Raw genomic sequence first — 1,087,871 nt, 5'->3', positions numbered from 1 at the left:
GCAGGCAGAAGACAGCTAAAGAATACAAGGGATAAGACAAGCCTCTTCGTGTCCCTTACACTGTATCCAGTTTACTGGGACTAGGGTGGTGCCAAATCAATCAGTGAACTGATTTAGTAATCACCCGACCAATAGTACCCTTAATCCTATTGCATTGTAGCGTAAATCAATCACACTCTAGATCTAGCCACCTCTGAAAAAGCCCTACCTATGACTGCATGAGGCTTTGGGGGGACATCTATAAAAATGGTGGCAAAAAAGAAGAAACAGGAAGAGGAGGAGAACAAGATGGGAAGGGGGAGAAAAGAGGAAAGGGAGGGGAGAGGAGGGGCAAGAGAGCAGAGGGGAGGGGCAGGGAAAGGGAAGGGGAAGAAGGGAAGAAGGAAGGGTTAGTTAAGAGGGGTTTTACTGACAAGTTTAAATCATGATTGGTGGGCTGTGGTTATAGCTGAGTGATGGAACACTTACTAAACATGTGTGAGGCCCAAGATTTAATTTTTAGTACTGCAAAGCAAGCAAACAGTTAAGTGACTGGCCTACAGAAAATACTATCAGTGCACACACTGTATTAAAACATGACCCCCAGGGTCCTCTACTCTTCAAAGTGGTCTCAGCTAAAAACCCTTTTTCCAGGCCATATCGCCTCCTGAGAGGGCCTCACCACTGGCTGGCTGATGGCAGGGTGCATAACACTGCCTCATCTCCACCAACTGAAGGCATCTCTCAAGGTCTGTCCCAGGTCTAGAGATCTCAGCATGGCTGGCACCACTGCCCTAGGGCAGCATCCCGAAAGCAGTCATGCGGCACTGCTGCTTTGCATAGAAAAACCCTAACTCAAGAAGACAAAATAAAAAAATAAAAATAAAAATGTCCCACATTAATGCAAGACAATGCCTCTTTCTTTGCTACCCTCACGTCCTCTGAAATCTTTGCCAACAATGGGTAGAAAGTACTACTTGCAGAGATCCTGCAAACCCAAGCTGCCTTTGGGTGGATTTTTTAGTAAATACTTGGGAGAATGGATTTAAAACTCTCTTCTCCACAACCTTGGCAACCTCCTCTGTAGCCAGCGACTGTACTAAAACATGGGATTGACCAGAGATCTATTTCCACCCAACCTTCCCCCTTGGCTGACCACCAAACTTGTACAGTGCTTGACACCCAAACTTAAAGGAGGAAAGGTTTATTTAACTCACAGGTTAAAGGGTTCAGTTCAGTCAGCTTGCTCCAAGGCAGGGTGGCATGGCAGAGGGGCATCCTGGAGGAGAACAGCCCATGGATTGCAGACGACCGCACCTCTTTCTATCCCTTAGATCTTGTCTAGGCTGCTTAAGGTGGGTGGCGCTTACACCCTTCATCCTAGTGCATTTTATCCCAGCACTGCACCATGAATCAGTTCTAGTGTCACACATTCTATACGCATCTACCTCTGAGAAGGCCCATCTAGTAACACAAGACACTTTGAAGAATGTCTAGACTCAAGCCATATAGTGCTTAAGCCAAACAACCAGCTGTCCTTGACAGCTCTGGAAGCTCTCTGTTTTCCACTGAATTTTTTAAATTGTGAATAAGTTTTAGTATCCTGTAGTATTTTATTAGCCATTTTTTCTTTGGAGAGCTGTTCTGAGGAGTTGAAACACATTGAGGTGATATTTTCATGGATCTGTAGTATATCTCAATGGTAAATGATAATGTCATTTGATTCTTTACTTACTATATTGAAATTTTATATATATAATATAAATAAAATAAGTATATATACTTATATATACATATAATATATATATACTTTTTTAAGAGAGAAGGAAGTGTTCCTTGTTGCGTAGGCTTCTCTCAAACTGCCTTGGCCTCCCAAGTACTGGGACCAGAGGAGCATGCCAACACACCCGGATATCTGTCTTTTGCATTGTGGTTCCAAATAACATTCAGTAAGAAAAGAAAATCTCCACTATTTTTCAAAAAGTAGAAATTTCTCTGTACTATGAGGAGGAAATACAGGCTTCCCATGATTTGGCCTTAACTTACTTTTCCAGACTTCTCTCCATTGGTACAAAGCTCAGAACTTTTACCATGATGGCTTATTTGCTGATTGCATACCAGATAGTTCTTAAAGATGAGCCCTGTGTCACTTAAATGTCAGTATCATCAGAGTTGGTGGAAAGTCCGCCCCTAGTAGCCATGCAGTGAGTGTTTGCTTAGTTGAAAAATGTGTAAGTGAACTGTTGGCCACAGTTACACTTGTCTGCTATGCACTTCTCTAGGATGTAACTTGTGTCTTTTGCTCAAGGATCCCTTGTCTGGATGGTCCTTACCCATCTCACCTCCCCCAAATTCTTAATTCAGTCTTTAAGACTACAATCAAATTGCATGTTTCTTATGGACCCAGCCATGATGAGCCTGGCTGTAGGGCTCCTTACTGCCTCCTTCACTTGCATGGTGTGTAAATCGTCCACACAATTATTTGGTCCTTTTGCATGCGTTCCCTTCTACTGCCATTACTTGCCTGTCCTATCTTCCTGTTGTGAAAACTGGTAACCATGGCTAAGGTCTTTTTCCTTTCACTGCTTTTTCCAGTCTCACATGTAATATGTGTTCAGTAAGCATTTAAGGAATTGATGATTGGGGTATTTGCTCCCTTGATATTGCACTCAGGTTGGCCTCAGAAAGAAGGAGGTCATGAAACAGGAAAATGAAAGGAAGCTGGTTTTCTCTCAGATATTTCAGACATTGGAGCTGGGTGTGGTGATGCATACTTATAATCCTGGTACTCTGAGATCCTGAGGCAGGAGGATTGTAAATTTGACCTAGTGCAGGCAACCTGTCATTGTATCAAACCCATCTCAAAACAGAAAGTGTTTAAAAAGAACTGGGGGTATAGCTCAGTCCAAAAGCCTTGAGTTCACTCCCCAGTACCAAAAAAGAAAAAGAAAAGAAAGAAAGAGCATCAAATTGGACTTCTGGAAATGATCACCCCTACTTCTAGGGTAGCTGGTTAGTGACCCTCTTAGTTCCATATTTTCCAAGTAACAACCACATAGAGTCAATTTAGATTCCAGTCAAAAAGCAATACAAAAAAAAAAAAAAGAAATTAGCTTTTTTCTTTCTCTCCACTAAAAGCACAGTAATGTGCTTGGAAGGAGCCCTCGATCTGCAGAACCTATGAATTAGGAGTTACTTGGGTGGCATTGGCATCTATGAAGGGCAGTGTTTTGCATATCTACACTCACATCACCCACCCTCTGAAACATGCTAATTTAAAATACTGGTGTCATAGTAGATGTCACCATCCTGTGTGCTCACAGTCAGGGCCCTCTGGGGTCACTCATGTGACTGTGGTGCCATGTTCTGGAGGTTCCAGGATGGTGTCCTCACAGGCTCCATAGTGTGCGCTGGCTCTCCAAGGTGCCCCACTAACCCTCCTGTTGGTTGAGCGGGGCTTCTGCACAGCAAGGACTGTCTCAGGATTGTAAGGTAGCAAAGGTATTAGCTGCAAGTTCTAGATTCCAGAACTCACATGAAATTATTTCTGTCATATTCTATTTGTCAAAGCAACTCACAAGACCACGCCAGAAGCAGGGGGTAGAAAATTAGACTGGCTCTATTGATGCATAGAGCAATAACATTACATTGCAAGTGGGGGTGAAGTGTGGAAATGATATTCATCTGGGGCCACTGGAATGACCAAACAAGGCAGCTCTACACATCTCATCAGTAATACTCACCCTGTACACATCCTCTCCTTCACCACAGTACATGAGAATCCGCTGAATACTTCTGTGGAAAGAGACTCGCTTCTGTGTTTTTCTTACAAAAGAAAAAATAATAATATGACTCATGGAAAAAAATTAGAAATACTGTCAAAACAAAAGAAAGAAAATAGCACTTGCCTATAATCCAAAATAACCATTGTTGGTATTTAGATATATAATATATATTTAGATATATATACCTCCTTCCAAACTTTATTCTAAAATATTGGTAACAATGTGTTGTCTACAAAGCTGCATATTATTGTTCTTATTTTTTTGAGACAGTCTTGCTATGTTGTTCAGGCTGCCTTGAACTTGCTGTGATCCTCCTGCCTCAGTCTCCCAGGCTCTGGGGCTACAGAAGTGTGCCCCTACATCAAGGCACACCTTGACAGGCACTGTGCTTCATCCTTTGCATAGATTACTTCATTTAATATTCACTGCAACCCTGCAGAAGAGATACTATCATTACTGTTTTTACAGAAGAAGAAATTGATGTTAGTGACCTTAAACATACATGTGTTCTGTTTTGCAACTCCTTTTTTCATGTAACATCATGCTATTCCCTCACTTCATTGCTTTTGAACAGGCTGAGTCAAGACTGAAAAGCAACAATGACTTTACAATATTTGGAATTCTGATTTCCGGCCAAATTTGCTTCTTAGCCTGTCAGGTGATTGTAGATTAGAACAAAATAATGATGCATGCCCTTCACTGCAAAGTACTAGCTTTGACATTTTAATCTTTCATAAGAGCTTCAAGGCTTGATTTTGGCAAATTTGCTCAGTACAGAATATACCATCTGATTTTTTAATGTTATGACACATTTCCGAAAAGCTCAGCAGCATGAGTACGAAGTTGGAGCCCGTCCACCTTTAGGGAACAGGAGTGGGAATAAACAGACATCAAGGACCACAGTGAAACCAGAAGTCTCTTTAGGTGTGTCGTGTATCTTGTTACATGCCACACAAAATCCTACATTCCATCTCCTTCTTAACAAATGAACATATTTTTCCAGCAACATAGTCTTGCATTTCCAGCTTTAATCTCTAAATGTTGCATGTTCAAAGACAAAAATTGGCAAAGGCATACGGTAAGTAAGGGGGAGGGTAGCTTGTAATGTTTGGGAAAAGAAATGCAGCAAGGTCCTTTTTGATATGAAATCATAGATTAATAAGATGGAAGGATGTGGAAATATCACATGTAATAGGAGAAGCAATGCAAGTGTTCCAATTACACACTTTACAATGACTTTGTAAATGCAGTACTTGTTTGTTCTTGCTGATGACTCACCTCAACTTCTAGCTGTTGGAACAAAAGATTAGCAGGCTTTGCTGGAAGATTTTTAGAAATAAAACCCTTTAATCGCGTTATTGAAGTAACACTCCCAGTTCTCATTTCCAGCCAGCCACATATTAAGAAAGATAAACTTGTGAACAAAGCTTGTCACTAATAAAGAGGAAACATTCGTATAGTCCTGATGTTACTTTTTACTTAATGTCATTGTATTTAGCATTTATGGAGAAATACACAAAAAGAGAAAGGCAATCAGACTGAGCCTTTCTGTGTAGCTAGGGCATGTGTTGGTGATTACACAGCCTTGCACATAGCCTGTGGATGTCTCCCTATGGAAAAGAAAACTTCGATTCCTCTTTTGCAGCAAAACCATATACCAAATCAAAGCAAGGTTATATGCTATTAAATTAACCAAACCAGAAGTGAATTAGTAAATAAACTTTTTTGTATGCCAATTATGGTGAATTAGAAATGGCCGCCTAGAACAGTGAGTTGAAATGGATTGCAAGATTAGAAATAGAGGTCTTAGATATGATAGTGATTTTTGCCACTGACAATGGAGGTCCAGCAAGAGGCCTGCCTCAGGATTTCCGCCCTTGCTAAGACAGAAAGAAGTGTTACTGTACTTTATATGAACCATCAGCTTAACAGTTTTTCATCACACTCATATAACACGTCCTTATCACACACTAAGTACACTCCAGAAGTGTTCTAGATTTGGGTCACAGCTACAGTCAAATACCCACAAGCATACATGAACTGACATTTGAATGTATGATATCCCATTGAAGCCACATGAGGGTTTAGCAAAACATTAGAGAATCGGGTGGTGACATACACAAGCTATAGTTTAAGGGGGGAAAGCATAGAAATAGGTAAATATACCTTCATACCCTAAATAGACTTATCAGAATGATAGGGCAAAACAAGCCAACCAACCCTGAGCAAATAAAATACATAGAAGCACTCTCACTCAATGTTTTTTAAAACATTTTAACATACTTCAAAAGCATTTTAATTACAACCAAGAAAAAGATTTGCCACTTCCATTCAGTACTGTACAGGAGAAATGTAAGAGTTGGAGAGGAATTGTTCTTAAAGAATATAGATTGTCTACAAATTCCAAGAATTTTTACAGACATGGTAATATGATGGTGCAATTAGATTCTAGGTACACAGTCAACAGGTGGAATCAGTAGCATTCCCATGTATTGTTAATATCGTCTAGAAAATGTAACAGTAAGAAAATCCTATTCTCAGCATAATAATAGCAACAGAAGGTAAACTGAAATCCATAACAAGCTCAACAAGAAGTTGAAGAATGGGTGAATGCTACATACAATAAAGATTGAGATGCAGGGATACCCACACTACCAGATACCAAGACTTACAGCAGTCAAGACAGCATACTGAAGACAGTGTGCTAGAGAAACTGCAAACAGACCCCTACATGAAGAGAAACTGGGAACTGGCTATCCACATGCAGAAGGCTGATCCAAACCTGTATCTCTCATTACATATTAAAGTGAAATCAAAATGGATCAAAGAGCTGATTGTAATACAGAAACACTTGTTCTGCTGGAAGGTAGAATAAGGAAAACTCCTGAGATCATAAACACAGGCAAGAACTTCCTGAACAGGACCCTGGTCACATAGAAAACAGTCCCAAGAGTTAACAAATGAGATTGTATCAAAGTAAAAAGCTTCTACCCAGCAGAAGAGACAACCAACAGAGTGAAAAGAAGACCTATGTAATGGAAAAAATTTGTCAGCTATTTCAAAGACAGAGGACTAATATCTATAATATATAAAGAACTCAAAAAAATTATGCACCCCAAAAATAAAAGACTCAGTCAAAAAATCAGCAAGTGAAATGAATATACACTTTACAAAGCATAAATGGCCAATAAATATATGAAGAAATGCTCAACACTGTTAGTCATTAGAAAAATGCAAATTAAAACAACACTGAGATTTCATCTCATCCCAGAAAGAACTGCTATCGTGAAGAAATCAAATAACAAATGCTGGTGGGGCACTGGGGGGAAAGGGACCCTTCTGCATTGTTGGTGGGGTATAAGCTAGTACAACCACAGTGTGGCAATTTCTCAAAAACTAAAAATTGAAATTCCTATTGACCCAGCTATTCCCCTTCTAGATATCTTCCCAAAAGAGTTAAAACCACTATTTCACAGTGATCCAAGCATACCCATGTTTATAGCAGCACAATCATAATAGCTAAACCTTTGAAGTAGCCTATATGTCAAGCAGTTGTTAAATAAAGAAAATGTGGTACTTATTCACAATGGAGCACTTACTCTGCCACAAGGAAAGAAAAGTTTGAATCACTTTTCTTGGAAAAAGAAGGAAAACGGATGCACCTAAGGAAAATGGATGCACCTTGATTCTATTTATTGAGTGAGATAAAGCAGACACACAAGTTTAAATATCATGCCTCTCTTATATAAGAAATTCAAAATATAAATAAAAGATAGACAATGGGAAGTAGGAAGATATTCTTTTTCAAATGAGAAGGGAATCAAGAGATATAAGGGAGAAGGAAGAAAAAGGGGGTTAAAAAAGGAATTAAAATATGTTCTGGAGCCAGACCTGGTAGCACATGCCTCTAATCCCAGAACTCAGAAGGCTGAGGCAGGAGGATCGTTGTGAGTTCGAGACCAGCCTCGGCTACAAAGTGAGCTCAAGGCCAGCCTGAACTGCATAGTGAGACCTTGTCTCAAAAAGACCAAAAAAAAAAAAGATTGTTCTATACATGTACCAACTCCACCCAAGCAATGCAAGCACCATGTAGTGGGAAAATGTACTAATAAAAATAAGCATTGTATCATCATCAATGGAAAAAATGGACTACTACCAATTTTTCTTTGAAAAATTGAGCACTGTTATTGAAAAATTGAGCACTGTTATTGAAAAATTGAGCACTGTTAATATTTTTTTGTGTCTTTTTTGAAACTCTTTTTTTTTTTTTGGTCTTTTTTGTTTTTATCAGTACCAGGGATCGAACTCACAACTGCCTGCTTGCAAGGCAGGCGCTTATGCCGCTGAGCTAAATCCCCAGCCTTTTTGTCTTTTTTGAGACGGAGTCTCACTATGCAGTTCAGTCTGGCCTTGAGCTCACTTTTTAGCCCAGGCCGGTCTCAAACTCGCAATGATCCTCCCACCTCAGCCTCCTGAGTGTTGGGATTACAGGCGTGAGCCACCACCCTTGGTGAAAAATAATATTCTTATACCACACATACAAAAACACACACAGTTAAGACTTAAGAATGAAAGGGCAAATCTTTAAAAGTTTCTAAAGGAAATACAGGAAAATATCTCCATGATTTTGATATGGGAAAGAATTATTACACAAAGCACAAGAACAACACTGATGAATTTAAATTTCTGTACAAGATATTTAAATAAAGTAAAAAAAAAAACACTGCAGATTTGGAAAAAGTATAGTTAAGGTAAGTGATAAAAAAGATCAGTTTCTAAAATACATGAAGTACTTTTACAGAATGTTTGAACAGGACTAGGGGTAGCTCACTGGTAGAACGTGTGCTTAGCCTGCGTAAGGCCTTCGTTTCAATCACCAGGAGCAGGAGAAGCAAACAAAAAGTAAATATTAGGGTAATATTAGGGTAAAATATTACCACCATGGACAAAGAATGCAGAAAAGGCTGCGACAGCATCTATCTAGAGGTCTCCTGACCCCATGCACTCGCAGGCCAGCCTGGAAGGGTAACAGGGCCAGGGTGTGTTACCACTGACTTGCTGTTAGGAGGCAGCGCCTGGTGGGAAAAGCTAGGGCACAGCGGGTGTGGCCAGGAAGGGTCAGTCTTCCTTCCTGGCTTTGATTCTCTCTGCTTCCTGCTTGCCATGACAAGAGCAACCAGTCCTCTGCTGTGCCCCTGTGTCCTGATGTCCTGCCTAGGAGCCAGCCGACTGGACTGAAACCTGATCAAGATTAACCTCTCCTCCTGAAGCTGTGGGTATCAGGCCCTGTGTCTCAGGGATGATAAAGGGACTAAAACGCAGGCACTCCCAGAAGAGCCTACATGACACACACGCATTTGAAATGACCCACAGCATCACTCATTATCAACGCAGTGCCAATGAAAACTAGGATCAGACTGGCAGGAGAGTCTTAAAAGCTGGCAAGACTCAGTGCTGATGAAGAAGTAGAGCAAGGAAGACTCAAACACCAGCCGCCCTGCAATCGTTCGCAGACAAGTGGAAGACTCCAGTGTCTTCCCCTACTGCCATTTAAAAGCACAGTTTTCAAGATCTCTGTAGCAGAGAAAGAAATTCTTTAGTAACTCTTCTGTTCTCACCCGGAAAATAAAATACAGCACACCTACTTCACCATCCATTGGTAGCACTTGGGCCATGGTACCAATATAACCACCAAAGAGCTGAGAAATGTGTTTCCTTGTATGCGTGCTGGGAAGAGGAAAATGAAATAGGATTTAATGAACACAAGGCATTCTCTCCGCCAGATTTAACAAAACGTTAAAATTTTGGAAAGCTGATTGGTGGATAGATATTACTTTTATTACTCTTGACATTATACTATATATTTAAAATCTGAATAATTTTCCTTAAAGGAGGAAAATGACAATAAATGATCTACCCTGGGTTACAGATCTACTAGGTGAGAAATCAAACTAAAACTCTTCCTATAAAGTCAAATCTCATTACTGAATCTATATTATTTATTTAAGAAATATTTATTGAATTTGTATTATATTCCTGCCCTTAGGGAGGGAGCAGTCCGATGGTAAAGGAGACAGACACATAAATAAATTATCACAATACAATGGACCATGAAATGAATATGTACAAAGTGCTCTTGACCATTATAATCTAGTAACATAAATCTCTGGGGCCTCCTTTATGGTGGTCCTGATTCCCAGAGGGTTTTAAAATGTGCACTGGCAGTACATGAGGTCAATGTCATCTTCAGTTATAAGAGCTGGGTTTCTGCGGAGAGTTATTTCTGGAAATGCCTGAAGTTAGACTTTGTTATGAACTCTGAGTCATGCTCAGCCTGTATGAGCTTGCTAAGGAGGAGCCGCTAAAATAATAGTCTCCTTTGACCTTGTGACTTCTCATAAGTTGTTTGCTTTTCTACACCAAAGCGAAGCAGAGAGAACCAAGCTCCCAATGGAAAACACAATTAATTGCACAACTTGCTGGTGTTAAAATTTGTGTGCCTATTGCTAGAACTCAGAGGCAGACAGCTCTCGATATATGGTAAATCTATAGTGGTCAGAGACTAAAAAGATCTAGCACATTTTTTAGATTGTCTTATTTGACTAAGAATATGCTCACTTCTGATAATTAATCTCCTAATAGTTTCCTCAGTATCCTTTGTACAAGGTATGACCAAAAAGACATGATGTTGTCTTTAATTTATTACAGTAAAAGAAAGACACGTTGACATGGACCCCCTCAAAATACCCCCTCCTGCTTCAAGCACTTGACCCATCATTCTGGCCAATTTATAAAAGCTGTTTGAAAGTCTTCTTTTGTGGGTGTCTTCAGTTGACCCCCTTGACATCTTGAATCAGTTCAAACAATTTATATTACCTGATTATTCTGACTTTGGGGAAGAGCCAGCAGCCACAGAGTGCCAAATCCAGTGAACAAGGCGGATGACCACACACCGTCAGGCTTGTGTGAGCTGCCTTCCTGCTGGACAGCACTCACATTTTCTAACACGCCTCATAAAGGTATTGTGATGGGCTCTGTGATCTAGCTCATTCATTCATGCAACAACAATGTTTAAGTTTGAAAAATAGTGATCAAGAAAACATACGTAATTGGGGCTGGGGATTTAGCTCAGCGGCATAAGCACCTGCCTTGCAAGCAGGCAGTCGTGAGTTCGATCCCTGGTACCGATAAAAAGACAAAAAAAAAAAAAAAGAAAGAAAGAAAGAAAGAAAAAAAACCATACGTAATCGTACTGATAAGACCTCGCACCTGGATAAAAGCTTGAAGAAGGATAAAGTATAGTGTGAAAGCAATCACGTGACACTGAGGATTTGAAGTTAGAATGGAAGGGTTAGGAGCTACCAGTCTGGGCTAGTGGTGGCTTGGATTAGGGAAGCTGTGAAGAGAAGAGTGGATGTTTGTAATCTCTTTTGGTGACTAAATTGATAGAACTTGGTGTTTCATAGACGTGCAAATGAAAGGGGATAATCTGTCCAGGGTGATTCCCAGGCCTGAATCATCAATATAAATATTTCCCTTACACTTTAAGCAAATTTTCTCTCATTTGTTAAAAACAATGACCTTTGTGCTGTGTTCCTTGAGTGGGTATTTGACATTTAGACACAAGGGCTTCCTTACCTGGCCAAGCAATCATTGGCAGCTGGCAGCCATCAACCCTGCACGCTCCATGCCACCCTTCTTCCTTTTGGTCTGCAGGGAAGTTGTTTCTACTTCCAGATTATAAATTCCTATTTCACCACCTCACTGTAGAGTTAGTTAGTCTGTACTCTTCAAAGAGTAATTTTAAATTTCAATGTATTACATTGCAGTTTACAGTCAAATGGACAATATGGGTGCACAATGAAAAATAGGTCTATTTCCACTCTGCATCCAGACTTTGCTTTTCTCAAGGTCGACACCATGCTGCATTTCTTAATTGTCCTCCAAAGAGATAATTTATGCACATGCAAACAACTGTTTCAGAAGTAAATGGAGGGATGCTATACATAACATCCCACATGTCACATTTTTATGTATCTGGAAGATCTTTTCATGTCATCTTTCTAATGGCAGCACACAACTTAATTTAATCAATCTAATTTATTTATCCTGCCCTTGATTGATGGTCATTTGTGTTGTTTCCGATTCTAGGCCATTACAAACAATACTGCAATAAGTAATCCTTAATAACTTGTTCACACATAGGAAAGTAACTACAGAAAAATGTCTATATGTGAAAGGCAGAATTAAAAGGTATGTACATTTGTAATTTTGATATCTCTTGCCTTTATTTTATTTTATTTGATACAGGCTCTCACTATGTAGTACAGGTTGAACTCTCTTATGCAGGCTGGCCTTGAATTCATGGTTCTGGGATTACAGGTGTGCACCACCATGACCAGCTATTTTATTTTAATTTCAATCTTGCTATAACTTAAAAGCATACTCCAATGTACACTTCCACTTGGAATGTTTTAGCATTTCTGCCTTCCCACATCCTCACCCACACATTATGTAGTTAAACTCTTTGGTCTTTGCAAATCTATAAAGTGCAAATATTACTGAGTAATTATAGTTTGTATTCCTTCTACATCAAGACTGAACATCTTCTATAGACATAACAGCCCTAATATTTTACCTATTCTCTGAGCTTTGTATGCCTACTACTTTATGTGAAAAAACCTTCAGTATTCAAATTAATACAAAGTCTTCTTTGATTATCTATAACTAAAGACAGATAATCAAATATGATTATATTAGCTTTTGAATGTAAGAAACAAATGTCAATTTTGATGAAGTCATTAACCAATTTACAAATGTTAAATTCATGAGATATTCATTACTGAGGCAAACTAAAATTTCTCCGCTTTTTTCAAAGGAACTAGCTATTCCTCCCTGCAACAATATGGACAAATGTTAAATGCATATTTCTTAGTGAAAGAAGGCAGAATGAAAAGTGGAAAAAGCTACTTTCTAGAAAAGGCAAAGGTAAGCTGGGCATGGTGGCTCACACCTATAATCCCAGCACTCGGGAGAATGAGACAGGAGGATGGTTGTGAGTTCGAGACCAGCCCGAGCTACAAAGTGAGCTCAAGGCCAGCCTGAATTACATAGCGAGGCCCTGTCTCAAAAAGACAATAAATAAATAAATAAATAAATAAATAAATAAATAAATGGCAAAGGTTATAGAGACAAAAAATAGATCAGCCGGTTATTGCTGAGAGTTTGGGCAAAGGAAAGCATTCACTAGATGAAGCATGGGGAATTTTGAGGGCCATGAAAAACTTTGTATGCCAGTGTAGTGGTGGCTATGTGACTCTGTCTATTGTCAAAACCCACAGAACTTTGCTGAAGAATGAGCCATACTGTATTCAAATTTGTAAACAATCAACTGGCATTGATGAGGGATCCCAGAATAGAATACAGATAGTGACAAAATGGTTGAACTATAACACAAGTTTGTAACTCAACCTAACTGAGAACCTCACTGGAGAAAGGCACTGAATATATTTGGAAATGACTGGAAACTAAGACTGAAGACAAAAGTTAATTGTATCTAGCACTATGCTCTCATTGGTAAGAGCACTCATCTGGGTACAGGTTTCGAATTCTGAAGCTTCTGGAACTGAGTAGGACAACAGCTGGTAAGTGGTGGGAATGGGTTTCTCCCCACTGGGGAGGAAAGTTCTAGGTGAGCAAGGGGAAGAACTCCAGTAACGTGTATGGTTCTGGGTTAGAATCAGAGAAAAAGAGGAACTCATGTTCAGCATAGCATCTGTATGCACAGATGCACACAAAAGTGATCATGAATGAGTGTACGCACACAGGACAGTATACATACGTGTATTTCTTAGCCCTATCTGTCAAGATGGCCTAGAAGCAACAACACCCCAGTATGAACAAATGCACCTAGTGCCCGAATCTTCTAACACCAATTCCTGATAAAAAGAACTTGGACTTCTTGGAGGAACAGCTGACTTTAGGACTGGGTCAGAGCATACACAAGGTGAGCTTAGAACATCTTGCAGTGCCAGAAGGTGAGGGAGCGCTCAGAAATTAAAATGATGGGAGCATAGCAAAGGACTCAGAAGCCAAGAGAAAAATTCCTAATGGTCAAACCTGGAAAAACCAAGGAGGAAAAAAAAAGGATTGAGTTATAATCCAAACTGTAAAATAAATAGCCTCATTACTGTGGACTTCCACAGTAATCTAAATAACTAAATAGACAAGAGGCACATCTCCCATGTGAAAAAACTCCAAATAATTTGTGTAGGTAATTTCCCACCAAGGAAGTACAGTAAAACTCGCTGATCCTAGGGTGAGCTGTGCTTGATAACGTGCTTCCAAAGAGCATAACATGGAAAGGACCAGGAAAGTAACTAGAGTCACCCTGGGCATTGTCGTCTTCCTAAGTGACCAGCTTTAACATCAGCAGGTCAGGTCATGTGAAGAGTATGTACCTTTGATAGGATGTGGCTGAGGAACCCTTGTAGTCTTCTCCCCAAACTCGTAACACTAGGCCGACCCTAGGAAACGCCAGAGGAATCCATAGTGAAGGGCCTTCCACAGCACACCTGCCAGTGCTCCTCCAACCAACAAGGTCCTTCAGAACAAGGAAGGTCACAGAAACTCCCAACCCAGAGGAGCCTAAGGGGACACAAGAGCTAAATGCAATGTGGTCTCCCAAACGAAATACTAACACAAAAGAAGTATGTTAGTGAAGGTAATACAAAGGTGGCACTAGGTCACTCTAAATGTGCGTTGTTTCCTTGTCATGACAAATGGAGTATGGGATAATAATAGCAGGGGAAGCCATTTTCAGGACATGGAGCAACTCTGAATCAACTTTGGGAGGGTGAGGGAGTGGGTAAAGCTGATAAAAAATTATGCTTTCTGGGAATCCAATCGCTAGCTGTGCTACTGCTGAGTTCAGTGAAGTGTGCATCACCAGGTGGTCCCCTAGCCTGGGGCCTCTCCTGGGGACAGATAGAGAAAGAGTCTTTCTGATGCAACGCTGATGGCCGATGGCAGAGCTCTCACCCACTGAATCACCAATATTTCATGGAGTTTCCCAACATACTCGAATATCCTGTTCACCTCGTAGGCTTATCAGTGGATACTTCCCGTAACTTTCCTGTAACTGTCCTAGCAAGGTAGTGACAGTATCTCCTTGCCCAGGTGGACTCCTACTTCTCAGGAGAATATGTTCTTATCATTAAATTATTTGTTAGTCAACTTTACATTCTGCCCCCTTGGTTATCCATACAGAGGACCCTTCTATACAGATGATCCTCAGTTTACAATAGGTAACTGACAGTAAACCCATCATAAGCTAAGTATCATACACCACAAATGCATCTAGGAATGAAACCTACCAGAGGCCATCACTGAGCAGCACAGCATACATCAGAGGATCAGCTGTTCACCCTCAAGACATGGAGCTGTGACAGTCCAAGCTTGTATCACACTATAGATCACTAGCTCAGAGAACAATCAAATTTCAAAGCACAAGCCAGGTGCAATGATGCACACCTGTGATTCCAGGGCTTTGGAGGCTGAGGTGGAAGGATCACTGTAAATTCTAGGCCAGCCTGGGATACATAGTGAATTTAAAGCCAGCCTGGACTACTCAAAGATCCTGTCTCAAAAAAAAAAAAAAAAAAAAAAACAACCTTTTAAAAATTTCAAAGTACTGTTCTCCTGTTCTAACTATTATAAAGTAAGAATCCCCAAGTCCAGTATCCCAAATCTGGTCCTATCTAGGTCCTGCAACGCCTGGAAGGCACAGTCTCTCGCCCTCGGCTTGCCCATCACTTATGTTGTGACTTAACCCTGGTTATTGGTTTAGGGGAAATGAGAGGGTAGGGCGGAGTTAAGGTCTTAGAGAAGGAAATGATTTCTCCAAGGCAAAACATCTCTGTGTGGACTTCAAACATGGGGCATGCAAACCTTTGACCAATTTAGACAGTGGGCCTTTCTCCAGCAGTGTAGCTCAGAGGAAATCAGGGAAGCAAGAGTCGGCACATGCCCAGTTCCCATCTCTTGTCCCAGGTTCTCCTGACTTCCCAGATAGGACTGTGACTTGGACCCAGCTCACTCACTGAGACTGAGAATTTTGGTTTCACTGAAGCATGACTACTTTGTAATTTAAGTTCTAGGTCTCATCCTCAGGAGGTCTGGATTCTGTTTAGCCTTAAATTGGTAATGGTCTCTCTCAATGGAGCAGTAAGAGTGGCTTTATTTCACTGCTATTTCCTGGACCCTCTGCATTCCTGAAGCACTGCACCCCTCATCCCACTACCATCCACCAGGGCATCCTGTCCAGTCCTTGGAGCCAGGTTCCCCTGCTCTCTCAGACTCTGAGGTCTGCCTATGGGGAACGCTGGCATGTGCTTGCTGGGGCTGCAGCGGTGAAGCAGTGTGGAAAGTACAGCAGGGTAGAAGGAGAAGTCACTACTGAGGCCTCGGCCGATTCCACTGGGAGCTCTGGAGCTGGTCCTGTCGCATCATCGGTGTCCTGCACTGGGCCTGGAGCTGCAACTTGTTATTACCTTGAGGATGGTTTGGCTGAGGCAGTTGCCTGGGAGCAGGTCCCAAGTGCGATCAGGGAAAATGAGGAGTTTGGCTGGCCAATAGACCGTGACATCTACCACAGGTAAGGTGACCAGACCGGATACAACAGGAGCCCCTGGGATAAAAACGGAGCAGTCTTAAGCACACCAGAGTGTTTGATCACTTTAAAAGCATTGGCCTTCAATACTAAAGAATATGACAGGCTTGCAGCTATGATTTCTTGATAACAATGACTATAATCAGCAAACTGTATGTCCACAGGTGAAATGCTGGGCTGTGGGATGACGGTTCAGGAGCAGCCTCACTCCTCGAAACTACTACTACATTCGAAACTGCATATGGCTTACAGTGCTCGGTGGGTCACTGGACGGGAATATTAACATCTCTTAGGTCAGGTCCCTGACATATAGACAAAGTAGACAAAGTACTTGTTGACAAAGTAAGTAAATAAAATAGGGGTCTCCTTATCTAACCCTGACCAGACCGAGCTAAAAACAAGCTTTACTAGAAACATTCCCCTGGGAAGCAAGTCAAAGACAGAGGTAGAAAAAGAAAAAAAGAAGAAGAAGAAAAAAAAACCAGACAAAGTCACTAAATGGCCTTGAGACTTGCACCAAGAGACCAGAAACAGCTGACAGGCAGGACACAGAGAAAAAGCCAAGAGCACAAATGCTGACCCCATCATCAATAAAATAGGGAAAGCAAGGGGGCTGACTAAACTGTAAGGCAGTGTGGGCTCACCCCTATGCACTAACACACACACTTGGATACATGAGTGTGCACGATGGAGTCACTGTGTTACTCACTCTAAGGTCACTACTGAGCACAACAGATACTCACGTGCACCTTTCCTAACCCTCAGCTAACCAAGAATAAGGCACCTCCTGTCAGCCAGCCACCCACCCCAGAGACAAGGCCTTTCAAAGTAGGACAAGTAAACAGACAGACAGAAAGAAGCCGCACACAGACCACCAGAAACAATGCTGCTTAGGCAGAGACGCCCAGAAACCCATCTAGTTTTGGTGAGTTCTGGGTGGAGGGGAAACAGTCACTCCCATCCCCTATAAATACAGCTGAGGCCAGGGAGACAGCTCAGCCACACAGCGCCGGCCTGGTGAGCACATGATCCTGAGTTTGATTCCCAATACAAAAAATATTTAAAGATAGCTGAGAACAAAGGGCTAAGAGGTCCTCCATCTTTTTAGAGCCCCTACCCTGATTCTTTCTTATCAGCGTAGCTCTTCCTCCTTTTCCTCTTTTCAAATAAAGTATCTGCCTTGCCTTAAACTCCATCCCTCTGAGTTATTATAGGGGCTGAGTTAATTCCTGGTGGGCTGCTCAGACAACAGAGAGAGCAGCAGTGCTCATGTCTCAGGGGCAATGGAGTTGCTCAAATAAAGCCACTACAGGGACATAAAAGTGCAGATTGCAGACCAAGTTAGTGCCACAAACAGCACCAGAATACCTGGGATCTCACTCCAAACACAGTGTCCTCCGCAGAAGTACCAATGTGGTGACTCTAGAGCACAGGCTGCAGGGGGGATTCTGACGCAAGTGACACGGAGGGCTCTTTAAGCCGTTACTATGGGTTTCCTCCATCTATTTTTTTAACGCTGTTAAGTAATCAACATCTATCACCCATTATGTTTTTAATTTTCTAATAAGTTGACAGGTAAAGTAAAGGGCACTTGGTTAATTTTGCATTTCAGATAAGTAACAAATAACTTTTAAATATATGCATGTCTCATGGGAACATAAAATAATAATAGCATAAATATATAATATCGACATAAAGTTAAAATAAAATGTTGTAATAGTGTGATGAACTGTAAAGCAAGACATTTCAGTCAATAAGGCACCACAGAACCATGGTGGTGCCCTATGGTTACATCAGCTAGTGGTGCCATAGCTGTCTTGTGTGCATAAAATGTACTCTGCATTCCTGCAGAGAGGAATCTGCTTAGTGACACACTTCTCAGAGCAGCCTTGCTGACAGGCTATGCACAATCATGGTATTGGCATGCATTATACGATAAAATTAAATGGGTACTAAGTCATTGTACAATGATTTAATTATATCACTTAATAATAAAGAGATAATTATTTATTTGAAACAAGTATAACTGAACATCCTGCATTTTTACTTTTTCAAAGGTAAATGAACATTATTACAAGAAGGAGAGAATATGGAGAGAGGCAGTGTTAACATTATGTGAGCATCTAAATGCTCTATTAGGAGCATTTTCCATGCTTTGCCTTGCTTAAATTTTATCAAAGCCCAGATAATTCCTATTTTATGTATGCAGTCTACTAAGCTCAAAGAGCTTAGACTCAAATAATGCAGACTCCCCAAAAAATAAGGTGAGAAATTATTCAAACCATGTTACTTCTGATTTCAAAACCCAAACTTTCCTACATTGAGAAAAATCCGACTTATCTCTAATTATTTCCTGGATAAGAGATGCAATGACGTCTCTTGAGTTCTTTGTGCACATTTTGCACTTTTGAAACCACGGATGCTTCTTGGTACCTGATCTAAATGCTTCTGAGGCTGATCTCAGCATCCTGGAACGATAGAGACAATTCCGTAAGTGTTGTGTCTAAGAATCAGACCATTCCATTGAGAAGGGGGATTTCCAATCTAGATGGGTCATAACACCGAATCGCACTGTTTGAAGCTGGCTGTGGTTTGAATGTGTCTCCCTCACATTCTGCATTTTTTATTTACTGAATCTGCCTGTGCAGAGAATGAGGGAATTTTCAAGCACACGAAAGCAGAAAGGAGAGTAGCATCGGCTCGCATGTAGCCATCCCTCTGCTTGCCCAACTATCTGCAACTTGCTCTAATTGCTTTTATTTAATTTTTGTGCCCATCATTTCTCGGGCTGTCAGGATATAGAAAAAATTATGTCCTTGAGTAGATTATCATGAAGTTGGGGGCCAAATATTTCTCCATGACACAACTAGCAAAGAGTAAGTGCTGCTGGGTGTGAGGCGGTCATTGCCACAGTGATCCAGCGCAGAGCATGTGTCCCATAGAGGGATAGGAGGAGAGAACCTGGAGCTGGACTGTAAAGTCTGGATCAATAAAGACAGGAGGAGAGTGCAGGCTTTCTGGGCAGGGGAAAGTAGGCTGGTTGTACTCACGCTGGCTCTGTGAAGCCGCCTTTTGACAGCCCTCACTGTCCCTTCCTTCCTACTTTCATCCTGGGGCTGGAGGAGCTGCTCCCATCAGGTTAACATATCAGGGACTTGGGGCTGGGGGTTTAGCTCAGCGGCATAAGCACCTGCCTTGCAAGCAGGCGGTCGTGAGTTCGATTCCCGGTACCGATAAAAATGAAAAAGACAAAAAAAAAAAGAAACATATCAGGGACCAGTGTAAATGACATCATCAGAACCGATTAACTCCCGGACTTGCCAGTGTAACAGCCCTTTGATTTTCTCGGGGTGACTCATTAATTAACCACAGGAGTGTGCTGTCTTTGACATCATTAGGGAGTTAAATTTTTCTCTGATTGAAAGGCAGTCTCAAGAAAATTACAAATTGATAAGAGAAATAAAATCTGTTCAGTTGTCCAGCTTTATTCTAGTGCTTATAGAACACCACAGCTACTTAAGCCCATGTACACGTGCCAGCTAATAAACATTGCACCTCTTTCCTTAAATTACATTAACATTGAAGATGATCTAGTTTTCCACGCAACAACAGCAAAACATGGAGTCTTATATCTTTAATGAGTTCACTTTTCAATTCCTCTCAATTTAGAATCCACTCCAAATACCAAGGATGCAAACTGAAACAGCGTTTCATTGACTAGAACATAGATTCAGATCAAGAAGCATGGAATGACCAGGGCCCACACAAGCCCACTTCATGCTCCCGTACTGTTTGCCCTGCACAAGGGCGACCACGACCTTCACTTCCAACAGCACAGAACGGTATTTCCTGATTTCTTACATTATATAAATAGAATAATGCCCTACTCTCCTTTGTGCCTGGCTTCTCCCACACAATGTTACATTTGTGAAATTCAAGGATGCCAATTTTAACAGGAAATTTGTTATCAAGTTATGTATATTCTACCTTTAAAACTTAGCAAATGTACCATCATTTTATATTACTTTTTAAATTGTATGTGTTTTTACACAATTCATTTGGTAATTTGGTCAGGATTATAAGTTTTTATAAAAATCTTGCCAAAAAAGGTCATGTTTTTTAGTCATTTTGATTAATCGTTCTTATCTTATCTTATTTTGCTAATTATTAATCCAACTTCATTGAAAGTTAATCCTTAGCTTCAAATGACTTATAACCAATGTGGCATCTTTGTAATAAGATGAATATAAGAAATCAATCCACAGGTGTCTTCCACCGGTAGCTGGTGGCCACCAGAGAAGTGGTTGTGTTGTCAACTCTGCTGCTATGGGGAAACCTCACATCTGTCAGAGGGACAATCTTACCCTTCTTCAACAGTATGTGTATTTAAAGCTGATGTCAAGAACCAAGATTTGCTTGTTTCCACTTACCTCATTGTGAGCATGGTTCCAATTTTTTTAAAATGCTTCCACCCAATCTCATAAACTGCCAGTAACCATGGAAATGCTATTGGATAATACGCTACATGGATTTACATAATGTAGAGTACAGATGACAGTCACATAAATTGACACACCATAAACTACACAAGCCATGCCCAACATTGCCCTGAGATAACTTTTTTAAAAAAATATTTGTTTTTCAAAGCAAATTACAAGTGGAAAAAAATATTTGTTTTTTTTTCAATGTTTAAAATTGTAAAATACAAATACCATAAAATGTACCATCTTAACCATTTGTTCAAAGTAGAGGTGCATGGTGTTATATTCAGATTATTGTGCAAACATCACCACTATCCATCTCCAGAATTTCTTCTATTTTGCCAAATTGAAACTATTAAACAATGGGTCCTGATGGAGCATGATGGCACACACTCTAATCCCAGCCCAGTCTGGTAGGTGAAGGCAAGAAGACCAAAAATTTGAGGCCAGCCTGGGGTACTTAGTGACTTTGTAAGACCCTGTCTCAAAATAAAAAACAAGAATGGCTAGAGATGTAGCTCAGTACAAAGACCCCAGTATAAGTCCTTAGTACTGGGGGGAAAATCCCCCTTATTTTCTCTCCACAGGTCCTGGCAATCATCATTCCACTTTCTGAAAGATACAGGCTTTTTTAATCACTAGGTGCAAAATTCTCTCATGCACACAGTTCAGACTCTTGATAGTCATGATGAACGCCAGCCCATTAACTCCTGCCCTTCTCTTCTCTGAAGAAGTCATCGTGCTAATCTCTGGATTCCCTTTGGTTAAAGCAGGCCACGTGGGCAGGAATGAGAAGTTACTTGGCTGGAATGGAAGAAGGTATCTCACTCCCAGTGTCTCTCTATCATTTATTTGCACTTCCAAGGTATTCCAGTGAGGGAGTTGTACCGTGGGTCACATGTGGCCTTCTAAGGACATAGGAATCTCCTCCCACCTGCATGAAGCAGCATGCCATGCCTGTTTTCCAACTAGTGATTTCTGATCTTGTTCTATTGTTCAGTCCTTCACTCTCTACTCCTGAGCTACCTCATCCGATGGACCTGCTGTGAACTAAAACGCCAATCATCACGGACTTCCAGCCCCCAAATACAGTGGAAAGCTAGACAAACTGGGCCAGAACAACCATCTTGGCCCTCTGAGAAACGATCCAAGATGGACAACAACCTGAAAAGAAGGTGTGCTTGAAGAACACATGAACTTCAGGTAGGAGCAGTGGAGCCTGTGCTGGTCTGTCTGGGACTGGTCCTACTACCCAGCCACCCCAGGTCTGTCACTGCAGCCATTCGGTCCAGTCAAGTCAGCTGAGTACCAGCCACAGTCCTGCCACCATCACAGTGTAGGGGGGCCTCACTCCCTTTGGAGTGTCCACATTCCAGATCCCTACACAGCAACTTTTCTTATTTCATAACTTCTTTCAAAGGAATGAGCTACATAGAGCAACAGAAACATTGTATTGTTAGGTATGTGATGCGTACAGATGTAATACAAATAATAATAGCATAAAGAAAGAGGGAATAGAGGGGTAGTGAAGCAATATTGTCCTAAAGTATTTAATACAAAATAAAGCAGTCAAAGAGAAACAGAAACTGAGTGTGGTGGAACACACCTATAAACCCATCATTTGGGAGGCTGAGGCAAGAAGATTGCTGCAAGTTTGAGGCCAGCCTGGGGTACAAAGTGATTTCAAACCCAGCCTGAATTGCATGGTGAAATGCTTTCTCAAGAAGAAAAAGAAGTCAGGTATGGCGGCATAAGTCTGTAATCTCAGCACTCGGGAGGCTGAGGCAGGAGGATCATTATGAGTTCAATACCAGCCTGGGCTACAAAGTAAGCTCAAGGCCAGCCTGAACTGCATAGCAAGACCCAGTCTCAAAAAGACCAAAAAGAAGAAGAAGAAGAAGAAGAAGAAGAAGAAGAAGAAGAAGAAGAAGAAGGAAAAGAAGAAGGAAAAGAAGAAGGAGAAGAGAAAGAGGAGGAGAAGAGAAAGAGGAGGAGAAGGAAGAGGAGGAAAGAAGAAGAAAAGGAAGAGAAAACAAAATAATTAAAAATACAATTCCCATATAGGAAACAAATAGAAAAATGCCAAACCTAATTATGCCAATAATTCTATTAAACGTGAATGATCGAAACACCCCAAGCAAAATACAGAGATTATAACACTAGATTTAAAAAAAGAGCCAACTATAGTTGTACTTTAAAGATATTAAAGACAAGAGCCCACTGTAGTCACACCTTAGAGTATCACGGGTTTGGCTCCAGACCACAAGAAAGTGACTATTATAATAAAGTGAATCATATAAACATTTTGATTTCCAAGTGCATGTAAAGGTTATATTTATACTATAATGTAGTCTATTAAGTATGCATTATGTCTTTAAAAAACCAATATACAGCCAGATGTGGTAGCACATACCTGTAATTCCAGCTACTTAAGAGGCTGATCGAGGAGAATTACAAGTTTGAAGCTAGTCTGGGCAATTTAGAAAGGCCTTGCTCAAAAGAAAATCAAAAAAGACTGGGTCTGTAGCTCAGTGGCAAGCATTAAGCTCTGGGTTCTACTCCCAATACAGCAAAACAAAAACAAAGGCTATGGTACATACTTTTTAAAGTACTTTATTGGCAAAAAGAAACGATAACAATCATCTTCACTGTTGGTAGACTTACTTGATGCAGTGCTGTTGTAAACCTTCAGCTTGTAAAACATACAATATCTGTGAAGCAAAAGAAATCAAAGTACAATAAAATTAGGTATGCTTATCATATGATCTACATGTGAAGTAACCATTAGAGAGCTGGGTGGTTAAAATAATACTGGAAACAGTTCATGATGGGAGGAAGGCAGTAAGCAGCAAGAAACAAGCAACAAATGCAACAACCACTGCGGCCCTCTTTATGTCTATGTTTTATCCAGGTTACCCATTAGAGTAGGTGGTACTCACACCCTTAATCCTAGCACTGCACTGCATCACATCCTCAATCCCAGCATTACACAGCCTAAATCGAGCCATCTCTGAAAATCAGAGCTGAAAAGCTCTGACTGCATGAGGTTTTGGGGGCACATCTAGATCAAAGCCATAACAGGGAGACATGTGATAATCCTAAGTGAATGTATCAGGAAGACATAACCATTAGAAATATATGTGTATTTAACAAGTAAGCTTGAAATGTGTAAAACAGAGGACTGAGGATATGGCTGAGCAGCACAGCACCTGCCTGACAAGCACGAGGTCATGAGTCCGATTCCTGGTACACACACACACACACAAAATGCAAAGCAGAACTGACATTTATGTTAGCAACAACCCAGGTGAAGAAAGAGATGGCAGGGTTAGGAAGTACAAGCAGAGGAGTACACCTTAGGAAACATCAGTGTGTAAGAGATAAACCACAATCAAGCAGGCTGAGAAGGAACAGAGATAAAAGGAAAATCAGAAGGGTGATCTCAGAAAGCCAGAATGGGATAGGAAGAGTACAGGATTTACTCAACAACAAATGCTAGGGGAAAAAAAGATGAAGAATGATAAGGAGAGTAGATTATCCATCACATATGATAATTTGAGTGTTAGTGCTAACCTTAGAAAAGCAGTTTCAGTGGAATGGTGAGCTGGAGTAGGATTGGTTGGAAAGTAAAGTGAGCCAGGTTCTGATGGATCAAATTGGAGACTCACTTTAAGGAAGTGTGGACAGGGAATGCGTAGGCTCTTCCAAGGAGCTCGGCTTTGAAAGGAGAGCAAGATGGTAAGCTAGCGGACAGAAGTGAAAGGGTTGGAGATTTTCCATAAGTCACAGATATAGATATAGATATAGATATAGATATAGATAGACAAGTGCATAAAAGATAGATGACTATACTGTTAACCTCTTAATTTATCAAAAGAAACAGTCTGTTTTCATTGGTTGATCATTTTTTCATGCCTAAATCTTGTAATCTGAATGACTACTTTTAAGATAACAATATGCAATGTATTAACTAGTGCTAACTTCCTATTATTTTTTGAAATTCTGTATTATTTTTATCATTTTGTTTTTTAAAATAAAATTTTAAAAGTGGGGAAAAGTCTGTTTTTTTCAAGCTGGAGCTGAATGATATGTCAGAAGAATAAAGAAAAGCATGTTTATGTGCTAAGGAAATGGGGGGAGGGAAGGGAAGGGATATAGTTGAGAGTCTTTGCCGTAAGCCCAGCAATATTTTCTGATACTAGTTTCTTCACCATCAATTAGCAAATATCCCTAGGACATAATTTTTAGGGAGATTCAGTTAATTGCATCGAGAATGCTTCTTATGTATTTTGTGCTCCCTACCACAGTATATAAGATGTAGCAGACATCTCTACAAGTTTTTAGTTCATTAAATTATTCTTCTGATCAATAATCAACACCTCGCCATTGCTTACATGAAATAAAAATCAAAGGCTAATCAAGGCCTTTAAGATCTAGCTAAAATCAGGATCTCCAGTCAAGCTGCTGTGCTGGCTTCTACAGCAACACGCATTGCTCACCCTGAGGCTTTGACCTGTTCCTGCTCGTTCCTGTCTCCCTCTTTGTGGGAAAGGAAACTGACAGTGAAATTCCAACTTATCATGGCCCATGAGGTCCACTGGACTTGCTGCTGCCTACCACCAACTGCGTGAGCGACTGTTCTCCCCCACTGTCTCTCCTCTTCCTTGAAAAAGGAAAGATTCTACTGCCTCCAGACATTCCTCTTTGCTTTGCTACCTGGAATGCTTTCTTCATACCGTGTGGGCCTGTTTCTTCTGTCACAGGTCTCAGCCTGAATGTCATTTCATCTCACCTGGTGGAAGTAGAGCCCACGTCCTGTTAGGAGCAAAACACAATACACTTATTTCCTTTGCCTAATCCAAAACAATCTGTACTCATTGGATTCACTTTTGTTCATTGTTCTCCCCCTTTTCTTCTGAAGCCCCATCTGTTTTATCTCCTTACCCCCTGCCCAATACAGCGCTTAACAAGGGCTTTAAAAATATGTTTTATGAATGAATGAATCTGTTTTTTTCAAAATTCAACTTATATCCTACCTACAAACAAATAACAGCTTCCTATGCATTAAATGCTTATTTTATTCCAGTAATTACTTATATTATCTCATTTAAGAAAGCCCTTCTGTTTACCTACAAAAGCTCACACAGTAGTTACAAACTAAGCCATACATTGCACGAAGTTGAAAGTTGCCTCTTGCTTGTTATTTAATATATCACGTGCAACCCTCTTTTGGTTCCAAGGAAATAAGAGCTGCACTACAGCCCAAGCACACAGAGAAAACTCAAGGGAGGCTGAGGAACCAAACATTCCCCTAATGTGATAGCATAAAGGCAATGTTGATACACTGTCTGTGTTACACAGAACGGTTAGTTGTAACCATGAAAACATTTTATTCAGTAATTATTGATGGTAGACAATTATTCAGTAATTATTGAGGAAAGACTCTAGGTGTTATGCCTTATATTTAGATTCCCCCCCTCAAAGTATTAGGTGCTCAGTCAGGACTTCTGAAAGGTAATTAGATCATGGGGGCTTCTAGCTGACTCACTCCTAGGGGGTGGGTTTGGTCAGAAGAGTCAGGTCACTGTGAGCTTGACCCAGAAGGGTTATCTCTCCCCTAGCTCCTCCCTTGGTTACCTCTGCTTCCTGTCCACCATGCTGTGAGCAGTTGCTTTCCGCCGTGCCCCTAGGCCATGGTGTCCTGCCTTGGAGCCAGCCAAGTACGGACTAAAAGGTGAGCCAACATAAACTTCTCCTCTCTATAAGTTTTGGGTGTTGAATATTTTGTTATTTTGTACTTAGGGAAGTAACTAAGACATTAGATAAATGGGAGCTTTTTTATAGGAAAATTATGGAATGGGGGAGAGACATGGCAGGGGGCCTTGACTGGAGTCAGGGTAGTAAAAAAGTTACAAAAGTGGCAGAGTAGCTGGCCGTCTATGAATCCACCTAGGTTTGCTAACTGGCGCTTGTGGAAGTCTGAGCCCTCCCACAGATGCCAGGGTACAGGCCCGTGTCTTCAAGTGGACAGGGACAAATAGCCAATTATTTTCGCCCCCTAGAGTTTCCTCAGGAAGCATTTTAATGAGGACTAGAATGAGGAGCTGTTAGAAACTATATTAACAATTGTTCAAATTCTTATGGGTCAAAAATAAAATTTTTTTATGGGCCAAGGTTGAGAAAAAAAAAAGAGGCTCTCAGAGAAGCATGGTTAGCGTTGGGTCAAGAAGAGAGTCTTTGTCAATTATAAACTTTGAACGGAACATCTAACCTGACTTGCAAGTGAACAAACTCCATTCTACCTGTACAGATGTTAAAAATTATTTGTGGCCAACTGGGCATGGTGGCTCATGCCTGTCACCCCAGCACTTGGGAGGCTGAAGCAGGAGGATCACTGCAAGTTGGAGATCAGCCAGGGCTACAAAGTGAGCTCAAAGCCAGCCTGAGCTGAATAACAAGACCCTGTGTCAAAAAGACAATAAATAAAAAGACAAAAAATTAGTTATGGAAAGATAGTTTGAGCTTTGAGGTATGAAATATATGCAGATCAATTCCCTTTTTTGCAGAACACTTTGCTAAAACCTTAGCTTTCTAGAAAGTACTGTCTATTCTGTCAAAAAAAAAAAAGTGTCTATCAATCCAAGTTACTTCACATCCAGAAGTCATAAGAAAGGGTCCCTAGCACTGTGTGTGTTAACTGTGGGTCTTGGGATATCTGCTTTGTGGAGCTGTGGAATCCCCGCTGGAGCTGCGGCATTGGTGACTTCCATGCACTCGTGTACAGTTGGGGAATCTAAAGTCTGAAGTGCCGGAGACTGAAAAGGTGAGAGGACCTCTCAGACTCCTTTGGGGGCTTCTGAAACCTGAGAATTCTGTTCTGCATCTAACCTTACATGCTAGCTACCATCTTCTCCTTCAAGTGTGGTACTCATATCCAAAAAAGCACCCCTGGATTTCAAGGAGTCCTCTGTTCATTGTAAAATATTAAAGGCAGTCTTCTCTCCTGACAGCCTCTGGGTGTGGCCCACTCCAAGACTGGTAATAAACTGGGAGTCCCCAAGGGCTCTTATTTCCAGCATTCTACCCCAAGTCTTTAAGAGTCACTGCTGAAGTCATCTCAGCCTCTGAATACACGGACCAGCGATTTTCTTCTTGGGTTCCACCCTTTAGCAGATGTGTGCAGTAAGGAAAATGCCACCCAACCTGTCTCTCCCCACTTGCCAGGTGAGCTGGGAGCACCTGTCCTACTGGGTGTGTTCCCTGGGGGATAGCCTCCCTTCTATTAGAGAGGGTGTCTTCTCTTAATTAGATCTTAAACTCAGCCTGACTCTTTACTGAACCAGAATCTGGGTGGGGCTGCATTTTACTAAGGACTCGGGTTTTTTGCTTCTTCAGTGGCCAGGAAGGTAATTGAATGCCATGGTTCTAATGACACACATTTTCCATTTCAGCTGCTTGAAGTTCGCTCTTTGATAAATAGTTTAGCAAGTATCTCTTTGGCAGGTGACTGCCTCCCAGACTGGGCTGCTGAGTAACCTGTACTCCTCCTACCATGCCTGTGTTCCTATAAATTAGGGAGAACTCTTGCCATCTCTAGTTATGTCACAATGGCAGTGGAATGAGACTAACACAATATTGTAGACTGTGAACCGAGTAGACAAAGCGTATTGTCATGTTCGTGCAGAGCTGGTCTTAGGCAAAGACAAGGCCTCATGTCCACTCAAGGGCTCAAATTTAGACACTGTCATCTCCAAATGAGCGTATATCCGTGGATCCTTTATCAGCAATGAATAAACGTAAAAAAGCCACAAAGCAAGCCTGCTTTTGGCTCTGCCTTATTTTGTTGTTCGTAGAATATTCGAATCCTGTTCCACATCTTGAGGACCCTGCCACTACCGAGGGTAGAAAGGGACCACATGGAAAGCTTGGTTCGGGCTGCAAGAACCCGGAAAGCATCTCCAGCCTCTGTGAGCACCTCTCCGCGCCCGGAGAGGGGGCCTGTGGGCGGGGCTTGCTTGCCGCTCTGGCCGGCTGTCACGAAGCCCCGCCCCCGCAGGAGAGCATGTGGTGCAGCCGCAGCCCGGCGCAGGATGGGGTGGGGCCTCTGCCGGATGGGGCGGGGCCAGGCGAGGTGCAGACGGCTGGAAACGGAAAAGCGGCGCGCTGACAGGGGTCTGTCGCGGGCGGAGAGGCACCGGCCTGTGAGCTGGCCGGGAAGTGGCCGCCTGGGTGCTGTGGGCACCGGTGCAGGCGCGGGGGGGAGGGCCGCCCACCGGTCCAGTGTGTTTGTTTTTCCTTTGTGCCGCTCCCCCGGAAGGTGCAGAGCGGAGATGGATGGGCTTTTCTGTGCCTCAGTTGCTGTGTGGCCGCGAGGGCGCCGGGGACTCCGGACCCACTCACTGAAGCAGCTTCGGGGTGCTCCTGGGTGGAAGGCTGTCCCCAAAGCGAAAAGTCGTTTAGCTGTTTGGAGGCTGGTGCTTTTGGGGAAAGAGTAACTGGGCTGCAGACCCTGAGCTTACACCCTCCAGCGTCCTGGGTGCCACTCCCTGGCCGCGCCAGTTACATCCTCACTAAAACCCTCCGTCCTGGTTTTTCTGTCTCATGTAGATCCTTGACTAAGTGAAGCAGAGCCTCTAGGATTAGCTAAAGTAGATGCCAGTTTGCAGCCTCTTGATGCAGTCCGAGTCCAGCCGGTATGAGGAGACTCCTTCCCTCTTGTGGGGTTTGGATCCTGTGTTTGTAGCTTTTGCAAAACTCTACATCAGGGATATCCTGACCATGAAGGAATCCCGCCAAGTTCCAGGTAGGTGGCTGGGCGCCTGGTAGTCCCCCTGTGCTGCGTCTGCACCCCTTCCTGCCTGGCAGCTGTCTGAAGGCCCTCCCTGCATGGGCTTTGAAAACGACCTAGCTCAGAGCCTCCTGCGAGTTAAAAACAATGTTTTTTTTAAAAAAATAGATGCTTAAGGAAGTAACCGTGCAGAAGAAGGCTATACTAGTGTTTAAGGTCTTCCAGTTGCAGAAATACTGAGTTGTTTTTCTTAGGGGCTCTTGGTGGAAAGATCTGTGGGCCCAGCGTTCCTAGACTCAGATTGTGCCTTTTTCCCTCGTTAGGGTCACGTGGCTTACCTGTCCTTTTTTGTAAAAACAGAAATTATCCATGCCTGATTTTGTGAGGTTTTTTTTTTTTGTTATTGAATTAGAATCCGTATAAGCTCCCTGTCTGTCTTGTTCACCTGTGTAATCACAGCACCTTGGTTTGTAGTGGTTGGGCCCTCAAGAAACATCTGTGGGAGTAAGCTTGGTGGTACATAGCTATTACCCCAATATGTACTGGGTAGGCTGAGGCAGTAAGATCGCCAGTTTCAGGCCAGACTAGGCTACATAATGAGACCTTACCTCAAAAAGCCAAAAGGAAAACAGCAATCAAAGAAACAAAGCTTGTACATTTAAAGTTAAATTTTTTTTTTTTTTTTTGTCTTTTTCCTTGTACCGGGGATCGAACTCACGACTGCCTGCTTTCAAGGCAGACACTTATGCCGCTGAGCTAAACCCCCAGCCCCTAAAGTTAAATATTTCTTATTAAAGTAGTAGTTACTAAAGGCACATAAAAGATATGCCTGAATGGACAACAAATACCATTTAGGACAGATTTGACTAATTCAAGAAGCCATGGGTAAGTCTTCATGTGTTCACTGTGCTGTATGAGTTGTTTGTTTAAACTCTACTCTGAGTGTGGCTTTCTGGGCGTGGGCCTTCTGAATAGCAGGCTGTGTGTGAGTCAGAAGTAGGCATCGCAAGCATCCACAGTTTTACTGAGATGAGGTTTCCTGTGATTTTAGTTGTTTACAAATATATTTGGATGACCTTACACTGGAGTCTTTTGTGCAGATTTTTCATCACACCTCCATTTCCTCATTGCTGTTGGACATTGTCTGTTTTGTTCCTTGGAAGGCAGCCAGCCTCCCCCATAGTTTTCCATTTTCCACAACAATCTGGTATTCTTCATAGCTCATCTCCTCAGGAAGAAATTAATTCACACCAAATACCAGCTTCACTTGAAGATCTGTGGGTGAGCAACAAGCATTAGGGACAGGCATGGGGACTTAACTCTTCCTGTGGGCTAAGGATCTTAGGATGTGCTGAACCAAACCAATGAGAACCTGTACTGATGATCTTTGCTTTTATTTTTTAAGGAAATCTCATGATTGAAGTAGACATCATGATTTTAGAGATTTTCTTTATACTATACTGTAGGGTTCAGAAGGTAGGGAACATCACTTGCCTAGGTTTTATTTTGTTGGTTTGGTTTGGTTTACCATAAGGAGGAAACTTAGTGAAGGTCTGTAATCCTAGCTATTTAAGAGACTGGGACAGGAGGACTGCAAATTCGAGGCCAGTCTGGGACATTTAGTAAGATCCTGCCTCAAATTTTTAAAAAGGGCCAGAGATAAACCTCAGTGGTAGAGCCTGCCCCCTCACTGGTTCAGTCCCTATACACATCCACACAAAGAAAACTTGTGACAACATAAAAACTTAGAAATGTTTAAACAACAACAAGAAGTCTTAAGGCAAGGAAGATTATCCAAAATAAAAATCCAGTATTTGCTAAGATAAAGAATTCACCTGGCTTTGTCCTGGGTCCTAGAGGTAACCTCTAAATCCTTGCAGTTTCCTAAGAAAGAGGAGTTACCTGTGACAGCTTACCACTAAAACCATACTTGAGGGTATGCTAATCAGGTATCCTACACTGACCCCAAAGTTTCAGGATTGGAACTGACCACACCAAAAGACCAGCCTTCCCCTGTGGCCCATGCTATGTCTGAACCCTTGGGGTTTCGGGGAGTTTAGTCACATGGCTATAAGTCAATTATGCCTGCTTTCTGAAACCCAGTAAAAACCCTGGGCAGTGAAGCTGGGTGAGTGTTCCTGGTTGGTTACCATACACTGGTTTGTCAGAGGATGATGTGGCCGAGCTCATGAGATGTCATATTGGGATGCCCCAGGCCTGGCCCTATGCCATCTCTTCATTTAGCTGGTACTGATTTCTGCTCGCTGTCACATGACCACAAGTGTAGCAGCTGTCTTAGTTTGTGTTCCAATAGATTCATACACCTGAGGGAGTGAGTCATGGAAACCTCCACATTGACAGTCAGCTGTTCAAAAGTGAAGGTTGCCTAAGGGTCCCCACAAAAAGTAGGGTTACTAAATGAAGTGAGGGCAGTACTGTGGGGGGGTCGTGCCCTAAACCTGTGAAATTTAACCCAAGTGGAAATTTAGCATTCGAATTGCATTGCAAGAGAACTGCAAAAATGTGTCCCTAGCCCTGTGAATTGGGTTTAAACTAATAAAACTTCTGTCAAGTTTAACTGTAATGGTGATAGGTTTTAGACTTTTTCTTTTTGTACTAAAAAAGCTTTTAATAATAGCTCATAAGACACAGAGATAGTCTTTGTTTTAAACGTCTTTACATGTCAAACTTAGATCAGTTAGAAAATAACTGTACATTACGAAAAACAAGCTACCTTCTTTTTGCCTTGCTCTCATATTAGACAGCACAGAAAACTATGACCCAAAAAGCTATAGGGTATTCTCCCCGCTCCAGCAAACAAGCAGTCAGTTCTTCAGCAGACACCAGCTGGGCGTCCTCCAATTTCAGTTTTGACACTGTCTGTCTGGAGATGGTGTTAAATCCCACAGGTTGAGGTCTCCATTCCCAAGATGCCCCAGCGCTTCTGATGCCATTTGAAACCCCAGTTGGTTTTACTGTGCTTCTGACCATCTGGTGGTAAATCAGGGTTCCCACAAACAGGCAGCTGATGCCACAGGGAAACAGTTTCTAGTTTATCGTGAAGGGTATCATAGAGGCTACTGATGGAGAGATGACTAGGAAGGGGAAGGACAAGTGGCACTGAGCTGCCATTCCCCCCAAGGTGTGTCACCCTCCTGGAAGCTATCTGGAACTTCTCAGAACTTCTCACCTTTTGGGATTTTTATGGAGGTTTCATTGCATAGTCATCATCGAAGCGTGGACAGTAGTTTTGAAATACAATTGGGCACAATGCCCATGATCCACTTCTAAGAAACTAGGTGGGGAAACCCTAGTTTGACCTGTCTGTCCAGGTTTTTCGTGGCCTCTCTGTATAATGTTCCTTCTCCCAGGGAGTGAGGCAGAACCCTTCTGGAATGAGGAGGGTCTTAAGATCTACTAGTCCAGGATAGCACTGACAGTTTCTTTATGGTCAGCTAAAGGTTAGCAGAATTAGTTTCTATGAGCCAAGTGGGGTAGCACATGCCTATGGTCCGAGCACTCAGGAGGCTGAGGCAGGAGGATTGCAAAGAGTCCAAGGCCAGCCTGAACTACATAGCAAGACCCTATCTCAAAAAAAAAGAAAAGAAAAACAAAACAAAAAAAAAGAATTAGTTTCTATGACCTGTGTTGAGAGTTATAAGCCAAGAACCATAGATGAAAACCAAGAAATAAACATTATAACAGCATAATTTTTTTATAGATCAGTGTATAGAACTTAACACTGTATATTCCTAGCAAATGCAGTGAGGTAGATATACTATACAGTCACCCTTCTGTATCCCTCATCCATAGGTATAACCAATCTAGGATTGATAATATATGGGGGGAAAATTTGTAATTATCTGAATATATACAGCCTTTTTCTTATTAGTCCATAAACAATGTAGTATAATAACTACTTACATAGCATTTGTATCATATGAGTATGGTAAGTAATGACTTACCATGAGAGGACACAGGTAGGTTGTGTGCAAATACTAATGGCCATTTTATATAACGACTTGAGCATCCTCGGGCTCCTGCATAGGGTCCTGGAACCAGTCTCCCATCAACAGACACAACCCTATATTCATAAGAATTGTGTTAATGTTGATCTATGTTTGAAAATACTATCTTAGGCATTTTGTTGCTATCAGATTTCAATGAGACCAATTATAGCTTCAATAAAATAATAAGCAATTAAACTGAAAGGTGATCCGACAAAGGTACTCTACTTTTCAAGAAGTAACAAAGTGTCTGCCTGCCAAGCTCAAGGTTGTACCGGTACCCAAAAAAAAGTGCCAGGCAAATGTCTTGCTGTAGTTGTAGATGTTCAAGGCCAGCTGCTTGAAGTCTGCTTTAAAGCTACCTGTGCCTCTGGGTCCCTGAGCCCTCACAGCTGTCTGAGCTCTTCCTGGGGGCCTGAGGATCTGGGGGTTCCTGTACATACAGGCTCCTGTGGGTTATACAGGAACAGTAGAAGCAAAAGTGCCCCTTGGAAAAGGCTGCCACATAGACTTGCTAGCATTTGTCTGTGGGGATAATCTTCAATGTATTTTTATTGGTAGCTAAAAATTTTATAAAATACCGAGTTTTAGTGTGAGATTTTCATAAATGTAACATGTGGTCATCATTTTCAGAGCCTGTGGAGTTTTCTCTGGATCCACAGTGCTTCTGTCCAACTCCCTTGAGCCTTAGGAAAGACTGTGCTCTGATAGAGGGAAGTGGTTCTCCAATTTTTTTTCCATATCCTCAGCTGTCTTTGTAGACGCTGAGTATCTCATTTGCTTGGTGTATGTTTGCAGGTACTGTGTGACATCTCTGCCAAATTTGTAATCAATGTTTCTTCCTCCATCAGTTTCCTGGGAGGTTTTACGCTGGTACCCTGTGTTATTTCTGCTGCAGCTGTCCTCTCTGGTTTAGTGATGCTTTGAAGATGTCACATCCCGGGATTGGAAGAATTTCACTGTTTCCTCAAGTAACAGTATCTGTCCTTGAGGGCAAGTTGTGAGGTGGAAGTTTGTGGGACTGCAGTGAATTCTTTTTTATGGAAGTCTACTATGTCTTCAACTGAACACCTGTTCATAGTTTTTATTACTTATTTAACTATTTTTGAGACAGGGTCTCATTGTATGGGCCAAGCTAGTCTTAAACTCACTCTGTAGCCCAGCCTGGCCTCAAACTTGTGGCAATCATCCTGACTGAGCCTCCTGAGTGCTAGGATTACAAGTGTGTACCACCATGCCCGACTATTGTTTTTATTTTTGCCAGGTACAGCATTTGTAGATGAATTAGAGACGTCACTGGCTGTACCATTAGTCCAGCCTGATCTCATGGCCTTCTTCAAAGATCTCAGTCCAGGCAGATCACCTGTGGTCCATCTGTTCTTCCATCTTAAAGGCCTTCAAAGTCCATAGGTTTTCTGTGGATCCCCATTCAAACCCAGTTCCTGGATGGGGACAACTCTTGTTTCCAGGTGATATACTGACCCCATTCCTGCCCTTTTGCAGCCTTGGTATTTCAACTCATGGGCCCATAATTGGTTGAGGATGTTCTCCCGTGCGGAGGCTTCTTGAGAAGTGTGCTTCCACAGGGTCCTGGGCCTGCTTTAGGCATGTTTTCTTTGCTCTGAGCACATTTCTCTCCTAGTTTCACTGGCGGTCAGAGGCTCTGGAGTTGTTGTCCACACCTGAGAATAGAGGTGAGTGGCCCATCCTCGGTCCCTCTGTCCTCAAGCAGATCAAGAGAATCTTCCCTCTGCAGAGGCCAGTTTGGTATTCATGCCACAGGTCCCCCCACCCATGGCTTGGAGTTCACAGGCTGTGACTAGTGAGGGAGAGGTGGCCCAGTGCCCGTGATCATGGTCTCCTTGTTTATAATCCATGTATTTATGTGGAAGGAAAATGGCCTGTCAAAAGTGTGTAACCTGTTACTAAAGGTGAAGGCTGCAGCCAAGTGTGGGAGAAGAGTGCCTGGAGAGGGTGTTTGGGTACTGTGGTGCAGGTGACAGGGCCACAGCGGAAGCAAGGAGCTTAGGTAAGCAGGGCAGGAGCAGAAGGGAAGCCCAGGAATAGCAGGTCAGAATCAGAGGCTCAGCTCCCAGGGCTCATTCTGATTTATCCGGTCCCCGGGTCAGGAAAATTCTTTGATGTCAGTAGTGGGTCTCCTCTTAGGTTTCTCCTCTGGTAGGAACTCAGCTGCCAGAATCTCCAGTGTAAGTTTTGAAAACCGGGGTTTTTGTTTGGTTGGTTAGTTTTGTTTTTGGGTTTTTTATTGTTGTTGTTTTTGTTTGTGAGACAGGATCTTACTGTGTAGTTCAGGCTGACCTTGAAATCACTACATAGCCCAGGCTGACATCAAATTGATGGAAATCTTTCTGCCTCACCCTCCCTAGTGCTAAGATTACAGGCTTGCGCCACCATGCCCAGTTGAAAATAGTTCTAAAAAGAGAAGTTTTTGACTTGTAGTCAGCTAGCCCCAAGGGGTAGCATTTTGCCATCTACGTGTCATCTCTTTTTTTTCTTACAAAGAAAAAAAGGGGAAGCTCTCATCAATTCATAGAAACAATGACCCAGTTCTTAGAAAAACACTGGTTTAAAAAAAAGTCAAAGAAGGCATTCTCCCAGCTTCCTTTCTCTTTCCTGTCCTGTGCTGGTCCTGGTGTGCAATGACTTTTCAGGCCTGAGTCTTCTCAGGGGAACATGTCACACAGAGAAAGCCAGTTCACCAGATTTCATGGGACAACACTCGTTTTCCCTTTTCTGCACCTGTAAAAACTGAAAACCAGGCTTTCTGCTTCCCACCCTTGAGGAAGAGACCTCTGGGTTTCCTGGAACTGCCATTGGTCAGGGGCTCTTTCTTAAGACTGGGACTTCAGCCAACAGACTTCTTTTGCTTTTTACATCTGCTGCACCCGCTCCCCCAAAGACATTTAATGAAGCAGAAAATGACTCATCTGTAACTTTGCTTTTTTCAAATTGTAGGTATCTTTTTCTACAATGGGCATCCAGTCAAACAGGTAGATATCCTGGGAACTGTCATTGGAGTGAAAGAAAAAGATGCTTTTTATGGTTATGGAGGTAAGAGCAATTGCACCTGAAACTGAGTTGAGGTGGAAAGTCCCCACATAGCTAAAGGCTGGATTCCAGGCAGCCTTGCAGAGGTGCTAGGGACCCTTGAAAAGCACAGTCCTCTGTCGGGAGCCTCTTGGAGCCCCACATGTGGACTGAGTGTAAAGTGAGACAAGAGGTTGAGTGAAATGGATGATACCGTGAAGTGACCACAGCCGGGGAGTCAGGGGGTAGAAGAATGAAAATCCAGCTATCTAGGCTCCCGGATTGATGGGGGCCACCTGATACCTGTGGGCACGGCTATAAATAGCAGGGGATGACAATATACAGTTACAATGATACCTTTACAAAGAAAGGGCCAGGTTAATGTTAGACTTTTTACAGAGACATGAAGGGGTCAAAGATAGTGTATCCAAAGCAGTTTTTTTACCTTTTGGTACTCAAAGGAGTAAATATCCATTGTCAGAAAAGTTTCCTTCCCTTACGATGATGGAAACCATATAAAGGGGTTCTATATTTTGGACACCAGAGAATTGCTAGAATGTGATTTTAGTGCAATGGTTCTTGATGGCTTAGAGCAGAATGTAAGCATTTTAATATATTGCCTTGTGGACTTCAAGGTTCTCTAGTTAGGAAACCAAGTTAGGCATTTGGTGAGAAGCTCAATGTGGAATTCCAAACCTCTGCCATAATGGACACTGTCACTTTTTGTCATGCTGTCTTGGATTTGTGTTTGTGCTGTACTTGGAGGAAGATAAAAGGCACTGGACTTGGTGAGCAAGAATATTTCCTTGGGAGTCTATGCATGATTGATAATTATAGATACAGCGTGACTGCATTTCAACATTTGTTCATTTTCTCGAAGATGACTTGGCTTGTGCTTATAAAATAACATGAGAGATGAGCTCGTCTGTGCCTTCTGCTTTTTCTCAGTGCATAATCTGGAGTGCATTACAGTCACTTTGTTGTCAGGCATCCATGTGCTGAATCTCTTCTCTGCTTTATTTACCAAAAAGGTTGGTCCTATTTTTCTCCATCAAAACTCAGGGATACTCAGCTGAGGGTGAGGGCACCGCCCAGAGTAAAATAAAGCATTTCCTCCCTCGCACAAAGAGAAAGCAGTAGTGTCCTTCATTTTACAAAGCACACTTACCATGGTCATTTACCTTATTCTCCTAATCTTTTGGAATGAAAGGACAGAAATGATTTCCATTTTGTAGATGGTAAAGCTAAGGGTCCGTAGCTTGCTTGGGGTTCCAGTGATGTGCGTTGTGTGGGTCCAGTCTTCTGTGTACTTGGCAATCTATGTATGTCTTCTGTGTACTTGGCAATCTATGAATTTTTCTGTCCTTCTGTCCCCTTCCTCATCCAGGCCCCACCCGCAAATCAGCTGGATCTAGTTTTTAGTTTTCAGTTTTTCAGATCAAATAAATGAGTCTGTTGAAAACCTCAGTGCTGGCTTTAGAACCAGGCCAAAATTAGCCTGTGACCTAACAGAGCATTACTTACGCCCTCTTCCCATTATGGAAAGATTAAGAGTGTGCACTTAGCTCTTCCCAAGAAGCCTTTCCCACTGAGGGAGTCAACAGCCTGCCACTTCCCTGGGCTGCATAAAAACAGCAAACAGCTAAATGTGGAAGTAATCGAGAGTGGAAATGCGCCTGTGACTAATTCCCACCTAGCCTGTTCCAGCAGAGCTGCTTCTCTGCCTGCTGTCCTCAGGCCCAGCTTGGCTCTCAGGCCACCTTCCAGGCAGCCACACCCTGCTGCACATTTCACCACAGCCCTACACTGACGTATCACTGTGTCCCATACTGGCCAAGGAGGCAGCAGACCTCAGGGTTGTGACACAGGATCCACTGGGAGAGGTCACAGTCCAGGGACACTGGGGTTCGGTGGCAGTGTCCGCATTGTGCAGAGCACTTGGCAGCAATGTAAGCTCAGCCTGGAACCTTAGGGGCTCAGATCAAGACCAGGAAGATCTCGTGTTTTTAGGAGAAATCTTCATCTACTCTTTTTTTCTTTGACTTTCTATCATAAATCAAAATTTTCACCTATAAGTCTTATGCCTAGATCTGTCATACTTTCTTTAAACCCAAATGTCCTTACTGAGTATTTGCTTGTTAAAATGATATTTGTCATAAAATAAAATTTCAAACCAGAAAAAAATATTAATGATACACAAACAAGTCATGTGAAATGCTATAAATTGGGCAATAACTAGGTCAGAGCTTGGGTAAATGTTGTTCCTGATATTCCTAGTGTGCTGATATTTAAGAAATATAGAAATGTCTTATTTCCTCAGTGCTATTATACATATGTCTGTTCTTCTTTAAGTGTTTGAAATTAGACTTAAGGGTCAATGCATACATTGCATGTGGGGTTCCTTCCCTGTAATCTAAAAGGTATTATTAACGCTTGCCTTGGTCGCTTTTCTCTGTTGCTGGGGCAAAATACCTGACACCCAAAATGAAGGAAGGAAAGGTTTATTTAGCACTGTTTGTGGAGGTTTCAGTCCATAATCAGTTGGTTACACAGCAGGGTGGCGTGGCACTGGGGCAGCACTTCAAGGTGACAGCCAGAACAAAAGAAGGAGAACAAGCCTCTATTTCTCCCTCATACGCAGACCACCCCCTTCCTCCAGGGCTGGTATATCACTCCCTCCACCTCTGTGCCCTCTTGCACAGGATCAGGATGTTTTCAAAGTAAGGGTCCTGGCTTCCCGCTGAGTCTCTCAATTAAACATCTAAACTTCTCAAGTTGACGCAGTGTATAAACCATAGCTACACCCAATGTTTTAAAATCATTTATGTTATAGTATGCCCTTTGTTTTACATAACTATATTTAAGACTTTTAAGATATATAAGATTTTTGTTTTACAGTAAAATACCTATATCTTAGCAGGAATGAGTATAAATCTTTGTTTTAACCACCATATTCTCATATACTGTTGTTGTAACATTTTTAGTCAATTCCATATATATTAACATGTAGATTATTTACAATTTTAAGTGTTATGAACAGTACTACAGTGAACAGCCTTATAGGAGGTGTATGTGTCTATATACTTATTCTGTCTTTCTCCTCAGAATAGTTTATTGGAAGCAACTGCTAAGCCAAAGGATTGTTTCAAAATTTGATGCATGTGTTCAAATTTGCTCTTTAGAAATTTAGTGCTAATTTGTATTTCCACTAACACCTATGAATATCAGTATCTGATAGTGGAGAAATTATTGGAATTGGCTTTTTATCCATAGTAAATTGTGAATTTAGCATACTGACATATTATGGGTCATGCTTGTATCTTCCATTAATTGCATTTTTTTCTTTGCCATACTTTCTCTTGTAGCTTGGTCTTTTTCTTCTTAAATGATATGAGCTCTTATATATTAAGACACTAATCCTACGTTTAGAGAATTGCTCCCCATTATTAGTTTTTAGATCAGCCTTTTTAAAAAATGAGCTCTCATTTTTAGGTTCTGCTTTAAAGAAGTCTCTCCCCACCAGCCAGAGGCCTAAAGTATTTACTCATGTTTCCTTAAGTTTATATATTTAATTTAATGAAACACGTCTAGAATTAATTTTCCTATAAGAAGCATTCTTTGGCTGGGGACATAGCTCAGTGGCACAGCACCTGCCCGGCAAGCGTGAAGTCCTGAGTTTGATTCCTGGTACCAAAAAAGAGAAAGAGAAACTATCCTTGACTTTTTCTTTCAACATAATAAACTAGCAATAAGATATTTTTGCCTTATATTTCTTCTACATTATATGTGATTTTACAGTAATCTACTTGATTTTTTTTATTTTAAAGAGAATAAAACAAAACAATGGGAACAATATTGGGCTTCAAAAATAAGACAGTAGAAAATCAACCATAGATTGATTTGCAGTGTACCTTGTAATTCTCTAAATAGATGTCCAGACCACCAGTCACAGGCATGCAAAGCCGACCAAACAGCACGGGCACTAAGTTGTTTCTTCAGGTGCTGTCATCTCAGAAATCTCAGGTGTGTTGCTTCTAACTTCCTCTGTGTCTGTGTGCAAAATTAATCAAACAAAATAGGCACTAAGTTGTCTCTTTACTTCCATTGCTATCATTTCAGAGATACCAGGTGCTTGATTTCTAATTTCTTTTGTGTCTGTGTCTCCTGGACCTGAAATGGGTGGCTGGAGGACTGGATTGCACAACCTGCTTCTTCCTCTTGACATTTGTCTGTGTTCCTCCGATTCAGCTGGTTGCTATATCCCAGGCACTCACTGCCTGCTGCCTGTCCTGTGATGTGGGGGACTGGGTTAGGGTCCCCTCATCTGAGGTTCCCAGGATGGCCGAAAGGTGTGCAGCAGCTGCTCATGGGTGTTCCCCAGGTGGCTGTGGAGCCCCGGGGCCTGGCTTCCTCTCCGGTGGCCCAGCTTTTGGAGCCCTGGGGCTCCTTTCCTCCCGGCCTGAGGCGGCAAGCTCTGGGGATTGGGGGGATATGGCTTCTCTTCTGGCCCATGGCGGTAGAGGAGGTGTTCTTTCTAATGAATTGACCATTGCATCTCTAAAGTTCTGAAGTGGCCATAGGAGCATAGAAAGATACCACTTTAAGCTTCTGTTTGAAACCAACAGCTTCAGAAAGTTGCCAGCCTGGATTCGGGGCCATTTGATTTTTTCTTTCAATTGTGAGGCCCCTACCCTATGCTTAGTAACCTTGCTTCTGAGTTTTTCAGAAATTAGGCAAAAAGGAAATCTCAGAATTTTTCTACAGGTGCCATGGGAATTGTTTGGCTTGTTTTGTACTAGAAAAAAAAAAGCTGAGCCAGTATTGTTTTTGCAGCCAGGATATAATTATTTTCTATTATGAAATAAAACAGGGCCCTTCTGTGATATGCTTGGCTCCCCATGTGTCCCCTGCAGGGGTAAGAACTGGGCAGAAGCCCTTTGCGGAGAGAAACCCTGGCCAAACAACACAGGACCTTTTGTCTCAAGATGGCAGGGGCTCATAGTGACAGAAGGTGATGTCCTTGGGGGTGCCCTTGACCACAGGTCACGCAATGCTGTGTTTTTTCAGGGTGGGAGAGAAAGGCTGACTTTGCACGTGGGTGGTCATTAGATCTCAGCACATAACTTAGGGTACCATTTTTAGCAGAGGAGTGTAGATACGAATCACTAGTACTCTAGGTACGGTAAGGGAAGTGTTGGGTACTTCCCAGTAGGCTCATGTATTCCACTCACATGTACATGCAGGCCATCCCAGTGTATGATGAGAGGTTGATTTTAAAAATGGAGAACTGTGATAAGGGCATTCCCCATCGTAATTATTGAAAAACATCATGGCTGAATGTAATGGTGACGTGTGAACTCACCAGCTATGCCTCGATCCCTCTTCTACCTTTTTATGCTTCTCTTGCAGTGGATGATAGCACAGGAGTTATAAACTGTATCTGCTGGAAGAAGTCAAGAAATACTGAGTCTTCACCAGGTAATTTTGTTTGCCACGTTCCTTTCCTTTTCAGCTGCCGATGGATTTTGTTCTCAGCAGCTCATCAGGGCAGAAATAGGGCCCTGAACTTTCACTTTCATCCTCTGGCAACATGCAGTGAGGGACTTGAAACACTGTACTCAGAGTCTTGGCTGCCCTGAAAGCTGGAGCCAGGGTGGGTGATGTGCAGCTACTTCTCTTTCTCCCATTGCTCTGGTGTTCACTTCTTCCTGAGACTGAGGAATGGGAAAATATGCCTGCAAGTTCCAGCCCCTGCTTCTCACTATACCAGCTGTTATGTAAGTCAAGAGGTTTTAGCCTGATTGGCCTCCAGGTCATAATCCTTAACCAAAATTTTGAGACTGCTGTTCCAGTAGCCTCTGCCGCCATGGTCCAGATTTTCTGAGTTTCTAATATGTTAAAATGAATACCAAGAATTCTGAGCTTGTTAGGATGGGGTTCCTTTGGAAGTTAGCCATTAAATAATATAATATAATATGCCAAAAAACTTTAAAATTGTGTGTTGACCACATTGACTACTACTGAAATATTTGGAGTTACTGAAATACATCTTAATAGTTCCTGAGTACTTTTTTTATTTTTTGGTGCTAGGGATTGAACCCAGAGCCTCATGCGTGCTAGATGAGTACTCTTTCTCACTGTTACCACCTCAATCCTCTTGGGTAATTTTAGAAGTTAGCTTCATTGAAAAGGTATTGTGTGACACTGTGATCAGTTTTGACTCTAAAGCTACAGGAATTGGTGTCTTATTTTTCCCATTTTACAAAGTACATGGCCTGGCGCCAGGCACACAGGGTAGTGAGGCAACGCTGTAGGGTTTGTGCTATGGTTGGGGTAAAGGCCCAGTCCCAGGGTGGCAGTATCTGGAGGTGCTGTGGCCATTTGAAAGGCCAGGCCTAGCAAGAGGTCCGTAGTCCCTGGAGGCAGTGCCCAGGGGCACCAGGGTCTGTCAGCCTCCTGGCTCCGTGTGTGCTTTCTTGCTGCTACACTCTCTTGCTGTCATGTGCTGGTCTTGCCACAAACCAGTAGGGCTGCCTGATTTGGACTTGAACCTCTAGAAGGATAACGAGAACCTTCTAGAGATCAAATGCTGAGACTGCAACCCCAAACCACTTATTTATCACAAAATGCCAACACTACAATTAAATCTGAATATTGAGGTTTTAGTTTAGGAAAAACATCCGTTATCTGGGGCTTGGCTGGGGTGACTTGGCTCATATGACGACAGAGGACTCGCCACTTCTGCTGTAGGAACTTACAGCCTGCGCTGCCGCAGCTTAGCACCAACATTTTAACACCAAAGGAGCCTCAGTCATACATAAACACATGTGCACAACTGTGTCCCAGTCAAAGCAGTGGTGAATGGATCTGGTCTGGGGCTGTAGTTTACGGTAGGCGCCTGTTTTAGGCACCATTTTAAGAGTGTCCCAGTTAATTCTGTTGTAAAGAAATGACATCCTCAGGAATATAAGTCTTATATTTAGTGATTTTTTTTTAAGGTAAAAAAAATGTCCATTAATGTTGGTTGATTTTGTTTTTTCTTGTACTGGTGATTGACCTCACGACCTCATGCTTGCCAGGCGAGCACTTAGATCACTGAGCTAAATCTCCGGCAGTGGCCATTAATATTGAAAGATTTTTATTTTTTAACAATTTATATAATTTAATTCCTCCAGTTTTGTCATGCTTTCTTTTTTTAAGATTTTTTAAAATGTCAGTAAGTAGGTGAATCAATAACAATCACAGAGGATGTCCTTAATTTTAAATTACTTTACAAATAATAAGAATATCAGAAAAAAAGCCTGAAAGTGATTATCATCTTGTTACGCATATTTTAAAATTGCTCCTAACTTGTCCATTCTCTCCTTTTAATGTAATTGCCTGAAGTTTAAACACTTTCCATTGAAAAGTGGCCAACGAAGACAAAATTTTTTTAAACAAAATTTAATCTATGCCAAAATCATGTTGCAGTCAGCTAAAGTAGAAAAATATAGTATTCATTTTTAGAAATATTACACTGAATGTACTGCTTGGACTTAGCTCGTGAGCAAAGCTAAGATAGCTTGGCCCTCAATAGTAGGATGTGAAAGGGGATTTATCTTTCAGGATGGCACGGACTACTTAAAATGAAATTCTGTCAGGCTCTAGCCGTCTCATTCTATTCATTAAATTACTTGCCAGACTCTTCTTGAGCCAGCATGGCTTACCCTTTAAATGGAAGCTCGGGTAATTTCAGCACTTATTATCATTCAGAATGTCTGCATAATGGAGGTGAGGTTTATGAATGCCCTTTACATTCACCCTAAGTAGAACAGGCCCAGGGACAAGACACAAAGGAAGTAGACTTTTAGAAAGTGGTTCTTTTTTCTGAGGGAAACCGCAGGACTGATGCCAGTTGTGTCTGGGTTCCTGGGTGCTGGTTATTGTGTATATCGCTCCCTGTCTCCCTTGGTGTAGCATATGTGTTAAAGTGAACGCCTCTGCACAGGGCAAAGGCACAGTTATCAACATTGTGTTAGGGCAGAAAATGTGACCAGGAGACCAAAAGACACCCAATCCATCATAGAAGCCCTATTAGGAGGCAAACCACAAATAATACAACATTAGGACAGAAATCAGCATGTAACAAAGTTGCTATTTCAGGTTGTCTTGGTTACTTTTCTCATTGCTGAGATAAAATACCTAATGCCCAAAGTGAAGGGGCAAAAGTCTTGTTTAGCTCACAATTTGTGGAGGTTTCAGTCCATCATCAGCTGGCTCCAAGGCAGGGTGGCATAGCTGAGGGGCAATAGTTCATGGTGGCAGAAGACAACAAAAGCAACAAGAGAGAACAAAAGAGACAAAACTTTCAGTCCCTTATGTTGTGTGGCGGCTACTCTACCTAGGGCCAGTGTAGCGCTCACACCCTTAATCCCAGCATCGCCCTGCAAATCAATCACACACACTAGATTCAGCTACCTCTGAAAAAACTCTGACCACTTGAGGCTTTGGGGAGACATCCAGACACAAGCCATAACACAGGTAGATAGCAATATTTGAAAGGAGTTCACTGTGTTTCCTATCTTGCAGCTTATATAAAACAACTCAAAGCGACAGAGTTGTCTATCCCAGGAAACATGTCAAGCTCTGCTATGCCCCTGGCTGTCAAAGCCCTGAAAACTTGTTACCAATGACAACAAGATGGATCAATTAAAAAATTAAGATACTTTTCAAACTTTTGTAAAGTACAATGAAATCACATAAATGTGAAAAAGAAATTGGAGTGGGAGGGGTGTGTGTAATCAGGCTCACTGATAAAATGTCCTGACATTTAAAAGAAACTAACAAAGCTGAAGAGATCAGGGCTTATCCATAAAGAAATGGAGTGGATCGTCTCGTAACAGGGTGAGTCACACTTTATGGACTCACACTGTGTTCATTAAGAAATTAAAGATCCTAATGGCAGAAGCTGGTGGAGTGTGCACCTTGCCAATGATATTGTATAAAGACTGAGTGGCATGCTTATTTTTTCTGGCAGACATTCTGACAATGTGTTACAATCTGAAAACGTGATAAAGAAAGCAAAATAATTTTGTCTAAAGAGCTTCACAAATAGCATGTACTTATCACTCCCCGTGGATCTGCTATTGTCAAAGCTCATGATGTAAGAGTTAAATTAGATCATACACGTAAAATCAGATCTTACACAACAGCTCTGTGTGAGGTAGACGCTATCACTGTCTCCATTTCCTAGGGGAGGAAACAAAGACTTCAGAATAGAGGAAAAAAAGAGACACAGTGAGGTTAAGTAAGCTGGCCAAAGGTACCTAGCTAATAAAAGGTAAACTGAGAGTTAAGTCAGGTCTTAATCAAGGAGATAAATGCTGACCTCCAAACTGTTTGACCCTCACACAGTGCTAGTGGTACAAATCAAAAAATATCTTTAGGCAGGCCTGGTGGCACACACACCACTACTAGAGAGGAGAATCACCAAGCCCAAGGCCAGCCTGAACTACACAGCATGATCCTGGCTTGGAAAGTGAAAAAATTTTATCATAAGGGAAGTACTGAGTGAGACTAGCTAACTAAACTGTTCTCTTAGGCAGAATGCTAGTTGCTATTTGAGAGGCTATGTTTTGTAGGTTTTGTAGATACATAATATGTATTTGGAATCACAGTAGGCAGAAAAAGGGTATAAAAATCTTTTTTCTGAATCACAGTAACTAGGACATTGATAGTGTGTTGGGCAGGCAGCAGAAAGTGAAGGAGAAACAGGAGGGCCACAGCCTGGGTGCGTGAGTTTACCCCGCAGCTCTGCCCCCACCACCTGCTTCACCTCTCTGTGACTCCATCCCCTCCCCTCTGCAGTGGGGCCAGTAAAAGAGAGCAGGGAGGTTCAGAAGGAGGTTTCGGAACAGCATCCTGTATCTAGACACTTGTAGCTGCTCTTAAGTTATGCGGTTTACAAGTAGAATTTGAGTGGTGCAGATTACTGAGGACTAAACACACGTTGGTTTCTTTTAACCATGAAGTTCTGTTTTAAATGATACAAGAGTGAGTACTTAAGAGAGAGTCTAGTTCCCAGAGTCGGGAGGAGGGAGAGCTTAGGACAGTGGTGGCAAGCCTGTGGCACATACGCCACGGCAAGCATGCAGAGCCCTCTTGTCGATGACGTCATGAATTGTATGAGTTATTTTCCTGAAGTAAAACTTCAGTAGTCAGGTTTAACTGCAGTGTTGGCATTTTGTGATAAATAGGTGGGTTTGGGGTTGCAGTTTGGTCACTCAGTCCCCAAAAGTTTTGCCCCTAGGTACTTGATTATCATATCAAGTACCTAGGGGAGACAAGTGTCTGCACAGATGCTTTAGAGCTGTGGAGACCAGTTGCCCTCCAGGTTCAGCTGAGCACTTTGTACATCACTGGGCTGAGGGGCTGATGATCAAGCTGTCGGTACACAGCTGGAAAGAGCATGGGAGCAGCCTGGATTCGCCCACTTGGCCTTAGTCTGCACTGTTTCCTTCATCCTACTTCTGAATAATTACAGCATTGAATCTGTGAAGAATTTCCAGAGGCTCTGAGGAACCCCTGTTAGTTAGAAAGAGAACAAATGTGTTGTTTCCCTTGTGCTTCTCTCCGTGTGAGGGAGCCCTGGAGTTAAACCTCTCTCCTCCCTGGTGCTCCTCACAGCTGCTCCAAGCTCAGCAGGAGAATTGAGTATGATTTCAAAACTTGAGAAGCTGCAAGAGACCATCGAGCAGAGAACCAGGATAGAAATTGGGGACATTATCCGAATCAGAGGTTTTATCCGCACATACAGAGAAGAGCGAGAAATTCATGCCACCACTTACTGTAAGTACAAGATGTTTCTGCCAGATAGTTGCTATTCTGGGTGTGTGTTCAGTGAACTCTTCTTTAGCTAAAAATCAAACTTCCAGAAACTTTAGAAGACTTAACTCTAATGGGGGAATTATATGGCATAGCTTGCTTTCTTTAGAAAAGCAGCCTTTCTTTCTTTCTTTCTTTCTTTCGTTTTGTTTTTTGAGACAGGAGCTCACTGCTCATTATGTAGTTCAGGCTGGTCTTGAACTCACAGTTATCTTCCTGCCTTAACCTCCCAAGTGCTGAGATTACAGGCGTGCTCCTTCATGCCAGTTTAGAATTTGGAGTTGGGGTGCTGAGAATTCAACTCAAGGTCTTGTGCTTGCTAAGCCGGAAATCTGCCACTGAGCTGTCTCCTTGGATCCCAGCATTTCTTAATTTTATTTTGAAGAAAGAAAATTATAATTAAGTTGGGAAAGAAAATAAATCATTGGTTATATCTAGATGCTGCTTTGAAGTTCTGAGTGTCAGTGCACCTGGGTAGATTGTTCATATTCTTCAAGATGATGGGTGTTTCCTGAGCACCATTAAGCCCTTCACTTGAAGTGAAGAGAGCAGTTCATCAGAAATGGGGCACTTTTGCATGGCTTCCCCTTTGCGCTGTGCGGGGGGATGCTCAGCTGGCAGTGTCAAGGACGGCTCCTATTGTGTGCCAAAGTGACAGATGAACTACTGCCCTGCCGCCCCTTGCTGGTCCCCATCCACGCCCTGTCACTCCTGATGCTCAGGGCATGGCCTGCCTTCTCCAAGGGTGACTGGGGACCTTCAGTCCATCTTGACTGCCGCCTTGCAGTGATTCGGACTGGGAAGGGCCTGATCATAGTGCACGATGGCATCTCTTTCCTGGGTTTGTTAGATAAAGTGGATGACCCGATGTGGAACATTCAAATTGCAAGAATGCTCGAGCTGCCTGATCTCTACAGGAGAATATACGACCAGCCCTTCCACAGCCCGGCCCTAGAGCAGGAGGAGGCAAACAGGTGCGTTCCACTCTATCCCTGCCTGAGGTGCACAGGAGAGCTGGGTGGCAGGAGCCTGCAAGCCAGGATTGGCCTGGGGTAGATCCAGAAGACTTGAGCACTGTGGGAGCTGTGACCCTCTGTGAACCTCAGTTTCCTCATCTGCACAGTGAGGATGGTAGTAGTACAAATGTCCTGGAGTCACTTCCAGGAAAATATATGGATAATTAATGTTACGGGTGGCTTCCCTATTACTGGAACAAAGTACCTGACACTTACAGCTTCAAAAAGGAGTAATTTATTTTGGCTCATGATTTCAGCCTGTGGTCGTCTGGCCCAAAGGCAGAAGTAGCATGGTGGTTGAGCATGGCAGAGGAACGCTGCTCACCTCAGGGTGACCAGGAAGCAGAGAGAGAAGGAGCCACAGGCTGCCGCCAGGGACCCAGTCCTTCCAGCCGGGACCCACTTCCAAACTTGAGACTTCTGGCACGCGTTTTAGATCTGAACCATAACAGAATAAAAGGAGGAGCACAGGAAAAGTGTTGGAAAAAATAGCAGGTGACACTTTCCCAAGTTGGATGAAATCTATAAACTCACAGATCCAAGAAACTCAACCCATCCCTGGCAAGAGACTGGAATATAACTGTAGTGAGACATATCACCAATTGATAGTACCCTACCGCACATCATGACCAGCACCTACACAAAACCCCAATAGTAACAGCTCAGCAGCAGTTCTTCCAAACCAAAGCCGGCCCAGGAGGAATGAGATGTGGGAATTTGCTAGTATGTGGGAAGATATCCCAAGACCTAGTGACTCCTCAGGATACAGGATGGGCGGCGAGGGCGGGATAAGGAAGGAAAGGGAGTTTTAAAATTACGTCTCTTCCATTTAAAAAAAAATTTTTTTGCAGTGCTAGGGGTGGAACCCAGGCCCTTGCACATCCTAGGCAAGTGCTGTACCACCAAGCTACACCCCTAAGCCTCCCCGTAATTTTTAAAATGTGACTATTTTAAAATGTTGCGTATCCAGGAAATGTTTTAATAAAGTACAAATGATAGACCTGTGTAACACAGAAAGTGGCAATTGTCCCCACAGTGCCAGTCCCAGAGGTTACTCCTGCTCCAGGTTCCTGTGTCTCCCTGGAGATTGGTTTCTTCTGAGCATGAATAATCATCAGTGTATTCTGTAGTTTTCTCTTTACTTTTTTTTTTTGAGGGTGGTTACTGGGGAGTGAAGCTGTATCCCTTTTTATTTTTTGTTTCGAGACAGGATCTTGCTAAATTGCCAAGCTGAGCTTGAACTTTTAATCTGCCTCAGCCTCCCAGAATGGCAGGTTTGCAGACGTTCTACACTGCTCTTTTTTTTTTTTTTTCTTAATCTACCAGGAATATCTCTGTTAGTTCTCAGAGTTCTATCTCATCATTTTAAATAAATATCTGATCTTCACTATAGCATTGCATCTAGTATTGCAATATAATATTGCATTTCTAGCTAACTTTCTGTCTTATACATACCAAAAAAGGAATCAAGGTGATGGTTTTCTGCAGGGCTTTTAAAGTTTTTCTCCCACCAGCAACCCAGGTGCCCTGGACATTACCGGTCTCACATGTTTGCTGAGTGAAAAAGTCAAAGAATTCCTCCTGGAGAAGAAAGTGCAAAACTTCTACCAGCAGGAATTGGAATCAGTGACCTCCTTGCTGTCCCTTGCCAGTCAGCCTGTGACTCATGGCACCTGTTCCAACCAAGTGAGTGTGGCATGCTCACATGAAAGTCTGGGTCTTCTGGCCACACGGTGTGGGTGGCCATGGCTGGCGTAAAGCTAGGGTGGATCCTGGGCATAAGTCATGGTTCTGACTTAATCGTTTCTATTTCAGAAAGCTCAGTGACCATGAAGTGTCTGAAATGAGGGCAGACCCACCCTTTTCTCCTCCTTATTTAATCTCATTGCACCTAATCTTCAGCGGAACACTAATCACAGGCGTGGTCTGGCTGTCAGTGCTCACTGAGAGGGTGTTTAGTCCCAGCCGAATCCTGGGAGGGGAAGGGGGAGGAGAGGAGTCCTGTACCCTCCCTCCTTGGTCATTGATCGGCAGGTCATTCATGAACTTTAATGACTGGTTCCCTTCAGAGTAAGGCTAACCTGTCATATTTTAGGAGTTTAAATAGAGAACCAGTTGTATTCGGTCTAGTTTATAAGTAAAAGTCTTAGAATACTGAAGTTCATTTCAGGTTTTTTTGTTTGTTTTTAATTTCTAATGTTACAGGCAGATAGTTTTAGTTATTTGGCATTTTTTTGTTTGAAACTAAGAATAATTGGCGACTTTGGTTTTAGGCTTTCCTTTCACTCCTTTTTCTTAAGTTTGTTGTAATTCTGACATGACTCATATTTATTTATTTTAAAATAAATAAACAATCTCAGCATAAATACAACCTTCTTCCCTTCCCCAGTTATCTGTTCTGGCTGCCACTTGTCCCTCACTGATCACCCTGTTACTTTTATATCTGTGATGTTACTCTGTTCCATCAGGATTTAAGACCTGTGAGATCAAAGACCTTGTCTGTCTGTCTTATTCTTTGTTCTATATCCAGGCAGGGCTTCAACCAGGGCAGGAGAAAGCAGATTCTTGGTAATTATTTGATTGAAGAAATGAATACTTATAAAAATTCAAATGGTTCCCCAAAGTGGGTCATTAAAAATAGGTGCCCTTCCCATCCTTCCTCTCATCATGCCCCTGTCCCCAAGACAAGTCCATCGCCACTCCTGAATGTGCTTGTTGAGCGAGTCCGTGTGTGTGGACGCCGTGTATATGGTACCCAGTACCATGCTACCAAACCTAGAAGAGGCCTAGCTGTTTCCTGAGCAGTGTGTCTTGCACTTTGGATCTTGGTCTGGTCATATATGTAGATTTGCCACTGTGGAATGACCATTTGTCACCTGACCCGCAGACTGGTTAATGTATGTAACCAGTGCCTCCATCCCTGGCTGGTCAGAGGTTTGCTAGTGTTCTGTTACTAGCAGGGCTACCGTGTGTGAACACTCTCGCTAAGGAACCTAAATTGTGCTTTGTAATAGTGGTAGAGGCCTAAAAGGGTCTACATGGAAAAAGAACAAGGGGAGAAACATTCAAACCGTGCTCCTCCTCTGAAATCTCTGAAATCCTCCTGACCTCCAGGGCCTGGCCACTGCCCCTCAGGTGTGTTCATATGCCTCATTACCTCTTCGTGCCAACCAGATCATGTGCCTAGTGACCCAGGGTTCCATATGGGAGATGAAGAATAGCATTACAGAAAACACCTAGGTGGAGAAGGTAAAACCAGGTGCTTTGCTGTTTGCCAGGGTTGCTCTGCACAACCCCAGCTTCCCAGCTGTCCAAGTGTGACCTTCCCACGTAGTGACACAAAGGAGGCTCAAAGCCAAATTGATCCCCTCGCACTTCCAATGACTGTCCATATGCTTGCCAGGAAGCTAGTGCTTAGGGAAGACCACATTCTTCCCATGGAGCCAGTTCTTCTGTGATGGCTGTAATTAAGCAGAGAGACAAAAGGACATTTTGAGGACTCAGTGCTTCTCCACTTGGAGTGATCTGTGAGGAACGTAGAGCAGAGGAGCGTTTCTGCCCCATGCTACATGTTCAGGAGGGACGGCTCTGGCACTGTATGTGCTTTGTCTTTGGAGACCATTTTTCTTCATCAATTATGAATAAGTCTGTCATTGCTGTGGTCAGGGAGGTCGGTGTCATTCCATTCGATCCACTTAATAAAGCCCTGGGAGACTAACGATGCTCACAGTGATGGTGAAACCTGAGAGCCTCTGGCACTTTGCATTGTTGAGCTTAACAAAAAGCCACTGTGATGGTGTGGTAGATTTTAGAGGAGGAGAGTGGTTTGAACATTTCTCCTTTTGTTCTTTTGCTGTGGAGGCCCCTCTTAGCAAATCTAGAAACATGATAAGCAGATCTTGCAAAGCCATTGTTTCTTCTGACAGCTGGATGGATGTGGAGGTGGTTGGGAGTGAGGATGAAATATATTTCAGGGAGCTGCCCTGTGCCTGACCTGAGCTGAGGCTTGGCTCATTCAGCCAATTGCCATTTTAGTCTGTGAGCAGTTTTGGTTTCCTGACCCGATGGGTCTGTCATTGCCCTTTCAAGAACAAGAAGAATCCATGAGAACTCAGAAAGAAAAAAAAAAAAGAACAAGAAGAAAACAGATTCCAGTTCTGGAGGAGCTGCTGGCAGTTTGGGAGAGGGAACTAGCGGTCTTCCCTTGGAGTCTGCGGCCTTTGAACCAAGCCAGGAAACATGTCCCAAGGTCAGCTGAGACCGAGGTTTCTGAAAGGAAACTTCGCCCATTGTTTATATTTACTGAGGCCTTCCTGTTGCATCTTCCTTGTTGGCAACTAGAACTGCTTCTGCTCTCCTAGGCCTGTGTGCTCTCTTTTCTGCCACTGGTCTTACTGAAGAAAGGAGCAAATGTGTACACAAAGGTTGCCCAACTTGAGAGGAGCAGACTTCCTACTCCCTATCCCTGCAGTAAACAAACAAATCCCAACTAAAGTATGGAACAGTTAACAAGCTTGGTTCTGTTGGAGAAACTTCCAGCCTCCTTACCTACCATCCCGCTGAGCTGTCACACACGAATCTTCCTTGAGCCAGCAGATTAGAAGCCTATAAGGTGGATTCATAAACCAGTTGCCCTGGGAAATTGTCTTTAGGTGCTGTAAGGTGGAACTTACTCTTTTTTTTCTTTCTTTTTCCTCTCCATGTAGGTGGAATTTAAGAACAACACCAGTACCAAGGCCATTCATAGTATATTTAAGAATGCTATACAGCTGCTGCAGGAAAAAGGATTTGTTTTCCAGAAAAATGATGGCTTTGATACCCTGTACTATGTGAGAACCTTAACTTTTTTTTCTTCATAGCTTCGATTACAAACATTGTTACTAAAGAATTTTATTTTCTTTCTTTTTTTTTTTGTATTTTTACCAGTACCAGGGATCAAACTCACGACCTCAGGCTTGCAAGGCAGGCGCTTATGCCTCTGAGCTAAATCCCCAGCCCCACTAAAGAATTTTAAAACTTACTGTTTTTAAAAAATTAGTAGGTTGCAAATAAAGTTAGAAGTGAAAATTAGCCTTACCTTTCTCCACGCTACTTTCTGTCTATCCTTCCAGACATGTGTCTGTTCCTTCACAAATGCACAAATTACAGATACACTCCTGTACCTTTTTTGTTTCATAAAAAAAAGTGATCTTCTTCTGAATCAGGACTTGTTAACCTTAGCACAAATGGGCCAGATGGCTGTTGGCCATGGGGACTGTCCTGTGCCTTGTAGGCCATTTAGTGTATCTGCATCCTTTACTCACCAGCTACCAGTAGTACCTCTTCCATTGTGATGATCAAAAACATCCCTGGACACAGCTAAGTGCTCCCTGGGACAGCTGAGGACTGCTGCTCTGTGCAGTCCACGGTGACTTGTATTGATGTTGAAATAGCCTCTCCTGGGCACCTTTGCACACGGACACTTGGGAATGCACCCCATTCTTTTCGACGTCCTTGTGGTGCATGCTACGCTGTGCATTTTTTTATCCTTTTTTTGTTACGAACTGTCGTGCTTTTTCCAACTTCTGCTCTTGAAGGCAGTGTTGCATTGGCCTTCTCGGTACATCTGTCTTTGTGAACTCGTGCAGTTTCTGTAAGAGCATTTCACATGTGTTTAAGCTGCTTGCCAAAGGCTGTGCCCACTGATTTCCCACCAGGTACCCAAACTGGGGAATCCCTCTGCCTCATTGCTTTCCTCTGCCTCTTGCTGCAACCCCTTCACTTTGGGGTGGCCAGGCTGGAAACGAGTCTCTTTGGGACATCGAGGTCAGCAGCATAAATGTAGCTTCGGGAAAGTGAGTAGTCTGTGCCTAGCTGGGTCCCCACGGTAAGGTCTCCTGACTAGCATACTTCCTGATGTGCATTTATCTCAGCATTCGGAACCCTATGGTTTTCCAGTGCTGTTGAGGAGCTGCTGGAGGGGACACTCCAATCTGGAAGGGCGAGTGCAGCCCATTCTGTCTGGGATTGGGAAGGTGTGTGGGGTTGGCTGGAGCTGTCGGGCCAGCAGGGCAGATCAGCTGTACCCCCCCAACACCTGTCCCCTTCCCCACCCTTCAAACTGTGGGCCACGGCTCCTAGAAGGCAGCCTGTCCTGGGGAGCGGCAGAGCCACAGGCAGCACTGGGGATGAGACCCAGCAGGGCTGGACACTTCCTCCTGTGACTCACTCTATGCTGGAATTGGCCATCAGGCAGGAACAGGCCTCCTGTCGCCTCCCGACTTCACTCCTCCCCTTCCACTCATTGTGGGCTGCCCAGGTTTCCTCTTCCCTGAGACCCGGGCTCAGGGCAGTGGTTCTTACCGTGGGGGCAGGCACCACTCCTGTGAGACTGGTGCCTTCCAGCTCTGAGCAGTTGGCACACATGGCCTTTTTCTTTTCTCTTCTTTTTTTTTTTAATGTGGTAGAAACTAAACCCAGGTCCTTCACACTGAGGTATATCCCCAGCCCTATTTTTTTGTACCAGGAATCAAACTTATGATCTTGCATTTGCCAGGCAGGTGCTGTGCCACTGAGCTAAATCCTGGGCCCTCCCTAACTTTTTAAAAAAATTTAAAGACAAAGTTTTGCTAAGTTGCTCAAGCCTAGGCTTAAACTTGAGATCGTCCTGCCTCTGCCTCCCAGAGTGCTGGGAGTACAGACCTAGCTTCACACACATGACCTCATGTAACTTTCCCAGTCAACCGTGAGTTAAGTCAGATCCAAGGCATTTATGGCTGTCTCTGCAGTGGAAACTCCCATTGTTGTAGGTGGGTGATCGTTAGGAGATCTTACAAACTCTCCTAAATGCTAGCTTAAGTGTCTGGGTGATCTACCTGTTGGGTTACCTGAGAATCTTCTCTCTCGGAACTTTTTTCCTGTTTAGGTAACCAGAGAAGATAAAAACCTGCACACAAAGGTCCACCAGATCATTCAGGAGGAATGCCAGAGGCCAAATCGTAAGTGGGTGATGTGCAGGTGAAGCAGATGTGTGGTGGGAGGGCTGCTGGAAGAATCCAGAGACAAGGCTTTTCCCAGTGCTGACCTGGAGAAGTGACGGTCAAGACACTGTGTTCTCTGAGCCGTTTCCACACCTCTAAGGCGAGGTTAGGCCTGCACAGTAGCTTGGACATTGCCTGCAAATAAGATTGAACCCGGAGAGCTTCTAAACTTGCTTCTCACTCCCTTAGGCTGTGCGGGGGCTCAGTGGTGAGCCCGGGTGGGTGTGGACTGTGCTGTCAGGTTCTCCTACAGGGTTTTGTGGTGGTGGTCTGCTTCTCATGTTCTGAGTTGCATTACTGTTGGTGCTTGCCCCTAGTCTTTGAACATAAGCCTGATCTTCGTTCTCTTCAAACATATGGCCTTTCAGTGTCAAAAGGGATGAGTCTAGACATCACAGTATGTGAATGATATGATGCACTTATCTTGGAAGCTGGTCATTTGCAAGAGAAATGGCTTAGAAAGTAATTCGTCTCACTGGGCTTAGGTCAGCCCCTAGTGGGGAGATTGTCAAACTGCATGTCTCTCAGTGAGCAGGAGCCCGTTTCCTCCTGTTTAGAGAAGAGGTAGCATTAGTCCTGTCTTTAAAACGCAGGTAAACTGGTCAGTTTTCAGGGTGACTTCAGAATCCACCTTTTGCAAGCATACGCTAACAATGCATGTTGACTTAGACAAAGCCATGTGTTAGAACTGTAAAGGGTTGTTACCGACCCCACCTCCCTGATCCTGCTTTCTTTACCACCAGGAATATCCCCCTCCAGTCTTTTTGCTCCAGTATCCCTGGGGTCTGGACCTGGTCCAGGCTGAGTCCATAGGTGGAGAGGACCAGCCCTTCTGCCCTGGTGTCAGCCCAGAGTAGTACACAGCAGATCCTAAATCAATCTGAGTTTAATGTACCTGTGTGACTCTTGGTCTCTGCATGCAGGACAGTGAAAACAAGCATCCTTCCGCTGAGGAGGAAGTCTTTCTACTGCTATTTAGGGTGCCCGTAGGACTTCTCAGCCAGCAAGAAGGTGCCTCCAGCCCGGGTACCCTGGCCACATCCATGTCCTAGTTTGATCTGCACTGGGAGCAGAATAGCTTGAAGCCTAGGGCCTAGTGAAGTGAATGAGAGGAGTTCATACTTCATGTCTAACAGTCTTGGGGATACAAGGGATGGTAAAGCCTACCATGAGTCAGCTCCTCAAGTGGGCACATGTGCGGCAGACAAGCCCCGGCAGCAGGCTGTGTGGGGGGCCAGCCGCCTGGTGCTGACTCCTAGGACCTAATTCTGGAACACAAGTAAGAGGCTATCTTAGCATTTGCTTCAGTCACTCCTCTCCATAATGCTATAACCTGTGGCATTAAAAATTACTCTGAATAATAATATGTGCTCACGATTAAAGATCAAGCATCATAAAAATGCAGGCAGCAGAATCAGAGGCTTCCTTAACACCGGTTCTGCCATGCAGAGCGTAGCTGCTGCCAGTTCTTCCCCGCCCTCCCAGGTACACGCGCCCGCACACGGGTGTGCAGCAGATCCTTCTTAAAAAGCACAGTGAAATGTAGCCTGCAGTGCCCGAGTTCCATACCCTGGTTCTTACCTCCCACTGTGGCTCTTGGAGGCCATCGGCAATGGCACTACCCATGTGCTGGGGTCAGCCCTCTCGCTGTCTGCCGTGCTTCCTCCTGTGTCCGCAGAGAGCTCTGCCGGCCGCTCGTTCCGACCTCCGTCCTTGTCAGGTGACTGCCTGGCAGATTCCCTCTTTTCAGGCCTCAGTGAACAAAGGCTGACCCTACATTAAGGAATGAGCTGAGCACAGCAAGCCTGACTTAGGGCTTTGGAGGATCAAAGGGGTCCATCTAAAGGGGGCCACTGCACAGGATGGGAAAGAGCTGGGCTCTGTGGGCGCATGCCTGGATTTCAGCCCTGTCTCACAGGCCACTCTAGCTGTGTTGACTTGGGTGCGTCTGTGCCTCAGCTTCTTTACATGCAGGGTAAGGGCAGTACCGGTGCCTTCCTGACACTGCCAGGAGGAGCAGGGAAGCAGTGTTGGTAAAGCATGTGCTGTGAGGGCCATCTAAGGGCTAGAGCAAGTGAAGCTCACATCCCATGGTACCAGTGACCACCTGTCCTGCCTAGCCTGGCCTGTGAAGGCTCATGTCCACTCTCCGCTGTGGGGTTAGTGATGTTCCCGGACAGTGCCACTGTGCATGCAGTCATTGTGTGGAGTTAGTGTGTTGTTGGGCTAAGTTTTTACAAATATTTGGATTTCAGTTTTAATTATGAAAGGCAACTTATCCAGAAAAAGTGAATTCTACCCTGAAAATGGCCTTTTAGCCCCAGCTTTTTATTCTGAAAATGTTCTGACCTCTAGAAAAAGTGAAATACTTGTACTATAGATGTCACCGAAATACTGTTGCTTGTGTGTTCAGTGGGACATAGGGACATTCTCCCACACGCTCACCATCACTGTTTCACCTCAGCAGATTCCTACGGCAGCAGCTCATATCGTTTGTTTATATCGTTTGTTTTTCCTCCAGTTCACTGTATTTATTGGGGTTCTTTCTGTGCCTGTGACACACCTATTAGAGTGATTGTTTCCTAGCCTTCTGTAGTAAGTAGATTATTTCTGAGATTGATTTCTTTCTTTCCTTTTTTTCCCCGAATACTAGGGATTGAAGCCAAGGCCTTCACACTGACTAAATTCCCAGAACTATCCCCCTTTTAAAAAAAGTCTCACTGTGTAGTTCAAGCTGGCCTTGAACTCATCACAGTCCTCCTGCCTCAGCCTCCCAAGTACTGGGTTTACAGGTATTTTCCACCACACCCAGCCTCCCAGACTTTAAAAAATTTTTTTAAAATTTTGAGATAGAGTCTCACTAAGTTGCCCAGGCTGGGCTCAAACTTGGGATCCTCCTGCCTCGGCCTTCCAGAATTCTTGGGTTACAGACCTGCAGCATCATCCCTGACTTGAGCTTTATTTTAATATGAATTGGGTCTGTTAGAAATCAGTTTTTGGTTCTGGTGGAGGTAGGTCCGAGCAAGGTTTCCTGCAAAAGTGTTTGGAAAAGCTCAGCCTTTGGTATCATTGCTCTGGGAGGTTCCTTGTGATACCACATTGCCAGGCCAGTGCCTTGTAGAAAACTCCTGTGGCTGCTAGGTTGACCTGTGAAGGACTGGGGGTCACGTCAGCTGGGGAGCTGCCTTCTGGCTTTTATTTCTCCTCATTTCTAGTAATTACTCACATGAAGAAGAGTCTCAGCCTTGGCCCCAGGGGCCCAGAAGGTTGCTTTGTGCACAAGCTACTGACCCTCTTCCCAGAGCCCATAGATGCTGGGGCCACCTCTCAGCATCACCCATGAATGCAGGGCTTAGAAACTGCGGTAGGAGCTGAGGAATTCGGTCAGGAGAGACCCTTCCCCCTACGTTGGGAATGCACCGATCATCTCTTACTGTCAGTTTTTCTCTGCAAGCCAGTGCTTTTTGGGAAGGGCTGAAGCTTCTTTCTCCCTTGTGGCACCAGGGGTTAATTGCAGGGCCTTCACGCTGAGCTGTACCCCAACTCTGTCTGGAGAGAGGGTCACACTAAGTCGTCCCAGCTGGGCTCAGCTGGCCATCCTCCTGCCTCGGCTTCCCAGGCAGGAGGCATGCGCCCCACAACTAATAGAACTGAAGTTTGTCGAGATGGGACAGGCTGTGACTTGGTCTGGCTTTGGATGTCACATGGGCATAGTGGTTCCCCATATTAGAGACAGCAACTGCAGGTCTCCTATCATCCACACAGCCACCCTGTGGGATGTGGTTTTTGTCCTGGAAGCTACTTTGCCCAGTCGTTGGGTCTGGGGGCTGCAGCGGCAGCTGTCCATCACCATGCAGTAGGTGTTCAACAAAGCTGGCTGGTGACTATTGAAAAACAGCTTGCAAATGTGGAGTCAGGAAGAGTAATGAGCAGGCGCGGCCACTAGAGGTCGCAGTTTGGCTCATCTTTGTTAGTCAAGGACCGGCCTGTGCAACTTCAGCACAGACAGGGACCACAGAGACTTCCCGGTCCCCAGTCCTGCTCCTGCAGCGTTTTATCCTCAGAACCAACACACACTGCCTGCGGAGCGGCTGACGGGTGTAAGGTGCTGTACCCCAGCCCGGCCATGCTCTTAATCATTGCTTTCAGCAAGAAGGCACTCAGCCTTGTCACTGCCTACCAAATAGTCTCAGTTTGTGGTACAGAGTAAGAGGTCACTGGAACACAGCCTCGTAAGCCAGGCAAAGAGGCAAGCAAATAGGGAGCAGGCGGAAAGAAATCCTTCTCTATGGCAGCCCCATCACAGCAGACTTGGGAGGCTGCGCTCCATTGTGACTCCTGCGAGAGCTCCTGCCAGGTGACCCAGAGAGGCAGTGCTGAGCTCATGCCCTTATGCCCATAACTGTGCAAGAGAATGAGGCTTTTCAAGAAGTAAAGCCCCACTGGGTGATGGTCTGTAACATTACTGCATGGGGGCCCTTGGAAGTCGGAGGTCAGAAGCCCTCAGCAGCGGGTTCACATCACTGTGGTAGCATCAGGGGCCTGCGAAGAGGGTTTTATGGTTTGTTTTAGGATCCTTTAGTCCAGTGCATCTTTGACTTTACTGTCCATCACAATCAGCCGGGGATCAGCCCCAGTGCAGATGCAGTGCTAGAGCTTTGGAGAGGGAGTGGACCGAGGAGGAGCTGGCAGCCGTATCCCACCCACCCACCCACATTTACCCAGCTGCTTTATCCCCGCAGACATGGAGAAGGGCTGCCACTTCCAGCACATCTTGGCCTGTGTGCACCTAAGCGTCCACCCGGGCCTGAGCAAGGCTGTGCTGCAGCAGGTGCTGGAGCTCCTGGAGGACCAGAGCGACATCATCAGCACCGCAGAGCACTACTACACGGCCTTCTGAGCAGAGGGCAGCAGGGCCACTGAGGAGCCGGAAGACCAAGCTTAGCCCAGGCTCTGCTTGTAAACGGCAAGCCAGAGCTCACGTGTCTGCAGGAAGCTGCCCCATGGTCAACCATTGGCTGCGTCACTGGGGAGTGAGACTGGGCATTCTGCGTGCCATATCCCCGGGCACAGTGACTTTGACCTCAGCAATGACATACAAGAAAACCCTCCTCACTGACCTCCTGGATGGACATGGCATCTGTCAGGGAACAACAGGAAGACACAGTGTTGGTGGCTTAATCCACACATGGTCACTAAGGTGGTAAAGGACCTTACTGAGGACACAGGTGACACAATTCTGATGCATCCTAAGACCCCAGGCTTTTGACTGCATCCCCATGGGCTCCTCTGAGGGCCTACATGGGTGGATGGCTGAGTGTCACTTGCCTTTGCCTTTGGGTGTTCAGCAGCAGCACTGGGGCCTGGGGCTTGGCCTGCAATTTGCAGCAGAGTGAGGAGCCGGGGTGTGACTCTGTGCTTGTCATCTTCCTTCAGGGGCCAGAGGCACTCTGCACATTACCCGGCCCCGCATGACTGCACCGCAGGCCCACGGTGCCCTGGAGCCACCAGGGGCTGCCAATAGCTGCTTGGCAGGAGGCGAGTGTTGTTCTCGCAGTTGCTGCTGAGTGAGCAGGATGCGCCCAGACAGGTGCCAGCATCAGGCTTTTCTTGTGAATAACAAGGTAGAAGGAAACTGTCTGAGGCGTGTAGTAGGCTTGTTCTAACAGAAAATGACAAATTCAGCCAGCAAAAATAAAGTATGCAAAAAGCTTTGGAGTTAATTACAGTCATTTTGCAGACACACATCAGCCCGCGTCTGCTGGTCTGGCTCTTGATACAATAGTCTCAGAGGCTCAGCTGGAATTCTGCAGGCCCACGAGCTGCTCCACCGCCGTAGACATGGGAAAGGTCTTTTTGGAGGTCTGCCTCAGCACACATGTCAGACGGAGAGCACCCCCATCCTGCCTGTCTCTGACTTCACCCAGGCTTCTGCCAGCTTCTAAGGCTGACTGCCTTCTTTACAGCCATGGGGTCTTTCAAGGGAAGGACTCAGATCAGACCCAGATCTGAGCTTCTGCTGCTGAGCTACCCCCAGCTCTCCCCACTTTCTGAGACAGGATCGAGCTAAGGTTTCTGGTCTGACCTTAAACTTGTGATCCTCCTGTCTCAGCCACCTGATTACGGAAGTGTGCCAGCATCCTTGCCAGAGTGTCCCTCAAACAGAGGTTGCCCAGAGGAACATCCTAGAAGATTTCCCTCAAGACCACTGGCTTTTGAGGTTGAGTTCATCTTTGGTTAGCAGAAGTTCTAGGAGGGAGTCTAGAATCAGAAAGGAGAGAGGACAGATCCTGGCACAGAGCAACCCAGCCCAGAGGCTCATATCTATGAGGTGACCACAAAGTGTGAATGCACGAGTGCTCACTGGCATGTAATCTAGAATTTCGTGATCAGGGATTTAGGGGAAAAGTTCACTATGGTCCAAGTACCTAGGGAAATACTGTACAGCCTCTAAAGTGATGTCGCAGACACACTGTTGCCATAAGCACCTTGCCCACCAGACAAGGAAACAGAGTTAGGTTCAGCTGTTTAAGTAGCACAGTGCCATTGCTGCAAAACTCCGCGTGCGTGTACACACTTGTCAATATGCTTCTACACATTCGTGTTTATAAGTGTGGCTAGAAGTGCTTTCCCGGGTAGCCTGCACCTTCTCAGGCTCCTTTGCTTGGTCCCCTATCTCTCTGAGGCTTTGGGGCTCAGCATAGGCCTAACCTCGTTCCTGTCTGGCTTATTCTCCTGAAGGAGTGTCACACTGCTGTCCCTCGATCTGTACTCTGTGTCCATGGCTGGCCTGTCCCTAGCTTTCAGACCCTCTATCCAGCCTCCTGCTGACATCTCCACTGCAGAATCTAGGTGAACCACAAACTCAGCCCAGTGCCAGGTTCCTGGCCACTGCTGACCTCCACCTTGGTCCTTCGTGAGTTTCCCTGATCCAGGAAAAGACAGCTCCATTTTCCAGTTGCTCAGGCCCAATCTGTGGGCTCCTTCCTTTCTCTCCCACCCTGCGTCCATCTTGGTTCCAGCTGCAGAGCATTTCTAGAGCCCTGCTGCTTCTCACTCCTGTGCTTCCACCTCCCTGGGTCTCACAGTCCCTGCCTGTCATGCCTCAGCCCGGGCCCCATGGTTGCAGTCTCAGCATAGCAGCTTCAGTGACCCACACTCCATAGCTTTTGTTCTTGCTCCAGACAGGAGCCTGCGGGACCCCAGGGCCAGCAAGACTCTGCTCTGCCTGGCCTCTGCTGACTGCTCTCTGTCCGCTTACATGCCCGAGGTGCACACCTGCCTTCAGGCCTTTACACTGCTGTTCTTTCCGCCTAGAACATGCTTGGCCCAGATGAGCCACCACCCTTCAGGTCTTCACTCAGGGGTCACCTGCAGCTCTCTGCTGATTGGATCCGACCTCTTCTCTCTCCTCCCTAGAATTCCTCCCTCGCCTTCTGTGTCCCACAGTGCTTGGACTGCCGAGGGCACTCCAGATGCTCTGTTCATCATCTGTCTCCCTGGTGGAAGAAGGCTCCGTGGGGCGGGTACTCTCTTGATGCCTGCTGTGGCCCCAGCACCATCCTAGCACCTGGTGCATCTCTCAGCAGCCCCACTCCGTAGCTTCTGTTGGCCACCTCTGCCTGCCTCTCCTGTGGCTCCTCCAGTGTCTGGCGGGCACCAGCTCCAGGAGCAGCCTCAGGTAAACACTCCTACAACCTCACCCTTCAGGTGAGATGTCTTACACTATTTTGGGCCTATTTATACTACTGCAGTAGTGTTTTACACTTGTTGTCCAGCTTTCCCTGTGAGTGGAGCACGTGTGTCTGCAGAAGCAGCCCACTGATCATCAGTGAGCCTGCCCCTCCCCTTCCCCCATCCTCAGTCCTGTTCGTTGTATCCCACAGGTGAATTTCTCGGTTTCTGGGAGTCTTTACCCCAAGGTCAGCTTCTGGGTGGGCACATTAACACTGCATTCTGATTTATTTCGGAAATGCTGTATGAATGACTGCATATTGCAGGCAGATTACTAGAAGTGCTCCAAAATAATGTATCTGGTCCCTCTGAAAGATGCGATGTCGGGACTCAAACAACCTGTCTATACTGGTGCTTTTGCAGTTAACAAATAAAGCTCTTCCCCTCTCCCCACCCCACACTCAAGTAACCCGCATCAGGCAGTAACCCAGGAATGGGACAGACCTGTCTTCCACAGTAATGTGGGGCAAACCTAAGACAGTGAGGGAAGCTTTTGGAAAACGCTCTGAGGCCGACAACAGTGGAAAAGAGTGGTCAGAGGATTCCCCTGTCAAGGGACTGTGTACCTCTGCCTCAGGGAAGTGCGGGTTCATTCCTGGGTTACGATGCAAGGAAGGCAGTGATGTCTGCAGACCACACTTGGTGCCATCAGATGAGCACCCAGCGCTCCTCACCCCCACGCTTTGTCATTTCACTTCAGATGGAGGTCAGGGCACAGGCCGGGGCAGGAAGTGCATGCTGTGATCAGGAACCCAGGGACTGGTGCCAAGGATGGAACCCAAGAAAACGGGATTTTCTTTTGGTAAAAGCATCTCCACTTCCTTATTAATGAGTTTTCTCTTCCACAAGTGACTTCCGCAGTAAGTGCCCCAAAGAAACACCTTGTTTTAAATGGTGACACAATTCCATTTGCAGCCATCTGAAAGTGTATTTAACCAGATCCCTACTGAAAAGCATTTTATTGGCTCCTAGTTTGTTGCTATTGCAAACAATTCTGCAGGAAACATCCCTGTGCATTTTTCTTTTCTGGGCGTACATTTGTGAACATGCTTGTGTGGTTCATGAACCTGCCAGGAGGAGGAGCATGAACGAGTTAAAAGCAGAATAGCCATTGACAGAGTGACCCACTGCAAGGACTAGCCTGGTGGACGCACCTATCAGTGATTGATGAGTCTGCCACAGCTTCATCTTTATGGTGTTAGCAGTATTTCCATCTCTGTCTCACTGGGGGAGCTGATCTCAGGTTTCCCTTGCACTTGTTTATTATAAGCAGTATTGGGCTTCTGCTCATGCTGCGTGAGCCATTAGACAAGGTTCTGCTCATGCTGCATGAGCCATTAGACAAGGTTCTGCCCTGGACAGTAGCCATTGCTGCTGGCCAGAGCTGAGGTCATAGAACCCAAACCAATCATGTACTAGCAATGACATCAGCCGCAGACTCAGCCTCTGAGGTCCGGTTAATACACAGTTGGAATAAACATCCTGAAGAACTGGCAGCCAACCTGGGCTACATAGTGAGTTCAAGGCCACCCTCAACCATAGAAGGAGACCGTCTCAAAAAACAAACAAAAAGAGAATTCTTTACCACTTCAAGCACTCAGTTGTGAGCCTGCTCAGACATTAATACATTAAGGCTTTTTAAAACCACCATATCATCAACTCAGCCCTGTCCAGATCTCAGATGTCATTTGGCACTGGCCCAAGAACACTGTCTCCAAGCAGATAAATATGAAAAGCTAAGGATGTTTTTAACTAATTAAGTGGAAGAGAGCTTTGGTAATGGTCCTGGTCTCAGTGCAGCTTCCACTTGATCCAGCACAGCCTAATTATCCTAACAGGCTGAGCCTCTCCTTTACATGTTGAATGGGTTTGGCACAGTTAATTGGGACACCTATTTTGATCACCTCAGCTGGAAATTGCTCCCTCTGAGAGGTGGGAGGACAGAGCGTGCTTCCCTTTCCAGCTCTGCTCCAGCAGAGCCGCAGTGGTGCTGCCTCGGCTCTGATGTGCAGCACGGGCAGTTTGTGTCAAGCACCACTTTTGCACTGCACTGAAATTTGTGGCTGATTAGTTAATTCCAATATAAATTGGCACTAGCATTGTATCCCAAGGTGTTTGCTTGGGTTCCTTTCTTCCTGTATATCATTTCTTTTTTCAAAGCGGGAAGCTTTCCTCACCTCAGCACAGTTTGATTTGGAGGCTGAGTTTGAAGTTTTTGTGCAGACAACCCCGCAAGTATTTTCTGGGAGCCTGGACCTTGGGAAGGGACTGGAGACTGGTGGGCCAGAGGACGTAGGCTCCCACTCAAGGCAAGCAGAACCGTGCCACAGTTAGAGTGGTTCCAGACATGTCACAAGGTCATTCCTACTCATTGCATCCCAGGATACTCTCCTGAGGGGGACGGGAAGGAGTGAGGTCACATTGTTTTGACAGACATTGCTCACGACCCTACTAAGGAGTATACTGGTGACAGAAGCCACCTGTCCTGCATCGAGGCGGAGGATGAGGAGAAATGTGTCTTCACATGTTGTCAGACGTCCTCAGTGGGTCCACCTTTTTCTGACCTGAAACCACTGCCCTTGTGCACTGACTAGCCAGTAAGGTGGCCCATGGATATATCCTGTGACTCTGGGCTGTGTGAGAACAGTGGATCTGGCGAATGAGCATACCTCACCCTCAGAAAATCCCGAATGCTGAGTAACAGCTCAGAGCATGCAGGAGCTTGAGGCTACCGCCTGACAGCAGCTGCCCTCCCAGTGCCCTCAGCCAAGCCCGAGTTCTCTGTCCGGGCTTGCCTTGGCGTGGTGGAGGGTGGCAAATGGAAACCCAGCCTGGGGTTGACAGCTGCCTGGGGAATGCTGTTCTCAGCACTCTGCCAGCCCAGGGAATTGGCACAAGCTGGTTCCCTACCCTACAGGTGGAGAGGCCAGCCCCTCTTGGCCCGTTGCTGTAGATCCAGGAACTAGGAGAAGGAGGCTGGGGAAACGCTCGGAACTGCAGATGAGTCTGGTGTGTTTCCACTGTGCCACGACTTCACTGTTCGGGCCTCCCTTCCCTTGGAGGTTGCTGCATCACAGTAGACTTGGGAGCCGGAAAAGGCTCGGCATTTGGCTCAGTACTGACGCTTAGTAAATGTTCTGGATGCTTACAGAGTGCCAAACATGCACAGAGCATCCAGCCAGATACAGGGGGGGAGGTCAGGGAAAACCGTCAAGTGGGACACAAGGCACGTGCCCATGTGACTTTGCACTCAGGTGCAAAAGGATTCTGTTTACCCTTGGGCTTTAAAATTGTATGCCAACATTTAAAAATCGGCTACCATTTGTGTGTGTGTGTGTGTGTGTGTGTGTGTGTGTTTTTAAACATAAGTGTACATGTGTCAGAGAAAGAAAAGCTACAGAAGAAATTGATAACAGTAGCGGCCCCTTACAGGGAACATTTACTCTGGTGTCAGTGGGGGTGGCAGCATTAAAGGACTTTATTTAAGCTGAGAGTTGGCATCAGGGGTGTACTTTGGAAAGGACATTCTGGCAGAGAGTAGGGGAGCATTGCAGGGCAGGTTCAGAGCTGGTAGGCCAGAGAGGTGGGACCCACTGCTTCCCGGCAGGCAGGGGAGGCTCTGAGCTGGGACTGTGGCCAGAGACAGATCAGAAATGTCGATGCACCAGAACCAGAGGTGGTCACCAAGTGACCAGAGAGAGTGGAAAGGCCAGGTGAACTGCAGGCTCTGCACTGCAGACCACAGTGAGATGCACTGGGTTCTTAGACCAGGAGAGCAGAGGGGGCTCAGGAGAAGTCTGGGGGTCTGGAGACACCAGGAATGTGGAGTCCATCTCCTGAGAGCAAGGAGAGGCCACCTGGTAAGTGGCCTCTGGAGCGATCGGCTTTGCAGTCCAGGCAGCGCCAAGGAGAACAGTACCCCACATGCCGCACAGAAACACCAAGATTTCAGACCTAGAAAGTGAATGCTTGAAAGCGAAAGCCCCAGCTGAAAAGTGTTCAACCTACTCCTCTAGGGAACCAATTTCCTTGGATCCTTGTTCATCCTTTTATAGTTGTATTTGTCACAGCTGTAGCCCTTTCTGGGCTTCGAAGGTGATGCCATCCCCAGAGGGCTGCTCTGGGAGAATGACCTTGAACACACAGCCTGAGTGGCAACCTAGCGTGTCAACAAGGCTGGCTCCCCAGCAACATGGGCCAGGAGGGCAGGGCTGCCCCTGAAGCATGGAGTAGAGCTCTGCCTCTTGGATAAGTAGTCTGGGGCTTTCACACAGGACAGAAAGAGGTGGCTCCTTGCAGGCAGAACAAGCTTTGACTGCCTCTGCCCCCAAGATGCAGCCTAGATCATGAGGACATAGATCACATCAGCTCCTCCAGCCACAGTGAAAAGCATTCCCCTTTGAGCCTTGGCCAGGTCTCAGTGGTACAGCCCTCTGGCCTCACACTTAACCTGTGGTGTAAGAAATATTCAGAAAAAATCAATTTAGTGTCAATTACTTAATAGTAGTTAGTGATTATGAAACAGTTATGTACCAGTCACTCAGCAAATTCAAATCTTCACAGAAGCCCAAATTGGTAGACACCGTTACCATTCCCATTGTGCAGCAAGGAATTGAGTGGGGCCCTGGGCCATGTGGGTGGGGTGACAGGAGGGAGCAGGTGTTCACTAGAGGCGGGGAAGAGCTGGGTCAGAGCAGCAAATGTCCTCCACAGAGAGCGTTGCAGTGCAGAGGGACTTGAGGAGATGGTTGGTGACCTCCCAGGGATAGTTGGGTCATACCTCTGCAGGCATTCTTTTAATGTTAAAATGTTTAATTATGAGATCTTTCATACACAGAAAATAATAAAGCAGACACCTAGACACCACTGAGATGGACTAGCTACGAATGCCTCCCCCTCTGACCCTATCTCTTTAAAGAAGCCATTAGAAATACAGGTAGGGGCAGACTGTTCCCACCCTGCCCTATCCCCACAGGTAATAGTTGTCATGTGTATCGTCCCAATACAGTGTTTTTTGATTGGGGCATAACTTACAAGTGACAAATTGTATGCATCTTCGTGTGTGTTTGAGAAGTGGGACCTGTTGGACCTCAGGGTGTGAACAGGTGAGGACTACAGAACCAAGCTGCTAGCGTGACTGCTCTCAGAGCTCAGAGTCTCCTTCCGGAAACCAGCTGAAATGTGCTGCTGTTAGCGGCCTAGCCATCCACAAGGGCTTCCTCTCCCAAAGCATAGAGCAAATTTTGGGGGGGCTTTGGAATAGGGACAAAGAGACAGCACCCTATATTCCACCCCGCTCAGCACAAGCTCATTTACCACCTCTATCACGGGCCTGATGCTTTCTTTTTTTTTTTTTTTCCTTTTTTTTTTTTAATTTTATTTAAGGAGAAAAGAAAAAAAAAGCAGGGAAAGGGTACAAGTTATACAGATTTACAGAAAAAAAATGAACAGTAGGAAATCACTAGTTAATGGATTACATATTGTCATCTTAGAAATAATTGTTCAAGTCACAAAATTAAAGCTTGTAAAGTGGACATTCCACCAATGATACTGCAAACAGTTCTGTTCATTGATCCAATTAAACTCTGTGATATCATTTTCTATCTTATACACTTAAATATACATGCAGTTATATAGTTTGGAGCACTTTCTTTTCCTCTCTTTTGTACCATGACTATTACACATTTTGGGTTTCATTGCTCCCACGGTTCTTATTACTTTTTTGGAAGAGAGTAAAACCAAATGTGACATAACAGAACAGAATCGGTCAAGTCAAAAGGGTGGACATAATAGATAATGTAAAAACATAATACAAGGTGATCAACAATGGTTACCATAATGCCTCCCGCTATCTCTAATAGAATTGCCTATATCGTTAGTTATAATACAATTGAACAAAACAGTAAAGAATAAAACCGACAAAACCAAAACATTGGAGACGCTCCCTGGTGGTCTAGTGGTTAGGATTTGGGCCTGATGCTTTCCATAGTGATGACGCTCCTGTATGGTTGAAGTTAATTCCTATCCATGCCATCTGTCATATGATTATCTGGAGATAATTCGAGCTTGTCCTGTAAAACTGTGATGCTTCCTGGTTTCAGAAATGTTCCAGTCAAATACCAGTTAAGTATTTTAAATTTGTTTTTAAGTGACAAGGAACTTCTATACTTACTTTTAAAAAATCACGCCATGTATAGTGTACTCTAAAAAACATGTCCAACTGCCGGTCTGGCATCACAGGGTTTGCAAAAGGCTAACCCTGCTTTAAAAAGAAAAAAAACTGAACTCAGCAAAAATCAAAAACACCTGTGTGAGCCCACTGGCAAGAACCAATCAGTAGAGGAGCCTTGATGCTTGGAAGAAGGGGACCGCTCTTGGGGGGATCCACACTTCTGCAGCTTTCCTCCATGGCACTCATTCTGAAACTTTATATTAGAGATTCTGGGGACTTGGTTAAGTCCTGGACTCAGGAAGCATCTGAAGTGTGAACTGAAGCCCACAGAGAGAGTGAAAAGCAAAACTTCAGGGAATAAGAAGGTGGTAGCTGGTGGCACCTTCTCCATGAGATGGGACTCACGGTACAAAAGGAGCTGTTTGAACCTGGGGACGCGTGGTCACAGTGACGGTGACAGCTGGCAACCCTGGAGGCCTCTGCACAGAGTTGGGCAGTGGAAAGGAGCAGCGGACGGGGAGGACTGCACTGGCTGATGGTGAATGCAGAGGACTTAGTCTTCTCATAGGGAGAGAGCAATTGGCTGGAGCCATTTTGGAGACAGGCTGGAGAAGCCCAGAACCCAGAGCTGCTGCTGACTTCCTCTAGCAGCTCCCAGCTGGGCACAGACCCATGGAAATTGCTTGACTGCAGTGAGCCTAATGATAACCTCTACTACTCTGCCATAAAGCAACTGCTGGCTCTCTGGGACAGCTGTACGATTCCACAGACTACTAGTGAACCCAGAGAGAATCCTGGAAGTGGCCTGTGTGTTTTTCTCTTTTTTTTTCTCTTTCTCCTTCATTGTTTTTATAATATTGTGAAAGTGGTTCCTAACTTCTTTGTGGGTGTGGTTCTGGTCTTTTTTGTTTTGTTTGTTTGCTTGCTTGCTCTTTTTCTTCCTTTCTCTTTCATTATTTTGTATGAGTGTGAAAGTGGTTCCTGACTTCTTTGTGGGTGTGGGTCTGTTCTGTTCTTCTTTTCATCTCTTCCATCTCTTATCTTTTTCTCTTCTCTTTTATTTCCTTCATCTCTCTTTTCTTCAGTCTTCTGCACCAGTTTCCCCAAGTTTGTGTGATCCCCTTTTGTCCTCAGACCTTATTTGTAATCTCTTTCTAATCCATTTCTCTATTTTCTCTTTAATCCATTTAAAATTTTAACCCTGAGAGCAAAATTGACACATTATGGATTTCTATATTGCATATAATTATCTTGTTTGTTTTACATTGTCATATAATCACACATCTAGTTCATATAGTTAAAAGTTGCAAATTAAGGATTAGCTCAGTTTGTTGTTTTCTAGGCTGTGTTTGATGCTATTGGTAACCACTACAGCCAAAATTGACATAACTGTTCTGAACAGCTGTTGGTTCTGATAATCCATGACTGAGACTGACTAAGGGTTACAGAAAATGCCAAAGAACTAGGAACTAGGCCCAACAAGCAACAATTCCTCATCTATAAACTGAAGAATTAAAATATTCCAACAGACTCAAGACCCAGAAATCAGCTATACCTGGAAGATACTTCAGAGAAGTAATTGTCCTAAATACTACCAATAAAGCAACCCACATAGGTGTGATGATTAATACAGTGTGTCAACTCGAGAAGTTTAGAAATTTAATTGCGTCAGCATCCTTACTTTGTAAATATCCTGAGCCTGTGCAAGAGGAGGGAGCAGAAGTGGTGTGAGTGCTACACCTGCCCTGGGGGTGGTGGCCTGTTTACAATATAAGGGAGAAGAGGCGTGTTCTCCCCCTTTTGCTCTGGCTGCTTTCACTGGCTGCTGCCTTGAAGTGTTGCCCTGGTGCCATGCCACCCTGTCTTGGAGCCAGCTGATTATGGACTGAAACCTCTACAAACAGTGAGCTAAATAAACCTTTCCTTCCTTCATCTTGGGTGTTGGGTATTTTTGTCTCAGCAATGAGAGAAAAGTAACCAAGGTAATAGGTAACTCACAAGCATCACCCCAGGAATTAAACTAAAAAATAACGAGAAAATAAAATGGGAAGACACTTAAACAAAATGCAACTTCAGACATCCAGTTCACCACAGGCAAATGGGGGTAGGGGGCAATGAGGTGGGACAATCTGAAAGCCCCCTACCAAGTCTCTCTAAAGTGGAAACAACTAAGACATTGAATGAGACACCATGTCAGAAGTAATCAGACAACCACAAACACAAACCATACCAAATGTGATGAGATTCACCAGTGATTTCTTTCTTTCTTTTTTTTTTTTTAATTTTTATTTAAGGAGAAAAGAAAAGAAAGAAAAAAAAACAGTGAAGGGGTACAAGTTATACAGGTTTACAGAATAAAAAAATGCGCAGTAGGAAATCACTAGTTAATGGATTACATATTGCCATCTTAGAAATAATTGTTCAAGTCACAAAATTAAAGCTTGTAGAGTGGACATTCCAACAATGATACTGCAAACAGTTCTGTTCAATGATCCAATAAAACTCTGTGATATCATTTTCTATCTTATACTTTTAAATATACATGCAGTTATATAGTTTAGAGCACTTTCTTTTCCTCTCTTTTGTACAGTGACTATTACACATTTTGGGTTTCATTGCTCCCACAGTTCTTGTTGCTTTTTTGGAAGAGAGTAAAACCAAATGTGACATAACAGAACAGAATCGGTCAAGTCAAAAGGGTGGACATAATAGATAATATAAAAAACATAATACAAGGTGATCAACAATGGTTACCATAATGCCTCCTGCTATTTCTAATAGAATTGCCTATATCATTAGTTGTAATACAATTGAACAAAACCGTAAAGAATAAAACCGACAAAACCAAAACATTGGAGATATTGTAGGTCTTCAAAAGTAGATAAAAGTCAACGAGAATGGGCGTTATAATGAATCTCATTATCTTCTCAGCTGATGCCTAAACTTTCGAACCTGATACTATCCAGCAAAACAGAATATAGGAACCTCAGTCAAAAACAAGATGGTGAGAGTAATACAGGGCTTCAAATCGAGATAATAGAAAGTCAAAGTGGGTTACTATATTATATCCTGCTATATTTTTCCCTGTAATTAAATGGATAAAAATAAAAAAGTAAATAATGGAGTGGAGATTGAGAAAAAAAGAGGGCATAACAGCGAAACAGGGCAGATCAAAACATAACCATTTAAGCAGAATAGTGTTTCACCACCAGCTAATCCTGACCCAAAAATGGTTACCATATTGACTCCCTCCCTGAAGTCCTTGAGTACAACTTCATATACTGTAGCATTAAGTATATCAAAACAATGTAAATCCATTTAAGAGAATGACAGCATTATAGAGTATTTAGAATCGACTAACAGAAAATGAACAATGGTCTCTGTATAATCTCCTTGTCTTTAAAAGGTTTTTTCTTATACTATCGTACATAACAAAATCCAATAAGCTACAACCTGTTTAGACCATTGGAGACAGAAGAACAAAAGCTAGATGAGACTTCAAAACAAGATGGTACTAAATCAGCATTACCTATTAAGATGTCATTTTCTCCAAAAAAAGCTGTTCCTATCATCCAATCTTCTCTGTCTCATTTCTGTTGAGCTCTTTTTCTGTCAGTAGCTGTCAGTTTGTCTTCTTCGTTTTGTTCTCTGCTCTATTCGTTGTGGCCTCCCCGCCCCTATTTCTGGGTTCTTTGTATTTTTCTTTTTTTAGAATATCCTGCAATACTTTCTGTAGGGTTGAATTGGTGGTTGCAAATTCCCCCAGTTCCTCTTTATCTTGGAAGCACCTCGTTTTTCCATCAATTTCCAGGGACAGTTGTGCAGGATATCTCAATCTTGGCTGGAGATTATTATCTTTCAAAGCTTGAATTATTTCTCCCCATGCTCTTCGTGATTTGATGGTTTGTGAAGAGAAATCTGCTGTAATTTTGATGGGTCTTCCCTTGTAAGTGATCTGTTTCTTGTCTCTTACAGCTTTTAATATTCTGTTCTTGTATTGAATTTCTGGAATTTTTATTATTATATGTCTGGGTGTTTCTCTGTTAGGGTTGTAGGTAGCTGGGGTCCTGTATGCCTCATACATTTGAGTATCTTTACCTTTTGCTAAATTAGGAAAATTCTCCTGGATTATTTCTGTGAGTAGCTTTTGTAGTTCACTTGTTTGTGTCCCTACTTCTTCTTTTATGTTCTTAATCCTTAAGTTATGGCTCCTCTTATCATCTTCTTGTCTTTGTATTATTGCTGTGTGTTTCTTTGTTATTTTTAAGAAGTTTTTCATTTCATTCTCCCATGTTTCAAGTCTGCCCTCCAATTCAGATAGTCTGTCCTTAGTTTCTTTCAAGCTGTTATGCCAGTCTTGGGTAGACTTCTTGATTTCTTGATAGTCCCTTTGCACCTGCTTCACATACTCCATGCTTTCTCTGTTTTCTCCATCAAGCAATTCTCCCCTCTTTTTCTGTTCTTCCACTCCACCATCTGCTTTTTCCTGGGTGGTGCTTAGCATTTCTCTAACTATTCTGCATACTTCTAGCTTCAGGTCATTGATAACTTCATTCCTGAATTGGTCTATGAGGCTCTCTAAATGGCGCTTAATGTATATTGGTACAGTGTCCACTATTGCCTGATTCTCAGGATTGGGGGTCGAGGAGCCTTTTTTGTTGCTTCCCTTCCCCATATTTTCTGTTCCTTATGAAATGTAATCTTACACAGGAGGCCCGGCTTCCCTGCCTGTCAGCTACAGCTTGATCGAATTGCGCTGGCTAGTTGTTCCAGCTCACTGCTGCGCCCCAGGGAGTTGCGGAGGAGGCAGCCTACGCGGAAGTCGGTCGCTCCTCCGGGCCACCGTCAGGCTCTGGGATCTGGGCTAGGCCAGCCTAGGGGGTCCGCGAGCAGCGTCCCTCTGGCCAGGCACCTTTCACCAATCCCGTCCGAGAGGGAACCGTGCGGCTGCAGTTGCCGCCGCGCCCTGCTCTTACAGGACTGCCCGCGCCCAGAAAATCCTCCGCTGGAGTCAGACTGCGGTAGGGAGTCAGTTCCTCGCTCACCTCGCCTCCAGTCAGCCTTCCTTCCTGTCCGTCGCGTTTCCGACTCCGTTCCTGAGCTCGGCGGTCGCGTCTCTCCTTGCTGAGCCGCTGTGGAGGTAGCCGGCCGCCGCGCGGCGGGAAATCCAAACCGCGGTTTCCAATGGCGCGGAGTCGAGCCTCCACACCGAGATTTTTCTGTTCCTATTTTAGCGCCAGGACTGTATTCCAAGTTGGATTCTCTCAGCCCAGTTTGTTCCTGAGTCAGCAGAGCATATCTCTACTGGTTCGTATCTCCTTAGTCCGCATCATTCCTGGCCTCTGAGCCGAGCCTTTAGAGAGCGTTCAGTAGTTGCTGTTGTCTGTCCGCCATGTTCTCCAGAGTCCGATTCACCAGTGATTTCAAGCCTACTGCAAGAAATGCTCTACAGAGGAAACTATCAGAATCTAGTATCTACAATATATCATTCACAGTGTTCATTGTAAAAAATGTACTAGATAAGTGAAGAAAAAATATGACTCATAATGAATAGAGAAAATACACCAGCCAGGTATACACGCCTGCAACCCCGCGCTCTGGGAGGCTGGGGCAGGAGGATTGTCAAGTATGAGGTCAGCCTAGACAACCTGGCAGCATAGGCCCTCTCTCTGAAAGACATGGGGATGTAGCTCAGCACAAACACTCTGGATTCAATCCCAGTACCTGGTAGGGTCGGGGAGAGACTGGATCTACCTAGTTGTCAGGATTGGCAGATAAGGACTTTAACTCTGAAAATAAAAGTCTTTGAAAGTGATAAACATGTTGAGTGAAGAAGGTAGAACAGAGGACCAAGTTTCCACTGTGTAGGGAAACCATTGAAGCTGCAGATCTCTGCAGTGGGCGTGGGGGAAATGGGTAGGGAACAGACAGTACCTGATACACATCTGCAAACCTCTGCATAAACAGGATCCTGCTGCATTTTATCCTGTCAAATACAGTTTTTCAAAACTAAACATATTTGAATTATGTTAAAACTCAGTAAGTCCTTGTTTCAACAATTTATACGCTAAAACTAGGATGATGCAGAGAAGATTAGCTTGGCCCTGCACAAAGATGACACCCAAGTTAATGAAGGATTCCACATGTCTATTACAGTCTGACATATATTGAATAGGTGGGAGTCATCTGAATGTAATAGTAATTTAAAGAAATTGATTAAATGAACCATTGAAATTTTCTTCGTTTTTATTTTTATTTATTTTGTGATACAGGGTCTCACTATGCAGTTCAGGCTGGGTTCGAAGTCATTATATAGCCCAGGCTGGCCTTGAACTCATGGCAGTCCTTCTGCCTCAGTCTACAGAGTGCTGAGATTACAGGTGTACACCACCACACCTTGCAAGCTGTTGAGATTTTCAGCAGAGATTGTTAAAAAAGTAAAAAAAAATTTAAAATAAAATTAGGGAACAAAAATATTTAAAGGGTAGGGGATTAAGATAAGAGTGAAAGGAAAAAAATATTTAATTCTATATTGTCAGTCACATTAAATACTGAATTTTTTCTGTAATTGTATGAACAGTGACTAGGGTTCACTGAGAAAGAATTTTTAACAGTGTTTGGAGTTAAAGACTATTGGTGAATTATGCATTATGAAATGTGGTAGACCAGGAGCATAGGCCTAATTCAGCCAGAAGCTAAGCATGAGTGGGGTTAAGACTTTGCTGCTGTGATGCACATAAAGAAACCCATTTCCAAAATATGAGGGTAGAATTAGACAAGCTCCTACATTTTCATATCAGTGGAGATTTAAGGCAACAATGTGGTTGAAAGCAGCTTCAGGGGACTTGTCTGGAAGCTGTATTTCCCTATACATACACGTTTAAAATTTAAAGTGTGTGCTGCATGTAAAAAAATCAGATTTCTGGTTTTAAAAAGCTCAGTAATACCCACACCCTCGTGCACTGTAATTCAAAATGAGAACACGTCAGTGGCTGTGATGCTGACAGATGCAGCCCCACTCACTGAGCCTGCAGAACCACTTGGTGTGTCTCCCTCCTCATCAGAGAAGGTCTTTCTGCGGCTCTTAGATGTGAGAGGGTGAATGGCTAAGGTGTGTCCACGTGGTGTTTTCTTTAGGCGGACTCAAGCAGCTACCTGGAACTAAAAATGACTTTTTCTGGTAGAAAATGGGGCCTTTAAGACAAAAATAGATGACAGGTATTGTGGGGAACCATGCAAACTGCTTCAAAGCTCAGGGGTGTCTAGGACACCTGAAGCCATAACCTTGCTGTTTAGCAAATGCATAGTGGGATGCGGTTATATAACCGTGACAGCAGAGGACAAACACCCCGTGCCGGTGAGCCCAGCGTGTGAGACCATAAACGTGAGATAACAGCCTGTATAAGAACTATGCAATAAAGATGCGGGCGCTCGTGTGTTCTTGCACTCTTGTGCTCTGCTCTGCTTCATGCTGCCTGCTACTATTGCTGATGTCTTGCACACATGTGTTCTTTAACTTGGGCCTCTCACCACGAAAATGTCCCCCTGAACGGGCCAACAGGTATGATGAGTTCGACCAGGATCAAAATGCCAGATATCCTACCTGAGACTAGTTCTTTAAAGTGTCACCCGCTCTGGCAATTGTTTGTGAAGCAGTATGCCAAAAATGATCATGAAAAAACAAGAGAAGGGTGGCATTTAATTATTTAGAGGAATCACCTTTTATGACAATAAAAAATCACCCAAGTCTTCCTCGATGTGTTTGGTGTAGTAAATTTTGCAAATTAGTTCTATAGATCCCGCCAAGTTGCAATGCCATTTTGAGACTAACTACAGTGAAGCATGAAAACAAAGCTTCCATTTCTATCCAGAGAAGACAAATGGCATCAGCTTTTCAAAAAACAGAAAGGAAGAAAAGAAACACATACAAAGCAGCCCAGCAGTGAAAGTGCACTCTCAGTGCTGGGCATAAATGACCTGCTGCACATGACTCTGGAGTGTGCTATTAAGGAAAAGCCTTGGAGACCGCAGGCTATTATTAACAGGACCTATTAGTCACAGAGCAGCAAGAAATTGAAGAAGCAGGCTGCTGTGCATGCCTGGAGGACTGCTCCCTGGTAACCGGCGAAAGAGGAATTTGCAAATGCACAGCTCTCACTAGAAACCCAGGTCCTTTGAGGCAGAGCGCTGATCCACCTTATTCAGAGAGTTGCTGCTCGGCAGCTGTGGAAAGAAGGATCCATTCAGTTTGCTTGGTGTTTTTTGTTTTCTGTTTTGTTTTTTTGAAACAGGCTCTCTGAATTCCAGGCTGGCCTCTAACGAGCTGTGCTCTTACTGCTTCACCCTCCAGAGTGCTGGAACCTCAGATGTGTGCCACCACAGTCTGCTCTACCTTGCTCAGTGCTGGAAGGCTAAGGCTATGTCCAACCTTTACCATCCAGCTGGACCAGAGACAGATGTGCTTTTCCAGTAAATAATAACAACAGTAGCCCATACTGGGGATTTGCCTATGTGCTTCCACCGTGTTGACTGTTTTATGTGACTGTCCCATACTCACCTGTCAGTGACACCATGTGGTGAGCATTATTACCTGCATTTCACAAACCCTGTGTCAAAGTGGCACAAAGAATAGTGGCTGGGCAGGCTTTCAAATCCAGACGCTGGGAACGCAGAGCCCGCCTTACCACCGCCGCCTCCTCCTCCTCTTTTTCCTCCTCCTTCCCCCTGTTGGTTGGGCATTCAGAAAAGCTATTAAGAAGAAGTTGTTTGAATACCATGAAATGTTGGCCAAAGTGTAGCAGTGATAGTCAGACAGTACGAGAACAACCCCAAGGGAAAAGGAGGCAGTAGTGACTTGTAACTTGAGCCTGCTGCAGGCAGCATTAGGACACATGAGATGTGCATTAAGCATTTGCGGTGGGAGGAGGATGGCATGTTACCATGGTGGGCTTGGCGTTTCGGTGGGGGTCATCATGGAGTTGAATTTTCAGGGGTTTTGTCATAACATTTTTCAGGCATTTTGTCTCAAGATCATTGTCATAATATGGACTATGAGACCTAGAAGTAACTTCTGACTTTGCAGACCAATCAAAATACTGGTGTGACAATTTCAGGTGAAAAAGAAATTGCTACAAGAAGCTACTGTCTCTATATTTAGAACATGTATCACTGGCTAAACACTTCTTTTATTTAGATGAGCCCAGTGGACAGTGAACAGTCTGCTGAAAAGTTGCAAAGTTGAGCAAGCTGAAGTCACTGCAGTGGTGAAATCTTGATATATTCATGGCTTAAGATAAAGGGTTGGTAACAAAATTAAATTCAATCCAACTCTATATTAAAAAACTCTATCTGTAATTTTGCACACATCTAACACATTAAGGTTTTTTTCTTTTTCTCGGAGTTTAAAATGATTTATTTGTTGATGAGAGCCACGATCTGGAGCAGCAGAAGCCACTTTTCAGAAGGTGACTTGAGGGAATGGGGTCAGGGTTCCACGATGCAGCCTCCACCCGCCAAGCTGGAAGCTATGCCCGGTCGTAGGGTGAACTCTGCTCGGACTCCAGCGGGACAGCACAGTGAGCAGATGCCCTGGCTAGAGTTCATCTGGAGGCTCTTCTCCTTTTCCTCTCTCCTCTCTCCTCTCTCCTGTCTCCTGTCTCCTCTCTCCTCTCTCCTCTCTCCTCTCTCCTCTCTCCTCTCTTCTCCTCCTCCTCCTCCTCCCCCTCCGCCTCCTCCTCCTTCTTTTTCTCTTTCTCCTCCCCGCCCCTGCCTCTTCTTGTACCTTTTCTTCTTCACAGGGACTCCCTCTGGTGCAGCAGGTCAGCCACCTCTACTGGCTGCTGCAGCGTTGTCTTTGCCCTGCTCTTTGGGGCGCACTCTGGTCACTGGGTGCCTGGACACAATCCTCAGCGGCCTCATCCCTGCTGCTGCTTGGTCCAGTCTCCTTTCTTGGCCATGTGTCCCTGGCTCACCTCTTCTTTCTGCTCTTTCTTTTTAGGCCACCTGGCCTTGGTTTGGGGATAATTCCACATCTCAATCTACTGCTGCTCCAGTCCTCCCACCTTTTCCATCCCACATCGGGCAGGCGGGGCTGGGGTGCTGTGGCTTCTCCTCTGCTGGGCCATCCGCTGGGCAGAGCACTCCCGAGTGATGAAAGGTAGCAGAGGTGGTGGTAGAGGTCTCACTCCTGTCCTCAGAAGTCTTCTTGCTCTGCCTTTTCCTAAAACATGTGGTCAAGATCTGTTTTGCTTTGAGAGGACAGGTGAATTTTGTGAATTTCATGTAATTAACTGGGTTTTTGGAGACTTTGGATTTTACTTCCAGGCTTGTTGTTAGAGAACCTGTGGTTTCCTGCCCAGGGCAGGTGTTCAGCTCAGCCAGAAGTGACTGAAATCATCCCGGTGAGCTAGCCACATAGCTGGCTTCGTTCCTGATGGCATCTCGAAGTGCCAGGTGGTTATTTTCAACTTGAATACATTCCACAGCTTCTTGCTCCTGAACCCCCAAGCTCTTTCCTTTAGACCACTCCATCTTCTGTAGCATCCTTCGGCCAAACCTGGAGTCGTCCTTATTCCATGTGGTGTTTCTCAGACCCACAGTCTACTGCTGCTTTCGCTAATGCTCAGTCAGCGCCCATGTGTTCTCTGGTCTGCTGCTTGTGGGCTTCCAGGCTGATGCGACTCTGACAACGATTAGCATGAGGGAGAGAGCAGGGCACCGGTGTGCATGACCGATGGACTTTAGCAGCCTAAGGTTTTTTTCCAGTAGCGTTGCTGAACATCTTACAAGGTTACAAGCAAATCTGAAAGGTAATTTTTGCTAAACAGTGACAGTGAAAAACTAGTAGAAAGACTTAAATGGAATCCATTTAAGGGCGTGGGCAGCTGTTAGACGCTTGGTAACTTCCAAAGAGAAAGTTATGACTACTGATCTTCCGAGCTTCAGAAGAGTTCACTGAAGACTGAGACAACTGCGGAGCCTGTCGCTTACAGATTTAGTGTCCATGAAGACACCCTGGGAATCACAGTGCTTGCTGCTCTGCACCTTCAGCCAAGCAGAGAGAGACAGATCGTTGGCACTGAAGATGCGGCACCCAGGGCCACTGGCTTCGAGGTCCATCCCCCTGATTAATTTTATGATAAATTATTCAGAATTATGTCCAATGACAAGGAAAGTGACTGAAACAGTATCTTCCATAGAAACTGAGAAGAAAACCAAAAGACCAAGAGATTTCAAATGTTACAGTATGAAGAGCAAAAACCAATTCCTCACCAATTTTAACAGATAATATTAAACTCACGACCGCATGCTTGCAAGGCTGGCGCTTATGCCACTGAGCTAAATCCCCGGCCCTTATATTCTTTTTTAAAAAAAAGTATAATACTAGCTAGGCATAGTGGCTCACGCCTATAATCCCAGCACTCGGGAGGCTGAGGCAGGAGAATCATTGGGAGGTCAAGACCAGCCTAGGCTATGAAGTGAGCTCAAGGCCAGCCTGAACTGCATAGAGAGACCCTGTCTCAAAAAGACAACTAGGGGCTGGGGATTTAGCTCAGCAGCATAAGCACCTACCTTGCAAGCAGGCAGTCGTGAGTTCAATCCCCAGTACCAATAAAAAGGAAAAAAGACAAAAAAAAAAAAAAAAAAAAAAAGACAACAACAACCAAAAAGTATAATCCTACAACGTATCTTAGTATCTTAAAATTCCTATAGGTTTTTCCTGTCTTTTTTAATAGTTTCACTGCACATACCCCTCTCCCTAAAGAGATACGTTACATAGGGATTGTTTTTATGCTTAACATTTGCGTGAAGTGGATACTATACATACCCTCCTGCAATTTGTGTTGTTTGACTCAGCAGAGATTCATTGAGGCTGCCTTGTTTACCTTCATTTCATTCATTCTTTTCTCTTTGTTGAGGCAGGATATTCATACCCTGAACACACAAACCCCGGGCACACCTTAGACCTCCACACAGGTGGGAGGGGACCATTTCCAGCACCCTGTCTTTGTGCCCCCTCCCAGTGACAAGCACTTGAGCCAACTCTTGCATCATACATTAATTTTGCCTGTCTGGAACTGTACATGAATGGAATCGCGTGGCATGTGCCCTTTGGTCTTTTCTTTTTTGCTTGATACTATGTCTATGAGCTTCACCCAGCACTCTGCATGTAGTGGTGGTTTTTGCCTTTATCACTGGAATGGAGTGTCTTGTTATATGAATAGAACATTATTTATCTGCTTACTCAGACTGAAAGACACTAGGGTAGTTTTCAGTTTGGGGTTATTAAGAATAATGTTCCTATAAATACATCAGTACATTTTTGTGGACATACACACCAACTTCTGTGGATCCATTCCCAGGAGGGAACTTGCTTGTCCATAGCTAGGTGTATGACAGAAATAAGTAATGGTGGCTGAGATTATGTACTGTATTTCACCAGCCCCCAACGCTTGTACTCTGTCACTTGTGTTACAGAGTCACTTGTGCATAACGCTTGTGCTCTGTCACTTGTGTTACATCTGCAGTACTCAGGTGAGTAACCACACAGTTGAGTGTTAACATGTGCTCCAGTAGTTCTGTATCTGCTATAGCTTAGATCAAGAATGAGCCCCCGGGGCTGGGGATTTAGCTCAGCGGCATAAGCGTCTGCCTTGCAAGCAGGCAGTGATGAGTTCGATCCCTGGTACCGATAAAAAGGAAAAAGACAAAAAAAAAGAATGAGCCCCCACCCCAACTTTCACACACACAGGCAGGTCTTCGGGAACATTAGATCACAGGGATGCTATAGCTAAATGGGATGTTCGGAGGTGACACTTGGTCAGTCACCTGGGGTGGGGACCTGAAAGGTTCATGTCTCTCTCTGGCTCCTCCCCTTGCTCTGCTCCATTGCAGGTGTGACAGGAGCAGCTTCCCTCCTCCGGTCCTTTCCGCCATACCCTTTCTGCCTTGGAGCCAGCGGACTACAGACTGAATCTTCTAAGACCTTTGAGCCAGAATAAATCTCTCCTCCTTTCAGTTGTGGGTACTGGGCATTTTGTTCCAGTAATGAGGAAAGAGACTGAAACACTATTTTCTGTAGAAACTACAAGAAGAAAAGAAAAACTATACGTGGCCTCTTCTGTCTCTGACTCAAGGCATATTTAATGTCTAAACTTAAGTGCATCCCAGCGTCAGGCATTCTCTGGTCTCACTAACTGGGCTTGTCTTCTTCTGGGGCATAGTGACCTGCAGGTTCAACCAATCACAGATGGGAAATATTTGGGAAAAAATGAAGTCTGCATTAAATTAGTACAACTTTTTTCTTGTTATTAAGCCCCAATGGCACAGGATAACAATTACTTACTAGTATTTATAGTATATTAGGTATAGTAATCTAGAAATCATTTAAATTATATGGAAGGAGTGAGTTGTCTATATGCAAACACCATGCCATTTAATGTAAGGCACTTGAGCATTCTTGGATTGGGAACCTGAGGGTGGTCCTGAAATTTATCCTCTGCAAATGCTAAGGCATGACTTGAAGGCCCCCGATTTATGGAAATGTGAGGGAGGGGGTCCGCATATCCTGCTAAGGCAGTTCCACGTTTCAAGATGTGTGAGATCATGGTCATTCCTCCCCTCCCGTGCCTTTCTGTGATGCCCAGGGGAGAGTCCACATTCTCATCATGGCCTCTCTCACATCTTCAGCCTTTCCCCCGATTCCCTTCCTTCCCAGCTCACAGCATAGGGCTACTGAGCTTCTCACAGCTCTCACAATGCACTGAACTCTTTGTCTTCACACATTCTCAATCCCCCTGCCTGAAACTCCCTGCTGCATGTTCCTCCCACAGATCCACTTGGCTCCTCCTTGCTGCTGCCGGCAGGTCCCCAGGTGTCTGTCCTGCCTTCTCAGTAGGACCAGTTTTTTGTTGCCTGGAGCAGCTCCCCTCAGAGCTGCCTGGAGCTTCAGCCATAAGGTGTGCAAAAACATTGCTGCAACCAATAAACTGGGCATGTGACAGCAGGTGCCTGGAGTTCCCACACATGTACTTACACAACTGGTGAACTATACCTTGGTGCTTCAGAGATTTTGCAAGAGATTAGGAGAAACTCTCCTCGCCTTACAGAACCTAACAAGAATTAATGGGCTTGTCATTTATAAGACAGTGAAATAAGGAAGCAGAATTCTAACTTCTAGACTTCAGTTGAAGTTTTTTCCAACAACTCCCTAAGGCTGTGTTTTATTGTTCAGTACTCAGAATTGATCCCAGAGCCTTGGCACTGTGCTGCATCCCCAGTCCTTGTTTAATTTGTTAAGTTGTGAGACAAAGTCTTACTAAGCTGCCAAGCTGCCCAGGCCAGGCTTGAATATTTTTTTTAACTTTTGTTTTTTGTTTGTTTGTTCTCTTTTCTTCCTTTTGGGCTTGAACTTGTGATCCTTCTGTTGAGGCTTCTAGAGTGCTAGGGTTATAGGTGAGCATCAACATGCCAGGCTCCTCATTCATTTAACAGATATTTAATTAAAACTCGTGTGTCTGACCTTGTTCTCAGCACTGGAGGTAGAGTACCATGACGAGGGGAACAGTCCCATATCCCTGTACTTATGCAGTGTTCATTCTTAGGTTTAGTAATACTATTTAATATAACCAGGGGCTGGGGATTTAGCTCAGTGGCATAAGCGCCTACCTGGCAAGCGGAAGGTCATGAGTTTATCCCCGTCACCAAAAAAAAAAAAAAAAAAAAATTAATAACCAGATGTTGTCTACATGTTTTCTTGGCTGGTAAGGTTTTTCTATTTTGTTTTTAAAGTCTGACCAGTTGTCGTAGGTACTTTGCTTGTTGCTGAGACAAAATACCCAGCCCCAAAGGTAAGGAGGGAAAGGTTTATTTAGCTCACAGTTTGTAGAGGTTTCAGTCTGTAATTGGCTGGCTCCAAGGCCAGGCGGCCTGGCAGACAGGCATCTCAGAGGAGAAGCAGCTCATGGCAGGTAGGACATAGCAAAGCAACCAAGGGACAAGACAGGCCTCTGTTTGTCCCTTATGCTGTGTCCATGCTACTGGGATTAAGGTGGTGCCACAAGTGGACTGATTTAGTAATCGCCTACTTTTAATCATAGCACTGCACTGTGACTCAGTCACATACTCTAGATCCAGCCCCCTCTAAAAAAGGCCCACATATGACTGCACAAGGCTTTGGGGGACATCTAGACCCACCATAATAGTAGTAGTCACCCATCTTGTGTTAAGCCATGTAACAGATGGCCAAGTGTTGGCCTGAAAGAGAGGGGTTTTCCAAGGGTCCCTGGCATAAGTGGGCTATTTCTTGCCAGAATGCACAGTATCCTCAAGAGGGCCTGGAGAAAGAAATGCATGCTAATCAGAAAGCTGATTTCTCTCTGCCTTCATTAAATAATGTTTGAACAAACATTCAAGGGGCCCAAATGTCTTAATTTTCCCTTTCATAATTCACTGTCAGCTAGACGGTGTCAGCAAAGAATGAATGTTCCTATTGAAGACTAACTTCCCATTTGTGGAATAAACTCCAGTGTCACTCTTGTTCTGCATGGATCCTGGCACAGCATAATCATGCACCCCGCAGTCATAAGCACTTTCTATCTCCAGGGAGCACTGGTGCAGCCGTACAGACAGGATGCTTTGCATGTAGGTAGAAAGCTGGGCCATCTGCTCTGGTCCTGCCCATCGCCCCTGTGGGTCACAGCAGTCACCCCAGCTGCACAACCAAGCACAGGTATGCATGGCCTAGTGATTTGTTTCCGGAGTGCTCAAACTGACAGTATGCTGCCCAAGAAGTTAACTATTTAGGAGATCAATTTTGCTCCTTCCCTGCCAAAAAAGAAAAAACAAAAACTCCAGAAAGTAGGAAACATGAGTTCCATGAAAGTAAAAACAAAAAGCCAAAAGCAAACCCTTACAATATCTTTGTAAGATGACAAACCTCCCTCCGTATAAGTTACAGTTACCCACTGCAAGCACATGAGTACTGTTATTCGGAAGTGGAAGCCATGGGATGAAAGATGCCTCAGAAAGCACTGCTTTCAGCCCGAGTAAGAAACACCTCACTTTCAATGTAGAGAAAGAAGTGCACACTTAGAGAAAATTTATTTCTTTCTGGCTTCTTTAAACAAATGCTGAACAAATATTTAAAGGATAATGATTTGAAGAGGCTAGGAAGACTTGGTTTTCTCATGTGTAATTAGTCGCCTAAACTAGAGTGGTGGTGGTTTTGTTTGTTACTAAATTCCCATTTGTGAGATATGCGTGCAGTGATTAGCACAGTTGCTGACATTGCACACAGGGGAGCTTAATAAACAATTGCTGCTGTTATTTTTGTTACTCCTGTTTTTACCATTAGCATCACTATCACCAGAAGGAATTTTGATACGGACTAGATGAGCCACACCATTTTACAGACTAAAAAAGAAAAAAACACTAGAAAAGGGAACAGCACTTCATTCTTTCAGTTATGGAGGTCAAGAACTACAATCATCATTAAATCCTCTCCTTCCTGAATGCTTGACAAATAAAATCACCAGACTCTGCTCTCCCCCTAAAGCTATCCTGTGTCCCCTCCAGACCGCTTCCTCCTGAATCCCTTTGGTAAAACTTCTATCCCACCAACTAGAGCAATCCTTTCAAAATACAGTTTAAAAAATCCTCTTTTACTATCACCAAAGGACAAAGGCATTGCAAACGATGCTTTCAAAGTTTTAAACGAATTAGTTCAAAACATTTAAAGCTCCAGTCCTATCACCAGGGATTTGTACTTTAGTATGTTTGCTCCATTTCAACAACATTCATTACAATTATAATTTGACATCTATTTTTATTTTATGTTTTGTTTTTTGAGACAGCGTCTAGCTATGTCATTCAGGCTGCCCTTGAACTCAAACTGGCAGAGCCCCCTCCCCCTTCTCCCCCCCCCCCCAGCGCTGGGATTACAGGCAACTACACAGGGTGACCCCCCCCCCCAAAAAAAAAAGCAAAACAAAGAAGCAAAAACAAGAAAAAAAAGTGAAGTTGATCTCCCCAAAGACGACCCTATGGGCAGGTTCCCTAAAGGCAGGGACCTGGTCTAGTTTGCCTCCAATGGCAGCCGCAGTTCCTGGCACAGTGGGTGACACACGTTGGTAATTTACAAATATTTGTTTAGTTGATAATGAATGAAGCCCTTGAAGAAGTCATCATATTTAGGAGCTGTGTTTTGGGAAGTGTGGTCTGCTCACACCAGCCCCACTAACCTAAGGAGCAAATTTGTGCTGCCTGACCCCACCCCATAGTGACTGATTGGATCTGCTGGGCACATGACCTGGCCTGGGCCAATCAGATCACGTTTTCCAAGCCAGCGGTGAACCGGACTCCAGAGGCAGCCGGTGGGGTTCTGGTATGCGGTGACCAAGGGCTTGGACATCACTTGGGCAGACTCCTGCCTTGTATGTAAAAGAGTAAAAAAATGCCTACAGTCAGGAAAATAAAATCTGCCAGTATAAATAGAAATAGTGATAAAATTACTGTGTGTGTTCTCAAAGATTTGCCCCTTCCAAGTTCTCACAGTCTGGCCAGCTGTCTACTCCAGATTCTCCAGAAGCCCAGGGTTCTGGATTCCCTGAGACAGTACTGTACGTTGAAAATAAGCCCCCTTTCCTGTTTTATGTTTTAAACTACCTCAGCTCAGTGTGTAGTACTGGTAAACAAAGTTTCCACTGAAATATGCTCTCAGCATGTATAAGAGGGAAGACGCCATCATCGTAATCTGCCTAGCACTCTTGGTGGTAGCCGGATCCCAGGTGGATTCCCTGAGAAGGACAACCCAGCCTGCTGAGGTGTTCTGTGCCCTGTGGTCGCCTGCTGCGTAAAGAATGAACCAACTCTGGGGATTCCTTACGCTTCAGGCATGGGGATTCCTTAGGCTTCAGGCAGAAAGGGCAGGGCTGGAGTCAGAGCCAGACTGGACCTCAAATCCCGAACCTTCCACCTGAAAGAGACGGGGATTCGAACAGGCCAAAGAGCGTGATTTCTTCCTCTTTACAAAGCACTGAAGAGGAGGAGGAACCAAACCACAGCCAGACTCAGATTTTTGTTATTTGCGGACTCTGGCTATTTTTAAAGAAACCGCCTTTGAATTCCCCAAGGAAGTTTTTTGTTGTTCTTTTTGTCGTCCAGTGACCAACTCAGAGTTTACTGGCTTCTGGAAAATCCAGGGGATTTTGAAAAAGAAAACCTGATGTGGTTTACAGTTAAAAGGTAACTGCAAAGCCTGTTCTTTTATACCAGGTTAATGCTGAGAACCCCTACTCGGCAGGAATACACCTGAGGGTGGGGAGTGCTGGGGAGCTGGGATAGAGGGTATGAAACCATCTATGCTGTCATCCTGAAGGTCTTAAAACACAAGCACTAGTTTGGAGACCAGATGTCTGCGCAGGATTAAGGATGTGGTCTGGAGTTAATGGCAGAATATTTCTTTCCTCTGTGAATCACGTTGCATCCTTGGCCTCTGACTGCAAACTACCAGATTTCCTTCTAGTATCCGAGGAAGGGGGTGGCCATTGACTAATACTGGAATTTCAAAAGGTTCAAAAGGTCCCCCCAGGGACCCTCAGCAGAGCGCAGGCTGAGGCAGGAGGCTGAGGCTCAACAGCACCTGGGTGAGGAAGCAGGCAGAGATTCCGCTGATGGAGAGACCACGCTGGGTGTTAGACAACAGCGGCTCCCACCACCTGCAGGTACGGTGAGCAGGCAGGAGTGTTACTACAGCTGGAATCGGGACAGTGGGGTCGCATCCTCGTCTCACTGTCTGACAACCAAGAGAGAAGTCTGGCCAGCTGTCTACTCCAGATTCAGGGACACCATCCTCCAAGCATGCTCTGAACGTAAGTCAATACATTCTAGTAGATTTGGGAGAGAAGGGGAAAGAAAAACGAGCAGAAAAAACAGAAATGGAGTGAGAAGTATGAGAACGGAACTGCCAGCGGTCTAGAAAATGGCAGGTTTTTGTGCCAGACCCTCCTGTCCGAGCCTCCCAGAGGGCAGCCAGGGTCTGGAAGGGACTCCACCCTGGACAGAGGTTGAAATCGGTAGTGCTAACACCACTTCGGCCAGGAGGGGGCCCCAAATTTCAACTCAAATTTGAAAAATCCCTAGCCACACTCTTATCTTACCTATCTAACTGGTGTGTGGCACCAGGTGACTCAATTTACTGTCTCTTGGCCTGTTTTCTTCTGCTTTGATCCTTTCCAGCGTGACAAATTCTCTGACTCTCAGCATTTTACAATTGCTTGTCTTTGAAAAATCAAAATTTCAGGTATGGGTTTACATCTTTATTTTGGGTCCTCTTTTGCTTATGTACACTGAACTTCTTTTTTCTTTTCTTACATGACTATTTTGTCGCTTTAACTCATGTAATGTCCTAGGCTCAGGGATCCCTCTAGTGCATGAGAAGCAGGTGACAAGGAGGGACTCAGCTGCTCCTCTCCGGCACTGGCTCCCTGAGCTGGTGTCTCCCACACAGGCCGCCCTGTGTGCCTACTGTGCACCAGCACCCCAGGGATGTTCAGGGAACCATGCACAGGCCCTGTCTCCAAGGCAACTTCGCCAGTGTTCACCATTTGGGGGTGCCAGGCACATGGGAGGCCCTTAGTAAATGTGCTGAATGGAAAGGGTTTCTCCAGGTACTGGTGGGCAAATTCAACACGTAGCCAGGGAAGAGACACCAGTACCTCCCCCAGGTACAAATAGCTTCTGTCCCACTAACCCTGGGAACTCTCACACCCAGTGGCACCCTCCAATGAGGTAACTGCCAAGCAAAGGGGGAAGATGGGAGGACGCTTCAGCTGTACCTAAAGGTCTGAATGGTTCTCAGGCTATCCTTACTTTTTTTTTTTTGTCTTTTTCCATTTTATCGGTACCAGGGATCGAACTCATGACTGCCTGCTTGCAAGGCAGGTGCTTATGCCGCTGAGCTAAATCCCCAGCCCTATCTCAGGCTATTCTTAAGCAGAGAAAAGGCCATCACCAGGTAGAACAATGCCATGTTGCCAGCATGGCAGGGAATCTTGGCAGCATGTTCAGTGTGGACCCAGGCCCAGGAAGGGGGAGGTGGGCAGGAAAGTGGTGGTGGTGGTGTCTCAAGGGGCTCACTGTTCTGATTCAACAAGAGGACACAGGGCCAGTGGAGCCCCCACTTGTTTCCCTGCAACAGCCAAATACCAGATGCCAGGGACTTCTCAGGCTTAATCAGCACTTCCAGAATACTTGGTCCTCCACAGAGGAGGCACTGCCAACTGCATGGGCGAACTGAGAATCGTTTTATTGCAAACTCACAGAAGGGACTTGAGGCCGGCACCAGCCCAGGTTTGGAAGCTCACCTCTGGCCCCTTGATGGACAAGCCTGGTCTCCTCTTTTCTCACCACCCCAGCAACCTGGCCATATCACCTTCTGCCAGGACCCCTGCATCTACAAGGGTTTCTACTATCCCCTTTAACAGGGAATTCCCTGGTATCCAGACCTCTTACCATCTAGACCTCTGCACCCCTCTGTCCTTATATGGGCCATCTTTTGGTGCCATCCCAAGTGTCATCTTTCTCATGTGCCATCTCCACGAAGGCCAGAACACATCGAGGCACTATGTCCCACGCAAACACGGGATCCAGCTTTAGTCTGACACAGTGCCTCTGACAGGGCAGAGGAGAACAGAAGGTCATGAAGCTCTTCACCCATGTCCGAGGCTCCCATTGGTCCAGCCTCACAGAGCTTTATTGTGATCCTGAAACAATTGGAATAGTTGAGAAGGCACGCCTCTCCCTCAATATCTAGAAGTAGAATGGGGGGGGGGGTGTTGTGTTGGATAGGGGCAAAAAAGCTAAATTGTTAAGTAGAACTGTGCTCCAAGCGGTGAACTGTGCTCCAGAGGTGAACGGCTTGAAAAGCGGTTTTCCCAGCCCAGAAGGTGGGTGGTGAGGAAGCTGGAGTTAAGGGGAGCTGGCCCCTTGCCCACCGAGTTTCCCATCACTGGGTGCTCCCTTCCCATCTGACCAGGGGAGGAACCCTGGGACCCCAGTCTCTCAGCGGTGGCGCTGTGTCAAGTTGGGAACCTTGTCATTGGTAAGTGATGTCACAGGTTAGTCACACAGGCCCAGATCGATAGGCAATCGATCAGGTGATCAGGCAGCGGATGGATCCCATTTCCGGAGAAAATCAGCCCTTCGTGACCCGCTAGGGGAGGGGCAGGTGGGTGTCAAGAGTTGAAGGATTTAAGGTCTCCTCCAAGAGTCCTGGGTAGTAACAGCCGCGCAATAAACTACTTCTCATTAAAGGGATCTGGAGGACAGCAGGAAAAGGGACAGAAAGGTGGTGACCAGAAGGCACCACCGTTCCTAGTCTGAGGGCCGGGGCGGCGGCGCGCTGGGTTCCCTTCCCCGCAGAGTTCTGCGCGCGGGCCTCGCCCGGCCCAGGCTGCGAGCTCGGCCCGCGTGGGGGCGCCCAGGACCCGGGCCCCTGGGCCTGCAGCCCCTTGCCGCACCGCGCGCCCCTCCCCCGGCCCGGCCCCGCCCCCGCCCCCTCCCGCACGCCTCCCCTCGCTCCCGCCCCGCCCTTCCCCGCCCTTCCCCGCCTCGGCCTTCTGCGCCAGCCTCGCTGCCCCGCCGCCCCGGCCCCTCCCGACGCAGCGCCGCTGACAGCGGCTCCGGCCTCTGCCCTGCCCCCACCAACGGGACACACCCCCGGCCCGCCTCCGCCCCGCCAGTTCCCGCCCGACCCACCGGGCGGCGGAGAGAGCGCAGACGGGCGGCCGAGAGCGGTGGCCAGGAGGGAGGGCGCCCTGGGCGCACGGGGCCAGGCCCGCAGGGAGCCGCCGGCGACGGACGCGTGCCCTTCGGTTCCCCACGTACGGGTTGGTGCCGGGAGCTTGGGCCACCGACCAGGCGGCCGGGGGCCCTGGCGATCAGGGCGGCGGGAGAAGGAACCGGAGCCCGGCCGGGATGACAAGGTGACGCCGCTGGGGGGCGCCACTCGCTTCGTGGGAAGATGCTCGCCTATTGCGTGCAGGAGGCCACGGTGGTGGACGTGGAGAAGCGGAGGAACCCCTCCAAGCACTATGTGAGTACTGCCCCGTCCCCTGGGCGCTGGCCAGGAACCCCCTCTGCCCGCTGCCAGGTCCCGGAGCCGCAAGTCTTTCCGTTTCTTTTTTTGGCGTTGGAACCGGCAAGTAGTTGCTCCTGTCTTTTACAACGGTGAAGTCATCTGTTCGCCTGAGCTTCGATGGGGGGCGGATTTCGTCTGCCCCTCGCCGGCCGATCCTAGGGAAAGAGCAGCTCCCCGCGCTCCCCGGGGCGCAGGGCACTCGCTTTGCCCCCAGGATGTCTCCGGGGCTCCTAGGGGCGGGCTTCGCGCGCCTTTTCACGTTTGCTATCTCAGCCGGTGTAGGTCCTGGCAGGAGGAGCACCGCGCCCCCTGCCCTCTTCTCTCTAAGCACCGAGCTTTGATTTCCTCCTTAAAGCCATTGTGTCCCGCGGGGTGAGTAGAAGGTGGCTTTTCCTTTTATCCCTCCTCTAGACGTGACCCTTAGCCGGGGTCATTTCCTCTTAAGTGATGCTCTATTTCCAGACGCGAGGAGTGGGCTCCATCGACCGCCCCTCCCCCGACCTTCTCCGAACTTTTGGAGAGGCAGCTAAGGTCGACCTGTGACCGGGCTCCAAGGTTTGTCTGTGTTCCAGTTCCACTTTCATCTCCACCAGGACTGTCTTCTCATCCTTCACAGGTTAGGAAGTAAACACCGTGACCTGGGTGTCCACTGAGCTGTCTGTCTGAGACAGAAGAGACCCATACACCCTGTATCCAAAGCACAGGGGGCCACAGACAACAGGGCTGCATCTGATTTGCAAATCAGGCATTTAAAGGAGCATTTAGAATGCTCAAAGCATTAATTTTAACAATTAAAACAGGCTGTCGGGTTGCTGCCCTAGACTATGCATTGGTCTGTGAAGTGCCTTTTATTTCCCTGTTGGAGGGAACTGGGGTTTGTGGTCATGTCAGCCTCGGGCTCCTCTTTCTGGGTCTCCAGCAGAGCTATTTAGAGTTCAGCAAGTGGGGCTGGGCTTAGGTTGGAGAGGAGATAAAAGTGACCAGGCAGGGGATTAAGTCATTTCTGTCCTCACTTGGCAAGCTTCTTCCACTGCCATTCCCAGCAAGCTCCTTTTAGAGGGCTTGGGGCAGTGGGTCAGCCTGCTCGGAACTAGCCAGCCATCCTTGCCTCCTTTCTCAAGTGCTGCAGAGGTGTTTTAAGGGTCCTTGCTTCTTGTCCTCAGTTGAGATAGGCGCTTCTTTCAACAGATGCGCCTGTCTGTACTGAGACCCAGGCAGGCACTTTTCCATCCTGGATTTTAGAGAAAATATTAAATTTTTGCCTTTGACCACTGATGCCCAAGATTGTGTATGCTAGACACACAGGCCTCAAACCAGGAGGGTTGCTGGCAAAATCAGGGCCCTGCCTAGGACAGCATAGGGAGGCGATGTGGGGGGGCTCTGAAATTCTGGGACTTGTTTAACACCTGGGCCACCCGCTACAAGTTGAGCAAGTTCTTTAAACCTCTACGGGCCTCAGTTTCCTCATTTTAAAACTGAGGCTTATAATAGTATGTGCTTCATAAGGTTGTGGGGAATGTTTAATAAGATCATCCATGGAAGCGTGTGGCCCACTTCTGCACATAGCAAGTATTCATTACGTGGTAGCTCACTGCTGGTGAGGTTCTAAGAAAGCGTTTTTGAAAAGCAGCTATTAATGGTCTGGCAAAAAGGAAGAAAGACGCCGAGTTTAAGATTGATAATAATAATGTATACTGTGTGGAAAACAGAAGGAGTCCTGTCTAGCTCCCTGGAAATGATCATTTCCTCCCTTTTTTCAGACAGTCTTTCCTGGGATATTTCTGTCTCCCCTCTGAGAATCAATGACGTGCCATTAGGGAGTGATGTCACCAGGCAGATGGTACTGTACAGAGCCCTCACCGAGGTTTCTGGAAAACAGTGAAAGGAGAAAGTGCTCTGTGTTGTGGGATTGTGGGGCTGGCAGGGACTCCTTTGGCTCAACTCTTTCATTTCTAGACCAGGAAGCTAAGAACAGGATGAGTGCTTGTAACGCAGCTGGTCGCAGCACTGGCTCTAACTGGCCTTCTGTGTATGGTGTGGTTTTCTCATCAAAGCTACCCTAAGGTCAGTTGAGGTTGGCTAGGAAGACACATAGCTGATGATGGGGAGATTGTGATACTGTGGGGGTATTTATACCAACACAGGCGTGTCCAGTAAGGGTCCAGTGGGACTCTGAGGCTTAGGGTCTCCTCCCCTTGGCCCTTGTGCAGTGGCTACCGCACTCCAGAGGGTTGAGTGTTCTGAGTAAGGCGCTCTGGTGTGGTCCACTGGCAGGACATGCTGCACCGGAGTCACGTATGTTTGTAGCCCTCTATGCTGGGGAAGTGTACCTCCCTCCAACCTCTCATCCACTGACGGCGAACGCTGAGTCTGTGGTTTGGTAAATTGCAGAGCAGAGATGTTTTATGAGATGTGCATGTTAGTCAGAGCTCGCTGATGAGAGAGGCCTGGGGCCCAAGCTGAGGAGTAGTGCTGGCTGCAGAGCATTGGGAACAGATGCAAAGGTTCTCTCAGGACATCTCACCCCAGGCTTGCTCATCCCCATGGGGAGTCAGAGCTGCCAAGATGCCAGGGGTCCTGCACTCAAGGTCCATTTGAAAGGCACACAAGCAGCCTCCGTCATTTGCCTGGTGTTGCCAGCCCTTGGCTTCCTTCCTCTGTGCCAGGATTGGGATGGAGCTGGGAAGGGTGAGCAGCTGCAGACAGACTCCCTGGCGTGGAGCTGGCCCCCTCTCCTGGCTTTCCTGAGCTGACCCTAGAACCTCAGGTGAGCTGCCTCTGATCGCAAACCAGCCATCTTTACGGTGGTCTTGCTGGTTCCGGATGAAGGCGACAGATTCTTCTCTTTGGAGGTTTTCTGCTGAGGAAGCAAGTTCAGGTTCACATCATTGTTTGCAATCTTGGGTGTAGGTGCACACCATGTGGTGGTGGAGGGAAGCTCATTGATCTAAAGCAAACAAGGCGTTATGTCAGTTTGGATTTAGCAGGTGCCATGCTTTACAGTCATTTCCTTTCCTGGATGTTTTTTTCTGAGAAAATACCAGTCATGAATGTTTTGATGCTCCACAGGACTCTCCAGGAAATGCCAACAATAGCCATGGTGTCTAACACTTAACTATACAGGTTCTCGTGGGATTCCTGTCATTCAGCAGACACACCCTAGGGTGGGAAAGGTTGTTTGAGTCCTTTTTGCAGACAGGCTGAGGTGTGGAGAGCCTAACCAGGCATTTTGGGATTGCCCGGTTAGCACCAGGCAGACCTGGAGAGCTCAGTTGACCTGCTAAGGGGGGATAGACCTTTAAAACAAGGCCCTTTTCTCCAGTTGGCAACAGGAAGGCCAGGCTCAGGTCCGTGTGACAGCGAGAGAGGGACTTCATGTACGGAATAGCTGCCACATGCTGTCTGGATGAGCTTGGCCGGTGGGGAAAGGGGTCCTTGGGGAGCAGAGCGGGGTCCAGGACGCTGTCCCCACTGTGGTGTGCAGGGTGATAAATGAAGGGTGGACCCTGTGCATCGTGCATTCTGCCTAGGTTTAGGTCATCACAGATCTGGGTCTTGGTCCTGGGAGCTACATTTTTAGGAATTGTATTCCTAAAATGTATTCATTTCTCTCCCCATTATTTTCATTTTCTAAGCCCTGAGACTTCACAGCCTGAGGATATGCAGCTGCTGCCTGGACGGAAAGGGAAGGTGTGGTGTTGGGCGGATCAGGGTCTGAGTGCTGCCTCTGGCACTTGCTAGCTGTGTGACCTCAGGCCTGTCACCCGGGGGCTGTAACCTCGAGGGGCTTTTAGGAAGCTGGTCTAAGATAATTCAGGGGAAAGCTTCTACCTTGTACCTGGCCCCCATCGTGGGTACTTACAGTGTACTGCTTTCCATGTGGTGTTTCTCAAGGGAGCATAGCAGCTGTTGCAGGCCTGCTGGGAAATCGGGCCACTTGGAAAACACCCAGCACACAAGAGGTCGATGCACACAGAGCCGCTGGTCAGATTTGGAGGGCCTCCTGACAGCTTCCTGGTACCCTGAGAGGAAGGAGGAGAGGAGTGTGGGTTGGGAGAGAGAAGAGGGTATTCCAGGTGAGGCCAGAGCCACCATCAGTTACTGCTCTCACCTGCCCCTCCGGGCTTTACACATAGGCACTTGAATGGGTACTGTTTCTCCCCTGAGGAGGGAAGTGATATAGGGGTGACTCACAGGCTGACGAGCTCCTTATTCATGAACAGGCGACCACTTCCTTCAGACCAGTGGAACAGGGAGCAGCACCAGCCGTTTATCGTGGTGGTGTTCAGAGCTGAGCGAAGGTTGCAGCAGGGGGTGCAGCTGAGGGTTTGGAATCCCTGTGTGTGGTGGCAGGCAAAAGGAAGAGAAGGAAAAATAAACTCACTTGATGGCAGAGGAGTGTGGGTCCAGCTCCAGAAACATAAGCACCAGCTGCTCGTTTCCAAAGAGACATTCTGGGGCTGTCTGAATTACCAGGAGGGGAGGGCTAGATCCAGGATACTTTGACTTGGGTTGGTGTAGCTGTTCCTAGGAGGTTGCCTTCTAATTTCCTCTGCCTGAGTCACTATTGGCTAGATAAAGACTGACAAACAGCTCTGCTCCCTTTTAAGTGCTCATTAAACTCAATGAAACACATAATAGAATTCTACACGCAGTAGTCACAGGTGCCCTGTCCAGTTCCGAGAATTCAGGAAAGAGCTGATGGATTAGGACGAAAGCTGGGGGACAGGAAGGACAAGGTGTCTGTGAGGGAAATGAGGTGGAGAGTGTGGGGCCAGAGGTGTTCTCTGCCCTGAGAGTTGCTAGAAATTTTGGATGCTCCCACTCGGGCGTCAGTGCTCCAATCAGCCGAGTCCTAGGGAGAGTCACTTCCTGCCTGCCTAGTTTCTGCTGTCCGCGGGGGCATCCATGGCAGGCAGGTGGGAACATAGGAAGTCAGGGATCTGGGCTTGAGGGTGAGCCACGGGAAGCCCCTTTCTGCCACCGGTGACCTTGATGCACGTTGCCACGTCTGCAGTGGGGTCCGAGCCTGTGCTCTGTGCACGGAGTCCTACAAGGACATCTTAGCACACAGCAGGGAAGGGAGGAACTGACCAGTGCCGGCGTGTCCCAGGCCTCGCAGAAGGTGGCCGTAGAAGCCACTGCATCTGAGCTTCCATTACCCACATGCGGTAGGGGCTTTGGAGCCCCTTTTACCTATGAAGAAATGGAGCATGTTCAGGGGACTCTTGGGGACTGTAGTACCCAGCTGGAGTTGGGATTCTCCCCCGGGTCTCTAACATTCAAGCTTTGAGCTGCCACTTCCTTTCGCCACACAGCTAGGTTGGGGAGAAATAACCTGTCAGTCCAGCCAGCACTTCTGGAGGCCACGAGGGGCACCTCTGGGGCTGGGGACGCTGCCTTGTCAGGAGCACCAGCTCTGGTTTCCCCAGTTAGTTCTCTGTCTTACTCTGTCCACTTACTGCCCCATGATCCGGAGAGTTACTTATGACTCTTGGCTGCAGTTCCCTCATCTGTAAAAAATGAGAACTCAGGGAGGGGACAGGACCTGGCTCCCGAGGTTACCGTGAAGACCTCGTGAGTTCATCCCTGTGAGCGCTTAGAACAGAGCCTGGCCCACATCCAGCACACACATGCCTGTAGTATTCTTCAGTCCCAGGTCAGCATGGGGAGCATAGCGGTGCTCTGTGACTGGGGTTTCCAGGGGAAGGTGGCTGTTGTAGAAGGCAGGCTTCCCGGTGGCCTTGAGGAGGTGTCACCAGGACTGGCTGGGAAAGTGTAGGACTGAGGTGAGAAAGAGGTGTGAAGGGAAAAGTGGGGGTGCCGAGTGGAACCTGCCAGGAAAATCTAGGCAGAGCATGAGGTGATGGTGGAGGTAAGATGAGGCCTTTGCTGGCAGCCAAGGGAATTCGGAGTCTATTGAGTGGATGCCCCAAACCTTGCTCTCTCCCTCGTGGGGGTGGGGAGGGCGCAGCAAGTCAGTATAGGGTCCTTCTGGGACTCCAGCACTGGCCCCCCTTAGGGTGGCTTTGGTCTGGGTGGCTGGAACGGGGCTAAAGGACTGGAGCTTTTTTCCTGGGGCTACTTCGGGGACTCCTGAGCACTCCAGGCCCAGCCCTTCCTGTTTATAGCTCTTCTCCTGGGGCTCAGGCTGCCCATTAAAGCTATTTGCACCTGGGCTGCTTGGGGGAGGCCTGCTGTGGTGCAGGGGGAGCAGTGGGAGGGAGGTGTTGGTGGTAGTGGGGGTCCTGGCTGGCAGCTGGGACACGGGCACACACCTAGTGGAGACCGTAAACAGGTGAAGGGCTCCCTGAGTCCCTACACTGTTTTGGGAACCCACTGGGTACAGCTGGGATGCTTTAGAAGAGCTTGTCCGTGCCTCAGGAATTTCTCACAATGGCGCACAGCTCTGCTCCTGTCTGGAGCTGCCCCAGGAACATAATCCAGTGATGGCGAACCTCTCAGAGCTGTCTCTGAGGCACGAAGGCCACTGTGGCATGCATGCTGTAGATTAGCCACCACCATTAGGCCTTCAGCAAAGACATCTTCTTTTTTTCTAAACTTTTTTTTTTCCAGTACCTGAAATCCAACTGACGACCTTGCACTTGCCCTGCAGGCAAAGGAAAGCATCCTCTAAGGTAGCAGCCTAAGAGGACACTTCTTTCCTTCTCTTTATACCTGGGTGGAGGAAGCCTCCCAGGTGGAGGTGGCTGCGTCAGCGTCAGCGAAGAGGAAACAGCTGTGCTTTCTGCCCCTCAGCGTGGCCTTCGCTGTCATTTCCCTGTAGCCTGGGCCGAGGCTCTGGTGGGATGGGCGGAAGCTTTCCTCTGTGTGTGTCAGCACAGCATAAAAGGATGACGTGGGGCTGGGGTGTGTGGAGCCATCTCTTCTGTCTCTAGGATCCCTGGAACACGAACTTCAGTTGGGCAGAAATTGATGGGATCTGACCACGTAACACTAGGGAACAAAGGATGGGAACTACCCCATGCTGATACACCCTTTCCAGGTACGCTGGAAGAGGAAGGGACCCAGGGGCTGTGGCAGGAGGGTGTGTTTCCCATCGCTGCCTGTGAGACAGCCTTTTCTCAGGCACTGTTCTTACTTGGTAATGGTCCAAGGAGACCTTGACCTGTGTTACGTCACTGCCATTTACACAATGACCTCAGATTGGGTGCCAGGCGCTGAGTTATAAAATCTGGCTCCAGTGCAGCCTGCAAGTTGCGTTTTAAATCCCCTTTCATTCCGAGGCCAGGTCCGGAAATCCAGACTGTGCTGTCAGAGGAGCGTTGCCCTCCCTGCATGCAGTCTGCGTCCAGCGGCCTCCTCCTCCAGTCCCTCAGGGGTCAGCAGGCTTCTGCTGCTCAGCCTGCTGCCCTCCCATGCAGTGGTGCCCCTTGTCCTTTCTGCTCTTGCCCTGCTTAGGTCTGGGTAGACAGAGGCTGCCCCTGTCCTGGGAAGCGGCTGCTTTGTGAACTTTCAGGGGAGCCCTGATTCTGACCCAGCTTGATTCTGTTTCCTGATGGCCCGGACCCAAAGAGCTATTTTAAGGGACTTGTCTGTGTGGGAGAATTTCTCCATGTGACAGCAGCCGGGGAGGCCTGGCTGCCTAGCACAAGCTGCCAGTGAGGCTCCAAGACGGAGCCCCGAATTCTGCATGCTAGGCCTCAGTGCGGTGTCCAGCCCCCAGGAGGGACAGGAGCCAAGCACCTGCAGGTGAGGGTGGTGGTCCTGGAGGTAGACGCCCACACACGCCTGCCAGTCTGAGCCTCTTCTGGTTGGCAAACTGATCCTTCTCCTGCAGAGCCCTGGCCCCTCACAGAGCGAATCCAAGCTTTGGTTGCCAGCTGGGATTAATTATTTGCTTTAGTCATCACTCATGGGCAACTCGAGAAAAGCAGCCTCAGTTTTCCCATGGTGTCTGGAGGTGACAGCTCCCAGCGGGGGAAGTGGGAGAGCTGAGTCAGGCAACATAAAGACCAGGGCCGCTTTTCCATGCAGCCACTGTCCGTGGTCCTTGTCCACTGTGTCCCTTAACCCTCGGCAGACTGGCTGTTACTCGGGTTTTACAGATGAGGAACCTGGGGCCCAGACATGTGCGACATCGTGGCCCAGGCACTGGCAGCAAATGCAAGGTTTGCATTCAGACCTCTGCATCAACAGAGCCTGTGATGCTTCCACCATGGGTGCCCCAACCCCACTCCAGAAATGAACGGTCGCCCTGGGAGCTCAGGTTGTTCCTTGGGAGCCCTCACTGCCCTGCTGCCCACATCTGGAGCACCTACCTGTGTCACAGCGATTGCACTGGCCTGGGTAAACACCCAGTGCCGCTCCTGGCGCTCACGAAACGGAGGGTGGGGGAAGCTGAGATGGGAGTGTAGCATTTCCTGACAGCCCCTGAGGGGCTGGACACCAAGGGGCTCATCACCGAGGTCTCCGGGGAAGCATCCAGCGTCTGGGTTAAGCGCCAGGGTGCGTGCACACCCTCGCCTCTCCAAACCCTCCGCTGACACCTGACATGGCTGGGGTGAAGTAACTTGCTCTGGACGAAGGACCCATGCAACGGCTGCCTTGAGACCTGAATTTTTATTTCCCCTGAACTCTTGTCCAGGGCTACTTTTGAAGGCCTGACTCTTTAGGGAGTCAGCTCGCCAGGGGCTCTGTGTCCTTTCCTGGAGGTGCTTGGCATTCTGTCTGGGTGCAGGGAAGTCTCATTACTTGCCACTGCCAACCTGATGTTTGTTCAGGCACAAGCAAGTCCTGGAGAGTAGAATAAATCCCCGGCGGCTGGAGCTGAGGTCAAGAGGTGGGAACAGGACACTGAGAGCCTCTTTGCAAGGCCTCAGGCCCTGACTCTTGCTTGCATGTTTCACACAGTCAAGTTGCTTCACTTCCACAGCCTTAGTTTCCAAATCTGTAAAATGAAAACAACAATAATAATACCTAGCCCACATAGTTGAGCTATGTGTATACAAAATGCCAGCTCAGCAAGTGGCAGCCATTGTTACCACCATGATCACTATCTTTCCTGGGTTTGCTTAATTTCTGTCACCTTCTAGAAGCCTGTCTGACTGCTCGCTTGAACTATTTTTTGTCTCTGAATTTCTTTTTTGATGTGTATTGTTTTACCCCTCCTTGGTTTCTTAGCTTTTGACGAGCTGTCACGTATTCCTATTCAAGTTCATTCATTCAGTATTTGAGCACTGACTGTGTGCCAAGCTCTGGAACACAGTAGGACAGATAAAAGTCCCTGCTGCTTTGGGCTTTATGCTTTGGTGGGGGAAGGGTCACAATATACAAATAAAACAGTTAAAATATATTGTGTGCTTGATGAGGTGTAAGCACTTCCCAGAAAGCTAAAATAGGACAAGGGAGGGGAAGCTGGTAGTGTTGGGGTTGCTGCATTGTTTTGTTGAGGGGTGCAGGGACAGCTGCACTCTGGGATGACTTTGATGGGAGTACTGAGGATTAAACTCACAACCTCACACTTGCCAGGCAGGCACTTTTGCCACTAAACTAAATCCCCATCCCTCGGATGACTTTTGAATAAGACTTGAAGGAGGTAAGGAGGTGAACCTTGTGGACATTTGGGGGAAAGTGGTTGAAGAAAAAGGAAGAGCAGATGCTAAGGCCCTGGGGTGGGTCCCTGCCTGGCTTTTGGGGAAGAACAAGCCAGTGTATTCCAGTAGAGAAGTGAGGGGACCACAGTCAGCAGTTGGAACAGGCATGGAAAAGGGGTCAAACAGAGCCCTAGGCAGCATGCTGTGCCCTGCAGTGGGGCCTCCAGACGCTTGCTAAAGACTGAAACTGCCAGAGAAGCTACTTTGATCCATCTTCGGGTTGCCCTGACCTCCCAGGAGAGATCCTCTAGGGAAATGCAGTCTTATCAGCGATGGCATGGGTGGGTACTCCAGGGCCCTGAAGCTATGCACACGTTGGGAGGTTTAGCCAGGGAGCCTTGGCCCTGTACCTACTGTGTACAAGACCGAAAGCCGCGGCTCCAGCTGGGCGCCGCAGGGTTCTGAGCTCCCAGGCATGTGGTCATGCACATCTGTCACACTATATGCATGCTGGATCAAAGCACAACCAAAGGCCTTGTCTGATCAGAACCCTTCCTCCCACCCAGCCTGCTTTTACGATAGCTTCCACTTTACACGTGTGCAAGTTAGTTTTCTGAAACTCAAAGCACATAAAATACTGTAAATGAGTTTAGGGCAGCCCACTGGAAGTATTCTCTTGGTGGGGGTAGATGGACTTACATCCTGAGGACCACACACTTCTAGTTTACCTGCACGGCCTGGGCCAGCAGCTCCCATGTGCTGTGTGATGGAGCAGGGAAGCCAACTTCCAGGGTCTGGGGTGAGGAGACCCCGAGGCTCAGTGATGATTACCACAGTGGGCTGCTCACGGTCCACGGCCGTCTGCTGAGCACCTGCTACCTTACTTCATCCAGGCAGCGACTGGGAGGAAAGCCCTGGAGTGGCCCTTGTTTTGCCAACCAGGAACCAGGGGCCGGGGAATGATTTACTGATCCGTGGTTATGAACCAGGAGGAGGCAAAGCAGAGGCTCAGAGACACGCTCGACAGGGGTGGCGGTGGGAGTGAAGGTATGATCTGAGTCCCTTCGGAAAGCCAGCCAGCCAGCCTTGCTACAGCCCAGGTGGCCCCTTCATAGACCTTACAGGGTGTGATTAAAAAAACAACAACAGTGAATGTTTCAGTTTAAAAAGTTGATTCCATTAAAAGACACATCGCCATTCACTGCCCGACCCTCCGATGCACTTCCCCATCACGCTTGCTACTTTTTGGAGCCACTCTAGACATCTGCTTTGTGGCTTTAGCTGCGCTGCCATGGCCACTTTGATGCCACACATTGATCCAGTGCATTCACCATCATGGTCATTTTGACTTGGTATCAGACTTGGTAGGTGGGGTTGGAGGGCACGCTGTGACTGTTGACCAGCCTGCCTTTCTGTGGGACAGCTCTTGGTAGCAGGATTCACTGTATTTTTGATCATGCCTCCCACTCTGACCTCTAGGACTGCTTCGGAAAGTGGCAGGAAGGCCGAGCTTAGTGTGTTCCAAGGAGAGGAGTATTTCGAGCATGATTAAGGGCGATGTGTCTCTTACCATAAGAAGTTTCTTCATTTAAACGCAGTGTCTTCTGATCAGCCTCTGCTGGTGGAGCAGTGGCATTTGCAAGTGTCAGAGGGAGGGGGCAGGAGCCACAGGAGGAAGTGTGGGCAGTGGGCAGCTCCACTCTCCTCCCCAAACAGGAAAGCCCATTTGTTCCTGGAGCCCAACACTCCTGAGGGCTGAGTTTGCTCTTCTGGGTTGTCTTCCCGGTCCATTTACAAGTCCCACACTTGAAGCTCGGAGAGGCCCTGGGGGAGCAGGGTTTTTGCTAGTGGAAGCCACACTGGGGTGCCTGACAAGACATCTTTGACACCTCCCCTTCAGCTCTCCCGGCAGGAGGCCAGGGCCTGCTTTAGCTGGAAGCAGGCCCACCCCCACCTCAGTTTATTGTTGGAGCAGGGTGGGTCCTGACCAGTCTTTCCCCTCTTCCCTGGCCCCAGAATAAACACCAGCTGTTGGCTCCGTGGCCTGGGCCTGCCAGTCTTTCAGTAGCCCTAGGTCTTGCTTGGCCTGTCCCTTCCGGATTCAATGGCAGGCGCTAGGGCCTGTTGCCCTACAGAGCCCGTTTGCTGGTGTGCCCAGCTTGACCTCTCCTTGGTCTGATGCCAACTCCTGGCCCTGTCCCCTCTTGCGCTGGATAAGGCAGGCATGTACGGTGCTGGAAAATTCAGACTCGCAGTCTCATGCCAGTTTGGCTTCTGGCTCTGCCACTGACCTAGCTGGTGAGCTTGGGCAAGGGGCTTCATTAACTCCCAGCCTCAGTTTCATTCTTTGTGAACACGGCTAACGGTGTCTGCCACAGCGTCATAGGAATTAAGTCAGGTGTATGGCAGAGTATCCCCTGGCTCACTTGCTGGCCCGAGCAGTAGCTCCGTGAGTGTGCTGCCCACAGGCTCAGGCAGGACAGTGCCCCCACGGCGTCACTTTCCTCTGCACAGCGGGGCACAGGGACCATCCTAACTGAACCTTGGACCTGGGCTGCACAGCAAAATTGCCTGGCTCTGTTTCCACCCTGAGGTCAGAACTTCCACTTGGAGAGAGGGCAGCGGGGGAACTGCTTCTCGCACGAGGAGGGCTGGGATTTCTCTTCCTGCTGGCAGCTAGCAGCTCCTCTGATAGAGTGTGAAAAATGGAAAGAAGATGGTACGTGATAGAACTGTGGGGGAACGGTGGCGGCTGAAAAGATAAGAAGTATGAAATATAAATGACCTTTATTTTGGGAATGCAGGGAGAGACACCCCCGAGCCCCCTAGGGGCGTGCCATCTCCACCCTGGGATCTGTAATCTCTCCGTGGAACACATGGAGTGAGGCACATAAGTAGCCTCGGCCTGGGGTGGAACCTAAGGGGGCATTAGGGATGCACAGGTCGTCCATTGGTCTTTGTTTGGCACCAGAGGTAGATTCCTAGGGGTTGGGGAGATAGGAGTTCCTTGGCTTTGCCGGCTGCAGTGTCCAGCCTGGGCCAAAACCCTTTCAGTACGTGCCCATCAAGGATTTCCGAAGTTCCTAGGGTGTTCCGAGGAGACCCATGACTTGCCCAGGGGCCTCCAGCTGGGCGCTGGCTCACTTTGACTTCTTCCTGGCTCGGTACTCTGGGAATTGTCGCGCTCTCTGGCTTTCCCTCACTTTTCCTCTCCTGTTTGGAAAGATTGTGCTGGGAACCCCCTTTAGAGCATCCAAATGGAAAGGCTGTCATTTTTAAAACAGGAAAAAAGCTAGGCACGGTGGTGCACATCTGTAATCCCAGCACTCTGGGAGGCTGAGACAGGAGGATTGCAAATTAGAGCCCAGCCCAGGTAACTTTGTGAAACCGTCTCAAAGAATTAAAAGAAAGAAATGGAGTCGTAGCTCACTGTGAAGGCCCTTGGTTCAATCCCTGTTTGTATGAAAGGGAAGGGAAGAGGCAGAGTAGAGAGGAGGAAGGAGGAAAAATAGCCCTTGCTAGGTTGGGCCACTGTACCTGTGGGCACAAGTGGCACAGCCCTGCTGCAGGACTGAGCACTAACCCTCGCTAGGCACCTGTCCCCTGAGACAGGTGGCTGAGAGTGTGGCATCACCTCCCTGGGCTTTGTCACTTCTTGTCCCCGGAGAGAAGGCAGTGGCAGTTCCATTCCAGCATGTGGGTGTGCGGCCTTCTCATAGAAAGGTGGGGAGGCCACGGCTGGGGCTCTGGACCTAGTCTTCCCAGTTCCCCTTCAGCCTGGCATTTTGGCTGTGTTCTCAGGCAGTTCACTCACCTCTGCTTGGTTTCCTCTCCTGTAAAATGAGGCTGCAGCCGTACCCCCTTACAGTATTGTCGGAGGAACTGAGGGAGCAGAGGCAGAGTGCAGTGTGGTCTGAAGTATGGACTCAGTGCTGTGGGAAGGTGACTGGAGCTGTGGGATGTTGGGAGGCAGCATACAAAGATTCGGACAGGCAGGTAGGCAAAGGCCCACCCCACATTTTCTTAGCTGCTGGCTGTGGGCCAGCAGCTCCATCCTCCAGGCTGTGTCCCAGCTGACAGAGGACACTGCACTCACCTTCCCCTGGCAGCAGGACAGCACGGAGTAGCCGGCAGGCTCACCCTCCACTGGAGCCGTCTGAACAGCTGCAAAGCCTGGGAGCGCCCAAGAGGGAGCCCATGGGCTCTGGCCCTGAGTCACCCTCTGCCCTCTCAGGCAGCTGCTGGCGTGTCCTGTGCCAGGGCTGTGGCCACAGACAGCGGTGTCCTCTGCAAGCCCCAGTGCCCCAGGGTGCTACATAGCAGCTCTTCCTCAGGGGCCACACTGAGAAGTTATGAGGGCGCCTGGCTGCTTTCCATGTGAGAAGGAGCTCAGAGAGGGGCCGGGACTTCTGGATGTGTGGTAGACATAGCTGCAGGCTGCTCATGCCGCCCTGGGTCCCCAGTTCCTCCCATAGTGCTGCAGTGGTCCCTGGCATCCCGACAGCCCTCTGCTCAGGCCTGGATCTTACCCCATCCTCACCCCACATTGGGCACCTCTCCAGTTCTGTGGCCCTGGGGGAGAGCAGCTTGCTGCGCTCCAGCCAGTGCCCTGAGAAAGGTGGGGAAAGAGGGATGAGTAGTGACCCCGCAAAGGGGAATGGGAGTTGACAGCCCACCTGACTTAGGATCCACTTCAAGGGAACCCAACTAAGAAAGCAAGCTTCTACTGCTAGAGAGTGAGAGAGCTAGGAGCAGATACCTCACTAATCCTGGACCGTGCTGTCTCTGGAGGTCTCTGGGCTTCTCGAAGTAGAGGAAAGGAACCACATTTGCTGTAGGTCCCTTGCTGTGACTGGAGGGCAGTTTGAGTTGAAGCAGGTAGGGCTGGAGAGGGCCAGAAACAGTCACTAGTGTGAGGGGAACCGGACTCCCGAGCAGCAAACTGGGTCTCCAGGGGAAGAACCGACTAGGGCTTCCAGTGCACTAGAAATCTAGTGTCTTCACCCACTTCCCACCGGCCAGGTGGCAGGAGTAGTGGCAGGAAGCAGAGCGGGTGGTGCTGGCCTCCGGTCCAGCGTCAAGGACATGGGTGTGAGGAGGAGGACGAGGTGTCTGTCGTCGGAGTCCTGTGTGGAAGGCTGGGTCGGGTGGCAGGGGTGGGCATCATGAGCATTGGAGCCTCTCTGGTGACCTCCCTGGGTCAACGTCTTTGGGAAAATAAAGAAATGTTTGTGTGTGTGTGTGTGTGTGTGTAGTATGTCGGGGCATGTGTGTGATGTGTGTGTGTGTGCTTATGTGTGCCAGGGGACCCGTGTGCAGTGTGTGTTGGGTCACTGTCAGGCTTCTCCCTGGGATCACCTTTGGTTTTGTTTTATTGTTTTGTTGTGCACTGGGATTGAATGCAGTACTCACTGAGCTACGTCCTCAGCCCTCTTTTTTAACTTTTTATTTTGAGATAGTCTCACTAGTCACTTAGTAGCCCAAACTGGGCACAAATTTGCGATCTGCCTGCCTCAGCCTTCCAGACTGTTGGGATTATACATATGTACCTCTATTTATGGCTTTCTAGGGTCACCTTTTTGTCTTTCAGAGCTCTCTGTAGTCAGGCTAGGTCGGAGAATACTCAGATTTCCTATAAGAGAATTTTACGGAGCCTCACCTAGGGTATTACACCTTCTTTCCTCTTCCTCCTGTCTTCTGTGCATGGGAAGGGTAATCAGACTTCACTTCCCTCCCCTGTCCGATGGTCAAGACCCTGGAGCTAGCAGCAGCTCATAATGGGCAGAACTGGGGACTTGACCAACTGCACCTGCCCAGCCCCCTGCCCTGCAGAGTGTGGGTCTGAGTTTTCTATGCTGCTGTCCTATAGAAAAGGCTTCCCTCTCTACCCTGGGTACTGGCTCCAGAAAGTGACTTTTCACCCGTTCCACTGGTGCCAAGTCGGGAAAGGTGTGGCCCAGGGAGGGGGGAAGGGGAGGAGACTGGGGAAAGCCCGAGCCCTGGGGCAGGGCAAAGAGAGCTGGGAAAGGCCTGGAGTTCTGCCCCCACTACAGAGGACTGTAGAGGGAACTCAGATGGGTAAGGAGCTCCAGGCCTGCCCCCAGGCACGCACCAGCCTCCCCTGTGCTTCTGCACCTGGCGCAAGTTCTCCAAGTGCAGTGACAGGTCCAGGTGTGTGGGCTGGCACGCCAACATCCATCAGTGCTATCCAGGCTGGGTTCCTGGAGGGAAGCAAACAGGCCGTAGTGGAGCTGGCACCTCTGCCCGTGAGAGCCCAGGATGGCCTGGAGCATTTGGGATTAATCTGGCCTGGCGTTCAGATGCCTTAGGGTGCCCAGAGCTGCAGGGGGAGGGCCCTCTGGTCCCCAGTCTGCTCAGTAAGTCCCGGTAGCAGCAGTTCCCGCCAGTGTGTCCAAGAACTTCAAAGGGCGACCTCTGCCCTACCTCTGCACCCTCACTGTCTGGCAAGGCCCGCTCTGGGAAGCCAGGGCCTCCTGCAGAGCAGCCCTAGCAGCGCTGGTTTACTTCGGCCATCCCATTCCCTGCAAGACTGGCGACACCAGGAGAAGAGTAGCTAATTTACAGGACATCTCATTGCCAGCTTTTAGAATATGCAGTTCCAGACCCCTCTGAGCATTGTCTAGAATTTTCCAGTCGTTGATTTAAATGTGAAGACACCTCTGATTCCAAGAAAAGCAGAGCCTTGAAGACCATACCAGGACGAGGTCACTTCCCAAGCAGGAGCCAAACTGCCCCTCAGCTGATAGGTAATAGCTATCCCAAGGTCCTACAGGACCAGGCCTTGGTTACCTGGTCAAGCAGACCTCTGATCCAGGCCAAAAGTCCCAGCTGCCAGCAATGCAGAAACCCAACTTTGCCTTTGTCTTCTTTCTCTATAAAGCCCCAAAGTTTCTGGAAGCCCCTGGAAGACAGATCTTGAGCCTCTTTATCTGTACTCCCTAGCATGGCAATGCTGATTTGTTTTGTTTGAGACAGGGGGTCTCACTATGTAGTTCAGGCTGGCCCTGAACTTGTAGCAATCCTTCTGCCTCAGCCTCCTATGTGCTAGGATTACAGGTGTGTACCACCAAGCCTGGCAGCTATGCCGATTGAAGCTTCTTTCCTGCCCTTTACCACTGCTTGTCCCCTTGACGGATTTTTTGGGAGAAATGACCCAGCTCAGTCTGTTGGGACCCTAAGAGTCAGGGCTTTTGCCCCCAAACTCTGAAATAGTACTATCCATGTGACTGTTCACTGTGATCCGGTGCTGAGTTCCATTTGGTTTGACTGACTTAGATTAGGATGTGGTGACATAGTGTTGTGGTTATAACTGGCAGGACTTCCGGAGTGAGTTTCCCTCCAGCTATGTGATTTGGAGCAAATTATTTAACCTGGACAGACATGGTGGCACACTCCTATAATCCCAGCACTCAGGAGGCTGAGGCAGGAGGATTGTTTCAAGTTCAAAAGCAGCCTAGGCTGCCAAGTGAGCTCAAGGCCAGCCTAAAGTGCATAGTGAGACCCTGTCTCAAAAAGCCTGAGGATTTAACTCAGCAGCACAAGTGCCTACCTGACAAATGCAAGATCATGAGTTTGATCTCCAATACAAAAAACGATGAAAAAAGAGAAAAACTTAATCTGCAAGACTCAGTTTTCCTGTATGTAAAACCGGGCTAATGAAGGGCCACAAAGTTACAGAGTTGGTGGCAGGCACAGAGGCACCAGCAGTGGTAGAAAGGGAAGCAGGGGGTGCTGGTGTCCTCAAGGTGCTGCTCCAGGCTGGTGCTGGAAACCACTCCCTTTGGGAACAGCCTTAGAAAGACAGAATTGTCATCCTGCAGGTCACCATGGCAGAGGGTCGATTGTTTTTAGTGTGAAGTGCTCACAGAGTTGGGCAGCCACCTCTGTGGCGATCAGTTTTAGAATAGTTTTATTATGACCAGAATCTGTATCCATTAGCTGTCACCTCCACCCACTCTGTTGGTCCGAGCCCCTAGCGACCCTTGATCTCCAACTCTGGATTGGCCTGTTCTGCGTGTGTACAGAGTCCTGTGCTGTGCTGTGCTCTTCTGACAGCTTGTGGGGTGGGCACGCCAAGTCCTCTGGGCACTTTCTGGCTGGCAGGGCCTGCCTAGGTCCAGATGCTGGTGCCCCTGGAAGCGTACCCTTCTTACCCTGAAGTGGAATACTCGGATTTTCCCCAACACTAGCCCCTCGGAGCCCCGAGGCCAGGTCTTTTGGGAAGTGCTGACCTCACCAGTAGTCCATTCCCAGTACTTCCTCCCATGGTCAGAGATGTGGGGGTGGGGTGGAACTGGCACAGAGCCCCACTGATCTGTTCCCCCAGGGACTCTTTTTCCGGGAGGGGGCGGGGAGAGAGACAGAAAAGCATCTTTATTTGTTTAGAGTGCTTCGGAACTCCCAGCCACTTCCCAAGTGCTGGTGAACATTGCTGTAGTCCTGGTCAGGCTCTCTTCCCTGGAGGGTCATGGGACTTCTCTCTTGGGGACAGCACAAGGGGAAGTGGCCAGAGCTCCCCTCTGGAGTTGGCTGTGTTTCTCTTTGGCTAGAGGTGGGCCAGGGAGAAGGTGGTACATCCATTCCAAGAGAGACAATTGACTGCAAGTAACAAAATCCCAGCAGCTCCATCTTAACCAAAGGGAAAGTCACGCCCTTTCAAGGCAGCTCATAACTAGATAGCAAGGAATTATAATTTTAAAGCACAATCCCTCTACTAATGAACATGGAGAGTACTTCCAGCCTTTTCCCCCATACTGCAGTGATACCCCGAATGTTCATGAAAACATCTTTGAGAACTTAGGCTACTACTGTGGTAGGGTGAATTATTGGAAGGGTAAGAGTTTGGAATTCATGCAGACAGGTGTGTTCACATTTAATTCATTCTCCTTCACCATTTGTATCTAAACCCATAAAATGGGAAGAAGTCAGCTTTGTAGTGAGAACTTGTGGATCATTGATGTCCACGGAAACCATTCAGGAATGTTGTATGATTTTGTCTTTTCTTCCACTTTATAGCTGGGAAACAGGCTAATATAATGTTCAAAGGCAAAAGATGCAACACAAACGACTTCCTGGGTCAACCACTCTTGGATATGTTGGAATATTCTGTGCTCTCAATTACCTTAGTTATCAGTTTTTTTCAACAGTTGTGGGACTCCCTGTTGGAAAGCAAAGGATGAAAAGTCTAATGCTACCAAGTGTTGATGAGAACATGGGGAAATGCGGTCAGTCATATTGCTGGCAGAAGTCTTCAAGGTTCAGTCACTTCAGGAAAAGATTTGGCAGCATCTGGCTTTGAAAGTATGTGTGTCTTGCGTTGAAAGGTCTCACACCCTGCACTCTGATTTAAGAAACGCCTCCACACACACAAGACACCGAAAGGATTCTTATCATTACACTTTTATAAAGTAAAAGAACAGTACACTAGAACATGATGACATAAACTGCAGGACGTAAGCACTCCCAGATTTTATTTCTCGCTCACATCACATATCACTGCAGTCCACAGAGGCCTCTGTGCATTGTAGGTGCTCAAGGGCTGAGACTGGAAAAGCTCCTGAGTGTCCCAGGGCCCTGGGGACAGAGCCAGAGTCTGCAGCAGCATGCGGTGGAATGAAGGGCTGTCTGAAAGAAGCCTTTTATAAAGGGCCATGTATTGTGTGATTTCATGTACATGAAATATCCAGAACAGGAAAACTCATAGTGATAGAAAGTAGGACAGTGGTCTGCAGAGGCTGGAGGCAGAAAGGGATAGGGTGGTTGCTAACTGCTGGGAGGCTTCCTGCCGTGGTGATGAGAATGTTCTGGAACTAGACAGTGGTCTGCAGTAATTGCTCTAGGAAAGTATGAAAAACATTGTAAGTTGTGTACTTTAAAGTGGTGACCTTAATGGCGCATGAATTATGCCTCAACTTTTAAAAATACTGATTTTATCTGCAAGTGACACATCTCACTGGTCAGTGTCAGACACACCCAGCTTCAAGTTGTGAGGAAACACAGTCACACCCTGTACCTGGGATGGATGTGGAGAACTAGAATGTTCAGTGACAGTCCCTCACAGCTGTGCCTGGGAGTAGTACAGATGCCCAGAGGACAGATGGGTAGATGTGACGTGGTGCATTCTCAGGATGGGACTGTGTAAAACTCACACAAATGAGATTTATGAGTGTCAACATGGCAAGGTTCCCCAGAGTAGGGTGAAAAAACCAAGAAGAATATTATTTATTATATCATGTATGTAAATTTTATCTATGCAAATATATTCTTTATGTTAATTTAAAATGTTCACAAACCAATAGTTTTGCCTACTGCCAGGTATTATTTTAGGATTGGGAATAAATACATTATTGAACAATACAGACAAAAATCTCCACCTTAGAGAGCCTGTCTTCCAGTGAAATGTTTAAAACATTGAAATGAAAACAGTAAAACTCCAAAATTAAACAGTAAAAGTTAAAAATACAAAAAGAAACATGAGAATCAGTTGCTCAGGTTCATTGGTAGAGAAATCTGCGCCATCTCTAAACTTGAAAAGTCAAGAAAGGAACTTAATAGAGGTCCGAATCAAGGACAGAACTTGGTTGTGTGCTTGAAATAGCAGAAGTGACCACCAACCGCTGGCCGGCTCCCCCGGCCTTGGGTGTCGGAGGAGGGAGCTTTGTGTGCTGGGTTGTGATTATGAGAGCTGGCCGCCGTGCTGCGGGGGGGGGGGGGACCCCCTCTTCTCTTTTAGGGTCCATAATTGGCTCTGAGTCCTGGACCCTGTCAAGTGAGTGCGTGGCCTGCCTGGAAGCTGATGGCGGGGGACACTAGGACACCCCTGCTCCAGCCCAGGAGGCCATTCTGTCTGCAGTAGACCTGCTTGGAGCTGGAACCGAAGTTCACTTTTTTGTTCAAAGCTCCTAAGCGAGTCTCATGGCAAACTGTGTACTGGAACCACTGTCCAGGGTTGGCTTTTCTCCTGTCTTACACATCTACCATCCCCATTTCCATTCTGCACCCCTTTCTCCCCAGTTCTGGGCCACATGTCATCCTAGATGGGCTTCTGGAGGTCACTTCTGCAGACAGAGCAGTCACTGCGCAGCCCCTCGCATCTCTGTCTCCGTGCCTTTCCGCAGGCATCTCCCGGAGCCCTCCAGGCTCCGGCCTTTCGCAGCACAGCTGCTCGGGGAAAGGGTCTCCCAGCCTCTTCCGTGGCTCACAGGGTCTCCTAGCCCTTCTTACTGTTCTTTACAGTCTGGGGGCACTGCACCAGGCACAGTGTGTGGAGAGGACAGCCAGGGCCCTGCTTTTGTGCTCCAGGCCACCAGACACATCCTGCTGCTGGAACCAGGGCTTCACTGAACGCGACACTGGTCAGTGTGTGCGAACCCTGCTTTGAGTTGGGGCCATTCCCACCTGAGTGTGTAGGCCACATGCTGAGCTTCTGAGCTAGGGGCAGGTGGTTAGATTCCTCCTGGTTTTCAGTTCATCTCTAGTCATCGCTGCTGCGAAGCCCTGACCCAGCCTTGCTTCTGCTTCTCTCAGTAGCTGTAAGCCTCACTCCAGGTTGCATCGCCCACAGCATTCTCCTTGTTTTCTTCATCTCAGCCTGGGAATGCTTGGCACATAGGCTGTGCAGTGTGTGTGATCTGTCATCTGCACAGGTGGAATCGTGCTATTGATTTTGTTTGGTAATTTTTCTTTTTTTATTCATACTGGGTTAGAGAATCTTTCTGCATGGTCGTATGCATTTACATTATGGTTTCTGAGCGCTAACTGGCATTCCCTGCCCACTGAACTGTACTTACTCACTCTGCCCTCAGTGGACACAGTATCACAGCATAAATGTCTACACAAACACCACTGGGGCAAAATCCACATCCTCTGCAGCCCAGCCAGGGTCCCCCAGGTTTCTCCGACAACAAGGTCACTACAGCATGGAGTGTGCACAGACCAACTTTGTTGTAGTCAGGGGTTGTACACAGAGAACAATTACGATCAATGGATAGGGTTTATAATATTTTTATAATGGTCTCCGGAAGTTAACACAGGAAAATGGAGGAAATCTATCCGAAACATCAAAGACATAGATTATTTAGTCAAGAGCCTAAACCCAACAGCAGTGTCCCACATGACTCCAGATAAGAATCCAGAGCTCAGGACAATGTCTCCACGAGTCCAACTGGAGGTGCAGAGCCCACAAGAAGGACTCACGCCAGTCCCTTTCATGAATCCGTGCCAGGAAGACCCAAGGGTCAGCGGTGGAAGCCAGAAAGTCTATGCCAGCAGGATGAAAGAGCTGTGCTAGTGGGATGAGGGTTCTATGCTGGAGCTGAGAAGTCACACTCACAACAAAGACCAGGGCTATCCTGAAAGGCACCACAGCTGTCCTCAGCGACATGGAGGCCCCAAGCTCCTCCAACGACAAGCACAGTCGGGTACGTGCCAGGAAACAGCGTGAAGAGTTCATCCTGGAGACTAAGCAGCACATGTCTTCCCCCCCAGAGCCAGGAAGCAATGCTCGATGTGAGGACCAAAGCTTCTCCAGGAGAACCAACAGCTCAGACAGCAACTCGTAGGAGAACCCACAATGCCTCCTTAATGCCTCAACCCTCAACACGGCCCTTCTTCTCCACCTATTTATCCTGGCAACTTTCCTCAGGTGGAGCATCTTCACTCAGTGCCTTGCTGATGTAATCCAGCTGGCGTTAAGTTGACCACCAGTTCTTAATCCATAACAGACTTCATGTTGCTCTTCAGAGTGGCTTCCCCAGTTTGAACACCTACCCACGGTGACCAAGGGTCTCCACCTCTCTCCATCCTCACCAGGTTGTTAGGGGGTGCTCCTCCCCCACCCGGCCTCCCTGGAAGATACAATGAATTTTAATCCCTTTGGATCACTCCTTCCTGGCCTGTCCCCTGCACCCAGAATGAAAGTTCTTTTTATGATTTCCTACCCAGGGCTCACTAATAGGACCAGAAACCGAAAACCTTACTCCGTTATCTTTAAAAACTCAGCCAGGTTTTCAAGACTAAACCTGCTTTGTTTTCCCACCTTCTCTGAAATGATCCCCTCTTATCTTGCTTTCTGCCTCTCTGCTCAGTGCCTGGAGCAGTGCCCACTGGTCGGGTTTTTTTTTGTGTGTGTGGATTGCCCCATGAAGGGCCCCAAGGGAAAGGGTGTCCGTCCCCTTCACCTGCTTGCCCACAGTGGGGGAGGGGTGGCAGCCCTCTTCAGGTTTTCACTTGGATCTCAGAAGACTGTTTTGGGATTAGCTGTGTTTAAATGAGCATTGCTTGCAAATGGAAATAAACTGGGCTTATTTGCACAGGATAATTACAGGAAAAATAATCCTTCGCAACACTGCCCAACTTTTGGGGTTGAATCATTGCACTGATAATTAGTTATAAGTGTTCTGTGACATCCTGTGCTGCTGGAGTTGATTACAACTAAAGTCTTATGTGTTTTGATTTTTTTCTTGCTTTTACTTTGCCCTATCCCAGCAAGGTTGACGCATGGTTTTAGGCCCTGTGTTATGTACGTATGATCGGTCTGATTTCTCCTGTTACGTTATGAGCTCTGGGCAACAGCAGTGGCCTCTCTTTTCTTCCCAGGGCTTCCCAGGCCATCCCCCATGGCTTTCTGCACAGACCTCTGCATTTAGCAGGTGCTTAGTAAATACTTGCTGGGTGCTGATACAAGATTACATGTTAGGGCTGGGGATTTAGCTCAGCGACATAAGCACCTGCCTTGCAAGCAGGCGGTAGTGAGTTTGATCCCTGGTACCGATAAAAAGTTAAAAACAAACAAAAAAAAATTACATGTTAATCCATCACCTTCAAAGGCTAGAAGCAGACCATTAGAGAAACCAAAAGAAATCTCTCCTTTAAAAAGTAGCGGTACCTCCTTCCCCTCCAGATGTTCACTTTAGTCTCCTTTATTGCTCTTGAGGGGTGAGGGTCTTAGGGTCTTAGGCTCTCTGAGCCTCTTTAACTAAAGAGAGGCGGAACAAATTACAGGCTGTAAGGGAAGTTAGCTGCCTGCAAGTGTCTCAGGGTGAGTCAGGAGCACAGACTCTAGATGGCTGCCTGCTCCCCACCCCACCTCGAGTGCAAGACTGGCCCCTCCCACAGTGTGTGGGCCCTTCTAGGTGGCCCTTCAGTGATCGGCTCCTTGAAAACACAACATGATGAAAAACGTACTGTCTGTGTTGTAGCAGGAGAGCTAAATATTATGGAAAAAGCTGTGTATTTCCACCGTGTTAAGAAAATAAGAAGCCAGCAGCATGGAACTTCCCACTCCATGGGTCAGAAATGTGGTGGAGACTTCAAAGGGAGCAGAGCTGTGAGGACCACATGAGCTGCACTGAGCAAGCGACCGCTCCCGCCAGAGGACCTGAGTGCCCCGTCCCAGTGGTGGCTGGGGGAGCCACAGCCTCGCCCCTCACCTGGGAAGGGTCTGATGCATCCGCACCTGTACTGGCTCACCCAGACAGTTGTCCATGAGGGGCTGGGGCTGGCCTGAGCTTCAGAGGACAGGGCAGGAAGTGCAGGACAAAAGCATTCTTTGTTCTCCTGAGCCTGAAAAGCAGGGTCTGGGGCAAGCATTCCTTGTCCCTGTCTGAAATGAAGTTGAGCACTTAGTGCCAGGGCTCCAGCAGACGCTGTGTCCTTGGGAGCCAGCAGCACCCTCAGCTCTGTGAGCAGAAGATCTGAGTGATGAGCCTCTTCTGACTTTAACTGCGAAGACCCAGAAATCGTCTTGCTGTTAATAAAAACTTAGGCTGGGTTATCTCAGGGTCGCCCGCAGGGAGGGTGATGCTTCAAAGCTGAGCAAGTTCTGAGCAGCTAGCCTGCCTGCTTTAATGGGCTGGAGGAGGTTGTTGGAGGAGTGGCTGTAAAATCCCTTGCCAGACTTGAAACATGAGACTGTTGTCCATGAATCATCGGAAAGAACTCCCAGGTGTGCAGAGTGAACTCTCCTTCTGTGTGCTGACTCTCTCAGCCGGCTGGCTCCGGCTAGGCATGCATCAGCTGTTACCCAAAACACAGACAGGGAGAACCATAGCGTCTCATCACAAAGACTTCCCTCTCTGGCTTGAGAAAGATGTGCTGCTCTCTCTGCAGTCTGCCAGCCCTTCATGGATGATGAGCATGGTCTCTAGCATTGACCGAGCCTCAGTTCTGCACCCGTATCTATGCAAAGCTTTGCACACCTACACCTTCTTTGAGCCCCCCAGCACCTCCACCCCTGTAAGACAGAGCTATTACCAGGCCCTGTGTGATTCCCATTTTTTAGATGAGGAAGCAGAGGTGGCACAAGAGTAGGACTGTCTGCCATGGTCATAGAGACTGCATGGCAGAGGTGGAATTCAAACATAGGCTCTGGGACTCTTCAGTACTGTGTGCTCTCTCTGGGCTGTGACACAGGCCTGCTCTCCAGAGCCTCCCTGTCTTAGTTGTAAAGCGAAAACCTCCCACAGTCTCAGCGGGAATTCTAGGGAGGGACTGGCGGGAACTCACAGTCTGCAGAGTGTGTGGTGTACCAGTGCCTTGACTCACGACCTCTTCTAATTCTCCTAACACCCTTACAATATTTATTTTATAAATGAAGGACCGAGGCTCAGCACCACACCTTTGTGTGTGGGGAGCTAGACCTGGACTCGTGCCTTTCTAAGCCCAAAGCACATTCTCTTGCTGTGACAGCATGATGGAGACTGTTTCGGTGGAGTAGTTGGGAGAGAAGGCCTTGAAGGGTGAGGAAGAGGTGGGAAACAGTATAGGGAGGAGTAAGCATTCCAGAAAAGGAAGAGCCCGGGCCTGGGGACTAGCAGGAATTCCACCAGCACCTTGTACAAGCCACATGGTCTCATCAGTGGCCCCAATGCTTCACCTTGGTAGTACAGCCGATGATGTGTAGTAGCTGCTGAGGGCCAAGTTTTCTTGGCTCTGAGGAGACGCTGTGTCCCTCCACCCCAGCTCCCTGGGTAGCTGATTGCATGAGGTCATGTGCAGAGGTGTGGCCCTGTCAAGATGACAGATCAGCCCTGGGCCACCCTGGTGTGGAAGGAACTGAATTCATCCCTTGACCCCTTCACTGTTCTCACCTCCCCCTACCTCCTGCCCTCTCTGAAGACACCTTTCCATGGGCCCCAAATCCTCTAAGCAGTATCTCTTAATGGCTTTATGGCAGCCTTGCTATGGCAGGACCTCATCTGATCTTTCATTCATCCAACAAGCATTTATGAAGTGACACAGTTATATTGCAGAGAGGAGAGAATTTGCAGATGGCTGGGCCAGCAGGCATTGACCGAAGCCTCCCGGCAATGGACATGCAGTGTGGGTCACTGAGATCAGGAATTGGCTGGAAAAGTACAGGATGCTCTGTTTCAGGATCTGTGGAGTCAACTTCCTGTAATGGAGGGAGGGTGGTGGTTAAGGTGGAGTCCAAGAATACCTTTTCTTATGAGCTTGCTTTGGTGATAGAGTCTGAACAGAAGGCACCCTAGATTGCTGCCAGGTTCTGAAGCATGTTCAAGAATTATGATTGTCAGGGAACAAAAATTCTAGCACTGAAAACTAATTCCACTCAAACCCTGGACTGCTCTGTTTCCAAGGTCCGCTTTGGTTGCTTGTAGGTCTGAAGCTGTCTAATGGTAGCAGGAGTTGTGGAACACATTGGGGTTTTAGGATTGGGTTCTGGGCACAGAGCAGAGAAAAGATTCAAGCATGTAGAAACTTCATTAGGTTTGGGGTTTTGTAGACCTGGGCGTGCACATATATGACCTGAGGCAAACCATGGAACTTCTCTTCTGAGTCTAAGAGGCCTCCTGCAGAATGAGGAGCTGGTGCCACCCGTGTGCCCTTGTGCCTGAGGGGCCTCTCTCCATGAGCCCAGCAAACATGGGCACCATTATGAGGGGATTTCTTCCAAAGCAAGTCAACTTGGAATTTGTTTATTTTACAAGGGGATTTCTCATTTCATAAAAATCTTGCCAGTGATTTTTTTATGCATGAAGTTATTTTATGGTTTGAAAAATAAAATTTGATATACACAACTGTGTGTTAGCCAGCTTCACACCGAGCTGAGCAAAGTGACAGCAGTGAGCTGAAGGACAGACTCTGCTGGCCCCATAGCACTGACTGTCTCTGACATAAAATGCTGGCTAGTGACTGTGATGTGATTTTCATGACATTCTGCTCATATTAATGGGCGACACAGGGAGAAAGGGAAGAGAGTGCTTTAGATAGTACTCCAGCTGCCCTGAAGAAGGTGGGAATTGGATAAGCATAAATGTAATAGGTTTTGAATGAACAATTTACAAAAATAAATTAAGAAAGCAATTCCATTTACGTTAGCAATATAGGAACAAATGCTCGTCTTGCAAAATTGAAACTGTCTTTCCATTAAACAATAATTCCCCATTCTCACCCTGGTCACTGCCCTTATGTCTTGAGTAGATTCTCAATAAACAGTTCTATCCTGAAAAAAATATATATCTCACAGGTTTTGACCCATGACATCAGTGGTTCAAGTGCAGGTAGCAGGAGGTTTGGAAGCAAGTCCCAGATTTGGGTCACCCATGAGTTCACTGGCAGCCAGCAGCCTGCGTGACACCACTTCCTGGGGCCGCAGCTGCAGAGGTCACATTTCTTAGAATGCATTTGCAGATTAGGGTCAGCAAGTTAAGAGAGAAGGAAGTGGGGAGTGTCTGCTCCCTTCTGCCCTGGCAGTCTGTCTGCATCCATCAATGCAGGTGAGGGTTGGAATCCCCACTCACACATACTGACAGGGCAGGATACAGGGAGCGTAGCCCACCCGAAAAAGTACAGGAAGCAGCAAAAGGAAGCAGGAGGTGAGCCAGAGGGCAGAAACCTGGGAGGGCCCTCTCAGGAGAGAGGGTGATCTCCCCCCACCCCACCCCCCGCTCCCCACTGTGGTGGTCGCAGGGGAGAGCACCTAGGTTCAGACAGGAGCTAGCAGGACAAACAAGAACGCTCCAGTGATCACAAGCCCAGAGCCTGGTGGACCACCTCCCTCGTGACTTCCTCTTTGATGCTGAGTGTACATAAGCACCAGACAGCAATCAGTGAGTGACCTTTCAGGTTCCTTTCTGGTCCAGAGCACTTGGTTCTTTTGTTGTCCATCAGCCAACGCTGGTCCTTTCCAGTCTTTGAATCCTAGGGAACGTGGCCCTTGCTCCCATCTCCTCTGTCCAGAGCCCCATTTATGTCCGTGAGGAGAATGGTGTGAGGGCCTGGAAGTAGGGACGGGATGTGCCATTGTCCTCTATTCTCGGGCTTGCTGAGTGCTTAGAGCCTCTGGTGACAGAGCTGGGCCTGCGACTCCTTCCTTTTGCTTGCTCCAGCCTCTGTGCTGGGAACAGAGTGCCTGGATCAGGACTGAGCTCTGGTGTGCCCACAGCATCCCCTGGATAAACCCGCCAGCCGCAGGGAAGCTCGAGGCCACTTCCCAACCCGACCCACTCCCTTGACTTCCCGTTTTATTTTGTTGATGAATCATGGTCCTGGGGACTAGGGAAACTGGGCCCAGGGCGTTCGCACTGAACTTATTTGCTAAATCACTAGGTTTCCCAGGCTTTTCTTAGACTTGTGGTCCTCATTCTTCAGCCTCCTAGAATGCTGGGCTGACAGGTGTGTGCCACCTGTCCGCCTGTCTTCCCATTTGAAAGACAAGGACACTGAGGTCCAAATGATGAAGCAAATTGGCCAAAGCGACCCTGCCCTCTCTTCCAGGGGGCCCACTGGCCTCTTTTCTATACTCTGGAAGTTTCTGCAGAGGTGGGAGTCTCTGGTCCTAGGGAGTCACTGGATAAGAGGACACCCCAGGGTGTGGCCACAGGCCTCAAGGCCTTTGAAATAGCCCTGTGAGTACAGGAAAGAGCATGCCCAGTGCTGAAATGTCTCCTCTGAACTCTGTGCAAATGAATGGGACCTGAGTCCACTGGCCTGGCTTGGCCCTGTCCACTGAGGCCTGGCCCTGCCCTTTTCTGTTTTTTTTCAGCTCAGCCATCTCTACCGGCTCCTTCCGACTCCCACTCTCTGATGCCCTTGGCTTTCTGAAAACCAGTGAGTGTGAGGTTCAGATTTAGCTCAGCGGCACTGGAACCTAGACTCTGTGATGTTCTGGCCCTGGCTTTGCCTGAGTCCCATACCCTCCTGGACCCTCAGCATCCGCCGTTAAGTGGAGATGCCATTCGACAGCCTCTGTAGGTTTGTGTGTAGATTGCACGAGTTCAGCCACATGGTCTGTCCCTTCCTCATGTGCCCCAAAACTGTTGTGCTCTGTGACTTGTCCCATTAAGACACTGCTTCCAGCACTGTAGGAGGTGTGGTTAGAGCAGACTTGACAAATGTGGGTTATGGATTGAGCCTCTGTCTAGTGCCAGGAATGTCACTTCCTTAGACAAGGCTGGCACTGCCTTAAAGAGTTTGCTTGCAAAAGGGATCGATGTGTCTCTACCACATTCCTTTACCCTACCCTGGGTAAATGTCCTACAGCAAACCTAGACAAGCTGACCTTTGGGATGTGGCAAAGTATTCATTCTGAGAATTCCTAGAACAACTTGATGGCCGCTGCCCAGAACATCTTTGAACATACAACCCAACATGCTGCTGTGAGTCCATTCCCCAGGATGAACTCCTGGCAGGGGAAGTGGTGAGTCAAGGCTTTGCATTTCTCATTTTGATGTATGCTGGCAAATGGCCTCCTGAAAAGCACCTACTGCCTCCCGCAGGGTATGGGTGCAGCTGTTTCTTCTCAGCGTTTATCAGTGCTGGGCCTCACTGGGCTTGGACATCTTTGCCTTGAGAAGCAGGGTTTTGTGTCCATTTCCTTCCAGGTTGTGAGTTGGAGGCCTTCCCCTGTACTGGCAAGGGGCTTCCCTGGGCGTCTCATGGCCCATAGGCAAGAGAGAACCCCACTGGTGCTTTGTGCCCCCGACAGGGCTATGCAAGGGTGTCAGGGCAGATTTTGCCATTGCGTAGCTCCTGGGGCTCCGTGTTGGAATTTCTGCTTCTTGGACAGGGCATCAAGGGCCATAGCAGGATCCCAGGGAAGAGTCTGTACGTGTGCACAACTGTGTGGGAGCTTGGGAATTTCTGGGGGTGCCTGGGCAGCTCTGAGTTGCTTATGAATAGTGCAAGCACTGCAGATAATAAAAACTTATTAGAAGCGCTTTTGTGCACAGCACGTGGAATAATGAATGGCCGATTCTCTGTTATTCAGAGAAATAATTATAAGTCAGAAAATGTGCTGGGCTTGCTGGTGCATGCTTGTAACCCCAGCATTCAGGAGCTGAGGCAGAAGGCTGTAGCTCAGTCTGGACCACTTGGTGACTTAGCGAGATCCTGTCCCAAATAAAATAAATAAATAAATAAGAGCTGAGATTGTAGCTCAGTGCAAAAGTCCTGGGTTCATTCAATCCCTTCTACTAACAACAACAACAAAAAAAGTCAAATAAGAAACGTGAAATAAATAATAAAAAATATTTTTGTTTTGTTTTGAGACAGGGTCTCACTGTATAGAGCAGGCTGGCCTGAACTTCATGCTTTATCCTGCCCTGTGCTGAGGTTACAGGCATGTGCCATTACCCCCACTCCCAAATATAAAATAAGAATGACAGATCTCTCCCTTATATGAATCGGAGCCTACCGATGGAAATTGTGAAGGTGGAAACTAAGTGTCCCTTAGTACCGCCCTTGGGGTGAGAATTCCGGGGAAATCCAGGAAATGAAGATAGAATCTACCACACGCTGAGGCCAGGCATGCCCTGAACACCTTGCATGCATTGTCCCATTTAATCTTCACTCAGTCACCCAAGGCGTGGCCTCTTATTACTCTCCTTTTATAGGTGTGGACCTGGAGGCGCAAGACGTTAGATAATTGCCCAAGACTCTGTGCCAGTGGTGGCGAACAGGGGGCTGATTATCACTTCAAATTCAGAAGGTTCGCCATCACTGTTCTACACAAAGCAAGAGGGGCAGCTGGGATTGAGTATGCGAATCTGGTGCCCCATGTGGGGCTTCCCTCTTTGCTCCCCAGCTCTTGACGTTGGTGAAAGCTGGAGGGAGATTCCACTAAGTGGTCTCTGGCTCTGTGCCACAGTGCCCAGCCGTCTGGCACAGCCCAGGGGCCATCTCTACAGCCAGGGATGCTTGGGGTGGGCTCTATCTGGGGCTCTGGTGTGTGGGCTGGGAGGGCTGGAACCTACAGCTCACGGACCTTTGTCTATGTGGGCCTGGGTGTGAGCAGGCATGTGGGGAGGGTCTTGCTCCCCGGGGTGGGCTCTGGCCAAGTGAAACAGGCTGAGGTCAGAGGAAGGGGGCTGCCCGCCCCTCTGGAATGCCTGAATGACTTGACTTTGGAGGGGCGCTGGCAGGAGGTAGACTGGCCGCTTCCCCTCTCATCTCGGAGCCTCTGCCTGATGAGGAATCAGGAATTGGAAATAGGGCAGGAAGCCCAACCAGATGCAGGGCCTGGAAGGCTTCCCCCGGCCCGTGTAGGGCTCTAATGCAGCCAGCTTGGCAAGCTCCCCTCCTCCTTCCCCAAGGAACCCAGCAACAAATGATGTCCTGGGGTTGGCTGTGGCTGTGAGGAGAGGAGCGTCTCCTCTGACTCCACAGCACGAAGGGCAGGGAGAAGGGTGGAGGCTCAGAAGACGTGACCTAGCAACCCTCATTTCCAGGGCTCTGTATTCTGAGCCAGGTTGAGTGGGCAGAGGTTTAAAGGTTCACCTCTGAGTGACACCCAGGAGGAACTGAGTGGGGTACGAGGCCTTGACTTGGGGCACTGCGTCCTCCCCTCCAGAGTTGCCAACACCCCGCATTGAATGTTGCAATTCTGAATCAAGGAACTGGGGTTCCCCCTACCCATCCCAATTCTGAGATCTGTCCCAGCCATGTGACTCAGTCCTCCCCGCAGCCTTTGGGGTAGGACTGCTCTTTCTTCAAACACCCTACCCCGGGGTCCCATCTCCTTTCCCTTCTCTGTGGACTCTGCATGTTTTGCTCCCTACATTTTTTCATCACTCAGCTTGACTGCCCAGCTCCGCCAGCGCTCCTTCCTCCTCACTTCCTCCTCCTCCAGGCTCTAGGTCCTCCTCTGGCCTGTCCTCTCCTTCCCCTCCACACGATGCAGTTAGCCCTGCTGCCTGTTGTTCTCTCTCCTCTCTCTTCTGCCCTCAGCATACCTCCTGCCACTCACTACCTTGTCCTGGGAGCTCCAGCCCCAGCCAGCACCCCAGGGCCCTCCGTCCCTGGCCAGCCCTGCCAGCTGAAGCCTTCATCTGTGCTGTACCTTCTGCCCAGGGTGCCCTCTGTCCCCAGCAGCCCTCCCCTCGCCAATAGCCCCTCCTTCAGGAAAATCTGTTACAGTCTAACAAAATGTGTCCCCTCCAGGACTCCTGAAGTTTGATTGCCATTCTGATCACCGTGGGCCAAAGGGACTGGAGTCTTAGCAGGTGATTGGGTCCTTAAAGAGACATTAACATGTTCCCAGGGGGCCCTAGTTGGGTGTTTTGCCACCCACCAGGGGTCCACGTATGACTGTCCTGTCAGGCAGCATGGCACAGTTCCATCGGGTGGCTTATGCCAGTCAGGCATGTGCCCCTGGCAGCCTAAACCAGCAGGAATGTGTTAATGCCTGTGCTGTGGGAGCAGATTAGCTACAGAGAAAGCAGGCGGTCACAAAGCAAGGCTGCCTCTATGTTCTTCCACACGCACACCTTGACCTGGTTTTCCTCTGTTCTAATGCATCGCTAAAGCCCCACCAGAAGCTGCCACCATGTCCTTGAAATCTTAACCTCCAGAACCCAAGAGCCAAAGGAAACTTCTCTGCTTTATAAATTACCCAGTTTCATGTGTTTGCTCACAGCCACAGAAAATAGACTAAGACTCCTTTATTTTATAGATCCCAATTTTCTTTCCCAGGTTGGAACCTCTCCTTTGGGTGTCCCATCTGTGACCAGCTCTGGACCTGGCCTCGCACACAGCACGTTGTCCTTTGTGCTGCTTTTTCTCATCAGCCCAGAGCTTCCTGGGGCTGGAGCTGTGCCGTATTTATTTGCATTTGTGTTGCAGTGTTGTAGCAGAGCCAGGGGCGTTGTAAACTCTCAATGCCTTTTTAATTAAGTGTATTGGTACATTTTTGATATAAATATGATGATCACATGCATCATAGGGAATCTGTAAGTGTATATGATATGTCTTGATTTCTCTTTTTTTTTCTTTTTGCCCCATTCCCCTCCCCTCCCTTCAACTTTTCCTCTTCACTGGACTGAACTGAGTTTTATCAGATAAGTGACATGTCCTTCTTGAGAATCGGCCACACTCACAGTGTTATGAGAGGAAAGTCAGGACAGAATGTTTCTTTCAAGGACCTTGGAACTCAGTGAGGGGCAGTCCTGGGAATGGACTGGGGATGGACGTGCACGCCATTGACCGTGGTAGCCTCCAGTGCCAAAGTGGCTATGGTGGTTCCCTGTCCTGTAAGGCTTTTAGAAAAAGAGAAGAAGATGGTGGGCAGGGAGGGGACCTGGGAAGTCTGGACTAGGCTTGGTGGTGGAAGGCTGGGCCACACTCCAGGACCAGGGCTGCTGAGAGTGGTCAAAGCATATTCTAGAGAAGCAAAGTGGGTTCACCCTGGTGTAGAGTTTTCTTGCATCGGAACAGGGCTAGTGGGTTTTAAGTGCACTTTTCCTGTCCTGGGAGCCAAACAGGAGCTGATGGTATTCCCAGTTTTGCTACTGGATTGGAAAATTTTTACTGCACGCTAGAGCATCCTGGAGCCAGCAAACTCTCCAGGCAGAGAGGGGCCACCTGCTCTTTCCATCTCTGTGGTGGAGACCTGGGTTCTGAGTTGCTGAACCATGGAGAACAGGTGGTGTCTCTTAAAGTCAGAGTTCCTCCTTCGTTTGTGAGGGATACTGCTGTGGACTAATGGGGTGGCCAGTGGTGTAGGGATCACAGAGGTCCAGCGCCAATTTGCTGGCCTCAAACCTGAAGCACTCTCCTGCTTCATTCTCGATTTCTGGATTATAGGCATGTATCTCCACCACCTGCCAGGAACAGGCAGATACAATTTTCTGAGATACAATTTATATTCTGTGTATTCATGCCTTTAAACTATGCAGTGCAGTGGCGTTTAGCATATTTGCAGAGCTGTGCATCCACCAGCAGTCAGTTTTAGGAAATTTTCATCTTCTGGAAAAGAAACCCCAGGGCGGTTCCTTCATGCTGGTTGCAGCCACCACGCCCAGCCTCCCCTCCCCCACCCCGCCCTTTACCCACGTTCTGTCTCTCTGAATCGCGGTTTGGGGTGTTTCATACACAGATACCTCCGGCTTGTGATGGTTTTGACTTCCGATTCCTTGACTTTACAGTGGTATGAAGGCATATCTTTCTATCTGTCTATCATCTATCTATCTCACAATTCAAGAGTTATCTATACATTCTAGATAAACTTCTGTATCAGATATATGACTGACAGGTATTTTCTCCCATTCCCATAAATTGTCTTTTCACTTTCTTGCTGATGTCCCTTGAAGCACAAACATTTTTGTTTTGTTTTGTTTTGTGTGTGTGTGTGTGTGTGTGTGTGTGTGTGTATGTGTAGGTTTATTTGTTTGTTTCTTCCAGACAGGGTCCCTGTGTAGCCAGACTGGCCTTGACTCACAGTGATCCTCCTGCCTCAGCCTCTTAAGTGCTGGAGTTAGGGGCATGTGCTGTCACATCTGGCCCTTGCAGCACAAGGGTTTTCAATTTTAATGAAAGTAAAAATAAACAGGTAGTTCCTATTGTATGTATTTTTCTGTGATTGCTGAGTCCTTCCTTAGAACTCAGCCACTAATCCAAGGTCATGCAGATTCGTACCTGTCAGGACTCACACAGCTTTTATTTTTGCCGTTCAGTCTCTGGCCAATGGGAAGTTAGTTACAGTGTGTGATACCTGGTATTGTCCCCTCTGACTTCTGATTGGGTCCAACTGAGGTCTACCAACCAACAAATAGGGCTTTGCCTTCCGTGTCAGATCTCAGCCCGAACATCTTCATCCCAGGGAGGTGTCCTCTGACCGTGGCAGGAAGGAGTGTGTCCCCACAGGGTCTGTCATGGCTCCCTGTTTTACTGGACCCAGCGCTGATCTGTATACTGTAATAGAGTCAGTGGAGCCCCATGGTGGCTGGTGCCATGAGGCCCCCACGTGTGTTTCCAGCACCCTGCCCAGTGCCTGGTCTTCAGCTGGTACTCAGGTTTATTTGCTGAGAGCAGAACATTTCTTTTACTTAAGAGAACTGCATTCTCAGTGGATCTTGCTGAAAGCTTTCTAAGTATTTCTGGCTGTACAGTGGGAGCTAGAGAGCAAGGGGGAAAGGGGTCCCCAGCCAGGCACAAGCAGGTGGCCCTCACCCACGGCCCTTTCCTTCCTTAGCCCGCACTGGGGGTCGGCAGGTTCTTCCTGACGGTGGGCAGAAGCCTGCTTCCCTCCTAGGCACTGCCTCCCCCTCCCCTGTCTGGGTCTGGGTGTGACCCTCCCACTGCAATTGGCCTTTAAGCCTCTGAAAAGCCTGTGGGCCGGGCACCTCCAGATCTTTCAGCTGTTGCTCTGAGCTGCGCAGGACTGGACTCTGACCCCTCTGAGTCACCAATGTAGGCAGGGATGCGGGATGGGCACAGGTTGCCTAAGAAGGCTCAGGCACCGCCACGACTCACAGCTCACAAACTGGTTTTCTCTTTCTTGTTGCAGGTGATAGATTCCAAGTCTGGAGGCAAGGCTTTGGGGAGAAGCTGAATCAGACTCCCTACTGAGGCTTCTTGAGGGAGAACTGACTCTTGTTGCTGCTGCTGCTTTTGTTGTTGTTGTTGTTGAGACCAGGTCCTTCTGTGTAGTCCAGGCTGGACTGGAATTCTGGGTGATCCTCTTATCTCAGCCTCCTAGTTGCTGGTATTATAGGCAGAGCTGACTCTTGATAAACATAAACAGATTCTACTCTAATAGTGCTTTCCATTTTTAGAGGTGTTTTTTCCATTGGTCCTTGGGGTGTTGGTCCAGTTCAGTGTGTCTCAGCTCTCCCCACCAGTAGGTCCACCTAGGGGCTCTTAATATTCCATAAGTCCCCCACCCCGTCCTGTTTCCACTACGACATCAGTGCAATAGGCGGGTCCGGGAAGGAGTGGTTTTTACAGCGCCCAGGTGACCCAAGCAACTGTGTGCAACGAGGGTCACCAGTCTCGGCTTCAGGAGGTCAGCCTTGAGCCCCCCAGCAATGAGCCCTGGTGGTCAGTGCAGTGTCCCAGAGCCCACAGGGGCTGCAGGACTGGCTGAGGGGACACAGTTGTTTTCTGAGATGGCAGTGTCTTAAGTTGGGAAAGCTGTACTCAAACACCACAAAGTGACATGGAAGTGTATGAGGCAGAAAACAGAACCCCTTGCTTCTCCCTCTCCCTAGTAACTGCCCTCACCCGTTTAACTTTTCTTTTTAGCGCCCAGGCATATGAACATACGCAGCCTCCCTTCCCCACCCCACCATCAGACAGATGCTGTCCTGTAACCTGGGCTTTTTGCTCTCATCTCAGTGCACGTGGACGTTTTTCCACAACAGTGAAAAAGGCCCACCTCATCTTTCCCAGAAGTGTGAACTGTAGTTCATAGGACTTGAAATGAATGAACGCTACGGAGTGCCAGAATGTGCTCTAAAAACACTGTTCCAGGTTGGCCCGGGCTACAGTTTCCTAGTGGCAGCCTTGTGCCTGTGTCAGAAATCCGGCTTTGCTGAGCACAGCAGAGAGGAAGGTGTGAGCGCATCAACTGGCAGCGAGGAAACGGCAGGGTCACTTCCCCTGCGGGCTGTGTGTGGAGGGGCGCCGGCCTCTGGCCCACTCTGACTGCTGCTCTACCATGGAGAGGAAATGAGGCTGTGTCTGTTGACCTTTGCCCTGGTCTCCAGGGCGTGATGACAGCCAGGAGCACGCTCACAGGATGTGTGCTCCGAGGGCACCAGGCCAGGGTCAGGTGATCTGGGAGCACGTGGGACAAGGATCCCCTTCCTCGCTCCTTTCCTAGATCCACGGAGTTGATCCTCAGGAGCCCAGGAGTGCAATTCTGTTGACAATTTCGGGGAGGATATATTTGTTGTAAGTTTCCAGGATGAGAGCTCCCCAGTGACAATGCGGATCTAGAGTCCCCCACCATTGTCCCTCCAGCGTGGCACTCTGCCACCCTCTCTGTGCCCTTGGGCATTACCCAGGATAGCCACTGCTGGCTGCTGGCCTCTCCACTCTGCTGGTGCAAGGTGACCTCTGATAAGCTGACTTGGGACCAGAGAATGGTGGCAGGGCTGGAGGAAGGAAGTACAGAGGGCACCCGCAAACCCTCAGGTGCTCTGGAGAAAAGCTCTGGAAATGCAGAGTGGATTTCTTTCCAGGCCTGCTACTAATGTTTGCCCTCAGAGTCATCCAGGGGAAGAAAATAAACATCTTAGAGTATAAAAGGCCTACTGGGCAGGCCGAAGCAGCAGAAAGGAGTACGGGAGTCATGTTTATTGAGAATCTGCGGTGTCCTAGGTGCTGGGCTTGTGCTTTTCTTGCATTCTCATTAATTCCCCCAGTGAAACAGGGATTATTACCTCCACAATATGGATGCAAAAGAAAAGCCTAGAGAGAGGATTCACTCACTGTTCAGGACTGAGCCCGATGGGTACAAATGATGCGGACTAGAGCTCTTCCCAACACAGATGTCCCTTCTCCCTGGCTCGGGTCAGCTCGGGTAGTGACTGGTAGGTCACTGCCACAGGATTTGGCAGAGCAGCAGGTGGCACCACCTGTGTGAATCCTTGCGGTAGAGATTCTGTCTTGTTCCCGGCAGTCTGGTGCCATTAGACACAGTGGTCCAACCGTGGAGTGCCTGGCAGTGGTTGAACCTGAACTCCACTGTTTGCTATGGGTATGATCTTGGGTAGATGAGGTTACCTGAGTAAGTCTCAGTCTCTTTATGAAGTTGGAAATGGTAACACTTCCCTCCTAGAATACCAAAAACCATGAACTTACAGTCAGAATAAGGCACTTAGTGATGCCTGAAACTCAGCAAGTCAGCTGGATGTGGAAGGGGCCATTGTTCTTGTCTTTCTTGGTGAATTCAACTGTGCATGTAAGAGGAGGGTTTGGAGAGTGAATCCAAATCCGTTAGCCTGTTTCTCCCTAGTTCTGGGGTCTCTTAGGCTAGAACATTGACAGCTGATCCTTTTTTTGAGGTCTACAGTTGAATGTGTGAATCCTGGGAGCTCCCAACTTACACACACATTTCCCTTCCAGGAAATACGGGAAAAAGAAAAAGAAAAAGCACCTCCATCCTTTCAGTGGACACTCCCAGGGGCAGCCATTGTTTTCCTGGCCCTGGGCAGTTATTTTTTGTTCTACTGCTTTCCCAGGCCAGGCTTATTATTAGTAGTTATTCCATCACCGCTGTGCATATGCATACGTGTGTGTGTGAATGCGTGTATTCCTGGGTACTAATGTCTCACCTCCTGCTCCCCTTCTCTTTTTGTTCATGATGTCACAGAACAAGTCTCATGGTGGACGGAATGAAGTCGATCACCTCCCTCCCTCTTCCTGTCCAAATGGCTAATGTTTCATTGTGCCCAGCCCCGTGCTGAGCACCCCACATTTAATGAGCTGCTCCATTATAACCCACACATTGCATCTAAGGAAACTGACTCAGAGAAGCTCAGATGCTTGCTCAAGGCCATTGGAGCCACCACCCTCTGGTCTTTTTGGAGGCTCACTTTTTGGTGCCCAACTACTCCATCCCGCTACTTGATTTGTTAGTGTGAGTCTTGCATCCCTGCTGAGCTGTAAGAACCTGAGGGTCCCTGCCTCATTTTTTCTCTAATTTGCAATAAACCAGGTACCTGATAAGCACTCATTCAGGTCCTTGCCAGTTGCTTCATTTCTTCACTTACTTAGGAAACATGATGTGGATCAGGTCTCCCTAGGGGCATTAGGATTCTGGGATTTGCCTTCAGGGAGCCTCCCTGCTCCCTGAAGGGAACACATAGTTAGCTTAGTGAACCTCACAGCAGCCTCAAAGCCAGGGACCTACTGTCACCCCTCTGCACAGAGTCAAGCTTTGTATACAGCCAAGGCCCAGGACTCCTGCACACAAAGGGGGCACGGGGTGTGACGGTACCACTCTGCCTCTCCAGTGATACTCCAGACAGCGTGCTCTAGTGAATGCCTTTTTTCTCCCCGGAAATGGATTCAGTTGACCTAATGCAAGGGCTTTCTTGTGTTGGAGCCCCTCCCTGCATCTCTCCACCACTCTGAGGACCACTTCTGCTGCCACTGAGACTACCTCAGGAACACAAGGCCCAGTGAGAACCTGGAATCCAGTGACCTGACCCCAGGAAAGGTCTGCCCCTGGTTACCAACCCTGCAGCCAACTGTGAATATGTGTTGGAGTGCAGGTTGCCCCCCATTTCATCTTCTGAGTGCAGACTGTTCCCCAAATCTGCACCACTACCTCCCTCCCCCACCCTAAAAGCAAATCACCACTCAGAGCAGAAGCTGGAATTTTAATTGGACCTCACCCTGAGGGGGCTCAGTGTTCTCACACTGAGCTCAAAAACTTTGGACAGCTGGCCACAAGCTGATGATTTTGCTGGTAATGTTTGGGTTTGCAAAGATCCTTGCACCCAGTCTGATACATTTGTATTCTACCCCTGGGCCACTGGGTTTCATCTGTAGGGCCAGAGCGGTGTCCAAGGTGCCCCCTCAGCAAATTGCTGGAAACTCCATGGAGTTTCTTTCCTTACCAGTCATATTTCAGCGTGCCTGGCAGGCCAGGGAGATGGGGAAGACAGATGAGCACAGCATGTGTCAGTGCCAGTGGTCATTCTGAACCAACAGTGAACTAACGATGATAGACCTATGACCAGCCAGTTATGGAGTGCAGACCATGAGCTGCTACAGGATGGGCACAGGCGTGTGAGGCTAAGGGCCCAGCAGATGTCGGAACTCCTGAGGGTTCTTGCTTGGTACAGCCAGGTGATGTCAACAGGCGTCTGAGGGCCTCTGCAGGGAGGAGACAGGACATCAACCTGCTGTTAGTTGTGGCCACTTGGACTGGGGGAGAAGCTCTGGGGTCATTACCCCATGGACTGCTCTGAATTGAAAGACCAACCTGGCTGAATGTAGACTTACTGCCGCGCTCTCTGTAGCCTCATGGTACAGCCTGGGTGTGTGGGCCTTGCGAATGGAATGTTAGTACTTATTGGCCCCGTGGAGAGACTGGCATTGATTTCTTGGAGGAAGAGTTTGGTGTGATGAACTTCTCCAGCAGGGAGCCAGAGTGATGGTCTCGTCTCCAAATGTAAACTCCCTTTCCCTGGCCGCTAGGTCGTGTTCTTCTGACTTCTGAGGTTGTCGCCTTTAGGTATCAAGTTAAAATATTAGGTATCTCTTCATCCACAGACTCCAGAAGATTTGGGGATGATCCTGTGACCTCAAGGATCCTAGCAAGTAGTGACAGCCCCTTTGGGGGCCCAAGGTGCCCCTTCCCCTGCATGGCTGCAGCCCCCAGGCGAGTGCACAGTCTGGGGACTCGAGTATAGGTTGGGCCTGGCCTGCTGGTCTCAGCCCCGTGGTGGTATCAGCAGCAGGTGAAGGAATTTGTTGTTGAGTTTCCATTTGGCCAGGGGTTAGGCTCACCTGACTGGGGTCCAAGGAAAATAAGTCCTCGGAGCCACGCCCTCCATAGCTCCTGACTTCTTGCTGCTTCTTAGTGCTTTTGTCAGCAGAAGGAGCAGCAGGTGTTGACTGGTTCTTGCTAGTTAAACATGGGCAGCTCCTAGGCAGGAAGGCCATACATTGGGCTGTTAGTCACACCCCTGGGTAGAACCGGCCTGGGCTTCCTTCTCAGGGTTTTAGAGCCGATCTGTGTCTGGCTTGCACCAGCGTCACGTCCTTGGTGAAAGAAGTGTGGTTACTGGAGGACAGAAGTGCTCCCTGGGAAGATGAGCCAGAATGGCTCAGACACGGCGGGCCTTGTGCACCAAGTGGCAGCTGTTTGGGCCAATGTGCTGTGCTGAGTGCAAGCCATGGGGATTTGCCCCTCCCTCACGGTGAGCTGGCAGGGGAACATGGAAGCGTGGTTTCCCCCACCTGGGAGAAGCCGGACCCAGTTGCTGGTCTCTAGAGAGGCTTTGCAGCTGCCTACCATCTGCCTGAAATGACCAGAGACAAGGAAATCGAATCCCTGCATTTTTAAAATCCAGAAGGAAGGGAAACTCCACCCGGGAAACATAACCCAAGCAACATGCTTGGAAGCAGGATGTTTAATTGTCAAACTTTTCTTGAGACCCAGCTGCCGGGTAACCTTATCTCAGTGGCTTCTGAGACCAGAGGAGAGTTTATCTGGGCTCCTAACACAGGCTCCGTAAACAGAGCCGGCTTCCTTGAATGACCTCTGCCCCAACCCTCTTCCTGACACCTGCTCTTTCTCTGCAGTTTATCTCTAAAGTTTCCAGTACCACCAGGGCTGGCCTAGGGAGACTTAAGACTCTCTGGGGTCGAGGCAGAGTGGGAGGGCTCAGCATGGGCTGGGCTGGGATTTTGTGTATTATTGCACATCTGGAGTGATAATCTAGGCTTTTCCAGGTTTGGATGAGAGCAGATGAGCTTCCTGCCAAGATGAGAGAATGGGGCCTGGAGACTGTCCTCATATCTCTGGGCTTATCTCCAGGGAGAACCCTGAGCATGTCTGCACCCCCACCCCAGGAGTTTAGATTTTCACTGTGGGGGATAGGAGGCTGGGTCGGCAGCACAACCCAGCCCTTTGGGAGAACCCAGGAGGAGAGTGGGTTCTCCTTCCCACCACACCATTGCCCCATGCTCATGCTATGTAAGGAAGTGAGGTGCAAGGCGTAGCAGGAGGGACCCTTTGCAAAACTGGGATAGAAGACCTGATGGGGAGCTATGGCTGTGTCCTGGCCGAGTGGCCATGCCCTGAAAGAATCATTTGGAGAGCTCTCTGTCACCCTTTTTCTCTGGCAGGTTCTCTAGAGCATGTGCTATTGGTATGGGCTTAGGTCAGGGGTGAAACAGAGGTGATTGCCTGTGACTTTTCAACTATTTTAAAAAGTAAAAAACAAGAGGGGCATGTGCTGGTCATATGCAGGACAGTCCTGGGCTGGGAGTCAGGAGGTCTGTGTTCCTGCCCAGCTCTGCCACTGTGGGCCAATCACTCTACTTAACAACAGCACCCCTCATCTGGCCTTCTCCTTCCTGGAGCCAGGTCAGTGTCCCGGGCCTCAGGTTTCTCCTCTGCCAAACCACAAGCCTCTTACCTTGTGTGAAGCTGGGGTTCAGTCTCCAGCAACCCTTCCCTCTATCTCCCTCCGTACTCCCTGAATCCTCCTAGCTATCAGAAGCCATGAGCCTGTGCTTAATTCTCTCTGGGAAGCGAAGGGATGCCCCTAATTATTCCAGCGGATGGAGCATGAGTGTTAAACCCCAGTTAAGCCCTGCCTCTGGGCTCTGCTCCTGCTAGAGAAATCAGGAACGCTCTCTCTGGGCTGGGCCACCTGGGGCCTCCTTGTTTTCAGGGAACAGCACCTGGCAAGTGCCCAGAAGGGTCAGGAGGAGAGCTGCCCATCACCCCTGTCCGCTAGAGCACGTGCCGTGGTGTAGGTGGAGGCTGAGGGTTAAGCAGAGATGATTCCCACTCTGGGGAGGAAGAAGGGGTTCTGGCCCTGTGAGGGGCATCCTGACCTCTTGTCTGGCTGTGTAGCATTCCTGACCAAGGGCTGCTGTCTGGGCTCCAGGTTCTGCCTCTTCTGGGTCTGGGGCCCTCTGAGTGTCTGCAGGTCACCACGAGCTTCATTTTAAATTTGAAAGATGTCTGTTGAGCCCATGTTCAAGTCGTTCAATTTAATATCCAGGCTTAAATGTCATATAGGGAAATAGTCCCTTGGTTGCCTGCAATTCAGTTATGCCCATGATCATATTAAAAGGCCTCTAAGAGATAATGAAGTCATGAGGGCTCCAAGGGGGCCCCTGAGTGGACGAACACCGTCTGGACGGAGTAGACATGTAAGGAAGGGGTGAGCATGGCCCACTTCCTCTCTCTGCCTCTCACACCCACTAAGCCTCATCTGGCCCTTGCCAGAGGCCCGCCCCACACTCTTGGAATTCCCACACTTCCAGGATCACATAAACTTCCATTCTTTATAATTTACCCGGCAGAAAACAGACCAGGATATTCAGTGGGGTCAGGAACAGGAGTAGACTCAGCTAGAATGGGTTCAATTCTTTTTGCCATGTTCCTAACTGTGTGACCTCAGGCTGGTTCCTTTGATTCCCTGTGCCTGAGCTTTCTCCTGTACCACAGGGAGTAACAGTGGTAGCTCCTTAATTGGGCCAGAGATTAACATAATGCACACAAGTATTTATGCTGTGCTGGTGTTAGCTTAGCTAATATTTAGCTATCGAAATGGCTTTACAATTCATGGTTTGAAATGGACATTTACATACTATGTAAAGCAAAGCATATCCCTATTATAATAAATGAGTAGTTTTGAGCTCATGGGGGTAGGGATGGCCTATTCCTTAGTGGTCTTCCTTCCAGGACTTTGTATCATAAATGCCTTATCTCTGGATGGCAGAATCCATCCTAGTTGCATTTCAGAGCAAACAACAGGGCATGAGGCTGACTGAGCTTGGGAGGGGAAGAGAGGGGAGGAGGAAAGGGAGGAGGGGGAGTCTGGGCAAAGGCAGCCACGTGTGAAGCTCAGTGCTTCTGTGCAGGCCCTGCTCCAGGCTCGAAGAGCACAGTCAGTCTATTGCCAGGGGTCTGAATGTTACTGCTTTTCACCCATGTGCTTCCTTCTTTCTGTGCCCTGCCCCTGGTCCTCTGGCATCACCCAGATCTGTGGGATCAGAAGCACTGGGCAGAGGCCCAGGGTCCTGCATTCGTACACCTGCCAGGTAATTCTGAAGGGCATCCAGGCTTAGGAGCCAGCCCTGGGGACCCTAGCCTGGCTCTCTCCTGAGCCTCACCTGTAGCCCATCTGTGCTGTCCCTTGACATGAACAGACTGTGGGCTCTAGGGGGGTACAACAGAATAGCCCCGTGGCTGTGGCAGGGGCCTGTCTCTCCAGCTCCGGCCTCTCCTGGGAAGGACACACACAGTTGCCACAGCAGGCTGGATTGTCAGGGTGAGATGTTTTCTCTTCTTCTCAGAGGCCTCCTGGGCCAGGCAACCTCGCAGTGTCCTGAGGCACCAACTCCACAACCCCTGCAGCAGCCCTGGGAATGGAGGTGACAGTCTGGCCCCAAAACACCTTCACTGCAAAGGAGCTTAAGAGAAAAGCTTTCACATCTGCAGGCCTGCTTCCCATGCCAGAGATCCAGTTTGCTTGTCCAACATAACAAACTGTTTCTGAGCATTGCTGTGTGAGAACAGAATTAGAGATACAGAGGCAAATCACACAGCTCTGGAATACTCGTGGTCCCCTGACGTGCTGTTCAGAGTGAGTTTGGAGGATGCATTGTAGCAAAAGAAGCTAGGTTTGCTAAAAATGTAGATGTCAGAGCCAGCTCTGCATATGTGGAATGTTACCTACAGGGGCCCAGGCACCTGTAATTTTGGAAGATCCCTCGGGGCATTATATACACTATAAAGTGAGAACCTGTGAAAATTGGCTATCAAAAAAAAAAACTATAGTGCTTCTAATTTTATGTTCTTTGTATCAAATATATCATAAAAAGCAGGAAATTAAAACCACTTTCTTTAATTCTATCACCCTAAGGCAATCACTCTTAGCATTTTATTGAACTCTTAGCATTTTATTGAAGTCCCTGGGGGAGTGTGTGTGTGTATGTGTGTGTGTGTGTGTTTAGACATGTACTGTAGAATCCAAGGTACCCAGTTCTGCACAGATGAGATAAGAACACAACGGCTGCCATGCTTCCCCTATCGTGTGAAATGCTGCCTGACGCAGCCCGAGCCCAGCCTTGGTCACCTGCTCATGTGCTCTTACCTTCTCCTACAGGTCTACATTATCAACGTGACCTGGTCCGACTCTACCTCCCAGACCATCTACCGGAGGTACAGCAAATTCTTTGATCTGCAGGTGAGTTGGCTGGATCTCAGGTGGTGGCCTGAGTCCCTCTGGGGTGATGGCCTCTTTCATCTGAGCTTTCAGAGCCAGGATCTAGACTGATACGGAGGGACAGACGAGGGAGGCCTGATGGTACAGCAGGGCTTGTCTCTGTCTTGGATGCTGCGTGCAGACTTTGTTGGCTTCCCCAGATGGTTTCAACAGTCCTGCTTTGTCATCCTCCTTCACCTGGGGGGTGGAGAGGCAGAGGATGGCTGTGGTGCTGTGTGCCTGAGCAGACGTGTCTATAAACATCCAAGATGAGACACAAGCCGCCACATCATTGGAGGCAAAGAAAAGCAAACACACAGAGAAGACTGAAACAGAAAATAAGCAATTTCTTGAACTACAGACACAAGCTGAGCATACCACTGCCTCTGTCTAACCAAATAAGGCCCTTGCCACCCAGATGGAACAAGTGGATGGTGGGCTCATGTCTCCATTTCATGTAAGTGTGTTCTCATGGGAGAATGGTACAGTCACCATTGCAAATACCCCCTTAATACTAATTTACTTAGTCTTCTTTTAGAGACAAGTGGCAGTTCTATACTCTTGCTGGCTCAAGCAACAATACAACAGGGACCCTTATGCAATCGGCCAGACTGTGAGAGGGGCAGGGAGACAGTGGGCCTCAGGCACAACTGAAAGGAGGGTCCTCTCTTCCCCTGGCTCATTTTTGCTATCCACTGACATTGTCCTCAGCTTTAGTTACCTGACACTATGGAATTTGGCTGTCATAGCTCTTGAAATTCCTATCTGTGGCTCTCAACAGCTAAGATACCAACTCTCTCCCAGTTCCAAATTGATAAATCTCAGGGAAGACTTTGATTGGCTTGACTTTGACCAGCTGACTTCTTTGGGACAATCAGAATGGTCAGGGGTAGAAGGTTATGTAGGGAAGATATAGCCACTGGGGGCCCATTCCTGTGTGTCAGAGGCAGGTACTGTACCAGAGAAGGGAGAATCACTGTGAGTTGGGCAGCAATCACACAACAGGAAGGGAAAGCTGAGATATTCTAGATTCTTCCTCGAGGTGTTAGCTTATAACACCTATAAAGGTCCAAATACTATGCAAACAACCTGTTATTCTGTATTGTTTGAGAAACAATAACAAGGAAAAAATCTGCTTTCAAATATTTTTGATCCACTGTTGGTTGAATCTGAAACCAGTTAGAATTTGGTTTAGCCCTACAAAGAAGAGTCCTCAAAGCTTGGGCCTACCCCCTTGCCTCAAAAGCCTTTGGTGGTAGGTTATCTGGGGGAGGCAGGCTTGCATGTTTGGCCAGATACATGAGTGAGTCTATCTCATTGTCCTTATTGTTCTACTTATGCGACAAGCTAAAGGTGAGCTGGCTTCCTGTATTACAAATCCTCCCTTAATCCTGTTGTGTGGGGTTGAATATCCCATTGAAAATGGGGTAGAAGCAACCCCTTGCCTTCCTGCCTTTTTCCTCTTCCCCTCGTAATTCCTGTCCCGTCTCCCTGCGTCCTCAAAGCCTAAACTGGTGGGACCTGCCGATACCCCATCAATGGGTACAGTGTGCTGGACAGGAAATGGCAACGCAGTTGGGGAGAGGGAACCCTGAAAGAGCTCATTGATGAGCTGGCGGGGGTCTGAAAGCTATGGAAACTTCCAAATCAGATCTTTTCTTCCTGCTCTTCCGTTCTGACCCCCCACCCCCTCCCAAGTTATAGAATCTCACAAGAAAGGAATGTTGCATCCCCATGTCTCCCTTGCTGTGGGAGGGCCCTTTCCCCATGCGGGAGGGGACACAAGTGTGGAACAGTCCTAGTCATGCATGGTCATGAGCACAGCCAGGCTCGTCCACATGGGTCATCACTGCCCAGTACAGCCGACCCTCTGAGTCTGAAGATTCAAATTGCAGATTGAAAATACTGAAAAAACTATTTTCATCTGTCCTGGATGTAGTCAGACTTTCTCCTTGTCACCCAACCACTGTAGTACAGTAGTTGTTAATGTAGCACATACTTTGTACTGGGCCTTATAATAATCTAAAGGAGGTTTAAAGTCTGTGGGAGAATGTGCATAGGTTATATGCAAATACTCTTCCATTTATGTAAGGGTTGTGAGGGTGCCAGGATTTGGATATCTGTGAGTCCTGAAAACCAGTCCCCAAGGATACTGAGGATGCTTTGGTGCAGCTAGGGAGGAGCTGGGACAGTCCCATGGAAGGTAGTTGTTGAGTGTTGATGCTAGTGTCTTTATGAGCCCATTTGCACCCTGTGATAACATCCAGTGGCATTGTTCTCCGATTTTGTTATTTATCAAGGTCACTGCTTTAATATGAGGGTCCTCTAGAAGACAGCAAATGGGATTGCTGCTGTCTCTGGTATGTGGCGGCACTTCTTGGGAGGCTGAGTCGGGTGTGGTACAGGCCTATGAATCCAGTCTTCAGAGGGCTGAGGCAGGAGATCACCATGAGTTCTAGGCCAGCCTAGGCTATACAGTGAGTTCAAAGCCAGCCTGAACTAGTGAAACCCTGTTTTGTTTTTTTTTTAAAGACAAGGATTGGGGAGAGAGAGACAGAGATAGAAAGCCTAAACTTTACCCTTGGGGACTGGACCCTTGTTGAATCTCAAAAAAGGCTCCTTAACTGCTCCAGACTCAGTTTTCTCATCATTAGGATGAAGATTTGCAAGGCACTTACCTTGTAGGGTCGTTAGAAGGATTTATGAGTTGGTCCACATTCTCTCTAATGCTTGTCTAGTGAGTTACCAAATGTTACCAAGGAGAGGACATTGGACTGCATGGTTGAAGGGCTGGGAGTTGTTCAGGACCTCTCTTATCAGGATCCTGCCCTCTGCTGATGAGCTGCTCTGTGCTCTGTCCTCTGTCCTCTGCCAGAGCAGTCAGAGTCCTGCAGCCCAGGGGCCCCGGTGGTAGCAGCTTTGGGCGGTGGAGAATGTGAGGTGCAGGCCTGTGGCCCATAGGATTGCTCACACTTGGCCTGCGCCCCCTCCCCACAGGACCCTGAAAAGCCCAGGTGCACTAAGCCCACCAGAGCAAAGCTGCTTCTCTGGTTTCTAGAGGCCAAAAACCCCTCTTGGAATCTGGTGGAAATGCCCTCCCCAACAGCACGGTGTGGGCATGCAATTTCATCCACGGCTTCGGGTACCTGCAGAGGCACTCTGGGGCCCCAGTGAAGAGCCACCTAGTGAAGCCAGTTTAGACCATGAATCATGCATGGCTGCTTACGCATGCTTGGGAGTCTACATGGCCTTCAGAGAGTAGCAGGAAGACTGGACACTCCTCAGATGGCCCCAGCACCCCACCTTGGTGCTCACAAGTTGATTGCCCTGTCCCCAGGAGGGGTGTCTCTGTATATTCCCTTTATTTCTCCCTTTTCAGAAGATGTCTTTTGCCTGGGTAGAAAGAAGATAGTTCACCATGAGGGCTGCCCACCAAGCAGTCCTGACCCCCCTCTGGTAGACAGCTGAGAGTCATGTGGTGCACACAGATCCATTTCTCCCTCTGGAAAGCAGTGGAGAGATACTGTACTACACCTGCTCTTCATGTCCAGAGCCAGCAAGCACCACAGGGTCTGCTACAGATCTGAACAGGACCCTTATCTTACTTTTTCTTTTGTTACTGAGACAAAATACCAGATGTTGGGACCTGTTTAAAGCTGGACATTGACCTCTCACTCAAAGCTGGATTATGACCATCCCAAGAACAAAGAGCACCAGGGACAGCCACGTAAAGAAACTGCTTCAGCCCAGAGAACATCCAGCCCCAAGACAATCTAAACAGTGGGTTGCTAGGACAACAGAGTGTCACATGACATTTAAGTTGTGTAAAGGTTTAAATAAATGCCCCTGCAGTGAGGGACAGTTTCTTTCCTCCCATCAGAAAAATAAAGACTCCACCTGACCCCAGCTTTGTCTTTTCTTTATTTTCTCATCCTCTACAGTCCTTTACCCCCCAAAACCTCAAGCACCACATGGGTTGCAGCAACCTGATGCCCAAATTTAGGGAAAGAAAAGTTTAGTTAGAAAGGAAAGGTGGAGATTTCAGTCCATAATCAGTTGGCTTCAACGCAGGGTAGCACATGGCACCCTTCAGGTTCTTTCCCCTCTTATCTGTTTGCAGGCTATCCGCCCTGGGTCAGGTATAGCACTCATAACCACCAATCACAGCACTAGACAAGGAGCCAATCATAAACTCTAGATTCAGCTGCCTGGGAAAAGCTCCACCACAATGACCTCATGAGGCTTTGAGGGTCATCCAGACACCAACCACAACACCCCTAGACCCAGCTTTTCAGTGTAGCTCCACTGCTGTGTCCACTTCAGCTTCACACCCTCCCACCTGACTTCTATGCACAGAGGTGTGAAGCAGAATGTCACTTGGGGTTTGCATCCTCCAGGCTCTGCCAGGCCCTGTCTATTCTGTACATGGAGCTCCTAGGAGCAACGTTGGCACAGACTGTGCCTGATGCCAGGCAGGAGGGAAGTGGAAGTCAGAGGGCTTGTGCTTGAGGGATAACTGGTGTCTCCTTTGAGGTGATCCATGACATCACTCAGAACTCTGGTGGCACATTGGGGAGTTCTTCACAGGACATGGGGCAAGTCACAGAGAGAGAAGGCAGAGAGACCATAGACAGTGGCAGTTGCCCTTTCTGTACCTGTCTGGAGCTATGGGTCTGTGCAGAGCAGGTCGGGCCGTGTCGCCACTCCCCTTACCACAGTGCCACCCACATCCTTACTCATGCCCTGCTGCTCTGGGGCTGAGTTGGAGTTGCCAGCTAAACACAAGGTGGCCAGTTAGATCTGTGTAAATGACAAACCCTTGTTCAAGTATACATATGTTCCAGATATTTCATGGGAAGTACTTACACTAAAAAAAGTTCTTGTTCTTTATGTGAAGTTCACATTCTGCTGTGTGTTTTCATTTGCTAAATCTGTCACCCTACCCCAGCTACGAGTATGAGTGGTGGGCAGGAAATCTAAAGATGGCCAGTGCAGCTGGCCAGGGTGAGAGTGGACAGCCTAACTGAGGTCTCCCAGGCCTTTGCACCTGGTAGGCAGAAGGGCACAGGCTGAGGGACATGAAGTCCAGAAGGGTGAATCCCTTCCTTCAGTGGCCTGTATCCAAGGGAAAGAGGCTTCTCACCAGTTAAACCCAAGGCAGATAAAATAAATACTAGATCAGGTGTGAAGTAAGCTCTGGACAGAAGAGGAAGGGAAGCGCATTCTTCTTGGGGAGGGGACAGAGGTCTTGACTGATGACAGCAGGCCAGAGGGACATAGCCACGTACCCTCACTTCAGTTTGGGGGAATTTGGTTGTTTTTGGAGAGTTATTCCATCTAACTTTACTTGTGAGATCCATGATTGTTTTGCTGTCCCTAGACAATTATATGAATGTACACAAGCCCTCCCTCCAGGAAGCACCCACTGTGCGGCTTGATTTTCATTTTGTCCAGTGATGTAGCCACTAGCCACATGTGCCTATTTAAATGTAATTTTAAAAATTTAAAATTAAATTTCAAAAATAAAACATTCCTTTCCTCAGTCATACTTGGCATGTCACCATGGCTAGGGTTGTGCTCTGTGCAGACACAGGCTGCTCCTGCCACCACAGACAGTAATGTTAGCCAGAGCTGCCTTGGACCATCTGACACACGACCAGCTTGATCTGGCTTTCTACCTACCCTGGAGTGCTCTGCCTAAACCTTCTCCAAGTTGCCTCCTAAAAATTCTGGGGTACCAGAAAGAAAAAGGAGACTGTATTCCTGTGTGATCTGCCCCCACTGACAGAGCACTCCAGCTGGACAGCTGATCCAGACACCTCTTCTGGAAACCAGGCCAGTGCGAGCATTTCACATGTCAAGCTGAGCACACGGAAGAAGTGAAGGTCTTTGTTTCTTCTAAAAATATCTCATCACTCAGCCCTGTGTGACCAGGAGGGGGACCTGTCCCAGAGGGAGCTGACCAGGACAGGGGTGACTGCACCTGTTTGGCTGTAAAGGGGCTGGCTTGCTTGGAGGTGTAGTGGGGGGGGGCACAGGTACCCTTCATGTCACCTTCTCCTCGACAGCTGACCTTTCCCCTCCCTGTGGGAGCAGGTCCTTCACTTAGAGTGTCTCCCCATGATCCAGGCTCCGCAGAAAGGACCGGAAGGCTCTCTGAAGCCCGGCCCCATGGGAGGCTGTTTCCCAACCTGACCTGAGAAGCACTGGGCTGCAGAAGTTACTCTGCAAACACTGGCTCCGTGGTGCCCTTCAGGGCGGATGCTGGCCATCGAGTACACTGGGCCAATGTTTGATCAGAGCTGAGAGAGGCCCTTTGGCTCTCCCACACTGCTTGGAGGACTGTAGAGAGAGCTGCTGAGGTTTGCCCTTTTGCGCTGAAGGACTTACCCTGTTCTGGAGAGCTTGACTTCCACTTCTTCAGTGTCTCTTCAGACTCCCTTCCCCACAGAGCCAAGCCAGGGCACACTTACTTTTCAGCTCTCTGGCAGCCTGGCTACTGATGCTAAGCAAAGCTGTCACCCCAAATCCTTAATTACCAGCTTCAGAATGGATGTGTGTGGGGGGGGGTGTTAAAATGAAACAGAGAGATATATGCATCACTGCATTTTTAGAAATAGAAGAGTCCTTGTTCTAAGTCTTTCACTTTGTAGGTAAAGAGCTCTGTTGATTTTTCTATTCATGAAACTAAGAGCTTTACTTTGATGTCCCGAGTGAGCCTCAGCTGAGGTCAAACTGGGTGATCCTTGTGATGATTCCTTGCAAATAAGGAAAGGAGAAACCCTCTGCTCCAGGCATTCTGCCTTCTCACTGTCCAGGGAATTGGTGTGTGTGTGTGTGTGTGTGTGTGTGTGTGTGTATTTGAGATATTTGATTGTAGGTGAGAAGCAAAGGGTCAAAGCCTGGGAAGGCAACTCACCAAGTTCTAGGGATGTCTTTGTGCCAGGGGTTTCGTGGTGTTTGGACACCTTCCACTCTAGCCTCAGCCACCAGCTCCAGCAGTGCAGGGAGCAGCTGACCTTTGTGCTCACACACACACCCTCAGCAGAGAACTGTGGCCTTGACCGAGGTCAGTCGCAATTCCGGAAGGGCTCAGGGAGCTTTGTGCTGGTGATGAGGGCCAGACGGGTAACAGTGTAAAAGGCTGTCCATGACGGGTTGCTAGGTAAACTGGGATGTTCTCATGCCACTTAGTACAACAGTCAAAACAGATGAGACTGATCTCAGTTCTAGGTATCAATTACCAATGTCAATCCACAAAGAAAGTTTCAAACTGTATCTACAGAATGATAAAAGTTAAACAAGTATAACAGCAATATAGATATCTTTTGCAGGTACATTATAGTATGTATATTGTAAATATTTTAAAAGATCTAAGAAGATGCACTCTGATTAGTAACAGCTATCACTAGATGGGAGTTAAGGATCATTAATAGGTGTAGAGGCTTGGTCAGAGGGAAGCCTTAACCTTAATGTCTTTATGTTTTAAAAAATAAAAGTATACTAATTATGTGTGCTATTAATATTTTAATAATTAGAGACACCTGTGCAAAGAGGCAAACATGGAAAAATCTAAAAGAAAACATGTGTCACATGGTCATTACAGTAAAACAGCGACAGGATGGGCAGATTCAAAAATAGATGTGAAGGATACATCTAGCAAGAGTTTCTTGGACTATCCTTCTAGCCCATTCCTGTGGAATGTAACTGGTTATATCTCATCACAGTTAACCCCAGGGACTTATCCCGATCATCTTGTCAAATGGGGATCTTGTATTCAAATACTGCTTGAAATCTATGAACTTTTTACTGGAGCAAAAGCCCTTTGGCTCAGTTCCTGCGTGAGTCATGTGGTGGGGGAGTGGATGGTTAGGGTACAAGTGCTACCACCAGGCTGACTGGGTTCCAAGACTGGCTCCAGCCCTGACTGACTGTTAAACTTTTGATGAGTCATTTAATCTCCCTGTGCCTCCAGTTTTTTCTCATTCTTGCAAATGGGATCAATAAAAATACCTGCCTTCCGGGTAATAGAAAGAATGAACTGAGCCTAACCATGTGAGAAATTCCTGAAGATAGTGACTGAGGTAGAGAGCCTGGGCAGGGGAGCTGGAGCATTACTAATTAGACCCTTAGCAACTTAACTCCAAGAGGAAAGAGCCCCAGATTCCTCCTCATCTGGAGACAGAAGCTCCTTTCTCTGTCTCATTAATACAGATTTCACTTTCACCAAGTAGCACAGTGTACCTCCAGAGTTTCCTTACTGACCCATTCCCTCCTAGCAATGCCGTTAGAGGAACAGCGTTTTTTGAAAAGTAATTACCAGTGGACAGTTTTCCCCTGCTCTTGGAAAGAGGTGCCTGTCAGACTCCTGATGGAACACAGGGCATACATTTAGGTACATTCAGGGCTTGGTTTGTGAACTTCCTTTGGGTACCTGTGTGCATTTGATCCAGGAGGAGACCTGCTGGCTCTACAGAGTACATGAGGCCTTGTCAGAGCAGACCCATAGATGTACACTCGTCACAGAGCTGGTGTTAACCATGTCAGTCCACTGGGTAGAGACGCGCAGAGGTCATCTACCAGGCCAATGAGTATCTGCATTCATTATTGCCATGTGCTGGTCAGACTCACCACAAACGGCATTCATCGATCATGGCACTCGTCCATCCCACACCATGGCAGACATCATTAGTCAATTGCAGAGACATGGACCCAGAGACTTGTAAAAAAACAAAACCAGGGTGTCTTAAGGGAAAACTGTGGCAGCTGGCATGGCCCCTTGAGAGGAAACTTACTGGCCCCCAGCTGGTCTAGCTCCTTTCATTTGTTTGACAAATGAGAAAATTAGACCTGGAGAGGAAAAGAGACTTGTCCAAACTCACAGGACTGGTAACAGCAGGACTAGAATTCAGATGCTCTGGCTTCTCATTTATGCCCACTTAGGATTTCAGCTCCAAACCAAAAGTTCCTGTTTTTCATGAGGAGAACAGAAAGCTCCTACTGCCTCAGTGTCACTCAGAGGGCTCCTGCTGGAGGGTGGAGACTGCGCCTCCCTGGAGAGAGGGTGCCTGTGCCAAGAGTGGATACTTCCTTGGCCCCCAGAAAGGCCCACAGCAATGACCCAGAGGCTAGACTGCTGCCCGGAGCACAGGCCACACTGCTGCCCTGTCCTCCCTTCTACTGAATAACAGACCAGCTCAAGGAGGCAGCATTGGAGCCTGGCACACTGGTCTGACTGCTGTCCTCCAGGGTAAGGTGTCACGCCAGGGTGTGCTTGGGTGTCACATCACAGAGGCTTTGGAATGCAGTTACTGCCTCCATCCTCCTCTGCTCCTAGACCCAAAGGCCCGGGCTAGAAACTCAGTTCTATCCTCCTGGGACCCATCCTTTCTCTTTGGATAACCAATCAGGAAGTTGTCTGGAAAGAGTGCTCTGTGTCCCCTCCAGGCTGGAGAGTGATGGGAAGGAAGCCCTCTGGTGGTAGCCAGGTGGGTGTTCTGTGTGTGCATGCATTCTGAAGCTTCAGCTGTGATCAAGTCATTCTTTTCCTGCCAGAGGGAGTTTCATGTCAGTCTTGGGACCTTTGGAGGGAGCAGTGCCCACAGAGTGCCCAGCACCATGGTCAGTACTGGGGACTCTCAGGAAGAGCCAGATTGCCACCGCTGCCTGAGCAGAAACCATCAGCTGACGGATGGATTGTGGCAGGACAGGCTGAGCACAGGTGCTCCCCAGTACACTGTGTCAGGACCCCTGCATGTTGTGGCATCCTGTCCAGCGAGTTCAGGCAGCTCTGGATCTGGGACCTGGAGGTCTTGGCATCCTGGACTTTCTGCTTCCTGCTGCTGATGACAAGAGTTGGTTTCACTTTGACTCGTATGGAATTAGGCATGTGGAACACCAATGTGAGCGAGGGTACACTCCAGGAGCCTGAGCTGTGAACTTTCCCAAGGGAAGACAGTTTGTTCATCCCTCTCAGAGGGGTCTGTCACCAGACTGGGAAGTGCCAGCAATGTCAGTTGCCCTCAGTAGCAGTCCACTGTCCCAGGCTGGACCTAGACCCAGGAGATTTCAGGTCTGTGATCCCAGGGTCTGAGAGACGTGTCTTCAGATGAGAAGAGAATTGTTGGAGAATTCACATTGCTCCCTTTAAATCTTCAGTTTAGCCAGAACCCGGAAAGGAAAGCCCAGGTCCCCTGGAGAACCTTGTCACCTTAAGAGAGACATCATCAGACTCTCGTAAAGAGCTGGTGGGATTCTTGGTGCCTAATACCCACTTGTGAGTGGGAGCTTGGGAAGGGTCATCACACAGAACAATCTGGGTTTGGGCCTCAGGCCAGGAGTCCCCACCATCTCATCTGCAGAATGACTCTGCCTGTAGCAATGCCTCAGAAAATGGTTTTAGGTCTTGGAGGCAAAATACTGGATGCCATCCTGGAGCAGCTTGGAGCCTTTCCACTGTGTCACATCTGGGTCCATGGAGAAAGAAAGGCCTCTGGGTTCCCCTCTGAGCACTCTGTGCCCAGCCTGTCCTCTCAACACACAGGGTCTTGGACACCCCGGGCTATGATGTAGGAATGCTCTGGCCAGGAGACAGACATCAAAGCTTCCCGGAGCATGGCTCTATCTGCTATTTAGGGAACTTTTATCTGATGTGCAGCAAACAAAGTGGCCAGGTCAGCTTCACTGGAATTCTGAGCTCAGGGCTGGCTAGAGAGCTGGGGATAAGGCTGGGGAGGGGCAGCAGGGGCCTTGATCTCTGAGGCTGCACTCAGATATGCCTTAAAATGAACAGGACCCAGCAGGTGCTCAGTAAAAGGGATCAGGCGCTTCCCCTCTCCTGCTCCCCTGTTGATTGATGGCAGAGGCTGGGACAGAGAAAGCTGCCACTCATCCAGAAAAGACACTCTGGGGACAGCAGAGCCTTCCCAGACCTGCTCCTGAAGCCACCTGACCCCGATCCCCACCAGCTGCCAGGGGTCGGGCTGACTGTGAGGACTGCTCCTTTCTTGGGCATGGTTCCCCTTCGCAGCTATTTCTAGCAGGGCCAGTGGTGAGGCAGGCGTGGCTCTGCAGATCAGCCAGCCGGGGTGAACAGGCTTAGTCTCTGGTGCAGGCAGATGGACCCGGGGGTCCTTCTGTCCAGCTGGAGGAGGGGAAACGGAGAGACCGGGGTAGGGGCTGAGGGTGCTATCAGCCCCGGTCCACGCAGGCGGCCTGCACAGCCTGACCCAGGGAGAGCAGAAGCAGTCACTTTTCTGGGCAGGGAAGGAGGCCCAAACAGGGGTAGCAGTGGTCTCTCCTCGTAAGCACCAAAAATAGGACAGTCAAGGCATAGAAGCTACATTTTCAAGTACTCCTAACAATTTCATTAATACTCCGGCTCTGCTCTGTCTCTGCCCTGGGCCGCACCCCAGTGCACTGCTGGGGGCACACAGGTGAAGGCGAGTGTAGGGGCCCAGCCTAGAGACACACTTGGGGGGTTCCCTCCCCCACCTCTCCAAGGATTCCTCCTCAAACCTCTCCACGATGGGAGGTGAGGTCCTAGGAGTCTCAGGACAAAACAAGCCTATTTCCTTGGGGACAGAGGTGCCCTAGGGAGATGGGGTGGGAAGAATGACGAGTTTGTCACAGGAGCCACCCTCTGCCAGCCACTCAGTGCCATCCCAGACAGCAGCTCCACACTTCCTCTTCAGCTGGGTCCCATTTGTTTTAAGGCATATCTGAATGCAGCCTCAGAGATCAAGGCCCCTGCTGCCCCTCCCCAGCCTTATCTCCAGCTCTCTAGCCAGCCCTGAGGCTGACTTTTGGGGTGTCACGGCCTATAAGACACCTTGGGGCTCCACCTCCATATGCTGCAAACCCAGCTGCTATCTGGACCCCTTCCCATGTTCTCCCCTCTCTTCCTTTCTTCTCCCCATTGCCCCTCACCCCTCCTCTTCCTTTCCCTCCACTTTCCCTTCTTCCCCCCCTTTTTCTCCCTCCTTCTCCCTGTCCCTTCCCTTCTTCTCGTGTCCCTGCGCCATCCTTCCCTGTCTCACACCCACAGCCTTCGCCCCAGGCCTCCCTGGCACTCTGTATCTGGTCTTTGCACTCAGCTGGTTTTCACCATTGTTTAATTATGAAAGTTTTCAATCCTACAGAAAATCATATAACACGCATCAGTAGACCTGGTGCTCCAGGTCTACTGTAGTAAGTGTAATATTGTGGCACATTTGTTTCTTTTTGGGGGTGCAGGTGGAGCCGATATCTGATGAATGCTAGCTTCCCTTCCTCCTGCTGTGGTTGCAAAGCTTGTGCAGTTGGAGGTAGGGCTGAGGAGGGCTGTGTCCTGCGCCTAAGAAGGGTGTTGGGGCAGAGAGTTCCCCGGGGACAAAGATGTGGAAGGGTGACTGCCACACGTGTATGCACAGAGATCTGGAGCCTGCTGCTGTGGCTCCCGGGGGGCTGGAGTAGGAGGGTGGTCCTGGAAGGAGGCAGGCCTGCCCTCCAGTGCCCCAGAAGCCAACTCCTTCTCCCCTTGCATCCCTTCCCCACCTGCACCTGTCCTAGATGGGCATCTGCTCCCAACCCTAGTCAGCAGCAGGCAGAGTGGCCACCTAGCAGAACAGCCTGACGGACTCCAGGGTGGCCTGACTGAAGCACTGCTCCTGTGGTGTTTCCGGGTTCGCTGGCCCCTCGTTCAAGAGTTTCTGCAGCAGAGCTGCGAGGGCAACGTGCACTGGAAGCCACGGAGGCTGCTTTCCAAGGCTCCCCCAGCAGCCACACAGTTGTTGCTGCGAGGTTTCTCTGTCTCAATCTGGGCTCCCCCTTGTCCACCTCTTTCCTCACTGAGGGGAGACACCACGAAGCCCTTTGCTGAAGGAGGCCTTGGTGACCTGGAAGGAAGACCTCAAAGCAGTGATACAGAAACTTTGAAGCCATCGGACCAGTCCAGGGTACCCTGGCAGCCAGGGTCAGCTGTGACGTGCCAGAGGGATTCGAGCCCTGTTGGTGCCACCCCAAACCTGGCCTGTCCCATTGAGTCCTTATGCTTCCTCAGTAACACAGGTTTCCTACCAGCCCAAGTGGTCCTTCTAGACAAGAGTTTGATTGTTCCATACCCCCACTTAGAACCACTTTAAAGGACGTGGGGGTCATTTCGGGATGAACTTGAAACTTCTGTCCCGGGCTGTGTGACAGCCCTCACCTGCCTTTCCAGGTTCACCTCCCGTCTCCTGCTGTCTGCAGTCGAGCTCACTCTGTTGCTTTGCTCTGTTCCTTGGGGCACCAAGCACAGTGCTGCCCCAGAGCCTTGGTCATTGCTACTTCCTCTGCCTGGAGCTCCTTTTCCCTGGGTCTCCCAACAGGGGGAGCTGCACTCCTGGGTGCTCTGGCCTCAGTTCCCCAGCTCCTCTCAGCAGGCACCCCTTCCTTAGAGCTCCCCTGCCTGTTACTTTCAAGACCCCACAGTCTGCCCTCTTATCAGCCATTTATTTGCTTCTTTGCTATTGCCCTCTTCAGAACGTGAGCTCTAGCAGGTCAGGATCCCGCTCGCCTCTGCGTCCCCAGTACTTAGGATGGGGCCTGCTACCCAGCAGGCACTGGGGAAATCATTGTGGAGCACATACTGAAAGCTGGGCGAGCTGGCGCTGAATGTACTGGATGATAAGGGAGGCTGTGCCCTGCTCCTCTGGTCCAAGGGCAATTTCTGTCTTGCTCCTGCCCCTCCCCCTCTGGAGGCCAGATTGGCACTGGGGTTCGTTTTTTGAAGATTAGATGGAGCCCTATAGCAAAGAACAGTTTGGGCTGCTCAGATGTGGAAGGCAGGCAGCAGACACCATAGTGCTCTCGTGAAAACACAGGTCCGTAGCGGGCTCTGTTTTGCATTTCTGCCGGCTCTCAGTTGGTGTCCACACTGCTGGCCAGAATCCTGTCTGGACTGGCCACCATACAGAATATTGGAAAAATGCGCTGGAGCTGTCTTCTGTGTTCCTTCCTTCTTCTTTTTTCTGTCCAACTGTGATTTCTGGACGGAGCCATTGGGTCCTAGCCGTCTGTGGCCAGGTGGAAATGTGGCCTGGTGGATTTGGGCTCTCTGTGAAGAACTCCGTTCTAGCCTCCAGAAGCTGTCCTGGGGTGGCGTGCACTGCCTTGGAGAGGTGGTGAACTTGAAAGGTCACACGTCAGGGGTGCTGATGCTTGTACTTCCCACTAAGCCAACTTTATGTGTCTATGTGCTGTCTCAAACTCGTGGAACCAGGACCTTGAGTTGCGGTTTTCACCTGTGGTGACTTTAAAGGCCATCTGGCAGTTCCTCTGCCCCTGTCTACCCCCCACTGTGGCACACTGGGCATTCTACAGACTATGTCATTTGGCAGACTGAGCTGGCAGGAGGTGGGAGGCGTGACATCTTACCTTGTGCCAGAGTCATTTGTACAGAGAATGTAGTACCTGGCTTGATTGAATCTGGCAATGGCATTCATAGGAAGGTTCTACATTGTCTTGTCTTCTGTCTTTCAGTTTGAATCAACAGACCTTGACTGAGTTCCTTTGTATTAGTCAGGAAGAGTGCAGTGTGTAACAAATCCTCTGTGGATCAATAAAAGAAATACTCATTTTCTGCTCAGGTTCCAGGCCAAAGCAAATCACTGGTGGGCTCTGCCCCAGGAAGAGTTCAGGAACTCAGTTTCTCCCACCTGGTGACCCCAGCCCACGTGGTCTTTGTTTATCCAGCTGGTGAGTGGGGAAGAGCTTGCAGAGGATTCCAGGAAGCTCGTAGGGGTTGGCTCGGGAAGCATTCTTGCCCTTGCCAAGTTCCATTGGTCAGAATTCAGTCAGAATTGAGTCCACCTGGCAGCAAGGGAGGCTGGATGGTGTGGGCTGGCTGTGTCCAGCTGTGTGTCAGCTATAGTGGTGGACAGGGGGCTCCCAAAGTATAGGCATTGCTTCCTGTCACTTCAGGCTTTTGCAAGGAGGCAGGCGCACAAATAGATCATTGCAATGTACACTGGTTAGCTTAGTTCTAACAGTGCAGTGAATCTGCAGAAACCACCTGGAGGAGGGCTGGCAGCTGGGCGGGACAGGGGCTTGTGAGGAGGCCGGGACCTGTGAGGTGGCAGGCTATGGGACTGGACAGGTCAGTCGAGACAGAGGTCATGAACAGGCAGGCTCATGTCCTGTGGGCTGCAGAGAATCCACAATAGGAGTGCACAGTGATGAAGCCATCCACAGGGAGTGAGTTACAGAGACATTAGGACCTGTCTGCCCATGGAGCTCTCTACCAGGACCTCCCAGGAGGTTTTCATGGGGGCCTCGGTCTCCTATGCTCTGAGGTTCCTAACGGGACACTGGGAGGCAGTAGAGAAGAGATGTCCCGGTCACCTGGGACTGGCAGGGCTTAGGGTGCCTGCTTGGCTTTGGCCAGGTCTGCTTAGCAGCTCAGCCATAGTGGCAGCTTCCAGGATCTTCAGGGAAGGTCTTGCACTCTTTCCTGAGGTGACCAAGGCTGGGCTGACCCACAGCGCCAGGCCAAGGAGAAGCAAATTCCTGAAGTCAGCGCTCCTTGTGGCAGGGCAGGCCTGCCCACGCTACCCCTGCCTTCTCCTGAGTGCATTAATCATTTTTTCTTTCGTACCATTTCTAGTGGGAGGGAACTTTAAAGGCTAAAAGTAACTTAACTGACTTAGCAGAGAAAAAATAGGGACTAGAGACACTTGGATGTAGGAAGAGGGGAAGCCAGGATGTTGGGCTATCCGTCAGTGCTTCCCATTTGGCAGCTCTTTCCAAGAGGCCCAGCTCACTGGGCACCAGCCCTGGAACCTCACCACCTGGGCCTGGGACCACCGAGGTGTGACTGCCTCATCGCTGTGAAGCTTGCTAGGCTTTGGGCTGAATGGGACCCTGTGGTGGCCAGGCCATTTTGGGGAGCACAGTTCTGGGCCACTGGAGAATGAGATGTTGCAGCCCCACAGCTGGGGTGTGGCTGGGCTGGAAAGGCAGCTCAAGCTCATAGTCCTGCTTCCCTCTCCCTCTTTGTCCTGGCCTCTTGCTTTTCGGAATGTCCTTGGGGGTCCTGTGGGAGTGGGAGGCATCAGTAGCTCTGGGAGTGGGTTAAGAACCTGGGGCAGGATCTTTGAAAAGGTTGGGGGGTAGCTAGAGACCCCAGGAGAGAACACAGCAAGCACACCAGCCATTGCCAGGAAACACCCCCCGCCCAGACAGACCTCCTTCTCTGGGGGGAGTGTCCCCACCCACGCCCTGGCCTGGCACCAGGACTTCTCTGGCTGCCCGTCCCACACACAGATGTCTCGTCCATCACTCTGCAGCCCATATCCTGGCCAGATGTGTCTTTCTACAGTTCCACCTTCAGAGTGCTCCTCTGCAGAGCACTCCCCAGGGGCTCCCCATGGCCTGCAGCAGGAAGTCCAGATTCTCCCTCCCAGTCTCAAATGACCGGCAGTTTGTCCTTACTCTGCCCAGCACACGCCCTCCCTGCCCCAGCTTCCTCCCGTCCTGTGCCAAATAGCAGCAGGCAGCCGAGGCTGGCACCTCGAGTGTTGGCCGCAGAGTGGGGTGAGGCTCCAGTTGCATGATAGGAAACCACATCTTGGGTGCGTGTGTTCTGGGGGGCTCTGGATAGCATCCTCCAAGAACCAGGCTTAGAGCCAACAGAGTCCAAAACCCCTGACCCAGGCTCTTGGTCACTAGCTTTGCAGGTTGTCAGCTGCCAAGCATCAATGCCCTTTCCTCTTGGCCAGGAGGAGCGGAAGTTGGTTGAGAGCTCTCACGAGCCTTCAGAACTCAGAACTCAAGAGCCTTAGGAAGCCAAGGGCCCTGCAGTCAGAGGTGAAGGATCACAAAGGCCTTCTAGTCACAGGCAGTGAGGGATGGTGGGCCTGGCTGACAGGCCGAGCAGTCTCCTGGAAGCAGCAGAGCTGGAAGACAGCGCTGGAGAAGAGACGATGCCATGGGGTCACTTCATTGAAAACCAGCGGCCCCATTTTTCAAGTACTTGCAGTAAGCCAAGCACACCTGCTCCCTCGTACTCATGTAATCCATGTGGCACCGGGTAGTGCCCTTGTTACTCAGACCTACCTTGTTTGTTTGTTTAGCCAGGGTCTCACTTTGTAGTTCAGGGTTACTCACCAGGTAGCCCAGGTTGGCCTCAAACCCACTTCAGTCCTCCTGCCTCAGCCTCTCAGGTGCTGGGATTACAGTGCCAAGCACTGTACACCCAGTGATCCTCTCGCCCTCCATGCCAGTCAGGTTCTGTCACCGTTCCCGTTTTGTAGACGAGGAAACTGACCAGTCCGCGTCTGCCTGGCTCTGTACCTTTTCTTCTCCACATGTACTAAAATGGTGTCCAAGCAGCACCAGGAGTTCAAGGAGAGACTTTGGTAGAGCCCTGGCAACAGTGTTACCTTGTGATAGTTACACTTTGTTTTAATGCATGTTTGTGTTGGGAGCTGAAGTCTTGTGTGTCCTCCCGAAGTTTGTGTGTTGAAGCCTTCTGCCCCAGGACCTAGGGATGTGACATTGTTTGGAAAGCGATCTTGCAGATGTAATCAGTTGAGATGAGGTCATGGTGGAGTATGCCAGGCCCCTGACGCAATGGGAGTGGTGACCCTATTAAAAGGGCCCTTTTGGACAAAGACACACAGGAGCACAGAACACCGCATGGAGCCAAGGGAAGAGGTAGGGATGCCGCCACAAGCCAGAGAGTGCTAGAGATTGCCAACCACCAGAAGACTGCATGGAGGCTGGGGCAGCATCTCCCACTCACAAGAAGGACTGCTCTGCCAACTCCTTGCTTTCTGATTTCTGGATCCCAGATCTGTGAGGCATTAAGCTCATGTGCTTTAAACTACCTGTTTTGTATGCTTGGTTATCATGGCCCTGGCAAACCAATGTTGTTCGAACACATATACCCGCTGCACTTAGGATCCGAAGATCCGAAGCAGGTCACAAGCTGAGGAGTACAGGCAGCCTCTAGAAAGTAACAAAGCTGCAGGAAGGAAGCTCCACCTAGAGGCACAGGGAGGAGACAACTCTGCTTTCAAGACAGAGCTATGGATGGGAGTTCAGTGAGCCTGCAGGGCCCTCACCTACCTACCCATCCCCACCCAGAGACCCCAACAATGTGCAGTGCCATCCGCAAGCTGACTCTGCCCCTTTCCAGGGCTGCCCCAGGGTGCCCTTGCCTTCCCCTCAGCACATCAGACATCTGCCCTTCTCAGTGCTGGTGCCAGCTGGTGGTTGTACCCAAAGCCATGGAAGAAATGACGGAGGGCCTCTGCCCTAGATCCAGCTCCTTCCCCCAGCACTTCATGGAATTCAGGAGCAAGCGCATTCACCTGTCCTACAACTTCCTGGGGCAGCCCTGCCTGTCCCTTGTCAAACCTTTGCACTTGCCATTCCCCTCTCTGGAATGCTATCCCCCCCTTTCTCCGGCCACCGCTGGTTCCAGACCTTGTTCTTATGTCTCACCTGAGAGGTTTGCTTTGCTCACCCAGCCACACTGATCGTGTCCCTTCCTGAACACATGTAACACTCATCTAACACTACTAAGGTAACTGTGCCCCTGCGGGTGTTCAGCCACTGGTCCAATCCCCTGCGACCACAACTCTCTCACAGCTGAGTCCTGCCAGGCAGTGCTGGTGCACCCCAGGGAAGGCTCGACTGGGGAGGGGTTCGCAGTATTGAAAGTTGGTGTCTTTTCCAGAGAGTGGGCAAGGAAGACCACTTTGACTTGCTGAGGACTTGGAGTCAGGAGTGGGCTCTCTCCCAAACATGGGGTGTGTTCCAGTGCTCTGTGCTTTGGCTTCAGTATGGTGAGGGTCCCATATGTACTCCATAGCAGGCAACCCTCTGCTCAGGTTGGAGGCACCTCTGTCTCCAGGCTGCCCTGGCCGTCATTGGGGATCCTTGGGATCTTGGGTGACTGTAGGAAGTACTGAGTGCTGCATACCCCCACCCACCCCGTGCGCCTTCCCACTACCTCGCCCTGGCTTGGAACTTGCTAAGCAGCCACTCCATTGCCCGCACTGCCCCTTCCTGTCTGTGACGTCCACACACAGTGGCATCTCCTCTAGTTTCTGCTTTCTTGGTGAGCTGCAGCGTCTTCCCTCACCGTGTGGACCTGCAGAAGTTGCTCAGCCCATGCAGTTTTGGTGCCCAGGCTCCATGCTCCTTTCCTCTGCTTGGCGCACTGTGCTTGGCTGCTCCTGGGCTGACCAGGAAGAGGAAGAATTTTAATGACTGCTTACCAGGTAGGGACCAATTTTGACAAAATACTTGACTTTTCCCAACTCCCTTCTGTTCTCAGCCTCACCATGACCTCCCTGTCTCTATCTGTACTCTGCTGGCTGCCCATTCCATTGTCTTAGAATCGGATCTTACTTCCATCCGCCCTGCCTTCCCTGTCTCTCATTTTCACTGAAGTGAAATATGCAAACATGAAATTTACCATTTCAGCCTCTTCAAAATGTACAGTTTAGTGGCATTAGGTATATTCACATAGTTGTGTGACTTAGTTACTCTTCTCGTTCCTGAAATACCTGACATCCAGAGTTACAGGAGGAAAGGTTTATTTAGCCCACAGTTTATGCAAGTTTCACTCCATAATTGCCTGGCTCCAAGCCAGGGTGGTATCTGGCAGAGGGGCACAGTCCATGGCAGTGGAAAACAGCAAAAGCAACAAAAGACATTGAGGCAAGCTTCTCTTCCCTTATACTGTATCCAGTATCCAGTCTACTGGGATAGAGCAGTGTGAATCCAATCAGTGGACTGATCCAGCAGTCACCCACCCTTAATCCCCATGAATCAATCAGAGATTCTATTTTCAGCTACTTCCAAAAAAACCCTATGACCACCTGAGGCTTTGGGGGGACATCTAGACACAAACCATACCAGTGACCATTATACTACCCCCTTCAGAACCTGTTCATCTTATTTGCTTTTTTTTTTTTTTTTTTTTTTTTTTTTTTTTTTTTGCTACCAGGAATCAAACTCAGGACCTTCTGCTTGCCAGGCAGGCGCTTATGCCACTGAGCCATATCCCCAGCCCCTTATTTGCTCTTTTTAAGGCCTCATGTCTTGTACCTTTCAAGGGTTAATTTCTTTTTAATGAGCATATGAAATCCCTTAAGGTTCCAAAGTTGTATGTCTTTAGTTCCTCTTTGAATTTCCATATAACTTCATATTGGTTGTGAATCCCAACCATTTTCTTTTTTCTTTCTGAGTCTATAGTCCTCTCATCTGGGTGTGTGCACATGTGCATGTGTGTGTATAATTGCTGTAGTAACAAATATGAGGGTTACCCAGACCTCTCTACTGTAACTACAATGCAGTGCTGGATGCACTGAAAGAAGATCTAAATCAATAGTCACCACGCTCATGGTGTAAGAGCCTCAGTGTCAAGGAAGCTATTTTCTCTAGTTGATTTGTAAACTCAAAAAATCCCAGGAAAATTTTCTACTTTATAGAAATTCATCAATTTACTCTTAAATATGTTTGAAAGTGTAAAAGATGTAGAATGACCAAAATGATTTTGAAAAAGAAGCGTAAGTTTGATTTTAAGACTAAAAATCTATAGTAATCAGTAATCTACAGTTCATGTATGGAATTCAGAAATAGACCCTTAGATAGTTAATTGATTTTTGACAAGAAATCAAGGGAATTCAATGCAAAAGGGATAGTCTTTGCATTGAAACTGCAGATTGTTCTGAAGTGATAGCATATCTGATGTGAGATTTAATTAGTATCTTAGTTACTTTTCTCATTGCTGAAACAAAATAGTTGGCACCCAGAATTAAAGAAGGAGAGGTTTCTTTGGCTCACAGATTGAGGAGGCTTCAGCCCGAAGTCAGCTGGCTCTAAGGCAGGGTGGTGTTGCAGAGGAGAAACAGCTCAGGCCAGGCAGACGGCAGCCCGCAATGAAGCGGTGAGTACCAGGTGACAAACAACAAACAGGACCCTCTTTCTGTCCCTTACAGCTTATCCAGGGTTCCCAGCCTTGGATGGGTAGCACCCCCACCCCAGGAGGGGCACTGCACCATGAATCAACCCCAGCATCACATCCTTAATCCTCACATCATACATCCTAGATCCAGCCACCTCCGAAAAGCCCCATCTATGCCCCCATGAGACTCGGGGAGGGACAGCTAGACACAAGCCACCACAGTTAAAACAGAAAACTCCACTGAACTCCTCTCCCCCTGAAAATAAGCATTTTATGATAATTGCCTTAGTGGTACTGTCCTGTGCCTCCCAAGTCTGTCTTTATGTCATACTGGCTCAACAAGGGTGCCAAGACCATTCAGAGGTGACGGGCGCTTCCTCTTGGACAAGGAGATGAGCTTGTACAGAAGAGTCCATCACAGAGACCTCGTTTCATGGGCAAGGTCAGGAAAACAAGCCTACAGTGTGGGAAGGTCAAGGAAGGCGTCTGGAGCGGGTCATTTGTAAGGTCATCAAACAGCAAAAGTGAAGGGGGAAGTACATTTCCAGCCTCGGGGATGAGTACTTGAAGGGAAGCCACATTCATTATTAGTGTCCCACTCTATCTGTGATGCTCACGCATGCATCCTCCTCATATGACACAGGAGCTGTGAGGTGCTCAATGAACAAAGGAATCTCTCATAGTGCCTCAGAGATGGGGTGGCCCAGTCTCTTTATACAGGAATGTCCAAGTCCAGGAGTTCACTAGCTTGTTTTTTTGAGACAGGGTCTGTCTATGCAGTTCATGGTGGCCTTGAGCCCACTTTGTAGCCCCAGGCTGGTCTCAAATTCGCAATGATCCTCTTGCCTCAACCTCCCAAGTGCTGGGATTACAGGTATGAGCCACCACACCTGGCTGTCTAGTTCTTGTAGTATTTCCATATGTCTGAGCTGAAGTGGTCACAGGGAGTCAGGCTGGAGGATCTGGGAGCTCCACCCTTTCAGCAGGCAGCCAGGCCAGTCGTGGGCTTCTTGAGTTACAGCTGTGCCCAGCCGGCCTGGCTGCCTTCCTCCTCTCAGTGTTCATTGCCTAAGCTCTGCCCCTGGAGAGTGGCTACAGTGGCCCTGTGTGCCCCAGCTGGCTCCTGGAGCTGACCTGTCCTGTGCCTCTCCCACTCTCCACCCTTAGACAGACAGCTCTGCACCCTCCAGAGTCCTAACCTAGTTGCAAAGGTTTCTCCTCCCAAGAAGGATCCTGGGAGTGGGAGCTGCTTGTCCTCTGGCTTGAGCCAGGGTCCTGCCGGAGGGGCAGGAGAATCTACTTCCTGCCAGGCAGGCAAGCCTTCCTTCCTGCCTGCCTGGCCCCCACCCGTGCTCCTTCCTGGCTTGGCAGGGGATAGTCTCAGGCCACTCTGCCTTTCGTGTGCTCTGGGTGGGAGAATATTTGCATTGTGTATCAACATGGTCCCAGTACTGCTCCTGCCATCTTTTGGCCAAGGGATGGAGCTGGCCATCCTGTGAGCTCCTGCATTGCTGGTGCCTCACAGAGGCCCCTCGCTGAGCCATCTGTATTTGTTTGCTCTGGAGTTAGAGCCATGGAGTTTGCATTATTTGAAAGGTAAGCTGTGGGCACAGAAAGTGCCCCTGGCCACTGGTTAGCCTGGCTCCTCACTCCTGCAGGCAGTAGGCTGTGGGGACAGCCAATGGAAAGGGCATTCTGACACCTGGGCTCTGTTGGCTTGGCTGTGGTTGTAGGACAAGCATGGTGGGCTGAGTACCTGAGGCCTAGCAGAAGGGAGCCTGCCAGCTTGGGGCTCAAAGTGTTCACCTTGACCAGGACTCTCAGCAGATGGACATTGTTGGTGTGGGAGGAGTTGGACAGGAACAACCTGCAAGACACCCCCACTCCAGAAGCCTTTGGAGGAAAAGTCAGCCAGCCTACCTGAAGACCCATGCCCTAACTCAGGGTGCCCTTTGGTTAAGAAGGCGTAGGGAGTATAACTCTCACTCTGCCAAGAAAGCTGCTCACCTCCCCCAGGAAGGCCTCCTGACATCCCTCCTTCAGCTCCCCTAGACACTGGTACAGCTTCATCGCTCCCCCGGCACCACAGGAAAGGTTCACAGCCAACTTTGGGGTGGAGGCCAGGGTTTTGCGTTCTTAAACAGACTTCCCTCAGGTTAATCCGGAGAGCAGGCATCAGATTATGCCAGAGTGCCCTGTCCAACAGAAATAAAATGGAGACATATGTATAATTTAAAATTTTTCAATAGCTGCTTAAATGTGTAAAGAGAAAGTGGTGAAATTGATTTTAAGATATTTTCCCATATAACCAGGTATATTTAAAATAACATTTTGAGACATTCAGTTCAAAACCAAGAGCAATATAGTGAGGCCCCATCTCACAAAAACAAAACCAAACCAAACCAAACAAACAAACAAAAAACCACAACATGGTGATGTACATCTGTAATCCCAGTTAATTGGGAGGCTGAGGCAGAAAGATTGAAAGTTTGAAGCCAGCCTAGAAAGCTCAGCAAAACTGTGTCTCAAAATTATATTTTAAAAATGGGCTGGGTTTGCAGTTCAGTTTTAGGGTGCTTGCCTAGCATGTGCAAAGCCCTGAGTTTAATCCAGTACCACAAAAGGAAGGAAGAAAGGAAGAGGAAGGAAATCAATTATTATTTCAACATGTGACCCATGCAAGCACTCTAGGACTGAGCTACATCTCCAGCCCCGTTTTACTTTATTGTGAGACAGGGTCTCAGTAGGTTGCCCAAGCTGGCTTTAAAGTTGTAATTCTCCTGTCTCTGCTTCACGGGGAGCTAAGGTTACAAGCATGTGCCACCACACCTGGCTAATGCAGAAATTCTTCATGAGCTGTTTCGTCTCACTTTCTGTATGTCTTGCATCTTGACTTGGACTGACCAGATTCCAAGTACTCACTATCACCTGTGGTCAGGGTGGTCGGCAGACTGTACAACTGTAGGGCTCTGCTTCTGAGAGCAAGGCCCATGGACCAGCGACTTCCCATGGCACCCAGGAGCTGGGGAGAAATGCAGGATCTCAAGCCACCTGGGCCCGCTCAACCAAAACTTGCATTTTCACTGCTGTTGGGTTCCTTGTATGCACACCGAGGGCTGGGACACCTGCTCTAGAGCCGTGGGGGCCTCCAATGCCAGTACTGCAATTCAACTTGTTCTTAGAATCTAGCAAAGGAAGGAACCTCCCCTCCCACTCCTCTTGGCCCGTATTTCTTCTGCACTGTTTTACCAACAGTGCAGATTCAGAATGCTCAATCTGGAAGAGAATGCAGGAATTACATTAGGGTATGCAGAGCTGAAGGGAAATTTACATTTCAGTCATCTGTGTTCTGGAGCCTAGGAGCAGCTGGCTACCTGTTTCCTGAGAGCAGCGCTTGGGGTCAGGGTGGGCAGGGTGCTGGGCTCACCTGTGTTCTCAAAGTCTGTTCCTCTTCCTCAGAGACCTGTGGAGCCGTGGTTCGGAGGCCCCAGGTCTGGTGACACACAGTGACTGTCCATCATTCATGCTCAGTGTTCTGGAAAATATTTAAGACACTTAAAAGTAGGCATAAAGTGTAAAATAAAATGAAATTTTCAAGAATTAGTTGGTATTAAGGAAGTGTGCCGAGATACACAGCCAAGAATGCTTACTTCCATGCTGTGTCATCGTGGAGGAAAGTCACAAACAGCCTAAACACACAGCAGCCAGGGGTGTGTAAGCCAACTATGATCGTGAAAACACTGAAATTCTGCATCACGATGAAGGATACTGATACAGAAGTGTTCTCTGCCATGAAAAAAAATACGCATTTTATTGCTAAAAGTGGGTTCATTTTATTTACACACATGGACAGAGGCCTAGAGGGAATAGATAGCCCCAATTTTCATGTCACGTGTGCAGGGGGAGTGATTCGTTCTCCTTTTTTGACCACCTGCTGTTTCTGTAATTTCTAGCTTTTCCTTCAGTGAAGTACTAAGTATATTACTTCTGTAACATAGAAATGTACGAAAGTAGAAAATAGGGTTAAAAAAAAAAAAGAGAGAGAATACGGGCATTCTAGTTCCATAGAATTTATCTGAAAATGTACTACTAATTAAGAAAAAATCCTAAGTAGAAGTTGATCGCCTTATGGCCCATCAGCTGTATTTACCCACAGCAGGGAGGTATTAAATGCTTGAGAGCTGAAGTTGCAACACTGAAAACTCACAGGTCAGCTTTTTCTGCGCACCCCTCTGAATTCAGGGAAGTGAAAGTTAATCCCAGTGCAGTTTCGTCTTGTTTGGAATGGAATCCACCCATGCACCCCCACCTTCATGTGTGAGCCCTAAATGACCTGTGTGTATCAGGGTAATTGTGCAAGAGATGGCCCTACAATCATGAGTTGGAGCTAAATGCACACGTGAATGGATAAATGAAAACACACATGTGCACACACACACACACACACACACACACACGCTTGGCATAGAACCTCCTTCGTCACCTTCAACACCTCCTTCGTCACCTACCACTTTGGTCCGAGGTGCCATTGACAGGTTCCTAACTGGTGTCCCTACCTCTTTCCTGGCCCACTTGTCCTACTGCAGCTGGAGGCACCTTTAAAAATTTTTTTTTGGTCTTTTTCCTTTTTATCAGTGCCGGGGATCGAACTCAGGACTGCCTGCTTGCAAGGCAGGTGCTTATGCCGCTGAGCTAAACCTCCAGCCCCATGGAGACACCTTTTTAGAGCAGGCATTGGATCTCAGCTCTTCTGTGCAAATCACGAACAAACCCTGAGTCTCCACAGCCTCCGGAGCCTCTGTGGCAGGGCCCATCCCTCCTCTCAGATCTCAGATGCCTTGTTCCCTCTGCTCTCACACCAGGCTGGCTGTACTTCCTCTTGCTCCTTCCTGGAATGTTCTTTTTCCAGAGTGGTCTGGGTCCCTGGTTTCTGCAGGTTTCTGCTGAATTGCAATCTTCCTTCATACCCTGGAAAGTAACCCCTGTATTACTCCAATGTCTTACCCTACCTCATTTCTCTTATCTCCCCTGACATATGACATTTGTTTCCTGTGTGCCTCCCTCCAGAGGGCGGAGACTTTGCCTCTTTAATGCCCAGTGCTGTAAGTAGGTGCTCATTGAATATTTGAAACCCTGGTAGGATACGTGGCCATCAGATACCATGTGGTGGGTCCTCCGTGTTCTCCCAGGGAGGTACCTAAGGCCCACCTGTTTGCTCAGCTGGGGAAGGAGGACTAGGTCCTGGCTCCAGCCACTCGGCCACAGCTCCCACCTAGACACTGTGGAAGCTCAACCACAGGCACATGGGGGCCCTGGCCCTGTCTCTCCTGTCTCCTGTGCCTCCTGTATGTTTTTCCAGTTCAGAGAATTTCAGCCCAGAGTAATGGAGAAAAAACACAGTTGCTGCAAGGCCCTGGAAACCCTTCCAGTGGGCCTGTCCCTGGGAAAACAGCAGTGATCTTAGGGTGGGAAGGCAGGAAGAGGAGGGGTCTTCTAGCAGTGGGGGATAAGGATAGATTTGGTTTTGCAATTAAAATAAGGTCTGCATGGGTTTCCCAGAGCAGTACTGGGAGGTGGATGGTGTGAAGTCTTAGCTGAGGTCTTCCTCGTCCTAGCCCTGGAGAGTTTAGAAGGGCTGGCAGCTAAGGCTTCACCCCCGTATAAAGTGTGAACTCCATCGGGCTGAAGAAGCATCCACACATGCCTGCCTGGACTGAAGGCCTGGTGGCCCATGGCCCAGTCTCCCACAGGTGCCTCTTGATGCCTCCCCCTTCCTGAGAGGTGCAGATGCCCCCTTTGATGTGCAGAGAGCCCTACCCTCCTCTCTCTCATGCCCCATGTGGTTGGTTAATTGTCTGTGAAATGAGGGATTTCAAGCATCACTCATCCATGTGATCAAAATGGGCAGCGCCGAAGGGTGGGGAAGGGATGCCAGAGGCTGTTCTGATCTTCTGAATCCCTTCTTTCTGTCTGCCTGGCTCTGCAGATGCAGCTTCTGGATAAGTTCCCTATCGAAGGAGGCCAGAAGGACCCCAAACAAAGGATCATCCCCTTCCTCCCAGGTAAGCTCAGGTGGAAGGTGACCTGGAGAAGGGAGCTCCTTTGGCTAAGTAGAGACCAGCTGCTAAACCAAGAGCTGCCTATTAGCTATCGCCCAAAGGATCCGGAGGCCACTGTCCTCTAAGCAGCTTCTCCTGCCATCCCAGGACTGGCTTTGCTGGGCCCTGGTTCCACTGTCTCCCATTAAGAACCTCAAATCAAGCACACTCCCAGGGCCTGAGTTCCCACAGGTCTCATGCCACCATTTGCAAGCTTATGTAGCATGCTTGTGAACTGGCAGAGACAGGATTGGAACCCAGCTCTGTCTGGCCGTAACAGGGCACCACTTTGGACCCTGTTTCAAGCAGTCAGTTATGTTGTGTAATTTGAAGGAAAATGTCTCGGGTATGTCATGACCTGCTATTACTACATCTCAAGTTGGTGCAGAGATCGGCGGTGTAATTACAGAGTGCTGCTTTATTTGTTAGGATGATGTTCAGACCTTCCCAGTGAAATGTGTCACTATGTCCCCTGAGGGATGACGGCCGTGTGGTGCAGAGGATAAGCAACTGCCCATAGGAGTGGCAGAGCTGAGGCAGGAACTCGGATTTCCTGCCCCACACCTGGGCTTTGCCCAGAGCCACTGGGACAAAGCAGTCTCCTGGCTGTCCTGGTAACCTACCCTGCCCGAGCCAAGGGCCTGGCTAGTTCCTTGGGCATGCTGCCCTGCATGGTATGATTTCCTCTGGGTTAACTCCGGATCAGACCCCACAGGCAGACCCACAGATTGAAAGTCATCTGTCAGACTGCTCCCCTGCACACCCCACCAGCTCACAGCCAGAACCTACTTGTGGCTTGAAAGCAGAACTGGCCGAGAGAGTTTAATGTGCTGGTGCCCTGGGCAGAGCACTGATTTAGTAATCCTCCTTAGAAGCAGCAGAAAGCAGGTGCGAGCTTGGCCTGTCTAAGAGTCTTATCCTAAAGCTGGAAAGAGTTCATTAGCAACCAGAAGAGCATCTGTACCCCACAGCCACAGCAAGACCAGAACCAGGCATCGAGGGCACAAGAGTCTCGACCCTGGCCTCCTCCGTGGGGCAGAGCATGGCTTCTCTGTTCCCGGCCTCCACATTGCTCTGGGGGAGGCTTTGTGCTTTGCTTGGGTTTTCACTGAGTCTTGAGGGAATTGGGAATGTCCAGCATCCAGGGCTGCAGTAACCTGAGGTATCCCTCTGACATAATCTGGACATGGGCATCCTGGAGGGGACTTGGGGAGGAGGTTGGAATGGTACTCAGTGAATCTGTCCACCCATGAGTCCATAGCTGAATGTGATACTGGGGAGTGAAGGCTGGTTGGAGGAGTGGGTCACTGCAGGTGTGGCTGGAAGGAGATATCCTTCCTTCCTCCCAGGGTCACTCTCTGCTTCCTGTCTGCTCTGTCATGAGCTCTTTCTCCTCTGCCATGCTGCCCTGCCTCGGAGTCAGCTGACTATGGACTGAAACCTCCAAACACTGTGAGCCAAATAAACCTCTTCCCCCTGAGAGCAGTGAGTGTTGGGTATTATATCCCAGCAGTGAGAAAATATTATGGCTTGTGTCTGGATGTCCCCCAAAGCCTCATGCAGTCATAAGTGGGGCTCTTTCAGAAGTGGCTGGATCTAGAGTGTGTGATTGATTCATGGTACAATGTTAGGATCAAAGCTGTGTGATTACTAAATCAGTCTATGGACTGGTTTGGCACCATCCTAATCCAAGTATACATTATAAGGGACAGAAAGAGGTTTGTCTTGCCTCTTGCTTGCTTTGCTCCCTTTTTCCATGAACTGTTTCTCCTCTGTGATGCCCCTCTGCCATGTGCAACCCTGCCTAGGAGCCAGGCAATTATAAAACCTCTGCAAACTGTGAGCCAAATAAACCTTTCCTCCTTTAATTTTGGGTGTCAGGTGTTTTGTCTCAGCCACAAGAGAAAAGTAACTGAGACAAAAAATAACAAAGACACATGCCTAGCATTTTATAGCACACAATCACATATAGTTGTATTTGAGCTGAGTAAGATTATTGCCCCCATTTTACTGACTAGGAAACTGAGGCTAAGGGATGCTGATAGACTTGCTCAAAGCAATACAGCCAGGAAGTAGAGCCAGCACCCGGACTCTTGGTTCCGACTTCTGGGCTAGGGCTGCCCTCCACATTGGCTGTCCCAGGGCACGAGTCTTCCACTGCAGTGTCACTGAGAACATAGTTTTCTCCCAGAGGCAGGCAGGAGGGTTAAAGCAGCCATGTGAAGCCCTTGGCATAGCGCCTGTGACACAGCCAGTGCTTGACAAAGGGTAGCTGTTAACAGAGAAAGTCACCTGCTCACCTCACTCCCACCTGCTGGGCAAGGGCGAGCACATTCCTCCCTGTGAATGTGCCCACGCACACAAGGGGTTGTTGCGAGGAATGAGACCTACTCAGCCCCAGGCCCCAAAAGGAGATGGCTCCCTTTTCCTGGCTTTGCTTCCTGTTCGCTGGCTGACTCTCCAGGCCTCAGAGTGGGCACTGCTGGAGCCGTCAGAGCTCTCATGCCCCCACCCCTGGCTCCCTCCTGGCAGCGGCCTCAGCCCCTTCCTCCTTCACTCACTCCACACTCTACACCTTGAGCGGGAAGAAAAAGGACGGAAGCAAAACAACTCAGCATAATCAGAGCGAGGCTCAGAAGAGCCGAGGGGGTGTGCAGAAACCCGTCCCACCCTAAACCCAGGGAGACCCCTAAAGGAGGGCAGCATGACATAGCCATCTGGGCAGAGCTCGAGCCAAGCGAACTTCGGAGAGGCCATTTTCTTGTGTAGAAGGGCAGGGTGGATGGAGTGATAGGGCAGAGATGCGAGGTCACTTACCCTGGACTCACCCTGATGCCTGAGGGCTCTGCAGGGTGGATGGACCGCACACTGACCCATCTAGGGACACAGTCACTCAGTGTTGGCCCCATGGGGTGCAGAGTGTGAGCAAAAGGTCCTCTAGTGGCTGAGGCCATGCGTCTGGGAAGGGAGGCAGCTGGGAGCTATGGGAAGCCAGTACCCACAGATACTGCCCCGGCACCTGCGGTGTCACCTGAGCTACCTGTGTCTACCTCTCTGCCTTTGGGGACAGCTCTGAGATCACCTGCCAATCCCCCATGGCATCAGGGACTCTGCTAAACCTACAGAGTGGAAATACTTGTACCACCTGGGTCCAGCGTAGCAGGCGGCCCTGGGGACAGCTCCTGCCTCAGCTGGAATCTCAGCACAAGGGAAACCCACAGGAAGGAAGCAGAGAGCATGCATTATTTCCAGATGGGTCTCGGTTTTAATTCCAGAGTGCACGTCCATGATGAGCCTTTCTGCTGCCTGGGAGAGTCTGGAAATACTCGTAGCATAATCCCACTTCCTTCTCTGGCCAGACTGGCTACCAGCTCACAGCTGGGGCCCTACAGACATCTCTGGCTGGTGCTGGTGATAGAGAAAGCAGCAGAACTGAGAGGAGAGGGGAAACCTGTGGCCTGCTTATGTACTTTCTCAGCTGCCAGGCAAATTCTGGCAGAAAATCCTACATAGGAACTGGAGCAGGATCTAGACACGGGCTCGAGAGATGTCTGTGGGTGTGGCCCATGCTCAGGTCGAGCTGTGGGCTTAAAAATGGGGAGTTCCCAGTTTTCACCTGTGGCCAGTGGAGGGTCCTTCCCCAGAGCAAGAGACCCCAGACAGTGCCCACTGGCTCTTGGGCAACAGACAGCATGTAGTGCGTGGCACTGGGGTAGGGGGTAGGGCTTGAGGTGTCTGTGAGCAGCCCCGACAAGGTGGTAGTGAGAGAACCAGTACAATTACTGGCATCTGCATGCCAATCAAGCCCTGGTGGACCCTTGGAGGGTCCTTAGAGGACCTCCTCTCTGTTTGCACCAGCGTTAGAGCCTGCTTTTCACACCCTGGGTTGAAGACTGCCGGCTCCAGCAGCCTCGGAGGCCCCAGGGTCAGTGAGGAGTGAGGAGAAGTTATGGCGCGGTGTGGGAAGCATGATTCTCAAGTAAAGCTTCCTCGCCACGCAGGCTGAAGCTGCTTCGGAGTGGGGCCTGCACGTGCTGGAGTAATGGTGTCTGCAGGGAGAATTCGAGGGGCCCCTGAAGGCCTCATCTCCAAACCCCACATTACAGGAGGGTGGGGGAGATACGCTGTCTTTGGCAGACCTTTGTGGCCCCTTTGAGACAAGACCCTTGTTCACTTCTCTCCCTTTCCTGCCATAGGGTTGGACACATGGCCAGTGCTGTGTTAGGCTGTCAGTCAGTTTCTGTCACATTGCAGACACCTTTCCTTGAGCTCCTGGTGTATTCCTGGCTATGCGCTGCCACTCCACACACCTTTGTTCCAGGCTCGCTGCAGGGCATTGTGGGTGTTCCAGAGAGAAATCAGACATTCCCCACCCTCCTTTAGCCACGTTCTCCTGCCCTACCCTGTCTCTCTCCTTGCCCGACGATTGCTGCAGCCCCTGTAACTTGGCTGCGTCTTTGCCACTCCTCCCTTGCCTCTGATTCATTGCCAGTTAGGGGCCTGAGATCAGGCACCACAGTCCCACCCTCTGGTGTCACCATGGCCTCTCGAATCCGGAGAGCCCCGTGTGGCATGGGGAGGTGGCCTGACCCTCACAGAGATGCAGGTGACTTGGGAGGCTGTCTCACTTCACTGAGTAGCTGAGGTCATGAGGACTGAGTAGTTTACTTTTTTTTTTTTTTTTTTTTTGCAGTTAAACAATTGAATGTGTTATTGTTTTAATAACTTTTTATTTTGAAATGATTATAGACTCACAGATGTTAGCAAAATACTAGACATGCTACATTCCTCCCTTCCAGTTTCTCCACTAGGCAGCAGGGTGGGTGGCATTGTTCCCATTGTGAGGAGAGGGTCAGTCCCCAGAGTGGCAGCATCTTGTGTAATTTATGGTGTGTTAGGCCAACCAGGAGATCGATACTGATACTGCCGTAGCTCGGTTAGTGAGAGTACAGGTCCACGGATGTGACCTTTGTGTTACCAGGGTGGAGAGTGCATTCAACAAGCAGGCCCCTGCAGCTTGCCAGCTGCAGGCCCAGACTGTGGCTGAGAAGCTTGCAGCCCAGGCCGGACTTGGCTTTTCTACCTCCAACAGGAAAGCAAGAATGGGTGAAGTTTGTTGACCATGCAGGTGCTCTCTGAAACTTTCAGTACGAATTTGGCTGTTCAGCACAAGTTACCTGTCTTTTAGCGGCCCTGAGTTGTATTCTGTTGATTGCATATATTTTTAAAATATAAGGGCGCTCCTAATTTTCTGGAAATGGGAGAGATGTAGTTTGGAGATCAGACAGTTACCCTGACCCCACGCATCAGGGATGGGAGTAGCGCTGTTCAAGATCAGTGAAGGGGCTCGGATTTTGCCCTATGTGTAGGTCGCTTCAGTTGACGCAGCATGCTTTCATGGCTGCACAGAAAGCGTAAGCGCCCTGGGTCTGAGACAAAAGGATTTTAGAAGGCTGTTTTCATTAGTGCATATTGGTTTTACAGATTAAAGAGCTCCCTTTGATAGATTTGTACATGCACGTTATGTGCTGGAACCTTTTTACTTCCCATCATCCCCTACCCCCTCTCCCTAGCTCCCTCGTCTCCACATCCCCTGATAGCCCCACTTCTTCTCCAGGCAGAAGATTTTATTGCAGCATGGTGGCCAACATGAGCAGTGGCACATTTGCATGGATACCCTGGCCTCTTGAGTTCCATGGTGGTGATGGGATGGGTTCAGATGAACGCCTGCAGAGCGCAGGTTGCATTAGAAGAGAGGAACCCAGATCTTAGGGAGCCCAGAGCTTTTATCAGGGCCAAGAAACAAACCTGCTATTCTACTTCAGAGGGGCACACTTCCCTTGCCCAGGCTGTTTACAAACCTGCTGTTTGCCCTCGGGCCAGGCTCTTCCCTGTCTCCTAAGGCCTTCTGCTGTGCCAACACCATGGAAACACCGGAAACCTGGGGCGGAGTGTCTTACCCGTGTATCTGGTGCCTTCTGGGACTGCTTGCTTTGGGGAAGTGAAGAAGAGGCAGACATGAACTTCTTTCGGATATTGGGCCAAGGGTGGTGGGGTCAGCAGCCTCTGAGGACAGCCTACTGTTTACATGGAACTTTCTGCCTTGTTTTAAAAGACCATTGTGGAAAATCCATCTCCTGTTGCCCATCCTGGGATTGGAGTCCATTTCCTGTGTATCTCGAGTTTGCTGGCCCGAGGAGGCTCCCCAGGAGGAAATGGTCATTATGTAGTGAAGTAGACGAGTGTGCAGCCGCTAATGCAAAAAGCGAACAACTGCAGCCAGGCCCAGGGGAAGCTCAGAAGCCAGGCGGTGGGGCAGAATGGCCACTCACTCCTCGAAAGCCATGTAGAGTGCTCTCCCACACAAGCCTGCTGGGTCTCTGTGCTGAATGGCATTGGGCCTCTGGGCTTCCTGAAAGGGTCCCTGCTCCCTGCTGACCCCAGCTAAGTTAGCCCCACTTCAAGCCGTAGGTATTCCTGGGTTGGTGAGTCATGCAGCCTCGAGGATGCTTAAGTGCAGCAGTGTACCTGTCACCATAGTCAAGGTGGGCCACCAGCCTGCAGACATCCTAGTGACCTTTCTGGTGCAGAGAGGTGTAATTTTAGACAGCCGGCATGCTTGCTTCTTTTTCCTGGCTCCTCTTTTGCATAGTGGCCCCTTAAAGAAGAGGCAGCACAGGGCCACAGTGCAGGAAGCACCTGCAAACTGCACACACCTCCAGGGCCTTCTCCCAGGCCTCTCTGGGCCTTCCCCTCCTGCCCTTGGGGCCCTGCACAGCAGATCCGATGTTTGTTCAGCCCTGAAGGAAGCAAGGGGAAGGGAGGGCTTCAGCCAGGGCTGTCTGTGGTGTTCAGGGGGAGAACAGTAGGTGTTTCTGCTGTCCCACCTGCACCAGCCTAAGAATGCCCTTCCCAGAAGTCCTGGGAGCAGAGGGGACCACAGAATCCCAGGGCAACGCGTGGGGACTGCAGTCCTCAGGGAGAAGGACCAGGAAGTTCCTGGGCTCCACTGCTAACCTGTGATGGCAGAAAAAGACAAGCCTATTGTGTGCTGGAGAAACTGGTAGCACCAGGGTTGTCCAAAGGCCGGCAAGATGCAAGGCTGGCACACTTCCCCTGCAGCCTGCCCGGGAAGCACCGCGTCTCCCCTGGCTAAAATTACAGCTCCCACCCTAAAAGTCCACTCTCCTGCTCAGGAGTCTGGAGCTTGCTGTCAGCTTTGAGCGCTGTACTGAAGAGCTGCCCTCAGTTGTTCCTGCCACACGTGTACATCGTGTGCCTACCATGTGCTGTGGGCACTAATGATGTGGCTTAGAACAAGGCCACCAGGTCACTGTGCTCGGGAAAGTTACCTTCCGTGGGGGGAGGAACCCAGGAAGCAGGCAGAGGAGCAACTTCTGGGGTGATGAGGTGTGAAAGGAGAATAATAGAGTTGTGTGGCAAATGGGGTGGCTCAGGACATCTGAAATTCTAGGGCCAGGAAAAGCCTCTTTGCAGAGGTGAACTCTGACCTGAGCCAGGCAGAGGAAGATCAGGGACCAGGGCTACTAGGCTAAGAGGACAGCAAGGATGGTGACCTGAGTAGGACCAAGGATGCTTGGAAAGGACCACAAGAATATGTGGAGTCAGGGGGAGGAAACTGGGCAGACAGGAGCTGGCACCCAGAAGCTTTGAGGCAGGGCCATACAGCAGTGCCACCATGAAGAGAGGGAGCCAGCTGCACACATAGGTGTGCAAACCGTGCAGCCTGGCCCAGTCGCTTTCCCACAGCCACCAGGGTCCCTGGCCTTTTGTGTCCCTGGGCTGATCCTGCTTTGACACTGTGTTCCCAACAGTGAATGCTTGGAGGGCGCCAAGCGGGCTGCAGAGGAAGAGGCTGTCTCTCCATGGTGACTTTGTATGGGACTCTCTCAAGCTTCCTTCTCTCTGCCCGGGCCTATGCTGCCTCAGCCCTGGTGGCCACATTTCAGCCCAGCTTCGCTTCTCTCTGGCTGCTCCTTCCATGCCTAAAACTTAAAGCACTCAGGAGTCATTGAGTGATCACTGACCTGAGCAGAAAGGTGGTCAGGGGGCCATGCTGTGCTGGACGGACCTCATGGTCTCATGACAGGGTCCCTGGCCTCAGAGGCTTCTGGCTGCAGAGCTCCTGGCTCTCAGTGGCATGAAGTTCCGTAGGAGGCAGCCACATAGGGGCTCTTCTTAACCCTGAAAGTGCACGTGGGGCAGCCCTTAGCCTTTCCTCCACCTCATCTCCGGATTTTAGGACCAGGAAAAGAGCCGCCATGAATGTGCTTTCCTTGTCTAGAGATACTTCCTGAATTAGCCTCCCGAAGTCCCGCCTGCCCTGAGCCCTCAGCCCTGCACGGAGTCTCTCCATGAGGCATCTTCCCCTAGCAGCCCTGCTCTGAGCGAAATGCACATCTCATCTTCTGCCCCCACTGCCATGGAACTTAAAGCAGGAAACATGCCTTGGCCTGGGACTCCAGGGTCCTGGGTTCTAGTCTTCCCTCCTCTAATCTCTGTGGCAGATAATTAAGGCAGTTCAAGTAGAGCAGCTAGAGAGTGCTGTGATGCTGGCAAAGCATGTGGAGAGTACAGGCTTGGCTCCAGTCTCTATGATGTTTCTGACCTTCTCCACCTGTTCCTTCCCCTGGAAATAAGTTGTTTCCTTCCCCCGTGCCTAATGTCCTGTTACAAGGTCAAACTCTTTAACTTTGTGCTTAGAGAAGACGGTTACATGCCGGCGTCCCTGGGAGGGATAGTGTCAGCAAATTTACCCTCCAGTGTAGATGGCTAATGACAGTTCTGAGCCCGGTGTCTGGTAGAGGGGAAACAACAGAAGGACATAGAGGCAGCAGAAGGCCTGTGAGAAGCCCAGGAGCCCAGGCATGTGTGAGTGTGCAATGCAGAGCCAGGCAGGGCACAAGCTGGGCGTGGGCCTTAGTCAGCTTTTTGTTACTGCAACAAAACACCTAGAAGAACAATTCAAAGAAGAAAGGTATATTTTAGTTTATGCTTTCGGAGGTTGCAGTCCATGGTCTGCTGGCTCCATTGCTTTTAGCCTGTGCTGAGGCAGCAGTGACACAGTGGAAAGGCCCGGCAGGGGCTGGGGAACAGCTCCCCATGGCAGCTAGGGAGCAGAGAAGGTAGGAGAGCCTGAGACCTCATGAATGCAGTCAGGCTGTGAATGCCTCAGTGGGTTAAGCCTTCAGCACACTGATTTGGTGGGGGGGGGGGGGATTTTGGATCCGACCCTAACAGGGCCAGAGGTCTCCACAGGGCCGGGCGCACAGCTTCTCAGAGGCTCTGCTGATGGGAGAGGAGTTACCTCTGCAATGAGATATGTCAGGCCAGGGGCAGTGTAATCAGGCTCCTGGTTTGAAAGGATACTTGGGGCCCATGTGCATCAGGTAGGAGCCAGCTGGAGCCAGGCAAGGCCTGTGAGAGGAAGGTGGCTTGGTCTAGGCTGGCAGTGGCACGGGGGAGGCTGGAAGACCTTCAGTGTATCTTCCGGGAGCATGGGGGTTGGGGTTTGGGGAGGTGAGGAGAGTTGAGAGTGACAGTGCCCACAGGTCTGTCGGGAGGATCCAGCCCTCACAGCGCCGCTCCCCCTATTGCTCCGGGAGCTCTAGCCCTGGCGGTGAAGAGCAGGGCTTCCTCTTTCCCCCCTGAGATAGCCATGGCCTTGAGAGCACATAGAGGGTGGTCTGTGGTGCAGCCTCCTGGCCCAAGAGCCCCCCAACATGAGAAACTCTGGTTTCTGGGTCTAGGCTTGGTTGGGGGCAATGGAGGCAAAACTCTGATGCCCATGGAAAGGGAGTTTGTCACCTCCCTCTCGGGAGTGAGGGACCCTGGTGACAAGTCTCTAGTGTGCCTGCTTGACCTCCTCTGCTCTCCAAGACTGGACCCAGGCCCTGAGACAGAGCCCAGCCAGAGCTCTTTCTGGCAGGGCCGAAGCGGCCCTCGGAGCCCCCTCCCATCTGAATTGAAGTATCCAGGTCTACTGGCACCAAGCAGCACCTCCTTCCCCACCCATCCCTGATGTCCTGGACTGACATCCATGGAGGAGGCATAGGACGCCACAGTGCCCAGCCTCTGGACCACACACGGCCTGAGGGTCCTGGTGTGGCCTGAGGACACAGTCTGTTTGCCTGAATATCCCCTCAGAGGGGAAGCCAGTGGGGAGAGCAGGCAGGGCTGGCAGGCCTGGCCCGTCTGCCCCTCGGGGGCAGCGGGGCTGGGCAGCACTCCACAGGCCTTGGCAGCGAAGGTGAGAGAAGAGGCTGATCTGTTTCTCCCAGGCCAGAACTCAAGGTGCCAGATTTACTGTGGTGAAAATGGACTTGGAAAGACCTCAGGGAGAACAAGCAGGGACGGGAGGGTTCCTTCCCTCTCTGAGCAGAGGTGCCCCGCGCTGGCTTCAGGACCCTACAGATCCAGGCCCCCACCTGGGCTTCCCACTTGGTGCTGTTTGTCTGACTCAGAGCACTGCTATTTCCAGGATGGGCGTGGACAAGTGCTGTACTGTATTTCAGCAGCAGAGGTTCAAATCTCACCTCAGCCTGTTTCTGGCTTGGTGACCCTGGGCCAGTCCTCAGTGTCTCTACGTCTCTGTCCCAGCCTCCTCCAGGAAGCACTTCCTGGGTGGCTGAGACGCCAAGGGAGTGATCAGCAGGGACTCACTGAGTAAACCCTCGCTGCACACGTTGAGTGTTGTCACTGGTGCTGTCACTGTCTCTCTGGGACAATGTGAGTGCAGCCCACCAGAATCCTTTCTAGCAGCAAGGGCCCTCCCCAGGAGCAGGGCTCACGGCCTTGCACATTTGAAGGATCACGATCACCATTTGATCTGCGAGTCAGTGACTTGGGGGTATCATGGAGCTTATCAGAAATGCTGAGTCTTGGCTACACCCTGGCCCTGCAGGTTGCAGTCTGTGTTTTAACAAGAGCCCGTCAGGTGTGAGAAATGCAGCAGAGCTTTTGCTGGTCAGTCTGGTGTCTTGGGGATGTTCTTGGTGTTTGGTTAGGTTTGGCCCAGTCACATAAACCAATAGGCCTGTGCAGACGAATCCATTTCTGACCCCAAACAAAGGTGTAAGGAAAGACAGCTTTCCACAGCTACCCGGTGAGGGCCAGTGCCGTGGCCTCACGTCCTTCCTTACACATGCCCAAGTGTCCACCTGTTCTGTGTCCCATGTCCCATGGAGCAGGGCTGTGACAGCACAGCACCCACCCCCATTCCCAGCCTCAGTGGGAGGAGGCTGAGGCCCAGCCACACTCCTTCACTGGACAGGAGTCAGAACCTTCTCTCTCCATTCCCTTCCGAGGCAGGGTGAAGTCCAAGGTGAGTGAGAGGGTTCAGGCTTGCATTTCAGAAGCCTCTGACTGCACATGGGATAGCCTGGTCCATGCACCTCAGAGACAGCAGAGGCAACATGGCCTGAGAACGTCTGAAGCCAGGGTAACCAGGCATATTGTACATTTGGAGGGGAAGAGAGTTCTTAAGGTGATTCAGACAGAAAGGCTAAGGCAAAATAATAAACTGAGGTTTTAACAGAGTCTTCTTTGCTCACTGTATAAAATAAATACTGTAGTTCCAAGCTCCAAAATCAGGGGCCACAGGGAGAGAGTTGAAGTAATGGAGTAGCTGGCAGTTGGGTGAGCAGGGAACACTCCCAGCCTCTTGTTTCTGGTGTGAAGAGTGAATTTATGATTGTAGTAGTGGGTAGTTGGTGTTGGTGGGGATGGCTTCAGGGAGACCTAGCAGTCTGTGGGACTGTTCTCACTTCATGAAAAGACTTTTTGCTTCCCGAGAGAGTGGAGTGGCTGTGCATAGCATGAACCCAGCAGCCAAGGGGTAACTGGTAGGGGAAAAGATGCAGAGCCTAGAATTTTAACAGATTAAACAATTGGAGATGAGAGAAAAGTTCTGCCTGAGGATTACATCTGGCAAATGCTTCTGCTAGATACCGGGCACAGGATTTCTATGCTTATATTTTCTAATTTAATGATAATAAACCGTTTTACTGATGAAGATTCATAGGCCTAGGAGGGTGTAGGGCTTGCCCCAGACCATTAGCCAGTACAGTACGAAGGCGGTTTCACACACAGGTCCCTCCACTGTCAAGCTCAAGCCAGTGATCACTGGTCCACAGGTCCTGGGGTTCTGGCTGCAAAGTGGCCCTGACTCAGAGGCACATACTACCCAGAAATGTGTCACTTGTACTACGGTGCTTACATTTCTTTAAACTTTACTGTAAGTTTTAAACAATATTTTTAAAAATATATCATTTAGAAGTTGATTTTTTCAGTGCAGCCTCATTCCTGCAATAGTCTTGTCTGGATTAGATTTTCATTACTAAATTCCTGCTTTGAACCCACCTGTCTTTAACTTGCCACCTAGTGGCCAGTGTTGGAATTGCAATAATAGGGAATGAATTTAGAAAGGCTGGCTGGGGAAACCATCTCTAAAGGGAGCGTATGGTGACAGCCCCCCAGACACTGTTTCCCAACCCCTACTCAGCTGGGGCTGAAAATGAAAAAGGAAGGAGCCTGACTTTGCTTTTGTTTTTCTATGTGACAGGAAAGCACAAAAGTTTTCACTTGGGGCACTAAATAGAACCTAAGAACTGTCTCATAGTTTTACCTGTTCATTCCTCAAACTTGGGCAAGGGTTTCTGGGTTTCCCTTCTGTCCTCGGTTACTTTCACTGTGCCGGACAGCACTTCCACAGAGAGATGGGGTGCCGTACATTGCAATGTGTTTCCATTTCTCCATTCCAGTTCCTTGAGTAAAGACAGGTCACGGGTAGTTTCCCCAGCTGAGAAATAAAGGACTGACTTGATCCTATGTGGCTTTTATTATAGTGGCACCATTTTGAGCTCTAACAGCTGTTATGACCAAAGGAATAAATGTCTGGTGATGGAATATTATGCAAAAGAGAAAACATTTCAGGAGAACAGAGATCTTCTAGGCTTTGCTCAGACTGTGGCTGCCTCTGTGTGAGGCCATCTTGTGAGACAGGCCTTCTGTGCAGCCCCGTCTACCCCCGTTTCCTTTGGAAGACGTAGAAAGGCCCTCCTCTTGCCAGTCCAAACCCCCTGCCCCTGAAAGGCTGCACACAGCCAAGACTTTGACCTTCATCTTTGCCCCTGACTTACTTGGTGAAAGAGTTCTTATCTTCCATCTTCTAAGTATTTTGGAGGGGGAGGAAAAAGGTAGGGTTAGCAGGAATTCAATGAAGATATAAATAGAAATTTGATCTATAAGTAATAATGCTCCAAAATATCTGGAGGCAGAAACACCTGCCACGCACACACCAGGAAGGCCAGGACGGTGAGTGGCTTTGGGGTCTCTCAGGACACTTCCAGCTCCTGGTGGAGGTGGGAGAAACCCTGTCTGTGGCAGCCCTGTCTGCTGTCTGCTGCCTCCGCACCCATCACCTGCTAACCTTCTTTGTGAACAGACACGCGCGGTGGACTAAGTTATGCTGCCACACTCAGCTTTAGTCCAGGGCAGAGTGACATGGAGACCGAGGAAAGTTACTTCTGAGCCAGTTTCTTACCCATGGTCATGGGACTTTGAAAGCTGGAGTCTGTGAGGAGCGGGAGCTGAGTCTTACTTTTGTCTTCCTGGAGAGAGCAAAGTCCAGAACAGGACTGTCTAGGTTAAAGCCACATACTGCCCCTTTGCTAGCTATGTAGCCCAGGGCAAGTTACCCAGCCTCCATGTGCTTGTTAGGTGGAGATGGTGGTGTCTGTGTTGTTGGGCTGTTCTGAGGAAAAAGTGAATTAGTATTTGTAAATGCTTAGAACAGTACCCAGCACATAGTAACCTTATGCACATGTTTATTAAAGAAAGAAACACATTGCCCTGTCCCCTGGGCCTGGGGTGTGACCTGGAGCATTACAGCTCCCAGCACGCGTGTTGCATGAGTGAGTGAGTGAGCATCTGCCTGCCTCCTAGTAGCGCACACGGATGCCGAGCCCGCCCAGACCCGGAGCAGCTCCGAGAGCTGCAGGTGGCCCCTGCAGCACACGGACACTGAGGCCACTAGACCCGGACCCCAGGCTGGGCTCCCAGCATTGTGCTCTTCCTGTCTGTCCACTGGCTTTTCTTAGTTTCGGTGACTTATGTCTGAAATGCCTGGGAGCACCTTGGTCAGCACAACCCAAAATGTGGGTCTTCTGCTATGTGGGCTAGGGGTGCTGGCGCCGCCATCAGGCCCTGAGCCCCGAGTCAGAGCAGGTACCTTTGCTCCCCACTCCGTCCCACCCCACCGGCTGCCTCAGCTCCAGACTTTCTCCCAGGCCATCAGAATGCAGTGTCTGCAGGCAGAACTGGTGAAGGAGAACAGAGGGTGCCTACTTCCACCCTGCCAGGCCAGCACCCCAGGGCGTAGGAATAACCATCCCACTCTTGTTTGCACAGCATTTTGTGGCTCGGGAAGAAATCTTGCACAGTCTCATCAAATCCTTTCCAGACCACGATGTAGGCAGATGCTCATTCACTCATGCAACATGCGTGCTGGGAGCTTCACAAAGAAGCACTCCAGCAGGTCTGAAAGGGGTCATGTCCTCACGAAGAAAAATCGTGCCTCGTGGCCTCGAAGGCCCAGTAAGCTGGGTGTTTCTGAACCTGCAAATTCTGTGCTTCTCTTTGCTCAGGGTGGCCCCTGAAATCCACTCTGCCACTGTTCTTTTTCTTCTTGCACTGCAAGCCCACAGTCTGGTAGCCTGCCAGCACCCCACACACTGCGCCGTCCAGTCACTCTGAGCTGATTTTGCCACCCAGATGTACGTGGTCTTTCCAGTCTCTGGACCTTTGCTCAGACTTCTCCTTAGCCTGGGTCATCCTTCCTGCTTCCTGTGCCTGGCTTGTCTCTACCTTCTCCAGATCTGTGTCCCCCATCAGTGTCCCATCTCGGCAGACACTTGGCAGCTCAGGGTCCACAATTCATGTCCTTTGGGACAGCAGGGACCCTGTCTGTACTGGTCACCATCACATCCCAGTCCAGTCCTGACACTTAGAATGGACAGAATGAGTGACCTCACTCATGAGGTTGAGGCCATGTTGAGATTTCTTTCAGGGAAGGCAGGCAAGAGAATATATGGAGAAAGGAAGGACATCACAGAAGAACAAAGAATGTATACCTTCAGTCTGCCTGAAGAAGGAGACTTCCACCAATGGCTAGTGTGTGACCTTGGGCAGGTCTCTCAGGTTTTCTGACCTTCACTTACCCATCTATAGAATGGGAATATCGACTATACCCAGTATCTATATCATGGATTGTTATGAAGATCTGTGTGAGATGAATGGAAAACATACAGCACAGAGCTTTGCACAGATCGGGTGCTTTGTGCATGTTCTGTCCTGATAATTTCATCACACCCACAAAGATGGGGAGGCAGAGCCCCAGGAAATACTGAGGAGATGTGACTGAGCAGAGCTGGTAGTCTGGGCTCAGTTCTACCAACAGAGCTGAAGCTCAGGAAAAGCAGGCTTGGGAGACAGCGTCCATGCTGGGACAGCCAGGCAAGCTGGCCCCCTGGCTGGTGGGCCAGGCCTGTGGCTATGAGGCCATTTTCCATGAACCTCTGCCTAGAGGGAATTTTCTTCTGTGTCCAAGCATCAGCAGAACAAGTGCCTTTCAGGTCATGGTAGAGCTGGGACAGCCACTGGCCTGCCCCAAAGCCCTTCACCCCCTCGAGGTAGGGCTTCTATGCACCCACCTGGCCCCCACGCTGTAGGCTAGGCCAAAGAGAACAGCTGCCAGGAAGTTCTGCCCAGCCTCCCAGCGCCCCCTTTCCTGTGGGCAGCTCCCAGCAGGGAGTAGTGGAGGCTGCTGAATGGCCCCTTTATCCCTGGGCTCCCACAGGGCGGGTGCTGAGCCAGTGCTGAGCCCCTGCCCTTGACGCCCACGCCTGCGTGGGGCATAATGGCTTGGCCCCAGTGCCAGCTCTGGGTTCAGTTAAGCAGTTCTGGCCCCACTCTGTCTGGCCCTAGAGGATGAGTCTACCCCTGGTCCCAGCCCGCATGAGTGTGGGGTGAGCTGCATTTGCTGGCACCTTAGAGCGTGTGTGTGTGTGTGTGTGTGTGTGTGTGTGTGTGTGTGTGGACGGGATGTCCCAGAGCAAGACTGACACAGCACACATCAGTCTCAGTGTGGCCCTGGAACACTGCCGTTGACCTCAGGACTCCTGTGTCCTATGCTGTGGAAACCTGGGGAACAGTGGTCAATAAAATCATTGCAGATGGTGGCAAAGTCTGGGAGGGAAAAATTCCAGGTCTGGCAAGGAGCTGGGAGAAGCCAATGCCTCCCCAGTGTGGCCACATTTCACTATGTGGAGATCCATAGCCTCAAAGGGGTGAGCCATGCAGGGGCAAGGGAGTGCAGGGCTCCTGAAGAGGAGGCAGTGTGACCCCAGGGAAGAGAAGGGGTGGCCTGGGCCCTGGGGTGCGATGGCAGAACTCAAATTGAGGAGAAGTTCAGCCCCTGTCTGGCCCCAGGGCGTAGGAAGGATTGGATTTTACTGTCAGTGTCAGGACAGTTGCTGGAAGCTTCGAGTAAGTAAATATTATCCCGCCACTAGTTGGAAAGTGGGTCGTTGGTGGAACCAGAAGAGTGGTTGAGATCTGTCTTACTTTTTACTCATTGCTGAGACAAAATACCCAACACTCAAAATGAAGGGAGGAAAGGTTTATTTCTTATAGTTCTTGGAGGTTTCAGTCCATACTCAGTTGGCTCCAAGGCAGGGTGGCCTCAGAAGGATAAGAAAGCATAGATAGATGCGTGGGTGGGTGGGTGTGTGGATGGGTGCGTGGGTGGCTGGTGGATGGATGGACAGATGGAAGGGTGGATGGATGGATGGCTAGGTGGACAGGTGTGTGGTGGATGTATAGGTGGAAGGGAATCACTGCGTACTGAATAGCATCCCAGGTGGTGGAAGAGGCAGGGAAGAGGCATAAACATATGTGCATGGATACTGTGGTGTATCCTGAAAAGGAGCACTACCAGGAGTGGACCAGCCTGATCAGACCCAAAAGCTTATAAGCCTATCCCTGTCCCATCACCCAGGAGCCAGCACATCTTACCCCCCCCCCCCACCACACACACACACTACCTACCGGTGCTCACCTGCATAAGAACACACACCCAGGTTGTGGAGAACCGTCTGGGGCTAGGTGCCCCCTGCCCACAGTTCTGTGTCTAGTGTTTCTGCTTCTCAGGTCTCTGGCCCCCGACCCTCATGGGGTCCCCTATGTGCCACTTTTCACAGAGCCCTGGAGGCCATGGTTCACCTAGGGACTTTGCTGTTCTTGTCTCCCCCACTTACCAATCCAGTGCCAGTTCATCCTTTTGGCTCTGGAGCTCACACAGTCTGAGCCCAAAAGAACCCTCTGGATTCCCTGTCATCACTCCCTGAGCTGGGAACCCCTACACTGATATCATAGCTCAGCCACTGCATGGCTGTGTGACCACGGACAGCTCTGACCTCCCTGAACGACCATCTCCCCCTGGACAACATTGGCCAGGGATATTGGATTAACTGAGAAGGGCCAACGGGACCCCCTGAGCAAGTACTCAATCAGCGTGCCCTTGGCTGTTGCCACCACTCATTGTCCCCCTCCACCCCTCCCAAGCCCACCACCTGCAGGGATGCATCTCAGAGCCTCTGAGGGAACAGAATGGAGCCAGGATCCAGATGAGAGCCAAAGGTCTCTGCGGAGGACACATCGCCTATGAGGTCGAGTGGCTCTTCCCTGGCCCGGGTGGGACTTGAACCCAGCACTCTCACTTAAGGCCTGCTCCTTCTGAGCCCAGCCCCAAGTGGCAGGAAGACGGACGCCCCAACACAGACACTGCCAGGCTCCTAGCTTTCTTCTCCACTTCCAGGAATGAGTTAAGGCCAGCCCTGCCTATCATCTGCCTTACGATGCTTATCATATTACTGGGGCAGCATCCTCCTGGCTTTGAAGCCTGTGGCAGAAGCCAAGCCCTCCCCCACAAAGGGGCTGCTGTGATTTATAAGCTGTATTTAATGTCCCATGGTCTCAGCCTTCTTAATGAGAATTTTCATCTTCTGTTCTCTCTCCCTCTTAATACAGTCACAGCATGGCTTTCTGTGTGCAGTTTGGATTCCTCACAGAGAAGTCAAGGCTGTAGAGCCCCTCCCAGACCTGCCCCCACTGGCGGACTGTCCCAAAGGACCCCCAAAAGAAAGCATTGCTCCTGTCAAAACAGACAGGGATTGGCCCAGGCAGGAGTTTTCCTCTGACCTCGCCCCTAAGCAGCAGGTCCCCTGGCCTTGTGCAGGGGCCTGAAGACCCCACACCAGGGTCCCAGGGCTTCATTTGCAGCAGTGAGTACACGGGACCCATGGGGCCCTGCTCAGGGCAGGGTGGAGCAGAGTCAGGGAGCCCCCACCCCGCCTCGGCCACCCCGCCTCATCTGAACTCTGCACTCACTGAGGTCTGCAGTGTTTCTTTGCCCTTTTCTTCTTAACTAGTTCCATCTCCGTCACTGCAACAGGAGTGATATCCACATCCCCAGAACACAAGGATCAGCCAGAAACATGGCCAGCCTGTGGGTGCGAGGGGTCTGTTTGTCTGTCTGTCTCCTCCTTCCCATGTGGCCTCTACCCCATCAGGTTGGTGGCCTTCCCCCGGTGTCCCCTATTTCTCAGTCAGCTGTGTCCCTGGTCTAGGCCCACCAGCTCCTGCTGGCAAGCAGCCAGCCCCAGTGGATGGCCTGGACCCCAGGTCCTTGCCAGGCCCAATGAGGGTCTTCTCACGCCGAGATATGTTTGGACCCAGCTTCCCCATGCCTGCACACACACGTGCTCCTGTGGTGTGTAGGCAGGAAAGCGACAGGCATCCAAAAAAGGGGAGGAGGCTAAGAGGCAGGGAATTCCAAGTCTGTGACATCTCCCCCAAGCAGAGCAGCCCTCGCCAGTGTCCTGATAAGTCACCTTTTATCTCCTTTCCCAAGAGGTGCCTGGCAGAGTTTTGTCCCAGTGATGGTGATACATGTAGTCTGCAGTGCAGACCGTCTGCAGGAGGTGGCCGGCTTCCTGATTCTGGAGAGTGTCGAGGGCCGGAGGACCCCAGCAAGAGGCTCTGGAGGACAGTGAGCCAGCCAGCAGCTGCTGTATGCCAAGGCCATGCCCTGTGGGGTGTGGGGCAGACAGGAGGATGAGCCACAGACCGTGGGCTCGGGGGAGGCTCGTTGCCTGTGCTGTGATGTCCTTAGCGTTCCACGGGCTGACTGAGAGGGGCTGGTGGCCTGTGCCATGGTGATGAGGAGGTCACAGATGGCTTCAGCAGCTACTTTTGTGCCTCTATCCAGCTCTGGTCCATTCCCTTCTGCTTGCCAGCACTGATGCTCTGGGGCAGCCTCCAGTGACCAGCAGGACACAGGTAGAAAAACACTCTGATCTTCCTCCCAGCCTCAGGAATCCCCTCTCTGAGGTACTCTGCTTCCTCTCCTATATTCCCCAACAGGGCTGAGCTCCAGTGGCCCCCAGAGCGACTGCCCTGGTCATTGTCCTGTCTCTGCCCCACCTCCATTCGCCTTCTCCTCTAATGACACCTTGGGAATGCCTCCTGTGGCAACCAGCTGCACACAAACGCTTGTTTCTGGGGCTGCTTCTGGGGAAGCATAGACATCAAGCCAGGGGCCTTTGTTATACTTCTCATGGGCCGGGCAGAAGCAACCTGAGCAGGGTGACATGCAGCCTGCACTTCTACACACACATGATGGAAATGACCCTAACAGGTGACACAAGTTACCAAACGGTTTCTCCAACTAGTTTAAACAAATGAGAGATTTTTATTGTTTCTCACGAGAGAAAAGTACTGGAATGACCTTGGGTTCAAGAAGAGCTGTATCCAGCTGCTGAGAAATGTCCCAGGCATCGGCCCCCAGCCCTCTCCTGGCTTGGCTATTACACCTTTCAAGAAGCATTTATTGAACTTACTGTACTCCAAGTGCAATCATAAGTGTGGCCACTAGAGGCGTCAGCTTTCTCTGGGCCGGAATGCCATATCCAGTCACTTCCAATCCAGGGAGAGGCCTCGGGACTGACCTTCAGTGGCCAGGACGAGGTCCTTTGCACAACCCCAGGCAGCCAGCATGATGCTCGCTGATTAAGCTACGTGGTTGTGTAACCTTACTGTAAGGGGTGTGATTAGCTTCCTAGGACCGTGAGGACTGACAGTGTAGGAATCTTCCTCCAGTGATGGGCTGGAACCACAGATGTGTATTAGGGCTCTAACTGAGCACTTCTGACTCCTCCAGCTCCTTGGGTCCTGCGATGGTCAGCAAAATGCAGCCAGTGCTCACAATGCTGTGGGTATTCCGGAAAGTGGAGAATTACTCCCATCTCCTTTGCCCGAGGAAGGACTTCTGCAAGGGCACGTTGTCACTGGTGGACATTGGTGGCCACTGGACGCAGAAGTCAGTTGTGTAAGGCCTTAAATATCAAACCAATAAGTTTAGATTCTAAATTTAACAGGCTGAAAAGGACTATGCATTGATGTATCTGTCACGATTGGATGTGACCAGAGCTGTGGCATTTCCTGTGAGACTTGCCCATGTCTATAGAGAGATACTTGGCTGCTGTGTACACAGAGAAGCCAGGGCACAGTCAGGCTGGGGAAGCCATAATCCCTTGGCCTAGGCTTGAGCCCGCCCTGGAAGTAGCCACCCACCTGAACAAAGACTGGGAATTCCTGCCCAGCTGGCAGAAATGAATGCTGATTTCTCAAGGAAGGATGGGCCTGAAAACAAAACATAGCAGGTGGGTTGGGCCGCTCTTCATGTGTGAGCTCATTTAGGAGCCACGCCTGCGTCGGGCAGTGATCCTGCTTTAGACCGAGATAAGGTGACTCAGCCAAGTCATTCATAGACGCCCAAGATGGCAGCACCCAGAGAGAGGCCTTGGGCCCTCAGACTTGGGCGCCTCCTGTCCCCCAGTAGAGGTGACTGTTCTTCTCTGGGTTTTGGGTTTTGGTTCTTTAACAGTGGACAGAGGTGGCAGTGGCCAGTGGCCAGCTAAGATGCTGAGGCCAAGGAGAAGGAAAAGGGACGCTTTAGCCTTAATCACCCAGCTCATGAGACTCTGTCTTCCAGGCAAAATCCTCTTCCGGAGAAGCCACATCCGGGATGTAGCTGTGAAGAGGCTGAAACCCATCGACGAGTACTGCCGGGTAAGTTTGTCTGGGGTGAGGAGGGACACCTCGCCCGAAGGTGTGCCTATCTGCATAACAACCTCTTGAGGACCGGTGTGTCCTGGCCAGTAGGCTCAAGTGAGTGTCCCTTGGGGAGCGGTCATCCCATGGCCGGGCCGCCTGCTGGGACATAAGGGCTGTGAATTCACAGCTAGCACTCTGCTGCTTTCTGGACCTGTCCATGTTTACAAAATGCCATTTCCAGTCACTTCTACCAGCTTGGGAGCTAAGTTAAGGCCTCATATTGAAGGGATTTTTGTGTGGTGTTTTTCTGGATATAGAACCATTTTTTTGAATTCCTTTTGGGCTCTTGTAGTCAGTTCTGAGTTCAGTGGCATCTGGAATGCACATCCATTTATTCACATAAGTCTTGATAGATGCAGATGTTCACATATGCATATTTACATATGTAAATGGTCTCCCTCCCTCCTCTGTTCTGTCTCTGTCTCTCTCTCTCTCTCTCTCTCTCTCTCTGTCTCTCTGGAAGACATAGGTGTGACAGCACTGTCATGAACCAGAGCCCGGGTGTCCTTTTGCTTTGAGGGGTATTTGGGCACTCTGTTGTTAACTTGCAAGGCTATAGGTCTGTATCCTCAGGCTGGCCACACTGCCTGGGTTCGATCCCTGAACTTGGGCCCGTTACTTGGCTTCCTGGAGCTTCAGTGTTTGTATCTGCACAGTATAGAGGGGAATATTCCCCTTGCGGCAGGTGGCCAGGGGGCTGGAGTGAACTGAGATGTCAGATCCCTGTGCACCGTCTGTTTCAGAGGAACCATTCAGCAAGTGCTTTGGGTTATTATTCAAGGCACAAACATTTGTATTACATAAACAAAGAAGCTTAAAAACACATAAAGAGCTGGAGGTGTTTCAGTGGCAGAGCTCTGGCCTCCCGTGCTCAAGGCCTGGGCTCAATCCCCACCACCAAAAAATAAATGAGTGAATGAGTGCAAATAAAAAAGTACAAGGGCAGATAAGATAAGCAAATAAGTAGAACAGCAATGATTTAGCATCACCGCTGTGTACCACTGGCTTTAGTAGAAATAGAATTTCCTGGTGAAATGTAGCCTCCTGCACAGTGTACCTCGCACTTCTCGGGGAGTTGAGCCTGCTGTCAGGTGTGGGCAGAGTCTGGCTGTTAGCATGAGGAGAGCTGGAGTCAAATCCGGGCCACAATTCCTAGCTGGGCCCTTGAGCAAATGGCTTTACCTCTTGGAGCCCACTTCCCTCGTCTGCAAAGAGGGGATAGAGAGGATGGTCTTTGGGGGCTAAGGGAGAGATGTTCAGTGCTTTGTCCTTATGTATATCTGTTACCTCTTAAGGTCCGTTGCTACTCTAATATTTTGTAATTCTGAACTATTATGCTTAGCAGTAGAAGTATTGAAGCCAACCTGCTAAGTTCATTAACTGACATCCACCAGCCTCTGCGAAGCCTGGCGCTCCCACTTGCTTGCCGGTCAGCAGAAGGGCACGTTACTCCCTGCAGGGTCTCCTCATCCTAATGTTGCCTGGGGAATGAACTCCCCTGAGCGGGCTGTCCCTCTTCCTCAGATCAATAGCATTTTTCACGTTAAGGAACATTTGCTGTTTCTAGTTAACTCGATGGCTATTGCCTAAGCTTTGATTTCTCTTTATTCCTTTCCTAGGAAGTTAAATAGGTGAGCAAAGCTAGTGAAGAAAGGGCAAAGGCTGGAGGAAGCCTTTTTCCATCTGGGACTTAGAGCTCAAATCAGCCTCGGCCTCCCAGCACTGGGGAGCCCAGGGCATCTCCCTTGGGCTCCAGGATCAGTGACAGCGGGTCTCTGGGGATAAGGCTTTGACCAGGACTCCTGAAGGCTCTGGGGCTCCGGGGCATTGCTGGTGGTCGGGGGAGTTGTGTGGGTGTGACCCATGGGCAGAGGGGCCTCCTAGCATGATTAGCAGACAGGAGCTCCCCGGCATCTGGCTACCTCACTGTCCACTGGCTTTCTGTCTCCCAGACAGGAACTTACTCTGAGAATGTTGTGGAGTGGGGTGGGCAGTACAGACTGACATTTAATTCTGCTGAACTAAAGAACTGAGATCTGTGGTCCAATTGTCCAAGAAACCTGCTGACCTCACAGTGATCAGTGGGATGAGCCTGCGGTCGTCTGTGGTCATTGCCACCCGCACTGCATCTTACAATTCGGCTTCCAGACAAATCTATGCACACAGGACACCACTGTCCACTGTGGCCAGCTTCACAGCCTGTGCCCTATGTGTCCTTCCCATGCTTCCCATGTCTCCCCCTTCCTGGAAAGTACACTGCCCAGAGCTTCTGGAATCCCCACTTGCTCTCTCTCTTGCATGTCCAGCTCCATTTAGGTCCACTCGTGCTAGGCAGTACTGACCTGGGCTAGGATAAAGTGGAGGTCAGCTGCACCCAAAACTGTGAGGCTGCTAGTGTGGAGTGGGTTCAGATGTAGGAAATCCAGCCACACAGAGGTTGTCCCCAAGGACTGCTGCTGGTCAGTCTACCCTCACCGGTCAACTGTCCCTAGCCTAACTCTGGTTTCTCAGCCCAAATATCAAGAATAACTGTACACATATATGGAGTAGATTGGATCAGCATCATGGAAAAAATACTAGACGGTGGCCGGGCAGTTGTTTCATGTGGCGCTTGAGGCCAGGTGTCTAACAAAAAGGGGTTACAAAGGCATTTTTTTAAAACTCTGTAGATTAGTTTAATGGGCAGTGTGGTTGTGTGGTTCCTATTTAATAGTTCTCAGGCTAGCAGACTAACAATATGTGACTCCATTTACCCCATTCCTGTGGGTAATGCACATACTGGCAGCTTCTCCTGGGGATGAAATAAGTTATCCCAGTGTACAGCGTGTCTGAGAGGGGGGACCTGTGAGAATGGCCAGCTCACCCTGCACACTGGGACATTTAAATCAGGCCTCGTTTCTTGGTGACTTTTCTGCTGTGTTAAATGCTGGCGTATCTGTCCTTCCCTCCATTCACATTTGCTTTCAGGGGTGGGGGCTGAGTGTACTCAGATGGGCGCAGGAAGCCTGAGACCACCCAGAATCAGCACTGAGGGCTGTAATCGCCTCCTCACCTCCCAGGCTCACACCCTTTCAGCCCCACAGGCTAGTTTCCAAACCTGGGTCGTTACATGGCAGGGAACCCTAAGTCCTGATACTCATGTATCAATGGGATTTTTCTCAGCCCATCACTGGCAGTCTGCTCAGGGAGGGTGACTGTACTCTTGTGGCCCTTGTTCTGAGGATGACGGGGCCAGCAGTATGGCTAATGGGTGAGACCGAGGCACAGGCAGTCTGATTGTTATCTCTTGAGTACTCTTGTCATCAACAAAGCCTGGTTAGTAGTTAGTCTCCCTAGCAGACCCAGGAAGGGTACTGCCAGCCTAGGAGAAAGTGGGTCACTTCCCTGTCCTCCTGAGGGCCAGTGGGGATATGTGGACAAAGGCCCTGACCCAAGGCCTCTCCCAAAATTTATTATCCTGTGAAGAAGTGGATGGCTGAGGATGAGTGACAGTGAGGATGGTGGGTACTATGAGTGACTTGAGCTGGCTGGCCAGGTGGGGAGAAAAACATCTCTGCAAAATGCAGGGAGAATGACATGCAGAAGGATCAATCTGCGTAATTCAATTAAGGTAGCAACTGAATTCTTTTTGGAAGCTGTTGCTTCAGTTTCTGATATGTAAATTTTTGTGCCCTGGGGACTCATAGCCTCTTACTTTGAGGCTCATACCCAGTTGACATTCCTGGAGCTGAGTGGCTCTAACATCCTGCTGTGCTCATATCTTTCACAGAGAGCACTCTATAAGGAAACAGGAGATTGTCAGAATGGCCCGGAAGATTTCATACTAGCACTTCAACTATCCTTGTTTGCATTGCTTAGAGCCCATTGAAGAGAGAAAGATATACCATAGCCAGCTCTGTGCATATCAGTACATGGAAATAAGCCTCCATTTAACTAAGCTCTGGTTCTGCATTCAAGAAGAGGTGCCCATGTTGTCTTCTACAAGTCTCAAGGGGCAGGAGCTAGAGACCCAGGGGCAGTTTAGCAGTAGCTGATGCCAAGCCCAGAGGATGCTCTCAGCGCCCCTCCTTGGCCCCTTCACCCAGGCGCCAGCCACAGCCCATGTCTCCAGACCTCCTCCTGCCTACTCCAACTCAGCTTGGCAGTGCCAGGGCACTGAGGTCAGGCAGGGACCTCCCACAGGGACCTACGCAGGGCACGAGGTCATGCCCATTCCAGTCTTTGCCTAGCCTAGTGCCAACAGGACCCCCGACCCCTGAGTCGGAGCCCTGTCAGAAGCGGACTCATCAGGTTGACTGACAGAGCAGATAAATGAATGCACCACAGTGGTGCTGTCTGGATGCTAGAGCTGGGGGGCCTCCCAGAATGCCTCTGACCTGAGTATACCTCCCTGTGTCCCACAGGGCATCACCACAGTACACACCTGTGCACAGCACTGGAAGTCATAGCCAGCAGAGAGTCAGACAGGACAGGGTCTTAGACTCAAACACCAGAGGCAAAATTATGCTGTTTACTAGCCATGTTGCCTTGGGGAATTTCTTCAGCCCCTGCCTTTAGTTCCTCCTATGGGAGTCACAGTTATGCTCTGCTGTTAGCACTGATGGGATATTATGTGAGTCAGTGTGCTGCTAATAGGATGAGCTGTTAACTACTAACAGGATGTCCTAAACCAGCCTAAACCAAGTCTAAACCAGCCTAAACCAAGTCCCTGCAGGACTTCCTAGATATTTTGATATGCTAATGAATGTGGTGGTCCCCAAAGCCAGAACAGGAGTCCTTCAAAGCACCGTGTCATGTGTGCCCATGGGGTTCAGCCCCCATCCTTTTTTTTTTTTTTTAAGCAAGGTCTCACTGAGTCACTAAGTGCCCAAGCTGAGCTTGAATTTGCAGTCCTCCTGCCTCAGCCTCCTCTAATGCTGTGAATTACAGGCATGTGCCACCATGCCCGGCTGACCCAACAAATACATAACTGCGGGGCTAGAATTAGAATTGAGGTCTTCTAACTCCCATCCTGGTGCTCTTTCTGTTGTGCGTCACTGCTCTCTCCCCAGTTACAATGACAGAAGTAGCAGTGAAGTTAGAAAAGGTAGCAGTCGGGGCTGGGGATTTGGCTCAGTGGTAGAACGCTTGCCTAGCAAGCTGGAAGCCCTGGGTTCGTTCCTCAGCACCAAACCTGAAAAACAAAAAACCCATAAAAAAAAAACACAAAAGAGAAAAGGTAGCAGTCACTCAGTGTGTATCAGCACCAGGCACGGAAAGCTGGTGGCTGCCGTGCTGGAGCTGCCACACAGAGCTGAACGGGCAGGGGCTGCATTTGTGCCACAAAGCCCGCTGGGTTTGAGATTCCCACTTCTGGCTGTTGTTGCTGGCACTGCCCCAGGGACAGACTGCTCAGCACCAGCCTCTCCTGCCAGACAGTTTGGGCCAGAAGTGGCCTTTGGCGTCAGCTCTGAGGGCAGCTACTCTGACCCGAGAGCCTCTTATCCGTCTGAAGTTGGGACAGGCCCTCCAGATGGCCGCCTGTGGGCCCCCTGTTAACTGAAGACGCACAGTCAGTCCCCCAAAGCCCTCTTTGTCTAAGGCACTCATGGCCCGGCTTGAAGAGCCCCTCTGTTCCCCTTGGGGCCAGATGATCCCGGCCCAGCTGAGTCCAGGGAGAGGCGGTGCCAGCAGGAAGGGCTCTGGCACTCCGGGCTGGTGAAGGTGCCTCTCCGGCCCCATCACCACCTCCTGCCTTGGGAGAGGTCACTGGCAGCTACCCTGCACTCTGGGGACCCATCCTGGTCTCCTCGGCCTTCCCACCAGCGCATGCCTGCCTTTCTTCTCCCCTTCACATTTTCTCTCCCCTCCTGCCTTTCTGCATGCCTGACTGTCTCCCTCAGTTTATCCTCTTGTTTCCCCACTTCCTGAGGGAAAAAGATGAGTTCCGTGAAATCTTGAACCCTTCAGGGACAAGCCCCTTCTGTCCTACATTCTGGTCCTACATTCTGAGCGTGGGGCTAGGGTTCCCTCAGTGACTGACCTGTGGTTTCCCAGCTCCAATCCCCAGCTTCATCCTCATCATCACAGGTGGAGACGGTGCTGTCTGTCTCTAGGAAGCTGCAGGGGCACAGGGGGTGGAGCTGTGTCCTCCTCACCTAGCAACGGCAAGGCATAGTCCCCTGCCCACACCCGAGAAGCTCTTGCTATTGGCAGATGACTTGAGGGCAGTGCCCGGCACATACTCACTGCTCCAAAAGCATTATTTCCCTCCCTTTCCTGGGTGCTGACAGGATGTGACGTGCCAGGGACCCCCCAAGATCCACGGGCTCTAGGAGGAACCGGAAGCTGCAGAGGCCTGGGCTTGTTTGGCATCCGGAGGGGCCTCCTGGCAGGAAGCCTGATTCTGGATGATAAACCAGTCTAGAGAGGGGTGAAGCCAGGGCTCCCCATCCTCAGCATTCTAAGACCAGATGCACTTACTTATTCATTTGCCTTCTTTCCACGTCCCCCTGCTCTCAAGTGTTGGGCTTCTGAACACCAAAGCCCTGTTCCTGTTCCTCTCTTCATTTATCTGTATTTCATTGTCTTCATTCATTTTTTTTCTTCTCAGACTGGGGATTTACACTGAGCTCCACCCCAGCCCTTTCTTATTTTTTGAAGCAGGGTTTTACTAGGTTGCTAAGTGGCCCGTACTGCGCTCAAACTTGCAAACTTGCATGGCTCAGCCTCCAGGGTGCTGGGATTTACAGGTCTGCGCCACCATATTTGGCTCACTCAGGGCCTCTTTAGTGTCCGGCACCCTGCTGGGATCAGGGACACAGGACAGACCAGGGTGTGTGTGTGTGTGTGTGTGTGTGTGTGTGTGTGTGTGTGTGTGATGCTTATGTTCATATCCTCTTTCCACACCTGGTGGGAGCCTCTGTTTCCTCACCAGCAGGATGGGGACGGGGCCATCGCAAGATGGCCACGCTGAAAGGACCCCGAAGCTGCTGTGTCAGGCATTGCCCATCCTCCAAGCACGTGACAGGAACTCGGCTTCTGACTGTGCTATCTGTCCCAGCTTACTGTCTCCTCCTGGCTCCAGCCTGGGCTCCCTTACCCTGTCCCGCAGCCTCCTCTGAGCAGCCCCTGCCTGCCTCCCTTCTCTGCACTTGGCCCACGGTGACCTTCACCCAACTCCTGCCCACCTCCCCCAGTTCTTCCTGGCTATCCTTCAGAACTCAGCTTCAAAGATTCCTTCTTGAAACCTCCAACCGCCCCCATAGCACCCTGTAGCATCGGCAGCAACGATGGGTTTGTCACTACACAATGTGTTGTAGGGTAGGCCGGGGCCTCCGGGTGTCAGAATTGGGCCTCTGGTGCCTGCAGATTGGCTGATGGGAGGCCAGTAGGAGGAGGCCTCACACTGTCAGGGTGGGGATCTTAGAGGATTTACTCTGGGTAGGACAGATTCCCGCAGAGCTTTCATAAATCTCAAGGGCCCTGAGACCTAGCTTTTGTTCATGGGCTATTGATTGTTCTGTTCAGTTTGTTGACTTGCTAATATTCACTGGGTAGCTAATAGTGGACTGATTGATCTTTATTAGCTGTTTTGTTCGTTTACTGATTAACTGTGTAGTTGATTGTTTGTTTTTTTAGTTGAGATGGATGGATAGGTAGATGGATGATTGTTTCATCAGTTAGCTGCCTAATTCGAAGCTGAGTTGTTGCTGGGGCTGTTGGGTGGTTGGCTGATTGTCTTCCATGCACAGTCCTTGAACTTCCCATCACACCAGCCCAGGCTGGCTTCGTTTTCCTGTCCCCAGATTTGTCACGCCTCATACCTTTTCTTCCTGTCTTTCCCCAGGCACTCATCCGGCTACCTCCTCACATTTCCCAGTGTGATGAAGTCTTTCAGTTCTTTGAGGCCCGACCTGAGGATATCAACCCCCCAAAAGAGTGAGTAGCGGCTCAGGCTTGCCCCTTGGAAGGTGTGGGCCAGCCAGGGCAGGGTGCACTGCTGAAGTAGCAGGTGTTTTGCCACAAAGGCAACTGACTGCTTTGGTCCCTGTGAGCAATCTCCGCTCTCTGCATCGGCTGATTACCTGGGCCTCTGCATCAGCACCCATCGGCTGAGCTTTCCCAGGCCTCTGGCTCAAGCAGTGGAGAACCACACAGCAGTCCCAGAGTTTCACGAGTTGCTGAGACAGTAGAGCACAGCTTCTCATTTAAGGCCCTGTGATCTTTGTGGGAGGTTGTTTTGTTTTACTTTTGAGACAGGGTCTTGCTATGTAGTCCAGGCTGACCTTGAACGTGAAAACTTGTGTGTAGCCCAATCTGACCTCAAATTTGTGTTCCTCCTGCCTCCGCCTCCCCAGTGTGGGGGTGATGGGCATGGGCCACCATGCTTGGCAAGGTTCTGTGATCTCTGACCATTTCCCCAACCTCTTTGTACCTCTTTTTTCCCAGCTCTAAAGTGAGATAGTGCTTAGCACATGAGTAGGCAAGAGGGCTCCCTGAGACAACCCGGTCAGTTCTGTAGGCATGTGGTCAGCAGTTGTCCAGGGAAGGCTGCAGGACAGAACTGACTGGAGCACAGCCTGTGGAGCACAGCCTGGCCCTAGCAGGGATGGATTGATTGGAAAGCATCTAGTCCCTAATCACCATAATGACAGAGGCTCACCACTAGTCTGTCAAGCAGTAGGCCTAAGAAAAGGAATCCCTCCAGCCCTGAGGTGGACCAGAAGCCCAGGAGGTGGCTGGGTCGTGGGCAGTTTTGAGAGCGCTTGTTGCCTGACCCTGACACTATCTCCACTGCCTGAGACCTGCCGTCAGGGACCTGGCTCCAATTCCGAGTATGCTCATTCTCTGTACAGGGCTGGGCCCACGGGCTGCCTATGTCAGCCAAGTGCCCACCCTGCTGTCTTAGTTACTTTTCTCATTACAAAATACCCGAGACCAAAGTTAAAGGAGGAGAGGTTTAGTTAGCTCACAGGTTTCAATCCATCATCAGTTGACTCCAAGCAGGGTGGCACTGCAGAGGAGAGACAGTTCATGGTGGGCCAAAATAGCAAAGCAAGCAAGGGATGACCACAGCTCTTCCTATCCCTTTCATCTTCCCCAGGCCACTGAGGGTGGGCGGCACTCACACCCTCCCTCCTAGCACCCTCAATCCTAGCATTGCACCATGAATCAATTCCAACCTCACACACGTGGATCCAGCCACCTCTGAAAGAGCCCCATCTCTGACTGTATGAGGCTTTAGGGGACATCTGGACACAAGCCACAACACCCACCATGTCCGGGCTGTGCACATTTTCCCGGTCACAGTACATACCCCTCCCTCCATTCTGAAATGTAAACACAGATCAGATAACTGCATACTTTGACTCTGTGGTGACTGTGGAGAGGTTTATCAAGTTATCAAAGCCTCTGGACTTCATTGAAATTTTGCAGATAATCCCCAGTGTCTTTCAAGAGGGCTGTGCCCCTAGAGAATTCCTGGGGCTGGGACAGGAGGCCGCCTTCCTCTGCCCTCCTTCAGGAAGACAGGGTCTGAGACCTGAGGGGACGAAGAGGGCAGCAGTCCCCACTTGACCCCTGGCTGGAAAGCCAGCCCATCTGCCCCGATAGTGGATGCTCCTGGAGATGGCTAGCCCTGCACAGAAAGGGGGCTCCTCCCAGATACCTGATGGGCTTGGTGCAGGGTAGCCCCTGAATGACCTTTCTGGGGGATGACTCTCCCTCCTGTGACCATGAACACTGACCCGACGCATTGCTTCCAAGTGCACAACAATGCTGCTCCTTGTGGGCCCTGGCAGATGCCAGCTTGAGTGTTCCTAGAGCATGAGTCCTTTGCTTCACGCCCAACCCTTCAGCAGACCCTGTGGGCACTTCCCTCATTGGCCTGGCCAAGGTGGAACCATGCTGCACCCCCACCACACCTTCTGCTCTGTCTCGTTGGTTCTCCTGCCTTGCTAGGATCAGATCAGGTCGCTCTAGTCACTGAGCTCAGGGCCTGCCCCTCCCTCTGAGCACGTCCCAGGTCCCCCCAGTTCTCACCATACCTGCCAGCCTGCCCTGCCCTTGACTGTCACTTAGAAGCCCCAAGGAAGCCGTCCCCCATCCCACATCTTCCAGACTTTGCTCAGTAACTTCTCTGAGGTCGGCCCCGAGTCCCTGCTGCAAATCCCCTAGCAACTGCTCCTGGCTTCCTGCCTTTACACTCCCATGCCACTGCCTCACATCTGGCCTGTTTACTAACTCCAATAATTAAAATGTGGGTGTCCCCCCTACATTAATGTTCTGGAGTCTAATACCTGTGCAGGAGTGTTCACAGATGGGCCTTGGGGGGATGATTGAGTCACGAGGGCTCTACTGCCACAAATGGGATTAGTGCCCTTAGAAAAAGGTCTCAGCCCAGCTACTTGGGAGGCTGAGGCAGGGTAATTGCAGGTCCCAGCCCTGCCTGGGCAACTTAGTGAGGCTGTGTTTAAATAAAAAGTAAAAAAGGCTGGAGGTGTAGCTTAGTGGTAGAGCACCCCTAGATTTGACTCCAAGTACCACAAACACACAAGAGGCTTGACTGAGCCCCCCGGACCTTCTACCGAGTCAGAACACAGCTAGAGAGCTCTGTCCACTGGGAAGGGACTGAGGCCGCCCCAACATCTGCCAGTACCCTCTGTTATTAATAAACAAGCTGGTGAAAGCTGCTGCCCTGGCAGCCTGAGCAGATGACACTGGCTGCTGTGTGTGGCAGTCCCTCCCCCTGGAAGGCAGGCAGGCTCCAGAGGGGTAGCATGTGGGCCATTCAGCTCACAGCTGTGTCCCCACACTGAGGGTCCTGTGTGGCCCAGAAAAGGCCTTTGGGAGGATATCGCTTGGGCTTCGTCATTTCTCACCTGGTGAGCGTGCCAGGGTGTTTTGAGGGAGGGCAAGGCTCAGAGCGATGAGGTACTGCCCAGAGTCACCAGAGAGCTGGCTGGCGAGGGGCAGGCAGGCTGGCTCTGGGTCAGTGGTGGCAGCCACAGCCCAGGCCCCCCTGGCCTCATGGCTCAGGCCACCTGTCATTTCATAGGCTCCGCAGCCAACAGGGCAGGTGGGGGCCCAGCCTCCCTCCACTAGCTGTGTTTCCCTTTTGTGGATGGTGCATGTCTTAGTCCACTGGAGCTGCCACCATGAATACCAGAGACCAGGCAGCTTGAAAGTCCTAGAAACTTATTGCTCAATCTGGGGTCCAGGAGTCCTAGATCAAGCTCCTGGCAGACTGAGTGTGGCCAGGCTCCTGCTTCACGGGTGACCGTCTCTGCAGTCCCCTTCCCATGGTGAAAGGAAAACAGGCACCCGGGGGTCTCCTGTATAATATGCCCGTCCACCCATGGGTGTTCCACCCTCACAGCTGAAGCACCTCCAGAATCCCACCTCCAGAAGCCACCATCCCGGGGAATTAGGAGCTCATGAGTTTGGGGGGAGATACAGACACTGGCATTATGTTGCCTTGTCTGCAGGGTAGGGACAGTCACAGTCCCTGCCTCTGAGGCTGTGCAAGGGCAGCACCTCCACACACAGGAAGTGCCCGAGCAAGCCTGACCAGCTGAGGCCAAGGGCAGCCCCAAGTGAAGGTACCTCGAGAGGCAGTGCAACCCACTCCCATGCACATGCCTGCCACCCCTTTGAGTGCCACCAAAGACTGGGCTTCCCACTTCTTTTTGCCTTTGCTGCTTTCTACTGTCAGCTCAAACTAGGGGCCCAAAGGTACACATCATTAGTGGGGAAACTGAGGCAGGGCCCCTCTGTCTCCCTCTCACTGGGCCTTCTGCCAGCCCACCAAGGGTTGTAGCCCGTGCATACTTCTTACTCCTTGCCTCCGGGCACATGGCGGGTCCACTCGGCCCTCCTGCCCTGCTCAGCTCATTCCTTCCTAGTCAAGGAGCCAGGATCCTGATTAAATTCCTGAAATTTCGAGGGGGTAGAACCTTGCTAAGCTGGTTTTTGTTCTTTGCCCCAGAGCCCCAGAGTCACCGTCTGCTGTGACCTAGAACAATGCCCCAGTGTTCAGAGGGATCTGGAGAAGCATGTGGCCCCCGGCCAGATCCAACCCATCCTCGTCCAAGCCTGTGCAGGGGGCCACGTCCATCTGGCCAGGGGTTCGAGCATTCTGGGAAAGCCCTGCCCCAAGCATCCCTGCCACCTGCCCTGTCCTTGGGACATAGGGACAGACAAAAGTGGAGGCTGGCCCAGGAGGAGGCCAAGACGGCCTGAGCCTTGGGCTGGGAGACTGGGCCTGAGCAGTACAGGTGACCGAGAGTGGATGTGGAGGACCGAGCAGGGCTTCCCAGGAAGGAGTCTGTGTAGGCAGGCACTGGGGGATGGGGTAGGGATGAAGGCAGACCCAGGAACCCCACTCTCTTAGGGGATTCTGCACCCTCCCTTTCATTCACAATGTGGGGGCTGTTCAACCCCCACAGCTGGACCAGCTTGTAAAGGAAGGGAGTCTGGGAGAGAAGGGACAGGTCTTGCCTTTTCGTGGGGAGAGCAGAGCCAGGAGGACAGAAGGAATTGTCTGCTGTGCCTCAGCCCAGCAGGAAGACAGCATGACGACGGGCAGCACTGAGAATCTGGGGTGCTCCGGCACCCCCATGTTCTCATGCCCAGCAGACAGAGCCTCAGCTGGCTCAGAAAGCAAGAGCTTAGTGAGAGTCCAGGTGGTCAGGTGACCAGCAGCCTGGCCTCGGGTTGGTGTGGCCTTCCCTTCCCTGTAATCTGCACAGAGTCATTGCTGGGTGCTGAGAAGGTGGACACAAGATGTGTGTGAAGCCCAGAACAGGCGACACATTCCACTGCCCGCCTCTTCCCAGGAGGCACGTGGGAGCCGTGGGAGAGCCCCAGAGAAAGCCTGAGTCTCCGCTGGGGCCTCCCTTCCCTCGGCAGGTGTTCACAGAGCCCCCGATGCATGCCAGGGCTTGATGCTCAGGCTGCCATTGTGTTGAAACTTGAACTGGGCTCATTAACTACAGGAACAGCAGGTAGCACCCAGCTGTGCTCATGGCCATGACCACGAGTGGGCTTCTGCTCTTGCCTTGGCCCCCAACTGTCCCCATGCTGGCAGTACCACCCGGCGGACAGTGGGGGGTGCACAGGGCTATCATAGATGCTCAGAGAGACTTGTACCCCTTTCCCTGTCCTCCTCTGTGCCCATCCCCGGCTGGGCACAGAGTGTCCGCTCAGGGTGGGCTGAGGGACAGCAGTGGCCTAGCTGGGGTGAGAGCTGCCCTAACCCTCAGCTCCAGGGCCCTCCAGGGCTGCTGCTGGCTACGGGTGAGGCCGCCCCCTCCAGTTCTGCTTCCAGACACCCGTTGGCCTTCACATCCCTGGCTGAGCCCGGGCACCAGGGGACTAGGAGTGGGGTAGAGAGCCAGACCCTCGCTGTCCACTTCTCCACACCAGCTGACCAGACTGTGGGCCCCACTGTCCCCACCACCACCACCACTGGCTACTGTACAGGCAGCCTCTTTGTGTTGATGGACGAGTGGCAGCTGGCTTGAGAGAGGCTGCAGGCAGAGCGGGGGACGGGGAGGGGTTGTGAGACTTCTGCCCTCCCTACCCTGGCCCCTTCAGCCTGGGTAGGCAGGTGGCAGGAGAGTGCCCACAGGAAACTGTGCCCAACCCACTTAAAAGGCCCGCCAGCCCTGCGAGCAAGGACCATGGTGGCCTGGCCATCACCTGGGTAGGCAAGCCTGAGGGAAGCAGACTTCAAGCCACCAGCCTGGCTTGGGCTGCTGGAGTGGAGGCCCATGGAGCCAAGTCCAGATAGAGGGGATCCCTGTTCTCGAGGACACATGAGCTTGCTTTCCCCTTTGGCATTGCTGGAGTCCAAGGGTAACCTTCACCCCCTGCCTCCATGTCCCTCTCCCCAGGTGGCTTCTCCTCCATCGACCACAAGACACAGAGCCCAGCCTAGGTTTACAGCTGCATCCAGTGGGGAGGTCTGTGATCATCAGCTGCCTTTGTGTGTGCATGTGGTTCTGGAGACTGAACCATGCTGGGTTTTCACACTGCGCTGCACTCTAAGCCCACCCTCTTTCAGACAGAGTCTCTAAGTTACCTAGGTAGCACTCAAACTCAGGGTCCTCCTGTCTCAGCCTCCTTCATGCTGATGTGCCACCACACCTGGCTTCCTTTGAGCATTTATTGGGCATCAGGGTGAAAGTGCATGGCTGTGGTCCTGAATAGCGCCCACTCCCACTCATGAGGGCTGCTGGTCGGAGTGGAGGGAAGCACACCAGGGCTGGCTCATGCTGGAGCCCAGCTCTTCTCCCACCTTCTGTGAGGCCTGGTAATCATTTAGCCTCTCAAAACCTCAGTGTACTGCCTGGAAAATAGGCTCATAGCAGTGAGGAAGGTACTACCTAGTATAGGACACCAGGGGAATAGGAAGCTCCCCTGGGAGTGTGACTCAGGCAGAGACAGCTATTTGAGAGGTATGGAGGCAGCGTCCAGGCTGGAGGGCATCGTGGATGCTGCAGCTGATCCGGGGTTGAAGGAGATTCCAGGCACACAGCATCCAGGGTCAAGAGTGGACCTGATGGCTAGGGGCAAGGGGGCTGGACACACTGCAGAGGGCAGTGTGACCCTACCCCCTTCCCAAGGAGGGAAGTATAGGCTCCTCTGTCCCTGGGTCTCTGGGAAGCCCTTAGCTCATGGGCTCCATGTATGTCTGGCTCCACTGGGTGGCAGGATGGGGTATGACAGCCTTGCTGAAGCCTGCGGGTTTGGCATGCTGGGCCTGAGGAGGTGGTGCTGGCCCTGAGCGCAGGTTAATGCCTTGTCCAGCCATTGGTGCATGCCTGTGAGGCTCATGGTCCTCTCCAAAGATCAGAAAGCTTTGGCTCACACTGGTGAGAGAGCTCTTGGCTTGGAAGTGTCCAAAGCTGCATTTAGGTCTAACCTTCCAACGCCAAGTCTCACCCCAGAGACCACGGCTGAGTGCCACCCAGAGAGCCATAAATCAGGGCACATGCAGAGGCTTCAAGCTGCACAGTCCAAGCTGCCACAGAGGGGCTCTTTGGTGGATGCGGTTGGAGGTGCAGGTCAGGAGGAGATTTTCTGTTTTTCCAAGCAGCTTTACTAATGTATAATTGTATAGTGTAAAATTGAGTTGTCTGAAGCGTCCAGCTGAGTCAGTGAGTATTAGCACACTGACAGTTTGCAGTCATCACCACCATCCAGTTTCAGAAAACTCCTGCCACCTTGGAAGGATCCCAAAGGGAGGAGTTTTTTTTTGTTTTTTGTTTTTGTTTTTTGTTTTGAGAACTGGGGACTCAACCTAGGGCCTCTGCCTTGTGCTCTACTGCAGTCCTCCCTGACTCGGCCTCCCAGTGTGCTGACGTCAGGCAGGTCCCATCTGCCCAGCAATGGTTTCCGTTCTTTCCAAGCAGCAGCATCTCTCTCCCTGCTCCTGTCTGAGAGGATAAAGTATGTGTCCTCAGTGACTGAGTCCCTGGCCACCCATCGGCTGCTGCTCTGGCCCCTGTTTAGATTGCTCCACAGACCAGGATCAAGGTCTGTCTGGCCTTCCCCATGCAGCCCTGAGCCAGGCTAACCACGGAACAGGGACCAAGGGTGGGAGGTACCATTTCAGCAGGCCCCTTCCCTGCCTGTTGATCCTACTGGCCCAGCTGGGTGCTCACCTTAAAATCTGCACTTCAGGAAGCTGGGCTCACTGGGCCATGGGAAGGCACCCCCTCAGAGGCAAGGCTCCCTTCCTCCCAAGCTTCTTGGGAGGCCAGTAGGTACAAGCAACAGACCAAAGGACCAACCTACAAAGATGCCCAACCTGTACCCAGGGCAAGATGCAGGCCAGCTAGTTAGCAGAAGGTACAGAAGGAGCTGATTATCAGCCTAGCTTCCTAAAATCATTTGTGCCTCTTGGAATGCTCCTGGGAAAGAAGCTGGCTGAGTTAAGACAGGTGGGTACCTTGGGATCTCAGGTGTAGACTCAGATCCTGGCCTTGTCCCGTGCCAGCTGTGTGTCAGGCAGGGCACGTTTGAACCCCAGGCTAAACTCTCCACTTACCCTCACTTAGCCTGCTGCCCGCACTTCCACCCCCTGCACACACACACCGGGGCTGCTGATGGTGGCACACACATACCACAGATGCAAGCAAGCAGTCTGACACCTGGCTGCCCTGAGAGATGGCAGTGACCCTGAGAGCCAGCATGGCCTCGGCTTGGGTGTTATTGCATCCCTCATGCTAACTGAAGGCAGGACACAGTAGGTGTCTGCTGAATGGTGGCAGAAGCTCCCTGAGTCTTACATTTCCCAACGCACATCAGAGGGACCACAGGAGGGTGGCATTTGGTCGTAAGGTCTGGAAGAGCTCATGTCTGTAGGACTCAGTGGTGTGGCACTCTTCTCAGCCATGTAGTGTCTTAACTTTCATTTTTTCCACTTCCTGTAGGAAGCAGTATAGTCATTTCCTCCATACTGCAGATAAAGCCACACAGGCACAAAGGGATCACATGACTTGTGAAGCCAGGAGGCAATGAGGATGGGCTTCCAGCCATGGAGCACAAAGCCTGGCTCTTCCCTGTCCCACTTCCCTACTCACTGAGTCTTTAACACATGGTGGTGCATGAACTAACAACAGGGACCCATTGCCATTGTGCCACAGAACGCTCACTGCCTGGCTGGCAGCTCTGTGGACTCAGCTCCAGCTCTGAGGCCCCAGCCTTGGAGCCCAGAATGCCCCTGGCATCGCCCCACCAGTGCTTCGGATCACACAGCCCAACCAGGAGCTTGGGTGCCTGAGGTTGGAGGCCCCCAGCCAGCCCCACATTTGGATGCTTAACGTCCAGTGCTTTTTGGGTCCTCAGAACTTTCTCAGCTAATTTCTAGTGGATCTAGATTTCTAGAGCCTATGAGCTAGGAGTGTCCCCACTACTAGCACTTGGAAGGCACCTGGAGACCCAGGGTGGTCTTGCCAATGGACAGGAAGGGGAAGCCATCATCTGCCAGGAAGGGAGCAGGAGGCAGTGTGCTCGAGTCTGACTCCTGGAGGCAGAGGCAGGCTCCAACAGGAGAAGGGTGGGGAAAGCCAGGAAAGCCTCAAGGTAAGGGTTAGCAAGTGGGGTGCCTTGGCCTGGCCCCAGCCTAAACAGGAAGGGGCACCCATGGAACTGTCTTCTGGGTCAGGAAGCTTCACTGCTGTTAGGACACGCTGGCCCACAGCTGGTACTGGACTGGTTCTGCTGGCTAAAGATCATATCGGGCAGCTAAGAGACACTTAGGGATGCCGAAGACACAGAGTAAATCCAGGGGAGGAGGAATAATAATTCTTGAAGCCTCTAGAAGCCAGTGTGGAGACAAGGATCGGAGCTCAGGGGTTACTGGCCAGGCCCCCGTGAGGGGGGTGAAGGGAAGCAGAGGGGGACCATCAACAGCTGGATCCTGCAGGGCCCCGTGGACCAGCGCCTGCTGCGGGCCGTTTGCCTGGAGGCAGGGAAAGGCGCACCGTGGCCTCCTGTGCTCCTGCACCCTCACCACACTGCGGCTGGGAAGCTTTCCTGAAAGCCAGGGAGATAAGTACTGGTGGGTTTCCACTGGGTATGGGGCAACTTCCAAGAACCTCTGGTGGTGTGCCTGGGGAGGCCTGGCCCCCTCCTCCCACTGTCTCCTCCTCCGGGCCCGTGGTAGCCCTCACTTTGCAGCTCAGGGGTGACTGCCCTCCCCACACACCTGGGGTCCGAGGGCTCAGGTCTGCTCCTGGCCCTCCAGGCACTTGTCCTTGGCAGCAGAAGCCCAGAAGGTATTATTTGGTGGAGGCCAGAGCCTGGGGTTCTGGAGCTTGCAGTGGGCATCCTGGTGAATGGCTATTCCACTGTAGCTGCAGATATTTGATCCCAAGAACAGGAACACAGGCGGAAGGGTTTAACAGGAAGATGATCCCCTCCTGCACCCGCTGGACGCAGGCCCATGTGCAGCCTGGGAGGGTTGCCACTGCCCAGGCCACACTGCCTATTAAGAGAGGGCCTCAGCTGGGACCTGGCTCTTGTGACCTCCATCCCAAGTTGGCCCAGTTTGGGTCCGTCCCAGGCTCCTCTGTCTGCCTCCTCCTGCTCAGGGAGGCTGCTGTCAGGCCATCAGGATGCTGCCCTGGAGCCTCCTGGCTCCCAGGCGCCCAGGCTCTTGGCTGAGAGCCCCCTTGTGCGGCAATCAACGGCAGCAGGGCGAAGTGTGGCAGTCGCCTGCCCTTTGTGGAGCAGCCTCATTCAGCCTGCTCTTGGCCTAGCGGTGAGGCCTCCTGCTGGCTGTCATTCCTGTGGCCTCAGATGGCTCAGTGAGGACCCACCCCTGTGACCCAGTAGCCTGATGTGCTTGGATTCCCAAGGGCCGTGAAAGCAATCAGAATAGCTTTTCTCATGGGAATGGAGGCCCCCAGACCTGCACCCCAGAGCCATGGTCTCAGCCAGAATGGTTTCCTCCCTCAGAACCAGGCTTTCTTCATGACAAGTGCAGGAGCCCAGACTTGGCTCTGCTGCGGCTAGCCAGGCCCGGGTCCCATGTGCTTCCCAAGCCCCCCTCCAAGTTGTCCCCACCCACCTTCCTGGCCACCCTCTGTACCCTCCTTCAGCCCACTTGATCCAGTGGTTCTCTTGGTTCACTAGGGAGTCTTAGCTCCCCAGGGAGCCCCACCCCACCCAGAATCAATCACTGGGGTAGGGTTGGGGGCAGGTGTGGAGACAGCAGATCGGGGAACAAGAGCCATGCCTTTACTTCCTGCCCTTGGCCCTTGCTGAGCACAGGCTATGGAAGAGGTACTAACTGACACAACCCCCACGATCCATGCATGGAGTCCTGTTGGTCAGTGCCCTCTTTGCCAATGGACAAGGAACCTCAAATATTGTCTAGCAGAGCTGGAATTTATTTTCTATTATTTTTCCCCCTTGGGGCGTGTTTTGTTTGGTGCTGGGGAGAAAACCAAGGATTTATGCTTGCTAAGCATATCCTCCAGCACCGGGCTATACCTGGTCCAGAGCAGGACGTAAACATGCTGACCCAGTGAGCCCAACAACCTGTAGCCATTGATTTAGACTCCAAGAAAGGGGCCACTTGTGGACCTGGGATGCAGCTTAGTGGAAAAGAAGAGGAAAGAAGAGAGGAGGGGAAGGAGAGGGCAGGTGAGGGGAAAGGAAGGGAGAGAAGGAGGGAGGAGGGGAAGAGAATCACTAGCCAATGTGGTCCTTTAATTTTAAACCTTAGTTCATTTTAAATTTCAGGGATTTTCATCTGTTTGGTTTGGGTTTTGGGGTGCTGGCCTCCGCTCACGCTACACATGTGCTCTATCACAGAATGACACTCCCCAACCCCTGACATTCAATATTTTTGAATTGTGCTGAGGTCTAATGCTCAGATCACACTGGCCATACTTCAAATGCTCAGTGGCCACCATCGCTGGTGGAAACCATTTTTGTCATCCCAGACCACTCCAGTTAGGGCACCAGTAGGTGTAGTGGGAAGGATTGGGACCCTCAGTGCCATTCGGACCAGAACTCTAAACTAGAGAGGTCGTTAGGAGCCTGTAGTTGTCGAGAACAGCCTGCCCTGAGTGCAAAGCTGCCTAGCACTAGCTGTGTGATTCCAGGCAAGTTACCTAACCTCTCTGAGCCTCGTCTGTGAAACAGGCAAAAGTAACTGCCTCAGATGCTGCAAAACAGGTGTGCCAGCCCTGGCACACCGGTACCTGTGCTTTTGTGATACAAGGTCCAGGAAGCCTGGGAGGTGCAGGGTGCTGTCACTGTCAGAGGTGACTGAGAGCTCTAGGAGCCAGGTCTCCTAGGGCAGTGTGGTGCCAAGGTGCCTGGGACAACCTGGGGCCTGCTCAGCTCCAAAGACTGTTTCCCACGGAGGCTGAGGCAGAAACAAGTACAGCTGGGCCTCTGCTGGGCCCCTCAGCCTCTGTGAGAAGCAGAGAGCCCTTGGCCCAAGTTCCTGCTTCTCAGCTCCAGCTCAAAATGAGGCCAAGGCTGCAGAGTCAGGGGCCCATAGCCAAGGAGCCATTGCTGGCCTTCACTCAGCAGTGGGGCCCTGGTGTTGTCTGTCACATGCGCGGAGCCCAGGCACACCTCTGCAGACACACAGCCACCGCGCCATCTGTGGGGGGAGCCTTCTGTGCCAGCGTCACAGTGGGTTTCCCAAAAAGGTGCCCTCCTGTGGCAGCCCAGCTCCAGCTGCACACCCTGCTCCCCAAGCTGCATGGCCTCCCTGCAGTCTCCTGGCCCTCCACTCCCAGGCACGTACTCCACCCTCCTCCTGCTCTGTGCCCTGGCTCACCCCTCCCTTCTGCCCTGGGTCTCCTTCCTGCTTCTGCCCCAAATTTCTGAATGTCCCTCACCTCCTCCGAGCAGTGTTCCCAGTCACCCCCAGTCACAAAATGACTCGCACGTGTTCTTTTTTTGGGTGTTTCTTATCTCTTTAGCTCGGTGATGGATGATGTGTTTCAGACTATGACAGTGTCTTCTGCCACTCTCTTGCTGTAGGCACAAGAATGGGTCTGTACTGTAACAGCCCTGCATGTAGACATGGATGGAGGGTGGATGACAGATAGGTGGGCGATGGATGGATGGATGGATGGATGGATGGATGGATGGATGGATAGGTAAGACAGGGGATGAAAAAAGGTAAGGGATGGATGAATGGGTGATGGATAGTGGATGGAGGGGCAATTGACGGATGCTGGATTGAGGATGCATGGAAGATGAGTAGATGGAGGATAGATGCAGGACAAACAAAGCGAGAGACGCAGGAAGATCTCCAGACATGGAAGGTCCTCCTTGCCCTTCTCTCTGAGAATGTCACAGTAGAATATCAACACATTTTGTCACCAGCCCTTTGCTAGGTTTTGGCAGCTGGCCCCTGCAGTCCAAGGAGGCCGTCAAAGTCAGAAGCAGGATCTCGGGGTCTGAAGGGAAACAGCGTTCCGGCTGGTGAGCTGCATTGGCAGTGCCGTCCCCGTTTCCCACCCTGGGAAATCAGTGCCTGGGCTGAGCTCCTCGGCCTGCATACAAGGTGGGAATCCAGGCCTGTTGGTCTCACGGTCCTAACTTGGCCCCATACATGAAGAAGCCAGTGACTTACCACAACCCCTGCCCATGAGGGCGGCCAGTCAGCACTGTCTGCGTGGCCCGTCCAGCCCTCTGTGATCCAGACTGTGTGCCAGGGTCCTTCCCAAGTACAGATGCTGCTCGTGTAGCTTTACAGTGATCACACCACAGCTCTGTAATGTTGGGGCAGAGAGACTGTGTAACCTGCACCCACCCGCTGGCCTGCTTAACTCTGCTCTCAGGCTGGGCACAACGGGTCTCTCCCTAAGCCACAGACACGCTCAGGGGCTTTGCCCAAGTGGCGAGCACAGAGGAGACAGACAGACGGTGCTTTGTCCTTTTGCTGGGGATGGAAAGTGGCAGAGACCCTCTGGGAACAGAGATAGCAAAATTCCTGGGGAGTTTCTGGGATGTGAGTGCTATAGCGTTTAGCCTCTCTGAGACACAGACTGGGGGATCCAAGACCCCCTTTTTCCTTGGGAACTTAGCGCTTCACCCAGGGCAGGAATCTGGCCTTTCTGGCCAGTCCACATGGTCACAATGGGGCTCATTCTCAGACCCCTGGACAACACAGGCGCTGCAGAGAAAAGGCGGATTCTTGTGGGACACAAGGGTGCTCAGTGCAGCAATTTAGATGGGGCACACATGGGGCAAAGGGCAGCATTCATGCCCCCTCCTCTGTCTTGCCTGGAGGTCACTGCCTCTGGAGACCCTTCCATGCAAAGGCTCTGGAAAGCAGAACAAAACCCCAGCTGGGCTAAGTGGGGTGGAAAAACCCCAGCGCCCCACAGATCTCTGCTGACCCAAAGCCCCTCCCACCTGGCTCTGGAAGAATCTACTCGCTCCCCCCGGTGGGGCTCAGGGGCTCAGCATCTCACAGCAATCCCAGGCCACTTGGAATGTCCTCCTTTTAGAGATGGGGAAACTGAAGCCTAGAGAGTTTGATGGCATGTTTGAAACTTTTTGCCACAGGAAGAAATAAATTTCATAATTTATTCTGAAACCTAATACAGATAGGCACATGGACAGTGAACAGACCCTTAAAACCAGTTTCCCAGAACAGCTTATGATGACTGACTCCCTGAGCACTCTGCTTGTTTTTTCCAGTACTGGGGATTGAACCCAGGGAATACTAAGCTCCTTTCCCGGGTTTGTTTTGGCAGGTGGCCCCAGCAATGGGGCCTTTGAGACAGGGCCTTGCTAAGCAGGCTGCCCTCTCAGCCACCGTGCCCAGCAAGTCTATCTATCTTTTAAAAATATTTATTGGGATCTACAAAATTACCTCCAAATGCACCAGCAGGCCATGGCCTGTCATTTGAAAAGCACTAGTTTCTGCTGAGCAGTGTCCTAGTCTAATCCCAGCTTCTCAGGAGGCTGAGACAGGAGGATCACAAGTTTGAGGCCAAACTAGACAACTCTGCAAGACCCTGTCTCAAAATTTAAGGAAGATTAAAAGGGCTAGGGGTGTAGTTCAGTAGGAGAGTGCTTGCGTAGATGTGCAAGGCCTGGTTTCATCCCCTGGTACTGCAAAAAGAAAGAAACAGTATTATTATAGTTTAAAGTGGTATGTCAGGGCCACCAGCCACTGAGGGGGCCCAGAGCCTGGGCCTGTTGACATTCAGCACCAGACTCTGCTGCTTCTGCCTCCAGCAGTTTACCTCTTCCCGACCGCACCATGCCCTGACTCTGAAACCTGGATCTTGCTGCCAGACATGAAAGCTCTGCCCCCTTCCCAGGCTGCTCACCTGCTCTCCTCCTCCCCGGGATGCCTGCCACTGCTGGGAGCTGCTTGTTCCTGCTTCTGGAGCTTTCCCTAGTTCCCATCCTCTCTCTGGATCCAAGCCCCCTCATCTCCTCCAGGAAGCCACCTGGCATGTCCTGAGACCCCACCTACCCAGCCAATGCCCTTTCTTTGCCCTTAGCATATTCCCCACACCCCTGTGACTTCTAGCCTAGATTGCCCCAGAATGTTGGCTTTCCTTTTGGGAGGCTGAGGCAAGAGGATCACAAGTTCAAGCCCAGACTGGGCAGCTTAATGTCTGAATAAGATCTTATTTCAAAATAAAAAATAAAAAGGAAGGGTGAGAGTGGGAAGCTGAATGTGGAACTCCATGCAGAGCCTTGAGTTCAACTCCAAACATACAAAAAGGATAAAGAAAAAAAAAAAAAGAGTAACTTCCTCATTGTATGTGTAGTGTACAGTCTCCCCAACCGACTGTACCCCAAACCTGCAGGCCCAGAGCAATGTGTCGCCTTTTCCCTGAGCCTGCCCAAGTGGTCACCCACAGCAGGATGACGTGGCTCAGATCATCACAACATGCATCCAGGTCACTCCCTGGCCAGCTAAGGCTACCCACCATCCCTAGCTCCTCTAGCCTAGGTAAGCACTCCCTCTGCAGCCCAGAGGCGCTGGACTCCCAAGGTGACCCTCAGTCAGCCATCTGGCACTTAGCCGGCCTCGAGGGCATTCCTGGCAGTGGCAGCAAGACTGCAGACAGCCACCCGGGCCACACGGCCAATGTCAGCCAGCAGACAGGAGGGTGAGGACAGCAGGCTGGAAGCCCATGCATCCTCCCCTGCCAAGGCTGCCGGTCGGAGCGCTTGCTCAGAACCTCAATGGGCCAGCTCTCGTTCCGGAGCCACAGAGCTGCACCAAGCTCAGCTCCTTCCCTGTTCCCTCCACACCTTGCTCCAGGCAGAGCCTGCCTCATCAGTGTCTTCTCTTCGCTGCTCAGTACAGTAGGTCAGCATTGTTAGGCTGGCCTCAGGTGCTGGCCACTACTCTCTACTCTCTACCCTGGTAGACCTCAGGCCAGAGGCTGTGGGTATCATCCTTCCCTGTTCGCAGTGCTGGGGATCACACCCAGGGCCTCGTGCAGGCAGGGCAAGAATGGTCTACCACTGAGCCAGCCACACCACTACCTACCAAGTGCTGGCAATATCGAGGGGCGGGAAGGGAGTCAAGTGCAAAAGCAGGAGACCAACACGTGAATCAAAACACCTTCCCTCACCTCTCCCTCTTTGCCGCCTCGGTAGAATGTCTGGGAAAGGAGCACATTATGTCTCGCCAAGGGAAATGAGAAGAGGAAAAAATAGTGAAAAGCTGCTCTTCTGGGTGTGTCTTAGCGTGAAAGCGCAGGCTAAGTCCAAGGGAGCATAAATGTTCAAATAGTGAGCATCTCAGTGCATACGCACAACTGGTCCCAGCTCCTCGGAAGGCTGAGGCAGGAGGATCACTTCACCTCAGCAGTTCAAAGCCAACCTGGGGAGCATAGCAAAACATCAGTCTCCCCTGACCCCCACGTACACCTCATCCTCGACAACAGGTTTTCTAGCTGCTCAGTTCTGGTGTCTGTGAGAACCCCAAACTAAAAGTGGGGCTGGGCTCACCTAGCCCAGTCAGCAGCATCTGCCAGCACTGTGGTGAGGCCTGGAAGAAGAAGCCATTCCTTGAGTTTCAGGAACTCTGCAGTGTCTAAATGTAAACAAGCCCTAACCATTGGATAGGACTGAGGGCAGCAGAGAGTCCACAGCAACGCCAAACAGTCTGGGCCAGGTGACCCCCTTCTGTGCGGCCTTTCTCCTGTGGGTGGAGATGGAGACTGGGGTCACTCCCATAGCCACTAGCTGGGCACTGAACTGCAGGCTGGCTGGCTGCACCCAGAGGCAATGGGTCCGGCAGGACAAGAGGCCAAGAGGTAAGATTCAGCATAGGGTGGGGGAGTGGGGCCTTGTGAGGATAGAGCAGGGTGCCAGGCTGCAGAAACTTCCATCCAGACCTGGGGACCCCTGGGGAACCCCCACTGATTGGTGCAGCTTGACTTGCACACAGACCACAGGGGTCAAGCTGCACCAGTGTTCCTGCTTTTCTGGCACTGTTGGTCACTGTGCTTGTGGTCTTGGTCACCCCTGGACCAGCAGGAGAGAAGGCTGAATGGCCTGGGCGGCCTTTTCAATCACATTGGTCTCTGGCATCCTGGAAGGAGATACTGGCCCCACCCACCCACTGCTGGGGCGGGGGGGATGTGTTCTGGGAGACCGTGATTCAGCACCAAGTCAGAAGCAGGCTAGACTGTGACCGTCGAAGCAGAGACACTGGCAGAGCTGTGGGCACCAGCTCAGGGCAAGAATTGGAGCAGGGAGGGGACCCCAACAGAGGCCAGGACTGGTCACAGGGCAGTGGGGAAGCAGGGGTGCCTGAGGTGGGGGAGCCCTGTCTTCCCCCGCCATGCTCTGGGCTGTGAAGAATGGGGGAGTCCCAAGCACTGGATACCTAAGCTGCTTCTCAGCACATTCAGCAGCTAAAAATACAGAATAGTTTTGCTGAAAGGTGCCCAACCGGAAACCTCTAAGAGGTTTCCTATTAGGGCAGCACATACCCGGGCAGGAGGCCAGAGACCTCAGGAAGGACTCCTGTTCCTGCCATCCCCACATTCAGCCCCAGCCTGGCTTCCATCGCATCACCCAGGCCCCTCATGCTTATACACCCCAGGTCTCTGCCTTCCACCCCTGTACCCCTGCTGGGGATTGGTGGGCCCAGTCCAGCCCACCCACTCTTCTCACCACCTGATGGGAGGGCACCACACTCCAGTGGAAGGGACAGCAGGCCAGGGGCTGTCTGGAAGCTTCTTTGGCACAGCCAGCGTGCTGTTCTTGTCAGTGTGAATGTTTAAGGGTGGCTCGGCCGGTGGAGGTTATACAACACTGCAGAATCCCAAGGGAAGGCTTTTGGCAAAACAGACGATATAGTAGGTTGGGGTGAGGCCCACACTGAATTTTTATCCAGCTTTCTACATGATTCCATTGAACCACCAGCCTGAGAATCACTGACATGGTGCCTGGCAGGAGGCACTTAAAGCCTGTGAACTATGTCCCTGTCCATTCCTGAGCCTCCAACCTGAGCCTGCAACCAGATCCAAGAATCCTAAGCAGGGGCTGGGGATTTAGCTCAGTGGCATAAGCGCCTGCCTTGCAAGCAGACAGTCGTGAGTTCGATCCCTGTACTGATAAAAACAAAAAAGACAAAAAAAAATTGTAACCAGCCCACAGCTGCACAGAGGCCAGGGAGAAGGTAGCCATGGTGCTAGGAGCCACATGGGGACAGCCATGGGCCCAGAGGTCTACTCCTTCCCGCTCCAGTGGGAAAGGGCAGCTGCCCTTCCCTGCCCTTCTTTGGTGGTACAGCCTCACCCAGCAAAGCAGCTTGAGAAATGAAGCCGCTCCTTGGGAGAAGAGAGTTGTGGGTGGCGTACAGGAGTGTACAGTAACAAGAGCCCTCATACAACAGCCCCTCCCACCAGCTGGGAGTCCTTCCCAGGCCAAACTCCCAGCGGGCATTGCGGGACAAGCAGGCCACAGTCTGCCTAGGCTCCCTTTTGCCTCAGGAGACCAGAATTGTGGGGTGAGGTGACAGATTGAACATATTCTCCTCTGCTTCCTGTACCCTGCATCTTTGATTCCCACCAGTGAGGTATAAATCAGGGTGGGGACCGTGAGGAATGGCCGCACCTGTGCTCCTGCATCCGTAATGTGGGGGTGTTAGGGGCTCCATCTTGTGGCTGGAGGAGAGGAGGGGGCACAGCATACTGAAAGGTTCTCTGCAACAGGATGGGGACATTGGAAGTGTGGCCTCCTGGCCTGCTCCACTGCTGTAGTGTTCTGATCAAGTGGGCGCTAAGCCTCGATTTCAGAAACTGAGGAGGGGGCACCCCTGGCTGTGCAGGTGAATTTCTCTGCAATTTAACAAACACCTCCATGGACCCCGCTATCCTTAGACCTCCAGAACTGAGATCTCGGGGTCTCCACTCTGAGCGGCCTCTGTCCCTTCCCCACAAGACCTCCCTTTGCAGCAGGCAGACTCACTGGCTAGACCAAAGACAGCAGCAACCAGCATTTTCTTTGGGCCCCAGGAAACATGAAAGGCATTTCCTCCAGTCTCTAGAGACCTCCTTAGAAGCCTGTGAGGAGCCCAGTCTCCCTCCCCAGTCTCCTGAGGACTGGGCAAAGGGTGTGGGAGGCAGGCAGGAGTTGGGAACTCTGCCTCTGCTGGATCTGGGCAGGTCCTCCTTGGAGAGCAGGGCAGGTCCTAGAGGCCAGGAGGGGTTAAGTACCTAGAGTCACTCAACAGTTATTGTCAGCGATAGGATTTGAACCTAGTGCTCACTTCTTCAGAAAGCCAACCCCCAGCCAGGTATGGTGGCACAGGCTTGTAATCCCAGCACTCAGGAGGCTGAGGCAGGAGGATTGCTGCAAGTTTGAGGCCAGCCTAGGCTCCAAAGTGAGTTCAAGACCTGTTTGAACTGCATAGTGAGACCCTGTCAGAAAGAAAGAAAGAAAGAAAGAAAGAAAGAAAGAAAAACTCAACTCCCATAGCATGGGAGCCTCCCAGCTACCTCTGCTAAGTGTTGCACCCCACTCCATCATGGCCCGGGACTCCCCAGCCTTAGCCTTTAAGGAGAAAGCCAGGATACTCAACAAGGGTCCAGTGGCTGGTGTTTGAGGGAGAAAGAGGCAAGCTCCCCACCCCACCCCCGCCCCCAGGAGGCAGGCACATTTTATCAAAAGCGCCCACAGTAATTGCAGAGTGGGCGAGGTGCTGGAGCAGGTGACATTTCAGTGTGACAAAGTGAGTGGGATGAGCAGTGCCGAGGATGGAGAGGTGGGATGCTGCAGGGTTGGGAGCCTGCTCCGGCTTGGGTCAGCGCCTCAGTTTCCCTGTTTGCCAAGTGCCTGGCCAGCTCGCCCGCAATTTGGGTCTTGCATGCAGCAGGGAGGGGTGGGAAGGGTGGGCCTCCGCCGGCGGCGGGCGGGGCGGGGCCGGGCCCGGCGGCCGGGCGGCGGGCAGCACGGAGCCAGCGCAGTGCGTTCGGCTGCGGAGAGAGCGCGGCGCTCCCGGGCCCTGGCGTCACGTGAACCGCGCCCGGGACGCCCACAGCCCGCGCCCTCACCTGGCCCTAACCATGTCTGTGTGCTGTTGCTTCTTTTTCAGAGACTATGGCAGCTCCAAGAGGAGATCAGGTAAGGGCGCCTCCGGGCATTTTCTGCCTGACCTCCCTTCCGTGCATGCTCTTTCTTGGCTTGGGGGGACTTTGCGGGGGGCGTTCTTGCTGGCGTCCCGCACCCACCTTCTGCTGATCCCCTCGGGCTCCTGGATGGGAGTGGGGACAGGTGCATGGGGAGTGTGTTGGGGGGTGCCAAACCCCGCAGTGTGAGCAGCCGGGTCCGCAGCGTGGGCAGCCGGGTCCTCGCCCCAGGCTGCAGTCGTATCCCCAGCTCCGTCCCGTGGGGCATGGGGATGGAGGGTTAACTGGACTGGAGAGGGGTCGTCCTGGAGCAGCTCGAATTTTTAGCGCCTCCCTTTGGACCTCCCTCCCTTCTCCCCCTCCCTCCCTCCCCCAACTCTGAGCCCAAGTCTTCTGCAGGGTGGGAGCAGTACCTAGGGCTGGGCGCTTGGGGGGAGAGGTACCAGCGCTCGCTGAGTTTGAAGCCCAGAGAGGGGCGAAGCTTCGGAGTCCTGGTGCTGGGCCCTGGCCACTGTCTGAGAGGCCTCACCACGCAGATGCCTACTGGGGACATGGCTAGGCTCGGCTGATTGGGAACGTGGGTCCCAAGGAGTTCGAGGAGTTCGGGCTGTGCTGTGTGTATGGTGCAGGCAGGGGGGACTAGCGGGCCTTATCCGCACATGCGTGGAGTGCACTGTGCAGCTCCCCATGGAGATGTGTCCAAGTGCCTTGGCCTGTGGACTGGATTTGTGTGAGGTGCAAGTGGAGTAGATGGCATCAGATGGTGGGTGCTGTATGGTTCCATGGGTTGTGTGCACAAGTGTGGTACTTGCTTGCCTGCTATGGGGAACTAGGAGAGCTGTGCCCCGGTGTGTGTGAGGAACTTCATGGCATGTGTGACAGTGGTGTGCCGTGGGGATAGGAGTCCTTGCTTGGGTTGTGGGCTGGATATGTGATGGTGTATTGGGGTGCACAGCTGTGGGCTGCAGCCTGTGAAGGGGTGCTTGTGCACCTAGTGTGGGGAGAGGGTGTGCACACATGTGATTGTCAGCACACTCGTGGTGGGCAAAAGCCCATGACCTCCTGCACACGGAAGTTCAGAGAGCCCCAGGGCTTGCAGGCCTTCAGCCGTCATTCCTGGGAAGCAAGGGTGAGGAACCTTCTCTCTCCAAACCCTTGCCCTGGGTCTCAGAGGCTTAGTGCACAAGTGGACCCTGAGCTCCTAACCTTCCTCCACGTGATCCTATGCAAGGGTCTTAATCTTTGTACTGCAGTTTCCTCACTCTTCCAAATGAAAATAATAATTAAGGAGTCCCAACACATAGTCATGGCTGTGGAACTCTCAGTGGTGCATGGCGGTTGCTATTGTCATTCTCTGCAGCCGTGGAACCTAGTCCTGACTCAATTGCTACCATGCTCCCTTATGTGCAACCTTAGACAAATTTCTTTTCTACTCTGGGCTTCAATTTCTCCCTTTAAAAGCAAGCTCCTCAGCCCTTCCCCCAACTCTAGACTCCCTAGCTCAGCTTCAGAGGCAGAGCAGGCCCCACCCAGGCTGCCTCCCCTGGCAAGGCCTCCCCCAGGCCTGGAAGAGGAGGGAGGGGAAATTTAATTAACATTGGCATGCTTCTGATAATGGCCACCTTAGCTCCTGGTTAAAAGAGCCAGCTCTGGAGCCAGGGAGCACTTGAGTCTGGCTTTTTCGCTCTGTGGTCTCAGGCAGGTTTCTTACCCTCTCTGTCTCTGTTGCCTCTCCTGTAAATCAGGGATAATATACCTACCTTGTGAGGGTCAAATTTTTTTTCCTGATGGTTTATTTTATATTTGTCAACTTGAATGAATCATGGTGCCCAGATATTGGTCAAGCCTAATTCTGGATGTTCCTGTGAAGGTGTTTTTCAGATGAGGTTAACATTTATTTACTTACTTATTTTGGTTGTTCGAGATAGGATCTCAATAGGTAGTTTAGGCTGGCCTCAAGCTCAAAGCAATCCTCCTGCCTCAGCCTCCCAAGTACTGGGCTTACAGGTGTGTGTTACCATGGCTGGCAAGATTAATATTTAAATCAGTGGATGAGGAGTGCTGCCAGCAGCCTGCCTTTAGGCTCCTCTGCAGCTTCCCAGGGTGCTGGCTGCTGGCCTCCCCTGTCAGTTTGGATGTGCCAAGCCTCCATAATCATGTGAGCCAATGCCTAAAATAAATCTCCTTTCTCTCTATATATGCACATCATGTCAGTCATCCCTTCGAAGAGCCCTGACTAGTACATACTTCATCTGGTAATGATGAAGACTAGATCACTAATGCCCTGAGCCTAGACGCTGCTCCCACCTACAAGGTTCCCTTGAAGTACTAGCTATTGATGAGCATCTGCTGTGTGCTCCTTAAATATATGTCCCTGTCTCCTCACTTGCTGCTCAGAGCCACACTGCGTGGTGGATGGTGAGAATCCCATTTTACAAATGAAAACCGGGGCTGGGAGTGGGTGGCTGTGTGATTTCCCACAGTCCTGGACAAAGCACGGAATGAGGTGCGTGTTTAGGGCTCTGCCTGCCAGGTCACTCCAGCCAGGGACATTTGCACAGAGAAAACAGATGCTATTCCTGGCCTTCATCTATCACAGTTTAGTCTCCAAGCCTCAGCTCCTCCTTGGAGCACAGAGCCTCCAAGTCGCTGGGACTATGGGCTAGCACTACGCCAGCTCAAGCTTTGAACCACAGCTTTCTTCCTTAACAACAACCCTTCATCTTCTTCCTCCTCCTCCTTTTTCCGGATACTGGGGATTGAACTCAGGGCCTTCACACTGAACTACATCTCCAGCCCTTTTTATTTTGCGACAGGGTCTTGCTAAGTCTACTAAGTTGCCCAGGCTGTGCTTGAGCTTGTGATCCTCCTGTCTCAGCCTCCCAGCATGGAGGATTACAGATATGAGCCACCATACCTGACTTGAGGCTTAGAACTTTGGAAGCAAGGCTTGGGCAAGACCAACGCACTAGAGGAGAAGAGCTGTTAGGCATTTTCCAGCCTCACAGAAAAGGCAAGACTGCCGGCATTGAACCCAGGAACAGCATGGCCTAGCGTTTATCTTCAGTCCTTCCCTCCTTCCGGCCTCTTTCCCAGCATCTTACCTCCTCAACAACTGGGACCATCCACCTGTCCCTCAAGCCCGACATCTAGAAGTCATTCTTGCTGCAAACCTTCCAACTTGACCTCCAGCTCCATCCACTCTCCCAGCCCCACCATTACACCTATTAGCAGCTCCTTCCTCTCTCCAGGAAGACTCCAGCTTCCTGCCTGTTTCCAGGCTTCCTCCTCTCCGCCCATACCCCCACCCCACCCCCCCACCCCCCCACCCCCCACCCCCGCCCTGGTACCTGCCATTCTCCATACCACCACTAGAGGCACTCTTAAAGATCTACCAGCTTAAATTCCCCAGGGACTCCAGAACACACCCTTGTTCTGGCTTACAGAGTCCTGCGTGGCTTGGCCCTTACGAGCCTCCCTGACCTGTGCTGGATCCCTAACCTGCCCCGCCCATAACACATTCATTCCCATCTGGTACATTCTGCTCTGGTCTCACAGTCACCCTCTGTACCGTAGGCTGGTCAAGTTTGTTCCTCTGTGCAACCTTAAGGCCTTGCTGTTTCCTCTTTCAGAATGTTCTTCAGTCTGTCACTTGCCTAGCTCCTTAAAATTTCTGTTCCTCAGCTTCTCAGAGAATCCAGCAGAATCCTCTGCTGTCAGGCTGCCCTCCTGAGTTGTCCGATTTGGACTGTACATCACTGATTGCCCCCTGGTTACCGTATGCATTTCTGCTTACTGTTTGTCTCCTGCCTCAGAGAGAACAGACAGCTTGACTTGGAGTACAGTGAGCAGGTGGGCAGCTGCAAGAACGAGTGGCGCCTGTGTGACCCCGGTGCAGGACAGGACAGAGAGGTCACTCCACTCGAGTTGGGAGGATTATTTTGGTTTGCGGCCAGGAGCTAGAGACTTTGATACCCCCAGAGCAAGCACAGCCATGAGCAGGTCTAAGCATGGCTTGTGTGCAGACCGGACATTTGGACTGATCTCATGTGCCTGGTGTGCCAGGCCCTGGACACTGTGTGGAGGTTATAGGAGTGTCTCTCCCCCTGGAGGAGTCTGCAGTCTGCCTGAGCCGTGGTCTATATACACGAGATCATGCCCTTAGAGGGAGGTAACCAGAGTTACATGTTACATGTTACGTGACAGTACGATGGCTACTTGCAGCCAGGGAAGAGAACGGGGCAGAGTGAGTTGGTGGGGTGTGATGAAGCAGCCCAGACTGTGTGGGGCGGTGCAGGCCGGGCAGTGTTGAATGGGTAATGCTGATTGGATGGCGGGGCTCCTGAGTCACTGCATCCACATCTTGCCAGTCACATTCCCTGGCTCCTTCGCCAGGTTACTCAGTTACCTCACCCATTATGTTGTACCACCGGGGGTTCAGCTAGAGCAGTGGTGGTGAATCTATGGCACTCCTGCCCCAGTGTGCCCAGTGTCTGTGATCACTGACAGCCCTCAAAGGTTTGCCATCCCTGAGCCAGAGGAACAGCACCAGCAGGAGACAGAGTAAGAGAATTACTGAAAGGTACAGGCTTTCCCAACTGCAGGCAGTGCCAGGGAGGCTGGACCCTGAGGGACCATCAGTCCTGCCCTTGAGTCTTGTCAGCCGGCTGGCCCAGCCCCCCCCTACCCCCAGGGTGAGAGGGTCCTTTCCCTTACTTAAGGTCAACTGATGGCTGTAATCAAAGCTGCAGCAATCTCTTCCCCAGCAACACCTGGGTGAGTGGCCATGTGACTGCATAACTAGGAACTGTGCCCAGCCAGCTGGCCACATAATGCTGACCATGGCACTAGAAAGGTATCCAGAACTCAGTGAGGCAATGCCTGCAGAGGGTGGTACTTAACTGTGGATCCTCCTCCAAGGTGGGCGGTGCTCTGGGAGCCCCTCCAAATCCACGGGGGCCTCTCTCCCACCTGGTCCTCACAGCGCTCTGAGAAGCAGCCCGAGGAGCTCTGAGATTACCACTAGGTGGCGCAGGCAGCCACAGACCTTCGGGGATCTGTATGGCCCTGCAATTTGTGGACAGCTGAGGGCCAGGGGCTTCTTCCTGCCAGGGCACCGTGATGACTCCAGCTCGTTTAAATGCAAATTGCTCAATAGTGTTGCAAGTTTGTCCTCTTAGGCAAGCATTGATGTTCCTGTGAGGTTCTGTTTACTTTATCCTCCAAAAGCAGTGAGCTCAGCCTGCTTCCATCTCCATCTCTGAGGTCATTATCCCGTATTATTGGGTTGGCATTGATACAGGCCGATTCCAGGGTGGGGGAACCTTGTTGCTTGGTGTTGAGAGTTTAGGTTCGGGCATCAGGCAAACTAAGCAGGGTGTGCACCCCGTTTGGGAGCGAATCAGCTGTGTTATATTTCTGTTTATGGTGGATTGTGGAAGGAAGGGAGAAGTTGGCTTTACAGCAGACTCCAGAGTACAGAGATAGTTGAGGAACGTATATCTGTTCTGGGAGCTCCAAAAGAGACAGGACCTGCACATGGCCAGGGATGAGTGTTCTGCTGAGTTATGACACTCGAGCCAGAGTGCCTCCCTTCATGTCCCAGCCATGCCAGCTGTGTGGTGTTGACCAAGGCCTTAGCTTCCCGTTGTTTCAACTTCTTTGTAAAATGGAAGGTGCCAGCTCTTCATTGGGGGTTGGCGGGTTGAAGGAAAGTCGGCACTTGGGAGGTGACTGGTATAGAGGATGACCGGGTCAGTGGTATTTCCTGCAGCTGAGAGATGGCAGGGAGGTGCCCTGTCTCCCAGGATACAGAGTGCTGGCTCTGGCTCCTATCCCCTCCAGGATTGCCTCAGATAGTTGGTTGCTTTTCTTTCATTGCTGAGACAAAACTTAGCTCACAGTTTATGGAGATTTCAGTCCACCATCGACTGGCTCTACCATTCGTGGCAGCGAAAGATGCCAAAAGCAACAAGAGAAAGAAACCAGCTTCTTTGGCCCATACACAGCTGCTTGCCTTAGGGGGTGTAGCACTCACACCCTTAATCGCAGCACTGAACCATGAATCAGTCACAAGCTCTGGATTCAGCCACACCCCATGACCGGTGGGGGTACATACAGACACAGACTATGACAGACAGGAAATGGAGAACATCTCATTGCCAGGTGTGTGGGACCAGAAAAGAGAGGTTAAGGAATTTGCCCACGGTCGGCCAGCCAGGCAAATACAAAATCAGATCTGAGGTGTCAGAGCCGAACTCAGTTTCCTCTGCAGTCTGATCCCTTCAGTGTCAGGGCCAAGTGGATCTGCTGGTGTCCAGGGATGTGGCCATGGAGTCCTGGAGGACTGCCCCTGCCCCAGGACATCCCCAGAGGTTTCTAGGAGCCCATTGCTCACAGGGAATTCTTAATTGAGTGAAGAGTCCTTTTGCAGGAGTGACTAAATCTCCCCTCTCCCTTTTTATGCAGTTGGTTTTTAATAGTGTGTTTGCTTAAAGCAAGACCTGCTCACAAATGCTGCAGTTTGTCTGTCTGGAAAAGCTAGTCCTGCCCTTTAGGAATGAGGCCACCAGGAGAGGAGCTGTGGCCAGTCCTGTCCAGTGGGAGGCAGGGCAGCAGCTGGTCCAGCCCAAGAAATGGGGGGGGGTTTGAGGAGGGCTGCACAGGGCTATGAGGTCTGTCTCTCCAGGATGAGTGCCCCAACTGGGTACAGGGCAGAGCCTGCTGTTGGTCTGCTCAGGGTCTGCCCTGCTCCCCATGGCAGGGCCAGGTTTCCAGGAGGCTTTCACTTCTCTCAAACATAGGTTGGCTCCTGGTCCCATGGGGTGCCTGGCTCCAGAGTAGGCAGGAGGCCTGTGACCCCAGGGAGCTGGGCAGCCTGGAAAGGGCTGCTACAGATTGGAATGAGCTGCGGGGTGTGGGCAGGGTCCCCAGGTGAGAGGGACAGACATAAGCAAAGGACTGGCCCAGAATGAGTTCAGGAAGCTCGGGGAAAGAGAGGTGTCACCTGGAAGGAGAGGAGAAAAAGCTAGAGAAGGAGGGGCTGGGGATTTAGCTCAGCGGCATAAGCACCTGCCTTGCAAGCAGGAGGTCATGAGTTCGATCCCCGATACCAATAAAAATGAAAAAGACAAAAAAAAAAAAAAAGCTAGAGAAGGGGAGGTAGATGAGTCTAAAAAGGAAGCAGGGGAGACCCACAGCCAGACCTTCCCAGGCATTTCTTGTGCTTCTCTGTCCTACTCCACCCACCCATCCACAGCGAGAAGGGCTCAGACTACTTCAGAAACATGGCCAAAATCTTCCTGGTGCCCTCCACTGGCCTGTCCCCAGAGCAAGTGTGTCCTATAGAGGTATCTGCTTCTGGCTGTTGCAACTGGGGCTGGTGTTTTAAACAGTTTTTATATTCATGGCTCCAGGTCTCCAGCATGATATCACCCTTGCAGTTCAAAGCCATCTAATTGGAAATGAAAGAGGGTGGTTGGTTTGCCAGTTCTGGCCAGCCCATGTGTGGTCATGGCATTGAGAGAGGGCACGCAGCTCACGCACACTGAGGGGGCGGGGGGCACCTCCCACACCCTGGAAATCCAGGGAGGAGATCACTGGCTGGCAGCATCAGTGCTGTCTGCCCCTCTCCTCTATAACCCAGCTTCTCCTGCTGGGAGAGTGGGAAGTTTGGTTGGAAGGGAACAGGGTAGGTGAAGGCCTGGTGGCAGCTGCAGAATCCTGAGCCAGTTAGTGAAAATGCAGAGCCCAGGCCCTGCCCAGACCTCCCAGATCTGTCAGCATCTCTGGGGTGACACCCAGTCTTGTGCGTTCTTGAGAGCCACCCCGGCCCCAAGTCAGTTCTGCATTCCGGATATGGATGAAAGGTCACATCCAGGGCAGGCCAGAGGCCAGGGCAAAGAGTCCCCTTGTTGAATGTATCTGGATGGGGCTGCTCTTTGAAGATGCTTTCACTTGTCTCTTGACTTTGGGGGGTGCTGCAGAGGTGGGTACAGAGGACTTGTCCCCGAAATGCCAGCCCAGCATTTGGGACCCTGGGGAATGGCCATCTAAGGGGCCTTGTCACCTAGTCTTACCAGGGCGTCGTGGCAAGATTCCATCTCCCTTTTATCTCAGGTTCCCCAGGTTTGGTTTCTGGAGAGGAGGAGACCCTGGGGTGTGGCCCAGCAAGAAACCTCGTCCCCTCTGGGCCCTCAGCCAGGAGGCAGCGGGTCCCTCCCTCCAGCTTTCTGGTTTACAGACATGTGATAGCAGAGACCACACTTCCAGGAATGACAAAGTCAATGGAAAAACAAGGATGGAGCAAATGTGCATGACATTGTTTTAGCGCCTTTGCCGATCTAAATTTACTTTGTTTAGCAACAGAAATGTGGTGTTTGTCACTGGGTTGGCCCGTGGCCTTTTTTACAATTGGTCACTTTTGAAATGTGAAGGTCAAAGGTTTTTTTTTTCCCCCCCAAAATTTCAGGAAATCTTAGAGGCTTACAGGAAAAAAAGTATTTTTCTCTGATTCACTTTGCTTTGCCCCCAGGTCTTGTGGCTACAGGAGACCCCAACAGTGGGGGCAAAGATGGATTTAGTTCACCCCTGGCTGCTGCTTCTGGTTCGTAGGTGCAGGCCTTAGGAGCCCTCCTCTGGTCTTTGGGGCTGCTGACCCTGTTATCCACGTGTCTCCAGTTCAACCCTGGACCACTCTAGGCTCCTTGGGTGCTGGAACAGGGTTGGGGTGGTCCATAACCACTCCTGCAGGAAGGTGAGGTCGCTGTATGGTAGTGATGACAGGCCAATAGGCCAATGACTGACAGGCTAAACTGTCTGTGTGTTGGCAGCAGCCCCAGGGAGGCCTTGTCCATGTGCAGAGCCGTCAGGGGAGGACAGTCTCCCAGTGGCTCCTCATTCTTCATTTCCATCTGATCACAGAGTTCTGGTGAAGAGATCCCATCCCCACCTTCTTCCCTGACTTTGGCTGTGCCCTTTGTCATGGGCCTGGGCCCGGCGGACACCAGCAGCACGCCATCCTGCTGGGCAGGGAAGGTACCCTGAAGGCCAGATGATGGGCAGCAAGTTTGGGAATGGATGCTATACTGAAGCAGCTCTGGCCCTGGCTGCCTTATAGATTCGTCTGAGAGCATCCAAGTACTTCCTGGGTGCCAGGACGTGGGACTGACCCCAGAGACACCAAGAAGGATGAGAGGAGGTCTTCTTCCTCCTAGGACTCCTGGTGAGGTGGGGACAGAGGTCACCACCATGCTAATACAGAGTCACAGGACTGCAGGACGCACACAGAGGCCTCCGCAGCTGGTTCGGTTGGGACTGTGAGTGAGCCAAGAGGAGAGGGTGCATGGGACACCTGACCAGTCACAGCGCTCACTGCCCCCACAGGCTGAGTCTTCTGAACCGGGGACCTGGGCCCTCCCTGTACAGTGCCCACAGTGTGGCACTGTTTCCTTCGGCTCAGCAGGATCCTTCCACAGGGTGGAGAGAGCTTGCTCCAGGGCATCTCTCACCTCCTGCTTTGCAGGAGGACTCTGGCTTCCTGCAGCCCTCCGGGGGGCACTGGTCCTTGCCTGTGATTCCAGGACAGGGGTCACACTTTAGGTATCCGACTGTGACCTCCTTCAGGGAAGGAGTCTCCTTCTAGAGGGATCGACAGTGGTTTATGTGGGAACAGGACTGACAGGACAGATAGAGATGGCCCTTTCATGTCCCAGGGGAAGACTGATGGGGCCTGGAGGTGTGGCCTCACCCTCCAGGCTTGCCCATGTGCACAATAAACCTGAGTGTGGCCATCTGTGCACCAAGCACAGCCTCCCCTGGGCCCCACCCCACCCATGGTCTAGGCTCCGCATTTGGAGGAGCCTCTGAGTCACGGTGTGTGCTGAAGGGTTAAGTCTGTCCTCCCATGTCCTCCAGGCCCTCAGCTGCCACTTTCTGGGCATAGCTCAGTCACGTGAGAGCCAGATGTGGGGATTTCCCAAGCAGAGATGTGTGTGCGTTTGCACAGCTCTGTGTACGTGGCATCCCAGAGCTCAGGGGATTGGTCCAGGCCCATGCAGAGCAGGGAAGGGACAGGGCAGAAGGAGGCCCTGAGCTCCAGGCACTCACTGAGAGCGAGGCTGAGCCCTGCTCCTGCTGGAAGTCTGGGTAAATGCATTGTCCCTGCACAGACTCCCATTTCCTGTGACATCCACCTTGCCGTAAGACCCTACTGATTGTGAATGACATGAATTACTATTTTGAGACAAGGTCCTGCTGTTGCCCAGGCTGGCTTGAAACTCACTATGTAGCTCATCCTGGCCTTGAACTTGCCGTCATCCTACCTCAGCCTCCTGAGTGCTGGGATTATAAGGGTACCACCACCCCTGGCTCTGGTTGCAGATAATTTTTTTAATCTCTTTAAAATACATACTTTGAAGCAGATGTTTTAAGTGAAAAGCCTTTCTGGGGTACTCTGCCAGGTTTAAGGGTCTGCCCTTTCCAGCATGAGCTAGACCTTTGTGTGGCTCAGAAGGTAAAGGCTGAGCTAGACAGAGGGCAACCCCTCATTTCTCCGTGAAACCCACAGGGTGGAGAGCAGTGAGCCCTCAGCTCCCACCAGCCCCTGAGGATTAGTGTGGCACCTACCGAATTCTAGGTGTTGTGGCCGTGCCGACAGGGTTAAGGCCTTGAAGGAACTTTTAACGGGGAAGTCAACACATTTCCCATAAGCACCTACTGTGTGCCAGGGCTCCAGCCCTAGGCAGGCATTCTGGAGCAAGGTTAATACAGAGCAGAATGAGGGAGAGGGCGAGCCTTAGAACTGGAATCCTCAAGCCCAGTTCAGGAGCAAGCTCCCCTGCCCATCTCCTGCCACGCCCTGCTGCTTCTGTCCCCAGGTGCACTCCTCCCCTGCCCCAGTCGATGGCAGCTTCCAGCTAGATTGCTACACCCTCGAGAGCCAGCCCTAAATCCCCTGCTGGATCTGCGCAGCCTGGGGAAGAAGGATGTGCTGTAGCAGCAATGCCAGGCAGGTGGCTGCAGAGCCCAGCGGCCCCCTACCCCAAGCCGACAGGGCTTCTGAAGAGACAGGATTATCTGGGAAGGTGACTGTGCCCATCCCCGGTGCTACGAGATAAACAGGGAGTCGGGGTCTGCATCAGGGCCCCATTGTGTAGGGAGCCGAGGCACAGCTGGTGGTGGACTTGCAGGCGAGAGCCCACGCTGTGGCTCCTGTGGGACGTCTGTTCTCTGCACATGTGCTCAGCCTTGACACTGCTGCCCACCCACTTCCTCTCTTGAGGATCCTGAGCAGACCAGGTGAAAACGGGCCCTAGGCTGCTGACCTCAGCTCACCTTTGCTGGCCTGTCCTGCTCTTCTCTGTGAGCTCTCACGTATGGGCTGGGTCCTCTAGGAGAGCTGGTGGGCGGAGGCATGGGAGCAGTTTCCCAGTAAGTAGAGGACCACCAAGGCAGCCCACCCCGGGGAGGGCGGTGGCTTGGATCCTGGAACTCAGGATAGTTGAGTTTGTGTCTGCACACAGTTGCCCTCGGGGAGAGTGAGACCCTGGGAACTGAGGGGGCTGCCCTGACAGGCAGCAGCTGCTGGGAGCAGTGCCCAGTACCTTTTCATCTAGAGACCTGGCTCAGCCCCACCAGGCAGCCCCGCCTCTGCGCCCATGCCCACTGGCCATCCTGAACCTGCCCCATCCCCACCTGAGCTGGGAGAACCCTGACTGTGCCCTGACCGCACAGCTCAGCTGCTCGCCCAAGGGCTGGGTCGGGGTGCATTCCTACCCCGGGTGGGACTGCCCTGCTTGCACCCAGGCTTCTGGGAAAGCCCGCACTCTGGGGAAGGAGGCAGGCCCTTTCTTGCTGAGTGCAGAATGAGCAGGAATGTGGCCGCATGTTCAAAGAGCAGCAGTCAGGAACGAAGATGGTTTTGGCCAGAGGCTGGGGAGGATCCAGGACATGTGTTCCCCAAAGAACCTCACCTTCTCTGAGCCACCCTGCATTCCTGTCTGTAAAATGCAGAGTTGTGAGGACTAAGATAACACCAATAAAATGCACAGCACCACACCTCACAGGAAGGCTGGGTGGCAGCTGCCAGAATCCAGCCAAGTCCCCTCTGCCTCTGCTGTGTTGTCATAACCAAGTGTCCTCATCTCTGGTCCTGAGGACCCACAGTCCCACCTGCTGGGAAGCCAGAGATGTAGCAGAACCTGGAGGCAAACATCTAGGGCTTGCTTTTTGTCGCTCTCAAGATTCTCGTCATCAGCTCAGCCCTACTGAATGCCTTCTCAGCACAGCACCTGGTATTTATGTAGCTCTGGAGTCTGTGGCCCAGAACCCTCAGGCCTTGGGCATAACACCCTGCTCCGTAGCTTGCAGGACCCAGTGTGAAATGAAACCACAGAGCCTCTTGTCCATAAATTCTGAATGATTTCAGCCCCATGGCAAAGAGCATTGAAGCAGCCCAAGGCCCGTCTAAGCATGGGACTTGGTTAAGGCAGCTCTGCCTCCTGGCCAGAGTCGAGGGTAGGGCCCAATCTCTGAGCCATCCAGTGTCACCAGCACTCAGCCTCCCGGATGAGAGCACAGGCTGTCTCACCATGTACACACTCGGGGCAGCTGCCTGCTACAGCTCACTCGAGGACAAGCTTCCCCCAACCCCAGCTACCCGTGTGAGAAGCAGCTCACTGCTTAAAGCCTTTTTTCTTTTCTCAATTAACAGAATGTCTGAGGCTGAGTAATTTATAAAGAAAAGAGGTTTATTTATTTAGCAGCACCAAGGACCAAGCCCAGGGTCTCATGCATGTTAGGTAAGGGCTCCTACTTGAGCCACATTCCCAGGCCTTGCTAACATTTTATTAATCCTCCTACCTCAGCCTTCTGACAGCTGGGCTGGGGTTACAGGTGTGTGCCATCATGCTTGGTGAGAGGTTCACGGTTCTGAAGGCTCAGTCCAAGATGAGGCAGCCTCCTGTGGGGAAGTATGGGACAAGTGAGCCTGTGGGGTAGGGAGAAAGCACTGAACCCCAAGAGTAGCTAATCCAGTCCTTGGAGAAGGACCTTCCCCACTTCCTTCAGGTGAAGGCCTCACCTCCCAGCACCACCCAGAGGTAATCGAAAGAGCGCAGCACACCACAGCGTAGGTGTGACACCATGCCTCTGCTGTTTTCTCCCTGTCTTGCCCTGTGAGTTCCAGAGGGCTTTTCCCAGTGATGCTCACTTCACTTCTGCTGTCAGCCAGGAGGCATGGCTGTAACAGGGACATGGGTACCAGGGAAAGGGACCCTGCCCCAGGGCCCCTATATCCCCACAATCTGACTTTTTTCCACCAGAGCTATCTGTCACCTGGTCCCCTTCCTGTCCCCCTGATTCCTTCATGGCAGTAGGTATCTCCATCCCCATTTTGTGGGAGGAGAGAGGGAGCACCAGAACCAGCTGTCTGTCGCTCTTGCCCAGTCTCTACCGTGGAGCCCATGAGGTCTTCCATCCACATCGAACCTATGCAGGTGGTGGTGTTCCCCGGCAGAGCTGTCTCTGTCTCTGGATCCACTTCAGCCATTGTGCGCTTGTATGATGGAGACTATCCAGTCTGCCAGGGAAGTCTAGAACACTGAACAGCTGCTCAGAGGTGTGAGCTCCGGGGCCCGAGGAGTTAAGCCACTGGTCCGAGCTCACACAGCCATTTACCAGCAAGACCATGGGCACAGATTCCAGGTCTGTCATCCCTGTTCTGCAGGGGCCTTGGTTCTTGTCATTAGAGGGGAGGGAGGAAAAGTCCAGTGGGAGGGCAGGAAGCTGTTCTTACCCACACCTGCCTTGTGCCTACCTGGAAGTCTTTCCTCAGCACCGGGCTCAGTTCCCCAGACTAGCACAGATTCTCCAGACGCAAGGTCTTGTGAGAGCCTGTGATCTCAAGACCAGCTCTGTTTGTCCCTCTGCCATGAGGCAGTCAGCTTCCAGAAGCCTCACTACACCACCAGAGCCCCACCATGGGATTTACTTTGAGGCCGGAAGGGCCCAACTCCCCAGTTCTCCATGTGAGTCAGCGTGTAGTTGGAAGGTAGCTTGCTAGGCAAAGGAGAGCATGGAATGCTTTAAGTAGTGACAGCAAAGTTTCCTTGCCTAAAATCTGCATCCCTGCAAGACATGGATACTGTACTGGCCATGTGGCCTTGGGCAAGTTTCTTGTATTTTATTTTTTAATTTTTTTTTTTTTTTTTTTTGTCTTTTTGAGACAGTGTCTTGCTGTGCACTTTAGGTTAAACTCACTGCATAGCCCAGGTTGGCCTCAAACCTGCAGCAATAGTCTCAGCCTCTGAAGCACTGGGATTACAGGTGTGCACCACCGTGCCCGCTTGGGCAAGTTGCTTAATGTGTGGGGCTCAGTTTCCAAATGGGAAGAATCCTCCAGGTTGGCTGTGAAGAGTGAGAGTCATGCTGTGTAAGTGCTTGGTACGAAACTAGAAGATAGTAAAAGATGTGTAAATGTGTGCTATGGCTTATGTTGATTGCCCATCAAGAAGTCCAGCAGCCTTCCTGGCCAGTGCTGGGTGGGCAGCCCAGTGTGTCGCACTGCCTGGCCCAGCAGGCTGATTAGGTCCACCCAGCCGCAGCGCTAACAGCGGCACAGCTCCTGGCCGAGCATTGTTTGTTTGGCGGGCTTTGGGTTTGCTCCCCTCTTGGCTACTTGACTCTGTTTAACAGGTGAGCATCCTGAGGCGCAGAGTGGACACCACTGCCTGAGCCTGGTCCCTTGCAGTGCCTCTCCTGGGTTGGGCAGCAGGGTTTGAGACTCTCCAGGGGATGCCCTTCCCTCAACTGAGCTCTGTCTCCCTTGGCGGGGTAACGTGGCCCCTCTGAGAAGACTCGGCTTAATAGATGTGGTACCTAGAGATGTGGCCCTCAAGGCTCCAGCCCTGGTAGTAGCGGCCCTCAGAGCCACCCAGCCTGAGGCCAGCCACGCACATGGTCATCAAGGAGACCCAGGGCTGCCTTCTCCAGCAGCACCGTGACAGCTAAGAGGTCTGCTCTGGGGAGGGACCACTCACGATGCTCTGTGCTCCCAAGGATCCCTGCAGTCAGACAGACACCTCATTATCCTCCTCCTCTGTAATCACACAGCCCACGCCCAGCAGCAGTCCCAGAGCCAGGAAACCCCTCCTCCCTGCCCCCGCCTTCCGCCCACACCAATCCCTCTGTGCAGCCACTCACTGTGGACTCCCACTGCCTAACGGTTCTCTCTCTGGTTCTCCTCCTGCTGCTGCTGGCTCTCGGGGGACTCGGAAGTGTGGCTTTCCAGCTGGGCTGAGTCTCCCAAGAAGGACCTGACAGGTACTGCCCAGCGTGCATGTGCGTGCATGCGTGTGTGTCCCAGCCTGCATTGGGAGCCTGTGCTCATGTTTCTCTCCGCGTGCTTCCCTGGGAAGAGAGGCAGCCTCGACAGCCACTTTCCCTTCACTGTGCTCCTGGGCGAGCCCTGTTCAGCACTCAGCTCTGGCCTGGGCACCCTGCAGTACTCCTGGGGACAGCAAGGGCTGGGTGTGAGCAAAGCCTTCTGGCCGGGCATGTGGCTCTGAGTCCCAGCTTTGCCACGTCCTGGCTGTGCCTTCCAGGTGTTGTGCAACCTCTCTGAGGGGACGAGTGCTACCTCAGGGACCTGGTTCCTAGGAAGCAGAAGGGTGACAAGGGCTGCTGTCCTCAGTGGGGGGCCATCCTGGTGAGAGTGAGGCAGGTCAACCAGAGATAGCTGGGCTCACATCAAGCAGCTGAACGGAGGCAGAGCTGAGCTCTGTGTTCCTGAGCCTGGTTTCTGGGGCTCCTTTGGGAGCTGGAGACTCAGAGGGGTTGAGGTGTCCCAGGACTGAGGGTGGGTCACAGCCTGTGACCCAGCAGTGCAGAACTCAGAATGTCCTCCAGCCTGGCTTGGGCCTTTCTGGCTAGTGTGGCCCTCAGGAGTTCAGGCTTTGTGTCTGGGCAGAGCCAGGCCCCACTCAAGGCCTTGCCTTTAGTCTTTGGGATTCCCAGGACCCAGAGGGCAGGGTTTTCAGTGCCTACGGGGATAAGGGGGAATTTCCAGGATGGTCTTCCAGGGGCTCCTTCATTTCTGAGAGCAGAGGTGCAGGCTGGGAGTTGGGGAGCAGTGCAGAAGGGTCAGGATCCAGGGGGCTAGGCCACACCAGAAGTTAGAGGCTCAGCCCCTCCCGCCACAGCTGTTGGCAGGGGGTGGGAAGTGAGTCTTATCCCAGGAGTGGGGCCAGAAGGAGAGAGGCAGTTGGGGGAGGGCCCCATTCTGCTGCAGCTCTCCTCCTGGTGTTCCCTTGATGAGGGCCGGGGCCTGAGCTAATCACTGGGCGCCTGTCCCTTTTTCCCCTCTGCGCAAGCCAGGGAGCCCGAGCCCACTTGGCCCACAGTAATGCATTTTATTCACCCAACGTATAGCTGAGAGGCCAGCGAGCCCAGCCTGGAGACACCCACTGTGAGGAGCCAAAAGGGCCTTGGTGGGGTTCCCAGGCCTGGGAGGGTGGTAGAAGCTTGGAACAGAGACTACCATGGAGCTGGGGTCTGCTGAGGGTCACCTTTGAAGCCAGAGACCCAGGGAGACAGGCCCACCTGGGGAGGGACCCAGCCAGAATCTCGGGCAGGTCACCAGACTCCTCTGGTCCTAGATTTCCCATCTGGGATGTTGAAGAATTGGATGAGACAGGAAACCCAGAGGGGACAGGCTGACAGCAGGGTTCTGACATGTGTCCCAGAGTGGCCCCCAGGAGCTCTGATCTGTCTCTCTCCCCTGGCAAGTGCCTGGAGAGGCCTGGGAGAGATGTGGGCACAGCCCCATGCCCTTTTCCAGCCTGCAGCCCTTGCCGCAGCTGTCCTGCTGCTGAGACCTTGGGAGTCAACACTTCTCTGGCTCTTTCCCTCAACCTGCTGTTGCCTGTATTTGCTTTATAAACAGCGGTCTGTGGTTTACTTTCCGCCATAAGCCCTGTTACTTCACCCGATCCTCAGAATGGCAGCACAAGATACTGTCCCTGTTACTGTCCCATGTGAGTGCACTAAAGCTCAGAGAGGCTAAGTGTCCTCTCCAGGCTCATGGAACAATAGAGGAAAACCAGGACGGGACCTCAGACCCACAGACTCTGAGCATTTGTGTCACGAATCTCAAATTAGGATTGTGTCCTGGGTCGTGTCCGTGGGCACAGCACAGTCTGGTTGGGAGGCCATGTCCCACAGAACATTCAGAAGACAATGGACAGGGCTGGTGTGATGGGAAGCAGGTCTCCTGTGGGGACAGCAACGCTTGGATGGAACTGGGGGTGACAGACAGTCTGGAAGCCTTTCTGGCCAGGGGACAATGGCCTCAGCAAAGGCTTAAAAGGAAAGAGCGTGCCTGGAACAGTGTTGGTGGCCTATAGTAGGTGTCCAGCACATGTGTGTGAATCATAAATATATGAAACTGCCCCAGGGGGAGGGGACTCAGGAGCTCGGATTGCAAGGTGACAGGAGCTTGAATTTGGCCTTTGTTCTTTAGGCATGGGAGCCAGTGAAGGTGCTGGAGCACAGGGCTAACTTGGCAAAGGCTTAGCTTAGCAGCTAAAGTTGTCAGCCAGGATTAGGCAGGAACAAGGTGGTGGTAGAAGCAATGGCAGGTGTGAGGCACAGGGTGGAGCGGAGACCTCAGGGCCCCAGGAGGCCCAGCATGGCTCTGCAATGAAGCACAAGGACCCATTCCTGAAGAAGAGGCAGACAAAGCCGCTTCTCAGGGAGAGGCCTTGCTGTCTACGAGGTCTGCCCCTCCTCCTGCTCCTGCCAAAGCCTCTGTCTGAACATAGAAGACTCGCTGCCCCCGCACCCCCCCCCCAACCAGCAGATTCCTCCACCCCCAATTTTCCGGACCTTGACTGGGAGGGATCCAGGGCCGCCTCTGTGGGATGACATCACTGCCTACCAGCCACCAGGTCTCCAGGCCTCCCGGTGGTTTCTCATCTGGAGACTTGCTCCTAGAGCCTGCCTGCTTGCTCCGCCCAGGGAACCCCAAGTCCCAGCACCCTGAGAGGCAGATGCCAAGCTGGGAGCCTGTGCTCGTGACAAGGTGGGCAGGGCTGCTGGGAGGACAGCAGTGTGTGTTGTGGTGTATCTGTCCCCAGCGCCTGGGGTAGCCGCAGCCTGTCTGCACTCTGCAAGCTGGAGGACATTCTCTCTGCTAGCCTACCTGTGTCCCAGAGTGTTGGCGGCCCCCAGAGAGCTCAGACTGATTTTCTAGGAAGGTAGGGGTGGGGGAGTGGAATATGGATTTCTCCATGCACAGAAGGGGCCAGCCCAGCTGCCCGGCTCTTGGTTGCCTTTCTGCCTGAAATACAATCCTGGCTTTGGACAAGCTGTCTGGTTGCATGTGTACATCCCTATGGCACCCTCCTAGCTAAGACAGTGCCCTTCCCCAGGTTTCCAGAGGCCCTCCATGGGCTATAGCATCTATGCGGCATGGCAGAAAGCCATCAAGGCAGTGGAGTTCTTTCCCTTCTGAGAAGGGTCCACCTTGGGGTCTCTCAGAGCTCTGTGGCCATTACCCCCAGCTCTGGGGTAGATAGAGCCTCCTCAGAAGAAGACCCAGGGATCTAAGCAGTGCTTCCACTCCAGCTGCACGCCAGAGCCACAAGCCATAGGGCCTTAACTGTGTCCTTAGATCTAGGTCTCAACCAATTTGAACTGACCCTCTGAGGCACAGGCAGGAGGGCTTTATTTGGTTTGATTTGATGTTATAGACAGGGTCTCCCTCTGTATCCCTGGGTATGCAAAGTGGTCTAGAACACGTGATCCTCCTGCCTTAGCCCTCTGGGTGCTGGGTTACAGGTGAGTGCCACTATGTCCAGCAGGCATAAGCATTTTTTAAAAGCCCCTCAGGTGACTCTTTTGCCATCGAGTGCAGGGACATCATGCAGGAGGAACAGTGTGTCTGGAAACAGGTCCAAGAATGTTGTTCTGTAAAGAGAGATGGGTTTGAACCTTAAAGCACAGTGAGGAGATTTGGTTCTCTCTGTACACTCTGGGAAATGGGGTGGGTTTCCTGCCCTGTCCGAGCCTCTGATAGCTCTGTGGAACCGAAAGTCAGGAGGGGAGTTGTTAGGTGAGGTGGGCCAGAAACATGACTGGCACACGCAAGTCGGATTCAGGTGCATGGGGGATGTGGCTGTGGGCCAGGGGGCCATGTGGAGCCTCAAGACCCTCAGCCGTTCCTAGGGCCAAGTTAGTAGGAATGGTCCCTGCGGCCTTCAAGGAGACTAGCAGACATGGGGTTTTGTTTTTGAAACAGAAGATCTTGCTGTGTTGCCTAGGCCTGTGTTGGACTCCTGGGCTTGAGTAATCCCACTGCCTCTACCTCCAAACTGCTGAGGCTACGGGTGTGTCATTGGGCCTGCCTGGAAGATGCATGGTTTAACTGTACCGCAAACTCACAAACTCGCTTTGAGCTTGGGGTGGGAAGACTTCCTGAAGGAGGGGACTGTCGGTCTCTAGCTTGTGGGTTCTGCTCTCCCCTCACAGGGCATGGAGCATCTTAGGTGTTGGGCACGGTAATGGTTGAAGCACATGGAAACTAACATGACCTGTCCAGTCCGTATGATCACTAAGCCCCGGGCTGTCCACCCTCCAGAAAGGTGCTCGCAAATGACTGTCCGTTGGTCCAGTGGCCATGGGGTGCAGAGAAGGCACTTGCTTCTGGGGTTCTGGGCCCCTCCCCCTGCTACACCCCAGGTTTTGACCCCTTCAGTTTCTGAAACTGCTGGGAAGGTTGGCCAGAGGCTGCTGGAGCCCCAGTACTGCAGGGCAGAGGGAGACTGAGTTGGTGCATGCAGCAAGAGGGCAGCTGCTGCACCCAGGAAGGCGTCTCTGGAATTGGGGCTGGGCAGGTCGGCCAGCCAGCGGAGGCCCCAGGCCATCCGTGCCTAGCCTTTCCTGAGCCAGCAATGCAGGAATGGAGCCTGGAGCCGAACTTCAGGAAAAGTTGGGGGGGGGGGGGTTGGCCAGTGCTGGCGCTGGGACTTGCTTGAGTTTCAAGTAAACAGTCTGGGCCCTCCTCCCTTCTCCTGCCTCCACCCCCCGGCTCCTCATTCGACGGGTTTCATGTGTTTCTATTTAAGGGTTGTGAGTAAACCCCAGCGATTGGCGGCCTCAAACCCTCTGGCCGCCTCACCAGGCCTCTCCCGCCCCTAAAGGAGCAGGGCTGCCTTTCTCTCTGGGTTTCCAGGCTCTGGTAGAGGCAGGGGCCTCCTCCTGGCCACCTCTTCCCTCTCTTTCTCTCTCCTGCACTGTTCAGCCCTCATGGGCCACCCACCCACCCAGCCACTCATGCCCCGACTTCCCCACACTCCCCTGCCGGCCCAGGTCTGCAGAGACCTCCGCAGTCCCCAGCCTCTCCTGGCCTCTTCCATGCCGGCCTGTGACTAACTCAGCACAGCGGAAGGCTTTTCCCTCAGTTTCCTTGGCCTCTGCCTCTGCCTCTGTCTCTCTCCTCCCCCACTCCTTCCCCTGTCCCCCGGCTCCCCATGTCCCTCGGTCCCTGCCGTGCAGCGGGCCAGTGTGGGGCCCTGCTATATGGCCTGTGCTTGGGGCCCGTCAAGCTGCAAGCCCTGGCTGCGGGCTGTCCCTCGGAGCAGCGCTGGCGACCCAGCAGCCTCCCCCGAGGCCGATGGACAGAGGGCGCCCTGGCCGCGGGGCCATGGCCAGCCGATGGCTCACCGCGTGCTTTCTGCCCTCGCCAGGTGCCGACACCAACGCCGAGCCCATGATCCTGGAACAGTATGTGGTGGTGTCCAACTATAAGAAGCAGGAGAACTCAGAACTGAGCCTCCAGGCTGGGGAGGTGGTAGATGTCATCGAGAAGAACGAGAGTGGTGAGTGCCCAGTGGCCCTGGGATGGTCCATGCAGGCTCCGGCCAGGCTCCTGGGCTATGTGGGGGTTTTGTTCCCTCCTTCCTCCCCCTCCTCTGCAGCTATACGTTATTTCCATCTGGCAGGGAGAGGCCAGGAAGCTGAGGGTCCCCCTGTTGGTCTGGGCTGCAGGCCAGTAGCTTGCCTGGTGGTGGAAGAATGTCTCCCCGGCTCAGGATAATTAAGTGGCTTTTGTTAACGTAAAGGCAGGGTGGCAGTTTGGGTATAGGTGCCCAGCCCTGCTCAGAGACCTGTGCCACCCAAGGCCTGTGCAGAAGGTAGCTTCCAGCTAAGGGGTGCCCAATAGCAGCTTCCCCTGTTGGGACGAACTTTCAAGCCAGGGTTGAGGCAAAGGCAGGGGGAGCCAGCCACCTGAGAGCGGAGGAGGGAGGCCCTGATGGTCACTGCAGGGTCCAGAGCCCCAGGCCCCAGGTGAATTGTCTGGCTGATGTCTGAGCAGTGAGCTGGAATCCACTGGGACCTGGGGACAAGGGCCCAGGCAGCAGATGAAGCCAGGACTCAGGCCAAGGAGGGTTCCACAAGAACTGTCTTCTTTAGGAGCTGGTACAGGGTTCAGCCATGCTGTCGGCTCCTGGAGGGTTCTCTGGGTCCCCGGTTCTTACAGAGTGGGCCAGAGTGCCTTGGTAGCACAAGTCACAGCAGGCGGAGAAAGGAGAGCACAAGTCTGGCAGCCAGTCTCCAGTGGGCTCGTGTGGCCCCTGCAGGGCCAGGATGGGCCCTGGGCTCTGGGCCATGGCCATGGCCAGGGGTACGTCCTCAGCCTGCTGGGCAGTTCTGTACTTGACTCCTCACATCTGGTTTCGCTTTCAGTTTATTTGCTGGGGCCAGCCCCCATGTGCAGCAGCATCTCTGGCCTGTGCCTGGTGTACAGTCCCAGAGGGGTGGGCCTGTTCCACCCCTGCCCCTCAGTACCATTCCAGGATTTTGAAACCTGAAAGAAAGCAAAGAACCTCCAGGCCATTTGATGCATAGGGCAGTAGCTGTGGGTGTAAGGTCAGAGCGATGGAGGTAGCGAGTCTCATGAGGGTAGAAGCGGCCTGGGTGTCCCTGGCACCTGATTTCTGTGCTCTGGGTAGCAGGTAGCTGTCCAGAGGCCAAGGAGGTGCCTCTGGCTCCATGCCTCTCAGGCCAGGCTCAGCCCTTGGCAAGGTGGTTAGCAGTAGTACTGCCCACTAGCCAGTCTGAGTGCCTAGAGTAAGGCCTGGCCCTTGTCTCCAAGTGGCCACCATGGTCTCCTTCCTGCACAACTTTGTCCTCAGTCTTGGTCCTGCTCTCAGCTCCCTCCCCTCTCCCAAAGGAAGCTGGCGCTACTGGCTGTGAAGTCCTGAGACCCAGAGAGAGGGGGTCTCATGGTAGAATGTGAGGTGCCAGGGCAGGGGGTACTTGCTTGCTTGCTTGTTTGCTCGGGATCCTTCACCTGAAAGAGACAGAGGCCCACCTTGGTGTTAGGTCAGTTCTTCCCGGAAGTGCTGGCTTGCGGATCCACTACCTCCTGCCCAGCATGACTCATCACAGCTATATACAACAGCAGGAGGTGGGGATCCCTGAGGAGTCTTTGGGGACCAGTCACATGTAAGGAAGGTTGTCCTGCTTTAAGGCCCTGTGATTCCCAGAGCTGTGGTGCCTTTCCCTTTCCCCATCCCATAGCCAGCATCCTAGGAATACTTAAAGAGTCCTGCCTGGCACTGGGGAAGGAGGGCCTAGGAAAATTAGGCATCAGCATTAATCCTGGACATGCTGGGCACCCCCTAATCTGCTTAAAGTTACCCATGGCTGGTTGAGGGGCCCCAGGGCTCCTGTTCCCAGCATCACCTGTGGCTGCCCAGGCTGGTACACATCCTTTGAGGAGATGCTGTTCCCACAGTCGGGATTCTGCCCACCACCCACTAGCTGTATGGCTTGTTTTCCCTTCTATGAAATGGAGGTATCCTTGTGGCCACGTGGTGAAAGTGACAGCAGAGCAGATGACCTCTCTGCTGACACCCAGGTCTGAGTCCGTGGCTGGGTAACTCACTAGTGGCCTGGGTATCAGCAGAGATCCTTGGTTGTACGTGGCTTTTCTGTTTCTCTGGTGGAGACAGATGCTCAACCACAGCTATTTACACAGGGTCATGAAATGTGCTAGGGTCCCCATGCAGACCTACCCTGTCACCATCAAGAGCCAGCAGGCCTGGGGTTTACAGCTAGCTTAGACAGAGACACTGAGCCATCAGGGGAAGAGGGCTGAACTTCAGGTCCTGGGAGGTGGTACCTTGAAGAGGGAGCGGGAGGCCAGCTGTGGGACAGGGGAGGCATCTTGTGCATCCTTCAGAGCTGGCTTGGCAAGGAGTGGTGAGTGAGAAGGCTTTTGAACTCTGGAACAAAGACCTCGTTGTAATGCCTTTGACCTGGGACATGTGGGTGAATTGAGACATTTCCAGTGGCATTGTTGGGGTGATAGCCCTAGTCAGCACCTCCTGCCTTCCACTGGCTGCCAGGTCTCTGTCCGTGTGCCTTCTTGCTTACTGGGAGTCTCTCAGATGGAAGGTCTATGCCTGCCCATCAGGGGCCTCTGGCTGGGACCACAGGCGCCTGGAGGGTGGCTGTGAGCAGGCCAGCAAGTCTCTGCTACCCTCTTTCTGAAGAGATGTGTCTGAAGGCTGCGCTGGGCCCTGCACGTCACAGAACCCCTCCACCAGAGGCACGGAACAGCCCATGCATAGAAGGCACTGGAACCATTTTCAGCTGAAGAACAGGCAGAGGAGTTAAGTAATTTGTCTTGATGTGGAAACTTGGAGGTTGGTCCCCTTTCCAGGGCCCTGGGGGATCCTGAGAGCAGGCTGATCAGGGCCAAAAGTCCAGTAAGCGTGCATTGGCAGGGCCGCAAGCTGGGATAGTTGAGGTGTCTGTGAGCTCCCCGAAACCCCTGCTGAAGGGTGTTTCTGCCAGTCAATGCTTGTGGATAGTAGTGGCTCCCGCTCCTGACTGATCCTCTGAGTGCAGAGGCAGGCTGCAGCTGAGATCTCTCTGGAAGGCAATCTGTTCCCAGATAAGCCTGTCTATCTCAGAAACACAGAGGGGCAGAAACAGCAGACACTCAGAGTGGACCTGGGAGCTTAGGAAAAGGGATTTTGCTCAGACTTGCTTTCTTCCCCCTCCACTGTGTAACAGGGTTACGGACAGCAAAACGTTTAAACAGCTGTGTGCATTTGTCATTAGGCCATACCAGGGCATGCAGCACGCTTTTTGGCTCTGTTTGTGGAAATCCTCCCACTTTGACACGTGCATCAGTATCAAGATGCTTTCTTTGTAAGACATCCTTGTGCCTCAAAGACCACATTGGCTTTACCTTCCTGCAGGCATCCCTGGTCTGACGTCTGCAAGGTGGTGATGTCAGAGATGTGGCCACTGTGAGCAAAACTGCCTCCAACTTTCCAGGATTATTTCCTCCTCCTCCTCCTCAGGGACTACAGGCCAGGACAGGAAGCAGGGAAATGAGTCAACAGAATTTTTCCTGCCTCAGCTTTCCTGCGCAGAATCTCAGCTTATTTCTTGGCACTGGCAGGATAGCTGAAAGATTCTTACACTCCCTTGGAAGCAAGGAATTCTGAGTTCCTCTGGTCTAGCTACATATTTTACCAATGAGAAAACTGAGTCTTCAGAATTTTCACCCCTTTCCAAATCCAATACTTTGGTCTCAGTTGAGCTGTGAGCAGAGGAGGGAGACTTACTCTACCTTGGCTCAAAAGAGTATTGAAAGAATGCAGAGATCTCTCTCTAGACCCAAGGTTGCAAGTAAATCCCAGCCTCAGGAGACAGGGATGGAACAGAAAGGTGATGCAAGGCAGAGCAACCAGTCTGTCCCCGTCTCTCTTTTGGGTACCATGTGGACCGGAAATACAGTTGTGCTCCTCTGCTGTGAGCCAGCCTTGCCTTCTCTTCTTGAGCCAAGACCTCAGCCTGTCAGCTCCAGACTCTTTATAGCTCCTCAGTTGGGGAAGTAACCAGTAACTGACTATGACCTCTGGTTCTCTGAGTTCAAACTGCCAAGTAGTTTCCCAGCAATTTGAGAGGTTGAGGCAGCAGGATCTCTTGAGTCTATGCGGTAGACCCCTGAGGAATAGAGCAATTTATTTAAAAAAGGAAAAGAAAAAGGAGTTTGAATCTGAGTGGTTCCTGGCCATGCAATGGATTAGATATCCAGTGCCATCCAGCCAGCTGTGTTTGGGAGAAGCATTGGATGGAAAATGACGGCTCTCTAGCTAAACTTAGCTGTGCTGTTGAGAGCAGGTTTTAAAGACGTGCTTGAGGATGGGGGTGATAGGCTACCCAGAATCACAGTAGCTCTAACCACTCACTTGTTTAGCAGCTCTGTCTGCTGCAAAACAAGCACAAATGAGCAAACAATTTTTTTTTTGTCTTTTTTGTTTTTATCGGTACCAGAGATCGAACTCACAACTGCCTGCTTGCAAGGCAGGCGCTTATGCCACTGAGCTAAATCCCCAGCCCCTATGAGCAAAGAATTTGGGATTCAAGTACTGGATTTAAGATTATGGGCTGGAGGTGGAGCTCAGTGCTGAAGCCTTGGTTCGATCCCCAGCATTGCAAAAAGAAAAAAAAAAAAAGGTTGAATGGTAACTGTGGACTTACAAGTGAGAACACTTTGTGTCCTCCTGGGTAAAAGGAGCTAGTAGTATATTCCACACAAGATTTAGGGGTGGGGGGACGGGGAGTTCTGGTTTTGTTTTGTTTTTACAAGGGTGAAACACAGTATTCATTCATGCATTTATTTCACAATTTTTGAACACTTTCTTTTGTCTCAGGCCCTGTGCTGACTGGATATGCACCCTCTGCCTCTGCAGACCATAGAGTCTAACTGATGTGAGCACTTGGCACTTGTAGGCGGGACTGTACTGTGAGCGTGTGGTGGCTTTTTAGATTCTCCAGTGCCACACATGGACTCCTAGGTGTATCTGCTACAACTTTGGCTTAGATTTTATGCTTACTAAGGAGTCACCTGTATCATGCAGTTTTCCCATGCTGGGACAGTACCTGACACTGCACTTTAAGGAGGAGTGCTTTACTTGGCTCGTCATTTCAGAGAGTTCAGTCTTGTCCAGCCAGCTCTGAGGCAAAAACACCACAGCGGAAAGGCAAGGCAGAGTAAAGCTGCTTAGTTCATAGTGGCCAGGAAAAAAAGGGCAAAGGACAAGATGTGGACCCCAAAGTCATGACTTCATGATCTACCCAGACACACCCCAGAAGTTTGCTTTCCTAATACCTAAGCTGCTCCCAAGCCATTCAAGTTGGCAGTTAAGCTTAACTGTCACACATACCCGATTGCCAATTCAGCCTTGCAAGCTATCCAGCTCCTAAGAAATGACTGTCCCAATAAAGATAGGAAAGGCCATTTGTAGAAAAGCAGGTTTGTTATAGTTTGCATTACAGATAAGTGAACTACCATTCTTATCTCTGAAATAGCCTTGTAAGAGTTTGGTTCCCATGAACCAGTCTCCATTTGGAGGTGGTGACTGCCCCTCACAAAGTCCCATCTGAGCCTTCAGAAATTTGCTCTGATTGTGCTTCTCTAGTGCAGCATGTTTGTGCCCCTGCTGTAACCACTAATCAGAAAATCCCCAGTTAATTCTGGCCCAGGACATCTCTGATGTACTTCAGAGCTGGCTGGAGTGAAAAGGGCTGGGGACTTGGGTCCCAGGGCAGAGGTGGAGACTCTGATCAAACCTCTGGCCCTGCAGCCTCGCTGCATTAGCCCGTGAAATGGAGGTCATTTGGAGAATAAGATTGTCGGGTAGATTAGCAATGAAGAACATGGGCTTCAAGTTAGACAATCTTAGGTTTAGTCTTGATTTGGTCAGTTGGTGACCCCTGAGAATTGTTTGGGTCTTTCAAACTTGAATTTTTTCACCTGTAAAATGGAGATAACTGTACCCATAGCTATGGGTTGGTATTGCTGATTGAAAAGGTTCACTACAGACATTCCTCATTTAACAACCAAGTTCCATTCCTGCACCTAGGTTGTTAAATGAATTGGTTGCTAATGAGGAATTATATGGTGTGTGCATTGCAATATTCAGAACAGAGAGATGGTCAAAGGAAACTCCAGCCCAATGACTTTGCTTCGATTTGTATAACTCCTAATTAGGGGCAGTACTGTAGTGTATAACAACGTAAAACTGCAGTACTCTGCCACGCAGTACAGTTGGCAACAGTGACAGTGGCGTATAAACAAGGTGTCCTACCGAAGACATTGAAGCTTTATAAATAAGATGGACAGCGCTGTGCAAAAAAAACCAAACCAAAAACAGATTGTAAGTCCAGTCATTGAGCAGGTAGCTCTTTAAACAAAGAATATCTGTATTGGAGCACAGCGAATTAGAGCCACCAGTCAGGACACAGAACTGGGGCAACCTCACCTTCCAAATGGGCCAGAGAGGATCACACCAGTAGTTCCGAGGACTCACTCAGCCCAGAAGGTCATGAGCTGGATACAGCAGCGAAGAGTTTACTGTGTGGCTGTGAGGCCAGGACAGCTCCTGCTGGGCTCAGGGTCACCCCCCTGGAGTTCTTATTTGGGCAGCCGTCCTTGTCCCAGTCTGTGACAGGAAGAGGGGTTGAAAACAGAAGTCAGAGTTGGGGCCGGGGACTTAGCTCAGTGGCATAAGCGTCTGACTGGCAAGTGCAAGATCATGAGTTTAATCCCCGGTACCAAAAAAAAAAAGTCAGAGTCACATTGATGACCTACGGCGGTAGCCTCAGGGGATCGGGGCCTCCAGGTAAAGTTGGGAGATGAAAGGCCCTCCCGTGATAACCCCATACTGGCCACGTGGCACAGATAAAGATGGGTGTCATCAGGAAGGCTACATGTAGGACGAAGAAGCCTTGAGCTGGGCCTTGGAGACAAAAGCATTCTGATAGGCAAAGGGGAGTTCAGAGTGTTGGGATGAGGACACAAAGCAGGTGTAGGGGTGCCCAGAGCAGCCAGGGTAGATTAGCCATGCACCTGTGCATGGAAGGGCCAGCAGGGAGGAGTGGGGCCTAGGGCAGGCCACTCTGGCTGCCCACAGAGGAAGGGCCACAAGGCCATCGGGGGGACAGAGAGGTGTCCAGGGGCTTGTGAGCACCGAGCACTGTTAGCACCTGTCTGGGGGCCAGCAGGGACAGACACTTTGTCCACCTTGCTTAGGTTGGACGGGTAGGATGGATGGTCACCTAGACCAGGTGGACAGAGGCAACCCAACTTCCCAAATCCAGACTGACCTTCACAGAGACGCCCAGAGATGCTCTGTCTACACCTCACACCGCACACTCATGCCACCTCAGTCCCCAAGTGAAGTGACAGAGCCCACCCCTGGCAGAAACACAGGGTAAAGATCTCCCTAGCCCAGTCTCTCTGCTGTTACATAACAGATCACAGCAACATGTGCTGCAGCCACTTTCCGGGGAGTGGGATCTATCAGGACCTGGGGGACTCTGAATTGACAAACTATACCCTCCTCGCTCCTTCCCAGCAGACTGCTTGGCTACTTGATAGGACACAGTTCAGCATTTGGATTTCAGTGATCGCGCTGGCAGTGCCTGGTGCTGGCCCGGAGAAGCCACTCTCACCCCTTTAAGGTTCCATAACCGCATCCTCTGGGTTCCAGTGCTATCCTAGAATCTGGACCTCACAGCAGGAACAGCCAGGAGCCCAGCTAGCTCTGATGTCCTGCCAAGTTGGGGAGGCAGGTAAGCCAGTGTCCTGTGGGGCTCCCTGTGCTGGGACCTGAACTTTTGAATCCCAGAAAATGGAAGCTTTTGGCCCATGTAGTCCCCAGGCTTCTCTCTACCTCTGTTTGATGTATGCTGTGTGAAGCTGCTATCTTGATGTTTCATTGTCCGAGCCCCAGCTCTACATTCTCATCCTTATTGATTTGTGGATTCATTCATTCAGTCCTGGGCGTTGCACCCAGGGCCTCATGCATGCTAGTCAAGCCTGCCACCATTGAGCTGCACCCCTCAGGCCTCTTATTTATTTTGAGGCGGGGTCTCACCAAGTTACCCAGGGCTGGTCGAAAACTTGCAGTCCTCCTGCCTCGGGCTCCCGTGTGCCTAGCATTACAATGTGTGGCACTAGTCTGGGCTACATTTTCCTTCTTAGCTGGGTGTCTCTCAGGCGTGTGCTAAAATTCCTTTTCCTCTGCTAAGCTTTTATTGGATTAGATGGTGGGGAAGTGGCCCAGGAGCAGCATGGGAGGTGTGAGCAAGCCAGGCTCAGAGCAGGTCTGCCAAGTACTGGTTGTACAGGGACCGAGCCCCTCGTGGGGGTCCAGCGCTGTTGTGCAATAGCAGATCCTACCCTCCCATTCAGAGCGTCCCATCAGCATTGCCGCAGGCTGTCCATGGGTCATTGTGTTCTGGAACCTGAACACCATGGCCAGGGGTTTGTGTGTCTGGTCTCTTAGACTCCTGCTCCAAGGGTCGCTGGGGAAGGGAAGGCCACCTAGGGAAGTGCCTGCCCCTGAGCCAGCTAAGAGGGGATTCTGGACTTTTTTCAAGGTGATCTTTCTGAATCATAATATTTTGTGTTCTGTGAGATAAAAAACTGTACAGTTTTAAAAACATCTTGGTAAGAGGCAGGGTGGATATTGGCTTTCCACCTTCCCCAGGAGGAAACTGAAGCCCAGAGCAGGGAGTTGACTTGGCCCAAGGTTGCACAGCTGGAGAGTTTTACACATGGCAGTTTGTTCTCTGTTGAGAAGCCAGGGTGCTTCTTTGGAAAGCCAAACTCCAGAGAGCTTTGCAGCATGGGTTCCCTGGGCCTCAAAGAGGGAGAAAGCAGGGTTCAGTCAGCTGAAGCCTCCACTGTGTAGCAAAGAGGCCAGAGGAGATCTGAAGGGGAAGGGAAACAGAGTGACCCAGTTTCTTGCAGAAGTCATGAGCATTGCACCTGCTGACGACACCAGGTCCATGGCAGAGGGCTGAGGTGAGAGGGTGGGGCCCAGGCCATGCCTTGACTGGCACTCATCAGGGCCCAGCCCATGCTGTTTCTGTGTATCCAACCCAGTGGATCTGCTCTGGTCTCTGTCTCCCAAGCCCCATCACCAAAAGACCTTGTGCTGCCTTCCCTCCTTCCATCCCAACCTTCAACCTTCAGTGAAATCCTACAACAGGGACTACTTCCACAGCTTGCAGTTTGTGAAGTTAGTCAACAAATATCGAGCACCTAAGACTGGCTGTGTGGCGTAACCTAACAGTCCTTGTCTCCCCACAGTTATAAGTGACAGCTTGTGGAGTTGTGTCTGTACCTGTAGGGTACCTGTGGCAAGCAGATTAGATGCTGGGGACACTTACAGCTGGGTGCTTCCAGCCCCAGAGGCCAGGCTTAGGGCAGGCTCCTGCAGCAGGCAGCCTCATACAAGGGGCAAGCTGGTGCTGCTGGCAGCACCTAGGCTAGAGGGACCAGCCGAGCAGTGTCAGGGCCTCCCCACCATGAGGCACTTGGGGAAAGGAAGCCAGCCTGCAGCAGGCTGCCACACTGTCCTGAGCCCTAGATGCTGAGCAGCTGTCTGCAGCCCCAGGGAGGTGGAGCACGTGCCAGGGTGGGTGGGGAGCTGGTGTGTGGGTGCCCAGGCTGCTCTCCAGCTGGGGCCTTCCAGCCTGGTGTTCAGAGATTCTTTCACCTCCCCGGTAAGGCTGGCCTCAGACACCCCTGCAGAAGAATGCAGAGAGAGCCTGTGTTGGTGATGCCACTTCCTGGCACTGGAGACAGCGGGGGGGGGGCAGCGGTGTTCTCTGGATATGGGGGCTGTCCCCATGGCTGCGAGTCCACTGAGACCCAGGCTCTGCCTGCTCAGCGCTTTTCATCCCCTGCTTCCTGCGGAAGGGAGTGTGGCTGCTGTTGAGGTTGGCCAGGCACCCAGTCCTGGCGTTTCTGGACAGTGTCTTTCTCGTTTGTTTTCTGTCCTCCTATCCCCAGCCCTCCAGAGCTCAACTCACTCACCGTCTTTTGCTTGTGGCAAGATTTTAAGAAGCTGTGATGGGGAGGGGGTGTCAAGTCAGCACAGCAAGGATGCAGGGCTTGGGGTCCCCACACCAGCATGTGTAACACTGGCTGCAGGCTACTCTCATGCCAGGCTTCACCACATGACTGCTCTGCAACCAGGAGGAGCTTCCTGCCAGCTGCAGACACCCACTTCTCGCTGTAGGCATCAGGTCAAGGGATTGCCACTTGCCCCAGGGTGTAGGTGTCATACTAGCGCGCAGTTGTGGTGTGCCATTGTGGAAGGAACGCTGGGTTTTGCGTAAGAGTCTAGGTTCTAGGCCCTGGCACTGGTCAGTCAGGTGACCCCAGGCAAGCCACCCTGTCTCTTTGAACACCACCTCTCATCTGAAGGACAGAAGGGCAATCAGGAGTGGCAGCAGTAGCCACGATTCCCTGCCCCCAACCACTGTGCTCTCACCAAGCTGAGCAAGAGGCAGCCTGTGCACCTCCTTAGCCCTCAGTGCAGAGAGCAGGCAGAGGGCTTTGGCCATGGAGGCCAGGCTTTGGCCAGTTCTCCCCAACGGGCTGAAGGAGTCAGTGGCCGCAAATGTCCTGGGACTGTAATGATGATCACAGGGAGAATGAGCTCCTGGACAGCTCTGGAATGGGCTTTGGGAGGCCAGATGCCTGCATATTGAATTTCTGGGGAAAGAACAGCTGAGGAATAGTGTTGAGTTTCCCTGAGTCATTTCTGTGCTATAACAGTGCAAGGATATTCACATGTGTGCAAATGTGTGTGTTCCTGTGTGTGTACACCCCAGTGTGTTTACCCTGCGTGTGGAGGAGGGCCTTTGAGGGGGAAGATGATCGGTCACTTCCTCCAGTCTGCAGTTTGCATCCACCAGTGGGGCGGCTGGTGACGCCTACGTTTTCCAGGACCATTCTGGGGACGGCAAAAATCTGATGAGACTTGTGGAATTTCATGTCAGGGGTTTGGGGTGGCTTTCCTCACTCTTTTTAATGTTTTGAAGAGTTGCTGTGGAGAACTGCTGAAAGCAGAGGGGCCAGTGGATGTCTTTGGTCATGTCACATGAGGACAGGATTATCCAAGCAAAGGAGGTGCCTCCCATCAGCAGGGCTACGGGGTTCCAGGGCTGCCCTGCCAGAAAGCCAGTGAAGGGCTATAATCACAAACAGGCCGGCATCACTTAAACCCAGAAGTATTGCTTTAGACGCTGGGCTTGATGGGAAAGAATGCAGTGTTCCTCGGCCCCTCCCCCACCTTTCTCAAGTTAAACAAGATCTGTGAAAGCCTAGCCCTGGGGCTCCAAGGGAGGCCAAAATGGAAGTCCGGGAGGGGTCCCCAAAGGCCTGGCAGTGTGGGCTCCACTAACCCCCAGGGCCTTTGGAGCTAGGATGTTCCCTGCCCCCATTCTTTGGGGTACAGTGGGAAATCCCATTTTCCCAGAGCCTATCTTGTGTTCCTGGGGCCTCCTCCCCATGGCCTTGCCCACCAGCCAAGCGGCCTGGCGTTCTCTGTGTTTGCCATGTGTGTTCACCACTGTGTGAGGGGCCAGGGAGATGATCTGGTGGGGGTATCAGAGAGAGTGGCTCAGCACCTCGGAATACTGGGGCTCTCATCCCTCCTGGCTCCAGCCCAGCGCCATGGGGTGGGGGCTGCTTTTCATCCTCTCCCCTCCTCAGCCTACACCTCCTGGCAAACCCTAGATCAGTCTTTATGCTCAGGCGGCTGAACTCCTGCTCCCTAGAGGCCCAACTGTGGGCATGTCCTTCCCTAGCACCGAGAAGACCAGGCTTCCCTGGTCCTTGTCGCCACCAGGGTAGGATGGTAACTGACCACCCCTTGGAGGAGGGGGGAGGAGGCCACTCTATTGCCCAGGCTCTGCAGGGGAGAATGCTCAGGCAGGGGTCCTGCCTTGCTGGCCCCTTATGAGTCTGTATTCTCTCTCTGCTGCAGGCTCTGGCCCCATGTTCCATACCCTGCTGCATAGCCACATACGAACCCTCCTCCTTGGATGACAGTGGGGCCAGAGATTCTTGTCAGCACTGTCATGACAGCAAGGAGGATGATCCTGGAGGGTCAAACTTAGTCCTGACCCTCTCCCAGGTCCCATCTCTCAGCCCCCACAGGGTGGTCCTACACATCAGGGCCCTAGGAGAAGAAACTCTACCCGAGAAGTGATGGCCAGGATGGAGGCTTACAGCTGGGTGGGTTTGGAACCACCTGGACATCTCTGATCCAGAGATGGGACAGAGAGAGGGAGGGACAGAGGCATCCACATCCAAGCTAACACCCTCGAGCCGATGATGTGATGTTACAGTATTTCTCGTTTCCTATGGTGCTGTAACGTGTCATTGTTGAGGGCCAGGACTCAGCTGGAGGGATCTTGGGCCTGTCCTGGTCAAGATGTATTTAATATGGGGGAAGAGGTGATTACAGCCAGCCTCTAGCCCAGCTTGTGTTACCTAATTCTGACTCGGCCTCCCCATCATAGAACTGCCTTTAGAATACAGTCCTCGCCAGAGAGGCTGGGTGACCGTGAGGCTGAGAACAGGGTGGTCAGGCTAGGTCAGGACTGCCCCAGCATCCAACCCCTCTCTGCCCTCAGCTAGGGCACTAATTAATCTGGGCCTTATTGAGAATGGAGAGATCCAGAACTGAACAAAGAAGTGAGCAGATAGTCAGGAGCTAGAGATCAGACATTCATTCATTCATTCCCCAACCTTTATCTCCTGCCGTGTGACACAGAAGTAGACAAGGAAGACCTGATCCGCATCTTCATGATGGACTAGGGGCAGCAGTCAGCTGCCTGCTCCCCCAGCTGAGGGGGTCTTCCACAGTCCCTCCCTCTCTGGTGGTGGAGGTGGGAGGCACCAAGGATGGGGGGGGCTGGAGCCCTCATTGGTGCTCATGGGTGTCCATCAGCATTGTTCCCAATCACTGATGAGAAGCAAAATGGGACGGGAAGGGGTTTAGAGAATTTATTCTTAGCTTACCACAAACTGAGCTCTCAGAAACTCCAGGATAGTCATCCTATGACACAAAGGTATTTAAGACTTAAGTGAAACCCATTTGCTGCTTTGGACCTAATACCAGAAGCGTGCCTGGGCCATTTCCATTTGAGCCTCTCTCCTCACAGGAATGGAAAAGCAAAGCTCAGGGAGGCCCCACAGCCCAGTCACCAAGGACAAACCCACTCGTGGGGTGACACTCCTGGAGGAGTGCAGAGGGATGCCAAGCGTGACCCCTCATGAGCCCATCTGAAGCAACCACGTAGGCCTCTCCTGCAGGCCACACAAGCAAGCCCTCCTCCTTTCTGGATACAGCTGAAGGCTCACAGTGGTCTGTCCCAGGTTCTTGTTCCCTCTCACCACCAGTTGGGGACTGAGGAGTTCTGCCTGCTGGGTCATCTGGGGCCACCTGAGTACCAACCAACAATATCCCTCCATTTCTTGTGGGAAGATCCCCTGGGTAAGCAGGGTGCTGAGAGGCTCTGAGTTACTCTCCTAAAGTGGGGAACAGGAAGAGGAACCATTGCCCAGGGACTGAGTTGCTCCCCTGGATTCTAGCAGGCAGCAGTGCTGGGCATTCTAGTGTGCCCAGAACTGGTCCTGTCCAAACTCAGGAGCTGGGTTTGAGAGACTCCAAGGACAAAGAGGCAGGAAGGTCTGGAGTGGTCGTAGAGGCTAGGAAAGGAAGCCCGTGCCAGTGTGTCTGCATTTCATTCTCAACAACTCCTACCAGGTCCCTTCTTAGTCCAAAACACCAAGATGAGCAGAATCCAGCCTTTGTCCTCAGGGGGTTCTCGGTCCAGCAGAGAAATACGACCCAGTCAAACCTCAGATTGGGGCAGCCAGGGACAGAAACCAGGCTGCCTGCAAGCAGGGACTCATAGGAACATCACAGAGGTCTGAATACAGTGATGAGTGTATCTGAATACAGTGATGATGAGCACATTTAGAAGCAAGCAGAGCAAAACAGATCACTTCCCCTGGACCCCAAGGTCAGCTCTTGCCCAGATTCCCATGCCAGAGTAACCACCTTGTGGCCAGAGTGTAGCCATTCTGCCCCTCAGTTTTCCTGTCTGTTAAATGGGGATAACATTTGAAGTGCATACACTTACTGGAAAGGTTAACTGTGCAGAAATCTCATCCTGTGGCTCACTTTCCTTTCTCTGCTAGGCAGGAATGCACTGTCTTCTGCATAGTGAGTTCTGTCAGGGTCAAAGTTGGGAGTCCGTTGGATTCCTGAAACTGCTTGAAACATTGCCAGGCTGCCCATGGCATTTTTCCTGTTACCTCAGAGTAAGTCTGCAGGGTGGGTGACTTTGCTTCTCTTTCTTTCAGAAGAAAAGATAAGTGGGTTTGCTTAAGACTTCAGAGCTTGCCGCTGCCTAGCTGGGTTTGGATCCAGGGGCTGCAGATTCTTAATCCAAGACTCCTGAAGTAAGATCAATGTCGCCCAGAGAGTGGGCCATGCAAATGTGGATGGGGCAAACACATATTAAAGTGACACATTGGGCTGGGCATGGTGGTGCACTCCTGTACTCCCAGCACTTGGGAGGCTGAAGCAGGAGGATCATTGCAAGTTTGAGACCAGCCTGGGTTACAAAGTGAGCCTGAGGCCAGCCTGAACCACATAGCAAGACCCTGTCTCAAAAAAAAAAAGTGACACTGAGTCCCTTTGTGTAAGAGCCTTTTTCACCCCACCTTGCTAATGAGAGTCTCCATTTGGGTTTCTGTGGCGTTGGTACCTCCTTGCCCTGCCGAATGTCCTTTGCTTGAGGAAAACCCTTACCTAGCCTTTGTATCATGTTAGAACTTGCCCAGACATTTTGCTGGACCTTAAAGGATACTTGTCTGTGTTTTTCCAGTTATCTTCTGTTTAGGGTACTGGTGTTTCATTCCTTGTAGCACAGATATGTGTCTTTCTGAAAAAGTATGTTTGCATTTTTCAAAGTAAAGTCAGCTGAAATAAATACACTTGCAGAAACACCCAAGTGTCACTCGGCTAAGTGAACAGGCTGGCTGCCTGAGGGCTTGGGGAGCTGCAGAGTTAATGGACCCCACAAAGACAGACTCTTCTGGGCACATGCCATGGTTCCACAGTCTTCCAGGGTGACACCAGTGGCTCCCCAGTTCCAAGTGGGAAAGCAGCCTGGAAAGTGTCGGCGTTCGCGGTGGCTGCTCCCCTCGCTGTGCAGCAAAGTCCGTGTTTTCCGAGTGCTGTTGACGTCAGGCGGTGCAGAGTTTTTGCAAGCCCTCTATTTAAAATTCCCCAGAAATTAAATAAGGAGGCTGTGGAGGGAGGGATACCCTCGACAAATTGTGGAGTGGGCTTGTTTTGTTTATGAAGATGGTCTTTCAAAGTTGCAATTGCCCCTGTTTTATTTTTATCCAATTGAAGAGGGGCTGAACTCAGCTGGGAGCGAGGAGGTTATTATCAGTCTATGGCTTTTAGTGAAACCAACTCAGTTCTAGGGCCAGGAAGTTTCCAGTTTTAGCCAAGAGAGCAAAGAGAAGAAATCCCAGATCATCGGTGTGTACTTCCTAGGGCCTGGAGAGAGCTAGTTCAGAGGTAGGGATACCCCTTTCTGTCTCTGGTGAGTAGTAAGGACCGAGGGCATTCGGTTCCCACTGCCTCTCCTGCAGACCAGGAAGGTGAGCAGAGTGCCCAGACAGGTCGTGAGGTGCTTCTAGGCTTTGCTTTCTGCCCTCCACACCTGAGGAAGGCCATGTGACTGAGATTCTCATCCCACCTCTACCACTCTCCTTAGCCTTTTCCCCAGGCTGTCCTGAAGCAGATGGCATCTGGTGTGATGTTGGATTTGCGAAACTACTCTGTCCTCCATCGAGGTCAATCTCAGGTCTCAGAGAGGCGATAAGCAGTACTTCTGCCTCGAGCAGTTAGAAAGCTTGGTCCCTTTCCTGTTCTCTTCCAAACCTTCAGCTTTGATGGTCCACAATGGAAGTCTCTCCCCACCCAGTGCTTCTCCCCTGGTAAAAGAAGGTGCAGGCTGCAACTCAGCCACTGCAATTGGGGCGCAGCTGGAACCTACTATAGTGCTTTCTTTTCATCAGCTGTTCTTTTATGGTTGGAGTCTGTGATTCTAGGTGTTTCCTTAATGACTCACTTAGTTCAAATTAAAAATAATAAGATAAATCCAGGTGTGGTGTTGCACACTCATAATCCCAGCACTCAGATGGGTGAGACAGGAGGATCACTGTGAGTTCAAGGCCAGCCTGGACTGCATTGCACATTAAAGGACAGCCTCATCTGGCAACACCCTGTCTCAAAAACCAAAAATAAATAAATAGGTTGCACCAGGCATATTAGTGCACAACTGTAATCCCAGCTACTCTGGAGGCTGAGGCAAGATCACAAGTTTGAAGCTAGTCTGGGCACCTTAGCAATACCCTGCCTCAAAATTATAGGTGACAGATAGATAACTAGAACTGGGGATGTAGGTTCTGCAGTAAAGTGCTTGCCTCACATGTATGAGGCCTTGTGTTCCATCCCCAGCAGGCGCATGCACACACACACACACACACACACACACACACACACAAATATCTCAGCTCATAACACAGTCTCAGTAGCAGGCTGCTTACACTGTGGTTGTGTCATAAACTTAAGGAGCAGAAAATTTCCCATTGTCTGGTGGTGTCACATCTGTGGTAGTGTAGCACAGCACTTCCCTCCTGTGATTGTACTGGCGATGGTATAAGTACATCTAACAGTCACGGTCACAGAGAGGTGCAGCACATGTAATTAATTACGTGAGATGTAACCGTATGCAGTATTTGATAATGAAGACAATTATGTTCTGGCTTAGGCATTTACTGTACCTCCTAGCTTACCGTGAAACAGTGTGTTATTATCCTTGCACAGCTCACTTTTGTCCTGCATGTGACACACCCACACCATGCAGGTGAGTGTGCGTGCACTTGAGGATGTTCGCATGACTGTGATGTTGTCTTAATGACCTGTTTCTTAGAACCTGTTCCCATCAGTCAGCATCAACTGAGAGAGAGAGAGAGAGAGAGAGAGAGAGAGAGAGAGAGAGAGAGATTTTGTTTTTAATATGAGCCACAGAGTATGTGGTTCAAGGATATGGCAAAAGAACCAAATGGGACACGGCTGTCTGAAGCTGGGGGTGTGCGGATCCCACCTGACAAAGCCCTTGGTTGAGATGCTCTGCTGGGAACCCTCTGTGGCCTGTGTGTCCCTGTCCTGCTCTGCCACGTGGCCCCCTCCTGGTGAGGCAGGGAAGCAATGGCCGTGTCTTTGGCTTTTCTGAGAGTCAGGGCTGCTTGGTAGGGAAGGATGCAGTGGAGGAGAAGCCAGCAGAGCACTGGGTTCTTTGGCGCACCTGTGCAGTGGAGAACTGGGGGGACAAACATCGAGCAGCTAGTGCTGGCCTCCTGCAAAGCAGGGAGTGAGCTGTGAGTGCCGTCCTACACATCAGACCCGGGCACCAGTCCCAGCACCCCGCCTCCCGCCAGGCGCTTGGTCCTCAGAGCTCCCTGCTCCTCCTCACTGCCAAAGGAGGGACCCACACTGACCACCTTGTCTGAGACTGTCAGTTCGTAACAGAAAACTTTGGCGTGAAGAATTTGGGCAGTAAATTTTATGATCACTGTGCTAAGCCTCATCCTGTCGTCTCCCCATGTAAGACTTAGCAGGATGTGAGATGTGACCTGTCATTATCATCTGCTCAGACCATTCCCTTTGGCTCCTGGTCCTGGCACAGCTTTTGCTAGATGAGAGGGTGCTACCAGCACAGCATCTCTGTCCTCATCATGGGCTGATTAAAACATCCAGAGGGACAGGCTCCCATCACATCTGCAGTGGACGTCAGCCCTCAGCCAAGAATCTCTCAGTGCATCCCGGGCACTGGGAGCTCACACATACTGAGGCCTGGACAGCTCTGCTGTGGTACGCTCTGAACCTGCCCAGCCGAGGGTCACTATTTCTCAGAACCCAGAGTGATCAGGCGCTGTCTCTTCCTGCTACACCCTCCCTCCAGTGCCTCTTGGATTAGTGAGGGGTCCCCTCCCTGGGCTCTCTGCATCCCTTGGGGAATCCATGTGGCTCATGGCCACAGCCAGCATTGAGTTTGCTGAGCTCTGAGCTAGAATTTTCCCTGAAAGTCAAGACCATGTCCATTTTGTATCCTCTAGTTTCATTCCCATCTGTCTCCGTGATTGCTGGTAGTAAGGGGAAGGTGCTTTTCCAGGTGGCCTTTTCTGGTGGCCAGCACTGAGAGCTGCCTTTCTGCCATGAATCCGCTTGCCCTCCTGTGGTCAGCAAGCGCTTCTCTGCCAAGCAGCCACTTTCAGGACTGCCCAGGAGCACCGCAGACCCCCGCCTGCCCTGTAGCTGCTCCTTGTTCAGCAGAGATATTTGCCTCTCCTTACTCCTGTTCCTTCCCTGGAACTGCAGGGTGCCATGCTGACTGCCTTCTGCATGCCCTTGGGAGTCCCACTCCTCTGGCTTATTTGAATGTCTCATTCTCCCTAGCCACTTCCCTCCTGCCATACACGTGGTTCACAATTAGGTTAGGATCTAATTCTTATGTCTTCTGTCCTTCAGAGGGGCCTTCTTCTTGAGAACTTGTCCACAGGCTTGCACCTCCGTGTAGAGCAGGGTAGGCAGAGGACGGTAACTCCACAATGGTGTCCTTCCTGTTCTTTCTCTCAGGAACACGTCCTGTGACATATCCTAGGCGTCCTGAGGCTGAGCTGTGTCCCTTTCCATCCTACCCTTGCTGGTACCGTGCCTCCACCCTAGCCTGTTCTTCCCTGTCCCCACCGGATTTGAGCTGCAGTTCCTTTTGAGCTCTTCTCTACCAACTGTCCCTGTCCCTTATTAGTCTGACCCCTGGCTGCCTGTGGTTCCCTCAGCAAGCATTGCATTGGCCACCACCACATCCCATGACCAGGACAGACAGGGCCGCCCATACACAAAGCAGTCTTAGCGGGGGATATACCCTGTTACAGTCATTCTCCTTGCCCCTGCACTGCTCTGTACCCCCTGCAGGAACCTCAGGCCATCTGGTGTTCCCCATCTGTCCCCAAACCCCACATGTGCAGAGCCCCAAACCAAACCACACATATTCAGTGGAGACCTTCCCGGCCATGGCTAAATGTCAGGGACACCTGTCTCTCTCTTCTGAGATTTGAGACTATCCCATCTCTTAGAACTCCTTAAAGCTGCTCCTTCCTTAGAATTCCTTGTGCCTTGCCCTTACAATTCGCCCTTTGCGATTCGCTGAGGATCAGGTACTCTCTGCGTACTTTCTGAGGACTGATTTGTGTGTACCTGTAGCAGTGCTGTGAGATGAGGGCACAGTCCGAGGCCCAGTACGCAGAAGAGGACACTGCGGTGACTGCCCTGACTGTCAGCTGAGGAGTGAGCCCAGGCAGCCTGGCCCAGGACCTCTTGCTTAAAATCCTTCCCATGCACTACCTGTCATCCTGGTGCAGGCCCCTGCTGACCTGCAAATTCGCACTAGTTTGCCCATGACCTTGGGCCTGCCTAGACCCACCAGAGCCCCTGGGCTTGGCTGGCCCCATTCCAGCTCTGGGCTCATCCCGCACAGTGGGCAGGCTGGAGTCCAGGCGGGAGAGGCAGCGGCAGCCAGCTCTCGCTGTATTCTTGCCATGGGCTCCACAGAGCCTTCCAGATGGTGACGTGGCAGCTGTGCTAATGGTCTTGGAATCCAGGCACCAAGGGAAGGTTCTGGGGCCCTGGTGGCCTCAGAGCCCCATCTGAGGAGAGGAAAGGGCCAGGACAGCAGAGCAGAGCAGGTGCCAGCAGCAGGACAGGTGAGCAGGTCAAGGGCAGGGGCAGCATGGGTGCACAGGGGTGCCGGGGGAGCCTCTCACCTACCCCAAAGTCCCTTCTGTTTTTTTTGGACCATGGCGCCACATGCTGGGAGCTGGAGTGTGTCTTGGCAGAAGGCTGCAGTGACAGAGCTTCTGACCGAAGAGGCCTGGCCAGGGAGCCCTGCCTTTGCTCTTCTTAAAGGCCCAGTGCATATGAGCCATCTGCGTTTCCGTTCCTCTAGCCCAGTGGCACCGAACCTGTGGCACACATGTTACTGTGGGCCATTTGTGTCACTGAAAGCTCTAAAAGGTTTGCCTTCACTGCTCTAACCCCTCAGGTCACAGAAAGGGGCCAGCCTGGGTCCAGGGTAGAAGCAGCCCTTTAGGGCTCAGCCACGTGCCAGCTGTACTGTGGCCAAGTGGGCAGTGCTGGTGCCATGTGCCGGGCCAAGCCCCTTCAATCCTGCTCCTCAGCATTTCCCCTCACCATTTGGCGCTCACCAGTCCTCACCCTGCTCCCTCTCCAGCCCTGCTCCCAGGAGAGAACATAGGGTTTCCTGGAAGCATTACACTTCTCTAGAAGACAAGGTCTGCACCAGAATGGAGGCATTGTGGGCCACAGGCCAGAGTGCTGGTTTGGGTTTTGGGAGGAAGGACTTCCAGACCCCCAGAACCCAAAGCATGAAGACCCTAGATGGCTCCCTAACTCATCCTCCCTATGGAGTTAGCGGCCAACTAGAAGAGATTGGTGTCAGGTCACCACAGAGGGACTGAGCAAGCCCTGGGGAGCACCAGAAGGTGCTGGGTCTCCCAGGCTCCAATGAGTCTCATGCTGTCTCCGTGCCCTCTGGATTTGCACTGAGAGCCTGCAGGCCAGGCATGAGGCACTGCCTCTGCTGGGGCCTCAGCAGCCAGTGCGGTGTGCCCTCCTTGGGGTGCGGGGACAGAGCTGAGGCTTGACATGTGCTGTCCACAGTGGTGGTGCTTCCTGTCTGCACAGCACCTGGGGCATTCCAGGTGCTCAGTGAATCCCTGCAGCACACAAAGCTCCCAGCTGTTGACTGTACTGTGTGTCCCTGATTTGGGCAGCCTGAAGGGGTGGGTAGCCAGTGAGTCTCAGGGCTGTGACTTGCCCCCAGCTGGGAAGTGGGGAGGCTGGGATCTAATTCTAGGTCCAGCCTATAAAAGGGCTAACAAGCACCCGTGGGCCCAGCCCCTGGTGAGCAGGGCCAGGAGGGAGGAGAGGACTGGGGCCTCCGGAGGACACATCTTACATCTGGAAAGACTGGGAGGATTTCAGAGGAAGAGGAAAAAGCAGGGGTCTCCCCTCCCCTGCTGCATGCTTTATCTTATACTGAGCAGTGACCTTGGAGGACTTTATTAACATCCTAATTGTGTGCAGCTGGCCTCCTGCTGGCCTAATGAGCTCATTATTTTCCCTCCTTAAGGAGGCCATTGTGGCCTAGTCACCCTGGGGACAGCAATGGACTGGGAGTGCCCATCACTTCCTGCCTCCCCCAGCCAGACCGCCCCTCTTGGAAAGGCTAAGGCCCCCAGCCGCTTCACTGTCTCTCCCCCAGCTCCTCCCTCCATCTCTCTTTCTCTAGTGTTCATTTTCTTTGGTCTCTGAGTCCCCACCGTTACCTCCCTTCATGCCAGCTTTGGGAGGCTCTAGTTGGAGTCTGTGCAGGTGACCATGCATGTGGATCAGCCAGCCGAGGGGGAGGCTGGGCCTATGAAGAGAGGGCCTCGGGTTCCTGGGTGGACTGGGGCTGGCTGTGCAGTATCCCTTCCCTACCTGGCCCTGAGCTGCTTAGCCCTCCTGATGAGCCCTTCTTTCTGTGGCCCCAGGCCCTTGTGAAGTGGTCCCTGAGACCCATCAAGCAAAGCCAGCTGCAAATGACAGGGGACATCACCACTCCCTCTGGGCATTGGCCTCCTGGGAAGGGTTGGGTCCTGGCCTCTCACCCTGCAGAAGCATTGGCCAGGTAGAGGGAGAGGTGAGCATGACACAGCTTACAGGGCATTGGCCAGTTTGTTTCACCCAAGTGACCTCACCATCCTGTGCTCAGCCTGGAGACAGACCCCGCCTGCAAGTCAGATATCCTTTGCCCAAGCTCTTTGGATGGACAGTTTCCCAGCCAAGGGCCTGGATCCAGGATGCACACCTCAGGGGAAAGGCCTGCCCAAGCAAGGGCCTGGCAGGCCACACAGGCAGAGTTGCCAGCCTGGGCTAGGGGCATGTGCTTTTTAAAGATCATCCCAGCCAGCCAGCACCCTTTGGGGTCCCCACCATGTCCTGCTTCCACCAGCTTCACTGCCTCATCCCCTAGGCTGCTCCCTTTCCTCCTGGAAGCCAGCTAAGCTCTCAGAAGGATACCAGGTATCTGTCTGCCAGAGAACAGCTGCCCACATAGACACAAGCATGGTCACTTCCTCAGTCCAGGGTCATGGATTTCCTCTCCCAGGAAAGGAGGCCTGAGGGATGGAAGGGGAAGTCGGGTTAGCAGGGTCAGATTGGATCATGGACAGGCATGAGGTCACTGAGCTGCTTCCAGGTGGCTGTGATTCTGCCTTCAGTCAAGTGCACAGCTGCCATTCAGACCTGCGTGTCATTCCTTATCCCATCCAATCCATACACCATCCTTCGTGGTAGATGATATGCTTCCATTTCATAGATAAGCAGACTGAGGCTCAGAAAGGTTAAGGCACTTTCCTGAGGCCACACCACAAGATGCTCAGACAGAGATCTTTGGCTCCTGGTACCCATGGACACTCAAAGACACTCAGAGCAGCAGCACCTCTGCTCGAAGCACGCACGCACGTACACATGCTCAGAGGCATCGGCATCTCCTCTCAGACAGGAACATGTGTGAGCTACCAGGATTCCAGCACATGCATTCCCACGGAGTCACCTTTACACTTGTGCTTGCAGCAGACATGCACCACGCTGCTCTGGCAGTGGCTGAGAGGGATCTAGGCCAGCCTGGCCGGGATGGAGAGCCAGGCTTTTTCATCTGTGAAGTGGGAGGGATGGTAATGACATTATTTCACAAGATCCTTGAAGAATGAATAAAGTAATATATGTCAAGCTGAGAGACTGAGATGCTACACTTCTTGGTGTCCTGTATGTGTTACATGCACACACAGGACTAGCTTCATCCTCATGTGTGCATGTGCCCATCCACACACAGACTTGTGCACACTCACAGCTCACTCCACCATACTCAGACACATACGCCAGCCCACCCCCAAATCCAGCACACCCATGCACATCAGACTCTGGAGCAGGTGCGTGCATTGGAGAGGAGCCTGGAAACCTGGAGCCTGTGTCCTCTTAGCCAGCCACACTCAGGACTTAAGATTGTGTGTGCTCTTCCAGGAGAGCAGTGACTTTGGCCAGGAGCCCAGGTGGCAGCAGTTGACACCTGAGCCATTGGCATCGGGGTGAGCCTTGTCGGTAGCTGTGGAGAGCAGGCCCAGGAAATCTAAATCAAACTCATGACCTCACGTTTGCCAAGCAGGTGCTGTACCACTGAGCTAAACCCCAGCCCCAGGGAGCCTTTCCAGGAAGCCCTTCTGCATGTGCATGCCCACTCGCCCACAGCCACACTGATGACACGCTTTTCCACATCCAGGTTCTCTGGCACCAAGAGGAACCTGAGACTGGTGGCTGTGTAGCTCAGCTCTGCAAGTGTTTGGGCTAGAGCAGAAGCCCCAACTTGTGCTCCCCAACAGGGTTGGGAGGGCCCACCAGACCATGAGATAGTGACACTCGCAGGGCCACACCAGAGGATCGGCACCTAAGCTGTTGTCCCAGTGAGAGGAATGTCCCATCAGCAAGGCATGCAGCCAGGTGCCTTGGAAGCCATGGCACCGTGGATTTTGAAGCAGAAAGGACTCAGACAGCCCCTCCCCCCATCTAGGGAGCAAGGAGACGGTGCTAGGTGAGCATGGTGCTGATTTGTCTTTGGTGCACCTCTGTCCTTGCTCACCCTGAGCGGGTGTTTGCTCAGAAGAGGTAGAATCAAGGGGCTGGGGATTTAGCTCAGCGGCATAAGCACCTGCCTTGCAAGCAGGCAAAAGTGAGTTCGATCCCTGGTACCGATAAAAAAGGAAAAAGACAAAAAAAAAAAAAAAGAGGTAGAATCAGAGGAAGGGCCAGGCCTGCCCTGCCCAGAAGTGCCTGCTGTCCACCAGTACAGATTCATCCTCCACTCTGCATCTGGCTGCTGAGAAGTAGGGACTAGCTATGCATGGAAGGGTTCCCACAAGAGAAGGGGAGAGGCACCCAAACCCTGGGATCCTAAGGCCTTCTATACAGGAAGAAAGATCAATGCAGAAGGGAAAGAGTGACAGCAAGAGGACAGCAGACTGGAGGACTTCTCTCATAGCAGTTAAGACACACAAGTCTGAGTAAGACAGGTGGAGAAAATTTCCCAGGGAAGCAGGGTTTGAGTCTCATACAAAAGTAACCTCCTCCCTGGCCTCCCTAAAAGCCTTTCTTGCCCACAGAGAGAGCTTGCCTGCCTAGCTTCTACTGGGGCTGACTTTGGAGCCCAAGTCCACATAAAGATAGCCACCCAGCCTTGGGCTCACACAAGACCAGGGAGGACGCGGTCTCCCAGAGTAGACAAACAGGGATAGGGAGGCTGGTGTTGGACATTTGCTTGGTGTAGAAAAAGAAGCTCTTTGTGAAGGGATCTTAGCCAATACTCAACAAGACCTATGCTTCCAAACCGTGCTGTTCATCAAAGCACATCTAACTGTATCCAATGATGATGAAACCCCTGGCCTCAGCCCAGACCTACCCTGGAAAAACCTGCTTCCAGGAAGAAAGACTCCCCTCTGAGGCCAGGCCTTCTGGGCACTTCCATGACCTAACAGATCTTGGCTTGGCTCCAGGGCATGCACCTTAGGAGGTAACTTTGGAGAGAATCTGCAGTTGAATGCCAGGCGTAGTGTTGCACTTCTGTAAATCTAGCACTTGGGAAACTAGTGCTAGAGGCAGGAGGATCCTAGCAAGTTCGAGGCTGCATAATGAGCTCAAGCCTGAACTACATAGCAAGTCCCTGTCTCAAGAAAAAAAAAAGCTGGGGATGAAGGAGCCACTGCTAAGCTGTCTTTAGAACAAACCTGGCTCTGAGAAATTCTCTGAGTGGTCCAGCTCTCAAGCACCTCATGAAAGTCATCTCAGGTTGGGAACTATGACAAGGGATCTTTGAGCTTAAGGGGTTTTCCTGATGAGCAAGATTTGGCAATTGACTCCAGAAGGACTTAGGGAACTCGGTGCACAGCTGCTAAGGTGTGATAGCAAGTACTTTGTTGACGTTTGTGCTCCACACTTGTCTCAGGTGGGGGCTTCAGTCACCATGTTTGATGAGTGTTGGTTAGGGCTGATAGAGGAAGACTCTGACTTGGAATGATTACATCCTAGCTCCTGTTCAGCTAAACAGTAGCAGAAGCTCTGTGGCTCATTGCAACCAAGCAGTCCAGCGAGGTCCTCTGGCTTTGCCACAGTAGGACTAGGGGCTCTGAAGAGGTCTGTCAGGACCAGCTCCCTCCCCACTGATAAGATTATATCCAAAAGATGAGAAGTATAAAACAAAAGAGGCCTTTATTCTGAGAACATGGAGAGAGAAAACCAAAACCCCCTGACCGCTGGAGTCCGGCTTTCTCTCTGGCGGACACGTGGCGTGGCGGTTATGTAAGTAGCCTCGGTTTGGGGTGGAACCTAAAGGGGCATCAAAGATGCACGGGTAGCCCATTGGTCTTGATTTGGCGCCATAGGTAAATTCCTAGAGGGCGGGGAAGATGGAGTCACAGGTAAATTCCTAGGGGTGGGGGAGATAGGAGCTCCTTGGTTCCGCCTCTAAGGCTTCACCAGCTACAGTGTCCTGTCTGGGCCAAAACTCTTTCACCCACCCCATGTCTTCCCCACCAGCTTGGTTCTCTTAACTCCCAGGCTGTGTCTCCACCCACCTCCCATAACTCCTGCCTCATGGGACTGAGAGCTCAGGTCATCAAAGCACTTGCTTTGGTTCCTGGAAAAACCCTTGAATGGCCATGCTTGAGTCACACACCTGTCCCCAGGGCACTGCAGCATCCAAAGTGACAGGTCCAGCAGGAGATGTTGGCTAGGTGTGCCCACTTCGTGTTCAAGGAAGCTGGGGCCTGTGGTGCAAGTCCAGTGAGTTGGGGCATTTTGTGCCATGAGTCTGAAGGAACAGCTGGGATTGTACCTCCTGGCAGAGACTGCTAGAGTTCCTGGGAATGCTCCTCCAGAGGCTGAGGGAGGAGGCACCCAAGTAGATTCCCTTGCAAAGTCCATTGCCCTCTGGCTGCCTTGGGGGCTCCAGCAACCAAGGCACAGGACCTGGGCTTCAGGGAAGATGGCAGGGAGCTCATCCGCCCTCTCCATGGCCCCAGGTGTGACAGGGTCAGAGGATGCAAAGGCTGTGGGTCACAGGAAGGGATGAAGGTGACCCACACAGCTTGCATAGTATTTCCCTGGCCTAATTCCAGCCGGGGGCAGAGTGGGGGGGGGCACCCCAAGCCAAGTGCGTAGGAGCAGCCACAATGCTCCCTGCCACCCTTCATTGCTCTTCCTTTCCTAGGCAGCCTTGGCTTCTGCTTTTGCTAGCCATCTCCACAGAGAATGGCAGAGAAACTGCCACCCATACCATCACAGACAGAGCCTTAGTACCCCTTGAGCGATTTGTGGCACTCAGGGTCCTCTTGGTTAAAGAGAGAGGGGCAGCGAGACCTCCTTTGACATCAGTGAGCAGTGGTCCTGTGGCCTTCTGCCCAGTGGCTGGCAGCGTCAGGAATGGCCTCTTCTGTCAGTCTGAATGTCAAAGCTCTTGAGCACAGGCAGAGGTCAGTGGGAGCTCCTAGGGGCCCAGGACCACCTCCTCTAGCCTGACCTTGGCCCAAATTAAGCCATGATAGTGCTAATCCCAAAGGGTGCTTAATGTGCATTCTGACCTTGTCAGTTCCTAGGAATATGAGCCACCCAAAAGTTGATTGAGGGCAGGTGTCTGCCCCCAGAGTCAGTGTCCACATACTGTCATGGAAATGGCACCACCCTTCAGGGGCAGCCAGGATCAGCTGAGGAGGACTATGCTGACCTGGGTCTGGGCACCTGGGAGAGCCACAGCGGCCACACCAGGGAACCTGGCAGGCTGACAGGCCCTGGGTGGCCTGCACAAGGTGTGGCTTTTCACTTGTAGGATGTACCATTGTTCCCACTTCTTTTTTCATGGAACGTGTCAGAACGAAGGGCAGCTGGTGAGGCCCTCTTCTTGGGCATGTGTTGGCCTTTCCTGCCCGAGGCTGGACGCAGGCTCCCAAGGCTGGCCGTGCGTGAGCTGGGTATGTGCCAGGCATCCATGCAACCTGGCACCATACCCTGTCCCTGGGCCCCGCTTGTCTCCTTGTCCTCCAGCATCCTGCACTCTCTTAGGGCCTGTCTTCTTTTGTCCCCTCTGCAGGCTGGTGGTTCGTGAGCACCTCTGAGGAGCAGGGCTGGGTCCCTGCCACCTACCTGGAGGCCCAGAACGGCACTCGGGATGACTCAGACATCAACACCCCCAAGGCCGGGGAAGGTAAGGGCCTTCAGAGTAGGAGTGGGGTAGGAAAGCTGGGGTGGGCTCCACCCCTTCCTGAGGCAGTGCTCCCACTCTTCTTCTTCAAAAACACCTGACCCTCCAGGGTGAGCTGGGTCACCCCTTCCTTTGGGACCCTACCTCACTGAGGCTGGCCCACCAACTCCTCACGCCTACCGTTGCTGGCTCCAACATGGGGCTAACAACCAAGGAAATTCTCTTGCGGTGTGGACCATTGACTTTGGCACCTGGGAGACAGGGTGGAGAACACAGTGTTAGGCCTGGACTCCTGGAACACTCCTCCCTGGAAGTCTTGGGCTCCTCTCAGGGACCCACTGAGGCAGGGCTCAGAGACTGAGATTGGCCCAGGCCCTACCCAGTTCTCAGCCCTCATGTAGCCCCGGCTCTGTGAGGTGCTCCTGGGTCCTTCTCCCCAGGCTAGTGCAGTCTGTAGACCCTACCCCAGCAAGGCTGCCTGTGCCCAGGAGGCTGAGCCATGCGGGTTCCCAGCTACATGCTCCTAAGGCCTTTGAACCTCCTAGGGCCTGGCAGCAGGGACTCGTCCCCTAATGGCCAGCAGGGACGGTTCAGGTGGGTGCGTCTGAGGGATGGATGGCAGGATGGAGGCCTGCCACCAGAGCTCAGACCTCCTCCAGGCTGCTCCTCTGTCCCTCTCTTGCTGCCCAGTCCAAAATAAGCAGCTCCTTGTATGCTGGCTCTCTGGCTGGGGCCTCGGCCCTGCCTATCCTCCTGGGTCAGCGTTTTGTTTCAGCCCTGATCCAAGCCAGGCCTCTGCAGTGCAAGTTACCTGTTATAGGTCTCCCAGGACTGGGCTTCACTGGAAGGGCTCCCAGTGTCTTCCCTGAGCCCCACCCTGTTCCCACCACACCCCTGCCACAGTGGATAGCTGTGGCCCTGAGCTGGCCTGCTCTAGTTTCCCTGCAGTCCTAGAGTCTCATCTATCTGAGTTCACGTTCAGAGGTGCTGGATCAGGGCTCTAGATCCCCTCTTGGCCCCCTGGGAGGACAGTTTTAGTCCCTGCATTTCTAGCTGCAGGGCCTGAGGCTTCCAAACAGGCAGTGCCTGTTCTATCCAGCTTGGGCCCTGGGCCTCCACACCTTCCAAAGCACCGGCTCATCAGCAAGAGGGGTCACATGAGGACTCACTCTAGGAGAACGTGTGGCTGCAAAGGCTGCACCAGGAAGGGCAGGACAGGGCAGAGGGGTCACGCAGATGGCGCAGGCTGTGGCCCTGAAGCTAAGACATATGGGCGGCAGCAAGGTGTGGAGGACCTTGACCTCAATATTGTACAAATCAGGCAGAGCCAGCGCAGAGTCCTCTGCTCGGAAAGTGTACACACGCACATGTACACATCCTCCAGGGACTCCTCTTCCAGGGATTCTGACAGGGCCTGTGTGCCAGCTTCTGTGGCCGCTTGTGATTCCACTGCCTCTTCCTAGGTTTCTCCTGTGCAGATCTACAGGAGGGCTCAGGGTGGGCCTCCCAGAGCCAAGGCACAGGCCACTGTGCTGTGTCCTCTGTTCTCCACACCTACAGCCTCCTGGTTGATGTGATTCAGAGGGTTTCTTGGCACCCCAGGCCTCTGTTTCCCCATCTGTGTGATGGGACTAGGGCAGTCACAAAGGCCTTCCAGGAAGCTCGGGTGAGATGTTTGTAAATGGTTCACACTAAACCAGGTAGGTAGGGGGTAAAGGTCAGTTACTAGGAGGGTTACCATGAGGGGAGTTACCCTCCCCCTGCTCCCCGCATCACCCAGCCTCACCTAGGAGGCCTCACCCTAATCAGTGTCCCCAGATCCTTTCAGCCCCTTGTGTTGGCCCATACCAGGGAAAGAAGTGTCACTCTATGACAGATGAGGTCACAGGCTTCTCAGGGTGTTCTGGCAGTGGGCTGGTCTAGTATTACACCTCCTGGCCTGTTGTCCAGGTCGCCTCTCAGAATGGACAGGTCACACAGGCCACCATCCTCTCTGAGAGAGCAGACTTCCCAGAAGGCTTTGTGGGGTTGGTCCAAGTTTGCCTGGACAGTTTCACTTTTCGTTCTAACCACCAGCCTCTCCCTCTTCCAGGCTGGGACAGCTGGGCAGCCTCCTTCTATGGTGCCCAGAGGTGGGACCAGCTGGCACCTCAGAGTTCAGTGTCCTTTCTCCCTGAGAATCCTGGAGGACAACAGGTCATCCCATGCTAGCACCTAGGCACAGGGGCCCTCAGGGGCTTGTGGCAACCAGTGGACCAGTGCAGGGCCTGCCTAGGGAGCACAGTCAAAGCAAGGGGGTCTCAGGAACCGAGCAGCTGACAGCATGGCCTCTGCTGTCGGAGACGGCAGGCAGGAACGCAGGGTGGCTGTGCCATCCGCCTGTGTATATTTCACCCAGCAGCCCTGCCCTTGGCCAGTGCCACGCACTGGGGATACAGAGACAGCAGGCAAAGTCCTGATCCCCCACAGGTGGCATTCCCGAGTGGGGACAGGTGGGAAAGCAAAGCTGTGGGCCAGTGAGGAGGGGCCCGGGGTTCTCCTGGACACATGCGTTCTTGCCCGTGTGATGCCTGGCCCATGGTGGCGAATTCACACGCATGAGTGAGCGAGTGGATGCCAGCCTGGCTGCCTGGGGCTCCAGGCACTTCTGCAGATGGGCATCATCCCGGACCTGGGGAAGTAGTGACCCTTCCACCCTGCAGGGCTGTGGCTACAGCCAGGGTTAGGGCTGCCGTGAGGACCCTTCCTGTTCCTAAGGTACTGACATCCTGAACTCTTTAGCTCCCTTCTAGATGTGGGCTGTAAGCTGAAGTTTGAATTTTTCCCACATGCTGATCACCTGTGCCCATCCCACTGGATGTGCCACTCAGCCGGACTGGCTGCTGGGCAGTGGACAGTTCCCTTCCCATCTCCCCCTTCCTCCATTCGCCCCCATCTCATCCTCATCTCCATTTTCTCCGCCGGTTCATGTCGGCTGCGTGCACCATCAACCACCTCCCACGCCAGTGTCCAAGAGACGCAAGGCCTATCAGCGGCGCCTGGATCGCCGATGGACCCTGGGCGGAATGGTCAACAGGCAGCACAGCCGAGGTGACCGTGGCCACCTGCTTCTTGCCCCACCACTGCTGCCCATCTCCTACTAACAGCTCCCTCTGCTCTCTGCCCGCTCTGCCTGGGGCCTCCAGACTCACCAAGGCTCACAGCCAGGCTTTCCTATCACCTGCTGCCACTGGGCCTGGGGCAGGGGCCTTGCTTGGGACTTGGGGTGGCACCAGGGCGGCTCTAGCTCACTAATGTCCTGGGAGTAGAGGTCTTGGGCCTTAGGACACAATTGCGGGTCCACCAGAAAGGAAGATGGTCCTGAGGACAGGGAAGCAGGGCAACCTTGTGGTCTCTAAGGTAGGTCACCTTTGCTCTGGACACTACAGATCACTACAAAACCTCTGTCTCTGTCAGCATCCTACTCCATCCTGGCAGCTGCTTGAGAATTGAGTAAAAAGAAGGAACCACCCACACTGTCCTCCCTCAGCCAGCTGCACTCAGACCAGGAAGGGCAGCCCCAGCCAGATAAAACCTGGAGGCCAGCCCCAGCCTGGCACTGGAACATAGTCCCAACCTGCATTGATAAGGGCTCAGGCCCTGCTACAGCGCTGGCCTTCAGAACTTACAGAAGGGCTGAACTGAGAGGATTCCAGGGAGGCCGCAGGCCAATGCTGGAGCAGAGGTCTTGCTGGCCTAGAGCTTCCCAACATCCAGGAACTTGCAGGGTGAGAGACAGGAGGCTGCGAGATGCCCCTGGAAACATCTGCGGCACCCCTGTCGTGGACCAGTGGGTGACCAGTTTCCCCTGTCCCACGAGAGCTCCTTGTGGTGAGAACACAGTTGGAACCAGCTTGACAACCCCACGAGGGTCCGGCCTTCCTGGAACACAGAGATGCTGCTCACCCCCGTTTGTTTCCAGATGACAGTGAGAACACATTTCAGGCCTGCGGCAGCAGAAACTAGAACTCCTGGGTGGCCACAGGCTCAGTTCTGGCCAGGAGAAGCCCAGCTTGTCCTGCAGGGCAGAGGGCCAACTATGAAGGGCAGCAGGCCAAATGTAAAGCAAAGGCCATCCTAAAGCCAGAAGGGAAGAGCAGTGCTGTTGGGAGGCAGGGCCAGGCTGGGAAGGAGGAGGCCTGGATTTGCACAGGAGAGACTCAGGTTTGTCCTGTCCTACCTGCTGAGCCCATTTTCAACCACTGCCTCAAGCACAGACACACAGTGTGTAGACTTCCGCAGCAACACTCACAAGTCCACACACACTGTCCCGCGTGCCCCATACACACAGGCAGTGTTTTCCCAGACATAGCCCCACCTCCATGCACAGCTCTGCAGTCACCCAGACAAGAGGACATCCAAGCCCAGGATGTCCACTCCTTTCTCTCTGTTGAGTAAGAGACCCAGGAGCATGATTTCCCAGCATTGGCCCTAGAGGCCACGTGAAGTCGGGCAGCTAGGGACAGCATGCGAAGAGCTGGCTGAAGCACCACACTGCTGACACAGAGCTGGGGCAGTAGGCAGCGGGTCACCAACTGACCTGACAGGAGATGGCAGTGCTTTCCGGAGCCTCCACCCCAGTGCCGGTGCCCCAGCCACCTCGGCCTTTGTCATATGGTCTGTGTGTGTCTATCTCTCTGTCTGTCTCTCTTCTCTGGGGGAGGGTGAGTTATGGAAGCCAGGGAAGGAACAGAGAGACTGCTGACAGAGGGGAAAGTGTTTGGAAAGAGGAAGTGCTGTGGTTTGGAGACCAGGCTAGGCCGCCTGCCCACAGCCCTGGCCGGTCCTCCCCAGGCAGACACCAGGGCTTCCCAGAGGCCCCGAGAGCCCTGAGCGCACAGCTTCCTTCTCTCACCGTGTGCCCCAAGACCCAGGCCCACCTGGGCCATTCAGCTGCCATGGAGGCCCCTGCACCCTGGGCATGCTGCATCCAGACCTCCCCAAACCCCATAGGGACTGTGGCCCTTGTCCAGTGGAGGGTCTGTCCCTGCTCATCCCTCACCTCTCCCATGACCTGGGAGAGCTGAGCCCCATGTGGCCATGTCCACACTTCTATCGTGCAAGCTGACCAGAGCAGAAAGTTGAGTGCCCAAAGAGAAAGTGGAAAGAGGCGACCTGACTACCCAGCCATGCTAAGGACCAGGGCCCTCAATTCTCTTTCCTTGGAACCCCCACAGCGAGTGAGGCCGGACAGCACACTTACCAGTGCCCAGAAACTTCCAGAGAATATGGTCGCCAAGGCCCAGATCCCCAGGAACTTCGGCAGGAGTGATTCAGCTTTTCCGGCCAGAACCAATATCCATGGTTCTGCCCATGCCACCCCAGAGGTCAGAGTAAGCTGGAATCCCATGCTGGTGGGACTCTGTTCTCCGAATGCCCCCTGAGACCTCCCTGTGGGCACGCCTGGCTGTGCCCACACGGGATGGTCCAGGCGCTATTCTGGGCCAGGAGGCAGGGCCCTCTGATCTTCCTCCAGGGAGGACTGTCGTTTTCTTCCGCAAGAGCAACCTTGCCTAGGAAAAGTGTAACGATGGCTTCCTGCATGAACCACAGGCTTTTAAAAATAGCTGCAGTGAACAAAGGCAAAATGTAGACCACAGGCCTGGCTTCCCCAGGCCTGGCGCTGCCCCTCTGGCTGCAGCCTGGGCCAGACTTCACTGTGCCCCACTGGAAAATGGAGCAAGACCTGGAGTAGGCAGGATAGCAGAGTGCTGGCCGGGAGGAGCACAGAGCGTCTCCAAGCCCGAGTCAGGATCTGGCTGGGCAGCGTTCTCAGGCAGCTGGGCAGCTATCCTGCTCGGGACTGCAGTGTAATCTAAAGGCCCTAGGAGGAACCCCCGGGCCATGCTGAGAAAGGCTGGCTGTGTGGGGGAGTATGCTGAGAAGTTGGGGCCCCCACCACCCTCACCTACCTTTTGGTTTTTGGCAGCATTTCGGGCGGGGCTGATGGCCCTTCTGTTCTATCCTGAAGTCTGGCAGGACAGCTGCCTCCAAAAGCAAGCCACTGTCCCAGCCCAGAACAGGGCTGAAGACAGTACCTTAGCAATCCAGAGAAGAATGAACAGACGAACCCCCATAACCGTAGCCGCAGCAGACTGCAGACTGGGTCCTGCTGAGGAGCCTGGGGGTGATTGTCAGGCCGGGAGTTGGGAGAAGCAGGCTGCTGAGAGCAAGCCTCCTACTTTGTGCTCTCAAGGAGCTTCCAGCCCCAGCACCTCACCCTGCCCCTCCCAGTCCCGCCTTCCTCTTTCTGATGCCATCCTTGGCCTCTGCTCCTCTCACCCCTGCACTGTCTCAGCCTCCTAGGAGGACAGCAAGGTTCCCAGTGACCCTCCCAAGGGCATTCCTGGATTGGCAATTCTTTCTTCTCTATCCCTGCTTTTTTCTTGTTCTCCCAAAAGGGTGAGTGGACCCGGAGCTGCCCTCTGAGCAGAGTCACCCAATAGGCAGAATGTCCTTCACTGGCCAGGTGTGGGCTGTCCCCAGGACAGAAGGGGACCCCAGTAGACATAGCAGCCTGAGTAGAGGCACTAGAAGGAGTTGAAGGAAGCCAAAGAGGTGCCAAGTAGCCCAGCTTCGCACACCTGACCCCTTCCTGAGCTCTTCCTGAGGCGCCCTTTTCCCTGTGCCTTGGGAAGACTTCCAACAGGATCCTAAAGTCACAGTGTAGTAAAATCCTGTCTCAAAAAAGATCAGGGTGCAGTTACTGAGGGCATTTGCCTAGCATGCCTGAGACCCTGGGTTCATTCCCCAGTGTTTAAAACAAAGCCATACCCAGGAGAGTAGCACAGGCAGATCTGCAGGAGACCCGGCACCAGGGGCAGATGTCTGAGTATACACAACTCTAGGAGATACAGGGAACAGGTGCCTGGATGCCTGACTACCTGGTGACATCCACCTGCCTGGAGAGGGGGGTCAGTGTGACAGTTCCACACACGGCTTTGGCCATGGGAATTTCATCTTCACCACTCCTGCTGAACTAGGCTTTTGTGTAACCCACTTGAAGAAATAATGTGTTACTATAGGGACAGGGAGGCTCCCCTAGAGCTAAGGGGAAGTCAGACCAAGAAGGAATTTGAGGGGTTAAAGTAGGAGCAGAGCCAGGAGAGTGCATGAGGGACAGAGTGAAGCCCAGCCACATTCAGAAGAGGGTATGGGGGAGCCCGAGACCTCCAGGCGGTACCTAGGACAGATCTCAGACTGGCTCGAACCAGCCCCACCTGGGTGCTAGACCCTGGTAGCCTGGCTGGGAGAGCTAACTTCATGCTCTCCAGAGCTTTGCCACGCAACCTGGGGTCCTGGCGGGGTTGATCTCATGATCTCTCCCTTGCCAACCCTGAGGCCTGTTCCTTCTCTGGAGACACAGATTGACCTAGGGCACCTTAGCAAGCAGCTGAGCAAAGCCAACGAGGACAGGAGCAGCAGGGTCTCCACCTCAACCTCAAGTAATTTTTGCTTTCTTGCTTCCCACCACCGCCCTCAGAAGAGAAGTACATCACTGTGCAGCCCTACACCAGCCAGAGCAAGGATGAGATTGGCTTTGAGAAGGGCGTCACTGTGGAGGTGATCCGGAAGAACCTGGAGGGCTGGTGGTACATCAGGTAAGAAGAGCCCTGGCATGCGCCTGGTGGCAGGTAGTGCTGATGTCAGCTGTGCCCCAGCTCTGCATGGCTGAGAAGCTCAGCCAGGGGGCGCTCACTTCACATTAGGTTTTCTGGACTGGGAAACGAAAGCCCAGCATAGGGCCTCAGCTCTGCTCACAGGCCGCAGTGCAGTCCCTTCCTGCATCTGCCAAAGTTCCAAAAATCTACCCTTGGTGTTCTGCCTCCAGCCTTGGCTGCCTGGCCTGCAGCACAGTTTGGGGCCCAGAGTGGTGGCATCTATAGGCCTTGCTGAGGTCCCAGTAGATGGCCTTTGCAGCCCACCTCTCAGCACTCAGGAGCCTAGGTGTGGGCTCTGGAATGCATGTCCCTGGTGGGTGTGGCTTTTACCCTCCCGAGCTGATTTTGAGGCCTGAGTCAAGTCCAGCCCAGAGTACAATGGTCCCACACTTCCCTGGCACACTCTGCTCACAGGGTGGGCCTAGCCACACCGCAGTGTGGGGCTTTCCTGACCCTTGGGTGGTATCCAAAGCCTGCGGGCTTCACTTCCTGTGGTTGGACTGAGACTTGTCTTTCAGTGCACCTGCTTCCAGGAGATGCCCCTGCTTTCTCTAGGGCTGCTACCCTGTGGGGCCTCGACCTGGCCTCTCTCCTGGTATCTCACCCTGCTGCCTCTGTGGGTGGGCCCTGGGGACACCTACCTTGGCTGCCACAGCAAGCAGTGCTGTACCCTCTGTGAACAGGACTGCGTCCTGAGTGGTCTCAGAGGGTAGGCTCCTGCTGTGACACCTCCATGACCAAAGTGACCGAGGTACTCGTGGGACAGTTGTTCTGAGTGTGGTGAAACATGACGGTGTGAAAGGTCTGTGCTGAGGGACAGGATGAAGGCCCTTGGACACTCGGAGGCCAGACCTTAGGAGGACCTGACAGGACACAGCACCATATCACCCTGGCCTGCCTCCTACCAGTCAGAATGGAGGTGTCCCCTTCTGCACACTTGGACTGCGGACCTGCACGTACGTTACCCAGAGCCACTGCCCTGGGCTGTTATGGTCTCTAAGCAGTAGAAATTAGGACCAAATCAAAAGTCCAGCAGCCTTACTCCAAGAGACAGAGGCCGGCAGCGTCCTGGCAGGCTGGTGACTTCATCCACTTGGCAGTCATTCATAAGACTGATCGCTATTTTATTTTGCTTTGATTTTTAGTTTTCTAAAATGATCAGCAAAAGCAGTCAGAGCTGCTTCCAGTCAATTCTTTCCCCACAGCCTAATCTTCTAGCCAGCAGGAGTGTAAACTGAGGAAGCTCTGCTGAAACAGTTCCACCTTAAGGAGGCTGCCAGATACCCTTTAACTGTGCCACTTCGGAACATTCTGGGCCTTTGGTTGATCTTCATTTCCTGTCTTTCTTCTCTTTTCCCAGCCCTACACACACGCACTTGCACGCTCACACATAGGGCTCTCCCACCCCCAGCCTGTTTCCCTCTGAAGTCTGGGCAGCAGCTACAGGAATCAAACCTAGACCCCCATCACGCCTGCTGCCTGCACTTCTCTGCCTGCAGCTAAGCTCTGTCCATGTAACACGAAAGGACACAGACGGCTGTGAAATAAGAACGTTTGAGGCTATAAGCAGCCACTCCCATCATGCCTACAGGCCCTCTCCCCAGAACTACCCACTGTTCACCCAGAAAGACATTGGCAAAGGCTGGAGCAGTTATCTTCATCTTTCTCTGGGATTCGAGGCCATTGCACTCGGGGCCAGGCACTGCCACACCAGCTGTGGGACCCTCTGGTCCTTGCTTTGCTTTTCTCAACCTTGGCTATTGGCCTAGAGGAAGGTCAGATACTAGTTGCTGCGGCATTTTTTTTTTTTCTTTCCCCTTGAAAGTGCCATGTAACCCAGGCTGGCCTCAAAATCATGATTCTCATGCTTCCCTCCCAAGTGCAGGGATTACAGGTGTGCACCACCGTGTCCAATTTTACACACTAGTTGCTTCCATCCACCCCTGCAGTTCTGTGCCTCTGTGTATGCTTGGTACATTCAGGAGCTATCACTGTGGAGGATACCTGAACAGTGCTCCTTGAGAGAAGAGATTTGGCCCTACTCCCGTGTATTGATATGTTCAGAGCTGGCCAAAATATTTCTTTACCGCCTCAGAATTGGCTTTCATCAATGCTAATGGGTCTATTGAGGTGCTGATGTGTGGTCTTTAAAACAATATGACAGGTCAGTGATGCCCCACCTGTAGCTCCCAAGTAGTGTGTGCACTAGGCCTAGTGATGCCACTGTATCAGCTGAGACCGAGGCTCCACAAAGAATCTATGTCTAGGGCTGGGGATTTAGCTCAGTGGCATAAGCACCTTGCAAGCAGGCAATTGTGAGTTTGATCCCTGGCACCAATAAAAAAATTTTTAAGTGATAAAAAATAATCTATGTCTGTGACAGCTCAGGGGCATGAAGATGGCACATCAGAGCTGCAGCACCAACCCCTGAACGCGAGCTACTTACTCAGCCTGTAATATGCAGGTTATTCTTCCCACATCTCCCTGCCTCTGTGTATTACAGAGGTCCTAGCAGGCCTCCTGCCCAGCCCAGCTCACAGCACTCATGTACTTCCTGCCATTCTCAGTCACTCACCCCTGAGCCACTCTCCCCTTCGTGAATTAATAAAACCCTGGTTTGCCCTGGCCAAGGCCTTCATTCTGATTAGCCATTGTTCTGACTGGACCTAGGACCCCTTAGCCTCCATACTACAAATATGCCTTAGTGTCTTTATTCTCACCATGGGCTGCACTGGAAGGGGTGGATTGGAGTTAATTTATTGGAATTCCAATAGCTTTCCCCTGGGATTACAAATACAAACTCCAGAGGACCACGACAAAGTCTCCCTATAGTCGTAATCCCAGCTTCCATTCCTTTGTTCACTCATGTTTGCCTCCTGGGCCTGATCCCACATCCCTGGGACATGGCTGTCACGACTTACCTCTTACTCAAGCTTCCCACAAAACCCAGGCATGGTGATAGAAACTTCAGCTTTGTGTTCTGTTCTAACCTAACAAGCTTCCAGAGAACTAGGTCACTTTGGGGCGAGGGGAAGTCGTCAGACATCTGGCCTGGAGTAGTCATTCCAAAGACCCAGATGTGTCCCAGAGAGCAGTTGGGGACATTACAAGCCAGACTTGGGGACATGGGCCACCCACTGCTGGGTCAGGAAGTGAGCTCCAGTACATTTGCATGAAAGCCCCACCCCATGGGGGCAGTTGGGGCGGGAGCTTGTTTTAAGCAGTCATCATATCCCCCCAAGTTAAACCAGCCCTACCATTTTGCCTTTTGCTGTTGTTTAGGAGCCGTTAGTCTTGTTCCATTTTGTTTTGTTTTTGTTTTGCCATACATACCAGTGGTTTTCATTTCACCTCCTCTGCGCTTTTATCTTGTCATTTATGGCTTCTGCTTTTAAGTCCCACTTAGAACAGCTTTCTCAACTCCCAAGATTAGGTAAACATTCATGACGCCTTAAGTTAAAATTTTACTCTATGGTGTGAGGCCAGGTCTCCTGTACTTGTTTCTCCTAACCGGATAATCAGTTGTCCTCAGATCACCTACTGAATAATCTTGTTTTTCCCTACCAGCTTCAAAGGTTCCCTCTAGCTTCTCTGTGGACCAAACTCTGTACAAGTAATCTATCTTCTGCAGTGACACCAACACCCTCGTCTGTCAGGCTGTTTTGTGCCCATCTTCTGGTTGCTGTCCATCTGTCTGCCCTTCTGGACCCCTCTGTAGTTACTCCATCCTTAATCTTGCAGAAAAGAAGAAAACTGAGCTCCAGCAAAGGAACTTGTCCAAGGACCTTAGATTGAAACTTTCACCTGTGACAGTTCTCTCCTCTCTTAACACTTCTCTTTCCTGCAGGGCAGTGGTGGCAAACATGTGGCATGCGTGCCAAAGCCAAGTGTTCGCTATCGTTGAAAAACTCTTAAATGTTCCCCATCACTGCCACACCACACTCATGCCATCTCATTTCTTCTCTCTAGAATTCCCCTCGACTAAGTGCCAAGTCTCTGACAACACATGGTAGAGAAGGCTTCTCTGGATGAGGCCAGATGGAGACCAGGGCCTAGGAGTAGAGAATAGTCAAGCATCAGACTTCTAATGTTGGTGTGACCCACCCCTCCCCACAGATACCTGGGCAAAGAGGGCTGGGCGCCAGCATCCTACCTAAAGAAAGCCAAGGATGACCTGCCAACCCGGAAGAAGAATCTCACAGGCCCAGTGGAAATCATCGGCAACATCATGGAGATCAGCAACCTGTTGAATAAGAAGGCATCTGGGGACAAGGAGACACTGCCCGCTGAGGGCGAGGCCTCTGAGACCCCCATTGCTAAGAAGGAGATCAGCCTGCCCATTCTCTGCAATGCCTCCAGTGGCAATGCCTTGGGTGTTCCAGAAAGGACTATCTCCAGGCTGGCCCAGGGCTCCCCAGCTGTGGCCAGGATTGCCCCACAGAGGGCCCAGATTAGTAAGACCCTTGGATGGCCCCTGGGTGTTCCTATGGGGTGGGCATGGGTATGAGGAAAGCCAGAGCAACCCAGGGCTTGTGATGGCTTGGTCCCTGCAGCTGCTGAAGGTGGACTGCAGGGTGGCCAGGCTGCCAGGGTCTATCTTCCCTATCGAGAGCTGGGGTGGCCACCTGATGAAGGAACATGTGCCCAGAGCAAGAAGTAACTTCTTTCTGTCTCGGGGGGCCTTAAATGCCCACGATGGCATGTAGCTGATTTCTACCACAGAACATAAGCTCTCCTCGTTATTAAGTGGGGGGTCCTAAGCAACGGTGGAGCAAGGCTGTGGAAGAGCACCTTTCGGGCTCTGGCCTCTCTTCCTCTCACTTCCCACCAGTTTTTAGAGCCCAAGAGACCAGGAATTAGGGACAGATACACCTGGGCTTTCTCCAGGAACCTCAGATCTGGACTCTCTGGCACCTTCCGCCTCTGAACCAACAGTGCCTTTGGTTGGTGTTAAACTGTGTTTTGGATTGCTGCTCTGGGTGTGTCCTGCCATTCTTACAGTCTGGAAGAATGTTCTTTTTTGAGTTTAGCCTTGAACTTGTTAAGTTGGCTGTCTTGCCTGAACCCTTTTAGGCAGCCACTTGGGAAATCTTCATTCAACAATCACCTCACTTGCTGGGCTTTGTGCTGGTTCCTGGGGACTTAGGATTAAGCATGAAATAGACATGCTCTGTGCTCCTAACTTTTCTGATCAGATAAACCTGTGTAGCTGTACCTTGAACAGCACCCATAATGTCTCTACCACATTGTGCACATAACACGGGCTTCATGGATCCCCTAAAACACAGTCAAGGAATCTGTAAAGGCCTGTGTTTCCCTTGCCTACCATGAGTTAGGGCATCAAGTTCTTTATCCACGTGGTGGGTGCCACCTCAGGACGCAGGTGCAGGTCCCACTGCTCATTATCACACTGGGATTTATGAAGTCCTATCTATTTTAGGCTCCCCGAACCTAAGGACAAGACCTCCACCTCGGAGAGAATCGAGCCTGGTATGTGTAGTAAATGTCTTCTCCTCTCTTCCTGGGGACAGGCGGCAGCAGCCCTGGCCACTGGCTGTGCTGCCACAAAGCAGCTGGCCCAAAGGCTTCTAGGACTGGGGAGAGAAGGAAGCTAGTAGATCTGTGCCTTTCTGTGACCCTGGATGCACAGCTGATAATCAGAAATGCACTGCACTCCAAAGCTAGACAAACCCATCTCAGCCACTATACCGGCAGGCATAAATGTTAGGACTGACTGGCCAGAGTGTCCAGCAGGGCACTGGCAGCAACTGGAAACAGACCGGCTGTTCCTGTGGCCTGGAAGCCTTTCAGCTCTGCCTTGCTCAGGAGTACCTGGTGGATGGGCTAGATGCCCAGCCAGAACCTGGGAGGGAGAGGGCAGCCCAGAAGCATCCTCCAGGGAAAGGGGTGAAATGTAAGGACCAGGTCACACCAAAACTGAAAGAGAACTAATGCTTCTGGCATCCCTGACTCTTACGGGTGGCATTTCCTAGTGATGGGTCTCAGGCAGGCAGGTGTGCAAAGTCTGGGCTCATGCTGGTGATAAGCTGAGTCCTAGGACCAAGGGCTGTCATCAGAGGCAGCAAGCTGCAGGCAGGGATAGGGTCAAAGCTTGGAGCCTGCTAGGTATGGACTCACATTCCACTTCTCACTCTTAAATGGAGAGAGACCTTAAAAGTCACTTACCCCACACAAGCTTCAACTTCCTGTCTGTAAGATGGAGGTAGTTGTGGCTGCCTTCTACGGCTGTCGTACCCATGAGCTGCACTAATACACACATGGGACTGGCGGGGAGGTTTCTGTTCCCTGGGTTGCCTCTCACCTGTGCAGCAGTGCTATCTGGTGCATTTAACTCATACCTGGACTTGGCAGAAAGTTATGGTGGTCACTGCCCCAAAGGAGGGACAGCAGCCCATGCAAGAGCAGCCCTCTACATGGAGAGCTTCTGAAGATTCCTCCCCTGGCTTAGATTCCAAACCTTCCTTATCCCAGTCCTCAGTCCCAGTGTAGTTTCTCTTTTCCCCTTGGGAACAATGAGTTCTCCTTCCCTCCCATCTCTTTTAGTCCCATCTGATTTTTTTCAGGCAAACTTGATTTGGGCTTGAAAGGCTCCTCCTTCCACCAGGATCGCCCAGGCAAGCTGCTGCTCCCTGGGATGCCCTGTGAATTCCATGCGTGGTTGTAGAGCCAGGCCCCAGGACCTGGACCGATTCCTCCCCAGAGCCTTGACACTGGCTTCCTCCCACCCCTCACTCTCTCAGACCCAGGCTACCTCAGTTTTGACTCGCAAGATTAGGACAGCCTGAGCCTTGGAGGATGAGAGGAGAGTTTGGAGGAAGCTGACCTTTGGCTTCTGCTTGCTGACCCCTTCTTAATGCCCCAGTTGGACCACAAATTATGTGCTTTATCTGAGCAATCCTCCTAATGGCCCTGATATTAGTTTCGTTTCACAGATCAGGAAACTGAGGCTCAGAGATGTCAAGGGCTCAGGACTACACAGCTGGAGAAATGCTGAGCCTGGAACCCAAGAGGCTCCTGGGTCTTCCTGCCTTAACATAGCTGCTTCCTCATCCTCCTGTTTTTTGTTTTGTTTTGTTTTGTTTTTTCAGTTCCCTTTGTTCTAACCCCTTTTGTATAAAGAAGGAGACCATTTCTGCCAGGGTGGAGGCCTATTGGAGGTCCAGCCCACCAGGACCAGTTATCACTTGGTTCACTGCTAAGTGCCAGAGGCCTGGGAGCAGCATCCAGCATGTAGTATGTGTATAGCAAACAGCTACAAAACAAACGAATAAGACTCATGGATCACCATCGGACCAAATCCTTTCTTAAAAATGAGTAAATAAATTTGTGTATGTATTTATTAGAGACAAGCACTAGCTCAGTGGTTCAGGCTGGCCTTGACCTCACTATACATCCCAGGCTGGCCTCAAACTCACGGTGATCCTACAGCCTCAGGTTCCCAAATGCTGGGATTCCACGCTCGGCTGAGACCACATCCTAAGCATCCTTGAGTACAATGCTTGAAGTTTTCTGGGTCTATATCCAAAAGGCACTGATACATCATTTCTGTAGCCTCAGCTATGTTAGGAAGCTAAGGCAAGAAGAGTGCAAATTCAGGCCCAGCCTGAGCCACGCAGACCCTGTCCCAAAACAAAAAGTAAAAAGGACTGGCGATGAAGCTCAGTAGTAGAGCACCCCAGGTTCCATGCCCAGCACCACAAAAAATTAAAGCCATTTAGGACCTCAGTGTGTTCTTCCTGCCCACAGACAAGGGTCCAGAATCCAGTTCAGGGCTCATCTGTCCCTTTAGCACCGCTGGGCACAGCTGAAGCTTTCTCCCCCTGGCCCACTGCCTTCTATGCACCTACCTCACCCCCAGCTCCTGACCACCTAATGCCAGGTGCCCCACCTGCAGGTGGCAGCTCTGTTGTCTCACAGGACAAATTCCTGGGTTTTGATAGAACTTCTCTGCTTTTTAGTTTTCATTGTGGGAGCCAGGTATTGAGGTACCGAAGAACTGGTCCTTGTGAGAGAAGGGGTAGAAATGCACAGATTAACAGCATGTCCACAACTTAGGCCAGTCCTCCCTAAAAGGGCAGCCTCTTGGGGTGGACTCTGAGACTCCAGGGGCAGAGGCCTGTGGGCCAGCTTCTGTCTCACTGGTGTCAATGGTCACACACTCACCCTGGGGCCAAGAGAGCAGCAGCCCTTGAGGCCTTGTGACTGGCCAGATCAGCTGGCCTTTTTCTGCTCACCTTGTTCTCCACTGTAGGGCTTCCAGTTGCCCAAGCCACCAGAGCCCCCTTCCGTTGAGGTGGAGTACTACACCATCGCTGAGTTCCAGTCTTGCATCTCCGACGGGATCAGTTTCCGGGGCGGACAGAAGGCAGAGGTAAGCCTCCTCTGGCTGAGGGCTGTTACCTCACTGTGGCGCAGGGCTTGGTACCCAGGTGAGGTCTTGATAGCAAGGTTTGTGGTGGGGAGCAGGTGGGAGTGGCACCAGAGCCAGCCTCACAGCTACAAGTATTCGATGAATGCTAGCAAGTGCCACAGGCAGCAAGAGGTGTCCAGGGAGCTCGGGCCACAATCAGTGATGATTGTACATTTCTGGGGATTGAGCTCAGGGACTTACAGGATAGATCCCCAGCATTTTTTTTTTCCTTGAGACAGGGTCTTGCAAAGACTCTGAACTGCCCAGGCTGGGCCCTAACCTGAGATCCTCCTGCCCCAGCCGCTGGGAGTGCAGACCTGGGCCACTATACCAGGCTACCATGGGTTTCATCGCTTTGATTGCAGAGCCCCTCAGAGCCTAGAATAGGGGTGGCACCACGTCTCCCCCAGAGCACTGATGTAGCAGCTTTGACCAGGCATGTGTGGCCCCAGAGCCTCTTCTCTCAGGAGCTGCTGAGGGCCAGGGCCCTGCAGAATACACACCCAGAAGTGCTATTGTTGGGAGAACACCCAGCACTGGCTGTGTCCTCCCCAGGACCATTGGCCCCTGATATCATCATTTCTTCCTCATGGGCTTTGAGCATCTCTCTCTGCAAAGGGGTAAGAGATCCTTGGTTCCCTCCTTATCCATGGAAGATACCATTCTGAGACCCCAGGGGGTACCTGAAATCACAGACAGAACCCAGCCCTACAGAGCTCCTTTTCTCTACTTGCACACCTGTGACAAAGTCTGACCTGTACATTAAGAAGTCACAGAAAGCAAACCTGGGAGAAGAGGACATAGCTATATTTTGTGGCCTGTACAGAGCATAGGACACAAAGGAAGTCTGTGACTCAGTCATTTTTTTTTAATGGCTTTGAGTAGTCACAGAGTTTAGTCCAAGTAATACATATTGACACTGTCAGGTTCCCTGGCAGCCTCTGCCTCCTGAGGAGGGGACGTCCCCAACATGAGCATTTTTTATCACATGTCTGGAACTTGAAGCTAAATTTCCAAGAGAAGTGACTTCATTTTCTCCATGAAACTTAGGCTTATAGAAAGCCTTGAAGGCTTTGTACTTCGGACCCACCTGAGCATGGGTATTAGGTACAGGGTAGCCCAGGATGAAGGATGGATGGAGGACCAAAAGAAAAACAGGGCTGAGGAAGAGAGCTGGCTGTGACATTTCCCACCCTGCTTCAAGCGTCACCCCGTGGTACCAAGGTTTTCATGTCCTCCCTGCGGGTTCTCCCTGGGGCCTCCTCCCCCAGCAGTGTGTCACAGTCCCAGCCTACCTTCCTGGATGTTTCCCAGTCCAGATGAACCCCTGCACAGCCAGCATCGACACTCCTGGCCATTAGCCATCTCAGGTAGATGGTAAGGAAAAAGCTCCTTGAACTAGTTGACACTACCTAGGAATGACCAAGAGCCCCTCAGGCCTTCTGTAGGAAACCGTTCAGCTCAAAGTAACCTGTTCGATTGGTGAGGTTTCATTTCCCCAGGCAGTGAGATGTTCACAGGCAGTGGATGCTGGGGAGATGCTATGCCTGGAAGCCTGGGTCCCAGGACTGTCCCTACATCTTGCCCAGCATAGTGGTCCACGCCTGTAATCCCAACACTTGGGAGGCTGAAGCTGGAGGATTGCTTCAAGTTTGAGGCCAGCTTGAACCACAGAGTGAAACCCTGTCCTAAAAAGACAAAAACAAAACAACAACAAAATAAACTCCTCTGCATCTTCCATGCTCACCTGAGAGGCCCTTCCAGGGTATTTCAGGGAGGATCTGCAGTTCCTCATGCATCTGCATCTGTGATGCTAGGGCTTGCACATGGCAGTTGAGGGAAGGAGGAGGTCTGCTTAACCAGCATTGACAGGCTTAGCGGACCAGGGCAAGGGACTTGGAGAGTGAAAGCCTCCATCCTGGGCTTGAGTCCTGATCTGCTGTTCACTATACTTGATCCTGAGTTCTTGCCCAATTTCTCATCAGTAAAGTGAAGGCAGCCTCCAGCCAGTGTGTGGTGTTCACAAGGGCCCAGAGACCTGCTGGCTCACTGCCCATCTGCCCTCTTCTCCCAGGTCATCGACAAGAACTCAGGCGGCTGGTGGTACGTGCAGATCGGTGAGAAGGAGGGCTGGGCTCCTGCCTCCTACATCGATAAGCGCAAGAAGCCCAACCTGAACCGTCGTACAAGCACACTGACCCGGCCCAAGGTTCCCCCACCAGCACCCCCCAGCAAACCCAAGGAAGCTGAGGAGGCCACTGCAGGTGCCAGCGAGAGCCAGGAGTCCCCGCTGAAGCTCAAATATGAAGAGCCTGAGTACGACATACCGGCCTTTGGCTTTGACTCAGAACCAGAGCTGAGCGAGGAGCCCACAGAGGACAGAGGCTCAGGGGACAGGCGGCCTGCCCAGCCACGCAGGCCCTCACCCGCCTCCTCCCTACAGCGGGCCCGCTTCAAGGTAGGCGAGTCGTCAGAAGATGTGGCACTGGAAGAGGAGACCATCTATGAGAACGAGGGCTTCCAGCCATATGCAGAGGACACTCTATCAGTCAGAGGATCCTCCGGGGACAGTGACTCCCCAGGGGGCTCCTCCTTGTCCCTTGCCAGGAAAAACTCCCCAAAGTCAGGTTCCCCCAAGTCATCCTCACTCTTAAAGCTCAAGGCAGAGAAGAACACCCAGACAGAACTAGGGAAGAACCATTCCTCAGCCTCCTTCTCCTCGTCCATCACCATCAACACCACCTGCTCCTCATCTTCCTCCTCTTCCTCCTCCCTGTCTAAGAACAGCGATGACCTGAAGCCCCGCTCTGCCTCAGACGCAGCCATCCGTGGCACTCCCAAGGTTGGGGCCAAGAAAGATGCTGACGTGAAGGCCGGACTGACCTCCTGCATGCGGGCTAAGCCCTCTCTTCGGCCCAAGCCATTACTGAACCGGGCAGAATCACAGAACCAGGAGAAGATGGATATAAGCACTTTACGGCGCCAGCTGAGACCCACGGGCCAGCTCCGGGGTGGCCTAAAGGGCTCCAGGAGTGAGGATTCCGAGTTGCCCCCTCAGACAGTCTCAGAGGGGCTCAGTGAGAGGTCCAGGAGAGGCTCAGCTGATGTCATCACCCTCTCCACTGCCACTCCACAGTGTCCCCCCAAGGAGTGGGAAGGGCCAGCCACCTCCTATGTGACCTGTAGTGCCTACCAGAAGGTTCAGGACTCGGAGATCAGCTTCCCTGCGGGCGCCGAGGTACAAGTGCTGGAGAAGCTGGAGAGCGGGTGGTGGTACATCCGGTTTGGGGAGCTGGAGGGCTGGGCACCCTCCCACTACCTGGTCCCTGAGCGGCAGGAGCAACCCGAGACCTCTAACACGGAGCCAGAAGCCGTGAGGAGCAAGGAGAGTGAGGGCAAGTCAGACAGCCTGGAAAAGATCGAGAGGCACGTGCAGGCGCTCAACACTGTCAACCAGAGCAAGAGGGCAACCCCGCCTGTCCCTTGCAAGCCCCCCGGGGGCTTCGGCAAGCCCTCAGGTGCCACAGTGGTGAAGATGCGGAATGGCGTGCGGCAGGTGGCGGTCAGGCCGCAGTCCGTGTTTGTGTCCCCACCACCCAAAGATAACAATCTGTCCTGTGCCCTGCGGAGAAACGAGTCCCTCACGGCAACGGACGGCCTCCGAGGCGTCCGGCGGAATTCTTCCTTTAGCACCGCACGCTCGGCCCCCTCTGAGACCAAGGGCCGCCTGGGGGAGCGCGCTGCCAGCCAAGGGTCGGATTCACCCTTGCTGCCCACCCAGCGGAACTGTGTTCCCGTATCCCCTGTGCGCCCCAAGCCCATCGAGAAGTCCCAGTTCATCCATAATAACCTCAAAGACTTGTATGTCTCTATCGCGGACTACGAGGGGGACGAGGAAACAGCAGGCTTCCAAGAGGGGGTGTCCATGGAGGTACTGGAGAGGAACCCCAATGGCTGGTGGTACTGCCAGATCCTGGATGAGGTGAAGCCCTTCAAAGGCTGGGTGCCCTCCAACTACCTTGAAAAGAAAAACTAGCGGGGGCCATAGGGTCCCTCCGGCCAGTGTGGCGCTGTAGCTGCCACTGGATGAGCAGTGACCACGAGTAGACAAAAGGGGAAGGACAGCCTGGGAGGAGGGGGGAGATACAGCATGGAACCTAGCAGAAAGTGTGACCTCCCTCACCTCTCCCCAGCTAGGAGGAAGGGGATGAGCAGGAAAGGGAATGGCGGGGGAGAACTGAGCCTTGGACCCAAGCGTGCACCACAGTGACTTTGCTGACGGACTGTGCACCATCGGGGACCAGCAACACAGAAACCCCGATCATGCCTTTGCCGCAAACCTGGAAAAGATGTGATTGTAGGGACCTCTGGGGTCCTGCCCCGCTTGGCTCTTCTGGGGCAGGCATCTTGCCACAAAGGTAGCCCTGGTATTGTCCTAACCTGTATTTGTGAATTGTTCAAGGTTCCCAGGGATAGCCACTGCCCTCAGAGGTGAATGCGTGTGAAGACACCACCAGCCCTGAGGCTTGGAGGTGTCTCATGTGAGCTTGTGTGCCCCTGGGCCAGGCCACTGTCAGTGTCTTGTAGGTGAGAAAAAAGTGGTTCCAAAGTGCCAGCGAGGGTCATCCTTCTTAGATGTCCCTGTTCTGGCCTTGAGGAGGAGCCTGCCCTTCTCCGGGCAGCCCTTGGAGGAGGCATTCCCACTGGGCCCTTTGTGCCCAGCAGACTTAAGGGTGTCTCTCATGGGTGATTCCTTGGCGTGTTTCCAGAGAGGGGTATTGATTCGGGAATTATATATATATGTCAGGTCTTGGGTTTGGGTCTCACTCGGGTTGTTTGGGAGCCCGAGGGGGGCCGGCCTCACACGGGAGGGTAGACTTTCTGTTGTACTCTGTAGGAGGGGTTTGTTTTGATTTGTTTGCTTCTGGCTTCACGTGTTCCCCTCCCAGATGCCAAAGTTGTTCCCTTTGGTTTCCACTGTATGGACAGTGCCTGGGGATGGCACTCGCCAGAGAGATGGGGGCTGGTTAAGTCCCAGTCCCATACTCAGCGATAAAATCTTCTTTTGGCCCAACTGCTGGGGGGTGGGGGGTAAAGACTCTCCCCAGAGGGAGGAGAGCCTGATGTCGGAGAGGAAGCGGCTGGCAGGCCATTCATTCTGTGTACGTTCTCCCACCAGGCGGGCTGAAAGCCTTACATAGGAACTGTGGAGAAACGGCCATGGCCCCCACCCTGGGTAGAGGGGACCCCACCTGGGCCCTGGGTCACACTGAATGGACACCACCAACCACCCTCTTTTGCCTGTTGGCAGCACTACAGAGAAGACAGGACCCCTATGCCAGGTGCTAGGTGCCAGCGCTGTCTTCCCGCAGGGCAGCACTCTGGCGAAGAGAGAAGCAGAGGGTGAAGTCTGCTGCAGATCCTGTGTCAGCTCTGGACTGTGTCTTTCAATGTTGACATTTCAGAGGGGACCATCCAGCTCAGCAGCTCCCCAAGGACTGGCCGTGGCTGCTGCCAGGAGTGGATTTCGCACGTGCCTTTGTTTGGGACAGATCAGGCCTCAGAGCTGCCCCATCACTCAGTCGGCTGGGCTGGGGCTGCCCACCCCTCGCCGGGCAGGTCAGCCAGGACCCAGCATCTCGGTTGCCCCAGATCCCAGAAGCCTCTCCTGGGGTCTCCCAGCCCTGGCAGATGCTCGCATTCTTTGTCAAAGGGCCATGGTGAGGTAGTTTTGTTTTGTTTTGCTCATGAGCTTAAAATTGAAATTAGTTACTTTATTTTTTTCTGCTGGACAGTATTAAATAGAACAGGATGTTGAGTTAATCTGCTAGATTGCAGTACTAATGGTAGTGGTTTAGTGTCCTCATATTAATATTATTTGTACTTATTTGAACAATAATGATAAGGAAGTGGTTCATTATTTTTTAATTAATGCACTTTAAGATGGAATGAAAAGAAGCCCAGAGAGCAAAGTGCATTACTTAAAGATGCAGTATATACTTTTCTCGTTTTTAAACAGCACATATTTATTAAAAGAAAAGTAATTTATGATTATTTAAAATAAAATTTAAAAGTAGCGAGACTGTCGGGTTAAAGGACCTTCCACAGATGCCTCCCAGGGGTAGGGCCCTCAGCCTCGCTCCACAGATGCCTGCACTGAGCCGGTGCCACCACTCACACCAGCCCCAGCTGGAGGGACAGGGCAGCTGCTGGCCACAGAGCGTCTCAGTAGGGCCAGCCTCAGCACTCCCCAGAGCCTGCCCTCCCGCCCCATCATCCACACTGCCCGGCAGGCTCTCTGCAGCCCCCAGGGACCCCCTCTCCTAGATTCCCAGCAGGACTGGAAGGGACCAGGGAGGTCACTCTGTGCCACCCGTATCTGTTCTGCAGCCTGAGGCCAGGAAATGATTTTCCCTAAATCACACGACTAGTTCACAGCATGCTTCCCGCTGCGTTCATCCTGTCTCGGTTCCCCCCTCCCTGCCCCAGTTTATCACGTGGTCATCATGTTTACATTGTGACGTCCAGCCCCAGGGTGGCTGGGAGCTGCTCAGGCATCCAGGAACAGTGGAGAGTGCTGCCACCTGGTGACAACACATGGATAGTTCTGGGCAGTGAACAGGAAATTGCCGTGCCTGTCTCTGCACCACACCCTCGCCTTCACACACTCCCCCACAGCACAGCACAGCACAGCACACACCTGCAGACCCAAATTTGTTAATACTTGAAGCAAGAAGGTGCATGCCAGTCCTTCTCAGACTCAGCCAGGGGTGCCAGGCTTCGTGCCCTGCACTCCTCGTCTGACCCAGGGCGAGAGGGCCTTTCCCTAGAGCTACTGAGCTACTTTGTGACTTCAGAGGGGGCTGCTGGCAGCAGCGGAGGAGGCCTGGGCTCTGACCCATCTGGAGGAAAACCAGATCAGACTTAAAGGAAAAAAGAATGAAATCTCAGCAGTGTCCAAACCTAATTTTCCATTGGTTGCAATTGAAAATGTGAAATGATGTTGTTTTGCTGTATACTGCAACTTTAATCATAATGAGCCCTTCTGAGGTCATTATTGAGGTTTATATAATGCCCGAAGATGCATCATTTGGTGCTTTGTTCTTCTTTCACTTTAAAGGCCTTTTTCTTTGACAAGGGAAGAAAAGATTTTCATCTCTGTCTCACTGTGCCCCTCTTTGTCACAGCACGCCTGGGTGCATGGCCTAGCTCCTCTTCCCACTAGGCCACCAGCCTTGGGCACAGCGAGGAGGAGCAGGAAGGGGCACCCCAAGCAGCAGAGGTACTGTCTGTGCTGTGGGTCCCTCCCCCCGCAGTGGCTGTGGCTAGGTCTTAGCCTGTCCACCCCAGCCTGGCCCCAGACATTTCTCTATTCCTCAGTTCTCCATCCTGACGAAGGCATTATATAGAATCATTGTAATCACTTTCAGATGTTAGAGCAGCATATTTTCCTGGCATTTATACCCATGGCTTTCCTCAGCAAGGCATGTTACTGCTTTCATCTCTAAGGAAAAGGGACAAGGGAATTTCCGCCAAGCATTATTTTCATATTACTAGTACTTACTGAGTAGATGTAGGACTATTTAAGTTTAGACCTTGGTTTGATAGTTTGTGTTGATTTCAAGGGAGAAAAAAGATGAAATAATCCCTACTCCTCCTGTTTTTTGTATTTAATATATTATTTCTTTAAGGTTACTAATTTCCCTAGCCCCCTCCAAATACTTTGCATTCTCAATCGAAAATGAAAACAATCTGAGAGACAGAAAAAGTGCAATATTCCAGGAGGGATGCCAGGGTCAGTGAGAGGCAGGAGGGAAACCCCGTGGCCCCATCTGCAGAGGGTGGAAAGGGAATCAGAATCGTGGCACAGATGCTGGGACCTGTGAGGTTTGATGTTTCGGCCTCCTCTGCCCCTCTCCTTCCCTGGCAAGATGGTAGAGGTCCCCACCAGGGGACAACCCCTTCACTTTTGCTTGTGTCTACCCAGAAGAAAGGGGTTCAGGGAAGTGGTCTGGGACTCTTGAATCCCAGGCCCATCTGCAGAGTGAGGACATTCAGGAACCTGTCCTTGTGTTCGTTTCTGTCGTCTTTGTAGCCAGCTGCTCTGAGAGACCTGTCCTGAAAGCCCCCAACAGCCCTCTCACCCCAGGCTCCCGATGTTTGGACTCTCACTCTTTTGATGTACGTTTGAATCTTTCTAAAACTGTGGAACCTCAATTCAGTTTATGGGCAGGAACCCTGGATATAAGCAAATCCATTTGGAGGGTGTGGGTACCTTAAGCCCCACAACCCCAGACAGATCCAACTCCCTTAGACCTGTAGTGGACCTGGGCCACTCATCTTGGTATCTGAGGAGTGAACCCTGCCCCTGCCACACCCCCCAAAGCCCTACCCCCCAACAGTGTTCAAGAGTTCTCCGAGGAGACTCCAAGGGGTCTGCTTGAGTCTGCAGATGGGACCCCCACAACAGGTACCAAGCTGGCCTTTCCTCTGTGCAGGTGCAGGAAGACACAGGGCAGGAAATCTCTGGTCCAGGCACCCTGAGTCCACCCTGAGTTTGGCAGGTGTATCCTTGCCACCTCGTTACCTCCACCTCAGTACTGTGTGCTTGCTGCTCCAACCCTGGGTTGAGTTTCTGCACAGATAGGAATGTTTGTACTCGGAGTAAGACTGGGCCCATGTAAGTATCTTACTCTCCTTGGAGGAGGAAATCTACAAATCTAGTCTCAGAATCACCATGCAAAGCTCTCTGGAAAGAGAACTGTCCACATCACTAAAGAATTAAGATTCCCTCACTTTTTTGAGGGCTGTGTATTGTGCCTGTGTGTGTGTGTGTGTATGTGTGCACGCGCATGTGTGAGTGTTGGTAATTTCCCACTTGAGCTAAATAACATGGAGTTACAGAAAAAAAACGTTGGACAAGCTGTCTCCATGGAACAAGTCCTTGGCATTGGGCAGGACCCAAGGGACTCGCAGCTCCTGGCAGCAAGTATGTGTGCGTGTGTCATCCATACGCACAATTCTGGCTGGAGAGTGCAATGTGTCTTATTATTATTATTAATTATTTTATTATTTAGTTGGAAACTTCACACTGGCATTAACAGATCTAGCAGAAGCAGCCTAAGCTGTTGTCCTGGGTTCCAAATAAAGATACAGCAGAGAGATTGCTACTCTACATGGAAATGCTGAGTTGGTTATTAGGTCACCCACCTGCAGGTTCCTCACCGCACAGGCAGACTCCCACTCCTCATCCTGAGAGTCATCAGTAGAGAGGCCCCGTAAGATATAAGAGCAGCTGGCCTGGGTTCCTGTTTCTGAGAACCAGCCTGTGGGATGCTCAGCAAGACCTGCAGTGCACACAGCAGTGGCTCCAGGGCCTGCCTGGACACTTCATGAAGCAGTGTAGAGGGGCTCCCCTGGGTCTTACTGAGGCTGTCTCACCCCTGTCGGGCAGCCTCGTGTGTGGTTCCAAGCTCTTCCATCAGAGGCAGGATCAGTGACCCAACAGGCATTGGCCACGGCGATTTTAATTTTCCTCCCGCTCTGTCCTCACCTATAGATGCCTAGACCTGGATCCCGTGTGCTCCCTCTTTCTCTGTGCTGTCTTTCTCAATCTCCTGTTTGCACTTGACCTTGACAGTGAGCATCCTCAGTCATTCTAGTCCTAGAACCTAGTGGCCTTACACAGTGGGATCCCAGTGCTGAAGGTCCCTGCCTTGCTCCCAGTTCCATCCTGGACAGTGGCCTGGACCTTAGGACCTGCATTGTTTTAGAGCAAAAGGCTTGACTGAGCACGTTGGAGACAGGGAGAGGTACGTTGGCAAGCCTGAGTGTGTGCGTGTCTGGGGCGGTGTGGGAAGATAGAAAGAGTTTGGAGGTTTGTTTTGTCATTATTGATTAGAAGGCAGAAGTTGATGCTGAATGTTTCAGAAAGTAGAGAGCAGGTAGGCAGGAAATTTCATGATTTGACATTCAAGGGTCCCTCCAGAGCAGAAATTTGGAAAATCCTCCAAATTTGGCCTCTGAAGAAGCCAGCAGACCAGATTGCTACTCCCTGGCCATGAGCTGATCTTTGCAAACGGGCATTGATTTACTTAGTGGAGAAGGGGTCTTGTAAGCAACAAACAAGTCTTTGGGTTTAGAGGCCCTTTTTCCAGCAGACTCACTTCCATCTTCCAGGTTCCCGCTGACTTTGCCCACTGCCTTTGTCTCATCCATAGCTGGCCTCTCAGGCTGTGTGAATCAGGCATGATTGATTGTGATGGGCCTCACAGTAGGCACCCACTGTCCCAAAACTGAAGTGCAAGGTCTGGTAGGTCGGTCTGGGAGGAACATAACCTCGCTCACCTTCTACTGCTGGCCTGAGGCTCTTTTGTACCTGCAGTGGTTCTGTCTGCCCGGCACATTACAAATCGGACAGCTGAAGGGAACGCCCATCAAGTTGCTCTTCCATTTTTTTAGTGGCTTCTAACCAAAGCACACTGCTCCGAAAGAGTTAGAGCAGGGTACCTGGCCACCACTGTTGGATTTTCACCCTGTTCTCTGCAGCCGGCTTCCTTAAAACCCAGGATACAGCATGGGCAGTGGGTGACCCTTCTGGTCCCTGAGAAGTCTGCAGAAAGTGACTTGTGAGCAGGACAGGTGTGAGTGCCCATCACTGTGGGCTGCATGGTTGCAGGTGCACTGGTGGATGTCACCAGGACCCCAGAATTGTAGGAGATCCCTCGTGGCCTCCACACAGCCCTGCCCTGCTCCTGATGGGCTCCATGGGTCCAGGTTTTTTCCTTTCCCTCAGCAGAGAAACTGGACAGATGCAGTGCAGTCAGCATGAGTACTAAGATATTCCCAGGTTCAATGGTGGTGCTAAACTATCTCCATGTTTCTGATATTTTTAATGGTGGGCTGTTTCAATCACCACAAACATGCAGTGCCGTGGGGAAGAGACCCCACTTGGCCTGCTACTTTCCACGTGTCCTTTATCACTTTGATGGGACTCTTTGGTCTGCAAAATGCTCTGTCTTGGCATGCTTCTAGACTGTAAGACTTGGGTTGTTTTGTTTTGTATTTGGTTTATGTTTACATGCATCTTGTATTTCTCTGAAAACTAAATAAAGTTTTTGGCCTTTTTAACTGAACAGAATCACCTAATTCTTCTGGACACTGGAAAATCCACTCACCTGGGAGCTCTATCCCAGGATGAGTTCTAGAATCCCAGGCCCCTCCCAAAGATGCAGGAAGGGGAGTTACACTGCCACTATTGTTGGTGAGAACCAGGCTAAAGCTCCCCAGCCCCCTTCCCATCTTCAGGAAGCTTCTGGAACTAGCCAGGCCTGAGTTCTCTGCTTGGGCCCAACGCTCACCTCCTGGCGCTGGACTCCAAGTAAGCAGAGCAGGGTGGTGCTGTAGGAAGTTTCAAGGCCGGTTTGCAGCTGGGTAGCCAGAGCATCCTCCCAGGACGAGGCAGGCAGCCCTAAGTGCCCTGAGGCCTGGCTCTGCATGAGCATAGTACCAGCTTAGTCGCTGGCCAGTTTGGCTGTCTCCACTACCCTCAGCTTTTCCCATGTCCCAGGTACATTCAGCACATCTAGAAAGTTCCTTTAACAGTCTCTGTCTAGAGCTTTCCTTTCTCCTCTGTGGCACCACCCAGGTGGTGACCTTGGCCCTCACAAGTTCCAGCACCTTGGTTCTGGTTCCCCCTAGGTGGTTCTGTCTGCTCCATGGGCTCCATAGCCAGGCTGGGCCCTGTCCCCCAACAGACCTTGGAACCTGAGGCCACCTGAAAAGCAGCAGCTCCTCTCTCCCAATTTTCAGGCCTGCCCTGCATCCCAAAGCCAGGTCATGCTCCAGCCCCTAACTCCAGTTTCGCCTGGTGGTTCCCTTGCCATCTGCTGGCCACCCACCCACAGATGATCTTCCACCCAGCCTCCTCACGCACTGCACAGCCTTTAGGCTGGTATGAGATCACCTTTATTCACATCACAGCGACCGGAGTTCACAATGAGGCATCAACAACCCCAGCACTAACAGAACAGGGGACAGCTATTTCGCTTGACCCCTGCCCTGCCGGTTTTCTTTCCTCTCTAGGGCACCTCCTGGCTGGACAGGGCTATGCTCGGAGTGGCATGGTATCTTCCCCAACCCCCCACGAGGCTGGCACATTCAGAGGCCTGGCCTGGAGTCCCCATCCAAGAATTCCCAGAGCTACCTCAATAGTCTGTCTGTCCCCAAACAGCCATGCTGCACAGGGGGACCAAGGTTGAGGACAGCGATCTGTCCACGTGGGCAGCTGGGACCAGAAGTCCGTACCCGCCTGCCACTGTAGCGGGCTGGGAAGTCAGGACCTGCAGAGCTGAGGTGACAAACAGAAGAGCATGCTGGGAGCCAGACGTGGCCCTCTTCTTCCAGGATACACAGGCCTCCCCACGAGCCCTTCTTGCCCTTACACAACAGGCGACCCCAAGGTGTGCTTCATGGCTCTGGGTGACCCACCAGCCCCAGGTGCCCAGGAGACTCAGGCTGCTTCTCTGAAAAATGGACACAATTCGATGGGAGGCCTCCCTCCTCAGCCTCTTAGGCTGGAGCACCAGTCCGTGGGTAGTATGTCTGGCCTGAACGCGATGGACTGCATGAGGGGTGATAACCACCTCTGCTGCCACCTTCACAAGCCTTTCTGGGGTCCAGGGGATGGGAACTCACCCACAAACAACAAAGCCCACAAGCCAAATAAATAAATAAATAAAAACATGGAGAAGGACTGGTTGTAGCCCAGAGAATCCCTGCCCCGTCCTGGCCTCTCCTGGTCACTTGTCTGCCTCTGAAAAGAGAGAGAGGCCTGAGGGCATCCCGAGACCCACTCTAGGAGGCCCCACCAGTGCAGAGAGGCCCCAGCTACATCCTAAGACAGCCTGGGAAGCAGCACCCAGTGAGATGGTTGGGGCAGATGCCTGAAGCCAGGAGGGGTCTCCCCAAGGCCTGGGGCCTCCACAGACTGCCCAGCCACTCATCCCAGGAGGCCCTGCTGCCCAGGATGAGAGAAGTCTGCCACCATCTTATCCACAGTGGCCAGGCCCAATGGGCATGGAAGAAAGGTCAGAGGCAGGGTGGGCAGAGGTCAGAGGGTGAGACAGCAGCCGACCCAGGGCTGCTTCTGAGCGGACTGTGTACTGCCCAGTTGGCTGAGGGAGCTTGATGGATGCTAAAACCTAATCCCAACCTCGCTGGGCCCAGTCGCAGGCCCTGGCTCTGGGTCTCATCAGCCCAAAGGAAGGTATGCATTTTCTAGTTCTCGGCACACAGACTATGTGGACCTCCTGGGAATTTTCCCTGATGGGGAAGGGTTAGGACAGGTTGAGAGCCCAGCTTAAGCCTAAATTGGCACACAAGGACAAGCTGGGGAGAGTGCAGCTTACTGCTTCCCCTCAGTGGGGATGTGCCCCTGCCCCCACTGCTCTGCTCCAAACCCTCCTCTGCTCAGACCTTCAGGGACCTCGGTTTCCCATGTTTGGTGGAAAAGGAGAGAGTTTCCAAGACGAAAGGAGGCCCCACTGGCCTGCCCCTCAGTGAGAGTTGGGCTGCAGTCTGCAGAGGTGGGTGCGGAATGGGGCGCCAAGGCAGGCTAGGAGCTGCGGTAGGTCTTGATGATGTCCTTGATAGGGCGGCGGCAGATGGGGCAGCAGGCATGGAGGGCCTTCTTGAGGCGCAGGCCGCAGGCGTAGCAGAGGCACATGTGACCGCACGTGTAGATGACCGTGTCCACCGCATGTTCGTAGCAGATGGTGCACTCATCGCTCCACTGGCCCACACTCGGGGTCACTGGAGACTCTGGCAAACTCACTGGTGAGTTGGGGGCTGTTCCTGCAGACAAAGAACCACCGGTCAGGAGAGAAGGCCCAGGCAGTGCAAGACTCTCGGGAAGGGCCCTGCCCCGCCCCCTCCACATAGTGGGAAGAGGTAGAGCTCAGCGGCCCCACTTTTGCGGCTCGGCCCAGACCAGGACCAGGCAGCTACAAGGCAGGGAGGAAAGAAGGGAGGTGGAGAGAGTGAAGAGAACAGGGCCCAACTTCCTTGAGGCTGAGCTTGAGCTACCCACTGTCCTCCCTTGTGTTCTCAACAGGAAAACAAAGTTCTTGGGGAGAAAGCTGCCCAGGGAGGGAACAGGAGGGACAAGCCACATCCACCATGGGGCAGGGCGGGGCAGGCACACTAGCACTTACCACCAGCAGAGCTGCCCAGAGGCCCAGAGTTGCAAGGGCTGAGCAGCAGGTCAGAGAGGCGGCTGCCCAGGGCACTGGGTGAGGTTGGCGTGGACACAGGGGAGCAGGGCAGTGACGGGATGCCCCGCTCAGCCAGAATGGTAGAGCCTGCACAGGAGGGGAGAAAGATTGCTTCTCACCAACGCCAGCCCTCAGAGTAGGGCAGCCCTGCTTTCTGTCCTCATCAACCCACACAGGGCATCACCTCTGCCCTCTGATATTCTCTCCACACCGCCCCTGCCAGACTCCTACCCCAGGCCTGCAGGTACCAACCAGCAGCACGCCCGCACAGAACACAGGACTGAACCACCGTGAGGCCTGGGCTGTTAGGCCTCTGCATACCTCCAGGGACAGAACAGTTCTGACTTTTTAAAAATCTCCCTTTGCTTCAGTCTTGTAAACCTCTTTGGGAAATAGAAGCCTTGCTGGAAAGTTTCTTATCTATTATTAGATGGCGCTGATGCGAGAGTCCCTTGCCCTTATGTAATTTCCTTTCCCTGGAAACACCGCCCCATTCTGTGGCCCCCTCCCATTCATTTTCCTTCTACTTCATCCTGATTCTCACCCCAGGCTGTTGCTTTTTCCTTTGTCCTCGACTTCTGTTCGTCCTTCCTGATTTAGCTTTCCTCAGCTCTGACTTTTCGGCCCCTTGCTCACTTCTTCTAACCCCTTTTTATCTTCCACTCCATCTTCACCTGGTCTCCCTCCAGCACTGGAAGTCCCTCGATGATTTTATCTGATTACACAAGTGCTCCCCACAGACACAATCACAACATCATGTGCACACACACAGCACTTATCCAAATGTGTCTCCACCGTGTGCCAGCCTCACAGAGCAGTGCAGCCCACACACTGCCATGCAGCATCCCAGCAATCACACTCCTGGTCTCCAAACCTGGCTACCCATAAAACATTGCCATAAAAAATAGAAACAGAAATTTGGGGCTACAGCTCAGTAATAGAACAATTGCCTAGCATGCTCCAGCACCAGGCAAAGAAAAAGAAAAATTTAGATGCCCAGAACATATTCAGGGTCCATAGGACTGGGGTCTCTGGAGGTGGGACCCAATGACCTGAACTTCATCAAGTTCTCCATGTAAGGCTCAGAAAATCAGCTCAGTCCAAGAGGCTGGTAGGAAGACCAGCACTGGCAAGGCAAGGACCTTTACTCCCTCAGGAGTAACAGAGGACCCAGGATTTGCTCAGCGAATAAGATTCCTGAGCAAATTACTTTGGAAAACATGCTGGGTGTGGTGGCGCACACCTGTAATCCCTGCACTCGTGAAGCTGAAGCAAGAGGATCACTGTGAGTTCGAGGCCAGCCTGGACTACAAAGTGAGTTTAAGGCCAGCCTGAACTTCATAGTGAGACACTGTCTCAAAAAAGACACCCCCTCAAAGTATTATGAAAAAACCAACCTGTAACCATCAACAACCTTAAAACACTCACACCACATACTAAAGACTCTCGGAAGTCCTGCAATAAACTCTTCCCCCTCCCCAACTGTCCAAACCACAAGGTCCCTTCCGCAAAGGCTGCCTTGTAAACACACCACAGGGCAGTGTGAAAACCTGGCTGACACAAACCCACGTGCCTCAGGCCACTCAAACACTGAGCCCCAGAAAAGAAAGGCTCAGAACTCTGTACCCCACTTTCTCTCCAGCCACCACGAGGAATCACACAGAGACATCGCCCTGACTCCCAACTCGCTGCTTGTCTCTCATTCAGCCTCAGGACTACACTGCAGGCCAGGCCGCACTGCCTTCCTCTCAAGGCAGAGAAATGCAAATTGAGCTCCTTGCTGGTGGAAATCGCCCCCACCTTTCTGGCAGAACTGGGAAGTAAACCCAGGTGCTTTACAGGGAGCTTCAGCCTCAGACTTGGTTTTTTGTTTTTGTTTTTGTTTTTACGTTTTCAGTTGCTTTGTGTTTATTTTCTTTTTTAAGGCAGGGTCTGGCTAAATCACTAAATTGCCCAGGTTGAACTCTTAACTTGCAATCCTCCTGTCTCTACCTCCTCAGGGGTTCGGATTACAGGCCTGTGCCCCACACCTGGCTTTTTCAGCATTTGTAAGTGGTCCCTGAGCAGCTGCAGTATCTGGGCTGTGAATCTGCCGGATTCCAAGCACCTGTTCCCGCCCCAGGTAAGGTTTGTGTCCTCTGATGGCACGGGTCACCCAATCCGGCCCTGCGCTCACCTTGGACATCTGGCTCCATAGTGGACCGCGTGGGGCGGGGGACGGCCACTCACCTAGGATGCGGACCTGCGAGATGGCGCCATGCAGGCCGAAGAGCATCCAAAGCGGCTGCGAGGCGTCCACACACAGCTGCAGGCCTGAGGGCGCGCCGTTGTGGCTTAGATGCAGCTCACCATCAGCGGTGACCACCAGGCCCAGGATGTCGCCGCTGTGCAGGGGCCCGGGCACCCGGCACATGGCCCAGAACTCCTCGCGGTCGGCCAGCGCCTCTGGGCTGCTGGGCAGGTCTGCGGGCCGCAGTGTGCCCGGGTCACACGAGGTGACGCCGCAGGACAGCGCGCCCAGCCGCGAACCCCCGGAGCGCGTGACCTTGATGAAGATGGTCTCGGCCACGCGCACGGGCCTACTGGTGAAGACGAGTGCACGCTCATCGCGCCCGTGCTCCAGGCGCGCCACGGTGTGCTCATCCAGGACACGAACGTGAGTGCTGGAGCGCAGCGTGTGGAAGCGCAGGTCGCCGTCCAGCTGCGCGGGCAGCGCACGGCTGTGCTGCAAGTTGAGCGAGTTCTGAGGGATCGGGCAGCCAGTGGCCAGCCCCACCTCGTCCCCATCGGCGCCCGGCACGTTGAGGTCACACAGGCTCACGGACAGGCGCGTGTCGTCGGCCTCTCGCCGCAGTGACGGCCGGCGCAGGGCAGTGAAGGAGCGCGGTCGCAGGCAGTCGGGCAGCACCAGCTCGCTGTCTGCGGAGAGGGAAAAGGGCAACCCTCACTGTTCTTTTGAGCGTGTGCCTAGGACATGCTTGGTGGATGCTCACGGGTGCGGAAATGCTTGGGACATACGTGGACAAGCCGGAAACACGGCTGTGCAGGCAGCTGGCTGTTCAGACAAGGGTATGAGGCTGGAAGACACCTAGGTCGAGACCACGTAAGAGCCTCTGAATGTCTGCAGCTGCTGGCGCTGTGTAATACTGTGTTCTTGCTATCCACAGTAAGTGTGCGCAAGACTTATGGTTTCTTTGTCATTTTGTTTGGTACTGGGGATGGAACTCAGGCCCTTGCACTGTGCTACTCTCCAGCACTCTTATTTTCTGGATAGAGTCACTGTAAATGGCCAGGCTGGGCTCACACTTGTGATCCTCCTGCCTCAAACCCCGGCCCTAGAGTGCAGAAATTACTGGTGAGCACCACCACCCCCAGCCAAGAATTTATCGCGACTTTTTTTAAGTTTAGGTTTGATCCCCAATAATCTCCCTTGGCCCCCTAAAACGGTTTCTTAAACATCACCCCTGGGGCCCTCCTTCTTTACCCCAATGCCTAGAATAGCTGGAGGCACTCCACAGGCAAACAGTAAACAGGCTGCACCAGGAGCTTCTGCTCCCTGAGGCCACGGGGAGCCCCTCCCCACCTACTCTTTGTCCATGATGTCATTGATCCTGGTTTCTGGGGGTTTCCACTGCCACCTGAGGACTTCGAGGAAGAGAGATGTCTAGCACATTCATTCAGGGGGGAGCTTGGAGAGTCACCTCACTGGAAGTCAGGTCCTTTCACTCCAATCCCACAAATAATGCAAACTCAATTTTATAGAAAATACAACTCAGCAAAAAGAAAGCCGCCTGTCTGTGCCCACCCAGCAGAAAACACTTTCACTTTCTGGATTATGACCTCTTAGCCTTTTAAAAATATATTTTGGTTACTTTTAATGCAAAAATGGAGTTATGCTATATAAATACCAATAGTTTTTAATCTTTTATGCATACTAAAATGCTTTGGAAATATGTTGATCTATCTCCCTGCTCCCCAAAACTGCACATGCTCACTAACTCAGTGGATAACTTCGGCCCTAATCAGAGACACTGCTCCCCCCAGAGGTGAGCAAAGTCTCTGGTGGACCTGGACTCGGGGCCAGGGCTCCTGCTGCTCAGCTTTCTCACCACCAGCCCATGCATTCTAGCTCCTGGACACCTCCTCTCCCTCCAGGAGCCATTTCCAGCACCATATTCCTCAGACTGCCATGAGCTGCTTTATGGAGCTCTGCACCTTGTGAGGAAAATGAACCCTTAGGTCGTCCTTGGAGCCAGTATGACAGATGAGGCTCCAGGACATTATGTGACGGCCACCAAGTAGGAGATCCAAGGTCTACCCAATGCCTCATGCTTCATTCCTTACTTCCAGGCCCTCCCTGCTGGTTGAACCCCTTCTGTACAGTGCTCCCAGGTCTGCCAAGTGCCACTGTAGGTCCCATAGTAGACCAGTGCCTTCCTCAGAGCCTTCCCCTGGTACCTCTGTGTGCTCTGTCTTCAGGAACTGGGCAAGGGTGGCAGGCAGCTCCATAGGACAGAAAGGCTTGGGGCACTAGTCTGGTAGGGATGGCAGAGGCAGAACGCAGCTCCGGCTGCGTGTGAACACCTCTTTCGAGTCACCTGTTTTTACCCACCTTGCCCTGGCCCCCTGCAGGAGCTATGTTGTCTGGGGCCCTGTGGTCTGGGTGCTGGTGTCCCCACCCCCACTCTGGAGTAGCCTCCTGGGGCCTGGATTTCCTAGCATCATGTGGGTGAGAAGGAGGGAGCCGACCGGAAAATGCGATTCTTCCAGAGAATTGACTCTGTGACAGCAATGGTGCAGAGGCAGGGGCCATCCGGGGACAGAAAGCAAGGGTGCCTGGAAAAGCCAGGGGACAGTGGGATAGACCCGCAGAGGGCCTGTGGCTGACCTGGACCCTGAGGAACAATGCCCGGCCCCGCACCCTCAGGGGTTCCAGGCACTGGCCCTTAGGACTCCAGAGGCTTGGAAGAAGAGGAGGAAGGGAAAATCAAGTGGCTGTGAATGGTCCAGCCGGGGCCTGTGGGATAAGGCTCTCATGGGCTTTCTAAACGGGCCGGGTGTGAGTTCTCCAGGTCTTCCTGAGATGCCTGCTCTCAGGTGTCCATTACCCCCATACAGCCTGCCCCTCCATGGAGCTCGTGTCTTTAAAGAGTTTCCTTCCCTGCCACTGGAATACACCTCCCCACATTAATCCACTACCCCATGGGCTATGCACATTAATCCACTACCCCACGGGCTATGCACACCATCCTGAAGACACCCGTCCTCAGGGAATACTCAGGTACCCCCTACATTTCCCCCTCTTAGACATGAAGCAGAACCCAACAGTGCTCCAGATGTGCCATGGCCACCTCAAGGGACAGTGTGGCCATCAAGACCAATGATATGTGCACTGTGTTTCTAACAGTGCAGCCCGAGAGTACTTGGGTCTCCTTAGGAACCCAAGTCCACATACAGTCTTCAGGTAGACAGGATAGGAGCAGAGAAATGGAGCTCATTGGCCTGGGTTCAAATGCTGACTCTGCCCATTTCATTGCAATAGGGCTCTGTGGTCTCGGACAAGCAGCTTAACCGTGTGAGTCTCTCTTCTTCAGCAGTGAGGTCTGTACCTCTGGGTTTGCATGGTCTGTGTCCTGATCTTCCTTAGAAGGGACACTGAGAAGTGAAATGCAGACAGGTCCACTGGGCACCCAGGAGAGTGAATACCTGTCCATCATGACCCTTAGGTAATAATGATCATATAGTGGCTGAGATCACCCACACATGATGGTGAAAGCCTGTAATCCCAGCACACGAAGACTGAGATAGGAGGATTGAGTTCAAGGTCAGCCTAGACTATCTAGCAAGACTATGCCTTTAAAAAAGCAGAAACAGAAAAGCTCTTAGTTGTTAAAACAGCATGCATTCCACACACCTCCAAGGAGCGCCAGCCTGATTTAAATGTGTAGCTAGCTCAGCACGTGGCTGGCTACCTCAGGCACACAGGTCCCTGCAGTCTCTGGTGGCTCAGGTAGAAACGGAGCAGGGACACCTGCCTAGAGATGCTGTGGCTGAGGTCAAGGCTAGGGTGGAGCCCCTGGCAACCATAAAATTGGTCCCTGGGGTTCCTTGGTTACCCAAGGTCAAATCCACCTGACCCCTCTTAGAACCCTCATGTAGGACTTCACAGCCATCATGATGAGCACCCAGGAAACCACTCCAAAAAAACACTGACTGAAGACCAGAAAGCTACAGCCCAGAAGCGGAGTTTAGAGGAGAAAGAGGTGAGGAGAGGAGAGGCCGTGGAGGGTGGGGACTCACACAGTGGCCTTCTCGAAATGCTTGTGGAGCTGGGAGTGCTGCTGGGAGACAGTTGGACACGGCCTGAGTCCCCGGGGTCAGGGCCAGCCCAGGCACCTTCTCCTTCTTCCCCTGCAGCCTACTGGAGCAGCTGCAAGGCCTGGCTAACTCCAAAATAACCGGCCTGTCAGGGGGCCCAGCTGCGCACCCTGAAATAGACACAGCCTGGATGGAGGAGAGCCCTTCGCAGAGGGGACCACGGCCAAAGTCTGCACCAAGCCAGCCCAGAGCAAAATGGGCTAAGGGTCCTGTTTGGCCCCTGGAATGATGAGTAGGACCAACCTCGACCCAAGGCTGTGCCATATGGCACAGCATCTGTGAACCCTGAGCAATGGGGCAGCCCCACATTTGGAAGCAACAAGTTACCTAATCAGGGACACTGCTCCCCCACACCACCCCCAAGTTGTTTATGACAGAGCTGGAGCAGCACAAGGTCACAGCTGGCTCGGTCACTTGTCCCCTCTTCCAGAACGGCATTTGTCAAACTTTAGCTCCAGCCTATTCTGGTGCCCAGCGGTGGCTCTGCAAGCCCTTTGGGCTAGAACAGAAATAACCTGGCCCTGCAAGAGAGCAAGGAGCCCAGTGTCAGTTGCTTCTCTCTTCCCTCACCGACCTACTGTGTGCCCGGCCCTGGACAGTGGAAAAATGGGAAAGGAGCCAGAACTCAGGCTCCCAAACCAGTAGCCATCAAGAGGCCCCGGTTTAGAGGCATGAAGACATTTGGATACGATTTAGCTGCAGGAGTCTGACCATTTGGGATTAGACCTGACCTGGAGGAACAGAGGAGCTAAGGAACTAGGAAGTCAATTGATTGCTGTCAGTTCTCTTAGCCTTGGCTAGAATGGCCCTGAGAATGGGAAGCTCACCACCTCTCTGGCTACCTAGCCTCCATTTCTGAATAACTAGTTTGTTTTGTTTTGTATTTGAGACAGGGTCATGCTATGTAGACCAGGCTGGCCTCGAACTCACGGCAATCCTCCTGCCCACTAAGTGCTAGAATTACACACAGCTGAATAACTAACTTGGAAAAAAATCTCCCCTGTATGGATATGTGTGTACCAGATCCACTCCTTGGGGCCCCCTCTGAGTCCTCTTCCACAGGATAGATACCTGCTTCAGAACAAAGACCAACTGAGCCTAAAGCCCCACCTGGTGGGTCAGGGAAGGCGTATTAGAGGAAGCAGTGTTGGACCTGCACTGAGCTGACCGTGAGAGGCCTATGGGAAAGGCACATGGGGAGATCAGAGCATGCTGAGAGAGCAACCTGGGAGAACAGGGACCAGGTGAAGAGGCCCCAGGGTCACTACCACCCGAAGGCCACAGGCCTGCCACATGGTCGGCAGTGTGGGGAATGGAGACAGGGCCTCCTCTGAAGCAGGAGCCATCAGCCAGGGTCTTGTCTGCCTGGAGACTCACATCTGGGGTGCGGCATAATCTTTAACCACAAGCGAGCCTGCAGCCACCCCTCCAGAGGAGCTGCCAAGTCATTCACTGTCTCCATAAATGTCCTCCTGGTTCAGCATCTGGTGCTGGCTGGGAAGGGAATGGCAGGTGAGGGCTTTTCTACCCCTGAGGTGGAGCCCTAATGCCCACACCCATCCCCACCCTGTCCTGTTTACCATAGCCTCAGAAAAGCAAGGAAAGATAAAACAGATTCCTGAGGCCCTTGGAGGAAGAGCGGAATGGCTCAGTCAGGGACCCTTAGATTATTCGGGCCAGAGAACCTCAGGGTCTCCAAACTACTTGGTCACATGGTTCTCCGTCTGTCTTTTTTTTTAAAGGGTCTCTGTTCAGCAGGGGTCTAGCACGTGAGCATAGGACCCTGCCTTTCACCCTCGCTGTACATCTTGGGCCAAAGAGATACTAGGTCAAGACATGGCCTAGATCCTCAAGCAGCAGAGAAACAGCACTCCTAGAGGACTAGGCCACATCCCCACTGACAGGGCTGAGCCAAACCGGGGGAGGAGCCTTCAGGAAAGCCAGGACCTCAAGTCATCTCATCAGTCATCTCATTGCAAGGACCCTGCTGCCCCTCTGCCTGTGCCAGTGCTGCCAGGCCCTATGACCTATCTGTGACCCACTGTGCAGTGGATCCTGACCTGAGTTCTCAGATACCCTATTCCAGAAGGCACCAGGTCCAGGGCCCATCACTGTGATAGTGGGCACCCAGACTTAGGGCAATCAGGTGGACTCACATCAGGACATAAAGCAGCCCAGGCCCTGGGTTCAATTTCCAGCTCCACCAACCTCCAGCATGTGACCTTTGGCAAGCTATCAGACCTCTCCGGACCTCTGTTTACTTACCCACAAAACTGGTGCAATGATAACTTTGTTTCCACGCAAGCTGTGAGCATGGAACAATACCTGATCCAAAACTGCTTGGGCCGCTTAGACCTGCTTGTGCTTCCGTGGTTGGAGGAGAAAGGGCATTCTTGAACTGGGGTGGTCGGGGAAATGGGAAGCCAGGGGTTGGTATGGGTCCTGGACACAACAGGCAGAATTGGGGTGAGCGGAAAGGGAGTATCTAGAAGTGTCTCTGCAACAAAAGGAACAGCGAGGGTTTTCTGGAAGGGATGCCAGGGTCCCATGCAGGCTGGACAAGTGTCTGCCTCAGCCTCTTCAGGAGGTAGGATCACCAAAGACTTCTTTTAATAAAAAGAAACAAAATCGTCAGCGAATCCATCATCAGCATCTTCCACTGTTTCCATCACAAGCAAGCGCTGGCACAGACTCCTTAAACTAATATTTGCCTCTGGGTCCCTGACAGCCACAGCCAAAGGTAAATATTGGTTTAGCCTGGGAAGTGGAAGACCAGATGGCAGTGTGGTCCTTCCCAAGAGGACTCATGCTGTCCCCCACTGCCAAGCTGAGCCACACCCAGGATAGGGCCTGACCCAGAGGCCATGGAGACCGGTCGAGGCAGCCTGGCCCCGGAGGCTACCTGAGGCCCCACACTGGCCGTCCTCAGGGCAGGTGGGCTCTCTCCCTGGCTTGCAAGCCCTCTGGGCTGTACATCTTGCTATGCTCTGTGCCCTGATCAGCCTGTGAGGCCTGCATCACTGGCCTGTGTGGGCCTGAGCAGCTGGGGGCCTGTGGGCAGCCCCTATCATCCTCTCCTGACACCTCTCCCTGTCCCCCTTGATGCCTAATGCGTACCCCTCATCTACACAAATCACTGCCACCTTCGGATGCCACCTCTCCCCACAAGAGTCTGTCCCATTGCTGCTCGTGCCCATGTCCCTCTTTCCTGGCCTAAATCATTTCTCCTCATCCTGCCTCTTTAGATTCCTGACCGGAAACACACCCATGCTGGGAGTCCTCTGGGTTTGCTCCCCAGCCTCACTGTCTCAGTCAGCCTCAGGCCACACTCAGTCACAGAACTGGACTGAGGCTACTGTGAAGCAACTATGGCATGTCCTCCCAACCTGTGAAAGAACTCAAAAAGGGGGCTGGACCTAGGCGACCCCCTTTCTGCACCTTGGCTGGGCTCAGGGGGACTCAAGGCAGCTCAGAAGCACTCTATGAGTGGGGTCTGGGCTCCACCCCTTTTGCCAGGACTGAGGCTGCTCTTCCCTGTTGAACATTTCTGAGAGGATCAAGGAGACCTTGAGCAACTAGGATAGGAGTTTATCTGCCCTGGTATTAATCACCCCATAAAACTGGTGTTTATTTAGTTGCTGGCGGGGTCCTCTTCTTGGAGGTAGGAAGCTATTATTCTTGGAGATACCAGCTCAGGCCTGGGCCAGGGAGCTGGGAGGAAAGAGAATGGCCTGCCCAGCTCTAGCATCATGGAGAGGTGTCCTGCTGGCTATGGCATGAGGCTGGGTTACAGTCAAGGCAGAGACAAGACCCCAACCTTGATCATACTTTGCCCAGGGACTCAGCCCTTCCTCCGTAGCCTGGCTCCATAGCTACCATGCACCCAAGAAAAGGCAAGGTGTGGGGACTCTGGTTCCAGGCAGAGGCAGAAGAGGACAGGGGCAGACCTGGCAGGAAACCCTTAAAGATCAGTGGAAGACAATCACACCAGGAAATTGACCAGTCCTCAAAACCACCACCACACACAGCAGCATTCTTCAGAGGAAAGATTGCACTGGGAAGGGGAACCTGGAAAAGCAGAGCAAGAGGGGTCAGGCTGGGGGAGACACAGAGGCCCTGAGACAGGCAGATGAGGGGCATGGTGGGCAATGCAGGAGTCGGAGAAGGAAGAAACAAAGCCAAGTCTGTATAGGGTGACACTGAGCACATCTCAGAGGGCAGGGGTGAGGAAGGCAGAGCCCTGGCCCTTCTCTCTCCCTCTCTCCTTGTCCCTCCCTCTCTCTCTTACACACACACACACACACACACACACACACACACACACACACAAACACACAGACACACACACGAATCAATTTAACAAGAACAAACTGAAGAGATAGTTTAATCTGCTAATTGAATTCAGGGGCCATAGTCAGCATTTGAAAATGCTCAGGGATTATAATGATTTATGACTGGGATGAGGATCAGCGGGGAGCTTCTCGGGTGCGGCACAGGGCGCTTGCCGGGACAGCCAAGGGTGACCAGCCACCCGCCCACCACACTCAGCGCAAACCCATGTATAGTCAAAGCGGGGGTGGGGCCAGGCAGAGGCCACTGCTGGGCTCCAGCCCTGCTGGGCCCTGTGGGTTATTCTATGGGCCCCTGAGGGTAGGAGCCACACATAGCCTGGTTCCCACCTGCACAAAGCCTGTGGAATACGTCAGCACAGCCCAAGCCTCCTCTTCTGAAAAGCCTTCCTGGACTCCATCACCTCTCACTGACCTAACCGCCTCTGCCTTCCTGCTCACAGCTGTGTGCAAGGGGAAAGTCTTTCCTTTAGTCATCAGACCACCCAGGGCAAGTCCGGCTTGACCACATCCCTACATGGGTCTCAGTTTTCTCCCTGCCTAATGGGGAGAAAAGACTCCCTTCCAGGCCTGCCGTTGAGAGGTTAAATGAGTAAGGGGGGGGGGGCATCTCCACAGATGGAAGGGCTCCTATGACCACAGCACTCAGCGATTTACACCCTCCCTGGTTCTGCCCCACTGTGTCCCCAGCGCCTGCCCAGCCAACCAGGGGCTGACAAGGCGGGGCTGGCAGGCTGCGCCCCCAGCTGTGGCTCTCTTCCTGTCCTCGCATTTGTCCTTCTTGCCCGGTTCCGCCCTGCAACTGTCACTCAGGGAAGGTTGAAAATGTTGCTCCCATTTCTTTACCACCTCCCTTTTTCTCAAAAGTGGCACCAGTCTGCCTCCCCACTGTGGCAGAGCCCTGGGCTAAACTGCAGCCACTGTGTGGACAGGGGGCCTGAAGCTCAGGCCAGAGTGGCAAGACTGAAGCTCAGACTCAAGCTGGAGACCCCTCCACACAAAGCACGTGGCCCCCCGGCCACACAGTACAGGATGGGTGGCTCCCCCGGACCACAGAGGATGGTAGCAGCCACTGGCCACCTACTGTGTGCCTGGCTCCTGTGAAGCCAGCTTTTCAAGCCTCCAAAAGAAGCCCAAGAGCTTAATACAGGTGAGGAAACTGAGTCCAAGATCCAACTCTCTAGCTCAACAATTGATCCCTAGGCTGGCAGGAGCACTGCGGTCTGGGGTTCTGGGGAGCCAACTGATCCCAGCCCACCTGGACCCTTCCTTGTTGGCTGACACCTGGCATGGCCAGATTCGGTCTCTCTGCTTGTCAACAGGAATGCAGACACACTTTTATTGACTTGAAAAACAGAAAGTTCCTAAACCATTAGTTAATAAAAACAGCTTCCCGATGTTTGGAACTTCAGCAGAAAGGCTTCTGATTCCTCATTTCTTTGTTTTCACTTTCACTGTCTTTTTACTCACATAAAAATGTTTCAGAAAACTTTTACTGTTTCTGGGCTTTGCAGTCAAAAAGAAAAGAAAAATCTCCAGAAGAAGAAGAGTGGCCGGAAGAAGAGGATCAGTGCTGGGGAGCAGGTCTCTGCCTCTTTCTTTCCACTTCAGCTTCCCACCAACCTACGTTACTGCCCAGGAAGCTGAAGCGAAGGCTCTGACTCGTGCCCAGGGTCTACATGCACATGTGCGCGCGCGCACACACACACACACACACACACACACACACACACGCGCGCGCGCGCGCGCGCGCGCCCAAGTACAGCAGGTGGGAAGCATGTCAGATGGGAGTTCACAGCCTGACGTCTAGACCCACCCCAACACCAGCTCCCCCTGTTACCCCAGGAAGTCCGAGGCTCTCCACATCCCTTCCCCACCCTGGCAGGTGCTCCTGGCCAGTACCTTGGTGCTCCCAGCTGTACCTGAGCTCCTCCTCCTCTTACCCAGCCTCGGGACGTTTGCCTTGTTCCTCCCCTGCAGGAGGAACTCAGCAGCAGCCAAACAATCTCAGCCACCTGGGTCCTGCTGCTCTCATCACTTTTAACCCGGAAGCACTAGCCAGTGTGACTGCCACACCTGTAATCCCGGCTACTCAGGAGGCTGAAGCAGGAGGATCACAAGAGCAAAGCCAGCCTGGGCCAAGCAGCAAGACTCTATCTCAAAATAAAATATAAAAAGGGCTGGAGCTGGAGCTCGGGTAGAGCACTTCTGGGTTCAGCACATCAGGCATTGTGGTGGGGTGGGGCCCAGTGCCCTGGCTGGCTGCAGGCAGGGTAAGGGCTCACCTTGGACCTGGACAGACTAAGCACAGAAGGCTGGTGCCACCACCCCTCACCCTCCTTGAGCTCTCGAGTCTCCAGCTCTGTTGGCCCAGTGATGGAGTCAGCTTCCCAAGACTGCTGTGAGAACAAGCAAGGCTGAGGTCCCTGGCATGTGCCAAGGCCTCTATAAGCTGAGGTCATTCTGGTCAACACTGCAGATTCCTGGAGAGGGTTCCTGAGGTGGACGCTAGCTTGGACTGTGGAGGCGGTCGCTCACCTGGCTTCCCTTGTGAAGCCTCAGTGGGAAGAGGGGAGCTCTGAGGCCCCTTTAATCCTGAATGGGACACTAGCCAGGGTGGGGTCTCCCCACCTGCCAGATGCAACAGTCAGGCCCAGGGCCTGGATGCTGAGTGGGTGGGCACTCACCTAGCAGCTGGACACCCCGAGTGAGGCCATAGACATCCACCAGGGCCCAGAGCGGCTCAGCTGTGCGCACCCCGTTGAAGAAGAGCATGGCAGCCGAATCGTTGACACAGTAGAACACACGGCCCTTCTTGTCCACCCAGAAGGCAATGATGTTGCCCTCGTTGGCAAACTCCTCGGGCAGCGCCTTGGCCCAGAAGCCACTCTGGGACACCAGGTCAGGGCAGGCATACTTGGGCAGCGAGTCCGGGTGGATGCGGGACGGGTCTTTGCTCGTGAAGCCCAGCCGCAGGGCCCCACTCCAGCAGCACTGCTTCTTGGTGATCTGGTGGCAGGAGGTGGCCTCAGCCCGGCTGTTCCCCTTGGGCCAAGGGGAAGGGGGCGCCCTTCTGTGCAGACCACCCTCAGGGACTCCCAAGGTGTCCCAGGGCCAGCATTCCCACCACTCAGCTGCCTGCCCTCCCCAGGGAGCCTTGCCATGGTGGGTGGGTGGGCAGCCAGGTTACCAAGGCCAGGCCCAACCTGCTCCTCCTTTGTCACATGGGAAGGCTGGGGCAGGAGTAGTCAGAGGGAAGGGGGCGGTGGGAAGGAGCAAAAGGGTGGGACCAACAGCAGGCCCGGGCTTCACAGGACGGTCAGAGGTGGGGATGCCAGGGCCCACCTTGAGCCTGACTTGCTCATAGACAAGCACTGGACGATTGCTGAAGGTGATGGCATTGCAGAAGCTGGCTTGCCTCTTGACAGCCTTGTGGCTGAGGTCCATGAGGATCTGGGAGCCCTTGGTGTGTGGGTGGAAGAGCAGCGGCGTGGCTGGGAGCCCCCCGCCGGGCAGCACCGGGGGGCAGTGCTTCTGCTTGTGGTGGCATCGGTGAGATGTGATGGGCAAGGGGCCCCCGATGGAGTCTGCAAAGGAATCGGCCACAGTGTCAGAGAACTTAAAAGGTCCAAGAGCCCAGCATCCCCTGGAGAAAACTGAGGGCCGGGAGGTGGATACTGCCTGCCACCACTGCCGACCTCTGCGGTGGTCACCCTTACCACCACGATCTCGGCCACCTTCATCTCAACCTTTGCATCACCATCTACTACCTCTGGGTGCTTTGTTATCCACCTCTTCCTTCTCCTCCTCCCGAATACTTGACACCCACCTCCCACCATAAGCCACTGAGACAGGTCACCCTACTGCCTATTTATTCACTTTATTCAGCAAATATCCACTCCATGTTTATGGAGCACCAAGCCCTGTGCTAGGCTCTGAGGTTACCACCATATATGACCCACCCTCCTGGAACCCACGGCCCAGGAAGACAGAGGTGGGCAGAAACCACCGTGCAAAACAGCACATGGTGACAGCCACCCACAGGCCGAGCAGGCAGGTAGTATCTCCCGAAAGCTCCCGGTACTGGGAGGAGAGGACAGAGGCGGCATGAGGAATGGGCTGCAGTGGGCAGGTGAGGGTGGAGGCTGCTGCTAGCCAGGAGGGCACCACGCCGCACTCACTTTCCCTTCCCAAGCTTCCTCCCGAGCTATGTGCCCACAGCTCCACCAGGGTGGCATTGAGCACCAGGCAGAGCAGGGCTGAGGGGTAAGTGCTTTCCAGACACACGGTGAGTGGTGTCTGGGACCTGGGGCAGGAGAGGAACACGCTCAGGACCGGGAGCTGGCATGGCTTGTCTGCTGCTCAATGGCTATGTGGCTTCTAGGCACTCACTTCCCTCTCACAGCAGTGGGGCAGCAGGGCAGCCTGGGCTGGAGACCAGAAGGTGTCCTCCTCTTCCCCAAGACCTGTGCCCATCAGCCTCTTGGGAAGAGGAGGACACCCATTCTGTTATGTCGAGGAACGAGAGCCACAGAGTGTGGAGGTGGGAGCTGCTAGGTCTCCCGGACAGGACTCCCCGGCCCCAACCATTCCGCCCTGGGGAACAAGCAGCCAGGAAGTGAAGGAGAAGTGGGGAGGGGAACCCCCAGAGCAGGAGGGTGAGACATGTGCCCAGGCGGCTGCTCTGGGTTGCATCATTTCATTGCCACTCTATGGGTGTTTTCTTTCCCTCTCCTCCCAGAAAGCAATGCCAGTCTGCATCCAGGGGCCAGCCAGAAACCCTAAGCACAGGCTGGAGCCTCGCTGGAACAACTTCGGCCTGCCAGGCCCAAGAGTGGGGGTGGCACAGGGAAGGCTTCCTTGCTCTTGCCCAAGAGACAAGATATTCTAGACCTGCCTGACCCGTAAGGGCTTTGAAAGGCACCATGTTGTGGGGGTTGCAATTGCTCAGTGGTGCTTCGGGAGTCCGAGGAGGCTTCCTGAAAGAAGCTGAAAGAAGATACTGCTTGGGCTTCCACTACTCTTGGACACAGCTTGATCCTTGGTTTCAAAAAATATCCCCTGTACAACAGTGGTACTGCATGCTGTCGAGAGAAGCATCTCCACGTGGAGGTGAGAGTGAATGGACGATGAACATGTACACCGGTCCTTGTGCTCAATGGTGATAGGCAAGGAACCGCATTGGGCACAACAACAACCATCTCAAGCCAGTTACAAACAGTACACAGCCATGGTGAAGCCGCAGAAGCTTTGCCACCTCCCAGCCCTTCCTCTTCCTCTGTCTGCTCTCCCTGTACCAAACTGCCAAGGGCAAACCAAGCTCAGGAGATCCAAAGCAGTGGTGCGTGCCTCAGGTGAGGCAGAGGGGGCTACCAAGCAGCAGGGGGCAACAGGTGGTGGGGGTGACACCCTGACTGTGATGACAACTGCACAGGCAGGTGCCTAAGTTTAACAGACCCCACTTTAAATACATGCCACCTAGGATATGGTAATTATACCTCAGTGAGGGGTGAGGGCTTGGTTTGGCTGTATTTGGTTTTGTTTGTTGATCTGGTTGGTTGGTTGGATTCAAATTTTTGGGTTTTGAGACAAGGTGTTGCTAAATTGTCCAGGCTGGCCTCCAACTCTCAATCCTTCTACCTCGGTCTCCCAAGTGCTAGTGTTATAGGCATGCCCCACATACCTGAAAGTAAGTCGGTTTTTAAAAACCCACTGAGCCCAGCTGCTGAGCGGAGCCTGTCCTCTGCAGTCGCCTCAACTGAGGAGCGTGGGCCAACTGCAGGGCACAGCTCCTCTCCTTCCCACTCAGCCTCGGTCCTGGGTGAAATTCCAGAAAGCACTGACTCTGAGCAAATACAGTGTGACCCCAGCGGCCAGAGACTCAACCCCGGAAGGACATTCCCCAAGGTTCCTCTTCCACAGGGAGAACAGAGTACAGATCCCCCATTGGTCCCAGGGCTAAGGGGGAGGAGAGTAGGGCCCACACCCTGGTCCCCAGCAGAACAGGTGACAATGGTGGGCCCACTCACAGGCACACACTCACACCTACAAGGATACATGGCAATTCCAGGTAACAATTCCAGGAAATTCCAGGAAAGAGGGCATGGGGTTCTTCCTCTTCCATGACACTACAAGTCCTGCATCCACATGGATACCATGCACAGAGACATGCATTCGTGTGTACATGATTGCACAAAATTAAATGCACAGAACACACCCCACCACGTCATCTGGTAAGAATAGCAGTCATTTGCCAAGCACAGCACACGCCAAGCTCAGAACTGGAAGTTCTACGTATACTTGCAGCTTCACCTGTTGGGGAACTCATGAGGCAGGAAGGGTCATTATCAACCTATTTTAGCAACGCCAGATCTAAGCCTGGGAGAGCTCAGATTGCTTGCCCAAGGTCCTACAGCAGGTAGGATATGGATCTACCTGGTGCCAGGACCAGTGCATTAACCATGAAGTGTGAATAGCTAAGAAATTACAAGTTTGGTGCTGTGAATACATTTTCTAAATTCACACTAAAACATAACCATAAAATATGAAACAATCATCCATGCACCATGTAACAATCATGTCCCAGAGCACAGCGGGGATAAGTGACATTCCACCTTCATTTTCATCACACATGTCTATGCCACCAAAGCACAGAGATAAAAAAGGTGTTTCCTCCCTTCGCCCTGCTCGTGGGATTCTGGGGCAGGCAGGTTGGCAGTTTTTTACAGAATCAAACACCTCCCATATGACAAAGCCCTCGCACCACTGGGCATTGCCCAGAGAGAAATGGAAGCTTCCACAGGATGCCTGAGCTGCACACAGCAGCCTCACTCAACATAACCCCGTGCTGGGACCAAGGCAGATGTCCTCCAAGCAGTGAACGGCCAATCAAATGTGTCACTACCAATCACGGCTCCTGCTCTGCAGGGAAAATGGGCCCAACTACAGACATACATAGCACGGAGGAACTCAGCGGTGCTGGGAGGAAAAGATGCCAGAAGCAAAGGTTTTGTGCTGTCAAAGTCCATCCATGTGACATGCAAGAAAAGGCACAAAAGCAGGAGGTGTCAGCATCGGGGGCAAGGAAAATGGTTTGACCACATTGGGGCACAAGGGAAGTTCTGGGTGACAGACACATTCCCTGCTGACTGTGGCAGTGGTTTCACAGCCTACGCATCTCATCTGCCCAAGAAATGATATACGGTAAGAGATGTCCTTCCCTGCACAGACATTAGATTTTGGTTAAAAAGTAACAACTAGGGGCCGGGGATTTAGCTCAATGGCCTGCCTTGCAAGCGTGTAGTCATGAGTTCAAAGCACCCCACCATTCCTGCCCATCTCCAGGAGATCCCCACACCCTTCATTCCACCCCTCAGCGCTGGGTGCTTTCCCCATCTGAACTGCTGCCTGTCCCTCATGGGTGTGGAAAGATAGTAGTGTAACAGCCACACTGTGCTCTGGTTCCCATACCTGTCTTCTCCAGCCTACAACGTGGCCTCCCAAGACAGCCAGGGAGCCAGGCCTACCCTCAGGAGCTGTCCTGGCCCATTTCCTCTGAGCCCCAGGGGGCTGTGTGAGCAAACTCTGTGGTCTGGTACACAGCTTCTGCTCCCGCACCACGAGCTTCTGCTGTTGGAGTGACCCCAGCCCATACCCTCCTCTGCCCCCAGCTCCCTGGGATCCCTGAACACCCTATACTCAAGCTGCAAACCCTGCCCCATAAGCCAGCATCCCTGTCCACTCTGCTGTCACAGCCCTATTTGGTCAGACCTCATCGTTTCTCTCTGAACCAGGCCTCATAGCAGTGCCCAGCAACCTCCAGGCATGCTGTCCTCAAGGACTGCAATGTGAATGGTGACCTAGGAGGTGGCCATGTGGCTGTCACCCTGGAGTCCCCACTTTTGGACTTCTCAGACAGCAGGTAGGATGCAAGCAGTTTGTATGGAGACCCCTGCAGCCAGCAGAGACCCTGAGATGGTAGTGTGTGGGCTGTACCACTGCTCTGCAGTGCTGAGGGCCAGGGTGGAGCCCTTACCCTGCCACCTGGCTCCCAGCAGAGCTCTCAAGGAGGGTCAGACCAGGCTAAGAACATCCAGTGAGACTTGCCCCAGGGTCAGTCCTCTCCTGGGCATTAGGAGCTGCCAGATGTAAGCCTGGACAAGAAGACCCAGGGAGGGAGCCACCCATCTCCACCAGAGCAGCAGCGCTGGAGACTGTGCCACACCCTGTGAGGATCAAGAGAAAGGATCTTGACTTCAGTCCCCAGCGCCATTCCAATACAGACCCACAGAAACTAGGTTACACCTGGCAGCAAGAAGAGATCTGACCCCAGTCCAGCCACCACCATGCCCAGAGGCTGGGTTCCCAACAGTGAGACCTCTGGGAGCCTCAATTTCCCCATGCATGCATGGAATCCTTATGGGAGTCTCACGAGGTTTAGGGGAGACACAGGACACAAACTCAGGCCATGGGGGCTGCTACTCCTAGGTCCACTGTGCAGGGTTTCCCACTTGTGCCCCGGCTCAGAACACTCCCTGAGACCCTGACCTCCAGGCTCTGCAAACCCCACCCAGTGCCCTCTGCTTCTGAGCCTTCCTTATTCCAAACTCCCACTTCATCACTTTCACCTCCCATGAAGGACATAGGTCTCGCTCTCTGGGCCACAGGATAGGGCCAAGATGATGGCCACTGGAGGGGAACCATGGGGTTCGGGCCCCGGCCAGGCCACAGGCTTGCTGCATCACCCTGGGCAAGGTGCTTTGCCGCTCTGGACATTGAGTTCCTTCTCTGTAACACAAGGTTCATCACAACTGCTCTGCCTCTCTCTGCAGGTTACCACAAAGACCCTGTGAGCTCCTAGTGCAAAAGAATTGTGCAAACTTTCACACCTGACCAAACGCCCAAGTCTCACTCAGATTGCTGTGGAGGTTGTGATTTGGGTTGATGTGTGTGCCTTAACTCTCTGTGGGGAGGAAATCAGATGAGGCCCTCGTCTCCAGATTGGGAGGGGACTTGGGTAACAGAGTTGATTGAAAACTGGGCCAAAGGGAGCCTTCTTGGGCTCTTTGAAGGGGCTTCACCTCTACAGCCAGGCCTGCCCCAACAATTCTTTCCCAGTCCTATCACGTACCTGACTTTCTCTTGGTCATTCTGCAACCCGATTCCTCCCAGAAGTCTCTCTGGCTTCCAGACTAGGTTAGGGCCCTGCCGTGGACCTCCAGGGACCTCTACACTGCCCGGCAGACAGCCACCCATCAGCAAGCAGCGCTGCACAACCTTGGACCTGCGGAACGAAGCCCAAATGCCCAAGGCACTGGCTGTCAGCCAGCATTGCTTTGAAAGTCCCCTCCGCATCCAGAATGGCACAGGTGTAAGCCATCCCCAGGAGAAAACAGTCACACAGTCACACAGGCCCTTGCTGGGTCCCTACTGGGAAAGGCTTTTGGGCCCTTGGTATCTGTCTGCTCCCTGACAGACTTCGGGCCCCCAGAGGGAGAGACTTCTTTTTGACAGGTGTTTCTCTGCTGCCTAACTCAGAGCACACAGCACCACTCAAAGGAAACTGTCCAGGAGGCCCCCATGTTCGATCCACCTTCCCAAGTGCCAGCAGGTCTGCATGGAGCACTCACGGTGTGCCTTGCCCTTTCTAGGCATCAGAGAATGCAGGTAACAAAGGGAGCCGCTTCTATCCTGTCCAGTACCAAGACCCCATACTACGAGCCTGACCTCAGCTCAGGCCTGCTCTGGAACATCCCATAGCGCCCCACTCACTGCCCGGAGAAGAGGAGGAAGAAGGAAGGCCCTGGGGGTCGACACCACCCTTCCCACCCAACCCTGTCTCTTGCTCCTAGCATCTGCAAGGTCACCATCTTTGGGAAGAGCCTCTGCCACGGCCCCGGGGAAACCCATCATGTGTGCAGACTGGACCAACAGTCCACTTCCAGACCAGAGTTAGGCTGAGTGGCAGCATGTCACTGCCAAGGCTGGGTTTGGAAAGATGGACACTTCCACCATGGTTGCTCTCTGGCCTCCCTGGAACGGCTCCTCTGGGAAGACCAGCTGGTGTGCGGTAGGCAGCCCCATGGAGCAGCCCACACGGCAAGCACCAAGGCCTGCGGGTCCATATAACAAGAGAGCCAGCTTGGAGACAGGCAGCTCCAGGCAGGCCTTCAGGTGAGGCTGCTTTTTTTTTTTTTTTAATACCAGAGCCTTTACACTGAGCTATAGCTCTTGCTCTGTTTTTATTTCCTATTTTGAGACAGGGCTGTGCTGACAGTAAGTTGTCCAGGCTGAGATCAAACTTGGAATCATCCTGCCTCAGCCTCCCAGGTTCTGAGATTACAGGAGGGCACCACCACACCCTGCCCGGGCCAGCGATTTGCACCTTTGTGGACACAAAGCCAGAGACAGTACTGAACCACGCCAAGATTGCTGACTGCAGAAAAGGCCAGACAATTAAACATTTGTTGTTTTAAGTGACTAAGCTTCAGAGCAATTTGTTATGCAGCAATAGATCAGTAATACAGTAGCAGGTATCTCATTCTTTAGATAAGAGAACAGAGGGCCTGGGAACTAAGAAGTCACTTGCAGAGGTCACTCAACTAATAAGTGGCAGAGCTGGCCTCTGAATGCCCATAGTCATGCTGTCCTCAAGGCCCCAGGACCAGGATGACTCGATTTCTGTTCTTGTCCCCTCAGCACCTCCCAAAGCCCCCAGTCGAGGCCTGAAACGTGGACAAGAGGCCTTGTGCAGTTCGCCAGCCTGAGATCCCCCTGCATAAACCCACACAGGCAGTGGTGCACCTGATGGCAGACACCAGCACCAAAACAGCACTGTGCTGGGCACCCACGGGGCTCAGGGTACAGGACGATGAGGCGGCACACACAGATGGGAGCTCCCAGGGCCCCCAGAGGTCCCAGCCCATTTATCCACACACCAATCAGAGCCCATCAACTGCTCAGTCCTTGTTGCCCCTCTGCAGACAAAGTTTACCGTCCCCAGCCCACACAAGGGGACACAGACACTTGAGGAACTGACCCAGAGGCCACCACCTGCAAAAGCAGAGCAGCGTTCACACTTCCGAGGACACCAGCCCATCTTCCTGTCCTCTCTCCATCTTGTCTGGCCTTGTCAACCCAGTCACCCAGCCCAGGCTCCCCTCTTCTCACCTCCCACCATCCCCTTCAGCTCCATTGATAGCCTGTACCCCACACTCCTCCCCTGCCCTCCTGACCAAGCCCACTGAGTCCCTGCCTCTGCCCGCCCTCCTGGAACCTCTGCTTGCTCGGCTTGTGGGGCATGTGTGGAGTGTGGCCGGAAGTCACAGGCACAGCCCATGCTCAGGGAGCCCATCTGGGCCTAAGCCTGCAGAGCTGCTGGCAGGAGGCAGGCCACCTGTCCCACACTAATCTCAGGTCTCACAAGAGTGACTCCCTTCTGCTGCTGTCTTGAGAACTAAGGAACCCAAGAAAGAGAAGTGGGGAGGCAGCTCTGATGAGACAAGATGTGGTGTCCCCTCTGAAGCACTACCTCAGTCAGCTGCTTCCCTTTCCCAGCCGCAGCACCCTCTCTGTGAAGGAAGGAGTAGGAACCCATCTCTCAAGTCCCCAAGTCCTGGCACCCTCCAGCGCTGGGGTTTGCAAAGTCCAGCAACCAGACCAAGGTGGTATGTCTGTCTGGCATGCATCTGTATGTCACCCACATGTCAACCCTCAACCACAGGGCCACCCTTCACCCCAGAGGGAATGACAGGGAGTTGGAGAAAGAGAGAGAAAAGAGGAAGAGAAAGGGAAAGAGAAAGGGAGGGGCAGTCTTCCAAGGTCACTACTGCCACTGTATCCCTCTGTGACCCCCACTGCCCACCACCTGCCCCCAAGACCAGCAGCTGCCCTGGAATCCTGCCTGGTGAAAAAGAGGAAACATATAACCACAGAGACCATTTCCAAATGGGGACTCCTGGCTCCCACCAGTGCCCTCCCAGACTGGTCCCGGAGGAGCCCAGCTCCACCTCACTAGCCCACTCCACAGGCACACACATGCACACACACACACACACACACACACACACACACACACACACACACGCATGCACACATGCTGCAGGCACAGAGTACACTCAGCTCCCCACAGCTGCTCACCAGGCAGTGCCGACAGGATCACAGGTAACCACTTCAGTACACAAACACAGAGACCCAAAACATAGGTCCTCAAGTTACACACAACAAAACACAGAGGCCCCAAACACCCTCAGGCACAGAGCTCAGACCCCCCACCCCCACCCAGAGCCCTGGGTCTGTCTCTGTCACCCCTCCTCCTCACTCACTGTAGCCCAGTAATCCAAAGTCTCCCGGGCTCAAGACACACCAAAGGCCTGCAGCCACAGTGGGAACACTTCAAGGGCCATTTGAGCAAGACTTCAGGGCCAGCAGCAACCCAGGGAAGCAGCCACTGCCTGCACCTCCTGCTGGCACCAGCTCACCTCCCAGTGAGTGAGCCCAGGGCCACCAGCGCAGCCCACGTGGGTGTCCAGGTGGCTGTGTGTGTGTGTCATCCATGAGGCTGCTCAGGCTGACACTTGAGCTGGGGGACTGCATGGTCTTGGGCACACAGACCTCCACACCCCCTCTCCTCCTATGGACAGCAGCAGAAGTGGCAGGCCACGCAAAGGGGGCATCTGATATGAGCTCACCAGTGCCCCCCAGCCTGACCGCCCACCTGAGCTATGCTCCCGATCCCAGGGAGGGCAGGACTATGACCTAGGGCTGAGAACATCTGTCCACACCTTCTGGATCTCCCTAAGGTTAAGTTCCTGCGCACCCTGACCCATACTGTCCTCACTACGGCTTGGAAAGAGCTGAATACTGTTAGCCCATCTGCAGATGAGCCAGCTAAGGTTCAGGGCAGCACCTCCCCTCATTAAAACACACACCTCAGTGCTCCAGTGCATCAGCTCAGAGGCCTCAGGTCCCCACGCCCCATGGAGCCTGTGCTTGGGCAGCTGAGGCAGAGCACAGTGTCTGGAGTTCTGTCCAAGCACCCCTTGGTCCCACTCAGGCCGCAGGCTTGTCCAAGTCTGACTGCAGTGGAAAATGTCAGTCAGCTCCAGACCTGGGATCAACTGGCCCACCAGGCCAGCATGCCCTAAGAGCCCCCACCCCACAGAAGGCAGGCCAGGCCCAGGTCAGCCCAACCCGAGTCTCCAGCCAAGGCCAGGCCACTGGCACTGCCCCGGCTGACGCCGGATTATGTGTCTTCCAGGGCCTTCCATCTGTCACTTGGCCCTCCAAGCTTAGGACAAAATTCATTTCCTTTTAAGAGAACCAATGATTTGCTTTTCCCATGTCTTTCTCTGCCTTTTTCTTTTTAAATTAGAAATTATTCTCTCAGAGTCTGAAAGGAGGAGGCCACTTGGTTACCAGTCCTGCCCACAGCTTCCCAGTGCCTCCAGGTCCCTTGGTGCCCAACCGACTCAGTAGATGGTGGCTGCTCACCTCCTAATGCCCCATCCAAGGGGAAGGGCCAGGGACATGGAGCAGGGACTCCTCACCAACTTCTGCACCACCAGATTGGAGAGGAGCCCAGCTCCAGTCCTAAGGAAGGTGTCCCCTTTTGCAGATGTGCCACACCAGCCTTGGGCTCCCAGGACTGCAGCATTACAACCAGGGGGACCAGGGGACCAGAGTGGCAGCAAGCATGGCCCAGAAAATAGAGTCACCCTCCGCTCCCCCACCTCCCATCCGCCCCCCAGTCTGTCTGGTGGACGGAGATGAACAGAAGCTAAGAGGCCTCTCTGGCAGCAGCCACGCTTTGAGAGGCAGATCAGGGGCTGCGGGGCTGTCACTAGTATACCTGCCTACGTCAGCACAAGAGCACAGTAAGCACCCACAGAAAGCTCCAAAGCTCAGACACAATACACAACCCTGCACGCGCGTGCGTGCACGCACACACAAACCCACACACACACAGGACCACACACCTTCCCATCCCCATCACCGAGCACGGCAGCAGCTCCATGGTCCACATCCCCCGAGGTGTGTAACCACAGTTTGCCACCACAGGAACAGAGGCTGGCAGGGACAGCAGACACTTCCTCTCCCATCCCAGCGGCTAAGAGGAAACTGTAGGGACACTCATTGGGTACCAGACTTCCCAGCTTCCCCACACTCAAAGGTGTTCCTCACAACCCCAGAGCCCCCCAAGGAATGAGGGGCAGAGGCGGCCAAGCCCTCGGTCCCAGTTCCCTTGGCCCCAGCTTCCAAGGTGGTGCCCCAGCGTAGAACGGGTGGGCCTTACCATGGAGGGAGCTCCGGGTGATCTGTCCCCCCATCGCAGGCGGCAGGCAGCGGGGCCACCTCCGTGTGGCTGGTCAGCCTCGTCACAGTCACCAAGCTACCCCGCCTGTCAGCTCCCCTCCTCCTTCCCCCAGTCCTCCCTCATGGCCGGCAGGCATGGCAGAGCTGAGTGACCCCTCCTGCACCCCCAGCACACACGCACACCCTGGCCCAGAGGGCCACAGACACTCGCGCACACACTCACACCCACCTCCAAGCTTCCACCCACTCTGAGCTTCCCCCACCTCCCTCTTGCGCTGGCAAGGGGATCTGTCATGTTTATTTACATAAGGAGGAGGAGACTAGAGGCTTCCTGAAATAGCTGAGCTCCAGAAAGCACTGGAGATGCCCCAGCACTCTCTCTCTCTCTCTCTTTCTCTCTCTCTCTTTCTTTCACACACACACACACACACACACACACACTCCCTCCATCACACACACACATAGGTGCAGTGATACACAAACCCACAACTCTCCGATAGCCTGCACCTGCAGCCGCACGGCCTTCCCATGCTACTCTATGCAGGCGCAAGGAGTGGTGGTGAGCAGACAGGCGGGCGCTGCCCCTGCCCTCAAGGGGTCCAGAGTCAAGGGGGGCACAAGCACAGACCTAACTCCCCTCCTGTCCTCCGACAGGCTCTGTTCAGTTTTGCTAGTGTGGACTTCTCCGGTTCTCACAAGCTGTGCCACTGCTGCGAATCAACAGGTACCAGTGACCAGCAGGTGATTACCTTACAGGAGAAAGGATCAAGATCAAGAACAGTGACATGCCTAGCGGGTGGCAGGTGTTTGCACACACCTTGTCTGCTTGCCCCAGTTCCTCCTGGGTGCGTCTCTGAAATGTCACCTCAACTCTGCCACACTAATTGAGGACCTACTCTGTGCTGAGGCCTCAGCTATGCGTGGGGAATGTAATGGTGACCCATAGTGTGGGTCCTGGCTCTCCTGACCCCCAGTGCAGAGGAAGCAGATACTTACCAAGCAGGCTTGGTGAGGAACAGGTGAACACTGTCCGAAAGGAACAGTAAACAAAGACGCATGTATAATCACTATCCCAGAAGAGTGGGAAACAAGGGTGCAAAGTCCAAGGGCCCAGGAGGGCTTGTCCTGGAAAACAATGGTGAAAGCAAGGCCTACAGGCAGTGCCCATGTGCGGCAGAGGGAGGCTGGACTGGAGCAGGCTCCAAAGAGAGATCACAGCTTGTGCAAAGGCCCTGGGCCCAAGCGAACCCAGCACATTTGGAAAGTAGTGTGGCTGAGTCAGCAGAGGAACATAGGGAAGCTGGCTGTTGGCAACCTCAAAGGGCTGGGATACCCCACAAGGGGACTAGGGTAAAGAATCCGGCCTTTTTCCTATAAGCAACAGGAAATACCTACAGGTTCCAGAAGGGACACCACCCTCACACTTCAAAAAAGTCACCCTGCCATCTGTCTAGGCAGCCCTGGGAAGAGGGAAGAGGTGTGAGGGCAGGAATCAGCAGGTCTGGGCCTGTATCTGGCTTGCCCTTGTATCCCTCAGGCCAATAAGGGGCTCCCCTCACAGAGCCAGCTCTCTGCAAATAGCAAACCTCCTGTGGTTCTCCATGAGGACGGTGGGGTGGCAGCTACACAGTGACCACAGGCAGCGAGCGGGACAGGGCCAGCTCAGCAAGCTGGTGGCCCCTCTAGCCACCCACACATGAATGGAATGCTAGAGATCTGGGGACCCAAGCCTTGCCAGCAACCTTGCCCAACAGGTTTCCAGCCACGGATTCGCCTGACTCCTGACATCCATAGTCCCCTGCCTGTTACTTCCTGGGAAGTGACAGTGTCCTTGTCTATAGTGTCCCTCCCTCCTGATGCCCCCAAGCGAGGTCCAGGGCCTCTCCAGGGGAGACAGCATCCCTCTACAGGCTGGAGCCAGCAATGCACACCTCCTGGGGGCACCACACAGGACTTCACTTGGCCAAAGGGCTCCAGTGTGACCAGTGGGTCTCAGGTCAGAGGGATGCACTGGTGAGCAAGACATGGCCACCCTCAGAAGCAAATCCCAGATCCCGGGGGCCACGCTGACACCAAGGGGAGACATTCTTTGGGCCCTGGCTAAATGATCTTCTGCATACATAATCTCAGGAAATCTCACAGCCTTGTTTCAGGAGGTACAAGCATCCTGTTTTTGTAGCTGTAAAACTGAGGCTCACCAAAGTGATACCAAGGGGACAACGGACTGGGCTCTAAACTCAGACCTGCTTGACATCAGAACTCATGCTGTACCAAGAAAAGGTCAAGGGCAGGGGCCCCACTTGCTTGGGGAAGAGAAGACCTTATCCTGGGGCATCAGAAGGGTTTCAGGTGGCGGCAGAGCCTAACAGTTTCCAGGGAAAGGAGAATGTCACCTAGGGTAGGAGCTCCAAAGAACACCGAGGAGGCAGACTAGGAATCGGCTGCAGGTTCAGGCAGACGTTGGGGTCCCATCTTGGAGAAAGCAGATACATTCACAGCTGGGAGAGGCCAGCAGGAAGTAGGGCTTGATGGCCCCAGGTCGTCCTGGTATGACCGAATCCCTATCCCAGAGTAACCTCTTTCTTCCCAGGAGAGCCTCAGCCCCTGTGACTATCTGCACCTACTCAGCTCTCTCAAGACCCCACCACTCGAGCAGTCCCTGCTCTACCCCTCCTTCCTGTGGGGCATCATCGGGCATGGTATCCAGCTCAACTCTTTCTCAGCAAGTCCTTTCTCTGTGGGTGTCCTCAGCACCCACATCCCCAGCCTAAACCTGCCTTCTCGGGATGTCAAGTCTGAGACAGAGCCAGCAATAGCAGAATAAAGGATGGGACCAACTTCCTGGGCAACAGAAAGCCTCTGAGTCCTAGATTCAGGGGCTCAGAGGGGCAGGAGCCTCCAGACAATGCCAGTTTCAACCCATCCTTGGGCCCATAGCACAGGTGTAGCATGGAGCCTAGCAAGATGCAGGCCTCCTGGAGGTGCAGAGCAGGTGAGCCGAAGGAGACTAGAGCTCAGCATTATGTCTTTGCGGCTTTGCTCAGTACGACATATCAGCCAAGGCACAGAAGACAAAGCTGGAAACTGGGAGGAGACCTTCTCTCCCATGAGGCAGAGAGGCGAGTGCGTCTGCTGAGGTCAAGGAAGGAGGTGCTGGGGAGGAGCTGGGAGCAGCTTCCAGGTGTCACAGCAGTTTTGCATCAAGAATAAGAGATAATTTGATCAAAGTGATGAATCACCCAGTATTTGGAGCTTAAGGTCAACCTTTCTGGGCCATCCTCCCTTGTCTTTTAGGTTGGCCCTGGTCCTGGGGAGTGGGGAGCAGTGAATCATACCCCAGAGCTTCTTCCCATGCCCAGAACCAGGACAAGAGTGTGGGCTGCTGCCTTGAATCTGAGAGCACGCAGATGAGAACAAAGGCACCCGGAGACACAGTGAGTTGCAGAGAGGAGCCAGGAAGCCCAGAGGGCGTCCTTGGGCTGGGCCAGGCGCCCCAGCAGTGACAGCTGACAGTCACCCAGAATGCTGGGAACACAACAGGTGCAGCTGCGGGGCGGGACTGAAAGGGAATCAGGGAGAACAGCCTGGAGTCTGGGCCCTCTTGGCTCCTCCCAGTCCTAGGCTTATCATCAAGCAGCCTCTCCTGGGCCCCTCCAGGACACACACACACCTGAAAATGCCCCATCCCAGGCACTGCTGACCTAGACAGGGGCAGCTACCATACCAGGCAAAAGGACAGAACAGGAAGAAACCAGCTTTCCATTCCCAGGACAGAGAGTGCCAGGCTAAGGCCACACCCACAGAGCCCCCAGCTGGAAGCAAACATTTGCCTGTGATATGATCTTTGTCATCAGCCAGGAAGGGTGGATGGATGTGCCCACCCCACCCACATGGAGACCGGGAGCTCTGGTCTCGAGGTCAGACAGGTCAGCTCTGCCCTGTGATCTGGCGAGGCACTGGGGCTCTCTGCGGCCTGGTCATCTCTCCTCTAATGTGCGCATGACATGGCACAGGTGCTCAGGAGGGCAGAGTGACACAATGTCTACAGCATGGAGTCTTGCACCTGTCCAGAGGCCCTGGGGAATGAGGAGTGTAGTCCTGGAGAAGCTAAAACCCCACCCAGAGGGGGACATGGGACATGAACTAAAAATGTGTGGCTTGAGGCAGGAGAATGGAGAACGTGCTCCACCAGGAGCCACCTCCATCGTCACACGGTGCCACTTCCTCTGACTGCCCTGCACAGGGACACTGTCCTAGGCTTCTGTGTGCCACTGCTTGCCCTTAGAATATGCAAATGCCACGTCACCATGCCTGGGAACAGCAGGTCTCTAAGTCAGGAGATTAAGCACTGCCCTTGTCACCTGGTGGGCTCTCTATTTTTGATCAGAGTGAATGAATTCTAAACTGGAAGCCAGCCCTTGTCCCAATCACAAGTGACAAATCACCAGGGTCTGAATTCATCAGTCTTCCTCATTCCAATACCACCTTGCTGGGAAGGTGAGGAAGGACAGACCATAAAACGCCTAGGAAAGGCAGTGAGACCAGCAAACCTGCAGCCAACAGGAGCCAGGACACCTGTGCTGGCTCAAGGCACAAGCTCTGCACCAGGAATGTGGAAACACACCCAACTACCCCTGCTGTGTCTGCGGATTATGAGCAAAGCCTGCAGCTGAGCAGAATAAGCCTCCCTGTGCGGAGAGCCTCCCCCAGTCCCTCCCCCTCCACCACCCGCACACTCAGAGCGCACACATGCACAACATGCGCATGTGCATGTGCGCGCGCGTACACACACACACACACACACACACACACACACACACACACGCCTCCAGGCCCCACAGTTCAGCCAAGTAGCCCAGTGCCCACCCATTCCAGCACCAGGCCTCCGGCTGGCAAGTAGAAACCACCCCAATGCTGGGAGGCACCCCTGACCTCCTGCGGCCCACTTCTCTCCCCTCTGCCCTGAGTCTGGCCCTCTGTACTTACTCCTGTGCCTTGCCCTCCTCATCCCCACCGCCTGCTGCTGGGTCTTGGGCTCAGCAGCAGGTGAGACCCAGCAATGGCCCAGGATTCCACAAGCTCCTCCTGGACCAGGGGGCCTCCCAGTAGAGCCACTGGTATCTGGACCCCGAAGGCCAACCAGTGCCAATACCACTCACTGCTGCTGCTTCTGGCACTGTCTACACAGGAGGCTACGCAGAACCTGATCAAGAGCAGGTTCTGGGGTCACACTGCCCGGGCTCCAACCCAGACTCTAATGCCTACTGGGTGTCCACTTCCTCTTGAAACATGGGGCCAATAAGAGCCGCAGCTTCCTCCTAAGGCCATGGGAGGGATGAGTGGGGCTCTGCCAAGCTGTGTGCCCCAACCAGGAGGTGCGGCTGACGTGGCTGAAAACTAGAGGCACCAGAGTCACTAACACAGCACATGGACTCCACGGATGTCCCACCTTACTGATGAGGAAACCCAGGTATGGGGCCGGGATGTGCAGAGGAGGAACATGGATACTGGGGGGACGGAAATGCACTGCTGAGACTGCGGAGCACCGGCACTGGGGCAGAGCTCTGGCTTCTGACTCAGGAGTACAGGTGCTACCCGGGCCAGACAGGGTCAGTGCCACAGTCACGCTGGAGGAGTGGCCTGCTCAGCACACACAGGCGGAAAGTGTGCAACCCCAGAGGCCATCACAGTAGCATCCTGGCAGCTGTCCTGCCTGCCAAGGCCCCTGCCCTCCTGCAAACCTCGCCCCAGCCAGGCTCGGGCCCATGCTCATCCTGGAGGTCAGCTCTGTACAGAGCCCAAAGGGAGAGTGGAACAGATTTAGGGCCATCGTTCTCCCAGGTACAAACCGAAACATACTCAGGAAAGAGAAGGGGTGGCAACTTCTAGTGATTCTTCCACTTTAAAAACACGCTTTATCTTGCTGTTTAGGGTTCTAATTTCACATGGGTCCTGCTGCAGAAGGTCACCAGCTTGTGTCTGCCTTAGCAGACTGGGGAGCACAGGGGGCTGCAGCTGAGGGTGCACTGCAGGCACGGGGGTAACTGTGGGGCGCAAGGTCCATGCAGGGCTCTCACAGCTGCCAGAGGCTTCCTTTGCATGGACCACTTGAAACATCTGCTTCCCTTCAACGCTTGATTGCAAAGTTGGGAGTCAGATATCTTGGGATCACAGCCGGCCACGACAGTGGCAAAATCCCACCAGGGCCAGGAAGGTCTAGGGAAACTGCATTAGCCCTCAGGTATCAGGAAACTCCCAGAGGGCACCCCTTTAAATGATCCCTGAGGTGGAGGTGGCTTCAGGAAGTGGACTCCTGCAGCTCCTGTATTGCCCCCCACCAACAGGCGAACAGGAACCATCTCTTCCTATGGAGCCCCTCCCCTCTAAATAAAGGCCTCACCCATCTGGCCTCTTCCCCCTTCCTTCCCCTGCCAAACCCCCTTCCCCTGCCAAGAGGAAAGTGGAGTTGGGACTGGGGATTTAGCTCAGCGGCATAAGCATCTGCCTTGCAAGCAGGCAGTCGTGAGTTCGATTCTTGGTACTGATAAAAAGGAAAAAGACAAAAAAAAAAAAAGAGGAAAGTGGAGTCAGTGAGATTAGGGGGCCGTCTTTACTGGCCAAGACACTGCCACAATTCACTGTGACCTCAGGTGAGCTAGTTCCCCCTCAGGAACATGGTCCTCACCTCTGGAAAGTGGAGACTCTAGACTCACTTGTCTTGCGCTCTGAACCAGGAGTTCCCTGAATCAGGGTAGGAGAGGAGGGTCATTTAGCGGGAATCTCCAGAGCTTCTGAAGCACCAGCCCCTCCTCCATCACTGCCATCAAACCAGGCCTGGTGAAAGTCAAGGACACAACCTGGCTCTCACTGGGTCTCAACCAACCGTGGTTCTTCAAGGTTCCACCATCTTGTTCCCTGGGTTCTAGCATCAAGGCCAGAAGTCTGGTATCAGCTTGGTCCATCCATCTAAGGTGTCACCATATCCCGCTCAAAAACATCCCCTCCTTCCATCCTTGGCTCCTCCCACAGCTTGGGATGCTAATGCCCTCTTGATCTGACACTCAGTCCAACCTGTTCACTGCCTGCGTACCGGGCGGCACTGGCCAGCACTTTTTCAGGAAGCCCAAGCAGCCGAGCAGCAAGGTGTATCCTGGGATTAAAAGGGCTGGAGGGCACAGCCTTATCTGACATCTCTCCTGTAGTGCAGAGTGGCCCCGGCCTCCACTGCCCACTACAGGACCCTGGGAGGACGCGTGGAAAGCCCGGCTTCTGCTGACAGAATGGCAGGGTGAGAAGCACCTAAACCATTCACATAAACCATTTCTAGCAGCGTGTGCGAACCTAGGCCTGCTAAGAAGAAAAAGCCCATTGTGATCCCCTACAGATCCCTGATCTGTAGCTTCCCCTTCACTCTCGTTTTCTATTCTAATGACAGGAAGCTGGACTCAAGAGAAATCCCTGTCCTGGCCATTCGTAGCAGCAGCAGCTACATTGTCTCTTCATCCAGAAGGAGGATGCTAAGCAGCCATCCTCTGGGCATCGGCAGTCTCCAGGCTTCTACGGGCTCACATCTTCCAGGAGGAAGCCATGGCCAGTCCCTGTGTCACAGTAGTTAAGTGACTTGTCCACATCACATAAAACTAGACCAGGAAACTGTCATGGATGTGGTGGCTTCTTTGCATCCACACTGCTCCAGGACGACAGAGGCTGTCACCACCTGGCTGCGGGCTAGCATACCCCAGAAGTTCATAGAAAGGCCCTGCTGCACACCAGTGAATAGTGCCACTGCAGGGGCCAACAGGATGCCTTTCAAAGCTCTCAATTCATATGCAGCCAGCACGGCTACCCCCTGTGTACACCAGTCTCAAGGTTCCATTCCTTTGCCTGTGATGGAGTGGTCCCCTCCCAGGAAACAAGGCACCACAGGAGCTCTTTGAGAGGGGCTTCATACTCCTCAGAAAGAAGCACCAAAGAGAAATGGCTCCCTTCCTTAGATATGTGCATCCAGCTGTGCCTCCTGGGACTGCTGTGTCTCATCATGACCAGTCTAGAAAGGAGCCAACACGAAGATGCAACCCCCACATGAAGAGTGATGGAGATTCCTCACCTCTGGATCCTGCCCCCTGTAGACCCCCTACCCCAGCTGTCCTGACACATGGGGTGGAAAGTTCCTGGCTGGCTGAATCAGGGCAGGGCAGCATTTGTTATCTTGCAACAGGAGCCTGAGAAACAGCTGAGAATTCAGAATGCTCAAAATTCAAAATTAAGGAAACATAAAGCCTAGCCAGTTGTATCCCTGTAATTCCAGAGCTCTGGAAGGCCCTGGAAGGCTGAAGGCTGAGACAGAGGGCAAGTTCAAGACTAGCCTGGGCTACACAGCAAGTTCAAGGCCAGCCTAGAACACAGCAGTACCCTGTCTCTCTCTCAAAAATAAAACAGGGGACCAGGGATATAGTTCAGCAGCGCAGCACGTCCCTAGAAAGCATGAGGTCCTGAGTTCAAGTCCTGGTACAAACCATAAAAAATAAAAATGCAACAGAGGGAAACATTTGGATACTTCACAATCACATGAAAATTGCTCAGTATAGTTTGTCATAGGAAAATGCAAATTAAAACTATAGTGAGATAATTTTTTTTGTCTTTTTCCTTTTTATCGGTACCAGGGATCAAACTCTGGACTGCTTGCTTGCTAAGCAGGCGCTTATGCCGCTGAGCTAAATCTCCAGCCCCTTTAGTATTACACACCTATTAGAATAATCAAAACTGAAATCCCTGACCACAGCAAGTGTCGGTGGGAATGCGGAGAGACCTGAACTCTCACATATTATTGATAAAAATGTAAAAGGGTACTGTCATTTGGAAAACGTCTTGGCAGTTTATTTGAAAGTTAAATATACCTATCATATGCAACCTTTATTATTTACCTAAGAGAAAAGGAATAACAGGTCCGTATATACCCTTGTTTACAAACACTCTTCCAGCAACTTTATTTGTAAAAGCCCCAAACTGAAAACAACCCAAATGTCCACCAACCGGTGAAGAGAGAAACACTGCTCCATCCAGACCACGGAACCCGGCTCAGCAATGGGCAGCAGCAGACAGCTGAGTGCACACCACACTTCCAACGAATCTCAAAATAATTACCCAAGTGGAAGACCCAAAGGGGACTCCACACACACTCCACGATTTTGCTTTGCCAAGAATTCTTAAAAATGCAAACAGAACTATAGTGACGAGAAGTACACAGGAGCTACTTCTGGGTTGGGGCACCCAAAAGACATGGTGGGGTTTTTTCATTGTTATTAGCATGTGTTTGCAGTACATAATTATTACATCCATCATGGAGAGTTGGTAGGTGCCCACAACACATCTGATTTCCTCTCCCTTCCTTCCCCTCCTGCTCCTCCCTCCATCTCTTGGACCCCTTTCCATTTGCAAAAGATCTGTATTCCTGTTTCTTATTATTTGTCTTTTATTTTGTTCTTTAGACCCAAGGAAACTTCTGAGAGTGAGTAGAGATGTCCTCTAATTTGATGGCCCTGCTAACATCACAAGTATGTCAAAACACATCAAACTGCATATTTAAACACATTCCATGTATATATGTCAGTTACACTTTCATAAAGCTGTATTTAAAAGCCTATCAAAGGCCAGGTGCAGGTGGTGCACACCTATAATCTCATCACTTGGGAAGCTGAGGCAGGAGGATCTAAATTGAAGACCAGGCTGGGCCACAGTGAGACTTTCATCTTAAAACAAAAGCTACAAAAACTAGTAAAGCATCTAAGTGTTAGAGCGGAGAGAAGGGAGCAGAAGTTGTTTCTATAAAAAGTTGAGTGAGTTCCTGAAAGAGTTAATAGAATTATACGATTCAACAATTACACTTCCGGGTGAAAGCCTAAAAGAACTGAAAGCAGAAAGTGAGCGGGTATTTGCACCTCCTGTTTACAACACTATTGGCAGTGATTAAATGTGGGGGCCCATAAATGTTCACTGACTAAAAAGGGGAACAAAGTATGATCCATGCATTCCATGGCATCTGTCTCATCCTTATAAAGGAAATCCTGACACGCCACCTCGCAGACCAACCTTAAAGACACACGCACGCTCAGTGAGATGGGTCAGCCACCTGGAACAGTCAGATGCACAGACAGCGCTGGATGTGGGGGCACACACCTTGAGTCCCAACACTCAGTAAGCTGAGGCAGGAAGATCACTGTGAGTTTGAGCTCAAGGCCAACCTGGGTTACAAAGTGGGTTGATGGCCAGCCTGATGGCCAGCCTGAACTGCACAGGGAAACCCTATCTCAAAAAGACAGAGACGGATGTTGGAATTTAGGACCCTGGGAAACCAAACAAGCAGCTCCCCTCCCTGGTAAGTGGCTGCAGTGTGGCAGACTACGGGCCCCTCCAGGGGGAGAACAACCAGTGTCTTCTGAGATCCACACCATGTTGGAACTTACGAAGCTAGGAAACCAAGCAACCAGACTGCCTCCCTGCTAAGCAATAGTGAGCCTACTGATGTACGGCCTAGAGTCAAACATCCCATTTCCCCTACCCCCGTTCCCCCCACCACCACCACCCATTAGCAAATGGGAACCAGAAATCTGAGCATCTCCTGGGAGGTTGACCATAGCAAATAAGGGGGACTTCCTTCTACCATCTCTTTGAAGGTAAATATTTTTATTACTGTTTTGCTCTATTCTGATTAATTGTACTGCTTTATTCAATATTCTGTTTTGATAAGTTCTATAATGTTCTGTATTTCATTTTATTTTGATATACATGATTGAAAGAACAACTATTGTAAAGATAACGAAATATACTGTGATACCTATTACCGTTATCCCAGTAACCTGCTGTAAAGTTCTGTACCAATTTCACTGTACGATCTTAGTTGGCTTTATTCTGTCTTATCTGTTGTATTTTACCACTTTCAAAATAAATTTTAAAAAAAAGACAGAGAGGGAGAGAGAGATTTTCTAGAGATGGATGGTGGGATGGTGGTAACAGCTACAAAACAATACATGTAACTTTGCATCACTGCACTGTACACTTAAAAATAGATAGTACATTTTATAATATGGTATTTTCCTACAATTATGGGGTTTTTAAAAATATTTATTTATTTATTTATTTATTTATTTATTTATTTATTTATTTATTTTTGTGCTGAGGCTCAAACTCATGGCCTTGTGCTTGCCAGGCAGGTGCTTACGCCACTGAGCTAAAACTTTTTATGTTTAAAAAGTACAAAAACAAAAAGTAGGTTGAACTTTTTCAGAAGTTGCCGATCCCTCAGGAAATGCTATTAAATTATAGGTAGGCAAGGTACAAGGGAAAATCCAGCAGAAAACTGCACCCAAATCCATTCAAACATCTTTGAACTCTTATTTTACCATAAAGAGGCCCAAACTGCCTGCCACCTAAGAGCCCACAGAGAGGGCCCCACAAGGGCCACCCCGAAATCCCAATCCACAGAGCCAGGCTCCTCAGGAAGACTTACTAGAGAGGTCAGCTTGTAGGCTGTGAATAATGTTTTGCGTGTGTCTGGGTCATGTTGAACTCCTCCCCACGGTGAGCTTTCACCTCGGCCACCTGATCACTTGAGAACGGAAGAAAGAAAGACCCAGAGAACTGCAGCCCAAAATGCTGGCTTTAATCATCTCCAGGTGGGGTCCCATTTTTTCCTTTACGCTTTTCTGAATTTGCCAAAAGTAAATATTTCCTTTGTAGTAATGTAAGTAATGAGCTGCTTCCAAGGCAGCTTCTGCTGGTGAGGGAGCAGAGCTCAGGACAATGGCAAAATGAAGGGAAGTGTGAACCACCTGCCCCTAACCACACCCAGCCTCGAGGACACCTCGGCATAAGTCCCTGAGGGCCTCCCTCATTTCTGCAGGTGGACAAAAACAATCCTGAGGATCCAAACAATCCTGGGGAGGTGGCACCCCATCCGGAATCCAAGGACCCTCAGGAGGGTAAGAGAGAGCAGGATTGCATCCATGGCCATGTACCTTGCCACAAGTTCAAGGCCAGCCTGGACTACTCAGACAGTTAAAGGCCAGCCTAGACTACATATCCAGGTCCTGTCTCAAAAATCCAAAAAGGAAGAAAAAAAAGAAGCATTCTACTTCTCCATACACCATCCTGTCTATCGCATAGGTACTCCAGTCTTGGCCTGTTTTGTGCAAAAAAGTAAACAGAGACGGGCACCAAGTACACGCACAAATAGATTTTGAGGTGTGGATCCCCAGGCTAGAGGATTGTTCTAGATCTCTGCCTCCCTCCCTTCCTCACTGCCTTCTGATGCCATCAGGCCAACTGATGTACAGTGCGACACCCCAAGCTTCCACCCACAATGCCTTGCTGTGCCCCCTTAGGAGTTTTCCCACCATGGCACTGATCACCATCTGACAGTCCATCTGGTACCTTTTTAAAAAGAAATCTGTCCCTCCTCAGAAGAATCTAAGTTGATGGCATAGGGAATTTGTCCCCTGCTGTACCCTAGCACCCGGAACGGTGGCACAGTGGCCCAGTGGACTCGTTCAGATCTCGAGAGAGGGGAGGAGGATGCTGCTAACATAGTGTGTTGTTCCCCCTGGGGACGCAGTAGGTCTCCTTCAGCTCAGTACCTCTTCATGTTAAAAGCTCCGAAGTAGCCCTGTGCGTGGAGATGCCATCATCACTCCTCCGCCGCAATCTGCGTGGGCAGCGGGCCAGGCAGGAGGTGCCTCCCGCAGCTCTGGGCAATAAGCCTTCTTGGATTTCAGGCTGTGACATCACCTCTTCGTGGATCAGAGCACGAAGAGTTTCCACCAAGGGCTAGGGATTTAGCTCAGCGGCATAAGCGCCTGCCTTGCAAGTAGGCAATTGTGAGTTCAATACACTGTACTGATAAAAAAGGAAAAAGAAAAAAAAAAAAAAAAGAGAGAGAGAGAGAGTTTCCACCAAGTGACAAAGTGTACTGCAGACTTGGTTGGATGTCAAGGAGATCCAGTCAGAGGTGCTCACAGATCTCAAGGAAATGTATGTTCTTCAGATACCAAGAATTAGTGAGCAGGGGTCAGTGAGGCAAACCGGGAGACCCATGGAGCAGGGCAGGGAAGACAGTGACCTCCCAAGTGTCGAGCCCACTTGGCAGATGCTTCTCTGTTGGTGAAATGCCCCGGGCAAGGTCACAGTCCACCGGCATTATCTCTCTGGTCCATCCCAACTTACCCGGCCTGGTCTGGGTCCACTCAGCACTCAAGATTCCCTGCAGGCCAAGCAGGTGCCAGGAAGTCCAACCAACGACCATTTCCCAAGGGGAAGAGTAAACTGACTTTTGATTGGCTCTAAGAGTCTTTGTGATCTTGACTGAAGGGATCCAGTTCTGTCACCTCAGAGGAGATGGGCATTTGGGGGCAGCCCAGCTAAGAGCCAGGTGGTGGGCCAAGGAACGCACACTAAGGAAACCATGACTGACGGTCACTGCCCGTCACACTGCTCACCTACAAACTTCCAGTAATAAATCTCCAGTTTCAAACGAGCTCTTACTCTGTGCCAGGACCTGAGTTCCGCAACAGTGAACATGCTTACAGACACAAGTGTGGACCAAGGACCCTCAGGTCAGTGCCCAAGCTCAGGGTCTGAACCAAAGCCTGCATGACTTCAGGGCAAGTGCCCCCCAGAAGGCACCGCAGGTGCACCAGCTTCCCCTGAGATTCCCTTTTTAAAAAGCAGAATCCACAAGCCCACCCGAGGCTTACTGAACCAGATTATCTGGAGGTGGGTCCCAGGAATCTGTTCTTTTTTACAATAGTAAAATACACAAAACATAAAATTTGCTGTGCTATCCATATTAAGTGTATGGTAAGGTGCTCAGGTGCTATTCCGTATACCCCATCACTGTGTAACATCACCCACTCGTCTCCAGAACTCTTTCCATCAACTGAAACATGTACCAGTGACACAGTAACTTCTCGTTCCACTCCACTTTCTGCCTCTGAGGGGGCCTCATGGAAGTGGGATGAATTGTGTGTGTGGGTGTGTGTGTGTGTGTGTGTGTGTGTGTGTGTGTGTGTGTGTGTACGACTTATTTCATTCACCATGTCTTCAAGGCTCGTCTGGGTTGTGGGGCGGATCATAATCTCCTTGGCTTTAAGGAGGAATAGTATTACATGCTGTGTTTTCCTTACATACCCATCCATCCATGGACACTTGGCTTGTTTGCTTGCGTTACTATGAGAACCGTTTTGAACACGTGTACACAAATACATGCTCAAAACTCTGCTTTCAGTTTTTCACAGGTATATGCAGAAATGAAATTACTAGATCATACAGCAGTCCTAATTTCATTTTCACAGAATTGCCACACTTTTCCACAGTGGCTACACTGTTTCACAGTCCCACTGACAGTACACAGGAATCTCAGTTCCTCCACTTTCTTGCCAACAAGTTATTTTCTGGTTTTGAACAGTGCTCAGCCCAGTAGGTGTGTGTATGGCATCTCATTTCAGTTTTGGTTTGCATTTCCCTAATGATTAGCAATGTTAAGAATATTTTCATGTGCTTCTTGGCCATTTATTTGGGTATCTTTTTTGGCAAAATATCTACTCCATTTTATTATAATCAGGTTGTTTTGCTGTTTAGGGTTGTTTTGTTTTGTTTTTGAGACAAGATCTCTCTATGTAGCCCAGGTGGCCTCAAACTCATGGTGATCCTCCTGCCTCATCATTCCAAGTGCTGGGTTATAGGTGTCTACCACCATACCCATCCCATTTCAACTTTAAGAGTTCTATGTATATTCTAGACATAATCCCTTATCAGACACATGATTTTCAAGCAGTTTCTCTCATTCATTCCCTGGGCTGCTTTTTAATCCTATTGCTATTGTTTAATTTGGTTTGGTTTTTAAAACAAGCATTACCAAGTTGTCCGGGTGACCTCAAGCTCAACCTTAAATAACCTCTCATCTCAGCCTCTGGAGCAGTTAGGAAATAGAGGTATCTAGAGCCAGGGGTTGAGCTCAGCAGCATAAGTGCCTGCTTGGCAAAGGTGAGGTTGTGAGTTCAATCCCCAGCATCAAAAAAAAAAAAAAAGAAAAGAAAAGAAAAGAAAGAAAGAAAAGAAAAGAAATAGAGATGTCTGGCTCTCTTGATACATTTTTTAAAACCTTTTGTTTTCTTTTGTTGCCTTTGGTGTCACGTGCAGAAATTACTGCTAAATCCAACATCACAAAGCTTTTCCCCTATGTTTTCTTCTAAGAGTTTTATAGTTTAGGCCTCACACTTAAGTCAGGATTCGTCTTGAATTCATGCTTGTGTATGCTGTGAGTGAGCCCAACTTCATTCTTCCGCATATGGATATCCAGTTGTCCCAGCACTGCTTATTGAAAGACTGTCCCTCCCCCACAGAACAGTCTGGAACCCTATATAGGACCATAGATACTTGGATTTATCTCTGGGGTTCCCACTCTGGTCCATTGGTCTACCTGTCTGTTTTTATGCTGGTGCTACAGGGTTATTTCTGTAAGTTTGTAATAAGTATTAAAAATCAGGAAGTAGGGGCTGGGGATTTAGCTCAGCGGCATAAGCGCCTGCCTTGCAAGCAGGCAGTTGTGAGTTCGATCCCTGGTACCGATAAAAAACGAAAAAGACAAAAAAAAAAATCAGGAAGTTGAGTCCATTAGTTTTGTTCTTTTTTCAGAATTATTTTGACTATCTGGGGGGTCTTTTAAGGTGGAATCTGCAGGCCCATTAAAATGTGAGGAACAAGAGAGCTAGGGATTTAGCTCAGAGCATAAGCATCTGCCTGGTAAGCACAAGCTCATGAGTTTGATCCCCAGTACAAAATAAAATGTGAGAAACACTACACAATGCCTCAGCCCGTGGCACCTCTGAACCCTCCTCCCAGCCCTCCTGGGGCTCTCAGTCCTCTGCTCTTTCCTGGCTCTTCTTGGACCTCTCCACCACCTCCTGCCTGGTCCCACTCTGTGCACCCTGGGTCATTTAGTTCTCTGTCACAGTTTAAGCGACACCGATTGCTGCCAACACATTGCAGCCACAACCTCTCCCTGAGCTTGAAGCTCACATGAGGGGCTGCCGACCCCCCCATCCTCAAGTTGTCCGAGGGCTCCTCGGATACCCGGCCGAGACTCAAGCCACCTTCTTCCCCTCCAGCCCTCCTCTTCTAGATCCCAACAAGTCCCCATGCTCCTCATCACCGGAGGCCTGCATGCCATCCTGGCCTCTGCCCTCTCCCTCACCACTTGTACCATACCCTGGGCCATGCTGCCCAGCACATCTCTCCAGGCCGGGCTCCTTCGCCAGACCACTCCCCTGCCTCCCAGAGAAAACAGCTTGCATCCATACTCGTAGGGCAGTGAGAGTGACCTGGCTGGGGACCCATCCAAAAGCTTCAGTGCTCCCAGGGCCCAGAGACACCCAGAACCAGATCGCTCCAAGCATCGCTCTTTCACTCCAATGGCTGTGCTCACTACCACTAGGTGACTGCTTGCTCTTGGCAATCAGATCTTTTGTAATGAGGTTCTCACTGTCCCCGCAGAAGTGAAAGTTTACTGTACCCTATAAACAGCCTTGGATCACAGCACTGGTGATCCTGCGAAGGAGCGAGGAGTGAAATTCCCATAGTAAACAGCATGCTGCCTCCGGCCCCTTCTCTCTTCCCCACCCATGGGCCCTCAGCCCACCTTCCCTGACGGCTTTTCCTATTCCAGCCCAAGCTGGCTGGTGTCTGTGTCCTCTGTCCCAGCAGCGCTTTCTGTGAAAAGAATAAATGACTCAATCAGAGGCCGTCTTCAAAAGCTGGAGAATGGGTGGCTTCTCCACAGAGAAGAGCCCAACACAAGCATTCTTGTCTTGAGCTGGGGACTTAAGACAGAGCTGAGAAAGCAGACACAGAGAGCGTCCCTGGCCCAGGCAGCAGCAGCTGGCTGAGCCAGGCAGCTGGGAGCCTGGCTCCAGGTCAGTGGTCACCACAATGGCCTGCTTCCTGCCCAACTCTGCACCCTACTTGGGGGACCCTGGGGGCAGACGTGCCAAGCCTTGTGTCACCCTGGAGCAATGCACATGCACTGCTCCCTCTGTAGGGCTGCAGAAGCAAGGCCTGGTTTCCCCAGCAGAAGCCTCTGCTCAAACTAAAAACTGTGCCCAGCTAAAAAACCACAGTCATATGTGCACCTGAGCTGCCCCCAAAATCTCAAGCCCTGGACACACTGCCTTCTGGTGCTCCTAACCCTTCCCTCTTTGGGAGTCTGAGCAGGAAAGATGCTCTCCCCTGACCTGGGACTCTCAGGAGGGAGAAAGCAAGAGGCAGATGAACCACTCTGGGACCTTCTGCTGATCCTAGCAGGGCTTCTCTGGGCAGCAGGGACAGTTTACAAGGAATGGCGAACCTGAGTGCAGAGAAGGGACGTGGCTGGCCTTGCAATCTGGTTCACACAGCACGCCACAGGTCACAGCAGAGGACACCCCATCCTGACCTCGGTTTGTCCAGGCACATCCTGGGAGATGCTTGAGAAAAGACTGAGCCTTTGGGACACATTGGAAGGTCCAGGCCAAAGTCACACAGACACAGGAGCACCCTGGCTCTCCTGAGAGGTCCCTTCCTCCTTGAACCCTCACCACCCCTTCCCTCTTCTCCCACACATTCCCCCTCGGCTCTCTGGCCATTCCCAGGAGCTTCTGGCCAGACTTACCAGCACCCCCACCCCACTGGCACCTGGCCCACCACACAGAGGTTGGGGACCAGGGACCCGAGCCCTGGCTTCCAGACCTCCATCTCCTTCACCCCAGCCTGTGCATCCTCTCCAAGCCTGTCTCCCCTATGAAGGGACCAGGTTGGGTGACACAACTCCAGGCTTCTCCATCCTTGAGCACGGAGTGGCTTGCAGCCGTCCCCAGTCTGCGAACTTGGCAGGGAGAGAAGTGCCCTGGGCCCAGCCTCTGGGGCACAGACACCCTGGTGACCCTTAGAGGGTCCACTCATGTTTAACCAGGTCCCCTCAAAGTTCCCAGCACCTCCCAGTGCAAAACAATGAATTTCATTCCAAATAAGGGAACCTACAGCAAAGTTCCCACCACGGCCCAGTTCCGGCTGGTTTATGTTAGCTGGACAAGACTAAACAGACTTCACATTTTCAGTATTAAGCACTAAAAATGAAAAAGCGCCTGTTTGTCTCTAGAGCATTGGGGTGAGGGATTCGACCAGGGAGGCTGGGGGCGGGGTGGCTTCCCAAGGAGCACAGCTAGACCCTGGAGTCTGCAGAGGTGGGGATGGGAGGGTAGAATGGGAAGGTGGAGAGAGGGAGGAAGAGAGACCCAGCAGAGGAGACAGATGGAGGGAAAGGAGAGGGGCAGCCAGCCACGGAAGAGCCCAGAAGGTCCTACTCTTCTGCTTGGGCCAGGAGGCCAGGAGGGAGGAAAGAGGGGAGAGAAGGGACTCAAGTCAACCCTTCAACACAGCGCCAGCCTTGCTCCCAGCTGTCCCATCTGCCTCCCATGCCTGCGATAAGAATGTATTATCTGCAAAACAGAGCAGGCTGAAGCAAACTGCCTCTTTGCCTTCCCAGCAGGCCACCCCTCCACATACATCTGCCCAGGAGCCAGCCATGTGTTGCAGGGCCTGCCCCCACCCACCCATGACCAGGCCCTGGCATCTTGCAGCCTGAGAGCAGGCATCATCTTCAGCTGGCAGCACAGGTCCAGTGGTACTGGGTACTAGGACTCAGGCTCTGTAGGAGACACCGGCACCGGCCAACTCTGCCTCATACCATACCCAGGCAGCTGTTTCCTCCAGCTGCCACCCTGCCTACTCTGTCTATCCCAACATCTTCACCGCTCTTCCAACTCCTCCCAAAGCCTCCCTAACTCCACTTGGCCTCACCCTGCCTTCCGTCCGCTGCCCTCCCTCACCACATCGATCAGCACGGTAAGCTCCGGGAGGGTAGGCCAGTCTGTCCTCAGAGCCTGGCATGAGGCCTGGCACCAACGAGGCACCAGAAGGCCACCAGCACCATCAGCCAGGGAGGGCTTCCTGGTGTTCTCCAACTTCCCACCTTTGCCAGAGCCTGGAATCGAGGAAGAGCCATTTCAACAGAGAGAAGAAAGTGGCCTGAGGCAGCTCCTCTGAAGGGCTCGTGGAATCCCCCAAAAATCAGCCCATTCTTGCATTTATTCCAAAATATTTGCTGAGGGCCACTGTGGATTCCGGGCACTGAAGGGGCCAACACAGCAGTGAACAAGAGGTAAGCAAAGGGGCCCTGCTCACCACCAGTGTTCTCAGAGGTAGGGCAAGGAAGCACAGGGCAGCCACGGAAGAGACAGAGGCCATCCAGCCCAACCCACCAGTCAGAGGAGGCTTCCAACAGAAAGTGATGTCTGAGGCAAGACCCGGGGTTCAGCCTAATGATGCCAGTAGCTAAGGGGTGTGAGTGTGTGCATGCTAGTGGGGATGGAACCCAGGGCCTCATACACACTAGGCAAATGCTCTGCCCATGAATCACCCCAGGCCCCTGATTTCTGTTATTATAGCTAAACATTATCTCTAGTGAGGAACTAGGACATGGAGACATTAAGCCTCTAGCTCAGTGATGGCAAAACTTTTACAGCTTTCAATGATAAACAACCTGCTGGGGCACGCATGCCAGAGGTTTGCCATACTCTCTAGGGTGGCTCAGGCAGCACGACCAGGTCCCACCCTGGATCCTGCCCTTTAGCCTCAGGCTGCTCCAGCCTGCTTGCCTTCCCTCCTGGCACACTGGCATGACCACCCTAGGTGTCACTGGGGAAGTCCAGAATCCTGCGGGGCTGCACCAGGGATCAACATCTGAGTTGGGTTTCCCACGTCCAGCTGGACTGCTAGGGCTCTCGGTCTCTTAGGCTGTTCAGCCAGGCCCAGAGTAGGACAAGAGGGTCACTGCAGACCCAGCCAGCTGCAGCCACCCTACCTCTCTGGACAGATGCTGGTGGCTAGCACTGGACCCATCTCAGGTGCAGAGTCTCCTGGTCGCAGGGAAAGGGTTGTGTCCCTAGGAAGAAGTCCTTCTAGAGCAGGAGAGAAATTGCCCCACTGTTGGACACCACCTGCCCTGTTAGGTAGATCACAGGCAGACCTCTGAGGAAGTGGGGCTCCTCTGCAGCAGGGGTGAGAGGCTGGGAATCGGGGCCCTGCCCAAGCACTGCCACAGGAAATAAAGCCAAGACTACCAGCCTGAACAAGATGCAGGGATCCCGAGCAAGACACATAAGGGAAGAGGCCAGGGGCTTCTTGAAGCCCAGGACAAACAGAACAAAATGTTTTCTTTCTGGCGTTCTGGCTCTCTGGGAGCCACACGTGGTGATGGAGAAAGAAATGGGAGGGGTGAGGCACTGGACATGGGTGGTTTTCATCCCAGTGCCAGCCCAGCTGAGGACAAGGACCCAACCCTCTGCACCCCAGCCACTCAGCAAGGCATGAGGGAGACTGCTGGATCTTCAGACCACCATTCACAAACCCACTGTCACCACTACCTGGGCAGAGTGAGACAGGCCACATTGGGAGAGAGGCTGTGCCCCAACCTGGCCCAGGTCCCGCTTGCCCCAGCCACATGCCGAGCCCCAGGGACCCAAATTTAACATATCCCACTCCCAGCGTGCCCTTTCCCAGGGGCACTCAGCACAAGTAACCGTCCAGCCAGCACTAATTGGACCAAGCTGGCAGGGCCTGGGGCAGCCAAAGGGCCGTCACCGCAGATTTGACTCACAAGCAAGAGCCATCGGTGGCCCTCCATTAGTGTCACTTTGGAAGGCTTGAGGGAGCACAGTGTCTGCCCTGCTGTCTGGCCTGAAGATGGCACCCAGAGAACCAGCACTCTCAAGCATCTCAGCCTCAGTCTTACAAGCAGCTGAGAGCTGAAACCCCAGGGACCACGATTTGGGAGTCTCTCTACTGGCTGCTTCCTCTGCCCATGGCCCAAGAAGGTCTCCCCTAGAACACAAAGCCTTTCTCTTACCCCTAGGGCATAAGACCCCTACCCTGTAACTGAACCCCACATCCAAGAAGGGAATCGACAAAGGGATGCTTGGCCACCAGCTTCAAAGTGCAAGCCTGATTGTGACTCCTGGACCCTGAAATGGAACACTGCCCTCCAGTAATGAAACCCAGACATGCCCCAATTGGGAGCCTCGACAGCAACTCAGAATCTTGACCTGAAGAATGGTACTTTCACCCTAAATTGCAAAGATCTTTATGCCTCAGGAACTAAACCTTGGCACCAGATGGCTCCACCCCCTTCAGAACAAGTGTTCAGCCCTGCTGAATTACCTAGTGTGGGTTTTTGGGGGTCTTTTCTTTTTTTCTTTTTTTGAGACAATAGCTCAGGCTGACCTCGAACTCATGGCAATCTTTCTGCCTCAGCCTCCCAAACATCCAGCATTCCGTGGAATTTTAACAACCAGTGTAGTATCTTTGTATTTTGCTTCCTTAACACAACCTCAACTTGGGACTCAGACGAGGAAACCCACAGCATCTAAAACAGTTTTCTTTACATTTTGCAATGAAGGAGACAGTACACCTTCAAGTAAGCAGAGCCTCCATGTCCAGGAGGGCTGCCATCGGACGCAGCAGTGACCATGTGATGGCTTCCTAGTCACTTGTGGCCCACCTGACTCCCCTCCCAGCCTCTGGGCTGCACACCAGAGGTAGGATCTGGCTTGGTTCCTCGCTCCACAGGCCCACCAGCGCCCCCTCTGTACCCCAGAGAGGAGCTTTCCCCACAGGACTGAGCAGCAGGTCAGGGCCGGCTAGAACCGGTCACTCCAGGAAGGACTGGGCACCACACTGGTCCCAAGCCTGCCTTCCTCACTGGTTGCTGGAAGGTGGTCCAGGGTGCTCAACAGCAGGCAAAAGCCCTGGCTGTGACCCAGGGGTGAGCACAAAAAGGGGCGGCCTCCTCATGAGAGTGCAGTGCGGCCCAAGCGTCTGAAACAGACTTGGGATTCCACAGTTCTGTAATAATCTGGGCCTCAGCGCAGCCTCTCTGAAGTGAGTCCTGATCCTCACCATGCAGGAGAGAAATGACAGAGGGAACAAACACTTTAGGTGCCACTCAAATACAAGGGACCGGCCTGGTAGACAGCTCCAGACCAGAAGCAGCGGGCAGCGATCTCTCCCGTCCCTGTCCTTGTCCACCTCAGCCTCACATCTCAGCCCTGTATTGCATTCGGTTTTACAAAAGGGCGCCCAGCCAGTTCCTCCTCTTTTCGTCCCTTGATGGCTTAATAATTCAATAAGCACTGAGCCCCAGGGTGGAGGTCGGAGCTCCACTCTGGGAAAGCCAGATACACCCGCGTCTGTCCTAGCTGATTTACGGTCAGGATTCTGGGAACTGGCACACACGGTTCAGCCTGGCCAGGTCAGGACTGAGGCCTCAGGCTGCAGAGCCAGCAGGAATCAGGTGCACATCGCTCGGCAGGTGCTAGGGCCCTGCCTCTGGCCTCCAGGGAGCTACATGTGACAGGTGAAAGAGACATTAATTATAGATGATTTCCTAAGGGTAAGGATGGAACCAGCAGCTCAGGGCCAGCCAGAACCTGATCTCCTGTCTCTCTTCTTAGCTCTATAGCCTCACACCGTGGCAGGAGCGCAGCCTCCAAGGGTGCATCTCACCTCAGCATCTGACCTCCCACAGTGCCCTCAGGGGCCTCACTAACCACTGACTCAGACATCAGACTTCTGGGACGCACTGCGAGAACTTCGAGCTCTCTGACTGCTCCCACACCTGTAGCCCCACTTCAAAGATTGCGAGTGCCTCCACAGTGTCCCCCAAATCAATCTACAGCTGTCCCTGAGTGTCCATGGAGAAAGGGTCCTAGGGCCCTGGAGGACACATTACATACAGTGGTGTGATGCTGGCATCTCACCAATGGACATCCTGCATAGATTTTCTCGTGGTATCAGATACTGTGTAAGCACTTCATAAATAGCTGTTACCCTGACTCATTAGGGGAAGAATGACAAGGAGGAAATCCTGCGCCTGCTCGGCCCAGAGACAGTTCTTCCCCAAATAGCTTTGATCCATATTTGGTTAGATGTGTGGATTCAGAACCCTCAGACACAGAGGACGGTGGCACCAGCTTCCTGCTCACGGCCCCACCCAAGGCAGAAGCCTTTCCCCTCAACTGGAAGCCGAGTCTCCTGCCTGGCCCCTCCCTAATGGTCTCTCACCTCAGATGTCTCTGGGACATCTAGGTATCTTATGATTTCTCTGCATAAAGCCCTTCAGGTCCCCACAGACTCCAAGCAGGCAGGCATCCACAGCACAGCTGTGGCAACCATCTGTCACCTCAGGTGTTCCTCTGGGCTCTCTTTTCCTCAGCTTCTCTGCTCTTCAGCATCATCCAGCAAGCTCAAAGCCTTGAAGCTTTGTCACCCTGATCCTGCCTGGCAGTATGAGCTTGGAAAGCCACATCCGCTCCCTGGGACTCAGAGGAGGACTGAGAAAGGTGGCAGGACAAAACGACTGTGGAAATGAATTTGCATCCTGGTGTTTGAAGTAGGTGCCCAGCAGCCCCTCTGCTGGTATTATGGTTTAGCTCTAAACTGTCGTCCAAGAGTCCCTTGTTTGGAGGTGGGGCCTGGGTGAAGATGGGTCACTGGGGTGTGACCTGGCAGGGTGTATTCCTGTCCCCATCTCTTCCCTTCTCTTTTTGCTTCCTGTCCACAGTGATGTGAGCTGCTTCCCCTCACCCTGCCTCCTCCCTTATCACAGCACACACATCTCTGCCCCATTCCATGTCCCCCCGCCCCATCCTCTGGACAGCCAAGTGGCATTCATCACAACAGGGCCAAGAAAGGCCACCAGGTGACCAGGCAGGCACCCTTCTCCCTCCATCCCTAAATGCAAAGAGGAGTCCTTCTCCTGCCCCTTCCTGTGCACTGTGGCCAGCGACTTACTTCCACGCACCAAAGAAGATAGACAGTGAAGCTGTGGAAAGGCCAGGATGTGGCTGCTCCACGGCTCTCTTCTGAAAGGTCCTCGACCAGGAGAGCCGGGTGAAGCTCAGTCCCCCGCCTCTGCAGCAGCGTGGGCCTCCTTGAGCGCTGTTCCCCAGCACAGAGTGCCTGCTCTGGTCTGGCCCCAGGAACACCCTCAGCAAAGTCCTCCAGACCCAGCTCGGTGCTCTCAGCTGAATGCCACTGGGGTGGCATTCACTTAATATGCAGGGACCAGATCTGACAGGCAGACATTTCTGTGGCCAGCACGCTTACTGCTTCTGCACTGGCACCATGAAGTCAACCCCAACCCATTTTTAGGTCATGTCCCTGGAAAAACCTTCCTTGACCTCCCACACCATGTCAAGTTCCCCCATAACAGCCCATATTCAAACACAGCTGCCTGCGGCAGTGAAGACAGAACTGGGCAGAGCAGGGAGATAGCACACTGACCTCCAGTCCTGTGCATGGCTGCACATGGTGCCTCTCTTCCCAAGCATGCAAACAGGGAGAGGGCAGCAGAACTCCTACTTTACCACGGAGAAACCTGACAGATTCTGCCTCAACTGGGTGCCCAAGGTCAGTGCCTACAGCAGAGTCACACAAACAGCATGAGCCAAGGGCATGAAGGGGTGAAAATACCTCTTTACAGCTGGTGGTCTTTCTCTCCAGGCCTACACCACAGTCTACTTAGAGAGGAACATTAGGTACTACAGACAACAACTGAGGGGCTGCTGCAAACACCTAGCCAGCCTTCACCAAAAGAAAGAGAGAAAGAAAAAGAAAAACTGCCAAGAACATGAAAAACAAGGAAACAGTCATCACAACCAAGAGATGACTGAGAGAACACAGCAACGAGATGGACAATGTGGTTACTAAACATTTAATGTGATATCCTGCATCGGAATCGCAGAACCAAGAATGTACAACAGGAAAGCTGAGAACGTCAGAACAAGCTATAGGCGTTAATTAATGACAGGACGTCAGTACTGGTTGGTCAGTATCATCAATGCCCACACTGCTGAGCCTGGAGATCACGACTGTAATCCCAGCCACTGGGACACCTGAGGAGGGAGGATCATTAAGTCCAAGGCCAACCTAGGCAACTTAGCAAGACTCTGCCTCAAAGTAAACTTTAAAAAGGGCTGGAGATGGGGCTGGGGATTTAGCTCAGCGGCATAAGCGCCTGCCTTGCAAGCAGGCATTCGTGAGTTCAATCCCAATACCAATAAAAACGAAAAAGACCAAAAAAAAAAAAAAAAGGGGCTGGAGATGTAGCCAGAGATGGAGAATTTGCCACCACCAACACGCACGTTCCCTGGGTCCCATCGTCACTTCCAGCTGGAGGTCAGCTACTTGGCAGCACCCTCTCCTCCACCTGTGGGACCACTGGCCCATTGCTGAGGCTCAGTGTATGTCTGTGAAATGGAAGGGGCTGCCCTCCCCACACTTACCCTCCCACAGTCGGGGCAGCCCACCCTCCTCATACACCTGGGAAAACTGTAGTGCCCATGCCCAGGGCCAGACAGAACCCTGCCCCAAGAGCAGCAGCTGGAGCAGGAAAGCCAAGCCGCCCACCTGCTCCCAGGGACTCTCATCTCTCCTTCCTCTCCCAGCCTTCTCGGTCTCCAAGCCCTGGCCCTCTCCGCCCCTCACAAACATCAGCACCTGTTCATTTCTCAGAGCAGCAGGATCCAGGTAATGACCCCTGATAAGCATCTTTTTTTTTTTTTTTTATCAGTACCGGGAATCAAACTCAGGACCGCCTGCTTGCAAGGCAGGTGCTTATGCTGCTGAGCTAAATCCCTAGCCCCTTGATAAGCATCTTTTAATAAACTGAGCTGGATCTATTATCCAGAAGCTCCATTCTTCCCCACTGGACCCCTCTCCACCCTCTGTCACTTCCTAGGCTGCCCCATTAGGGCCTCCAGTCTGGCCAGGCAGATGCACAGGACCAGGAGGCCTCTGCACTTTGGCTTGCTGGGGAAAGGTCAACAGGCTGAGCCTCCTCCAATCTGCCAAGCTCAGTGGCCTGCTGGCTCCGCCTGTGCTACCCTGTCCAACCGCTGGCCAGTTCACATCCCTCCATCAGAGGCAGGTTTCCCAGGCGTTACCAAGGAAACCACTTGCATCCTATCCAATGTTGCCAGAGCAACGGCTCAGCAAGAAGGCACCCCTCAGCCTCTAGCCCCTGGCTATGCAGGTCCAGGAGTAAGAGTCACAGCCTAACAGGAAAGGGGCCCAGTCAGCTGGTACAGGGTATGGAGGCAGCCCTGGCATTTTTTGAGCCGTACCCAGCTCCTGTCCTCTTTCCTCCCCTCACTTTGCTCCTTCTGTTTCTGCTTTTGCCATCCGGCCTCCATCAGAGCCCTCTGCTTTGGAGCCAATGCCTTGGCCTTGAGGAGCACACCTGGACATGTGCACACACCATCTGCTACGGCCTAAATTGTATCCCTCCAGAATTCATATTTTGAAACTTCAGTGTGACTACATTTGGAGACAGTTTTCAAGAGGTAATTAAGGTTAAAAGAAGTCATAAGGCTAGGCCCCTGATCTGACAGGATTGGTGGCCTTGTCAGAAGAGGACACACAAGGGGCTGGGGATTTAGCTCAGCGGCATAAGCGCCTGCCTTGCAAGCAGGCAGTCGTGAGTTCGATCCCTGGTACCGATAAAAAACGAAAAAGACAAAAAAAAAAAAAAAAAAAAGAAGAGGACACACACACACACACCCAGGAGGATGCACTTGAGGATGCAGCATGGCAGAGAAGGCTGTCACTGCATCCAGCCATGCTGGCACCTCACCTACATGCCTTCCCCCAGAACAGTGAACACACTTTTCTGTTACCTAAGCATCAGTCTGTTCTTTGTTCTGCTGCCTGAGGGGACTGAAACGCCCTCCCAAGGGAACGTGAGGCACAGTGTAAAGGAGTTCTCCCAAGGCCAGCTCCCTGATGGGTGTGGACAGAAACCCCCACTCTGCCTTTCCCCAGCTTCTGGACAGCATCCACAACCTCTGGTTGCTCTCCTATAAAATAGGGTAATAATAGCCACATTGCGTTTGTTGGGAGATTAAATGAGTGCTATGCATCAAAATCTGGGCTTCTTAAAAATCTTTTATTTTCCTTCATTCCTTCTTCCCCCAACCTGTATTTTTCTGCAGCTGGTGTTTAAATAAAATCACCACATTCCTCTTGCTCAAAAGCTACCCCTGGCTCCCAAGGATAAATTCTACAGGATAAAATCTGTCTCAGGCTGACACCTAGCCAGCCAGGGGGGCTGCCCCCAACCCCAGCCTGAGCACCTCCCTGCTGGGCCACTCAGGCAGGGGAACCCCAGCACCACACCAAACATCCACCCAACTCCAGGCCCCTCTCCACTGAGGCACCCATCCCATCCACCCCAAGAGTACCCCGCAAGAATGTTCTGAGGTCCCAGCCCCTACAGTTCTCAGGCCTCAAGTAACAGCCCCAGGGGAGGTTGGGACTCCATCCCAGAGTCCACGGGGCTGGGCACGAAACCAGGAACCTATATTTTAGACCTAAACGTGATGCAGGTAGTAGCTAAACATCACTTTGAGAAACACTGGCTCAAATGAAAAGAGGATTCCCCTCAAAAGTGCCGGGACACACACACTCACAACAGCACCTTCCTCTCTCCCAGCACTCAAAAGGCTGAGGCAGCAGGACGGCAAATTTAAATCCACTCTGGAAATTTAGGGACTCTGTCTCAAAGTAAAAAGTGAATCAATAAACAGGGATGAGGCTGTAATTAGACAAGCGGGGCAGGCAGGAGGGAGGAGCAGATGACAGATTGGCGAGGAGCACTGCAGCAGAGGCACAGGCAGGGACTGGGGCAGGCCCAGCCTTCTTGGTCCCGTGCAGGCAGGCAACCAAGGGTAGATGCAGCAAGGACCCCTTCAGGCTCCCTCTTCTTGGGCTTTGTCCACAGACTGGAGAACTGCCACCTGCTCTTTCCACACGACGGAAGACAGCTCTTACCAGAGGCTGAGCCCTCCAGCAGGCATAGTGGTTACAGTATCGAGCTCTAAGGATAGAAGGCTTTGGGTTTGAATTCTGGTTCCATCAGCTTCCAGATAGGTGAGGTGGGATTAGGTGCTCACGTTCCCAGAGAGACACATGGTAGCCACTGTGGCTATCATGACAATTAGCGAAACGGTTCAAAGGTAAACTGCCGGGCTAGCAGGATGGGCATTGAGGGGCCCACGTGGGCTGACTCAGCCGTGCCTCTCTGCAGCCCCAGGGCCACTAAGGAGGCCACCAGGCACCCCCTGGACTGTTTGCTGTGTCTGGGGGCAGCAAGCTGCATGAGCTCACCTAATCTACAAATGTCACAACAATCAAGGAGAAAGCCAGGCACAGCCCGGCTGAATATCTGAATATCTGAACTGGTGCAGAATGGAAGCCCTGAATATCTGATTACAGCACCTTGGTCACTGTGGCAACAGGAAGGGTCTGATGAAATCGGCTCTTTTGGAGAATCACGCTGATGGACCAGAGGCAATGAAGCCAGCAGCTGTCACAATATCCGGGGCACAGACCCGGATCACAGAAGCAGTGAAGGCAGCAAATTGCCTGGGACCTTGTCCTAGGAGGGCCATGCTCCACTCCCTGCCCTAGAGGCAATGAGGAACTCTGGGTCTTCGTGAAACTTCCGGCTGCTAGCGCTGCTGCCACTGGGCCTGTCCACCTCAGGAATCGGGGCCCCTCAGCCAACCTCAGCCCCTTGTCCCTCAGCCATCACAGAAAAGAACCTCGAACACCAGGTGTCTGGCTAGTGTCACATCCAGCCAGAGCTGCAGGATGACATCCCTGCAGTGTCACAGCCAGGGGCTTTGGAAAGGGTCCCACTCAAAGAGCAGCACCTTTAAAAAGATGGGCAGTCCATACCTAGATGCACATCCAAGAGAATCAAAAACAGGTGTTCAAACAAAAACTTGTACACCAATATTCAGAGTACCATTGTTCATAATAATAAAAAGTTGAAAACAACCCAAATGTCCATCAACTGATGAATGCAAGAACAAAATGCAGCATAGTCGGACAATGTAATAGTATTCAGCCACAAAAAGAAGAGTCATACTACGGTACGGATGAACCTTGAAAATACTATGGTAAATCAAAGAGGCCAGACACAGAGAACAAATGTTGTATGAGTCCATGCATATTGAATGTCCAGAATAGGCAAATCTATGGGGACAGGACATGCATGCATGGTTATCAGGGCTCCGGGATGAGGGTGATGAGACACCACTTAGTAACACACATGGGATTTCCTCTGAGATGGTAAAAGCAATCTGGATTTGGAAGCAATGGTTACAACATCATGAATATATTAAAGGTCACTGAACAGTGTACTTTAAAACAGTGGGCTTTATGTTATGTAAATTTTATTATAATTAAGAAAGAGAAGACAGGAGGTGGGCCACCCAGCCCTCATGACAGTGGGGCGCTTAGGGCTGAGTGCCCCTCCCTGAAGGCTTTCCTAGTTGCCAGCCCCTTCTCACAAGGCACCAGGCAGCCAGGTGCTGGGGAGGAGCGGAGCTCGGCCCGCACCCTCCCAGACCAGCACACTGCAAATCCCAGTGGGAACAGGCCCCATGAGTCTCCAGGACAAAGACCTATGTCCACCACCAGAGAGTGATGGCCAGTCCCGAATCACACTGCCCCAACAGCAAACTGGAATTGGAATCTGTGGATCTCCAATTCGTCCCAGGGTACCCATTGACCAGGACCCCTCTACCTGTCTTAATTATAAGGATGAGAAACCTATGGGTCAAAATTATAGAAGGAAAGAAAAAAGTAATACCAGTTGTCCCCACCCCCACCCCAGCAGACTTCTTGATGGTCACTGCCAAGAATCAGAACTCAAATAAGAATTCTAGATGACAACAGAAGCAGAAGCCCGGGCAGCAGTCAGAATCGCAGCCCATGGGTCCACGTGCATCCAGGGAGCAGAAAAAGCTGGCTGCCCCCGACACATCAGGAAAGACTGTAGGTCAGTGACAGGAATTATCACAGAACAAAGGCACTGACTTGGTTAGAGTGGGCAGATGGACACAGATGCCCAAAAACCAGGCTGAGAATGAAGACCAGTGGACCCAAGAGGCAGAGTAGAAGGTAGTGACCCTCCATCCTTACCTTCAGGAGGGGACACAGGTCACAGTTCCCACAGCATCTCTAGTAGATGTGCAGATAGAGATGGGAGATGGGACATCTTCTTCCACTCCACTCCATCCCTTGCCTCCTGCCAAAGATCCTCACCTCAGAAGCCTCAGAAATCCACTTCCAAACTTTAGGTGACAAAGGTGGGGTTCCTGGGGCCTCCTCTAGCTTTGCACGGAGGTAAGGAAGAACGGGGCCTTCTTAAGGGGACAGTCTGTGAGTATTCAAGAAGCAAATCAAATGGTCAGCCCCCAGCTAACCCCCACCCTGAAGGACAAGGCCCAGCTTCGCCAACTGACACAGCCACTAAGTCATTGGGGCAAATTACTCTCCTTCCCCTCATCCTCATTTATAAAGGGTCAAGTTGAACTGAATGATTTTTACAGGTTCTTCCATCACTGGGAATCTGTCTTCAAGGGTCCAAAACAATCTCCATCCATATTAACATAGACAGCATGACTGAACATGTTTTACAAAGAGCAAAATGTAAGCAAAAAATCTTTTTCCCAGGGGGAAAAATGTATGGTTAGCCTTCTGGGGACGATCTTGATGGCTCTTAACATTTGTTTTTTGTTTGTCTGTTTGTTTTGTCTTTCCTTCCCATTCGTATAATTTTCTTTTTTACTGAAATCACAAAATAGTCTCCAAAAATATCATGGTAATGACTGCATATATACCATGGTTCCTGGGCGCTCAGACTTCTCCCTACTATAAATATCACTGCCATGAACCCTATCCTAGTGCTGAAGGACTTTGCCTGTCTCCCATTTCCTCACAATTTACTCCCCAAGGTGAATTATGAAGTTGATGCATAAAATATTTTAAAGAGTCCGGCTTTGTCATCATGTTAGTTCCTAGGAAGATACAGTGGGCTCTACTGCTTTTCCTGGACCAGGAAGATGAAGTTGTCAGAGCTGCAGTTAGACTTCCGGACAGCAGTCCTGTCTCTCCTCCTCTCCCCAATCTTGATAGTAACCACCCAGCAAGAGGAAGGATAGAATTCCAAGTCAGAATAGAGGGCAGTGTCCCCAATGCTTGTGTCGAGGGCTTTGTAAGCTGAACTAAGTAGGGTTGTCCCCAGCTGTAAAATGGGAATGGTTTGCTCTGCTCTGCTTGCCACCCCCAGGAGCTCACTGGAAAGGTATATGTGAAATTCTCCGCAAACTGCAGTCATTTGTGTTACAGGGCACTACTAGTATCTATCCTGCCCTAACCTAGAGGCTTGAAGGAGAGGGTTGCTTCTTGTGAAGGCTTGCCTGGCTTTTTTTCCATCAAACAAGCCTAGGACATATGCATCTGGTTCTGAAGATGCTTCCCGCAGAGAATGAGCAGAGTCTGTGGCCTACAAAAGCCCAGCAGATCGCCCCGAAGGTACACAGCCTGGAATGGGGCCTAGGGTGCTGAATGGATGGCAGGGACGGAGGAACGCTCCTCTGATCCAAGGCTCCAGCCCTTCTTTCATAGGGTTCCAACTAGGTAGCTGGTCTTTGGCAGCACTAGAAAATCAAACTGTTTCCAGGGATGTAAAAGGTCAAGCAAGTGCTGTGGAGAACCCCAGAAGCCATCAGCCAGGAGAGGGCTGCCTCTTCAGGACCAGGTGTTTAATGCCCTCCCGCTGGTCATGCAACCAGTGTTTCCACCCCAATGCCTCCAACACGAAGTGCAGTCAAGGAGGCCGGGTAGGAGGTGACTCCCTGACACCTAGCTCCCCAAGCCTTCTCTATCCACCCAGCCAATGCCCTCACCACATCCGCGAGCTCCCTAGCCTGGCTGAAAGGGCTCCAAAGAGCTGCGCAAACCCCGCTACCCAGCGCCACCACCCCGCAACACAGGCAGCCCTCGCAGGGCCAGACGCGCTAGCTTCCCGGTTCCGGGAGCACCCAACAGGTGGCCCTGCCCGCCTCGCAGCGCACCGCCGGCTCCTGCCTGCGCCTGGTCCTCGTCCTCGGCCAGCGGCAGCGACGCCTACCTTTGAGGTTCTGGGGGTGGCCCCGCGGCGTCCGGTTCGGATTTCCGCGCGGCACAGACGAGACACTGGACGAGCTGTTACCCATGGCATCTGGCTCTAGGGGTCCTGCCGGCCGGGGTTCGAGCGGGCGAGGTGTGCAGGAGTGCGGCGGCGAGCGCGCGCCCCGCCGAGGGCCCTGCCCGGCCGGGTCGGGAGGCTGCGGGCGGGCGGCCGGGCTGCTCTCCCCGCCGCGGGCTCCGGGTCGCCGGCGGGTGCTGCCCGCAGCGGGGTCCTGCCCGCACCGGGTCCCGCGGCCGGGAGGCTACCTGCCCCCCATGCCCCACGGGCGGGCCCCGGGCTGCGCTCTCGCTCCCGCCGGCGCTCGGACTCCAGCGCGCTGCTCGTGGGCCATAGAGTCAGGGCCGCGCCGCCGGGAGGCCGACTGGGTCCCCGCCCGCGGGGATGGCGACGTGCGTGGCTCCCGGCCTCGGGCGGAGGCACATGGAGCGGGCGCGGGGTGTAGGGCGCCCCCGCGGGGTTTGGTCTCTGGGCCTCTCCTCCCCGCCCCCGCCCGCCGTCGCCAGGACTCCCTGGCTCCGGTTGCCATGGTGACAGCTGCGCCGGTGAATGAGAGTCTCAATGACACGCGCGCGCCCGCGCGTCCAGATGTGGTCCCGGGGCGTGCCGCGTTCCCAGCCGGCTCAGGTCCTGGGTGGCGCGGACCTGCCTGGGGCTGGGACTGAGCGGCTGGAAGACGGGGGTCGGCGTTGTCCCTAGCCCCAAATGGCACAGGGAAGGGTTCCAGAGGGGTAGGGCGTTGGGACAAAGGAACCCCGCGCTGACCACAGGCTCTGGGCAGATCCGAGGGCGCTGGAGCAGAGGCTCACGCGAAGGCCCAGCGCACCCACTGGGACTCGTGGCGCTGGAGGCCTTGAGATGCCCACAGACCAGAACCACGGGACTGGAGGAAGTGTGGCCAGTTATTCCCGGACAGAAGATGGACATCTAGAATATACAAAGCACTCCTGGGACACGGGCTACCGAGATGAACGGACATTCTCAGAAGTACAGACAGCTAGTAAGTACGTGGGGAACAAATGCTCATCACACTTGATTACCACAGAAACACACATTAAAACCACACTGAGTTCCATCTTACTCCAGAAAAAATGACCATCATCAAGAAATCAAATAATAACCAAAGCTGACAAGAGCAAAGGTGCCCTTCTGCTCTGCTGGTGAGAGTGTAGCTAGAACAACCACTGCAGAAAACAGTGTGGAGTCTGCTAAAGACTAAACATAGAAGCTCCATTTGACCCTTCTAGGGATCTTCTCAAAGAGTTAAAGTCCACGTATTATAGTAATACATGCTACCCTTGCTTACAAGGACACAATTTATGGTAGCAGAATCTTAGAGGCAGCTGATATTCCTGGAAAAACTGAGTCTTGGGCAGAGTAGGGAAGAGGCCTGGGCAAGCCAGCAGAGAAGCAGCCTGTGAGCTGAGTGGTTCTGTCAGCTGCTGGAGACTGACTGTGGCCTCTGTCAGTCACAAGGCCTTCCCGGGGAAAGGGCTGTGAAAGTGTCCTGGGCCCATGGCCCGTCCACCAGTATAACTCAAGGAGCCTGCAGGATGCCAACAGGAGATCATCCTCCTCCAGCCCAGATCTAACCCCAACCTTAACTTTCCAGTGTTTCAGGGGGAGAAGATACCACCACCCACCACCACTCCACCACCAGAGAACCAGCCTCCCTGGCCCTCTAGGCACCCCAAACACCCTGCTCTTGCCTCAGCAGCTCTGAGCCGGAGTCCATGAAGACATGAATGGGGCAGTGGCTGGATCACCTGTCCTATTCTAGATGTTCTTCCCCCACATCTGCTAGATCAGCTCCTCAGTGCTCTGGCCTAACTCAGACACTGACCCTCCTTGACCATCCCGACTGAAGGACCCCCCCACCACTCTTACCACTTTCCCTATAGTTATTCTGGTTTATTTTCTTCATAGCACATACACAAATTCATCTAAGAGTAGCCTCTCCCCACTTTTTCGCGTCTGTCTCTCCGCTAGACAGCACAAGGCCTGCAACAGGGAGTGAGCCAGTGGGTTCCTTCTGTCTTGTGCAGATGGCTGTATGTCCCTGCCTAAACCAGCAGGGGTCAGCCTGGTGCCTTCCAAGCCACCCCTTGGTCCCCTTCAGCCTCCACCCACAGCCCATTCCTGGCACCCGACTCTCACATGTCAGAGACCCAGGGTGGTCACAAATATCTGTGGCAGGAGCTCATGGAGTCTAGAGGGAAAGCCAGCCCCTGACCCTGGACACAAGCCCTCAGATGCCCGAGGTCACATGCCAGTCAGCTGCGGAATGGACACGGCAGTGTGTCAGGCTGAGGCCTGCTGTCTTATTTATGGGCAGTGTCCTCCCAGGGCTCAGTCCTAAATCATGACTCATGCACCAGCAATCCCAGGGCTCTGAATAGCAACACGATCACAATTTGCACACACACCATGCGCGTGTACTTTACTATGCAGTCTGCACCCTCCTTTCTATATCAGTACACTGCTGAGGCCCCTGGAATCTGCTAGAATGAAGTCACCAAGTGCGGCTGTCAGAATAAATGTGAGGACTCCTATAGAGGAGGCTAATCCAACTCGGGAGGGTGTGCTGGCAGGGGCCTTCCTAGTTTTTGGGGATGGTGACTCTTGCAGCTTCACATCCTTCCTAGAGGGTCCCTGAACCTGGACCCTCTAGGATCCTCTGCTCCTGGAAATACAGCCTCTGAGGCTTGGGCAGAGGGTGGGTGTGAGGCCCAAAGGTGGAGGACAGCAGGGATGTCTCACGTCTCCCTTGGCCTGAGCCTGGATCTGTGGACAAAGCAGGGAAAAGATGAAGGTCAAGGGAAAGGAGAGGGAAAGAGGGACTGAGGGCTCTCCTGAGGGCAGAGGCAGGCTGATTCCAGGGAGCCTCAAAGAAAGGGGCCAAGGCAGGGTGCTGAGCACAGTTCCTAGAGGGTTGCAGAGATCATGGGAGGATCACCAGGTCGAGGAAGGCATCCCTGGGGCAAAACTGAAGGAAATTCTCTCTCAGAGCCACGAAGGTGTCCTTTCACACCGGCACAGGCTGTGTCCTACCCTGGGCCTCTCCCCAGCCTCCCCCTGGCCTTCCCAGAGAGCACTGGATGAGAGGAAGGGGCCTCACTGTTAAGTGTCAACTGGGTGCAGATCCCTGGCCAGGCAGTGACCCAGCAGATGGCCGCACAGGACCCTGAGAGGCTGAGTCTGACTCCCAGAGGGTCCTGTGCTTCAGAAAGCTTCTCCTGCCAGGGGCTGTGGTTCCACCCAGCTCCGAGGATCAAAGCTCACCAGTAACCTGTCCCCCAGAGCAGGTGCTGGGCAGAGCCCTGAGGCTTCCTACCCACTCTCCAGCACAGCAGCTGCCAGGCAGCAGAGAGGCCGCCCTGGATGGAGAGACAGAGAACCTGCCTGAGAGCTGGGGTCAGATGAAGTCACTATTTTGGTGCCTTCGAGATGTAAGCTATGAATACACACAAGGTGAGTGCTCGGGTACCTGTCACCATGGCAACCTCACTCCCAGCACTGTGGATTCTGAGGGTGGAGTCATTCTCTGTGTGTGTGTATGAGAGAGAGAGAGAGAGAGAGAGAGAGAGAGAGAGAGAGAGAGAGAGACAGAGACAGAGACAGAGAGACAGAGACAGAGAGATGGGGGTGGACCCCAGAAGTGCCAAGAATTCCCTCAGCCACAGCTCTGGCCCCCACCTGCCTTTCCACACCCCATCAGTCTCCCCTCTGGCTGGCTCCTCCTCTGCCATCTCCCTCTGCTCGCCTCCCTCTCTCCACCTTGTCTCCCTTCTCCCTGCCCTTCTTTGTCAGCTTCTCCCTCCCCTCCACGTTAGCCTTTGACCCTGTGCCCCTCTCCCCTTCCTCTCTTCTCTCCCCTTCTTCTCTTCTCTTCCCACCACTGCCACCCAAACCAGTTCAAGGCTTGAAGTCTTGTCTTAGCCATATGACTCAGAGTATTAGGTGGAGGGTCGGCTTCCTCCCTTCTCCGAGACACCATGCTGAGCCCAGAACGGTCCTAGTCAGCAGAACGACACCTCCTTCCCTGGAGAAGAGCAGCCGTGGGCATCCCAGCTAGGGGCACATGGCTGCCCTGGTGTCTGGCGAGGCCCAGCCACAGGCCATCAGGGTATCAGAAACCAAGTGGGCGATCATCCTGCCAGAGCTCTGGGGCTTGGCAGCACGTCGGAGGTGACACCCACATGCCTGCGGCACTGAAACTAAACCCATGAGTAAAACCAAATGAATTAATCTATACCAGTGCAGACAGAGCGCTTTGGGGACCAGCCTAAGCTGTTAATCCCCTTCTCGAAAGGCCCCTTCCCACAAAATGTCCAAGGGCTGGAATTCCGCACCACCCCCTTTAACGTGGAGTGGGCGCCTCATTCTTCTTCCCAGGTCTTTCAGGTTCACTTACTGCACCTGACTGGCCAGTAACAGCGCCAACCACATGCCTGGCCCTGGGCGGGGTGCATTCCCCTGCACACAGCACCGGGAGCCTGACCTGTGCTGCTGGGTACCCCGGTCCCAGTTCCCCCACTCCCAGGCCTAAAGCAGGGCTGAGCACACAGGAGCCCTCATTGAATGTGCTCACGGAGCCAGGCATCGGCATAACTTTGTAAGCTGTGAGCCCCTAGCAGGGAGAAGATGTCCGCGCTTATCACCCTGCATGCTCCTGTGTCCACACTGTGTGAACACACACTACGTGAACAAATGAGAATAAGGGACGGATCCCTCTCCGGGACTGCATTCTGCAGGCTCATCCTTCTTACTCCTAGGTGTGAGTCAGAATCACCCAGAGGAGCTTGGGGAGAGGGGAGGTCACTCTTGTGCAGGTCCCTGGGTCTCCCTCATGCCATTCTGCCTTGGGAGAGTCGGATACAGGGCATCGAGCTTGCAGCTTGGGAAAGGGCTCTGTCACATGTCACATCAGGGAAGGCTGGGCTTAAAGAAGACCTGAGGCTTCCCCGGAGAACATGGGGAACTAAGCCAGTGTGGACCATCACCCCAGCAAGGCCAGCACCTAGCCAGAGGTGAAGCTCCTTTTCTCTGTTCCGTGGACACACTGGTCCTCTGGGAACCAGCCCCTTGATCCAAGATCAATTGTGAGATCTTCATGGACCCCAAACTCTTATCATTGGGCCTCACACACATCCAGTCAACTATACTAAAACACACCACCTCCCACACGAGGCAAGACGTAATTTTCCTGCCCTAAATATTTTGAAAGGATTTTTTTTACAAAATTGGCTCTTGCTATCATTGGACTACAAGGAACTCAGTGAAATTTACAACTGGTTTTATTTCTAAGCAATCATGCATGTGTTAGATTCCTTGCCAAGTGAGAAAAACCTATGAATGTCTTCAAATATAATGAAATCTTTATGAGTACTATATTTAATGATTAATAAAATTGATACAATGTTAAATTTTATAGGCACTGAACCTGAGCATCTCTTAATTTTTATTTTGAAGTTTTCCTTTTATAATTCAGAGCCAGTTACAGTTTTTTCCAGTCTGAAACCCTTAAAAAGCTTATACACTTATTCCAGATGTGGTGGTGCATGCCTGCAATGCAAGAGCTGAGGAGGCTGGAGCAAGAAGACTGCCAAAGATCAAGGCCAGCCTGAGCTGCATAGAGTTCAAGGCCAGCCTGCAACAAAAGGCAAGACCCTGTCTCAAAAAACAATAAACAGTCAGGTGTAGTGCTGCATGCTTGTAACCCTAGCACTCTGGCAGCTGAGGCAGGAGGATCACTATGAGTTTGAGGCCAGCTTGGGCTACAAAATGAGTTCAAGGCCAGCCTGAACTGCAGTGAGACCCTTCCCAAAAAGACAAAAAACAAACACACAAATTCTATATACACTTAGCTGGCACATTGGTGCACACCTGTAATCCCAGCTACTTGGAAGGCTAAAACAGGAGGATTACAAATTTGAAGCCAGCCTAGGCAATTTACTAAGATCCTGTCTCAAAGAAAAAAAGAAAGACTAGACAGAGGTGTGGTGGCACAAGTCTGTAATTCCAATACTCTGGGAAGCTCAGGGAGGAAGAGCACAAATTTGGGCCCCACCTGGGCAATATAGTAAGACCCTGCCTTGCTAAAATTAAAAATTAAAAATGGCTAGGAGTACAGCTCAGTGCAAAAGATCAGTGCAAAAATTCAATCTCCTGGGGGCTGGGGATTTAGCTCAGCGGCATAAGCATCTGCCTTGCAAGCAGGCAGTCGTGAGTTCGATCCCCAGTACCAATAAAAAAGAAAAAGACAAAAAAAAAAAAAATTCAATCTCCAGTACTGCAAAAAGTAAAGGGGATGTAGCTTAGTGTTAGAGCACTGGGTTCAAGCCTCAGTACAAACAGCCCTGCCCCAAGGCACTAGACCTAAATACTGGACCTACAATGCCTCTAAGTCCAAGGCCAGGCTTTCCCACGGTGGCATCTGAAAGGACATATGTAGGTCCCTGCAAGATGCAGAAAGGAAGAGGTCTAATGCCAGAAAGAGGATAATTTGTGTCATGACTTCTTTTTTTTTTTTTTTTTTTTTTTGTCTTTTTCGTTTTTATCAGTACCAGGGATCGAACTCATGACTGCCTGCTTGCAAGGCAGACACTTATGCTGCTGAGCTAAATCTCCAGCCCCCTTCATGACTTCAAAGTCCAGCATCCAGTGACCCATCCCAGGGCTACTGCTCGGATAATTGTGGCCGGTGGCCTTCATGAAGCCCTCACTCATAGGCACCAGGCCAAGACATGTAGGTCTAGAAGCAGCCCAGCGGGTAGGGGCTGTTACTCTTTGCTGCTGCTCCTTTTCCCATTTGAAAATCCTTAGGTGTAGGGAAGCAGAGTTGCTTTCCAAGGTGGCAAGCCAACAGCAGAGCTCTGGCTCTTGATGTTCTGAGCCCAGGCTTCCCCTACAGGCCAGGCTGGGATTCCTCAGGGTCCCCAGTCTGAGAGAGACAGCTGTTGCAGGTTGGTCTCCACCCTGAGCTCCTGAGCCAGCCCCTCCCTGCTGAGACATCCTTCGGACACCCCAGGGCCGTGCAGGTAGCTGGGCTGTCTGGAGTTTAGCCAGGGAGCCTTCTGCTGCTCATGAACACAGAACAGAACTTTTCTTTTTTAAGGTGCTGACAAAGTTGATTAGAAAAAGTAAAAGTCAAGGGTGAGGAAGAAACTGGCTCTGCAGCCAAGAGCTCAGGACAAGCAAGATAAAGTCTTCCCTGGAGGAAGCAGGGCAGGCCACCGGGAGGAAGGCCATGCTAGCACACAGAACAGAGTTCACTGACAGCACAGAAAGACCTCCAGATGGCAGCAATGGCCCCGAGTGTTTTCTAGCAGCCTCCTCAGTGTTTTCTAGCAGCCTTTACTTGGCAGGAAACTCTCCCACGATGTTACGAAGACCAGAGAATTATAAAGGCGAAACAAGAGAAATACAGCTACATAGAGATGCAAGAAATGAAAGGTGGAGCCAGGTTATGCCTCTCCAATCAGCCTTAATTCACATCAAATACCCTTCAGGAACAGAGCTGGGAATCGAGTTCCTCTAGGCACAGCCTGCCTTTCCCCAGAGGGTAGGAGCGCCTCTCACCTCAGAGAGTGAAACAGGGGTCCTTGGGGTCCCTCTGCCCTCCATCCCCTCTCGGTTCTGTCTCCAGCCACCACCTGGTAGTGCTAGAGTGCTGTGAGAGGCGCCTTTGCCTCTGGCAAACTTTCAGGGGGGGTCCTCCAGCCAATCAACACACCTGAGCAAGGGTTTGGGGTTCTTCTCCCTATAAAATGCAAACGGCTTTGGGGGTGGGGGGTGCATCTGCCTCTGGGGAGAATCCAGAGTTACATGATCACTACCGGAACATTTCAAATTTTGCTTAAGTGTCTTGGCACATATCCCACAAAAGCCCCATCCACTGCTCTCTGAAAGCGCTGGCACAGGACAGCGGCTCTCCCTGAGCCCCCAGCACTGGGCATCATCAGCATGCTAGTTTCCAACCACTGGGTTCCTTCAGAACTGCCCTCACCTGTTGGTTCCTGTCTGTGTTGAATGTTGAATGAGGGGCAGAATCTCTGCAGGATTTCTGGGCGCCTGTCTTTCTCCTTCACCGATTCAGTCTCCACCTGCTTCTTTCTGGAGGATCATTCACCTTCTGAAATGATTCACATGAACCTTCTGCAAAATAGGGAAATGGCTTTTGTGTGGTGTGGGTGTGGCAAATACATCTTTACCCGTTTATTATTTTTATTTTCATTGGGATTTTTTTTACTCACAGACATTTCTAGTTTTTATAAGGCTGTGTTACCCTTGTCTCCACAGTCCATCTGATCATAGCCTCTGACATAAGTAAATCCACCTACATTTTCTTGTCAAATTTTTTATTGTTTTGTTTTGTTTCGAGTGAATCCATTGGTTAGTCTTTCTTTTGTGACAGTGCCTCACTATTTAACTAAGGCTGGTCTTGAACTCCTAACCCTTCCACCTGAGCCCCTCCACGTGCTGGGATTAAATGTGGGCATTGCCCTGCCTAGCTTCCTGTCTAATTTTCACGATTCACAATTTTATGTTTGGATCTTTGAACCACACAGAGCTTATGCAGCTATAAAGAATGAAGTGGTTATCTTGTTCCTGGGTGCTTATCCAGCTGTTCCACGGCTATTGGTTCCAGGGCCCCTTCCAGTGTCACCTTCCCCCAGGTCTGTCACGACCAGGAAGGCCTCTGTCCTCAGGGTAGCAGAGAATCAGGTCACACAGAGCCAGGGAGGGCCCTGCTGCCCAACTAGTGGAGAGGAAACAGCGGTCTCCCAGTCCTGGGACAGAAGCGGGAGGAAGAGTAAAAAGAAACCTCAGCGGAAAGCACAGCATTTATATACAAAACACTAACACAAACACACGTGTTTGTGAATACGAGCACACTATATGCACACAGGAACGCAGCATACCCTGTGCGCACGCGCACGCAGGCATCACTCGCATGAGATGCGCTCATCTCTCCAGTAGGGGGTGCCCTGTCTTAGTAACAAGAGTTCCTCCAATGGCAAAGCTGCGGCTCTCAAATAATACCCAGATTCCTTTTATGAGATTGACACGCTGCCTACTGCACTAAGAAGGCAGAGCTAGACTCCTTTTAAAGCAAGACGAAAAACTCTAGAAGACACCCATCCACAAGAATGTATCTGCAACTCTCCAAGAAAAAACAAAGATAAAACCTAAAGACTGATTCTATGAAAATCTAATTCCAAGTTGATGCATATTTACAGCTGGTTCCAAAAAAACTTTTTAGTAATCATTAAAAAGAAGCTGTGAGCTGGGCATGGGGGTACACGCCTATAATCCTAGCACTGGCTCGACTGAGGCAGGAGGGCAGGCCAGCCTGAGCTAGTTCATAGCAAGACCCCACACCCCACAGCCCAAAAAGAAAGAGAAAAGGTAACAGCTGCAGTAGACACGACTAAGAAGTGCTTGCCTGGCATCCGTGAGGCCCTGGACTTGATCCCCAGTGCTGCCACAAAGGGATAAGTGTGAATTGAAAACCTTTTCTCCAACTATGGTGGCACATGGCTGTGGGCCTGGCTCCTTGGGAGGCTGAGGCAGGAGGAGCACTTGAGCCCAGGGGTTTGATGCCAGCCCAGGCAACCTAGCCCTGTCTTATGAAATACAAAGGATATACTTGGGGTGATCTGAGTAAACTATAGGTTCAATGACGGGAAAAGTCCTGTTGCAGGTGCTAGAATCTTTCCCACAGCAGGAGGCACCAAGAGACCAGTGTGATGTCTGCTTAGGAGAAGGAACAGTGGTCTCTGAAGTCACAGGCAGGGCTTAGCCTTGCCGAGAACTCCAGGCAGCTCCTCCAACCCCAGCCAGGACCCTGGCCTGCGCTTGGAAAGACACACACCACTGCACATGCAGTGCCAGGGAAACAACGATGCAGACTCCAGTTTCCAAATGCTGTGCAAGAACGTGCGAGTGTGGAGGACGGCGGACCAGCATAATGGCTGGGCAGAGCTGGGCAGGGTCGGGGGTCAGGGCCGAGTCCCATGCGAGATAGATCAGAGGATGCTCATCCAGAGAGACCAGAGGACAGCAGGAGGCACAGATAACCATGAGGACCCAGCCCTAGGAAGGAATGACATCGCTGATCCAGGCAGCTAATAGGGCCAGGCTGGGGCTCAGAGGCAGGATGGCAGCTGGCCCTGCCTGCATGAGGAGGGCCAGTAGGAGCCCAGGCGCTGGGCTCTGAGGTTGTGCTCAGCCTGTGGCGGTGCTGGACTAGATGTGAGGGAGTTGCAGAGAAGAAGGTGGGGAAGGAGTCTGGGTGGGTGGGGCCTGGATCCTGTACTCTGATCTATATCCTCTCATCCAGGCCCAGGGGACTTGTGACACCACAAGAGACCTGGGCTGCTCTGGAACCAAGGCTGCTCTGCTCTTCCCCAGGCCAGGCACCCAACGTCAAGGATGGGGTCAGGTGACAGCGGCACTAGGAGGGAGAGACAGGACACAGAGGGGCAGAGACAGGCAGAGAGATGCCAAGACTCAACAGGAACACAGGAAGACACACAGCAAGGCAGAATCAGTGAGGCAGAGGGAAAGACTGAGACAGGGAAGGACAGAGGGAGACGGAGACAGAGAACTTGAAGGCAAGGCCTGCAGCCAACTCACTCAGTTCCCGGGAGGAGAGGTGAGAGGAGGGTACAGGTCAGGTGAGAGCCGACAGGGCTAGGGATGAAACAGGGGTGTCCGCACATCGGCATCATGAGAACCAAGAGCAGCTATCCAAGGTGCAGGCTTGGGCCCCACCCATACATGGGAGGACGTCCCAGTTGGAGCAGCTGTTCCAGGGCCTCCTGCAGAGCCAGGTCACCTGGGGCCCTTGCACCACCTCCTGGACAGCAGGTGGGAGGGAGATCGAAGGTCAGGGGTGGAGGTGGCGGCATCTGCAGAGCAGTCAAGATGGGGAGACACTAATCACAGTCAGGAGGGCCTTGAACCCCAAGCTCAGAGGCTGTGAAAGGCCAGGCCAACTGGAGCAGAGAGGTGTGATTTAGGAACTGTGTTAGGGGGGGACCTGGGCCAGGCATAGGCAGCCCCACAGGAAAGTGGAATGACATGGAGAGAGGGAAGGGTTGCAGACTCCCAGGAGCCTATCCAAAGCCTTCCTGGTTGCTGTTGAGCACTTCGGCCTCCTTGCTTTTGCCGGGCAGCTCCCCCACCTGACTGTCCCTGGCCCACTTCACACTCATGGGGACACTGAGCTCGAGTTGTGCTCACCACTGTTCCCAGGGCCACCTCTTCCTAAAGCCTCCAGGCAGGCACATGTACCCCTCCAGCTTCTGCTTGGCCTAGAGGCCCACAGGAACTCTCTGGGGCCCAACTGAGTCAAGTCATAGTTTTGACCCAGACCAGAAAACACGACTGGCTCCCTGGTCTCTGCCTTACCACACCCAGAATTTGCCTGTGCTCTGAGAGAAGCACACAGCTGTCAGGGTGAGTATCCAAAGTATGGGAGGAGCAGGCGGGGAGGGTGGAGGACAGGATGCTCATTTCCCTAGGGGTGCTTTGGGTGCCTGGTCACAGGGTGAAAAGGAGGGCGTGGTGTAGGGATGCTTGCTTAGGAAGAGCCACCTGTGTCCGAACTCCTCAGCTAGACACTGGAGGCCAGGCTGGGGGCTGGACACAACTTCCCCTGGGCTTCTCAGGCTCTCAAAAAGGAGAGAGTGGCTCCCGGGGAGCCTGGGCCCCGAGTCCCGGGCCATGGACAGGTTCCGTGCACTCTTCCAGCACTTCCAGTCCAGCTCGGAGTCGGTGACCAACGGGCTGTGCCTGCTGCTGGTCGGGCTCACCATCAAGCTCTATTCCTCTTTCGACTTCAACTGCCCCTGCCTGGCGCACTACAACACTCTCTACGGCCTGGGCCTGCTGCTTATGCCTCCGCTCGCCCTCTTCCTCTGTGGCCTCCTGGTCAACCGGCAGTCCGTGGTGATGGTGGAAGAGTGGCTCCGGCCAGTGGGGCATCGCAGGAAGGACGCAGGCATCATCAGGTGCAGTCCACACCCGGGGTGACCTGGTCCATGGCCTGGCCCATGGTGCTTTCTGCTCCTCTCTCTTCCCCAAGTGGGAATCATTATGTATGTCCTCAGGGACATACATATGTCCCTGTTCTTGGTCACCTCTTCATGGCCAGTGCTGAAAGTGTGCTGACACAAGGTCCCAAGACACATCTGTCCTGCTGACCATGGATTATAAGCTGACCTATGCATCAAGGGCCCTGGCAGAATTTCCCATAGTAAGAGGCAATGGTTTGCTTAGGGGGCATCTCCTCCCCCACAACCTCCCCAAGGGCAAGAGCCACACCTGTGCCCTTCTCTCCCACCCTGTGTCCTGAGGGCCTGGCACGCAGATGGCACCCCTTACCCATGCCAGCTGATGGAGCCCATCATGCTCGAGAGCTCCGAGCTTGCTCTCCTGAGTGAACTGAGCTGCATCTTCTCCCCAGCCCCAGGCTGCTCCCCAGTGGGATCCATTTTTGTTTTTGTTTTTGTTTTGTTTTGTTTTTTGTGGTACTGGGGATCGAACTCATGACCTTGTACTTACCAAGCAGAAACTTTTGCCACTGAGCTAAATCCCCAGCCCTCCATTGGGATCCACTTTTAAGGGAGGAGCTGGAGGCACTGAGCAGTGCAGTGACTTGGCCCTATCTTCCAGCCAGGGCAGGCTGACCCCGCCCCCCTCTCTGCTCCCAGGTTCATGTGCTCCTCCGTGCTGCAGAGAGCGCTGGCTGCGCCCCTGGTCTGGATCCTGCTGGCCCTCCTGGATGGCAAGTGCTTGGTGTGCGCCTTCAGCAACTCTGTGGACCCCGAGAAGTTTCTAGACTTGGCCAACATGACGCCCAGCCAGGTGCAGCTGTTCCTGGCCAAGGTTCCTTGCAAGGAGGATGAGCTGGTCAGGGATAGCCCTGCCCGGAAGGCTGTGTCTCGTTACCTGCGGTGCCTGTCCCAGGTAATGGGGGGGGTCCTCCCACAGCCCTGCACCCTCACCAGAGTCCTGCACCAGCTGGGAGGAGGGATTGGACCAGGTCCTTGTGATTTCCTGCAGTCTCTCCTCTCTGCTGGAGACAGAACCAAAGAGCAGGAAGTTCAGGGATGAGGCCAGGGCAGGACAGTGGCTCCTCCTAGGAAGTGGGCACAGACAGGGTCCTCAATACAGATTCATCCAGGATGGCCCCAGTACTGGCACCACTTGGGACACAGCCAAGCCCATCCACAGGAAGCTAGCTTTAGGAAAGCTCTGGAGCTCATTCATGGCATGAGAGAGAGAACAGGGGTAGTGTACACACTGCCCAGGTCCCTCCAGCTTTTAGGATAGTGAAGTGGGCAGGCTGGAGGGACCTGGGCAGTATGTACACTACCCCTGTTCTCTCTCTCATGCCATGAATGAGCCTCCAGAGCTTTCCTGCTGCTAGCTTCCTGTGGATGGGCTCTGGGAGCGGTGGTGATGGGCCCATTCGACCCTGGATTCCATCACCACCACTCCCAGAGCCCATGCTAGGCTGGGTGTGTGGAAGAGCATGTGTGAGAGCAGGTGTGATGGTACCAACCTGTAATCCCAGCACTCAGGAGGCAGAGGCAGGAGAATCACCATAAATTCGAGGTCAATTGGCTGTATAGTGTGTTCAAGGACAGCCTGAACTATCCTGGCTCAAAAAAACTTTTAAAAAAGAACACCATGTGAACCTGTTGCCTGTAGAGCAGATGAGGACTGAGGGAGGTCACGAACACAAGCCTTGCCATTCAGTAGAGACGAAGAGGCACATAGCAAACACAGATCTGCAGTGTGGAGAGAGGACCAGCACTTGAGATCCACTTGATTTGGGTTCAGACAGCGACCCCGGCTGTGGCACTGGGCCCCTGCACTCCAGTTTCTCCTTCAAAACAAAGGAGATAGGCTTCCTCCTCCCACATGCCACTCCTCCTTCCATAGTATAAGTGTAGAAAGCAGCACTGTCGGCACAAGCTTTGATCCAACTCTGCTGTGATCTGCGGTCAAGCCTGGCAAGTGCTTTGCTGTCCACTCCCTGTGTGTGAAATACTCACCTTGAGTTTGAGGCGGGAGGGCCCTGCATAAGGTCAAATGCTATGCTCCATAAATCCAGGGCATCGCCCCTATAAATGCAGGGGACACCAGCTCCAGGTAACACAGGGCTCCAGGCCACAAGCTGCACAGGCAGCCCTGGCACAGAGAGCCGGGAGCGCTTGCTCTGCCTGCTGCAGGCCCAGCCCCAGATGCCCACGTCTTGGATCTGGAACGCCCGTCTCTGCTTTCTGTTCCTGGCACATAGCATCCCACACTCACGGCAGGGGTAGGCACATGAGTGGGCAGTATGAAAAGGCAGAAAAGAGGATGAGCACACGGATCGATCGTGGGGAAATACAGGGAAGGAAGGGTGGAAGGAAGGAGGCATGGACACACAGGAGGAGAGGCGGGTGGCTTGAGAGGAGGGTGGATGGGCAGGCAGGAGAATGGCAGGCGAAGGATGGTGGACCTGAGTCAGAGGACAGGGCGAGGAGGAGAACAGAGGGCCACCCCTGTCACACAGTGCCCCCACCTGCCTCCTCACTACTCAGGCCATCGGCTGGAGCTTCACCCTGCTGCTGATCGTGGCCGCCTTCCTGGCCCGCTGCCTGAGGCCCTGCTTCGACCAGACAGTCTTCCTGCAGCGCAGGTATTGGAGCAACTACGTGGACCTGGAGCAGAAGCTCTTCGACGAGACCTGCTGCGAGCATGCGCGGGACTTCGCACACCGCTGCGTGCTGCACTTCTTCGCCAGCATGCGGGGTGAGCTGCAGGCCTGGGGGCTGCGCCGAGACCCCGTGAGTCTGTGTCCTGAGCCTGCTGAGCCCCCTGAGCCCCCAGAGGACCCAGAGGATCCAGATGGCAGGTGCAGGAAGACCCACCTGCGTGCAGTCTGCAGCCGGGAACAGGTGGACAGCCTCCTGAGCAGCTGGTACTGCAGCAAGCCACCACTGGATCTCACGGTCTCCCCTGGCCTTTGGGGGGCAGGCCTTAGCCATCGCACCCCTGTGGTGACCTCAGGGACTGAGCTCTTCCAGCACACAGATGTGTAGGCCCCCTGCTGGGCTGGACATGGGCAGTGCCTGGTGTTCAGTGGAACCCTGCCAGTAGCCTGCCTTGCTGGCCTGCTTCCCAAAGAGCCTGGTCTCTGTCTAGTTTCTACTTGTGGCTTCCTGGGTGCTCCACAGTCTTGGGTGCACACAGTTCCCCTGGGGCTCTCATCGAGTTTGGTTTGACTCAGAGCATGCGGGTTTGGGCCCTACACCCTCACCTCTAACCCTGGGTAGTAAGGATGCTTCTGGTCAGCAGACCAAACTTTAAAGTAGAAGAGACTACATAGATCTGTTGTGGTTTCTGGGTCCTAAATGATTCTAAATAATAAAGGCAGTCATAAGAGCAGAACATGCTTCTACAATGCCTACCTACATATTTTCATTCAATCCCCACAGTAAACTAAGGAAGGAGGCATGATTCTTAGCGTGTGTGTGTGTGTGTGTGTGTGTGTGTGTGTGTGTGTGTGTGTTGCTAGGGAATAAGCCCAGGGCCTCACAGATGCTAGGCAAGCACTTTACCACTGAGCTTCTTTCCCAGTCCTTTTTAATTTAATTTAACTAATTTAATTTATTTGAGCCAGGTCTTGAAAAGTTACCCAGAATGATCTCAAACTTGTGATCCTTCCACCTCAGCCTCCTGAGTAGCTGGAATTGCAGGCGTGCACCCCTGGGCCAGAACAGCCCCATTTTTTTTTGTCTTTTTCATTTTATTAGTACCAGGGATCAAACTTACGACTGCCTGCTTGCAAGGCAAGCGCTTATGCCGCTGAGCTAAATCCCCAGTCCCCAGCCCCATTTTTTAGAAGAGAAAAATAAGCCATAAGGAGGCTAAGATGCAGCGTCACCTAGAATTGGATCCAAGGCCTGGCTCTGGCGTCTGTGCTCAGCTGCCGCCTAACTCTGGCTTCAGGATCATTCTGAGGATTTGTTTTTAGTACCCTTACTGGGTTTCCTGCAGCTTCTACCAAGGTGCTCAAGCTTGGCTCAAGTTTCCCATGAAAACTAGTTGGTGTCTCTTGCTGGCCACTCTAGTTGAACAGTTTGTATATTTCTGATGAATGCATGTTTCTGTGTTCTGTGTCCAGGGGGCTGAGCTTCCCGGCTCCCCCTTCCCATTTCCCACCAGTTCTCTTCCTAGCCTCACCTGGCCTCCTGCTCAGCCCAGCCTCCTACCCACCTGAAGCCAGCATTGTGTCTCCACTCACCACAGTGCCTACAGCTTGCCACCTGACTCCTGAGCTCAACACAGTCCCTTCCTAAGACTACCCACTGCCCTGTCTTAATTCTTTTTCTCATTGTTGAGGTGAAATACCTGACACCCAAAGCTAAAGGGGGAAAGGTTTATTTAGCTTACAATGTGTAAAGGTTTCAGTCCATAAGTGGCTGGCTCCAAGGCAGCCTGGCTTGGCAGAGGGGCTTCACAGCAGAGGAGAACCAGCTCATGGCAGGCAGAAGACAGCAAAAGCAAGCAAGGGACAAGACAAGCTTCTGTTTGTCCCTTATGTTGTATCCAGGCTACCAGGATTAGAGTGTGCCAAATAAATCAGTGGCCTGATTCAGTAATTGCCCATCCTAATCCTAGCATCCTTAATTCTAACTTTGTACCATAAATCAACCACATACTCTAAATCCAGCCATCTCAGAAAAAAGCTCTACCTATAATCACTTTAGGGTGACATCTAGACACAAGCCATAATAGCAGCCCAGGGGTCCCAGTGAGAAAATGGCACCCTGGTGAGGATTTCTCAAGAACCAGGAATGGGCTTGGCATTCAGCTCAGGGAAAAAAAGTCCTGTCACCAGACAAGATCTGAGATGGTCCTCCTAGAGAGGAGATAGGCAACTCAACATGGCCCAGCAGGCTCTTCAAGTATCATTGCAAAAGCATTTTGGGATGTAACAGTGAGAGGCATCGTCTGATTTACATACAAGACAGATCTGGAAAGGAAGAGAAAACAGGGAGGAACTTCAGCTTGGGCTGTGAAGGGGCACTCTTTTGATGGAGGTCAGACTGGCCTGTCAACAAAGGAATGAGGCTAGTTCTTACAGAGTGGCCGAGGGTGGGTTGGAGCCTAGTTGGTCATTATCTCAATTCTGATTCTGCTTATATCAGGTAGAGGTACAAATTCTCTGTGGTGCATGTGGTCATTATGTATATGTACCAATGCTATCTGATTTAAAAGAAAATCCTGGTGTTGCAAGGTGGCTGGGAAACAGTCCTTATCACTTAACAAGCCAATCTGATGATATCCTTCAAGTGACTGTCTGTTAGGACGGTGTCAGTTTTGCAGACGCTGTCCTGAAATCCAAGGTGGCCATAGGTTTAGGGCAATGGCTGGAGACTTCTGGGTGCACAGGGATGAGAGAACATCCCTGTAAACATCATCTCTTGATATCTTTATTCTGGAAGGTTGGTGATATAAGCAGTGTAAATTCAGGGCTGGTCGACTTTGAATGGCCAGTTTCAGACAGACAGACCCTAACTGATTAACATGCCTGTACACACTGCAGAGCGAGGTCTGGCCCACACGGGAGGCACACACCAAATGTGGTCAAGCTTTGTTCTGCTTTTCCTTCCCCAATGGGCATTTGTAGGCCCCAGTGAACAGTCACAGGTTTCAGAGTACTTTTGCTTCTTTAGCAGAAGCAGCTTTTAAACTCCTGATGGCCTCAGAAGAAAGTAGAGCTAATGTTTTTAATGAGTAACAGGTGAAAGGCCGGCGTGTGCCTGCCCTCTGTCCTTCTGGACTGTCTTCTCCCCTGAACCACCGAGTTTAGATCTTCTGGGAAATCAGCTGCTTTTGTCTGCAGCCCAACAGGAAGAGTTCAGGGGGGAGCTGGGCAATTCTGAGCCTCTACCCCTCCCTGATGACTCACTGCCTACACACACACACACACACACACACATTCACACACCCGCATCACTAGTTCCATCAGCATTTGGCCACAGATGGGCTTTGCTACTTCCTTGGGGCTCTGAGGGCAGTTCCCTGGACCACTGACCATGGAAGCCTTCCCTGGAGCCAGCCCCCTCTATCAGGCCATGTCTGCTCTCCTGAATTCTTGCCATGGGACTTCGTAAGACCAGAAAGTCTCTGCCACCCCGCCTCCCAGCTGTGGTCAGGCCATGCAAATGTCTGAAACAGCACTGGGGTACAGAGCAAAGTAGGCAAATTGTTTGCAGAGATGGAAGGCAGGGTGGAGAGAGACTGAGAGAGGGCCCAGGCTGCACACCTGAGCTCCCAGCCTGGGTAAGGAGCCATGGGCACCCTGCCTTGGGTTCCAAGCAAGCAAAACATGCACTTAAAGAAGCCAACTGCACTCAATACACTTGCCCTCCCCTGATCATCCAGAGAGCGCTTATCGCTCAGAGAGCACTGTATGGGGGGAGTAGAAAGAGAAATCACGGTGTCCCACCCTGCCCGTCAGGCCCGCCTTGTCTATCAGGGGCAGTGGTGGGCACAACAGCGCTGCTGACCCAAAGCCAGTGGTGTGATACAGCAACAGCAAGCTAGAGTCGCAGGGTTCTGCAGGGAGAAGGCTCCACGTCATGCAGCCTTGGCAGCTGCAGCCCCTGCCTCTACCAGGTCCACAGGCGCAGGAAGATCATGGAAACCTCGAAAGGACTGTGACTTTGTCCTATAGGCAGGGATGACTCAGGCGGCCAATTCCCCATTAGTCCTCATGGAGTGAGTTCTAGGTGCCTGAGGTCTGACCGGCATGGGATCCTCACCACGCGTGGGCTTTCTCCACTGTCCTAGGCACTCCCGTCCCTTCCAGGGTTTCCTGGGGGCGTCTTCCATGTACACAGCTATCCTCCCACCCTTGTCCCAGGCCTTACTCCTGGGGACACAAGACAGGAGAGCCTGTCATTGGGGACCCAGGTGGCTTCATAGAGGGGAGCCTTCCCACCACCATGTCACACTGGGCTGGCCACTGCTGCTTTGCTTTGCTGTGTTCCTGTCCAGCCTGACTAATGCAGTGTACATTTTGAGCAGGACACTTGGCAAGCAGCACTATTGGTCTCAACAATATGCTGGTGTGGCAGACAGGGGTCACCTCTATCCTCTGGGTAAAGTTTGTGGCCCTGGGATTGTGCATGATGCCTAGTGGCAGAGCACATGTTCAGCATGAACAAGGCCCCGGACGCCACATGCAACACCACAGTGAAGTCCTCGTGCTTCCGGTGACACAGCCTGATGGCCCTCAGCTTCCTGGGAAGCTCTGTCCATGCTGGTCCTGCCCCATCGTCCACGCTCTGATGCTCTGCTCATGTGGGTGACACACATTGCCGCTCCTCTCTGCAGAGTGGTCATCTCCCTCAAGTCATCTTCCTCCCAGCGGGCACCTGCACGGCCTAATACAGGGGCTCCACACATGCCAAAGTCTGCCACACAGCTGGTTGCTGTTGCCATTACAGCATTCTGGGCCCATGTGCCAGGGGCTCACTGCACACCAGCCCTGTGATGAGTTCTTCACCTGTGTCACCTCGTCCCGGCCACCTATAGAGCCCATGAGTCTCTGCAGGTCATAGAGGGGAGGCTGAGGCGCTCTGGCGAAGGCTGGAAGTCCTGGGCCAGCATGGGGCAGGGTTGAGATTTCAACCCCCATTGCTGCTTAGATGTTCTTGACTGTCAAGGCCCACAGCAGACACAAAAGACGGCAGGGAGGAGCTGGCCTCCAGGCAGGGCCCATGGATCAGCTGGGGGGTGCTCAGGAGTATCCAGTCCCCCCTGGACTTCCACAGCAAAAGCCCTCAGGTCGGGCAGCTTAAGCAGCACACCCTTTTTCCCTAAGGCTCTGGCTTCAGGGTTCAGCTTCTTCCCAACCACAGGAGGCCACCTTCCTGTGGCCTTCACTTATGGAAGGAGGACAAGAGAACCCTTTGGCTCCTTTCTTTGTTTGCTTGTTTTTGAGGTCCAATGAACTCTGGGCCTTCACACTGAACCCCAACCCTTCTTTCTTTTTTATTTTGAGACATGCTCTCTAAGTCACTAATTGCCCAGGCTGGACTTTCAATCTTGCCTCAGCCTCCCAGAGTGTTAGGACAACAGGTGTGCCCACCACGCCCAGCTCAGTCCTTTTCACCAGGACATTTAGCCCCTTCCTTTGAGCACCACCCTCATGGCCTCACCTCCCACTGCCATCCAGGGTTCAGCATGGGATCCTGGGTGGGGCCGTGGCACGCACTGAGCCAAAGCTTCCCTGGCAGCCTGTGTCCCCCTGGGAGAAGACAGGGAGGCTCTTAGCCACAGCTCAGGTGGTCATCCCGCGTTGCCCCTTGTTGGGAAACCAGCCCCACTGCTCCACCTACAAAGAGAGGAGCTCCTAACACTCTTCACATCCTTGACCTAGACACAAGGATCACAGAGGTATGTGACGCTCTGCAACCGAGGGGGTAGGAGACATCCACCTGGAACCCCAAGCAAAGCTATTAGATTTTCTTTATCCTACATAATTCTAAGAAAGAGGAAATATGAGGCAATAGGAAAGATATTAAATACTGAATTTTTAAAATGTCCAAATGGTGGGGCTGGGGATTTAGCTCAGCGGCATAAGCACCTGCCTTGCAGGCAGGCGGTCCTGAGTTCGGTCCCCGGTACCGATAAAAATGAAAAAGACAAAAAAAAAAAAAATGGTAAACCGTGTGTGGTGGCACATGCCTGTAATCCCAGCACTTAGAAGGCTGAGGCAAGAGGATCTTTGTAAGTTCCAGACCAGCCTGAGCTACAAAGTGAGCTCAAGGCCAGTGTGAACTGCTTAGTGAGGCCCTGTCTCAAAAAAATTAAAAATGATACTATGGTTAGAACTTGCAAGGTTTGCTCGTGTGGTTAGGGGTCTGGACAGAGGCTGGGCGGCACCCTGGAGCGCCTCCTTCTGCCTTCCTGAGCAGCCCACCCACCTCTGCACACCCACCCCCCGAGGCCCTGTGCCCCTATCAGCCAGGCCCACCCATAAGGCAGTGGACATCAAGGATCATCCACCTCCCTCGATGAGTCTCCCTTATCCTGCTCCCCCCATGGGGTCCCCGGGGAGTCCCTACAAAGGTCTTTAAGGTGCCACCAGCCAGCACCTCCTGGTGTCCCGGGGCCAGCCTCACGGCTGGGAGAGCAATATTCTCACTGGCCTGTACTCTATTGTGACACATGGCATGTCCACCTGGACTAGCAGACCAGGAGAGAAGCCCCATTCCCTGACCCATCTTCCACCCTGCACTCCTACCCTGTGAGAGGGTCAGCCCGGCTCACAACTAGGTAACTATGAGCTGATACAGCTTAACCTCTCCGAGCCTCAGTCCCAACCTCTGACATGGGGACAGCAGGACATATTCCTTGGGGCGTGTAAGCTCACTCACTGCCTGCTAAGTGCCCGGCACAGGACTCTGCACTGGGGAAGCTGGGCCAAACCAGTTCTTGCAGTCATACAGGGACACACGACATGAAGGCCGCTAATGTAGCTACACACACACACACAACACACACCACACACACATATGGATGGACGGACAGATGGCACGAGCCAGCTCAGATCTGGGGGACAAATCCATGGCCCCAACTGACACCCCGTCAGGGCTCGGCTCCCTCTCCACCTTTGTGCCCTGACCCAACGGGAGCTATGAGCTGGAGGCAGACCTGTCCTGCCCTACTGGGAGAGCCATGGGCATCAAGGGATGCCTCAGGCCCAGCCCTCAGGGACTCGCCCGCTAGCCCTGCAGACACTCTAGGCACCAGGGATGAAACCCCATTGCCATACACTTTTTGCATTTTGAGCCAGGGAGGTAAAAGTCAGAGATTGAGCCACGGAAGAGTTTACTGTCCACAGCCCACGACACACCAACACCCCCAGAGACACGGCAGGCTGGGCATACAGGCATCTATCTGTCTGATCCACTCAGCAGGCAGCCTGTCAAACCCTCCAAATCCAGAGCATCACATTCCATGCTATGCTGTGTTAACAACACCTCCCCCTTTTCCTCCTCCACCTCCACTGTGCCCAACATTGACAGCACCATCCCCACAGCTACCATCCTCCTGTCTGTGCGGCCTGCCCTCGCCCCTCCCACACCCATAGAGAGCTGGTCCCCACCAGGTGTGGCCGCCTGCACTCTCAGGGCCAGAGGCAGCTGCAGAGAGAGAAGCGCTGGGGTAGGGGAAAGGGAGGGTCCAGCTGCACCCAGAGGATTGGCTAGGCTGCATCCTCTCGGTCAGCACCTGACTGGGAGGCGTCTCAAAGTGACAGTGACCCCAGCCACTGCCCTGAGCTCTGCCAGTCCCAGCCAGGAGGTCCAAGTCATGAGGGGTGTGCCCCGAGGGCCTTGAGAGCCACCTCAGAGGCACAGGTGAGGTAGGGAAGGCCGCCAGCTGTGCAGGGTGCAATGGACAAGTTCCGGATGATCTTCCAGTTCCTGCAGTCCAACCAAGAGTCATTCATGAACGGCATCTGTGGCATCATGGCACTGGCCAGCGCCCAGATATACTCAGCCTTTGATTTCAACTGCCCCTGCTTGCCGGGCTACAATGCGGCCTACAGCGCAGGCATCCTGCTGGCGCCCCCGCTGGTGCTCTTCCTGCTCGGCCTGGTCCTGAACAACAATGTGTCCATGCTGGCTGAGGAGTGGAAGCGGCCCCTGGGCCGCCGGGCCAAGGACCCTGCTGTCCTGCGCTACATGTTCTGCTCCATGGCACAGCGTGCCCTCATCGCCCCGGTCGTCTGGGTGGCCGTCACCCTGCTGGACGGCAAGTGCTTCCTCTGTGCCTTCTGCACCACTGTGCCTGTGGCTGCACTGGGCAATGGCAGTGTGGTGCCCACACTACCTGCCCCTGAGCTCGCCCGCCTGCTGGCCCGGGTGCCCTGCCCTGAGATCTACGATGGCGGCTGGCTGCTGGCCCGAGAGGTGGCTGTGCGCTACCTACGCTGCATCTCCCAGGTGAGGGACTCGGTCTTCTCACAGACTGGGGAGCTCTTGGGGAGGTCCTAGCCCACCCCATGCCACTGTCCCTCAAGTGGAGTCAGGGCGGGGCACTCGAGGCCAGAGCCTCCCTGGGACCATCTTTGTCCTGAAGCCCCAGGATGGACTCCACAGCTTGGCCATTCCTGCCTCCTCCACTCTCAGCTCTGAGTTTAGAAGCAGGGGAATTTGCATCCTTTGCCTCTTCCAGGACTAGGCTTGGGTGAAGTTGATAGGTAGCTAGGCATTTGGGTACATTTCCCTGGCAAATACCCCCAGCCAGCACCTCCCTGCTCAGGGAGCCAGAGGGTTGGGAGGGAGTGAGGGGCTACACGGTCGGGAGACCTCAGGGTCAGGGGGCTCCCCACCAGAGGGCAGAGGGCAGGCATCTGGGCCAGCCCCCTGTGGGCAGGAGGAACCTGGGCACCCACTTTGGTGACACAGAGCCCTCCCTGGGCCTCCCTCGTCAGGCTCCTGTCACTACCCAGAAGCCCTTCCTGAAGGTCCAGGCCTCCCAGGCCTGCTCCTCTCCTCAGGCCTCTGGTTAAGTCTTGCCAGGCCCCAGGCAAGGGCAGCCATTCCTCCTCATCACAAGCAGAAAGGTTCCAGATGCCCCAGGCTGCCAGACCTGTGGACGGGTTTCACTTGCCCTGCAGAGGCTCAACTCTGAAGTCAGCTTTAGAATTCTTTGGTTTCAACTCGAAATCAAAAATATCCACAAGAAATCAGATTTCTGGCATCAATTGAACCATGAGCAGATGTAGCCCCTCTTGGCGCCCATGAGCTCAGTGCGCAGCTTCTCACAAGAGCCCCAGGAGATAGGCCTTGTGACCACCAGGACCATTCTATGGGTGAGAAAACACACAGAAGCTATCGGCTCTGCTCCTAGTCAAGGAGCAAACAGTGGAGGCAGGGTCCAACCCAGGCAGTCTCAGTCCATGCTCTGGAGTTAACCCCAGCCCCTGAGTTTCTTGCCATGGGAAAGATGTCATTCCTGCAAGGTAGATCCATATATGCCCATTTTATGGGTGAGGAAACAGAGACCAAGAGGCGAAGTCACTCATCCAGGTCTCGATGTCCTGTGTCAAGGCTCAAGGATGCCATGGGGGTCTGGGAAGCTGGGAGGGGGTGCTCAGGCCCACTGACGCTGCCATCCCTGCAGGCGCTGGGGTGGTCCTTCGTGCTGCTGACCACGCTGCTAGCCTTCGTGGTGCGCTCTGTGCGGCCCTGCTTCACGCAGGCTGCTTTCCTCAAAAGCAAGTACTGGTCCCACTACATCGACATCGAGCGCAAGCTCTTCGATGAGACATGCACTGAGCACGCCAAGGCCTTCGCCAAGGTCTGCATCCAGCAGTTCTTTGAGGCCATGAGCCACGACCTGGAACTAGGACACGCCCATGGGGCACTGGCCACCACCACGGTGGCCTCCACTACCCCCAGCCCCACCGATGGCACCTCGGAGGAGAGGGACAAGCTTCGTGGTATCACTGACCAGGGCACTATGAACAAGCTGCTCACAAGCTGGCACAAGTGCAGACCTCCCCTGCACCTGGGCCAGGAGCAGCCGCTACTGGGCAATGGCTGGGCAGGAACTGGGCCTCAGGCACCCCGCAGGGAGGTGGCCACCTACCTCAGCAAGGTGTAGACTCTTGAGCCCACAGGAAAACGAAGGGCCCAGTGCTGGTGGGAGGTGCGGGGGGGGGCACATTCCTAGGCAGCCAGCTGCCTCTGTGAGAAAGGAGCCTTGATGCTGGAGGGCACCTCATCAGCTGCTCGAGACGCTGCCCTGAAGGTCCTGGGGCGGGCATCCCTAAACAGTATTCTAAGTGTCAGGACTGGATTGTAGGGCCAGGGCCAGAGGACCAGCACCTGGCCTCCCTTTCTAGAGGGGCTGGTCTAATCCCTGGCTCACTGTCTCCTCCCAGGCCTCATGGGCTTGTGGTCACTGGTTTTTCTTACTTTGCTCCTGGTACTGGTGGTTGAACCCAAGGCCTTTGCTACAACCTCAGTATTTTTTCTATCTTGAGGTGGGATTTTTCTAAGGCACTAAAGTCCCCAGACTGGGTTTGAATTTACGATCCTCCTGCCTCAGCCCTCCCAGGTACTGAGATTACAGGTGGACACCACCATACCTGGCTAACTTAATTTGTGGCTTTTGAAGATCTCTCTTCCCCTAGGCTCAGGGACTGGGAAGCCATCAAGCCTTTCATGATCTCAGTCAGTGTCTCCTGGGGGAGGCTGAGCAGCCGGAGGTAGGCTATGAGACAATACCTCGGGAGGGACATGTCTAAGGGACGAGAGACAAAACAACAGGCCAAGAGCCAGGTTGCAGTGAGGAGGCTGGGCTACGTGGCCACGTCCTCATGGTCAACTCTGTTCAGGACACCAAGAAGTGTGTCACCAGAGCACCAGTGTCCCCACACCCTGACCTTAGGGGCTCCAGGCCAAGCTCAGGCTTGAGAAGTCTCTTCTTTCCTCACAGACCCACCCTTACAGATCCACCCGGGGTCTGAGGAGACTGGGGTGGAAACGGCTTCAAGGTGGGCAGCACGGGCTCTACCACGTTGCTGGCCAGGTGTTTCATTTTCTGTGCCTCAGTTTCTCCTCCAGGGATAAGGGCACCTACCTCGTGGGCCCGTATGGAAAAGCATGCAACATGTGGTGCCCATATTCATTCATGCCTGAACTCCAAGGCACCCTTTGCCCTTCCCCGGGCGTGCAGACGGCACCTAGAGAACAGAGACACTCAGGCTGCTACTGGTCAGGGAGGCAGAGATGGGCTCCTATCGGTATAGCTTTTAGCCCACTTGGTCCTGGGAGGGGTTCCAGCTCCCCTCACTGCCCCAAGGTGTCTCTGGCTGTGTTTGCAAGGAGGGCAGAGCGCTGTGGCGGAGGTGGGCTTGGAGGGCAACAGGGATGGGGATGGGTGGCTAGGGAAAGATTAAGCCCTGGACTGACAGCACCAGGTCCCAGGCAGGAGCCCCAAGCCTGGCTGTGAGGTGTTCAGACTGCTTCTTGGAATGGTGGTGAGGATGGAGGGAGGGCACGCTCAGAGGAGGAGTTGGGGCCATGTTTGGTAAGGGGCAGGATCGAAGCAAACAGAAGCAAAACTCTGCTCCCTCTCCCTTCCTCCTGCCCTGGGCCTCAGGGGATCCCAGGGCATGGAGCCAGAGCCCAGGCCAGCTCCCCCTGAGGGGCCCCACCCGGCTGGCTGCTGAGGTTCCCCATCACCCCGGTGCAGAGGATGCCATGAAGCATGGACAGGGCACTGAGGAGCAAGCCAGGGGCCGGGGACAGCTGCTGTGAACCAGAGCCCGCTTTCCACTTCCTCCCCTGGCGCCGCCTTGCTACCTCCCCTCCTCCCTCCCTTCCCCCCCTCCCCCAGGCTGTTTTTCCACTTGCAAGCAAATATGTTCCGTCCCACTCCTACTTCTCTTTTATGGAGTTAAAAGTGTCTGTGGACTCGTAGACAAAAAACAGTGAAGACGACAGCCCCAGGCTCTGCTGGTCTCAGCCTCCAGCCCTGTGCAGAGGCAGCAGGAGAGAGCAGGGTAGGCAGTGGGACACTTCGGGTGCCGCCTGCATCCTCAGCCAGTACCTGCCAGGAACCTGCCGTGTCTGTGCCTCCACCCGCCTGGGAACCCAGCCCTCAGAGGCCAAGCCACAGATGCCTCTGACCCCAGGTAAGGAGGGCCCCTCCCCGGGGTGTGCTGGTCTGGTCAGTTGCTAGGGCACAGGGCAGGGTCACACAGGCAGCCCAGAGGTACTCTGAGGCTGGAGAGGGCCCCAGCAGAGTCCTGAGTGACCCACAGGGATGGTCCCAGGGAGAGGCCCCAGCTTGGGGTCCGACCTACTCCTCGGGTGAGGCCTCCTTGGTGCCTGAGCAGCCTCACTCTCTAGTAGAAGCAAGACCCTGGCACAAGTCTGGGAAGAGGGCTGATCCATCCTTGGCTTGTCACTGCCCTGTGCTGCCATCTCATACCCTATTCTGGGCAGATACATGGGCCCAGTTAGGTGCCCAGAAACCAAGAGAGAAGGGAAAAGAGGAGGAAATGCATTTATTTTCAGAAATGTAGCCAAGTCTCTTTCCCAGGGCACTTGACATGAGAGCCTCTGGGTAAGGCCAGACTTCTGGTGACCACATGTGCACACACCCTGCCTAGATGGAGAAGAGGGGAGGGTGTAGATGCAAGGCACACTCAGAACGCGGCCGCCGCCAGGGAGTCTTGTTTTCCAACCCAGGATGGGGAGGAACTGGGGACACACCCTGTGCAAGATCTGGGCAAGGGGGGTGGAGCCTGGGGAGTTGGGGCGCAGCTCTGCAGTAGCCCGAAGCCACAGCCATTTTCTGGCAAGCTGCCTGCTTGCTGCAGGCGACCACCACCAGGCCAAGGGTTGGCTCCAGGACAGGTGGGCAGACCAGGCTCAGCCTCTCCAGGGCTTCCTGTGGCTGGTGAGTGGGCGTTTCCAGGTCTGGAGCATAAAGCATGGCCCTGGGAGGAGGGTCCTGAGAGGAGGAGATGGAAAAGGCAGAGGTCTAATTTAGCTCAGATTCACTGCGTTCCTCCGTAGTTCTGGGTTCCAAGTCCTGCCCAAGGACCTCCATGTCTATCCGGCCGTGAGCAAAGCCTTTTACCCTCTCAAGAGCTTCACTTCCTGCTTGGTCTCTGAATCCTCCCTACCCTGAAGACCTCACAGGGTGATCAAAGGCAGGACCGCACATTTTGTACAATTACTAGGTATCGTTTATTTTCCAACATTCCTAGCAAGACAGCAGCTTTTATCTGCTTTCCAGAGTAGCACACTGAGGCCAAGCAGATTTGAATTGTGTGGAGAGCCTGGGTCTCCAAAGTGAGGTCTTACACACCCCACCCTCACCACTGACTGGAAACCTCTTTCTTCCCTCCAAAGTCCCAGGCCCCTCTGAGCGTTAGCATGGCCTGGATCCCGCAAGGCCACCCTCGCCCCGGCCTGAGGGAAGTTAGTGGTAGGAGACCTGAAGTGCTTGTGGGAACTCCCACCCCCCAGGGGCCTAGGCTCCTTCCTTCCTTCCTCACCCGCCTTCTCAACTGGACGTCCTGAGCCTCCGCTGAGGCAGACATTTAGGGCTTATCTGCTGTTTTGTAGGAAGCACCATGGCAGCCACTGTAGGTAACAAAATGGCACAACGCTACCCAGCCTGCGGGTGACCCCCGCCTGTAAGCCTTCCTAGTCCCATCTGGAGCCATCGACCCCACTCACATCTCCCTCCTCCCCCACCCCGCGCTCCGCCTGCCTCAACCCACCCGTCACCATGGCTGCCCTGATCGCAGAGAATTTTCGCTTCCTGTCACTCTTCTTCAAGAGCAAGGATGTGATGATTTTCAATGGGCTGGTGGCTCTGGGCACAGTGGGCAGCCAGGAGCTGTTCTCTGTGGTGGCCTTCCACTGTCCCTGCTCGCCGGCTCGGAACTACCTGTACGGGCTGACAGCCATCGGAGTGCCTGCCCTGGCCCTCTTCCTCATCGGCATCATCCTCAACAACCACACCTGGAACCTGGTCACTGAGTGCCAATATCGGAGGACCAAGAACTGCTCAGCTGCACCCAACTTCCTGCTCCTAAGCTCCATCCTGGGCCGGGCAGCCGTGGCCCCCGTCACCTGGTCAGTCATCTCCCTGCTGCGCGGGGAGGCCTATGTCTGCGCTCTCAGCGAGTTCGTGGACCCTTCCTCCCTCACAGCGGGGCCAGAGGGCTTCCCTCGAGTGCACGCCACAGAGATCCTGGCCAGGTTCCCTTGTGGTGAGGGCCCAGCCAACCTGTCAGACTTCAGGGAGGAGGTCAGCCGCAGACTCAAGTACGAGTCCCAGGTAAGCGCCTGGACGCAGGGACTCTCCTCCCCAGGCGGCAGGCGCACAGCGGCCTTGGGACACTGGCTTCGGGGAAAGTGCTGGTGACTAGAATGTGGCTGGTTGGCTTGGGAGTCGGGCTTTTTGGGCAAGGGTCACAGCGAGTTGGGAATTTGGTGCTGGGCCTTGGTTGCGTTGAGCTCATACTGCCATTGGGCTCCAACTGTGGCTCTCAGAGCTTTACAGTGAAAGGGGCATGCTTCTGACTTGACAGGCCACACACAGGCCTCTGACCTTAGCGGGTCTGCACATGGCCCCCTGCAGGTCAGCGCAGTCACTGTAGCTGAGCTGGCTCTGAGACCAGCACATCCCGTCCCACAGGCTGGGCCTCTGGCACCTGCTCAAAGACATAAAGGCGGGGCCGTATGGGCTGTGTTAGGAGGCCACAGCCACCTGACCCCATGGGCAGCCTCTGCTCCATTCCAGAGTGGTGGGGCCAGGGAATGCGAGGGAAAGGCAGCCCCTCGAGCAGAAGTGTAAACTGAGTGACCTCCAGGGTAGACGGAAAGGAGCATGAGCTTCTCCAAATGGCCTCTTGTCCCAGGAACATAAACCCAGGCAGCCAGAGGGACAGGGTGGTGACAGCACCACAGAGAGAAGGTGTAGACACAAGAAGTATGTTAGCTGGGGTGCAAACACCCAACGGTCTCTGCATAGACGCAAACGTGTCTTCATAACCTGCCCTCAGCATGTTCATGTCCGGGCTTTCAGGCAAGGACGTGGATGACCTGACAACAAGGCGCCTGCTCCCAGAGGGCCTCCAGAGTTCTCCTGGAGGTAGCCTGAGGCTAGCCTGACAGCTGAAGTGTGTTGTGTGTGTGGTGCGGGGATCAGACCCAAGGCCTCATATCCAGCCTCTGGAACTACACCCAGACCTTGAACTGGGCTTTGGCAGGATGAGATGGGGAGAAGGGAGCTTGGGGTTGAAGTGGTAGCAGAAAATGCAGTCTAAAAACAGGGCAGGAAGCCAGGCACGGTGGTGCATACCTATAATCCTAGCACTCGGGAGCTGAGGCAGGAGGTTTACTGCCAGTTCTAGGTCAGCATGTGGGCATAAGGCCAGCCTGAACTGAACAGAGCCAGACCCTGTCGCAAAAATAATAAAGACAAAGCAGGTGCAGGTAACTGGAAGGGACGGCCTGCCTCCCTTGTCCCTGGTACTTGAGCTCCTCTGTGGGGGTGGCAAGGGGCTGCTCTCGGTCCCCTCTAAACCTGCCTGTCCCCTGACCAGCTCTTCGGGTGGCTGCTCATTGCCGTGGTGGCCATCCTGGTGTTTCTGATCAAGTGCCTGAAGCATTACTGCTCACCGCTCAGCTACCGCCAGGAGGCCTACTGGGCACAGTACCGCACCAACGAGGACCAGCTCTTCCAGCGCACAGCTGAGGTGCACGCCAGGGTGCTGGCTGCCAGCAATGTGCGCCGCTTCTTCGGCTTTGTGGCTCTCAACAAGGATGACGAGGAGCTAGTCACCAAATTCCCGGTGGAGGGCACGCAGCCACGGCCGCAGTGGAACGCCATCACCGGAGTCTACCTGTACCGTGAGAACCAGGGCCTCCCACTCTACAGCCGCCTGCACAAGTGGGCCCAGGGTCTGGCGGGCAACGGCAGGAGCCCCGACAGTGTGGAAATGGCCCTGCTTGCCTCCTGATGCCTGGCGCTCCACCTTGGCACCAGAAGGGTTTCCTTTCCCAACCACTGCTTCTTGGGTGAACAGGCTGAGGGAAGGCGGCGAGGTCAGCTGAAGAAACACCCTTCCTGACCCTGGTGCCACCAGCTGCTTGGTTCACAGCTTCAGGGTAAACTCTTTCCCATTGCGGGTCCTTACTTAACAGTGCGTGGACAAACTGCTGGTGGGACTCCAGGCCAAGAAGCCCCAAGCCTGCAGAGCAGGTGATAGTGGCCTCACGGGTGTGCAGTTAATTTATGTCTAACTGCAGAACAGGGCTTGGCTGTACACTGCTGAAAGCTGCCTTCGTTGTAAGCCTCTGGCTTGATTTTTTGTATCTAAATTTCATAAAGTTTTTGTTACCATAACGGACTACGCTGGTGTCTGGTGACTGAATGGGTGAGGGGTCAAGGCTGAAACAGACCACATGGGTGGTGGTCCTGCAGGGAACACCAAGTGTCCAAAGAGGGTGAGATCCCTAGGCAACTGGCTTTGATCTGATTTGGTAGGGGTCAGAGACAGCCTGGCCCTCCCTAAGGGAGCTCACCGGGCCATGTTATGAGGCAGATGAGTCCAGCACTCAGGTTCCAGAACCAGATGGCCCCAGCATCTAAAACCTCCTGACGCTCTCCCTCGCTTTTGCTCTGCTCCCTGGCACAGGACTCAGTTACTTCTCATGGAAAAGCTCTCAGGATGTTTCAGGCTTGGTCAGAGAAAGCTTTTATCTCCCTCAGGACCCAGCCAACAAAGAGCTAGCTTAAACAGCTAGTGGGCCTCCCACTGTACCCAGCTTGGGGAGGAGCGGTCACTGGCCAGAGTAGGCCTGGACGGCCATCACAGACAGCTTCACTCAGCGCTGAGGCTTTGCTCAGCAGCCCCACTTTCCCAACTCTGCTAGCCACAAGGCCTCCACAGAAGGGCCCTGGGGACCAGCAGAGCTAAGGCTGTGCCCAGAAGCCTAGAGCACCTGCTCCTAAGCCCAATGATTCCTCTGGCCAGACTGATAGCCTGCCAGGGACACAGCAGCACCCCATCCACCTGGCATGGAAGCAAGAAATGGCCTTGAAGGAGACACACCTGGTTTTCCTGGGGCTCCAAGATCCTGCAACCACTGAACAATCTCAGGAAAAAGATGCCATAAACCAGTCCATGAAACAAAGTATGAGAAGGATTAAACCCCAAGGGACAGGTGTGTGTGGCTCAGTGGTAGAGGCCCTGTCTGGGATGCATAAGGCCCTGAGGTCCATCCACAGCACCGCCTCCTCCCCCCATAGATAAAATAAACCGAACAAGTTGAGTGTACAAATCAACAGCCTGGGCTTCTCTTTCATCCTGACAGATTACCCTAAGGGTGCTGCAGAAAAAGCAGCATTCTAGAGTCCTCCCGTGCCCAGGGCCCAGCCTAGTCTTCCAGCACCGAACTCTTGGCCTCCACATACTCCAGGGCCTTGGCCTTCACTGCCAGCACATCCTTCTCAGTGCCATGCTGCTTCTCGTAGTCCAGATAGCGCTTGAAGAAGAACTTCATCTTCTTAGGGGCCAGGCTCAGGTGAATAACCCGCTCAAAGAGGTCTCTGTGAGGAAGAGCAGGACGGTAGTCCTGAGTCCTGGCCAGCTCACCACCTGCGCTCAGCCTCAGTCCCTGTGTCACCCAGGAAGCCCAGGGTCACCTGTTTTTTTTGTTTTTTTTTCAGGGGACAGGGTCTCTCTCTGCAGTTCAGGCTGGCCTTGAGCTCACAGTGTAGCCCAGGCTGGTCTCAAACTCGCAGTGATCCTCCTGACTCAGCCTCCCAAGTGCTGGGGTAACAGGCATGAGCCACCATGCCCAGATCTTTTTTTTGTTGGTACCAGGGATCCAACTCATGACCTAATGCTTGCCAGACAGGCACTTATGCCGCTGCACTAAATCCCTGGCACTCTGTTGTTTTGTGAGACAGTCTCACTGGCAGTCCTGCTTGGGCCCAGAGTGGTGCAGTAACGGGAGAGTGCTACATGCCCAGCCCCCATCCACCGTTATCATCATTATGAACTCTTGTAAGGTGCTGGCAGTACACTGCCCTTATTTTCCAAATAAGCACCAGTCACTTGCAGAAGCCAAAGGAGTACTTTGCTAAAATCACCAGTGAATGAGGGAGCACCAAGGTGCTGTGATAGTGCATGCCTATGATCCTAGCTCTCTGGGAGGCTGATGCAGGAAGATCACTCGTTGGAATCCCTCCTGGGGAACCTAGGGACTTAGTGAGATCCTTGAGCAAAAAACAATTTTTTTTAAAGGGCTAGAAATGCAGGTCAGTACAAAGGCTCTGGGTTCAACCCACCCCTCCCCCTGCAAGGAAAAAAAAAAACCTACAGAAGGCCCCCAGGATAGGTGCTTCTTTCCCAGCCTCAGTCCACCCCTTCCAGCCTTCCCTGCCTTGCACAAAAGTGAGACTGTGTGTGAAGACTCTGCACAGCCAGAGCTGGGCCCAGTGCTGTGACTCCTGGCCCTAGCCCACTGTCCACCAGAGGGGCCAGAGACCAGAGGCTGGAAAAGCGTGCACACTGGGCCTCCAGTGTCCTGTCACAGCTATTCTCTTGGACCAAATTAAGGAACTGGGAGCCTGTGTGTGGCAGCACCCCCTCCCCACCACCCTTTCCACACCCAGCTGTCTGTCCTCCTCTCTCACCGGATTTCCTTCTGGCTGCTGTGCTTGATGGTCAAGTCGATGAAGACCGACCAGACATCTGTACGCTTTGGGTAGGTGCTCAGCATGTTTTCAAAAATGGCTTTGGCCCGCTCTGCATCTCCCAGCTGGAACTCCAGCTGGGCAAACTTGGTGATGACATCCATGTCTGTGGGGAGAGGGCCACTCAGAGCACTGCAGGCTGACAGAGCTCTGGCACCACCAGCTGCTGCAGGGGCAGGAGGCTGACTTGCGGCTCTTGGACTAGGTCTTGCAAGATAGGCAGAACCCTGGGGTGGCTTAGAACTAAACATGTGACTGGGCCCCTCTGACCCCTACTCTCCGCACAGGAAGAGGCAGGGCCCAGGCCAGCAGAGTACATGCTGGCTGCCTCCTGTTCCACCTGTCACAGCTTTCTAGCTATATTAATGAGTGCAAGCCTGCCCTAACTCACAAGCCCTAGAGCCTAGAGAAGATGCCAGCCCTGCTCCCAGATGGCTGGCAGAGAGCCTGCGCTCTCGGGGCCCAGGTCTAGCACTCACGCTCCTTGGTGGGCAGGCACTCAAGGGCTCGCTGCAGCACACGGCGACAGGCCCCAGCCTGGCTCCTCCGTAGAAGAAAGGCACCATATTTGACCCAGACAGCTTTCTCCTGCCGGAAGCGCTTCAGCATACGGTTGTACAGCTCACCAGCTTCCTGTAGGCAAGAGCCTAAGCTGAGACGTGCTAATTCCCAGCTAACCCTGCATCCTTTAGTAGGCTCTGGACTGGCAGCCATGGTGGTGCATGCCTATGAGCCCAGCACTCTGGGAGGCTGAGGCAGGCACATCACGTCCAGGAAATTTAGCAACTGAGAGATGCAGTCTCCAAATAAAAAGGAACTAGGGCTACAGATGTTCAAGCAAAGACCTAGGTTCCATCCCCAGTTAAACAAACAGAACAAGCAGACCACGCAGGAGGAGAGGAAGGTGAGAAAGACGGGAGATCTGGCACAGTGTCACAGCTGTAATCCCAGCACTCGGGAGGGTGAGGCAGAAGGATCTCAAAGTTCAAGGCCAGCCTGGGCTACAAGTGAGTCCAAGGCCAACCTGAACTAAATAGCGAGATCTTTGCCCAACCCCAGGATGATGGGACCCAGATAAGAAGAGTACTCCTGGGTCTGGATATCCCTCCTGTGTGTAATGTGCTGTCAGCGGCCCAGGGCATAGAGAAGCAGCCACTGTCCTCTACTTCTGAGGCATTGCTTTGCACCTCCTTTCCCAGAGTGAAGGTGGGCATGATGAGGCAGGGGAGCAGGAGTCTGGGAGTGAGCCTGGGACAGGACAGGACCCAACCCAAGCCTCTCTCCCAAGCCTCCCAGGAGGTCCTTCTCTAGAGGTATGGGTGCTTGGCTGCTGCCATGAGGCCAGGCCTCATACCTGGAACTTCTCGGACTTGGCATAGATGTCAGCCAGGTGGAGGAAGACCTTGAGAGGCTCGTTGTACTGCACGGCGCGCTCAAAGACCTTGCTCAGGGACTCAGGAGAGCCATACATGTTCTCCAGGTTCAGAAGAGCCACCCACACGTTCAGCTTCTCTTGCTCCTCTCTAAGGAGTGCACAAAGCCGTCATCTTGGCATGGTGGGCCCATCTCCACCCAGCATTTGGTGGACCACTGCCTCCTCCCAGGCTCCACACACCCTCACGTCCCAGCCCAAGAGCAGGCCCTGCAAGGTCCAGTCCCCACCACAGCTCATGTGGCACAGGGGACCCAGGCCTGAGCTGCCAGGTCAAGGCTCTCACCTCTCCATTCCTGGGAAGTAAGCCCTCTTTCTGACAACAAACAGGCCTGAGTTCTGGGCAGAAGCAGACTCCTGGGTCCGGTTCTCGCCCCAAACTAAGGGAATGAAGCGGACTGCCCTCCGTCCTCACCAGACTGAGGAAACCAACTCTACTGAGCCAGGAAAATGGCCGCCGGCGGGGCCTGCATCCAGTACTGCAGCCGTCTTCCCATTTACTCCTGCTCCAAACTGGGCATCTTACTGAAGGGGAGAGACTCTTATAACTGCCACCCACAGCTATGCCAGTAAAGAGGCCCATGAAACATTAATAAACAGCTCTGTTTCACAGATGGCTGCACCTGAGAAAAACCCTGATAGTCACAGTCCCCAGCATAGCCACGATGACTGCCGTTGTCTGCCTGCAATGAAGGAACCTGCAGGTGGATTCTGCAAGCCAGAGGTTGGGGGCAATACAATGCTCCCTGTCTAAAGGCCCCCTCCCCCTAGCAGGGAGACAAAGCAGACCTGAAGGAGATGGTCTTCAGGGCCCTCTCAGCCACGGCCCGGGCCTTCTCAATCTCTGTGGCTTGTAGGTGGAAGGCCATGTACTGCAGCCACAGGATGGAGCTGTTAGGGGAGCTGAGCACCAGTCGGTCAAAGTCGTCTGCAGACCCTGGCTGCCTCCTGGGGTCCATGAGAGCCTCCTCAATGCGGGACAGCTCCTTCTCTGATTGCTGTTTCTCCAACTCTCTTTCCTTCTTGCTTTTCTTTTTGTGCTACGGAAGGCAGAAAAGTGAGTCACATGCTCCTCAAAGACCAGGGGAGATCTGTGGTGGCAGCCAGGGTGAGCTGGCTGGGCAGGCCAGGGGCCTACAATATTCCTGGCTGGGCCTGGGTACCATTCCCCACCCCAGCCCACCAGGATAGGGCAGGGCCCAAATCTGAGGGTTCCCTAATGAAGGACACAGTCATAGAAAACAGCACCATGGCTTGATGTGGCTTCTCATCCTCTTCGCTGTCAGAGCTCTCTCCTCGAGGAGGCAAGGCTGGGGTCAGAGAATCCAGTCCCACATCCCAGAGGAAGCCTGAAGACAGTCGCAGCCGGGGCACTTCTGCAGGCTTGGGCAGCATACCCTACAGGGTCACAGAGGTGTGAGAAGGGGACAAGAAAGACCCCCTCTCCTCCAGGCTAGGCCAGGCCTAGGCCAGGCCTAGCCCACTGAGGAAATTTTTACAGCAGTGACATAAATACTATATTCATAAATAATTATCTAGATAACAGATTACAAAACCTAAGTTTGCATAGAACTACACCTAGGATATAACAGTACAGCAAGTCCCTGATTCAGGAACAAGTTCTGCTCTGGGAGAAGGTTTGTAAGTTGGATTTCTTTGTAAAAGTCCAACACAGTAAGTTTCACACATCTTTGACACAAATATACATGACGTGGGGACTACTACAGAGCTGAGACAGAGATGACCAGAGCTCTAAAGGCATAGTATGTGAGTGTCTACAGACTGCAGGCCCTGCCTAGGCCGGAAGCCCCTCCACACCCCACCCTCTCAGCCTTCTCTGGGAACTCAGGCTCAGAAGGCCAAGCCTCCTATTTGCCACCTGCTTTCTTTCATTCAGTGCAACCCACTAAGTCCAGATTAGGGTCTCATTTTATGCGAGCTCCTCTGTGGGGAGAGGAGCTGACAGCCAGCTGAGGAGACAGTACAGCCCCTGTCTCTTATTTGACAAGAATTAAGGGGAAGGAAGAGGGGGTCCGAGACCCAATTCTTTGGGAGGCAGCCACAGACTCCCTTTTCCAGGCCAGTGCCTGCACCTGCTGCTGGCCCTCACCCTGAGCAGCACCTTGGTCTCCTCTATTTCCTCTTCGCCTTCACGATAATACACTTCTACACCACTGTCATCCTCCTCCAGCAGATTGGCCTTCTTCTGCCTCTTGTTCACCCTTTCCTGTGGGAGCAGGCAGGAAAATGTCCAGGAGCATCTCTGGCGTGCAGCTCATTGCCAACCCCACCCCTCCAGCTCTCACTCTGGTACTGTCTGTGCCCGCTGGGCAGGCCTCCAAACGGGCCTCTGTGCCCAAGTTGCCGCTGGCTCCCCCACAGACTCACCCGCACTCCCTCGGAATCCTGGCGCTCTCGCTTGCCCAACCTCTTCACCTCCGTCTGCTCCTTGTTGGGCAGCTTCCCCTCCTTCTGCCCCTTTGGGTTTTTCTTCTCTTTTCTTTGCTGACTCTCTTCTTTTCTGTCCCTCTCCTTGGCCTTGGCTCGCTCCTCTTGCTTCTGAAGCGGCAGTTCTGGGGAGACGGACAGCACATCTGGCCTCCCGGTGTCAGTGGGGAGGAAGGACAGCTCTACCAGGTTCTTGTTGTGGTTCAGCCTACAGCATGAAGAGAGGGAGGGTGGCACAAGAGCACTGGGGGTTCGGGGGATGTAACCCAGTGGCACAGTGCCTGCCTGTCATGCCTGTAGGTATGCTGAGGCTTTTTCTCAGCAGCCCGACTTCTGGACCCTGCTGCCCATGCTCAGGCCTGACATGTGCATCTGAGCATGCTCGGTATACAGCCCAAGAACAGCTGTGATGTTCTGGTCCAACCTAACGATAGAGGCCACATCTGTTTCCCATTGATGCTGGGACAGGCTCCTTCAGTGGAACATTGTGACCTAAGCCATTCTGCTTCAAGTTTATCTTGAAACCTCCCAGGGCTCCCCAACAAAGGGCTGCAGTCATATCATAGAAAGGGATGGACAGAGGCAGAGAGAGAAGCACTTACCTTAGGACCTTGGCAGTGAGCAGCCTCCCTTCAGGCAGGTATTTCCTATAAAGATCCTTCTTGGGTGGGCTGCTCTGGGAGACATGTGAGAACTGGGCCAAACCCACAACTGAGGGGCCAAGGCTGGAAGCAGACAGACAGAAGTCCTGTGGTGATCAGGATAAGAGACTCCCAGCCACCCCTGGGAACCCCCACTTTCCCAGGAACTCGCATTGTGATAGTATCCATAACAGTCCCACATTCCTGGTGTTCAGCAGGATAAAGTGGGCTTTGTAAACTGGAATTACCCAGTGTGATGAAGACATGCGGGGGGGCGGGGGGAGTTCTTCCTGTGGTCCTGGGGCTGGAACCCTTGCACTTGGTAGGCAAGTACTTTCCACTGAGCTACACTATTCCAGCAAGCCAAGAACAAGTCAGCCCACATCAGAACATCACAGGATCTCAGTGGACATTGTGGAAAGGAGAATGCAACACAGGAAGGGCTACAGCAGCCGGGGCTGGGAATCCAATGGGATTTCACACAATATTTACAACTCATGAGCAAACACTAAATCAGAAAATTCAGGACCAAGCCAAGGTCAAACTGCAATTGAAACTTGCATGTCATCTTCTTTGTTCAAATACCAAATAAATAACTCAAACTTTTCAAAACGCATTTAAAAACTCAGAATTTTAAAAGCCAGTGAGAATGCCTAAGTTCTGTTTCCTTTAATTCCCACTGGAGCTGCGTGAAGGAGGCAGCAGATACCAGACTGAGTGAGACAGGTGGCCCACAGGCAGCGCTTCGATATGGGTGCAGCCCATGGCCCAGCCCGCTTACCCCAGGAGCACACCACTTGGCTCAATGGACTGCACGTAGCCCCGCAGGAGCTGCCCCGCTTTAACATCCTGCATGGAGTCGATCTCAGGATCTTCTACTTTGCTTTTTGTCTCGGGGTTCGTTCTAAAGGAATGAAAGGCTTATATACACTCCCACATTCCCCCAGCACCCTGGAACTGCTCTTTGCAGGTAACAAAACACCTCTGGATCTGTCCACAGGACAGTCTAAACCTGACTGACTCTCCTGAGTCCTATCAGGCCAGGGCCTGGTACCCCAGAGCTGCTGTAGAGAAACAGAGAGATGCTAACCAAGCCAGAGGTGTCAAACTGAAAGCCTAGTCTAAAAAACTTCCCCTTCAGGCACGAAGCAAGTGGACCACAGGCCAATCCCTGCCACACCACACTCATCCCTACCATCGAACCCTGGGCACTCTTATCTCTCCTCACCAGCACCACTACCTCACAGCTATGGTCCCACAGCTGAACACTCCCCTCCTGGGGAAGGAAGAGCCTGGAAGACATCGACCTTTCAGCAGTCCAAACATCCCAGCTATTGTGGGTAAGAGGTTCAGGGTAAGAAACACAAGAGCAGAAAAGAAAGATGGGAAGTCAGAGAAGGTCCTCTGAGGGAGTACTCCTCTACTCTGGTCCCAACAATACTCAGACTTACCTGGACAATCGCAGTGACAAAGTCAACATGTGGTCTGCAGTGGACAGGACATAACATCTGGAGTGAGAACAAAAGAGAGGAGATCCACAGCGTGAGAATCTCTGGAGAGCACAGCTTCTTAGCTGGGCATGGTGGCACACACCAGTCATCACAGCACCAAAGCAAAAGAAACAATGTCTTTGAGGTCACCGTGAGTTCAAGACCAGCCTGGACTACAAAGCTAGCCCCTTCCCCCAAACAAACACTCGAACAAACAAACAAGGGCACAATCTCAGGGCAGAAAGTATCTCAGCAGCAAGACAATGCCAGTCTTTCCCACGACACGACTTCCTTTCCCAACAGGCGCCAGGCCCACAGAGTGGAAAGGGCCTCAGGGGCCTGTCTACCTTCAGCCAGTAATTATGACCCACATCTGACAGACGAAGGAAACTGCAATTTAATGCTACTCACAGGTCTGGCTGTCATAACAAGTATTTAAAATAAATGTGTTGCTCACAACCACACTCTCATTTTGAAAGCCTCAAGAAACAAACCAGATACAATTCTGGATGTTTCTGGACTCAGTCTTGAGCTTCTCCCATGCCCAGGGTGTTTTGTGCTGGCTTCTTCTGATCCATGCTTGGCAGGCTAGGCAGGCACTGGGGACTGGCTGAGGAGAGTGACTATCTCCCACTCTGGTCCCACACTGTGGCCAGCTGCACCATACCATGCTGCATTGTGCCTCCATGTGGCCAGTTTGTTCCGGCCTGAGGTGGCCTGAGAATGCTACCTGAAATAGGCCCACTTCTGGGTATCTGAAGCAGGTCATGAGTAAAGCCTCGCTTTTCTACCAGCCACAAAGCCTATCTCATTTTTTTTTTTTTTTTTTTTAGTACCAGAAATTGAACTCAGGACCGCTGAGCTATGTCCCCAGCCCAGGTTATCTCCTTTTACAGAACACACCTACTTGGGAATTCCACCAAACTAAAACCATTAATATTTCAAATACAAATGCGCAAATAACTTAGACAAGCAAAGCAAAACCAAACAGCCAAGAAACTAATGACCAAAAGAGGGAAAAAATAATTAAAATGAGAGTTTTGCTAAGCAACAGCTAAGATAAAGCAACACGCAGCGCTGGAGGAGATGTGAGAAACAGCAACCTACTGCACATGGGACTCAGGCCTCACAGAGAGCACTCAGCAAGACCCGGAACAGCACCAGACCCACCAAGCTCCCCGCTAGGAATTTACCCTGAAGGAATTTACCCAGCACCAGGATCCCAAACGTGCGCAGACTCTCACTGCAACATGACTGTCTCTTATAATGAGCAGTAAAGCTGGGCACGGAAGTGCACACTGGGAATCTCAGTTACTCAGGAGCCTCAGGTAGGCGGATGTGGAATTTAAGGCCAGGACAGGTGACTGAGAAGGACAATCCCAGAACCTCCCATGACACTGCTGCCTTCCACAATGGGCCGCAGCCGCAGAGGGTGGAGAGCAGGAAAAGGCCCCAAGGGCCTGTCTACCTTTAGCACATAACTTACAAGTCACATCTGACAGGTGCAGGAAACTGCAATTTAACGCTATGCACAGGACCCTTCATCTCAAAATACAAAAGTAAAGAGGGTTGGCAACTCAGCTTGGTGGGAGATTATCTATGGGCTCGATCCTCAGCACCACTAAAAAATACTAAGCAAATGTTAAAAATAAAGTGAGAGAATAGGGTAGATTCAGATACACTAGTATGGAAAAGAAGTTCGTGATAGACTGCTATGAGAAAAATGTAAGTTGCAAAACAAGCTATAAAATGAAATTCTATTACCTTATAAGGAAAACTGTATCTCCCCACAAGTCAAAGTCTGGAAAGATAAGAGGCTCAAAGCACATACTCGAAAAAAGTGGTGGAGACACAGAGAAGTGACAGACATTTTTTATTTTATATACTTGTTTTCTGCAATATAAAATCACATATAAGCCAGGCAAGGTGGCGCACACTTGTAACCCCAGCACTCTGGGCCATGAAGGTCACGAGTTCAAGCCCAATCCAGACAACTAAGTGACACCCTGTCTCGGAATAAAAACACACTAAGAGGGCTGCCAACTTGGCTCAGTGGCACAGAACTTACCCCACTTAAGCAAGGCCCTGCGTCCCATCCTTAGTGCCACAAAACAAATAAACATAGACCATGTATTACTCTACGATTTAGAAAACATCACCAATTCCACAGATAAGCAAAAGGGGAAGACAGAAAGGGGAGAAAATGTGGCTCACCTGACAACCTTCTGGGGCATGAAGTCCTCCAGGGGCGTCTCTGAGTAGGAGTCACTCATGTGAAACACACTGACAGTCCCCGTCCTCCCAAAGGGGAAGGCGACCGTCAAGCCCTTGTGGGGCGTCACTTTCACCACTCGCCCCATGGCCACTTCTCCCTTCTCAAGCTTGTGAGGACCTGCGAGGAGAATGAACCCAATTTGAGGAGAGGAATGGACAAGGAAACGGCTAGAAGCTGGGTCTAGTTCTGCACACATGGAATCCCAGCACCTAAAGAGGCTGAGACAGGAGGATATCAAGTTCAAGTTCTCCTGGTGACTCAGAGATATTGCCCCTCTACCAAGCCAAGTGGTGGTGCACACCTGTAATCCCAGCACTCCAGGAGGCTGAGACAGGATGATTTCAAGTTCAAGGCCAGCCCAGCTAGGGCAACTTGGTGACTTGACAAGCCCATGTTTCCAAATTAGTTATAAAAGGCTCAGAATGTATTCAGTGCAAAGGCTCTAGGTTTAAATCACACACACACACACACACAGCGAGGATATGGCTCAGTGGTAGAGGAGTAACCCTGGGCTTGCTCCAATAAATAGAAAGAAAGCAGCCAGAATGCCAGACCAGAACAAGGGAGGTCAAGATGACCCTACTGGGATTAGATCAGAGTGATTATGCGGCCCAGCTTACCACACCATGCAGCCTAGAATCCTAAGGCTAGGCACTAGTCAAACCTTTCCACAGGACTTAGGAAATGCCAACTGTCAGTAAAGACAATTCAGACAGTGACAATGTAAGAAAGGCCAGAGACCAGGTCCCAAAAACAGTTTCCAGGTAAAACACACCGTTTCCTCTGGATCCCAACACTGTAGGCATCTTTCAGCCTGGCAGTAACTGCAGACCTTCCTCTACTCTCCTCCCAGGTACTATCTCAGCTCCATACCTATGAGTGACAGACACAAGAATGCCCTGGAGGAATCTGGGCCAACCACAGTGGCCCTCAAGGCCTGGCCAATCTGGAACTTCTTGTCTGGATGTTTCAGAACCTAGAAGGACAGAAAAAAAATTCCTGTGATGCTTCAAGAAAGATCTATTATCCATTCAAAACCATGATTTATGTCTCCAAAGCAACTCCTCTCAAACCCACTGCTAAGTGAGTGAGGAGTTCCTTGTGCCCACTGGAGCACACACATAGTCACACTTAGGCATCCAGGGTCTCCTCTCCAGGGACCTCATATACACTGACCTTGAAGCTGAGAGATGCGAGCAACAAGGGAATTCTCCCCCGAATGTCTGGTGCAATGTCCACTTCAAGCCATTTCTTGACCACATTGTACTAGGAGAACAACAAGGAGCAATGAGATACGGAAAGTACAAGCAAGCTTTCTTTTCTTCTATTAAAAACTGACTCCTAAGGCCACAAGACTGACAAGGCCCTAACTGCACACAAGGGACAGGAGGCACTCTGTACCCTAATGGCCCTGTCTAACTGTACTTCTCACAGCTGCAAGGCGCCCCCCAGAGTCACCTCAGAGTAATGGCCACACTAGCAGAGAGACGGCTTCTCAGATTTCCAGAGGCAAGCACAGGGCTCTGCGTGTCCACAGGGGGCCGATCCCACCACCCTCTGGTTTGCCCACCACCTCCAGGCCCATTTTATTTCTAAATCTTTTATATGTGGTGGTGCTGGGGATGGAACCCACGCCTTCATGTGGTGCTACAAGTGCTCTACCATTAAGCTGTAGCCTCAGCTCTTCTTCAAAAATATTCATCTGAGATATAGTCTTGCTAAGATGACCAGGCTGTTCTCAAGCTTACAATTATCCTGCCTCACCCGCCCGAGCAGCTTTGCTTCCAGGTATGTACTCAGTTTAGACTAAGTTTTTCACTACTTACAACATCCTGCCCTAAACCCAAATCCCAATTTTCAGTCAGCACAAAAAAACACTCCCAGAAGCACACACCATGGTAGTGATAAAAAAGCCAGGCCCCTTTCAGTCTAAGTGTTATATCGAGTGAGTATGCAAATCATCAGCACTGCAAGCCATGCACAGAAGTAAAGCATGCTGAAGGAGGAACCAGGAAGGCTCACAAGCCGGCCAAGTGAACTGTGCCGAGTCCTAGAGGAGGTCAGGCAACAGGAACAAGGACAGTGCAGCATGAAGGGAGGGAGGAGCTTGCAGTGACTGCATAAGGTGGGAGAAGCTGGACCGGCTACTCTGAGACATCCAGGCTTAAGCACAACAGGAAGCTAAAGGGATCAAGCGCCAGACATGGTCATAGAGGTATGTGGGAGAGCAACCTGGCAACAAGGAGAAAGTGCTACCCCTCAGGCCTCCTCCGGGACGCACTTGGCTACACAAGTCACACAGCTTTCTTCCCCAGGAAATACCTTCCCACCCCGGGTCAGAACAGACCCCTTGGCACCTGATTACACACTGCTCTGCACGACAGCTGGGAGTTTATAAAATCCATACTTGGTCCCACACTCACTTTAGAACTAGCTCTATGGTTTTCCTTTCTATGTGTATGAGTCACACAGGGTTGCGAGTCACCTGCAGTTTCCACAGCCGCAATTCAGTTCCCCTATCAGACTAGAGGTTTGCTAGGAGCAGTGGCCACGTATCATCTCAAGAATCAAAGGCCTACAACTCACAGCCTTGGTCACAGCCTCACCCCTTACCTATCGAAAGAACTAGCTCGAGTCGCAGGGTACCGGTTACCTTCTTTAAGAAGCAAGTCACAGTCTGCCCGGCCTGGTAGTGTTCAATCTTCTCCCCAGGGCTGGCTGAGTAGGTGTCCAGAGCGGTGTGGCCCTGCTCCAGCTCGCTGTCCACAGAAAGAAAACACAAAGGAAACAGAGACCTCTGAACAAGGGTTCCAGCGGGAACCATTTCCACAGATGGCCGTAGGCTGATGGCTCAGGGTTCCCCCTCTGCCCTTCTCACTTCTGATTTCTCTCCCTGAAGGGGGTTTTCACAGGACGGACCAGAGGGCTACTCTTTCCCATGTCATTCACCTAGACATGAGTCAGTTGTGAAGAGGGCAGCTCACAATTCTTTTATAAGTCTTAAGAAATAAAATTGTTTTGCTGGTTTTGTAATACTTTAACACTTGTTTCAGGTCACAAAATTGCTTTCAGAAATCATTTCTCCTGAATTGCTAACGATGTAGACAGGATTGTGGGTAGAGCTAAACAGTAGAGTAAGACCTCTGGTTCAGTCCTAGTACTAGAAACACACAAACCAAACCAACGAAAGCATGCAGTCTCAAGCACCCAATTCTTTCTGAGGACTACTGCGGGGTGACAGGAAGCTGGGCTGGCATTTCAGCTCAGGCAGAGGCTGATGCTCTGTGAAGGGTGAGGGCAACCCAGCAATTCCATGAAGCAAGGGCCTCAGTTGGACAGGATCCTTATTCCAGAAATAAGGTAACTTGGACAGACAGAGGCAAAACCACCTAACACCAGCAAAATCAAGACGAGAACTTAGGATTCCTGATTCCAGAGCCCACTGCTCTTCCACGAGATCACGCTACTGGGGTCCCCCTTACCTTGGCCGAATACTTAGCTCCGGAATGGTTCGAATAAATCTGGGGTGACTTATTGGAAGGAACCTGGAGGAACAAGTTGTTCAAATAATTTTCTCATTCTCAGTAACAGAGTGACCTAGAGATGAGGATTTCTCTCTACTCGATCCCAAACCAAGCTTACAGACTATACCCTCCTGCACCTGTGTACTGTTACTGGGAGACACAAGGGTTCTACTCTGGCCCTGTGTGCAAAGTGAGAAGCTGGCTTGTCTAATCCCTCAGGGTCATCTGATTTGAAAAAGCTTTTAAAAAGTCAGGCACAGTAGCACATGCCTATAACCCCAGCATGCCAGAGTCTAAGGCTGGAGGATCACTCTGAGTCTGAGACCAGCCTAGGCTACGTAAGCGAGCTCAAAGCCAGCCTGAACTGTATAGCAAGACTCTGTCTCAAAAACAAACACCCAAAAAAGAATTTCCCTTATATACCACAAACTCCTTCATTATAGAAACAAGAGACCTAAGAGGAAATAAATGCAATCTCCTAGGCACCTAATATACACATGCCCTTTTAGTCTGTTACTCCCCATTTACTTTCAGAGATTCTGAAATGAAAACTGGGCTGAGTGCAGTGGTCCATGCCTGTAATCCCAGGACTAGGGAGGCTAAGGCAGGAGGATCACCATGAGCTCAAGGCCATTCTGGCTACACAGTGACAGCCTGCCTCAAAGGGGGAAAAAAAAAAAAACCAGAAAGAAAACTAAAGCTCAGAGATACAAGCACATGGGCATAATCAATGTGGACTTCGACCTTGTTCTTAACCAGTCCACGGTGGTTTTTAAAACTCACACTGATAGATTCTGGCAAGTATGTTCTGTTAACTCAAAGACAGCCTGAGCCACATGACTTCCTGCAATGCTGACAACCCCTCACAGCCAGCCTGGCCCCCAGAGACCCCATACTTAGACGTCTTCACATCTCGCCCGCCGATCACTCGAGCAGTCACTGACTGTCCAACCTTCAGTGTGGCAGTGGGCATGGAGCCCTCCACCACGTCGTCCAGGATGTGGGAGGCATGGATACAACCAACTAGGCCCCCCTCCAACGTCACAACCACATGGGTGGGCTTCACAGACTTCACCGTCCCAGTGACCGTGTCCCCAAGAGCCAGTGTGTGCTGCCTTCTCAGCCCTGTGACCAGTGCCGGGTCGCCCTCCTCGTCGTCATCCACTGTCTCCGAGTCCTTGCGGGTCTGCCTCAGGACCCTCTGGGCAGCTGGCCCCACAACAGCCAGAAGCAGACCAGTCACTCCCGGTTCTGTGGTCTTGAGGACGAGGCAGACACCCTGGCCCACTTGCAGCTTCTCCGAGTCAAAGCGGAAGGTGTCATTGAGGTGAGAGGCCAGGGAGAAGGCCACCAGATGACCAGTCTCTACCAAGGAGGCCAATGCAAAGGACTCCTCCAAGTGCTGCACGGTGGCCTGGTACTTACGGCCCTTCTTCAGCTAGAAGAGAGAAAGTCAAGTGTCCCCACTGTCCTCATACAGCACTGCCACATGACACTGGTCTCATGCACAGGACAGACATTACTGGAATCACCGTTAGCACCCCGCTACCTTCCCCCAAAATTCAAAATGTGGGTATGCCTGAGTTCCACCAAAATGGCAGAATGCTCCAGTCCCCTACAGAAAACTGAGGGAAGGCTTAGTGTCTCTCCTCAAATTTTAAAACTGTAAGCAAGTCTGAACAGGTGTGGTGGTGGCAAACGCCTTTAATCCTAGCACTTGGGAGGCTCAGGCAGGAGAATCACCGAGTTTGAAGACAGGCTGAGTGAGTTCAAGGCCAACCTGAACTGCATAGTGAGGGCCTGTTCCATCCTCCAAAAAATACTGCAAGCAACTCAAGGTTAAGGATTATATCTAGATAATTCTTTGTAGCATAATCCATGACCTTCCAGTGAGTACAAATACAGGCTGGGGCGGAGGAGGGGCTGGGAGGGAGGGAGAGGAAAGGGAAAAAACAGAGGAACTAAGACACATTTTCTACAGGTACATATTCTCTATGGTCATTACATGTAGCTACATTGTACCAATAAACTTTTTTTTTTTTGGTACCGGGGATCCAACTGACTACAACTGCACTTCCAAGGCAGGCGCTTATGCCGCTGAGCTAAATCCCCGGCCCTATACCAATAGACTTAATTTTTTAAAAAATCACGCAAAAACAGGTTGTATTTAGACAGGCAAACAAAGGATGAACATTCTTAATCTGAAAATTAAAATCCACAATGCTGTGAAACCCAAATTATATCAAAACCCTTATTTGGCATTCAAAGTTTCTGGTGTTGAAGCATCTCAGATTTTGGATTTTCTGGATCAGAGATGAACACCAGTAAAATCAATTCAAATATTTCAAAATACAAAAAATGCCAAACTCTGACACATCCCTGGTCAAGCACTGAGACTAAAAAATACCAGAAGTCGTACAAGGTGCCTTATGCCTGCAATCCCAGTACTTGGCAAACTGAGGAGGAGGATCACAAGTGTGAAGCCGGCCTAGGTTACATACCCAGACCCAGTCTCCAAACAAATGAACAAACGAGAGACAGACAAATGTAACCTGCACATTTATCAGCATACAAAAGTACAAAGCTTCTTCTACTTTCATACAGGCTTATTAATTTAGTTCAGGTTAACCTTAACTCGCTGTGTAGCCCAGGTTAGCGTTGAACTCATGGTGGGGGATCCTCCTGCCTCTGCCTCCTAAGAGTGGGATTTCAGGTAACTACCACCATATCCAGTGAAAAATACCGATTTTGGGATTTCCCCTAAAACTCACTCAGGTCACCCTAAAATGTATGGCAGGAGAGGGTGTGGGTGTGCAGCCTGCATGTCAGAACTACAGATCTGTTTTGTTTGATTCATAAGACAGATTTTAAATATCACATTAGTTTCCAACATTTCCTACATACAGTTCAAATAGAAAACCAACCTCTCTGAAACATCAAAGAGCAAGTGACAGCCCTCTGGATTGAGAGGAGGGCAGGGTACTCCTCTCAATCCTGAGTCCCAGCCTGCCACACCCTAACCTGCACGTGTCTCCGGCCTAGTCCTAGGAGGGCAACCATCTACTGTAGTTCCAAACCAGTGACCACACCAGCCCAAGACATGGAAGAGGGAAAGTCCCACATGGATCCAGGCATTCACAGACTCCTGGATGGGGACCCTGAGCCACAGGAGTGGGAGGGTGAGATGTGAAACCCTAGAAACACTTAAGGCACAAGAAAGCTTACCTTTCGGGCTTTTCTGTTTACTAATTCCTTGAGCAGGGAAACATGAACCTCCAATTCCAACATGTCAACGTGGAGGATGACGGCCTTCCTCTTCTGCCCAGCCTCTACCTCCTGCCCTGCAGTGCAGAACCACACATGGTGGGCTCATTCTCATGCGCCAGGGTGAGCAGGACGGCACAGACCCCAGAACACAAAGAACTCCCCAGCCATAGCAGGGGAAACCATGGTTCAGGTGGGATCTGACATACAAATTATAACCAAGGGCTCAATCCTAAACCTCACTAGCATGCTGTCAGTCGCCTTGGTTTGCAGCCACACGTGCCAGGCAAGCCAGGCTCAGCTGGACCTGTGCACCTGCATATCCCTCACCAGCAGAGGCAGTAAGGCCCATGCCTCCCCAGCACAGTGGGACTGATGAGCAAGAGGGATCACCTACCTGCGCGATGGTATCTGCTGGCTCTCAGCACCAGGTCGGGCACTGGACCCCCACTGAGTACCACAGAGCCATCTTCCAACACTTCCTGCACCACCAGATCCAGCACCATTCCTGGGGTCATCTTGGCCAGTGTCTGGATCAGCACGGAGTCTGTCAAATGCCAAGGAAAGCACGGGTGGGGAAGGCGAAAGAGCACATTCCCTGGCTGTTTCCTCTGGAATGTGCTGTCGCCGTCAAGGGCAATGACTCACACCACTGAGAGGCAGGCTTACACTTTCTGTAAAATGCCCATTCCCTTAAAAGCTATTTAAAGACAGGGCTTCACAGGGTAACCCAGCTTGGCTCAAACTTCTGATCCCCTTGCCTCTCTGCCCACTGCACAGGCAGGAAGACCTGTGCCCTTTGCTAATTCTACCTAGCCATAATTTAAGAAACCAGTCAACAAACACCAGGAACACGCCTGGTGCAGCAGCACACATTAGTAATCCCAGCACTTAGTAGGCTGAGGCAGGAGGATTACTACAAGTTCCAGGCCAGCCTGAACTGCATAGAGAGACTCTGTCTTCAAAGAAAAGAAAGTATCAGGAACACAAATTTTGCTTTTGTTGCTACATTTTTTTTTCTAGTCTCTCAGGCTTTGTATTCACAAATGCCATTAGAGTCCCAACAATCTTACAAAATGGTTCTAAGTCGGGGCTAGGGATTTAGTTCAGCGGCATAAACGCCCACCTTGTAAGTGAGTGGTTGTAAATTCAATCCCCGGTATAAAAAAAAAAAAAAAAAAAAAAAAAAGCAAAAAGAGAACGGCTCTACATCTAAGAGTGACAGCTAATTACCCTTTGCACACTCAAGAACTTTATCACCCATTACTTGTTTGCCAAAAAAAGGAATGAAAACTGAAAAGAGTAAATCTAAACCACACAAACCCATGGCTACAGAAAGAGCTCAGGGGAATTTGCTTCTGGACTGGCATGCGGGGCAGCGGCGCTTTCTGAGATATGTAATGATTTTCTCTGTGGGTGGTGAGTAGGTATTGATTTCATAAACAATTACCTGGCTGCTACTTAATGATTTATGTAGAACACACTTACACTAAAAAATAAGTTTGTAATGCTAGACATAGTGGCACACAACAGCAATCCCTACATTCTGGGAGAGAAGGCAGGAGGGGGGCAAGTTTGATCCTAGCTGGAAAACTTAAAGAGACTCATCTCAAAATTAAAAACACAAAGGGTAAGGGACAGCTCAGTGCAAAGGCCCTGGGTTCAATCCCCAGTACCACACTCAAAAAATGTTTACCAAACTGGGTGTGATAGTGCGCACCTGCAGTCCCTACTATGGGGGAAACTGTGGTAGGAGGGTCACCCAAGCTAGGAATTCAGGGCCAGCTTGGGCAACAAAGCAAGATGTCTGCCTCACAGACACAAAAATATGCTGCCATTTGCAAAAAAGTTTTTAAAAGCCCAACAACTCATCCCAACAACGGGTATGGTTACAGCAAAGGCAGTCCTGCCCATCTTACCCCTGCCCATGGCCCTGGCCCTGCCCCTACCTTGGCTGCCCATAAGACTGCGCACACCATGCAGCTCCTCCAGGCACTGGCTCAGGAGCAGCAGGCTGGTGCTGCTGGAGGATCCCAGTCTGCAGTCGGACAGCCGCAGTGACACCAGCATTCGCTGCTTCTCCTCGTCCACCTTGGTCACTTTCACCACCACTGTCTGCCCTTCAACAAAGTGGTCACTTGGGTTCGTCACAAACTTGTCACTCATGATCTGAAGAGGGGACAAAAGATGGGGAAATGGAAGGCAGTGCATTAAGATAACCCACTTAATGTGCCTGGAAATGGGCTACAGACAGCAGTAGGACAAAGCGACCTAGGAAGCTGCCCCACCCTCCTGAGCATTACTCCCTCCACTTCCCTTTCAGACAAACACAGTGGGGTCCTGGCTGCAGGCCCAGGCTTTTGAAGACACCAAGCCAAGAAGGTGCATCACCAGCAAACGGTCCCTCTCTGACCCCAGTGGCAACCCTTTGCCCCCACTGTGCATGTTTTTGGGGTCTGCCCACTCACTCCCATCTGAAGTTGTCCAGGTAGGAGGAGATGCAACAAGACTTTCCCTGGCAAGACACAGAGAACCAAGGCCGAGGGCAAGGAAGCAACACTCAGGAATGCTCTGCGGCATGGACTCCCAGCCAGCTTTCACTGACTTTGGCCAAGGTCTCCATCGAGGTCTCAGCTTACTTAGCACAAAAGGCTTCCACCTAAGGGACTGTTAGGGTCCCTTTTCATCTCAAATACTTAAAACTCATGGTGGAGGGGACACTCATTTTCAAGGATATCCTGGTGCCTTGAAAACCCCACAAGACTACAACACCTAAACTGGGCTGCTCCGGAAAACCTACTTTTGAGCCCAGACGTGCTGAGTATAACACAGCTCAGCCTTCTTCCTGCAGAGAGTAACCACCGGCACCCCTCCCACAGCGGACAGGAGTTCAGCCTGCAATCAGGGTCGCCTCCCCTCTCCCAGCCATGCAAACCCAACCTCAACAGGATTAAAGTACTCCTGCTTCCCCACAGGCCCCAGGGGCCTGAAAGACCCTTGTAAATGGAGTGCACTCACCGCTTTGGGGGCCAGTCCGCTCAGCCCCGAGGGGAACTGGACGAACACACCGTAGTCCTTGATGCTCTTCACGAAACCCACAAGCAGCATTCCAGGCTGGATTTCTGAGAAGCTCTTGGGAACCTGGCCATCTTCTACTGCGGAGACCAAAGCCGGCTTCCTGCACAGCAGCTGATGGCACTTCATCAAGAAATGTTCCAGATGGACAGAAGAAATCTCCCCCCTGCCACCCTTGGCTCCTATCCTGAGTCTGTGTGTGGCCAGCACCACCACCATCCAGGACTCAGGACAAGTCAAATTCTCCAGGACAAACTGAGCTGTCCTGCGGAAACAGCACCTCTGAGTGGGCTCTGACCACCAGACTCACCAAGGGCTTTTTCCAAATGGATGTGTGACACAGCTCTCTGTTGCTGGAAGGAGTCACAGGGGATACTTGCCCGTGGTCTAACAGTGGGGTCAACCACTGCACAATCCTCTGCCACCCCACATGTGGACCAGAGAACCCAATTTTATCTCCTTAGCCACTGCATGGAGATTTCATCTTACACTCCTTGAGAAGCAGTGTCCTCCTTCAAGGCATTCACACACATCCCAAAGGAACCATGTCTGAGCCCCACACCCCAAGAGTCAGCAGGGCAGGGAAAAAAAGCACAGAACCCCCCACAAGGTAGTCTTCTGAACAAAAGGCACGAAGGCAGGCCAGCAGCTACCTTATCAACTGTTCCACTCTTCCGGCTGCACACTGAACGCCTCCCATGATCACATCCCTGCCCATTCTCACTGGGTACCACTGTGGCTCCTCCCTGGTCCCAGACCTGTGCTCTGTGACCTTGCTGGCTCTTCACTCTGACTGCTACCCTCAGCTGCTGCATTCTTTCCGGCCCGCTCTTCCTTTCCATACTCAGGCTCAGTCACTGGCTTGCTCTTGTGGAGGAATTTCTGTGGTCAAATGGCTAATGTTCTCCCCATGCTGTCTCCTACTAAAAGCAGAGTTTGACACAGAACCCCCACACCACCACAGAGGCCCATGATCTCCTGCTTTCTCTGCCCCACAAATGCTGATCAAGGATACAACCTGCTTCTCACTCTGGCTCAGACACAGCACACGATGAAGTGTGTCGCCTGCCTGAAGCCAGTGATACAACAGTGGGCCATTGGTGACGTGGTCCGATAGGTGAGGGGTCGGCAGGAAAGCAGGGATATTGTGGGGCAGGACAGCCACATGCAGCCCATCTTTGGTCTTCTCTAAAATCTTCACATCCACCAACTGCTCAGGACACACAAGGCAAACACATGTTCTTACACAGGGAGCAACCTGGTCTGCATTAAGGAAAATTCAGAGGCACCAAATCCTGCACCAGAGTGCTTGAAAGGCCCACCTTGCCCTGGGCCTCAACTACCCTCACCAGAACTCATTAGTGGGTTCCTAGTCTTTGGTGGGTACATCTCCTGGGTCCCAGAGCAAAGAGGGAAGTGCAGGCTGGCCAAGCAACCAGAGAGAAGCAGCAGCACCGTGCTGAAAGCCACACCACCCCAGAGCGTCTTTTCATGACTTGGATGCACAGGAGAGAATGTATATGAGGTCCTATCTCAGGACCCCTCTAGCCTTCAAATCTGATGAAGCAAAGTGTATGTTTCTGCTCTATGGGCTCTGGGATTCCACTCTGCGTGTTGGTAGCACCCAGTTCGTCATCACTTCAAGGTAGGATAGTGTCAGGAGTATAGGTACCTGCCCAACACTGATGGCTTTTTTGCTCTTCTGTCTGCGTTCCACACTCCCATTCTTTCGCTCTGGGTCACTCAGCAGCTTGAAGGATAACAGCATCCTTTCTCTGGACGGCTCACAGTTTAGTACAGCAACCTTCACCACCTGGCAAGTAACCACAGCAGCATGGCCACCTACACTAGCAGTAGCCTCACAGGCCCTGGAACTGGTGATTCCAGCAGTGCTGCAGGGGCCTGGAGATAGGTTCCAAGACCTTACTTACATTGGCATAAAAGCCAACAAAGAGAAAGGCAGACACTATCAGAATCCCCCAGCCAGTCTTTTGAAGAAAAGGAAGGTGTGAATAATTTTTTTGGAATGAGCCCAAATTTTTTTTTTTTTTTTTTTGTCTTTTTCATTTTTATTGGTACCAGGGATCGAACTCACGACTGCCTGCTTGCAAGGCAGGTGCTTATGCTGCTGAGCTAAATCCCCAGCCCCAATGAGCCCAAATTTTAAAAAATTAGTTTTTTTTAGCTGGGTGTGGTAGCTCATGCCCATAATCCTAGCACTCAGGAGACTGAAGCAGGAGGATCATTTCAAATTTAAGACCAGCCTGGGTTACAAGGTGAGCTCAAAGCCAGCTTAAACTGCAGTGAGACTCTGTCTCAAAAGGGCCAAAAAATAAAAAATAAAAAAATCAGTGTTTAGGGAAAGGAGAGAAATAGGTGTAAAAAGAATTAAGATGTGTTAGGTACACGCAGCAGCTCCCCACAATGAGTGTAATCAGGATATTTGCCAGCAAGGGCTTTTCTGTTCTCTCTGCTGCCTCCCCCAGTTCTGTGGCTGAGGCCCACATTATTGGGCAGCAGGCACATCTGTGCTGGATTCCTCATTCTCTTAAACAAGGCAGCCCCCAGTTACCACTCCTTTAAGCCTGTGCTTGTTGGGTTGCCAAGGGGGAGAGGCTTATCTGGCGAAAGGGCTACCTGGCCAACATAGAAGACCTTCTCCGGGTCAGGGATATGCTGGTCACTAAGCTCATGCTTGGGCACCAGCCCCTGCACATCGTTGTAAAACTTCACAATACAGCCATAGTCCTTGACCCTGAGGATGGCGCCATGTGTCTGCAGGCCAGGTTTGGCATCTTCATAGCAGGTAATGACAGGCAGTTTGGATGTGACCAGAGTTTTCTTCAGAGTCAGTATCAACTTCTTAGCTTCAGGGTCACAAAGTAAAACCTGGGAAAAGGACAGCTGCCATCAACAAGCTACCTGTTATTGCAGAGGCAAGCAGAAACACCAAAATTGGGAGACAGATTTATTTAACACCAACGGGCCTGACCAGGAATCAGTATTCAAAGTGTCAGGCTTCGATCTCTGGTAGTCTAGGGCTTACATAGGCAGGAAATACAGAAGCAGAGTGTTTGGCGGTTCTTGGTTGGTTACAGTTATTATTACTGACTGGCCTATGGGAAAACTACATCCTATATGTTCTAGTATACAAGTTGAAACTCTGGGCAAGCTCAGCTATAAGAAGTATACAGGTTGAGGGCGAAGGCAAGCTCAGAGTGCTTGAGATAACATATGAAATGTGTATCTGGTGTTGGTGGAAGACAGGAAGGCAAATCTGCTCAGGGGAGTAGCTAGCTGCAGAAATTTGACTCTAAAAAGTTAACTTTTTATTTTCCTCAGAAAGCCACTGAGCCATGGAGCTGGTTCACCCCCTTAACCCAAAGACTGTGGATCATTCCCCCAAGAGACTGTATCTCAGCTCTTAATAATCTCACCTGCAGACTGCAGCCTTGCTTCCCAGAGGACGACCACCTAAGACACATTACTCTGTTCTGAGCAGATGCCCCCTGCAGGCTGCTGCACAGTAGCCTTCAGACCATGCAGCTCTACTCATGGCTTATTTATGGACCCTTCGGAGGCTCAGCTCAGATCACAGTGACAACACCTCACCTCTGAGCTAGTAATGGTTCACGCAGTCCTACAGAATAAATGCGAGGACTTGCTTACCACCTCAGGAGTTAGCTATAAACTAGGACTGAGTGATCCGATCACCTTTCACCTCTCAGGTCATCTTCTTAAGGGCAGAGAAACTCATCATTCACTCGTTCATTTAATTTTGTCTTTTTGAGACAGGGTCTCACTGTGTAGTTCAGGCTGGCCTTGAGCTCACTTTGTAGCCCAGGCTGGTCTCGAATTTACAATAATCCTCCAGCCTCAGCCTCCCAAGTGCTGGGACTACAGGTGTGTGCCACCACACCCAGTTAACTCCTCTATTTTTATCCCATGACTTCACTATCTAAATATAAGTACCAACAGGCAGCCAGTATCTTTTTGTTTACAATGATAAAATAAAACACAAAGAAGAAAATCTAGACCCAGGAGTGTAGTTCTAGGGTAGAATGTGTGCTTAGCATGCAAGAGACTCTGGGTTCAAATCCCAGTGCCTGAATAACCCCACAATCAGAAGAGCTGTGCACTGAGCAGTGCACCCCAGGACCTGTGCTCAGCGTGCCATGCAGTGTCACTTTTAATCTTCACATCTGTGACACTGCTCTTAGACTCAAGCCTTTGTCAGAAACCATTCAGATTTCCAGCATTGTCTGGGGCACTTCTGGGCCTGCAACACATTTCACACTCTTTCCTTTAAGTTCTACCTATCCTTCCTAGTTCAGGCCTCATCTCTGTCAAAAATCCAGTAGACATTAGTGTTTTATAGAGCCATTTATTAGCTATGTGGCTGTAGGTAAGGCACTGAGGTCTAAGCTTCAATTTTTCCACCTGTAAAATGACAACAACGTATTTACTTTAGAGCAGTTTTAGGATTAAATGAAATACTGCACATCAAGGCCCCAGCACCACCACTGGCACAGGACACATATCGCATGCTGGTACCATCCGTGATTCTGCTGCTCCCACCCAACCCATTAGCCCGTTGTTATGGCCTGGGTCTGGAGGCCTCCTCAGAGCCTCATGAGATCACAGGGCTGGCTTTTTCAGAAGTGGCTGAATCTAGAGTGTGTGATGTCAAAATCAAGGGTATACAATTAGTAAATTAGTCCACTGACTGGTTTGTATAGTTCTGGCTAGGATTAAGGGTGTGAGTGCTACACCTGCCCTAAGATCAATACAACTTAAGGGACAGTCCTGTCTTTCCCTCTTGTTGCTTCTGCTGTCTTTTGCCACCATGGATTATTACTTTTCTGCCATGTGCCGTCCTGCTTTGGAGTTAGCCAATTATGGACTGAAACCTCTATAAACTGCGAGCTCAATAAACACTTCCCTCTTTAAGTTTGGGTGGCATGCAATTTTACCTAAGCAACCAGGGAAAACTAAGACACCCTCCTATTTTAATAATCAGATTTAGAAGTCAGGCCTGGTGGTGCACACATGTAATCCCTGCACTCGGGAAGCTGAGGGAGGATCATTGCAAGTTCAAAACCAGCCTGGGCTACAAAGAGAGTTCAAGGCCAGTCTTAACTACATAGCAAGACCCTGTCTCAAACAGACAGATAAGACAGACAGATAGATAGATTGATTGGGCTGGTCCAAAGGTAGTGAGTTATCTCAACTGATTGTTCAGTTAGTACAGACTGAACTCCTTGTTCTACTCTTTCCCCCCTTCTCACTACTGCACTTGACTAGTCTTAAAAAAAAAAAAAAAAAAAGATAGATTGATTGATTTAGTCAACCTATAGCATGTATGCCCTGTGAGCAAAAGGTCACATACTGGCTTGTTCTTTCTTCCGGGGTATTTTAAACCCCAATGATACTACACAATTCTCAAGGATAGGGACTCATATGTTACATGCTGTAATAAGGAAAAGGCAGAACTGCTCTTCTATCTAGCTGAAACCCCAAGAGAAACCCTTCAGAGGCTCACCCGGCACTTGACCTCATCCCCGACATGGTACTTCTTCTCGGGATTCTTCATTGGGATGTCAGCCAGGTGCATGGCAGGTACCAGGCCCCTCATCTGCTCACCCACCTTCACTAGCATCCCAAATGGCTTTATGGTCATCACTGTGCCCTAGAAGAAAAGGCACCATAAAGTTCCAGAATGGTCTCCTCCCTCTTACGACAACAAGTCATACTCTTTCAAGCCCTCCCTCCTGGACTTACTACATCTATTATCCAGACCTTACATCCTCATGGATCTAGCCTTCTCCAGCTTTAAAGAAGCTTTCTACATCTTTTGGTTTATTTACTTATGAAGAATGGGGAACTGAACCCAAGGCCTTCACACTGAGCTGTATTACCAGGCTTTCTTTTTCTCTTCTTTTAAGACAGTCTTGCTAAGATACCAAATTTCCCAGGCTGGATTTGAACTGGTGATCTTCCTGCCTAAGCCTCTCAGAGTGCTGGGAGCACCACCAGACCTGCCTCTTTCACACCTTTTTGGCTGAACGAGTACTGCCATTTTCCAAGAAAGTCCCAACAGGAGGGAACTGTGCCTCCTCAGCAATGAGCTCGGCCTAGAAAGGTGAGCTGCTCCATGGTCGGAGGAGAGGCAACTCAAACTGTCATCTCACTAACACCCTAGGGAGCTCCATGATCACAGAACTAACATGCTGGTTAGAAGTTATTCTCCTAATAATTAGCACCAAATACCAAATTCTGGGACTTAAGACCAACTGCCTCTGGGCAGTTTGGTAGTAGTAGGTAAGAATTTGTCTATCAATTATAAGTTACCTAAGGGAAAAGAAACAAAATCTAGTTAGCAGGCAGAGGCAAGGTCAGTGTGTCAGCACAGGACTAAGGAGCTAAAAGGTAACCTGTGAACGACAGAATGCACAAAGCTGGAGGAGTAGCTCAGTGTATGGTTTTGGTCTTACCTTTATCACTGCTCCAGTTTTGATATCATGATATTTAAGGTACTGAGCTTCAATAACAGACCTACAACAGAAACAAAAGACAAGATGAGATTACTGAACTAGGTCTAGAACTATAAACTCAGGACTACAACAGTCATGCTGTGCCCTCCAGGCCAGGAAGAGAGGGTACACGTACAGGCGCACACCCCACATCCCACACGGGCTGGGAAGACTTACGTCCGCAGGGAGAGCAAGGCCAGCTCGTCCATTTGGCTGTAGTCAATAATTCTGCACTTGTGAGTGTTCCCTGGTTTGAAAGCCTCAGGTCTGAAGCCATTCTTAGAATCAGAGAGATGGCTGAGCTGGGAAACAGCAAATGACTGAGCATAAACCGAGACCACAGGTCTGAGCTGCCAGACTTCAAAGCAAACAAAGCAAGAAGACCCCAGCATGCTGAGTCCCCACATATCGTCACCCACCATAAAACAGAACCTTATTAACTTTTCTGTTTTGTTTTGTTTTTTGAGACACGGCCTTGCTATGCAATTCAGGGTGGCCTCAAACTTCGTGCGATCCTCTTGTTTCGAGCTCCCAAGTGCCAGGATTACAGGTGTGCACCACACCTGGCCTCTGATTTTCTCTTTACTGTCACAGAATTTCAACAGGATCTCAGAACAGGCTAGATCATGGGTTAGTGAACTGCACTCACAAGCCAGCTAAAAACAAAAGCGCTCTTGGAACAGAGCCACAGTCATTCATTTACAAACTGTTTATGGCTATTTTTACGCTACAACTGAGTAGCCAGGACAAAGACCATAGAGCCTGCAGGTCTAAAATATTCACTACCTCACCCTTTAATAAGAACTTGCTGGCATAGTTCCTCATTTTGTTTTTTTTTTTTTGTTTTTTTTTTTGTTTTTTTTTTTTGAGATAGGGTTTCACTATTTGTTATGCAGTTCAGCTGGTCTTGAACTCACTGTGTTCTCAGAGCTGGCTTCAGACTCACAGCAATTCTCCTGCCTCAGCCTCCCACATGCTGGGATTATAGGTATGTGCCAACACACCCAGCTAGATCCTAACTCTGGTTTTTTTTTTTTTTTTTGGTACTGGGAATTCAAACTTATGACTTTATGCTTGTCAGGCACACACTTGTGCCGCTGAGCTAAATCCCAGGCCCCCTAACTCATTCTTGAAAGTACCAAATATGGCAAGATGGTTCTGATGCATTGTACTATAAAAGATTCTGCTCCAATCCCTACCAATCACTGAATTCTAACAATAAGAAACTCATATCAAGAGATGAAGGAAGCAGAAAAGAAACAGAAGTTAACATGTGTCCCAAAGCTGTTTTGGTGAGATCCCTGCCCAAACCAAAAATGCCATACCCGAGCATAGGCCAAGGCCCCGTCCTTCAGCCTGAAGGTCGCCCCTGCCTTGTTGAAAAAGCCCTGGACAGGGACATCCTGCAGCACAGCTCCTAGGTGCTGGCAAGAGAGCCGAGTGAGTGGACGTCCAGGCTGCAGGAAGATGGGGCGCAGGCTTAGGCGCACAGCTCTGGTCCGAGGGTGCACACAGAGGACGCAGGCTCTCACCTAGACAAAAGGAAGGGCAAGGATGAGCAAGAGCCACATGGCAAACACTTGAAGTAATTTCTTTTTTGTTTTTTTCTGAGACAAGGTCTTACTATGCAATTCAGGCTGGTCTTGAATTTATTATGTATCCTAAAATGGCCTTGAACTAGAGTAATCCTCTTGTCTCAGCCTCCCAAAAGCTGGAATTATAGGTGTGCTCCACCTTACCTGGCTGAGAGCAAACTTCCAGGGTCAAGATTCCCTGAATGTTGACCAAAAATGTAAGTATTAAAATCTTAAGAACTAAGGTTAACCCATATAATCAAGCAGTGTGTAGAAAAGTCAAAATGTCCCAAAGGGACTTTGTCTGACTAAACCAATGCTTACTCAAGGCCAGGAAAACATATGCTGGTGTCCCCTCAACACCAAGAAGTGATGCATGTACAACAGAAAGCATGTACTGGTTCATTGCAACCTCAGCTTCTCTGAATGTGCCCCAAAAGCTTGGTCTAATCACAAGGTTAACACATACTAAACACCTTCACTTCACGCATATAAATGACCACAGAAAGCAGAACACTACCCCAGAGACCATCAACATGCCAACAGTATTGTTACTAGGTGGTAGAAAACAACTATTTTTTTAAATCTTTGTAGTATCCATAAGTATGCATTACTTTAAAAAAAAACATTTAAATATTCACGTTGTATACAATTTTAATATTTAAGTAAGTGTAGAAAAATGACATCAGGTTAATCACTATTAACATTCGATTGTTAATCACTATTAACAATCACTATTGACATCAATTAACTGACCCTTTCAGTGAGCCAGTGGCAGCCATAAACTGGGAGGACAAACAGGAGGCCAATTTGCCCTTCCTCTGAGCCAGCAGTAACTGTGGGTGGGAGGAGAAACAGGTAGTACCCTTCCCGTGAGCCAGCCATGCACGCTGGGAAACAAGAAGAGTTGAGATGCACCTGCTCATAAGCAACTTGCTGATTCAGAGGAACACAGACAGAGTTGACAGCAACTGAGGTACAAAAACAACTTAATGCTTGTATTGTCTGACTGACTTTGCAGACCTAAGGCTAGCCTTGAATTATTACATATCCTAAAATGGCCCTGAAGCATTTATTTGAGCATTTATTTAGAGGATGACAAGATGCAATATAGCAATTATGGGGGATTTTCTTCTGTCTTATTTTTGAAATCCAATATTGTTCTGTTTTATTTTGCCCTATTTTATTGTTTTGTTTCATTCAATGTTCTGGTTGGTTTTATTCTATTTTGTTTGATTTTATTATGTCTGAAGGCATGGGCAGCAATTTTGAAGATAAGGCATTATGGTAGCAGTTGTTGATTTCCTATTACACTGTTCTGAAGTCACTTTCACTGCTTTGCTTTGATTGTTTTATTGTTTTAGGTTGTTTGGCTTTATTCTCTTTAAACTAAATAAAAACATTTGATTGGATAATCTAGCATTTTAGCCAGGTGTGCTCTTTGTTTTTTTAAATCTAGTATACTACTCTAATTAATCAATCAACCTAAACATACGTAACTCTATGTTAGACACTTTTCTAAAACACTTTGTTATAAAAGCAAATGACTAACCAGGCATGGTGGCACACACCTGTAATGCCAGCACTCAAGCTGAGGAAGGAGGACTGCATGAGTTCAAGACCAGTCTGGGTGACATAGTAAGTTCAAGACTAGCCAGAACTATGTAGTAAAACCTATCTAAAAACAAAACAAAATGAACCACAAAAAAAAAAAAAAAGCAAATGACTTAACTGCCCCCAAACTCTGTGGAATATGGAGTAAACCTGCAAGCTGCCTCACTCTACCTGAATCTTCTCTAACCTCAACATGACCAGTGACCATACTTTGTGCTCCCTCGAAAACACTTTTTTGTTTGTTTGTTTGTGTTTCCTTTTTATTGGTACCAGGGATCGAACTCACGACTACCCACTTGCAAGGCAGGTGCTTTATGCCGCTGAGCTAAATCCCCAGCCCTGAAAACACTTTTTATCATTGCCCTCACCTCCTCTCTGTACAGCTGCAGTGTAATCCCAGGATCTGCCTGAGGCTGGCTGGGACACCGGACAGCTGCCTGAGACACAGCTGGAACCAAGAAAACATAGGGAACATTTCTTACTGTTTGATTTGAGAAATACATTCCAACTTTCTTGGGATCCAGGTGCATGAAGTCAACCAGGCCCGTGAAGAAAGTGAAGAAGTTCAGGGTAAGGCCAAACTGAGTCACCTAGAAACAAACAGGACACGTTGTCTCTCTGAAGAAAGCAGCACTGTAAGAGACACTGCTCACAGCATCAGGGATGAATGATTCTTCGCTGGGTAGCTCTCCTCGCCCTGCTAACCCTTAGTAATCTCTCTTCCTACAAAAGTAAAAGGCAAGACAAACCAAGCACTAGCTGTTTTTTTATTTAGTAAGCTCTCTTTCCTTCTAGCCTAACTGACATTGATTCTCTCATCCTCTGGATTTCTTAATGGGATGAGAGCTTTAAACAAGTATCCTTAGGGAACTACCAACCTGGCAACTTAAATAAATTGCTACTAATGTGGATATTCACCTAGATCAAGAAGGCAAAACCCAAATGCTTAAAGAAGGGGAGAGAATGACCAAGAACAAACTCATTCACCCTCCAGCACCTCCCCAAAACTAAGATAACAAGCACCTCAAAAAAGATCTGTGAGCCGGTACAAAAAAAAAAAAAAAAAAAAACAAAACACAACGATCTGTGGGGAAAGAAACTGAAACCAAGAAACCAAGTCAGCTCCCTAGCTCGTCTTCTCACCTACAGGACCCATCCTTTTCCCTCTGCCACAGAAAACAGGACACTTTTTTTTTTTTGTGAAAGCTTGATCAGAATCAATACTACAGGAGGATGCAAGTCCTACAAATGTAAATAAAGAAAACTTCTGGGCATCATACAGATGTGAAGACATGCGTCTCTTTGTCCCACACTCAGCCATGCTTACACTCTCCTGGGTGCAGATTACTGGGCCCTAAGATGCCAGAAAAGGTCTACAACAATGACATCTGGGGGCTGCATAAAGAAAATTTGCAAGCTCCTGTTTCTTTCTTTCTTTCTTTTTTTTTGGTTTCTTTGAGATGGGGTCTCACTATGCAGTTCAGGCTGGACTTGAACTTGCAATGATCCTCCTGCCTTAGCCTCCTGAGTGCTAGGATTACAGGCATGCACCACCATGCCTGGCTAAATTCCTGTTTCTGACAGTGAAATTGATCAACCAAAAAAGAATTTTAAAACAGGGTAAGGATTATTGAGCAGACAGAAGATATCCTATTGGCTAATAAAGATGCTCAACCCCATTAATCATTAGGAAAATACAAAGCAAAATCACAATGAAATACAGCTTCACACCTGGACTTCGATAAAATCATGTCTTGAAATACCAAAAATCAAGGGAAAAGCAAAACAAAACTCAATGCCTAAGATCAAAAAGAGATATGAGGGGCTGGGGGTTTAGCTCAGCGGCATAAGTGCCTGCCTTGAAAGCAGGCAGTCGTGAGTTCAATCCCCGGTACCGATAAAAAGGAAAAGACAAAAAAAAAAAAAAAAAAAAAAAAAAAAATGGTATGAGCAGAAGCTTCTTACTCTGAAACATAAAGGTAAAATTACAAAAGCTAAGCTAATAAAGGTAGAGATTAGAAGAGATGATATATTTCTTCATTATAAGCCTTTTAATATCCATTGACCTTTCAGATCTGTCCAAAAGAAATAAAATGTGACCCAAATATGTAACTTTAGCTGAGCATGGTGGTACATGCCTATAATCCCAGCTCTTAGGAGGCTGAGGAAGTTCAAGGCCAATTTGAACTGAATAGTGAGAGCCTATCTCAAAAAGAGAAAGCAAACAAGCAAACAAAAAAGTAACTTTAAGTATTTTGGCCTATTTTAAAATCTACAAACAGGTGATTTTTTTTTCCCCCTAGCACTGGGGATCAAACATAGGGCCTCACACAGTTAGGCAAGCACTCTATCACCAAGCTACCCAACTACCCTGCAATTTATTTAGTAAGTTGATGTAATCCAGTGTGTCCCTTTTTTTCTTTTTTTTTTTTTTTTTTTTGAGTACCAAATAATGAGCTATAGACCCAGCTCTTGCCAGGCAGGAGATGTGCCTCTGAGCTAAATCCCTGGCCTAAAACATTATTTTTAACAAATGCCACTGGCCACATTTTAAATGCTCAGTAGCCACAGAAGACTCACAGCTGCCTTCTCCAGCATTTTAGACTGCACGTGCATCAGTGCTTTAACAGTAACTGCTTTTCTTTTAGAAAATGATAGTAACACAAACAGCTCACCTTCTGCACCTGAGCCTGGAGCACCAGTCCTGGTAGCAAGTTATTCAGGTTCCAGTTTTGTTCCTGAGTAGCAATGGCAGTAGAAATCTCTGACTGCTCTATGGACAGGCCAACAACTCCTCCATTGCCTTTCATCTCCTCGATGATGCAGTTCAGGTATTGACCCACTTTCAGTTTAGCACCTGTAAGTCCAGCCCCAACCCCAAAAGGAAAAATGTATCACTGAGAAGGACCTTTAACATAGGTCCTAGTGGAAAGCACTCATGGCTTACCTTCCCAGTTAGCATCTAACACTCCCCACATTCCTAGTCTCTAAGAGACCAACTCCAAGAAAGGAATGAAGTTGCCTTAAGTACTCTGGAATTCAACCGCTCCACAAAAACATGAAAATTTCAATAAGCTAGGGAAGTTCAGGGGCCGAAATACAGTAGAATCTTCTCAGTGAGGAAAACAGAACCAACCCACCAGCACTCAGTGAGACTGTAGCACCCCCTAGCCCTTCAACAGCTTCCCTTTCCTACCAGCGAGGATTAAGCACTAGTTTTCCAGAAGCCAGTCTTAGTTCACGATTCTGTCTCACTTCTCACCAAAGTGGCATTTCAATATTACCCTCATATGTATAACCTTAGCAGCAGGCACAGCCTCTCTTCTGGCCCTCACCTTTGTTCTTCTGTCGGATGTATTCCTGGGCTTTCTGCTGTGGCAGAAAAGCTCTGGTCCCCTCAACACCAATGTCCACTAGGTAGCCATGGTCTTCCAGGCTGGACACGGTACCTGTCAGCAGCTGGGAGAAGAGGAAACATTCCCCAAAGTTCTAAGTCAGAGGTTATAATGGACAATAAATATCAACTAGCAAATGTGAATGTTCCCACCATTAATCTCATTGCTGTCCCATAATTCACCTTCCAATTTTAACTTTAAACCACAATCTCACTAGAAGACAGACGAGGGGAAAGACTTAGGTCATGCAAAGAGGGACAGAACCATGTGGCCTTACAAAGGCACACCCAGAGTCACAGCTACCAAGAAAATCCAGAGCTACTCTCCAACCATTAGTATCTTTCAAACACCTCCAAGCCTCAAAAATCCTACTGACTTTCTCAACATTTCATGGGAAGCACATGGCTCTGACAAAACTACTTGGTCTCTGGTAAGTCACACCTTTGAGTGCCCAAGGAAGAGAACATCTGTCTGCGGTAGAATGCACAAGATCAAGTGCCTGTGAGACCATCTGCCATGGAACAGGCCGCATTTTTATCCAACTAAGGCCATTCCCAAACCTCATTGCTTCTAACCAAACACTGCAAGAGCGTGTTGATCACCTCAATGTAACTACCAGAGTACTTACAGGAATGCAGCTTCTGGCTCTGCACCAGGATTAATTTTCCTGCACCTCCATAGAGATACAAAGTAGTGGGAGACATATGCACACAGCTGGCAGATGAACTGACTGTCGCTCCTATCTCCTGCTCCCAAGAGGGCCTCAAATATCACACACAAATGCCAGAGGCCTCTGAAGAAAACTAACTCTGCGAAGCTTGAGGAGGAATTCCTCACTGCCATCAAGTCCCTACACAGGCTCCCTGTGGGCATTTTTTATGATGTCACCACTGAAAACTGGCCTTGCTTTCTCTTTCTCCTCTCCAATGTAATGAAATGAGGTTCATGTTTTCAGTATTCACTAAAGCACCCAACCACCCCAGGAAGCCTTCCTTACAGGACAAGACTCACTTCTACAAGGAGAGATTAGGCTGACACTAAGGGGTAGCCTCAACCAGAACACCCAGGGCACTGGGCAAGAAGTTATAGGGCCAGATCCTCACCTGTGACCCAGATACATACCATGCCAGGTTTCAGGGCCTCAGCACTCAGTACTCTGTTGACATTTCTGGGGTTCAGAGAGAGCTTGACACTCTTCTTGCCCTGCTCTGTAATGCTCACGCTGCTCACCACACATCTCACAAGCATTCCAAGTGAGAAAAGTTCAGGCAAGCGGAGTAGGTCCTGCATAACACAAATGACAGAGACCTGATGTCTACCTTTATCCTGAACCAAGAATCCACCACCTAGTGACTTCTCATTCTCCAGTCTCAGAGGATGCAGGAGGTGAATGACTAGTAACGATGCTGCCTATGAAGGAACACAGCTTTTGCAGCCAAGTCACAGCTTTGAATTTCAGCACAAGGCCTCCAAATAGTTCAATGTATACCAGGCATATATTAATGATCTGTTAAGGGTTGACTCAACTTAACTGACTCTGCCTTATCTCCTACTCTGTAAAATACTTCCAACCCCCACTCTATCACTTTATCTCCCAAAAATATCACCGCTACGTCCACGTCCCTAAAACCAATGGTCTGTTTTGCAGTCCTTTCTTGCGTGGTCTGTATCTGCTTACTTACTTACTTTGTATTTATGCATGCTGTTATAGATGAAATGCAGGCTTCGTGCAAGCTCATTGCACTCTACCCTGAGCTAGTCTTCCTACATGACCTTTAAAAAGCACTCAACACTATATACTCCTTTCTTTAAACCTTTCATCCCCTTGTTCTCCGTGCCCTATACTGCTTTATCTGATGCAACTCTCCTTCAACACAGCAATTAAAATTAAAATGTGTTTATTCTATGGACTTTTAGGCTCTTCTCACTCTAACTGCTACCCACAAGCAACTTTATCCCACTTCATAGCCTCATTCGCCACCTAAGGCCCACATCTCCATGCCCAGCACCCACTGGATGTCTCTACTGTACCTACAACTCAGCACGCCAAAAAGGCAAGTTATAATCCTCTCCCCCATCAAATCCTGTACAACTGCCCTTGAACCTGCCCCCAAACCTCTGCCTCACTGTCAATACTAAATTTTTCATTAGGATATGACTTATTTCTCAGTCCTTAGTAGCTCCTGGACACAAGGTACTTCAATCTCTGAGCTTGGACTACTAAAATTATCTCTTAACTGATCTCTAGCAATTTTTCCTGCCTTTTCAGTCTATTTGCTATGGTGTCTACCTGTCACCCACCCTAACGAGAACATTTCAAAAACACCTAGAATTTAAACCAACCCTTAATGTAGCCTGGAGAACTATGGGTGAGCTCGTTTCCACTCAGCTCTCTGTCCTACACCACTCTCTCCCCTGCTCTCTCTAGCCTGCTAACGTTGACCTTCTCCGTCACACTGCATGCTGCGCCTCTGCCTGAACACTCTTTATTCTGTCCTTCCGATTTCAGCTCAAACAGCCCTTCTTCACAGAGGTCTTCCTGGTTCTGAGGACCAAGTCAAAAGCCCCTTTAATTGTTTAAAAAATAACATACAAACTCCTTATTACAAATTTTTATGACATCTAAGCTTTTTCAGCTGAGCACTTAGGCAAAGTGATAATTTTACATTTTACCACCTAAAGGTTTCATCCAGATTTTCCTCACCTTCAAAGGTTCCTCTTGTGCCACCTGTTCATTCAGCTTTTGGGTATAGGCATCACAGATTTCAGTCACTTGCACAAACCCCTGGAGGCCATTGGGCAGGCCAATCACCAGTTCCAGCTCATTTACCTCTTTGACGCAACCCAAAATCCGCATTCCCTTGCACAGGGACTAGAAAAGAAAGAGTAAAACATGCACAGTGAAAAAGAAATAGATGATAGAAAAGTTACAGAGTCTGGCTTTAAGGCTCAACGCTGACATGTAAAAGCTACAATTAATAACTAAATAGAAATAGATGTATGTGTAGATATGTTATCAGATATCTGATCATACACTACGAAAGATCGGACAGCAGCAACAGGAGCACTGAGTTGTTAGGGTATACCTTTGCCTTCCAGCATGTCCCAAGCAACACAAACTCAAAACACCTGGCAGATGACACAGGGGAGAAGGCAGGCCAAGGGAGACAAAAAGGGCAGCGTGCAGCACACATGCTGGCTCGGACAGGCACAACCCGTACGCAGCAGCTGGTGACTGCATCAGCACTTAGAGATCTTCATAGGGAACAAATAAACCACTCCAATAGGCTGAATCTCAGTCTTTTACTCTAAAAATCATCTGACTTTCTTTTCTGTTTTATAACTAACAAAAAATTGAAGGTTATAATCTAAACCTTTAAGAAATGTAGGACCATATCACTTCTCTGAAGTCAGTGAGTATCTACAAAATGCATAGGATTAATGACTGCTGAAGTTAACTGACCATTCTAACCTCTGAATCTACCAATACGTAAGTCTAACAAAAACACCAGCAAAAACATCAAGTCAACTTTAAAAGAATTCCAGGCACTGGTTAGCAGTCAAAGGAAATAATGCTTAATTCTCAGCAGGATTTGCAAAAATCTCTACAGACACATGCATGATTTACATATGTGTATAGTATGTGAGAAAAAGAATGAAGAAAAAAAGAGGAAAGAACACACACAAACTTAACCAAGGTAGTATGTTTAAAGAAAACCAAACTTAACAAACCTCAACACTAAGGATTTCAAACTTCTCTTTTACAGACTTGGCCTTCTCTCTCTTTTCAATTTTCAACTTTTTTGTTTTTGCTGGACCATTCTGATTCTTTTTCCTTTTGGTGGATTCTTCTTCAATGGAAATCTAAAGGGAAAAAAATGACACACAAAGGTCCAAAAGAATGAGAAGCAATAACCTTTCCCTCATATTTTGAGTAATTCGTCACCTTGCTGTTACTATTAGTCTCCCATTCCACCTCATCCCACTCCCAAATGCCCCATGAAAAGCTACATTATTTTCAACTATATAATCTCCCTGAGCCTCAGCTATTTATCATGGAGTTGTAATTTCTATTTTATAATATAAAATAGTTGTAGACATCACATACTACACTTGAGGCCATGCATTCAAAAATCAGTTCCCTTACCTCTAGCATCTAAAATACAGTCTATTCCAGGTCAGACCACAATTCCTAATGAAAATTCTGACAGTTAAACATGATAAAAACCTCTTTTAAAAACAAAATGATAGAGGCTAGGGATTTAGCTCAGCAGCATAAGCGCCTGCCTTGCAAGCTTGTGGTCGTGAGCTTGATCCCTGGTACCAGTAAAAAAAAAAAAAATGATATGAAGGTGGGTGTGGTGGCACATACCTGTAATCCTAGCATTAGGGAGGTTGAGACAGAATGAGGACAGCCTGGGCTACATAGCGAAACCCAGCCTGAGCTACATAGTGAGACCCAGCCTGGGCTACACAGTGAGACCCAGTCTCAAAAACAAAACAAAACAAAACCACCAAATAATAACCAAACTGCTTTTTTTTCCATTCTTAATTCCTAATGACAAAATATACTTCATGCTCAAAACACTCAATGTCATGCTTTAAAAGATAGGGTTTTTAATGTTGTTATAGTCTCTCTAACAAGTTCAATTTATAGAAATGGATCTTTGGAAGAAACAAAACTGGAAAATAAGGATTATTCTTCTCTAAGATGCTAGAAAGTAAGTCTCTAGTGATTTTCACCAAAAAAAGCATACCACTTACATCAAATAAGTTGCCATGTTCAACTGACGGCTGGTGAGACTTCTCTGATTTGTGGATCTTTCTTGAACCTCCTCGAGGAAAGCTTTCTTCCAGGGCTGCCATGTCTGGGTCTCCTAAAAGCAATGCAAAGGATAATGGTGAGAAAACCTGGTGTGGTGTCATGTGCCTGTAATCCTAGCACTTGGGAGCCTGAGGTGGGAGGATAACTGTGAGTTAGAGGCCAGCCTGGGCTATGAAGTAAGTGCAAGGCCAGCCTAAACCGCACAGTGAAACCCTGTCACGTTAAAAAAAAAGAATAACCATGAGAGATAGCAGTAGTCCAGGTTTCACAAAGACCAGAATTGATGGGCAAGAAAACCTTCTGGTAATGTGCTCAGTAATATTTGGGGCTATGACAGATGGTTGGGATCTGAGATCCCAGTTATTAAAATCACTACTTTTTAAAAGGTTTTTTCTTCAAAACTACAAATCACACTCCTTCCTCCACAGAGAAGTTACAGATTCCATATAGAAAAGTCGTTAAATAGCTACTATCATTTAGGTCAGACGTATATATAAACCTTACTTTCAAGTGCACTTTTACAAGATAAAACAGCTATGCAAGCATTCGAAAATACAAACCAAAATATATACAATAAGCAAGGAAGTAGAATTGATAAGGTTTCTGTGAAGGAGGTAAGCTTCAAAGAAGATGCTTTTGAGGTGATGTTACAATATGTACAGTGTGACAGGGAGAAAAATATTTTGGAAATTCAATCCTTAATCTCCTTTCAGAAAGAAACTGAGGCTCCAAAAGCAAAGGGTATCTTTCGTTTAGCAGAGGAGGGACCTAACGCTGTCTTCCGAGGACAGTCTGGCGTCCCACGAACCACGAGAGCAGAAGTGGCTCCAGTGGATGAACCACTCACCCCGACCGGAGGAAGCGTGGCAGGGATCCGGGGGCCCTGGCCCTTGGGCAGACCGGAGAGGCACGAGATTTCTCCTTTTCTTGCTTCTGCGCCCACTAGCCAAGTTCCCAGGGCCAGCACCTTTTTATCTTAGAGCCCCAGAGCCCGAACTCACACACGTGAATACCAGGGATTCTGTGACACTAAGATGCTCTTCCGGGGGCAGTGGGCGGGCTCTATGCCCTACTTCCGTTGCTACCTCTGAACCTCCCGACTAGAAGGTACTGGGAGACCGGAAGAGGAAGGGCGGGACTTGGCTCCCCAGCCAATCGACGGAGAAGACTGAGTCGCAGCCTGCTTGGAAGGCCCATTGAAAGCGTGCGGAGGAGGAGGCTTCTTCCGGCAGGGCTGTGTAAGGTGAAGGACGTCGGCTGTGGAGTTTGTGTCTCTGGCGAGGTGAGTGGAAAGGGGCGCCCGAGATCGAGCTTTGTGTTTCAGCATTGCAGGGATAACTCATATCTGCCCGTTTCTGGCTTGGCAACACGGCAGGGTCTTCGCTTTCAGGGGCGGAACAGTGGGAAGTGAGAAAAGAGCCGGAGAGACGGGGTCGGTACCCGCGGGCGCGGGCAGCAGCCGGGAGCCCGGAGGGCGCGGTGGACTATCGCCTAACCCCTGGGGACTCTTAAATTGCATTTTGCACTGGACTGAGATGCGCTGTGAAGGGAGACCCTCAAGGTCATTCTAGGCGAGGACTCGGGCGTCTGAGCCCCGTCTCTGGCCGAAGTCGCCTGTTTTCATCTCGCGAGCTGCGATTGGGAAGCTAGCAGCCAGGCCTCCGTTAGCCGCGCGGCCAGGCCCCTGCAGCTCCCCGGGCCCGCGCGCTCTGAGGCCCGGGTTTCAGGCTTTCTTGTGGGAGCCGGGGACGGAGCGGCAGGCTCCCCGAGGAAGCTCAGAGACCGCTTCTCGGCCCCGAGCGGCTCGCATCCCAGTTTGCTCCCAGCACCCCAGGTAGGTGTCTCGTCGGGCCGGAGAAGAGCAGTGTCGGAGGACAGAGCCTACCCAGGGCCGCCCCTACTCAGAGCAGGTGCTCGTTGGCAGACAGACGCGGGGAGAGAGGGTCGGTCGCTTTTTCACAGTAGTTAGCGCCTTAATCAGGCAGAGGCCCTGTGTGTTTAGACTTTCTCCCAGGTTGTCGTTTAACAACATTAAAACTCAAGTTCCCAAGTATGTCTTATTAATTTTTCTCCTTCACTAATGTTTAGAAAAACCTGTGACTTAAGGGAAGCAAGTGTCAGTTCAGTTATTCCACAAAGATCACTCCCAAATGAGACTTCATGATCTTCGCCCTGCAGTAACCAGTCCTTTGCTGCACGGTGCAGACCGAGGTGTTAGGGGGCTTACTCACATTGTCCTGTCTCACTTGCAACACCACCACTCTCCCTTCATCACAGCCTCTTGTGAAACCTCATTTAAAATCTACACTGAATTTCAGTTCCTATGCCATGCCTTTTCCTGCGATCAGAATGTCTTCTTAGGAATACCACAAGCATCTGTCCTACTCCCATGTGCAGAGTGAAATTTTACATCTCACTTGAACACTACATTCTCCAAAAAAATTTTTGCTAGGCATGTTGCTTGGGAATTGTCAGTTAACAAGGTGATATTGTAGTGTTTTTCAAAAGAACCTACTTAACGAAATGAATGGGGAAAATATGCCTTTAATAGATTTAGAAAAATAAGAGTTGACAGTAAAACGGGCCCAGAGTGGTAGTGCGTTCCTGTAATCCCAGCACTTGGGAGGCTGAAGCAAGAGGCTTGTTGTGAGTCCGAGGCCAGCCTGAACTACATAGCAAAACCCTGTCTCAAAAAGACAAAAAAAAAAAAAAAATTAATAATAAAACTTCATCATAAAGATTTTTTTTTTTTTTTTTTTTTTGGTCTTTTTCCTTTTTATCAGTACCGGGGATCGAACTCACGACTGCCTGCTTGCAAGGTTATGCCGCTGAGCTAAATCCCCAGCCCCATAAAGATTTTTTTAATGGAAAGTTTCAAACGAGTTAAACTGGCCAAGGTCATGAAGCAATCTAGGAAATTTAGATTTCCCTCACCAAGAACCTGTCTTAAAAATTGCTCAAAAATAAAACCTTAAATTGTCATTGCCAATTCTCTCCATGTGAATGCCTCCAAAGGCCTTAGAAAGGTAAACAGAGAAGAGCCAGTTTCCATAGCGATGACTCCCTCACTGATCTCTCCCTGTTCCATTTCATGGAGAGCCTGCAGAGTCACTGCCACTGCCTACTGATCTCCACCAGACCTCTGCCAGCTCGGCTGTGCTACCAATCAACTCTGTGTAGCTTTGGTTGTGGTAGACAGGTAATCACACACACAAATTTTCAACTGTTGTTCTCTGGTGACCTTTTGAATGTCTGTATTTCCTATGACAAGAGAAATACAGGCCTTTGTAAATTACACAGGCATGATAGACCTGATCCCTCTTAAAAGTTTGCTAAATAGTCTCCGGAACTTCAGTGTGTGTTAGAATTATCTACAGGCTTTGTTAATACATTGCTAGAACTTGAGTTGTTAATTCAATAAGTCTATAATATGGCCAGAAAATTTCCATTTGTAACAGATGGCCAGCAACACTAATACACTGGCCTAGGGACCAGATTAGAGAATCATTAATGTGCTCTATACTATATTATCCAGAAGAATGATTTTTTTACTATTTTGAGGTTTTTGTTGTTTGGTTTGGTTTTGATTGAAAGAGGGTGTCATATAGTTCAGGCCCGCTTTGAACTCATGGCAATCCTCCTGCCTCAGCCTCTTGAGTCCTAGGATTTCAGGTATTCACCACTGTGCCTGGCAATTTTTATTATTTAACATTACTTTAGGGTCCTCTTTCCATGTCAATACACAAAAGGTTTATCTATATTTCTGCTAATGAAAACCATTGTTTATCAGTCTTGCATAGGTGGACTTTGTTTTTCCAGTTTTTCACTTTCATACACAGTAAAAAGCTGGGCATAGTAGCTCATACTTGTAAGCCCAGCATTCTGGAAGCTGAGACAGGAAGATCACATGAGTTCAAGATAAGCCTGGGCTACACAGTTGAGTTCAAAGCCAGCCTGATCTGCATAGCAAGACCCTATCTCAAAAATATTTCAGTGACTATTCTTGAACCACATAATTTCCACTTTATGATATTCCTGTAAATGTGAATTCTTGAAGAAGAAATGAACCAGCTAGATGGAAAGATATACTTATTATAAAATTTGATAGATATTCCAAATTGTATTTTAGGAAGGTTATATCCATTTACACTCCAAGCAACAAAATGCTGAGTTGCATGTTCTTATTCCAGTTTTTCATTTTCAGTTCTTACAGTTTTATCTGTGCTAGTTTAATGAGTAAATATTAGTTTCATTTTACATTTCTTTGAAAATGCATTGTTTTGCCTTTTTCATTCCTGGTATTATATTTTGCCTTTGCCAAGATGATTAAAATTTCCCATGGTTGGTTTTTGTGGTTTTGTGTTTTGTTTTTTTCTGGGAATTGAATTCAGGACCTTGCACTTGCCAGGCAGGCTCTTACGGTGCTGAGCTATATCCCCAACCCCCTTCCCATGTATTCTTTCAGAACTTTTTGGTTTCATTGTTTACATTAACATCTTACTTTGGTGTAAGAAGTAAAGAATTCTGCTCCCCATCCAACAATGGCTAGTACCTCAGTTCTACTTAGTAAATGATCCCTTCCCCACCCAAGAAGTCCTAAAGTGATTTATAAGAAAAATTATAAAAGTAGGGGTTGTAAATTATGCTATTTAGTTAGCAATCACCCCTTTGAGAAACTTTGAAAAATATCACAAGGTGCTAGTCTTAAAACTGGTTAATTTGCACCGATGTTTATAGCTGTACAACCTGCAGTACCCATAATAGCTCAAAAAGTAATCTTGGAGCAGCTCATTTGTCCATCAACAGGTAAATGGATTTTTAAAATGTGTTTATACACAACAGAGTACTCTTTGCTATAAAGAAGAGATGAATTTGAGTCATTTGCAGGAAAGTAGGTACACTTTGAGACTACAGACAAATAAATCAGACACACAAAACTTAAATATTACATGGTTCCTCTAAAGTAAGAAACCCAAAGTAAGGCTGGGTGTGGTGGTACACACCTGTGATCCCAGCACTCAGGAGGATGAGACAGAAGAATCACTGTGAGTTTGAGACCAGCTTGAATTGCATAGTGAAACCCTGTCTCAAAAAAATATTAACAGCAAAATAAAAAATGGGTGACAGGAAACAGACATACAGCTTTTGCCAATGAGGAAGGGGCACCACAAGCTGGAGGAGACATAAAGAGAATTAAGATACATAATGTATATGTACCAATTCCCCATGTAGAGTGTAGTATGTGCCAACACACATGCACTAATAAAAACATTTTTTAAGACCCAAATTTTAGAACTTCGAAAAATTCAATGTACCAGTGTGGACAGAGCCAGGAATAGAAACAGTGAACTACGCTGAGTCAGAGGGTAGACTTAATGAATATTTGTGTGTTTTCTATGTTAAGTGCTGTGATGTGTCCTGCAGTGTTTATGAAATAACAGTCAAGTTAAAGTCCTACTTGCAGAACCTTCCTAAACCTTTTCCATCAGCTTTGCTTCCACTGGGCAAAACATGGATAAAAAGTTTACAAGAATTATACACAATGATTTTTAACATTTAAAACAATTTTTTTCTTTTGAATTATAGCAAAATCAATTTATTATTTTCTTTTTTTAAAAGATTGAAATCATGGCAGGTCCAGAAACCGATGCCCAGTTCCAGTTCACTGGCATCAAAAAATACTTCAACTCTTACACTCTCACAGGTAGAATGAATGTAAGTATTAATGATACCTTTAAGCCGTTATATTTTAGAATAATATAAACATGGCAGTAACTTGTTTACATTTTTCAATTTCAGTGTGTACTGGCCACATATGGAAGCATTGCTCTGATGATTTTGTACTTCAAGTTTAGGTCTAAAAAACAGCCAGCTGTGAAAGCAACCTAAATGGTAAGCTAGCATTTAAAACTTTGTAACATGTGGTACAGGCTTGGAATCCCAGCTGTTTCTCATGCTGAGGCTGGATCAATTCATGATCAGCCTCGCCAATTTAGTGAGACCCTGTACTCAAATAAAATTTTTAAAAAAGCTAGAACTGGCGCTCTCTGGTAGAATGTTTGCATAACATGTTCAAGGCACATGGCTTAATCCCCAGAATTGGTTTTTTTTAAAAAAAAGTGTAACTCAGCATTTTATATTAGTCACTATTAAAGTAATTATCATTTTGCAGAATTTATTGCATACAGAAAATATATTGCCTATATATTTTATTACCCTACAATTTTTGTTAACAGTTTGCCTTAGCCTTTTTTACGTGTTTGATTTCCAAAGGCCATGATCACATCTATAATTTTATAAAAAGCATTTTTTCATGATTTGAATGCATGTGTGTTTATAAGTATTTTTCACAGAGGAAATGTCTCATTGTAATTTGTAAAAAGTGCTGAGTGTGGTGGTACTAGCAGTCAGAACACTGTGGCAGCAGGATCACTTGAGTTAAGAGGCCAGCCTAGGTTACAAAGTGAGTTCAAGGCCAGCCTGAACTTCATTCATAGTGAAACTGTCTCAAAAGGACAAAAGAATTCTTTTTAAATAATTATCAATGAATGCTTTGGACCTGAATTCCTATCTGACTGTTTTCTTAGGTTAATGGATCATGAGGCACCCAGCTTTGTAAGAGTGTGCCCTTCACTGTCACTGTTGTGGGTTACTGTCAGTTTTTTGGTTTGCTCATTTGATAAGAAAACATTGTTTCAGTTGTACACCACTCTGTATGCGTAATCTCACCTACTTGGCAGACTAAAGCAAGAGGATCATACCTCCAGGACAATCCTGGACAATTTAACAAGACACTTAAAAAAGAACTGTCTTAAAAAAGAACTGTGGAGGCTGGGGATTTAGCTCAGTGGTATAAGTACTGCCTGGCAAGCATGAGTTCAATCTCTGGTACCAAAAAAAAAAAATCGGGATGTAACTCCAGGCTCCCTGGATTCAGTCCCCAGTATGGGGATGGGAGGGTCTCTTACTTTTTCTTCTGTTTTTATTTTTTGTAACATTCTATTCCTGTCCTTATTGAACAGCTGGTGACTTGTGTAAACTCATCATGTAATAATTAACTTTTCTTTGCTTTTTACAGAGTTGGGGATCAAACCCAGGGCATTGTGCATGCTGAGTAAGTACTGTCATTGAGCTCCACCTCCAGCCTGGATTAAACTTCAGTTGTTTGTTGTCTTTTGGTGGTTTGTTTGCTAGCTTCATATTTTCATATAATCAGTTGTCTTCTCAGCTCCTTTAATGGTTTCTTATGTTACCCTCGCAACCCTACTTAATAAGATATGTAGGAAGCCCAAAATCCAGATCTTCATCTACTATAATTCTCCTTCATAGATAAATTTCTCCTGTATTAAGAGCTTTTCCAATCTGAGAACTATTGACCTTAAGAGATTGCATATTCCAGAACGCAGTGGCCTGTGGCTTATGCCTAACACGTAGTTCTTTAGCTAATCTCCCAAATAATGTAACTCCTACCTGGGAGGGTGGCAGTACCCAATTAAAATGGAAAATTGTCTCACATTAAGATGTATATCTTTTCTAATTTAAAATGTTACTTTATATACTGGATTTGTTTTTTATGTTTATATACTAGATTTTTCCATTAATTAATTTTCAGAATTTTAGTGAATTGCAAGCAGCTGTTTCATCAAAGGCAGAGTGTTTGGGACTGAGGATGTACCCAAGTGGTAGAGAATTTGCCTAGCTTGTAGGTCCTAGGTTCCATCCCCAGAATGGGGAGAGAAAAAAGTATCAACCTGAGAGACACCTTAATTCTTTGGGTCTTACTGACTCCTCTGAAAACTGGACAGACTTAGGTTGAATTTCTTTAGGGTTCAGTGGATAGTCCTGTCCTCATCATTACTAAATGTCTTTATTAAAAATAGAATTAAACACATTTGTGTCAAAAACTGTTTTTGCTTTTTCTATAGGACTTTACAATGTTTGGCTTCACCTGTTAAGTTCCCATGCCTGGAGGAGCCAATGTCAACTCATCATGTAATACTCAATTTGTACAATAAATTATGAACCTGGAAAAGCTGGTTGTCTTTATTTACAAGGTATCAAAAATATAAAAACTGTACAAAATGCAACAAAGGCAAAAATTGGCAGTGACTTGGTCTAAATCTTTTAGTTTTCCAAAGCAAGGCTCAGTACTGGAGGTAAGCAACTAAAAATGTCTGTCTGACTTCAAGTGTTCTAGGTCTTATGTAGCCATTTTAGCTGAAGTAGAACATGGAAGCTAAGTTTTTTCATCTGGTATAGTGTTTACACTCAAATAGGCATAAGTCTAAACCAAGATGTTAGTGGACGGTTGTACTTCATCTAAATCTTAGGAAGAGTAGTTTACCCTGCCTAGTTACATACATTCCACCAATCACAGGCCAAGAAGAAATGTTAGTGGATCATTTAACATAGTACTTGAGTGCCATACGGTAACTTCGTTTTTTACAGCAGAAACATACATGCTCATAGAATGCTTCAGCTAAAATTCAAGATGGTATTATATTTCTTAATTTGAATCTTGAAGCAGGATGAATTTTTAAATCAAAATTTTCTGAACATAATAAATTAAAGTAGCATTTGAACAGAAAATGCATAGTTTCCACACAATCCAAAGCACCATAAATGTCCCTTCCACGAACATAATACCTCTTATTCAACTAACGGAAATCAGTTAAATGTGGTTGCCATAGAAACACGGAGCTGTCCTATTCAGATTTTCCAAGCAGCATACTTCCAGATTCATACAGACAAAAACATTCTTTGTAGCTTAAATATTAATCACTGAGGTATTTGCTTTTTAGACTCCCTTTTTCAAACAGTAGCTTCCAAAAAGTCTTAATACCAATGGTTCATTGTGGACTGTAAGCTCCTGCAGCTAGAACCAGGTTTCTTCGAGTAAAGTGAAGGTGTACCACTGGCGTTGATTTGGTCATGTATGTACCCAACAATAACTCCTGTGAATTCTCAGGTAAATTTATATGCCCAGTGGCTGTGGTAAAGTCATCAGTCTCTAAATCTTCAAATGCTTTGATGGCATCCCACAACCGGACTGTGTTATCCATTGACCCTAAAGGGAAATCAAAGGAAACCATTAGTTACAACCATCATATTTAGATTCTGACATTTTACCATTATACTTCATGAGTTTATTATAAATTTCAGATGAAAAAACCTAAGTCTTTACCATAAAACCATTAATAATCATTTACCTGATGCCAAAATTTCACCATCTCTACTAAACCTAAGTGAACAGACGGTATCAGTGTGGCCTTTTAATTCTCCAACCATCAAACCATGTCCAATATCCCAAAGGAGGACTCTACCATCTGTTGCTCCTGTAGCCAGGAATCTCCCATTGGGAGAAAATGTCAAGGAATGAATGGGTCCCTAGAAAAGTCCATGAAAAACATCAAGAGTAGTGGTAAGTATATCTACAGAAGTAAGACAAAGTTAGAATTTTAGGTTGGCGGTATGGTATCTTTAAAATACTTGTGCCACTGGGTAGCTTGAAATTTTTTTTTTTTGGTACTGGGGATCGAACGCACAACTACGCACTTGCAAGGCAGGCGCTTAGCTTTTGAGCTAAATCCCCAGGCTCTTGAAAATATTTTTATCTTTAAAACATCTTTATATGCTGCAGTAACTAGAAGTAAAATACCTTGTGTCCAGTGAAGATCCTTACACAGTTACCATTCAGAACATCCCAGAGCCGCACAGTTCTGTCTGCAGAGCCCGTGGCAACATAATTGGAGTTTGGGTGGAATCTGGTACAATTCACATCAGCAAGATGGCCAGCAAATATCCTTAAAGGCTGATAATGATCTGTAGCCCAGAGCCTTTATTCATTAAATGTTATGAAAATCAAAAGATGATAATAGTTAACAACAGAATGCCAAAATTCTACCCAAAATAACTAAAAATGCCCAGGTAAAAATTTTCCAAATAAGTCCCTCTTGAAAAGCAACTGAGGGAAAAAAGACAGAATGACTGAGACTAATATTATAAAAGAGTTGATCTGGTACGTGATTACGGTGTGAGAGTTGTTTCTGATACACGGCAAGCAATAGGTCCATACAGTGTTTTTTAAACGTATTTTTGTGACAGGTCTTGCTATGTAGTTCAGGCTGGTCTTGAGTTCACCATGGTCCTGCCTCAGCCTCCGAAAGGCTGTATTACATGATATTACAATTGTCATTTACCACCACACAAGGCTTGGTACTTAACTTTTTTGGTACTGGAAATCGAACTCATGACCATACGCTTCCAAGGCAGGCACTTATGCGGCTGAGCTAAATCTCTTGCATTGGTATATAATTTTTCAAATAATATATATCTTCCTTATCTCTAATCTAACCAAAAGAAAGTTTTCTTCTAACTAGTTTTTAACCTGAGCTACCTCATCCAGAACTTTTAAGGTAACAGAAACAAGGGTAAAGTGCTGCTGAAAGAGAAGAATAAACTTCAGATTGAGAGGAGCATATATAAGCTAACTTAACAGCAGGGTTCTTAGTGTAGACATCATTACAGATACAGTAACACTCCTGTCCCAAATTCACTGTCAATAAGGCCTATAAATACCAGTGCTGGTATTCACAAAGAACTGACCCTGAGTAGTAACAGTGAAAATCAGCTGAGCTGGGATCTAATGCCCAGCAAGAAAGCATTCTGTTCATTGAACAGGCCCAGTTCTAAGAGCAGGGTGTTCTTACCGAGCTACTCGGTCATGGCCCCCGGACACAAAATAATATCCATATGGAGAAAATTGTGTGTCCCACACTGGGTAGTTGTGTCCTTTATATCCAACCAAGCAAGTAAACGTTTGCAGGCTCCACAGTCTAACGGATCCGTCCTCTGAGGAGGAAAGTAGATAGTTCCTGAGAAGAAAGGGTGATACCTTCAAATAACCTGGTTACCTGTCCAGTTTCCTCACTTGTGAGCATGCTAAATTAGATGTTACATGTCGCCTTTTTTTTTTTTTTCTTTTTGTAGTTCAAACTGCCTTGAACTCAGGTAGTACAGGCTGGCCTTGAACTGGTGGCAATCCTCCTGCCTCAGCCTGCCAAGTGCTGGGATTATACATGTGTGCCACCACGGCTGGCTACATGTCATTTTTACACATGGGTTTATACTAGCTATAAAGAGCCAAAAATTCTACCCAAACTAACATCAGAACCAAATGTTAGTCCCAGCACTACATACACTGGACAACTACTAAATGAGTCTGGGTTATAAAATCTCAGTCTGTTAGGCAACAAAATCAGTTCTTTAGGGGAGAAAAAAAACTAGAGGGGGAAACAGAAACTATGTTCAAATACAGTAAATTGAGAGTTAAGAAATTTGATATGTTACTTAAAACAGTAATCTCTGGCTCTAAAATGGAGATGCTTCTGGAGACTGAGGCAGAAGGATCGATGTGAGTTCAAGGCCACCCTGAACAGAGATAGACTCTGTCTCAAAGAGAGAAATAAACATATAAAATTAATTTCTTTAAAAAAATTTATATTAAACATGATGAAGTACCACAAAATACAATATAGGGACTTAAACAATTCAAACTCTATTGGGGTTATACAAAAATAGAGCTAATTTTTGAAAACCAGGGAGCCCTAAACTGTTCATATTTATTCTGTACATTGAAACACATACTGTTATCCTGTATATAAGTATAACAAGATGAATTAACAAATGGTAGAATTCTAAAAAATGAATAGACAACTATGAAATTTTCCCAACTGAATTTTCCAGGCATTTGCATTGTGTGTCCCACAGCTAAGTTTTATATAAGCTCATACAGTACAGCAGTGTCTAATTTTTATTGTTTCTATTTTACCTATCCGGACTGAAGCTGGCTCCATAGACAGGCCCACTGTGACCATACAAAATCTTCAACTCACTTGCAGTTTTCTCATCCATGATTCTTTCTAAGACATCATCTGATTCTTTGTCTATGAGACTAAGATCTAAAATAGTCCAGAAATAATTTCTTTAAAGTGCATTCATCAAAAACATTTTAATTACATGATGGCTCAGGAGAACAACTGACATTAGAACAGTTCTTCCTATATGCTAACCACATGTTAATGCCTCTAAATTAGGTGACATCATCCCACGCAGTGGAGGAAACGAAGGTTCAGGAAGTTAAACATTTGCTGGAGTATAGCAAGGTACTCAATATTGAACTGAAATTTGGATTTGTCAATCATACCACAATGTTTCACAAAAATGAAATCCAGAAATACTAAAACTAAAATTTTAAACTATTTTGTTGAGATAATAGAATTAGCAAAAACCTTAAAATGAAATATTGACATTGTTTCTTTTTTAGGCATTTTTATAACTAAAACACAAAGTATTCAGTTACTTAAGGTCTCCCACTATTTAAGGGTTAAGATTTACAAAATTTTATAATTTTAGCATTAAGGAGTTTCTTAGTGTAATCCCTTCATTCTACCGATAAGAAAACTTGGAACTAGAGAAAATAGTCTCTAGTGGTCTCCTGCTGTGCACGCAAGTGCTCTCTGGCATCTGAGGTTAAAGTGAAATGAAGTGGAATGTCTGCAAATATCACAACCTCCTATGTACATTCCACAGAATTGAAACTGATTCTAGATTAATGGCAAGTTTATCCTCTCAAAAGTCGTCTCAATTACCTGCTGCTTGTTTGACGCTACGAAGCTTTTTGGGTGTCACAGACCACACTCTGACAGTTGAATCTGCGAACCCTCCAGCAATCAGACTTGAATCGTCAGTGACATCCACTGCAGTGAGGCCCTACCAATAACGAAGTTTTCTATTAGACAAGGCTCTTCTGGAGAAAAGAATTACTATCACATCTTACATAATTTATAGCAATGGTTAGTTTTCTAATATAAAAATCAGTGGTGATCCATTTTCCTATAAAACCCACTGACTAAAAGCTCATGCTTGAAGAGCAGGTTATTATTCACCCATTTCATTGGCCTCCATGTGTGAGAGCATAAGAGGAAGCAAATGCTAATTATTTTTGCATAGTGTTTGCTGGCTGTATCCTCTGTATCATATTAGGAGGAATCTATAAAGACATGTAAAGTTCTTAAAAATACCAAATTTACAGTAATACCTGAGTTCTACAGAGATGAACCAGTGTTCACCTCCCCGAACACTGGCAGAATTCTGATACGTGAAATAAAGGTAAACTGTAAGCAAGATTCTAGTAGTTACACGTTGCTACAGCCTTCTGCCTATATTGTTGTATCTAATTCTCCTTTCCTGTCTTAAACTGTGACAAAAGTTTAGCAAGGAGGGCAGGGCATGGCGGCACACGCATACAATCCTAGCTTCAAGGGAGGCCTATGTGGGAGCATCATAAATTCAAGCCCAGCTTGAGCAATTTAGTGAGGCTTTGTCTCAAAATAAAATGTAAGAAGGGGTGGGTATGTATCTTAGTGATAGGGTTCAAGCCCTAGTATTAAAAAATAAAAAGAGCTGGCACTGTGGTAATCCCAGCACTTGAGAGACTGAAGCAGGAGAATTACCAGAAGCTCAAGACCATCCTGGACTACATAGGGTTCAAGACCAGCCTGAACTACATAGCGAGACCCTGAGTAAGACAAATGAGTTTAAATGACAAAACTGCTTTTGTTAACATGTTTAGCTCACTCCTGAAGTGACTGGTAAATCACCACGTCACACAAGGCTCTGAGCAGAGTAACTGTGTTACTAACCTGGTAAGCATTGAGAAATGTGTAGAAACAAATGGAGGGCAGGCAGTCCGGCCCCAGGCGCACTCGTTTGGTGGTTTCTTTCATATTCATTATCTTATCCAACTTATCTGAATCTTTTAGCTCAGGAAGAGGGATTCTGCGAAAGAAAATCAGACTGGAAATTACTATGAAATATTAACAAGCCGGGATGATGGCACACGCCTATAATCCCAGCACTCGAGAAGCTGAGGCAGGAGGATGGCCGCAAGTCCAAGGCCAGCCTGCAACTACACAGTGAGTTCAAGGCCAGCCTGAACCACACAGCAAGACCCTGACTCAGAAAAAAAGAAAAAGAAAGAAACACACCAACAAACCAAACTCTCTGCAACAAATTTTATACCTCCTCACAAGTCCCTGAGGTTTCTTCCTTACCTGTTTTGAGGTGGAGCGTTGGGATCTTGTTTTTTGCTTTTGGATCCAATACTATCTTTTTTAGGCTTCTTCTTTTTAGGTTTTCCTTCTTCATTTTCTCCTTCTTCATCCTCATCATCCAAAGGTACCTCAATTTCTGGTTCTTTCAATAAACCAAAAAATACCTACAAATAAAAAAGAACCAACATGCTTTCAATTAATTTTTGTTCAATAATACATTTTTTGCACACCTTCACAGGATGAACCAAATACAGTAACTCAGCCAGGCATGGTGGTGCACACCTGTAATCCTAGCACTTGGGAGGCTGAGGCAGGAGGATCACCATGAGTTCTAGGCCAGCTTGGGCTACACAGTGAATTTAAGGCTGGCCTAACTGCATAGTGAGTGTCAAAACACAAAACAAACCCAATACAGTAATATATGCCCTGAAGCAGCACTGCTATTTTGTCTATGCCATTGCCATTTCCCCCGTTTTCCTTACTAACAGAACCCTGATTTTACTGGAACAGGAATGGACTCCCTTAAATTACAGGCTCCCTTGCAGCTGGGGACTGTATGTAACACAATTCTGGCCAACAGACTTACACAGAAACACACTGGGGATGGTTTTAAGAAAAGGAAAAGTTGTCTTCCTGATACAATGGAAGCAACTCGATGGGCTTTTGACCTCCCCTTCTTTATTCCCGGCATGGCTGCAATGCTGATGCTGCAAGAGCTGTCTGGGAGCACACAGAAGAAAGCCACATCTAAAGATGAGGACCAGAAACCAGGAGGAGCCAGGGACACTGGTGGCACTGTGAAGCGGTCACGTCAGCCCCGCAGGGCCTCCCTCCAGAATTCACTTCATGTGAGGAAAACCCCTTCCTTGTTCAGCCACTCAAGTCAGGGTTCTGTTAAGTGCAGCTGTTCCCAAAGCCTCACAAACACACATCCTCCTTTGGAAGTTGAAATTTTAAATACAATGTAAAATTACTCCCAAGCTAGCTACAAGAAAAATGTATAAATCATGTAGATGGAAATGCTACAAGTTTTCAAAATCTGCATTATAGAGTTCTTAGGTTTAGTCCCATACCTTTGACTTGTTTGCCTCTCGTTTAGCCTCTCCTGCCAAACTTCCCACCATCGCATCTATCTGTTGCTTACTACGCGGCATCCCATCAAAGATGTCAATGTAGAGGTGCTCCTGAACTATGTTCCATATCTGATTGTTCTGTTTCTCCTGAAGATGCCTCTTCAAGAGTTGGTACGAGTCACGGGAAATACGCAGAACAAATTTACTTGTTCGAAAATCCAACATGGTTTCATTCCCTTTCATGTGTTCCTTTTTGGTAAGACTAGATAACACTCGTAGGTCATCCTGGTAATAACATTCCTGATCTCCATGGAACCTGTTTCAGTGATTTTAAAAAGTCATTTTTCAATGTAATCATTAAGGGATCTGTCTCTCCCCCATGTATTTATAACCATCCCAGAATATTTTCAACGTAGTAGCCTGAATCACCCTGCACTAAGCTATAGGATCAGAACTAATTCACTTCAATTCATTTACAATTCAGTTTCTGAATTAATCTGAAAAATAAATTTAATCCTTTAATGAAAGGTAGCATACACATTTTGAGACAAGAATTTGAAATAAACATCATAATAAATGAAAGATAAGCTACCCACCTTTGGTAGACAGTTTCTTATCTTGGGTAGACATTTAAAAAGTGTCAGAACCCTTGCTTTACTGAATTGTTTTCTCAAAATCCCACTTGTTACAACTTTTTATTATGGAAAATTTCAAGCATGTAAAACAGTAGAAAATGACTTAATGAATTCAATGTGCCTATCATAGCCTCTCAACAATAATCAGTACATGGATTCTCATAAGCCCCACCATTCTGAATGATTTCCTATGTTCTTAATATCAGATACATTTATGAAGGATCAGTATTCTAATATTGTCACTGAAGAACCAATGTTAATATTAAGCAATGCAACCATTCATTTACTCACCATCCTCAAAGGCAATTAAAGCCTTCAGTTTTGGTGATAACTAATACATTTAAAAATGTACTTTTCTTTTTAAAAATTGGAAACTTTCCTAAAGTAAAATTAAAGATCCATATCTGACAGAGAAGCAAATCAATACACAATATTTAAGGATGATAATTAAACATTAGAGAACAGGCTCAACTCTCAAAGAAATTAAACCAAAGGCTTTTAAGTAAACTTTACTTAAACTACCCACATGGGTTCACCAGTACATCGATACAGGTTATCATGCTTTCCTCTTAGCTCACCCTGCGTCCTCCAGGGTGGACCATTATTTTCCATTTTTTCTTCTATTACTTGGCACAAGCTCACTCTGTTGAGCAAGTTTCTCCCTTACTCTTCACTTTTACTTGTTCAAATAAACTTTGTCACCACTTATTTTTAAAAAAAAAATCAATACATGAACTAAGTTTCCAAGATTTGAGTGAAATTAGAAATCTCAGCCTCTTGGTTTTCATATTGATGACCACCTATTACCCACTAGGAATGGAGTCTAGCAATGCTGAGACTGCCCCAAATAAGGAAACAACGCTCCCTGATGCCCCAGCTTCTTCTTGGAAGACAGCTGTGCCATGAGACTAGAAAAGAGCGTTTTTGATGAGCACCATGTGAGAAATTAGCTCTATTAGAAATTTTATCTCATTAACTCTTCCTAATTTTTTTAAGAACTCTAAGCTTCGAAGATTTTACTCACTCTACCTTCTATTAGGCATTCTAGTAAAATGAATACATACAATAGCCTAAAACTTGTCCTGTTTCTCTATCAATACTATCTGTGCTCTCTGACAAGTCCTACCTTCAGTTTCTATTGCTTAGAGATCTTATTTAGCCAGGCATGGTGGCACAGGCTGTAATCTCAATACCTGGGAGGCTGAGGCAAGAGGCAGCAGCAAGGAGACCAGCCTGGGCTACACAGTGAGTTCAAGTCCAGTCTAAACAACAAAGCGAGACCCTGTCTCAAAAAAACAAAAGAGCCATAATTCACGCTCTCAGGCACACTGCTTTCCCTTGGCCTCCACAGCTCAGCACACTCCTGGTTTTCTTCCTGCTTCTCTAGCTTTTTTCTCTTATATTCAGCCATTAAGTATCAGAGCTCCTCAAGGCTTGGCCTTAAACCTCTCATTTGACACTCTCCTCTAGGCAATCTCACCTACAGCCATCAACACTGTACAGAACTCCAACTATGGCCCCAATCTCTATCTTGCCTCTCAGCTCTATATTACAGTAGTGGGAAAGCAGATGTTAAGGGATGCTGGTGCTGGCTGTGCACACCTATAATCTTAGCACTCAGGAGATTGAGGAAGGAGGATTGCTGTGAATTCAAAGCCAACCTGGGCTACTTAATGAGTTCAAGGCCAGCCTGAAGGAGGTAACAAGACCCTGTCTCAAAAAGCCAACAAAACAAACAAAACAAAACAGACAGTGGGGACAGAGTGACTACTAGTGCATCAGGTTTGGAGGTTACTAAGTGATTCTCAATGAAGACAGTATTTCTTAAATGAATCAAAAAACATAGGGGCTGGGGATTTAGCTCAGCGGCATAAGCGCCTGTCTTGCAAGGAGGCAGTCATGAGTTCGATCCCCAGTACCAATAAAAAAGAAAAAGACAAAAAAAATAAATAAATAAACCATATCTGAGGGTCAGGGATTTAGTTCAGTGGCACACGTGCTTGCCTGGCAAGCAGGAGGATGTGAGTTTGACCACTATGGGGGGGGGGGGGATGAAAAAAAAACACACCTAAATTGGAACACCAGAGGATTCTCTCCTCTAAGAACCTACCCTGCCTTGGAGCCAGCTGATTATGGACTGAAACCTCTACAAACTATAAGCTAAATACATCTTTTTCCTTTTAAAGAAAAAAAAAAAAATTATGCTTAGGCTGGGGATGAGGCTTAGTACTAGGGACCCATGTTCAAGTTCCAGGGTTCAATATCCAGCATCCCCCAAATCATTCTCCACCTGAGAAACAAAGCATTGTTCCTGGGTTTTTCATGTCAGTGACGCATGCCCCATCCACTAGAGGCCAGAAACCAGGGGTTACCAATGCTATCTACAGCTCCCTCACTTCTATGACCCATTCACCAAGTGTCTCACCAACCCACTTCTCTGTACCTTCACCACCACACGCTGGTCCAATTCTTCTCACAGGAAAATGCTACTAGCATTTGGAGCAACACAAGTCTTGGCTAAGAGGACCAGCTCACATCCTAGTGCACTCAGTACCCTGCTCCTCCCTCCTTCTCTGGACAACCAAAAACACCTCCGCGTATCTGCCAATGCCTAGAGGAAGATGTAGAACCTCCACTAAGAATCACTCGAAAACCTCCAAAATTGTCACCCAACAGTCCCCTGTCACCCTGTCCCCTACCATGTCTTTCTTTCTGCATAAAGGTCCTGAGAGCCAGGCATGGTGGTGCATGCCTATAAGCCCAGCACCTGGGAGGCTGAGGCAGGAGGATCACTGTGCCATCCTGCACTACATTGTAAGGCCCTGCCTAAGAAAAAAAAAGTCCTCTGAAAATGCATATTTACAATGACATAGTCTTCCAATGACTTCTGAAGCAGAGGTGCCTCACTATCTTCAAATATCCATTTTTCCTTTCTTCATAACAGAAAGGATCCTAAGTAGACCACATTTCCTACCTCTTTTGTGGCTGAGGCTGATTGCAGGAAAGCTGTAAGAAGCAGTGCATGCTTCTCCCAGAAAGATGTGTGCCCTTCCTGCTAACTACACACTCACACAACTGCTCAGAGCTGGAGCTGTGAGACACACAGGGAAGCCGCACGACAGAATGGCAGAGCCACAAGACTCAGCGTTATCAGTCCTGACTCCCTACCTTCCCGAGACAGAGAGGTAAACTTGCATTGCTTTTATGCCCCTACTGTTTGGGTGTTTAGTCACTGTCTGTCTGTCTCAGTCCAATCTAATCCAAGCACAGCTTCCCACTGCTCTTAGAATAAAGGCAAAAGTTACTGCTTTATGTCATCATTTTTGTTAGTAACTCTCAGCCAAATCTAATTCTACCCAAAACAGCTCCCTGCTGCTCTTTGGACAAACAAGTTAAACATGATCCAAGAACCTGCCTGCTGTTCCAACCCCTACTCAACGCCCAGCTCCACGCTGTGCCGTACCCCACCTCACTTTCCGCTCCAGCTACTGTGGTCCCCTTTGTCTCTGCAGCTGCCCTAAACCTTCCCATAACACAGCTTTCATACATACTTTTCCCAGTTCTCTTCCTCTGGTCAGTTCCTACCCTTCAGCCATCACTTCAGGCACGGCTTCCTTGGCAGTCCTCCCTGCCTTCACCAACTAGACTGAACCCTCCATCTTAGATTAACACAGGCCAGGTAACTCTCCTTCATAAAAGATTTTGAGTTGCAATTTTACACTTGTATGATTACAAGTGTGTGTACAGCGTGTGTATAAATAAGATATATGTTAAAATTCACATACTTCTCAAAGAATGATTTTGCTTCATTCTCATGTTGATTATAGACTAGCTCCAAGTACATGTGTACAAACAGAGGATAAAAGAGTTGGGATAATTCTGCTCGATGGCAGTCCAAGGAACATTCAATGAAGTGTTTCAGTCCACTATAGTATTCTTCATACATTGTCGGGTCTCCTTGTTGATTGTAGGCAGACAATACAGCACTGACATCTGGCTGGTCTTCCACAGCTACACTTCCAACTGTTTTAAAAATAAAAGACAACTTTTAAGAAAATGAGCTAATATATACCAGATGATCTGGCTGTTTTACTAAGGCCCAGAGCTGAGCTCTACCTTGGTTTGTCTCTTTTCTCTCAAGCTTATCTTCCCCTACATAATCACATATTCTTTCAATAGGATTTCACACTTGTTTCAGTCACCCAAGCCAAAATCCCTTTTGCATGTCCTCATCTTAAAATTTCAAATCAATAACAAAAAGACTCAATGTTTCCTGGAACTACCTTATTTTAAAGACAAACTGTATATAAAAGATGCACAGAGAAGGCCTTGAGTTTACCCCCCAGGACTATAAACCCATATACACATACATACATGCATGGGCGCTCGTAAGCCAGCAATTGTATTAATCTTCTCTCAAGACAGTACAGTGGCATCAACCACTACAATCTCATGGCCTAAGTAACATTCTGATCTCTCTGAATCACCCAAATTCTTTGTAACATTCCTGCAACATACTCTAACCTGTGTTACCTTCCCACATACCCACCTATCACCCTGTCTAAATGTCAGTATTTTAAGCATGCGAAGGACACTTCCTTATCTCCAAGAGACAACTCAATTGTACATGTTTAAAGTGATTCCTATAACCATCATTTCAAAGCAGAAAACATGAGTATTTATGTTAACAATGATACATAACCCAATCAGAGTTTAGTTGTTAGAAATTTGCTAAGTTGCAATTATAGTGCAATCATGTTCTTTTTTTGAGACAGTTCAGGCTGGCCTTGAGCTCAGTTTGTAGCCCAGGCTAGTCTTGAACTCACAAGATCCTCCTGCTTCAGCCTCCCAAGTGCTGGGATTATAGGCATGAGCCACCATGCCCAACTGTTCTTTTTTTAAGAGGCATAAAGGAATTTATTACACAGAAATTTAATGGCTTTGTTAGCCCCTTTCCCTCCTGTTTTCTCAGTTAGGATCTGAGTTTTTGAAAAGATGAGAAAGATGACAGAAAAATAACCAACAATTCACTTCACAATTCATTCATAAAATTCTTTTTTTTTTTTTTTTTTTGGTCTTTTTTCTTTTTTATTGGTACCAGGGATCAAACTCACAACCACACACTTGCAAGGCAGGCGCTTATGCCGCTGAGCTAAATCCCCAGCCCCCCATTCATAAAATTCTTAATCACATTTTTGCACATTTCTGTCTTTTTTTTAATTTTGTTTGAGACAGGTAATTCAGGCTGGTCTTGAACTCACTATGCAGCCCAGGCTGGCCTGGAACTCATGGTGATCCTCCTGCCTCTATCTCCCCATTGCTGGAATTGCAGGCATGCACTACCATACCTCATGCTAATTTCTATTTATAATGTTATTATATAAACTTCATTTCTGGCAACACTACAAAGATTCGGTCTCAAAAACAGATTAATTTGGCCATGGGCTCCAGATAATTTGACATTCACTTTCACCTGAGAGACCTTGTATTAGTGCATAACCTTTAGGACAACAGTTGCTGGGAGAAAAGAGGTCCTCAGGTAATCAGAGATGGGTACAGAGGCATAAACTTTTCAGTAACTAGGCATTTTACATGTATTCTATGTGAGCCTCACAATAACCCATTTAACAAAAAAAAAATCTCATCCGTAGGAAAACTGACTTTACCAGATATTATTACACAAATAAAAGCAGCAGAGACAAAAAGGTCTGTCCCACACCTATTCCTAAACTTACACTTCTCAAATTTTGCCACACATCAATATTCCTTTGAAAAGCTCATTGCTGAGTCCCACATTTCACCTCTAGACATTTAAGCGTGGAACATCGCCCGGGAATTTACATTCTCCAAATCATTTAACACTGGTGGTACTCAGTCCGTATTTTGAGAACTACTGGCTGCACTATGTTCCGTCACTCCTGTGTGGTCCAAAGTCCATTCTTGGGCCTTTCTCAAGAAGTCCGTTTTTGGATCTCTAAAACAGAGGTAATGTCTCCACGCAGTAGAACTGTGTCAATTAAGGTATATAAATTAAAGTATTATATATACTACAATAACGTGGAACTGCCCCAATACTGTTCGTGTCAATGCGACCTTCCTAGGCTGCGAAGTCCAAGAGGAAGGGGAGCAAAAGCCTGAGCTCCCCGCCTCTCCATGTCCTTGTCCTCTCCATCCCTCTGCTCTACAGCTCTGCTCAGCCTTGCGCTGGAACTGACAGTTCCAAGCTGGGTTTGACTGAGCAGCCCGCTCACTAGGGAAAGGGGCGGGCATGTGGCCCTAGAGGCGGGCCCAGGAAATTCAAAACAAGCCCGCAGAGGCGCCGGCCTGCCAGCCCCTAGCTCCCCGACAGACTCCCCTCCGAGCCAGCACTGCTCCCGGGACTGTGCTGCTCACCTTTACCCGAAGCCGAAGACCCTGAGGCAGAGGCCGAGACGGCCACGGCCCCCGGAGCGCCAGTCCCGGGAGGGTCCGGGACCACCGGGCCGGGGGCCGAGGCAGAGACCCGGCTGAGCAGCGCGCTGGCTGCTTCGGCGCCGTCCGGCTCTCCCGGGGCTCCGGAGCCCGCCGCCGACTCCTCCAGCAGCCGGGCCTCGCGGCGCAGCGCCTCCTCGGCCTCGCGGAGATTGCTCTGCCGTAGGAACTGCAGCACCGCCAAAAGGGTCTGTCGGTCGTGGAGAGCGCCGGCCTCCGAGGCGGCGGCGGCGGCGGCGGCGGCGGCGGCGGCAGCAGCAGCGGGCGCCGGGGCAGCGGAGGGCACGGCCACTGCGGGTTTGGGGTTCCCGCCATCCCCGCCGGCCGAAGGTGCCGCCGCAGTGCCCCCGCTGCCACCGCTGGGGCCGTTGTTGGGAGTGCCGCCGCCTCCCTCGCCCGCACCATCGCCTGCTTGTGGAGGTAGCAACGTTGGCGGTGCCTCGGGTTCCAGCTTGACCGCCACCTCCGTCTGCTCCTCCGCCAGCGCCGCCATCTTGCGGCTCAGCCACTCCGCGCCGTCAAGCGTGATTGCGTTTCCACCACATGGAGAGCGGGGAGGAGGATTTTACGACAGGTTTGGCATGCGATTTACGGCAGTAGGAGGAGCAAGAGAAGAAGAGGAAAGGAATGGGAGAGAGCTACTTTCAAAAACTGGGAGGGTTGGCGGGAGGAAGTGACAGTTGATGACTGCCTATTATATTTGCCTGATGATAATTAGGATTTTTGCAGGCAGCTGTGTTCAGGTACCGTAGAGACGTTTTATGTTGTGTGATCTCCACTAGTTTAGCAATCGGATAAGGTGCTTTTATCCTTGGGGATTTCATAAAGGGGCTGAATACGTTGCCAAAATCACATAGGAAGATTCAAATCCACGTTAATTCAAAAGAACATTTCCAAAATATTATTTGGAAAGAGATTAAGAAATACTGGTAATGTTTTGTATTATGATAGGGATTATTTTATTTTTGTAATTTTTAGCCTTGTAAGAACTACCTACATGTTCAAGTTTTGTGAACTTTACAGCATGTATTGTATTCAACAAAACTTTATATCAAGATATGAAGTGTGCATGTTATGTATTGGTGCCGTTATCCTTTAATACACATAAATTGCATTTTTATCATGTATTTTTAAATCATACATGCTTTATAAGTGGTGAGACTCTGCTGTAATTTTATCTCATTTGAACCTTGTAACTCTCTGGGGTGGGTAGAGACAGTTGGAGAATAAGCCTGGGACATTGGAAAACTACCTCTGTTGTTCAGTGCTAGTTTTGAAGTCTTAAGGTCTTTCTTTAACCCTTCGTACTGGCTGAATGACCTGGAGCAAGTTCACAACCAAGCTACCCAACTGGGGCCTGAGGACTAAGGATTGACCGTAGGACTTCTCACTGAGCAGTGTCACCAGCCACTTTTTAGTTTTTAATTATGAGACCGGCATCTCACTAAGTTACCCAGGCTGGGCTAGAATTTGTGATCCTCCTGCTTCAGCTTCCCTTAACACAGGGATGGCAAGCAGGCAGTCGTGAGTTCAGTCCCTGGTACCGATAAAAAGGAAAAAGACCAAAAAAAAAAAAAAAACGTATTGTGAAAATATTTGGCCAAATAACTTCAATCACGGTGTTCAGAGTGATCTCGAGATGGAAATATAAAATTAATACAATTGTGTATCTGAATGAAGAATATGAAGCCAGGTGTGATAGCACACATCTGCAATTCTAGCACTCAGGAGGTGGAGGCAGGAGAATGGTTAGCTCAAGGCCAACCTGGGCTTTTGCAAAAAAGTTAAAAAATGGAACATAAGGTACTGGGGGCAGAGGCAGAGATGAGCAAGAATGAGTTAGCATTTACACCACACTAGCCGAGACAGAACCTGAATCAGATTGTACACACTTAAGAGATAGGAAATCCTTTTCCTCAGAATCCTTAAACTGTTATTATTTTGATTGTATATTCAGTAATTAACTTGAAAATTAACTGGGACTTCAGGGAAGATGATGGAGCAGTAAGCAGCAGAGAAAGCAGGCTCGCTGAGAGTCATCGTCCAAATGTGGGATTATAGCACTGTGAGGAAGACAAGAAGGAAGTCAGTTCCCTGAACCCAGGAAGAATCTGAAGTGAAACTTGAAGCCCAAAAAAGGTAGTAGCTAGCGGAGCCTTTGCCTTTGAGATGGGACTCAGTGCATGAGGAGTTGTTCAAACCTGGGGACACAGGGTCATGGTGACACCTGGCAACCCTGGAGGCCTCTGCAGAGAGACAAGCAGTGGAGGGGAGCAGCAGACATGGAGGACTGTACTGGTTGATGGTGAGTGCAGAGGACTTAGTCCTCCGTGGGAGAGAGAGATTAGCTGGAGCCATTTTGGAGATGGGCTGGAGAAGCCCAGAACCCAGAGCTGCTGCCGCTTCCTCTAGCAGCTTCCAGCTGGGCACAGACCCATGGAAATTGCTTGACTGCGACCGAGCCCAATGAGTCTGGCCTCAAGGCAGGCCTCCGAGGTTATCTACTACACTGCCATAAAGCAGCTGCTGGTTTACTGGGACAGAGCTGCACAATTCAGGTATCTGTTGCCACAGACTGTCTGCTAGTGAACCCAGAGAGAATCCTGGAAGTGGACTGTTTGTTTTTCTCATTTTTTTTCTCTTTCTCCTTCTTTGTTTGTATGATTGTGAAAGTGGTTCCTAACCTCTTTGTGGGTGTGAATCTTCTCTTCCTTTTATGTCTTCCATTTTTCTTTCCCTTCAGTCTTCTGCATCAGTTTCCCCAAGTTTTTGTGATGCCCCTTTGTCCTCCAAACTACTAATTTCTTTGTCTTCTTCCACTTCTCTATTTTAATCTTGGAGGATGAAGTTGGTACATTGTAGACTTAAATATTGCATATAATTATCTGGCTTGTTTTATATTTTGTTATATAATCACAAATCTGGTTCATAAGGTTAAGAGTTGCAAATTAAAGGTTAGCTCAGTTTTTGTTTTCTAGGCTGTGTTTGATGCTATTGGTACCACTAGAGCCAAAATTGACATAATTGTTCTAAACAGCTGTTGGTCCTGATATTCCATGACTGAGATTAATTAAGGGTCACAGAAATACAGTGGCACAGTGCCAAAGAACCAGGGACAAGGCCTAACAAGCAACAACTTCTCATCTCCAACACAATGACATAAAACTGGACACAAATCTTTCACATCACATAAATCTGCTGGAAGATAGAGTAGGTAAAACTCTTGAAGACACTGGTGTAGGCAAAAACTTTATGAACAAAATCCTGATTGTACAGGAGCTATCACAAAGAATCAACAACTGGGATCTCACCGTATTGAAAAGCTTTTGCACAGCAAGTAGAACCACCAACAGAGTGAAAAAACAACCCACAATTTGGGAGAAAATGTTTTCCAGCTATTCCGCAGATAAAGAATTATTATCAAGAACATATGAAGAACTCAAAAAAATCAGTCCTCCCAAATTTAAAGACCCAATCCAAAAAAAGGCAACTGAGGTGAATGTACGCTTCTCAGATGAAGTACACAAACAGCAAATAAATATGTGAAAAAATGTTCAACATCACTGGTCATTCAAGAGATGCAAATTAAAACAACGCTGAAATTCCACCTCACCCAAGAAAGAATAACTATTATCAAGAAATCAGACAACAAATGCTGGAGGGGCTGTAAGGAAAAAGGAACCCTCTCCACTGTTGGTGGTGGGACAGACTGGTGCAACCACTGTGGAAATCAGTGTTGGAATTCTTCAAAAAACTAGGAGTGGAGGTCTCATTCAACCCAGCTATTCCTTTCTGAGTATCTTCCAAAAAAAAATTAAAAGCATCATACCATAGAGTATGACGTTTATAGCAGCAGAATTTCTGGTAGCCAGATCTTGGGAATAACCTAAATGCCCATTAACTGGAATGGATAAAAAAAAGATGTGGTATTTTTATACAATGGAATACTACTTAGCCATAAAAAGGATACACTGGAACTTATATAGGTAAATGAATGCAACTTGAGACCATGCTCACAAGTGAAATAAATCAGACACCCATGTGTAAACGTATTCTCTCAGTATAACAAGCTGAAAGAACAACATGTGTATGTATATGTATATAAAAAATAGTTAAGATAGTTACCCTAAGGATTTCTCTGAGTTCACTGAAGAGAAAGATTTGTGCAGGCATTGTTTGGACAGTTGAATGCAGACGTCTTGTGCTCTGGGTGAATGATTTGGGGATGGCAATGTGCAATGTATGTACCATTGTTGCCCCGATGGACATGCTTTGAAATTTAGTTTCAATTTTTTTCTTTCTCTTTTTTCACCTTGAGATAAATGGGCTTGGAAAAAATAAAATAATTTTTTTAAAACAATATTAATTGGTAGTTAATTGAACATTTAGGTAGAGAGGTGCCATGAATGACAAGCCCAGGTATGTCACTGGAAAGATGTTTTACCACTTTGTGTTAGATCAACAAGCTGGGCATGGTGGCGCACACCTGTAATCCCAGGGGAGGCCGAGACAGGAGGATCATTTTTTTCTTTTTCTTTTTCTTTTCTTTTTTGAGACAGGGTTTTGCTATGCAGTTCAGGCTGGCCTTGAGCTCACTTCAAACCCCAGGCTGGTATCAAACTAGCAACAATGCTCCTGCCTCAGCCTCCTGAGTGCTGTTCCCCTTCTTATTTACAAAAGCCTTGTTCCCATTTTTTCCTTCCATTCTCTTTTTTTCTTGTCCCTTCCTTTCTTTCACTGCCTTTGTGCTCCATATTTGAACATTTTCATACCATTTCCTGATATCTATTATATATTTTGGTCCTTATTTACACTTTTACCTTATTTACACACCAGAGAAACAATATGGAATTTAGATTTTTGTCCAATTTATTTCACTTCAGAGTATGGTCTCAAGGTGCATCCATTTTTCTAGAACTGCTTCAAGTCTATCCTTTTTGGCAGAGTAGTATTCCATCATATTAAAAAGCCACATTTTTATCCATTCATCCGTTGATGGGGATTTGGGCTGTTTCCAAGCTTTAACAATTACAAACTGTGCTGCTATAAACATGGGTGTGCATATATCTCTGTTCTGAATTCTTTTCTTTCAGGAAAGTGCCTAGAAGTTGAGATTAGCTGGGTCAAATGGAACTTCTGATTTTAGGGGGTTTTTTTCTTTGCTTTGTTTTGACTTTTTGAGTTAGAGTCTTGCTATGCAGTTCAGGCTGGCCTTGAGTTCAGTTTGTAGCTCAGGCTGGTCTCAAATTCACAATAATTCTCCTGTCTCAGCCTTCCAAATGCTGGGATTACAGGTGTGCTTCATTATGCCTGGCTTGGTTTTCGTTTTTTGAGGAATCTCCATACAGATTTCCATAGTGGTTGCACCAATCTACACTCGCACCAACAACAGAAATCTGTTTCTGTTTCCCCACACCCTCACGAGCATCTGTTATTGGTTGAATTCTTGATGACATCCATTCTTCTAGGGTGAGATCTAGCTCATCCTGGCAAGCAAGCAGGAGGTCCTGAGTTTGATTCCTGGTACCAAAAAAGATGAAATTTCAGTGTTGCTTTAATTTCCAGTTCTTGAGGAACCAGTGATGCTGAACATTTATCATATATTTATTTGCTGTTCACACTTCTTCATCTGAGGTGTGTATTCATTTCGGATGCCCATTTTTACACTGGATCTTTAAATTTGAATGAGCCTGATTTTTTTGAGTTCTTTATATATTTTAGATACTGGTTCTTTGCCTAAGAGCTAGTAAAAATTTTTCCCATTCTGAGTGCTATATCTTCACTCTGGTGGTAGATTTTTTGCTGGACAAAAGCTTTTTAATTTGATGTGATCCCAGTTATTGATTCTGTGCCATATTTCTGGTGCAAAGTGGGATTTTGTTCATAAAGTCTTTGCCTACACCTCTATCTTCAAAGTTGTATTGCCTATTCTATATTCCAAAAAATTAGGTGTTTGTATTTTCATATTTAAATCTTTGATCCATTTTTACTTCAGTACATAATGAGAGATATAAGTCTAAGTACAATCTTTTTTTTTTTTCTTTTGTCTTTTTGAGACAGGGTCTCACCATGCAATTCAGGCTGGCCTTGAGCTCACTTTGTAGCCTACGCAATGATCCTCCTGCTTCCGCCTCCCAAGTGCTGGGATTACAGGTGTCAGCCACCATGCCCAGCTTAAATTCAATCTTTAGCATGTGGAAAGCCAATTTTCCCAGCACCTTTTATTAAAGAGGCTGTCTTCCAGTAAGGCATTTGGGCCCTTTGTCAAAGATAAGGTAGCTGAGTGTGCTTAGAATTGCTTCCACAGCTTGTATTTTGTTCCATTCATTGTTAGGTCTGTTTTTTGTCAGTACCATGCTGTTTTTTATCACAGTAGCTTTGTGATATAACTTCAAGTTAAGGATTGTAATGCCTCTGCCTTCTTTTGTTGACCAGCATTGTTTTTGCTGTTTTGGATCTCTTCCAGTTTCCTATGAATTTCAGTATTGATTTCTCTAGTTCTATGGGATATGCTGTTAGCATTTTGATCAGGATTGCATTAAATCTGTATAATGTTATTTGGACCAGACTCTTTAAGTCAAAGCTAGGGAACAAATGACTCTTACCATTATCTCTAGAGTACCAATACACTTGGGGAAAGATATGGACCAATATGCAAAGCTCAGGGCGCTAGGTGAACAGGTGATGCATAGAACAAGGAGTTATACCAGAAGTACGGGCAAACTAGGTTCCATTGGGAGCAACAAGGTGCTGATTAGCAGGATAGGAAAAATTATGACTCAAAGCTGAAGAGGTAAGATTACAGAGTACAGCATAAGGGGAAGTGTGCAAGGAGTAGGAGGCAGAGTAAACATAGGTTCCTGGAGTACCCTGTATACTGCCTAGCAGCCCACCAACAAGTGGTATTGTCTGCAGAGGAATTTAAACGTTCATTTGCCATAATAGTCACAAGGGTGCCCATTTAAGAAGGGCGGTCGAGATGGGAGGCATAGCCAGCTGTCAGCAGCAGTGAAGTTTGGGGCACTAAGATTAAGAAACTGGTAAGCAAGAAGGGGTCTAGGGATGGCGCAGAAATGGCAGAGGGAAAGCCAATGACGCTGTAGGACCTTGGCTAGATTGTGCAGAATGGACAGGTGGGACCAGTGACTAGGAAAAAGTCCAAAGCAACAGTAATAGTACAAGCCAGCCAGTGCCCCGAGACCCAAGACAGCTGGCACCCCCGTGCCCAGGCACACACATGCCTTTGAAGGGTGGAGAAACCCACAAGACCAGCCACGTGGAAGAGTCTGAAGCAGCAGGAGGAGCCAGCAGTTGGGCCCTGGAGAATCCCACCAACAGAAGGCCAGTCCCAGCCCCTACATCCAGAGGCCAAGGTCAGCTCCATACCCAACACATCTCTGGGATACAACATGGACACTGTCACAGAACTGTAAACAAGAGATACCGTACTACTTTTTATTCTCACCTATTTGCCTGATCAACTACCCCTTTCCTGACTGGTTGGATGTCATCTTGTTTGGTTTTTTATACTGTGATTGTGTTTTGTGTTGGAGCTTTTTTTCTCCTCTCTTTCCCTGATCTCCTTTTTTCCTTTCTTCTTTCCTTTTTCATTCTCCTTGTCGTTCTTCCTTCTTTTTTTACTGTTTAGGTGTCTTACCTTTCTTTTTTATTTTCTTTTACTGATACTCTTCTGTCTTTCCTCAACTACTTCTTGAATTTTTTTTTTTTTATACTGGGGATCAAACTCACAACCACACACTTGCCAGGCAGGCAGTTATGCCACTGAGCTAAATCCGTTGGGCGCAACAAGGTGCTGATTAGCAGGATAGGAAAAATTATGAATCAAAGCTGAAGAGGTAAGATTACAAAGTGCAGCATAAGGGGAAGTGCGCAAGGATTAGGAGGCAGACTAAATCCCCAGTCCTACTTCTTGAATTCTAACAGTGAAGTGTGTAAACATTGTCTCTTCCCTTTCTGATTATTCCTTCACATTCTACTTCATTCTTTCCCTCCTGTGTTTGCCAGTTTCTCAAAACTCAAGTGATCACTTTTTCACCTCCACCCTTGACTCTACCATATTTGACCTCATTCATCACTTTATCTTGTCCCCTACCCATCTTCACTGCCCTGCCACCTACAGAAAGGTAAACTCATACCACTGAGGGGAAAATCACTGCATGCAAGTACATGGCATATGTTTGATCTTTTTTATATAACTTTAGAGTTTGCTCCTGTGGTCACAGGTAACAAGTTAGTAATTACCATAGCTTGTCAGTAGTTAAGCTATACTTGAAACTATTCTTATTAGTAACTGTGTTACTTTAGCCAGGATGTCATATATGTTATAATCAGTTTTTTTTCTCTTGTGTGATAACACTGTTGTTGAATGTGGTCATAATCATCAACACAGCCCAGTACCAAAGGATTGGGTGCTGAACCAAACAGTAACATTGCATCCTTTACAAATTGGGAAGGTAGATCCTTGGGATAGCTATAAAGAACCACCTGCATCTAGAGGACATCCACTGAAGAACAGACATCATCTCGTTTTTTTTTGTTTTGTTTTTTTTGTTTTTTTTTTGTTTTTTTGGGTTTTTTTGTCTTTTTTGAGACGGGGTCTCACAATGCAGTTCAGGCTGGCCTTGAGCTCACTTTGTAGCCTGGTCTCGAACTCAATGATCCTCCCACCTCAGCCTCCCGAGTGCTGGAATTACAGGCGTGAGCCACCATGCTCGGCTAGGAACAGACATCTCTTAAGGAAGCCTCAATACTAATAATAAAGCTATATATCATAAGAAGTTGGCAAGCATCAACATAGAAAACAAAATAAAGGGGCTGGGGATTCAGCTCAGTGGCATAAGCACCTGCCTTGTGAGCAAGCGGTCGTGATTTTGATCCCTGGTACCAGTAAAAAAAAAAAAAAAAAGAAAGAAAGAAAACAAAATAAAGAAAAAAGAGATAATAGAAAATGACAAGACACATAAGCAAAATGCAACCCAGGCCCCCAACCCACCCAGGACAAGCCTGGAACTCAATAACATAGACAAAATTGGAAGTGAAGTAAAAAACTGGAACTTTCTGAAATGATAGCAGAAGTAGAAAAACATACAGAAAATAATCTGTCAGGTACAAAAAGAAATGATGCTTAAAATCAAGGATATTAGGACTGGAAATTTAGCTCAGTGGCACAAGTGCTTGCTTGGCAAGCATGAGGTCGTGAGTTTGATCCCTGGTACAAAAAAAAAAAATCAAAGATATTAGATAAGTCACAGATGAAAGGATAGACTAGCTTAGAAAAATGATGGAAACAAAAAGTGCCCAACATCGGAAAGGAATGGAATCCATGGAACAGATCCAAACAGAAATTCAGGAGATTCAAACCTCCATTGAAAGCGTATGCAACAGGACTAGGGATATAGCTCAGTGGCATGGTGCCACCCTGGAAAGTGCAATGTCCCAGTACCAAAAAAAAAAAAAAAAAAAAAAAAAAAGAGCATACACCACAGATTGAAGGAGAGGATAGAATTTCAGAGCTGGAAGACAGAAGTGCACCTACTGATCATGAAAAGAAAGATATCTGAAAAATAGCAAGAGACTACGAAAAATCAATCCAACAGCTACAAGAAGAATAACACAAGATTGACTGGGGTCAATGAAAAAGCAAGAGACAGTGCATATGCCATCCAAAAACTTCACAGAAATAATGACAGAAAACTTCCAAGCATGGGTAAAGTATTTGATGTACAAATAAATGAAGCATATAGAACTCCAAATAGCCATGTTCAAAATAAATCTACACCAACACATATAAAAATCAAGATTCCAGAAATTTAGCATAAGAACAGAATATCAAAAACTGTTAGAGAGTTAAAAAAAAAAAAAAACTGTTAGAGAGGCCAGGAGGTTAGCTCAGTGGCATAAGTGCCTGCTTGGCAAATGTGAGGTTGTGAGTTTGATCCCCAGTACTAAAAAAAAAGAAAAGAAAAAGCCGTTAGAGAAAAGAAACAGATCTCCTATAAAGGAAAGCCCATCAGAATAATGGCAGACATTGCAACACAAACCTTCAAGTCAAGAAGAGCTTAAAGTATTTCAAGTCCTAAAAGAAAACAACTTCCAGCCCAGATTGATGTATCCTGAAAAAATAAGAGGGGAAAAGCAGGGAACCAGCAGCAGGAAAGTATCACGACAAAGATAAGCCAATATATATCAGTTATAACCATCAAAGTAAATGGCCTCAACTCACCAAACAAAAGAAATAGACTTGCAGAGTGGATCAAGAAACAAGATCCAACAATATGCTGTATAGAAGAAACACATTAACTCAAAAAGAAACTCATAGACTGAAAATCAAAGAATGGAAAATAATCTTCCATGCAACAGGAACCCCCCCACACGAAAAAAACAACCATTCTGTTTGCAGACAATGTGAACTTCAAACCAAGAATCAGTCAAAAAAGATAAAGAAGTTCACTACATACTTATCAAGAGGAAGAGATAACAATCAAATATGTATGCATCAAATATGGAAATACCTAACTATACAAAAGAATTATTAATAGACATGAAAATCATATAAGCAATATTATAGTTGTAATGGGAGACCTTTATGACCATGTCACAAAGAAATAGATCAACTAGACAAAAAATCAGCAAAGCAGTATCAAAACTAAACAAATGGACTTAACAGATGTTTTCAGAATGTTGCACACAACATCATAATACACACTCAGCTGCACATGGACATTGTCTAAAATATACCATATACTAACCCACAGAACATACTTAAATGCAAAGGAACTGAAATTATCCCGTACGTATTATCTGACCATAGTGCAATGAAATTGAAAACTAATAACCAAAACTACATAAACACATGAAAATTAAATAACAGACTTCCGGGAGAACATGGCGGACAGATAACAGCAACTACCGGAGGCTCTCTGAAAAACTAGGCTCAGAAGCCAGGTATGGTGCGGACTAAAGAGACATAAGCAGGTGGAGTTATGCTCTGCTGACTCAGGAACGAACTCGGCTGAGAGAAACCAACTTGGAATGCAGTCCTGGTGCTAAAACAGGAACAGAAAAGTCTCGCTGCTGAGGCTGGACCCTGCGCCATTGGAAGCCGCGATTTGGGTTTCCCACCGCGCGGTGGCTGGCTGCCTCTACATCGGCTCGGCAAGGAGAGAGACGCGCGGAAACTCTGAGAACGGGAGTCTGAGAACGGAGTCGAAAACAGGACAGGCAGGGAGGCGTGCACTGACTTGTGGCGAGGTGAGTGAGAGAAACTGACACTCCACCACAGTTTGACTCCAGCGGACTTTCTGGGCCCGAGCAGTCCTGCGGGAGCAGGGTGCAGTGGCGACTCCAGCGACACATTCCCCTCTCGGGCGGGATTGGTGAAAAGTGCCTGGCCTGCGTGACGCTGCCGGCGGACCCCGTAGGCTGGCCCAACCCAGATCCCAGAGCCTGACAGAGGCCGGGAGGGGCGGGCCCCGCGTAGGCTGCCTGGTGCGCAGTGGTGAGTGGGAACACCTAACCGGCGCAATTCGATCAGACTGTGGCTGACAGGGAGAGAAGCTGGGCCTCTCATATAAGCTTGCATATATAAGGAACAGAGAATATGGGAAGAGGCAGCAACAAGAAAGGCTCCTCGGCCCCCAATTCTGAGAAACAGGCAATAGCGGACACCGCACCAATACACATAAAGCACCATATAGAGAGCCTCATAGACCAATTCAGGAATGAAGTTATCAACGACCTGAAGCTAGAAGTATGCAAAATAGTTAGAGAAATGCTAAGCCCCACCCAAGAAAAAACAGATGGTGGAATGGAAGAACAGAAAAAGAGGGGAGAATTGTTTGATGGAGAAAACAGGGAAAGCATAGAATACGTGAAGCAGGTTCAAAGGGACTACCAAGATACTAAGAAGTCTATCGAAGACTGGCATAACAGCTTGAAAGAAACTAAGGACAGACTATCTGAACTGGAGGGCAGAATTGTAATATGGGAGAATGAAATGAAAAACTTCTTAAAAATAACAAAGAAACAAACAGCAATAATACAAAGACAAGAAGATGATAAGAGGATCCATAACTTAAGGATTAAGAACATAAAAAAAGAAGTAGGGACACAAACAAATGAACTACAAAAGCTACTCACAGAAATAATCCAGGAGAATTTTCCTAATTTAGCAAAAGGTAAAGATACTCAGATGTATGAGGCATACAGGACCCCAGCTACCTACAACCCAAACAGAGCAACACCCAGGCATATAATAATAAAAATTCCAGAAATTCAATACAAGAACAGAATATTAAAAGCTGTCAGAGACAAGAAACAGACCACTTACAAGGGAGCACCCATCAGAATTACAGCAGATTTCTCTGCACAAACCATCAAATCACGAAGAGCGTGGGGGGAAATAATTCAAGCTTTGAAAGATAATAATCTCCAGCCAAGATTGAGATATCCTGCACAACTGTCCCTGGAAATTGATGGAAAAACAAGGTGCTTCCAGGATAAAGAGGAACTGGGGGAATTTGCAACCACCAATTCAACCCTACAGAGAGTATTGCAGGATATTCTAAAAAAAGAAAAATACAAAGAATCCAGAAATAGTGGAGGCCACAACTAATGGAGCAGAGAACAAAGTGAAGAAGACAAACTGACAGCTACTGACAGAATAAGAGCTCAACAGAAATGAGACAGAGAAGATTGGATGATAGGAAAAGCTATTTTGGAGAAAATGACATCTTAATAGGTAACACTGATTTAGTATCATCTTGTTTTGAAGTCTCATCTAGCTTTTGTCCTTCTGTCTCCAATGGTCTAAATAGGTTGTATCTTACTGGATTTTATTATGTACGATAGTATAAGCAAAAACCTTTTAAAGACAAGGAGATTATACAGAAACCATTATTCATTTTCTGTTAGTCGATTCTAAATACTCTGTAATGCTGTCATTCTCTTAAATGGTTTTACATTGTTTTGATATACTTAATGCTACAGTATACGAAGTTGTACTCAAGGATTTCAAGGAAAGAGACAATATGGTAACTACTTTTAGGTCAGGATTATCTGGTGGTGAAACACTATTCTGCTTAAATGGTTATGTTTTGATCTGTGCTGTTTCGTTGTTATGCCCTCTTTTATCTCAATCTCCACTCCATTATTTACTTTTTTAATACTTTTTAAAAAATTTTTATCCTTTTAACTAAAGGAAAAAAATAGCAGGATATATTATAGTAACCCACTTTGACTTTCCATTACCTCGATTTAAAGCCCTGTATTACTCTCACCATCTGGTTTTTAACTGATGTTCCCCTATTCTGTTTTGCTGGATAGTATCAGGTTCGAAAATTTAGGCATCAGCTGTGAAGATAATGAGATTCATTATAACGCCCATTCTCGTTGACTTTTCTCTACTTTTGAAGACCTACAATGTCTCCAATGGTTTGGTTTTGTCGGTTTTGTTCTTTACTGTTTTGTTCAATTGTATTAAAACTAATGGTATAGGCAATTCTATTAGAGATAGCGGGAGGCATTATGGTTGTCGGTGTCGCTCCCGGCCGGCAGGAAAGACACACGACAAGGTCTGGCAGTGGCTAAGTCTTTCTTTATTTTATCTCCGTACTGTCTGCCCCGGGATCCTACCCGGCCGAAGCCTCAACCGGTCCGCTCCCCGCGGCTCCTTCTGTGCTTCTTCTTTACAGTCTGTCCCGAAGCCTCTACCGGTCCGCTCTCCGCGGCTCCTTCCGTGCTTCTTCTCTACAGTCTGTCCCGAAGCCTCTACCGGTCCGCTCTCCGCGGCTCCTTCCGTGCTTCTTCTCTACAGTCTGTCCCGAAGCCTCTACCGGTCCGCTCTCCGCGGCTCCTTCCGTGCTTCTTCTCTACAGTCTGTCCCGAAGCCTCTACCGGTCCGCTCTCCGCGGCTCCTTCCGTGCTTCTTCTCTACAGTCTGTCCCGAAGCCTCTACCGGTCCGCTCTCCGCGGCTCCTTCCGTGCTTCTTCTCTACAGTCTGTCCCGAAGCCTCTACCGGTCCGCTCTCCGCGGCTCCTTCCGTGCTTCTTCTCTCGTGGCGGGAGAGGCACTCACTTTTATAGGGTTACAGTGGCCAATCAGTTCAAAGCGCGCGATGCGGGCTGATTGGCTATCAGTTGTTGCTAGGCAGACTATCTTACAGAGCGGGTTGTTTACCAAGCAGGAAGCAGGAGATAAGCGCCATCTTAGCACACTCGATGGGAGGGGTAATCTAGCTCAGGCTTTGCTCTTTCTTACAGGCCTCACGTCCGCCAAGTAAGGCAACTGGGCTCGGCCGCGGCTCCCAACATATGGTAACCATTATTGATCACCTTGTATTATGTTTTCACATTATCTATTATGTCCACCCTTTTGCCTTGACCGATTCTGTTCTGTTATGTCACATTTGGTTTTACTCTCTTCCAAAAAAGTAATAAGAACCGTGAGAGCAATGAAACCCAAAATGTGTAATAGTCATTGTACAAAAGAGAGGAAAAGAAAGTGCTCTAAACTATATAACTGCATGTATATTTAAGTGTATAAGATAGAATATGATATCACAGAGTTTTATTGGATCATTGAACAGAACTGTTTGCAGTATCATTGATGGAATGTCCACTTTACAAGCTTTAATTTTGTGACTTGAACAATTATTTCTAAGATGACAATATGTAATCCATTAACTAGTGATTTCCTACAGTTCATTTTTTTTCTGCAAATCTGTATAACTTGTACCCTTTCTCTGCTTTTTTTTTCTTTTCTCCTTAAATAAAATTAAAAAAAAAAAAGAAAAAAAAAAGAAAATTAAATAACACCCTCCTAAACAACCAATGGGTTGCAGATGAAATTAAGGAAGAAATTAAATACTATCTATGGGGCTGGGGATTTAACTCAGCGGCATAAGCGCCTGCCTTGCAAGCATTCGGTCATGAGTTCGATTTAATACATCTAGAATTAAATGAGAGTGCAGATAACTATACCAGAACTCATGGGTCACAATGAAAACAGTGCTAAGAAAAACAGAACAAGCACACATAAACAGCCCAACGTTTCACCTCAAGCTTCTAGAAAAAGAAGAGCAAGTTAAACTCATAATTCATACAAAGAGGGTTGTTATAAAGATCAGAGCAATGGGCAATGTGAAAAGAATGCACAGAATAAAGAGTAAGTTCTTCGAAAGGTTAAATAAAATTGATGAACCCTTAACCACCCATATCAAAAAAGGGAAGACTCAAATTGATGTATTATGGAATGAAAAGAGTGAAATTCCTACATATCCTGTGGAAATTTAGATCATGAATACCTACCTTGACAATCTTTACTCTTATAGGATAGAAAACACAGAAGAAACACAGATTTCTAGATACATATGAATTACCAAAGCTGAATCAAGAAGATATAAAATTCTCAGTAACTCAGTATCAGTTACTAATATTAAAAATGTAATTAAATACTTACCAACAAAGAAAAGCCCAGGTCCTGATGGATTCATGGATGAATTCTACAAGATATTTAGAGATTTATTGCCAATACTTCTCACTCTTTCATGAAATTGAAAGAGAAGCAGTACTCCCTCATTCCTGAAGGCCAGTATTACCCTGATAATAAAACCAGAGAAAGATCTAACCCCAAAAAGATAACTACAGGTCAATCTCCTTAATGAACATAAATGCAAAAATCCTCAATAATATACTAGCAAACAGACTGCAGCAAATTATCAAGAAGATTATACACCATGATCAATTGGGATTCACCCAACGGATGCAGAGATGGCTCAACATACACAAATCAATAAATGCACTATACTGTATCAACAAAGCCAAAGACGAAAATCACAGCATCATCTCAATAGATGCAGGAAAAACTTCCCACAAAGTCCAACACTCATTCATGAGAAAAGCCCTCCAGACAAAGCCAACAGATGGGATTACCACAATCTGATAAACGCCATCTGTTTTGGGGATGAGGATTTAGACCTCAAATATAACAACACCCCTGCCACAACCTAGAATTATCCAGCCCAAATGTCAGTACTGCCAAGATGGTAAGACCCATAGTAATCCTTCTCTTTGGGGATGTACATCTGATTTAAATTACTTTATTCTAGTATTTTTTTTTTTTGTCTTTTTCCTTTTTATCAGTACCGGGGATCGAACTCACGACTGCCTGCTTTCAAGGCAGGCGCTTATGCCGCTGAGCTAAACCCCCAGCCCCACTTTATTCTAGTATTACTTTTACTCTGTTTCATCTAGTTCAGTTTCTTATTCTAATAGGAGTTGCACTTGTTTATCTCACTGTTTTCTTCCATGAATTTGATTTCCCAAGAGAGCTCAGCTTCACTGAGTAAGCCTCTGCTATGTCAACTGGGCTCCGTCATTCCCTGTTTGCCAGCACACATCCACACACAAATGGGCACACACACACGAGTAAATACATGGTGCTCATATACCCTTTAGGAAAAGTTCCCGTATTCACTTTTTGCTGGGGACATTCCTCTTCCCAGAGTAAGCTGGGGAACATATAAACACAAAGAAAAACATTTTGCCCAGACCTATACGTGGCCCTCTGGCCTCTTCCACTTTGAACTGGCATTTCACAAACACACACACACACCCACCCCACATACACTTTTTTTATGGTTTTTATACTTCTTATGGATGTATCAGTTTCTGTGTTATCTGCAGGTTCAGATGTGACTGGGGAGCTAGCCACAAGTGTATAGTGTCTAATTTTCGACATTTGCTGAGCATGTATTCTGTGCACATTAGTGTTTACCTTGCTGGTGAGGAAACCTTAGAAAATCAAGGTGCAAAGGGCCAGAGTTGAGATAGGAAGAGAAGTAAAAAACTGGAACTTTCTGAAATGATAGCAACAGAAGTGAAAAAAAGTGGAAAAACCTGTAGAGAAAATAATCTGTCAGGTATGAAAAGAATGATGCTTAAAATCAAGGATATTAGGGCTAGAAATTTAGCTCAGTGGCACAAGGGGTACAGGATTTCACAACAAGATAATAGGAAATCAACAATGGTTACCATAATGCCTCTTGTTGTCTTCCAGATAGCTGCCCATGCCTTTAACCATAGTAAAATCAAACAAAACAGAACAGAATAGAACCAATAAAAACAAAACAATGAATGCAATACAAGACTGCAAAACAAGACAATAGTAAATCCAAAATGACTACCATAATATGTCTTGTTATCTTTGAAATAGCTTCCCATGCCATCAGGTACAACAAAATCAAACAAAACAGAACAGTACAAACAAACAAAACAATGAGAATGATACAGGGTTTCAAAACAAGATAATAGAGAATTAACAATGGTGACCACCTTCAGAAGGATTTATTTTTATTTTGAGACAGGGTCTCACTAAACTATCCAGGCTGGTTTGAAATTTATGATCCTCATGCCTGAGTTTATGGTTATGCACCACTATGCTTGGATTATTCTGATATTTCTACTGCTGTCTATTTCAACTCCCTGAATCTTTCTCTATCCATCTATTCTGCTGTAATACCACCCACTGAACTTTTTATTTCAATTATTATATTTCTTTTTCTAAAACTTCCAGATGGTTCCTTCTTATACGTTCTACTTCTTTTGGGGGACTTTCTATTTTTTACTTGTTTTATATCTTTTTGCAATTACTTGTTGAAGCATGTTTACCATGACTACCATAGTGTGTGGTAAGAGATTTCTAACAGTTTTGTCATCTCAGTGTTGGCATTGTTTGTTTGTTTGCTTATTAATTTAAGAACAACCTAGTTCTCAGTGTGACAATCAAATTTTTATGGAAACCTAAAGATTTACATATTGTGTTATGAAACTTCAGATTCTATTATTTTTTTAAATTTTATTTAAGGGAAAAAGAAAAAACAGAAAAAGGGTACAAGTAATACAGACTTTCAAAAAAATAAACAGTAGGAAATCATTAGTTAATAGATTACATATTGTCATCTTAGAAATAGTTGTTCACGTTACAAAATTAAAGCATACAAAGTGGACATTCAAACAGTGAGACTGCAAACGGTTCTGTTCAGAAACTTCAGATTTTATTAAACTATGTGTTTATCTGACTTTCTCTGGGCACAAATATAACAAGGAAACACAACAGAGAAGGTCACTGCCTCATGACAGGCTGATGAAAATTAAAGCCCACATTTCCATGGAATAGCTGGAATAGCAATTTCCTGCTGAGGTCTGGGGCTGGAATTCAAGCATTCATGAGGTCTCCACTGGAACTGTGGTATCAGGGCACTCACTGTTGACTGGTGCTGTTACAAATTCCAGCTTCCTATCTGGTCTCTCACACTCCTCTGGCAGGGATTGTAGCCACCGCCTAACAGCCTCAGGAGGATGGGAGAATGGGTTTCTCCTCTAGCATTTACTATGTGGATAAATATGACTTTTTTTGGTATAACTTGTTAACTTCACAGTAGTTGCCCATTCCATCAGATATAGCAAAATCAAACCAAACCAAAACAAAACAAAACAAAACCAGTCAAAACAGAACACTAAATAAAGCAAAAAAATTAATTGGAACAAAACAGAACAGGGAGAATAATATTGGACCTCAAAAACAAGATAGAAGGAACTCCCCCATATTTGCTATACTGCATACTGTCGTCCTCCCAAGAGATGCTTGGACCCTTTGGGCCCCAAGCCTGCGAAGGAAACCAAACAATACAGCATCCATTTACTTTTTGTACCTCAGTTGCTATCACCTGAGCCTGTCCTCTGAACCATCTGGTTGCTTGATGCGGAAGAGTTCTTGCTGTTAGATTCTTGTTAGCTTCTCTCTTCCTGGGCCCTGCATGATTGCACGGCTTACCTGAAAAGCTGGCTGTTTGGCTTCTTGTTGATTCCTCCTGATCTCAACATGGCCAATTCTTGGGAGGAGATGACTTCTCTCAGTATTACTTTTTCTTGAGACAGGATTTCATGACTTAGTTCAGGCTTATTTGAACTCACTGTATAACCCAGGCTGGCCTCAGCCTTCCAAATGCACCAGCACACCTGGTTTATCCAGTATTAGTGTTTCACCTAAGATTTTTTTCTCTCACAGTTTTCCATTATCTTTTTATATTGTTTATATTTTTTCTGTGTGTTTTTTTTCAAATCCATTTTATAGGGGCTGGAGATTTAGCTCAGCGGCATAAGCGCCTGCCTTGCAGGCAGGCAGTTGTGAGTTCAATCCCTGGTACCGATAAAAACGAAAAAGACAAAAAAAATCCATTTTATTTCAAAGAGAAAAAAGTTCAAAATGTCAATCAAGGTTATTTTTTAACGGGGGAAAATTTATCAATCTTTATCAAATCCAGAGTGAGACACATAGATAGGATATTTTTTTCTTCTCACTAATTAAAAAAATAATTCACTCATGTTTTCTTTTAAATAAGCCTATATGGTTTCTTTTTTCCAATTAGATCTCTAATCAATTTGGGGTTTAACCACATATATGGCGTGAGGTAGAAGGCTCTAACTTTATCTTTTGCAACAGTATTTTAGAAGTTTCAAGACCCCCTCAAATTTAGCAAGTTCATAAAAAGTAGTGACAAGAGTCAAGGCAGAAGTTTATTATAGCCAACGACCCACAGCAAGAGCAGTAGAAAACACTGGCAGAGTTCTGAGAAGCACTCAGACTGCTGCACCTTTCTGGTCCAGAGTCATACAGGGCTCACCCTCTCTCCAGCAGGAGAGGACATATGTGGTATGTTTCTGCCCCAACAGTATTGTTTAAATTTTAGACTCCAGGAACTTTATGGAGTAGGCATCATGGTCGCATGGAAGAGATACCCTGATCCCCAGCCAGCCATAGCAACCAAAATTTAGGTCTTCAACAGTGAAAACAGATGTTTGAACACCATAAATCTTGATGTTTGTACAAAGCAATCTGACAAGCTGGCAAATACGGTCCACTGCTCCAGGTGTGCATGGAAAAACCATCAATCGTTGGCATTTTTAAGAGAATGCTAAAGGCTATTTTCCCAGGAGCTGACTGAACATTTAATCACACTTCTGTGTTCCCTTGAAGACTGGAAAGAATCAGTAATCAGATACTCTCTTGTAACTCTTTCCTAACCAGGGAGGGGACCAAGATACGGAGGTAGAAGTGATGAGGTCCAGTAAATGGACGTTAAAGGGATCAAGACATGTTGTGTGCCCAGTGTGGTGACGCACACCTGTGATCCCACCACTCCAGAGACCACGTAGGGATTGTCATAAGTTTGGGACAGCCTGGCTACAGAATGAGTTCAAGGTCAGTCTGAATTATATAATGAGAACTGTCTCAAAACAAAATTTAAAAAATTAAAAACTGAAATGCCTAACCATTTTTCCTAAGTATCTGCATGTAGGTCTCTTTCCCGCACTGATTTGGGCTTCTACCTTTATCACATTCTGAAGTTCCATGTGCACCTTCATCTATCTCGGGATGTTTCTAATCTATTTCTCACTTGTCTGTTTACTCACCCAGTGGTACATGCAAGATTTTCGTTAGATTAACTTTATAGGATAGCAGGCGTGGTGGCATACACCTGTAATTCCATCACTCAGGAGGCACACGCCGCAAACTCAAGGTCAACCTGGGCTGCCTGGCTTATTCAGGGTCAGCCTGGACCATGTAGTGAGACCCTGTCTCAAAACAAACAAACAAAAATAGGCTTTCTGATTTTCCCCATTTCATTTGTAGCATCTGCATGGCTATTTTTTAATTAGCTTGTTTGCCATGCACAATGACTACATCTATTGTGGAGAGTTGCTATGTGTACATAATACATTTTAATTCTTTTTACTTTCCTTTTATTTACTTATTTTTGTCTTTTTCAGTTTTTATCGGTACCAGGGATCGAACTCATGACTGCCTGCTTGCAAGGCAGGCACTTATGCTGCTGAGCTAAATCCCCAGCCCCTCTTTTTACTTTCCTTGGCCCTCTGCTTTTCCCCCTCCTTCCATCTCTTGGTCTCTTTCCCATCTGACCTTGTGCTTGCCAGGCAGACGTTTTTGCCACTGAGCTGTATCTTTAACTCACAATGTAGCTATTTTCTAATGACTAGACATGTTGAACAATTTTCCATACATCTTTTGGCCATTTGTACTTCTTTTTCTGAGACATGCCTATTCATTTCAGTTACCCATTTTTTAATTGGATCTTTCATTTTGGGGAGGATCTAATTTTTTTTTTAGTTCTATATATGTATTCTAGATATTAGTCCTTTGTTCAAGGAGTAGATGGCAATTTTTCTCCCAGTAAACATTTTCCCTTCCGTAGACTGTGTCTGCACTCTGTAGGCTGTTTCCTTTGTCATGTAGTTTTTGATGTAATGCAATCCTATTTTTTTGATTCTTGATACTATTTCTTGTGTAATTGTTGGATACTTCCCCCTCCTCTTGAGATAAGATCTCACTATGCCGTTCAGGCTGGCTTTGAACTCACTTTATAGCCCAGGCTGGTCTCGAACTTGTGATTTTCCTTCCTCAGCCTCCCAACTACTGGGAGTACAGGCATGTGCCCCCATGCCTTACTGCTATTATTTCTTTATAACTTTTTATACAGTTGGAACAATATAATCTGTATGTATGTTTATTTCTATTACATTCATTATACCTATCATTTTAGATGACTACAGTATTCTAGGATAGAATTTAGCCATTTTTTCATGACTTAATTATTTCCTTATCAAAGGTCATTTAAATTGTCTATATTTTGACTATTATAAACAATGCTAAATATGGCTTTTCATTTACTTCCTTGGATAGACCCCCAAGTGGAATTCCTATAAGATGGGAAGTATGCACATTTTGAACTCTATAAGTGCTATCCAAGTGCCTTTTGGTTTTTTTGGTGGTACCAGGGATTGAACTCACGATCTCGCATTTGCCAGGCAGACGCTTATGCTGCTGAGCTAAATCCCCAGCCACCAAGTGCCTTTTTGGAGTGGCGTGGATACTAGTTTGAACCCAGAGCCTTCCACATTCTAGGCAAGCACTCTGGAACTTAACTATTCTCCCATGGCCTTAGGGCTGAGCGCAGCTTAAACTTCCTAGGCTGACCTCAAACTTGTAACCCACAGCTGGGGATTTAGCTCAGCAGCATAAGCGCCTGCCTTACAAGCAGGAATTGTGAGTTCGATCCCTGGTACCGATAAAAACGAAAAAGACAAAAAAAAAAAAAAAAAACAACAAAAAAAAAAACACCTTGTAATCCTCCTACTTCAGCCTTCCAAATAGCTGTCATTTCAAGCATACACTTGCAGAATCGGCTTTGTTTTTAACCATCTTTAGCTGTACAAGTCTATGATATTAAATATATTCACAATGTTGTAGAATTATCCCATCTATTTCTATATCTTTTTGTCTTCCCCAAATGAAACAGTAAGTCTCTATTCCTCTATGCCTACAGCTTCTTTGACCATCCTTCTGTTTTCATTTCTGTTGAATACTGTACTAGATCTAGGTACCCCTCATACAAGTGCAGTCATACAGTATTGTTATTGACGTTGTTGTTTATTTTGCAATGTTGGGAGTGAACCCCTGGATTTGCACTTTGTTAGGCATGCAGCCTAAACTAAACTACATCCTTAGCTCATTTAGTATTTTATTTTGAGACAGGGTTTTTTGTGATCTTCCTGAGGTAGGCTCCCTTTAGCTAGGATGGTAGGTGTGTCCCACCACACTTGCCTGTTATATGTTAATCTTTTTACTTTTGAGACAGGATTTTACTATATAGTTCAGGATGGTCTTGACGTCACTAGATAGCCCAGAATGGCCTTGAACTCATGGTGATCCTCCTGTCTCAGTCTCCCAGGCCCTGGGATTTCAGGCATGTGCCATCACGCTCAGCATAGATTGCTTTTGAATAATGGTAGATCTTACAACATTAAGAGGTTAGAAAGTCAGACTTTATCTACTGTAATTATGATGGCACTCTTAAATACCTAGGTCTTTTTATCTCATATGCATAAGTCCATCTCATTCAATGTCTCTCTCTCTTCTACCATTCTCTTTGAGTAACATCGCCTAATTCCTCTTCTCAATCCTCTGGAATTTACACTGCTCCTTGTGAGGAGACAGTTTTCTTTTCTCAGACTCTGACAGATTCTGACGGAGAGAAAGGTGGAGCCTGGTCCAGGAATAGAGTGGTATATGCAGTCTGATTCAGTTTTCCCCAAGTGAACACAGTAATTTGATTTCCTCACTAATTTCCTAAGAAGGAGGTACATCACTCCCAAATTAATTTTAAATTTATTCAGTAACAATATGTTCTTCTCTCAAATGTGACTTTGCCCCCAGCAATGTTACACTGAGAATCTGACTTCTGAAAACTGGTTTGCAGATATTCTGATAGTATTAGACACTATTTTAGAGAGCAGGGATAATGTAAACCAATTCCAACCTCTCTTCTGTTAAAACTGGGAATTTGGGTGTGGTGGTGCATGGCTGGAATCCCGGCACTCTGGAGGCGGTGGCAGGAGAATTGCCAAGAGTTCAAGGCCAGCCTGTGCTTTACAGTGAGTTCAAGGTCATCCTGAACTACATAGTGAAACCTTGTCCCCAAAAAACTAAAATAAATCAATAAAAAATAAAATTGAAGGGTGAGGTGAGGTGGGATGTTGGCAGATAGATCACAGTTCCTTCTAGACGGCCCCCAATAAATGTGTTTCAATAAATATAATTAACTTTTCATTATGTGATGGAGTATCACAGATGGCTTCAAAAAGAAGTTTCGGGCTACAGCAATGCAATGCATCATTCCTCAAAATAAGTAAACTTACATATTTCAAAATAGGAATTTAATACTAACAAAAAGATTGCCACAGAAGAAACACATAATGTAGTCATTGTACAAAAGAGAGGAAAAGAAAGTACTCTAAACGATATAACTGCATGTATATTTAAGTGTATAAGATAGACAATGATATTACTGAGTTTTGTTGGAGCATTGAACAGAACTGTTTGGTCTCACTGTTTGAATGTCCACTATATAAGCTTTAATTTTGTAACTTGAACAAATATTTCTAAGATGACAATATGTAATCTATTAACTAGTGATTTCCTACTGTTTATTTTTTTCTGAAATTCTGTATAACTTGTACCTTTTTTTCTCCTTAAATAAAATTTAAAAAAAAACACATAATGGGTACTCCAGATGAAACTATTCATCTGGAGTGCCACATAGTGCCACATCACATTACATCTACCTCAGGGGTCTATGAGCAAGTTGTTGCAGAAAGAATACTATGCCCGAAACAGTGGCGACTTAGTCACTTTTGAAAGTGACTCGGTGAGGAGCCTCAAATCCTTCAAAGGGAAACATGGCTGACGTACCTTTAACGTGCGCCACGCAAGCCCCGCCCCCACACCTGAGCCGCACCTTTGCCTAGGTGAACCACATTTCCCAGCGGCCCCTGCGGGCCTTTTGCGCCTGCGCACTGGCAGGGACGGGGGCCGACGGAACTCCCGCGCTCTCCGGTCGCTTGGCCTCACCCGGTGTTGCCCCGCCATGGAGAGGGTCGCTGTGGGGCGGGCCAGCTACGCGGACGCCACCGAGGCCGAGGGCGTCCCCACTCCGTCGCCCCCGCCGCCGGTCTCCCCGCCCGCCCTCGTCCGGGCGACCGACGCGGCGGAAGACGGTCCGGCCCCTCAACCTGAGGCGGGCGCCCCCGGCTGCTCCGGCGCCCGGCCCCCCGAGCTGCAGCCCGAGCGCAGCCTCGGCCACTTGAAGGGTCGCTTCGAAGACTACGACGAGGAGCTGGAGGAGGATGAGGAGCTCGAAGAGGAGGAGGAAGAGGAGGAGGAGGAAATGAGCCACTTCTCGCTGAGGCTTGAGGGGGTCCGGCCGGACTCGGAGGACGAGGAGGAGGTACGGCCCCTGCCGACCTGGCGGTCCCTTGCGGCCGCCCGCGCTTCTCCGCCTGCCCGGCGCGTGGCGCTACAGACCTCCCCCGCGCCGGCCCTTCCCGAAGCGAACCTCGGGAGGTGCCTGCAGGTCGCGGAGGTTCCGGATCTGCTCATTCATTCTGGGAGCGGTTCCTGGGGCCGAGGCGTGGCGGGATGGCTGAGCACCTGGGGTCCGAGCTCGCTGTCGGAGAGGAAGATCGTCCCTTTCTGCGGGATGGGGAGAGACGAAAACGCGATCCCCGCCTTATCATTCTCCAATCGGGCAGAATTTTGTGTTTGTTTAGACGTAGTAGCTCAGTTTTCCTCGTTAGATGTTAACGATGGAAAGTTTGCCCATTTTGTGAGTCGCGTAGGGAAGTGCTGCTGGTTGTCAGTATAAGGAGTATCCAAGAGCGTGAACTCCTTTGAAACAGTGCTTTTCCGTTTGTAACTTTCAGCCCCTTTCTAAAGACTGGAGGTGTGTTTCTACGTTGTAACTAAGATATACACATTGTTTAGAATGAAGTCTTGAAATTATAGTTTAGGTTGATTGAAACAGTCGTGCTGTATTGTCCAAGCTGATCTCCAACTCTTCAGCGGACGCTAACCTCAAGCCTCAAGTTTCTGAAGTAGCTGGGACCGCTGCGTCTAGTTGATTTAAGAATTTGAGGAGTCAGAAGTTTGTATAGTAAACCTATATCCATTGCATTTGCAGCGCCTGATTAATCTCACTGAGCTGACCCCATACATCTTGTGTTCCATTTGCAAAGGTTACTTAATAGATGCAACTACCATTACTGAATGCCTTCATACCTGTAAGTACATGGTTTGTAATTTTGAATAAAATTTCTGATTTTTGAAATGTCTTTAAAGCATCCTAACGTAAACATTTTTTAACAGTTTGTAAAAGCTGCATTGTAAGACATTTTTACTACAGCAACAGATGCCCAAAGTGCAACATAGTGGTACATCAGACACAACCTCTTTATAACATAAGGTAAGAGGAATACATTAAGTAGCAATCATTTTAAGTGTAGTTTTTCTAAAAGCTTGATGTTGTATATAGGAATAAATTCTTGATCTGCCTCAAAATTAGAAGAGAACTACATATTCTTTTAAGAAATGAGTGTGAAGTACTTACTATGTACGAGGCACTGTGATATCTGTTGGAAATTCAAAAGGAAAGAAAAATAGAGGCCTCTTTTCTTGGGGGTTTTAATCCTATTACACAAGTTCATTTCCTTGTTTACAGTTGTTATTTTTTATTATATAGTATTCAGAAGTTGTTTTGGAAATAATACCTGAAATAGCTGGCTTCTTTAGTAAAATCTGTCATACATAGAGCATTGTGTATTGTTAATCAAGTTTTCAGTTCATGCTCATTTTCCTAAGAAAAATATTGAAAGTAGATTACTTCCATTCACCTGGCAGATACTGTTAAGTTTTTATTCCTTTTATAGAAGAGTGCTTTGTAGATAATACACAGCAGTTAAAAATGGGGAGTGGGATGTAGCTAAGTATGGACTACTTGTCTAGCATGCACAAGGCCCTAGATTTCATCCCTATTAAGGGAATAAGATCAATACACAGAAACAATTTAGTGAACAGAATCCTTGGGTACTTACTTTTGTGTATACTTGAGGTTCTGTTGGTCTCTTGGATGAGCTACATCTCAGGAAATGGGAGAGATCCTCTCCCAAGGGAAAATATGTCAACTCACTCTGTAGCAAAATGGATTTATCCAAATTCTGAGGTATTCTTCATCCTTTCCTTTTATTAGGTTGGACCGGCAGTTACAAGACATAGTGTACAAATTAGTGATCAATCTAGAGGAAAGTAAGTTTTTTTTATTACATAGTTGTGAATCTCAGCATCTCTGACACTGTTAGTTGCATTTTAAATGTAATGTAGTCTGTTTTATCATTTTTTAGGAGAAAAAAAGCAAATGCATGACTTTTATAAAGAAAGAGGTCTAGAAGTACCTAAACCTGGTAAGTTTGGATGTATACTGTAATGTATTTGTAGGTTAAATAATACTAATTTAATAAAATTTATGTCCTATGAAGTTCTTTTTGGTGATAGCTAGTTATATGATCAAAGAGAAAAATAATTTGAACGTAATGCTGTGATGTAACACAATTTGGTTGTTTATAAAAATTAACAGGTATGGGGCTGGAGATTTAGCTCAGTGGCATAAGCGCCTGCCTTGCAAGCAGGCAGTCGTGAGTTCGATCCGTGGTACCAATAAAAAAGAAAAAGACAAAAAAAAAAAAAATTAACAGGTATTTGACTGTCTATAAGATTAAGGGAACTAAATTTTCTGAGTTTGTTCCTAGCTCTGTCAGTTACTGGGTAACTTTTAGCAAATCACTTCAATATCTGTTTCCTCATCTTTAAAATATCAATAATAATAGCACTTCGTTATAAAAATACTTTTTTTTTTTTTTTTTTTTTTTTTGGTACCAGGAATTGAACTCAGGCTCTTGCCAGGCAAGCACTGTGCCAGTGAACTACATCCCTGGCCCTATAAAATTACTTCAAGTAGTACAAGTACCTAAAACAGTACCTGTCATGTAGTAACTCCTCAAACATTATTGTATGCGATGCTAGTAATGTCTTAGTGTATAAGTCAGATTTGCATTTAAACCTTGATTCTTCCACTACCTGGTAACCCTGGGCAAGTTAACTAATCTGCTAAGCTTCAGTGTATTAGTTTTTAACAAGTTGCAGTAATACGTATATTATAGGATTATAAAAATTAAGTGAGCACAGGGTACGGTTGTACATGCCTGTAATCCCAGCATTTGTGAGGCCGAGGCAAGAAGATTGTTGCAAATTCAAGGCTACGTTAAACTTCACAGTGAGACCCTGTCTTGAGAAAAAAAAAAAAAAAAGAATAAGAATTAAATGAGATGATGTGTGTGGAGTGCTAAGCATAGACCATGGCATATGGGTGGTGTTTATATAGCATTATCTACAAGTATTTTTGCTGTTCTGATGAGCTCTCTGTGTCCCTGGTAAGCTGGTCCTACCTGTCTGCCTTCCGTTGTGGAATGGTCCCTGAATTTGTCAGTAATATCATTGCCATTGACAAGTGAGCTGCTATTATTAATGAAAGCAAGAGTGATTGAGTGCTGCTGAACTTTTACTTTTTTTGTTTTTTTTTTTGATAGGGGTTTCATTATGCAATTCAGACTGACTTTGAACTCACCTCGTATCCCATGCTAGCCTTGAACTTGCAGGGTTCTTTCTGCCTTAGCCTCCCACATGCTGTGATTACAGGTGTGCGCCACCATGCCCAGCATAGTGCTGGTGAACTTTTTGTCAACATGTAAAACCTGTGTAATTATTTTTTTAGAGATCTCAATTTATGAAATTTTTATCCTAAATCAGCTTTTTTGTTTGCTATAAAATAGCTATGCCACAGACTGCCCCTTTAAGCAAAGGAAGAACTAAGAAAGTCCTAGAATCAGTGTTTCGTATTCCACCTGAACTTGATATGTCTTTATTACTGGAATTCATTGGGTGAGTACCCTAAGAAATATATTTTTTAACCTTAACATAGTGTTTTTCCAGATAGTTGAGGCTAGTCGTGAATTCACTGTGTAGCCCTGGCTCGCCTCAGACTTAGGGTGATCCTTATACGTTAGCCTCCAGAGTGCTGAGATTATAGGATACACCATCATACCTGATCGTAAAGAATTTTTTTTTTTTTTGGTGGTACTGGGGATCAAACTCACAACCTCTCGCTTGTTAAGCAGGTGCTTATGCCCTGAGCTAAATCCCTGGCCCCGTAAAGAATTTTTTTAAGTCGCAACAATTCTGAAGTTATCCTGAACTCAGTTAATGTCTTTTTTTTCTGATATCCTTTTAGAAATTAATTGTGGAATATTTGTGATTTAGAAAAACATTTAAAGAGGCCAATAACTTCTGGTATTTCTTTATTTGGCTTAAGAAATAAATCATTACTAGCTAGGTGTGGTGGCCTACATCTAGTCCCAGCGACTTGGGAGGTTGAGGCAGTTTTATGAGATCCTGTTGCAAAATAAAATTGAAAAGGTCTGTTTCCTGATTTTAACATCCAGTGCCATTGAAAAAAGGAAGGTTTTTTCTGTGTCTGTGAGGGAGGATTATTAATGTAGCATAAGTCTTCTGTTATTCTCCTCCCTTAGAGGTTAATAACCACTTTTTTTCCTTTTTAAAAAAAATTTAGTAGCAGGCAGTCGTGAGTTCGATCCCTGGTACTGATAAAAATGAAAAAGACAGAAAAAAAAATTTACTGATACATTTTAGATATACATAATGATAACATTCATCACAGGGAATTTGTATCTGTACACAATCTGTCTTGCTTTTTTCCTACTCCCTTCCCCTCCTCCAACCCCTCTTCCCTCCTTATTTAAAAAGCTTTGTTTCCATTCTTTTATTTGTCTTGTCCCTTCTTTTCTTTCCCACTCCCCCTTCTACTCCTTCTCATTTGAACATTTTCTTCCCATTTCCCACTATGACCACTCTCTTAAAACTACTCTCTGGTGGCACACGCTTATAATTCCAGCATGTGTGACTTTGAGGCAGGAGGATCAATGCGAGTTTGAGGCCAGCCTAGACTACATAGTAAGCTCATAATCTATATATTGAGACTTTTCTTCAAAAAAACAAAAACAAACCAAATATGTCATAACTTATATTATTTTTGTGCTATTTGTTAAACATTTTGGTTATTTCCAGATTTTTGGTTTTGTTTTGCTAGTTACTGTTTTGCTATAAATATTTTTGTGCATTCCTTCTTGTGTACATGGGACATAATTCAGTAAGAGAGTAGATTTGCTGAGTTTTAAGTTATATTCCTTTTCAAGTTTATTTGATTTTGCCAAATTATTTTCCAAAGTTGTTAGATATCTAATTCAAGTAAATCAATTTCTTTATAACACTATAGCATATAGTATATTCTTTTATAGTGCAAAATTGTGAGACAGATCATCATGATCATAGTCCACATGTAATAAAATACAGTTTTTAATTACTATATGTATAGTTCACAGAATAAAATGTTGTCTTAAAAGAAATATCTGTATTTTCCATTTTGTATCACTGCTGGCTAATTATTTTTCAGTCACTTCTTAAAACTGTAGGCCACCTATATTATTTAGTATCTAGTTTGTGTTACATTTTGTTTATCTCCTGTGTTCTCATTTTAAGATTGTAAGAACCATAAAAGGCAGGAAACTTTCCTAATGCATCCACAAACCCATATGAGAGAGAGTGATGATAATGAAATAAAGCTTTCTTTGGAAGAATTAGAAGAACCAACAATTTTTTTGGCTTGTTTGTTTGAGATAGTCTTGCTATGTTGTTCAGGCTGGCCTCCAACTCCCAGTGATTCTTTCGCCTCAGCCTTCTGAGTGCTGGGCTTGCAGGTATGTGCTGCACACCTGGGAACAATTCCAAAAGTCTAGTCCAGCAATTTTTATTGTTAGGGTGTGTTTCAACCTCAATGTCCTGCAGGAACTTTAAATTACCATATATGTCCATGTATGAATATATACTAATATAATAATGTGTATACTGATATGGGACAATCTTCAAGGCATATTAAATGGAAAAGGCAAGGTACATATAACATGTGTCCCTTTATGGTTTGGCTTTGTTTTATAAGGGTGGTGGAAAATATATGCAGTGTACCTCTGTGCATGTATGATGCTAGCAGCTGACTCCACGGCCTTGTATATGCTAGGCAAGCACTCTACCAGAGTTACATCCTCAACTGTTTTAAATTTTTTTTTTTTTTTTAAAGACAAGGTTTTGCTATGAAGGCTGGCTTCAAACTTGGTATCTTCTTCCTTCATCCTCCTGAGTAGCTGGGGTTTTAGGTGTGCCAGGCGTGTACCAGGGCACCTGGCTGACTTAAATTTTTTTTTTTTTTTTTTTGGTCTTTTTGAGACAGGGTTTCACTGTGCTGTTCAGACAGGCTTTGAACTCACTTTGTATCCCAGGCCAGCCTCAAACTTTCAGTAATCCTCCTGCTTTAGCATCTCAAATCCTGGGATTACAGGTGTGTACTACCATGCTTGGCATGACTTAAATCTTAATAAGAATAGTTAATTAAAGATTGAAAGTTCAGTTCTAGGAAAACAATCACAATTTCAAGCCCAGCTTGAGCATCTTGCTGACTTAGCAAGACCCAGCCTCAAAATATAAAAATTTTAAAAACGGCTATTGGATATAGCTTAATGAAAGGCTCTGGGTTCAATCCCTAGTGTAAAAAGAAAAGAAAAAAATGAAATTGAAATGGAATTTGTATCTGTGAAAACATTATTTTAGAGCTGGGCCTAGGTGTGGTTGAACATACTTATAATTCTGTTACTTGAGAGGCTGAAATAGGAAGATCATCTCAAGTTCAAGGCTAGCCTGGGACATTCACTGAGTTCAAGGCCAGCCTAAACTATGCAATGAGGCATTGTTTAAAAAATAAATAAATAAATAAATATTTTAAGCAAAAAGAAAAAAAAAACCAACAGAGCAATTTGGGACCTTGAGACAGGAGGATTGCAAGTTTGAAGCCTGGGGCAGCATAACAAAACCCTATTTCAAAATAAAAAATAGAAAGATATGTTGATATAACTCAGTGTCCAAGCAACCGCCAGTATTGCAGGAGAAAAAAAATTATTTTGGAGAAACCAGGAGGAACTGGCAATTTTTACTGTGTCTGGTTTGTTTTTTTTTTTTTTTTCCTAATTTGTTTTTGAGACAGTCTTTGCTTTGTAGCACAAACTGTGTGTGATTTTATGATCCTCCTTGCTTCATCCTCCCAAATGGTAGAATTACAGACATACTTCACCACACCTGGCTGAAATCAGTTTTGGGTACCTTTTTTAAAAAGTGTGCCACAAAAGTTCTTGCTACAGGGGCTGAGGATTTAGCTCAGCGGGCCAACCACTTGCCTTGCAAGCACAATCTTGTGAGTTCCGTCCCCAGTACCAAAAAAAAGTTCATGTTACTGGGGTAACCTATGCAGATTATTGATGACAGGAGAAATGGCAGGTGAGTTTTAGCTTAATGCAAATAGAAGAGCAAATGTGATCTAACTGGTGGTTGTGTTTGAATTGGAAAAGGAAAACTACTGAGGTAGGTTCAGCCTGTGCACAATAAGTTTTCAACTGATGGAATATAAAACTTGATTTCCTCCCAAAATTGAGTATACGTGTTTTGTGACCTTACAACAGTCTATTATCCTTTTTTGTTCTTTAGTTTCCAAATATAAAGTAGATTATAAAAAAAAAGTCTAGGGGGCTGGGGATTTAGCTCAGCGGCATAAGCGCCTGCCTTGCAAGCAGGCAGTCATGAGTTCGATCCCTGGTACTGATAAAAAGGAAAAAGACAAAAAAAAGTCTAAGATGGTGGCATACACCTGTGTTTTCCAGCACTCTGAGAGGCTGAGGCAGGAGGATCACAAGTTCAAGGCCAGCTTGGTGAGACTAGCAATTTAGAGAGACTCTGCCTCAAAATAAAAGTTTCAAAAAGTACTGTAACATGGTTCACTAAAAAAGCCCTGTATTAAACCCCTGGCCTTGGAAGGAAAAATCTAAGACAATATAGTATAGCATATACACTTCATTTTATCCAGAGGTCAAGGAATGATAAGTAAGGCACTGCTGCGTACAGAAAGAGCCTGGTTTGTTTTTGTTTAGATTTGTATTTTTGAGTCAGAGTCTCATTGTGTTGCCCAACCTGTCTCAAACATGAGGCAATCGTCCTGACTCAGTCTCCCAGAGTGCTTGGATGACAGGTGTGCACTACCACACTGGTTAAAGTTTTGAGGCGTGTAATTCAAGATATGTAACTTCTGGGATATAAGTTTTTTATTTAATCATGAGTTCTATTCCTCTCTCTCTCTCTCTCTCTCTCTCTCTCTCTCTCTCTCTGTGTGTGTGTGTGTGTGTGTGTGTGTGTGTCTGTGTGTGTGGCTTTTTCTTTCTCTCTTTTCCCTTGTACTGGGGACCAAATGCAGGGCCTTTGCACCAAGATAATCCCCAGCCCATTTTATTTATTTATTTTTGAGACCCATATCATCGTTACTAAATTTCCCAGACTGGGCTCAAATTTGTGATCTTTCTGCCTCAGCCTCTGAGAGAGCTAGGATTCAGACAAGTACTATTATGCTCAGCAGTTCTGTGTTTTGAAGTTGAAGACTAATAGCAATTCACAGGATTGTTGTAAATCACCAGCATATTTTTACATGTCTAAACCATTGTCATTACATGAATATTGAAATAATGCAGTGTCATTTCACAATAAAAGTGTAATGATCCATAGCAATGTAATATGTAGAACATGAACCCTGAGTGTGATGGGACAGAAACTTGATGCATTATACGCTCTACAGTGTGTAGTTGGATGTGCAGCAGTGTTTGGTAAACAGGAGCAATAATGTCATAGTGTCGTGTATGTTGTGTAACTCCATCTGGAACGTCTCACCTCTAAGTACCATTCTATTTACATTTTGTTTCTGTGTAGCATTTTAACAGAGTAACAAATGAAGTCATAATCAGAATAATAAACTTGAAAATATATCATATTTGGCAGTTGGAGAAATATCAGTATTTGAGAAAGAGGAAGCAATGATAAATCCTCTAGTTAGTTTCAAATATTAATAGGAGATTATCCCATAAGATAGTCTTATTCACAGAAGTACTAATGGGCAAAACAAGGACCAGCAGGTAGTCGTTAACGGGGAAAAAACATGTGATTTCGTGTAAGCACTTTCTGATGAGGTTGCCTACAAATGTGGGCTGATTTGTCAGTTAAAAAGCTTTCTCTTAAGATATTCAGGCAGACATCAGGTGCCCATATACAGTGCTTTATTTTTTGTTTGGGCATTTGTTTGCTTGTGAATAGGACCCAGTGTCTTGTGCATTTTTAGGCAAGTGCTCTACCACTGAGCTATATCCCTAGCCTATTTATTTATTTATGTGATTGGGATTAGGACTTTACACATGCCAAACATCTACTCTACCACTTTGTTACCATCCAAAAATCATTTTTGGAGTAAATGAAATGTTTTGTTTTTAACTATAAAATTATATAATCTTACATGTATATGGATGGCACTATTTTAGGAGGTGGTTTGAGGCAGGGTGACACTATGTAGTTCAGGCTGGCCTTAAACTCACTATGTAGCCCCAACCTGGCTTCAAACTCAGCCATTTTGCCTCAGCCTCCCTAGTGCTGGGATTGTGCACCACCACACACCCAGCTGGCATTTTATAGTTACATAATATATATTTGTAGAATTTGTGTAATATTTATATTCTATGCTGTATAACATGTTTCAAACACAATTTACAGGTATATGTTAGTATACTATACTATATTATATATGATACAAATTATATGTAATACTGTGTGTTTGTGTGTGTGTGTGTGTGTGTGTGTGTGTGTGGTGGTGGTGGTAGTTATACCCACAGCTTCAAATATGCTAGATAAGTGCTCTATCACTGAGCTAGTACCCCCAGGCCATTCATATATTTTTATTATAAAGAATATTTAGAGCCAGGTATGTTGGCATGCACCTGTAATCCCAGCACTCTTTTGTTTTTTTTTTAGTGTATCTAGAGTCAAACTCAGGACCTTGCTCTTGCCAGGCAGGTGCTATGCCACTGAGCTATATTCCCTGCTCTTTAGCATTCTTAAGAAGCTGAGGCAGGAAGCTTGCAGGTCCTAGCCCAGCCTGGGCAATGCAGTAACTTAGACTGTATCTCAAGAGAAAAATAAGGGGTTTAAGAGACAGCTCATTGAAGGTCCTGGGTTCAGTAAACAATAGCAAATTAATTAGTTAATTCTAGTCAGGTGTGTATGGTGGTTCATTTCCTATAATCCAAACTACTGAGGAGACTCTCTCAAAATAAAAAGAGCTGGGGATGTAGCTCAGTTGTAAAGCTCTTGCCCAGCCTGAGCAAGGCCCAGACTTGCATCCCTCCTTCAAAAACAAACTGAAGCTGATACAGTTGTAACCTTGCCTCTTACTCAACACACAGCAGGGAAGAAGAAACATGCAGCTGTGCCTGGTGGTGCATGTCTAATCCCAGCTACTTGGGAGGCTGCCTGGCAGCACAGTGAGGCAGTATCTTAAAAATGATGAGAAACAGCAGCAGCAGCAGAACACATGAGCATTAATGCTAGGCATGGCTCAGTTTAAACCCAAGCTTAATAAAGCTTGATGATTTTCTTGCTCTGATGGTCTTGTAGGTATGAAGACCTGATAGAACATAATAGATGTTCAGCCACTGTTAGTGCTCCTTATCTCCCCCATGATATGAGACTAATTGATTTATTCAAGAATCTCTTTGTGCTTCTAGGTGAAAGACATATATAAGTAAAATCATCCCCAGGTTGGTATTCAGCAAGTAAACAACAGAAACAGAGCAGACTTCTAGGAAATCTTAGCTAGGTATGTTAATGCGCACCTGTATGCTTAGACACGAGGGAGATGAAGGCAGGAGGATTATGAATTTGAGCTCGGGCCAGGGATTTAGCTCATAGCTCAAGCACTTGCCTGGTAAGCATGAGGTTGTGAGTTTGATCCCTGTTACCAAAAAAAAAAAAAAAGGAAAGGAAGAAAAAGGAAAAGAATTTGAGGCTCACTGGAGAATATACCAAGACCTCATCTCAAGAACAGAAAAAAAAGTCATGTGGTGGTGCATGCTTGTGATCCCAGCACTTGGAGTAAAATAAAATTTTTGGTGTGTTTTTCCATAAAGAAAAAGAATATACTTTTTAATTTCTGAAGTATGGCCTAGTATAACATGCTGGATAAAACTGCCTTCTATTACCACTAGGTGGCAGGAATAACAATTACATTAGTTTATTTTATAAAGATTTAGGTGACCATATTATAAAATAAAAATAAACATATTTCTCAGTATTTAGATTTATTTGTTATTGTATTGCGATTAAATATAAAAGTGTTAAATGGTGATTAACTTTGCTCTCATTTTTCAGTGCTAATGAAGACACAGGACATTTTAAGGTATTTTACTTTTTTTTATTCATTTCATAAGAGGACCCTGTAGCGTAATGCAAGTTTGAGTGTTACATACCATAAAATGGAAGTTGTCTTCAATTACTGTAAACAATATTTCACAAATAAATTATTTAAGTAGCATCTTCAACAACAGTCTGTTATAATAGTTTCTGAGAAGAGGAATTATTAAATAGGAATTTGTTATTAATTGAGAACAATAGCCTAAGGAAAAATAAGTGAAGACTCTAAAACCAAATGCTATGTTAATTTGGTGAGTAAAAAATTTCAAAGCCTTTTTTTTTCATAGTTGGTATTTAAAGTTAAACATGAGCTTAAAATTTTATTTACATGTAACATTTTTAACTCAAGTTAACCTGCTCCAACTTGCATTTATAGATTTTAGGGGTAAGAACATACTTGTAACATACTTAAACTCAGAGTTGTTTTAAGGGCTCCAAAATTCCAAATGTTGTTGTGTAATATTGCTGCTATAGTATGAGCCATTCGGGAAAAGGAAACTCCTGCTTGGGTGTGGTGGCTCATGCCTACAGTCTCAGCATTTGGGAGGTGGGGCTTCGAGTTCAAGACCAACCTGGGCTACATAATGGGTTCAAGGCTAGCCTGGTACAGCAAGACCTTTTCTCAAAAAACCAAACCAAAAAAGAAGGGAACTTCTTTAAAAGGGTAAACTATGCCTTGTAGTTACTTGGGATTGTAAATATATAAGGAATGGGTAACTGTTTAAGATTTTCAATGACTTTGTAAAAGTCTATGCTAAGATTCAGATGAGTTACACCTTTTAGTATCCTGTGTTTTGTGAATATGCTAGATTAGAGACATGAATAGGAAAAGATAAGTACTTCTCTGGATGTGAAGTTTATGACAAATATCTTACTCAGTGTGATGGAGGGAATACAGCAGTAAGTTCTGGTGATTTTTGATAACTGTAAACCTCCTTTAACATTGTAAATATCAAACAGTGATAATTCATTTTAGGAAATTGTTTCATAGAATTTGTTTATGAAACTTTCGTATCAATGATATGTTTCATAACAAGGTAGGAAAGTGGCAGAAAGTTTCTGCATGGGTTATACTGTTTTAGTATTCCATTATCTGTCCAACAATTTGTGGTAGCCAGACAGACTAGCAGTTCGAAAACCTCATGAAAGAACTAGAAAATAAATTGAAATGTTACTTAGTTTCTTCCATAAAAGCACATGTGTATCTAGGGTATTTATATAGTTCTGATCCTTGCACATCAAAAACACATGATAGACATCTCACATATAAGATGTTCTTGCCAAAACAAACATGGGAGGATCATGCTTCTACATTTAATTGCTAATTTCCAGGAAACACAGGAAGAGAGGAACATGTTAAATGACACTGAAGGAATATCCTAAATCTAGATAGTGGGAAACTACATGACAAAAGATTCCTATTGGGGGCTGGGGATTTAGCTCAGCGGCATAAGCGCCTGCCTTGCAAGCAGGTAGTCGTGAGTTCGATCCCTGGTACCGATAAAAATGAAAAAGACAAAAAAAAAAAAAAAAGATTCTTCTTATTATTATTATTATCACTGGGTTTTTTGAGACAAGATTACTCACTGTGTGGTGTAAGTACATGGTGTACTTAAGTACATAACCACTCTATGTGATTTTGAACTCAATTTGTAGTGCAGGCTGACTCCAAGCTTTTAGCTGTCGGTCTCAGTCCAGCCAGTAAACTTGTGTGCCCCAGCAGCTCAAAGTGCTGGGATTACAGGTGTGTGCCTCCACATCTAGCTTATCTTCCTTTCAAGGGAAAGAGATAAAAAAGGAATCTGTAGATGGAACCTGCTGAATAAAACAGCTCAAAGTACATATAAATCGGTTGTGGTATATGCACCATATTTGGGTTTGGTTTGAAAAGTATCCTGTAAAGCTTTTTCCTTCGAGATATAGTCCTAAATTGGAAACAACCTAAACATCCATTACTGATGAATGCATAAACAAAATGTGGTATATCTATGTAAAGGAAAATTATTTGGTAGTGAAAAGGAATAGTAGGGGAAAAAAAGGACTAGTGTTCTGATACATGCTACATCATAGATGATCCCTTAAAACATGGTGCTGGTGGAAGAAGCCAGACACAAAGACGCATCTGTTGTTGTCTTCCATTTAGATCAAATGTCCAGGACAGGAAACTACAGGTACAGAAAACAGACTAAGTGGTTGCCAGAGTCTGATGGGAGAGATGAAATGGAGGGTGACTGTTAACTTAGATGAATTTCTTTTTAGGGTGACGAAGACATTCTGAAATTAGGAATGATGGCCGTGCAACTTTGTAAATATACTAAATCCATCAAAGTGCATACTTTTTTCCCCATATAATTTGTAAAGGGTAAATTTAATGGCATATGAAGCATATCTGAATAAAGCTGGTTTTTGTTGTTGTTTTGTTTTGTTTTTTATGAGACAGAATCTCACTGTGTGGTTCAGGCTGCCTTGAGTTCACCAGGTAGCACAGGCTGGCTTAGAACTCACAGTGATCGTCTTGGCTCAGATTCCTGAATGCTGGGATCACAAACATGCACCCCCATATCTGGTCTCAAACATTTTAAAAAGATAAACCAGATTTAGTAGAAATTCTGAACAGAACCATTGTTTACAATTTACTGTAAACATTTTGAGACTGTGGTGGGTATGGTAGCACACACATAACATCCCAGCCCTCAGTAAGCTGAGGCAGGGGGACCACTGAGAGGTCCAGGGCAGCCTGAACTGCATGGCAAGACACTGCATCAAAAAAAAAATAGAGAACAACAACAAAGATATTTAGGTGGACATGATGGTGCACATGTGTAGCCCCAGAACTCACACTTGGGAGGCTAAGGTAGGAAAGTTGAGTCTGAACTATATAGTTTCTCAATAAACCACCCAGTCAACCAACCAAATAAATAAATAGGATATAATAACAAAAATTTAAATATGGGCTTGTTTAGACAGTTGCATCAGATACATTGGAATCCAGAATTTTCTATTTGCAGATAGTGGAATGCTATTAGGTATAGTGTATAGAGAGGAAGAAGCAAAACATCTTTGAAAAAGCTGTGGGTCAGTTACACAGAAAAAAGCCTCTTTCAACTTGTGAGCATGGAGTATGAGATCTTCAGTTAGTCGTATCAATTCCCAAATTTAAATACCAAGATTGATTTTTATCTTTCAAATATTGACTTATCTCATAATTCTAAGAATTATAGTATTGATAACTCTAGCTAAATTAATTTCATCAAACACTTGGGATAAGGAGCCCAACAGGAATTTAGAAACCAAAGATTGGATTGTCCTCTGCTTATATACCAGAAACCTGTTCTTAAGATGCTAAGGCCAGAATCATCACAAGTATATTGATTGGCGGAAGGCATCCCATTAAATTATCCAGATATAGCTTCTTAGGGCATCAGATGAGATTCTCATGCTAATCAGGTGGGGCCATGCAGGCTCCTCTGGGATGCTGCTCCATCTCCTCTTTAGTGAGGTTGCCTGTACTTTGTAAAATATGTCTATATCTATATTCAAAGAGCGTGAGAACTGCAGGCCCTTTATGGTACCTATATTCCTGCACTCCAGGAGGCTAAGGCAGGAGGATCACAGGTTCAAGCCCAGCCTGGGCAATTTGGTGACTTAGGAAGACCCTGTCTCAAAATAAAGGGGGCTGTAGCTCAGTGGGATGGTACTGGATTCAGTCCCCAGTGTTTCACATGTACACGTGCACATGAGTGCGCACACACAAGAACTTTGGCATTTTTGTCCAGGTGATAAGTGACAAATGATTTCCCTGTAGGAGTTAAAAATCCTTCACATAAAGAACAACCCAGCGATACAAGATACTTTAAAGACAACTAGTTCACGACACAGCAGTAATAATTCTTCAGTGCTTACAGTGTGCCAGATACCGTAGTTGCTTCAGGAACTTGCACAAAACCTTGCACCTAGAGAATGCAAAGCCAGGGTTTCAGCCTAGGAAGCCTGTGTCTGGAGTACCTGTACTCTTGCCTCTGTGGTCTGCTGGGCCGTGATAACAGAGTGAGTCATCTGTCTAACGTAGCTATCTAATTTACTATTAGTTTTAGTCAGGAAGGGACTTTTGTGAACCAGACTTCAGATAAGATTTATGTGAAAGCAGTATGCCTCTAACCTGTCCTGGCCCTCTGGGTCACCACAGGCCCCTTTTCTATTAGTGCTAGAAAAACTTAGGAAGTTTCCTAAAAGTTACATTTTTATTCCTGATTTCCTCAGCTTTTCATTCACATTAGTTGATAATAGACTTAATTGTCCCAAAGAGAAAGGCTAGGTAAGCATTAATTTCTACTTTCTAAACTTAGGTCTCCTCTACCTGCCACCTTCACCTCATGGCCACACATGTCTAGATGTTAATCTTTTCATTTAAAAGAAAGACCTTTTTTATGCTTGACTTTGGTTTTATTTTTGAGTCATGATCTCGCTGTATTGCACAGGATGGTCTTGAACTCCATTCCTGGGCTCCAGTGATTCTCCTGCCTTGGACCACAGCATGCTTCTTATGGAAATAATTTACTTTTAAGAGTAGGAAAATTTACTGGAGAAAAAGTATGGGAATAGGAATAGAGAATAAGACAGGAGGGGTCCCAAATGGATTGCCTTTATTATGGAAATTTAAAAGCTCATAAAACAGTAGAACAGTATAATGAACACTTACATATTCTGTGGTATTATAAACTTACAACCAGGGGCTGGGGATTTAGCTCAGTGGAACAAGTACCTACCTGGCAAGCATGAGGTTCTGAGTTTGATTCTTGGTACCAAAAAAACCCACAACCAATCTTGTTTATACCTTTACCACTTTTACTCTTGTCATAAGTTAATTTTCCCTCTTGTATTGCATATTGAACCCAGGACCTTTGCACTGAGCCACAACTGCTTTTTTCTTTTCTTTTCTTTTCTTTTTTTTTTTTTAATTTTGAGAAAAGGTCTTGCTAAGTTGCCCATCCTGGGCTGAAACTTGTGATCCTCCTTTCTCTGCAGACACATGCTGCTGTGCCCTGGTTACCTATCATAAAATTTTGAAGCAAATCCAAGACTACATATCATTTGTCAGTAATTCTATTTGCTGTTTGCTTCTAAAATATAAAGACTACTTTTACAAACATAATAGTGGTGATAGTACTGCTTTGCTTTTTTTTCCCCTGGGCTGGTGATTGAATCCAGGTCTTTGGACGTGTTTGGCAAGCATTCTACGAATAAGTTATACACTGATCCAATGATGCACTTTTTAAAATTAACGATAATTTTTTGGAGCTGGGTGTATAATTCAGTAATAGAGTATGTACTTATGTGTGCAAGTCACTGGGCTCAACTCCCAGCACTAAAGATCTATAATAGTAATACTTTTTAAATCAAGTATCATATACTAATTAAATTTCCTAAATTGATCTCAGTACTTGGGAGACAGGCAGGAGGATCACCACGAGTTCAAGACTAGACTAAGCTACTAAATTCAAAGCCAACCCAAACTACATAGAGACACCTTGTCTCAAAAAACAAAACAAAAATTTCCTAGAGTCAATTTCATAGAATTACAGTGTTGCTATCTTTAGCTAAATTAACTTTAACAAATTCAGTTGAATATTGTTTTGTAGGTTTTATTTAAATCTGGGTCCAGATAAGGCCTGTGTACTGTAATTAGTTGACTTAGCTGTCACTTATAACCTTTCATGTTTTTCAGTCTAGTCATCCCTCTTCCATCTTTTTTTTCCCTTGAAACTTTTTGTTGAACTTAGGTTGTCTTAAACATTTAGTCTTGGGTATTTTCTGTCTTGTTTCTTTCTGGTTTTTATGTTTCTGAGATACGTCAGTGTGTAGCTTAGGCTGGCCTCAAACTTGAGATCTTTCTTGCTTCAATCTCCCATGTGCTAGAATTATAGGTGTGTGCTGCTACCCCCAGCTTATTTCTATCTTTGAGGTATAAATTCAGTACTTGAGTGAATCTTACTCTGAATTTTATTTCTACTAGTTCTTTTTAAAATTTTTTTGTTTTTAAAGAGACAGAGTCTTGTTATGATGCTCAAGCTGATATCAAACTCCAGGACTCAAACAGTCCTCCTACCTGGCATCCTAGATAGTTGAGACTACAGTATGGACATGTACCTGGCTTTTTGTTTCGTGTTTGGTGAGGTATTAAAGTAAACCAGCATGGGTTAGGGCTATAATTCAGTAATAGAGCACTTGCCTATACTTACGAGGCTATAGGTTCAGTCCCCTAAACCATAAATAAGGTTGTTGTTGTTGTTGTTGTTTTGTACCAGAAATTGAACTCACAACCTCATGCTTGCCAGGAAGGCGCTTACACACTAGGCTAAACCTCCAGCCTAAATTTTTTTTTTTATGTTTTTTATTCCTCTTCCTCCCTTCTATCATCCATCTCTTGGTCATTTTCCTTTTTGCAGAAACTCCCTATTTCCTATAAAAGAAACCATTTGATATTTAAGCTTCTGTGTCATATTTATCTCACTTAATGGTAGTGTTTCAAGGTGCATCCATTTTCCTACAAATGACTCAAATTTATCCTTTATGGCAGAGTAGTACTTTATTGTGATAGATACCAAATTTTCTTTACCCATTCATTTGTTGCTTGACAGGCAACTTCTAAGATTTATCTTCTGTATTATGAATTTTGCTGTTGTAAACATGGGTATGCAGGTATCACTGTAATATATCTTTAACTCTTGGGAAAATAGTTACAAGGGGAATAACTTGGTTGAATGGCATTTCTAGTGCTAGCTTTGAAGAATCCCCATACAGATTTCCATAGTGGTTAGGAATCATTCCCACCAACAATGTAGAAGGCTTTCTTTTAATGTATTTATTCACTGTTTGTATTTCTTCCAAGTATGTGTTTATATTAGTTGTCCATTTCTTGATTGGCTCATTCATTTGGGGTGGTTTTTTGGGGTTTGTTTTTTTTTTTTTTTTTTTTTTTTTTTTTGAGTTTTTGATGTATTCTAGGTGTTAGTCTTCTGTTACTGGCCAATTTTCTCCCATTCTGTGGGTTTTCTACAATGTTGGTTGTTTGCTATGCAGAGACTTTAATTTAATATAATCCCATCTGTTGATTGTTGATGTTATTTCCTGTACAATTAAAGTCCTTGCCTATGCCTGTTGTAAGAGTTTTACCTATTTTACCTTGCTGTAGATTAAATGTTTCCTTTTTAATGTTTAGATCTTTGATCCATTTTGATGTTAGTTTAATACATGGTAAGAGATAGGGGTCTAGATTCAGTCTCCTACATGTGAATAGCCAGTTTTCCCAGCATCATCTGAAAGAGGCTATTGTCTTTTTCCCAGTGTATGTTTTGGCTGTTTTTTCAAAGATCAGCTGGCTGAATGTGCCTGGGGTTGTTTTTACATCCTTTGTGTTCTGTTCCATTGGTCCACATGTCTGTTTTTATGTCAGTACCATACTGGGTTTTTTTTTTTTTTATCACTGTAGCTTTGTAATATAATTTCAAGTCAGATTTTGATAGCTCTTGCTTTGCTTTTGTTTTACCCAGTGTTGCTTTTGCTATTCTAGGTCTCTTCCTTAAGGTTTATTTTTGCAGTTCTGTGAGGAATGCTCTTGGTATTTTAACTGAGATTGCATTACCTGTAGGTCAATTTTGGACATGGCCCTTTTGACAATATTGGTTTTGCCTATCCAGGAATGGGGGATATCTTTCTATTTTCTGATGTCCTGTTTAAACATTTTTTTCAAAGTCCTGTAGTTTTTGTGATAGAGTTCTTTCCCTTCCTTGGTAGGTAAATTCCTAAGTATTTAACTTTTGATATTACTGTAAATAGTTCTTTTTTTTTCTTTTTCTCTCTTTCGTCTTTCATTCCTCTTTTCTTTCTTTTTCTTTTTTTCTTTCTTTTTTTTTAATTTTTATTTTTTTTGTCTTTTTCCTTTTTGTCGGTACTGGGGATCGAACTCACGACTGCCTGCTTGCAAGGCAGGCGCTTATGCCGCTGAGCTAAATCCCCAGCCCCTATTTTTTTCTTTTTTTCTTTTTTTTTTTATTTTTTTGAGACAAGGTCTTACTATGTAATTTCGGTTGATTTTAAACTTTATAGGTAGCCCAGGCTGGCCTTGAGCTCAACAAGACCCTCTTGCTTTAGTTTCCTGAGTGCTGGGATTAGAAGCATATGCCACCACATCCACCTCCACACTTAATGTGATATTAGCAATAGATTTGTCATAAATGGCTTTTATCATATTGAGATAAAGTCTTTGTATACCTGTTTTGTTCTTTGGTCTGTCTGTGTGTTTGGTTTTTAATGAATGTATGTTGGGTTTTGTCAAAGGTTTTTTATACATCCATTGAGATGATCTTGTGATTTCTGTCCTTCCTTCTGTTTATATGATGTGTTGTATTTATTGACCTGTATATGTTGAACCATTGTTGCATCCTACTTGGATATGCTTTATTTGAGGATGAAGCCTACTTGGTTATGCTTTATTGGAGTACATGTTTTCAAAGTAGTTACTAATCTTCTGAAATTTCAGCAGTATCCGTTGTGATTTCACCTTTTCATTTTAATTGCATTGATTTGGGTTTTTTTTCTTCCCTTGTTTTGGTAAGATTGGCAAGGATTTGTCTTATTTTTTTATTCTTTCAAAGAACTATTTTTTAAGTTTATTGCTACAATTTAGATATACATTATCATATTCATCATAGAGAATTTGTACCTGCATTTGATAAGAGAACCAACTCTTCAATTCATTGTTTCTTTGTATTTTTTTCTTTTAGTCTCAATTTCATTAATTTCTGTTCTGATTTATAATTTCCTTCCTTGTACTAGCTTTGGATTTGGATTTGGATGGTTTTTGGTTTTTTAGGACCTTAAAGTCCATCATTAGGTTATTTATCTGGGCTCACTCTAGTTTTCTGGTGTTAGCATTCACAGCTATAAACTTCCCACTTAGGAGTGCTTTCATTATGTCCCATAGGTTCTGGTTATTGTACTGGCATTTGATTTTAGGAACTAATTTCTTCCTTGGTTTCTTGTGTGACTCGTTGATCATTCAAGAGTGCATCACTGAATTCCATGTGTTTGCCTAATTTCTGTGGTTTCTTTTGCCATTGATTTCTAGTTTTAAACATGCTTTATTGCCTAGTATGTAGTCTGTTTTGGAGAAAGTTCTACATTCTTCCTGAGAAGAGGATGTATTCTGTTGTTAGGCAGAACATTCTATAGTCTGTTAAGTTGTTTGAAGTTTGGTTCAACTCTGATATTTCTTTGTTGATTTTTTTTTTTTTTTTTTTTTTGGTCTAGTTGATCTATTTGTGACAGTGGGATATTGAAGTACCCCCACTATAATTGCACTGTTTTTTGGTGCATATATGTTATTATATGTGCTGCCAAAGCAAGCACTGCATATGTGTTTATAATTGTTATTTCTTCCTGTTGAGTTATTCCCTTAACCAATATGTCCTGTCATTTTCCTTTTCTGCTCAGTTTGTGTGTGTGTGTGTGTGTGTGTGTGTGTGTGTGCGTGCGCGCTTGTGTGCGCATGCGCACACATACACATACACACTGTTTTTCAAAGCAGGGTCTCACTGTGTAGTTCAGGCTAGCTTTGAACTCACTGTGTAGCCCAGGCTGGCTTCAAACTCACAGTGATCCTCCTACCTCAGCCTTGAGTGCTGGGATTACAGATGTGTACCACCATGCCCAGCCTTCTGATCAGTTTTAGCTTAAAGTCCATTTTGTCTGATAATAAGATTTCTACTTCTGCTTGTTTTGGGGTTCCTAATGCATCAAATATTGTTTCTATCCTTTGGTTTGTTAATCTGTGAATTTTTTTAATTAAATGCGTTTCTTGTGTATAGAATATTGTTGTCTCTTTTGTTGTGTCTATTTTTAAGTGATGCGCTCTGGTCCTGGCTAACTATAGACCTTTGCCTCTGTCCCAAGATCCAGCTGCATCCTTTATTTTGGGAGAGGAAGTACAGTATAATTGGTCTGACACCCAGTTCTCTTGGAATTGACCAAAGTTCTGTCAGTGACAAAAAAATCTCCAGATAGTGGCACAGAGAATATCAATGGCAAGAACTCTTCTACCCTGGCAATATAAACAAAACCAGCAACAATAGTAGAATCAAAAGCATACTGAATATTGACTTACCATAGGAACTAATAATTTACCACCTTTAACCATAGAAAAGAGATATATAACTATAGTATCAAGACAAAGAAACTAAATATTAATATACACTAAATATCTACTAAATACAGCAACTATACTCCAGCAACAATAGAAAAGAATTCAACAGTAATAGCCTAGAATTTACTGAATATCTAGAGATTAATAAAGCTTAATAATTATACCTGTAATGGTAGAGAGACTGGGCATGAGGGTATATGCCTGTAATCCTAGCACTTGGGAGGCTGAGGCAGGAGGATCATATCAAATTTCAGTTTAGAGACAGTCTGAACTACATAGTGAGACCCAGTTTCAAAAACAGAAAGCTAGAGTGGATGGGGAGCAGGAGAATTTAACAAAGTTAAAATCTGAGAAATAAAGAAAGATGAGGAAAGACCAGCAAGATAAAGGATCCTACAAAGAAATAAAAAGAAATTAATAGAATTAGATAAAAGTAACAGAAAAGAAGAAACAAGGCAAAAGAAAAAAGGAAAAACCCAACCACAATCAGTGAAAAAAGCATGCAGAAAGATTTCTCTTTTTGTCAATGAGTGGTTTCTTTCTGGGATTTGTGGTTTTGTAATCCAGTAGAGATGGGGGAGAGATAGTGAGTCGCCATTAATATCTGTTTTATTTCTGCACTCAAATATTTGTGTGTGAATACCGAGTTGTTCTCTGCCTTTCTCAATGAGTGGGGTCTGTCAGTGATGGTGGTAGTCACTTGGGTAGCTCCTACTTTCTCTGTCTCTCTGTGCACCTCCAGCTATGATTTTTTTCTGCCTACCTTTATGCTCAGTGGGTTTGTAAGGTGCCTCCCTGTCCAGAGCCAACCCATCTCATCCATCCCAAGCTGTAGCAACTATCCAAATCAGGCTATCTGCTTGTTCAAGTTGGTAGGTAGAAAAACAGACTACTGAGTTCTGTAGTGATAGAGGGAGGGTATCAAGCAGTCTGATGGACTTGGTGCCAACACTTCCAGACAGCTCTCTGAAAGCCACATATGCCTTGCATGACTTCAGAGGGTGGGGCCCCAGTCCTTCCTATCCTGAGCATCTTTAGGAGGTCTCTTGTCAGCTCATGCCCTTTCCACAGCTGTCACCTGTGGCCATCTCCCACCCAATCCCTATAGTCAGGTGATACCAGAAACTCTGGAGTGTAGTTGTTTCATGGTTCAGTTAAGCAATTAATCCCTTCTCAAAATGGATCCTGATTAAACCCTCTCAAATATGGTGGACACTGTACTGGATTAACCCAAACTTGATAGTAGTTTTTCTTTCAAGAGTCTGTTGACAGCCGTGTATGGTGCCACACACCTGTAATCCCAGTACTCGGAAAGTTGAGGCAGGAGAATCACCAGGAATTGGAAGTCAGCCTGGGCTACAAAGTGGAGTTCAAGACCAGCCTGAACCATACAGTGTAACCCTGTCTCAAAAAGACCAAAAAAAAGGTCTGTTGACATAACTATAATCCCAACCCTCCTAACGTTAGGGCAGAAGGATAGTACTATGAGTGCGAAGCCAGCCTGCGCAACAGAATAAGACCCTTTTCAAAACACCAAACCAAAACAAAAGTATTGAAGTCTGGGGATGTAGTGTAGTGTTAGCATGCAGGGGTTGCATTCCAGCACAGGAAGAAAGACCTATTGAATCACCTTTGCTATAAAAATGTTTTAAGGATTATACATATAAAAGTGAAATACCTAGGAATCAATCTAACAAAGGCTGTAAAAGACCTCTGCATTGAAAGCTATGGCAGTTTGAAAAAGGAGGTTGAAGAGGATGTCAGGAAATAGACATCTCTTTCTCTTGGATAGGAAGAATCAATATAATAAAAGTGATCATGCTTCCAAAACCCTTATACAGATTTAATACAATTGTGATCAAAATTCTAATAGTGTATCTCACAGAATTAGAGAAAACAATCTTAAAATTCATCTGAAACCAGAAGAGACCTAGAAAAGCAGAAGCAGTTCTGGGCAACAAAGGCAAGGCAGGTGACATCACAATCCTTGACTTAAAGTTATACTATAAAGCTACTGTGATGTAAAAAAAACATTGTGGTACTGGCAAAAACAAAACAAAACTCCTGAGGATCAGTGGCTCAGATTAGAAGATGGAGAAACAACTCTAGACACACTAAGCCACCTTATCTTTGATAAGTGCCAAACACATTGGCCGGAAGAAGGATAGCCTCTTTAATAAATGGTGCTGGAAAAACTGGCTGCTGAAGATTAAAATTGGACCCATATCTTTCTCCATGCACTAAACTAGATTCAAAATGGATCAGCACTTTAAACAGAAACATTAAGTCTGCTGGAAAATAGATAAAACTCTTGAAGACATTGGTGTAGGCAAGGACTTTATGAGTAAAACTGCGATGGCACAGAACTGTCACAAAGAATCAACAACTGCGATATCTTACTTAAGAGCTTTTGCATAGCAAGAAAAACCACCAACAGAGTGACGAGACAACCCAAAATGTGAGAAAAAATGTTTGCCAGTTGTTCCTTAGACAAATGATTACCATCAAGAACATATAGAGAACTCAAAAATAGCAGTCCTCCCAAATTTAAAGACCCAATCCAAAAATGGGATGAATACATACTTCTCAGATGGCAAAATGCAAACAGCAAATAAATATATGAAAAAATGTTCAACATCATTGGTCATTTGAGAGATGCAAATTAAAACAACATTGAAATTCCATCTCACCCTGGAAAAAGAAATTAACCAATAACAAATGATGGAGGGGTTTAGGGGAAAAGGAACCCTTTCCCACTGTTGGTGGGAGTGTAGACTGGTGCAACCACTGTGGAAATCAGTGTGGATATTCCTCAAAAAACTAGGATTCTCATTTGACCCATCTTCTGGGTATCTTCCAAGAAGAATTAAAAACATTGTATCACAGCAGTATATGTGCACCCATGTTTATAGCAGCATAGTTAGCCAGATCTTGGAAACAACCTAAAGGCCCATTGACTGAGGAATGGATAAAAAAGAGGTGGTATTTTTATGTAATATAGTACTACTCAGCCACAAAGAAGGGTAAACTGGAGACATAGGTAAATGGATGCAACTCAAGACTGAACCCATAAGTGAAATAAAGCAGACCTGCACGTGTAAACATCACATTGTCTCACTAGTGTGAGAAGCTAAAAGAGTAAATAAGATCCAAAATGTGTAATAAGATATTGTGAAATAGGAAGAAGCTTCAAAAGGGAAGAGAAACTGGGATGAGAGAATGGAGAAAAGGAAGGGAAAAGTGAAAAATGAAAAATGTAGATATGTATAAATAGTTATACTACTAATTTCTCAATTCATTGAAAAGGTTTGTGTGGGCTGTTAAATGCTGTTCTCTTGTTCTTTGACTAAAGATAACAATTTGCAATGTATTAACTGTTGTTACCCTCTTGTTTTGAAATTTTGGGGTTTTTTCTCTTTTAAAAAAGGATAATACGGGGCTGGGGATTTAGCTCAGGGCCATAAGCACCTGCCTTGCAAGTGTACGTTGTGAGTTCGATCCCTGGTACCGATAAAAACAAAAAAGACAAAAAAAAAAAAAAAAGGATAATACATATTCTGTATATACATATATGTAATCTGAAAATAATTGTACTTACTTTTATAGCCATTGGAAAAGAAGTTTGTCCGAGTTTCGGGAGAAGCAACTATTGGGCATGTAGAAAAATTCCTCAGAAGAAAAATGGGTCTTGATCCAGCTTGTCAGGTACAGTATGTGTATGTAAAGGAACAGGTAAAGCTGTAAGATTACTTTTAGCATAGTGAGGAAAGAATTACTCTGCGATTTTATGCAGTGCCTTTTGTTTTATGATTCTGTAGACACTGCAAATGTTAACTGAATGTTGATGTACAATGATCCCCTCCTCTAACGGCAGTCCATTTCTTATTGACATTAAGAATTATCTCTTGGGCTGGAGATTTAGCTCAGTGGCATTAGCGCCTGCCTTGTAAGCAGGCAGTCGTGAGATTGATCCCCGCTACTGATAAAAAGGAAAAAGACAAAAAAAAAAAAAATTATCTCTTGATGTCAGAGAAATGCTAAAAAGACCTATAAAGTGAAAAATATAGGCCTTCCCAGTTTTTTAATGATTGAAAAACATCTCCTGTTCTTTTTTTTTTTTTTTTTTTATCTGTTCCAGGGATCAAACTCATGACCTGCCTGCTTGCAAGGCAGGTGCGTATGCCACTGAGCTAAATCCCCAGCCCCTACATCTCCTGTTCTAAGCATACAGTATTTTTAGTTGTTACAAGATGGAAACTTTATGTGCTTGCTAAACATTAAAATACAAAGATATTCACAGTTCTGTAATACTCATAGTACTGTGGAATGCCTAAATCAAGCTAAGTTATGGATCCAGTGAAAATGCGTATTTTTATAACTTTGCTTTATCCTTATTCTTTTTTTTTTTTTTCTTTTTCATTAATTTAAAAGTTATTTGTTTGTTTGAGACAGAATCTCACTAAAGTCATTAAATTGCCTGGGCTGGGCTTGAACTTGAGATCCTATTGCCTTAACCTCCCAAAGTGCTAGGGTTGCAGGCATGCTCCATCATACCCAGCTAAAACATATTTTGTTAGTATTGCCTAAATTAATATGTTAAAACCTGACTAAAGGGGCTGGGGATTTAGCTCAGCGGCATAAGCACCTGCCTTGCAAGCAGGCAGTCGTGAGTTCAATCTCCAGTACCGATAAAAATGAAAAAGACAAAAAAAAAAAAAAACCTGACTAAAATTTTGATAGTACCAATCTCTACTGCCCTAGAAATAGGTATTAAGACCAGTGAAATGTGACTTCTCTGAGCCTGACATGCTGGCTGTATCTCATGGCAGTGAAAGCTACAAGTGACCTACCTATTACTTGATAGCCATGGCATACTTGAGGTTGCTCTTAGGCTTATGGTTAGAAACAGAGTCTCCTGGATAAAGACTTGCAAGGGATCTTGTATGAGTATATTATTTCTAAAAGCAGAAGGCAAACAACTTTTCCCTGATCATATAAAATAAATAAGGATACCGAAGACAGCCCTCACTAGGATTTAGACTTTTGTGGCTAGATTTTTATCAGAGCACAATTCCCATTTATAAGTGTTTATCCGATTTGATGATTTAATAAAGATCAAAATTGGGCTTTTGTGTTTTTCCCATTGATTGATTAACAGGGCCCTGCTATATGGTTAGGTATGGACTTGAATTTGTGGTGATCCTCCTGCTTCAGCCTCCCAAGTGATGGAATTATAGGTGTATGCCACTATACCCAAGTGGTTTTTTTGTTTTTTAGGTTTTTTTTTGTTGTGCTTGTTCTTTGGGTTTTTTTGATACCAGGGATTGAACTACGACCTCGTGCTTGCCAGGCAAGCACTTATGCCACTGAGCTAAATCCCCAGCCAAGTCTTTTTAATCAACAAATTGTATGTATTTATCAGGTAGACATGAAGGTTATACTGTGGAATGCCTAAATCAAGCTAATTAACAGGCAGCATGGCCTCACATGCTTATTTTTTTAATGGTGAGAACCCTTAAACTTTGTACTTAGTACTTTTCAAGAATAGATTGTTATTAATATGTATCAGGCCCTGTGTTTAGTTGTGGTACCTCAAAACAAAAACAAAATATTGTTATTATATAGTCACTATGTTGTATCATAGATATCTTCTAAGTTGATTTTGTTATATGAAAATGTGGGTTCTCTTTTCCTTACAGAATTCAAGTGACATTTAGAAGTGATTTAAATTTCATCTCAATCTTTAATTTTTTCTATCAGCTCCTAGTTCTCTATAAAATACTCTTTACTTCCCTTAAGGAGTGTTTTTCGTATTTCATATAATATTAAAACAGTGCAGGGCCAGTGACTTAGCTCAGTGGCTCAAGCGTTTACCTGGTAAGTGTGAGGTTGTGAGTTCAATCCCCATCATCAAAAAAAAGAATGAATAAATAAAAAATAAAGCAGTGCAACCCAGTTATCAAGTATGCACACGCATTAATTTGTGATTATTATCTTTTAAGCTTTCTGAATCCAAGAGAAATAAGCAATTTGAGTTACGTGCAATATGAAGGAGACATCAAGCTGGGTGACTGGTAATTGAATAAAATTTTGATGTCCCGTAGACCCCTGAGTGTACCATGTGGACTCTCTTTAAACCATGTAGTCCTGGGTAGGAAATATGTGCTGTTTGTTTTGTTTACAGATGTGGGACCTTTTATATGTGGTTATTTATTAGTAGGAAGAAATAATTACCAGTGAACTATTGAGTAATAAACTACCTTTAAAATGGTTTGTAGCCAACCAAACCCCCCACCAAAAAAAAAAAAAAAAAAGTGAGGGAGAAAGAAAACACCCAGGGAAGACAATTTAAAAATCATGTATTCTATCTGTTTTGTTTGTTTATTTTGAGACAGAGTCTCATTGTATAGTCTGGGCCAGCCTGGAACTCACTGTGCAGCCCAGGATGTCCTGAGATTTGTAACCCTCCTGCCTCAGGCTCCTAAATTCTGGGATGATGAAATTTTGGAAGTTTTCATTAAAAATATTATAAGATGGTATTTGTGGTATGATCACATTTTTTTGTAAAGACTAAAAACAATGGCGCACATAGCATCTAGCATTATGCAAACAGTTTGTAACTGGCCATTAGGGGTTGGGATTGAAGTGTGGGAAGAATTGCCATTTAATTTTATAATGCTCTGATTTTGGTTTTGCATTTTTCCTGATATTGAACCAGCAGCCTTCACACTGAGCTGCAGTCTTTGCCCTTTTGTTATTTTTTGAGACAGTGTCTCACTAAGTCTCTGCTCTGAATTGCCCAAACTGGGCTCAAACTTGCAGTCCTTCTCAGTGTGCTGGGTTTACAGGTACATGCCACCATGGCCAGCTGTAATGTTATGTGTCTTAAAAATTTGCTATATATCCTGTGCTTTTGCTGCAGTGAATTATAATTTTTTTTAATAAAATTGTTGCCAGTGTAATGTTAGCTACTCAGGAGACTGAAGAAGGATCAAGTTTTGAGACCAGCCAGGGCAGTTTTGTGAGACCCTGTCTCCAAAAACAAATAAAAACCAATGAAGCTGGTAAATGTAAAACACTGAAGTTGTTACTAATCTAAGGTTGCATACAATTATGGAATAGAATGGGTATTGGCAAGCCTGGTATGGAGGTGATCCCAGCGCTTGGGAAGCTTAGATGGAGAATTGGGAATTTGAGACTTGGTCTTAGCAAGACCTCATCTCAAGGAAAGAAAAAACAAAAAAACACAGCATAAGTCTGGATCAGCTACCTGAAGAGCAGATCTAACCTGCCACCTGTTTTTACAGATGAAGGGTTATTGGAACATAGCCACACTATTGCTGCTTGCATGTTATAACACCTGAGCTCAATAGTTATTACAGATTCTGTGGTCTGTAAAACAAAGTTTTTTTTCCTTTTTGTCTTTTTGACACAGGATTTCACTTTCTGGCCTTGAACTCACTTTGTAACCCAAACTGGCCTTGAATTTGAAGTGATTCTCCTACCACAGCCTCCTAAGTGCTAGGATTACAGGTGTGTGCCACCACACCTGGCAATATAAATTATTTATTATCTAAACCTTTATAGAAGAAATTGTTAATGCTGATGTTTTTAGGTTTTTCAAAAATTGTAATTTTTTTTTTACTTATTTTTTGACCCAGGGTCTCACTGTGTAGTTCAGGCTAACCTTGAACTCACTGTGTAACCCAGGCTGACCTTGAACTTGTAGCAATACTTTTGCCTCAGCCTCCTATGTGTTGGGATTACAGGTGTGCACCATGACACCCTGCAAGGCTTTAAAAATTTTTTAAATGTTTATTAGCACCTGTTTGTGGTACTAATGATTTCATTTCTTTCTTTTTCTTTTTTTTTTTTTTTTTGTCTTTTTCCTTTTTATCAGTAACAGGGATCGAACTCACGACTGCCTGCTTGCAAGGCAGGCGCTTATGCCGCTGAGCTAAATCCCCAGCCCCTATGATTTCATTTCTTTGGGAGGAGTTGGTACATAATATATCTTAATTTTTTTTTTTCACTTTTTCCCTTCCCTTCCCTCTTCTCTCCCTCAGTGTCAATCCCCTTCCAATTTTCAAAAGATCTGTCTTCTGTTTCCTACTATCTTTTATTTTACTCTTTAAATTGTTTATATGCTTTAGGCTTTGGATAAAAATAGAACGAGAGGTAGATCTAGATTCAGATCTGAACTTTGCTACTTACTAGCTTTGTAGCTTTAAGGAAGTTTAATGTCTGCTCTGGCCTGTAAGAGGGAATACCCAGCTCACAGGCATGTAAGAATTAGCTAACAGTGTTAAAAGACAGGGTTCCTCATTAAACCCAACAGCCTTTACTCTTCTTTCTCAACAAAGCTGAAGGTTGTAGGGAGGTTAACATGTTGCTAGTGCATAGCATTTATTACTGATTTCCTTTTGGGAGGATTGGACCCAAAGCCTCATGCATGCCATCGAGCTATACTCCTCCTATCCCCTAGGATTTTTTTTTTTTTTTTTTAAGTAAAAAGAATTTTGAAGTTAAATTCTGGTTAGGAAGTGAGTGGTTTTAGAAGTTTAAGCCTCAGGGCAGCAGGGGTAGGAAAAAAGAAGCAATAGGGCTTTGTAGTTAATTGCATGTGAGAAGGAAAAAGGGGAGTCCTAGATGATAGTCTGATGTAGAGGAAAAGGAGAGATTATAAATCATAGACTAAGGACTTCTAGAGAGAGAGTCAATTAAGTGATAGGTATTTATAAGATGAGAAACTAACCAGGGGTGGTGACACATGGCTGTAATCCCAGCACTCTGAGAAGCTGCAACAGAAGGATCACAAATTTAATCCCATCTGGGCAATGTAGTGACTTAGTGAGGCTCTTCCTCAACATGAAAAATAAAAAAGAGCTGGGGATATAGCTCAGTGAGAAGACCCTGGGTTCAGTCCTTTGTGCTGTGGGGAGAAAAAGACTGAGGACCTGACCCCAAGTTAAAGCAATGATATGGAACTGCCCAATCACAGATAGAGTAAAAATTTGCATTTTGATTTTAATAAATATATGGAAATCTTATTGTAATGTAGTATATAATTGTACAATATTCTCTAGAGAATTCTGTGTAAACACATGGTAAATCTTCGAACTTTACCATTACTACTGGGCTGCAAAGTTTGTGTTAAACTTCTGAGCATGGAGACAACTTACAATCCCAGCACTCAAGGCTGAGGTAGGAGGAGGGTTGCTACAAGTTCCAGGCCAGCCTGAACTGCACAGTGAGACCCCATCTTTACGGGGGGAAGAAAAAGGATCATGTTAAGGTTGTTCTGTTCACAAAAATTTACTTAGTATTTTAGGTCATTGGAAAAGGAATTCTTCATAAGAGAAGTATTAAAAGATTGCCTTCTTAATTGTTAATACTGTATAATTAAAAACCTTTTAGAAAAAGTACTCGTGCCATTTTGTGCTAAATACATTGGACATGACTTCTCTGAAATTCAAGGAATCATTTTGATTATTATATAGTACTGTTTCATTCTGTGTTCTTCCCATTTTCTGGCTTTTTGCAAAAATTTGTGTAATAAGTCTAAAGTAAAAGCACACACCCCATCCTGAAGTAACTGTGTTGTTTTTCCCCATCATTTCTCTGGTGCTGCTCTGGAGCAGGAAAGCAACCCTTCATGCTCTTGATTCCCACAGGTGGACATCATCTGTGGCGATCACTTGCTGGAGCGGTACCAGACCCTGCGGGAGATCCGGCGGGCAATAGGTGATGCAGCAATGCAGGTGGGTCTCTGGCTGTGTGGGCTCTGCCAGGCAGACAAGCGATTTCATGAAAGAAAAGTTCTAGCTTTTGAATAACATTTTTGCAAATGACCCACAATTTTCTTAAAATTATCTGGATCACAAATAATAATTACAGCTAATATTTATTAAATGCTTACTAGATATACCCCCTTTGGATTGTTACTATTTTTTGCTTGTATTTATTTTATTATTTTAAAGACAATAAAACAGAATAAAGCCAATCAAAACAAACAGTAAAGTGGTACAGATCCTCAAACTAGGACAACAGGAAATCAACAAAGGCCACTACAGTATATCCTGCTGTCTTCCCAGTAGCTGTCTATACCATCAGACATAGTAAAACCAAATAAAATGAAACAATAAAACCAATCAAAGCAGAACGCTAAATAAAACAAAACAATAAGTCAGAACAAAACAAAACAGAACAACACGAGCTCAAAAACTACACAGAAGGAAATCTCCCACGTTGCCATACTGTTACCCTCCCAATAGATGCCCAGGCCTGCAAAATCAATCAAGAAATACAAGTATTTAGTTGTTTTGTACCTCAGCTGCTGTCAACTCAGCCTACCCACTGAACCAGCTGGTTGCTTTTGGTGAACCGCGGGGATCTTCTTGATTCTCAGCCTGTGTGCCATGTGGTTCACAGGAAGGGCAAATTAGCTTCTGTCTTCCTGGGCCCCTCTTGGTTTGCACTGCTTATGGGAGGGATGAACTGGGTCCTCTTTTCCTGGGCCCTACATGGTTTGTGTGGCTTACAAGAATGGCAAATTGGCTTTTATATTTTGAGATAGGGTCTCTCTGACTTGACCTGGATGACTTTGCTCCTTTTTTTTTTTTTTTTTTTTTTTTTTCTTTTCTTGTACCAGGAATCGAACTTGCAACCGCCTGCTTGCCAAGCAGGAGTTGATGCCACTGAGTTAAATCCCCAGCCTCGAGATAGGGTCCTTCTGTTGTAGCCAGGGCTGGCCTTGAACTTGAAATCCTCCTATTCCGCCTTCCAGATTCTGGAATTATAGCACATATGTGCCTATATTCTAAGTTTGTTGGCAGCAACTGCTGCTGTTTATTGTTGTTTATTAATTTAGTTTATTTTTTGCAGTGCTGAGAATCAAACCCATATCCTTGCATGGACTATGACATCCTAGTTTCTTTTCCTCTTTTTTTGAGACAGTGGGGGTAGCCCAGGCTGGCCTCGAATTTACAGTGATCCTCCTGCCATTTCCAAAGTGCTTGGATTATAGGCATGTGCTTCCACACAGCACTAGGAGATCCTGGTTTCTAAATACCATTATTTTCCGCTAGACAAAACTTTCACATTAACCACATCAACTCAGTGGAAATTTTAAAACAATTCATCTGTAAAAATCAGTTTGACAGCCAGGCACAGTGGTGCACACCTCTAATCTTAGCTACCTGGGAGACTGAAGCAGAAGAATTGCAAGTCCAAGGTCAGCCTAGGCAACTTAGCAAGATCCTGTCTTAAAATAAATGGAAAAAACTGGGGATGTAGCTCTGTGATAGAGCACTGCTGGGTTCAATCTGCAGTACCACAAAATATATGTGTTTCGGTTTTCCACTAAATTTGACATTCGTTTTTATTTTTATTTATTTTGAGATGGGATCTTTCTGTGTTACCAGGCTAGTTTCTATTTCATTTCAGCCTTTTACCTGCCAGTACTACAGTGTGTGCTCCTGGGTTCAACCCACTTTTTTCTTTTGAGAATTTTTTTCTTTTGAGCTTTTTAAGATCGACACAAAAGTTATAAAAAGACCTCCATAGGTATCACCTAGCATGCTTTCATGTTGTCTTACATAACCAGAGTACAGTTACAGTGTTAAAACCATAAAGTTAATGTTACTTTAATACCTTTAGCTAAACTGTAGACCTTCAGATTTTGCTAATTTTCCCATTAATGTTTTTATCCAAGATCTAAATTTAGAATTCTACATGGCCCTTTGATATTGTGTCTTTTGTCTTCTGAGTTCTGCAGTGTTTCCTCTTCTCTATTGACTGTTACTTGTGTTTTTTGTTTTGGGTGTACTAGGGATCAGCTCTCAACCTTTAATCTTTTATTTTTTTATTTTTTATCTTTATGAAGTCTTGCTATTGTAGTTCAGCTTTGAACTCACTATGTGGCCCAGGCTGGCCTCAAACTCAGGGAAACCCTTCTGCCTCAGCCTCCCAAGTGCTGGTATTACAGGCGTGCACCACCATGCCCAACAGCTCAGTCATTTATCTGTTGAGTATTGACCTGAACCCTTCACTTCTATAATTTTGATATTTTCATTTAACCATTTGGGAAGGGGGACAAAGTCTTATTGTAGTCTAGACTTCATTCAATTTTGTGACCCTCCAAGCTTAACCTCCTTTATGCTGGAATTACAGGCACATGTCATGAGGCCCAGCTTAAAGTCTGTGTTCTTTGTTCTCTTGTGGAGGGCTGGGGTCAAACCAAAGGCTACAAGGCAAAAGCTCTGCTGCAGAGCCAGGACCCTTCATGCTAGGAAGAACTGGCCCACTGAGCTCCACCCTCTGCTCCAAATGTGATACTGTGGAAGAGAACTGGTCAGAACTGGTCACGATAGCACATGCTGTAATCCCAGCAGTCTGGGAGACTGAGGCAAGGGGGTCACAAGTTCAAACCCAGTCTGGGCAACTTAATGAGACCTTGTCTCAAAATAAAAAATAAAAATTGGTGGGGATATAGCTCAGTGGTAGAACATCCCTGAGTTTGCTGTCCAGTACTGCAGAAGGAAGGGATGGGGATGTAGTTAAGTGTAAAGGCCCTCTGTTCAATCCTGGTACTATATAAAGAAAAAACAGTCCTACTGGTCATTTATCACATGGAGTATCAGTTTAGATTTGTCATATATTTTCTCATAACTAGATTGAGTCATTTTTGAGAAGAATACTATAGAAATTAATGCCTTTCTCAGTGTATCTTATCAGGAGTATATGACATCAATATGTCTTGGAACTTGGAGGATTTTTTTCCTCATAACTAATAACTATTTGGAGTGGGATACTTGAAAACTATAGGAGTGTCCCATTTCTCCTCAGCTTTACTCTCAAATTCTCACATCCATCCATGGATCTTACAGATGAGGAAGCAGTTATGTAAAGGTTAAGTTACTTGCCCAAGGTCACTTGGCTAGTAGTAGTAGGATTAAGATTCACCTGTTAAAAAAATTGAAATTAAGTCTTAGACTCTTTAACAGAAAGGTAGATGAATACTTCTGGTGATGGTTTGAGTATTGCCGCATACTTTTAGAAATAGTCCACTAAACTAATAGTTATATTTTCGTAATAAAGAAAAAGTAATTTTAAAAATTCATTATCACTGGACATGGTAGTACATACTTAAAATCACAGACTCAGGAGGCTGAGGCAGGAGAATAGCTGCAAGTCCAAGACCAGCTTGGGCTACATAGTTCGTGGCCAGCCTGGACTGCATAGCCTGTCTAAAAAAAATTTTTTTTTAAATTTCATTATAAATTATAAAAGTAAAGCTTTCTTAGCTAGGTAACAAATATAAATGAAAGATTTCCTGAAAATTTTACAAGTCAAACTTCAAAAATCTTAGATTTCTTTTTATCTTTTTAAAAAAGTAAACGATGCCTAGCATGATGGTCCATTCCTTTAATCCCAGCACTCTAGCAGGCTTAGGCAGGAGGATTTCGCATGTTCAAGGGGCTGCATGGTGATTTTGGGGCCAGCCTGGAATGTCATGAGACCCTGTTTTAGGGAGAAGGAAGTGAGCTTGATGATTCTAGATGTAAATCCCAAAGTCAGTAGGATGAGCAGTGAATATGCTGTAAAGAGTTATTTATAGAGCTAGGGATGTAGCTCAGTGGCACAGCATCGGCATGGCAAGTTCGATCCCGGTACCCAATAAAAGAGCTGTTTACGGAGCACTGTTCTAGACACGTGGGGAGATATGTTTCATGAAGTATCAAGACTTTAGCTAAATGCATGATGTATTGCCCTGAAATGGAAAGGTAGGATGTAGTGAATGAGAGAGAGTGGTAGGGGCTGGGATCTGGACAGTCAGGGAATAAGTGATGCAGGACCTTGTAGATCATGCTAAGAGCGTTGAGCTTTAACTGAGTGTGGCAAGAAACTGTTGATGGCAGTTTTGAACCCTTCATGCAAGGAATACAGTCTGACTTAACTCGGCAGTGGAGACAGTCTGGTTGGATAATGCCTCCTCTGTGAGTATAACCTACAAACTAACAGGGTTTATTTGGCTCCTGGTTATGGTAGCTGGAGGGTCCAGACAGCATGGCCCTGGTGCCCTGTGACTGAGAAGTGGAAAAGAGCCAGTAGTGGGTGGAGGGAGTGCATGTACAAGAGAGTAAGCTAATGTAGCTACACTGGCTTTGTAACAGTCTATTCTTGTAAGGAATCCATGCCCAGGACACCTGACCCGCTAGCTTGAGACAACATAAATCCTTTCATGAGGGTAGAGCCCCTATACCTCATTACTTTCCTCTGGACTCCACCTCTTCAGGGTTCTACCTCTCAGACCATCACCCTGGGACCAGGCTTTCAGCACATGATGGTATGGTTTGTGTGTGGCCTTGAGTGCTTTATTTTCATTCATCTTTTCCCCATGGTGACTTAAAGGAACTAGCTTTCAAACCAATACAAGTATTTCATAAATATTTGTTCATGTGGGTTCATATTTGCTGCACAACACTTCACATCTTTGAATAGGAAAATGTGAATATGAGCAGTAAAGACACAACACAACCAACTGGGTTCAGTGAGAATCTGTTCTAAGTATTTATGTTTCTGGGGCAAGGGTATCACAAATAGGTTCAACAAAGAAAGCCATCTTTACAATTCAGAGGATCTTTTTCCATTTTTAAGCAGCACTGGCTATTGAGCCCAGGGCCTAGAACCTCTGATTTAAGATCTGTGTGCCATGTATGCCATGAATCCCTGGGAAGTGGGTTCCAGTAGCTCAGATGTGCTCCTGGGTCAGACAGGGTAGCGCTTCATTTGAACTCACATTTTTCCCTTTGGTTTCATTTTTTTCTGGTCATTTTCCTTAATGTGTTTGAGGAAGCTTTGAGGGCTTAATATGCTCAGTGTCATTGATTCTCTTGGCAAGCATCTTGCTATTGCTGGGTGTGGTGGTGCATGCCTATAATCATAGCTTTTGGGAGACTGAGGCAGGAGGATTGCTGCAAGTTCAAGGCCACCCCAAAATGCATGGTGAGACCCTGTTCAGGAAGAAAAAAAAATCTTGCCCTTAACTCGCTTACTTCTGACAGTATTAACAGCATGCCTGGTGACACTGGACTTTTCCAGTTTTGCCGTGGTAACATTTGTGTAGCATTACCTTTTGACAGTGCCCATTCCCTTGATGTCTGCAGTGTCATCCTTTTTGTAGATTTGCATCTATGTGGCCACAGGAACAACTCTATGTTTTCTAAAAGGCCTAGGGAACATATACTGGATTTCTTTCCACTTTCTTTTTGTGTTCATCATTTTGGCAAATTGCTGGATGAAGACATTTTTGGCTAGAAAAAAGCCAGCACCTGATCCTTTAGAAGCAAAGACTATGAATTGAGACATCTAAATGGAAAATATATAGATAAGTAATATTACATGGCTAGAGAGAGAGAGACTATAGTATTAATGTCTAGTTCTAAATTTGAATTATAAGTATTTCATAAAATGTTTTATACATGCATTGAAGCAATTTTGAAATCTTGAAACAGCTTAGAAGTTACACATTAGTTTTATATCTGTGCATATCAATACATTGCTTTTCAAAATGATGCTTTTCATATCTGAAATACAGCTGTATTTAAAAAGTTAACATTATATAAAATGTGAAGTACACACATGGAAAACTGTTAGTAGAATCTTTCCATTTGTTAAAACAGATTCACTTACTTTGATCAGGATGATTATCGGGAACAGATCTGATGGTCTCTTGACCAAATGTGACCGGGGTTTTGCTTTACTTGTCTTTGTAAATATTTCATGCATTTACAAATACATATTTATAAATGTGTTTTAGTTTTAATTCCTACAGGTAACCACGAGCTCTTTAGTTTACCATCAGCTTCTGTCATTCTTTATTGACACACACATCTAAGTTACCCATTCATTAATGGGACTTCCCTGGCATTTGAGTTTATAAGTGCTTTTCTAAATTCCTCCAAGTTTTTGCTGGATTTGCCACAAACAGAAGTCAAAGCACAGTGAGCTGAGGAACAAGAGGAGGTGGGGAGACGCAGAGCAGCATGAATGTTGTATGTCGCTGCCTTGGTACGGCACAGAGCAGGTCCATGGCCCGATTCCCATGAGTCCCATTTTTCAGCTGTGTTTCCAACCCACAGGAACGTGGAATTAGTGCCTTGCAGAACAGGGGTTATATACCATAGACAGTCTTGGGAACAGCACAAGAATGAAGACCTGATTTGACCCAGCTTTTCCCTTCTGGGTATCTTCCCAAAAGAATTTAAAACATCATATTACAGTTATATATGTGCACCCATGTTTATAGCAGCACAGTTTGTAATAGCCAGATATCGGAAACAACCTAAATGCCCATTGGCAGAGGGACGGGTAAAAAAGATGTGTTTTTCTGCAGTACAGTGCTACTCGGCCATAAAAAGGATAGAGACTTGTAGGTAAATGGAGGTAACTTGAGGTCATCCTCATAAGTGAAATAAGTCAGACATGCATGTGAAACATACTGTCTCACTAGTGTAAGAAGCTGAAAGGAACAACATATATATATGTATATAAAAATAGTCAAGATAGTTATACTAGTGATTTCTCTGAGTTCACTGAAGAGAAAGATTTGTGCTGGTGTTGTTCAAACAGTTGAATTCAGATGTCTTGTGCTCTGGGGATGGCAATGCGCAACATATGTACCATTGTTGCCCCTGATTGGCATGTTTTGAAATTTTTTTTTTCTTCTTTCTTTTCTTTCTCCTTGAAATAAAATGGATTTGAAAAAAAAAAAAATTAAGACCTAAAATCAAGAAAGGAGGCATAGCTGGGCATGGTGGCCTATGTGCCTATTATCTCAGCAGGGAGGCTGATGCAGGATTACAGATTTGAGCCCAGCCTGGGAAATTTAGTGAGAGACTCTTAAAAAAATAAAAAGGGCTGGCTAGGCGTGGTGGCACACACCTGTAAGTCTAGCAGTCAGGAGACTGAGGCAGGAGGATTGCCATGAGCTCAAGCCCAGTCTTTGGTACATAGTGCATTCAAGGGCAGCCTGAGCTACATACTGAGACCCCGTCTCAAAAAAACCAAAACTAAACTGAACAAACAAATACATAGGATAATACAAAGCTATTGATGTAGTTCAGTCAGAAGGCCCTTGGTTCCCTAGGACCATGGAGGAGTGTGGGCAAGGAGTTAAAAAAAAGCAGATAAAAGGCTTGGAAACAGCTTCTAGATTGCTTTAATAGGGTTAGGTTCCCAGCAGCACTTGGGTACAGTACTCGAGGAGGGCATAACTGCTAGGGTTTGTTTTGGGCTTCCACTCAGTAAGAGTTTCATGCGTAATAGTAGCGAGCTGCATTTATGTGGAATGAACATTTTCTCTCTGTGAAGCTTTGTGATAGTTTTGTTTTTTCCAGGTAAGACCCCATGCTTAGATAGTCTATGAAGAAGACAGGATTTATTCCTTTTCATTCTTTTTGGAGAACTATTTAGTCATAAACAACCCTGGCTAACTATATACATGATAGTCACAGAACTGCCTTATGAGAGTCATTAAAAAGATACTTTGAGGGGCTGCAAATATAGGATAGTTGTAGAGTACTTGCTTAGGGTACTCAAGACCCTGAGTTCAATCCCCAGCCTACATTGGGGGTAGGGGGGAAGCCACATGGAATGCTAGCTGGGCATGCGGTTGTGTGTGCCTGGAGTCCTTGCTACTCAGAAGAGGTGACTTGGGCCCAGGAATTGGAGACCAGCCTGGCCAGTACAGTGAGACTGTCTCATAAATCAGCACCAAGACATTAATGGAGTATTGGTGATAAGGTAGGTTACTGAGCAGATGTGTTTATCTTGGACTCTAAACCAAAGAATTTCACATTAACGTTGGGTAACAAAAAATAAGGCGGCTTTGATTTTCAGAGAAATGAATAATGGTCTTTCCCTCCTCCTCAGGATGGTCTTCTTGTTCTTCATTATGGTCTTGTGGTTTCTCCTCTGAAAATAACTTGAAGAGGTGAATTATGTTTCAAGGAGGAGAAGGAGGCTTCTGCAGGACTGCATTTCACCAAAGACTTCCACAGAATATATCACCGTCACCGCTTCACGCTGCCAAGATGTAGCTAATCTACTTTTAGAACCAGGATACAGCTTGGGATGAAGGAATGCATCTGTTATTAGAAACTGTATAAAAGCATCAGAGCTCAGGGGAAATTTTCAGAACATTGCCTTTCAAACTTGTTATTCCAGATACTTTGACATTGATTTTTCCTTCCCATTTTTACAGCACACTGGTTACTGTGTCCTCCATTGTTGAGTGCACACTTTTGACCGGTCAGGCGACCCTGGGAAAGCAGGCAGTGCATGTGTGGAGGCTCAGAGCAGAATGGCGGGCTGTGCCTGCGTGTCACTATTCTATGTGAAAAGACTGTTTCCTTTAGGGTGTATTGCCCACGCCAAAAGCCTTCAGTATAATAAAACTTCTTAACGTATTTTACTGTAAGAGGTGCTTATTTGTGACTTTTATTTGCATACATAACATGGTTGCTACCTTGTAATGACTTCCCTTTTGAAAGTAATAAACTTCAGGTGAATTTCAGAAGTTTATAGAACATTGGTTTCCTCAGTAAAATAGCTTAAAATTCATTTTTCACTGGGATAAAGAGTAAGTGTGAGAGCTGACTTTCACAGAGTTCAGTTTTAAGCATTATGTTGCCTAAAATTAGCACTTCAGTACTTTCTTGAAGAAATGTTTTTATAAACTTTATTTCACAGCAGAATTAACCAAATCTGTATCGAAACTTACAAAGGTAGAGGATTGGCAATTGATTTTAAAGAATTTTTGATTTGTGTGTAAATCTCTTCTAACATTTAATAAAAACTTAGTCTATTTTGACATATTTACTGTGGACTCTTAAAAAAACCAAAGCCCTTTAAGAGACAAGGTATCTGAATCAAAGTTGCTCTCTTTTTCTTTTTCTTTTTCTTTTTCTTTTTCTTTTTTTTTTTTTTTTTTTTTGGTGGCAGAGGTACTGGGAACCAAATCTAGGACCTCCACACCCAAAGCTCGTATTCTACCACTGAGTGATACTCCTAGCCCCACCTACGTCAAAGTTGAACTGCCTTAAAATAGATATTTATGCTGGCACAGTGGCCCTGACCCGTAATCTTAGCACTCTGGGAAGCTGAGACAGGATTGTGAGTTTCCTGGGCTGTTGAGTGACTCTTGTCTCAGGGTTGGGGGCTGATGTAGCTCAGTCATGGTTCAATCCCTAGTGCTAAAAAACAAATTTAATAAACGTATTTACCTGACTGTTCTAGATGCCATTGTTTGACAGTGAACAGAGGAACAGCTGTAACTCCATGGTCTCTTGAGTGTTTTTGCACATACTGCTAAGTATCTTAATTCTTATGTTGACTTACATCTCTTGGGATCCCACTAAGGATCCAGCTGGCTCATTGAGTCACCAGAAGGGCTCACAGAACGTGGAATAGCCACAGTACCCATGGTTGCTATTTATTACTGCAAAGAGGTACAGATTAAAATCAGCACAGGAGGGGCTGGAGATTCAGCTCAGTGGCCTAAGCGCCTGGCTTGCAAGCAGGCAGTCATAAGTTCGATCCCCGGTACTGATAAAAAGGAAAAAGACATATATATATATATATGTATGTGTGTGTGTATATATATATATATCAGCACAGGGACCAGGCCATAGGACGGACAGACTCTAGCAAGACCAGTCACAGGTGTGCAGTGGACTTCTGCAGCAGCGCAGGCAGTGCTAAGTGGGCATGGTACGGGTGAGCTACTGTCACAAGGAGATGGCCACCCGGCTGTTAGTACTCAGAGTTTTTAATGGGAGCCAGGTAGGCAGGCATGTGGGCCACTAGGGTTGGATCAGCTCTCTACACCTCAGGACCTGCCCAGAAGTCAGACTGTACCGAGACAGTTAAAGTCTGCTAAGGTAACCAGCCCTTTACGATGTCACATCAGAAATCCAGATTTGGGAACTGAGATAAAAGCCAGGAATGGTGACGGACACTTCAATCCATCCCGGCTACGCAGGAAGCTGAGGCAAGAGGATTGTGTGAGTCCAGGAGTTACAGACCAGGGGCAGTGAGACCTTGAGGCCCCCTAAAAAGGAGTAGGGGAACTCTTGCTGGAGACATAACTCACAATTTATAAAAACCCAGTTGGATGTCCCATTTGTAACAGGTGACTGAACAAAATAAATGCTTAAAGATTTTTTTCTTTTTTGTCTTTCTGTGATGGTCTTGCTATGCAGGTCAGGCTGGCCTCAAGCTCGCTTTGTAGCCCAGACTGGTCTTGCCCTGGGTGAAAGGTAGCTTTCAAACACAAAGATAATTTAACCAGCTGTTTCAGCCAAGTACTTACCTGCATAGAGGCTTACCTGTAGGCTTAGAGTAAGCACTTACTTTTATGGTTTTCCTCAAGAAACTACCCTTGTTCGTGAAAGTAACAGGGAAATGCTTATTTTCTTTATTAAATACTTCTTCAGTGAGCTCAGAAGTGTGAGCAGAGTGTGGGCAGAGAGAGCCAGATAAATCACCTCCACGTGCCAGGCACTGTCACCAGAAAGCCCTTTCCTGCAGGCGGCCAGCACAGACAGGGAGAACCAGCAGATCCACCTCTGTCTGCCGGGCATTACCACCGGAAGGCTCCTTCCTGCAGGTGGCCAACAGGAGCAGGGACACACAGCCAGGTAAGCCCTGTGCACCTGTAGGCCACCCTTGGAGAACCTTGGTTCCCTTAGGCAGCCATTACCCACCAGCAGAATCAGACAAACACGCCCCTGTGTGCCTGCCATCATCACGAGAGTCGCAGTGTATACACACAGAGAAGAAGCCGCCCCTCTGTCATGAACCCCTGGTCATTGGAGGAGCCCCAGTGTAGCTGCACACATCTGGAAAGGCCAGCCAGACTCCCTGCTACCTCCTTGTAAATCTGGGGTTAGAGGAACCCAGGTGCCTGTCCCATTTCCCTACACCGGGGAGGGGCAGCCAACGTGGAAAGTGCCTGGGACCCCACAACCAGCTTGTGGGAGGAACCCAGGAGAATGTCAAGATGAAGGAGCAAAAGGCAATCTCAGGCCTCCAGCCCACACAGAACAAGTCTGGGAGATAAAGTCATGGACAAAAGGGAAATCACACACCTTGAAATCTCTGAGAGGACAGCAACTGAAGTGAAGAAACAACCTCAGAATTGTAAAAGCAGTCAAATCAGAAAAAAATGTCTCAGGTAAAAGAAGAAATCACAAACATACTGAAAGAAATGCTCAGCAGGTCTAAAGTAGACATAGATAAAGAGCATAGGAAAATGCTGGAAACTTTGAATGAATATAAAAAGGAATTACAATACATGAAACATTCAAAGAGAGATCCAGGAAATTAAAGTCAATTGAAAGCTGGCAAAACCGCCTGGAAGAGACTGAAGAGAGACTTTCAAACCTTGAAGACAGGATTGTAGCTAGTGATCGTGAAAGGGAAGATCTCTTAAAAATAACAGAATCAGGAAACAATCCAACGACTCCAAGATGATGCAAAGAAGTATAACTTAAGAGTGATAGGTGTAGATGAAGAAGCAGGGGTCAACACAAATGAAATCAAAAGGCTATTTACAAAAGTAATAGAAGAAAACTTCCCAAACATGGGAAATGGATCTGGCAGGCAGATAAGTGAGGCATATAAGACTCCAACTAGCCATAACCAAAGTAAATCTACACCCACACACATAATAAGATCCCAGAAATTCAGCACAAGAATAGAATATTAAAAGCTGTTAGGGGCTGGGGATTTAGCTCAGCGGCATAAGTGCCTGCCTTGCAAGTAGGCAGTCATGAGTTCGATCCCCGGTACCGATAAAAAGACTAAATAAATAAATAAATAAATAAAAGCTGTTAGAGGAAACATCACCTATAAAGGAGAACCAGTCAGAATCACAGCAGACTTATCAACACAAGCCATCAAGTCAAGAAGAGTTTGGAGTAAAGTGTTTCAAACCCTGAAAGAAAACAACCTCCAACCCAGATTGGTCTCCAAAACTGTCTTTCAAAATTGATGGAAAAATAAGGTACTTCCATGATAAAGAACAACTGAAGGAATTCATTATTACCAAACCAACCCTACAGAAAGTGCTAGAGAGAGAGACAAAGCTGACCATGGTTCCAGGAACAGCAGCATAGGAGGACTACCAAGCAAGACAGGCAACCCAATGAAGGGGAAAAGTAGATGGTTATCCACAGAAGAATAACATGGCAGAGACAAACCAATGTATGCTGGTTGTAACCATTAATGTAGATAGCCTCAGTTCAGCAATAGAAAGAAACACAAGGAGACTGGATCAAGAAACAAGATCAATATACTGTATACAAGAAGCACATTTAACTGGAAAGGAAATTCATAGACTAAAAATCAAAGGAGAGAAAACTTATTTCATGTGACAGGAGACCAGAAAAAAAGCAAGAGTAACTTCCTCATCAACCATAGATGGATAAGAAAGATATGCTATTTTCATGTAGTGGAAAGCTACCCAGCTATAAAGTAGGATAATCTCGAGGCTCTTAATGGACCCAACTGGAGATCATGTTCATGGATGAAACAGTTTGAACTCATATGTGTGAACCTTAACATAAAGAACAGAAGGAATTAATGGGATCCAAAAGCAAAATAGTTATCGAAATACCTAGAAGGGAAAGGTGGTAACTACTGTTAATTTCTTATTGTCTTTTTTTTTTTTTTTATCAGTACCGGAGATCAAACTCATGACTGTGTGGTTGCAAGGCAGGCGCTTATGCCGCTGAGCTAAATCCCCAGCCCCTATTGTCTTGTCTTGAATTCTTGCATTATTCACACAATTTTGTTAGGTTTTGGCTTTGTTCTGTCTTGTTTTGTTAGATTTTACTCTGTCAGATGGTAAGGGCAGCTATTTTGAATATAATGGGCTACATTATGGTAATGATGGTTTCCTAGTATATTGTTTTGAAGTCTTACAATGCTTTCACTTATTTAATTGGTTTTATTGGTTTTTTTTTTTTTTTTTTTTTTTTTTTTAGATTTTATCTGTGATGGTATGAACAGCTATTTTGAAGAAAGTGAGACATGGTAGCCATTGTTGATTTCCTATCATCTTGCTTTGAAGTCCTACCATGCTTTTGTTCTTGGTTTGATTGGTTCTATTCTGTTGTGTTTTATTTGATTTTACTATGTGTGATGGGATGGACAACTTTTTGAGGAAAATGAGATACTATAGTAATCATTGTTCACTTCCTATTATGTGGTTTTGAAGCCCTGTAATGTTTTCATTCTCTTGAATGGTTTTATACTATTTTGTTATGTTTGATATTATTCTGTGTGAAGGTATGGTCAACTATTTCGAAGAAAATGAGACATCATGGTAGCCACTGTTGATATCCTGTTGTCTTGTTGTGAAGCCCTGTGTTGCTTGCATTGTTCTGTGCTGATTTGGTTCTGTTTTGTTGTTTTCTTCTGTTTTATTCTCTCAAAAAATAGAAAGTGTGAGGCATTGCCTCAGTCACTTTCTTCATTACAGGGACAAAATACAAGTGGAGAGGCTTTCTTTGGCTCCTGTTTCAGTTAGAGGTCAGTGGGCTGGGGCAGGACCACAGGGTGGGCAGGCTTGGGCAGGGGAGGACTGCCGGCTCAACGCAGGCAGAAGAGGAAAGCAAAGGAGGGGAGGGAACCCAGGAGGGTCTTCTGCACACACTTTCAGGTCACCCCATAACCCAGCCACCCCCCGAAGGCCCCACCTGCGGATGTGAATGCATGAGGCGCCTGGATATAAAGCAGAGCTGGTGTTTGGTGGGCAACATGAAAAGGGAGGGGCAGCCAGCTGCCTAGGAACCCAGCTTCCTGCAACAGCATCGCTAAGAACCCAACATGGTACAAGTACTCTCTGAATCGCACAGCAGTCTGTCCCTTCTTAACTTCCTTCCTGAACTTAACCTAAAATCTCAAAGATCCAAGCAGATAGCTGGTGGGATCCACTGTACTTGATCCATTCTTACAGCCTGGCAGCAAATCACACTATTCAGGATGCTGAGTTACAAATCCATAACTACTCCCCACACCCCTGAGTTTGAAGTCTGTGGGCTTCATCAAGACACAAATACAGTTTCGAATCCAGAGTTCACGCATCCTTTGTGCAGTTCCCGAAGCTGCTGAAGGAGGGTTTCCAGCAGAGGGTGGCAGGCTGGGGACCAGGAGGGAGAGGCCCAGGCACCCACTAGAAAGAGAAAGAACAACAAAAGTATTTACAAAAAAAAAAAAAAAAAAAAAAAGCAGGGGTGGAGAGGACTGAGTAATTGCTTTTCATGACATTGGAGACTGTGAAAGTGCTCTGAAGGGGCAGAGGCTGCTGTGCTCATATTTGGACCCCACTGAGCCTTGTGGGTTCAGGGGAGGGGCTTGTGCCAGTGGTTAGATTAAGGTGGGACTATGTTTATTCTGCCATCATGGAAACTACCTGTAACAGAGGCTGACTCCGAATGCTCAATCTTGTCTTCTTTGTAGCACATGACTTTAGAGTAGACCCTCGTAATTTATCCTTTTTCATTGTGTTGTGTTTGTGTTTAGTTATTGGCCTGTGCTCAAGACAAGACTGGTGAAACCTGAATCTTACTGCCTACAGAGATTAATAGTCCTCTCAAAAGGAAATGTTAGATTGATCCCGGGAGCCTGCCAAGTGCTTACTTCCATGAAATATGGCTTCATCTTTACCGCATTTTTTTTCCTGATGATGTCTGTGATCTTCCAAGTTTTTTTGTTTCGTTTTGTTTTTGGGGAGACAGGATCTTGCTGTCTAGTCCAGGCTGGCCTTAAGCTCCTTATGTAGCCTAGGCTACCTCCAACTCCTGATTCTCCTGCCTCAGCCTCTCAAGTGCTTGGATTACAGGTATGCAGTGCATACCCCAGGGTTCTAATTGTGAAATTATTTTCATTGAAATGAGCAAAGATTTCCTTCTGTTTCTGAAGGGAATTTTCCCATAACTAGTTAAATGATATTTTTTGCCTGTTTATCCTGGATTTTTTTTCTTCAATCAGATTTTACTGGTACGTATTAGATATATCATCATAGAGAATTTGTATCTGCATGTAACATAGCTTGATTCTTTTTTCCCATTCCCTTGCCCTCCCTTCAACCCTCCTCTCCTCATCATTCACAAAAGCTTTGTTTCCAGTTAAATGATATTTTGAATTAGAAGATGAAGGCAAAGATTGCCAGGAACATATACTGTCTCCACAAAGACATAAAAGCAGTATTTCTATAATAGTGAAGGCCATGAAATATGAAACCACGCTGCACAGCTTTGAATTCCAACTTTGCTGCTTAGAAATGATATGCTTTTGGACATGTTATGTAATTTCCCTGAACTTTAGTTTTTCCTACCTGTAAAGGTGTCAGTGGTTCCTGCCTCACAGCATTATCATGAAGCTGGGCATGATGGTGCATCCCTATAATCCCAACACTTTGGTAGGCTGAGGCAGGGGGATCACAAGTTTGAGTTCATCCTAGGCAACTCAGCACCCTAGCAAAACCCTGTTTTAAAATAAAAATAAATAAATAAAGGACTGGAGTAGCTCAGTGCAAAGGCTCTGGCTTCAATCCAGAGCACAGAAAGTAGCATGAGAACTAAGCCAATGCTATTGCATAAAGTACTCAGAACTATCCCTGGCATAGTCTGTCGGGTGCAGATTGGCCCTTAGGTAGTCACTTCTCCAGTGACTTTGCTGCTAGTTCCATCCTAGAGACTCATTACTGTAATACTGATTACATTAAGAAGAGTGATGTCAAACCATCTTTTCTCCGATATTCCTGCATCTCGTCTCACTTTACCTCTATTGATCAATAAGCAGAAGATGGGGTGGGCTTCATCTTGGAAATTAGCATTGCAGGCTCTGAGGTTGGACTTGGATTCTTTGTTCACCCTGATCTAATACTGGCTCTTCTGTCTCTACTTGAGACAATTCAAGTTGCCAGAAGAATCCCTATTATCGAGCTAAAATCTGGCTTACGTAAAGGATTGTTTAACCTTAAAGGACACTAGGAATTCTTTATGTCCTGTATAAATCCTCTCACCAGCAAACCAAAGATGGTCGTTCCATATGGCACAGCAGATAATTTAGTTCTGTTTGGTTTAATTAACATTGCTGGCTCATGCCTGTAATCCCAGCTGCTTGGGAGGCTAAGGCAGGAGGATTGAGCCCACAACTCCAGAATAAGCTGTTGACACAGCCAGACCGTCTTTTTAATAAAAAAGGAGACATTTCAAAAAAAAAAAAAAAAAGGAGACATTTCTAAAGAAAAAAATTTTTTTGCCCTCTGCAATAATCAGCAGTGGACTAGAACCTGTTCTTAATGTACCCTCCAACTGCAGCCCTTATCCACAGACTGCGGTTACACTCCGCCGAGCATTCTCCAACCCTAAGAGCCCATGACAGCGCTAGAATCAGGTGGCCCTGACACTGAGCAGGGACCACCTGCCTCATCAGGGAGAGCGTGGCCATCTGGTGTCCAGAGCCATGAATCAATAGAGAAGTAAGTCTGGAGAGCCTTTCCGATCAATCTTCATTTTTCTTTGTAGTCGGAGCCACAAAGAAAATCACTGAGGCATTGCGGAAGCCTACATCTTAACACTCTGCAGCCTGGCTAAGCACTTTATTGGAACCCCGCTGTGTGTGTGTGTTTTGTAAGTAAGGCTTTGTAAACCTACATGCTCCCTCCCTCGCTAATAAGCTTGTGAAATCGCATCATAAAACATGGGGTAATCAAATCATCTTTTAGGAGATCAATGGCAGACGAGAGGAGCCCTTTGGTCTGTACTCGTTGTTCTCTTCCACCGTCAAGAGGTGCAGCAGATACACAGTGGGATAAAAATAGTCCTTTGTTTAGCAGGGCTCAGCGGCACTCATCCCATCTGCAAATGGCATCTTCATGTGAGATCTCTTAAAGTTACAAAATGCATGAAGACATCAGCCTTGTCTGCATTTTAAACTGAAAAAAACGTTACATGGTAATATTGTACAGTTCATAAACACAATTTATGTTTAAGCGCCGTTTTAAGGGCCTAGAAAATCCCCTCTCCATTATTTCCACTTTAAATTACGATGTTTACTCCATTAGATTCTAGGGGGGAAATGTATTCTTACAATTTAGATGTTTTTCAGGAATTTTGAGATGTTTGATGATGATAACAGCTGGAAGCAGTGAGGAGGTTCATACATAGCAACTTTCCCAGCGGCTTCTTTCTTTTACCCCCAGGTGATTTCTGATTCCTTCTCCAGTACTGATTTGGAATCAGTGCTCTTAGGCCATCTGGCTTCTGCTGTCCTAAAGGACTTCCTTCTCACCTGGACCAGCCCAGGGCAGCTGGCACGCAGTGGACTTAGCTGCAGTGGAAGATGCAAGAGACTGCCATGATGGTTTTCTGACAATTCCATAAATTCCCAACTGTAGGGAGCGGCTCAGAATGGCTGCTGCTGCCCTGCCCCTCCCACCTGAGGGCATTTTGTGTGTCAGCCTACATTTCCCATGATCCTCCCCTTGCCTACAGTGTGCATGACATGAGCAACTTCCCGCTTCAGCCTACATCTCCATAATTCTCTCCTGCTTACATCATATATCTGGATGTACGATGACCTATCAGATACCCTCTTCCTGCACCATTGGCCACCTCCACCCTATATAGGTTGTAGCCATTTTAACAACAAATGAGTCAGGCTGGGGATTTAGCTCAGTGGCCTAAGCGCCTGCCTTGCAAGCAGGCAGTCGTGAGTTGATCCCCTGTACCGATAAAAAGGAAAAAGACAAAAAAAAAAAAAAAGAATAAACGAGAGTTGAATGGAATCCCGCCTTGTCTCCGTCTCTCTTTTCTCTTGCCCAGCCCTCTACCTCCTTCCCCTCTCCAGGTGAGGCCCATGGACTGATCTACGGGATGGATCAATTGGCGCCCATTGTGGGGCAGACCTGGCACGAGGGATAACGACGCGGGACCGTTCACAGGGGTAAAGCGCCTGCCAGCATGACTGTTTCGGGACTTCGTTGCTGTGATCTGTGCAGACGACCACCTTACATCTCACCTGAATCACGGTAGGTGAATGGGATTAGCATGGGGCAAGCACTTAGCACGAATTGTTCCTGAATGGCCTCAGGGAGGCACTCAAGATTAGAGGGATTAAGGTAAAGACAAAAGATTTGATACAGTACTTTCAGTTTATACATTCAGTGTGTCCATGGTTCCCCCTAGAGGGCACCATTGATTCAAACAGGTGGAAAAGAGTAGGAGATGCTCTTAAAGACTATTATGAGGTTTTTGGCCCAAAAAGATCCCAGTAACCGCCTTTTCATATTGGATTTTAATCTCTGAGCTGCTGGCACAACGTCATGCAGATCCCAAGGTCACGGAGACGCTTGCCCAGGGTGAGGCTGCCTTAGCTGCCTCCTGCAATTGTACTCCGCCACCACCGGACTTATCTAAGGCACCCAGCCCTCCCGGCTCTGTGGTCCTTGATATCCCAGAGCCTTTTCAAGATGGCGACTTGCTGCCACTTCTTTTTTCTGGAGGCCACGAGGGTACTCAAAATGGCGTGCACTGCCCCGGTACTCAAAATGGCGTGTACCACCCTGATACTCAAAATGGTGCCGCCTCCATACTGACTCTGGTGGTGAAAGAAAAAAAAATTGGGGCTGGAGATTTAGCTCAGCAGCATAAGCGCCTGCCCTGCAAGCAGGCAGTCCTGAGTTTAATCCCTGGTACCAATAAAAACAAAAACAAAAACAAAAAATAGCGCTGCCACGCTCCCTCCTCTGTACTGCCCTATCAACCCTGGAAATGGGAGCTTAGCCACTAGAATGACCAAGAGATGGTTTGGACTTGGGTAGGACCAGGAAGTCCATGGTTTGTGCCCACACCCTGTTGGTTCTTTCCAGGGCTCCAGTGTCCCAGACAAAGTCAATTCTACCTTTGTCCCACAGCAACAGGGGGCAGATCATATTGTAATTCCCCGGGAGAATATTTTTGTGCTTGTTGGGACTGCGAAACAGTTGCAACAGGGTGGCAACCCGCCTTCCCTGATAAACACCTTAAACTGATATGGGGACCGCCGGGGTGCAGCCTAGATGACTACCCACTGGCCAATCAAAGACCCTGTCAGGTTCTAAACGTCACTGTCACCATTCCTGAAGACCCTGGCTGGCTGACAGGACACACCTGGGGACTTCAAGTTTATGAGTCAGGCAAAGACAGTGGAAATCTTATTCTCATTAAAAAAGGTTCCCCTACAGATTTCATCCACGTCCATAGGCCCAAATCCTACTCTAAAGCCAAAATATAATCAAATCCAAAATACAGTCAGACCAATACAGATCCTGTTACTGTTGTTCAAAAAACCACAGTAAGTCACCCAACCATAAGTGTTTCTCAAGCCCCCCCACACCAGGCAGATCATATACCTGCCCCTCAATATTCACATTCTAACTTATTCAGTTTGATTAAAGGGGCATACATGGCTTTAAATCATACCCAACCTGATCTCACCCAATCCTGTTGGTTATGCTTGGCTGCTCCTTCCCCATATTATGAAGGAAAGGCCCTCAATTTAAGCTTTAACAGTTCTTCTAGCTCATCTGCCTGTGACTGGGGAAATCACCACAAGCTGACTCTCCCTGATGTCTCAGGTAGAGGGACTTGTCTTGGGGACTCCAGCCGTCCACCAGCACTGGCAGCATGACTCTGTGCCCAGCTTCATTCAGAGTTCAAGCCAAATAATTACCTCATTCCATCCCCAGGAACGTCTTGGGCCTGCAATTTTGGCCTCTCACCCTGTATAGCAACCACTGGTTTTAACAAGTCTACAGATTTTTGTGTTCTTGTACAGGTTCTTCCTCGCATAACATTCCACCCAGGAGACTACTACCTCCAGGCATCGCAGACCAGCTATATGTATAAGAGAGAACCTGCCACGCTCACCTTAGCTGTATTACTAGGGTTAGGAGTCACAACAGGAATAGAAACAGCTCTAGTGTTGGGAAATCAACATCTAGCTCAATTACAGGCAGCAGTAGATCAAGATTTAAAAGAAATAGAAACATCTGTGATGGCTCTACAGGCATCCCTGACATCTCTATCTGAGGTAGTCCTACTGAATAGAAGAGAGCTAGACCTCCTATTTTTAAAGGAGAGTGGCTTATGTGCTGCCCTCAAGGAAGAATGTTGTTTTTATGCTGACCACTCAGGAGTCGTTTAAGAGTCCATGACTAAACTAAGGGAGCGTCTCAAAGAGAGAGAAAAAGAGTGCCTCTGAGAAACCACCTTCTCCTCCATGTGGGGGTCTCTTCCCTTACATTGCCCCCCTCTTGGGACCCCTAGCCACCTTGCTGTTACTGCTTACTGTAGGACCTTGTATTTTTCAGAGGATCATGACACTCATTAATAACAGGATTGACACATTTATGGCAAAGCCCATTCAGGTACATTACCATTGGTTGGAAATGGCAGAACAACAAACTTATCGGGAAAGAACACCCACCAATGGCCCACATGATACTATGGCCCAAATGCCCTGAGGCACTGGACAGGCAGCCAGAGATGGGCAACTAGGACACATATGTTGCACCATCGGCCACCTAAGACAGGCCCAGGACCAACAGCTGTCCTGCAGGCCCACGACGGGTAAGGCTCAATTGGGTTCATATGAGGAGTCCTTGACCCAAGACAGGTGCTGTCCTCCCAGGGCCTGCCATATTCCTAAAAAATATACAATAGGGGAGGAGATGTAGGGAGTGGCTCAGAATGGCTGCTGCTGCCCTGCCCCTCCCACTTGAGGGCATTTTGTGTGTCAGCCTACATTTCCCATGATCTTCCCCTTGCCTACAGTGCGCATGACGTGAGCAACTTCCCGCTTCAGCCTACATCTCCCATAATCCTCTCCTGCTTACATCATATATCTGGATGTGACGATGACCTATCAGATAACACTCCATGCCCTCTTCCTGCGCCATTGGCCCACCTCCACCCTATATAAGTTGTAGCCATTTTAAGAATAAATAAGACTTGAATGGAATCCCGCATTGTCTCCGTCTCTCTTTTCTCTTGCCTGGCCCTTCATCTCTGTTCCCTCTCCAGCCGAGGCCCACGGACTGATCCGTGAGACGGATCACCCAACCAGTGGATTTAGAAAACTGATGACATCTACATGATAAACTGACCATTTCTAAGTGAAGGATTCAGAACACTAAGAACACTTGCAGAGCTGCACAGTACCTTGCCTCCTTCCAAACTGTCCCCTTCGCTCCTAAATAAAACCTCAGCTCACTCGCCAGCAGACGACTACTCCCCAGCCCTGGCAGCCCCAACCTGCCTTCAATTCCAAGGGGCTTTTGAATATGTTAAAAACTGCTTTATGTTTGCCTTTAGAGCCCTGAATGGTGGTACTGGGCCTTATCGCCATGGTCACAATTCACATTACCTCTGGAGATAAATTTGAGCTAGTAGCTCAAATATTGTTCCTCTTATAGCCAGTGCTGTAGAAATGAATTTTAGGTATCCTGGATTAATTACTTCTTGGAGAGTCCTCCCTTCTATACTATTCCATCATTTCCAGGCCCACTGATGGGCAGCTACAGAGTTCCTTTCCAAAATTATGACTCTACCTGCCTGCTTCTAGAGAAGCAGCAACTTGTTCTATGTAATCTGTAGCAGGGCAGGGGCAACTTGTGGCTGGATGGGCCCAGAGCTGTTTTGAGCCATGGACAGGAAACAGGAGCAGGGATGGCGCATGCCTGGCAACAGGCAGCCCAGGGCACTTGATGTTGCTGGGCTTTTGTGCAGTGACTTCCAGTGAGCCCCGGTGAGAAGAAATCAGTGCAGAGTCTGATGGGAGACCCAGGGCTAGGCCCCAGCTCTGCTACCATGTGACTTCAAAGGGCTTTACCTTGTCATGGTAAAATGGTCAAATACTCGACCCAGAGTAGGTGCAAGGCTTCCATGAGACAACTATGATATCTGCATCTGACCCGGACAGTAACAGTATGGAATAAAGCACAGCTAGTATTGATAGGTTCTAGCATGCAGGGGTTTTCATTATTGTAGTGGGCCTGCATCTTTGGAGTCATCAGTCACCTTTGCAGGCTGGTTTTCCACCACCTCCCCAACTTTTTTTTTTCCTCTTTTTTGGTACCAGGGATCAAACTCATGACTTCACGCTTGCCAGGCAGGCAATTACACCGCTGAGCTAAATCCCCAGCCCTCCCCAACTCAATTTTTCATCCTGCTGGAACACTGGATGTCACTTCCCTTCTTCCCCTATGTATCCCAGTCTGCAAGATGCTCTGAAAGTCTTTGGTAAAAGAGTCCGCAGTGACCCACGGTGATTCACAAAACAGGAGACACCAATTTGTCAGAGCAGGTGGCCTTGAGGGACCCAAAGGAGCACTTTCCCTGGTGAGACGGCAGAAACCACAAGACCCGAATGAAGCTGGCAAGAGTCAGTGACTTTTATTTCGCTAATGTCTCCCAGTAAGTGTAAGGATCAAAGGTGGGCTGGGGAAGGGCAGGGAAGAGGAAAGTGCCTTTTGAGTCCTTGAACTATGGAAGCATGTGCTAGAGTAGGAAAGTCCTGTAAAAGCATCGTGTCCTCGTCACCACGGAGTTTATAATGGAGATGCAGGACATGACAGGGCAGCTCTTGAGCTCTGAGGGACTGAGGACGAAGCCTGTTCAAGCCTGGCACGGGGCAGACAGGCAATGTGGATGCCATAGGAGGGCAGATGAGGAGCCGACCGTCCTGCAGGTGGCGGGTACACATGCCTGTTCTGGGGCTCCGCCAGCTGCACAGCAGCAGGGACACTGTAAGGAAAGACTCTTGTAGAAAACAGAAAATCTTATTTCTTGTGTTTGCTGGTGTGTTGATTGACCAGACGTTGTCTAACTTTTGAGCAGCAGCATTGTGTCCTGGTGACACAACAAGTGACACTTAGCACTCTTCACAGGCATAGGAGGCGGAAGTGAGGCCTCTGAAGGCCTGGGTGAGCGGGGGCTGGCGTCTAAGGGTCAGGGCACGGAAAGCTAATCCTACACCACCACACAGGAATGGACACACACAACACCTTGGCCCTCTCCTTTCCTGGAGATACTCACCTCTCCTAACTTACACTACTAGATCTAAGGTACACTTAATCAGTTTGAGATACAAGTTACTGTGCCTCTAAAGTTACGGTGAAAAGCTATATAAAGTTATGGTGAAAAGCTATGTTCTTAATAGTTTTTTTTTTCCCCCCTAACTAATGGATTTGAGTAACTTGAAAGCCTAAAAATCTAGGGATTCTTTTCCTTATTCCATTTGTTAGGGAAAACTCTCAAAATTCATCACTGCCATTTTTGTTTTTGGGGGGGGGTTGTTTTTTGTTTTTGAGACAGCGTCCACAGGCTGGTCTTGAACTCACTTATGGAGCCCAAATTGGCCTCACACTCAGAAGCAATCCCCCTGCCTCAGCCTCCTGAGTGCTGGGATTACAGGCATGCGCCACCACGCCCAGCTCACTGCCATGTTTTTAAACCTACAGAATTGAACGAATATGAAATGGGCAGGGATAAGCCATTACACAATCACAGGTATGGTCAGCATGCACTAATTTTACTCATTAAGCAAACAGAGTGAAGGGGGCTAAGTTCTTCTAAGAAAAACTCAACATGTTTAAAAGGGAAGAATACTACACTAGTCTCCTTTTTTTCCTGGGTGGAAAAAAGGATATATGGAGTTGGAGAGAGTGGAAAGTAAAATGTCCATTAATAAACACCTATCATTTGTGACTTAACTTCTATCAGAGCAGAACCGGGTGTGGACCATTGGTTAATTTTTTTTTTTTTTTTTGGCAGTGATTTGTTTTAAATATCTAGAGTGAGATTATACAGCTAAGCATAGTGAATAAACATAGGTTTTCAATTCAGCTCACAGCTAAGAGAGTGATAACAGATTTAGCACCTTAGTTTACCCTTCCTCTGCACCCGAATCATCTATCCCTGTGACGTCCAAGCCTGAGGTGAGAAAGCTGTGTTCTGAGATGACTCCTCCGTGATGGCCCCAGGACTGTGGTTTGCTCCAATCTAAGGGCTGGTTTTCCTAGGAGAGAAGGTATTTGATGCTAACTATGAGACTGAAGCCTTGAAGACATTCTATAATAGTGACAGGTGTTAAGGTTCAGGAGTTGGCTGTTTAATAAGTCAGATGCATATTATTCCCTCTTAAGCATTAACTTTTTAAGCAAATAATTATATTTTTTGGCTTGAAATGGTGCTTTCTTCTATATTTGACTTCTCGGTTTTCTTAGTAGATATTACGGTCTCCTCCAGTATTCCTTCAAAACTTTCTCCTATCTGGGAGGTTTTCTTCGAGGCGCCCTTAGAAGCCTCTTCCTCTTCCTCCTCCTCTTTCTTAAGTGCCAGCCCCGTGGATGACACCTTGGAGGTTGCAGCACTGAGGACTCTAGAAGGGAGCAGGTAACTGGGGTTGGGAAGTGGGTTCAGCCCTGCAATGCTTAATCCACTGGTGCTGAACCGAGTCTCTTCACCTTCCAGCAGCTTCCTGTAAATCCAACACAGACAAACTCTCAGGACGTCAACATGACAACTTTTTCTTTCTTTTTTTTTTTTTTTTCAAAAAGAACGTAACTATCCAGGCCCTATCTGTTTGAGAGACACTCCAAAGGATACTGTCATATTTTCATGAGATTAAGCTCAAGAACACTGCGTTCCAAGACTTGAAGAGTTGGAAATCAGCGTGCACATGTATGTGTATGTGTGTACATACACACACACACACACACATACACACACACACACACACGTGCCCACACACGCGCGTACTGCTTCCGTACCTGCTGTTTAAAGCAATGCCAAAAGGAAACCTATGCTACTCACCAGTATGATCTTGAAACAAAACCTACAGCTTTCTTTGTCACACATCCCAGTCATTTTTGGCAATTAAGAGTCTACAAAGCTTTAGGGAGAAGTAATTTTCCTAATTAACACCCTAACGGCAACAGGGATAAAGAGGTGAGAAGTCCACCCAGGAGAGAGGCAGTGCTTGGTTCAGCCATTTTAGATGTGTCTTTTCTTTCCTGTGTGTAAAGCTACGAAGACAGCAGACCCAGCAGAAGGAAAGCCAGTGAGCCATGCCATTTTAGACACCAGCTCTCCTCGGCCTGCCTCACCAGCACCAGGATGAGTGGGCCAGAATCTTGCTTCTTGTCATTCCCATAGTTTCCATCAGACTTGTCCAGAAACTGAAGGCACTGATCCCTGCTGAGGCCCAGCCCTGTGGCTTCCCGAGCTGTCCTGAGCCAGCCCCATGGGCTAGACACCGAGGACCATTCCACATGGCACGTAACGGGATGCCTGGCTTAGGGCAGTCCCACAATGGCACCTGTGGCTGCTGGATTTTTTTTCTTTTCTTTTTTTCCCTTTAGGAATCCAGGGAGACATGGCTAGTGATTTAGCTGAGTGGTAGAATGCTTGTCTAGCAAGCTGGAAGTCCTGGATTCAGTCCTTAGCACCAAAAACTGAAAAAAAAAAACCACAAAAGGAATCCAGGGAGAAACTTTATCTTGTGTGCCTTTCTAAATATAAAAACCCCAATATAAATTAGAGTCTGGTGGATATTTCTTTCAACCTCTATAGGCATGGAAGAAGCTGGGACATATCGGAGGAGAGGGACAGACAGGATAACTTCCCTAGAAGGGCCCAGGGAAACCCCTCCTTCTCACTCCTCATGCTCAGACCTCCAGGGCTGGAGCCTCAACCTGAGTGGCCTCACCCAGGGCAGCTCGCCCTCTGAGGTACCTGTAAGCTGCAATCTCAATGTCAAGGGCCATTTTGACATTGAGCAGGTCCTGGTACTCCCGGAGGTGGCGCGCCATCTCGTTCTTGGTGTTCCTCAGGTCACTCTCCAGCTGCCCAATGCTGTCCTGTAAAGTGACACACCCAAAGTATTTAGGCCCAAGGAGCTGAGATTCTCTGAGATCTCTACCAGATGAGATTTTCAACTCTAACTACAATTCGAGCCACCTAAGGAACTTACACTACCCAGGTCTGCCTCCCAGCCCAGAGTCCCACTCATCTGTGCTCAGCTGTGGGTCCTGGCATTTGCATTCTCTACATCAGGTGCACAGGGAGGTTGGGAACTGTACCGGGAGAGCGGGTGACTCCCCTAAGGAACATGGGGGCTATTACTTTTCAGGCTTCTCACCCCCATCTTGCTCATTCTGGTGCTGAAAAACACTGTGTGTGTCCTTACCCAAGCTGGAAGGCTCAGACCCTGAGAAGACAGCAGGCCTTCCCTGCTACGGCTCTGTTCCTCAGGACAGTTTCTGGAAGTCTGCCCAATCTACAGAAGGCACCTGACAGCTAACAAAGAGGCAGAAACGCTCTCTAAGAGTTTTTTTTAAAAATCCAAATGGATTTTTACTAAAGTTATTATTACTATTATTTTGGCTTTTTTGAGATAGGGTCTCATTATGCAGTTTCGGTTGGCCTTCAACTCACTAAGCTGCTTAGCCTGGTCTTGAATTTGTAGTAACCTGCTTGCCTCTGCCTTCTAAGTGCTGGGCTTACAGGTGTGTGCACCGCTTCTGGTTAGAATTATACTTTTTTCCTTTTCTTTTTTGCAGTGCAATGGATTGAACCCAGGGTGCTCTACTGCGCTACATCCCTGACCCTTTTTAATTTTGAGATAGGGTTTCACTAGGATGCCTAGGCAAGACTTGAAATTGTGATCCTCCTGCTTCAGCCTTCCTTACTGCTAGGATGCACCCATGTATTACTATGTTTGGCTTGAAATTACAACAAAACAAAAACCCAAATTCAGCCAGACATATATGGCTGTAGCATTCATCTGTAATCCTAGTACTCTGGGAGACTGAGGCACAAGGACCAAAAGTGTAAGCCCAGCCAAGGAAATTTACCAAAGCCATGTTTCAAAGTAAAAAACAAACAAACAAACAAACAAAAAAAAAAAACAGAATAAAATTCAAAATGGCTGGAGATATCACTCAGTGTAAAGGCCCTGGGTTCAATTCTCAATACAGGAAGAACTAAATTGATGTCATAGTTTTGCTCCACATGTGCAAACCAAGATACAGAAGCGAAATAAGCTTTAAATTTATGATCCTTGAGCAGCAAGAAAGTATTTATTTATTTATTAGTTATCTATTTTTTGAGACAAAGTTTCATTCTGTATTTCAAGCTGACCTGAAACTATGTATCCCAGACCAGGGTCAAACTTGCAGTCCAGAAATTCTGCCTGAGCCTCCCAGAGTGCTGGGATTACAATGCTGGGCCATTATGCCCAGCTACAAAGTCTTTACAAGTCCAACTCCTCATCACACAAGATTCAACTCAAACACTCTTTAAAGAACTGTTTAAATAGTTCTCCCATTGTGCCCACTTAAGTTCTTCCCCTTCCCTGATCCAGCATAATTCCACCTCCAGCCAGGGCAGCTGCTGGCCCATGCAGAAACTGTGGGCAAATTAGGAAAAGGTACTAACAAATACAGGATGAATTAGGAAAGAAATCAGAAACTAGAAAAGTCTTGCATGTTGCCTCTGTTTCAGCTCTTATTACATGAAATTGTCTTTTTCATTTATTTACTGTTTTCCATCACTTTCTTCTAGGAAAGGGGTTTCAGTCTCTGGGGCTGGCTGCTGCTCTGATGGAGGAGACTGTGCCGTGACATGTGGTTTAGCAGTGAGCCTGTGTGTGTCCGTGAGATGCCAGAATCACAGTCCTTCCTCCCTGTGACAACCAGAAACGTAACTAACATGGTCCTTGAGACGCCCAACCTTAGTACAGTGTACACCCAAGAAGCTCAGCAAGTGACAGCTGAAGGAAGGAAGGAATGCGGGCAGCTACATAAGCCTTTCTTCTTTTCTTAGGAACAGAGAGAGCACGAGCCAAGAGCTCACATTCAGCCACAACTCCGTCCTCACGAACAGCCAACTGACTGAGAGTGATTTCTGTGAAACAGGCATGCAGATGAGGGAACCAGAAATGCCAAGAAAGCGAGTCCTGCAGTGCCCTTGGAGCCCTACTCGAGTGGGGACACAGCAAGTGGAAGGCAGGGCTGATATGTCAGGTGCTGCAAACTTCCAAATCCAGAGAATCTGAAGAAAGAAACCATAACCACCTGCCTTATCTGTATTTTCAAGAGGAGTCCTCCAAAGGAGAATCAGTCAACTCATGGTGCACAGCAAAGAATGACAGGCACCAAGGGACACACAAGTGACATCAGACAGTGACGCAGGTACTTCAAAGTGCACCATGAAATCTATCATGAGGCATAAGGGGGTTTCCTGAGCTTTTTACTTGATGGTTACTGTCTGAGGAGAAACTAATTTACCAGCAAGTCCGCTTAACCTTCATTAGGAGCACAAAAATCAGAATTACTGTGGGATGAGGAAGGGGGTATGGGGTAAAGAGAAACCTGAAGGAGGGGAGATGTTGTCAGAAGGCAGAGAAGCCGGAGAAAAGCTTTATGAAGAGCAGGAGTCTGCCATGTCCTCTGGGTTGCACTGTTTTGCCCTGTCACTAATGTCCAGTGTTAGTTTTTTATGTTTTAATTTCTTCTTCTATTTCTGCACATGGAAAATTATAATATTTATGCTTTTCCAAGGTGTTCTGAGGCTCTCAAATTAGTGTTCCAGTTTGATGAACCTCACATTAGTATATGATGAAAGTCATTAGAATAGTCTGACATGTAAAAGTACTCAATAAATGTGAGCGATTGTTTTTATCATTGTTAATAACAAACCATGTGACTCTACTCTTGATAATATGGACAAATTACTCTTAAGCTTCCGACAGCTCGTTAGGTAAATAAGAAATTAATATATTACACAATATTAATGTGCAATAAAACTTCAATACTAGATTAGCTGCATATTTCTCAAAGCATCAGGTTTTTTAAAAAAATAACAATTTTGATTTCAACTCTTTTCTAAAGTAGCTTAAAATGTCCCTATGATTAATATCACCATTTTGAGGTTTTAAAAATGTACCAATAAGCTTAATTATATATATATAAAAGACATTAATAATGTAATCTAGCTCAGCAATTACGGGTCATGAAAGTGATCGATTATTTCTCTACAATTCTGTAATGTCCTTTATCTTTTGGGACTGTCCCGCTGGTTATGTCCACCCTAAATGGCCCTGAAGGTCAGTGTCTGAATTCGCATTGCTGTGTGCGGGATCCCTTTGTCCTGAGAGGTGGCCTGTTTGCTGCTACTCATTCTGCACAAAGCCCGATGGATTGCAGTGGTTGCCTCTCCTTGTCGATCTGCAGGCTTGGAATCCAACTAAACGGCCTCAGCTATAAAAACATGTTCAGGCTGGGCGCAATCCTAACACACACCTTGGCAGCTCAACATTTTGCTTCACAGCTGTGTTTCCTGAGAGAGGTTGCCCGGAAGCTGAGTTCCAGTTGGATGATTTCTTTGAACTTCTACGCTGGACGTTTTGCACGTCTATTTCATGGATCTGAGCAGGAAGGGGGCAAAGGCGGCACGGCACGAAGGAGCTGCCTGCAAGCCACCCGCGGCGCGCCACGCCCAGGCCCTTTGTTGGCGCTCTCCTCTGCCCCACACCAGGCTGCCCCGCATTGCCCTTCAAAAGCCCGGCCAATGATGGCCTCCGGCTGGGCCGCAGCCGCCCCGCCCTAGTGGCACTGCTGCTGCTGCTGCTGCTGCTGGGGGTGCTGCAGCCGCCCTGCGCCACTGGGGGCTCTCCTGGAGCCCTGCGGACAGTGCAGAGCTGGGCAGAACATAAAGAATCAGCATCTGTGAGAAGGCAGAGCAGACTGCCAGCGCATGCTATGGACGCCCCCACTAGTGGGGGCCCTCTGCTGGGGAGCAGTCTGGGTGCCTCAGGGTATGACTGTAAGAGGTGGCCCAGAATTGCTCATGTGCATAACGGGTGGAGGGGCAGGGAAGATTTTTCTACACGACCCATCCAGGCACCAGCACTGTTCTCTTATTCTCCTATCTTTACTTTATCCGCATCTTTTTCTTTTTGTCTTCTACCACACTCTGATTTACTTTTTATTTATTTATTTTTTGAGGCAGGGTCTCATTATGTAGCCCAGGCTGGCCTCGGACTCATAGCAATCCTTCTGCCTCAGCCTCCTGAGTGCTGGGATTACAGGATGTGTGCCATCATGCCCAGCTAAAATCTTGTATGTGTCTCCCTGTAAACTCCCTTACTGGAAAATGTGATTTAGGGCAGTGTGTTCCAAAATCATGGCCAGGACTGACAAGATATAGCACTTTTACTGAAAATGCATATTCCTGGGTCCCACCTGAGAACCACTGAATCCATATCCTTGGAGGTGTGCTCAAGGATTTTTTAAAAACCTATTTGACCTTGGTGTGTCACTGGGTTTAGGAACCACTGTTATTTCTGTAAAGGAACTATTTATCATGGTGGCCCAGATGACAATAACAGAGTGAAATAGAGAAAGGCAAACAAAAAACAGGTATAAGAGCTTGACAAAGAAAAAAAAATGACCGAATGTAATGTTTTTCCCCTTGAGTTCTTATTTCAAAACAGATCTATCGAGTATAGATTTATATGCAGCCACTGCCACCTCCAACCTCCCAAGAGCCAGGCCTTCCTGCTATTTAATTAGGCTGTACTCCAATCTCATCTTGGAGAGAAGAGGGCAGGCTTGGCTCATTCCCCTAAGGAGCATTAAGCAGCTGGGATCTTGATCGTTCGGCAAGGCCTTTCAAGGAAAGCTCTGGCCTTCTTAGACTACAGTAAAGGTTTGCGTCACCAAGAAGCCTCCAAGAGGGTGTTGGCCCAGCCCCTCCTAATCTTTCCTGTTGCCTGATTCTGGTTCTCTTACATACTACTGTGTGTTCACTATGTCACCTTGAATCATTCTGTATGCTTCTGCAAGTGTAATACCCTTCTTCTCCTCAGGTAGGCTATCAGCTCTCTGTGGCAGGGAAGACTTGAGTTTCATGAGGCCTTCCCATGTCTCTGAGAGGGTTGCCACGCCTGCAGAGGAAAGGGGCCTGCCACTGATCTCTGAAGCGGAAGGAAGGGACCAGCTTCCCATTACTGCAGTACAAGGAGGGGCGGGGGTCAAAGGCCAAGGAAACAATGGCTCCCCCTCACTGTGGACAGGGAGGATGTTCACCTTGGCCAGCACTGGGATTGTTAGGACAGCCCGGGGCTTTGGGCATTCAGGGTGTTCAGGTCAAACTGTGAGCCCCACCCTGCCTTTGGTCCCAAGGTGTGGGAAGCAGCTGTCTGTTGTCTGAGCTCTTGGTGCCCACTGAGGCTCTGAAGGCCAAAGCCGATGGGGACAGCACTGCAGAGCTACGGATGCCAGGGTCCCGCTGGTTTTGTTTCCAGAAGACCTTGTCCGGATGAGACTTCTATTGTCTAACACTGAAAGCCTTTTATAGCCAAGGAAGCCAGAAAACATCATCACTACCTCTTAGAGTGCAGGGACTGAGGCAAGTGGAGGATGCAGCAAAGCCCAATTCAGCTCAAAGTCCTGGGCGATTTACCATTTTTTTTGTAGAAATACTGGGCCCTTCCTTCCTCCAGAAGACCACCCAGCTCTATCTTTGGGGCTTCTGGGAGAAAACATGAAGTGTCCTTTGATGGGGGGTGACAATCATGTCACCCAGAAGCCAAGCTACATAATGAAAAATTCAAGTTACAGCTTTGGAAGCAAAACATTTTTTGGATACTGTAATGCCAGGCTTTCATCCTTTGTCACAGGGAGTTATGTGTATATCATTCCTTAGCTCCTGACTAAAGAGAACCTATCAGATTCCACAATTCTTCTTGGTAATTAATGCTCCCAACGCTATTAATTTTATCAAATGTAAACTTAAATCCAGCCTAGAATAAATTACTTAAGTTTCTCTGTTACTGGCATTTTACCCCAAGGATCTTTTACTATACCTTGAAAATGAACCACATTGTTTTGGTTCTTTTCTGCATTCTTCCTTCATTCATCTTGTCTCCTGTTTCTGGGCCCTTTGTAGTTAGAAACCCAGAATGTTCGGTGTAGTAAAACTGAAGATACAGAAGCCTTTGTTGGGAGGAAAGAGCCAATCAATACCTTCACAGGCACTTACAGGGCAGGGCAAGATGGAAAAAACATAAGTCACCTATAACAATGAACCTTCTCCAAGACTTGCCACGTGCTAAAGTGTAATGAGAATTTCCACCCTTAATGTGGTAGACTTCCCCTGCCCCAGCTACTAAGCAGATTAAGTGGTTTTTGTTAGATGCTAAGCCATCTATGAAAGTGAAAATTGATGCTGCCCACAAAGTGACCTTTGATTGCAGGTAGCCAAAACTGATGTGTTTCAAAAGCAAAAAAAAAAAAAAAAAAAAAAAAAAAAAAAAAAAAAAAGTCAAAGCAGTTAATTGGATAGAGATTCAGAACTAGGGCAGGAGACAGGGGAGATACAGTTCTGAGATGGGAGGAACTCGAGATCAGCACCGTGGACAGCGAATCGGCGGGTCTACTTCACTAACCCGTGTATCAAGAGGTTTTTTTTTGTTTTGTTTTTTTGTCTTTTTCCTTTTTATCGGTACCGGGAATCGAACTCACGACTGCCTGCTTACAAGGCAGGCGCTTATGCCGCTGAGCTAAGAGTTCTTTAGGAAGAATTGTCAATAAAAGGAGGGCGCGCGCGTGTGTGTGCGTGTGTGGACCCGTGTTGGGGAAGGAGGGTAAGGCAGGACAGTTGTTACTAGTTAGGCTCCACCCAGCTCCTGAGTGCTCCATCTCCACTCTTTTGAGGGCAAAAATTAAAAAAATGGTTAGAACTCTTCCTCGCTCCTGACCCTCTCAGGCAGACCCACTCCTAAGTATCAGAAACCCTTCCAAAACCAGTCCCAGCAGATGGCTGAGGCAGGGGTCCGGACTGCGGAGGCTGTGCCCTGCCTGCGAGCGCCTGCGTTGGGTGGAGGCTGAGCTCCAGGCCGCCAGGGTTGCTGATGGAGAGGATTCATTAGATTTTTCAGAGTCCGAAAAAACTCTGATGTTACTTTGTTAGAACTCAAACGAGAACATAACTGAGGGCGGGGAAGGAAAGCTTTGTTCGCAATGCAAACCCCCCGGACTTTTGCCTGCCAACGCCCGAGTCAAGGCCCTTCTCGCCCCTCCCCCGCCTCCCAGAGGCCCAATGCTCACGGAGGACAGGCTCTTACCTGGTAGCCGGCCACCTCGGCGCTATGCCGCTCCTCCAGCTCCAGGATCTGCCTCTCCAGGGACTCATTGGCCCCGCGCAAGCCCTCAATCTCGATGGTGCGCGCCTGGAGCTGACGCCGGTATTCGTGGATTTCCTCGCGGCTGGCACGGATGGCTTCGGTGCTGCGCGCCGCCTGCTCGTTCAGATTAGCGAACTTGGACTTGTACCACTCCTCGGCAGACTGCAGGTTCTTGGCGGCTAGGGACTCGTACTGCGCGCGGATCTCCCTCAGTGCCGAGCTCAGGTCTGGCTTGGCCACCGTCACGTCCACCTCGGCCGCGGCCTGCGACGAAGCCTGCAGGGTAGCTAGCAGCTCCGCCACCTCCTCGTCGTGCACCTGGCGCACGAAGGCCAGCTCGTCCAACAGCGACTCCACCTTCTTCTCCAGGTCCAGACGGGCCAGCGTGGCGCCGTCCACGTCGCGCTGCTGCGCCTTCAGGGCGCGCTCGGCCCCCTCGCGCCCGCGGCTCTCCTCCTCGCAACGAGCCCGCAGCCGCTGCACCTCCTCTGCCAGGCCATCGCGCTCCAGCAGGGCCTGCGCGCGCGCCGAGCTCGCCTCCTCCAGTTGCGCGCGCAGGTCGCGGAGCTCGCGCTGGAAGAGCTCGCCCACGCGCGACGGCTCGGCGTGGCGCTGCCGCAGCGCGGCCAACTCGGCCTCTAGCGCGCGGTTCTGCGTCTCCAGCTGGTGCACCTTTTCGATGAACACTGCGAAGCGGTCGTTGAGGCCCTGCAGCTGCTCCTTCTCGTTGGTGCGGATGATCTTGTACTCGTTGGTGCGCGCAGCTGCCTGACTCAGGTCCAGCCCGTCGGACGCCGGCGCGCGGCTCCGGTACGCCAGGCTCAGGCCGAGCGAGGACCCCGGGGCACAGGCGGCCGTGGAGGCCGCGGAGCAGCGGGACAACGAGTGAGACCGAAAGCTGCCCGCGCCGCCGGCCCCGGAGAGGCGCCCGGAGAGGCGCGCGCCATCCCCGAACACCTTGCGGTAGGAGGAGGAGCACAGATAGTGCTCGGAACCGAAGCTCATGGTGCCGGGCCCGGGCCGAAGCCTCAGAAGACGTGAGAGATGCGGCGGGCTGCGCGCGCGGGGCGGTGCGTGCGGGGCTTTAAGGCGCGGGCGGGGCCGGGGCGGCGCTTGGGGGCGGAGCTCCCGCTCCGGGTCTGGCCTGGGGGGAAGGGGGTGCGGGACTCCGGGGGAGGCGCAAGGCCTCCGGCGCGGGGACAGCGACGAAGCCCCTGGACTGGAGGGTGCTCACGCGTCCTGGGCTTCCCAGCCCCAGGCCGCGCAGCTCTGTCGGGTCTCCCGAGCTGCCCTCCGCGCCCCCAGCCCACTGAGGGAGGAGGCTCTTTGAGAAAAGCTTCCTCCCCATGCCCATCCCCATCCCTGAGTCCATGGAGGAGCCCGAGTCTCGCAGCGAGAAGAAGGAACCCTTGGGGCGAGGCCTTGTCCCCTTCTCAGGCATCTGGGCTAGGGGGCGTCTCTGCAGAGCCCCGAGGCTCCTGGGGGCAGGGCGGGAGGGAGTAGGGTGGGAGAGTCTGCGTGCAGGGGAGAAGGGAGAGCTGTAAAGAGCCTGAGAAGAGCCGAGGCGCAGACCCGGGTCAGGCCTGGCGGGGGGTGGGGGTGGGGGAAGCGCTGAAGTCGCTGGGATGCGTTTGCAGGGTGGTGACGCAGACTGACTTACAGACTGGTGCGAGGGAGGCTTTTGTTTTTAAAACGTTTGGGTTTAAACAGCTCAAAACCGGCATTTTCAAACTAGAGGCATTGTCTAGAAAGAAATTGGATTGATGTTGATGGTTAGCATCGCAGACGTGTCTGTCTTTTGGGTAGTGTTTGGGTGACCGCAGTGGACCGCAGTGGACGCGAGGTGCCCTTGCTGTCCTCACAGGATATTCTGTCCCCCGTAGTCCCAGCCACTGGACACGGAGTCACACTCACCCTCTTCCTGCTGCCTGCTGCCTGCTGCCTGGTCTACAGGCATCTGTGTCTGGTCCGTGTAAATTAGATGAACCCTCATAGGCTTTGGAAACCCGGTTTTTGTAGAGATCTCTCTGGACAAACAGATTAAACTCCCGAGTGAGGAAGAGTGCTAGGGACTGACTCGGCCTCCTTTGCCCACACGGTGGGGCTATCGGGAAGAATGGGACTTTAAAAGACAGTGACTGTCACCTGTGTTCCTCGGGCATGCCTTGGGAGAGGCAGTGAAAAGGCCTTTTCAAGTATATTCAAGAATGCCAGACTTCAGTGGACCTTTTAGGGTGCTGGATGATCTCGTAGTTGTAGGATAAGTTTGTATTTCACTTAGTGGGCAATCAAGGAAGCGTGGACCACAAAAGAAGGGGAAAAAGGAATCTTAAGGGACTTTGGAACCTATCTCACTTATTTCACTACTAGAGATTGATCCTAGGCCTTCACATCCCTGTTTATTTTGAAAGTATCTCACTAAGTTGTTAAATTGCCCAGACTGGGCTTGAGTTTGTAATTCTCCTGCCTCAGCCTCCCAGCGTGCTGCAACTGCAAGCTGTGTCACCATACCCAGCCTGTCACTTGGCCTTGTGGAGCCTGTCACTTGGTCTTGTGCCTGATACTGTGGAGGATTAGAGCCTACCCCTCTGTCTCTCTTTGCTCACCAAGACTTGAACCAGAAAGACCAAGTTCTGAGATCTCTGGGCTCACAAAGATCCGGACCCATGAAGGATGGAAGAATGCTAACCCTGCCAGATAATTCCTGTTCATCAGCCCTGGCACCAGCACTTGTGCATAGTTTTACTTCCTTCTGGCTACTTTTTGAAGTGCCCCCCCCACCCATCTTACAAATAGGACACTGAGGCTCAGGGGCAGCACTCTGCCCAAGGCCACTAGCAAGCAAAGACATACTCTTTCCTCACTACAAGATTCTTCTTGGTGCAGTGAGACTTTGGAAGTCGTGTTACTCTCTCTACAGCCAGGATACGGCTAGCTGAGTGTAGCCTGCCAGTTTGTAACTGAAGGAATGCTTGCCTCAGTCAGAGGTGGTGGGTTTGCACTGTGGCTCTGTCCCTACTGAGCACAGTATGTAGGGACAGCACCATGGACCTGCGAGGGCCAGCAACGGTTGAGCTGATGATGTGAGGTGCTCTGAAGTCTGGATCTGGGTAGAGAGCTATCCTCACCTTTGTCTTTCAAGTCAAATGATGCTGTTTCACAGCCATGAGGAACCAGGGAGGAGCTGGATTTGGCAGCTGACCAACACCTTCCCCAGAATTTCCTCCTTTGCCTTATTTCAACTACTGAAACCCTTAAACGGCCCACCAAGCTTTCTCCACAGTTCCAGGCTGCCAGAGGGGAGAGAATGCAGCTGGCCTCCATGGTCTGCGTGTGAGTGTGGCCTAGCGAGAAGATGCAGTTTGTCAGGGGCTCTTTCTTCTGATCACATCAGCTGGGTCACTCTGGACTGTAGAAAGTATCACAGTGTTCTGGCTGAAATCCCACTTTTCTTTCCTTTTTTAATCTTCCATAGAAGCAGCACCTCAAAGACAATATCAAAGGTGCAGTGGAAGTGAAGCAGAAGGGATTAAATAATGGGTCCAAGTGGCAGTGGCCTGGGAAGTCCAGAGTGGGCCGTGTTCTTAACAGCTTACCTGCGCTCTCCCCACGGGACCCTCACTTCCCTTTCTTGGCACCCCTGCCCCAAGGGCCTGGTGTTTGGCTTTGGCAGCTGAAGCACAGAGCTGTCCTAGAAGGAGGCTCTTGGATGAGGCTCAGCTGTTGCTCCTGACTGTGGGTCAGGTTTCCTGGGGAAGTGCCCAGCCTGGCCTTCTCCTCCTCCTTCCGTGTCAGGCCCAGCCCACAGCCACACTGTTGGCCAGGCCCAATATTCTCTCACTCGGCATCCTCAGGGCTCCGCAATCTTTGGCAGTGTGGACTGCACTTCCAGGTTTCCAGGACTCAGCTCTTGGCTCCTGTGCTTCTTTTCCAAGTGCTCATTTTGAGCTACTAGGTCTGCCAAAGGTGGGAAGACTTGGTGAAGTTCTTTCCCTGAAGGATCTCACTCAGCACCATGATTATTCCAAGCCATGTGACCTTGGACACGTTACTATTAGTTCCTGAACTTCATTTGTTCAACTAAATATTGCAATAAAACTGGCCACTTGAGTAGTTTCCAAACCTAGTCGATTATTAGGATTGCCTGAAAAGCTACATTCAGATTCTTAGGCCTTCCCCCAAACCCACTCTGAGATCTCCGATTAGAGATCACTGACCTACCTCTCCTGAGGTTACATGAGATTTAAATAAGCTATCAAGGGGTATCAAAACCTGCTGTGTGTGTAGTCAGTACATGGAACTACCTCTTGGTATCAACTCATGAATGCTTGCTCATTGTACTGCATACAGTGAACATGTCCAGTGACCCATTGTGCTAGCTACTTGGGAGGCTGAGGCAAGAGAATCTGTTAAGCCCAGGCATTCAGACCAGATGGGGCAACAATGGTGAGTCAGTGTCCCTCTCCTCTTCCGTTCCTCCTTACCTCCCTCATCGCCATCTCTCTCTCAGTCTTTCTCTTTTTCTCTCTTTTTACATATGTGTTTGTGTGTGTACTGAGGATCGAACCCAGGCCTTTTTTAACTTTGAGACTGGGTCTCCCTAAATTGTTAGTTGCCCTAGCTGGGCTTGAACTTAAAATCCTCCCACATCAGCCTCCTGGACTCCTGGGATTATAGACATGAGCCATCATGTTCAGCTGAAGACCCTATCTCTAAAAAAGTAAATAAATAAAAGTGAGCTGCGGATATGGCTCAGTGGCACAGCACCTGCCTGGCAATTGCAAGGTCCTGAGTTTGATTCCCAGTACCACTAAATAAATAAAGTGAACTTGTGTTTGCCCTCTAAATAACACCCCTTATTGGATTTGACCTTTAAATCTCACCTCTATTCCTCTGCTTATGCAACTCTCATTCTGACCTGGAATTTCCTCCTCTGTCCTATTTTGGTTACTGAAATCCTTAAGCCCCAAAAGCTGACTCCATCATGAAGCTTAACCTGAAGTCTCCAAAGTAAAGTGTTCGATCTCACCCAGGAACTCTCCTGCGCCTCCCCACAGCTTTTGCAGACCTTACTCCTAATGATGCTCGTCTTCTGCTGTAACTGTGCACTTGCCTAGGTTGGACATGAACTGGGAGGTGCGTAAACCCGCCTGGCCTTCCACATGTGCGTGCCTCTCTCAGCGTGTATCCCAGCATAACTTGTGAGTTAAAAGAGGAAAATGCTTTGCTGTACAACCACTGAGTGAAGTCTTTAGCCTGACACCAAGAGTGAGAACCATAAAGGGAAAAAAATCAATAAATTCGACTTCTTCAAAATTGAAAGCTTGAAACTGGCTGTGGTGGGACACACCTCCAACCCCACACTGAAGCAGGAGGACCCTGCATTCCACTACAGACCAGGCTGCAAAGTGAGATCGAGGACAGCCTGAGCTGCACAGTGGAACCGTGTCTCAAAAACATGAAAAACAAAACAAAACAAAGGACTCAGAGCAGCTGGATCTTTCACCTATTGCTTGTGTGTGTGTGTAGAAGAGTACAGCTATTCTGAAAAAACACTGAGGCAGTTTCTCACAAAATTAATATATATTGGTATGACCCAGAAATCTCACTCTTAATATTTAGCAGAGAAAATTGAACCTATGTCTACATAATAACCAATCCATGAGTGTTTACAGGAGTTTTCTTTATTAGAAAGTAACACAGGGATCAGCCTGACTGTCCTTCAACGACAGAGGAACAGGCTGATATACATATGTACCATGGAATATTATTCAGCATTGAAAAGAATAAACTATCATTAAACATGAAACTTAGGTAAATCACAAGCACATTTTCCTGAATGAAAAAGGCGGATCACAACATATTACATATTGTGTGATTCTGTTTATATAACACCGTTGAATCGTCAAAACTATAGTGCAGAGAACAGATCAGTGATTGACAGGACTTAAGAGCTGGAAGAGGATGTGGCTATAAAGAGGGAATTTGTGTTTTGGTGCTGGAGTGGTTCTGGTACTCATATTAATATATATGGTAAGTATCTGTAGAATGAGACAGAAGGAGAGAGGGGAAGAGGGAGATAGAGATGGACAAAGAGGGAGGGAGAAAGAGAGAGATGCAGAGAGACAGAAACAGACAGAGGGGACGGAGGGAGGGAGGGAAGAACACTGCCATAGCTGAGTTACTGTGCTGGGCCAGTGGCATCTTCCTGGTTTGGATCATGGATTACAGTTATGTAACAAGTTATGAGTAGGTGAGCCAGTGGAACATTGGAGCCTCCTGTACCGTTTTTGCATCTTCTTGTGAGTCTTAAACTGTTTCAAAGTAAGACTTACATAAAAATAGGCAAATGCTCGTAGGAGGTACATAGTGAAGTGTTCATGGTTGCATTATCATGGTTTATGTAACTTACTCTCAAATGACTTGACAAAAACAGTGTACACACACACACACACACACACACACACACACACGAAGAAGAGATAAGGCAAGTATGACCAGAAATTACCAGTTGGTGTCCTGGGTGAGGGGTGTACATTTGTTTACTGTATTTGTATTGACCTTGCAACTTTTATCTAGGTTTGAAACTTTCCAAAATAAGTTAGGAAAATTGATGAATAAGTAGACAGATACAGTAGACAAAAAGAAAATATCAACCAAAGCTAGGATTGAACCTGAACCAGGACCTTCATTCTTCTCCTTATGTAGGCAAGTCATCACAAAGTCCTCTCTTTTCTTGCTTGCCAGAATTCACACTCTGTTAAAAGTACTCAAAGTGCTTCTCTGAGACTTTGGTGCTGCCATGTTCATTTCCATTTGCTGAACCCTGGGGCTGTATGCCAGAGCCTGGGATTACAGACAGGCAGGTACGCAACTGAAGGTGACAAAAGGTGGCCACCTTTCTCTTATTTGTAGTAGGAGGGGTACTGGGGATTGAACTAAGAACCTTTACACTGATCTGTGTCTTAAACCATTTTAAATAAAGGGTTTTGAAACAGTGTCTCACTAAGTTGCCCAGGCTTGTCTCAAATTTGTAATCCTCCTCCTTGAGCATTCCATAGTGCTAGATTTACAAGTATGCACATCACACCCAGGTTAATTTAATTTTTAAAATAAATTTTGAGTCACAGATAGAGATCACTTACTGTGAAGGTTTTCTTTTTCACTTCATAAATCAGACATTTTCCACATCTGTTATATAGAATCCTTCCCTTCTATTACAGCTTCATGTAGTGTTTGCTTGTATTGCTATGCCATAAATTTTGACTTTCTTGTTACGGCTTTGATCTAGATGTCACCCCAAAGCCTCATTCAGTCATAGGTGGGGCTTTTCAGAAGTGGCTGGATTGAGGCTGTGTGATGCTGGGATTAAGAGTGTGATGCTGGGGGGGTGAGGATTTAGCTCAGCGGCGTAAGTGCCTGCCTTGCAAGCAAGGCAGTCGTAAATTCAATCCCCGGTACCGATAAAAAGGAAAAAGACAAAAAAAAAGTGTGATGCTGAGATCAAAGGTGTGTGATTAGTAAATTAGTCCCCTGATTAGTTTAGCATGAGTGTGGATAATGGGAAGGCTTTCCCTGGGTGTGAGTGCCATCCACCCTAAGGTTAGGTACCCTGGATGGAATATAAGGGACAGAAAGAGGGGCTGCTGTAGTCGATTTTCACTTGCTGTTTAACGCTTGCTGCCCCTGCTGCTTCTTTGCTGCCCTCTGCCCCCTATGAACTGTTTCTCCTCTGCCATGCCATCCCGCCTTCGAACTGAAGGCAACTGTGAACTGAAATCTCTACAAACTATGTGCGAAATAAGCTTTTCCTTCTTTATCTTTGGTGTTTGGGTATTATATCTCAGCAATGAGAAAAGTAAGACTTGTTTCTAGTTTTTATCTGCTTAAAGCAATGAAATTTATTTTTGTTTGTTTACTTTTTGAATACTTACTAGGTAGTTCAGGCTGGCCTCAAACTCACAATCTTCCCACCTCAGCCTCCTTGGTGCTGGGATTACAGGCATGTGCCACCATGCCTGGCCCAATGTTGTAATTTTAAAAAGCAAAGAAAAATACGTTGCTTTAATGAAATCCAGTCTCCAGCTCTACTTTGCCTCCATCAATCAGCCAATCCGTTTTTTTGTTTTGTTTCATTTTGTTTTGTTTTTGGCACTGGGGACTGAACTCACGACCTTATGTTTGCCAAGTAGGCGTTTGTGCCTCTGAGCTAAATCCTTGGCCCAGCCAACCAGTATTTACCAAGCACTTACCAAGTGTGTCCAGTTGCACGAAGACGCAAGGCATGGTCATTAGACTAAAAACGCTTCTGATGAGTTGAGCAGACCTGGCTGAGGTCTTAGCTTCAGAACTCCCGCAAGGTAACGCATATTTGACATATGCCATACAAACACTCTCTGATAGTATTTAAAATACTGCACCTACTGCCTGGCGTGGTGGCATACGCCTGTGACCCCAGCACTCGATTCCCCCAGATCTACAGAACACCCCATAAATTTGTGAGCGAAGCTACCACCCCATAGGTTGAAGTCTCACTACCCCAAAGGCTTGTATTCCTTGTTCTCATTTGCTGTGTAGACAGAAAGTATATTGTGGAAGCAGGACGAACAGGAGTTTGACTTGGCTGCCACAGTGTTCTCTGTTTCTTTGTTAAACATTTACTCCTTTCCCAAGAAGGTTGGAGACACGATTCTCGCGGCCTCAGCTCTGAGTTTCTGCGGAGGTATAAGAGCTCGGGCGGTTGCCGCCTCCGGTCGGCAGAGGGCGCTGCTGTTCCCCGGCCGCGGAAGTCCGCTCCTCCCGAGAGGCGCGGGCGCAGGAGCAGGCGCGCTCTGCTGCGTTCGGGTGTGGACGCGAGCTGAGCCTCTGGGCGTGAGTCTGGGTCCGAGCCCCCCGGCGCTCGTGGCCCCGCCCCCGGCACGCAGGCCGCGAGCTCGCGAACGCGCAGCGCCGAGCATAGACCCGCCACGGCCTCGGGGCGGAGCAGGTGGGGTGGGGTGGGGTGGGGGCGGGGCCGGAGATGGCGATTGGGAGGCGCGGAAGCCGGCGTCGCCATGCGCGGGGGGGAGGTGCGGATCCTCCGCGCCAGCCCGGAAGACGGAGCCGCCCACCGAGCCGCCCCGAGAGCGACCGCTGTAGGTAAATCGAGTCCCTATGGCTATGTATGCAGTAGGAGAAAACTTCTAAGCATAAAACACTCAGGACACCACCATTTCTGCGGAAAACAAGCGTGAGTCCAGGAGCAGGCGGCCAGAGGGAGGGGGGACGGGTGCGCGCTGCGGTGAGCACGGGCGGGGGACAGAAGAGCCCCGAGGGAGCGGCGGTGCAGAGAGCCTCGGACCAAGGGGGGAGGACTGCCGGTGCGTCTCCGAGAACCAGAGCGAGAAAACTGCCGTCTGCACCAGCGGATCTCTCTGATGAGAAGGCTTTCGTTGTTTTCAGTCGCCCTGGCAGAAATAAATAGAACAAGCATCAAACACTAATGCTCTGATCCTCGTCTGAAGAATCTGCTGAAACTTCCTGCAGGATCACTTCAGCAAATTCTCGGGATGATGGGCTCTCAGGAGCGTTCTGACTGCATCGATGAGGAACACTGGTTGTTTTTTATTTCTTAGCCTGTGCCATACTTTGGGAGCAAAGCCGTATGCTCGGACTGGTCAGGGATTTCCTTGTTTACCAAGGAATATTGTGTTTTGTGTTGGGATGTAAGGGGGGTGGTATTTACAAAACCAAACCAAACAAAACGTTGGATGGATGAATGTTTAAAAAAAAAGGTCGGAAGTCTGAAAACGATGGATATGAAATGCTTGATAGTTTAAATTTGCATTTGCTGGCTTTCAGCTCACAATGATCTTCCTGCCTCAGCCTGCCCAATGCTGGGATTACAGGCGTACACCACCACACCTAGCTGTCACAAATTTGTTTATATTATTTTTCATTGCGTGGTTTGATGTGCAGCCACTTCCGAACCACTACCACCACACTTATTCCGCATGTTTGCTTAGGATATTTATTTAAAAGTAAAATTGAATCAAAAGTTTCTATGATTTGGCTTCAGCAGTGTTTTGACACTTCCGCCTGTCTCTGTAACTGTATTCTTTTGCGCCACCCAGTCCTTTCCCTGTTCAGAATTTTCTCCTTTCACCTCCTTCTAAGTCTCAGGCTAGGCTGCACCAGAGTTCCCTGAGCCCTGGGATTGGAAGGAGTGAGACTTGTATGCTGAACTACAAGGCAGCGCTTCAGAACCACGGACAGCTCTCTGACCGGCCTGCCCGGTACTAGCCTTGCCCCCCCCCCGCCCCCCCTTCACCTTTTCCTTCTCCTCCCTTATCCATACTGGAGACTAAGTTCAGGGCCTTCACACTGAGCTACATTCCAAGTCTTTTAATTTTTTTATTTATTTTTTAATTATATTAGCAAAGGAGGGGAAGGGAGAAAGGAAAAGTGAAAAAAAAAAAAAAAGAAAAGGGAAAAAGAAACTTGTCAAAAGAGAAGGGAAGATCAGTTGGAGGGAGGGAAGGGAAACAGGAAAACCATCAAGTTACACCATGTACAGGTGCAGATTCTCTACAATGAATGTGATCATTATGTATATCTAAAATGTACCAGTAGGGCTGAGGTTTAGCTCAGTGGCATAAGCACCTGCCTGGCAAGCCTGAGGTCATGAGTTTGATGCCTGGTACAAAAAAAATTTGTACCAGTAAAACACACTGGCAAAAAAAAAAATTTTTTTTTTTTTGAGACACAGATTAGTTACTCAGTTTCCCAGGATGGACTTGAACTTGTGATCCTCCTGCCTCAGCCTGCCACAATCCTGAGACTGCAGGTGACACTTGCTCCTTATGTCTCACTCCCTCTGCCCCACCCATTTGCATGTCATCCTGCAGTGGAAGCTGCTTTTTTTTTTGTCTTTTTCCTTTTTATTGGTACCGGGGATCAAACTCACGACTGCCTGCTTGCAAGGCAGGCGTTTATGCCGCTGAACTAAATCCCCACCCCACCCCACCCTTTTTTTTGGTCTCACTGCAGTTCAGGCTGGTCTTGAGCTCACTTGTTGCTCAGGCTGGTCTTGAACTCACAGTGATCCTCCTGCCTCAGCCTCTCAAGTGCTGGGATTACAGATAACTGCTTTTAAACTTCCCAGAATCAGAGTGAGAGCAAATCTGAAAATTCATTCGATGACACACACACACACTCTCTCTCTCCCCAGCTCACGCCACCTTTTCTGATTCGCAAAGATAGCATGAGGCTCAGAATTTTGTTTTCGTTTTGTTGTAGACCAGGTCTCTGTGTAGTTCAGGCTGCTCTGAACTCACAAGGTTGCCCAGGCTAGTCTCAGGCTCGTGTGCTCCTCCTGCCTCAGCCTGCTGTGTGCTAAGGTTAGGGAGCACAGCCGTGGCCCAGCTTGGTTCATGCTTATGAATTTCTTGGTTGGAGAGGCACAGAAGATCTGGAGGGCTTCTTTACCCTCTGCTTTTCCTGCAATGACAGCTCTGCAGATGCCCACAACGAGGGCTTGCACTTCGGCCCAGCAGACTGTTGTGGACCATGCTTTTCCTCACTGGAAGCATAATGCCCAGTACAGACACATTCAGGGATTCAGGGAGGGCAAGAGGACTCTGAGTTGAGTAAAGTAATGATCCCCCAGGAGCTCTTCTTCTTGAGAAGTAGAGGAGAACCCAAGTCAGGAGGATCTGCCGGTGCTCAAGCCTACCTGTGTTTACCTAGAAGGAGCTGGTAAGGGACTGTTAGGATGAACCAGGGACCAGGGGTGCACAGAGCTGTCCTATCCTCTGAAGCAGACTTGCTGAGTGATACACAGTTGACAGCCATGTGACTGGGGACAGCTGGAGGATACACCTTACCTTTTCTGACAGTGAGAGAGAGTGCCTGCCCTCTCCTCTGGTGGGCAAACTAGGAGGCCTGAGGCTCCTTCTCAAGAAATACTTAAGTGATAATTTGTTTTATCTTTTCCTCTCATACCAAACTTAAGAAGGGTTTTTGGTGTTTGTTTGTTTTTTTGGTACCAAGAATTGAACTCACAACCTTGTGCTGGTCAGGCAGGCACATATGCCATTGAACTAAATCCTGGCCCTTAAGAAGGATTTTATTATCCTCATTTTCCAAATTCATAATAGAGACAAAAGAGATTAGGTGACTTGCTGGATGTGGCAGAGCTGGGTCTGGAACTCTGCAGTGGCTTTCATTTCAACACAAAGCCCCTAATTGGGGCTTGGGGTGGTCTGCATAACATGAAGCCTACTATTTTATTTGTTGTTATAGAAACTAAAATATATTTTATAGCTTTTATTCTATAAACTTCTTTAACATTTTACTATGAACAAATTTTACAGTCCTGTACAAATTTGAATAACTTGAAACCAGTTTCAACAAAATTAGTTACTATAAACACACACTATAAGACTGAAAATGCTTTTCTTAGAAAAGGTGAATTTAGGGCTGGGGATTTAGCTCAGCGGCATAAGCACCTGCCTTGCAAGCAGGCGGTCGTGAGTTCGGTCCCCAGTACCGATAAAAATGAAAAAAAAAAAAAAAAACCTAGAAAAGGTGAATTTAAAGGATTAAAGTTTTGGACCCCTTAGCATCTACAACAAAATGCTTTAGAATTCTCACATTGTATGCCAGCCCCATTCCAAAAAAGTACCTAGAACCACAGTTAAAACAGTAAAACAGGCTGTGCAGTAAAGCACTGCGTGTTAGCATTGTCAAGACATCAGACAGCTTCAGTGAAGGCATATGCAACACACAGAGGTCTTGCAGAGGTGGAGAGGGCTATGTAAGTGCCCAGCAACAGAGACTGGAGTCATATAAAGTCAATACAAATGAAAACAACTTTGCATTCATTTTGGATTTTATATAAGGCATATAATTATAGGCCCACCACCCTAATTAGCTGCTTATACTTAAAATAACCAGCATCTTTCTCAGTTCATATAAACAATCTTCAACCACACTACGTAGCACTTTGTTCCTGAAGTCCTTTTGGTGTAGCTCATAATAAAATAAGCAAAAAAATGAATGATCTGTAGGAGCTTATTATTTTAAGTGTACAATTCAGAGTTTTTCTATCATCCAAAATATGCCGTGTCCAGTGCTGCTCTTGAAACTCTGGAGGGAGGACAGCAGGGGATGAGGAAGACAGGAATTGATGTACAGAAGGCTGGGGTCGGGTAGGGCCTGGTCCAGTGGTGGGAGACGGAACTGCCAGGCACCTGCAGGGTGTTTATTCATGCAATGAGCGGATGAATGAGTTCAGGAGAGTTGAGGGCGAGGGTAGGAGCTGGGACTGGAAAATGTCTGACCTTCCACAGAACAGCGCGTCCTGGGGATCCACAGGGAACTGTCCCATTCCCCCAAGCAGAGGTAGAGGCGCTGTGCCTCAGCTCCCTGCTCCCTGCACACTGCTCACGGGGTCCTGCCAACCCCTGAGAGGCAGAAGCCTTGTCCTGGATACCCCAGGTGCAGACAGTTTTGCCTCCAACACAAGACAGAAACTTTGTAATCCATAAGCACTAACTTCTCCCCGCTCCCTGACCAGCCATATTCTGGGAGGAACCTCTATCTCCATTATTTTTTACTTTTTTATTTTTTGCAGGGGAGGAGGGTGGTGATAGAACTGTGGGGGACTGGCAGCTGCTGAAAAGATAAGAAGTATGAAATATAAATGACTTGTATTTTGAGAATTCAGGGAGAGACACCTCCAACCCCCTGAGGCGGGGCATCTCCACCCCCGGGTCGGCGATCTCTCCGTGGAACACATGGAGTGAGGCACATAAGTAGCCTCAGCTTGGGGTGGAACCTAAGGGGGCATTAGGGATGCACAGGTAACCTATTGGTCTTTGTTTGGCACCAGAAGTAGATTCCTAAGGGTGGGAGAGATAGGAGCTCCTTGGCTTTACTGGCTACAGTTTACTGTCTGGCCCAAAACCCTTTCATATCCCATCTTACGATTATTATTATGAAAAGGGGCAAAGATTTCTCTCTTTAATTGCTTCCTGCTGGCTGAGGGCGCTGTACTGGGGTCTAGGGGAGTTGACGGGATGACGGTTAATGCCCAGGTAGAAGCTGGTGTCAGGTTCTACCTGGACATTCACTGGTGAATGCAGGTATGTTAGACTGGAAAAACAAAGAGACAAGATGTTATGAGGAGACATGGCACTGTCATATTTAAGGACCCAGGTGAGGTAGAGGGAAAGGTGCCTTTGATTTAGACATGTCATTATATCAGGACCATGTTGAGGTAGGAACATTTCCATGTAAGGCAGAATTTTGAAAATTAAATGGGTTAGGAGGAGTAAAGTTATGAGAGGTGCTTACTCCCCCATCTGAAAGGGTAAAAGTTAAAAGGGCAGGTAAGTAAGGCTTGTCTCTGGTATGCATGACATTGGAGTCTGTAGGACATACTGTTTAAGAGTCCTGCTGTAAAAATGATCATTAATAGAATGTAAGAAATTAGGAACCAAAGTGGATAACAAAACATGACAACCTGTGAGTCGTGGCCATGAGGCCTTTGTAAGGCAGAGATGAGTAGGAAAAGGATGGTTAGATCTAGGGCCTAAGTGATATGAAACCAGAATGGCAGCCTAGCAACTTTGATCACTGTCCTTGGAATGATTTGCTGTAACAGAACTTTAGCAAGTATATCAGCAGTTTTTCTGGTTATGGGAAAGGCTTTTATGTGTCCTGAAAAAGTATAAACAAAGTGAGAAGACAAAATGTATCTGTTAGTCTTCCAGGGTTGCCTGAGAAATTGGTGAATAAGAAAGGAAGGGGGTGGTCTTATATCACTGAGGAGAGGTTTACTAGCCATAACAGGTGGAAGCTGTTGAGGTCTCAGTGCATCTAAGTCAGCCTGCATAAAAGGCATTTTAAGATTTAGGACTGGGACCTGTACGAAATAGGCCCTGTTTTTTTTGTTTTTTTTTTTTTGTCTCTTTCCTTTTTATCGGTACCGGGGATTGAACTCACGACTGCCTGCTTACAAGGCAGGCGCTTATGCCGCTGAGCTAAATCTCCAGCCCCTGGCCCTGTTTGTAAATGGCATAGGTTGACCTCCAATATCCCATCATAGAGATTGAGGACTTATTATAGCAGCCTGCAAACTCAGGAAGAACTCTGTACATATGGCCTCTATGTCCACAAATATAGAGAACATTTTACCTGAGAGTTTAATGTGACGTGGACACCGAGACGGACACCCACAAAGGGGGCGTCTCACCCTGAGCCCCCTCGGTCTTCGGCAACAATTTTTTGTCTGCAACAAATCTGGCAGTGCTGGCATTTCCTGTGAGGGCTAGAGATTAGGATGGCTTACCCACTCTCTGGTGGCTAGGACAGCCCAGCAGCCCTGGAGTAAGGTCTCAAAGAATGTCAGGATGGGGCACTCTCTCTTGCCCAATGTCTTCTGCTGCATTTGAGCGTCGTCCACGTGGGGTGGGGCCAGGCAGTTCCACCTTGTGTAGGTTTGCTTGTGTCAGAACTTCCAAGTGTTACAAGTGTTAAAATATGAAAAACCATATTAAGATCTCTATAGGTTTGAAGGTCAAGTTTTGCCTTTTTGTTTGGGACTTGGAGTACAGTAGAATTAAGTAAGTATGCAGGAGTTTAATATTGGCATTTTAGGTTAGAGAGCAGGCTTTATCTGGATGGCACACTGCTTTTTTTGTAGGGTGTCACGTGGAATTAACAAAAAAGGATTTAGTCTGCCCAAGGAGTATAATTTCATTTTAATGGAAACATTTTGCAGTAAAGGTTTACCAATCTTATGAATAAACTTATTAAAACTGATCTAATACTGTCAAATTCTGAACACATTTACTTTTTTTTCAATCTGTTATTTGTAGTAGTATGAACCAAGACAAATAAAATTATACCCTCAAGTTACCAGTCAACTACCTTTTTTGTTGTTTTTTAGACAACTTTAAAACTTTTAACAAAACCCTTGTCTTGGAACAGCTAGTGGTTTTCAGCAAAAAGGAATTTATAACATTAGTTGTTAAACAGGAGATCGGCAACAACAGTACAATACAGGCAATAAGCAAGCTTAACATATAACATTTGCGGTGATCTACAGCAAAAGGAATTGATAAATATCTCTTAAATTTAGTCGTTAAAACAGGAGATTAGTGAAGGCTTTGATTGATAAACAAGGCTGGTAAAATTACCAGGAGGTCACTAACCTTGATTAAATGGTTTGAGAATTGTAATAAAAATATAGCATCTCTTGAGCGTAGCCCAATTGTAAAACAGCATGTCTGAGCCGAGCTGCTGTTTTGTGGTGCGCCAGCAGAGCACGCCCAGCATGGGGGTGGGGTGAGCACCCAGACGTAGCATGCAGGGGCAGGCTAGACTGCCCCCGGAAATGCATAAGGCGGAGGCGACAAAGGCTCATGGGAGGGGGGGCTGGGATGGCGCCAGGAGATGTACAAGGCAGGGGTGATGATGGCACGAGGTGGGGGGTAGTGCCGGCTGCAGCGATGGGCTCACGGTGGCGGCAGCAGTGGCAGTGGGCTCCAGCGGCAGCAGTGGGACTGGGAGGTGGCCCGATGCAGTATAAAGCCGGGCTGCTCCAGGAGGCATGCAGCTGGCAGCCTCCGTGCCACAGGGAGGAGTTACTTGCGGGATACACAGCTTAGGGCGCGGCGTTAAAGCTGAACCCGCGGCATGGCGCACGGACTGGACCTGGCCATAAGAGAGCCGAAACTTTGTGTGCAGAGTTGGGAGGCGGCGCAAAAGCCCAGAAACTGCCCAAAGCCCAAAGCAGTTTTGTGTGTATCTCTTAACACTGTTTTGGTCTCATTTTTTTATCTCAGCAGGGAATGGGTTGGCGAGCACAGGAAACAAAGGGATGCTGGCAGCGCGGAAGGGTGGGGTGGGGGGGAAGCAGGGAGGAAAGGAGACACTTAGAAAGCTCTGAAAGGCTGCAAGGGAAGATGCTGTTATCTTTTTAAGTGTGGGGAGGGGGAGGGATCCTGGAGGAGACAAAGGGACAGGGACCCTGGTGGCAAAGGACACATTCCCAAAACAAAGGCTTAAAGATAGAGTTTTGTAAGCTTGTCGGCAGTGTGATAAGCCATAGATAGGTATGGTTTTTTCGGAGGGGGACAGGAAGTGGTCCCCGAGATAAAATCTGGTGTGGGGTCTAGCCCACAGGGTTACAATCAGATGAGGCAACGTCACTTTGCACCTCGAACCAATGGGTTATATGGCTCCAAACTCCTAATAATTGGCTGTCACCAATATTATGAGTGGACTTTACCTGGGTTGAGTAAGAGCTCTGCTGTGAGAACTTAAAAAGCTCTGAAGGACTTGAGGGTCTCTCAGTGTGGACAATCCAGAAAACTCTGCCTTGGGCTATCCGAACCCAAAGGACCAGAGAGATTTGTGGACATAAGTTTGCCCAGAAAGACCCTGTCTTGGGGTGTTTGACCGTGAGAACTTAAAAACCTCTGAAGAGTGTGAGGGTCTCTCAATGTGGGGGGTCCAGAAAGCTCTGCCTTGGGACCCAAAGACCGGAGAAATTCGTGGATGCAGGTTTGTCCAGAAAGACCCTGCCCTGGGCTGTCCAAAGGACGTGAAAGCATCACAAACCCATGCAAAAGGGAAGAAAATCCGCCTGGGGCCTGGCCCAGTGGCAATCTTTGGGGAGTTGCTCACCTGTGGTAAATTGGTCAGTGTTGTTTGCGAACCAGCAGTGACAAGCTTACAGCTCCTGAGTGTAGAAGTGAGGAATCAATGCAGGATACAGTTCAGTTCTGGTCCTGGTCCCAACAGCCGGGAGCTCAAAACTGGAAACCAGTCCCAGGAGTCTCTCATCTGCCGTTCCCAGTCAGGGAACCATATGATAGAACTGTGGGGGACCGGCGGCAGCTGAAAAGATAAGAAGTATGAAATATAAATGACCTTTTTTTTTTTTAAACTTTTTTTATTGGTACCGGGGATTGAACTCACGACCGCCTGCTTGCAAGGCAGGTGCTTATGCCGCTGAGCCATGACCTTTATTTTGAGAATGCAGGGAGAGATACCCCCGACCCCCCGGGGTGCAGCATCTCCACCCTGGGGTCGGAGATCTCTCTGGAACATGTGGAGTGAGGCATATAAGTAGCCTCAGCTTGTGGTGGAACCTAAGGGGGCATTAGGGATGCACAGGTAGCCCATTGGTCTTTGTTTGGCCTCAGAGGTAGATTCCTAAGGGTGGGGGAGATAGGAGCTCCTTGGCTTTACCGGCTACAGTGTCCTGCCGGGGCCAAAACCCTTTCAGGTGGGATGGTATAAGGCTTTTACACTGAGCTATATCCTTTCTGGGGATTTTTTTTTTTTTTAAATCGGTACCAGGGATCGAACTCACGACTCCCTGCTTGGAAGGCAAGCACTTATGCCTCTGAGCTAAATCGCCAGCCCTTTTATATCCTTTCTTTTATTTATTTATTTATTTATTTGAGACATTTCTTGCTAAGTCACTGAGCTGCCCAGGCAGTGCTGGAGTTACAAATGCCTACTGCCACGACTCCTGGTATCTGTTCTCTTTTGTATCTCTATGGATTTGACTGTCTGAGGTACTTCACATACAATACCATGTGTATAGAATTGTAAAATATTTGTCTTTTCCTGTCTAGCTTATTTCAGTTACAAAAATGTCTTCGAGGTTCATCCATGTCATGGCATGGCTCAGAGGTTTATTTCTTTTCATGACCTGATAAGGTCTTGTGATTGAAAACAACAGATTCCCTCCCACAATCACAAAGGATGGGAGTGGGTATTCTAAGCCACATTACAGGTTGATGGAAGACAGAAACTGTGGCACATGCCCAGCAGTCAGGTGCAGCATGGGGGTGTACCTACTGGGACATAGATACAGTTTAGAATCTCATCGGTGGCTCTGGGGACCAGTTCTCTCATTTGTTTTCTTGGTGGCCAGATGTTGTTGTTTTCTGATACTTGGCCATTGCATCAGCATGTTAACAGTCCACGCAGTAACACTGTCCTGGAGGGTCTGGCTGGTCTGCCACCAGCCACTTTATGTTCCCTGGAAAGCAGTACTTTCACCACTTCAGTGGTGAAAGTATTTGCACCACTTCAGTGAGAACTGTCTTTTTTTCTCTTTGTGCTCTTCATCCTCTGCTCCCATTAGCAGCTGACAAAGCCTGTGAAGCTTTCTGCTGGTTTCCTGATGTCCCCGATTGTTTCATGCCATTCATCTGATGGCTCACCTGCTTAGCTAGAAATTAGCTGCCCTCCAGCTCCGTCTCTGTTCTCCTTGCACTGGTCAGTTGTAGCCAGGGAGCTAATGCACAGCACTCCTCTTTTGGGAGGGGCTCGGTTCGTTTTGGGTGGGTGGGTGTGCAGGTGCACTAGCCTGTTCCTCTGTATCGTTCTCCTCTGCTCTGCACTGGCCGCTGACTGCACTTTAGCCCCGTGGTCTCCATCCACCTCTGAGACTTCACAGATCCTGGGACAGGGGCATGTATGTCCTACAGGACGTGTTCTGTACAGGTATTTCTGCACATGCCTTGTAGGTTATACCGGTATTTGCCATATGGTGCTGTGTCGTTTGGTGTGACTTGGAATACTGTCAGCTTCTGTGAGGCTGCCTACTTAACAGTTTTGGAATAAGGCTCCTTCTCTAAGACTGAAAATCTGTTTTCAGTTCTGTTGCCAAGTATGCAATAACAGGGAGACATTTAGAACACAGGGCACTCAAAGGTGTTAGCAAATCTGTGAGTGGCACCCACTCCCTGAGAGCAACAGGAAAAGGGGCCGGATTGTGGGAATCGGGCCATTCCCAATTCTGGGACTGGGGCTGAGAATGCAGTGCTCATGAAACATCACGTGGTACCTCACCCCACCCCACCTCTGCTCCAGGCTTTCTTGTAGTTAGGCTGGAACTAGGAGCACTTCTGGCCAGGGGCTATGAGAAGTGACCTATGTTCTGCCTCCTTTTAGTTTGTGGGATGTGTGAGCTAAGTTGGTGGAGGCTGTGAAATAGGAGCCGGTGGGATCCTTCCTGTTCTTTCAGGAGAGGGCGATACATCTCTTTGGGTAAAAGCCTGGGTGCTCTGCTGTTTGCTTGCCACTGCAGTGCAGCACAGAATCACCCTGACTTGGGTGGTTGCTGACTGTCACCGTGATGCTGGCCAAGAAATACAGCGTCTCCAGCCCTCATTACCCTCTTCTGAAGTGTGAGCCGTGGGCTAGCTTCAGCAGCACAGATAAAAATGTGAGTGAATGCAGAGGTGATGGCGCATGCCTATAACCCAAGCACTTGAAAGGTTGAGGCAGGAGGATTGCCATGAGTTGGAGGCCAGCCTGAATTAACATAGTGAGACCCTGTCTCAAAACAGGCAAACTAACAAAACATTGTGAGAGTTGCCCCAGATAACCCCAGAGGTTCTGTCATGATTTTTTTAAAGGAGAATAAAACCCAACAATACAAAACAGAATAAAGCCAATCAAAGCAAAGCAGTGAGCATGGTACAGAACTCCAAAACAGGATAACAGGTTGTCAGCAGTGGCTGCCATAATAGATCTTGTTATTTTCACAACAGTTTGCCTGCCACTGCAGCGCAGCACAGAATCACCTTGACTTGGGTGGTTGCTGACTGTCACCGTGATACTGGCTCAGACATAGTAAAGTCAGATAAAACAAAATAGGATAGAACCAATCAAAACAGAGCATTGAATAAAACAAAACAATATATCGGAACAAAACAAAGCAAAACAGTGAAAAAATACTGGATTTCAAAAACAAGACAGAAGAGCCGGGTGTGGTGGTGCACACCTGTAATCTCAGCACTCAGGAGGCTGAGGAAGGAGGATTGATGCGAGTTCAAGACCAGCCTGGGCTACAAAGTGGGCTCAAGGCCAGCCTGAACTGCATAGGGAGGCTGGGGGTTTAACTCAGCAGCACAAGTGCCTGCCTGGCAAGTGTAAGATGGTGAATTTGATCCCTGGTATCATTAATAAATAAAGAAACAAACTGCATAGTGAGACTGTCTCAAAGACAAAAACAAAAAACAAAAAAAAAAACCTAGAAGGAAATCCCCCATGTTTGCCATATTGCATACCGTTATCCTCCTAATGCTCAAACTACCAGCCTTAGAAAGTCAATCAATCAATACAAGCATTTGGTTGTTTTTGGATTTGGTTGCTATCAACTCAGCCTGTCTTCTGAACCAGAACCAGCCTGTTGCTCACAGGATGGAGGGGTGGGGGTAGAGGGGAGTCTTGGTTCTCAGCCCACACAGGCTGATGGTCAGCTCCTGGGAAAAGCAATCTGGCTTCTTTCTTCTTGGGTCTCCACTGTTGGCTTCCGGTAAGATCAAACTAGCTTCTTGCTATGCTCTTCCCAGACCCAGCATGACCTCTGCTCAAAGTACCTGGGCCTTTGTACCCCAGAGTCCCTTTCCCACTTTAGAATACTGCGCATTTGAAATCCTCCTTAAAATCATAAAGCCGGGCCAGGTGTGGCAATGCCTGCAGTCCCAGGATTTAGGAGGCTTAGGTAGGAAGGTTGGAAATTTAAGGCCAGCCTGGGTTACAGAGTGAGACCTTGTCTCAGAACAATGCAAAAACAACCAAAAGACAAAAGACTGCGGGTGGGCCAATAGGAAATGAGTCTGGACCCCTCACAGCTTCAGAAAAAAAGTAGGTAGGTAGCTAGGTAAGCACAGTAGCAACATAGTGAAAAGACTGATTCAGTACTCTGGGAGGCTGAGGCAACAAGATTGAAGTCTGGGTCCATGCTGGATAAAAGATAAATAAATAAAGAGCAGGATAAAAGATAGATAAAAGGGGAGCTGGGGATTTAGCATAAGCACCTGTCTGGTCATGAGTTCAATCCCCAGTACCAACATAAATAAATAAATAAAAACAAAGGAAGGGGATCCGAAGGAGATAAAAAGAATCAGGTGAGTTTTGTCCACGAACCGGCTCCATATAGGAATGCAAACATTACATACCATACACGTGTAAAAAAATAAATTGTGAAGCACAAAATAAATATATTTTTTAAAGAGGCTGGAGAGGCCGCTTCAGTCCAGATAGAGAGGGAGGAAAAAGGGACCTAAGTGCAGCCAACCTGAAAGACAGTGGTCCAGGCTGAAGCAGTTTGATAAAATAACATGAAATTAATGAATTAGGACTCAACAAAATGAACGTATATAGCCCCAAACTAACATCAGTAGAAGATTGAATAAATGAACTGGGAAGGAGGAACAAATTTTCCTTACAGAAAGTTTTTAATTGGTACAAAGAAAAGCAGGAACCAGAGGGCGGGCATCCCACAGGGCCCTTCTGACTTTAGGGCCCTGGGCACAGGCTCCAAACGCTCACTCAGCCTCTGGAGCTTCCAACTTCAAGGGTGCAAAAGGGGCGTGCACGCCGCAGGAAAACTGCTTCCTTTTCAGGACCCAGGGGAAGTGACAGCCAGGGGTTGGGGAGGGGCTGGCAGTTCGCGCTGTCTTGTGGCTGGTTTGTTGCACCCCTCCAAAGATGGTAAGGTCCCCCAGGGGCCCTGGGGGAGGTGGTGTGGAGTTTTAGGCTGCAGGACCTTGTGAGAAGGCCCTAAATTATTAAGGCCCCTCAGAGGGGATTGTGGGACCCAGTGTCTATCTGTGTCTGTCTCTCTCGCTCGCCTTCCTGGCTCAAGGTGTTAGCTGTTAGGGCCAATGTGTGCTCTCTACTACCATCCAGAACCTTCACCCAGGGCCCAGCAGACGGTGCCTGATCTTTGCTGGGCCTTCCAGAACTGTGGAAAGAAAAGTAAGACTTTCCTGTCTGCAAGATAATTGTCTCCTTTAGTTATGGCAACAGAAAGTTAGGTTAGGTGTATTAAATGCATTTTGACTTACAGTATTTTCAATTTATGATGTATTTGTCAGGGTATACTCTATCTTGTTTATGATGTATGTTTAGCGAGGTGTGATGGCACATGCCTATAATCTCAGCACTCAGGAGGCTGAAGCAGGAGGATTACCACAAATTGAAGGTCAATTACATAGTTCAAGGGCAGCCTGAACTATATAGCAATACCTTGTCCCAAAAAACAGAAAAAAATTCATTTTTAAAGATTGAAATCATATATCTTCTCCAACCACAACAGAATGACATTAAAAATCAACAACAAAAGGAAGTTTGGAAAATTTGTTTATGTAGAAATTAAGCCACATATTCCTAAATAACAAAAAATAAATCACAAAGAAGATTGGTAAGTATTTTAAGATATAGCAGGGCATGGTGGCTTACGCCTGTAATCCCAGCACTCGGGAGGCTGAGGCAGGATTGTTGCAAGTTCAAGACCAACATGGGCTACAAGGTGAGCTCAAGGCCAGCCTGAACTGCATAGTGAGACCCTGTCTCAAAAAGACAAAAAAAAATTTTTTAAGATAAAGAAGAAAATGCAGCACACCAACACTTACTGAATGCAGTAAAAGCAGGGGGAAATTTGTATTTGTGAACATGTTCATTAAAGAATAAAGAGTGGGGGCTGGAGGTTTAGCTTAGTGGCATAAGTGCCTGCCTTGCAAGCAGGCAGTTGTGAGTTCGATCCCCGGTACCGATAAAAAGGAAAAAGACAAAAAAAAAAAAAAAAAAAAAAAAGAATAAAGATTAATTCCAGTCACCTAACCTTCTACCTTAAAAACCCAGGGAAAGAGTAATACACCCAAAGGAACAGAGGGAAGGAAATTTAAATGTTAAAGGCAACCTCCTGGAATAGAAAATAGGAAAACAATAGAGAAAATTAATGAAACCAAAAGTGCATGCTTTGAAAGTACTGACAAAACTGACTTCTAGCTGGACTGCCCCAGGAGAGAAGAGAGGAGGCTCAGATTACTAAAAAGTTAGAAAGGAAATCAAAAGCTGGTTGTAGTGGCATATACCTGTATAATCCCAACCACTGAGGAGGCTGAGACAAGAGAATTGCAAGTTCAACCTGGCACTTCAGTGACTTAGTGAGACTGTCTCAAAAGAAAAGAAATTTTAAAAGAGCTGGAGGTGTAGGTTCAATCCCCAGAGGTGAGAGTGGGGGAGGAAAATCTAAATGGACCTATTAAAAATAATGAGATTGGTTAATGATCAGGCAATTTCCTGGAAATAAATTAGAATTAACCCCTTATTTTTAAAACTTTTACAAAAATTAAAAGCTATCTGGGAATAGATATGCACACCTATGATTCCAGCAGTCTGGGAGGCTGAGGCAGGAGGATCAAAATTCAAACCCAGTCTCAGCAATTTAGTTACTAAGCAAAACTTTATCTTAAGAAATGGGCTGTCAATGCAACTTGGTGCAAAGGCCCTGGGTTAATTAATGAGATACAAAGAGAGACAGAGACAGAAAGAGAGTGTAAGAGTACTAGATTACTCATAGGCCCATACTGCCTCATAAGCCAGACACTGGGCGTGATGGCACACGTCTGTAACACGAGCTACTCAGAGGGCAGAAGCGGGAAATCACAAGTTTGAAGCCAGCTACTGCAACCAAGACTCTGTCTCATAATAAGAAGGCCTGAGGAATTAGCTCTGTGGTAGAGGGCCCATGGGTTCAATCCCCAGTACTGTAAAAAGAAAAAAAGAGAGAAAGGAAAAGGAAGGAAGAGAGAGAAAGAAAAAAGAAATAGAGCGAGGCATAGTGACACTCACATATAATCCCAGCACTTGGGAGGCTGAGGCAGGAGGAGCATCATGAGTTTGAGGCCAGCAAGGGCTATAAAGTGAGTTCAAGGCTAGTCTGAACTACTGCGTAATGAAATTCTGTCTCAAAAACAAAATAGAGAAAGAGAAGAAAGCTATGGAGCACTATCCATCTATACACAGATGTAAAATGTTCAGTGCAACACTATCAAACTAAATCAAGAGCACAGAAGAGGACTATACACGGCAACTATGTGGGTTTCATCCCGCAGTTCAGTGGTGGCTCAGCATTTGAAGATCAACCAAGGTAACAAACCTTGCTAAGAGAAGACAGAACTCACAGGCCATCACCTCCATCACCAATATGCAGCATTTTACAAAACCCAGCACCTTTTCATGATAATATCCTGCACTGAAAGTCAGAGATGAATTCCTCAATTGATAAAGGGCATCCACAAAAACAAAAACAAAACACACACCCACAGCCAACACCATATGAAAAGCTTTATCCCTGGGGTCACCAACCAGACCAGGGTCTCTGTTCTTGCCACTTCTATCAGCATTGGATGGGAAGTTGTGACTAGAGCAGTAGGCAAGAGAAGGAGAAGCCTTTCTGAGTTTTTGAATTCTTGTATTTTGAAAGGCATCCAGCTGAACAGTAATGGTTAGGTAAGCTTACATACACTGACAATGATCAAGCTCCACTAAGTCGTGTTTCTAAATTATGCTTTCTATCCAGAGCATGACACTGCAGGAAGCAGTGGTAGGCAGCGTGTTGTTTTAGTGTCTGTCCTCTTGATAAAGCACCGTGATATCAGAGCATTTTAGTTGATGGCACCTTCTACCATTGCAGCATGTGATATTGTAATATTAAGAAATCAAGTCTGAAGTCCAGGATGTTTAGGCTGATTGCTGTACTTACAATATGCAAAACTCACACCTATAAATCCAGTGGTTGTACGTGGCTTTCTACCTATCTGTGCTGAGATGTTCCAGCATTATGGCTCGTCCCCAGCACAGTATCATGAGCCCTGGGCCACCAGCTTATGAGATAACATGGAGTAGCGCAGGGTGCTTTTGTACACTGTCCAGGAGTCTGCAGATTTATCTGAAGGCCTCTTTTCTTCTGCTATATTGTCATTAATGACCATATGTGTGCCATAGTGGGTGCAGTCTGAGAAGTCACCGTGTCTCTAAGCCCTTGGCCATGATCTGTGGGTGGAGGGGGCATAGAAAGGAGATGGAAATTGCATTTTATGATGATGATGGCAACAAGGTGATATGTTCATTTTCATCTTGCTTCTCAGGAAAAAATCTTCTTCCCAGGCTATCCCTGGCTGTCCATCCAACATGCCTTACGTGTTCAGAAATAGCACCTCTAACATCTGGAACATCCGCATGGCAAGAAAGAAATCAAAGCAGGAGCCTTTTCCTACTTTTCAGCCATGAGGCTCATTGGAGAACAGTTAGTAAGGAGCAAGAGAAACAAGGAACATTTCACTAAAGGGAATGAAGTCCTGGAGGCTTATGGCTGCAGCATCTGTGGTTTGCTATTCCCGTGTGGTTTCAGGAATAACACCAACTTTTGCTAACAAAGCAATAACTACTACTTTCTAAGACGAAACAAAAACCCCTCAACTTTACAGAGAAAAGTTGGACTGGACTTGATTCTTCCTTCGACCCAGCTGTTTCCCTTAGAATCTTCCTGAAAGAACTGAAAACATCACAGCATGCCCATGGCACAGTTTGTAACAGCCAATCTCAGAAACAGCACAAATGCCCATCAACTGGTGAACGGATAAAGAGGATCCTTTTTTTATACAGCGGAATGCTATTGCCATAAAGAAGGATACGCTTGACACATTTCTAGCTAAATGGATGCACCTAGAGACCATACTCCAAAGTGAAATAAAATGGGTACACGTGTAAATACTGCATTATTTCTTTGGTGTGAGAAACCAGAAATGTAAATAAGGACCAAAATATATAATAGGTATTGTGAAATAGGAAGAAAATGTTTAAATGGGGAGGGGGAAAAAAGAGGGGGAAGGGAAAAGGGACAGAAAAAAAATTTTTTTAAAAGGAGAAAAGAAAAAATAGAAACAAAGCTTGTGTCACTGAGGAAGGGAGGGGGGGGCAAAAGAAAAGAAAACCAGTTATGTCATGTGCAGTCTTTGCTAAATTACTGCATCGCCCAGGGTGGGCTCAAACTTCCAGACTTCCTGCCCTGGACTGCCATGCCTGGCCACACCTCTTTTTTTTTCTTTCTTTTTTATCCATACTGAGGATCAAACTCACGACCACACACTTGCAAGGCACGTGCTTATGCCGCTGAACTAAATCCCCAGCCCCCATACCTCCTTTTTTAAGAACTTCTCTGATGGGTTGAGACGGTCTCAAATAATGGTCACTGGCAGAAATGTGTGCCATGAGAACCTGACGAGGTATGGGTGTGCCTGTGGGTGTGCCTGATTGTGTCTACTGTCTGTGTGTGTCTGGGTTTCTGTCTGTGTGTCTATGTGCAGGCTACCACCCACAAAATATCCCTGTCTCCCTCTTGCCCAGGCTGAGGATGTTTACAAAGTGAGAACCCTGGCCCCTTGCTAAGTCGCTTAACCTTCTGAACTGCTCAGATTGTGACAATGTATCAACTATAAGGACCCATGAGTGTGCCTCTATGTGCGAGTCCACGTCTCTGTCTGCACCTATGTGTCTGCAGTGTGTGTCCATGAGTGGGGTGGGTTGGGGTAAAGGAGGGAGCTCTGGTGCTCCATGCTGAGAGTGACACCTTCTGATCCAGTCAGCACCCTAGCCCCAAGAGAGTAACTGAGTACACACGGGTGCCCGCAGGCGCCATGGGGCTCCTGCACATGGCAGGGCCAGGCTGGGGCTTCACTGGCCACACTCGTGGCACCACGGGGCAGTGATCCCCAAAAGGTGCTGTGGGGTGTGTTCTTGTGGCTTTGGTCCTGTGTTCTTAGAGCACAGCCCCTGTGGGCTGAGTAACCCTGAGCTGGGTACATCTGGGCTGAGAAAAGGACATGCAGTGTCCCGGAACCTCCCATGAGGGTGGCCACGTTCCTTTTGAAAAGCAGAAGAGACAGGACCTTATTTGCGGCCCAAGCTGGTTACTGTCATTTCAGTCATGCTGGTTCCCTAAATTAAAGCTGCTGCTTCACTGTCTTCTGTTATGATTTTGTTTCTGGAACTTTTTTTTTTTTTTTTTTTTTTTGAGACAGGATCTCTTTCTGCAGTTCAGGCTGGCCTTGAGCTCACTTTGTAGCCCAGGCTGCTGTCAAACTGGCAAGGATCTTTCTGCCTCAGCCTCCCAAGTACTAGGATTACAGGTGTGAACCACCACACCTGGCTTGGTTTGCATATTTTTTGAAGACCAGGATGAGAATGGAAGAAAACAAGAATCCTCAAGTGGACCAAGGGCCCCTTTCTCATCAGAGAGGACTGGTTCCTGCGCCCCCATGAGCCCTGCTTTTTCATTGAATGGGACCAGTCCACTTCCCACTCACCACGGGATAAATCTCTAATCCCACTGCCTCGCTTCTCATGCCCCCTGGGGAGCAGACAGGTGCTCAGTGCTCTGCAGGGATCTCAGCCAAAGGCTGTGAAGTGATTCTTAGTGTTCTGTGGCAAACACCTTGGTGTTTATAGTTTCTAGTGCTCACATAAAGTTGTTTTAAGAAAATTGACTAGGCGATCTGGGGCAACTACATCCGCCTCCCCGTGTGTCTGGAGGACTGTGGATATCTCAGCAAGCAGGGGAGCATCGCAGGTTCCAGAGGCCCCGAGGCCTGTGTTAAGTGCTCAGCACACCCTGCCCAAAGCCCAGACTGTTCGGGACCCTCCAGGCTTCCGGGTGCAGTGAAGTGGATAAGTGGGTTTGAGGCATCTACACCCGCCTCCCCATCCCCGCTGTGCTTGGAGAACTGTGGAGCTTCCAACAAGCAGGTGGGTGCACAGTGTCCCTGAAGCCCAGCTTATCTGGAACTATGGAGTTCTAAACAGGCAGAAGAGGGCCATTGGTTCTACAGGCCCAGTGGCTTGGGGTAACGGGGTGCCAGAGTCTCAGGAGCTGCGAACATAGAAGGGGATTTCCAACAGACCTTGAGGAAGCTTTCAAATAACACTCGAAACACAGAAATATAGGAAAATGACAAAATGAAAGACCAAATTACTACCTCAAACCTCCAGCCCATCTCAAGAAACCCTAGGAGCAATGTATATAGAAGAAAATATATGCCATTCACCTCAAATATTGGACACAATAGCTACTGAAATTAACAAGCAACTCCAGGAAGCTTTAAAGAAATTCAAACTTGAAATAATCTCCCAGGTAAAAGAAGAAATGATAAAAGAAATGAAAGAGATTCTGAATATATCTAAAGAAAACACAGTTAAAAAATTGGAGGAACTAAACAAAAAGATAGAATCTCTAGATGAGCAATATAAGAAACAAGCAGAATACATAATGCAGATGCACAGAGATATACAGGAAATAAAAAACTCCACCGAAAGTTGTAAAAACCACCTCAATGAAAGTGAAGATAGAATTTCAGACCTTGAAGACAGGATTGCAGCTAGTGAACAGGAAAGGCAAGATCTTTTAAAAATAACAAGGAATCAGGAAACAACAATTCAACAACTGCAAGATGATGCAAAGAAAAATAACATAAGAATGATAGGGATTAATGAAAAAGAAGGAGACAACATAAAGGATGTCAAGAGGATATTTAGAGAAGTAATAGCTGAAAATTTCCCAAGCATGAGATCAGAAACTGACATCAGGATCAGTGAAGCATATAGAACTCCAAGTAGTCATAACCAAAATAAAACTACACCCAGACGTATAATAACCACCATCCCAGAAATCCAACACAAGAATAGATTATTAAAAGCTGTCAGAGAGGGGGCTGGGGATTTAGCTCAGTGGCATAAGCACCTGCCTTGTAAGCAGGCGGTCGTGAGTTCGATCCCTGGTACCCATAAAAATGAAAAAGACAAAAAAAAAAGCTGTCAGAGAGAAAAGACAGATCACTTATAGAGGAAAACATATCAGAATCACAGCAGACTTCTCAGCACAAACAATAAAGTCAAGAAGAGCATGGAGTGAAGTATTCCAGATCCTAAAGCAAAATGATTTCCAACCTAGACTGATGTATCCTGCAAAACTATCATTCAAAATTGATGGTGAAATACGATACTTCCATGACAAAGAACAGCTGAAGAACTTCATGAACACCAAACCAACCCTGCAAAAAATATTGAAAGACATTTTTTTTTTTTTTTTGTCTTTTTCTTTTTTATTGGTACCGGGGATCGAACTCACGACTGCCTGCTTGCAAGGCAGGTGCTTATGCCGCCGAGCTAAATCCCCAGCCCCTGAAAGACATTTTAGATACACAAAGGAAAAAACCACTAAGCAAAGCAGATAATTAAAAGAACAGAAAGATAAAGATGCAACAGCAGAGAGATAACATTCCTACAATTAACCAGCATTTAACAGTAATAACCATTAATGTAAATGGTCTCAATGCACCAATTAAAAGAAACAGACTAGCAGAATGGATCAAGAAACAAAATCTAACCATATGCTGTTTACAAGAAACCCCTCTAACCCAGAAGGAGACTCACAGACTGAAAGTCAAAGGATGGAAAACAATACTTCATGCATCAGGAATCAAAAAAAAAAAAAAGCAGGAGTAGCCATTCTGTTTGCAGACAACATGAACTTTAAACCAACAATGACCATAAAGGACAAAGAAGGTCACTACATACTCGTTAGGGGAAAAGTCCAAGAGGAAGAGATAACTATCTTAAATATATATGCACCAAACTCCAGAGCACCCAGTTATATAAAACAACTATTAACAGAAATGAAAACTCAAATTATCAGTAACACAATTGTAACAGGAGACCTTAATATGCCATTGACACCAAGGGACAGATCAACCAGACAGAAAATGAGCAAAGAAATAACAACTGAATCACACCTGTGAACAAATGGATTTGATAGACATATAAAGAATGTTCCACCCAAAAACATCAGAATACACATTCTTCTCAGCAGTACATGGATCATTCTCTAAAGTAGACCATATATTAGCTCACAGAACATATTTAAACAAATGCAAAAGAGTTGAAATTATCCCTTGCATGTTATCAGATCATAGGGCTCTGAAATTAGAAATTAATGATAAAAGATACTGCAAAAATCCCTCAAACACATGGAAACTGAATAACACACTCTTGAGTAATCAGTGGATCACAGAAGAAATTAAAGAAGAAATTAAACAACACCTAAAAGAAAATGAAAATGCAGATACAACTTACCGGAATTTGTGGGATGCAATGAAAGCCGTCCTCAGAGGAAAATTTATTGCACTGAGTTCCCACATCAGGAAATCAGAACGAATACAAATAAATAACTTGATGCTACACCTCAAACAGCTAGAAAAAGAAGAGCAAGTCAAGCCCAAAGCCAAAAGAAGAGAGGAAATTATAAAAATCAGAGCAGAAATCAATGCAATAGAGACTAAGAAAACAATCCAAAGAATCAACGAATCAAAGAGTTGGTTCTTTGAAAGAATAAATAAAATCGATAAGCCCCTAGCCAACCTTATTTTAAAAAGGGAAGAAAAAGCTCAAATTCATGCAATAAGAAATGAAAAAGGTGAAGTCACTACAGACCCAATAGAAATACAGAAGATCAACACCTATTTCGAAAACCTCTACTCTCAAAAGTTTGATAACACAGAAGAAATAGACAGATTCTTAGAAACATATGAAGTACCAAAGCTAGATCAAGAGGATGTAACACTCCTGAACAACCGAATCTCTGTTAATGAAATTGAAAATGTAATTAAGTCCTTACCTACAAAGAAGAGCCCAGGCCCAGATGGATTCACTGCAGAAGTCTACAAGAAATACAAAGAAGACCTAATGTTGACACTCCTCAAACTATTCAATGAAATTGAAAGGGAAGCAATCCTTCCTAAGTCACTCCTGGAAGCAAATATTACTCTAGTACCAAAACCTGAGAAAGACCCAACTAAAAAAGAGAACTATAGACCGATCTCCCTAATGAACACACATGCAAAAATCCTCAATAAAATATTGGCAAATATGATGCAGCAAAAATCATCAAGAAAATTATACATCATGACCAAGTGGGATTCATCCCAGGAATGCAAGGATGGTTCAACATACATAAATCAATAAATGTAATCCACCATATCAATAAAGCCAAAAGTAAGAATCACATGATCATTTCTATAGATGCAGAAAAAGCCTTCAATAAGGTCCAACATTCATTCATGATAAGAACTTTACAGAAAATTGGAATAGATGGTCTTTACCTCAATATAATAAAGGCCATTTATGACAAACCAACAGCCAGCATCATACTAAATGGCCAAAAATTGAAAGCCTTTACTTTAAAATCAGGCACAAGACAAGGATGTCCTTTATCACCACTCCTATTTAATATAGTACTGGAAGTACTAGCCAGAACAATTAGGCAAGAGAGAGAAATAAAAGGGGTAAAGATAGGAAAAGAAGAAGTTAAATTATCATTGTTTGTAGATGACATGATGTTCTACATAGAAGACCCCTTAAGCTCCATTGAAAGACTCATGTAGCTGGATACAAAATCAGTACTCAGAAATCAATAACATTCCTATACACGAACAACAAAATCACAGAGAGGGAAATAAGAGAAACCACACTCTTCACATTAGCAAGCAAAAAAATGAAATATTTAGGAATTACTCTTATGAAAGAAGTGAAAGACCTATACAGGGAAAATTATAATACGCTGAAAAAAGAAATTCAAGATGATCTCAGAAAATGGAAAAACATCCCTTGCTCATGGATAGGAAGAACAATGGCCATTCTCCCAAAACTGTTATACAGATTCAATGCAATCCCAATAAAAATACCATCAACATACCTTATAGATCTAGAGAAATCACTCCTAAAATTCATCTGGAACCAGAAGAGACCTGGAATATCAAAGGCAATTCTAAGCAGCAAAGGCAAGACAGGAGGCATCAGAATCCCTGACTTGAAGTTATACTACAAAGCAACAGTAGTAAAATCAACATGGTACTGGAATCAAAACAGAGCTGAAGATCAATGGAATAGATTAGAAGATTCAACCACAACTACAAACACACTCAACCACCTTATCTTTGATAAAGGAGCCAAGCAGGTTCACTGGAAGAATGGCAGTCTCTTTAATAAATGGTGCTGGAAAAACTGGCTCTCCATTTGCCGAAAACTAAAGCTAGACCCATGTCTATCACCATGTACTAAATTAAAATCTAAATGGGTCAAAGATCTGAATATTAAAGCAGAAACACTAAATCTATTTGAAGACAAATTGGGTAGAAACCTTGGAGACATAGGAGTAGGTAGAGAATTCATGAACAGGACTCAAACCTCACGGGAAATACTTCCCAGAATCAATAACTGGAACCACTTCTTATTAAAAAGTTTCTGCATGTCAAAAGAAATCTCCAGCATAGTGAAAAGAAAACCCACAAACTGGGAAAAGATTTTAGTGAACTCTCTCTCAGACAAGGGACTCTTGTCTAAAACATATAAAGAATTAAAAAAACTCAGACCCCCAAAATTCAAAGATCCAGTCCAAAAATGGGCATCTGAGATGAATACGCACTTCTCAGATGAAGAAATACAAATGGCAAATAAATACATTAAAAAATGTTCATCATCATTGGTCATTAGAGAAATGCAAATTAAAACCACACTGAGATACCATCTCACTCCTGAAAGAATGGCCAGGATCAAGAAAACCAACAACAACAAATGCTGGAGAGGCTGTGGGGAAAAAGGAACTCTCCTACACTGTTGGTGGGAGTGTAGACTGGTACAACCCTTGTGGAGGTCAGTCTGGAGATTTCTCAAAAAGCTGGGATTGGAAGTCCCATTCCAGCTATTCTACTTCTAGGCATATTCCCAGAAGAACTGAAAGCATCATACCACAGTGATATATGTGCACCTATGTTTATCGCCAGATCTTGGAAACAACCTAAGTGTCCATCAACTGAGGAATGGATAAAAAAGTTGTGGTATTCCTATATGATGGAGTATTACTCAGCTATAAAGAAGGATCACATTGAGATATTTATCAATAAATGGGCGCAGCTTGAGACCATACTCATAAGTGAAATAAATCAATCTCGCATGTGTGAGTACCAAAGTTTCCCTAATGTAAGTAATGAATCAAATATATAAAAATATGTGGTAATCATGATTCCCCATTATGTGGCCTTGAAACCTTATAAAGTTTTCACTTATTAGTTGGAAAGGCTTTAGTCTGGGCTTCTTGATATGGAAATATTTGTGGCTATAGTATATGAAGTTTTATTCAAATATTTCAAGGAAAAAGACAGACACTATGGTAACTACTATTAAGTCGGGTTATTTGGGTTGTGAAGCACTAGGTTGCTGAAACAGTCATGCTTTGACCTGTATTGTTATATTGTTATGTCCTCTTTTATCTCAATCTCTCCCTTATTCATTAAAAAAATTATTTAGTTATGTTTTATGTTTTTTTAATTAAGGGGAAAAATTTTAAAAATTAGCAGGATATATAATAGTAACTTTTTTTGATTTCCTATTAACTTGTTTTGAAGTCCTGTAATACTCCCACTATCTTGTTTTGACTGATTAGACTCTGTTCTATTCTGTATGATAGTATCAAGTTTGAGGGTATAAGCAACTACTTTGAAGGCAATAAGATTCACTAAGATGCCCATTCTGGTTTGACTATTGTCTCCTTTGGAAGTCCTGTAATGTTTACAATGCTTAAGTTTTATTGGTCTTGTTCTCTACTGTTTTGTTCAACTTTATAATACCTAATGAGATAGACAATTCTTTTTAAGGAAACAAGAGACATTATGGTAACCATTGTTGATAACCTTGTACTCTGTTCTACATCATGTGCTATGTCTATCCTTGGTTTTGACTGACAGCTTTGTTTTGCCATATTTGACTTTATTCTCTCCCCCCCAAAAAAGTAATAAGCACTAAGGAGTAATAAAACCCAAAATGTGTAAATTTTGTTGTAAAAAATAGAAGGAAAGAAAGTGCTCTAAAAGATACAACAGCAAGCGTGTTTAGGGATGTTAAATAGCTGACCATATTAATGTTTTTGGTTGGATCATTGAACACAACTGTTTGCAGTCTCACTGTTTGAATGTCCACTTTGTATGCTTTGATACTGTACTTGAGCAACTATCTCTAAGATGATAATATGTAATCTATTAACTGGTGATTTCTTACTGTTTTGCTTTTTGTAGTTCTGTATTACTTGTACCCTTACACCGCTTTGTTTTGTTTTTTCTCTTTTTCCTTTTAAATAAAATTTAAAAAAAAAAAGAAAAGAAAAGAAAAGAAAATTGACTAGGAAGGATTATTCCTGCCCTGGGAGTTTAGGATTAACCACTGGCATTTTAAAGCATTTCTGGGACCTGCAGGCAGAGTCCGGACCTAATGCAAAGGCTCATCTTCATTTCTTCAGTAAGGGTGGTGTTCTCAGCTGGGCGTGGTGGCACAGGCCTGTCATCCCAGCACTCAGGAGGCTGAGGCAGGAGGATCAAGGCCAGCCTGGGCTCCATGGTAAATTCAAGGCCAGCCTGAGCTTGAAGCAAGACCCAGGATCAAAAAACTAAACCAAATAAAACAAGAGTGGTATTCTTTGCTCCGCCCCCTTCCAACCCAGGGTTTGAATTCTTTCTCCAAGTCCCCAGGTGACAGGAGAGGCATGGCCAAGGTGATAAAATCTCGGGATGTATTCTCAGACACATGGGTTCAAATCTGTACTCTGTTACTCTCTTGCTGAAAGAGCTTGGGAGAGAGACCAAACTTATCCGGAGTTTTGGCAGCTGTCACCAAGATAATCTGTCTCTTGCTGTAGAGGCCCGAGGGCATGTGACAGTCTCAGCACTCTGTGGCCCGCCTGCAGTGTGTGCTCACCACAGTACGCCCTCAGGAGCTCCATGGTTAGGCCCTGGGGCTGGGGTGATTTTTACAAGCCCCGAAACAAGTTGGGGCAGAGTTCACACCCCCACTAATCCAGTAGAGACTGTGGGTTCTAGAGAGGTTAAAGGAGGTGCAAGGCGAGAGCAGTGGTACTCTTGCCCTGCCCAAGAGGCTGAGACAGGAGAAGCAGCCTGGGCAACTCGGCAAGACCCTGGCTAAACATTAAAATAAATAAGCAGCCATGGGGAAATGCAACGGCATAAGCAAAAGTGATAGGAGAAAGGTAACAGCAGGGACAGAAGGCCTTCCGTCTGTGGTCAGGGGTCAGGCCTAGAGGCTCTCTCAGGAGGGGACTTGGGGCTTTTGTCCTCAGATTTCCAACTCTCTGGCGCCGCCTCGCCTCGCCGCTTCTGCTCAGAGGTCCTGGGCCAGAGTGGCTGCACGGTTTGTAATGACCACCAGGGGGCAGTGTGGCCCAGGAGTTTGGGGCTAAATTCTCGTAGCTCAGAGCTTGTTCCAGAGGTCTTTTTCTTTTTCTTTCTTTCTTTTTTTTTTTTTTGGTGCAGAGTTGCTCTAGGGGTTTAAAAGGTACCAGCACAAACGTATCTGCCAATCCAACGTTTGTGGAACACTTTGGAGGTTGCCATAACCTGGTCGAACACCAGCCATAGCCCTGTGCGCTCTTGCTGTGGCCGCGTCACTCCCGCGGAAGCTATGTTGACTTCAGAATGATTCAAATCCTTACAAAAGGAAAGAGAATCTGAATTCGACGACCCCAGGGCCATAATTCCCAGCCGTGCCCTCCACTGCAATCTGCTCCCTTTTGCTAAAGAGATAGGAGCTTTTAAAGACTGGTGTAATAATATTCATATTAATTTATGGTTTAAAAAAAATCCATTTAGAAAGATTAAAACTTCTGTACAACCATGCAGATGCACTTTTCTTCTTCAGTACTGGGGACTGAACACAGCGCCTTTGCATTGAGCTACATCCTCAGCCCTTTTATAGCTTTTTGGGGGGGACAGGTTTTACTAAATTGCTGGGGCTGTGCTAGAACTTGTGATCTTCCTGTCTCAGCCTCTCCATGGTGGATTTACAGTACATCTGGCTGTGAGTGTACTCTGAATTGCTCACTTAAAAATGGTGAATGTGAAGTACCATCCTGTTAGAATAGGCTCTGGGAGGATGAAGCTGGAGGATCATAAGTTCCACCCCAGCGTGGGCAATTTAGCAATTTAGCAAGATCCTGTCTCAAACTTAAAAGTATAGGGCCAGGCATGGTGGTTCACATCTGTAATCCTAGCATTGGAAGGCTGAGGTAGGGAGATTGCCCCAAGTTTGAGGCCAGTCTGGGCAACACAGTCAGTTCAAATTACATAGTGAGACCCTAAACCTAAATAAATAAGGGTGCAGCTTAGTGCAAAGGTCCTGGGGTTGTTTTCTGGTACTATAGAAGAAAGAAAAAAGAAGAAGAGAGTAGTAACTGTCAGAAACAATAGCTCTTACATATTAGTGGACATTTAAAAGCACTTACAAATATTTCTTTACGTCTCACCACTATCAATTGATGTGGGAACCATTATTATTTCCATTTAATAATAATTGTTTTGTCATGTAACCTGTTCTTGCACCTTCCTCCTCCCAGCACCCCCTGGTATTAGCCTTGCTGGCCCTTGGCTGACCAGCTGTGAAGGGACCCAGTCCCTTGGAAAGATCAGGGACTCAGGAGAGGAGGTGACTCCCAGAGAGCAGATGTGGGTCTGCCATTTTGGTGTGGTTTTTTTTTTTTTTTTTTTTGGGTCTTTTTTCTTTTTTTATTGGTACCGGGGATCGAACTCACGACTGCCTGCTTGCAAGGCAGGCATTTATGCCGCTGAGCTAAATCCCCAGCCCCCCATTTTGGTGTTTTGTTTCGTTTTGTTTTTTGAGACGTGGCCTCACTATGCAGCTCCTTGAATCTGAAGCAACCCTGCTGCCTCAGACTCCAGAGTGCTGGGATTACAGGCAGGCGCTTCTACACCTGGCCAGTCTGCCTCTCGGTAACTAAGTGTTTGGGGGTGAGTTACTTAGCTTCTCTGAGCCTCAAGGTTTCTCTTGTGATGTAAACATAATACTTCCTGGGATGCTGCGGTAAGCAGAGAAGATAATGGGTGCATGTAAAATGCTCAGCACGTTTATAGTTCTAGCTACTCAGGCTGAAGCAAGGTGATCCTTTGAGCCTAGGAGTGTGACACCAGCCTGGGCAGCATAACGAGTGCCTGGTGCATAGTGTACACTAAAAGACAGTTTTAGTTACTGTCTCGGGTACTCAGCAAATAATAAATACAAGGATGGTTATGTCCTGGGGATGCCTGAAACAACTCCTGGCCCTTTTGGGGGTGGGGCTGCAGGCACTCACCTCCCAGCAGAGACTGTTCATCTTGAAGTGATAAGAGTTAGAGGGGCTGGGGCTATAGCCCAGCAGCACAGCACCTGGTGATGTGGTGGTGACCCAAGCACCGGATGGCCCCTGCCAGAGCAAGGGCAGGTCCCCCAAGGTCTGCTGAGAGATGCCCCTCCTCCCTCCTGCAGGGAGTGGCCAGGACAGTCATGCAGGTGACCTCAGCAGTGTTTCAGCCTCTAAGCAGGGTCAAGGAGAAAGGGCAGAGTGGGCCTGGCACCCGGCCACAGCTGCACCTGTGGTTAATCTTTAGTCGTTCTTTCTCCTTCCTCTGCCTGCAAACCAGGCAGGAATCGAAGTCACAGGGATTCAGGAAGCCAGATTCCATGAGCGATGACTCAGGACAGAACTTTAAGTGTGGGGGAGGGCACCCCCCAGCTCTTCACAGGTCTGAGTGTCGCACAGGTATGACAGAGACCACATTATTCATCCACTTGGGAGGATTTTGTCTTGCAGTGGGTTTTGTCTCGACAGAGGGTTGCCTGGTGGGGGGCTTCTTTGTGTGCTGAACAAAGAATCGGACAGAACACACAGAAAAGGTAACGAAGTGTATGTACATTTATTAAAGGCAGAAAAGTAGTTCTGCAAGGTGAGAGTGGGCTCAGCAGCCCTGAGGCGCCCAGCAGCCCTGAGGATAAGGGAGAGGGGCCTTCTGCATCCAGAACTCCAGGTTCTATCTCCCTTATGTAATGGAGGCATTGAGAAAGTCATCCTAGCCCGCTCAGCATCCTGCCATGTGTCAACCGTCATCAAAAAACTCATGTGGAACACAGGGCATAGTGGCACATGCCTGTAGTCCCAGCACTCAGGAGGCTGAGGCAGGAGGATCACTGCAAGTTTGAGGCCAGGCTTGGCTACAAAGTGAGCTCAGGGCCAGCCTGAACTGCCTGGCGAGGCTCTGTCTCAAAAAGACAAACCAAAAACCAACTCGTTTGGCTTCCTGTTATACATAAGGGAAGGGCAAACATTAGTGTCTTTTGATGATTTGCCCACCTGCAAATGAAGAATTAAGAAGGCATCTTCTGATTCCTCTTGGGGACAGCTCAGTGGTGTAGCTTCTGCCTGGCAAGGACAAGATTCTGAGTTTGATTGCTGGTACACACAAAAAAATTAAAAAATAAAATAAAGGTGAAAGCAGCATGTTTCTGATTGACCCAGAATAGCGCTCTGCTGACCAGTTCTGCATATAGTGCTGATTTGTCACTGCATTGGGAGTGCCCTCTCCCAGAGCGTCCCTCACACTGTTGTCCTGTGGTCACCGCCCCCCATGCCCCTCAGAACTGGTGCCTGGAATCTAGGGCTTTCTCAAGGCAAAAGGGGTTCCTTTGAGCAAAGACCACATGCACTGCCCCGGGCACTGAGTACTGAACTCCAGCCATTTTCTGTGGTACCACCGTGGCAGGCAGGTGACCTCGCCATCCCTCCTCCAGTGCCAAGGGTCACCCTTATCCAGATGGGCTTGGCAAGGGCTTGGTGACCCTTGCACTCATGCCGCTGAATTGTATCCCCAGCCTGGTCCAACCTTCTCTTGTTGCCCTTTGGGTTCTCTTGGTTCCCCCCAGTCCCATGGGACCTGCTCCGGACCTGATCAGCCAGACTCAGCGTGATCTTGGCTCTCTCTCTCCTTGAACGGATTCTCACTTGTTGCCTTCTTGGCCACAGTTGTTAAAGATGGAAAGCCAGACACATGGAGTGGCCCCGGCTGTGGATGCTGCGGGAGGTTCTGAGGCTTCCTCCTGAGGTCTGGAGCAGATGGGCTGTGGAGCATTGGCCCATGATAATTCAGGCCTCCTTGGGCCCAGGGCCTCTTCCAAAAGCTCTGGGTTTGCATCCTACCTGACTGACAGCCCTGCTCTTGCCCTAGTTTACGGACATGGGCCCCCTTTAAGGTTCGAATGTCACCTTTTCTGTGCGCTGTCTACACCAAGGTCCCCCTGCCTGGAATCACACAGTCCCACCGCCCTTCCCACCTACGTGGACTGTGGTATTTTCACTTGCTTGTGACTCCATAAGGTGCATGAATTTCATATTTTATCGTATGGCCTAGCAAAGTACCTGAGAAGAAGAAGGATTTTAATTTATATGTGCTGAACGAATGAATGAATAAATGAAGGTTCCCGCCCTCTCAGGGAAGTCAACTGGACCCATTACGTGGCCGCCAGAGCTGTGATCATCATGTGGCTTCTGCTTTGTGGGGTTCCTGGGCTCGGTCTGAACGTCTGCTCTGCCCTGGAGGAAGGTGTGTGGGTGAGTGTTAGTTAGGACTCCGGCGTGGGTTCCAAACTGCCAAGCTGTCTGTGTGGGAGGCCGAGGGGCTGCTTTTCCCTTGGTCAGTTTGAGGGCAGGGCCTGCCAGGTGTTCTCTGCACCCGTGCCTTGCTCACCCATCTCTGAGGAGCAGGGTCACCTGTTTCACAATCCTGACCTCCTGACTCTGGTGATGTCGCCACTGCCTCAGCTGGCACACCCTGGACCCTGGCATGCCTGAGTCAGCTCGGCAGAGCAGCGTACTGGTCTGTGCTTGTCCACTTCCTCCACACCCAGGTCAGCCAGGTGTACTGAACAGTTGGGCCACCCCCCCTACTCACTCTCAGCCCCGTCTCATCCCACCATTCCAGTGAGTCTTCCCAAGGGTAGAGCAGCCTCTGAATTGCAAAATCCAATGAGTAAACCTGGCATGGTGACACACTCTTGTAATCCCAGCACTCAGGAGGCTGAGGCAGGAGGATTGTTGCAAGTTCGAGACCAACCTGGGCTGCAAAGTGAGCCCAAAGCCAGCCCGAACTGCATAGCAAGACCTTGTCTCAAAAAAAGATAAGAAACAAACCCCACCAGTTTTCAGCTGCACTTTGTGGCCTGCAGCTCCTGTCCCCTTGATTCTGCCCTCCCCCGCAGAGCATTACTGCTACACTGCACGTGCAGTGTTGTCCCTGTTCCCCAGTGTCCTCCTCTAGTCCCCTTCCCTGTTACTGTGGTCTCACTGTGTGACTCCTGTAGCCTAACGGTATCTCTAAACCTCAGTAAAATGGAAGTTGTTACGAAAAATACAACTTGCGGGCTGGGGATACGGCTGGGCGGCACAGCGCCTTCCTGGCAAGCCCAAGGTCATGAGTTCAATTTCTGGTACTAAAAAACCCAAAACAAAACCTTGTCTTAAACAAATAAAATACAATTTACACATATAAAAGGTCCAGCACAGTTCCCCACAGGAAGTCAGTGCTCTCAAAATGGTCCTACTTTGTTTCATTATTGTTAATGAGAAAATATCATCTTCTAGCCTGCAGGTTTGTGTTCTCGTTATTATTTAACCTCTAACAAATGTTAAACAGTCCCTAAGGTGCAGAGTTGTACAGTGAGTGTCCATGACCTGTGATCCCCTCCCAGCAACCATCAGCCCAGAGTTGGTCCTGCCCTGTCTGCCTACCTGCATAAAGATCCACGTTTTAAAGAACAATCACACCACACTTATCAGGCCTTGGAGAATCCAGTCTTTGGAGATAAAGGTTTGTATGTGAGTCCTACGAAATGCCGTCCCCATCCCAGCACTTTAAACTCACCCAAGGCAGAGCTGCACCTGCCCCCTCTCACAAGTCTGCTCCTCTGCCTTCCCTATGTCCATCTTGGCAGTGTGGACTCCCAGTCAGCAGCTCTTTTTCTTTTTTGGTACTGGGAACCGAACTCAGGACCTTGTGCTTGCTAGGAAGGCTCTGTGCCACTGAGTTTTATCCTCAGCCCTGTCACAGGCTCTTTGGAGCCATCGCTTCTGGGCATCAATCAGCTTTTCAACTGGTCCATGGATTCTTTCTCCCCTGCAATCTACTAATGTGATTCCCAATTACATTTTCCAGTACATTTGTTATCACGGTAAAATACAGAAATCAAAAAAGGAACCATTTTGAAGTGCAGTGTTAATGGCACTGGGTCTATACATCCACCCCGAGGTGCACCAATCACTGTCACGCACCTCCAGGTCTTTCTCATGTTCTACCATTGAAGCTCTAACTGGCCGTGGTGGCTCACACCTGTAATCCCAGCACTCCGGAGGCTGAGGCAGGAAGATTGTTGCCAATTTGACACCGGCCTGGGCTACAAGGTGAGTTCAAGGCTAGCCTGAACTGCAGAGTTAGACCAACTCTTAAAAAACAAAGAAGCAGCAGAAGCAGCTCTGTTCTCACTGAGGAATTCCTCTTGGCTGGGTGGGCTGGCACACTCCTGTAATCTCACCTGTACACCTATAACTGGAAGGCTGAGGCAGGAGGGTCACAATTTTGAACCCAGCCTGGACAAATTAGTGACTTACCAAGATCTTGTCTTAAATAAAATGCAGAGGCTCTGGGTTCAGACCTCACTATTACCAAGACAACAACAAAACACTATTTTTATTTCTTCTCCCTTGCTTCTTGGCCACCCTTAAGGGTGACTTTGTTTGTTTGTTTGTTTGTTTGAGACAGTCTGATTTTGTAACTCAAGCTGCCCTTGAACTCACTCTGTAGCCCAAGCTAGTCTAGACCTCACAGTGACACTCGGGCCTCAGTCCCTGGGGTGCTGGGATTAGGGACATGCACCCCATGCCTGGTCCCAGGGCGTCTGAATCTAGCTTCTTTTCTTTCCTCACATAGATGGGACTGTATGGTGTTTGTCTTCATGACTAGCTTGTTTCGGTTAGCACAGTGTCTTCAGGGCCCCCGCAGAGTGCGTCAGCAACTTCTTGCTTTTCCAAACTGCGATGTTTCATTATATTATGTATGCGATGACCCATTTTGATTACCCACTTGCCCGTGGGCAGACACTTGAGTTGCTTCTGCCTTTTGGCTATGTGAGTGCTGCTAATGTGAGCATGACTATGGCTTGGAAACTCTGCTTTCTATTCTATTAGTTTCTTAAGACTTCAACAATCTTTTATTACCCAGCGTGCACAGGTTTTACTTTTTAACCCTGCTGACAACAAAAACAATCTTCAACACATCCAGCTTGGGGGTGCAAACCCAGTAAAGACGGTCTCTTAAAAAAAAGAATTATAAAAATACATGTATGTGTGAATTTTATAAAAATACTGGATGTATTACCAGTGTTGGGGAAAAAAATCTCCAAGTGATTTCAGTCCATTGAAACAAAACAAACTGCATTGTGGCAGACTGTGCTGCCTTAGACACACACACACACACACACACACACACACACACACACACACACCCCACCCCATCAACCCCGTCAGCACCAAAAGAAAAACACTCATCTCTCCTTAAAACCAAGACTCTCTGCCCTCTACTCCAGGAAGCACCCAAACCAATGAGGAAGGCCCAGTGGGTGGTGGTGTCCAGCCTCCTGGTCTGTTAAGGCTCACACCAAGGACTGTTCTCAGGAACACTGACCTCCACTCCAATCAGGAAATGGGCTCCCAATTTCAGGGCCAGATTTCTAGAAACTTGCAAAAATCCTCAAGGTTTTTGCAGGGCGAGATTTGGGACTCCTTGAAAGATGGGGGGGAGGGTCTAAGCAAAAACACAGATTGCCTTGTAACCTATGAAGTCTTCAATTATTGTTTTTTAAATCAGTCTTGGGGACTTACACTGAGCTATACCCCAACCCCTTTTTGTTTTTTATTTTGAGACAGGGTCTCACTAAGTTCCCCAGGCTGGGCTTGAACATGCAGAGTAATGGGGTTGTAACAGAGGGCCATCTCACCTGACGCTAGCTCTTTTTGGAGTATATCCAGAGGGAGAATTGCTGGATTACACGGTAATTCTATGTTTAAGAGGAACTCCAAAGGCTTTTGCCAAGTGGTTTGCATCACTTTCCATTCCCATCAGCCATGGTCAGCACTGTCCCTACAACTGCACCACCTCGTATTTTCTACTCATTGTCATATTTTTGCTTTTTTAATAGCCAGCCAACTGGGTATAAGGTGGTTTCTTATTGTAGTTTTAATTTGCATTCCCTTGTGATTACTGATGTTGAACATCATTTTGTGTGTTTATTAAACATTTGTATATCTTCTTTGGAGAAATGTCTATTAAAATTCTTGTTTTTAAGCTGGGTTATTTAGGTTTATCTATAAATTCTGGCTATTAACCCCTTCCCAATGCATATTTGGTATAAGATTTGCAAGGATTTGCTCTCATTCTGACAGTTACCCTGTTACTCTGTGATAGTATACTTTGATGCACAAAAGTTTTTCTTTTGGTGCAATCTGTTGGTCCCCTTCTCAAAGACCTACCTCAAGGAGGTGTTTATATAGGGTTATTGTCTTACTTATCCAAGCTAGAATGCTTTTGAGGGAGAAGCAACATTAATATTTTGCTGTGACAACAGGAATAAAATAAGATTGTTCCAGGCAAAGCAATTTTTCTGTTCTTTTTACGTTTAGGACGTAATGCAAATTTTGGGGAGAAGGTGGACTGTAAGGGTTCCTCACAAGATGCTTTCAATAGCTTCTCTCTTTCTCTCTCTCTGTCTTTCCCTCTCTCTTTGTCTCTGTCTACTTCTCTTGGGATTGGAGAGTGAAGAGAGGAAAGAGACATTCAGCCTTTTTATCCTTGGGACTGGGTATCATTTACTCTGAATATGAATTCATATTCTTGTTACTGTTCATAAATTTGTAATGGATCTCTTCCCTTTGTGTGTTTATTTTCTAGACATATTAAGAAGACAAGAGGAAATACTCTGTGTGGTTTTGTGCATTGTATATATGTTTGTGTCAAATTTGTTAAAGTAAGTATTTGTGTGTGTATATGGATATATGTGGGTGTGAATGTGAGCTGAGGATAAATGAGGTTGTGTATGTGCCCCTCTGTGTGTGTGAATGTGTGTGTATGTGTGTGTGTGTGTGTGTGTGTGTGTGTGTATGAACATGCAAAGTAGAGCCAGGTTTGAGTTGTGGATTCAGTTTCTAGAAAGGAATCATATATACCATCACTTCATGTTCCATGTGAAGAAACAGGCATGCATAATAAGACCTATACGCTTTTACAATTTGCCTGACAGTAATAGAGTGTAGACTTTCAATAGTCACAATAATCCTAATTGGAAGCCAATTCATGCATTGGAGGAAAAGCCCATCTATTTTTAAAGGTTGTTCCGAACAGTAGGTACTTAAGCCAAGAAGCAGTTGCTTACAAGTCACTTTGAGGTACCTGAAAGACTTAGGTTTGACAGCAAGGAGAAGATTTAACAGATGGCCAGTTCTTCCTGCCCTGTCTCCCTCAAGGATCCTGTCAAGCAATGGAAGTTTTCTATGCTTTGAATATTGTTCAGTGTCTCCCTAAACCTTGATGTCCACTAGAGATTCACAGAAGACATCACAGTGTAAGGCCAGATATAAGGTGACAGTGTTGCCAGAATGGAAAACAAGAGATAAAAAGCCTTTCTCCTCTAGACTTCAATCTTCTTGCTCCTTCCCTCTCGTCTTGGGTCTAGAGACAAGGGAAATGGCTAGAGGTTCCAGGAGTGTTAGAATTCACTGTTGGAATAGGAATGTTTGTCCTCAGGATAAGGGTAAGTTGCTGCATCATTAGACTTGACAACTCAATCCAGCCCGGGTGACAAGTGGTTCAGATCCTTCAGGAATGAAGGTATGGGTCACCCCACCAGGAGAAGAACCAAGACCTGCTGAGATGCTTGCCAGGGGTCACAGGAATACAAAATGGGTGGTGCAGCAGAAAGTGCCCCACCCACCTGAGCCAGCACACTTAGTTCCCCAGGTGACGGCACCTGCTGCAATTCTGGTTGCTTCTGTTTCTTGGAAACGGCTGATCACTGGGATGCATATCATAAGAACCAATCAAAGACAGGCAAATACTCTACCTCTGTACCCTGCACCCCTGCAACCCTATAAAAACCGCCCCGCTTGGGCCGTCAAAGCCTGACACTGGGGGAAGCAATTGATTCCTGGTCAATGCCCATCTGCCTCCAAATTCTGGGTGTCATTTTGGTATTTCTGTTTGTCGTTGCAATAGTAGGAGAAAGTAATTATAAATACCAGCTATGATCACATGATCAGTTACAGAAATAAGCACTGTAATTTTAACTTTTCTTTCCTATTTTGTTAATATCATTGTGCCTAAATACACACCTATTAGCAGATATCTTTGTTTTCCTTCTTTATAATGTATTGTTAAATTTATATTATAGGGCTGGGGATTTAGCTCAGCGGCATAAGCACCTGCGTTCAAGCAGGCAGTTGTGAGTTCGATCCCTGGTACCGATAAAAACGAAAAAGACAAAAAAAATCTATATTATAATGTTTAAAGTTATGAAATGTTAGAAGAGTAAAAATCAAAGAAAACCTTTGCCTTCTAGTCTGAAGACGGAATTAGTGTATTTCTTTGTGTATGCAAGATAGTTGTGTCACCTTAGGCATAATTACAAAGTTGCTGTTGTATTTGAAGACTAAGCATAGTTTAAGGAAATGTGTCTCGTTTCAAACTGACAAGGGGTGGATTGTGATAGCTAATTGAATGGCATAAGGAACTAGTAGATTAGTGAAGCACAGTTCTGGGTAGGTTGGGATGTAAACTCCAATCTGAAGAGAGAAGACCTATCTTGGACGCAGGTGGCAGCAACCAGTAGGCTTAGAGCCTGGATGGAGTCAAAAGAGAAAAGAGACAGAGTCTGCCCTTATGCTTACCCAGAGCAGCACCAGTCTTTCTCATTCCTTTTAGACATTCCTGTCCACTTCCTTCAGGCTTCCAGTACAAACACTTGTGGCTTCCCAGGGCAGGCTTGTATGGGCTCTGCGGTGAGTTTCAGGCCTTTGACTTCTGACTGGATCCTCTAGCTTTCCAGCATACATCGGGAGATATACATAGATGGAGACAGAGATATATATTTTTTTAATTACATCTGTTCCCCTTATGAACCCTGACTAATGTACAACCATAACGCTTATGAGACTGTGTTTTAACTGTTGACTCACCTGCTTCCTATCAGTCCCATAAGACTCTAAATTCCTTTAGGGCAGGGCCAAATTCTGCTGACCCTAAGGATGCTACCTACCCCAACTTGGTCACAAACAGTTCAGCGGGAGCCTCTGCCACTACTGGATCACTCAGACCTAGAGCAAATGATTTAAACTCCCTGACCAGCCTCAGTGTTCTCATAGGATTATGGTGAACATTACCTGAGATGATGTTTGTCAAGCAGTTGGTATTGACTCTGGAACAAATGTATAACAAAAAAGTAGTATCGCTTGTTGAACTGCGATCTCAAACTCTAAAAAGCTGGGTGATTTGGACACAAGTATTAAACTCCTAAGACTCAGCTTTTCTTTTTAATAAGTTGTTTGACCTGCAGGTTGTAGAGAAATTGGAATTGTAGCACAAACAGCACAAACAGTCCTCAAATTATTTGGGGAGCTTTTTTTTTTTTTTCCAAATCCATTTTATTTCAAGGAAAAAAGAAAAAAACTAAAACAAAATTTCCAAAGACATCAATCGAGGGCAACAATGGTACACACATTGCACATTGTGGAGAGTTTTTAAAAAGAAGAAAAAAGAAGCCAGGCATGGTGGTAGCTGTAATCCTAGCACTCCGGAGGGAAGCTGAGGCAGGAGGATCATGGTGAGTTTGAGGCCAGCCTGAGCCTTGGCTGCAAAGTGAGTTCAGGACTAGCCTGCGGTATATAGCAGAACCCTGTCTCAAAACACAAACAACAACAACAACAATGACAAAAAAAAAAAAAAAAAAAAAAAAAGGAAAAACCCCACAGATTCTAGGGCTTGGAAATGTGACTTAATGGTACAGTACATGCTTAGCACGCAGGAGGCCCTGGATTCCATCCCTATCGCACCCGTATGCGTACGCACACACCACACACGCACAGGACTCTAGGTCTGCCCCTAACCCTGTGCTTTAATCGGTAGGAGGCACTGCCCAGCAGCTTTATATCCTGACAGCTCCCCTGGTGAGTGTGATTCCAGCGGGAGGGGAGTCGCAGTGGAGAACCCCAGCTGAAGCCTCTCAATGCTCTGAGAGCTAAGCGGCCAGGATCCCCTGGAGACAGGAGATGGGGCCACTCCAGCAGCCTTGGCCACTGTGAAGTCCCCTTTGTTAGCTGAGTAGGAAGCATTACCGAGCAGGCTCACTGAGCTGGAATCCCAAGAGCGTTTGCGGATTCCTGAGTGTTTAAATTTAGCAGATTACTTCAAGCAGGAGAAACCTGGGGAACCTGAGCCCTGGGAAATAGAAACAAATGGTCCGGCTGCCCCTGCTTGCTCCAGCGGTCTGGAGTTCCTTGGGAAAAGGTGGAGGAGGGGCTTGTGTAAACTGAGTGGGGACCATGGCGACCCAGACCAGATGGCAGTGGGCACCAGTTGTAAACACTCACTGCTTCACTGCCACAGTGCTGTGCCACCTCTTCATGGCCAGGGCACGCAGTAACACCTCAGTCCCAGCTGGTTTGAAACTGGCTCGTTTGGTCTTTGGTGCATTCTGGAGGGAAAGTTTTGTGCTCGGCATTTGTTTTGTACTTATTTTGGGTACTCGGCGGGCCTTCCAGAACCAGTTAACAGTGAGCATCAAGGTATTTGATTTCCAAAACAATCTTGAGAATTGTAAAGCAGTCTTTGATCTCTGAGCCTTGGGTTCACGGCTGGGTCAATGAGCGGCCCTGTCCAGAGTGGGAAGATCCTGCACAGGCAGAGTGGCCCAGAGTTCTCCGTGGACTTGGAACTGAGGTTCTCAGTGACCCCATTACAACTGCAGGCTGCGAGCTATCGACTCCCAGTTACCTCCTGGGGCTGCCCTATCTCTGATCAGGCTACCTCTCTTCTCTTCTGGGGACCACTAACAAACACCTTTGTTTTGCCGTTGGAGGTGCTCAGTATTGGCTGGAAGCCTGGTCATTTAGGGAGGTGCTTAGCAAAAGCACCCAGTATGTCCAGGAAACCCTAACAGGGCCTGCCTGGGAGAGCAGTGTTGGCCAAATATGAGGGCCAGTGTATCAAGACGATGTGAAAGACGATACAAAGGGGAGTTGTTTCTGGCGACTCGGGCATCGATGCCCACTGCTGACCAAATAAATCATGCCTGTAATTCCTATATTCTGGGATGCCGAGGCAGGAGAATTGCAAGTTCAAGCCCAACCTGGGCAAAAAACTCAGTGACTTAGTGGGTCAGAACAATACAAAACAAAACTGGGTATTTTCACTAAGCACCACCCTGAATGACCAAGGCCCAAGCTCCTAGCTAGTACAGAGCACCACGGAGCCAGCATGGGGCCCCATGATGTGAAGCCATTTATTTTGGTGAAAAGCCAAAAGATCCAAGAGGGAAAAGGGGGCTCCTGTTGCACAAATCACCACTACAGCAAGAAGAAAGGGGAGAGGAAACACAGCGAGACAGAAGACTTCCGCTTGCTTCATTCCTCCGGCACCCCACGTGGTGCCTCCTTTCCCGGTGGAAAGGAACCCAGACTTTGGCCGAGGGAGCCAAGGCCCACACACCTTGTCCAGTTGGGCTGAGGAGAGGAGGGAGTGACCGCTGAACCTTAAACCCTGAGAAGCTCAGGAACAGGCTTGTCAATAAAGAAATTTAACTTTTCCTTTTGCCCCGTGGGTTATATAATGATTTTTTTACTAAGTTAAATTTAATTAATTTAGGGGGCTGGGGATTTAGCTCAGCGGCATAAGCACCTGCCTTGCAAGCAGGCAGTCGAGAGTTCGATCCCTGGTACTGGTAAAAAGGAAAAAGACAAAAAAAAACATTTAATTAATTTAGAGTCCTATTGTCCTGAGCTATATCCTTCCTACATTTTTGGTGTTGAAACTGTCTTTTATGAAATAGTTACCACAGTAGGGAACAGTCTACTTTGCTGTTCTGACCGGGAGAGCTAAAAGTGGATTTCCTGTGTGAAGCCCCACAACTGCCTTAGACCCACCCTGAGCCCGGGAAGCCCTAGCTTCTTTCAAGGTGCTGTGACTCCAATAGCATCAGGTGGAGGGCGCTAGAGGGCTCATGCTGAGTGGGATGAGGGTGAACATGAGAGAATCAACCCCTAAAGTTAGGCTTTACCCTTCTCTCCCCCAAAAAAGTTCATGTCGAAAGAAAAGAGCCATTGATGTTTTGGTTTTATTACACATTATTATCTTTTTTGTTTGTTTGTTTTTTGTTTTTTGTCTTTTTCCTTTTTACTGGTACCAGGGATCGAACTCACGACTGCCTGCTTGCAAGGCAGGTGCTTATGCCGCTGAGCTAAATCCCCAGCCCCCACACATTATTATCTTCACCTTTTAAAAAGCAAAACTCCCTGATTGATGTGTTTTGAAAATTTTTTTTCTCTTTGAAATAAAACGGATTTTAAAAAAATAAAAATAGGGGCTGGGGATTGAGCTCAGTGGCATAAGCGCCTGCCTTGCAAGCAGGCAGTCGTGAGTTCGATCCCCAGTACCGATAAAAAGGAAAAAGATAAAAAAATAAAAATAAAAACAACAATGAGGAAACTAAGTACTTGGGTGTGATGGGGCACGCCTGTAGTCCCAGCACTCAGGAGGCTGAGGCAGGAGGGTCACAATGAATAGAGGCCAGCCTGGACTTCAGATTGAGTCCAGAGCAAGGCCAGCCTGGGCCAGATCCTGTCTTACACAAAGGTGGGGAGACCAAGACCTGAAGGTATAAGTGATCTGCCCTAGTTAGCAGCAGGGCCTGTTGCTGAAGCCAGCAAGGCTTGGCTGTGGAATCCATGCTCTTAATCCTCACACCCACAGCCTAGGTAAGGAGCAGCTCGAGGCTTTGCTGGTGAGGCGGGGTCTATTTTTAGCCTCTGATTCCACAGGCTGAGAGTGCCTGGGGACCACGCTGGCTGATCTGTGTGGGGCCCTGTCAGTGATGCTCTCTGGGTGTCCCCAGAGCTCCTCAGGAACCAGAGCCAGGTGCAACAACAACAGTGAACTTCGGATAAGGCTCACTGGCCCTCCAATGTGCAATCTGAGAGGCCCTCTAGAGCCTGCTCTGATAGTTTAACCAAACCTCTTTCCTCCAATGGGAGACCTACACGCAGTTAATGTAGGCTTACCCATATAGCAACGTGTCTGTGTACCTACACTCACACACCCATGTGGAAACCCTTCACAGGCAGTACAGGGGCCTCCTCTCATTTCCCATGCTGACCTGAGTCTCTGTTTGGTGCCCTAGAACTTGGAGGAACACAGCTTTTGGTTTTTGTTTTAAAACGTCTTTATTTTATTAATACATTTTAGACATCTGTAATGATTGTGCTATCAGAGGGAGTTTGTACCTATACTTCTTTTTTCTCGTTCCCCTCCATAGAGGGGTGGTTTGAAAACCATTGTTCCAAGCCAGGTTTTCCTGAAGCCTGTCCTGCAAAAAAAAGGTTGATCCCGTAAGATGCTTTCTAGAAAAAAGAAAAAAAAAAAACAAGTTTTTTTTTTTGTGTGTGGTAAATATTGAGAATATTTTTTTTTTTTTGTGGTAAAAGTTGAGAAACGCTGGCCATGCTTGGTTTTATAACCACTTGCTAGCATTTTTTTTTATTTTAAAGGGGGTAAAATTAAGCACAACAAAACAGAACAAAATAGGACATAAGAAACAATATAAGAGATACAAATTTCAAAGCTAGACGACCTGAGATCTTCACTGTCTATCATATTGTCTCTTATTGTCTTCCAAATAGTTGTCCATGTCTTCGCATACAGAGAATTCATACAAAACAACATAGTATAAAACTGATCCAAACAGAATGAGGAAGGCGTTTTAGGTCTTCAGACCCAGACAGTAGGGAAGTCACTAACGGCTGTCTTAGAGTCTCTCATTCTCTTCAAAATAGCTGTCCATACTTTCATGTATATTGAAGTTCAAAAAAACAAAACAGGCAAGTGGGGAGGGGTTGCTTGGTTTTCTGGCACTCCAGGTCCCAGCATGGCGCGGGTCCCAGTAAACTCAGGTGGCTGCTGTCCTGGGCCGTCGTTGCCACTTGCTAGCATATTAAAGGCTCTAAGAAGCCCTGAAGGTGGAGAAACCACCCTTAGTCTGCAATTTCCCTTAAAAGGATGGATGAATTATGTGACGGTCATACAACAGCTTACAACAGAGCCATGGAAACAAAACAACAGCTACCTACGGACACATTTTACCAATAGGTTAGCGGGGAGAGACTGATAGGACCATTCCCATAAAACTCAGAGACAGGCAAAGCCCAGCATCTTTGGAGCTGCACTGTGAGTAATTACTCATGGAGAGTGAAGTGCTGGCTGGGAGGAGGAGGAGGTGGCTTAGAAGGCTCTGGCTGTAGCTTCGTTTTGACCCGTGTGGTGTGCTTAATCCACGAGAATGACCTGTGCAGGTGTGTGTGCATGGTTTAGGTCTAAAATGTCTCTCAAAAGTCTCATGGGTTTGGGAGTGACTGAGTGCCAGAGGCGCTACACTCTTGGGCGACTGACCCACTGCAGAACTCCCAGCTGGACGTGTGGTTGGACAGTCCTAGGGGAAGCATTCGCCAGGGGCGTCGCCTCCAAGGGTATGTTCTTTTTTATTTTTTGTCTTCTGGAGACAAGGTCTCACTAGCAACAGTTCAGGTTGGCTTTGAACTGGCTTTGTAGCTGGCCTCAGCTTCAAAGTCCTCAGCCTCTCAGGGGCTGGGACTACAGGCATGCGCAACCCTGCCTACCGAGGGTGTACTCTTGACCTGGCTGTTCCCTTTGCTGAGGTGGACAACTTTCCTGTCACATTGTTCCACCATGCCTTCCTGTGTTAGAGCTAGCTTGCCATACACAGAACTGTCCCAAAGTGTGAGTGTTATTTTTTTGTGGCTTCTGAGACAGGCTCTCTCGATGTAATTCAGGCTGGCTTTGAACTCAGTGTGTAGCCCAGGCTGGCCGGGAACTCATGGCAATGCTCTTACCTCAGCTTTCTGAATGCTGAGACTACAGATATGTGCTGCCACACCCAGCAACTACGAGCCAATTTAACTTCTTCTCTTTTAAATCGTAAGAACTAGGTGTTTTGTGCCAGAGATAGATTCTAAATTTTAAAAAAAGAAAAAGGAACTGAGAGTGGCGGCACACACTTGTAACCCTAGCACTCAGGAGGCTGAGGCAGAGGCTATCCCGGTCTATACAGTGAGTTTAAGGCCAGCTGGAACTATGTAGGGAGACTCTGTTTTGCCCCCTCCCCCGCAAAAAAAAAGGAAAACAAAAAACACAGAAACAGTGAAAGGACCAAAAACATATACATAAGTTTAGCTCTAAAATTTTTTGTAATTTGCATTTTTTTTTTTTTTTTTTTTTTTTGAGACAGCTCCAAACAATAACACTATGCTTCCTCTCCGGGTCTCCTTTTTATGCTGGCAGCCATCCTCAGGTGGGTCGTCCACGTGCAGCACCATGCTGATTCAGTTCAGCTCTTGTTACCAGTTTTCAGTACACCTCAGACCTGTATTATGAGCGCTGCAGGTGTCAGGTAAGGGAAGATCCAGCTTGTGGTGGGTTGGGCAGCTGAGTCGTGGGCACTACACTCTGTTCCTGCCGACAAAATGCAGCCACTGAGAGTGAGCATCTGACACCTGAATGGAATGGCAGCTCTGGATGGGAGGTGACAAAGGACTTACAATTCCTGACCCTGCAGCTGTGGCCACTTTCTTTGAGTCAGTAGTGTAACATTTGCAGTACTCAAGAGATTGCTGTTCAGACAAGAAAAAAACCTACAAACAGGCAGTTGTTGCCAGGGCAGCAGGCAACAGAAGGTGGCTGTGACTGCCTGCTACCATGGTAACGCTGATAGCTGTACAAGCAGGCTTGAGGTGCATAGCTGACATTGTCACCAGTGTTAGATTTATCTGGGGTTCTATTTAAATCTTGAATTTCCAGGACACATGACCTCAGGTTCACAGTTTGTAGGAGTGGGATAGGATCTGGAATCTGCCTTTGAGCAATACCCCAGGCAACATGTAAAAAGTCTCCAATGCCATTAATATTTGAGGACCACTAACTGAAGAAAACCACATCTCTGGTAAGAATCCCAATATAAATCTCTCACATATTTGGTCTGAGAACCAGAGCTACTTTCTTGGTTACAAAGACTGAACCTTAAAAAGATAGAGGTTATATATTCTACTAGGAATTTATCATGATAAATATCTAAGTCTTCCCAAGTGTTAAGTATTTAAATAGGCTTTTCAACATTTCTGTAAGAAAGGTTGGGAATTTAGCTCAGAGGTAGAGTTCCTAACATGTGGGAGGCCCTGGGTTGGATCCCCAGTAGCCCACTTCCTCCCCTCAAAAAAAAAGATTGTATCGGTACATTCCCCTAATAACATCACAGAGCTATCACACTGTAGCGATTTGGGGTTCCCCAAGTAAATCCCTCCCAGTTGGGAATGCTGCTTCAGATTACTGCGGAGGACTGACGTCCAAGAAGGGGTCACCACTGACCAGTACTGGAGAGGGTGGCTGAGATGTAGGGCTAAGTTCCAGTTATGCTGAAAGGCAGCACAGTTTCTCGGTAGGTGGGACCAACCCCAACACAGGTTTGGGATATTTCTGAAAATCTTGGTTGCCCCAGCAGCAGCTGCTGATGGGAGTGTCTTCCCATCCCTCCTGTGGGTAAGAGCTAGTAAGTTCATGATCAAAGTGTGGTTTTATGTTTCCCTAACTGTACTTGTCCCTCAAGGTCTGGGTGGCTTCCAGTGTGCTAGTGGCAGTGGGCATCTTAACTGCCACCTCGCACCTGTTCCTCAGCCCTGCTCCCTGTTAGAAACCCCAGGTTTGCTCAGGTACCTCTCCAGCCCCGACCTGGCCTACCATCTGATTAGTCCCTGTGTGACCCTTCCTTGGCCAGCCCTTTTAAATGTTTTTTATTTTGAAATAGGGTCCTACTTAGTTGCCCAGCCCAACTCATGCCTCCTACTTCAGTCTTCCAAGCAGCCAGGACTACGATGCTCATCGCCTCGAGAGCTGCAAGGCAGACAGATGAAAGACAGATGCTGGTTACGTAATCATTTATCCACTATACGTTTGAACTTCCCCATGGCTTAAGCCTTTTTTAACAGGGTTTTCTGTCTCTTGCAATGAAGTTTCCTAATGTCTATGGTGGCTGGCTTACCTCGCATTTTTGTCTTTTGTAATGTATATGCAAAAAATAAAAGACCAAAGAAAGAAGACCATGGTTTGGGGTTTGAGGAATTGATGGTCCACAGAATAAGATCTGCATCTCCCTTCTGTATAAACAACTTTTGTTCCCACTAGGGTCCAGGTCCAGAAAAAAAATTCATTAAGTCAACTTTTATTTCCATTTCTTATCTCAAAAATGTATTCGTTTAGTTCCTGTGAACAGGCAAATTGTCTGCTGAGGTTGATGTGGGATGCCAAAGTGAGAAAATCAAGTCAATGAGGAAATGGTTTCATTTCTTTTTTTTTTTTTTTTTTTTTTTTTTGTCTTTTTCATTTTTATCGGTACCAGGGATCGAACTCACGACCGCCTGCTTGCAAGGCAGGTGCTTATGCCGCTGAGCTAAATCCCCAGCCCAATGGTTTCATTTCTAATAAGGGAAAGCCTACACTTCTTAAATACAGGTGAGTGTGCTCTCGAATCCTGACAGTAGCAAGCTTCAGACGTTGGCTTTGGTGTGGGTACTGTTTAACCAGAATGGGGAAAGGACCCAGTGAGGGTGAAAGCTGTGACAGAGACCTGTAGGCGCTGGACGTATGCTTCATGTTAAGTCCTTCGTGTTACCTTTCTTCCTTTCTCTCTTTATCTGTGACAGGGTCTCCACATAATTCTGTCTGGGCTGGAGCGTCCTGTGTACCCCTAGCTGGACTCAAGCTGGTGGTGCTTCTCCTCTCTCAGCCCTAGAGTGCTGGGATCACAGGCCACTGAACCCGGCTCTACCACTCAGTTAGATGGCCATCTAGAGACTGAGGCTGGAGTGATTGGTGATATCAGTTTGAGACTGACAAGAAATGCCTTATTCATTTTTCCCTGTGCTAGTGGGGGCTGGGGGGGACTAGGCTGACAGCTGGCGTGCCCCACCCTACTCCCCTTTTTTCCCCCTTGGCCTGGGACTTGCCTCAGAGTCCTGTCTGACTATGTAGTGTCTCTTCTCTGGCTATCGACTGCCATTCTCTACTCCAACATGACTCTAGAATATTTGAGGCCAGAGAGGGCACCCTGGAGTGGCTAAGATCAGGAATGGGGGCCCTATTTGCACGCCCACTATGCACAGCAGACCTTCCAGAAGATTCCCTGGTTTCAACTCTCACCCTTACTGAAACAGGTCTGCAGTGGCTGCATAAGTAATGCTTGAGGAACTTGAGTTTTAGCCTCTGAGGGGTCCCTCCTGTGTGCTGACCACAGAGACTCACTTCAGGCTTCCTGTAAACCTGCTCATAATGCATTTCTCAGGTAGTGTGGCCTCCAAAAGCCCTGTCAATCTACATTGACTTTTATCCTGAGCAGTGTGGACAGAGTGCAGACACGGCTGTGAACATTAATGAGCTCTAGAGACCAGGGGCCACCAAAGAATGGTGGCAGAGACCAACCCCTCAGCAAGGTTGACTTATGAGGTCCTACTAATGCTGGACTTCTGGGGTGCTAGAGTCTCCTTCTAAAGCTGATTTGTGGGTTCTTTCTATCCCAAAAGAGAACCATATGAAACAAACACGAATGGTGGCAGCTTCACATTTACTAAGGGTAGGAAAATACCCTTAGTCGGCAGAGGTTGAGCCAAGGAGAAAAAGAGGGAAAGGAAAACACCCCCGACAGTGTGGGGCGGGCTGCTGTGCAGAGACATGGGAGTGCTGTTTTACGCTTCCCACACTGCATTATGTTCAGGTCCGTCTATCAAAAAGCTGTGCTGGTTCTTTTGAGCAGCCCACATGCAGGGCTCTGAGAATTGCTCTGTTTGTGGGCAGAGATCTTATTTCGCCTCCTTTCCCCACTATCCTATCTTTCTGTCTCACTATGGTGCCCAGCACAAGCCAGCATTGGATGTGACTGGCATGGGACTGTGATAGCCAGCTGTGGCAGTGACCGGCAGCTGGCTGCATCGGTTCCTGGCATCCAACATTACCTGGTATCATGTGGTGACAGACTTTGCTAACAGCGGCACTTTGCTGATTCACGGTCTTCATCTGAATGGAACCAAACAACCCTCGGCTGGTAGGCCACAAATTCTATCTGGAAGCAAACTGCACTATTGTCTTGCTCAGGTTTCAGCAGCTACAAGAAACATCTGAAGCAGGACAGAAACTGTAAGAATGACAGCCTTGGGCTGATTCCTTTAAAAAATGTAACTAAGGAAGAAGCCAGGCCCTGAGGTGCCACTGCTCCACACCTCTGTGCCACCCTGGGAACTTTAGATCAGTGGAACCTAGGTGCTGAGCCCAATCACCTACACCACAGGATGGGCAGCCAGTGCAGGGAACACCTGGGACGCAGCAACCAGCAAATGGTAGTGGAACACAGGCAAATGTCAAGAGGAAGGAGCAGGGTGTGCAATCCAGTCCTCCAGCCCACCCAGAGCAGGTCCAACAGACACAGACACAAAAGAAATTAGAAGTCACGTACCTGAAATCTCTGAAATGATAGCAATGGAAGTAAAGAGACAACTTAGTGCTATATTGCTTAATTTCGCATGCCTACATCTGGTAGTCTGAGCAACTATTTAGAGGATAACAATGTGCAATACAGTAGCTACTGTTGATTTCCTACTGTTCTGTTTTTGAAATCCAATTGTTCTCATTGTTTTGTTTCATTTTATTGTTTTGTTTGCTTTATTCTCTTTAAAATAAAAAATGTAATTAAATGTAGAGCATTGGCTGGGTATGAAGCTCAGCTGTAGGATGCTTGCCTTGCTTGCATGTACAAGACCCTGGACTTAACCCCAGCATTACAAACAATTTAAAAAATTTTAAAAAGTACAGTATTGTAAAAGGCATTAAAAGGGGCTGGGGATTTAGCTCAGCGGCATAAGCGCCTGCCTTGTAAGCAGGCAGTCGTGAGTTCGATGCCTGGTACCAATAAAAAGGAAAAAGACAACAACAACAAAAAAAAGGCATTAAAATAAAATCTGGTCACAAGCCCATCATAGATTTAGTAATAAATTAATTTAAAAATACATGTGAAATCCTCCATGTGCCAGACTTTGTCAGTAGACAGGATGGACATTATCCCTGTCCTCCTGCAGCTGACAGCCATGTGACAAGATGCATCTAAAGACAGTTTGCTCAAATACTGACATGTGGTAAGTTAGGGGAGGCAAAGGAAGATACAGGGTCACACAGAAGACTTAACAGGAAATTTCTCTTAGTTGGATGTCCTAGTTACTTTCTTGTTGCTGGGACACAATGCTGGATAACCGCAGCTCTAAGAACAGACTTATTTTGGCTGACACTGTGTAGAGGTTTCAGTCCATAGTCAGCTGGCTCCAAGGCAGGGTGGCATGGCAGAGGGGCATCACAGAGGAGAAACAGCTCGTGGAATGGCTGCAGAAGGCAGTAACAGTGAAGAGAGGGGCAGAGAGGAGATAAATTCTTCCATTCCATGACCCTGATGACACACCTCTTCTGACCAGATCCCGCTTTGTTTTTTTTTTTTGGTTTTGTTTGTTTGTTTGTTTTTGGTACTGGGAATTGAATTCAAGACCTCACACTTGCCAGGCAGGCACTGTACCACTGAGCTAAATCCCCAGACCCTACCTCTTGACTAAGTCAGTTATAAATTCAGTGGTGAACTAATCCATTGAACAGTGTCACACCACTGCGATCCAATTACGTTTCCCAAAGTACTACACTTGATCTTAGCCAAAAGGACGAGAAGCGATACTTCCCAAAGTACTGCCTATGAGTACATTGCATGAGATTTTGCAGAAACAGCTGGGTAGAAACCAGAACAGTGGGCGAGGAATTGAGGAAGTAACATGTGGTTCAAGCCTTCAGAGTGGGTAAGACTAAGAAGCTGTGTTGGTCTGTGCCTAGATCTCCAATCCCCCAAAATGGTACGTGGCGAAGGCCCAAAGGAATGAGACAAGTGGCATGATTCTTAGGGTTGCAGGAGGACTGAAATCCTCGGCAGAGCTAACTCTGCTAGCTGAGTGGCCGACTGACCCTGGGCAGCCCACATTTAATCAGAACAAGCAAGGAGCTGAGTGGTAAACACAGAAAACATGAGCAGGATCTTGGGAGGGGTCCTTGAACCCCTCAGAGCAACAGAGGATGCCAATTAAGGAAAACTACCCAGAAAGTCTCCAGGGGCTTCAGTTGTGGCCTGTCTTGCCCCCTGAGGTGTCTCCTTGTTCTCAGTTTGGCAGTGCTGGGCCATGCCACAGCCCTGTACGTGTACTCAGCTTCAACGGCTCCAACAAAGGTTAAGAGCGTTTCACCTAGAGAAAGCAGTATCTGCTGACTAGGAAAACGAGGAGTTGAGGTGAACACGGAGAAAACTGTCTTATTTGTGTATTTGACTCTTTTTTAAAAGTTAAGAAATATTTTTTTAAATGGGGTGTGGTGACACATGCCATAAGTTCCAGGCCAACCTGGGCCACAGAGGGAGTTCAAGACCAGCTCAAACTCCCTAGCAAGAACTCTGTCTCACAAAACAAGTGCACACACATTTTTTTTACTGTAGTGAAACATATGTAATGTGAAATTTGCCACGTTCACTGTTTTAGCAATGCAACCCAGGGGCATTAGTTACGTACGCAGTGTTGTGCAACCAGGGTCACAATTTCATCACCCTAACCAGAAACTTGAAACAATTAAGCAATAACTGCCCATCCCTCTCCGCTTCCTGTCCTGTGAGTTTGCCTGTTCTAGCTATTTCATGCGAGTGGAATCATACAGCATTTGTCTTTTTGAGCCTGGTTTCTTTTGCTTTTGTTTTCGAGGTCCATTCAAACTGTAGCATATGTCACAACTTACTCCTTTTTATCATCCATTTTGTTGCATACATCAGAACTTTTTTATTTCTTGTTTTCTGAAGCAGGATCTTACTACGTAGTGCAGGCTGCCCTTGGACTCACTTATGTAGCCCAAGCCGGCCTTGAGCTCACAGTAATCCTCCTGCCTCAGCCTCCTGAGGGCTGGGATTTCATTTCTTTTATGACTGAAAAATACTCCCTTGTATGTATATACCATATATATATATTTTAAATCATATTTTATTTACCTACTCCCAATATACACTTGAGTTGTTTCCAGTTTTTTTTAAAGTAGTACTGGGAATTGAGCTCAAGTTACATCCCTGAACTTTTTAAAATTTTAAAATTTTGAAACAGGGTCTTGCTAAATTACCTAGAGTGGCCTTGGACTTGCAGTCCTCCTGCCCCAGCCTGCCAAGTGCCTGGGATTATGAGCCTGGCTGTTTCCATCCCTGGGCTAATAGGAACATCATTCTGAACACTGGATACAAGTACCTATTGGAGTCTTTGTTTTCAATTCCTTTTTGGATATCTTCCTAGAAATCGGATTGTCAGGTCATATGGTTATTTTACATTTAACATTTTGAGAAATTTCTAATCTGTTTTTTAGCATGATTTACATCATTTTACACTCCGTCCATTAGTGCCTAAGGGTTTGTTTCTCCATATCCATCAGCGCTGTGTATGCATTTGCCTTTTCCTCTTTGTTTTTGGGGAGGCTATAACCATGTCTATATCACAGTATCTCTCCGTGTTTAATTCTGACTCTTATCTCACTAAGACCCCATCTCTGCTGAGACTCTCACAAGTGTCTGACTTCCTAAATAAATGCAATTTTAAGGCAAGGTAAGACTAGGGGATCAATCTGAATCTCCAGTGTCTACCACCTGGCAGGTATTCAAGAAATAAATGATTGCCAGCTGTGGTGCCACTTGCCTGAAATCCCAGCACTCAGGAGGCTGAGGCAGGAGGATCACCACGAGTCTGAGGCAAGCTGGGCTACAAAATGAGTTCCAAGCCAGCCCAAACCTCATCATGAGGCCCTGTCTAAAATAAGATTGTGCCAAAGGTTGCAGATCCTGTTTAACTCATGCTAACAGTCCCAGTAGACAAGTGTCTGAGATATTTGCCTGATCCTAAGGAATTACTTTTCCTGCTGTGTGAGGGAATTGGTTGGTGGGTGTCATTAAACACTGGGGCCAGGGCCAGGGTGTAGCTCAATGGTAGAGTACGTGCGCGTGGCCCTGGGTTTGATCCCAGCATTGGAAACAACAGAACAAAACTGTGACTCTGATCTCTGCCCTGTCTTTGCTCTGGTCCCGTGAGTTTCTCTCCACTGCACTTAGTGAGTTCCTGGCTATCAATCACTATACTTACAGCATTCTGCCAACTCTGGCCTGACCTCCTCCTGGGACCATTTTCCCACCTGCCTTCTTCTTCATTAGGCTTCTAGTTATTCCACAGATGCAGGAGCCATTCTCTGCATTCGGGTCTTTGTGTCTTTGGCTCCTTTTTATAGGAATTCCTCACTCCTCCAAATCTGCCCCTTGCTTACTTTGCTGCCTTAGTCCTTCTCACCCTGGTCTTGCTGAGATCAGTTTCCTTAGGAAAATGTCTCCTGACCCTCTTCCCACTCCTATGTTTCCCCCTCATAGTATCTTTTTCCTTTTCTGCATAGAAAATGGAAGAAAAATAACTATTTGTGTATTTGGAATTCACCTTCTAAATAACAAACTCTATCAGACAGAAATCCATGTTTATATTCATCAGTATTAGGCATACGGTAGTATTTATATATTTTTTTTTACACTTTTTTTTTTTTTCTTTTTATGGGTACCGGGGATCGAACTCATGACCGCCTGCTTGCAAGGAAGGCGTTTATGCTGCTGGGCTAAATCATATTAATCACATTTTTGTTGCTGGGACAAGCTACCTTACACATGAAATTTAAAAGAGAAAAATATTTATTTCAGAGGTTTCAGTCTATGATCAGCTGGCTCCAAGGCAGGAATGGCATGGTGAACAGCAGAAGAAAACTGTTCACATATGGGGTTCATGAAGCAGAGAGCCTGGAAAGAGAGCCAGAAGAAGGGCCAGGGACAAGAGAAGGGGCCAGGTCAGCTCCTGGTGTGACCACCTTCACTAACTAGGTCCTACCTCTTAACAGCACATTCAGCTATGAACTCATCAATTGATTAATCCACTGATTAGCATAACATCCCTCCCTCTTCCAAAATCTACATGATATCTATCATTCTACAACTTGCTATTTTCATAGTAACCTACCAAGTAGGGTATGGTGGTATATGTTTATAATCCCAGATACTGAGGAGGTTGAGGTAGGAGAATTCAGCACCTTACACCCTAATTCAAAATAAATACAAAGAGCTCAGCAGTAGAACATCCCTGGGTTTGATCTCTAGTATAGAAAAAAATTGATCTCTATATCTATACCTATCTATGTAGAGTCTGCAAAAAACATATACACATTTCAGGAAAAGAAAAATAGTATGCTTTTTCAACAGATGGTGTCATCCTCGTATGGCGGACCTTACAGGATGTTTGCTGTGGTCACATGGCTCTTGACCGTCTCTGGGTGAGGGCTGTGAAGAGTGACGAGAAGATGAGGAAGACAAGATAATGGAAAGCTGGGATCAGGTGGAGTCTTCTGTCTAGATGGGAGCAAAGGAACTGCTCAACCACTGCAGTGCGTTTATTTACACATTCAGCAGATTGATGTCATATGACCCCTCCGCCCCTTTGCCTAGCAACCTGCCTGCATGGTAGTCTAAGGGCTTGGTGTTTTCTGGACTGGAGTGGCTTGTTCACATGGTGCACCTCTGGCGCTTTTTGTTCTTGGGTTGGCCTTGGCCCATCCCTGCACATGTGATCAATTTCCAGCTTCAGTTGCTCCCCACAGATGTTGTATATTGCAAAGAACCCACTACACTGTCAATTCTTAGAGAAGAAATTCAAAATGCATGCAATCTCAATGGGCCAAGATTATGCGAACAGCATCTGGCAATACTAATAAAGATGTGGAAGCTAATAGCCACCACTTTGAGCACCTCTTGTGATTGTAGAAGCCAGAGGTAATTTATAATTACTCTCACGATGTCTTAGTAAGGTTACTGTTAAAATATTTATACAGTTTTTTTTGAAGTGTGTACACTTTTTTTTGGTGTTCTTTGTGTATCTATATGTCTCTAACTTGATCTATCTATCTTGATATTAAGGTCATGTTTATTTGCAGTACTGAGGATTGAACCAGGGCCTATGCCCTAAACTACATCCCCAAACTGTTTTCTTGAGGCTAGACCTTCCTAAGTGTTATAGCTTAAGTATACACCCTCCTCCCCCACCTCAGGTGCTCATAGTTAGGGATTTGGGGAGGTGACTGGACCATGGAAGTGTGACATTGGGTCATGGTGTATGCCCTAGTGGCACCTCAATTCAGGATCCCTTTTGTTTATGAACAATTTGTTTCACGAACAGAAGCATTTGGTGAAATTTTGTTTTTGTTTGCAAATTCCACATCAGGTGATGAACATGACACTGATCCTCTTTCTTGCATGAATCTGAACATGACCGTGGCCATTGTGAACGGAAATACCACTGTACTGGAGCCACCTACTGATGGGTTCATAGTGGTGCTGAGCAATGGAGCCTGGTGGGAGGAGGCGGCCCCTGGTCCATGGCCTGCAGGGTACATAACCCTCCTCTTCCCTTGGGTCCCTCAGTGCTTCCTGCTTGCTGCTATCTGCTTCCTTCCTGCCATGCTGTGAGCTGTTCTTACTCTGCGATGCCCCTCTGCCACACCACACTGCCTTGCAGTCAGCTGACTATGGGCTGAAATAAGTCTTTTCTCCTTTAACTTGGGGTGTTAGGCATTTTGGCTCAGCAACAAGAAAAAGTCACTAAGATACCTGGCTCATTTGATTTTGTTTCTTTTTTTCTTTTTATTGGCTCATTTGATTTTTAAAATTATTATTTTTCATTATTTTGGGAGACTTTTGTATTATAAAAAGAATTAATGAGGAAGTATAAAGAAAATATCTGAAGTCTTATCACTGAGAGAAAACCATTGTCAATAAATGCAGTCACGTACTTCCTGCCATGCTTTTGTGTGTACTTTTTTTTTTGTTGCTGTCGCACAATTTGAGATCACAGTGCATTTGTGTCATGCACAAATGCAATTGGTACCAGTCTAAGGGAAAAAGAAACCTTTTAAAAATGCACTTGGTAGGGGCTAGGGATTTAGCTCAGTGGCATAAGCGCCTGCCTTGCAAATAAGCAGTCATGAGTTCAATACCCGGATAAAAAGACCAAAAAAAAAAAAAAATGCACTTGGTGTAAGATGGTATTAAGATAGCTTTCAACCCTTCCAATGTTTTGACCACGTACCCTGTACCCTGAAAAGTGCGGTTAGGGGAGAGGTGCAGCCTGCCTCCTGTAAATCCTAGTGGAGGTGTGGAGAACTTTCCTTTCTCTCCTGCTCCTCACTTGGCTTCCTCCCCATCCTCTAAAGCAGGCTGTCTGGCCAGCCATATCTGGTGGGTGCTCACGTGCAGGGCAGTCAATACCAGGAGTTTGCTCTGATGGTGCCAACAAACATTTGGCTTGATCTTGAGTAACAGATTCTAAAGGAGCCACCGTGGAATCCACCTGCTGCAGGAGGAGAAAGGTAAAGACCCTCAGGAACGATGGGAATACACCAGCCTCAGTGAAGAGAAGACTTCAGGCAAAAAAGCTCCAGATCTGCGGGAGGCTATCCTGGGACGTGAAGGGCCATAGCTCAGGCTGGGCCCTCAGAGCTGCCCGGATCCAGGGGTGCCGCGCTCCACGAGTAAGCAGTCTGCCCCTGAAGCGGTGGGCGTGTGGACACTCCATGCTTGCTGGGTACCAGGGTGGAACTGAACGTGGGATCTACACCAGCTCGTTTCCCTCTCTCAGTGCGGTGTGGAAGGGGAACTGGCCAGGTACCACGCTCGAACTGGGGTTCGAATCCTTTCTCGTGAACTCCGTGGCCTGTGCTTTGAGCTCCCACGGTGATTCAAGGAGACTGAAGGGTTGGCGAAGAACATCCCTCTGCACCTCGGCCACAGCCAGGCGTCCATGGGCTGAAGAACCTCAGATCTTCGCTAGGGGCAGACGCCAGGGTTCGGAAAGTCGCCTGCCGCAACGCGCACCCCGCCAGGGAGCGTCGCCCCGGCAGCCGGCCTCTAACGGCCCAGCCCAGGGACCGAAACACCAGCGGGTCACTAGCGCGGCGCGCGGAGGGGGCGTGGCGTCGGGGACGGGGCGGGGAGGGGGCACTGCGGCGGGGGCTGCTGTGGGCGGGGCGTCGGGGGAGGGAAAAGGGCACCGCGGGCGCGCGTTGGGGGCGGGGCAAGGCGTGGGCGGCGCGCCGCGGGTGAGAGGGGCGGCACTGCGGGCGCGCGCCCAGGCGGCTGCGGCAGTTGCGCGCTGGGATTGCTGCCGAGCGGCTGACTGGTGAGTGCGGCGGGGCCTCGGGCTGGCGGGCTGGCGGGGAGAGGATGCCTGAACGACGGAGGGCGGGTTGACGACCACGCACGCGACCCTGGCCGGGTCGGGGGCCGCCTCCGACCGAGTCGCCCGCGGCGGTGGCGCTCGGGCCCCTGTCAGGCGGAGCCCCGCCCGCGGACCCCGCGCGCCCCCTGCCCTGGCCGCGGCGACGCCCCCGGCTCGCGTCACGCTCGCGCCATTGTTTCCCGGCGTGGGGTCGCGGGGACCCACCTCACAGTGCTCTGCGCCTTCCTCGGCCGATACCCAGAGCCCTGCGGGCGTGTTGCGGCAGCCTTGTCCCTAAGGGTACCCCCGGCCCCTGCCCCGGCCCGAGGACCCTGCGGGCATCCGCTGCTGGGCTGTGGGGCCCGCAGGGCTCCCGGCGCCCGCTGCCTGCTGGCCACTCGCCGTCGGTGGGGCGCAGCGCTTCCTGGAAAGCTCCCGTGGACGCGCCGCCTCGCCGCCCGGGACCGTCAGTTCCTTCCGTCTCCCGGGGCGGGGCTCGGGGCGCGGGCCTCGTGCTTCTTCGTGACAGTGATGTTCGGGGGTTAAAAGTGCTGAGTGGAGCTTGGTGTCCGACTTGTTTCTCGGCTTTCACCTTTCTGGCGGGTGTGTTTGAATTGTGTGCTCTAAGTACGCTCAGTCTGAAACCATCAGTCTCCATTACCAAACTGCGTTCGCTAGGTGCTGCGCGCTGCGGGGCACCGACGGAAGACTCCTGTGTTCCACAGTGTCTAGAGACTGATAATTTTTGCCTCTTAAAGCAACGGGTGCAAACCCTGCCGACAGGGGTGTGAAGTGGAGAATTCCAGGGAAGCAGTGCCATTTGCCATGACCTCATGTTACTGAGTATAGTCAAGATTCAGGTTTTTTTTTTTTTTTTTTTTTTTTTTTTCTTTTTTTTTTAAGCCAGTCAAATTTAGCAGTGGGGGTGGTGGTGGTGGTATACCAACTTTAGTGACACTAAGATTCAGGTCTTTAAAATGGACCCTTTCAACAGTGTTAAGAGTTTATCCAGATGAAGACATCCCTGCCGGAAAAGGTTAAGTGTAAAAAGGCAGAATCAGGCCAGGTGGGATGGCACACCTGTAATCCCAGCGCTCAAGGCTGAGGCAGGAGGATCACAGCCAGCTTGAGCTATATAGTGAATTAAAGGCCGTAATTAACCACATAGCGAGACCCTGTCTCAAAAAAGCTAAAGACAAACAAAAACAAGACAAACAACAAACAACACAAAATACATAACCAGTTACTAATTAAAATCAAAACTGCTGGGTTGATGCTAGCCCTGTCTCTGAAGTGCATTTCCACAACCGTGTAAACCACTTCACTTCAGCTAATATAGATATATTTCTGCATTACTCTCAGCACAGAGTTTAGGTTTTAGCACTGTGTAACTGGCTGATCTATTAAATAAGTGGACCTGGGTGGGGGGTGTACACCCCTCTAATCCTACCACTTTGGGGGGCTGAGTTTGGAAGATAAGTTTGATTCAAGCCCAAGCGGTTTAGCCACGCTGTGTGGGAGTGTGGTTCAGCGTGAAGGCCTTGGGTTAAGTCTGTAGTACTGGGGAAAACAAAAAAGGTGACGGTGAGCGCTGAGGAGATGTTTGCCAAAGTTCCATTCAGTTCTGAAATCTCATGTCTTTGTATGAAAATTTACAATTGTCTATAAGATTCCAGAAACTTACAAGGTGTCAGTTGACGGTAAGGAGAGAAAGCTAATACGTCATACGGAGAGTATAGTGGATAGATTGTGCTTACTAAGACTGGGCATTTGGTAGAATAGTGGTATGAGATAACTGGAAGGAGTTCTGGTAAGCTGTTTACAAGATAGGCAGCTTGGATCCTTGTTAGAGAATAAATGAAGAACTTCTTAGTTGGTGTTTTCTCCTAGGCTTAGCTTTTTTAAGTTAAGACATGAAGTTACTTGCCTGAAGGAAGTCAGTAGCAAGTTATCATGAAGTGCTAAAGTTCTAGTCACTTGACCCAGTAAGTTTTTTACTTTTTATTTCTTGGTTTATTGAGACAGGATTCTGTTATGTAGTTAGGCTACCCTTCAGTCACTATGGTGTGTAACCCAGACTAGCTTTCAACTTGCTTAACTAATTAATTTGGTTGCAACTTTTAATAACTGGTTACCAACATTTGCAGTAGTTGTGGAATATCATTTAGCAACAAACCAGTAAATGCAAAACTGCCATCAAGGCAGCAAAAACACCCCGTTGTTATCGTGAATATAGAATCACAAAGATTAAATTGACTCGGTGAAGGGTGAACTATTTGTTCTTACCTTCCACATCTTTTTTGCTGGCAAGCGTTGGTCAAGGGTGTGAGACCAAGTAGCCTCTTTGGCAGGTTCTGCTTAGAAAGAGAAGCCTGAAGTCTGGTGTGTGAAATTTAATGTCTTAAAAAAAAGTCAGTCTACTATTAGGTAATATGCTCCTTTTTCAGATGTCCAGTTGGAACATACTTTTTTCCTTTATAAAATTTTTTCTTGTATTATTTTTCAATTAAAAAGTGATTTTTCTTTTTTAATGGTATATATACTTTTCTTGCTTTTGTTTTTGTTTTTTTTGGGTCAGGGCCTCACTGCGTTGTTCAGGCTACACTTGAACTCACTATGTAGTTCAGCCTGTCCTTGAACTCCTGCAATCTTCCTGTCTCAGCCTCTGAATGCTGGGATTCCTGGGGTGCACCACCCAGCAGTGGTATACATATTCTTAAAAGCTCCTTGGTTTTATTTAATGGATTTCTTTAGTGTTTTAACTTAAAATTTTCTTTATGAAATATTTCAAACATACAAAAGATAATATAATGACCATTTAGTATATCTACCATTCACCTCCTTTGTCAAGTCTTAAAAGTTAAGATCTCGTATTTATATTTTTAAAAATCATTTTCAATTATGTGTTGTCTTATAAACACTAACGATACAGTTGAAGTCAGTATGAATCCTGTCCTGTTCATCTTATCTAGTACTTCCTTTCTACTGTCATCAATTAGGCAATTCCAATTATATTTTTATACTTTTATTATGTCCATGAAAGTACATGCATTTATTTACTATACATATTTTGACATTTTATACATTTATATATACATATATATCTTGATTCGTTATTCAGCTTTCAAAAATTTCTCTTCCTGTGCTGGAGATTGAGTCCAGCGTGTTAGGCAAACACTGCACGCTTAGCTGTCTCCTGTCCCGTGTTCAGCTTTTCCTCCCAGGACTGAGGATTGAATCCAGGGCCTGGCACGTGCTAGACAGGCACTCTACCACTGAGCTACATCTCTCACCCTTTTTTGTTTTGAAACATGATCTAAGTTGTCCAGACTGGCCTGGAATCTTTTTTTTTTGGCCTCAAACTTTTGATCCTCTTGCCTCAGCCTCCTGGGCAGCTGAGATTGGAAGTGTTTACCACCATGTCTGGCTTCAACATTTTTGTTGATACATCATTCATTTCAGTTGCTCTGTTGTGTTCCATTATATGAATAAACCACTGTTTTTGGAAGGTGTTTCTGACTTTTTATATTATTAATAATACTATGATAAGCATTCTTGCATATGGGAAAAATTTGAAGCCTAGGCAATCTTTGGTGGTAGGGTATGAGCATCTTTAACCATTTTAGAAAAAGGAAAATTATTTTCAAAAATACTAAATAATATAAAATGCTCACCAGTAGGGTGTGATAGAAGCCATTTTGCTGTATCTTTACAAACATTTGAGCTTTTTTTTTTTTTTAACATTCATTTATTCTGTATTTAGGTTTCACTTTCTGTAAATTGCTTACTTATGTAGTACTTCATTTTCTCTTGGCCTGTTTGCTTCTCTCCCTCTTGTTGGTTTGTAGCTGTTTTTACATATTAATCCTTTCAGTTACCATGTTTCACATATCTCCTCCCTGTGTTGTTTTTCATCATAGTTTTTTCCCTTGGTGCTACTAGGAATTGAACCCAGGGGACCTCTACCACTGCAGTCTCTTTTGATTTTTTTGTTTTGAGACAGGGTCTCAGTAAATTTCCCAGGCTGGCCTGGAACTTGCAGTCCTTCAACCTTCCAGTGTAGCTTCCAGTGTAAATTAATTAATTATTTTTTGGAGGCAGAGTCTCAATATAGTTCAGCCAGACCTTATACTTAACTGTGTACTTCAGGCTGGCCTAGAATTCACAGCAATCCTGCCTCAGCCTTCCTGAGTGCTGAGATTATAGTTGTGGGCCACCATGCCCAGCTATTCCCAGAATTAAATCTAAAATCACGAGTTATATTTAGTTGTCACATCCTGGTTGGTTTTTGTTTTTATTTTCAGTGCTGAATCTCACATGTAATAGGCAGGTGCTCTGCCATTGAGCTATATTCCTACCCTTTTAATTTTTTTATTTTGAGACAGCCCTTGGTAAATTGCCCGGACTGCCTCTGAACTGGGACTCCCTCTCAACCTCAGCTCCCTGGGTAGCTGTGTTCACAGACATTTGCCCCTGCATCCAGTTCTTTTTGAAAGAACTCAATTGTATCAATGGTTTGAAGATACAGATAACTCAGTCTTTTAGTTGTAGGTGTCTATACATATATTTCTTGCTTTTTTTGTGAAGAACAGATATGTTACTATTGAAGATGTGGCATTATCACTGGTTTGCTTGGATTCATAGCCACATGTAATATGGAAAACAGACATGGAGTGTCTTGGCCCTGCTTGTGACCATCACTGTTGTCCGCCCTCATCCGGATCCTCTAAAGGCAGAGATACCTGAAGAATCCAGGTTGGTGAGAAGGTTGTCTTAGAGTGGGGACTGTAGGGAGAAGGGGACCTTGTAGGTTGGGAAAGATAGGGTGAAGGCCTCTTTGAGCCTCATTAAATTAATAGAAAATTCTTCTAAGGCAACTTCTGACTTGCTGTTAGATTTGAGCAATTAGCAAGGCAAAAGCAAAGAATCCAGGCCTTGGAGGTTCCCAAATATGATTATCATAATCACAAATTTCTAAGTGCCAGGTGTAGTGGCGCATGCCTGTAATTCTGGCACTTGGGAGGCTGAGGCAGGAGGCTCGTTGCAAGTTTGAGGCCAGCCTGGGCTACAAAGTGAACCCAAATCCAGCTTGAATGGGTAGTGAGACCTTGTCACAAATTTCCCTGTTACTTAATATTTAAATCTAAACTACCTTTCCCTAAGATCCCCACTCATAAATGTTGACCTCTACTGAAGAACAGGGAGAAATCATGGCCAGAAGAAATTCAAGGTTAAGGATGAAAGATAAGCCAGGGAGTCAGAGTCCAGGAGCTACAAGGGACAAGTATCTCAATAAAAGAACTGCAGATAAGAAATCGACAAACATTTTCTTTTTGAATACTCCGCACTCATCCAGCCTGTTATCGCCCTCTCTTTCCTCTCTTTCTCTCACTTTCAAATTAATTGTTTTTTATTTAAAAAAGAAAGTAAAAGAGGTTACACAGTATGGCCCCTTTACAGTTACCAACCAGCAGAGGGTAATAGAAATCAGCTGAGGTTTCATATAGAAATCATGGATTGGTAAAATGTGGCTCTTCCAATGTTGATAACCAAGGTTAAACCCAGTGACTACAAACTCTTGGGGTTAGTGGTGCTTCTCATCACTGAGGTAGCAGGCATTGGGAACAGCTCGTGGTGATGCTCAGTTGCCCCCTCTTCTCTGCTGCTGTCTTCCGTGTTACCAGCTTTGACTGCTGGCTGCTTGTTGGTACCAGTGACCTTTGGTGTTAGCTACCTCTTACTATGCCAGGTCAGCATGCCCTCCTTGAGATTGAAATTATGAATAGGCAAGAATATATCATCCAGAAAGAGGCTTTATTAAGGTGGTAGAGTATAAGGGAGAAGAGTATACAGCTAATTGCTAAGGGTTTGGAGAGGTTGCTTACCAAAGGAAGAAGGTGGGCTCCTGCATCTGCATCGTCAGACTGGGCATGAGTGGGAGCAGCACCTTGTGGATCTAATTGAGGAGGATGCGAGGGATGAAATCATCCAGAGGGAGCGAGGTTTGTGTCCCAAGCTCAATGCAGCCCAAAGGAGCATCCCCTGGAGCAGTTGTGGGTCATCTGATACAACTGGTTGACTGCAAGGTTTTTGGAGGAGTCGTGGAAGAATCACAGACAGTACCTGGTGGGGAACATGAAGCCTTTCTTTCCTATCTCAGTCTAATTTCTCAAAACGTTCTGAAGCAGCCTTAATGTGCTGATGTAGGACAAATACAGCATTCTTTGTGATATGGTGGATGTAATAGAACTCTAGTAGTGGCAGTAGAATGTTGAGATCATGAGGAAATGTAGTTCTTTTTTTGTATGTTTTCAAAACTTTAGGAACAGAAAATAAATTTGTATTTTTTTAGTTACAGTTTCAGACTTTAAAAGAACATGTTGCTTGAAGAAAAAGAAAATAACAGCTTGTCTAGGCAACAGGTACTGCAGTTCTCACTTAAGAGAAGTTTTGTAATTTTCCATCAGAGAACAGGGAACCTTTTGTTCCAAGGCCTGATGTTGCAAGATTAGCAAAATATTATTACATTAATCAAGTCTTTGTGAATTAAGAAGGAGATTGCAAAGACTTCTTAGTAAAAGAACTTTGTGCTATGTTCTTCTGTTTTCAGGCTTACACAAAGTTAACTTCTGAGCAGCAAAGATTTCAAAATGTAGAAGTGTAGTGGTTCATTTATCTCTGTATGTATTAAGTCTGCTGTATAATATGCTTGGGATAGAGCAGCAAACAAAACTCTCACTTCCTGGAGCTTATGTTTTAGAGAGAGGACAGACTGAAGCACATTGTTGAAATATATGTGGAGGTGTTACATGCGAAAAAGAAAAACGAAGCAAAATAAATGAGTGATGCTAGTGTTAATGCAGTTTTGTTAATTAGAATTTATTAGTTATTACTTGGGTGTGCAAACTATGAATATCAGCCCCTGAATGTGTGAATGGTGTGGTTTGGGTCAAATGATAAAAAACTCTGAAAATGATGAAATGAAAAAGTAGACAAAAGTTCTTTGACAGGAACTATTTAAAAGGTGAGGGTTAATGAAATATTTAACACAACTTAAACACAGCATAGGTTTTAGGGATCTTCTTTGGGAAAAAATGACATTCCTTCATATGTGTATTTAGTTTCATGTGTTACTTTTGAGACAGGATCTTGCTGTGTACTTCAGGCTGGCCTTGGACTCACAGCAATACTTCAGCCTCCTGAGTGCTGGGATTACAGGTGTGTGCCATTATGCCTGCTTCCATGTGTGTGGTGACCCCTGAGGCTGAGGCAGGAGGATTGCAGTCAGTTCAAGATCAGCCTGAACTACATAGTGAAACCCTGTTTCAAAAACAAAACAAAACACCCCCAAAGAGGCAGGCATGGTGGTGCCTGCCTGTAATCCTGACACCCAGGAGGCTGAGGCAAGAGGATCTTGCAACTTTAGACCAGCCTGAGCTACAAAGTGAGCTTAAGGCCAGCCTGAACTGCATAATGAGACCCAGTCAGAAAGACAAAACAAAACAACAAACAAACAAAACTCTATAGTTTGGAGTTGGTCTGGGGAGGCTGTGAGAGGCTGAGGCAGGAGGGTCGCCTGAGCTTAGGAGTTTGAGGTCAGTCTTGGCAATGTAGCAGGTCTTCATCTCAAGAAGTAAATGAGAGTATGGTTTATTTCAGGGCACTGTTCTTTGTGTGTTAATAGGTGGCATTATTAACTCGATGTGATAATTTAGGTTTTCATCAGTACTGGTGAGCTAAGGTGAACTTGGATATGACTTTCTTGTTTTGATTTTTGATACTGGGAATCAAAGTAGGAATTTTTAAAAAAATCAAGACTGTCTCACTAAGTTGGAGCCTATAGTGACTCCAATTTGTGATCCTTCTGTTTCTACCTCCCTGAGTGCTAGGATTATAGGTGTGTCCCACCAGAAAACAGCTTTACTATATGTAATATGCAATACAAGTTTTTTTCCCCCCCAAGACAAGGTGTCATGATGTTTGTAGTATTAGGCTAGTTTTAAACTCACTCTGTAGCCCAGGCTGGCCTTGAACTGACCGTGATCCTCCTGTCTCACCTTCCGAGTGTTAGGATTATAGGTGTGCACCACTGCACTTGGTTTGAAGTGCCTTTTGGTCTTCATAAATACAATTTTTAGGCTGGGTATAATGTATGCTTGTAATTCTAAATCTCAGGAGGCTGAGGTAGGAGGGTCACTGTCAGTTGGAGGCCAGACTGAGTTACATAGTGACTTTAAGGCCAGCCTGAACTACATGCCTCAGCCTCCTGGGTGTCAGGATTACAGGCAGGCACCACCATGCCTGCCTCTTTGGGGGTGTTTTGTTTTGTTTTTGAAACAGGGTTTCACTATGTAGTCTCAAACCAAAAAACAACTAACCAACCAACCAAACCAAATCAAACTTTTAAGCTGGTGAGGAAATTTGAAGACATTCAAAATTGTTTTCTGGTATTGAATGGTTTCTCTTACATGAGAAACTCCAATTATAAAGAGCAAAATAAATTATAGATAATAAAAAATAGGGAGATAGAACTTCCTTAGAGGGGAAGGGGATCAGGAAATGGAAGGAGCAGGGAAGGAAAGCAGAGAAAGGGAATTTAAAAAAGAAATACAGATGTGTTATGTGCATGTATCAATTCCATGCAAAGAATGTAAACATTATATAGATATACTATAGATAAATACTAAAAATCATGACAAAGGATGATTATAAGATGTGAAAGTTTCAAGTTTTTTATTTCAAATGTGAAATTTAAAGATTCAGTGAGGTAGTAAATAATGAATGTTTGTATTTACTTAGCATAATCATGACGCTGTTATTTATGACATACTTTTTTTTGTATCAGGGATTGAACTCAGATCTCATATTTGTCAGGCAGGTGACAAATGTATGCCACTGAGCTAGATCCCCAGTGACACACTTGGTCTGTCAGGAAGTATTTGATTCAAACTGCTGCATGTTGCTTGTCCAATAGGACCAGGGTACCATTGTTAAAGTTTTCCCTTGAGAGAGACATTTTAAGTCTCTCACAGCCTTTGCCACAAATATGCACTACTACTGAGACAGACAGACAAAACAGAAAACCAAATGAAAAAGAACATTAACCAGAATGGAATTCTGGCAGCATGATATTTTGTTGCAATGCAATATTGTCATGAAAGTTAAGCCTAACTACTGTTTACATGCTTTTATCATTTGGGCGTGAATATTATTATAATACATTGTAATTTTTGTCTTTTTCAAGCAGATGAATATTTTTATTAATATGTTTTTTTTTGTTTTTGTGTTTTAGACATGGTAGTGTTTTGACCTCAAATCTTCACTGAATGCATCATAATTTGTAAGAGTTTTCCTAACATATTGTGGGTAAAAATGGAGTTTTCTTTGTATTAGCTATCAAATCAATTTTCCTTTAAGTGTAGGGTTTTTTGTTTATTTTTTATTTTGTTTTGTTTCAGGCTGGTCTTTAACTGATTTTGTAGCCCAAGCCTGGCCTCCAACTGATAGTGACCCCCTCCCCAGCTTTGGCCTCCCAAGTGCTGGGATTACAGGCTTGTGCCACCACACTCAGCTTGTGTCTAGTTTTTAAATAGTGGTCTTACCACCTATGACCATTGTTATTGGTTTGGCATACTTCTTCAAGGGAAATAATATTCATTAAAGATTGCTAATCATGCTTATCTTACAGCTTCAGTTACTCTTTGCTTCCTGTTTTTACCAGTTGCCTACAACTGTTAGAGCAGCTGATTTTCATTCTTTGGGGGAGAGTGATGGTAGGGGTGAAGGAAACTGTATGTTTTGCCCATGAAATATTTTTAAAGTGTAAAAGTATCTTTTGCCTGCTTGACAATTTTTTATTTTTACATCTTTTTTTTTTAATTTTAAAGAGGATAAAACCAAGGAAAATAAAACAGAGTAAGACCAATCAAAATAAGCCAGTATAAGTGATACAGGACTTCAAAACCTTACAAAATAAAAGTAGTTACCGTAATGCCTTTTGTTGTCTTCAAAATAGCTGCAGAAATCTTTGGACATAGTAAAAATTGAACAGAACAGAATAGAATAGAAACAATTAAAAAATGCAATAAAGGACTTCAAAACAAGCCAAGAGTAAATCCAAAATGGCTACCATAGTGTGTCTTGCTATCCTTTAAATAGCTGCTCATGCCATCAGATTTAACATAATCAAACAAAACAAAAGAGAATAAAGACCCAACCCAACAAAACAAAATGATACGATGTCCAAGTGGGGATCATCTCCTGGTGAGTCCTGGTTTCTGTCTCTCCACAGTCTGCGAATCAACAATTTCATTTGCTACTCTTCAGATATACCTAGTTTGCAAGCTGGATTCCCTCCCTGCCCCCAGCTACTGGGAGTCAAGACTGTAGTCTACCACTGAGCTACATCCGAGATGTTTTTCATTTGAAACAAGGTCTCACTCAGTTGCTAAGACTGGCCTTGAGCTTATGGTCCTCTTTTCTTAGCCTCAGAGTAGCTGGATTTACAGGCATGCATCACTGCATCTGCTGGATATTTTATAGTAAACAAAGAATTCTAACTCTGCTACCACCATACAGAAGGAGCCAAATTTGGAACTTTTTATTCAGTATTAGTGCTGTACCATACAGAAAACAGTCCTACAATTAAGAAATGTCTAATGAAATATCAGCCCATTTATTGGGTATCTGTCTCTGTTGCCCAAATGATAAAAGAATCATTTGTGGGGGCTGGAGATTTAGCTCAGCGGCATAAGCACCTGCCTTGCAAGCAGGCGGTCGTGAGTTTGATCCCTGGTACCGGGATCATCATTTGTAACCTGACACTATGAAGCATAGTAAACTTCTTTATCTGGGAAGAAGGAAGATACATTACAAGATTTTAGTGAATATCTGAAACTGCAGATAGTATTGAAGTCCATATATATTATATTTTTCTTACATATACACACATAAATTAACAAATTTGATGCTTGTTCTTTTTTATCAATGTGGTACAGGGACTTGAACTTAGGGCTTTGTTGTGTTTAAGCATATACTGTTCCCCTGCACCACATCCCTGGCCTGTCAGCTAAGCCCTTATCACACTCATTGTGCTGTAATTTTTCAGTTTAAGATGCAATAGTAAAACTAGCTGTATCAGTCTACTGGATCATGTGGTACATCCCACATGGCCATGGATACATGCTGGGAAACAGATAGTAGTATCGCAGGTGAAGGATCCACACATATCTGGGCAACTTTGTCATGTAACTTACTTGTACCCTCTGGACCTACCCTAGCTCGATCATGAATATACCATTCCCATTTAATGATAGACTTGCAGATCCAATCTTATGACTTGAATCAGATAATACCCAGGTCATGATAGGCAGCTCAGGTCACACAGTGACTTGGTATCCCATGGTGAAGCATTCACTTTCTGCTAATGTCAGAGCAGGCCAAGAGCTTTTTTTTCTTTTTCTTTTTTTTGTTTTCTTGAGACAGGGTTTCACTGTGTGGTTCAGTGAGGCCTTGAACTATGTAGCCCAGGCTGACCTTGGACTCAGTGATCCTTCTGCCTCAGCCTCCCAAGTGCTGGGATCACAGGTGTACACCATCATGCCTAGCCCAAGAGCTATTTTTCAAAGGGAGAATAGTTGCCTGCAGATGATGGCAGAGCCTTGCTCCAAAATCCAAAGGGCTCTGTTGCAGTTCACCTGTGAGCACCTGCCAGAGACTTCAAACAGGATCTCTTATCTACCACTGACACTTCAAATACCATTGGATCTGTTGGATCATATGATCCCAGTGGGAGAGCAGCTTGCAAAGCAGGCTGGGCCTGTTACAGAACCTTTCTTGTTCTGGACCTCACTGAAAACTAGCAGCTTTCAAATCACTCAGTACATGAACCAGAGTAAGACACCTGAGTGAGAAATATATTGCCACCAAATCCAAATAGGCCCACTAGGTGTTGTACCTCTTTAGGGGAACAGTTGCAACAGTTTTATCTTTTTACCTTAGAGCATTAGCTCTGCATACCCCACTCCTGGTACCAAAATCTGTATCTGCTTTACTAGGAAACAGATACAACACAACATACACAGATTTCAAGATCAGGTTATGATGATCAGCCACAAAGTTGAATGAGGAAGCATGCAGAGGGTATCTGCAACTGGAGACGAAGGTTTCAAACCAGGTCAGGTGTTCATGGCAGTGTCTTGTGTAAGTCCATATCAAGAGGCTGCTGGGTCGATGGGTCTGCAGCAGAGAGCTGAAGAGTATGCTGAAAGACCGAAGACTAAAAGCCAGGAGATGCTGTCCAAGCTGAAGTGGAGACTGGAGCGCCTTTAAACAACAGAATCAAGTCCAGCTTTCCTTGTTTTCCCTTTATACCGTCTAAGCTGCCCTGGGCATGTCCTCTACACCGTAGGGTGTAGAATTGCTGATTTAATTAAGCTTCTAAACTCCTCAAATTGACATAGTCAGCCATTACAATAGTTGAGCTTTCTTTTTCTCTTTTACTTTTTTTTTTTGGTACCAGGAATCAAACTCAGTACCTTGTACTTGCCAGGCATGCAGTCATGCTGCTGGGCTATAACCCTAGCCCTTTTTTATTTTCATTTATATATATATATTTTTTTGGGTACTGGGAATTGAATTCAGGACTTTGTGCTTGCCAGGCAAGTACTTACACTGCTGAGATATCCCTAGACCCTTAGATTTCTTTTTTCTTCTTCACAATTTCACAAGATTTTTTTTTCCTCACTCTAGATCTTAACAACTTTAGGGTTTTTCTTTCCTTATTTCCTTATTTTTTTTTATTATTTATTTCCTTCCATCAAGAAGAATTTTTAGGGTTTAAATGAAACACTTTACAGCTTTTCTTTGCATGTCTGAATTGCTGCCAACATCACGATTCTTGTGCATTGGGGCTGTTATTAATAAAATAGGCATTATTTGAACACAGACACTGCTACTGTGATTGTAGATTGGATAACCAGGGAGACTACCAAAGTAGGAGGAGGTAGGAGGAAAATACAGTGTGGATACAGTGGAAAAAGGAATAGTTTACATCCACAGTAGGATGGTGAGTGGCGTATGATTTCATCTTGCTACTTAGAATGACTTGAAATTTAACATTGGTGAATTGTGTATTTCCATTTAATTTTTTGAGCTGTGTTGACTATGAGTAACTGAAACAAAGGAAAATAAAAGCACAGATAAAGAGAAATTACTTTAAAGCATTAGACAGCCAGGTATGGTGATACATGCCTGTAATTCCAGCATTCAGGAGACTTAGAATCACCAGAGTTTGAGGCCAGGCTGGGCTATATAGTGAGACCCTGTCTCAAAAAAACAACAACAAAGTAAAACCAACAACCCAGTAGACAGTAGACAGACTGATTTGGCAAATTATGCAGATAGAGCTTAAAAGTCTTAACATAGTAACATTAAGGAAAATTATCATGAATTATTGAAGGTGATTTAAGAAAATCTGACCCTTAATATCTTCTGTATAGACTTCATGTTAGATTTTCTCCCATATTAATACTTGTTTTTTTTTTGTCCTTTTCATTTTTATCGGTACCGGAGATCGAACTCATGACCGCCTACTTGCAAGGCAGGTGCTTATGCCACTGAGTTAAATCCCCAGCCCCCATATTAATATTAATGGTTATAATTTATATTTCCAGTTGCAGTTGAATAAAGTTCTGTGACCTTTGTTGAGGCCCTGTAATTTGAATTTTTAAAATGTGTTTGGTTTAGTTTAACAGTGACCCACTTAAGTACTTTGAAATTTTTGTACAAATAACTTATACAAAATAATAAAGAATAAAAATTGGTGGGAGAAGTCCTAGCTTAATTACCACCTTTAACAGAAAAAAGTAACTTTTTGAAAAATGGATGTACTATTGGCATACTATAAGCTATGTATTTTTCTTTCTTTCTTTCTTTTTTTTTTTTTTTGTCTTTTCCTTTTTATCGGTATCAGGCATCGAACTCACGACTGCCTGCTTGCAAAGCAGGCGCATATGCCACTGAGCTAAATCCCCAGCCCCCTGTATTTTTAAGATCATGTAATTTTGACATATGTATACACCCATGAAACCATTGTCATACTCAAGATAATGAACATATCTCTCTGTAGAGAGCTAGTAATTTAGAAGATTCTCTTAAATTACTTTTTCATTTTGTGAAGTATAAAACATGTGTATATACATATACACACACACATATATATATACACACACTTTTGTCTATCTCTGGATTATATATGCGTTTATCTGTCCTGTTTCATAAGCCCATCTTTATACCATTGCACTGTCTCAATTATGTAGCTTTATAGTAAGTTCTGAGATCAAGTAGGGTAAGTCTAAATTTTTTTTCTCTGAGTTTGTAAAAGTTATTCTGGGGTCTTTTACTTTACTTTTTCTTTTCTTTTCATTTTGTTTTGTTTTGGTACCAGAGATCAAATTCATGACTTAGTGTTTACCACACAGGCACTGCACTGCTGAGCTATATCCTCAGCCTCTACATTTTTGTATGAATCTCAGGAGAGTTTTGTTTCTGTAGTAAAGCCTGCATAATGTAATGAAATTGAAGATAATTGATATTTTACCAGTATTATGTCTAACTTCCATGAATATAGTATGTCTCTCCATTGCTTTAATTTTACTTGGTAGTACTTTGTAATTTTAGTGTACAAAAGTAGCATATATCACTTGTCAAATTTATCCCTGTGTATTTATATTCTTGATGCTTTTGAAAGTGGTTCAAAGTGTTTGACTGTTTGCGTTAAGTAGCGCATATGAGAATTTAAGCCAGGTGTGGTGTCACATGCCAAAGCCCCAGCCACTCTGGAGGCTGAGGTGGGAGGATCACTTGAGCTCAGGATGAGATCAGCCTGGGGAACAGCAAAACCCTGTCAAAAAAGAGAAAGGTTCATTTCTGTGTACTGATCTTGGGTTTAATAGCCTGATTAAACACGGTTGATTCTGGTAACTTTCTGTAGGTTCTGATGTCATCTATATCACAGGGTTACTTTTTTTCTTTCTGATCTGGCTGCATTTTCTTTCTTTCTCTTGACTGATTATACTGGCTAGAATAAAACTTCCAATATAACATTGAGAAGCAATGGTGAGAGAGTAAATCTTTGTTCCTGATTTTATAAGGACAACATTGTCTTCAAGTTGAGTATTAGTATGTTTGTAGGTGCTGTTGAAAAGAAAGTTCACATTTCAGTTTTTTCTTCTAGTCCTGGAAGATTGAACCCAGAGTCCTTGAACATGCTAGCCAAGTGCTCTGTCACTAAGATATATTCTCAGCCCTTTATGTGTGCATGTGTGTGGGAGGGCGTTCCGAGTTGGAACCTGGGGCTGTGTCCTGAGGGGCACAGTGAATGATCACAATACAATGTTTAATTATGCCGGTTTCCTGTGCTTGATTGTACTTACTCATGACGTATCATTCTTTTAATTTATTAAATTAGGTTATCTAAAAGTTAAGAGTTTTTATGCCCATGTTCATTAGCAGTATTGGTACATTTTCTTTTTCATGTGTTTGACTTTGGCTTTAACAGAAAGCTGGAAAATAGTTTCTTTGCTTCAGTTTTCTAGAAGAGGTTGTAGAGTTTATAGGTCCTTCATCCTTAAATACTAATAGAATTCCTCAGTAAAGCCATCTGAGCTTAGAGATGACTTTGTGGGAAGATTGTAAACTGCAGTTTACTTTTCCTAACAGAATTTTTCCATTATCTCAAATTGTTGAATTTGTTGCCATAGATTTTAATAATATTCCCTAATTCTTTAAATATTTGTGGAATCTACAGTGGTATCACTTTTACTTCTGTTTTATTTTTTAATGATTCTGTAGATGGAACCCCAGCCTTGTGGATGCTAAGCAAGAGTTTTGCCACTGAGCTAGACACTCAACCTCTTTTTATGTTTTTAATTTTGAGACAGAATCTTGCTAAGTGGCTAGGTTGGCCTTGAGCTTACAGTTCTCCTGTCTCATCCTCTCAGGTAGCTATGATTCCAGATATGGGCCACCATGCTTGGTTCAGAGTTTGCCTTTTGATGGGAAATTATAATCCATTGACATTTAAAGTAATTACTGATAAGGGAGATCTTTTTCCATTTTGCTATTTGTTTCTTATATTCCTATATCCTTTTTTTTTTTTTTTTTTTGGTCTTTTTGAGACAGGGTCTCACTATACAGTTCAGGCTGGTCTTGAGTTCACTTTATAGCCCAGGCTGGTCTCAAATTTGGAATGATCCTTCTGAATTTGGATTGATCCTCCTATCTCAGCTGAGTGCTGGGATTATAGGTGTGCACTACCATGTCCAATTCCTGTATCTTTTGAAAATCATCTTTTCCATTACTGCTTGCTTGTGGGGTGCTGGGAATTAACTCTTGTAATGCTAGGCAAGCACTCTGTGAGCTGTACCTCCAGCCTTAGGGAATTATTTTGATTCCTTCCTCATCCACAAGTTTACACTGAACTGTATTCCTCAGTCTTTTATTTTGTATTTTGAGATAGGATCACCAAGTCCTTAAAGTTGCCCAGGCTGTGCTTAAGTTTGCTATTTTGCCTCAGCCTCTCAGAGTTCTAGGATTATAGGTGTGTGCCATTCTGCTGGTGATTTTGCCTATTTTTTTTGACGGGGTTTCAGTTCTCAGTGTAGCTGAGGCTGGCTTTAAACTTACTCATGTAGCCCATAGTGGCCTGGAACTCATGGCAGAGTTCTGCTGCCTCAGCCTTCCAAGTGTTAGGACAGGTGTGTGCCACCATGCCGGGCAATTTTGCCTAATATTAATAAAATCATCCCTGCATTATTTTGATTAGAATTAGTGTGATACATGTATGCCTTCATTTTCAAAGTGGGTTTCCTAGGGGGCTGGGGATTTAGCTCAGCAAGCACCTGCCTTGCAAGCAGGCAGTCGTGAGTTCGATCCCCGGTACTGGAAAAAAGAAAAACAAACAAACAAAAAACAAAGTGGGTTTCCTGTAGGCAGATTATGGTTGGTTCTTGCTTTTTAAAAATTCAGTGTCTGATAATCACAAGGCCTTTAGTATTTAGACATTGTAATGTGGTTATTTCTATGTTTAATAGTCTACTACCTCATATTGGTATTGCATCTGTTGTTTCCTTTTTAAAAACTTTTCGTTTGAGTTGATTATTTTTTGATTCCAATTCATCTCCTTTTTAAGGCCTTACCAGGTATAATTTAGGTTGTTTTGTTTTCTTTTAGTGTGGGTAGTCTTTATCTTGTCACAGTCTGCCTTCAAGTAATATTCTATTTAATGTGTATTTTAAGAATCTAAACAGTTGTGAAGTAGGGTATCATCTTATTAAAAAGCTTTTTCAGGCTGAGGATTTAGCTCTGTGGCAGAACCTTCTATCTGGCAAATACTGAATCATGAGTTCGATTCCTAGTACCAAAAAAAGAAAAAATAAAATGAGTGAAAGAGCTTTTGCATAGCAAAAGAAAGCACCAACAGAGTGAAGACACAATCCACACAATGGGAAATATTTTTACCAGTTATTATTCAGACAAAAGACTAACAAAATATATGATAGAATATATATATAACAATATATAAAGAATTTTAAAAAATCAAAAACCCTGTGATTTAAAGACCCCATCAAAAAATGGGCATCTGAGACTAACAGGTACTTTTTCAGATGAAAAAGTAGAAAGGGCAAAAAAATATGTAAAAATGTTTAAGATCAGTGGTCATTTGAGAAATGCAAATTAAAACAGACTGAGATTCTGTCTCACGCTAGAAAGAATGACTGTTATCAAGAAATCAACCAACAACAAGGCTGCTGGGTCTGTGGGGAAAAAGGAACCCTTCTCCACTGTTGGTCGGAGTGCAGACTGGTGCAACCACTGGAAATCAGTGTGGCGATTCCTCAAAAAACTGAAAGTAGAGGTTTCATTCGACCCAGTTATTCTCCTTCTTGGTATCTTCCTGGAAGAATTAAAACATCAGACCACAGCGATATATGCACAGCATGTTTATAGTGACACAGTTTATAATAGCTGAATCTTGGAAACAACTCAAATGCCTGTCAACCAATAAATGGATAAAGATGTGGATTTTTTTTAATACAGTGGAGTACTTCTCTGCCATAAAGAAGAATAAGCTTGAGACATCTCTAGCTAAATGGATGCACCTTGAGATCATATTCTTCAGTGAAATCAGACATACATGTTCAAATACTGTATTGTTTCTCTGATGTGAGAAACCAAAAGTGAAAATATGGATCAAAATGTATAGTAGCCAGGTGTGGTGATGCATGCCTGAAATCCCAGCACTGAGGCAAGATGATTGTTGCATGTTTGGGACCAATCTGGGCTACAGAGTGAGTTCAAGGGCAGCCTGAACTGCATAGTGTGATCCTGCTTCAAAAAGATGAAAGAAAGAAACACCTAAATAACTGTGTACTTCTGTTTCTCTCATACCTACCTTTGAGCTGTTGGTTTTAATATTCTCTCATCACTGTTTTTAATGAATTTGATTATAAATTTATGTACATGTCTTTCTGTTTTGTGTACTTGGGATTTGCTAACATCTTGGATCTACACGGGTTCATAATTTAATTGACTATGGGAAATTGTTTACTATTTTAAGTACTTTTTTCCCTCTCTTGTCCCTTTTCCTTTGTGGATGGCATTGACACATAATGTTGCACAACCCACTGATTTTTTTTTTTTTTTTGTCATCTTTTTGAGACAGGGTCTTGCTGTGCAGTTTAGGCTGGCCTTGGGCTCACTTTGTAGCCCAGGCTGGTCTTGAACCTTGAACTTGAAACAATCCTCTTGCCTTAGCTTCCTGAGTGCTGTGCCACCATACCTGGCTTTTTTTTTTTTTCTTCCTGTTGCAGGGATTGAACTCACAACCTTGCACTTGCCAGGCAGACGCTTATGCCACTGAACTAAATACCTGGTCCCCCTTTTTTTTTTAATCCAGGTTTTCACTGTGTAGCTCAGACTGGCTTGGGTTCACTGTGTAGCCCAGGCTGGCCTCGAGTTTACCGTGTAGCCCAGGCTAGCCTTAAACTCTTCATGGTGATCCTTTTGTTTCAGGGCCCCCACCCAGTTCAGGAATTATAGGTGTACTCCATCGTGCCCAGCTAATATGTTGTTAATATTTGTCTTTTTTTCTATCTTGTTTTGAACAGTGGCTTATCTTCATGTTCACAGATTTTTAAAAAAATACCTGATTTGGGCCAGATGTGGTATCACACACTTGTAATCCCAGCGCTCAGGAGGCTAGGCAGGAGGATTGCTGAGAGTTCAAGGCTAGCTTGGGCTACAAAGTAAGTTCTAGGCAAGCTTGATCTGCACAGTGAAACCTTGTCTCAAAAAGACAAGAAAAAAGTTTGCTTACTTTGTCCGTTTCTATAACGTATATTAATTTAAAATTACATGATGTTTCTTTTGTAGAGGATTAAAATTAATGATTATTGGTAGCCATGCTTAATAATTTGAAAGTATTGTGTATGATCTTTCTGTGTACAGTTTACCGTATAAAATTATTTTCCTAAATTTACAGTTGATTCCTTTTTAAATTTTTTTAAATTTTAAAGATAGTAAAATCCAACCAAACATGACAGAACAAAGCCAGTCAAAACAATGCAGCAAAATTGTACAGAACTTCAAAGCAGAATACTAGGAAAACAACAACAACTACCATAGTATATCTTGTTGTCTTCACAGTAGTTGTCCATTTCATCAGGTATAGCAGTAACAAAACATCATAAAGCAAATCAAAACAGAATACTGAATAAAGCAAAAAAAAATCAGAAAAAAGCAAAATAGTGAAAACAATATTTGATTTCAAAGACAGGATATAAGAAAATCCCCTGTATTTGCTATATTGCATACTGTCATCCTCCCAAGAGATGCTCAGACCATTGGCCCAAGGCAGGCCTGCAAAATCAACCAAGCAATACAAGCATTTAGTTGCTTTATATACCTGAATTGCTATCAATTTAGCCTGTCTCCGGACCACTGGTTGCTTATGGTAAGGTGGGATCAGGGGCAGAGGGGACACACACAACATGGACCGTGTTTGATTCTCAGCCTGCGTGCTGGTAGGCTCATGGGAAGGACTGTCTGGTTTTTCTCTCCCTGGAACCCCTGCGGCTTGTATGGCTTGCCAGAAAGGCTGGCTGGTTGATTTCTTGGTTGGTTTCCTAAGTCCCAGCATGGCCGATTCTCAGGAGACTCTGGCTTTTCTCTCCTAGTTTATTCTTCTTAAATTCACATAGTTTAGAAATACATCTTTCAGTATTTAACAAAGTACTCAGTACGTTTTGATAATTATTGTTATAGTTATTAGATTATTAGAAAGCTAGATTTTTTTCTAATATTAAAACAGATATGAGAACACTGATGCCAATCTTAAACTACTCAATACTGATTTTCTTTTCTAGAATTCAGCATACAACTAAAATGACAACCTCCTGGAGTGATCGGTTACAGAATGCAGCAGATATGCCTGCAAATATGGATAAGCATGCCTTAAAAAAGTATCGGCGAGAAGCCTATCATCGGTAAGTATTTTGACTATTTAACCTTCAGAATAGCTTTTTTTTTTTTTTTTTTTTGGTACTGGGGATCGAAATCACGATCTCATGCTTGCCAGGCAGGCACTTCTGCCACAGAGCTAAATCCCCGTCCCCGAGAATGAAATTCTTAATTGACATTTACCATAAACTGATAATAACTTTTAGCCAGGTTTTTAAAATTGTATCAGAAGTACATAATACATTCAGAAATCTTTTGTTTTTTGACAAGAATTAGAAATTTACAGTTTTAGTGAATATATGGGATAGATAGGAGCCATACTACCTCCTTCTTGGCTTCTCACTCTGGGAATATGCAGTAAGTAGAAATTCTATATATTTGCTGTGCTAAAACAATTCTTAACTCTAGGAAGTGTGAGTCTAAAATTTACAAACACGTACACCTGCAATCCCAGCAGTTGGGAGGCTGAGGCAGAAGGGTTGCTTTTGAGTTAGCCTGAACTGCATAGTGAAACCCTGTCAAAAGGACAAAAAATATTTTAAAATTAAAAGAATAAAACAACTTACAACTGCTCATTTTTTTCTTTTTGGGACAGGGTCTCACTATGCAGTTCAGGGTCACCTTCAGCTCACTTTGTAGCCCATACTGGTCTCAAATTTACAGTGATTCTCCTGTCTCAGCCTCCCAAGTGCTAGGATTATAGGTGTACACCACCACACCTGGCTGCAATTGCTTAATTCTTTCTAGGGTAGTGAAAAAAAGAAATTAATATTATTTAAAAATGCTTACTGGAAATGGTTAAACTGATTTGTACAGGTAAGGTTTCATAAGCAGACACAAAAATAATAATTCTGATTCGACTTCCTTCTGTGTAGAAAAGTTAAATCAGAATCAGGTAGCATTTTATTGTCTCTGTTAATATTTTGAAGAAAGTAGTTGGGTATTGAGCAAAAGTTGCTTTACAAGCAGTTTCATTTTTATTTTTTAAATTATTTATTAATTAATTAATATCGGGATTGAACTCAGGACCTTATGCTTGTCCGGCAGGCACTTACGCTGCTGAGCTGATTAAATTCCCAGCCCAAATGGTTGGAGCAGTACTAACCTTATGGTATGTTAGTGTAGCATTTCTGGCTACTAGGTTGTTACTCTTTAAATCCTGTAAAGGTGGAAACATTTCTGGTTCCTATGAAAACTCCAAATTGCTCAGTGAGGTGTTGGTGATTATCTTCTTTGTGTGAGACATGTTGGTGTGTATCATGGGAATTAAAGTATAAAACACAGTTTTTGTGAACCTGTGTAAATAAAACCAAAATATATATGTTATATAGAAAGATTCTCTATTTCTAACTATTTGCTCACTTTTGTATTATAAAGTATACATTTGGTTAGGATGTAACATTTTTAGCATTAAAAACAAAAACTTGAATTATCTAATCGAGTGACATCACCTAGCAAGCATTAGGTTTTTAGAAAACATCATTTAGTAAAATCTTAACTGTATTTAATATGTCATACCTTGAACGTATTTGTAACTTAATTGGAATATTTCCCGGAAGACTTTAGACAAGCCCTGTACTGCACATTCTTCATTGAACTGTGTATTTGTTCAATTTGAGCCAATAGAAATGATAGAAAAAGTGTCAAGGGTTAAAATTTTTAGGTCATTGCAAAATTATTTTAAATATAAAAACTTGGATTATTGTACCTATGCAAACGTTTACACTCATCTTTTTTTTTTTACATTTGCTTTCTTAGAAGTCTTATTTATGTATTCAGAACAAGGTCTCATTGTGTAGTTCAGGCTGGCCTGGAACTTGCAGCCATTCTGCCTCAATGAGCATCCCAAGTGCCAGGATTACAGGCATGTGCCACCATGTCCAGCTAAAAGCTGTATATTTTAAATTGACAAAAATGTTTATATGCTTATAATTTTAAACTTGCTTAAAAATAGCTATACTTTAGACTGGCTAAATGAAGCTAACTAACAGGCACACATATCATTTTTGTGATAACACTTAAGATCTGCTTTAGTAATTAAGAGATATCTAAGTGTAGTCACCACATTTACAGTAGATCTGCTGAATTTGTTTCTTCTAACAGTACTCCTCATACACACCCCTTCATGGGGGTGGGGATTAACTCAGGGCCTCACATTCCTATCCCCTCCCCTCCCTCTCTGTTTTCTTTTGAGACAGGGTTTGACTGAGTTACTAGGTTGCCCAGGATGGGCTTGAACTTGCTGATCCTCCTGCCTCAGTCTTCCAGGGTGCTGGGATTACAGGTGTGTGCCACGACACCTGACTGCTGTTTGCTTACATAATTTTAATAGAAACCATTTAGAAGACATTTATTGTAGTTTTCTAGTTAACCCATTTGAGTTGGTGATTTTTCATTGTTTAAATTATTCAGGGTATGATGATCATTATCAGAAAATATATATTGTATGTAATGGTTTAGAATTTTAGAAGAATTTAAATATTCTTGGTTAAGTAAATATACAACTAATTTCTAGGTTTTTTTCTTTTTTCTGTTTAACTTTATTTTGTTAGTATATATTTGTGATACATAATGAATGCATTCATTGTGGAAGTTAATGCATATACATATTGCATTTGGATCTTTTTACTTTCCCTTCCCCTTTCCTCCTTTTCCTCTCCCTCCACCCATATGTCTCCTTTCTTTTTTTTTTTTTTTTTTTTTGTCTTTCTCCTTTTTATTGGTGCCGGGTATCAAACTCGTGACTGCCTGCTTGCAAGGCAGGCGCTGATGCTGCTGAGCTAATATGTCTCTTTTCTAATCTGCAAAAGGCCTACCTGCCTGTTCTGTATCATCATTTATTTTGTTTTATGAATGATTTATACTTTGTGTTTTTCACATAAGACTTTTAGTGTATTAATTTATTTTTGAATTAAATGTGATTCTTATATGCAGCATATCATTGGATCTTGCTTCCTGATCCATTCTTCTAGTTTATATCTTTTGATTGGTGAATCAAGACCATTTACATTGATAGTTATGACTGATATGTTTTGACTTATCCTTGTCATGTTACTTTCCTGTTCTCCCCTCTAATTACTTGCCTTGCCTGGTAGATTCATTCTTTTGGGCTTCATGGAATTACAGTCCTGGTTATCTTTTTCTAGTCCATCAGATCATTTTGGAGTGCAGGTTTGGTGGTCATGAATTTCTACAGGTGTTCTTTGTTATGGAAGTATCTTATTTCTTCATCAATTTTGAAAGATAGTTTTTCAGGGTGCATTAGTCTGGGTTGGAGGTTATTTTCTTTAAGGGCTTAAAATACTTCACTCTAAACTGTTCATATGGGTTTGTGTTGAGAAGTCTATTGTGATTCTGATGATATTTCCTTTACAGGTAATTTGTTTCTTTTCTCTGATAGCTTTTAATATTCTATTCTTGTGTTGAATTTCTAGAATCTTGACTGTTACATGCCATGGTGTAGACTTTATTTATTTATTTTTTTGAATCATGACTAAGTGGAGTTCTGTATGCCACACTTACCTGTACGTCAAACTCTTTCACTTCTTGGAAATTTTTCTGCCATTGCTTATATGAATAGGTTTTGTTATGTTGTGTGCACTGTTTCCTGCTTTCTCATTGACTCAGCTCAATTGTATATTATTCTTTGCTTTTGTCTAGCAGCCATTGGATTAATCTTTTGTGGTCTCTTGCTTTTTTTTTAAGGCATCTTTCTTTTCATGATTGCTGACTGGAATCCTGTCCTCTATACCTGATATTCTGTCCTCACATTGGTTCATTCTGCTATGTATACTTTCAATGGAATTTTTATCTGTTTGAATAATCTGTACCATTGAAATGTACCATTTCTTTCCTAGGTTGGACATTCATGGTTTCCATCATTTACCTAAGCTCTTTTATTTTTTAAAAATACGTATCTGCTCTAGAGTCACTGAATGTGTCTTTTTATTATGGTCACTGTCTCTGTAGTTATCTGAGAATTTGTTTTTTCTTTTCTCTATTTGTCTTTCTTTGTCTGTCTATCTGTTTTGTTACTTTGACAGTCTCGTTGTGTGCTTCAGACTGGCCTTGAAGACACTGTGTGGCTCAGGCTTATCTAGAACTGGGGCAGTACTCATGGCATAGCCTCTGTGGTGCTGGAACTACAGATGGGCACCACCACACCCAGCCTCTGAGAAATTATTCCCGATTTGATTTTTTTCTAGAGCCTTCTCATGTGCTTTGTTACTTAAGCTGTTACCACTTCAGAGAGTCCAGGTGGGTGGCTTTTGAATTGTTCTACTCATTGCCCCCTGGGTTTGCCTTTGGTGAGCTGTAAGTCTGGGTTGTATCTTGTGTAGCCCTTGGAGTGTAAGACTAATTTTGTTATTAAGGCATATAGACGTATATCTGTCAGACCCATGTTTATTCTTTTTTTTTTTTTTTGTACCGGGAATCAAACTCACGACCTTGTGCTTGCCTGGCAGGTGCTTACGCCACTGAGCTAAATCCCCGGAACCATGTTTGTTTATTTTTTTAAATTTTATTTCAAGAGGAAAAAAAAGCAAAACAAAAAAGGGTAGAAATAATAAATAATTTTTAAAAATAGTAAGAAATCACTAGTTGATAAATTACATATTGTCTTCTTAGAAATAGTTGTTCAAGTTGCAAAATTATTTTTTAAATTTTTTTATTTTAAAGAGATTAAGACAAAAGAGGACAGAACAAAGAAGATCAGAACAGAACAATGTAAGCAACACAGCACTTCAACACAAGACAACCCGATATTAACAGTAGCTACCATAATGTCTCTTTCTTTGAAATAGTTGAGCATATCTTCACATACAATAGTATCAAACATAACAAAATAGTATAAAAGCATTCAAGAGAATGAAAGTATTACAGGGCATTCAGAACCAAATAACTGAAGAAGAACAGTGGCTGCTATATTGTCCCATTTTCCATAAAAATTTTGTTTATACTATCACACATAATAAAATCAATAAGATACAACATGATACAACCAATGGAAACAGAAGAACAAAAGCATGGTAAGACTTCAAAGCAAGATGATATTAAGTCAGCAATGGCTATTATAATGTCTTGTTTTCTGTAAAATAGCTGTTAATGCCATCACAGATAACAAAATCAAACAAACCAGAATAAAACCATTCCAAGTAATGAATGAAAACATTATAAGGCTTCAAAGCAACGTAATGGGGAATCATGATAATCATAAAATCTTATGTACTCTTACCATTTCTTACACTAGGAAGACTATATGGTATTTATACATGTGAGTTTGATTTATTTCACTTACGAGTATTGTCTCAAGTTGTGTCCATTTATTTATAAATATCTCAATGTGATCATTCTTTATAGCTGAGTAGTACTCCATTGTATAAAAATACCACATAAGTTACAAAATTAAAGCATACAAAGTGGCCATTCAAACAGTGAGACTGCAAACAGTTCTATTCAAGGATCCAACAAAAACTTAGTAATATGGTTATCAGTCCTACACACGTAAACATACATGCAGTTGTATCCTTTAGAGCACTTTCTTTTCCTCTCTTTTTTGCAATAGCAATTACACATTTTGCATTTTATTACTCTAAAGTTCTTATTACTTTTTACACTAGAGACACAATGTGATATTTATAAATATTCTTATTTATTTCACTTATTGAGGGTAGTCTCACTTGTCTCCATTTACCTATGAAGGCCTCAAAATCATCTTTTTTTATAGCTGAGTAATATTGTTTAAAATATTTCTATTGATAAATTGCAAATTTTAATTGTATGGGTTTTTTTTATTATTACTTTGGTACCGAGGATCAAACTCACAACCTTGTGCTTGATAGGCAGGTGGTGTGCTGCTGAGCTGTATCCCCGGCCCTGAGTTATATTAAACAATGAGTACTTAACAGGGAACTAAAACACAAAAATAAAGCATTGAGATTTTAATATTTATGAATATTTATTAAAAAAGGCATCAAAGTTTTCAACATTGATTGCTTTTTGGTATAGAAAGTCCAAAAAAGAACATCAGAAATGTATTCTCATATGAACTACAATAAAAATATCAATAGCACTCTACATTTACTTCAGTTATCACACCCGCGGCAGCCTGCACACATGACGACAACACATCCCATGCAACGTGTCACTTACACTTACAGCACATGTGTTTTGCTTTTCTGGCCTTTTTGTAGGACATACTTTTTGTGTGTGTGGTATCAGGAATCAAACTCATAACCGCACGCTTACAAGGCAGGCACTTACACTTCAGAGCTAAATCCCAGGCCCTATAGGGTACACTTGACATCTTGGTGGTCTTACTGTTTTGTCAGAAAGTTCTTACTGTGTTATACAGTGTATAGTTAGGCACATAAAATATTAATCAAGTTATTAATATATATTATGCTAAGAATAAACATCAATATTTTCACATCAGCTGTTTACTTACCAAATCTAAAAGATAACATGAAAAATAAAGACCTGTGTGAACTATAGTGTAAACACAAAAGTTTACCTCAGAAATAAGCTTTGCTTCAGCTGTCACACCCATGGCACCTTTCACCTGTGGCAGTTGCATGTTCCATACACAGCTGTTGCTTACACTGACCATTTGTGTTTGGTTTTCTTACATGTTCTTATATGGCACAGTCAACCTCTTTTTTGGTTCCTGTTCCTGTGGTAGGTCTTTGTGATCCTGCGCTCACCAGTGTGCTACAGTTTTTTTGTAGTTCTCCTGGCAGAAACATTTGGTTTTGCCTCTGCTGTAAATGGTCTCTTTTGACCTCCAATCTTAATCCTGTAAGAAAATTTCTCTGTGATACTTTGCACTTGTTATTTCCTTTGTAAACCATCAAACTGTCTATGCCACATGCATTTCTGATTGAGGCAGACACAACCATTGGCCAATGACTTGTGTTACAACTGACATCATAGTTTTTGTAGAACTCATGATCATCTAGTCCACGTTTGGTTTTGTTGCTGAAAGTTTCTATCACAGGCTTCTGTTCTGTGGAGGTTTTCCTGTCAGTATATATTACAGTGATTCATTGGCATCAGCAGTACCAGTTTGCTTTTGTTTGGCATATACAAGGCCAATGTTACATCTTTGTTTTTCTTTTTTGGATACTGAGAACTCAGTACCTCACGTTTGCCAGGCAGGTGCTGTACCACTGAGCTGAGTCCTCAGCCCTTTATTATATCTTTTTGAGATTTAAAGATTGTTTTGAAGAAGGATTTTATTTTTTAAGATGTTCAGGTTTAAAGATCTCAAAATGGGAATTTTCAAACCTGGAGGCATTGTCCAAAAAGAAATTGGCCAGAATTTCAGCGTCTCATTTAGAATTTCTGCTCTGTTTCTGGATAAAATGCCTGTGCTTGTGAACTTGTGCTCTGTTAGCAAATGTAGCATCAATGGGAAACCAATTGTAGCATCAGTTGTCAAGTGTCACATTCTGATTAGTTTGGAAGATGGGAGACACAAGTCTCTTCACAGTATCATTTGGTTTTTTACTGTGTGAATAAGGACCTGATGGCTGAGTTCCAGGACAAATGTTTAAATTGAAAACATAATAAGTTGTCACATCCACAGGGCATATATTTTCGTGCCATATTTTGACCAATCGGTTTTCTGTGAGACTTTCACATTTCTGTGATCACCATGAAAAATCTGTGAAGCACAGCAGATATATGGAATGTTTTCATTTCAGTGAGTGAGGTGTCATAATAAATACCTTTTAGTATGGTGAATACAAAACATTGTACATATATGCCAGGTTTTGTGTATTTCACAGCATCTTGTAGCATCTCCTCTCTTACAGTTTCCACACTGAATGGTAATATGGGCATTTTGTCCAATGTGTTTCAACTCTGTGAAGACCTTCACCACACTTTTGGACCTAGTTCTAACATTGGATAGTTTTATTTGGTTGCATGGCCATTTCTCAACATTTCAGTTAGTCAAGTATGTACTCACATTGCTGTTTACTTCATCTGAACCCTGTTTCACTGTCACAGGAACTTACATGACCAGTGTCAAGGTTGTCATTGTCATCGTCACTATCATCATACACCTACACCACTCTTCTGTTGTGAAAGAATGTATTTCACAGGAATGGATCATCTTTATCATTCATGCCTGAGTAATCTGATGATTTACTTCTACCCTCCTCCAAAACTCGCAGTTCTAGTTTTTCTTGGGCCATTATACTGAACTGGGATACCAGAAAGCATATTTGGTTTTTGGGGTTTGGGTTCTTTTTTTCCCCAAACAAATCCTGGAGTGATGTGGATTTGTTGAGCTCTCTGATGCTTGGGTAAACATACATAAAAACAGATGGAGCATAAAGGTGGATCCCAAGCCTGTTTTGCCACTTAGCACATGTGCACACACCTTGTTGTATCCACATATCAAGTGGATAAACAGATACATTACTTCCTGAATCCCTCAAGGAAAGGTACTGAGACCCACAGCATGCTACTATAACGTTAAAGTACAAATTTATGGTAGAAATGTAAGGGATTTGGTCTCTTGGACCCAAGCTTGTGCCCAAAGGGTACCTTCTCTTTTTCTTTTTCTTTTTTAGTTTAATTGCTAGGTTTATGCTTATAAATTGTTTATGGCAGATAGCTTTATTGCTAGTGCTGAGAACCCTTAGGAAATGAATACTTCTCAGAGATGTCTTCCAGGTGTAGCTGGCTTTTGGGTTTTGAGTCTTTTGCAAGATCCTGCTTCTTCAATTCGTTGGGGATGAGAAGTTGCTGCCTATTTGGTCCAGCCCCTCTCTATAGCATTGTTTATGAACCTTAGGCAATCTCAGTGTTGGCATACTAGAAAGAACAACTGATTAGAACCTGTGTCACTTTGATGAAAGTAGTACAGTCAGCAGTAAGAATAGCATCAAATACAGCCTAGAAAATGACAAATTGTGGTAACTATTAATTTGCCACCTTTAATCATATGAACTATATTTGTGGTTATATAACAAAACCTAAAACAAATCAGAAAATTATATACAATAAATGTGTATTTGTTATTTTTTTGAGACAGGATCTTGTTATGTAGTTCAGGCTGGTTCTGAGTTCACTGTATAGCCTAGGCTGCCCTTGAATTTTTCGAAATCCTCCTCCATTAACCTCCTGAGTTCTGGGAATATAGGTGTGAGCTATCATGTCCTGCCTGTATACAGTAAATATGTTCCCTGTATGGTGATTTTACCATCGGGGAGAAAATTTAAAAAGGATTAGTGGGGAAAAGAGAACTAAAAAAGAGAAAGAGATTAGAAGGCTGGAGGTCTTAGGAAGATTATGTGAATTTTGGGAAATTGGTAGAAAAGATGGGGAAAGAGAAGAAAGAAACAGGAACAAAACAACAACAAAAAACTAGAAATAGTGTGCATACTCAAAAACAATAACAAAAAGAAAACAAAACACAGTAGAAAAAGAAGAAAAAAAAGACACCCACTTCAGTGCGTGTCTCCACTGTCACTGGTGGACAGAATGGGCAGACAAGAGTCTAGATCTGTGTTGATTAATCCCAGCAAGCCCGACCTAGAGTTGTGGTGGTAGTGGGTAATCCCAGTAAGCCCACACCTCTAGTCTACTACGTTCAGGCTGGTTTCCTGCTGTGAGCCTGGAGCCCAATTTGTTCAGCCTGCAGCACTTTGTGTGCCCCCTGCTGACTTGAATGGGTTTCGCATCACACTGACAGCCCAAAACTGCTCTGAGTTCTGAACTCAGGTGATCCCTGTCTAGGATGGCTATCAGCCAGTCACCCTCTCCTGGGGAACGTCTGAACCCCCATAACTCACTAGCCACTGCAGTCCACTGTGTCCACTCTGCTCCACTGATGTGTTTCTCTCTGGAGGCCGCTGGGGTGGGCAGTAGTCACTGTGCATCTGCGGGTCTGAGTCTCCCCCCCCATGCAGTGATTATGGGTGCAAGGAGGAATCACCATTTGCTGCCTCCTACATTGAGGTCTTTCTTGGCTCTCCTTGTAGGCTTGAATTCTTGCTTCAGATCCTTGGTGGGTCTCAGGGACCCACTTCCTTCTCCTCCTCACATTGCTATGTTCCAGCCTCTGGACCCCAAATCTTAGAGATGCTGTTTATCTGCTGTACACTCCTCCCTGGAAGTTCTGGGTTTCTCATATAAGAGAAACAATGCAACATGTAATTATGCCTGATGTATTTTACTTAGTGTCATTGTCTCAGGGTGCATCCATTTCTCCATAAAGAACTCTTTTCATCTTTTCTATGGTAGGGTAGTACTCCATTATGTGTCTATATCCTATTATCTTTACCCATTCATTTGTTGATGTCATTTCCAAGATGTAGGTATTGTGAGTTTCCTTCCTCTAAACATGGGTATGTGTGTGTCACTACGTTACAGGTATGATTTTTTTTTTTTTTTTTTTTTTTTTGTCTTTCTCGTTTTTATCGGTACCAGGGATCGAACTCACGACTGCCTGCTTGCAAGGCAGGCGCTTATGCCGCTGAGCTAAATCCCCAGCCCCTCAGGTATGATATTTTAAGAACATCTTTTGCTGGGTATAGTGGTGTACTCCTGTAATCCCAGCACTTATGAGGGCTGAGCAGGAGGATCACCAAACATTTGAGGCCAGCCTGGGCCACCTAGTGAGTTCAAGGACAGCTTAAACTGCATAGGAAGACCTTGTCTCAAACAACAATGAAGTGAATAGTTTTTAAGTTTCAATATGAAAATGAAATGGTGTGTCATTATTAAGAAACTCACCTTCCAAATATGTAGAGGACTGTTGTTCCGCCTTCATTTCCTTGTTGTAGTTGTTCAGTATTTTGGGCTGAGCATAATTACCAGGCACAGATTGTGTTTTGCTATATAGTCAAGAGATTGAGCTGGTTAGATGTCAGAGTGACCTGAAGGAGTCAAGTTAGAAAATTACTTAAGCGGTTCCTTGCTGAACACCTAGAAGCTAATAGTGATCAGTACAGATCAGAATATATACTTGTGAAATACAAGAATGGAAAAACTAGAGTTCTCACAGACTCTCCACATTGGCTGTGTCCATGATGCGGAAAGCAGGTATTTGTTTTCTTTTTTTAAAGTTTTGATGAGTACAGTACAGCAAAACTTTTATAAAATTAGTTTATGAATTCAGTGGTTTTAAAATTAGTTTATGAATTTAGTGGTTTTTTAATATGGAATTGAAAATTCATAAGTAAATAGGATTGTAAACTTTTTGTTAGCCAATCTTTTACCTTTTTTCTCCCCCACCCCCTTTTTTTTTCTTTTTCTTTTTTTTGGTAACAGGTATCAAACTCACAACCTCATGATTGCCAGACAGGAGCTTGTGCCATTGAGTGCTCTCTCCAGCCCTTTTACCTTATTTTAAAAGATAAGGATAATAAGTTCTTTTTTTTTTTGCTTTTTCGTTTTTATCGGTAACAGGGATCGGATCGAACTCACGACTGCCTGCTTTCAAGGCAGGCGCTTATGCTGCTGAGCTAAATCCCCAGCCCCAAGATAATGAGTTCTCTTCCCTATACAACAAAACAAAACAGATAATAGAATTTGTCAATAAGGTTTTTAAAAAGGATTTGTATATTTATCTGAAAGGACTTGAGATTATATTTTTTTATTGACATTTGAGTCTCCAAAGTCATACCAGTCATAATGGTTTCTTCTCAAATTTGCTAGATATATTTCAGGAATAAAAATGAATTTTGTTTACAGTTATAAAACAATTTTGTATTATGTATAGTTTGACACACTAGATTTAGATATATTTTGGATGAGTTTTTAAACATTAAATCAGTAGCAAATATGTTTATTATTTCTTTGTGTTGGGAGCCTTTGAACTCTTTTAGTTCTTTATGAAATGTATAATCATAAATTGTTGTGAGTCTTCTCTGTTAGAGAATACTAAAACCATACCTCTTTTTTTTGTTTGTTTGTTTTGTTATTGGGAATTGAACTCAGGAAGAGTGATACCTCTTAGGTAATTTATATTTTGGTACCAGTGTCCTACCTTCCACTTCCCCTGTGCCTTCTAGCTTCAGTGACTACCATTATTTTCCCACTTTGTTCTTGTCTTCCTCCTTGTCCTTTTTCTCCTGTTCTTCCCACTCTTCTTCCTCATCGTTTTTTGGTAGTGGGAATCGAACTCAGGACCTTGCGCTTGCCAGGCAGGTACTGTGCTGCTGAGTTTTATTCCCAGTCCCCTCCTTTTCCTCTTTTCATTTTTTGAGGCTGGAGATTGAACACCTGATCTCATGTTTACCAGGCAAAGAGCTCTACCACTCAACTACACTTATTTCCCAGCTCTTATTATTTTGTCTTGAGATAGTGTCTCCCCAGGTTTTTCATGCTGGGCTTGAATTTGGCCCAACCCAGCCTCCTGAGTAGTTGGAATGATTACATATGTGTAGCACCATTCCTGAGTTGTACTGTACCCTCTTCTATGAGATTAACATATTTTAAAGCTTTCAAATGAGTGAGAACATTAATATTTGTCTTTACCTAACTCTTCAACTTTCTAATTGTACTATTAAGCTAAATAAACTGTTATTTTGGTATGGAATCAAACTCAAATGGATAAATTGCTAACATTTTAATAACTGTTTTGTAAGTTTAAAATCCCATGGGAAAAAATAGTTGTTCTTGAATGCTAAAGTGCTATGTTCTCTTAATACATAGGGGAGATATGTCTTGTTAGAATAAGAAGAATGAGGTAAAGCATCAAAATCTGTTAATTTTTTGTAAGTATATCATTTTAATGCTTTGATTAGTGTTCCGTATTCCTGAGGAATGACAAGGATTCAAAGACTGGTAGGGTGTTATATTTATTTATGTTGTATTTATTTATTTTGAGACAGGGTCTTGTTCTGCAGTTCAGGCTGGCCTTGAACTCACTTTGTATCCCAGGCTTTCCTTGAACTTGAAGTAGTCCTCCTGCCTCAGCCTCTCTAGTGCTGGGATTACAGGCTTGTGCCACCATACCCCATTAAGGTGATATTTTAGCTTGTTTCCCCTATTCTATCATTGTGATCCTGTTTAGCAATAAAAAGAAGTGAACATTGCTACATATAATGATTTTGATATGCCTCAAAAAAAATTATGTTGAGTTAAAGCTAGCCTGAAAAGCTTATATGGTGTATGATTCTTTTTTTTTTTTTTCTTTCTTTTTTTCTAAGACAGGGTCTGACTATGTAGTTAAAGCTGGCCTTGAGCTCACTTTGTAGCCCAGGCAGTTCTGGAGCTTGTAGCAGTCCTCCTACCCTCAGCTTCTTGAGTGCTGAAATTGCAGGCCTGCACCACCATGTTCAGTTTGTTGCTTGTGTTTCTAAAGGAACATTTTAAAAATTAGAATTCACAATGACTTATGACCATGCTTTCTTTTGAGAGTTTAATAGCTTTAGATTTTGCATGTAATTGTTTGTTTGTTTTTTGGTACTAGGAGTTGAACCCAGGGGCTTGTATATGCTTGGCAAATTTTCTATCAACGAGCTTTTATACTTGGTGTTACTTTTTGTGTATGATGCAAGGTGTTAGGGATTCATTCTTTTCCATGTGACTGTCCAGTTGCCTCAGCATTATTTGTTGAAAAGACAGTTCTTTGCACGTAGAATGGTTTTGGCATTTTCATCAAGAATCATTTAACTGCTGGTTGTGGTGGCTCACTCCAGTAATCCCAGCACTTGTGGGACTGAAGCAGGATTGATGTGAGTTCCAGGGCAGCCTGGGCTACAAAGTGAGCTCAAGGCCAGCCTGAACTGCAAAGGCAGGCCCTATCTCAAAAGACCACCCCCCAAAAATTTATTTAACCATAGATATATGGGTTTATTTCTGGACTTTCAGTTTCATGCCATTTGTCTATTTGTCCTTATGTCAGTACCATGTGATCTTGATTGTAGCTTTTTCTGTGAGTTTTGAAATTGTGGTATGAGTCTTTGATTTTGTTCTTTATCAGGTTTAGTTTGGCTGTTTTTGGGCTCATGTATTCCCTGTGAATTTTAGGATCAGCTTGTCAATTTTCATAAGAAAATCTAGCTGGAGTTTTATCAGGGCTTTATCGACTTTATATATGTCAATTTGAAGAGTGTTACTATCTTTATAACACTGTTTTCTGATCCATGACTGTGGGCTTCCTTTTCATATATTTAGATCTCAAAACTTAATGGTGTTCATACCAGAGACCTATTTTTAAATATTTTATTCCTAAATATTTTGCTTTTCCTGGTAAAATTTTTTTTATTTTCCTCCTTTTTTCCCCACTACTGCTGATTGGACCTAGTGCCTTTGCCCTGAGCCCCACCCCCACTCTTACCCCTTTCTTAGCTCTGTTTTGAGATAGGGGTTTGACTAAGTTGCTGAGTTGCACAGGCTGGACTCCAGCATTACTCTCTGTTTGGTTCAGCCACCATGGCCGGTTTATAACTACTGTTTCTGAGTGAGCCACTTCCACAAACTCGAGTTCCTTAAGAATCAGGGGCAGTCACCTTTGTCTTTACATTATGGGACCTCATATATAGACATTTAGTACTTGTCAGTTGAATGTATGTGTGCAGTTTGAGAGACTTAATCATCTTCAGACAGCGCTATATATTTTGCACCAGAAACTCCCGTGTTACCCTCCCTCTGTTGAAGTGAGAATTTTTGTTTTCCTCTCTCTGCCCCGTAGTAAAGTCTTAAAATAGTAATTTCATTTATTTCCATCATGCTGAGCTTAGCGCTACAACTGAAAATCCAGAGGCTCCATGGGAATTTGGCAGGCATAAAGATTAGATCATTTTTTCATTCACAGTTTATATTTTTGTGTTTATGGAGTTTGTTATGATAAGTCAATGTAAGTCCTTCATTTTATGTGAAATTTAAGATTTGGATTTTTAAAAAGTTACTTTCCAAGAGATATTAGTGAGGTAGTCTGGTTACTTTCCTTTCCCTCACCTCCAAGTAAGTTGGAGTACTTCCTTGAGTGCTACTGATGACCAACAAGGGCCCTACCAAGGTATTATCTCTAGTGTATATATTAAAAATCCCAGGCTTTGGTTAAGCGTCCAAAACCAGAAAGTAGAGGAGCTGGAATTTAAATCAGGTTTTTTGGTGATGCTTTTTATCTTCCATTACACCGTACAACTTTCCTAAACGAAGGCGAAAATAATTTTATTTTGAATATATAGTGTTTAATAGTGCTGCTAATATCTTGGTGACTAGACATTTTAATAGCTAAAGAAACTATGGTAAGATATTTAGGTAATGTTCAAAGAGATGAAGTTTTTTTTCTTTTTCAGCATATAAGCAATACATATTATAGGTTTACATTTTAAAAATATGTTTACATTTGAGTTAACCCCTGGGGCTTACTTGCCTCATCAGTGTTCTCAGGGCTTCAGCAGACTTGTTTGCTCCTTCCCTGGTTGCATAATCCCTGTGCATTAGGCTGGTCAGGAGGTGGGGATATTGCTTTTAAATCTCAGCTTGCTTTGAGATTTGGGATTAACCTCTAGTATTCTACATTTATCTCCCCTTTGTCAAAGATCTGTAAATATCTTTATACATGAGCTAAAAATTTCAGACCATTGAGTAAAATATTTGTGAATACAGATGTCCTTTACAGTAGTTAATAAAATCAGAAAAAAAGACTTTAATATGGAAATGTTTAATTTTCCCTGTGGTATCATTGGCACATAACTTATTTTTCTGTAGTTCTTACTTGTTTTCTAAAGGAAGAAGTAAAATGATAACTAAAACATTAATAGTTTATTCTGTGTTTTCCCCCAGAGTAACCCGAAAATGATTTTGACTGAGTGGCAACTAGGTTCTGTGAAACTCACATTGTTTGTGTTCTGTTGCAGGGCCTCATTAGGGGTACATTGCTGCTTCTGTTTGCCATTGTTATTCCTGTCTTCTATGGGGACTTGCTATTTGGACTGTGTCCTTCTTTAACTGGCCAGTCTTAAACAGGTCATGGCATTAATTATTTTTCCTGGTCTCCAGTTTTTTCTATTAGTAGGTTTTCAAGTATTGGAAGCTGAGGATTTTGGTTACTGGGATAGTGCCTGGCTAGGGGCGGGGACTGTGCCCACATTTGTTGGGCCTCTCAGGGCCTCAGTTCTGTGTGCTGTAACAAATGAGCTACAGTTCTCAGAAGATCAGTGGCGCTTGTTTGTGGATGCTGTATTCTTATCCAGAGCTAGCAGACCTTTGAGAATGTCTAAGGAAGGGTAAGTGAGTTATTATTCTCTCTCTCATTTTCTCAGTGGAGAGGAGTCATCTGAGTGAGCTGGAAGATTAATAAGCAATGCTGGCAGTCTGAGTGGATGTGAGGGCAGAGACTGAAGGAAATTCAACCCCAGTCTTAGAGTGGTTTATGTAAATCTTCTATAGTTACTATTGCTGTTTGAAAGACAGTGTTACGGATGCATAATCATAATAGGAAGTTAGTAAGATGCAAATTCCCTGTCTACCTTATTACAAACTCATTTTTTGTTTTTTAGGTATGTTTATAAAGATTGAATGCTAGTAATGGTGGTTTGCCAAAGAATTGGATGGTTTTAAAATTCAGAGGCATTTCAACATAAGATAATGGTGTGAAAGATTTGAATGAAAAGCACCCATGATTCCTTTCTTATTTAGAAAAAAATATCTATTTCTTTTGCCTTCCATGTCAAATACTTGTTATATTTTCATTGTTTTTATGTTACTTTCTCTTTGTGTTTCAGACTGAATTATTGCTGATGTTCTGTGACCACTATAAGTGACAAATTAATGACTAGTGCTAATTATTTAATTTCTAGCCTTCACAAATAGGTTTGGTTTTAGAGAGATATTCCCTTTGGTTAGGGGCATAAATCTCTCAAAAGAAATTTAAAACAGCAGTAAAATTTTGTTTTTCCTAGTCATTTGAAAAAGTAGTTCCAGAGCCCTGCACTTATGTTGTATTTTAATATAAACATACATTGATTATGGGCAAAATAACATTGGCTTACTTTACTGCTGTTCTTAAATCTTACCGAATTAAAGAGAATAACCAGGGCATAAATAATTTTATATTATTTTTAGATACTGCATGACATCACTTGAATTTTGAGTTTTCTTTTAAATGTGAAAATTTGAGAAGACTGCCTCCTTAGATATTTATGTTTCCTTTCCATCCAGAACAGATTATAAATCAGCAGTTGTTAGGCAATTTTTATAAGGATTTTCACAGATGCTGGTTTATTCATCAATTTTGTATATGTGGTTGTTTATAAAGTTATTTTGTATACTTACAGTGTACTGTATTTCTGGGTAGTTCATTATGGGGGAAGTAACTAATGTTAACTTTTCCTCTGTGGTAAAATATATATTAAATTTGTGCTGAGAAAGAGGGATATCTATCTATATAGATCTATATATACCTCAGTCTTTTTTTTTTTTTTTTTTTTTTTTTTGTCTTTTTCGTTTTTATCAGTACCAGGGATCGAACTCACGACTGCCTGCTTGCAAGACAGGCGCTTATGCTGCTTAGCTAAATCCCCAGCCTCCTATGCCTCAGTCTATTGATGCTAGACTGAGATATTCTTGTAGGTTTATTTCTGGGTGCTCAAGAGACAATTTCTTTACTGTCTGAATAGATAATCAGCAAGTATATATGGAATTCCTGGATTATATGAATGAAACCAATTAGCTTTTGTTATTTTTGTTATCTTAAGAAATAAGTGGGTTTGTATGAGTATACACTCTGATGTTTACACAGTGAAATCCGCTAACAATTCATATCTCAGAATGTGTCTCCTTGTTGCCCAGTGTAGTGGTGCACACCTGTAATGCCAGCACTTGAGAGGCTGAGGCAGGAGGATCACCACAGTTGAGGGCCAGCCTGAATTACATAGCAAATCACATACCCTGAATTACATTACATACCTGAATTACATACCCTGTCTCAAAAAACCAGAAAGAGAGAGAGAAAAGCATTCATTGGTAAGTGAAGTGTAGATGTACTTGAGTCTGTGTAAACCTAACATTATTGTACGGATGGCCATAAAGCATGGCACCAAATAATAGTTTATAGACCCTCATGTATATAGTAATTAAGTGATTTTAAGTAATAAAACCAAGGTAATTCAGTGGTGAAATATTTTAGTGGGTTTCGTTTGTTTTGAGACAGGGTCTTACTATGTAGTTCAGGCTGGCCCTGGATTTGCTTACGTAGTCCAGGCTGGCCTCAAATTGGCAGCAGTCCTGCTACCTCAACCTCTTGAGTTACAGGCGCATGCCACTGTTCCTGACAATCCCATACATAAGTGATTTAAATTGTATTGTATACCTAAATGTAAACTTAGTTATCTTGACTTAAGTAAATATTTTTTAGTTAAAATTGATAAATTGGATTTCATCAAAGTGTAAAAAAACCAAACCTCTGCTTTTTAAAAAATATCATTAAAATGCAACAGCAGAATATAGAATGGGAGAAAATATTCTTAATCTATTTATATGTAATAAAGCACAAAATATGTGAAGAGCTCTTGTAAGACAACCCAGTTAAAATAGGCAGAAGATTTGAATATGTAATTCTCAAAAGAAGAAATGTCAAATAAGCACTTACAAAAATGCTCTGTATCATTAGTTATTAGAGAAATACAAAGTAAAACCACACACATTAGCTTGGCTAAAATTAAGAACATGGACGTGGCTTTTTCAGTGATAGAATGCCTGCCTAGGTTCTATCTCCAGCGTTGCGAAGAAATTAAAACAGTAACGTGAAGCCCCTGGGACTCTCATGCAGTGCTGATACGAGTGCAAATTATTAGGGTTTTGGCAGTCTTTTCAAATTAAACCAACAGTCATCATGATCCTAGTAATTTCATTTTAGATATTTACCCAAGAGCAGTGGAAGCGTATATCCACACAGAGTTGTATGTGACTCTCCAGCATTACTTGTAATAGTCAAAATCAAAAACAACCCAAAAGTTTAGTAATTAACTGGATAGGTATTCATAAAGTAGAGTATTGCGGAACAGAAGGACGATGATACATATGACAACATGGGTGAATCGCAGAAGTGTTAAAGGAGCCAGACACATAGCTAAATAATGTTGTATTTCTTTTGTGTGAGTATTACAGTGACACAAAGCAGCAATCAGCTATAACTAGGAGCCAGAAGTTGGGGAGTGTTTTGCAAACTGACATGAAAGAATTCAGTAGATAGAAAGAAAATATACTACATATTGATTGTGGCGGTAACTATGTGAGTGTATATTGTTGCCAAAAACAAGTTTATGTGTAAAATGGGGGTTATAAAATGGGGGTTATGTATTTACTTATCTTCAGTGTTATTTTTTCTGAGACAGGATCTCACTATGTTGCCCAGGCTTTTCTCTGGGGCTTATGCAGTCCTCTGCCTCAGGTTTCTGAGTAGCCAGGACTGTAGGTGCATGCCTCCTCACCTAGCCAAATTATTTTAATAGGCATAGTATATCTCAGTAAAGTTCGTGAGGGATTGAGTCCTCAGTTTACTGAATTAAAGTTTATAAATGTTGATTATTTAAGAGAACACCGTTGAAAAAGTATAGGTTTGCACTATGGTATTTAAGGTGATGTATAGTGTTCAGTGAGACACGGGTTAGTCATATAGGGTTGTTAGAATTTTTTAAAATTTGTTTTGTGGTTCTGCGGACCAAGTCGAGGGCCATGCACATGCTAGAAAAATACTACCACTGAGCTATAGTCTCTGCCCTAAAATGCTTATTTTATTTATTTATTTATTTATTTATTTTACTGGGGATTGAACTCATAACCTTACACTTGCCAGGCAGGTGCTTGTTCCGCTGAGCTATATCCCAGGCCCATCCTAAAGTGCTTTTTTATTACTAGAGTTATCTGATGATAATGTGGATAATCATATTTTCTCTAATTTCTGTCTCACAGACATCAGCCTTGAAATTTTGGGATAGCATACAAATTATCTTCTGTACACTGATCTTTCACAAATTGGAGACAAATAGACAAAAGGTGAAAACAGCTGGGCATGGTTGTGTACCCCTTGTAGTTTCAACACTCAGGAGGCTGAGACAGAAGGATCGCTACCTGGGCTACAAAGTGAGTTCAAGGCCATCTTCAATTGCATAGTGAGACCCTGTATCAAAACAAACAAACACACAAAAAAGTAAAACAATTTATAGGAAAATAGAAAGAAGGGGATTGAAAAACTTGTCTTAATTTGAGGTTTTTGAAAATGTGTTTCTAGAAGTATTGGTATCAGTTCTTGTTTTCCCTTTGTGTGTTTTTCTCCATTTATTAATCTTTTATGTCCCATCATTTGCTCTCATTAACAGTTTCATTTGAAAATGAAGGTGAAAGAAATTTTATTTATTTGTTTTTTAGGCTTTTTGAGACAGGATCTCACTGTGCACTTCAGGCTGGCTTTGAGTTCACTTTGTAACCCAGGCTGGTCTTGAACTCACCACAATCCTACTGCCTCAGCTTCCCGAGGATTACAGGTGTATGCTGGGATTACAGGTGTATGCTGGCCTTAAAAATTTTGATAACATTATTTTTTGTTGTTGTTCAGTGCTAGAGATTGAATCCAGAGATTTGCACATGGTAGGAGAGCACTCTACAAGTAAGCTAACCCTGTTCTAGAGTTTAATGTGTCTTCTTGACATGTGCATTGAAATCCTCAGTGAAAAGATAGTATGCATTACATATTATCATCTATACTCTAAGTGCTTGATCACTTTCTCCCCTTCCAGAGACTGAACACAGGACCTTGTGCATGGCAGGCCTGTGCCCTGGTGCTGAAGAGCATTCTCAGCCCGTATTTTAACACTTTTAAAGTGCAGTTTCCCATACTAATACACCTCTGAAATTGGCCTGTGTCTAGTCATGTATCACCTGTAATTCAAGTTAACATCTTCCAGGTAGGATTTACTTTTACCTTTTAGTCTCCTTGAAGCAGTATCTTTCTCGTAATAAAAATTCAAACCACAACCTATAGATTTTTATGTTGCAGTTTTCAGGGAAGGATTTTTTCCTGCTCCCTCAGTGTTAAGGGTGTGATGTTTGTATTTCTTTGTGAGTTTCTGTGCTGCAAATATATTTTGCCCTTGTCCTTTGATATCTTAATTTTATGGATGGTCTCCCAAGGCACTTGACTTTTCTGGAATATTTTCCCTTTCTTACTTGTGCCATTGGTAGCATCTTAAACCATCTTTAATTCTGTATATGCCTTCATACTGACATTTTTCTGGAAGTTTTTTTTAAAAAAGAGAATAAAACAAAATTAAACAGAATAAATCCAATCAGAACAGAACAATGAAAGCCATACAGGACCTTAAAACAAGATAATATGAAACCAACAGTGGCTATCATAATGTATCTTGTTATCTTCAAAATAGCTGCCCATACCATCAGGCATAGTAAAATCAAACAACGAGACAGAATAAGACCAAACCTAACAAGACTATGAAAACAATACAGGAATTTGAAACAAGATAATGAGAATTGACAGTGGTTACCACCTTCCCTATCACTTTCACAATATCTGTTGTACATTTTGGGTCCCACTAACTCCTTTAGTTTTTATGGCAAGGAGACAATACGACATTCACACATGTGTGTTGGAACCACTTCTCCCATGAGTATGATCTCAAGTTGCATCCATTTACACAGGAGCTTCTAGATTATCCTTCTTTACACCTGAGTAGCTTTCTGTTGTATAAAAACACTGTATCTTTTTTTATCCATCCTGTGGTTGATGGGCAAGTTACCCCTGCTTTTTTCTGGTTTCCTGTCTTGTGAAGCAATTGTTTTCTCTCCTTAGACTTTCGGTCTGTGAATTTCCTTTTGAGTTAAATGTGTTTTGTGTGTACAGCATATTGATGTATCTTGTACAGCATATTGATGGATCTTGTTTTTTGATCCACTCTTCCTGTATTTCTTTTTATTTGTGAATTGCTGTCACCTATCACTGTTATTTTTCTTTGTGTTGTCTTGCAGCTGTTGAATTGTTATTTCCTGGTTCCTTGCTATTTTTAAGAGATCTTTCCTTTCACAGTCACTAGCTGCAATCCTGTCTTCAAGGTCTGAAAGTCTGTCTTCGTCTCTTTCATGCAGTTTTGCCAGCTTCCCATGGCATTTTTAAATTTCCTGTTTCTTGCATTGTAATTCCTTCCTATATTGTTCAAAGTTTCGATCATTTTCCTGTGTTCCTCTTTTTTATGTCTTCTTTAGATATTCTCAGAAATTCTTTAGTTGTTTGTGATTTCTTTTACTTGAGATATTATTTCTGATCTGATTACTTTTAAAATCTCATGAAGTTGTTTCTTTACTTCATTTGCTATTCTCTTGAAGATTTCAGATGTGTGACTTCCGTTTTATTCCATGACTGAATCTCCTAGAGTTGTTCTGTGTGGGCTGAGATCTGAGATTGCCTTTGGCTCCTCCATCTTGATGTTTTCCTGGGTTCTTCCCGACAAGCTGGTTGTGGGGTCCCAAGCACTTCCTGTGTTGGCTGCCCCTCTGCAATGAAGGGCAATGTGCCAAACATCTGGGTTTCTCCAAACCAAGGTTCCCAGGGAAGCAGGGGGCTTGGGGCAGGCTTCTCTAGAACTGTGTGCCTACACTAAGGATCCCTGATGGCCATGGGTGTATGGTGGCGGGACTGCTGCTTTTCTCAGTCTAGACTCCCCTGATGGTGGCAGATGCACAGGGGTGTTTATCTGATTTTCCTGACCTGTACTGGCTGCCTGCAGGAAGCGTGGGTCTCCAATGGCAGCCTGCCGGTGCATGGGGTAACCCTGGCTGTTTCTCCCTGCCTGTGCTAGCTCCCTGCAAGAAGCACACATCCCTGATGATGGCTGGAACTTTTTAATATTAAGTATATGTGTGAATAAAATGAGTATCTTAATTAGAGGTTTTTTTCTTTTTCTTCTCTTTTTTTTTTGAGACAGTCTCAGTGTGTAGCCCAGGCTGACCCTGAACTCTAGCAGTACTCATGCCTCAGCCTACCAAGTGATAGGATTACAGATATGCACCAACACATCTGTTTTTTTTTTGAAACCTTAAAAAAATAATTGTTTATTGGTACATTTTAGTATAATGGTACATTTTGGTAAAATAAAGTATAGTTACGTGTATGTGTAGGTACATTTGTAATGTAATGGTACATTTAGGTATAATTGATACAGTTTAGCTATGATGATCACATTCATTAGAGGGGCTTTGTTCCTCTGCGTGATATGACTAGACTCTTTTTTTCTCCATTCCCCTAACCTCCCTTTAACCCCTTTTATCATCCTTATTTACAAAAGTTTTGTTTCAGGTTTTTTCCTTCTTTTCTCATCATTTTTGCTTTTTCCTTTTCTCTCCCTCATCCTTAGTTTTCTTTCCCATTTGACCATTTTCTTCCTATTTGCAATACCTATTATATATTTTGGTTCTTACTTACACTTTTGGTTTCTTATAGCAGAGAAACAATGAGATATTTACACATGTGTCTGATGTATTTAACTTACATGTTATAGTCTCAAGGTGCATCCACTTTGCTAGAAATGTTTCAAGCTTATTCTTATTTCTGGCAGAATAGTACTCCCTGGTATTAAAAAATCCATATCTTTTTTATCCATTTATTGGTTGATGGGCGTTTGGATTGTTTCCAAGATTTGGCTATTATAAACTGTGCCACTATAAAGGTGGCTGTGCATATACTTCTGTAGTACGATGTTTGTAATTCTTTCAGGAATATACCAAGAAGGGAAATAGCTGGGTTGAATAGAGCTTCTTGTTTTAGTTTATTGAGGAATCTTGGCACTGATTTCCACAGTGGTTGCACCAGTCTGCACACTCAACAACAGTGGAAAAGAGTTCCTTTTTCCCCACAGCTCTGACCACATTTGTTATTGGTTGATTTCTTGATAACAGTCATTCTTTCTGGAGTGAGACAGAATCTTAACATTGCTTTAATTTGCATTTCTCAAATGACCAGTGATCTTGGACATTTTTCATATATTTATTTGCCACTTCTGCTTCTTCATCAGAGAAAGTAACTTAGTTTCATGCTTATTTTTGGGTTAGGTCTTTAAATCACAGGGGTTCTCATTTTTTTTAAAAGTTCTTTGTATTCTAGATTTTTTTCTCTTTAAGGAGCAGCTGGCAGAAATTTTTTCCCACCTGTGGGTTGTCTACACTCTTCCTGGTTGCTTTTGCTCTACAAAAGCTTTTGACACAGGATCTTGTGTAGTCTAGGCTGGCCTCAAATTTGCAGCAGTCCTCCTGTCTAAGCCTCCCTAGTGCTCCACACCTGGCCACATTTTATCTTACACATGCTAATACCACCAGTTGACTGAGACAGAAATCATGAATTGACAAAGAACAGCTTCCTTGATGTTAGAGGCTCCAGGCTTTGAGTACCTGTAGCTCCTAGTGTTACAGTTCTTGATGGTTTCCAGCCACCCCTATTAGCTGTTCACAACTCCTTTTGCAGCTTTCTGGAATTCTTCCAGCAGCTGCCACTGATTTTCTGGGGTTCTTCTGCTGGTGACATAGACCTCCTCAGGTCACAGCAGGTCTCTTCTGCTTCTGAAGGTCACTGCTGGTCTGCCTCCATTCTGCTGCTCTTGATTCTGTGCCGCTCTTTTTTTTTTTTTTTTTTTTCTTTCCAGGCAAGTGCTTGAACCACTGAGCTAAATCCCTGACCCCGTGTACTGCACCATTGCTCTGTAGAACTCTTCAAACCTAGTAGGTCTCTGGTGCTAGCAAGTCTTTTTGATGCCGTCTGCTCAGCCCATTCAGCTGAGGTAAGAATAACAAGCGGGCACAGGAGGGAGAGCAAGGCTTTTTACTGGGACGTGGACTGAAGCAGAGGGAATAATGTGTAGGAGGGAGCCTTCTTGGATTGGCCTGAAACATAGGAGGAAACAGTGTTTATATAGCTCAGGAGTGGGCTCTGAATGAACAGTTTCTCACATTTTGGGGATCATTAGGGGCTTTCACAGTGTAGTGATAGAATGGACAGGGTCACCTGGAGTTAACAGAGTTGAATCATCTGGAATGGCTGCAGGACAGAGTGACCTGGCATATATAAGTCCATGTTTCAAGCCTGTTGCAGCCAAATTAGATACCTCCTGAATCAGCTATGGCATCAAGGACAGTCTCATTTGTCACGGTGACAGCTCAGCACAGCTGAGGAGAAGCTAAGAAGAGGCTGCTTGATTGATAGCGCCTATATTTCTAGAAAAATGGGAGCACTGAAATTGGATGGCTGCCATTCTGGTGGAGACTCCAGAAGGGACAGCAGTGTTGATTATGGTCCATTAGGCTTTGGGTGTTTTGGGGAGTATCAAAAATGAGCCTGGGTCATCCTTGATCTGTCCTTCTAGTGTGCTGTCTTCTACTGCCCTTCAGAGGCAGCGGCAGGCCTGGAGCACGGAGCACAGGAAGGCTGAAGAGACTGTTAGCCCAGTCGCCCCTGTCAGGACTACAGGAGTGAGCGTGGCCTAGAGGGTGGCTGGTGGGTGGCCCTGGGGCTGGCTGCCTGGGTCTGTCCTCTGGAATGGCAAGGGAGAGGCCTGACTGCTGTCAGAGGAGAAAAAAAGGGTAGGGTCAGGTGTTCAGACTTTGAAAGCACAAGCTGCTAAGCTTTTGGTTTGATGTGATCCTGTTTGTTAATTCTTGGAATTATTTCCTGTGCAACTGGGGTTCTGTTGAAAAAGCCCTTCGCTATGCCTGTGATGTGAAGAGTTTTACGTAGCTTGTCTTCCAACAGGTTAGGTGTTTCTGTTTTAATATTTACATTTTGGTCCATTTTGATCCATGGTAGGAGATGTGGGCCTAGATTCAGTCTTGTGCATGTGGTGGGAAGTTTTCCCAATACCATTTATTAAAGAGGGTACCTTTCAGATGGAGCACAGTTCTTCTGGCATAATCTGATAAAATGTATCTCTCTTGAAGATGTTCCTCAGAAAACGTGAAAATAAATTTTTAGAAGGAAATCACTATTGGCTTAGGCACCCACACTCTAACTTTCCTGCCTCTCTCCATGTCAGAAGCAAGGTGGGCGAGTCCAGTGTTAACTCAATGCCATCGTGTTGCCACCACGGCTCAGTCAGCCGTGGCGTTTGCGAGCCTCACTGCGACACACTGACACATGGACTTTCCACACCAGGACTGACTGACTTCCTTCCCTTCCTGCTGTTGGCACGTGCTGTCCTTACATTTTTGAGATTTATTTTTAATTATTCAACTTGCTATGTGTTTCAAAGTGTTTAAAAATTAATTATGTAGCTATTTATAAAGATGCCTTGGATTCTCAGTCTTCCAAGGGAGGCCTCGTGCCCTTTGCTGTTGTATCTTCCTCCCTCCAGGATGGAGTGGAGTTTGGGGCAGGGGAGGACAGAGCCCGTGACCTCTTTCCTTGAGTCGGTGGAGAGCCACAGTCCTCCCTACAGGGCCACGCACGATACACCTACCTCCAGTGCACACTTAGGGTGTTAGCCGGGGGCTGAGGTCTGTGCCCGCAGACTGTGACGACCCGGTGACGACTCAGGGACCTCGCCCCTTGGGTCGACAGCCCTGGTCTTGGGTGCCTGCAGATTGTTCACCGTGCACTCCAGACTTCTTGAACTTGTTGCAGAAGGAAAATCATCTGGGTTTCCCACCCTTTCCGCCCCAGTCCCTGCACAGTTCCCAGCACTCATCTGCAGCCCCGTGTGCGATTCTTTTGTACTAACAGTGGGCAGCTGTCAGCATGCATCCCTCGCCTCTGTGCTTCATATCTGAAGGCCCTGGCCTCCCCATAGGAATCACTGAGATCAGGAGTGTCCTTTTGGGATTGCAGAACAGGAGTGGGGCAACAATTAGAAAATAGCCTCCTTCTGAACTATTTTACCCATAATTGTCTGTGATGTACTCACTGTTAGGAATTTTGTGCAGTGGATTTTCTGGGAGAAGTGTTCAGCTCTTGAGCAGATTGGAATCTGCTGAATCCTGGGGCCTCTGTGAATTTGCCGATGTTCTTCCAACTCAGCTGAGTGGTTTTAAGATTTTCCAAAACTTATATCACATATATACAAATGTGTATAGAAAGTTGAATTCCATTCAACTTTGTTGCTAAGACCAGCCTATCAGGTGTCCATCTTGACATTCTTCCTTCTCACATCTCATAACTGGCAATGCCTGGCCCACTCCTGAGAGCTCTAGTTTTCTAGTTTTCCATTTCTAGATTGCTCTAGCATTGCAGTAACTTAGCTCTTAACCAACCATGATGCCACGTCATGTACAGTGGCAAATTTGTTCTAAAAACCAAAATCCAGTGTACCTGCCACCATGGAAATACAAGTTCATAGTCTGAAATAGGTAACCATATGGCCACAGTGCTCCTTGCTGTGTGTCTCACTGTGTGAGCCTGCTGTGATTAGGATAGGTAAGTAGACGCTAAAGCAGCGCAGGTGTTCTGCCTTTGATTTCTACCAAGAGTTGAAATATTGGGAGATGATTTTACAATATAAAGTGTTTTCCATTATTAAAGGAAATCATTATTGGCTGAAATTTATGAAAACAAAATAATAATGACTTCTGCTTTTATAATCTAAAATTCTAGTGTCTGTGTATTTGAACTTTTCATTTTTAAGAATGTATTTCAAGGGAGGTTTTAGGGAGCAAGGGAAGGAGGCAACTTTTAGTGCTGCTGACTGTTGTGTCTTCTTTTTATACAGCTAGCTCTGTGTTAAGGTGTTGGGAAACTGTAAATCCTGTTCTCAAAGTTTATAATCCTGCCAGCAATGAGGGCTTCTGCAGAAGTTAGATATGTGACAAAAATGCCAAAATAAAGGATTTTGTGTATTAAAACCTTTCACTTCAATCACAGTTTTATGGAATTTTAGTTGTTGGTGAAATCTCTTTAAGTAGAAGAATAATTTGAGACCCAGAGGCATTACCATTGCACAATTGTCTGGAATATCCAGAATAATTTCTTCTCATTTTAAATTTATTTTTATTACTTTGAGACAAGGTCACACTGAAGTCATTAAAATGTCCAGAGTAAGCTCAGACTTGCAGTCCTCTTGCCTTAGCCTCCAAGGTGTATGCCCCATGCCCTGCAGAAGAGTTTCTAGGCAAATTAACTTGAGATGCAAGGTCTTGAACGATGAGAGGATTGTACAGAAAACTGTATTAACAAAGCCACAGGACATCTGTAGGACACATAAGATCAAACTGATTTTGGCAAAGTGTTGATAGGTTTTAAACTCCTTGAAGATCCAAGAATTTATAATTTATTGATTGGATAAGTATGAATGATGGTCTGAAGTTGGATTTGGGCCTTAGGACAGTTTTTCTCAAGCTACCTGTGACAGAGGCTTAGTTTGAAAAAATATTTTCCATTTTGTTTCAGATTTATTACATTTGTAACCTATAGTAAAATTAATTACTAGAAAAATGAAGAGATGGGCTGGGGATTTAGCTCAGCGGCATAAGTGCCTGCCTTGCAAGCAGGCAGTTGTGAGTTCAATCCCTGGTACCGATAAAAACGAAAAAGAAAAAAAAAAAAAAAAAGAAAAAAAAATGAAGAGACGTAAAATGTAAGCCTGCACTCTTACTAAATCTTTACCAGTCCACTTGCTGTGAAGTAGGCCAGTTAAGTCAAGAAACTGGGTGTTGAGGCAAGGAAGGTGACTTTGTTCAAACAGCTCTAACAGCTCTAAGAGAAGATAGAGAACTCAAAAAAAAAATTTTTTTTTAACTTTTTATCGGTACCAGGGATCGAACTTAAACCATCTGCTTGCAAGGCAGGTGCTTATGCCGCTGAGCTAAATCCCCAGCCCAGATGGAGAACTCTTATTGAAAGCCCATTTGCTGGGAAGATGATTTAGGAGTGGTTTATATCTCACACTGGTGGGTGCTTTTTCCTTTCAGGTAGGCCAGAAGTTGAGAGATGCTTTTCAGCTCTGCACATCTCAGAAACAAAGATTATTTCCTTGGCTGTGTCTCTGTTTAGTTTGCCTTTGTGCAGCTGTTACACAGTGGGCAGGGTAGGCACCTACTGCCCCAGACCCTCTTGAGTAATAAAACTCTGAAGAGTAACGAAACTCAAGAGAATGAAACTCAAAAGTAATGCAGGAAAACGTACCATGAGCATTACTGTGGAAGAGGCAGTTTGAGTTTCAATAGGTCTCAGTGCTTAGCCTCACTGTCAACACATAAAATTTCTCTATTAAATTGGTCTAAATGTTTCAGAATTCTTGAAATCTCTGTTTAATCATGCCATGGATGACTGACAGATGCAATTCATAGACCAGCTTTGGTCTGTGGATCACATTTTGAGTAGTACTTCTTCAAAGCAACTAACTTAGCATTAGTGTGAGGGCAGAGCAACTGGGAGATAATTTCTCGGGAATTTATGATCTCAACAAGTTGTTAGTGTGTGAATAGAATTGAGTTGTATTACAGAAATACTTGGAAATATAAATGAAGGTACATGAGATGAATGGATGAAGTTTTAAACTTGAGTAGGAAAATGGGTGCTAATAGCACAAACGGAATTGTTTGAGAAAAACGTACTAAAATTTCAGCAAAAATTCATGTTAAAGTATTTTTCTATTAAGTGAAAATACACTTGTATACTGACATTTAATGTATTGATTCAGAATTTCAGCTTGTCCATTCAAAAAACACTTGTAACTTTTTCTTGATTATAGCAAAGTTTGAATGTATAATAATGAAAACCCATAATGAGAACAAAGGCCAAGAAGATTTTACACTTGAATTCTTAGTCTCATTTGTTGTTTGCAGTAACTGTTGGGCACTTGGCCAGGAAATTTTGACTCCTAAGCAAGGGGAGGAGTTACAGATAAAGTTCACCACTTGCCAAAGAAATACTATTCCAAAGGGATTTGTGTGGAGGAGCAACAGTGATATCCAATGACAGGTTAAATTAGACACAGGGATGTTTTCTCCAGCACTGTCTCAGCAGATACATGCTGCTGAGGGGCCTTCCTCAGACATGTCTTTGAAGTTAGGTTAAACTCCACAGGAAAAAAGTGTACGGAGGATTCTAAGAAGAATTTTGTTATGTGACATCAAGAACTAGTTGGCTTAGATAGTTTCACAATTTGCACAACGGAAACCAGTGACAGATGAGGTAATTCTGCTTTGAATTATGTTAACTCTCAAATACCATTTAGGGTTTGCTGTTTACAAAATGTCAAATACGTTAATTGCATGTTCCTGTTAAGTGTGATACTATTAGATCACTTTTCTTAAAGCACATTACATTCATGGCTTATTTCTTTTGGTTAATTTCTATATTTGCAGTTTCTTGAGATTTCATGCTTACCTGAAGCTGGATATAATAAATGCTGTTAGACTTGTTTCTGTGTAGAAGTCTGTGTTTAGTTTTATAGTGTTCTTAGAGCCTCTTTCATGTTGATGTTCAAGCTATAACATGCGAACTATCTATTCAATATGTAGGAATTTCTGGCTAATGATTGTGCTTTACAATTGGATGCTTAGTTTAGCCATGCTTTCTAGGTTGGCAACTTTGTGCTTTCTTTGCTTTGCTTTGTTTTGTTTTGTTTTGTTTTAAATTTCTGGCTCTTGAGACAGGGTCTTTCTGTGTATGCAGACTGACCTGGAATTGGCATCAGTTTTCTTACCTCAGACTCCTGAGTGCTGACACTTACAGGCCTGTGCCACCATGGCCGTCCTGTGCTTATTTTAAAACAAGATTTGGAAAGTTAATTTCACAGATAGATTCAGACTTTTGAATTGGAACAGTGAACAGTGTGTTCCAATGGTTAATAATTTAGAAGAGTGACAGTAAACTGGCACTAAGTTATAATGAAGGTCCTGGGACCAGTAGAAATTTTTAGATCTTCAAGTGGATAAATCTTTTATTTGAAATATTGTAGTGGGAAAACGAGCTAGTTTTTTGTTTGATAATACACCTTTTAGTTGAAATAGCTTCTAACACAGTTAAAAACTCTTCATTAGTTTGGGACTAAAGGTTAATTTCTTTTGAAGATTGTGCCCTGAATACTGTTATTTCAGGTTTGTGTCTGCCTTTAAGTGAGGTTGGTGCTTACTTTCAGCAGTTGGTGTTTATAATTTGTAAAGTTTAGTGGATATTGACAATAACTGTGTTTGGCTTATTGCAGTTCTCTATAACACAAGCAGTTCCTTAAAAAAAAATTTTTTTTTCAATATGGGATCTCTCTAAGTACTTCCGGCTGCCCTTGAACTTGCTGTGGAGCTGAGGCTGGCGTCGAACTTGGGGCAGTCCTCTTTGCCTCACCCTCTTTAATGCAAGGGTTTCAGGCATGCACCATTATACAGGGCAGTTCCATTTTGTTATAGCTTTGCTTATTCATTGTAGGTATTTGTACAGGAAATTAGATGTTATTCCATATTATTCCTCCCTCCTATTTTGTAGCTTAAATTAAAAGAGAGATGAAAATAAAGGTGAAGTTTTTCTTTTGTTTCATAAACATAATAGAATTGAATGGAAGGGGCGAGATGAGTGTGGTTATTTTTTAAATTGAGGAATTCCTTCTGTGAGTTATAGCACATCATCATTATCATCATTATTATTATTGTCTCTTTTGAGACAGTGTTTCACTGTGCAGTTCAAGCTGGCCTGGAACTCACTTTGTAGCCCAGGCTGGCCTCGAATTTGCAGCGATCTTCCTGCCTCAGACTCCCAGAGCTGATATTACAGGCATGGGCCACCATACCTGCATAGAGCACTTGTTTTGCATGGGAATATAGAGCATCTGGTGGAAGATCATGGAAAAATACCTTATTTCCTAATTTTAAGTACTTACACTCCTTTAGCTTTTACAGGCCTCAGGTGGACAGCTGTGATGGTGTGTAACACAAAATGTTATCTGCATTGTAGTAGACATTCAATAAATGTGTTGATTGTATGGTTAATGTGATTAATTCAAAGAGGAAAGAGATGTATGATTTGATGGATATTTAGCAATGATTGTCTTGGCACAAACTAATTTTCATATTTGAAGTGATTATTCTCATTGTTAGTGCAGGTGATCTTTGTATCTTTAAAACTATATATGATTTGATAGATTTTTCAGGGTAGTACAGGCTTAATCTATTCAGCCCAAGAAAACCACTTCAGTTAACTGCTTTCCTGGGTCTAGTGACAGTTTTTTTCTACCTTTATCACTGATGGACATTCAAAGGGGTTTTTCCCCTGTGATTTTTTAGCTGTACTTGAAACCAGCTAGATATCTTCTGTTAACATCAAAGCTTCTTTCTTTTATTATTTGGTTTTTTATCTCTCTTATACTGTATCACAAGGAAAGAAAGGATCTTCCCAACCTATTCCTGCCTGTATACCATAGAATATTTTAGGCATCTCAGCTGTTAGGCCTCTGATCAAGAATTTGATCCTATTGGCCCCCTTCCCTGAATTGCAAGTCTGTTTGAAAAGCTGAGCTTTGGTAGTAACTTCTAGAGTTGGAACCTCTACAATATTTTGTTTCAGAAGAGTTCATGTGAGTATGAACTCTTTTTGTCCATAAAAACATGATGAATTTTGATGAAATGGTGGAGGGGCTGTGGTGATACTTTGGAAATGGGGGTAGTGTTTTTAAAAAAGAGGTCTGGGTAGATATCATTTATCCTCTAGTTCTTTTTATTTTTCAGCTATTGCTACTCTTTTTCTCTTTCTGTCATCCACTATTAACCCAAGATAAAATAGTACTGATTTTCCAGAAGATTAAGTGTTCTTAGGAAAATAAATTTTTTATGTAACTTTCCTCTCAAGAACTAGCAGTTTTATGGAGTTAATCTAGTGTGCTTAGCATTTATGCTAGGAGACACCTAATGATTTTCATAAAAAAGGATAGTTTGAATTCAAGGGCCTATTGATTTTTTTTTTTTTTTTAAGGTACTAGGGATTGAACTTGTGACCTTCACTTGCCAGGCAGGCGCTTATGCCACTGAGCTAAATCCCCAGCCAGGCCTATTGATTTTTAAGTTATCAAATTATTTTAAGCAAATATTTGAAATTTTTTTTCTTTAAATTTGATGCATGCATTCTTTGATGAAGTCAATAAATATAGGACCTGGTGGGTTTTTTTTTTTTTTAATCGGTCCTGGGGATCAAACTCATGACCTCCTGCTTGCAAGGCAGGTGCTTATGCCGCTGAGCTAAATCGCCAGCCCCTGACCTGGTGGTTTTTTTAAGTGGGGATTCTTGCTGTTTTGTCTAGGCTGGTACTGAACTTCTGAGCACAGGCAGTCCTCCTACTTCAGCCTTGCAAGTAACTGGGACTACAGATACACATGCCAGTGCCTGGCAGTGAAGTTCTTTTTTTAAAAAAGCTATTTCTAGTCTTTTATTATTCCATCTGTTAACAAATCTTGTATGTGATTATTATGTTGTAGTTCTTACTGTAATATAACACATATACGAATGACATTTTAAGTGATAAAGTAAATGTCAGTAAAAGATGGGATATTTTCTTACTGTATCACAGCAGGATTTTCTGTATCCTCTGTGCAGTTACTGTTTGCAAACCATTGACCTAAATGGTTGATTGGAGGATCCCTGGCTAAATAGCTCCCCCTAACCTGGAACTGAGGATCGAACTCAGGGCCTGCCTAACCAGCTGCAGACTGACCCAGCCCTTTTTAAATTTTTGAGACAGGGTCTTGCTGAGCTAACTCAGCTGTGCCGAACTTGCACTGTCCTGCTCAGCTCTCCCCGAGTGTTGCAGGTGTATGTGTGTTCTACCACCATGGTGGACCTGGTAAGCAGCATTTATTTTTTAAATTTTTTTCCAAATCTACTTGATTTCAAGGATAAAAGGAAAGAAAAAAGAAGAGGAACAAGAAGAAAAAAATAACTACAACAAAATTTCAAAGCACGTCAGTCATTGGGCAACAATGGTACATACACTGCACATTGTATTCCCCAAATCATTTACCCAGAGCACAAGATGTTTGCAGTCAGTTGTCTGAACAACACTAGTACAAATTTTTCTCTTCAGTGGACTCAGAGAAATCAATGGTATAACTACCTTAACTTTTTTTTTTTTTTTTTTGGGTACTGGGGATCTAACTCATGACAACGCACTTGCAAAGCAGGTACTTATGCCACCGAGTTAAATCCCCAGCCCTTAACTATTTTTATTTCATATACATTCATATATACATGTTTTTTCTTTCAGCTTCTCACACTAACGAAATAATATGTTTACACATATGTTTTATTTCAGTAATGAATATGTTCTCAAGTTGCATCCATTTACCTGTAAAAGTCTCCAGTGTATCCTTCTTTATGACTGAGTTGTACTCCATTGTATGAAAATACCACATCTTTTTTATCCATTCCTCTGTCGATGAGCATTTTGGTTGTTTCCAAGATTTGGCTATTATAAACTGTGCTGCTATAAACATGTGCACATATGTTACTGTGATATGATGTTTTAATTTCTTTTGGGAAGATACGCAGAAGGGGAGAAGTTGGGTTGAATGGGACCTCCAATCTTAGTTTTTGAGGGATCTCCACATTGATTTCCACAGTGGTTGTACCAGTCTGCACTCAAACCAACAGTGGAATAAGGGTTCCTTTTTCCCCACAGCCCTTCTAGTATTTGTTGTTGGTTGATTTCTTGATAGTAGCCATTGTTTCTGGGGTGAGGTGAAATCTCAGTATTTTAATTTGCGTCTCTAAAATGACCTGTGATGTTGAGCATGTTTTCACGTATTTATTTACTGTTCATATTTCTTCATCTAATCTCAGATGCTCATTTTTGGATTGGGTCTTTAAATTTGGGAGGACTGATTTTTTTTTTTTTTTTGAGTTCTGTATATGTTCTTGTTAGTAATCCTTTGTCTGAGATACAACTGGCAAACATTTTCTCCCACATTGTGGGTTGTCTCTTCACTCTGTTGATAGTTTCTCTGGCTGTACAAAAGCTTTTCAGTAGGGTGAGATCCCAGTTGTTGATTCTTTGTGATACTTCTGGTGTAATCCGGGTTTTGTTTATAAAGTCTTTGCCTATACCATTGTCTTCAAGAGTTTTACCTACTCTGTCTTCTAGCAGATTTTTAAAAAATTTTATTTAAGGAGAAAAAGAAAAAAAAACAGAAAAAGGGTACAAGTTATACAGAATTTCAAAAACAGGAAATCACTAGTTAATAGATTACATACTGTCATCTTAGAAATAGTTGTTCATGTTACAAAATTAAAGCATATAAAGTGGACATTCAAACAGTGAGACTGCAAACAGTTCTGTTCAATGATCCAACAAAAACTCAGTAATATGGTTATCTATCTTATATGCTTAAATATACATGCAGTTATATCCTTTAGAGCACTTTCTTTTCTTCTCTTTTTTACAATGACAATTACACATTTTGTGTTTTATTACTCCCACAGTTCTTATTACTTTTTTTTGAAGAGAATAAAACCAAATGTGACATAACAAAACAGAGTAAGTCAAATCAAAAGGATGGACATAGTACATAATGTAAAAACAGAATACAAGGTGATCAACAGTGGTTATCATAATGCCTCTTGCTATCTTAAAAAGAATTGCCTATATCATCAGTTATAATAAAATTGAACAAAACAGTAAAGAACAAAACCAATAAAACCAAAACATTGGAGACATTACAGGACTTCAGAAGAAGATAATAGTCAAACCAGAATGGGCATCATAGTGAATCTTACTGTCTTCACAGTTGTTGCCTATACTCTCAAACTTGGTACTATCAAGCAAAACAGAATAGAGGAAAATCAGCCAAAACAAGATGGTGAGAACAATACAGGGTTTCAAATCAAGTTAATAGGAAATCAAAGTGGGTTACTATAATATATCCTGCTATTTTTTATTTTTCCCTTAATTAAAAAGATAAAAATAATAAAAGGAGATTGAGATAAAAAAGGACATAACAACAAAATAGCACAGGTCAGAACATAACCTTTTAAGCAAAATAGTGTTTCATTGTAAGATATCCCAACATAAAAGTAGTTACCATAGTGTCTCTTTCCTTGAAATCTTTGAGTATAACTTCGTATACTGTAGCATCAAACATACCAAGACAATGTAAAACCATTCAAGAGAATGATAGTATTACAGGGTATTTAGAACCAACTAACAGAAAATGAACAATGGTTTCTGTATAACCTCCTTGTCTATAAAAGTTTTTGTTTATATTATCACGTATAATAAAATCCAATAAGATACAACATGTTAAGACTGATGGAGACAGAAGAACCAAAGCTTGATGGGACTTAAAAACAAGATAATATTAAAAGCTGTCAGAGACAAGAAACAGATCACTTACAAGGGAACACCCATCAGAATTATAGCATACTTCTCGGCAAACCATCAAATCACGAAGAGCGTGGGGCAAAATAATTCAAGCTTTGCAAGACAATAGCCTCCAGCCAAGATTGATATATCCTGCACAACCGTCCCTAGAAATTAATGGAGAAACAAGGTGCTTCCAGGATAAAGAGTAACTAGGGGAATTTGCAACCACCAACTCGCCAATTCAACTTTTAGCAGATTTAATGTTGCTGGTTTTTTTTTTTGGTACTGGGGATTGAACCCATGACCGCAAGCTTGCAAGGCAGGCACTTATGCCTGCTGAGCTAAATCCCCAGCCTCTTAATGTTTCTGTTTTAATATTAAGGTCCTTGATCCATTCTGATTTTAGATTAGTACATGGTGAAAGAGATGGTTCCAGTTTTAATCTTGGGCATGTGTAGAGCCAGTTTTTCCTTCACCATTTATTAAAGAGGCTTAAAGAGGCTCTTTCTTTCAATGAATATGTTTTTTTTCAAAGATAAGATGCCTGGAATTGTTTTTGCATATTCTAATTTATTCCATTTATCTTGGGGTCTGGGGTGTTTTTTTCCTCACTATCACACTGTTTTTATTACAATGACTTTATAGTATAATTTCAAGTCAGTTATTGTGATGCCCCTGTCTTGTCTTTGTTGCCCAGGATTGCCTTTACTATTCTAGGTCTCTTCGGGTTCCAGATTAATTTTAGGATTCTTTTCTCTAATTCTGTGAGATATGATATTGGAATTTTGATTGGGATTGTATTAAATCTGTATAACAATTTTGGAAGTATGGTCCTTTTCACTACATTAGTTCTTCCTACCCAAAAACATGGGATATCTCTCCATTTTCTGCTATCCTCTTCAGTCTCCTTTTTTTAAAGTACTGTAGTTTTCAACATAGAAGTCTTTTATATCCTTCATTAGATTGATTCCTAGATATATCATTTTTTGGATACTATTGTAAAAGGTATTGTTTTCCTGATTTCTCTCTCAGTGAGTTTGTTTTTCATGTACAGCAAGGCTATTTATTTTTGAGTGTTGACTTTGTAACCAGCTATGTTACTGAATTGGCTTATTAAATTTAGTAGTCTTTCATAGGTATTTTTGGAGTCTTCTAAGTAGAATGTTAAATAGTGATAGTTTAAATTCTTTGTTTCCTGTCTTTATTCTTTTTAGTCCTCGCTCTTCTCTAATTGCCCCAGCTAAAGTTTCAAGGACTGTGTTGAGTAAGAGTGGAGACAGTGGACACCCTTGTCTTGTTCCTGATTTTGGAGTGAAAGCTTTCAATTTTTGTCCATTTAGTATGATGTTGGCTGTTGATTTGTCATAGATGGCTTTATTAGATTGAGATAAAGACCATCTATTCCAGTTTCTGTAGGGTTTTTATCATGAATGGGTGCTAGACTTCGTCACAAGCTTTTTCTGCATCTATTGAGATGATTTTTGTCCTTGGCTCTGTTAATATGATGTATCACATTTATGGATTTATGTATGTTGATCCATCCCTGCGTCCCTGGGGTGAATCCTATGTGAATTATGGCGTACAATCTTCTTGACAATTTGCTGCAGTCTCTGCCAGTATCTTACTGAGAATTTTTGCATCAGTGTTCTTTAGGGGGATTGGCCTGTAATTCTCTTTCTTCGTTGAGTCAGTCTCTGGTTTTGGTATCAGAGTAATGCTTGCTTCCCAGACTTGGAAGTATTGCTTGCCTTTCAATTTCATTAAAGAGTTTGAAAAGTCATGGTATTAGGTCTTTTATTTCTTTTTTTTTTTTAATTTTTTTAAAATTTTATTTAAGGAGAAAAGAAAAAAAAAAGCAGAGAAAGGGTACAAGTTATACAGATTTGCAGAAAAAAAATGAACAGTAGGAAATCACTAGTTAATGGATTACATATTGTCATCTTAGAAATAATAGTTCAAGTCACAAAATTAAAGCTTGTAAAGTGGACATTCCATCAATGATACTGCAAACAGTTCTGTTCAATGATCCAATAAAACTCTGTGATATCATTTTCTATCTTATACACTTAAATATACATGCAGTTATATAGTTTAGAGCACTTTCTTTTCCTCTGTTTTGTACAATGACTATTACACATTTTGGGTTTCATTGCTCTCACGGTTCTTATTACTTTTTTGGAAGAGAGTAAAACCAAATGTGACATAACAGAACAGAATCGGTCAAGTCAAAAGGGTGGACATAATAGATAATGTGAAAACATAATACAAGGTGATCAACAATGGTTACCATAATGCCTCCCGCTATCTCTAATAGAATTGCCTATACCATTAGTTATAATACAATTGAACAAAACAGTAAAGAACAAAACCGACAAAACCAAACCATTGGAGACATTGTAGGTCTTCAAAAGTAGATAAAAGTCAACGAGAATGGGCGTTATAATGAATCTCATTATCTTCACAGCTGATGCCTAAATTTTCGAACCTGATACTATCCAGCAAAACAGAATAGGGGAACATCAGTTAAAAACCAGATGGTGAGAGTAATACAGGGCTTTAAATCGAGGTAATGGAAAGTCAAAGTGGGTTACTATAATATATCCTGCTATTTTTTTTCCTTTAATTAAAAGGATAAAAATTTTTTTAAAAAGTATTAAAAAAAGCAAATAATGGAGTGGAGATTGAGATAAAAAGAGGGCATAACAACGAAACAGCACAGATCAAAACATAACCATTTAAGCAGAATAGTGTTTCACCACCAGATAATCCTGACCTAAAAGTAGTTACCATATTGTCTCTTTCCTTGAAATCCTTGAGTACAACTTCGTATACTGTAGCATTAAGTATATCAAAACAATGTAAAACCATTTAAGAGAATGACAGCATTACAGAGTATTTAGAATCGACTAACAGAAAATGAATAATGGTTTCTGTATAATCTCCCTGTCTTTAAAAGGTTTTTGCTTATACTATCGTACATAATAAAATCCAGTAAGATACAACCTATTTAGACCATTGGAGACAGAAGGACAAAAGCTAGATGAGACTTCAAAACAAGATGATACTAAATCAGTATTACCTATTAAGATGTCATTTTCTCCAAAATAGCTGTTCCTATCATCCAGTCTTCTCTGCCTCATTTCTGTTGAGCTCTTATTCTGTCAGTAGCTGTCAGTTTGTCTTCTTCACTTTGTTCTCTGCTCCATTCGTTGTGGCCTCCACTATTTCTGGATTCTTTGTATTTTTCTTTTTTTAGAATATCCTGCAATACTCTCTGTAGAGTTGAATTGGTGGTTGCAAATTCCCCCAGTTCCTCTTTATCCTGGAAGCACCTTGTTTTTCCATCAATTTCCAGGGACAGTGGTGCAGGATATCTCAATCTTGGCTGGAGATTATTATCTTTCAAAGCTTGAATTATTTCCCCCCACGCTCTTCGTGATTTGATGGTTTGTGCAGAGAAATCTGCTGTAATTCTGATGGGTGCTCCCTTGTAAGTGGTCTGTTTCTTGTCTCTGACAGCTTTTAATATTCTGTTCTTGTATTGAATTTCTGGAATTTTTATTATTATATGCCTGGGTGTTGCTCTGTTTGGGTTGTAGGTAGCTGGGGTCCTGTATGCCTCATACATCTGAGTATCTTTACCCTTTGCTAAATTAGGAAAGTTCTCCTGGATTATTTCTGTGAGTAGCTTTTGTAGTTCATTTGTTTGTGTCCCTACTTCTTCTTTTATGTTCTTAATCCTTAAGTTATGGATCCTCTTATCATCTTCTTGTCTTTGTATTATTGCTGTTTGTTTCTTCGTTATTTTTAAGAAGTTTTTCATTTCATTCTCCCATATAACAATTCTGCCCTCCAGTTCAGATAGTATGTCCTTAGTTTCTTTCAAGCTGTTATGCCAGTCTTGGATAGACTTCTTAATTTCTTGATAGTCCCTTTGAACCTGCTTCACGTATTCTATGCTTTCCCTGTTTTCTCCATCAAACAATTCTCCCCTCTTTTTCTGTTCTTCCATTCCACCATCTGTTTTTTCTTGGGTGGGGCTTAGCATTTCTCTAACTATTTTGCATACTTCTAGCTTCAGGTCGTTGATAACTTCATTCCTGAATTGGTCTATGAGGCTCTCTATATGGTGCTTTATGTGTATTGGTGTGGTGTCCGCTATTGCCTGTTTCTCAGAATTGGGGGCCGAGGAGCCTTTCTTGTTGCTGCCTCTTCCCATATTCTCTGTTCCTTATATATGCAAGCTTATATGAGAGGCCCAGCTTCTCTCCCTGTCAGCCACAGCCTGATCGAATTGCGCCAGTTAGGTGTTCCCACTCACCGCTGCGCACCAGGCAGCCTATGCGGGGCCCGCCCCTCCCGGCCTCTGTCAGGCTCTGGGATCTGGGTTGGGCCAGCCTACGGGGTCTGCCGGCAGCGTCACGCAGGCCAGGCACTTTTCACCAATCCAGCCCGAGAGGGGGATATGTGGCTGGAGTTGCCACCGCGCCCTGCTCCCGCAGGACTGCTCGGGCCCAGAAAGTCCGCTGGAGTCAAACTGTGGTGGAGTGTCAGTTTCTCTCACTCACCTCGCCACAAGTCAGAACATGCCTCCCTGCCCGTCCTGTTTTCGACTCCGTTCGCAGACTCCCGTTCTCAGAGTTTCCGCGCGTCTCTCTCCTTGCCGAGCTGATGTAGAGGCAGCCAGCCACCGCGCGGTGGGAAACCCAAATCGCGGCTTCCAATGGCGCAGGCTCCAGCCTCAGCAGCGAGACTTTTCTGTTCCTGTTTTAGCACCAGGACTGCATTCCAAGTTGGTTTCTCTCAGCCGAGTTCGTTCCTGAGTCAGCAGAGCATAACTCCACCTGCTTATTTCTCTTTAGTCCACACCGTACCTGGCTTCTGAGCCTAGTTTTTCAGAGAGCCTCTGGTAGTTGCTGTTATCTGTCCGCCATGTTCTCCCGGAAGTCGGTATTAGGTCTTTTCTAAATTTCATGTAGAACTCAGCAGTGAATCTGTCAGGGTCTGTGTGCCTCATTTATCTGAATGTCAAATTCTTTTTTTCTACCAGGAAAGTTTTCTGCCATGATATCTGTGAACATTTTTTAGTGTCATTTGTGGCTCTTGCTTGTTCATTGATTCCAACTAATCTTCAGTTACTCTTATTTGTCTTATCCAGCAGCTGCTGGATTGATTTCTCATGGTCCCTTGCCAGTTTTGAGAAATCTTTCTTTTCCTGGTCACTAACTGCAAGTCTGTTGTCAATATCTGAGATCCTGTTCTCATGCTGGCCTAATCTGCTTCAAATATTTTTAATGGAGTTTTTATTCTCCTGGATATCTGCTTGAGTCTGCTTTATGGACTCCTTTTCTTTCCTATGCTGTGCTTCTGTAATTTGTCTGTTTTTTGCGTGTGTGCTCTAACATCACTGAGTATGTTGTATATTTTGGTTATCTCTGTAGTTGTCTGAGAGATTATTTCTCTTTTCATTTTTTCCATAGCCTCATTAAATTACTTTGTTGTTTCAAACCACTTCAGAGAGACCTGGTGGAGGGCTTTCAGATTGTCTCACCTCATTGCCCCCTGGGTTCGCCTATGGTGAACTGGGTGTCTGGGTTTGCATCTTGTTTAAGTGTCTTCTCATTTCTTTTCTTTTTTTAGTTTAATTCCTGGTTTGATGCTAGCTATGGTATTGCTTTATTGGTAGTATTTAGGACCCATAGGTGATGATTACTTACTTCTCTGAGGTATCTTGCAAGTGTAGCTGGTTTTTGGATTTTGAGTCTGTTGGAAGATCTTCCCTCTTCAGTTTGTTGGACATGTGAATTTGTTGCTTGTTTGACCTAGGCTGTGGTTCTTTGGCACCATGCCACAGTGACCCTGAGTTAATATCAGTCCATGAATTATCAGAACCAACAGCTGTTTAGAACAGTTATGTCAATTTTGGCTGTAGTGGTACCAATAGCATCAAACATAGCCTAGAAAACAACAAACTGAGCTAACCCTTAATTTGCAACTTTTAACTGTATGAACTAGATGTGTGATTATATAACAAAATGTAAAACAAACTAGATAATTTTATGCAGAACTAGATGTGTGATTATATAACAAAATGTAAAACAAACTAGATAATTTTATGCAATATAGGAATCCATAATGTGTCAATTTTGCCCTCAGGGTTAAAATTTTTAATGGATTAAAGAGAAAATAGAGAAATGGAAGGAAAAGAAAGAGATTACAAATAAGGTTTGAGGACAAAGGATCACACCAACTTTGGGGAAATTGGTGCAGAAGACTGAAGGAGATAAGTAGAAGAACAGAACAGACCCACACCCACAAAGAGGTTAGGATCCACTTTTACACTCAGAAAAATGAAGGAGAAAGAGAAAAAAAGAAAAAAAAACTGAAAAAACCCCCCACAAACAGTCCACTTCCAGGATTCTCTCTGGGTCCACTAGCAGACAGCCTATGGAGACAGATCCCCGAATCATGCAGCTCTGTCCCAGCAAGCAGCAGCTGCTTTATGGCAGTGTAGTAGATAACCTCAGAGGCCTGTCTTGAGGCCAGACTCATTGGGCTCGCTGCAGTCAAGCAATTTCCATGGGTCTGTGCCCATCTGGGAGCTGCTAGAGGAAGTGGCAGCAGCTCTGGGTTCTGGGCTTAATTATCTGGCCCAACTCCAAAGTGGCTTCTAGCCATTTGCTACTCCCACCCCAACCCCAGGCAGACTTAAGTCCTGTGCACTCACCGCCAGCCAGTGTAGTCCTCCAGGTCTACTGCTCCCCTCCACTGCTGCATCTCTTTGTAGAGGCCCCGGGGCTTGCCAACCATAACCATTGCCATCGCCATCCCCATTGCCATCACCGTGACTTCAGTTTGCATTTGAGCTTCTTCCTGGGTCCAGGGGACCCACTGCCTTCCTTCTTGTCTTCCTCACAATGCTATGATCCAGCATCTGGATGGTAACTCTCAGAGCAGCTGTTTTCCCTGCTGCTTATTGCTCTGCCCTCTTCCCGAAATTCTGAAGCAATGTTTTATTTTAACACATTCCCTAAGCAACTATGATTTGGGTACACACAGAAGTTTGAGATCTGCTGCTGTACATTATTCTCATTAAAATGAAGGGGCAAAAAGCTCCGGTAATATGATCATCCAGTTTCAATTTTGGCTATGAGGCTCAGTATCAGATGGAAAGGATATCTTCATTTTCAAAGATAATTAAAACTAATCCCAAATGACAGTCCCAGTGACAGATACTATGTTATGATACGTTCAGCTTCCTCTGTCTTCACAGTGATACTTCTGAAATTTGAACCTTGTTGTTTATTCAGAATCAGATCATTTGTTCTTCTCTGTAGGATGAAGTCCACATTCCCTAACCTGGCGTATTAAGTGCCCACTAACCTTTGTAACATTATAACTTTTATTGTTCCGCTATCCCTGTTCCCCTAGCAAACCTTGTGGAAAAGCAAACAGAAAAACAAAACTAAAGAAATATTCTGGCCTCTGCCACAGTGAATGATTCACAGTTCATTATAAGCTTTTTTCCTTGCTTGCTTATTCTGTCCTTCAAGTTTTGTCCTACTGGAAAGCTACTACTTGATAAGATTCAGCTCAAACATGTTTCCTGACCCCTGCAAACATGCCCTACTTTTTTTTTTTTTTTAAGACAGGATCTTGCTTTGTAGTTTGGGCTTTACCTGTCCCTGGGCTTGAATCTGTAGGAATCCTCCTGCCTCAGCCTCTCTTCTGCATGGATTATGGACATGCGCTACCAAGCCCAGCATTCCTTGTTATTTTATAGCACTTATAGAACTGTTATGCCGGGGGCTGGAGATTTAGCTCAGCGGCATAAGCACCTGCCTTGCAAGCAGGCAGTCGTGAGTTCAATCCCCGGTACCAATAAAAAGGAAAAAGACAAAAAAAAAAAAAAAAAAAAAAAAGCTGTTGTACCTATTTGCTTATAGGTCTCTTTCTGGGTGGGCTGAATTCCTCAAGGATAACAATGGTTAAAATGTTAAGTTTCATGAGGGTAAGTAATCTTACTCAGTGCCTGGTACATAGGAGATACTCAGCAGCCATTTGAATGAATCTGTTTCTGCGTTTCAGACTGACTATGAGTGAATGTGATAAATGAATGAGTGAGTGAATTACCCAGTCATAATGAGCTGGAAGGGCAGACTTTGAGAAAGAGTCCTTGCAATCTTGAGTGCGTACCATGTATTTCTGTGTAATACCAGATTTCACTTATACATAAGAAGAATTTGAATAATTTTATTATGACTCTTAAGATTGGTATTTAAATGAGAATATCAATAAGAAAACTGGGCAAGGGTCCTTGGCGTTTGTGTTGATAGCACTTTTCTGGACGGGACACCAAAGTATAGGTGACAGAAGCAGAAATAAACAAGTGAGGCTTCTGAATTGAGAAGCTTCTGTGCAGGCAGCAAAGGAAACAATCAACAAAATGAAAAAGCAGGAAATAAATTGGGAGAAGAAGCTGGATGGTGGTGGCACATACCTGTAATCCCAGTACTGGGGAGGCTGAGGCCGAAGGATCATTGGTGAGTCCAAAGGAAGCCTGGGGCTACAAAATGAACCTAGGTCAGCCTGAACTGCATAGCAAGACTCCACCTCAAAAACAAAACAAACTAAACAAAAAGAGAATTTGAGGGAATGTATTTATGAACTATCTATCCGGTAATGCGTTAAGATAGTGAATACGTAGGGGACTCAATAGCAAGCAAAAGAATAAACCAGTGAACAAAAGAGGCTGGACAGTACAGTGGTGTAGACCTCTAGTTCCAGCTACTCAACATGCGGAGGCCAACCTGGGATTCTCAGTAAGATTCTGTCTCCAAAAAAAAGATTCTGTCTAAATGTGAATGGGTGGGGCCAAAACACAGTGCTTCCTGGATGCATTCCCCTATACCAAGGATAGAGAGGAATTTGGAGGGGAATTGGGCAAAGGAACTGAATAGACATTTCTCCCAAGAAGACACACAAAATGACCAAAAACTATGTAAAAAAGATGCTCAGAATCACCAGTCATCAGGGAAGTGGAAATCAAAACCACACTGAGATGTCATTTTTAACTTGTTAAAATAGTTTTTATCAAAGCACAGAATAACAAGTCTTGGCAGAGGTGTGCAGAAAAGGGAACCCTTGAACACTCTTCATGCAGCTACCATAGAAAACAGTGTCAGGGTTCCTGAGGAAATTAAAAATATAAACCAGCAGTCCCTCCTCTGGTTGTGTACCCAAAGGAAATGAAGCTACCACCTCATCAAAATACCTGCTGTCCCATGTTCGTTGTAGTGTTAATCACAGTACTTAAGGTATGCAAATAACTAAAGGGTCTTTCTGTGGATTAATGGGTCAAGAAATTTTCTTTTTTCTCTCTTCTCTTTCTCTCTCACACACAGGAGTATTATTCAGCCTTAAAAAAGAAGAGTCCACTGTTTGCAGCATGCATGAGCCTAGAGAACATTATGCTGAGTGCAGTGAGCTAGACATAGAATAGTATGACAATGTGGAGTTACAAACAAAACAGATGCTAAACATAGCGTAAGACAGTGTGTGTGGGAAGGAATGGGAGGATGTAAATCAAAGGGTACCATAGAATGATGCAGGATGAATGTGTTTAAGAGACGTAAAGTTCACCATGAATATTACAGGTAATAATGTGCCCAGCAGGTAGATTTTAGGTGCTTAACTACAAAAGGAGGAAGGAAGAAAACGAAAGAAATAAGAAAAGTTATATATGGTATGTTGACTGTTAAACACTATGTATATGTATATGTATGTCAAGGTAAGTATATCAAAACTCATGTTACATCCCTTAAATATATAAAAAAGTGAGTTGGAAAAATAAATAAGATCTAGAATAGCCAAATAATTTCATTAAACTTCAGACTGTTTTGGTAATGTTAATTATGATACCATTTTTACTCTTTTTCCATAGGGTATTTGTGAATCGAAGTTTAGCCATGGAAAAAATAAAGTGTTTTGGTTTTGATATGGATTATACACTTGCTGGTGAGTAGCAATTTCTGATTGCTTTGTGAACTTCTATGTTTGTTATGACATAGTGGGTCCACGGGAGGCAGGTCAGTGTTTACATGCAGTTGGCTGGTGGGGCTGTTACTGAGCCATTTTCATTGCAGTTTGGAGTATTGTAGTCATCTGATATGCTTGAGACTTGGTTTATGTGCCTAGAGATAAGTAGAACAAGTCCTAAATTTATTTTAGAGATCTAAGAAACTATTCTGTAAAATCATTAATGTAGTTTGACATTTTTGGTTTTTCCTCCATTAAGCTGTTCTTTAGACGTAAAAATTTTTTTATCTCTGCCATAACTAAGCCCTTGTAAATTAAAAGTTTTAACATGTTAACTTTATGTGTGTGTGAGTGTGTGTGTGTGTGTGTGTGTTAAGAGATCAGACCCAGTGCCTTGTACTGTATATTTGAAACAATATGTTGGTCATTGGTTACAACATCTTGTCAGAACTAATTAAGAAAAATATTTGCACTATGGTGAAGATACTATTTAAGAAGTCATAGGGATAAGAGGGCAGTTAACCATATGGATACATGTGTTCACATGCACATAAATGCATTTGTAATACTCTGAAAAAAATATTTCAGAAATTCTTTTTTGTTGTTGTTTGTTGTTGTTTGTTTGTTATTGTTGTTGTTTTGGAGCCAGGGTCTCTCTGTGTACTTCAGGCTGACCTTGAAGTTATTGTGTAGTCCAGGCTGGCCTCCAGCTCATGGGAATCCCCTTGCCTCCTGCCTCAGCTTCACAAGGGCAGAGGTTATAGACAGGCACCACCACACCACTTTAAAATTTTCTGGTTTACCAGGTATGTTGGTGCATGCCAGTAATCCTAGCTACCTGAGAGGCTAAGGCAGGAGGATTCTAAGTTCCCAGCTAGTCTGGGCAACTTAGACTCTTGTTGGACAGATAGCTGTATAGATAGATAGATTGATTTGTTTATTTTTTATTTTAAGCCAGCACAGTAGCTCATGCCAGTAGCCCCAGCACTTGGAAGACTGAGAGGCAGAGGGCTTGCTTGAGCCAAGAAATTTGAGACTACTTGAGCAATATAGCAAGTCCCTGCCTCAAAAGAAGAAAAAATTTTTGTTCCTAAGTACAAGGTAACCATTTCAATAATAGTGTTAGAAAACAAACCCCATTTCAAATTGCATAAATTTCAATTTGATGTTCAATTTAGGCTACAAATATATATACTGTAAATATACAAAAATAAACACATGAAGATACTTGCCACATAGGCATATACCATGATTTTGTTTCTACATCAAGCAAATAATTTATTAAAAATACATATATAGCCCTAGATTTGAGTTTTTCTTTTCCCTCCATGATCCGTCATGTACTTGGTTTTTTTTTTTATTATTATTGCCTTACAGCTCTTTTAACATTTACAATTTACTAATGGGACATATACACTTTTAGGAGCACTTGTCAGAAATAAGTAAGTTGAAAGTATTAGACTTTCTCAATGTAAGGCTTTCTTTTCAAATGGGAAGAAAATCTTGCAATCCACAATTCTAGCTAGGTTGTAGCTCAGTGCTAGAGCATTTGCCTTGTCTGGATGAGTACTTAGATTCAATTCCCAGTATGTCTCCCTGGGAAAAACAAAAAACCCATAAAAACAAAGAATTATACCCTTCTAGAGAAAGAAATAGCAACATTTTTTGACAAATAAAAAAAATATCCCAAACAAGTAAAAGTTATTAAGTTAGTTATTAAAGCAATCCCTTTATACTGATTTGGTAACAGTCTACAGTGTGTCTGGAATATTGTTTCTGAGCATTAAGACAATTCTATATTTTCAGAGGAAAATGAATTTTAAAATCTCTTGTTACAGGCATGGTGGGATACACTGTAATCCCAGCACTCTGGGAGGCTGAAGCAGGATGATTGCATGTTCAAGTTCAGCCTGGGCCAAAGTAAGGGGAAGGGAGCTAGCTGATTGTGAGTTTGTAGTGGTGAAGGTTCTGAATTCAATCCCCAGGACCACAAGATGAAACAGAAAGAAACCTGCCTAATGGAAAATTCATGAATCTTAGTCTCCAAACTACCAGTGTCTTAGGATGTTTTCTTTTTCTTTTTATCATGGTCACTTCTATTGCTTTCTCCTAAATGTAGATATCCTTTATGTTTAGTAATTATTAACATTTATTAGGTGCATTATTATATGTCAGGCCCTGTTCTGAGTACTTCACATGGATTATCTCATTTAGGTATTTCATTCACAGCTGCTACCTTGTTTATTATATACAGAAACCTTCTGAGGTAGATTCTACTGTTTCCTGTTTTATATGTGACTCCGAGATGTTAAGCAACTTGTCCAAGAACATTCAGCAGTGCAAAGTTAAAACCTAAGCATATGCGTGTATATTGGTATATATAGTCTACATTATCATTTAGAATAATAGTTTATAAGACACAACTTCACAGTAATAAGCTCTTTAAGCAAACTTGGACTTCACCACTTAAAAAGAAGCAGAGCCCTTTAGAGTAGGCCCTTGAAGAGGTTATAGGTTTATTCAAACATTATTGTGTTTGTGCAAGACATTGTTAAGACATTATCTTCACAGAGTACATAGGAAAATAAGTTTATTGACTTTATATTCTCGCCCATTTTCCAGAATGGTAGTCATAAAATATAGCTGTAAATAATTTCTCATTGTTTTAAAAAACGGAGAAACAATACCATTGGAATAATATTTTCATGTGCCATGAAATACAGAGACAAGCCTAAAAGAAGTGTGGTGTGTTGGTTTGTTTTAAACTTGAAGATTTGGGATAAATATCTTTGTAATAGGTTCAGTTGCCTCATGGCTAAGTTCTTAGAAAACGTCAGCATTCTTTATGAAGTGCCCTCTGTGCAGTTCTGACACCCTGACATGTCCACTCTGAATAGTTTATGTCAGTTGCAGCTTTTGTTTACTTGCTTGTCTTTCGGTAACCTTTGAGTTGCTCAATGGCAAGGGCCAGTTCTCATTATAGCCTTTGTTTAGCATGAAGCCTGGCATACAGTTGATATCAGTAAATATTTGTTGACTAATGATTTGGATGCAGTTTTAGTAAATTAGTTTATGAATTAATTATGGTACTTCAGCTTACTTGGCATGAGGCATAATACTAATTATTCAAGTGAAGTATTTCTGAATATGAGCATTTTCAAAAATTTAATGAATTTTATTGAGGAATAAGTGACATAAATGAAATGCATGCATTTTATATGGACGGACTGAGTTTTACAAATGTAAACCTATGTAACTACCACCACAATCATGATACAGAATACCATGTCAATCCACAGTGTTCTCTCACTGCCTCCCAACTCTTTTCCCTATGACTTTTTGTCATTGTAATTAATTTTACCTTTTCCATAATTGCATATAGATGGAATCATATAGTGTGTACTGTTCTGAGTCTGGCTTCTTTTGCTCAGCATAATGCTTTTGTGATTTATTCATGTTTTGCCTGTCAGTTAAGCCGTTCATTTTTTATTTTTATCTCTAACATTAAAAAAACTTATAAAATTTGAAATAATTTTAGACCTATTAAAACTGCAAAAATGAGTTCTCTTTTCCTCTCTTCTCGTGGTAGCATTTTTCTTGATCATTCTACAGTTATAAAAACCAAGGAATTAACATTAGTAGAGTACTATTAATTGACTATAGGTGATTCTGTTTTTATCAGATTTTACACTAGTGTTCTCATTCCAGAATCAATTAAGAATCCCATGCAGTGTGAGTTCAGATACATATTTTAATCTTCTCTAGTCAGTGAGAGTTCCTAAATTGTTCCATGTCTTTTATTGCCTTGACACTTTAAAGCATATTGATAGGTACTTTTGTGACATGTTTCATGATTTGGTATGTCTGATGTTTTCTCCTGAATACACTGAAGTATTTGCAAAGAGTATCAGACATAATGAACCTTTTTCAGAGCATATTAGTAAGTATGTGGTGTTGATATTTGTTATTAACCAGTTTAAACTTTTGTCTCTTCTCTGCTAGCATTTTCATTGTACAAGTATACCAGAATTTGTGTATTCACTTATTATTGGTGGATGTTTGTGGTGTTTATAGTTTGGTACTATCAAGAATAAGACTATATATCACAAACAGTGGTTTGCAAATTTTTTTGTGTGGATGTCCATTTTCAGTTCTAAGTAAAAGGAGAGGAATTGGTAGATTTTTACTTACCTTGTAAAAAACAGGAAAGTAGTTTTTCACAGTTTGGATACTATTTTAAATTCCAGTCAGCAATCCCTGAGAATTGTGGTTTTCCACTTGGTTTGTCAGTTCTTTTATGTCTAGTCAGTCTAATAAATATGTAGCATTATCTGGGATATCTAGTAATGACGTCTGGTAATACTGAAAATCTCGTTGTCTGTTTGTATTTTAAATGAAAGAATATTAGATGTAACAGACCATTCAAATGATCCTTTTAAAATTTGGATAGTGTTTTCACTGTTGAGTGGTAGGGACAGTTCTTTATATATTTGGACTACTACTACTTTGTCAGATTTTATATATGTGAAGCTTATATAATGAATATATTGATTGTGTGTGTGTGTATGTGTATGTATGCGCAGACATTCTGTTCCACTGATCTATGCAGTATCATGTGGTCTTGATGATGGTAGGTTCACAGTTAGTCTTCAAACCAAGATAGGTTGACTCCTCCAGCTATTTTTTTTCATAACTGTTTTGGTAGGCTACATCCTTCATATTTCTATATAAATCTTAGAATTAGTTTATCAGTTTTTCAAAAGAGATCACTGGAATCTCCATTGAGAATATCTTACTTTAAATCAATTTGTGGGAAAAATCAGTGTCTTAACTGGTTTGAGTCTTTCAGTCAATATGTCTTTACCATTTACCTGGTCATCTTCAGTACCTCTAAATGTTGTGTGATGTTTGGTGTGAAGGCCTTAAGTTTATTTTGTGCAATTTGTGAAGTATTTTATATCTTTTATGGTGTTGTAAATCGTATTTAAAACTTTCATTTTCAGTTTCTCGTTGCTAACATACAGAAATACAGCTCATTTTTGTTATGTCATTTGTGTTATGTCTTGCTTTTTCATTGACTTCAATCAGTCTTATCGAGTCTTATATATGTGAAGCCAATCTTATTCTTTAAATCATGTAGCAGCAGTTGGATTGATTTTTCATGGTCCCTTGCTATTTTTAACAAATTCTTCTTTTTCTTGATTGCTAACTGCAGTCCTGTCTTCTGTATCTGATATTCTGTCCTCACATTGGCTAATTCTGCCATGTATACTCCTGGATATGTTTGAATCTGTTTCATGGATTCCATTTCTTTCCTATGTTGGGCATTCTTGGTTTCCAACCTTTCCCTAAGCTCTTCTATTATTTTTAATCTGTATCTGCTCTAGAGTCAATAGGTACATCTTTTCATTATAGTCTACCATCTCTGTAGTTACTTCTGATTTGATTTTATCTACGAACTCATTCATCTGCTTTTTTACTTCTGATATTATCATTTCAGAGAGTCCAGGTGGGTGGCTTTCAAATCATTCCACCTCATTGCCTCGTGGGTTTGCCTTCAGGGAGCCTGGAGTTGTGATATTTTGCATCTTAAATATCTTTCCATTTTCTTGTTTTGTTTCATTTTGAGACAGGGTCTCACTGTGTAATCCAGACTGGCCTTAAGGCTGGCCTGGAACTTGGCAGTGATCCTCCTGCTTCAGCCTAGGCATTCACCTCCATGCCCAGCTCTTCTTTTCTTTTATTAAAGTTTAATTCCTATGTTGATGCATATAAATTGCTTATGGTAGATAGCTTTATTGCTAGTACTAAGAAACTTCAGGAAATGAATACTTCTCAGAGATGACTTCTAGGTGTACCTGCTTTGGGTTTTGATCTGTTGCAAGGTCCTACCTCTTTTGTTTATTGGGAATGAGAAGTTACTGCCTATTTGGTCCTGCCTCTGGTTCCTTAGCACTGGTCTGTCTTCTTGTGTATGACTTTTAGGCAATTTCAGTATTGGCATACCAGGAAAAACAGTGAATTAAAATAACTATGTCACTTTGACTAAAGTAATACAATCAACAGTAACAATACATGAGACACAGTCTAGAAAATGACAGTTAATTTGCGACCTTTAACTGTATGAACTATATTTGTGGTTGTATAAGAAAATCTAAAACCAGAAAGTTGTATATAGTAAATATGCCCTAATATGGTGATTACCCTCAGGGGAAAAAATGTAAAAGGAATTCAGGAGAAAAATAGAGAAAGAGACATGAGAAAGAGGAGCAAAGCTGGAGGACTAAGGAAAATTCTGTGAACTTTGGGAAACTGGTGAAGAAGACAGGAGAGAAAGAGAGAAGGAAGAAATAAAAACAGAAACATAATAGAATAACAACAACTAAAAACAATATGCACACTTATAAAAACAAGAACATATAATCAAGAAAACCAAAACAAGGAAAGAGGAAAAAAAGGAAAAAATGTCCACTTCAGGGTATGTCTCCACTGTCACTGGTGGACAGACAAGAGTCTAGATCTGTGTTGATTAGTCCCAGCAAGCCCACCTTAGAGTTTTGGTGGGTAGTGAGTAATCTTAGCAAGCCCACCCTAGAGTTGTGGTGGGTAGTGGGTAATCCCAGCAAGCCCGCCTTAGAGTTGTGGTGAGTAGTGGGTAATCCCAGCAAGCCCGCCCTAGAGTTGTGGTGGGTAGTGGGTAATCCCAGCGAAGCCCGCCCTAGAGTTATGGTGGGTAGTGGGTAATCCCAGCAAGCCCGCCTTAGAGTTGTGGTGGGTAGTGGGTAATCCCAGCAAGCCCGAACCTCTGGTGTACTACGTTCAGGCTGGTTTCCAGCTGTGAGCCTGGAGCCCAACTTGTTCAGCCTGCAGCACTTTGTGTGCCCCCTGCTGACTTGAACGGGTTCTTCGTCACCCTGACACAGCCTGAAGCTGCGCTGAGTTCTGAACTCAGGTGATCCTTATCCAGGATGACTGTCAGCCAGTCGCCCTCTCCTGGGCATGTCTGAACCCCCATAACTCACCAGCCACTGCAGTCCACTGTGTCTACTCTGCTCCACTGATGTGTTTCTCTGTGGAGGCCACTGGGGTGGTCAGTAGTCACTGTGCATCTGCGGGTCTGAGTCCCCCCCCCTCCCCGCAGTGATTATGAGTGCCGGCAGAAAACACTGCTTGCCACCTCCTCCTCCTGTGTTGAGGCTTCTCATTACTCTCTCTGTGGGTCCCAATTCTCACTTAGATCCTTGCTGAGTCCCAGGGACCCACGTCTCTTCTTTTCTTCCTCACGTTGCTATGTTCCAGTGTCTGGCCCCAAATGTTGGAGAGGTTGTTTTTCTGCTGTTCACCACTCCATTATCTTCCTAGAAGTCCCCTTTTCTTGATTTTTGAGACATGTAATCTGTGTTTGAACTTGTAATCTTCTTGCCTCAGCTTCCCTAGCATCTGGGATTAAAAATACAATGGCCAGTTTACTGTGGACGTGACTTTTAATAGGCCATATCTAGTGATTGATCTAGACTATGTCAGGGCATATATATACCATCATTTTTTAAGGGAAAAATGTCTATCTAGCTTAAAGTTTGCATAAGTTTCAGTCCATAATCATCTGGAAGGTGGCATCTGGCAGAGGGGCAAGAGTTCGTGGTGGCAAAAGACAGCAAAAGCAACAAGGGAGGCAGGGAGCAAAAAGAGAGAGACAGACAGAAAGACAGAGAGTTCTTTCTGTCCCTCATTGTATGCAAGTTACCTGTCCTAGGGTGGATGTGAGTGCTACACCTAGCATTGGACTGTGAATCAATCACCAATGCCAGAAGCCTACCCCTAAATTGCATGAGACTTTAGGGGAACATCTAGACACAAACGATAGTATTCCGTCCCAGTCCCCAAAAGCCTCATGCACATCCTTTATGCAAAAGGCACTCAGTTCATCTCCAAGAGTTGCCAAAATCCTAACAGTTTCAGCATAGTTGAAAAGTCCAAGTCCCAAGTCACCTCTGAGATCTAAGGCAAACTCCTAGCTGTGAACCTCTGTACAGATGAAAAGAAAGTTCAACCTTTCCAGCATTCAGCAGTATAGGACAGATATCACCATTCCAAAAGTTACAAATGGGGGAATACAAAGGAATGGGACCAAAGCAAGTCCAAAATCCAGCAGGCCAAACATGAAGTCCTGTTATTACATGATCAGCATCTGAGGCAATCTGTGGCACAGTGTGAACTCCAAATGGGTTGGGTGGCTCCACCCCCTCTCTTTCTGGTGTTTGCAGCTCCAGGATCTCTCTCTTGGGCCACTTTGCTCCCTCCTTGCAGCTTTCCTTAGATGATCTACAATCCTGGCTTCTCCAAACTTCTGGGGTCTCCACTGCACCTTCAGCTTCACATTCAGAGCTTCGCACACTGCCCTCTGGATTACACTACCTGGCTTCCAGGCCTTCTGAAATCTGCATGGAAGCTTTCCTGATCCCACAGCTCATGTATTCTGCATATGCCTAAAACCAGTGCCACATGGACGATGCCAAGGTGTGCGAATAGAAGGAGCAATAGCTGGGCTTCCCTCTCTCTTGGCTGAGGGGTTAAGTGCCTGGACCACTGAGGGCTCAGAATCCAATTCCAGCAATTTCTCTAGGCTGCCACCATTCTGGAACATGGTGCTCTAGGGGTTTCTTCTCAAAGCCAAGTCTTTCACTTTTGGAATTCTGAAGTGGCAAAATTGTGATGCCCTCAGTAATTTTCTCATGCATACTTTGTACCTACTATTCAGTGTTTGGAAGGTGAAGTGGGAGATCAGACATGATTCATTCCACATCACCAGCCATGTGCTTTGCCCCTGAGGTGTACCCTGAGCCCTGGCTGTTCTGCAGGATTTGTTCATCATTATGATCACAGACTGGAGATTACTGTGTTCCTTAGTGCTGACCGATACAGGGACTGTATGCCATCAGGAAGGATCGAGGGCAGAAACAGAAGAAAGGAGAGGGTCAAAAGTAGGGTAGAAACGAACAACAGGAAAGTTGAGGTAAGAGATCAATGTCCGTTTAAGCAAGCTTCATTAATAGAGAGTTAAGGGGAAAACTTAGAGAAGATTCTATGGGTAAAGTGGCATAAAGGCTTATTTGAATTTTGGTGTGATTAAGGAGACATTTACGAGCTTAGTAAGTACTAATTATAAAATATAGCTACCTTCTTTGGGTACCATTTTTCCTAACATAAAGAAGACAGTAAGCTTTCTACTAGAGGGAGAAGGGGAATAGCTTAAGTATTCATGTTACCTGAAATGAAAGGGAAGATGTGCTCTTTTTAAACATCTGACCTGTAGTGCAATACTATAAACTTGGTAGCTTACAATAAGAGACAGATTTGGTCTTCGTGGATGTCTTTCTGATCTGGATCACAGACAGCACCTTCTAGCTGTGTCCACGCACAGGGCCCAGGCTCACTGTCAGGCCTCTTGGAGTGATTGGAGTGATCACTTATAACCTCATCACCTACCAGTGGCTGCTCCATTGGTGATGGGTTTCAGCATAGGAGTTTGGAGGCAGATAGTCGCTCAGATGTTGAACATGCTATAGGACTAAACTAGCGGAGTCTGTGAATGGGTCATTCAGCATGACACAGAGTTGTGAGAAGCAACTGTGGTGCTTCTAGAACATGGGTGTAAAACAACATGTCTGTGTTGGGGTGATTAGTGGTTTGTGTTGTATGTACTGCATCATCACACTGTAAGTTTGCCTACATTTGTTCTGAGGAAATAGTTGTGTTGGGATAATTTTTGTTACTGTTGTTGTTTGGTTTGTAATTCTTCTTTTATCTTTTTGAAACACTGTACAGTTCAGGCTGGTCTTGAACTCAATACGTAGTCCAGGCTGACCTTGAACTGAAGGCCATCTTCCTGCCTCAGCCTCCACAGTCTGGATTGTAGGCATGCACCACATACTCGGCCATGATTGGCTTTTGATTTTGAAGTTTTTTATGGTTCATACTGATAAAGAAGAAAATCTACTTTGAATAATCATGTTTGTTTCAAGAATCCTGTTCTTTAGCTGGGCAAAGTAGTTTATGCTATATAATCCCAGCACTGGGGAGGCTGAAGCAGAAGGATTGCCTTGAGTTCAATGCTGTTTCAGAAATCAAACAGACAACAAAACAAAACAAAAAACCCGAACCAAAACATCTCAAGAATCCTAGTCTTTATGTCAAGCGTTGAAATTATAGAATTAATGGTGAATAATCTTTTCTATTTGAATAATCATGTAAATTTTAAGCCATCACTAATAAATGAGGAAGATAATTGAGACAGGAGTGCATATGTGAACTCTAGCAACCCCCACACTACTGAGGGATATGTGTGTACGTGTGTGTATATGCCTGTACATATGTGTATAGATTCTAAACCTGGAGTTTTCTAAAAGTGAATTATATAGATCTTTGGTAGAATGATGTTACTGTTAAGCAGAAGGAGAGAAGGGGTTGGTTGTTGACAGAAATTGGTAGTCTTGTATTTGTATTAACACTTTAAAAATTTGCTCACAGTTAATCATTTACTCCCCCAATAAAATGTATCACACACTAAAATAATTCAACCTGACTTATTTTCATGTCATTTGAATATCTTGTCTAATATATTTTCATGTCATTTGAATATCTGTAATAACCTTAGAAAAATTTTAGACATAATTCCTTCATTATTAATTGCATTTATAATGTTCACAGGATTCTAAGATGGACATTTTTATATACGACAAAAAAAGGCAAAAAACATGCTTTTTGATATAAATTAATTACTCTTAAAATTGTCTTATTACTGCCTATAGAGTGCCAGTATTAATGGGTATAGAAAATCATGTTGTCTGTTTACCCCTCCCCATCCAGGAGGGTGAACCCAAGGCCTTTACTCTGAACTATACCCCACTCACCCTTTTCACAGAAGTTCTGAGATGGAATCTTATCAAGCTGCCAAGTTACCCAGATTGGGCTCAGACTTGCCTCAGCCTCACCACATACTGAGATTAGCCACATGTGCCACCACACCCTGCCACGGTCCTTTTACCCTGGTTAACTTAGGTGACATTCTTTGTTCGTGGAACTTGGAATGGTTCAGAGTTCTTCTGCAAATGTTTTTGCTTTTGTTTCTTGATATCTATAAAAGATTGGTTTTCGGACATTTCACCTTTCATGGACAGCAGAATCTGAGTATGTTCAAATCTCTTGTGTAAAAGACGAGAAAAGTGTCTGTCCACAGTGAATATGATGCAAGCATAGTAGGCCTAACTACACAGTGCACGCCACGGACAGCGTAACCTTGCCCCCCATCCCCAAATATATCTGACTTGTAGTTGTTTAAATCTGTGGATTCTGGAACCAGAGAATATGGACAGTTAATGTTACTTAGTTTTCTAATACACCAAGAAATCTATTTCTAAGGTTTCACATGACACACTGTTTTCTGAGTAGTTATCTCTTGGTTACAGATCATCATCTGACAGACTGCTAACCTGTAAAATGTGGTTTTAAGAAATAGCCACAATAATTCTTTCTGTGTTGGATAAGTCTCACACACTGTGACCCAGAGGCCTTACCTTATTTTTACCTACACCAGAGGCTGTGTGCTTGAAGGGAAAAAAAATCTGTGCTCAGACCTGGGTTTGGATCCCACCTCTGCCTTGGACTGGCTCTTGGACATTGATACGTTGCTTACCCTCCCTAAATCTCAGCTTTGTCATCTAATTAAAATGATAGGGTTATGGTTCTGATAAAATAATGGTATGATTTAAGGAAATAGCAGATGTAAAATGATTAATGTTATGAAATTAGTTCTGTTCTTCTGGTGGTTGACACCAAAGTATTAATACTGAACTTGAGCTCTAAAGGAAAAATCTAAGGAGTAAGGAGAAAACAGCAAAATTAGTCTCTTTTATACTTTCTTATGTTGCAGAAACACCAGGAGTGCTAGGCAACTAGTAGTGGAATGTTCAAACACTTTTTTTTTGAAGTTAAAGTCCTCTAGGTTTTTTGAAGAAAAAAAGAGTTAAAAGTCAAAATACCTTGTAGTCCAAGGTCAGAGTCTATGTCTACGGAAATAAAGCAGTGTTCAATAGTATCTTGCTGAAGGAAAACAGGTGGAACAGGTCTTCATTTAAATTTTTAAAATACTCTTTTATAACTGAGGTATCATGTTTTTGATATGTGCAAGAGAAGGTATTTGATCTTTAAGTGCAAAGAATTGTTGATTTTTATACTTACATGAATGACTTAAACATATGGTAAGTTCCATGGAGACTTAATGTTAAAATTATGTCGATAAACTTAAATTCCCAGAAGTCTTTGCCTCAAAACCTGGGCAACATTTGAGGGAGAGTGACTTTTGGTTTGGAACTTGAACTGTATTATTTCTAACTGGGTTCATTTGAGAAATGAGTTTTGTTCTTCTCTGTTTTCTATTAAGTCTGGGTAGTTTTGTTTTGGGTTTGGCTTTGTGAATCTTGGGTCAGGATACTACAGGGTGTGTTAGAGTGGTTTGGTTTGGTTTTTAACTCCAACACATTTAGATTCTGAGCCATTTCAGCAAATCTCACAATAAGTTTCTTATTTCTGGAACCATTTCAGAAAAGATGGATACTGTGGCTCGTGTTACAGTCCTTCTTATTTGTCTTAAAACTTTTCAGAAGCATGAGAACCAGCATTTAGGCCACGGATGCTGGCACACACCTGTAACTGCAGCACTTAGGAAGGCCAAGATAGGTAGTTTGCCATGAATTGCCACAAGGCTGGCCTGAGCTGCATAATGAGACCCTGTCTCAAAAAGACAAAACGACGTCTATGATGCATGCACCAGTACCAGAAAATTGACCTTTTGGAGGTGAGGTGTACCTTATAATTCTTGCAACAGCTCTTTGGAATAGAGACTAATAATAACAACATTTTCCAAATAAGGCCATCAAGTCAGGAGGTAAAATGATGGTCATATAGTATAAGGAAAAAGCAGTATTTTCCTTCTCATTTTAAGTTCATAGATGAGGCCCCTGTAACAAAGACATTAGCAAGTACAACAGATTTATTTAATGTTAAATTTTATGTAACACAGGAACTTTCATAAGGAAATGAAGACATGAAGTTATAGGTAAATCTGTAGGGTTCTTTTTGCAATGTGGTGGTGGCTGGTTAATTACAACCAATCATTTGGGAATTGAAACCAGGCTCTTTGCACTGGGCTGCATCCCTAACCCTTTTTATTTTTTATGTTTAGACAGGGTCTTGGTAAGTTGCCCAGGCTGGGCTCAAACTTGCAATCCTCCTGACTTAACTTCCCAGAGTCTGGGATTACAGGTGTGTGCCACCATGCTCAGCTTACCTGTGTTTTTTATGCTAAGATTGGTGAAGTAATCATGGACAAAGGAGATACACTCTAAGGATTATAAACTGACAGGAGCATAGCAAGATCTGCTCATTCTTCCCTGTGCCTTCAGAGATAAATATGTTCCTTTTCCCCAGGTACAGGAGTATACCTATCCAATGAGGGATAGGTGACCTGTTCTAGGGGAAGTCGGGGTGCCATATTTTTGGGTACTGTCCAGAGTCCTGTCAATAACAACTGACTCATTAAAACTGAGGGCTGGAATTTAAAACCAGGTCTATTTGCATTACCTATGCTGCTCCCAACTCTGAGAGGAGCAAAAATTTATCCAGTAAACTCTAGGTGAGATGTCAGTGAGACAGCTGCCTATAAACAAAAATTTCTTTTTCTCCTGCAAAATGAAAATCCTGCTAAGAGCAAAAATGTCATTTTCGTACAGCTGAATTGTAACCATCATTCTTAGACTTAGTTTTATGGTGTTTCTTTTCTTGTTAGAAATAATGTTAAGGGAATGAATCCTCATGTTTATCATGTAAACACTTTATTGCAGATGTTAGGGTTCTGAAATTGTGTATTTTTAAAAACAAAATCACTAGGGCTAAAAACTTGATTTTTCTTCTCTACTTTTTGGTCATGTCATTAGCTATTAGGGATGAAATTCAATTATCTCCGGTCTAAGTGCTTTGTGTTTCCCCTGAAGTGTGGTGAGAGACATCAGAATTATTAAGAGAACCAGGGAGATGAAGAGAGACTAGACCTTGGTGTTTGTGAGCCAGAAGGTCACCTCGGTGCTAGCAGAAGCATCCTAGGACCTGTGCTTGCCTGCCTCTGATAGACGCACAGGAGAGGCCTTTGGTGGTGTTTTATTGTTAATGGAATAGACTCAGCTTACTTGATATTTAAATGAAAATTTTAGCATGACGAGTTTATGTGTACTGCAGTCCAGCACACTCCTTGTGTTTCTGTCAGCAGCAGTAACCTAGGGAAACTTAGTCGCATTAGAGGTGTTTAGGGGAGGAGAAAAACAAATCTAAAGTAAGTAGTATTATACTGTTTCTATAGATAGCTCAAGTAAGAGCATCTTTCTCTCTTTTTGGTGTCAAAATATACGCAATGTAAAATTTGCTGTTTTTCAGCCTTTTTTTTTTTTTTTTGGAAGCTCTCTTTTTAAAGGTTATCTTCTGAAAGTTGGCTTTATTTTAAGCACCTTACTTCATTTTTATTTCTTTTTCTTTCATATTAGGGATTGAACTCAAAATCTTGCACTTGCCAAGCAGGCACTTATGTCACTGAGCTAAATCCCCAGCCTCCAGAAGTTGTCTTCTGTGTCTTTAAGAGGTGTCATCAGTATGAGATATGGGGCCAGGTATGTAGGTCAGCAACACAAGCACCTGCCTGGCAAGTGCAAGGTTGTGAGTTCAGTTCCCAACACCAGCAAAAGCAAACTAACAAAAAATGAGGTGTGATTAAAAAATACAATGAATGCTGTCCTGCTGAGTGCCCTCCTGTGGGGGCGGGCTTGTAAAAACACTCTTTGGGCCCCAACTCTGGCACTTCACAGCTTCTAGTGACTATTGATTCTCCAGTGAAAATCACCCTGAGAAGTAAATGCTTTGAATTGATTTGGGAAAGCACAGCTGAAGAGGACTTCTAGAACTGCTCCAGAAAGTGGGAAGAATGCTGGGATAAGTATGTTTGGAGTATTTTGAGGTAGATCAATGTTGGTGCAGCTTTCATTGTAAATTTTTAAAGGATTCACTGTTTTAAGGTCACACTTCATATATGTAAGCCTTCTGATTTATTCTTGAGGGATTCACCAGTTTGTAAACATAGGAAAAATGTACAGTTAAGTTTAAAGAACATAAAAGCAGTGGTTTGATAATAGTATGCACTCATTATTCTCTTAGTGATCTTTGTTTTTTCTTTAAAAAGCTTTTGAGGGCTGGGGATATAGCTCAGTGGTACAGTGCCTGCCTGGCCAGTGCAAGGTCCTTAGTTCAATTTCTGGTACCCTTTGAAGCCAGGCGTGGTGGTGTATTCCTAGCACTGCCGGAAGCTGAAGTAGTAGGGTCGCAAACTGAAGCCCAGGCCAGACGGTCTAGTGACTTGGAGAGACAGTGTTTGCAAAAAGAAATTTAAAAGGGATACAGTTGTAGCTCCTTGTAAAAGCCCTGGGTTCAAGTCCCAGTATTGCCATCTCCCAGCTTTTGAACTGTTTTTCCTCCTGAAATACTGTAAGAGGACAAACTGAATGGTTGGTTTTGTTTTGGTTTTTGATTTTTTTGAGGCAGGGTCTCACTGTGTAATTTGGGCTGGCCTTGACTCACTGTGTAATCCAGGCTGGCCTTGAACTCTTGGTGAGCCTCCTACATCAGCCTCCTGAGTTCTGGGCCTGCAGGAGTATGCCACCACACCTGGCTAAACTGCATGTGTAAGCAGAAGCTAGGGTACCAGATAAAAAGAAGGAAAAGTCTCTCCAAGAAATGATTCTTTTCCAAAAAGAAAAACATATTAGGTAATTGTGGTTAATAAAATTAGTCATAAAAATTAATTTGTAAGTATTCTCTTGAATCAGATAATAAAAATCTAGTTGGGTTCTATCAGAACTCAAAAATCCCTGCGGGAGAGTTGTAAAATGAAAATGATGATTTTATAATAGAGATATTGAATTGTGTCAGTAATTCAGTGAGAGTAAATTGAACTTTAAAGGTCCTATAGTAAATGAGTTTGGATAGCAGAGAGATGTTTGAAAGAGTTCTGACTATAATAGACTATTAATAGACTACTATTGATTACTACTTTATGTAGGATTTATACTTCACTTTTTTAAAGGTGATCAAAATTAAACATAAAAAAGGGCCAAAAGACTAATTTTCTTTTTTGGTCTTGCTGTGTAATTTATTTTATTTTATTTTTTAAGTGGTTAGTGTGACTTTGTTCTTTATTTTTATTTTTTTGAGAGAGAGTCTCACTATGTAGCTCACGAGGCTGGCCTTGAACTCACTGTGCAGCCCAAGCTGGCCTCAAACTCCCAGTGATCTTCCGGCCTCAGGCTCCCAAGTGCTGAGATGCAGGAATATGATACCATGCCTGGCTAAAGTATATTATCTTTGGTATTGTCCCTAACTTGATCCCCCCCCCCACTTTGGCTCAACATATCACATATATGCTGTTCTGAATTCTTAAGAATATATATGAGAGACATTACTAAACCACTACTTCCATGCCCCAAGATAAGTGCTTTTAATAGAACTAGTATAGGGGCTGGGGATTTAGCTCAGCGGCATAAGCACCTGCCTTGCAAGCAGGCAGTCGTGAGTTCGATCCCCGGTACCGATAAAAAGGAAAAAAAAAAAAAAACTCCACAGAAATTTTCTGGTGAAGAAAGCTAATAGAACTAGTATTTTCTTTTTTCTTTTTATTTTAAAAAAAGATTAAGATAAAAGAGGACATAACACAGGTCAGAACAGAACAATTTAGGCAACATAGTGTTTCACCATAAGACAACCTGACATAACAGTAGCTACCATAGTATCTCTTTCCTTGAAATATTTGAGTATACCTTCTTATAGTATAGTATCAAACATAACAAGACAGTGTAAAACCATTCAAGAGAATAAAAGTATTACAGGGTATTCAGAACCAACTAACAGAAAATGAACAATGGTTACTATATTATCTCCTTGTCTGTAAAAAATTTTGTTTATACTATCACATATAATAAAATCCGATAAGATACAACATGATAAAACTGATGGAGACAGAAGAATAAAAGTTTGGTGGGACTTCAAAACAATGATATTAAATCATCACTAGCTATTATAATGTCTTGTTTTCTTCAAAATAGCTGTTCATATCATCACAGACAAAATCAAACAACCCAGAATAAAACCATTCCAACTAATGAATGAAAACATTATAAGACTTCAAAGCAATATATTGGGGAATCATGATTATCACATACTTTTATGTATTCTTACCATTTCTTACACTAGGGAAACTATTCGGTGTCTATACATGTGAGTTCAATTTCTTTTGCTTATGAGTATGATTAGAACTAGTATTTTCATCAAGACAATTGATAGTCTTGTGTAATTAAAATATTGTGAGCAGTTTTTAACTTGGAAAGTTACTGTAATTTATTACTGATAAAAGACTTCTAGTATTTCATGCTCCCCCCCCCCCTTTTTGAGACAAGGTCTCTGCAATTCAGGCTGGCCTTCAGCTCACTTTGTAGCTCAGGCTGGTCTTGAACTCCTGCCTCAGCATCCCGAGTGCTGGGATTACAGGCGTGAGCCACCACACCCGACACATGGGCCCTTATTTTTTTTTTTTTTTTGTCTTTTTCCTTTTTTATCGGTACCAAGGATCGAACTCATGACTGCCTGCTTGCAAGGCAGGTGCTTATGCTGCTGAGCTAAATCCCCAGCCCCTATGGGCCCTTATTTTTAAAGAAGCTATTTAAGCATTATCTGAATAATTTATAAAGTAATTATGTATGTGTTATACATGATACTTGTGTATACTTTTGCTATTTGTCTATTTTGCAGTGCTAGGGTTTGATCCCACAGCTACATGCATGCTAGGCAAGCAGTGTACCCAGTCCTCACTTGTGCTATTTAAAATATTTTGTGAGTAATCAATATTAAAGCTATGATTTGATAACATTTATTAAATTGAGAGGTAATAATTTAGGGAGGATAGATGAAACAGTTCAGTTAGAGACAATATAATATTAAAACGTGACTGATACATTTACTTAAGTGCTTTACTTTTTTGTGTATGATTTAAAATATCCTTAACAGAATTAAATTTAAAAACAGGGCTAGGCATAGTGCATCAGGCCTGTAATCCCAGTGCCTTAGGAGTCTGAGGCAGGCTACCACATTTCTGAGGCCAGCCTGAGCAATTTTGCAAGGCTTTGTCTCAAAAAAGATTGGAGGTATAGCTCAGTAATTGAGCATTTACAGAGCATACTTGAGCCCAAGTTCCACCCCCAGTACCCAACAAAACAAAACAAACAAAACCTCTAACATGTGGGTCAGGCAAAGTGGCTCACACCTGTTGTAATCCCAGATACTTGGATGGCTGAGACAGGAGGATGGTATGCTCAGGACCAGCCCAGGCAGCATGGAGATACATCCTTCATCTCAAAAAACAAAACAAAACACTATTTTAAAAATTGGCTGGAAGAAGTGGGTAAAATATCAATGGAATTACTTCCTCCCTTTTAGTGCTGGCAATTGAATGAAATGATTTTTATTTTCAAAAAGGGCATTGACCTTTTAAGGTCTTTCTGTCTTTTCATTTCTATTTGAGACATTATAATCTGTATTTTCTTTAACTGTTTTTACTTCTTTTTCTTAAAACTCAAGATTCCTCATACTAACCCCACCATGAAATGGAGTATTGTTTCTACAACCACATAATACTTTTGAGGTGGTCCTTCATGTTAGGAAAGAATTTAAAAGGAAATAATATTCTAGTGCGTTATCTTAGTTGTGGGTGGGAATCCTTTGTATTAGTTGAAATAAACACTCTCGGGGGCTGGGGATTTAGCTCAGTGGCATAAGCGCCTGCCTTGCAAGCGCTCAGTCGTGAGTTCGATCCCTGGTACTGATTTAAAAAAAAAAGAAATAAACACTCTTAAGACTATATTTTTAGACATTTATGTTACATATAAAATACTTTATTTTTTATAAATGTGCATATACTAACATACACATTTTAGGTAGTCTTATTGTATGTATGAGCCTATACCTAGTACCCAAGTTTTGGTTACCTTTATTTCAAATCTGTAATCAACTTAAAGCTTTCATTAATATTAATCTCTTGGATTGCAATGATACATGTGGTAAAGTTTAATAAAACCCCATTCTGTCTTCGATACATAGTGATAGAAATAATCAATTACAGGCTAGGCATGGGGGCGTATGCCTGTGATGCCAGCACTTGGAAGGCGGAGGCAGAAAGATCACCATGAGTTCGAGATCAGCCTGGGCTACAAAGTGATTTCAAGGCCAGCCCCAGGTGCATAGCCATATCCTGTCTCAGAAAGACCCCCTCTAAAAAATGTCCCTTACTAGTATTTATGATTTTTATTTTCTATCATCAATCATAACTATCAAGTATAAACCAGATTCTTGTGGATAAATATCATATAATATTAGTTGTATCAGGGGCCTGGGATTTAGCTCAGCGGCATAAGTGCCTGCCTGGCAATGTGAGGTTGTGAGTTAGATTCCTGATACCAAAACAAAACAAAACAAAATACTAGTTGCATCAGTAAAATTACTCAGATGTGTTTGCTCCCTTAGTGTTGTGATCTATTTTTGGCCTGGCTTAACTTGTTTTCAGAATAGTCCTGACACAATAAATAAATACCTTTGGTTCATTGTGTTTTTCTGCATTGGTTCTCTGAGTGTCTGCTGCTATGGGGATAATGCCACTGAGGAGAGGACAGATGATAGGGGGTCACACTGTGGGGCAGAGCTTTAGTTTTTCTCTCTGGATGGCACATGTTGGCTCTGGGAGCACTGGGCCCATGAAAACCTAGTGGTTCTATGTGTCACTCGAACATTTGTTTGACTTGGCAATGGAGTGAAGTAGGCATATACAGGTGGTGACAGTTCTCAGGGCATTGCAGTAAGGGATCACACTAAGGAACCAGAAGAAGGGTCTTACATTTCCTGAGTTCCTAGTTGCTCCCTCAATTTTTTCATAGGATGAATAGACCTTTACCTAGGGTACCTTGTGGTTATTAAAGAGTGAAGTTTTTTCCATCTAAAATTTCCATTTCATTTACATAACTTAGATGCGTGTGACCTAGTGCATACAGGCAAGAGGTGCATATTGTCGGCCCACAGTCTCAACTGAGATGTTAGTTTTACAAACTGTGTGTTGGTTGGCTTGTTTCATTGGATCAGGGGTTTTTTTTTTTGTTTTGTTTTGTTTTTGTGGTCTTTTTTTTCAATGCCAGGAATCAAACTCGGGACCTTGTGTTTGCCAGGCAGGTGCTTGTAGCACTTTCTGACCCTGTTTTTTGCGTTTTTGAGACAGGGTGTTGCTATGCAATTCAGGCTGGCCTTGAGCTCACTTCGTAGCCCAGGCTGGTCTTGAACTTGCAGTGATCCTCCTGCCTCAGCCTTCTGAGTGCTAGTATTACAGGAGTGCACCACCACACCTGGCTTGGGGCAGTATTTTAAAGTTGAAGATCCAGGTAAAAATCTAGGTTTTCCCTTCTCATACAGACATCAGCATTCGCCACAGGGAAGTCAGCTCCAGTTGAGCAGCCGTGTCCTTTAGGGCAGGACATACAGCTTCACTCAGCACACTTGGCTCATCACGGTCCTGGTGAAGGCCTGGGCATACCAGCTGCACCTGACTCTCAGCATTGGTCTAGTGACATTTGTAAGACCAGAGACATTGGTCATAAAAACAAGTTACCTGTACAAGCCTGAACAAGGTATACATGGTTTTTAGAGAAGACCTCTTGGGCTACATTATTAGGTCCCTTTTTATACATTTTTAGTCAAATTATGTTACTGACCTTCTGAAACTTGCAAACATTTTATTGTATATTCCTGTACTGCACTGTGAGCTATGCACTCCAAGGTTAAGGAGCATTAGTTATTTTGTCCCTGGTGCATAGTAGGTATCCAAGTGTTTGTTAAATTCCTTTACCCTTAGTGCAGGTATTTGAGTGCTATGGTATATTTTTATTTTTGGAAAAAGAACAAGGCTACAGTGATGCCTCGGTTGTCCAAGCTTGAACTTTACATTATTTGAACAGCAAAGTTCAAAAAAAAAAAAAATCTGCAAGGTGTTACAACTGCTCCCACATCACTGAAAATGTGGCTTGAGAAAACCTGCACTGGACAGGAGCGAGTGGCGTGTTGCTTGTGGCCTGGAACACACAGTCTCTCAGTGCTGCTCTCCAGACAGTGCACAGCGCTTATGGGATTCAAGGAGCTACAGACATTTTCCATTACTTCTTAAGGAAAAATAGGTTCAGTTCCCACACTTTTTGGTATTCGAACATGAATTTGGAACGAATTGAGCTGCACAATCAATATCACTGTATTTCTGTTCTTTATTACAAGCAATTCCTTTTAATCAGGATTTCTAAAAGTTATTAGTGCAAAATTTTCCAGTGTTTTAGTCTTAAATAGAAAACTACTGAACACAAGGTATACAGATTCTCAGAGGCAAAAGTTTTGAGTTACATAATTTTTTCCTCTTATTTTAAAACTTTTTTCTGACATTTTTAGGTGGTGGTAGTGGTTTTGTGGTACTGGGGATTAAACCCCGGGCCTTGGCACTGCACTGAACTCTAATAGCCTCCTCCCCGATTTTTAAATTTTGAGGATAAGTTGCCTAGGCTGGGCTAGAACTTACTTTTTTTTTTTTTTTTCTTTTTCTGAGAAAGGGTCTCACTGCGTAGTTCAGGCTGGTCTTGAATTCACTGTGTAACCCAGGGTGGCCTTGGAAACTGATGTTCAAGTAATGGAAAGTTCAAGCTTAGACAACTGAGGCATCACTGTAGCTAATATATTCTTTTTCCAAGGCCACTCTGGCAGTTTCTCCTGCCTCAGCTTCCTGGAGTGTTGGGATTATAGGTGTGTCACCAAGCATGGGTATATTAGTATTTTTAAAAACAAATCTCTCAGGTATTTAATTTTGCCTTTGCAAGAACTGAAATATTGGCAGTTTCTCAAACTCATTTATTTACATGTTTAGTCATTTTAGTGTTTGTTTTATTTTACCAAAAATAGCATCTATTTACAATTTTTAGTTATTTCAGAATTCATTTTATATTACCAGAAGCTTTGCATGGTATCAAGTGTTCTTTGGTACTGAGGATCCAACTCCCAATCTCATGCTTCCCAGGCCAGGCAAGTACTTGAGCCACTGAACTAAATCCCTGGTCCAAGTTTTCTTTTAAGTATTCAGATAGTCTTAAATTTTCTGTACCTTCTTTTTTTTTTTTTTTTTTTTTATCATTGTGAGTTTCTTAGGTTAGAGATAATTTTAGACCTTGAGCCAGGAGTTGTAGTGTATACCTATAATCTCAGCACTGGGAGGCTGAGTCAGGAGGATTGTAAGTTTGAGTTCGGCCTGGGCGCTTTAGCACATTAGGGAAGACCCTATCTCAAAATAAAAAATGAAAAGGGCTCAGTGCAAAGGTCTTTATATTTAATCCCTAGTACAGAAGTGGAACCGGGTGGCAGGAATGGTATGTATCATTGTGTTAGAGTTTGTTTTTTATTTATTTGAATCACGAGTCGAATACAGGACCTTGCACTTGCCAAGCTGGCCCCATGTTAGATTTTTTAGATAGTTTTAAAAAGTGAAAAAACTCCTTTGGGATGTTTATATGAGAATTGGAAGGATTTTACTTAACATTTTCTTAGTGAAAAATGCGTATTTTTATGCTTGTTAGTTACAATCCCAGAGAACTGATTTTATATATGCTAATAACTATAGAACTTTGACATTAATTTTAATTACAGAAAGCAAATGAGTATTCTTGGGTAGTTAGATTCAATTTTTGTTTTTCTGGTGGTGGTGGTTTCCCCTAGTAATGGTTTTAGAACTTTTAGACATATTTGATCATTTCTGTCTTCCTATTGAGTACCACCTCTCACACAGAAAGCCTATGAGCTGGAGGATCTAATGATGTATTTTCAAACAAATATCTGAGGGGAAAATACTTCCATGTAAAATGAGACAGCGCCAGTCTTAAAAGTGTCAGTGTAAGTATGCAGTACTGTGTTTATCTTCAGGTCAATTACTCACTGCACTCTATGCTGCTTTTAATTTTGTCCAGTAGTAAAGTGTTGTAACTCTGTTACGGAGAACAATTACTGGCAGAATCAAAACAAAAAAACTTTCCTTCCACCCCACATTCAACATCTGGTTAGATTTTCAGCATTCTTTATTCAGTCTGTCTCACCAGCCATGGTTCATTTAAACACATTCACCAGCTGCATTGCTTCTGTCATACTAACCTATGAGTTGTGCTAGAAAAAATAAATCAGACCAACGGCTTTCTGTCTGTCTTTTGTCTTAATACTTTAGGATCAGATCTGCTTTGTATTTCAGACTCAGGGTGCCAGAAAATAAATAATATACAGTATTTATGCTTATTTCTGGTATTCTTGTTAAGGACAACGAGGCTAATGTTAGTGATGGTCAAGGGCTTCTTTTGGAGAGCACTGGTAATTCCTGTAAATACCAGGTTCCAAATGGTACCTCTCTCTTCCAGCCCATCACAACAATTTTAAAACCAGCTTTTGTGTTTGTTTTGTTTTGTTTTCCTCCTTTGTTTTTTTAACAGGAAAGCCAGTGCAGCTCCTTCAAGACTGGAGTGATGCACACTGCATCTGCATCTGCCTCATGTGAGTTCTTACTTTGGCAGCAGCACTCGGTGAGGCTGGAACCTCTAGAGATTTGCCTGTTAGTTTTACTAAAATCTATATACTACTGCACAGTGTGTCTTGGGGGCAAAGGTAAAAAGTGCATGAGAATTCCAGAGTTTCTTGCAGAAAGTTTCTGCTTGTTCTAAAGGAACTTTTCAAAGCCCATACCTGTGTTCCCCACTACATGCAGTTATTTTTACAGAGCTATTTTTTTCCCTTGCAGATGATGGAGAAAAGAATATCTTTAAATGCTGTCAGTAGCTTCAGCTTTTAATGCTTTGGTTGTCCTCTTTCTAGTCAAGTTCCATAACCTGAGAACACTGTGTACTGTCCTGGTGGCTAAAGCAGACCTCTTTCCTTAAAACAGTTTCTTCCTTGTCTTTGAATACTGGGTAAATTAGGGCAGACCCAGGAGTCTTCTAGGGGAATAAGTAAGCAGTTAGTGTGTGAAGTTACACTTATCCCAAGCCATTGGCTAAGGTGTGGAAGCCAGAAAGTCAGCCAAGGGTTAGCTGGCACTGCACTGTTAAACTGCAGCGATTTGTAATGGAAATTGAAGTGAGAGATTTTGCTCAGGCTTGGAGCTTTACAGTCTCAGGTTATGTGTTTTCCTGCCTATGTCTGAGGTTGGTTTTGAAGGTCCTGGTTGATTTAAAAAAGAAATTGTACTTTTTAAGAAATGGTGATACCTCGTAGACTTCAGGAGTTTTTGTCGCCGTAGACATTTAGAATAAAACTTATACATTCAGGCTGTATATTTGTTTTATTCCCTTTAAAATAAATAAATTTTAAAAATTTAAAAAGAATTCAGGATGTGTGAGGCTGTAGGTCTACTTCTTAGAACTTCGATTTTCTACAGCTCTGTAGCAGATGATTTAAAGACGCAGACGTTGGTATTGCTGAGCTTATCCAGGAAGCTGGAGAGAAAACGCTGGCAGGTCTTACTGACTGGAGCTTGATGAAGAACAGTGTTGTTAGAGAGGAAGTTGAATTTCCCTTCAGGGTAACCCATTCTTGAGTCTCGGACAGTTCAGGCTTCAGTTTGAAAGATTGGCTTTGGGTGGAACTCAAGAGGGACCGAAATTCTGCCTTCTGCTGACACTTGTTCTTGTAGTGTAACTTCAAGTCAACAGGCGGGAAGGATATATCAGAGATCCTGGGAAGTACCCTGCAGTCATTGAAAGAGGGGCTTAAAGTACTTGTGTAGATGGAATTTTTAGAAAATTATCTCAGTTCTGCCCCATGAATAAATGTATTTGTCACACATGTGTAGTATTCCATTTTCTGCTGTTCTAGGATTCATGGTGGCAAGATGGGGACTTGGGATTATTTCCCCTGTATTTTTTTCACTAAACATTTTGACTTACTTTAAGCCTCAGCTCATATTGGTGTCATAGACACAGGTTTCGGTCACTGATTATTCTTTTACTCTGTAAGTACTTCATGAACAGGGAAAATTGTTGCCTAGGGGTGAGTTTCATTGGGGGTGACGAGGGGTTGTTAGGGCCTTGGTTTGGGGTTTGGCTTTTTTGTCTCTCTTAAGTGATGCCCATTAACTTATCTTTTGAAAAATTAATAATTGATAACATCTTGTATGAGCCAGATCTTTAAAAAATGGGTATCAGTAGCTTACCTAAATAATTTAGCTATATTGGAATTTTTATTTCATTAAATATTGGTTGAATTACATGGGCTTTGATTAGAATTGAGAAGTAATTGTGTTTTATGGGGATTTTGTTAAAATGATGTTTACTTGGAGCTGGGTTGGGGTCGTGGGAAAGCGTGGGGGAGGCCGATTAGTGTCTGCTCTAGCATAATTCCTGTTTCTGTCCGTGGGTGCCAGGGTGCCAGGCCTTACTGCCCAGGGCTCTTCCCGTTACTAAGACTTCCCGTTATTAAGACTGTGTGGAGACGCATAGCACTGCCTGGACTACGGAGTACCTCATCTAGATCTGAGACTTAAAGAGTTCGGGGTTTGTTTTGTCTGGAGAGGAGAGAGCAGGATGGGTGGAGGGAAAGGAGGGAATTAAGGGCAGAAGTACAGCCAGCTTTGAAAACGTTGTCCGGAGTCAGTATTAGCATTAAATTATTACCACCCCCACCCAAGACAGCACAAGAAACAAAAACAGTGTCTTTGGGAACTCAGCCCACAGTACAGTTTATACAGTTTCCACATCCTGTGATAGAGATGGCTTCTCTGGATATTGTTCTGATGAAACTCAAGCATCTCCTTAAGAAGCTTAAAAGATCTTAGGCTTTTGTTTTTAAAATCTAAAAATACTTTTAAAACTATTTTGAAAGCCCAGTTTACTTTTTTTTTTTCAATTGGTACCGGGGATCGAACTCATGACTGCCTGCTTGCAAGGCAGGTGCTTATGCTGCTGAGCTAAATCCCCAGCCCCTAGTTTACTTTTTTTTAAGTCTCAATTTAATTTTTATAAATTCTTCCATCCATACAGACATTAGTATGTCGCAGGTTTTAAAGGTATAGAGAGGCTCATGAAAGGCTCCTTTCCCTTATGACAGAGCCCTACTTGGTTTCCTTCTTAGAGGCAATTAGTATTGTGGTTCCTTTTTATATATTTCTAAAGAATTACTTTTAGAAAGGGAAAGTTGAATTGTATTCATTAAAATACAGGATTAGCTTAAAAAGGCAGAATAATTGAAAAAGTCAGTCTGAAGGCAGAGATGTTGATAATAGAACTAAACTAATATAATAGTCACACTGTGCTGAGGCCCCAGGAACAGGATGAACAGATTTGCAAACTGTGGGTCATTTATGTATGCACAGACTGACAGGATCTCACAAGTCAGAGGTTCACCAAGCTCCTTGGGGTGTTCCTGCTTTCCTCTTGTAGAGTGCTAGGATTATAGGTGTGTGCTACCACGCATGGCTGTCTTGTCTTTAAGATGGTTTACTTCTCCTAGGAACTGAAGGAAAGTTGTTAACCTGAGTATTTCATTTGAAAGAAGCATACTTAAAGGAGAAGCATTTTCTTTATGGTGAACTGCAGTGATAACTATAGAGTTTTCCCATTACGAGAACTTTGAGATTACACAGTAGTAGAGAGAAACCCCCATAACCCCAAATCCGTGTTATACTTGACCTTTAACAAACTCATTGTGCTCCTTTGGCACATAAGGAGATACATATAATTGTTACACAGGTTGCTTCTAATCACCTTGCCATAATAATGCCTAATAAAATGAGCCATAATTCTTTAAATGTCTGGTTCCCAATTCACTTCCAGAGTGCTCTAAATGCCTCAGACGTACCTTTTGTGGTTGGTTTGTAATAATACTTTGTCAAATCCAGTTTTGAAGGCTGTAACATTGGTATATAGCTAATAAGAAAAAAACTATTCTGATAGAGCAGGTGTGCTGTTTGGAGGGTTTAAAGACTGGTTATTTTGAAGATCAGTGAAGGCTTCTGGACGCAGCAAGTCTGTTTCCTTCTCATAGTTACTACCGCAGCTGTGCGATTGTAGGGTTTTCCTACCTTTAGATTGTGGGAATGAGAGAATAAAGGAGAAGGAAACATTCAGTGTAGGTTTCCTTAGAATGAAGCAACTACTCTGAAAGCTTGGATAATTCTTGTTTCTATTGCTCCTGTTGTTATGTGACCTATTACCACAAACTTAACAGTTGATTTTTAAATTATTGGGGGGCAGTGTAGAACATAGACTTTAAGGGAATAGAAGAAAAACAGCAGCCTGAGGAGGAAGGAGGAATTGGGAAAGAGTTGATTTGCTTAACCAGCTGTTCTTCATGGTGACTGATGGGAACCTCCTTTCTGCGCAGTGTACAAGTCCCCGGAGTATGAGTCCCTTGGCTTTGAGCTCACTGTGGAGAGATTAGTTTCTATTGGTTATCCCCAGGAGCTGCTCAGCTTTGCTTATGACTCTACATTCCCTACCAGGTAAGTTCTCAAGATGTTTTGGATTAAGACCCCCAATTAGTAATTCTGAATTCATTCCTGACTATAAAATGTATACATCAAGTAATTTTGTTGTTTTTCAGTTAATTTTTAGATTTACAGGAAATTTTCATAGACATCATATCTTTTGTGTTCTTAAATTGAACTTAGTTTATAGCTTTTGAAGAAGACCACTTTAGGGGTAAGGATATTTAAATCTGACTGAAGGATGGCCCTATGTGCTGTACCTTCAACTGTGAGAGAGGGATTGGATTATACGCTATGCTAATACGTTCAACTAGGTAGTCAGAGCCATCTTGGCAGTTTGCATTTCTGGCTTTGACAGAGAAGATTTAAAATTAAGAAAGATGTTTATTTGAGGTAGCTGCCATATGTGTTGCATACAACATCTAATGAAGGGAACACAGGCCAGCTCAGTTGTCCATAGAAATGTAAAAGATTCTACTTTGGAAGGGTGCCAGTTATCTTAAGAGGAATTACGCACCATTTGTACCTTTTTGTTTAAACCATTACCATTAATGGAAACCAAATGTGATTACTTAGCTATATGTAATAAATTTTTAGTTTCTATGGCTTAGTTTTGAAGATTTTATTCATTCTCATTAACGTCAAAGATGACATTATTATGGGATATTCCTCAGTTGCTACAAAGGTGGTGTTTGATGAGGTTGGTTCGTCGTGATTGGATCACCCTACTTAAAGTTACTGTGGGTGTGTGCGTTGTCAGCAATGTCTTTATTTTCACAGGGGACTTGTCTTTGATACACTGTATGGAAATCTTCTGAAGGTCGATGCCTATGGAAACCTCTTGGTCTGCGCACATGGATTTAACTTCATAAGAGGGTAAGTACAGAGAACCTTTTCCCTGTCTAGTGTCAGACTATATTAAGATGAAATTGTTTCCCAGATATAAGATACTTCTCTATTCTTCTGTTACTAAAGAGACATTCCTGTTTTGTTTTTTGGTTGGTTTGTTTGTGACAGGGTCTCTCTATGTAGTTCAGGCTGGCTCTGAACTCACTGTGTAGTCTAGGTTGGTCTCAAATTCACGGCAATCCTCTTGCCTCAGCTTCCCAAGTGCTGGGGTTACAGTTGTACACCACTATATCTGGGTAGAGAGCTATTAATGATAATTGATATGTAATGGTAGTAAACATTTATTAGGCATTTGGAATCCAAAATAACCTACAGATACAGATAGCAGTTATGTTTGTTTAAATTAAGTGCCTTCTAATTGTAAGTATTCAATAAGGCAAATCTTAAAACTTGCTCAAAAAAAGAACTGTAGTTGTTTAGACTTGTTTGAAATTCTACGAGTTTTATTTCTTTCCTTTTTAATACAGTTCTCAGGCAGCTGCTCCGAAGAGGTATATACATAAAAGTATTGTCTTTTGGAAAACAAATACATTATTTTGTAGGTCACAGGGGATTAGCAATCACCTGTACTATAACTGTTTTCTTCCTAACTCCAGGAATAGTGTTCCTTCTTAAGCAAATACAGTTGCTGGCCATCTTTATAGTCAGCTTATATTGTATCTGCCTTTAGAGGAATTGCTCGTCAGTGGTGGAGGGAATAGGAGAATATGTTTAGGAAGACAGTTTCCTCTATTAACCTGAGGAAAATACTGCACATAATTGTTCCCTTCCATCTGATTTTACATTGCAGGAATTTACCCAACTTGCTTTGAGTATTAACTTTAAATTTGGTTTCAGTTTTATAGATTTGTTCATTTTCATATATTCAGTTGTGACAATTGTGCATTTTTAGATTTAATTCTTTTTGTTTCTCAAAAATACTTTTATTAATATTCTGTCATTCTGGAAGTGTTAGATTACGTTTTCCAAGCCTTTTGTGCATTACAGATTTCCCATTGCTTTGTATCAGTTAGCTTTTGCTGCATAATAAATTACTCTGAAATTTAGTGGCTTCAAACAGCAGTGTTTTATGTACCTCAGAATTGTGAAAGTCAGCTGAGCAATTCTGAACTGAGTCTGTGGTCAGTGGATAGGTCAGCATCTGATCTAGGGTGTCTTCACGTTCCTGGCAGCTGGCAGGCTCTTGGCTGTGTCTCTCATTTCTTCCTGTGGCTCTTTGTCACCCTGCAGACCAGCTTCCTGTCATTTTTGTAGTGGTCTCAGGGGTCCTTGTGTAGCAGGAGAGAGCAAGCCCTGGAGCACAAGTGTTCTGAAGTCTGCTTGAATCCCATTTGTTGCTGTTCACACTTGTGTTAAAGGATAGAAAAGTAAACTGAGCTTCTAATGGGAGGAGCCACAAAGTTGCTTGCAAAGGGATGGAAAAAAATTATGGGTGCACGCCCCCATCACACTGTCTGTTTGCTATTTACCCTAAAACTGGTTACCAGGTCAGTCTTTTGACTTAGTTCTGATGAGGTTAAGCTCTCTGCTTTACAAACTGAAGAACAGCACCCTAGTCCTGAATGAAGTGAAAGGGCAATGGCATGAGCAGCCCCAGCCCATCTTCCTAGCTGTGCTTTGCACTCTTTTCTCTACTATAAAACTGGACTGGTTTTTGCACTGGTCCACTTAGCCTTTAAGATCTGTCTTACAGGCATCACTTTCACAAATCCTATGTTTTTCACCACCACTTTGCATTCATTTCTTTCTGCCTTTTAATGAAATGATTGCTCCTTAGTTTTCTAGTAGTTCTTTGCAGCTTTCTTGTAGTAGTAATTTCTTTTTTTAAAATCTTGTTACACTTGTTTGTATATATAACTCACTGTAATCTGTCAAGAATTCTAAGGGTTAGAACCTCAACTTTTACTCATCTTACAGCTACCCTTGTTTAATACTTGGAACTCTTGCCTTGCACATAACCATTAATGTATTTGAATGAATTTTTCCCACAGTTACTGTGTTAATATTTTGATTGATAGCTAATTTTTAAAATTTTCTTTCAGACCAGAAACTAGAGAGCAATATCCAAACAAATTTATCCAACGAGATGATACTGAAAGATTTTACATTCTGAACACACTATTCAATCTGCCAGGTAGACTCATTCTACGCTTTTGTGTACTGATGCATTTAGTCCCTTCTGTCCATGCGCATTTGTCTTTGTTCAAGGGAGGTGATGAGATACGTTTGAATCATTTCACAGGTAGCTTATGAATATCAATTTTTCATTTTTCAGAGACCTACCTGTTGGCCTGCCTTGTCGATTTCTTTACTAATTGCCCCAGATATACCAGGTATGTATATACAACAATTTCCTTTTTCTGATTGATTTTTTAAATTAATGTACAGGGTTTTAGAGAACTGGCCATTGTAGGTCTTTTCTGCTTTTCTGAAGTGAATTTAGTGCTAGTGAGAGATGCCACATTGCCAGCCTGAGAGATGGACAGCAGCAGCAGCTCCATGCAGGCCCTCACCTCCCACACGCCCCTCCTTCCAGTGTGCTGCAGCCATGCTTGGAAGGGACCACTTCTGATTGGCTTCTCCTGGGAATGAAGACGCCAGCAGAGGTGCTAATTGTGACAACTGAGTGGGAGGTTTGTGTGATAAAGTTATCTGTCCAAGCAGAATTACACTAAAACCCCCCAACTCATTTCACAGCAGCAACCCAGGAGCCATTCAGGGGTAATTTAGTTTCATTCCCAGGCCTAGCAAGGTTTCATCAAGGAAAACATTCTGTTATTTGAAAGAAAACTTCAAGTCTTGAATAAGTAGTCTTATTAGGGGAAGTCATTGCTGAAAATGCAGCCGTATATGACAGAGTTTGCTGATCTCTTCTGTTAGGTCTATCCGCTAAATTTAGTAGCAAGCTGAGTCACTGAGATTGGACAGTACCTATACTTTAGGACAATGTCAGAAAAGTCAGGATACAAAGAACTGAAATGACCAGCTTTACATTTTAAATGTTTCTTCAGTGAGAACCTGTTTACAAAAAGTGGCAAATAAAAGAATGTGGTATTTTGAATTTTGGCCTTTTGGCTTCCATTCAGTATATTCTATCACTTTGTATTCATTCATAATTATTATATTCCATTTAACAATATGGCCATTTCTGGTGGTCAGAAATCACTTTTCATTAGGGAATAATTTTCCTAATTAGCTACAGCTGATATACCCATGTTCTATGGAGCCTTTGGGTCCCCTCGGCAGGTTTTGATATTCATTTAATTCATCTCTTTTGGAATCTCTGTCACATCCTTTTTATCTTTCCTTTCCATAGCTGTGAGACAGGATTTAAAGACGGGGACCTGTTCATGTCCTACCGGAGTATGTTCCAAGATGTGAGAGACGCCGTGGATTGGGTTCATTACAAGGTACCCCAGGCTGCCGCCTCCCCACGCGCTGTCTGCCTGTGCGCTGTGACTTGATGCTAACCTGCCAAGAGCCTGTGGGCACAGGTTTTCTTCTGTTTAAAAAGAAGGGTTGGGAACAGGGAAGTTTGCCCCAGTGATAGCTTTCTAGAATATATTTTTTCTTGTCTGGCCATTCTGTTGATCTTTCCCTAATGGTGAGGCTTGGTTCTAGATTTTATTTAATCTGTATTTTTCAAACTTACTTAGAAAGCATCTTAGTTTATGAGATTATACATAACATTTTGTGGATGATGGTCCTTTTTCACTCGCTACCTCCCCCCTGACTAAATTAACTAATTAATATTAACTAATTAATATTAAATTTACATTGACTATAACTGCTGAATAAAATGTGAAATGCTTTTCAATTTTGATTTAAAATAGAAGCAGTTTTATATTTGAAGACATTTTGAAAGGCAGAATTACTGCAAATTGTGCCTGCCACTGTGTCTTGCCCTTTTCTAGTTTATCTGTTTTTTCCATTTTGGTAAATAAATTCAAGCCAGTTATGGTGGTGCATGCCTGTGATCACAGCATTCATAGGCTGAGGCAGGAGGGTCACCACGAGTTCAAGACCAGCCTGAGCTTCATAGTGACTGCACAGTAAGCCTCACAGCTAAACTACAGAACAAGAGCTTGTCTCAAAAAACAAAACACACAAATTTGTTTGGGTTGCTGCTAATCACAGGTTTCCTCATCAACTAAATTTATTCTTTCTTAGTTCCTTTTTTTCCTTTCCTCCAGGGCTCCCTTAAGGAAAAGACAGTTGAAAACCTCGAGAAGTATGTAGTCAAAGATGTAAGTACTGAAGGAGAAAATAGACCTGCGTGATAGCTTATTTTACCTATTAAGGAAATGAATAACAAGCTGTAAGATGGACAGATGAAGATAGTCCTTACTGTAGCATGGTACCGCTAGGTGTAATAGCTAAGAATTTTCCGCCAGAATATAGGTCTTAGTAACTGTTTTGTTTGTCTATAGGCGAGGAGACCCATTTCCTTTGTCCTTTTAGTTGTAGATAAAACAGCAAAAGGTTCAAGTGCACATGCCATCACCTTGTGATGATGTGCTTTAGAGCCACCTCATTCCGTGTAGATGCGAGGTAGACAGAGCTGTCACCTCCATTTCCTTCCGTACGAGGAAACCGAACGATAGAAGAAGTAAATGTCCTCCCCAGGATCACAGAGTAAGTTGGTAACACCAAGATTCACCTCACATGTGTGTCATTTAGAAAATCTTTTCCCTGGCAACAGGAAATAAGGAAAGCTTTAGAATGTCTTAAGTAGAAAACAAGTTAAAAATGTTTTAAGTCTATAGTGTGATAGTACTTAACCAGTGTTAATTGTTGAATTGTGATACTCATACTGTGTGACTCAGTGAAATGTTGCTAGTAAGGGAAACAGAACGAAGAAGTATGAGAACTCTGCCCTAACTTTTCTGAAAGTATAAAATTATCTCAAAACAGAAAGTAGATACACGATCCCAAGATGAGATGCTGCTTTCGTTTCCTATAAAGTTGCAAAGTGCAGTATTTTCTCTAAGTACTGTGGTATGGTTTTCTTGTTTTCAAGATTCACGTATCTGCTTATCTCCCCTCACTGAAAGAACCCTGAATGGGAAGGTTCAGTTTGTGTGAAGGAAGTGGTTATTGTGAGAGAAGGCAAAGATGCTGATGCTGCTTTTCTTTCGAAGCACATCAGGAGTTAGAATTTCCTTATCTGCAGGTGGGCGCGAGTAGAGGGTTCTACCCGTGCATTCATTTCATTCTGTGAGGCAAATTGTAAAGCCATCGTCAGTTTCTGATCTCTGACACACCTAACTCATACTTTTTTTTTTTTTTTTTTTTTGTCTTTTTCATTTTTATCGGTACCGGGGATCGAACTCACGACTGCCTGCTTGCAAGGCAGGTGCTTATGCTGCTGAGCTAAATCCCCAGCCCCTAACTCATATTCTTTAGGGCAGCACAAAGTAAATTTAGATTCCTGAAGCAGACATCATGAGGAAGAAAAGAACCATGTCATTAATGACCGCGTAGTTTTGATGGGAATCTGTATGCTTTGACACTGTACCTTGCATGTTAATGCTTTATTCATGCGTAGTGACAATGTGGGCTTGTAGATACAGAATTCTGAAGCCAGTCAATTATGAAAAGACTTACTGTATTTGTATTTTAGTGGACAAAAATATAGCATGTGAGTACTTCAAAGTATAAATATAAAAATATTTTTAGATTTAGTGTTTTGTTCATTATACTATATTTCAGGGAAAACTGCCTTTGCTTCTGAGCCGGATGAAGGAAGTAGGCAAAGTATTTCTTGCTACCAACAGTGACTATAAGTATACAGATGTAAGTGCTTAATATTCATATTTGTTTATGGATTATTAAGAGAAATTATTTTGGCCTCAACTATGAAGATCATAAGATGGATAGAAGTTGATTAAATAAAGCTAGTTCCTTGCCTTCTCATTTTGAAAACAGAGTGAAACAAAGCAGAAGGAAAAGGGCTGTACCAGAATCATTCTCATTTGTTTCTAAATGTGTTGTGACTGTTTTCCCTGATTACAGTTGGTTACTTGCAGGCTTTCATTTTGGGGCCATTTAAAGCATTTATGCTGATGGAAATGTCTTCTGTATGTCTTTGGATCATCCTAAAGATAAATTCTAGAATTTATATTCTGTATTCTTTCTACTTTCCTGCAATTGGAAACCTTGGAGCAGTAAACTAGTAAACTAGGCAAAGGTATTTTGAGTCTTAGCCATTGAAATTTACAACTGTACTCTGTTGAAAACAATTTTTTTTATCATGATTAAAGCTTGTAGAAGTAACTAACTTAACTTTACCTGAGATAATTACAAGTTAAGAGTGATAAGTTCTGCTTTTCCTAACTCCTTTCATGTAAAAAGCTTTAATTGTTATTTCCTTGAGTCTCTAGTTTCCATGCCCTTTACCTTTTCTGTCCCTTCACCTCCAAGTTTATGTTCCAGAAGTGGCGTGTGGGTGAATTTGTCTGGAAACATGGGAACTGTTTGTCCTCCCTAAGAAACAGCAGAAGCTTGTTTGCTTTGTTTTGCTTTGCATTTCCTTCCTTTTTTGGTTTTTTTCTTGTATGATAAAACTGTTAATTTTTATACACTTACATTTTATAGATATAATTCTATAGACCTTAAGAGGTAATAAGAATGCAATGAGTCCTATTATTGAAAAAGTCGTGTTTTATGAACACATTGTATGTGATTTATGTCATTTGCCTTTTGCAAAAGTAGCATACAGAATTTATGTTTGTACTTTTTTTCTTTCAGAAAATTATGACGTACCTGTTTGACTTTCCACATGGCCCCAAGGTACTTCAGTAATTTGGTAGACCACTGCTTTAGTAATAGTGAGTCCATTTAACCAATATTTAGGAAAAGGATTGGTCAGGACCTATCCAGGAAAATCCTTGGTTTTAAGCCTGTTGTCTAATTTTTGCTAACATTAGAAGTAATTCAGGAGCAGAATTTCTTTCTTTTGGGGGAGTAAGGTAACTGGGAATCAGATTGAAGAATGTGTGGTTTCCAGGCGCACGCTGTGTACCACTGAGCTGTGTCCCTGGCCCCAGGAGCTAGAATTTAATATCAAAGTTACAGCAGTTTTATTATTTAGTAGATAGTGGTTAAAATGGGGTCATACTGTGTTTAGCAAAGTGGGGTCAGACTTTGACGCCTACGAAGTTCTGCGTGTAGTTACTAGGTGTGCAGAAGGTTTGGGAGCTTTGTGGTGAAAGCGGCAGAAAACACAAGTGTGTGTGTTCTTCAGAGTTGCTAGATCTTGCGGGAGCTGTTGCTGAGCTTCTTGCCAGGGAGTTAGCAGAGAGGACTTCATTCCTGCATGTGACCGTGCTTTGGAGGGCTAAGGGTTACCCATTACAGCTTAGTCAGGCCACCTGAAGAACTTTAGTCCACAATATCATCGGATCACCCAAAACTGCTATGTGCTATATTTGGTAGCTTGGCCCAGAAGAGGGATGCCAGCAGCTTCATGGTGGGACCCCTCTGAGTGGGCTAAACTTGTAACTATGTGGGTACCTCACAGTTTGGGCCAAAGGCCAGTGGGTACCTAGAGCCATCATGCAGAGAGAATGTAGCCAGGAGCGTTTTCTGACGTGGCCCAAGTTGGCCTGCGTTAGTTTTCATGCTGATCTGAAGTTGCTCTCCACCTGTGCCCTGGGCATCTCAGCCCAGCTGTGTGTTGTGCATTTCAGGGTGTGAGTGCTCTTTCATGTGTGAAAGTGCCAAGGCACAGTACTGTGATCATGCAGCAGATGGAGTATTCACACTGTGTAGTACTAGTCATTCATCACACACCTCCCTGCTTCTGGAAGCATATGGCTCATAATTAGCCACAGTGGATGTTTTTTAACTAAAATATTGAGATTTTTCTGGCTATACATAGTGCTTCTAAATTCCTTGCATTTACGAATAAGATGAAGTGCCAGTGTCTTAGGGTGCAGAGAATGACGTTTGGGCTTTTGTTGGTCCCCTCCACAGCCCGGGAGCTCCCACCGGCCGTGGCAGTCCTATTTCGACCTGATTCTGGTAGATGCACGGAAACCGCTCTTCTTTGGAGAAGGCACAGTGCTGCGGCAAGTGGACACTGTAAGCTGGCCCAGGGGTCTGTCTGGTGGTGCACTGCCCTTTGGGTGCCTCCTTTTTCAGTCCTAGCCTCCTTAGGAAACAGGTATTTTAAATTACCAGCCACATTTCTCTTTTGAAAGCTTGGGCTTTAACTGAGGTAACCTGACAATTACTAAATGAAAAGAGTGAGTGACATTTGTCTGGATGCCTGGCTGAGTAGAGCTGTGGGTGGAGACCATGGTTAGATGGTAAAGTGTTTCATTCTCACATTCTCTTCCTTAGAAAACTGGCAAGTTGAAAATTGGTACCTACACAGGCCCCTTGCAGCATGGCATTGTCTACTCAGGAGGTGAGTTGCCGTCTTCCCTGGGTCGCCTATCTTGGCCAGCACTCCCTGTGCAAAGTGGCACGCTCAGGACGGTGCCATGTGTGCTCTCCAGCATTTGAGATGCTATCTAGTGACACATGCTAAAATGATGAATGAAAGCCAAATGAGTTCTGTGTTCATTAGAAGGATCAGTTCCTCCTCCTCCTAGTAGGACTCACTTGGGGCTTTTAAAGGAGCTTTCAAAGAGCCAGTGTGGGCAAGCACACGTAGCACCTCAGGGCTGCGCAGAGTTGGACACAACCACAAAATGGCAAATCAGCGATGAAAAGTTAAACTGTGTGGTAGTTTAGTTATACACCCTACAGTGGAGACAGGCAATTGTGTTCCTCTTGGATTTGGGGATCAGAGCTCTGGTCAGCACAACAGAGCTTAAAGGCCTGTGTTAGCAGCAGAAAGAGTGGCAAGTCCTTTGGAAGGGGCTGCCCTCACAAAGAGCGAAGCTAATCGGTGTGGCTGGTTGTGGTGCTTTGCATGCTGGCTTTAGTAGAGACATTTTTGTTTTCTCCTCCTTTATTCCATTATTTCAGGCTCATCTGATACAATATGTGACCTGTTGGGAGCCAAGGGCAAAGATATTTTATATATCGGAGATCACATTTTTGGAGACATTTTAAAATCTAAGAAACGGCAAGGGTGGCGAACTTTCCTGGTCATTCCTGAACTTGCACAGGAGCTACATGTCTGGACTGACAAGAGTTGTAAGACGCCATTACTGTTTATAAATCTTTGATATAGCTAGTTTAAGTGACCAGCTTTGATTCAGTCTCTTCTGATAAACCACTACCCTGTACTCGGGATGAGGGGGTGTCACACAGGTGGCCCTGAAATTTGGGTATCCTTTATCAGAATCTCATGGTTTACTGGACTCCAGAAGTTGAGTGTGTAAGAGGTTAGCTTGTTGGACTTCTTGAACCCTCAAGTGCAGAACCTTGGTACCCTGATCTGCGTTCCAGTAAGAGCTGTTAAGTAAGGAGCTCACTTCCTCCAGCCTCGCTCTGCTCTCAGCCCGCACCTGTGATTCTTAGTATGGGGCAGTAAGGGCTCTGAATATTAATTACCATCTGCAGTTTACTCTTCTAAGAGGTAGGAAAGGACGCCAGCTTGTATGCTTGGATTAAGGCCCTGCGTGTGTGCAGTACATATACTATGTTAAACTGTGGATACAGCTGTGTACAGAAGTTCTCCATCCACCTCTTGTGTCACACAGTGTGGTGAAAGGTGGTTACTTCAGAACCTCGGCCTGCCTTGAGTGGGGCCCTGATACCACACTAACACCTGGAGATACCAGAGCCTGCCTCTCCTCAGAGCCAGCAGTGGTGAAGCTGGTGAGACTTCCCTGGGGCAGTATAGAAATAGGTAATGACGAGGAGAGACACAGAGCCCAACCATGGCTCCTCTCGTGAGCCGTGAAACACAGAAGAAAATGATTCTAGGGACTGTTCTCTGTTAAAGACGGCAGAGAGAAGGATGTGTGCTGTGAACACACGTCGGGCTTTCTCCTCTTAGGCTATTGTTACTGCTGCTGTCTGTACTGCAATAACATTTTCCAGCTGGCCCTCCTGCACATTTCAGCTTTTCACCTGAAATCCATCTGATTGTACTGTCTCTTGGCCTTGTGGCTCTAGTCAGGTCACCTAATTCTCAGTTTGTCTAAGAGTGGAACAGTCATCCTTTGCTTTGCTGACTGAGCTGGAGACAGTGCAGGAGCAGGCGTCCTGCAGGCCGAGAAGGTGCATGCCCCTGGCGGGGAGGTTGCAGCCGGTGCTATCTGCCATACTAAGAAGGGGAAGGGCTCAGGAGAGGGTACCCTCATGTCCCTCTGCTGCCAGGCTCTTCCTGAGGAGGGAGCGGTCATTTACATTCCTGCACAGAACATGTCAGTGCTGACCTCATAGTTTGGGGTCATACCTACAATTTTTTCATTTTATTTAAAAACTGTATTAGTTGGTTTTGATTTGCATAAAGCATTTTTCTTTCCTTTCCAAACCTTAACTAGCGCTTTTTGAAGAACTTCAGAGCTTGGATATTTTCCTGGCTGAACTCTACAAGTAAGTTTCTCAATTCTAAAACTTTGTTTCCTAAAAACTACCTACCTCTTCAGAGTCACATAGATATGAGGAATGTTGTTGAACGGTTCTCACTGAGTGTTTGCTCTCGTCCCCAGGCACCTGGACAGCAGTAGCAATGAGCGCCCAGACATAAGCTCCATCCAGAGACGGATCAAGGTATCCAAGTGGGGTTTGGAAGGAAGCTTGAAAAACTAATTACTGATGTGATTTCCTTGTTTCTGATTTCACAGAGGGACTAGTAAAACATTTTTTGAAATGAGTTATGAACAATTACTCTGTTTCTAGAAAGTGACACATGACATGGACATGTGCTACGGAATGATGGGGAGCCTGTTCCGCAGTGGCTCCCGGCAGACGCTCTTTGCCAGTCAGGTGATGCGCTACGCTGACCTCTATGCTGCATCCTTCATCAACCTGCTGTATTACCCGTTCAGCTACCTCTTCCGAGCTGCCCATGTCCTGGTGAGCAGAGTTCCCGTGACACTGACAGTACACTGGGATGCCAGGTGCATGGCCCATGCACTATAACTTATACCCAGCTGTTTGGGAAGCTGGAGCAGCAGGATTCTCAGTTCAAGGCCAGCCTGTCTCAGAAAAATTCATAGTATTCCAAGTTTGTTTAATCTCCAGTACTATGATGATGGTGATACAAAAAAATTAAATGAAAACATTAAAATCAAGATCTGCAGTTGAGCCCTGTGGGATGATGCACAGCCTGCAGACAGGTGAGGTGGTTACACAGGGGATCTGTGAAGAAGTACGACCAAGATCTCAGGGGCTGTGACTTTAGGTGGTGGTTTTTTTTTTTTTTTTGTCTTTTTGAAACAGGTTCTCCCTATGTAGTTCAGGCTGGCCTTGAGCTCATTTTGTAGCCCAGGCTGGTCTCAAATTTGCAATAGTCTTCCTGCCTCAGCCTCCTGAGTGCTGAGATTACAAGTTTGTACCACCACACCTGGCTTGGACTGTAATTTTAGTCTCTGAAGTCTATCAGATACTACACTGAGGCAGGTGTGGTGGTGCATGCCTGTAATCGCAGCACTGGAGAGGCTTGAGGCAGGAAGGTTGTTGTGAATTTGAGGCTAGCCTGAGCTACAGACTTTGAGTTCAAAGGCAGCTGAGTTACATGACAAGAAGACCATGTCTCCAAAAAAAATAAAAAGTTGCACCAAATGGAGAAGACTTTCCTCTTTGTCACTACTAAGGAAAAAACAAGGCTTTTTAATTTCTTTATTCCTGTGTTCTGATGCTATTGAACTTCAGCCCTGGCTATAAAATAAAAGTCAAGGTCTCTCTTTTTTATCTTCTCCAGTTTGTTTTGTGGTTAGGGAGAGAGGCTGTTTCAGGCAGTAGCCATGTGAGGACATTTTAGTGATTTTATGTCCTGTCCACTGTAGCCCTAATCCTGTGTCCGGGAAGAATGATCAGGGTTGTTTTCCTCTCCTCCATTCTCATCTCTCCTGACCCTGTTCTAGATGCCTCACGAGTCAACAGTGGAGCACACACATGTGGACATCAATGAGATGGAGTCCCCCCTCGCCACACGGAACCGCACATCAGTGGATTTCAAGGACACCGACTACAAGCGGCACCAGCTGACAAGGTCCATCAGTGAGATCAAACCCCCCAACCTCTTCCCGCTGGCCCCCCAAGAAATCACACACTGTCACGATGAAGATGACGACGAGGAAGAGGAGGAGTAAGGGAAGCTCAGCCATCCATTACACAGCGCTGGCAGAACTCCTGGGAGCAAAGGCAGTCCTTGTTCTCTGGGTGGGTGGGGCTCCTTCAGAAGCACATCAGAAGCTTTCTGAAGACTTTAACATATGAGATCCTTGTTTTAGTTTTGTGTACCTGTATTTTTGTGGAATGGTTTGGAATTGTATTGGGCCTGTGCTGGAAGCAGCAAGGGTCAGGGGAAGCTGAAGCAAATGGAGTTGGCTCTGTGCGGCTGGTGGTCCTGTCTCCTGTCTTGTTCACCTTTGGCACATCTGGTACGCAGGGTGGCAGAGGGCTTTGGGATGGCAGAAGGAGATGCAAAGTGCTGGATTGTTCCAAAGCCCAGCTTTCCCCGTGCCCCAGCAGCGCTGCTTCGTACAGTGGGGAGAGATACTGTTTCCATTCCCGTTTCTTTCATAAGCTGTTGAGTATTCTCAGCGAGCCTGGCAAGGCTGAGGCTCTGTCAGTGCCTTTCCAGAACATCTTTGCTGTGGGGTCAGGCTGGCTGAACTGCAAGGATTCTGTTGTGAAGCAAAAATCCTCGTCCTTTTTACATTTTTTTAGGTTGTGATAGCACAGATTCTTGTGATTTAAAAACATAGTAAGTTTCTCATCTGATAAGTCCATAAAGGAGAACCTGCAAGAAGACAAGAGCAAGCTGCTGAGCAGGCCAGCAGGGGCCACCTTCTTCGCTTACTGCAGGACTGAGGAGCATTCATTCATGTGACCCCTAAACATGGCTCCTATTGCCACATCCGCATGGCCGCCTGTCGGGTTGATCGCTGTGTTTTAAAGTTGGACAGTAAAGGATAAAGGGTTGGGGATTTAGCTCAGCGGCACAAGTGCCTGCCTGGCAAGGGCGAGATCGTGAGTTTGGTCCCCAGTACCAAAAAAAAAAAAAACCATTAAAGGATATGAAGAGGGCATTGTAAGCCAGAATCTTAATAATGCAACAGCTGCAACCAGTGAGAATAAGCTCACTTCAGAGCCCCAAGTGGAATCGCCTTGTTTGAACAAGAACTACTCAGTATTACCGCCTAGGTTAGGACCGAACCAGGTAGGGAGAGTTGTGACATTTTCAACAGTGGTAAGATTCTTACTTAAACCTTTACATATTTTCTTATATTCTTATTGTCACTGGTCAACGGGGGAGGATAGACCAGTAGCTGTAGAATTCAATAAAGTAATCTTTTTAATACTGACTTTGAGCCCTTCTGTGGCACAGTGGAATGACTACTGGTCTTCAAATAGGTTTAGGTTTTGTTTTTAGTGATACCAGTTTAACATTTTAAGGGACATAAACATTTTCAAAAAATTATAAACAATTCACATCTCTCTTGGTTAAAAGGAAGTAATTGATACATTCTAACTTGACATATCCATAGTCCTTCAGAGGCTACCATTTTTAAGGGGCTGGAGAATTTGGCTCAGCAGTGTAAGCACCTGCGTGGCAGGCATGAGATCGTGAGTTCCATTCCTGGAACCCTAAAAAAAAAAGGATTTTTTCATAGAAAAATTTTGGCACAAGATTCTGAAATGAGAGTAAGTCATTCTATTGATAAGGGAACACAGCTTATTAACTCAGCCAAATTATGCATGGCGACCTTGTGCCAGGAGACACACTCTGCATGCTGCCCATGGGGAACATGGGCTCCTTCCTGAGTTGGGAGTGTGCTTTGGCAAAGAACAGTCAGATGCTACCCCTCTTTCAGAGCTCACAGAATGCACTGTGTCACCCCAGCCACGAGCTGGTCTCACTCAAGGGGAAGATGTTGGTGCTCTGATGGTCTTACATGTTTCAGACCTAGATCTTCGAGTGATTGTACCTGTGGTCCTCTTCCTGTAAATAGTATATTCATTTCCCTTTTTAGAGCACAGACCAGCACGATCTCCTTATTCTTCCATCTATATTGGTACAAGAATTTGTCAGAGATTTCTCAGGCAGTCAGATGACTCACTGCTCAGAGGCTGAGAATCAGAGAGCAGCACGCTGACCCCCACTCTGTTCAGTGCTGCAGAGCAGTCCTGAGAGCTGGGTCCCTTGAGGTGAGGGCAGAGCAGCAGGTGCCTGCTGAGTGCACTGGAGCAGCTTTGCCTGTGCTTTGAAATCTTGAATTGCGAGTTTGTCTCCACGTCAGTTATTAAGTTATTAAGGAAGCGAAATCTACTTTGCGTTTCGTGCAAAATGTAAGGAATTCTGGGTCACGAGATGACAGATCTTCCATGTCTTCTGAGAAAAGTTTCCCTGGGTGTGAGAACAGTGCTGTGTAACACACTTTGCAGACTGCTTGGCACCCCTTGCTGCTCCCTGGGCGGAACCTTGAACCGCAGTGCTTGCACGGGACAGAACTCCGTTGGAGGCACGGCAGAGCCAGGCCCATCTGCTGCCCGCAGGAGAACTGCCGGGCACTTGGAGTCATCTCTGCAGAGACACTTGGAGCACAGAGGCTGTATTTCAGCAGTTTCTGAGGTCAAGAAAGTTTACTGCTCTGTTTGAGACCTAAGGTTTTCCTTCTACAAGTGTAACTGTTGGAATCTAAAATAAGCAGGCCAGCCTTCAAACTGCCCTAAGATGCTTTGAGAGGGGACTTTTAATAAAACTACAATAACAAAACTACAAACCCTTAACAGGTTAGAGTAAAATCCCACTTATATGCCGATTCACATCAGCTTTAAGAGGGCTTTGGCCACCACTGGGTGTGGTGGCCCATTCCTGTTATCGAAGAGGCTAGGCAAGGTGGCGGCTGTGGTGGGTTCAGTGCAGGGCTGGGCGCCACACTGAGTTCCAGGCTGCCTGGACTACATGGCTAGATCCATTCTCACATGCACAAGTACTGTGTCCATATTTAGATATTTCTAAATCAGATTTGTTTATTCAAGAAATATTTTGTCAATAATTCTTAAAGCCTGGGTTTTCCAAGGCTGCTGGGGCATTTTGAAGCACGCTGCTTGGTCACTACAAATAGCCTGAGACACACAGCTACATGCTTAAGTCTGTACGAGGGTGAGAACCTCACCTGCGTTCCGTGCTGCGGAAACTACCCTCTCCTTGGAGAGCCGGAGAAACCGGCTTGGGCCGTGCCATTGGAGCCTGCTTCCTCTCTGTGTTTAGTTCAGGGCTCATTTCCTAGGTTTCTCATGGCATTCTTTCTCGGTGACCAGGACTTTAGCTTTTAAACTCTGTCCTGAAAAGGAATCATTCCAAGCCATAGCCAGCTTTTGTTGGCTCTGAGGACAAAACCTCACCACGAGTTTTTGGCAGCACAGACGCTAAGAGGAGAGGACGGTGGGCAGGTGGCAGCCAGGTGGTAAAGCGGTGACCTTTGGAAATGCACTGCCCCGTCACACACCTCCACATGGGCTTCCTGTGGACCCCACTGCAGTGTTAGTGTCTGGATGGAGCGGAAAGGGGTCATCTGGAGTCTTCTCAGCCCTGCCTTGCAGACTGCATCCCCAGCCACAGCAGCCTTAGAGGGCTGTTATTTCCACGTCAGACACCCACGAGCTGCACGACACCATCTCACCACCAGGTAGGCCTCACAGCAAGCAGGCGCAGTACTGAAGCTGCTGTGTGTGCCACCTATTAGGGGAGACAGTGAACCTCCCGAGCATTCCTGAAGAAAAGCGCCCTCTCCCTCCCTCCATCCTGGGACTCGTAGGAGCACAAGCTGGGCCTAGTGGCATGTGCTGTGATCTCAGAAGTAGGAAGACTGAGGTAGTCACACGGTGAGGTCGCTGGACTGTGGCACTTGGCTCCGTGTCCTGCTGTCAGGACAGGTGGCTGGCATGAGACACCTCTGCAGGTGTTCACGCAGAACAGCATGCCTCACCGGGCTCCTAAGTGTTTCCCTCCCAGACTGGAGTGTGCGCCATGTCTTCCAGTGTAAACACTGGCCAGCTTTGACCTTGGCTCCATCTCACTAGAGTAAGAGCTGATGGGAAGCATTGCCTCATGAGTTAAATTAGGCACAGACAGGGTCCCCACTGAGTGCCTCCCAAACGGCCGTCCCTGAGGCCTGGAGGAAACCGAGCTGGGTGGCCCTTCCCTCACAAGGTGTCCAGGCAGTGGGCACACACTACTCTACAGGGCAGCAGTGGGCTGTGCACGTTTCAGGGTCCCAGGATACTTCAGAAAGGATTTGCCAGCGACCCCTCCCAGCACAGAGAACTGTTCATTACATGTCCAGTCTGTTTTTTGAGATAGGGTCTCATTGTGTAGTAACAGGCTGGCCTGAAGTGAGTTCCTCCTGCCTCACCCTCCCCATTGCTGGGATTATAGATGCACACGGCCACACCCATGTCCACTTTCTCTCGAGAGGGTTTCTCCCCAGAGGGTAGCGCTGGACTTGCAGGAATGGGTATCTTGAAGCAGTGACTTCACATTTGGATCCACTGCCCTTCAGATTTGAGCAGAACTGCAGCTCAGCCTGAGAGCCTTGTCCAGCCCAGTGTCACCTGCTGCCTGAGCCCCAATAGGAAAAGCCATAACCAGGAGTTGGCAGTGGCCCTTCTCATAGAAATGGGCACCCTCGGGGCCCACAGCTACCTATTAGGGGAGACAGTGAACCTCCCGAGCATTCCTGAAGAAAAGCGCCCTCTCCCACCCTTCATCCTGGGACTTGTAGGCACACGAGCTGGGCCTGGTGGCATGTGCCGTGATCTCAGAAGTAGGAAGACTGAGGCAGGATGGTAAGTAGCTGGCTTGGGCACCATAGCCCTTGTCTCAAAAAAAACCACACGATGCCCTCAGAGAGATGATGAAGCAATCATACAAACCAATGTAATTCAGCTTCAGGGCTTTAATTAAGGGGTCAGACTATTAAATTCACTTAGCCTCAAAACTACTTTTTTTTAAACCAGGAGTCAAACGCACAGTCTCACACTTCGCTATGCTATGCATCTCTATCCCTGGCCTCAAAAGTTTTTATAGAAGTTCCGGAAATCAGTTTTAGGCTATAGGAAGGTCAACTTGTTTTCTCTGCAAGCCCATCTGAGAAGCACATTTTGTGGCAGGGAAAGCAGAAAGGCTTGGACACTGGAAAAGGCAGCGGCTGGGGAAGTGGGTGTGGAGCAAGCCAGTGTCTGCACGTGGTCCCAGGAGCAGCAGCTCCCACAGCATTTCCACCCCCGCCCAGGCCAGTGCACAGAGGTGGCCTGTGAACCGCGTGGTGACATACAGTGGGGGCCACGCGGCATGGGTTAAGGGCTGCAGTTCCCAGAGCAGGGTCATCTTTATAACGTGACCTAGGAATGGATCCCAGAGCGGCCCTGAAGCTCCACCACACAAAAGGGAGACACCAGACCCGGAGCAGTGATGACCACACAGGGATTGGTGGGGCAAGCATCTCCAGAGTCACTCCAGCCTCTGGACCTGCCTGCCATCCCATACTCGTGCCAGGTGTGTTTAACGCGAGGGTGACTGTCCACGCTGCTCTCGCCTCACAGGTTTAGTAGAAAGACCTGTGAAGCCATCCTTGTGGGCAGGAATTGGGGGAGGCCTGCCTGACACTTTCGCTCTCGTCCAGGCAAACCCGCATGTGGTCATTTGCCCAGCCAAACTACGTTGCAGGTAGTGGACCAGCTGCCATCTAGGCAAGCTGCCCAGACACACTTGAGGTCCTCCTCACCTAGAGGTGAGCTGGTGTGGAACTGATCTCTGTCCCCAGGGTGTTCCTGTTAGTAACTGGCACTGAATTTGCAGACATTTCTCTGTCAACACAGGACTCAGGAGTGTCTCGTCCAGAGACGCCCTGCTGCGTGACATGATGAGACTTAATCCCAGCTTGCCCACCAACAGTCGTGCAATTGGGCAGAGGCCAGGACTGGACAGGACAGCACAGTTGGTGGTGTACAGATGAGGGGAAGGAGGGAACACACGTCTAGAAGGGTGAACAGAAAATCATCGTTTATCTAAATAGAATAGAAATAAAAACCTTTTTAAAACAATCACAAAATTTACAAATAAATTGGTACAAAATAAATAGAGATTGTAAATCTACAACATCATTTGAGTTATAAAATGTGTCATGACCGTTGGCTCTGGACCCTGCAGACTTGACTTGTGCTTATGTCGCGTTGCACAGCTTGGAGCGCCGTGCTCAGAAGACCTGCGCTGCACAAAGCATGAAGTGGACACTATGACAGGGTGCTGAAGGGTGGTGATGACTGAGGAGGACGAGAGACAAAAGCGGGGGTGTGAGGACCAGGGCGGCACTGGCCCTGCACTCGCAAGGAAAGGCAACAGAGGTGCCCAGATGGGCAGGCAGCTCCACGGTCTGCAGAGGTGGGCTCTGCAGTTCCGGGACAGTGGAGGCTGTCGCTGTGGGCCCAGGGCAGCTGACTTGGCTTGGGAGGAGGATGGAAAGCGGAGAGAAACTGTGGTCTCACAGCCACACTGTCCTGCTGCACAGGAGAGCCAGCCACCAAAACTACCTCCTCAGTACTTCACAGGGACACGGCTCCATTCTTCCCACACTGGGCATCAGGAGGGAGGTCAGCCCAATAAAGGGCTAGGATCCTAGGGCCAGCCGAAGCACAGCATATTTTTCCCAGGACAGAGCAAACTATTGCCCTCTCACCCAACGTAAGGGACAGCAGAACCCCAGGCTCACGGGTGAGGGGCCTCTGCATCACAGACGGGCTAACAGAAGAGGCATATGTACATAATAAATAATATAAAATAAAGCATATACACTTGCAGATTTAAAGGCTGCAAAAACAAGTCAGTGGATTCGTGCCACTTTCACAGACAGCAGACACAGGGAGCAGTGAGTCAGCAGCTGGGTGGGATGCTCCTCCCCAGCTCCTGCTTGTAGGGCCTGGGTACCAACTGTTTGTGATCCTCAAAGGGCCTGAGTCTCCAAGAAAGAGACCCACTTGATAGTCCTCCTCAGGGTTTCTTCCTAAGTGAAATGACGTGGACCTGACCCAGCACATACCAGGTGCCCCCAGTGAAGCAGGGCAGCCCCCAGCCAGCCAGCCATCATATACCAGTCTCGATGGCAGCAAGTCCTGGAAATGTCATCCATGAACTCGAGTCTTTCTTGCTTACGTACTGGGCCTCTATAACACACGAACCTTCAAATAGGAACACCTACAACTTGACTCTCTTGCCACTAGTGCCTCTGGTCCCGTGGTGTTTTAAGTACCACCTGGGGTTTTCCATCAGATGTTTAAGCATGTCTAGTTGTGATGTCCTGGCTTTGGCACCAGATAAAGGTTACAGAGTCTGAGAAGTAAAGCTTCCCAGCCCAAGGCAGCAGGAAGAAGGTTGCTGCCTCTCTGCAGCTGCTCTGAACAGCCATCCCCTCCTCCTATCCTAGGGCTAACCAGGGACTCTGGAAGAGGAGACTTCAGAGCAGGGAGCTGCAGTGGAAAAGCCAGCAAGCAAGCACTGGCTGCAGGCTGCTGGTGGGGGAAAGCCCACGTGGCCACCATGAAGGACAGCACTAGATGAGCAGGCTTGGGCCGGGCACCACTCACTCCTCAGAGCAGGGCACTGAACCTCGACCTAGATACCTCCGGACCTATTTCTCAAATCAGTCCACTCAATCACGGAAGAAAAATTAACACAGCCCTGAGGTATGGAGGTCCACTGAGCAGATCACGTACTGGTGAGCCTGTATGAGAATCCCAAGTCCAAATTCTGGGTTCACTAAAACCCTCCCAGTTACTCTTGTAGGGCAGAAGCACCACAGCCCAGAAGGGAGAGCCAGTGTCAGGGCTGCAGAAGCTGCCTGGCCTTCCTTGTAGGCTTAGCCTGGCCAGAAGAGCCCATCTGTGGGCCCTACCCAGAGCGTGGAGGAAGCTCAGCCTAGGAGGCACAGGAAGTGGGCACCTCCCCACCTTGCTCTGAGGTCGGCTGCATGGGACCTCTCTTGCTGGGCCCAGGCCTTGAGAGGATGTTGGGGCCGGCAGTGTTGTTCCCAGACGAAACACAGGTTCAAACTGGCCAGCCTACTGAAATCTGGAGAAAGGAGTCCATGGACCCTACTCAGCTCAGAATGCTGCTGCTCCATTTCCTGGGGAAAATGGGTTTCTACTGGAATCCACTGTACTCTCCTAGGCTTGGAGAAGCTGGTCCGTTAGCGGCGTGCAAGGGGGATGGCAGGTTAAATCCATTCACAGTTCACGTTCCATGTTAGCAGGAAGCTCTGCACTCAAGCTTGTCTGTACAAGTTCCTGGAGAGGCCACAGGTAGGCGATGGCACAGCCCAGCTCCCCCGGCTGGGGACCAGCTGCGCCTGTGCTCATCCTGGCTGAGTCCATGTGGCGCCCTTCACATTACTCAGAAACCAAGGTTCAAGCTAGTTGATTTGAGCCCCAAAATCCATGCACAAATCATATAGTCCTGTTTTCCCACGAGTTTAAATACATAATTTTGGACTTGCCTGATCACACAGAACAGAACAATGAAAGGGCGGAGCCGCTAAGACCTAGGAGGGAAGCCTCCCACTGCACAGAGAGAAGGCAAAGTGTCCTGGGAACAACCAGACACGAGGAAGCCAGGTTTGGGGCGCCCCAGAGGAGAGAATGAAGAGGAGGGGAGAGAGGGGAGGGGAGGGCCTGGCGGAGCACGGTGGCACCCATCATCCCTCCTGCACTGGGAGACAGTGGCCGAGGGGGGACGATCCAGCCAGAGTTTGCCGAGTGGGGGCTGTGCCTTAAGATCCTGACCACCTGTCCCATGCTGGCTCTGGCTTTGGGGTACCCACCCTGCGCGTCTCCTCCAACTGCCTGGGGTCAGTGTCCTGTGTCCGAGGGGAGAGAGGGGCCTAGAAGAAGCAGCGAGGCTGCCGCAGGGAGCCCTGTGTGACAGGGGCGCAGATGCGAGCCCAGCTTCTGGGTACCTTGCTGTAACACAGCACAGATCAGCCGAGGCCAAGCCCAAGACCAGGGCGTCAGGCTGCGGTGTTGGGGCGCCCCGCCCGCCCAGGGTCCCTCTGCTCCAGAGTGCGCTCACCATCACACCTGTGTCCCTGGCACTGTGTTCAACGGATGAGTCCTCAAAGGTGGGTCCCTGACAGCGTGGGGCTCCCTGGGACCACATCCACAGCACGAGAGGGGCCAGTGTGGCCCTGCACCCGACAGAGGAAGAGGCCAAGACGGTCACCGCCCGACCCGGGCAGAACCGGCTCCGACTCCACACCGCCAGGGGTGGGGGTGGGGTGGCCGCTGGCTGGGGACAGTCTCACTGAGCCGAGGTTGGGATGGGCACGAACACTGCCGGGGACAGATCCCCGGGCCAGGGCTTTAAGCTTAGACACGTGGGTTATTCAGCCACAGAGAGGCACCCGTGGCCGCCACTACATGCGGTGAATTTGGTATCAGCCAGGGAATGCACGAAGCAGCCGCCTCACGTGTTTGGCTTCTGAATCCCTTTGCGGTCTCCGGTGCCCAAGGGGCCACTGGGTGGCTAGGCCCCAGGTCTGCAAGGAGGGGCAGAGGCTGGGGTTCCCCCTTCAAAACAGGGTTCTGGAAATGCCCTCCCACCAAGGCCGAGGTCGCCCATCTGCCAGCACCTAAGCTTGGCAGGGAGGAGTGCGGTGCTGGGACCCAGAGCACGCATGGGGGTGGGGGGCACTGCAGGGACCCCGCCTCCTGCAAGTGACAAACCGAGGCCTCATTCATTCTGGTGATAAAAATTCCTTACGGTGAGTGAAATTACATTCCCAGGCAAACGGCCACCCGGGAGGGGAAGGGGTGTGGGCGGAGAGCATCCCAGGTGGGACCCCCGCTCCCCGAGCGTCCACAGCGCCCCACGGGCCCTGGGTCTGAGTCCGTCCTGTCTGGGTCGCAGCGCGGACCACAGCAGAGTTAGACAGAATGACGTAAAACTCTGCAAGAGACACTTTTAAAAAACATGATCTCTTGAAAAAATAAACCGCGACAATTTTCAGCTTCATGCAGATTGCGGGAGAGTAATGATCAAGGTACAGCTGCAAAAATAAACATGATTCTGTGGGGCCGGAGCTCTGCTCCGCGGCCCGGCGCCACGCCCCATGTCGCTCCCACGCTCGCTCCTGCCTCTGTCCCTTCACGGCTCCCCGCCTCTGGCAGGGAGGGCAGAGTCTTTGGTCTCAGTGTCGCAGACACGCTGCCAGCCCCCCCCCCCCCGCGGCCCCGCGCCGGCCACTAGATGGCGCCCTCCCCATGCAGGCTGTGGTTGGCCTTGGCGTGTGCCACGCAGTTCTGCTCTGTAAGCAGGTTGGCCTTCTCGTCCGGCAACCCGTCGTGCAGCTCCGTGAGAGTCAATTCAATTTTAGTGTTTTCACTGTCTGAAGACGGAGGGGTTTTGTCCATTCGGGATGCCATCAAGGCATTTTGGTATTGCTGTCTGGAGATCTGGGGACGGACACAAACCGAGACAATGCACAGTGTTAGTTTCTCTCCGCTCCGCGTGCCCCACACCAGACCCCTGCCCCGCAGCGGCACACCAGAAGAAAAATGGTCCTTGCTCCTGGCGCATGAACCGACCCATTTTCTAGTCTTTGAGATGGGGGAGAGGAGGGTCTCATTAAGTTGCCCAACCTGGCCTCAACTTCCCAGGCTCAAGAGATCCTCCTGCCTCTGTTTCAGGGGCAGCTGGCACAACAGGTGTATGCCCCTGTGTGTGGCTTAGGCCACTCTGGAGCCCTGATTGACTCCCAGGAAAGTAACTTTGTATTTCCAAACTGTCTTAACTCAGACAGAGGCTGAGGATATAGCACAGTGTCTGCCTAGCAAGCTCAAGGTCATGAGCTTGATTACTGCTACAGATAACACCACACATCTGTAATCTGTTATCCAAGAGCCTGAGGCAGGAGGACTGCAAGTTTGAGACCACCCTGGGCAATTTAGTAAGACTTTATCTTAAAAAATAAACAGCCGGGGCTGGGGATTTAGCTTAACGGCATAAGCGCCTGCAGGCAGTCGTGAGTTCGGTCCCCGGTACCGATAAAAAGGAAAAAGACAAAAAATAAATAAATAAATAAATAAATAAACAGCCAGGCATGGTGGTGCCCTCCTGTAATCCCAGCACTTAGGAGACTGAGGCAGTAGCTCTGCCCCCAGTTTGAGGCTTGCCTGGTCCAAACAGTGAGCTCAAGGCTGGCCTTAATTGCACAGCTAGACCCTGCCTCAAAAAGACAACAAGAAAGAAAAAGGCTGGGGAGGTAGCCCAGAGATACAAGGCCCTGGGTTTGATCCCTAGGATGACTGAACACATACAGCAAGATCTTGTCTCAAAATACAAATAAATAAAAGGGCCAAGGAGATAGCTCAGAGGTACAGCAGGACTCACGTGGAGCTCACATGCCAGAGCCTAGGACAGAGCCTTGCTTCCTCCAGACCGAGGCCTGACATGGGGTTTAGAGTGGAGATTGCAGGGTCCCTTGGGCAGAGGCAGGAACTGAGCAGCCAGCAGGCCGCCGAAGAGGGTAGCAGCCACCACCAGGCCTGGCTGGCGCCCGCTCCCCACTCACCTTGACAAACTGCAGGTCCGAGAGGGCCCGCACGGAGTAGTCGGGGATGTAGACTTGCAGGAAGGAGGAGTTCAGCTGGTTATTGCTGCTGCCCAGTGTCGGCGTCACCGCATCCAGCCGATCACTTCGACTGAGGGAGTCTGAGTGGTTCAGGCCACACGGGCGTGGAGGGGACTTATTCTCACCTGGAACAGGAGAACAGCTTCGCAGTGAAGCAGATAAGCAGCAGTCTGTTCCCAAGTGAAAACATAATTGCTGTAGGAGCCCCACTGGCTTGGAGCTAAGGCCCTCATCCAGTGACCTGGGGTATCCCGCCCAGGCTGGTCACCGGTGCTTTGGGGCCAGCATACTCCTCTCAGCTGCCCACAGACAATGCCCCATCCCTAATGGCACAGGCTCTGCGCTGCCAGGCTCTGCCAGGTGCAGTACCAGCAAAAGCAAAGACTGGAGCCACTCCAGACATAAAATGAATTATATATAAAGAGAACAAATACTTCTGTCTGTTCAGCCTATACCCCCAGGCTAATGGATTAGTAACCCTCCCCCCACACCCCTACCTGTACTAAACCCTCCTACAACTGGGGATGCTTCAGTGTCTACCCGACAAAGAGGACACCAGGCTCTTAACAGGCTTGGCTCAGACAGCGCAGGGGCTGAGGGATCCTTCAGGAGGGTTCCGATGGCCTTCTTTCATTAAGATAAAATGATGGGGAGGCTGAGACAGGAGGACTGCATGAGCACGAGGCCATCCTGAGCCACATAGTGAGTTCAAGGCCAGCCTGAACTGCAGAATAAGACCCTGTTTTTAAAAAAAAAAAAAAAAAAAGTGAAAGAGTTGGGTGTGGTGATGCATGCCTATAGTCCCAACTCTCTGGGAGGCTAAGGCAGGAAAATCTGGGGCCAGCCTGGGCAACTCAGTGAGTTACTGAGACATTGTCCCAAAATTTAAAATAGAGCTGGGGCACTGGGGATGCAATGCAGTGTAAAGGTCCTAGGTTCAATCCCCAGTACCACCAAAGACAAAAAGAAAAGGATGAAGGGACTTGCGGATGGATGTCCCATTCTCAGAGGAGGAGAGATGCGATTCTTAATACAAATTTCATCAGAAATAACCCCCTGTACTAGGGCTTCTTTTTGCTGTCTGAGCGGAGGAGACTACGTCTCCCATCTGCTGGGGGCTCTCCCTGGCAGCAGCTCCCCAAAGCTGCTGGCCATAGCGGTCCCCTCTGGTGGCCATCAGAAAATCGGTCATGGACCAATCAAAACCTGCCACCCTCATGTCAAATGCCAGCAGCTTTCACTCTCCTCGCTGAAACAGCTGGAAAATTCTGGAGAGCTATGTTCTCCTGAGGTCCCTTCCTCTGTCACCTGTCACTGCTTCAGCAACGCTGCAGCCCATGGAGGTCACTAGGCTGATGCTGGAGACGAAGCCCTGGGCTGCAGCACTGGGCGCCCGCACTTCTGCCCATCAGGTCCTGAGTGTGCCTCTTACTGTGAGGCAGAGGCAGGCCGAAGGCTGCTTCCACCCAGCTCCCAGCGAACAAGGCACAGCACGGCTGAGTGGCGCGTCCTCCTTAGCAGGCGGGATAGGAGCAGGCGACCGGCTTTGCCAGCGCCAAGGCCTCTGCATGGCCGCAGCACCATGTCACACTGTGAATGCTTCCTGCTGCCGCCTCCTGCACCCCTGCCCTGCGCCCACTCTCAGGGCCAAATCCGCCCCCCAGGACTCCATCCCTTCTCTGACATAAAGGGCCTCTTCTCTACCCCAGGCTCCAGCTGGAGCACCCCCACCCCCCCAACCTACAGAGCCTCCTCGGGCAATGCCCACTTCCAACTGCTGGGATTTAAAGAGGCAAAATCAAGGCACCGGCTCAGTAGACCCTGGGCACTGGCAGGCAGCGCTGGGCCCCACAAATTTCTGGCCCCCCTTTCTCCTTGGTCATCATAGCCACCGTGGGGAAAAGTAGCCCCTCAGCTCAGTCACACCATGGGACAGAGCACCCAACTGGGCCTATGGGCTCTGTCCAGGTCTCAGGACAGAGACATCCTGACACTGACAGAGAATGGGGCACATCACCAGCCACCCAGGGCCACCCTGCAATCACATGTCCCCTACGGTGTGTGAGGACCCACAGTCCTCGAGATGAAGACCATGTTCTACCACCGACTTTATGTGCCTGCGTCTGCAGACAGACATTAGGAGGAGACCTTGGGCCCTGTGGGCCTGCTCCGGCTCTGATTTTGTTTCCTGCTGACCGTCTTGGCTTATCTTGTCTGTCCTGCCTGGGAGTCCCTTCCTTTCCTTTTGGCAGGAAGCTAGAAGATGCAATGAAGACACCCCCAGTGTCCTCCTTGGAAGGGGAGGCCCCTCTGGAGAGGATGCAAACTGCAGACTTGGTCCAAGCCCTGTTTACAAGGTGTCACATTACTGGGACCCCAGCAGTCCTTCAGGCTGGGACCAACAAGCTGGACTTTTTTATTCCGGATCAGACACAGTGAGCAGAACTATGAAATCTTTAAATTCTACAGCAAAAGCAAAATACAAATAACCTTTTCATGGACTTCAGCCAAAAGTCATCTACTTCAGCATGTGGGATATTATAAAAAGGTAGCAGAAGCTGGGTGTGGTGGTGCACACCTGTAATCCCAGCACTTCGGAGGCTGAGGCAGGAGGATCACTGCAAGTTAGAGGCCAGCCTGGGCTACATGAGGAGTTCAAAGACAGTCAGTCTGAATTGCATAGTGAGAACTGTCTCAAAAAAAAAAAAAAAACAGTACATAGGTAGCAGACACAAATATAATGAGGAAAAATACAACCATACATATATGCATACATACATATGCATGCATGTGTGTGCACAAGACACATTCTGTTGGCTGGTTCAATCCCAACAGTTCTGTGGATTATATTTCACCTCCTAATACTCCAACTTTTAAGCAGAGATCTGAGGGACACATGTTTCCTTCTAAGAAAGCACTGCCTCCTTCATCTGATGTTGGCACTGAAGAGTTTTGTTGAAAGTCAATTATGGACTGAAAATTTCATCACTTGTGTTTAAAAATAAAAACTACATGGATAAGATAATACAGAAAAAAACTATGTTACCCAATAGGAAAGCATAGCAATTTTAATTAAAGAAAGATTAAGCTTTTCCCTTTCTCTGTAAGGGCTGGAGATATTAGCCAAGCATAGCCATGTCTCCTGCAGGGACGTAATCAGCGGCTGGTTAGGAATGTGTGCAGCACTAATTTCAAAACAAAGAAGAAGAAACAGGATCAGCTGCCTGGCAGGGAGCAGACATGCATGCGCCCATCCACTGGAGAAGGGGCCGAGGAGCAGGAAGCAGTGGGCCTCTGGAGGTCCGGGAGTTTCCTTGGGAACAGTCACTAGTCCTTCAGCTTTGGCTGAATGCATTCTATCGAAGACCTCTGGATTCTGCTGTCAGGTTTTGATTCCCACAGGATGCCTGCAAACCCCACACCTCTGACTGCTTGTGGCTGAGGATTCCCAGCTAGCAGTGCAGGTGCATCAGGCAGCCCTGCTCCCTCCCAGGTGCCAGCAGCTCCCACAGCTGCTGTGGCTCTGCTTTCCTGGACAGCTCACTGTTAACTCAGAGAACCTCGTGGTTTGAGGGATCAAACAGAGGGAGTAGACATGGCCGGCCGGCTTTCTAGGGGCCGAGGGCAGGCGATCAGGAGAATTATGCAAAGGAAACATGCAGAATTACCTGGAGAGCCTGCTGCTAACAACTCTGTTCTGCTGACAACAAAGGTACGGGACAGGGACAAAGGAACTGAAAACGGAGAAAAACAGGGTGAGACCATATGGAAAGGAAGGAAGGGACAGGAGTGGACACCTGTTCTCCCCACGCAAGGCCAGAACCCTAAGCCATGTGGCACAGATAAGCCAAGAGCAGGAGGCCGAGTGGCCCGCTGCCCGGAGAGTTCTCTCTTATGCAGCTTCTCCAGCCAAGCAACTGCAGAAGTGTGCACAGCCGCGGCTCTGCAGGGCCCAACTGTGAACGCCCCACAGGGAGCCTCGGCCATGTCCCCACCCAGCCGTGCACCCACCCAGCTCTCCCACCCGATGCAGGCAGGGCACCTCGTGGTGGCAAGCAGCTTGCTACCCGATGCCTTGGGGTACACTGTGACCCGATGCTTTGAATTTCTTTAGAAGTATTTCCAATTTTAACATAGAAAAAAGAGAATCAAGAATGGTATGCCCCTGTTCTCTGGGAACAGCTTGCTGAACCCAGAGCTACAGCCCAGACACAGCGTGGGTCCAGAGAACCAGGACCCACATTCCTCTGGGACAGGGACCCAGGCAAACAGTAACAGGTGTCTCTGTGTGGTGACAGGCCCACCACCAACCAGAGCTCCCATGAACACAGAAGCCCACGTCCTAGTTGTAAAGTCAAGTAATACACTAGGCTCTGCAATAAATAAGATACTGTTAATGAACTCCCTTTCTTGTTGATAGCTTCACACCAGGGGGAGGCAGCCATGGCAGCCAGAAAGGCTTCCCAGAGAAGGGCCTTTCTTCCATTCTGTGAAAAGGACTTGGTCTTCAGCATGGGCCAGTCTAGCCTGAGCTAATGCTTAGGGTTAAAGAAATTATGAGCACAAGCCTATCTTTTACTTTCTTTTCAAACCTGTCTCCCAGACCTGGTTCGGCTAACTTAGGGTTAATTTGAGTTTGGTTGCCAAAAGTAGTTACACTTACAGCAGCTTTCCCCTACATTTGTTTAGTTTGGTCTGTCTTTTTGAGATAGGGTCTTGCTATGTTGCTCAGACTAGCCCCATACTAGTGGCAATCCTCCTTCCTCAGCCTGTCGAGGGCTGGGATTACAGCCATGCACCACCATGTTTTAAAGATCACGCTGCATTTGTACTAAGCATCACTGCCTTCTGTCCTAACAGGAATATGAAAGCGTGGTAATAAGGAGCAGACCAAAGGCCTCCTGATACCACACAGCCTGCAAGGGTGGGAACAATGGCCGGGTCTCCCAGGCTTGTGACCAAGCAGCAGAAACGGATACTCCCTGCCAAGCTGACAAGGCTTCCTGATCATGAACGAGGTCAGCCTACAGGTGACAGGCATCAGCCGACAATGAGGACAGTGTGACTCCAAACCCTGCACAGGAGCATGAGGACATGGCTCTTGCTGAGTCACTTGCTCTCTAACTGCAATGTCCTCCTCAGACAGTGGAGGGGCGTAGGAGCCAAAAACCAGCTGCACAAAACACCTTGCTTGGAGGCACTGCCCCTCCAGTTTTCAGGTCAGGTTTTCAGCGGGGCCAGCATCTTTTTAGGACAAGCGGTTGCAGGCTAGAGGTTTGCAAGTTTCTTAGAGCAGCACAGCACTTGGTGTTTTGGCCACAAGGTGGCACCCCAACACCTCCGTCTACCTGCTGGGCCGCTCCAGCCAGGCGCCGGGTGAGCACTGGCGGGAGCCCTCGCATACAGGTGAGGCAAGAGACTGATCGGTCCACGGCCATGGGAAGGGGACACCGGGACCGCTCCTTCCCTGCTGGCATCCCGTGCTCAGGAACGTGGCCAATGCCCTGCACCTTGCCATTTGAGCGGGCCGGGAAGCACGGCTGGCGGGGCACCCGGTAGTCAGGAGGAGGTGAGCATGCGGAGTTGGAGCCTGGCCGGACGTGTGCCTGGCCAGAGCCGGAGGCCGCCCCGCGCCCCGGCCTCTGCAAGGCGCTCCGCAGCGGGGCGGACCCGGCGAGCGACGGCATGCGCGACACAGCGGGCGAGTGGGACACAGGCGAGGGAGCTAGGCGTGGCAGATGACCACACGCTGCGGGATTCCAGCTGCACCGCGGTCCCGGGGCAGCAGCCGCAGTCGGGGCAAGGGACTCAGGGAGGAGAGCGGGAGCGCGCTGGGCGGGCGCGCGCCCACGCAGGCGCACTCAGTGTGCGCGAGCGCAACAGGGCTCCAGGTCACCCGTGCAGCTCCAGAACACACCGGGCGCAGCTGTGCGGCCCCGGCAGCAGCGGCTGGGACAGACTCACCTGGGGAGGCCGTGAGGGCCATCACGCCGTAGTAGGAGAAGGCGCTGGCTTCGAACTTCATGCCTTCCTTCCCGGCCTCCACTTCCACCTTCCCCTGCGGAGAGATGAGGGCGTTCAGATGGCGCGCACGAGTCCCCATGCTCGCTCCTGAAACGCATAACTTGGTCCTTCTTCAGAGTCTTGTCTAAATTCCCTTCCCGTGGAGTGGCTTAATTAATCCTAAACAGGGGAACTGGATTTGGCAGGCTCGGCGGAAGAACCTGGCCTGCCCTGGTGGCTGCCGTCTGTGAGCCCACTTAGTAGTGTCCCAGCGCCCTTAGCCCGAGACTCTTCCATGCGCCCTCCCAGAAAAAGCCCAGCTCCAGCTCCCAGGGGCAGAGGTCAGCGTGGTCACAGCTGCGCCAGAGAGGAGGGTGCAGGCCCCGGGACACTGCCCGCGCGGTCTCGGGAGCGCAGCACCCAGAGCAAGTGGGCAGCTGCTCCAGAGCACAGGCCCAGCAGACTTCCCTCGCTGCCCCAGAAAAGTGCCTGAGAGCAAACCTCCCTCCTCTCCCGAGCTCGCCCCTCCATGCCCTTCCTGGACAGACTGCCTCGTCCACCCTGTGGCCTGCAACCTGCCACAGTAGGTCCAGCGAAGGTGTTCTCTAGGGCGAGGGCAGCCTGAGGCACAGCCCCAAGGGGCAGGTCGGTGCCAGGCCATCACTTCCTGAAGTGGAACTGATATTTCAGTGTTATATTGAGCCACTAAATGCACCTAGCTCTGTGAAGCAGACACAACTTCTCATAGGGAAGAGCTCACAAAGACCCAGGGACCAGAGAACACTCACAGCCACTCTCAGCCAATGTGCTGCACCAGCAGCTGCCTCTGCACGCCTGGTGCCCTAACCCATCCCTGTTCAATTAACCTATATATTAACGCCCCAATAATAGAAGACCTTCCTCAAGTTATTCTTTTAGTTTTTCCTTCACTTAATGGAAATACTGGTCTGAATTCTCTTGCTATAAGAAAGAGACTTAAAAAGGAGTATCTGTCTGTTTTGGTGGTGCCGGTACTGAAGCCAGGACCTGGCCCAAGCTGGCCAGTGCTCCATCCTCAGAATCCCTTCCATCTATCTATTTGTTTAGTAGCACTGAAGAGTGAGGCCAGGGCCTTCTCACTTAGCTGCATCCTCAGCTATATCCTTTTATTTTGAGATAAGGTCTACTAAATTGACCACGTAGGGCTCAAAATTGTGATTCTCCTGCCTCAACCTCCCAAATGCTAGGATGACAAGCATACCTCACAGAATTTTAAATCAGTCTGCAAACAAGCAGGTGCTAAAAGCCCTGCCATGCAGGCAAGAGCCTATAGGGGAGGCCAGGCTGGTGAAGAGACAGGCCTTGCCCTGGAGCACATGATAGCAGACTACACCCATAAACAAAGAGTGAGCAGCAGAGCTCAGAGAAAGGCACGCACCCTATACTTGTATGAAGCTGTGTGCATATGAGAAGGAGAGGCACGGTGAGCTTGGTCTCCCCGAACCAACCAAAAGGTGCACTGTGAAGGAGGGTGGGTGGGCGACACCAGTGCCAGCCATGCCTGGGAAGGCAGGGACAGCCTAAAGGCCACGAGGCAAGCACACCAGGCCACAGGGCACCTGAAGTGCTGGCTGAGGAGGCCAGGTCCCGGGCAGAGGAAGCCTGTTCTAAGAAGCTGCAGTGCAGACCATACTGGGTGGAGAGGGCAACGCAGAAGCTCTGGGTAAGGCATCTGCAGCCGGGGACCCTGGCAGGGAGGGGCAGGGCGCGGCCAGGGGAAGTCATGGCCCAGAGAAGGTGGCTCCAAGAGATCTGAAGACACGTCACGCGAGGGGACGGAAGGGTCTGGAAGGAACTGACCAAGTGGCAGGGTTGGGAGGAGAGGGTGGATTCCAATTTGGAACAAGGCCTCCCTCCGAACGTTTGAGCTGGAGGGAGAAGGCTGGGAGGGGGGGTACCTGAAGGCACCCGATAGCTGTCACAAATGGAGGAGAGAAGACAAATGGTGGAGATGGGCCGAGAATAAGGCCAGCCTGCCACTCACGACTGAAGAGGACAGCCAAGAACCAAGGGGGACAGAAGGACCACCAGGCAGGGGCAGCACCTGGTGAATGTCGCCAGGGAAACGGGCCTGTTGGCCACAGATGGCCAGGGGATAGAGGACGCTGAGGAGGGAGCAGGGGCTGAGAAGGCTGTGGGTAGGCCACAGCTGGCCTCTGCCTTGGGGCCTGTGGGCCGTGCAGGGGCCAGTGTGGGGCAGCAAGGGGCAATGGGACGTGGATGCCAGGCCTGCAGAGCACAGGAGGACAGAGCAGTCAGGAGAAGCAGGGTGCACCCAGCCTTCCTGCCGAGCTCGCAGCCTGAGTGGCATCCCTGTGGCCTCTCTGGACACGCTGAGCTGGACACTCCTGCCCCCTTCCTGTGCCTGCAGATTCTTTCTCTACTTTGGCTTCCAAGCAGAACTCGGGCGGCTCCATCTCCACCGCATCTGGTGGCTAATTTTACCAGCTTCGGGGCCTTGTGTGTGGTGTTTCTGCACATGAGTATCAGCTTGCACTCAGCTCCTTGCTGACAAACTAGAGCAGCACAGCAACCATCACCACACAGTGGGATGGGACAGGACAGCAGCCACCTCTCTCTCCAGGAAAGAAGCTGTCCTGTGGCCACTTACAGCACGGACCCAAGACTACCACAGTTCCCCTGCTGGGCCCAGCACGATCCCACTCCCAGGCCTTCTGAGTTAACTGGCAAGGTGTGGCCTGGATCATGGAATTTTTAAAGCTCTCCGGGTGACCTTGGCCAGCAGCAAAGTTCGGGAGTCAGTGTTTCCAAGCTGCGTGTGAGTGGTGGCCTCAGCTCTGGAAACCGTGTGCCTGGGCTCATGGGAGCCTGTTGGGAAGGCATGGAGGCCTCGAGCTGCTAATTAAACAAGGCAGCTGCACAAAGATTTGTAGCACAAGAGTACAGCCAGCTCAAGATGGGGCCCTGAGCATGGGAGCGGCGGCTGTGCTCTGAGCCTTGGGGTCCAGACCCGCGGGGCTCCAGGCGGACACTGTACCTCACTGGGTCCTAGACAGGTTTGCAGGAGCCAGAGTGAGCTACTCGCTCCCCAGCGCAGGTCAGACACAGTGTGGCCTAATGTTTGCTTCGTTATTGACTATTACCATCATGTCATAAACAGCCAGGCATTTCAAACTCCCAAATTCCAAAACATAAGTAATGCCAGGCCAAGTTTTCAAACTAAATACATAGATTTATGGAAAATCTATTGCAACTGTTTTTCTTCTTTTTTCATTTTGGTGAAAACTCTTTGTCACTTAGGAACTAGATTAACTTTATTCCACTTATAAAATCACAACAGATTAAAGGGTCCCTGCAGTTCTTTCAGTTCTAACATTGTTTGGTTTTTTACCATCACAAAAGGTCTAAGAACCGACCCACTGCATGGCCCTCTCCATGGGAGTTCAACTCTTCTGGCAGGTAAATTTTAGGACTAGGACTACAGTAAGCACACCTTTTACTCACGGTGGTATGTACCAACAGGTCCAAGAGATCACATTCAAATAACACCATGCGTAGGGATTAGGGCAGTCCCCACAAGGCCATGGTTTGCCTGCTCTAGTTAGCGCCTTCTCAGGTAACATTTTCCATGTAAGGAAGGTACTCAGCACATATCATTTTGCTTTTGAAATATTTATTATCTACTCTATCATATCACGTGAGGAAGCAAAAGAGGCGGGGGGAGGGGGAGAAAGTGAGAGAGGATAGGATAATAAAAGGCTCCTGACACTCCTGGAGGAACGAGGGCTCTGTCCCTGGACCAGCTTTTAGGAAGGTGGCCTTGCACCCTCTGGTCAGCGCAGCTCCGCACAGAGCAGAGCTCAAGGCTCGGTGCAGCCTGACCGCTGCAGCCCGAAGCCTCCTCCAGAGCTGCCTGCAAGCAGCAGTGGCCTCCTGCTCTCTCTCTCCAGCTGAGCTTTCTGTGCTCTCCTTCTCTTTTTCCAAAACATCACCATCACAAAGCACGCAGAGGGGCTGAACACCAAAAGGAGGCCAGGAAACGCCAGGGGCACCAACATCAGATTTTTGCCAGCAGCCCCAGCAGGGGAGGAAGCACCATCCAGAGACCCTGCATGCCTTGTGCTCCTATCTTCCGCTCTAGCTGTGGTTTTCCATCCAGTGGCTGCCGCTGTGGACTGGGGCAGACTTTGCAAGTTTGCTTCATAAATGTTTCCTTTCTTTTAAATTCTGGTGGTCAAAAGTTAATTTGACAGGGGGCTGGGGGTTTAGCTCAGCGGCGTAAGCACCTGCCTTGAAAGCAGACAGTCGTGAGTTCAATCCCTGGTACCGATAAAAAGGAAAAAGACAAAAAAAAAAAAAAAAGTTAATTTGACCATCTTCCAACCCACTGCAGCCACCAGGTATCAATGCCACCACCGCCCTGGCTGACAGTCACTCTGTGTCAAGTTGTGTGGCTCCAGTCATCTGGTTGAGCCTTGACACTTAAACACCAACTGAGTCAGGACCCAGACCTGCAGTGAACAAGGTCCTCAGGGTGCCTGGTGCAAGTGAGAGAAAGACTGAGCTAGAAGAAAGGCCATGGCCGCACTCACAGGGAAGTAACTCAGGTCTGCCGGGGGAGACAGAATAACTGCCAACACACTGCACAGTTCGTGCCAGTGCAGCCAGGGTGGGGGTTTCAGTCCTCCTGAAACCCAGGGGCGCAGGCGAAAGGAGCATGTACCGCAGCACCCTAGTCTCGGTACTATGCAAGTGGGGCTCTGGGTGAGCTGAGCTGAGCTTTGCATTGCTTTTGTACGTTTCTTTACATTTGGAATTAAATAATTTGCAAATTTGTTTTGCTTTGTAGTCATGAATAAGAGTTCTAAGCAAAAGCAGCTAATCCAGTTTTAGATTTACAGATACTATTTATTCAACATAATTTTTAAAAATAGGGTCACTGCGGAGAGTCCAAGTAATTTTTTTCTTTAAAATGGGTGTATTACTTGCACTTACAACTGCAGTGCAGGTACACTGGGACACAAAGACCTGACATTCAAACCCTGGAAGAAAATCTGTGTGTTTGGGTTTTGCTTTTTTGTTTTCTGAGACAGGGTCTCACCGTGCATAGTTCAGGCTGGCTTAAACTCACTGTGTAGCTCAGGCTGACTCAAACTCCTGGGGATGCCTTACCTCCATCTCCCAAATGCTGGGATTTCAGGAGTACGCCACCACCACTGGCAGAAAATTTGGTATTGAGTTTAAATTCTTCTCCCAAGAGGAGGTGAAACCATATTAAGTCCTGGCGAGGGCCGGAAGACTTCTGCCGTGGCCTGTATCTAGATCTCCCCTTCAAAGCCTCATGCATTAAATTCAAAGTGGGCTTTTGGGAGAGGTGGCTGGATCATGGCTGTGTGATAACTAGTTAATCCTCTGGTGTGGCATAGTTCTGGGTACAGATAATGGAAAGGCCCACGCTGGGTGTGGAGGGGACCAACCAATAGGCTTACAGCTAGGATAGAATAAAAAAGGGAAAGGAAAGCTCCCTGACTGCTGCTTCCTGCTTGCTAGGCTATAAACTGCCTCCTCTGTCAGGCTTCCCTGCCTTGGAACCAGCCGACTATGCGCTGAAATGTCTACCAACTGTGAGCCAAAATAAACCTCTCTTTCTTTAACTTACAGGTGTTGGGTATTATGTTTTGTCTGAGTAACAAGAAAGTAACTAAAACAGATTTGTTCCAGAGAAATGAAGTTGTTACTGTGACACTAGTTGGCCACACGGTTCAAGAACCTTTTGAACTGGCTTATGGGAAGAGTTGGGAAGGTTTGGAGATGTCAGCTGAAGAGGAGGCAGGGTCTCACTATGTAGCCCAGGGCTGACCTTGAACTCACAGGGATCCTCCTGCCTCAGCCTCCCAGGTGCTGGGATTACAGGCATGTACCACCATGCCCAGCAAGTATTGATATTATTTTATTCTTTTGTACTGGGAATCTAACTCAGGGCTTTTCACTTGTCAGGCAGGCATTGTACTGCTGAACTACATCCCTAGCGATATTAATCAAATAAAATATGAAATTTTGATTTGTGATTGGTAAGGGTTGCTCATTTGAGTTTATTTTTATGACAGTTTTTAGTTTTTTAGTTTATGGTTTTGCTCTTTTTCAAGCTAATTATAGTTTTCCATGTTTTATTTAAGTACTTAGAGAAATAGCATTTCTTAAAATTATGATACATTGTAGAGATGGTACTTATATTATTAATAGTCTTATGGTATATTATCTACTTTAAGATAGTCTATGTATTTTTTCCTAATTCAGTTGCTATTTATAGCTTTTATTTTACCATTAGTTCTATTTTTAAAGGACTATTTAAATAGGTAGGACGTGCACATGCTAAGAAATGCAAACCATTCAAGGGAGAAATGCTTCTTTCCCTTCTCCTCCCATGTCTCCTCTGGAGAAGGAACAATTATTACCAGTTTCTTGAATAACATATCAGGGAAATTTCGATTATATATATATAAGTCTGTATGAGAGAAAAGTACTACAGTTCTGTTCCTTTACACAAATGACAACATGTTTACAACGTTACACAAGAGAGAATTTATCATCATGTTTAGTACTTTTAAATTACATATTTTTATCCCTAGTTTATTAAGGTCTATGTAGTGATTTTGTGAAATTTTTATCTTTTGTAATTACTAGAATGGGCACTGTGACATAGTATATGATCAATTTTTCCGGCTTAAGTGTCTGATTTTCCCAATCAGTTAGTTTTATTTTACTAGGTGTGCAGTTCTAAGACACTGGATAACTATTCCTTGTTCTTTTACAATGATAGAAATATTTTCCATCAAAATGATGTGCCTTTCTGTTTCCTCCTTCTGAATGCATACTTTGTTAAGTTATTTAAGGCAAAGAGAGCCAATAAAGATTTTGTCAGGCTTTACTGTGTTTCCATCATTGTCTCTATCAATCCCTCAAAGCACTATAGCTTAAAAATCTACTTTTTGGGTGAATTTGAAAGTTTAGCTTTTTTATACATATATAACAGGAAAGGCCTCAGACTTGGAAGCCGGTGTGTTTCTAGCATAGTTAGGGTCCCAACAACGACTCTCTCAGGAATGTTTTTCTTTTTTCGGTACGGGGACTCAAAATCACAACCTTGCACTTGCCAGGCAGGTGCTATGCCACGGAGCTGTTTCTGACGTTGCAGGGGAGAGCATCTGGCTGGTGCTGAAACAGAGGAAGGAGAGCTCAGCTGGCCTCTCCCGTGTTTCTGAAAAGCGGGGCTCCACACCCCAGTGCCGGCCACCCCGGGTGCAGTGCAGGCTTTAGAGTGTGCTTTGCAAATGATGGTGACCACGCCAGGCTGCCAGAGGGTGTCGCGCATTCACCCTGCTGCTTTCTGGGCATCCCTGGCATTGGCGAGCCTGTGACACTAGGACGTACCAAAGCCCAACGTTTCAACGCCTGCTCTTCCAGCACACAGGCTGTTTACAAAACCCGTGACGCCACTCACTCTGCAAACATCACCCTGACATAAGCATTCAACATAAGGAAACAGTCAAATATGGGTTTAGCCACCTAAAATGTCTTAGTCTTATCAAAAATCCTTTAAAAGGTTCACGACTTGTGAATGAACAGAGATGATAAAGTCCTTCCATTTAAGAACTACGGCCTTTTGATCTAGCAACAGAGCATCACTGAGTCACAACTAAATAAACTGCAACTATACGAGAAGAGAACTGATAGGCATCATTTCTAATGTTACCCCTAAAATTCACGATACCAATACCCTGATTCTTCCGAATAAGTCTTTAATGTCACTCAGAGTTTCTGTAGAGTTAGGGGACAGTCACATCTAGATTCTATGTGTAGCATGAATGTCCTGTTCTCCAGAGAAGATGTAGGGAATAAGATGAACGTGAGCAGAAGATTTAGGGTACTGCACGGAGCCCAGGACCACAAGCTCCTAAGGAAGGAAACCTCTCACTAATTTATTCCTCACTGCTCTTTCCAGACCCTGTAACAGAGCTCAGGGATGGCCTCTGTGGACCCATCACTGCAGACATTTCTGACATCTACAGGCCTGACACGAGCTTGTTTCAAATGAAAATAAACTCCATAATTCACTTAGTAATTAGAGCCTTGCTGAGCTTATGTAAATTTGGGCATTAATTATACTCCTGCAAAGGGATTTCCAGTTCATATCTAGGTAATAACCAAGAAATACAAGCAAGCATAAGGGGCTAATCTTCTGGTATTGAAATAAACTCAGATTTCCTGACAAGGATGTTTCATCTATAAAGAGGCACAAGAAGTCAATAAAACTAGGCTTTTATTCATCTTAATGCCCAGCTTGGCCTCCATGCCAAGGTAGCACAAATAGGATACAAGGCCTCCTACTAGCTCCAGCACAGGAGCCCTCAAAGCGGTCAGAATGGGTGCCCCCCCACCCATATGCCAATTCCGTTCTAGTACAAAGGAAGTGGGCACCGCTACCCTGTGAACCTTGGACATCACATCGGATCCCATCAAATAGTCTGGTTAGTTACAAGGGGTAAAAGCAGTGAGTGGATTGTTTGGATGGTGCTCATGGAAGGCACTGAGAGACTTCTTAGTCACAGTGTAAGATCAAGTCCAAATAAGAGACGAAAAAGTGAAAAGGTGATACGAAGAGAACCAAGGATCACCCAATAATAAGTTTCAAAAACAAACCAAGATTGCAATAGGGACAGGTGCTTCCCCAAACTCTTCCAAAGAAGTAACAGACTAGGAGATGGGGCACAGATAGGACAGGCTGTGGGGATGGGATGGTCACAAGATCTGCCCTCGCCCTGGAGGGGCCTGCAGCCTGACCCTGCACCTGGCTGGATCTCACTCCTGCCTCTTGAGCTCACCTCATGCCCCCATTGACCTCGGAGCCCTCTGGCTACAGGTAGGACAGGACAGCCAAAGAGCTCTGCTCAGTGCTGGGCTATTCCCTGGACCTGCACCTGTGCCAGTCACTCTGGTCTTCATGTCTTAACACAGAGCGTGGAGTCGGGCTTGCGCTGGACCCAGAGAAATCTGCATTAGTGTATTCAGGCAACAGGTCTCAACTGAGTAACTCTAGGCCCCAGGTCCTGCAAGAGTGATGGGGGATCTACAGGTGAATGTGAAGAGATGCAGGTGACCCTGCCCAACAGAGATCTCCAGCCCTGAGGGGGCACAGACAAGCAAACCTACCATTAGAGCAAGCAGGTAAGTTCTACGGAGGCAAAACTGGAGACTCTGGGCAGTGGCATGCTGGGAAATGTGTAACAACAGCTCTCCAAAAAATATGAGTGGATACCCATGTCTTTATGGATATTACCAATATGAAGTGTTTAAGGCAAGTAACAAAATATATGATACTCTGTTATAAAACAGAAGTAACAACCTGATTCAGCATTCTTCATTTGACTTGGTGCCTCAACAGGCATGCTTAGCCTTCAGCACCCAGAAATAAGGTAACTATAAACTCTTGTATTAGAGTTATTTTACACTGTGGAAACAAAGAGGCGAAATTCTCCCCCAACACAAAAAGTGAAAGACAAAACCACTCTTGAGACCTATAGCCTACCCCGGCCCCCTCCCGCTGCCCGGGGCCTACGGTACCAGCCCTGCCAGGTGATGCCTCTGACCTGCAGGATGAGCACGAAGTAGTCCACGGGCTTGTTGCGCTGGTAGAGGTAGAACTCAGGGGCTTTCTTGTTCTTCTCATCGTACTTCAGCTCCTGGATGACATTGGGGTGCTTTAGCAGTCTTAGAAGGATCTTCTCTGACATCTGGGATGGGCTAAATGCTTCTACTTCTATAGACATAAACACAACCTGACATTACACTCAAGTGGACAGAAAGGGTCACGCTAGTAAGCAAAGTGTGCAGACAGTGAGAACTCAGCATCCAAGTGACCAACGTGGAGGCACAGACTTCGGTTTGGTGATCCACTGGGGATAGAGTGCCTGAGAGAGATTAGAGTATGCTTGCAGTCTCCTAGCTGTCCCTTTTCATCTTTCTTCACCCTGCCATGGTTTCCCTCTCAGGAAAACGTCCTGCACTGCCAACCAGCAGCGGCTTTGAGCACCAGTGGAGCCTCCGACAGCCGCCAGGGAGGCCGCAGGGTGGGGTGTGGAGGTGCAGGCGCAGCTTCCATCCCTACAACTGTGCTGAGAAATCCCGGGCCACCGAGGGAGGCTGGAAGGAAAGCAAGGCCGTGCACACACCAACATGCACGCCAGCTCGCCAGCGGAAGGGAACACTGGTCAGCATTTACACAGGTAGAACCTTATTTCAAATAAAAAATCAAAATTACTGACTGGAGGGCACTGTCTTGGAACTGGACTTTATAATTTCTTTTAGAGGCCGGGTAGGGTAACATTTAGCATTCTATTGGTTTTCGTTTTGGTCTGGCTTTTCTTTTGAGGCAGGGTCTCATTAGATAGTCTATGCTGGCTGTGAACACGAGTCTCCCTGGCTTGGTCTCTGAGGGCTGGGATTCCAGGCCTGCACCACCACACCTGTGAGTATGTGGCTCTTAATTGATGAGAAACCATAATATCAGAATTAGAACAAAAATATTAAGCAAATTAAAGATCTCATTTTTTCACTTAGTTGCTGTGTGTGAATGCTATAAATTCTGAATTTACTTCTGTGACTTTATTGATAATACATTGTAGAAAGTTAGGAAAATAGGAAAAAGATAAAAAAGAACATAAAAATTACCTATAAGCCAACCACACATGTAACATCCAGAGCAATGTGATGTGTTGTTCTAGGGCTCTGCCTAAGCATGTGTGCCTGTGTGTGTGCATGTGTATACTCACAGAAACACAATCATAATCTTAAGTACACAAAGTTCTCTAAGGTATTTTTCCCACCTTATTTTACAGTATATCATGGACATCTTCCCATTCATAAATACTATATTGTGAGCATTTCCAGGTATCTGAAAACCCAGTCTGAAAGTGCAGCTGGCATTCCATCACATGGCTGCTGGTTGCTTCCTTTTCAAAAAATTCTATATATGCTGCATGCAGCTGAAAGGCACCGGCTGCACATCTTGGAGACAGATGTCTTCCACACGGCTCTGAATAGCTTCGGATTTTGTCTCACTTGCCCAGGCTAACAGAGCCACAGGGGAGGGGATGGTCAATCTCTGGGGTCCATTCAACTTTGACCTCTCGGGAGCAACCTATGCTGGCTAGGGTGGTGGCTTTAGGAGTAATGTGAGTACTGCTGCCTACAGCGGGCCTAAGTTAGTAACCTAGTTTGAAGAGTCCATCCAGAAATCCCTGTCAAAGTCCTGGGAGCCTCTCATTTCACCAGAACCATAAAAGACAAAGATTAATTCTGAAAATCTATTTTTCTTCTTTGCAAAACAAAGCACCTGCATTACCACTGATGTCCAACTGCTCTTCCAGGGCGGGCTGCAGAGACAATTAGCCAACTAGGTGGCGTCTGTTGGCACTGCCAGCCTGCTCGCTGGCCTCTCCCCCATGGGCTGAGCTGCAAGGCGCTGGCCTAGCCTATGTACACATGCAGTGTGGCTCTCGGTCATCCTTACCTTTCAGACCAATTTTAAGTTACTGGTCCACCTCTAGTAAATGTCTCAGAGGGTTCATGCCGACACTGAACACAGGAGAGGAGAGAATTTAAAGAGAAAAAAACAAAACAAAACAAAAAACAAAACAAAAACAAAAACAAAACACAAAAGTGGCATTACTCATCACCCGCGTCGCAGCCCTACCCCAACCCCACTGTGCTGAGAGCTGGCTGGCGGTGGCACAGGCCGGGATAAGTGCACTTGCCTGTTGCTAGGAAACGGTGCATGGCCAGGAGAAGCTGCGGGGAGATTTTAACCTTCATCTCGCTGTCTGTCTGCTTGAAGGCAGAAAAGTCTTGCTTTCTTTCACGGTGGGCCACCTTCTTTTTCGTTCTGTTATCGGCTGAGGGGAAAGAGAAGAACAATATGAGGAAATGCAGTTGCCAGATCAAGGCTCTTGTTGGGTAAGAGACAGGCACAGCGGGAAGACTCTCGTCACGGGAAGACTTTCGTCGTGGTTAGGTGCTGCCTGCAGTAGCCATTGCCACCACTGCCACCAGAAGGGAAGAGTGCTTCTGTCTCAGCCGCAGAGTGGTACACAGGCACCCTTATGTGACTGGCAGAAGGGATCAGAAGCCCGCAAGGCAGCGGCTGTGTGGCCTGAGGGGCAGCCGTGCGTCCTGAGGCTCCCTGTCACCGTGTGGCAGGGAAGCAGCTGCTCCTGCCTTAAACAAACAAACAAACAAAACTCCTCAAGAAACAAACCAGAGTGCAGCCACCCAACACTCAGACTATCTATGTGCTTCATTATTACTTGGACCACGACAGACTCAAGGTCAGGCCATGCCGTGACGGTTACCAGTACAAGGCCGCAAGCCCTGGCCAGAGGCCCACAGGCCCGCATGCCAGGTGCTGTGTCCTATCCACTGTCGCAACAAATCCATGTGCTACTCAGCAGTGCTCCAGCGAAGCTCTGCTTAGGGACAGTGGAATTGAAACTCTGTCCTGTTTCACACGTCATGGAGTAATTAGTCTTCTTTTTACATTTTCAATCATTTAAAAACGGGAAACTCAGCTTGCAGGTTATTCAAAAACAGTGGCAGGTACTCACAGCTGTGGTCTGCATGCCCGGACACAGAAGGTCATCTCCTGCAATGCCATTTTCCAAGTACTTTGCTGAACAAAATAACAATCAAGGAAAAACTGCCAAACACAAGGCACCAACTGCTGGCTTTGCCCGAGAATCCTTAGTCCCTGCAGTCTGATTTCCTACCCAGGGAAAACCAGATTGCTTACAAGGCTTTTCTGGAGAGAAGGTGATCATATTTTATACTTTTTTTAAATCTCAAGTCTTTTTGAGAACAGACAGTGTAAATCAATACAAAGCTTTAAAATAATTTTCTAAAGGTAATGGCCTCATCAGTTCTGATCTATTTAGATCAAGATTATAACCTGGGCATCCCATCACTCCAGGAGGCTGAGGCAGAAGATTACAAGCTCAAGTCCAGCCTGGGCAACTGCTGGAGACCCTGTCTCAAAAGAAAAAATAACAGGGGGCTGAGAGGGGCCGGGGATTTAGCTCAGTGGCATAAGTGCCTGCCTGGCAAGAGAGAGGTCATGATCTGATCCCCAGCACCAAAAACAAACAAACAAAAAAAAGGGGCTGAGAATGTTGCTTAGTGTGAGCCTGTGTTCAACTAACTAGCTAGCTAACTAACTAACTAATTAAATGGAATAGAGTAGACCCAAAATCACAAGTTCAGCACTTTATACTAGCAAGACACAAAACTTGTATAGGAAATCTATCCAATCAAGTAGTAAAAGAAGCTCAATAATATTTCTTTTTTTTTTTTTTTGTCTTTTTTGAGACGGCCTCTCCCTATGCAGTTCAGGCTGGCCTTGAGCTCATTTTGTAGCCCCGGTTGGTCTCGAACTCGCAACGATCCTCCCACCTCAGCCTCCCAAGTGCTGGGATTACAGGCCACTATGAGCCACCATGCCCGGCAATAGTATTTCTATAAAATCAAAAAATGTAAGCTCTCAACAATGGTTACACTTTCTCACAAAAAAAATCTACGGAGACCCAGTGGGCATCAGAATAGCTTATGAGTTAGGATGGAGGGAGGGTAAACCCACAACCATATTCTCTAGTATGAGGGCTCTGCCTACCCTCTAAGTGTCAAAAGGATAAAACAGACTTGGGAAAGAGAATTTTCAAGAATTCTATACAGACGTGAAAAGAAAAGAAGACATATTCTCAGAAGACGGTCATTAGCTAGACATAAAGTATTCTTTCACAGTGTCTGGTGGACTCTGCTTGGGAAGTGAGGCGCGCTGCCTTCTAGAGATCGAATGCATCTTCTGCCCGACCAAGCCACTTTACCCTGAGTGCCCGCCCACTGCGGTGGTCACACCCCACTCCAAACCCGAGTTACAGTGTAGACACTGCCTCCTTTGCTCAGAAGGCTTCATTACTCAACCTCTGACTGCTCTGTATTCTGAGCCCTTGGCCCGGGTTCACTGTCCAGAGCAGGGCAGGGGATAGAGGCATAAGCTTTGCCCGCACTAGTGTGTCCTGTGCTTTAGTCTCATAGGTGACCCAGTGCAGGACCAAGGCCATGCCTGCCCTGCTCTCCCCACCTCCCCCCCATCAATCAGGCCGTGTCTGTCACCATCTCCTCTCCAGAAATACGTGCCCTGCTGGTCCACTTCCCCCCAGGTCACCACAGCACCTCAGTCTGGCTGCCTGGACCTGCACACCACACTTCTGCCATCAGCCAGCTTGGAGCCAGGAAGTTTCATGGCTTCAGTTGTCAGTGTGGTACAGCCACTCAATTTTTTTAAAGTACGTGAATTACAGACTTAAGGAAAAACAAATTGGTTTGAAAATAATTTGCTCAGATGTCTCAAATAAAAATTTAGAAAAGATCAATCAATGACAATACGTTTGAAATTCGGGCTGGGGATTTAGCTTAGTGGCATAAGCACCTGCCTTGCAAGCAGGCGGTCCCGATTAAAAAAAAAAAAAAAAAGATGAAAATGTTTGAAATTCAAGATATCTTTTTCTAGCCTGTGAGGCACAGATTAACTGTCGGGACAACCTGGCTTTTCACAAGAACACTGCTGCTTGCTGTCTCGGGGTCTCCTGCCCTGCCCCTCGAAAGGCCAGGGAGCCTTGGAGGGGGCAGCGGCCTCCACACTTGAGTGTCTTTACCAAGAGCAGGCAACAGGGCAGGAGACGGGCAGATGACTCAGGCAGTATGAGAGAGAAAGCCAAGGCTTGGGGAGACTCCACACAGACCACACTACTCACTGTATAAGTCTGTTTCATCTAGGATCTCTGACTTGATGATTTCTTCAATCACGTCTTCCAAGGTGACAATGCCCAGAACCTCGTAAAATGGGTCTCCTTCGCCCTCGTTGTTTACCCGCTGTACAATTGCCAGGTGTGATTTCCCTTTGGAGGAAAGAAGCAAAGTTTAAGAGGTCATTTCCTAGATTCTCCAAATGATACCTTGAATGTAATTATTGTAAAAATAGCAAATCTTATGCAGCAAAAACTTGATACCAATGCACTGAAGCATTTAAAAATGGTATGGAAATACAATACCAAATGGGAAAGCTTCCTGAGACCTTCCAGCATGGGAGCCGGGCAGAAGAGCATCGTCTTCTTCATGCACTGCCCTGCACCCCAGGGCTCCACTTCCTCAGGGAAGTGGTTTTTGGCTTCGTGAGCTCTTCTTCTCCAACATCCCAACAGCTTTACCCAAGCAGAGTGCTTCCCTCAGTACAGCTCGGGGACCTCAGGAGTCCTCCGGATGCCAAGGTCAGGGAGCCCGCACTGGTTCCCCGCCACCAGCCTTCCCCCATGCTGATCTGTGCACCAGTGGTGCGAGGGTACCTGGTCGAGCCCACAGCCAATGGTCCTCATCTCAGGGACACGCTCACAGCAAGGCCAAGAGTCACTGGAAGTATGTGACACCGGTGCTGTGTCCAAAGCATGATAGCCATCCTGAGCTGGGAGAGGACCAGCCCAGGAGCGGCACAGGCAGGCCAGCACTCTACCACTGGGCTACCTCCTAGGCCCAAGCCACTTTTTTATTTTTGTTTTGTTTTCACTGAATGTCATTTTTACTTGAAAGAACAACTAACACAGATAAACTATGATTGTTTAGAACTGAGTACTGGTAGATATTTTTGTGAAAATAAACAAAACAAGTTGGTCATGTCAAGGAAAACCACAGGCAGTATTTGCTACCAATGATAAAACTGAGCTTTCAACAGAAAATTAGAACTTGGGGCTGGGGATTTAGCTCAGCAGCATAAGTGAGTTCGATCCCTGGTACCGATAAAAAGGAAAAAGATCAAAAAAAAAAAAAAAAAGAAAAGAAAATTAGAACTTTTGGAAATTCATATCCAAAAGCTCAACAGTTAAAGACTTTCTATTTGTTTTTGAGACAGGGTCTTGCTTTGTAGTGCAGGCTGGCCTCAGACTCACAGTAATTCTCCTGCCTCAGCCTCCCAAGTGCTGGGATTACAGGCCTACACCAAGACGCCCAGCTTTAGTGAAGGGCCGTTTTTATGGAACAGGTGGTGATAATGAATACAACTTTTAAGATAATGAGTAATATCCTGTGTGAGTTTTGAACATCTGCATAATTCAGTGAACCAAACATGGGTAAATGATTACTCAGGAGTACAGGGAGGAACAATAAGGTGTTCTTTCTCTTTCTCTTTCTCTCTGTCTCTGTCTCTGTCTGTCTCTCTGTTTCTTTCTTTCTTTCTTCTGGGAATCAAACTCAGGACCTCGAGCTTCCAAGCAGGTACTGTGCTGCTGGGCTGCATCCTCAGCCCACAATGGTTTTTTTTGTTTTTTTTTTTTTAAAGAAACAATCCTAGTCTTCTGGAGTGGCAAGGACAGCAGGGAGTCTTTATAGACTTACCAGGTGTCTGGTGTTACAACATGCGCCACCATGACACACGTGCCAAAACTGACATTGACACATGACTATTAAGCTCCAGACTCTATCTGAATTTTACTTGTTTTCCCAAAACTGTCCTCTTGGGTTTGCTTGTTTTATTGTTTTGCTTTTCTCATTTAGTGCTAGGGATCAAATCCAGGTCTCAAGCAAGCTAAGCAAGTGCTTTGCCACCGAGTTACACCTTGGCCCCAAAATGTCCTCTTTCTGTGTCATTACCCTGCCCAGAGTCCACATGCATTTAACTGCCACCCCTCCCCGTCTCTCGTGGCCTGTGACAGCTGCTCAGCCTTGCCTCATTTTACAGGATACTGATGATCTTAGGCAGGACTGGCTGAGTCTTCCAGAAATGCCTGGGCTGTCTAATGTGCTTCTCAGGGTCCCACTGGGTGGTAGGTTTTGTGGTTCCCGTCACATCAGGGCCCTGAGGACCTCCAGATAATCTCACCTCCATCCTTTGTTAAAGAAGTGTTCCTGGCTCCTCCACTGTGAAGTCACTCATTTCTCCTTGCCCTAGTTCTATTTTGGAAAGCAAGTCACTGAGCCTATCACACCCCCGAAAAAGGGTGGGGTAGGAACAAAAACCTACTTCCTGGAGCAGAGCACACTTGCATCCACATGTTTTACTCGGATTCAGTGAAGGTGATTCCAGACCAAAGCATCTTAGGGTTACTGTTTGATTGTGTGTGTGTGTTTTATATTTTACTTTCTTTTTAGACAGGGTCTCCCTGTGTAGCCCAGGCTGGCCTTTAAGTCAGGGAGCCTGCTGCTTCATTGTTTTCTGCTGGCAGACAGCCACACAACACCATGCCCAGCTAGACCAAAGGGTTCTAATGAGACAGAAAACCAAAAGTCCCAGGGCAAGACTTCAGATTCTACACTGTAGTTAGCCTTTAAGACACTATCAACTGTTCGGTGTGGTGGTGCACTTTTGTAATCAAGACACTTGGAGGGTGAGGCAGGAGGATTGCCTAGGTTTAAGGCCAACCTGAGCTGCACAGTGAGATCCTGTCTCAAAAAAATAAAAAAATAAAAAAGAGAGCGACAGAAACTACCACTTAGGGAATTTTGGTGTAGTGCCAAAGGAGAATACTGTGCAAAAAAGCTATCAAAATCCCTCTCTCTCTCGCTTTTCCAAACACCTATCCTTGCAAAAACAGCTTTTCTTCATACCTTAAGGAGGCGTTATACTGCAGATAAAACGCAGAAAGTGTGAGAAGCAGCAGCTTCCCATCTAGCTAAATAATAGAGATGCAAAAAAAGAAACTACTCTTCCTACTATTTTGTTTGGAAACATGGTTATTTTTAATAAAAATGTTATTTATGCTTGGTGGCGGAGCACTTGTCTAGCAGGTGTGAGGCCTTGAGTTTGATCTCTAGCACTGGAAAAAAAAAAAAAAAGAGAGAGAGAGTAATGAGTAAGTATGTTTTTAAATTTCAATTTTAACTCAAATAAACATCAGAGGACAGAAACCATATAAACAAAAGTTCGAGGATCCTCCGTAATGTTTAACTGTGTAAAGGCTCCTCAGGCGAGCAGGTCTAAGAACCCCTTCTCTAAGGCATGGCAGGGCAGCAGGCAAGGGGAGCTCGGATCCAAGCTCTGCATTTCAGTTCAGCCCGGCCACTCATCAGACACCTGGAACAAACTACGGTGCTCTTCTCACTGCCACAGCCACGGGCAGGAGACATGGGTACCGGCTGACAGTGCCAGGATCCTGTTTTTATTACTGCTTCTTCCCAGTTCTGCAGTGCTACCAACTGCGGCTACCTTAGGTGGAAGGAAAAACACGCCACTGCTCAACACACAGTGGTTAAAAGGTGACTTTCAATTTTAGGAAAACCTTTTTACACCAATACTGGTTTTCTCAAATCAAGGCACCTATGACACATCCAAAAATTAAGCCAAAGTAGACACAATCTGGGAACTTCATGATCAGTTAAGCTTTCTATTTCTTTTTAAATGACAGCTGTGGTGTAGTACTTAGGCTTAGCTAACACTGTGACTTGGGTAAGTTCATGCAGACAAAGTGGCCGGACAAACCAAAACTGCTCCGGCAAGGCCAGGCTCACCAGGTTCCCAGGATCCCCCCAGAAAGCCGCTCCACCAGTCCCTTCTCCACCCCGGGTGCCTGCACCTGCAGCGGAGGGTCTGCAGGCCCAGGCGCTCAGACCGCGAGACAGTCAGGCATCCTAACAATGTTCATCCCTGTCCTGCTCACAGCCAAGGAATGAAAATATTTCCAGCAAAGGTGACTAAGAGGGGAACTTATCAGCAACAGATATAAACCCCCACACCGGTCAGGCCAACTCTCAGCCGGTTAATGGGGCCCACTGGGTTTCTCACATCTGCCTTGCCAGAGAGCCAGCACAAGCAGTTAAAAATTCTTGGTGAATGCTGTCTGTCGAAAGTTAAATTCTTTTGCTATTCCCAGCTTGTGATTATTTAAGAGGAATTTTCCAAAGCAAGGTCTAATATTAGACTCAAAATGAAGTTTCCATTCCACTGAGGCTATTCTCACCACAGTAACTCCTGCATAATCAGATTGTCTCGGAGCGATTCGTTTAAATGCAGATGGACATACTTGAAATACCAGCCACATGGCACCCACAGATCTGGAAAGGGGCTTACCCTGGGAGAAATCATTCATGTAATTAGGCTTCCCAGACTGGAAATTATTAAGTTTTCCTCCCTTCAAGCCACTGATGCCCTCCCCTTTACCTCTGAAACCTCTCCACCTGCTCCGAGTTCAGAGGTGAGCAGCTCTGCTTTTTGAACCTGGTGTGCAGGACGTGTGACACATGCAGACGGTCCCCTGGCTGTGGGGGGCTTAACTGGGCTGCGGGGGACAGGGGCCTTGTGCACCTGTCCTGTTTAGCCATTCCCTGCAGAGGCCCACGTCTCTCTGCCTCCTCTGGGAGTGAACCAAAACAGAAGTGTAAATGGCTTCAAACACAGAAAGCTGTCTGTGTGAACGCACAGTCTTCCTCCCACTGAGCAGTGGAGTTCAGTCAAGACAGAAGTGACCAAAGCAGCAGAGACAAACAAAAGACTAATATGGCAAATACACACACTCAAAAGATTACAAACTGATGGATTTTTAACTTCCACAGAAAAGAAGGAAAATACAGCAGTGAGCAAAAGTACAACTAAGTATATATAACTATAGTGTATAGTGTGAAAACGTTCAAATACACACAGATAAAGTAAACTCAGTGAACTGTGTGTGCAGAGAGAATGTGTGAACACTGCTGAGCCTTGGGCTTGCATTAGTGCTCTTGGCTGAGCACACCAGGGCTGACTGTGTCCCGGTTGCTGGCAAGAGAGGGGCAGGTGTCACCAAGCCCGCACTGAGGGGAGGAAGCAACCTCCATTTCCAGAGCATACGGTTGAATTAATACACTTCCACTTAGGTTCAGAGTAAGAAGTTATTAGGAAATAGTAAGGTAAATTATTTCACAACTGCGATGTGCTCAGGGCAGGGTGTGAGACTAAAGGAACTATAAGAATTCGTCCTCACTGTGGAGCTGAACAAAGCAACCAACACAACCCATGCAGAGCAGAATCGGGGTTCAGTTCTCACCCCAACTGTCCCACAATTCAAAGCACACTTGCACCTTCTCTGTGAACTGGTAGACTTAGCCAGAATGGTTAGTGCATTACCATATTTGCACACCTCTGGGCTCAGATTTTCAATGACAGGGGCCATCTGCCTTTTGATAATCAGAAAATATCAAAAGGTAATAGGGTGGTGATCAAGCTGATGGTGATCAGACTGTGTGATGAGAACAATGCTGCTGTCAGGCCATGAGGAGAGACAGTTGACAAGTGACAGGTGCCTGTGACAGCTAAAGAGGACAGCCAAGAGGGTGGGTGAAATGGAGGTGAGTTAGGAACCACCAGGCCACAGCATGGGTGCTGAGGCAAAGAGGGCTGAGGAGTCCTAAAGCGCCACTCAACCCACAGGAAATTAACAGCAGCACCTAGAGTCCAGTCTTACCTCCGCCATCCTGCCACATCATATGACTCCAGGATGCCCCTCAGCACAGAAGGCGACAATCCCTGGCTCCCAGAAGCTGTGCAATGTTATGGCCCCTCATAAACCACAGACAGAGTGCAGGAAACATTTGATTTTTTTAAAAGTGAACTTCTGCTGGGCATGGTGCTGCACGTCTATAATCCCAGAACTTGGGAGGCAGAGGCAGGAAGATCACTGCATGGTAGAGATCAGTCTGGGCTATCTAGTGAATTTCTGGCTATATAGTGAATTCAAGGTCAATCTGAACTACATAGCAAGACCCTGTCTCAAAAATCAAAATAATAATAATAAATAGTAATAATAATAATTTAAAATAAAAGACTTCCAATTGGGAATGGTGGTACACACCTATAATCTCAGCACTCAAGAAGCTAAAGCAGGAGGACTGCCACAAATCTGAGGTCGGCCTAGGTTACACAATAAGTTCAAGGCCAGCCTGAACTGCACAGTGAGACTGCCTCAAAAAAACTAAACAAGCCAAAGGACAAAAAGGACCTCTAGTTTACCAATATAAAACTATGATAATTCACGAAGTAGCAATCAAAATGTTCCCAAGAGGAAATCCTGTGAGACTAGCAATGACAAACACAAGAATGTTCTCTCGGTCGGACCCAGGCCACAGCAGGGAAGATGGATTTTGCTGGCCATTGCAGCTCTCCCAAGGAAACCAGTTTGCATGTTAGCAGTCAAGGAAGTCGGTGTCCTTTAAATAGAATCAGACTTGGCCTTGATCTAGTTTACAAGTGAACAAACAGATCAGTGAGATATGTGAACAGAATGTATAAACATAAGATACCGGGCTGTGTAAAAATCGATGAAGCAGAGCCACACAAGTGCTTTTATTCACTCAGTAAATATGCACTGAGCACCAGGCCTCTACCACCGGGAACAAGAAGAGCGTGTTCCAGCAAGGTGAGGCAGATAAGGACACAAGCTGTGCGTGTGTCCCACTGTCAAGTGTGCCTCGGGTCACATTTCATACAGGGTGGACAGGAAAAGGCTAAGGGCACCAAGCAGCCAAGGGAGCAGCCATGAGGCCAGGGAGGCTTGGGGATAGAGGAACATTCTAGAAGCCTTGAGAGGGAGCCACCTGGTCTGCCAGCAGGGAAAAGACATGACCGATATACTGGGACCCAGGGCTCAGGTGGGGCGGGGGACACGGCCCGGCTCCCTGGGGACACTTAGTGGCATGGTGCTAGAAGGTGTCAAGCCTAAGAGGCACCCAGCACATGGCTGTGTCAGAGAGGCGCAGGCAGCCGGGCCTGGGAGCCTGACAGGCAGTGGCCTCATAAACACACACGCGTGTTTTAATTTTCACTGGGATCTTGGTGTGCCTCCAAGCTGGCCTCAAGCTCCTAGGCTCCTGCCTTAGCTCCGAAGCAGCTGGGACCACAAGTGTGTGCTGCTATGTCTTGGTCTGGACACACGTCTTCTGTTGGGGCTGCCGGGGCTGCCCAGTGACTGCACGCTGGGGAAGAGAGGAGGACAGAAGTCAAGGCTGACTCTTAGGTTGTACAAGGTTTTTGATTTTGGGGGCTAGTTTTGCTTGCTTGCTTGCTTTTTAAGTACTGGAGATTGAACCCAGGCCTTTCCTTTATATTTTGAGAGAGTCTCACTATTTACCCAGGTTGAACTCAGACTTGTGATCCTCCCTTTTCAGCCTCCCAGTGGCAGGACTGCAGGCCACCATCCTCAGCCCAAAGTTGTAAAGGTTAAAACATTCAGATAAAATCAAAAGGAAGATTGAGTGGCTGGGTGTAGTGCCACACAGCACACCTATAATCTCAGCACTCAGGAGGCTGAGGCAGGAGAATTGCCACGAGTTTGAGGCCAATTTGGGCTACACAGTGAGTTCAAGGCCAGCCTAAACTACATAGCAAGACTCTGCCTTAAAAAACAAACGAACAAAAAGGAAGAATGAAAAAAAGTGACCAGTACATTAAGGAGAGATTAACAGATGTGTTTATTAATGGTGCTTTGGAAGCCAATTTAAAGACAGATTTAAAATAATGATTTCAACATGCAGAGGGAAGTCAAAAATATAAGATGCAGTCAAAGGGTTATGAAAGAAGACTTTGGGGATAAAACACGCTCCAGGTAAGGAAAGTCATGAATAAAGAATCTGAGGGTTACAGTGACAACCCCAAAGACTGGTATCTTTGTTGCGTGCCGACTTCTAGTTCTACCTCTTTCTTTTCTTCTTTAATTTTTTCTTCTTTCACTCCTTCTTATGCTGCTGACAAGGTGGCACACTGCAGTGGTCTGATTCGACCAGGCAGCCTTGACTCCAGAGAAAAGGCTGCATCACCGAGACAGGTTGACTCCAAAACCTCACCTCTTTCCCCAAGTCTCACCCATCTGGAAACACGTTAGATTTCTAATGACCCAGGCTTAAGATCCAGAAATCGCCTTCACCTTTTCTCTCCCTCCCGTGTTTTTCCAACACACAGATGCATACGCACCTACTACCCGGGAAGCACTGGTGGAGTCAGGGCAGGAGGGAGGCTGGGGAAGAGGGGGACGAAGAGGAAGAGGCCAGAGCGAGCATGAGTGCTGGAAGCGGGTGGTCACCTCAGAGGGAGCAGCCCAGCCCAGCCCAGCTGGAGCTGATCCTGCTGGGCCATCTCTTCTCCAGTTCCTTCCCTTTGTTGACACGTGGGCAGTCCAGCAGCACAGCCACCAGAAAACTGAGGGCCAGCAGGACCTCTGAACAGGGGCGCAATTCTGCTGTACTTGGTTGTGCTGGAATAGTACTTTCAGGTTCGGGTCTTGCACCTCAGAGGTAAAGTGAGGAGAGGTACTGTAAGGTTAACCACATCACCTAAGAGACCCCCCAAGGGAGCCGGAGATGACGGCAGGGATGAGACCCGACACCAGCCTGCAGACATCTGAATGGAAGATGGCCCTCTGGTCCAGATCTCCTGCTTCCTCTGTCCTCTCGGTCCCACCCTGAAGCCCCACCACGCACACTCTGGTAACCATGCTCCAGTCTCTCTGTTCCTGCATTCATGAAGAAAAATGTACTGAATCCCTCCACAACCATGGAATTTCTCTATTCTCAAGAGCTCAGTTCCTGTCAGTTGATAGAATGCAGGAGGAAGCTCCTGGGAGTGGACGTCAAGGGCCATCCTGGCCCTGTCCCGGACCACTCCATCCTTCCACACCTGGATCTTGATGCTCTTCTCCTCTCTCCAGCTTCAGCCAATCAGATGACTGGACCTTCCATATCCAGGTCTCATGCTGCTTACACAGCCTTCTGCACTACCCTGAGCCTTTTAATCCTTTTAAACACTACCCTTAGTTTATAACTCTACTCAAGATGTCATGGATACCAGGAAACCTTTCCTTTACCCTACAGGCAGAGCGATCTTTTACATTTGACAACTCCAGCAGTGTTACCAGAATATCTCTTGCGGAACCTTTGTCTCCTTCTGTTTAAGGTTTGTGCTCCTCTCCCTGCTCCCTCGCTTGATGCCCACCCTTCCCCACAGGACAGGAAAGGAGTCTCACACAGTGCCCCACACCCTCATTTCCTGCCCCAACACAACCCTCAGGTGACCACACAGCCCACTGGGCTCTGGGTTCTTTTGGCCCCCCGGTTCTATTGGCCCCCATCTCTCTTAATAGCAGGAAGGGCCAGTGTTGATCTATTTTCCTCTAAAAACAAAAACAAAAATACCCCTGAATTACAAACCCCACTGCACAAACACATGCAGTGTTTTGCACAGATCTCTGTAAGAAGTCCATGGGTGAAAGCTCCCACACACCTCACAGGGCTCCTGCTCCCTGTCGTGGGGATTGATCTGGCTTTGTAGGCTCCAAAGGAGAAGCAACACAATTTCATCTAGGGTGCTTTCGTTTAGCTATTTCTGTATTACTTAAAGTTAAAATAAAAATAAAACAACAAACTTCATGATTTTTTTTAGAGTACTTTTTTAGAGTACTCACCAGCCCTAACAGATCTAAGTGCATTTTTTCCAAACAATTTTTCCCACCATAAAATGCACCAGAAAAATGTGACACAGACCTTAAAATAGTCCTATGTAAACACTGTGTGAGGGTATATATAGAAGCATTGGCTGTATATAGAAATCACTGGGTTTCAACGACGATAACTGTTGCTATTCTGGGAGACAAAAGCACCCTTTACTAAAGCTTTACTATTTCCAAAAATTCCAAAGGCTAACCTATGAGTGGCTTCCCCAGTCCCTCTCGCAGGACAGTCCCCACTCTCACCAACGCTCATTGCTCAGGAGGCTTCGGTCACAGGTGCCATGAGGTGTACTGGGGCAGAGGGTTTCAGATGTGGTTTTTTTAAGGCAATCCCACAACTGGAGAATTATTTGATACTGATGCTATTTCCTGTTAAGGCCACTTCTAGGTAGACTCCTAAATTATCTCCTATCACAGCAGACTATGACAGCCTTCAGGGCTGCTCTTACATTGTGGGAACAACTTGAAAGGAGCTACTCACAGTTGCTAAGGGATTTTTTTTTTTAAAGGGAAGCTGGGGGGCTGGGGACGCAGCTCACGTGCTTAGCGTGCACAAGGCCCTGGGTCCCCCAAAAAATATGCAAAGGGAAACAGCAATTAAGAATCAGCAGATGGGCCTCCTCCAGTCGTTAGTGATGCAAGAGTCATGAGCATGGCACACGGAGCACAGAAACCACAGTACTCAGGCCTGCACGCCAGGGCTCAGGCCCTGCCAAGTTGCTGCTCAGGGGGAGCCTCTCACACTGGCACAGACACCCTTCCTCTACTCTACGTACTTGCTGGAGTTCTGTTTGCTTTTTTTTTTTTTTTTTTTTTTTTTTTTTTGTCTTTTTGAGACAGGCTCTCATTATGCATTGAGGCTGGCCTTCAGCTCACTATGTAGCTCAGGCTGGTGGCGAACTTGCGCCAATCCTCCTGCCTCAGCCTCCTGAGTGCTGGGATTACAGGAATGCACCAGCACGCCCCACTTGTGCTGCAGCTTTGTTCTTTTGCTTATCTGCTTTCGGATCTGGTTTTTGGAGACAGGATCTCACTCTGTAGTCCAGCTGCCCTGAAACTCACAACACTTCTGTCCCAGCCTCCCAAGCACTGGGATGCCAGGCTTGCGACACTGTTTCTTACACCGAGACAAAGTTTGACCACATCCCATTCTTCACCGTAGGGCCTTACTCTATGTCACTAAGAACTATCTAAAACAGAAAACAAAATTCAAATTGAAAACATCTTTTAAGACAATATTTAAAGAATTACCTTTTAGATATTTCAAAACTATTCTTACTAACTGGTTGAATTTTACTTCTCCATAAAAATCTTCACACACGGGGCTGGAGATTTAGCTCAGTGGCATAAGCACCTGCCTTATGAGCAGGCGGTCGTGAGTTCGATCCCCGGTACCGGTAAAAAAAAAAATCCTCACACAGTAAGATCAGAAATGTATACAGTAAGAAAACTAACCCACGCAGTTCTTAGTTTTACGGCTGTGCCAGTGGAGATCTGTGGAAGGTCTGATTGCCTTAAAAGACATCTACACTTACCTGTCAGGAAAGTTCCTAAAATGCATTGAAACTACAGGTTGGTATCTAGCATATAACAAGCATGCAAATATTTAATGAATCAGTGAATCCACTAATCATACATTCATCTAAGTTTTTGAACATTTTTTACAAAACATTTTAAAATATTTAAAATTTTAAAACTGTCACAATTTTCCCATCAGGCATACTTTCTTCAATCTATCAAATATATAATGAATATGTACTTTATTCCCAACATGGGACTACAAATACATAGGCGTCCAGTTCCTCAAGAACATGCAATTACTTTAAAAGATGAAGCTTATATTATGAAAGCATCCTTTGCTTTACAAGGTAAATCACTTTTTATTAAATTTTTACTTTGAACTAATTATACCTTCATAAACAATGATAAAAAATGCCAAAGATGCCGTGTATTTTTGCCAGAAGCCCATATACTTTTGCTCAGCGTTCCCCAATGATAGCATCCTGGAAAACTGTGACCCCATGTGACACCGGGGCGTCGGCGGTGATGCAGTCACAGAACACTGTGCTCCCGTTGCCCGAAGATTCCCTTTCTACTGCTTTTCCCAGCACACCACCTCCCTCCATGCTCGCTCCCACTCACTCACCAGAAGAGTCTCCCTGGTGAGGGTAAGGGCAAGCCAAGATTTTTGGGGTTTTTTTTTTAACCTTTTATTAGTACAGTTTTGCAGTACATGGTTATATTTATTGTGAGGCTTAAGCTTTAGCTTCTAAATTTAAGCAAAACAGAAAGCTCAACAAATGGCAATCAATTGGAAAAAAATCTTTCAACTGTCAAGAATTTTTTTGTTTTACATGCAACTCTTAAAAACCCCAAAGCAGGGCCTGACCCTGACAAGATGAGGGGGTGACGCTCCTTGGCTGGACTGGGGTGCACAGTGCATTACGTGCCCACATGCTGTCAGCAGACATGGGGACCCGGGTTGGACACACACCCGGAGGCCCTTGGAGCAGCAGCAGTGGTATTTTCCAGCTGGCTCTGGTTCTCCATGCTATGGATAGAGGAGCCCATGGTAATTCAGTTAAACACTGGAAGCTGCTGTGAAGGGGTTTCACATAGGGAATTAAAGCCCCTTATAGGCCGACTCTGAGCGAGGAAGATTGACCCTGGGTGGGCCTGACCTCATCAGCTGGAGGGCTTAAAAACTAGAATGGAGGCTTCCTGGAGGGAGAAATCCTATCCCCACGATGCAGCATTAGACCAGCCTGCAAATGCAGCCTGCTCAGGAACGTCCCTCCTAACAGCCAGCCCTTTCACCCTGCCTTAGCAGCCGGTCGCTACCCACAGCCTCGGGGTGTGGTGTCCAGGGGCTCTGCCCTCCAGGGGGCCCTGCCTGGCAGGACCCATACCATAAGGGGCTCAGAGAGCAGATGCCATCAGAGAATCAGGACAGAGCAGTGCACAGCTCACTGCCCGACTGCTATGGGAGTGCTCACTGTTCTTACTGGGGAAAACGGACACAACAGACCCCTTCTAAACAAAAACTGAACCCAGCCTCCAGGTGCAGGCCCCAGGCCCCAGCGCTGGGCGGGTGCTCAGGTTCCCCCACCATGTAGTGCTCTGCTTTGTTTGTTTTTCAGACTTGCGGCCAGATACTTCAGCCAGAAGCAATTCATAGAAAATTCCAGTCATTATGTGACTTACTTAATGGCCCATCCGAATGATTTGTGAGAAAATCTCATGAACCCACAAAACAGATACTGCGAGTTTTTTCCATTATTCTGTCTCCCAGAGTATTTAAAGACTTGGATTTTCCCATCTTTCGGGGAAATATTTTCTTATAAATAGTGAGGCATGTTAGGCCTCTCCACATCGTCTTTGATGGTGTGTAACACTCACTGTACACTGACTGGAATGTTTTCCTAGTAAATGATCAGCAGTGGAAACAGGCTAAGACAAAGGACTGCTCTTGGCCTGAGATGATGGGAACCTTTGCATCTTTCCCAAGAGATAGGTAGCTCTTCTATAGAACTGAGGGCTTTATTTAGAACCAAACAGTCTATTTTTGTCTTTTAGGCTTGTATCCTTGGCAAGTATATAAGTGAGGACTAGTTAGGTAATAGTCCAACATATTAGAGATTAGTAATAGTTCTACACATCCAATAATAGCAGGAGATTTTATTTTTGAGACAAGATCTCGCCTGCAGTCATGTACCACCACATCCAGCCTAATCCAAGAGATTTTTTTTTTTTTTTTACAGAAAAACATACTTCTTCCCAACTAAGGTGCTTTAATATTATGTATAATTTTTTTTTATTTTTGTTTTTTGTCTTTTTGAGACAGGGTCTCACTGTACAGTTCAGGCTGGTCTTGGGCTCACTTGGTAGCCTAGGCTAGTCTCAAACTTGCAACGATCCTTCTGCCTCAGCCTCCTGAGTGCTGGGATTACAGGCGTGAGCCACCATGCCTGGCTTAAAAAAATTTTTTTGAGACGGAGTCTCACTATGCAGGTTAGGCTGGCCTTGAACTTGTAGCAATTTTCCTGCCTAAACCTCTTGAGTGCTGGGATTTACAGGTGTGTTACCACCACACCTGGGTTTTTAATTTTGTAATTTATTCGTCTGTTCCTTGTTTGTGTTTTAGTTTTTGGGCCAATAATCACATTTTTGCATTTTTTGAGACAGGGTTTTGCTATGTCACCAAGTGGCCTCGAACACACAGCAATCCTGCCTCAGTCTCCCAAGTGCCTGGATTATAGGCATGTGCCACCCTGCATGGCGCTAAACTAAATTTCAACTAAATTAACTTTTTGAGTGATTTTGATAGCACAGGACAACATCAATCATTACACAAAGTAGTTAAAACAATGAGCTCTCTTGTGATACAGTGGATTACCTAAGCACATACACTGTGCGAGAGATTACTGCAGACAGACCACACTACACCTCTGCAGCAGTAGCATCCACGGAGAGGGGTGAGGTCATTAGGGCTCTTCTTAATCTGTTTAAAAAGGACATCTGGGAATGTAGCTCAGTAGTATGGCATTTACCTAATGTGTACAAGGTCCTGGGTTTGATCTTAAAACTAAAAAATAATCAGTCTTGCCAGAGATTTAGCTGGGTGGCATAAATGCCTGCCTGGTAAGTGCAAGGTCATGAGTTCAATCCCCAGTAGTCACTCTGCTTCATGGGAAAACTAAAGGTTGGTTTTGTTACAAGAAACACCTGATTCCTTTTTCTCATTCAAATTACTCTTTCTCTTTTGAGGAAGTCCTTCTGGGTGACCTCAATTTAGATAAAGAGGCTGATTTGTTTTAAGATTAGCATGGTTAAGATATTAATAATAATTATATAATTGGAATTTTAAAATTACATAATTGTATAGTTAATAAGCATATGATAAAATAATCATGATACAGAAAAAGGTCTATCAAAAGTATAAAACTTCGCTGTTTACTGGTGTTGGAAGGAAAATTGAAAATCACCTACTTCAAAATCTAATTTATCTCTTCTGTTAATTTTATGTAAATAATGAACTTGAAAAAAAGGAAGATCACAAAAATACTGCAAAATTTCTTCAGTTCTAAAATAAAGTAAGTCCTGGCATTTTACTCTGTTTATGTCCCCAGAAACCTCAAGCACTTCATCATCATAACAGTGAAAAAGATGTCGTTAGATGACTTTTAAAACCAATCATTTCCCAAATTCAGCAGCATAGCTGGATACAAAATCAACATTCAAAAATCAATAGCATTCCTGTACACAAAAAATCACTGAAAGAGAAATTATGGAAATAACATTACTCGCAGTAACATCCAAAAAAATGAAATACTTAGGAATCAATCTAACAAAGGATGTAAAAGATCTATACATTGAAAAATATAATACTCTAAAAAAGGAGGATACCAGAAAATGGAAAGCTATCCATTGCTCTTGGAGAGGAAGACCCAATAGAGCAAAAACGGCCATACTTCCAAAACTGTTATACAAATTCAATGCAATCACAATCAAATTTCCAATAGCATATCTCACAAAACTAGAGAAAACATTCCTGAAATTCATCTGGAACCAGAGAAGACCTAGAATAGCAGATGCACTCCTGGGCAACAAAGGCAAGGCAGGCATCACAATTCTTGACTTGAAATTGTATCACAAAGCTACTGTGATAAAAATCAGTGCAGTAATGGCAAAAAAAAAGACGTGAGGATCAATAGAACAGATCAAAAGTTGCAGACACAATTACAAAGACACTCAGCCACTTTATCTTGGACAAAAGGGCCAAACATGTTCACTGGAAGAAAGATAGCCTCTCTCATAAGTGGAAATTGGCTAGCGGCTAACTAAATTCATAACTGGAAAAATTGTCTTTCCATATGCCAAAGACTAAAACTAGACCCATGTCTATCACCATGTCCTAAACTAAAGTCAAAATGGATCAAAGATCTAAATATACACTAAATCTAGTGGAAGACAAGGGAGGTAGAAATCTTGAAGACTTACTTGAAGACTGTAGGCAGAGAATTCATGAACAAAACACAAACCACATGGGAAATACTTTAAAGATTCAACAACTGGGATTTCATCTTTTTAAAAAGTTTTTGTATTTCAAAAGAAATCACCAACAGAGTAAAAAGAAAACCCACAGAATAGGAAAAAAATTTTAGTCAATTGTCCCTCAGACTAAGGACTTATATCTAGAACATATAAAGAATTGAAAAACATCAGGCCCCCCCCAAATTCAAAGACTAAATAAAAAAATGGGCATCATTTGAGATGAACATGTACTGCTCCAATGAAGCAATACAAATAGCAAAAAAAATTACAAGAAATGTTCAACGTCACTGGTCATTTAAGAAATGCAAATTAAAACAACACTGAGATTCTATCTCACTCCAGAAAGAATGGCTACCATCAAGGAACCAATAACAAATGTTCGTGGGACTGTGGGGAAAAACCAACCCTTCTCCACTGCTGGTAGTAGACTGGTGAGGCCACTGTGGAAATCAGTGTGTCCTCAAAAAACTAGGACTGGGGGGTCCCATTCAATCCAGATGTTTCCCTTCTGGGTATTTTCCCAGAGGAATTGAAAACATCATGCCACAGCAATATATGTGCACCTATGTTTATAGCAGCACAATTTGTAATAGCTAAATCTTGGAAACAACCCAAATGCCGATCAATCGTGGAATAGATAAAAAAAAAGATGGTATTTTTATGCAAAGGAATACTACTCAGCTATAAAGAGAGATAAACTTGAGGCTTTTATAGGTAATTGGACCATACTTGAGACCATACTCATAAGTGAAATAAATCAAACTCATGTAAATATCATATTGTCGCACCAGTGTGTAAAAAAAAAAACCCAAGAAACTGAAAGAGTGATAAAATCCAAATATACAACAGATATTGTGAAAATGAAAGGGAAAGAAAGTGCTCAAAAGGACAGAACAATTGGGATAGGGGAAAAGGGAAAAGGAAGAAAGGAAAAGATTATATGCATATTGGTATTCATATATATAAGTATATATACATATACATATATATATATGAAGTAGATAACCATACTACCCATCTCTATAAATTCATCAGAAAAAAGTTTGTATTTTCATTGTTTGTTTGATCATTTTTTCATGCCTAAATCTTGTAACCTGAACAACTACTTCTAAGATAACAATATGCAATATATTAACTTGTCTTAATTTCCTACTTTTTTGAAATTTTCATCATTTCTTTTTTGTTTTAAAATAAAAAAACAATCATTTTCTATTATAAAGTCCTTTGCAAATGGCTTTCCATCATGCCCATTATCTATCTTCCTTCTTTCCCTCAATATTTCTCAAAATAAATAGAAAAAAAAGGGTTTTCTTCTATTTTTATGAACAAAAATCCCCACAACCTAAACATCTATCAAAAGAAGTGTGGTCAAATAAATCCTAGTGTGTTCACACAGTGGAGTAGTGTGCAGTTATTAAAAGAATCATAGCAGACTTACAGACGTTGTTATGAAGTTACCCAAAGAATCTGGTACACACTTCCTTTGGAGGCTTAGGCAGAAAGATCTGAGCTGAAGGTCGGCCTGGGCACCCGCAGCAGTAAAAACCAAAGATCTAGGCTAGAGTTCAGTGGTGGAGCACTTGCGCAAGCGTGCGCAGCGTCCTGGGTTTGATCTCCAATATTTGAAACAACCAGAAAAGTCCCCTCACCTCAAATTTTCTCTTTTAGCTATACTGGAGATCAAACCTGGGTTGCTCCAGCAACAAGCTATGTCCCCAGCCCTTTTTATTTTGAGATAGAGTCTCACTTAGTTGCCACGATAGCCTTAGGTTAGCAATCCTGCCTCAGTCTTTCCAACAGCTAAGATAGTCAGTGTGACCAAGTCCAGCCCAAAACACATTACCAAGGAAAAAACTGTGGAATATTATACGTAGTATGATCTCACTTGTATCAACGGTAGATGCAAAGAAAAATTCTAGAAACAGTTACCAGTAGTATTCTGACAGATTTATAAATTTGAGTTCAACAAAGTAATCATGAGAATATCTACCTTGTGTGATTGTTACAAAGAAAGGAAGAATACAGACTTATAACTGCATACACTGCATTATTGTGATAATTCTAACAAGAGAAAATTTTCTATTTTGCTTTTTGAAACAGCGCCTCCTGTGTAGCCCAGGATGACCTCAAGTTCATGATGATTCTCCTGCCTCAGCCACCTGAGTGCTGGGATTACAGGTGCATGCCATGTCTAGCTTATTTTTGGTTTTACAAAGTGTATACTCCCAGTGCATAGAACCCTGTCAGTCCTGGGCACATGTTAGATCCACTTCAAAATCCTCTGGTCTGTTCCTACTGCCCGGCCATCGTGGTCAGCGCTCAGGCACAGGCTGGCTCTGTGTTCCTGCCACCAGCTCATGTGGTGTAGCAGTCTCACCTCTCACCTCTGCCTTGGAGCCCCTCGGGACACCTATCCTGCAGCATGTCCATCAACCCAGACACTGACCGTCCCCGTGACCCAAGCTGCCAGTCTGACCGCATTTCATACAGCTCTGGACAAGAGCGCGACACCTATAACCGACTCGCAATAACATGCTTCATTTTCTTTTTCCTCCTCCTCCTCCTTTCACTTCCTTCCCCTAAACTCCTCCTCCCCAGGGACAGCATTCCACATCAGCTTCCCTGCATGCAAGCCTTTCTATCCACCCGGCTGACAGTCGTGCTAAGACAGCAGGTGGCAGAAAATTTGTTTGCCAAGCCGTTTCAGGTTTCGCATATTCCATGCCCTTCCACTTGCGTGGTTCTAGTGTGTGGGCAAACACTTGTAGGGCAATTCAGTGTGAGTCTTGGACCTTTGTGTCACAGTATCACTCGAGCTAGCACGGCGGGCAGGTTCACTTCCGGCTGTCACTCCTGTACCAGGGTGGCGAGTGATCTAACTCCAAACCTGTGCAGGCTGCACCCCAAGCTTAACCTCCTCACAGCTGGATGACAAAAAAATCTTGGCCACTCCTGCATCACACTCACAAGAGAATGAAACAGCGTCACTCCAAGTGACAAGAATAGTTTTAGCCACCTTTAAAACATCCAGGATTTTCAAATTTTATAAAACATATGATCATGTAAGCACACTTGCTACAGTCCTCAGGGCCTTGGAAGAGGCCCTTCAATGTCCAAGGCATTTAAGCCTGATTAATTTTACAGTAAATCTGCTTTCCATTAAGTATTAATCAAATAACTGCAGACAGCAGTCACACAGCACACAGACTGAAGACCACAGTCTGAACTTCTCTACCGTGTCCAGTTCAGTCTTCTAAACTTCAGGTACAAAAATCTCCCATTTGCCCACTTGGTCCTCTTCATTGGTCCTACAAGAAGCTCAAACCCAACATATCCAAACCAAACCAACCACCTTCCTTCTGCCTCTGCTCATCTTCCTGACAAACGTGACATGGTAGCAGCCAGCTTGGATCCCCCCTGCACCCCAGGTTCACCGTGCTGCGCACAAGGGCAGCAAGCACTGCATCAAACTCTCAGCGAAGACTGTGCGGCTTCCTGAGCACCTTGTGTCATTTCCCCACCACTGTGATCAGCCATCCGAGTTCCAGGTCCACGTTATTTCTCCTCTGAGGCATCACAGCCTTCTCCTTCTACCTTTACGGTCATCTCTCAAAGCCACATCATTGATGCTACATTTATATTTCCAAAACCAAATCTGATGTTTAAAATGTTCCCATTACATTTAGGAGCAGTTCAACTCCTCAGCATGACTTCCAATAATGCCTAGCACGAGACCATTTTTGGTTATGTCTCTTCCATCTTTGCTTATTCCATGCCAGGACATATTTTTTTACAGTTCCCCAGATATGCTAGTGCCCTGTTGTCTCTACCACAAGCATGGGTTTCCTCCTTGGCTCCTTTACCCTTAGTCTTCCTCAAAGATACAACTCAAGCACTGCTCAGCTCCTTGTGGATATGCTGGGGTTAGGTCCTCCCAGCCTTCACAAGCTCTGCTTTCTTTTGAGATCTCGCCCAATCCTCTGTGAGATTCCTTAAAAGCGAGGGTTCTCCTTTACATCTGAAGCCTCAGAAACCAGCATAGCATCTGGTATATAATACTCAGTACCTGCTGAACAACTAACTCAAACTAATCACAGGAAAATAGAAAAGGAGAACAAAGATTCACGAGGAAAATGATATCATCTTTGCAAGTTCTTGTCATAAGAAGAGATTTTTTGGACTTGGGATTTAGCTCAGCGGCACAAGCGCCTGCCTGGCAAGCGCGAGGTTGCAAGTCTGATCCCTGGTACAAAAAAAAAAAGATTTTTCTTCCTGAGATACAATGCAATAAACAAAGCCAGTCGGCAACTGTCATCAATTGATTTTAATTTTAGCAACTGTTTCCTAGAAGAGTGACCCATTGTTGTTACTTAACCTTAGACCTTGTATATAAAAGACATTCATTTCCTATTTAATTGTACCAATTTTATTATTTTAACTTCTACTGGCACCGAATTCTAGAAAAATTACAATAGCGCTTGTGTGCAGATGAAGCCAGTTTGAAAAACAAGTAGAAATCAAGCCCTGAGCTCCTTCCTGTCAGGCTTAAGAATATCTTCAAAGAATGTCTGTTGTCTTCTTAGACATTGAGCATAACTGGGCTTGGAAACCAAGATCCAATATTCAAATATGAAGGGCTGTCACATAAGAAAAAGATGTTTATTTACGTAGTACAAGAACAAACAAAAGAGTAAGTGGTCAGAAGAACTCAAGGTCCATTTGCTTATGTAAAGATCCTTAGAACCAGATGCCCCCTTTGAAGGGCTCTGCTCCTTGGGGAGAAAGGCAAAATGTCTCGAGCCTTATGGGGAGCAAGCAACTAGAATGTCACCATGGCTTCTGACACACGGCTCAGATGGCCAAGGGGTCTTTGGTTAAAGATCCCTCACCATGAAATACATAGTTTTTAGAGCTCAAATGTGTGTGATGAGCTTAGTATGTGATGTGGGCTTAGTGGCACACATCTGTAACTCCACCTACTAAGGCTGCAGCAGGAGGATCACAAATTCAAAATCAACCCCAGCAATTAAGCAGAACCTGTCTATCTCAGGGTAAAAAGAGCTGGGGTTAGAGCCAGTTACGCATGAGGCCCTTGGTTTAATTCCCAGCACCATGCAAAACTAAAGTATGTGACAGGATGTTGGTGAACACCATTGGTGATTAATAGCTTACACTCTGATGTCAAAGAGGTCGGGTTTGTACCCTTGGCTCTGCTACACAAGGTCTAGCAGACTGCATAGGTAACGACTGACAGCAAGTGTTTACCCGCATGGTCTTCCACATTAATAATCTGTAAAAAGCTGAAAACAATGCCTGGCAAGATAGCAAATTCTCATAAGTGATAATGATTACATATGGATGAACTTCCTCCTGGACTTGGGTGCTCAAAGTCATTTCACATGTATGTGGCTAATACCCCTTCACACCTACAGCAGCAGCACTGGGGTCCTTGGGAATTACTTGGCTACAAAGAGCAGAGTTTGCTTCACTGGGGTGACCCTAGGCAGGCTTGTGCTGAGTGCTCTCAGCAAATACACCAACTGCCCACTGCTTCTCAGAGTCACAGAATCACAGCCAGAGGTGCAAGCAGGTTACGGTTCCCTCACACCTCTAGAAGCAATGGCTCCCACTTACTGGCAGAGGCAGTGGGGCAGGCAGCCCATGAAGGAAGCATGTACAGCCACAGCCTTGCCATATTTCCTCTGTGAAGAAACAGAAGGCTTCAGTTCCTGGGGCTGGTTAGGCTCTGCAACAAAGATCTAGGGAGCATCCTTGTATTTCCCCAGGAACCTCATCTCTGTGCAGAGCACCACTGCAGCAAAACTGGTGTGCCTTCGTTTCTGCGTGTCTCTCAGGAAATTGGAATGGTAATAAACACAGGTAGCTTGCAAAACACACTGCATGAAAGGAAGTTGGCACAGAATGGAAAAAGATTCAAAGACCAAAGGATGGAGAAGAGAAATACCAATGACCACACCAACCCTGACCACTACAGACACTGCTAGTTTAGAATCAGAATCCACCATAGATCAATATAGTCTTGTTTGGCATGGTCAATAGATTCATTCAGCAAGTGTTTTTACTGAGCACTCACTATCTGCTAAGCACTGCATGAAAATACTATGGCGCTGGGCATGGTGGTACATGCCTGTAATCCCAGCACTCTGGAGGCCGAGGCAGGAGGATTGCTCAAGTTTGAGGTCAGCCTAAGCTTCAGAGTGAGTTCAAAGCCAGCCTGGATTATACGTCGAGACTCCATGTTTAAAAAAAAAAAGCACTAGGGATTAAGACACAAATGTACATACACTTAAGACTTGTTCTTACTGCCAAGGAGCTGGAAGTCTAGACCGGAAGACAGGAAAGTAGAAATTACAACAGAGCAGACCTCTCTCAACTGACTTTCACTTGAGAAGGTGTTGGTGATCTTACATACTTGGCCTCCCTGATTGAGTGCTGCGGGTTTCTGGATTGCTGCCTAGCATTCCCCAGATCAGAAAAATGCTTACTAAGAAATGGTGAATTCTACTCCCAATCCTACAACATCAGTACTTAGTAGTACAACTACGTACCTTAAATATTATGCAAACTTAACAACTACGTACCTTAAATACTATGCAAACTTAGGAGAATAAAGAGATTGTTTGTAGGGACACTATGATGAATCCTCCGGAAAGAATCAATAAGAGCAAAGAGATAATAAATCGAAGTTGGCTGTGCATGCCTGTTATCCCAGCACTCAGGAGGCTGAGACAGGAGGATTGCTGCAAATTCAAAACCAGCCTGGGCTACAAAATGAGCTCAAATCCAGCCTGAACTTCATAGTGAAACCCTGCTCAAAAACACACACACTGAATTAGGGTGGAAAGAAGAACCATGAAAGATAACAGAAGATGCAGAACAATTCCATGCTTGTATCCCTTTGAAAATGCTTTCTATTGCCTGTTCCACTTGAAAAGAAAACTCAAATTTAGGCAACACTTAGGAAATTTAGAAAAGATGCATAATGAAAGTGGCTCTGTACAACTGCACCAAACGTCACTCGCTGGGCCCATGGTCACAGGCAAAAATTTCTGGATCCTTCATCAGAACAGCAACGGCATTTTCAGTGTCAGTGGAAATAAAGTGATTAGGGCAAAGACGATGGATCGGTGCTAAACCACAGGCAGGAAGGCTGATGGGGAGATGAGTGGCGGCGATGCCTGGTGCCTAGTGCCACCCCACAGGTGACGGCGGGCTCTGAAGGAGGCAGCTGTCTTCACAGCAGAGGTGACTTGCAAGTCAGCGCCTCGCGCACCCGGAGCAGCACTGTTGAGAGAGGACAGGCGCATGCGCCCTTGAAGTCATCACGCCAGAGTTCGAGTCCTCGGCTGGCAATGGCCTCTCCCGAGACTTCGAGTATGAGTTCCAAGACAGGGGACATACGGAAGACAGAAATGACCTCAGTGATTCCAGGAGAAATCAGGTATGCAAACCTGAAACATTGGAGGTGACACAAAATACTAAAACAAGTATCTTTAAAAGGTGTGGGCCACACCCACTCAGGTTGATGAGGCTGAGGTTGGGGGATCACAAGTTTGAGCCAGGCCAGGGAACTGGGCAAGCTCCAGTCTCCAAATAGCATTTTTATTTTTAAAAGTTTGGGGCTGGGTATTTAGCTCAGCGGCATAAGCGCCTGCCTTGCAAGCAGGCAGTCGTGAGTTCGATCCCCGGTACCGATAAAAAATGAAAAAAGACCCCTCCCCCAAAGTTTTATCTTTATTGTTTTATTTATTTTTGGTTTTTTGAGGCAGGATCTTGCTATGCAGTCCAGGCTGGCCTTGAACTCACCATCTATCAGTCCATCTACCTATCTATGAAAATTATTCAAAAAGAAACAAAAAGAGGCATAACTACTTTTGACTGGATCCCTTATTAGTAAAAACCAACTAGAGGTGACACTTTGGGGATGATTTAGAAAATCTGAATATAGAGTAGTGAATGATTTGGGGCTACTGTATTTTTTTTAAGACTAATGAAATTAGAATTATGTGGGGAAAGTATACTGAAACACTGCAGGGTGACACTTCATGATATCTGCAACTTTCAGTGGTTTATAAAAACATTAGAATTATCGAAGCTGGGAGACAGCTACAAGCACATTCACTAGATAGTCTCAATATTTTGCATTTTTAACTTACAGCTAGTAGTTTGTCAAATCATTGCAAATTTGTTTTATTTCAAAACAATATTTAAGTTATATATGTATAATTTTTAGATTCTACAGTTTAGCAAGCTTTGTGTTTAATAAACCAGCTAAGGCTAAGAAGGGAGAGGACTGCTATACTGATGGGCTGACTAGGAAAGACCCCTGTTTACAAGATGGGCCAATTTTCATGGTGTAAATACCCCTGCCTTCGCCAATTCCCAGCTAACAGAATGTCGCTGTAAAGGCCGGGAAGAGACATGACAGCCACAAGAAACTAGTTCTTTACTTTTCTTTTTACTGGTACCAGGGATCCACCATGTGCTTGCAAGGCAGGCACTTATGCCGCTGAGCTAAATCCCCAGCCCCGAGAAACTAGTTCTAACACTTCAGTGAACCCAGATAAGAGAGGGATAGGAAGCTGGGTGTGGTTGTGCATGCCTGAAAGCCCAGCACTCAGGAGGCTGAAGCAGGAGGATCCCTTCAAGTTGAAGGCCAGCCTGAATGGCATAGTGAAACCTTGTCTCAAAAAGACAACCAAAAAAGAGGCTGTCAGAGCAGGAGAGATGATTCTCAAAGTAAGAAGTAAGGTCCTCATCTGACAAGTGGAGATGGAAAAGAAAGAGGTTTAAACACAAAAAGCATGGCAGTATCTTCTTCAAAGAGTTGTTGTAAAGGTTAAATAAATTATGCGTAGAACAGTCAACACAATGCTTGGTATACAGTGACTAAGCACCTCCTAACATTATTTCTGAACCTCTGCAATCTGAAAGGCCATTTCAGATCAGGCAAGGCAGGTAACACATCTATCTATAAAAGTCATTTGGTATCTGCCTCTCAAGGGGAAGAATAGCCAAGCAACTTGCAGACAGCGTTGGGAGGAACACTATATCTCTGACAGCCTTTTCAATTTTGAACAATATAAACATACTGCACTTTTTTTTAAAAAATGAAATTTCATCTATCAACTTTGGGACATAAGTCTCTTAAAAGAACCCTGTTCTTTCCTTTCCGTAGGCCAAATACAATAGCACATTCTCCCATCACTCCTCCTGTATGAATTCAAAACCAGCAACTCCAAGTAACAAACCCCCAGCAGGTGCCCCGCTGGCCACATGGGAGTCACATTTTCACAGGTCGGTACATTTGGGCTGAGGAATAAGAGGTGAATACAATGCTGATCTTAAAGAATTCTAATCTGCCTTTCAAAAAATCGGCTTTACTAGGAATTTATTTAATTGCAGGCAACTCTCATTAGCCTGAAATTACTACGAAAACGTACATGCATGTGCAAAAGCAGCTTTTTTTTTTTTTAATGGTACCAAGGATTGAACTCATGACCTTATGCTTGCTAGGCAGGCAGTTGTACCACTGAGCTACATCCCTGGCCCAAAGGAGGAAATCTTAAAGGAACCAATATTTTATAACAAAGTGGCTAGAAAAAAAACCATTGTTGTGAATCCTGTTTTGAAATCACATGTTAAGAGTTTTTTCCTCTGAGGACTGAAGACTACAGAAGAAAGGAGACACTGACAGTGAAGTTTACATGGTAACCAGTGCTAAACCCATCTCTCAGATGCAGGACTGTGGGGTCCCTGCAGCACAGCACAAGAGGGAACTGCTGGAGTGAGATGACCCTGACATCAAGTCCAGGGGGAGCCCAGGGCCATACGCTGAGCTGGCAAGGCCACTCCCCTGCACCCCTCTAATCCCAGCAGCCTGTTCCTGCAGTCCCCTGTAGAGCTGTTGGTGCACATCACATCTGCTCCCCATAAGGGCCAGCTCTCAGCTTCCTACCAGGCTGTGAAACAGGAGACTAGGGCATGGCACAACTGACAGGCAACGTACGTGTGACTCTTAGTTACAAAAATCTAGGATAGGTGCACACAGCACCATCCCCAAACCTGGTGTGTGGACTTAACATGAGAACTCAAACAGGTTTTGATAGGACAGTCTAGACCTGGTGTCAGCCTGAGGAGCAGGTGACACACACACACACACATACACACACAGTCTACCATGAGTTCTTGCCACTGTATTTCTTCTTTGGGGAGTACTGGAAATCTAGCCCAGGACCTTGCACTTGCCAGGCAGGCACATAAGGCCATTGAGCTGTATTCCTGGTGCACCGTGCTCACTCTGGCATGGTTGCCTGCCCTTAGGAAAAGAGTGTACTTCTTTTTCTATCTTTACCTGGCCCAGATTAATTTTGCAGGCCCTGTTTCTTTTCCTACCTTTAATAAACTTTGCTATATAGAAAGAACCTAGAAACCACCTCTAGGAGGAGACTCCAGCACCCCAATCTGATAACATATTTGGCTTAGCCAGCTAGGAGAGTAGGTAAGGCCCATAAGGAACTTTTTTTGTTCGTTTCTAAAATACCACAAAAGTCCCCCCTCCTTTCTTCCTCCTCCTCCTCCTCCTCCGCATCTGTCTCCCCTAGGCTGGGGAACTCAGGAGGTTCCTCTCTGCCTCCAGGAACTGTGTTCTGCTTTTCCCCCCATGTGGGAGGGGCAAGGAGAATGCATGGCTGTTTTTTCTAGTCAGTAAGAGGCCCACAGGTCTGCTTCAAGTTTATATTAGCCCAGTTGCAGAACAGATTGATCAGGTAATACATGTGACCTAGGTGTCTAGTATGCCCCTTGACATCATGCTTGTGTGATACTCTGATGAGCATTCTCATTCTTTTGGGGAGAAACAGCTGTCAGTAACTTGGTAGCTTGCAAAGTCCCATCCACAATTTCCCTCTGGATGGCCATCTCTGTCTCAGAGAGTATTATCTTGGTCAAGGTCCCCATCTTGGCTCATCACATGACTGGCCACCATCTTGTCTTCTCTCATGATTGGCCTCCCATTTAGGTCAGCCATATGAGTTCCACCATGTTTGATTTCAAGTGACTTCATGGTCACCAGAAAATCTCACTCTTGTAGATAGGTGCTAAGCCTCTAATTTTAGAGAACATGTGGGCTTATTCAATCTTTTCTTTTGAATTAAGCTAAATCCATTGTTTCTTCTAACAAAATGCAGGTAATTTAAGAATAGATACCTGATTGATTGAGCAGAAAAAAAAAAAAAAAAAAGAAAAGCCAGTAAAATTTAAGTGACTGGGAGTCAAAGGTAGAGCCAGCCTCACTCTTAGGATTTTTAAAGGTCTGTTTCTTTAAAAAAAGAGGTTTCTGCCTCTACTGGGCTTAGAGTTAAGATTTCTTAAATGGCTCCATCAAGTGACTCAAAATGCCTAAGGGAGTCATGAAATAAAGTTTCTTAAGAGGCTCCCTCTACTTAAAGTAGGGCCATCAAGTGGCCCAACATTGCTAAGGGAGTCCCCGTGGGGCGGGGGAGTCCACCCTGATCTCAAGGGAGTTTCAGGGGCCTAGGTAGAGCCACCAAGTTAAGGGGGCCCAGTACGAAGACAAGAAGCCCTCAGGAGGGCTTTCTTCTATGGTCCTATGAAAGATGCCAGGACCATTCTAGCTCCAGGCAGAGACATCTGTCTAGTAAATCCCCAAGGCCACACAGATGCTTTGTGGGCTCAAATAGGATCTCCTCCTTCTGCTTACAAGGCCATCTCAAGGACCCAAGACTCAGTTGTCTTTCTCTACTGGCCAAGAGATGAGCCACGGGAAGTCACATGAATGACACCCCACAGATTCCACCGGGCTATGGTAATAGTGGGAAAGGTTTAATCCTGCCAACTTTTAAAAGGAATAGCTCATCTATTATTGCAATAATGTTTAGGTTCAGTATGAACTGGGACATAGTGAGAGATGGCTATAGGATGGAGCTTAAATTATGAGACTTTTCAGTTAAATTGTTTAAAACATAGAAGGTGAGGTGAAATCCTTTATGTTCTGGCTTTTGTGATCCTGTATCTCAGGAAAAGCTCATACCTTGGTATTGAGAGTGGACCCCAAAAAGAAAAAAATATCTTGATGATCCTTGTCCTCAGATCCTCATCAGTCTCTCAGGGGCACACAGATCTTTCCCATCTGTTTAATGAAGAAACTTTGATGGGATCTGTCATGGATTAAAAACTGGTGGGCAGCTTAATTAACACCAGCTGAATTAAGTCAGCATGGTGCTACGTGTAGATGGCCCACCTGAGGAAAGTTGCCAGCATAAAGGGAAACATGGAGAGGAAGAGTGAGGTGTTGGGGGTTCCCTGTGTTGTTGTTTGCACCTGTTGGTTCTCCTGGAGGAGTTCATCATGACTAGCTTCCCTGATATGAACTCGGCCAGTATCAACAGCTTGTCACTGACAGTGGCTGTGGTTCACTTTGGCAGAGCTCTGGTCTTTACTTTGAGCATTGTTTCCTGGCTCCGAAGGGGAAGATGTGTGCTGTTCAATCTCCAGGAGAAGCATGTCACGCTGGCTTCCTGGCATGTACTCAGCTGTTTTCAGTGTTGGAGGAGCTTGGAACCTCCTTGTTGCGAGGATGGCTGTGGTACTTTTCGGGGAAGCCTGGTCCTTATTTTGAGTATCTCTTCTTGGCTCCAGTGTAGAGCCCTCAACCTGCTGGCATAGATCCTTCACCCCACTGGCATAAACTTTCTAGCTTTCATTGCTGACCTTTGGGCCTTCCCAATCCCGATCCATAAAACAGACTTGCATGGGTCATGGCTCTAGACCTGCAATTGGACTCACAGGAGGCACTGTCATGGGCTCTAGGTCTTCAGCTAGATCCATGCAGGATATTGTTATGGGATCCAGGCCCTCAGCTGGATTTTTTTTTTTTTTTTTGGTCTTTTTCCTTTTTACCGGTACTGGGGATCGAACTCACGACTGCCTGCTTCCCAGGCAGGCTCCTCAGCTGGATTTTCTAGGTCTTTAGTGTTGTGGACAGATTTCTTACACTTTCTTGTGTTTAACTCTGGGTGACCATCATAAAATAATATTATAAATACTGTGTCCTATATGTAATTGTTCTCCTTGCAACCCTGACAACAGGACCCAAGACACCTATAACCCAATTGCTGGACATGGCCTTTTCTGTGTTCAACAACTGGGATCTGGAGGAGGATCAAAAGAGAAAAGCTCTGTTGCAGTTGGCAATGCTTTAAACTCATCCAAACCATATAAGGGAAAACCCAAAGATGACTGAGGGCAAAAAAATCTGAAAAGTGGGTCTGTGACTGCACCAAACCACTCACTGTCTGGGCCTTGCTCCCATGTGAGGCAGCAATGTGTCCAACTCAGGCTCTGAGGATGAATCATTCCTGCTTCCAGAGAGGAGATAGACCAGCGACAACCCTTGCTTCCCACTCTAAAGAGGCCCAAGGGAATCTGCAGTGCCCTGTCCGTAGACATCACCATTTCCTGTGAGAAGCTCTGGATAACCGTGGACATCATAGTGAGCCAGGTCAATTACCTCATTCTGTTTTGACTTATTTCTCTGGAAAACTCTCTTCTAGATCCAGAGGACCCCTAATAAGGAATTCTTTACTCTTGCTCTGACATGTAACTGGAAAGGCCAAATGTCTGTAACCAGAATTCCTTCTTTTTGATCATGTATATTTTTGTGAAAATTTTATTTTGATAAATAGTATCATGTTGTATATTATTTATCACAAGTTATTCTCCCTTTCATACATTTTGAAGGTAGTTTCAAAAAAGAATATAAAGAACTTCTTATTCTTACAGTATTGGGGATAGAAACCAGGGTCACTCTGCCACTAAACTCATGCCCAGATCTTTTTATTTTTTGAGTTAACCATGATCTCTAATTGTCCCACAGTGTCCTATTCTCTTGCTAGAAGGAGATTTACTAGCAAACTTGGGGCAATTCTTAAATTTCAACGAAGGCCAAAACAGATTTTACCTTTTGGGACTACATTGGCCTCCCTGACCTGAGTAGCCAGCAGGTAGATCCTGCTGCATGATATAATAAAATAATTGACTTAAGGAAAAATTTTTTCCTCTATGTATCAGAAAAGAGGAAATTGCTTTAGGTATCTTGACCCAAAGGTTAGGATAAGAACTCTACCCAGTGCCATACTTTTCAAAAAGTTAGACGAGGTGGCTGCTGAGTGGCTGCCCTGCCTAAGAGTAGTAAAAGCTGTATCTATGCTAACAGAGAAAGCAACAAAACTAACTTTAAGACAGAAACTAGAAGTCCTGACTCCCCATCAGGTCAAGTGATTCTTGAGATGGAAGATTACTTGTGGTTAATAAGGGGATGGTATGCCAAGTATTAGGCCATCTCTTAGATACCCCTGCACTACTCCTAATCCTGCCTCTCTGATGTTTAAGGGCCCAGAAGTTAGTCATTCTCCAGAACAAGTTATCTCTACACAAGCAGGTGGGACATCAATGTCTTGCCCCTCCAAGACCCTGAGAAGGTGTGGTTCACTGATGAAAGGAGTTTTGTTTAAGATAGATATCAAAAGGCAGGCACTTACGCCATTGCACTATGTTCCTGGCCCCAGTGGTGAACTTTCTAGAGACCGAATGCCAAAATGCAACCTAAAACCCACTTATTTATCACAAAATACTAACACTGGAATTAAACATGAATACTGAGGTTTTAGTTTAGAGAAAGCAACTCTGCATTAACATCATTTGTCTTCAAAAAAAAAAAAAAGAAAAAAGAAAAACACCATAGGTTTGTCACCACTGCCCTAGTGACCTCAGCTCAAGAGTCAGAACTAATAGCTCTTACTTGGGCACTGAGATTAGAAAAAGGTAAAAAGTTAAATATCTATACAGACTCCAAGTATACTTTTCTGGTGCTACTTGCCCATGCAGCAATCTCAAAAGAAAGAGTTTGATGACTAATAAGCAATCATCTAAAAACACCAAGCAGGAAATTCTACCGTTCTAGAGGTGGTCTATCTTCCTAAGCAGGTCATTTCATTTATTGCAAAGGATCTCAAAGAGATATCTCTAAAGAATCCAGATGTGGCAGTACACGCTTGTAAAATCCCAGCACTTGGGACTGCCACAAGTTTAAGGTCAGCCAGGGCTACACTGTGAGTTCAAGGCCAGCCTTAACTACTTACAGAGACCCTGTCTCAGAAAACAAAAACAAGTCTCCCTGGGATACATCAAAAGGCTGATAGAGGGGCAGGCAGGGAAGCCTTCTAAATCTTAGTCCCCGAGGAAGCATTCTGGTCCTTCAGGGACACAGTGGCATGCTATAAAAACCCTCATGAGAAATGGCCCTAAGACTAAGAAAAAAGCTATTCCTGAGAACCTTAGAAGACCTGGGACTCCTCTTCAGAAAGCAAGATTTGAGTATCGCTCTGGATGGAGTAGAGTCACTGATGACCCTAATTCACCACATATTAAATGTGCACCTGCATTGAAGCACCAGTTTTTACTCAGATCCATTATGTGGGTAATCGTGCTGAGGCTACGGCTCTCAGGCTCTTTCAAATCATTTATCTAGCAGCTTCTTGTGGAGGACAAAGTATGGCACAATGTCCTGCACGCAACTTCTCGCGAGAACTCTGCAGTTTTCGCTAGGACAGCCTAGACCTGACCTTAGCCTGAGGAGTGGTGACACGGAAAGGTAGACACTGAGCTTCCTCTCGCACATCCTGGTCCTCCTTCCGCTGTGGGGTGCATTTCTTTTCCTACTTTTTCTTGGCCCAAGCTCATTCTGCAGAGCCTGTTTCTTTCCCTAACTTTAATAAAGCTCTGCTACCATTTGAGCTTGTCTTGACCAACTCTTTGCTCAGAACACAAAGAACCTAGAAACTACCTCCAGAAGAGCTCCAGCTCCCGCAGACCCAGTAACGCATTGGTGGTTTCCTGCTATAGCGAGAGCCAGACAGAGCTCTCTCCTCTGCAATCCACTCCAGGTCCAGCGAAACCCCAGGACTATCTCCACTGCCCCACAGGACTAGGACCTCAGAGCTGAGAGGGACCTCCCTGAGGTCTTCTCACAGAGATGTCTTGTCTCCTGCATCAGCCACCATCTGACAGGGCATCTGAAATCACTGCTCAGTGTACCCTGCATCATTTTCTAGTTGTCTGAGCAGAGTAAACCGGGGCCACCCTGGGCAGAAGCAGAGTCCTCTCTTCTCATGTTCCTGTTTTCCATCCTAATTCAGGCATTTTTTTCCTTCACCATCTCCTGACCTTGTTGTTGGCAATTGCTATAACCTCTTCAGGCATGCATCTACCATCACCTACTGCTGCCTTCCCCAGGTCACCTCTGTGGGAACCCCAATTCCAAAACCCGGCGCCTTGCTTCAGTCCACAGTTCCTACCACTCTAGTGTCCTTTTCCCACTCCCAAACTAGCTTTCATGGATTCCACTCTCGTGTTTTATTTTTTGACAGAGGGTCTCACTAAGGCACCTGGGTAGCCTCATACTTGCAATGCTCCTGCCCAGGCCTCCAGCGCGGTTCAGGTTACAGGCCTGCGTTGCCTCCCCCAACCCAGTGTCAACTATTTTACGCACACCCTCAATTCTTTTGTCCTTTCACCTCACCTTATTTGCTGGGCTGAACTACAACCTTGGTTAAATTCAACCTACTGCCTAAAATAGTGCACGTTTTATATTTTTATCTTATTGCTTTATGTTCCACTACAAAGTAAGCTCCATAAAGGCAGAGATTCTCATATGATTTGCTTATTACTGTATTTCAAAAGTTTAAAATTTCACAACACAAAGGAGATATTCAGTAAGTATTTGTTGAATGGATTAATAAAACCAATGCTCAAAATAAGAATTCAAATAAAAATACTAACAGTAAAAGTGTATCACTACATCTGGTAAATCAATCTACTTCTTGCTACAGAAGAGGTTGTCGCAGGCAGCTGAGTTAGAAATACAGGCAGTGAGACAGGGTTAGGTCCTTGAAGGGGCCAGTGGCAGAAGCCCAGATAACCTTGCATCTGTGGAGGAGACAGACACTACCTGCTGTGGGCCAGGTCTCAAGACAAAAGATGAAGCAAATACACCCACATCCTAAGGACTGATATCCTAAATAGCTCTCTAATCACCCTGGGGAAGCCAGGAGTCACCATCCCAACTCCCTAGGGAAGTCACTGCTCCTTAAGAAAGTTCTCTTTCTATGTGACTCTCTTCCCCATTAATCAACTTTACCTCAGCAATTAATCTCATTGGTTAACCGTGGTTCTGTCCCACCTTATGCCCATCTGCCTTATGAGTTTCCAGTCTTCCCCACCTTGAACCTGTCTCACCCCCATGATTTTACTATATAAATGTCCCTAGAAAATCTGCTTGGGACCCCTTCTGTCCCTCAGACAGAAGCTTTCTCTCTCAATAAACATATTCTGCTTTTAACCTCCATTCTTCTAAAATTCTTCTTCAATTTTAGAGAACACAAACTCATACTGGACATATAGTAGATCAGGAGTTTCACTCCCCTGTATCAGAGATGATTTGCAGCTGTCTTTTGTTTACTAGGGTAGACTCCAGGGCACCAAGAGCAAATGCTCTACCACTGGGCTCACCCCCAGCCCTCCTGTCCATTTCTTCTCTCTTTTGTTGATTTTAAAAGAACAAGTGATGTAGTCTGACAAGATGCCAAACTAGAAGGGGCTTCCAATACCATCTCAGGGAAACCAGAGGCCGATGGGTGAAAATGCCAAACCAAAGGGCCTGGGGACTTCATTCAGTAGCACAGCACCTGGCTGGCAGGCACAAGGTCCTGAGTTTGAGTCTAATACCGAAAGAAAGAAAGAGTGAGCCAGCCAAACTAAGAAGCCACAAGACCATGACAGCAGCCGCAGCAGCCAGGTCTCAGCTGGGGAGAAGAGGCCTGTGCCAGGCCAGAGCAGACGCCGGGCAGGAAATGAGGAGTTGCCCACACTGCTCCTGCTTCCTTCATCCCTGCTGCTCAGCTGCCCGGGCCACGCTTAGGCCGTCTGAGGTTGGCATGGCTGAGCAGGTGGGCTGGAGGGCCCTTCAGTATTGTACACAGAGCTGCAAAGCCCTTGCCTGTACTTTCCTTTTCCTACATCAGTGACAACTACCAGCAAAGGCTCGCAGAGGCACAAACTGGAGTCCAAGGACTTATCTACAGATGAGATGGCTCATACCCCAGAGAAAAATGAGGTCAGGCGGAAATATCTAAACGAACGAACGAATGAAAGAAAGAAAGAAAGAAAGAAAGAAGGAAGGAAAGAAAGAAAGAAAGAAAGAAAGAAAGAAAAAGTAAAGGGCTAGGGATATAGCTCAGTGGTATAAGCACCTACCTGGCAAGCACATAGTCCCGAGTTTGGTTCCTCATACAAAGAAGAGGAGGAAGAAGAAAAGAAATATCTAAATTTACCCTAGAGACCAAACTGCCAGAGAGAAACATCAAACCACCATTATCAGTCAAAATCAAATTAATGGATCAGTATGGAAAAAAATAAAGCAAGAATAGTACGTATTTCAAGGATGCAGGACCAGGTGGGAGAGGCATAGTCAGTGATGTGGAAATTGTAAAGGCTGCAGTGATGAACCAGTGCCTGAGCTTCCCATCTGCAGATCAGTTTGAGGAGCTCCTCAAAGACATAAACAAAGAAAAACAGGAAACAGGGAAACACATTAGGTGACACAGGATGAGGGCTTGGGGTAGCAGTGATAGTTGCATATATTCAGCATATCCTGAGGCCTGCATTCTGTGTGTGTGTGTGTGTGTGTGTGTGTGCCCGTGGGCGTGTGTACGCATATATGAGGGAGGGAGAGAGAGCGCGCACACGCACTGACATAGAAGCATCAATATACCTATATAACTGGAGGCCCAGAGAAGGTTTTTTAAAGACAGGGTCCCACTCTGTAGGCCAGGCTGGCCTTGAACTCATGGTGATCCTCCAAGTGCTAGGATTACAGGCATGTGCCATCATACCTCGAGAGGAGGCAATATCTGAAGAAATAATAATAGAGCTGAGGCCAGCAGTGTAGCTCAGCAGCACAGCATGTCTGGCAAGTGCAAGGCTCTAGTTTGATTCCTGGTACCAAATAATAATAAGTTGAACAATGTAGTACTCTGGAGGCTGAGGTAGGAGTATCACAAGTTTAAGGCCAGTATGATACAGTAAGACCTGTCTCAAAATGAGAGTAAGAGAGAGAGAGACAGAGACAGAGACAGAGACAGAGACAGAGAGAGCTAGTAGATGCCTATAATCCTACCACTCAGGAGGCTGAGGCAGGAAGATCACTATCAGTTCAAGGCACACTATGTCTACATAGTGAGTTCAAGACCAGGCTGAACCACCTAGAGAAACCCTGCCTCAAAAATCAAATCAATCCTCAGATTGCAGAAGTTCATGGAAAGTGAATGAGTGAAGAATAAGAAACAATTAGGATAAATAATGAAATAAAAAGAAACAAAAATCCTAAATGTTTACACAGAGAAAAAGTAAACCAACACAAAAAAAGAAGAAAAGTTGAATGACTCCAGAATTCTGGAAGGCAACACTGGCTCTATGGAAACAACAAAGTAGTAGTTTCGAAGGTATCAAGAAAAAACCACCCCAAGATTCAGGAGGCTACCAGAGTAATTAGTGCATGGCAGGCTCCTCACTGTCACTCGGCTCTAGTGGGTTAATTTCATTACCACACTCAAAGCCCCCTTTAGGAAAAGAAACCATCTCCAGACACTGCATGTTTCTGCTGTCACTCTCTCTACTTCTCATGGCAGCACTCTTAAAAGAGCTTCTATTGACCATCTCATTTCTTCAACCTCCATTTCTCTTGAACAAAACTACTTTAGTGAAGATCTCCATGACCTCTCATTGTGCTAAGTACAAAAGTCAGTTTTTAGCCCTTTTCTTTTTTGGAGGGAGGCCGTGAGACAATCTTGCTATGTAGCCCAGGCTGGCCTCAAACTCACTGCAATCCTCTTGCCTTGGCCTCCCAAGTGCTGGAATTACAGGTGAGCACCACCAACTTAGCTGTGACTCCTTTTTTGAACGCTCACTTTGCTTCTACCGTGCTTTGCAGGTTTTTCTCCTCAGGCCATCTCAATCTTATTGGCTAGGTCATCTCATTCTTTTTTGGGGGGGAGGCGGTTATGAGGAATCAAACCCAGGACCTTGCACTTGCCAGGCAGGTGCTGTGCTGCTGAGCTACATCCCTGGTCCTCACTTCACTCTTTCTGACCTGTAGAAATCACAGAACTCTCCATCTCTGTTTTTGGCTCTTTTCTCTATATCCGTACACTCACTTAAGTAATGACGTCACTGGTTTCAAAGTTTTAGGAATCATCTGTCCACCCTAACCCACCCTATTTATGCCTTCCTCGAGAGCTCTCCTCTGGAGTCCACATCTATATATGCAGCTGCCTGCAGAGCACCTCCACCAGGCTAAATCTACCACGCACAGCAAACTGTATTTTCTTGTCCTAAGTCCATTAGGGTTGGGAGAGGTCAGTATTCACCTCGTTTCTTAAGCTCAAAACCTAGCTCTTGTGCTTAACTTCTTTCTCTCTTCAGAATTTGACCTCTCTCATTACCCTCATCACTGTCCCCTTGACTCGAACTGCACCATTTCCCTTCCCCTGAATTACATCAGCTGAGCTTACTAACTCACCTTTCTGTTTTATTCCTGTCTACAATGAATTTTTTGCAGACTAGCCAAAGAAACCTGCTTGAAGAGATAACTAAGATGTCACTTAGCTCAAAACCCTCCAGTGGGACAGGGACAGGGATTTAACTCAGTGGCGTAAGCACATGCCTGGCAAGTGTGAGATCATGAGTTCAGTCCTTGGTACCAAAACAAACAAACGAACAAAACTTATCAAGAGGACATTATTATAGTGCCGGGGGTTTAGCTCAGCAGTATAAGTGCCTGCTTGGCAAAGTGAGGTCGTGAGTTCGATCCCTAGCACCAAAACAAACAAACAAACAAACAAAAAACACAACAGTGACAAAAAAAAAAAAAAACCCTCCAGTGACTTCTTGGTTCAATCCCCAGTAATGCCCCACACACACCAAAATTAAAAACCAACCCTTCGGGTATGGGGATGGGGGGTATGGCTTGGTGCAGAACACTTGCCCCTGCATTGCAAAACCAGCAGCAACTACAACAAATCCCCCTCGCTACAAGGCTTCCTTCTCCCTACTGATCTACATAGCTGCATCTCTCACCACCCCCGGCCTTGCTTACTCTTCTCCAGCATATTCCTCAGGGCCTTCCTGTCCCTACTTCTGCCCACACTGCCCTACATTTTCATGTTACTGACTGCTCCATGCAGTTCAGGCTTCTGTTCCACATTACCTTGTCCTAGGCCTTCACAGACCATGTGCCTAGGAGAGCTGCCCCCATCCCATCACCCTGCCCTCTTACTGGGTCACATACACACTGAATGGTACCCAGTGACATGGTCCATATTTATTTGCCTGCTTTGTCTCTTCCCTACATCAACACAGAACCCATGAAGGCAGGGACATGATCACATTCACTGCTGTACTGTGTATCCAGAACACTGTCAGGTGCGTGTAACCATTTTATCAGTACTTTCCGGGCCAAACACCAACTGACACCCTTGGTCTTATATCTTCATGCATCTCTCCACTAACTGCTAATCAAGTGGCTTCACCGACTTCACCACAGATAGCGGCTGCGGACAAGGTGAGATGATATGAGGAAGTGGTTTGTCTGCTTGCAGAGGCAGCGGTGAAGCAGAGGATGAGCATGTGCCTGGCTGCAGGGTTGGGATCTAACCAGACACAAGCTACACAAAATCTGAACGATGGCATAATTTCATCACACATGTCAAAGTCAGCAAGCACACACCGCAGGTGATGGGGAAGCAAGCTTGTGACTCAGAGGTGACAGAGAGGCAGAAGTTCTTTTTCAAGTTAGATTGTTTTTAACGAACTTATTAGACTGCAAATATACTACAATTTGAACTTATTAAACTGCAAATATACTATAATTCACTAGAGATCTTTTAGAGCTTTGTCAACTAAAAAGCAATATCAGAAATCCAACAGAACAATGTGCTACAGAACCAAATCTCTAAGGTATCTGAGAGTGTCCGACACCCTCTGCCGCAAAGGCATCTGGCTTCGTGGAGAACATCGGCTTCTTCAAGTTTTGAGGGAAGGGGGAGAAGGCAAGATGGAGTTAGAACATTTTGTTTCTGCCAAAAAGTCTACAAAGGAGCCGATTCAAAGGGTCAAATGGCAAGCTAACCATTAGATTACAGTGAAAATCCATAACATTTTAATAGTACTCGAGAGGGGAGGAGTCTTATAAGCATTAGGGGCAGGGCAGAGACTAGTGCAGTGTGAATTCCAGGCAGGCTCCAGCAGTGAACCTTCCATCTTGTCTGGGGCCTTTCTGTAATCCACCTACCGAGAGGGATGCTTTCCTCCTAACCCATTGAAGGCACTGCTGTGCTGCACATGGTCCTGACCAATGGGCTTGGGACACAGGTTTCTAGTACTAGTCATACAAACCGTCATATCAGTTAACCCGTTATTGCTAGGAGGACTGGACAAAGTCCTAGCGATGCAAATAAAATAGGACAGATGCAGTCAGGGTAGGTTTGCAAACTCCTGCCTCAAAAGTAGGTAAGAGATTGTGGTAAAGAAAAAAAAGGATAAAGAGAAGATTAAAAAGAGTAAAAAGGAAGTGCAGATTTGGCAACCATGTTGCTATAAAAGGATTAGCCCAAGACAAGAAGTCTGAACAGAATTAGTGGTCAAGTCCTAAATCTCCAACCTGAAACTCTACAGAAGGTTCGAAGTGATAATTTTGTCAACCCTGATTAGGTTAATAAACTTGTTTTGTAAACACATAGGAGAAGCCAGGCATGGTGGCACACACCTGTAATCTAGAAGCTGATGATCACACTCTAGAAGCTGAGGTAGAAATATCACAAATTCGAGGCCAGCCTGGGATATACAACAAGTCCAAGTTTGGCCAGTACTAAATAGTGAGATCCTGTCTCAGAAAATAGATAAATTTAAATAAATAGATAAATACATATATACATACATATATTCGTAAACACACAGGGGTGGTAATCATTTGTATAACCATTTTGGGTTTTTTTATTTAATTTTACACATTTCATTTACTAAAGCTTTGGCCATATCAGATACAGTAAATTTCTCAGTATGCTTCGAAAAGCTGAAGCAACTCTAATCAAAGTTTGTAAGTAGTATTTGATGAAGGGTTTCATCTGCCAAAGAAAAGCAAACACTGTACACATTTTTTAATCAACACACAGATAACCAATATTTCCTGTGGACTTTTAAGTTGCATTTAAGGTTTAAAGAAAAGTAGACTTAAAAATCATAACTTTAATAAGCCAAATCCTGACCAAAGCCTAAGTAACTCAGGGCCTGTGGGGCACAGAATCAGAGCCCAGATTCAAACTCCCACCCAGTAATTCCACCTTAGGCAGGTTACTCACATTTTTGCATCTTCTAAGTCGTTATCTCTAAATGAATTAACATCCATCTGCCTGGAAGCCTGGTGAGGATTGAGTCAGCATACATGAAGTGCTAAGGCCCGTTACAGAGCAGATCTGATGTGCTCTATAAATGCTGGGTATACGGTAATTACATCATTGTTAGCATTACTGACTGGCACTCTGTCAAAACCACAGACACCCTGAGGGCAAGGAGGAGGTCCCACTGTCTGTATTCCCAACAGTCGCGTGCTGTCTGGCAGCCACACAGTAAGTACCACCCGGATTTTAGCGAACCAATCTAAAACTTCAGTGAGCAGTTACAAGTTTCAAGCTATAATGTGTGAACGGAACCAACATGATAAATCACAGGGACAAAAGTAAATGGACCACCAGAAGGGAAAGCCCAGGGACTTCACAGAGCCAAAAAATACTGTTATTTGGAATGACTTTTGCTTACTTTCTCAAGATCCGAACTGCAATAAGGGAAATTCTGTTGGGGTTGAATGCCAACAGTTAATCTTAATCTCAACCTCGGGTCTAAAATTACAGATTTACTAGTGTTGGGGTCTGTTAGTTTTAGGTTTTGCCTTACAATCTTTGTGTACATGTCTAGGTTTTTCACAATTGAAACAAGTGGCAGGGGCTATAAGGCAGCAGCCAACAATTGCATTTTATGCATTTGGGTCTCTGTTTTGGCAAACGGAAATCATTTGAGCCAAGGCAGTAGCAGGTTTCATGTAAGTATCTTTTAAAGCATTTTTGCAGTCTTAGTTTGCATTCTCATATGTTAATTGCTTTAACAAGACAGAGACTGCTGCTGTATTGTCCACCTGGCATTCAATAGCTTGATTTAATCTATCTATAAAGGTAAGGAAAGATTCAGGGGCCTCCTGTTTAATAGCACTAAAGGAAACTTGTGCATCTGCTGCTTCAGGGATTCTCTTCCAAGCTTTGAAAGCAATTTGAGCCATTTGAGGATAAGCTTGGGGATGGCAACGAACTTGTTGGTGAATATCTAAAACTCTCCCTCAGCCCATAGTGCAGTAGCTCCTATAGGGATATTATGATCTAAATTTTCTACAGCTTGCATGTCTGCAATATTCTATTCTTGGAGCCACACCTGATACTGGGTTGGAGTAACAATAGTACGCACTAAGGCTTTCCAAACAAAAAGAGTCATCACATAACTGTGACTGATACCCTCAGTAATGCCAATTACAAAAGTACTTTTAAGTCTGTATTCCTTAACAGCCTTTTTTTTAACTGTTTAAACAGAGTACTGCAAACTTTCAAAGCGAGGCTTTTGTCCTTGTTGACACAAAACAGGACAAGCAATTAATTCCCCGTGTTGTTTAGCTTCTTGGGCCAGCTTTTGCATGGGAGTTAGAACTGGTGGGGAGTCACAGAGGTTTCACAGGTCTCATGTCTTGCAGTGGCAGCAGCAGAGAAGGGGCAGAAGCATATGCGGGAAGTGTAGAAGCAGCAGAAGTGGCATCCCCAGGAAAACTGGGAAGCCGACCATGCGGTGCGCCATCTGCCTGCCTGCCAAATGTTACAGCATCCCAGCAAAGATACCAGGTGTTTGGAGATAGGAGCTCAGGGCTCTTCATGTAGCAATTTGCCTATCTTGTCCCAATCTTGCACAGTGGGTGAATGCCAGTCAGCATACCAAGGGCACCGGGACCATGAGTTTCCAACAAGAGTTGCACCACACTATCCTCGGAGGTAACATGACCTGCCTTCCTGAGAAGGAAAAGCAGTTCTGCTTTGAGGTTCTGCTGCACTTCAGAGAATTCCCCATGACTTACCTGGTGAAGGGATTTTCCAAAGATGTGACAGATGCATATCAGGGGCGGTTCCACCCCAGGTACCCAATGAAGGTAGGTCACCCTCCACAGCAGACGTCTCCACTGTTGAGTCCCTGTTCAGGTGCTAAGCTGTTGGGGTCTGTTCCTGGCGCCCCCGACCCTCCAAAGGGGTGTATGGCGAAGGTTCAAAGGAATGAGACAAGCGGCATGAGCTTTAGGGCTGCAGGAGTGAAATCCTCGGCAGAGCTCGTAACTCTGCTAGCTGACCCACTGACACTAGACAGCCCGTGTTTAATCAGAGCAAGCGAGAAGTTGAGTGGACAATGGAGGAGACCTGAACAGGATCTTGGAAGGGGTTCAAAGACCCCAACAGAGGACTCCAATTAAGGAAAATACCCAGAAAGTCTCCAGGGGCCTCAGCTGTGGCCTGTCTTGCCCCCTGAGGCGTCTCCTCATTCTCAATTCAGCCACACCAGGCCACGCCACAGCCCTGCACGGGTACTCAGCTTCATCACTCTCCAACACTACAGACTTTAAGATTTTCCGCCAATAAATTTAACCACAATTTACTCTAGAATTAATGGCTTTAACTTTTTCCAATCACCATAACTTGTTTCGGAATTAAAGTGCAGCACAGTCTCAACTCATTCAATACAGGTGCCCTTTTTAATTGCTTTAGCAATTTTCCAGCACTTCAGCCCCATCTGGGCTAATTACCGTCCTGCAGATGGAAACTTTCCCTGGTATGGTGTTCCACTCGGTCATTTAGAATGCATGCATCAGCTCTGCCTTCTGGTTGGACAGAGGAGGCTGTCACTTCAAACACACCCCTAGAGACACACCTTGACGTGTATAGCTGGTGCAATGCCTTCCACTAGTGACCTTTTGAAGCAAAATGCTGTAGCTAGCCTACAAATTAGTCCACTATGCCTTCCTTGGAGCGCAGTGCATGCAGGCTGCCCTTCCTCCAGCAGATGTCCGGCCACTACAGGGACAGTAATGCCTTGCGATGCCCAAGGGGCTCTGTCGGCAGGTGCTGCATCTGTGAACCCACTTCATGATATCAGGAACCCCATGAAGAAGAGACAAAGGCACAGAACAGATTTTTCAAAGCACCATTCATTCCCCAAGTTTCTAACCTCCCTTCCTTCAAAGGAGTCTGGTACTTGTAAATTAGTTGACCAGCTTTCTCTTATAGAGCAGGACCCTAAGAACCAGCACCCTCATTTATAAATTAAGAAGCCAGGCTGGCATGTGGCTCACTAGCAGAGCACTGGCACAGGGCTACATATTTACCGAGACTCTTCACAGACCGCCCTTCGATGTCAGCTAAGGAAAGACAAGTCTGCCTTTGAAGGCTCTCCTTAACATTGTACTTCTCATTACGTTTGAAGATAAGAGAAGAAAGGAAATACTACAGCACACATTCCCTCCAAGGCATCCTAAACTACTCTCTAAACAGACTGCATCCAACTGGCTGGAGTCAGTGAACTATGATTAGGTACTGCTGCTCCTCTAGAACATTCTCCAGTGCTTTTCCGATCTTCAGTATACTGTGTTAGTCTTTGGGGGAGGTAATTCAAATAAGACTTCTTTTTTTAAAAAGTATCATCTGTTTTTTTCTCTTGAAAGTCAATTCCGGGGATTCTGAAAATGGCGGCGGGCTAGGGGATCGAGCGAAGAGTCTCTCCAGAGAATTCAAACTCGAAGCTAAAAAAAGACAGCATGGAGAGGGCCAGACAAATCGATAGCGATTCTTATTAACCAAGACAGTACAGCTGGAGGATTTAAAGTCGTGCTGAGACCTTCAACGCCGACAACGGGAGGCTGCAAATCTCGCGCCCTTAAATCAACAAACAGACTTGTGGACCCAGCATGAAAAGCTGAGTTGCTTTTGGGGACTGCGGGAAACGGAGACCCGGACCGAGACTCCAAGTAGCAGCCAAGTCTGCACCGCTGCACCAGAGCGGACGTACAAAGCTCGGGCGTTTCAAATTTAAACGGTGCACAGATATCTGACCGGTCAGCGCTGTGCTGGGAGCGCACGCTGTGCACCGCCCCGCGCTGTCCTGGGAGTGCGGGAAAAGTGGGCAGCTTGGTGTGCGGCGGTCCCGGAACGAGGACTTGCACCGGACTCTGGTGAGTACAGAGAACCCCACGGCTGCTGGGTTTGGCCAGAGAACAGCTGGCCCGCCACCACGGGGAAATCAATAACACAGAGTCTGGTGCAGACATATTAGCCTGGCGGCAGAAACCGCAGCTTGGTGACATCACCAGGTCCCCTTGTAGGGAGGACTGGTGGAAGACATCTTGAGTCCTGGCAGAGCCTGATTACTTGCTGGCTTCAGCTCCACACAGAGAACTTAGTGGGAGCCATCTTAGTTTTGGGCAGATCTGCTTTTCTGGTGCTCCTGTCACAGAGAGGTTTGGAAGAGAACGGCTGGGACTTGGGCAGAATCCTGTGCCATTACTCAGCTGCTTCTGATTCAAAGAGAACTGGCAGGAGCTACTGGGGCTAAACCAAGCCTCTGCTTGGGGCCCAATAAGCGGATACAAAATAGTCACAACTCAGTGACAACCAGAAAGTACAGCCTAATTTATGAACTAACTGACACAGAGGCTAGAGACTAGACTGTACCGCCCCTGCATCCCAGCCTACCCCAGATAACAGCAAATTGGGGAGGACAGCAAAAACTCAAGCCAGCACACTTCTGAGAGGCCCTAAGCAATTCGGAGAGGGCCAGAGAATTCCAGGACAGTCTGAAAGAAACCAGAAACATAACAAGAGATAAAAATAAAAAAAAATCTCCAGCGGTTCAACAGGAGAAAATAAACCCAAGAGAACTAAACACTGAAGAGAACAAACACAGTAACCATCCTCTACTCGACACAGCATCAGCCGAAATTAAAAAGTACTTACATGATCTCATAGAGGAATTTAAAGATGTACTCCTGATCCAAGTGAGGCAAGATATAAAGAGATTAATTAAAGAAATGACAAGCCCCGCCCAAGAGAACACAGATGGAAGAACTGAGGAATTCAGAAAAGAAAGAGAAGCATCTGAAGAAGAATTTAAGCATAACTTAGAATACATGAAACAGATCCAAAGAGAATATCAGGAAACTAAAAACTCCATTGAATATTGGCAAAATGCCTTGACAGAAACTAAAGACAACCTTCTGAAACTTGAAGAGAGATTTAGGGCTTATGAACGTGAAAGAAAAAGCCTCTTAAAAATAACAAGGAACCAGAAAGAAGCAATTCTAAAACTGGAAGATGATAAAAAGAACCTAAGAATAAAGAATGTGAGTGAGGAAGCAGGAACATCCAAAAATGAAATACAAAAAATACAAAGAATGTGAGTGAGGAAGCAGGAACATCCAAAAATGAAATACAAAAAATATTCACAGATATATTAAAGCAAAATTTCCCACGTATAGCAAAAAGAAATGATATCCAGATAAAAGAAGCATACAGAACGCCAGCTACCTACAACCAAAACAGATCTATGCCTAGGCATATAATAATCGAGATCCCAGAAATCCACCAAAAAAACAGAATATTAAAAGCAGCCAGAGAAAAGATGCAGGTTACCTATAACGGGAAATCTATCAAAATAACAGCAGACTTATCAACACAAACTCTTAAGTCAAGAGGGGAGTGGGGAGAAATATTCCAAGTCCTGAAGGAAAAAAATATGCAACCGAAGTTCATATATCCGTCAAAACTCTCTCTAAAAATTAATGAAGAAATAAGATACTTTCAAGACAAGGAGGAACTGTGGGAGTTCGTGGCCACCAATCCAACCCTACAGAGAGCACTGAAGGACATTACAGAGAAAGAGAGGAAGAGAAATCAGGATTACAGCTACAGTGGCAGAGAGGCCTCAGTGAACAGGGCAGACAATGGAATGAGGGAATAAGGTGGACAAAATATAGCAGAAAAGTGGAGTAGCAGACATGAGGCAGAGACGGTAAGCTAGTCTTTAGTAGAGACAGCTCTGAAACTATATTTAAAAAAAAAAAGCAGAGGTCATTGCTAATGGTGTATAACGATTTAAAAGACACAGTAGTCCTAGTGCCATATTTAGATTGAATTAAATTTGTTCTGGTCTGTCCACTCATGTCAGATTTGAGGACACAGACCTCTAGAACCAAAAATAGCAGGTTATACCATGGTAACTATCCTTACTTTCCTATTGACTTAGGCTGAAATCCTGTATTACTTACATTGTCTTACTATGACTGATCTTAATTGTATCTGAATCATAAGACTATTGGTTGGCCTTGACTGATCCTATTTGAAATCGGTATGCGTGTTAGAATCAATCCTAAAAGTAGAGGAAACTACTCTGAGCATGACAAGATGTAAAGGATATCCATACTGGTATGAATCAGTAACAGCTCTCAAATACTACAATGCAGTCAAAGATAAGTTTTTATAAAAATAGGTGTTAGTATGTTTAACTATAATAAGCCAGTGTTGTGGACAAATCTATTGAAAATAACAAGAGAAAACATAGTAGCTACGGAAGATCATTTATATTATAGTTTTATAAGTCTTATCCATTGCATGTTTTTCTAGGAAATTGTTTCGCTGTCTTGTTATGACTTGGTTTTCCCTATAATACAGAGAGGATAGGAACAAATACTCTGAGGAAGAGACCTGAAAAACCCGAGGCTTATTTTGTAGCATTATAATATAAATTCTAGCAATCTATTGCTTGCTGATTAGAATGACATTGGACTGGTTTCTTCAGCTCAACTTCAGCATATGCAGAGATGGGGATGGCTATCACAAAGAGAATGAGAGATGCGATGGTAGTTGCTATTGTCTTCCCTAATTTGGAACTTGAGGACCTAAAAAGACTCCATCATCCTGTAATGATTTGATTAGTTCTATAATATGCAATAAGCATATAAAGTGGGTGAAGTTAGGGACAACTATTTGTAAGAAGCTAGAGACAGTTAGATAAGGTAGATCTCCAGTGGACTTGCTTTGAAATCTGTATTTCTTTAAATTGTTTTTTATTTTTTATTTATTTTTTTTAAATGTTCTGTTCTAGGGCTGGGGATTTAGCTCAGCGGCATAAGCACCTGCCTTACAAGCAGGCAGTCGTGAGTTCGATCCCCAGTACCGATAAAAAAGGAAAAAGACAAAAAAAAAAAAAATTCTGTTCTGTTTTGATATGGTTAACCTTACCCTCTTAGAGATGTAAAACAAATAGGTGGGACTGATAATCATATTACGGAGCTTTTGTTCGACCATAGAGCAGAATGGTTTGTAGGGTCACTTTTTTGAATGTCATTCTAAATACTTTAATTCTATAACCTGAACAGCCATTTCGAAGATGACAATTTGTAACTTATCAACCGGCAATTTCTTACCTTTTGTTTGTCTGTAATTTAGTATTATTTCTACCCTTTTTTTTAATCTCCATGTACTTTTTTTTCTTTTTTCGTTTCCTTTTCTTTAAATAAAAAAAAAAAGAAAGAAAGTCAATTCCAACAGGTTTAGTTACAATAGATTTATTCTATGTGTTATCACACAGTGGTTTTCTCAGTGCAATTTTGTTTTGTTGTACTGGGGATTGAACCCAGGGTATTCACACTAAGTTGTATCTTCAGTCCTTCATATTTGTTCTTAGATAGTGTAGGGAGCGGCGTAGCTACCCCACAGCCGCTACCACATCCCACCCTTCTGGGGGCTTCTGGTGTGTCAACCTACATTTCCCATGATCCTCCCTTACTTACGTCACATCCTGTGCACCCCTCCCCCCCGGCCCTGGCTCTTCCGCCTATCAACGTATATACAACGTAGCTCTCTTCCACTTTCGTTTTATGATCATTCACGTATTTCCTGCTAGTTCGATAGGTCCGCGGCATATGAGGAAATCCAAGCTCACCTAATCCAACAATGCCATGTCCCCTTAGAGTCTATATAGGCTTTAAACACTTCTTCAATAAACAAGACTTGATTGGAACCACTCAACTTGTCTCCATCTCTCTCTCCTCTTGCCCAGCCCCCCATCCCTGTCATTTCTCCAGGCGAGGCCCACAGATTGATCCATGGGGTGGATCAAGTGGTGCCCAACATGGGGCTCAACTTGGCATGAGAGATTTCAACACAGGACCGTTCATGGGAGTAAATCGCTGGCCGGCATGACTGTTTCAGGACTTCATCCCTGTGATCTGTGCAGACAGCCACCTTACATTTTGCCTGAATCACGGTAGGTGAATGGATCTAATTTCTCTACTGGCATAGGGCAAGTACTTAGTGAGCACAAATTGTTCATGAATGGCCTCAGGGAGGCACTCAAGGTTAGAGGGATTAAGGTTAAAACTAAAGATTTACTACAGTACTTTCAGTTTGTACATTCTGTGTGTCCATGGTTCCCTCTAGAGGGCCCCATTGATTCTAAAAAATGGGAAAGAGTAGGAGATGCTCTCAAAGACTATTATAGGGTTTTTGGTTTGGAAAAGGTTCTGGTAACTTCTTTCACATATTGGACTTTAATCTCTGAGCTGCTGACAACGTCATGCAGATCCTCAGATTGTAGAGATGCTTGCTCAGGATGAGGCTGCATTATCTGCCTCCCGCAATTGTACCCCACAACCGCCAGACCTGTCTAAAGCACCCAGCTCCGCTAGCTCTGTGGTTCTTGATATTCCGGAGCCTCCTCACGATGGCGACTACTCCCCCTCCAGAGACACTCAAAATGGCGACTTGCCGCCATTTCCCGTTTCTGGAGCACATGGGGATACTCAAAATGGCGCCGCCATTCAAAATGGCTCCCAGCGCTCCCTGGAGCTCAGTGATGTTACACTCCCTCCCCCATATAGGCTGACCTTTCTAAGCTCCAAGGGGTTGATTGGTCCCAGTTGGCAGAAGAGGCTGTTCAGTATCAGGGTGAGGAACCCCCTTTTGCAGCCCCTGCACTATCTATCGATCCAAAATTAATGACAAAAAAAAACAGATAACCCCCAGTCTGGCTTCCGAAAGCCGCCTGGTCCACCTCCTGATCTCCTTGATTTAGAAACAGAAATTCATTATTTACAACAGCAGCTTCAATTAAAACAAGAGAGACAGAGACTCCTTTTGCAACTCCAGTTGTTAGATGTGGGCTCTCATCCCTTCTCAAACACACCAGCAATGATGTTTCCGGTAACAGAAACAACTCACCCTCCAAAAATGGATGCCTTAAAAATGGCACCTCACTTAATGTTTCCAGTAACAGAAATTGCCCAAACTGCCACAGCTGGTGTTAGCCCACAAAATGGCGGGGAGGCAACTCAACCCGCCCAAGATGGCGTTGGTCCACAAGATGGCGGGAACGAAACAGTTAGAGAAAGAGGGAGACAAAAGGGACAAACTAGACATGAGGATTGGTCCCCAAGCCAGGAACACAAAAGGGATAAAACACAGGCCACTACAACAACTAGGGGAAATAAAAAAAAAAAAAAGATAGCCACCACGTCTACAGAGATGGGAAATAGAAATTGATAATAGCAAAGAAGAGAATGACTCTGACCCACATGATAGTGATACAGAAACAGACTCTCCATCCCTAGGGCCACGGGCTAATAGGGCCCATACACCGTTCCCTGTAACTGCCCTGAAAGAATTAAAAACAGCAGTATCCCAATATGGCCCCACGGCAGCCTTCATCCTTGCGGTTTTAGACTCCTTAACCCAAGGTTGGATTACACCTAATGATTGGAGAGATCTAACTAGAGCTACACTCTCAGGGAGCAATTATCTGCTTTGGAAGGCTGAATTCCAAGACCAATGTGAACTTTTAGCCAAAGACAGTGCTAACTGGAGAGATCACTATACCCTTCCCATGCTAACAGGAACAGGCCGATACGCAACGCCACAAGCCCAAATGCAATATGAGGCAGGCCTTTTTGCTCAGATCACCTTGGCGGCAACTAAAGCATGGAAAAAACTCCCTTCTGGTGGAGTTGCTTCTTCTCTTACTAAGATTAAACAAAAACCCAACGAGCCCTTCTGTGATTTCGTTGATCGCCTCTTATGGGCAACTGAGCGTCTTTTTGGCACCTCTGAGGATAACCCTGACCTAGTTAAACAATTGGCTTATGAAAATGCAAATTCTGCTTGCCAGGCCGCAATCAAACCACATAGAAAAAGAAAAGATCTCTCAGGTTATATTCGCTTGTGCGCTGATATAGGCCCTGACCATCATCAAGCTCAGGTCACAGCTACAAGTACGGCTGCAGCTGTAAAAGAGATCATCCTTGCGTACAAGCAAGGAGGAAAAACAAATAATGGCAAATGTTTTAAATGTGATCAGATGGGCCATTTTGCCAGAGACTGCCCAACAGCCCCAAAGTCTCAACACAATAACTCAAGACCAAAACCTACAAGCTTATGCCCAAAATGCAGAAGGGGATATCATTGGGCTAATGAATGTAAGTCAAAGACAGATGCAGATGGCAACCCCCTCCCCAGCAGGGAAATGGGACTTGGGTTCAGCCCCAGACCCCCAACCTAGGACAAGCCCCTGGGGCTATAAGGTTTGTCCCAAAACAAAACAACCCAACACAAAACAATCCATTTCAGATCTCCTCCGCGCTACACCAGGAAGTGCAGGACTGGACCTCTGTTCCACCTCCAACACAGTATTGACTCCTGACATGGGTGTACAAGCCATCCCTACTGGGATTTTTCGCCCCCTTCCCGAAGACACATGTGGGTTAGTTCTTGGACGTGGCAGCACAACATTAAAAGGATTACAAATTGTCCCAGGAGTCATAGATAATGACTATACTGGTGAAATTACTGTTATGGCATCCTCTCTCTCTGGCCTGGTTTCCATTAGTCAAGGGCAACGTATTGCTCAATTGGTGCTATTGCCTTTGGTTCAAACTCCTAATGCAGCTATGGCTTCCTATAGGGGGAATTCTTCCCTTGGGTCTTCAGATATATATTGGGCTCAATTCATTTCCAAAGAGAAACTCCTTATGGCTTTATTGCTCAATGGGAAAAGTTTCTCAGGGCTCACAGATACAGGTGCTGATGTGACTGTCATTAAAGAAGAAGACTGGCCTCCCACATGGACCTTAGAGACCACTATGACTCATCTACAAGGGATTGGACAATCTAAAAATCTACAGCGTAGTGCCAATCTACTTACCTGGAAAGATAAAGAAAACAATCAAGGGCACATACAACCCTATATTGTGGAGGGGCTACCCCTTAATTTGTGGGGCAGAGATTTGCTAACCCAAATGGGAATGATGATGGGCAGCCCTAATACTATGGTCACCAAACAAATGCTCACTCAGGGATTCCTTCCCAATCAAGGTTTAGGTAAACAGAGCTCAGGCATTAAAGTTCTTATCTCCCCAACCCCAAACCCTTCAAGAGCAGGCCTAGGTTATTTTCAATAGGGGTCATTGACGTTCCTGCAGCCCATGCCAAAGAAATTACGTGGTTATCAGATACCCCTGTTTGGGTCAATCCGTGGCCCCTTACATCTGAAAAGCTTGCAGCTGCTCAACAACTGGTGCAGGACCAGCTAAATGCAGGCCACATTGTACCAAGTGATTCCCCCTGGAATACGCCCATTTTTGTAATTAAAAAGAAGTCAGGAAAATGGAGGTTGTTACAGGACCTCAGGGCAATAAACAAAACCATGGTTATAATTGGACCATTACAGCCAGGACTCCCTTCGCCCAGTACCATCCCCTTAGGATTTTTCAAAATTGTCATAGATCTCAAAGACTATTTCTTCTCAATTCCCCTATATCCACAAGATCAAAAACGCTTTGCCTTTAGTCTCCCATCCACTAATTTTCAGGCCCCTATGGAGAGGTTTCAGTGGCGTGTTCTCCCTCAAGGAATGGCCAACTCTCCTACTTATGCCAGGCTTTCGTGACCACTGCCATACAGCCAGTTAGAGATCATTAGCCAAACATATACATCCTTCATTATATGGATGACATCCTCTTGGCAGGAGATAATAAAGACCAGACCTTACGATGCTGTCAGGCACTACAGGTCACCTTACAGGAGGCTGGACTTCAAATAGCGCCAGATAAAGTCCAGCTTACAGATCCATACATATTTGGGTTTTCAGCTACAGGGCACTCGAATATATTCACCAAAGCCCCAACTAAGACTTGATAACCTTAAGACACTTAATGATTTTCAAAAGCTTCTAGGTGATATTAATTGGCTTTTACCCTATTTAAAATTGAACAAACATGATCTACAACCCCTCTGTGAGGTCCTCTGAGGATACGTTGACCCAACCTCCCCCTGAGAGCTCACACACAATGCTAGAAAAACACTCCATACAGTAGAAGAGACTATCGCTCAACAAGCTGTCTTCTTTATAGATTATAGTAAGCCATTACAATTTCTCATTTTTAACACAAAACTTTCTCCCACAGCAGTTTTTTGGCAACAAGCTCTCCTTATGCGTCTTCATCTGCCAGTCTCCCCAAAGATAGTATTATTGCCTTACTACCAAGCAATCTCTGATCTGATAATTCAAGGCAGAAAGCTAGGAAAATGTTATTTTGGAAAGGAACCAGATGTCATCACTCAACCCTTCACCAAAGATCAAGTGGACTGGCTGCTCCAGACCACTGAGGCATGGCCTATTGCTATAGCCTCCTTCTCAGGGACCATTAATAATCATTACCCTCCAAATAAATTGATTGATTTTGCTAACCGTCTTCATATTCCCCAAGATTACAGCTCCAAAACCTTTTCCCAATGCCCCAGTGTTATTCACTGATGGCTCCTCCTCTGGCAGGGCTGCTTATGTAGCACAAAACGGTGTTTTTACCCTACAGACAATACATCATCCGCACAGCTGGCAGAACTACAGGCTATTCTTGCAGTTTTTACCGCTTACCCCAACCAACCCTTCAATTTGTTTACTGATAGTGCCTACCTCGCTCAGTCTGTTCCATTATTAGAAACTGTTGCCACCATAAGTCATGCCTCCCCAGCTGCAAACCTATTCAAGCAATTGCAGGACATGATTCGGCTTCGCAGTCATAAGTTTTTCATTGGCCATTTGCCATTCTGGCCTCCCGGGTCCCCTTGCTCAGGGAAATCATTTGGCTGATATTGCCACACGGGCACAGGTCTTCATGACCCATTCTGAGCCCACAGAAGACTCTAAGGTATCCAAGGCCCAATGGGCTCATCAGTTGCACCACCTCAATGCCCAAACCCTTCGCCTCCTCCACAAAATTACTCAGGAACAAGCTCGACAAATTGTAAAAAATTATTCCTCTTGTGCTATTCATTTATCCATTCAGCATCTAGGGGTCAATCCAAAAGGTCTAATCCCTAACGCCCAATGGCAAATGGATGTTACACATTTCGATAAATTTGGAAACTTAAAATATATACATGTAATTGTTGATGCATACAGTGGTTTCATTTTTGCCACCCTTCAGACAGGAAAAGCTACCAAACATGTTATAGCTCACATGCTGTCAGCCCTCTCCATCCTGGGATGTCCCCAACAGCTCAAAACCAACAATGGCCCTGGCTATACCAGCACCTCTTTTGCTCAATTTTGCAAATGCCTCAGTATTCTCCATACTATAGGTATACCTTATAATCCCCAAGGACAGGGCATTGTTGAATAGGCACACCGTTCTCTTAAGACCACCATAGACAAAATAAAAGAGGGAAAATGGTACCCTACCCAAGGGTCCCCCAGAAATATCCTTTCACATGCCCTCTTCATTTTAAATTTTTTGTCTTTGGATGCTTCAGGCTGTTCCGCAGCATCTCGTTTCTGGCATACACAGACAACAACACAATTTGCATCTGTGCTATGGTGAGACCCAATGACCAATACTTGGAATGGCCCTGACCCTGTTCTCATCTGCGGGCGAGGCTCAGTCTGTGTTTACTCTAAGCAAGAAAAAGGAGCTAGATGGCTGCCTGAACGACTTGTAAAACAAGTGGACAGTCCTTCATCCACGATTTCAGATGACTCCCAGGAATGATATCCTCTCCTGAGGCACCACTCTCTGTGTTCTCTTATAGATGCCTTCATTGCCATTGTCCACTCTCAGCCTTCTAGCCCTAGTCTCTCTGACCTCGCCTTCCCGGGTTAGCAACCCACACGCACAACTGACTTGGTGGCTGGTGACCTTCCCTGGTGAAAAAGAGCTTGCGTCCTGGAGAGGAACAGAAAGACCCTATTTTGATATCCATCCTTGCCAAATCATCTCAGAGCCAAGCTGCCAAGATGACTCTCATGTGTATTTTTGCCCTTCCAAAACTGCTTTTCAGCCTTATTGTGCTTCTCCTTCTGAGTTCTATTGCCCCTATTGGGGCTGTGAGACTATCGCCTTGGCATGGACCCCTTCACGCAGGGATAACCACCTCTCTGTTTCATGGCATGCGCCTAACATTATGCGCATTACAGTCTCAAACCCTGAGGATTCAGGTTGGTCACTCGGACGCCAATGGGGGATCTGAGCATGTTTCAGGATCAGATCCCGGAGGCACCTTCATCATAACTAAGGGCCCCCTTCCAACAATTAGTCCCTCACTTTTTGGGCAGCCAGATTATCCATAAAGTAGATATCATACCTAAAACTACCAAATCTGTCCCTAAAGTAGATATCATTCCTAAAACTACCAAATCTGTCCCTAGAGTAGGTATTATACCTAAAACTACCAAATCTTCCAGGGTTGTTTCCGTGGCTGAGACTACTAAGTTGCCCACAGCAAATCCCAATACCGTTATCCCAAAGACCAACCCAATCTTAAATGCCTCCCCTGACCTTTTATCCACTGCAACCCCTCCACACCCACATTCTAATCTCTTTAACTTGATTGAAGGGGCATACATTGCCTTAAACCATACACAGCCCAACCTAACTCAGTCTTGTTGGTTATGTCTAAGCGCCTCACCTCCATACTATGAAGGGAGAGCACTCAATGAGTCCCTTCATACTTCCTATGATTCAAGCCAATGTCCATGGGGCCAATCTTATAAAATAACCTTTCCTAATGTCTCCGCAACAGGAACCTGCCTTGGTGAACCCAAAAATTGGCCCCCTGTATATAGGTCCCTATGTGCCAAATTCCATAAAAATTTTAAAAGAGGTAAATATCTCATTCCACCCCGTGGGACATTTTGGGCCTGTATTACTGGCCTCACTCTCTATGTGGTGGCTGATGTCTTTAATGCTTCTGCTGATTATTGTATCCTTGTAAACGTTTTTCCCCGCATTGTATATCACCCAGATTATTATCCTTTTCAGACCTCCCAGACAGGCTATAGGTTTAAGAGAGAACCAGCATCATTAACCTTAGCCATACTTTTGGGGGTTGGCATTACAGCAGGGGTGGAGACAGGAACTGCGGCACTGGTCACAGGACAACAACACTTGCATCAGTTATAGGCTACAGTAAATCAAGACTTAAAAGAAATAGAGGCTTCTATAACAGCTTTACAGGAGTGCTTAACCTCCTTGTCTGAAGTGGTTTTACAAAACAGACAGGGATTATATCTTTTATTTTTAAAGGACGGAGGACTATGCACCGCCCTCAAAGAAGAGTGCTGTTTCTACACTGATCACTCGGGCGTCATCAAAGACTCCATGGCAAAGTTGAGAGAACGCATCAAAAATAGAGAAAAACAAAACTATCCACAAGAACCCCCTTTTTCATCTATGTGGAGAGGCTTGTTCCCCTATATTGCCCCCCTCTTGGGACCCCTTGCTGCCTTATTGCTACTCCTAACTGTAGGTCCTTGCATTTTCCAGAGGATCATGATGCTCGTTAACAATAGGCTAGACAAATTTATGGCAAAGCCCATTCAGGTACACTATCATCAACTGGAGATGGCAGATCGACAAACTTATCAGGAAATGATCCCCACAAATGGCCCATATGATGATGATGGCCAGCTGCCCTGAGGCACTGGACAGGCAGCCAGAGACAGGCAACTAGGACACATATGTTACTCCACCAGCCACCTAAGACAGGCACAGGACCAACTGCTGTCCTGCAGGTCCATGACGGGTAAGGCCTAGTTGAGTTCATATGAAGAGTCCTTGACCTAAGACAGGCGCTGTCCTCACAGGGCCTGCCATACTCATATATATAAAGGGAGGAGATGTAGGGAGCGGCTTAGTCACCCCGCGGCCACTACCACATCCCACGCTCCTGGGGGCTTCTGGTGTGTCAGCCTACATTTCCCATGATCCTCCTTTACTTACGTCACGTCCTGTGCACCCCTCCCCCCCGCCCCAGCTCTTCCGCCTGTCAACATATATACAACATAGCTTTCTTCCGCTTTTGCTTTATGATCATTCACGTATTTCCTGCTAGTTCAATAGGTCCGTGGCATATGAGGAAATCCAAGCTCACCTATCCAACAGTGCCACATCTCCTTAGAGTCTATATAGGCTTTAAACACTTCTTCAATAAACGAGCCTTGATTAGAACCGCTCAACTTGTCTCCATCTCTCTCTCCTCTTGCCCAGCCCCACCATCCCCGTCCTCTCTCCAGGCAAGGCCCACAGATTGATCCGTGGGCCAGATCAAGATAGGGTCTCACTATGTTGCCCAGGCTGACCCTGAACCCCTGGGTTCAAGTGACTGTTCTTTTTTTATGTAATTATTTTTGGTACCGGGGATCGAACTCATGACCTTGCATTTGCCAGGCAGGTGCTTATGCCGCTGAGCTAAATCCCCAGCCCCTCAAGTGACTCTTCTGTCTCAGCCTCCCAAGTAGCTGAGACTATAGGCATGTACCACTGACCCCAGCTCTCTGCTCGGTTCTGACCAACAAGCTTGTGCTCACTATCTTCTGCTCAGAGACTCACTCTAGCATTCTCACTAGTAGTTTCAAATTTCAGCTCAATAGCCCATGTTCAGTTTCCCTCACCCTAGATAAATTGTTATACCAGATGATTTCTTAAAGATGGTATCTCTCACAGCATTATTTTTGGGTCGTATTTGTTGTGTGTGTTTTTGTAATAAGCTTGGAGTTTAACATGCAATCTTCAAGACATTCGTGTATTTACAAATTATCAAATTTTTAGTTCATTATTAAATATCGCCAACGACTAAAAACTGTTATTAAATACTTCCAGAGTGAAATGTACAACATACACTGAAATTTAATTTGTACGATAAAGTAAAACAGCATCAAGCTCACACCTTTAGTGTTATTAAACTAAGAACCAGTAATGTCTTAATCATCTGAGTTAGCAACTCCCTGGTTCAAGAAGTGGCTGGGATGAATATCAAGTAAATAGGCATATTTCAACATTATATATGAATAATACAAACAAGTCTACAAGTCTGTGGGAGAATACCTAAACTAAGCCGGAGAAGCTTCGTTTTAGAACTTGATGCAGTTTGTACCAAGCTGCTTTCTAGAAACATACAGGACTGGGTCTATTCTTCTATAACATCAGCCTAAGACACGGTCAGTTTTTGCTTGTCCAGTGCAGTGTACAATGATGAAGGGGAGCACTGCCGGGACCTTCCAGGGAGATTTAACAGCTTCCTCTTCACTGACTCCCCATGTTCCTCCTTGCGTTTACACACTCTAGGTTTGTTTTATTGATGTGCTTGTGCTTTTAAGTTTATTGGAAAAGTCCTTTATAAGTTAAATATTTTGTGCTGTCACTTATTTTGCAAGTATCTATTCTGATGTGACAGTATTTTAATAGTTTACAGATTGAAAACAGATCTGCCAGTCTTTTTCTTTTTTTTTTTTTTTTTTTTTTTTTTGGGTGGTACCAGGGATCGAACTCATGACCTCACACTTACCAGGCAAGCACTTGAGCTGCTGAGCTAAATCCCCGGCCCCATGCCAATCTTTTCCTTTATGAAGACTGGGATTTTTATAACCTTAGAAAGGCCTTCCCCCAGACTGAAGATATGACATATTCTCTTATAACCTATCCATCTGGATTTTATTGTGGTATAAGAAATGGCTACCTGTTTCTTTTGAATGTTCAGTAGATTCATAAATTCTAAAACTTAAGACATGCTTATCAAAAGTACCTGTGTAGTGGTTCTTCATTACTTTATAAACTGTGGTTGTATTTTTGATTATATTTCTCTATCAGTAATTGTCATGTGCCTTCCCAAACAGAAAAACATATATTTCACACCAAGTAACCCTTGAAATGTTTTAGCTCCTTTTCCAATTCAATGACTTTCCTTCGTATCATTGCACCCCAAATCCCATTATTTCAGATGTAACAAAACAAGATTTTAATATATACTAGGGTGGAGCTTCTGTCAGAATTTATGCTCCTTTTAAACAAGGCCAATGCCTCTTCCAACCCGACCGTATGTATGGTTTACAGAAATCTTACCTGTTATTCCTCTCAAAAAAGACTGTACTTTGTGCTACTTCTCAATGAGTCACATTGGCCTCGAGTGGAATCACTCATTTAGGCACATAAGAAACTCCAAAATGATTATCAGTAAGACCTAAGATGATAACGAGCTCTCCTGCACTACTGCTGGTGGTGTTAGGTACTATAACTTTATCAGTGGGTAATCTGACCAAATTTACCAAAATCGCTGCTATAGCTTGGATTTAAATGCCCCACACTGGCAGAGGCCCTGTTGGCTGGGAGAAGCAGCCAGGAAGCTGCCTGCGCCCCCTGCCCTCCCTACCCGTAAGCAGCCGGACGCCACACAGGCTGAGATGACAATAACTGAAACAGGAAAGTGACCTGACATTTATGTTCTCTGATTGGCTTTGCAGGCCTGGGGCGGTGGTCTGTGTAACTATTCAGAGGATAACAGTATGCAACACAGTAATGATTGTGGCTTTGCTATTGTCCTGTGACTGTCTTGTTTTGTTTCATTTTACTGTTCTGTTTTATTCCCTTTAAAATAATAATAATAATAATAATAAAAGTAACTATAAAATGTCCCAAAAAGCCTATGTGAAAATGGCTAGATCTGTGGAGATACCTCAGAAGACTAGGATTTGAAGTTCCATTCAATTCAGCTGCTCCCCTCCTGGGTGTTTTCCTAGAAAAATTGAAAAGGGCATATCTCAGGGATATATGTGCACCCATGTTTACAGAGGCACAATTTGCAATAGGTAAATCTTGGAAACAATGAAAATGCCTATCAACCACAGAGTGGATGAAAAAGATGTGATATTTTTATTCAGTGGAATATACTCAGCTATAAAAAGGATAATCTTGAGGCTTTCATAGGTAAATGGAGGCAACTTGTGACTATCTTCATAAGTGAAATAAATAAGAATCGTATTTATAAATATCACATTGTGTCTCTAGTGTAAAAAGTATAAGAACTGTATGAGTAATAAACCCAAAATGTGTAATTGCTACTGTAAAAAATGAGAGGGAAGGAAAGTGTTCTAAACAATATAACTACATGTATGCTTAAGTGTGTTAAACAGATAATCATATTACTAAGCTTTTTTGCATCATTGAACAGAACTGTTTGCACTCTATTTGAATGTCTATTTTTATGCTTTAATTTTGTGACTTGAACAACTATTTCTAAGATGACAATACATAGTTTATCAACTAAAAAAAAAAAAGGAAAGAAAATGGCTAGGTCCCCAAGGTTGGTGCTATTGAGAGATGGCAGAACTTTGAGAAGTGGGGGCTACTGGAAGGTGCCCGAGTCACTAGAGGTGTGCTTCAGGTAAGTTACTATGAGATTGCAGTCTCCTTGCTCCAAACTGTAAACCAAATAAACTTCTCTCTAAATAAGCTGATTTGTCTCAGGTGTTTGTTACAGTGACAGAGAAACTAAAACTAATTGCAAATGTATATATACATTGATTCAGCAATTACACTTCTAGGAATTGCTCCTCCAGGTAAAATGATACATGAACAAAGAAATACTTTATTGTAATGTTTTAGTTTGGAAACAACTTAGATATCCATTAAGAGAAGATGGGTTAAGTCAATTATGAAACATGTTTATAATAAATATTACACAATTTTTAAAAATAAGGATGCTCTTTTATATACCAATCAACTATCTTTAAGATACACTGGGGAAAGGGCAAGGTATAGAAATGTACATACAAAATATACAATAGAGGGCTAGGGATTTAGCTCAGTGGCATAAGTGCCTGTCTGGCAAACATGAAGATCATGAGTTCAATCTCTGGTACCAACAAAACACACAATAAAAAGGAAGAGATGATAAATATGTGTTATTTGTATTATTTCTAGAAGGACATGCAAAAAATTAATAACATTGGTCACCTCTAGAGAAAGAGTGCTGACGGGAGTTGGAAAACTTTTCACTATCTTTTTGTAATTTACAAACTTTATACATTATGAAAGCATTGTCTATAGAAAAGAAAAATTAAGAAAACATTCACTAGTTGCTTATTGACTTTTCCTTTTCTTATTTCTACCTGATAATCACACAGCTTTTCACTTGGCACTTGCATTATTTTTATTGCACACCTTTTCCTAAAGCACCTTGTTTTCTTTGCTAATGGCCGTAGAATGCTTTCATTAAGCAAAGATGAGGTTCTCCCTGACACACGCCTTCTTAAGTGTACATAAATAATTACTAGACTTCTTCCACATGACAAGCACTGGGGGAGACACTAGAAATAAAAGGATACTAGAACCTGCTTAAAGTTATGTCAGTATTACACATTTACAAAATAAACAACACACGCCACATAACAGACATCTGTTCTCGGACATACATTTTTAGGGCTTTTGTCAGTGTGCAAAATGAAGAGGTACTCGCACAATGCTGAACAGTCCAGGCGTCAACCACTTCACATGGCTTCTCCATGCCATCAAAATAGGCAGGAGCAAGTGCTGGGAGCTACGGCTCGAGCAAGACAGGATACTCAGTTTGTCTTTTTGTTTCTGAGGGATACTGGTTTTGTTTATTTTCCTGTGCCAGTGCTGGGCATGCACCACCACACCCCGCATGGTGGCAGGCCATAGGTCAGAACCCAATACTTATTTTAGTCCATGTCTGGCCCGCCCGTTATTTTATTTACCACTTTTGTATGCACCTTGCTCCTGCATTGTGCAGTGTCAGTCACAGTTTTGATAAGCCCACAAGCTAACATGAGCTGGGAAAAAAGACAAAAAACCAAGTCTCATTGGAGAGGTTCTTTGAAAAGGGGCAAGACCTAGTGAGTCAGCAGAAGACTAAGACTGCCAACAAAACAAAAGCTGCCTTTAGATGAACAGAGTCCTGCTTAAATCAGGGATTAATTCCAGTAGGTGACAAACATTCTCCAAGACTGTTCCAGATAATACATGGTGACTGGTTATCCAAAGAAGCCATGAAACCTTCCAACCGGCTTCATCATCAGGAAAACAAGCGCTTTGCATTAAAGGATAAGCCTTTGGAGTTTTCCAAAAGAAAAATGAAAAAATATGAAACTCAAAGACAAGCATTCACAGGAGGCCAGTACTTGATCAAATGAGTCTATACTGAGAGCAGCGTTCTTAGTGGCTAAAGCACTGCTAAAGCAAAGAAACCTTTGCCACTGGTGAAGAGTTGGTCCTGCCTGCCAGAAGACACTTGTCATGAACTTTTAGGACAAACTGCAGTTTAAAAAGTGACATGCACGCCTCTTTCAGCTAGTCAGTGGGTCATACAATGGCATGAAATCCAGGTTGGTGAGTCTACCAATGTTGACAACAAGGCAAAAATGCTTGTTTTGTGAGATACGTTTTTCAGAAGGATGGGCAGAAAGGTATGTCATATGCACTTTGCTTTTGCTTTTTACCAATGAGAAAACCATTTACTGGGGAAACGATTTAACAGCTATCCTTCAACAGAGTTCCACAGACCTGTGCATAACTTGAGGGCAACGACAGCTTCGATCGTGAACACCATACACAGAGTGCTCATTCTACAACTGGCAAGCGGTCAAAGTTTGTGACATGCTACTATAAATCTAAGTATTATTTAAAATTCCACATTGCTGTAGGCCAGGTGTCACAGCATTTGCCTGTAACCCCAGCACCCAGGAGGCTGAGGTAGCAGGACTGCCAAAACTTTGCTACATAGCAAATCCACGGCCAGAAAGATCCTCTCAAAAATCACCCCCCAAATTATGAACTTTTTGGTGACTATTTTGACAATGTTACATGGCTCCACAGCTCCATATCAGCAAAATTTGTGGATGAAATCATAGATAATCCATACTCCTGAAGGAAGCCTATGAGGTTGAACTTCAATTTTCCTATTTTCTTATACTTGATAGTTAGATGCCCCTGGATATCTACTATGTTGTTTGTGAAACCCACCAACAGCCTATAACATTAATACAGCACTATCTCATTATCTGGACTGTTGATGGTGGAATCAGTCTCATCTTTGTTAACTGAAGCCACACTATATCCCTCAGCTGAAGACTGACGTGCCTCCGCTGGAAGACGTGCAGAACCGTTGCAGAGCAGTTTTAACTCTGTCCTTGAAATGCACTGTGGCATGGGGCCAGCAGACTGCAGTGATTTGGCAACACGAACCCTCACAACAGCAGCATCTCCCTTGACTTTCACAAGGTAAAGATTCTGCAGCTTTACATATTTGTCTGAATCTGCTGTTGTATCAGAAATTATACTTCAAACAGGTATGACCCCCTTTGGCCACAAATTCTTTTTTTTTTTTTTTTTTTTTTTTGGTCTTTCTCCTTTTTATCGGTACTGGGGATCAAACTCATGACTGCCTGCTTGCAAGGCAGGCGCTTATGCCGCTGAGCTAAATCCCCAGCCCCCTAGAATTTTTTTTTTTTGGTCTTTTTTTGTTTGTTTGTTTTTATCGGTACCAGGGATCGAACTCACAACTGCATATTTGCAAGGCAGGCGCTTATGCCGCTGAGCTAAATCCCCAGCCTGGCCACAAATTCTTTTAAGGAACAAGCTAAAAATCCAAAATGGCGAGGGCTATTTCATAAATATATCTTCAATACTGTTTGCAACCTGAACTGTATTTAGTGCCATATCCATATTTTTATTAGCTTCAAAATTATCTTGAATTCCATTCATTCTCATTCTTTAAAATCCCTAGTCTAATCAAATCTATTAAGTTCTCTTTTTCATGTTTTGTGTGTGTGTGTGTGTGTGTGTGTGTGTGTATGTGTACACGCTCTTTTTGTGTTGTTTTGTTTTTTGCTACCGGGGATCAAACTCACAGCCTCAGGCTCACCAGGCAAATGCTTGAGCCACTGAGCTAAGTCCCCAGCCTTTCATGAGAGGTTTTAAGAATTCACACATTTGTTTCAGCATACCACTGTACTAAATATTTATCTATGATTACAACCCATGAAGTCTGCCTATAATTTTCTTCCACATGATCTAAATCATAAAACTGGAAATGTCCTGGTAATTCAGGAATGGGTTTACCCAGTCACAGATCCTCTAATACACTGTCTGGATGAGATTGTATTATTGGATGTTTTTTACAATTATACCCAACCAGCCCTTGTGTCCTACAGATCAAAACAAGGACTTGGCAGTCCCTGAAGACATCTGTTAAGCATAGTAAGGTGCTTTTAGGAAGCAACTACAATAGTAAACCTACAGAAAAACAAAGAATCCTTGTCTAGGTTTTCTAGACTCTTCTATAAACCTTCCAGGGACATCATTATTTCTTACCAGAATACCATGGTAGGGTCGGGGATTTACTTCAGTGGTTTAAGTGCTTGCCTGGCAAGCACAAAGTCGTGAGTTTGATTGAACCAGAAAAAAAAAGAAAAAAAATGCCATGGCAGCTTCAGCTGTTGGTAATACTGCTTCTTGGAAGAGAACAGTTTTTTCAGCATCTTCTCCACTGGCCTGATTTCCATCAATAATTACAAATGATCTAATAACTGGTAGTACCAAGTTCTTAAGAATTTCAGTTTCTGCAACTGTTGATATTTATCAGGCAAGTATGAGTAGGTTCCAAAGCCTACTGTCCTTATCACCCCCAACCTCAGCTGACAGCTGCACTGCTTCCCTAAGCAGCTTCCCTGGCTGCAATGCGGCCATCCTTGCCCCAGGACAGCCAAGCCACTGCCAGGTACCACCCCCAGTTCCATGCGCACTTCAATGGCCAACCAGTACCACAGCTGCAGAGCCACTCAAGTCTGAATGGCTACACAGCTGAAGAGCTGAATCGGCCACTCCGTGCTGGTACCCACCTGGATGGAGTGGCTGCCAAGACTGACTGCATGGCTTTCTGGATCAGAGGCAGCTTCTGAACATGAGTCTACACAGTATCATTCGCGGAAAAATGCTGGCTACCTCATAAATGTTCCGGAACTTAGCTTTTGCAGGATGTGATTAAAATGGTGAACTATATCAAAGTACATGCCCTTACCTCACATGAAGCTCTGTGAGGAGATGCATACCTGGGCACACGGGCCCTCTCTTACACACGGGAGAGAGGTGTCCTCCTAAAGGTAGATACTTGGCCAGAGCTTTTGAGTTACAACAGCTACTCCAGAAACCACTATTAGAAAAACAATTACCACTGGCTGCACATTTCAGCAACTCAGAATGGGTTACAAAACCATTTATACAAAACCATACAAAACTCATTTATCCCTGTGACATTTTCACCCTGCTCAGTGAACTTAATCTGTCACTTTGGGGAGAACAACTGTGTTCAAGTTGCAGAAAAACGTGGCTAATGAAAAGCCAAACTGGAATTAAGGAAGTAACAAATGAACACTGGGGTTTCTGACATGTTTCAAACATTAGCAGAGATTTTTAAAGAGACTGAAACAGGGCCTTCTTACTTCTAGCTGGCGTATGATCACCTATCTATTTGCAAAAAAGTTTTGGCATTACATCCCAATGACAAAAGACCCTGAACTAGGAAGGCTTGGATTGCGAGCCATTTGTGAATAAGTCAGGTGAATCAACTCTGTTCATGCTAGAAAAGGATCAATTGCTGAAAGACTGCAAATGATGGTGGCCTTAGAAGTATGCTTCAGACAACTTCTTTTCTCCAAGTGTTGGGATTAAGTCAAGAGAACATCCTGAGGAGGCCACAATGGCACTGAAAAGCCTGCTTCCCTTTCCAGCATCCTGCCTTTGTGAAGCCAACGTGAAGCTACAGTGCTGGGTGGACTAACTCGACACACTTCAGATTCCCCAGTCTTCCACCACCCTGGGGCCGACTGTTTAGTTACAAGAAATCAAGCTGAGGCCCTGCTGAGTCTGCGCTGTGCTGAGCTGTGTACCTGTCTCATTCTATATTCCAATGGAATATTAAGGGCATTCAAGTGCATGATAAATGCAGTGCACCCGAATCATCCTGAAATCACTCCCCTCCACCCCATCTTTGGAAAAACTGACTTTCATGGGACCAATCTGTCACAGTTGCTTTTCTCACTGCTGAGACAAAATACACGACACCCAAAATTAAGGGAGGAATGGTTGTTTGGATGTTTGTACAGGTTTCAGTCCATAATTGGCTGGCTCCAAGGCAGGGCGGCTTCACAGAGGACAGCAGTTCATGGCAAACAGAAGACAGCAAAGCAACAAGAGAACTGAACGGTGTCGGTCTGTCCCTTTGATACTGTCTGGGCCACCGAAATTAGGGCAGTGCCAAACTGGTCGGTGGACTCATTTAGTACTCACTCCACCTTACTGCCACACGGCACCAGGAATCAACTACACACTCCAGGTCCAGCCTGGAGCTCTACCTAAGACCATGAGAGGCTGTGGGGAAACATCTAGTCCTCATGCTGAAGGCCAGGACCACTGTTCTACAGTTAAGTCTACCGTTTCCTCCGACAGGACAAAGAACACTGTTTGATGGCAACATCACTTGGCATTGTACGGATACACTACACCTCACCTGATTAAATCCCTAACGCGCTCAGTCTTTCACTCTTACAAGGAGTGCTACAATAAACATTCTTACATCCATCTTATAAACATGTTGTTTCTTCTTAAAAATAAATTCTTAAAAGTAGAATTTGCTGGTAAAAAGTTATACTGTTAAGGTCAAACAGCCTTGCAAAATGACTTCAGCAGTGTAAGAGTACATGGAGCACTTTTTTTGTGTCTTTTTCTTTTTTTTTTATCGGTACCGGGGATGAACTGACGACCACACACTTGCAAGGCAGGCACTTATGCTGCTGAGCTAAATCCCCAGCCCACGTGGAGCACTTTTTAAGACTAATTTTAAAAGCTGATTTCAAAAAAAAAATCCTCCTGGGGGAGTTCAAAAATGGCGGCTTGCTAGGGGGCTGGGTGCATAGTCTCTGCAGAGAAATCAGATTAGCTACTAGAATATGACAACATGGAGAGGGCCAGACGAATGGTAACAATTCTTATTAACTAAGGCGGTAACCGAAGGGAAAAATAAAACTGGGAAGAGGAAGGAAAAGCACAGGTGGAGAGCTGAAGCCCAATGTACTCAATGAGCCCTGTTCGGCGCTGTACTAGGCGCACCAGGAAGATCTAAGGTCGTGCTGAGACCATGGCTGCCGATAACGGTAGTCTGCGAATCCCGGACTCTTAACGGGAGGACGTAGCACAGTGAGCAGTGGATCCAAGGGGAAAAGCTCTATTGGCTCTTGGCGACTGCTGGAAATTGAGACCTGGTACCCCGCAAAGCAGCCAAAACCACCTGGCTGCACCAGAGGAGACTGAGAGAAGCTCCGGAACTCCGAAGCCGGACACCACGCAGTTTTCTGACCAATCCACACTGTGCTAGGAATGCAGTGAAGACAAGCAGCGCAGTGTGCAGTGGACCCAAGAGGAAGATCTGCATTGAGTCCTGATGAGTGCTAGGGACTGGGTCCTGCGGCTGCTGTCGCTGGCTGGAGGACATCTTGGAATTGGGCAGAGCCTGGTGCCATGGTGGCATGATGGCATCAGTGACACAGAGAGGACTAGTGGAGGACATCTTGGAGTTGGGCAGAGCCCATGCCATGGTGACATCAGATAGTCGTCCCTAGTGCAGAATAGTCTGATAGAGGACATCTTGAAATTGGACAGAGCCTAGCACCGAGACAGCATCAGTAACACAGAGAGGACTGGTGGAGGACATCTTGGAATTGGGCAGAGCCCGGCACTGTGGTGACATTAGATAGTCACCCCTGGCACAGAGAGGTCTGGTAGAGGACAGCTGGGACTTGGGCAGAGCCCTGCACCACAGTGACATCAGTCAGCTGCTCCTGGCACAGAAAGAACTGGCAGGTTCTCCTGGGGCTGAACCACACCTCTGGTTGGGACCCAACAAGCAGATACAAAATAGTCGTGACTCTGTGACATCCACAAGGTACAGCCTAACTTGCAGATTGACTGGCACAGAGACTGGAGGCTAGCCTGCACCGTCCCTGCATCCCTGCCTACCCCAGATAACAGCAAATTGGGGAAGGCAGCAAAAACTCAAGTCAGCACACTTCAGAAAGACCCTAAGCAATACGGAGAGGGCCAGAGACCCCCAGGACACACCAGTCTGAAAGAAACCAGAAACATGACAAGAGAGAAATAAAAAAAAATCTCCAGCTGCTGAACCTGGGAAAATAAGCCCAGGAGAAGTAAACACAGAAGAGAACCAGCACAGTAACCATCCAATACTAGACACAGCATCAGCTGAACTAAAGAAATACCTTCATGACCTCATAGATGAATTTAAAACTGTACTTCTGATCCAAGTGAGGCAAGATATAAAGAGATTAATTAAAGAAATGATAAACCCCTCCCAAGAGAACACAGATGGAAGAACGGAGGAAATCAGAAAAGAAAGAGAAACCTCTGATGAAGAATTTAAACATAATCTAGAATACATGAAACTGATCCAAAGAGATTACCAGAAAACTAAAAACTCCATTGAAAACTGACAAAATGCCTTGACAGAAACTAAAGTTAGCCTTCTGAAACTTGAAGAGAGATTTATGATATATGATCCTGAAAGAAAAGACCTCTTAAAAATAATGAGGAACCAGAAAGAAACAATTCAAAGGCTAGAACACAACAAAAGGATACATAACTTAAGAATAAAGCACCTGAGCAAGGAAGCAGGAGTAACCAAAAATGAACTATAAAGAATATTCACAAATATATTAAAGGAAAACTTTCCAAGCATAGGAAAAAGAAATGATATCCAGATAAATGAGGCATACAGAACTCCAGCCACCTACAACCAAAACAGATCTACACCCAGACATACAATAATCAAGATTCCAGAAATCCACCAAAAGAACAGAATACTAAAAGCAGCAAGGGAAAAGAAGCAGATTACCTACAATGGGAAAAATTATCAAAATAATAACAGATTTATCAGCACAAACTCTCAAATTAAGAAGGGTCTGGGGGGGGGGAAATAATCCAAGCCCTGAAAGAAAATAATTTGTAACCAAGACTGATTTACCCAGAAAAACTCTCTCTCAAAATTAATGGAGAAATAAGATGTTTCCAAGACAAGGAGGAACTGTGGGAGTTCATGGCCACCAACCCAACCCTACAGACAGTGCTGAAGGACATTCCAGAGAGAGAGAGAGGAAGGGATAGCAGGATTCCAGCAACAGTGGCAGAGAGGCCTCAGTAAATGGGGCAGACAGTGGAATGAGGGAGTAAGGAAGACAAACTATAGCAGTAAAGTGGAGTGGCAGACATGAGGCAGAGATGGTAAGCTATAATCTTTAGTATAGATAGCTTTGATACACCATTAAAAAAGGCAGAGGTCATTGTTAATAGTGTATCAGGATTTAAAGGTCACAGTAGTCTTCTTGCTCTGTTTAGTTTGAATTTATTTTGTTCCGGTCTGTCCACTCATATCAGATTTGAGGGTACAGACATCTGGCCCAAAAATAGCAGGTTATACCATAGTAACTATCCTTAATTTCCTATTAACTTAAACTGAAACCCTGTATTACTTATATTGTCTTACTATGACTGATCTTATTTGAATCTGATTTGTTAGACCGTGGTTTTGCCTTGGCTGATTTTATTTGAATTTGGTATGCTTGATAGTATCAAGTCTAAAAGTAGAGGCAACTACTCTGAAGATGACAAGATGTAAAAGATATCCATACTGGTTTTGATTATTAACAGCTCTCAAGTCCTACAATATTTTCAAAGTTGTGTTTTTATAAAAATAGCTATGTAATACTATGCTTAACTATATTAAGCCTGATGAGGTGGACAAGTCTATTGAAAAATAACAAGAGAAAGCATAGTAACTACAGTAGATCATCTAATATTGTGGTCTTATGTCTTTTTCTTTGCATATTTTTCTAGGAATTTGTTTTGCTGTCTTGTTATGATTTGTTTTTCCCTATAATACAGAGAGGATAAATATACATATAGAAATTCATATATGGGAAGAATTTTTTAAACTATTTATGGGAACAGATTATATAATGCAAGATGTAATGAACAGATACTCTGAAGAAGAAGACACTAAGAAACCCAGGTCTAATTCTGTAGCATTATGATATAAAATCTAGCAATACTATTATTCACTGTTCAGAGTGACATTAGTCTAGTCTCTTAAGTTCAGTTTCAGCATACGTAAAGATAAGGACAGCTACTACAAAGAGAATGAGAGACACACACTATGGTAGTCATTATTGTCTTCCCCAATGTCAGATCTTGAAGACCTAAAAAGCCTTCATCATCCTGTAATGATTTGATTAGTTCTTTAATATGCAGTATGTATTTAATGTGTGTGAAGATGGGGACAACTATTTGACTAGAGACAATAAGATAGACAGTGAAGATCTCCAGTGGACTTGCTTTGAAATCTGTTTTTCTTTAAAGTGTTTCCTTTTGAACTGTTTTGTTCTGTTTTGATATGTTTAATCTTACCCTCTTTAAGATAAAAAACAAGTGTTGTAGGACTGATAACCATATTACTAAGTTTTTGTTGGATCATTGAGCAGGGTCACTATTTGAATGTCACTTTACATACTTTAATTTTGTAACCTGAACAACTATTTCTAAGATGACAATATGTAACTTATCAACTGGTGATTTCTTACTGTTTATTTTTCTGTAATTTTGTATTATTTCTACCCTTTTTTCTCCATTTTTTTGTTTTTCTTTAAATTAAAAAAAAATAAAAATAAATAAAAATAAATCCTCCTGACTTTTCATATGTTCTTTCATGCTTTCTTTTCTTTTCTTTCTTTTTTTTTTTTGTCTTTTTCTTTTTTATCGGTACCGGGGATTAAACTTATGACCGCCTGCTTGCAAGGCAGGTCCTTATGCCGCTGAGCTAAATCCCAGCCCTTTCATGCTTTCTTTACAAAGTTAAATTTTAACTAAAGGTCTGGTTCTCATTAAATATAACAGAGCAAAATTTACTAATTTACATATATGTGCATATTTGGTTAATTATTCTATTAGAGTCTGAAAACAAAACCTACAAAAATTAAACTATTAAAAAATTAAAGTATTTGGATACATTTACATATTAATTTTTTTTAAAAAAAGGGCTGTAGATAAATGTCAGTGTCAAGGCCCTGGGTTCTATCACCAGTACCAACAAAACCATAACAACAACAATGATAAAATACAAGTCAAACAATTTAGGTATACACCCATCACATACAACATAAATTATTCCAAGAATACAATGTTGGTATAACATTTAAGAATTAAGCAGGCATGATGGTGTATATCCACTGGAGGCAGGAGGATCACCCAAGTTCAAGGCCAGCCTAGGCTATGTGGCAAATTCAAGTCTAGCCTGAACCATACAGCAAGAGCCTGTCTCAACTTAAAGAACTGGCTACTGTGTTCGTTCCTGCACGGTGGCCCTCCTCACGCTGCAGAGTGCACTTCTTTTTGTACTTTTACTTGGCCTAAACTCATCCTGCAAAACCTGTTTCTTTTCCTACTTTTAATAAAATTGTGTCACCATTTGTGCTTTTCTTACTAATTTTTTGCTTGGGACAGAAACAACCTAGAAACCACCTCGAGGAGACTCTAGCACCCTAAATCCGGTAACATAGTAAGCTTAGCAACCCAAGAGGGCAGGTAAAGCCCTTTGGGCATATTTTTCTGTTTCCCTCTAAAATGCTGTGTTGTTTTGTCTTTTTCTGTCAGTCATTAAGAGGCCTACAGACCACCTCAGCTTTGTATCCCTTTTCTTTTTCCCATTTGCTCACTCCATGAGTATGAGTTAAATAGCCAGAGAGCCTGTTGTCAGGCCCTTTTGGTCTGAGTTTCTGTTTTCCATGATATTTTGCTCTGCTTTTTTACTCTTGCAGAACAGCTGTTGGTATAGCCTGTCTGAGAAGCCATCTACCCAAGTTCACTCATTTTGAGCTCAAAGTCCCATCTCTACTCTCCCCCTAGAAGGTCTTTACTTTTTCAGGGTGCTATCTTAAAGCTGCCATCCTGTCTCCACATGTTGTTATAGACAGCTAAGTTAGACAGGAGTATCATAGGCAAGCAGATAGGGGTGGGCCCCTAAGGAGCCAGTGCAGAAGACCAGATACCTTGCAACTGGGAGGGGGACAGACACCTTCACTGAGGGCCAAACTTCAAGACAAAAGATAAAACAAATGTACCCACATACTTCCTAAGGATAAACATCAGGGACTGATATTCCAGATCACCTTGAAAAAGCCTGGAAGAGCCACTAACCCAAGTCCCCACAGGAAGAGCACTGTTCTGTGTTCATACCCACTTGCTATGTGACTTGCTTTTCCCACATCTGTTGTAGTCAGGAGTTATGAGAACAATTTCAATCAGGAAACAGAATTTATAATATTATTTTATGATGGTTACCCAGAGTTAAACACAAGAAAGTGCAGGAAACCTGTCCACAACACTAAAGACCCAGAATATTCAGCCAAGGACCTGGATCCCACAGCAGTGTCCTGCATGACTCCAGATGAAGACCAGCCTATGGCAATGCCGCCCACGAGTCCAGCTGGAGGTCTAGAGCCCAGAAGGACTCACGCCAGTCTGTTTTATGCATCTGTGCTGGAAAGGCTCAAAGGTCAGCAGTGGAAGCTGGCAAGTCTATGCCAGCGGGATGAAGGAGCTGTGCCAGTAAGTTAAGGGTTCTACATTAGAGCCGAGAAGCCACGCTCATAATAAGCACCAGGCTGCCCTAAAAAATACCACAGCCATCCTTAGCAAAAAAGAGGTCCCAAGCTCCTCTGACAAGGAGAACAGTCAAGTATATGCCAGGAAGCCAGCATGACAAGCTTCTCCTGGAGATTAAACAGCACACATCGTCCCCTCTGGAGCCAGGAAGCGATGCTCGAGGTAAGGACCAGAGCTCCCCCTAAGTGAACAACCACTCTCACCACCAAGGCCTGAGCCCCTCTGATAGTAATGGTCTAACTCCTATCGGGGAAGCTAGTTATGACGAGCTCCTCCAGGAGAACCAACGGCTTGAAGCAGCAACACTTAGGAGGGCCTACAATGCCTAGTTCTTCCTCTCCACATCTCTGTTTATGCTAGCAACTTTTCTTCCTTGTCCATACTCAGTACCATGCTGATTTAATTAAGCTGGTGTTAAGTTGACCACCAGTTTTTAATCCATAACACCATCTGATTCCAACTTCATCAATTTTACCTGAGCATCTGTGTGATCATACTAGTTGCCCACAATTCTGTCCCACCTTATGGCAAAGCAGGGTCATCCGCAACACACTTGGGACTCCTTCTGTCTCTCAGACAGAAGCTTTCTTTTTCCCAATAAATATATTCCGCTCTTAACCTTAGTTGTTCCTAAAAGTCATTCTTCAGTTTGGAGAACACGAACTCACAGCAGACATCTAGCAGGCTGGCAGTTTCTTTCTCTGTACCAACGTGACTGGCACCACCTTTGTCTTACCACGTGACTGGCTGCCTATTTTGGAGCCCTGTGAGTTCTACCATGTTTCTTTCCCTTCCTTGTTTCTTCTAATAAAAGTCAAATAATTTGCAAATGTATGCCTAATGGCCTGAGCAGGACAAAAAAAAAAAAACAATAAAAGTTTAACTCAAGTGACTGTGGGTCATTCTTAGGACTTTTAAAGTTTTTCTATACCAAAAAGTAGAAACCAAAGTTTCTACTACAGGGGTAAATGCAAGAGATATTGTTTCTCACTTGACTCAAAATGCCTCAGAAAGTCCTGAAATACTGTCAGTGGCTCCACATTAAGTGGAGCCACCAAGTGATCTCACAGGAGGCTCAGAGGACTAGAGCTGTCAAGTGGCCCAGTCCCTCTCCCTAAGGAGTTGATGGGCCCTGGTACGGAGACAAAAAGTCCTCAGCAGGGTTTTTCTTCTATGGTTTTATGAAAGATGCTGGCGCCATCTTAGCTTCAGACAGAGATTTGTCTAGAAAATACCTGAATCTCACGAAGGATGCTATTGTGAGCTCAAATCAGGTCTCCTCCTCCAAGGGCTGCTGTGTTAAAGATATGAGACCTAGTTAATCAAGTAGCTCGACACCCTCATCCTTCCATGAAATGCTGGCACCCTTCTAGCTTAGGACTGAGATGTGTGCCTAATAAATACTTGAGTCTCCCAAGTGATGCTCTGTGGACTCAAATCAGGTCTCCTCCTTCTGCATGAGATGGCACCTTAAGGACCCAAGACCTAGCTGTCTCTTTCTTCAGGACCCAAGACAAACCATGGGAACTACATGAACTACACACCACAGATCCCACCAGCTTTGTCACTAGGTTGGATTCTTGAGCCGTGGGACGGGTTTGACCTCACCAGCTTTAAAAAAAGGAACAGCTTATCCCCTATTGAATCAGGTGTGGGTTCAGTATGAACTAGCAAACAGTACAAGACAGGTGTGGGACAGCTGTTCAAATCATGAAACTTTTTCAGTTAAACCATTTCTGCTTAAAACACAGAAGGAGGGGAGAAATCCTTTATGTTCAGGCTTTTGTGACCCTTTATCTCAGGAAAAGCTCGGAAACTATGCTGTTTAGAGTTGTCCCATGGGAGAGAAAAATACCTTGATGATTCTGTCCTCGGAACCCCTCCTGAAGTCTCTATGACTGGTTCTTCCAGCATATCTTCCCGCATACATGTTATGAATGTATTTACACATCAGTATTTTTACTGATGAATAGTACCCGACAGTATATACTACATTTCCTTATTTACTCATCAGCTGATGGACCTTTGAGTGTTTCCATTTTGGGGCTATTATGGGTTGTGTTGCTATGATCACCCCTGAGAATTTCTCTTTCCTAGTCCTGAGAGGGGTGCTGGGATCCCACTCCTTGGGGTGATGTCAGGACTAGGCTGGCCCGTTGAAAACCTGTCTGGAGTTCTCAGCAGCCCATATGTGGGGCCTTGGGAACAGTTCTGCACATGCGTTGTGGGCTTCTGTACCTGCTTCCCCAGTTTTGCCTTGCCCTAATCTCCTGTGACACTGTGTCAGTGATTTTAGTCTAAGTACAGTTGGGGCTTTTTGGTTTTGGGTTTTTTTTATATTAACCTTTAATCGAGCAATACTGACAAATTTGCTTACTGACTGTCACTGTTTATATATTCTTTTAGATTTTCTTGTGTGCAAGCTCTCATGTGGATGCATGGTCTAATTTCTCTGGAGCAGACACCGAGGAGCACAATCACTGGGTCACTCAGGAACTACGTTTCACATTCTGAGCAGCTGACAAAGCGTTCAGAGCGGCCACACCACTGTCCGTTTCCTCTCGTAATGGATGAGGGTTCCAGTGTCTCCACATCCCTGCTAACAAATGTCATCTGCCTTTTTTATTATAACCATCCTAGTGCACACGAGCTGGTTTCTCACGGTAGTGTGAACTGCACTTCCCAAGTGGTGTGTGCATCTATTCATGCGCTTATTGGCCAACAGTAAATTTTGGAAGTTCTCTTTCTTTCTTTGATAGTTTTTTGTTTCTTTGCTTATATTTATTTGGGTTTTCGTTTGTTTGTTTGTTTTGAGACAGGGCCTTGCTCCTTTTTTTTTTTTTTTTTTTTTTTTTTTGAGATAAGGTCTCACCATGTGGTTCAGCTTGGCCATGAGCTCATTAGTAGCCCGGGTTAGCCTCAAACTTAGGGGGATTCTCATGCCTCAGCCTCTCAAGTCCTGGGATTACATGTGTGCAATACAACATCCAGCTACTTTTTCCCCCTTTGAATGGTTATTATTAATTTTGCTACAATTATATTGATAATTTTAAGGTCATCTTTCTCAGCAATAAATCAGTGTTTTTACATGTTCCTTAGATTTGTTTACTTTTTTGCAATCTGTAACAAAGAGGTCAGAAAATACATTATAGTTCAATATTTACTTGGTGTTACATTTGATAGCTAAAGAAAAGAAAGTAGAAGGAACTAATCTTTGAAAGTATTGAGTAATTATTATGCATATTGATATGGTTAGCAAACTCAGTCTAATTTCCCTTGGCATCTACTAAAAGAGCCCAGCAGGGCCACCGTGCTCTAGATCCAGATGAAACTGTGTAAGCCCAAGGTGTCAGCATTCACTGAGAGCCCCCCTGCACTTCCCATCACAGCTGCACTCCGAAGAGTACACCTGGATAAGTGCTGCAAGCCAGAAGGAGAACCAGGCAGTGTCTCCCAAGATCCAGCCATGGTGGAACTTGGGCGGCTGAGCAAGAAAGCAATTCGCCTGCCTTCCTGGTAAGCGCTCCTGGCATGAGCCAAGAAGAGAACCTATCAGCATCTCCCATGAGCCTACCAGCGCGCAGGCTGAGAATCAAACATCCAATCCTGACCCCCCTCATTAGCAAATGGGGACAGAGGTCTGAGCATCTCTTGGGAGGATGACCGTATGCAATAGAGCCAACGGGGGGGGGGGGTGTCTCCTCTCTTCTGTTTGAAGGCAAACATTGTTTTCACTATTTTGTTTTGTTCTGATTGTTTTGCTCTCTTTTGATGGGTTTTATAATGTTCTGTTTTGGTTTGATTTTGCTATACCTAATTGAATGGACAACTATTGTGAAGATAACAAGATATACTCTGGTACCTATTACTGTTATCCCAGTATCATGCTGTGAAGTTCTGTACCAATTTCACTGCATTGTCTCAAATGAATTTGTTCTGTTATATTTTTACTACCTTCAAAGTAAAATTAAAAAAAAAAAAAAAACGAGTACACCTGGAGCTCTAACCCAATTTTTTTATCTTAACTATTATTTTTAGACACATATACTTGTTTTTTCTTTCAGCTTCTCATACTAATGAAACAATACGATGTTTAAATGTGTCTTATTTATCTCACTAATGAGTATGTTCTCAAGATGCATCCATTTACCTATCAGTCTCCAGTTTATCCTTCTTTATGGCTGAGTAATATTCCATTGCATAGAAATATCACATCTTTTTTTATCCATTCCTGAGCCAATGGGCATTTAGGTTGTTTCCAAGATCTGGCTATTGTAAACTGTGTAGCTATAAATATGGGTGCACATATATCGCCGTGGTATGATGTTTTCAATTCTTTTAGGAAGATACCTAAAAGGGGACTAGCTGGGTTGAATGGGACCTCTAGTGCTAGTTTTTTGAGGACTCTCTACACTGATTTCCACAGTGGTTGCACCATTCTGCATTCCCACCAACAGTGGAGAAGGGCTCCTTTTTTCCCACAGCCCCTCCAGCATTTGTTATTGCTTATTTCTTGATAGGAGCCATTCTGTTTTGACAAACCAGGACACAAATGCCCAGATGAAAATGTGTTCAGCACTAAAATGGAACCCAGGGCCTTCCTTATGCTAGGCAAATGCTCTACCACTGAGCTACATCAGTGGCCCTTGGGAAAATTTTGTAAGAGCTGCTGGGCAACTAAAAGTTAATGTGATATCCACGTCGACTTTATAAGCTCTCATCTAGCCAGCTACCCAGAAGTCGAAGAAACTGACAAAGAGTAACAAATACAGTACACATTCGGTTCTGCACAGGTCATGTTAAGCATGTGATGTTTTTTGACCCAGGAGAGTTTCTCCCAAACTTTTTTGAAGTCTCCCTGCCACATCATGCACTCTTCCAGTCTCTCAGTGTTTTATCTTTCCCTGTGACACATTTTAATATGCACTCAGAGCCACTTTGTTTTAGTGTATGTGCTGCCAAAGCAAGGAGAACAAATGAGCTTTAAAATCGTGTTAGAATCTAAGGGCACTGTCAACAGAATCAAAGCAAATGTAACCTTGTTTAATATTAACACTGACTCAACTGTTCTTAACTAAAAAAAAATTTTATACAGGATCATACAATGGTACCTTGGATCTATACTACAACTTGGACCTTTTCTGAACTGTCTTTTCACAGTAAATCATACTTTATAAATAGCTCACAGTTTTAAATACATTGGTATACAGCACATGATCTCTACCCTGCACACACGCAAATGTTAAATCAAGAACCTAATAAGATAATATAGAGTTGTTGTTGTTCTGTTCATCTTCTGTTATTTGGTTCTGAATGCCCTGTAATACTTTCATTCTCTTGAATGGTTTTATACTATTTTGTTATATTTGATACTACTGTATATGAAGTTATGCTCAACTATTTCAAAGAAAGAGACATTATAGCTACTGTTAATTATGAGTTGTGGTGAAATACTGTATTGCTTACATTGTTCTGTTCTGATCTGCTTTGTTATGTCCTCTTTTGTCTTAATCTCTTTTAAAAATTTTTAAAAATCAAGAACCTACATATCTCATGTTCATTTTTGCATTATATTTAATTATTCAGCAGCATTTGAAATAAATTTTATATCAACATCTGGATAAGTTATATTCCTAAAAATGTCTTAAAATCAAGAAATTTTTCCACAGCAATAAAGGTATAGGATTTTTCATAACAAGCTACTTGAGTTGTTAAAAGTATATTAAACACAGTATTCAGTATTAATACAAATTCAATAAACTAGGCTAGCCTAGTAAACCAAGCATTATCTATAATAAAACATAATTTTTAATAGTTTCCTATGAGGGGAAAAGGAAAAGTGGACATTCAAAGAATACAGCTTTCCTTCTTTACCAGTCTAGCTGTGGCTATTACCGCATGGCAAGAGAGAGACAGACAGATGGAAAATGCACTTGGAGCACGCTGCGGTACTGCCCAGAGCCTGAATCATATTTTCTCAGATAGCATTTCAAATTCAAAAACAAATGGATGTTTATTTTCTATTTGGTGATAAGAAAATACCAACGAATTAGCAATTTATTCACTGTAGTGAATACACTCATTCTCCTCAGTTTGAAGCACACATTTGCATAATGTACATTTTCAGATATCCAGCACTAGTTATCTGAGCAAGGTTTTTCCCATTTGAGTGACAATAATCTTTCATTTATCTTGAAAAAATATTAGGCTTCAAAGACGGGAACAAACCCACCTAAAGAACCATGAAACCCAAGCGGCTCTCTCCGAGGCAGCCTCTGCAGCAGGAAGCCCACCGGGCCTGGGCGCTAAGCTCCCCGGCCTCGCGGGTGCGGCCTCCCTGCCACTGTCCTTGGGCCTGGGAAAGTGCCAAAGCCTGTGGCTCCGCCTGCTCCCTCTCCCTCTGGGCTGACCTGTCAAACTTCTACCAGCTACTACCACTACCCCTGCCGGCCACTTCCCCACAGCCCTTCTTACCAGCTGCTCAGTTTTACCCTCCCTCTTCCCTCTTCTTACCTAGCCCTTAAATGTATTTGCTGATCATCCAAAATGGATCATCTGCTCATACTATGTACATGCTTCAAGACTTGTTCAGGAATGGGCTCTAGACTAAAGAAATACTCTTTGGAAGCAAGCATCTACCTGGAGCAATGACCAAAATTTACACAGCTCAGAGCCCAGACAGACACATTACCTTTCCACAGTCAGAATCCAAATCTAAACCAGACATGGTGGCACATATCTGTAATCCCAGTACTCAGGAGGCTGAGGCAGGAGGATTGCAGTGAGTTCAAGGCCATCCTGAGCTACACAGTGAGCTCAAGGGCAGCCTGAACTACATAGCAAAGACTGTCTCAAAGAAAAAAAGAAAAAAACCCAGATGTAGTGCCACAGTGGTCTCCTCTGTACTGGAGTGATACGGAGTCTAATCACCCTTCCCTGCATCCAAGCTGACCCTTCTGACTCATTAGTACCAAGAGAATGGGGCAGGAATGACACAGTTTCTCCTGGTCCTCTTGGGGCGCCTAACTCTGCACATTTCTATCTCCAGAGGCTTGGTGCAGAACCTCTCTTCAGCACCCAGCCCCAGAGCACAAGTCGAGTTTTACAGGAAGACCACAACGTACGTGAAGGAAGTCCGCCCAGTCACAGCTGAGCCCATTGCCAGATCCGTGACTACCCAGTCCCCAGCACTCTAAGTCATCCCTGGTGGTCAAGTCTCCCAGCTGAGCTTTTGCCTCCCAGGTACAGAGCGGGCCATCTCTGCTGTGCCTCGTTTGAAATCCAAAGACTCTGTGAGCAAAACGTGAATGTTGTAAAGCCACTGACCTCTGAGGCAGTCACGAAACATAAAGCTCTTCCAGGAGCCAACGGTGAGGTCCCAAAGGAGAAAACAGAAGGAAGCCAGCTACATTGGAGTTGGGAAGAACAAGCATCTTCACCCTAAAAATGATACCCAAGTGGCCAATACTACAAAAGGTGCACACCGTAATCTTTCAAAGTATCACGCACATGGAGAAAATTTTGAAAAGCTTCCAAATAAAAGAAACCAGTCACCTTCAATAAAGTGAAAGTTAGGATAAATCTGGGCTCCCCATCATTATGCCCAAGTGCTAGCAGACATCAGATGCAATCCATAAATTCTCAGGGAAAACTCCTTCCAACCTAAAGTTCCATCCCCATCCCAATCAGCCATCAAAGGTCGAGGCTGAAAATGTTTTTCTCTCCATTTTTCCTCAGGAGGGTCCTTAAAAATGTGTTCCACCTTACCTATGCAGTATGTCAGGAAAGGAGAGTGCATGGATCCAGGAAATGGCCAGGGAGGCAACCACTGGGGCCTGCAGGATGAGAGTTTTATCATCCAGAGAGCAGCAGTCTGCTCTGCAGCAAAAGACTCCAAAAGAAGGTTTGGGAGGGGAAGAAACAGAACTCAGTAGGATACACTGCTTAACAGAGAATCTGAAAATAAACTGAGGATATAGAAAGGCAAATACCGTACTTCAAGGAAGAAGAATGGCCATTCGCAAAACTGCTACGTAAGGAAGGAAGTGTAACTGTGGGGTGTTACTGGAATATAAAGTAAAAGCATTAATATACTCATATTACTTTATACTTCAACTTTTACGTTCAACTTATAAACAAATCAAAGAACTCTTAGTTGCATTACATTACAGAATGACATTTCACAAACTCTGATAATAAAAAGCCCCTGGCAATAAAAAAAATTTTAAATATGGCAGAACTTATAGGTATAAAAGAATCAATGAAATGAAAAGCAAGAGGTATTAATGTTTTGACTGCTGAAAACAGAAAGATAAGAAATCAAGGAAGGGGCTGGGGATTTAGCTCAGTGGCCTAAGCATCTGCCTGGTGAGTGTGAGGTCATGAGTTCGATCCCTGGTACAAAAAAAAAAAAAAGAAAAGAAAAAGAAAAAGAGATCAATGAAACCAAACTCTGGCTCTGGAAAGGTCGATGAAACTGAAAAAACTCTAGCCAAACTAACAAAAGGGAAAAAAAAATCCACAAATTATATTATCAGGAATTAAAAAAGAGCTATCATAACATACGCCACAGACACTAAAAGGATAAGAATGCTGCAAACAATTCTAATAAATTCAACAATTTACTTGATGGACCAATTCCTTAAAAACTCTCTCAACTATTAAGTCATTCAAGATGAAATAGTCCTATAATAATAAAATTTAATTGGAGTTATATGCCTTCTGGGAAAAGAAATTCTAGACTCAGTTCCCATGATAAATTCCACCAAACACTTTTTAAATAGCTAATAGCAATTTAAATATAATCTTTGCAAAAAATAGAAAAAGTACATTTCCCAACTCATTATAATGAGATCAGCATTGATACAATACCAAAACTAGACAACAACACTGTTAAGAAAAGTACAGACTGTCTGTAATCCCAGCACTTGGGACGCTGAGGCAGGAGGATCACTGCAAGTTTGAGACCAGCCTGGGCTACAAAGTGAGCTCAAAGCCAGCCTGAAATGCATAGCTAGATCCTGTCTCAAACAAGAAGGTGGAGAAGGAGAAGGAGAAGGAGAAGGAGGAGAAGGAGGAGGAGAAGGAGGAGGAGAAGGAGGAGGAGAAGGAGGAGGAGAAGGAGGAGGAGGAGGAGAAGGAGGAGGAGAAGGAGGAGGAGGAGAGGGAGAGGGAGAAAAAGAAAGAAAGAAAAGAAAAGAAAAGAACAGAAAGAAAGAAAGAAAGAAAGAAAGAAAGAAAGAAAGAAAAACAGAAACATACAGACCAATACCCCTTATACGTATCTCTATAAAATTCTCAACAAAATATTAGCAAACCAAGCTGGGTATACTGGTGCACACCAGTAATCCCAGTTACTCCAGAGGCTGAGGCAGGAGCATCACAGTTCCAAGGCCAACCTGGGCAACTCAGCAAGAGCCTAATTCAAAATAAAACTTAAAAACAGCTGGGCTTGATGGGAATATAGCTCAGTGGTAGAGAATTTGCCTAGCATACATGAGACAGCCTGGGTTCAATTTCCAATACCACATAATCACACCCCAAAACAAAACAAATAAATAAAACCAAAACAGTAATAACCATGACAGGTAGGGTTTACCTAAATACGTTCAGAATTCTCATCATATTAAAAATCTAAGGAACAACTACATGATAACATCAACAGATGCAGAAATGCATTAGACAAAAACCCAAAACACTGCTATGATCAAGTAGAACAAATGACTAGTGGGGCTCTGCTGTGACCAAAGAGATGGCCAGAGAGAGTGTTGTGGGTGACCTTGTTCCATATCCTGACCTTGGGAGTGATTGACAAAATCTGTACCCATTGTTACAATTCACAGTCTGCTGAACACAGCCAGTTTTTCTATAGGTTAATGTTTGAAACTACATTCCTTTTTCAGTATGCAAGGGACCAATCACAGTTCCCTAAAGAGGTCAGTACACTGACCTGTGCTCTAAAACTTCAGATCAGCATAATGACCAGCATTTTCCCACAGCTATCACCACTGCAAGATGCTGCTATAAACTAACAAAAACATCACTGCCAATTAAGCAGTTGCAAGCTAGGAACATCTAATTCTGACTGTATGTGGTCTACACAACCTGGAAACTTTTCCTTAAAACCCCTGGACTGAGGAAATGTTATTTGAAAGGTACAGCTGGGCTGCCAAGGAGGAGAACCTCTTAGTGCCAGGAGAGCAGAAAGCAGCTCGTATGCACTCCGTGGGGGCAGCCACCCAGGCCCACGGTACGCTGGCGGAGGTTTAAGCCCAGGCACAGGTGAGGAAGGGAGTGTGGGTACTGGCATTGGATTCCCATCCTGTCTTCCTCGAAGGTGTCTGTCTGCTCTGCAAAGCTAAACATGTCATTCCCCGACCCTGGCACAGAAACAGAAAGACACTGCAGATCCGCTTCTGCTACTCCAACAAACAGCTTGGTCCAGGTGTTTAATTTTCCTGCAAACAACATCCACAGAAGTTGCCAGGTCTGGTCACTAACTCTGAGTGTACCAATGGGCAGGCATAAATCTTGGGGGTCATGGAGGAGCAGTGCACCAAGGGTGACCTCCAGGTCATAGAGGCTTCCTAGCCATGGCAATGGCTGTGCATTCTAGGACAGTTTTTAAAGCCTTGAATAGCTAGTGGCTCTTTTGTTAGCCCAGTTTTGTAGAACCTGCTAGAATGCCAATTCCACAAGACAGGGACCTCAGTTTGTCTTATGCACTACTATGTCATCCCAAGAACTCAAAAAGCAGCACACAACTGTTCAATAAACATTTGAATGGGTAAACCTAGAATCTGTTTCTTCAGGCTTTCCAGCAATTTTGTAAATCTCTCCTGTTTCAAGTAGCTAGAATAAATTCTGTGCCTGCAACTCCTGTGACCCCGGGAGTAGAGACTAAAATTTCTACATAAATCTAGATTCACCAGGGGTATATATACCTCTAGGGAAGCGTCTTCGCCACACAAAGTAACATCCCAAGGGCCTAATCTGCCTCTGCTTGGCATCAGACAGTCTGAGGAGGCCACGTCAGCAGGGGACCCCGTGGAGTAGGTGCTCAACTCATCATCACAGACAAAGGATTTGAGGGTGCGATAGTGAGAAGCACTGGCAGATTTGTTAGGCCGAAGGGGAAGGCAAAATTAGAAAGTAAAAGAAAATAAGGGGGCTGGGGATTTAGCTCAGCAGCATAAGTGCCTGCCTTGAAAGCAGGCAGTTGTGAGTTCAATCCCCAGTACCAATAAAAAGGAAAAAGACAAAAAATAAAGAAAATGAGGAGGCACTCTAGCTCTCGGAACTGCAGGGCACATAGCTCTAATGAACAGGACCGGACTGCTGGGTACAGTGGTGACACACACACCTGTGATCCAACATTCTGGATTATAATACACATAACACATCAAGCCGTGCATATGGTAGATGTAACAGTCATGTAAACACACAAATACAGAAGGAGAAAAACAATTTTCTCCAAGAAAAGTCTAGCGTGTCCACTTAACCAAAACATAATCTTTCATACAGCTAAGCTAAATTTACCTCTACTGCATGGAGGAAAAAAGTCTTACAAAACAATAGTTAAAGCAAGACTTCAGAGCTGCTGGTTTCACTATTAAGAACTTTGTAAGCAGTCTCAAGCATTTAGAAGCATCCATTTACATGCGAAGCCAAGACTCAGGCAACTGCAAATTCTTTAAGGACCAATCCTAGGTAACACACTGTGGTTCACATGCAAACAATAATATAGCAGTCCTTAAAATCAGTCTATATTAAGATCTTTTTTTTTTTTTTTTTTAATTTTTTTTTTAATTTTTTTTTAAATTTTATTTAAGGAGAAAAGAAAAAAAAGCAGAGAAAGGGTACAAGTTATACAGATTTGCAGAAAAAAAAATGAACAGTAGGAAATTACTAGTTAATGGATTACATATTGTCATCTTAGAAATAATTGTTCAAGTCACAAAATTAAAGCTTGTAAAGTGGACATTCCATCAATGATACTGCAAACAGTTCTGTTCAATGATCCAATAAAACTCTGTGATATCATTTTCTATCTTATACACTTAAATATACATGCAGTTATATAGTACAGAGCACTTTCTTTTCCTCTCTTTTGTACAATGACTATTACACATTTTGGGTTTCATTGCTCCCATGGTTCTTATTACTTTTTTGGAAGAGAGTAAAACCAAATGTGACATAACAGAACAGAATCGGTCAAGTCAAAAGGGTGGACATAATAGATAATGTGAAAACATAATACAAGGTGATCAACAATGGTTACCATAATGCCTCCCACTATCTCTAATAGAATTGCCTATATTGTTAGTTACAATACAATTGAACAAAACTGTAAAGAATAAAACCGACAAAACCAAAACATTGGAGACATTGTAGGTCTTCAAAAATAGATAAAAGTCAATGAGAATGGGCGTCATAATGAATCTCATTATCTTCACAGCTGATGCCTAAATTTTCGAACCTGATACTATCCAGCAAAACAGAATGGGGGAACATCAGTTAAAAACCAGATGGTGAGAGTAATACAGGGCTTTAAATCGAGGTAATGGAAAGTCAAAGTGGGTTACTATAATATATCCTGCTATTTTTTTCCTTTAATTAAAAGGATAAAAATAAAAAAGTAAATAATGGAGTGGAGATTGAGATAAAAGAGGGCATAACAACGAAACAGCACAGATCAAAACATAACCATTTAAGCAGAATAGTGTTTCACCACCAGATAATCCTGACCTAAAAGTAGTTACCATATTATCTCTTTCCTTGAAATCCTTGAGTACAACTTCGTATACTGTAGCATTAAGTATATCAAAACAATGTAAAACCATTCAAGAGAATGACAGCATTACAGAGTATTTAGAATCGACTAACAGAAAATGAACAATGGTTTCTGTATAATCTCCTTGTCTTTAAAAGGTTTTTGCTTATACTATCATACATAATAAAATCCAGTAAGATACAACCTATTTGGACCATTGGAGACAGAAGGACAAAAGCTAGATGAGACTTCAAAACAAGATGATACTAAATCAGTATTACCTATTAAGATGTCATTTTCTCCAAAATAGCTGTTCCTATCATCCAATCTTCTCTGCCTCATTTCTGTTGAGCTCTTATTCTGTCAGTAGCTGTCAGTTTGTCTTCTTCACTTTGTTCTCTGCTCCATTCGTTGTGGCCTCCATTATTTCTGGATTCTTTGTATTTTTCTTTTTTTAGAATATCCTGCAATACTCTCTGTAGAGTTGAATTGGTGGTTGCAAATTCCCCCAGTTCCTCTTTATCCTGGAAGCACCTTGTTTTTCCATCAATTTCGAGGGACAGTTGTGCAGGATATCTCAATCTTGGCTGGAGATTATTATCTTTCAAAGCTTGAATTATTTCCCCCCAAGCTCTTCGTGATTTGATGGTTTGTGCAGAGAAATCTGCTGTAATTCTGATGGGTGCTCCCTTGTAAGTGGTCTGCTTCTTGTCTCTGACAGCTTTTAATATTCTGTTCTTGTATTGAATTTCTGGAATTTTTATTATTATATGCCTGGGTGTTGCTCTGTTTGGGTTGTAGGTAGCTGGGGTCCTGTATGCCTCATACATCTGAGTATCTTTACCTTTTGCTAAATTAGGAAAATTCTCCTGGATTATTTCTGTGAGTAGCTTTTGTAGTTCATTTGTTTGTGTCCCTACTTCTTCTTTTATGTTCTTAATCCTTAAGTTATGGCTCCTCTTATCATCTTCTTGTCTTTGTATTATTGCTGTTTGTTTCTTTGTTATTTTTAAGAAGTTTTTCATTTCATTCTCCCATATTACAATTCTGCCCTCCAGTTCAGATAGTCTGTCCTTAGTTTCTTTCAAGCTGTTATGCCAGTCTTCGATAGACTTCTTAGTTTCTTGGTAGTCCCTTTGAACCTGCTTCACGTATTCTATGCTTTCCCTGTTTTCTCCATCAAACACTTCTCCCCTCTTTTTCTGTTCTTCCATTCCACCATCTGTTTTTTCTTGGGTGGTGCTTAGTATTTCTCTAACTATTTTGCATACTTCTAGCTTCAGGTCGTTGATAACTTCATTCCTGAATTGGTCTATGAGGCTCTCTATATGGCGCCTTATGTGTAATGGTGCGGTGTCTGTTATTGCCTGTTTCTCAGAATTGGGGGCCGAGGAGCCTTTCTTGTTGCTGCCTCTTCCCATATTCTCTGTTCCTTATGTATGCAAGCTTATATGAGAGGCCTAGCTTCTCTCTCTGTCAGCCACAGCCTGATCGAATTGCGCCGGTTAGGTGTTTCCACTCACTGCTGCACACCAGGCAGCCTACGCGGGGGCCCGCCCCTCCCGGCCTCCGTCAGGCTCTGGGATCTGGGTTGGGCCAGCCTACGGGGTCCGCCGGCAGCGTCACGCAGGCCAGGCACTTTTCACCAATCCCGCCCGACAGGGGAATGTGTGGCTGGAGTCGCCAGCGCGTCCTGCTCCCGCAGGACTGCCCGGGCCCAGAAAGTCCGCTGGAGTCAAACTGTGGTGGAGTGTCAGTTTCTCTCACTCACCTCGCCACAAGTCAGAACATGCCTCCCTGCCTGTCCTGTTTTCGACTCCGTTCACAGACTCCCGTTCTCAGAGTTTCCGTGCGTCTCTCTCCTTGCCGAGCCGATGTAGAGGCAGCCAGCCACCGTGCGGCGGGAAACCCAAATGGCGTGGGGTCCAGCCTCAGCAGCGAGGCTTTTCTGTTCCTGTTTTAGCACCAGGACTGCATTCCGAGTTGGTTTCTCTCAGCTGAGTTCGTTCCTGAGTCAGCAGAGCATAACTCCACCTGCTTATGTCTCTTTAGTCCGCACCATACCTGGCTTCTGAGCCTAGTTTTCAGAGAGCCTCCGGTAGTTGCTGTTATCTGTCCGCCATGTTCTCCCGTATATTAAGATCTTATACTAATTTAGACTGGCCTTCTCTCTTCCCTCAAATATTCCAAATTAGTATGTTTTATTTCAAAAGATACATTTCAGAAATACAAAAATAAAATCGAAACTCTAAGAATGAAGCAAACCAAATATGAAAAGGTGATGATCAGTGTCATGAAGGAAACCAGATGAAACAGTTCAAATCTGAGGCCGTAAAATTTAAGAATGAGGAGAGGATATAATCCACCCGCAATACTGATCAAGAGAGAACCACGTTAATCAGTGCCTTCCTTTCTCCTGTTATTTCCATCTCTATTTGGAGGATGTCATGTGGAGGACAAAGAAAAGGAAAGCTCAAGGGGCCGGGAATTTAGCTCAGCGGTATAGACAAGCATGAGTTCCATCCCCGGTACCAAAAAAAAAAAAAAAAAAAAGAAAAGGAAAAGGAACGTTCAGTCTTTAGAAATTAAAAATATCCGAGAACCACAATGGAAAATATAATGATTGGGTTGAAGAGAGGGGTGAGAAGGGGATGAGACTGGGGAAAAAAGAAGCAAGATATATCATGTAAAGGTACAAATTCCCTATGATGAATGTGATCATTATGTATATCTAAAATGTACCAAGAAAAATGTACTCATAAAAAAAAAAAAAGAATGGAAATCTGGCAAGCGCACAGTTGTAAATTCAATCCCCAGTACCAAAAACAAAAAAAAAAGAAGGAAGAAAAAAATAAGGATTGGGATTCATTCAAGATAGAGAAAGGATCTCTCTATTCTTTACATTACCAGCTACAGCTACAATCAAAGTTCTTCACTTTGCTTAAGGATTAGGGTAAAAGATACCATAGGCAAATTGGCATGGAAATCTTTGAAGTTGCATGCCCTCAAATAACTATTCAAAATATCACACATGATGGAAAGGACAAATACATTCTCCCCTCACACTTCAAAAAACAAAAGAGTGGACAGAGGGAATGTCAAAATGACCTCAAAAATCACTGCACCCCACTACAAATACCACAAGGGAAAGGTGACTATGCTTGGGACGGTTGTACAGGCATACTCCAAGTCCAGCTTTTCAGAAATGTGTGCCCCAGCTTCCTGAAAGCTCAGCACACCTGAGTCTAACGGGCTGTTTTGAGCACTACCAACACTGCTGCTCCGAAATCATGATGCACCTTCGAGGCACCAGGGCCCTAGAGCTCAACACAGGAAGGGTATTTAAGAAACCTCCAACATCACAGCTGTCAGCTTTTTGTGTAGTTAATTCTGATCCACTTTAAAAATCCAAAAAAAAGTATTTTTTCTTCTCTAACATATATGGCAAACTTAAATAAAAATAAAACTATTTGCTGTAGTGACGCTCCAAAAAAGTAGAAGAGCAAAAAGGACCACACAGCTAAGTCTTTAGAAAGACACAGATTATTCAAAACTGATGAGCAGTTTAACCTTGCCTACTCAAGTGTCACAGAAATTGCTGCCTCGATTCCTCAGAGCATTTTGGATGGCTAAGAAGATGACGGAAGGGTCCCAGCTTCTCCTGACAGGTTGCCAAGGCTTTAGAAATGGCAGAACAGTCCCACACTTGAGTGATTCTTGAGAGCGACGACCTTGAACCGAAGACGCTGATGTTCACTAGGTACTGGGCCATCCTGATGCCACTTCCAGCATAGTGCATGACTGTCAACACCCTGCCACTAACAAAGAAAGTAAAAAGAGCCATGCATGGTGGCACACACTTGAAATCCCAGCTATTCAGGAGCCTGAGGCTAAACTCAGGCACAGCCACCTAGTGAGATCTTTCTCAAAAATAAAAAATAAAAGGGCTAGGAGTATAGCTTTGCATTGCCTGGGTTCAAATCAAATGCTGAAAACAAAACAAGGAAAGATCACTGATGTATCTTTGAACTTCCAACTCCAGGCACTCAGTAGTGCAGGATATCAGTAGTGCAAAAAATGCTACCTATCCACCTCTGAGACCCTGATTAAAACTATTCACTTTTCAAGATGGCTCCAGATTCATGTCATCTCTAAAGCCTTTTCTTCCTAACCCTCAGTTACTACTATGGAATCTCAGTCCTCCTTCCAGGAATTTACTGAGCCTCAGGCATTAAGGTGGGGCATGGTAACACATACCTGCAGTCTCAGTGCTTAGGAGGCTGAGCAGAAGGATCATCACAACTTCAAGGGTAGCCTGAACTACATAGGGAGTTCAATACCAGCCTTCACTGTATATAATGAGGCACAGTCTCCTCACCAAAAAAATAAAAAAATAAGACTCTAACTCCTCTTGGAATCTAAACACAGGAAGATCATGAGTTTGAGTCCAGCTAGGCAACTTAGTGACTTCGTGAGCTTCTGTGTTACAAAAACAAACCAAGAGGTGCTTGTGGCCCTGCAGTAAACCGTAATGTGATAGTTAATTACATTACGTCAGCTAAGAAATGCTCAGCGAGATTGGCCCAGCATAGTTCTGGGTGTAGAAGACCCATCCTAGGGAGGACTGTGGCCAGGATGGTATAAAAGGAAAGAAAGGAGGAAGGCTTGCTTCTGTTCAAAGAGCTGCAGTCATAACCTTCACCATGGGCGTCTTCCCCTGCCTCCAGCACATATCCTCCGGCCTCCTGACCCAGACTCCTACGATCGCAGTGGGCCCCAGGCCTCCTGCTAGATTCTTCCGGTGCCCAGCGCACAGGTGGCCCCTCTGCACCTTCATGCCTGACTTTATGGCCGGCCACTGTCAGTTGATCCTCGCCCCACACCAACCACACCAGACCACAACAGCTAAGTGGTGTGGATGGCTTCTGAGTCTCTAGGGGCACCTCTGTGGTCACACAGCTTGTTTTTCTAAACTCTTGGGTCAGCTGGGCTTTATTCCAGCTACAGCTTATGTTTGTGTGTTCTATCCTATGAGTCCTTTTTAGGAGGGTTAAATTCCATTGATGCAAATTAATAAATTGCTTTTTTTTTTTTTTTTTTTGGTCTTTTTGAGACAGGGTCTCACTATGCGGTTCAGGCTGTCCTTGAGCTCACTTTGTAGCTCAGGCTAGTCTCGAACTCACAGTGATCCTCCTGCCTCAGCCTCCGAGTGCTGGGATTACAGGTGTGTGCACCATGCCTGGTTCTAATCAGTTACATTTCCTACCTTCTTAGAGAATAGTGACATAATTATCATCTAATTCTATTTAAACATAATCCAGGCTTTGACTGTCCAGAGAAACATCTAGCTCTACAAAGCACATTTCACCAGCTCAAAGCCAGGCCTCACCCACGCTCAGCTGCACTGGGTCACATCCCCAGAGTGCTGCTCCAGGATAGCACTCCGGGGCCTTTTACACAAATTTCATGAATAACATCTATTTCTTTTTCTTACCAGAAATTTGTATACTTAAACATCAGCAAAAGCCCTTGCTATAAATAAAGCTATACATTGAGCATAGCCCCAAGGGTGCTGTTGAGCGCATGGTTGTAGGCTATACATGAATCTGGAGCTGATGAGAGTTCTGGTTGCAAAATAAATCTGGGACTTGTCAACGAAAGCACATGGGCAGTTTCAAAGGCACAGGCTCGCCTGTTTCAGTGGGCAATCCAGGTTAACATCCCCATGAAGAGCCCTGTAGACAGGTGTCCCTTGAAATGAGGGCTAGGGAATGGTACTTTAAATTGTGGTCTTCTTCCCGAAAGAAGGGCTCAAACAAATAATTCCACAGAAGACCCAAACACTCCTCCTTAAAATTGTCAAAATCAACTAAAACAAGAAAAGCCTGAGAAACCTGCCCAGCCAAAAGCCCAACAAGGCACATCCAGTACACGTAATACAGTCTCTTGGAAGGAGGCTAGAACAGGAAAAGCAGAAAGGACAGAAAGGGAAAAAAACCTGAATAAAACACAGACTTCACTCAGTAGTGTGCATCTGTGTCAGATGACCATGTGCCAGGGCAGCACACTAACAAAAGATGTTAGTGGGAAACCCAGCCTGGACTCCAGAGTGAACGGAGCTCCAGCCTGCACTACAAAGTGGGACCATGTCTGAAAAACAAAACATAAAACAAAACCAGCAGGGAGTGAGCCAGAGTGCAAGAAGCTGGAGGAAGGGTGGCCTGAGGACCTGGCCATGGCGGCCCCTCCCACTGCATACTCTGATAGTGCTCCCAGAGGCGCTGTCCAACAGAACCTCAGGTGACAATGGCAGTGGTCTATCAGCAGGCAAGCTCAGTAGCCAGCAGGTACTGGAACATGCGCAGTGTGACAGAACTCATGCATTATGTATCAAGTCACACGTGGAATACAGGTCACTACCTAGACAGCACAGCTCTAGCATTCACCGATCTTTCCTTTCCCTGACCCTATACCAGGCACAACACCTCTATTCCTCTTGCTGGGCATCTTTCAACGCTGCTCCTGTCTTCCAGCACTGACCCCGGACTAGACAAGGCGCAAGGCCCCCAGTTTGGGGACCTCGCACCGATGTGCCTGTAACTCAGGCCTAAAGGTCACCAGCAGAGGCTGGCTCCTTTGCACATAAGGACAGTGTTTCCCCAAGTACACAGTGTTTGCAAAGGAAATAAAAAACAGATGTCGGAGGCTGGAGAACATGGCGGACAGACAACAGCAACTACTGAACGCTCTCTAAAGGCTCGGCTCAGAGGCCAGGAATGATGCGGACTAAGGAGATACGAACCAGTAGAGATATGCTCTGCTGACTCAGGAACGAACTGGGCTGAGAGAATCCAACTTGGAATACAGTCCTGGCGCTAAAATAGGAACAGAAAAATCTCGGTGTGGAGGCTCGACTCCGCGCCATTGGAAACCGCGGTTTGGATTTCCCGCCGCGCGGCGGCCGGCTACCTCCACAGCGGCTCAGCAAGGAGAGAAGCAACCGCCGAGCTCTGGGAACGGAGTCGGAAACGCGACGGACAGGAAGGAAGGCTGACTGGTGGCGAGGTGAGCGAGGAACTGACTCCCTACCGCAGTCTGACTCCAGCGGAGGATTTTCTGGGCGCGGGCAGTCCTGTAAGAGCAGGGCGCGGTGGCAACTGCAGCCGCGCATTTCCCTCTCGGACGGGATTGGTGAAAGGTGCCTGGCCGGAGGGACGCTGCTCGCGGACTCCCTAGGCTGGCCTAACCCAGATCCCAGAGCCTGACGGTGGCCCGGAGGAGCGACCGACTTCCGCGTAGGCTGCCTCCTCCGCAACTCCCTGGGGCGCAGCGGTGAGCTGGAACAACTAGCCAGCGCAATTCGATCAAGCTGTAGCTGACAGGCAGGGAAGCCGGGCCTCCTGTGTAAGATTACATTTTATAAGGAACAGAAAATATGGGGAAGGGAAGCAACAAAAAAGGCTCCTCGACCCCCAATCCTGAGAATCAGGCAATAGTGGACACTGTACCAATATACATTAAGCGCCATTTAGAGAGCCTCATAAACCAATTCAGGAATGAAGTTATCAATGACCTGAAGCTAGAAGTATGCAGAATAGTTAGAGAAATGCTAAGCACCACCCAGGAAAAAGCAGATGGTGGAGTGGAAGAACAGAAAAAGAGGGGAGAATTGCTTGATGGAGAAAACAGAGAAAGCATTGAGTATGTGAAGCAGGTGCAAAGGGACTATCAAGAAATCAAGAAGTCTACCCAAGACTGGCATAACAGCTTGAAAGAAACTAAGGACAGACTATCTGAATTGGAGGGCAGACTTGAAACATGGGAGAATGAAATGAAAAACTTCTTAAAAATAACAAAGAAACACACAGCAATAATACAAAGACAAGAAGATGATAAGAGGAGCCATAACTTAAGGATTAAGAACATAAAAGAAGAAGTAGGGACACAAACAAGTGAACTACAAAAGCTACTCACAGAAATAATCCAGGAGAATTTTCCTAATTTAGCAAAAGGTAAAGATACTCAAATGTATGAGGCATACAGGACCCCAGCTACCTACAACCCTAACAGAGAAACACCCAGGCATATAATAATAAAAATTCCAGAAATTCAATACAAGAACAGAATATTAAAAGCTGTAAGAGACAAGAAACAGATCACTTACAAGGGAAGACCCATCAAAATTACAGCAGATTTCTCTTCACAAACCATCAAATCACGAAGAGCATGGGGAGAAATAATTCAAGCTTTGAAAGATAATAATCTACAGCCAAGATTGAGATATCCTGCACAACTGTCCCTGGAAATTGATGGAAAAACGAGGTGCTTCCAAGATAAAGAGGAACTGGGGGAATTTGCAACCACCAATTCAACCCTACAGAAAGTATTGCAGGATATTCTAAAAAAAGAAAAATACAAAGAACCCAGAAATAGGGGCGGGGAGGCCACAACGAATAGAGCAGAGAACAAAACGAAGAAGACAAACTGACAGCTACTGACAGAAAAAGAGCTCAACAGAAATGAGACAGAGAAGATTGGATGATAGGAACAGCTTTTTTTGGAGAAAATGACATCTTAATAGGTAATGCTGATTTAGTACCATCTTGTTTTGAAGTCTCATCTAGCTTTTGTTCTTCTGTCTCCAATGGTCTAAACAGGTTGTATCTTATTGGATTTTACTATGTACGATAGTATAAGAAAAAACCTTTTAAAGACAAGGAGATTATACAGAGACCATTGTTCATTTTCTGTTAGTCGATTCTAAATACTCTATAATGCTGTCATTCTCTTAAATGGATTTACATTGTTTTGATATACTTAATGCTACAGTATATGAAGTTGTACTCAAGGACTTCAGGGAGGGAGTCAATATGGTAACTATTTTTGGGTCAGGATTAGCTGGTGGTGAAACACTATTCTGCTTAAATGGTTATGTTTTGATCTGCCCTGTTTCGCTGTTATGCCCTCTTTTTTTCTCAATCTCCACTCCATTATTTACTTTTTTATTTTTATCCATTTAATTACAGGGAAAAATATAGCAGGATATAATATAGTAACCCACTTTGACTTTCTATTATCTCGATTTGAAGCCCTGTATTACTCTCACCATCTTGTTTTTGACTGAGGTTCCTATATTCTGTTTTGCTGGATAGTATCAGGTTCGAAAGTTTAGGCATCAGCTGAGAAGATAATGAGATTCATTATAACGCCCATTCTCGTTGACTTTTATCTACTTTTGAAGACCTACAATGTCTCCAATGTTTTGGTTTTGTCGGTTTTATTCTTTACGGTTTTGTTCAATTGTATTACAACTAATGATATAGGCAATTCTATTAGAAATAGCGGGAGGCATTAGGGTAACCATTGTTGATCACCTTGTATTATGTTTTTATATTATCTATTATGTCCACCCTTTTGACTTGACCGATTCTGTTCTGTTATGTCACATTTGGTTTTACTCTCTTCCAAAAAAGCAACAAGAACCGTGGGAGCAATGAAACCCAAAATGTGTAATAGTCACTGTACAAAAGAGAGGAAAAGAAGGTGCTCTAAACTATATAACTGCATGTATATTTAAAAGTATAAGATAGAAAATGATATCACAGAGTTTTATTGGATCATTGAACAGAACTGTTTGCAGTATCATTGGTGGAATGTCCACTCTACAAGCTTTAATTTTGTGACTTGAACAATTATTTCTAAGATGGCAATATGTAATCCATTAACTAGTGATTTCCTACTGCGCATTTTTTTATTCTGTAAATCTGTATAACTTGTACCCCTTCACTGTTTTTTTTTCTTTCTTTTCTTTTCTCCTTAAATAAAAATTAAAAAAATAAAAAATAAAAAATAAAAATAAATAAATAAAAAACAGATGTCCAGTGTTAACACTGAATAAATGTAAGAGTAGCCATTTAAAAATGCTTCCAAAAAAGACTATGAAATAATAATACTCCAATTAATATCAACTTGGTGAGACTGGTAACATTGTTCTGTTAAAACCCCACTGCCTCCACAGCGTGAGCTGGGGACCATTTCACACAGCATCACCCACACTCCATGTGCTCCCCTGCTCAGGTGGGCGCAAGGCAGTCACCACATAGGGTAGACCTCTCTGTGCTCCTTAGCCACAAGCAGCACTGTGGCATCCTCCTCATCAGGCACAGGAATTACATTATGGTGGTGTAAACCAATGCTGCCTCCAAAATCAAGCGGCAGGGCTCCGTGACAATGTCACCGTTCGGATGACTCTAACTATACTCACATTAACTCTTTTTTTTTTTTTTTTTTTTTTTTTTTTGGTACTGGGAACCAAACTCAGGCCCTTGCACTTGCCAGGCAGGTGCTTATGCTACTAAGCTATATCCCTGGAAAAATTTTAAAGATTTAAATAAACACTTTAAAAAAGTCACAAGGAATCTCAGAGCTCTTTAGTCCCCAAAGCATCAGGAAACTACAGTTTGAGAAACAAGTTATTCCCAACTGAAATACAAACATCCAGGACTGTGAGAGTGACCAGTAAGAGCTCATCACGTTCACCTTTCAGATCTCTTCCACTCTGCGGTCAGATGGGAACAGACCTTCACGGAATTACTTTCACAGAGTTGTGTCTTTGACTTCTTTGCCTTTTTAATTTGTTCATTTGGTTTTGGGTATGGGTTTTTTTTAGTCAAGGTCTCAACAGGTGGTTAGGGCTCACCTTATGAAACTCACTATGTAGTCCAGGCTGACCTTGAACTCACAGCAATCCTCCTGCCTCAGCCTTCCAAGTGCTATGACTACAAGCATGAGCCACCATGTGTGGCTACCTTTTTGTTTATTATGGAGAGAAATATAATATACCTCTCTATACCAATTATCAACATACAAAGGTGAAGTTTTAAGAGCCAAGGCAAGCTGCGTCATAAGATTACCAGCAAAGTCTTACAAAAGTGCCAAGACACAGAAGTAGCAAAATGAATGAAAAGGTAAAGGATTTCCATGCATTCATTCAACAAGCATTACACCCTAGACATGATTCCTATTTTCTTAAAGTTTACAATAAACGGCTCAAAAACAACCAATTACATAGGAGTGGAACACCTGCTGTAAAAGATAGCATGTCAGACAGTACCAAGGTGGGTCCCTAACTTAGACTTGAGGGTTACAGAAGCCTGAAACTATTACAGTTGTTTGCTTTTAAACAGTTATTACATAAAGTTGGGCATCATAGTGCACACCTATAATGCTGGTGCTTTGAGAGACTGGGGCAGGAGTATCACAAGTTCAATCTCAGCCTGGGCTGTTTACCAACTTTGTGAGAACCTGGCTCAAAATGAAAAAGGGATGGGGATGCAGCTCAGTGCTAAGGCCATCAGTTCAGTTCCCAGTACCAAAAAAGAACTACCACACAAAGTACTAATTTGATCAGAACCACAGTTTGGGAACAGTTATTTGGCAGCCATGTATAACATTAATTATGAGGGGCACTAAAGAAGAAACTATTCAGGATCATAAAGACCACTACAGGAAAAACTGTACTGATGGACTCATTCTGAGACAGAGTCTTGCTAAGTTGCCCAGGCTGGGGTCAAACTTGTAATCTGTCTGCCTCAGCCTTCCAGAGTGCTGGGACTACAGGCAGGTGCTATCATGTCCAACTGAAAATAAAAAACGACCCATAACTTATTGAATCTAAGATGACCAAGCTGAACCATTACTGTATGTCCTGATTTCTCTTGTTGCTAGGACAAAATACCCAACAGCCAAAATTAGGGAAGGAAAGGTTTATTTAGCTCACAGTTCATGGAGGTTAGTCCATATTCTGCTCTGTCCAAGGCAGAGTGGCACACGGCAAAAGGGCAACAGTTCATGGCAGCAGAAGACAGCAAAAGCACCAAAAGCAAAAAGGGAAAGAGCATGGACAGAAGACTCTTCTATCCCTTATAATTGTATGTGGACTACCTACCCTAGGATGGGTGTAGCACTCACACCCATAATCCAAGCATTGGACCATGAATCAGTCACGCATTAAGCCTGGCCCCATGACCACATGAGGCTTTGGGGGAACATCTAGACACAAGCTATAATACTGTATAAACTTAAAAAGTAAATTATGACATGTCAACATTTCAATTTCATAAATATTAAAATTTGAAAAGAATATGCATTTCACTATCAATGAAATATGGTCACGTATTTGGTTTATTTCAACATAATGGCTGAAGAGCAAACAATATGATTGTTTCCAGGGCACAAGGCATAGTAGCTTCCATACCAAGCGCGTGAATCCTCCCTTTCCAATTCTCCAGATCTGCCAGAAGCACTCAGCAAGTACAAGGGAAGATAACCAACTGTCACTCCTCCCAGCATCCCCTCACAGAAGGCAAAAACAAAACAAAAATTATAACTAAAAAAAGGAAGCAACATTTTGCTTTATATAATATGGTTTTTAATAAGGGTTTTCCAAACATCAGGAAGTTGCCGCTTCTTCCTTCAAAATAAAAACAAAGCAAAACAAAAAACAATTTGGACCCCCCTCCAACCTAGTTAGAAACCGTAACATACTTCTAAAAGACTCCTTTAAGTTATTCTGATGCGCCCATGACTAGGGATCACTCAACCAAAAGATAGGTAGCCTTCAAGGACATTTTAAAACACGAAAACTTTAAGCATAAATCCAAATCTCAGAGCTATAAATGACAGATTTGACAACCTAAAAAGTCAAAATTTCTGATTGGGCGTGGTGACGCCTGCCTGTACTCCAGGCACTCAGGAGGCTGAAGCAGAAAGATCAGTATGAGTTCAACGCCAACATGGGCTACAAAATGAGTGCAAGAGCAACCTGAACAACGTAGTGAGACTCTGCTTCAAAAATAATTAAACAATTAATTAATTAACATGTCCATAACACATGCAGACTTTATCAATTAATTAGAAGACATAATCCAAAAGAAAACTAAGCAAAGCAACAGGCAATTCACAAAAGTACAATTGCTATAAGATTAAAAAGCTCCAGTCTCCCGTGCAAATTATGATAATGAGTTGTTTTTCTGTTATTGAGCAGGCAAAAATGTACAGATGAATATAACCAGTGTTGGGAAGGCTGAAACATATGAGCATTAGCATAGCATAGCATTAGCACTTGACACTCCATCAATAGTTAATTATAGGGGCCGGGATACAGCTCAGTGGCAAGAATACCTGCCTGGCAAGCTCAAGGTACTGGTACCAAAAAGAAAAAAGAAAAGAAAAATACAAATCTATATGCACATCTGTGGTATACTGAACCAAATTTTTAAACCTACTTTTAGAACATTAGAACTTTAATTTCATTTCTGAAAAATCAATCACAAATCACAATTGAGTGTGTTCATGATTCTGCAGTAAAAGGTCTAAAAGTAAACAGACTAAATTCCAGCAGTAATGATAACAATGGAGGGAAGAGGGACTTAACTCTTCCTATATTCCTCCCTACTGGCTTTTGGTCTGTGGTTCTTGCCTGGTGTTATGTTGTTGTTGTGTTCGTTTGGGATTTTGTTTGTTGGTGAGACAGACGGGTCTTGCTGAAGGCTGGCCTTGAACTCACTAGCCCAAAATGGCCTGGAACTTGCCCTGATCTTCCTGCCTCAGCTTCCTGAGTTCTGGGATTACAGGCATGTGGCACCACATGTAGCTCTATTATTTTCATTTTGATGAAGAAATGAAAAATCTGAATAAATTGAAGATATCTATATTGCACTGCATTATTTTCCAAACTTAGTACAAAAAAACATGACAACTCTGTCTAGAAAAGTTTCATTTCCTTCCTCTTCGTCTTCTGGGAGCCTTCCTGAAAGGTTCCAGAGACTAATTCTTAACCCTTCTAACCCTAATCTCTGGCTAGAGATGTAGCCAGGGATTACATAGCATGTGTGAGAGCTTGGATTCGGCTCCCAGTACTGAAGAGGGGGAAAAACTCCACCTTCTTGGAATGTTGGGGTTTAAACTCAGAACCTCATACACACCAGGGAAGTGAGCTACCACTAAGCCACCTGCTCAGTCCCAATCAAAAAATAAAAAACTAGTCTTTATTCTTGGTATTGCCAATCAGCTTGGGGTCTTCTGTGTGATTCAGACTGAAATCGTGAAACAGCAAAGTGCAGCTCTGCTAGCAGATCTGATGTCACCAGGCGACACCAGGCAATGCTGGATGCAGTAGTTGACACAGCCAGCTGCTGGCCACTGCCCTGCCAGCTGTCACTATCCAATGCCAGCTTGTGCTGGACACTGTACATCAACGCTGCCAGGAGCTGGATCTCAGTTAACTGGTCTTCATTGATTCTGTCCTCTGGAGCTCTTCATGACAACAGCTCTATGTATTCACTCAGTCCACACTACTAGGATAAAAGTCTATAGAGGTTTACAGGACCTCCAAGGCCCATGCTACCAAAGAAATAAACCACAATCAGGATTACAGCAGGTTTACAGGAACCCTAAAGCGAGTCTGTATTTTAACAGGGCTGGTGTCATAGCACAGTGTGGTCAGTAATCAGGCGGGAGCCCTCCGAGACTAAAACTCAAGGAATGCCTGGGAAGTGCTACTTACACAGCCACTCACGGCCCACTTAGTGAGGGGAGAGCTGAAACCAGGGACCCTTCGGGAAGGCCTGCTGCATGCCAGACACAAGCCCAGACCCCTTCCTTCCTGATCTTAGCCATTCTTTAGGGTGCCTCTCTCTTCTCAAAAATCCAAGTCATGCTGACACCAGGGAAGACACCACTACAGACCCAGTGAGGACACTGAAGTAAACTGTCCCAGTCCAGCAGGATGCAAAGGGGATCAAAGAGGAGCCAGAGGGAGGGGCAGACAGCCACTGTCCAAGCTGAACCCCCTTCAAAATGAGTCAGGAGACAGGAGCTTCCTGTGGTCTGTCTGTCTCACTGTGGCAGACAAAACCAAGAGGCAGATGGCAGGCAGCTAAGGGTTTGCATCAGAAGATAAGTTTACAAATCTAAAAAGAAAATTTAAACACAAGCCAACAAGCAGTTGCAGATAATAAAACACCACCTGCATTCTTTACACATAAAAGTTACTTCAAGAACTGTAAAGATAAAGTTAGTAAACCATGTATCAATTGTCGCTATTATAAAGGAACTTTCTCTGAAACTTCTCATGAAACTTACAATATTAAAAGGGATTCATTCCTAGGGACCAGAGTCATGGCTCATTAATGGAGCTTAGTATATGTGAGCCCCTGAGTTCAACTCAGTACAAAAAGGCAGCTAGGTAAGGTGGGGGAAGGATTCCTAACCACTAGGGAAATGCTAGCACAGTCACACTAAGATACCACTACCCTACATCTGACAGTATTGTAAGTCTTTGTCAACCAATGTTGACAGAAGAGGAAAAATCAGACTGCTCGACTGTTTCCAGGTGTAAAATGGTACAGCTGCCTTGGAAATAGTTTGATAGTTTCTAAAACAGGTAAATACATGTTTACTATTTGACCTAAACATGTCATTTCTAGGCTCTTCCTAGGAGAAATGAAACCACACATCCACATAAATCGTCCCGCAGACATCCCTTAGACATTACCCATCACAGCCTGGAAGCAGTGCGAATGTCCATCAGCTAGCACATGGATAAACAGAACGCATTCAGCAATCAAACGGAACACACTCCGGATATGTGCTAAACACAGCTGAGGCGTAAGGACACTGCAGCAGCTGAAAGGAGCCAGATGTAAGAGACCACCTTCTGATTCTGTTTCTATGAAATTTCTAGACTGGGTAAATCTATAGATGCAGCAGACCAGGGGCTGCTTGGGCTGAACACCAAAGCAAAGAATGACTATAAATCAAAAGCAGAGAACTTTTAGGAAATTAGCAGAAGTTCCCCAACTGGGCAGCAATGATGCTTGTATAACTTTATACATTTACTGTGACATCATTTAATTGTACACTTAAAGTGGGCAGACTTTACGAAGTACAAATTACACTTCTATCAACCTGTCTGAGAAGAGGAGGGGACCAATCAGCCTCCCTCTGCCCTCAGCACCCTACAGATACTTCTGTGATGCTTTTCCCTGCTCAGTGCCTAAGAGAGGGTGTCTTTAAGCGCCCTGCCCATGGACAATGGGTCCTGCACACCATCCCTGCCCACTCTGCAAGAGACCTCACCCGATCAGTGCAGAGCTTGGGCTCAGCACATTTATCTCAAGTCTCTTTTAACCTAACCTCTTAATTCCATAGTGAATTTCTTGGAGGTGGGGGGGGATGACTACCACAGTTCCTTTTTTTTTTTTTTAATTACACTTCATATAGAAACATTAAATGAAAGCCGGATGTGGTGGCACACACTTGAAATCCCAGCACTTGGGAGGTTGAGGCAAGAAGATCTATGAGAGTTCGAGAACAGCCTGCACTACAAAGTGAGTTGAAGGCCAGCCTGAACTACCTAACAAGACCCCACCTCAAAAAGACCAAAAAAAGGAAAAGAAAAGAAAGAAACATTCACTGACTATTGATAATACTAACTGATAAACTCTACAAGGAACAGGCACCACCTAAACAAGACTCTCCAAACTTAAATGTGAAACTCACGCCTCCCTTACCTCCCAGCCTCACCTGTAACAGATCATCTCCAAATCCCTTCCAGTATTTCAGAAATCATTTCAGTCTATTCTTCCCAGAGAGTTACAATTTAATCAGGTAAGCACAGAAATCACAAGTCATATTTCAATACTGACCACAAGCAAATTTTGACAGCTGAATATGAACTCCGCAAGTCAAAAAGAATTTCAAGAGATGCAAGAAAATATGGTTCCATGCTTGAACCAAAGCCTGAAATTGCCACACTACAAAAAATATCATCTTTAAAAATCTTACTAGAAAAAATCCAGTTAGATAAACACTCAGCTGTGGCAAAGGCCTTTATCACAAGAGGTGTCAGCACCTACCATTCTTAAAAGGACAACAGATATAGCTTAGAGACCTCCCAACAGTTCTACCTCCCAAATGATGGACTTCAGTTCTGCTACATAATTTCTGGAAATTATTGACCAAGAAAGTAGGAAAATGCAACTGATTAGAGCCGGGCGTGGTGCACACACCTGTAATGCCAGCACTCGAGGCTGAGCCAGGAGGATTGCTGTGAGTTGAGATCAGACTGAGCTACAAAGTGAGCTCAAGGCCAGCCTAACTGCATAGTGTGACCCTGTCTCAAAAAGACAAGACCAAAAAAAAAAAAGCAATTTATTATTGAAATCATAATTTGCATCAATGGAATTTAACCTGCCTAAAAAGGATTCACAGGGATAGAACACACAAACATAAGCTCTAGCTGGAATAAAATCCAGCTGACTTGAGAGTTTAGAAAAACAAGCTGTGTGACCACAGAGGTGCCCCTAGAGACTCAGAAGCCATCCACACCTCTCAGTTGTTATGGTCTGGTATGGTCTGGTGTGGTGCTGGTACAGGAGATGGCACGGCAAAGCTGACTGGAAAAACAAGCAGAACCTGGAACGAGTGGTTCCCAGGGCAGCATCAGGTGATTCCCAGGACCTGGCACATGGAACTTCTCGCGGCCCCCGTGAGCAGTGGACACCGTGAGAGATGACATGCCTTGGACCTGCTTTTCCAACCCTCATGGGCCCATGGAGATCCCATGCATCATTTTTGCTTCTACGCTTCTCTCCCTGTGAAGCCCCAGTTTGCTCTCAGAGCTGGTTTTTCCCTCACCTCTTTACCCCGTACTGCTCAAATACACTTTGGGCACACTCTTTTTGGCACACCTCATCCAATTCCATTAGGCAGGAGGACCTGGAATGCTTTTAATTGGCAAGCCATTGCCAATTACCACTGACAATATCCTGGTGACCCAGCCAGGAGACAGCACTTCGGAGTGGCCAGCCCCAGACCAAAGGCCAAGAGAAGGCCCATGCTGGGCACAATTTCTATCTCTGTGAGGCTGTTTACTTTTTTATATTTTTCCTCTCCTCCTCCTTTTCCTCATGCCATCCCCTAAGCCAACAATCAGAGGATTCCTCTCAAGGGGTCAGGGAGGGTCTTCCTGGACTGGCCAGGGATGGGGGAAAGAAATGCAGGCTTTAGTTTTCCTTTCTAGCCACTTACATTCACTCCATGGTATGCCTTGCTGTCCAGGCATTGGTTGGTTGGTTTGCTTGCTGTATATTTTGCTAAGTTAGCCTGCTCTTTTCACTTAGTCCAGTTCATAAATGGCTTTTTCTCAGTTTGTGTCTTGGTCGGGAGTGCCTCCACAAGAACCTGCAGGGTTAATGTGCCAGTAGCCACCCTGCCTACTTCAGGGACTCCCACCATCTTGCCTTGTTACAAGACTGTGTAACTTTTACATGGGTGTATATCCCCAGCAACTGCCACTTTTTTCCCTGTGTCTCCTTTTTTCTTTTGTTTTTTAAACAACTGGTCTTACAAGCCTTCGATTTTGAGAGCATATGGGCTTCCTTCCCACACAAAAAGAAAACCCGTGTACGTCACTTTAAAAACTCAGGAAAGGTCAGGGATTTAGCTTACAGCACAAGTCCTGAGTCTGATCCCTGGTACTCAAAAAAACAAACCAACAGCAAAACTCAGGAAACCCTTGTGGGGAATAAAGCTACAACTGGAGTCGGGGGCTGTGCTGGGCAAATATGGGTGCATGTGGCAGGGTAGATGCAAACCTGCAAAAGCAAGAGAAACATACTTGTCCGTCTTTAGATGCCCAAGGCTTCTAGCCAAAACCAGAGTGCCTCCACCACTCCAAGAGCATGCCTGAGGCCACTGCCACCTGGCTTCTGTGCTTCCCTAGTTAAGGGCAGATAAATTAAAGACCTATGCCTGGTGCCCAAACTGAACAGCATTTAACACTGAAACACTTAACTAAACGAACAGTGGTCCCAGTTCTTAGTACCTGCATGAGATGTTTTCTCAGATGATTTCACACTGGTGAAGTACAGCCACCAAGAGACTTGCAGTACAAGCTAAGCCATCAGGAGGCTGAGAATAAACACGAATTGGACCATCAAGTCCCCAACGAGGTGGTTCAGAGAACTCAGCTTGGCAAAGTTCTGCCGTTACCTCCCAGGACTTTGGACCAGACAAACCACCAGATGGCCCAGCCCCTTGTCTCCAAGGAGGTAAGGGTCCCCAATATGGACAAGAAGGTTTTCTTCTTTGGTAAAGGGTGCTAATGTTACCTGAAGGCTCAGATGGAGACGTCTATCCGGGTTGTATAAAGTCACAGGGGCTCCTCCGCACACATGGCCTGAGGGCAGGCCCAGCCTTCTCCTCCTCCTGGTAGGTCCCGAGACAAGCAGACGGGAAATCTACTGAACTTTGTCACCACACAGATTCCACCCACTTTGTCACTAGACCATATCCTTGATGAATGGGACAGGTTTGATCCTGACAACTTAAAACAAGAGCAGCTTATCTACTGTTGCAATATGGTTTGGGTTCAACACAAAGTGGGAGGTCACAAAAGATGGGTAAACAAATGATACTTTAAAGTAGGAGATGGCTGTCCAGTTCCAGTCTTTCCTCTAGGAACATAAAAGGTGGAGTGAAATACCTAATGCCTAGGCTTTTGTGACTTGTTATCAAAGGGAATGCTCAAGAGCTATGGTTCTTCGTGCAGGCCCAGGAAGACAAAGATATCCTGGAGGACCCTGTCCTAAGACCCCTGTGTATCTTTCAGGGGATCTGGTTCGTGCTGATTTATTCAGGGAGGATCATCTGGAAAAGATCTCCTTGACCTCCAGCTATAGCCTTCAGACCAGCAAATCAGGTCCATCCTCTCCAAATGACCAAAGGTATCCAGTGTTCCTCAGCTCCCCCGGCAATCTCCGCAACAGCTCTAAGCTCCACTGGGTGCACACTGCCAGCTTTAAGGCCCACAGGAAGGCCCACAGGCCTAATGTGAAGTGTTGCCTCTCACTGACTCACAACTTGTCTTGTCCCCAAGAGTAGTCTCATGGGTGGAAGGAAATACTGGAGTGCAGGTTCCCTTCTCAGCAGCAGACGACCAACAGTGCAAGGGACAAAAATTAGGCCAGCTGCCAAAAGGCCATTGGAAGTCTGCAGATGGGTTCCAAACTTCGACCTTTGCTTTTGATTTATCATGGCTAAATGTCCAATACATCTTGGCCTTTTGTGATACCTCAGATGAAAGAGAATCCTACAAGAGGCTAGGAACTATGCAGATGAACTATGCTTTAAAAGGAAAGGAAACCACCCTGGAAATGCTATTCTCTCTTCAACAGAGCCAAACTGGAGCTATAATATTCAGCATGAACTAGAAGCGGTGCCTAGTATGCCAGCGCTTCTTATTATGGGGGTGTAAAGGTGCATTAATGATCACGGCATAAGTGCAATTTTAATGGACACAGGGAAAACTTCGGCTCTGCTTCGTAACTGATTATTAGAAGCCTTCTACAAGAATACTTAGGTCCATCTTCCAAGGAGGAAGAGATAGCATTTCATGTCAGTCAGCCCCAGGTTTTTCAACATAAGCTACAAAATCAGATGGGCCACAGACACCCATGTCCAGTTACTAGACATGGCCTTTTCTGTTTTTGACAATCAGGACCCAGAGGAGAGCAGAAGAGAAAGGTTAACTTTATAGCTGTTGCAATTGGTAATGCTTTAAACTTCCCCAGGTCATCTCAGGAAAAACCCAGAGACAACCAAGGAAAGGATTCCTGTTCCAAGTGCAGAGGCACTGGGCAATGGATAAGAGTTGTGCCAAGCCTCTGCCTGGGCCACGCTCCAGGTGAGGCAGCTAAGGGCCTAACTTGTGGCACAGGAGGTTTGACTGTCCCCGCTCCAGAACTGCATAGCAAGACCCTGTCTCAGAAAACAAACTAACAAGAGAGCACCAGTGGTATGAGGTACAGTATTTTTACTGAGAATTCTTAACATGTTCAGTTTAAACAGCAACTACTATCTATCAAACTAGTCTGAGCCAATTACATTGGTGAAAGGAGGCACACGACTACAGTCAGAAATAAACCACAATTCTTCTGAATTCAGACTTCCAAATAATTAAGACATCCATAAGAAACACATTTTTCTTTTTTCCTTGTCTTTTTGAGACAGGGTGTCACTATGCAGTTCAGGCTGGCCTTCAACTCATTCTGTACCCTAGGCTGCCCTCAAACTTGCCGTGATCCTCCCTCCTGTCTCATCTTACTGAGTACTGGGATTATAGGTGTGTACCACCATGCCTAGCTAGAAAAACTTTTATTAAGTATAAGCCATCTCAGGTTGACAGTAAATGATTCCCCTGCAAAGAAGAGAAGACTGACAGCATCTTTAACTTTTCACTGTCAGTATCTGCTCTTCCAGGTTACTCGGTGGGGGGTGTGCATCATTATGGAGAACTATGCAATCAGGTGGGTTCTACACAGGTCTCACTCTGTGCTGTTGGAACGCAATGCCACAGACCAAAAACTTACAGCAGACAGAAATCTGCCTCTCAGAGTCCCAGAGGCTGCGTAGTCCAAGACCAAGAGAGCAGCACATTTGGCCACTGAGGGCCACAGTCTCTGAAGCATGCAGCACCAAGTGAAGCTTCTTTCATAAAGGTCTCGGTCCCATTCACAAGGGAGGCACCCGTGGCCTATGCCCCCAAAAGGCTCTGCTTCTCATCACTCACATTTCTTAGAGGTCCACACCTGCACAGTGGAGGTACAACCCCAAACCTCAGGGACACATCCTGTCTCATCGACTCTTCTCTTCCCAGGAACTTAATTCTAAAGATAGGAGGACTGCAGAACAGAAAGGCAAAGTAAAACTTACCAAGGTCCAAAGCCAGCAAGCAGCACGGCAAACTGTGTGCCACTCCTCCCTATCACAGTGCTGTGGGCTGAGTTGGACCAGTTAACTAACTCTGCCTGTGGCCAATCATAACACACCAGATCGGCAACTACTCTTGTCAGTTTCTCCACTACTAATATCTCCATGGCCCAATTAACTATGTTTAAAAGTAATTTTAATGTTACCTTATTCATAAAATTACATTTCATCAAAATTCGTAAATTGGCAAGCTCCTTGAGGTTAGGCTCAGTAAATATTTATAGATACACAAACTGGGTGAGGCAGCACTCAGAAAGCAAGAGGATCATGACAGAGTTAGACCCTCTCTCAGAAAGCTGGGCATGGTGGCACAAACCTGTAATACTGGCACTCAGAAGGCTGAGGCAGGAGGGTCACAGTGAGTTTGAGGACAGCCTCGGCACACAGTGAACTCAAGATCAACCTGAACTGCATACCAAGACTGAATCTTGAAACGGAGTGACAGAAAGACAGACAAAGAGAGACAGAGAGAAAACAAAACAAAAAAAGTGACTCTGAAGTCCACTGCTCATCGAAAGGGTTTACATACAAACATCTGCCTCTTCCCTTCATCTCTAACAGCAAAACAAAGCTGGTAAACAGGCCGATTTGTTTACATTCTAAAAGAAAACTCAAAAGATACACAGTCAAGACCAGAAATAACTGTGCCTCCAAATTCCACACACTTAGTGCCTGCCCTGGAGCACTTTCTGCATCACACTTGTGTTGAAACTATTTTGTGCACGTACTAGCTCCTCTACCAGACCTGAGCAACTTTAAATGCCCCACAGCAGCTGCCACAAGGCTTGCTGGATAAATGGTGAAATGAAAAATGCCCTCTCTCTTTTCCCTACATTTCTGCCATATAGATGCTCAGGATCAATGTGGTTAATTAAAAAAACAACAAATGCCTACAATAATAATGAGACTCTCCAGCAACAATGAGCCTGAATCAAAGTTGATTTCTGTCATCAGGTTCTAATTAAGCACGGCAGATAAAGCAGATGGAGAACAGCTTTAATCTTCATGCTAAGTTGATATTACCCTGGTGAAAACACAGGAAAACTGTTTGGACAAGCCAACTGAACAAACATGATATTGGGTGTCCAGAGGAAAGTTTTTCGGAGCACTCTTTCCACTAGATGGCCATCTGGGCTTTCAGAGAGCGGAGGGGCCAGCCGCAGCTGGGCTACACGCAAGTCAACATCAAGGTTCTTCCTCCCTTCTGGAAGTGCTCCCTACTTAGTGCTCTCCCATTTACCTGCTCACAGCACTCACGCAGCAGTGCAGAAACAGCTTTATAAGGTGAGATTCTCTTCAGAGATAGAACTCATCTAAACTGACAGGCCAGGGAAAGCAGGACACATTCTCAGGACTCCACACTGCCCAGCTAAATGCAGAAATTCACCTATGTGAGAAGCTCCAAGATCTACAGAGGTACTAAATGCTATCAAAGTACTTTTCCACGAGTACAAGGTTATGATGCATACAGCAAAACTCTGGCCTACTGTGGTGAACTATTTAGGCCCATTTGTTCAAAATCATTAGCTTATAGTAATGTTTATTCACTTTTTTCTGTTCAGAGGATAAAAGTTACTAGAGAAATTTTGGAAAAATTTGAAAATATTTTGTTTGTTCATTATTTTTAAATTATTCCATACAAAAACATTATTACAAAATGGGTAAAATTGTATGTATACACATTATATACATATACAATATACACGTGAGTGTGCACATACATAGACTCACATACAATGTATACCATACTGTGAAACTTTCCCAAGTTACTAGTGATGCCTTTCATAAATTTTTTATGTTTATTTATTTATTTGAGAGTCTTACTATGTAATTCAGGCTGGCCTTGAACTCACTGTGATCCTCCTGCCTCAGCCTCCTGAGTAGTGAGATTATAGGCATGCACCACCATGCCTAGCTAATGAGGCTTTAAAAGTATTCTTATAATAGGTATAAAATAATTGTCCATTTGGAATATCAAAGTTGATTTAACTAATTCTTTTATTGAACATTTAAATTGTTCTTAATATTTTTCAGAGGGAATTGTTTTGTTTTTTGTTTTGTTTTGGAGACAGGATCTCACTCTGTACTTCAGGCTGATCTTGAACCATATGGTTTAGGTTGGCCTCAAACTCATGGCAATCCTCCTGCCTCAAACTTCCAAGTGCTAAGATCACAGGTATGTACTACCATGCCCAGCTGTGTTAGTATTTTTGGGGTATAACTAGTACTGTGGTATAGCTCTGTGCCTGAATTAGACCAAGTCCTCAAGAAAGATGACTTACAAATATTATCCAGGGGGCTGGGGGTTTAGCTCAGTGGCATAAGCACCTGCCTTGCAAGCAGGCAGTCGTGAGTTCGATCCCTGGTACCGATAAAAACCACAAAAAGACAAAAAAAAAAAAAAAAGTATTATCCAAAGTGTCAATAAAGATGTTTACCAGAAAGAGCCAATTCCACTATCACTTCATACCCAGATCAATACTTAATTTTGCCATTAAAAAGATATTTTGGAGAGAGGCTAGAGATGCAACTCAGTGGTAAAGTGCTTGCCTAGCATGTATGAAGCCCTGAGTTTGATTCCTAACATGAAAAAAGAAAAAACTTTTTGATGATTAGGCAAAAGTTAGTACCCTGCTTTTTAATTTGCATGTCCCTTATTACCAAGGCGGCATTATCTTCTTTTTTAAAAATATGAGTACTTTATGTCAAAATTGTTTTTCATTAGCATGATTAGATAATCTTTTTAAAAACTTTGTAAAATGGGGCTGGGGATTTAGTTCAGTGGCCTAACGTCTGCCTGGCAAGCGTGGGGTCATGAGCTCGATCCCTGGTACAAAAAAAAAAATGAAAGAAAAACCTTATAAAACTTTCAACTGACTCAAAGAAACTAATTTTATACCAGTGCTTCAATGACACAAACAGGCTGCTGAGTAGGCATGCCATAGGTTCACCACCGCTGTTCTTTACCGTAAGAGGACCCATTTGGCTGTTCTCAGATGACTACAGAGAAAGAATAGTATCTTCAAAATAAGAGGATATAGCTCAGTGGCACAAGCACCTGCCTGGCAAAGTGCAAGGTCATGAGTTCGATCCCCAGTACCTCCCCCAAAGAATCTTCAAAATTAGTTTTGCAATAATCTATCTGAATTTTTACAACTTGAATGCTAAGCTAGTCATACTGTATTAAATTCAGTAGACAAAATCAAGGTAAATTTCCCTTTTACAAATGAGACACTTGAGAATGAGACACCGGCCTTGTCTCATTAGTAACCACACAAGCCAGGGATGGTTGCATGCACCCATAATCCCAGCATTCAGAAGGGTGAGGCAGGAAGATCACTGCAAATTGGAGGACAGCCTGGGCTACACAGTGAGTTTAAGGCCAGCTGGAATTATGCAATGAGACCCTGTCTCAAAACAAAACAAAACTACCACAAATAACCACACTGACAGTTTAAACCATATCAAGTATTTCACACAGAGCTTCAAGATTATAGCTTTCTGGCTTACAAAAACATTTTATTAATTCTTCCTTTGTAAAAATGTAAGTATTGAACCCAGTGCCAGTCTGGCAAGCATGAGGTCTTGAGTTGATTCCCAATACCAAAAAATGTATTTCTTTTCACAAGCCATGCTTGAAATGAGTTACTAGAGAAACATTTTCAGCAGTGCCAAAAATATTTTAATAAGTCTTTGCACATAAGTAAATCTTCTTGTTCAGGCATGGTGGCATATGCCTGTAATCCCAGCATTCAAGATGCTGAGTCAGGACAGTTACAAGGCCAACCTGGGCTACAAAGTGAGTTCAAGGCCAGCCTGAACTGCATAGTGAAAGGCTGTCTTAAAAAGACTAAAACCAAAACCAAAACAAACAAAAAAACACTTTTTTCCCCATATTCCCAGCTTCCTCCTGTAAGAGAATGAGTCATTGGCTCATTATGAAGGTTAAGTACCTGTTAAAACAGAAGCATCAATTATTCAATTTTAGGTTACACTATTTGCTGGAGAAAGAACAGGGAAGCAAAACTGGTCTGATCCCTTTGATGGGATTATTTCTCTGTAGCTACTTAAAACTGCACTGATTTTAAAGCCAGACATGGTGGTCCATGTCTATAATCTCAGCACTCTAGAACACTGAGGCAGGCAGATCGCAAATTGAAGCCTAACCTACGTAACTCAGTGACTTAGCAAGATCCCATCCCAGATTTTAAAAAAGGACTGGGCAGGCTAGGATATAGCTCAGCAGGACAGCACCTGCCTGGCAAGCACAAGGTTGAGTTCGATCCCCAGTACCAAAAAACTAAAAAATAAAAATAGTAAAACACATCGAGGGGAAAAAAAGGCCTGGGGATGCAGCTTATCATGAGACCCAGTTTAATCCCCAGTACCAAAATAAGTAAGTTAATTAAATTTTATTGACTTTAAGACATAGAGTTAAATGGGAAACAAAAAATTACAATACTATGTAGTGTCAATTATGTTACAAATAAACAATACGTAAAAAGTTTTGTCTCTTCATGGTAAAAACATAATGAAAAACAAGTGGCATTAATTCAATAGTTAAATACTGGTTGCTTGTTTTATTTCAATAACATCAGTGTAACAACAACAGAAGATTTCACAATACTTTAATTACTATCCTTTCCACAACCTTTTAGTCATGATCTACAAAGTGTGCTGGTCACACTGCTATGTACATTAAAACTACAAGAGCAACAAGGTGCTCAATATTCAAAGCATCCACCAAGTGTTAAATGAAATATCTCTGTTGGGATGGCCTTCCAGTTTTCTCTCCCAGAGCAACTCCAGAGCTGACATATTGCTCAAAAAGCTTCAGGTTTTGGAGGGTTAGGGATGTTCAATCAGTAAAGTCAATGCACATATTTCAAAATCTGGAAAGAAAAAACAAAATCAGAAATATTTCTGGTCCCAAGCATTTCGGATAAGGGATATTCAAACTCTAATGCCAAATACGGAGTCTACCAATCTTAACATAGTTCAAAATTCCAGACTGATTTTCATGTGGCATCTCAAACTGTATCAAATTAAACTGAGAAGTCTTTGTCTCAAAAAGATGGTTTTCTCCTATTTGTGCTTACTTCCAAGGACAAAAGTCAAGAAGGAGTTCCAACAATAAAGGTTATTAAAAGAGCTGTCCTTGGTGAGAAGAAAAGCCACATAACTCTCAAAACAATGGTTTGTTGACTTTCAAATACAAAAATAGTGACTGAAGATAACAGATCCTTGGTAATATCAATGGGAACAGAACTGCCTCAGCCATAAAGTCCCTTCCTTATCCTAGCACTCAAAACTTTTCCCTCTGGACAAGGTCCCTGCCCAGCCCCACCTCTCACCATGCACTCCTCTCCAGCTTTGGAGGAGCTTCGGCTGTGCATCCCTCATGAGGTAAAAGCCTCTCTTCTCCCTCTCCCTGCCAGCAGAAATCTTACCCATCTTTCAAGAGCCTATTTAAAAAGATTACTCCTCCTTAAAGTGTCCACACCACGCCCCAAGTAGTTCTTAAGAGCTTTCTCCCCTCCTCTCTGGATTTCAGCTGACAGGGTAACTGCTATGATTTTTTCTCTCTGCTAATTAAAACACTGCCGCAAATCTCTGGAGCAGACAAGACTTCCTCATCTCACTAAGCATAGTGGCACACATCTGCAACCCCAGCACTCGGGAGGCTGAAGCAGGCAGGTCACCACAAGTTTGAGGCCAGCCTGAGCTACACAGCGAGACCCTGTTTCAAAAAGAAAAAGACTCATCTCTGCATGGCCCACACTAGCCTAGCAGCACCATGCTACAGTGGGCTCCCCAACACCTCTGCAGAATCAGAACAGGAGACATGCAAGGTTCTTCACCATCAGGACCCTCACTGTCTTACATATTAATTGATTTATAAACTCACCCAACGTGTTTCTGATTCTTCTTTTTTTTTTTTTATCGGTACCGGGGATCGAACTCACGACTGCCTGCTTGCAAGGCAGGCGCTTATGCCGCTAAGCTAAATCCCCAGCCCCAACTCACCCAATGTGTATGACTTTAAATTTAACTTCACCTTTAGAACAGCACAGTGATGATCTCTGAACCTGAATTCCCATTCTGCCTCACACACTGACTCACTGAACAGCCTGTGTAAGTTACCTGGCCTTTCTATTCACTTCCTTGTGGCTGACACGATACCTGACATTTATAACCTACAGGAGGGCTTCCATTTGCTCAGTCTGTCAGCTGCTCCAAGGCAGGAACATCACGTTGGAAGCGTGGGATGGGGGCAGAGCTGCTCGGTGTATGGTGGTGGGGAAGCAGAGCAGAACAGTGTCAGAAAGGAGGAGGCAAGGGATCCAAGCCACACCTCCTGATCCACCCAGACACACTCAGGACATCCACTACTAATCTGTTAGGTGTTTATTAATCCAGTGAAATTACTGCATCAGGACTAACAGTCACAGTTCACCCCAGGTCAACTTCACACCCTAACGCATGGCCTTAAGCCATACTTAATCCCTAAATTAAGACAACAAATTCATAATTTTCCCTAATTAATGCAACTATTTCATATACAACCACAAATCCAATAATCTCTTCTCCCAAAGTCTCAACAGTCCTAGCATTTTTCAAAAGTCAAAGTCCAAGTCTCTTAGGCGATTCAAGACAAACTATTAACTGTGAATCTTTACAAAAGTCAAAAATACTTTACATGCTCTCAAAATATAATGGTACTAAGTAAACATTCTCATTTCAAAACAAAGGTAAAGGAGGATAAAAAAATAAACCAAAACTAGCAAAGGAAAACATTAAATCTTATATATCTATGTCCAAGATCTGGGGCACAGTGGTGAAACATGAGTTCCAAGTGGCAAAGGGCCCAACTGTTTGGCCTTGCTTGCTGCCACCCACAAGGTATCTGTTTTGGGCTGGTTCTGCTCATGGCCTGTAGCTTTCCTCAGAAGACAGTCCATGATCCTGGCATCTCTGATTTCCTGGACTCTCTATCACAACTTTGGTTTCATTCTCATAGCTTCATGCACTGCCTTTTCAGAGGGTCCTTGTCTGGCCTTGCAGGTCTTCCTTTGAAATCTAGGTGGAAGCCTCACTGACCCACAACTCTTCCATTCTGCATGCCAGTAAAACCAGCACCACACCAGCAATCCCAAGGTCTGCTGTCAGCAGAAGCAGCAGTCAGGCCCCCTTGGATCAAGGCTGCAGTAGCTTCGGAGTTTCTGGATGGCTGAACATAGTGAAATGAAGTCCAGGGAACCTATTCCCTAAGAGGTTCTTCTTGAGCAAGGGTCCCAGGAACCCACTTCTCTCATGAAAAGTTGATACTCTGTACTCTTGAGCTTGTAATGGGTAGATGAGATCTCGATGATTCAGAGATGCCTACAAGGCATGTTTTTTTTTACCCCTGTACAAAGCACTTGATTCTTATGAATGGTGTTAGTCTCTTTAGTAGCCATCTCTTGGGCCTCAGCTTTACACATCGCTGCTTTCTGCTCTGTCATTTGCTCTCACTTTTTCTAAAAGCAGCCAGCAACATTCATGCCACAGTTTGGACTGTCTTGAAATTTCCTCTGCCAAATTAGGTAGTTAGTTCACCACTCACTTTTTTAAAAATTTACTTATTTATTTATTTTGTCTTTTTGAGACAGGGTCCTACCACGCAGTTTAGGCTGGCCTTGAAGTCACTTTGTAGCCCAGCCTGGCCTTGAACTCACTAGCAATCCCCCTGCCTCAGCTTCCCAAGTGCTAGGATTATAGGCATGCACAAGTCCACTTTTTTTTAAACAGGTGGGTTTGTTTTTGTTTTGTTTTGTTTGAGACAGAGTCCCCCTCTAATCTAGGCTGGCCTTGAACTCACTATGTAGCCCAGGGTGGCCTCAGTGGTCCTCCTGCCTTAGCCTCCCAAGTGCTAGGATTACAGGCATGCACCACCACAACAGCTTAAGTGACAATTTAAACAAAAACCTAAAGACAGCAACTTTTATCTTTAGAATTTCATGTCCCATAATTCTTCACTGAAAAATATCGTCATGGTCTGTAAAGTTCCATAATATAGCATAATATAGCATAATGAGTGAGATGCTGACATTTTAAAGTTCAGTAAACTGACTCAAGAGAATAGATAATTGCACACATACTAAAATTGCATTTTCTCCTTTGCATTTAGCAATAGGAAATATTGCTTCATTTGGAACTGTTACTTCCAATTATTTCCTTGTAATATATCAACTTCTAGCATAGAGGAACAGCTACTATTCAAGCTGGGACGCAGGACTTATTTGGTTCCTGCTTACTATCCCACTTGCATTTTCCACCACCACAGGCTGGCCCCCAAAACACACACACACCCTCTGTATTACAGCCACACTCATGTTCTTTCATGTTCTATGACTATTCAATATCACTTCCCACCTCATCACATTTCCCTACAATAATCTCTTCTCTGCACCCAAATCTCCCCCGGCTGACACCTACTTACCTGTCAGGAATCAGACACCCAGCTGCGGTTTCCTTCCCCTGCCTCCCACCTCTGATTTCTGGGCAACATGGCTGTTCCTGCAGCCAACAGGGAGTCTGTCCCAGCCGTGTCAAACAAAGCCATTTCAACTTGAACACTTTTCCCTCCCTGAACGCACTCACGGCTTTGGAACAATGTAAACATAAAGCTGAGCCTTTTATGGGGTTGTTTTAAAATCCAGGAAACTATAAAAGGACTATAACACCTACGGAGTAGTAGGAACATGACTAAAGAATGAACACGACTAAAACAAATGCTAGAGAAGGGTTTTGAAACACAGGACAGGAGGGAGAGTCATGAGCTGTTTCAAAGGAAGGCAGCACTTAGCAGAAAACATCTGCAGAGAAGTCTTTTAATAGCTTATATTTCCCATCTTACCAACATTTACTGTGAGCACAAAGTTCTACCATTTGATGAAAAGTTACTAAATATATATGCAGAATTATATTTGAAAGGAAAATGGATACTAATCTATTAAATATGGCAAATGTTTAATTCTTCCTCCTCTTTTTTCCATGTTTGGTCTTCTACTAGCATGTGTGAGACTTCCTCCAGCATGTAAGGGAAATGGTGGAGGGTAAGTACCATGTCAGGGTACTTACAGTCCTGTCCTGGGTATGAATTATAGGTAGTTACATAACTCCTGCAGGCTACAGAAAACGTTGGGGGTCAGAACCGAAGCAGAAATGCCTGGTGGGTGTTGAATTATTAATGTGCTTCCCCTAAAGTGTACCCCACCTGCGCTGGCAGGAGGGAGCGACCCCAGCCCATGTGCTCCGTGGCAGGGAAGGTCAAGTCCTGAAAACCCAACACTGAGTAAAACAACAGTGACTACAAGTGCTCTTAAATGTCCTCACAGTAGAGACTGCCCCAGTGAGAGACATGAATGTCAACCGAGATGTTCATTTAGTATCACTAAACACTTTTAGGTATTCCAAAAAGCAAATGGAAGACTCAGGACAACAATCAGTACATACGAAGAATAGTGGATGCACACATGCACAGAACACAGGCTCCAAGGATCCGGGCAAGTCACCTCCTCACAACTCTCCTCAACACAACTCTCCTGACACAAATCCCTCCCTAGCCCTATGGCCTTCTTCAAGAGTGCCCCAAAATCACCTCCGTCCTCTCGGGGCTAAAGCACCTCATCCCTTCTCTCCTTTCAAACCCCTCTTTTGACTTCTCCCCATCAGTCCTCAAGGTCCTGCACCAGGCAGTGTTTCCTACATGTCCTGTAGACTCCAGTCTGCCCCTGTGGTAAAGCACCCTAAGCCACAGAGTCAAAATGGTTCGGTGACAAACACACTCTCAGCACCCCGAAGTGCAGCAAGCCTAAAGGGGAACTAAACAAAATTCCTGAGCTCAGTGAGCTTGCCACTCAGAAGCTATTGTTGGAAATCACAATTCCCCACACTGATCCCCACAGTGACATGAAAGTTGTGAACAAGGTCCTACGGTCACACAGAAGGGGGTGCCCAAGTCAGCCTGAGGGAGGACCTCACTTTATGGAATAATTAGAAAAACAGAGAAGAAAGAAGATAATCAGCCAAAGGAACAGCACAAAGTAATGGCAAGGGGGCAGCTGGGGTGCAGCTCAGAAGCTTGACCAAGCACACGAGAGACCTAGTTTGACCTCCAATATGGGAAGAGGGGGTGATGAAAGGGAAGGAAAAGAGCACCAAGCTGCACAACAGCGTGGCCAGAGCTTGAGAGACTGGGAAGGAAGCTGATTTGCCTCTTGTGAATAAAGAAATGCACACACATACACACTCCATTTGAGGCAGTACCATATTTGTTTTGTATTTTTGGTTAAGGGTCCACAGAAGCAGCTAGAAATAACACTGAATTAAAAATCAGGAGACCTAAGTTCTAACACTAACTGAGTCATTAACTACCCAACTGCTCTTGGGAAAAACACTTCATGCTCATTAGGAAAATAAGATACTTATACTACATTCCCTCAAGCATCTATTTTCCACAATGGAATGGAAGAGAACAGGCTACTGTGGATGAGGGTGGACAAGGAAGACTTGGTAGAATGGAAGAATGAAAGGAAGAATGAGATACCAAAGCCACCAGATCAAAGTGTACAGGGTACACAGAGTATGTATACAATCTCAAAACAATCTCACATAGTATCCACCTATTATTAAGGGGAGAAGTTATTTTATATTGTGGCGTTCTTGCTAAAAAGAAAACAAAAAACCCTAACCCTGATTCTAATTGTAAGAAAAAAGGCAAGTTAAGATTGTGGAACATTATAGAACTATCCTAGACTCTGCAAAAATGTCACTATCATGAAAGAAAAAGAGCAGAGGACCTCTAAATAAAAGAACATCAAAGCAACATGACTATGTCATCTGAACTAGGTAGGTATCAGATAATATATCTGTAACCAATGTTAAATTTCTTGACTGTGACAGTAGTACTGGCCTTAATCCAAAGAACACCCTTATACCTAAGAGATATACAATGAGGTGGTTATAAGTAGTGTCATGGTGTTTGCAACTTATTTTCTAATGCCCAATAGTTCAGGAAAAAAAAAAGATACCTGTATTTGTGCATACAGACAGACAGACAGACAAACATGTACAGGAAAGGAGAAAAGTGGCAAAACACTAACAACTGGTCAACCTATTTAAAAGGTATGCAAGAATTCATTGTGTCAGTACTTAAAACTTTCCTATGATGAAGCTGGCGTGGTGCTGCACACCTGTAATCCCAGCACTCAGGAGGCTGACACAGGAGGATCATTGAAGTTCGAGCCCAAAGCCAGCCTGGATGCATCATGAAATCCTGTCTCAAAATACCAAAAAACAATTTTTTCTCCTATGATGGACATTTTCAAAATGTATAAAGTAGTAAGGAAGAAAGTAAGAATTAGCCAGAAAAAAGTAAGAGACTTCCTGACAGACACAATAACAATTACAGAAATAGTGATTTAAAGATCAAGGAGAATTAAGAAATATGAGCTTTTAATTGTAGAACATAAGGATAAGTGGTGTAAATTAACAGGTGGCAGAGATTTCAGGAAAAACTAGAACTTTAATAAGGCTAAGCAGACTTTCAGAGGCAGTTCTAAGTGCCCTTTAAGACAGGAATACAAGTAGACGTGTCTTAACTACATGCAGAGAGCATACATGTGGACGCTTAGACATACACAGCACACAAAGACACATAAAGGTAGAGGCAATTTAAGTGTCCACTGGAAAATGAATGGACAAAATGAATATGGCACACACATACAAAGGAATATTACTCAGGCTTAAAAAGGAAGGAAACTCTGGCACATACAACATGGATGAACTTTGAGGATACCATCCAAAAGGACATAAACCAATCACAAAAAGACAAGTACTGTATGAGTCTACTTATGAGGGTCCTCAAGTAGAATGGTAGCTGTCAGGGCTATGGGAATACAAGAGTGCAGAGGTGATGTTTAAAGAGTACAGAGATTCAGTTTTACATATACGAGTTCTAGAATGGATGCATGACAATGCAAAAAACACTTAATACTACTGAATTGTATACTTAAAATGACTAAAATGGTAAATCTGTAATATGTACTTTACCATAACTGTTAAATTAAAATTCTAGAAAATTAGGTAAACTCTCTGTGTTTAAGTTTCTGATACATTCCTGAGACTAGATCTCTGGAAGTGGACCTACCAAAAAAAGGAACAGATAAAAAGTGTCAGATTCTTAAACATGTCCACCGAAACACTTGCTAGAATGCTTACAGCAATTAACACTACAGTCTGCTGGGGCAGGGTGACATACATCTACCATTCCAGCATTGGGGAAGCTAAGGCAGGAGAACTGCCTGAGTTTGAGGCCTGCCTGGCCTCTACGGTGAGTTTCAGGCCTGTTTGAACTGCTTAGCGAGACCTTGTTTCAAAAAACCAAAAACAAACCAAAAAAAAAAAAAAAAATTGCCAACATCACTGTTTTTATAAAAGAGCACTTGTCTCATACCACACCCTCAGTCACTGTCACTTCATTCAACAATATCTACTGAGCACTTATGTGCCATCCGTTGGTAGCCCCAAAAGACAGCAGGAAACAGGACAAAAGGCACCGTGTTGCCCTCACAGAGCCCCACCTCCCAATGGGAGCAGAACCTCTGAAAAGATGGAAAATACAAAGGCAGAAGAAAAAGCATAGCAGAGCTAAAGAGGAGGAATCAGGAAGGGAAAGGAGGAACAGACTGAAGGGGAGGGGCTGCAGCATCAGGTTGGGATGCCCGGGATAGCCTCACCACGGTGGTACATGTCCAGGGACCTGGTGGGAGGAAGGGAGGCTCAGGAAGGCTCCCAGGGAGATGGAAAAGCAGCTGCCAGGCCAGGCAGGAGCAGCCAGGAGCACCTGCGGGCTCAGGAGTGGCTACTGGACCAGTGGCCGGAGCAAGTGCAGCACATGGGAAGTGATAGACACAGCACAAGAAGGGTCCCACTTCACAGCTGTCCCTTTGTTCCATTCTGACTGCTCTGACAGATAAAAAGACAGGTTCACATTCCTTTAAAGGCAGCACATTAAGTCCCCAGTTCGCAATCATGCAAGTTGTGAGCTTTCACAGATATATCGCCTAAGTCTCCCTTGCTGAATTACAAATGAATCCAACGAGCATTCTCCGGGAAGGGAACTTTTTCTTGAGTTGGGATCATACTGTACTCACCTGGTAAAATCAAAGTTATGTTTAAGGATGATCAACCAGGCAGAGAAGCAAGCTTGATGTAAAGCACTATGGAAATTGCACAAAAGTCAAGATAGATAAAGCCAGGCGGGGTGCAGCCCTGTGACCCTAGCACTTGGGAGGCTGAGGCAGGAAGACTGCCGTGAGTTTGGGGCCAGCCTGGACTGCACAGTGAGCTCAAGGCCAGCCTGGGCTACACAGGAGAGACTTTGTCTCAAAATACAGAAACAGCCATTTGCTGCTGTTGAGTACAAGCATAAGCAGATATTGGTTAGGCCCTCCCACACAGGCCACTCCATCTCCAGCACTGGCCCTGTCCCATTCCATCCTCCATGGCACCCTCGAAGGAGTCGCTGATGCCGCAGCCACCAGGAAGAAATCAGAGAAGTCACACAGCTGTGGTCAGCGCCATGCCCAAGAATAAAGGTAAAGGAGGTAAACACAGGCACAGAGGTAAGAATGAGGATGAATCTGAAAAAAGAACTGATATTTAAAGAGGTTATCAGTTTGATGACACTGGAGATGATGATGAAGACAGTGACAATATCTAAATCGAACCTAAAATTTTATATTCTAGATTTTCAGGCAAGAATATTCTCAGGTAAGTGGGGCGTGGTGGCTCATGCCTGTAATCCCAGCACTCGGAGGCTGAGGTGGGAGTATCCTTGCGAGTTCGAGACCAGCCTGGGCTACAAAGTGAGCTCAAGGCCAGCCTGAACTGCATAGTGAGACCCTGTCTCAAAAAAGACAAAAAAAAAAAAAAAAAAAAGAATATGCTCAGGTAATCAAGATGCTGGGGAGCAGATGACAGATGCAATGTGTTTCCATAGTGTGAAGCCATATGTCACGTCAGAAGGAAATTGAGAAGCACAGTTTGGATAAATACCTCAGACATCATATTGGTTGGCTTCCAGGACTGCCTGGATGGCAAAGATAATGTAATGTTAAAGCACAACGCGGGGAAGGAAGGGGCCTAAAAGCCTGTGGTGAGCTTCTTGAGTGCACTAACATCAGGGAGACCGACACATTCATTTTACATTTTATATTTCAGTTTTTTGGATGACTGTCATACAGTTTGGATTTTGTTTTTGTTTCTTGGTCTTTTTGAGACAGAGTTTCACTATGCACTTCAGGCTGGCCTTAAACTTACTTTGTAGCCCAGGCTGGCCTTGAACTCACAGCAATCCTCCTTCTTCACCCTCCTGAGTGCTGGGATTATAGACGTGCGCCACCACATCCGCCTTCAGTTTGGATTTTGGTCATAACCCTCCAAGAAGTTTTCATTAGCATGACTATAATTTATTAAGGCAGATTTGGTTCTGAGGTATTTGTTTCTATAAAATCCCATTAATGATGAATTATCTTAAGTGAAATGTTAAGCCCATTTTGTTCTATCGATGTAATGGAGCTTACAGCTAAAAGACCACATGTATTTCAGAAAACAATGCATTACTGCCTTTGCTACTTTGACCACTTCCAGTAAGTAAATGGATGTTCTGAATAAGAAATAGTAATAATTTATTCTATTCATTTAATTGAACGTTTGGGACAAATAAAACATGGGCAAAAATAAAAGGGCTAAGGGCTGGGATAGTAGCAGTGGGAATACAGAGAAAACAAAAGGCATTTTCAACAAGTCAGTAAGACACAAGGGAGAAGAGTACACATTTGTATGCATAACAAATTAACAGAACAGAAAGCACATCTCCTTCAACTGCACATCCCTCACAGTATTATACCATAATGCTCTAAAGCATGCAGATTAAAGACGAGTCAAAGATACCTTCCTCAGTGTGGAAAAAGACCCTGATGGGGGAGACAAGGACAAAATCCCAGGGAATGTTTGTTAGGAACAGAAGAAAAGCCAGATGCGGAGGCGTGCACCTGTAATCCTGGCACTCAGGGGCTGAGGCAAAAGGGTCACCACGAATTCGAGGCCACCCTAGGCTACAGAAGCAAGTTCAAGGTCAGCCTGCACTCCACAGCAAGATACTGTCTCAAAAAAAAAAAAGAATAAAAGAGAAATCAGGAGGCTAAACAGAAAAAGAAAAGAATCGCAGAAAGTGGAGAAGTGAGACTATTCCCTGCTGTAAGGGCTGAGGTAGAGAAAGGAATTCCAACCTGGTGCCAAAGGCAGCTAAGAGTAGCCAGGATAGCAGCCAGGAATGGGTGTCTGCTCTGTGATGGCTTCAGACCAGGCTGCAGCCCATGTGAGATGAGGCCAGGACAAGGAAAAGGAACTCACTAAGCATTTTCAAAGAAATCATGGGAAAGAAAGAAAAAAAGAAGGAAGGAAGAAAGAAAGGAAGGAAGGAACTCATACAGTAAAAAAGGAAAGTAAAAGTAGGTGGTGACCCAGAGACACAGAACTCCACCAGAAATGCCTGCATACGCCTCTGGTCGCAAGGCAAAGCTACCAACCTTCAAAACATCCACAATATTCAAACTGGCTGGGGCTGCAAGCTACCAGGGTGACTCGAGTCAGGAGAGCCATCTGCCAGGCAGGAAAAGGCAGCACTCTTCCCATGTGCTCCAGTGCTGGTGTGGTAAGGGCCTTTAGAGGTCACAAAGAAAGCAGGAACTGCTGATTGCTGGACATTTAGCTAATGAGAGATAAGCCAGTTTAAATCAATTAAGGCTCTTTTTCCGGCTTGTTTCTCCTCTCTGCGATTCTGGTGCCTCCTTGAGCCCCCTGGGGTGCGGGGCCATCCCTTCATGTTCCAGGGTGAAGCACTGAGATGCCCCACAGTATCCGTGCATTAAATAACTGGGACTCAGCACTAATACATCTGTTTGTCTACATAATATGCACTGGACTACCTTTTTTTTTTTTTTTTTTTTTTTGGTGCCGGGGATCGAACTTATGACCTCAAGTTTGCCAAGCACTTAAGCCACTGAGCTAAACCCCTGGTTCTGCACGGGACTACTTAAGGGCAGGTTGTTTATATGCAAAGCAAACATCAATTTCTCTTTCTAAAAATGCTTGATTTTCTTGGTAAATTAGCCAATAAAGGAGTAGAGGAAAGTTTACAGTCATGTCTTTTTCTTTTTTCCATACTAAATCTAGGACCTTCATACTGAGCTATATCCCCTGCCCTTTATTTTTTTATTTTGATACAGGGTCACATTAGCTGTTTTTGCAACACTCCTGCCTCAGCATCCCAGAGTGCTGGGATTATGAGCATGTGTCACCACCCCAACCTTATTTCATGTCGTTTTAAAGTAAATTTCAGTGAAGACACCCAGGTGACAGCCAGCTTACCCTCTAATGAGGGTATACCCTGAAAACTACACAGGTAGGGGCTTCTATGATTCTGAGAACATCACAGTGTGTACTTATACAAAGTCAGATGATGCAGCGAAACCCACACTGCCATCAGCTCCCCCCGCAGAGTACCCTCCCTTTACATTCACTCCATCGTTCTCATCATTTCTGAAGCAGCTCTGGAAACTGAACATGAATGTCTTTATGAAGCGATCAAAAATACAGTTAATTCTGCTGCCAAGTGCCATCTAGTGGAAAGGTGAGCTCATACAAATACAAGCGTGTCTTTATTCATTGTAGTCACAGGATCTGGCACCTTCCCCTCAGTCAAAATGACCACAAAACATAAGTGTTTTGGGGCTAGGGATTTAGGTCAGTGGTTCACGCGCTTGCTTGGTAAGTGCAAGGTCAAGAGTTTGATTCCTGGTACCAAAATAAATAAATGAGTAAATAAATGTTTTGAACTGATTCAGGACATTCAGGGAGCCACAGCAGTGCAACTAAAGACACTCACGAAAGAAGACTTCCAGAACTGCTTTGGAAAGGGGCAAGAAAGACGAAATTGTGCTCAAAGCAAGAAAGAGTTGTTTGTTATTGTTGTTATTTTGTTTCAGTTTTGTTTTATTTTGAAAACAGGTCTTACTACATAGTTCAGGCTGGCCTTGAGCTCACTATGTAGCCCTAACTGGGCTCAAACTCACAGCAATCCTCCTGCCTCAGCATCCCCCGTACAGGGACCACAGGCATGTGCCACCATACCCACAGCAAGAGGGAACACTTTAAGGGAAATTAATGGCAATATCTTTTTTAAAAATTTTTTACTGTAACACATTTTTAAAAATTCAAACATAAACCACATTTGTCACGTATGTCTCATAAAATGGTACACCCACACTGGAAAAGTCTAGCATTTCTCAGAAAGTTAATGATATTGTAATCAGGTGATGCAACAACTCTACTCCTCTTACACCAAGAGAACTGAAACACCTGTCCACATAACAACCTGTCACTCATGTGCACAACAGCATTATTCGGAAGAAAAAGTCAAAACTGCCCACGAGCTCATCAACTGACTGGTAAGTCAACACAATGGAATATTTGGTCATAAAAAGGAAAGAGCTACTGATTCATGCAACAGCATGGATGAACCTTGGAAATGTTATACCAAGAGAAAGAAGTCGGGGGCCAGGGATGTGGCTCAGTGGCATAAGCGCCTGCCTCGCAAGTACAAGACCCTGAGTTCCATTTGTTTCTGATACAACACAAATCTTGGTAAGAGAAAGAAGTCAGTCGCACAAGGCCACATGTCACTCATCCCCCAGGACAGGCTAATTCACAGAGAAAGTAGCTTAGCAGTTGCCAGGGACTTTGGGGCGCGGATGGTGACCACTTCCAGCTACAGTTTCCTTTGGGGTGCTGAAACACCCTAAAAGTAGACAGTAATCATACTTTGAAGAGAACTGTACACTGTTCTTAGCAGGCGTGGATTTTTTCCAAAGCTAATAAGCAGATTTTTGTGAAGACTGGCTACGATCACCCCACCCAAGCCCGTCAACCCTTTGTATGCTTTCCATGTCCTCCTCCAGCCTATACATGTTTGTATTTCACATGTGTATAACTCTTACAAGTAACCAGTGTAAATTTTCTGATTGCTATATGGCCTTCAAAAATTAGAATTAGACTGGGCATGGTGGATGGCCTGTAATCCCAGTTCTCGGGAGACTGAGACAGAAGGATCACTGCAAGTTCCAGGCCAACCTAGGCCACAAAGTGAGTTCAAGGCCAGCCTGAACTGCAGAGTGAGACCCTGTCTCAAAAAAAGAAATCAGAACTAAATGGTTGCAATAAGGTGACATCTATAATTGTATTAACTTTTCTCCCTGCATATCCTGTTGAGGTGTTATTTCACCATCCACAGATAATGTTGTAATATGTATATAAATAACCTGCCAGGTATAATGCCATATATCTGTAATTCCAGTGCTGGGGAGGCTGAGGCAGGAGGATTGCTGTGAGTTTGAGGCCAGCCTGGGCTACATAGTGAGTTCAAGGTCAGCCTAGACTATATAGGGAGACCTTGTCTCAAAATAAACAAACAAAATATGTATGTAACATAAAAAAAAAAACCAATGCAGTTCTTTTCTTCTCTTGAATCAATGAATAGAAGATTTCCAGAGAAAAATTACTCATAACAAGCAGGACAGTTTGAACCCTAATTCCCTTTGGAAGTATCACAGATTCATGCTGCTGTAAGCAACACACAGATGCTCTCAGCAGACATCATCACTTTTACACCCACGGTGTGATCAATGTTAAAAGGTCTTATCAGAGTAATCTGAAATCTTCCTTTTGTTCTAAACCTTTGGTTACTTGAGGGCTTCAAAATCCACGGGTTTTATGCTTTTAAACCTTTGTTTTCTTTTGCAGTCCTCTATAGTTAAAAATTAGAGATAATTATTTTCAACTTAGTACAGTTTTAGTCTGACAAAAGTAGAACATGTACAAAACTGTTGTTTTCTAATATCCACATATGCATGTACCCACTTGCCAAAACTGGTTGCAACAGCTACAACTGCTTGAAAAAGAACAGCATAGAATTCCACCACTGTGAAAAGAAAAAAAATCCACAATACTCAGCCACTTTTGGAACTGCAACAGCTATGACAAGTAAAAGCACAAGCACGGAAACGCCTCTCTCGACCTAGAACAAGTGGTCTTGTGTGACCTTGTACCTCTGAGCCTCTCGATGAAACACAATCCCTGCTGTGCAGGTACACAGAGCAGGGCTTGGGGGAAAGGAATAGTCATGAGGGCGCCCTCATAACGTATTAGCAACCTGCAGCAGGGCGGGACGAACTAGTCTAAGGCCTCTTCTCACCCCTCCTTCTCCCGCCCCAGGAGGGCAAGGTAAGAAAACACCTGGCAGACACCAGTGTCGGTGCCTGGATTCTGGATTCCCAGCCTCCCGAGCATTGACACCCCACCACCACCACCAGGTACAGGGGCTCACACTCATGAGGGCTCTCCTCCATCTCGACGCCTTGCTATGTTTTAGTCTGAGACTAGGTCTCACTAAGTTGCTCAGCCTCAAACTTCAGTCCTCCTCCCTCAGCCACTCAAGTAGCTGGGATTAAAGATGTGTGCCCCTGCACATCGCATAAACTCCTATTGATGAATTACCCATTTTATTTTGTCATAGCATAAAGAAAAACAAAAACTTTGGAGAAGTAATTTACCCAAGAACTTGGAGAAATCATTGTTTACAATCACTATGGAAATCAGTGTGGAGATTCTTCAAAAAATAAAAGAGAAATTCCATTTGACCCAGCTACTCCCATTAGGTATCTCCCTGAAAGAATTAAAAGACATATCGCAGTGATCCATGCATGCCCATGCTTCTCAAGCACAATTCTTAACAGAGAATTCTTGGAAGCAGTCTTTGTATCCACCAGTAGATGAATGGAAAAAGAAAATGTGGCGTGTGTACACACAATGGAGTACTACTCTGGCATAAAGGAGGATAAACTTCAGTCACCTGTAGGAAAATGGATGCACCTTGAGACTGTGTTAAGTGAAATAAATCAGGCACACAAGCTTAAATATTGCATAGTTTCTCTTATATAAGAAACCCAAAGTAAAATAAAGAGCAAAATAAAAGATGATGGGAAGTAGAGAGCTAGACCCTTCTCAAAGGGAAAGGGAAGCAAGACATGAAGGTAACTGCAGGGAGGGGAGAGAAAATGGATGAAAACAGGAATGGAGATGTAGCATGTGCATGTGCCAGCTCTGCAAAGGAATGGGGGCATTCTGCACCCCCCCCATGCACTAATAACATAAAGGTCCAGAAAAAGGAATAACATTATAATAAAAATAATGGGTAATGAGGCACCAAGCACGCCAGGTACTAACAGAAGCACTTTTACCGTCACTGTCATACTAATTCTTACTATATGTACTATACACGTCCTTTATAACTCAGGAAATACCCTCATTTTACTATGAAAACACCAGAGGTTCAGAGAGGGTAAATTACTTCTCCAAAGCAGCCTCAGGAAGCACACTGCTCCTAACCTTCAAGTAACAGGAGGGATCCTTTCCACAGCATGAATTTAGAAAGAACCATTCCACCTAGGGTGGTGGCAAGGCTGTTTAAGAGTAAAGATAGGGTAGGGGTGAGGTATTAAAAAATAAAATAAAATAAAAAAATAAAAAATTAAAAAATTAAAAAAAAAAGAGTAAAGATAGGAGCTGGGCGTGGTGGCTCACGCCTGTAATCCCAGCACTCAGGAGGCTGAGGCAGGAGGATCATTGCGAGTTCGAGACCAGCCTCAGCTATAAAGTGAGCTCAAGGCTGGCCTGAACTGCATAGAGAGACCCTGTCTCAAAAAGAAAAAAAAAAAAAAAGAGTAAAGATATGCAGCCTAGGAGTCTGAGGCAGGAGGATTCAAGCCCATATCAGGTAACTTCACAATTTAGAAACCATCTCAAAATAAAAAATATAAAATGGTTAGGGATGTAGCTGTTTGTGAAGGACCTGGGTTCCACCCCCAGTACAAAAAAAACAAAAACAAAAACCAATTTTACGGCTGCGGCCCTTCCAGGGGGAGAATCAGCAGCAGCTCCTGAGATCCGCACCATGTTGGAACTTACGACACTGGGAAGCCAAGCAAGCACCTCCCCTCCCTGGTAAGTAGTGGTGGTCTGGCAGACTGCGGCCCCTCCAGGGGGAGAACCAGCAGCAGCTCCTGAGATCCACACCATGTTGGAACTTAGGACGCTGTGAAACCAAACAACCAGCCTACCTCCCTGCTAAGCAATAGTGAACCTACTGATGCATGACCTAGGGTCAAATATCCCACTTCCCCTACCCCCGTTCCCCCACCACCACCACCCATTAGCAAATGGGAACCAGAAATCTGAGCATCTCCTGGGAGGTTGACCATAGCAAATAAGGGGGACTTCCTTCTACCATCTCTTTGAAGGCAAATATTTTTATTACTGTTTTGCTCTTTTCTGATTAATGATACTACTCTATTCAATATTTTGTTTTGATAAGTTCTATAGTGTTCTATATTTCATCTCAATTTGATATACGTGATTGAAAGAACTATTATAAAGATAACAAAATATGGCTGGACCGAAGGTAGGGAGTTCACAGTCAGTACAGATTGAACTCCTTGTTTTACTCTTTCCCCGCTTCTCACTACTGCACTTGACTAGTTAAAAAAAAAAAAAGATAACAAAATATACTGTGATACCTATTACTGTTATCCAGTAACCTGCCATGAAGTTCTGTACCAATTTCACTGTACGATCTTAATTGGCTTTATTCTGTCTTGTTCTGTTGTATACTTTCAAAATAAAATTAAAAAAAAAAAAACAATTTTTCCATTATGACAGCAGTATTTACAACCTAAAGAGGGGAAAGCCATATCACTCCCATTGCCTATCAACAACCAATCTGACCTATGCCCTCTAAAGCCTGCCCACTATCAGTGCCCTAGCCCCCCTTCCAAAGCCTCCTCCCTCTACTACTCCTGCACATCGACATCCCAGGATTGCCAATTATGTGCTGTGGAGAGAAAGAATCATTTCCAGTGACCCCTGTGTTTAATAAACACACTTTACAGGGCTGGGGGTTTGGCTCAGCAGCATAAGCACCTGCCTTGCAAGCAGGTGGTCGTGAGTTTGATCCCCGGTACTGGTAAAAAAATAAATAAATAAACACACTTCACATCCTAAGTACATCTTATTAGAACAGTGGTTTACTACCAGTCTGTCACACACATATGTACATTGCATGCCATTTTATGTCTCTGTAGTACACATCCAGTGTCAGTCCAGAGACTTGTTCATAACAAGGTAGGTCAAGAGCAAATAAAACCATGAACTGGGTTGGCTCGGTGTAGTTTGTGGATGCTCCTGGTTAGTGATTATTTTATTGTGTTTAGACTTGCTATCATTAAAATAACTGGCTCCTCACAAGAATATGGAACATTTCAGAATTTAAATAATCCCGAGGTCCCACCTAATGGGAGCATCAGGTGGTTTGTAACTCTCACAGAGCCCAGAGAAAAAGCGGAACCCAATCCTTTCTCACTTTGTCCAGATGGCATAAAGCATAGCTTCTGGCCACCTCCAGCCTCCCTAGACCCACAGGCTCCACAAACCAACGTGGCTCTCCATCAGAACTGTGAGAAAACTGAGGAAATGACACACAGATTGGCAAATGGACACAGGCGTCAAATATCCCAGGAGCAGGGGCCTTGCACAGGCAAGCCAGATGCTCCAGCACAAGCTAAGGCCCAGCCCACAGACATGCCAGGAAAATGCGCAGACCTGCTCTGTGAGCAGAAATGAAAAGGGCCAAGAAAGTACCACCCGCAGTCCCAAACCCCATCCTCCCTCACATAGAACAAGCAGCTCTTTAATGGGCGGACACATTACCAAAGCAGAAGAGAACCAAAGCCAGCTAAATCAAAAGAAATACCTTGCATTTAACTTCCTGAGGCTTTCAGTAACCTAGATACTAATGCTCTTTTTATAAAATACCCTCCTCTACTCTGACCACGGCAGACTAAAAATCTCAATCATTAAGCGAAAATAAAACAAACTCACACAGACTTATTTTCTATGTAGCAAAATACCTATCAAGGAAGAGTTTGGATCCAAGATATCTAAAATATTCACATCAAAATCACATGACAAAAAGCAATAAACAAATGTGACTATCTGTTTTCCCAGTGATGCAGCTAACCTTGGAACTGGAAGGCCATCCTGCTGGAGTGGAAAGACCCCAATCCAGAAGTCAAGGATGCAGATTCTAGTCCCGCAATGGATGTTAAGTACCTAAATGGCCCCAAGCAAGTCCTTCCTTATATTCTCTTCTTCTAGCGGTTTACTTTCCTTAGTCAGTGTCTTACCTAAGCACAGAATGATCCTTCAGGATCCCAAAGCCACTTATGCAACGATGCAGCTCAGGAGGTCTCTGAGGGCGGCTTCCTCATAAGTGCTTCAGCTAACTGGGCGTGGTAGCACACAGCTGCACTCCCAGCACCTGGGAGGCTGAGGCAGCAGGATCACCATAAATGAGGGCAGCCTGTGCTACATAGTGAGTTTAAGGCCAGCTAGAACTACATAGTGAGAGCCTGTCTCAAAGAAACAAAACAAAAAGTGACCCAAGTAAATCTTATCATCTAGTAAAAAAACTGACAGACATTAAACTAGAAGAACCTCAAGCTGCCTGCACCTTCAGCTAGAATCCTAAGATATGTGGATATTTCAAAACAATATTCTAAAAACATCAGGGCTGGGGACTTAGCTCAGCAGCACAAGTGCCTGCCTGGCAAGCGTGAGGTCCTAAGTTCAATTCCCTGTACCAAAAGAAAAAAGAAAAACATGCAAAATTATAATAGCTTAATGGATTTTACTGTGTGTGCACTCATGCAATACAGGATCATAAAAATAAACAGGTTTACTCCCTGGGACAGCTTTCATGCCTTTAATACCAACAAAATATCCCCCTCAATTGTAAGCAAATAAGAACACTGAATTTAGTGAGGAAAAAGTTTTCATATTAAACTCATAGCATACTAATATGGAGAGATTTACTGAGTTAGAGAACAGCATGGTTAACATCTGAATTGGAAACTCTACATTACATGTGTGCTTTAAACACTATCTGGCGATCCCACCTACTCCTAGCTAAGACGTAATCAGAAAGAAGCCTGGCTGTCCCTAGCAGCTGTAAACAGCAGGCCCTGGGTACTGGAATGCACCACTACAAAGCTCAAGCAAAAACACTAAAACAATAACTACCAACTAACTCTTCCAAGCTGCCTCCATGTAGACAGAGAGGTAGTTCCAGGTGCCCACAGTCTTCTGCAAGAAAAATTATGTCAGGTTAAATGAGGAGCCTCCAGCATGCTTTCTGCACAAAAAGGCAGCAGCCTAAAGTTCTCATAATCCTCTAGTGGGCTTTACTAATTTTATCTTCTTATTCAGATTTGTAAATAACTACAAGACTAATAAAGAAAAGACAAAAAGATTGTATGGAGTACCTGGGAGAATTGTAAAGGATGCTTACTAGCAACTAAGTCTTACATGGTAATTACAGAAATCAAGGTTAAATAAGAAAACTGAGTTTGACAAACTACTACTGTGTGACCCCTTGCCACAAAAGAGGTAAGAAACCAAGTGAAACATCGTTACCTAATTTAGCTGTTAGATAAACAGTGGTAGTGCAGCCTGGCTGAAACAGCACACAACTACAGAACAGGATTACTGTAAAACATTCTCAGAATCAATCCTGGTGCCTGGTGTACAAACACTGTAAACACAATTTATTGGGCTTAGGTTCAAACAGACCAAAAACTGATTTGTTTCACAGGCAAAAATGTGGCTATCAACTGCTATCCGTATATCACAGAAGCACGGATTTAAATGCCATATAGATGCTTGAATACAGTACACCTGTGTTCACTGGCCAGCAGCCTCTTAGGCAACACTGTGACAAATGATTACACTTCCCACTCAGTAAAACAGGAAAGTAAACCTGGGTCAAGGGGACAAGTACAACAGGGTGGTTAGGAGAACAAACTCTGGGGCTGCAGACCAGCTCAAGCTCGGTGGGAGGGCAACTGCCTCGCCAGCCTGAGGCCATAGGTTTGATCTCCAGGCTCCCCCAACCTCAGGAGGGAGGGGAGGGCTTACAACGACAAAGTATGTCAGCCTTGGTGTCACATAGCCGTTGAGTCTAAACCTCAAACTGAGAAATCACTGTGTGACCTTGAACAAATCATTCAGTCTAAGCCTCCAGGTCCTCATTTGTAAAATGGAGACAATGCTTCACCCAGCAATGCCAGGATTTGACAAGGATTCACGGAAAGCGCCCATCCTGCCTGGCACAGAGAAAGCAGGTATGCAATCAGCAGCAGCAGCAGCATAATCAACCTCTACAATCAGCATGAGTACTGTTTTCCAACCTCTAAGAAAGCTAATAGTTTCCCAGTACCCAGGTAAAAATGTGTAATTATTATAAAGACATCCACACATACTTCATAAAGGCAGCTTTTCTTTCCATATTATAGGACTTTCTATTTCTCCTTGTTTAGTAAGGAATAGTTCAGACTAATTCTGAACAGATTTACACAGGGAAGCTTCCACACAGATCTTAAGATGGGTAATTTTCTTTCCATTTCTTTATTTATTTTTAAACAGTAATTGTCAAAGAGGTCTGGATTAATGATCTAACCAGTTTGGGATGAATTACAGCTACTACTATTAGGTATGTTTGTTTGGTTTTTGTTCTTTTGGAAATGGAAATGACAGAAAAGGAAAGAGAGAAAGAAATTCTTCAAATTACCTCACACACCCTTACTCAACACAGAAAAATAACAAAAGATTGACTGTTAAAATTAAGTCATAACTGAATTAGAAAATGGGCTGTAGCTCCATGATCCAGTAGCTTGCCTAGCACATTTAACACACTGGGTTCAATTTCCATGTTTAATTCAATTTCTATTAAAAAAAAAAAAAAAGGAGAAGAAGAGGAAGAAGAAAGGAAGAAATAAAAAAAGAACTGGAAGACCTGGAAGAGAAAGAAAAAGAACCTGGTAAAATGTTTTCCCAGGTAAAAGCCAAGCCAGGGAGCCAGACAGGGTGGCACAGCTGTGATCCCAGCACTCGGGAGGCTGCAGTAGGAACACTGCCCTGAATTCCAGGCCAGCCTAAACCACACAGCAAGAATCTGTCTCAAAAAAAAAAAAAAAAAAAAAAATCTAAGAAAGGCCAAGTGAAAAACCAATTATTCCTATGGTCTCAGTAATAACCACCATCCCATCCTTCTAAAGTCATGGCTTACATTTCCAGTTTATAACCGTCGCTCTCTGATATTTTAATATGCCATAAGCTCAAAAGTACATTTACCTTATACAATCGTCCTAACCAAATATTCTACATCATTTTCACTAAGGACAAAAATAAACTCTTAAGAATTATTATTTTTCTGTAATTCACAGGAAATTATTAGTAATTCAATCATTTAAAAATACATTCCAAAAAATTTTCTTAAAATACTTTCTAAAAGATAGAAGATTTGGGTAAAAAAAGTTTTTCATGAAAATAAATCAGTCATAGATTTGTTCAAAGGCAACCAAAAACAAACTTCAAAATAATACAAATTTTAAAATTGAGTAGGGGCCAGGTATATAGCTCAATGGCATAAGCACCTGCCTGGCAACCACAAGGTCTTGAGTTTGATTCCCAGTACCAAAAAAATAAAACAAAACTGAGTAACAGCAGGATTACTGAACTAAGAAGTGAAATTAAACTTTCAACGAAAAAAGATTATAAAGGTAAAGAAAAGATTCCAGCATGGAAGCTGGACATGATAACACACAACTATAAGCTCAGCACTCAGAAGGCTGAGGCAGGGGGATTGCCAGGAGTTCCAGCCCAGTACAAAGTAACAAAGGGTTACAAAGTAAGTTCAAGGCCTGCCTGAGCTACATAGCAAGATCCTGTCTCAAACTCTCCCCTCCAAGAAAAGATTCCAGCAGGCAATACAAACTAGTGTTATCAATAATCTATAAAGTGATGAGGAAAATCTTGAATTTAAAGAGAACTCATAATAAATTATCTGTATTAATACTGGAAAACTTATCAATAGAGAATTTCAGAGGTATTTTTAAGCATTTTAGGGCATCTTCCTGTATTACAGACATTACCACAGAATGAAGACCACGTTGGTTAGGTACTGTAATTAACAACAGAAAAAAAAATGACATTCCTAAAAGAAACTGTAATAGGGATAATGGTCATTTTTTTAAAACCACAAGCATCCAGAAGAATCTCCTACTTTTAAATGCAAATCACCAAGTTCTGAAGCACACTGCTCTGTTTTTATATGAAAATGACTGCACTGTAGTCCTGCTCTAGAGAAGACACCCACTTGGCCAGGAAAACAGGACAAGCATGCATTTTGTGTGTTTAATGACTATGTCTAAGACGCTGTCACCAGGTACATGACCTTTTTCAGAAGAAAGACCACGGTTAGCGATCAAAATTGAAAAAGCTTAATTTTGAGGATTGTCATGTCATTAAAGGTTATACACACATTTCAATACATGCACGAGCATCTCTACAATTAACTCAGCATGCCCTGGTTTGCAAAAACACTATCTAATTACTGGAAACTTGCCAAATTTCATAAAAATAATATACATTGCTATTTACCTATTCATGACACGGTAAAACAAACAGTATCAAAACACAAGAAGTGATGTGCTATGCACACACCTCAGGTTCTGCGCTTCTTTTTCTGCGCTTCTTTTTCTTCCCCGTTAAACACTCAACAGAGGGTGAAAGGGAAGGCACACTTAGACTTAATGTATCAAGTGATCAAGGTTAAAAAAGAGTACTTTTAAACTAGAATGAGTCAAGACATAAAGAAGCCATAATTAAGGAATCCATCCCTTTGTCAAAGGTTTAAGCTTTTTGCTAAAACCACATTTGTTTTAGGAAATTATATTTGTTGTCAGGCAAATAAAAACAAATAGTGAAGAAAGCTAGACATACAGCCTCATAGAAAGTTAACTTCCAAGCTATATATTAATAACGAACTCTGGTTTTCATAAAGCCCTTTTTTCTAGCTGAGACAAGTCAAATCCAAAATAAGTGAACTGTTTTTGGTGGCACTTGGCTCACCCATCCTCCACCCCCAAAGGCAGGACTCAATCTTCTGTCTCCAAAGGTCACCAGACAACCAAAAACAGAAGCTTACAAAAACTGCCTTTCCAATCTTTGAAACATCAGTGTGGAAGTTTAGGGAGGAGGGAAAGGATTGCACTGGGTTTAGAAGAGCTATTTAACAGTTTTTCTAAGTGCCTGTGATCAGTATAGGCCACCCAAAGGACATGGCCCTAGCCAACCCCTACTTTCACCTACCTACTCACAACCCAGATAACCAGCGCAGCAGAATTCCCAAGACCAGAGTCCCCCCTCCCCGCAATGGGGGGATGTTATGCACGGAAAGTATAAGACTTTCTGATCAAGGGGAAAACGAAGCGTTGCAAGTGTTTACTAGTTCAATCCATCCCGAATCCATGCCAGCCTTTCAACTCTGCAATTATGAGAGAGGAGAAATTCTGGCCGACTTGCCTTGGGGGTTGGTCTGAGGGATGAGGATTCAAGTAGAGAGGTGAATGGAGAGAGAAAGAGCAAGCCAATGAAAGATACCGAATTTCCCCACCTTTCTTAAACTCTTCCAGCATTGCGTCCAACTTGGTGTCATTGAAAACGAAGTGCAAGGGATGGTTATAAAACTTGGTGATGGTTTTTAAGGGAGTACAGTCATCTGGATCCACGAAGGCTAAGTCCTTTACAAAGAGCAGGTCCACGATGTTGGAGCGCTCTCCCTCAAACACTGGAATGCGAGTGTAGCCGCTCTCCATGATCTCCGACATAGTATTGAAGTCCAGTATGGCCTCGCCGGTGATCATGAAGCAGTCCCGGAGCGGAGTCATCACGTCCTCCACAGTCTTGGTTCGGAGCTCCAGCGCCCCTTGGATTATGTTCAGCTCCTCCTTAACGAGATCGTTGTAGGGATCAGTGACTCGGAGCATCTCTAGTAGCTTCTCCCGGTTGTACACAGTGCCTATCTCCTGGCCCAGGACACAGTCCAGTAGCTTGCTGACCGGGTAAGACGCGGGGAAAGTCATCATCATGAAGAACTTGGTGAGGAAGATGGTGTTGGCCCCCACTGCCAGGCCGTGGCGGGAGCAAATGGCTTGCGGGACGATCTCCCCAAAGATGACGATGCCAATGGTGGAGACCACCACTGCCACGAGGCCCGAGCCGGCGATGTCGTCCAGCAGGATGGTGAGCGTGGTGTTGACCAGCACGTTGCCCAGCAGCAGCGAGCACAGCAGGTAGTTGCCCTGCCTGCGCACGGGCTCGATGCGCTTGGCGTAGTTCTTCTCCTTCTCGGTGCCGCAGTTCTGCACGATGCGCAGCTCCATCGGGTCCAGGGCCATAAGCCCCAGGTTGAGGCCGCTGAACATGCCAGACAGGCACAGCAGTAGCGAGATGAAGATCACCTGCAGCCAGAAGGGAAGCAGGAACTTCTTCTCCTCTCCCACGATCATCTTGGTGTCCTCGCCATCGTGGTAGATCCAGGTGGTCTCGGCCCATGGGGGCGGCTGCAGCCCAGCCACCCCCGCGCCGCTCTTGGCAGAGCCTGCGACCCCCGCGGAGCCGGCGCCGCCGGCGCCCAGCGCGGGCGTGGACAGCGACGTGCACAGGTAGTAGGACTTGCTCTTCTCCATCTTGCGCAGCGGCTTGATCTCGATCTCGATGATCCCCGAGGTACGGCGGTTAAGCACGATGTGCGGCTGGATGATGATATCTGAGGTACGGATGCCGCAGCGCTGCGGGCCGCCGTCGGGCTCCGGAGGCGCGGGGCCCCCCAGCGCGCGCTCGCCCGCGCCGGGCCCTTGGCGGCCGCGCTCTTGCTCGGTGAAGGCGATGCGGGACCACGTCTCGTTGTTGATGTTCTGCCCGTACACCCGTAGCTTGACCTTCGTCCGCTCGCTTACCCGCAGCGCCCCCCCCTCCATGAAAGACACGTCGTTCGTGTCCTCCAGCCGCAGCCCGATGATCACCGTCTCCTCGTTCTCGCCGGCCGCCACGCAGCTGCCCGCGCTACAGCAGCAGCCCAGCAAGAGCACCGGCAGTAGCCGGCCGGCCGCCACGCGCAGGAGCCCCCGGCCGCGGGTGATGAGGCCGCGTCGCGCCGCCATCTTCCGAGTGGGCAGAGCGGCGGCGGCCTGCCCGCCCGCCATCTTTACTCCGGGTTCACAGGCTCCACAGCCAATCACGGGGCGGCTGCTCCCGCACCCGCTGCATCCTTACCCCCAGCGGCTCGAACCCCGGCCCCGGGGCGAGACCGCGACAGAGCGTCCGCCTCCCTGACTGAAGCCGACTGGGCCCGGACCGGCAAAGGAACCTAGAAGCTCACGGAGGAGGGCGGGGGGAGGGGAGTGCCCACCGCTCCCGCGACAGGCAGACCGACAAGCCAATCATGAGCCGGCGTCCACCTTCCCAGCCAGGAGGCTGGGATTAGGGGCGTGATTGTGCGGGTACCACAGGCCAATGATGAGGCGAATGGGAGGGGCGGTGAGGACCAGCATCCTCCTCAGCACGCCAAGTTTCCAACTGAAAGGCGCGTGACTCTTGTGTATGTGCGAGGGGAGAGGCGTGGCCCGCCGGGACCCGCAAGCCAGTCAAGAATGAGGACCGGCTGGAGGGGGTGGGGCCATGTGTCCTTCGGCCAATGGGAAGGAGCGGTCTGCGGGCCCCGAGTGACCCTTCGGCGCGAGGCTGCTCTGCACTTGTAGGACAGAACCCAGAAAAGCCGGCTAGAGACTGCTTACGGTGCACACAGGCTTAAGAAGAAATCGCCGCTTCCCTACCTGCGGTGCCCAGCACCGCTACTTGTGCGGCGGGGTAGCCGGCCGATTCCCGAGCCGCCGTCCCGAGCCTCCCGCCTGTCTCCTCTTCGGCTCGCAGTCACGTAGCGCCATCTGCCGGCCCCAGGCGCCCCGTAGCGCTTTCTGGGTTTGCCACAAACTTGAAGGTGTGCAGGCTTTGGGATGGGGAAAGTTAGCAGGGCAGGCTCCCGAACATCCAGTCTGAGGAAGTCCACGTAGTTTTGCTAAAAGTGCTATATAGATGCCCAGGACTGTATCCCATAAGCGCAAAACGCGAAAGGCGAGATAGGGATTTTGGGTTTTTTTGTGTGTTTGTTTTGGGGTTGGGTTTGTTTTGTTTTGCTGCAGACAGGGTCTCACCATGTAGTTCAGGATGACCTTGAAGTTACTATGTAGCCCAGGTTGGACTCACACTCATCGCTATCCTCCTGCCTCAGCATCCTGAGTGCTGGGATTACAGCTCAGCTAAAATTAGTATTTTTAACCCATACCCAGGTAAGTCTGACAACAGGATGAAGTCAGCATCTGAAGCAAGCCCATAAGAGCTCATTCCTCTTATTAGGTGTTTCATTAGTTTTACATTAATTTTACATAATACTGAATTTCCACGTGGTATTTTTATATTTGCGTATTTTTGCATTTTATCCATCCCTTATGACCTTCCCCACCTTTATTCTGCCTGTCTCATAATAGTCTCCTTTCTACTCAGAAGAGCTTACTCTGGTTACACAGACCCAACCCTGCTAGGTTCGCAGGTGGCTGGGAGAAGCGAAGCCTGGGGGACGTGCAGAGTTGCCACCCGACTGACCTGATTTCCTCACAAGTTAAAAACTGGCGAAGTAGTCCCCTCACTCCCCCCCCCCGCCCCCGCACCTGTTTCTGTGCTCTGTGAGCACACAGCCCTCCATGCTTGTGTTTACTGATGTTAATTTCTGGACGCACACTGGGCCTTCTAACAGGCCTCTCCCCCTCTAGGCCTGTCCCTTTCTCAGGCTGGCAGCCACCATCTTGTTAAATCAGGTTGGTGACTCCCTTGTTCGAATCCACACTGCCTTTTCATCACAGAGCAGCCAAAGGCCCACAGTCCCCTGGGCGCTCTGTGGTCTGAGGCCTGCCCGATCCCTGCACCCAGAGCCCGTCTCTCTGCCAGCCCGCGCTCTCCCAGGCTTTTCTCTGTAGTTCCTCAGTTGCACCAAGGCATTCCCGCTGGAACCCTGAGCTTGCTTTGTTTCCCGCGCTGTGTCCCTGCTATACATACAGCCCACACTGTCAGCTCTGCTCGAAGGCCCCCCCATTCCAGACTTGCAGATGCCATGCCCTGCACTCTGCTTTGTGTTTCTTCAAAGCGGGTCATCAGTTACTGATGTGCTATGTCAAATATTCATTGGGTTGGCTATGTCTCCGTCCACTAGAATTTAAGCTCCTGAAGGGTAAGAATTGTGTCTGTTTTGCTCAGCAGGGGTCAGAACAATAGTAGATACCCAAAACAATATGGGTAGGCCCTGGGGGACTTCTTACCCCTATAATCGCAGCACTCAGGAGGCTGAGGCAGGAGGCAGCTGGGGCTACATAATGAATTCAAGGCCAGCCTGGACTACATAGGAAGAACTTTCTCAAGAGAAAAAGAAAGAAGCCAGAATGTATAAAGTGTTAATGTCCTGGCTCCAGTTTCTAGCCCTTTGGTTTCTAGTGCTGTTTCTCCTGCCCCCAATTCTCATACTGCTATATTCAAAAAATAAATTCAGATAAAGGAAACCAGATTCACAGACTTGGCACAATGACAAGAATGGCACTGTGGCACATGTCTGTAATCCCCGTGATATAGAAGAAATACATTCCCAACCTGCTAGATGTTAGATGTGCCAGTCCATGGTCCCACCCCTCAAGGAATAAAGACGCACACCAAAGGAAGGCATTAGCAGAGTTTTATTGGGAATAAGGACAGAAGAGCTACTGGACTTCCAGGAGGAGTCCTGAGTGAGGTGGCCACCGAAGCTCTTTGTCACAATTTGGGAACAATGTGGGTCACAATACCATTAACTGATAGAATTACAAGTATAGCCAAGGTGCACAGAAAAAAACAAAGGCATTATGGGAAGAGATGGTCCAGATTCTCTGTTCACCCACCTTTGGCCACTAATGGCTACCTGGACTGACTGGACCAGGTGATGCTAATTACAGTATAATCTCAAAATTATTCTTTATCCCTTAGGCTACAGATCAGGTCTGGCCATTGCATCATCTTTTTTTTTTTTTTTTTTTTTTTTTTTTGGTCTTTTTGAGACAGGGTCTTACTATGTAGTTCAGGATGACCTTGAACTTCACTTTTTGTAGCTGAGGCTAGGCTTGAACACCCAGTGATCCTCCTATCTCAGCGTTGTGCATTCTGGCATTACATGTGTGCACCACTGCGTCTTCATTTTCAGGTCTGAACTTCTTCGTATGTGCCTCCAACCACAGCTCTGGTACCTTTATTTTTTTCTGCTGACTTCCTTGAAAACCCAGTCTCTCTCTGACTGTACTATATACTTAGTTCTGTCTAACTTAGCTACCTATAATACCAGCATTTGAAAGGATGAGATAGGACTCTCACCAGCTTGAGGATAGCCTGGGCTTCATAATGGGTTCAGGACCAGCCTGAACCACATAGATCTTGTTTCAAAAAACCAAAACAAAAGAGGTCATTATAGAAGTTTCAAAGAAGTTGGAGTTTTGAAGGATATCTGACAATGGCCACATGTGTTGCTTCTAGATAAATGATTAAAAATGGAACTGTTTTAAGTGTATGAAAAATGTGACCAGAAGTGTCCCAAGGCACTGATGGGAAGGTGATCAAAAGCTCTCATGTGGTGGATACACACTTCTGGAACAGGAATGGAAAAGCATGCGAGGTGAGACTGCCACACCTACAGACACTGCCTGTGCGTTTCAAGAAGGCAACAAGTCAGCTCTTAGAAACAAGTTAGAAATGGAGGGGTTAGTAACAAAGGTGTCCTGCCTGTAGCAAGAAAGATACTTCTTGGACAATTGGTGATATAAAATAAAACATGCTTGGATTCCCAGCAGATTGCTGAGCAGTCTTGTCCACAGGCTGTCAGCCGTGGAGTCACCTTCCTCATGTACATGCAAAACACACAGAGGAAACTTCATACCTGAGCCAGGTAACCTTTCCTTAGCCAAAGGCATCTTCCTTCAAATTGGGAGGCTTTTTGATACAAACGCCAGTCCTCTCTTCAGGGGCCAGCTGCGGATGCAGGCTAATGGTGACTTCCCCTTCTGTCCATCTCTAGGAGTGGGTCAATACATGCTTCTAGGGATCTCTTCTGAAATCTAGAAGGAAAAACTACAGTGAAATCCTGAGTTCTGATCATGTTTGAGGGCTCCAAAGGGCCTGAGCTTGTTCAGTAGTTACTGCCAACATCCAGTCCTAGCTTGGTTCTTTGACCTTGAGCAAATCATTAGAAAGCCAGTCTCCCCAAAATACCTTCACAACTAACCTGCTTGCCAGAATCCTTCCCCAGACACTAGGGCAAAAAGTACTTCAGTTTTTCTCATCTGTGAGGGATAAACTCCAGATCTGCAAGTGTGGGATTAGTCCACATGTCTTTTGGAGTTTAATGTACTTGATTTTCTAAAAGAGTACAAGTAGAACCCTGCATGTGTCCCTACATATTTGATTTTGCAACATAAAGCTCTGATTGTATAGAAAAGCACCTTTTTCCTGAAAATTTGCTAGCCAAAAAGAAGTATTTAGTTATTGCTTCAACAGCAACTTGGGACAGGAGTGGGGTGGAGCCCAGAGCTTCACATATAGCGTGTACTCTGCTACTGTGCTACCCAGGCTAAAAGTGGCGTCTCCGTCACCCCCATACACAGGTCTTTGGAGGAAAACAGAAACCAGGAAATGCTTGAGTTACCCAAACTTGGCCTACAATCAAATCTTTTGGCCCCGAGAGGGATTTCTCAGAAGCAGCACTGTCCACTTGCTTAACCATGCAGAACTCTTTTAGGTAAACTGAGAATTTTCCACAAGTTAGCAAGAATACCCAAGTAAAATAAAATCTGCAATGTCATTTACTTGACTCAATTATATGAGGGGGCAGGGTGCTGGGGACCAAACACAGGCCCTCATTTGTACTGGGTAAGGGGTCCTCCACAGGGCTTCCCATCTGCTGCTGATGTCAGATGTGCCGAGCTCACGTCCCCTGAAATTGAAGAATGAATTCCAAGGAACACAGGTTAAGCGTAGGGAAGGTTTCTTGAGAGGTAGCTCCTGACAGAGACAGGAGACGTCCCAAAAGCAGATGGCCACTGAGGCCCCTTGTCAGGGGTCACTTGTGCAGCCCAGTCACAACAAGGGGTACAACGTGGGTCAAACCACCACCTATCTGTAGGATCACAAGTACAGCCACTTAGCTGATACGGATCCAGTAGGGAAATGGGTCACACAGCCAGTGTGCACGGAAAGAACAAAGTTATCTAGGGAAGGAATGCATCGGGATGCTCTGTTAACCTACCTGGGCCACTGATGGCTATCTGCACTGACTGGACCAGGGAGTACTGATTACAGTGTATCTCAAAATTATTGTTTATCCCTTAGGGAAGCTGCAGGTCTGGACATCGAATCTTTTCTCTCTTGAGGCCTAGACCTTAGATGCATCTCCAGACACAATTCCAATGTCTTTAATTCCTGCTGACTTTCCGAGGGTACAACCCCCCTCTGACTCTGTATTAATCTCTCTCTAACTCCCCTGCCTGTAACACAGCCATGTCCACAGTCCCATGGTGGCACGTCACATGGAGGAGGCTGAGGTAGGAAGATCACCATTAGTGTGAGGCCAGCCTGGGCTCCATAGTGAATTCAAGGCCAACCTGAACTACATAGTGAGACCCTGTTTCAAAAAAACAAACAGCCAGAGGTTTAGCTCAGTGGCATAAGCACCTGCCTAGCAAGCACAAGATCATGAGTTTGATCTCTGGTACCAAAAAGAAAAAAAAAAAAAAAAAAGACAACAAAATAACGACATTCCACGAGGGGAACCACAGAGATGACTGTCCTTGAAAAAAGAGCAACCATCTCCATTTTGAATAAACCTGGCCCTGTCTCTGTGTACTGATGTGCTCAGAGCTGGCCAGGTTCTTTCTTTGTCACTTCACCTGGCTTTAAGCAATGTAAACTGGGCTGGCTGAGGAGCTGAGGTATAGTCTCTGAAGCAAGGTAATAGGTCAGTGTTACCCCGCCCAGTGACTCTCAAATATGAGGCTGACCCAGGCTTGAGGAAAAGGCTATGACTTTCCAGGGCAAAGGGACTGTGCATCAGAGCTGAAGCACTGACCCCAGATTATTAGACATTGCCTCAGCTGTGTTACACAAATTTCTCTCTCTGCATTTTTTACCCTCTGCGTATCACAGAGGTGATCTCAAACTGCCTACCTAGCCCAGCTCACAGTGGTCACTGCAGTCACAGCAGGCAATCGTGTATTTCCCACCACTCTCCCTGTCACCTCCAGCCACGTCACTCATGGAAAATTAGTAAAACTTGGGAAGGGCTCTGAGTGTGGCCTTTGTTCCAGTGAACACCAACTTGGCTGGACTTAGGACTCCTTGGCTCCCCACAACTCTGTGTGTTTGTGTTTGTGTGTGTGTGTGTGTGTGTGTGATTTATTTATATTTATATTTTAGTGTCTATCTTCTCACCGTGAGTTGCACTGGAAGTGCTAGATTGGAATTAGCTCACTAGAATTCCAGTAGCTTCTCCTTGGGATCACAAATATAAACCTGGCACTGTGACAGGGACGGGAAAGGGTTGTCTATAATTCTAGCCCTTGCTTTTAGGGCTTTCCAGTTTCCCTCTTTTTTCTAGATAGCTTTGACACTGTTGCTCGGTAGGAAGAGGAGCATGTGAGGCTCTCTGAGACTTGTAAGAATGGTCTGGGCCTCGGGCACCCTCCCTCCCACATCTCCTGAGTCTGTGCCAACTTCATTTGCCCCAGAGAAGCTGAGTGTGAGGACAGCAACCCCAGCAATGGCACAAGGGTCCTTCCTACTCTACTCCCCCTCGCTCTTCCTTTCCTCCCTTCTCTCCTCTGTCTAGAGCTCCCACCACAGCGAGGTCTGGGGAGCTGGGCAGCACCCGGCACCTTCACCTAGCTTCCCTTGGGAAGCAGCCCTATCCCAACCTCCCACAGGCAGCTACGAGAGACATCTGTGCTGAGTGATCCTCCTCTCTCTCTCTCTCTCTCACTCTTTCCAAGCCTCTCAACGAGGAAGAGGCTGCTAATAAAAGTCAATGGCTTGCCTCAGCCTAGTACCCTTGTCCCCTGGCTGCCAGGCTCTGCAACTGTGGGAGTTTTCTAGAATCTTCCATGGTGTCTTTTTTTTGAGGTAGGTCTCATTACATAGTTCAGCCAGGTCTTGAACTTACTTTGTAGCCCAGGCTGACCTCAAATTCACAGCAATTCTCTTGTCTCAGCCTCCTGAGTGCTGGAAATAGAGGCATGCACCTCCACAGCTGGCTCCCATTTCTTCTCTTTGATTTATATACTTATCAGTTACATATTGTATGTCTAATTGGGTCTAAGCACAGTGTTAGGTGCTGTAGAGTTACAATATTAGAGTTTACCTCAAAAACTTACTAGTGAGGTGGCTGAGAAGCATGTACGTGAATAACTACGTGATCCAGAGTAGGGCATTACCTTTTAAGAAGTATAACCAGCTATCTCGAAGGCTGAGGCATGAGGCTCACAAGCTAGTTGCTAGCCTGGGACAACAGAGTGAAATCTTGTCTTTAAAAAAAAGTATAAAATAGAGGAGCTGAGGAAAGAGGACACAAGCATTCTAACGCATAGGAAAGTGTGGCGTGAGGTGGAAAGCAAGCAGTGCCTCGGGAACACTGTGTGGTGAATATTTTCATTCTCTTCCCATCAAGAGGAGCAGCAGGGGAAATGTGGGGAAGCTGCTTGGCATCAACTGCAGCAGGCCGAGTGCCAGGTTTGAGAGCTAAGAATTGATCCCATAAAAAATTTGAAATGGAAGCACTGTCTTACAGGAAGATGCACCCGAGAGGTAACCGGGATGAGGAACTTAGGGAGCCTGCGCCATTCGAAGAGAAGACAGCTCCTAGTTCGTGAAGTGCCTGCTCATGCACAGTTCCACGTCACATCAAAGAGGGGATGTGTGACAAGAAACATGACATTGGGCAGTTTTGTCACTGCTCAAACATAGCTGGGCATGGTGGCCCATGCTGTGGGCCCAGAACTCAGGAGGCTCAAGCAGGAGGATCACCATGAGTTCAAGGCCTACCTGGGCTACATAGTGAGTGTGAGCCTGAACTACGTAACTAGACCCTGTGTTTTAAAAAAAAATGAGGCAGAAAAATGAACGGGATCTCTGACAGAACAAATCACGCATCACGCTGGGCACGGAGTAGGAGAAAAAAGCAAAGTTATTTGCTGGTGTTCCACAGGGAACTCCCGTCTCCTAAGAGCCCCGAATAGGGTCTTGCTTTTCCTTTTATACTGTTCTTACTCCACGGGGCAACCTTGCACTGGTGAGTTGCTGCAAACACGGTTATAGAAGTAGAGGTGAAGCAGCCGTTGGGGGCTGAACAGTGCCAACGGGTAGCAAGCAGTCCTGCCACACCTTCAAGTCTCTGTTCCCCGGACGCGACATTATAGCTGGACATGTACACCAGGGTCACGGCCAGCAGTCCTCTTGAGGAGCCTAGTTGTACAGTTGCCCCACAGCTGCCCAGTTTCTCTCCTGGAGGTGGTTTCCTCTCTCAAACTAATAAATAATAATAATAATACTTTAAAAAAAATTAAATATCGCGACTACCCTCACTCTCTCCCTGTCTTTCTCTCCCTCCTTACTGCTTTGTTGTCTTCTGCCACTATGAACTGTTGTTCCTCTCTGCCATATGCCACCCTCCTTGGAACCAGCCAGTTACACACTGAAACCTCTACAAACTAGGAGCCAAATAAGCCCTTTCCAATTTAATTTTGCATCTCAGGTATTTGTCTCAGCATTGAGAAAAGTTACTAAGACAGAATTTGATACCAGAGAAGTGGGGTCATTGCCATGACACTACCTGGCCACATAGGTTATGAGCCTTTGGAGATGGCTTGTGGGATGGGTTTAAAAAGATTCAGAAATGTCAGCTGAAAAGTAGAATAAAACATCTTACGCTGTTCTTTATGGGAGATTCTGATCAGAGCTCAGAAGACTGAGAGAAATCCTGCCAGTATAGACCAGGCCTGAGAGGTTTCCACTAGAAAGAAGGACTGCATTGGCTGTTGGGCTCCAGACCACATGTGTCATGGCTTGCCAAAAAGTTTGTTTGCATTTTGCCTATTTCCAGAGACTTTGCCTAAGACTGAGATGAAGTGCAATGGACTAAATAATCTTGCAGAAGAAATTTTAAGGCAGTCTAATGTTGGGACAATGGCATGGCTATTGTTGAGGGCTTTTTCCAGATTTATATTGGGACTCAAAAGCAAAGAGCCCAATAGAATGTTTTAAAACATGAGTTTGGCCAGAAAGGAAGCTCCAGTAAAGCTGTGATTGCAAAGAGAGAGCAAAGATCTTGATTGCTGAGAAGGAACAGGAGAATAGAAAAGGTCACCTGAGGGCATCACAATTTTACCACTTGCAAAAGTGAAAGACTTGGCTTTGAGAAGAAATCCCCAGAGCACCATGTTCCAGAATGGTGGCAGCCTAGAGAAATTGCTGGAATTGGATTCTGAGCCCTCAGTGATCCAGGCACTTGACCCCTACAGCCAAGAGCGAGGGAAGCCCAGCTATTGCTCCTTCTATTCGCACACCTTGGCATCGTCCATGTGGCACTGGTTTTAGGCGTATGCAGAATACATGAGCCGTGGGATCAGGAAAGCTTCCATGCAGATTTCAGAAGAAGGCCTGGAAGCCAGGTAGTGTAATCCAGAGGGCAGTATGTGAAGCTCTGAATGTGCAGCTGAAAGTGTAGTGGAGACCCCAGAAGTTTGGAGAAGCCAGGATTGTGGATCATCTAAGGAAAGCTGCAAGGAGGGAGCAGAGTGGCCAAAGAGAGAGACCCTGGAGCTGCAAACACCAGAAAGAGAGGGGGTGGAGCCACCCAACCCATTTGGAGTTCACACTGTGCCACAGATTGCCTCAGACGCTGATCATGTAATAACAGGACTTCATGTTTGGCCTGCTGGATTTTGGACTTGCTTTGGTCCCATTCCTTTGTATTCCCCCATTTGTAACTTTTAGAATGGTGATGTCTGTCCTATACCACTGAATGCTGGAAAGGTTGAACTTTCTTTTCATTTGTACAGAGGTTCACAGCTAGGAGTTTGCCTTAGATCTCAGAGGTGACTTGGGACTTGGACTTTTCAACTATGCTGAAACTGTTAGGATTTTGGCAACTCTTGGAGATGAACTGAGTGCCTATTGCATAAAGGATGTGCATGAGGCTTTTGGGGACTGGGACGGAATACTATGGTTTGTGTCTAGATGTTCCCCTAAAGTCTCATGCAGTTTAGGGGTAGGCTTCTGGCATTTGTGATTGATTCACGGTACAATGCTAGGTGTAGCACTCACACCCACCCTAGGACAGGTAACTTGCATGTGATGAGGGACAGAAAGAACTCTCTGTCTCTCTGTCTCTTTCTTTTTGCTCCCTGATTCCCTTGTTGCACCTCTGCCATGTGCCACCCTCCAGATGATTATGGACTGAAACTTCTGCAAACTGTAAGCCAAATAAACATTTTTTCCCTTATAGTCTAGATCAATCACTAGATATGGCCTATTAAAAGTCACATCCACAGTAAACTGAGCATTGTATTTTTAATCCCAGATGCTAGGGAAGCTGAGAGAAGAAGATTACAAGTTCAAACACATCCTGGGAAACTTGGTGAGACCATGTCTCAAAAATCAAGAAAAGGGAACTTCTAGGAAGATAATGGAGTGGTGAACAGCAGAAAAACAACATTTGGGGCCAGACACTGGAACATAGCAACGTGAGGAAGAAAAGAAGAGACGTGGGTCCCTGGGACTCCCCAAAGATCTAAGTGAGAATTGGGGCCCACAGGGAGAGCAATGAGAGGCCTCAACACAGAAGAAGGAGATGACAAGCAGCACTTTCTGCCTGCACCCATAATCACTGCGTGGGGGGGAGACTCAGACCTGCAGATGCACAGTGACTACTAATCCACCCCAGCAGCCTCCACAGAGAAGCAAATAAGTGGAGCAGAGTGGACACAGTGGAGTGCAGTGGCTGGTGAGTTATGGGGGTTCAGACATCCCCCAGGAGAGGGCAACTGGCTGATAGCCATCCTGGACAGGGGTCACCTGAGTTCAGAACTCAGAGCAGCTTCAGGCTGTGTCAGGGTGACACAGAACCCATTCAGGTTCGCAGGAGGCACACAGAGTGCTGCAGGCTGAACAAGTTGGGCTCCAGGCTCACAGCTGGAAACCAACCTGAACGTAGTAGACTAGAGGTTCGGGCTTGCTGGGATTACCCACTACCCACCACAACTCTAGGGCGGGCTTGCTGGGATTAATCAACACAGATCTAGACTCTTGTCTGCCCACTCTGTCCACCAGTGACAGTGGAGACATGCTCTGAAGTAGACATTTTTTTCCTCTTTCCTTGTTTTTGTTTTCTTGATTGTATGTTCTTGTTTTTATAAGTGTGCACATTGTTTCTAGTTGTTATTGTTGTTGTTGTTCTATTTTGTTCTGTTCCTGTTTTTATTTCTTCTGCTTTCACTCCTGTCTTCTTCACCAGTTTCTCAACATTTGCAGAATCTTCCTTTGTCCTCCAGCCTTGCTTCTAATCTCTTTCTCTTCTTCTATTTCTGTATATTCCCCCTTAACCTCCTTTACATTTTCACTCTAAGGTCTGGGGATTTAGCTCAGTGGCACAATGCCTGACTGGCAAGCACAAGGTCCTGATTTCAACAACCAGTACTGAAAAAACAAACAAAAACAATAAATTTTCAACCTGAGGGTAAAATCACCATGCTGAGGGCAGATTTACTGATACAATCTCCTGGTGTATTTTATTTTATTACTTACCTATTTTTGATGCTTGATGCTATTGTTATCATTGATTGTATAACTAGCCAAGGTGACGTAATTGTTCTAATCAGCTGTTCTTTCTGGTATGCCAAGACTGAGACTCCCTAAGGGCCAGTGCCAAAGGCAAGCATTAAACAGAGGGGAAAAAAGGAAACCCACAACAGGAAAATAACAGGACAAGGATAAGTCAGTGCATACTAGTTATAACCATCCATAAAAATTGTCTCAATTCACCAATCGAAGCAGACTGGCAGAATGGATCAAGAAGCAATAGCAATGCCACACCCATGTTGGTAGGAGCTCAGTTTGTGACAGCTAAATCTTACAAACAGCACAAATATCCATGAGCTGCAGAGTGGATGAAGAAATGTGGAGTTTTTATAGAGAGTAGAGTACTACTCTGCTGTAAAGAAAGAGAAGCTCGAGACATTTCTAGGTAAATGGAGGCACCTTGAGACCATTCTCTGAAGTGACTGACACACATGTGTGAATGCCATATCATTTCTCTGGTGTGAGAAACAAAAAGTGTAAATAAGGGCCAAAATGTATAACAAATATTGGGAAACGGGGAGCAAATGTTCAAATGAGAAGGGGAACAAAGGAAGGGGAGGGGGCAAAAAAGAAGCGAGGAGAATAAAAGACTAGAAGGACAAAGTGGGAACAAACCTTTTGTAAATAAGGAGGGGAAGAGAGGTCAAAAGAAGGGGAGCAGAACAGGAAAAAAAGAAGCAGAAAGATATCTATAATATACCAATAAATTTTTGTCTGTTTATTTGCCTTTTTGACACTGTGTGGTTCAGGCTTGTCTTGGGCTCACTTCATAGCTCAGGCTGGTCTTGAACTCTCAATGATTCTTCTGCCTCAGCCTCCCGAGTGCTAGGATTACAAGAGTGCACCCCCACACCAGGCTACCAATAAGATTTTTTAAGAAAAGGGTTGGGGATGTTGGGGATGTAGCCCAGTGTGAAGACCCACGGTTCAATCCCCGGTCCCAGAAAGAAAAAAGAAAGAGAGTAAACTTGAGAGGTGAGACTCCTGCCAATGTGACACAGTACAGCCTGTTTTACAATAAGCTCTGCTAAATAAACAGGAGTTCTGTGACAGTTCTGAATCAGCAGCGTTCTGGGGGTGGTTGAGAGGGTTTACTGAGGATACGAGCCCCACCCTGGCTGTGGGTGACAGCAGCCAGTGGGCTGGCACCTGAATGGAACACTAAGGAGGAAGAAGAAGGAGGGCTTGGTCCTTTAGCTTCCGAGGAGGAGCTCCGGTCTCCGCCTTCACCAGGACATCCTTTCCTGGCTTCCAGCGCAAGCCCTTCGGCCTACTGGTCCACACTCATGGAACACTACAGTGGGCCCAGTCTTGGACTGAACCCTTCATGTCCCCAGCGTACACACAGACCATGTGCACCTTCACACCTGCCTCTGTGGCCGGCCACTGTCAGCCGGTCTTGTGATTTCTTGGATAGATGAACACCTGGCATTACATCTGTTTCTCTCTAGGAAGCCCTGACAGATTCAGGTATTCTCTAAAATAATGATAAAAAGTATAGGAAGGTGAATATGGAAAACCCAAAACCTAGTCACTTAGCCTGCACTGTACATAACAGCATGAGTGACGTGTGTATACTGCTGCCGGCAGGGGTTTGTGTCCAGCAGTCATCCACAAACATATGAGTACCAAGTGCCACTAGTCACGAGGGCCACACCGAAGGCAGTGTCTCAGCGCCCCCACCATCCCACAGGACCTCCCGCAGTTCTGGAAATGGACTTGGTCTTCATCCAAACTCTTGGACTAAGCTTCACACCTAGGATGAGGGGATGGGACACTCCTGCAGCCTTAGCTGGGACAAAGAACCAATATATCATGCTACAGGAACCCCAGAAAACTAATATCAGACCCCTAGAGCCTCTGTTCCAGAAATCCACACCCAGACCCCACGCTACCAGCCCCTCATAGGAATTAGAAATCCTAGAACAAATGTGCAGTTTCCCAGGTTGGCAGGCATTCCTGATCATAGGTCAGACTTCTTAATAATTTTTTAAACTTCAGAACAAATTTGACATATAAGCCAGGCATGGTAGCACACACCTGTAACTCCAACTGTTTAGGAGGTTGAGGCAAGAAGATCAGAAGTTCGAGTGCAGTCTTGGCAATGTATTGAGACCATTTCTCAAAGTGAAATTAAAGTTGAGGCCGGGGGTTTAGCTCAGCGGCATAAGTACCTGTTTGGCAAATGCAAGGTCGTGAGTTTAATCCCTGGTACAAAAAAAAAAATTAAAATGAATGAAATGAGGGCAGGGGATCTATCCCAGCATACCTGGCTTTAATCTCCAGTAACACACACACACAAATTTTTTTCACATGTAATACCCAAACAAGCATAAAGCATAAATATATTCGTGGCCATATAATTTATAAACCCAAACAGAAAATGCTTTTGCAAGAGAAAAGAAAAAGGGTACTATTAGTAACTATTAATAGTTAGCCCTATTTTAAAATTTAATTTGGGAGGGCTGGGGATTTAGCTCAGTGGCATAAGCACCTGCCTTGCAAGCAGGCGATCGTGAGTTCGATCCCTGGTACCAATAAAAAGATACAAAAAAAATTTAATTTGGGACAGCTCCAAGCAAAGGAAAACAAAATACTGTATTTATTAATTTTTTTTAGACAGGGTCATTAGGCCATTTAGGCTGGGCTCAAATTTGGAATCCTCTGCCTCAGCCTCCCAGAGTGCTGGGATGACAGAGCTGTGACACTGCACCTGGCTGCACTTTATAGGGATTTTCAGTGGTGAAAGTTACCACTCCCTAGTCAAAAAAAAAAAACCTGTATATGTACTTTCAAGATCATACTTACCTCCCTCTATCCCTAGATGTAACTACTGTCCTGACTGTTACAGTAATAATTTCCTTTTCCTTATTGTTTTTGAGACAGGGTCTCTGTGCAGTTCAGGCTAGCTTTGAACTCACTTTGTAACCAGTGATGGTCTTAAACTTGTAATGATCCTCCTGCCTCAGCCTTCTGAGTATTGGGATTACATGCGTGCACCACCACACTTGGTTTATAATTTCCTTGTTAATTGATGCATTTTTAAATTTTTTTCAATGATTTTTTTGTCTTTTTCCTTTTTATTGGTACCAGGGATCGAACTCACGACTGCCTGCTTGCAAGGTAGGCACTTATGCCGCTGAGCTAAATCCCCAGCCCTTAATGCATTTTTAAATTTAGGAATTCCTTAAGGAAGAGCAGAGAGAAAGCTTACACTGCAATGGCCTAGGAATCAGGATACTCAGCTCTGGCAATGGTTCTAACGCTTACTACCTTATAACTCCATCATGCAGATCACTGGTATGATCAAAATATACAGTGCTTAAATTTTTTTAGAATTTATGACAGTCAAAGACACATTGCTATTCATCCTCCTCAGAACACTACTCGTCACCAGGCATGGCAGGGCATGCCTGTTATCCTAGCACTCAAGAGACTGAGCAAGAGGGCTGGAGTGAGTCAAGGTCCACACAGTGAGCTTAAAGTCAGCCTGAACAGCATAGCAAGAGCCTTCCTTGAATATAAACAAGGTGGAAAACAATGCCCTGCTTACTTCTAACCCATGCTTCCCATGATTCCTGCCACTCTCTGAAGCAGTTCTGGAAGTCCTCTGTTCTGAGTGTCTTTGGGACGTGTGAGTTAAAAACCAGTAAGGGCTGCTGCCAGAGTCCACCCATGGGAAAGCAGCTCATGAAAACCATGGCAGTGAGCAGTGTGTCCTTGCCCACCCCATGCAGCAGGCCTGGCACCGAGTGACTTCTGTTTTTTTTTTTTTTTTTTCCTTTTTATCAGTACCGGGGATTGAACTCACGACTGCCTGCTTGCAAGGCAGGCGCTTATGCTGCTGAGCTAAATCCCTGAGTGAGTGACTTCTAGCTCATCCTGAAAGTCACAATGACAGTGAAAGGTCATTGAATAGATTCGGGCCACCATTCGAGGCAGCCATCACGGTGCAACTAAAGACACCCACGAGAGAGGACTCCAGAACTGCTGCGCAAGGGGCAAAAATGGTGGGTGATGTGTTCAATGTGATGGGGAGCATTTTGAGAGGGATCAGTGACAATGCGTCTTTCACTGTAATTATCAGGAGCCCAGCCAAGAGTCCCAGTTGTCTGTCTTAAGAGTACAACAAGAAAAATAAACAGACGAGCACAGCACTGCGTCAGTGGCTGGGAAGCCAGTGACTGGGACCAGGCCTCCCCCACCCCCCAAGCAGTTGCCATGGATTGGGTTAGACAGGGACAGGTGGGCTGGCTGAGGGTTATGAGTCCTCAGAAGAGCAGACTCAGAAGGGCATAGGTCCTGTATGCTAAGAAGGAACGTGTCCTGGAGCACAGTACTGGGACGGCTCAAGAGTATGTAGATGATCACATGCTAAGAACAGTCAATGGGAAACCTCAAGTAGGAGGTGTTGATAATCCCAGGCCTCCATGTTATCCCACAGGGAAGTAATCAGAATTAGCCATTGTGAATCTGTGGTCCCGATCCGTAATAACGTTTTTAGTCTTTATTTTATTTATTGTTTGGAGACAAGGTCTTACTACGTAGCCCAGGCTGGCTCAAACTTGTGATGATCCTCTTGCCTCAGCCTCCCAAATGCTGGGATTACAGGCTTGCACCACCACATCTGGTTTAGTCTTTGTTCTTAATAGTGCCTATTTATATGTTTCCATTCATCCGGTCCATGCTCATAACACATCTTCATTTTTTTTTAATTCCCTTCCCTCCCTCCCTGCTCTTTCTGTCTCCTGGTTCTCTTCCCTTTTGCAAAAGATCTATCTGCTTCTTTCCTATTACCTACATTTTATTTTGCTCTTTTATTTATTTATACTTTGGGTTTCTCACAGAAGTGAAACCATGTGATATTTAAGCCTGTGTGTCTGTTTTATTTCACTTAACTTTACAGTCTCAAGGTACATCTGTTTTCCTGCATTATTATTATTATTATTATTATTATTATTATTATTATTACTTGGTACTGGGAATTGAACTCACCACCTCACACTTGCCAGGCAGGCATTTGTGCTGCAGGGGCTATATCCCTAGCCCCTGCAATAATTATTTTAAGAATGTAAATGCTCCCATATTTTTTTTATCATATCTCACATTTAAGTATATTCAGCCTCAGTGTTTTCTCCTGTAAAATTAGAAAAAACCAACACTGTGAGGGGGTTTGAGGAGGGATTTTCAGTAAAGAAGCACCTTGAGATTTCCGACAGGTTTTGCAGCCAAACCCTCTCTTTACTGTGGCCACCAGAAATGGCCGTTTGTAGTTAGAGGGATGCAGGGACCCCACAGGCTTCTGCTATGTTATTTAAAAGTAAAAATGGAAGCATCTCCTTCACAGCCTTTCCTTAGAGCCAGTTGAAAGGAATAATAAGGTTAATTGAGAAAAGAAAATCCTGACAGTTAATAAAAGATGAGCTCTGGGGCCCAGCAACCACAAGAGTGGTCCTGCACTTACTGTGTGACCTTCCCTCCCCAGCACTTGACATTTGGGGTGTTGGGTTGCAGGGGAAGCTCATTTGCTATGCACAAAGGAAGCTGGGCAATGGACACTTGTTATCTCTGAGAACAGAGACTAAGCTGTCCAGGGCATTCACTTCTCACAATTAGGCTCTGAGTTATATGTCAAATTACCATAAGCAGCCTGCACCCTGGCTCCCTCCTGCAGGCTCCCACCAAGCTCCACAAGCCTTCCTGGCTGCTGCTTTTAATGAATTAAATATATGTCGGAGTCACAGATCGGGCTGCTGACCTGCTATCACTGGGTCCACAAAGGAAGAAATCTCATTCGTGGTGGGCCTATGCAAATTGTCATCCCCTGGCAGAGTAGCAGAGTCAGAGGCCTACAGGGATGGCTGAGGTTGACTGGCTGGGATGGAGGCAGTCTAAAGAGACAGCACCTGTGCTGAGCTGCAGGTCTGGGGTTGCCAGCACCATCAACTTCTGAAGAAAAACCATAAATTCCTATTTTAATAAAGCTTTGTTATGATTTGTGTCTGGATGTCCCCCAAAACCTCATGCAGTCATGAAGGTGTGCTTTTTGGAGGTGGCTGAATGTAGAGTTTGTGATTGCTTCATTGCCTAGTGCTGGGATTATGGGTGTGAGTGCCACATCTGGTGGGTATGGGGTACATACAGTATAAGGCACAGAAAGAGTCTTCTCTCTGTGCTCCTCCTTTTTTGCTCTTGTTGCTTTGTTGCCATGAACTGTTGCCCCTCTACCATGTGCCATCCAGCCTTGGACCCAGCAGATTATGGACTGAAACCTCCACAAACTATGAGCTAAATAAACCTTTCCTTCCTTCATTTTGGATATTGGGTATTTTGTCCCAACAATGAGATAAAAGTAACCACAACATAATTTGTGGTACCAGAGAAGTAGGGGTCATTGCTATGACTGTACCTGACTACGTGGTTCAAAAACCTTTGGGAATGGCTTGTGGGAAGAGATTGGAAAGGTTTGGAGATGTTGCCTGAAAGAGAAGAGCTGGAACACTTTGGGCTGTTCTGTATGAGAGAGTCTGGTCAGAGCTCAGAAGGCCAGAATGCTGATAGAAATTCTACTGGTAAACATCAGACTCAGGAAGTTTCTGCTGAAAAGGACTGCATTAGCTGCTGACTCCAAGTGATGCATGTTATGGCTTGGCAAAAAGTTGTCTGCCTTTTGCTCATGTTCAGAGACTTTGCCTGAAACCAAGTACAGTGAACTAATTAATCTGGCAGAAGAAATGTTAAGGCAGTCTAATGTTAAGGCAGTGGCATGGCTATCATTGGGGGCTTTTTGCCAGATTTATGTTGTGAGCAAAAAACTCATCAGAATGAATTAAAACATTTTGAGTTTGGCCAGGTAAAAAGATCCAGTAAAGCTGTGGATTGCAAAGATAGAGCTGATATCTTGATTGCAGAGAAGAAACAGGAGAATAGAAAAGATGGTTCAAGGGCATCACAAGAAGCAGCAAGTTTCTACCCTTTGCAGCCTCAAAACCACACAAGTAAAAGACTTTGCTTTGAGGAGAAAACCACAGAACACCAGGTTCCAGAATGGTGACAGCTGCACTGGGCTCCAGACTGGTGGTGGTATAGAGAAGCTGTCCTTCAGAATCAGGTTCAGAGAGCTCAGCAACCCAGGCACACAACCCTTACAGCCAAGAGAGAAGAAAGCCTGGCTACTGCTCCAGTTGGCAGCAGACCATGGCATCATGCATGCAGCACTGCTTTTAAGTGCATGCAGAATACAAGAGTTATGGGTTAAAAGGGCTTCCATCTTGATTTCAGAAGGCCTGGGAGGCCAGGCAGTGTGTCCCTGAGAGGGCAGTGTGTGAAGCTGTGAGTGTAAAGTCAAAGGTGCAGTGGAGACCCAGAAGTTTGGAGAAGCCAGGAATGTGGATCATCTAAGGAAAGCGACAAGGAGGGAGCAGAGTGGGCCCAAGAGAGAAGTGCCTGAAGCTACAACCACTGGAAGTATCACAGGGGCAAAGCCACACAAACCCTGTGGCACTCACAGCTTGCCACAGATTGCTTTAGATATTCCACATGGAACTTTAGCTCTTAAAATTTGTCCTCCTGGATTTTGGACTTGCTTTGGTCCCATTCCTTTGTATTCCCATTGTGTACCTTTTGGAATGGTGATGTCTATTGAATGTTGGAAGTGTTTAATTTTCTTTTCATTCAGGTACTTACAGCTAAGAGTTTGCCTTATATTTGGAAGACATTTGGGACTTGGACTTTTCAGCAGTGCTGAAACTGTTAGGACTTTGGCAACTCTTGGAGATGAACTGAGAGCTTTTTGCATAAAGTATTTGCATGAGTCTTTGCAGGGGGGATCAGGGCAGAACGTTATGGTTTGTGTCTGGATGTCCCCCAAAGCCTCATGCAGTCATGGAGGTATGCTTTTCTGGAGTGGCTGAATGTAGAGTTTGTGATTGCTTCATTGCCTAGCACTGGGATTATGGGTGTGAGTGCTCATCCACCCTCGGGTGGGTGGCCTACATAATATGGGACATTATCTCTCTGTGCTCCTCCCCTTTGCTCTTATTGCTTTTGCTGTTTTCCAGTGTCATGAATTGTTGCCCCTATGCCAGACCACCTGGCCTTGGACCTAGCAGATTGTGGATCGAAACCTCTATAAACTGTGAGCTAAACAAACCTTTCCTTCCTTAATTTTGAGCATTGAGCATTTTGAGACAAGTAACCAAGACAACCCTCATTTATAAATGTGGACGACTCATCACTCAAAAATTGTTTAAAACACTGTGATCAGGGGCTGGGGGTTTAGCTCAGCGGCATAAGCGCCTGCCTTGAAAGCAAGCAGTTGTGAGTTTGATCCCCGGTACCAGTAAAAAGGAAAAAGACAAAAAAACACTGTGATCATTATGGTAACTGAACCCATAAATCAATTTCTAAATCTGGAAAGGAACGTAAGAGTGTTCTGAGTTCAATGCCTTTGATCTTTTTTATAATTTAGATTTTTGGTGTTTTTTGTTTTTGTTTTTTTTTGATACAGGGTCTCACCACATAGGGCCAAGCTGGCCTCAAACTCATGGCAGTCTTCCTGCCTCAGCCTCTTAAGTGCTGGGGTCAAAAAGTATGCCTCAATGCCTATTACTACATGGACAAGTGACATTCTGGTGGTCAGTAACAGTTCAATGGCAAAGCCAGCTCTAGAAATAACATCTCTTTTCTGTCTCTTGTGTCATTTTTCATCCCCTCAGTAAGGAAGTCAGCAGACCCAGACACCCCAGACTGAGGTCACCAACTTCTAGACAGTAAACAGGCAGCACTTGTCACTTCTAGCAGCAGCAGCAGCAGAAAGGACGTTCCTGTTCAGCGTCTCGCTCCCTCACCTGGCACAGCCCCCGTAGGGAGGAGCGGCAGCTTCTCACCGGAACAGGGACTGGTATGGTTGTCAGTGCGAGATATACAAAGCTCCCTCAGCAGGAGGAGATTGAACATGGAACTTACACACATGTAGCACTGCTGCTGGCCTCAGTGGGAACCACGTTCCCCAGAACTGCAAGATCAGCTGCTGAATGGAGGCTGGAAGAAGCCCAAAGAACAAGGCCAGGGGAAAAAAAACCTCTGGACTCACAATGTCAGTGAAGGTTGAAAACACTTGACAAATCCCACAAGACAGGACAGGTGGCAACCAAGTTTAGAACACACACACACGGCTGTTGGGATCCCCAAGGCCGTGGTTCACCATTTTCTGTTTTATAGCCGTGAGTGTCTGCTGGGACCAAGCCTTGCCCAGGAGGTACTTAATCACTATCTCTGAAGACAGGCCCACATTCCTTGCCAAGCTCATTGTGCAGAATTCTCACCCCAAGGTGGAGGCAGTGACTTGGGCTACTTCCCTGGGGCTCCCAGGGAGAGCCTGCCCTGCCTGTTCAGCTCCACGGGGCAGGAAGGCTGGGGTTTGGGGGCAGCAGAGAGACCTCCCTAAGCAAGGAAGCTGGAGCACCTCCTGTGGCCTCTGTGAGCTTAAAAGAAAGTCGGTACTGTGTTCGAAACAATAATCAGTGAAGAGAAAGTCTGCTCCCTAAATTTTTAGACTCACTATCTTTTGGAAAGGGTTTGTGGCTAGATAAAACATAGGTCCCTGTTACTGTGGTTGTGCATAAACTGTAGAGAATAATCCCCCAAGGTTAGTGATAGGTCCCCCCACCAAGACTTGCCCAGCCATCAGGGCGACGGTCCAATGCTGAGTCATAGCAGTGCCTGGCTCCTTCTTCCCAAAAACCATTACGGTTTCTTCTTCCCAGCTGCCTTTGCCAAAGCCCCTGTGCCAAAAATGGCCCTATGATACTGAGCAACCTACGCCAGCTGCCCCACACCTTGCCCCGTCGGAGTCCATATAAGCCCAAATCACATCCTTTGTTGTGGTGACTCTGTCCATGCCACATTAAACTCTCTTACCTAGTTGCCTCCTCTCTTTTAATATTCTGTACTGCTCTAGATTGAGTACCTAACCGCAACTCAATCAGTTAGCAACTGTGACCCAGGGGCTGAGTATGTGGGGTTCACTGCAATTTTTTCTTTTTTTGATACAGGCTCTTATCATGTTATTCAAGCTGGCCTTGAACTCACTATGTAGTTCAGGTTGGCGATTCTCCTGCCTCAGCCTCCTGAGTGCTGGGATTGGAAGTGTATTATTTTCTGTATATTTGAAAAATATACCCAGGTGTTCAGGGAAACTTGCCCGCTGCTGAAGGAACTCCCCAAGGCTTCTTCCTCCAGCCTTGCTTGGGCAGCGGAAGTGGAGCCTGTCTGGGCTGTCTCTGACATCACTTGCCCGTGGCACCAGACAGATCTATACCACTGATAACTTGACCCAGGGCAAGGCTTCAAGGCACACTTTCGAAGGACTCCATGCTAATGATGCAAAGGCACACAGATGGGAAGTGATTCTCTCAAGGGCAAAATGATAGTGCAAAATGATAGCCCAGGAGGGAAAAAACTACTGTTACACAGTTCAAGGCTAGCCTGGACTCCATAGCAAGACCCTGTCCCAAAAATAAACAAATAAAATAAAAATGTAAAAAAGATATACATGTATGGTTTTAATTTATTTTTATATATACCTAAACTTTTTTAATTTAAATTTTTAATTTTTAAATTTACCTTACATTTGTTTTCCTGGTACTGGAAATTGAAATCAGGACCTCAGGCTAAATTTTTTTTTATTTAAAAATTTTTTTGTTTTTTTGAGACAGGATCTCACTACGTCATCCAGGCTGAGCCTTGAACTCACTACCTAGTCCACAAGTTTGAGTGGGCTTGAACTTGTGGAGATTCTCCTGCCTCCTGCCTCCTCTAGTGCTGCAGTTACAGGCATGTGCCACCACGCCTGGTGAGTATAATTCTTAGCATGTGAGCTTTGTTGGAAAAGAGCAGACCAGGGATGCTCTTCCCAAGGGGAGAAGGAATTCCTACAGTGAGTACAGACCTCACTGCAGACCTCAGAAGGCCCCACAGAAGGCAGTGCAGCCCCTGGAGGCAAGAAAGGCCAGAGAGCCAGGGGACCCGCACTCCTCTGCATCCCTCCCTGGCTCGTGCCTACAGGTAGCAGCTGCTCCAGCCTCACGCAGAGCTAGGTGATGACGACTGCGGACGACTGCGGATCAGGTCTGGAATCCCAATCACTGAGGTGAATAAGGCGCAGACGATACCACTTATGCCTTTCCTCACTGGCTATGCAGTTCAGGCTGGCCTTAAACTCACCACAGAACCCAGGCAGGCCTCGAACTGACAGTGATCCTCCTGCCTCAGCCTCCCGAGGGCTGAGGTTAAAGGAACAGAAAAACCTATAATCTTTACATCTCTTAGCTCTCATTTTTAAAACAAACCAAACTCTTCCTGATCCAGGAAGTATTTACCACACATAGTCACTATGTCATGAGTGGTTAGGGGGAACTGAGGCTTTAAAAGTTTACTCTTCATTTGTTTTCTCTATTCTGTTGCAAGAAAAGGCGCATTCACCTTAGAAGAGTTGCCTCAGCTATGTCACCAAGTTGCACCTGGAAATCTTAGCATGATTCCTGGACCCAAAAGGCTCTGGGGAGGGCGCTCTTCCCCACACCCTGGCGCCTAGTTCCGAATCCCAAACCCTAAGCCCATGCTCAGTTCCACTTCAGACCACTAGGTGGCATCAGAATTCGGAATTGTCTTTAGATGACTTGCAGTGAATCTTTGATTCACACCTTAAAATAAATAATTTGCTTATTTTTATCCCTAGGCTACAATACGATGCCCTTGCTGCCACTGATTCCTAAGGCCTACGCTAAGGGGAAGAGAAGGTTAAAATAAAATCACACTCTCCAGCCTCCTGCCTGCTCTCCACGCCTGGAGATTCCGCAGCTTTTTGTTTGGCAACACCGGGCCGCACCGGACTTCACGCGTCAGATTCTTCTGCAAGCTTGAACGGATCTGCGGTCCTATGCTGTCAAAAGGCAAACAGAAATGAAAAGATGATGGGCCCAAACACTCATGTTCTGTCTGATGTAGGCTGACTTTCTAAGAAGAGACATCAGTTTTATAACTCCATGGGGTCCTGGGCATAGCACCCTCGTCCTGCCGCACCGCACCGGTGGCCCTCTCTCCACGGGTCAGTGCTGCTGTTTTCAGGGTAAAGCTCAGAGTTTCTTAAAGGGAGTCTCCATTATGCCCCCGGGTTGGCTTCACTAGGTTGACTTTGTTTTATTTCGTGAGATTGTATGTGCCTTTCACCTTTGAAACCGAGGCCCTGACATGCAAAAATTCTTCCTTTCCCAGCTTCTAATCTCCGGAAATAAAAGTGTACAAAGGAGGAAGCCCCACACGGCAGGCGTAAGCAGTAATTTACCACACATAGTCAGTAATTTACCACATATAGTAATACCCGCTGCCCATGTGGGTGCTGAGATTGCGACAGTGGCCTGCTTGGCCACAGGGCAGAGCCCGTGGGATTGGCCAAGGAAGAAATGCCAGTCTTTGAGTCTCCTTCTTTCACCTCCAAACGAGACACTGCCAACAACAGCACCAGAGGAGCAGAGAAAAACCAGGCCCAAGGAGGACATTAAGAGCATGAACGAGTTACCTTGACCAGTAAAGGTAATGGGCTTGCCTTCTCCATGGCTGCCCACCGCTCCCAGGAGGCCGTGCCTGACGGCCAGGGCTCTCCATCGGGACACCAGCAGCCGCATACCAAAGTACCTCGCTGGTGGGCCCAGCCTCTCTGTCCTCAATTTCCTCCTCTCTAAAATGAGAAGCTCTACCTGGGCTTGGGCTCCCCCTCCGTCTCTACGACTGGGGGGCCAGCGTGCAGCTGCTGCCACCACACCCCCTTCCCACCCTCCTCCCCTAGGCGCCCTGGAGTGCTTGGCTGGCAGACGCTGCCTGCAATCTTTTTCACCCAGAAAACTGACACATTTGGGTTTTTTGAGACAAGGTATGGAGTCCAGACTGGCCTTGAATTCACAGTGATCCTCCTGCATGCGCCACCATGCCTGGCACCTGGGTAAATGATGTTCCACACTCTCCCTCTTCCTACCTGAGCTCCTATCTACCACACTAAATAATGATATCAATATCACTTCCAGATGCATCCTCCTAGCCCTAAAAGAACTCGAGACACAAAGGGAACCAAGTGAAAACTAGGAAGCATCCTCTATGCCCCAGCACACGGAGAATCCAGAAACCTATGGACAGGGAGTGGCACTAAGGCTCTCAAGTTAGAAGTACTGGCTCTAGAATCAGACTCAGGCTCAGATTCCTATATCCTAGCTGTGTTGCCTTGAGTTAGTACATTAACGTCTCTGAGCCTCAGCCACACATCTCTCAGGTGAGCCCAGGGAAAGTGAGTGTGAAGACTCCGTGGTCCCTGGTTCTTAGTGACTGCTCCATAATAGTTCCATGGCTACTGTTGATTGTATTATTGTTACCCCTCTTACCCGAAGCAGGGCAGTCTGCAGCACAAGTCCTATTGGCATCATTTTAGATGCTGCAGAGATTTGTTAGTTCAGTTTTGTTTGGCGTTTTTTTGGGGAGGAGAGGATGTAAGACAGGGTCTCACTCTGCAGTTCCAGATGGCTGCAGTGTTTTAAAAATGTAGTTTTCTTTCAAAATAGCAAACTACTCCTTGCCTGTCATAGTTTCAAAGGGCAGTGCTCTCCAAAGCCTCCACGAAGTCACCCACAGGCAGCAACGGCAAAGTGCATCCCTCTACAGCGGCATCCATGGAGGACAAGCGGGCAGGTTCCCTATCACACCCTGCAAGGCTGTATCATAGACTTCAGGCAAAAGATAAGAAAATCCTCCTCCCAGAGCGAAGGTCACATTTCTAGGCCACACAGCTGTTCAGCTGCTTCTTTTATTTATTTATTTATTTATTTATTTATTGAGACAGGGTCTCACTTTGTTTCAGGCTGGCCTTGGGCTAACTTTATAGATAGACCACAGCTGGCCTGAACTCACTCACAGGGAACCTCCTGCCTCAACCTCCCCAGTGCCAGCAATATGGGCGTGTACCACCACACCAGGCAAAATTCATTTTTAGAATCTGTCTTCAGTGTCAATGATCACACTGCAAAAGACCTGGGACTTACAACAAACCAAGTCCCAGAGGATAAGTGCTGTGGACCGCTCCATGTCCGAGGCGCAGAGCGGCCAGGTTGGGGGAAAGGCTGGCAGTGAATGCTGTTACAGCCAGGCAGGACCAGGAGCTGCTGGCGCCCTGCTGTTACAGCAGGGTGACGGTCAGTTATGACGATATGCTATGTGTTCCAAAAACTGGAAGAATCCGGAATCTCTTCACCCATAAATGATAAACTTTGAGAAGACAGGTAATATTTACCCTGATTTAAACATTATACAATGCACACAGATATTAAAGCATCACATAGTACATCCAAAGTCTGTATAATTTTTATGTCTGTATACATCAGTTTAAAAAACTTGGAGCTGATTCACCTAGGTGCAATGAAATAAAGCAGGCAGGACGGTGGAAGGGCAGGTCAAAACTACACTGCCATTTTACCTCACTCAGTTAGAGCAGCTGCTATCAAGGATACAAAAAAGCAATAATAAACCAGGTGTGGTGGCTCATGCCTGAAATCCCAGCATTCAGGAGGCTGAGGCAGGAGAATTGACACAAGTTCGAGAACAGTCTGGCTACATAGTGAGTTTAAGTCCAGCCTAAACTACATAGCAAAACCCTGCCTCCAAAAACTAGAAAAGCAGTAAATGCTGGTGATGATGGGGCAGGGGCACTTCCATCCTGATGGTAGGAATGCGAACTGGTACAGCCATGATGGAAATCAGGATGGAGGCTCCTCAAAAGGGAAGAATAGGATTCAATCTACCACTCCTTAGTATAAGCCCGAAGGAATTAAGGTCGGCCCGCTGTAGCTCTGCTTGCATACGCATGTTTACTGCAGCACGATCTACAATAGCCAAGGTCTGGCACCACTCTGGTATCTGTCAGATGGATAGGAAAGGAGAAGAAAAATGTGGTAAACACCCAAGAAAGCACCACCTGGAGAGAATGCAAGGATGTCATTTGCAGGAAAGTGGATGGAACTTTTCTATTTTATCTTTTTTGAGAACTTACACAGCGAGTTCAAAAACAGCCTGAACTCGATAGTGAGACCCTGTGTCAAAACACACAAAAACAGCAAGACAGAAGAAAGACGATGATTGGACAGGAAGAAAGGGATCAGAGGGGAGAAAGAGCGTTAAGAGAAGGTAAGGGATAGGGTGAAAGCATTATACAGGTGGGCAGAAACAACACAACGAAACCCAGTAGTTTATAAAGTTAATAGGCACTAATGAAATATACTTTAAATAATGAAAAAATAATAATGACAAATCATAAAATTTAGGTGGCAGGGCAAGGAGATTTTACACTGGGTAAACCGGTTCAGATGTGCAGACGGTTACAATTCAGTTCCCGGGGGAAGAACAGGGCTGCGGCCCACGCATGCGGAGCCACAGCAGGGCGGCTCCACCTGCTCTTCCCACCGGCCAACCATGGACATCTTTGTCTGCAGCTGGGCCTCGTTAGAAACGTCACGGCTGGAGGAAACGGGATAACTCACTGACGGTTCTGATGACCCAGTGTTAGGGAGACGAAGGGACAAAGGCGGGGACAGGGAAGCTCCTCGGGGGCACCTCAGCTCCACGATGGTCAGCACCTGTGATGCGGGCAGCCTGCGGCGTGGGCATCGGGGCCCTGACACTGCTAAGTCTGGAAAGGCCATTTGCCGAGTGCTGCTTATTCCCTGGAAGGGCAGCGCAGCACTGTGGCAGGGCACAGCCAGTGCTACGGGCCAGCCAGGTGCCTGCCCGTGCTGTCTGGCTGCCAGCATCAGAGTGAAGAAACAGGAGAGCTGACTGCATCCTACCCTCTCGGCTGCGGGAAACCAAAGGCCATGTCTGAAACCCCGGCTAGCTGCTGCTTACTGCTGGAGGGAAAGCTGGAACAGGAGACAGGTGGATCAGAATGGGCCTGCTGCAGGCAGGGGACTGAGGAATGGAAGCCAGGAGAATGAATGGGGCCCGCTAGCAACCTCCCTAGGTTTGGGCTTTGATCTCAGGGTGGAGGAAGCTAAAGGCTCTGTGCCCGGAGGCCTCCCACTCGGGAAGCCCACACCATTATTCAGGATCTTTCCGCTGCTGCAGGAGAGCAAGGTGCTGCAAAAGCGTCTGCACGGCTGCCCCTGAGACCGGGCTGCCCTGATGGCCTTTCTTAGCAAGAAATGACCCTGAGAAAATGACGGAAGCTCCTGCACATGTGGCCTCCACATCACACCTGCAGGAAGCCCATGAGATCCAAGGGAGTCATTCCCAGGCAGATTACATCATCTGGGCATGGAGGCATGGCCGAGTATAAGGGCCTGCGGTGACAGTGACAAGCGCCCTGTGGGACGGCATGGGGTTGCCCAGGCCGTTTCACAGGAACTGGACATGAGACGAGCCATTTACACTCTGGTGCTTCCAGGCAGCCCATGTGAAAAGCTGACTGGCTCTTGTCCTCCCTGTCCAGCTGCTGGACAGGATGTTGATGAGGCAGTGAGGCTACTGCTGGCTTGGAAGAGACTGCACAGGATCGGAGCAGGGCGTGACTTCCCACAAGTCTGATAGGAAAAAGGGACAGGTGAAAGTGGAAGAGCGGTGCACACTTATGATCCCAGTGCTCAGGAGGCTGAGGCAGGAGGGTTGCTGAGAGTTCAAGGCCAGCCTGAGCTACATAGTGAGTCCAAGGCCAGCCTGCACTACAAAGTGAGACCCTGTCTCAAAAAAACTGAAAAAGAAAAAAAGCTAAAAAAAGTAAGAGAAAAGAAATGAGGGTTGTTAAGATTATAAGAAGGCACACATGATGTGGTTTACTTTGTGACAGTATTGCTGCTGAAGACAGCTGAACAGCCTAACGTGATGTAATAGTCTTATGGGAAGGTGTGTGTGTGTGTGTGTGTGTGTGTGTGTGTGTGTGTTTGTACATGTCTTTTTGACACAGGGTCTCACTATGCAGTTTAGGCAGCCTTGAACTCATTTTGTAACCCAAGCTGTCATTAAACTCACAGCCATCCTCCTGCCTCAGCTTCCAAGTGCTGGGATTACAGGAGTGTGCTGCCTCACCTGCCCTGGAAAGATCTTAAACCTATACAACAGTTTAACATTTCCCACTTTCAGAGGAAGGTGCAGATTTTCTGCGACCCAGCATTACTGGCTACATGGACTGGATTCCCTCTAAGGAGTGGACCCACGGATACGCCAGAGTGCAGGCTTTCAGGGGGTGACCAGAAACCTCATATGGAACTGTTTACTAATTCTCCAGAACAGGGAAAATACCATTACTCTAGCAGACACAGGCGTAGGACGCGCACAAATCTATGGCACCGCAGGGTGCTTTTCCAGACAGACATGGAAACACATTTTGCTGCGCATAGGAGTGGGAGATTAACCCTGCCTTGCGGGTCCCTGAGAGCACTGGCTTGGAACAAAGGTGGTTTTGATAGAGGAGACCAAATGGGACCCTGTGAGCCTTTCTGCCCTCTGTGGCAGCAAAACCCAGGCAGAACAAGCTGCCAGGTGGGAGCACTGAGATAGGAGAGGTGATTACAAGATCTGAGGCTGTCGAGCTAGCTCAGTGGATGTGTATCTGCCTTGCTCACTGTAAGGCCCTAGATTCAATTCCTGATATTGTCCAAAAAAAGAACAGAAAGACAGAAAAGAAAAGGAAAGATGGCAGTTGGAAAGTGCCTCCAAAGCCCTATATATCTGGTAAAACAAAACAAAACACCAGATAAAGCCTGGGGGAGAACTTTCAATCAAGGGAAGTTAGAGAACGTTCTCCAGACACGCAACAATCACATCCACTTGATGGCTCCTGATGCCATGGGGACCAATTGTCACCTTGGGCAGTAATGGCTGATCTTTTGACCCTGGACTTACAAGACCAGTTCACCTTTAGCTGGAAGGAAAGGTGGCTTGACCCAACTGAAACCTGCTTAGGTTGTAACCCCATGACACCCCCAGGTAAGCCTGGTACGCTTCTCCCCGTGCAGTTTCCCTGCAAACTGTAAACAAGCAAAGCCTTCAGAATGTGCACGGGCTTCGAGAAGGGACTTAGTTCCAACTGAAGATAAATCGGTACATTTCAGCATGCGGGCCTTGACACATGTGGGTGTATACCCCTCTCTCGGAGCTCCCTCTAGGAGGTCTGATTGAGTTTCCTGCTGTCCATGGCCACACTTCCATCAGGAAACTCCCAGGGTGCCCCACCTGTGCCATTCTAGTTCTGCTTCTGTCCTTAGCCCACAGGTCCCCAGTGTCTGTCTGTCTGTCTGTCTGGAACCACGGCATTCCAGGGAGGCTCTCTAGGTGAGCTTTCAGGACTGAGTAGGAGGTAAGAAAGCAAGGAGGAAAGGCACAAGAGGTTCGTGGGTATGGACGTACGCTCAGTGTACCCCAGATTGCTGTCAAATACAAGCAACAGAAAAGCTCGAATGTGTGCTTACAGAATTTCTGGGGGCCAGGGGAAGGGAATCTGGGTGAAGGACTGGGGAATCCTGGTTGGAACTCAAGCACTTTACACATGGCCCAGAGCAAGCAGGAAATTCAAGAGTTCGTGAGTAGCAAGCCTAGTTGCGGGATACGCAGTGTGCGAGCAGCGGTGAGCCAGGCATCTCCAGGGTCCTCACTGCCTGGGGCAGAGGTTAGCACTTCCTCCATCTTGCACCTAAGGATTGAAGAGCTCAGGTCATTGCTCAAGGTCACCCTTGAGTGGCAGAGCCAGAAGCACCCGTGTACTCAGTCCCAACACTATGCTGCTACCCACCACAGCAGCGGCGGTGTTGCCTCATTTCCTGGGGCTTTCCACATTCAGTGTGAGAATTGCATCTCTGTTATGACCTCAGTGCATGTCAGCAGAAATTCTGTTAGCCAAAAGCAGGACTGAAATCCATTACTAAATCTGTTATAACCAATAAAATATTATAAATATGAAGGGGAAGCCAGGCATGGTGGTGCACACCTATAATCCCAGCACTAGGAGGCTAATGCAGAAGGATCACTGTGAGTTCAAGGCCAGTCAGACCTACAGAGTAAGTCTCTATCAAAAAAAAAAAAAAAAGAAAAAGGATACTAAAACAATTACGATAGCCTGAATAGGGAAAAAGGTAAAAGTATATGAAGAAGAAAGGAAAAGAAAGATGTAGGGGCTGGGGATTTAGCTCAGCAGCATAAGTGCCTGCTTGGCAAGTGCAAGGTCATAAGTTCGATCCCCAGTACCAAAAAAAAAAAAAAAAAGAGAGAAGAAAAGAAAGGAAGGATGTAAGAAAAGTAGGATGGATTATAACATAGATAGGTGTCATAACCACCTTCTACATAGGGTAGTTAATGAAAGATTGCATGAGGTAAGTTGTGATAAAATGCTTTAGAAAATACTATACCAATATTTCAATTAGTAGGATAATTCTAAATATGAGTCTAAACTATTTTAGAAAGTGATCACTTAGAATATAGTGGAAAAATATGTATATAGGGTAATATTGGCCAAAATATAGATTTCAGATATAGGATAAGATCAAAACAGGAGGAATGATTAATGAATTAAAATTGGAAAATGGACTGGTTAATATTTGGGAAAGATAGTGATGCTCTTATTTCAATTTTTTGGACAGAAGGTGGCATTTATTGACAAGTATGATTAAGTGGGAGATAGAACAGGGATGCCCTCAGAGGTCAGGGACCAACACTGGTCCAAGGGCACAGGCTTGAGGGCAGTGTAAAAGTCCTCTGTTGTCAGAGAATTTGCGCAACTCTGAGGAGATTGACAGTGTGAGACAGGCCACTGTTGTGCTCTGGATTCCCTACAGGAGTCCCACAAACTTGCCCAAGTCTGGACTGAGGCAGCGTAAGGTCAGACGCAGGAACAGGGAAAGCAGCCCTCAATGTCTCTTCCCGGCAACAGCAAAATCAAATTAAAGTGAGAGCTTTCCGTGCATCACGGGACACCATCAAGAATGGGAAAACATCACAGAGTGGGAAGAAGTTTTGCAAGTCATAAACCTAACAAGGGTTTAGTATAGGGCGCCTTGGCTCATGAACCTAATCTGTCCCATGGCTGTGCTCCTGTTCCTGCAGGAGACATGGCTGTGTTCGCGTTCACCACTCGAGGCAGAGGTTGCACACAACAAAATTCTGCCAAACACTTCTGTTTGGAAGCCAAACTGTCCACCAGCAAAAGTGTTTGGGAACTGAGGTACCGCTGTATTTAGAAGATATTTTTTTAAAAATCCTGCAATGCAACAACAAAAACATCCGACCCCATTTAAAAATGGGCAAAGGAGAAGGCAAATGAAAATGGGCAAGAGGCGTGGCTAGAGAATTCCAGAGAATATGTCCAATCAGCCAACAAGCACTGAAGAAACATTCACCATCATTAATCACTAGGGAACCGCATACCAACGCTACAGTGACTCCCATGCAATGTTGGATGGCTACAACTAAAAAAAGACAAAAAGCAACAAGCATCACAAACTGTCAAGGAGACTGGAAGCCTTACACACTGCAGCTAGGAATGGGAAACAGTACAGCACTGTGGGAAGCAGCTCGGCCAGCCTTCAAATGTTCAACATAGAACTGTTAACCCATCAACCCCACTGTGAAGTGTACACACAAAAGAACTAAAGCAGAAAAGCAAACACGTGTCTATGTACATGCACGTTCACAACAGCATTTTTTTTTTTTTTTTGCTGTTATTGTTTTTTGAGACAGGATCTCACTTTGTAAGCCAGGCTGGCCTTGAACTCATGCAATCCTCCTACCTCAGCCTCCCAAGTGCTGGGATTACAGGTGTGCCCCACCATGCTCAGTTTGAACCATACATTTTTAAATGGTTATAAAGGTGCTGGTAGGATGGTGCACTTATGTAATCTCAGCACTCGGAAGGATGAAGCACAAGAAGCATGAGTTCAGGGTCAGCCTGTGCTGTAGAGTGAATTCAAGGCCAGAATGAACTGTATAATGAAACCTTGTTCTTGTCTCTAAAAGTCAAAGAAAAAAAGTGAATTTTTGTTGTTTAGAGAGACAGTCTTGCCATGTACAGATGGCTTGAACTTACTACATAGTCCTGCAGCTCAGGCTGACATTCGTAGAATCCTCCTACCTCAGTCCTGAGTGCTGGGTTATAGGTATGCACCACTACCCCTGGCTATAAAGGTGAATATGCAGGGGTTTTGGGGATAGGGTCTCACTAGGTAGTTCAGGCTGGCCTTGAATTCACAGAGATCCTCCTGCCTCAGCCTCCCTATTACTAAGATTATAGGTATGTATCACTACAACTGGCAAAAGATGAATTTTACATCACTTGTCATAAAATACTGGAAGAAAATACAGATCAGTGTATAACGTTCACATGTTGTTAACCTTTTCTTTCTTTTTTTGACAAGAGTCACAAACTTCGGGGCTCAAGTGACTCTCTTGACTCAGTCTCTCAAGTGGCTAGAAGTACAGATATGTCCCATCACACTCTGCATGGTTTAAAGGTAGTTCTTTGCAGTTTGGGGTGGGGAGGGTGCTGACTTGTCAGGATTGAAGAAGTGAAGTTGTAGAATGGATTATAACCCTCTTGGAGATGCAAACGTTCCAGAAGTAAGTGGCAGTGGCCCACTGCGAAGCATCCCAACTGCTGACTTCAGCAGTAGTCTGTGAGGCCGGGTCCTGATTTCTTCACTGGTTCTCTCCAGAGAGGATTGAGAGTCGAACCTCAGATTCTCACCCCGAACATCTGCCACACGTCGGCAACCTCTGACCAATGGGCCTGAAGAGAAAACCTTTTTTTTTTAAAGCAGGACTTGAACTGGGGACCTTGCGCTTGCCAGGTGGGCACTTATGCCGCGGAGTTCTGTATGCTGAGCTCTGTCCCCAGCCCCAGCAAACCTGAAGTACAGCGAAGAATGCACCTGGCATGGAGCCGCTGGGTCCCTGCAAAGCACCTACCCTGTGGGGCATTTCATGTTCCCTGAAGGTGGACCGAGCAGGGTCGGGATTTCTCTTCCCTGGCTGTGCTCAGAGCAGAGGAGCAAGGCGTCGCCCTGCAGCCACCCCAGTACACTGCAGAGCCCGGGCGCTGAGCACCTCTTCCCCAACTGGGGTGCAGTCGGGGGTGCAGGGCAGAGGGACCGCACAGGGTTTGGGATGCTCTTTGTAAGATGCTGCCCTGAAAGCCACTGGGCAGACCGATGAGTGCCAAGGTTCTGGCTTTGCTCTGTGACATGGAACCAGCAAAGAGCAGAGGCCAAGGACACAGCGCCGCGGGCTCGGGTGCAGGACTGGGAGCCACCGGGCCCTGGACCAGGCCTCAGGACAGGAGCAGCCCAGCCTGCAGGATGCACACCACGGGATCTCGCTAAGACTCAGCTCCTCTTCACAGGCCCTACCCTCAGGCAGGATAAACCGTGCCTCAGAGAGCTCTGATGAGCTGTTCCAGTTTAGCAAGGAGTAAATACTAGAGCCAGAGCAGTATCTGATTGCAAAGCCTGTACTTTTCTTTCTTGCGAAAAGAAAAGAAAAAACAAAGCCTACTCTACAGAGAGCAGCAGAAATACTCTTTAATGTTATCATTAAACCCTAAAACCCTTCAATTCCATGAAACAGTTAAACAGCTGAAATACTGCAAAACCCCTTCCCCTCTATTTCTCTGTAGCTTCCTAAGCCAGTCCCTGAAGAAGCCTTCTCCTAAAGAAATCTCTCGGTGTAATGATGATCCTGTGGCTATGTGGGGGAATATTTTATTCTTGCTGAAATATTTAGGCTAAAATGTCATGATGTCTGCAAGTTGCTTTTTTTTTCTTTTGGTTTTTTGAGACAAGGTCTTGCTGTGTAGTTCAGGCCAGCTTTGCATTCACTACGGAACCCAAATTGGCCTTGAACTTGAGAGGATCCTCCTGCCTCAGCCTCCCAAGTGCTGGGATTATAACTACAGATGTGTGCTGCCATGCCCAGTACAACTTACTTTCAGTGGTTCAACAAATGTATACCTCTGTGCCCCTTAACAACAGGGGTACATTCTAAGAAATGTGGTGGTGATTTCATTGTTTCAAGCTGAACTGGAACTCACAGAGACCCTCCTGCCTCAGCCTCCCTAGTGCTAAGATTATAGATATGTGCCACTACATCTAGGGAAAGATGAATTTTACATCAGTTTTTATAAAATACTAGAAGGAAATGCAGGCCAATGTATAATGTTCACATGGAGTTGAACAGCATGGTATACACCAACAGGAACCTAGATGGGTAGCTGATGTGTGTGTGTGCGTGTGTGCGCGCGCGTGCACGTGTGTGTGTGTGTGTGTGTGTGTGTGTGTGTGTGTGAATTACAGCGTGTGCCCCTATGATATGTAGATGTAGATGTAAGGTTCTTAGGACCATAGCAGAATAAACATGAGACCAAACTGAGCACAACAGAAAAGGTGCAATCGAGACACAGCAGACTTAAGATGTGTGAAGCTGCCGCTCAAGCACTATTGTTCTACAGTGAACTCTTAAAGAAGGGACACACCCTAAAATACTCAGGAAAGCATACTGAACACATAAACCAGTAACCGCGCCACGAATTTTCACTTAGTATTAAGAAGGTAGCTGTAGGAGGTGGAGGAGGAAAAAAAAAAAAAAGAAGGTAGCTGTATCTGCCAGAGGCACAATAGGCTTGTTTACACCAGCTTCACGTGAACATTTCCTGTCCCCTAGACTCAATGCAGCAGTCATAACCTCACTGGGCTTGTGGCCCTCCTGCTTCAGCCTCCCAAGTGCTGGGAGTACAGGTGAGTGCCACTTAGGAAGCTGAGGCAGGAGAATAGTAAGTTCTAGCCCAGCCTAGGCAATTTAGCAAGACTGTCTCAAAGTTAAAAAGTAAAAATGGCCTGGGATGGAGCTCAGTAATAAAATTCTTGCCTACTATGCATGAAACCCTGTGTTAAATCTCATGAATAAATATTGGGAAAATTAATTTTCCACATCACTTTAAAAATACACAAACAACCAGGCATGACTGTAATCCTAAAACTCAGAAGGCTGAGGCAGGAGGATCATCATGAGTTCAAGACCAGCCTGGGATACAAAGTGAGCTCAAGGCCAGCTTGGACTGCATAGTGAGACCCTGTCTCAAAAAGACACACACACAGACAGCAGCCCTTTCCTGTGAGTCAGTGCCATTCACAGACTTTGGGAGAGGAGAGCAAGAGGACTTTTCAGCAATACTGAAGCTGTTAGGACCTTGGCAGTTCGTGGGGATAAACTGAGTGCTTTTTGTATAAAGGATGTGCATGAGTCATTGGGGGGCCAGGGACAAAATATTATGGTTTTATGGATGTCTCCCCAAAGTCTCATGAAGTCATGGGAGGCAGGTTTTTTAGAGGTGACTGAATCTAGAGTGTACAAAACTGAGATTAAGGGTGGCTGATCAGTAGATCAGTCCACTGACCAGATAGGCATCACGCAGCAGTCTGGATAAAACAAAAGGAACAAAGAAGGAGAAAGAGGTCTGTCTGGCTCTGGCTCTGTGTTGTAGTTTGGGGTTTGCAAGAACAATTACACACAGGACATATAATTTATGGTATTATTTATAATGATCATCCAAGGAGTCAAATACAAAGAAAATACAGGTAATCTGTCCACAACACTAAAGACCTAGAAAACCATGCTGAGGGCCTGGATTCCATGGCAATAACCTGTATGAGTTCAACTGAAAACCTAGAGCCCACGACAATGACTTACACAAATCTATTTCACAAATTTGCACTGGGAAGGCCCAAAGGTCAGCAGTAGACGCTAAAAAGTCTATGCCAGCGGGGTGAAGGATCTGTGCTGGTAGGCTGAAGGTTCTACACTGGAGCCAAGAAGCAGCACTCAAAATAAGGACCAGGGCTCCCCCGAAAAGTACCATAGCCACCCTCAGTGACAACCAGTCCTGAGCCCCTTTAATGATGGGAACAGCCAGTTTGTATCAGGAAGCAGCATGGCAAGCTTCGGGAGATTGAGCAGCACACATCTTTCCCTCCAGAGCCAGGAAGCAATGCTCAAAGTAAGGACCAGGGCTCGCCCACTGTGAACCACAGCCATGCTCAGTGATAATAAGGTCCCGAGCCAAGTTCCTATCAGGGAAGAAGTTCCACAAGCTCCTCCAGGAGAACCAACAGCTCCAAATGACAGCACTTAGGAAAACCCACAGCACTACCCTTCCTCTCCAGGTCTCCTTGTTATGCTGGCAACAGCTCTCAGGTGCGCCACCCACACCCAGCACCATGCTGACTCAGTTCAGCTGGTGTTGAAGCTGGTCACCAGTTACCAACCCACCACAGGCTCCGTCTGTCTCTCTGTCTCTCTCTTTCTGTTTTTCTGTCCCTGTCTCTGTCTCTCTCTGTCTCATTTTGCTGTCTTCCACTGCCATGAACCCTTGAATTGTTGTTCCTCTGCCATGGGCCACCCTGACTTTGAGCTGGCCTATTATGGACTGAAAGCTATAGAAATTGTGAGCTAAATAAACCATTCCAAAGAAAAGAAAGAAAGAAAGAAAGAAAGAAAGAAAGAAAGAAAGAAAGAAAGAAAGAAAGAAAGAAAGAAAGAAAGAAAGAAAGAAAGAAAAAATACTTAGAGACTGGGCAAGAGTAGAAGGATTGCCAGAAGTCCTGAGCCCTTTTTCTTTCCTTTTCTTGGTGGAGCATAACCCAGAGCCTCGTATGTGCCAGGCAATTGATCTACCACCGAATTACACCCCAACCCCAAGAACATTTCTATTTACCTTAAATGTGAAATTTGAATCAAATGCATTAGTTTTTTTTTCCATATTCAGTGAGTCCTCCATTGTTAACAACTTGAGATTTTCTTGCTTTTTAACAAGGTCTGTTTTTTTTGTTTGTTTGTGTTTTTTTGGTACGGGGGATCAAAGTCATGACCTCACGCTTGCTAGGCAGGTGTTTATGCCTCTGAGCTAAATCCCCAGCCACAAAGTCTATTTCTTAATATTATTATTGTTTGTTTTTTTAGATTTTTAGTAGATTGAGGCTCCAAGCTGGCCTCAAATTCACAGTGACCCCAGCCTCCTAACTACTGGGGTTACAGATATGTGCACTATGTCTAGATTGTTTTGTTTTGTTTGTCTTTTTGAGACAGGGTCTCACTATGCAGTTCAGGCTGGCCTTGAGCTCACTTTGTAGCTCAGGCTGGTCTCAAACTCACAATAATCCTCCTGCCTCAGCATCCCAAGTGCTGGGATTACAGGTGTGAGCCACCACACCCAGCTTATTAGCTTGTTTATTATTGTATAAAAAGTTAACATATTTTATTTTATTGGCAAATTTTTACATTTATTAGAGGCAGGAAAATTTAAAGAAGGGTGGAGGGAAATGCACTTTGTAGAACAAGCTTGGGCCCAATGAGAAGGTAGGAAAAAGTAAAAATCAAGAAGGAAGTGTAACCTGGGTGCAGGGCAGGCTACTGTGAGAGGTGCAGCAGCCGATGTAATTTACTTTAAGAGAAAGAACCTCTAGTTTCATAGACGGACCACCAGCACGCATTTACCTCCTCAGCGTGCAGAGGCTCCATGAAGGTGACAGTGAAGGAATAAAGAGCATAAAAGAGATGAGAACAAGAGGGGACAAAGGGGAGAAAGGAGGACAAAGGCCTCAGGTCTGAAGCCCAGCCTCCATCCCTCATGACACTACAGCTCCCCCAGGATTTTCAGGGTCACCCCTTTTTAATCTTCCCAGTGGTCCCACAAGGTGGACTGTGCTGTTATTATTTACTTACAGTCTGAAAAAATAGAAGGAAATGAGATATGTTGTGTGCATATATGAATTCCCTGTAATCATAATAAACTACAACATGCACCTATAAAATTTAAAAAGAGTCTATAAACACTGTTTTATATCTTCGGTTAGCTTTACAGCCACCTGGGCCATATTTAGTTCTGACTGGCAAAGTTTAAGGCAACCCGAGAAGATGCAGGTGAGAGACCTAGAAGGCAGCTTTCCTGTAGGTGGGAGCCCAGGAAGGCAGCTGGCCCCTATCTGCTGACTAACCAGGAAAGCGGCGCAGGGGCCAGCTCAGTCAATGTCAGCTCAGAGGCTCCTTGAGGGGTTTTGAAATCCATCTGTAATCTCTGACCTTGCCTGTCATTAACCTTGCCTGCCCGGGTTCAGCCCAGGGACTGTGTTTCAATGACGTCCCCGCCAGCCTTGAATTTCCAGGAGAAATCAAGATGCACAAGGATTTATGGGGTAGATGTTTGGCTGTTACCTTCTTCTTTATGGAGATAATTCTTTATGTCCAGAGCTGCCTTCTGCTGGCAGCCAGGGAGGAGGTGCTTTTTTGGGAGGCCTCAGGGCTGTCCAGGACCTTGGCCCTTCTGGGTGGGAGCCAACCCAGAAGGGACAAGGTCCTGGACAGCATAACACCATATCTGTTTAGATCCCTGGTTTTCAGACTGTAAAACGTAAATAATAACAGCACAGTCCACCTTGTGGGATCACCCCCCCCCAGCCTTTATGCCCTGAGGCCTTCCATGGTCTCGATATACAGTTCAGGATGGCCTTGAACTCTCAGTGTACCCCAAGTCTGCCTCAAATTTGGGGTAATCCCCGTCTCAGTCGCTTGTGTGCTGGAATTACAGGTGGTGCTACGACACCTATCAAATGCTGGATTACAATAGCTCCTCTGTCTCTCTTTGTCTCTGTCTGTCTGTCTCTCTCTCCCTATTACCTGTCTTTAAATTGCAGTTTATTTATACACTAAGCTTTTCATATAAGAGAAGCTGTGCGGTATTTAAGCTTGTGTGTCTGAGTTATATTACGGTCACAGGTGCATCCATCTTCCTACAAACATCCCAAGTTCCTTTCTTTAAAGGAGAGCAGTACTGCACTGTGTATAAGATACAATATTTTCTTTACCCAGTCTCCATTGATGGAAATATAGGCTGTAGACTTTTAACTTTTAAAAATATATAATTTCTTAACCAGGCGTGCTAGTGCATACCTGTAATCCCAATGCTTGAGAGGCTGAGGCAGGAAGATCCTTGTGATTTCGAGACCAGCCTAGGCAACAAAGTAAGCTCAAGGCCAGCCTGAACTGCACAGAAAGACCCTGTCTCAAAGAGACAAAAATAAATAAATAAAATAAAAACATGTAATTTTTTTTGTAATGTCACTATTATACATATTTTAAAAGTATTGGCCTGGGGTATAGCTCAGTGGTAGAGGACTTGCCTGGTATACAGGAGGTCCTGGGTTCAATTTCCAGGAAAATTGTCCTTATAAATCTAAGGTAAAGGAGTGATCAGGAACTTGAGATTTTTATACAGGTAATTTCAAAAACATGAAGGTCTAGATTTTACAATACTGTTTACTTTCTCTTAAGCATATGTTAGTGGGGACAGCTGATTGACCTATTAAAAGGCATACTAACAACAGGAAGACATTATGGGGTGTTTTACATCAACTCCATAAATCAAAAGCTTGCAATCTTCTTTCTTGCAATTTTTTTTGGGGGGTCTGGGTGTGGAACATAGGGCTTTGTGCATACTACACAAGCACTCTACCACTGAGCTATGCCTCCAGCTCCCAACCTCAGAATTGTGTATCTTTCAGCACAAAGGGACTCATTTCATGGCACACAGGACGCTGTGCAGCTCCTGCAGATGTTCCTTTGAGAAAGGCATTAATGTAGAACCAGGCCCAGAGGCCTGTAATCCCAGTACCTGGGAGGCTGAGGTAGGAGGATTACCACAAGTTTGAGACAAGATCCTGTCTCAGAGAAAGACAGAAAGAGAGAAAGAAAGAAAGAAAGAAAGAAAGAAAGAAAGAAAGAAAGAAAGAAAGAAAGAAAGAGAAAGAAAGCGAGAAAGCAAGAAAGCCAGACAGACAAACGTATTAATGTAAAAGTTCCATCTTTTTAGCTTCCCAAACATCCGAAGTTCTGTCAGGTAAGCAGCAGTCCTGGGAAACACCACGCATCCCAGGAGACCATTGTCTGTTCACAGCAGCCTTTCACAGCCAGCTCCGAAGTCCCCAAGGTCCGCACGGCCCTACAGATTCTCCTTAGGATCACATCTGACAGCAGGGAAGCCCCGGGGGAAGCAAGGAAAATGTACTCACAGGCTCGGGGACAGCTGTGACCCAGAGACTCACTGCTCTGTACTAAGAGAATCTTCAGTTCAAGGGTACAGAACAGGACTCGTCTGAGCAGAGCCCACCGACGTTTATCTGTCTCAGCCTTCCCGCACCTGCAGTATGCAGAACACCTTTACAGCACTGGCTGTTTACAGGCACAAGGCTAGCAACCCAGTCTGAGCTAAAAACAAACCAACAAACAAAGCAGATGTTTTAAAGGACTCAAATCTTCTCAGGTCATAAGAATGGCTCCCACCATGTTGTCAAACTACCCTATTCCTGCTTCCCTCCTCTCTTCCCTGTATTCAACTTTTTCCTCAAGATAAAAGAAGTAAGCAGTGTTTAAAGTCTCAATAAATTTTTTTTGTAGTTAAGGTTGTCCTTGAACTCACTATGTAGCCAAGGCTGGCCTCAGATGAGGCAATCCTCTTGCCTCAGCTTCCTAATTATAGGCATGGTCCACCATGCCCAGCTCAGCTTGTATTTTTTAATGTTCACACATACCTGCATATTTTATTATCATTATTTATTTATTATCAGTATTATTGTAATGCTTGGTTTCAAATACAGGAACCTTCTACTACCTAGCCATGTGTTATTTTAGGGTATGCTCATACTCATAAAAATTAGTTAAGACAGTATATTGAGGGCTGGGGATATAGCTCAGGGGCACAATCTTGCCTGGAAAGCATGAGGTCCTGAGTTCAATTCCTAGTACCAAAACAAACAAACAGTACATTAAGCCAGGCATGGTGGTGCATCTTGTAATCTTAGCACTCAGCAGGCTGAAGCGTGAGGATCACCATGAGTTTGAGACCAGTCTGGCCTACAAAGAGAGATCTTGCCTCAAAAAACCCAAACAAACAAAACCAGTATGTCATGTTTTGCCAGCAACAGCCTCACACATCTCTTTTATTGAATCTCTTGATTGCATTGTTTTCTCTTGGGCATTTAATATCATTGCTTTGTCCATCATGGCCCGAGGAACAAAAAGCTATAGATGTTCACATGATGAGGAAATCGCCTAATGACGCATCTCTCAGAACAGAACACTGTGGCTGAGCTCCCCACGGCTGTGCTGGAGATAATGATCTGGCTGTCAGTTTGTAGTGAATTCTCCCCTGGGCTTGGGTGTTCTTTGCCTAGTGGGTTACAAGCAGCTCAGACCAGACCATTACTTTACGAAGATGTGCTAAGTTCACTTTCATGTCCTACATGAGAGTCAAGTCAGTGAGCGGCGGTAGGATTTGCGTCTCAAAAGAAATGGGCTTTACTTGTAATTGTGAGGACAGAGTCCTACACAACAGGGTCTAATCCTAGATTCCTGTGTTTGCTAACTTTTCAGTGTAGCTGTTGTAGTTTGGGGTTTGCAAGGAAAACAATCTAATACAGATGCATAATTTATAGAACTATTTTATAACAGTCATCCAAAGAGTCAAATACAAAAAGTGCAGGAAATCTGTCCATACCCTAAAGACCCCAAAGAATCCAGCCTAGGGCCCAGATCCCATGGCACTGTCTGCACGAGTCCAGCTCAAGAGCTAGAGCCCACAGCAATGTCTCATGCAAGTCTGTTTTACAGATCTGCACTGGGGAAGCCCTAAGGTCAGCAGTGGAAGCTAGAAAATCTGTGCCAGCAGGATGAAGGATCTGGGCCTGTAGGCTGAGGGTTCTTCACTGGAGCCAGGAATTGTGATGCTCAGCATAAGGACCAGAGCTCCCCAAGCGAACCACAGCCATCCTCAGCAACAAGAAGGTCCCAAGCTCCTCTGATGATGAGAACGGCCAACTCATAGCAGGAAAGAAGCTTGACAAGCTCCTCCAAGAGAACCAGGACAACAGGAGAACCCACAGCACCACAGAGAACCAACACTACTTCTTCTCCAGGTCTCCTTTGTATGTTGCAACAGTCCTCAGGTAGGCCATGTGCACCCAGCACAGGATGACAACTCAGCTGGTGTTCCAAGTTGGCCCCCAGGGGCCATGAATAGAATTCACATCGGATGCCTGGAAGCCATATGTTTTCATGTGGCAGTAAAGACACTTTTTAGTCACTGCTATCTAAGGAAAAACATAGATTTGATGATCGAAAAGATTAAATTTGATGATTTTTCCCCTACATTTTCGTATTACTTATAGAATATACTTCCTCCTGACTATTTTGATTAAATATACAAGATTCCCATGGAGATGAGGGTATTCTACAACCTTGTTCGAAAACACCCTGCTTACCCACAAACCCCTCCCTTTCAGAACAGATGCCATGAGGAGGAAAAGATAAAGTTTTGTGGGTCATTATAAAATTCACAGTCAGGTAAAAACTCTGACCTTGTGTTCTCCCAAAAGAACCTCTAGGCCAGGAATTGTAGCACATACTGTAATCCCAGCACTGAGGAGGCTGAGGCAGGAGGATCATCACAATGTCCAGACCATTCTGGACTACATAGTGCATTTGAGGCTGCCTGAACTGCATAGGGAAACCATGTCACAGAAAAAAAAAATCAAAAAAACAAAACAACTCTAATTCTCAATGTTCTTCACTTCCAAGACAAAAAGCACCAGGGATTTAAATGATCATTGCTAAACAGTGGCCTTCTTCATTATCCTTGAAGAGTCCAAAGGAAAAAGCTGTATCTTTTGAAGAATGTACTGGAGAACCTTTTCCTCCAAATCTCTGCCTTACCAGGCCTTCTCACCGCCAGCTAAGGGAACAGTGAACGGCGGTCTCTGCGGCTTCTGCTACCTAGATCCAGAATCCAGCGGTTTTCTAGATGCTCAGGGATAACCAGGCCACAGCCCCCACACCTGAGACATGGGAGGGCCCTTCTTCTCCACAGACACTAGGAGATGGAAAGTGCTGCACCCTACCCATCCCTTCTTCCTTCTCTCCACACTCCTCACCTTGCTGCCTTCCCTCCATCAGTGTTCCCACTGCTGCGAGGTGTTCAGCCTTCCACATTAAGCTCCATGAAGGCTGGGCTGTGTCTGCTTTCCGACGGTACTTGCGGGCCCTACATCGGATACCAAGACGCAGGTAAAGCACCTGAGATACTTGTTGAATAAAGCACTGGGGCACAGCTGCTGAGCGCCCGACTCAGGCCCAGGCCTGTGCTGCTCACCAGGCAAACGTTCTGCTCCTCGGGTACACTTTACCTCTAGATGAGGAAGTGAAGCAGCATAGAGAAGATGTGCCATCCACCCAGCTGGCTGAAATGGAGTGGCCCAGGGCACAGTGCTGGAATGCTTCAGGTTAGACAGTGGTCTAGGAAAGGAACAGAGGCAGCTCCAGAGAGACCTCTGCACCGCCTCGGAAGCCAAGGCTGGCAGGAAGGGAAGCTAAGGCCAGCTGGGAGGAGGGACCTGCACCCTTGGACCCAAGGGGAGGCCTGGGGTGTTCTCAGCCAGGACTGTTGCGCTGGGCAGACCAGGCAGGCCTCGGGGTTGCTGAGCATGGCCCACACCCTTGGGACTGTCAGCACTGTCCTCTGCGAAAGCTCCAGGCACTGTGGAAACAGCACCAGTCTGTGCACTTAGGAGGGCGGCCGGGTGTGCCTGGGAGCCACCAGCCCTGTGACACCAGCCCCAGTCCGGAGTGTGCAGACCTCTCAGCACACACTCTCAGTCGTTCTGATTGAGCAGCAAAAGGCAGAAGGAGGAGTAAGGAGAGAAAGGACCCAAGCTGGAACTGGCAGCGCAAGGACACCAGAACTGTCATGACTGCTACCTCCAGGCTGGCTGACCACTGGTCTCAGCAAAAGCTGGCTCAGGGGTCCCAGGAGCAGGGTATAGGCCACCAGCGTCAGATCCCTGCCACCTGGGTTTGGAGTGAACAAACCCCACACAGGGCTTTTCCTGTGACTGCAAGAATACAGCTCTCAGTGACAATGACACCAGCCAGGACCCTGATTTGCAAGGGGCTGGGGCTGGGCCCGGGCACACGCCTTGCAGGCCCAGCTCTGGGAACTGGGTTTCAGTGCCGGTTCGGCTCAGGCCAGCAGGCTGCCCTCGACGTCCCATCTCTCCCACCCACCCGGCCAGTGAGCGGTCACCTTGGGGAATGAACCACACACTCTCGATCTAGTCTTCAAAGTCAGGTGTACTGAGATATAATTCAAGTTCAATAAAATTCACCTTGTTAAGCACACAGTTCTGTGAATTCTGACAAATGCACACTTCAGCGTCACTGGAAATAAAACAGTTCTCTCCCCGACAGACAGCCGCTTCTTGGGGGCCCTCGGTAGTAGCCTCTCTCCCCACCAGCAACCCCACCAGCAATCTCCCTCCCTGTCTTTTGCCTTTTTCCGAATTCCCTGGAGATGGAATCATATGGCCCATAACTAACCATTCTGGGTTCAGTCCAAGTTGTACTTAGGAAAACAACTTTGCTAAATTCATTTTCACCGCTAGCAATTTTTTGGTCAATTCACATGTTTGCCACATATTGTCAATTCACTTAGCAGGAAAAAAAGTATGTATCTATTAACATATTCTATACATATATCATATATATGGTCTCGCTGTGTAGTACAGGCTGGCCTTGATCTCACTGTGTAGCCCATGCTGGTTTCAAGCTCACAGCCGCCCACCCGTGCCTCAGCCTCCCGAGCGCTGGAGTGACAGGTGTGCACCACCACACCTGGATGTAGAAAAATATATTTTAAAATCATTAATTTTGGGGGCTAGGTGTGGTGGCTCATGCTTGTGATCTCAGCACTTGGGAGGCTGAGGCAAGAGGATTGCTGCAAGTTCGAGGCCAGCCTGGACTATACACTGAGTTCAAAGCCAACCTGAACTGTGGAGTGAGACCCTGTCTCAAAAGACAACAAATAAATCAGTAATTTATTTTTGTTTCCACAATTATGTTTGTATATTATATTTCCTTTTCTGATTGTAATCAACATTTCTGTTCATCAGGCCAGTAAGGAGCCAGGAAGAACCAAGTGAAAGGATGCATGGTAGAAGAAGTGGACTGGAACTAAATTTCGGAATTAAAAAAAAAAAATCCCAGTGTGGTGGCACACACCCCTAATCCCAGCACTAGGGAGGCTGAAGCAGGAGGGTCGTTGCCAGTTCGAGACCAGCCTGGGCTACAAAGTGAGCTCCAGGCCAGCCTGAACTGCATAGAGACCCTGTCTCAAAAAAGTAAATATATAAATAAGTAAAGTCTCAATTAAAAATACGTAAATTCTAAATTTTCCTATCTCGTTTGCCAATAACAAAAATTTTTAAGATCAGGCTAGTTAATTTTCTCATTGTTATTGATTAATAGGTATTATATTTTTATATTTTTAACAAATCGAAGCTATGGCTGTTGGAAGTTTTATATACCGGAACATTTCCAACCGTTAACTGTGTAAAATGAGCACTTTTATATTTTCATAGTGTAAAAACCACTTAATGGTTTTGCAATCATAGAATAGTAGAAATATTCTGCATATTACTTTTCAAAATATTTTCCCCACAAAATAAGTTCCTTCAGCAAAACAGTTACTTCTGACTCTCTCAATATGCTTGCTCCGCCTTCTTCTTTTTGAGATAGGGTCTCACCATGTAGTTCAGGCTGGCCTTGAAGTTGCTACATAGCCCAGGTTGGCCTCAATCTTTCAGTATCCTCCTGCCTCAGCCTCCAGAGTGCGGGGATTACAGGTGTTGGCCAGCACCCCTGGCATGGTTGCCTTTTCCCAAGGCAGCAAATTAGCAGGAAAGTAAGGGAAGAGCTCTGTTGTTTGCACGTGTGCTTGCTTTATAATTGTATCTCCAGCCTGTGGTTTATTCATGGGAATTACCTGATAACCCTAACCAGCAGCAGTTAAGTGTAGTAGAGGAAACCTTGTCACTTAGGTTGGATTATTCTCACCCACCCCACAGCACTGGGGAGACTGTGACTGTCACAACCACAGTCTGTCTTGCTGTCGCTGCTCCTGCTCCCACGGCTGCGGTTCAGGCCTCCGGTGTGGGGGCTGAGTGTCCCCTTCCCCAGAGCCACAGGCCAGGCCCCGCTCCTGCTTTTTGTCTTACTTTCCCCCTGCTAAGAGGCAGGACACTGAACATCTGCAGCTGCTACCTGGGCCAAATTAGGGCTCTTGTACCCTAACCACAAAAGCTGTTTCTCAAAGATTAAATTTCCATATTCTAGGGGCTGGGGATTTAGCTCAGTGGCATAAGCGCCTGCCTTGCAAGCAGGCAGTTGTGAGTTCGATCCCTGGTACTTATAAAAAGGAAAAAGACAAAAAAAAAAACCAAATTTCCGTATTCTTCCCTTCCCTCCAAGCAGACTGCCACACATTTTACCTCACAAACTGCCGACCTGATAACTCAGGATGGTCCAGAAAAGCAGATTTTCATTCGGATCTCAGAACCGTCTTTCAAAAAATAAAGCTTTCCAGCCAGGCACAGGGGAACATGCCAGTAATCCCAGCACTTAGGAGGCTGAGGCAGGTGGATCCCTGGGACTTTGAGCCTATCCTGGGCTACACGGTGAGACCTTGGCTCAAAAACAACAACAATGAAAGAGAACCCTACAAAATGGCCAAGATTCCTACGTAAATGATCTCCAAACACTGAAGAATTAAATGGAAGCTAGCTGACCATCGATAATTTTTTTTTCTCTTTTTCTGACAGGCTCTCTCTCTGCAGTTCGGGCTGGCCTTGAGCTCACTTTGTAGCCTAGGCTGGTCTCGAATTTATCACGATCCTCCTGCCTCAGCCTCCCCAGTGCTGGGATTACAGGTGTGCATCACCATACTCAGCCAGATAATTATTTCTGAACGGGGCCACGAAGGATAAATAATAGGTCGGTTGCAACTACTTACAAGATGATTTTATTTTCTGCCAAAGCCTAGCAATGACAGATGACTCTTTTGCATCTATCTATAAGAAAAATTCCAATAGCAAACAGCTTAACTAGCCACCAAGAGACTTCAAACCTGGAGAGCGTGGGCTGCTCATCCCACCTCTCTGGCTGTGATTTTCATCTGGAAAACATGGGCCTGAATTAAGCAGTCTTCCAGCTCCTTTCCAGCTCTCATACTGTAAGGTTCTGGGACTCTTTGTTTCCACTAAATATTAGGTTGGTTCTGGGATTTTCAGACATATTCTTTTACGAAGAATTTCTTTGGTTGTTGTTGTTGTTTTGACAGTTTCTGAGAGACAGATTTTATTTAGTGTTACAGACGGAAGAAAAATACCGTAGTTGTTTCCTCTGTTGTCACGGCTCTCAGGAAGGGAGCTTAGTGACAGTTCACTGATCAGCCCCCTGGTTTCTCAAGTAAAGGGATGTTCAAAAGGGTCCTTTGAGAAAAAGGCATCACAGCTCTTTAAGGAAACAACTTGTTCTCTCCCATGCCCATGTATCACTTCCAGTAACTTGGAATAGTCCCACGGGGAGAAAGTCCCATGGCACGAGATGAGATGACCATAGCCAGTTATAGGTGACCTGTGGCCTCCTACTGGCCCCAACAGCTCCTCTGTGCCTCTCACGTACTGTGTTTCCATTTCTGGGCCCCACTGTCAGCCTGTGTCTTGGTACCACTTGCTAAGCATCTGGCATTTGCTCATTTCTCTCAGCTACATTTGAGCTTCTCCTCCTTGTGTGGCCTGATTTAGGAAAGATTAGATTATGGGCGACAAAGGCCATTGCAATGAATTTCAGCCCTTATCTGTATCTAAGATAACTGGAAGGCGCTTACTTAATGCAGCAGCTCCAACTACAGCCTAATCCTCATTATAGAAAGAAGAATGAACCCAAAATAACGTCATTAGTAAAAAATACAGCTGAGTTCCCTTGAGTTAGGTGCCCAGTGTTGAAGCCCCGGCAGCCATCATGCCAACAGGGACACTGTAGATACTTGGCCACCAAGGACAGCACAGCCAGTGTCTCAGGTCCCTAGAACCACCAGTCTCGCCACCTCATCACGTGTGGGAACATGGCCTTTTTTTTTTCTCTTGAGACAAGTTCTCAATGTTTATCCTAAACTGGCTTTGAACTCATTATGTAGTTCAGGCGGGCCTCAAACTTGTGGTCATCCTCCTGCCTCAGCCTCCTAGTGCTGGGATTACAGGCATGAACCACCACACCCAGGTCAGACATAGTTTTATTTCCTAAATTGATAGATTTTCTTTTTTGGGAGATGGGTCTGGGAATCAAACTTATGACCTTGTGCTTGCCAGGCAGGTGCTGGGCCACTAAGCTATATCTCTTGTCTTGGTTTTTCTTTTTTAGAGGTAAATGGAGTTTGTCTACATTTAATAAATAGTCAGTAACGAAAGTTGACAGAGCTAACACAGCCATGAATCCTTTGTAGATCCTTCACAATTATCTTACTGATTTAATATGTATGTATGAAATAAATGAGACACCAGAGGCTTAACTCAGTTAATAGTATACAATATGAATTATTATTTGCTTTTGTATCTATCCGTGAAAACACCATTGTGCTCACTTTGGCAGCACATATACTAAAATAAAGACCCTATTTTTTTAAAATTTTCTTTCAATTCCTTAGTAAATAAAATATTCAAGCACAGGATAGAGTCCTACTTTAAACTCACAGAGATACACTGAGGTTTAGTAATATCTAACAGGGCAAAGCTAATGACACAGGTAAGTGTCTCCAACTCTCTGGTCTTCACTGGAGGCCAGTCCACGCCACCTCACCAGCCACCACTCAGCTCGCTTCACACAGGGCAGTAGCACACACACGAAATCAGGACTACAACACTACACACTGAACCAAGGTCACTTATCAAGAGTCACAAGAACAAAGAAAGCTTAGGAATGAAGGTCAAGGCATGAGGCTGCAGCTGGCCAGATATGATCTATTGGCCTAATTTTCATTTAGGAATTTGCTAAAGCCAGTAAGTGCCTCCCCTGAATTAGCTAGAAAACCATAGGCATCATGTGTCACTATTCTGTATCAATGAATACAGTTCCTGAATGAATAATTAAGGGAAAAAGGTTCTACACATTTTAATCATTCTCATGTGTTCACAATAGAAACTTTTTTTTAATGTCACTGGGCTCGCAAGTGATCCTTCTGCCTCAACTTCCCACGTAGCTGGGACCACAGGCACATGGCCTGTGTCTAGCCAGGAAGTCTACTTCTGAGTGTATAATTTTACTCAGCATCTACTTAAGCATCAGCTTAGATAATTGGTTTCTGACATATTAAAAATCTAAGGCATGGGCCGGGGATTTAGCTCAGTGGCCTAAGTTCCTGCCTTGCAAGCGCAAGATTGTGAGTTCAATCCCTGGTACAAAAAAAAAAAAAAAAAAAAAAAAAAATCAAGGTAAAAACTCAGATGGATTTTTATCTTGCTTTAATACCAAATAAACAGAGCAACTTAAAAATTCAAGAGCATAGGTTAGTCCAACTGAAGAAGTGCTTCTAAAACTCAAACCATGTCACTCCTTTTCAGGAGAGATTACATCAACACCTTAGAGACAAAAATGGAAGATAAAACCCATAGCTGAGCAAGATGGCTCCTTGCTGCATCAGGCAAAGAAGTGCGATCACCTCCTCCATGCCAGTCTATTTCAGCAGGTGCTTCAGCTGGTCCTGTAGATCTGACGACTGCTCAACGCTGGAGGTAAGAACAGACAGCAGCGGGGGGAGCAAAGATGGGGAAAGGGAAAAGCAGAAGAGTTAAGAATACAGTGTGTGCCCACACCACCTCCCTGAGATGAATACACTCATTATGGACAGTGGATGTGGGCCAAAGGAAAAATAAAGCATAAAGGGCTTATCTGAGACGAGCCATAGAGATATTTGTTTGTACAATTTATCTTTTAATGCGTGAATATTATTGCAGCTAAATTAAAACTTATATTGGCCCACTTGGGTCCCAAAAGTGTTTAGACCATGTATCCAGTGCACACCTGGTACACCCCTGGAGTCCCAGCCACTTTGGAGGCTGAGGCAGGAGAACCTGAACACACGAGTTCAAAGTCACCCTGGGCAACACTGCACTACCCAGTCTCAGGAAAAAAGAAAAAGTGTAAACTATGAAAAAGATTTACAAAGCCCATTAGCAAGATAGCCAGTAGAGCAAGGGACAGACCTAATCCACATGAGAAGACAAGGCTGTTCAGTGGTCTTAGCACTTTTACTCTGCTTGGTAGACATCATCAATGTAAAACATTTTCTGTTCCTTAGGGTTAGCTTCGATATCCTATAACTTATGGTTTTTTGAGAGAAGGGCTCACTACCATTCAGGGTGGTCTCAAACTCACAGCAATCCTCCTTCCTCAGCCTTCAGAGTGATGGGATCACAGGCATGCACTGCCGTATCTGGCTATTCCTCATAACTTCTAGAAAACCTTTATTAGAACTGGATGTGATGGCACACATCAATAGTTCCAGCACAGAGGAGGCTGAGGCAAGAGAATCGCCAAGAGTTCAAGGCTAGCCTTAACTACAGAGTGAGACCCTATCTTAAAAAACCTTTTGGCAGTGAGTCTCTGAGTTGCCACAGGCCTTTAAATATACTGTGTTCTTCAAATCCTGAATGAATATTCTGGAACATGTCGATTTCATGGTCTATGTCAATTGATCCAGGATACAGCAGTACAATTTCCCCAAGCCTGCTGCAATTGGCTCCCCATTCCCCTGTTTGGGGATTACTTACTTCTTCTGAATAGCTTCTTGCCTAAGACAGAAAAAGAAAGAGGAAAATAAACATAAAGCTGGGGGTGGGGACTTAGCTCAGCGGCATAAGTGCCTGCCTTGCAAGCAGGGAGTCGTGAGTTCAATCCCCGGTACCGGTAAAAACGAAAAAGACAAAAAAATAAAATAAAATAAAATAAACATAAAGTTATTTATGGCCAGAAAGATATAGCCGAAACAAATTTCTGGCCTCTGTCCCATTCTGTGTTTTTACAATCCTATCCTAATGTTGTACTGCTACATAGGATTCCATTCCAAGAGCACAATGGCTAAAAAACCAAACCAAAGCTAAACCATGAAAAGCAGCTTCTAAACCTAAAAGCTAGCAATATCCTTCAGGGGGAGGGGGAGGCCCAGCAAACGACAGCCATGGGTCCAACCTGCTCTGAATATAAGGAGTCAAATGAGCACATGCTTACTGTGTACACAGCCAAAAGAAACAAGAGAAACATCAGCTATTTACATACGAGGATTCAAACTTCCAACTACACCTTTCCAAACAGACATGAGCTATAACATCAGCCGTGTAAAATATATAACCGAATTAAGTAAGATGAGAAACAAATTAAATTATGGCTTTATTCAAAATTACACTGCAAAAGCAGTCTCTATATCCCACTGTTCCCTGGATGGCTGTTAGTGCTCTGTTAGGTGGTGCTCTGTTACACGTGGGAAAAAAAGAAGATAAACATTACTACTACATTGGATTCCCCTGCAGGAGAGGCAGACATCCCACGAGAGACTGGGCCCGGGTGGGGCGAGTCCTAGCACGGTCCTGGCGTGGACCTTGTCCTAAATGGGGCTTCCCTCCGAGGGGCCTTACCACAGAGAGGGGAAGAAAAGGTTCTCACCCCCAACCCAACTTCTCTTCAGAAGAAATTCACCCTTGCCCAATGCCACCTGCACCTCTCTTGCCCCCAGGACAAAGTCACCGAGGCCACAGTCATGAAGGCTGGGGAGGGCATACTCACTGGTACTGAAGGTGTGTGGTGATTATTGCCATCTTCCGTAAACTCTGCACACAAAACAAGAAAGACAAGACATTTGAGTTCCCTCCAGCCACAAAGACTGTGTAGATAAACCCCAGATACGAAAGAAATTGTTGCTTACATCTTCCGAGTGTAGGATGGCATCTTCCTGCAGGACCATATTTCGAGCTGCCTGACCTAGCAGCTGGAAGACCAAAATAAAATGATGAAAATCAAATCTTCCAAGCTTCCTACAATCTTTTCCCCGGGGCTATTCCACCATAACCCTCTCCCCGCCTTGGGTTCACTCTCCAGATCGCATAGATATCTTCATGCACTTTTGGTTTAACTTTCTTTTTCCGCCAACCTCAAACAGTGAATACAGCTATGGTGGCCCTTGGTCTGTGCAGGTGATTGGTCCCGGGAACTAACTCACTCTCTCTCTCTCTCTCTCTCTGTCTCTCTCTCTCTCTCTCTCTCTCTCTCTCTCTCTCTCTCTCTCTGTCTCTCTCTCTCATTCTCTCATATTTTTGGTTCCAGGGATCAAACAACCTCCTGCGTGCCAGGTAGGCGCTGTTCCCCTGAGCTATATCCCCAGCCCACCAACTCTATAAATGTCCAGGTCTGTTACATCGAGCAGAGTTTTGCATGGAGTTTGCATGCATCCTCCCGTACAGTCTATTGACTCCTCTGGGTTATGACCCCTCACACAGGGCAGTCTCTGTTAGCACTGCTCAGGGATGAGCGACGAGAGAACAGCAGTCTATGTTGCAGCCGCACTGCGTTCTCCAGGCACTGGGCTGAATCCACGGCCTTGGTAGGCGTGTGGCACTGACTCTCCCGCCTAACCTTTACTGGAGCGCAGCAAGTCGGCTCTGTGCCGCACTGTTTCCACTGCACCAGATACCTATGAGATCGACCCACGACACACACTAAGTCTCCCCACTGCCCGCCTGTGGCTGCAGGAACCATAACAGACAGAGGTAGGACAGATTATTCAGCTGGCAACTCTGCTGGGAGCTTCTGGGGTATTTCTAATTTTCTGCCATTGTAAGTAGTGCTACAAAAAACCCTGCTTTTTTGCTAGCCACACTTCTGGGATAGACTCAAAACTGTGATTAGATACCAGTTCTGCTACATATTCCAAACTGCCCTCCATGGGAGTTGCACCATTTTGCAATCCCTAGACAATATATAAAAGCATTCCCCTCCTATGGCCACACCCCTATCCCTCAGAGATCCCCCAGTGGGTCCAGGTGGCTTTGTGTATGCTAAGCAAATATTTTATTTCAGCTCCCTTTGGCCCCTTTTTAAGTGCAAAATTCAAACTCCTATAGATGGGACATGGTAACTGCAAACTAATGGCAGAAAGAAAAGGTTTTAGCCAGACCTAGTGCCTGTAATTCTAGCACTTAGGAGGCTGAGGCAGGAGGATTGCCTCAAGTTTGAGGACAGCCTGGGCTACCTAGTGAGTTCAAGGTCAGCCTGAACTACATAGCAAAGCCATATCTCAAAAAAACAGAGACAAAGAAAAAGGAAGAAAATGTCTTGACAGGATCTACATTATTGCGAAGCAGGCACGTATTGTTTATAATGTGGACAAGAATAATAGTGGGTCACAATCCTAGAGGGGCTACAGAAGCAGTAACTTCAGTGAAGGCTGATGGAGAAGCGATGGGTGATCTGCAAGCCTGTGGGGGCTAGGGGTGTCTCATCTGCTCCCGGACAGGGCAGGCGTTTGAAGCCTGGGTTTATCTTCCATGTAAATTTATAGAAAAAATAGCACAATTAGATTCACTGCCTCAGAATTGTGGGGACGCAAGCAGAGATCCTGCTTAGAACACTGCTAACAGCCTCTGAAAGCAACCTACACAGATGTAATGAGCTGGGCACAGTGGCACACACCTGTAATCCCTACACTCAGGAGGCAGAGGCAGAGGCAGGAGGGTTGGCACGAATTCAAGGCCACCCTGTACTACACAGGGAGACGGTGTCTCAGAAAACAAACCAAAACATGGAAGCGGAGGTAGAGAAACATTTAGACTCGATGGGATCTGTGACTAGGAAAGCAGGGCTGCTGCAATTTAGGGACAAAGTCTTTTGCTGGCAACAGACGCTGTCGCTGGCACCCTGCATCCCTGCCTTCGGTAACCCTCCAAGATCCCCGTTTTACCTTCCTTGAAACAGAACTTGAACACACTTGCGAAACACCCAGGAACAGAATCCTTCTGAATCTTACAAGTGCTTCTCCGAGGCTTTGCTTATCCTCTCGCTCATAGAGACCGAGTTGGCTCAGGGACCCATCTCTCGTAAGCAGTATGCTTTCCCCTTGTCTCCGCAGCACCCTCATCATCTGCCATTGCTTTTTGTGTCACTGCAGTCCATGCTTACACACCTACATGAACAGGTTTAGGAAGACGCAAAGGGTACCCACCGAGCTCAGGGCTCCAGTGGAGGTGGCAGAGCGCAGGTGTGCAGAGAGCAGCCCGCAGTCACAGGCGCCTCAGCGCAGGACGCAGCAGCCACTGCTCCCGTTCTACCCGGGCTCGTGGCCTCCCGTGCGCTTTGCCAGGCCTTCCACCTGCCCCCGTGTCCCTGGCCAGACACCTCGTGGCTTGCTCCCGCTGCCCGCTGCCCGCTGCCCACTGCCCGCTGCCTGGTCTGTGCAGTGCACACGCACACCCAAGACCCTTCCCCAAGCGCCTCTTACCACTTCAGTTTTTTATTTATTGTCTTTTCATGAAAACGTAAGCTTCCCAGCAGAGAGATATTTTAGTTACCCCTTGTACCACCAGACAGTTCCTGGCACACAGAGGACAAGCGCAGTGTCAGTTACTCAAAACTTCTAGGCGGAGGCCGCTAAAGACGCGATGCTCTGAGGCTGCAGGGGATTCAAAATCAGTGACCTCACGGGTCAGCACAGGAAATGGTAAAAGTACTTAACTACAGAAAAAGGCTGCGTAAATTACACATAAAAGAACCAGCAAACAGACAGAGTTCTGAGAACTGATGGTAGGGCAGTGCTGGCCCAGAAAACTGGATTGTTTCGCCTTCACTTACTGAGCACTCAACCTAAATCTAAAAGTCAGGTGAAGAAAACACAGCAATGAGGACCAGGATGGAATAAGCCACATTAAGACCATCACAGTGGCACAGTGACCTTTCGGCCACTTAACCCAGATGGTACCCCAGGAGCGGAAGTAGTGAAGAGTGTGTATTCCTAACATCAGAACTAAACCAAACTCTGGAGCAAACGGACTTAGCAGACATCTATAGAGTGCTCCACCCCACAACATCACAATACACATCCTCTGGGCTACACACAGAATGTTCTCCAAAACGGACCACACACTGGCTCACAGAACATGCTTCAGTAAATGGAAAGGGACTGAAATTATCCCATGCACACTCTCAGACCACATTCAGTGAAACTGGAAATCCACAAGAACTTCATAAACACATGGACAATAAATAGCACCCTGCTGAACAATCAATGGGTCACAGATGAAATTAAAGAAGTAACTAGACAGTTTTTACAGTTGAATGATAACAATATAACACATCAGAACTTGTGGGACACAATGAAAGCAGTTCCAAGGGGGAAATTTATAGCAGTAAATTCCCATATCAGGAAAACCAAGCAAGTGCTTATGAACAACTTAATGTTGAGCATTAAGAAAGAAGAGCAGGCTAGACCAAAAGCTCATAAAGGGAGGAAAAGATCAGAGCAGAAATTAACACACTGGAGACTGAAAAAACAGTAGAGGGCTGGGGATTTAGCTCAGCGGTGTAAGCTCCTGCCTGGCAAGTATAAGGTCATGCATTCGATCTCTGGTACCAAAAACCAAACAAACAAAAAATTACAATGAATTGATGAGTTGGTTCTTTGAAAGATTAAAATTGACAAACCCTGAGCCAACCTTATCAAAAAAGGAAAGACTCAAATTCCTATAATTAGGAATGAAAATGGCAAAATCACAACAGACCCTGCAGAAATCCAGAAAATCATCTACACCTATTTTGAAAACTTGTATTCTAATAAGATGGAAAATACAGAACAAATGGACAGATTTCCTAGATACATATGAATTACCACAACTGGCTGGAACTGGGGGTTTAGCTCAGCAGCATCAGCACCTGCCTGACAAGTGCAAGGTCATAAGTTTGATCCCTGGTACCAAAAAAATACAATAAAAAATCCTGGCTAGGGATTTAGCTCAGTGGTGTAAGCGCCTACCTGGCAAGCAAAAGGTCATGATTTCAACCCCTGGTATCAAATAAATAAATAAATAAAAATCCTAAATAATCCAATATCAATAAATGAAATTGAAAATGTATTTAAAAACCTATCAACATTGGATTTCATGCAGCTCAGAAAAAAAAAAAAAACTATCAACAAAGAAAGGCCCAGGTCCTGAAGGATTTACTGCTGAATTCATCAAGAAAATTTAGTGAAGACCTAACACCACTACTTCTCTTTAATGAAATTGAAAGGGAAGCAATACTTCCAAATTCATTCCTAGAAGCAAGCATTACCCTGATATCAAAACCAGAGAAGGACCCAACTAAGAAAGAGAATTACAGGCCAATCTCCCCTAATGAACAGTGATGCCAAAATCCTCAATAAGATACTGGCGAACAGACTGCAGCAAATTGTCAAGAAGATTGTACACCATGATCAAGTGTGATTCACCCCAGAGATGCAGGCATGGTTCAACATACAAAAATCCATAAATGTAATATATCATACTCACAGAGCCAAGGACAAAAATCACATAATCATCTCAGTAGATGCAGAAAAAGCTTCTGACAAAGTCTAGCATGGATTTAGGATAAAAATCCTACAAAACACTGGAAGAGATGCTCTTTATCTCAATCTGATAAAAAGCCATCTATGACAAACCAACAGCAACATCATACTAAATGGACAAAGACTGAAAACTTTTACTCTAAAATCAGGAACAAGACAAGGATGTACATAGTTCTATTCTTGTTCAACACGGTCCTGGAAACTTTAGCCAGAGCAATTAGACAAGAGAAAGAAATAGAATGAATAGAAGATAGAAAAGGAAGAAGTTAAACAATCATTATTTGCAGATGACATGATACTCCCAAAAACTCCACCAAAAGACTTCTAGATTTAATAAGGAAATTCAGTAATGTAGCTAGTTACAAAGTCAACACTCAAAAATCAATAGGCTTTCTGTACACAAAAACTCACTGAGAGAAAACTCAGCAAAACGATACCTTTTACAATAGCATCCAAAAAAAATGGAATACCTAAGAAGAAATCTAACAAAGGATGTAAAAGACCTCTACAATGAAAATTACAGTACTCTGAAAAAGGAGACTGAAGAGGATATCAGAAAATGGAAAGCTATCCCATACTCATGAGTAGAAAGAACTCATACAGTGAAAATGGCCACACTTCCAAAACTGTTACACAGATTCAATGTAATCCCAATCAAAATTCCACTAGCGTACCTCACAGAATTAGATAAAACTATCCTAAAAATCATCTAGAATGAATAAAAATACAGTGATCAAAAATACGGTAATCAAAACCTACAACCTAGAATAGAAAAGGCAATCCTGGGCAACAAAGACAAGACAGGAACATCACAATCCCTGACTTGAAATTATACTATAAAGCTATTGTGACAGTGTGGTACTAGCAAAAAAAAAAAGACCCAAAGATCAATGGAACAGATTAGAATATGCAGAAACAATCCCAGACATCTTATCGTTGAAAAAAGTGTCAAACACATTCACTGGAAGAAAGAAAGCCTCGTTAATAAATGGCGAAGGAAAAACTGGTTCTACACATGCCCAAGATTAAAACTGGACCCACACCTTTCACCATGTACTAAGCTAAAATCAAAATGGATCAAAGATGGATCAAATATCTTAGCATTAAAACAAAAACATTAAATTTCCTGGAAGATTGAATAGGTAAAACTCTAAAAGACAATGGTGCAAAGACTTCATGAACAAAACCCAGTTGCACAGAAACCATCACAAAGAATCAACAACTGGGATCTCACCCTACTGAAAAGCTTTTGCACAGCAAGAGAAACCAGCAACAGACAACGTGGGAGACAATGTTTGCCAGCTGTTCCTCAGACAAAGGGTTACTATTGAGAACTACAAAGAGCTCAAAAAAATCAGCTCTCCCAGATTTAAAGACCCAATCCAAAAATGGGCATCTGAGATGAATACAACACTTCTCAAATGAAGAAATATGAACAGCAAATAAATATGTGAAAAATTATTCAGCATTACTGGTCATTCGAGTGATGGAAATTAAAACAAAACTGAGATTTCACCTCAGCCCAGAAAGAATGTCTATTATCCAGAAATCAACTAGTAACAAACGCCAGAGGGTTGTGGGGAAAAAGGAACTCTCTCCACTGTTGGTGGAAGTGCAGACTGGTACAAGCACTGTGGAAATCAGTGTGGAGAATCCTCAAAAAACTAGGACTAGAGGTCCCATTCAACCCAGCTATTCTCCTCCTGGGTATCTTCCCAAAAGAATTAAAAACATCATACCACAGTGATATATGTGCACCCATGTTTATAGCAGCTATATCTTGGAAACAATCTAAATGCCCATCAACTGAGGAATGGGTACAAAAGATGTGGTATTTTTATACAATGGAGTAATACTCAACCATAAAAAAGATCAACTGGGGGCTGGGGATTTAGCTCAGCAGCATAAGCACCTACCTTGCTATCGTGTGGTCTTGATAGAGTTAAATCCCCGGTACCAATAAAAAAACAAAAAACAAAAAGTTCATCTGTACACTTTTATAGGTAAATGGATGCAACTTGAGAACATACTCATTAATGAAATAGGACACACATGTAAATATGTAAATATATTGTTTCATTAGTGTGAGAAGCTGAAAGGAAAAACATGTATATGCTATGCATATGTATATAAAAATATAGTTATACTACTGATTTCTCTGAGTTCATTGAAGAGAAATATTTGTGCTGGTGTTGTTCGGACAGTTGAATGCAGAGGTGTTGTGCTCTGGATGAATGATTTGGGGATGGCAATGCACAATCTATGTACCATTGCTGCCTCCTGATTGATGTGTTTTAAAATTTTGTGGTGGTTTTTTTTCTTTCTTTCTTTTTATCTTTGAATAAAATGAATTTGATTTTTAAAAAGGTATATTTCTAGGATTAGCTCACCTGGGTTTGAACCCAACTCTCTCCCCTTTCTCAGCCAGGTATGACTATGCACAAAGCAAAATTCCTCCCCCACCTACTCTCCCCGCCCCCTTCAGGGCCTTTCACAGAGCTACATCCCCAGCCCTTTTTATTTTTTGCTTTGAGACCCAATCTTGCTAAGCTGCCCAAGCTGGGATCCAACTTGTGATCGATCCCCCTGCCTCCCTCCTCTGCCTCCCAGAATGCTGGGGTGCAGGATGTGCGGCCACTCCGGGCTTCTGTGTCTGTGTCGAGCACGAAGGAAAGCACTTCCTTGGTTGGTGGTTACAAGGCCACCGGGAGTGTGCTACTTGTTTCCAGTGCTCAGGAGATCAAGTTCAAGGGCAGACAGACCGGGTCCCCAGCAAAAACAGAGAAAGGCTGGGGATGAAGCGCAGTAATAAAGCATCCCGGGCTTGATCCCCAGTGTCACACACACACAAAACCTTCACAATTTAAACTACATAAACCACAGCACCCAGCACTTGGTGATTAACATACATGGGTGGTTTTGGGCATCATCAATTTTAAAATTTACACATGTTTCTATATCCCATTTCTTCCAAAAAAGGATTTGAGACAATTTATACCAAACAATATGTATGTGTGTGTGAGAACACACTTAAAAGCAGAAATGTAAGGTGTGACTGAAATGTATGAATGTTTAAATAAAATTTATTGTAGTAAGAGACACTGCCATTAATCCCCCTCAAAATATTCTCCCTCGCTCTGTTTTTTTGTTTGTTTGTTTTGTTTTTGAAACAAGGTCTCACCGTGTAGTTCACGATGGTCTTGAACTCACCATGTAGCACAGGCTGGCCTTGAACTCTCAGTGATCCCCCTGCCTCAGCCTCCTGAATTCCAAGATCATCAGTGTGGGCTCCCCCTCACCTTGAACACACTTACCCATCATTGGTGCCACCTGCCACAGCAGTTCTGCGAGACCTTTTTTGTGATTGTTTTTATGAGGTGTGATCACCAAGTACAGTGAACATTGCCAACAACTGTCATCCATTAAAAGGCAGGTGAGAACATCACAGTGTGTCCTGGCCCACCTTATTCACCACCTCGGGCCCTATGTGGCTCCTGACTCTTCCCCAGAGACAGAATGACCACCAAACGTGAAGCGTGAGGACATCGAGGCAGCCACGACAGCACAACTGAAGACATCGAGAAACTAGGGACTTCCAGAACAGCTTTGGGAAGTGGTAAGAATGTGTGTTTGAAGCAAGGGGCAGTGTTTTGAGGAAAATTAATGGTAACATATCTTTTACTGTAATAAATTTTTAAAATTTAAATATTCATTATATTTTTATCACACCATGCGGAATTTGAAAGTCATGAAAAAGAGAAGGAAATACACATGGCTACTACCAAAACTGACACAGGACTACTGTGCAATCACAGCAAAATGTGAAATACAACAAAACACATGACTTTATTATTTGGCAAAAGAAACAATAATTCTTCAAAAAAGATTAACTTTCCTCTGATACTGAACCCTAAAAGAATGTATCTTAGGGAACCCCCGCACAGAGTATATTGTGACTCAGAGTCAGTGAGTTCAACAATGTCATAGTCAGGCATGGTGGCTCACGTCTATAATCCAAGCACTTGGGAAGCTGAGACAGATCACTGTGAGTTCAAGACCAGCCTGGGCTACAAACTGAGCTGCATAGTGAGACCCTGTCTCAAAAATACCAAAAAAAAAAAAGGCAAAAATGAAAATCTTGGTTATGTCACATATTTTGTTGTTTTAGCTAACAAAATGATGGACATATGTATTTGTTTCTCTTAAGTAAATATCTAGGAGTAAAGCAGCTACACCACTGGACTCTTTTCATCTGCCCATTCATCAGTCCAAGAGCATCTGAGCTGTTTCCCGATGGCAGTATCCCAAATCAGAGTGCTAAGGTCATTTCTCTCGGGTGAATTCCTAATTCAGCAGGTCTGTTTTGGGGAAAAGCAGAGGGGACCTATCTATAAAGCTTTCTGGCGATAAAATGCCATCAAATAATTCCATTCACAGATGGGGGGCACGCCCGCAGAGCAAAGGAGAAAAGCTAAGGAACTGAAAACCAAGAACGCGGCCAGACACACAAGTCGGGACACAATCAATCCATAAACAAGTGATACACACAAGCGTGAAAGAAATTTGGGCCGCAGAAGGCAAAACCGTGCAGAATTTCGGGGCGGAGACTGATGCTCACCAGAGACGACCCCGAGGGCCAATAAGAGATTGGTTAGGAACATCAGCTCATCCTCTGCCCTGCAATTTAGTTTTAAAGCAAATTCCCCGCACTTGGGAGGCTGAGGCATGAGGATGGCAAGTCCGAGCCCCTGTCCCAAAATAAAAAATAAGAGAATGAATACATAAAAATAAAAGGGGACGGGTTGTAGCTCAGTGTGGAGGTACTGGATTCAATCCCAATACCGCTATAACAGAAGCCCATCACGTCGCCTCCACCTCCAAGCCGCCAACCCTAGCCAGAGACTACACACCCCAGAATGCACCACGCGCCCCGGGAACCAGGCTCTCCGAGGCCGGGTCCCGGCCTGCACTCCCAGGATGCACTCCGATGCCCGCCCTGCTGCCGGGGAGGGCTGCGGGTCCTGGGGTGCTGGGCTGGACTCTTGGCTCACCTCGGAGCTCCGGGAGCCCTTCAGCACCTGCTTGGTAAGTGCGATCACGTCGGTTCCACAGGTATTCACTTTCTCCGTGAGGAGCCCCTTCACTGACTGACCAAATCGGGCCTGGGAATCTGGTGTCGCCGACGCCATTCTGTCAACTATCGGAGGCCTCCGCCCCGGCGACGGTTAGCCACTGGGGCCAAAAGAGACGCGAAGCGGAAGAAAGCGAGGCGGAGCCCTATCCTACCGTGGGAAAAGGAAGGGACGCAGGCTTGTACTGGAGATTGCCTGTTATGTATTCATTTAAAAGTGCTGTTCAGTTGGTATCCTCTCACGGCCCAAGCAAGCTTCTCTAAAAGGAGCGAAGGATAACTTCAGTAAATCACTGGTTGAAAATCAGAGCACTTGCCGGGTGTGGTGGCCCACGACTGTAATCCCAGCACTCGGGAGGTTGAGGCGGGGAAATCAGTGTGAGTTCGAGGCCGGCCTGTACTACATAGCGAGACTCTGCCCCCCCGCCCCGCCCCCAGTCCCCACAAAAAAAGGTGGGGGCTGGCCGGGGTGCAGGTGGAACCCTCCTGGAATCCCAGCACTGGAGAGGCTGATAGGGGGGGATCACCGAGACTTTGAGGCCACCCTGGGCTACATAGTGAGTTCAAGCTCAGCTTAAACTATATATCGACAACCTGTCTCAAAAAACCGGAGCGGCTGCGTCACAGTCCTGCTTCTGCCACTTAGCAGTTGTGTGGCTGCAGCTAACCACCTGCTCCCTGCTGGTGCGGGGCTGGCAGGCTCACCTGGCGTACTTCAGGCCTTGGGTTTATCCCAGGTAGGTAGATGCTGATGCTGATGCTGACGATGAAGTTTGGAGATGGCTAGGGTAAAGAAGTGGGGCTTTAATCCTTGGCCTCCCAGAGCTCCCCGCCTGATAGGTGTGTGTAAAACAAAGAACCAGGGTGAACAGCTTAGTAGGAAAAATAGCCAAGGACAAGGACAATTCGAAGAAAAAAACTCCTAATGGTCAATGATGCAAAAATAAATAATGTTTAAAAGAAAGCCTAACAGCACTAGTATTTTTTATTAGTATGTGTTTGTAATGTATAATGTACACATTTCATGTGGGAAGTTGGAACAGGTTAAAATAAATCATCCAGGCATGGTGGTACACATCTGTAATCCCAGCACTCAGGAGGCTGAGGCAGGAGGATCCCCTAAATTAGTTCTTTTTTTTAATCCCATTTCCCTCCCCATCCCCCACACACCTATCAGGCAGGCACTGTGCCACTGAGCTACACCCCTGACCTAGGGCTTTTAACTCTTACAGGAAAATACATAAGAGAGATAGCTGGGTCAAATGGAACCTGGTGTTCCAGGTTTTTTGAGAAGTCTCCACTTTGATTTCCATATTGGTTGTGTTAGTTTACACTCCCACCAATAGTGGAAAAGGGTTCAGTCTGGCTTTGACCTCACTATGGAGCCTAGGCTGGCCTTGAATTTAGGGGATCCTTTTGCCTTAGCCTCCTGAGTTCTGGGATTACTGATGTGTACCACCATACCTGGATGATTTATTTTTGTCCTTGCATTATTTTCCTATTACTAGCTTCTTTTCTTTGTTTTTCTCCTTTCTGCTTAACTGCTCACATTTATTAGTGTATTCATTCTATCAGATTTTTTTGGCATTGGGCTTCATTCTTTTTCTAGGATATCCTCACAAATTTTTTTGCTACGCATGGTAGCACACACTTGTCATCCTAGCATTCAGGAGGCTGAGGTAGGATGATTACCATGAGTTTGAGGTCAGCCCAGGTTCTGTAGTGAGTTCATGGCCAGTTTGAACTATATAGCAAGACTCTGTCTCAAAAAAAATTTATTTTTGTAGCTGATTTGGTGGTCATGAATTTCTTGAGGTGCTCTTTATTACAGAAATGCCTTATTTCTCCATGAAGTTTCGCAGGATATATGTCTGGTGTGGATGTTGTTATCTTTTAGGGCTTGAAACATTTCACTCCCAGCTTTCCCCGTTGGTCTATAAAGTTCTGTGTGAAAAGATCTACTATAATTGTTTTTGTAGGGGATTACCTGGGATAGAACTCAAGACCTCACGCTTTCCAGACAGGCACTGCACCACTGAGCTAAATCCCTCCCCCAATCTGTTGTAATTCTGTTGGGTTTCTTTCTAGGTGACTTTTTGCTTTTTTTAAAAAAATTTTTATTTTATTTTTTTGAGACAGGGTCTCACTATGCAGTTCAGGATGGCCTTGAACTCACTTTGTAGCCCAGGCTAGCCTCCCAAATGCTGAGATTACAGGTACCACCATGCCTGGAATTTTTCTTTCTTTTTTTTTTTAATGAAAAAAAAATTTCATAACAAAATGGTAACAATAGTAAATAGGCTGTGCATGATTCTTGTCAAAGTAGGTACTCGGAGGACAAGACCTAGAATAATGATGTCTCTTAAAAAGCAGCAGCAAACAAGTTCTTCCGCTTTGGTGCTTGGAAAGACTGGTTTTGTTCCCCATTGCACAGAACATTAAAAAGGTTACTATCGAGCATAGTGGCACTCACCTATGATCTCAGTACTCAGGAAGCTGAGGCAGGAGGATTGCTGCAAGTTCAAGGCCAACCCTAGGCTACAAAATGAATTCAAGGCCAGCCTGAACTGCACAGTGAAACCCTGTCTCCAAAAAGAAAAGGCCCTAAGACCAGTTCAGAGGGTAGAATGTAATCAGACAAAGGCCTCCTCCTGAGACTCGTGCTGGTCTGCAGTGACCATCTGGAAAGCACTGCGTGTTTTGCTATAAGAGAGTTCAGTATCCATGTGGGCTTACCTATACAGTAGGTGAACACATGGAAGAGATTGTGAACTGCCACTGAAGGAAGGGCTGGTTACAAAATACAATTCCTGAAGTAAATGGAAAATGAGACATTCTCAGAGAATGCAGAAAAAGATCAAAGAAAGTAAGATGAAGCTAGACATGGTGGTGCACTCCTGTAATCCCAGCACTCAGGAGGCTGAGGCAGGCAGATCCTTGCAAGTTCGAGACCAGCCTGGGCTACACAGCCCAAGGCCAGCCTGAACCACACAGTGAAATCCTGTCTCAAAAAGACTAAATAAATAAATAATAAGATGAACAAGAAGAGAGATACACAGGGCCTGTGTAGGAGACACAATCTGTGCATAATAGGAATACCTGAAACAGGACCAAGCAAATGAAACTGAAATGATAATTACAGGACTAATTGAAGGAAACTTTCCTGAGTTGAAGAATGAAGTAGGCCTGCAAATAAAGAAGGCTCAGGTGGTAACTTAAAAGAAAGCAACATTCTACTCATACCCTCATGATTTCTTAAAGTCTCAAGGATAAAGAAAAAATTTTGCAGGTATCCAGGCAGAGAAAACAGGTTACCTATTGTCTTAACTACGTTTCTTGTTGCTGAGACAAAATACCTGAAACCCAAAGGTAGAGGAAGACAGGTTTACTTAGCCTACAGTGTGTAGAGGTTTCAGTCCATAGTCAGCTGGCTCCAAGGCAGGGTGGCCTGGCAGAGGGGCATCGTGGAGGAGAAACAGCTCATGCATGGCAGGCAGAAGGTAGCAGGCAGGGTCAGCAGGGCTGCCGTCCTCTCCCCCCTTTTATAGTCCCTGCAGGCTGGAAGCCTATTTTGTTGCTAACCACCCCCAGGATGGGACACCCTTAATTCCCAGCATCACACCCTTAATCCACACTCACACACCCTAATCCAGCCACTTTCAAAACTCCCCACCAAGGGGCTGGGGATTTAGCTCAGCGGTATAAGCACCTGCCTTGCAAGCCTGTGGTCGTGAGTTTGATCCTTGGTACCAGTAAAAATACAAAATACAAAAAAAAATAAAACTCCCCACCTAGGACTATGGAAAGCTTTCGGGGAGGGGCAAAATCCAGCTATAAATCAATACCTGTAAAGGGGTAAAGGCAGGCTGACCTCAGATTTTTCTTTTGTGGTTCTAAGTGCCACAAGACAATGGAACAACATCCACAAAGTTCTAAGAAAAAATAATTACAAGCCAAGAATTATATACCCTGTTAAATTAGCATTTGTGTATGAAGGCAACTGGAATACAGTCTCAGATGTTGATGTCAGATACCAAGGGGGTTAAGAAAGTTTATTTCGACCAAGAACCTTCTCTGAAAATTTTACTCAATGATTAACTGCAGCCAACAGAAAAATTAGAGTAGGAAGATAGTTGTATGAAAGATTCGATGTTTAAAACTAGTTGATTAAGAAGTATAACGTTACAATATGGGTAATAAACCCAAATGCAAAATAGGCTTGTAAATTTTCAATGTATGTAATTTTGTTTGTTTGTTTGAGACAAGCTTTGCCATGTAATTCAGGCCGGCCTCAAACTCACAGAGATCCTTCTACCTCAGCCTCCTGGGTGCTGGGATTACAGGTATGCACTACCATGCCAGGCAGTTTTACTGTCAAGTACACGCCAAATATTCAGTGCATTGGGCCAGCAAATACTGTTTTATTTTTGCTATGTAATGTTGTTATAGAGGAACTATAACTCCCAACCTACTAGAAGTCCGATACGAGTTCATGTTCTCTAAAATCAAAGAATGAATTCTAGGAAAAACAGAGGTTAAGAGGAGAAAATATTTTTGAGGAAAGAAAGTTTCTGTGTAAGAGAGACAGAGGGGTCCTGAGTGGGTTGTCAAGGGAAGATTTTTCCCTGTTTTGAGACAGGGTTTCACTGTGTAGTTCAGGCTGGCTTTTACCTTGCAGTGATCCTCCTGCCTTAGCCTCCCAAGCGCTGGGAATTTTACAGAGCAAAACCACAAGGTGAGGTGGGTCTAAGGTGGGCAATACTATAATCAACTAATAAGATTCCAAGTGTAGTCATTTAGGAATGTTGATTAAATGGGAAATCACAAGGTGAGCATGAGGCAAGACAAAACTGGTGACCTAGTAAGATTACGAGTCTAATGACTTAATTGATCAAACTGGGGAGCAAGTCTCATGGCCAGCAGGCATAGGTGGACTGGGCTTTTCCTGGAGGGGGTGGGTCAGTGGCTTTCCTGGCTGCCCAGGGCTATTTAGAGTATCGGTCACTGCCGCAGATGGCTAGGGGAAGTAGGCTGGGGGTCACTGTCTTTTGTCCCTGGCCTTAATGAACGCACGCCTCCCACAGTCGTGCCTGGTCACGTTCTGACTCACCAGGGCCCATCCCGGCTGACCGCCTGTAATACTGCTGCCTAACTCAGCCGTGTGTATGAGGATGGGTGTTGTTAAGCCAGGTATGTGTTACGTAAAAGTGCTCCATCACTGTGGGCAGTGGAAATGCAGAGAAGACGTTCTAAATGCTAATCTGACAGAATTGGAAAATGGTAATTTCCTTAAAAAGAAAACTAACAAGTTCATAATGTTAATACTGATAATGCAAGGAGAGAATTCCCAAAGCACTGGCTAAAGAGGGACCAACCCCTGTCCAGGCGCCTCCCAGGACCTGGCAGGGATCCAGCCACCCTGCTAGTTTGCGAACACCCTCTCCGTTGAACAGGCTTCCACGGGCCCCTGCCTGCTATTCACCCAGACTCCGCCAAGCAGTTAGAGTCACACAGGCTCAGCTACCTTCCAGTGCCCATTTAGTACCTGCTCAGGGTGACTTCACCCTGGTCCCCGCACCTGCCATCACCCCTGGGTAATGCCTTCACCTCTGTGTTCCCAGAGCAGGCCAATTAACCTCAATCCTCCTCTGGTCGCCCCAGGGATGAATATATTTGAAATACTGACTGGGAAAACCAGTAACTGTTGCATCAAATGGTAGTTTGCAGATGTCAATTTGTGATTGACTTGTGGACAAAAATATATACATTCCGAGTTTCTGGAATGGAAAACAAGTGAAAACCCAAGAAAAACTAGCAAGACAAAAATACCAAGGAAGTGTTAAAATTGGCATAAAAGATACTGACAGATGTGAATTATAAACTGGTTAAATTCTCAATAAGCTCCCAACTGAAATGTTTAAACAGTCTGATTTGTGATACTACTCATATTTGTGTAACACAAAGATTAAAGGGGTTTAAAGGTAATAGAAAGCTGGGAGTTTAGCTCAGCGGTATAAGCGCCTGCCTTGCAAGCGCAAAGTCGTGAGTTTGATCCCAGGTACAAAAAAAAAAAGAAATAGAAAAAAAATTTTTTTAAGACAAGGTCTCACCATGCAGTATGCAGTTTAGCCTGACATTGGACTTGCTGTCTAGCCCAGGCTGGTCTTGAATGTGGTGCTTCTCCTGCCTCAGCCTCGAAAGTGCTGGGATTACAGGCACCACCACACCCAACCTAAAGGTAATAGAAACTATAGGTCATAGTGTTGCAGAAAGAACTAAGTCAGCAGTAGCCAGGTACTCAGGAAAAGAAAGGGATTTTATTGACTCCAAGGAGCACTCTCCAAAGTCTGAGGTGTTTGTTATGGAGAGCTCATTTTAATTATAAGGTGGTAAACAGAAGTTACAAGAACAGATAAGCTTTTGGTAAAGGTTGATACAGTGAGCATCGTTTTTGTGAAAAGTTGTCTTTGGCACGTGCACTCACAGACCTTTCAGTTTGCTAGCAAATCACATGATTCAGAACAGAATGGCTGCAGTTAGGTCAGGACTTCCGCTTCTGTGGCAGGCGACAGTACCATTTTACTAGGCAGAAGAAAGGACATTAGGAGAAACTTCACATGGGAGAAGTGATCTGGTGCTTTCATGTAGGGTTTTAAAAAGTTTTAAGTACATTTCTTTTGTAACTACTGAAGTAACTTGCTAATATTACAGAAATTTGAGCAAACAGACTTTAAATGATCCATAACCCGTAATCTTACATGTTTCTCATGAACATTTTTTGTATTTGTGAATAGTTGTCAGGGCCGAAAGGCTATTTTTGTGGGCGAGTTCCCCAGAGAAAAGCAAGCACTGAGCTGGCAGCCGCCACAGCCACAGCCACCAGCATCCTGATTGTTCAGGGGCGGTCACGTTCTTGCATAAGGGCCTAACTGGGTGGTGCGTGCACAGTTGCCTGTGTTCAATCCTGCTTGTCAAGTGTACCCATTGTGCGCCTGCGCTGGACAGCAGTGCCTTGACCTTATGCCCTGGGGCTTGGTCAACCGTGTGCCGAGAGACCCGATTGACACATTCCAGTATGGTGACCAACTGCCCCACTTCCTCGCTGGGTCTAAACCTGTTTTAGAGTGGAAAGGTCCACGTGGGTCCCCAGCCATCAGCCACAGACAGACCTGGTGATTTCCCAGTTTCCCAAGATTAAGCCAGCTCAGACGTCAGAGGTCAGCTCTGACCGAATCACCGCCCTATTAGCTGAGCCTCTGCAGGTTTTAGGCTTTATACCATCCAAAGTGACTGGAAAGCCTGGGAGTTCTTGCTTATGTGCGTTATGTCTGTTAACGGTCACTGTGTTAGAAAGTACAGGGAAAGAAGTGTAAAACCCAAAAACATACAGCGTCCATCCCATCTGCTGCCAGGAGATGAGGTGCATGTGTCCTGTGGCCTCCTCCTGGCCCCGTGACCCTGTTAGGGAGGGAAGCAAACGTCTTAGCATCTCTGCGGGAATCATTTTGATGTCACAGGCATACCCTACCCAAGGATCCTCCCAGGGTGTCCCAGGCCTCACAAGAAGAGCCGATGCTCTTCAGGGAGCCCCCTGAGACTTTGAGCGCAACCCACAGGGGTGGGGTGATATTTGCATTAAATGGTTATATGTATTTTAATACTAAGAGGAAAATATATTTCATATTTCCCTCTAAATGTGCCATTTCTTTTTATTCCAGCTTCCACTCTTCCACCTGGTTTCGCAGCCCTTCAGCATGAAGAACTTCCCTTGAGCACCTCTGAAGAAGCTGAGGACAAAGTTTTTTTTGTTTGCTTGTTTGCCTTGAGGCAGAGTCTCACATGTAGTCCAGGCTGGCCTAAACTGTTACTATATAACCCAGGCTTCTCTCAAACTCCTGGCGATCTTCTGTATCGATTTTGATGAGAAAACACTGACATTGAAGATGCTGTTCTAAGCTGAGGATTTAGCTCAGCAGTGTAAGCACCAGCCTGGCAAGTGCAAGGTCCTGAGTTCAATTCCTGGTACCAAAAAAAAGCACTGTTCTCTGGATGTGGTTTGTCCTTTTTGGGGGTTGCTCTCAAGATCTCCTCTTTACCTTTGGTTTTTAGTGATCTGCCTGAGATGTGATAATGTGTTCTTTTTATTTTTCATTTTACTAAGGTTCTTGAATCTGAAACTATGTCTTATCGAAATTAGGGAAAGTTCAGCCACTGTCTCAAATACAAGTTCTTCTGCGTTCTCACTCAGCCCCAACTTCTGAGCCCCAATAACACAGACATTCAGGTTTGCTGTTTGTCTGTCTGTTTACACGGCTTGTCCTTCTTTTCTCCTTTCCCCATGGCCACTCTCCTGCCCACAGGGAAGCCAGGCCTTAGCCCAGCTGGCCTCGTTTGGGCTTTTACCGATAAAGAGTTCATACAGAAGATTTTTGTTCAGTATGTTAATGTGGAAGATCATGTTACTGTTGTAAACTGATATACAGCTAGTTTAAAACATTTAAATGTATTGATTTTGCATATTAAAATTTGTCAAGTAATCCTTCAATTTAAAGAGAATACATGTAGCAAACACAAAAATACATAAAACCAAATTTTTTTTCAATGAACTAAGAAACGAGTGCCTGTGATCCTGGCACTTGGGAGGCAGAGGCGAGAGGATCATTGCAAGTTTGAGACCAACCTGGGCTACAAAGTGAGCTCAAAGCCAACCTGAACTGCGTGGTAAAACCCTATTGCAAAAAAATAAACAAAAAAACCAGTAGTATAATTGAAACAAATTAGTATATATATTAAAATATTTTTAGAAACAATGGAATAGGTAATTTGGGGAATTGTTTGAACTTTTCCCTAGTTCCTATTTACCTTTTTTTTATTTGTACATATATATTGGGGTGAGAAACAATGTATTCTTTAAGATACACACATATATCTCTGACTTATTTCCCTTAAGATGTTCTCAAGTTGCATCAGTTTACCTGTGAATGCCTCAGGGTTATCTTTCCTTATGGTAGAGCAGTGCTTCACTGCGTATAAATACGCTTTCCACATCCATTCATCTGCTGGTAGACATACACTGTTGCCAGGTTTTAATTGTAAGTTGTGCTGCTGTAGACCTGCAGATGCCTGCATTCCTATAGAAGATGATTTGAATGTTTTGGGAAGCTACCTAGAAGGGGAATAGCTGGGTCAAGTGGAATTTCTATATTTAGTTTTGTGAGGACTTTTCACTGATTTCCATAGTTACTATACTAGTTTACCTTCTCACCAACAATGTAGAAGAATCCATTTCCCACATCCTTGCCAGTATTTGTTTTTATTAGCTGTTTTTTAGTGACAGCCACTCTTTCTGGGGTAAGATGAGAAGTGTAGTTTGCATTTTTCAGTTGGCCAGTGATGTTGAACCCTTCTTTATGTATTTATTGGCCATTGATACGTCCTCTGAGAAATGTCTGTTCATTTCACTTGCCCATGTTTTGACTGGGTCTTTTATTTGGAAGGATCTGATCTTTTAAAAATTCTTTATATATGTTAGAGATAGTAGTCCTCCGTCTGAGGAAGAGTTGTTACTTTTCTCTAGCAGCTTTTAAGATTCTGTCCCTGTGTTGGACTTCTGGGGTTTTGACACTCACGTGACATGGAGAGGTTCCCTTTTGACTGAGGTTCTGTATGCCTCACTTATCTGATCATATCTTCCCTTGTATTTGTAAAGTTTTCTGCTGTTACTTCTGTAAACACGTTTTTAATGCCCTTTGCGCTGTATTCTGATTTTTCGCTTACTCCTTTTAACCTTAACTAGTCTTCTTTACATCATCTGGCAGCTGCTGGATCCATTTTTCATGCTGTTTTTAAGGTGGTGTGAGTAGTTGGTCTTTGTAAGCATCCCTGTCTTGCAGTTCTAGTACTCTGTCCTCACACTGGTTGTTTCTGCTGTGTCTACTTTCCTTATAATGTTTAATCTCCCGGGTTACTGTTGGAAACCGTTTTATGGTCTCTTAATTCTTTGCTAAACTCCACATCCGTGTTTTGCATTATTTTGTTTAGATCACCTAGCTTTTTACTAGTGTCTTCCTGAAGCCCCTGATGGTTCTGCTTAGTGCGTCTATTGCCAGCTCATGATGTCTTCTGTAAACCCACTGAGCACCTTCATGACCTGCTGTTTAATCTCTGGTATCCTGTCAGATAATGTGACTCGGTGGCCTTCATTTTTTCCCTCCTAAATGTCCTGAGAATTGGTTTTGGAGAATTTGGATGTTTTGGGAAGCATTTTGTTACCTATTTCCTCATGTTTGCTTTGCCTGTTTCTTTTGTGCTTGAGTTTGTGATTGCTTGTAGTAGAAAATCTTGGCCAGAGATAGAGCTCGGTGGCACAGTGTCTGCCCAGCAGGGGCAAGGCCCTGAGTTCAATCCCCAGTACAAAAGAAGAAAAAGGAGGAGAAGGAGAAGGAGAGGGGGAAGAGAGGAGAAAGGAGGAAGGAGGAGGAAGCAGAGGCAGGAGACAAATGCTTTGTTGCTACTGTGGAGAGAGACTCAGTGTCTGCTTTCTAGTGATGCATGCACTCAGGGAGTGGCTGACTGTAATCTTTGCCTCTGTCCCGAGGTCTGACCACCTTTGTTAATTTTATAAGGAGGATGCAGTGTCACTGGCCCAGCACCCAGTTTTCTGGGAATGGATTGCACTCCTGTAAATGTTACCAAGGTGATCTGGCTATTGATATGCAGAGAAAACCCGCTAACCACTTATCTGTCCAGTTATTTAAATACAGGATGACCAAAAATTGCATATTTTTGTTAATTTTTATAAGACAGTAAAACAGGAAATATATAGAATTCAACAGTAGTGGCCTAGAGTTAACTATTTAAAGGTGAAGCCAAGCATGCTGGTGGGTACCTGTAATCCCAGCACACAGGAGGCTGAGGCAGAAGGATTCCCACAAATTCAAGGCCAGCCTGAACCTGCCCAAGTTTGAACCTCTTGGGGATCCCTGTCTAGCCTGCTCAGTGTTCCCCAACACTGTCTCCCCCATGGCTGTGGGAGGGGACATGGTGCGCTCTGGGGTGGAGTCCTTTTAGTCCTGAGCCCCAGTGTAAGGTAAACAGTGGCGATCCAGGAGAAAACACAGCCAGCCTAATTTTGGGTTCCCAGTTGATCTGGAGTGAGTCCAAAGGGCAATCTCAGTCAACCTTATTGAGCAGGGCTTTGGGTAATGGGTTGAGGCTGGGCAGAATGGTGTGGGATTGGCTCCAGCTGAGTAGCCAGCCTGGGTGGCAGTAGTTGACATGGCAGTGGCTGAAGCTTTTGGCACAAGTGCACCATGACCTAACAGAGTAGGGAACAAGATGTGGGAGGGGTGTTTGGGGAGCTTAAGCAGCTCAGGGATCTCTGGGGGCTGGCAGCTTATAGGGGCTGGACCTGTCACCCCAATTAAACAGCCGCTTCCTGAAATGGTGCCTAAACCCTCTGTGGCACTGTGATGTTTGGCCCTGTGTGTTGCGTGCCTTGGGGAGGGAGCAAAACCCAGAGGTGTTTTTGCAGTTCACTGTGGCTGTGGGGTTGGCCCTGAGCACACCCCTGGCTTCTGGAACTGGGGAGAAAGGCCACCTTGACTCTGCTCTGCATGGGGCGTTGTTTTCCCACAGCTTCTCTGTAGCTGCTACCTTTCCCTATCTCAGCTGAGCATGGTGGCACACTCCTGTAATCCTAGCACTTGGGAGGCAGAGGCAAGAGGATCACTACAAGTTCGAGGTCAGCCTATACTATAGAATTGAGATCCTGTTACAAAAAAAAAAAAAAACAACAAAAATCTACATGTGCAGAAAATACCTTTACTGAATGTCAACACTGCTTACTCTTTCACCTGGCTCCAAGGTGTCTAGACTTATCTCTGTTGCCAGCTGCTAGAAGGTGTTCACAGCCCCATAAACGTCACAGCACACCGAGTCCAGCACACTCAGTGGCACCTGGGATGCTGGAGGCAGGGTTATGGCTTTATCATGCTGGTGGGTTGGCTGGGATTCTTCACTAAAGAGCCCAGCCCCCACTCTCAGGGAGCAGGACCTTTACAGAATTTACAGCCTCGTGGGAGGTACAGAAACAGAGCCTTGGCCATTAATTGATTGGACAGAAAGTTACCCTAAATTCCACCTTTTTAGCCACAGCAGAGAGAGGGACAAGAGGTTACATGGTGGAGCAGACTTAACAGCAAAAGGCTTATTGAAGCCTGGGTAGAGGGGTGCCAGGGGCTTCTATCTGGGAGTGGATTTTTCCTCTTTAATGATGATCACCCCCACGGGCACGTTGGGGAGGGAGCAAGTATTCTACCTCCACAAGCTGTACACCTGGCCTGTGACCAGTCGGTACCGGGGATCGAACTCATGGCTGCCTGCTTGCAAGGCAGGCGCTTATGCCGCTGAGCTAAATCCCCAGCCCCTGCCCCACTTCTTACTCCTGGCGTAGTGACCTTGGGAGTCACCGACACTGGGGTGTGTATAACTAGCCCACCCCTTTTATTGCTGAGGAGAAGTTCTCTACAAAGGTGGTCCACTTTGTTTATCCATCCGCCTGCTAGTCTTGACTTATTTCCACTTTAGGGGTATAATGAATACAGCTCGTGTGAATATTTATACTCACGTCTTTATGAATTCTGTTTTCACCACTTTGGGTTAACTAGCTAGTAGTAGAATAACTGATCGTACAGTATTCAGCTTTTCAAGAAACTGCCAAATGATTTTCCATTACCAACAGCGCCAGCGTGACTCTCCAATGGCTCTGTGTCCCTACACTTAGGGGGTAACAAGTAGCTACCTGTGTAGACACACTGCGTAGATACACTACAGCTGGCCTCCTCAGCCCGCCTCCTGACGGACGTGTTTATGCGATCCCTGTCCTGCAGCTGTGGGCAGAGGTGCAGGCGTGACATGCGTCCAGGCTCCCACCCTGCACAGGTGACGGACCGCACGTGGCAGTGGTACCTGAGCTTGGGGGTTCCGTCTTGGCGGTGTCTGTCCCTTGCCGGCTATGAGAGAGCAGATGGCCGCACTGCAGGACTCCATTTGGTTACCAGGGCTGAGCTTGCAGCTGACAGGGAAAAAGAAAAGAGAGAAAAAGGAAGAAAAAAGGAAAAGGCCTGTCTTAGTTAATTTTTGCTGTTGCCGAGACAAAATACCCGACACCCAAAGTTAGGGCGGGAAAGGCTTATTTCATATAGTTCTTGGAGGTTTCAATCTATACTCAGGTGGCTCCAAGGCAGCGTGGCATGGCGAGGCCACCTTTCAAGGCTGCTGCGAACAGCCAGGTGGAAACCAGATGACAGAGAGAGCCGCCTTCTTCCCACCATTACATCAGATGCTGGCTCCACTCCTGGACAGGCGTAGCATGCACACCACTAATCGGAGCGCTAGAGGATGAGCCAATCACAAACACTAGATTTGGTGGTGTCCACAGTTCACAAGGCTTGGGGGCCACTGATATAAACCGTGACAGGGCCCTTGGTGCAACAACCAAAGGCTCAGGTATGCGAGGCCGTAGAGTCTTCGCCGGTGCCATCTCAGGGTAAAAACCAGCCCAGCCCACACCTCGACTGCAGCGCTGGGAGGCTATGGAAGACCTAGCAGATCTGGCCTGGCGTCCCTGACCCACACAAATAGGAAGGCGATTTCAACAAGGAGACTGACTTCTGACTGGTTTAATCAAGCTCTTCATGCTGGATTAATTTTGTTCATTACTAGTCACATGTAACCAAATAGGTCTTTTTGACTGGGTCTTGCTATGCAGTTGAGACTGGCCTTGAGCTCATTTTGTAGCCCAGGCTGGTCTCGAATTTACTAGGATCCTCCTGCCTCAGCCTCCCAAGTGCTGAGATTACAGGCGTGTACTCAAATAGGTCTTTGAATAAGGCCATTAGACTCAGGCCTTGTGTTAGGTAATCAGGCTTACATTTTTGTGTTAAGTAATTAAACTTCTTAGTTTGGAGATACATTGTTTCATTATTAAATCTTAATCTTTGTATAAGGTTATTAGACTTCTGTTTCTGATAACTATTTCTTTTAATTTTATTTAAAGAAAGAACAAAACAAATGGGTAGAAATAGTACGTACTTTCAAAGAAAGAAATAAACAGTAATAAATCACTAGTTGATGTTTACATGTTGTCCTCTTACAAATAATTGTTCAATATACAAAAGTAGAACATATAAATGGGAATTCAAACAGGGAGAATGCAAATAGCTCTGTTCAACTATCTAATAAAAACTTAGCAATGTGGTTGTCAATCCTATACTCTTAAACACACCCGCATTTATCCATATCTTCATTTATGTTGAGCTTAAACCAAAGCAGACTAAAATCACTCTGAACAAAGAATAATAGTATTGCTCGATTTCACATCATGACACTCTGGAATCAGCATTGGGTACTGTAGTGCCTTTTTTTTTCCTTCAAAATATTTGTTCATTTCATCATGTGTCATAAGATCAGTTCTCATAAAGTGTTTACAGGTTTTACACAAGCATGAGTCTTAACATGTATTTCTATCCTTTCTATATTAGAGGGGAAAACAGAACAAAGCAGGACAGAACAAAACATATTCCTATAGACACCTAAAACTAAAAAGACATGTCAAACTGCTGTACAAGGAGTTCTACCGGGGCTGGGGATTTAGCTCAGCGGCATAAGTGCCTGCCTTGCAAGCAGGCAGTCGTGAGTTCGATCCCTGGTACCGATAAAAACGAAAAAGACAAAAAAAACAAGGAGTTCTACCATGGTTACTGTGTTGTCTCTTGTTATCATCAATAGAATTGGCTATATCATCAGGTAAAGTATAATTGAATATATCAATACATAACAGTATTAATAGAAATACAACTTTGTAGATAGTGTAGAACTACAAAAACAGGTAGTAATCAAACCAGAATGGGTATCGTAGTGAATCATTGTCATTTTCAGTGTAGTTGTCTATACTCTCTGACTTGATGCTATCAACCTTAACAGTTTTGAATAAAATCTGTCAATAACAAACAGTGATCAAACAAATCAGATTTAACTAACATCAGTCATGATATAACAGTATAAGTTATACAGGGATCCAGATTAAGTTAATAGGAAATTAATGATGATTACTGTGCTATATCCTGATATTTTTGGGATAGCTGTCTGTGCCCTCAGATCTAGTGCTTGTATACAAACTGGGGTGGAATATGTTCTATCTCAGAAGAGTGGTGCAAGTAATCTGCGTTTTAATTCCTGATACACTATTAGCAATATCTTCTGCTGTCTTTTTTAAGACTATTCCTCCCCTTTCCCTTCCCAGGGTGTACTGTGCATTTTTGGGTCTCCCCAACACCCTCGGTTTTATGTTGCGGAGGCAACCTGCTATTTACCTAAGTGGTTCTGAACCTTTTCACTCCTGAACTTGATCTCTAGTTATATTTCTTTACCTATTAAAGCCTATCTTTCCAACCTATCCATAAATACTGGCCCAGTTGCTCCTATTACTCTCTGGTTCCCTATCGCATACAGTATTTTTGCTCTGATTATTCTGTTTGTCTTTTTCTGTTGGCTCTACATGCAAAGTTATGTTTCAAATCGTTTTTTTGATGGTTTGTTTTTTTGTCGGTACCAAGGATTGAACTCACGACTATACACTTACAAAGCAGGCACTTATGCCGCTGAGCTAAATCCCCAGCCCCTCAAATGAGTTTTTAATTTTGCTAGAATACCTTGATTTGTTTTTGAACATACGAGGCAGTGTTCTATAGAATGACAGACTCACAAGCATGATAGTCTCCACCTCAATTCTTGCTGATCCTTGAGGGAAGGTCCATAACTATAAATCCCTTTGTTAAAAGCAACTACCAGGGCTGGGGATTTATCTTAGCAGCATAGGTGCCTGCCTTGTAAGCAGGCAGTCGTGAGTTTGATCCCTGATACTGATAAAAATAATAATAATAATAATAATAAAAGTGACTACCCAGAATTTTCTTACTTTTTAAATTTGTTTTAATTTTTTTTCTTACTTTTTTGATCATGACTCTTTGTAACTTTTTCTCTTATATTATCCTCAAGTGATATAACTTTCTTATTCCAAAAGCTTTAGAACACTTACCCAGTGAAGAAGAATTTCTAGGTAATGTTTCTATAATTCAAGAAATGTCCATGACCAGAAGAGGTGATTGGGGTGGTGGTTATGTATAGGGTATGCATGCTGAAATGAGGTCCATTCGTCTATAGAACCAAGATAGTCCTTTTTGTTAGTGCATATTGGTTCTACAGATGAGTGGGTTTGAACAGTTTGACTTATGATAAGGGACTTATGCCCCTGACCAGAACAGAACTTTTGGACTTGTTGGTACTAAATTGGGATACAGCATTGCTTACTGATTGGTCTCATAGCAAATGTAAAAAAAAGGACCATATGAGGCTTGATAGAGATAGTCCATTCTCAGCAAAAGTGAAATTTTTTAAATTACTTAGCTAGATTTTATCAAATAACTCAGATAAAAAAAGTAAATACCTAATAGCTGGTATGCTTTTTTCTTATTATTTTAAAGAGAACAAAACCAAACAAAATAAAACAGAATAAAGCCAATCAAAACACAACAGTGAAAGTGATACAGGATTTCAAAACAAGATAATAGGAAATCAACAATACTTACCATAATGCCTCTTGTTGTCTTCAAAATTGCTGCCCATACCATCAGACATAATAAAATCAAACAAAAAAGAACAGAATAGAACAACCAAAATAGAACATTGAAGAAAACAAAACAAAATGGGGAGAATAATACTGGATTTCAAAAGACAGAAGGACACCCCCCCCCCATCGTTGCTACATTGCATGTTGTTATCCTTGGATACTCAGACTAGCTGTGTTAGACCTGCAACGTCAGTCAAACAATACAAGCAATAAGTTCTTTTTGTACCTCAGTGCTATCAACCCAGCCTCCTCCAAATCAGCCTGTCACTTGCAGGTGAGCTGGTGATCTGTTTCTCTTCCTGGCCCCATGTGGTCACTGCTGGCTCATGAGAAAGGCAGATAGACTTCTTATTCCTTTTCTCTGCCCCACATGGCTGCTTGGTATGCATTTAAAATAATTTTTTTAAAATACCATATGAATGGACTGTAGCTGGATGTGGGGTACAGACCTGTGACTCCAGCACTCAGGAGGAAGGCTGAATTGAGAAGCTTACTGTGACTTCAAGCCCAGCCTGGGTTACATAGTGAGACCCTATCTCCAAAACTAAACGAAACACCCTCTTAATCCCTTCCTATATACTCTTAAAAAATAAGCAAATCTAAAGCTAGAGTGTGGTGGCACACGCCCACCATAATCCCAGCATTTCTGGAGGCCAAGGTAAGAGGGTTGCAAGTTCTTGAGCTACATAGGGAGCCCCTGCCTAAAGTAAAAATGCAGGGGATGTTGCTCAGTCCCTAGTCCCAAAAATAAATAGACGCAAACACAAGGTTCCCCGATGCTCTGATGCCACCTAAAGTAACTGCCAACCCTAAAGATAGAGCATGGCAGTCTTACGCTATCTGTAGATGCTAGCATTTCTCTACACTAAACAGATTGCTATGGCTGAAAGTTCGTATGCAAGGGCTTTACATAAAAGTTAAAAATAACATTCATAGAGAAAAGGCAGACATTAGCCACGTGTGGTGATGTAGGCCTGTAGTCCCAGGACTATGGGAAGCTGAGACAGGAAGATAAAAATTTGAGTCCAGCCTGCATAACACAGTGACTAAATGAACTGTTTCAAATAACGGGCACAGGGTATGGATGTAGAGCTAAATTCAATCCCCAGGGTATGGATGTGAAGCTAAATTCAATCCCCAGTACAAAAAAATAAATAAATAAACCAAATAGCTGGCGATTCTACTTGTAAGAAACAAGCGTGTTTGTGGAAACAGAAAGTAGACAGAGATTTTCAGGGCCTGGAGGGAGGGGAAGTGGCGAGTTACTATTAATGAATCCTCTATCACCTTCAAAAAAATGACAAAAAAATGTTGGAAATAGCTGGGGATAATGGTCACATGGCATAGTAAATGTACTTAATGGTCCTGAAGTACAAAGTTAAACATAGTTAAAATGTTAAATTTGTATCAAATGCATCCCATTAATATGTGGAATTTTTATGTTTTTATGTATTAGTTAAAAAAAATAAAAAGCACAGTGGCACACACCTGTGATGCCAGCTGCACAGGAGGCTAAGGCAAGAGGATCACAATTTCTAGATCAGCTGGAATAACCTAGTGAGATCCTGTCTCAAAAAATAAAAAGGGAGCCGGATGTGGTGGTGCACCTCTGTAATCTCAGCACTCAGGAGGCAGAGGCAGAAGGATTACTGTGAATTTGAGGCCAGCTGGGGCTACAAAGCAAGTTGAAGGCCAGCCTGCACTGCATAGCGAGACCCTATCTCAAAAGACCCAAAAAATAAAATAAAATAAAAAGGGCTGGGGATGTAGCCCAGCATGTTCAAGGCCCTATGTTCAACTCCCACTACTGCAAAATAAATAAATATTACGTTTAAAAAGATACATTTGGGGGCCTGGGATTAAGCTCCGCTGCACAAGCACCGGCAAGCTTGAGGTCCTGAGTTTGCTCCTCAGGACCAAAAAAAAAAATATGTTTAACCAGGCATGGTGGTGCACATCTGTAATCCCAGCACTCAGGAGGCTGAGGCAGGAGGGTCATTGTGAGTTTGAGGCCAGCCTCAGTTACATAGTAAGTCCTTGTCTCAAAAAAGCAAACAAAATACATTTTATATTATATATTTTTAACATAGGAAAGGCAATTATAAAAAAGTAACACACAAGGTCATTCTTAGAGCTGAAAGTGGAGAGCTAGAATTTGAACTCAAACCTCTCTGACTCAGGCCCATGCCCTCTGCGCCTGGACAGTGCAGCCCTGGAAAGAAGAGTTACCAGGAGTCAGGACATCTAGGTTCTGGCACTGTCTAGGTTCTGCACTGTCTTGTGCAGCCGGACAGAACCGGTCCCTGGGAGCCCCTGGCCACATGTCCCTGATGAGCCTGATGGGCCCTGCTAATTGCAGCCCAGCTGACGTTATCTGTCCCATGATGTTACCTCATGGGGGCCTCGAGCCTGGATTGCTGACCGAGATGCCCTTTGCCTGTGGCACACTTGAGGGGTTCCCCGTGAACCAGCAGCTTGGGGAAGACAGTAACTGGCCTCTGCTTATCCACTTGGCTCCTCCTCCGGGGGATTGCCCTGGACCTGAGCCAGCCCTTGAGGAGACGCCATTGCTCCTCCTCTCCTGAGTGCGGGAGAGGGGTCATGCCTGGCTCAGCTCCAAGATAAACTTCCACAAGCCAACATCAAGGAGAAGGGTAGCCTTTAAAAGGCTCTCCTTGAGCCCTCTGAATCTCTGCAGCTCCTCCTGCCTCGCAGCTCTGTCCTGCTGATACCCAGCTATCATGTGGGAATTGGTGACCTTGCTGGGGCTCATCCTAGCTTATCTCTTTTGGCCCAGACAAGGGTCTTCTGGTACCAAGTACCCAAAGAGCCTCCCCTCTCTGCCCGTCGTGGGCAGCCTGCCATTCCTTCCCAAAAGCGGCCACATGCACGTGAACTTTTTCAAACTGCAGAAGAAATATGGTCCCATCTATTCCTTTCGTCTGGGCTCCACAACTACAGTGGTCATTGGCCACCACCAGCTGGCCAGGGAGTTGCTTATCAAGAAGGGAAAGGAATTCTCTGGACGGCCCCTGACGGTAAGCCTGCCTACCCCCCACCCCACCCCCCACCCCCCGTCCACTGGAGCTGCACAGGTCCTAATCCCTGAAGCTCAGGCCAGGGGGAGGGGAGGGACCCCTCATACCCAACAGCCCTGAGGCTGGAGAATTCAAAGGTGGTCTTCTGAACCAGCAGCCCAGAGGTTGGGGAGGCCGCACCCTTCTCTGGATCTGATTGACAGAGAAGCTGTGGATCAACTACATAACCCAGGTCCTGGAAAGTACTCAACGAATGACCAGTGTGAATGTCACTCATCCCGAAATCGGGCAGTAGCTGCCTCCATCGGAGGTGCTGAGGACAAGCCAGGCTCTCAGCAGGCTGAGGCCGTTTCCTCCATGGCTCCAGGTCATTGGGGGAGACCTCTGCCGATCCCACCTGGCTTGCTGTCGGGTGGCCATCCCAGTCTATGCCCATACTCCCACCCCAGCACCCTCTTTGGAGACCTCCCCGACCACTCTGGCAGGACACTGGGCTGCTCTTCCTTGGGTCAGTCAGCCAGAGGGCCTGGCCAGCTTACTTCTGCCACTTCCTCTTGGGAGTCCTGGCAAGGTTTGGGGATGAAGGTAGAGGACACAGACGGAGACTTGGGGTTTCCGGGCTCAAGTCCGCATTGGGGGTGCAGGACTTGTGGGCTCTGCAGAGCAGGGCTCGAGGTGTGTGTGCAGCTGTGCAGTAAAGGCAGCACTCAGAAGCCCTGTAAGGTAGGGAGGTCAGGGCAGCCCTCGCCTCCACAAGCCTGCCTGGTCCTCGTCCTCAGGACGGCATGGTTTGGAGCACTTACCCTGTGCTCACCGGCCTCGTCCTGGTCAGAAACTGATAAGAGACACTTAGATGTCTGTTGCCTTCCAGAGAGACAAACCCAGGCCTCCTTGGAATCAGGAGCAGGGGCCTTAGGGCTGTCCTACCGAGCCCTCTTAGACTAGGTGGAGAAGAACACAGGTGTCCCCACGTGTTGGGAGGCACAGGGCGGGTGTGATCCCTACAACCTCTCTCACTCTCCACAGACCACTGTGGCCCTCCTGTCAGACAATGGGAAGGGCATTGCTTTTGCTGACTCCAGTGCCACTTGGCAGCTGCACCGGAGGCTGGTCCTGAGCTCCTTTTCCCTGTTCAGGGATGGTGAGCAGAAGCTGGAGAACATCAGTGAGTGTGGCCAGAGTGGAAGCAGGGCTGGCTGAGATAGGGACAGGGACAGGGTCAGGGTCATGGCGAGGGAGGGAGGGAAGGGTCTTGGAGAGAGGAGGGAAGGGCTGTGGGGGCTCGGTCCGGCCTTTGCCTGGTGACTGCTGCCATCTTGCGGCCACATGGGCTCCAGGCCGCCCTGGCTAAGACACTAGTAGAAGCCATGAGGCTGCTGATTCCATCCCTCTCTCCCACAGTCTGTCAAGAACTCAGTGCCCTGTGTGATTTTCTGGCCACCTGTGATGGACAGGTCAAGGATTTATCTTCGTCAATCTTCATGACGGTAGTCAACATCATCTGCATGATCTGCTTCAGTGTCTCATACAAGGAGGGGGACATGGAGTTGGTGACCATAAGGCGCTTCACAACAGGCTTCGTGAATAGCCTGAGTGATGACAATCTCGTGGACATATTCCCCTGGCTGAAGGTGAGCGCAAAGCCACCCCACCCTCAGACGCGGCAGACTGGGCTGTGTGCCCGGCTCTTCCTTTCCTGAGCACCCAGCTCCAGCCCCATGTTGGCCCTCACAACCTCACCCGCCTCTTGTGGTGCTGCTTCCCTGCATGCGCAGGTTTGGCTAATTTGTGTACTTCAGTGCTGACGACAGTGGTTCTCATTTACGTCCCAGCCACCGCATGCTGTACTCAGTGCTCCGTACCCACGCAAGCATTGCTTAGCCCCTTCACGAGGTGTGCTGGCCCCATCTTCAGACTCATTTACCTTTTCTTCTCTTTTATTGTTTGACAGTAAAGTGACTGAACCCAGGATCTTCGCACTGCATAAACCCCCTTCCTCTTTGTTTATTTATTCGTGGGAAGACAGGGTCCCACCAAGTCACCAAGTTGTGCAGGCTAAGCTCAGACTTGCAGTCTTCCCGCCTCAGCCTCCCAGTGGGGGAGGTAGGGTCAGGGAGGATTTCAGGCCGGCAGGTCTGTCTGCTTCCCTGGCATTTAGAAACCGGGCTCATAGCAGAGTGAGCTCTTGATGTTCCATTGAATGGGGCAGGAGTAGGGAAACTGCCCTAGCTTGGTGCCATCTTGGCTGCCCTTTCTCTGTCCCATCTTGCCTTCCTGATGGGCTGACTGGGTTGCAGGGAGCTCTCCTGAGACAGAAAGGTAGGGTCCACCCCTGGAAGGGGTTCTCACGCCTGGGGAAAAAAAAGGAAAGAGAAGTAGATTTGGCATCTCTTTCTTCTCTCCAGATCTTCCCCAATAAAACCCTGGAAATGATAAGGAAGTATACTGAAATCCGAGGAGCCATGCTGAGTAAGATCCTGAAAGAGTGCAAGGTAGGTGACACGGCAGGTGAGCTTCCGGGTGGGGCTGGGCGCAGGCCCAGGGTGCAGTGGACACCACAGGGTCTCTAGAGCCCGCAGGGTGCCTGACACATGGTAGTTGCATAATAAAAATTGACCTAACTCATAAATGGGAAAGTGAGAAATTGAAGGGTCAAAGGATAAAGGCACCCCACAAAACTGAACGTGGGCCCAGGGTTATTTTCTACCTCCCCTGCTCTACTGCAGGCGCCCCGGCCCTGCCCCTCTAGTCCAGGGGGAACTGGGGTGGGGGCTATGGTTGGGCCCCCTCCTCACTGCTGTCTCCTGACTTCCCCCACCCAGGAGAAGTTCAGAAGTGACTCTGTCTCCAACCTAATAGACCTGCTCATCCAAGCCAAGGTGAATGAAAACAACAACAATTCCAGCTTGGACCAGGACTCCAATCTGTTTTCAGATAAGCACATTCTCACCACCTTAGGAGACATCTTTGGGGCTGGTGTGGAGACCTCCAGCTCCGTGGTGCTCTGGGTCATAGCCTTCCTGCTGCACAACCCACAGGTGGGCTTCCCTACTCTGGCTTCCCATCCGCCTCCAGACCCAATCCGCCCAACCCCCACTCCGCAGAGGGGTATCCTCTGCCTTCCCTGCCTCATCCCCAAGCTGCTCAGACTTCCAGAAGTGGGGCCAGGCCCCAGACTCAGAGCCCCATGCGAAGGCTCTGTGCGGCCACTTCTAGACGTGGCCCTTGCACCCTGAGCAGCCTCTGCTTCTCTTGGGCAGAGAGACCATTCCCTGCACCTCGTTCTGGCCCTAGGTGAAGAAGAAGATCCAGGAGGAGATTGACCACAATGTGGGTTTCAGCCGCACGCCCACCTTCAGTGACCGGAACCACCTGCTCATGCTGGAGGCCACCATCCGAGAGGTCCTCCGCATCAGGCCGGTGGCCCCCATCCTCATCCCTCACAAGGCTAACACTGACTCCAGGTACCCTTCGTACCCAGGGATCCCCACCCTGGCCCTGGGTCACTGCCAGAGACCCTGGGCAGCCCAGCTGGCTCCCAGCCAGCCTGAGGGTCAACTTGTAGCCAAGCACTGGCTACCATCCATCAGCCAGTCGCTGCCCACCCCTGCGAACACCAGTGCTTGTTTCTCTGAGGGGAGGGCGGGTTCAGACTGCCAGGCAGAAGCAGAGGGAGCCACAGGAGGGACCAAGGGAGTCCAGGGTTCTTTCCCTGGGAAGGTGCACAGCCATCCTCGACACCCCCTTTCCTCTCCCTCTCTGGGCAGCATTGGAGAGTTTGCCATTGACAAGGACACCAATGTGCTTGTCAACTTGTGGGCCTTGCATCACAATGAGCAGGAGTGGGACCGGCCGGACCAGTTCATGCCTGGTGGGTGTCTTTCAGGCCTGTCCTGCTCCCTGGGCCCCATCATCTGCTTGGACCCTTGGCACCCAACACCCATTCCCTCTGCCACACTCACTACTAGCAGCTTTGCCTCTCAGTGGACCTCTCACCTGCTTCCTGCAGTCCACCCATGAAGGCCTCTCAGCCGCACCCCCTACCCACTCCTCCAACCATGCCTGCTCCTCCAAGAAGCCCCTCCCTCGGCCAGTGGGATTTTCACCCTCTCCTGAGCCTCCTGGATCTGGATCATCTAGGGCTGGCTGAGGGCCCGGCTGTCCCTTTTGGGCCGGGTACACCTCCCCCCTCAGTCAGAGTGAAGCCAGCCTGGTCCCCAGCCCAGCCCCTGTCTGATGCCTCCCTTTGCCCACAGAGCGCTTCCTGGACCCAACAGGGAGCCAAATCATCGTCCCCTCCTCGAGCTACTTGCCCTTTGGAGCTGGGCCCCGCTCCTGTGTAGGTGAGGCACTGGCGCGCCAGGAGATCTTCCTCATCACAGCCTGGTTGCTGCAGAAGTTTGACCTAGAGGTGCCAGAGGGTGGGCAGCTTCCGTCCCTGGAGGGCATCCCCAAGATAGTTTTCCTCATCGATCCTTTCAAAGTGAAGATCACAGTGCGCCCGGCCTGGAAGGAAGCTCAGGCCGAGGGCAGCGCCTAGACACCCATGGCATGGCTCCTCGGCCCCATCAGTAGTGCCGCTGCCTTGCTGCACCACCCCTCATCCCTCACTCCACGCTTTCTTTCCCCCTACAGCAATGGCAGGCGATGTGTATAAACTGAGCAGGTTTTCAACAGGTCCCGGGCTGCTCATTTACTTACTTACTTTACCTCGATGTGCCCTTCCCTGTCCCAGGACACAGCCTGGCCCTATGAAGCTTGTGTTCTCCTGAGGGCTGATGCATACAAATTTCAAAGATTGTCAGGGCCTGGGAGATTGATTCTGTTGAGTGATGTGGAAAGAGAATGGCCAATGTGCAGCCTGAGGAGGGGTGAAGCTGTCGGGTGCACCCACGGGGAGGAAGACAAAGGGAAGGTTCTCAAAGCGGGCAAGGTTGGCGAGCTGAAGCGGGCAAATGCACGGGGCTGGCCAGCCTCTGCGGGCCAGCAGAAAGGGCAGAAGCATGGCAGGAAGTCAGTGGCCAGCAGTGAGCATGTGTGGCAGTGGCCCGATCTGTTTTGGACTCGTCACAGTGTACCCTACTTGCTGTGGGGAGCATGGGCTCTTGAGGGCAGGAGATGAGAACAGGAAGAACAGGCAGGCAGGTATATAGTGGTCAGGAAATTGACAATGACCACAGCAGGGGAAATGGTGAAAGTGGTAGGGCTGTATTTTGAAAATAGAGCTACAGGGCCTTTGATCCAAATGAACTAGGCTTCATATATTTCACAGATTTGGCTTTGGAGGGACATGCAGCCCACAGGCTGGCACCATCTTGGTTCTTTCCCGAGGACCAGCATGTGTTGCCCTCCTGCCCTGGGGTCACACTGTTAAGGTGCTTTCTCCAGCAGTACCGGGTTCTGCCCCTTCACCCCTTGAAAACCCCAAGAAGCCTGAAAAGCCTATTCCCTAAAAGAGGGAGCCCTAAGTCCTTGAAATCTTAAAAGCAGCATCTCTAACCCCGGCCAGGGCAGTCTGCACATGAACATGCTGAAATGTCCAGGGAAAAACTGAGCCCCGCCCTTAACCTAGAGAAGCACGGTCTCCAGCTCCCCACACCAGGCAGCCCAGGCTTTGGTCACTGATGACATGGGCAGTCTTCCTGCTCTGACCTGGCAGAAGGCTCTGGAAGGGTCAGCAGGGCGAGTCCATGTTCCTCCTGGCTAGTTTTCTTCAAGAAGAAAGGTCAAGGGAGCTCCAGGAAAAAGGACAAAGATTTCAGTAAGAGCAGCACTTGTGCCCTCTGGAGTCTGTGCCCGAGGCTTCAGACGCTGTTGCTGGCTACCTGGCCCCAGATCCGTCAATCACCTGGAGCTCCTTGTGCCGAAGGAAGCCCAGATGTTTGGCAAAGCTGGAAGGGCATTGCCAAGACTCCCTCGCCTTATGACCTCAGACTGGCCTTACCAAGTAGTATAATGTGGGGGAATAAAGGTCCAGCTCTCTGTGGGCGCACTGTTTGCTGTGGCCGATAACCTGATATCACTGTGCTGTGGGTGGGGAGGCACTGTGATTTACATCACATGACACTGCCCATGGGACCATTCCTGGTGTGGTCATCAGGGACTGTTCTCCACTGTCCACACAGTGGCCCAATGTGCTGACTGCAGTGGCCTCTGTGATGCCAGCGTCTGTGTGTGGAGACAGGTTTGCTTTCTCCAGTGCCACCAGCCACACAGTAGGGTAGGACAGTGACCCTCAGAGGTGGCAGTAAATTTTCAGTGCCACTGTTAACCTCCGGGGACCACCATTTGATACATGGTCTCTGATTCTACTGTGGGCACCTGGCTGCATACAGTAAATGCCGCGGTAGGGTATTTCCATCGAGCAGACACTCAACACCTTCAAGGACATAGCAACGTGCAGTGAAATAACAGAAAAAAAGACGTTTTGTGTTTTTACCACCTTTGTTTCTAACATTCGTAAGATTTGGTTTGTTAGTGGTTCATCAAATTCCTGAACATTTAATAGTCAGCTCTAGGGAGCTAGAAGAGCCACCCCTCTGAGACCACCCTCATGGGCTGGGGGTGCAAGGCAGAGTGTGGATGCCGCCATAGCCCTCTGGTGGTGTCCTTTACCAACTGAGTGACCATTGCCCTGGCCATACCTGGCCTCTCTCCTCTTTGCACGTGGGTATGGTGCCGGGGATCGAACCCAGAACTTGGCCCTGTGCCATCCCAGCCTGTTTTTGAGATGGGATCTCACCAAGTTGCCCTGTTTGAGCTCAGACTTGCAGTTCTCCTGCCTTAGCTCCCAGAATCTGGAATTACAGGCCACAGGCACCTGCCACACTTGCCTACTTGGGCTTCTTAAATTTCAATTTTCAGCTGTGCATGGTGGACTGAAGCTGGAGGATCACAAGTTTGAGGCCAGCCTGGGCTATATAGCAAGACCCTGTCTCACACAAAACAAAACAAGATACCTTAATTTCCCTCTCTGTAATACTTGGGCATGGTGTGGGGGTATGAGGGTGTGTATAAAACAGCACTAAACTCAGCAAGTTGCTGGAGGATCAAATGCTGCATGCCGCTGTTTGGTGCCTTAATAAAGACTTTTTAGCATCAATTTATCACTCAAATCTAAAAAAATTCTGAGAGTTTCATACAAACTTCTGGAACTGCAGCCGGATCAGGGGCAGGGCGGGCACAGACCTGGCCTCCTGCAGCCCTGGCCTTGGGGTCCAGCAAGGGACACAGCGGATGCAGAGCCCGAAGGCCCCACACACACTGTTGGGTGACACCCCCAGCAGGACGGGGCTCCTGAGTGTCAGGGACAATCATGAATGGAAGGACAGTGGACCACGGTGAGAAATGAGATTCTTCCCGCCACTGGCACACTGGAAGCTCTTTTTCCTACTCCTTCCACGAAAGCTCTGTTTTTATTTCTTCTGAGGAAGAGCTAAAAACTTGAGGAAAAGGTACAAGGATGCTTCGAACCACTGCTGCCAAGGGTGGGCAGCACCTCTGTGGATACCAATCTTGCTCCGGTGGGGTGGGGGGCAGGAGCCCTCTGGTTAGGTGCAGCATCCTGGGCCTGAGCTGTGGGGATGCGGAGCTTCATGGTGTCACCACTCCCCCTAGGCTGTGGCTCCCACTCACTGGGCCCTGTGGGGAGGAACAAGATCCTCCCTGTGCTTGGCAGGGTGCAGGCGCTCCTATCCCAAGCACACTCAGGAGGCTGTGGGAAGAATCCGGAGCTACCAATGCCTGGCTGTGTGAATTGTCATGGTGTAAAACCGCTCTGTGCAAATGGCCAATAAGTAACACCATCATGGCAAATTCACTTAAAATCTCTTTATTTCCTACTCACCTCTCCAGCTGTGTCTCAGGCCACTGCCCAGAGCGTAGTCACCACCTGGAAAGATTAAATCTTGTGCTGCCTTCCACACCACAGGCATGGACTCCTGCTTTAGGCTTCCCATGCTTTTTTATGCTTTTCAGGACCTGGCACATAGTTGGTACTCAATGACCCGCAGAACAGACATCTAAGGAGCATTCCCTTTGCGTCTTTCCTCACCTCCTCCAGGAAGCCCGCTCTGGCTCTGCAGCCAGCCCGAGTGTTGTCCACAGAACCCAAGGCACAGCAAGTCAGCCCAGCCTAAGGCACCAACAGCCTGCAAGCCTCCTCTCCAGACCACTGTGAGCTCCTCTGAAGAGGAGCAGGCCCAGAAGGCATTCCATCCCCCGAGCCTAACACAGGGTGGCACCACGCAGGCCTGGGCACTGGTGAGGCCACCCAGCTGTCCCCAGACTCTGGGCCTTGCAGCCTTCTCACCAGGGTTAGCCAGGAGTGGTCCAGCCAACCTAGCTTGGTTGAAACAGGAAATGGGTGTGGGGAATTTCTCTAGTCTTGTTCACCACAACTGCCCCATCTGGAGCTTGGGGCATGAATCAGGTCTCCACCAGCACTTGGTCGCTTGGGGTCATGAGACAACCCAGCTGTCACTTCTCATTGGAGAATGAGGAACTCGGTGATCCAGGAGCCTGGACAACAGGGAGACACATAGCCACTAGAAACCAGCCCACAGGCGCCGTTCCATCAGTCAACAGCTTTTAAGAATGAGCCCTGCCTGGTGGGACGTGCCTGTAATCCCAGCATTCTGGGAGGTTGAGGCAGGAGGACTGCATATTTGACCCCCAATCTAGGTAACTTAGATGTCTTAAAATTAAAAAAAAAATTAAAGAGCTAAGGCTATAGCTCAATGTAAGGTCCTAGATTCGACTGTTAAGAGCTTTAAAAATGAATGAATAAAAAACGGCAGAAATGATGTTCACCTTCAAGTCTCTCCTATGGTTCCAAAACTGAACTATCTCTAGAGGTCAATATGCTTCACAGGTCACGGGCTAGAGAAACCCAGCTGGGGATGGTAGTGAACAGCCACACCCCAGATGTCACCCCTCTAGCCCAAGGGCAAAGACAGGGGTGAGGGATGGTCTGGCTAACTCCGGACTCTTAAACCCATCAGGGCCAAGTGTACACCTCCAAGAACAGGAGGACAACGCTCACAGACCCAGGGACTCAGCTACTAGTGCACACCCCGCCTGGGAAGCACGAAGTCTTTCTGAGAGATGCCAGGCTATGCACTGCCTTGCTTTGCCAACCTGCAGGTGGCAATACCAAGGGCTTCTGCTTGTTGGGCAGAGGTGGCAGGCGATTCCTTCCCACGGGCTGTGCACAGAGTCTTCGTGCAAGTTCTAGGCAGGTTTAAGCAGAGGGTAAAGTTGACGAAGGGCGCTCCGTGATCCCCACAGCCATGGGCACAGTGGGGCTTCCCTACTTGGTGCTCAAGGGCTCTGCTACCCCTGGGGTCTCTGAGCAGGTACTACTGACTTCAGTCTTACCTACAGGGTCAGTAAACATCTGGTCTTCCTAACTCAGTTCTAGAGGGCAGGGGCTTTGTCTCATAGTCATTTTGCATTTTCTCAGTATCTAGAACAGCACTCAGCATAATGTGGGCGACTCAAGATATATTTTACATATTAAATTCCAAGGTCAAATGCCCAATCCATATTTCCTATCAACAAGAGACTTCTGAGTGCTTGCTGTCTTTCACAGGTCCCATTTCCACCACTGGGAGGGTGGAGTCTGCCCTGAACCTGTTTTGGGGGCTTCCTTGAGGCTTCCAGGAATCAAAATTTGAGGGCAAGGGCGAGGGGAGCAAAGCACTGTAAGAAGCGAGCACAGGAGGATTTTGGGATTGATTTTTATTTGAGGTTCTCACAGTGGTTAGAGCCACTCTGTCTTTAGAACAATCACAGCACAGGAAATGTGTCACCAGGATTGCCCAGAACAGTGATCAGCTGAGTCTTATTGCTTAAAATACACATCTGCATGGAACCAAGGGCGCAATGTGCCTGGTGCGGGAATGTCTGCGTCTGCAAGTCTTCAGACTGTAGCACCGGAGCCGCCACCAACCTTCTGCTCACAGGCTGCAGTCAGCTCCGCGGAGCCCCCAGCCCCTGGCCTCGCTGTCCATCTCCTGAGCAGGCAGCCAGCTCGGCCTTCAGGGAGAGGACTGGACCCAAACTGCTGGGTCAGTTAGCTGAAGAAAGATTCGTTTTGGAAAGACTCGTTTTCCTCTGAGACACTTCAGGGAGTTGTTTGGGACTTACAGGTGGAAGAAAGGTCCCCAAGGCTGTGGACGCTCTGCGCTCAGGGCCAAGGCCATGGCCTTGCACGTCCGGCCAGGCTGCCAAGACCCGACCACCTCACTGGACAGCCACCTTTGCTTCCGGCAGAGTCCTCGGACCTCCTGACAGCGAGGCTGAGGGGCCTGGGGGGCGGCAGGCACCTGGAGCTCAGTTCCACTCCAGTGACACAATGCAGGCTTCGAGTGGCCGGGGGCGTGTGCAAACTGCAGTGAGGAGGAGGGGACCTGCCTGGGCGCAGCCAGCACCAGGCTGCCGCCCCCCTGCCACCGATGCACCCAGGCACACAGTCAGATGTTTGTTCGGTAAACATAAAGGCATAAAATAAATACTTTGAGCGGGCCTCATCTGCTTCGGATGTGTGGTTAATGTGAGCAGAAGGGCTGCCCTTCAAAGTATCTTCACAGAACACAGGGCCTGGACACACACACACACACACACACACACACACACACACACACACACGTGCACGCACACACAGTCACCCAAAAAGTCACTGTGTACAGATTTCACTTTGTTCAACATGGATTTTGGTTTTGTGGAATCCAAAAGCAAACATTCACCTCACAACCTTGGATTTGTCTGCTTTTGTGCGTGCATGCACACCATATATACATATATACATATATATATACATATATATATATATATATATATATGTATGTATATCCCCCCCACCCCCCGTAATGTAACATTAACATCTAGTCTGAAAATCATGGTTCAGGAGCAGGAAAAGAACCAAATGCTTCCTACGAATCAGGCTGGCTGGGAAATGTTGGTCTGGCTGCTTGCTGTCCCCTCTAGCATGTTCCTAGCGCAAAGCCAAGCTCCGTTAGTTCTCTGAGGCCAAACTGTATGACAATGACCCTGCTGTCCCCCAGCGGCTGCTTCATCAAGCGGGAATACAGTGAGTCACCCCACCCAAGGGGAGGGGCAGGGACAGGGGCACGAGAGGACTGGACCCCAACTGCTGGGTCAGTTAGCTGAAGAAAGATTCGTTTTGGAAAGACTCGTTTTCTTCTGAGACACTTCAGGGAGTTGTTTGGGACTTACAGGTAGAAGGAAGGTCCCCAAGGCTGTGGACGCTCTGCGCTCAGGGCCAAGGCCATGGCCTTGCACGTCCGGCCAGGCTGCCAAGACCCGACCACCTCACTGGACAGCCACCTTTGCTTTCGGCAGAGTCCTCAGACCACATCAGAGGCAGAGGATCAGGGCATGAGAACCACAGATAACCAAGGTATTTTTCCCAAGTGGTCAGTTTAAAACAAATAAACAACAACAGACTTACTAAGAATCAAAGAGAAAATACTGTGTGAGAACCAGGCCATGGGCCGCCTCAGTCTGTGTTCACAGGGCGCAAGGAGACACAGCCCTGGGCGCCGAGAGCATGGATGGCTAAGGACATGGTCACCTGCAGGAATAGCTGGAGCACAGGGACACGGGAAGCAGCTCTCTACTGCCCAGGACGAGGCCTTTCTGAAGAGTGACCTGCGAAGAACCACAAGTCTCCCTCGCCCAGGACAGCACTCTCGCCCGCTGGCTGCTAAGGTCCTTGGTGGCTTTTGTGGGGAGTACAAAGCGGGAGAAGGCAGTGGACTCCCACACCCGCAGCAGGCCAGAGCTCACTGGAGGGGCCCTCGAGGACACGGGTGACGCCCTGGCCGTGTCACTTGGACCCAAGAGAACACAGCTCTCCTCCACCCAGAGAGTGAGCCCTGTGGTGGCTCTGCAGACACCACAGTCGCGGGCCACAGTCCCCAAGCTGCTCTGGGCACTCAGTCCTGCCAGCTTCCCTCTCCTGGACTAAGACACAGCACAATCTTCTTAAACTAAAACCAGAGCACAAATTCTCCCCACTGCCAAGAATCATCTCAGGGCACAGTGCCACCCCTTCCCAGGAGCTTTAAAGACACATCTGTGACCCAGGCAGGCAGGTGCGACAGGAAGCAGGGGACAGGTAGATGTGAGGAATGGGTCAGAATCGACTCTTGGCTCTCCGCTGCACTGTGCTTTCTGTGGGGGGAGGCAACCACCCCCTGAACTGTACCCGGAGATGCAGGAAATGGAGGACAGGAGGAGGAGGAAAAAGAAAAAGAGCAAAGTGGCTCGGCCACTTCCTTGGAAAGTCACTTAATGCTTCTCTGGTGGCCCGCCACTTGCTTGCTGAGTCCTTGTGCAGGTGGGGCCTCCTCTAGCTGGGGGAGCTGCTACTCTGGGGCGGTGGCGAGTCCTGCTCATTGATGGGGTTCAGCAGCAGGCACGCGGGTGGCCGTGGCAGGTGGACGTGTCCAGGCTCGGGAGCCTGCTCTTCGGAGGGCTGGCAGAGCCCTTCCTCCTCGTCGCCAGGAAGCCGCACGTGGCAGCTGTCACAGAAGTCCAGGGGCCCATCCAGAGCCTCGCCGATGAGTGTGCTGAACTCTTTGAGGTCCTCATCGCGGTGGCCCCGGCTGCACACACACACCTCAATGCCCGAGTCCCCAGTGAAGCGGCGATGTCTGCCTGGCGTCTTCTCCTTGCTGTCAGGGAGTGCCCCGCCATGCTCTGAGCTGTCATCTTTCAGCAGCTCCTCCTTGCATTCAGAATCTTTGTCTAGGAAGGCCCCTGGATCCAGCTCATCCAGGCCGGCCACTGAGCGATTAGGCTCCACTCCGGGGACTTTGGTGGCTGGGTCAGCCGGCATGTCAGAGGGCTCAGAGTCGGCGACGCTCGGGGGTCTCGTGGTGCTTCTGCTGGGCCCAGACAAGGGGCTGTTCTGTACCCTAGGGGAGCCCCTGGTAGGATCGGTGCCTGGTGGCCCGCCACCTGTGGGGCCACACTGAGGAGGCAGCAGCTGCTGCTGCTGGAGCTGGAAGGCACTGTATGGCGGGGGAGGAGTTGGAGGTCGGTTCACCACTTCCTCATAAGGAGGTAGTAAATAGTTTGGCAAAAACCCTGCAATGGAGAGGCAGGGAGGAGAAATTATTGTACTGGCCATCACCTAGGACAGGCTGCAAAGCCCACACTAAACACATGCACTGTCCCTTCCTACCCCACAGGACAGGCACCAAGTGGTCACCACAGCTTCTTGTGGGCAGGGGAGAGGTCTGTGAGCAACTGTGTGGAGGAGAGGGATAGTTGGGAGGTGACCTAATCCAGCTTGACACCCAAAGACTCCCAATCCTGCTTCGTAACTTCCTGTCCACCTAGAGGTAAGGCACAAGGTCAGTCAAGAAGTAGCTGCCCAGAATGGACCTCGTTCCCCAGCGGGCAAGTTTATGTTCCTCGGTAGTCTTCGAGCCCCAGTCAGGGACCCTAACTCAAGGCCTTCTGACTAGGCCCTGTACCGAGGCTTCTCTTGCGAGGTTAGGAACCTGCTCTCTCTCTCTCAGCTGGCTGGAGGTGGTCTGCGTAGACAAATGAGCCTCAGCTTGGCTCAGATCAGGAGCAGGTGGGAAGGGAAGGACCTCTCTTACCAAGGCCATGCAAACAGGCCAGGTAAGTCACCTTCTCCATGTCCTGCATGCCCAGAGGCACAACCATCCCATTATAACAGTACCTGCTAGCATTTATTGAGTACTTGCTGTATGCCAAGCAGTGTGCTAAGCAACTGACCCCTTCATTGTGGGATAAACTGCCCATCTGGGCCTTGAGTGCCACTTGAAGTCACGTGTAAAGAACCCCAGAAGTCTGGGAATGCGCTTCAGGGAGGCATCAAGCTTCCCAGTTCTCTGAAGTCCCACCGCCACCCCTACCGACCCCAGCTCCTTTCATGGCCACCTCTACCAGGCAAGTGATATGCCAGGAAGCTCTCAGGCCACTCTGAGTCTCAGCTCCCTCACATATCACATTCCATCTAACAACCCTAACAGAAACAGCAGCTGCTTGAGGAGCGGCTGCCCTGGCCAGCACTTCGGAGAGCCTGATCTGTGCAGGGATAGGGCACCCCAACCACACCCAGAGGGGCCACGGCCGCTGCCCTGTGCTCCTGGCCCTGGGGTGGGAGAGGGGCTCCCAGTGTACATACTGAAGTAAAACGGCAGCGCTGAGAAGTTGTGGGCCTCCCGGTAGGCGATCAGGTTGATTTCGTGTTGTCGCTGCTGGGCTTGAAGGCGGTGCTTGGCTCGGCGGTGGTGGCAGACGCAGCAGCAGCTCAGGATGATGATGATGGTCCACACCAGCCAGAACCCTGGTGGGGCCCAGAGAGGCGGTGACATGTGAGGACCGGCTGGGGGGCAGTGTGCCAACAGGGAGGCCTGGACAGTGCTGCATGGCCGGGCCCTGCCCAGGTACCTGGCCTTTAAGCTACACGCTAGTGAGTGCCTGGCACGGGAGACAGCAGGGGAGGGATATTGACGACTTCCGCGGGCATTAAATATGGTGACCGTACAGGGCAGTGCCCTCCTCCTCTTAAAGGGATCCCAGGAAAAGGGTTTCCGCTGTCTTGGGGCCTGTCTCTCCCTTCCTCACCCACTCAGATTAGCAGCTGGTGGAGCTTCAGAGAGGCTCTACTAATGCCTAGGGAAAGGCCAGGGCTCTAGGCCACCTATGCTTCTGCGACACACAACCCTAATCACCTCAGGCCCCTCTTCCGGACTGCTTCCTCCCAGCTCTGGGGAGCCCAGAGGCCCTGGGTCCCAATCCCCACAGGGTAGCCTCGGCAACCCCAGAAGAAAAGCCCTCTTCAATTCCCACAGAATTGGCTTTGAAAAATACATTAATGAACAATTTTGCTCAAAAATTGAGCGTGCACACACATGGAGAAAAAGACAATGGAAAAATACAAAAACAGCATCTTTTCAGGTGTCAAGAGTTATGAGAAATTTAAACTTCAAATTATGAAACAAATTAGGTTTAAAAGTTAACTAATTTTATCTTTACTGCCTTTATTTTTTAAATTAGTAAATGAATTTCTAAATAGGGTTTTTAAATTTCTCTGGGGATATAGTCATACAATCAAACAATATGAATCATTTAAAAAGTGATTCATAAAATGTTACCTTTAGAATTCTATTTTTTTACACATAAGAGGTTTTTTGGGTTTTTTTGGCTTTTTGAGACAGGATCTCACTATACATTTCAGGCTGGCCTTGGGCTCACTTTGTAACCAGGCTGGTCATGAACTCATAACAATCCTCCTGCCTCAGCCTCCCAAGTGCTATGATTACAGATGTGAGCCACCATACTCAGCTTGATATTAAATGAAAAAGGCAGATTATAAAACAGTATGATCCTAATTATTTTCAACATGGGTTTTGATTCACAATGATTTAATTTTAACAAGACCAATGAAGTCACAGATACAGAATGATTATAAATTTAAATTAAAATATAAGGTATGGGGTAACCCGGCCAGGACCCCTCCTGTCTTTCAGGAGCTGTCTATTCCCCATTCCTATTCTTCAACAGATTTTCCTACTCTTTTTTTTTTTTTTTGTCTTTTCTTTTTTATCGGTACCAGGGGTCGAACTCACGACCACACACTTGCAAGGCAGGTGCTTATGCTGCTGAGCTAAATTCCCAGCCCCTGAGTTTCCTACTCTTAACCTCTGTTGTTCCTCAGACTTCATTCTGTGACTTTGGGGACGTGGACTCGGTGTATCTGACATCCAGTGCTTCCCTGTACCATGCTGGAGGTCCTAGCAAGATACTTGGAAGGGAGGAGTCAACCACTAAAACACTTCTATTGGTAAGAAGTAACACTCTTCTGGCTACACTTGATATTTCAAAGTGCTTGCTATTCAGGGGCTTCCAGACTCTAAGTGATCGGCAGATGGAACCAACGACAAATGTCCCAGAATCCTTTTCTGAGACCAATCTCACAGAGAGGTCATCTGATCTGATCACGAGATCAGCTCTCTGGAGAAGGCCACTGCCTGCGCTTTCCCCTGTTCCAGCCTTCTCAGTTCCATGCAGCTAGATGGAAACAAAGGGTACCTCTTCAGAAGAGTATTACAGACAGCTGAGTCAGACAGTGAAAGTGGGCAGAGCCGGGCCTCAGTCTGTGCAGAGGCCGAGAATGCCTCAGGATGTGGCCGGAGGCCAGCTGAGGATTACTGTCCCCTTCCCTACAGGATGAAATGAGGAAGGCCTGGGATTATTGGTATCGCCCTCTTGAGATTTCTCATTATCCCACTTGCAGCAGGCTGTCCAGATTCTCCCACCTACTAGACTAAGCTACAGATTATCCACCAAGGTTAGTGATGGCATCCATGTACCCTTGCTACCATTAGATCAATATTCCCTAAGCCACTACCCCTGCAATCTTATGGGTTGATTGTAATTTTGATCCACGTTGTACCCGCCTCATGATTTTGCTCTAGAAAACTTGTGCGAGGTGGGCTTGCTGGCAACCCATCCCAGAGCCCTCCTGTCCCTCAGGAGCTGTCTGCTCCCCCATTCCTTTTCTCCAATAAATTTTCCTGTTTAAAAAAAAAAATACACACATGTAGTGTGCAATCTGATATGCCAAGCCTCTATGTTTTTAAAAAATTGCTATAGATTTCTGAACAAACTCTCCCTATCTCCAGCCAGACATAACCTCAACATTCTGGAAGGCTAAGGCAGAAGGACTGAACTCAGCAAGAATCTTATCTCAAAATAAAATAGTTAATGAAGGGGCTGTGTGGACGCAGCTCAGTGCAAAGGCTTTGGATTCAATTCCTAGGACCACAGCAACAAACAAACAAGAAGTGCAACAGATGCTGTTTGACACAGTTCAGTAATAGAGCATTTGCCTAGCATGTGTGAGACCCTGGGTTTGATGCCTAACATCACAAAAAATAAAGTATATGTGAACAGAAAAAGAAAAAAAATGAACAGCCAGCCAGCCAATCAGGAGGTCATTTTAGATGACAGCGCAACAGGTTTCCATCTGCATTTTTAATTTTTCCAAGGTAAACATATACCACTACCACCACCCCTGCCCCTCAATACTGAGGCTGAACCCAGGGGTGTTTGCACTAAGCTACGTATCTAGCCCTGGTCCTTTTTAAAATGTGTTGAGATAGGGTGCCGGCATTTCAGGTGTGTGCCACCATGCCTAGCTCAGCTATGTACTTCTTTATAGTAGGAAAAAATATTCTTCTTCAATACAAATTCATCTCAGGAAGCCAAGAAGGGTGGCGCATACCTGGAACTCAAGCACTTAGAGGGGCTGAGATGGGGGATCACGAATGTGAGCCCACCTTAGCATCTGAGTGAGACCCTGTCTCAAAATAAGACACCGTAAAAATACCTGAGCTCAGAATGATGGCCCTGGATTCATTGTCCAATACCAAAAAGAAAAAGTGCTTCTCCTCTGCCAAATACTTGTGAATGAATAAATCCCTGTCTTCCCTCACATGTATACACAAAGTATCTTAAAAGACCTCAGCAGTCGTTGGTAGTGTGTCAGACAAGGTCCCTTCTCTGTCCCCCTGCACGTCCCTGTGGGGTCTCCTTGCCTCATCCAGTTGAGACAGGGCCTCCCGATGACACCCTGGCCTCCAGCCAAGGCAGGCCGAGTTGCCATTCCACAGCTTCCAGTGGCTCCCAGCAGCCAGGGCTCAACCCAGCAGTGATGTCTCAGCTGGTGAAAGACCCCAGACAGCCATGCTAGAGAACCCTCAGGCATGGCAGTCAGGCCACAGAAGAGGACAGGGCAAGTGGCCACTGATGCAGGTCCCACCCAGCCTGTCCTCCCAGGTGGGGCTCACCTCAGGGACACACAAAGTGGCACAGCCTTCTGCTTATGGGCTGGGCTGGGCTGCAGTCAGGGTGCTCATGACTCTGGCTGCTGCTCTGCGCTGCCCGTACTCAGTGAGATGAAGTGGCCGGCAGCTCTGCACAGCTTTAAAGAGACGGGGGCTCACTATGCGACCCGCAGTGATCCTGAGTTTACAAGCTCAAGTGATCTTCATGTCTGCAGAGGCTGTAGGACTACGCCGCCAAAGTCAGCTCAGCTCCCAAATGCCTCCTCCCATTAGACAGTCAGCACCTAACTACATGTTTCCTCCCCAAGTCAGATTTCCAGTGGCTCCTCACCTAAAGGTAAATCCAGGTATCATTTCTTTTTTTTTTTTGTCTTTTTCCTTTTTTTTATCGGTACCAGGGATCGAACTCACAACCTCCTGCTTACAAGGCAGGCGCTTATGCTGCTGAGCTAAATCTCCAGCCCCCCAGGTATCATTTCATAGCCTTTTTTTGGAGACAGGATCTTGCTAGGTAGTTCAGACTGGTTTTGAATTCAATTATATAGGCCAGGCTGACCGCAAACTCATGATGATTCTCCTGCCTCAGCCTCCTGAGTGGTAGGATTTACAGATGTACAATACCACTCCTGGCACCTCTGTTACACTCTAACACAGAACCAGTGAAAGTCCAGCAGTGCACTATGCGTGTGCACACACTCATGCACAGCCCATGTGCCCAGAATCAAGCCTTGAGCCTCTTCTGTCCTGAGCACATGTCCGTCACGGAGCCACATCTTGGCCCATCTATTCCTTTCACTTGACATTAGAGAAAGCACCTCCACCATGCACCGGCCTGCAGTTTTTCTGGGGGCCCACAATGGGTTTGGCGGCATGACAGGATGGCAGCACAGGTTCGGGAAGGGTGACTGCGAGCTAGCCCCACTGGGCAGGAGGTCAGCAGGAGCCATTCTGACAGGGCCCTCACAAACAGTATCTCAGGAGATGTTCTGGACAAAGCTGTATCTCGCTGGCTTCCAAGGGGAGAAGACTGACTAGCTCCTATTCACTGGCCAAACTTTCATCTTAAATTTCAGAAACAAGGAAGAAAGTTTAAAAAGTGAAACCTAGTAAAAGATACACAGAAATACTGCCATGAAACACACCTTCAGAGACTACATGCCTGCAACTTTGAAAGCTGTGCCCTTGCTGGGGGGTGCATTTGTCATGCTAAATAAAATGTAAAACACGTTTTTAAAAACAGTCACAGCCCAGGGTCCAAACTGAGTCCAGGGCCCCAGAGTTCACTACAGACCTGTGGACACCACTCCACCCCGCCCCACCCTACCCAGCAGCCGCCAGCTGCCTAGGGTAACCACCTTCGCTTCACAGCCTGAGGCAGCGGCTCCTGCTGCCGCCACCTGGGAAGGGCCTAAATTTAGAAGATGAAGACTTCAGAGACAGGCACCTTCCTCAAAAGACCAGGAACAAGCATGACTGGGTCTGCAGGCACCAGGAACAGGTGGCCTGGCTCCAATCCCAGTTCACACTCACCATCTCCTCTGGGTTTGTGACTCTGGTCCCCTATCTGTGAAACGAGAGAAAATCTCTGTGGTACTGCGTGGGTTCATGAGCATGTGGCCACCTCAGAACCATGTCTGATATAAGGTACATTTTCTAGCCTACTGCTGTTTATACCCAACAGCCACAGATAAGAAGAATTTCCTTTAAATTTCCCTTTTAACCTCCCCCAAAACAGTCAAACATGGGTCAGGAGCAAGTCCAAAATCTGCTCATAGGTTCTGCTCTTGGGAAATTCACTGCAAAGTCAGGCAACCCACTGTCAAGCGCCCATTCATGGACAAGGTGTCAGGTCAGCCAGACCTAGTGCCCTGTTCTAATCAACCAAACCAGGGAAACCCAGGACTTGGGCAAGACTCCCCAGCTTATCTCAGGCCGCATGGACTTCTCCCTGGAGAACACAGCTCAAGGAGTGGCAAAGTGCTTTGAGGAAAACTGAGAGACCTGAGGACGTCCCCGTCCTCCCAGTCTCCTTTGCCAGCGGAACCAGCATCCAGCAGGCCTGAGGTAGGAGACCTAAGCAGAGTAGCTGTGCAGTAAGGCTCAAACGTTTCTCAGCCGTCACCAGCAGAGCTGGGCTCAGTGCCCCAGCCCCAAGAAACAGGACAGACGCTCAGGCAAAGCCGGATGATGAGGGTGAAGACCCCTCAGTACCAGGCACAGCTCTACCCACAGAGGCCCTCTGTTTCCCATTTATTCTCAAGCAAGCCCCACAGCCCTAGTGCAGGAGCTCTTTCTGAAAGGTCTTGGGTTTGATGCCCAGCACTGTGAAACAAAATAATAAAAGAGCAAATTGGGAGTAGGGCCTAGAAAACTGCCAGAAATTCTGATGCCCACTGAAGTTCAAAACTATTAAGCCTAAAGGTTTGTTGAACAACTAAATGATAGAATGATGAGTTGGGGCTGAGGAGTTAGCTCAGCGGCATAAGCACCTCTCTTGCAAGCACGCAATTTTGAATTCAATCCCTGGTACAAAAAAAAAAAAAAAAGAAGAAGAATGGTGAGTTAAAGTACAAATGCCATACAAATGCACGGACAGAACAACAATGGTGTTTAGCGCCTCAATCACTGCACTGCTAATTAGGGCTTCAGGGCAGGAGATCCAGCTCAACAGCAGAGGGCCTGCCTGGTAAGTGTGAGGCACTGAATTTGATTCCCAGTACCAAAACAATCTTTAGTCTGCGCTGTGACACTCCTCAGCACAAAGGAAAACTCAGCTCAGCAGACCTAACAAGGCTACTGGGAGTGGTGTTTCTTCCAAAGGCCTTTCCTCACAGGCCAATATAGCTGCAGTGCAGCATTCCTCGCCGACCGTTTTCCTTATCAACCAACCCAGAGCTCCCTGCTTTCACAACTCTGGCAAATAAGAGGCAATGAAAGGAACATGGTGTAAAACAGCAAAGAGCACAGTTCTGCTGAGATGTCACCGGCTCATTCTAACTCCCAACCTACCTCCCATTCATTTCTGGGGGAGCCCAGGCCCTAAATAAAGCAGAAAACCCAGGCTCCTGGGAGGGCTGGAAGAGACCCCAAGCGTCACCTGCTAAGAAGCCACCGCTGGGCACAGGCGTGAGGTGTGCTTTGCTTTCACTTTTGCTTTTCCATCCCTCTAAAACTTGGTGACTATGAATAACCTACAACTTGTAAGCAGCACAATCTTCCCGCTCTGAGCAGACACTTGTCTCTGTCTGCTGCCTCCCTCTCTAGACCACCATTACTGCACAGAGAACCACCCGCTCTTCCTCCAACCTTCTCAAGGTCCCTGGAGTGAAACCCACTTCCCAGACAAGCTCCCGAACACCTGGGTCTTCTGACTGCCACCACCTCACCTGCCACCTAGCCCAGTGTTGTGACCCAAGTCAGCTCCTCACCTAAGCACAGCAGGGCTTCACCTTTTGTTTTAACAAGGCTGGGAGGGAGAAGCGAAAGCCTGTGGGGATCTGCACTTTAAGGCAGTTAAGTGCAGTCCACTGCAGGCACTTGGTGTTCTCTGCTCTGCTTTTTAGCTGCACCTCTTCTAAAAGAGCCTCGACAATTCTGTGCCCACCTGTGGCTCCGCTTATAAACACAGGAGCCTGGTGGGGCACTGTCCCCCTGGCACGGCACTGCCTGGAAATCCTCAGCCCTCCGCCCCTGGAAGGGAAAGGCAGGGCTGCAGGAGAGGCCTGCTGGGCGGACCCACCCGCTGGCTGTCCCAGACAACTGCACTTCACAGGCAGAGGCTTCTCTGCCAGGAGCCCCATGTCCTTGCCAGGCCAAACAATAGTCCTAGCCACTGACACAGGGAAACAGGGAGAAAGGCAAAGGGCAGCAGGGATGATGGGCTAAGGGCACCATTTAACAAAGGAACCTCAAGTCATCTCCACATGGAAACAGGGATGGGGCTCACAATCGTTCCAGGGCTACAGTCTGCTGTCTCCTGTCAAGAGTGGCGAATCACAGTGTGGGTTCACTGGGGCCCTCAGCCCAAAGGCATGCTAAGACCCTCCTCTCTATCTAGCAGCCCGGAGCATTGTCTGAGTCCTGCGAGGCACCCTGAGGAACTCCCCGAAGGCCACAAGAAGGCCAGGACTGTCAGGAGGCTGTGGAAACGCAGGGGGCCCCAGAGGCTGTCTTTACCAGGCACTTAGCTAATGGCAGCAGGCCATGTGTATCAGGGAGGCTCCAGATGCCTCAGCTTGAGCTGAGGAAAGAGAAGGGACTGAGACACCCTCTCCACAGAAGAAATCCAGAGCAGAGACCTTGGGGAATGCTGTGCTTTGAGCAGGGCCCTCAGGACGAGGCAGCTCTGGGAGGCTCTCATAGGGGCTCTGGAAGCCTTGCTGGTTTCTACAACAGAGCAGCACTACTGGCTGGGAAAGCTAAGCCCAGAGCTCACAGCAGTGTGGGGAAGGAGACAGAAGCCAGGGCTCTGTGCTGGCAAGAGGGAACCCCAGGATGGGGAGATAGCTCAGTAGCTCAGTGGCAGTGTCTGCCTAGCCTGTGCAAGGCCTCTGGTACTGCAAAAGAAAAGAAGAGAGGAGAAGAGAAGAGAAGAGGGGAGGGGAGGGGAGGGGAGGGGAAGAAAAAAAGGAGGAGGAGCAAGAGGAAGAAATAAAGAAGAAAGAGGAACCCGCAGGAGCACTGGCAGCAGGCTGGCAGCCACGGCCCCCAGCCTCAGGCCCCGTCTTAAGCTCACAGTGTTCTAGTGCACCACAGCCCTGCTCCTCTACAAGGAAGTCCCTTTGGGAATCTGGAAGCAGACAGCTCACCAGTGCTATCCCAACAGAAGCATGAAAGGCTGCCCTTGGTTCCCCAAGGTGCAGAGGCAGGACCCCAGAGCCCCGGCAGGCACTTACACCAGAGTTCGTAGTAGTAGTTGCAGCACTGAGACTGTCCACAGCAGTGTCCTGTGTCACAGATGTAGCTCTGATTGTTGGTACCCACACAGGCTTCCTTATCCTAAAAAACAAAAGTCAGGGAGCACTTTAATATACTAAGCTAGAACTATTACCAATTTTGCTGGATATTGTGGCAAACACCTGTAATCCCAAAACATAGGCGGTTGAGACAAGAGGACTGCTGTGAGTTCAAGGCCAGCCTGAGCTATAAAGTGAATTCAAGACCAGCCTGAACTACATAGCAGGAACCTGTCTCAATCAACCAATCACCAATTTTTTTCACACACACAACCCCCTCCTGGTCACTTGCCTGTCCATCCACAAAGCTTATTTCATTTAGGAAAAAAGTTAAAAAGAACCATACAACATACTCCAGAAGGCTGAGACAGGAGGACCCCAAGCTCAGGCCCAGCATGGTTAACCTGCCAACTTACAACTTAGCAACACCTTCTCTCAACATATAAAAAAGTGCTGGGGGCACAGCTCAGGGCGAAGGATTATTAAGTGGGGAGGGAGGTCCACCAGGCAAAGCCAGCCAATACAGAGCGAGGTCCCTCAGCTGGGACAGGAAAAGGCTGCTTCCTTCTCTTTACGTCCCAGCAGAAACATATGGTGTTCGGGCATTATTCAGCTGCTAGGAAGGGATGATTCTCCTGGAATCAGCGCTGTTTTAAATAAAACCAGCTCTTCTACAAAACTTCCTGGAACAATCAATGCAGTAGGGCCTCAAGGATTAGCATCCAGTCAGTCACTTCCTCCTTCAAAACACACACTCCCTGCTCTGATCCCCAAGGTCATTTATAGTGAGATTCAAAAGAGGGATTAAGCCTGCCCCCCAAATTCTTTACTCTTCAGAAACAGGTGAGCTGGCCAGTGACCTGGTCCAATTTCACCTTGGGGGTCACTTCTGCTTATCTGATACCTTCAAGGATTCACCCTCAGGGACAGCAACATAAAGGGCACTGCTGAGTAACCACCCAGCTGCTTGCCAGATCCTATTCATAGCGCTGCTGGATGGGGATTGAGATGGACACCTTTTAAAAATACATTTCACATTCAAGGTGCAAAACACACTCCCAGCCAAACCCAGCCTCAGCCCAGTTGTACTGTGGGTGTGTCATGTCATGCATGGCTGAAGGCTGAAGTCTTGTGTATCTGGCTTCCCAAACTTCTCTGCTCCTGGATCCAGTCTTTGTGCCAAGCACTGTCTTGGATAAAAGGGATACAAACTGAGGAAGCGACTCTCTTTCTTCAGGAAGCTCAGAATAAAGAAGGAAACCCAGCTCAGCAAAGAAACTCAAACCGCAGGACTGTATTTTCAACTATTCAGACTGACCCTGCCTATGGCGCACATCCGGGTGGACGGCTGCCAGTGGGAACTTGGGTCACATGGCTGGGTCCTCCTCTCCAGGCCTGGCCCCGTTAGAAACAAGGACTCCAGTGACAGTGACATCCAAAAGGATAGAGATCAGGCAGCAACAGCATAGGCCCCTGAAGCCACAGGGAAAGACAGGGGAAAGGGGAGGGCCCAGCGGGTGTCCAGCTTAGCCCGAGATCCTCGGGCATGCCCTGTGGGGTCTGTCTTTAAAAGTGTGTTCAGGGGAGGCCTCCTGAAGGCCTGGGACAAAACAGCTGGCTTGTTGCCTTTCTGGCCTCAAAGCAAGATATTCCTTTCACAAAGATACTAAGAGGCTCAATCCCCGTTTACCATACCCTACAAATGCCACTGCTCTGGCCCTATGCTGTCCTCATGGTTTCTCAAAAGGCAGAGCTGGTGATATTCCACCATAGGACAGAATCCAGCACCCCTGGGGGGGGTGGGGAGCTAACCCATGAGGCGGGCTCTGAGCCCAGAGCAGCCAGCAGTCAAGTGAGGCACGGGAGGTGTGTAAGCCAATGCAGAGATCTGAACCAGTGTTGCCCGCACGAGTGCTGGGGCCAGCTTTTCTCTTTCCCCAGAAGAGCACAGTTTAACCCTGCTTCTCCGGCTCCCTGAACTCCTCCACCTCCCCCAAATGCAGTCGCCAGGCTGCCTAGTTGTAGGAATGGACCTGTTCTGCTACATGGGGAAGAAAAGAAGGCAGGCAGTTAGGGGGCATAAGGACTCAGAGCAGGGGCCACATGAGGAAGTGAAAAGGCGAATGTAGGGTACAACACAGGGGTTTGAGGTGACCCACTGGCATGAGAACCCAGTAGCTGCAGCTGGGCCCAGCTCTGCCACTACAGAGGAGCAGGACTTCAGGCAGGCCACGTGATGGCCCCACACAGTCCAACTTCTTCTTTGAGCTTAAGGCCTGTGTGCATGCAGGTGCACTAGGCTCTGAATGTCGCCAAGGCCGACTGTCTGCCCCAACACTTCCACCCCACCCACTCCCTCACCAGCTCAGGCACAGCACCTGGGGCAGCAGGACCTGGGGCCAGCAGAGCTCTGAAACGTAGAGGGGCAGGAGTCTGGGACTGGTGCCTGCCCTTTGTCCGCCCTTTGTTTATGAGGAGCCCAAACATGGGGCGCTCAGAGGACTTGCAGACTTTCAGGCAGCTCAGAATCCAAGGCTCAAGTGGTTAAGGGTCAGCTGTATCAGGTGCCAGGTCCAGCTGTCACACCAGGCTTATCAGCTGTGTGGCCCTAAGTAAGACAGCATCTCTGAACTTCAGTGAGCTGCCCTGCTAGTCACCAAAGGGCACCCAGGCCATGCCAGACCTTCACCTAGCCTTGTTTTGGGACAGCAAGGCTCACTGTGGCAGCGAGGAAGAGAGAAGGGAACTAGAGACGATGCAGCAGGTTAAGGTGAAATGTTCCTGGTGCTCTCTGTGATACCTGTGATTCTCCCCAAAGCCTCTTCAAGCCTGCTACATGTGACGCCCTGAAGAGCGGGCACGAGGTGTGCCTTGCACCCTGCCTTTCACCAGTGAGTGAGCTGAAGAAGAACCTGTGCTTCACTGTGGGCAAGACTGGGTCCCCTCACCCCTCTGCCCTCCCCAGGAGGGTGGTGTGCCAGGAGAGGCTGTGCCAAGTGGCCTCCACCAGCCCAGCACCCAACACTGGGTGCTGTCCGACGCCTTTGGCTAGTCTTCCCCGGAACACGACAGTAACTGGGCAGGCCCAGGATTTAAGGCCCAGGAGGTCAAGGAACATGCCCCACACCTGGCTGCTTAAATAAAAAATCCCCATCACACAGAGTCCACATTCATGGCTGACAGAAAGCTCAGGCCTGGCCTGGGCACTCCGGACCTGGGAATAGTGTACCTGGCTTTCTGTGCAGCATTCAGAGGGGCAGGGTGCTCAGGGCCGCTCCTCCCTGGCTCAGGAGCTGCCATTGTGCTGATCTTCTGAGGAGCAGACAGGTCCCTCACCAAGAGGGACACGAGGCCTGCATCCTCCCTTCTACACTTCCTGAGCACCCTGCTGTATGCCAGCACTGAGTGGGACAGAGAAGCCAACAGGTGAACAGCTGACAGGACTCCCACACAGCCTGTGGTCCGCAGAAAGACAGTTGACACGAGACTAGGCTGACTAACCAAGGGGTCCCAATCTGGCTTCTGGGAGGGAGGTGAGCCTGAACCGAGGGCGACAGGATAGTCAGAAGGCAAACAAGTGGCAAAGAGGGATGGAGCGAACAATCTGGAGAGAAAATGGTAGAGCAAAGCTCTGGCTGGAAGAAGACTGGGAATTAGGTAAGGAGAACTGACCGCAGCAGCTGAGGAAGTCAGATCTGCATGCTAAAGACGTCTTCTTCTGGAGAAGCGTTCATTTGCACAAACAAGGCTTAACCTTTAACCTTTTGTTGTATTTTTTAGACAGGGTCTCATTATGCAGTTCAGGCTGGCCTTGAATTCGTTAGGCAGTGCAGGCTGGCCTCCAACTCATGATGCTCTTTCTGCCTCAGCCTCCTGAGTGCTAGGATTATAGGTGTGTCCCATCATATCCAGCTAAACTGTTTTTAAAGACGCTAAAAACACAGAATTTGTGGAAAAGGAATTTTTTATTTAAAACCAAGTGCTGTAAAAAAGAAAGGAAGGAAGAAAGGAAGGAAGGAAGGAAGGAAGCTAGTTCTCTAATGCCCTGCCCTTCATCCCATTACCAGATCCTCCTGTCATGGGTCTGGGCATTCAGCCTAGCCCAAGTGGCTACCTCGAGACAGGTCACTGAAAAGACATGTGGGCACCAAACTAAATCCATCAGCACAGCCACAGGTGCTGGTTCCTGCTGTCATCTCAGCACCTAAGGAAGATGAAGCAAGAGCAACTCAGTGAGAACCTATCTCTGAGAAAAGGACGGAGCTCAGTGGGAAGGCTCCAATAAACCTTGCATGCACACACGCGTGTGTACATACACACACACACACACACACACACACACACACACACCAGCACACAGAAGAAACAAACAAGGTCACCATCAAGCTAGAAAGCACATTTTCACGATAGAAAAGGCTGAATGATGTGCCTTTTACACATATGTAAGACATTACACCCTCTCTTTGGCGGCAGCATCAACTGTGAGACAAAGAACATTTTCTTAACAGTTTCCACGTTCTGTAGCTGCTATTCTTAGCTGTGCCACTGTAAAGGTCAATTCAATCAGCATAAGAACTTTGTAAGTGCCAGCATAAAGAAACGCTGGGCAGTAACGGTTCCCCAGGCAAGGTTTTAACTTGTCAGTTTACGGGGCTGGAAGACTGTTGGCAACTGGCTTATTACATCACCCTCACATCCTCAGGGAAACACTAGAGTCTAAAAGTTTTAAGCCTAAAAACAAGAACACCGAGGCCTTCGCAGGATGCTAAAGTGCAGGATGCTGGCTCTCAGTGAGTAAGCAAGGGCCGGGACTGCAGGTTCTCCTGCCAGGAGGGGCCGCAGACTCCAGCTCCCCAGTGACACAGGTGGCACCCCTCTTGCCACTCTGCACAACAGGCACAGGATGCTGAGGCCACGGTGTTGAGTGAGGGATGGGGGCTTCGACTGCTGACACGTCAGCCGAGTGGGAAACTTTAAAAGTTCTTCTATTGTGAATGGCTAGAAACACTGGCCGCATAACAGTACCCGTAGATCACACAGCTGAAGCTACAAGAAGGCAAGAAAGACCCCTAGGGACCAAAAACGATCTTGACACTAGAAACCAGACTCCTAGGTGAGCCAGGCCGTTTCCTGCCTGGAGAGTCAGGCACTGTGTGGGTCCTGAGCCATCAAACAGGAGCCAGGGCTGAGATTCTCCCCAAAAGGGAGTAAGCAGGCCAGGGGTAAGGGGTGCCCACTGCCACGTGGTGACAGCCACACAGCTCTGAATGGAGATGGAAAAGTATCCTCTCTGACCATCTGTGATCACAGCCTCCTCACACTAACTTGAAATTTGAATTGTACTATCTGATCTGAGAATGCCCAAGCTGAAATTTTTTTGTTTTTGAGGCACGGTCTCACTATGTAGTCCCAACTGGTCTTGAACACACTATGTATCCCTGGCTGGCTTAAACTCATGGCAATTCTCTTGCCTCAGCCTCCTTAGTACTGGGGTTACAGATGGGAGCTCAAGACCAGCCTGAACTACACAGCAAGTTCAAGCCAACCTGAACTACACAGCAAGATCCTGTATCAACCTGCACCCCTGAAAAGATACGGAAAAAAAGAAATTCAAGAAAAGAATGGAGGAGAAACAATATTCAGTATTTCAAGAGACAACGGGAATTTTCCCAGAACTGATACAAGACATGAAATTTTCAGACAGTAATAAATTTACTTCTAGGTACATTATATGAAAATGTAAAACAAAAATAAAAACATCTTCTTGTTTGTTTTGAGGCAGGGTTCCACTAGGCTGGCCTTGAACTCACTATGTAGCCCCAGCCTAGTACTGGGATCACAGGCTGAGTGAGATCCTGTCTCAAACTAAAACGATAAACATGCCCAGAGACATGTTCAAATTTGAGAAATGCTGCCCTAAATGTACAACAAATACAAAGAGTTCATGCCCTCCAAAAATGAAACACTAAAATTCTTTTCCCAGAATCCAACAGTACCTACTCAGATTCGAGGCCTATCAAATTACTCACACAATTTCTACCCTTCCCATAAGAAATACACACAACATATTGCAAACAAGCATTTTGAAAAGTGGTGACTCCTAGCCATGCCAGTCCTGCTGCTGCCAAAGCTGCACCGCACCTGAGTCCTCATTAAACAGCCCTGGGAGCCACACAGAGCAGCCAGCAGAGAAATTAAAATCCATTTCCTGTGCTGCTAGCAGGAACTCAAATAACAAACTCAGAAAAAGCCGGCTGACCTGGGAGGAAAATCCCAAGGCAAAGATCCGAAGCTGGAACATACCCGGCAGCTCTCTAAGCACTATTTGTGAGGCCCCCATGAGTGCAGGACAGTGGGGCTGGGCTCTCGGTCACTGTGGACACAGGAGGAGAGGCAGCCTTGCCTTGAGGAACCTCAGCCATCCTGCATCACTGGACTCTTTTGCTGCAGAAGAGACCTTGAGAGATACGGCCCCTTCACCCTGCATTGTACAGAAGAAAACTAAGGGGAAGGGCAGGCAGTCATGAGGCAGGTCTATGTCTAAATGGGATCTTTATTTTTTAACTTCCAAAAGAAAAAAACCCTGCAACTTGCCAGGCATGATAGCACACGTCTGTAGGCTCAACCCTTGGTACACTGAGGCAGGAAGACTGCTGCAAATTCAAAGCCAGGCTGAACTACACAGTGAGACCCTGTCTTTAAAAAAAAAAAAAAAAAAAAGACAATTAAATGCATTCATTTCTTAAGAAATTTTAATTTTTTATAACTTTTTTTTTTTTTTTTTTGTGGTACCTGGAATTGAACTCATGATCTCACGTTTGCCTGTCAGGCACTTATGCTGCTGAGCTAAATCCCTGGCATTATTTATTTATTTTTGGGTACCAAGGGTCGAACTCATGACCACGCACTTACAAGGCAGGCACTTATGCTGCTGAGCTAAATCCCCAGACCCGAAAATTTTTTAATTTTTAATTAAAAAAAATTTTTGGAGACAGTCTCACTTTGTAGTGCAGGTGGACCTTGAACTCACTATGGAGCCTAGGCTGGCCTTGATCTAATGGTGATTGTCCCACCTCAGTCTCCCCATACTAGGATTGTAGCCATGTGCCACCATGCCCAGCTGTCAATATTTTTTTAGCCTGGGTCTTACTACATTGCCTAAGTTGATCATAAACTCTTAGGTTCAAGTAATCCTTCTGCCTCAGCCTCCCAAGTATTAGTATTACAATGTTATAGGTATGTGTATCATGCCCAGTTGTCAACATCTGAAAATGATAATTCATATAAAAAAAAAAAAATCCAACCAAGCCGGGTACATAGCTCAGTGGCACAGTGCCTACTTGGGAAGCCTGAGGTCCCGAGTTGGATTTTGGGTACAAAAAAAAAATCCTACCAGGGCACAGTGTTACACATCTGTAATCCTAGCATTTGGGAGGCTGAGGCTGGTGACTAACCACAAGTTCAAGGCCAGCCTGGGCCATACAGCAAGACCCCATCTTTAAAATATACAGATTCAGGGGCTAGGGATTTAGCTCAGCGGCATAAGCGCCTGCCTTGCAAGCACGTGGTCATGAGTTCGATCCCTGGTACCAGTAAAAAATAAAGAAATAAAAATGTAGGCTCCCAGTTCCTCTTGAAAAATCAAGAGATCAAGTCCCACACTCTGAGACAGCCACATAGAGCCGGGGCAGAGACATGTATGAGCCGAGCTCCACTGTGCCCCACCGCAGCGCACCATGACCCCGCACTTGGCCCAGGCATGTCACCATGGGTCCCTCTGGGCACGTGACCACCCTGTCCTGCCACCCCTGTTTCACAAGGTGAGCACCTCCACCTCGGTGCACACATGGGGGGGCCAGTCCTGCCCCAGGAGTCTGCTCCAAACTCCAACTCCCCACAAGCAAACCCACTCCAACAACCTAGCACACAATTCATCTTCAGAAAGCACCAGTGCTTTTCTTGTTTATTCTCCTTTGTATAATAGCAAAGGGGAAAATGGGTTCAAAAGCCTAAGTGTTCTAGACCTAACACCCAAAGCTGTCAGAAAAGGAAAGTGGGTGTTGGGCAACATGGCACATGCCTATAATCCCAGCACTCAAGAAGCTGAGGCAGGAGGACTGCTGTGAGTTTAAGCCAGCATGATCAACACAGCAAGATCCTGTCTCCAAAAAAACAAAAACCATCTGGAACTACTAAAGTCCTGCCCTGCTGGGGAATGGGTGCCCAGATTATTAAGAGTAATAGGAATTTAGTTTTAGAAGGGGTTAGTATTATCTCCTGCCCCCCTAAAAAAGACTACCTGTTCCAGATAAATAGTGCCTGCTCATTCGAGGGGTAATCAAGATGTCAAGGCCCTAAAATCTCTGGGCAGGTGACACACATGACTTAAGAGCGTAGCAGGAAAAAGCAGAAGGCACGCCGCTTTCCCTATGTTACAGGCTGTAGAGCTTACACCCACGCTCAGCAAATGCAAGGCGCCCCCCTCGGCACAACTGGCCAGAATCAGACCACTTTCATTGCAGGGGACTTTGCTGTACACTGTGTGTTCCCTAGCATTTCCAGCTTCTGCTCACTAGACAGCAGAAGCAACAGTCTGCCCCACTACCAGTTACAACAACCAAAATGCCTAGCGACCACCCCTAGCTCAGGGGCACTGTCCTGGCCTGACTGTGCCCCCCATCTTGTATAGAACTGTGCTTCAGCCAGCCTTGCTCACCGACTGTCTCACGGGCTCCACACTCTAACACAAGCATACTCTCTTCAACAACCTAGCACAGTCACACCTGCAGAAAGTATCACCCTGGGAACTAAGCTGTCACAGAACCCCAAGAGCAGGTCCTGCCTAGTACCTGCCAGGTCTCTTGGCTGCTTGGTACAGCAGCCGCAGACAGACCTCCTTCTCCTGCAAGGGCCCTAGCCGTGGGCATGTGACTTTCATGTGACTGGTGAGAGTCCACTCCTCATTCTCCAGTCAGGACAGGCTATAGCCACACAGCACAGCCTAAGCCCAACCCGTGTGTCCTGATTCACACAGACCGCAGAGTAACTGACTGTGCCTTCCACTGTGCCTGGCAGGCGGCTTCAGAGCCACACCAGAGGGGCGGAAGGCCAGGTCCGTAGACTGCTGGTGATGATGAAAGGCATACAAGAAGGATGGTGCTTACATGGAGATCCAGTCCATGAGCCACAGTTCTGAGGGACTCCTGAAGTGTTGCGCTAACTGAGAGAACCAAGTAGTACTAAGTGCTGTGGCCGGCTGGACGCAGGGCCCAAGGGGAACCAATGTCTCACGTGCAGCACAATACCCATACACCCCGCGCACTTCGGGAGAGGGCAGCACGCATTCTTCAGCTGTCCCCACGCAGTCTCCCTCTCTGAACTGTGTGTGTCTTCTGGACACCAGCCTTCCTTTCTTTTAGTTCAGAAAACAACCTGACAGTTTTACCTCTCAAGATTTAATCTCGGGGCTGGGGATTTAGCTGAGTGGCATAAGCGCATTCAAGCAAGCAGTCGTGAGTTCGATCCCCGGTACCGATAAAAAAGGAAAAAGGAAGAAAAAAAAAAAAAAGATTTAATCTCTACTTCCTACAGCAGAAACACAAGCCTCTGGCAAGGCCTGGCATTCAAATTCAGCCGAACTGTCCCCAAGTAGTGGCTCTGGAGGAGCAGAAAGCACCAAGCAGGACCAACAGCCAGGGCCGGTTTCCTCAACGTTGCTACTTATCAGCATGGAAAGCAGCAAGGGACAGGAGGCAAGTGGAGATGGTAGTGGAGCTGGTGGCCTTGGGTGGCGGGCCCTGCCCCGAGAGGGTTCCTCACTCCACCCCCAGCACCGCACAGGGCAAAACAGACACGAAAGTCAGGTGAGCAGCTAGGAAGAGGAATTCCATAGGAATTTGTTTTAAGAGTCCCAAATATTTCTGTTTTCATAGACTAAAATTTACCTCGTCAACGAAACGGAAGGGAAGCAGCGGATCACACTCGGGCCTCACTGGAGAAGTGGCTGTTTTCTTTGGCTCTGTCCTAGACAAAAGTTTCTGAATCAGCAGAAACCAGTCTCTTTCCCACTAGGTTCCCACCCTATCCACTGCCTTCTCAGCAGAGATGTATGAAAACCAAGCCACACGACTAAAAACGCCAGTGGCTGGGGTTCACCAATTAACCTGCACAGGCATGAGCAAGAGTCACCTTTCTCACCTTCAGGTGACAGCCAGAAGCCTGGGCTCTGCTGGAGCTGTCACAACATGCTTTTTTAATCAGCTCAGATAAGCACTCTAGTTTCTGCCCCTGGTAGTACAAACAAATGTCGCCTTGGTGTCTGCTGCCTTCTATGCAGCTAGTCCCCTTCCAAGCAGAGTCTTGCTTAACTTGTCCTGAACCCAGGAGAGGGAGAGTCATGATGGCCCACAGCAGCTCAGTGCTAGATCAAACCCAAGTGCCACGTCGGGCAGGACGCTGCACCTACCCTGGCACCTGTACAAGGCCTGGACTCCCACCCGAGGTTCCAGGGAGAAAGGCCACTCCCACATGGTGTGTCCTCACATAGTAACTCACGCTGGCTCACAGCCATCAGTTAAAGGATGACACTGAAGTTGACCCATTCCCTCTTCCTTGTCCCAGTCAGGGCTCCCATCTGCAGCTTGGGCTGGGAATCTTGGCCTCTTTGGTGTTCTCTTGGTGACACAAAGGCCACTCTCTGTGCCCAAGAAGTCACTGTGGCTCCCCACTCTTGTTGCCTTGTCACATGCAGCATCAGACCAGTCAAGGGCCTGCAGATATTTCCAGCTACTCCAAGAGGCTAAGGCAAGAGGGTCACAGGTTCTGGGCCCACCTGAGCAACTAACTCAGTGAGTCCCTGACACAGAATAAATGGGAAAAGACCACTCATTTCCAGTGTCAGGAATCACCGCATCTCACAGTGTGGACAGTCTGGAACATGATGGCCCTTCCCCGAGAGGCAGCATTCCTGGGGATGAGCTGCAAATTACTGTCTTGATGGCTCTGCCCTGCATTGCACTGACTGGAGCTTACCACAGTGTTAGTCCTTCTGCACACCTGCACCTGCAGCATAAGGCAGGGACTAGGGCGCTATGGGGGAGGCCCTGCAGAAGGGGCACTTGTCACACCTCAGAACCCTGCACCCTGTCTCCCTCTAGTGTCACTTGCTACCACCTGCTGAAGATTGCAGTGACCAATGAGCTCAGTCCACTTCCCCTAACTAACTGTAAACCCCTTTAGCACAAGAAGAGCGTTTGTGTCTGTACTAACAAAAGACATGAAATAGTTTAGACAGAGAACTTTAAGGGTGAGGGCTCAAGTCAGTGGTAGTACGCTTGCCTAGTGGGCACAAGACCCTGAGCTCAGTCCCTAACACTGAAAAAATTCACTTTAGATACAGAAAATTACCAAATCAATGCCTGCTGTACTTAACAGAAACTAGCAACATTTGGATCAGTACACTACACATACACGCTGCAATCTAATTCTCTGCAAATCTGTAATCTACCTGTTAGGTATATATGAGGAGTCTCTTAGCCAGAAAATCTGCTTTCTGATCTTGTCAGATAATAACACAGCTAACCATGTGTTGTGACCAAGTCTGATCTGTGGTGGCATATCCAGAGAGGTTAGCTCTGGCACCCACTGAAAGGTTCCACTCTATTCAGCTTGTGGCTGCCAGGAGCATCTGCACTGTGTCTTGCCCGAAGCACTCACACAGCTTCCGGTCTGCACACCCTCAGACACTGACGTCATTGCAAGTCAGCCAGAAGGGTCCTATGAATCCCTTCTGCTCTGGGTCTGAAAAGGGCGCCAGCTCCTGGTTGAGCCCAGGTCCTGGTCTCCCCTCAGGCAAACTCAGTCCCAAAACACAGATGCAAGACAATTTCCCTTCTCATCTCCAAGAACACATAAAAACAGCACTATAACTTCATCTGTCTGGAATGCTCCCTCTCCAGCTCAGATGTCTGGTCAGCTCCTTCTCACCCTTCAAGACCGGGTCAGGTATCGCCTACTGTGCCCACCTCCAGCCCGCCTGATCTGGAGGCATCCCCACCCTCCACTCTTCTGGCCCTGTACTTCCTCTGCCCCATCTTGTCATTATTTCCAGACACTAAACCCTGGAAGCAGCGTCCTTTATGGGAACTGGAAACACTCCCCTTTACCCGGTGAACTTAACAAATACACATGTTCCCAGACCCTGGGCCAGAACTACTGAATCTATATTCTAGCAGGGAACAGAGCTCAGCGGCACAAGCGCCTGCCTGGCAAGCATGAGATTGTGATTTGATCCCTGGTACCAAAAATAAATAAATAAATTCTTTTTTTTTTTTTTTGTCTTTTTCCTTTTTATTGGTACCGGGGATCGAACTCATGACTGCCTGCTTGCAAGGCAGGCGCTTATGCCGCTGAGCTAAATCTCCAGCCCCCAATGAATAAATTCTAATAAGCTCGACTCTCAGGTAGTTTTTATGACTCTGAAAACAGCAGCATTAGCATTTACTCTCCCTAGAAACCCAGGCTTTGGGTCTTTGCATCTGCCATCCCAGGCCATGCTCTTCAAGTGGTCAAGGTCTCCACACAGTCACCACAGCAGATGCCATTCACAGCCTTCTGGAGTGAAAGCAAATGGGCCTGTGTCTTCCCCTTCCCCTGGGCAGGTTAGAAATGTCTGCCGTCATCAGACCCTGGAAACATCACCAAAGTGGGGAGGAAAAGGCAGGGTTTAGGAAAGACCTGGGCATAACCACTTACCACTCAACTATTTACATACAAGGTGACCAAAAATCGCATTTTTCATTAATTTTTATACGATAACAGGGTAACTATCAAATTGGGAATTAGCACACAAAACTCGTTGCCTGAGTGGTGTGTGGGATAACCTGTTAAGTGGCTAAAAATAAGAACACAACCGAAAACCCTTCAATCACTATTTCTCCAGTTAACTGAGAAACTGGTCAAGTAGCTGAACTTCTCTAAGTCTCTGCCTGCACCTCTGTGAAAACCCTACTGCAGAGACAAGAGTCCTTACAGAATAGAAAGAAAAAGACAAAACATACACATGAAGACCCTGTTTATATGGTGTATGAGACCTTTAAAACAAAATTACCACTAAATAATCTTTAGAAGGTGGCTCCAAGAGTTATACCATCAGGCAAAGAAACACTGGAAGAATACAAACAGGTACTACTGAGAACGTGAAAGTCTACACCAGTGAGATTTCCAGCACAGACTCTGAGGCCTGCAAGGACCTTCCAGAGGTCTCGGGCTTCTGACTTCTGCAAAGAACTGCCAAGAAACCAGCCTTGGGCTTGCTTGCCGTTTGGTGCTCCAGGACAACGTGACAACCACACCAATGCTAAGCTGAGGGTCCTAACCTGAGTCCACCCAGCTTCAGCCCCACTCAGCTGACAGTGTTTTGTTTTTGTGGTATTAGGGACTGAACCTGGAACCTTTACACTGAGCTACATCATCAGCCCTTTTTTTATTTTTTGAGACAGGTTCTCCCTATGTTGCTAAACTGCCCAAGTTGAGCTTAAACCTGGGATCCTCCTGCCTGAGGCTCCCAGAGTGATTGTTACAGGTGTGTGCAACCAGCTCCTTGCCACCTCAATCCGTTACATGAACAGCACCTTGGTAGAGGAAGAGGCAGCCACCCAGTAGAGAGACAGAGACAGGAGCTCATAGACACACCAGGTGCACCTGCCAACCACACCCTCTACCTTTGCACAAGCGTGGCTCTACAGCTCCCAGGCCTGCACCCCTGCAGGCCTGCACCCCTAGGGATGAGCAGATACAGGGTGGGGGGCAGGGGCGTAGCTCAACAGCACAATGGTGCCTGGCAAGCACAAGGTCCTAAGAGTTTGATCCCTGGGGGTGGGGTGGGGCAGGAATGAGCAGATACAAATGGTAATTATTTAACAAGTGCCCCCACTCTGCCAGCAAGGAGCTCATGTTGCACACTAGATGTTTTTAAAATCCTTTTCAAGAAAGTGTTATTTCCAGTTTCAAAATGGAGGAGCCAGGATCTGAAAGCAGGTCTTTCTGGCTCCCTGGACCCCTCTCCCACCTGCTGATGGCTCCCATCCCCCCTGCTGACCCAAGCTGAGGGACAGCTTCCTTAGGGGGTGCTCAGGACGTGTGGCTGCCACTCTCCACTGCCTCAGAGGCACAAACTGAACATGCGCAGAGAACCTGCTCGTAAAGGAGGATGAACAGCCCAAAGCTTTCTCACCTTTGCCCCTCCCTTCAGTGAGCATCGAGGCCCCCAGCCCTCAGCTTGGGGCTGGGTTGGGGTGGCAGCTCGCCCTGTACAGTTGCAGAGGGTGTGTGTGTGTCCCGCCCTCTTGCAGCCCAAAGCAGTCACAGTGACACATTCTGCCACCACAGACAGGCCTCTGGGCCACAGGCCGGGACTGCCAGCTCCAAGAGGCCCTGGAACAAATAGTTGGCAACAGCTATGTTCTCAGAGGACAGCAGTCAGTGGGGTCCTTGCTGCTGTTTTCTCCTTGTAAGTCAGGTTACCAGCCATCATGTAGGGCCTGACCTTGGGGGGGGGGGGGGTTGCTCACCAAGCCATGAAGTCAGCCACACAGTCCCATAGGTCCAGAGAGCTACCCGGGGGCCCCAGGACGTCCCTGAGCCACACTGCCAGTCGCATGCTTGGCTAGAAGAAAGCCTTCAGCCACCCCTTACAGAACTGAATCCCCAGCTGCGCTGTACTGCCCTGCCCTGCCCTGCCCCTGTCCTTCAGAAGCGAGGGCTGAAGAGACCCTGCTACTCTCCAAATCAGAGTGGAAAAGGACAGAGGGGTTTGGCTCTAGTTCATTCTGCCCGTCTCAGGCCCAGCTTCCTGGGCCACGGTTTCGTCCATGCAGCCTCACAAGTGGTTTTAAGAGCAGCCTGGAAGATCAGACTTGGGCAGCCGCGGTGTGACTTCAGGCACATGAGGCAAGGGGCGGCGGCTCTGGAGGTCGGGAATGCCAGCAAGCAAGCAAGGCAGGCTGGTGGGCTCTGTGTTAAAATCTTCCTTCCAGAAAGCGAAGTAAACAAACGAAAACCTTCTTCCCACCAAAGCAGTAGCACAGTAAAGAGCCCCACCCTCCTCTCTCCTGCACGCAGCTCACTCAGTTTACCTGTCTGAGACCCAGAAGGAAAGGCATCCTGCAGGTGCATCCTGCACGCTGCGAGAGCGCACGGGCAGCACGGGGCTCTCCGGAGTGACAGTCTGGGGCGAGCACGCCCCGGCAGGCGGGCAGGCAGGCAGCAGTGCTCAGCGCTGCTCCCAATTAACTGCCCTCCTAGGCAAAGAAGGAAAAGTAAATAGTCGGGGCTGAGCAAGCAGGCGGCTCCCTCCTATGCCCTGCTTGCCTCACTGTCCTCCCCCAGCTCCGACCCACCCCCACCTTCTCGTGACATATCTCAGATGCGGCACAGTCCAAGTTGTCTGCCAAGGGGGAAATGACATCAGTTCAGGCACAGCCGAAAAACCTTCAGGCAGCTGCTGTGGAACACTGGGGAGAATGTGCTGCAAACCCACGCTGTGGCCGGGACCCACCAGCAGCTGGGCCAGAGATCTGGGGCTGCTCCCACCAGCTCCCTTGCTTATAGACAGCTCTGCATACATAAATCAAGTCTAGAAGGCTGAGAAGGGCTCTACTTCTCTGAATAAGAGCTGACTCCACAGCTATTGTTTCTCTTCCTTGGGAAAGAAAATCAGGCTGGGTGACTATCACAGAAATTTTTCACCTCAGCCTGCCAGACACTGTGCTCAGGGAACAGCACATTAAATCTGCCTGACCTCCTGTCTCCAGCAGAGAAGTCTGCAGAGGGGGCCTGGCATGGCCTCTTCCCAGCTGAGGCAGGCCCAGCTACCTTGGATGCCAACCTCTCCAGTCCCTGCTTGACAGGAGAGTTTATATTTCATAAACAAACTCTGCATGAACAGGTGCCAACATCTTTCCTCACTTGTCTTACAAAAGGTACAACAAGTCCCACTGCAGCCTCCAAGTTGCCGGGAAAGCAGATCAGCTATATTTAAACTGACTCCAGCTTTGGAAAAGTTTACCCCTTAGCTTTGTTGTACTTTTCTTTTCTTTTTTTCTTTGCTAAATTCAGTTCATGCAGGAAAGTGCTCTCTAACAGCAAGCTTTGTCCAAGACATCCAGGCCCAGGGGCTGGTGACCAGATCTGACTTTTCCTAGTCCATGGGAGAAGCAAACTCGCCTCTAGCCACCCTCCCTTGGACAGCAGGTCCAGCACTCCTAGGCCCAACCCCGACACTGAAGAGAACACAAGTAAAGGATAAGTGGTCTGTATTTGGGGCTGAGGATATAGATCAGTGGCATAGGGCGTCTGCCTGGCAAGTGCAAGGTCCTGAGTTCAATCCCTGGTACCAAAAGGAAAAAAAAGTCCCTATTTGGATATGGGTTTGCAGCAATGACTATCGTGTGTGTGCATACTTGTGCAGGGGACTGAGCACATGCTGGGTACTGAACTCCCGGCCTGTAGGTGTTAAGCACACACTATACCTGTAAGCTACATCCCCGGCCCAGAAATGATTCTTAAGGAAAACATTCTTCAGAGGAACTTGACAGGTCCAAAGGTCCTAACAACTTCTTCAACTGAAAATTAGCTTTTTCATAACTCAGAGCAAGCGGAGCTCATCTTTATTTTCATTTTCTGCAGTAAGATCCTTTCGGTGACATCCTCCAAAGGCCCAAGCGGCAGTGGCTCTGTGCTTGGCATGACTCATGGGAGTCAGATGCGACTCTGGCAAATTAAGTGTCTATACCCCTACCTAGGACAATCAATTAGCAGTGAACAACACTTAGAGCACAGCAAGGTGCCGAGAGGCCTTCTGATCGTTAGGGTCCAGCCAGACACACAATGTGCTTGCTGCAGGTCATCACTACGGTCAAGGTCACACTGACTTTCCTGACAAGATGGTGAGCGTGCAAAGCCTACGGGCCGTTTCCTCGAGGCTCACATGGCAAAACAGACTGCAGCCTCAGTGCTCTGAGGAAGTAGAGAAGAAAGGGCTTCTGCAGGTGTGTGGGGAGGGAGTAAGATACGCTCAGTGAGTGGTCAGACAATCCATCCCAAGCCCACACAGAAAGGCCCAAGAGCTAACGGCTAGGCTGGGCACCGGGGCACAGCTGCTCGGAGGTAGGCTCTGTCAACCCCTCCGTTCATCTTCTTAGTTCCCTGGCAGGCCCTGGAAGCTAGAAAACAGGTGCACGGCTCTTCCCTTTGGCAAGCAAAAGGAAGAGAGACATACCCTTGAGGCCAACTCTGGCCTGCACCACCCTAACAGGACAAACCAGCACCTGCAGTTCTCTGGAAACAGTGGGCCCATTCATTCCTCCCTGCCTGCTGGGTGCCTGTGAGATGCCAGGCTCAGCTCTCTGCACTGAGGACAACACCATGCCCAAAATTCTCCCAAAACCCTTCTTTGATGGGCCATGGAAATGGTCCAATTTCTGAACAGTATTCATCAATGGTGATCTCAGAAGAGGAACTGTAACACTGTTACTAATTTTTTTTAACATCTAAAACTCAAAATGAAATAATCACAATTGTGTCACAGACTTCTAATAAATCATCCTCTTATGGATGCTACTCAAGACTATTTCTAGCCAGTTGTCTGGTTTTATCTGCTTAAAAGCTTATAAACTGTGCAAGGATCCATTTAAACCAAAGCATAACTACTGGTAACGTAATCACATCATTTACAAAAGTGACTGCTGCTGCAGGGCATGGTAGTACACACCTGTCATCCCATCACTCAGGAAGCTGAGGCAGGAGAATAATTACTTTGAGACCAGCCTGGGCTACAAAGTAAGCTCAAGGCCAGGCTGAACTGCATGGTAAGACCCTGTCTCAAAAAAACACATCAACAAAAAAAGTAGCTGCTGTCAATGGCTTCTTCCTCCTACCCACAACTCTCTGCAGCCTGGTGCTGAGGAACCGTCACTGAGATTTAGGTGTGCAGAGAGGAAAAACTGAATCAGCAAATCCAACCACATCCAGGAAGATGAGTTCAGTTTCTGCCATGCCCTAGAAACATCACCTCAACCTAGTGATAAAGTATTCCACTACAGGATTTCAGAAGCAAGATGTCATTAGCTACTTCTGCTGGCCTGAAAAAAAATTTAAAAAGAGATTCTTTTATATAATTGATCTAGGTACAAACATGACTGACCAAAGGTAGGGCAAAATATTCAAGTAACTTTGACTATCTTCCGTTACCATAATTAAATTCAATGCTGAATTTACCAACAGAATTAAGCAGATTAACCACTTCCTAACCCCAAACTGTGTCTGCAACTTTCTCCTGCCAGCCCAGCCCTACCCTCAAGTCGAGGCAGCCTGTGAGACGCCAGCCTGATGGCATCATCCTGGATTCTCTATTTAAGAAGACCTATTACATAACACACATGCTCATGGAGTTCCTGTGGCCACTTTTAAGTAATTCTTCACATTTTCTAGTACTTTATACATTTATAATCTTTTACATTCTAGAATGAGGGTGGAGAGAGCTTATTTTCCAACCCTGAGCACAGATGCTCACGGAACTCCACCTGACCAACAGCTTAGGCGTCGCCACAACCACCCTGCAAGGTAGGTTCAGCCACAGAAATCAAGGCACAGGGAACTCGGACAACCTGACCAAGGCCACACCATTAGCAGTGGGACACTGAGGAGTTAAATGAAGTCTCTGGCTCCAAAGGTTCTTTCCTCTATGATGATAAGGGAGTCTGAGAGAAATTACCACCGAGATAAAAACCAAAACTTCAGGGTCAAGTGAGTGCTGTGCAGTCATGCTGGTCCCCTTTGTGCATTTTTGGTTTTGATGTTGGAGACTGAATCTAGCACTGAACTATGTCCCTAATCCTTTTTATTTTTTGAGACAGAGTCTCCCTAAGGTGTCCACGATGGGTCTTAATTTACAATTCTTCTACCTTAGCCAGGAATACAGGTTCGCAACACCATGTCAAGTTCTAGAACATAAAGATTACCATACCACTTCTGCCAAGAGCAATGGTGCAGGATTGCTGCAAATGCCCGCTACACAGTGAGTTTAGGGCCAGCCTCACAGCAAGGCCCTGTCTACAAAAAAATACACAAGCCGGGCATGGGGGCGCATTCCTATAGTCCCACTGCTAAGGAGGCTGAAGCAGGAGGACTGCCTCAAGTTTGAAGCTAGCCTGGACACCGTAGTGAACTCAAGGCCAGGCTGCAGCCTGCACTACAAAGTGAGATCCTGTCTCCAAAACAATAAAAAAAAGGCTGCCACTTTCAGTCAAGTGAAGTGTGATACTCTGCAGCGCAGTCAGAGCTGTTGGGCTGTACTTGGCAGAGCAGAGCTCAACCAGGCAAGTGACCAGGAAAGCCAGTTCTCATCTGTCCCCCACACAATGCCTGACTGGAGCCCATGCTGTGACTCTCAGCAACTCTGGGGAACTGTTCCACATCCATGTCATCTGGCCCACTGAGTCTGGAGGCAATCGAGAACTGAAGGACAGGGGCATCTTATTTCGCAATCAAGGAACCTGGAGAAAGATAATGTCAGAAAGGACAGCAACTGCCAGGTGTCAGGGCAGCAAAGCCTCTGTAGAGCAAAGGCCACGGATGTCCGGGAGCCTCGGGTCCAGGCTGCTAGTCACAAAGAATATCTAAGATGAAACAGATCTTTCTTGACCTTGGGCCCAGACTTATCAAAATGCCTTAGGATTCTGGCAAATAGCCGGGTGTGGCGGCCCAAGGTCAGAATTCAGCATTTGGAAGGCTGAGGCAGGAGGATTACAAATTCAAGTCCTTAGGCAACTTAACCAGACCCTGAATCAACATAAAAAATGGGCTGAAATGTAGCTTTGTGCAAAGGCCATAGGTTCAAATCCCTCCCCCACAGTGTGGAGGGGATGAGAATTAAAACTAAAACAAAATGTGGCCGGCCATGGTGGTGCACACCTGTAATCCCAGCACTCAGGAGGCTGAGGCAAGAGACCAGCCTGGGCTACAAAGTGAGTTCAAGTCCAGCCTGAACTGCATAGTAAAACTTTAGTCTCAAAAATAAGCAAAAACAAAAACAAAAATATGCACCACAACAAAAGCTGATGGGACACATTTTCCTGTCTTGTGTGTGAGGCTTCACATCAATAAAAGGACCCCACAGTAATGATTCTGAGGAATGCCTTGGGTTGAATTCCAGTCCAGACAAGGATCTGTAGAACTCTGCCCAGCATGAATGAAAAGGTTTGCTCTGCTGTCAGAAACCAAAACTTGACGTTTATCTGTCCTGGGGCTGGACAAAGGTGACGGGTAGTAGGCCTGCTGAGGCAAGTGGCACATAGCTTCACTGGACTCTGAAGGACAAGGTGACCCGGGAGTCACAGGTCCGTCCCCTTCTATGAAGCGTCCACGCACATGAGGGGCCGCTTCCCCTTGGGTCTTTCAGAGAAGGCCAGGCAGACAGTATGGAGCTGAAAATGCTTGCTACACATCAAACAATCCTCAGAGAGGGAGGAATCCAACAGAGGACAGCTCATATTCTAGGGGAAAAACTTGAATTTTGGTGAAGCTCATTAATTCAGGGACGCACACCTAGGAAGTCCTTGAGAGCCAGCACTGTAGCCCAGCCCAGGTGGCTCCAAATGTTGCGCACACTGCAGAGACAGCTTTTCCACATTAATTGTAATTGTCACTTCTTCATTAGTGACTTGATATCTGCATTCCCATCCAGCTGCTCAGGACATGGTTGGAAATGAGAAAGGCACACTATTTGACAAATCCATCTCACTCTGTTTGTGGTATTTTTAGTCTATGTGCTGCTGAAACAAGCACAGGACTTGCTTGTTTACTACCCAGTCTGGGGGAGACAAGCGCACAGAAAGAGACACAGACCTTCTAGAATTGCACATGTATGGGCAGCAAAGACAGGAAGCCAAGACGAGCTCAGAAAAGGGCTCTGCATGGGCACACAATGCTCAGAGGACACTCCGATTTTTACTGACTGATTCAGTACTGGAGCTAAATTTAACCCAGGGCCTCCGAACTGAACTCCACCCCAACCCTTTTTCATGTTCAAGACAGGGCCTTACTAAATTGCTAAATTACTGGTTCAAATTTGCAGTTTTCCCGGGTCAGCTTCTCTAGCAGTTAGGATTATAGCTGGCTATGGGCCTCAGAGACGGCAGGCAAGTGCTTCACCACTGAAATACATCGTCAGCCCTTTTTAAAATTTTAATTTTTAGGGCCTGGGGATTTAGCTCCACTGCATAAATGCCTGCCAAATGGGAGGTCATGAGTTTGATCCTTGGTTTGGCTGGGCATGGTGGGACACCCCTGAAATCCCAGCACTCAGGAGGCTGAGGCAGGAGGATCACTGTGAGTTTGAGCCCTACCTGGACGACAAAGTGAATTTAAGGCCAGCCTGAACTGCGAAGTGAAACCCTGTCTCAAAAAGATAAAAATAGTAATAATAATAATAAAATTTAAATTTTCATTGTGAGATAGACATTGTGATTGCCCTGAGTGGCCTCAAATTTGCAATCCTTCTACCTCAGCCTCCTTAGTAGCTGGGATTACATGTATGTGCCACTGCATCCATCTCTACTAGGCTGTCTCTTTTTTTTTTTTTGTCTTTTTCATTTTTATCGGTACCGAGGATCAAACTCACGGCCGCCTGCTTGCAAGGCAGGTGCTTACGCCGCTGAGCTAAATCCCCAGCCCCTTGTCTCTCTTTTTTAAGATAGGCTCTCACTATACAGTTCAGGAAGGCCTTGAACTCACTACATTAACCAGCTTCAATCTTGGGGTGATCATCCTGCCTCAGCCTCCAAATTGCCAGGATTGCAGGCAAAAATTCTACTAAGCCTCCTAGGAGATTGCAATAAGAGAGCTAGGAATGAAGCTTAGGGGCAGAGCAGGCAGTGCCACTTGCCTCGCATGCACAAGGCCAAGATTCAAGCCCTAGCATGGCAGGCAGTGGAATAGGAATGGAAGGAAAGATACAGGTCAATCAATAAATAACTCACCCAAACCAGTTGTGGTGGCACACTCCTGTAATCCTAGCACTTGGGAGGCTGAGGCAGGAGGATCAGATTGTTGTCAGTTTGAGACCAGCCTGGGCTACAAAGTGAGCCCAAGGCCAGCCTGAACCAAGTAGTGAGACCCTGTCTCAAAAATACAACAAAGAAAGAGAGAGACAGAGACAGAGACACAGACAGAGAGAGAGAGAGAGAGAGAAGAAAAAGAAGAAGAAGAAGGAGGAGGAGGAAGAGGAGGAGGAGGAAGAGGAGGAGGAAAAGGAGGAGGAGGAGGAAGGGAGGAAGGGAGGGAGGGAGAGGGAAAGAACAAACGAACAAACACACTCAGATGTAATGGAAACAGAATTCCATCAGGAGAATAAGACTTCATGGTTCCCACCAAATCTGATTTCATCTTTCACCTCTGTGTTGTAAACTTTGGGTGTGATAAATGATAAAGAGATCTTGGCCCACTTTAAGAGGGACTGTGTGTGCAAGGGTGCTGACTGAGAAAGGGGTTCCCAGGAGCCACTCACTGACTGCTCTACACACAAGGTCATGGGGCAGTCGTCCTCACAGTCGAGACAGAACCCATCACTCTCCTCTCCTGAAGTACAGGGCAGTTAAGAGGCAAGATCTGAGGTCTGCAGCCTTTCCTGTGTCATTCTGGAGCAAAGCAGTGCCTTCACACTGCAGATAGTCATGAGATAGTACAGGGGGAAGCCATGAAGACTTAACTTGCACAGAGGGAGTGAGCAGAGCGGAACCCACCAGCTGGTGATGTCCTCCTGGACACAGGGCCCAGCAAACAGGCGCACTGTCAAGCCAGCACCCGGGTAGGAGGCCTGATGCAAAGATGCAAGAGCTCTGCCCATCTATTTGTCCATCTCTAATTTCTGAGATAAGGAGTTTAACATACTTAAACATCTCAAAAGCAAAATTCTTGCCTGGCATGGTGCACACACCTGTAATCTCACCCTGCAGGAGCCCGAGGCAAGAGGATCACCGCACTTTTGACACCAACCTGTATTCCACAGTGAGTTCAAGGCCTGCTGAACTGTATAGTGAGACTCTGTTCCCCCAAAAACCACAAATAAATTAATTAATAAACAAACTGACACTAGAGAGAGTATTATCCCCAGAGCAGGGATGTTTTTCTTCTTGGATTTCAGCTCCCTGGACGGGAGGCAGCACAGGACAGCAGTGTAAAACACCTCCATCTGGGGCCAAACCCAGGAGGAAAGCACTGGGGCAGAGCAGGAGTGGCAGGAGGTCCTGTCACTCCTGCTCCCCGCTGCTCCAGAGAGTGCTCTGAGAAAACCATCCCATCACAGCAAAGAGCACAAGCCACTGACCCTCTCTGAAAAAAACCAGCAGATGGCAACCCCTATATGCTTAGACCACGGCTCTTCTTGATACACTTAGGTAGCAACCTGCTGCAGTGCTTGAGATTTTTGGGGTGAAAGACTGTGAGAAGATGAGAAAATAAAGAAGAGACAAAGCTGGGGTCAGATGGAGTCCTTATCCTCCTGATGGGAAGAAAGGAACTGGCCCCCACTATAGGGGTATTTATTTATACCTTTTAGCAACTTAATGTCATATGACACACCCTTTTGTCTTAGCAACCCACTGTTTGGATTGTCTTGGGGCTGGGTGTGGCTTGCCCTGGGCACTCTGTTTTGGAATTCCCATGTTCTACCCTTGCAGGTGTGGTCCAGTTTTAGCTTCAAAGCCTCCTAACACACTCAGAAAACAAAGCTTCCCTAAGGGTTTTTACTGTGCTCAAACTTGCAAAAGAAAGAGCTTATCATGAGACACAATAAACAACCCTGGCCTTAGACAGAATCCAGTTTTTGCTTTACCAGTCTCAGGAGCCTGGGCCAGCCAACCTCTCTGTCTCCTCCTTTCTACCAGGTTTGCCAGAGGTGGCTGTGAGGTCAGACATCTCTGTGATGGGAGGCATGCATGTGCTCCGGTAAGCCTCTGAGGAGACTCACGCAGGGAACTCCACACCTGTCGCTTCCTCCCAGAGCATCTGTTCATGGAATTACCCTCACTCTGCTGTTGGTCAGCCTCCAAACTCCAAACTGCAGCGGGCACTGGCCAGCACCGCCTGTCTACACTGTACCTGAGGGACAGGCAGAGTAGGGCAGTTATGGAAGAGGACACAGCGTGTGCCACCAAAGAGCTGAGAGAGGAGAAAACACTGACAGCATTGTTCTTCATTTGGAACATTCATGTAATCTCAGATAAGAGAAGGATTTTCCTAAAAACTCTATACTGGCAGTTCAGGGCAAAAGTTCTGAGTTAATCTTTCACTTAATACACTAAGCAAAGGTTGGGGATGGGTATGTGGGCCCAAAATAATAATTAAACAATGTTTCCAGTTTTGGGGTTTTTTTCTCCGTAGTAAGGGTTGAACCCAGGGTCTTTATACTGAGCTACATCCCGAGGCATTTTTTAAAAAATGTTTTTATTTTGAGACAGGGTCTTGCTACTTGCTAAACTGCTCAGGCTGGGCTCAAACCTGCAATCCTCCTGTCTCAGTCTCTCAGGGCACTGAGATTACAAGCATGTGTCAACCACACCTGGTCTGGAAGAATACCTGATATAGGATTGGCAGGTACTGATGGAAAAGAACTTTCTTTTTTAATGTATTAAGACACTTAGTAAGAGTTAATTATTTATGAAAACTGAACTCAAAATTAGTTAGATTTTGTAATACTGCTTGTACTAGATCTTATATTCTCAGACACAAGGTCTTAGGACATAAAGGGTTATTATTCACTTTTCAGGATGTAGTATGGAATTCTGGTTATACTGAACAGAATCTTCACACCTGGAGATTCAAATTTAATTATTTATGGTTGAAATGATGTGGAGTCTGCAATGTTCTTCAAAGTCACCTCAGCAGGGTGAAGGGAATGAATGCAGGTCTAAGTAAAGTAAGGTAAGCCACGACTTACAAAGTGAGGGGCTGGGTGATGTGTCCATTGGGTTCATCACCCCATTCTCTTTCTATTTTTGTTGTTGTTTTTCAGAGTTCAGGCTGGCCTTGAACTCCTTACGTAGCCCAGGCTACATGCATCTGAAAGTATGATGATCCTCCTGCCTCAGCCTCCTGGTTGCCAGAATTGGAGACATGTACCACCATGCCAGCTTTCTCTTTATTTCTGCATAGGTTTTTAAAAAATCAATTGAAAGGACCCTACTTCAAATAATGTTTCCTTTTGGGTCAACAAAATAATGTGAAATTTTTCAGAGCCTTAGAAAGAATATGAAACACCAAAATCACATGCAACTAATGAAGAAAATTGCCAACTCAGGCTTCATCAAAATTAACAACTGTACGTTAATGGACATCAGCATGGGGGACCCAACAGGAAAAAATATTTGCTGCTTATGCGTTGATAAGAGACTGTAACTGTTGGATTCTTCAGAAGACAAACTGTAACCCCAGGCAAGTGGCCAGCTCCCTACCACGGAGGGCAGACCTGGCTGGGCTTTTTATCGCTCAATTGGCTGAAGTCTGACAGAAGGAAAGAGGCAGAGGTGAAGGGTCAGGATCTCAAAAGTAGGCAGTGGTTGGACACGGTGGTAAATACTTGTTATTCTAGCACTCAGGAAGCTGAGGCAGGAAGATTACTCTAAGTTCCAGACCCCCTTGGACAATACAGTGAGTTCAAGGCCAGTGAAACTCTGTCTCAGAAAAGACCAAAAAAAAAAAAAAAGCCTGGGTGACAGGATGGCCAGGTGTGGAATGCAGGGGCCTGGACAGTCTATTTCTTCGTTTTCTTTTTTTCTTTAATTTTTTTTGAGACAGGGTCACACTATGCAGTTCAGGCTGGGCTTGAGCTCACTTTGTAGCCCAGGCTGGTCTGGAACTTGCAAGGATCTTCCTGCCTCAGCCTCCAGAGTGCTGGGATTACCAGCATGCACCACCATGCCCAGGTGGATGATCCATTTTATTTATTTATTTATTTATTTTGAAGGTAGTAAAATACAACAGAACAAGACAGAATAAACTGAATCCAGACAGTGCAGTGAAATTGGTACAAAACGTCACAGCAGGTTACCGGGATAACAGTAAAAGGTACCATAGTATATCTCATTATCTTCATATAGTTGTCCTTTCAGTCAAGTATAGCAAAATCAAACCAAATACAGAACATCATAAAACCTATCAAAACAGAGTACTGAATAGAGCAATACAATTAAGCAAAACAGTGATAACAATATCTTCCTTCAAAGAGATGGTAGAAGGAAATCCCCCACATTTGTTATGTTGCATACAGTCATTCTCCCAAGACATGCTCAGCCCTCTGGCTTCCATTTGCTAACAGGGGGTGTGGGGGTGTTTGATGCTCAGCCTGCTTACGGGTAGGCTCATGGCTGCCTACCAGGGAAGTGAGTGGGTGCTTTGTTGCTCAGCACCCTAAGTTCCAACATGGCAGGATCTCGGGAGACACTGGCTGCCTGGTTCTCTCCCTGGGTCACCTGCTGCTCACTCAAGCCTCGGCTGCCTACCAGGGAGGCAAGTGGGTTCCTTTGTTGCCTCTGGATGATGTATTTTAAACAGAGATCTCTCCCTAGACATCGGTTGTGGAGTCCCATAGGAAAACCTCCATCTCTTTAGCAGAAAAGGACTTAAAATAGGCAAAAGAGAGGCTAGACATTTCTCTAAAGTTATACACGAGCCAGTTAAAACATTAAAAAAGCTCAATATAAGTAGCCATTAGCAAAATGCAATGAAAATCACAATGGAAGGGCCAGGGATTTAGCTCAGCAGCATAAGCATCTGCCGGGCAAGCTCGAGGTCCCGAGTTTGATCCCTGGTACCAAAAACAACAACAACAAAAAACTCACAATGAAAAACTACTTCATACTACAGTATGGCTATAATAAAAAGGTCAGATATTAATAAGTGTTGGAAGGGACTTGGAGAAATGGAAACCCTGCAGCATAGCCCATGGGGCTGTGGAGTGGCACCGCTGCTTTGGAAAACAGTCTGACAGTCCCTCAAAAAGTGCAACAGGCAGGCGTGGTGGTAAAGGCTGAGGCAGGAGGATCACTGTGAGTTCAAGGTCAACAGAAAACAAAACAAAAACAAATCATTCAACAGTTACATAAAAACACATGACTCAGCAATTCCACTGTGAGTCCCACGAGGTTTGAAATCATGTCCACATAAAAACTGGTAGTGTTACTCGTAATGGTCCAAATGCCCACCAGATATGAACGGGGAGGTAAAGGGATGTGTGCTCATACAGTGGCACACTGATGGGTCACAAGGAATGAAATACCGACAATTCGACAACACAGGTGACCCTTGATGACATCATACCACGAGACCAATCACGCAACAGCACAGGAGTGCGATTCCACTGTTATGAAATGTCAAGAACATGCAAATCCACAGAAACAGGAAGATTAATGGCTGCAAGCAAATGGCAGTGGGTAGGAGATCAATGCTAACTGCCACGGGGTTTCTTCTGGGGTGAAAAATATGTGCTGAAACTCAGGCAGTAGTGACAGTGATATGAACCCTTAAGGTGGATAAATTTTACAACCTGTGATTTACACCTTAAAAAGCGTTATCATCCTCATCTCAGAAAGTGCAAAAGGAAGCTAGGGACAGTTGTCAAGAAAGCCCACGGAGAACCCCTTGGCGCTTTGTGTGGCAGACAAAGGGTCACTGTGGCCCGATATGCTCCCAGGCTGTCAACTGTGCCAGTCCTCACCAGAGGCAACCCAGCCACTCTTCTCATGTGAGGGGCAAGAAGGTGTCCCAGGAAGAGTAACAGTACCTGACGGAGTATAAAGAGGAAGAGAAAAACCTCATCTGTATGAGAAAATAATTGCTGCCAGGCGCAGTGGCACAGGCCTGTAATCCTGGCACTTGGGAAGCTGAGACAGGAGGATCATTGTGAGTTCTGGGCAACATAGTGAGAACTACAGAGCCAGACTGTGTCTCAGAAAAACAAAACAAAGGGGCTGGGGATTTAGCTCAGTGGCATAAGCGCCTGCCTTGCAAGCGCGTAGTCTGGAGTTCGATCCCTGGTACAGATAAAAAAAAACAAGACAAAACAAAAACCTCCTCACACCAGTAATTTTACTTACTTACATATATGAATTATATTAATATATCACTGGAAAGGCAGCAAAAAACCAAACACATCCTAATCAAGAACTTTCATTTTTATTTTAAATATTTGGATTCCTGCATTATCTACCATTGTTATGGGCAGCTGTTTCTGATATAAACAGGTAAGTTATCTTAAACCTCCAAGAAAAGCAGCAACCGACTCTGAAGACAAATAGACCCCAGCGTGGCTCCCCTGCCAGATCAGACTGGCGGCGGGTCTCTGCCCCTGCCCTCTGAAAATATTTCACAAAGATGTGCAAATTTCAACTAGCCTAGGAAGTGGCACCAGCAGGGTAAACTCATCACGCTATGCCATTGCTCCCTAAGTCGCTCTAGGGAGGGAAGCCACATCATTCCAACACGTGGGTGCACAGAGCCAAACACTAACCTCCACTCCCAAATGACACCTGGAGAAAGACATTCAACACTGGTAGCAATCAACCAAGCTACGTCACTTTGTTGTTGTTGTTGGTCAAAGGTCCAGGTGGAATTTTAGATGAGGAAGAGAAATTAGGAGACAGCTAACCAAAAGCAGCTTGCAGAATTTTGAACACCCTGAGGATTCTCCATCAACACAAGCCTCTGATCTGAAACAAAGTATAGTAAGAGCCTTCATATATATATCTTGGTTTCTTTTCTATCCTTGCTGGGAGTAAACACCAAGGACACCCAAAATGAAGGAAGGAAAGGTGTATCTAGCTCACTGTTTGTGGAAGTTTCAGTCTGTAATCAGTTGGCTCCAAGGTAGGGTGGTATGGCACTGAGGCAAGATGTCAAGGCAGCAGCTAGAACAAAATAGGGCAAGGAGCCCACCCCACCTTATACTGTACACAGGCCACCCCATCCCCACCCCACCTCCCAGGTGTAGCACTCAAAATCTTTGTGCCCTCCTTTGACATTGGATGAAGGTATTTACAAAGTAAGGGTCCTGGCTGCTTACTAAGTCTCTCAAACTTGTAAACTTCTCAAGTTGACACAATGTATCAATCGTAATAATCCATCCTTTGTCAATCTGGCAACCAAACATATTTCTTTAAAGCAGCCTCCAGATACAAAGGCATGCTTACCAACGTTTTGCAACTTGAACATTATGACACAGTTTGACAATCCCTAAGAACCTATTGTCTTCATGAAAAGTACCTGGCTAAAAATATTGTTGCAGATGGAATGATTCTTTACTTACAGGACTCAAAAATCTCCACCACAACACTATCAGAATTGAAAACCAAATTCAGTAGTGCAAGAAGATATGAAATAAACACACAAAAACCAATAGTATTATTAATGAACTCACTGAAAAAATAATTAGGAAATCCAGACCACTCACAGTGGCATCAAAATAAGTAAATACTTTTATGTTAATGTAACAAAAAGAAAGACCACCACAGTGAAAATTGTATCAGATTGAAAAAGGAAATTGAGGACATCTGAAACACAATGTGTGTGTGGGTGGGGGGGGGTTCCTATGGAGTCTTCCTTCTCAGCAATGGAGATCTCAGCTCTATCTTTAGAGTCCACAACTTTACTGGAGCTTTCTGGCCTTTCTGGCCAAAGTCATGTTTTAAATCATCCTTGCTGGGTTCAAGCAAAAAGCTGCCAATGATAGCCACGCCACTACCTCAACATTAGCCTACCTTGAAATTTTTTTTTCTAGATTAGTCCGTCATCCTTCATCTCCATCTCAGTCTCTGGTCATGGGCAAAACGCAGACAAACTTTCCACCAAGCCGTAACACATATCCTGTGGAACCCAACAACCAATGCAGTCCTTCTTTCCAGCAGAAACCTCCCAAGCCTGGTCTTTACTGGCAGGATTTCTATCAGGCTTCTGGTCTTCTGCGCTCTGACTAGAGTCTCTCATGCAGAATAGTCTAAGGCATCCCAGCTATCTACATTCAGGTGACCTCTTCAAATTTTTCCAAACCTTCCCACGAGCCATTCAAAAGAAACACATGGCCAGGAATAATCATAGCAACAACCCCACTCCTGTGGCACCAAATTCTGTCTTGGTTACTTTCCTCTCATTGCTGGGACAAAACACTGGAGGCCCAAAATCAAGGAAAAGTTTACTTAGCTCACTGTGGAGATTTCAGTCCATAATTAGCTGACTCCAAAGCAGGGTGGCGTGGCACTGGGGCAATACTTCAAGGCAGTAGCCAGAGCAAAAGGGGAAAACAAGTCTTTTCTCCTTCCTTATATTGTACACAGGCCCCCTCCAGGGCTGGTGTGGCACTCACAAAAACTCTGGGTGAGGGTATCTGCAAAGTGTGGATATTGGCTTCCTGCCCAATCTCAGTTACACTTCTAAACTTCTCAAGTTAACACAATGTATCAACCATAACACTATACTATATAGCTAAGTTAGCCAAAAATGTTAAAGCAGTCAGAAACAGCTGGGACCTGGAGAGGTCGGTATGGAAGACAGCTGGGGATGGAGGAGCACTTACTCAAGACCAGACTTCAGGAAAATGGGACCACTCAACCACATACTTTCCGCAGGGAGGAACAGCAGGGGTTGATATTCCAGGCACCTAGGGGTGGAGGACCAAGCCTCAGTAGCCCATCCTTTCCAGGAAAGCCCTTGTACGCGCTGCCTCCCCACTCAATCATTATTCCCCAACCCACTGTTCTTACTGGATACTCACTGGTTGGCCACAGTTGTGTCCCACCTCGCAGCCATCCTATGATGTGCCACTGGATCAAAATTATGGAAGCAACTATACCTGTAGTCTTGACTATAGTTCTGACCCACCGTAAGCCTGTATCCCCTTGTGGCTTTGCTCAGTAAACAACTCTGAGAAGCGGGGTTGCTAGACCATCCACTTTCCAGATCCCCTTCTGTCCCTCTTGGATAGAAGCTTTGTCTCAATAAATTCTTTCTGCTCTTAACCTCCGCTGCTCCTCGAATTCATTCCTCAGGCTGGGGATTTAGCTCAGCAGCATAAGCGCCTGCCTTGCAAGCAGGCAGTCGTGAGTTCGATCCCCGGTACCGATAAAAAAAAGGAAAAAGACCAAAAAAAAAAAATTTCATTCCTCAGTTTTACAAAACATAGAGACTCAGCATTTCAGACATCTAGCAGGTTGGGAGTCTCTTTCTGCCGTATATTGTTCCACATAACATTCCTCTTGCTGGATACTTTTGTGAGGTCTTTGTGACTTTATTCTAAATCTCGAACTTCTAAAACAAAAATATCCTCGTGATGCCTTACACTAACTTTCACTGCTCGCAAGCCTAGTTTAACTTCTTCAAGACATCAGATATCTTGGATCAAAATTTAGCCTCAGCACTGTGACATGAGGGCACCAGGAGCAAAAGACACACGGTTTCCCTGGTTTCCCACAGAAGAAAGTGCAGAAAGAAGAAAACCTAAAGTAAATAAATGCAGCACTGTGGGAATGTAGCTGAGGAAGCGAAGCATCCTAAAAACCCACTGCACACAAGACTGGCAAGCAAGTCTGGGAGGCTGACCTACTTTAGTTCCTACATTTGGAGTACCAGGAATTGTATCACCCAGCCACAGACTTCACCAGGGTGGGATCTCTTTCCCCTTTCTTGACCTCCCAGGTTGCAAAGTTCTAGATTTATTTATATTTCTTCCTTTATTGTTTCCACAGCCCATACAGAGGCTAGGCCAATCCTTGTTCCAGTTAGTGGAACAGAAAGCCAAGCAAAGCCCACAGGAAGGGCCCACCAGCTTGACCTTATCCTGCCAGATAGCAGTGGACAGGTCACCAAGATGAGGGGCTCAGGGGCTGCTCTTCATGCTGCATTGTTAACCATGTGGCAGGGGCCCTGCTGGTGTCCATCACAGGAGTAGAAGGGCAAGTGATGAACCCAAGTCACCATGCCACTTGGATCTTGAACAGCACCTCCAGTGTTAGTCCTAAGATCTGAAAACAAGCAAAAGAAAGGTCTTCTCAAGGCACTAAAAAAGAGGGTGGAGCCTGGCACACGGGAGCACACCTATAATCCTAGCATTCTGGGAGGCTAAAGGCAGGAGGATCAAGAGTTTGCACCTAACCTGAGCTCAGTGTGAAGAAGTTGGGTTCAATCCCCAGCCCACACACACTCAACAGGTAGAATTCTGAACCCAAAGCCATGGCAGACACCACAGCATCCAAGAAGCCTCAGGCACTAAAGCCCACTGATGAGCTAAGGCTGGGAGGGAGCTTCCCTCCAGAGATAGCATCCTAGGCCCAACGTGCACCACCCCCCTCATCAGATCATGAGAACACCCAGGGGCTCCCACAAGCTAGGCAAGCATGAGAACAAAACAGCAATCCTAAGGGCAAAAATGAGCAGAGAGCCAAGATGCTGAGTGGGGAAAGGAAAACGCTTAGAGAGTATGACTCAGTCCTGGCTGGCTATGCAACTGCAGAGACATGGGGAAAGAAAGTAACTGCAGCAGGCACTTGCGGGACAAAACCAAGTTTATGTTCTTAAACTGAAACCATGAGTGCAGATCAAAACAAGAGAAACTCAGGCCTGAGTGAACAGGGAGGCTCCGTGGCTCCAGGAACCACAAACCAAACAGCGCTTCTTCCAAAGCCTGATGCTGGCTGACAAAACAGCACAGATGAAGTACATCACTGAGATTTAGAGTATCAGAGCTTTAACCATTCCACCTAAAATCTGGTTTGGGTGGTTTCTTGGTAAAGCAGACTGAATCCAGGTTATACATTAAGCTACACCTTGAATCCCTTTTTAAGAATTTTTATTTTATTCATGAAAACTCGGGGGAAAAAAAAGAATTTTTATTTTGAGACAAGATCTTGACAAACTACTCAGACTGAATTTGAATTTGCAATCCTCCTGCCTCAGCCACCCACACTATTGGGATTGAGGTATCACCACACCTGGCTCCACCTAAATCATGTCACAGGTTTCATGCAATTCACAAGACTGTTCTTTCTTGGCAGTTAGGCTATCTCAACCTCTGCAATCATGAGCAGGAGCTGGTAAGGAGCATTGGTACCACTCAACAAAAATCTCTGCACTCCTGGCATTTTGGGCCAGACTCCCTCCTCCCAGCCGGGGATGGCCTGAGCAGTATGGGAAGTTCAGCAGCACGCCTCACCCTCACCAACTAGGCACCAGCAGCAGCCAAGCTGTCACAAATAAAAACACCCCAGACACTGACAAATGGGGTGGGGAGCGGGATCTCTGAGAACTACTGAACACACAAGTTCCTAAACAGCTACAAAAGAAAAAAAAAAACACCAGTACCACCAGGTTTGGTGGCCTAGCTCTGTAATCCCAGCTAGGCTGAGAAGCTTGGCACGAATTTGTTTCAAAATTTAAAAAGAGCCAGGTGTGGTGGAGCATGTCTGTAATCCCAGAACTCAGGGGCAGGAGGATTGCTGCAAATTCAAGGCCAGCCTAGGCTACAAAGTGAGTTCAAGGCCAGACTGAACTGCATAGCAAAACTGTCTTGAAAAGACCCCCCCCAAGATTAAAACACATAAAATGAGATGAGGTGGGGAAATAGCTCACACTCCCTGGGTTCAATCTTCTGTACCAATAAATAAATAAAATCACAGGGACAAACCTAAACTCAGATATAGAAGAGAGGAAGTCATATTAAACCCCCAGAGCTAGGTGTGGTGGAATTACAAGCCTACAATTCCAGCATGCAGGAGGCTGAGGTTGGAGGATTGCTGTGAGTTTGAGGCCAGTCTGAACTACACAGCCAGACCCTGTCTCAAATAATAAAAATAAAATTTTAAAAACCTTCCATATCTAAGCTTCTGAACTTAGTTCTAGAGTTTGCATTAACTTGTCAACCACCACAATGGACTGAGAACCACCAATAATAAATACTATTAGACTAATTATATTAAATATATTCTAAGAGTTCTACATATATTATGTGTTTTCTCTTCATGACAACCCTATAAGTCATGTGCTAGCATTATTCTCATTGTAAGAAGAGGAAACTGAGACACAAGCGCCTAACTAACTTGCCCAAGGACAGTGTCAGGTTAGAAACTCATGTGGTCTGACCTCAGTGCCCACGAGCTTCCACTATACCAGACCAAACTCCCATGCTACAAAGTTGTTCTATTAGCACTGTCTATTAAATAGTTACAGGTAGCTATTAATTTAATTATAGTTAAACACTGAGCTCAGCATGGTGACACATGCCTGTAATCCTAGCACTCTGGGATGCTGCGGCAGAAAGATCACAAATCCAATCTCAGCTTTGGCTACTTAGTGATTTAGTGAGAATCTGTCTTGTCCCAGCACCCAGTAAGGCTAAGGCAATGTAGGGACTTAGCATGAGCCTTTCTCAAATTTAAAAAACAAAGAAGGGCTGGGGATGTAGCTCAGTGTAAAGGACTTCAGTTCAATTCCAGCAATACCAAAACACAATTTTTTTTAAAATAAATAGTCGAGAATGCAGCTCAACACCAACACCCAGGGTTCAATCCCCAATAATGCAGATGACAGATGGTAAATAAATAAGGCAATAGATGTTAGATGATGGTTGATAGACAAATGATACAGATGACAGATAGATAGGTTGATAGCCATCATACTTCTCAGGAACGCTATCAGTTTCTACAAAGTTATCATACAGACCTAGCAATTTCCACAGAGTATATACCCAACAGAATTAAAAACATGTCTACACAAAAACTTATATACAGCCGGAAGTGGTGGCACACACCTGTAATCCCAACACTTGGGAGGTTGAGGCAAGAGAATCACAAATTCAAGGCCAGTTTGGGCCTCATAAGAAAGATCAGCTTGCACTACAGAGACCTGGTCCCCAAAAAACAAACAAACAAACTTATTTACCAATGTTCAGCATTATTCATAGCTCTGAATTGAAAACAGCCCAATGTTTACTGGTGAATAAGAAAAATGTGGTATATTCATACAATGGAAAGTTAACTGACCATTTTTAAAAAATGAAGATCACTCAGGAGGCTGAGGCAGGAGGATTGCTAAGAATCTGGGGCCAGCCTGAACTACACAACAAGATCCTGTCTTAAAAAGAGACAGGGAGACTGAGATGAGCCTGGCTACACAGACAGTTGCTGAACACAGGGAGACCTCCCATCAAAACAGAAAAAAAGGAATGAAGTACTGCTGCAGGCTGCAACACGCATACACCAGGAAACCTTGACGCTGAGTGAAAGAAGACAGGCACAAAAGAAAGCATCAGCTAGCCAGGCATAGTGGCGAATACCTGTGATCCCAGCATTCGGAGGCTGAGGAAAGAGGACAGCAAGCTCTCGTCCCGCCTGAGTAAGTCAGTGGCACAGTGAACCCCATCTCAAACACAGAAAGAGCTGGGGATGTAGCACAGGGGTTCAGCACCTCTGGGTTCCACCCCTTAGGACCACAAAAACAATCCAGTCTACATGTTTACTCCTTGTGAGGGTTCCCTACATCCCATCTTCCTGTTGCCCTAGAGGAATCAGCTGCTCCCTTGCTCCCCAGTCTTCCATTCCGGGTCAGCCCTGATCCATTTTGATGCCAATGGCTTGGGTGTTATCTGCCCTCCCAAGAGTGCACAGCTCCTACGTGGAGCCCAGTAGCAGCCTGCTACGTTTCGGTGTCTCTTCTTTGAACTCTCACCAAATGGACTAAGAAAGGCGGTAAAGCCCACCGATCTCTGGAAGCCTTGGGACACAGCAGTACTCCACAAACCTGTGGCCACCATAACAGATCACTCATGAGGGGAGGGGTGGGGTGGAGCTCCCAGCCTAGCAGCCAGCAAAGAGCATGCTGGGGAAAAGAGTAGGAATTGGCCTCCACCCAACTCAAAAATTTTTTATTTATTTTATTTTTCGGTACCAGGGATGGAACTCACAACCACCCGCTTGCAAGGCAGGTGCTTATGCCGCTGAGCTAAATCCCCAACTCCTCCAACTCAAAATTTAAACTTGGTAAACTGGTTGTGGCGGTGAACACCTGTAATCCCAGTACTCCAGAGGCTGAGACAGGTAGATTACTCCAAATTTGAAGCCAGCCTAGGCTACAAAGTGAGTTCAAGGCCAGCATGAACTGCATGGTGAAACTATCTGAATAAGACCAAACAAAAACAAACAAAAAATCTTAAGCTTGGTAGAGGAAAGGTAACCACGCCATCTGTAGAAAACTGTGTCCAGACGTTGGCCAAGTCACCATATAGAAAAAGGCACTTCCGGGGCTGGGGATTTAGCTCAGCAGCATAAGTGCCTGCCTTGCAAGCAGGCAGTCTTGAGTTCGATCCCTGGTACCGATGATAAAAAAAAAAAAAAAAAAAAAAGGTATTTCTAAAAAACACAAACACCAGAAGTACATTTACTAAAATATTTGTTTGTTTTTTGAGACAGGGTCTTAGGCTGGCCTCGAACTCATAGGGATCCTCCTTGTCTCAGTCTCATGAACGCTGGGATTACAGTTGTACGATACCACATCCAGATTCCAAAACTTCATTCGTAAAAAAATTTCATTCATGGGCCAGGGATATAGCTCAGCAGCACACTGCCTGCCTTGAAAGCCCTAAGTCATCAGTTTGATTCCCAGCATACACAAAAAAATTCATTCATTCATTGTGGTACTGGGGATGGAGGGAAGGGCCTCCCACACTGAGCTACACCCTTAGCTCTTTCTATGTTTAGTTTGACAAGGTCTCAAAAAAATCACTAAAGCCGACTAGGGTAGTGCATATCTGTAATCCCAGCACTCAAGAGGCTGATGCAGGAGAAGCACTGTGAGTTCAAGGGCAGCCTGGGCTCTACCTAGTGAGTTCAAGACCAGTCTTTACACAGTGAGACTCCGCCTAGCAGGAAGGGGAAGGATATTGAGAAATTACTACAGTACCCAGGTTGGTCTCAAATGTTCAATCTTCCTGCCTCAATTTCTCAGATTACAAATGTGAACCAAAACACCCAGCTTATTTTTTGAGACAAAGTTCTCAATTACCAAATCACCCAAATTCCTGCCTCAGTCTCCCAGACTGCTGGGATTATAGGCCTCTCTAGTGTAAAGCTTTATTTAAAATAATAGTTCAATATGCTGGTTGAATCTAAACACCGTTATTACAAAGAAACTCTGTTTTCTCAGTCACAAATTTAATGTAGGAAACAAATGCCAAAGCCTTTCTGTTTAAGAGCTCTAATTCAAGGAATCATGTCGTGAGTCACAGGGAAAATCTGAATTCCTAACTTCAGAAAGTACACTAGGCTGATTGGGAGGCAGAGCTGGGAGGAGGCACAGCCTCTGAATGTAACTGTGCAGGAGACAGAGGAGGAGATCCACCTCAGGTCAGGGAGACAATGCGGTGCCCATGCGGCAGCTTTCCCATCCAGAATGGGGACAGCGCACCTTCTCAACTCAAAGGGTACTGGACTCACTGTGGAATACCCGAAATCCAGCAATGCCAAAAAGTCTGTGTTCTGCTGCCTTACAAGCCCCCAACACACCTAACTTGTGACAGAGTAAGAGTTCATAATTATACTTTAACTTCCATTCTAAAGTTAAAAATCAAAACGTAAACCCCACCGTATGTATCTAGTATACTTGCCATAAAGAGGTGCTGTTGGGGGGCACAGGAAGTGGGGCAGGCAGCAACCAGAAGCACCTAACAGCTGTTGGTCAGCACAAGCAGCCATCCAAACAGAACAAAGTACAAAAGCCATCCTGTCCCCAAAGTATTACAGGCACCAGGAATGAGATAAGGCTCCAATTCTGGCATGACACTGAAGGTCCTCTTTTATGACTTTTTTCTCCTACATTTTGCAAATCTCTTTAATGTCTGAGGTAATAAAAGACAACCAGATTCTCCCCTACCCCATGTCTCTTCACCTCCTCCCAGGCTCCAGAAGCCCAGAGGAACAGCCAGCCACCTTCCCAGCTTCTTGCTGAAGAGGATTCTGTGCCCACCCCAAGGCTTGACACAAAAACAGACGCGGGCAGCGGGGCATAGTGGCTCACATCTGTGATCCCAGGTATCGGGAGGCTAAGGTGGGAGGATCTCTGTGCATTCAAGACCATTCTGGGCTACAAGGAGTTCAAGATCAGCCTAAACTACCCTGTCTCAAACAAATGAACAGACATGGGCAAAACAAAAGTAAGTTCATTCTATATTCTGTCCTGCTAATATCTATATTTCTGTTTGGTTTTGAGACAAGGTCTTGCTATATAGTTCAGACTGACCTTGAACCCACCATGTAGCCTAAACTGTCTCAGTCTCCCAAATCCTGAAATTAAAGGAGTGTGCCACCATGCCCAGCCCAACACATACCTATCTTTGTTTTTCTTGTACCAGGGATCAAACTCATAACCGCAAACTTGCCAGGTAAGCACTTACGCTACTGAGCTAAGTCCCCAGCCCCTGTAATTCCTAATTTTACCAATACTGAGAGTTACAGCTGTTCCAGCAGACAAAATTTATTTTCTCCTGACACTTTATAATTTTAACTGGGAAGCCTGAGAAGCCTAACAAAGATTAAAACTGAAGGGTCTCAGCCCCACAAAAGGTCATATTGTATTAGAAAATGAGCTCTATTTCTTTCACATTATTCCCAATATACACAAATATAGTGAAAAGAAACTACATATTTCAACATATAGTGTAGTGTATACGTGCAATGGAATACTATTCAATCAGAAAAAGGAATGAACTACTGGACCTGTATATGGATAAACTTTGAAAAGATTACATGAGGCCAGATGTGGTGGCACATACCTGTAAGCCCAGCACTCTGGGAAGCTGAAACAGGAGGAATGCAAATTCAGGCTTAGTCCTGGAAACGTAATGAGATACCCATGTCTCAAAATAAAGAGTTGGAGATGTAGCTCAGTGCAAAAACCTCGAGTTCAATCCCAGTAAAAACAAAACAAAAAACCAAAACCAAACCACTGAAGAACCCAAACACAAAATATCACATATTGTGAACTTTCATTTACATGAAATATCCAAATAGGTTAATCTGGAGACAGAAAGCAGACTGGTGGTTGTTGAGGGGCTGTTGGGAGGAGGGAATAGAGTAACTGGTTAATGAGGAGTTTTCTTTGTGGTGATGAAAACGTTTGGAACTGCACAGAGTTGGTGGTTGCACAACACTGCAAATGTACTAACCACAGAACTGTTCACCTTAAAACTTGTTAATTTTGTTATATGTCAACTGGCGTTAAAAATTAGTATTTTAAAATAGAGCACAATGGACAAACAATGGACAAACAAGATGCATGTGTGAAAAGCAGTCTTTATACGCAGAGGGAAAAGAAGAATTTTTACTGGACTCGCTTATGCCCTTGATCACAATATGAAGACCAAGTGCTACGTGGATAGACGATGCCATTGTGATACCTGTCTGTGCCCATGATTGTCCTGTGGCAGAAGACAAGAACAGGGAAAGGAGCAGAAGAAAATACACAGTTAGGGGGTTGGGGATTTAGCTCAGTGGCATAAGAACCTGCCTTGCAAGCAGGCAGTCGTGAGTTCGATCCCCGGTACCGATAAAAAAAAGAAAAGGAAAGAAAATACACGGCTAGAGCCTGGTCAAAATTAAGGGAGGAGGGGTGCCACGGTCTGCAGGACCCCACCCAGCCTGGCACCGCAGGTAGCGCTCCCATTAGGGTTTCAAAACGTCAGCCAGAGCTGGACCGGCACAGGCGAGTCTCCCTGCCTGAAGAAGCTGTAAGACACCCAGCAAGAAAAGCCGGGCGCCCAATGCGCTGCCCACACTGGCGTCGCAACTACCCTTTACTCCAAAGCCCTGAGCGGCCCAGATCAGCAAATGAATTGCCCTCCTAGGCCGACGAGTCCAATAGAGGTTATTTATAACTTCTTTGGAGGTGGGAGGTCCCCAATCCACTCGTCGCACCTGCCTTCCGCAGGCTACAAAAGTGCCCTGCCCGACTCCACGCAAACCAAGCAAGAATGCCCGCAAAACTTGCCTTCTCCCGGCCTGACATAAACATGGTCTCAGGCCGCTTCCCCTGGCAGTCAGTTGTCTCCACCGTGGCCGACACCACAGACGCATATGCAGCCCCACTGACTCGGTTACCTGCTCCTGGGGGGCCACGAATGACCGCCCATGGATCGGCGAGCCACCAAAGTCCTGCAACACCACCCCAACGCACCCAGCAGAGCGGCCGTCCCAAGAGCCCCGCACGCGCGTGGCACCGTCCCCGCCACCAGAACTGTCACAGGTGTCCCCTGCTAAACAGCTGCAAAGCCCGAGCGCTCGCCCACGCCAGGCACGGGCGTTCCCCGTGGGACTCCTCGACACTGGACAACAACTCTACTTCAGACCCCCTTCCAGCCAGGCCTCCACTACCCCAGGAGCCCCGGGCCGACCCGGACGGCCCCTCCCCCTCACCTGCGGGGGTTCGGCCCGGGCTGACAGGCGGCTGGGCAGCGCCTGGAGGAGCAGGAGCGCCATGCCACCCAGGAGCCTCCTCCTCTCCATCCCACCCCCTGCTCCTGCTCCTCCGAAACGGCGCCGCCACTCTCCTCCTCCTCCTCCCTCGCTCCTTTCCTCTTCCTTCTTCCTTTCTTTTCCGGTTTCTCTCTCCCCTCCCCCTTCCGGCTCGGCTCCACCCCGCCCCAGGCAAGACAAGGCCGGAGATGGTCTCTAGTTCCGGAGTCTCATTGGCTCTTACCTTTCGCGTACTGACCAAAATATATGTCAATCAAGGGTAAGTGCCGCCTATCGGAGGGAAGGCTGGAGAGAGCCAGCCAATGAAAAGTAGAAGGAAGATGGGCCATTTTGAGAGCTGTGGATTTGTGTGAAATACGTTCCATCCCTGCAGAGAGTGGCGGAAGTAGCTAGGATCGCTGGGTAGAGCCATCCAAAAGATGCACTGTATTGAACAGTCTAGTTGGGATTCAGCCGTTTTCAGTGTGACAGAAGTAACAGGTTTCCACAGACCAATCATTGAAAAAAGAGAGCGAGAAAGGAGTGGTGATTCTAAATGTGTTTGAAAGTAAGATTGCCAGAAGGTAAAAAGGCACTCCTAAAGAGAAAAACAATTGCAGTCTAAAAGTCTTTGATGTCGTTTGTCTTGAAGCACAACCCCACTAACAGGATCTCTGTTCCAGTGGCAAATGGCCCGAGCAGCAACTTTGGTCCAAAATTGCAACGACCCTGCCTCCAAAAAGACCAAGAGCGCAAGAGTTCATGGCCAGCCTGTACTTTTTTTGTGGGTGGGGAGTGGGGGAAATACAATAAGCACTTTAAGTAGTTTTGGGAGCAGGCAGTGATCAGGGCTCACGCGTGTAATCCCTCAAGGCTGAGGCAGGAGGATCATTGCAAACCCAAGGACCAAACTGGGCTCCATAGTGAGTTCAAGGCCAGCCTAAACTACAAGCTGAGTACATTCCAAAAACAAAAGTCTACACTACCAACCGTGGAGAAAGGTTTCTTTTTCCTCACAGCCCCACCAGCATTTGTTATACATTGTTTTCTTGGTAATAGCCATTTTTTCTGGGGTGAAATGGAATCTCAGTGTTGTTATAAATTGTATCTCTTGGGGATGGGGATTTAGCTCGGCAGGATAAATGCCTGCCTTGCAAGTGTGCACTCCTGAGTTCGATCCCTGGTACAGATTAAAAACAAAAATAAAAATAAATAAATAAATAAATAGTATCTCTTAGCCAGGCATGGTAGCGCATGCCTGTAATAACAGCACTTAGGAGGCTGAGGCAGGAGGATCGTTGTGACTTGGAGACCAGTCTGAGATATGTATGAAGTGAGCCCAAGGCCAGCCTCAATTGCATAGTGACACCTGTGTCAAAAAGACAAAAAATTAATTACTCTTGTTTGATCAGTGGAACCACTGTGAAAATTAGAGTGACGACACCTCAAAAAATTAAAACTGTAAGTTCCACTTGATCCAGTATTCATCTTCCCAAAAAAATTAAAAGCGTTGGGGCTGGGGATTTAGCTCAGTGGCATAAGCGCCTGCCTTGCAAGCAGGCAGTTGTAAGTTCGATCCCCGGTACCGATAAAAAGAAAAAAGACAAAAAAAATAAAATAAAATAAAAGCGTCATACCACAGAGATATATGCACACCTGTTTATAGAGGCACACTTTGTGATAGCTAAATCTAGGAAACAGCTCAAATGTCCATCAACAAATGAATGGATAAAGATGTGGTTTTTTTAATACAATAATGTACCACTCAGCCATAAAAAAGAAAAAACGAGACATTTCTAGGTAAATGGATGCACCTTGAGACTATACTCTTAACTGAAATAAATCAGACACACATGTTCAAATATCACATGGTTTCTCTGGTGTGAGAAATGGCAAGTGTAAATGTATAGTAGATATTGTAAAATAGGAAGAAAATATTCAGATGAGAAGAGGAACTAGGGAAAAGAAAAAAACAAAAAATGGAAACAAAGCTTTTGTAAATGAGTAGAAGATGGGTTGAAGGGAGGGGAGGGGAATGGGGAAATAAAGAACTAAACTGTATCACTTCCAGGTACAAATTCCCTATGGTGAATGTGATTACTATGTATATCTAAAGTATACCCATTAAATTATTTTTTGAAGTTTTTTTTTCTAAGTTTTTACTAAAAACTATGACTCTTCACTTGAGCTTACAAATGCCCAATAGGCAACTGAGAGTAGAACAAAACCATCTTCACTTTGTGAAGCTCTGGAACAAATCCTCCTCAGCTCTGCATACTGAAATACAGTATTAGCACTTACAGTGTGTTTATCTGAAAATTACCAAAAGAAGGCTTTTTGGCCCTAAATTTACCTTGCTTAGCTCATCCTCCAACACTGAGAAAACCTACTCCTGAAGCTCCATTTGCCTTTAAACCTGTGGTCACCTTGGACTCCAGCAGAGCCATACACAACTGACTCTGCCCCCCAGTTATTAAGTCTTCTGGGAACCAAATATAACACTCAATCCTCAGTCCTTGAAGATTTCTCATGAGAACTAATTTGCCGCTCAAACCAGATGGGTCTCTTTAACTCTTCAAAAGCAAGACAAAGTGGGGTGTGGTGCTGCACACCTGTAACCCCAGCAATTGGGAATTTGTGGCAGGAGGATTCCCAGGAGTTTGAGGCGAGCCTGAATACATAGCAACTGAGGCCAGACCACATAGGAAGACTGTCTCAAAAAAAGAAAAAGGAGAAACAAAAACGAGTGAGAACACAATGAACGAAATTCCACAGTGCTATTCTTCCATTAAAGCTTTTGACTGTAAATTCATATTGTTTTAGTCTTCATCTCCATTATCTCTCCAGCCACTGACACACACACACAGCCACAGCAGCACACACCAATCCAAACATAGTGTGTGTTCCTCCTTTGTAGAACACAGGCCCTGCAGGACATCTACTTCAAGCTTCTCAGCACGGCCCTCTGGGCTGCATCCCACCCACTTCTCTCCCTGCCCACCACTCCTTGTCCTTACTTCAAGACACACCTGAGAACTGCCTTCTTTACAGATTCCAGAGTTTTCTTTACAAATTCCTAGCCCTCATTTCTTCTGGGTCCATGTGTGATACAGTGTGTAGTCTATATATGATTTACAGGTTTTGTTTTGGACATAGGATCTCACTATGTCATGCAGGTTGGCCTTGAACTGTGTAGCCAAGACTGGCCTCAAACTCATGGGTATCCTCCTGCTTCAGTCACCCATGTCCTGGGATTATAGGTTTGCATTATCACATCCAGTTGATTTGCAGATTGTTGTTTTATTGAGGCAGGGTCTCAATATGTGATGCAGGCTGGCCTTGACTGGCTTATATAGCCCACCTGGGCCACAAACTCATAGGATGCTCCTGCCTCAGCCTCCTGGGTGCTGGGATTACAAGTGTACACCACTCCACCTGGCTTTTCTGCAGATTTTTGTATAGCACACTATCTGCCTCCTTTTCCTTTTGCTTCTTGTTATACTGAGAATTGAACACAGGCTTTCCCATAGAGTTACACTCATACTTCTTTAGCCCTTTTTAAATTTTTGAAACTTTTACTATTTTTTTGAGATACAATCTCACTACTTAGCTAAGGCGGGCCTCAAACTTGATTCTCCAGCCATGGCTTCCTAAATACCGACTTTACAGGTACACACCACACCTGTTCTGTAGATTTTTTTAACTGAGATGAGGTCTAGCTAATGTCCTAAATTACCCAAGTTGGGCTTGAACATGCCATCTTCCTGCTTCAACCTCCCAAGAATCTAGGATTACAGGTGTGAGACACCAGGCCTGGTTCTCCTTTTAGAACTTCTAGAACCTGTAATCCCAACACTCGGGAGGCTGAGGCAGGACTGCTGTGTGCTGGAGGCCACCCCAGGTTACCTAGTGAGTTCATGGCCAGCCTGAGCTATAAAGTGACAGCTGTCTCAAAATGAAATAAAATTTCCATGCCTTATATAGGACTGAATCATGGTAAAATAATGGCACATTACCATGCAGGAAGCCCTGGGTTTCATCCCACATGAAGAGTCTGACAGCCCAGAGAGGTGGCACACGCCTGTCATTCCAGCTTCAGAGGAGGCTGAGGCAGAAAAAGGCAAGTTGGAGCCCAGCCTAAGAAACTTAATGATTGAGATCCTGTCTCAATCAATAACTGAGGATATAGCTTAATGAACAGGCCCTGGGCTCAATCCCCACTACCGCCAAATGGAAAAAAATCTGGTAAATACAGGGGTTTCTACCCCAGCCTTTTCTCTTCTTAGCCAAGAGCTCTCCAGCAGGACAAACACTATGCCCTTCGGAGTCTAGAGCAGCACTGCCCAGAGCAGCCTGCCAGTCACCCTACCTCCCTTCAAGGTTAACAGGTGCCAGCTCAAAAGGGAGGCGTCACAAAGCAGGAGAGAACGAACACCACCGACTTATTTATGTGGCCTTGGCACTGAGCTAGAGTGCGAGCCCTTTATTTAGGGAGAATGCTGCTAAACTGCCCAGGCTGCTCCAGTTTACAATCCTGTGCCACTTCCACAAAATGCCTAACAAAAGCAATCAACAGAGCAGACGAGCTGGGAGTTGCGTGATAGGCTGCAACAGAGGCACCCAAGCTTAAGCTGTGGAACCCACAGTGCAGGCTGCAGGTTTGGAGACTTCTGCCCTAGAAGCCTTCTCAGTACCAGGCAGGAAGAGGTGTGAAGGGGTTACAGGCAGATCATTCAAAGGAACAGATCGGGGACCCTGAAGGCTCAGAGTTGTCAGAGATGGGAAGACCAGTTTTACTCAGGGGTGGAACTGGAATCTAGGAACCTACAGAAATTCTTTACTGAAGAAAGGAATGGCTCACCCACAGATAGAGATAATAAAGGCCCATATCACCAGGAAAGGGACTTTTTTTTGAAACATGAGCAGTCTAAGATGTTTTGCCTAAACAATTTTTGAATTCTTGAATCTGTTTCTTGCTCCCTCTCATGGTCAGGTTTTTGCTCTCCACCTTATTAACTAAAGTATCCTTACAGGGTTTGGGGTGAGGGTCATGGGAGGAAGAGACACACACCCAGGAACGCCTTGGGTAATGATATGTATCAAGTTGCAGTCTAGTTAAAAGCACCATTTTTAAATGAGACTTTCCTTATCTCCTTCCTATTCCTTCCATCCTACCTCAGAAGTAGAGGGGGTAAGGGGCCAGGGACTTCTTTGTGGGTAAGAAAAGTGCTCCGAAGTTAGAGTGGGGATGACTACCCAAGTCCGTGATTACACCCAACATCGTTGAATGCCACACTTTGTTTTTAATTCATTTATCTTTGCAGTAGTGGGGACTAAACCCAGAGCCTTCACATGGATCCACATCCCCAAGCCTTTTTAAAAGGCTAAAACCACTAAGGTGCCCAAGTTGGGCTTTAAATTTGTGATCCTGCAATTACAGGCTTGTGCTACCAGGTCTGGCTAGAACTATACAATCAAAAAGGGTGAGTTTCTGGGGTGTGGTAGTGGTGTACACCTGTAACCCCACTGCTCAAGCTGAGGCAGAAGGATCTCAAGTTTGAGGCCAGCCTGTGCAATTTAGCAACACCCTGTCTAAAAAATTTATATACATAGTTCAGTGCTCCCTAGGTTCAACCCCTAGATAGACAGATAGTATGTTCACTTCACTTTTTAAAAATGTTACCTAAATTGTTGCTTTACTTTTAAAAACTGAAGTTAAGTAGATGTTCAAATTAGCCAGTACCTCGGTGTCAGGACTGCGGCCTTTTCTCCTTACAGCAGGATTCCTTCAACTGTGGCCCACAAACCAGGCATACACTTCCAGCATGCTGGGAGGCTGAGGTGGAAGGACTGCAGGTCACTTTAGAGATCACCCAGCCAGGGCAACTTAGGTGCATTAAACTATATGCCAACCTCTTTTATCGTCTTTTGAAAGTCTCCCTAAGTAGCTAAGTTGCCCAAGCTAGGCTCAAACTTGTGATCCTCCTGCCTCAGCTTGCCAGAATACCAGACTTACACGTTATGCAGCATGGTGCAGGCTTGTCTTTTTGAAACCCTTTAAGTGTGTGATACCCTCTGAACATGCCAAGGCAAGGTAAGACCAACTCCTGTGTTCTGCCGGCTTTATTTTTTTGGTACTGGGGATTGAACTCGAAGCCTTGCACTTAGCAGACAGGCACTTGAGCTGCTGAGCTAATCCCCTCCATCCAGGCTTTAGTACTTGGTTTACAGATTTTTATGCTCTTTAGTGCACTTTATACAGTTCAGTGATGGTCTCTGAAGAGCCAGCATTCTCCAGGAGAGTCACACAGACACAGGAGCACCCTAGGAGTCCTCCCTCAACTTACCTTAACCCCAACCCAAGAAGCTGGTTGAAAGGGAAAAGATTGCTGTGCCCTGCACACTTTTTTTTTTTTTTAAGGGGAATGCATACTGGGAATCAAACTTAGGCCCTCACACTTGCCAGGCAGGCACTGGGCCACTGAGCTAAATCCCTGGTCCCAAAATTGCACAGGAAAAAACAAAAAAAAAATTTATTTTTGTGGTATCAGAAATTGAACTCAGAACCTCATACTTGCCAGGCAGGCGCTGTGCTCCTGATCCAAATCCTGCCCCCCCGCCCCGTACTCTTAAGGCCATTTGGTACTGTTTGGCTTCCCCTTAGGTGTCCAAATCCAACTTCCCTCTCCTATTCAGCAAATGCCAGTCTCTCTTTGGTGCTTAGCCTGCTGATGGCGGAGGAAAGGAGGCAGCCAGATTAGATCCATTAACCGTGTGGTTAATGCTAACATACATCCTTTCCACAAACAGTGAGGAGATTTCTCTTTCAAAACAGGCCCGTGAGGGCTGGGGATTTAGCTCAGTGGTGTAAGCGCCTGCTGGCAAGCACAAATTCAACCCCCATAACAAAAAACAAAACAAAAAACAGGTATGAAAGGCTGGGCATGGTGGTGCACACCTGTGATCTTAGCATTCAGGAGGCCAAGAGACAGGAGGATCACTGCAAATTCAAGACCAGACTTAACTACATAGTGAAACCTTGTCTCAAAAAAAAGGTCTAGGCATGATTTTTCTTTTTTCTCTCCAGTACTGGGGATCAAACCCAGAGCAGCTGCACTGAGCTATGGCCCCAACTTTTTATTTTGAAACCTGTCTCAATAAATCCCTTTGTCTCAAATTTGTGATCCCCCTGCCTCAGCCTTCCAGAGTGCTGGCTGAACAAAGTCAGTGTCAATGGATGCTTGAAGCATCATGGTATTTTACTGCTCTGTGCAGCCTCATTTTTTAGTACAGATTAACTCCTGGGTGTTCAATAAACCCAGCTAGCAGCACTCGAAAGGTAGCTCTCTGGCCAGACACACAGGGAAGAGTACTAGAGAGATCACTGGGGGAGATGAGCCTGTGTTTCCCTTCCTGTGAGCCAGGGTAGCAAAGCAAGGTGAAGGCTCCTCTGCTCTGGAAGGAAAGGGAAGGGAAGATGCAGAGCTCTTCCTGCCCTTGGCCAATCCCCAAACCTGGCTGGACCTGGATCCTAAAGGTTTCTTAAAAAAATTTTTTTTGTCTTTTTGACACAGGGTCTCACTATGCAGTTCAAGCTGGCCTTGTACTCACTTTGTAGCCCAGCTGGTCTCAAATTCTTAAGGACCCTTCTGCCTCAGCCTCCCAAGTGCTGGGATTACAAGCATGCAACATCAGGCCTAGCAAGGTTTCCTAACTTTTCCCAATGATTTGCTTGATGTCTTCCACCCTGCCCACCAACAGGTAGCAGCAACTTCTCCCTGCAAAGGCAGCAGTTTCCAGCCTCCAGGGCAGAGGGTTAAGGAGGAGGCACAGAGGACTCCCACCTTTGGTTCCCTTTTCCATGATTACCCACTAAAGTCCAGTAAACAAACTACTTGGTCAAAGTGATAGGAAATGTGCCCCTGTCCATCCTGGCTCTCAGGCCTTGTGGGCAAGGAGGAACGTGGGCACAGGTGTGCAGAGCAGTAGATACTCGCAGGCTGGTCCTTGCTGGCATGATGCATTCAGAGACCCTTGTTGAAATAGACATAAGGTGCATGTTTTCCGTCCTTGGCCCCGACAACGTCTTGAAGATCTGGTTCCAGATAAGAAACTGGCAAGGCACTGAACAGAGGACAGAAAGGGGTTCTGAGTGTGCCACTCCGAGTACGCAAGTTACCCCAGAAAAAGTCACTCCAAGTGTCACCTCTGAGGAGCCCTTCCTGATCCTCCTGCTGGAACTGTGTACAGCTTTCCCCTCTACCCAGCCTGCTTCACTGTTCCTGTGCTCGAGTCTTCGGTTAAGCTTCTGTTGTCTCCACGAGACACAGACGTCTAATAGACGATCACAGTGCCAAAGCGGGCAACAGCACCTCTTGGCAGATGTCCAAACCACACCCATTCCTAGAGCCAGCCAGTTCCCAGGGCAGCCCGAGGTCCCTCATCCCTCCTCTGCTGTCCATTCACCCTACCCACTCTTCTGGGACACGAGGGCAATGGACACATCTAGGTCATCATCCTCTGAGAAACAAGAGCCAAATAAGCCCCTCACTTAATTTTAAAGACCAGGAGCAGCCAGGGAGACCTGCCTCCCAATCCAGCCAGCAGGACAGTCTCTTCACATCCCCGGCCACCTCCAGGCAGCAGGGCTCCCCAACAGGAGGGACTCACTCCTCTCCCTAACTTCTCTGCCTCTCAGCAATCCAGCTGGTTTGCTATTTACCAGGCATGAAGGGCCCCTGAGTGCCGCCCTGACTGTCCCACCTGCTGTGGAGGATTGGGGATGGAGTGGCAGTGGGGTCAATAAAAGAAAGCAGGTAACAAAAGGCAATACCACATCTGTGGAAAGAGCCCACATGCCACTGGTACCATGAAGAGGAGGCTATGAGAAAGGAAAAAAACAACATCAGTTAGGGACCTGTCCCTTCTGCCCTACCCACCACCGTCCAGAGCCCCAGGATAAAAGAGGAGATGCCACACTGGGCTGCCTTCCCAGCCAGCCCTCCACCTCCCATCCACCCTTTTCCACTGAGGACCAGAAAACCCACACTAGCATGGGGGCACAATCAGCATCCCTCCAACCCCCTCCCCCACAGCACGCCCACATTCAAGCAGAGGAAGACAATGATGCAACTAGGGAGCTTGAGGAGTGGGTGCCGCTCCTCACCATGCCACTGCACCTCAGCTGTGTAAGGGGGAGGCGTGACTGTCTAAGCCCAGGCCCTGCACTCAGAGCCCTAGCTTCCTATGGTCCCTGGCAGCCTCCTATAGATGCTGATGTGGCTGGTGTTCTTTCTGTATCGGCTGGGTGCTGGGCAGCCCAGGTTGAGCTCCGCCTTGCCTTGCCTCATGAGATCGGGGGAAGATACTGTGAGGCTCCTCAGCTCTTGTACACACTCCAGTCTGGTGCCTCAAGGGGTATAGGCGAGTGCTCCAGATAGACCACAGGTATCCTGAGCGTGGCCACTTTGAAAGCCAAGTGAAGGCACACATGACTCTGACATGGGTAACACCAGAAGGTGGACTATGGGGGCCCAAGACAACCCAGGCCACCCAAGCCCTGTACTCACAAGCACCCGGACAGCGTAACCTGCAACGGCACGTGCAGCAGCTTGGCTTTCTGCACAGACAAGTAAGAGACCCATGGGGCACTAGGATCCCTAAGGCGCACCCACACCTGCCCCGCCAAGGCCCAGTTAACCTGAAGCAGCCAGAGGCTGGAGCCCTGCCCTTGAAGCAGGAGGCCGCCACTGGGGTTTTACTTTGGTGAGATGAGGAGGAGGAGGTGAGAGCAGCAGGGGCGGGGCAGGAGGACGGAAACAGGAACCAACCCTGCTGACCTTCATGAAGTGCAGTTTCTCTAGCCTTTCCATGATGACTGGTAGCAAGACTGGAAGAGACCAGGGGAGGTCCTGAGGGGAGGCCCGGGACTCCCAGGAAGCCTTCTGGCTGTCAGAGAAGGGCTGGGGGTTTTGCTCTCCTTCCCCAGCTGCTCCAGAAAACCCTCAGCATTGGAAATAGAAAATGCATAGGCAAAGCCACCCCCAACCCCTAGGAAACATGTCTCAGACCTCTAAAGGGACACACCTGTGCCACTAGATCCAAAGCCACCTCCTCAACACTAAAACTATCTGAATGGGGCTGGGGGTTTAGCTCAGCGGCATAAGCGCCTGCCTTGAAAGCAGGCAGTCGCGAGTTCGATCCCCGGTACCGATAAAAAGGAAAAAGACCAAAAAAATAAATAAATAAATAAAACTATCTGAAGGCTCACACAAACAGAATCTGTATTTTGCACTGCAATAAGCAAAATTATTCTCTCTACTACTATCTACCTCGTGCAGTATTCCTGGTCAGGGACTAAGGCTTAATGACCATTAGTTGAAGGGAAGTAACTTTTCTCCCTCCAAATGCGATGATGGGAGCCAGTATAGTTTTCCTGAGCTTGCAGCCTTTGTGCAATCTAGTCGAAGAAGCCTGGCTCAGGAGGCTGGGACCCTACCCCCCACCCACATGCTCCCCGACCCCCAGGATGGGGGCTTCCCCATCTTACTCATGCCAGGAGCTGCCATGGTGATCCGGGAAATAACCACTTGGGCAATGCCTATGGCTGCAGCTCTCTGAGGGCAGAAAAGAAAAGCAGTTGGAAATATCGTATCGAGGTTTAGTAAATGCGCAGTACTGGAAGGCTGGACTGAGGTCACAGCCAAGCTTGAGTTACCTTCAGAACAAGAAATGAGGGAAAAAAGGAAGCTGAAGAAGCAGGGTGTGGCCGTGAACACCAGTAAGCCCAGCTGAGGCAAAGAGGGTCAGACTTTCAAGCCCAGCCTGGGCAACCTTGTGACTTAGTGAGACAATGTCTCAAAATACAAATTAAAAACTGCACTGGAGTGGTAGCTCAGTACTCAGGCTCTGGGTACAATGCCTAGCACCTCACAATAAATAAACAAAAACAGTGAAAAAGTAGTAAAAGGGTCTGGGGACACAGTTTAGGACAAAGGCCTGAGTTTAGTCTCCAGTAGTGAAAAAGAGAAATGTAGGGGAATTGACAGGGAGTGAGGGTGGGGTCAGGGAGAAGCCTCCTTAGAGCTTTCACGGTACCTACTCCAATCACTAAGCAGGAGACAGAGTCCGAGAAGGAATTCTCTCCTACTGAGAGGACTCTACTCACCTGGGAATGGCCAACCTCATTGTGGTTCTTGTCCTGCACCGAGATGCCCTGGATGAGTTCCCTAAACAGAAACATGAGTGGTTGGGTTTGGGAAGGGGGTGATGGCAGCCACCCAGGCCATGTGACATCCCGGGGAACATGGCCAGGGCCACAGTCTGAGAAGCCCCCCTATACCTGGCCCTCTAACCTCCCTTCTTCCTTCCATAAGTGGCATCTCGGAAGTGAACTGGGACGCAGGCTATGGGAGCTGGCCCTGGGCCCGCATTGCCTCAGGAGATTCCTGATACTTGCATGTGACGCCAAGCAGTTCTTAACCTTCCTAAAGCCTCAGTTCTCCTCAGCTGCAGACTGGAGATAATCCTGGCACCCACTTCAGAGAACATGGTAAGGATGGCATGAGACAATCCCAGACAGGTGCTTAGTTCAGCCCCTGGCAGTAGGACCTTGCCCCAGACAGGAGCTACTCTGGCTGTTCTCAGGCTGCCTCCTGATGAACTAAGACCATAGCTGGTGGTCTCAACTGTCTGCTGGAAAGAGCTGGGCAGAGGAAGGAGCAGTGTGCAGACCTCTTACCCCTAATGTTCTTTCTGTAGGTGCTGCTCAGTCCTAGTAGCCTCTAGGAAATACGGATTGTGGATACGATAACCATGACAATGGTACTGACGCTAACACTTGTGCAGCATTCATTATGTCCAGGTGCAGCCTGGGAGCTCTACACACACTACGTCATCAACACCTCAGGCAGAAGTTTTGCACCATAGGCAAGAAAGCAGCCTAGGCTGGGGTCAACTCAGTGGTATAGTGCTGGCCTAGCATGCAGGAGGCCATGGGCTCCACTCCCAGCAAGGCGGAAAAACGTGAACAAATGAAACAAAATGGTGAGAGTCCCTCCTTCACTTTTGCTGCTGAAAAGAACAGAGCTAGGTGCTTGAAGACATCTAGTCACTCCCGGGCTTCTTTCAAAGCTTCTTAGTTCTGCTCTACCAAAATTCATTTAGAATGCCATTCCGGGCCTTTGAGAGCAGGCAGGGGTCACAACCCTAACATAGGTGAACTAAAGCTATCTACCTGGGTGTGGTGGCACACGCCTGTAATCCCTTCACCTAGGAGACTGAGGCAAGAGGATCACTGTGAGCTCCAGAACAGCCTGGACTACACGGCCAGTTAAAAGGCAGCCGGAACTATACAACAAGGCTGTCTCAAACAACAATAAAGACAGGAAGTTAGGGTAAAAGCCCACGGGAACACACTCCCTATCCTCTTACTGCACAGGAAAGTGTGCCTACAGCATCTGAATGTAGACCCACCTTGTCACCTACACTCCCAGGCATCTTGCAGGTGTGACTGGCCCTCAGGGACCCTTCTGAGGCTCAGCCCACAGGGCCTTGTCCACGGATGGGGAACCTCCCTTCCCCAGCTATGCGGCAGTTGGGGAGAGAAGGGCAGGATTTACTCACTGCTGCCGCATCATTGGGATATTGACACAGTTTGCAGCAGCCACAGCAGCAAAGGGTACCCAGCGACACACCAAGGGTGGAGCTCTCTGTTGGGGACAGGGAGAATGGGCATGTTCAGATGGGAGTGGAGGGGGTTTCAGAACTGTCAATCAGGAAGGAAATCAGACCTCACTACTGCCACACATCCACTCAGTCTGAGGACCCGAAACTCCAGCAAAAACCCAAAAGGAAAAACCTGGGGACAGCCTTGCTGTTTTCCTTGGGACTCTGCTGCCCCCCAGTGGCCGCCACACCCGCCGCTGCCCCAGACCACACCTTTGTCCACATGTTCATGCCCACAGCAGTGGCCACTGCGGTGGTGGTGGCTGTGAGGTAGGAGAAGGCCATCTGCCTGGGGAGGAGAGGGGGTGAAGGCTGAGGTGCTGGGGAAAAGACTGGCACTCTGTCCCCAGTCTTATCCTGGGCTCTCAGCCCTCACCCACAGTAGTAGCCAGCCGCCCTGACCTTTTCAGTACTTTAAACACACCCATGCTTCTCCAGCAGCCAAACTGTGCACACTGATGCCCTCCATGCCTCATGCATGGCCCTCTGGGCTCTGGCATGACAAACTCGTGGCCCTCAGAACTCCTCTGAAACATCACCTCTACACAAAGGCCTTCCTGCCGGGTCTGCCTGCACTCACTCCTGCTTACAGCTGTCCTGGCACCTGCTCGTGTCCTTAGTGGCACCATCCTACTCTGAGATTATATGCTTAACTCCCAAAAAGACCTTCAGCACCTCCAGGGATGCAAGGCCTTCTCATCAAGGCACTGCCAGGTCCCAGGATGCCACTGGCATGCAATGCACACCTACGAGAGACGGGCTGAGAGAAGGCACAAACACAATTCGAATTGGTCTGGGAAGAAGATACTCCCTAGCAGGCAGCAAAAATACTTCCAAGCTCTGGAAAAGGGTGACTGGCCCACCTGCTCAGTGTGGCCCCACTAGGAAGGCATAACAGCTGGGGACCAGGCCTCTTACCTGACCGACATGGGGGAAGCTGCGTTCCTGTTGGTGTAGTTGACCAAGGCGTTGAAAGACTGGTTCACCCACTGCCAGAAGATCACTGCTGGCATGGTCCTGCCAAGAATGGAGGTCAGGAGAGACAGAGGATAGGATGGAAGCCGTGGGGTTCACCACTCACCACGTACCTGCACTGCCCTGGGTGGCACCCACTCTGCTCTCTGCACCTGGCTTTCAGGCCATGCCCTCCACCCAGAACACACATTGTCTCTTTCCTGCTGCTCTGCTGATGCCACTTCTGCCTCAGAACCTCCCTGAGCCTTCCCTGCCCCCCGGAGACACTCGGCCTCTCCATGAGCTCTGCTCTCCTACTGCAGACCCTTCCTCCAACTGACCACTTACTTCTTTTTTTTTTTTTTTCTTTTTTCTTTTTTTTTCTGGTACTGGGGATCAAACTCACGACCGTCTGCTTACAAGGCAGGTGCTTATGCTGCTGAGCTAAATTCCCAGCCCCACTTCTTGTCTTCTCAACAAAGCTCACTGGCTCTACAGTGCAAGCTCCAGCACCTGGCCCCAGGCCAGAGTGGGGTGAAGGAATCACATCCAGACCACACAGAAAGTTTATTTCCTCCCAACTACTCAAGGAAGTCTTTCTTTTTTTAAACTTAGATATTACACATTACAGTATAAAATTAATAGCATTCATCGTGGTCTTGTTTTATTTTTGTTTTTTGAGACAAGGTCTTGCTATGCAGGTCAGGCTGGCCTTGAACCCACTATGTAGCCCAGGTTGGCCGTGACTTGCTGTGATTCTCCTGCCTCTTGAGTGCTAGGATTACAGGCATGCACCACCACACCTGGCTTCACTGTGAAATAAGAAGTACTTATTTTTTTGAGACTGGGTCTCACTGTCTAGCTCAAATTAGCCTTGAACTCAAGATCCTCCGGCTTATCCTCCCAAGTGCTGGGATTACTGGCATGTACTACAAGCCTAACTGGAACAATTAATTAATTAATTAATTTATTTATTTATTTATTTAGGTGGGGTCGGGGGATTGAGACCAAGTCTCACTGTGTAACTCAGGCTGACTCTGGACTCACTATGTAACCCAGACAGGTCTTGAATTCACAGCAATCCTTCTGTACCAGTCTCCTGGGTGCTGGGATCACAGGCACACACTAACACACCCAGCCTAGGACAAGTACTCTTCAAAAAAAACTTAGTACCAGGATGTAGCTCAGAAGCATAAACAAACTTGCCTGGCAAGTGCAAGGTCCTGAGTTCAATTCCAGGTACAAAAAAAAGAAAAGAAAAAGAAACTTAAAGCCAGGCATGGTAGCACACACTTAGAATTGCAGCACTTGGAAGACTGAGCCAAGAGGATCACTGCAAGTTTGAGGCCAGCCTGGGATACACAGTGAATTCAAGTTCAGCCTGAATTACCTAGAGACACCCCAACTCAAACTACCACCACTTTCCCTCAGGAAAAAACAAACAAACAGACTTAGAACAGCTTATCTGTTGAGTTCTAATGAGGACTGCCCCTGTTTAAATCCAGGTACCCATATTTCTTTACTGTGTGAATCTGGACAAATTACTCAGCCTCTGCAGAATTCCATCTATTCGACAGAAATGGTGTACGACAGTGATAGTGCAGTATCTATGGGCAGGGACACTGGGAGAGTTACCAGAGGCATACAGGCAAAACAAAACAAACCAGCGTAATGCGTGCTATCTGGTAAGAAGACTGCTGTTATCGGAAACTGGCACCCTGGGGCCGAGGCTCAGTGACAGATGCTCCTCTAGTATGCATGAGACCCCAGGTTCCAGCCCCAGCACAGGGGAAAATACAGCCAGCTCCTTGCCTAGCAGAGCCTGCTGCATACCCTGGGCTCCCAGCACCCACCTGTAGAAGTGGAGCATGAAACCTGTGATAAGCATGCCGCCAGGGACCTGGAAGGACATCCGCCCGATGACATTCATCTTCTCCCCAGTGTCGGGGTGGAAGGCTGAGTCATACAGCTTCTTAGCATACAGAAGCTGCTCCATGTGGGTGCCTGGAGGCACGGTCCCCATTCTATCAGAGGAAGGCAACAGGCAGGTGTCTCCCAGTCTTTTCCTTTGCTGAGTTCCTTCACTTTCAGTTCCTGTTTTCACCTAGCAGATCCCCTCAAAGACACCTAATGCCTCTGTGCTCTCCCTTGACCTCTTCCCCTTACCTGCTCCTCTCCACCATTGCCTTGGCCCAGTCCAGCTCATGCTCTGGTACCAAGATGGTGCGGGGGTCTGTGATGTTAAAGAAGTGCTTCACACGCCCCAGGAAAGTGCCCTGGTCCCAACGGGGGGCATCAATGTCAAAGCCAGACGTGTTAATCTCCATCTTGCTGGCACACAAGACTGCAGATCTAGAAGACACAGGAAGAATGAGGACACCCCCAAACTGAAGCCACCCCAGAGGCCCATTGTACTGCCTACCTTACCTAGCCCCTGGGTGTCTGCTGACTCAGTGCACTGAACAGGCACTGGACTAAGTAAGAAGGCACCTGCAGACACTCTGGGCACCTGCTGGAGGCCAGCCTTGTGCCAGTTCACGCTGTGGGAGTGACTGGAGAAAGGGACAGGGTGGTACCCGTCCTTGGAGGCCCGGAGTCAGCCTAGGAACACTGTACCCAGGGCTTGCGGCAGAGAGAGGGAGAACCTGCCACTCTGAAGTCCACCTAGCTGAAGTTCTCCACAAGGCTACCTAGTCACCAGGGCGGTAACCCTAGCCCCTTCTAGCCTTCCTGCCTCCCTGAGGGGAGCAGAGACTGAGCACTGAGAAGAGGAGGGCCCGGCTCACTGAAGAGCAAGCACCTTCCCTGCTGGCCAGGGCCCCTCCTCAGCAGGACTCCAGGGCAGCAAAAGATCACCTCAGCTGGACTGTGACCTGGTGCTTAATGTACTGAGTTGCTAGAGGATGGGGTGTAGCTCAATGATCCCAGCACCGGGAGAGAAAAAAAAGAGAAGTCTCGGGGCTGGGGATTTAGCTCAGTGGCATAAGCGCCTGTCTTGCAAGGAGGCAGTCGTGAGTTCGATCCCTGGTACCGATAAAAACGGAAAAAGACAAAAAAAAAAAAAAAAAAAAGAGAAGTCTCCAAAAACCAAAAGACAACAGGGAAGGCAGAAACAAGGATGTCAGGGAAATTTTAGCTGGGACACCTACAGCTACAGCAGACGGTAGTACATGACACACCTAGCAAGACAAACTGAAACTGCCCACTAAAGGCCTGTCTAGCTCAGCTCTTACCAGCGATCTCAGGCCCCATTGCAAGCAAAAGCAGCAAGACATAGAAAGGCAGAAAGCACAGGTTGTGGCCAAAGAAAGATGCCTCTGACCCAGACCTCTGTACCTAGTGAAACCATCCTTCAGAACTGCAGAAAGGGACTCTGTGGCACAACAAAACTGAGGGAATCTGTCATCAGCAGGCTTAATCTACAAAACAAGAATAGAAGCTCTTCAAAGAGAAAATTACATGGTATAGGATATAAACGGATACCTGCATGGAAAAAGACTTCATGTCAAAAACGCAACAATGAGGATAAAATCTTTTTCTTTTTTGGTACCAGGAATTGAACTCAGGACCTCATGCTTGCTAGGCAGGCATTTGTGCCACTGAGCTAAATCCCCAGCTAAAAGCTTTTTCTTATTTTGAATTTTTAACAGTTAATAAACACAGTTTGCTTAAAGTATTAATCACAAGTGTTCGGTGAGACAAATGACAGCAATGACATAAAGAAGTACGAATCGGGAACTCACTGATATAAGGGACCCTGCCACCTGTGACGGGGATAGCGCTCATTTCATAGTGGACTTGGCTTAGCTGAAGAACTGCAGGGCAACACAGAAAACATTTGCAAAGGAAGTATAACTGATATGCTGATACATTAAATGAGGAGAAAAAATAGGTCACACATCTTTTAAAAAGCTGAAAAATTTTTTCCCTGAAAATTTCGGGAAGTCATTAAAGGAATACTATATAAAAAGAGAAAACATCAAAGTATAATTAGGAAAAACACCCCAGGCAATCAGGAGAGTAAACAGGCTGTAGCAGGACCTCATCAGATCCAGGGAAGTGAGCTGGAAGGGAACCCTAATAACAAAGAAAATGAGAGAAAGGAGTCAGACGACCTGAGATACACCCAGAGAGGCAGCTAAAAAGAGAAAGCCTTTTCCCTCTGGGTCAACCCCAGAAAAGAAAGCAATCCCAGCCCAGAGTTGCTTGGAACCTGCAACACTGAGTCTGCCCTCTCCCTCTGCCAGGTACTGAGGCAGGCACCTGTAATTCTAGCACTCTGGGAAGACAAGGCAGAAGGATTACAAGTTTGAGACCATCCTGGGCAAACTAGTAAGACCATGTCTCAAAATGCAAAAATAAGGCCAGATGTGGTGGTGTACTCTGTAATCCTAGCACTCAGGAGGCTGAGGCAGGAGGATTGTTGCACGTTCAAGACCAGCCTGGGCTACAAAGAGAGCCCATGGCCAGCCTGAACCACACAGTGAGATCCTGTCTCAAAAAGACAACAAAATAAATAAGTAAATAAAACAAAAAATAAAAGTCTTCAAGAGTCCCCTCTGATTAACAAATGTTACACATAAAAATTTCCTTTTTGATTAAAGCTAAGCAATTAGTGACTTTTGATTACATCTGTAAAACCTTCACAGCGGCACCTATTTATTTATTTCTGTCTTTTTGAGACAGGGTTTCACTATGCAATTAAGGCTGGCCTCAAACTCACAGTGATCCTCCTGCCTCAGCCTTCCAAATGCAGGGATTATAGGCATGTACCACCACACCCAAACTAGTACCTACCAGTTCTTTGACTGAAGAACTGGAGGGCCTTCATAGGCCAGGATAACGAAGCTATCCTGGGAGTCTTACTCAGTCTAGCCAAGATGAACACATATTAGAGTATTTTTTTTTTCTGCCGAACTTCAATCTGTATTTTTTTATTTTGAAAGTAGTAAAAATGCAACACAAGACAAAGCAAAGCCAATCAAGACAATGCAGTGAAATTGCTACAGGGTTTCACAGTAGGATATTGGTATAGTAGTAATTGGTACTATGGTATATCTCCTTGAAAGAGAGTATTTAAAGAGATGTCAGGGTCGAGGATGTAGCTCAGCAGCACAGCAACTGTCTGGCAAGTGTGAGGCTCTGAGTTTTGATTCCTGGTACCAAAAAAACAAACGAATGAACAAAACAAACAACAAATAAACAAAGAGACACCAGATGAGGGAAAAGAGAAAAGAAAACAATATATCTATATATACACAATCAAAAGATACCTAGGATAATTATACTACTAACATCTGTTAATTCATTGAAAACAAGTTTGTGTCTATATTGTTTGAACAATTTTTCATGCCTGTATCTCGTAATCTGAGTTAACTACTTTGAAGATAATAACGCAATATATTAATCCATTGTTAATCTGCTACTATCTTATTTTGAAATTCTGTATCATTGTTTTTCCTCTTTAAAATAAAAAAAAAAAAGCAAACAAACAAAAAAAGACACCAGGATTGCATAAGGCGGTGAGACAGAATTTAAAAGACAAGCTTTGGGCTGAGGTTGTAGGTAACCAGCAGAGCACAAGGCCCTAGGTTGGAATCCTAGCACTGCCAAACACAGGTTTTAGAAGAGGACACAATGAATTTCATTTTCCATGCACTGAGTTTCAAGTACCAGGGCTGTTGTTACTGTGGTACTGGGCATTGAACCCAGGGCGTGCCAAGACTGTGCTACTTTCCCAGCTCTTTTTATTTTTTATTTTGAGACAGGGTCTCACTAAGTTTCCCAGGCTGGGTTTGAACTTGAGACCCTCCTGCACCAGCCTCCCCAAGTAGCTGAGATTACAGGCATTGTACCACTGCACCTGGTGCATGGGACCTTCTTAAATGCAATAGGTTACCTCCTGTCTCAGGTCTTTACAAATGCTATTCCCTCTCCTTTTCACTAAATAATTTCACTCAAAATAAATAAATAAATAAATGTCTACTCATCTTTTTTTTTTTTTAAGGAATAAATTTCACATTTGCTTCTATACCATCTATATACTAGATCATTTATGGTTTTCTGTTTGTTTGTTTCTAAAACAGGATCTCACTTTGTAGTTCATGATGGCCCTGAAATTACTATGTAGCCCAAGCTGGCCTGGAACTCAAGAGCACCCTCCTGCTTCAGGCTCCCAAGTGCTGATATTACAGGCGTCTGCCAAGCAATTTGTCTTTTTGCCAGAAAGTGCATTCGTTTTGCTTACCAGTGTCACCTTGCTGCCTAGCAGACCCTCAGTTATGGCTGCACAAGAGGTCCAGTCTGTGGATCTGCAGGTTCAGGTTACCCTTCCTACATGGTGAGTCTGAGTTCAGGTAAAAAGCACTGCCTGCTTCCTCTTCCTTCGGTGTTGAAGAAGTCTCAGCTCTACCCGTGGGCTTCAATTCTCACTTCTAATCCTTGCTGGTCCCGGGGATCATTTCTCTCATCCTCAGTTGCTACATTCCAGCATCTGGACACCAAACCTTGGAGAGGCTGTTCTCTGCCGTCCACCACTCTGTACAGAGGTCCAGTTTTATGGCAGTGAGTGCTCAGACTTGAAAGGAAGCACAGAGGCCTGGGCTAGGTGTAAAAAGCTTATCAACAGCCTCAAAGTAGTTTCAGCGAGAGACTGCGAGGGAAAGTAGATTGAAAAAGGAAGGAAATGCAGACAGAACCTGAAAAACCAAAACATTTAAAAAGCAAAGCAAGAAAAGGAGTCCCCAAAGATGGGAAAGAACCCCAGAAAGACAAGAGGCAGGAGGAACGAGAGGGGGAAAGGAGAGCTGCAGTCAACATCCAGATGTTCTGGCATGGGGAAGGGGGCTGGTGGGCTGGGTCAGCCATCTCTGAGAGCAATGACCCTGGAGCGGAGCCACAACACCCTTCCCTGCTCCCCCATTCTCCTCCCCACACTCCACATCAAGTGTGGGGTGGGACACAGCCGAGCAACACACATCCGACACCAAAACTCTGCCTGCCACCTCCTCGATCCCCCTGACCTCCTATAGAAGGCATCTCTCCTGGTCCCAACAGCAGAATGCGACAAGGAAAGGGTTCACCTGCAGAAGGGAAGTGAGCAGGTCGCAGTCTGTCTGTGCCTACACAGTGCCAGGCTCACGCCCTGGAGAGAACCCAACTGAGCAAAATGCCAGCCCCACCCTCTGGACACACACGCTCGCCTCTCACAATGGAAGCACTTTCACAGTGATGGAGCAAGCATCTGCTAAATTACACAAGAACCTCTGCCTTTTTTTGGTTTTTTGAAACAAGGTCTCACTATGTAGTTAAGGCTGGCCTTGAGCACACTGTGTATCCACAGCTGGCCTCAAACTCACTGCGATCCTCCAGCCTCAGCCTCCCAAGTGCTGACTGGGATAACAGCTATATACCATCAAGCCTTGCCACCTCTGCCTTCTTAGCTGAGGTCAGGATAGAAACTGTGCAGCCACTGTGTTACATAAACCGCAAGTCCCCCCAGATCTAAATTATTTCTCTGGAACATTTCCTCCTACACCCACCGTCTCCTAGAGGACACAGTACCTTAACTCCTTCTGCTGTATTCTCCCACAGTGGTCTCTCCTTTTTGCAGTATGCTGGACTCTGCTGTCACCTCCTTCTCACTTACAGTTCTTTGTATAAAGTCTGCTTCCCCTGACATGTCTGTAATGTCCACTGCTGCATCTCCCATGTGCCCAGTAATGAAATTTACTCCCTACCTGAAATGAGTTCCAACTTATTCTTGGGTTCTCTTGGCCTCAAGATTGCCGCCTCTTTGAAACCAAACTCAACCTTATCTTGGCTACAAAAGAGCAAGCTCTCATGAAGTTGTGCCACCTCTGTTGGTCACATCTGGTCTCTTTGCCCGGTCCATTCACTCTCCATCCTTCTACACAAGTCACACGCAGTCCTCCCTACCAGCCTCACATCACATCCAGGGTGGCCACACTTCTGAAGGACTGTGGTTCCACTGCTAGGAATAAGGTAGGAGTAAAAGCCGAACAGGTGACTAACTGGTGCCTCCTTTCAAAGATTAGAGTGTCACTGCGTGACCAAAGACATGAGGGAGCCAAAATCTCAGGGCACTGGAGCCTGACAAGGTTTCACTCAGTAATCACACCACATGGTGACATTCTGGGGCCACATGACCTGCACCAAGCACTTGCAGCAGATCAAAAAGTGAGCAAACAAACTCAGTCCTCAAAGTCCAACAGTAACCACCCACACTGGCCCTCCCCCACCTCAGCCCATTTGTTTTTTCCTCTAAAAAAAAAAAAAAAAAGAAGAAGAAGGAGAAGAAGAAGCCAAGCGTGGTGGCACTCTTCTGAAATCCTAGCACTCAAGAAGCTGGGGCAAGAAGATCACTGTGAGTTTGAATTCAAAGTCAGGCTGGCTGCATAGTGAGTCCAAGGCCAGCCTGAACTGCACAGCGAGACCCTGACTCAAAAAAGAATGAGGCTGGAAAAGTAGCTCAGTGTAGAGTAGCCTGAGTTTGATGCTTAGTAACATCAAAAAGAAAACAAAGAAGAGGGAGCAAGAGAAAGAAGAAAATGAAACTATTACGTCCCCTGAAATAATACTCACCCTTCCCAGAGAGAACTGATTTTCTCTCGAAAACAGGATTAGAGCTCTGAAAACAGGCTTCCAAAGCCCCTCTTCTTAAAAGTTTTTCTATCAATACGTCATGATTACATTCATTACGGGGAGTTGGTACCTGTGCGTAACACATTTCAATTCTTTTCACACCCCTTCTCTTCTCTTTCCTCCCTGTATCTCTTGGCCCCCTTTCCTGTTTCCTATTATCTATCTTTTATTTTGCTCTTAGTCTATTTGTATTTCAGGTTTCTCATAGTATTTTCTTATAAGGAGGGAAAGTGCTCAAGATTTCCATTTGTGGCTCCAAATAGAGGGGAAGAAATCTTTGGTACACTGCTTGTACTCCCAGCACTCCAAGAGGCTGAGGCAGGAGGACAGAAAGTTCAAGCCCAGGCTGGACAACTTAGCAAGACCTTGTCTTTTTTAAAAAAAAAATCTTTATTTTAATTTTTTCCTTTTTGACAGTGTTTCACTGTGCAGCTCCGGCTGGCCTCGAACTTAGTGATCCTCCTGCCTCAGCCTCCTGAGTGCTGGGATTACAAATGTGTGCTACCTAAACAGGTAAGACCTTGTTTAGCACAGGCAATAAAAAGGCAACACAAAACATTACTGCTCAACAGGGAAATCAAGAAGGCAGCCCAACACAGGGCCAACTAAAGACCATTGAGAAAGAGAAGGATTTGCATCAAAGCTGCCAAGAGCAGGCTGGAGACACAGCGATTTTAGTCAGCTCCAGGTACGTGCTTGCGTCACCTGACCCCACAGCAGCCCTGAGGACAGACACCAAGCCACTAGAGATCATCCTGCCTGGCTTTTCCCACACAAGAGCAACTTTCTCCAGATGGGTGGATTACAGAGGCACGTGCTACCATTCACCTTGCACCTCCTCCTGCAGTCAGCTTCTCAGCTGTTTTCTCATGAAGGATCAGTTTTTAGGAAATTCTTGGTGGTTTTTTGTTTTTGTTTTTGTCTTTTTCCTTTTTTATCGGTACCAGGGATCGAACACACGACTGCCTGCTTGCAAGGCAGGCGCTTATGCTGCTGAGCTAAATCCCCAGCCCCAGGAAATTCTTGGTTTACAACGCAGAGACTGAAAGGGTTTTTGGCCCAGGCCGGATACTATAGCCGGTAAAGCCAAGGAACTCCTATCTCCCCCCACCCTTAGGAATTACCTCTGGCGCCAAACTAAGACCAATGGGCTATCTGTGCATCCCTAATGCCTCCTTAGGTTTCACCCCAAGCCGAGGCTACTTATGTGCCTCACTCCACGTGTTCCACGGAAATATCACCGGCCTCGGGGTGGAGATGCCATGCCCCAGAGGGTCGGGGGTGTCTCTCCCCGCATTCCCAAAATAAAGGTTATTTATATTTCATTCTTATCTTTTCAGCCGCCGCCGGTCCTCCTCCTTCCCCCCACAGTTCTATCAGAGACTATCACTCCGTTTCTCACATCCAGTATTTAGAAGCAACCACTGCACAAGTCCTAACTCTGCGGCTCACAACAAGTAGTTTCTAGGGCTGTGAAAGTAAAATGACAGCCTAGGAGGGAAAGCGTTTCTCTACGCAGGCCGTGACCAAGAGGGTGGACTGTAGCTTCACAGCAAGGCTGTCCAGGCGGTGCTGGGCCTGTGTACCTGCAGGACTTTACGCCGCCTCCCGCTCCGACAGCAGCTTCCCCTTCCCGGCTCAAAGCTAGGCGCCGCTGCCTCAGCCTCTCACGGCGCTCCTGGCAGGACGGATCCCTGACCTCGACTCAAGCCAGCTGTCGAGGCCCGGGCGCCGAGGAGCACGGTCCGCCCTCTGGCCCCGGGTCCTCAGGCCCTGCTCGGCTCCCTCAGGTGGATGCTGCAGGCCCCGCTGGGCTGGCCCCACACCAGGGAAGTCCAGCCCCCTGCAGGGAGCAGGAATTAGAGAGCAACGCGGCGGGTGGCCCCTTACCTGGCCACAGAAGGGACGCCCTGAGACAGCAGTCACCAAGATCAGCGCACGCTGGAAGGCCGGCCCGATCCCGCCCCGCGCCCTCCGACAGCCTCCTAGCAGGCCAGTCATCAGACGCGAGGCTCCCGCGGCTCTGCGGCCGGGCCCAGCCCCCGCGGCGTTGAGCGCACGCCTGCGCAGTGGGCGGGAACTGCAGTGCGCTTGCGCACCTCGGGAAGCACGGGGCGGGAGCCTCACACAGCGGCTTTGCGCCTCCGCGGTACGCGCGGGGGACGTCAGGGGCGGTGCCGCAGCAGTTGCCCCTGGTAACTGGGGAGGCAGCAAGAGGAGGCGGAGGAGGAGGAGGAGGCGGAGGAGGGATTCGCCGGGAGGATGGTGAGTGTGGGGTGCCCCGGGCCCTTCTGGATCCTTATGGTCACCCCCTTCCTGTGGGGCCCTGCGCTCAAAAAGCTGAGAGCGGAAAGGATGGCGCTCAGCCTGCTACCGGGATTCCGGCTGGGCGGCGGGGGGCACAGAGGGTGGGCCCTAGGGAGGCCCGGGCCGGGAAGAGGGCGGGGCTTGCGGGGGTCCAGGCCGGGCGGGCGCTGGTGTGCAGTAGGCGCAGGCTCCTAGCTGTTGTGGACAGGGCTTGAGGCTGAGGCCGAGGCTTGGTCGCATGAGAGCGAAGAGTGGGCTCCACACGCGGGCTGGCGCTGCCTCTGAGGCGCGGTGTGCGCCCGCTGGTCGAGGTCGCCCTGGCGGTCCCGGGATGTGTGGGCTCCGGGTGCGGAGGGAAGGGGCAGGTCCAGAGGTTCCCCTCGTGTGTGCGCGACGCGCGTGCATCTGCAGTCCCCAATTATTTGCCGAGAGTCCTCTGCGACCTGGTTGTAGATGCTGACCACTTCTTCCTTACATACTTAATCCGTGTCGATTAAGATGAATTAGACGCTTAGTCGCTACTATTTTTTTCACAGTCTATTGCAAACCCCTGTGCAAGTGATCACACCAGGACCAAAGGTCTTAATTCCAGCTCGAGGTCTCCAAATTAAAAGGAATAGGGAGTTAGAACTGGAAAGTGGACATTAGTTTGGAGCAAGTTTTTATTCTCCGTCAGCCACAAAGTTTACCCAAATTATAAAACAGACTTGAAGGCTGACATTCGATTCTATGTTTTTTTGGACAGTTAGGAAGAAGTAGTAAAATGAAACTGAGAAATTTTGGAGCTGGTCAAGGAAAAAGATTTGAAAGCAGTTAGAGCAGGTTGGTTGGTTTAACAACTGCTAAGAGCGAGTTACAGTTACTTTGACATCCTACCTCTTGGTCCCTTTTTGACACTTAAAAATGTTGAACCACTTCTGTTGATTCATGAAGTAAGAAAAAAATCTTGATGTCCAGGAGGAAAAAATACATTACCTTTGGTCGGATATCCAGTCAGTAAATTTTGATCAGCAAACTTTTCAATTGATTTTACATTGTTAGATTGCTAAAGAAGTGTAATTATTTGATCTGAATTTCACATTTGCTACATCTCCAGTTTTTTTAACCTCAGGCTAAACAGATTTGAGAGGGAGGACAAAGTCTTGCAGGCTGGCCTTGAACTTGCTGTGTAACCCAGGCTGCCCTTGAGCTCTCAGTGATCTTTCTGCCTCAGGCTCTTCTGCGTGCCGGGATCGCAGGTGTGTGCCACCACACCTGGTTTAAGCAGATTTTTACAAGTTTTTCTTTTTTCTTAATCATTTATACCTGAGCCGTCCATTTAAAGGCTAAGTTTATCTCTACAAGTACAAACATAAATAAAACATAGAGAATTAGCTAGAATTGACATGAAAAAGGCATGTCAAACCCAGAGAGAATGAGCTGTTCTTAGAGATGGAAGTGGAACACTGAATTTAAAGAGTAGTGTATTAAGTGTGTCACATCTAGTATCCTCAAACTTGCAGCGATCCTCCTGTCTCAGCGTCGTGAGTGCTGTGGTTACGGGTATGCACTACCCATACCCAGCAAGAAAATTTTTTAATTTAAAAATACAGAACTACTGCTGGGAGTGGTGACACATGCACCTAGTCCCAGCACTCCATAGGCTGAGGCAGAAGGTAGATCACTAAGTTTAAGGCCAGACTGAACTAAATAGCCAGACCTTGTCCCAAAAATCTAAAAGAGAGAGAGAGCCAGAGAGAAAACAAACACAGCTAGTCTTTTGAGTGGCTACTATGTACCATTCTGAGCAGACACCTCAAGAAACATCATAGTAATGTAGTAGATAGATGATCAGCCAGAAGTGGAAGTTTGGCCTATAGTCTCCCTTTCAAAACTTTGAAGGGAGTAAAATGTTTAAACAAGCCAAAGATGGTGGCCTATGCCTGTAAACCTAGAATTTGGGAGGCTGAGCCAGGAGGATCACTGTGAGTTAAAAGTGAATTCAAGGTCAGTCTGGACCACATAGTAAGACCCCCCCCCCAAATAAATAAAAACATATAATTGGGAAAAAGAAAGTAAAATCAATTTCATTTAAACTAGTTAATGGAGTGTCTGTTTCTGACAGTTGGCTCAGAAGTACAGTTTTTTTGTTGTTGTTGTTTTTGTTTTTTGTCTTTTTTGAGTCAGGATCTCACTGTGTTATTCAGGCTGGAGCTTACTTTGTAACCCAGGCTAGTCTTGAACTTGCAAGGATCCTCTTGCCTTATCCTCCCGAGTACTGAGATTTATGTCACCACGCCTGCCCTGCTGGCTGGTCTCTGAATGACCTGGTATATGCTGTTTTAGGTCAACATGCCTGGAGTGTAGTTGGGGCTAATTTTGACACAGATAAAACATCTGTAGTTAACAGCATTATCTTTTCAGGATTTGCTGGTGGAAATTTGTTCAAATGTCTGTGGCTCAGTCAGACCCTCCGACGTCCAGGGTGTCTGTAACTTTGTACACACACGCTGCTCTCCCTGACCTGCAGTTTACCATGGCTCTTGTTTCTTACTGTCTTCATTCAGCGTCCTGAGTGTGAATCCCATGTGGAACTCGTTTGTTTTGCTCTCTGTTGTGCTTGGAACCTATGAGGAGCGTCTATGATAATTGAATGTGTGCTTATTTGGACCAAAGCACACTTCAAAAGTGAATTTCAAAAAAACTAGTTTCATTACATTTATGCTATAAAACTCAGCCGCACAGTAAGTTTGTTTCCCTTCCCTGGATAGCAAGGCATGGCAGTGTCGTCGACTCAGTCTGGTCTCTTTCATCCATCCTCCTAAATCAGCTTACTGAAACCAACAGAGCCCTGGCCTCTAAAAATATCCTCTTTGCTATTTAGCACACCCTGATAATCCTATGACTCCCCTCCTGGTGGCTGACTGGTCTGATGCTGTATGGCAGTCATACTGGTCTTCTCTAGACCTTGCTGGAGATGCCCTTTGTCATTTTGCTGGGAGAGAATATTAGCTGACCTTCCTGTGTCTATGTAATTCCACTTAAAGGTGAAGTGTCTGCCATTACTGTTTTCTAATGGGAAGGTTAAAAATACAGAAGGAGTCCATTCTATACTGTGGCATTCAGTTAATAAAGTTTATCTGTAGTTGGAATGATTTCTTTCTCATCAGTGCTTCACTTTTTCTTTTAAAATGAATAGAAAGGGGCTGGGGATTTAGCTCAGTAGCATAAGCACCTGCCTTACATGTGCGCAGTCATGAGTTCGATCCCTGGTACCAAAAATAAATAAAATAAAATGAATAGAAATTGCTTTTCTCATAATTATTCAATTTAAAATACAGTAAATGTATAAAAACTCAGCTTGAAGACAACAGTATTTTTATTTAGTGATTTTTCTTTTCTTTTTTTGTACTGAGGATTAAACTACATGTCTACCCCATTCTGATTTTTTTTTTAAATTTTGAGACCAGGTCTCACTAAATTGCTGAACTGTTCAAGCTGAGTTGAAATTTGGAAATGCTCCTGCTTCACCTCCCAGAATGGGATTATAGGAGTGCGCCACCACATCTGGCTCTGATTTAGTGATTGTTTTGTTTTGTTTTGAGACGTGGTCATGCTGTGTAGTCCAGGCCGTCCTTGCACTCACTATGTAACCCAGGATAGCCTCAAACTTGTGGTGGTGATTTTTCTGCAGCCTCCTGAGGGCTGAGATTACAGGTATGTATCACTACACCCAGTTTAATTTAGTAATTTTTAAAAAGAAAAGACATGAAAAACCAAAATCATTAATTTTAAACTGAAAATATAGGAGCTAAGTGTGGTGGTACACACCCGTGGTCCCGACACTTGGGAGGCTGAGGCAGGGGGATTGTAATGAGTTCAAGGCCAGCCTAAACTACGTAGTGAGACCCTGTCTCAATCAATCAGTCAATAAGTGAAAATGTATTATTGGTAACAGATCTTCCTTATCACTGTATTAGTACTTGATAACCCATGACAATTTTACCTGTATGTCATTTAATATATTAATTTTATAAATTCCTGTTGTTTTAGAATTTATTATCAGGAGATCTTTCCTGTTAATGTGCAATCAGGAATTTAGCATGACTAGCACAATGTGTGGTCTTAGTCCTTTTTATATCACCAGTCTGAAGGTATCAGAATAGGTGATTGCAATACAGGTAATAGAAATCCGGGAGGCTTCTTATAAGTGTAATTTTAGGAGGGAATGTGTCAAAGTATTTAAGGCCAGATGCAATGAAATCCAAAACAAAAATATATTTTCCCTTTTTAAAAAAATGTGTGCAATAGCAGCACATGCCTGTAATCCCATCTATACTTGACTGAAGCAGAAGGATCACGCATTTGAGACCAGTCTCAGAAAGTTATTAAAACTCTGTCTCACAATAAAAAATAAGGAAGGGCTGGAGGCCAGGCATGGTGGTACATGCCTGTAATCCCAGGCTGGGCCTCAAACAGTGAGTTTGAGGCCACCCTGAACTACATAGTTCAAGGCCAGCCTGAATTACAAGTGAGACCCTGTCTCAAAAAGAGTGGGGGGCCGGGGGCAGGGCTGTAGCTCATTTGTAGAGCATTTACCTAGCAGGCTTGATGCCCAGCATCAAATCAAAAACGTTCCTTCCCTGTCTCAAATCTGTCTCTTAAATTGTTTGTTTGTTTGGTTGGTTCCTAGTTTGTTTGTTTTTTTTTTCCTGACAGGGTCTCACTGTGTAATTCAGTCTGGCCTTGAGCTCACTCTGTAGTCTAGGCTATCCTCTTATGTATGGTGATCCTCCTGCCTCAGCCTCAAGAGTGCTGGAATTGCAGGCATGCGCCACCACCACCCCCCTCTCCTAAATCTTTTTCTGTAAAATTTGTCTTTGTATATTGGACTAAACATTTTACTTTCATTGCTGGAAGACATTGAGCCCAAGAGAGGTCGGCACAAGCCTCATACCAGCAGGAATAGACACAGAGAACTGGAGGCAGAGAGGCTCTCTTAATGATGCATATTTGCATAGCGTGGTCCAAAGGCCGTACTGTTGAATTTTTTCACAGAAAAGCGTATTTGATCCTGGTGCACAAACTGGTCCTGAATTATAGCCTGATACAATGCAGATAACAAATGCAACCATTTTGTTTAACTCTAAGACTCAGGTTGAAGCAATGTCTATTCTGACTAGGAGATTAGGTTCTAATGTGTTCCTTTTGAACTCTGAGATTCCTGATTCTCTCTCTCTTTTTTTTTTTTTTTTTGTCTTTTTCGTTTTTATCGGTACCAGGGATTGAACTCACGACTGCCTGCTTGAAAGGCAGGCGCTTATGCCGCTGAGCTAAATTCCCGGCCTGAGATTCCTGATTCTTGTAGCCTGAAGACTAGACCCAGATTGTCAACTGCGGGACAGAACAAAACTGTCAGTTTAGCTCAGTGATAGAGTATTTGCCTACCGTGCTTGAGGGCCTGGAATTAAAGTCCTTTTTTGTTTGTTTTGTTTTGTTTTTATTTTCCTGAGACAGAGTATCACCGTGTAGTTCAGGCTGGCCTCATACTCACTGTGTAGCCCTGGCTAGCCTTGAACTTGCAGGGATCTTTCTGCTTCAACCTCTTGAGTGCAACACCATGCCTGGCTGAAATACAGCCTTAAATAGAGGGCCTAGGTATAACTTTATGCAGAGGGTTTTTTGTTTTTTTTGTTTTTTTTCTTTTTTGGCATAGCACCTTAAAATCTTGCATTAACTTGGATAGATAATTCTACGACTATTATCTAGTTGTTCTGTTTTGATTTTTTAAAGTTAAGTTTATTGGTATGTTTTAAGTATATATAATGATTACATTCATCATAAGGAATATGTACTTGTACACATTATATCTTGCTTTTTTTCCCATCTCCTTACCGTCCCTTCAGCTCTTTTGTTTTGATTTTTCTGTTGTTGGTTGTGGTACCTTATACTTGCTAAACAGGCGCTCATACCGCCGAGCTATATCTCCCACCCTTTGTTTTGCTTTTTTTGAGACAGGCTCACTATGTAGTCCAGGTTGGCATCAAACTCATGGTGATCCTCCTGCCTCAGCCTCCAGAGTACAGGGATTACAATCATATGCTACCATAGCCAGTGTATTATATAGTGTTTATCTAATAGGTGCCAGGGTAAAATACAAAAGCAATAACCCTTACCCACGAAGAACTTCACTCCAGTAAAGAAGCAAAATATAAAAATCAGTTATGCAGTCTGATATGAGTGTTCTAGTCCAAGTGGATGTGGAGGACTTCAGAAAGACAGGTAGAGGTAAATGTCATACCTCAGAAGATTTGCAGTGACTGCTAAACTGGACTAACAGGAAGAACAAGAACAAGCAGTGTTGCTATCACTAACTTTATAAGTTTCCATTAGTCTATATTTGCAGCACATAATGTTTACATTCCTTGTATGGAGCTGGTGTGTGTACAGAGCACCTCATTTCTGTTTCTAGCCCCTGACCCACTTCCCCTCCCTTCCCCATCTCCTGATCCCCTTCCTATTTGACCTGTCTCCTTACCTATCTCCCTTATCTTTTATTTTGCTCTGTATTTATACTTTGGTTTTTCATAAGAGAGAAACCATGTGGTATTCAAACTTGTGTGTTTGACATATTTCACTTAATGTTATGGTCTCACGATGCACCCAGTCTTTAAAAAAGACTCAGTTTGTCCATCTTTAAAGCCATGGTTTGGTTTGGTTTGGTTTGTGAGATAGCATCTTGCTGCATAGCTCAGGCTGGCCTCAAACTCGCCTCCCTAGTCCTGGGACCACAGGTGTGCAACACCATGGCCAGTGTACAGACACGTTATTATAACTTGCTGAACCTCTGATAAAACCTGGAAGGAACAAGTGGTGTACCTGGTGTTAGAGCTGGAAGGTGGTAGGAAGCTCTCCATAACCTAGAACCTTTCTCGAGAAGTCATCCTGATGTGCAGTAATAAGGAAGTCAATGCGCCTAAGAGTAATCTCTCTCCTTATCATTGTTCAAGGGTTTACTCTCCATTTTGCGCAAATTGAAAAGTGCGCCGGACCAGGAGGTGAGAATCCTCCTCCTCGGTTTGGACAATGCTGGCAAGACCACTCTGCTGAAGCAGCTCGCCTCAGAAGACATCAGCCACATCACTCCGACACAGGTGAGTGCCACCCCAGCTTCAGACCCCGAGTCCCATGGGGCAGGGTGACAGCAGCTGGAAAGACAGCGTCCACCTGCAGGTGTTGTTTCTGAGAAAAGACTGTGCAGTGTAACGGTGGCAGAGTTCACAAGTAGGACATTTTTCCAGTAGCCAATTTCTGAGACAGAAAGAAGTGGTCAGAGTAGGGCAGAGGCGTGGGGAGTTCTGTGTACATGTAGACCCCTGCTCAGTTTTCCAAGACAAAAGCAGTTCTGTAATGGGGGCACATGGTGTGGGCACACTCAGTGCGCTAAATGCCCTTTCGCATGGTTAAAGTGGTACAATTTATGTCCTGTATTATCCACCATACTCGAATACATAAATGAGGGTTACCAGGAATGGGGACACACCTATGACCCCAGCACTTGGGAGGTGGAAGCAGACGGATTGCTGCAAGTTGGAGGGGCTACATTATAAGCTCAAGACTAGACTTAACTACATAGCAAGACCCTGTCTCAAAAATTTAAAAAAAAAAAAAAAATGTATATATATATATATATATATATATATATATATTTTATATATGTAAATAAAATGGTAATATGTGTCATGGCCTTAAATCAGTTATAAATTAGTGTCTATTGTGGGGGAGGGGTTGAGATAGAGTCTCACTATGTAGTTCAGGCTGGCCTTGAACTCACGGCAGTCCTCTTGCCTCAGCCTCTTGAGTACTGGGATTATAGGCATGAGCCACCAAACCTGGTAAAGACACTTTTTTCCCTTCTTTTCCCCCCCATGCTGGGGACTGAACTCAGAGCCTCATACATGTCAGGCAAGCATTCTGCCACTGAGCTGCACACACAGATATATATATATATATATATGCTTTAAAAATAGCCTTTTCAGGGTGGGGATGTAGCTCTGTGGTAGAGTGCTTGGCTCAACATGCTCAAGCCCCTGGATTTCATTCTTGGCACTACCACCAAAAAAATCTGCTATCTTCTGTGATTATGAAGTTATAGAGAGTGGGTAAAAGAAGACATTCAAACGTCTCCTGGGGAAAACAGTTGTTAATATTTTACTGTGTGTTTTTCAGACTTCATATAAATAAGTATGTATCTTTTTTATTTTTTGTGTCATTTTAAAAATAAGAAACAGTTACATAACTTTAAAAATCCAGCCTCATCTGTTCTTTCCTAAGGCTAACCAAGCACAGTGCCCAAGGCCCTGCAGAATAGGAGTGCTGGTTGGAAAGCCTTTAGCAAGGCTTTATTTCTTTAAAGTACTCGGGAGTGAAGTCAGAAACTTGGTCGTGCTAGGGAAATACTCTACCACTCAGCTATATCCCCAGTCCTTTCTTAAATTTTATTTTGAAGCTGAGCATGATGGTATATATCTATAATCCAGCACTCTAGGTGTAGGAAGATGAGAAGTTTGAGCCTAACCTATACAGTTCAGCAATTTAGTGAGACCCTGTCTCAAAAAATCTAGAATCAAAATAGGGCAGGGGTATAACTCAGTGCAAAGATCCTGGGTTCAGTCCCCAATAGGATAAATAAATGAATGAATGAATGAATGAACAGACAAACATGAATGGAGGCATGTCCAAGCTAGCCTCAGTCTTGCAGTTTTCTTTGCCTCTGTCTCCCTGAGCAGCTGGAATTGTAGGCTTTTTTGTTTGTTTTCTAGTGTTTTGAGACAAGATCTCACTATGTAGACTGTCTGTCCTAGAATTTACTGTGTAGTCCAGTTTGATCTTGAACTCCTGCAATCCTCCTGCTTCAGCCTCCTAAATGCTGGGATTGCAGGCATGTACCACCACACCTGGCTTTTTGTTTTTTTTTAATGGTGTCTCTCAAAAAATAAAAAAATAAAAGTTGGGTGTCTCTGTGTCATCCAGGCTGGCCTTTTAACTCACAGAGATTCCTCTGCTTCAGCTTCCCAGATTATAGTAGTGCACAGTCACAGCTGGCTGTAGTAGGCTCTTTTAGGCTTCTTCATTTGAGAAACCTGAGAAAGCTTAATTCATGGCAAAGCTATCAGGGGCAGGCTGCTGGACATAGTCACCGAAAGCGCTTGGGCAGTAGAGGACTGAACCACAGCAGAGCTGCTCAGCCCCTCTGTCGTGACAAGGGCTTGGTGTCTGGTGGCCGTGCTGGTTTTGACTTCTTGGCCTCTGAGTCCTGGTGACCAGAACTTACAGAGGCTCTTACTGAAAGCTCATCTCACTGCCACCAAGTGAGCCATTGGACAGTTTCTGAATAGTGGAGTGTGGCCGAGGCAGGAGCAGACTGCAGCAGCAGAGCCAGAAGAGCTGAAGATGTACGAACGTGTCAGGGTTTCTTGGAGGAAAACAAGGGCTGGCCTGCTTGAGTTTTTCATCTCTTTCTTTTTTTTTTTTCTTTTTTCTGGTACCGGGGATCGAACTCATGACCGCCTGCTTGCAAAGCAGGTACTTATGCCGCTGAGCTAAATCCCCAGCCCCATCTCTTTTCTTTTAATATCAGCAACAGACTAATTCTCAGTGTCACTGAATGAAGATTTCCACACTGCAAACAAATAAACTACCAAGTTAGAAGCATAGAGTTCCAGTTGTAGCCTTAGGCTTAGTTTGGTGTGTTACAGTGGGGGTCTTCCTTCCTCCTTTTCTCTCTTTTTTTTTTAAATTTATTCTTATTTTTTTCTTTGTTTTGTTTGTTTGTTTTTTGAAACAGAATTGTGCAGTCCAGAATGACCATGTATTTACAGCTATCCTCCTGCTTCAGCCTCCGACTGATGGAATTACGGTGTTCACTTCCACACCTGGCTTTCATTTTATTCTCCTTTTGCACTATCTTTTGTGGTTAAAAAAAAAAAAATAGATGTGCATCACAGTAAATTTAGAAAGTGTAAAAATAGAGAAACTAGAAATCACTAATAGAGCCCAGACAGAGCCACTGTTAACATTTGGAAATGTATCCATTTAGGTTGATTTCGGTTTTTTATTAATTAATTAATTAATTTTTTGGTACTGGGGATTGAACCAGAGAGCTTACACTTTTTTTGAGACAGGGTCTTGCTCTGCAGTTTAAGCGGGTCTTTGTAACCCAGGCTGGTCCCAAATTTGCAGTGTTCCTCCTGCCTCAGCCTCCCAAGTGCTGGGATTTCAGGCATGTGTTTCAACTCCCTTTTTTCTTTTTTGAGTAGGGTCCTGCTAAATAGCTAGATTGCCCAGCCGAGGGTCAAACTTAGCTTCCTCCTGCTTCAGCCTCCCAGAATGCTGAGATTACAGGCTTGCACCACTACCCACAGCTTCAGAATTTTTTATTTTTTCCTTATGCTTGCATGTATGCATGTGTGATGGGTAATTTAATTTTAAAAACAGGTCGCATAATATGTTTCACTTAATATGTTCTGTACATGTAACACACCTTGAAATGCTTGTACCCATGTATTCCAGTATTTCCTTACCGTAACTTCCAGCTTTGCTTGATCCAATGACATCTGGAAATTTCAGGCAGTTGACATATATGATCAGATTCCAGGACACTGGTGTCTGTTCCCTACTTTATTCTAGAAGAAGTTTGATATTAACTGAGTTTAATACTTACCACTCTTCAGTGTAGAACTGAAACCCTCAAAAGTCATTCTGTCAGCCAGCCACACTGAAGACACTTTCCCTAATGACTTAAGCTGTTTCCCTGTAGCGTCCTTAGACTTCTCATTTGCTGGGCCATCAGCGTTTTAGAGCAGTGATAGTCAGTATCACCCCACTTATGCCCTGGTGACTGTTCCTCAGGGGAAGCGGGTGGCGTGTGTCTGCGGCATGGCACTCAGCAGCAGTGTGGCAGGGGGCCAGAGACGCATGTGGCCTATGCTGATGACTAGCTCTGTAGGTCCTCAGCTCTGCTTCTCCAGGGAGGAACGTGGGGGTCTGGTGGTAAACTGGGTATTGCACCTAGACCTTTGCAGCAAGCATCATTCCCAGCTCTGCTTTTCTTTTTCTGAGAGCCTTGCTAAGCTTCCCAGGCTGGTCTTGAACTTGTGATCCCCCTGCCTCCTCCTCCCCGAGGAAATGTCTCTTCTATGGTAGCAAACTATTGGTTAGATCTTTAAATTCTGGTTTCTCTCTGTCTTTCTTGCAATAAGGTTTTAGCTTTTGTTGTTGTTTTCTTCTAAACTCATATATTCACGAAGTACCTCCTTTCTGGGCCCCAAAGGTCTTATTAATTTATTTCTCTCCAGACTGACTCCCAGCTGGCCATCCTGATTTGCTCGCCTTCCTCAGAGTTCTGCCTGCGGTTACTGTCCTAAAACAGTATATTAGAGATGTGGCTGAGGGCTTGGGATGTAGCTCAGCGGCACAGTGCCTGCCTGGCAAGTGTAAGGTCCTGAGTTCCATTCCCAGTACCAAGAAAATCAAGAGATGCGGCTGAGACTCAGTCTCAGCAGCTTCCCGGCTTCTGTATCCATCACTTGTTGAGGACTGCACTTTGCAGGACCAGCTCCAGCCCAGCCTCCCCCAACTGGTCCGCAGTTCAGCTGCCTCTTCCTGTGATTAATTCATAAGAGGAAAGTGATTTTGAGCTGTGAAGAGTTCATTCCTCTAAATTTGAGGCTGATGTCTTTTTTTTTATATTCATTTTTATTATGTTTTGGGAGGGGGAATGTGTCTCACTATGTACAGCCCAGGCTAACCTTGAACTGGGGGCAGTTCTCCTGCCTCAGCCTCCCAAATTCTGGGATTATAAATATGTGCTACCACACCCAGCTCTTGTCTGCCTTCAAATTTAGCATCTTAAACCAACAGTGGTGGTGTACTCCTGTAATCCCAGCATCAAGAGGCTGAGACAGGAGAATTGTTAAAAATTCGAGGCCAGCCTATGCTACAAAGTGAGTTGAAGGCCAGCCTGTACTGCATATTGAGACACTTGTCTCTAAAAGGCCAAAAAAAAAAAAAAAAAAGTGACTGTCAACGCTTAGCATTTGTTCTTTTTCGTTGTCTTCAGATTTAGCTTTTTTTCTGTTAGTTTCATGTCATGTCCTATTAAATTTATCAGTCTGTGGATTTTTTAGAATGTGATCAATGTTGATCATAGATATTCTTGCATACCTACCATTGTGGTCCTCAGCAATCACATGTATGGTACATATATGTTAAGGAGAGACAGATGTGTAGATACACATTGTTTTCTTTCTTGTGGTGCCAGGGATCCAGGTCTCATGCATGCTAGGAAGTGCTCTACCCCTGAGCTACATCTCCAACCCCTGTATATTTTTTCCATTATAGAAAAACCTCATGTTATCCCTGATAATACTAGTGCTCACTACAACCTGAATGAAATAAGTCCGTATGAGCATTTTTTCTCTCTATCACAGTTAGCCATTTTCAGTTCTAGCGGTATCACATCTGGGACAAGGGATATAGCTGAGTGGCAGAGGGCTTGCCTGGTGTGCACAAGGCCCGGGTTCCATCACCAGCACCGAAAAAAACCTGTGATAGGGCCAGGGATACAGCTCAGTGGTGTAAATGTCTGCCAGGAGGTTGTGAGTTTGATTCCTGGTACTAAAAAAACAAGAAGGATACAAAAAACCTATTACATCTGGCAGACCAGTACTTTAGAATTAATTTTACATGTAGTGAGTAGAGGCTGGAAGGTACTCAGTGGTAGATAACTGTGCTTAGTGTGCACACCACCCTGGGTTTAATCCCCACACACAAACCTATTACATTTATCAGAATTAATAAAATTTGGTATTTTGCCTTTGTCTGTTTCAGGGTTTTAACATCAAAAGTGTACAGTCCCAGGGCTTTAAACTGAATGTGTGGGACATAGGTGGACAGAGGAAAATCAGACCATACTGGAGGAATTATTTTGAAAATACTGATATTCTAGTAAGTATGCTTTCTGGTGTGCTAATTTGTCTTCCCTTTTTGCCATGTGTTAGAAATATCAAAGCCATGATTTTGTCAGTAATTCCCTTGCTACAGCATTAATTGCCGTGAGTTAAAGGCTGGCTCGCAGAAGGCTGGGTAAAGGAGGCTGCAGGTTGTGCAAGAGTTTCTGTCGCTCAGTGGCACTGTGACTCACATGCACTTTGGCAAATAGAGTGCTTCTTCCTGTAGTGATTGAATACTGTATGGAGATCAAGAGGTCGTCTGCTGACACTTGTCACCCTCGTGAGCTGATGTGTCAGGAGTGTCTCTGAGAGGGCCAAGGGCTGCAGTGCACCCTTGAGCATTGTCTCTCTCTGCCTTCCAAGGTGTCATTCCATCTTTACTTTCTTTTTTTTTTTTTTTTTTTTTTTTTTTGGCTTTTTCCTTTTTATCGGTACCGGGGCATGCCCTTGGAGAGGATTTCTTTCTTTTTTTTTCCCCCTCCTTTGAGAACAGGGTCTCACTTTGTAGTTCAGGCTGGCATTGAACTCACAGCGATCCTCCTGCCTCAGCCTCCCAGGTGCTGGGATCCCAGGCCTTCACCACTATTCCAGCTTATTTCTTTTTGTATGCCTGGGCCAAATTGCACGACTTTTCCCCATTATACACAACTCACCCTGACATGGTACCTTGCTGATGCCCAGGAATAACACCAATAGCCTGTAGTCAGAAACCACCAAAACCTGAGCCAACCTTTTTTCTTTATGAGTTTATCTCTGTGATTTGTTAGAAGAATGGAAAGTTGAGTAATGCATTGCTCAGCCTCCAAATCTTAGGGTGTCCCAGAGCTCAGCCCTTGTGTTTTTTCCTCTAAATCACTACTTAGGTGACCTCATACAGCTCAGGGGTTTGGTTACCACCTGCACATTGGTCAGCCTCAGCCTGAGCTGCTCTCTAGAACTTGTCACCTACAGCCAGTTGCCTGTTTGACACTCATCTCCATGCTGGAAAGTCCTCAGCGGCAGTGCATCCCATGCTAAATTCCTGTCTCCATCCAGGCCCACCTGGGCCACTCCTCCCTCTCCTGCTCAGACATCTAGAAACAGTGATCATCTTCGGCTTCCTTCCCACTTCTGACGTTATCCTTCAGCAACTCCGCTCATTGTCCCCCAGGACTTTTCTCGAGCCCAGCCACCTCTGCACTCCCTACTACCACCCATAGTTACAGCAGTGTTGTGCTAATCATCTTTCCTCCATCAGTGCTGAGAAACCCTTTCTCAGCAGTGTTACCATAATGATCACGTTAAAACGTATGTTTCCGTTTCCATCTCCGGATAACAGGGAGGGCTCTGCGAGTGACCTACGTGGCCCTGTGTCTGGCTCTTTAAGGCTATGTTAGTATGTGTCCACAGCACGCTTGGAGCGCTGGTGCAGACATGCACTGCAGTTTTTTTACACCGCTTCCCAGCCTCTTTTCAGTCTGGTTTCTGCTGCCTCCCTTTTGGCCCTGGCATTTTTCTTCGCTTGTTTTTCTTGTTTTCCTCCATCAGCCTGTCAGGACCCAGTACTGTCAGACGTTGTTGGCCATTTGTTTTTCGATGCTGAGGATCAAGTTCAGGGCTTCTCACGTGCTAGACAAGCACTCTGACATTGAGCCAGTATCACACACATCGTTTTATTACCTTTCTCTCCCATTAGAGTGGAAGCTGCATGAGAATAGGAGTGTTGGGAGTGTTCTGGAAATGCTGTGTCTCCTTGCATATCTACAAAGTGCCTGAATGAGTGACAGAACACTTAAGGGGCAGATGATAAACACAGGGGGAAGTAAACTTACACTACATGACTTCTAGCTCCCTTCCCTCTTGAAGGTTCTGGTTCCGTATCACTGTGCTCAACTTCAAGGATTCGCTAATTCCTCAACAAAGTGTAGAGAGCCGGGTGTGGTGGCACACACCTATAGTCCCAGCACTCAGAAGGCTGAGGCAGGAGAATTGCTGTGAGTTTGAAGCCAGTCTGGGCTACAAAGTGAGTCCAAAGCCAGCCTGAACTGCATAGCAAAACCCTGTCTCAAAAAAATAAAGCAGGGAAGTCACCACTTCATGGCAGGGATGTTATGAGAAGTAATAAAGTGATTTACTCTGTAATTTCTTTTCCCCAGCACTGAGGATTGAACTCAGGAAGCCCTGAGCTACACTCCCAGCCCCTCTTACTTATGTATGTATGTATTTATTACTTTGAGACAGGTTCTCACCAGGTTGTGCAGGCTGTCCTTGAACTTGTGATCCTTCTGTGTCAGGCTCCCAGGCAGCTGGAATTACAGGTTTACACACTGTGCCCAGCTCATTTAAACATGTAAATGGAGAATAATACCAAACTGTAAAGTTGAGGTGGGCTTCACACAGCACCATCCTGTTCCTGGCCTTCTGACCCTGATGCCAGGTTCAGAGTCGCAGAGGGGAAGAGGTAAACGGAAACAAACCCGTCCCTTCCCTATCTTTTGTTTTTGTTTTTTTTTTTTTTGTACCAGGGATCAAATTCACGACCTTGTACTTGCCAAGCAGTTGCTTATGCCGCTGAGCTAAATCCCGTATTGCCTGCTGCCCACTCCTTTAGAATGGATTAGATTCTTCCAAGGAGAGAGAGATTTTCTTTCTTTCTTTCTTTCTTTTTTTTTTTTTTTTTTTTTGAGACAGGATCTCACTATGCAGTTTAGGCTGGCCTTGGGCTTACTTTGTAGCCCAAGCTGGTCTCCTCCTGCTTTCAGTCCCCTCAGTGCTGGTATTACAGACATGTGCCATCACGTCCAGCCTAAGGAGAGAGAGTTTATCCCTTTTAACACAGTAGCTTCTTCCTTAATCCCAAATTATGTGTCCATTCCTGATATTTAAATTTTTCAGCTTTTTTTTTTCCCTTCAACTTTTTGATACAGGGTCTTGCTGAGTATCCCAATGGGCCTCAACCATCCTTTGTAGCCCAGGCTGGCCTTAAACTCATCACCCTTCTTACTCAGCCTCCTAAGTGCTGTGCTGAGATTTTTTTTTTTGGTCTTTTTCATTTTTATCGGTACCAGGGATCGAACTCACGACTGCCTGCTTGCAAGGCAGGCAGCTTATGCTGCTGAGCTAAATCCCCAGCCCCCAAGTGCTGAGATTATTACAGGCATATGCCACCATGCTTGCCTTCATTAATTTTTTAGGATTAGAAAACTTTCAGCCAGGTATGCCCTGGCTGTAGCACTCAGGATAGCTGAGGCAGAAAAAAACTGTGAGTTCAAGGCCAGCCTGGGATACATGGTGAGTTCAAGGACAGCTTGAACTATATAGCAACACCCCATCTCAAAAAAACAGTAAGAAAGCTGGGAGTGGTGTCTCACGCCTATAATCCCAGCACTCAGGAGGCTGAGGCAGGAGGATTGTTGTGAGTTCAAGACCAGCCTAGGCTACAAAGTAAGCTCAAGGCCAGCCTGCACTGCATAGAAGGTTTAAAAAGATGTATAAGGCTGAGAATATAGCTCAGAGGCACAGGGCCTGCCTGGCAAATGCAAGGTTGTGAGTTTGATCCCCAGTACCAAAAAAACCCAAAAGAATAATGTGATCCCAAACACCTGCCCATTCCCAGTTTCATTGCTTTCTATTTTGGATTAGTTTATCCTTCACGTGATACTATAGGTTGAGTCCAGGGGCCTTCACACTGAGCCACATGCCCAGTCCTTTTTCGGTTTTGTTTTGAGACAGGGTCTCCAGCTTTTGAGGCTGGCGTTGAACTTGAAATGCTCCTTCCTCAACCTCTGAGACTTGTGCTTCCATACCTGGCTTTTTTGAAGTATATTAAGACAAATTCCAGTCACCATGTATTTTCCTTTCACAAATACTTCAGATGTAGAACCTACCTGTTAGAAAATTTGACTTACAGAGAAGCTTAATGAGGAAACTTTTGAAGCTAGTATCTGCTCCTCTAGAATGGATTAGATTCCTCCAAGAGGAAAGAGATTTCTTCCAAGAGAGAGCTATTATAGCAGGGTTGTAGGGTAGAAGATTCATAAGCAAGAGTCACCATCCTTTAAGCCAGCAATGAACAAGTGCAGTTTGAAAGCAAAGTGCCACTTAGCACAGGCCCTCAAAATGAAATATTTAGGCATAAATTTAACAAAACTTATATAGGATCAATGTAAGAAAATTATAAAACCGATAAAAGAAAGTTCTTGTCTAGTATATGTGAGGCTTTGAATTCAGTCTCTAGCAACACACAAACACAGAAATGCAGAGGTTCCATGCTCATAGATGAGAGTTGAGACTCAGTGTTGCCCGGATGCCAGGTACACGCAGCTAAATCTACAGTCAGTACAACCCCAATCAGAGTCCCAGCAAAATACTTCAGGGAACCGACAAGCTGATTCTAAAGTTTATTTGAAAAGACAAAAGATAGGGGCTGGGGATTTAGCTCAGCGGTATAAGTGCCTGCCTTGCAAGTGCGTGGTCGTGAGTTCGATCCCTGGTACCGATAAAAAAAGAAAAGACAAAAGATCTCAATAAATAGCATAGTGCTAAAGAGGACTAAACCGACATCAGCCTACTGCAGGGTTTACTCTGAGCTGGAACAGTCAGCAGTGCATCTCAGCAAGAACAGACAGACTGGTCAGGAGCACAGAACAGTAAACCCTGCAGGCAGCCTTTGGGAAGGAGCAAGGTAGAACAGTCCTTTCAGCAAACACTGCTGGAACAGTGGGTCATCCACATCCAAAAAGACAGACAAGAATATCTGCATGCACATCTCACCCCCTTCACCCATTTCACGGAAATTGACTCAGAGTGGAATGGAAACAGAAACGTGAGCCAGGCATGGTGGTGCATGCCTATACTCCCAGCACTCAGGAGGTGAGCCAGGAGGACTGCAGTGAGCTTAAGGCCAACCTGGGCTTCATAGTGAGACTCTGTCTCAAAAAGTAAATGAATGAGAAACTCAAAACTATAAAACTTTTAGAAGATAATGTAGAATGTCTAGATGACCTTGGATTTGATGATACTTTAGCTACAGCAAAAGTGTATCCACAAGTGAAAAAGTTAGTTGGACTTTGCTCAGATTTACGTAGTTATTTGAGACAGGCTGTTTCTCTGTAATTTAGGCCAACCTTGAACTCACTGCATAGCCCAGCCTGGCCTCAAACTCCCAGCAAGCCTCCTGTCTCAGCCTCTTCAGTGCAGAGATTACTGACTTGCACCACCAACCCCCATGCTTTGTTAGAATTTAAAACTTTGGGGGCTGGGGATTTAGCTCAGCGGCATAAGCACCTGCCTTACAAGTAGGCAGTCGTGAGTTCGATCCCCAGTACTGATAAAAAAAAAAATTTAAAACTTCTCCTCTATGAAAGAAACGTAAGAGAATAAAGCTCAGGCAAGAAGATAGCTGCAAATCTGAGACCAGCCTGGGCTTCATAGTGGGTTCAAGACCAGCCTGAACTACATGGCAAGACCCTGTTCCAAAAAAGAGAATGAGGGCCAGGGGTTTAGCTCAGTGGCATAAGCACCTGCCTAGCAAGTGCAAGGTCATCAGTTTAATCCCTGGTACCAAAAAAAAAGGGGGGGGGCGCGAATGAAGAAAAGACAAATCACAGATTTGGACAAAAGATTTGTTTAATGTCTGAAAAGACTTGCGTGGTGGTACATACCTGTAATCCCAGCACTCAGCAGGCTGAGGCAGGAGGATTATTTCAAGAACAACAACAGCCTGGGCTACAAAATGAGCTCAAGGCCAGCCTGAACTACATAGCAAGACCCTGTCTCAAAAGGAAAAAGAAAAAAAGGTTTGCATGGTGATGCACACCTATAATTCCAGCATTTGGGAGACTGAAGCAGGATGATCTCTGCAAGTTTAAAGTCAGTCTAGGCTAGATAGTGAGTTAAAAAGTTCATGGTCAACCTAGACTACATAGTGAGTCCCCATGGGAGAAAAAAAGAGAGAAAAGAAAGAAAAAAAATACTCAAAATATACAAAGAACTCAAAAATCAACAATCTTATTTTTTAAATGGATAAAAGATCTAAGTAGATGCCTCACCAAAGAAGATCCATAGATATCAAAGAAGCAGGTGAAAATATGCTCAGCGTCAAGTCGTTGGGGAATTTGAATTTAAAATGACAGTGAGATGCCTCTTGATAACTAGAGGAATGGCTGAAACCCAGACCCAGGCCATCCCAGTGCCAGTGAGGGTGAGGGACAGTCGCACTCACAGCCACACAGAGGAGCGCAGAGTCACAGCCACTGTGGGAGGCAGCTGGCAGTTTCCTTTTGTTTTGTTTTTTGAGGCAGGGGGTCCCTGTGCACTAAGTGCTCTGCCACTGATCTATTGAACTTAGAACTATAAAGAATGAATTTTGTGTTTCAATATTGTTTAATTGCAACTATTTTCATTATTGAGGTTGAACCTTGGGCTTTTGGATTGAGCTGCATCACCAGCCCTTTTTTCATACTTTCATTTAGAGGCAGGATCTTGGTAAGTCACTAAGTTGTCCAGGCTGTGCTTAAGCTTTTGATCCTCCTACCTCTGCCTCCCAGAGTGCTGAGACTACAGGTGTGCATCACCATACCTGGCTAATTAAAGTGCTGACCGAAGATGTTGCTAGAGAAAACTATGTAGGGGTGAGGGTAGAAATGGGGTACGTATATGGAGCTCTTGTTTTATCTACTCAATTATTCTCTTAATCTAAAACTAAAAAAATACCCAGCACTTGAGAGACCGAGCCAGGAGGAGTGCATAATGGGGGGAGGGTCATTCTATTATTTATTTATCTATTTACAACGGGGTTTCACTATTGTCTTAGTTACTTTTTACTCGTCGCTGAGACTAAATACCTGAAGCCCAAGTTAGGAAAGGAAAGCTTTATTTCTTACAATTTTTGGAGGTTTCAGTCCACACTCAGTTGGCTCCCAGGCAGGTGGGCATGGCTGGCCCGCCTCTCATGGCAGCTGCAAACAGCAAGCTCCAACCAGCAAAGAGCAAGTCACACCTTCTTCCTGCCATTACATCACATCCTAGCTCCACCCCTTTGTGGGTGGAGCACTGACACCATCAATCCAAGCACTAGACAATGAAGGAATAACAAATGCACAATTCAAACTCATGAGGCCTGGGGGACACAGACATAACCATGACAACTATGCAGTTCAGGCTGGTCTTGAACTCACTGCATATCCCAGACTGGATTGCCACAAATTTGAGGCCAGCTAGGGCTACACAGTGCATTCAAGACCAGCCTGAACCACATAGCAGAATACTGTCAAAAAAGCCAAAAAAAACACTAGGTGTGGTGTTGTGCGCCTGTAATCCTAGCACTGAGACTTGGGTAGGAGGAGGAACACTGTGAGTTCAAGGCCAGCCTGGGCCACACAGTGAATTGGAGGCCAGTGTGGTCTACATGGTAAGACCCTGTCTACAGAGCAACAGAATGAGCCAGAGCAGAACAGTTTGTGAGGGCTTTGATGGGGAGGCCTGTGAGGTGCTGTCTGGGCTACAGGTAAGGGCAGTTCTGAATCATACACTCAGCCCCCAGGGGCGCTGCCAGGTACTCCAGCTAGAATGCAGCCTTCCATCCCCCTTCTCACCAGTCCAGAGTGCCCAGAAGTAAGGTCCCATCTGGCAGAAAACTAGCTTCAACCCGTCTGTACAGCCTGTCAGCCAGAGAGGTTTTCACTTTTTTAAGTAATTGAAAAACAAAATAATATTTTGTGATGTGAAAATTGTATGGGGGGCTGGGGATTTAGCTCAGCGGCATAAGCACCTGCCTTGCAAGCAGGTGGTCGTGAGTTCGATCCCCGGTACCGATAAAAAATGAAAAAGACAAAAAAAAAAAAAAAAAAAAAAAAAGAAAATTGTATGGGATTCAAATTTCAGTGTCCACAAATAGGGTCCTGTGGGGACACAGGTGTGCACATCGGGATACAGGTTCCCCAAGGCTGCTTCTCACTGCCCACCAGCACCCTTCAGTGGTTGGGATGAGATGTTTGGGCCACAGGCATAGTGCTTGCTGCTGCCCCCTTCCGGAAAGGTTTACCTTTGCCTGACAGGACCGAGTGATGGAGCGTAGGACCTGTGTAGTGACATGAAGGAGGTAGGGTGGCCTGTAGCATGTCAGTCTCAGGGAGCGCAACACTAAGGACGTCAGACTCGGCCTTACTAATTTGGGGGAAGTGACTAAGAAAGAAAACTCGTGTGACAGACGGGAGAGGACAGGGAGGGGACAGGGTAGCTTCCGATTCTCTTTAGGCCAGGCAAGGAAAATAGCCTTTATACATAAGACTGCATAAGTGCGGCTCACTAAAGGTGCTGGTGTAACACGCAAGGTGTGCAGTGGTGAGCACAGTAGTGATTTTTCTCATAGTGTACTCATGTTACTGTGAAACTCCACTCACATTATTATTATTATTATTATTATTGTCATCATCATCAGCTTGGCGTTTAAACTTAGCATAACTGGAGCTGATACTCTAGCTCAGTGGCACAGTGCCTACTGGGTACCAAAAAAATAAAAAAGAATGAAATTACTTTTAAACTTGCCATAGCCTAAACAGAATGACTTGGTCATCTTTTCCATATTCAAAATAGAGGAACTCACCAGGTATGGTCACACACATGTGTAACCCCACTATACTGGGAGGCTGAGGCAAGAGGATGGCAAGTTCAAGCTTAGCCTGGGTAACTCAGTGAGACCCTGTCTCTAAAAAGTGGCTAGGGAGGTGGCCAGAGCTAGTGCAAAGGTCATGGTTTCATCCACAGTACCACAAACAATAAAAGATACCAAGTGAGATACATTCAGACACTGAAATAACCCTCTCTTTGCCGTGTCCGCAATACTGCTCACGCGGACACGTGGAGAGAGCAGAGGTTGCCCCGTCACCCTGCTCCTAGACCCCAGTGCAGCAGTGAGTGGGAAGTGCGCTCCTGTGCCTCTCACTGCTGTCCAGCCCCGAGAAAGAAACCAGAGGAGCGGTCCAGTGACCAAGAGGTGGCAGCAGGCTGGAGGAGGATCAGAAGCAGGAGGCTGAACAAAGGGCCCTCAGTTCAGGCTCCCAGCGAGCCACAGCGCCTGGACTCTCCGAGGAGAACCCCTCACTATGCAGAGGTGGTGCCTGCACAGGCCTGTCTCACTTCGTCAGGCGAAAAAGAGAAACCGTTCCTCTAGGCCAGGCAGGATGGTACACGCCTGTGATCTTAATACCCTGAAGCTGAGGCATGAGGATCACATTTTTGAGCCCAGCTTAGGCAATTTAGCAACCTGGCAAAACCCTATCTCAGAGGTTCAGGGTGTAACTCAGTGTACCCCAGGTCCAGTCCCAGTACCACAGAATAATAATGATAAGTAGCAAGAGTAGGAACCCCTTTCTCTAGGTCTTGTGTAACCAAATAAAAATTTCAAGACAGCTGCCTAAAAAGATACAGCTAACTGCCTAAAACACTACTATGATTTATTAATTAATTAAAAATGGGGAAAGGGCTGAGGATTTAGCTCAGTGGCATAAGCGCCTGCCTGGGAAGTGCAAGGTCCTGAGTTTTATTTCCAGTACCAAAAAAAAAGGAAGAAAAAGTCTTATAGGCTTAATTGTAAAAACTTATTATATAGTTATTTTCCAATTGTAAGCAAATTATTTGAGAAAAATACCAAATAAGAAGCAGGATGTGTGTGCAACCCTCCTTTTGAACCAGATAGTGGAAAAGCTTCCTGTCAAGTTTCATGTCAGGGGCTGGGGATTTAGCTCAGTGGCGTAAGCCCAGCACGGTCAGACACCAGGCCCCTCCACTCCTGGCCCAGGAGGTCATCCTGGCCAGGGGCGGGAAAGGAAAGATGTATCTGTTTCAGCCCCTGAAGTCAGCATGTGGTCAGTGTGCAGGTTGCACTTGTAGAGTGATGACATTGGAGGGACACAGGAAGGCAGATGCTGGGTAACACTGCTGCTAACATTCTGCCTGTTGGGCCACAGCGCAACAGCGTGGGTTAGAGAGCTAGCATGGCAGCTGCACAGTTCCCTGACTTCCTCAGGCTTGTGTGTCCTTGCACGTCACGTGGGGATACCCAGAAAGCTGTGTCTCAGAGGTGCGGTGTGATGGATAGAGTCACCTAGCGACTGTATTGAGGGCCACCAAAGCAGAAGCTTTGGTGCCACTTTGGCTTTCCTGACTTCCTGGGGCTTGGCTTTGCTGGAAAGCCTTGCTGGGTATCTTCACCCAAACAGTGAGCAAACTCATTAGTCGGTTTATTTATTTTGCTTCCATAGGTGAGAACCGCTGGTCCTCTCTGTATGTCTTAAATCTGAGTCTCCCTGTTCCTTTGATAGAAGCTGGACCCTCTGTTTCCCATCTCTGGTGAAATTTTTTCCTTTTTTCCGTTACAGATATATGTAATTGACAGTGCAGACAGAAAAAGATTTGAAGAGACGGGCCAGGTAAATAACTCTGTTCTTGAGATACTTCCCAAAACCTGGGGATTTATTAATCCACCTTGTAAACCGGTGAGACTGAGGTGGGTTTGTTTAAGTTCAAACAGTGTGTCATCCTGACTCACAAAAGAAAATAACAGCTATCTTTAAAAAAGCTAGTTGAGTCCTGAAACAATTCTGTGATTAAAGTCTTTTAGCTTCAGTCAAGTTAAGTTACAAAGTATGGCCCAATGGAATGTAGTGCCATGCCTAAAACTTGGTGCTATGCTCACCTGATTTCTTCCAGACCATGTGGAAGCGAAGCCACAGGGACAGTGCACTTGTCCTTTCCGAGTTTGATGTTTTGTTTTGTCTTTTGTTTGTAGTAATGAAGATTGAGCTCTGAGCTACACTGCCAGCCCTTTTTTGGTTGCAGGGAGGAGGGGTGCAGGTCTCACTGTGTAAGTCAGGCCTTGAACTCACTGTGTAGCCCAGCCTGGCCTCAAACTCCCAGTGAGCCTCCTGCCTCAGCCTCCTGAGCGCTGGGATTATGGGTGTGGCACTGCCGTATCCAGATGCCCATCGTTTTGGGTTTTTTGTTGTCATATTGTCTATTTGAGACAGGGTTCCACTACGCAGTTCAGGCTGGCCTTGAACTCACTTTGTCACCCAGGCTGTTCTCCAGCTGCTTCTGCCTCCCAAGTGCTGGGATTGCAGGCATGGGCCACCACCCCCAGCTTCCCATCCCTTTTTTGAGGTAAGATCTCACTGAACTGCCCACATCAGGCTCAATATGTAGCCCACCTTGCTCAGCCTCCCAGAATGGGAGAGTTACAAGCCTGTGCCACTGTGTGCAGCTCTGCACTTTTTTTTTTTTTCCCCCTGTACCAAGGATTGAATTCATGACCTTGTACTTGCCTGGCAAGCACTTATGCTACTGAGTATATTCCCAGCCCTCTCATTTCTGTTTAATTGATCCAGAACTAATTTTGATAAATTCAAAAGGATGGGGAAAAATGTACAGGCCAGAATTAAACTACTCTTGTTTCTAAGCCAATAGCTAAACCTTGACCCCAAGTGTAGCCTCAAACACAGGCTGTATGCTGGCATGGTTCCATGCCATGGTTTGTGTGTGGCAGCTTTTCACAGCGACGCGATGGGCACAACCACTTCAGCCACAGTGAATTCACTGGCAGAGAATACTCACCTTGTAGGATGGGCCTGCTAGGAGACAAGCGTGCTTAGCTGTATTACAGTCTTTGATCTGTATCCTGAAATGTCAGAAGTGGCCTTCTGAAAGCAGCACTCCCCATGATTTTGTTCTTTTTCTTTTTGGAAACTAAGTTGAGAACTCTTTAGACCCCTGGAGACCACATACCTCCCTTCCATGTCTTAATGATTTCTGGGCCATCGTTCGGGTGAACCAGGCTGCATGTGGATCTAAGGACGGAAAGAGTCCTGTAGAGCCATCTGCCTCTTGCACCATTTGGTTTTCTAAGCCCAAGAATTTTAAGTGACCAAAATGTCATTTAGGGGCTGGGGATTTAGCTCAGTGGCATAAGTACCTGCCTTGTAAGTGCGCAGTCGTGAGTTCGATCCACGGTACCAAAAAAAAAACTACAAAATGTCATTTAGGTGACTTTACACCCTCTCATCCTTATTGTAGAGGAAACCAACATATAGTTTAGACGTTAGTCTGTGACCTGAAAATCAGGATCTTGCCAAATGGCTGAGTACAAAGTTATTTCAGATGTGAACCTGATCAGATTTAGTGAGTGTGGAAACCTGCATGTTTTGAGATAGAAACTGACTAATTATAGTTTCTCATTGTCAGCGTTCAGTTTTTTGGTGTTTTTTCTTTTCGTACCGAGGATCAAATTCACAGCCTCACTCTTGCCAGGCAGGTGCTTGTGCAGCTGAGCTAAATCTGCATCCCTAGCCTCAGTTTTCACGTGTGCACACACACACATATGCAAGCAGGTATCTGTGGGCCATGAGTACAGCTCAGTGGTAGAGCACCTGCCTCACAAGCACAAGGCCCTGAGTTCACTCCTGAGCACCAAAAAAAGAGTTACTTGCAGATAGTAAGTTGTGGATAGTTTTCAATCTCTAACCATTATTTACATTCTCCTTTGAACAGTATTACTCAAAGCATGATTCGTAAATCGCCCATAGGAGAGTCACCCATAGGGGAGTTTGTTAAAAATGTAGATTCCTGGCCTGGCTCAAGCTTTGTGAAGCCAGCAATCCCATGTGGCCTACGGGTCTGCTGGGGCTCTTCCAGAGGCAGGAGCCTAGGAATCCCTGCCCTGGAAAGCTGCTTCTCCATCATCTCAAGTGTTCTGGGTTTCATGGTTCAAACTGCACCCTAAATACTATAGATGTCACAGCCCCTTCCCTCCCCACGGTGCAGGAACTAGCCGAGCTGCTAGAGGAGGAGAAGCTCAGCTGCGTGCCAGTGCTCATCTTTGCTAACAAGCAGGATCTGCTCACGGCGGCCCCCGCCTCTGAAATTGCCGAAGGGCTGAACCTGCACACCATCCGCGACCACGTCTGGCAGATCCAGTCCTGCTCGGCGCTCACCGGCGAGGGTGTCCAGGTGAGGCCGCGGAAGGCTTGGTCCCTTAGCAGCGCACAAGGAGGGTACTTGTGCACCCTGGGCTGGGCGGTGAAGATAGAAGATGGTACACAACAGCAGCCTCGAAGGGTGGAGGAGCCATGGCAAGGGTGTACGATGCAGAAGAAGGTTGGTGCTTTGCTGCTTAGTGACCAGCAGGTACCATAGACTCTCCAGGGAAAGCCCCAGGACCCACCTGCACACACAGCCAGCTTTCCATCGGACGGAAAGGAGGTCAGAACAGAAGGCTCAGAAGATGCTTTCCTACTCTAGAATCCTCTGATGACTAGGTCAGGGCCTGTGCAGATGCTGGAAACCCTTCCTCCAAGGCACAGGCTGTCAGGGGCCATGCACACACTATCGATTCTTTCTGTCTCTGGTGGTTCTCTCCCCGCCCCAAGGGCGATGTCTGTTTCCTGGGGTTCTAGGGACAGAAAGTCCCATGCAGCTATAGCTGCAGCTATAGCTCAGTGGTACAGTGCCTGCCTGGCAAGCATGAGGTCCTGAGTTCAATTCCTGGTCCCGCCACCACACACACACCTGGAAACAGAGTCCCATGTTTCGTACTGAGGAACTGTGTGTGAGGAGAACAGGCCCCCTGATTTCATTTATGGCAGAGCGTGTTTGTACTCCCAACACCCAAAAGAGAGAAGCACTTTCAACTGTGTTGCGTCCTCATTTTCCAGAGTTCTCTAGGTCCTGTTGTGCTGATTGTAAAAGTAACATTCTCCATCTTAATTACATTAAGTTATATAAAGTTAAAAAGGGAGAGTGGGGCTTGGTTCTTGCCTGTAATCCCAACATTCTGGGAAGCTGAGGCAGGAGGATTGTAAATTCGAGTTCACCATGGGAAAATTATTTAGTGAGATGCCCATCTCAAAATAAAAAATAAAACAGGCTGAGGATGTAGCTATGTGCAAAGGCTCTGGGTTAGTCCCCAGTGTGAGAGGAGGGGAGGGGCACGAGGAGCTGTGCGTAGATTTGTACATCTGTAATTCTGGTGTTCTGGGAGGCTGAGACAGGACAATTGCTTTTTTCTTCCTCCTCCTCCTCTTCTTTTGCTGCTGCTGCACCAGGGATTGGACTCATGACCTCACACTTGCTGTGCTGTGAGCTATATCCCAAGCCTGGCCGTTGCAACTTAGAGCCCAGTTTAAGTAAAGTTTTGTTTTGTTCTGGCTTTCTTTCGTTCTTTCTTTCTTTCTTTTTTTTTGAGACAGAGTCTCACTATGCAGTACTGTTGGCCTTGAGCTCATCGGTTTTCCTGCCTCAGCCTCCAGTGTGCTGATATTACAGGTGTATGCCTCCATACCTGGTATAAATTTAGGCAATTTAATAAGACACTGTCTCAAAACAGAAATTAAAAGGGGCTGAGCATATAGGTTAGTGTGAAGGCCCAGAATTCAGTCCCAACACCACCGGAAAATTTTTTTTAAAAACTGTAAACCTCTTTTTGGGATAAGGATTGATTACCATTAATGATAGCAGTCGAGTCAGATGTGGTGGCATCTGTGTGTAACACTCTGAAAGACTGAGGCAAGAAGAGCACAAATTCAGGCTCAGCTTGGGCAATTTAGCAAGACCTTGTCTCAAAACAAAACAAAACAAAAAAGCTGAGGAAGTAACTCAGTGCAAAGCCCCTAGGAGAAAAAGAATATTTTTTCTATTATAGTCTTTTTTATAAAATTGCTGTCCCAGAAGTTATTTCATCTGTCTATCTAAGGGATTTGTTTTTTCATAAAGAGGGGTTGAGACAGGGTCTCATGTGTAGCCTGTACTAGTCTCAGACTCAGCAATCCTCCTGCCTCAGCCTCCTGAGTGCTGGCAAGGCTTTTAATTTTGAGACAGTTCTGCTAAATCTCTGCATAGCCAGGCTATACTCAAACATAAATCCTCCTGCCTCAGTTTTGCAGAGTATGCCCCACTGCACTCAACTGCCAGGAATTGTTTGAATAAGTAAAATCTGATAATTATGTTTACTTCTTCCTGTTACAGCCTACTTTTTTTGGCGGGAAGGTTGGTTTTTTGAGACAGTAAGGCCATGTAGCCCAGGCTAGTCCCAGACTCAAGATGTTCCTCCTGCCTCAGCCTCCCAAGTATAGCTAATATAGTCATGTACCACCACACCTAGCTTACTGCCTACCTTTTAAAAGTCAGCTTTCCTCCAGTTGTACATACATAGGGTTGTTTCCAGAAGCCTCTGGTTGCTGTGATGAAAACATAGCTCAGGAAAAGACCGCCACAGTGTGTCTTTCTCCTTGATGGTACTGAGAATCCAACCCCAAGCCTTGCTCTTGCGGACAGGCACTCTGCCTCCCGCCCAGGGCTGCTTACTCGAGTTTCTCCAAACTTCCCAGCAGGAGCGCTGCCCTGCTAGCTCGCTGGGTGTCTGAGGAGAGAGTCCTGGGCTGGGCTGGTAAAGGTGGTCCAAAGACCAGAGATCCTTCTTGTGGGCACGTTCATTGCAGGGTGTGGAGAGGAGCAGTGGTGCTGAGGTCGGGGCACCTCCAAGGAACCTGGCACTGCCCACGGCCCTTCCCCATCCCCGATGCTCAGGAGAGAGTGCCACGCTCCTGGTTGGGTGGCCCACAAGCCGTCAATGCCTATGTGTTCTTTTTCTCCTTTCCGTGATGCTAGGATAAGACACAGGCCTCACACGCACCACACAGGCCTCACACGCACCACACAGGCCCTCGGTCACTGAGCTGCAGCCCCAACCCCTTGGAAGATCACGAGGCCAAAAAAGAGACTGCAAGCTAGCAGACAGGTAGGAGAAAGCAGACAGGTAGCAGACAAGGGCGGAGGCAGTAAGAGGGCTGTGTGAGTAGCCTGAGCGGGGTCTGTAGGCTCTAGTTTTGTGAGGTTGCCAGTCAGGCCTGCAGCATCTAGCTTCACAGGAAGTGATTTCAGGAGACCCAGAATTTGGGGTGAGCTCAGGGTTGAACACCTACCTGGCAGGCCCTGGGTTCCATCCACAGCACCACAAAAAAAAAAAAAGTTAAAGAAAAAGAAAAACGTAAGCCAGGCGTGGTGGCTCACACCTGTAATCCCAACACTTGGGAGGCTGAGACAGGAGGATCATTGCGAGTTCAAGACCAGCCTAGGCTACAAAGTGAGCTCAAGACCAGCCTAAAGTGCATAGAGAGACCTGTCTCAAAAAGACAAAAAAAAAAAAAAAAAAAAAAAAAAGAAAAATGTGAGGGATCCAGCAAAGAACTATGAGGAGAAAAAACAATAGTGACTTTGTAAGGTGGGGTAGTAGTTTGAAGGTCACTTAATGAGCTTAGTAGATAGACCATGGTGTATAGAACTGAATAGTTAAGACTGGGGTTTCAAGGTTAATGAGATTAGAGTATGGTTAATAGAATGATATAAATTTAGAGAATTTAGCCATTATTTGAAGTGGGTTATTTAATAAAAATGTTAATTAAGAGGGAATCTGCTGTCTAATGTCCTTTAGTAGTAATCTTTGGGAACCAGGGAAAGGGCAAGGAATTCCTCTATGAAAATGCCTCCCGCTGTGAGGCCCTGACAGGCTGTGTCCCTCCTCCCTGGGTTCTGTCCACCAGCCGGCCTGGTTTCCACCTGCCCTGGACAGAAGCACGCAGGCTGCTCACGGCACGCAGTGTTCTCAACAGTGGACGACTAACCTCACAGGGAAAACGTCCAGGGGATAAAACTGTTTAAGATTCACTGTCAGACTTGATCCTGTGCAATCTTCATTAAAGTTCTCTAGATTCCAATTTCATCCTCCCTGCCCTCCTCCATTCCCTAGAAGCTGATGAGCAACAGGGAGCCACAGAAATGACTGGACACTACTTGGTCCAGCAGGCTTCACAGTTCTGACGGCACGCAGGCTGCTCTGAGTGTGGGCGCACATGTCGAGCTGCAGTGCACAGGAGGCTGAGTCCTGGCTCTGGAGTCCCAGTCACTGTTGTTTGTAGAGTTTTGTTGTGTTTGGTTTCAGTTTTATGCTGTACTGGGGATTGAGTCTAATACCTTCACATAGAGCTACAGCCCCAGGCCTCTTTCATATTTTCATTTTGAGATTGGCTTACATTTGAGCCAAGGCTAAGCAGAAGCTTGCGATCCTCCCGCCTCAGCCCCCAGAGAGTCAGGATTAGGTACACACCACCATGTCAAGGAAGATCAGCAGTTTTTAACCTGACCTGTGGCCATGGTCACCACAGAGCACCTGTGTGCACCAATGGTTTTACCCAGCAGAGCACCCCCTGTGCGCTGCTCCCCAGTCTGTCCCACCTCACACTCACCTTTTTGTCCTCTGTTTGCCTCCTGTTCCCTCTTGTCCTTCTCCAAACTGAAGTGGAAATCTGAGTCACAGTAGCCTTGTGCTGCATCCTGCACATAGACAGCGTCTCCAGCAGTCTGAATGTGAGCCCAGCCTAAGCAGCTGGTGACTTCAGTGAGACCTGGTCTCAAGATAGAAAACCAAAGGGCTGGGAATGTAGCTCAGTGTGGAAGCTGGGTTCAGTCCTCATGGCGCCTCCCCATAGACTCTGCTGCCACCTCTGCCCAGCCTCAGCTTTTACCTGTTCCACCCGTACACAGAATTGCTTCTCTGTGAGTCAGACCTGTATTTTTAACTTTTGAAGCCTTTCTGTACACTGAGAAAGCAAGCTCAGTCCGTGTGATTTGCTGCCTCCCTGGTGCCGTGCCCTTTGTCACTAGAAAAATACTAATAGCAAGCAATATTTTATGGATGCTCCATCCAGCTGCTTCTTGACCCTGGGGGCCTAATGGCACAATGGGACAGGCGACATTGCCTGGCATGGGCCTGAGTTGTGCATCATCTTAAAGCAGTTTAATGAAGTGACCGCAGAGTCACCGTGGCTTTACAAACCAGACCCATCTGACCATGTCTGCACTGCTTCCTTCCAAGCGGCCCACATTGGTGGACGCCCTGGCCTGAGAGCAGATTCAAAAGAGCAGGGCAGCTGGAGACCATTCTTCCCACAAAAGGACATGGCCGCCTGCAGCCCTAGCAGGCAGGGCTGGGGCTGCTTCTGCTCCCCAGTGGTCACTGTGGGAATAAGACTGCGGTGCAGAGGAGGCCGCACAAAGCGCAGTCTTCGAAGTCCTGTTATGTTTCTGACTCTGTTACTGAATTGAAGGTGATCAGTTCAGATTCAGTTTCAGCGAGACTGCTCAGGGAAGGTATGTTTGAGGAAGGAAGCAGGGGCTGTTTGTGACAGCGTTATCCCATAATGAAGAGCAAATGCGCAGGGAATTGGTCAAACCAGTTTTAACAATAAAGGTGCAGCCATTAAGTAACCTGTTGGTTCTTTCCTTCTTCAGAGGCAGAGCAGAATTCTGCTTCAAGTAAGTGATCCCTTTGTCTGCTGTATTTTATAAAAACAAGGTCTGGCCAGGTGAAAGGCAGAATGATGGGCCATTGATTTACATAAAAAAGCGAGGGCCAGGGATTTAGCTCAGTGGCACAGGCACCTGCCTGTCAAGCACAGGATCCTGAGTTTGATTCCCAGTACCAAAAAAAAAAAAAAGGCAGAAAAGTCCTGCATTAGCAGTTAACCTCACAGGAGGAGGTGGACTTGGTGGATGGGGAAGATGCTGGGGTCATACAACCAGGGCCTGGATCCCTGGCAGCCCTCAGTCCTCATTCAGAGTTCTCAGGGCTACAGGGTACCCTGCTGGGGCTCCGCCCACCCTGCCTCTACTGTTCAGAAGGAGTGAGGAAGAAAGCCGGAGGAGGGCCCCTCGTTCTCCCCTCCAGGCACTCCCAACTTCTCTACGCTGCAGTCAGAGCCTCTTCTGCAGCTGTTGCCCACAGCCACAGATGGGAGCAGGGCCCGGCTGGCGTGAGGCCACCTGGCTGCGCAGCCCGCCTGCTCCGGCCGCTGTGTGCTTCGCCTCCCTCATCTGTGATACAGACACTGAAACAACACCCACTGCAGTGCCAGCCAGCAGTCACAAGGAGTAGTTTAGGAGAGAAAGTGTGGGCCAGGCACGGAGCCACACACATGCCTGGAATTCCAGCCCCAGGGAGGCCCGTGGAAAGTTCAAGGCCAGCTGGGCAGTGTTGTATGACCAGTCTCAAAAATTAAAAAAGGAAAGTGTTTCAGAAGGGCAGGGACATAGTGTAGTGCTCCTCGTTTCAGGCCCTGGTGTGTCTGTGCAGCATGTTGCAGGCCAGCCTCAAGCCAGTTTCCATGACTGGGACTTCCTGTCCCAGAAGCTAATGATGTAATTTACGGGGTGTCAGCACTGTGGTCTGTCCTCCATGCCTCCCACGTCCACCTCTTCAGGTTCTCTTCCAAGCCCAGCCCCCTGACTTTGGGTGTGGGACTCCCAGGTTGGGGGGCCAGGCGCCCTTTGTGGCCAGGGTGGAGCTGGAAGAGCCTCCCTCAGCTTGCTTGCCTTGCTCAGCCTGCACCTCCACAGAGGGTTCAGCCACTGCCCTCTTGTCTCCAGTGCTGCAGCAGAGTTGGTGTTTCCTATCTCTGCCTGCACTCACGTTCAGTTACTTGTACTAAAGGCAGCCGCTCCTGCCTCGACTGTAAAACAAGAAAAGATAGGGGCTGAGGATTTCGCTCAGCGGCATAAGCACCTGCCTTGCAAGCAGGCAGTTGGGAGTTCGCTCCCTGGTACCGATAAAAACGAAAAAGACAAAAAAAAAAAGAAAAACAAGAAAAGATAGCATGGTGTCACATCGCAGGGGAGCATGGTCCTTGCTTTCTCAGAAGCTGATGTGATGGGCATCTCTCAAAGAAAGGAGACGGCCAAGCCATCTCTGGGTGTGAGCTGCTCAGCTCCAAGGCAGGCAACATGGCTTGCCCTTCTCCCCTGTGTTGGTGAAATCTTTTCTGTCTCCTGGCAGGTGAGCATTGTTTTGCTAGAAACCAATTAGCTGCTAAAAGTAAATGTGCTTCTCTTTAAATTTATCCTTTTCATGAAATGACTTTAACATTGGCCTCAGCTTTTCTGAGCACAACGCTGATACAGGTGGGATTGGAGACCTTGAGCAGCCCCCCACTCATCTCTGCCAGCCACCCTAGACAGGGCCCTGACAGCCCACCCAGATGACCTGGTTCCTGCCTTGGCCCAACAGCACCTGGCGGAGTCCAGATCCCTGTCCGCCTGGTGGCTGCATTGCACAGAACGCGTTATTTGTGGGGTTGATGTTCCAAGTGGCAAGGGCATCAGCTGACGTTCATTACCATAAGCTGTCTCAGCTGCTTGGAGTCCCCTGCTCTGTCCAGGGCACAGGAAATGGGGGGCACCTCTGGGTGCCTGAGAGTGAATGTGTGGGACCTGGGTACAGAAAGGGGCACTGGAAGGAGCCACCAAGTTTGATCTGGGCTCCTGTGGGGGCATGCAGGGTCCTTGGAGGTCTGCAGCTGGGGCTGGAGGGGGCTCCTTGTGCCCCAGAGGGGGCTGAAAGGGAGGCCGCATCTGACAGGACTGGTGTACGGGAGAAATCAGCTGCCTGCCAGGTAGCTGTGGGCCTTGTTCACATCTTCCCTCAGTCTCTCTGCAACCTTCCAAAAGAAGTCACCTCCAAGGTTACTGTGCCTCTCAGGGACCCTTCTCCCTGTCCCTCTGCTCAAGCCACTTAAAGCTACCAGAAAGCAGGCCAGGCCCCTTTAAACCTTGTCTAGTGCTAGGGAAAAAAATGTGCATGACCCCAGTGTGTTGTCTAACACTGCAAAGGGCTTGTTTTCCCAAAAAGAAAATTTAATTTAACCCGAGTATACACTGTCACACTGTAAACACAGGGGCACCAGAAGGGCGGCTCACTGAATTGGATGCCCTCACAAAGAGCAGCTTTTAGAAAAAGCCAAAAATGGCTGGAATCTTTCCTGATAGCACTTCAGCAGGTGTTGGTCCAGATGTGTCTGTTTCTTCAGAGGGAGTTCCTGAGGCCCCATCTCAAGTTCAGGCTCTGGGTGTGCCCTTCCCATCTCCTCTGCTCTCAGGGCCCTTCTCCTCCCACAAGGTTGCTGGCCCTGGCCACACAGGTGGCCCCTAACGTCATGGAGGTCCCTGAAGGGAGGACAGGAGCCCTCCCCCATTGGAGGGTGAGGGCCGCTATTGCAGCTAACCTTGTCTTTCTCTGCCCATTTTCTCCAAAGGATGGCATGAACTGGGTCTGCAGAAACGTCAGTGCAAAAAAGAAATAAAATCAGACACACAGAGACACAGGAGCTGCGGGAGCCGAATTCAGTGCTGGAAACACTGATTTGCTGCTTTCTGACCAAATGTTTTTCCATCTGTGTGTGGCAGCAGCTGTTTGAAGAGAGCAACCCAGGTCCAAAAGAGTCCCCAGTCCAGCAGTAGGTCTAGCTGACTGCTGAAGTCCAGCATCACTTTTCAAATAAAAGAATTACATTATTTCCTCTGCGTAATTGAAATAGTATTAAATGTCTCAGAGCACACGGTTAAAAAATGAGATCCTTTAAGTGAGCAAGAGTGCACTGCAGTTTAGACAATTCCAGTGGGCTTTCTCCTTGAAACCAAAAAAAAAGAGCTGTGAAGGCCAAGGCCCTGAGTCTCCTGAGCCACCCCGTAGCTCCCTCACTCCATGGTCCACAACACAGACAGGTTTGCGGTGCTGCTGGTGATCTTCCCCCGTCACCCAAGCTCTGGCTCAGTCTGTGGCAGAGGGAAGGAAGGGGACAGCAGATGATTCAACCATCTTGTGCCTGAAGGAGACCCTGTAACCGACTGGTCACTGCAGAAATGCTCCCCACCCGCCAAGCAGGTTCTTGGGACTTTGACTGTAATGACACCAGGAATGTAAGGAGAGGAGGGAGGTTTAATTTCGGAAAAATTACAAAGTCCTTAAAAAGCCGTCACATGGAGGGCTTAGGCTAGTGTAAACAGGCTTTCTCCAGCTCAGTGGAGCAGGGAGCAGCGCTCTGAGATTAGCTGGCTTCTCCCAGCCACAGTCCTATGGAAGGGATTTCCAAAGCTCAAAGAATTCTGTGTCTAAATGATCACAATAGACCACTGCTATCAGATTTTAAAAATAAATGCAGCTTTACCATGAGCTGGCTCCACTGAGATAGGCCAGGCAGATCGATCTTAAGATCAGTTTTTACAGTGCTGGCAAGGAGGAGGTATGGGAAGCTGCCACCCGCCAGCCAAGAGGCTTTGCTGCCTGCCTGGAAGAGTGGGGATGATTGCAGGTGGAGTCCAGGGAAGCAGCTCCCCCACCTGCTGGTCCCCCTGCCTCTCCAGCAGGATGTGTCCCATTGATTGGAGAGAAATGGCAGAGCTGTTCCCCTGAACTTCCAGAAATCCCTGGTGTCAGCCATGGGAAAGCAGGCCAGCTCCTGAATTAAGCTCTGTTTGGGGCTAGAGCACAGGGTTTGCAGAGAATGAATGAGAGACTGTCTGGAGCCTGGTGGTCCCGGGAGGCCAGCTGCCTCCTCACCCAGGAGTAGGCTCTTGTGAACCTACTGAGGCATGGGTGGGACAGAAGGGGCATCCTCAGGACCCCGTTTTCTGAGGAGTCTGAGGAAAGGAAGGGCCTGGCCAGTTTCAAAGGCAGTTTGGGATGAAAGCCATGAACAGAGCTGACCAGGAAAAGCCTTGGGGTGCTCTGGACAGGCCTATAAGGGCTGGTAAAACAAAGGTGAGATTTTTCCACCACTGGACTCCTGGGCCCCCAAGCTCTTGTCCAGCTGTTGGCAAAACAACTGTGAGGAATCCAAAGCACTCTTCTACCACCCAGCCTGCAAACAGGCTTCGGCCCTTGAAAACTGTTTTCTTTCCACATAGTGTCCCAGGTATTTTATCTGAAGGGCAGAACCCCTGCTTTGAGGTCTGTAGTTTTGGAGCACTGCAGTCAGGGCACAGTGACTTTGCAGTGGACAGGCTGTAAAATATTTTTAGTCTCTCAACACCAGCTTTTCGAACTGCTCTAAATTGCTCTCCACAGGCTCCAGCCAGAGGCAGGAGCTGCTTGCCCTGCTCTGATCACAGCCTCTGGAAATGCTCACTTTTGCTTTTCAGCCAGAGACACAGTGCCACTGTGTACGTCACATGTTCCCTGTGAGCCCTGCTGAACCCTCCAGGGGTTGGGGGTAGATGAGAGGGGCCTGGAAAAGGCAGAGCGGAAGGGCTCTCATTCACCACAAGAAATGCTGTAAAGTCTCGGTCCTGCCTAGGCCACCACACCCTCCACGCCCTGACTAGGATACAACCTGAAAGCACACCCTCAGAGCCCTCTACTGGGTGTGCTGGGGGTGGGGTACAGGCTACAGACAGCTATGGGAAAAGGTTGGCCCTCCTCCCCACCCACTGCTTTGGGCTGCTTTGGGCTGGCTTCCCTGTGCCTCTGCAGCACACCCTTTCCCCTTACTCTCCGTTGGTTACTATGGAAACGAAGGTGTGCATGTGGGCTGTGCCTGGGAACATGTCAGCACACAGCTGATTCTGCCAGAGGTTAGCACAGTGCTAGCGGTAGAGTCGTCCGCAGCCCCGGGAGCTGTGGACAGCACCGAGCCTTACCCGTCCTCCCTCCTTGGGCTTCATTTCCTGCTGTCCTGTTTTTTCACAAACGTTTTTATTCCCTTCTAGACCAAAGCGGTAACTATTTTTATGCCATTCTGTGCCCCACCCTCCCTAGTGGCCGCTCCTGATCCAGCATGGCCCAGAGGGTGATACCACGTCCCCCTCACCAGGACTGTCCCTGAGTCCCCATCACAATGGGCTTTGATTTCTCTCTCCTTCCCTTCCTTTTATTTTTAGCTCTGTGCTCTGTGTGGTTTCAGGGTTCAGTCTGATCCAGCGAGAGGTTCTTTTTTTATAGTCCCCTTTGAAACTGATAATCAAAGAAGGCACGTGGTGTTTGGTCATGCGAAAAGCTCAGCATATAATTTAGGCGTCTGTCAAGAGTGTGACAAATAAAGTGTAGCTGGGACCAAGGCCTCCTGGATGCGCTCTGGTCTTTGCAGAACCTCAGGGGCGCAGGGAGCCCCTCATCTCCACTCACTGGGTGGTGTGGGTGCTGACACCACTAGCAGCAGCCTGGCCACCAGCCTTCCTCAGGCTCCTCCACTTGTGTGGCTTCACAGCTGAGGAGACGGGCGTTTGCCTCAGTGAACCAAGCCCTAATGGCAAATGGAGCTAGAAGCCTGGCTCAGCGGCCACCTCTGGAGCACAAAAACTGAATGGGCTGGACACAGTGGCGCACACCTGCAATCCCAGCACTCTGGAGGCTGAGGCAGGAGGATCACTGCTGAGTTACACAGTGAGCCTGAACTAACAGTGAGCCTTGTCTCAAAAACAAAAACCAGTAAAGAGGGCGGGGGATGGAGCTCCATAGCAGAACATACTTCGGTTCCCACAAAACCCAAAACACCATGCTGTGAACGGCCCGCCTCCCCAGCTTCAGCCCTCAGTCCCGTCCCATACTGGTTAGCACTGTCCCATAGGCCACTCATCCCAGCTGTTGGATGTTGTCTGTCCCACTATAGGAGCACAGCCTTAGATTTTATGGCACCCTTTGTACAATGTCAGCCTCGAAAAACCAAGAAAGGAGACACACACACACACACACACTGGGAAAGTGGGGCTGGCAGGAGGCTCACTGCTCCGCAGTCCTGGCCCTGGGCCTTCCTGTGAGGGAGCTCCCTGGAATCTGGTGACAGGACTAGGGTTTCGGGGCCAAAGACCGAGACCACCCCTCTAGCAGCTTCCAGAGGCCACTGCCCCACTGGCCCAGAGGGCCCTGCGCTTAACAGACAGGCTGTTGACAGGAGTGGGGCACCAGAGACAGGAGAGAGGGCCTGAGGGTCCCTGGAACATCATGGGACATTCAGTTCCACTCCAGTTTCAGGTAAACAATGAAGATGTGTTTCTAAAAAGTGAATAGTGTGGGGCAAGGGATTTAGCTCAGCGGCACAAGCGCCTTGCCTGGCAAGTGCAAAGTCTTGAGTTCAATTTCTGGTGCCCCCCCAAAAGTGAATAATGTTTAATTTTTAAATTCCCCTGGGGGCTGGGGATTTAGCTCAGCGGCATAAGCACCTGCCTTGCAAGTATGTGGCACTGAGTTCGATCCCCGGTACTGATAAAAAAAAAAAAATTAAATTCCCCTTGAAATATTTGTGGCATCATTTTTATTTATTTATTTTGGCTTTTTTGGAACCCTAATTCAGGCTGGCCTTGGACTCCGACTCACAGTGTAGCACAGGATGGTCTGGAACTGAAGGCAGACCGCCTCAGTCTCCCGAGTGCTGAGAGTATAGGTGAATGCCACCACGTCCAGCTGTGACATCATTTCAATACTCAGGAAAATTCATTGCTACTCTGAAATTCAAGTTTAACTGGCCATCCTGGTTTTTGTTTTTGTTTCAGTGAATCTCACAGCCCTACCCAGGACTCAATAAGGGGACAACGCCGTTCAGTTAAAACATTTATTCTCTGGAGCCAGAGAGACCCAGATTCAACCCTGCCTCATCCCACCCATAGGTCCGCTCTGTGACTGCAGGCAAAGTGCTGTCCTCCAGTCCTGAGCATGCTGTGCCTCCTCATCTACGAAACGGGCAGAAGAGGCAGGAGAAAGAAATAATGTAAATTAAATGCCAGGACTCAGGGCAATGCCTAAGCCACAGTAGAACACACTGCCCCGTAGTTTCTTTATCTGTAATAATCATCTTGTTGTCCAGAGGATTAGAGAAGATTGTGTGTGTACAGTGTAGAAATCACCCGGTAGCCGGCATGGTAACTAGCAGGAATTCCTAAACCCAGGGTCCGCCTCCAACCCTTCCTCTGTGGTTCTGTGACTTTCAAAGCAACAAACAAGGGGCAAGCTAGTCCCCACCTGCTGGCAGCCCTGGTTGGGGGGGGGGTGTCCAGGCCCCTGCAGCCGTGATCCTAGGGAGTGGAGCAGGTTCCAGTGGAGACTCCTGGTTGGCTCCAGGCAGAAACACAGCATAGAGCTCAGTAGGCTGCATGTTAGGGACCCTGCCCCCCACCCCAACTGCAATCTGTTCTGTAATTTCCCTTTCCAGCACTGCAGAACACAGTGCTGCAGCCACCAGGAGCAGACAGGAACAGAAAGCATGCTGCAGCCGTGCAGCAGGTCTCGTGCAGGGACATGGGACTTGGAACTTGGACAGCCAGCAGCCAACCCCAGTGGTATCAGTTCAGGAAGAACTGTGCAGTGCCCACTCATGCCAGGAACTTTGCACTTATTATCTTACTGAGGCCTTGCAAAGACATTAGTAACCGTCAATGTTGCCAGCCACAATCAGAGACCAGGGAAAATGTCACAGAGTGTGAATCCCTCAGCCAGGATCACCTAGGAAATAGAGGTAGAATTCAAATCCGTGTCTGTTGGCTGGGTCCAAGATACCGTCTTTCTTTTACTTCTTCTAAGGCTCTGCTCTCAAAAAATGGAAGGAATTCTGCACAGAAAGACAGGGAGAGTTTCTTAGCATGCACAGGGATGACGCATGGACAAAGTGCCTTTGCTAAAGAAATGAAGTATTAATGAAGGAGCCGGCCAAGGCAGGATGGAGGTGCTTGCAGGGGTACCTGAGGCCCAAGGAGAAGGCGCAGTGCAAACCGCTATCCCTTTAGCAACAGCTGAGCAGATTCCTGTGCCTACTGGACAGTTACTATCCCCTGCTCCCAGACTGCTCCCAGATAGGACACCGAGACTTGCAGAGTTTGAGGCACTTTACGGGAAGTCCACAGCTAGGGAGTGGTTTCACTGGGGTCCTTTTGGCTCCCTGCTCTAAGTCCTTTTTCTCCAGGACAAAGTCCTGACCAATGAGAAGTTCTGCAGGATCATCGGGAGAGTGGGCTCCAGACACAGGTGAGCAACTGACTCTTCACCGCCTGCCCTGCCAGGGCCCATGGGACCCTTCTGCTGCTGCTTTAGCACCCCCTTCCCTGAAATGAAGGGAGTCACTTGCGTTGGGCACAAACCACACTGGCAGCGGCCCAACTGGGTCTACGGCACTTCCCTGCAGCCAGTCCCCAGCCACATGCATACCTACTCTTGGGGGCTGGAGCTCAGCAGCCTCCTGTCTGGCCTCCTCTGCTGCAGGAGGTCAGGGTGAAGCATTTCGGACTGGCACACCCCCAGCCCCTCTGAGCTGTCTAAGGTGCATGGTATGCCTGCTGTGGGGCTTCTGAATATGAGTGGAGTTTTCCCTGAGCTTCCAGATGACAGGGCCAGTTGTCCTGCTTGGACACCACAGATGGCCCCTGGAAAGACATGACTCAGAAGCTTTGGTTTGTTGGCAACATTATCCCAGGACTAGGGGACCCAGCCCAGCACAGGTCTCCTCTTTGTGTTACCCTGCTCCTATGCTGGGTAGAGAAGCAAAATTCAGCCTAGGTTCACCTTGACTCACTCCACTGGAGATTTTTTTCTTTTTTCTTTTCTTTTCTTTTGGTGCTGGTACACTTGGCGCTTGTGCCACTGGACTAAATCTCACGGGGGAGAGGCAGCAGAGTGGCACAGGGAGGATGCTGGTGCAGCCCCCACCCCTATCCAGGAATGGGCCCTGCACCCTGCCTGCCCGTTGCACTGACTTGATCCCATGGGCCCCGAAGAACAGGAAGCAGCAGCACCACAGGCATTATCCAGACCCATGGGTGGTGCAGATGATGCTCCCATCACCCCCATCCCATCCGCAGCTGCTGCCAGCCCCTGTGCCAGGACAGCTGTGGACCTGAGGCCAGGCTGCTGTGAGCCCCAGACACCCTCCCAGCACACCCACCCCCCAACCATGCCCACAGCCTTCATTTGACCCATTTTGGAGGCAGAAGTCCGGGTGTTTCAGAGAGAGGGCCACACCATTTCCCCAGGTGGTGCTTTTGATTTCCTCTGAAGCCTCTTGATTGGAGACACACAATGGCATCTTGCTGCTGCTCCAGCTTTTTCAGCATCCCTGGCTCTGTGCCGCCTTCCTGAGCCGAGCTGGGGTTTTCTGCTGACTTGCAGGGAAGGAGAAGGCCTGGCCCTGGCTTCCAGAGGGTGGGTGTTCCTGTGCCCCCACCTCTTTGTTCCTGCTCACAGGGACTCCTCTCTCCTCCCCTTGACCACTCCTTGGTGGAGCCCTCATGCTAAAAGGCAGCTCCTGGGCTCAGAGCCCTTCAGAACCTTTGCTGCTAGAGCATGCTCAAGCCAATTGGCCTGGCGTTCAAGGCCCTCTGATCTAACCTTAACCTAGTTTTTTTCAACGTTAAGGATTGGATCTTTGCACATCCCTAGCCTTATCCCTTACTTATTTTTAATTTTGAGACAAAATTGTACCAAGTCACTAGGTTGACCTAGGGCTGGAAATTGGGACCCTTTTGCCTCAGCCTCCCAGACTGTGGTGGGAGTGCAGGCATATACTGCATCCTAGAATCAACCTGTGCTGACTCTGTCCCCTCACTGTCTCCCTGGCCTTGTCACCAACTGCTGTGTTCCCACTCCTTCCAGCCACACTCACTCCTGAGTTTCCTGAAATGAGTCCTCTGCTGAGGCAACATTTTTGTTCCAAATGTCTCCAGATCTTGCCCCATGACGTTCTTGAGGTTTCTGGTGAATGTTACCTTCCCCAACTGTCTCCTTCTAGAAAGTTTCTTCTCCTTTGTGGCACTCACAGCCAACTCTCCAGCTCACACTTGCCGAGCATCTTCTGCTCCTTCCTCACCCATGAAGGAAATTGAGCTCTGCAGTGGCAAAGTCTGTCCTGTTCAGTGCCACTGTTTTCATACTGGAGCAAGGCTGTGTACCAGAAGCTCCCAGTGAGTTCTGTAGGAATGAATGAATGAAACACTGTGCTAGATTTTTATTTTATATTTTATTTTATTTTGTCTTTTTGAGACAGGGTCTCACAGTGCAGTTCAGAACTCGCTTTCTAACCCAGGCTGGCCTCGAACTTGCAGCGATCTTCCTGCTTCAGCTTCCAAGTGCTGGGATCACAAGTGTGCATGACCACACCTGGCTGTGTTAGACTTTATTTATTTAGTTAGTTAGTTTGGGTACCAGGGATCGAACTCACAACCTCGCACTTGTCAGGCTGGTGCTTGTGCTGCTGAGCTATATCCCCAGTTCCCTATGCTAGAGTTTAAAAAATCAAAAATACTTCATAATTTGTGTTCTCCAGGGATTTGCAGCTTAGGGCCTCGCTGAAATGGAAGCTGTGGGGCTTGGAGTGTAAACCACCAGCGTTACACACCAGGAAGGCAGCAGGTGAGGCGTTCATACAGCTGGCCTCAGGAGCTGGAACCTGCTCTGGCTTCTGGGGCCTAAGTGCTGGCTGTAGCAGGTCAAGCGGTCGTCTCTCTGCTCCTTCGTTGCGTCTGGAGAGCAGTGGAGGCTGTGCAGAGGAAGGAGGCTTTGCAGCCACACAGAAGCAGTAAGTCCAGAGCCCTGGGGTGTGGGACTCCTCAGCTGCTGGAGGACTCACTCGCAGAGTTTGGTGTGGCTGGTGAGTTCCGGTTAGGCCCTGAGGTACCTTCTGCTTCTGTGCCCTTCTGTTTTATCAGGCAGCAGGCGCACACGGATGGTAGCTGGTAACAACATCCAGTTCCCAGTCAGGCAGCCAGTACACCCACAAGTGAAATGACTGCCATGTTTTTCCAGGTTGACCAGAAGTCTGCATAATCCTTCCACTCAGTTCTCAGAGTCTACTTCTAGCTTGCAATGTTGAGATATTTTCGATGTTACCGCTAATGTCCCCTTCATATGAGCTGCATATGGTGCCCCTAACACACCTCCACACCTTCATCTGCAATTTACATTGATGAAAAATAACCTATGGGGGGCTGGGGATTTAGCTCAGTGGCATAAGCGCCTGCCTTGAAAGCAGGCAGTCGTGAGTTCGATCCCTGGTACCGATAAAAACGAAAAAGAAAAAACAAAAAAACAAAAAACCAACCTATGGCCCAGAGCAAGCAGGAAGACCCAATTACTAGAGATCTAGTGCAAACAAAAGCCATAAATACCCCAGTTTCCAGCAGTTGGGAGAAAACCACATAGCAATAAGAGAAAACTGGTCTCCTGTGGAGGACGCACTCAAAAGTCTCCAGCTCAGAACTCAGGGTTCCGTGGAAGTCCATCACAGGTCCAGGAATTATTAAGGGCAGGAAAGCAGGTGTGCAATTTCCCCATAGCATGGAGAACATGGCAGGGATCTGAGCTCCGGCCACCACATCTTTCTTTTTTTCTTTTTTTTATTATTATTATTATTTTTTTTTTTGTCTTTTTCCTTTTTATCGGTACCAGGGATCGAACTCACGACTGCCTGCTTGCAAGGCAGGCACTTATGCCGCTGAGCTAAATCCCCAGCCCCCTTTTTTTCTTTTATTCTTGTTTGTTTGATTGGTCATTTGGTTGTCAGACAGGATCACGCTGCCCTTGAACTCACAGTGACTCTCGCCTCAGCCTCCTGAATGCTGAGACTACGATGTGCGCCACCACACCTGCCTCCAGATTTCTACTTGTTCTTAGAAAGGACTTCCGATGTGGAAGGGAGTCTTGGAATTGTAAACTGACTGTCACTGGTCTAGGTCCCGACATGGAGAGGAGGAAGGTTGAAGGCAGAATGCTAGGGAAAAAAGGACAGGGAGGGAAACAGTGATGTTCTTGAGGGAATGCCTGCCTCCCTTTTCTACGACTCTTGCCCCACGGCTCTGCCCGCTACCGCAGCTAGCGCAGAAGGCTCTAGAATCTTGCCCCTGAAGGATTTAAGCCTCAGACCCCTGGCCCAGCATCTCTGTACAGGGTGGCAGGGGCCCAGGACACTCAGTCCAGAAGCAGGTCCAGGGCCCAGGTCTAGCGACCACTGCTTCCAAAGTGCTTTCAAGGAAGACAGCTCCAAAACTACACACGGGATACTCACACCCTAAATGGTCCGGACGTCCAGGAGTCATGGCCCCCTCCCCCAGGCTCCCTTAAGATCACCCCCACTTCATCCTCTCGCAGAAGCCCCGGGGTCCGGATCTCTCCTTTCCCCTCTTCCCCCAGCGAGAACACCAGGTACAAAGCGGGGGTGGGGCTGGGCTGGGCCCCGTGCCCCGCTCTGCTCCGGAAGAAGGTGGCGGTATCCGAGGTGGGGAGTGACGACAATACAGGTCTGACCGGGTGGCTGCGGAGAGCCCCGCAGGAAGGCCAGCAGGCGGGCCAGGCCCGCAAGAGAGGCCGCGGAGCCGCGCGGCGCTCCGCCCCGGGGCGCCCTTTTCCTCGGAGCCGCGGGGTCCAGCTCTGTCCCCGCCCCGCCCTCTTCCCTCCCCGGTGGCGCGGGGGCGTTTCCGGCCCCACCCCCGCTCGCAGCTGTTTCGCAGCTGCAGCAGGCCGCCCGGGACAGCTGGGAGCGGCCGCGACATGAAAGGCCGGCCTGGCCTCCTCCTGCTCCGCACATCTGGGCCTCCGGAGCCGCCGCCCGGCCCGCGGAGTGGGGAGACACGGTGGGCACCTGGCCCTACTCGGAAAGGACAGGCCCGTGGCCTCTGGGGACATTCTGATGGGGGTTGGCTGTGGGGGTGGGGGCGAGCCTTCTAAGCCATCAGTGTCCTGGGGCAGCTCCAGCTCTTTTTGGGCCCCCTTTGCCCCTGACTCTTTGGGGAGGTGGTGAGACAGCTGCTTCAACAAAGCCGGGGACAGCTGGATGGGGTTAGCATCTCCTTGCTTCCCTGGCTGCGCCAGCCGGTAGTGTCCCTACAGCTGCGTGCTGTGTCACTGTGAGGGTGGCTTTAGGGTTGCGTGGTGGTGGGACTTGAGCCCCTCTTACCATGTTCCCTCCTCTGTGGCTGAATGTGGTGGATGTGGCTGAAAAGCGGCACTGCCCATCAGCCAAAGGGAAACTAGGCCAAGTGGGTAAGAGCTTGGGCAGCTTCCTGCCTTGGCTCCAGCTCTTGGCATGGTTAATGTGCCAGGGCTCATGACAAACTGGAGGACAGTGAGACAGACAGCAGATGTGCGCGAAGCTCATTCTGTCCACCAGCACCTGCACCCTCCCATTTCAGGCTGCAGGGCCACCTTGCTCAGCCACCACCACCAGCCCCTCCTTTTCCCCACACAGGTGCAAGGTGAGGGACAGTGAGGCAGCTATCTCCCTCCTGCTCCTGGCTGCGCTGCCTGCCTGACTGGGGAGGGGGCCCCATGAAGCACAGGTCTGCCCTGCCCAGAACCCCATTCTGCAGGACAGATGGATGTGGCATCAGGAGGCTCTGTGTCTCCTGTGCCCTGGGCTGGTGCAAAGCCTGATCACCTGCCTGCCCCTTTATTTTCTTAGGGCTGGCCAGGACCACTGACCCATAGACAACTGCCAGGGACTCTAACCAGTCCCCCCAGACAAGGAGGAAAGAGGTGCCCACAAAGGCTGTGCCTTCTATTAAGGGAGGATCACATGGGCTCACCTGACAAGATTTACACAAAACATCAGGGCTTTTGGAACATCTGGTAGCCAAGGTAGGGGGACTGTAAATTGAGTCTTGTTTGAATAACAGCAAAATTAAAAAGGAGTGGTGGGAGGATTTAGCTCAGTGGTACAGCACCTGCCTGGTAAGCAGAGGTCCTGAGTGTGACTCCTAGTGCCCTGCCTCACAAAGAAGTGGGGGACAGGGATGCAGCTCAGTGGGGCAGGTCCTGCCTGGGTTCAATCCTAACTGCTGTCAAAAACAGAAAAATCCCCAAAGCTAGGGATGGTGGCTTTTGAAAGCCCAGCATTCAAAAGGCTGAGGCAGGAAGATTCTTGGGAGTGAGACCAGCACAAAGTGAACTCACGGCCATCCCGAAATGCATAGCTGAGGACATAGCTCAGTGGCATAAGTGCCTGCCCAGCAAGCATGAGGTCATGAGTTCAAGCCTTGGTTTAAAAAAAAAAAAAAAAAGCAAAAAAAATGAAAATCCAAAAAAAAATCTTACAAACCTCATCATGCTGCTAAGTGGAGAGCAAGCCATCTGCAAAGCACCAGTACCCCACCACCTATCTCCCAGGGATTAGCCCCTCAGATCAGGGCCTTGCTTCTCAGTTCCTGCACTGGGAATCTCCAGGGGTTAGGAATGCAAATTCCTGGGGTCTGTTTCCCACTGAAACTAAGAAGGAGCCATGAGTTTTGTTGCGCTTGAGTCTGAAGAGTGGCAATGCAGACATCTCTTCACCTGCACCATCTTCACCTCATCTACAAGTATGGAGGTCAGTGGCCCCACTCCCTGTGGGGGCCCAGCTGTTTTGCCTCTAAGCCTGCAGCCCTGCAGTGCTT

The 1,087,871-nt window shown here is 46.8% G+C and overlaps 19 protein-coding genes, 5 long non-coding RNA genes and 2 other non-coding genes across 95 annotated transcripts; 13 read left to right on the top strand and 13 right to left on the bottom strand.

The window, feature by feature from the left end:
• The first annotated feature begins 28,970 nt into the window (after positions 1-28,970).
• Stn1 (STN1 subunit of CST complex) lies at positions 28,971-61,368 on the top strand. Of its 10 annotated transcripts, none has more exons than XM_063244652.1 (12): positions 28,971-29,087; positions 29,523-29,718; positions 36,687-36,782; positions 37,528-37,546; positions 41,672-41,769; positions 42,168-42,236; positions 47,424-47,585; positions 48,472-48,595; positions 50,152-50,323; positions 53,344-53,466; positions 55,542-55,614; positions 60,399-61,368. In XM_063244652.1, exons 2-12 carry the CDS (start codon positions 29,568-29,570, stop codon positions 60,554-60,556), a joined length of 1,245 nt encoding a protein of 414 aa, XP_063100722.1. In that variant the 5' UTR covers positions 28,971-29,087; positions 29,523-29,567; the 3' UTR covers positions 60,557-61,368. The 10 variants fall into 10 exon arrangements, 9 of the variants coding, with proteins under 9 accessions (XP_063100722.1, XP_063100723.1, XP_063100728.1 ...); XM_063244653.1 differs by having other exon boundaries at positions 29,027-29,116; XR_010046219.1 differs by lacking the exons at positions 55,542-55,614; positions 60,399-61,368 and adding an exon at positions 52,727-52,886 and having other exon boundaries at positions 29,031-29,718; positions 53,344-53,468.
• LOC111758427 (small nucleolar RNA SNORA2/SNORA34 family) lies at positions 41,282-41,417 on the bottom strand. The gene has a single exon (XR_002792602.1). It is a non-coding gene; the product is annotated as a small nucleolar RNA SNORA2/SNORA34 family (small nucleolar RNA).
• Positions 49,824-57,358, bottom strand: LOC134475199 (uncharacterized). Its single transcript, XR_010046220.1, has 2 exons — positions 57,238-57,358; positions 49,824-56,924 (listed from the first exon to the last, which is right to left on the bottom strand). It is a non-coding gene; the product is annotated as an uncharacterized LOC134475199 (long non-coding RNA).
• A 14,235-nt stretch (positions 61,369-75,603) lies between the features above and the next one.
• Positions 75,604-75,711, top strand: LOC111758414 (U6 spliceosomal RNA). Its single transcript, XR_002792591.1, has one exon. It is a non-coding gene; the product is annotated as a U6 spliceosomal RNA (small nuclear RNA).
• A 15,490-nt stretch (positions 75,712-91,201) lies between these two features.
• Positions 91,202-288,410, top strand: Sh3pxd2a (SH3 and PX domains 2A). Of its 13 annotated transcripts, XM_003474944.5 has the most exons (15): positions 91,202-91,655; positions 136,324-136,404; positions 163,347-163,422; positions 184,592-184,668; positions 192,542-192,633; positions 212,765-212,793; positions 228,075-228,119; positions 233,543-233,674; positions 261,039-261,152; positions 264,156-264,239; positions 268,672-268,789; positions 272,966-273,303; positions 274,290-274,339; positions 277,122-277,241; positions 279,355-288,410. In XM_003474944.5, exons 1-15 carry the CDS (start codon positions 91,584-91,586, stop codon positions 281,314-281,316), a joined length of 3,390 nt encoding a protein of 1,129 aa, XP_003474992.1. In that variant the 5' UTR covers positions 91,202-91,583; the 3' UTR covers positions 281,317-288,410. The 13 variants fall into 13 exon arrangements, with proteins under 13 accessions (XP_003474992.1, XP_003474993.1, XP_063100712.1 ...); XM_003474945.5 differs by lacking the exon at positions 264,156-264,239; XM_063244642.1 differs by lacking the exon at positions 228,075-228,119 and having other exon boundaries at positions 91,203-91,655.
• LOC134475198 (uncharacterized) lies at positions 183,267-190,949 on the bottom strand. Its single transcript, XR_010046218.1, has 2 exons — positions 190,736-190,949; positions 183,267-183,932 (listed from the first exon to the last, which is right to left on the bottom strand). It is a non-coding gene; the product is annotated as an uncharacterized LOC134475198 (long non-coding RNA).
• Positions 259,144-268,674, bottom strand: LOC106028782 (uncharacterized). Of its 10 annotated transcripts, none has more exons than XR_010046210.1 (3): positions 264,818-268,674; positions 259,629-261,400; positions 259,144-259,343 (listed from the first exon to the last, which is right to left on the bottom strand). It is a non-coding gene; the product is annotated as an uncharacterized LOC106028782 (long non-coding RNA). The 10 variants fall into 10 exon arrangements; XR_010046212.1 differs by having other exon boundaries at positions 259,629-265,206; positions 265,729-268,674; XR_010046209.1 differs by having other exon boundaries at positions 259,629-265,070; positions 265,729-268,674.
• Positions 288,411-289,224: 814 nt separating the features above from the next.
• Neurl1 (neuralized E3 ubiquitin protein ligase 1) lies at positions 289,225-349,263 on the bottom strand. Of its 6 annotated transcripts, none has more exons than XM_003474950.3 (6): positions 348,719-349,258; positions 305,626-305,867; positions 304,968-305,289; positions 293,783-294,472; positions 291,494-291,640; positions 289,225-291,134 (listed from the first exon to the last, which is right to left on the bottom strand). In XM_003474950.3, the coding sequence occupies exons 1-6, from the start codon at positions 348,801-348,803 to the stop codon at positions 290,896-290,898; spliced, it is 1,725 nt and encodes a 574-aa protein (XP_003474998.2). In that variant the 5' UTR covers positions 348,804-349,258; the 3' UTR covers positions 289,225-290,895. The 6 variants fall into 6 exon arrangements, with proteins under 6 accessions (XP_003474998.2, XP_063100720.1, XP_005006037.1 ...); XM_063244650.1 differs by lacking the exon at positions 348,719-349,258 and adding an exon at positions 346,726-346,837; XM_005005980.4 differs by lacking the exon at positions 348,719-349,258 and adding an exon at positions 316,574-316,845.
• Positions 349,264-359,211: 9,948 nt separating this feature from the next.
• On the top strand, positions 359,212-364,228 carry Calhm3 (calcium homeostasis modulator 3). Of its 2 annotated transcripts, XM_063244651.1 has the most exons (4): positions 359,212-360,241; positions 360,536-360,795; positions 361,498-361,753; positions 363,379-364,228. In XM_063244651.1, exons 2-4 carry the CDS (start codon positions 360,680-360,682, stop codon positions 363,877-363,879), a joined length of 873 nt encoding a protein of 290 aa, XP_063100721.1. In that variant the 5' UTR covers positions 359,212-360,241; positions 360,536-360,679; the 3' UTR covers positions 363,880-364,228. The 2 variants fall into 2 exon arrangements, with proteins under 2 accessions (XP_063100721.1, XP_003475000.1); XM_003474952.5 differs by lacking the exon at positions 359,212-360,241 and having other exon boundaries at positions 360,314-360,795.
• Positions 364,229-371,253: 7,025 nt separating this feature from the next.
• Calhm1 (calcium homeostasis modulator 1) lies at positions 371,254-373,471 on the top strand. The gene is made up of 2 exons (XM_003474953.1): positions 371,254-371,805; positions 372,989-373,471. Exons 1-2 carry the CDS (start codon positions 371,254-371,256, stop codon positions 373,469-373,471), a joined length of 1,035 nt encoding a protein of 344 aa, XP_003475001.1.
• A 1,726-nt stretch (positions 373,472-375,197) lies between these two features.
• Positions 375,198-379,751, top strand: Calhm2 (calcium homeostasis modulator family member 2). Of its 2 annotated transcripts, none has more exons than XM_003475227.5 (3): positions 375,198-375,509; positions 376,954-377,674; positions 378,945-379,751. In XM_003475227.5, exons 2-3 carry the CDS (start codon positions 377,120-377,122, stop codon positions 379,359-379,361), a joined length of 972 nt encoding a protein of 323 aa, XP_003475275.1. In that variant the 5' UTR covers positions 375,198-375,509; positions 376,954-377,119; the 3' UTR covers positions 379,362-379,751. The 2 variants fall into 2 exon arrangements, with proteins under 2 accessions (XP_003475275.1, XP_013013750.1); XM_013158296.3 differs by having other exon boundaries at positions 376,399-377,674.
• A 921-nt stretch (positions 379,752-380,672) lies between these two features.
• Pdcd11 (programmed cell death 11) lies at positions 380,673-419,249 on the bottom strand. 4 transcript variants are annotated; one of them, XM_063244634.1, is made up of 36 exons: positions 419,043-419,249; positions 418,135-418,247; positions 417,103-417,234; positions 416,075-416,242; positions 414,493-414,654; positions 413,311-413,434; positions 412,651-412,832; positions 410,344-410,565; positions 408,113-408,319; positions 406,965-407,089; positions 406,749-406,809; positions 405,797-405,943; positions 402,892-403,143; positions 401,927-402,067; positions 401,270-401,464; positions 400,198-400,368; positions 399,129-399,348; positions 397,577-397,726; positions 397,141-397,256; positions 394,812-395,353; positions 393,874-393,936; positions 393,045-393,150; positions 391,568-391,657; positions 391,265-391,367; positions 390,331-390,508; positions 388,078-388,134; positions 387,408-387,530; positions 386,588-386,710; positions 385,926-386,193; positions 385,648-385,764; positions 384,786-384,935; positions 384,327-384,577; positions 383,460-383,628; positions 382,585-382,738; positions 382,046-382,211; positions 380,673-380,953 (listed from the first exon to the last, which is right to left on the bottom strand). In XM_063244634.1, the coding sequence occupies exons 2-36, from the start codon at positions 418,234-418,236 to the stop codon at positions 380,782-380,784; spliced, it is 5,709 nt and encodes a 1,902-aa protein (XP_063100704.1). In that variant the 5' UTR covers positions 418,237-418,247; positions 419,043-419,249; the 3' UTR covers positions 380,673-380,781. The 4 variants fall into 4 exon arrangements, with proteins under 4 accessions (XP_063100704.1, XP_063100705.1, XP_063100706.1 ...); XM_063244635.1 differs by having other exon boundaries at positions 385,660-385,764; XM_063244636.1 differs by having other exon boundaries at positions 410,458-410,565.
• A 48-nt stretch (positions 419,250-419,297) lies between these two features.
• Atp5mk (ATP synthase membrane subunit k) lies at positions 419,298-426,227 on the top strand. Its single transcript, XM_003474957.5, has 5 exons — positions 419,298-419,477; positions 423,815-423,910; positions 423,995-424,087; positions 425,274-425,309; positions 426,121-426,227. Exons 2-3 carry the CDS (start codon positions 423,824-423,826, stop codon positions 424,082-424,084), a joined length of 177 nt encoding a protein of 58 aa, XP_003475005.1. The 5' UTR covers positions 419,298-419,477; positions 423,815-423,823; the 3' UTR covers positions 424,085-424,087; positions 425,274-425,309; positions 426,121-426,227.
• Taf5 (TATA-box binding protein associated factor 5) lies at positions 426,212-441,125 on the bottom strand. 2 transcript variants are annotated; one of them, XM_063244638.1, is made up of 11 exons: positions 440,411-441,123; positions 437,803-438,040; positions 433,383-433,698; positions 432,310-432,473; positions 431,899-432,034; positions 430,846-430,966; positions 430,026-430,155; positions 428,905-429,069; positions 427,854-428,031; positions 427,405-427,582; positions 426,212-427,262 (listed from the first exon to the last, which is right to left on the bottom strand). In XM_063244638.1, the coding sequence occupies exons 1-11, from the start codon at positions 440,979-440,981 to the stop codon at positions 427,045-427,047; spliced, it is 2,415 nt and encodes an 804-aa protein (XP_063100708.1). In that variant the 5' UTR covers positions 440,982-441,123; the 3' UTR covers positions 426,212-427,044. The 2 variants fall into 2 exon arrangements, with proteins under 2 accessions (XP_063100708.1, XP_063100709.1); XM_063244639.1 differs by lacking the exon at positions 427,405-427,582 and having other exon boundaries at positions 427,024-427,262; positions 440,411-441,125.
• Positions 441,126-464,835: 23,710 nt separating this feature from the next.
• Positions 464,836-505,100, top strand: Pcgf6 (polycomb group ring finger 6). 4 transcript variants are annotated; one of them, XR_010046207.1, is made up of 11 exons: positions 464,851-465,372; positions 466,105-466,204; positions 466,290-466,386; positions 467,170-467,225; positions 467,321-467,380; positions 468,806-468,914; positions 476,388-476,415; positions 490,237-490,335; positions 490,769-490,803; positions 496,305-496,391; positions 504,565-505,100. XR_010046207.1 is itself a non-coding variant. In XM_063244631.1 (10 exons), the coding sequence occupies exons 1-10, from the start codon at positions 465,013-465,015 to the stop codon at positions 504,619-504,621; spliced, it is 1,053 nt and encodes a 350-aa protein (XP_063100701.1). In that variant the 5' UTR covers positions 464,918-465,012; the 3' UTR covers positions 504,622-505,100. The 4 variants fall into 4 exon arrangements, 3 of the variants coding, with proteins under 3 accessions (XP_063100703.1, XP_063100702.1, XP_063100701.1); XM_063244631.1 differs by lacking the exon at positions 490,769-490,803 and having other exon boundaries at positions 464,918-465,372; XM_063244632.1 differs by lacking the exons at positions 490,769-490,803; positions 496,305-496,391 and having other exon boundaries at positions 464,852-465,372.
• Positions 505,101-519,115: 14,015 nt separating this feature from the next.
• Ina (internexin neuronal intermediate filament protein alpha) lies at positions 519,116-530,943 on the bottom strand. The gene is made up of 3 exons (XM_003474959.5): positions 529,879-530,943; positions 522,483-522,607; positions 519,116-521,226 (listed from the first exon to the last, which is right to left on the bottom strand). Exons 1-3 carry the CDS (start codon positions 530,941-530,943, stop codon positions 520,914-520,916), a joined length of 1,503 nt encoding a protein of 500 aa, XP_003475007.1. The 3' UTR covers positions 519,116-520,913.
• On the top strand, positions 530,856-704,259 carry Nt5c2 (5'-nucleotidase, cytosolic II). 9 transcript variants are annotated; one of them, XM_003474962.5, is made up of 18 exons: positions 530,856-531,008; positions 615,868-615,987; positions 662,144-662,217; positions 689,809-689,926; positions 690,692-690,787; positions 692,863-692,954; positions 693,096-693,153; positions 694,137-694,230; positions 695,014-695,067; positions 696,533-696,616; positions 697,571-697,612; positions 698,798-698,905; positions 699,167-699,233; positions 699,800-699,970; positions 701,269-701,320; positions 701,437-701,497; positions 701,627-701,803; positions 702,814-704,259. In XM_003474962.5, the coding sequence occupies exons 1-18, from the start codon at positions 530,983-530,985 to the stop codon at positions 703,039-703,041; spliced, it is 1,722 nt and encodes a 573-aa protein (XP_003475010.2). In that variant the 5' UTR covers positions 530,856-530,982; the 3' UTR covers positions 703,042-704,259. The 9 variants fall into 9 exon arrangements, with proteins under 9 accessions (XP_003475010.2, XP_005006039.1, XP_063100698.1 ...); XM_005005982.3 differs by lacking the exon at positions 530,856-531,008 and adding an exon at positions 595,297-595,402; XM_063244628.1 differs by lacking the exon at positions 530,856-531,008 and adding an exon at positions 600,057-600,196.
• LOC134475197 (uncharacterized) lies at positions 582,991-594,024 on the top strand. Its single transcript, XR_010046206.1, has 3 exons — positions 582,991-584,004; positions 585,454-585,566; positions 592,435-594,024. It is a non-coding gene; the product is annotated as an uncharacterized LOC134475197 (long non-coding RNA).
• A 4,686-nt stretch (positions 704,260-708,945) lies between the features above and the next one.
• Cnnm2 (cyclin and CBS domain divalent metal cation transport mediator 2) lies at positions 708,946-871,763 on the bottom strand. 4 transcript variants are annotated; one of them, XM_023567318.2, is made up of 8 exons: positions 869,886-871,705; positions 735,444-735,587; positions 732,396-732,533; positions 730,230-730,399; positions 720,544-720,637; positions 718,248-718,313; positions 714,520-714,704; positions 708,946-713,401 (listed from the first exon to the last, which is right to left on the bottom strand). In XM_023567318.2, the coding sequence occupies exons 1-8, from the start codon at positions 871,474-871,476 to the stop codon at positions 713,192-713,194; spliced, it is 2,598 nt and encodes an 865-aa protein (XP_023423086.2). In that variant the 5' UTR covers positions 871,477-871,705; the 3' UTR covers positions 708,946-713,191. The 4 variants fall into 4 exon arrangements, with proteins under 4 accessions (XP_023423086.2, XP_063100695.1, XP_063100696.1 ...); XM_063244625.1 differs by lacking the exon at positions 718,248-718,313 and having other exon boundaries at positions 869,886-871,706; XM_063244626.1 differs by lacking the exons at positions 708,946-713,401; positions 714,520-714,704 and adding an exon at positions 717,605-717,986 and having other exon boundaries at positions 869,886-871,757.
• A 49,925-nt stretch (positions 871,764-921,688) lies between these two features.
• Positions 921,689-934,079, bottom strand: Borcs7 (BLOC-1 related complex subunit 7). The gene is made up of 5 exons (XM_003474964.5): positions 933,881-934,079; positions 924,162-924,224; positions 924,023-924,066; positions 923,014-923,034; positions 921,689-921,969 (listed from the first exon to the last, which is right to left on the bottom strand). Exons 1-5 carry the CDS (start codon positions 934,016-934,018, stop codon positions 921,918-921,920), a joined length of 318 nt encoding a protein of 105 aa, XP_003475012.1. The 5' UTR covers positions 934,019-934,079; the 3' UTR covers positions 921,689-921,917.
• On the top strand, positions 933,492-942,010 carry LOC106028829 (uncharacterized). Its single transcript, XR_001202451.3, has 2 exons — positions 933,492-933,914; positions 941,679-942,010. It is a non-coding gene; the product is annotated as an uncharacterized LOC106028829 (long non-coding RNA).
• Positions 942,011-953,391: 11,381 nt separating this feature from the next.
• On the top strand, positions 953,392-962,492 carry LOC100729670 (steroid 17-alpha-hydroxylase/17,20 lyase). 4 transcript variants are annotated; one of them, XM_063244608.1, is made up of 9 exons: positions 953,392-953,688; positions 954,715-954,853; positions 955,090-955,319; positions 956,094-956,180; positions 956,511-956,726; positions 956,983-957,152; positions 957,456-957,559; positions 957,945-958,031; positions 961,751-962,492. In XM_063244608.1, the coding sequence occupies exons 1-9, from the start codon at positions 953,392-953,394 to the stop codon at positions 962,185-962,187; spliced, it is 1,767 nt and encodes a 588-aa protein (XP_063100678.1). In that variant the 3' UTR covers positions 962,188-962,492. The 4 variants fall into 4 exon arrangements, with proteins under 4 accessions (XP_063100678.1, XP_063100680.1, XP_063100679.1 ...); XM_063244610.1 differs by lacking the exon at positions 961,751-962,492 and adding an exon at positions 961,666-961,694; XM_063244609.1 differs by lacking the exon at positions 961,751-962,492 and adding an exon at positions 960,553-960,790.
• Positions 962,493-963,414: 922 nt separating this feature from the next.
• On the bottom strand, positions 963,415-1,041,380 carry Wbp1l (WW domain binding protein 1 like). Of its 4 annotated transcripts, none has more exons than XM_005005985.3 (5): positions 1,016,995-1,017,157; positions 991,633-991,797; positions 976,439-976,541; positions 967,877-968,038; positions 963,415-966,804 (listed from the first exon to the last, which is right to left on the bottom strand). In XM_005005985.3, exons 2-5 carry the CDS (start codon positions 991,657-991,659, stop codon positions 966,065-966,067), a joined length of 1,032 nt encoding a protein of 343 aa, XP_005006042.1. In that variant the 5' UTR covers positions 991,660-991,797; positions 1,016,995-1,017,157; the 3' UTR covers positions 963,415-966,064. The 4 variants fall into 4 exon arrangements, with proteins under 4 accessions (XP_005006042.1, XP_013013752.1, XP_063100692.1 ...); XM_013158298.3 differs by lacking the exon at positions 1,016,995-1,017,157 and adding an exon at positions 991,903-998,695; XM_063244622.1 differs by lacking the exons at positions 991,633-991,797; positions 1,016,995-1,017,157 and adding an exon at positions 1,041,268-1,041,380.
• On the bottom strand, positions 1,023,139-1,041,410 carry Sfxn2 (sideroflexin 2). 8 transcript variants are annotated; one of them, XM_063244617.1, is made up of 13 exons: positions 1,041,268-1,041,399; positions 1,036,961-1,037,251; positions 1,034,050-1,034,132; positions 1,032,880-1,033,065; positions 1,032,567-1,032,737; positions 1,030,678-1,030,776; positions 1,029,973-1,030,048; positions 1,029,658-1,029,743; positions 1,028,201-1,028,261; positions 1,027,583-1,027,649; positions 1,026,864-1,026,922; positions 1,025,797-1,025,914; positions 1,023,139-1,025,157 (listed from the first exon to the last, which is right to left on the bottom strand). In XM_063244617.1, exons 4-13 carry the CDS (start codon positions 1,033,038-1,033,040, stop codon positions 1,024,925-1,024,927), a joined length of 1,131 nt encoding a protein of 376 aa, XP_063100687.1. In that variant the 5' UTR covers positions 1,033,041-1,033,065; positions 1,034,050-1,034,132; positions 1,036,961-1,037,251; positions 1,041,268-1,041,399; the 3' UTR covers positions 1,023,139-1,024,924. The 8 variants fall into 8 exon arrangements, with proteins under 8 accessions (XP_063100687.1, XP_063100690.1, XP_063100685.1 ...); XM_063244620.1 differs by lacking the exon at positions 1,034,050-1,034,132 and adding an exon at positions 1,026,603-1,026,652 and having other exon boundaries at positions 1,025,867-1,025,914; positions 1,026,873-1,026,922; XM_063244621.1 differs by lacking the exon at positions 1,034,050-1,034,132 and adding an exon at positions 1,026,603-1,026,652 and having other exon boundaries at positions 1,024,889-1,025,157; positions 1,026,873-1,026,922.
• A 78-nt stretch (positions 1,041,411-1,041,488) lies between these two features.
• Positions 1,041,489-1,076,059, top strand: Arl3 (ADP ribosylation factor like GTPase 3). Of its 2 annotated transcripts, XM_063244623.1 has the most exons (6): positions 1,041,489-1,041,642; positions 1,048,674-1,048,817; positions 1,054,555-1,054,671; positions 1,065,035-1,065,085; positions 1,067,472-1,067,657; positions 1,075,787-1,076,059. In XM_063244623.1, the coding sequence occupies exons 1-6, from the start codon at positions 1,041,640-1,041,642 to the stop codon at positions 1,075,832-1,075,834; spliced, it is 549 nt and encodes a 182-aa protein (XP_063100693.1). In that variant the 5' UTR covers positions 1,041,489-1,041,639; the 3' UTR covers positions 1,075,835-1,076,059. The 2 variants fall into 2 exon arrangements, with proteins under 2 accessions (XP_063100693.1, XP_063100694.1); XM_063244624.1 differs by lacking the exon at positions 1,065,035-1,065,085.
• Positions 1,076,060-1,080,062: 4,003 nt separating this feature from the next.
• Positions 1,080,063-1,087,398, bottom strand: LOC111758393 (uncharacterized). Its single transcript, XM_063236019.1, has 3 exons — positions 1,087,393-1,087,398; positions 1,085,510-1,086,324; positions 1,080,063-1,085,215 (listed from the first exon to the last, which is right to left on the bottom strand). The coding sequence occupies exons 1-3, from the start codon at positions 1,087,396-1,087,398 to the stop codon at positions 1,085,032-1,085,034; spliced, it is 1,005 nt and encodes a 334-aa protein (XP_063092089.1). The 3' UTR covers positions 1,080,063-1,085,031.
• Between the last annotated feature and the right edge of the window lie 473 nt (positions 1,087,399-1,087,871).

This window comes from Cavia porcellus, unplaced genomic scaffold (assembly GCF_034190915.1).
Source record: "Cavia porcellus strain 051 isolate PalLab524CR breed Dunkin Hartley unplaced genomic scaffold, mCavPor4.1 scaffold_2, whole genome shotgun sequence".
NCBI classification, from domain to species: Eukaryota; Metazoa; Chordata; class Mammalia; order Rodentia; family Caviidae; genus Cavia; species Cavia porcellus.
Note: the sequence above shows the minus strand (reverse complement) of the source record. Positions and strands in the feature narration are given on the sequence as shown.

What these genes read in the sequence shown, in the direction of transcription:
- Sfxn2 (XM_063244616.1), bottom strand. Translation starts at nt 1,033,040, where the DNA reads ATGGAGATTAACACGTCTGGCTTTGACATTGATGCCCCCCGTTGGGAC. An exon ending in GCTTCCCCCATGTCGGTCAG is followed by an intron (nt 1,030,049 to 1,030,677) that starts GTAAGAGGCCTG and finishes TCTCCTCCCCAG; the next exon opens with GCAGATGGCCTTCTCCTACC. An exon ending in ACTTCATGAAGGTCAGCAGG is followed by an intron (nt 1,025,915 to 1,026,863) that starts GTTGGTTCCTGT and finishes CCTTTCTCATAG; the next exon opens with CCTCCTCTTCATGGTACCAG.
- Neurl1 (XM_003474950.3), bottom strand. Translation starts at nt 348,803, where the DNA reads ATGGGTAACAGCTCGTCCAGTGTCTCGTCTGTGCCGCGCGGAAATCCG. An exon ending in TCGGGGTGTCCAGCTGCTAG is followed by an intron (nt 294,473 to 304,967) that starts GTGAGTGCCCAC and finishes CCCTCTCCGCAG; the next exon opens with ACAGCGAGCTGGTGCTGCCC. An exon ending in TCTGGGCAGCTCTGCTGGTG is followed by an intron (nt 291,135 to 291,493) that starts GTAAGTGCTAGT and finishes CTTTGTCTGCAG; the next exon opens with GAACAGCCCCCAACTCACCA.
- Taf5 (XM_063244638.1), bottom strand. Translation starts at nt 440,981, where the DNA reads ATGGCGGCGCTGGCGGAGGAGCAGACGGAGGTGGCGGTCAAGCTGGAA. An exon ending in GCAAAATCATTCTTTGAGAA is followed by an intron (nt 433,699 to 437,802) that starts GTATGTGAATTT and finishes TCACTGAAACAG; the next exon opens with GTTCCATGGAGATCAGGAAT. An exon ending in TGGTGAAATTTTGGCATCAG is followed by an intron (nt 427,263 to 427,404) that starts GTAAATGATTAT and finishes ATTTCCCTTTAG; the next exon opens with GGTCAATGGATAACACAGTC.
- Calhm1 (XM_003474953.1), top strand. Translation starts at nt 371,254, where the DNA reads ATGGACAAGTTCCGGATGATCTTCCAGTTCCTGCAGTCCAACCAAGAG. An exon ending in ACCTACGCTGCATCTCCCAG is followed by an intron (nt 371,806 to 372,988) that starts GTGAGGGACTCG and finishes CCATCCCTGCAG; the next exon opens with GCGCTGGGGTGGTCCTTCGT.
- Calhm3 (XM_003474952.5), top strand. Translation starts at nt 360,509, where the DNA reads ATGGACAGGTTCCGTGCACTCTTCCAGCACTTCCAGTCCAGCTCGGAG. An exon ending in AAGGACGCAGGCATCATCAG is followed by an intron (nt 360,796 to 361,497) that starts GTGCAGTCCACA and finishes CTCTGCTCCCAG; the next exon opens with GTTCATGTGCTCCTCCGTGC. An exon ending in ACCTGCGGTGCCTGTCCCAG is followed by an intron (nt 361,754 to 363,378) that starts GTAATGGGGGGG and finishes CTCACTACTCAG; the next exon opens with GCCATCGGCTGGAGCTTCAC.
- LOC100729670 (XM_063244608.1), top strand. Translation starts at nt 953,392, where the DNA reads ATGTGGGAATTGGTGACCTTGCTGGGGCTCATCCTAGCTTATCTCTTT. An exon ending in AAGGCTAACACTGACTCCAG is followed by an intron (nt 957,153 to 957,455) that starts GTACCCTTCGTA and finishes CTCTCTGGGCAG; the next exon opens with CATTGGAGAGTTTGCCATTG. An exon ending in GCCGGACCAGTTCATGCCTG is followed by an intron (nt 957,560 to 957,944) that starts GTGGGTGTCTTT and finishes CTTTGCCCACAG; the next exon opens with AGCGCTTCCTGGACCCAACA.
- Sh3pxd2a (XM_003474944.5), top strand. Translation starts at nt 91,584, where the DNA reads ATGCTCGCCTATTGCGTGCAGGAGGCCACGGTGGTGGACGTGGAGAAG. An exon ending in CAGCTCCAAGAGGAGATCAG is followed by an intron (nt 212,794 to 228,074) that starts GTAAGGGCGCCT and finishes GGGACTCGGAAG; the next exon opens with TGTGGCTTTCCAGCTGGGCT. An exon ending in CATCGAGAAGAACGAGAGTG is followed by an intron (nt 233,675 to 261,038) that starts GTGAGTGCCCAG and finishes TCCCCTCTGCAG; the next exon opens with GCTGGTGGTTCGTGAGCACC.
- LOC111758393 (XM_063236019.1), bottom strand. An exon ending in ACGTCCGGACCATTTAGGGT is followed by an intron (nt 1,085,216 to 1,085,509) that starts GTGAGTATCCCG and finishes TTTTTTCCCTAG; the next exon opens with CATTCTGCCTTCAACCTTCC.
- Pdcd11 (XM_063244634.1), bottom strand. Translation starts at nt 418,236, where the DNA reads ATGGCAGCCCTGGAAGAAAGCTTTCCTCGAGGAGGTTCAAGAAAGATC. An exon ending in AGAAGCCACATCAAGCCATG is followed by an intron (nt 384,578 to 384,785) that starts GTGCTGTTTTCT and finishes TGCCTTCCGTAG; the next exon opens with CACAAAAAGAAAAGCAAGAA. An exon ending in CTGAAGACCATCTCCTTCAG is followed by an intron (nt 383,629 to 384,326) that starts GTCTGCTTTGTC and finishes TGCACTCCTTAG; the next exon opens with AGAGGAGCAAGAGAAGCTGA.
- Borcs7 (XM_003474964.5), bottom strand. Translation starts at nt 934,018, where the DNA reads ATGGCGTCGGCGACACCAGATTCCCAGGCCCGATTTGGTCAGTCAGTG. An exon ending in CCATCCTACACTCGGAAGAT is followed by an intron (nt 924,067 to 924,161) that starts GTAAGCAACAAT and finishes TTTTGTGTGCAG; the next exon opens with AGTTTACGGAAGATGGCAAT. An exon ending in CAAGAAGCTATTCAGAAGAA is followed by an intron (nt 921,970 to 923,013) that starts GTAAGTAATCCC and finishes TCTTACCTCCAG; the next exon opens with CGTTGAGCAGTCGTCAGATC.
- Stn1 (XM_063244652.1), top strand. Translation starts at nt 29,568, where the DNA reads ATGCCAGTTTGCAGCCTCTTGATGCAGTCCGAGTCCAGCCGGTATGAG. An exon ending in AAATACTGAGTCTTCACCAG is followed by an intron (nt 42,237 to 47,423) that starts GTAATTTTGTTT and finishes TGCTCCTCACAG; the next exon opens with CTGCTCCAAGCTCAGCAGGA. An exon ending in GGAATGCCAGAGGCCAAATC is followed by an intron (nt 55,615 to 60,398) that starts GTAAGTGGGTGA and finishes TTATCCCCGCAG; the next exon opens with ACATGGAGAAGGGCTGCCAC.
- Nt5c2 (XM_003474962.5), top strand. Translation starts at nt 530,983, where the DNA reads ATGCGGCGGGCTGCGCGCGCGGGGCG. An exon ending in TGCTGCGGCAAGTGGACACT is followed by an intron (nt 698,906 to 699,166) that starts GTAAGCTGGCCC and finishes TCTCTTCCTTAG; the next exon opens with AAAACTGGCAAGTTGAAAAT. An exon ending in TGGCATTGTCTACTCAGGAG is followed by an intron (nt 699,234 to 699,799) that starts GTGAGTTGCCGT and finishes CCATTATTTCAG; the next exon opens with GCTCATCTGATACAATATGT.
- Pcgf6 (XM_063244631.1), top strand. Translation starts at nt 465,013, where the DNA reads ATGGAGAGGGTCGCTGTGGGGCGGGCCAGCTACGCGGACGCCACCGAG. An exon ending in ACTCGGAGGACGAGGAGGAG is followed by an intron (nt 465,373 to 466,104) that starts GTACGGCCCCTG and finishes TTGCATTTGCAG; the next exon opens with CGCCTGATTAATCTCACTGA. An exon ending in AGTGATCAATCTAGAGGAAA is followed by an intron (nt 467,226 to 467,320) that starts GTAAGTTTTTTT and finishes ATCATTTTTTAG; the next exon opens with GAGAAAAAAAGCAAATGCAT.
- Arl3 (XM_063244623.1), top strand. An exon ending in GCCACATCACTCCGACACAG is followed by an intron (nt 1,048,818 to 1,054,554) that starts GTGAGTGCCACC and finishes TGTCTGTTTCAG; the next exon opens with GGTTTTAACATCAAAAGTGT. An exon ending in TTGAAAATACTGATATTCTA is followed by an intron (nt 1,054,672 to 1,065,034) that starts GTAAGTATGCTT and finishes TTTCCGTTACAG; the next exon opens with ATATATGTAATTGACAGTGC.
- Ina (XM_003474959.5), bottom strand. Translation starts at nt 530,943, where the DNA reads ATGAGCTTCGGTTCCGAGCACTATCTGTGCTCCTCCTCCTACCGCAAG. An exon ending in CCGAGGTGGCCGGCTACCAG is followed by an intron (nt 522,608 to 529,878) that starts GTAAGAGCCTGT and finishes GTCACTTTACAG; the next exon opens with GACAGCATTGGGCAGCTGGA. An exon ending in ATTGAGATTGCAGCTTACAG is followed by an intron (nt 521,227 to 522,482) that starts GTACCTCAGAGG and finishes TTGGATTTACAG; the next exon opens with GAAGCTGCTGGAAGGTGAAG.
- Wbp1l (XM_063244622.1), bottom strand. Translation starts at nt 1,041,378, where the DNA reads ATGACTGGCCTGCTAGGAGGCTGTCGGAGGGCGCGGGGCGGGATCGGG. An exon ending in CTACTACTACGAACTCTGGT is followed by an intron (nt 968,039 to 976,438) that starts GTAAGTGCCTGC and finishes GGGCCCCACCAG; the next exon opens with GGTTCTGGCTGGTGTGGACC. An exon ending in AGCGCTGCCGTTTTACTTCA is followed by an intron (nt 966,805 to 967,876) that starts GTATGTACACTG and finishes TCTCCATTGCAG; the next exon opens with GGTTTTTGCCAAACTATTTA.
- Atp5mk (XM_003474957.5), top strand. Translation starts at nt 423,824, where the DNA reads ATGGCAGGTCCAGAAACCGATGCCCAGTTCCAGTTCACTGGCATCAAA. An exon ending in CTCTCACAGGTAGAATGAAT is followed by an intron (nt 423,911 to 423,994) that starts GTAAGTATTAAT and finishes TTTCAATTTCAG; the next exon opens with TGTGTACTGGCCACATATGG.
- Cnnm2 (XM_023567318.2), bottom strand. Translation starts at nt 871,476, where the DNA reads ATGGCGGGCGGGCAGGCCGCCGCCGCTCTGCCCACTCGGAAGATGGCG. An exon ending in GCTGGAAGAGTTTAAGAAAG is followed by an intron (nt 735,588 to 869,885) that starts GTGGGGAAATTC and finishes TTTCCTCCAAAG; the next exon opens with GGAAATCACACCTGGCAATT. An exon ending in AGATGAAACAGACTTATACA is followed by an intron (nt 732,534 to 735,443) that starts GTGAGTAGTGTG and finishes CTTTCCCCTCAG; the next exon opens with CCGATAACAGAACGAAAAAG.
- Calhm2 (XM_003475227.5), top strand. Translation starts at nt 377,120, where the DNA reads ATGGCTGCCCTGATCGCAGAGAATTTTCGCTTCCTGTCACTCTTCTTC. An exon ending in GACTCAAGTACGAGTCCCAG is followed by an intron (nt 377,675 to 378,944) that starts GTAAGCGCCTGG and finishes TCCCCTGACCAG; the next exon opens with CTCTTCGGGTGGCTGCTCAT.